Below are 1,122,225 nucleotides of genomic sequence, written 5' to 3' on the forward strand. Positions count from 1 at the left end.
TTTATAAGGACACTAGGCATTAGATTAGGGATCACTCTAATCCTGTGTATATATAAGGAATAACTTGATTATATATGTGAAAATCCTATTTGCTTTTTTTTTTTAATAGAGATGGGGTCTCACTTTGCTGCCCAGGCTGGTGTTGAACTCTTGGCTTCAAGTAATCCTTCTGCTCTGGCCTGTCAAAGTAGTGGGATTACAAGTCTGCCCCCTATTAAAAAAAAAGGTCATATTCAGAGATATTAGAATTTAGAACTTGAATTATATATATTTTTAATTTTGTATGTGTATAAGGAATATAAGTACAGTTGTATTAAATGGATATATTGCATACTGGTGAAGTCTGGGCTTTTAGGATAACCATCACTCAAATAGTGTCCATTATATGCATAAATAGTTTCTCATTCCTTATCGCCTTCTATCCTCCCACCTTTCTGAGTCTCCAATGTTTATTAATTTGCACTCTATGTCTATTTGTACACATTATTTAGCTTCCACTTATAAGTGAGAACATGTGGTGTTTGACTTCCTGTTTCTAAGTTATTCCCTTAAGTTAATGGCCTCTAGTTCCAACCATGTGGCTGCAAAAGACAAGGTGTCATTCTTTTGTTATGGCTATGTAGTATTCCATTGCTACACATTTTCTTTATCCAGTCATCTGTTGATGAACTTTTACAAACATTTTCTGTGTCCAATCATCCATTGATAGACAGAGGTTGATTCTATACTTTTGCTATTGTGAATAGTTCTGCAATAAACATAAAAGTGCAGGTATTTTTTAATATAACGATTTATTTTTTGGAGGGCAGATACGCAGTAGTGAGATTGCTGAATCTATTCTATTTTTAGTTATTTGAGAAATCTTCATACTGTTTTCTATAAAGGATATACCAGTTTACATTCCCATCAAGAGTGTAAAAGCATTCCCTTTTCTCCAAATCCTTGACAACATCTGTTATTTTTTGCCTATTTAATATTAGCCATTCTGACCGGTGTAAGATAATATCTTATGGTATTAATTTGCATTTCTATTTGTTCCTGGTTCAATCTTGGGAGGTTGAATGTTTTCAGGAATTTATCAGTTTTCTTCTAGGTTTTCTAGTTTTTGAGTGTATGGTTGTTGATAGTGGTCTCTGCTGATCTTATATATTTCTGTAGTATCAGTTGTAATGTCTCCTTTTTCATTGCTGATTTTGTTTATGTGGATCTTCACTCTTCTTTTCTTGCTTAGTCTGGCTGGCAGTCTGTCAAATTTGTTTATCTTTTCAAAGAACCATCTTTTATCCTGATCTTTTATACTGTTCTTTTGTTCTCAATTTCATTTCCTTCTGTTCGCATATGTATTATTTATTTTATTCTGCTAGCTTTGGCTTTAGTTTGTTGAATTATCTCTTTGAGGGATTATAATTAACTCAGAACAAGAGGTGAGAAAGAAAAGAAGCATGAGTAAAACAGAGAAAAATAGTAAAAAGTGCATTTTAGGAAGTGCTGAGAGTACACAGAGGAAGAGACTGAAAAAGTAGAAAAGTAATGGATATGCCAGGAAAGTGACTGAATAAAATCATATATGAGGTGAAGCAAATGAGAATCAAAAGATTCACGCATTATACATATATATATATATATACACACACGCGTGCACACACACACACACACATATATATATGAAATATTGGGAGAATTCCAGAAAACATTAAAAACCTAAATTTATTTAAACCCAGCAACCAAAATAGAAAAGTCATTAAGAAGGCAGCTCTGTTCGTGCCTTTGTCCAGGCTTATGTTCCCATTCCTAATGACTACAACCTTTGGAGGCTGACTTTTCTAATCAAAACTATAGTCAAATGGTTCTTGCTTCTTAAAATCTACTTGATTAATGGGAATTACCCCAGAAGACCCAGGGAGTTTTTGTTGAAATTTAGTTGTGCCTCTTGAATTGGAATATGTGTAAGAAACCATATATGATATCATGATTCATATTTTTTCCATCCAGCTTTGTTATTTCAGTCCCGTATAAAGACGGCCAATAACAAGGCAGTGATGTTTGTATATGATAAATCCTTTACTCTTTTGCATCTTTTGTAAAAGCACAAGTGTTAGTCTCAATCAAAGAACTTAGGAAATATTCAGCTACAAATTCAAATTTCTAATATAATAGGTAGTGTATGAGCTTACTGGAACTCAGTGCAAATTTAAAGCAAACTTTATTCAGAAAAAGCCTTTAATTTTACTATCAATGTGACACATAAAATATGTTGTACGTCCTTAATACACTAATTTATGTATACCTATAGACTTACAGAATTCAGTGCTTTAGTCAGTTCAGGCTGCTGGAACAAAATACCATAAAATGAGTAGCTTAAAATCAACAGAAATTTATTTTTCACATTCTGGAGACTGGGAAGTCTAATGTCAAGATGGCAACAGATTTGATGTCTGGTGAGGTCTCACTTTTTGTCTCATAGATGCTGTCTTCTCACCATGTTCTTACATGACAGAAGCACAAGGAAGCTCTCTGTGAGGCCTCTTTTATAAGGGCACTGATCCCACTCATGGGGGCTCCATCCTAATGACCTAACTTCTCAAAAGCCCATCTCCTAAGGGCATCACATTGGAAATCAGTTTTCAACATATATATTTGGGGGGAAACAAACATTCATACCATGACACTCAGTGAAATTCCCCTTTTCAGGTTTTACTAGGGTTAGAAAATAAAATATTATTCAAAATTCCTTTTAAAATTCTGTAGATTCATATATAGTTTACATATTTATATCTGTTAAATTTTAAGTGAGTCATTATAATGAACCTTTCTAATATATCAGAGAACTAATGTCAAATTAATAAAATGACAATTCCTATATCTCTTTGTATTAGTCTGTTCTCACATTGCTATAAAGAAAGACCTGAGACTGGGTAATTTATAAGGAAAAGAGGTTTAATTCGTTCACGATTCTGCAGGCTATATAGGAACCATGATGCTGGCACCTGCTCAGATTCTGGGAAGGCCTCAGGAAACTTACAATCATGGCAGAAAGCAAAGAAAAAGAAGGCAAGTCTTATGTGGCTGGAGAAGGAGGAAGAAGGAAAGAGAAGAGGTACTACAAATTTTTAAACAACCAGATCTGTGAGAATAGCACCAAAGGGATGGTGCTAAGCCATTCATGAAGGAATCATCCCTATAATCCAATTACCTTCTATGAGGTCCCACCCCCAACACTGGGGATTACGATTTGACATGAGATTTGAGTGGAGAAACAGATCCAAACCACATCACCCTTAATGAAAACAAAATCAAATAAAAATGTACATATAGAAACATATGTGTTTATATTTTAGAATATTTTTATCTATAACTATTATATATGAATTTGTGTATATATGTGTATATGTCTCATAAGTATTTGCACATTTTAACAAATATTGAACTTCTTTCTTTCAGAATCTTGCTTGCCCATAGAGAAGGAGTGTTTTGCTCTGCTATTTTGCTATGCAGTAAAGCACTTGCTTGAGAGGAGGCAGAGGAAACTCTTTCTTGCCCAGTGGACCTGTGACAAGATTTCTGGGTGATCAGTTTAAGTCAGGGTGATATTTATCAGCAAACTCATTGGCCCCATATTTAAATTTGAATTTTAAATATAACAGTCCTCCCTTATGTGCAGTTTTGCTTTCCATGGTTTCAGTTACTCATGATCAACCGTAGACCAAAAATACATGAAAACAGTATGAGAAAATATTTTGAGAGAGTGACCACATTCATATAACTTTTATTACAGTATATTGTTATAATTGTTATATTTTAATTATTAGTTATGTTGTTAATCTCTTACAGTGCTTTTTCATAAATTTAATTTTGTTATAGGTAAATATATATAGGAGAAAACAAATCATATAGGATCTGGTACTGTCTGCAATTTCAGGCATCCACTAGTGGTCTTGAAATGTATTCCTACAGATATGGTGGGACTACTTTAGTAATAAAAATGACATTTGATTTCCATCTTTCTGACTCCTCAGTCATTATCACAGTGGATTGTTAGCTTTTAAAATAAAGAAGAGAATGATTTATTATTACAGGATTTCAATAGGAAACACATATTTAATACCAATCCAGATATACTGACTTATCTAAATCAAAAATCTGATAGCTATCTAGAATATTTTCATCTTCAAGTTCATGAAACTCATTATTCATTCACCCATTTGAATAAACCTCCAAATTAGATTTTTTTTCAATTTTGTCACATTTTCTTTATTCTCACTGCCATTCTTTTGTCTTGGTTCTCATCATTCATTAGACTACACTGAATAACACAGGCTTCTGGGAAGACAAAAAAGAGCACAATATTGCCATTTAAGAGTGGTTCTGGTTCAATTCCTTCTGAGAGTTTAATTTCGTCAATGCTTTGATTTTAGTTGGATTATTTCTTTTCTGGCCTCTGAAAAATCAAATTTAGTTGAATTGAAAACTTAGGGAAAACTCTTCTTATTTGTGTACCTTTACAGATGCAGAGGAAAGAATAAAGCACAGATTAAGTAAATATTTTATTTTATTTTAGGTACTCTATTCTAAACTCTAGACTAGTGGCAATTATAGATGGCTAGAGTGAAGGAGACTTGAGCAAACATGTATCTAAAGTGCTTTCATTTTGCAGATGAAGAAAATTAAATCCAGAGAAAGCCCTTAATGTGCCCTCTGTTATTGAGATTTTAGAACACGAAAATCAATATGAATCAGAGGGTCTTAATTCTGAAGATTTCCACTGATCCTTAAAATGGGACATATCTTTTATTATGCTGAACTGGCACCGTGGTGGTATAGTGCAAGAACAAAAGCCAGCAATAGGTGAGGCTCCTCAGTTACATATGGAGCACAATGGTTGCAAACCCTTTGGATAATGCTGCCACACATGCATCTGAAACAACATAATTGCTTGAAGAAGGGTAAGGAGGTTCGCTCTCTCTCTCTCTCTCTCTCTCTCTCTCTCTATATATATATATATATATATAATACATAATATATATGTTACATTATTATATGTTTTGTTTTATTTTATTTTATTTTTTTGAGACACAGTCTTGCTCTGTCACCCAGGCTGGAGTGCAGTGGCACAGTCTCGGCCCACTGCAACCTCCGCCTCCTGGGTTCAAGTGATTCTCCTGCTTCAAGCTCCTGAGTAGCTGGGATTACAGGCATGCGCTACCATGCCCAGCTGATTTTTGCTTTTTTTTTTTTTTTTAGTAGAGATGGGTTTTCACCATGTTGGTCAGGCTGGTCTCGAACTCCTGAGCTTGTCATCCACCCACCTCACCCTTCCAAAGTGCTGGGATTACAGGCGTGAGCCACTGCGCCTGGCCAGTTCACTCTATGTTTTAAATACATACATGTGTGCACGCACACACACACGAAAAATCTAATAGCTCCTAAACAGATTGAATAACTCCCTTTAAATACCTGTTAAGATATTCAGAGATATAATTAAGCCATTTTTACATGAGTGTATCTTCAAGAATTATTCTTACTAAAAATATAAAGTTTGGATCTCTGATATTTATCACCTTACTAATTTCATGACAAGTTTGCAGTAGATGTCAGTTTCCACTGTGACATGCATCACGATAAATCACAAGAGTTCCATTGAACTTCTCTCCAATTCCCATGCACAGATACACAAACACACACACACACACACACACGAAATCCCAATTTTTCCTTCAAATTTCTATTATCTTTTCAAATTGCATGAACCATTTTAATACCTCTCACAGCTCTTTCTTTTCCCCTTCTGGGTCACCAGAACTACTTAGAATCCTTTCAGAGCAAAATATCTGTTTTAAAGAATTCTGTATAGCAAACTGGTTAACCTTTATAATAGCTACAGCGTTGTGTCCCCATCAGAAGACAGTTTCCGTTTTCCCAAGAGCATAGTAATCTCAAGGAGGTCTATCACTTGTCCTCTGGCATGAAAAAAAAATTCTCTTAATGATACCAATTAAGAGGTGTGAATGTCATTTCTACATCTTTGTTCTGTTTCAGGTCAGCAAGTCCAGGGCTCAAAACAAAGTCATAACAACCTTGTTGAAGCTTGTAGACTTTTGTAGAATTAGATTGCAAAGGCAGGTATTTCAAAATAACTGTAAATGTCTTACGATATTCTCAATAAGAGATTACATTATCCTCTTTTTATTTATGTTTGTGTTCTTTCTGTAAAACAAAATAAAAAATGTAGGGAAAGTGTCTGTAATATTGTTTGACATTCCCTTGTCTAGTTAGTACTGTTTGTGAATTTCACAATAAGACATTATTTTTTCTTAAATCCCTTTAAACAAATAGTGCAATATTTATATAACATTCCTTTGATTACTCTTTTAAAGAATGACAAAAACAGCCATTCCTTTGTACTTTTCTGTCGACCTCCCATCCAAAAATGTTGATTTCTTCCTCCTTAATGTTTACATGTGCCCATGCAGCAGTAATTTGTCACCTCTGTCTGGATCAGGTTGTGACCAAGCGCCATTCAAAATCAGTTCTGCTCAATGAGGCAGTAAAGATCTATGGCTTCAGGAGTGCTCTGGATGAAAGTGAAGTGTGGAGGAAAGAAGGAAGGGTCTTTTTGTAGGAGGCATTTTAATCTTGCAGATGTAGTAATAACTGTGTCCTTCTGCAGTAAAAGTCTACGGTTCCCTTGCACATAAAATAAATATTTTCTGTATTTGAACACAAATATTAATAGCGTAATTTTTAAAAACTAGTATGAGTTATTTAATTAGCGTTACATAAGTTAATTTTAAAGCACATTGTTTGGCTTAGTTACAAAAATTAGTACAACTTTGCATAGCATTGAAATTGCTCAAAGTTATTTTCTTCATTGTAAGTACACAATAAACCTACACAAAAATGCATTTGGATTCCTGTATCCTGTAGATAATATTGGTATCAGTAGTATCAATTGTGACAAGTGTGACAACTCAAAAAAATATTATAAAGAGTTCCAGCTATCAACTTTACTTTCTCTACTCAGTTGAACTACGTAGTCAGTTTTGTAAAGCAGTTTTAAAATTCAGTAGTTTATACAATCAACCTTGTATCACTTTAGAGTACTGTGGATTATTGTTTCTATTTTACATACAAGCAATCTGAAAACCATAAAAGTTACATGATTTTCCAAGATCACTAAGCAGTAAGTAAACAATCTTGAGGCCCAGTGAACAGTCAGAGACATGATTATACTCATTTTCTTGTTTGACTCAAATGTTTGACTCAAAATATTATGAAATCTTTTTCTGAATATTAATTCCAGGTAATAGGTGGAATGTAATCAAATTCTTCAATATTCTTCCAAGAAGCCATTCTAATTAGGTCAAATAAAATTTCAGATAGAAAGTCATGATCAATATTTTTAGCAGATCTATAAAAAAGTATACTTGCATTTCCTAATTTCTTCAGCTTCTTTTTCATTGTTAAAATCATTTATCTTACAAAGAGTAAAGCATAAACATAGTGAAAAGGTATATTTTAAAGTCAAAATAAGTTTTCTGTTTACCACAAAGATATCAGATTCATTCCCTGAGAAGTGAACAGTCCTAAAAATTTATTTTGTGTCTTTATATGACTGTATATACACAGAAATATACTCATCAGTGTGTGTGTGTATAACCACACAAACAAAAGCAGATAATATATCTATATTATATATATGATCATATACATATATGATCATATATATATATATGATCATATATATATATATGGTGTTTGTATATTTACACATGTACTTTTTTTCAGGTAATCATGTATCTTCAAAATCTTTTCCCATGGGCATATATAATTTTATCTTATTCTGACGATAATATGATATTCCATTGTCTTTGAAACATTATATATAGTAATTATTTACCTATTTATCTCCTAGTGACTTATATAGATGTGACCCTCACATGCATATAAGTCTATACTACATTTCTATAATATAGAGGATTCAGTAGGATCTGAATTAATGTCTAGGCATATTTTATATTTTCATGGTTATTATTAAATTGTCCAATATAAGGTTTGTACTAATTTACACTATTATCAGTACTGTGAAAAAGTGACTGTTTCATTGTACTCTTGCCAACACTTAGCATTATCAAATATCATGTCTGTATAATTTGAGATTTCATACATTATACATAAAGCTGATCCTTAAACAATGCAGAGGTTAGAAGCACTGAACCCAACTCCCCCACACAGTTGAAAATCCACATGTAACTTTGATTCCCTGAAAACTTAACTGCTAATAGCCTACTGGTGACTGGAAGCCTTACCAATAACATGAAGTATCAATTAACACATCTTGTGTATGTTGTATGTATTATATACTGTGATGTTATAATAAAGTTAGCTAAAAAGAGAAAATTTTTAAAGAAAATCATAAGGAATAGACAACATTTACTATTTATTAAATGGAAGTGATTATCATAAAGGTCTTCACCCTCATCATCTTCACACTGAGTAGGCTGAGGAGGAGGATAGAGAGGAGGTGTTGGTCTTTGCAGTATCACGGGTGGCAGAGGTGGGAAAAAACTACACATAGAAGAGGATCTACGTAGTTCAAACCTGTGTTGTTCAAAGGCCAACTGTATATTCAGATTCTGTATACTACCAGATCAGTAGTTTGCTTTTCATTTCTTCAATAATAAACAGATTTTATAATAATTCATGAATTCCCCGTTCATGTTTGTGGCCCATATTTCTGTAATGTTTCTAATGCTTTGGGGTGATTAGATCATTGGCAATTTTTGCAATTTATTTCTTTGTCCTTGCCCTGTTTGGAAATATCTTGCTGCTCCTTTGTTGTCATAGGTGCTCCATCAATAACTAAGTACTATTCCGTTCTTTGCATTTTTTATTCCTTCTTTTGCTTCAAAGCATTTCCACATGCAGAGAGCAGGAGAATGTCAATGTTTGGAGAAGATTTCTTGCCTGACTTCAGATTTCACCTTTCAGAGCTCTTTCAAAAAGTGATTTTGGGAACTTTCAAACTAGTTTAGATGTCCCTACTCTATCACATCATTTATCACTTGTTATTAATGTTTTCTGTTTTACAAGTTTTAATAAGAAAGGCAGGAAATGCTTTTTTAACCCTAGCACATAGCACAATGCCTGGGCTCAGTATATAGTTATTATCTCTGCAAAATCTTCATTGAGTTAAAAATATTCTAAAGTTATTAAATATATATTGAATAATTTTAAAAGAGTAATTGTGTTGAGATTAAATTATTTGTTCATTTAATTATTTATGCCTGTATTTATTCTATAAATATAACTAATCACCTACTATGAATTTGACATTAAGAATGGAAATAAATAACAACATTAACTATTGAGCAAGTGTTTTTTTCTGTACTAAGAACATTGCATACACTTTGTATCAATTGTTACAAAATCTTTTAATGAGTGAAACACTTGTTATAGAGATTTTACAAATAAAAGTGAAATTAAGAGAGTATGATGTTAATATTACAAATCTCCTAAACAGCATCTAGATAACAGAATTCTAGGTTTCATTAATTCTAATACATAAATATTTAAAGATCTCCATTAAAAAGACAATAATTCTATTTTTGAATAAACAACAGACAACCAGCTGCATGTAAGATAACTGTTAAAATAGTTCCCATTATGTCCCTTTCATCTTCAAAACTGTGTCTTTGTGATGTTTTCCCTTCTCTGCATCCACTGAAACAACACTGCATTTTCTTTTTCAATTCTGCTAATGTATTAAATACAGTGGTTGATGTTAGAATGCTGAAAATTGAATTCCCGAAATAAAACTTTCTTAGTAAGAATTTATTAAATTTTTCATATGTTTTTCAGTTTGGTTTGCTAGTATTTTGTTGAGAATTTCTCCATTTGTGTTTAAAGGACATTTTTAATTTTCTTTTTCTTTAGATTTATTTGTTTTGGTTGTTATTAGAATTATGCTGGCTTTGTAAAAATGAGTAAAGAAGCAGTTCTTCCTCTTCAATTCTTTGAAAGAATTTGTGAAGTTTTGGTATTGTTCCCTTTTTAAATGTTGTAAAAATATAAACATAAAACTATGCTTTAGAAAAGATGGCATAGACTCATTTCTCCCTGCTCATCCCTGCCAAGTACAGCAATACACCCTGGAAATCAAGCAATAGACAACAAATGGAGAACTGTGAACAGAGAAAGGTGAGTGTTAGAGACTGCAGGACTGGAGGAATAGCATAATACTAGGCTGCCATGTGACGCCTCAGCCAACACAAAAATGTGTCTCAGGTCTGATGTTTCCCAGCCTCCAAGTTAGCAAGAAAATATAGTCTGGCTGACTCACCACTCACCTAGATCAAACAGGAGTCCTGTCAGCAACATCAGCTGAATCTAGTAGCACTGGAAAGAGGGACTGATCAAAACCCCACTGACAAAAATCAAATGGAAAAGTGCTACCTTTCCGCACAGGGCCTGCGACTCCTCTCCTCATGACAGACACAGCAGCTATCTAGTGTCATTAGCAAGTGAGATTTCACCAAATCAAGCACCAGGCCAGGGCAGAACTCTCTGGCCCCTGCCGGCAAGGGGTCCCACCACAGGAAATTGAGCACAGAAAGACTATTTTGGTCCCTATGGGCCTAAGTCTTTCCTCCCTCACCTAGAGATACTGAATAGCCAGTAGGCACCCACAAAGGGGATCTGCTCACATGAGTGGTCCTGCTTAGGAAGTGTTTTTCATTCTCCCAGGCCAGATCCTCACTTTCCCACCATGGCCCAGCCTGGTAAACACCTTCTGTCCTCTCAGGCACCTCTGATAATGACCACCGCAATTTAAATGGTCATGGGATGCACAGCTGAACAATGTAGACCAGAACCTGTGTGGTAAACCTGAACAGAGTGAATACCTCATACAATAAAATATTAACTGGGACCCTGACTTTCCTAACATAACCAAAATATTCAAGATTTAAAACAAACAAAAAAATCACCCATCATCCCAAGAGTCATGAAAATAACAACTTGGAGAAAAGGCATTCACATAACATCAGTGTTGAAATTCATCAAGTATTAGAATTATCTGTCTAGTATTTTAAAGCAGCAATAATAAAAAAAGCTTCAACAATTAGACATTCTCTTGAAACAAATTTAAAAATATAGCAAAAAGGTAGACAATATAAAAAAGAGCAAATGGAAGCTACAGAAATAAAATATATATATATAATAACAGTGAAATAAAACTTGATGGAAGGGCTCAAGAGTACAGTGGAGATAATAGTGGTGATAATAATTGAACTAGGGGACAGATCAGTAGAATTTACCCAATCTGAAAAGTAGAGAGATAAAGCATTGGAAGGAAAATGAAGAGCACTTCAAGGACTTAGACTTGTGGGAAAATAATTTAAGATTCAATATTTCTGAATTGACGTCAGTTCAACTAGGAGAGGTTAATATAGTGCTTGGCAACGTAAGTCCCGTGATTAGCCTTTTTAACAAATGGTTGTCCTTGGGTCCTGCCTCTGGAGCGTGCTGTCTGAGTAAGTGGAGAATTTTTCAAATCACCAAATGCTTGCACCTTTTGGCTTGGCTGTTCCTTCTTCAACATATCTGTTTCTTCTCACATTTTACTATAAACAGCAAGGAGAAACCATGTTGTACCTACCACACTTTGCTAGGAAATCTCACCTAAATATCTAAGTTTATCACTTACAAATTCTACTTTCTACTCAACAACAGTACATCATTTAGCCACATTTCCTGCCACTTTTTAGTGTGGATTCCTTCAATGTCCAATAACACAGTCCTCATTGCTTTCTAAGGCATCACCAGAAGCACCTTTAACATTCATATTTTTACCAACAATCTGTTCATGACAATATATGCATTCTCAATGATGTGAGAACATTCTCTGTAGCTGTACCCATTTCTTCTGGAGTCTTCACTAGATCACTTTTAACATCTGTATTTCTGCCAGCAGTTCCTTTATGAGAATCTAGGCTTTTTCTGTCAAGCACCTCAAAACTTTTGCATCCTCTATCCATTTTCCAATTCCAAGCCACTTCCACATTTTTAGATATTTATAACAGCCACATCGTACCTATCTGTGCAAAACTTTGTATTTGTTTTTTAGGGCTGCTGTAATAAAGTACCATGGAATGGGTGGCATAAAACGACAAAAACGTGTTCTCTCACAGAGAGAAGGAGGTTAGAAGCCATAAATTAATATGTCAGCAGTGCTATGTTCTCTGTTATCGTTCCTTGCCTCTTCTGGTGGTTGCTGGCAAACCTTGGGATTCCTTGGCATGTGGGTGTATCACTCCAGACTCCAGCTCCATAGTCACATGGCACTCTCTCTGTGTCTGTGTCTCTGTGTTTCTGTTTTTGATTCTTTTGAAAATTATCAATTATCGCATTAGAGCCCATTCTAACCCAACATGACCTCATTATTACTTAAAATTAATTATATCAGCAAAGACTAAGTTTCCAAATATGATCACACTCTGTGGTTTTTGGTTTCTGAGAGACACTATTGAACTCAGTATAACATTCTCCTCATGAATTTTATAACATTTTATCATTAAAAGAGAAATTATAATACTATCCTATACTCAAGACAATGTTATTTAAAAGTAGTAATAGTACAGGAAACTGAAGGGAAGTAAGTTTTCTACACTGCACTCCAAGTGTTAAATGTTATAAAGAAGTACTTCTTGAAACCCTCTCTGCTTGGAATATATATGTATTTGTCTATATTTGAGATGGTTTTGATCATTAACTCAATATTCTTAACGGATATATGTCATTTTAGATTCTAGATTTTTTTCTTTAATTTTGTAGGGTTGAGTTTTTCAAGAAATATTTCAATTTCATCCAAGTAATCAAAGTTATTATAAAGTTTTCTTTTAACCTTTTAATATCTGAATGATCAATAGTGATATCCTGGTTTTTATTTCTTATTTTGGTAATTTTCTCTTTAAAATATTTCTTTATTAATCTCACTATATGTTTATCATCTTTATTAAACCTTCGACAAAACTACCTTACTTTGCTTTATTTTTGTTTTTGTTTCTCTTGTCTTTTATTTCATTGACTTTTGTTTTTATTTTTATTATTTTCTGCCCATTCTTTTTAATTTAATTTGTTCTTATTGAGCTTATTGGGTAGGAGCTCCTATAATTGTTTTCAAAATTTATTCTTCTTAAATTATAGGTATTTACATCTACAATCTTATTTCTTTTTTTTTTTTTTTTTTTTTGAGACGGAGTCTCGCTCTGTCGCCCAGGCTGGAGTGCAGTGGCGCAATCTCGGCTCACTGCAAGCTCCGCCTGCCGGGTTCACGCCATTCTCCTGCCTCAGCCTCTCCGAGTAGCTGGGACTACAGGCGCCCGCCACCACGCCCAGCTAATTTTTTGTATTTTTAGTAGAGACGGGGTTTCACCGTGGTCTCGATCTCCTGACCTCGTGATCCACCCGCCTCGGCCTCCCAAAGTGCTGGGATTACAAGCGTGAGCCACCGCGCCCGGCCTACAATCTTACTTCTAAGAACTATTTAGGCAGTATCTTATCTATTTAAATATTTTGAGTTTTCCTTATTTTTTATAATATTTTAAAAATAATTTGGGGATGTTTGCTTTGACCTATGGGTTGCTTAGAAATGTGTCATAGAATTCTCAAATATTGGGGAATTTTCTGTTTCTTGTTTTATTGATTTTCAATTTAATACAGTTTGAGTCAGGCTAAACACAGTATATTTTTTTATAATTTGAAATGCATTGAACCTTGTTTTATGGACCAAAATATGTTTTTTTTTCTGTGTGTATTTGTAAAGCCTGTAGAGTTGTAATTGTTGGACATACCTTTCTGTAAATCTTCATTAGGTCAAGTAGGTTGATGGTATTGTTATGATCTCCTATATGCATGCTGTATTTTTTCTACTTATTCTATTAATTACTGACAGAGGAATGTTAAGTTCTCAAATTTAAGAATTTGTCTATTTCTTAAACCTGTTAGTTTTGTTTCATGCATTTTTCAAGTTCTGTTTTTACGTGTATACATATTTAGAAAATTATGTCTTTCTAATGAATTGTTCCTTTATTATTATGATGAAATGTCTTTATTTCTTGACTTATTCTTTTTTATAAAGTCTATTTGTATAATAATAAGATAGTCGGCCGGGCGCGGTGGCTCACGCTTGTAATCCCAGCACTTTGGGAGGCCGAGGCGGGCGGATCACGAGGTCAGGAGATCGAGACCACGGTGAAACCCCGTCTCTACTAAAAATACAAAAATAATAATAATAATAATAATAAGATAGTCACTAGGATTTTTATGCTTACTGTTTTACTTCTAACCTAATGGTGTCTCTCATCTTAATACGTGTTATTTGGGCATTGTTTCTACTCTAAACTCTTAGCATTTCCATGGTCTGGTCTCTGACTTGATGTCCTGAGATTGAGAGATGGTTAACGATCTCTTTCCCTTTTACCTGAGCTAGACCTCTGATGTCCCGCTAGCACTGTTTGACCTCTCTTATTTCTGTTGCTTTGTTCTACATTTGGCTGAAACTGCTCCACTCTAAGCTTCATGCACTCTTGCTCTGCACATTCTTTCAAGCCGTTCATCACAGGAAGCCCTCATGAAGATTTCTGCCTCCTCCTCACCAACCATTTGACACTACCTCCTTTCCAGTGTCCTGCCCTGTAGATCCAAGATTGCTGATCTGAACTCTGAGTTTTGCTCTTGGGTCCAGTAGTACCACTATGCCCTGCTAAGAATGCAGCTTGCTCTGCCACTTTTAAGGATACTTTCACCAGACAAGGAGCCAGGGTGATTTTGAGGTTTGCCTTCCGATTTTCCCTTCCCTCAATGATCAGTCTTTTGTTGCCTCTTTTCTTTTGACTAATAACATTAGTCTCAAATGCCCTGTCTAGCTTTAAAGTTGTTTATTGTGGGATGGCAAATTCAGCACCGGTTATTCTATGTTTTCTTTCCCTTTTTTTTTTTTTTTTTTTTTTTTTTTTTGAGACGGAGTCTGGCTCTGTCGCCCAGGCTGGAGAGCAGTGGCGCGATCTCGGTTCACTGCAAACTCCGCCTCCCGGGTTCACGCCATTCTCCTGCCTCAGCCTCCCGAGTAGGTGGGACTACAGGCGCCCGCCACTATGCCCGGCTAATTTTTGTATTTGTAGTAGAGACGGGGTTTCATCGGGTTAGCCAGGATGGTCTCGACAGTTATTCCATCCTATAATCAGAACCCCCTATTTTTTGTTGTTGTTTCCTTTCACCTTTCATCTTTTCAACTTTATATTGCTTGTGGAAACTAGCTTTGATTCTGTCACTTAGTAAATTCTGTGACGTACTAATATCCTCCAGGGGGAGCCAAAACATTAGTGTGTGGGTATAATGCACCTGGATCTCTGAGTTTCCACTGACCATGAAGGTATTTCAGATGAAACCTTAGTAAGAAATGCCTCGATTTTTTTTTTAAATCGCAGCAGATACCTCTGTTTTAATTAGGACACACACTAGTTAAAGGAAAATTTCCTCACAAAGATGGTCATCAGATCAAAGTCGTATCTGTGAAGATGATCTATAGCTTCAGAGGAGATTCAAGGCCTCAGGGCTTTAGAAGGAATGTTGAGTCTTTGAAGATAAATATTGTCAAATCCATTATTTGATAAGGTCTTGCAATCAAACTGTGGCAGTGATTTTAATGGTTTCATTTGAATGTTTGCTGTAATAAAATGATAAGAATGTTATAAATATGGTGAGTGTGTAGGGCGGGTTCTTCAACCAGAGCGTTTGCTCATAATCCTTTTTGGCTTTAATTTATTTTCATTGACTGAATTTCCCTTTGAATTTTTAAAACTCCAAGCCACTTTGCATATTCTCTTTTTAACTCTGATCTTTCCATTTATTTCTATATTTATATTTTTGTTGCTCTGTTTCAGATTTTTTAATTTCTTAATCTCACTGCCAAACACTGGCTCTTGAGTTCTGTTTATTATAGTTGAATTTAATTGTGACTAGATTTAAAATTACAAATGGGTAACAAATTGTGAATTTGTGATAAAAATGGAAAGCTATTCAAAGGAAGAGTCACCTATTTGGTTTCCTAGAGTCATCTCCTAGTTGGCCTCTCAAATGCTAATTTCACTTTCTTTTAATCTATCCTCCATATTTTGCCCATGTGTTCTTTCTAAATACAATTCTATTTTGGTTTCTCTTTGCATCAAATATACCAGCAACTGACCATGACATAAAATTCAAAGATAAATTTATTAGCGAGGCAGGATGGAGGTCATGCGTATCCATTAAACTCATCACTAACCCTCTCTTCTCTGCATACTCTGTGTTCCAGGCATTCTATGAAGCATGTTAATCTCTCCAATGATACGTTTTCTCTTAATATCAAGTCATTATTAATTCTGTTCCTTAGCCTAAAATTTCACCTCCAAACACATCCATCTGTAAAGTGCCTGCTTCCTTTATTTTTTTTTCAAGTGTCACATTTTATTTTTAATAATTTATTGACACTCTCTCCTCCCTCAGGCAGGTCCTTCCTTCTCTTTCATGGTTTTCAACTTCATTCTCTAGGCATTTCTACTGTAATATAGTGTTGAAATTGTCTAATTTATGTCTATATTTCCCTATATAGTTTGTGGTTCTTACCTCCTTATGGACTGAGTCCCACATTATTCTAAAATTCTCAATGTCTACAACTTTGTTTTATTTATATTTGTCCCCAACACCATTCAAAGTAAATTCACACAGAGCAAAAGACCTTGAACTGATAAATAAATAAGTGTGTAAATAAATAAATAAAAGAAAGATGGAAAGAGCCCTGTTTTTTACATAAACACACCAACTGAGGTCAAGTACAATATGGAACTTCTTTTTAACCTACTAAAAATAAATCAAAACTCAAACAAAATATGTCATTTTTTTAAACCTTGACTTTTTTTCCTGGCTATAGTAAAAATGTGGGAGAAATATAGTTATATGATGAGAAAGCAACTGCAATAGCCCTGGAATATGATTTCCTAGCCAGGTCGGAAGCTGAGCAGAGACATGGCTCCACTAGAGTAAGTGTTCTGCAGAGAGGCAACACCTCTGGCTGATCTGTGTGTTCCTGCCATGCAAAGCTGCTGTCTAGGCCCTCTGTGAATAGACATGATACTCACTATGCATATTTCCTAGATATGTTCCTGAGCCTAGGAATTCCTTGATATATTTTCTGGTTTCTTGGAAAAAAATAGGTGTTACCTAGGACCTCTTGGCTTATGCTATAGATAGCAACATAGGGTGGGAACAGAGCCTGCTCTCTTTGTTGAGGTATTCTCACTCCTACTGGCCCAAACATACTCTTTTCAGCTGGTGAATTAGTACATTTCCACAGTGCTATAAAGACATACCTGAGACTGAATAATTTATGAAGAAAAGAGGTTTAATTGACTCACAGTTCCTCACAGCTGGGGAAGACTCAGGAAACTCATAATCATGGCAGAAGGGGAAGCAGGCACGTCTTACATGGTAGCAGGAAAGAGAGGAGAGTGAAGGAGGAACTTCCACACACTTATAAAACCATCAGATCTCATGAGAACTCACTCACTATCATGAGAACAGCATGAGGAAAACCAGCCCCATGGTTCAACCACCTCCCTTCCTCCACACATGGGGATTACAATTCGAGATGAGATTTGGGTGGGGACACAGAGCCAAACTATATCTGTTGTGATCTCAGTGAAACTGCATAAAGAACAACTATGCCCAGTGTAAGGCTTTAGAATAATAAGGAAAAGCATGCACTGTGCTACATCCCTTCTTAAAGGTTCCCCCAATAAATTTTATCTAGTATCATGAGGCATTAGTAGTGTGTTTCAGTAACTCCCTCAGAAGATACTTAAAACCCAAGATAAGCTGTGTTTTGGTCATCCTGGTGCCCTGTTTCATTTTTAATTTCGCTTTTTGGAGATAATTCTAGTGAGCCATCTCATCACCTAGGGGTAATGATAGGTGACAAGGAGGCAAAGGCCCACAGGAATTAGTCCCTGTCCTCCCACAGAGACTGGGTGAAAGAACAAGTTATCTCCCTGCATGTTTGCATTTCAGAGATAGCGCTCAGGTCCTTGAAGAACAGTTAGCTTCATGTCCATCACAAGAGATAAAAAAAAAGATACATAATTGCAAGCTGCCTATGGAGTGAACATTTGTGTACTTTTAAAATTTATTTGTTGAGACCTCATTCCCACTATGAGGGTGTTAAGAAGTGGGGTCTTTGAAGTTGATGAGGTTATTAGGGTAGAGTCCTCATAAATGGGATTACAACCCTTATAAAGGAAACACCTGAAAACCTCCTTATCCCTTTCACCATGTGAGGATACAGTGAAAAGACAGCAGCCTGCAACCTGGAAGAGGGCTGTCAACAGGCAGGCACTGTGATCACAGACTTCCAGCCTCCAGCATGGTGAGAAATACATTTATGTTTCTTAAAAACCACACAGTCGATGGTATTTGTTATAGCAGCCTGAATGGAGCACAGTCTTTTGAAGTAGCTGCTCCAAGATGGTTTTCCACAGCCTATCTGCTTATCAGCAGGTTTTTGATGGAACAAATAGTAAATTCATTTGGCAACACTGAGCTTTCTCAGGCAGACATTATAAGGGGAAAGGGGAGGATGTAGAGTAGGGAGAGAGCTGGGGTCATCCTAGGAACACAGCCTTATGTTGCTATTATAGAAGCCATTCTAGTTTGGTCATCTCTCAGTGCAGGGATTTGGATGGAATTGCTGAGTCATTATATGTCGAGAGGTCTATACTTCTCACTTGAATTGATATAATTCTCACGCCTGAACTATTCCTCCTGACCTTCTTCTGGTGCCATTCCTAGGGAGAACACAGAACAGAGGAAATGGTGACTTCTCCAGGTTAGCCGCTTGCTTATATTATGGCAATAAGCGATGGGAGGCTTGACTGATTTTTATTTTGGCTTGTTGTCTTTATCGGCTACTCCCACACCTGGCAGTGTGGCTTCCTCCGACTCAGCTGAGCTCCTGCCATACTCCACTCCTTTTCCAAATACAGTCCTTCTCGTCCTTATTTGAGAAGGAATTGTATAGTTCATTTCTCTTCAGAACAATATAGTTCTGTTTTTTTTTTTTTTTCTGTGTGTATATGTCATCTGCAAAGTCTGAAAATAGATAAAAGTTTTATCCAGTGGGTCTTTTGATCTAAGGGGATGGATAGACAGATCATATGCTCCTATCAAGGGTACCTGGAGCAAATGTAAACTTGTGTTTCAGCTGGTTTTCAGACCATCCTCCTCTGCCCCCAGAGGTCACTTAGGATGATGCCGACAACTAAACAAAGAAATTGTCACTTCAGAAAACTGATCAATCAACTGCCTCATTCTCAGGTGGTTATGACAGACTTAAGTTCCCGTGGGCATATACTTGCTCAAACCTGGGAAATGACAGGGGAGTGGGTTGAGAGTAAATAATTATCTCTTTTTCTCCAAATATTTCATAACAAGCAATCTTAGTGATGACTCATATAGCAAATTCCTCAGAAAGTTGGATCAATCCTTTTGCATCTAATCCAGTTTTTTTGTGGTTTCTTTAATATTGTTCAAATGGTGTTCCTGGCTATCAAGCATACCAGACCACACTTAGAAAACTACACTATTCTCAGACAGTACTGTGGAACCCATTAAGATGTAGCATCAATCAGAACTAATTGTGAAGCTTATATTTAATGATATCCCAAGCACCAAAGGGTGGGCTGATGAGGAACCAATTTGGGCGGCCTGGAGGCTCACTTCCTTCCCCTTCCTGTTGTTTTGCTCAAAGCTGGCTCATCATGACTGATTAGTCTGCAGAGGGACAGAAAGTTATTTGATGTCAGCATTCCTGGCTTGCAAGACTGTTCCTTTGATGTATTTCTTGTTGCTTACGGAAACTAAGTGTTCTTTTTCCTTTTAGGCTAACCCGAAGACACGAAAACCTGGTGGAGAGGCAGGGATGACATATGGAGTAGCTTTTTCTTTGCATGTTCAGCTTGTTGGTTGAGGCAAGCATCTCTGTGGTGCACACAGAACATCTATATCCAGCCTAGGCTGTAGAACAATCAGGGTTTGGGAGACAGTGTCCATTCTGCTGCTGCTCTTCTAGTCCATGTCCCCAGTAAACCCTGGGTCATATCTGTATTACTTGGATCTAGTTGTCTTTATACCTGACCTACCTCAAGTCCCCACAACTAATATGCAACCAAATTTGTATAAGGTTTGGAAGACATTACTTTCCATTTAATAGATATGAACATGTGTGGAAAAATTAGTCAGTGTCCTATATTTACACAATGTTTGCAAATCTTTGGGTCAAATGAGAAACTCATACAAATTTAGAATAATATGACATGGCAGATAATTAATTTTAACGTATCACCTATCATCACGTTAACTGGCTAGAAAAGCATATGCATTTCCACATTTTAATTTGACTAATGTGAGAAAATTACACAGCAAATTATTCAGACACATGACCTGACAGTGTGCGATTAGTTAACAAGTGTTATTTATCGATGATGCTATTCAAGCTTTGGAAAATGTCCAAAAATAGAGCCAGTTGTGAGTTCTGAATGATACTGTGCAGTACGGTAATTACAAAGTAAAATATTTAAATAATTTTTGTGGCTATTCAGTGAGAAAAATTAACCCTGACAGCAAATCTCTGTAGTATACCTGCAATTTCCTCTGATAAAACACTTTGTGACCTTGACAACCCTTAGTTATTCCAAGTTTTTCGAAGTCACATATTTCAATTGCTAGAATCCATAAACTTGAACTACCTTTACCAGAAGGGGAAAATTATGTTTTGTTGGAATTGAGATAGAGAGATTTCCTCAGATGTGTCTCAGGATCAAATTGCAGTTAGAACAGTCCTTGACAGAGCATAACCGTGTAATAATATTGTACATATTGGAATGATGTCATTTGATGAGATCCAAGAGGACTTGTGGTAAATAAATTTGGGGCAGTTCCTGGTTATAGGAAATTGCATAATCCAGTACCAAGTCTCATTGCTCTTATTGTATAGTTAGATTACCTTGTAACTGTCCTGACAACCCATATTTATATTTGTAATTAATCATTCTCATCAATCTTTTAACATTAATTCACTATATTTAACATAACTTATTGCTTCAATATAACTCATTATATTAAATACGTGTTTTATGAATTCAAAATTTTGTTTAAGAAACAAACATGATAAACGTATTCAAGAGAGAAGTAGTTATTTTGTTCTTCAGAAATAGCCTCAATCGAACTGTAAATCTAAAACATCTATGACCTCCTTTTGTACATACAGGTTGAAACAAGCAATTACATTTGTCTCTAAGCAATACTTGTCCATCAAGTCCTTGGCAGCCAAAGCCACATCATTATTGTCTCTACTGCTGCTTAAACTCTTCCATTTTCCCTTTTGAAAATAACAGTACACATATAGAGTCTCCATCTAAATCCAGACCAAGAAATTTCAGAATATTTATAAAATACACTATGCAAAATTGTGAAAATATAAAATCATAAGGGTGAGATAGGCATCAAAATAATATAGTTTTGTTAAAAAGAGCTTTTCTTTTTCAATACAGCCAATTTTTTTCTTTTAGTTTCTCTTACAGTTTTTGTTTTTGTTTTTTGAGACGGAGTCTCGCTCTGTCACCCAGGCTGGAGATTTGCTCGGCTCACTGCAAGCTCCGTCTCCCGGGGTTCACGCCATTCTCCTGCCTCAGCCTCCCGAGTAGCTGGGACTACAGGTGCCTGCCACTTCGCCCAGCTAGTTTTTTGTATTTTTAGTAGAGACGGCCTTTCACCGTGTTTGCCAGGATGGTCTCGATCTCCTGACCTCGTGATCCGCCTGTCTTGGCCTCCCAGAGTGCTGGGATTACAGGTGTGAGCCACCGCACCCAGCCTCTCTTACAGTTTTTTAAACTCCCGTTAAGCTCAAATACAACAAGAGCCATTATGCCAGCCGGTATAAGGTGCTCTCACCATGCTTACTAGAAAGAAAGGCGCCCACACTACATGACAGTTACCACTGGATTTACTACCTGTCAGCAGATGCTCACCGAAATGAAAATATTCCCTGAACTCATGTTGTGCCGGTCTTCTCTACTCCCCGCGCCTTTCCTTCTGGGAAAATGACAGGGATAGCAATCTCTCCCTCTTATAACTAACATTTTAAAGCTTACAGAGGAGTGCGTCTTTTGCCCCTCTCTGGGGAGTCATTTACCTCCTCTGAAGCATATTTTTATTATTTTGTTTAAAAGAGTAAGGTTTGGGTGTACGGAATCCATTCAGTTATCAGGGTCAAATGCAATTGTTTCTGGCTTCCAGGGTGTTAGGGTGAAGTGCAATTGTTTCTGATTTCCAGGGTGTATGCTCCCCATATGATGAGTGGTTTATAAATGCTATACTCTGTGATTTCTGGCTTTGCTACCTATCCACTTAAAGAAAACTCTTATGCCTTCCAATGCACACTGCATGCATTATAAAAACCCAGTGAAAAATATTTTTACTAACAATACCTCAATGAGATGAACTGGAAAATAAGTTAGTTGTAGAGGAAATGGAGTAGAACAGGAAAATTTTCTAACAGGCTCCTGATCTGGCATTGGATTCAGAACTTGCCTGTTCAATCTTTGATATCTGTTTGATTTTTCCTTACCCTTCTCTCTCTCTTATCCTTTGGCCCATTCCATCTTCACTGATGTATCTGTGGATTGGAGGCATAGTGGCTCACGCCTGTAATCCCAGCACTTTGGGAGGCTAAGGCGGGTGGGTCAACCTGAAGTCAAGAGTTCCAGACCAGCCTGGTCAACATAGTGAAACCCTATCTCTACTAAAAATACAAAAAATTAGCTGGGCCTGGTGGCAGGCGCCTGTAATCCCAGATACAAGAGAGGCTGAGGCAGGAGACTCACTTCAACCCGGGAGGCAGAGGTTGCAGTGAGCTGAGATCACGCTATTGCACTCCAACCTGGGCAACAAGAGCAAAACTCCGTCTCAAAAAAAAAAAAAAAAAGAGAAGAAGTGGATTAACTTGTTAAAAGGCTTAGTTATTTAAAATAGATCTTGCCCAAAGTTACATTAGTGACACTTCTACTTACTTCTATTACTACTTCTACCACTACTAACAGCAACAACAACAAAAATACTTGCTATTTACAACAATTCTGTGGGGCAGGCAGAAAGTACAGACATTCTTATCTCTGTTTTATTGGGGAGAAAAGCAAAGCTAAAATACTAAGTGAATAGCACAGGGTTGGAAAGAAGCAGAAATCAGATTTGACATATTCCTTTTTCTTCAGAAGATTTTAATAGCTTTCGTGTTTGAAAACACTTATATTGACACACATTCTAGAGCGGCCATAAATGTGTCTTTTGCCTTACACACTGAGTTGTTTATCATGATTTTTTCTTTTGTACTCCCAATTCTACCATTAGATGGAGATTCAAAGGAAAGGATCCTATCCATAAAATTCATTAGGCATAATACTTAGAAGAGTGCCTGATTCATGGTGGGTACCAAATGCACACTTGTTGAGTGAGTACATCAAAGGCAGCCATTGTGCCAAATTTATCTTGAAAAATATTTATAGCTCACATGGTGATGTGGAGACTTTCATACAAAAGATTAGTGATTGAGATCGGTTGGCTAATTAAATATTGACAATCCCCAAAATATATGCAGTGTTGCTGAAAATAAAAAGAAGGAAAAAAAAAAAAACCCTAGGCAGGTAAGTTCCTTTCACATGTGATATTTGTTCCATAAAATGTGTTCTAAATTGCAGTTAATTTATTAGGCTAGAAAAAAATTGACTTTAAACAAAAAATACACTACTCTTCCAACTTCATATATGTCTAGGCTAATATATATTTATTATGAGAGTTGTGTGTGATGAACAAAAAGTTATTCAATGATACTTGTTAAAGCATGGTAAGAAAGACTTTATTCAGGACCACTGTGATAGGTATTGGGGCTGTTGCAACGGGATTTTGCTGTGAGGGGGAGAGATTGGGCTCACCTCCAGGATAAGTGGGGATTTATAGCCAAGGAGTAGTGTGAGAGTGGGTGGATACGGAATTACTAAGAAAACATCAGAGGTAAGGGATATTCTGGCTAAACAGACCTAACTGGATTCTTGCCGAAGGCAGGCATCACCTGGAAGAAGAAGATAAGGAACCAGATCAGATATTGAGGGTGATCAGTTCTCATTATTGTGGGCTTTTGCTAAACCAACTCAGCTAGGTTCTTATTAAAATTGTATTTCTAAGGAACTGCACAGACGGACCTAGAAGAAGGTTCAGAAAACTGTCTAAAGTCAAGCAAAGAAATTTTGTCATGTGGGAGTGTGTGTGTGTGTGTGTGTGATATTTTCCATTTCTTAAGTCTCTATTGTAGGTAAACTGTTAAAACATATTCCAATTGATTGAGACCGATCAAACAATTGATCGGTCTCCAGATCAATTGGACAAAGGGAATGTGAGAGCCGTTGTCAGTGTATTTGGATTTATGGTGATTATATGTTAGGGTTTGGAATGCTCCAACTATAGTTAATGCATAGGTTGAAACAATAACATTGTTTTAGTATGAGCATCACTGGAATGTCCCATTTCCTGGAGAAGGAACACTATAATGTCCTCTTTTGCTTTTCTATTCAAGCATCTGTACTTTTTTTTTCAGGAGAATCTCCATACTTGTATTCAGTAATGCCGATTTGATTGCAACAAACTCTTCAACCAAATATGTAACTAGTATAACAGCATTTGGAGTACCATGGTTAACAGTGTTTTAGCAAAGGCTTCACTTGAATTCCCAATGCAGAAAAAAAGATAAATAGCTATACCCAACACTGAAGATTTATCCAGTCCCTATGTAGGTGTGGACATGTGTAATATAGTTATGATTCTGAGAAAGTTTCTATCGAATGAGGCTGTTCTCAATGACTTGTGTTATTTTGAATGTGAGACCTAACTTTTCAGTACAGCCACCAATTCCTATTGATGTCTCTGTCATATTCACATGACTGTGTCAAATCAGTCTTAGTTTGATTTTATTTTAAATAGTCTTTGTTCTCAAAGCAATTTAGGTTGTCAGAGAAGCTCATAGAGCTCAGGTACAACTTGAAGAGCTGCAAATGAGAATACGAAAGGCTATAAATGATTTGGCTTTCAGTTGACTAAAATATATATGGAAACAATCTGCCTTTTCTTCTTCTGTTCTAGAAATATTTCGTAGAACCAGCTCCCTCCCCAACTTACTAGCCTGAGTGAAAGAATTCTTGCAATGTGATAGATAAGGATTTAAAAATTATAAACAAACTCTTACAAATGTGAAAACAAACACTCCCATAAGGCTATTTCTTAATTCACCAATGAGTTTTTGGTCAAAGGAATAATAGGCACATCAGCTGCATATATTGTCTGAAAATGTTAAAGATCACAAATTTGATCTTTCTGTTCATTTTTGTATTATTGTGTCAGAGATCGTTGCCAAAATAATAGAATTAGTGGAAAATAAAGCATCTCCTAAGATTACATAATTAGTGTATGTATCTGTATGTATATTTAAATCAATAGCAATAAAGTTGTTCTTGGCAAATGTTTGTATTTTCAAACTGTATAGTACTCTATTTGGTATTTATATTCTTAAAAAAGTAAAGTGTATAGAACCATAATCAATCTTATTCTTTTTTTTCTTTTTTTTTTTTTTTGAGACAGGGTCTCACTCTGTCGGAGTGCAGTGGTGCAATTAACATGAACAGCAGACAGGGAAACACTGGGTAAAAGAGGGCAGTTCCCCTGCAGAGGCCCCGCTAACAAGCCTGCAAACCATAGAAACCCGTCGACCTAAATGGGAGCAGCCATTCCTGTTTTCGTGCCCAAAAGTTGCCTTCTGGCCTGCCAAGCCCCCTATCCTGTACCCATATAAACCTGAAACCCCCAGCTCCAGAAGGAGACAAGAGGAGACGAGAGGATACTAGCAGATGAACAGAAGAGCAGAAGAGAGTCAGAGAAGGAGGGAAGAGAAGAAGCGTCAGGAGTTCAGCTGGGGACAGTCGGAGAATTGTCTGCTGACCAAACTCCAGGGGAAGATTATCTTCCCACTCTGTCCCCTTCCCAGCTGTCATCCATCCTGCTGACAGCCACCTTCACCACTCAATAAAACCCTTTCATAGGCCATCCTTCAAGTACATGTGACCCAATTCTTCTGCAATGCTGGACAAGATCTCAGGATACAGAAAGCAATCACACTGGCCCCCTGCCCTTGCAAGAAGGCAGAGGGTCCATTGAACACTTAAGCCATCAGCAACTAAAGGAGTCACTGTAACACACCCCTGTAATGGATTTGAGTAGCAGTGGTGACCTAAAAGAGGAGCCACACTCCTATCACACATCGTGTGTGTGTGTGTGTGTGTTGGCGGGGGGTGGTCAGGGAACTCTCATTATAACCTCAAACTGCTGGGCTCAAAGTGAGAGGTGACACCAGCTGGGCTTCTGGGTAAGGTAGGGACTTGGAGAACTTTTCTGTTTAGCTAAAGGATTGTAAATGTACCAATTAGTGCTCTGTGTCTAGCTAAAGGATTGTAAAGGCACCAATCAGCACTCTGTAAAATGGACCAATCAGCTCTCTGTAAAACGGACCAATCAGCGCTCTGTAAAATGGACCAATCAGCAGAATGTGGGTGGGGCCAAATAAGGGAATAAAAGCAGGCCACCTGAACCAGCAGTGGCAACCTGCTGGAGTCTGCTTCCACGGTGTGGAAGCTTCATTGTTTCGGTCTTTGCAATAAATCTTGCTGCTGCTGACTCTTTAGGCCCAAGCGGCCTTTATGAGCTGTAACACTCACTGTGAATGTCTGCAGCTTCACTCCTGAAGTCAGCGAGACCATGAACCCACCAGAAGGAAGAAACTCTGTACACATCCAAACATCAGAAGGAGCAAACTCCGGACACATGATCTTTAAGAAGTGTAACACTCACCGTGAGAGTCCGTGGCTTCATTCTTGAAGTTAGGGAGACCAAGAACGCACCAATTCCGGACACAAAAGCATCTTCCAACCCCAGCTTCTGAGTAGCTGCGGATACAGGCATATAGCACCATACTCGGCTAATTTGTTAATTGCTTTTTTGTTTTGGTAGAGCTTCACTATGTTTTTAGGGGTGGTCTTGAACTTCTGGCCTCAAGCAATCCTCCTGCCTTGTTCTACCCATGTGCTGGGATTACAGGAGTGAGCCACTGCACCCTCCCCAATCTTACTGTTTATCCTACCTTCATCTTCTGTCACCTGTAGTTTGTCTGAAACATCAATGTATTTTGTCATTGTTAACCTACCCCAAATTTTTCTACCACTTCTTCTCTGATTCTAGTGTAATGTGATCCCTTAAGTGATGGCTCCCAATAGAAACCAAATGTGTGTGTTTTTTTGTTTTTTTTGTTTTTTTTTACTTCATGCCATTTAGATAAGTCTGTGTGTGTGTGTGTGTGTGTGTGTGTGTGTGTGTGTGTGTAGGATAAATAAATTCATGTCAAATTAAACTTTGTTTTGCAGATGCAACCTAAGGTTTTAATTTTCTCACTTAGTCTAAGTAAATTACTAATACACAATGTCAGGGGAAAGCAGAAGGAACCCTTTTGACAAAGAAAGAAAAGGGAGAAGATTAAAAAAAAAAAAGGGTGTTAACTGAATTAGCTGAGACCCCTCAGAAAAACTGTATAACACCTTACTGAATTGATGTAGTTTTAAAATCTTCCTGTGACTTCTTTTGCTTTTTAATGTTAAAGTGGAGGCCAACGTCAAGGAAAAAGAATGAGGCATTGTGTTAACTAAAGACAAGCTTATTTGCCCTGCCACTTTCACAAAATAAGAATTCTTAAAGACTTTTGTAAGTTATTAATACATTATAAAATGTATTTACTTCTGCATTGCATGAATTGATGACAACTCAACTTTGAAATCCAATCTTTTTTTCTGTAAAATCAATACAAAATGTGATTAAAACTTTCTACTCCAATGTTACGATAAAGTTTCATTTTCTTTTGTCTCACTTTGTTTCCTTTAATGACCTCAGTCGATCAAGGTTAGATTATTGCAATATCTTTATAATTGGCTTCAATACCCTTAAAACTTCATCCCCAGATTCTTCAACATTAATTGTCTATTGGTATACAACACTAATAACAGAAGGCTTGTTTACTGACTTGAAATTATTAGACTTTAACTCTTTCTAGTCTTCAAAGTAAGCTTTTTTCTTAAGACTCACTTTTATGTTTTTTATATTCTACCTAGCAGAATGTATGAGAAAATTATAGTAATTTTTTCCATTTTATTTTTTCTTCTCCCTTTTGTTACCAAAACACAAGAGGTTCAATCTAGGTCCTCCTGCTCACACAAAGCCAATCACAGAAAGCCAATCTCTGAGACAATTATGGATTATGGCCAAGAAAGGAGGCTTTAATGGTGTGCAGCCAAGGAAATGGGAGATCAGACTCAAATTCATCTCCCTGACCGACTAAAATTAGGGGTTTGTATATTGGGGAAGAAATGTAACTATGTGTAATAAAACAGGAACTAGGGAGGCCTAAGGAAGCAATCATGATGAATGAGGGGACTGGCATGTCATTGTCTGGATGGGATGATCTGGTGAGTTTCAGTTGTTTGATACTTTTTGAGAGGTCTGGTTTTCTGAGGAAGGAACTCAGATAAAATAACTGTAAGTTTCAAGCTTTAAAACCAGAAGAGTCAATTTCTGTATTTATCCAAAAAACTATCTATGGGAGCATTGGGTTAGTTTCACTTTGGTGATTCCTTCCTTACACTGGCTACTCTAAAAGCATAAAAGTTTACTACATAGTTTTGGATAAAGAATTATGATTTTTTGTGGATTTTCATGCCCTTAAAATTTATAATCTAATAATTAAATTGATTATATTTGAAAACATTTAGGTTAAATTATAGAATGATTGTGTCAATACATATTTTTTTAAATAGCCCACCCTATGGTGGAAGCTGAATAGGGAATTTTTGGACAGGAAATGTAGCCTGGCCAAGGTCACACAGCACGAAGCCATCACAGCATGATACTAGATTCTGGTTTTGAGAAAGCAATGTAGCTTTTTCTGTGTGCCATTCCCAAGTCTTTCCCCACCCACATCCCACAGCTATTAGAGGCAGCTTGTTTCCATGTCTACAAACAATTTGCTTTCTCTTTGGAAAGTTACGTCAAAGACACATTAAAAACATTTTAAAAAGTCATTTATACCTCAAAGTGTAGTCTCAGACCTGCAGCTTCTGTATCACTCAGGAACTATTTAAAGACAAATTCTCAAGCACCACTGATTTATCAAATTAGAAATTCTGGGAAGGGGATCCAGTAATCTGTTTTTAACAAGCTTTCTTAGTAATTCTTATGCACACTAAAATCTGAGAATCACTGCTTTCAATGATGGAATTCTACTCCAGGCCGACTTGCAAGTCTCATCTCTAAATAGTTTGCTCATTTTGCTCTCTATATTCTATCCAGGGCTTTAGCTCTTACACCTTCAGGATAAGAAATATTACTGTTAAGAAAAACTGTATGTAGTCCTACAATTGCACTACATTCACTTGCCAGAAAATGGAGTATTAGCTGGTTGTATCATTTTTCAGCTTCATCTAAATTTCATTGAATCAGGTTGCCATTTCAGAATGTGTGGGATGATGATGGGAACTTGTCTAGTTTTACTGTAGATGAAGTTTTCCTGTCTATTTTATTGTGATTTATGTAACTTTTAATGTCTGTCAAACAATTTGCGAAATGTGTACCAACTCTCTGTCTTTCTAGGAAGTCTCTCAGTGCACTGCATATTTATTAGACACTAACATCTAATGAAATGTAACTTCTTTGCTTTAAAATATAAACTCCCTTGCAATGTCATGGTTTCAGGTACACCCGAGAGCTATTTCAGTGCATTGTTATCTCCGCTGAAATGGAAAAGGTATCTAGAGGTTATTTCTCTCTAACAGCAGAGAGATATACCAATCATGCTGGAAAGTATAGTAGGTTGTCCCCAAGTGTTGACTGAAAAGAAACTGGTATTTTTAAAAAGCATAGTCCCACTGCATATTAGAAAGCTCTGAAGAACTACATTTGTTTAGCTCTCTGGTTAAGAATTCGGATCACATACTGGCTTCTCACTGGTGCTCTTAATAAAAATAGTGTGCCAGAGAGGAACTGGAGGAAGAAACTGACTACTGTGATTAGGGGAAAAGAGTTGTGCATAAACCAATTGTTTATTGGAAAGAAACACCTGCTGTAGCAGGCAGAACCTAGAGCGATAGCTACCCTAAATGCTGCACCTCAAAGGAAAAAAAATAACTCAAGAGGTCTGCAGCCACCCACCCTTGCTTCCTTCCCTTGACTTTGTTGTTCTTTACCAAGAAACTCTCAGGTTTTCTCTTATAGGCGGGGCTGTCAATTCACCTTCACTGCTTCTTATTCATCCCTCTATTAAAACCTTTATAGGCCCCGAGTTCATTAAAAGTAACAGTGCCCCCATAAATCACAGGACTGTTTCTTTAATTGAAAAAAATCCTGCAAAAAAAGTATTGAAAATTTCTCAACCTTTTCCAAAACTTGTACTCAGTAACTAACACCTTTAACTATGGTTAAAATGATATAAATAAAATATAAAAACATAAACTAAAAGGTAAAATAGGTTGTGAAGTTGAACTTATGTGCAAGGAGTGCAAGTAAAAGTCATGTACAGGTACCTGTCGTTTTGGAGTTGTGACTGTATTGATACATGAAAGTGACAGGAAGTACAACTAAATTCCCACATTTCTCATAATGTCACATTGATGTTTACTAGGATATTAAATACAAAATTTTCCAGACAATTATGATCCCTCTGCATATTTACACCACCGATTGTATAATCAAGTAATGGCCATGAGTGATAATTTTGCTCTTCAGTTCCCAATTTGCAAATATACCAGCTAATGGAAAAATTGACCATTCTGTGAAAACAAGAAGTGTCATTCAGGAAACTCTAAGCGCCTTGTACAGAAAATACATGTTGGAGTTAAAATTCACTTTAAATATGGGGAGATGGGGCAGTAGGAGGCAAGGCAAAGCACCAGAATGAGGAACGATAGACCAGAAAACTGGTTTTATTTTAAATGTACTGGAGGAAATGGACTTACGTATTATGAATAACATGAATAAGATTGAACACACTAATCTATTTCACAGATTATTTTACTATATATAAACAATTAATTGATATATTGCATTCTTTCTTGCTTCCTCTCTATATGTTGTAAACATAAACAATATCTCATATTGTTAATAATTTTTTACAAATTTAAAAATAAAATAACCTGACAATTACTACATATAGAACACCACATTCTCTTAATCAGGACGCTATTTTTGAAATATGTAGTATTTTCATATCATTTTATATCTATAGCAAAAAAATTTAAAAAACATTGTTAAGTACAAGACATTTTGGATACAAATAAAAATATCATTTATAAAAATTAACTCCTAATACACAACAATTTGACTTCTTTCTGACAGTGAGCTAGACTGTTAGTCAACATAATGTAAATAAATTACATGTACATTAAGGTTAATTAATTATAAAAGATAAGGTGAAAAATACAAACTTGTAAGCTTTAGTATAGTATTATTTAAATCTTAGAATAATGCCTGAATATTGAAATATGTTATGAAAGTGTCATGATAAAATAATTTTTATACTTCTTCAAGTGTATTTTATTTTGAAAGTCCCATCCTTTGTAATGCCATATGCTATAACCTAATCTAAAATTTCCATTTTAATGATACAACATGGTAAGATAAATGTGTTTTATAATCCAGTGGAAATGCTCTTACATTTCAGCAGTATATTTTTATCATATGGTTTTGTACGATCATCTTTTCTGAGGCTCTGTAGTTTCATACAGATACCAAATTCTGTGTGTGTCTGTGTGTGTGTGTGTGTGTGTGTGTAAAGATTAACTTACATAAATTTCTGAAAGCACATGAAACAAAGTGTCTTCAGCTGGCTTCACATCCCTATTTATAATTTTAAAGATTAAAAAAATAAGTCACATGAGGATAAAATTGTTTTCTTACCTTTTATTTACCCAGGTAAAATAGCACTTTTGGCCTGTACTAGTCTCATGAATCTCTCAGATTTCCAATATGATTTATATACATAGACAAGGCCTATATAGAAATGTACTAGGGTCCTCGTTTGTCATTTTTGTATTGAATACAAGGCAGCAAGTTCATAAAATAATTGGTGCCATACATAATAGATGCACTTGCCAAACTTTTTCATTTGAATAGATCTATTTATTTTTCATCTGTTTTTAGGTAGTGCTCTGCTTACATACCTATGCCCTGGGGAAACGAGAGTTATCTATTTGTACCTAGAGAATAATTAGACTTTGATAGATGAAAAGACACAGAATTCATGTACCATAGACTTCATATATCACTTTTTATAAGAGATCTTTTTTTTGGTATCTGTAATATGTTACATCAGCAAAGTTTTTGGTTTATTTTTATTGCTTACCATATTTAGCATACTGTTTTTTCATGTTTTCTAAGACTTTCACCCTCATTCTCTTCCTTCATTTGCTTCACATTCCTTCTAGTCCTACTTATGAATGCTGCAGATTAACTACTGTTTCCTTCTAGGTTAAAGCTACCACACAGTAGTGGTGACATATATGTGCATTTCAAAGCTGCACAGTCTCAGATAATATCATTGATATGCTGAGGAGTTAAATTTATTTTGGGTGATGGTGGATGTAATATGGTTTTGTTATATGTTTCTCCTAACTCAAGGTCATGGGGCAAGGCAGACATAATATAATGTGAGTATCCAGAAAATTCCATTGCAATATACATGTTAGAGGTTCACAGGAGAACTTCCTAGGGCCTGAACCACTCATTGGCAAGGTATTTAAAATTCCTTTACATACATTCAGTCCTGAAGCTATAACATTAGACCCTATGGGAGTCCAGTGTTAACATATTGTATTTTTAACATATTGTATTAGTCACGGTTCTCCAAACAGACAAAACCAATTAGAGATAGATAGATGATAGATAGATAGATAGATAGATAGATAGATAGATAGATAGATAGATATAGATAGGCAGATAGATAATAGACAGATGATAGCTAGATAGATAGATAGATAGATAGATAGATAGATAGATAGATAGAGGATTTATTAGGGAAATTGGCTCATGTAATTATGGAAACTGATGATTCCCATGATAGGTCCTCTGCAAGCTAGAGACCCCTGAGAATTGGTAATGTGGCTCAGTTCAAGTCCAAACACCTGAGAACCAGGGAAGGTGATCGTGTAGCTTTCAATCCAAGGTCAAAAGCTTATGAAACTAGGGGGCCACTGGTGCAAACCTCAGAGTCCAAAGACCAGATCTGGAGTTCTGATGCCAAAGGACAAGAGAAGAAGTGTGTCACAGCTCCAGAACAGACAGGATATTCAGTTTGCCTGTTTTTTTCTACCTGGGCCCTCACATAATTGAATGGTACCTGCCCACATTGAGTGAAGATCTTCCTTACTCATCCACCAATGCAAATGGCAATCTCTTCAGAAAAACACTTTCACAGACATACTCAGAAATAATGCTTTACCAACTATGGGCATATTCCTTAATCCAGTAAAGTTGACTCCTAAAATTAACCATTTTACCTATCAAACAGGAAATACAAAAAAAGTATTTTGATATTTTACGTATCCTTGAGAATAAAATATAAAATTAAATTGCAAGTAGCAGGCTTCCAATCTCTGTTTTACTCTTCAAGTATTTGCTGTTTTCTTCATCTTACAAGTAGCACAAGTAAGTCAGTATAAACCATAAAACTTTCTATTGATTATGAAAGTCACTCTATTACATTATGTAAAGGAGCCACATAAAATACAGAGATGAAGGAAAGTTAAGTATAAGAGAGTAAAATACTTTTAGCCAGTAAAAACCAATCTAAAAGAAAGGAGAAAAAAGAAAAAATATTACTTGTCTGGAAGCGAGTCGTTTTATAATAAAATACTGTTAACCCCCAAGTATATAATAGAATATGTCTACCTTTAAAAACTTAAAATGCTGTATAATTTCTCGTTGCAAATAAAATCTTTAAATGACAAACAACACACGCATGCCAACACACACACATATAGAGCACACACAATGTCAGGAGTATTAAAAAAACATATTTGCTCATGAGTCTGCAGGTCAACTGTCTAGGCTTGGATTGACAATCTAGTTTTTCTGGCTCACATAGTTTTACTTATATAACTGGTCATTAGCTAGCTGCCAGCTAGTTTGAATCATCTTGGCTGGATATCTGCAAAAGACAAGCCAGGGCATGAACTTGTTGTGATCAGCAGATGGCAAGAAACAAGCACAATTGATCAAGCACTGTTCAAGCTCATGCCATGTTTTTGCTAAAGACAAAGATTAGAGTCAAATGGAAAAGCACTAGAAGGTTAAACAAAGGGTGTGGATTCAGGGAGAGGTGAAGAATCAAGGTTACAAATGCAAGCAGTGTGCCATAATTACATAAAGCCAAATCAAATAACTACAAGGGAAAATCAATAAATTCCACATTGTGTGCAGATATTTTAACTCACCTCTTTCAGTAATTGATAGATCCAGCAAAAAGAAAGAAATGAAATATGTGCATAACAAAATTATTATGTTTGGACATTGTAGAATACAGAAACATAACATAGGCTGGGCACGGTGGCTCATGCTTGTAATCCCAGCACTTTGGGAGGCCAAGGCGGGCAGATCACGAGATCAGGAGATCGAGACCATCCTGGCTAACACAGTGAAACCCCGTCTCTCCTAAAAATACAAAAAAAAATTAGCCGGGTGTGGTGGCAGGTGCCTGTAGTCCCGGCTACTCGGGAGGCTGAGGCAGGAGAATGGTGTGAACCTGGGAGGCAGAGCTTGCAGTGAGCCGAGGTCGCACCACTGCACTCCAGCCTGGGTGACAGGGAGACTCTGTCTCAAAAAAAAAAAAAAAGAAAAAAGAAACATAACATAAATACTCTTCTCCTGTGAACATGGAACATTTACCAACCATACATATGTGCAAAGCGATGAAGCAAACCTAAACAAATTTTGAATAATCACTATAATTAGTTATCTACCGTAAATTTTAATTAAATTAAAATCTAATTAAAATTAAAAATTTACAAAAATATAACCATACCAAAATAAGTTAAAGACTTTTAAAAAACATAATTCAACATATTTATGTTTTGAATAAAAATGTATACTGGAAATTAGACATTATTTAGAATTAACATTAAGCCATTAAAAGAATGAAATAGGAACCTATGAAATGGGAAAAATATTTCCAAATCACTTATCTAAGATGTTAATATTCAAAATACATAAGAAACTCCTACAACTCAATAAAAAAAAAACCTACTTAATAGACATTTCTACAAAGAAGACATACAAATGGCCAACAGGTATGTAAAAGATGCTCAACATCAGTAATCATTAGGGAAATGCAAAGTGAAACCGCAGTTTCACCTCCTGCTGTGAAGCAGGTTCATTACTAGGCACTGGTTACAAACTTGTCTGAGTCTAATGAGACAGAACTTGTTGCACTTACATACAACAAGTTACATGAAGTTGATTTATTATTTAGAGATAGTAAGGGACAACAGAAGCCTAAGATTCATTGGGAACTAGTCCCCCAGGCTCAGGGAAGCTGCCCAGGGCAGATGAAGTTCCAACTGTGTGTGCTCCACTTGCACCACAGCTGAAGGGCTCTCGACAGCAGCCTGGCCTGGATTATATGACCTTGGAGAAACATGACATGCTGTGCTCAATCATTAAAGGACATCCTGAGGCCTGGCATGGTGGCTCACGCCTGTAATCCCAGCACTTTGGGATGCCGAGGCAGGTGGATCACGAGGTCAGGAGATCGAGACCATCCTGACTAACATGGCGAAACCCCGTCTCTACTAAAAATACAAACAATTAGCCAGGCTTGGTGGCGGGCGCCTGTAGTCCCAGCTACTCAGGAGGCTGAGGCAGGAAAATGGCGTGAACCCGGGAGACAGAGTTTTCAGTGAGCCGAGATCACGCCACTGCACTTCAGCCTGGGCAACAGAGCGAGACTCCATCCCAAAAAAAAAAAAAAAAAAAAAAAAAACCGACATCCTGTTCTAGCAAGTCCTTCCCTATCTCAAGGCTGCATTTCTAGCACATTCTACTGTAATTCTTGAGAATTACCAAGAGAAAGCAGCAGAAGAAGATCAGTCCAAGCTCATCAGAGGATGTATGGAAACACCTGGATGCCCAGGCAGAAGTCTGAAGCAGTAAGGGAACCCTCATAGCCAGCCTCTGCTAGGACAGATCAGAAGGGAAATGTGGTGTTGGAGTCCCCACACAGAGTCCGCACTGGGGCATAACATAGTAGAGCTGTGAGAAGAGGGCTACCATCCTCCATATCCACCTACAGCTTCACTATGCATCTGGAAAAGCCACATCACTCAATGCTAGCCCGTGAAAGCAGCCAGAAAGGGGGCTGTAGGTGAAAATCCACCCTGCATACCTGTCCAAGGCTGTGGGAGCCCACTGCTTGCATCAGTTTGACCTGTTTGCGAGACATAGAGTCAAAGGAGATCATTTTTTCGAACTTTAAGGTTTAATGACTGCTCTATTGGATTTTGGACTTGCATGGGGGCTGTAGCCTTTTTGTTTTGGTCAATTTCTCCCATTTGTACAGTGTATTTACCCAATGACTGTGCCCTTATTCTATCTAGGAAGTAACTAACTTGCTTTTTATTTAACAGGCTCATAAGTGGAAGGCTTTTGCATTGTCTCAGATGAAACTGTAGACCTGGACTGCTGGGTTAATGCTGCAACGATTTAAGATTTGCAGGGGGACTATTGTATTTAGAAGTGTCAGGACTTGAGAATTGAGAGGGGGCAGGAGTTGAATGATATGGTTAGGCTGTTTCCCCACCAAAATCTCATCTTGAATTGTACTTTTCATAATCCCCACATGTTCTCATAGGGACCTGGTAGGAAGTGATTAGATCATAGAGGTAGTTTCCCCAATGCTGTACTCATGATAGCAAGTGAGTTCTCATGAGATCAGATGGTTTTATAAGAATCTGGCATTTTCCCTGCTGGCACTCACATTGTCCTGCCCCCCTGTGAAGAAGGTGCCTGCTTCTCCTTTGCCTTCTGCCATGATTGTAAGTTTCCTAAGGTCTCCCCGGCAGTTTGGAACTGTGAGTCAATTAAACCTTTTTCTTGTATAAATTATCCGGTCTTTGTCCTTTCTTTATAGCATCATGAGAATGGACAAACACAGATAGATACCATAAAAAAGAATCAAAGATCTGGAACTGAATAAATTATTGAATAAAATAAAAAATACATTAAAAACTTCAGCAGAAGACTAGATATAGCAGAAGATACATTCTACTGACCTTGAAGAGAGTGTTTTGAAATAACCCAGTCAGAAAATAATAAAGGAAAGAAACAGATAAAAAAGAATAATCAATGCTTATGTGACATGTGAGACAATAAAAAGTTACCAAATATTTGAATTTTCAATGTTCCAGAAGGTGAAGACAAAAGTGAAAGGTATAGAAAACCTATTCAACAAAATAATGTATGACTTCTCAAGTCTAGAAAGGGATTTAGACATACGGATACAGGAAGTTCAGAGATTCTGAAAAAGATACAATTTAAAAGGGTCTTCTTTATGGCACATTATAGTCAACTGTCAAATGTCAAAGACAAAGAGAAAATTCTAAAAACAGCAAGAGAAAAGTATATAGTAACTCATAAGAAACCCCTAGTTGACCAATAGTGGATTTCTCAGAAGAAAACTTACAGGCCAGAAGAGAATAGAATGATATATTCAAACTGCCCAGAACAAACAAACAAAAAGCAGCCAAAAATATTGTACCTAGCAAAGTTGTTCTTCATAAAATAAAAGAAAAACAAAGTCTTTCCCAGAGAAGCAAAAGCTAAGGGACTGGACCTCCAAAAAAAATGCTTAGTAGAGTCATATGCCTGGGAGCAAAAGATGATGTCTTTTATCATGAAGACACATGAAACTGTAAAATTCACCAGTAAAGCAAACACACAAGTAATGAAGAGAAAACATTCAAATGGTACCACAACAGAAAATCACCAATTCACAATGATAAACAAAAAGGGGAAATAAAGCAACAGAGGATATACAAAAAACCCAGAAAGCAATTGATAAAATGACAGGAAAAAGCAAATAATTACCTCAATTGTAAATGAATTAAACTTTCCACTTAAAAGGTATAGACTGGCTTAATGGATTAAAAAAAAGAAATGAATATGACCCTACTAAGCTGACTGCAAGAAATTATTCTCTCATCTCATCATACACATATAGATAAAAGTAAAGAGATGGAAAAAAGACATCAACAGAAATTTAAAAAAAAACAAGTGGGAATAGCTGTATTTATATAACATAAAACAGTAAGTCAAAAAACAGTAAAAAGAGACAAATGCATCATTATAAAAGATATGAAGTCAACATGAAGCTACAAGAATTCTAATCATATACACACCTGATAATGAAGTACCTAGACATATAAAACAGATATTATTAAATTAAAGGGAGAGCTAGACTCTAATATGGTAACAGTCAGAGATTACAAATCTCTACCTTTTAGCATTAAACAGATCATCTAAGCAGCAAATTAATAGACACAGTGCATCTAAACTGCACTTTAAATTAAATGAACCTGATATTTACAAGATATTATATCCAGTAACTAAAGAATACACACTCTTTTCATTAGCACATGGAACGTTCTCCAGATAGACCATATATTTTTATGTTAATCAAGACTTAACAAATTTTAAAATGTCAAAAGTATATTAAGTATCTCATAAGACCAAGATGGAACAAAAGTAGAAATCATTAACAAGAGGAATATTGAAAACTGTACAAATACATGGAAATTAAACAATATGTTTCTGTAAAAGACTGTGTTACTGATGAAATTAAGGATAAGTTCAAACATTTATTGAAATAAATGACAAATGAAACACAATATACCAAAATCTATGAGATACAGCAAAAGTACTGCTAATAGGGAAGTTTATAACAATGAATGCATACATCAAAAAAGTAGAAATATTTCAAATAAACAATCGAACAATATACCTAAAGGAACTACTAAAGCAAGAACAAGCTGAACCCAAAACTAGTAGAAGAAAAGAAATAATAAAAATCAGAGCAGAACTAAACAAAATAGAGACAAAACAATACAAAGCCTTGATGAAATGAAAAGTTGGTTTTTGAAAAGATAAACAAAATTGATAGACTACTAACTAGACTAGCATAAAATGACAGAAGACCTAAATAAACAAAATTAGAAATGAAAAAAGATATTAAAACTGATACAACAGAGACAATAAGAACATCTATGCACTAACAAATAGGAAATTCTAAGAAAGTAGAAACATTTTTTGACAAGTACAACCTATGAAGGTTGAGTCAGGAAAAAAATAGAAATTTGAACAAATCTATAAAGTGTAATGAGATTGAATTAGTAGTAAAAATATCTTCCAACAAATAAGTACTCAGGACTGGATGGCTTCACTGCCAAACTCTGCCGAATTTACAGGGAAAAAACAAAAAACAAAAAACACCAGTGCCCTTCAAATTATTCCCAAAAAATGAAAAGGAGAGAATTCTCACTAATTCATTCTACAAGGTCAGCATTACCATGATATCAAAACCAGACAAGGTCACAACCACCACAACAAGAAAAACTACAGACTCATATCCCTGATGAACATAGATGCAAAAATCTTCAACAAAATACCAACGAACTGAATCCCATAACACATCACAAAGATAATACAAACTGATCAAGTGAGATTTATCCTGGAGTGCAAAAATGGTTCAACATAAATGAATCAATAAATTTGATACATCATATCAGCAGAATGAAGGGCAAAAAACAAATAATCATTTTAATAGATGCAGAAAAAGCATTTGATATATTTCACCAACCCTTCCTGATAAAAACTATCAAAAAACTAGATGTGGAAGGAATATACCTTAACCTAATAAGGCCATACAGAAAAAAAAAAAGCTATAGCTAACATCTTACTGAATCGGGAAAAGCTGAAATCCTTTCTGCTAAGAACTGGAACAAGACGGATGCTCATTTTCACAACTCCTATTTCAAATGGCATTGTAATTGTTATCTAGAGGAATCAGCAAGAGAAAAAATGAAAGCATTCAAACTGGAAAAGAGGAAGTCAAATTGTCCCTGTTTGCAGATGACATGATCTTATATCTAGAAAAACCTAAAGACTCCACAAAAACTCTTAGATCTGATAACTAAATTCAGTAAAGTTTTAGGATAAAAATCAACACACAAAAATCAGTAGTATTTCTGTTCATGAATAATGAACTAGCTAAGAAAAAATGAAGAAGGCAATCACTTTTACAATGGCCACAAAAAATTAAAATACTAAGAAAAATGTAACCATGGAGTTGAAAGACTTCTATGAGGAAAAGTACAAAACATTGATGAGAGAAAGTGAAAAGGGCACAAAAAATGGAAAGAGAGTTCATGCTCATGTATCAAAAGAATTCATACCATTAAGATGATCATACTACCCAAAGCAATCTACAAATTCAATGCTATCTCTATACAATACCAATGTCTTCTTACAAAGAAATAGAAAAAATAATCCTAAATTATTTATTTAACCACAAAAGACTCATAATAGCAGAGCATTCTTGACCAAGAAGAACAAAGCTAGAGTTATCCCATTACCTGACTTCAAAATATAATGCCACAGTAACAAAAACAACATGACTTGGGAGGCTGAGGCAGGAGAATGACGTGAACCCGGGAGGCGGAGCTTGCAGTGAGCCGAGATTGTGCCATTGCAGTCCAGCCTGGGCCACAGAGCAAGACTCCATCTCAAAAAAAAAAAAAAAAAGAAAGAAAGAAAACAACAACAACAACATGATATTGGCATAAAAATATACACATTAACTAAGAGAACATAATAGAAAACCCATACATAAATTTATCTACTGTGTTACAGATTTCTTTTCTTCAAAACAGGAAAAATAATACTATATTTAAATCAATCAATATATTTAGAGTACCTGAAATAGTATCTGTCACAAAGATGGTGTTCATGAAATGCTAATTTTCTCGGTTAGTATTATATTAAAATATTACCTGTATAAAGGCAAAACACAAAGTAACAGAGTGACGAATACAATGGAATTCATGTGTATGTCCTATTGATATGTTCAGATGTAAGTTGAGGTATTTGTCAGTTCAATTTCCTTATTTCCCAAATACCGAAGAAGAGAGACACTTAGTCATCTGTTTAGTTCCTGGTCCCCAATTAACCAAGAACAGACAAGCTGCAAATTTCACCTGCTTTTCTTCAGGTTTTACTAGAAAGTTGACAAATGTGATCTTGAGAAAATACAGATACGTTAAACCAAAAAGGCCCTTGGCTTGCTTTTAATTTCAGAATTTTACATTTAAATTTACCCCTTCATTGTTTATGCATCACTGGGTCAAATCCCTGATGACTCATTTCTACATACTACATCGAATTAGAAACTATGATGTTTTAAGATGCTTACATTCTATTTATAAATATTTTGTCAAAACAAGGAAAGAATGCACCTTCATTTGGTTCATAAGGTTTTGAAAATGAATTTTAAGCCCATGCATTACAATAAAAATTGATAATCACACAATTAAAGAATGTGGTATAAAAGTTGATTTTCATAGAATAACATTCTGAATCATCTGCTCTGACAGTGGTATGAAGATCTCTGATTCTTGAGGGTAGAAAATTCTATTAAAAATGATATATTAAAATCAACTTTGAGTCCTTATATTTCTTTATCTTAAGAACATAAAAAGATCTTTGCATCCTGGTACGAAAAGCAATATATTAGAGCTTATCTGAACAAACCTTACAGCTTAACAAGATATTATATTTTCCTTGAGAGAGAAAGCATGTATGTGTAAAACTGGATCTTCTTGAGTTCATTTTTTTCTATCTTGAAGATGTTATCTTTTTTTGTGGATTCCATTATAATTCATACATAAATTCATGAGGTTTCCTAAATCCTTACTGATGGCTCTCTTCTGTGTGGTATAGGTTCTCACTGCATTACAAACCAGAATCACAAAACCGTTATCTCTTGGTCTACCAAAAACCTTGCCCAAAATAGGCTATTGATGCATTGGCTAAAATTGTCGTCTAAACCCATTACCACCTAACCATAAAAGTAAATGATTTTGTTATTCATTCCCCAAATTGGTAGTCTCTTGTGACCAATGCTGTTACTGAACCATTTCAATTGAATTCATGGACAACTGCTGATATTTCTTTCTATGAACCTTTAGGGATATTTTCTTTAGGTAAAGCACAGGCTTAAAATCAAACATGCATTGATTTAAATACCAGTGTTTCTATTTATTAGCTGTGGTAGTATGACAAGTTGCTTATTTTCTTTATCTGTAAAATGAGGATAATAATATAATATCATTATAATCTATAATTATTGATGACCCATTCCACTGCATAGTCACCTTATTCATGCTATGCCTTTCTTGGTTAATATTCTCTCTGACCCATCTGTAAAACTGTCTCAGTTTTACAAATTTGGATATTCTTCAGGAATAAATATAATCAACTTGACGACAAAAATTGTGACATCCTAATTTTATTCTTTCATTTATAGAAAGGTGTTACACATGGCCCAAGACTTATCAATATAAAAAAAGTGTGTTCACGAAGAACACCTTTAAAAAGTGTTATGTGACGTCGCTGATCTTATATTTTGATATCAGGATATTTCTTAGAAAATTTGGGACATATTATAAACCTTTATGAGTTCCTATATCTTGATCTAAGTACATTTTTATTGTATTTATAAGATTCCAATTCCGCACATCTTTGTTGATTAGGTAGATACATTTATAAACAATAAAAATTAAGCACAATGTTTAACTAGAGAGACTGTCCTCCTACAAAGAAAATCTGATTTTCTGAAACTGTTTTGACATCAGGCAAGTCATTTATTCTCTTTCAGCCTCAGATTCTACCTAAGTAAAATAGAGATAAAAATATTACTGATTGCAATAAGATTTTGTGAGACTTAAAGTACTTAGCTGGTGAATAGCAAAAGTAAGGATTTTAGAAAGGATAGCTGTAATATTATTATTATATGAGCTCTGTTTTTATCATTAAAAAAACATGGAATGGTTTTACAAAACCCCAGTGTTCCTCCCTTGAAAAATTTGTGCATGTCTGTAATAATTTTAAATCACGTACCAGAGCTGAGAAATTAGCTTCTTTTAAAAATACTCTTTGCTAAAGAGGATGTATTGCTTCAACATCTCCTTTGTCTAATTTAGATTTATTCATTCATGTATGGTTTAAACAACATTAATACGAATATCATACAACTTTAATATCTCAAATTTTTTGTTACCTCACGGCCATGCTTTAAACTCCTTGGCAGAAAAACATGAATAAATCTCAAAAAAAAAAAATTTCCCTGTAAACCTAACATGAAGATATACACCCTTTGGCCAAGTTGCTCTTCAGCTGATTGCTTCCAAAGAAATTTGCGTTGCTTTCTCTGTTTGCAGGAGAGACTGGGGATCATCCCTTCCCACCTCTTACTGTAAAGCAGAATAAGCTGGGTTCCCTTTCTGCGGATAATTAGTGTTGGTAGTTTCATGTCATTCTACACATGGTAAAATCAGCACTGTTTTAGAAATTTGGAAAATTAATTCTTCTGAACATTTGTTAACAATATAACTTGGGTACTTTTAATCAGAGAGAAGATATAATTTTACAGTTTGCATGTTGTGTTTAAACTTGTAAACATTCTTTATATGTCATAGTACTGTAAGATAAAATCATAAATGCTGCATATTACATCAATTTTATGAATATTCAATTAATGAAAGCTATTTTTCCCTGAATTTATTTTTGATACTGTAGTAATTGGCATTTTTGTGCATGCAATTTTTACTTTCTTAGAATTTCCTTAGGCTAAAAATCTCTGGAACATACTTACTAGGGTAGTAGAATTTTTACTACTTTTATTAAAAATAATTTTTCAAACGATGAGAATTTAAGTCACATATTTTGTTGTTTACCCCTTTCTTTGAAAATTGCCAAGGCCCAGAGTATATACAATGATATCATTTTATTTCATTTGAACCAAAAAAGAAGTTTATCCTATTTAATAGTATTTTAATTGCATTTAATAGATGGAATATAATTATAAAAAATAGCATTTGGTAAAATCACATGGAAGTCTGAAGGAAATATACAATTTAAAAAAGAAAATGCAGCTGTAATCCCAGCACTTTGGGAGGCCAAGGCAGGTGGATCACGAAATCAGGCGTTCAAGACCAGCCTTGGCAACATAGTAAAACCCCATATCTACTAAAAATACAAAAAATTAGCTGGGCGTGGTGGCAGGCACCTGAAATCCCAGCTGCTCGGGAGGCTGAGGCAGGAGAATCACTTGAACCTGGAAGTTGGAGGTTGCAGTGAGCCGAGATCTCACCACTGCACTCCAGCCCGGGCGACAGTGCAAGACTCCATCTCAAAAAAAAAAAAAAAATGCAAAAACAAATAAACGAAAGATTTAAAAAAAATTAAACGTTTTAAGACAAAACATCAAAAAGAAAGATTTTATATCTAATTTACAGAATAATAACATTAATTTTAATCAAATTAAATGTAATTGAATTCCCACAATATACTACGTACTAGACTAAGACTAAGGTAATATTTTCAACACTTATTTCATTGTGTCTAAAGAAATGTAGCAATTTAGTTTAATTTAAGCATTGTATAAATTAACCAACTTACTTGTTTGATTTATAAAGGCATATCCACAAGGGTGCTGTATGTACATCATTTGCACTCTATAATGCTGATTGATGGTAGAAAACCAGGAAAGGGGAAGTTAGGAGACAATTAATTATAGTATTTAAGAATATATTATAATGGGAGATATGTATGTATCCAAAGTGGGCTTGACTAAAGAAGGAATTTTATCTAAACCTTAAAGGTGTCATTCTATAACATCGAGAGTTTGAAAAAGGGAAACAAAATAGAAGTGACAGCAGGAACAAAGCCTCAGAATTTGGGTAACAAAAGCCCTTGTGTGGGCAATTCAACACTGCTTTAAAAATGAGCATGCTTGGGATTAGTTTAAATTTTCACACATCCAGGGATAGGGAGACATAATCTTATAAGTAACAACAAAAAAAAATGAGTAATAGAGAACATTTATGCTCTAAGTTCATACTCTGTAACATGTACTACCCAAAATAGTTTGCATGAATTATGTCATATAATTCTACAACCTTTTGAGTGTGACATTTTCAAACCAATTTTATGAACGAGCAAACTGAAGCTCAGGTGGATGAACTAATTATGCATGGGATTAAATTATGGGAAAACGGTAGGGCTGTACTTTGAATGTACTTTTCGTAGTACTAGAGTCGGCAGTCTTAGGGCTATGAACTGGAGAGGACCAATCTTCTCAGATGTGCAGATGCTTGAGGGGTTGATTTACCTGTCAATGTTATAAGGAATTCCATTTTGCTCTGGAGAAGGAACACATTGAAAGCTGTGGGAACGGAAACTTCCTTTATACATTGCAGGAAATTCTGTGAAAATATGGACTTAATACAATTGAATGTATCATCTCTTTAAATACATGCTCATCTTTCTAAGTTGCTATATTGCTAAACTCTCCAGAGCAATGCATCATTTTATGTGATGGAATGATTTGGAACTTTGGTTGTGTTCATTTTTTTGCTATAATTTTTGGAAGTTAAAGTTATAATAAAGAAAAAATATAAGCAGGGCATGATAGTCTAGGCATGACCAAATTATAATTAAATACATTTATCCTGCTTTATGTTTTCCCTAAGGAGTTAAATCCTTTAGGAATATTACCTAATTATTTAAGCCATTATTTTCCCTTTACAAGTAAGAAAATTAAACCAATGCCATGTACAGTGGCAGAGCTGTTATGCTCAAAAAGACTGAGCAGTCCCTCCCCCACCCCAAAACCCTAAACAAAAACAAAAAACAGATTTGACCTTCTCTTGTTACACAGATAGAATCACATTTTAACTTTATTCTCCACTGAATTTTGTGTAGCAAAGTCACAGTAATGACTCCACTATGTTCAAGTGAAAAGGTCTTTATGGTTCAAATAAGTCACAGAAATTAATAGGCACACTTGAACTTGGTTAGAAATTGACTTGCACTTTCTGGTTTGGTTTTCAAAATTACTACTTAAAAGCTTCTCTCAGGTTGTAATATATGAGGTATTTATGATGTGGCAAATAGAGCATGAAGGTTGGACCCCATAAACAATTAGAGGCTTGGGAAATACGATTTTTGAATTTCTTGTCTTACAATGTAAAGTTGAAATATAAAATCATAAATTCTCCGAGTAGGAAATTTGTGATGAATACCATCAGACCACAGATAAAAACAAACCTTTTCATGGATCTGACTTCCTTAGTTGCAAGTCTAAGCGATAGCCCTTACCTTAAGTTTTGAGAATTGTGGTTTGAAATTGATGCAATACATTGTATCTATAATAGCCCATTAAAAAGCCTGGTTATTTTATCAAATGTATTTGCTATTGAGACTTAAAATTTTGTATTAAAAAGTCAGTAACTTTGAGAGTGTTTTAGTCAGTGAGGTTATAAAAACCTGAAAGTGTGAAAGATTACATACCAGGGGGAAAACTGGAGTGTTTCATATTATATAATACTGCATAAAAGATTTTAGTAGAGTAATAAAGCTATAGTTTTACAAACCAACACTAATGGTTGTGGTAAAAACGATATCTACATGACTTAGTAATACTGTAACTTTTATATTAAGTTAATGAATATCAATAAGGAAATGCAATCTCTTATCTTTTACTTTACTAGAACATACGATATTTATGATTCTGAATTAAATGATATATTTATATTTTATTTGTATGAAGGAAGATGTTTAGTAAAGCAATGTAAACTTGAAGGAAAAATGTATCTGTTATACCACCAGTACTGTAATTCTGCATCTTATGGTTTTATGAAATGTTAGAAGGGCTACGCAAGTATCTCAATTCTGTACTTTCACAATCTTCTTGATTTTGAACTGTTCCATCTCTGAGTGGAATTCTACAGAACACAGTTTTACTAAAGATGTTTTAAACTACCTTAAAAATGAACAGTTATTTTATAATCTAGTGGTTATGAATTTTTACTTCATTTCTTCCAGCTTTTATTTGCGTTAACTGAAAAACACACTAAATCTAAAATATAGTGAATTCAATTCTTTATTTAAATTTGCAACCAACTTGTTTATTGGAGATTGGTATATGATTAATTCTAGTCATGTCTACATGCATTGGAAACTCTTTTTCGCCTCTGATAAAATTTATTTAGTTATTTTGCAGTTTCTTCTTTTACAAAAATAGATACAACTATACCCATAATTAACAATGAATTATTTTTCTATTTACCTATATACATTTTTTCACCTGATGAGGAGCAGCCCTATATAGGGGGAAGAGCATGGGGCTTGGGCACAGAAAATCTCATTTTATCGCGAAGTAGCTATGTAATTTTATGTAAATCTTTCAACAAAACACATTTGATGTTTCAAATATCAAATGAGAAGACATAGATGAATATAGTTTGTGAAATCCAAAGTCACCAAAAAATTGTTCACTATTACATTGAGAAAGAAATGAAATTATTTTTGTAGAATTGTGAAAAATTAAGCTTATTAAAATGGCTTAACACTGACAATTAATTTGAATTTTCCATAATCTGTTGTATTGGATTTCATAGAATCTGGCTCTGATTAACATTGTCTTTGCTTATATGTATTCAGCAATTAAACTTTCATCTTTCAGTATTACTCAATTGAAAACTCTGCCATATTTATGTAGGGTGATTTTTAGTGTGAATTTTTTACATTTGTGAATTTGTTGCCTTCCAGTATCTGTGTTGAAACCCACAGATTCAATTCTGTATAAAGATTTGTTATCTAGTACAAAGGTTAACATACTTTCTGTCAAGGGCCAAATAGTAAATACCTTAGTAGCATATGGTTTCTGTTGCATATTCTTCTTATTATTTGTTTGCTTATTTATTTTTTTCACAACCTTTTAAAATGTTTTTTTAAAAATTAGCATGAGGGCAGTACAAAAACATACTGTGAACTGGATTTGGCCCATGGGTCATAGCCAGCTGCTGGTCCGATGTCATCTAGAGCTGCATCACCTTAATTTAACAGGTGATAAATTAGATTACACTTGAAGGAAGTTGACCAGCTTATCCAAGAGCAGAATGTCATTTCAAAAACCACATCTAATTTTCTTCTGTGGATGTACAGTTACTTTGAAAATTGATATTTTTACTTTTTAAATTTGAACATTATATTTGATACAAAATATTTCAGGAGCCAGTAAAGAAAATATAAAATTAATGTTAATTGTTGAAAGCATGCTCCTTGATAGATTTCATGGGGCAATGATGTAGAATTTGTATAAGAATCAATTACCACCTTCCGGATGTATACCTAAGTGTTTTCTCATTTCAATTTTAAGTACTTTTAACAATATAAAACTGACAGAAGGCAGGTATTCTATTCCTGCATCTACATGGAAAAGAAGAACTAAGATGATTCCATGTAGTGTCAACAGAGAGAAAAACAGCAAAAGTTGGAATAGTACCCACTGTTATATCCAGGTTATATCTGGATTTAACTGCCCATAGATACTAATTTCAACTCCATCCCATATGGTTGTTAAATTAATAAAATCCTTCATGTGTATTTTAGAACATCAGAAAAGCCATCTGGCTACTGACTATGACCTTAAATTTTAGTGTCTTAGTGTGAATTTTACCGTCCGATGTACCACTTTAATGCCAGGGAATTTTTTATCATCCATATTTGATTATTAAGTACCAAAAAGCACTGGCATTTTGAAACCAGATATGGTAGGGCAGATTAAGACCATGCCCATACATGCCAAATAGAGTATTGGAAAATTATTTGTAATCCAAGGCAAAAGACTATTGACCTGAAATAAGCAGGTATCTTAGGTGGAACTATTATTCAATTTGCGTATGTCTGTGAGAGGAACAATTCTCCAATTCCCTATGTGCATATAGACTGTTATAATATATTATCAAGTTGCTTTCATAAAAATTCATAAGCAAAAATTATTGTGTAGAAAGTATAATAGACTTATTCAGGGCAAAGAACTGAAAAAATATTCCTGACTTGAATACAAATTTGTGACTTGAGTGTAAATTACAGATAATGAAGAATTTAGCTGATGCTATTACTCTGCTCAAAAAATTTAAGGATGGCATTTGTTTCAGAAACAAATTGAAATGTAAAGTCTGTCACTTCTATTTTATGACTTCTGTCTTTATTCTAAAGGTGAGGCAAATATTTAGAATAAACATACACACTGAGAAGTATAATTCTTTAATCAATGTCAATAAAGGAATATAGCAGTTTAAAATTTTATGGAAATATTTTGAATTTCTATACTATTTATATAAAAATACAATTCTCATGTATTTTACAGTTTGATAGGACTCAGATGATTTTATTGATTTATTACATAAAGAAAGCATATAAAGAAGCCACTTGATTAAAGTACTATATGCAAAAAAGTGAAGTCTGCTTTGCCATTTAGAGTTTAATGATTTCTACTTTAGGCATGCTATAAATAATTGTGTAGGATTTATAAGACTGAGAATAAGATGATACACTGATGATCTGTTGGAGAGTTCAGAAGCAAGGCTGTATTTTCACAAGCCTGTTTTAATCAGACACGTAACGTGTCTGTAGTCAAGGCTGTCCACATTGACTCTCTGTAGATTGTGTAACAGTAAAGGTGGGGGCTGGAGCAGGCTAGAGTAGAAGCAATAGCAAAGTCATCAGAACTATTAACTATTATTTACATTGATTTGCAATTTCCTTTCTTCCTCCTAATCAAATTAATAGTTTCTTAAGGGCTGGGATGGTGTCTGATTTGTCCCTATTTCCCCTACACTTAGCACCGTGCCTGGCACTATTATAAATGCTTAATGATATTCGGTGAACTGAACTGACCTAGGAAGCTAAAATTATATTTGGCATAAAACAATCTATCAGAAGTTGTGTACTGTCAACAGAATCAAGGCTGTAACAATATAAAGCAGCTAATGCAGAAAAAATAATCAGAGTAGAGCTCCATCACAATTTGTGTTAGAATCAGGGGACCAAGACTCTTACAGGTAAAGTTGGATTTGGAGACATTACCAGAATGTGGCCATTAGCAGACCCAAAAATGTGGAAAAAGAGAGCATGGAATGAGAGCAAGATGAAGTGCAAATGGTGACATTTGAAGCAGCTGCAGTGAAAAGCAAAAGAAGTTGTTTATGACTACCAGCAATGACCACATAACCGTGGAGAATTCAACTGGAGTAGATTACAAGGTGGTGGACTCTAAGTATACCTTAATCGACATTTGGTTGCTAGCGCCCAGAAATTGTGATTAGGAGAAAGTGAAGGAGGCATGGGACACAACTGCATCAGGACAAAACCTGATTAAAACAGCATAGAAAGACCCGGGATTACCTCAACTTGACCCAAATAGATGAGTATCCAAGGCAAAGGGAGAGTAATACGTAACATTTCTCTCCCAAGAGAAGATTAAACTCTGGGAAGTAACAGAAACCTCAAGGGCAGGAAAAGGAAAATTTTCTGGCTCTAATTCATATTTATTATTTCAAGGCTGAATTCTAAATGTCAAGGGAAGAACTAAAAGTCCTGAAATATGGTTAGCAATTAAGCCAGGAGATACAAAATTATTTTCTAGAAACATATTTGTCTTCAAATGCAGAATTCTTTTTTTTTTTTATTTCTCCCTGCATGTCACAGATATACACCTTCTTCAGCTACATGATGCTAAATAGACTTCCATAAAAAAATAGAAGGTACACCTTCTAAAGTAACATTTGTGAGATAGCTTTGATTGATTTAAAAGTGATGGACAGTAATCCGAGACTATCTATTTTTTTTTTTTTTCTTTTTTTTTGAGATGGAGTTTCGCTCTTTCGCCCACCTCTGCCTTCTGGTTTCAAGTGATTCTCCTGCCTCAGCCTCCTGAGTTTACCTGATGTAGTAGCTGGGATTACAGGTGCCTGCCACAATGCCTGTCTAATTTTTTAATTTTATTAGAGATGAGGTTTCACCATGTTGGCCAGGCTGGTCTTGAACCCCTGACCTCGTGATCCGCCCACCTTGGCCTTCCAAAATGCTGGGATTACATGCAAGAGCCACCGTGCCCGGCCGACTATGGCTTTATAATTATGAGTCTGCCCACACTATTTTTCCCTCCTTAATGTTTTTAACAAGGAAAAGTATGCAACAATAATGTCAAAGCCATTATTAGCTTGGCGTTCTATTTAGTAAGCTGTAATGCTGTGAGTTGTGTATGGGTACATGTGTCTGTACATCATCAAAATATCTAGCTGAAACTGAATCTGGCTGAAATGAGAATAACGCAAAGAATTATGACTGACAAACAGTATCATTGAGGATTCAAGTCAATCAGTTAATAATAGTAACACAGTAGACATAGTTTTTCAAGGCAAGATTAGGAATATACAACCAAGTTTCCTTGTTTTTAAAGATAAAATCTACTGCCTTCATTACTGACAGTCTTGGCCCCTTTTTCCTATATAATTACTGAGAAAACAGCTAATGTCTATTTATTTCTGTTGTACTGGATTCTTCCTATTGATATTACCCTGATCTGTTACTAGATACCAGAGGATCTTTGCTAAAAATAGTTTAAGGATTTCTGACTGAGGCTTCTTTCATAATCACTGGATCTTCTCAATACAGTTATTTTGTTAGAAGAGTGAACTTTTAAAAAAATTATACGAAAGATAAAACTTGCAAATATGATGAAACTTAAAAGTAGCTCCTTCATATTGTGGTGGTGGCTGTAACATCCCCAAATAAAGCACTTAAGAATGTGACAGAGCAGGTAGCTGGAAGACCATTAAATTTTCTTAAGAAGTTAGTTAGTGTTACATGAAGCTTCACAGAGAAAATATAAATATCTATTTATAACGATATATTCACTGTGAATTGACTTCTTTATTGCAGTTGGAACACTAGCATGAGATCTATGGTCTTAACAAAAATTTAAATACACAATGCAGTAATATTAACTATAGGTGCTATGGTGAACAGAGGTCTAGAACTTATTCATCTTGCATAACTGAAGCTTTATACCTGTTGAACAGCAACTCCCCATTTCCCCCATCCCTCAGCACTTGACAAGCACCATTCTCGTTTCTGTTTCTGTGAGTCTATTTCAGATAATTCGTATAAGGGGAACAGTGCAGTTTGTCCTTCTGTGACTGTCTTATTTCACCTAGCATAGTGTACCCCAAATTCATCCATGTTGTCATATATGACAGAATTTTTTTCTTTTTAAGGCCAAGTAATATTTTATTGTATGTATATGCCACGTTTGCTATATTTGCTTATCTACTGATGGACATTAGTTTCCATATCATGTGTATTGTAAATAATGCTGCAATAATCATGAAAATGCAGACATCTCTTGGAGACCTTGATTTCAATTGTTTTGGATAAAAACACAGAAGTGGGATTGTTGGATTATATGACAGACATTTTTCCAAAGAAGACATACACATTGCCAAAAGGTGTATGAGAAGATACTTAACAACACTAACTGTTAGAGAAATGCAAATCAAAACCATAGTGAGATGTCATCTCATCTCATCTATTAGGATGGCTACTATAAAGGGAAACAAAAGGTAAGAGTTGGCAAGTTGGTTGGGAAGTAAAATGGTTCAGCTGCTGTGGAAAATTGTATGAAGCTTACTCAAAAATTTTGAATTTTTTCTCCCAGGATGCTTAGCTGTTTGTGTAACTTTTATTTTAAGTTCAGGGGTACGTGTGCAGGTTTGTTACATAGGTAAATCTAAGCCATGGGGCTTTGTGGTACAGATTATTTGATCACCCAGGTATTAAGCCTAGTACCCATTAGTTATTTTTCCTGATCCTCCCCCTCTCACACTCCACCATCCAGTAATCTCCAGTGTTCATTGTTTCCCTTTTTGTGTCCATGTGTTCTCATCATTTAGCTCCTGCTTATAAGAGAACATGTAGTATTTGCTTTTCTGTTCCTGTGTTAGTTTGCTAAGAATTATGGTCTCCAGCTCCTCCTGCAAAGGACATGATCTCATTCTTTTTTTATGCCTGCATAGTATTTCATGGTGTATATGAATTAACTTTTAAGTGGAGAAAAGAACTGGTAGATTTGTGAGATTAACAAACATTTCCATAGATTCAAGTTCATTTCCCAGGGTTTTCTGAGCTTAATAACCTCCCAAGTATCTGAAATATAGTTTTTCTTCCTTTCACAGAGCTATTTATGTTATATATGAACTACAGCTTAGAGTATTTAAAACTCAATAAATAGTGAAATTACATCCTTTTCACAATAATTTCTCATATGCTACTTCTCTAAAACAGTGTTTTGTGTTAAAGGAGGCAATCTATTTTGGTGGCTATTTTCTTTCTTCTAGCATTAAAATTTTTTGCACAGATATTAGCTGAAAAATTAGGAGGTAAATTATGATTCAAATGCACTCTAATAAATGTAAGCAAAGGAATAAGTCTGTAGAAATGTGATATTAGAGGTTGATTATAAATGTCAGCTTTCATCATGGCAAAGTATTTGCTGAGAAGACTTAATATATTAATGAAACCATTCAGAGTATCCTTCCACATAATTAGAATGTCAATGTAAGCTACAAAAGTATTTTTTGCTAATTCTATTTTATAGATTAAAATTCAGAGGTCATATTGAAGATATTATTTACCAAGTTATCAAATAAATAAACACTTGGAAAAGGAAAGTAACCATCATATATTAGATCAGAAATCAAAAACCCTAAACACAATGCATTAGTTTGTATAACCCATACAAAATTTTACCAGATTAACTTCTGAAATTCTCTCTCTCAGACACACTCACATTTGTTTTGATTTGATATGACACATTTGTTTGATTTTATTAAGCCTTGAACATTTCTGTTTACTCTCAATAGAGAATAAATCTACTAACCAGAGTAGTAGAATAATTACAATGGGAAAAGAATGAGAGAGAAGGATAGAAAAGACACTCTACATTTTCAGTGTAATATCAATCTTAGGGTATGTTAGAAAGTACTTATTCCTTAACAATAACTCACATGTATTATTTGTGACCCCATCCTCCTCACAGTCATCTCATCTTAACCCAAGCCATTCTTTCAGTCTCCAGTTTCAATAACTGTCACACTGGCATAAGTACAGGAGTTTAGTAATACTTTAATTCACCTATCTCTTTCCAGACCATTGTGATTCTCATTGTCCAAATATAAATTGGTAGCTCAAGGTATTTTTCCAACAAAGAAAAAATTTTTAGTGCCAATAGATAAAATAACTACACCTGTACCCAACCATATCAGTAGAAAAATTAACAAACATTTTGACTTCTCTCTGTCAAATAAATGTGTCAAAAGATGCCTTGTAAATCTAATATGATTGTTAGGCTCAATGTGTGCTGGAAGAACTGGCTTTCTGAAAAAGGAAATGGAGAACTCCCGTTGGTGTTTGCTAATCTCCATCCTTTAAATAAGCTCACCATTGCCAATATAAGTTGTGAATGTGACATCAAAGAGCTTACGAAATTATTGAAAATTTAACAATTGCTCTGATAACCTAGTAGAAGCAAGGGGCAGCACAGGTCTGGGTGGGTTAAGTTCTGGAAATTTTGAGTGTCTGTTTATGAGGCAATTAGATGAAGTAGGAAAAACAAAATAGATCCCAGTATCATTTTATCAAAGATTTGTAAATGATCCCAATTTCTCATAAAACAAAAGTGAGGGCATGAACTATTGCTAACTCTTTCGCATCTTTGATGGCAAAATGCTAAGTATCAGTATAATAAATTATGGCAAGTAACTGAAAATCAAGATTATAAACCTGTTTTGCCATGCCATGAAGGAAGCTCGCGAAAGCAGTGATAAGCCAGTAGCTGCTGGTCATTGCATGCCCATCATGAGCCAATGGAAAACAACATTCTTATAATGTCTCTCCTTGTTCAATAATTGTTAGACCCCAGAAACGAGATGGCTATATGAAAAAAATGCACCCAAGAATGTTTCCTTTCATCCTTATTCTCTTGTTTACTAACAAAGAAACCTAGCACTCTATGGAGCTCTGTCTTTAAAAATTTCCTTTACTAGTAATGAGCTTACATCTGGGGAGGAACCTTAAATTTGAATATTGTATCTGCTACACAAGAATGAATGCTTTTTGGTTTTATTTATTTATTTATTTTTATTTTTTATTTTATTTTATTTTTTGAGATGGAGTCTTGCCATGTCGCCCAGGCTGGAGTGCAGTGGCACGATCTCGGCTCACTGCAAGTTTTGCCCCCTGGGTTCATACCATTCTCCTGCCTCAGCCTCCGAAATAGCTGGGACTACAGGCACACACCACCACGCCCGGCTGATTTTTTGTATTTTTAGTAAAGATGGGGTTTCACCGTGTTAACCAGGATGGTCTCGATCTCCTGACCTCATGATCCGCCCGCGTCTGCCTCCCAAAGTGCTGGGATTACAGGCGTGAGCCACCGCGCCAGGCCTACTCTTTGGTTTTAAAAGATAGAGTGAGAGAACAAGATGGCTAAACAGAACACTCCAGTAATTGTCCTCCCAACAGGAACATCGAAGTGAACAACTATCCACACAAGAAAGTGCCTTTATAAGAACAAAAAATCAAGTAACAATCACAGGGCTGAAATTTAACATGATATCAAGGAAAGAGGCACTAAAGAGTGTAGGAGAGACAGTCTTGAACTGCTTACCCCATCCCTCCCTCATCCCCCAGCAGTGGCCACGTAGTGCAGAAAGAGAATCTGTGTGCTTGGGGAAAAGACAGCATAGTGAGTGCGGACCTCTGCATTGGAACTCAGTGCCGTTCTGTCACTGCGGAAAGCAACACAGGCCAAATTCAGTTGACACACAGGGAGTGAGCCTTTAGACCAGCCCTAGCCAGAGGGGAATCATCCATCCTAGCATTTGGAACCTGAGTTACAGCTAGCCCAACCTTCATGAGCTGAAGTACTCTGGGGTCCTAAATAAACTTGAAAGATGATCTAATCCACAAGGACTGCAATTCCTGGGCAAGTCCTGGTGCTGTGCTAGGCTCAGAGCCAGCAGATGTGAGGTGCACATGACCTAGTGAGACTTCAGCCAGAGTCCAAGGGAGTGCTTGAGCCACCCCTCCTCCAACCCCAGGCATTGCAGCTCCTAGCTCCAGGACAGACTCCTTTCATCTATGTGTGGAGAAAACAGGATAGAGTAAGAAGGACTTTGTCTTTCAAGTTATAGACCAGCTCAGACACAGTAGAATAGGGCACCAGGCAAAGTCCTGAGGCCCTCATTCTAGGCCCTAGCTCCCAGATAACATTTGTAGACACACCCTGGCCCAGAAAAGAACCCACACCTTGAAGGGAAGCACCCAGTCTTGACAGGATTCATCACCTACTGCCTAAAGAGCCCTTGGGCCTTGAATACACCTTAGTGGTAATCAGGTAGTATTCACTATGGGCCTTGGGTGACACCCAGTGTAGAACTGGATTTGGGGGTGACCCAGAGCATTTCCAGATGTGGTAGCCATGGGGAGAGACTCTTGCTTGAGGAAAGGAGAAGGGAGAGTAAATGCGACTTTGTCTTACAGCTTGAGTGCAAGCTTGATGATAGAGTGATGGGGCAACAAGTGGGCTCTCCTGGGGACACCAATTTCAGGCTTTGGCCCCTCATCAGCATTTCTGGATCCACCTTGGGCCAGAGCGGAGGCTGCTGCATTAAATGGAAAGATCCAGGCCTGACGTCATTCACCACAAGATCACTCTTGGACCTTGAGTGAATGTCAGTGGTAGCCAGGCAGTACTTGCCACAGGCCTTGGGTGTGATCCAGTGCTATGCTGGATTTGAGTCTGACCTAGCACAGTCTGAGTGGTGGTGGCAACAGGAGTACTTGTGTCACCCCTCCACCAGCTCCAGAGAGCTTAACATAGAAAGAAAGACTCTATTTGTTTGGGGGAAAGAAAGGGAAGAGAACAAGATTCTCTTCCTGGTAATCCAGAGAACTGTTCTGGATTGTACCCAAGACCATTAAGGTGTTGCCTCTATGAGTCTGTAAACATCTGGCAGCCAACTTCTCAATGGAAGCTTACAGGCCAGGAGAGAGTAGCATAATATATTTAAAGTGCTGATTGAAAAAAACAAAAAACAAAAAACTTTTAACCTAGAATAGTATATCTCATGAAAATATCCTTCAAACGTGAAGAAGAAATAAAGACTCCCAGACAAACAAAACCTGAGGAATTTTCGTCAACACCAGTGCTTTTCTACAAGAAATATTAAAAGGAGTTCTTTAATCTGAAAGAAAATAACTTCAAAGAGCAATAAGAAATCATCTTAAGGCCCCAAAGTCACTGATAATAGTAAGTATGCAGACAAACATAGAATATTATAACACTGTAATTGTGGTGGGTAAGGTACTTATATCTTAATTAGAAAGATAAAAGATTAACCTATTAAAAACGACTACAACTTTTCAAGACAGACATTATGATATAACTAATAACAAAAAGTTAAAAATCAGGGGGATAAGGGGAAAGTGAAGAGTTTGTATTAGTTTTCCCTTTGCTTCTTTGTTAGTTTGTTTTTGCAATCAGAGTTAAGATGTCATCAGTTTAAAATAACAGGTCATAAGATGTTATTTGCAAGCCTCATGGTAGCCACAAGTCAGAAAGATACAACAGATATACAAAATATTTTTTAAAGTCTGGGTACAGTGGCTCATGCCTATGATCTCAACACTTTGGGAGGCCAAGGCAGGAGGACTGCTTAGACCCATAAGTTTCAGAATAGCCTGGGAAACATAGGGAGACTCTGTTTCTATGGAACATTTAAAAATTAGTTGGGCATGGTGGTACTTGCCTGTAGTCCTAGCTATTTGGGAGGCTGAGGAGGGAGGATCCCTTGAACCCAGGAGGTCAAGGTTGCAGTGAGCCATGATTGTGCCACTGCACTCCAGCCTGGGCAGCAGAGGAAAACCCTGTCTCAAAATAACTCAAATAATAATAATAATCATCAAAAATTGAAACATACCCCAAAGAAAATCATGTTCACCGATAGGAACACAGGAAGGAAAAAAGGAAGGAACAGACACTACAAAACAACCAGAAAACAAATAACAAAATGGCAGTAGTGAGTTATTAGTTATTAATAATAACATTGAATGTAAATGGACTAAACTCTCCAATCTCAAGATATAGAGTGGCTTAATGGATAAAATAGCAAGATCCAAATCTTGCTATTTTTTGTTGCCTACAAAAAACATATTTTGCCTATACAGACACACATAGACTGAAAATAAAGGCAAGGAAAAGCATATTCCATGCAAATAGAAACCAAAGAAGAGCAGGAGTAGCTGTATTTATGTCAGACAAATACATTTCAAGACAGAGTTAGTAAAAGAAAAGAAATAATGAAGAACAGAACAGTAATAAAGAAATTGAAATAAAATATAAAAAAGATAAATGAAATGAAAATTTGGCTCTTTGAAAAGATAAACTATGTTGACAAACCTTTAGCCAAATTAACTAAAAATCAGAAAGAAGATCCAAATAAATAACATCATACATGAAAAAGGAGACATTACAGTTGATACTACAGAAATTCAAAGAATCATTGGAGTACTAGGAGGCACTATATGCCAATAAATTGGAAAATCTAGAAGAAATGGATAAATTCCTAGACATGGATAAGATTGAATCATGAAGAAATCCAAAACCTGAACAGACCAAAAAAACTAAAGAGATTGAAGCCATAATAAAAAGTTTTTCGATACGAAAAAGCCCAGGACCTGATGGCTTCACTGCTGAATTTTAGCAAACATTTAAATGAAAACTAATACCAACCCTACTGAAACTATTTTGAAAAATAAAGGAGGAGGGAGTACTTCCAAAATCAATCTATAAGGCCAGTATTATTCTGATACTAAAACCAAACAAAGATATATATAAAAAAAAACAAAACAACAAAAAAAAACCTAAAGGGCAATATTCCTGATGAACACTGACGCAAAAATCCTCAACAAAATACTAGCAAACTGAATTCAACAACACAGTAAAAAGACTAGTCATTATGACTAAGTGGAATTTATCCTGGGGATGCAAGGATGATTCCACATCCACAAATAAATCAATGTGATACAGTGTATCAACAGAATGAAGGAAAATAACCTTATGATTATTTCAACTGATGCTAAAAAAGCATTTGATATTATTCAATATCCCTTTATCATAAAAACCTTCAAAAACCTGGGTATAGAAGGAACATATCTCAACAATATAAAGGCCATGTATAACAGTCACAGCTCGTATCATACTGAATGAGGGAAAACAGAAAGCCTTTGCTCTAATATCCGGAATATGACAAGGATACCCACGTTCACCACTATTTTTCAAAATAGCAATGGAAGTTCTAGCTACAGCAATCAGCCAAAAGAAAAAAAATAAAAGGCATCCAAATTGGGAAGGAAGAAGTAAAATTGTCCTTGTTTGAAGATTATATTATTCTATATTAGAAAAACCTAAAGATTCCACAAAAAAATCTATTAGAACTGATAAACATATTCAGTATGGTTTTAGGACGAACAATCAACCTACAAAAATCAGTAGCATTTCTATACGCCAATAGCGAACATTCTGAAAAGTAATCAAGAAAGTAATCTCATTTAGAAACACTGCAAATAAAATAAAATACCTAGGAATTAACCAAAGAAGTACAAGATCTCTTCAATAAGAGCTATAAAACATTGATACAAAAGTTGAAGAGGACACACAAAAAAATAAAAGATATTTCATTTTCATGGATTAGAAGAATCAATTATTGCTAAAATGTCCATACTACCCAAAGCAATCTACAGATTTAATGCAATCTTTATCAAAATACCAGTGACATTCTCACAAAAATAAAAAAAAAATCTTAAAATTTATGTGGAACCAAAAAAGACCTAAAATAACAAAAGCCATTCTCAGCAAAAAGAACAAGACAGGAGGAATCACATTACCTGGTTTCATATTATGCTGTAGAGCTATTGTAAGGAAACAGTGTAGTACTGGCATAAAAACAGACACATAGACCAACAAAACAGAATAGAAAACCTAGAACTAAATCCATACGTCTACAGTGAACTCATTTCTTACGAAGCTGTCAAGAATATAGTTTGTGTAAAGAACAGTCTCTTCAATAAATGGCACTGGAAAAACTGAATATCCATATGCAGAAGAATGAAACTAGACCCTATCTCTCACCATATGCAAAAACTAAATCAAGATCAAAGATTTAAATCTAAGCCCTCACACTATGAAACTATTAAAATAAAACACTAGGTAAACCCTCGAGGACATTGGTCTCCGCAAAGATTTATTGAGTATTACTCCAACAGCACAGGAAAACAAAGTAAAAATGAACAAATGGGATAACATCAAGTTAAAAAACTTCTGCACAGCAAAGGAAACAAACAGCAAAGTGAAGAGACAGCCCACAGAATGGCAGAAGATATTTGCAAACTATCCATTTGACAAAGGATTAATAACCATAATACGTAAGGAGCTCAAAAATTCTATAGGAAAAATAAATCTAATAATCTGATTTAAAATGGGCAAAAGTTCTGAATTGACATTTCTCAAAAGAAGGCGTACTGGCTGGGCGCAGTGGCTCACACCTGTAATCCCAGCATTTTGGGAGGCAGAGGCGTGTGGATTACCTGAGGTCAGGAGTTCGAGAACAGCCTGGCCAACGTGGTGAAATCCCGTCTCTACTAAAAAGTACAAAAAATTAGCTGGATGTGGAGGCATGTGCCTATAATCCCAGCTACTGGGGAGGCTGAGGCAGGAGAATCGCTTGAACCTGGGAGACAGAGGTGGCAGCGAGCCAAGACAGATGATGTTCACTGCATTCCAGCCTAGGTGACAGAGTGAGGCACCGTCTCAAAAAAAAAAAAAAAAACAGAAAAAAGAAAAAGACATACAAATGGCAAACAGGTACATGAGTTGGTGCTCAAAATCATTGATTATCAGAGAAATGCAAATCAAAACTACAATGACACATATCGCACCCCAGTTAAAATGGCTTTTATCCCGAAGACTAGCAATAACAAATGCTGGTGAGAATATGAAGAAATGAGAACTCTCATAAAGTTGGTGGGAATGTAAATTAGTATATCTGCATGGAGAAGAGTATGGAGTTTCCTCAAAAAAATAAAAATAGAACTATTTTGTAACCCAGAAGTCCCACTGCTAGGCATACACCCAAAAGAAAATAAATCAGTGTATTGAAAAGATAACTGCTCTCCCATGTTTATTGCAGCACTATTCACAATAGCCAAGATTTGGAATCAACCCGTGTCCATCAACAGATGAATATACAAAGAAAATGCGGAACATATATACAGTGAAATAGTACTCAGTCATAAAATAGAATGCAATCCTGTCATTTCCAACAACATGGATGGAAATGGAGGACATGATTTAAGTGAAATAAGCCAGGGACAGAAAGACAAACTTCACATGTTCTCACTCATTTGTGGGTGTTAAAATTAAAACAATTGAACTCGTGGAGGTAGAAAGTAGAATGATAGTTATCAGAGGCTGGGAGGGGTAGAGGGGAGTGAGGAATGGGGATGGTTAATGGGTACAAAAGTATAGTTGATAGAATTAATAAGATCCAGTATTTGATAGCACAACAGGATGACTGTAGTCAGAAATAATTTATTGCACATTTAAAAATAACTGAAATAATTAGAACATTTGTAGTACAAAGAAATGATACATTCTGGAGGTAATGGACACCCCACATACACTGATGTGATTATTACACATTGTATGCCTATATCATAATATCTCATATACCCCATAAGCATATACATCTACTATGTACCCATAAATATTAATTTAAAAAAAGGAGTGACAAAATTGCTCTCCTAATCAGGCCTATGTCATGCATATGAGAAGCTAAACATCAGGCTTATGTGGATTGTTATAAGTTTTTATCAGATATAATTCACACCACTTTTATGAATATTGACAAGGTCAATTTTATAAATCACCAAGGGATGTTGAGGCTCTATAATAATAATGTGTAATTTACGACACCATTTTCCAATTTTTTGAAAATAGTACCATGTTATCTGTAAAAGCAACTTGCATTAAAACTATCAGTGTTAAATGTCTTAACAGAGAACTTAATTTGTTATTTATAAAAAGGAAAAGGAATCAACATAATTTTCAAGTGTATAATTGTTTTTGTTATGCATTTGCCAGATTAACTGAATTATAATTGATTTGGCAGATGTCTTATGTAATTTAAGATGACATAATACATGTCATCAGGAAAATATATTGCCTTTATCATACATCAAATTAGACTGTCCCCCATTGTTTTAAATAAAGCATTAACTAGAATGAATTACTGAAAATATATATGAGAAATATGTAACAATGTACACAAGATTAAATCTTTTAGTCAAATCAATATTGTGTGCTATATTATATTTTGCAACTAATTTGTGGTTTTCTTATTGTTGTAGATTTCTGAATTGGAAAATCTTTTACTGTGAAGATTTATAAATATGGGGCAGATTTTCCTTGTTTCACAGTGCAGATATCATTTATCACACTTTTTGGTGGTCTAAAAGGTTTATATATGTTTCCTATGTTTGTGAAATTGACCATATTGATAGTACGTGCCTCACCCGGGTAGAAACTCACCAGAAAATCATCTTCTGAGGCTTGCATCAGGCAATATTCCGACATGTGACATGAGCCTTGTTATAGACTGAATTGTGTCCCTCTAAGATTCACATGCCAAAGCCCTAACTGCCAATGTGACTGTATTTGGATGTATGCCCCTTAAGGAGGTAATTGAGGTTAAATCAGGTCAAAAAGGTTGGGCCTTCACTCCATAGGACTAGTGTCTTTGTAAGAAGAGTTACCAGGCCGGGCGCGGTGGCTCACGCTTGTAATCCCAGCACTTTGGGAGGCCGAGGAGGGCGGATCACGAGGTCAGGAGATCGAGACCATGATGAAACCCTGTCTCTACTAAAAATACAAAAAATTAGCCGGGCGTGGTGGCGGGCGCCTGTAATCCCAGCTACTCGGAGAGGCTGAGGCAAGAGAATGGCGTGAACCCGGGAGGCGGAGCTTGCAGTGAACCGAGATTGCGCCACTGCACTCCAGTCTGGGCGACAGAGCGAGACTCCGTCTCAAAAAAAAAAAAAAAAAAGGAGTTACCAGAGCTCTCTTCCTTACTCAGTATACACGTAGGAGAAAGGCCATGTGAGGACACAGAGAGAAAGCGGCTTCCTGCACGCCTGGAAGAGAGACCTCATCAGACTAGCCTTGCAGGCACCTGAATTTTTTACTTCCACCTCCTAAAACTGTGAATAATTAAATATCTGTTGTATAAGTTGCTCAGTGTGTGGTATGTTGTTTTGGCAGCTGAAGCTAATACAAGCCCCAACAATCAGAAATATTGCTTGAGCCTTTTATTCATAAACTTGAGATATCAAGAAATGGTGCCCTCCTATGCGTCTTCAGTGTCAGCAGAGCCAGATCTTTCAAAGGCAGCTTACAGTGTCCAGTGTCTGTGACACAAACAGCGGTTGTGCCCAGCAACAGTCATGAAGGGTCCTATGAACAGTTTGATCATATGGTTTGAGTGTAAGTTCTGGTTGTGTAAACTCCAAAACTGATTCTCTGGCCTTTCCTGAGATATCAAATATTAATTAATACATTTGTATTCTCTCTAAAGCAGTTTTTGTATATGTCTTTATTTATAACCAAAAGGTGAAACAAACGGTTTAAAACAGTGCTTTGTGAATTGGTGCGTCATAAAATACATTTACTATGTAATTTTAAAAAATTAAACAGAACAGAAATAACAGAGCAAAACATAGTAATTACAGTTTCATGAAATGTTTGTTTCATCCATGTAAGTATATATGACATATATGCATATGTATGTCACATATGTATGTAAGCATCTTTGAATATGCACATACATTAATGTATGCATGTATATGTGTACATACACATACACATATCCAGAATATGTGTCCTGGATCTCAGATAAAATCTACTTTAAAGTGAACTGAGGGTTGGGGAGGCTGGGTAGCCACTGATCAAATGTATTTTGGATGGAGACTTTGATGGTATAACACACTTCTTAAGTAATTTTGAAATGAAGTAATGTATAATTGGATCATATTAATTAATCACCAAATACAATTTTCTTTACTCCCTCGAAAAATATCCCCACCTAATTTTTAAGTAAATCTGGTTATACCTAAATTATAGAGCAAAGCAAAGTAATCTCAGCTTATCTTTCCTGATTTAACTTTGAAACAGAAATAATTCCCTTCCTGCACATCCAAAAAATTAAGTTCTGCTTCTTGTTCCAATGACTTTTTCCCCTCACAGTAGTACCTAAAAAAATGTAATCGTGCTGACTTTAAAACATGTTTTCATTCCCTGGCATGATTTGTTTTTTTTTCTTTATCTCAGAGATGAAAAGTTTTAGAATCTCTCTCAGAAGAGTAAGAAACTATTGTACATATCTATATAAAAATATCAAGAGAGTCCTTCTGTGAGAAGTTCATATCCAGTTTGTTTAACTTACTTTATGTTATAAACTTCAATAGTTTATTTGCTTTTTTGGATTCTGTGGCCCTTTCTGTTTGTGAAAAAACTTCTTGGCAACCATGGATACATGACAGTATTCCTCAGCTGACAATGTGCCAAGGATCATCACATCTAGAAAAAGCACTATCTGGTGGGATGAATACAGGGTCATACCATAAAAATGGCTAAAGCAACTGCTGAAGAATATAGAATGGATGTAAACATCAGCTGACTCATTCAGTATAAATGGAATATGTGTGATTGAAATATAATTGCTTTTTAACTTATTCATTTGCATTTTAGACCAAGAGATAAATATGAATTGGATTTTATTCTCAATTGAATGTAAACAAACACATCATAAACCACATTCAAATTGGAACTTTAAATGCACTGTATAGTTAGGATCTTTTCATCATCTTTCTCCCCTTCTAGCTTCTGCCCTCAACTAGGACAGTACTTTACTCAATATAGCAGTCGCTCCTTCATCCTGGGTCCAGGAAAGAGGGAGACATGAAAACTTTGGTCCAAGCCAGCCCCACAAAGCCCAGCTGCAGAATAAGCATTTCCTTCACTTAACGTCAGGAAGCACATGGTATATATATATATATATATATATATATATATATATATAATCTATTATATTTTGAAGGTTGTTTTTGTGCAATCCAAAGCTTATTAATTATTAATATTATAGAATTTACAGTAGGGAAGATTTAATTGAATATATGTCTTATAGTATTTAAAATAAATTTAGAAATATAACTCTCAAGGAAAAAATAATTAAAAGATCTGTGACATTTGGGAGAAGCTGTTAAATCAGTGTCATGGTGCATATGAAAGTGAAATTTCTTAGCAAAAAGGGCAAATGACTTTTGTTGTTGTTGTTGTTGTTGTTGTCTTTGTTGAGACAGAATCTCGCTCTGTCGCCCAGGCTGGAGTGCAGTGGCGACATCTCAGCTCACTGCAAGCTCCGCCTCCCGGGTTCATGCCATTCTCCTGCCTCAGCCTCCCCAGTAGCCCGGCTACTTTTGTTTCGTATTTTTAGTAGAGACGAGGTTTCACCATGTTAGCCAGGATGGTCTCGATCTCCTTACCTCATGATCCGCCTGCCTTGGCCTCCCAAAGTGCTGGGATTACAGGCGTGAGCCACTGTGCCCGGCCCAAAATGACTTCTTAATATTACCATGGAATAGTCTTGATCTCATGAACCCCCTGAAAGCATCTTAGGCACTCCTGGGGTCCCTGGACCATTTCAAAAACTGCTAGTTTAGCACAAGTCTTATTTCCTGGAAGGCATTCAATAAGTACTTGTTAAATAAATTAAGTCTAAAATGATTGATGGGGCTGGCACATCGCTGTGTTTGTAAATTCTGATGTGCTCATGCTGCTTGTCCTCAGACCTCAAACTTGTGTCCACCTCTCCAGACGGTATGGTGTGTCCTGGCCTCTGTGCTCCTCTGCCCTTCCCATGAAAGTTGTTCCATGAATGAGTGGGTCAGAGTGTCTTCCAAAATCTAGAAGCTCCTAAGGACTCTGGAGAAGCCAAAGCACCCTCCACTGAAGAAGTTCTTTGTAGATGATTTTGAGGAATCAAGATAAGAGTTGTCTGACTTTGAGTTTTTGTATTTGTGTGAACAGGGTGGACATGAAGTCTGGGAAATCTGGAAACAGGCAAACGTATATCATACATCTTAGAAATGTAGAGGCACTTGGGACCCAGACAAAGAAAAGATATATCATTTAAGAGAAAGTCTAGAAAATAAGTTTTGTTCTTTAAAAGACTTTTTGATCTTCAAAATGGCATGAGTTGCTCTAACTAGAACCTTGATTTTTAACCATTAATGTTCTCAGAAACATATAGTAAGTGATTTTATCTATTATCTAAAATGACAAAAAACTATAAAATTTTAGTCTCCTTCTCCTAACTTGTTACAGTGGGGAAATAATACAGGGAATTCTTTTAGTTTTCAATCAAATGAGACAATGTGCATGGTACAATGCATTAGATTAGAATATATACAATAACTGCTCTCTTTTTGTTGTAATCCAGATGTCGGAAATCAAACATTTGGTGTTAAAATGTGATGAATTACCTACTGACTTCCAGATTCATGTATTTAATATCTTACCTGACACCTATAGATACGAGCATAATCCACATCTAAAAATTCATATGATCCCACCCCTCCTACTCTTAAGCCTGCTCCTGCAATCTTAACATCTCAGCCCCTGAGATTTTGCCCCCTTATTCTACTTGCTAAAGCCACAAAGCTTGGTTTCCTTGCCTCTTCTCTTTCTCACCCACATCTAGTTTCCAGTGAATCACATTGACTTTACTTTCTAGATACATACCAAACTTGACTTCTCAACAACTCCATTGCCACCATCCTGGTACAAGTCACATTACCTCTTGCCAGGTAATTGCAAGAATCTATTAACTGATCTCCATATTCCTGCCCTTGCCCTTTTCACAGTAGTTTTCACACAGCAATCATAGTGACCAAAACAAGGCATAACAAACAAGTTTATTCCCATCCCTTGCTCAAAACCCTCCAGTGGCCTCCTATCTCATTAGGGTAAAAATCCAAGAATCCTTAGAACCCACAAGTCCTACGAGTGGCACATGGCACTTCTTGGTCCTCCCCACTTTACCTCTCTTTACCTTCTTAACCCATTTCATTCTACTCTATTGGCTGTGGATTCTGCATGCTTCTTAGACATCCAGGTGTGCTCTTGCTTCATGGCCCTTTGAGCAGGTTGATCACTTTTTCTGGAAATATTATCCCCTAGCTCCTGTTTAGATCTCCGGTCAAATTCACTCTCTCAGGTAGGCTTGCTCTGGAAACGCTGTTTAAAAGTTCAACTCCATCTACCCACACGTACATACTTCATATTGCCTTTTCTACTTATTTTTCTTCCTTAGCAATTATCATCATGTAAATCATTATATATGAGTCTTTTAAAAAAGTTTTTAAGCCCAATGATGGAAGGTTTTTTTCTTTTGTTCATTTTCAGTGATCAGAATACTTCCTGGCAGTGAACAAATGCCCAGTGTTGCCTAAGGAATGAACTGATATAGGACTTGCAAATACATGCTACAAACCAGCACTAGTACCCTTATCCCATCACCTCAGCAAAAGTGAGTAAGAATTAAGAGGTGAGGGGAGGTGGTTTGGGAGTAGGGGAGAGCTCTATGAGTTTGCTGTGCAAGCTGACTGTATTAGAAAGAATATTTATAGAAAGAGATTGTAAACAGTTTACCCCAAAAAAACAAAAACAACTTTCTTACCAATAGGCTATCTGTTGAACGTTCAGGGGATGGGACATCTGAGAAAGCCATAAAAGTGTATGTGAGAGAAAGAAACAGCTTTAATCACCCACCAGGCCAATGACACCTCCCACATATGCCTCCCGTGTGGTCATGAGGAATTTCTCTAATGTTCCTTCCTTGGACCCAACCATGGAGAAATGGAACCAGTTGTAAGTGTGTGTGAGTGTGTGTGTGTTTTGAGGGGTGAGAATATCTAAGATAGAGATTAGAAGCTGATAATATCCACTATTCCATTTTCCCATTCCTAGGCTAAAACAGTACACAGCTAGAGGATGGGAAATGACCTAAAACCTCGGACTCATAGCAGGTTCTCAATTCTATTTCCAGAGTAGTTGGTAATAACAGTGCAAGTGTAAATTCTGTGGCAAAGTGAAAGTACAAACAACTTTACTATAGCTTAGAAAAAAAATAAAACAGGTCAGCACTAGCTACAGTATGAGAGAGGTTAAATAGAGGATAGAGAGAAAATTGTCGCTGATATTCCAAATAGGAAGGAAGGTTTTGATTTCAGGGGAGGGGACTGGGAATTGAGAAGAGTCCACTGGTGACCCTAAAGAGTACATATATAAAAGGAAGAAAAATGTATTTGTGGTAGACAGAGAAGTTTGATGCATTTGCTCTTAATTTCTAGTGACTATGTTCAACTGCCTTGTAAATTAGAAATTTAAGGGGTTTTGACTGTCATACTTGAAATTTCTTATAAAAGTAAATCAGTGATAAATTCACAAGTCCTAAAATGTTAGTGGTTCCGATAAAAGTAGTTTATGTTGATTCATGAGTTGATCTGTGTGCCTGGGCTATGTAATTGTTATTGGCATTTTATGTTAATCAGGCTTTTGATGTGTAAATAGCATGTTTTAATCTCAATTTCATCACCAAGAAGCACTAGCTTTTTTTAATGAACTTGTTTATGTTAAAACTCTTTTCTTATAAACTAGACTTTGAACTGGAACTATAAAAGGAATATCTGAACATCATTAACCTAGTGTTCAGTATCAAAGTTAATGACCATTTATATTATAATCATTAACAAAATAATAAGAGTGATCAAGAATATTTTCTTACACCCCTGTGTGGCAACATACACCAGAGTGGAAATAATCACTGTAAGTTTACTCAGGAAACATGTATCAGGTATATATAAAGAGAAAGATTAATCTACATCATAAGACATGAGAATAATAAGTACACTAATTAAAAATAAATAATCCACTTGTATGTTTCCATTAAAACTCCTACAATATTATCCTTTAAAAATGAGTTTTACACAAGCAGTTTTGCATAACAATAAAAACAAAACTAGTGTCCTAACTTTATGAAGATTGCCTTAAATAAATTATTGATGTACCTTGAAATAAGTTAAGCACCTTTATATGTTCATGGTAAAATGCCCTTTTGTATTGTCACTTATCACTATGGGTTGTTAAGCCCGTATTGTGCATAAATAATCTTGATAAAAATTTTAAGAGAAAATCACATTGTGTGCTAGTGAATCAACAGAAAGGAGATTACTTTAGTCATGCCCTGTATTAACAACTTTATCTTTGTCAAGGAAGAAGCCTTGAAAGTTATTCTTCAGGAAATTGCTCTCATATCTGTATGTTAATAATAAAAAGAAGAAATATAAAAATCGAATGTGGAAATATAACCCCCCAAAATTATAGTAGAATTAAACATGAAGATATTATGCTTCATGCATATTTAAAATTAAGCACTAGGTATGTGCTGTATTCTCAATTCTGCTGGCATATTTGCATATTAAATTCTTTTTAGAACTGGTTCATGAAAACATCACAAGATGTGGTACAGGAATTGCTGTATAACAACACATCATATTACCATGGAACCTCTTGACAGAGTATTACTGTCATTCTAATTTTCTGTTTATTTGCATCTTTGATAATGATTGCGGTGATCTTATTCTTCAGCAGTTAAACTGGTTTGATTACCAGTACGAACAATGGCATGTCATGAATTGTAAATGTTCCAACCCACTCTGCAGGTTCATCTCTGAGGAATACACATAAATTCTTAGGTTTATATCGAGGATGGTGAGTTATTTTCTGTGGGTTCTGATGACCAGCAGGCAGATGATGCAGTTGAGTTGTGGAATCCAATTCCCAGTCAGAAAGCATGTTCCGTAGGTCATAAGTTTTCTTTCTTTTCTTTTCTTTCTCTCCCCTCCTTCCTTTCTCTATTTCTCTCTTCTCTTTTCTTTTTTCTTTCTTCTTTCTTTCTTTCTTTTCTTTCATCCTTTTTTTCTCTTTTTCTCTTTCTTTCTCCTTCCTTCCTTCCTTCTTTTCTTTCTTTCTTTCTTTCTTTCTCTCTCTCTCTTTCTTCCTTTCTCTCTCTTTCTTTCTTCCTCTTTCTTTCTTTCTTTCTTTCTTTCTTTCTTTCTTTCTTTCTTTCTTTCTCTTTCTTCCTTTCTCTACCTTCCTTCTTTTCTTCTCTCACAGTGAAGTTCTTCTGCTATTAGGTCATGCAGACAACAGAGATAACAACACAATTGAAATCATCTGAGGCCTCCACCAACTAACCATCATTAAAATAGATTCATTTGTGCTTATGAGATTCTATATCCTTCGAGAGTTTGCAATATTGCCCTCATTTCTGACAATTTAAATACAATCTTAAAATTTTGAATACCATTTATTAACAAAAAAGTAAAAATCAGTTTGGAATGTTTGAAGAGAATATGCTGAATTGATTCAGACGCTTAAAAGTAAGTTTAACAAATTTTTAGAAATTGCTGATGCTGATAATTATGCTCACGAGTTTTACTATATGAGACTGAAGAGTGCTAATTATTGCAAAATTACTTAGTTTTAAAATAAGATTTTGAAGTATTTGGAAAAGCCTTCATGACAATATTAAACTAATGAATTTTTATGTAATGGTGAAAATGCAAAGGTGCCCAAATTTTGAAATACTAAAATAGTTTATTACATAGCTATTATTGTTTCTAAAAAACCAAGACCAACTAAAAGAATCTTCATTTTGTTTTACTTTAATTTAAAATGTTTAGTTACCACCTCTAAATATGCTGATGCAGTCGGTCTAGTATGGTGTTCAAAAATCTGAACTTTTTTATTTTTGCACATTTTTAAATAAAAGTCAGATGATTTTTTCACCTGGATTGTCTGGAGCATTGATATATCAGCTCCTAGTTATGTTTGACTGGGCTTTTGAATGGATAAGGCAAATGCACTTGCAATATGAGTGGGACTTTTTAAATTCCCTCATACAATTTGAATATTTTTATAATATCATCATTTGCAGAGTATAATTCGGGGACTTTCATATGTTCCTGAACAGTAAAACCTGAATTTTCTCTAATAGTACAAGTCATGTAAGTCAAGCATGTACTTTTTTGGGAGTGAGGGTGGGAGTTGGCATCGCTGGTTACTGTGCAGGGAGAAGGGGAGATAACTGATGAAGGTAAGAATGATGAATTACACAAGATAAGTAATCAGGCTTTTTATTTTTAGTATAACCTTTCTCAATCCAACCAGATCCCCCATTTGTCACTATTCTCTATATGCTGTCAATCTCAAAGGATATAAATCACCAGTTAATCATGTTGCTTTTTATCACCCCCTAATAGATCTGCATGCATTTCACAGCGCAGTAGCCCAGCATGATAGGAATATAAAATCAAGGAACTTTAGGATGTTATGCTTTCTCAGCTGGTAGCTGTATTTGATGCTGTGGTTGCTAAGATGGCATTCATGTTTGCTCCTACCAACATAAGACAATTGGAACAGAAACTGAAGTAATACTACCGTGATAAATACACCTGTCATCTAAAAACCACACCTTTCTTTACAATGTACACCTAGTTTAACACATTGTTAAGCCACATTGATTATGCAGCCCAGTGTGGTAAAGCAACATTCCTTTCCCTTGAAATGTACACATTGCCCATAATGATATGGAGTCTGCACATTCAGATTGACTAAGATAGAGTCAAAAACACATTGAATTAATTTTATCAATTAGGAATTGAACTTGGCTAAGAGAAACAGTTGTTTACATAATTGTTTTAACTTTTATTTTAAGTTCAAGTGTACAAGCACAGATTTGTTACATAGGTAAACATTTGTCATGGGGATTTGTTTTACAGATTATTTCATCACCCAAGTTTAAAGTCAGTACCCATTAGGTATTTTCGTGATCCTCTCCCTCCCCCACCTTCCACCTGCCAATAAGCCCCTGTGTGTGTTTTTTCCCTCTACGTGTCCATGTGTTCTCATCATGTAGCTCCCACTTATAAGTGAGAATATGAGATATTTGGTTTTTTGTTCTTGCATTAGCATTAGTCTGCAATGGATAACGGCCTCCATCTCCATCTATGTTTAAAAATTGTTTTATTTGTAAGAACTTCATTTTTTTTTACTTTTATTTTAGGTTCAAGAATACATATGCAGATTTGTTATGCAGGTAAATGCAGGTCATGGTGGTTTGGTTTACAGATTATTTCATCACTCGAGTATTAAGCCTAGTACCCAATAGTTATTTTTTCTGATTCTCACCTTCCTCCTACTCTCTGTCCTCAAGTTGGCCTCAGTGGCTGTTGTTCCCTCTTTGTATCCATGTTTTCTCATCATTTAGCTCCCACTTACAAGTGAAAACATGCATTATTTGGTTTCCTGTTTCTACATTAGTTTGCTAAGGATAATGACCTCCAGCTCCATCCATGTTCCTGCATAGGACATGATCTCCTTTTTTATGGTTGTGAAGTAGTCCATGGTGCATATGTCCCACGTTTACTTTTTTTTTTTTTTTTTTTAAGACGGAGTCTTTCTCTGTCCCCCAGGCTGGAGTGCAGTGGCGCAATCTCAGCTCACTGCAAGCTCCGCCTCCTGGGTTCACGCCATTCTCCTGCCTCAGCCTCCCGAGTAGCTGGGACTACAGGCGCCCACCAACACGCCCGGTTAATTTTTTGTATTTTTAGTAGAGACGGGGTTTCACCGTGTTAGCCAGGATGGTCTCGATCTCCTGACCTCGTGATCCGCCCGCCTCGGCCTCCCAAAGTGCTGGGATTACAGGCTTGAGTCACTGCGCCCGGCCTCCCATGTTTTACTTTATCCAGTCAGCACTGATGGCATTAGGTTGATTCCACACCTTTGTTATTTTGAATAGTGCTGCAATGAACATATGCGTGTGTGTGTCTTTATGGAAGAATGATTTATATTCCTTTGGGTATATACTCAGTAATGGGATTGCTAGGTCGAATTTTCTGTTTTTAGCCCTTTGATTAATTGCCACACTGCTTTCCACAATGTTTGAACTTATGAAAACTCTCATCAACAGTGTACAAGCGTTGCCTTTTCTCTGTAACCTCGCCAGTATCTGTTCTTTTTAATAATAGCTATTGTGACTGGTATGAGATGGTATCTCACTGTGGTTTTGATTTGCATTTCTCTAATGATCAGTGATAATGAGCTTTTTTTCTGAAACTTAATGTTATCAAACTTCAAATTATACTACAGGGCTACAGTAACAAAAACAGCATTGTACTGGCACATGAACAGACACATAGAACAATGGAACAGAATACAGAGCCCGGAAATAAGGCTGCCCACCTACAACCATCTGCTCTTCAACAAAGCTGACAAAAACAAGCAATGCAGAAAAAAGTTTCTGTTGAAGAAATGGTGCTTGGATGACTGGCTAGCCATATGCAGAAAATTGAAACTGGACCCTTCCTTACACCATATGCAAAAATCAACTCAAGATGGATTAAAAACTTAAATATAACACCCAAAACTATAAAAATGCTGGAAGACAACCTAGGCAGTACAATTCGGGACACAGCAATGTGCAAAAATCTCATGATGAAGATGCCAAAAGCAATTGCAACAAAAGCAAAAATCAACAAATGGGTTCTAATTAAACTTAAGAGCTTCTGCACAGCAAAAGAAACTATCAACAGAGTAAACAGACAACCTACAGCATGGGAGAAAATATTTGCAATCTTTGTATATAACAAAGGTCTAGTATCTAGCATTTATAATGAACTTAAACAAATTTACAATAAAAAAGATCCAAAATGGGCAAAGGACATGAACAGACACTTTTCTAAAGGAAACATACATGTAACCAAAAAGCATATTTATAAAAATTTTAAAAAGGAAATCTAGGATGGATGCTGTGGCATCAACATATTTTCAAAGCAAATCAGTCCCTTTTACCATCATTTGCATCTGTTCATTTGTTATGTCCTCATTTTTATATTTGAAAGGTGGCAGCCAGAAATCCAGCCATAAAGTTGATATTTCATAAGAAAGATGGTAAAACACAAATGAAGCTCATGTCAAATCAATACAGTCCCCTTAAAAGGCTCCCAAGAACACCTTCCTTTATCTTATTGGTAAAAAATTGTGTTACATGACACTCGCTGCAGCAAAGAAAGTTGCAGAAATTTTTGGGGGGTGTAGGGGAAGCTATTAATGCCACAGGGAAAGCAAGTTCTATACTTAGGAGAGAAGAAAGAATGGATGTGGCAGTGGACCTTGCTGTTTTGTTACATTTATTAGAGTGAGGAAAGCCAGCTTTTAACAACTTGTTTAACTGTGAAAAAAAGGATGCCATAATTAGATGTAATAAAGTTCAAAATCAATAAAAGTTTTGACTGGGATGCTGATAGCATCATAGCCAGAAAAGGGTAAAGAAGACGAAAATGTATCCTTACCCTCCTGTCCCTTTGGTTTCACTAGAATGTCATCTACTTCCACAGTTACAGCTAATTTTTTTTTTTTTTTGAGATGGAGTCTTGTGCTGTTGCCCAGGCTAGAGTGCAGTGGTGCGATCTCCTCTCATTATAGCCTCTGCCTCCTGGTTTCAAGCAATTCTCCTGCCTCAGCCTCCTGAGTAGCTGGGACTACAAGCACATGCCGCCATGCCTGGCTAATTTTTGTATTTTTAGTAGAGACGGGGTTTCACCATGTTGGCCAGGCTGGTCTTGATCTCTTGACCTCGTGATCTGCCCACCTTGGCCTCCCAAAGTGCTGGGATTACAGGCGTGAACCACCACGCCTGGCCAACAGCTAAATTTTTTTTTTATTGATAACTCTCAGATACATAAATGGTATGTTTTTCTCTTCTCATTCATTATCATAGAAACATAGACACACTAAATATCCTAAAGCTGACCAATTTATATCAATATGTCCCAAACTGATTTTTTTTCTGATTTGTTAATTTCTGTTCATGGCTTGCCCATTATCTCTCAAGCAAAATTAAAACCCACTTAGTTAACTTTTATTCGGTGTTCTTCTTCATTTATCTTACCCAATTGGCACTCAATATTGTAGTTCTCCATTTCCAACATTTATTTTTAATAATCTTTTCATCTACTCTTACTACCACTATCCCCATTCATATCCTGAATGATTCAAGAGAAAGCTGTTTCCTCAACATTTTCTCTATCCGTTGTAGCATTCTTTTTACAAACAATGCACAGATCTTGTGAAAACCTTGTTACAATCACATCAGTCTCTTAATGAAAATCATTAAAGAATCACGATACCTAACAAAGTGGAAACACCTTAAGGAGATTTCCAGACTCTTAATCAAATATCACCCCATTTACTTTATCAGTTGTATTTCTTTTTCTTTTATTTTATTTTTGAGACAGAGTCTCACTCCGTCTCCCAGGCTAGAGTGCAATGGCACCACCTTGGCTCACTGCAACCTCTGCTTCCTGGGTTCAAGCAATTCTCTGCCTCAGCCTCCCGAGTAGCTCGGATTAGAGATGCCTGCCACAGCGCCTGGCTAATTTTTGTATTTTTAGTAGAGACGGGGTTTCACCATCTTCGCCAGGCTGGTCTTGAACTCCTGACCTCATGATCCACTCACATCAGCCTCCCAAAGTGCTGGGATTACAGACGTGAGCCACAGTGCCTGGCCTACCAGTCGAATTTCTTAACTTTCCATTGTGTAACATAGTTGAGCTAACAGACTACTTATTTACCCAAGGGAAAAAAAGCAAAACAAAAGTACCTTTCCCTTACATCTGGACTTTTGTTTACACCCTAGGAAACATTTCTTAGGTATCTGTTGACATTGTATTTATCTTCAATTTCAAATTCAAATTAAGCTTTCTTAATAATTCTTGTCTAATTCAGCTGATTGTAATTTCTCTTTCTCTCTTTCTCTGTGTGTGTATGTGTTTGTGTGTATGTGTGTGTGTCTTCATGCAGGACAGTTTGCCAGATGGCCATAACCAGCCTAGCTCTTTCCCCTCCTTTCCTGCTTGTACTTCTCAGAATGATGTAGAGTGTTCTAGGAATGCAACATCCTGATATAAGGAGGAACTACTTGCAACAGCCTGGGCTCTGTTCTGTCCTTAGAACGGGATACACCTCAACACTGTAGCCCAATGAATTCAGTGACCCCTGGGCATAAAACCCACAGCTCATTGCTTTTGGGGTCTCTCAGCTGTGGTGCAACATGGAGCACATGCAGACAAGAGTGCATTTACCCTGGGAAGTTCTGCTGAGCCTTGCAGGATCAGCTTGCCATAAATCCTAGGCTTCCATTGTCCCTTGTTACCTATCTGTGAATAATAAAGTTGTTTCGCTTAACCTGGTGTCTGAACGTTCTGTCTTACCAGGCTCATTCAAATAGTAAAAATTGCAAATCAATAACCAATGCATGGTAAGCTGGCTTAGCACGCGGTAGTCCTTAGTTTTTTCTACCACTTTTAAACCACTTAATTTAGTATCCCTGTTTTTTATGTAACTTGATACGGTTTTATATTCTCTTCTGGATTATGTAGTTCAGGGAATACTAATTATTAATGTGTCTCCTGATATGCTAACCACAGTATAGAAATGTGACCCAGTTACATGTCCAGGAAAATATGGGTATTTATATGTTGTGAATGAGGTCTGCTCTGTGCCATCGTGCATAGGATGAAGGTTTAATATTAGAGGCCAATATTTATTTTCAAACCACTAAAAGATTACCTTTATGTAATTTACATCACTGCTATTCAAACGTTAATGTCTATATGAACCACTTAGGGGTCTTATTAAAAATTCAGATTCTAACGCAGTAGTTATTTGATAGAGCCCAATATTCTGCATTTCTTACAAGCTTCCCGGAGATGCAGATGCTATGGACCCTCAAACTAGACTTAGAGAAGAAGGGAAATAAATAAAGGAACAGTTCAGGAAGACATTTAAAATATTTTTTTCTGTGTCTAATCTATAAATAGTATACTAATAACAACAATATTTACTTTATGCTGTTGTAGATATTAAATGAGATTATAGGTAAGAAAGTGTTTTAGAAACATAAATATGTAATTCCTGTAATCAATATATCTATGTAAAAATACGTATATTTTTTTCTTGGGAAGACTGAATTACATATGTTGAAACATAAACATAGAACTTGTTGATAAACAAATCGCAAATACCATTAATGTAACCATCTAATAATAATATTCCTGTGTTATTTTTAAGACTTTCTGAAGGTATTTTCACTTTGAATTTCTGATCCTAATTTTTGCCCTCTGAAGTCCTTACAAAGATATGAACCAATTAGTTTACAGTCCGAACCTTAGCCACTATTGTTCCTAAAACTATTCTAAATTACTCTGCAAATTTCTAATTTGTTTGGGCTTTAAAACAACTTTGAAAACTCACATTTTGTTTCTAAAACTATTCTAAATTACTATAAATTTCTGTTATTTGGGCTTTGGAACAACTCTGAAAACTCACACTCAATACAGAGCAAGATCTACAGAGCTAAAAAGAGAGTTTAAATACATGGATCATTGTCAGTTTGTCAAACCAGCCAAGCCATTTAGCAATTAGCAGCCGTAGTCACAAAATGCCAACTAAATCCAGAAGCATGTTCCTCTCATCAAACAGTCCAATTGTTTGTATTGATGCAATGCTTAGTCATAGACCAGGTGCTCTGTGCTTTAAATATGAATTCATTTTCTGAAATTAAGTCTGAAAACCTAATGAAAAAAGCTGGCTGTAATTGCCAGGATACATTACATCATGACAATAGTTATAAATGATTCAAACAGCAATTAAATATGCCTCTTACTTGTTTGACATGGGTTGTGGGAAGAAATTCCTTTAGTTCAATTTACTTTTAGTATTTTACAGCTGCATTTCTCTGGAATATAGAACCCATTTCCACAACTAAAAGACCAATAGATTTTCTTTATGTAACACTCCAGTGCACTGCCTAATCTCAGCAGGGATAAGCGTTTATCCTATTTAAAAAAAAAGTTATTTCAAAAAACACCTCTGACATTGCAATGAAAATTGTAGTAATTGTTGGTAAAGATGATTTCTGTTTTTTCTTTTTCACTATATTAAATGTTTCTCTGTAGCACAGCATGGTGACTTTTGTAAACTTTACAATGTTAAAACGAGCTATTCACTGTTTACTGGAGCATTTCTTTTGTAAGATAAATGTATTCAATTGATTCAATTCTGGTAAGCAGTGAATTCATCCACAAAAGTAACAAGTTTATTTGTTCAATTTTGCATTTCAAATAAATTTTATGCTTTGAACAAGTATTCCTTTAACATATTTTTATGTTTATTTTAAATGAAGATACATAACAACATTAGGTTCTTTATTTAATGACATATTGGTTAGTCATTGATGAATGAAAAAAATTATAATGTAGCACGAGTTCAAGTTGGTATGTATTATTAAGTGATAAAGATTTTCTCAAACTGTAATATAGTGTTCTGTTCTCATACTTCGGTATTCTTAAGAATAATTGATTTATATTTTTAACATACACACACACACACACACGCACACATAAATGTGCTTATTCAGTCATTCTCTTCTGATTTACTGGACATTTCAAGCAAAATTACAAAGTACTTTGCCATGTAAATTCTGGAATGTTAGAAAAAAAGATTATATTCAATAGGTTATTTTTGTTCCTGCTATTAAAACTAAAGTATACATACACTTTAAAGTGATCATATTCGTTATGATTTAACACCGTATGCATTTGAGCTTGTGATCAGCTGATATGGTCCTAAAATATTTAGTACTACATCTTGAAGTTCTGCATTTAATTCCAAATTGTATTACTATATAGGCTAAAGGACAGTTTGGCAGCTAGGATAAATTAGTTGTATCACCTAATTATTTTTCACTATTTCATAAGTTATTTCTGAAAGAAAAATGCTATGATCTTTTGTGATTATAATATAAGGTACTAAAATAGAGTATTACATATTCTGTATGTATTTTTTTGGTTTTCAAATCACTAAGGGAGGGGGTTTAAACCTTTCATGGATATGCCATTAGTTTCACTGGATCTATAATCTGAGGGCAGTGGTGGCTGCTATTTCAGTGAATCAATAAAGTTAAACCACATGCTTCAAATGTCTTGAGATCTTATTATCGGTTAAACTTTTTATTAGATCAGTGTTTTCGAGTCTCAGTGACAGTTGTGCACATTATGTTATGAGTATGTGTGTGAAAAAATAGAATCACGAGTAATAAAACATTGTTTTCAAAAAGTTGCATCCATGATTCTACTTACTAATATACTGTTTGCTATAAAATCAGCTTAATAAAAAGTATCTACACAGTTTTTACATTTTTGAACTCAGAAAAATAATAGTGAGAATTTGTCCACTTAAGGTCAACTTACCACATGGACATCTGAAATTCTCTTGGGGAGTCTACAGGAAATAGAAAACAATAATAGTGCAACAATGACCTATAAGGATAGTAATTATATCAGCCTACCTTAAGGAGCGCTCTCAGCTTCAACACTATCAGTCTCAAAATTCCCTCCTGTTGGAATTCACAGTAATAAAGGAGTCCATTTGTATCAAACATTTTAATTCCTGACACAATGGAAATAGAGTCAGGAACAGAGACATAAAAATCAATTCAATTATTCACAGGATATTTTGAAAATGAAATAATAAAAATAATTGCAAGCTGCCAGGTGAAGAATCAGATAAGCAAATAACAATATTTACTAAGCACTTCTTATGGGCCAGAAACCTTTATGTGGTCGGAACAAGGCAATATGAGATATTACTTTGTTATCAGGAGACCTAGGGCAAGTAATGCATGGAAAACATCATAACGATGGAGTGTTTTTGAAGAATAGAGAAGATGGAAGCTAATAGATCATAAATCTTAATAGTTTTGATATGAAAAGAATATACGAGGCAGCCGGGACAGTACACATATTCTGAATTATTGAAGTTTGCTGTCTCTGTTAATGTCTATCACTTTTTGGATAGCAAGAACCTCATTTGCAGTTGTGGACTTCAGGGTCTGAATTAGACACCCAGCATTTTCATAAGGAGAGGATTAAAAGGATGTGTTTTCAAGTCAGAAATCCCTTGTTTAGAATTTGTCTTTCCTCCCCATAGTTGATAATACTAGGTAAGTTGTTAACTCCTTTAAGACTTGCTTTACTCTAAAGTAAAATACACATAATAATACTTATGAGTTGTTTTTAGATTAAATGAATTGACTTACAAATCACTTTGATTGGTTAGGGGCTCAAAAAATAGTGGTCAAAAAACAAATTGATAATTCCTTTTCAAACACACAACATTGAGAAGGTTAGACATTCTTGTGGAATGAAACGCTGATCCCATTAGGATCAAACAATATACATACATTTTGAAACAGAAGAAGGTATAACATCACCAAGATGGCAGAGTAGGAGATAACAACCTTCAACCCCCTTAAATACACACACACACACACACACACACACACACACACAGAGAGACACACGTACATACACACACATAAACACAGACAGAGCTACCCTCAAACCAAAATAACCTTGAGAGGGCTCAAAGTCCTATTAAAGAATCTTCTGTAACATACACAGTGCAGCAAATCACCAAAGAATATCTACATAGATATGATTTCTGGTTATATTGGCATACCTGAGATGCTAGAAAATGGATAGGAAGAAAGAAGAAAGTCAGAGGCTATTGGTGTCAGCCACACAGCAGGTACCACCATAGTTCTTGGCAGCCTGCTCTGCAAAAGACACCAGCATCTTCTGCCACTAAGTTAACCAACAGCTATTCCTGCCAAGGAACCCCAGGCATCTTTTCCAAACTCCCTAAGAAGCAGACACTGTTCAGCCACTTTGGGTAAGGAGCTGCCATCTCTCCCAACCCCACTGGGCCCAATCCCAAAGCCGTGGCTACCTCTTGAGTGCTTACACTCCAGACCTAGGCTCTGCAAACACCCACATTTCTGAAACCAGAGCCATCAATATGGTGAGGGAGCTAGTTATCAATCCAGGCCTGAAGCCAAGGTCTCTCTGAGCATGCCTGTGCTCCAGGCACCAGCTCAGCAACTGTGAAGAGCTAAAATCCACCCCAACACCAGAGTCACTATAACTCTGCACATAACTGCACTCCTGCTCTTGGCTCCCTGGCTGCTTCATAAGCATATGCACATCACATATAGTTACCAACATGGCAGTGGGGCTGCATGTACCCTGGACACCAGGGACATTACCACTGCAGATCCGAGAGCCATAGTTTCCTCTACTCATACCATAATTCAGACTGCAGCTGTGTGACCACTCCATAGCTGCTACTCATCACACACTGGTAACACCACTACTGCAAGTGGACTTGCATGCCAGACCTACTGCCAAGAGGGATCCCCTCAGCCACAACTACCTTGGTGGGAGAATAAGAGATCAGGAGGACCACAGCAGTCATCACCACTGAAGACTCTAACAACCTTTGCCACCACTGAGAACATAGGATGAGAATCAATTCAAAATAGATCAAAGACTTAAATGTAAACTGAAACTGTAACATTACTAGAATACTTAGGTGAAAAGCTCCATGACCTTGGGCTGGGCAATGATTTTATGGATAAATCCTCAAAAGCACAGGCAACAGAAGCCAAAAATACACACATGGGATTTTATTAAACTAAAAAACTTCTGCATATTCAAGAAAACAATCAACAGAGTGAAGAGAAAAACCTATGGAATGGTAGGATATATTTTCAAATCATACATCTGAATAGGGGCAACTATCAAGATATATATAAGGAACTCAAACATCTCAAAATTGAGCAAACAAATAGGCTGATTTAAACATGGGCAAAGAGCTGGGCATGGTAGTTTATGCTAATCCCGGAACTTTAGAAGGCTGAGATGGGAAGATTGCTTGAGGGCAGGAGTTTGAGACCAATCTGGGCAAATAGCAAGACTCTGTCTCCACAAAAAATAATTTAAAAAAAGCTAAGTGTGGTGGCATGCTGTAGTCTTAGCTACTGAGGAGGATGAAGCAGGAGGATTGCTTGAGCCCAGGAGTTCAAGGCTAATATTTTAGAGGTTTATTTGGAGTACATCACAAGTTCAGTTAAGATTTACTGATGCAATACATTAAAGTTATCTGACATTTCTGTCATTATATTCATATATGCTATTGAGATTCTTAGAGATGGCTTCTCTGAAGCCATCACAAAGTGGAACATTATTACTTAATTCACAATGTTTGTAAAAATGAAAAAATCAATTTCTGAAGGGAAAAATACTAAGGACTGTGTTAAGTTTTTCAAAGAATATATATTAAGGTTATAAACAATGCTGCTTAATTATTACAATAAAAACCACAAAAGTGAATTTTATGTATTATGTCTTAGTATGGCCCTCAAAATAATGTGTATGTGAGTAAAAATAATTCCAAAAGGACCCTAAGTTGATTGATAAGAGCATGTAGCTGTGTGGCTAAAAATTGAAGACCTACGGGTTATAGTCCTCTTCATTGTTTAGCCTGTTTACAAAGTTTAAAGTTAACTTCCAAAACTTGAATTCATAGGGCTTTTAAATTGATATCTAGGTTTTAATTTTTTTCAAAAACAAAAGATAAGACAATATTTAGCCTTCATTCCCACTTAGCAAGTGGCTATCAATTTTAAACAACTGCTGCCTCTGTAGCTAAGGCGTTAACAGTCCAGTTTCACTGTCTTATATTCCATTGTCTTACATTCTGCCTGCTCCTTGTAATCAAGTTTTCTGTCTGAATCTTATACTGAAATTTCCTCACTTTAAGAAAAAACTTTAGCATTGTAAGAGATAAATTTGACTTTACATTTTTCAAAATTGGTCTTTACACTTTGTTGGACTTTTGTATAACCTGAGGAAATACATATTTGGAGGGTTTATTTCAGTCAAATAACTTACCCATATGATCCAAATAAATTTATGGTCAAATGATCTCTATTCTGGATTGATATCATTTTCTGAATCAAAAGACGTGTGCCTTAACATAAAGCCGATTCCTCATGTAGGCAAGTATGACCCTGTCAGGGAATTAGTATGGATACCAAAGATAGAGTAGTCCATGTCTTCATGTAGTTTAAATTTTCGTGGTGAGACCAAAAATGAGTAAGTTAAAAAAAGATGTTCTTCTAATTTAAAATAACCAATGCAATTTTAAAAAATTCAAGGTAGGAACATGAAATGATGATGCATGGGAGATGTGTATTGTAGAAAAAATGGATGTGGAAAATGCTTTCAGATGACACAACTTGTAAGCAGTGATGTGGAGGGATGCCAGGGGCCAGCCTTGTGGCAGTACTGGAGGAGTAAGAGCATCACAGAAAAAGCTGTCAGGGCAACTTGATATTACCTAGCTAAAGATCTAGTCATGCTATAAACAGTCTTGTTATATTCCGTGCACTCGAAAGTCTTCTCTACAATTTGACAGAACACAAAAAAAATCAATGACAGAAATAGTCTGACTCATTCCTCACTACTCTTCATTACAGAATATGTAAAATTGCTCAAATTATTCATGGAAAAATACTGACATATTATTTTAAATGAACAGGTTGAGTAAAGGAATATAACAGTATATAATTTAGGAGATGATGTCACCATTTAACACTGGTTACATCACATTCTCAAATAATCAATAACTATTATCATCTAAGCATAATGGCAGATGTTAAACAGTAACCATTATGTGTCTGGAATTGGTTCCCTCTGGTGAGTTATTGGTCTCGCTGACTTCAAGAATGAAGCCACAGACCCTCACTGTGAGTGTTACAGTTCAAAGACGGTGTGTCCGGAGTTTGTTCCTTCCAATGTTCAGATGTGCCTGGAGTTTTTTCCTTCCGGTGGGTTCGTGGTCTCACTTGACTTCAGAAGTGAAGCCTCAGACCTTCGTAGTGAGTGTTACAGCTCTTAAAGGTAGCACATCTGGAGTTGTTTCTTCCTTCCGGTGGGGTCGTTGTCTCGCTGACTTCAGGAGTGAAGCCGCAGACCTTTGCAGTGAATGTTACAGCTCTTAAAGGTAGCGCATCTGGAGTTGTCTTTTTCCTTCCAGTGGGGTCGTGGTCTCACTGGCTTCAGGAGTACAGCTGCAGACCTTTGCAGTGAGTGTTACAGCTCATAAAGATAGTGCAGACCCAAATGGTGAGCAGCAACAAGATTTATTGTGAAAAGCAAAAGAGCAAAGTTTCCACAACGTGTAACCCGACGGGGTTACTGCTGCTGGCTCAGGTGGCCAGCGTTTATTCCCTTATTTGGCCCCGCCCATGCCCTGCTCATTGGTCCATTTTACAGAGCACTGATTGGTTCATTTTACAGAGTGCTGATGGGTCCGTTTTTACAGAGTGCTGATTGACGTGTTTACAAACCTTTAGCTAGACACAGAGTGCTGATTGGTGCGTTTTTACAGAGTGGTGATTGGTGCATTAACAAACCTTTAGCTAGACACAGAGTGCTGATTGGTGTGTTTACAATCCTTTAGCTAGACAGAAAAGTTCTCCAAGTCCCCACCCAACCCAGAAGCCCAGCCAGCTTCACCTCTCAGTTATGGATTATAATCTCAAATTATTTCACAGTGTTGTCAAGTGGAAAATCCAGGTACCAAGATTATACTGTATGAAATCAGTGCTGTATTTCTTTATTGTTTTAATAGATGTTAATTGAGTGGCTATTACGTGCAATGTTCCCAAATAATGGCCAGGAAGGGGCAAGAAGTGACAGGAATAATATCCAAGTTTCTGTTTTTGGTTAGCAGTAGAAAGAATAACTTTGAGGGGTGAGTAGTCAAGGGAGAGAGATGTAAACAAGTCTTAACTAGGCTTTTCTGGTTACTTTTTTCTGCCATTGACCTGGTGAAGGACAGAGTGACAGCATTCTCGTAAGGTAAGAGCTTACATAAACTGCAGATATTTTAATTAATGTTTCTTTATTAATGGATTATGGGAGGAGAATGTGAACCTGCAAAATGTTTTGGCTAGCTATTTAACATAATAAATCTATCAGCCAAGTGGGATCAGACATTGGAGAAGGATGCTGGGTGTGAAGAATGCGGGGTACTGCAACATCTTAGCCTGACAACCTCAACAAACTCTGATGTTAAAACACCTTCCAGTATTTTTTTATAATTACACTAAATATTATAGAAATTAAAAGGTTGCACAATCTTTTTCTTATATTATCATTATTTTATTATTCAAGTCCATTTCAAAGCTCGAAGAAAGTAACATATAACATTATGATAAACAGAATAAAGTTACAAACCACTTTAAACCTAAAAATGGAAAATTATGCTAAAGATTTCATAAAATTGATTTTTTAGTTTGTTGAAGTTGTCAGTGATTATGGAATTCACAAATATTAAGAAGTTATGCCCAACTAACACTAAAGCCTCTTCTCTTACCATTAAATCAGGTATTAGACTTTTTTTCATTTTATGTCACTCATAAAATTGCACAGTAGAATTTATGAAGAAAATATACATCTTCAAAAATTATAAAAGGGCACTGTTTACCAAACTTCATGTTTCGGTTTCTGCCCCTCTCTCTCTCACTCCCACTGTACGTTTTTGAGAAACACAAATAAATTTTGACTACTTGGATCAGTAGCATTGTATTTTAATATATTCAATTAATTCTGCAGCTGGGCTCTCCGTTAGGCAGTTTTGGACAAAGATTCTCTAGTTTATCTCATATTTCATTGCTGAAGCTGATATAAATGTGATATTCTACAAATTATTAACAAATTCCTGAAGGCCAGTTTTAAAATAAAGGTGCTAGCCAGGCACAGTGGCTCATGCCTATAATCCTAACACTTTGGGAGTCCAAGGCAGGCAGAGTGCCTGAGGTTTGGAGTTTGAGATCAGCCTGGCTAAGATGATAAAACCACGTCTCTACTAAAAACAACAAAAAAAAGCCAGCGTGGTAGCACACGCCTGTAGTCCCAGCCACTCGGGAGGCTGAGGCAGGAGAATCACTTGAACCCAGGAGGCCAGAGGCTGCAATGAGCCGAGATTGCACCACTGCACTTCAGCCTGGGCGACAGAGCAAGAATCTGTCTCAAAAAATTAAATGAATAAATAAGGTGCTAAGTATATGTTTCAAACTACTGTATTTTCCTGTTATATAACAAACAAATTATCAATAAAATTAAATAATATTTAGTAATATTACATTTGTGTTTCAGGCTATGAATGTTAAATGTATCAAAAATTAAGAAAATGAGATGTGTTTATCTGATTTGCTATCTATCTTATCTTGGAAATGTACCCCAATCTTAGTTGTCACATTTACTTAGATTCTTCTTGTCTATTTCTCAGATTTTCCTTGTTTTCAATGACCTGGCAGTTTTGAGAAGTACATGTCTGGTATTTTGCAGATTGTCAACCAATTAATTTTGTCTGACATTTTTCTCATTAAACTGGGATTATGGGTTTGGGGAGGAAGATCTTAAAGGCAAAGTTCAATTTCTATCACATCATTTCCAGAATACATGCTACCATCATGACTTATCACCGATCATGCTAATCTTGATCACCTAGCTGAGGTAGTTTTTGTCAGGCCTCTATACGGTGAAGTTACTCTATTTAAAAATAATACTCTAAAAAAGTTCTACTTACTGTTTTGGAGAATAAGATAATGAATATTAGCAGTAACATGTACATTAAATTTAATATTTGACCTATACTTCCATATATTCCTCAATAAGTGGAACTTATTTTTATAATAATTGATACTTGCATGACATACAAATTATACAATTTACTAGGGATGAGTATTCAAGTTCTCCTGTGAGTCTCTTGTCACTCTATATAAAGCCTGAATAACCAAACATATAATTTACTAAGTATTACATTCTGTTATTCTATGTTACTATATTCAACCAAGTCAAATTTATTTCATAACACAAACTAAAATTTGAACTACCACATGATCCATTAATTCCACTACTGGGTAGATAGATACAGCACTATTCACAATAACCAATATTTGACATCAACCTAAGTGCTTATCAGTAGAAGAATAGACAAAGTAAATGTTTTATATATTCACAATGGAATATTATTCAGCTATAAAAATTATAATTCTGTCATTTTAAGCAATATGGATGGAACTGGAAGTCATAAGCTCATTAGGTTAAGTGAAATAAGCCAAGCACAGAAAAACAAATATCAAATGTTCTCATTCATATGTGGGAGCTAACAAAGTGGATTTCATGAAAATGTTAGATTGGTGATTACCAGAGGCCAGGAAGGATAGAGGGGAGCAGAGGATCAAGAGAGGTCGATTAATGGGTACAAATATACAGTTAGAAGAAACGAGACCTATGTTCAATGGATCAGTAGGGTAACTATAGTTAACATTAACAATACATTTCAAATAACTGAAAGAGAATATTTTGAATGTTCCCAGAATAAATAAAAGATACATGTGTTGGGAATTATTTCATTTCTTTAAAATGGCTTTGGATTCTTTTTTTTTTTTTTTTGCTTTTTTTTTTTTTTTTTGAGACGGAGTCTCGCTTTGTTGCCCAGGCTGGAATGCAGTGGCACAATCTTGGCTCACTGCAAGCTCCGCCTCCCGGGTTCACGCCATTCTCCTGCCTCAGCCTCTCCGAGTAGCTGGGACTACAGGCGCCCGCCACCACACCCGGCTAATTTTTTTGTATTTTTAGTAGAGACGGGGTTTCACTGTGGTCTCGATCTCCTGACCTCGTGATCCGCCCGCCTCGGCCTCCCAAAGTGCTGGGATTACAAGCATAAGCCACTGCGCCCAGCCATTGGATTCTTTATGTATTGTGTAATCTTATTTGTCTTAATCAAGTATTTTTGGCTTGAGTACTGCCAAATTTTATCTTCCAAAAAATAAAATCTAATGATTATGCCATTTCACTTTTATTCCCTGTGTCAAATGATAAGCAATTTCAAAGCCAACAGATATATTTTAAAAATTACAATTCCAACAAATAAAATATAGAATTATAAACCAAAAATAAAGTCATCGTAACAAAATAATGCATCTTAGATAATTTTATAAGGGAATTAGCTGCTCCCATTATCCTGAGTCTGACTTCTACAACAAAACATCATCCTAAATTTATAATTATTACAAAGTTGTGCCTTTTCTATGTAAAGTAATCAGTTCACAAAAATATATAATTCATCATACACAGAAAAGAATAGTCAGCTTTATAAGGAAAATTAAAACAAAAACAACAACAAAAAAACAGGCCGGGCACCGTGGCTCATGCTTGTAATCCCAGCACTTTGGGAGGATGAGGTGGGCAGATCATGAGGTCAAGAGACCAAGACCATCCTAGCCAACATACTGAAACCCCGTCTCTACTAAAAATACAAAAATTAGAGCTGGGTGTGGTGGAGCGCACCTGTATTCCCAGCTACTTGGGAGGCTGAGGCAGGAGAATGGCTTGAACCCAGGAGGCGTAGGTTGCAGTGAGCCAAGATTGTGCCACTGCACTCTAGCTTGGCGACAGAGCAAGACTCTGTCTCAAAAAACAAACAAAAAAAAACAAAATAAACAAAAAACAGAAAAATGTATGTATATTTATGTGTATTTGCATATAACATATACATATATTTATGTATTTTGTATTAAAAACAGTGAATTTGTTAAAGAGCTCATTAAATGAGGCTGAATTGAAAATTAGTGAACTGCAAGATTAAGCTAAAATTACATAGAATGCCACGTAGATGCCTAAAAACGTGAGAAGACAAATAGAAGCTAAGAAATAGGAAATATTAAACGAGAATAAGATGCATTAGATTTGAATTTCAATTGTAAAATATATCCAAACATTGTGGATACATGGCTGTATCTGCTTCGTTCCACCTCATTAAGCATCAAGTTTATATATGATCCATCATTGCCTTTTTGCAGTCTTTGCTCAGAGCAGGAAAAGTATCTCAGATCTTGATTTCAAGAGGTCAGCAAGATCTCACATCATAGGTCAAATTTTTCATTCCTATTACTCACAGAGTTCTAATTTCTTTCTCTGCTTGTTTTTTGACTTTGAAACTAGCAATCCTGCCTATTGAATTTAAACACACTGCTTTGTGTTTATAGTCTTTCTAGTCTTAGAAGATGTTTTGAGGAAAACTTAGCAAAGGGCTCATGAGGAAATATATATTCACTCTCTGGGAATGCATGAGTGTTTCAAAATAAAATTTTGTTAAAAATGAAAAAGAAATAAATATATTTTTTCATATACAAATGCTGGAATAATTCATTATTAACAAACACACACTACAAGAAATGTTAAAACAAGTGTAAATGTCAAGCAGAAGAAATATGATACCAGATGAAAATATGAGATAACCCTTAAGGAATAAAAAGCACCAGAAATTATAACTACAGGGATAAATAAATGAGTTGCATGCCTTAAATCTCTTTAAAAGGTAATTGACAGCTTAAAATATTGTGGAGTTTATAGCAGATATATGTCAAATACTTATATATATCTCTCTCTCTCATACACACACACACATATAATACACACACATACACATACACATTCACACATCCAGTAGTTGACCCTTCAGCAACACAGGTTTAAACTACGTAGATCTACTTGCACACAGGTTTTCTTCTGACTCTTCCACCCCTGAAACAGTAAGAACAACTCCTCTTTTTCCTCCTCTTTAGCCTGCAAATTGAAGACAAGAAGAATGAAGATCTTTATGATGATGCACTTCCACTTAATGAATAGTAAATGTATTCTCTTTTTCTTCTAATTTTCTTCATAATGCTTTTCTTTCTCTAGTTTACTTTATTGTACGACTACAGTAACATATAACATATAACATACACAATATGTGGTAATTGACTGTTTATGTTATTGGTCAGGCTTCCTGTCAACAGTAGGGTATTAGTAGTTAAGTTTTTAGAAAATCAAAAGTTATAAGGAGATTTTTAACTGCATGGGGATTGACACTCCTTATCTCTGTGTTTTTTGAGGATCAACTGTGTATGTCAAATGTATAACAACATTTTCATAAAGACCTAGAAGGGAGAAAGTACAGTAAATCCTCACCTAATCTCGTTGATATGTTCTTGAAAAGTGAGTGTGACTTTAACATAAACTATATATAAGGAAACCAACTTTTATCCTCATCAATATTGTAATGAAACTATACTGAATTAAATGACATTATTCAAGCATTTTCTGCATGTTGTTTCATATGAAGTCAGTTTTTAAGACTATATTGATGACGTTAGGTGAGGACTCACTGTATATTATTCTATGATCTTATGAACTGTGTAGAGTGGTATAATATCTCTTTCATCTGGACTGTGACAAGTTAAAGTAACCATTAAAATAACAAAATAAAGAGATATAACTAAATAAATTATAGAAGAGAAACAAATTGATTTATAGCAATAGCAATAATTAATCTAAAATATGGCAGAAAGAGGGAAAAATGAGAGAGAAAAGATGAAGCAAATGGAATATAAATAGCATAATGAAAAACGTAAGTCTGACTATACCACTAACATATTACATTTAATGGCCTAAATACTTCAATTAAAAGGCATGAATTTTCAGATTGCATTTAAAAGCAAGCTCTAATCATTTGCTGCTTGCAAGAAAAAAAATTAAAAAACTATTAGTTTAAACCACAAATAGATTAAAAGTAAAAGAAGAAGATAAATCATACAAATGCTTGTCAAAATTAAGATGAAATGACTATACTAATATACAAAATGTGATTCAAAGCAAAGAATATTATTGAGTATAAAGAAGATAAATTTATAATGTTAATAGTGTCAATTTATCAGGAGGACATAGCTTTAAATTACATTAAACTAAAACTAATATACAAGAAAATTCACAATTGTAGTTAGAAATTTTAATTCTCCTGACAATTGAGAGAACAAATAGAGTAAGAATGAATGAGGACATAGAATATTTACACAACACTACCAATCAACTTAACCTAATTAATAATAATAAAACACTCCAATCAAAAACAGCAAAACACATATTCTTCTCATGTGTGCATGACATATTTACCAAGTTGGACCATAAATCAAGTCTCGATTAATTAAAGAGGATCGTAATCCCTGGAAGTAACCTAGGAATTAAGTTAGAAGCAAATTAACAGACAGATCTACAAAAAATCTCTCCATCATATGGAAAGAAAGAACACACTTCTAAATAATACATATGCCAAATAAAAGTGAAATTAGAAAGTATTTTGAACAGAATGGAAACAAAAGAACAACATATCAGAATTCATGTGATGCTGCTAAAGCAATACTAAGGGATAAAGTCATGACATTAAAGAAGAAAAATCTAAAATCAGTGCCCTTGTCATTGACTCCAAAACAATAAAACAAGAACTATAAATAAAACTCAAACTAAAGCAATAAGAAAAAATATTAATGATCAGAATAGATATTAATGAAGTAAAAATCACAACACCAATGTAAAAACATCTACAAAAACAAAACTGGTCCTTTGAGAAAATCAATAAAATTGATAAATCTCTAGCCAGATTTATCAATAAAAAGGAGTCACAAATAATCAATTTAAAAATTCAGAAAGTTAAAAAAAACTCTAGGTGATTATCCAACTAAAGAATATTGTGAAAATTGTCAGAATCAAAATGCAAGGGTGGATAGTGGGTGAGGGATAAAAGACTACAAACTGAGTGCAGTGTATACTGCTCAGGTGATGGGCGCACCAAAATCTCACAAATCACCACTAAAGAACTTATTCATGTAATCAAACACCACTGTTCACCAATAACCTATGAAAATAAAAACATTTAAAAAAGAAAGAAAAAAGAGAGAAAGGAAGGGAAAGAAACCCTGACAAATAGAACCTGGGAAGGGTATTAAAGTTCTCATGCTGTGTGCCTAATAACAAAAAAAAATCAAAAAAGACTGCTAAAACTGCAGCCTTGCACAAAGGCCATCACAAACTTACACAAAAAATACTTCTCCAAAGACATCTGCCCAGCAATTGCCTGTTCATCCTAGAACTGACATCATGCTTGTTATTGATCTTATTGATCTTTGCAGCCAAGGATAATTATGTCCATACAATTATGTAATCTTCATGTTTCCTTTAAAAGCTTTGTCCTTTACCTTTCTAAATCCATACAAAATTTAATACGGCATGTGTATTCATATTGAAATGCCCTGTTTCCCAATAAACATTATTCTCCTTTAGAAAAAATTATTTTAGTTGACTTTAGGAAGAACTTTACTCAAATAAATTTATTAAGTTCAATATTTCAATTTCCTTGAATGACAAGATCAAATTTTATTGAAGTAGAAATAGGTGGCCTAGATATCTCATATGTATTGAAAACAGTAAAATTTTAGCTAAAAACTTTCTCACAAAGAATCCTCTTTATTATTAAATTTTTCACAAAAGAACGATAGCAAATATTTAAAGAAGAAATAATGGCAATTCTACAGAAACTCAGAAAATTGAAGATAACGAAAGTCATTCTATGAGAACCGCATTATTCTAACATATTGTAAGAAATGAAAGTTTTAGTTCAGTATATGAATATAGATGCAAAAAAAGTTTAAAGTTTAGCAAATAGAATCCAAAAATATATAAAAAGAATATTTCACCATAATTACTATCTTGGAAATGCAAAGTTGTTTTACATTCAAAATCATAAAATATATTTAGCCATGTTAACATTAACTGTGATTTTGTGAAATGTATATTTGATCTTAGTCCCTGTTTCTCTTTTTGTATGCTAATGAGTTGATTGGTGGCTGGGGGCCCTTAGACAGATTCAGGATGAGAGGTGGGGTCACCAGAAAGAACTAGGCGTTATTAGAGGGTTAGAATTTTCAGCCCCACACTAAACCTCTGGGGAGAAGATTGGCACTGAAGATCGAGTTGATCACCAATGGTCAATGTTTTAATCAATCATGCTATGTAATGAGACCTCTATAGAAAACAAAAAGGACTGGGTTTGGAGAGTTGCTGGATAGCAGAACACATCCTTCGTTCAGTTCCTGGAGGGTGATGTGCCTCAGGAGGGCATGGGAGCTTTGGGTCCTGATGACTCCTTGTTTTTTAACACAATGAGAGTCATTTAGGACTTTTGATCTTCACAACTATAAGATAATACATTTGTACTGTTTTAAGTGAATAAGTGTGTGGTAGTTTGTTACAAAGCAACAAGCAATTAATACATGAATGTATGCAAAATATACATCCAACATTAGTATTTAATGGCAAAATTGATGCTAAATGCTGTCCAACTAAGATCAGCAACAATAGAGGGATATTCATTTCACCATGTACTGGATATTTTAGCCAATGAACAAAGGCAGGGAAAAGAAATAAATGGCATCTAGATTTATGCAAAAAGGAAAATTGTCTTACTGTCTTATTTGTGGGGAGTATAATTGTCTATAAAGAAAATCTGATGGAACTTGATAAAATCTTTAAGAGGAAACAAAAAGCAATGCTATTAGAACTAACCAGTGATTTTAGAAAGTTTACAGAACACAAAAGCAATATACAACTATCCATTGTATTTCTAAATACTAGCAATGAACAATCAGAATTATTTTATTTAAAATTTATTTATAATAGCTTCAAAATGTTAAATGTTTAGGGATAAATTTGACTGAACATGTGCATTACCTGTCCAGTGAAAACTACAAAACTTCACTGAATGAAATTAAAGGAGGCCCAAAGAAATGGAAAGAGATACCTTGGTCACAGATCAAGAAGTCTCAATATTGTTAACATTCAATCCCCACCCCCACTCCCCAACTAGATTGGTTGATAAATTCAATGCAATCTCTAAATCTGAAAGGCAACAGGCTAGTCAGAGACAACACCGGTGGCAGCCAAGAGATCTTTATTGGAGAGGAAGAGGTCAGGTCGCACGGGGGAGAGAGAGAAGAGAAGAGAGAGAGAGAGCTGCTGGTGTGCTGGGTTTTATATCCCTTGGGCCTACGTAGGGTGGGCCTAAGGGAAGGTGGGAGATGCTTCTTTCTGATTGGCCCTCCTTTGGCGGGTTCAGACAGTGCCCGGTCAAGGAGGGGAGAAGAACCCGGAACCGGCGCCATTAAGGTACCCCTGTTACCTAACATTCCTCCCCTTTTTGTTTCTTAAGAAGTGGGGAAATGGGCTTTGTAGTTCATCTGACTACTTCCTGCTGAGGGCGGGCGTCATGGGGGAGGGGTATGGGAGGACTGTGGGGGTTGTGTACGGGGCACAGCAGGAGTATAAGGCCAAGCAGTAGGGCGCTGTATGTGAACACCCCCTCGGTTGTGAAGTCCATGAATGTTCCCTGTAGCCAGCCAAGGGGCAGGGAGGGGTCTGTGATGAGCCAGCAGTCTTTGCGGAGATCGTCTAGGAACTGGTGGAACCGAGACATGGCGCTCAGAGTCTGTCTCTGGAGTCAGCCACTTCTTTGCTGGTTGCTAGGAGTTGATAATGTGTAAGGAGAAGCTGGTTAAAGGTTTGGTTAGAGATGGATGAGACTTGCTGTCTCATGAATTTGAGAAGGCACGGAAGGAGAGCACAAGAGGACCCATGAGAGGGCCTAGAAATGGGAGGATCCAGGCTAGGAGGGGGTCTTTAGGGTGTCCCACAATGATGGGGACGAGTTGGCCCCTATTAGTTTCTTCCTAATGTTATGTAAGTTTTAATGTTTGTAAGAAGATGCAAGTACCGCCTTTTTCAGCGGTGAGTAAATCTAGAGCTCGGCGGTTTGAAGTGTTACCCCTGCTAGGGATGTGATTTGACGTTGTTGTAAAGCGGAATCTTGAGATCGGAAAACTGAGACACGCTGTAACCTAGGGAGGCAGCCCCTAGTCCTGAGCGTAGTAGGGAGGTGGTGAGGGATAGCCCGAGAATGAATGGTAGGAAAACTGCTCTCTTGTATCGGTGTGCTGATGAGCCTTCAGAGAAGGGTAATAGGGTGATTTGGGGAAAGAGAGTGATGGGAACACAGGGGCCACCAGTGGAAGAGTTGATAGACTTGTGTAGGGAGCCATTGCACCAGCCTTCGGGGGCTGGGAAGTTTGGAGGAGCAGTGGTGTAGGTGCAGTTGGTGGGGGGCGGGCAGGTGCCGCTGGGAGGGGGGTCTGGTTGATCTGTGCCGGCAGCCGGAAGGCAGGGCGGAGGGTGGTGGTATGGGGGAGCTCGTCAGCTGGGTCTAAGTCGGGGGCAGAGGGAGGGTTTGGCAGTTTAAGAGCGGCAAGGAGCTGTTGGGGTTCGCAAGGGAGGTAGAGGTTAGGTGTGTCCCGTAGGAGGAAGAAGCCATGAATATGTGGGATCTCTACCCATTTTCCTGTTCGCACGCAATAGTTGTAGAGATCCCGAAGAAGATCAGGATGGAGAGAGCCATAAGGAGGCCATTTGTTTTGGTTGTCTAGGGGATAGGTGGGCCAGTTTTGAGTGCAAAATTTAATTAGGTGTTTTGGTTTGATGTCCGAGGCGAGGCCAAGGGCCGACAAATTATTTAAAAGACATTGTAGGGGGGAGTCGGCCGGCAGGGATGCAGAGCCTCCCATAAGGAGAGGAAGGAATAGACGGCGACGAGCTAGGCAGGGCGCCCCCTGCTGGCTGCTTACCGCAGAGCGAGTCAGAGCCTCCGGATCGATCGTCACCAAAACGGAAGGACTGAGGAGCCTCTGAGAGGCGGGAGGCCGTGGGTCACCTGGTACCAGGATTTTAACAAGCGAAGGAGAGGGGCCCAGGCCGGAGACGCGAGGAGGAGAAGGAGAAAACTCCATTCCCTGCAGGCGGAGGCGGAAGTGAATGATAGGGGCCTACCACTGCCGTAAGGGCGTGGGGCAAAATGTGTCCGTCACGGGAGCGGCTAGGGTCTGGCGATTTGCCTGAGAGGTAGGCCCGGGAGGGGAAAACTTACCGAGATGAGGCCGGTGGTGGGCGAAGAGCTCGGCGAACAGGAAACTGGGTGAAGGCTGGCCGGAGGTCTAGACTGAGCCTGGGAAGGGGATCGGGGTCCCACCTAAAGGTGGGGAATCCCAATCCGAGTCACGGCACCAAAATGAAGGGCGACAGGCTAGTCAGAGACGGCACCGGTGGCAGCCAAGAGATCTTTATTGGAGAGGTAGAGGTCAGGTCGCGCGGGAGAGAGAAGAGAGAGAGAGCTGCTGGTGTGCTGGGTTTTATATCCCTTGGGCCTACGTGGGGCGGGCCCAAGGGAAGGCGGGAGATGCTTCTTTCTGTTTGGCCCTCCTTTGGCGGGTTCAGACAGTTCCCGGTCAAGGAGGGGAGAAGAACCCGGAACCAGCGCCATTAAGGTACCCCTGTTGCCTAACAAAATCCATCAAGGCTTTGTTGCTATTTAAGTTATCAAGCTAATTCTAAACAAGTATTTGAAAATCTGAAAGATCTAGAATGGCCAAAGCAACTTTGCACAAAAACCTGTGCTAAAAGAAAAATCTTGGAAGTCAAATGATAATTGAATAGACAAAAACCTCCAGAGAAATACAGTTATCCCTGGACAGACATGTTTACATTTCAAAGCGGGAGGAAACCTGGAACCATTTTTTTGTACAGTGTTCCCTATATATCCATGGGGGACTGGTTCCAGGAACCTTTGGGATACCCAAATCTAAAGATGCTCAAGTGCCTGACATAAAATGGCACAGTATTTCCATATAACTATGCACATCCTCCTATATTCTTTAAATCATCTCTAGATTACTTATAATACTTAACACAATGTAAATGTTACGTGAATAGTTGTTGTATGGTATTGCTTTTGTTTTTAATATTTTTAATTATTGTATTATTTTTTATCGAGATTAAAAAATATTTTCCATCTGCCATTGGTTAAATCCGCTGTGCGGAACGTGGCGATACAGAGGGCTGACTGCATGTCTTATCACTAAAGGACTATAAACCAGGAACATCCCACTCCTTTTCCCACAAGATGACTTGCTTGTATTGGAGAAATGAATTATCTCTGTCTCCTATCTCTTTATTATAGCCTCTTTCTCTCCACCACTTTGTTATAAATCTGGATTTTATTAATATAAACAGGGAATTATGATCCAGGTCACCATATGTTATCTAGAGATAACATCTAATTTATCTAATAAATGCATGAAGGATAGTCAACACATATGATAAAATGAAAGTTCCAGAGACAAATCTAATCCTATAGTCACTGCCAAAACATGATGGAAGCATCATCCATTCTCTCAACAAGTTTATACTGAGATTCCACTATATGTTCCTCCAATTTTCTTGGAACCAGGAACACATTGATGAAAAAGAAATAGTGCCTGCCAGTCAACATTTTTAGAGTGAAATCATGGCTATAAGCTACGACAGCCAAAAGAAACAAACAAAAACTTACAAGCTAATTAAAAGTGTGCTATATGCAATACTGGATACTAAACAGATGGTATATGAGCAGCAGAATAAAATAGCCAGAAAGCAGATAACAAAGGTGCTCCTTATTTTGGATGTAGATTTGTCCCCTCCCAAAAACAGAAAGAAGTTTTGTCCCCATGGATATTTATGATTTAGGAGGGAAAAGGAGAGAGATGTTGGTTAACAAAAGAGAGAGAGAGATGGAGGGGGAGACTAGAATTAGGAGCAAGAACATAACATAATGGTCAAACACCCGTAAACAGGTAAAATGAACTGAAATGAGTAATGTGTTTTTAATGAAGCTCACCAAATTAGAACAGGAATAGGAAATAAAAGTGAAAAAAAGACAAACTGCTAGAGTGGTCTGACTAATTAGTACATTTCTGACGCTTTTTGTATTTTATTTTCCATAATATTGAAAAAACAAGGGCTACTATTACACTAGACCATTTTTTAATAACAAAAGTTAATTATCTGGTAGAAATCCAGTGAAAATGAGATCACTATAACCTGAAATTAGTGACTTATGGGGACCAAAATTTTAGAATGAACAAGTATCCTAGATTTAAACTAGAAAAAAATAAAGTTATAAAAACAATGTCTGAATTTTAAGTGTATCATTAAAATATCTTAAAGATCTTTGAAAACTAAACTCTGTAAATATACTTTTGAATGAGTTGGATGAGAGTGAAGATGTGAAATGATTTAATGATATTAATATGTCTAACATAAAGGTCCTTAATTAACACATCTAAAGGTTAAAAAAATAGTTCACAACCAAAAGAAAATAGAAATTTCAAGAATCTATAAAGTTAGTCTTATGGGACTGTAATGTTAATTTTATAAAGCAACTTGACTTGGCCAATATGTGCCCAGGTATTTGGTGATACATATTCTGGGTATTTTTGTGGAGGTGTTTTTGGGTGACATTAACATTTAAGTCAGTAGACTGAGTACAGCAGCTCACTTGCTCTCTCTGATGTGGATGGGCCTCATCCAATCTGCCGAAGGTCTGAATGAAACCAAAAGGATGACCCTCCCTTAAACAAGAAGGAATTTATTCTGCCTGACAGCCTTCAAACTGGAACATCAGACCCCACTGAAACACTGGATCTTAGATTTTGAGGTTGCTGGCCTTCAGGTTGAACGTTAAATCATTGGCTTTCCTGGGACCTCAGTTTACCAACTCACCCTAGAGGTCAGCCTCCAAAATCGTGTGAACCAATTCTTTCTCTCATAAGAAATAAATTCCATGGTAACTCTCTCTCTCTCCATGTGTGTGTGTGTGTGTGTGTAGTCATGTATCACTTAACAATAGGGATATGTTCTGAAAATTGTGTCCTTAGGTGATTTTGTCATTGTTTGAACATCACAGAGTCTACTTATACAAATCTAGTATATGTATAGGTATAGATAGTGTAGTCTACTGCACATCCAGGGTATATGGTGTAGTGTTTGCTTTTAGGCTACAAACCTAGTCAGCTTGTTACTGTACAGAATACTGTAGGCAACTATAACACCATTTTATCTGTGTTTTAAATATAGAAAAAGTACAGTAAAAATATGTTATAAAAGATAAACGTGACAGTATATAGGGCAGTGCCATAACAATATAACTCTCATCGTACATGCAATATGTCATTGACATTGACATGTCAATGACAAAAATGTCATTATGTAGTACATGACTGTGTATGTGTATATATATATGTGTGTATATATATATATATATACACACACACACACACACACATACATATACCTAATATATATAGCCTATGTGATAAAGCATATTATATTTCTCTGACCCCTTCACAGGACTCTCAGTAGGGGTATCTTGTTTACCCAGACTGCAGTTTTCAACTCCTCGTGGAACTGGAGTGCATGAACGCTGGAAGCAGCCAGCTGCTTCAACGCCAGCAGGGCCTAACTCCGCTCACTGGGACCTGCTGCACAGGTGAGCCGGTGCAGGAGTCAGGGCAAGCGCTTTTGGGCGGTAGCAGGAGCAAACTCCGTGCAGGCCCCGCGGCAGTATCTAGGGGTGGTGCCTGCAACCCCGGAAGCCCCAGAGGGAGTGTTACGCTGCTTTTTTTGCTCTGCCATCCGTGGACAGCTTAAATGTTAACAGCCCAGTGGGCCCTCTGCCTTTTGTATCCATACTTGTGTCTCCCGAGCTCTTGTCCAGAGTCCAAGAGAAATTAGGTTGCATGAATTGAAGGATGGTAAATTCAGGTGATTTTATGGCTGATAAAAGTGGCTTTCAATGGGAAGGGGAGCTGAAAAGGGGACAGGGCAGGATGATAATCTTCCCCTGAATTCCGACCATCTCTGACCAGATTTTTCTCCGACGTTATGCCACCAAGCTGTCTTTCTACAGTCAAGCCGCTTCTCTCTGACATCCAACCGTAGGCTTCCATGTCCAGCTGCCTTCCTCTCTGCCAGTTTTTACAGGCATGGGGTGGGAGGAGAGGCCATGGATGGTTTAAGAAAAAGGCAACAGTAGAACAGTAAAGCAGGGATGTAAGTTCTCACTTTGGGTCACGGTTTCAGACTTGAGGGTGGGGTTTTGTCAGGGACCCACCTTTTCTGCAGAGGAGAGGACCAGGTTAACTTGACTATAACTAGAGGAAGAAAATGAACAGAGACACCATACATCTGGTCAAAAAACAAACTGAAACATAAGAAAATAAGATATTTAATTGTTATTTTGCTTCTATTTTCTCTGTAATTTGGAAATGAGATTGAAACCAATTGGTAAGAAGAAACATTGATTAACACAATCAATCAAATATATTGAGAAAAATTGTAAGAGAGCAACTAGCTTACTAAATGAGCTTGACTCATGGCTCAGACAAATTACATCTCAGGGCAATGAACAAACTTCAAAAAGAGTTAATTAAAGTTATGTCAAGTATCTTTGAGAAATGATGGGAAGCCAAATGAAGATGAAAAAATATGGACTGAATATTTAAGAGGAGAAAGTTAAGTCTAGATCCCAGACTAGCTAGAGCTTCATAATGACCATGTCAAAGATTGCAAACTCAGCATCAACTAGTTGAGTCTTGGGTACCTAGAAAAAATAAGTAATGAAAATCCTAAATGTTCCAAATTAGAGAAGGTTTGGAAAGGTCATGGTTGAGTTTAATAAATTACAGTGCATAAGGCAAAGAAGATAATAGGCACACTTTTTTCTGTGCTGATTATTTTCATCTGAAATATTACCTTAAGTTCTTGATGAAATACATTTAAGAAAATGATGATGTACTACATTACGTCTCCTCTAGAAGTACATGCAGAATAATGAAGACAAGTAAAGCTGTAGTATTTAAGAAATTGTTGGGGGGCATGGATGATAGTAAATGCAGAGAAAAGACACTTAACAGCAACAATTTGGGGTACATATTTGAAAACATGGCATTTTGTATAAAGATTTGGATGCTGTCTGGCATAGCCGTGATGAGAAAAATCATGTCACAATTTGGAAAAGCTTTCTAATAATTATCCCCACAACACCCCCATGGATCAGTTTGTCCCCTACTGTGGCATTTGATTTGATTTGAAAATGAGGATGTTCAAATTGAATTACCACATATTGGAGATGTTTTATGAAGGATGTCACATCAAAATGAGTAATTGAGGCTGGTGTCTCAATCAATGGAGGTTTATTGAGCCTGCTTGAGGGTCCCCCCGGGAAAAATGCGAGTCACGGACACATTGGTGGCTGCTTTTTTCCAAAAGGATCCCAGGAGGTTTGGAATTTATACATTTTTGCTTAGAAAGGGATGTGAGGTGTATAATTACGTACTTGTGAGACTTTAGTTAATGCTCCTTACGTCCACATTTTACAAGATAAGTTGAATGTTTGAAGAAAAAGGGAACAGTGAAAGCAGATGTCTCAGAGAGAGGTGAAGGAATGATGAATCTCATCTTGTCTTTGTTCTATACCTGGAAAGATAAGCTAGTAATTAACATTATCAGGGTGGAGTGTTTTGAAAGGACTGATTTTGGTTTATCCCTTAGGGAAGAATGCCTAATGGCAGTTAGTGAGGGAGCGGGTGTAATGAGAAGTGTCTGTAGTCCCATCCTACCACGGCAGGGAACTCAGCTTGCAAAGTTTCTCTGGGGTCCCCTTAGCCAGGAGGGAGTCGTTCAGTCAGTTGAGGGGCTTAGAATTTCATTTTTCTTTTTCAGATGTGAGAAATTGTATTGGGGCTCAAAAAAATGATATTCCAAAGTATAGTGCTTCGGCATGTTGAGTGCTTTAAGCTTAACGATAACCAAGATCTTGCTGAACTTTTCCTGGCCTCCTTTGTTTGTCTCCCAAAGCGTGGAGAGGAACTCTCTCTGAACTTCCTTTACCTATCTAAAGACTGATCGTTCAAAAAGGAACTCAATTTTCATGAGCTTCCTTCTCAAGAATCTCATTAACCAGAGAAGATTAACTCAGAGGAGATACCACACACAGACACACCTTGTCACAGAGTATCACCTGTTCTTCTGATGGGCTCTTATGAGACCATTTATTACCTGAGAGACTTTCTATCTGAATAACAGACAACCTTTGTTTGTCCTGCATGTCACCATCAACACCCACAGAAGCTCCAGGCCCCCATTCCTTTCTGTAGCTAAGGATGCTGTATAAACTTCAATCATCTGACATTTCTTTGAGTCACACATTTTGTGGAGCTCTCATGCATGTTTTTTTCTTCTGTTAATCTGTCTACTGTGTAAACCAAACATAAAATTCTAAGTCCCCCCAACCATCTAAATGGAACCCTCCTCCTGGCCAAAGGCATTCCGAGGTTAACCTGAATCCAGTTCAAGCCATGATGGGAAGGGGGTTTAGACATGCCTTAATATACCCACCTCCTTTTTGGAATTCAGGAGAAGCCAACCAGCATTGACGTCACCACATAAGTTAAACCTGGTAAGAAATATTTACATTCTCTGCTCTCTGAAGACTACTACCTGGAGGCTTCTTCTGCATGATAAAACTTTGGTCTCTACAACCCTTTATCATCATTACCCAGATATACCTTTCTGTTGATTCCAGATCTTTAGAAAATAACTTAACTCAATAAATTGCCTTTCAGAACATTTCTAAATCTATCTGTAACCTAGATGCCCCCGCTTTGAGTTGTCCCACATCTCTGGATCAAACCAATGAGTATCATACAGGTATTGATTGACATATTATGTCTCCCTGAAAAGCATAAAAGTAAGCTGTACCCCAACCACCTTGGGCCATATGTCCTCAGGACCTCGAGGCTTTGTCACCTGTGTGTCCTTAACCTCAGCAAAATAAACTTTCTAAATTGATTGAAACCTGTCTCAGATGCTTTTGAGATCACCAATGTCAGTTTATTTTGTGGAATCAATTATCAAACCTTCAGAGAGTAGACAGCAACCTTTCTCTTCCCTAGATATGGAAGGTGATCTTAAGACTGATCTTATGACATACTTCCAAATCTGATTGTATGCTGATAGCCATAACTATTTAGCTGATCTGTGTAACTTTATTTGTGTGTACTCATCCCTTCTTATAATGAAAGACGAAAATACAGTCTGCATATTTCTATAATATTACTTGACTCACTGTGAGCACTATTAAATAAAAGAAGCTTTACTTTGGCTATGAAGTCATTTATGAAGAACTACAGCTTACATCATTTACAGCTGGAAAATGTTCTAAGAATATACTGTAGAGAACACCCTGCATGTCAAGGTGATGACCCAGGTGACCTAATTGGAGTTACCTACAGATAATTGCTTCAGCACTGTAAAAAAAGTTCTGGCACTATTAAAATACGTAGTGCATTACTTTAAATATTTATTATAGTCATTACATTGCCAAATGCAATACATTCTCTCTAATTTAATCTGTACATCTCTGTAATTAACAACTTATTCATTATAGGAGCTATGTCTCATATATCATCTAATGCACAGGATTAAGTAGCAGAGTTGCCAAGAGTAAATGCTTCACCTATCTATAAAAGAAAACAAAGCAATACACATTTTATTTATTAAATTATTTTCTCTCCATCAGTGAAACAACATATTCATTTCTTCATATCTATATCTATACATACAAATAATTATAAATGGGAACAAAAATATCAGTCATTAAACAATGAATCAAGCGTTGTGATTTGAGATCCACCACCCTCTGCCCCACTCTAAGTGCATAATGATATTAGAAGAATCTAAGCTTACACCACATGTCTTGTAGGACCAAAAAGAATATAAACACACAGCACTAAGCAGGTTTAAATATGTGGGACTGCTAGTATTACACTCAGAAAACAAGCAGAGGAAGAAGAAAATGAGGTATCTCTCGGTATAGTAGGTATTAAAAGGCTTTCCTGAAATGGAGCACATTCCTGATTTTTTGAAATCAAGACATGAGCCTGGTTTCTTACTTTGCAAGGAGACAAAAAAAAAAAAAGTTGTGATGGCTGTTTTGGCTTGAGTTATAAATAAGAGTTCACACCTAATGAAGTGGAATGAAGCAGATATAGCCATGCAGCTAATCACGTTGTTTATATTATGTACCAATGTCACCGTGGAACAGGGATTCTGAACCAACTAAATTAGATCTTTCTGTTTCTGGTTAGAAGAAATTTATAACGCACAAAACCACATTATAGGAAGGGGTGAGTACACAAAAATAAAGAGAGAAAAACATAAAAATATAAACAACCCCCAACTTGGTACTAACTTGCAAACCAAAACCTGGAAACTCAAACTGCTATTAATAAGGATAGCAAACTAAATCAATTGAAAGGTGAATTTAGAGTAGATAAATTGAAAATAATAGAGGATTTTTTAGTCCTTTTAGGCTGCTATAATAAAACATCATAAAACGAGTAGTTTATAAATGACAGAAATGTATTTTCATAATGCTAGAGGCTGGGAAGTCGAAGATCAAGGTGCCAGCAGATTTGGTGTTTGGCAAAGGCCCTTTTCTCGGTTTATGAAAACAATACCTTCTATATGTGTCCTCACTTAGCGGAATGGGTGAAAGAGCTCCCTTGGGCCTATCTTATAAAGGATGTTTCCCAATCATGATAGCTGTGGGTTAGGATTTCAACATCTGAATATGGGTTGGGGGTGTGGGAAGGACAAGCATTCAGATCATAACAAAGAAACTTAAAATGACTTTATTGTAATTTTTTTAGATACCTCATAGGGATAAAAAATAGAATCCCATTAATAAAAAGAATAAAATGATAAAAAGGAATATATTAAATAAATTCATGTGGTTATAAGATTGACTTACCAGAAATATGAGAAAATGTAATCACTGAATTAAAAAAAATTACTGAGTGGAAGGAATTATAGGCCACATATAGTAAAGAAATAATGAGTGCATCTAGAGACAGTTCTGAGGAATTTGCCCAGAAAGCAACACAAGAAAAGTAATTAGCCAAAAAATAAAAATAAGGAAGATTTAGGAACTGCAACACATGTTTAGTAGGGTTTTCACAGGATAATAGAGGAAATCTCAAAGAAACAGTATATGAAGATAAAAATTAATTATGCTCTTCTTAGCATTTTAAAATACTAAGAAGTCTCAGATTGAGAATGCCAAAATATAACTACAAATAAAACCACTCTGAGGCCCTTTGCAGTAAAATGGAAGACCAGTTATAATTAAAAGGAAAATTATAGGAACTCCCAGATAAAAAGAAAAAGAAATTTTAGAGATGTTAATTAGATTGACGTAAGTTTTTAATCATTAATGTATGGCAGGGTCACTGAAAAAAAGTTGGCCCAGCGCGGTGTCTCACGCTTGTAATCCCAGCACTTTGGGAGGCCGAGGTGCGTGGCTCACGAGATGAGGAGTTCAAGATCAGCCTGGCCAACATGGTGAAATGCCGTCTCTACTAAAAATATAAAAATTAGCCAGGCATGGTGGCAGGCACCTGTAGTCCCAGCTACTCAGGAGGCTGAGGAAGGAGAATCGCTTGAACTCGGGCAGCAGAGGTTGCGGTGAGCCAAGATTGCGCCACTACGCTCCAGCCTGGGTAACAGAGTGAGACTCCATCTCAAAAAAAAAAAAAAAGTTTAAGAATGACATCAAAAAAGGTAAATGTCACCAAAAATTATCCATCCAGGTGCACCATCATTCATAATTGATGTGGATAAGTAACTATGAAGAGGACTCACATACCACACACCCCTCACTTTAAATCTGCAAGACATATTTTGGTAAATGGCAACCTATATGAAAGCAGTATGCTGCCAATAAAGATGACTACAATAAAAGACCAAAATATATTAGCAAGTTAACTGTGACATGTGAAAACAATAATAGTGACCAAACCATTAGAATTCAATTTCTAAATAAAATCAATAAGGACAATGTGAAAAAGTGTTTCCTAAGTGGTTAAAATTTGCTAACAGTGTCTTATTTAACAGCCAGAGGCTGGAGGCAGTAATTATAAAAATACTTATTGAGATATATGAGTTAAAGGTAAAAACTAAGAGAGTAGAAGAACTAGGTGTAACTTCTAAACCATCATCGGAAAAAAAAAGATTCTGAGTTTCGCAGGGTATAATGTGTTAGTATAAAGAGATAAAGCACACAACAAGAGTTAAAGAATCAGCAAGATCATTCTAATTAAATTACATTAGTGAAAGAATATGGGCCTGAAGCAAGCCTTGCTATACAATTAATTAATTCATATTTGATACATATAAATCCAAATTCTTAGCAAAGATCTTCCCAATCCTACAAATATAATACTCCCCACACCCCACCCACGCCCCCCTAGTCTAGTGATATATCTCGAATCCTGTGTTCTCTGTCTAAGTTCATTTACTTCTTAGAACCATCAACTCTTACCATTGTTAAAACAAAAATCTAAAGGCAATTTTCTGGCCGGGCACGGTGGCTCACGCTTGTAATCCCAGCACTTTGGGAGGCCGAGGCGGGCGGATCACGAGGTCAGGAGATCGAGACCACGGTGAAACCCCATCTCTACTAAAAATACAAAAAAATTAGCCGGGCATGGTGGCGGGCGCCTGTAGCCCCAGCTACTCGGAGAGGCTGAGGCAGGAGAATGGCGTGAACCCGGGAGGCAGAGCTTGCAGTGAGCCGAGATTGCGCCACTGCACTCCAGCCTGGGCGACAGAGCGAGACTCTGTCTCAAAAAAAAAATAAAAAATAAAAAAATAAAGGCAATTTTCTTAGTGTTTGTATGTTGGCTATCTATGGTGGCTACATCCTGATCAGTGAACTGAAATACCAAGCTTGTGTCAAAACAAGTATTTTTCTCCCTTTGAACTTCTTTCCATGGGGATGTTTTGCTTGTTGTGCAGGCTACCTTTCCTTTGCTCTTTTAGATTCACTCTCCAGACTTTTCAACTCTGTTATCTACTACATGAAGCTGACCTCTAATATATGAATCAATGGGCTCCCTTGTGTCCTGCTGTTCTAGTTTGTCTCAGTCTACTAGATGCTCTTGAGTTAGAGGAAAAAAGGGGGAAGATAGTAGGTCAGGGTATTCATTCCCCTGATTCCTTTTCTGTGAGGTTGATTTGAACAGTACAATTAACTCAATTCCATAATTTTCTTCTATCAGCTTATTATCACTGCTTCCTTTCCTCAAGTGTTGTGGTTCGGTGTCTCTCGACTGCTACTGAGCTCAGGTCACAGAACAGTCATATATGCCTTGTTTACATTCAATAAACTGTGCTCAAAATTCAGATTTGACTATGCCATCTGGTTCTTATAGAAACCCTGTTAGGTACATTGTTTATTAAATATATAATTTTTAATACCTGCCTTAGTATTCATATAGTAAATGCATTATCAGGGATTTCATTGTTGCGCAAACATCACAAAGTGTACCAACACAAACCCATATGATATATCTTACTACACACCTAGGCTACATGGTATGAACTATTACTCCTAGACTACAAACCTGCACATCATGTTACTGTATAGGGAAAGGACTCCCTATTCAATAGATGGTGCTGGAATAACTGGCTAACAACATGCAGAAGATTGAAACTGGAATCCTAACTTTCACCATATACAAAAATTAACTCAAGATGGGTTAAATAATTAAATGTAAGACCTCAAACTACAAAAATTTCTAAAAGAAAATGAAGGAAATGCCCACTTGACATCAGCTTTGATAAATAATTGATGGCCAAGTCCCCAAAAGCAATTGCAACGAAAACAAAATTGACAAAGAGGACCTAATTATACTAAAGAGCTTCTGCACAGCAAAATAAATTACCAACAGAGTAAACAGACAATTTACGGTATGGGATAAAATATTTGCAAACTGTGCATCCAACAAAAGTCTAATATCCAGAATCTGCAAGGAATTTAAAGAAATCAACAAGCAAAAACCAAGTAACCAAATTATAAAATGGGCAAAAGACATTTCTCAAAAGAAGATATATAGGCAGCCAATCAACATATGCAAAAATGCTCAACATTACTAATCATAAAAGAAATGCTATTCAAAACCACACTGAACTACCATCTCACTCAGTTAGAGTGGTGATTATTAAGAAGTCAAAAAATAACATGCTGGCCAGGCTGTGGAGAAAAGGGAACACTTACATACTGTTGATGGGAAAGTAAATTAGTTCAGCCACTGTAAAAGCAGTCTGGAGGCTTCACAAAGAACTTGAAACAGAACCACCATTTGATCTAGTCATCCAATTATTGGGTATAAACCCAAAGAAAAATAGTTCTACCAAAAAGACACATGACCTGTATGTTCATCTCAGCAGTATTCACAATGGCAAAGACGTGGAATCAACCTAGATGCTCATCCATGATGGACTGGATAAAGAAAATATGGCACATATATACTATGGAATACTAAACAGCCATAAAAAATGAAGTCGTGTCCTTTGCAGCAACATGGTTGCAGCTGGAGGCCATTATCCTAAGTGAATTAATGAAGGAATGGAAGACCAAATACCACATATTCTCACTTATAAATGAGAGCTAGACGTTGAATACACATGGACAAAAAGATGGTAGGAATAGACACTGGGATTTACTAGAAGGGAAAAGGAGGGAGGGGGTGTGGGCTGAAAACTTACCTATTAGATACTATGCTCACTTCCTGGGTGATGGAACTATCTGTACACCAAACTTCATCTCTTGAGTATATAGAAAGGGAAGTTTCAGGGAATTTGTAGAAATGAGGAGTCATCATCTTCATTTGACATTTTTCCATGTCTTTGACTATCTGAACTATAAAGGACTTTCTTACAGAAAAGTACACTAAAATATAGGAACAGATACTTGTCTCCCTAGCAGCCATTTGCCTTCTCATTTGTATTTTTCTGTCCAAAATCAACCTTCTCTAACAGAGACTGACAGAGGCTGAAGATTGTTGAAGTGTATCTTCCTCATATTTTGAATAGGAGTGACCAAAACAACTCAGTTCTCTTCCATGAGCTTTCAGGGAAGACTATTTGGAGTAGTGAGGGATTTGGAAAAATATTTCCACTTTAATAAATGAAGGTATTAAAAGAAGAAAACTTTGTTCTTCATTCTTTTCCTTCCTGCTTCAAATGCTGCCATATTTGGATACAATTCTTAGAGACAAGACATTTCAGTTTATACTATGAGGGAAGATAGTGCCACTACAAGGAAGATAGAAGAATGGAGAGCAAGAATCTGGGTCCTCTAGGGCTTACCGGGGCTCCGAACCAACCCAAAACAGCTAATAATTAGACTTCTGGTTATGTGAGATAACTGAATGTGGTTATTTTATGAGTCACAATTAGCTGTGCATTCTGTTATAGCCAAAACATTATTTTATTGATATAGAAAAGAAGCTGCAAGTCACATAAATTCAACTTGAATCATTTAAATGAAAAACGCAGACGTTTTAATTTACATATTCAAAAATGACTCAAAAATACATCTCCATTTCAGATAGAAAGAAAGCAGGGAAGTCAAGGGTAGGAGTTAAATTCTTTTCCTTTATGACCTAACCCTTAAACTGTACATGTTACATTTTTAAAACATTTTATTTATTTATTTAATTGAAAATATTATACGTATTTATCATGTACAACATTATGTTTTGAAAATGTATGCATTGCAGAATGGCTAAATTAATCTAGTTAACACATGCATTATCTTATACACTTATTTTTTGTGGTGAGAACACAAATTCTCCCTTAGTCATTTTCTTTTCTTTTTTTTTTTTTTTTTTGAGACGGAGTCTTGCTCTGTCACCCAGGCTGGAGTGCAGTAGCGCAATCTCGGCTCACTGCAAGCTCCGCCTCCTGGGTTCACGCCATTCTCCTGCCTCAGCGTCTCCGAGTAGCTGGGACTACAGGCGCCCGCCACCACGCCCAGCTAATTTTTTTGTATTTTTAGTAGAGACGGGGTTTCACCATGGTCTCGATCTCCTGATCTCGTGATCCGCCCGCCTCGGCCTCCCAAAGTGCTGGAATTACAAGCGTGAGCCACCGCACCCGGCTTCCCTTAGTCATTTTCAAGATGCAACATATTATTATTAACTAGAGTAACCATGCTGTATAATAGATCTCTTAAACTTATTCTTCATATCCAATGGAAATTCTGTATTATTTATGAACATCTCCCTAACCCACTCCATCCCCATCCTCTCCTAACCACTCTTCTAACTCTGCTTCTATGAGTTCAACTTTTTAATCTTTCAAATGTAAGTGGGACCATGCAAGATTTTTCTTTCTGTGCCTGGCTTATTTCACTCAACGTAGTGTCCTCAGGTTCATCTACATTGTTTCAAATGGCAGGATTTCCTTCTTCTTAAAGGCTGAATACTATTCCATTATGCATATGCACCACGTTTTCTAAATTCGTTCATCCATTGATGAACACTTTGCTTTCATATCTTGGCTATTGCGAACAACGCTGTAATAAACATGAGAATGTAGATATCTCTCCAAAATACTGATGTCATTTCTTTTGTATGTATAATCAGAAGAAGGGTTGTTGGATCACATGATAGTTTTATTTTCTTTTTTTTTGAGAAATTTGTCTACTGTTTTTTGTGTGGCTGTAGCAAGTTACATTCCCACCAGCGTACATTTCTTATCGAAGAGAATTTCATTCCATGAACACACCTAATTCCTTAGAAGTGAAAGGAATGTGATTTTTTTTTTTTTTTTTCTGGGCAATACTGTGTCTAGAATAAAAGTTCTGTTACTATGAAAGAACAGATGGTGACAATGTCTTTTATTTTTGCATTGATTTCTGTGGCCAGATATCCATGCACTCGCTTCTCACAAATGATACAAACTCTTCCCATCTCCAGCAAAAAATAAACAAACAAAAACAAAACAAACAACCCTTCCCTACTGAATTACAATGTCATTAATTGTTAATGAACAATGGATAATATACAGGAAGTTCCAGTATGGACATTTAGTTTAGATAACTAAAAGACAAGTTTACATTCCCCATGTCAAAAACCATTGAATTTGGAATAGAATAACAATAAAAATCTGATCTGAAGAAAGGCGGAAGAGGAAACAATAGGCCTTATTCAAAGTATTTAACAAATGTCACTAAGCAGGACACCACACCTCAGAAGTAATTCCCTTGTTCATGGTCCTCAGTGCATTTTGGCTGTCCCCCTGGGAAATTTTCCTTGTAGAGTAATTTGCCCCAGTCAGAGTAAGAGGATATTGGGGAATATCTTCCTGGGGGGTGAATGTAGGTTTGGTGTCCTGGGGGTTGCTTATTAATTGTACAATCACAGGCTCCGCATATCAAGCTATTGGTGTCCTTGCTAATATAATTAACTTGAACGACTTAAGGTCTCCACCCCTTAAAAGGTTAGGCTGTGCATAGTGACTTACCTCTAAAAGGCATGATATAAAAAAGAGGAAGAGAAAAGTAATTTTACAAGCACTCTCTCAGCCGGGTGATCAAGGATAGCATAAAAAAATGATACCATGTTGGTGATATGATAAACATGGCACTTTACCTTTGTGATTTTTTCGCAAAAATCCTAGTCTAATCATAGGAAAAACACCAGATGAATCTGAATCGATGGAGAGTTTACAAAATAATCTGACCAGTACTCCTCAGAACTGTCAAGATCATCAAAAACAAGGAATGTGTGAGACACACTCATCTTCTAGAGGTGCCTAAGGAGATAAGGGTCATTAAATGAAGTATGGCAACCTGGATGGGATACCAGAACAGAAGAAAGAACAAGAGATTAAAAATGATAAACATGTGAACATAATATTGACTGTAGTTAATGAGAAATTCAATAATATTTGATTAATTGTGACAAATGATCTTACTAATGCACGATGTTAATGACAGTGGAGACTGGGAGCTCTCTCTACTCACCTTGCAGCCTTTCTGTAAATCCAAAATTCTGTTAACATAAAGTTTATTAAAGAAGTCTTAGCAGGCGTCTTGTCTAATTGCTTCAAATCAGTTTAATTGTGAATAAAAGTATCCAAATATTGTTACTAGAAATAATTTTAATTCTGAAGTGTATTGTCTTCAATTAAATGTTCTCTGCTCTATCTCGATCCCTCACCCCTCTTACCTTGTAACAAAATAATGACAGATGTCTTGCTTTCCTACAGGCAGAGCTTGAAAGTGCATCTGCTTAGCATCTATGGGGATTAACCACAGGTGATCACTGTAAATTAAATTCTAGGCTTTGGGTTTTTTGCCATACAAGTGCTGTCCCTTATGGCTCATGAAACCTGTAAGGCAGGCTTGTGTCTAACCTCCCCTCTACCCTGAACAATTTTCCAATTTTAATTGGCAAACATGATTAAGTTACGAATCTTCCCTAATGTGAAGAATACTAAGCAACTCAATATCCTAAGACGTGTATCTACACATTCCTGCAGTATGTAGGACTCTGGTTCTAACAGTGAATATGCTCACTTTGCCAGAGGATGTGTTTCTTGCCAGAATGTACAGCTACATTTTTAATTTAAGAAAATAATTTCTAACAATTCGACTTGAAGAACACCTTCATATTTGAAATTATTAGATACAGCTAGGATTAGTCTCATGGCCACTTATTAGATACTTGTCCATCTAATAATCTTGCTAGTATTGCAGAGGAAAAGTCACCAAGTTCCATAATTCTATACAATAGTTTTTATGCAAGCCAGAAAAAGTATTTTACAACTGTGATTATATTATTAGCTTCTCTGTCTTGGAAACCATTAGTGAGGATTCATTAACAGTGGGTAAGAAACAGTAACAAAGATGAGCTATTACGACATTGTGTACAGGTTTACACAAAGGGTGGGCAGATTTTTGAATAGATCATGAGAAAGGAAGAGTCATCCAGGGTTGGATCTTATGGATGCATTATTCTGGCTACTATACATATTTCATATATACTGTGATTTGTTGAAGCAAAAATCTGCATATCAGGTTACACCATTGTTAAAATTTTTTTCTACTGTTATTTTTTTTTTCACTTTCTGCTAGGATGTATATCCTCCAAGTTGACTGTCCCTAAAGCAACCCAACTTTCCTTTTTCTATGTTCATTGCCTAATTTTTTAGGCTATTTCATAAGTATCCTTGTGAATTCACTATCAACATTCAGTATCAATGTGACCTGCACTCCACTGCACGCCAGCCTGGACAACAAAGTGAGACCCTGTCTCTAAAAGAAAAAGAAAATTGAAGTCCATATGATTACTAGTTCTTTGTGACATTAATATGGTGAGAAAAAATATCTTTCTCCCAAAAGGTAATTTTATACCAAATTATATACAACTGTAGAGTAAAATATTTGTTTTGTTTCAAATTATATTCACAAATTTTTTGATGTATATTTGGTGTTAAAATTGACAATCACTCTTAACTCCATATGAATGAGCTGCATAATTATATGACAATTAAACAGAAAATGACAACAAAGTTTCTAAATAATATTAAGACTAAAGAATTACATTATTTTAATGATATGTAACACAATCATAAATTATCTCACACATATAATGAATATAAAATAATTATATTATTTTCTCTAACATAGAAAAATCACATAATTTCTACCACCAATTATTTTACAAATGTAAGTACATTTTTTTCTTCAATCCATGTAGTGAAAATTGAAAATTGCTCATCACCAAATACAAGGATGACCTTTCCAGTATAACATAAGAGTTTTGTTTTTGCTTCTGTTCATTGTCATCTTTACTTTGATTTTATTAAAAATACATTAAAATATTTTTTGGCCAAGTAATGATAGTAAAGCCCATTGATATTTTTACCAATACAAATTACTTACTTTATATGTTGCTTGCTCTACTTCCATTTCCTTTCAGGTTCTCACTCATTTTGTATTTCAAATTATTTTGTATCTCAGAATCCTTAGGATTTGTGTCTCAAATCCTAATTTATAGATGGTATCTTAATTATTTTGATTGCATGCCCTGATGAAATCCTGTGTGAATTCATTTCATGGATCTATAAGTACTCCTCTCTTAATACTACATTAGTGATCAAATTTAATCTGCTTAGAAACATCTTCTTGTTACCCTAGAATAAAAATATTCTTCAAAAATTACATATATCTTAATAATGACATAGTTCTAGTATCAAAAGTCTTTAGCCTACAACATTGGCAAAATCTGAGACCATCTATTTCTTGAAACACAGTCCAGTGCATTCTATCATTTGGATCCAGACCAGGTTTACATAATCATGCTGATGAAGCCATTCCAGAGAGGCTAATGAATAAAATGAGAGTATGTTTTCCTTTCCAGATCAAGAGACAATTCTGCTGATAAAATTGTGGTAATTGCCAGATTGAATCATATCCATTGTCTTCCAGGCCAATGTCTCATATAATATTTTTGCCTGTAATTTCATTTGACATAAACTGTAACTGTTTGGGATGAGACTCAGATATGATAACCTGGGTTCAAATATCATATGGGTTTTCATTGCTTCAAACGTCTTATCCACTATTAAAAAGTGTATGAAATAGTTTCTGTTAACTCTAATTTTGACAATTTAATGCTGCAAAGACTTGCTCTGTTAAGTTTTATTCTTTGTTGTTTTATATTTTATTTATATAAATTGTCATTTTTTACATTTTCTTCAGAGCTCTTTAGACTCCCCCAAAAATGGCAACATTCTTACCCTTGAATCAATTTTATCTCTTTTTTAAATACAATAATTTAATTGAATGTTTTTTGAGAATGAAAATTTTAACTTGAGACATAGGCAGATAGGCATATATATAAACTTAGTAATGTATAAATATAATATGTATTGGTATCTACATAGTTATAGTGGTTATTTATTAGCTGAATTTTATTTATAGTGTCTTCACTTTTTCTACAGCTTCACTAAATTTGTCTACTTTTTCTGTCAATCACTGTATAAGGTCTGCTAAAACCACCCAATAAGATGGTGAATTAGCCAATAATTCCTTGTATTTTTGTCTTTCTTTACATATTTTGAAACTATAGTGTTAGATACATGAAATTTGGAATGTTTTCAAAATCTGGCATATTTAATTTTCAGTCTGAGATATTTTAATATTCTTTATACTAGTATTTTGTTTGCTTTCTTGCTGTTTAGCTATTATTAACTGCTTGGTAATTTTTTTTCTGTGTATATTCCATCTTTAATTTTTAAATTTTGGTTGTATTATCTTCTGGGTGTGTTGTTTGTCTCTACTGTGAATGACGTATAACTACACCCTTTTAGATACACACACACACACACACACACACGCTATAGCTAATGCAGCCAATTCAGCATCTGAAGACATTGCACTACCACTTAATATATCGATAAAAACTAAAAGTTTCTTTGCTGGATACAGGGAATGAAATACCCCCCTCTCCAAACCCAGCTTCAAAGAAACCCTCAGTGACTGACTTTGCAAAGTGAATGTCTCTGTACTCCAGCCCCCTCAGCCTTTTAGGAGTAAATTCTGATATGTATGTTTTGCATAGTTTCCCAAAGGTTTCCTTTAGAATTAACTTGACATCTATAAGAGCAATTAAATGCATCTTTTTTATTGGCTTCTTTCTCATTTCATACTTTCCTACTTGTATTCATGCAAACACCCAATAAATTACATGTACTCAAATCCTTTTCTCATGGTCTGCTTCTGAGAAAACCCAACAGAAAAATTGAAAGCTCCAATGTTTTTGTTGCCTAGGAAATATATTCATATTTATACGTATTGAGTTTTTGATATGATAGAATTTATTTTCACCATCTCATTTTGCCTTTTTTATGTTCTCTATATTTATAATTTTCTTTATAGCTTGGAGTACATACAGGGATGACATGCATTATTTCACAACTTACTTTTATCTCTATTTCATTCTACCCAAAGGAAAGAAAAGGAAGCCTGAAGTTAATTTTAGAGAGAAAAATGCATGTGCAATACAAAGAGGATAAAAAAAATCTATATATGTTAAATACACTAGAGCAAGCATTTAAAAACAATTCTAGAGTATGATTTCAAATTACCTGTCCAAGAGACAGGAAAATAGTTGTAAATCACAGAGGAATATTTCATACTCAGGCGTGTGCTTTGATCATTAAAAAAAGAGTTACAATATCAGAATATTATTTATTTTGTAACTTTGAAAGGGGAATAAATTATAAAAATCTAGTAAGTATAACAACAGCAACCACCATTGATCAAGTGCTTACAATGGCAAAGGCACAGTGCTCAGAACTTTTCATGCATTCCCTCCTTCACTTTTCATCATAGCCCTAGGGAGTTGCCCTGTTATCTCTGTTTTACAGATGAGGAATCTGAAGTTTCAATAGATTCAGTAAGTTGACCATGTGATGGAAAGTGCCCACGTTACTCTGATGTGAATTAAATAAATCGTAGAAATATTTAAGCATGTTGGAAGAGGATGAACTTGAAAATATTTTTTCTGAGGCAAACAGTTAAAAATGTTTTGAAGTATTTAATAATTCTCTTCTGCAGTATATTGCTCTATGTCATATAATACTGTAATAAAGATCTAGTAATTTTAAAAAATCATCTGCTATCTAAACTTTCTGAATAATATAAAATTTCAAAAAAAAATTTTCTCTTCATAGATATTCCTCTCAATTGAAGGTGCAGATCTATTTTTCATATATATATATATATATATGTATTTTTCACATATGTATATATTTTCCACATATATGTGCCCAAATTTTTTCTACTTCTAATGGAATCTTCATGAAATAAACTGAATCTTATCATTGTTTTGAGTGTGATAGCTATTTCTAATATACTATTTTGGTTTATTCAAACAAAACTCTACTCACCTGTAGTAGACGTGCTATAAAATAGAAATAAATATTAAAAAAAGAAATAGGAATAATGTTTCAGAGCAAAGAGCAACACATTCACTCAGCAAAGCCATATAATATTTTGGGGCTTGCCATCAATTTAGTGGTTTTCAGTCAGGACTGGTTAATATCTCAAGCCCTCATATTTTTCCCCAGAAGCATAGCACTGTCTCCATATTCTTCACACAGATGTTGTCAGGGTCAAATAAAATGCCCTAAAAAGTGTCAACTGCTATATAGAAGAAAAATAATTACGGTATTATTGTTAATAAAGTAACCATTTACAGGAATTTTTCATTTATATTCTCCACTAATATTTCTCTGATGGAATGTTTTGCCTTAGCCACTTAAACTATGTGCCCCATAGATAACCTTTAGCATCTTGAATTTTTCTGATGCCAAATAATAAAATCTCTGCTCATTATCTTGTTGAGTTAGAAGACAATAAGCCAACAGAATGCCTCTGACTTTATTTCCCAGACGTTTGCTGTATAAAGATGTACCACTTGTTAGACTATCTCCCCAATAGCTAAAATTTTGATTATTTACTATTAACATGAAAGGTCCTTTTAGTTCCCTAACCTTAGAGTTCTGAGACTTCTTCACTTCCAGTGATCTGGTCCTTCAGTTATTGACTCTGTGTTCATGCCCTAGTTTTTGTTATTTCCAACAACTACATTTCTTCCTTAATATCAGCTCGAACCTTCACATTCTCCAGCCACCACTTCTTATCTTTCCAAATACTTTATTACTTGAGAATTCCAAGACCATTTTTTTTTTTTTCCTACCTGAACTTCCTTCAATCCTTTGACTTACTGCTGTTTGTCACCTCCATTATGTCTTCATTCTTCTCATTACCTGCTTTGGTGTCTATGAGCTATCATTATAATCATTCTGTTGCATGTATTTGCAATCCCCTTGTCCCTTTTCCTCCTGCATTTTGCCACCTTGAAAAAAACCCAAATTTATTTAAGTCAAGCTCTCTACCTGTTTTATGCCTGCCTCTGAGCAATTCAAAGTAGTTGAAAAAAAACACACACACCCACACTGACTCATCTTGCTTTTAACTCATGACTAGCAGCCTCCATTTACCTTCTGTTCAAAGATCCTACTCAATGTTCCTGGTATATTTACTCTACAGTTCTAATCTCAAGGACTATATCATACTTTAGTCTTTTTTCTAAAACATTATCTTCATAAACTTGAAAAGGACAATGAATCAGAAGTAAAATACAACACATTTTCCGGCGCTATCTACCTATCTCTGCAATTCTACTCGCTGGTTTTCCACGTGGTTTAGTTTGTCTTATGTGTAACTATCTAACGCCAAAGACCAAATCCTAAACTTGTAAAATGAAATTATCCTCTCTCAAATGATTTTGTTGTATACACTTTTGTACTTTCTATTATGAAATAACTCAGTGCAGAATGAATTTTAAAATATTTTTGGCTGCACAGTCTCTCTGCTATCACCAACAACATTGCTCTCCACACTTTGGAGTCAAACTCTCCTGAGTTGTCTGTATTGTTGAATCTAATTTTTCTTCTTCCATTCTCCCTTGAACTCCATCATATCTGCTAATACAACAATTACAGTTAAAGCTTCCAGTGAGATTTGTTTGTTAAATCTACTAGATTTTTTTTTTTTTTTTTTGCTTTCATCTTACTTGAGTTATATGACGCAACTGGCACAGATGGTCACTCATTCCTACAGAAACAGGTTTTACTTTTTGGTAACCAAGACCCATGACTTAATAATTTTTCTCTCATTTCACCTTTCAGGCACTTTTGCTGATTCTTCTTCTAAAGTTTTCATGTCCAGAGCTGAGCATTGAGTTACCTTTGCTGTACTTACAATGACTTTTTTTGTAATCCTATCCATTTTCATAGCCTTAAAAATCATATAAGTGTTGAAAACTTCACTTCTTTGCCTCAGGCTGAATCTCTCACCTGAGATATTCCTATGAAAAGCATTCATTTTTATGTCTCTGAGTCATCACAGAGTTAGCCTGTTTGATTCTTCACTTTGATTTTCAATCACTCCTGAACTTACTTATTTTTCAGTTGTCGCCATTTCAGTAAAAAACAGTCCCACTCTTCCTATATTGGTCACACCAAAACCTTGGGGTCTTCCTGGACTCATCTCTTTTTCTCTCCTCCCATAGTAATTGCAAAAGCTAACAGTGTTTACTATGTGTCAAATAGTGTTCTAGCTAGTACACAGACAGGCACACAGAAAGGAGAAATTTTCACAACTAGATTAAGATAGGTAACACAGTAACCTGTTTTATACAGATAAGATATCATAAAAAGTTTAAGTAGTACTCTGCTGTGTAGCAAGAAACAGGCAATTTTGGGATTTAAGCCAAAGTAGTCTGGTTCCAGAATGCATACTCCTAACAACTACTGTCTACTTTAAAATATAGTCGGAATCTAATCAATTTTCATGGCCTTCAGTTACTGACTTGCTATAAGCCACCATTGTCTCAACTATAGTATTGCAAGTGCCATAATATTTATTTATAGGCCCTACTAGTACACTCTCCTGCTTGTCTTGCTTCCTGTCTTCCTTCTGGTCTCTTCAACTATCATCTTATTCAAGAAGCTATTCCTGGTCACCCTGCAGAAAATAACACGGGTCTTTTCTCTCTGCTACTTGATCTTTTATCCTTTGTAACTGAGTACTGCCTTAGTTCAGGGTGAATTTTCCTTTTTTCCCCACTGTTCTAATATTAGAAGACTGCCAGATATTTATCAAATATTTGTAGAATAAACTAATAGTCCATGCATACACTGAAAGCATTCTGAGTTGTCCAGATACTTAAGCTAAACGAAGCTGAAATAATATTTATCATGTTGTGCATAGTCTTCTTTTCAGAGGAAACTGACAAAATTGGTTGCTTATTTGCATGATATATATCATCAAGTATTGGACAATTTGATGTGCAAAAGTCCGGAACTACTTTGTCATATTCTGTTCATAGGTAGAGGTAGAACCTAACAACTATTCTATGTCCATTGCAAGTCTGGAGTTAGACAACTTCCTAATTACCAAAATCTGATTTACTAGCTGTACTCCTGAGATGGTTTGGAAGACTCCAGACATCATTAGTATACCCCTGGTTTGCAGGGGCACATTTGTCCTGTGTATTCCTCAAATTAGTTGTCTCCAAAGTGAGGTGTATGTATCAAGATGATCCACTGGGGTATAAATAAGAAGAAAACATTACAATGGATAATATTTAAATGTAGAGAAAAATTATTTTCATAATATTTAATATATGGATAAATACTGATGTTCTCACTTCATCTTAAGAGAGATGGACGGTTGTCCCACATTGTGTAAATATCCCCTAAAGAAAGAGCTGTGACAATCTTACTTTCTTTTTCCCCTAACAAGTTATCATGCATGCAACATTCCTATTTCAGGTTTAGTGAATTTCTGGATAGTATTATTTTATTTTAACAAAAGTAAGTTTTATAACATGAACAAGCAGCTGAAAAATATCCCTGCAAAGAGCCATTAGTTGACAATATTGGTCACAGTATAAACACAAGCAAATAAACAATGGAGGAGCATATACATTCTTAGTTAGAGCATATTAACTTTGTCAAGAACTACAGGATAAAGCAAATGCCAATTTAAGAATATTTCAAGGGATGACAACAAAAATGGAAATAAAGTGAAACTAATTGGAAACATGTATTTAATGTCATGAGAGTGTGTGTTATGCCTTGAGATGCTTGTTAATAATACCATTTACCCATCATCATTAGCAAAATTGTTAAGAACTAAGCACTAAGTGTCAGTGATTGTTTCACTGGGAGTAATAAGTATCAAAATTTATTTTATTGTGAATTTTTGTGAAAATAATTGATATAAAATATCAAATCATGTAGCATTGTTCATTATCATTTTATTTTTATTTAGTTAATTTTAATTTCTCTTTTGTAGATTTTTGCAATATACATACATATCAGTATGGCAGTATAAGTATTGTTGTTGGAATATACAATATATATAATTACAATTAAATAATATTGCATATTTTAAAATATTTGCACGTTTATTCATATTTATGGTTTTAAAATATAAATTTTATAAGAAAATTAAATAAGTTTTGTAGTCAACTTAAAATACAGTATTTATAATTGACTGTATTATTTAAAAGTTAGTAATATATTGAGAAAAACCTAAGAAATAGCCACAAGAATAATAAATCATGCTGTCACATTTTATATTATATTCACCAAAGATTAACTCTTTCAACTTTCCACTTAGAATTAATGTATTTGTTGTTATTTTTGAATGAGAAAAGTAAAATTCTTAAATTTTCAATCAAATTTTTAAATTTATTTTTTAAATGAGAGGAATAAAACAAGGCTATTTGTACTTTACAAATATTAAAACTTTTAGAAATGTTAGGAAAATACTGATATCATGCTAACATATATAATATTTAATACAAATTAATACAAATTGACTTTCTGTTAAAATGTTCATACTATCTAATAATAAGGAGCAATTATAATGTAAATGGTTGTAAGAATTTGACCCTTAGACAAAACTTCTTAACAGAAAGACAAGGCCATGATTTAGGTATTAGAACATGGCACCTCCCACGTCTAATGAGTCAACTAAGCCAGTGAGTTTTACCTCCAAAGCAACTGTCTCCATTAACCCATGTTTCTTTGTCATCTGCAACACTGCTGACCCATATAGGTAAGATGATAATATCTCTCAACTTTTCCATTAAAATGTCCCCCTTACTCCTTTTTTTTTTTTTTTTTTTTGTGACAGAGTCTCGCTCTGTCACCCAGGCTGGAGTGCAGTGACGCGATCTCAGCTCACTGCAAGCTCCGCCTCCTGGGTTCATGCCATTCTCCTGCCTCAGCCTCCCAAGTAGCTGGGACTACAGGCTCCCGCCACCATGCCTGGCTAGTTTTTTTGTATTTTTTAGTAGAGACAGGGTTTCACCATGTTAACCAGGATGGTCTCGATCTCTTAACCTTGTGATCCTCCCACCTCGGCCTCCCAGAGTGCTGGGATTACAGGTGTGAGCCACCGCACCTGGCCCCCCTTATTTCTAATGTTGAGCTCACACCAGCTTACCACTGAGACTACCTAACTTACAGTTCTGAAACACATGTCATCGTGTCATCCCTGCTTTTCATAGCAAATAAGAAGCAAACAAGCAAGCCCAAACAAATGTGTTAGTGACCTGTGCCTTCCAAACAAAGTTGTGATTCCACCTTCTGATCTTGCTCTGCTATGCACTATGCAATTTTCTTCCAGACTAACTTTTTACAATACATCACACTCAAAGCTCAACCTTCTCCCACGTTCTTGCTACTATAACCTTTTTGATTGTTGCTCCTGGACACATATGACTTGTTTAATGCACTGGACCTTTATAGATTTAAAGGTTAAAGGAGCATGCAAGAAATAGGTTTTTTAGCACAGTACAAAAATTTTTCATAAATATATGTATGTCTAGTACTGTGGTGGATTTAACTTATGTTCTCAAATGCATTAATATTCCTCTCTTGTAGGTAGAGTTTAAGCTCCTTCCATTGACCCTAGATTACATACACAGTTTGTGGACAGAAAGGGGGTACAGAAAGTTTCGATACACAGGAAGTTTCTATGTATTTGTAAAAAATGATAAAATCAGTCATCTTGAACTTTCTCGAGTCACTTAGAAATATCTATTTTAATTTTTTAGTAACTTCAGGTTTTTCCATATAACTAAAACAGGTAAAAATCATAAAGTGAGTTATAAAATTTCTTAAAAATATGTTAAAAACTCTCTTGATTAATAATATATTTATAAGGAGTTGATTTTCACTTTTTGCAATAAGATAAAAACTAACAAAACAACTTACAGATCTTTTTTCTCTTTTCCTGCAAACTTAAATCACACTTTATCGGGAAGCTATTGACCTACAAGAGCAGAGTTACAGTGTTTTCAATCACTTGTCAGAGCACGTCTATGAAATCAAATTACGAAACTGTTGCAAATGTGTTTAAATCACACACCCATGAGCACATCTAGTCCTAAATCCCTAACCACATGAGTAGAGCAGTCAGCACAGACAGATGCTAATGGAGACTCAAGAGGCAGTCCTGTGGGAACCTACACACACATGGTAAATATAGAGCAGTAGCTGATTAGTAGTAGTGTTTAAACAGTGTTTTTTTTTTAAACAAATCTAGAAATATAATTACTGCTTTATTAAAGTCAATTTCCTTTTGTTTAGTGCTGTGTGGACACAGAAAACTGCATTTCCCTCCTAATTACTCTATGTATGAGTCATTTCTATAATCAGATTACCCTTGTCCTTCCTTTCTCTAAGCTAAACAAATCTAATTCATTTAATATTACTATTTGCCAGAGGGTTAATTATCTTTGTTTCTCTTCTCTGACCATCTCCTTTTTCGCCCTTTCTTAAATAAGGTCAGCATCTAAAACTAGACACAATTATAGAAACCTGATTGATGTAGAACAGCAGAAAGATTTCTTTCCATTTCTGCCATAATTATTTAATACTTCTCAGTATCTTATTGGATTACATTTTATGATGACATTTCCCCATGGCCATAAATGCCAGTTTCAGTAATTATTATTTTTCAACCTTATAGATAGCAGCTCCCCCAAAATGTTCTCTTTGCAATTCATTTCTACATCAACAATTTGGGGGCTCTGACAGTATCATTTATCCTTGTCACACTCTCCTCCAATGCACTTATCTTCTACCATCAGACTAGTTTTGTAATGTGGCATCACATACCTTCATCCAGTATGAAGCCAGTCCCTATTAACTGTCACATGAAGTCAAAGCTCTTCTGGTTAGTTGCCAGGTGTTTCCCCTTTCATCTCTGGCCTGGAGGTGAGCTCTCTCTACTCTGCTGTATGCCGCTGAAGTTTTCTCCTTTTTCAAAATCTTTGTAACACTTTTTTGTAAGTTTCTATTCAATTATTTGTCTTTCCTGCCTTACTGTAATCTCATTAAGAACATTGACTATCTGATTTACTGTTTTACCTTTATAGCCTGGAATTTTGTGCTAGTGCTAAGATACTCAATGTATCTTTTATAACCAAATAAATACAAAAGTCAATTAATATACAAATAATATTGTGAAAATATTAAATTAATATAGTAAATACTTTCATAATTCACGTTATTCTGTAGCTCATTAGTCATGTCTAAATGAGAACTTTTGTCTATCCTATCAAAGTGGGAAGGGTGAATATCTCTTGGAAAGAGGAGAACAAGGCAAAGTGGTAGCCCCTATGAAATTAACTGTTAGTGAGGAGAGAAAGAAGGAGCAAGAGCATGAACAGTCAGACTTGAAGTTTTTTAACCCTCATCTAGGTCATAACTTCATAGAGAAAGAGCCACAACACTATAAGATGTTCCCAGAGTAAGAAGGAGGTTGGATCTAGCAGGACTTTTGCTTATTTGTTCATATAAAAATATTTTTGAAATCCATTTCCTACTTTATCATAAACCAAAATTATTCCAAATAGAAAAAAAGTATATGAAAGTGTATTTAAACCAAGAAGAACTACAAAAAACAAAGTTCTTCTTTGAAAATATCAAATATTGAGTAATTATTGCAGTGCCCACTAATTGACTGTATTAGAGAATTGGGACCACCTTGAAGAAAGTCATATACCTACATAATTTTAGAAGAGAAACAGTATTTGGTTTGTTTAAATTCAGAGAGGGACTGAAGAATTTGGGGATAAATGCCACCTATAAGGTTAAGCATCAAATCTTGAGTGTCGTGTAGACATAGTTTCGAACCAGTAGGTCTGTTTTGTACTGAGGGTAGGTGTTGACTCCATTACCAAGGCAACAGCTTAAAGAGTGTATTAGTCAGGGTTCTCTAGAGGGACAGAACTAATAAGACAGATTTATAAATGAAAGGAGTTTATTAAAGAGAATTGACTCACATTCTCACAAGGTAAAGCCTCATGATAGGCCGTCTGCAAGTTGAGGAGCAAAGAAGTCAGTGGTGGATCAGTCCGAGTCCCAAAACCTCAAAAGTGGGGAAGCCAGCAATGCAGCCTTCAGCCTGTGGTCAAAGGCCTGAGAGCCCCTGGCAAACCACTGGTGTAAGTCCAAGAGTCCAAAAGCTGAAGAACTTGGAGTCTGATGTTCTAGTCCATATTCACAGTGCTGAAAAAGACATATCCTAGACTGGGCAATTTACAAAAGACAGAGGTTTAATGGACTTCACAGTTCCACATTGCTGGGGAGACCTCACAATCATGGTGGAAGGTGAAAAGCACGTCTCAAATTGTGGCAGACAAGAGAAGAGTGGGAGAAAAGCCAAAGGAGTTTCCCCTTATAAAACCATTAGATCTTGTGAGACTTATTCACTACCACGAGAACAGTATAGAGGAAACTGACCGATAATTCAATTATCTCTCACTGGAACCCTCCCACAACATGAGGGAATTATGGGAACTACAATTCAAGATGAGATTTCGGTGGGGACAAAGCCAAACCATATCAGGCAGGAAGCATGCAACACAAGAGAAAGATGCAGGCCGGAAGACTCAGCGAGTCTGCTCTCCATCTTCTCTTGCCTGCTTTATTCTAGCCTCACAGGCAGCTGATTGGATGGCACCCACCCAGATTGACGGTGGGTCTGCCTCTCCCAGTCCACTGACCCAAATGTTAATCTCCTTTGGCAACAATCTCACAGACACACCCAGGAACAAGACTTTGCATCCTTCAATCCAATAAAGTTGACACTGAATATTAACCATCACAAAGAGTGTAGGACAAATACTGAATGAAGGACGTGTTTGAGGACTCAGGATTCAACAGGATCTGCAAGAGTCATGGCGGGGATGGACCCACTAGGAGGGCCCTGAAGTCTCTGACTGTGGCCACTTCTTGCAGCCTAGATGGCAGGAAGACACTTACTGCTAAGGAGTATTAATTCATGAGCCAGAGGACAGCACAAGGATCCAAATCAGAGCATAGTTCCATTGTCCCATTATGATGAGGACATATAAGAATCTTCTACATACCAGCAATAATGAGGAGCAGAAAGCTTATTAGAAGACTGAGCATTTTCCCCAAAGGAGACCATTTTAAAATTAAAACAAACTGAATTTCTTTTAACTTAAATTTTACAAAGTTCCCCTGCCCATAGCAGAAATGGAAATTTGTAAGCCCCATGGGAAAAAAAAAAAAAAAAATATATATATATATATATATATCCAGCAACAGATAAATAAAAGGATCATGTTCCTGACTAGTGCCAAGGTAGATGTATAGGACTTCTTTTTACCTCTTCACAAATTTTCTGTGTCTATTCGAAACCTACATGCAGAATCAGAATGCAAAGCCTTCTCACAAAATCCAGATCTATCATACTTGTCTAGGCCCATCACCAACTTGGCCTTAATAGCTATCTCCTCTCTATGTAAATTTTCTATACTTATATTAATCTCTTCACTGTGTTGCATAGTTGCTCATTTTTGTCTTTCTTTATGAATTACCTCATCATTCTTTTCATTTTTTTTCTAATCCTACTATGACTGATCTTTAAGGTCTAAGTCAGCCTCTAACTTCTAGATACTAGCATACTTTTATCTCTCTCTATGCTACAATTTCCGAGCTTCACAGCTTTCCTCTTTTTTTTTTTTCTTTTTTGAGACAGAGACTCACTCTCTTACCCAGGCTGGAGTGCAGTGTTATAATCAGAGTTCACTTAAGCCTCGACCCCCTGGGCTCAAGCAGTCTTCCCACCTCAGGCTCCTAAATAGCTGGGATGACCAACCTGTGCCACTAAACCTGGCTAATTTTTTTTCTTTTTAAATATTTCTTGTAGAGTCAGAGTCTTGATGTGTTGTCCAGGTTGGTCTGGAACTCCTGGTCTCAAGTGACCCTCCTGCCTCAGCCTCTCAAAGTGCTCAGTGAGCCACCACATGCATCCCAAGATTCAGCTTTTAATTAACTTCTTACTGCTCATTTTAATTTATTAGACTTTGTTCAGCAATTAGACTTCTTAAGGAAAGTACACAATGTTTGCACTTATTAAATAAATCCCTCTATATCCAGCAGAAAGTTAGATTAGTGAGTATTTTACTTAAACTTATGGCCAATGATAACCTTCCTAGATCTACTTCATCTGTAGTTTTGTGACGTCATTTTATCATCATGCATTTTAATCTCATACTAGTGATTAATTTCCTTTACAAATGTACTTTTCTTACTGACTTTATACCTTTTATCGTTGTTTAGACAAATGCATATTTTTAGTTTGTTTTTCAATTTGTTTTACTATGTGGCGACCTATTCAAAATATCCATGTTTCTTATTTCTAAATATCATTGTATTAGTCAGTTATTGTACTGTATAAAGGAATACCTGAGACTGGGTAATTTATAAAGAAAAGAGGCTTAATTTGTTCATGGTTATGCAGGCTCTATAGGAAGCATGTCTGGGGAGACCTCAGGAAACTTACAATCATGGCAGAAGGTGAAGAGGAAGGAGGCATGCCCTACATGGCTGGAGCAGGAGAAAGAGCAAAGCAGGGAGGTACTACACGTTTTTAAACAATTAGATCTCGTGAGAACTCACTCACTATCACGAGAACAGCAAGTAAGAAATCCACCCCCATGATCCAGTCACCTCCCACCAGGCCCCTCCTGTAATATTGGGAATTACAATTCAACATGAAATTTGGTTGGGGGCACAAATCCAAACCATATCAATCATCAGGTTTAAAATGTTACAGAAAAAATAAAAGGCATGGAGTCAGAAGACCATTGAATAAGTCTCTTAATTTCTCTGAGTTTGTTAGCACCCTTTTTCAAATATAAAAAAGTCCATTTCCTACTTTATCCTAAACTATAATTATTGCTTTTTTTCTGTTTGTTTGTTTTGTTTTGTGCAGTGGCATGATCTCAGCTCACTGCAACCTCTACCTCCTGTGTTCAAACAATTCTCTGCCTCAGCTTCCCAAGTAGCTGGGACTACAGGTGCACACCGCCACACCTGGCTAATTTTTGTATTTTCTGTAGAAATAGGGTTTCATTATGTTGGCTAGGCTGGTCTCGAACTCCTGGCCTCGAGTGATCCACCTGCCTCAGCCTCCCAAAGTGCTGAGATTACAGGCATGAACCACCATGCCCAGCCCTAAACTATAATTATTTCAACTGGAAAAACAGATAAAAGTGTTTTTAAACCACAAAGAACTGTGAATATTATAGTCTTCTTTGAAAAATATCAGATATTTAAAAATTATTTTCATGCTAATTGACTATATGATAAAATTTTACTAAATAATTTAAAACAAAATGTTGATTATGTATACTACTTTAGATGTCAATAGTTTTTAAAATTGGTTTATCATTTTGTTATATAATTAAAATATGATTGAAGTTACAATGCCTAATTTAGCAATGGCAACCCTAGTGATATATTTTAAATAATTATTATGAGAAGCAAATTTCCTAGATAGGCTATAACAAAAATGTCATCTACATAGGTCAAAATGCTAATCATACTCACCTCTTTGCTGCCACCAAATCTAAATGTTTGATTTTACTGCTTCTCTATGAACTTCTTTGAAATAAAAGGACTGAGTGAGATAAAGAAGAAGATCTTAAAAGATGCCAGATAATGATAGTGAAAGTGAAGTCCATTTTAAATAACAATGTGGCCTGCATTCCGAGGGAAGGCACTTTTGAGTGGTGCAAAGAAGTAGCAAGGAGCCAGGACAATGACCATTGCTGCCTGTTTGGGAATAAGAGAATGTGTGTACACAGATACAGGTGAATACACACAAACATACACATACACACACAATTTTATAGGTTCTTCTTTTTCCTTGTATCCAATACATACTCTATTGGTTGTGTCATTAAAGTGTGAGGCTTCAGAGATCAGTTACTGTGCAGCATGTTCCTAATTGACAGCCTCCCCGACCTAACCACTGTTACCAGAAAAATCTTACCCTTAAAGTACCTGGCATCTCAAGGGTGATTTACATATTCTCATTTCATAAACATCCTCATAGAGTTAGATCAAGAGTTAAGAAAATTTTATTACATAACATTCATTATGTAATTTTTTTTCTTTTACGTTTTGTCATCTCTAACTTGTGTGCTTTTCATGACATGGCATATTATTTTAATAATCATAAGACATTGTTATGCTGTTCATAGAATACAAAAAGAAAAACTCATTATTATGGGCAATTTCAATGTGTAAGCATCATTTCTATCTGGCTATTAAATCTGAGATCAATATGAAAGCAACCAGGAAGCAGAGGAGGTAATCTACTCACTAATAAACTGTAAATGAAACTCTGTGATTTACTATATTTTTAAAATTTAATATGCACATAAATATTTCAATTGGTTCATTTAAATGTATTCAGAAACATACTAATAGATAGTTGGATAACACCAAAGTCATGAGGTCTGAAGTTGTAAAATTGAATTATTATTCTAATTGGAAATAACCAGTGGTAAAGAATTATTTTACTTATAAAGTTATCATACTTCATATTCTACTCATCTTTTACTCACATAATCTTTCCCCAGGAATGTTCTTTCTTATTCTCTCTACTGGCCCAAATCCTGAAAATCTGGAATAAAGGACACCTTTGTGTCTATAATTTCCCATTGCACTTCATTTGTATCTTTTTTTGTAGCATGCCACTCTCTGAATTATACCACATATCTAGTTTTTCATATTAGATTAAATTAAAGGTATTTGAGGATATAATATGTTTACCTGTTTATGTCCTACAGAACCAGGTACAGTACCTTAAATACTGTAGATATTGAATAAATATTTCTTGAGTCAGTATATTTGTAACAGATTGTTAAAGGGAAGTTTTCTAACTCACTTTTATCTGAGACATAAAAATAATAGGTATTGCATTTCCAAGTAGCTTTGTCTGAGACAAAAAAATAATAAGTGTTGCATTTCCAACTAGATAGGTGGTTAGGAACCAGTTCGAGAACTCACTTATATCTAACTTAAAAGGTATAATTAGAAAGACCTAAATTCGTATCTTCAACAAGGTGAAGAATGTGTGCCATTTGCTTAAAGTCTATGGGTGCAGTGCCACTTGAAAACCTTAAATATTTGTTTCTGGCAGCTAGAGCTTTGGGGAATTGATGTCTGACCCATACCTGAGAAAGATGAAGGAGAGAGCTTGACTAGAGCAGCCTGTGGTGGCTGAGACTTGGAATAAGGCAGTGAAGGAGAGGCATGATCTGCACTGAGAGAGTTGTGGTTCAAGGAGCCCAACATGGGGCACATGACAACAGAGAATGAACACACACTATTTTAAAGGATGCTTTAAAATAACACCTGTTCTGTAAAACCTTTTGCAACTGCGAAGATTTAAAGGATAAAACTGAATAATTTTGACAGTGTGAAATACTCACCACAATCAAAATAGTGAACATGTCATCATCCCCCAAAATTTCCTCATGCTTCTTGGTAATACCTGCCTCTCATCCGTTCTACCTTACCCTTCCATCCGCAAACAATCATTGCCTGCTTTTTATCAATACAAATTAGTTTGCCTTTTGTTGAGTTTTGTATAAATGGAATCATCTAATACATACTCTTTTTTGGGGAGGGAAAGGTCTTGGCTTCGCTTATTCAGAAACATTTTCAGGTTCATCCATGGTGTTGATTTTATCAGCGGTTCCCCGATTTTTGTTGCTAATATTCCATTTGTTGGGTACATTATAATGTGTTATTTATTCACCTACTCATAGGCATTTAGGTTGGTTTTGACTATTACAAGTATCTCTTACAATGATACATGGTATACGGACATATATTTCCTTTTTATTCCTTTGGGTAAATATCTAGGAGTAGACTGGCTATACCATATGGCTGACATATGCTTAGCAAACAAAACAAAACAAGTTGTTGAGCTGTTTTTCTAAAGTGATTGTGTCATTTTACATACACATAGTCAGAGTATCAGAGTTCCAGTTCCACCCTATTCTCTGCAATACTTCAGATAGCCTCTTTTAATATTAGCCATTTAAACAAGCATGTCATAGTATCTCATTGTGGTTTTTAATTTGCATTTTATTAATAATTAATGATGTAAAGCATCTTTTAATGTGTGTATTTTCAATTTACGTAACATTATAAATTACAGAAATTATACAGTTTATATGAGTTTAAGTGACTATAAGTCTGTCTGTTTCTTGCTTTTACAACATACCAGCTATAACTGAATCGACTATACGGTTTGTTATTTCAGTGAAAATCTCCTAACTCAGTAACTCAGCAAATCCATAAGATGTTGTTTAATTATGTGTTAAATGTTATATGAAGTTATTAGTGTAGCAGATTCTTTAAAAAAATACTTTTTAAGGAGACATTAGGGTAATTTTTGGACTATTATAACACAAGGCAAAGCATTTGTGAGAATTTAGCATATCGACAAAAATAAATGGCAAACTGAAGGATGATGTAAGGAAGCTCCACTAGATATTTTTTAAATGTTTCAATACAGATTTCAAAAAACTGCTTCAGACTATAAGTACTACACTGAGTATCACCCAACTAATAAATAAAAATCAAGTGTAAAATTAATAGAATATGACTACCAAGTTAATTTCAAATTATTTAGTTTATATTAAATGCAAATATTATATAAGGCAAATGGTGATAAACAAGTGTCTCCAAATCTACAGTATATGTGTTTTGAATAATATTGTATTCATACAATTTTCAATGTAGCACAGGAAGGAATTTATGTTTATAATCTTGGACTTATTCTGTTTTGTTCTGCTTACCAATTATCCATACATTTCTCCCAGTCTATTTTCTAACTTGGTTCATAAAATATCCTATAGGTATTCATTGGTTGAATAAAAATCCCTCAGTAATGTTTTCTAAAAGTGAGGAAGGCATAACCCTAATGAACAGCCACAAGATATTTCCGGTTTGATGAATGCAAGTCCTTTGACATTACATTAGACCTTTTGCATTATTGATCTAATGAGGAAGAGAAATATAAGAATGGTGATTTAATATTAACCCTCAAAACAAAGACTTTGACAGCATCCTGTGCTGTCAATTAGAATAATTGTAATAAGCTGAAAAGAAAACTCACCTTAATAATTTGCCTCATAGTGAAAGACAAAATGATCACAAAAACTGTTTATTTTGCCAAAGTAGACATAGACTGATAAATCTTAATTTTTGATATAAATTTTAAATACATTTTACTTTGAAAAATGAAAACACTAGAAATTTAAAAAAATTTCTACTAGTTATAGCATATTTTAGGAACTCTGTTTAATACTTGTTTTCAGCACCACTCAAAATGGAGGATAAAATGAATTACTTTTTGGGGGTAGAAATCTAAGAAATATTGTCCTTTAATTAGCTGTAATGTTTTCACGGAATATGATCTGTCAATTTGTATGCTATTACATCAAACTTTTAAATACTTTATAATCATTTATCCTTGCAAATATTCATTTTCATAAGTTTTAAAACATAACGTCAAAAAAAGCTGTTTCAAAGCAGGTAAAAATATGTGTGAATATGCCATGGAAAATTTAATAAACAGCAACTGACAGATCTTGTACTTTGAGACCCAAATGAAACTGACCATATAGTGTATGGAAGAAGTCTTGAATAACTCCAGTTGTCTCTGAGAATTGATACTTGGAGCACTAGAATACATAACATATTAACATATGTCTATAATATACACAGATCCATACATGTATACATACATCTATACATGTATGTATCTATCTATTTAACTATTTCATAAGCTGATATTCCCAATTTAAATTCCACACTAGAAGATCTGTTCTATTCCCCAACTCCTTTTTATACGGTTACTCCCTTTTCCAACAGTGCAACCATTGTCCACAATATATAATCTCATTTGTCAGTCTTAGATTACATTGAAAGCAGTTCTAAAAGTACCAATGCATGCCAATACAAAAATATTGCTAATGAGGTTACAGAACCTTTTAGAAAGTCTTTTTTGTCTTTACACTGAAGGTATTATAGTCAAAATACTGTGCTAATGTGTTTGCAAGTTATTTGGATTCCTTCTTTCTCCACCCTTCAGTTTGGTTGCATTTTTCCAATACGTTGAATGGAAATACTGTTAGGTTCATTTGTTTGTTGGTTTTTCATTTTAAAGATGTTTCCCTCAAATTTCTTAATTTTATTTTATTAATTATGCAAAATATTAACATGGGTCCAAAAGTAAAACCTGTACCAAAAAGGGGAGTCTGAGAAGCTCACTCTTTCTTTAACACCATTTCTCCCCATTTCCATTTCTATGTATGAATAGATATATCAGTTTCCCAAGACTGCCATAAGAAAACAACAGAGGCAGCGTGGCTGGAAACAAAGGAAATTTATTCTTTCATGGTTCTGCAGCCTAGAAGTCTGAAATTAAAGTGACAGCAGGGCCGTGCTCCTTTTGAAAGATCAATCCAGGGAAGAATCCTTGCTTGTTTCTTTTAGCTTCTGGTGGTTTCCGCATTCTTGGGCTTGTGGCAGTACAACTCCAACCTTTGCCATTGTCTTTCCATGGCCTTCTTCCCTCTGTCTGTGTCTCTAAGTCTTCTTCTCCCAAAAAAAAAAAAAAAAAAAAAAAAAACACAAAAATAAAGGAAACTCTACTACTCTGCTACTACTCTATGCTACTACTCTAAAAAGTTATAGCAAAAATAAGGACTTAAGGCCTACTCTAATCCAATATGACTTCATCTTAATGTGACAGTATGTACAAAGACCTTATTTTCAAATACGATGACATTCATAGGTTTACAGTAGACATGAATTTTGGGGGACAGTATTCAACCCACTAATATGGGCAATATCATTAGTTTTAGATTTATCATTCCTGGGTTTTGCTTTGCAAAAATAAGCAAATATATGTATATTTCCTATTACTCCTCTTTCTTTTACACATATGATAGCACACTATATGTACTCTATAAGGTTTTTTTTCACTTAACATTGTATGACTATTTCTCCACTATTGGCAAAACAGATCTCCCTCAGTTTTTGTTTTCTTCTCTCTTTTTTTTTTTTTTGGAGACAGAGTCTCTCTTCGTCGCCCAGGCTGGAGTGCAGTGGCACGATCTCGGCTCACTGCAAGCTCTGCCTCCCAGGTTCACACCATTCTCCTGCCTCTGCCTCCCGAGTAGCTAGGACTATGGGCGCCCGCCACCGTGGATAATTTTTTGTGTTTTTAGTAGAGAGGGGGTTTCACTGTATTAGCCAGGATGATCTCGATCTCCTCACCTCGTGATCCACCCTCTTCGGCCTCCCAAAGTTTTCTTAAGTCAGAAACATAGACTTCAGTGTGTAATTTTAATAGTGTATTCAGTCAATCTCTTATGTTTATGCATGCATCTTCACCAAACATCTTGCTATTAAAAACAATGAACAACCTGTTGCAGGTGCATTTTCATATTGTTGGAAATGTGTCTTTGTCTTAACTCCAAAAAATGAAATTGCTTAATTCAAATGTAAATACACATTTGTTTTAATATATACTAAAACATTTTCTTCCTTAACATTTTAAAAGCTATCCCTATTTACATTTCTATCAGCTATGTTTGAGTGTTCTTATTTCTTCTCTCTGTAGCTCTTTCTTTCTCTGTATATATCTGTTGTATACATACAATATACAGGTTAATAAATTTATAAATTTTATTAAATTATATTTAGGATATATCACCTTTATTATAATGTTTTTATAATACTTTGACACTTCCAAGGATATTTTAATAAATATGCCATTTTACATCTAATAAATCAGAGCCACAGAAAGATATGGACATTTAACTATTTTAGGCAACTAATGATTTTCTCCATTGTACAGGTCCTATATTCCTAAGTATGAATTTTTTTATATATAGAAATGTAAAAATAATTTTTCATTTTCACAATTTTTAATTTTTCTATCTTTTCCCATGTAATTAATTGGTCTCTGGAGCCAAGTCAACTTTATCCCATGTTAAAAACATTAAAACATGCTTTTTTACATGACTTGAGAAACTAAGAAATACTAAAAAGCACTAAATATCATCTAGTAGATTTTCTAGATGTTCCTATTTTCAAACTAATGCAAGGAATGTTCTTACAACAAGAATCACAGGCAAAAACCAATGCTATTTAAATAATTCAAATGTTTTCTATAGAAGCATGCTTCCCATATTGATTATTTGGGAGAATTTGTTTATGTGCAATGAGCTTGAGATAAATACTGAATCTAACAGATTTTTTAAGTTTTCTTGTTTTGCAGGCTCTTGGAAGGAAATAATAATAAGATTAAATTGCCATTGGGGAATAGTAGTAATTTCTTTGTATCTTTGTTGGTTATTTTTTCTGTTGTTGTATTTTGTTTTGTATTTAGTCCAATAGCAAAAAGAGAATAAAAACGCGATAGTTGTTAGGACAGAGTAATGATAATTGTTACTATTGATTGAGTGTTTATAACATGTTTGATCTCTTGCTAAGTGCAGTACATACATTAATTTTCATTTCACACAAAACTACCATTTTGTAGTAAATAAAACAGATTTAATGAAGATAAATCACTTATTACTCCCAAATCACTTAGTTAGTCATTGATGATATCAAGCATATCACTCAGTGTTCAGTCAGAGAACCAGAAATAGGTAAATCAATAGGGATTTGACCTCATGCAGTATTTTCAGAGGCTTGACCATATGCAAACTGGTTAAGTAGTATCTGTAAATCTCTTGTCTTTGTATTTGTTGTTGGACCTTGAAGTACACAGGACACAGGCAGCAGGGGAGGAGGGATAGATGTCAGGTGGGTGAGAACAAGCAGTAAATGGAACCCAAAAGCACAAGCTGTGGCAATTGAGGACAGGCTAAACGCTAGGTCAGCTGTTACTGCCTCTGAACCTCATTGGTATGGGTGTTCTGCATAAGCCAGACCTAACACACACACCTCACATAGGAGTCTATGAAGCCAAAAGAGCCATAAAAGGAAGGTGGAACATTTGCAGGCTTGGATACTGCCTCAAAGTAAGCAAACACTCAAGTGAGTGACACAGCGGAGAGCTACAGAACGGCTGCCCCTTCACTTTCACCCTCTGAATCTCTCCCAACAGTCTTTTCTGTGATCCGATTAGCCAGAAACATACAGAAAAGGAAATAATAAAAAACGTATTTCAGTGTGGCTACACTGACACATTACAAAACTACATGAGGATTCAATCGCAGAGTTTTGTATTTTCAAAATCTGTGTTCTCAAGTCCAGTGCTCTGTGCTTATCTAACATCGCAGGAAGTTTAAAGGCTTTTCTCCATGATTTCTGACTGTAAGAGGAGGAGAAGGTGCCCCTGTCCGGGCAATTGAAGAAAACACGGTCTCAAAGAAATGATGCCTCACAGGAGTTAGCGAGTCCTAACACTGTGCTTAGCACAATTGCCTGGAAAAAGTTAGGCACGCGGTAAGCTCATTTTAAATAGATGACCAGTTTGAGAAAGGTGGAGAGAGGGGGCGAAACACAGTCACAATGGCTACAAAAGCAGGGCCCAGAGTGCCAGAAACTTGGTGGGCCTGAGGAAACGAGAATGCCGGAAACCAAATCACAGCTTAAGTCTGGTAATTTAGCTACTGGGTTTTCACATGATACGTGTGATCTAGTAAATAGATGTTCTTTTTATTTTTTTTGTTTCCAGTTTTTTCCCCTAAATTTTTATATTAACAGGGCTATTTACCAAGTGTTCTGTGGATTTAGTTTTTTCTACATTATTCACTAAAACATTTTATTATTTTTTTCCTGCTATCATCCACATGCACAGATTTAAAAACTACTCAGATTTGTTAAGAAAGTACTTATATTCAGCCGGGTGCAGTGGCTCACGCCTGTAATCCCAGCACTTTGGGAGACCGAGACAGGTGGATCACCTGAGGTCATGAGTTTGAGACCAGCCTGGCCAAATGGTGAAACACCGTCTCTACTAAATATACAAAAAGTAGCCAGGCGTGGTGGCTCACACCTGTGATCCCAGCTACTTGGGAAGCTGAGGCAGGAGAATCGCTCGAACCTGGGAGGCGGAGGTTGCAGTGGGCCAAGACTGAGCCATTGTACTCTAGCCTGGGCGACAAGAGCGAAACTCCATCTCAACAAAAAAAAAAAGAAAAGAAAGAAAGTACTTATATTCAGTAAACAGCCTGAATTCCAGCAAGTGTCCTTTAAATCTATTGTTTTGATAGCAATGAAAGGTATATTCTGAAGAATTTGAATGAACTATTATCTTTGAAGAGTGTGTTTAAATTTTAAGCATGTGTTAGTTTTTGTTTGTTTTATCTTCTTTTATTGGCAAATAATAATTGTACATATTTCTGGGGTATTAGTGATGTTTCAATACGCATAATGTATAGTGAGCAGATAAGGGTAACTCACATATCTATCAGCTTAAACTTTTATCATTTATTTGTGTTAGGGATATTCAATATCCTCCTTCTAGCTATCTTAAAACTATATAATATATTTTTGTTAACTATAGTCCTCTTGCAATGGTATAGAGCAATAGAACTTATTCTTCCTATCTGGTTGTTAGAGATAATTTGTTTAATAAATTATTAAGATCATAATTTTCTGAACTATATTTTTTAGCAAGCACTTTTTAAAAATAGGACAAATATTATAGTTAATCCAAAGGGATTTTTAAGTGTAAATGAAAAATGATAATTCTTACTTTTTTGTTTTTAATGTTAGATTAGTAGTAGATTAGATTAGATGGTAGGAATAAATTAGATTAGGGCAAAGGATATGATCAAAGACAATGAAATGTTCAAACATAAAATCACAAAATACTATTTTATTTAGGATTTCAGTCTTGATGAAGCATAAAAGCAATTTGCATCACATAAAAGTTATTTAAAAAATAAATAGTGATAAGTGCTGGGTGAAAATGGAAATCTATAAATTTGTGAGCAATAGAGTTATTAATGGAACGAGGCTATATGATCAACAGAATATCATACGCCCCAGTTAGAGTTCATGTAGGTGAAATGTGAGAATTAGTTTTGAAAAAAGCCAAAGAAAATAAATGAAAAGCTAGTCATTTTTTTAAAATCTTAAATACTATAGAGCATTCTGTTCATTAGCCTTTGAAGTTTCCTGTTTTTCCATTGGTTTTTCAGTATAATTATAACCATGCATTCTAACAAGGTCACCTAGGACATACAGAGCTTCAGTTCAGTTTTGGAGCCTCACTCCAAAATGGAAATGAGTGCAGTTACTTAGGAAAATAATTCTTGAACCAATTAAAATACTCCTATTCTTTCCTTTATGATGCAAATTGCCATTAAAAAGCAGTGCAAAATTTTACTGCACATCACTTAATGAATTGGGAAAGTTCATACCATCTAACTTTAAGATGTAGAGGGATTGCCATTATAAATACTTCCAGCATTCTGAATTGTACCTTCAACATTTCTCAACAAATGAAACACATAAACCAGTTATAATTGCCAAGGTACCTCATTATATTTAATATGTAAATATTCTGTGATATAGAATAATGGCATGATTACTCATAAACACACATATGTGCACACATTACACAACATCTCTAGTTGCCAACCTTGTGGTCCTACCTCTTCATTCACCAGGAACTTACAGATCTACTTTAAAGACTTTCTCACTTCAACTGTTGTCACTATTCTGGTTAATATCAAACTCATGTGGGCTGCCTGCTTAATACTGGGGCTTTAACTTTATATAAGAAACTGAAACCCTTCCCATCCCTTAAGTTTTATTATTTCGTGGAATATTTTATCCCCTGAAATCTCACTTTACTTTCTCCACAGCCTAAACCATATATTCAAGAATATGTATGACTATCACCACCATCGTTGATTCTCTGCGTTGTTTTTATCTACCATCTACTCCCTAACTCACCCCCATCTTCTTTGAGATCATTTTCCTTTATCCTACATCTCCTCACCAAGTACACAATATTTGCTGGTGGAAAAAAAATAATACCAACACAATAAACTTATTGTTGCCATTTCAAACACAATGTTGCCAAACACAAATCTAATTGTTTCATGTATTTTACCATATTTTGTTTCTCGGCTGCATTCCACATGGTTAATCTTCTTTTTCTGGAAACATTTTCTTTTTCTTCATGGCAGATACTTTTTTGTTTTTTCTTGCTACTATACTGGATTTTACTCCTCAATCATCTTTGCAAACTCCTCCTCCACCACTCTACCTCTAAATACAGAGGAGCTCTTTGGTCTTTTTCTGGATTTTCCTCTTTTTTCTTTCTCCATTCAGCTTGTTTATTTATTTATTCACTTGTTTATATAGCTTCAAATTCAATGATGTTGTGGGTGTTTTTGATACGGAAGAAAATTGTCCCCAGTTATTCACTGACCCTTCCTGTAAGAAGATGATGGCCCTCCCAAAACATCTGGATTATCAGGACTTGGCTTTAACCAATGGAGGGTGATCAGACATGATATATGCCATGTTTAAATCATCTAAGTAGCAGTTTTAAACCATCTTGTGCTTTTGCAATTCTATTTTCTTTTTCTTTTCTCCTTTTCCATGAGAATGTCTTATCTCAGAGGGAAGGATTTCTGCAAACTGCATTCAAAACTAAAGAAGACAGGTGGCATAATTATAGTCGATCTTCAACTGACAAGTAATTGAGCAAGAAATAAAATTTTACATTTGTATGCCACAGAGATCTGGAGTTATAAGCACCCCTACTTATAATTTTCCAAAAGAATTACTCACACTTGGAATAAAATTCAAACTACTTACTTTTTCAAAAAAAAAAAAAAGGTCCTCTATCATCTGACACTTGCCTGATTACCTAACCTCTTCTACTATTTTCCTTTCTTCTCTCAGGATGTTTAGGCATCTTGACTTTTTTTCTCACTTTCTCTATGGGTCATTGTACTATCTATTACCTTTTTACAGCTGTTTGGAATGATCTGTTCTGGTTTTTGTATATCTTGCTCCTCTTTTTTTCCTTTGGGTCTTGGAATAAATGACATTTGAGATAGACTGTTAAGAAAAAAAAATTTTTTTAAACCCACTAGTTTTTCACCTCCTTTTATACACTCTTTTTTTTTTTTTTTTTGAGACAGAGTCTTGCTCTGTTGCCCAGGCTGGAGTGCAGTGGGGCAATCTCGGCTCACTGCAAGCTCAGCCTCCTGGGTTCACACCATTCTCCTGCCTCAGCCTACTGAGTAGCTGGGACTACAGGCGCCCGCCACCACGCCCGGCTAATTTTTTGTATTTTTAGTAGAGACGGGATTTCATTGTGTTAGCCAGGAGGGTCTGGATCTCCTGACCTTGTGATCTACCCATCTCGGCCTCCAAAAGGGCTGGGATTACAGGCGTGAGCCACCAGGCCTGGCCTTTTTTTTTTCTTTTTTAGACAGAGTCTCGTTCTACCACCAGGCTAAAGTGCAGTGGTGTAATCTTGGCTCACTGCAACCTCTGCCTCCCGGGTTCAAATGATTCTCCTGCCTCAGCCTCCCGAGTAGCTGCGACTACAGGTGCATACCACCACACCCAGCTAATTTTTGTATTTTTAGTAGCGATGGGGTTTCACCATGTTGGCCAGGATGGTCTCGATCTCTTGACCTCTTGATCTGCCCACCTCAGCCTCCCAAAGTGCTGGGATTACAGGCGTGATCCACCGTGCCCACGTTTTACTTACTCTTGGGTAGTACCCTTCCTTACTGATTCTGGCCTTGTCCATGTGACTTGCTTTAGCCAGTGAGACTGTAACAAATGTTATCCAAGCAGAGGTTTCCAATTACTCATTGCAACTCTCTTCTTTCTTTGGTGGATGTTAGAACCATCCCACTCTTGTGTAAGCAAGATCAAGCTAGCTTATTGGACGATGAGAGGCATGTGGCCCTGACATCTGTTGGCAAACAACTTGCTGATCTCCAAATATGTGACAGACACTTACCAATGTCACTGGTACCACAGCCAACTTTATTGCTGATTGAAGACACATGGCAAATCTAAGAGCAGAAAAATCAGGCAGACATTCCAAGGAGTTCAGAGATAAAGAGGTGGTTGTTTCAATTCACTAAGCTTTAGGGGTTTATTAGGCAGGAAAAGCTAACAATCTCATCACAGTCATTCCATTACCATCCCGAACACAGGTACCTCTCCACCACTTTTTAACGTATCATCCTATTTTAAATAATTTGCTTAGCATTTGTGACCTTCTGATTTTCTTTCTATGTTCTCACCACTGTATTGTAAGCTCTTAAAGAGCATGATTTTACCTAATTTCTCCACTCTTATCTACCCAGAGCCTAGAGCATTTTTTTGACAAATAGTAGGGATTTAATAAATATTTTTTGAAATAATGAAGAGAATGAAGCATGTATTTGTACTCATAAATATACTGTCAATATCATTATTTAATATATTCGCTTATTCTTTATGAATTCTCTCAGGAATAATTTAGAATCTTTGTCAGATACAATTTCAGTTGTTTGACAAATATTTTCCTTGTTCTTTTACAAAGGAATTTATTGTTTTAATCCAAATACCAGATGTAACCAAGTAGTTAAGAACTGCACTTTTGTCAATTTATGGCATCTCAAGCCTCTGCAGAGTGAATATGACTACATAAATTTAGGCAGTACGAGGTAATATAGTGGTATTTGCTATCAGCTTTATATATATACATATACATATGTATATATATAGTATATATATACGTATATACATAGTATATATACACATATATACATACATATATATGTACACGTATATATATACATATGTATACGTATATATACATATATGTATACGTATATATACATATATATGTATGTGTATATACATACATATATACATAATTTTTAAAAAATTTCCAGTATTTTCTGAGAAATATACATATATATATATACGTAATTTATTTTTTAATTTCCAGTATTTTCTGAGAAGTCACTGTTCTCATCTGATGGTTGGGTATAAGTCAACATCAATCTTGGAAGCATGTTTATACTTCCGCCTCCCACCACTGTAGGGATACAGAAAATTCAGTGAGGTATTATTCAGTTTTCTGCCCACCCTGTCTTACTTTGCTTTACACAAAAATCATTCAACTTTTTATGGAGCCATGCTAGGTTGTGCAGAAGTGCTATGAAATTTTCTAATATCTTCTCACTTTACAGAAATCTAATAGCAGTTTCTAATCTGGTCTTCTAGTGATGTTTGTGCAAGCAGAATCTTTAGAATCATGCCATTATCCTGGGCACAAATCTGCTACAAGCTTCAATTTCCCCTCAGTCTCAGTTTCGGTTATTCCCTTCCAGGCTTAGTCCCACGGGTAAAGCCGTGCTTTAGGACAAAGTTTCCTTGTATAACCCTTTCATTTTTTCTATAACATTTCCGTTCCTTCTCTAGTCCAAGGTCAAGGTACATTCTCTTCTTATCATCTAAATCTTTGCAAATGCACATTAATTGGATTCAAATCACCATTCTTACTCTTAACCTGTATGTACATATCAAAGGCGAAAATGAAGGTCAAGTAAAGGAATTTTCCCTGATAGAATATTGTTAACCAATTCAGCCACTCCAAATATTAGGACAGGCTTATCCTTTAACACATTACCCATTTTAACTAAATGTCTCCCACTACCAAGTCTTGCTGAAAACTTCTAGTTATGTGTATTGGAAAACACAGCTACTCTCAGTATTTCTAAAAGTACAATGTGTGACTCATCTGCAACAGAATCACCTGGATGCTTGCTAAGAATGCAAAGTCCTGATTCACATCTCAGAAGTACTTCATGAGAATCACAAAGATTAGGAAGAAGGAATTTGATTCTTATGTGCTTTAAAAATAAATACATTTAAGGTGTAGTAAGAATAAGTGCTTAAATAGGTTTACATAATGCAACGAACCCACTGAAAATTACACATCTTTTTCTCTTTGTTTTTATGTGGTAGCAATAATCCTCTTCTCTCCTTCAGGATGGACCAATGTCTTGTCCTATCAGAAACGCTATTCACTTGTTAAGAATGCGATGACCAAAGAGTATGGATATGTAGTAAATCTTTCCAGAAGTTAGCCAGACATTAGAGCATAATATCAGATTGATGTTGTTCCAAGAAATTTGGAAATTTTAGACACTACTGGTTACATCTGAATAATTCAGTTTGGCTAATGTAAGAGTTCTTATTATTAGCCTACTTGGTTAGCTTCAAGAACCTGACCTTGGCTTACTTCCTAGGACTTTATGTTTTAGAAAGAGATGTAATTCATAAACTTGTTCTGAACTAGCCTGTGTCTGAAGTAACCTTTAAAGTAGTTAAGCAACTATTCACTTTCTTAAACCATTAGGTTAATTAATCCATGAAGATTACTAAATGGTTAATATTTTAAAATACATTTTTTACAAAATTTCTAGACAATAATGGACTTTTAGGCATTATACACTAAGAAAAATATTTTTTATTTCAATTTATTAAATTCTAAGTATTTTATGTGTCCCTAGTAAAAAAATAGTTAGTCCAAACATAGTTCAACAGTGCCACTAATCACAAGACATTACCAATACAATTATTTTTTAATGTCAGTTAGGAATAAATATATACATTTAAAAACACTCTGAAACAAAACATCATTTTATTTCTGACACTGTCTTAAACGTGTGAAACTCAGATAAAAGACTTTGAGAAAAATAGACAGCAATCTGAAAATGAATATTGAGTTTTGCAACATTAGAGTCAATAAAGCTTCTAGTCGAAAGGCAAGTAACACAAGCAATTAAGCAACGGGTTCTGGATTCAGACTTGCTGGTTACAGACTTTAGCCATGTCATAATATTTTCAAAGAGTTAAAGTCTCAATTTCCTAACATAGATGGTTTGATAAGAAAATGAGTTATTAATATAAGATGTAGTCAGTGCTCACTAGATGTTACCTATTAAAGCATAGAGCTTTTTCTTTATATATTCCAAAGTAGCTATATATATATTTTAAATATGGACTCTTCTAGATCTGACACTGTATGTGTGTCACACACATATCTGAGCTTAAGTTTCATTGACTATGTTCCTTTCTTTGATATAATAAGAAACCAAATTTGACAGAGCTATAAATATTTTTCCAAGGACTGAAGACCATCTCAAATAAACCTGGAACATCTAAGTTTTTAAAAGACATGATGTATTATTGTAATTAACATTTCAATTGCAATTATTTGTGTACTTCAAAACATGTCAACAAAACCCTGCTTCTGTTTGCTTTGGTTTCCATTTTATAAGTGAATGCCTTATGAAATAATCAGCATCTTTTAAAGCAAATTAAGATGAATAATCACAGCTGTGGTCACAGATCCAACAGACACAGTGGGCTGGCCCATTACCATATGATGTACATTCTCAGGTGAAAAAAATCTTAAGGGTGAAGTTCATTTAGTTTCCAATCTCAAGTGATGGGGTATCATGATAAAGAAGAGCATAGGAAGGAACTAGGGAATCTCGACCTTTTTATTAACTACATTAAAGGAGGAGAATTACCATATCAGGTAACAAGGAAGAAAACTATGACATGCTATAGGGCGTAAAATGTAGTAGTGTGTATTATAATCTGAATAAAATAATTTTTTTAAAAAAACCTTAACAATGTAGATATAATTTTGTAATCTGTGACTTAACATAAAAGAAATTCTATTTTTCATTTCCTCAGGCTATTTCAACTAAGTTCTTCTAATTAAGCCTGATTGGTTTCCCAAATTCAAATGTCTGCCTATTCTAATAGACTCTATAGAGTAATGTAATTACATAATCCATCCATTATACATGATAAAGATAGTACAGTTAAAATGTCGAATAGAATCAAGGCTATCTTAATGAGAAATATTTTCTATTGTAATTTTTTCTTTCCCCAAAGAAACATGCAGGTATAATTTCCTGCATGTGTGAAATGTTTATATTAAGCTTCTTAAAAGTCTCAAGAACCATTTCAAAGTAAAAAGTGCTTTATATTTGTGACCTTGTACAAATTTCCTAATTTTGTATGGCCTCAGTTTCCTTATCCATAAAGTAAGAAATAGAAGCAAAATTGTCCCCTCACTATGTGAATAACCAAGGATTTTATGTGTCCCCCAAATCAATTTTTTAAAGTAAGAAAATGATATAGTGGCATTTAGCCACGTGCAGTGGCTCATGCCTCTAATCCTAGCACTTTGGGAGGCTGACTTGGGCAAATCACTTGAGGCCAGGAATTAGAGACCATGCTGGCCAACATAGAGAAACTCAGTTTCTACTAAAAATTCAAAAAAATAGTTTGGCAAGGTGGTGCATGCCTGTTGTCCCAGCTACTGAGGAGGCTGAGGTGTTAGAATCACTTGTACCCAGGAGATGGAGGTTGCAGTGAGCCGAGACCACGCCACTGCACTCCAGCCTGGGTGACAGAGTGAGACTCTGTCTCAAAAGAACAAAAAAGGAAAGAAAAGAAAAGAAAAGAAAAAATATGATATAGTGGCACTTAGAAATGTATTAGGATTGTAGCAATTATAATATCAGATTTATTGACACTGAAAGCTAAGCACTTGAGAAGTGTTTTATAGGAAAAAAGGTAGAAACCGCAATTCAGTAAACTGACATTTCATCTTGACATACCTTGAACAACTCTTCTTTTGTCTGCCTCAGAAAGCATGCATTCCTGGAAAGGGATGTGAAGCAGGGAGAAAGCCAAAAGGAGAGAACCTGTCTGGAACACATTATAATTGCTTTGTTAGAGTCTTCACTAGCTTTATACTCACCTAGAATAGAGAATGGGAATGAGAAAGAAAACTGAATCAACATTTTATCTGTAACACATATAACCCTTTGCACAGGAAAATAAATGTGGTCTTTCCATTGTCAGTGGATGCAAAGTTGAACAGTTTTCTGGAAACTCTAAATCATATAGACAATCTGAAGATAAGGACATAAATATTGAACAACATATATCCAACAAATATATTTGAGTGTTTAATATATCAAGCACTTGAGATGTATTGGTGGAAAAAATATCAAAGATCCTAGCCTTGTAAGGGCGTGTATCCTAGTAAATAGTAGATGCGGTAGGTAAATGGTGTAATACGTTAAAAGCAATAGGTGTTTTGGGAATATTTAAAAAGAGAATAAAAGAAGATTAGAAAAGGAGTATTAGAATTACCTGCTGGCACACTACTATTCAGTCACATTCAGCTACATGCAATACAGGCATGGAATAGTCAGGGGGTGAAATTAATCAAATGTTTCAAAATGAATGTTTGAAACCAAGAAAGGAGATCTGAGAATGTAAGCAAGAGAATGACGGTCGTGACTAACTATACCATTAAATCTAGTAAGCAAGAGAGAAAAACCATCAAAATGTTGAAGAGGAGTTGAAAAAGAAAGTGGTATGTAGAATCGATAAAATGTATGTTTGGTGGGTCATGGAATGGCATAAACAAGGGAATAAGAAGAGATACATTCATTCTAAACCTGAGTCCTTACATTGATCTGGTGGTACAGTGGGTTGGATGAAATGAAAATTATGGGGAGGTTTTAGATATTGCTAATATATAAAGTAATAAAAATTTTTGTCATGAAAGAGTAAAATTGTCATTTCAAAGACATAAAATACAAATTAAGGAATATATTATAATCACTCATAGAGTATTTCATTATGAAAAATAAACAGTTTCAATGATATCAAATTAAATTGAGGAAATGCTGTAAATCTTTGTATTTCATTTGAAAGTTAATACCCATCACTGAGACGGCATTGGAGATTTGCATTTATTTCCCTTACTCATATTGGCTCAGCTCACTTGCTTGTCATGGAAAAACTGTCAAGTAGATAGCCCAGTTCATATTTTGCTGATAAGAAAACAATGGCACAGATAAATGAAATGACTTCCTGGTATAGAGAAGTTCCAGGACTCAAACTAAGCTACTCACTTTTGCTTGCCAGTGTATTCCAGTAAAAACCACACCTCCTCCCTGGTAGGTAGACCTGCTGGGTCACATCTCTGTATCACTCTGTGAGTAGAACAATAGACACAGGAAAAATTAATTTTAATGACAAATAAAAAGAACTTTGGTATTCAAATTGTTTAAATTATTTACAATATTATTTTATATAACAATAATATGCAAAATGTAGCAATATACAAAAATAGTTAAAAAATTGACAACTTGCGGGAGTAAAGTTATGAAAATCCTTTTGTTTGTTATGTTGGAGAAAGGAGGAGAAACTTTCAAATGCCTTGAAATTGAATTTTGATTAATTACTTTTTTATCCATCTCCAAAAAAAAAGTGCATTATTTCTTAGAGTAAAGATGTCAATGACTGTTTTCCTAAAAGATGCAAGGGTGTCCAACTTCGCACAATCCTGATGCTTTCCCTGAATATAATGCAATATATCATTTTGTGATTTTACTATATGAATATCCTTCAACATCACTTTTACCGTTTGTAGTATACTAAATAGAGGTGAAACCACTTTATTTTCCAAGCTACTGTGAGTTTTCATTTAAAATAATAAAAATTAATATGAGACCTTTTGAACAAAATGCAGTTTAACCTTAGTGTAGTATTTTGAAACACACCAAATTCTTCAGCTAGAATTGATATAACTAAATATGTTTATTCAGCCCAATAATTTTAAAAGGAAAAAAAAAAAAGTCTTTTTTAGTATGCATCTCAAGAAAATGCTAAAATCATCAGTGACAAGGTTAACATTCCAGGGCATTCAATCTATCTTTTGAATATGCATTGTCAGACAAGCCCGAGATACCACCAAAATACGTATCCCGAACAGTAAATCATCATCATGATTGCCATTATTGATCTGTAGAGTCAGTAACTGAATCTGTCCATGAGATTCAACATCATCTATCTTGATATTATATAGCCCCATCCTCCTGCCTAAACTCATTAAGCTGTCATCTGTGGGTTTACATCATTTTTATTTGAGGGCCATAGTGAGACTTTGCACTTTACTTGGTTTCTAATACAGTTCTAAGACCAAATTGTCTCATCAGAAAATTCCTTGTTTCCTGTTAACATCTGTTGATTCCTGTTACATCTGTTTCCAAAAATGAACACCGTAATAATTTTAAATGGGAGGATAGGTTGAGAATGAAGCAAGATGGCAGAATAGAAGGCTCCACCTAACATCCCCTGCAAGGACACTAATTTAACAACTATTGACACACGAAAAAGCACCTTCGTAAGAACCAAAAATCAGGTGACCATTCATAATCCTTGGCTTTTACTTTGTATCACTGAAAGAGACACTGAAGAGGTAGAAAAAGCAGTCTTGAATCACGGACACCACCTTTTCCCCACCCACCAGCAGCAGCAGCTTTCTTTAGAGAGAGTTTTTGTGCCCTGAGGAGAGGGAGACCCAGCGATTTTGAGGCATTGAACTCCATGCTGCCCTTCTTTATAGAGGAAAGCAAAACTAGATTAAACTCAGTTGATGCCTGTCCACAGAGGGTGCATTTAAACCAGCCCTAGCCAGAGGAGAATGACTGATCCCAGAGATCAGAATTTGAGTTGTTGTAAGGCTCTCCACCGCAGGCTAAAGCGGTCTGTGGCTCCAAATAAACCTGAAAAGGATTCTAGGCCATAAGAATTGCAACACCCAGGCAAGTCATGTCCTAAGGCTCAGCTGGGTCTACAGATAGTGGATTGGGGTGGCATGTGACCTACTGAGACTCCTCTGCTTGTGGAAAGGAGAGGGAAGAGTGGAGAGGACTATGTCTTGTGGTTTGAGTGCCAACTCAGCCTCAGCACAATAGAACCCAAGGACAACTTTTAAGGTTTTTGACTCTAGGCTCTGGCTCCCTAACTGAACCTCTGGACCTTCCCAGGGGCCAGGGGAAATCGCTGCTCTGAAGGAAAGGACATAGGTCTGGATGGCTACAACGCTTATTCTAGAGACCCAGCACTTTGAGCGAACATAGATGGTACCAGGGAGAGGTTACAGCAGACCTTGGGTAAGATCCAGTGCTGTACAGACTTCAGGTGTGACCCAGTACACACCTAGGGGTGGTGGCCACAGGGTTCTTGGGTCAATTCACCCCCAGCTCCATGTGGCTTAGAGTGGAGAAAGAGGGAAACACACATATACTGAAAATAAAGGGATGGAGAAAAATATTTCATGCCAATGGAAACCAAAAAGAGCAGGAGTAGCTACTCTTATCAGAAAAAGAATAGATTTCAAGACAAAAACTCTAAGAAGGAGCAAAGAAGGACATTATATAATAATAAAGTGCTCAATTTATCAAGAGGATATAACAATTTTAAGTATATATGCACCAAACACTGGAGCACCCGCATATGTAAAAAAATATATTATTAGAGTTAAAGAGAGAGATAGGCGCCAATACAATAATAGCTAGATACTTCAACACCCAACTTTCAGCAATGGACAGATCTTCCAGACAAAACCAACAGAGAAACATTGGACTTAATCTGCATTATAGACCAAATGAATCTAATAAATATTTACATGGATTATTCTCAAGGAGAAATAATAGATTTAAATTTCCTATAACCCTTCCTAAAAATTTTAATTATTTGTTAAATCTTAGTGTATCATTTGAAATATATATTAGCAACCTTACTCAAGATTATTAATTTATGCTAAAAGATAATACAATATTGATTATTAGATTTTATCATTTTATCTTTCAGATATATCCTACATTGTCTTTTTTTCAGTTTTTATGTTAATGTTGAATTCCACAAATAATTTGGATTTTCTCAATTTTATTTTTTTTTATTATACTTTAAGTTTTAGGGTACATGTGCACAACGTGCAGGTCTGTTACATATGTATACATGTGCCATGTTGGTGTGCTGCACCCATTAACTCGTCATTTAACATTAGGTATATCTCCTAATGCTATCCCTCCCCCCACCTCACAACAGGCCCACAACCCCTAGCTCAAAGGGAATTATGGATGAACAAAGTGTGAAACACATAAAAACCAAAACTGGTTTTATTTAATAACGAGTTGAAAGTTCAACAGCTCACCTGCTTATTTGACATTTTTTTCCCAACACTATAACCCTCCTGAACGTTCATATTTAAAGTAGTAATGGGGATGTATTTATGGGAGAATTATGTTTGAACTCTGTATCTTTTCCTAGGCACCAATTTTATTTTGTATACTATTTTAAGATACAAATTGCATGTATGTGTGTGTGTGTGAGTGTGTGAATGCTGCTGATGATTGTATACATCTTCAATCCTAGCATAGATAAATGACAATTTTGACTCCCAAAATACTACTTTTACTTCCCACAGCTTCTTATTGTTCTTTTCTTTGTCCAACAATTTGTCTATAAGAAGTGTTTTCTAAAGTTTGACAAAATATTTAATCTAATTATTTTAAAGCTTAAAAAAATCAAGTCTGAGGAACATAAATAGAAAGGAACTGGAGTAATACTGCACAGGCCGTGCTTTACTGAGATGACATATTCACATGTCCCAGAATCTCAGTAACTTGCAGCTCTTTCTTTATTTTATTTATGTATTCATTATTTTCACAACTTAATTTAAAATATGCTTACTAGTATATTATGAAGAAGCTCAATAAATAATGGATACTACCGTGAAAATAGATATATTTTGTAGTTTGAAATATGCATATTACAATTTTTGGAACAAATGAGAACACTATATTTTCTACATAAAGAGTAGTAGTCACATAAGTTAATGTCTGAATTACAACATGATACAGCACAAGGCAGCAAAATATGTCACAATAACAACACTGGGTACAATGTACCTCAGTGCTATAAACGTGGAATTGTTTTATTGATGGCCTGGCAATGTGAACGTGAGTATCTGGTTATAATTTAATGTGAACAGTGTTTCTGCAGGCATTTTAACAGTGGACATTTTTATTGTTAGTCAAATCCAGCTTTTTGCAAGACAGGCAAACATAAAACAACCATGACATGTTATTTCATTTTTTAGTGACCAATATATCCAAGAAATATTTTTCCAAATGCAAATAATGTTCCTATTTTCAATGCTAAAAAAGATAAATATTTGTCAAAATCGAGTACACTGAATGCTGTGTGTTTTACACTTGACTTTTTCATTGTTCTATAAGTACATGGATTTTTAACAAATATAACTTTTCATGCTTAAAACATAAATATTTTATTTAAATAAGTGAATTTTTTTAAATTCATGGCTCTTGGAGACTTGCATGAGTTTAAATATATTAAGTACCTCACAGAACGCCTAATACTCAATGGATACGTTTCCTTCAATTTCCCTTCTTTATTAAAGATTATTATTTACTTTATGCTATGCTTTAAAAGATAATTTAATTTACTGTAAATCCATAAATTGACGATGGATGTCAAAAATTTCCCCCTCATCAAGTCTAAAGCAATATCTTCATTTTAGAAAATCTCCTTCAATTTTTATCTCCAAGCAAATATCTTCCAAATTTTAAATTATGTTTTATTTTATTTTTATTTGCTAATCTACAAATGTGTTGAATACAAATTTCACTCTAAGTACTATGCCAAACATTAGGAATATGATGTCAATAAGAAAAATATATTTTCTATCCTCAGATGCCTTACATTCTAATGGGAAAAAATGGAATAGAAATAATTAAGTAAATAATTTAACTCCTTAGAGTGCTCGGTGCTTTGAAAATTCAAAGGAAAAATATCTGTCAATGTATGACGAGACAAAAAGGTACTTTTGGAAGGATATGCTGAAAGAAGAACTCTTTGATTTTGATATGTACTACATCTTGGCTAGCCAGTTTTCCCAGCTCCATTTATTAAATAGGGAATCCTTTTCCCATTGCTTGTTTTTGTCAGGTTTGTCAAAGATCAGATAGTTGTAGATATGCGGCATTATTTCTGAGGGCTCTGTTCTGTTCCATTGATCTATGTCTCTGTTGTGGTACCAGTACCATGCTGTTTTGGTTACTGTAGCCTTGTAGTATAGTTTGAAGTCAGGTAGCGTGATGCCTCCAGCTTTGTTCTTTTGGCTTAGGATTGACTTGGCGACGTGGGCTCTTTTTTGGTTCCATATGAACTTTAAAGTAGTTTTTTCCAATTCTATGAAGAAAGTCATTGGTAGCTTGATGGGGATGGCATTAAATCTATAAATACTACATCTTATTGACAAGACGTGAAACTCTGAGGAAAAGACTGTCTAGGTAAATAAACAAGGATAGTGCCTTGATTGGAATGAGTTTGATTTGACAAAGGAAAAAGAATTACCAGCCTCATGTTTACATTACAAAAAGAGTTTTCTAGCTATTTTTATCCTTGCCATCCTACATTCAGTTCTCCAGACAGCAGCGTTTGTTGAAAAAAATCATCAGATGCTTTGCTTGGCTAGTGAAAGGACTTCAGTAACTTCTTCTGAAATGTAAAATAAATTCCAAATGATTTACTATAGCCTGCAAAGCCAACTCATGCTCAATCTTGTCTTTCTGACATCATCTTCCATTAGTACTTTTCTCATTCAACAAGCTCCAACAATACTGATTTCATGGTAAAGGGTAGAACATTAACACACACATGCTTTATCGGTTTGCAGTTGATGACAGTTTGAAGACTAAGATACATTGGTGAAGGCGACAAGATGTATCCTCGACTTGGAATGTAATCATACTTGATATTCTTCAGAGTGTTGTAACTGAGAAAGAAAAAGCAAGGATGTGCCCAAGGTTTTGGTCTGAGAAATTAAGTAAGCAGAAGAATGTGACTGGGTGCAACGTAGGCAAAGCTGAATTTATTATTGCTCAACCCCTCTCAGTCTGGCCCTTTGCTCTATTACCTGGCAAGTCATTCATCTGAAGTTTTTCAGACTCTATTACCTTCACTCTTCACATTTAATTAATAGCCAGATCCAGTTGATTATAAGTTCTTAATATTTTTGGGTCAGATCTCTACCAGGCATCTATTAGCTGGGTTAGGGATAGGGTTAGGGTTCGGGTTAGGGTTTGGTTAGAGTATATATGATATATATACCTGGTGATGATGTTTCATCACTATCTCTTGAAATATTCCTAAAATGCAAATCCAAGTATCTCTTGCTCTGACGAAAGTCCTTTATGATTTTGTATTACCTTCAAAATCAAATCTAACCTTAGTTGAAAGGGAGATAGCTAGATAGATAGATAGATAGATAGACAGATAGATACCTCCATCATAAGATTTCTGCTTCTACCGCCAATGTCATCTTTTACTGTGTCCTATTTAGGACTTCCAGCTTTAGCTATTCTTAAATAATTACGACCTCTAAAAATAAATGTTTCATAATCTGTTCCTTTTTTTCCCCCTTGAATGTCTTCTTCCACCATCAGACAACTGTTCACATTTAAAGACTCATTTCAAGGGTATTATTCTAGTAAATTATAAAAAATGTTTAAAAGATCATGGAAAGCACAATATATTAGTTGCTGATTGTATGATTCATTGCTGTGTGCTAAAAAAAATCAGAAAACTTACTGACCTGAAAGAACAACAATTATTTTGTTTCTGTATCTATTCCTTGGGCAGGGCTTGTGAAGGGTTTAGTAGGGAGCTTGCCTTTGATTCAAGAGGTCTGTTTAAAGCAATTGATCTCAGAACTGGAGAGCATACTACCAAAATGGTTGACTCACATTGGTGGTGATTTGGTACTAGATATCAGTTGGGATCTCAGCTATACTGTCAGTCCAAATTCATGCATACATCCTTTCCATGGAGTCTCGCTGCTTTGCCTGTTTGAACATTCTCACAGCGTGGTGGCTCTTTTTCTACAGCAAGTATCTCAAAAGATCACAGTGGATGATCATGGCATCTTTATGTAATATGTTGAAGCAGTCACAAAAAGCCAGCGAGTTTCAAAGGGAGAGGGCAAAGACCCTATCATAGGTTGCACTGTAGAAAGAACTTATGGAATGGACATACTGTTGTGATCTTCATTGAAAAATGCAATACACCACAAAAATTTTGATTACATACCCCACACTCCAAAGTATATCACCCTACACTTAGAAATTCTGGCTCCCATTCTAAAGCAATCAATCACTTGTTAGACAGAATGGATTTGACTGACTACTTAATCACATGGCAAATAATAACTTTCTCATTTGTTTCCTCATTTATGGCTGATATGAAATGGCATGGTGGGAAGAGGCTCAGCTTATTCCTGGTATAAATCACACACAGTGTAATGATCATCAGGCATGAAATATTTCAGCATTTTACCTTTATGTAAAGGAAATCCATATTCTATGTTATTACAAATTATTCCCATCCCTGTTTACTCAAATAACTATACCTGCTAAGATTCTCTTGCTTAACAGAGTCCCAGTCAACTAACTCCAACTTACCTATAACAGTCCTCAACATATGTAATGCAACTCAGACACTGAAAGGGAGTAATGTGCTCTTCCAACTTCAGGGAAACATGATTGATAGTAGCTTCTCTATTCTAATACAACTAATGACCTTCCAGAAACATCTATACTATAGTTACATAGCCTGAGTTCAAATTTTTATGAAACAAGTGGTGCTTAGGTATTATCATCTTTCTAAGCCCATTCTGTAGACTGTAAGTACCTGTGAATTGAATTGAATTGAATGCTTTGGTGTGATCATGAAGGGGAAGTCTAGTTCATGTAGTATAAAGTTAATCACTAAGGCAGATGGAGCAATGGCAATGGAGTGGTGGGATGAAGCATGAATAGGCAGATTTTGCTACAGATGCATATGGAAGGTAGGAACAAAGGTTAACATACCCAGAATGACAAAACAAAACTTGCATTTTCAATATCTGGTTTCTTATTACATTGTACCTCTTTTCCTTCAAGGTGCACGTGTGATTCATACTCTAAGCACTCTGGGTAATACAAGGTAATCCTCCACTAATGCTATATGCACTAATAAATGACAGCATAAAGAAACCAATTGGTTGTATTATTTATTATGGTCTTTATGGCACTGGGAGATTATTGTAAACAGAGTTCATGTCAGGTCTTATACACAATAACATGAAACCACACTATATATGAGGAAAAGTCAGACAGTTTCCAAACACTGAGCCAGGCACTTTCTACACAATGAATAATAAATGATACGTGCAGCAGTTTGCTTTAGTATTTAGTTTGTCAAGTATTTAAATCTATCATATTCAATATATTGTCAGGAGATATTTGTGCTCTAACCTATTGTAGGATATTTCAAGATTAGTAACTAATCAAGAACCAGACATGATACCTCTTACTTAGTGCATACTTCTGAATGGAGGACATGAATTCTCCCATATCAAGAAAGCACCAAGACACTAAAGTAGAAACTCAAAATATGAGTGACAAGTTTTGCAAACATTCTGTTTGATTCAGGTACATACTCCACTTTAAAAATATTAAGCATATTAGATGATTGTTTGAGTTCATATATGAAGATGGGCACGGAAGAGTAAGAGAAACAGTGAGGGAGAAGCTTACCAAGACAGAGTGATCTGGATAAATTAGGAGCATTAATTTTGTGTAGCCAAGTACTGAGAGAGTACACACATAACAGCAAAAATACAAAGCCATAACAACAAATAACTTCCTGACAAAATCATGCACAAATCAGCACGTATTTTTTTAATTAAATAGGCTTCTCTAAGTGGAACAAAACAGAACCATTGGATAAATATCATAACAACAGAGAAATGATCCACATTTTCATGTTTCATATAAATATTGGAATTCTGTCCCAAATCAGGATTTACACAATTGGGTGATGGATGTGAGATGGAAATCCTGACTCACAGCATAATAATTGTAAATATAGCATAAAAGATGCATTTCTACAGGAGAACATGAACAGCTTTAGCTTGTTGGTTATAGTTTTGCAGATCTAATAGTTAACAAGACAGCATTTCTATTGATGCATAAGTCCACTGATAAGCTCCAGGATCATCTCATTCTAGTCATAATCATTGTCTGTCTTGAAGCCTGGTAGGGCATTGGTCATCTTCTTCTGTGGACATTTTCTCACTATGAAGTGACACATTATGTTTTAGGGAATATAGCACACGTACCTTTGGCTGCCAGGTATGCGTATGAGTGTGGCCATTCTACCAAAATTTTATTTTCTGCGAAGCCTTGCAGAGGTGGAAATACTTGCCCTCCTACAGAGAGCTTGAGATTGAGCGATTAAACTTAATGTAGCAAAAAAGCAATGTTTGGGATCATTATATAGCTTGTTTTGGATTTACATATGCTTAATGCAAATTTGTGATAGTCAAAATTTCAACATAGAAATATCTATTCACCATAACAGTAAAGTTCCCATTTCAGTGCTTTCAGATATTGAAAAATATATATTTAAAGTTATGCGCACATGCACACGTACATGAATACATATATATGTAAAATCAAGCCAAGCAACCAAGCTGTACATATATTAAGGAAAATATCTAGTTTGAAATAAAATAATTTAAATATGACTATGGAAGGAAAAGAGTTATCTGTGTTGATTGCTGTTAGAATTCCCCCTGATTACTAATCCTTGTTAAGTTTCTTTTTAATAAGATGTTGTATAATCATCTTTTTTTTTCTAGCAGTTTGATGAATGTATTGTTTGGGACATTTAAAAAAATATTTCTCAATTAATGCATTCTAGAAAAAATTGTTAGATATTGATCCAGAATACTTCAAGAACGGAGGTTCCAAAATATTTCAACATAACCAACATGACCTGTTTTTATGTTTCACTGTGGCAGACCTCCCCAAGAGGATCCCGAGTAATTCCCACCTCATGGTGTATCACACCTCTTCTGTGCTCTCCCTGCCACCCCTGTCCCTTGGCTGGAGGTGGCAACTGTGACTTGTTTCTAACCATTAGTATATGGCAAACATGGCAACAGTAATGGCGTGTCAGGCCTATGGTTTGGGTACATAATATGGCAAAGTTAATGGAACGCCTATGCCATGGTTCCCATGGTTACATCATGTAAGACTTCATTCTAGCAGACTGAACGTGAAAATTCACCTTTGCTGGATTTGAAAGTACGCTTCCATTTGTGAGAGGACCTATAAAGTGGCTCATGTGGCAAATAAAAAACAAATAAAAACTTCAGGCACTTATAGGAGCCAAGAAAGGCCTGCAAGCTGTGGCCGTCAAGGAAATGGGAATCCCAGTCCTACAAATCTAGGAAGATTGATCCTGCCAACAACCAGAGAGAGCTTGAAGGTGACTCTGATCCCAGCAGAGCCTCTGATGAGACTAAAGCCATGAGCAACTCCTGGACTGCAGCCTGGTGAGGTCCAGTTAAGCTATAGTTGGGTTTCCGACATACAGAAACTGAAATACCAAATGTGTGTTGTTTTAAGGCACTAAGTGTATGATAATTTGTTATGAAGCATAGAAATTAATACACTCATACATTAACGTGCCTGTAGCCAAAGTAGAACATTTCAGTAAAGTTGAACCTTATGAAACCAGCCACGATTAAAAAAAGAAAACTTTCATCTTTAATATGCATTTCACATTTTATGGAGACATATTTAATGAGGAAATTATTTCATTTCTGTATTTTGTGCCCTGGATCCATTAGAATTAGCATGAGACTAGACAAAGAAAAGGAGTTATTCTTCTCTTATGATTTACAGTCCTAAATGTTGTCGTTCTTAGCAGTGCGATAAATCAGAAGTGTCTTTGTAAGTTATTAAAAAGTTACAATAGTAATTAAAAATTAGACTCAACCCTTAATATTTGGAATTGCTGAATGGGAATGTTCGTGTTCACTTTTTCACACGCCGTGTGTGGGGAGTGCTATGGTCTGAATGTGTTCTCCAAAATTTATGTGTTGAATCTTAATTCCCACTGTGATGGTATTAAGAGACGAGGCTTTTGGGACCTGTTTAAGTCAATGAGGGTGAAACTCTCATGAATGAGACTAAGGCCTATATAAAAGAGGCTTCCAACAGCATTTGCCTTTTATTTTGTTCTAGGATTTTTGGGGTTATTTTTGCCCTTCTGCCTTTGCCATGTGAGGACACTGTGTTTGTCCTTTTCAGAGGACACAACAGCAAGGTACTATCCTGGAAAGCTGAGAGCAGCCCTCACCAGACACCAGACCAGCTAGTGACTGGATCTTACACTTTCCAGCCTTCAGAACTACAAGAAATAAATTTATAACATTTCTATATCTACTTATTTACATATTTACATTATCTGTTGCCCAGTCTCAGATATTTTGTTATAGCAGCACAAAGACAGAGAAAGACCAAGAATTGAATCTCTTTCTGCAAAGAAAATGGCCTTTTCAAGAACTGCAAAGGCAAATCTGGGTCTTTCATTGGTTAACAGCTACTACCTTAATGTCCTCTCATTCCTGTGAGAAAAATGTGGTCTGACATCCAAGGCTCTTCACAATACGACTCAACTTATGTTCCTAACATCCTACTCTGCTTTCATGATATGCCAAAATACTCAGTTATATAAACTGGCAATAGAATGTGATGCTATTTGATCTATGATCTGCCTGTGTTGCCACTTCCTATTTTGTTCATTTGCAGTTTCTTCAGTTCCTTCAAATATGACTCCCCAAGGATGTGTTAGTTGCACTCCATTCATGCTGCAGCCCTGCCACGCATTCTCAGTCCTCTTAACACCAGGAATGTTGTACTGTGATTTTTTTATATGCATTTTCCTTTATAATTAACAACAATTGTCTTGAAGTCAGGGACAGTGTGTCATTCATATTTATATAACCAAATGCAGCAACTAGCATGCAGTAAAAACTTTTAAGAAATACATTTAATGCATATACTCACACATACACACACAGTGCAGTAAGCCCTCAATAGATAATTATTGAATCAATAGCTTGTAAGATAGTATTTGATCTTAAAAGGCTTTCACAAAAATAACGAGTTCTTCAGAGGAAGCTTTAATTCCATAATACTTTCTGAAAATGTGATGGTTAATTTTATCTGTCAGCTTCACTAGGCTATGATGCCCAGTTGTTTGGTCCTATATGCGTCTAGATATTGCTGTGAAGATATTTGTGGGTGTTTTTAAAATTTCCAGTCAGAGGAATTAAAAGAAAACCAGATTACCCTCCAAAAGGAGAGTGGGCCTCGTTCAATTTATTGAATGCATGAAAAGACAAGATGGAAGAATCTCAAAGAAGAAGTAATTTCTTCTCCAGACGGCAACATAGAAACCTTGCCCGAGTTTCCAGCCTCTTGACTCATTTGCAGACTATTTCAGATTTAAGATGGCAACACCAACCTTTACCTGAATTTCCAGGTTGCTGGCTACAAATTTCAAATTTACTAGCCCCCATATTGCTAGAGTCAATTCTTAAAGTGTATTTCTAGATAGATTATTATATAGATGATAAATTGATAGAGCTATTAGTTCTCTGGATTACCCTGACTCATACAGTGAGTAAGTTTTAACTGATGATGGCTTAATATTTACTCTGCCCTAAAAATGGTCAATCCAATAGGAGACTTGAAGAATGTCCTAATCCCATTATTTCAAACCTCAAATAAGATAAATCTTCTGGAATTTTAGAAAATTGCTTTTGACAATGAAATATCATATTCATAAAATGTGGGTTAAAGCTGTGTGTGGTGGCTCACGCCTATAATCCCAGCACTTTGGGAGGCCAAGGCAGGCGGATAAAGATGTCAGGAGATGGAGACCATCCTGGGCAACACGATGAAACCCCATCTCTACTAAAAACAAAAAAAATTTAGCCAGGCATGGTGGCACATGCTTGTCATCCCAGCTAGTCGGGAGGCTGAGGCAGAATTGTTTGAACCTAGGAGGTGGAGGTTGCAGTGAACCCAAATCGCACCACTGCATTCCAGCCTGGGCAACAGAAGAGACTCCATCTAAAAAAAAAACAAACAACAACAAAAAAAACAAAACAAACAAAAAACCCACACAATTTTACTTTTAACCAAATTTCCTTATATATCTACGTTAATTATACCAAGCTCAATCTTGGTTTCAATGGATATTTAGATGATTTAAAGGTGCCATTATAAGATAAACGGCTTTTAAATAGGTATTTTATTGTCCTATGGGCTGGGACATTTTTTTGACAGAATATCTATATAAAATGAAAGGAAAAAGGATCACTGCTAGTGAGAGATATAGTTCCTATCAAAATACTCAGAGCAGTAGAGGAGGCTGTAGGCAGTGTAATGCAATCCCCTTTAAAAAGATGTCCCCATTCTAATCACTAGATCTTGTTGATATTAATATATTATCCAATACAGAAAAAAAAGGTTTTGTAAAAATAAGCAAAGGCCCTTGAGATGTGGAAATTATCTTGAGTCTGATCTAATCACACACACACATACAGTCATACACACACACACACACACACACTTTAAAAGTGGGAATCCTTTCCCATCTGTAGTCAGAGGAAGAGTCGACAAATGCAAAGGCACTGGTTTTGAGGATGATGGAAGGTGGCCATGAGCTAAGGAATGCGAATGATTTTTAGAAATCAGAAAAAGCAAGAAAATAGATTGTCCCTCAGAGTCTCCAGAACACAATGCAGTAGGTACTGACACTTTGATTTTAGCCCAGTGAGGCCCATGTCAGACTTCTAACTCATAGAAATGCAAGATAATACATTTGTATGGTTTTCTGCCAATGAGTCGGTGGTAATTTATAACAACAGCATTAGAAAACTGATACAGAGGTTTTCAAAGTAATTATGCTATGGAGACACATCTCTGAGGTTAAAAATGCACTGTTCAAATAAGCTCATCTAGCACATGCAAGTATTGGCTCACACCACTGATAGCTTCCACCAGCAGGCAATTGTGAGCACAGCTCAGTTGGTTCAGTGGTGACCTTAGTACACAGCTAGAGCTTCTAGATTGTTTCATTGGAGAAGACCTCAATTCAGAGCTGTAGCCAAGCTTTTTGAAGATGTGGGGCATTATTTAAGAAAGTTAGAAATTTTTGACTTCATAATACCATCTTTTTCCCCAGCGTACTTTGGGGTGCATTCTTGTCTTCAGTATTTCTAAGGAGGAGCTTTTCAATGGCATTATCTCTTAATAGGCACAGATGTACTATCCAAAGTTCAATGACTGCATTGTCTGGCACAGTGAATTCCTGTAGATGAATAAGTAGCATGTCGGGCTCCAAAAGAACAATATTGAGGACAGTCAATCTTTCAAAATTATATCAATTATGCAAAAATAAGACAGAGATCTCTTGACTGATTATTGAATGAATGTCTACATTATAATGAAGAAATGTTGCTGTAAGATGCTCTGCTCCCTGCATATAGGCAGATTAGTAAAGGAAAGGTAAAGATAAAGTGAAGATAATTTATTTCCTATCACAGAGTTATTCTGAGGATAAAAAGGGATAAACAAAAAGATGTTCGAAATTATATACATACGGGGAGGCAAGACTTTATTAAAAATCACAAAAGCTACTGAAGAAAAATAGAGATGAAAGAAAAATATAAGGTACCTTTTGTATTGGTAATTTATAATTTTTTAAGGATTCTATAGCAGCAATAACTTTAAAACATTTCCTTCTCTAAATAAACTTTTGATTCAATCCTGAAAATATATATATTAAGAGTTTGAAAACAGCTAATTGTGACCATCCTCCATAAGCTAAATTAAGTTCCAACTTAATATTCATTGATGTTCCCTAATGCCCAAATGCTTGGAGATTAGCACTGTCTAATGAAGACAAAATGTGAGATGCATATTTAATTTTAAAATTCTGGCAGCTGCATTTAAAGGGTAGAAAAGACAGAGATGAACTTAGTTTTAACAGTATATTACATTTAATCTAATATATTCAAAATAGTATTATTTCAATATGTAATCCATACAATAAATATTATTAATGCATTTTATCCTTCTGTTTTACTATGTTTATAAAATCAAATGTGCAGACTATCTTTTTAACTATCTATATTGCAAAGGCCTAACAACCACATGTAGTTAGTAGCTACCATATTAAAAACAATAGCTGGCAATTTTATGCTTGTCCCGCATTTTGTTTAAAAAGAGAGGTTTCATTCAATCCCAAGTTTTATTCAATTGATTTCTCAGAAACAAACTTGATATACTCTCAATCACTGACCATCAATCTGTAGTGGCGCTATGCGCAGGCAGGAGCAATGACTTCCTTTCATAGCTTGGGCTAGAGCCATTCTAGTTGATTTTTTATTTGTTTGTTTATATTTCTATGTAATTCTTTTTGGACAAACTTCTCTCGATAAAAACATTGGCTTGAAAACAATGCTTTTGGGTAGTGATTACAAAATACAACTCACAAGCAGAAAGAAATCCATGGATATAGTATACTTTGGGCTTGTATATTTTATTGGAATTTTCTTTTTTACATAAACTGCTATGCTGATAGCTTCTTTCAAAAAATGAAATATTTGTTTAAACATTCCTTGCATGCCCGTTCTTCAGTCATTGAATCTTTGGGATCATTAGTAGTTCCCAAGTGATTCAAATAATAATGGTGCTATTTAATAAATAGAGAACAGATCTGTCATATGGAGCAGACTTGTAAAAAAGAATGCAGAGAGAGAAAGAGTTGGAAGATACAGGAGAAGAAATGAGATAACTGAAAAACAAATGGCCTGGAGACAATGGAAGAACAGAGAATGAAAAACCCAGGTCGAAATATTAAACCTCAAATTTGAGAAGGTATGCTTCAGTTTCTGAGATTAAAGCAAAGTAGGTAATGCTCAAGCACCTAGAAAAAAACTAATAGGAAACTTTATTTTCATATCTTTGGAGTCTAGTCTTGAAAGCCACCTCTGATGCTAGAGCACAACCCACATTTTGTATTTTCCCTTATAAACTTAATAGGTGATACAAATATGTGTTGGAAATCAGTCTAGGATCCTCTGACATATGTCAATGACTGAATCTCTATTCTGAATAGATTGAAAGTGGTGTGGCCTGTATATTAGTATGCTTTAAGTTCCCATATAATTCTAATATGCCGAAGTTTGAGAACCACTGGACTATATAATTTTAAGCTAGAACCTGGTTCATTTTTTATTTAGTACCTATCAACACCAGCGAGAGACACTTTTAAGAATCCTGTCAATCTCACTTCTTAATCAGCTGTCAAATTCAATCCTTGTTATGTATACATTACCACTTCCTTGTGTGGGAACTCATCTTTCCTTAGGACTAATTCATTAGTAAAATTAATCATACTGATCTTGATCTGCCTCTTGGACAGTAAACTCTTCAAACTTGTCAGACCATGCTGTATAAGTTACAAAGTGGATAATAATTTACACTCATTAAAAAACATTTGAAGGTTCACTATTGTGCAGCATGAAGTTCAAATGCTTTAGTTAAATACATGACTATGTTAATCGGGTACCTTCACATTCTTCACTATCTATTACATCATTCTCCCTCCATCCCACACTTTATCCTAAGTCCTTGTTCTATGTGATTAGTGATTAGTGCAAATCCTCTTGGTTTTCAGCATTTAGCTAAGACATCAAATTCTCTATCTAACTTTTCTGTCTTACTCCCCACTGCATACTCCAATTCAAGTAGAATATTTATACTTTGTTTTTATGCCATATATACATTTTTGCCTTTTTGCAAAACATGCATAAGCTTTGGTGCCTTATTTGCTTATAGATTTGCCTTCATTCTCCAGATTTTAAGGTTCTTAAAAACAAGAACTATATATTTCATCTTTATATTATATTTATGTATACAGAAGTGGTCATAACTGTATGAATAGATATGATCAAATTAGATGATCACATGCTCTTATCCAAGTATAAATAGCGCTGAAACTTCCTTCAATAAGACCACTTTACCTTCACGGGTTTCTTTCACATATCTAAACCTATAACAGAGGTTCTCAAAGTGTGAGCCTTGGACCAGATGTAGCAGTGTCACCTGGGAACTTGCTAGAAATGTTCATTTGGGGGTCTTGTTCCAGTCTTAATTAATCAGAAACCTGGGGGAAAAGCCCAGCAATCCACATTTCAAGAAGTTCTTCAGATACTGGTGACCTGTCAAAGTTCAAAAGCCACTGTAACAGTCAGGGAAAGAGCTGACATTTGCTGCCTGCCTAATTTTTCTCCTTCATATCATGCTGTCTAGTAGGGGGGCTGGGAGAGCAAGCTCTCAGTGGGAATTATAGCTCACACTCATCATCTGAATAACGTGAGGAAGTGGCTTAATTTTTTTGAACCTAAGTTTTCTCATTTATATAATAGGGTAAAATCTCACCTACCTCAAGAGTTGCTGAGAATATTAAATGAGCTACTCTATAGAAAATGCTTAGCACAATTGATAGAGAAAGTGCTTCGCCCAATGCCTGTTTAAAATTTGTAGGTGTTTTTCTGCCACCTTTGGCACTATTGCTGCTATTTCTATAATTGCTATTACCACTATTACTACTATTACTACTATTACCATTACCAGATAATACAATTTTTATAGTAAATATTATGATTAACATAATCTACACTGCAAAAGAAGGGAAAATAAGAAATGCTTAGTAAATTAATGAAAAGGAAATTAGGTCATTTGAGTAAAAACCATAGACACTGTAAAGTAATGTCAGGTCTTTTTAAAAAGTGGTAACTCAATATTTCACAGTCAAAGCCCAGTTAAAATATGGCAATAAGGTATACAACCCTTATGAGCCTATTGTTTTCTTTTGAAATTTGATATGCATTTCAACCCGAACTCACTCAAACTGGGGTGCTTACTTAGTACTGAGATGCTGTTGGAAGCACCTAGCCCTGAAGTAATCTGTCCATATGAGTATCTTCTGAGATTTTATTGATCCCATTTGGTCTTCTGTCACTGATTCTTCCAGGTTGTCATTAAAGCATTCTCCTTTCCTGTCTACTGAATTCATTCAGATTCTGCTGCTCTTGCTGCTACTTTCATGCCAATTGAAAGGCCAAGGGCATCATCCCTGGCTTCTTTCTCATCCTGGGACTTGGAAATCACTGTTATCTGTGACTCTTTTCTGCTTAATGCTAAAAATATCCATTCCTACATATGGGGAACGCAAAATAGCCTAAATGCGTTTGTAAGGCAGGAAGTGAACTACGGAGAACATAAAAATGATATTAGTATTTATAATAAAAATAATTCAGTTTTATTTCTAAACATGGCATACTTCCTGTAATATTTCAAGGCTTGAATCATGTGTCCTTAAATTCACCTTTGGTTGGAAGTCACCTGACCCACTTAGCTTTCCTTCCCAAAACAAATTAAGTAACCATTCATCTGATAAGCTAATTCAATTCACCTGATCATGAACTATACACAGTTCTAATATCTATCATATGCTTGGCGACAACATTCAAAGTTTGTATGAACTGACAAAGACGTTCAGATCTTTACCCTGGAGAAAGAGTAGGAGAAACATAACGGTATTCACAATGCTAGTAATTCAATCTTAAGAAGCATAAAAGGAAAAACTTTAAGATCCTGCAAAGCGGAGAGAAGGAACATCAATAGCAGTACACGCATTAGTGGAGAAATAGGGATACAAATTTGGGTTTATCAAGAAGATGTGAGTTGAAATTGATAAATTTATTCCAAATGGGCTGAAATAGGTTCAAAATGTCATCAAGCTTAAATCTCAACTGTCAGGGAAAATTGATTCCAAAGACAATAATTGGTTTTGTGTCCCCACACAGTCACAAGATAAACCCACACACACACGCACCCATGCACACATGCTTTGTTTTTCATATATGATTGTAATACATTTTGGTCTGTAGATTTCTTTAATATGCAGATTTATTTATGGCAACCAATAATTCATACATTCATTTCTAATTTATCTTAATAATGGAGTTGATATTTTCATTATCTATGTAAATGAAGTGGTAGTTTATCAGACCGAACAGGCTGACTTCATGATCCAAAGCTCAAATACCCAGTCCCAGTGCTGAAGTAATTTACAAGGCTTGTTACTGACCCAGAGATAAAATAGAAAAACTACAGTCCCAGAATAAATGCTTAATAAATATTTATTTTAAAAAACACAAATTAAAAATAGTGAGGAAGGGAGAAAGGGAGAGAAGAAGGAAAAGTGGAAATTAAAGAAAGGAAGGAAGGGAAGGAAAGTAGAAGAAAGAGATGAAAGGAGAAGGAGAAAAAAGAAATGAAAAATAAAAATAATTTTCAGAAGCTCTGGTGATAAATATTCAAAGCCACTGGCTGCTGTTCTTACTATGAGCACTAGCTATTTCTTTCTTCAACTGATGCATAATTTCTACTGTAGTCATCAGTCAAATTTTTATAATATATAGAGAGAATCCCATTTCTTTCAGTAGGACGCATATTCTTCCATTCATTTAGGTTAATTCCAGAAGATATTTTTAAAACTTCACTTTACCTTGACACAAATTTCAGTAGCTTCTCATGAACGATGAATACTCTCTTCTAAAGCATCTGTATTGCTTGTAAATGTCTGCTTCCAACACCACATTTAGATTGTTGTAATGACCACTTCAATGATTCCCAAGCATTAGACTCTCCCTGTAGACCTACCCAAAAAGCATAAATAAAACCCATCTCATTAACTTTTCTAAATTCCTGCTTGTTTGCCATCACTCCTTTTAATCGTCTTCAGTTTTCTACAATATAATATTCAAATGTGTACTCTCTCACTTTTCCAAATCTACGTCCAACTACATTTCCAAACTTATTTTCCACTGTTCCTAGGCATAAAAATCATTATCTCCTCCAAGGTTGACCTCTAAATATTCCTTTTATATTCCTGCCTTGTCATCTCTTTTCTGAAGTTCTCAAATGGAATGCCCCCCACCCCGTATCCTTTCCCTCAACCTTACTTTATGACTCTTACTCCTAATCCCAAGCGTTACCAGTTCCCACTCTTTTTGCAAGCTTTCTCTAGCCAGCCCAGTCCACAGTGTCCTGTAGCTCACCTTTATGTGAACTGCATCTATGATCAGCCCATGTATTCAGCATATGCCATGAAGAATTCAGTACTTTTAGTTAACATTTTCTGGAGGACAGCAGTCCCCGTCTTATTATAAGTGAGACAGGCCGACACAGGATTTGGCCAAGAGGAAACACAAATCATGTTTAAGAGCATGGGTAATGGCCGGGCGGGGTGGCTCACTCCTGTAATCCCAGCACTCTGAGAGGCCGAGGCGGGCAGATCACAAGGTAAAGAGATCGAGACCATCCTGGCTAACACGGTGAAACTCCGTCTCTACTAAAAAATACAAAAGAAAATTAGCCGGGGGCAGTGGAGGGCATCTGTAGTCCCAGTTACTTGGGAGGCTGAGGCAGGAGAATGGCAGGAACCCAGGAGGCGGAGTTTGCAGTGAGCAGAGAGTGTGCCATTGCACTCCAGCCTGGGAGACAGAGCGAGACACTGACTAACAAAAAAAAAATAAAGAGTTTGAGAAGTGAATAGATACTGAACCAGTGAAAGCAGCAAAACATGTCTACATTTCAAAATGTTTTCAAAGAAAGGAAAGAAACATAAAGGAAATTTAAGGATCTAAAGAAGAAAACTTTCAGGATAAGACAAACTAGAACATATTTAGAGGCAGGAATACAGGAAGTAATATAGAAATTTAAATTAATGAATTTCTATTAATTTAATAGAAATTTAAGCACAGAAGTAGAGGAGAAGATGCTGAATGGATTGTCTTCCTTGAGACATGTGTGATGAGAGCAGAGATCCCCATCTTGATATGAGAGGTCAGGAGTGAACTAGGATAAGGAAAGGTTTATTAGGAAATACAGGGTAGTGATCTAAAACATTTTAAGCTCAAGGACTTCAGCAAGGTAGGAGATAAATTTATCTCTTTAAAATAAGGAATGGAGGTGTATTAGTCCATTTCACACTGCTGATAAATACATACTTGAGACTGGGAAGTAAAAGGGTTTTTTTGTCTATTTGTTTGTTTGTTTTTGAGACCAGAGTCTCACTCTGTTGCCCAGACTGGAGTGCAGTGGCAAGATCTTGGCTCATTGCAACCTCCGCCTCCAGTGATTCTCCTGCCTCAGGCTCCCAAGTAGCTGGGATTACAGGCACGCACCAACACACTCAGCTAATATTTGTATTTTATATTTATTTATTTATTTACTTATTTATTTATTTATTTTGAGATGGATTCTTACTCTTGTCACCCAGGCTGGAGTGCAATGGCATGATCTCTGCTCACTGCAACCTCTGCCTCCTGGGTTCAAGCATTTCTCCTCCCTCAGCCTCCCGAGTAGCCGGGATTACAGACACACGCCTCCACGCCCAGCTAATTTTTGTGCTTTTAGTAGAGATGGGGTTTCACCATGTTGGCCAGGCTGGTCTCGACTCCTGACCTCATGATCTGCCCATCTCGGCCTCCTAAAGTGCTGGGAATACAGGTGTGAGCCACCGTGCCTGGCCCATATTTGTATTTTAAGTAGAGATGGGTTTTCGTCATGTTGGCCAGGCTTGTCTTGAAACTACTGACCTCAACTCATCCGCGCACCTCGGCCTCCCAAAGGGCTGGGATTACAGACATGAGCCACTGCGCCCGGCCAGAAAAAGAGTTTTAGTTGGACTTACAGTTCCACATGTCTGGGGAGGCCTCAGAATCATGGCAGGATATGAAAGGCACTTCTTACATGGTGGTGGCAAGAGAAAATGAGGAAGAAGCAAAAGTGGAAACCACTGATAAACCCATTAGATCTCGTGAGACTTATTCACTGTCACAAGAATAGCACAGAAAAGACCAGCCGCCATGATTCAATTACTTACCCTGGGTCCCTCCCACAACACATGGTAATTCTGCGAGATACAATTCAATTTGAGATTTCAGTGGGGACTCAGCCAAACCGTATTATTCCACCCTGGCCTCTCCAAATCTCATGTTCTCACATTTTAAAACCAATCATGCCATCCCAACAGTACTGCAAAGTCTTAACTCATTTTAGCATTAACCCAAAAGTCCAAGTCCAGAGTTTCACCTGAGACAAGGCAAGTCCCTTCTGCCTATGAGCCTGTAAAATCAAAAGCAAGTTAGTTACCTCCTAGATACAATGGGGGTACAGGTATTGTGTAAATACAGCCATTCCAAATGGTAGAAATCGGCCAAAACAACGTGTTTACGGGCCCATGGAAGTCCAAAATCCAGCAGGGCAGTCAAATTTTGAAGTTTCAAAATGATCTCCTTTGACTCCACATCTCACATCCAGGTCACGCTGATGCAAGAGGTGGGTTCCCATGGTCTTGGGCAGCTCAGCCTGTGTGGCTTTGAAAGGTACAGACTCCCTTCTGACTGCTTTCATGTGGTGATGTTGAGTGTCTGTGGCTTTCCCAGGCACCCGAAGCAAGCTATAAGTGGATCTACCATTCTGGGCTCTGGAGGACGGTGGCCCCCTTCTCACAGCTCCATTGTGCAGTGCCCTGTAGGGACTCTGTGTGGGAGTTCCAACCCCACGTTTCCTTTCTGCACTGCCCTAGCAGAGGTTCTCCATGACAGCCCTGCCCCTGAACCAAAATTTGCCTGCACATCCAGGTGTTTCCATACATCTTCTGAAATCTAGGGGGAGGTTCCCAAACCTGAATTCTTGACTTCTGTGCACCCACAGGCTCAACACCACGTGGAAGCTGCCAAGGCTTGGGGCTTCCACTGTCTGAAGCCACAGCCTGAGCTCTACATTGGCCCCTTACAGCTATGGCTGGAACAACTGGGACACAGGACACCAAGTTCCTAGGCTGCACATAGCACGAGGACCCTGGGCCCGGCCCACAAAACTAGTTTTTTCTCCTGGGCCTCAGGGCTAGTGATGGGAGGGGCTGCTGCAAAGGTCTCTGACATGGAGAACATTTTCCCTGTGGTTTTGGGTACGTCTTGGAGATTAACATTAAGCTTCTCGCTACTTATGAAAATTTCTGCAGTTGGCTTGAATTTCTCCCCTGAAAATGGGTTTCTTCTTTTCTATCACATAGTCAGGCTGCAAATTTTCCAAACTTTCATGCTCTGCTTTCCTTTTTAAACTGAATGCCTTTAACAGCACTCAAGTCACCTCTTGAATGCTTTGCTACTTAGAAATTTCTTCCACCACATACCCTAAATCATCTCTCTCAAGTTCAAAATTCCACAAATCTCTAGGGAAGGGGCAAAATGCCATCAGTCTCTTTGCTCCAGTTCCCACATTCCTCATCTTCATCTGAGAGCATCTCAGCCTGGATTTTATTGTCCATATCACTTTCAGCATTTTGGGTAAAGCTATTCAACAAGTCTCTAGGAAATTCCAAACTTTCCCACATTTTCCTGTCTTCTTCTGAGCCCTTCAAGCTGTTCCAATTCCTGCCTGTTACCCAGTTCCAAAGTCACTTCCACACTTTTGAGTATCTTTTCAGCAATGCCCCACTCTACTGGTTCCAGTTTATAGAACCAGTAGTCCATCTTCACACTGCTGACAAAGACATATCCAAGACTGGGAAGAAAAAGACTTTTAATTGAACTTACAATTCCACATGGCTGAGGAGGCCTCAGAATCACGGCAGGAGGCAAAAGGCACTTGTTACATGGAGGCAGCAAGAGAAAATGAAGAAACAGCAAAAGGAGAAACCGCTGATAAACTGAGCAGGTCTCATGAGATGTATTCACTATCATGAGAATAGCATAGGAAAGACCAAATCCCCATGATTCAATTACTTCCCTCTGGGTCCCTCCCATAACAAATTGGAATTCTGGGAGTTATATTTCAAGTTGAGATTTGGGTGTGGACACAGCCAAACCATATCAGGAGGAAAATGTTGAAAAAAATGGCATAGCCCATGCAAGGAAGTGTATCAGAGGATCAGCAAGAGAAGCATTTCAATAAAGACTGTAGTATCTGTTGGCCAGCTTGCTATCTAAAGTAAGATTATGGTTTTTAATCATTTCCATCATTAAAAATTTTTAAAATAAGGTTCATGTTTCACTGTCATAATTATTAGATGCACCATTACTTGTGCTAAGTAGGCAGTCAATGGCATAATTTAAGAAAGAGCTCTCAAATGAACCAATAAAGGATTTGTGTCAGCATAAAATGTTAAATAGGAAATGATTTTTAATATTAATTACCATAATCTACATTGGAGCTACAAGAAGGCAATAAAGTCAATCACTGAATCATTTGTCATCAATTAATGTTTCAATGGCTGTAGGGAATCTCACTGTTACTCTATCACACATTGGCAATTCTAGGTGCTGCAAATTAACTTTCAAAAGTTTTATTTAATTTTTCTAATTACACAGTTTTAATTATTTTAATTTTTATCTTATGAAGCTATTTTCCACATGCTGGAGTGTCTGAAACAGGCTACACAACTTTTGTCAGAAAACAAAATAAGAAAATCATTTAAAACTGAGAAAAAGCAACTAAAATTTGCTTCTAGCAGCATCTAATTTATTTAGGCATTGCCAAGTACATAAAAAGTACTAGGAAAATGTAAGTCTATAATTTTTTACATTTCTATACAAACTAAACTTAATGTAGAGCTTTAACAAAACATATGTTTATGGAATCTTCTAAGGAGTTCTAAGAACATTCAGACGCAAATCATGTACAACAATCAGAAGGATGATGTGAGGGAAAATTGTGCCTAAATCATTTGTGCCAGAATCACAGATGCATTGTCCTTCTGCAATAATGATTATTTTAGTTAGTGCTTCAATGTAGAATTATTCCATGTACTATAGAGATGTCTGGAGTATATACTAGAATTTTTTATCAGAGTTTAACTGTGTACTCTCTGAAAAGCTAAGGTAACAACAAGAACTTCTTAAAACCAAAATTATGAAAATTTATTCTCTGAATATTCTGTGACCTGTAAGGATTAAGTTTACAGTGTTCATTTATTATACAGCAAGTATATTAGTTTCTAATAGCTGTTATAACAAATTGCCACAGATTTTATGGCTTCAAACAAGACAAATGTATTTTCTTACATTTCTGGAAGCTGGAAGTGAAAAATCAGTTTCCTTGGGATGAAACCAAGGGCAATGCTACCTCTGGAGGCACTAAGGGAGAATTGTTTCAGCTCATAGGGTTGCATTCCCTGACTCATGAGCCCTTCCTGCATCTTCCCGTCAGCAGCATCGCTTCACTCTCTGATTGTTTCCCTCTGATTCCTTCATATGGTTTTCTTCTTCTGTAGCCTGTGTTAAATCTCTTTCTTATGTGGGTACATGTGATGGCATTTAGGGCCTGCCCATCTGTATAATTCAGAATAATCACCTTATCTGAGGATTGTTAATTTAATCAGATCTCCAAACCCTTTTTATGCCATGTAAGATAACACTCACAGGTTCCATGGTTAGGATGTGGTTATATTTGGAGGGTTCGTTATTCAACCTACTACATTACATAATGCACACAATAATCTAAAACTTACTATCCTATGCAGTTTTTCCTTTATCTAGTGCATAAAAAGGAAACTGCAAGGAAATATCTTAATAGTTGAGAACTTTCAAACTAAAAGGAGCATACTGAAACTTGCAGACTGAAAGGAGCACATTTAGAAAAACATGTTTCTATAAAGATATAAAAAAACAGAGGGCTGGGTTTCCACCCTGAGGGACTGTCACTTCCTTTACTTACAAATCTTTCATAACTGATAACTATGTGAGCATCTCTAGGTTATAGCAGTTTTATGTCAAGGACACTACCTAGCAAATGTGTGCCCATGGGCAAAAGAGTAGAAATATAAAGATGAGAGCAGGTTATCGGGAGGTTAAGTCAACATCAAGAAAACATGTGCATCAAAAATGCAAAGAGAGTAATGTTTGGAAAAAGTAATAGAGGATCCTGGAATATTGGTAAACAAATACCTCTTCCCAGCCGGGCGTGTTGGCTCACGCCTGTAATCCCAGCACTTTGGGAGGCTGAGGTGGGAGGATCACGAGGTCAGGAGATCAAGACCATCCTGGCTAACACAGTGAAACCCCGTCTGTACTAAAAATACAAAAAAAAAAAAAAAAAAAAAAAATAGCCAGGCGTGGTGGCGGGCACCTGTAGTCCCAGCTACTTGGGAGGCTGAGGCAGGAGAATTGCTTGAATCCAGGAAGCGGAGCTTGGGCAGTGAGCTGAGATTAGATGGGCGACATAGCCAGACTCTGTCTCAAAAAAAAAAAAAAAAAAAAAAGAAAAAAAAAAAGAAATACCTTTTCCCAGGATATGCTATTGCTTTAAAATTATTAGATTATCATGTGCCTTACATAATGTGGTAGGCTGAATAATGAACCCTCCAAATATAACCACATCTATCTATCCACACACATACATATAATTGGTGATTGATCTCATTGTGAGTATGTCTGGCATAACAGTCTGGATTAATAAGCTGATCTGCTGGTATCTGTTAGCAGTAGAGGAAAATGAAAAGTATTTTTTGTGTGTGTCTGTCTATATGTGTGTGTGTGTGTATACATATATATAAACATATATACAATCGGTGATTGATCTCATTGCAAGTGTATGTAGCCTAACAGTTTGGATTGATAAGCTGGTCTCCTGGTATCTGTTAGATAGCAGTAGAGGAAAATTAAGTGTTTTGTTAAAAGCACAAATCAGTCTCAGTAGGTGGAATATGTTCAAATGAGTTCAAATGAAAAATACACCCTTTGGCATCAGAGACCTGGGCGTATTTTGATAGGGGCTTATTTTTGTATGAAAAGTATGTAGATTTAGACATTCATAAGTTCCTTATAGAGATACAAACCTCAGTGTAAATGTGTCGCAAATTGGGCTAGTACATGATGACATCTGTTAGTTAACTACTCATATATTTATATGTTATCTCTTCAACTGGCTTTTTTGTCCCTCATAGGATAGAGCATGGCTGAGGCATAAAACATAATCATGCACAGCAATAAATGTTCTGAGAGAAATATCATTTCCCTTTCAACAATGGCAAACCTAAGAGTTCAAAGTGAATCTACGTGTTCTGAAATCACTCAGGCAAAACTTTTGAACCTATTGTAATGCGTAGGATAGCATCTGGTATATAGTGAAGAATGAGTAAAAGTATATTAAATATGTCATTAATGCAATTTGTAAAACCTAATCTGTATACAGCTGAATAACTTGTTTTTAAAATAAACCAAAGATTGGACTCAACATCAGAAATTCTTAGCTGAATGAGAAACTGTCATATTTTTCTTTGGAAAAATAACAGTATTTAGCCACTGATACAAAGGTAGACTCTCCTCATTGTTTTTCCCACCCTTTTGATTCACAGCTTGACTTTACAAACATCACTCAGATGATTGACAAGGGCTTAAGACATTTTCTCATAAGAAAGAAAGGAAAAGAGATATCACAGAGACAATTCCATCTGGGTACACGGTCAATCAAAATTAAAATTACTTTTTTTCAGTCTAGTTTTCAGCTACCTGCAGTCTTGAAACTAAGTTCTGGACACTAGGCTATATGTCTATATAATCTTTGGAATTGCTGAAATGTAGAAAGAAAGAGTTCAGCTATTATCCCTTTTTTATTCCTTCTTACTGATTAGAATTTGGACCTAATTTTAGTAGCTGGAGAAGCCATCTTGGACTTCAGAAATCACAGGTTGAGTTTTCCCTGAGCAGACGCTGAAATGGAGCTTGGCATGCAGGATATTTATTAATAGGGCTTGTTATATCATTCTCACTAGAATGTGGGGAAAGAAACAGGATTGGACAGAGGAAGAAGCTGAATAGAGATGGAGGCCCGTGCTAACCCCTCGCAGGTTCTGGAGATCTGTGGATTTGGAGCTGCCCTTCAAAACAGTTTCATGGTGGTTTGAAGTGGTCACAGCTTTGTACTCTTGTATTGCTTATTCACTCGCTGTGGGTTACCCTGGCAAGGCATGCGACCACAGGAAAGGAAGCTCTTTGCTGCTGAAACAACCCCTTAAGGGGCTGATAGCTCGACAACCAAGAAAACAAAAATCTTTCAGTAGTGGAGGTCTCAACGGTGCATCACAATGTCCAATGCAGTGGCCACATTTAATGGGCAATAAAAACAGAAGTGTAATGAGGCCTGGACCCCTGACAGAACTTTCCAGTCTTGTTCTGCTGACCTCTGGACTTCAATATGACATGAGAAATTCAAGGACATTCATTCACTGTGGCATCTCCTCCACTAGCATGGCTTTTATTAGCAGCTTGATAGTAAGTCCCAAATCTTTATCTGTAATCTAGATCAAATACCAGACCCATGTAGTTCATAAACTACTTGGCATCTCCAGTTGAAACAATGACTTCATCTTCGTTTTCCCTCGACCAGACTAAAGTAAACATCATCCCCATCCAAAGAATATTTTCTTTTTGTGCTAATTATCTCAGTATACGGCACAACCATTTATGTAGATGCTCTTGTTCCACATTCTGAATTCTTAACTGAGCTCATGAAGGATTTCATGAGCTGACCTTTCCTATTCCATCTCATGGCACTCTTCACTAGATACTAAAACTTTATTTCAGTTTTAAAGATGGGGCATTTTCTCTTTTTCCTCCAATCTGTTGTTCATGTCATTCCCTTTTCCTACTCACTCACATACTCTGCCCCTTCCAACTAACTTCTATTCATGCGTAATGCCCTAGGTTAGATATTTCTGGTCACTCTCTCTACAGTGCAAACCAACTGCATTTCCAATTATTTACATCCAAAACACAACTTCATCATGTCATTACATTCTTTTGTCTCTAAGGTCTGCAAAATGTCTAGCATATAGCAGATGATTAATAAATATTGAGTGGATGTGTGAATACATGCATTAATGAAAGAAATCCTTGGTTTTATCTATTCCACTTTATTTTTTTTTCTCCATCAACTTGTCACCATCCAGTCTTCGTAGGCTAGAAAAGTGGTGAGAGGTAAACTTGAAAAAACACATTGGGATCAAATAATAGACAATGGCAAATATCAGAACCAAAGTAAATTGGACTTACTTCATTAGTGTGGAGCCATTGAAAAAATTTAGAAGTCTTTACACAAAAACATGAGTTTAAGTTCTATGCTGTAGTCAATTAAAGTGAGCCAGAATGATTACTGCATCGATTACATTTATTTTTTAGAAATGTGTGGTCAGTGTTAAGCTGTGAAACATTTAACTGAAAAAACTCTGAAATCAAGGTAACAGAATATCAGCTGTGCTTCAGATAACATCAAACAGCAAGAGAGAAAAAGGATGTGGCTTAAAACTAAGAGGATATGGTAACAATTTAAAACGACCTCTAAGAATAGAAAGACACACAGAACAAGATGCATTAAAGATAAGATGAAGGAAATATAACTAGAGAGGAAAATAATTTTAAAATGCAAAAATACAATATGTGCAAGTGTGACAGAAACACAGCTATGTGTCATAGTAAATAACAAGCTAGCCATGATCAGTGATGCAGCTCTGGAGAAAGCAAATACAGTGCTGAATTCTAAGTAGGAACCGTACACTCAGAGACAATATGATTCTCAAATTATATTCTCAGTGCTTCAGCTATTTTTTAAAAGATTTTGTTTTTCGGAGCAGTTTTAGGTTCACATCAAAACTGAGAGGAAAGTACAGAGTTCCTATATTTCCCCTGTCTCAGCACATGCATAACCTCCCTCATGATCAATATCTGCCACTAGAGTGGTATATTTGTTTCAACTGATGAACCTGCATTGACACGCCATTATCACCCAGAATTGACATTGTGTTCATTCTTGGTGTTAGACATTTTATAGGGTTGGGCAAAGATATAATGACATGAACCATTATTATGTATCAGATAGAGGATTTTTAGTGCCCTAAAAATCTTCTGTGCCCTGCCTGGTCATCTCTCTTTCCTCTCTCCCAATCCAAACCCTAGTGACTACTGATCCTTTTAGTGTCTTTATGTTTTTGACTTTTCCAGGATGTCATATGGTTGGAATCATATAGTGTGGAGCCTTTTCAGGTTATCTTCTTTAACTTTGTCATATGCTCTTAAGATTACTCTGTGTCTTTTCATGGCTTTATAGCTCATTGCCTTTTAGTGCTGAAGAATATTCCATTGTTAGGATGCACCACAGTTTGTTTATTCATTTGCCTACTGAAGGACATCTTGGTTGCTTCAACCAAGTAATGGCGATAATGAACAAAGCTATAACTATCAGCATGTAGGCTTTTGTGCAGATATGAGTTTTCAGCTCCTCTAGATAGAGACCAAAGAGCATGATTGCTGGCTTGTATGTTAATAGTATGCTTAGTTTTACAAGAAACTGTCAAATTGTCTCCCGAAGTGACAATCATTTTGCATTCTCACCAGCAATAAATGAGTTCTCTCTCTCTCTCTCTGTCTCTCTTTCCAGGTGCACAGAGAAAAGGCTATGTGGGAACACAGTGAGAAGGTAAATGTCTGAAAGCCAAGAAGGGAGCCCTCATGAGAAATCAACCCTGTTGAAACCTTGATCTTCAACTTCTGGCCTAAAGAAATGTGAGAAAACAATTTCTGTTTTTAAGCTATCCAGTCCATGGTATTTTGTTATGGCAGCCCTATCAGACTAACACAGATGGTTAGATTACTGTTCTTTATACACACATTTTATCAATCACGTCATTAGGTTTTGAGTTCTCTTGGCTGTGTTTTAATAATGCCTGCTATAAATAGATTGTAACATTATTAATATATAAGTATATTAAAAATGGGCAAAAGATTAGTGAAATCAGTGCCCTTAGTAGAGTTATATTAAAATTTCATCACAACAAGGAGAGTGTAGAAATTAGACACAAACTTTAATTTGGGAAATTTAATATAAGGGTAATCTATGTTCCAATTTTCTAAACGATGGCAATATAAACAATAGAGAAAATTAATGGAAACCTAAGAAATAAAAAATACTATTTTGGAAATATATTCTTTAAATTATTATATTGCTTCTGGAATTGATAATTTTTAGGGACTGTGTGTATGTGTCCCTCCTCCATCCCCAAAGTTCATGTGTGAAAGTCCTAAAATGCAGTGTGGCTGCATTTTGAGTAAGAAAGTAATTGATGTTAAATACAGTCAAAATAAGATGTTAAATATGGCTTGGCTCTGTGTCTCCACCCAAATCTCACTTTGAATTGTAATAATCCCCACATGTCTTAGGAGGGACTTGGTGGGAGGTAACCGAATCACGAGCGGGGTTTTTGCCATGCTGTTCCCATGATAGTGAGTAAGTTTCACCAGATCTGATGGTTTTAGAAAGGGGAGTTCCCCTGCAAATGCCCTCTTGCCTGCCACCAAGTAAGATGTCCCTTATTCTTCCTTCGTCTTCTGCCATGATTGTGAGGCCTCCCTAGCCATGTGGAACTGTGAGTCCATTAAACCACTTTACTGTATAAATTACCCAGTCTCAGGTGTGTCTTTATTAGCAGCATGAGAATGGACTAATACAGGTGGGCTTTTGAGACAATGGAATTAGTGTCCTTATAAGATGAAACAGCACAGAGATTGGTGTTTTTTTTGTTTGTTTGTTTTTGTTTTTTGTTCTTGTTTTTCCTTCCATGTAAAGACACAGGGGAATACTACAATTTGCAAGCCAGAAGGAAAGCTCTCATCAAAAATCAAGCTGTTTGACACTTTAATCTTAGACTTTCCATTCTCCAGAACTTTGAGAAAATAATCTGATGTTTAAAGCACACAGTGTGGCAGTCTGTGGTATTTTATTAGGGCATCTGGAGGCAGATTAAGACAACATTTATTATTTCAAATGACTGCACTAAAAACTGTAAAGTTTTAAAATATCTGGGCAATAGGATGAGAGACGACGTGTAGACATCAGAATCATAAAGAATAAAGTCAGAGAATAAGTTTGAGGATATTGTCTGTTTGTAAGGGAGTATGGCTTTCAAACACATTCCCCATTTGTTATTCACCTCTTAGAGGAGTAGAGAGGGAGATTGATTGTCATCATTATTGTTGTTCTTGTTTAGTTGTTGTTGTTTTTTTAAATCTAAGATAGACACAGTTCTTTGTATTTGTGTGTGTGTTTTCATTTTGAGACATCGTCTTTGGCTAGTATTAAACAGATAATAATTTTTTAAAATTCCTGTAATACTATAAGAATTGCATGTTTTCAGAAACAAAATAGCATAAAAGTAGTACCAAAGAATGTCATTTGGGGGGCACATTAAGGAAATCTCATACTAGGCTTCTCAGTGAAATTTTTTTCCATTCTTAATATTACCTCATACTCTGTGGACTTAGTTGAGAGAAACTAGTGTTAGCTTTAGAAGAACTAACAAGATCTCTTACTTTTCTTTAATTACCTGCTAACTTTTGGGTTCAAAGATAAATTTTATTAATGCAGGATTTTATAAATATGCATCAATTTATGTTTACATAAAATTATACAATGAACTGAAAACTTTAGAAAACATAAATTCACCATAATGTCATTTCCTTGATTAATTTCTTTAGTTACTTTCAGTTAAAGAGGTTTAAATGAAAAAACTTAACAAACCACATTAAGTTTCCTTGAAAAAAGGCACTGAAAGGTTGAAATAAATTAGAAATGAAAATGCACTAACTGAATAAATAATAATTTTACTGCCTCCAAAATACAAATTTGTTGATAGCGATTTCTTTTGTATTCCAAGCCATAATTTTATCTTCTGTGTTTACTAAAGAATAATTTATTTTCTGAAGAGTAAGACTTCCTGTCATAAAGTGATATCTGATTCAATATTGCAAAGACATTCTTCATAATTTTCTGCTGAAATGGGAGAGAAATGCTTTTCATTATCAAATTATTATTGGAAACATTGGGTTTACCAGTATTATAACTACAGCCAGAGTGTTTGACTACAACTATTTAAAAATTGTAACCTCCCATACAATACAGCATTCTAGTTTAATTCTTAATTATTTAGCAATATTAGATAATTTTACTGTTTTCTGCTATGAATGTTGGCTTCTCTGGACCTGTTTCCCTTATCTATATATTAAAAAGAAAATTTGCTTCAATATGCAGAAAAAAACTTAGAGAACAAGTTAGTTTTTTGTTCCAAATACATAAAAGTACTTTATAAAAAGAACAAATTTTAATTCATTACAAGATTTTTAATACATAGCAATAAAGTATAATTTTCCCCAGCAGTAATAAAACACATATATATTTGCATGTATTCAGTACATGAGAAGTAGATGTGCAAATATAAAAACATAATTAAAAGTAATTTTCTTAAAAATAGAATGCATAATATGTACTTAAAAAGATATTTCAAAATTTGAAAAAAGCATTTTGGCGGGAAGAATTATATGGAGACTTCACAGTTTATCACAAATTTATTAGAGTTATATAAAGTGTGAAATATTATTTTTGTAGCCCAAGTAAAATATCTTAGTGAAAAATAATTTTAAATAACATGCTAGGTTACACTTATGAACTAAGTAAGACCATCTGAATTTCACATTAGCTTTATAACCTATGCAAATTAAGGATTATTTTGCAAATGTCAATTTTAATGTGAAAACCTTTTATATTTAAAACCACAACAAACTAATTGTTACTCAGAAATGTATCATATTTGTAACAAATTCCATTTTGAAATGTGCATCTGATAGAACCTCTACAGTTGAATTTTACTAAATATTTTGAATTCTTACATTATTTGAGCCTCTGAATCTTAATAAGCTTTTACAGACACATTTTTGCTGTTTGAGTAGTACTCTCCATCAATGTTAATGAATATTTTTACAACATAACTTGTAAAGAACTGTTCCAATCGTTAAATTAGATGGGACTTTCAGCATCATCTTGAAAAAAAGGATGCATCAGCTATTTTCAAGCACTTTTAAATACGTGATACATAACTTCTAGACTACAAAATGAAGTTGGCATATAAAATGCTTTTGGTATTCTTATACAAACTTTTCAAAGACCAATGTCAATAGAGAGGCCAAAAGGTTAGATGAAAAAGGAAGAAACTTGAAAAATCTGAGAATAAATAAGTCATAGTTGGTAAACATGTTTAAAGCCAAGATGTGTTTAAAGGTATTAGACATAACCCTCACATCTGTTTGAGAACCAAAAATATATATTTTTAATTTTTTGAAGTGTCAATGTCTTTAATCAATGAATAATCGTACTTATTTATGATACATTGTGATATTTTACATATATGTATACATTGTATAATGATCAAATCAGGGTAATGAGGATATCTATCACCTCAAACACTTGTTTCTTTGTGGTGAGAACATGCAGAATCCTCTCTTTTAGCTCTTTTGAAATATACAATATATGATTGTTAACTATAGTCACCCTATTGTGCAATAGAACACTAGAACTTATTCCTCCTATCCAACAGTAACTTTGTACTAAGGCACCAATCTCTTACCTTACTCTTTCCAGAATCTGATAACCACTATTCTACTCCTTACTTCCACAAGATCAATTTTTTAAAATTCTACATGAGTGAGATCAGGCAGCATTTGTCCTTTTGTTCCTGGCTTATCCCCTTAATGTTCTTTAAGTTCATTCATGTTTTGCCATTGTGTATATACATCACATTTTTAAATCTAATCATCCATTGATGGACGCTTGGGTTGATTTCACATTTTGGCTATTGTGAGTAGTGCTGCAGTAAATATGACAGTGTCTTTAAAAATGTTATAACATCAATACAATTATCTTGAGACAAATGCAGGCAAAGACAGATTTTTAAATGTATGCTAATATTTACCTTTGATAATGTTTTTCATTGTCTTTTCTTCCCAAGGACTTAAGGAATATTAGGAAGATTTTAAACATTACTTAATTTGAGACTGTTTTCTTGCTGAAAAGAATGGGCTTTGAAAAATACCTTAAATTTATGTAGCAGAAGGAAAAAAAATTTATAATAGTTCCAGTAGTATGTCATATTTTTTTCTGTGTTTCATATAAGAATAGGTAAAGAAAAGGCTGGGCGTGGTGGCTCACGCTTGTAATCCCAGCACTTTGGGAGGCCGAGGCGGGCGGATCATGAGGTCAGGAGATCGAGACCACGGTGAAACCCCGTCTCTACTAAAAATACAAAAAATTAGCCGGGCGTGGTGGCGGGCGCCTGTAGTCCCAGCTACTCGGAGAGGCTGAGGCAGGAGAATGGCGTGAACCCGGGAGGCGGAGCTTGCAGTGAGCCGAGATTGCGCCACTGCACTCCAGCCTGGGCGACAGAGCGAGACTCCGTCTCAAAAAAAAAAAAAAAAAAAAAAAAAAAAAAATAGGTAAAGAAAAAGAAATTCCAGTTGAATGTTTTTACTGCTTACAATGGTAATAAAAATGCTCTATTTGAAAAGTAAAAATAATTGGAGTAACTCAACATTTACCAAAATAAACTGGTAGAAAGCGTGCATAGAATAAATATTTTATCACACCCATATTTTATGAATCTACCTTCCAAATATTTAAATTTAATAGCAATGTAGCCCAGAACATAAAATATTAAACATGTATAATAGCTTCTTTTCCTCAATAAATCTAATATCAAGTGAGTTATACTTTTGTGGAAGCAACTGACGTTTCTCTGTTTCAGAGGCTTTAGAATAATATATTTTAAAAATGATAGAAAGCAAGTATCTCCAGTATTATAAAATTACGGCAACACAAAATACATTGTGAATCATTCTCTGGACATCATTAAAAAAATATACTAACATGTCTGTATGTGTTTTATGTTTCTCATTCTGCCAGAAACCCATTCTTTTACAAACCACATTTTGAACAAGTTTCAATTGAGCATATCCTATGTATTTTATGTATATTTCATTATTCAACTGGTGATCAGATGCAAATTAAGGATAGTCAATATCTTTTTTTCAACTCAGCCAATATTCAAACACAGGTCAGATAAAAATCAAAGAGTTTAAGCTTTTCTATATAGTTAGTCTCATTGTAGACTTGTCAAACTAAATCTCAGTCTTCTCAAAGCATTTCTATTCGAAGAAGTTTTAAATTGCTCTCTAATTCTTTAGGCAGCCTGCATTCACCAGATGTGAAGACCGTGCATAACACTGAGCATGAACTTGAGGCTTAACCCTACAATGTACATTTGTATTCTTTAATTAAGCTAGTGCTAGGTTAAAGTGACTATACATTTGCAGCAACTGAGATAAAATATCTGATAAAATACAAGCACTTAATCACTTATCTGTGATTACAAAATCCAAAACCCTCTAAAAAACTGAATGTTTTTATTCCTCGATGGGCAGTAAAATTTGAACTGTTCTGCATTCGCTTAGTGAATAAACAGATTTGAGATTATTTATAGTTTTTCTTACCCACTTAGTGTGAATATTCATAGGATTTGCTGTGAACATAAAGCTGTGCTTGATTGCAGACTTCACTAGAATTGTTATGTAATACACAGTAGATATGCATATTGCTCCCGAAAGTATTTCCAAATTTCTAAATTCTAAAATACATCTGGGTTCATGGGTTTCAGAAAAAAGAATATATATATATATATATATATATATATATATATATATAAATAATTTAGGGACAATATTCTTAAGTAAATGAAAGGAGTCTGAGGTTTTTCATATAGCTCCCCTTTCTGAGCAATTTGTTGCAAGACCAGAGCTATGAAGAACCATTCTGACCTTAGACCTATATCTAGTACTCTTCCCCTGAAAGTCACATCTACCTGGATGTCATTTTACTCACTACTTCACTTTTTAGTAAGTCTCATTTTTCATATTTGAAACCTGGGATGCCACTAGGGTCTTTGCCTTTGTAGTGACAGAAATGAGATCTTATGCTATAATTTTGCTGAAAGAAACTATTTTCTTGCCTCCATACTCCCCATAAGATGTAGCAACCTAATCTGACTACCTTGACTTGAGCTTGGTTTACTGGACAAACTACCAGATGGGTTGACCTTCTTTCACTGTTGCGCCTTTACGATGTCTTGTCAGTAAATAAGGTGATGTAAGTCATGTCAATCCCTGGCTTAGAACCTTGCGGTAGTTCTCAATTCTATCCAGGTAAAACACAGATCCCTTCCGGTGACCCAAAGGCTTCCGGGTTACCCACTCCTTCTTCAACCTTGTCTTCCATGACTCACTCAGTTCCAGCTACTTAGGCTTCCGTGTGTCTGTTCCTCTGGCACAGTTTGAAGACTTTGCACTGCCTTTTTCCTCTGCTGAGGTGCTGTTCTGCCAAATGTCCACTTACTCAACTTTTTATCTCCTTTAATTCTTCACTGAAATGATACCTCTTAGATGAAGTTCATGGACTACCTTTTTCAAATTTCAGTAGTCCCCAAACTCATTCCCTGCATGCCAAACCCCCTTAATCTGTTCCCTTTCTTTTTCCATGGTACATAAAACCATTTGACACACAGTATAATTCATGTATTTAATAGTTGCAGTGACAATGTTATTTTGTCTGTATGCCATGTTAATAAATCAGTTGTTGTCACACAGTAGGCATTCACTAAATATTTGTTGTATAAATGAATGAATTTTTAAAATAATGGTATTGACATTGACTTAATCCAACTAGGAGTTTAGAAAGTGCTGGATTGTTGGAAAATACACTGGATGAAGAATTAGGAGATGTGGAGTCCCCTTTACTATTTTTCTGGTAAATCCCTTTACTGACTTTGAACAAGTTACTTAACGTGGGCTTTAGTAATACAATGTTACAACAACAACAACAAATATAGAAAGGATTGTACTAATTCATTTCTAATTTTTCTTCCTTCTTATTTTCCATCTTCTTACTCAATTACTATTCTATATTTCCCATAAAAATATAAAAAGGTGCCTAACAACCAATTTACAAATATTTGCAATGCATGGCAATTGGTAGGAGTTGAATAAATATCTGTTGAATAAACAAATGTATGGATGAAAGAAAAATTTAAGTGTATCATTTTAAATATTCAGATGATAAACTTATTAGGGTACTTTGGAAAATAATTCTGGGATGAAAACAAAAAGTAGAGATACTGCCAACTCTTGCATAGTATGCACACAGAAGAGGACAACAACATTATAAAAGTCATCGATGCATCACATTCTACTAAGTGGAATGAGTAATAACTTTTGTGGGAGTGTAGAAAGAACGCTTATGGAAGTGTGCCATGCCTGTGAAATTCTTTCTTAGTCTTGTTAGTCTTAAAAATGCATCCACAGTTGGAAATAATGACCTTTGGGAAATAAAGGATGACCTAAACTTTCTCAGTCTTGCTCTGACGAGAATAAGATATTAGTCCAAGAAGGAATGCTGCCAACAATTAGTCCATGTGCTGTATTTCTAAAAATGCTGCCATCTTTATCTCCAAAAAAGTTGATGACATTGTAGTATATAAATGTGTACTTTCACTACAAAGCTAAAAAATAAATTCTACCTGCCAACGATTATACCCTCGAAAAGTTAGATGAATGTTATTTCAACGATATTGATATATACTTTTCAAAACTAATTGAATGTTTTAAAGTATTATTATCAGTAATAACTTGACTCAGAATTAGTGGTTTATTGCCAAAATTACTGTTTACATTATAGGTAAAAACAATCACTAGAGATAAATACATTTAAATGTATTAAATCCAGACATATAAGAGCAATATGTTACATTGAGAACAATCAGAAATAACATTTCAAGCTTTTTATTTCTCAGATGAGTAAAATATTATATCTGAGTTTTGTCCAAAAGATCAGGGTAAACCAGGAAGGAGGATAATCTATAGTACACAAGAATGAAAAAACCAGATGAAGGGAGTCCTGTGGATTTTTCAAATCAGGAAGAAAGAGGAAAAATATCTAAAGTAGCCTGAGGCTATGGAAACGCAATGGTAATTTGAAGTGAAATTTAAGAAAAGGAAAGTTTGTAACATGATTCGAAGTGCTTACAATTCAATATCAAAGGGACAGAAAGTAGTAGAAGACAGAACAAGTGGGGGCAAAGTGTCTGTGTTTTAGAGATTCGAAAAGGGCAGTAAGGCAAGCTATTCAGAAATAGGCATGAACAACCTAAGGATATAATAAAAGTTAAGCCGGTGGCCCGTAAGTGTGTCTGTCATACGCTGTTGTATGTGGTCATCTAAAGGACCCATGGAGAGCTGTCAGCCGCATGATGTGATAGAAACGAGCCTCAGTAAGACATCTTCCTTAAGATAATAATTATGCTTGAGAGAAAATGTATTTGAAGTGAGAAAACCTGGATCTAGACTGAAGTATGTCTTAAATAAAAATATATCATTAAACAAATAATCTAAGAATTCAACCCTTTTCTAATCAAAAAAATTAACTAGCATCATAAAAATCCACACTGTTGAGGCTACAATAACATTTAATTAAAAATTAAAATTTACATTTTAATTGACATTTACTTAAAATTACATTAAATTAATTAAATGTTATTGTAGCCCTCAATAGCGTGAATAAACAGTATTTACAACTATGAGCATATCATTCCCCTGAACTTCAGCGTCATTCTGCTCTGAAACATATTAGCTGTAAGTAGAAATGTGTTATTTGAATTCTTTCCACCTATGTTAATAATCACTTAAATAATAATTAATTTACAACACGATTTTCTCACACTGCCATGATTCGCAGCATTTCTGCAAAAACATAGTCCATCCTGGCCGGGCGCGGTGGCTCACACCTGTAATCCCAGCACTTTGGGAGGCCGAGGCAGGTGGATCATGAGGTCAAGAGATCGAGACCATCCTGGCTAACACGGTGAAACCTCGCCTCTACTAAAAATACAAAAAAATTAGCTGGGCGTGGTGGCAGGTGCCTGTAGTCCCAGCTACTCAGGAGGCTGAGGCAGGAGAATGGCTGAACCCGGAAGGTCGAGCTTGCAGTGAGCCAAGATCACACTTCAGCCTGGGCGACAGAGCAAGACTCTGTCTCAAAAAATAAATAAATTAATTAATTAATTTAAAAAATAAACAAAAACATATATTATAAATATTCCATCTTCTTTTCCTTCTTAGGCTTTTGAAAAGCAGATTGTCTTTTACCTATGTTCCTTCTACACTTTGAACAGTGTCAGACACCTGATTAAAACTCAGTCAAGTATGTGTTAAACTAAATTTTGACTACCCTTCAGATGTCCCATAATATCAAAATCAAAATAGCTGCTGCTGCAAAATATTGAGGCGCTACCTCTGTATCTTGAAAGTAGTAAAACTTTAACAAGTCTGTATGAATATTTTTACGATATTTCTTAGTCTGTGTTCCTAGGAGCAACGTTTGGAATAATGACTTGAGTGCAAGTATGTGTTAGGAAGGATCCTAACGCATCACTGGAGGGCAGGAAGACAGAGAGGAAAGGAGCAAAATTTATAATAAAGAGAAAAGGAAGAAAAAATACAATGAAGGAGGGATAATTGATACTGTTATTTGTGTGATCATCTGGGATTCAATTCTTCTGGGGACAAGAACTGTGTAGAATTGACCTGAGAATTTTCCTGCGAAGGACTGAGGTTGAAGCATTTATCCATTGACTTCCATTCCTACTGGATAAGGTTATCACCAGTGTCTTTAACATCTTTGAACTCCTACCTGGCATCTTCAGGCAGTATTAATGGTCTTGTTCAGCTTTAGAAAAAGATGTCAGGCAAAAAAAAGCCAAGAAACCTCACACAGCACGTTTTAATTGGGGAAAGAGTTGGCCTACAAGGGAGTTCCACCATAGCTGTGCTGAAATCAGAAGTGTGCTGAGGTTCTGTGACATGAGTCAGAGAAGCATGTGCTAAACAGGGAACCCTCAAAATGTTCTATTTTGTAAATGTTACAGACCATATTAATGAAAATATTATGACAGTAAATTGACTGCAAATCACAATATTGCAAACACAATATTTTATAAAATGCAAATGCACTATTTCTGTAAATAAGAAAACACCACCTATGCTTCTTATGTTCTTTTACAAATAGCATGTGTCATATGATATGAAATATGTATTCATTAATTCATTTGTTCATCTATATATATGTATATCTTTACTCATACATATATGGATTGAAGGACAACTATAGTCAGGTACTGTTCCGGATGAAGAGGAAATATTTATGGACAAGATAGAAAAGAAACTACTCTCTTAGAGCTTTTATTTTATGGGGTTGTTAAAGCAAACTAAATATAGCCTGAGAAGGACTCTGTATTTCTATATTTGAGTCCTTGTGGACAAACTGTAACCTAGCTTAATAGGCAGACAAAACTGAAAACCTAACTTAGTAGTATGGATCTGTAATAAAAGCTGAGTGTTGGCCAATCCCAGAGGCCATACTTCAACCACTCATAGACTGCTGAGTGTTCAAACCGCATTCAAATAAGGCAAACGCCAAGCTGTAACCAAGCTCACTGTTTCTGTACCTCACTTCCAATTCCTGTAAATCACTTGACTTTTTTTGTCTATAAATTTGTTCTGACCACGAGGCACCCCTGGAGTCTCTCTGAATCGGCTGTGATTTTGGAGGCTGCCCAATTGGCGAATCGCTTCTTTTCTTTGATCAATTAAAATCCATCAAATTTAACTTGTCTGGAGTTTTAACAGGGCAAAATAAGAACACAGATCTTATTTTATGCAAAATCTAGAGAACTTTGGGTTCTGTCATTAATTTAACTTAGTGAATATTCGCAAACTGGCAAAGTCATAGGAAATTCTGTTTTCCTAAATAAAACTTAATATATCTCATATATTTTATGTAATAATTCATGAATAAAGCACATTGAGTATCCATGTCATAAAGTATATATTTGATAGGTTGTGACTTTATTTAATTTTTAGCAATAGCATACAGTAAATCAAATGAAATGTTTAACTGCAATACATCTTATGCCTGTAGTATGAACCCAGTTAAATGATGACTGCTTAAGTTTAAATATTCCTTGGACTGGAAACAGCAATAATGGCTTCACCACATTATGACTGAAACTTGTTCAACAGACACATAAGATAAAAAAATTTACATAATGAGAACTTTGGAAGAGGTTAGACGAAGTGAGAGCAAAGAAAAAATTGTTAATATCATCAATAGTGAGGTTTAAAAAAAAAATGAGCTGTAAAGTGTAACTCCCTAGGCTGGCATGTTTCATACTGGACTCCCTACATGGAGTCTGAATATGTTGTTTCCCAGAAAGAATTTCATTTGCAAGGAGTTTATTATGATAATTATACATCGTGAAATCTGGGGCCCAGTGATGTTCTGTCACTCTGAGTGTGGTACCCATGGGTGAGTCATTTCACTCTGCTATGCTTCAGTTGTTTTACCAAGTAAATAAAATTTTTACACCCAATAGTTTCTTAAAAATTTTACACCAAAATGTTCTCCAAAAATTCGCTGATTCCATAAATCATTGTTCTTGAAGCCAAAAAAGTAAACTGATCAAACCATGGTTTTATATGATTGGAAAAATGTTTGCTTGAACATTGACAAAATAAAGATTACCTAAGAGATTATATACTTTTAAAACAAAAAATATCACTGTAACCTTTTTCTTATTATTTATTTACACAATGTTATGAATCAAGATTCAGAGAATTAGTATTAGAAATCCATCCTCAGGATGTGCATACCAGAACTGGTGAATCTGGGCTGTATTAAAACATATTACAGGCCAAGGCGGGTGTATCACGAGGTCAGGAGATCAAGACCATCCTGGCTAACATGGTCTCTACTAAAAATACAAAATATTAGCCAGGTGTGGTGGCAGGCTCCTGTAGTCCCAGCTACTTGGGAGGCTGAGGCAGGAGAATGGCATGAACGCAGGAGGCAGAGCTTGCAGTGAGCGGAGATTGCACCACTGCACTCCAGCCTGAGCAACAGAGAAAGACTCTGTCTCAAAAAACAAATAAACAAACAAACATATTACATTATTCAAGATGAACAGTCATGAATCACATGAATCATAAACTTAAATTTTTTAAAAATTAGAAAAGACAAAAATAATAAAGTCACATTTTACCTATTTCTAATGTCTTTCCTTTATAGTTGTAAAGGGATATAAACTGTATGTTAGTTCATACACAGCCTATATGAAGAAATAAAACACTTCCAAAAATACATTGCATAGCTTAGTGTCTCCTGTGGCTATAATAATTCTTTATTTTGAAAAGAAAAAAAACTTTTAACCTCAATAATGGAGTTTAATGGTTCTATGATTGAACCGCTGAAAGAGGCTGCTGAACTTGAAGCTATTATACTTGGCGTTTCTGTGCTTTGTTTAGTGATGCTGGGGCTGCATCTCAGCAAGACACAACTCTTTTTGTTTTTCTCACTTTCCAATAGATTCTGTTAATAAGAAGACCCACAAGGAGATTGGAAGGCAGGAAGGTAGAGAAAGGACTGAGTCTGTTTCATTTGTAAGCTGTTCCTAACAGCTTCTCCACAGAAATTAACATAAAAACTGGCAGTAGTTTCTTTCAGCTCACCCAAGACTAGTCTCATGCATTCTCCCCTGAGGGATGCCTGCAGGAACCTGGCAACATCCTGTCCTGAAGGTCTTAGCCCCATTTCCTGGGATCCCTTCTCCAATTTGCTAGGTTTCCAGAACCCCCACTTCTTCCTGTTGCTCCTCTAGCCTGACATCTTTGTTACCTGAATGATTCTCTTTTGCTTTGTTAACTTTTCAGAATCCATATAACAAATTACACTAACTTACTTCTGTGGCCTTATCTGGTTTCTGTTTTCTTGACTACATCTTTACTGAACAAACTATTCTCGAGAATGTGTTCTCCTAGAATATTTTTCCTACATCAATGATTTGCAAACCTAAAGAATTTTCAGAAATTATAACTTAAGGGTGACGGGTGGGAGGAGGCTGAGGACCAAACACTACCAGTCAGGTACCATGCTTATTACCTGTACACCAAAACCCTTGCCACAGGTAATTTACCCAAATAGCAAACCTGCATATGTAACCCTGAAACAAAATAAACATTTTTTAAAAAAAAGTTTTCGGCTGGGCGCGGTGGCTCACACTTGTAATCCCAGCACTTTGGGAGGCCGAGGCGGGCGGATCAGGGGGTCAGGAGATCCAGACCACGGTGAAACCCCGTCTCTACTAAAAATACAAAAAATTAGCTGGGCGCGGTGGCGGGCGCCTGTAGTCCCAGCTACTCGGAGAGGCTGAGGCAGGAGAATGGCGTGAACCCGGGAGGCGGAGCTTGCAGTGAGCCGAGATCGCGCCACTGCACTCCAGCCTGGGCGACAGAGCAAGACTCCGTCTCAAAAAAAAAAAAAAAAAGTTTTCATGTAAAAGACATGCTGACTTTTGTGTTGATATGCAGTATTTCTTCAATTTTATATTTCTTAATGTTGAAAAATAACAGACCAAAGTATTATAAAAACAGATAATAAAACTGTTTCCAATATTTGGGCAAGAATTCTATCACTGAACTACCAATGCCTGTGGAAGTATCTAATATTTTGGTTGTTTTGGTGAATAACATTTCTGTGATCATTGATTGACAGATTGCTAGTTAGCTGGGCGTGGTGGTGGGTGCCTGTAGTCCCAGCTACTTGGGAGACTGAGGCAGGAGAATGGCCTGAACCCGGGAGGCGGAGCTTGCAGTGAGCCGAGATCGCGCCACTGCACTCCAGCCTGGGCGACAGAGCAAGACTCTGTCTCAAAAAAAAAAAAAAAAAAAGAAACAATTTATATTTTTATATATATAATCTATTAAGGTAATTTTTCTGTTGATTTGAAAGTTGATTCAGTTTTAACTATCACTAACATCGTAACAATAGTTTGTAAGGCTTTAAAAATAAAACTCACCCAGCTGCAAGCATTTTATCAGTTACTTTTTAGCAATTTAATAAAAGAAAATTATTATTCAATTTTCAGAAAGGTATATTTCCCAAGCTTCAAAAATAACACAGAAAGCATTATTATAACACGGCAGTTATTTTTCTTTAAGCGTACTTAAATATCTTTTAAGTAAGGCCAAATAATTTTGAATCCTTAGGTGAAATTTAGAGTACATGATGTTTTTTCAACAAGTATTATGAAATATTCTATGGAGAAAATGAGGAATGCATGAAACTAGATTGTGCTTTTTCTTTGTAAGATAAAAGAAGCTGTGAATAATTATACCAGATTGGGTGGGAATGTGTGAAGAACTAAAAACAGGGATCATCACATATATTAATGTTCTATTACAATAGAAATATGAGTTACTCAAAATCTGACTGAAAAAAATCTGTGAAATTCAAACAGATTAGATAAAATACTACATTTTAATGCCATTGAAAAAATTTTCAACCTCTGTAAGCAAACACTTGTAAAAAGGATAATACAGATATTACAGTAGTCACCCATTATCCTTGATGGATGCATTCCAAGACCTCCAGAAGATGCCTGATACTTCAGATAGTCCTGAACCCTGTATGTACTGTATTATATTTTTTCTATACAAACATACTTATGATAAAATGTAATTCATAAATTAGGCACAGGAAGAGATTAACTATAAGAACTAATAAAATAGATTACAACAACATTCTGTAATAAAAGTTACGTGAATATGATCTCTTTCTCTCAACATATCTTACTGTACTACACTCACTCTTCTTCTTGTCATGGAGGAGAACCAAATAGATGATGCAAGATTCCATCCCACTACTCAGAACCGCATGAAATTTAAAACTACGAATTGCTTATTTCCAGAATTTTCCACTTAATACTTTTGGACTTGATTGCAGGTAACTAAATCTGCAGAAAATGAAACTGCAGATAAGGAGGGACTACTGTATATAAGAGATCCCTGCAGAAACTTTCTTTATGGGATATTGAAAGCATGTTAGTTAGTGCAATACTAATTTGCAACAAAACAATAGAAATAAATGTGATGGGAATGCATACCAATGATTGAATAATCTTAAAATGCTGTTTTTAAAAAGTAATGATGTAATAAAAGGTACACACTTCAGGGAAGAATCCTCTCTGACATTTCTTAATGCTGTAGATAAGTAGAATGTTAATGCAAAAGTGTATGCCTGGGCGCGGTGGCTCACACCTGTAATCCCAGCACTTTGGGAGGCCAAGGCAGATGGATCACAAGGTCAAGAGATCGGCACCATCCTGGCTAACATGGTGAAACCCCGTCTCTACTAAAAATACAAAAATTAGCTGGGAGTGGTGGCAGGTGCCTGTAATCCTAGCTACTGGGGAAGCTGAGGCAAGAGAATCGCTTGAACCCGGGAGGCGGAGGTTGCAGTGAGCCGAGATTGTACCACTGCACTCCAGCCAGCACAACAGACGGAGACTCTGTCTCAAAAAAAAAAAAAAAAAAATAGAAGTATGTTTGTATGTCCTGTAGGGTGTGAAGTGGACAGAGAACACTGCAGTCTATGAACAGAGAATGGTATGGATGGAATAAAATTGATGATACAAAAGCATACTATGAGAGCACAATGTATTCTATCTAATTCACTCTTAAATTTTCTACTCTCTGGTTTTAAAATACAGTTTCCTCCATAATATTTCCCAATAGATATTCAAATTGTTTTCTGTTTTTGAGAATTAGCTGTACACATTAATGAACTAATTCCAGGAATTACAAATATGTTTTACAAGCAATCAATTCCTAACCACATTAAATCCAGCTCAAAAAAAAAAGTTCTAGGTAGAATGATATACTCGTTGAACACTTTTCTTACATTTCAGTGAGATGTAGTGTACAGGAAGTATATTTCATGAAACAGTGTCATTAAAAACTCACTACATCTTCTTAATAACATTTTGTTTCACTTAATTAGGTACATTCATTGTGTGCCATATTATAGATGCTGAAAAATAAGATATCTAAAATAAAAATCTGCCAGCCAATTTTCTTACAGTGTCAAAAATACATAAGTTAGAGATGTTACTATTATTTATTCATCAAATCTGATAGGATATTTTTCTCTTAACAATAGATAATCAAGAATGCTGGAGGACAGAGGAGGAACAGCATGATAAGCAGGAGAAAAATAAGAGAAAGAGGAGGAGGAGGAGAAGGAGGAAGAAAGAGACAAACTTCCATATTGTTGCACCCGTTTTTTTTGCAAATTTTGAAAATTATTTTTCCTTCCTAAACTCTAAGCTTTAGAGTTAAACTTTAGGGGAACATTGCTTTACTAAACGTTATTAAACTTTATATTTGCATGATTTCCTCTTATCTTATCTGATCGTATAAGAAGTATTTCGATTTTCTCATAACACCCTTAACCAAAAATATCACCTTTAGATTTTTACTCTTTGAGAAAAATCAGTTGAGAGTAGTGAATATTCACAATGTAAGCCAAAGATGGGAGTTGCATGTGCATTAGGAGAAGTAGAAGAATAATAAAGCTCATGATTTCAATATTCATAGCACATTTCCCCAGCAATTTATGAAATGGGCATTGATATTTTTTGTTCTCTTTCAGCCCTCCATTAATGTTCATGGGTAAATAAGAACCCCTTAATATTTTTGTGAAATGTTTTCTACTCAGTCTAACCTATTCCAGCAAAATTTTTCCAAAAGAATTACTTTCATGGGGTTTTGGGGCAACATTTAATTTTGAAATAATGTTATATTATTATATATGACATATGGTTTTTGATTGCTTCATGTATTATTTTAACGGTAGATTTAAGCACTCTTTCCATACATACTGAATACCTATAATATGCAAGGCTCTGTAACAAGTGTAAGGGGTGAAACATTTATAAATGCATACATAGTTCATTATATAAATATTTTACACAAATGAAGCCTTATCCTAGAACCCGTTTTTCTTTTTCATAAAGCTTTATTATTTATTTACTTATTTATTTTGCTTGCCCCTACTTCAGCTACCCGTGTGATCACGCATATCAGCACTTGGAAAATAAATGTTGAAAGCAGCAGCTCAGCCACCTGTCCTCAATAACGGGAGGGCTTTCACCTCTACAGGAAGGAAGACAGACAGGGGACTTGATCTATGCTGCTTGTAAGCATGGTAATGACACACTTCCTGTCAAACACGTTGGTGACATTGGCTAAGCATAGTTTCTGGGAAAATGTCATGGAAGCTTTGTTACCATCCGAGCAAAATGGAGATGTTTCTTGACTGAAATAATGTGTGTGTGTGTGTGTGTGTGTGTGTGTGTGTTTAATTTATGTGGCCACAGTTATTACATGGGAGGAAGACATTTTAATTTTGGCCATAAAATATACTCAACGTCACAAGGAAGACCTGGAGAGCTGTGTCTTTTTCCTGAGGCTTCCCTGTTCCTTGTGATAACTTACATACTTTGTATTATAGAAACTTAATTTCGGTTAAAATCTCTAATTTGTGTGAATTTGATGCTTTGGGTCATTAAATCAACTTTGTATTGGTCAGTGTTCTCCAAAGAAACAGAACCAATAAAATGTACATATACAAAGACAGACAAGTCCCACAAAGCGAAGCTGGCAAACTGGAGACCCAGAAGAGCCCATGACGTAGTTAATGTCCCAGTGCTGGCAGGCTCAAGACCCAGAAAAAGCCAGAATTTCAGTTCAAGTCTAAAGGCAGGAAAGAACAAAAGTCCCAGCTCAAGGCAGCCTGCAGAGTTCCTTTCTGCTCATGGGATGGTCAGCATTTTTGTTCCACTGAGGCCATCAACAGACTAGATGAGGTCCAACCACATTAGGGAGGGCAAGCTGTTTTTCTCAGCCTATCAATTCAAATGGTATTTTTATCCAGAAACGCCCTCACAGACATACTCACAATAAATTTTGGCCAAATATCTGGGAATCCTGTGATTCAGTCAAGCTGACATGCAAAATTATCACACGTAGTAAGCATCCTTCCTTTTAAAAAAATTATTAAATTATTTTAAAAAATTAAAAATTATTAAAATGATACACAACTTTTCATATACCTTACTTTTTTAACTTAAAAATGACTTAGAGGGTCCGGGCGAGGTGGCTCCCAGCACTCTGGGAGGCCAAGGCAGGCGGATCACGAGGTCAGGAGATCAAGACCATCCTGGCTAACAGGTGAAACCCCGTCTCTACTAAAAATACAAAAACAAAATTAGCCGGGTGAGGTGGCGGGCACCTGTAGTCCCAGCTACTCAGAAGGCTGAGTCAGGAGAATGTCGTGAACCCAGGAGGCGGAGCTTGCAGTGAGCCGAGATCTCGCCACTGCAGTCCAGCCTGGGTGACAGAGGGAGATTCCGTCTCAAAAAAAAAAGAAAAAAAAAAAAAGACTTACAGAAATATTCTAGTTAAACTGGAATAATGGAAATTTATATTTTTATTGGATGTGTAATTTTTATGGCATGTATTTTCCTGATGTATATGCCATTTTTTGTCTATTTTTTAATTGATGAACAGATCTGTGTTTCTAATTTTTGCTACTTAAAAATAATGCTGAAATTAACATCCTTGTACATATACCTTTACATGATTTCACTTTTATTTCTTTTGTACAGATTCTTAGCTGTCAATGCTGCATCTAAAAATGAAAATATTTTTTATTTTAATAATTGTCCCCAGAAAAAACATCCAAAAATGTGTGTAGATATTCTCATACTTTACATTACAAAATAATGGACTCTCATACATTAATTATATTATAAGTTCTATGAAGAATGAACACATGTTCTAATAGTTTGTGAAACAGGAAGATTGCCAGTCACTCTTTGTTCCTTTGCTATTGCAGAACCAATGTATTCTGATTTGTGCTTCAGTGTTTTACAGAGTTATCATTAAAACAGATTTCTTTTTTTGTTGTTGTTCTTATATTCTTAAGCCCTAGCTATCTTTTAATTATTTCTATGAAAGCATCACCTAGTATCAAATGATTCATATGGGACATACACTCTCTTACAATTATCATCATTTTGAACTCTGAATCTTCATTCTTTCCTAAACTCTGTGGGCTTCAATTCTCTCTTTCCTTAGCTTACTTATTTCCCAGAAAGTAATTTTTAGAACGTGACTCTCATTAGCATTCTGCAATTTTTTCAATCCTATGTAAGAGACTATAGACCTAGAAAAGTGGAACCTTTTATAAAATGGTACTGAGTAGTTGAGAAGGAAGAGGTTTCTGGAAATGCTATGAAAGTTGTCATTGTGAAGTCATTGTTGTAATGTTGAAAGAGTAATGAGATGAAAGAGTAGCAGAGTTAAAGGAGAGGCAGAGAAATTTGATGTCAATTATAATGAAAGAGAGAAGATATTATATTTGAGTGGTATCAAGAGAAAATGAGTTTGAAGCCTAGAAAATCAAAAGAATTTTTGTAGTTAAAAGGGTTCCATGGAGAAAGTTTTGAGAAGCATGGCAGAATAAGGAAATAATGGAACAAAATCCCTAGAGATGGAATAGATTGAACAGAGGATACAAATGGAGGAATTGGCTCTGGTGAAATGATAGTCAACATCTCACTCAAAGATAGAACAGAATAAAGAGGTGGATGAACAAAAAGGAAAGTTTCATGCATAAAGAAAGTTCTGAAAGTACATACTAAAAATAAGTTTTACATTTTTTCAATTAATTAGGAACCCAGGTCAGCTTTTGAAAGTAACAGGGTGAAATAAGGAAGTCAAGTAACTGATCTCCCCAATAGAAAGAAGACTTAGCCTCTTCCACTGGGCCCAGAGAACCAGATTGTGTTGCTTCAGGTATCAGGCCTGGATACACGAGTGGGGAAGGACATGTTCTTGGCTGTTGTGTGTGGTGTGAAAGGAACAATAAGATAAACAGCTTTATAGAAAAGTTAACATTTAAACCCAGGGATACATTCCAATAGGGCAATCACTCTATAAAGGTGACATAAAGAGAAATTGGGAAGGGTGGAAGGCAATAAAATATAATCTTGAGAAACCAAAATAAATATGGTGGGTGGAATGTAAAGTTTATAGAAATTCTGTAAGCTCTGTGACAAAATTCACAACTGTTATATGTATGTGTGCATGTGTGTACTTACGTAAGTTTAAACAGACAAGCTGTTGTCTCATGCAATGTGTTGAGGAAGCTATTCAGAAGACAAACTTAACCAGGTGCTGTAGTTCACACTTGTAATCCCAGTACTTTGGGAAGCCAAGGCAGGCAGATCACTTGAGCTCAGGAGTTTGAGCCCAGCCTGGGCAACATGGCAAAACCCCATCTCTCCAAAAATGCAAAAATTAGCTGGCTGTGGTGGTGCCTGTGTTCCCAGCTACTCTGGAGGCTAAGGTGGAAGGACCATTTGAGCTCAGCAGGTCGAGGCTGTAGTGAGGTATGATCATGCCACTGCACTCTAGCCTCAGTTACCAAGCAAAACATTGTCGAAAAAAGAGAGGAAGGGAGGAAGGAAGGAAGGAAGGAAGGAAGGAAGGAAGGAAGGAAGGAAGGAAGGAAGGAAGGAAGGGAAAAGACAAACTCAACTCTTATTTGGGAGCTTAAGAAAAGTGGAAAAGGACACATTAGATTATGTATTAAGTAAAATAATTTAAATAAGTAAAAATTAACAATGAGAAATTACCTAATTCTGAGTGACAGGAATTTTAAGTAGACAATCATCTATATTTACAACTTTCCTTTGCAACCGTTAGCAATGATGCAGTGGTAACTGAAGAAAGGCTCATCCAAACATAGCAAGTTTTATGTTTGATCTCATTAAAGGTCAGAGGAAAATCAAGAGTGCTCTGGATAGGACAACTGACATGGTTCAATGTAGACAGGATAAGAAAAAAAAATTAAGACTAAAAGTAGAATGAAAAACTAATACATGGAAAATTTCTGAAGAATACATGATCAGATGAAGGAAAGTATCAGATGCACTAAACATGATCAGATGATAAAGGGGAAGGATGAGATAGAATAAATAGACACAAAAATGTTAAAGTTTTTGGTTTGGAAGTGATGCATTCTGTGTCATTAAGAGTGGAAGTCCAAGATCAAGGTGTCATCAGGGTTATTTTTTCCTGAAGCCTCTCTCTTGCCCTGCCTTCTCACTGTGTTCTCACATGACCTCTCTGTGAGCAAGATCTGTAGTGGTTCTGCCTCTTCTTAAAAAAATCACAGGTCATATTGGATTACGGCTCGCTCAGATTACCTCTTCTAACATTGCATACCTCATTAAGTTCCCATCTCCAATTACAATCACCTTCTGAGGTGGGCTGGGGGTTAGGACTTCAACATCTGAATTTGGGCAGGGGCATAATTTAGTCAATAGTAATCATGTCGCAGCCTTACCTGTGGGTGTAAGAAGACAATAGAGAGAAAAAGCATCAAGAAAATGGAAGAAATAAACATAAAGATAGTAATTAACCAAAGGTGAAGAGAGGCAAGCGAAGTAATTACTCTGTGAAAGTAAATTTGAATCATATAATTTTGGAATACATGAGGTAGCTAATTGATTAAAGCTGTGTTAACAATTTATTTGGGCTCTGTCTTCTGTCATACATTAGAATAACTGCTTTATTTCCATTTACCATGTAATATTCCTAAGAATTTTATGAAGTTGGTGCTATTGCTAAGCCTCTTGTACAGATAAAAAAATCTAAGACTCAGAAAAAAAGGCTCAGCATATTGTCCACCATCACAAAATAATACTTGACAAACTGAGATTTAGACCCAGAATGTTTTAATTGTAGAGCCTTTACTATTAGACTTAACTATCAGACACAAAAACTATATTAACTTACCAAATTTGTCTTTCTTCACTTAAAGACTTAACTTAATATTATGGATTTTATAAGCTATTTGAGTTTGAATAATATGTCTGACTAATGCTCTTTAAAAAATCTTTTGTAACAAACATATTACAGCCTATGCTTTTCTACCTGCTGCATAACTAGCTGAAAAAAAAAAGCTTAAATATGGATTAGGTTGGTTATGTTTTATGTTGCCTATGTCTTTATTCTCTTTCCAAATCAGTTCTTTCCCAGCTGATTTTTATGATCTCTATCTTTTTTGTTCTCTATTATTAGAAAAGTTAACAGAGAGTTCAAACAGTTCACCATAAAACTGATTCTTAAAATCTTTTCTCACAAAAATGTGACATGAGGGCTAGCTGTAGCACAAATTTAGATATAAATAAAAACTAAATAAAATTATGTGTGTACTTATATATGTAAATATGTGCATATATATGTGTGTGTATACATATATGTGTATATTAAAATTTTTTTCTAATATTTTAACTATGTGTGATACATACCATGGTATACTATACTACACTATACACTATAACTATTTATGTATATACAATACTGTACTATATATTATAGCATACTATACTATATACTATAACAATGTGTGTATATACAGTATAGGATATGATACTATATAGTATATAGTATAATTTGTATAGTATGTGTGTATATGTATTATAGTGTAGCATATATATATAGTATAATGTACTATAATATATACTATAGTATATAGTATATAACCCCATTAATGATGGGAGTAAATAGGATATAGTAAACTGTACACTATAGTATACCATAGTAGTGTATACTTCATCACTTCACCTTACTGAAAAGTTGGTGGAAATTAATTACTGATGAAAAATGATTATTCTTTTTAACTTGATAAAAACTCCTTATACTCATTTGGTGAATACTAGGTAACCAATGCCTCTGTAAACTGAGAAACAAAAGGAAGGACCCTAGCATTCATTGTAACATTTTTATATAACTACAACTAAATAATTGATGAATATACACTACTATGATGTATAGTATGTAGTATCTACATAGAGTATAGTATATATTATATACAATATAGTATATAGAATGAATACAGAGTATAGTATATAGTATGAGTATAGAGTATAGTATATAGTATATAATATAATGAATAGTATATAGTCTAGAGTATATACTGTAGAGTATATACCATATATAGACAGTATATACGATACAGAGTATACACTATACAGAGTATGATAAAGGGGAAGGATGAAACAGAATAAATAGACACAAAAATGTTAAAGTTTTCTGTTTGGAAATGGTGTAGTTCTGCATGATTAAGAGTGGAAGTCCAAGATCAAGGTGTCCTCAGGGTATAGTATATACTGTATAGTATATACTATCTATAGGTGGTATATACAGTATAGTATATACTATCTATAGGTAGTATATACTGTACAATATATGCTATCTATAGGTAGTATATACTGTACAATATATGCTATCTATAGGTAGTATATACTGTACAATATATGCTATCTATAGGTAGTATATACTGTACAATATATGCTATCTATAGGTAGAATAATATATACTATGTAGAGTATAATATATACTATGAGTATAGAGTATAGTATATATTCTCATATACTATGAGCATAGATTGTAGTATATATTCTCATCTACTATGAGTATATAGTATATTATATATACTATGTATATACAGTATATAGAATATAGTATATATACTATGTATACAGATTATATAGACTATATTATACACTATGCATAGCATAGAGAGTCTAGTATATACACCATGTATGTAGAGTATATAGAATATAGTATATACCATGAGTATATAGTGTATATACTGTATATACTCATACTATATACAGTATATATACTTTACATATAATATATAAAGCATAGTATATACTATATACTATACGCTATATCATATGTGTGTGAAGTATAGCATAATATACTATATAAGTATACTATACTATATATATACATATAGTTAAAATAATATTAGTAAAAAGTCTTTAATGTCTTCATACTGCTTGAAAACCTTTAGAATTTTCAAAACCATATAGATACTCATAGTATTTGCAGTATAATCTGATATATGCCTTAAATTTTATATACATTTATTATGATTATATTCCCAAAGAAAGTAGCTGTAAGTTATGTAAAACACAAAAACAGGTACATAAAATAGTATTTTACAACATTGTCTGCTTCATTTTCTAAATTTTTGTTTCACAAAACTTCTCAATTTTCTCAGTTTCTCAAAATTCTCAATATTCTAGTTGTTAATGTGATTTTTATCCTAGTTATTGATTTTCTCCAGGTCCTTTGTCTATATTCGCACATAATTACATGAATATACCATAATAGAGAATGAAAAATGTGTGGTTCACGCAACATTGATCTAAATTTACTAATTAATGATAATGCAAATATAGAATTAATGTTATCTTTTTTATTCTTTACATGCTAATGATTTATATGTGCAGTACCTTAGAGATATGGTGTTACAAAAGAAAGCAAATATTTTAGAGTGTTTATATATCACCACTGCTTCTTGAATATAAGTAATAATGAGCCAAATGTTAGCATCTTCTGCCAACTAGGGTCCCATAAACCTTCTTATACTTCTAACATTATTGAACAAAGAGCTTAATTTATTGAGAATTCTGAATCCTCATCAGGATTCTAGATTTTTGCTTTTTCTGATATTTCTGAATAGCTGGCCAATGGAGCTTCTGTTTTTTTCCTTCTTATTTACTAAATTTTATAAAAGAACATATAATTACAGTTTATTTCAGAGCACAAAATGTACCAAATTTTATTTTTGATTTCTACTCCCACCTGCTAGAATTGCAGTGAAGCATTAAATCAAAGAGTTGATTGAGGTCTGAGCAATTCAGCATGCCACAGTTGTTTAATTATACAAGAAAAAGATAATTTAATACACTTTTGAGGATTTTACCCATTATAAACATAATTATAGAATTTTTTAAAGACTCATGAATTTATTTCCATAGCTAAATTTTAAACAATTAGTGAAAAAGTGATCAGGTTATTGATGCATTTTTAATTTTTATTTCCAATTAAAGCCTTAAGACACTTAATTTTATCTTTTATTGTCTTTTATTTGGCCAAATATTTTTGTTAAAAAGTGACCATTTTACATTTTAAGGAAATGAAATTTTATTAGTATTTATTAGCTTGATTATGTTGATTCCACTGTCCAATATGTTTTCATGAATGAAATATATATATTTTTTAATTCACCCAGTACATTGCTGGTACAAGCTTAGCCTAAACTGTGATGCAGAGCTCTCCAATGCGCTAGGTGCAATGAACCACATACTAAGAGACTGAGGAAATTCCTGGGAGAGAAATCATCTTAAAGGATAAGGAAACCAGACACAATGAACCTGACCTAACTGAGCCCTTTACATTGGACGAAAAGGTCATCAGTTCTGCCTGCTGATTCTTCTCTAGGCCTTGGGGCAAATTCAACTAAATTCAGAAAGAGCTATCTTTCTAAAAACCATTGTAAGATATTGAGTCAGAAACAGCAATACTTCAGTGTATTTTAAGCCACAATAAATGGTTTATTCTGTCAAAGGCAGCTTGTGATTTCTAATATGATAAAGACTAAAGAGTAGCCTTTAGCTTTAGAAACCAGATACTTTATTTTTGAACCTGACACAAGCTCCTTTAGAATATACGGAGAAAGTGAATGGTGACAACTCTTTCAAAAATTTCTGTGGTAAAACACAGGAAACAAGTAAGATTATGTCCTCATGGATATTGAATGAGTACATTGAAGACAAAGAAGCTTCTGCTGTATTTTGGTGCATGTCTGCCTGTTTGTTTTAATGATGGGAGAAAATTGAGCCATGTTTTGTGAACACATAATTAAATAGTAGAAATTTGGAAGTCAAGGATCTTGGAGAAAAGCAGTTAAGCAACATGACGAGGTGCAGAAAGGAATATAGGATGACCTTTATAGAAGATATGGAAAAGTGAGTCTTTGCTAGAAGCAGATCTTCCTCTATTAATGATGGGAGAGAAAAAGAAAGAGGTGAGTACAGATGCCGAAAGCCTTACAGAATTGGCAGTGGAAATTTGAGTTGGCATCCACCTGATGACTTCAATGTTCACTGTAAAGTAATAAGTGACAGCATTTATAAGGGTAATGGTGTATAGATGAGGAAGAAAGTAGGGATGACATTGAGAAATTTGAAATAATAGAGAATGGATAGTAGGTGAATTTTTCAAAGAGAGACTAGACAGTATTTCCCATCTCACATGCTCTTCAGCACTGTGGCTTTACCACTTTCCAATTAAGAATTGAAGTCTATTTTTCAGCCTTCCTGAATCTCACTAGTTACAGTGACTGCTTTTGCCAATAAAACACAGGCAAATTGACGCTGCCAATCCCACATATAGCCTGTAATGGGAAATTCAGCTTTGATTCTCCTTCTTGGAATACAGGACCATATTAGAAGTGTGGTTGTCCCGAGTCCGTCATGTTATGAGAAGCCAAAGCCATGACAAGTGATCCCAGAGATCAGATGCCATACATAGAGAGCTAAAGAAAGGAGCAACAAAATACTGAATGTGTGAGTAAGAAAGCCACATTGGAGCCAACTCATGTGGCTGCAATTAAGCAATTCAATTAAAAATTCAGATGACTCTATCCCCAGACACTCTCCATATGCAAGGAAAAGATATAACTACTCAGCTGAACAAAGGCAATCCATAGAACTATGAGACATATATATGATAAATTATTGATTTAAACCACTAAGTTTTGTGAATGGTTTGCTATGCAACTATAAATAATTAGAATAACATTGAATATGTTATTTTGCAGGGTGCTAGAGTAGGTTAACAAGAAGAATACAGTAAGATAAATAAAACACTGTTGAATATCTACAAAGGTGTTTATTTTGGTAAACTCTCCATATATAAAGCCATCCAGCTATAGTCATTAGCTAAGTATGGGCCCTGAGCATGAAGAAAATTAGTTGGGTTTAATCCATCATTAAGGTTTAGCCAAGACAAGTACAATAAAATGAAAATCAGTTGAGAGAGCAGAAGACTATAACAAATAATTATTTCAGTTATTATTTCAACCTAAATTGAGTATCTCATTGGCTTTTATTATTTTATATCATCTTTACTCAAACTGTGTTCTGGAGTGCTCTGAGTCACCATCCTCATCATCCTCATTACCCCCAAACTTGCTCTTGCATTGAATGTAATCACAGTTTCTCTCCATCAAAATAGTGGCTGGAAATCACTACACTTTTCCTTTGGGTTGCTGTATGTCATTTTTAATCTTTCTCAAATGATTGGCATTAATTATAGATCATCATTCTTGACAGGATATGTGTTTTTCAACGGGCTGATTTGGCACTGAAGTTTCTCTCTGTTCCTCTTCAAGTCGATGCTTATAATATAAAATCTAGGAAATTGTATTGGATCTTGAAATAGCAGGCAGGCTGTACTTTACAACAGTTTCGCTCTAAGTAATTTTTGTAATGTTGTTTCTTTTCTCTCTTCTTTTTTTAAATAAGAAACGAGAGCTTTATTTTGTTTTTTAGGATTACACTTGAATGTTTTATCAGAGATTAGAAAAATTATTTAGAACAGGAACTTCCTCCAGATTTATTTTTTTGAAGCCATCTTGAGTTTGTGAAATTGCTGGTCTTAAGCAAGAAACTTTATGATGTTAAATCACACTTACATTTTCACCACTCTCCTGAACTGTGAGTCACAGTTACAATTGCCAAGAAAAAAAAGAGTGCTTTAAATTTTAATAACTGATTTGCTGTGTTTTCTGTTTTGCTGGCTGCCAGAAAAGAACTGCTAGTCCTTTTCTATGCCAATGAAAACTGAAATAGAATGAGATGCGTTTACACTGATTGTGCCAAAGGGGAAGGATGTGAAAAGCTGATATAAATGAACTTGAAATGTTCTTTCTAGTTTGATTTCTTCTTTGAAAAGAGATTTTCCTAAGAAAATGCAAGAATCTTGGAAGAGTAATTTATTTTGAATTCCTTTGTAAATGAATTAAAAATTGAATTGGCTTCAAATATATTCCCTGTGTTCTTCAGTAATGCATAGAAATAATTACTGGATGGAAAATTTTTAACATAGCCATGCAAAGAAGTATGCAGAACAATAGGCTACTCCTTGGACAATGAAAATGCAACCCCACTTTCTCTATTTGGTCATGCAGCCTACACACAATTATCTAGTTCAATCGTTCTGTGTAGTAGGGCAGTCATGTCCAAGAAAGAATGAAATAGAAGGAAAGCAATTTATTTTCTGAGGTAGCTTAGCCGGTAGAATTTGTCCCCCTCTGTTTTATAACACAGTCCCTATAGATATTCAAGTTTACTATTATTTACATGAGAATTAGATAAGTTCACATTTACATTCTTTTTTCTTTTACAAAGCTCTAGCCAGTTTTCTGGAATTGTGTGATTTTTTTTTTAATAAGTCAAGGACCCCTATCCATCATTACTGTGTGATTTTAATATTCCTCTTGATTCTCTAACCTGTGAAGACTTACATCCACAGATGGAAAACAAGAGGTCCATACTATGTTGTGTTAAACCCAGAGACACCTGACATTCGATTCCTTTCTGTGTTAATAAATCAGCTTTGTAAATTTTTAGACAAGTAGATGGGCATATATTCTGATATTGATGATTTTCATTTTCAAAGTGAACACCACGCAGGGCAGTGTTTATCCATTAAGACTTTGGATCGTTGTCTGTTGTGTATACCTGAGCTTTGACATGAATGGTACACTCTTATCTCATAGGTTTGGGAAATTGCTCAAGTAGAAAAATTTCAGGCCCTGGCTGTTGAATACCAGTTTCGACTGACACTTGCAATTATCCTCCATCCCATAATCCAGACACAGAGCAGGGCTGACTGAGGCTGTCACTGTGAATCCCCAAAGAACTTTCCTCTTGCTGCTTAAAATAACTCCACCATCACCTGCGTCAAAACAGCTGCTTGAAGATTCTGCTTGCTCCCTTCCATTCTTCAAACACGATTATCTCCACATTGTTCTGTGGGCGCAGTTCATATACTGGCAGAATTGCTACATGCCAGGACTTTTTATCAGAGACCTTTGCCTCCTGATGAAGTGTCACACTCAGCAGTAAAGCTTCTGACATTTTGGAAAAAGTCAAGGTCTTAAAGTCTAAACGTTGGTTACACAGTAGCATTGTCTTAAAGACCTCAGTTGTGTATGGATTTGGATGTCACATTTGACAAACATTCTGTCTCTTGTAGTCACATGTTTCTAAAAAATCAAAGTAGATAATATTATCCCAATGCTTCGCAGCTAGTCAGAACTTGGGCCCACAGCGTCAGGGAACGTATGTAGAGCAGATAAATAGAGTTCGGATTCAGATTCAGTTAAGAGCACAACCACTGTGACTTTTGTGCACAGGTAAGTAGAGGGAGAGAAAGAGTGACAGAAAGTAGAATGAACTGTATCCTTTTTGAAAGGAGTCAGAATTATTTTTTAAATGTTGGTACATATGTGCAATGATACATGATTAAATATAAGGAGTAAGTTTTGGTCAATTCTGTAAAGTTATTTTAGTAAATTAATTATCAGTAAAGATGGCTTCTAAATGTTCCCTTCTTTGCATAGTAAAATAAATTAATATGAGCAAGGCTTCTTTTCTATCTGAACCTGTAAGTGTTGTTTTATTTATTTTCCAAATTAGCGTTTCAACTTTTATGAGAATAAAATTTACTGATAAACTAACCCTCCAAACTCCATCTTAAATGATGCAGTGCTACAGTCAGATGATATTTATAAAAAATATTAAGCATAAAGTGGCTTATTTTTTGAAATATTGAATACTAAAATTTAAACATCTGAAGCGTTTGGATATTATAATTATCATAGTGATTTGCTAAAACATATAACCTTATTAAAATTGTGAATATGCCCTACTATCAATCATTCCATAAATAATGTATAACAAAATTTTTTTATCATTCTATACTTAATTGACAATATTTAATAAATTAGATTATGATAATTATTCTAGTTTGGATTTTTGAATTTATTCATTTTTATTTCTATATTTTTTATCCTGCTATCTGAAGGATATTATAGTATCTTTTAACCTGCTTTCTTATATTACCTAGAACAGCACTGACCAATAGAAATACCATGCAAATTAATTAAAAATTAATTTTTAATTTTCTAGTAGTCATATTAAGTAAAATGAGTGGGGAATTTACATAGTAAACTATGTTACATAAACTGATATGTTCAAAATGTTATGTCAAGTATAATCAATAGAAAATTATAAATGAGGTATTTTACATTTTTATATTATATATGAAATTCATTGTGTGTATTTCAAAGTAACTAAGAGAGCAAATTTCAAATTTCTCGCCATAAAAAATGATGAGTGAGATGATATATATTAATTAACTTTATTTACTCATTCCATATTGTATTCATATATCAAAATAATAACATTTTATTCCATAAATGATTATAATTATAATTTATCAATTAAAAATAATATTTACAAAATAAATGCATTGTGTGTTTATATCATATTACATTTCAATTTGAATTACACACTTTTCACTTGAAGAGAAATGTGGGTAGTGGATACATGTGGGTAGCGGATACCATTTTAGACGATGTAGTTCTTAGCTGACTTTGTGGCTTTAAATTGCTCTTTCCAAACTAGTGCATTAAATGTTGCTTAAAAATAAAATAAGCACACAATGTTATCACTTTCTCTAAATGTTAACATTGTTTTTAACTTTTTTAATGGAAAATTTCTAAAAAATTCAAAAAGAGACTCAAAGATATAATGGATTCCTTGTGTTCATTACTCAGATTTCACAGTTACCAGCTTATGATGGTACCTATATTTTATGTCAATTCATGTTTAATCTACATCTCCACCCACTTCTACCCTCTATTTTTGTTAGAAAATATATTCCAGACATCACAGCATTTCATTCACAGACAGTTAAGTACGAATCTCTAAAAGGTAAGCTTTTTTGAAAGCATACCCACTGTCATTAGTAGTATACCTAAAATATCTGCAAATATTTAATATTCAGTGTCAATGTTCACATTTCCAATTGTGTCAAAATTGTCACACATTTTTAACCGTACTTTGGAAGATATTTAAACTGATGATTTTTTAAGGTTTTTTTACTCCAAAGATTATTTATCTTTTTGTTTTTTCTCTCTCTCCCTCCTCTCTCTTCCTTCCTGCCTTCTCTCCTTTTCTCTCCTTTCCACTTATTTGTTGAATAAATTGTTTTTGTTTTCTTATTTTATTTTATTTTTCTTTTTTTATTTTATTATTATTATATTTTAAGTTTTAGGGTACATGTGCACAACTTGCAGGTGTGTTACATATGTATACATGTGCCGTGTTGGTGTGCTGCACCCATTAACTCGTCATTTAACATTAGGTATATCTCCTAATGCTATCCCTCCCACCTCCCCCCACCCCACAACAGGCCCCAGTGTGTGATGTTCCCCTTCCTGTGTCCATGTGTTCTCATTGTTCAGTTCCCACCTATGAGTGAGAACATGCGGTGTTTGGTTTTTTGTCCTTGCGATAGTTTGCTGAGAATGATGGTTTCCAGTTTCATCCATGTCCCTACAAAGGACATGAACTCATCATTTTTTATGGCTGCATAGTATTCCATGGTGTATATGTGCCACATTTTCTTAATCCAGTCTATCATTGTTGGACATTTGGGTTGGTTCCAAGTCTTTGCTATTGTGAATAGTGCCGCAATAAACATACGTGTGCGTGTGTCTTTATAGCAGCATGATTTATAATCCTTTGGGTATATACCCAGTAATGGGATGGCTGGGTCAAATAGTATTTCTAGTTCTAGATGCCTGAGGAATCACCACACTGACTTCCAAAATTGACCACATAGTTGGAAGTAAAGCACTCCTCAGCAAATGTAAAAGAACAGAAATTATAACAAACTGTCTCTCAGACCACAGTGCAATCAAATTAGAACTCAGGATTAAGAAACTCACTCAAAACCGCTCAACTACATGGAAACTAAACAACCTTCTCCTGAATGGCTACTGGGCACATAACGAAATGAAGACAGAAATAAAGATGTTCTTTGAAACCAATGATAGCAAAGGCACAAGATACCAGAATCTCTGGGACACATTCAAAGCAGTGTGTAGAGGGAAATTTATAGCTCTAAATGCCCACAAGAGAAAGCAGGAAAGATCTAAAATTGACACCCTAACATCACAATTAAAAGAGCTAGAGAAGCAAGAGCAAACACATTCTAAAGCTAGCAGAAGGCAAGAAATAACTAAGATCAGAGCAGAACTGAAGGAAATAGAGACACAAAAAACCCTTCAAAAAAATCAATGAATCCAGGAGCTGGTTTTTTGAAAAGATCAACAAAATTGATAGACCACTAGCAAGACTAATAAAGAAGAAAAGAGAAGAATCAAATAGACGCAATAAAAAATGACAAAGGGGACATCACCATCGATCCCACAGAAATACAAACTACCATCAGAGAATACTATGAACACTTCTACGCAAATAAACTAGAAAATCTAGAAGAAATGGATAAATTCCTTGACACTTATTTTATTTTATTTTATTATACTTTAAGTTCTAGGGTACATGTGCACAATGTGCAGGTTTGTTGCATATGTATACATGTGCCATGTTGGTGTGCTGCACCCATTAACTCGTCATTTACATTAGGTATATCTCCAAATGCTTTCCCTCCCCCCGTCCCCCCCACCCCTCAACAGGCCCCGGTGTGTGATGTTCCCTTTCCTGTGTCCAAGTGTTCTCATTGTTCAATTCCCACCTATGAGTGAGAACATGTGGTTTTGGTTTTTTGTTCTTGCAATAGTTTGCTGAGAATGATGGTTTCCAGCTTCATCCATGTCCCTACAAAGGACATGAACTCATCATTTTTATGGCTGCATAGTATTCCATGGTGTATATGTGCCACATTTTTTTAATCCAGTCTATCATTGATGGACATTTGGGTTGGTTCCAAGTCTTTTCTATTGTGAATAGTGCCACAGTAAACATACATGTGCATGTGTCTTTATAGCAGCACGATTTATAATCCTTTGGGTATATACCCAGTAATGGGATGGCTGGGTCAAATGGTATTTCTAGTTCTAGATCCGTGAGGAATCGCCACACTGTCTTTAACAATGGTTGAACTAGTTTACAGTCCCACCAACAGTGTAAAAGTGTTCCTATTTCTCCACATCCTCTCCAGCACCTGTTGTTTCCTGACTTTTTAATGATGGCCATTCTAACTGGTGTGAGATGGTATCTCATTGTGGTTTTGATTTGCATTTCTCTGATGGCCAGTGATGATGAGCATTTTTGCATGTGTCTGTTGGCTCCATAACTGTCTTCTTTTAAGAAGTGTCTGTTCATATCCTTCGCTCACTTTTTGATGGGGTTATTTGTATCTTTCTTGTAAATTTGTTTGAGTTCTTTGTAGGTTCTGGATATTAGCCCTTTGTCAGATGAGTAGATTGCAAAAATTTTCTCCCATTCTGTAGGCTGCCTGTTCACTGTGATGGTAGTTTCTTTTGCTGTGCAGAAGCTCTTTAGTTTAATTAGATCCCATTTGTCAATTTTGGCTTTTGTTGCCGTTGCTTTTGGTGTCTTAGACATGAAGTCCTTAGCCCATTCAAGTCCTTAGAGATGAAGTCCTTAGTCCATAGCCCATGCCTATGTCCTGAATGGTATTGACTAGGTTTTCTTCTAGTGTTTTTATGGTTTTAGGTTTAACATTTAAGTCTTTAATCCATCTTGAATTAATTTTTGTGTGAGTTGTAAGGAAGGGATCCAGTTTTAGCTTTCTACAAATGGCTAGCCAGTTTTCCCAGCACCATTTATTAAATAGGGAATCCTTTCCCCATTTCTTGTTTTTGTCAGGTTTGTCAAAGATCAGATGGTTGTAGATGTGTGGTATTATTTCTGAGGGCTCTGTTCTGTTCCATTGGTCTATTTCTCTGTTTTGGTACCAGTACCATTCTGTTTTGGTTACTGTAGCCTTGTAATATAGTTTGAAGTCAGGTAGCGTGATGCCTCCAGCTTTGTTCTTTTGGCTTAGGATTGTCTTGGCAATGCGGGCTCTTTTTTGGTTCCATATGGACTTTAAAGTAGTTTTTTCCAATTATGTGAAGAAAGTCATTGGTAGCTTGATGGGGATGCCATTGAATCTATAAATTACCTGGCACAAGACAGGGATGCCCTCTCTCACCACTCCTATTCAAAATAGCGTTGGAAGTTTTGGCAAGGGCAATCAGTCAGGAGAAAGACAAAAGGGTATTCAATTAGGAAAAGAGGAAGTCAAATTGTTCCTGTTTGCAGATGACATGACTGTATATCTAGAAAACCACATCGTCTCAGCCCAGAATCTCCTTAAACTGATAAGCAATTTCAGCAAAGTCTCAGGATACAAAATCAATGTGCAAAAATCACAAGCATTCTTATACACCAATAACAGACAAACAGAGAGCCAAATCATGAGTGAACTCCCATTCACAATTGCTTCAAAGAGAATAAAATACCTAGGAATCCAACTTACAAGGGATGTGAAGGACCTCTTCAAGGAGAACTACAAACCACTGCTCAACAAAATACAAGAGGATACAAACAAATGGAAGAACATTCCATGCTCATGGATAGGAATAATCAATATCGTGAAAATGGCCATACTGCCCAAGGCAATTTATAGATTCAATATTTTCTTATTTTAAAAAGTTTGTTTCTATAGCATTTCTTACATTATGCATTTTGTTGATGGTATTGATGTAAAATAATGAAACCGTATTCTCTGTTCATTGTATTCCTTATGTATTGAAAGATGAATCTAGATGCAGGTTTTATATACTTTGACACAATTATAGTACATATGTGCACTGTTTTGATTTTTTTAATCAGAAAATACATATTTTGTATTAGGAGAAACATATTAGCTGGTTATCGTCTTTTTATGGTGCTAGCAGCTACTGGTGATTATTGCACAGATTATTTTATTGCAAATTGCAAGAAGTCAATATTCTAATCCAAATGTTTACTCTTCATTTTTTATCTGCAAAATCTTTCAGCCTGGGTGACAGAGTGAGACTCCATCTCAAAAAGAAAAGAAAAAATAGAAATTATCATCAATTTCTGCTTGATTACCAAGTGGTATAATTCCTAAGGAAAAATATAGAATAAATACTTCTTTCTTTGAATTTCTCACGTTTCAAAATAGTTTTTTTCTCAAGCTTCAAAAAATAAAGTATTTTTAAGAAATATAATCAAATTACAGATATAATTATATTTTTTTGTGAAACTAAGCATGTGCCATCTTTTGTCAATGGAAAGTTCTATTAGATTTCTGTGTCTTTGAAAGCATCCTTGTTATAGAATATATCAGCTACGGCAAACTCATCTTGTATATTATCTTGTCCGTGGCTAAGTAAGTAATTTATGCTCTGTACCTTGGCACTCGGTAGAAGTATTATTAATAGGGAATAGGCCATATTTCCTAGGTATTTATAGTAAAAAATTAGGAAAATTTTGTTGTTATTTTTTCTTTGCTGATTTCCAAATAAAGTGCAAAATGAGTTTATGATAATACTTTCCATTTAAAATGCAGTTTATAGGGTTTATACTCAATCCATTTTACCTTATAAATTTGTATCTCCTTTACCTATGCTGAGAAGCTCATTTCTCTAGGACATTGGGAGCAAAAGATTTCAAAGATTACACAGTTATTTATTGCTTAATTTGTACACCTTAGAAAACTACAGGCCAGGCGCGGTGGCTCACGCCTATAATCCTAGCACTTTGGGAGGCCTAGGCGGGCGGATCACGAGGTCAAGAGCTCAAGACCATCCTGGCCAACATGATGAAACCTGTCTCTACTAAAAATACAAAAAATTAGCTGGGCATGGTGGTGGGCACCTTTAGTCCCAGACACTCAGGAGGCCGAGGCAGGACAATCATTTGAACCTTGGAGGTGGAGGTTGCAGTGAGCCGAGTTTGTGCCACTGCACTCCAGCCTGATGACAAAGCGAGACTTCCTCTCAAAAAAAAAAAAAAGAAAAGAAAAAAAAAAGAAAACTACAACCATCTCAAAATAAAAATACCAACACTGCCACAGTAATATGATTATTTAAAAATTTTTACAACTATTTTTGTTCCATTATAAGTTTATAGTCAAATTACTGTGTTTTAAATCCATTTGGCATAATTTTCACATGTGTGGATATGCCCAACTGGGTGCAAATTTATGTTTATTACATTTTATTTTGATTGTGTGATTTGAGATTTTTAATTTTGTGTAATAATTATATGCAATATTAGCATGAATTCAAATAAAACAAATAAAATTTACAAAACAAATACGATTTTAAAAAGCATAGTTTTTTTTTTAATCAAAGTCCTCTCTATCTTATTTCTACCATTATAGATAGGCTTCTCTTTCAATTGTTTATTCCTTCATGTTTTGTTTAAACAAATATTTTTATGTTCTATATCCTTCTTAGATTAACTGCACCATACTATAGAAGGCATTATAATAGTATATAGACATAAGACCTCAACATTTTAAAAAGTAAGTCATTTATTAAAAATATTTAACTTTTTTAATGGAAGGAGTGAAAGACTTATATTTTGCTTTGCTATTATAGACTTTCTGGGATAAGAACTTCACAGTTACTCAAAAAGATAAAAAGAATTTATGGTCTCCATGTGAAAGGAGGTCTTTATAGTCATTTATAAAATTTACGCATTTTATTAGGATATACATTTGAACCCAAAATATTCTTTCAGTTTGCTCCTGCAAGGGAAGAGGGCATAGATCTGTTTGATTCTTTGTCAAGTTCTGTTTGACAGAGTTGGTTGTCACTTAGAGTTGGGAAACAAAGTAGTCATTGAGCCTGCTTCATCTTGGAAATTGGTGTATGCTTCTAGAAATATCTCCTAGAAATATTTCCTCTGGATTTGAGAATATATTCTGCCAAGTAGGCAGTAAAAATTACCCTCAGCTAGAAGCACTTATCTTCTATAACTCTAATTTTCAATTAAGCTTTGTATTTTAAATAGTGTTTATTAGTATCTGTGATTTATTGAACGATAGATTCATATAAGAAGATTTTGCTTTAAGTAATGTAAACCAATTCAGAATTACCATAAAGTGGTGATTTTGAATTGCTCCAGTCATAGCTAATTACCAAAGACCTAGTTTTAAATCCTTTCCATTTGTCTTCTCTCCTAAATTTAGCAAAGAGAAAATATGTTGATGGCTGAGGTTCTGTGTGATTTTCTCCAATCAGAGAATTTTTGTCAGGTGTTTATATTTGCCCTCTCTAGTGAAGGTTTACGTGCCTAAAACGTCTAGAAACAAACTTAGTAGGAATCATAATTGTCGTATTGCCTTAAATACACATCTAGGGATTTTCAATATGTTTGCTTTAACCAAAAAAGACATTTAAAACAATGTATAGAGACAATTTTTTTAACAACTTGTTATGAGAAGGTCAGAAGTAGATTGATCTACATGCAACATATAGAGCTAACAGAAATCAAATATCCTGTCAACTAGACTACATTTCTTTTCTTAATGTAGACACTTAGGAAATCAATTCTCTCTCAACTTTATATTCCTTTATTTCGTATTTTGGTACTCACAGATATGAAAAAGAACTTAGTTAAAAAATGAAAGAAAACTTTCACCAACTACCTGGTGTGGAGCATGCAAGTGTTAGAGCACACACGAGCAAAAGACGCTAAAATATGGGTAACTAAAATGTTCTGAAAGAAAGATAGAAATTGTAAGAAAATGCAACTTTCCTTTAAGTACAGATAATATCAATCTCAAGAGAGTAATAAACCATCCAGTTGCAGAGATACATATTTAATTTAATAAGCCATCTTAACATAGCCTTGGCCTGTTTAGACAGGGGTCAAAGGATAGCAATGATGATGATAATGATGATAAATTATGCTTTGGAAAATGGTCCATCAGCTTACGTTACTTTTGAGGTGTGTCCCTCTGTGGTCAATATAAATTATAAACTGATTTCAGTACTTGATTTTTGGGAATTTAATCAAAAGGATGAGGCTTAAGGCAGTTGGATGAAAGTACAAAAGAACAGCAATGTAGCTGAATATGTGTACATAGGATAGGCAACTGAGTGTTGGATAGAATCTCTGTATCCAGCCTTATGACCGAACGTATTTACCGATTCTGCCATATTATGATATTCAAACTGTATATATAGTTTATATACCAATTTGATATAAATTTGATATTTATATTTTTATATATTTATATATCAAATTTATATCAAATTATATAATTATATATAATTTTTATATATAGATTTGACATAAAATTGATATTTATATATCAAGTTTTTATATCAAACTAATATATCAAGCTTTATATATAATTATATGTAATTTTGTTATATATAATAGTAATTATATAAAATTTTGTTACATATAATAGTTATTATATATAATTTGAATATTATGATATAGCAGAATCAGTAAACAGTTCCTGATCATTACCCTGCATAATTTAAACTTGCATCTAATTCGTTTCATTTTTATAGAACCCAGGAAATGATTAAAGATTTTATAATTGAGAAGAAAAAAACTAACATGCTGATACCTAAAGGTAATCATTACGAAAGAAAGCCATTGAAAGTGGGGAAAAATAAATAAGCCAGGTATCTTATTCCTTCCCATTGGCAAATTCACATTGCCTTTCTGGCAATTAAGCTCCTTTTAATTTGGCTTTTGCAGATACTGAATTCTAAATATTGAAGAAACCACATTTCATTGAAAAATGCCACACTTTCATTTTGGAATAAAAGATTTAGTCCATAAGAGATGAGATTCTAATCTGAATTTTCCTCTTAATAGTATTACATTCCAATATGTGGCAGACCTACATATAAAGGAGAATGATAGATTTTTTTTTTCCAAACTCAGGATATTTAGAGATGCCTTCAAAAAGGTTCATGTACTTTTTAAATATGGAGATTTAGGATCTGAATCAATGGACTGCTATTTTAAGACTGAAAATAGTGTGTTATTCTATCTAAAGTTCCACTCCACATCTTCAAATGGGTCACCCACTATTTTCATAGCCATGGTTTCCAGATGTGAGGTAGGTGGCCAAATTCCTAATCATAAAAACTTTACTAGGCCTCATTTAAGGAAAGAAATGACAATTGTCTTTACTACTTCAGCACCTGGAAATTTTCTACAAAAATAACTTAGAAATGCATGGGGGTCATTAGGATCCAACCCACATCATCTATTCTGTCTTTAAAAGTTGTAAGATCAGAGGAAAAGTGGTTTCAAGGCATTTCGTAAAACCTATATTTGTGAGCTCCTAATTAAGTGCTACATAAAATAAAACCCTAACATTTAAATTACTATTAGTATAGGAAGGGAAGATACTATTTCCACTTTACATAAGGAAACTCCAATCTGAGAAGTGGCTCTGAATCCTGCTCAAGAAGCAGCAGCTGGTAATATAAAAAACAGGATTTTAACCTGTAACTATTTGGCTTCAAATACAGTTTCTCACCACAGGCTCTTTGTAGAACATTTGAGGGCGAGGCTTAAAAAAAACAAAAACCTGAATGCCTTGTAAGATATATGGACATAATTCCACATTCTCTCTTTACCTCCTAGTGTTGCACATCTTGGTATTAATTTTAGGTCATTTTTGTCATGCTTATTTATATTGATTCCCGCAGGCAATTTTCCAGCGATATTGTTAAAGAAAAATACATTCTGACACCTGTTACAGATGGTAATGAAGACTTTATACAAGGGACTACTTCAATAGGGTTTTGCAGTAGAAGAGAAAAATTGAGCTCAACTCCTAATACAGCATGAACAAGTGGGATTTATATCCAAGGAACAGAGAGAGGATCAGTGGATGAAAAATTACTAAAAAGAAACATCGGGGGTAAGGGTACATTCCGGTTAAATAAACAAGATTCTTGCTGAGGACAGGATGGGGTGATCAGACATCCCTGGGGGGTGGTGTAAGATGAGGAATTTGATTAGATATTGAGAGTGAGCAGATATCGAGGGTGAGGCTTCTTGCTAAACTGACTTTACAAGGTTCATGCTACAACTAGGCTCTTGAGATCAAGGCCCAAGGATGAGAATTAGTCAAAGAAAAAGCTATGAGGAACCTGTCTAGAATTTGGTCAAAGAAAGAGTCTTTGTCAATATTAACACTGACCTTTAAGCTAATACTAACAAAATCTGCACCTCAGTCCTATTTTGCATCGGTATTTTTTAATCTCATGTCCAACTCTATTAATCTCATTATAAACGATCCATGAATGTGTTTAAAATAAATCTAATGTTTGCTATTCTTCCCAACGATCCTATAATACCCAGCAGTTCCCGCATTGCAGTTAAACCTCGGTAATTGATTGCTTTTTTCCTGAACACCCCAAGTTTACTAGATTTTGGGTTATAGGCGTGGTTGTTCTCTTTCCACTAGTCCCTCCTTACCAATCCCATTGCAATCCCAATGCTAGCACTGGGGGAAACGTGTTATATATGGAGTAGAGCCATCTACCACAGGGTGATACAAATACACATATTTCAAGTAACTTTACAAATTAGTTTGAATATTTCTATAATACATGTATGCCAAAAAATGTGATTAAAATTGTCTTCTATGGGTTGATAGATGCAGCAAGCCACCATGGCACATGTATTCCTATGTAACAAACCTGCACATGCTGTACAGAACTTAAAGTAAAACTTTTTAAAAAGTCTTGTAATACAATATTATTTTAAAACTCTGTGCAACTGATATGTTGCTGAGATAATTGCACTTCATATAAGATCTTGATCTTGGAGGTATCAGCTCTAGATCTTCCAGATTCCTCAGATGGCTCTATCATATGTGACTCCTTTTCAAATAATAGGTGAACCCCTAAGAACTTTTGCAGAACAGCTACTCTATTCTAACAAAGAACAACGAGGAAAAGAGTTTTCATTGCTGTATAACATTGCATTTCTGATACCTTCACCCTTCCATATCTCATTCTGAGTATTTTACTATTTCAATTAGAATCCTTTTATGTTGCCACCATAATCATCTTCCTGATTTTTAATCAATCTTTCAATATCTATATTTGCCATCAGCCACTGATCTTGCTACCCTGCTCTTCGTTGTATCTCTATGTTATATACAATTTACTGAGTGTTCTTATCTCAGATAAAGAAAATTTCCTTAGGTCATGTTATACATGTCCTTCTATTCGACTTAAGCTAATACTATTTTCTCAATTTGCTTTCAAGTTTTCTTTTCTTCTTCACCAATATTTACTTTCTTAACTATTTCTTTTGACTCCACAATTAATAAATGAATGGCAACTCTAGATATTGCTTAGTCCTTTCAGTAGAGGCTAAAATGATTGTTGCCATGTTTTATATATTATTCTATTTCTATTTGCTATTAAAATGGAAGGTTATTTCCCTCTAGGTGTTACAACCAATAGCCCATTTTGATAAGACACTAATGTTGAACACACTTTCCCTCTTTTTTTGTTGTCTTCTTTTTCCTGTAGCAAATTATCAATCAGTAAACCAAGAACTAGACATGGAGTCATAAAATCTGAGTTTAAATCTCTTGTTCTTCCACTGAAAACATCTGTGTCTTCCTCTAGGCAAGTCATTTAAAATTTCTGGTCTTTAGTTACCTCAATCACAAAATGATAAGGTAGAGTTTGTAATATTTAATTTTTCTTCTAGATCTATAAAATACTGAAATATCCATTAACCATATATCTTATTATCTCTAGCCTGTATCAAATCAGACAAAAGCAGAAACAAATCTTTTTTTACTCTTTGTGAACATGTAGTACATTGGATAAGATAAAACCTCCCATGTTCATTAAATATTTAAGTGATTGAATAATTAAGGAAACGCTTCATGTTATTCATTGAATAAAGTTCATTTAGGTAGCTAATGGTTTCCAAAACTATAAATGTCAAGAAATATATCAATAGATTTAACCTGACCTAAATAGAATAATGGTTTAACTAGTAAAACCACTAGTAAAATTTATCAAAGCAATATCAATTTTTAGAAATTATATAAATGTTTTCGACGATATACTTATTCAATACCTTTAGTACCTAGCGCATAGTCTGTGCTCATTATATAATTTAGTGATTTAATGTCATAGTAAAAAATATTCAGTGAGTCAATAGAAAACAATGTTTAAAACGGTTGCATATTGGATAATGCAGCCCCGTGAGTAGTGGTGTAATGAGTAACTGGCAATGGTGTTAAGGAAATGTACATGGCAAGATCTGTATTGTTATAATATGGATTCTGAAATGCCATGACCTTGTGCTGCCCTTTTTCAATGTGAATAATATGAAATTAGCCAGCAACTGCACATATGACAGTTAATTTTAAAAGAGAGGGTCTGGGGGCAGTGGCTCACGCCTGTAATCCCAGCACTTTAGGAGGCCGAGGCAGGCGGATGCCCTGAGGTTGGGAGTTCAAGACCAGCCTGACCCATATGGAGAAACCCCATCTCTACTAAAAATACAAAATTAGCCGGGTTTGGTGGCTCATGCCTATAATTCCAGCTACTCGGGAGGCTGAGGCAAAAGAATCACTTAAACTCGGGAAGCGGAGGTTGCGGTGAGCTGAAATGGTGCCATTGCACTCCAGCCTGGGCAACAAGAGTGAAACTCTGTCTCAAAAAAAAAAAAAAAAAAAAAAAGACAGGAAAAAGAGAGAGAGAAAGAGGTGGTTCCTTAACCAAAACAGGAAAATATGGACAGTGGAAAAATCTTTACAGGACTTTATTGAATAATAAACAAATATGCCAGTGTCTCTTCTGTATTTATTTTGATAAATCTTTATTGATAAATCACTATGACACATCATTAATAAATAGTGTATATTTATAATTAAATTGTACATACAGGTAGAATCCAGCAAGAAATATTTGTCTGTTCCTGTACATTCTATATGTGACCTTGACTTTGTCACACATCCAGTCTTCTCCTCTTATAGACAGTTAGTTCCATAAAGTTACATATTATGATAGCATGTGCAAACTAAAACCGTTTACAGCTACAAAGCTCAAGGGTTACAATAAGTTAAATTTCTAATTAAAAACCTACATTGGTGGGATTCTGTTATTCCAAGAAATTTCTAATCCAGACAGATAAATTGCAAAAAATATTTGCAAGATGAAATTGCAAATAACATTGTTTAAGAACTGTCTGAATCTCCTTTTATCCAAACACAAGACCCCTTGCATGGTCAGGGCCATCATTCTTTTCTCAGAGAAATAGATGGTTGTATTCTTCAATCTCACATGAAAATGTTCAACTCAACTCACTTTGAGCACTATTTGTAAATCATTCTCTTGCAAATGCTTATTAGGGCACTAATTTTAAAAATCTACCTTATACCAGTCTCAAACTCTTGTAAGTATCCTAACTGTAACCTCTCTTCCCCCTATGCTACCAAGACCCTACAGAGGTAATAATATTTTTCGCTTTAGTAACCAATAAACTCAGGGTAATTTTGATGGTATCTTTGAGACTTGACCTAGACTCACAGTTAACGTTCTTGAGTAAATATATGAGGGAATAAATCAGGAAATATTTATTTTCTTTGAAAATAAGACAATTTTAAAACATAATGATATATGTTAAGCAGTATTTTACAACATTTATTACAGACTGACTACCATAAATGAGCTAAAGAAGAGCCTGCATTTTTTTCTTTTTCTTTTTTTTGAGACGGAGTCTTGCTCCGTCGCCCAGGCTGGAGTGCAGTGGCACGCTCTCGGCTCACTGCAAGCTCCGCCTCCTGGGTTCACGCCATTCTCCTGCCTCAGCCTCCCGAGTAGCTGGGACTACAGGCGCCCACCACCATGCCTGGCTAATTTTTTCTATTTTTAGTAGAGACGGGGTTTCACCATGTTAGCCAGGATGGTCTCGATCTCCTGACCTCATGATCTGCCCGCCTCGGCCTCCCAAAGTGCTGGGATTACAGGCTTGAGCCACCGACCCCGGCTGAGCCTCTACATTTTAAGAAGACATTGATAAGGGAGAGGTAGCCTTATGTGCGTTCTATATCCATATTTCTATCCTTCCCAACTATCCTATAACACAAATACCCAGTAGTTCCACCATTGCAGTTAAACCTCGGTTATTTTTTTTTTTTCCCTGAACACCCCAAGTTTACTAGATTTTTAGTTATAGGCGTGGTTGGCCTCTTTCCACTAGTCCCTCCTTACCACTCCCATTGCAATTCCAATGCTAGCATATAGCCTCTATGTAAAAATAATATTGCAGGCTGGGAGCAGTGGCTCACGCCTGTAATCCCAGCACTTTGGGACTCAGGCCAGCAGATCACGAGGTCAAGAGATGGAGACCATCCTGGCTAATACGGTGAAACCCCATCTCTACAAAAAATACAAAAATTAGCCAGGCGTGGTGATAGGCACCTGTAGTCCCAGCTACTCGGGAGGCTGAGGCAGGAGAATCACTTGAATCCGGGAGGTGGAGGTTGCAGTGAGCTGAGGTTGTGCCACTGCACTCCAGCCTGGCAGCAGAGCCAGAGCAAGACTCCATTTCTAAATAAATAAATAAATAAATAAATAAATAAAATTGCAAGGAACATTCCAAATAAGTTTATCAATAAACAACGGAAAAGTCCGTTTCAGACAACACATGTTCTTAAAATTTTTTAAATCTCTTAATTGTGCAATTAGAAAAAATGTATGCTTTTTTATGTTAAAAAGTTTTTAGCCACTTGAAATTTAACAGAGTTGAATTTCTTGCGAAAAGAATGATTTGTGAATAGGGCAGCCTCCTGGTCCAGAGTAGGCTCAGAGAGACTCCAGCTCAGCCATGTGTTGGAAGAAGATTTATAGACAGAAAAAGGAAAATGAGTATAGACAGAAAACATAAATGAGGTAGAGAAACAGCCGGATTGGTTACAGCTTTTACCTCATTTGGACATGGTTTGAACAATTGGTCCTCCTTAATTAGCCAAAATTCGGTGATTGGCACAAAAGGTTACAGTCTGTTTACACCTCCATTTAGGTTATAGTTCACTATATACAGGAAAATCTTTAGGATGAATTTAAAGTATGTAAGGAGGCAGCTTTAGGCTAAACTTGGTTGAACAATTATGAATACCAAATGATTTCAAAAACTGATCTATTCCTCTGAAGCTATTTTAAGGACTGATTTCCAAAGTTCGTATTTCCATTTTAATCTAATGTTAATTACCATCTTAAAATCTAATGCATTTAATATATCACTTATTAAGTACTATTCTTTTCTTCTGTACATTTTATAATTTTAAAAAGTTCTGGTATTCTTATTTCATAGATTGACATGGTTTAGTTTATCAAATGTATGGAAAATGTCAGGTGAGTCACATTTTTACTTTCCACAGAAATCTATGTAGCACCTGTGAAGTTTTGCTTCAGGTTTTGGTAACAAATATAGGTTATAAGGATAAACGAGAATAAATGAGAACCATTCTGTGTCCTAAAATAATTTATAGTTAAATGGAATTCTAGAGAAGTAAACAGGAAAATATAACACAGTTTTGCTTTAACAATTAAAGTGAATATAAGAGGCAAGAAGGGGAACGCATATTCCAGAGTTGGAGACAGAGAGCAGCACCTTACCTAACATTTTCTAGAAAACTAGATTATGGTATGAATATATTATATCATATGAGAGTCTTTATAGTTGACAAGAGCAATGTTTTCTGCCTGTCCGGTAGTGAGGGAGGACCACCCATCCATAATCGACAGACTGTTATGACACCTGAAGCTAAACTATTAAAATACATCTTTAAGAGGTTTTCGTTCTTTTGTGCTATATTCCTTTTTCTTCTATGTAGTGTGATTCACTTCCTTTTCAAATATGGGTTTGAATTTCAGATACATGCTTTACCTTCCTTACTGAGCTTCTCCTTTTTAAATGAATATTTACATTTTTTAGGTGTAGATTTACATCGTTGACTTCCTTTGCTCCTTCAAAAATGCAAATTTGAATAACTTTCCAAGTGCACATTATTAGGAGTGGGAATTTCCTTCAGTTTGGAATGAGAGGGTTTTTTCTCCTCCTTCCAATCTCAGGTAATAACTGGAAATGTGGAACAATTTGGAAATGTACTTATACAGATTATGTTTATAGTTGGTGAAATAATACCCTGTTTCTAGCTGTTGGTCAACCACCTCATTTCTTCCCTTAGTAGCTACTCATTAAACATCATAATACAGGTTTAGCAACATGCGTTCTCATTTCTTTAACATTTGTGCTTTTTTTTTTTAATTCTGGTTATATTAGGATAATTTTTTATCGTCACAAGTCCCATTATCCCAAGAGATGAAACTCAGAAATACTGAAAATATCAGCTTCTGTAGGACTCAAGATTCAGAGACATAACGTTGACTTTACTAGTCTGATAAATTCACAAGATACTTCAATTTGGAGGGGATGATTTGGTAAAAGAAAGCATATGTCCAGCTTTCGAAGGCTCTAGTTATTTAAAAGTTGAGCCTCTTCTTGTATTAGCGTCTGCACTGGCTATGGGAGTTTCTTCCGGAGCTCAGAGGGGGCAGCAAAGCTGGAGTAGTTTCCTTAGCATCCTCTTCTGTGCTTTAGCAAACTTTCTATCCAGCGTGACTCTCCTGTCCTCAGCACTTCCATGGACTATCAAGAGACAAACAAAAACAAAAACAAAGAATTGCCCTTCTATTTAATCCGTTAGAGTTCTATCTGTTCCAAATAAAAGCCGATTACTATGGCTTCTGAATGATTAAATCATAAAGACTCTCTGACATTAGAAAACCTAATTTTTTAAACTATCATTGCACTCAGAGAAGCAGAAGCTGAGGGGCATCAGAAGAAACCCCAGAAAAGGTTTTAATTCATCTATGAGTGTATTAGTCACTGATGAATGAATGACAAATTACCCCCAAATTTAGCAATTAACACATACTTATAGTTTCTGTGGGTCAACAATCCAGCTATGCTGTAGCAGCTAGGTCCTCTGCTTCACTGTCTCCAATGAAGCTGTAATCAAGATGCTGATTTAGGATCTGTGGTCTCACTTAGGTCTTAACTGGAGAGGAAACCATTTGCAAGCTTGCTCAGTGAATGTTGCAGCACTTAGTTCCTCCACACACTATTGGACAGAGGGCCTCTATTCTCTGCTGGCTGTTAGCCTGAGGCTGTTGGCACTTCTGTGCCATAATGGCCTCTCTCACAGGGCAGTTTGCTTTATCAAAGCATGCAAGTTGAGAAGGTAATTGAGAACGTGTACTAGCAATGCAGAAGTCATGATCTTTTGTAACTTAAACCAAGAAGTGACATCTCCTCAATTTTGCTGTATTCTATTGGCTAGAAGCAACTTACTCCGGCAGAACATATAACACAAGGCTGTGGATGTCTTGACGTGAGAATTATTGGAGGCCCTTTTAGAGTTTGCCTAACTCAGCTAGACATTAATTACCCTACATATAATCTTTCTTATGCTTAGCATTAAAAAAGTCTTAAAAATAAGTCCTCATGTTGAAAGCTGTGGAAGGTGTTCAGGAATAGCTAAAGTAATTGCACTTGTTATTACTAAGTACTTAACATAGAAAAATTTGGTAGGAGATGTGAACTTCAATTATTTGTGTGCCTTGTGCAATTCAGAAATTAACAACCTAGGAGCTATAGCATAAAAGAAAAAATTAAATATCTGGTGTAGTGGAAAAAAGATAGTTTATTTAGTAAGATTTGGAAGCTTTTGTAGACATCTACAGACAACTTCTTTGTAATAACTGTTTTAACAATGATAAAAAGAACTTACTACTTAATTGCGGACTATTGTGAATAACAATTGGTTACAAAATAATTTGCATTGCAGAAATGAGTCCAAATGAAGAAATCTTAGACAATAAAAAGGAAACCATTACAGCCTAATGAAATATTTGATCACAATCAGGAAAATTTTAATTTTACTAATTATTTGGCTTATAAAGGATTATTTTTAATATTATAGTAATAATATGACATAAAAATATAGAATGTGGATCCCCAAAGACCATCAGAATAGCCTGTTCATCATCAAAAGTTGAGTTTATTACCCGCTGTAGTATGGAAGAGCATCGACTTGACGAAGTTGTAACACTGCCTGGGAAAAGGGATGTGGTGGTGCAGGCCTGTAATCCCAGGTACCTGGGAGGCTGAGGGATGAGAGGGTCACTTGAACCCTGGAGGCTGAGTTTGCACTGAGCTGAGATCACGCCACTGCACTCCAGCCTGGGCCACAGAACAAGACTCTGACTCAAAAATAAAAGTATGGAAAATATACTTTATCTCTGAACACTAACATTGGAAAACTAAGAAACATTGCTTACTTCTTTTTTTCTCTTTATTGTGGAATATTTGAAATATTTGTGCTTTTACAACAAGCATGTATTGCTTCATAATTAAAAGTAAAATTAAATTTTATCACTGAACAAAGTTCTAATAGCAAGATCCTAAAAATATCTGGTAAAAATAGCACTAAAATAAGTGCCAGTAAATCTGTCTTTACTAATAGAACTGGTATTATTATATATAACTTTTAGGTAAATGACCTTATAAAAGTCATTACTTTTTAAGTAAAAGTCATATCTTTTCTAGGCTCAAGTTTCTCATATGTAATTGAGGCATTATTGCATCATTATAAATGTCTCTTCCAGTTGTACTATCCTCTGATTCTAAATAATAATAAACCTGAATATCCATGAGAAAAAAATAGAAATAGGGAGGATGGTGACATAAACAGCATAAAAGTTTACATACAAAAACCAGAATCCTCATTTCTAAAAGTATGCCTTAAATTTTCTCCAAGATTGTACGAGGTTTATTGGATATATCTGCTGACTGCAATTTATGAAGGTTAGGGAAAAGAAACAGTCTTGGGTGAGAGACCCAACTTAAACTCTCAAACAGTTTTCTCAAACCAGGATCTTCTGAAAACCAGAGGCAGACTCATTAGGGGACGCACATAAAATATGCATATCCCTGGGCTACATCCAAGATCTATTGGATTAGAAAGTGACATTGGATCTCAATAATCACCATTTATGGTAAATTGGTCAAGCGTTCCTGATAAAATCTGAGAACAACATGTAATTAGAATTAGTAAAAAAGTGGCAGCCAGTAATAACTACAAAAACAGAAATTATAGGTTAATTGCAGATATCATTACACATGCTTTAATTTGTTTTTAAACAAATCTGCCATGAGTCATCTATTCTGTATCTGGCTGACCACTGGTTCCAAGTTATAGGAGTCTGAATTGATAAACTTAGAAAGAATGTTGTGGTTCTATAGCTAAAGCAAGATTTTTCAGGTTAGTATAGAGCTAGACTTTGACCCAGCCATCCCATTACTGCGTATATACCCAAAGGACTATAAATCATGCTGCTATAAAGACACATGCACACGTATGTTTATTGCGACACTATTCACAATAGCAAAGACTTGGAACCAACCCAAATGTCCAACAACGATAGACTGGATTAAGAAAATGTGGCACATATACAGCATGGAATACTATGCAGCCATAAAAAATGATGAGTTCATGTCCTTTGTAGGGACATGGATGAAACTGGAAACCATCATTCTCAGTAAACTATCGCAAGGACAAAAAACCAAACACCGCATGTTCTCACTCATAGGTGGGAATTGAACAATGAGAACACATGGACACAGGAAGGGGAACATCACACTCCGGGGACTGTTGTGGGGTGGGGGTAGCAGGGAGGGACAGCATTAGAAGATATACCTAATGCTAAATGGCGAGTTAATGGGTGCAGCACACCAACATGGCACATGGATACATATGTAACAAACCTGCACATAGTGCACATGTACCCTAAAACTTAAAGTATAATAATAATAATAATAAAAAGATACAGTAACAGAGAGATGGCAAGTAAGCTGGGAGGGAGTCTGTTCAAATAGTTCAGTGAAACCACGGGAAGCTTTACTCCTTATAATCACTCCCATAACCACCTGACTGAAAGCTCTCAAAAACAGTGCAATTCCATTGACTTTCTGAGTATTAGTTCTGAGGGAAAATGTGGCTGCATTACCACAATTCCAGAGAATGTGTTCAAGGACAAAGTCGGTATTCCAAAATTCAGGATAGTAAGCCAATAGACGGCTGATTTGTCATCAGCTCTATAAGAAATGACAAAAATACAAATGTAAAACTAAAACATGATTTTTTTTTAGCAGCCCACTTAAAGCAAACCATTTCAAAGGATTTTATTCAATAAATACATCCATTTTATGTCAATAAATACATCCATACATTGTAACCGATGCAAGTGAGTTAGAGAAAAATATTTGGGAGGAAAAATTAAGAAGAATATTTCTATTTGATTCTTTCAGTGGAGCGATACATTTCTAATATATTTTTGGTAAGGTCACTTGTTATTTGATTAACAAATGTTTAAATGTCATTAAAGCAGTGATTGTAATTTCACCAGGGTCACAACAAAAACTTTAAAAATGATGAAAACTTTGGAATTCTCACAAGCAAAGTGTATATATACAAGACATTTGCATGTTTTCCCAACTCTCTTGAATCTCATTCATGGAGCGTTAATTTTTATTTCGGAGAATGTTTCTGTAAAAATAGTGAAAAAAGTAATAAACGTAAATTGATCTTATTAAAGATTTAGCTTTTCAAATCTGGCAGAGGAAAAGGTGCTTTATGATTTTTAACTGTCAATCACACCAAAGCATTAGGTAGGTTGTTCTACATATTAGTCATTTAATTTTATCTGTCAAAATGGAAAATATGTGGGTAGTCACTTGAAAGTTCAAGCAAATTTAAATGAATTAAAGGTTCAAATAAGTAATTACTGTCATTGAATAAAAGGTTACTTAGAACTAAATTTGACCACTCCATCTATTTTATAGTCTCCAGTCAAAGTTTAGGTGGCTGTATATCATTGCCACTCTTTTTAAAAAGCTGACATAGGCATTAGTATGATGACATTGAAACTAATTTTACAAGATATTTTGAATGTGACTAAGCATGCGACCTGTGGTCTAAAGATATCCTACTGCTCTTTAATTCTAAGGACAAATCTCTGACAGATTAAGTGCTGTAAATCTTTTACAGATGCTGTCATGAATGCCTTCAAAGGCCATTCAATTTCCCCACAATTCTGCCAGGAAAGAAAGATCAACTATGGGTACATATACAAGGAAGGAAGCAAGATAATCATTTTTTTCTAGGAATTGTAATGCTGATTGGAATTCCATAAAATGCTAGTAAAATGCTCAAAAATGTAATTAATGATAGTTGAGAATCTCAGTACTAAGCTCTAAAGCTTTGACAGCAAAATATTAAAAATAAGAATAATAATATAAATATAAAAAACAGAATAAGTAAATTACATGATGTCTAAATAATGACATGTAATTAATAAAAATAATAGTAGTTTGTTGAGCATGTAGTATATGCTGAATATATTTTATTTATAAAGTTTATTTCATCTATAAAAGGTGTACAAGGTTGTGTCCCCATTTTTTCTTAGGGCCCAAATGAAGCGCAGCAAAATTAAGAGATGAGAGTCATGCAACCGCAAAGTATCAAGGTCCAGATTCAAAGTCAGGTCTTACTGGTCTCAAAAAAGTTTCATCTTTTTTCAATGAATTGGAGATTTTGTAATCACCTAGATTATAATATCAATGAAGTTAACTAAATAACTAACCTACTTGGTATTTATATCAGTTAACCCTTGCTGTGTCACAATGTGCCCCGCAATTTCACTCAAAAAATTAGTAGCACGAAATAAAACAACAAGATTTTCTTTGACTGTTACTTGGCTAGGTGGTTTGTTTGTTTGATCGGGGTTGGGTGGTCTTGGATGGTTTCCCTCCAGCGTCCAGCTGGAATTAAGACACTCAGGCACTTTCTCTGAGTGGTCTCTCATCTTTTAAAATATTATCCCCGACCTGTTCATACAATGACAAAAAGTATCCCAGAGAGAATGGGCAAGTCTCACTGGGTGAGTACTTTTCAAGCTGTAGGTTACTTCACCTCTGCTTCCAGTAACCAAAACAAGTCACATGGCAAATTCTTTTCACAATAAAATGTTCTGATGGAAATTGACTCAATTCTATGACTATTAAACCAAATGCTTTAAAAAAAATCAGTTAGCCTTACTAAAACAAACAAAACAGTTTTTGAATGAACAGAAACTTCCACATATGTGGTGAGTTTTCATACTTAATTAAAACAGAAACTTTGCTCCTCCCTACCACTCCCTGCCACACCTGCTCCGCTGCAGTCTTCTATGCATCCAGCTGATGGCGACACGGCCCTTCCAATTAGTTTGGCCCAAACAAGCCTCTTTCTTGACTCTTCTTTTTCCTTTTTCACACATCTCTTTTCTTTTCCAATCCACCAGGAAATTCTGTGGCATTTACCTTGCAAATATGCAGAAAATGGCCACTGCTTACCACCTCCGTTACTAACATGCTGGCCCTCGACGCTGTCATCTCGTTTGTATTTCTGCAATGGCCTCCTGATTAATTTCCCTGACTCCACTCTTACAAACCTACACTTAACCGGTAGTTAGAGTGACTCTGTCAGATCATGTCAAAACCTAATACTGGCTCCATATTTCAGTCAGAGTGTAAGCAGATTCCTCACAGCACAGGTTCCTACATATATCTGCACACTGCACCATCCTCTCTTTCCCTCAGTACCTTTTCCTTGAATATCTCATTTCAGGCTTACCAACATCTCAGAGGTTTCACAAACAGGGAAGGCACACTTCTGCTTTATGAACTTGCAAGTATCCTCACAAATTAGTGTTTTTCCTCCTTTTAGTTGTTGCTCAAATGACATCTTCCCAATGAGGCCTATATTGATTCTGATCAATGTCTTTATAATTATAAACCATGATACACATCCTTGACTCCCCAAACCTCCATTTCATCTAATATTTCTATTTCTCATAAAATTTGTCACTTATAAATACATCATATAATTTACTTATTTTATGTTTGTTGTTCTACAAGAGAAGGAAAGAAACTTTTGTTATGTTTAGTGGTGCTCGAGAAATTTTGAATGAATGAACGATCATAATAATACAGAGGATTAAGACATTTTGATATTTTAGCAGAAAATAACCATATTTGACTATTTAAATTGACCAAAAAAACCCTGAACAGCAACAAAAATTTACATATATATATGATATACATATTCTCAAGTAAAGGTTCAGTATAGGAAACCAAGCTCTCTCATTTATGCTCATAAACTTTAATCCTGCTCTTATAGGAAATAATTAAGCATCATCAATATCTCTGATGAGCAATCCATGACGAATATCATACTTATCTTTTTCTGAAATCCCTGCCATCAGTAATATGGAGTGAGATGAGGTGAAGTTATGACTAAGTGTAATGATAAAGCATTTAATATTCCTAGATAAAAAATGAACTTGAATTAATTTTTATTGTTCATAACTTTCATTTCCTAACCATTTGTAAGTGACACTTACCAGCACATTACTTGGTAATGACCTTTTACAATTAAAAACAAAAGCTTTAATTCACATATTTAAACTTTTTTCCAAAATGTTAATTGCCTAGTAATTATGTGGTAGATTTTGACTCTTTCCAAGGTACAGAAGGGATTACTACATTCATATTAATTCTTTGATTAGTGGTTTGTTGAATATTTTTATAATAATGACCTTGAATTATTTTAAGGGAAATAAGGAATTAAAAATTATCCCTGAACTATTTATAGTAATGTTTTATTGAAAGCATTAAATCATTTATGTTTTAAAAACTCTACATTTATCCATTCATTTATTTTATTTTTTATATGAAATGTGTAGATACTGTACATCCATTTTATGTTCACTTAGCATTTGCCTGGGAAGCTTCAGAATAAAAAGGAGTTATTAAGCAAACTGCTACAATAATGTATGCATTTGGGTTAAAAAATGTGTTACAATGATGCTATCATAAATAGAAAAATGAATAGTTGTAGTTTTTCACCAATACGCTGTGTAGAACCAAATAACACTGAAAATGGAGAATTTATCTGCATCTCCATTATCTTCCTCTTACACATCCCATTTCCTGTATCTCAACCTAGAATATGACTATTTTCTAGTTATACTCTATGTGGATTAAACATGCTAGCTAAGTTACTACTTCAGACTCTTTTCTCTGGTCTGTTTAAGGAGCCATCTCTAGCAGCATTCTTCTATTCTCTCCTACCCCTCACCAGATACAGATGGTAATCTTAAAACATGGCTCCAAATTCATGTGTATATCAAAACATCATTGTGTACACCTTATGGAATAAAAATAAATTTAAAGATCACATTTTTAAAAAGAAATCTGTATATTTTCAAGTTATTCCCAGACACTGGAGTCTCTCCGTAAACAAACCATTCTCTCTTTGCCAAATCCTAATTATTGATGCAGAGAATGGACAATCATAATGTAATGGTGAGTATTTCAAGCCATTAAGTTCCAGGTAGTTTGTTATACTACACTGAATAACTGGAACACCAGGTATGCACCTTAATGACTGATGAGGGTGATTGTGTGACTGAATAATTGATTGTAACATCTGTTCTATAATCATGATGCATTTAACAAGAAATTCAAAATTTTGGACAGAGCTTTGTTAGATACCTCATCATGAAAAGAGAAATAGATACCAGTCGTCTGTCAAGGCACAAACCTACAAAATCTGTAGATTTCCTTAACCATTTCACTGATTATGGTCACCAAAGCTGATCACAAGCAGCACTTTCTAGATCAGCTTATCAGAGAAAATTAATGCTTTGATCGATGATATAGTTCGGTTGTGTCTCCACCCACATTTCATCTTGAATTGCCGTTCCCATAATTCCCTTGTGTGGTGGGAGGGACCCAGTGGGAGATAACTGGATCATGGGACTGTTTCTCACATACTGTTCCTGTGGTAGTGACTAAGTCTCATGAGATCTGATGGTTTTTGTTTTTTTTTTTATTATACTTTAGGTTTTAGGGTACATGTGCACAATGTGCAGGTTTGTTACATATGTATCCATGTGTCATGTTGATTTCCTGCACCCATTAACTCGTCATTTAGCATTAGGTGTATCTCCTAATGCTGTCCCTCCCCCCTCCCCCCACCCCACAACAGTCCCCGGAGTGTGATGTTCCCCTTCCTGTGTCCATGAGTTCTCATTGTTCAATTCCCACCTATGAGTGAGAACATGCGGTGTTTGTTTTTTTGTCCTTGCGATAGTTTACTGAGAATGATGTTTTCCAGTTTCATCCAAGTCCCTACAAAGGACACGAACTCATCATTTTTTATGGCTGCATAGTATTCCATGGTGTATATGTGCCACATTTTCTTTTTTTTTTTTTTTTTTTTTTTTTTTTTTGAGACGGAGTCTCGCTCTGTCACCCAGGCTGGAGTGCAGTGGCGCAATCTCGGCTCACTGCAAGCTCCGCCTCCCGGGTTCACACCATTCTCCTGCCTCAGCCTCTCCGAGTAGCTGGGACTACAGGCGCCCGCCACCACGCCCGGCTAATTTTTTGTATTTTTAGTAGAGACGGGGTTTCACCGTGGTCTCGATCTCCTGACCTCGTGATCCGCCCGCCTCGGCCTCCCAAAGTGCTGGGATTACAAGCGTGAGCCACCGCGCCCGGCCTGTGCCACATTTTCTTAATCCAGTCTATCGTTGTTGGACATTTGGGTTGGTTCCAACTCTTTGCTATTGTGAATAGTGCCGCAATGATCTGATGGTTTTATAAAGGGTTTCTCCTTTCATTTGGCTCTCATTCTCTCTTGCCTGTTGCCATGTAAGATGTGCCTTTTGCCTTCGACCATGATTGTGAGGCTTCCCAAGCCACATGGAACTGTGAGTCCGTTAAACTTCTTTTTCCTTATAAATTACCCAGTCTTATGTACGTCTTTATCTGCAGCATGAAAATGGACTAATACAATAAACTGTACACCATTGCAATCAGGGGTTTCAGGTAAGACCTGAACTGATTTTATGGCTATGATACAAATAATCTCTTGTTAATTAAAGAGGAAAAAGGAGGAAGATAAGAATTGCTGCTCTTCTCAATAGAGGCAGTGAAAGCTAACAAGATTTAGTTGGTAAACTCCAAATCATAATTTTTATTTTAAAAACTATTTCCTGATATTTGTTAAATGTAACTTAAATTCAGTATCACCAATAGTGCTTACAGAAGACACTGTAAGGTGTTGAGAGTAATTAAGTAACATTAATAATTTTTCAAATTACTCAAATTAATCTGAAAATAAAATAAAGAAATGTGATTAACATTTATGCTGTGTCAGATCTTTTACAAAATAAAAATCTTTGATCAAAATGTTTATAGCTGGGTTTTAACCAGCAACGCAAATTATAGGAGTAAGTAGGTTCAGTAAATATTTTGATTTTAATTAGTTTTACCTACAGCATCAGTTTTATTAATGATGCATTTCAATAATGTTCATTTGCTTATAATTTTATTTTTATTTATAGTATATTAAATTTCCATTATATATAATACCTCTACGTGTGTGATTATTAATACATGTATATAATTATGCCTTATCAACACTAAAGCTCGGTTCTAAAATCAAAATGTTAAAAAATAGAGTTACATTAAAATGCATTACCTTCTGAAATTACACAAGAAAGGTTTTTTCATTTACCTATGGGATGGTTAGTGTAAAAGAGCAACCAGAATTATGGCAATATTTCTGTAAAAATGAATAAGCTATGAGAATAAGAGCTATTTGCCAACTAAATTAAGTGGAAACCAGATAACTTTTTTTTTTATTTTTTGCATTACACAGAAATATTGAAATTATTTTACTTCATTCACACCTTCATTTTGTTATATATTTTCTGTCCTGAGGAACTTATGAGTTATCTTGTCAGAATAATTTTTGAGAAATTTAATAATAATGGGAAAGTGTGAAATGACCTAAGAGAGTAGAAAGAGGAATGGAATAAAAATATACAGAATTTCCACATAGCACTGGGGCTTCTAATTACAAATAAATGCATCTTCTTGAGGGAATAGGTTATGTATTAACTCCCTTTGTATATCCACAATATTGGTAGAATATCTACCACATGACTTTTACTAAGTATTTGTTGAATTAAATTGAATGAAAATGAATGCTGCATCATTTTTACTTATCCCTGACCTAATAATATATGACTTCTCATGTTTATCTATAATCATATCATAGGAAGAAAGAAAAAAAATTACATTTGTTGTCTTGATTCCTTTTTACCACTACTGCTGGGATATAGATCGGAAGTCCTGGTGTTTGACAATACTGCTCTGTTTCTATTATATCTCTCCTTCTGGAGGTGGAATTTGTTGGTGTCCATTCTTACGAAGGCATTTGCAAGCTTAGAGGAAGAGAGGACTGTCTTTGCTTGTGTCGTCTCTATGGTGACCAACTTAGGTGATTCTGTAAACAAAAACCAAACAGTTTACAAGGATTTCCTTTCAGAACTTATTCTTGAGGTTGTACTGCTGGACTCAATTTATCTAACCCTTCTATCACTGTACTTTCTCTTCCATATTTAAAATGGGCTTCCTCTCTCAAATATCCTTGAAATTTAATTGCCTCTTGTCAGTAGACTATTCTAGTGAGAGAAAGCAAAAAGATTAAAGAGAAGCCCTTACCTTTCTGTCTTCATTTTTTCTCTTTTCCCTAATATCACCTCCAGGGTTCATTTCATGATACCCAAAACCTAAGAACAGCCTGCCTAGGGGTCAGGGTATAATAATTATTCATTATAAGTACCCCTGTGGTTTTTTGAGAAGCCCTGATGACACTAGCTCATGACCATTGAATCAAATTAAATTGTAATTTTAAATGTCATACCAAACCTAATTTTATGCAGTAATTAAAATGACTTACAGCTCTCTCATTTTTCACTTTTTCTCTCTTTACTGAACACCTCATGCACTGCATTGTGCTTAGCAGAAGAGAAGGACAATACTGAGAAGTATCTTATGAGATCCTTTTCCTCAGGACATTTACAATGTTAATAGGATGACAAGAAATATATGCATAAGATTTTTAAAATGTCTGTCAAATTTTGGTATAATAATGAAGTCGAGAGAATTACATTTTTGGCATAGATGAGTTTAGTTTAAATAGTGTCAGTTAAATGGTGTCAGATGATGGAAACGCAGTCAAGTGGAAAAGTCCTGCAGGCTGTAGAAAATGCAGGACTGGAGTTCAACGAATGGTAAAAACTAGAGATTAAGATGAATTATTCTGTTGCATAGAAGTGGGTTTTTTAAGGAAGCTCATCTCCATAGAGAAAAATATACAGTGGAGATGTATTTTAATAAGATGCATTCAATAAGATGACTGAAGACTGTTGAGATCTTTGAGTCAAAGCATGGATTATAATTTAGTTCTACATCTGCTATAAAGTAAGTTTTGACTGCTGGTATCATCAAAAGATCAACAATAACAAAGAAAACTGTTCACCAAAGAAAGGTAAGTAAATTATTCTTACTGAAAAGAAGAGTCTTGAGTCTGCAGCATTTCAGAACGGAATGGACAGAGGAGGGTATTTACAAGATGCCTACATCTGTGATACTGCAGATTATTTCAGTTCATTCAAAGAAAGAAGCTAATTAGGCTTGTGCAAAGATGGTGACATAATTAAAATTAGTGGACAGAGTTAGATGATGGCCTTAATAAGTAAACTGTTGTAAAATAAGCAAGCTGTTTGGACAGGTTAGCAATCTATTGTCTGAGAGGAGACTTGCTTGCCTAAATTATCTAACTCTTTACTTGAGGAAAAATAAAATGGCTTTGAAAAAATTCCTTAGGAAAATATAAAATTGTTTACTAATTTACAGGCTTATTTTCCTAGGTAAACATTTCTGCACCAAATACATAAGTTATGCCAACACCGGCACCACTAATTGGAGTGTTGGGGCCAGTGGACTAGGAACACCTTGGTCCCTATAGCATAGCAGATTTCTAATCTTGGGGGTCCGGAAAACAAAGCCAGAGCTCAGTACCAGCTCCCCATAGTTGAAACACACAACCAAGGAGTGCTGAGCTGAGCCTTGACCAACTAGAATCTTCCAGAAATGAAGACTGGAACCCACTTTATACCACAATAAAACCCGCAACAGCATCAAATAAGATAAAAGCAAAAAAACTTATCCAAAGTATAGCATCTGCAAAAACTGAAGAAACTTCAGTACACGGATATGAGAAAGAACCAGCACAAGAACTATGACAGCGCAAATAGCCAGAGTGTCTTTTTCTCCTCCAAATACCCACATTATTTCCCCAGCAATGATTCTTAGCCAGGCTAAAAAGGCTGAAATGACAGACAGAGATTTCAGAATCTGGATAGGAATGATGATCATCAAGAGTTAATAAACAGTCAAAATCCAATCCAAGGACTATAAGAATACAGCAGAATAATACAGAAGCTGAAAGAAGAAATGGGCATTTTGAGAAGGAACTAAACTGATCTGATGGAGCTGAAAAACTCATTCAGATTTTATAATACAATTGCAAGAATTAACAGTAGAATTAACCAAGATGATGACAGAATATCAGAGATTAAAGACTGTTCTCCAAAACAACTCAGTCAGAAAAAAGTAGAAAAAAAAGAAAAATGAAGAATACCTCTGAGAAATATGACACTATATAAAGCGATTAAAATCTATGACTCGTTGGCATTCCTGAAGCAGAGGGAGAGAATGCAAGCAACTTGGAAAACATATTTGCAGATAAAGTTTGTAAAAATGTCCCACCCACACTAGAAGACTAACACTCAAATTCAGGATATGCAGAGGACGCCTGTGAGATACTACACAAGATGACTATCCCCAAGACACATAGTCATCAGGTTCTCCAACATTGAAATGTAAGAAAAAAATGTTAAATGCAGCTAGAGAAACAGGCAGGTCACCTACAAAAGGAACTCCATCTGGCTAATAGCAGAATTTTCAGCAGAAACCCTACAAGCCAGAAGAGTTTGTGGGTCTACTTTTAGCATTCTTAAGGAAAAGAAATTCCTACCACGAATTTCATTTCCAGTCAAACTAAGTTTCATAAGTGAAGGAGAAATGAGATTCTTTTCAGACAAGCTAATGCTAAGCGAATTTGTTACTACCAGACCTGTCTTACAGGAGGTCCTTAAGGGTGTACAAAATATAAAAAGGAAAGACCATTCCGGGACAACACAAAAAACAGTTTAAGTACATAGACCATTGGCACTATAAAACAACTATACAATCAAGTCTGCATAATAAATAGCTAACAATATGAAGACATGATCAAATCCACAAATATCAATATTAAACTTGAATGTAAATGGGATAGATGCCTCAATTAAAAGGCACAGAGTGGAAAGTTGGATAAAGAAGCAAGAACCAACTGTATGATGTCTTTAAGAGATCCATCTCACATGCAGTGATACCCATGGGTTCAAAGTAAAGGGATGGAGACAGATCTCATAAGCAAATGGAAAACCATCAAGAGCAAATGTTGCTATTCTTATTTCAGACAAAACAGGCTTTAAACCAATAATTATCAGAAAGAACAAAGGAGAACATTTCATAATGGTAAAGGGTTCCATTCAATAAGACCTAGCTATCCTAAATATATATGCATCCAACACTGTAGAACCTGGATTCATAAAACAAATTCTTAGAGACCTACAAAGAGACTTAGAAGACCACACAATAGTAGTGGGAGATTTCAATAACTTACAAAGAGTAATAGACAGAATAGAGAGGAAGAAAGCTAAAAATAATATTCAGGACCTGAATTTGACACCTGACTAAATGCAGCTAACTGACATCTACAGAACTCTCCACCCAAAACCAACAGAATATAGATTCTTCTCCATCTGTATATGGCACATACTACAAAATTATCCACACAATTGGTCATTAAACAATTATCACCAAACTTTTAAAAACTAAAAACATACCAGCAACACTCTCAGACCACAGTGCAATAATAATGGGAATCAATAATGAAAACGTCACTCAAAATACTACAATTATATGGAAATTAAACAGCCTTCACTTAATTACTTTTGGGTCAACAATGAAATTAAGGCAGCAATCAATAAATTATTTGAAACTAATGAGAAAAAAATACAACATATCACAACCTCTGGGACACAGCTAAAGTAATGTGAAGACAGAAGTTTATAGCACTAAACAGCCACATTGAAAAGTTAGAAAGACAAACTTGCAACATAATATGACACTTGGAGAACTAGAGAAACAAGAGCAAACCAACTTCAAAGCTATCAGAAGGAGAGAAAAAAAATTAGAGCTGAACTAAAATGTGAAAAACTATAGAAAAGATCAATGAACCTATGAATTTATTTTTTGAAAGAATGAATAAGATTGATAGGCTTCTACTTAGACTAAAGAAAAATAGAAAGATCCAAATAAACACAATCAGAAATGACAAAGGGGACATTACCACCAACCCCACAGAACTACAAAAAAAAAAAAAAAAAACAAAAACAAAAACTGAGAGACTACTGATGACTATGAACACCTCTATGCACACAATCTAGAAAACCTTAAAGAAATAGATGATAACTTAATGAAACATACAACTCCCCAAGATAGAAAAGGGAAGAAATTGAATTCCTGAACAAACCAATAATGAGTTCCCAAATGGAATAAGTAATAAAAAAAAAGTTACCAACCAGAAAAAGCACAAGACCAGATAAATTCACAGCCAAATCCTACCACATGTATAAAGAAGAACTGATACCATTAATACTGAAAGTATTCCAAAAACTTGAGTAGGGGGGAATCCTCCTGAAGTCATTTGGTGAGGTCAGCATCATTCTTATATCAAAACCTAGCAGAGACAAACACACAAAAAAAGAAAATTTCAGGCCAATATCCTTGAAGAACATAGATACAAACATACTCCACAGAATACACTAGTAAACTGAATCCAGCAGCAAATGAAAAAGCTAATTCATCACAATCAAGTAGACTTTATTAATAAGATGCAAGGTTGATTCAACACACAACTCAATAAATATTATTCATCACATTAAAAAAAGTGAAAACAAAAACTACATGATCATCTCAATAGACTAAGGAAAGGTTTTCAGTAAAATTTATCCTTTATATTAAAAACATCAACAGACTAAGTATTGAAAGAACACACCTCAAAAAATAAGAGCCATCTGTGACACACTTACAGCCAACATCATACAATATGGGCAAAAGCTGGAATAATTCTCCTTAAGAACTGGAAAAAGAAAAGATACTGACTCTCACTACTTCTATTCATCATAGTACTAGAAGTACTAGCCAGAGAAATCAGGCAAGGGAAAGAAATAAAAGGCATGCAAATAGGAAGATAGAAAGTCACATTATCTCTTTTCACTGATGATTTATTTCTATACTGAGAAAACCCCATAATCTCTGCCCTAAAGATCTTTGATCTCATAAACAACCTCAGTGAAGTTTCAGGATACAAAATTAATGCACAAATATCAGTAGCATTTTCATACAGCAAACAATGTACAAGCTGAAAGCCAAGTCAAGAACACAATTTCATTCACAATAGCCACAAAATAATTAAATACCTAAGAATACAGCTAACAAAGGAGGTGAAAGATCTCTACAATGAGAATTACAAAATACTCTGCAAAGAAATCAGAGATGACTGAAACAAAGGGAAAAATAGTTCATGTATGTTAATAGGAAGATTCAATATTGTTAAAATGGCCATATTGCCAAAAGCAATTTACAGTTTAATGCTATTCGTATCAAACTACCAATGACATTCTTCACATAATTGGAAAGAACTATACTAAATTTCATATAGGCCCACGAAAGAGCCCAAATAGCCAAAGCAATCCTAAGCCAAAAACAAAAACAAAGAACAAAACAAAGCTGGAGGCATCACATCACCCAACTTCAAACTATACTACAAGGTTGTAATAACCAAAACAGCATGGTACTGGTACAAAGACAGGCAGATAGGCCAGTAGAACACAATAGAGAGCTTAGAAATAAGGCCACACACTTACAACCACAAAGTTGACAAAAGTAAGCAATGAGGAAAGGACTTCCTATTTAATAAATGTTGCTGGGATAACTGGCTAGCCATATGCAGAAGTTGGAAGCTGGACCCCTTCCTTCCTTCCTTCCTTCCTTATACAATATACAAATGTAAACTTAAGATGAATTAAAGACTTAACTTTAAAACCTAAAATTATAAAAGCCTTGGAAGATAAACTAGATAAAACCATTCTGGACATAGGCCCTGGCAAAAACTTTATAATGAAAACACCAAAAGTAACTGTAACAAAAAGAAAAAATGACAAATGGGACCTAATTAAGCTAAAGAGCTGCAAAGCAGAAAAAAAATCAATAGAATAAATAGATAACCTACAAAATGGGAGAAAATATTTGCAAACTATGCATGTGACAAAAGTTTAATATCCAGAATCTATAAGGAACTGGAACAAATTTACAAGCAAAAATCAAACCACCACAGCAAAAAGTGGGCAGAGGACATGAACACTTTTCAAAAGAAAATGTGTGTGGCCACAAAACATCTAAAGAAATGTTCAACATCACTAATCATTAGAGAAATACAAATCAAAACCACAATGTGATACCATTCCCACCAATAAGAATGGCTACTATCGAATAAAGTTAAAAAAAGAACAGATGCTGGATAGGTTGCAGAGAAGAGGGAATGTTTATACACGGCTGGTTGGAATGAAAATTAGTTCAGCCATTGTGGAAAGCGGTTTGGCAAATTTATCAGAGAACTTAAAACAGAGTTACCATTTGACTCAGCCATCCCTGTATTGGGTATATACCCAAAGGAATATAAATTGTTCTACCATCAAGATGGTATTCATCTTGATGAAAACGAAAAGGTAGTTTGATATGAATAGCATTGAATTGATGTCTACAATCACCACATATGTTCATTGCAGCACTATTTACAATAGCAAATACATGAAATCAATGTAAATGCTCATCAGCAATAGACTGGATTTAAAAAATTTGGTACATGTATACCATGCAATACCATAGTAATGCAGCCATTAAAAAAAAAAAAAAAAAAGATAATGTCCTTTACAGCGATATGGATGTAGCTGGAGGTCATTATCCTAAGTGAATTAACATAGAAACAGAAAACCAAACACTGCACGTTCTCTCTGGTAAGTGAGAGCTAAACATTGAGTACATATGGACACAAAGAAGAAAACAACAGACACTGGGGTCTACTAGAGGGTGAAGGTTGGGAGGAGGGTGAGCATGCAAAAACTACCTATCGGGTGCTATGCATATTACCTGGGTGACAAAATAATCCATACACCAAGCTCCTGCAACACACAGTTTACCAATATAACAAACCTGCACATGTACCCCCAAATACAAAATAAAAATCAAAAATAAAATTACTTAGGGCAATGCTTGACTTATGAAAATCAATTTGATAAATTTTGTCTATAGTAATATTATTGTTATAAATCAAAAATTTGGTGTTTATATTGCTTGTTATTCTTTCAACTTCCTGGATTTGGTAGGATTTTATCTGTAAATAATTTTGGAAAGTTTTCACACATTACCACTTGGAATATGTCTTCCTGTCTCTTTCTTCTGGTTCTGATATTCCAATTCTGTTTATGAAACACCTTTTCAAATCATCCCATGTTCGTGGATGTTGAGTTCTCTCTTACATTATTATTCTTTTTATCTTTAAATTTTACTTTACAAAATTGTATTGTAATTTCAAGCTCACTGAATCTTTCCTCAATTTTGTCAAATCTATTGTTGGCAATAGAAGGGATTCTTCATTTTTATCGGGATGTTTTTGATTTCTAGCATTTTCTTTTTATTCTTTCTTACAGTTTCTATCTCTCTGTTTTCATTACCCATATGTTCTTGAACTTGTTTCTTTTACTTTTCACTAAAGCCTTCAGCATATTGATTGTTGTCATTTTAAATCCCTCATCTGATCATTATATCTGTATCATATCATAGTCTTGTTCTGTTAATTGTATTGTTTCCTCTAAGGATATTTTTTCTTGCCTTTGGCATTCCATCTAATTTGTGTTAAATGCTTGACATTTTTTACCTGTAATATTAACTGAGGTAAATAGGCTTTTTATGTTAGTATTGATGTAAATCTTGCTACAGATGGGCTAGTTTAAGTTTTGTTGTAGCTATAGGTGCCAGTGGTTAATAGTTTTCTAATGTTTTTGTTTTAGTCTCATTAATTTTTGGCTTCCCTAAGTACTCCTCAGTGACAATACATGTCTTGCAGCTCTTTAAGCTTCAATCCTTAGTTATTACACTGCATTGCTTTGGTGACAAATTGTCGGGGAGGAATGAGGCCATCTTAATTCTAAATCTTCAGTAGTTGAATGGGCATATGTCTTGAGAATATTTTTTTTTTTAATCTCCCTTCTCCCTAGTCCCCTCATTTGTTCAGTATTCCCAATCTATTTCCTTGAAGCTCTGACTCCTTTTGACTATTTTTTTTGACACTGGCCCCATATTCCTACATGCCTGACACTCAAAAAACTGAAGCTTGAGAAACTTACATATGTACAATGAGATGCATCTGGGCCAGGGGCAGTGGCCCATGCCTGTAATCCAAGCACTTTGGGAGGCCAAGGTGGGAGGATCACTTGAGGTCAAGAGCTTGAGGTCAGCCTAGCCAACATGGTCAAAACCCATCTCTACCAAAAATACAAAAATTAGCCGGGCATGGTGGTAGGGGCCTGTAATCCCAGATACTCTGGAAGCTGAGGCAGGAGAATCGCTTGAACTCAGGAGGCAGAGATTGCAGTGAGCCGGGATCATGCCACTGCACTCCAGCCTGGGTGACAGAGTGAGACTCTGTCTTGAAAAAAAAAAAAAAAAAAAGAGATCTGTCTGCTGTCTGCTGACCTCTTCCTTACCCCTCGTTAATTCCTGTTTTTCCATATATGGCTACAGTAAGATGCTAAACCCCTCATTTGACCACCTGCTGTCGTTGACCAACTCTTCCTTGCCTCTCTAGTTTTCCTTCCCCACTCTGTAAATCTCAAACTTTAGTAGGTAAAGAAAAGATAATTTGGGTCTTGTCTCCCATCTCTCAAGCTGATGTTACCCATAATAAAGCCATCTTTCCTGGCAATACTCATAATCTCCGTGGTTGGCTTTCTGTGCAGTCAGCCCTAGCATTTGGTTATATTTTCATCCACAGGTGATGTAGGAAGCCTAGCGGGGACTAGATTGGGAAGAATGCCTTTCCCTCAGCTTGAAAAAGCCACTGGAGAAGTCTTTTTCCATAGAGAATAAACGTTTGTTAGAGAGAAGCCCCTAGGCATGTTTCACAATTAATTTCCCTCACCAGCCGGAGTCACAATGGCATCTTTCTTTGACCTTCTCAGTGATAATTTGTTGATGTTACTAGACACAACGCCCACAAAGGGTTGAAACTGTGGCCTCTGGGAATTTCTCATAGTGGACCACACTCAGTTTCCATCAACTGATAAAAATTAGTGTTGAAATACTTCTATCAGTTTATGGCTCAGTGATTTGCTTCAGTAAGCTGATCTCGACCGTGACTCCATGGATGCACCTGTGTCTCCAGATTTTGGCACAGCATTCTGCTCTACAACCTCATTTATCTAAGGATTTAAAATTTTGTGTCTTAAAATTCGTCTACTTGTTCTTTTTGTAAAGATGACCATGATCATGTTCATCGTAGGCTTAAAAATTACCTCTCAAAGATGTTCATGTCCTAATTCCTGGAAACTCCGAATGTTATATGGCAGAGGCTCTTTTAATATCTGATTAAGTTAAGAATCTTGAGATGCAGAGATTATATTGAGTTATTCATGTGGGTGTGATGTAATCACAAAGGATCTTAGAAGAGGGAGGCAGGAGTTCAGAGTCTGTAGTAGGTGTGATGATGGATGTGATAGGTTAAAGTGATGTGAGGAAGTGTCCACAAGCCAAATAATACAGGCAGCCACTAGGAGGTAAAAGGGCAAGAAAATTGATTCTTCCCTTCAAAGCCTGAAGAAGGAATTTACCCTGTTGACACTTGTTTTTAGCTTTGTGAGACTGATTTTTGAACTTCTGACTCCAGAGATGTAAGACAAATTTGCACTGTTTTAAGGCACTGTGTTTGTTGTAATTTCTTATACCAGCAATAGGAAAGTAATTTAACTTCTAAGTTCTTTATATGTCACAGTAAAATTGAAAGTCCTAGAGGGAATATTTATTTCTTCCCATATTGCGAATATCTGGTGCTTGTAGAGATAGGGAAGTAGGTGTGATCAGGTAGCACAATAGCAAGGATGCATGCCTGAAAAATGCTTTTCTTTTTTTTTTTTTTTTGGAGAACGGAGTCTCGCTCTGTCACCCAGGCTGGAGTGCAGTGGCGCGAACTCGGCTCACTGCAAACTCCGCCTCCCGGGTTCACGCCATTCTCCTGCCTCAGCCTCTCAGAGTAGCTGGGACTACAGGCGCCCACCACCACGCCCGGCTAATTTTTTGTATTTTTAGTAGAGACGGGGTTTCACCATGGTCTCGATCTCCTGACCTCGTGATCTGCCTGCCTTGGCTTCCCAAAGTGCTGGGATTACAAGCGTGAGCCACCGCGCCCGGCCCTGAAAAATGCTTTTCAAATCTGGCTGCCAAGTTAGAATTACTCAGAGAACCCATAGTAGAACAAACTGGAGTAGGCAGAATTCTAAGGATGTTTTCCAAAATTCCCATCTTTTGGTTATTCAAACAAACACTCGTCTAGGTACTGCTGTAAAAAAGACCTTAGGTGAAAATAAGTTACCAATCAGCTCACCTTAAAATAAGCAGGAGAGGATAGAAAAGAATCAGAGTGATGTGGAAGAAAGAACAGGAGAGATGAAGCAGTGGGGTCCAGGGGAGGGCAGACCATGGAGACTGGATGCATGAAAAGAGTTCAACTTGGCATCGTGAGCTTTGAAGAGGGAGTAAGCAGTCACAACCTAGGGAATGTGGGTGGACTGTAGGATTTGGGAACAGTCTGTAGCTTACAGCTAGCCAAGGACACAAGGATCTCACTCCTATTACCCACTTCAAGCAACTGAATTCCACCAGCAACCTGAATGAGTAAGGAAATGGATTTATCCCCAAAGCCTCTAGGATCCTACTTGCTGGCACCTGGCTTTCAGCACTGTGAGACTAACCAGAGAAACCAGCCAAGCCACATTGCACCCAGATTTCTGAACTACAGAACAATGAGATAATACGTTGGTGTTTAAACCACTACTCTCGTGGAAATCTGTTATGGCAGCAATAGAAAACTAATATACAAACAATACAATATCTGACTTGATCTCAGACCAGTTCAAATATAATCTATTTGTAGGAGCTTGGGCGTGTTTTAAATTTATTTTTTTCTTGTAAAGAAAACATCCTCAGATAATTTGGGTAAATGGTAAGAACCACCACTAGGTTGACCATCTTGTCATGTTTTGGCCATGGATTTTTCTTACTTTTACCATTTTTGGGAAAGCCCTTAGTCCTGTGTTAATGGAGACATTTGGTCACCTTATATCCACTGCCTTAAGTGAAACAGAAGCTGTATTGAATGTATAAGAGGCTTTTGACATTTTATCTTGGAAATAACTAAAATCCTTCTAATTCCTCTTCGAATCATTTCTTTCATAACTAATCATGCAATTCTTCCCCTGCTTTCACAATGACTGTCTGTTGAACTTCTGTTTCTTCAAGCATTTTTGTGTAATTATGTAGATGCCTGGAACCTAACTAAAACTTTCGCTGAATACTTTTGTTTCCTTGTAGGAAGTCCAGCCCTGTCATTTCACTTGCACATTTTTTTTATTTTTCTTTTTTTTTGAGATGGAGTTTCCCTCTTGTCGCCCACGCTGGAGCACAATGGCAAGAGCTCAGCTCATTGCAATCTCTGCCTCCTGGGTTCAAGCGATTCTGCGGCCTCAGCCTCCTGAGTAGCTGAGACTACAGGCATTTGTCACCATGCCTGGCTCATTTTTATATTATTAGTAAAGATGTGGTTTCACCATGTTGACCAGGCTAGTCTCGAACTCCTGACCTCAGATGATCCACCCACCTTGGCTTCCCAGAGTGTTGGGATTACAGGCGTGAGCCACCATACCCAGCCTCATTTGCACACTTTTTATCAGCTATTATGAGTTGAGACTTTATTGAAACTTACTATTTATAAGTATATCAAACTTTGTATTTCCACATATAACAGCATTTCAATTAAGCAAAGATGCAATACCTCTTCAATTTACACTGAATAGCCATTCAGACATTTATGAATTGTTTTTACTTTCTCTAAAAGAAAATCAGCATTCAATATTATGAAATATGAAATATTTAAACAGTGTAATGTAAACATATTTGTCTTTTTCATTTGTTGGTGACTAAACACTTGTGGTTTACCTTAAACATCAGTTTTTATTCATTTGTATTTGACTAGTCATCAAAAAATCATCTTTTGTAATGAGAAACATAATATCATAAAAGCAACTATTTCTATTAATAGCTATATATACTATAAGTGCTCCCTTCAATGATCACGTCACTCTTTACATTTTCTATTAAAACCTTTGTGCTAACCTGTATTCAAGGAGCATATGTCAAATTACTTGATATTTCTAAATGCATCTTTAGCACAAAAATGACAAGGATATTCATGTGGGACAGTTTACATGTTTATATACTAGAATAAAATTTAGGAAAAAATTACAAATCAGGACAATTCATACGTCCAACTGATGAATTTGAGCTATATAATCTAAACAAATTAAAACGTAAAAGTAAACTCTGTAAGCAAGTACCAGTTAAGATTTTTCCATTCATTAGTGACAATAGCAATGAGAAGAAAGTCAAGTTGTTTTGTTTTTGCTAAAGCCATCAAATACAACTTTGATTAGAGGAATTACAGGCACTAAAATTAATACAAGAAACCCTCATTTTTATTTGAGGATACCTTAACATATCCTCTGTCATATTCTTCAGGTGGATCTCAATAGTCATTAGGTTTTATTTTATACAAAAAGTCCTTGAGGCAGAATACCTACTTCAAAAATTGTTATACTTCATGTTAAATATTAACTTTTTCAAATGTATGTCCTATTTGTATATTTTATGCTTACTCTTTGAAAAAGTGAAATGAGGTTAGAAATTATATTTGCTTTTATGTCATATCCTTCTTTCTATATAAATAAACATGACGATTTTGGCTCAATTGATTTTTAGCTCAAGGAAATATAAATATAGAATGGATATGAATATCCTGTATTATTTTAACCAAAATCTCCCTCTAGTCCCAATTTAGATTGATTGAATCTTATCTTTTTTTAAACTACTTCCAAAAATACCTTAAAATTTCTTTTTCGAAGGACATTTAGTTATGACATGCTCAGATCAAGTATTTGCTGAATAATTTAATAATTTTTTCACCTTAGGGAGGATTATGTCAATATTACTATATTTGATTAAGATAGTTCGTAAGTTTGACCACTCTCTAAACATAGGACTTTGTATCAAATTGGATTTCCCATGCATGTCTGCACAATGACATGTTCAAGTGACCCAACCATATTTAATTTGCTCATCGTGATAGCCTTGGCCAAATCATAAGACTGAATCTCATGTGAATAAATTAGTCTTTGTTAGTCCCACTCCAATTTGGTTATCTTAAAAGCAAGGCTAATAAGATGTGGAAACAAAGACTTATAAGGTAACCTGTTTTGCTGGGCATATACAAGGTGACCCCTATGTGTCCTGACCCTTGAAAAGTTTTTTTCCCCATAAGTTTGAGTGAAATCTCTGACTCGTTTTTACCAAAAGAATATGGCAAAGGTGATGGGATAGCCACTCCTGTGATTCTTATGTTATGTAAGACCCCGTATTAACAGAGTAGAGCCAGAAAGACTCTTGCTAGTCTTGAAGAAATAATCTGTCATGTTCTCAGAAGTCTGTAAGAGAACCTGAGAAACGGCCACATGGCAAAAAACTATGAGTGGCCTCTGGGAACTAAAAGCATCTCCCAGCTGACAGCCAACAGAAAAGTGAGGCCATACTCCTACAGTAGAAGAAGAGAATTCTACCAATAATCATATGAGCTTGGAAGGGGACCTCAAGCTTCAGACAGAAATGCAACCTTGCTAATACATTAAATGCTGCCTTGTGAGACCCTGAGCAGAAGACTAAGCCATATTATTCCTGGAATTCCGACACACAAACTATGAGATAATTAAGATATTTTGTTCTAAACCTCTAAGTGTGTGGTAATGCGTTGCACAGTAGTAGATACTTACACCCATGCATGCTTTGGTTTATTAAAGTACTTATACATTTTATAGTAATATCTTAGAACACCATGATAATTCGTTTTATGCAGTACACAGTTTGTTTCAAATGGATTTTTAAAATGTTTCCTCAGTTTTGCCATGATATTAAAATGTACTCTTCAACATTTCAATCTTAAGATTAACAATATAGTTATTCTTACTATAAAAATAAATATAGTCCCAATTTATAAGGAAAATAATTCACTGATAATAAACAAAAATTATGGTAATCAAAACATCATATATCTACATTTTATTTGAAAATGATTTGATATGCAATATTTCAATTGCTATGCATGCGGCTTTTAATCAAGCTTTAGCTATATCTAGATCCTCAACAGAAAAATTAAAGAAGAGTGTTACCTTTTGTTAAATCCACACAACTCCTGTTTACACCTAGAGAATGGCACAGAATGAAATAGAGAGAGAAGAGACTCAGCGATGTCAAATGGGGAAATAGTAACAGCTGGGGTTAGTAGTAAAGACAGCACCGCTGGCAGGGTCTGGGGAGCCAACCACAACCTGAGGCCATTTTGGTTGTTCTCGAACATATCTAAGTGAGCCATTCTCTTCAGCTATTATGGAAGGGAGGACACTGGTAATGGGGTACCCTTCCTTTACACGGAGAAGGAAACCTATTTCCATTGAAGAAGCAGACAGCCTGGCTATCCAGATGTTTGGGTGGGCCAAATTAAAATGCCAATTAAAAAAACAGTATGAAAATATATACCTATTACCTAAGTTTCACATTGGTTTCTATTGAAAAAACTTCTTTTCATACAGCACTCATGCCTTCCTACATCTTCTCAAATTATTTGCTTTTCACTATAAAATTACATGCCTTTTGAAAAACAAAAAATATATATTTCATAAACACTTATAATATCAAAATAACCTTTATTTAAGCCAGGTGAAAATAGCCATGTTAACAGTCTTTGTAAATCTGCTTGCTATTTTTCTATTTATAAATGTGTTTTACAAGAATGGGATTTGCAATACCTATTTTATAATCTCAATTTGTTGTTTTTGAAATAACATCAGCTCTTGGAACAAATATGTATAATATTAAAATTGAGTTCGCTTTCCCTCAATCTCAATCCTAGCTGTAAGTATACTCAACAGTTATTTGTTTATCCTTGCAGAAACTTTTTATGTATGTAAAGCATATATATTTATAAAGATATACACATCACTTTTATTTTACATGATAGAAACTCATCATAATCACTCATCCATGCTTTCTGCTCCAAAATCTCAATGCCTCTCTTTTGCTGATCACTGGACGCTGAGATGGAGCTTAGCATTGTAATACACAGGAAGTTTATTAATTGGTGGCCCTATTTAGCAAAACCTATGGAAAAGAGAGGAAGAAAGCAAAAGCATGTAGAGATGTAGGCCCTACAGCCTCTGTTGATGTCATGGCAAACTCTGAGGTAGCATAGCCCTTCAGAATTGTCACAGGTTGGCTCAAGATGTCCAAACCTTTATAAGCTGGCATCAATCAGGCTTTGGATGAGGGCTCCCAGGGAGAAGAGAAGTGACCTTGGGCCAATTGGCTTTCTGCAGCTCTAAGACAATCCTCAAGGGCCTGCCATCTGAAGAATGTCTGTCTGCTAACAGCACTTCCAAAGGCTGAGCTAACCAGCCCTACATAGCAGGGAGGTTTGTTTGGTGCAACACAGACTGAACCACACTCTCTAGCTTCCATTTCTTGTTTGTAATATAAAAGTCAATGATAGTATTCTCAGCAGGCTGTCAAAAGATGTAAATGCAGAAATACATATAAAGGGCTTAGTATCTATCTTGGCACATGGTAAGAAGTATGTAATATACATTACTATTTATATTATTTGTAGCAGAGCTATCACCATTACTATCATTGATTCAACAACTTATCAACCTATCAATATATTATTTAACAAAATAATTGCATACCCAAGTTATTATGAATCTAGCAATAATAATACATATTCAGTATAGCACCTCATCCTAGTCAACAATGCATAATATTCCATTGAAGGAAAATATAATTTTATTTTATTTTATTTTATGAGCTCCTATAAATGAACATGTAGTTGTATTAGTCCTTTTAAATTATAAACAATTTGTCTTCAGACATCCTTGTGCATAAATTTATATGTATACATGTGAATATAAATGATGATGGCAACTTGTCAGATCACCAGTTATTTCCATTTGAAAAATTTCAGTAGCTCCTATGAAATTATCATGTTACGAGTTTTTCCTAACTTGCAAGACCAGCGCTAGTATGACCCTGGATTTTATTAGAACTTCACCAACTTCAGGTTTCAAACTTTATTATTTTATCAATCTATTTTGTGGAATATGATATCTTACTATGTTAATTTGCATTTCTCCATAAATGAAAGTAGGCGTTTTTCATATAAGGCATTTTAATTGAAATTTGCAGAGACAACTGTGTATTCAAATGCAGTCACTGAACAAGATTTTTCCAAGCTAAACATGACAAACACATATTGCTATATTTGTATTTTTTATAAATATTAATAAAAGTTATAATTGTTCATGTTGAAAAGCAAGCCAACACAGTAAAAAGAAAACAAAATTATAATCACCTATTGCCAAATACACCCTTTGTGGCTTTCATTTTATGATCACTGATACAGTTTGGCTGTGTCCCCACCCAAATTTCACCTTGAATTCTAGCTCCCTTAATTCCCAAGTGTTGTGGGAAGGACCCAGTGGGAGGTAATTGAATGATGGGTCTGAGTCTTTCCCCTGCTCTTCTCATGGTAGTGAATAAGTCTCATGAGATCCGATGGTTTCATAAACGGGAGTTCTCTGCACTAGCTCACTTACCTGCCACCATGTAAAAAGTGACTTTGTTCCTCATTTGCCTTCTGTCATGATTGTGAGTCCTCCCCTGCCATGTGAAACTGTGAGTCAATTAAACCTCTGTCTTTTTTACATTACCTAGTGTTAGGCACGCCTTTATTAGCAGCATGAGAACAGATTAATACAGTAAATTGCTACCAGTAGAGTTGTGTAATGCTGTAAAAAGGCCAAAAAATGTGGAAGCAACTTTGGAACTGGGTAACATACAGAGGTTGGAACAGTTTGGAGGACTCAGAAAAAGATAGGAAAATGTGGGAAAGTTTGGAACTTCCTAGAGACTTGGAGTGCTCAGAAGCCAGGAAGATGTAGGAAAGTTTGTAAGTTCCTAGAGACTTGCTGAGTGGCTTTGACCAAATGCTGCTCATCTCAGATAGAGATAAGGAACTTGTTGGGAGCTGGAATAAAGGTGACTCTTACTACGTTTTAGCAAAGAGACTGGTGGAATTTTGCCCCTGCACTAGAGCTCTGTGGAAGTTTAAATTTAAGAGACATGATATAGGGTATCTAGTGGAAGAAATTTCTAAGCAGCAATGTGTTCAAGATGACTTGGGTGCTGTTAAAAATCACTCAGTTTTATGTATCCACAAATCTTTGGTGTGGAATTGGAACTTATGTTTAAAAGGGAAGCAGAGCATAAAAGTCCAGAAAATTTGCAGCCTGAAGATGCAATACAAAAGAAAAACCGTTTTTCTGAGGAGAAATTCAAGGTGGCTGCAGATCTTTGCATAAGTAATGAGGAGCCAAATGTTAATCGCAAAGCAATGGGAAAACTGTTTCCAGGGCAGGTCAGAGACCTTCGTGGCAGACCCTCCCATCACAGGCTCAAAGGCCTAGGAAGAAAAAATAATTTCCTGGGCCTGGCCCAGGGCCCCACTGTTCCGTGCAGCCTAGGTACTTGGTGCCCTGTGTCCCAGCTGCTCCAGCCATGGCTAAAAGGGCCAAGGTAGAGCTCAGGCCATGGCTTCAGAGGATAGAAGCCCCAAGCCTTGGCAGTTTCCACATGGTGTTGAGTCTGTGGGTGCGCAGAAATCAAGAATTGATATTTGGGCACCTCCACCTAGATTTGAGAGGATGTATGGAAATGTCTGGATGTCCAGGCAGAAGTCTGCTGCAGGGGCAGGGCTTTCATGGAGAACCTCTGCTAAGGCAGTGCAAAAGGAAAACGTGGGGTTGGAGCCCTCCCACAGAGTCCCTACTGGGCACTACCTAATGGAGCTGTGAGAAGAGGGCCACCATCCTCCAGACCCCAGAATGATAGCTCTACCAACAGCTTGCACTATGTACCTAGAAAAGCTAGACACTCAATGCCAGCTTGTGAAACTAGCCAGGAGGAGGGTTGTGCACTGAAAAGCCACAGGGGCACAGCTGCCCAAGACCATGGGAACCCACGTCTTGCATCAGTGTGACCTGTATGTGAGACATGGAGTGAAAGGAGATGATTTCATAGCTTTAATATTTGATAGGCCTGTTGGATTTTGGACTTTCATGGAGCCTGAAGCCCCTTCACTTTGGATAATTTCTCCCATTTGGAACAGGTGTATTTACCCAATACTTGTACCCACATTGTATCCAGGAAGTCATTAACTTGCCTTTGATATTACAGGCTCACAGGCAGAAGAACTTGCCTTTTCTCAGATGACACTTTGGACTATGGACTTTTAAGTTAATGCTGAAATGAGTTCAGACTTTTGGGGACTGTTGGGAAGGCATGAGTAGTTTTGAAATTTGAGGACATGAGATTTGGGAGGGGGAGGGTTGGAATGATATGGTTTGGCTGTGTCCTCACCCAAATCTCACCTTGAATTGTAGCTCCCATAATTCCCACATGTTGGGGGAGGGACTCAGTGGAAGTTAATTGTATCATGGGGGTGGGCCTTTCTCCTGCTGTTCACAAAGTCTCATGAGATCTGATGGTTTTATAAATGGGAGTTCCCCTGCACAAGCTGTCTTGCCTGCCACCATTTAAAATATGACTTTGGTACTCATTCACCTTCTGCCATGATTGTGAGGCCTCCCCAGACATGTGGAAGTGTGAGTCAATTAAATATCTGTCCTTTATAAATTACCCAGTCTCAGGTATGTCTTAATACCTGAGAACAGACTAATACAGTCACCAAAATTTGGTGACCATCTTTTTTCAGTAAATACATCTAGATTTTTTTTTTAGCTCTCTGTTTGCAAGCAATAGAAACCAAAGTAGGGTACTTTAAACAAGTATACAATCTTATGTAGATAGACGGGCTGATAGAACTTACAGAGAAGCTAAAAATACTATTTTCATTTTCATATTTAAAATAGAAACTGGGGTAGCTCCAAGAATATAACTAACAGAAACCAAGAAACAGTTGATTCCAGGTTTCTCTGTTGGGATTCATCAGCTCTCACTGTTAAAAGTGATTATGCCGCTCCATTCAAGATCCAAGAGAAGGGTGGGCACCTTGACACTTCCTATCAGGACTCAGGATTCTTCAGGATTCTGTCTAATATGTGTGTTATGTCAGGGGCAGTGATAGTAGATAACAAAGGCTAATTAGTATGAGTAGAGAAATAGTAGAACTGATGGGGTTTCAACAGCCACAACAGATGCTCACTATATCTGTAATGTAATTTTAATGACTTATAAGTATTTCACTTAATAGATTACTTAATCAATCACTTTCTACTAAATGTTAACTGCTTTGCAATTTTTTTCATTTCATACAACATTGTAATTATTCTGGTAGCCAAGGCTTTCTAAGATCTCTCAAACTGGCTGATTCAGTGCAATGTAAGCATTTTTCAGCTAATTTCTCATCATACAGTTTGTACCAATTTAAACTTTAACCACAAGTTGAAGGGACAATCTATTTTAGAAACAAACAGGAGGAATTTGTTTTGTTGTTTTATTTCATCACTATTCTATTTGCCTTCCTTGGATCTCTGATTAGATCAAACATTTGAACATACTATTCCTGATGAGTATTTCTTTGATGTTTTCTGGCATAACAATGGTTCAATTGTTTTTAATTTGAAATTTTATTTTAGATACTTGGGGTGCATGTGCAAGTTTGTTACATAGGTGCATTGCATGATGCTGAGGTTTGGGGACAGATCCCATCACTTAAGTAGCAAGCATAAAACCCAATAGATGGTTTTTCAACCACTGCCCCTTTTCTACCTTACCATTCCCACTGTAGTAGTCCGCAGTGTCTATTGTTCCCATGTCCATATGCGCTCAATGTTAAGCTCCCACTTATATGTGAAGAAATGCAATATTTGATTTTCTCTCCCTGCATTAATTCACTTAGAATAATGGCTTCCAACTGCATTCATGTTGCTGCACGAGACGTAATTTTGGTCTGTTTTATGGCTGCATAGAATTCCATGGCATATATGCACTACATTTTCTTTTTGCAATCCACCATTGATGGGCACATAGGTCGATCTCATGTCTTTGCTAGTGCGAATAGTGTAATAAACATACTAGAAAGTCTGTCTTTTATTATAAGAGATCTTTACATATTTTCTTTTAAAATCTTTATATTTCATATATATTACGAGTATTTAAGAAATATGGTTGTTTATTGTTCACCACTTTTTATAATATATTCCATTACACAGAGGTTTTACATGTATATGTACCCAAAGTATTTAGCTTTGCTTTTATAATATCTGCCTTTTTCTTGTTCTTGTTGCTTTCTAAGTTTCCTGGTGTGAAAGAAGCCATAGAGTTTGTAATTTTTTTTAATGATTAAATCAGTTCTTTCTGCATTATGACATAGTGATTAATTCATCCTTACACTACATAATTGAAATGTTATCTTTATCATTTTTAAAAATGTATATACTTGGTGTTGGTAATGAAAATTAAATGATAAGTGAGCACATGTAGAATCCAAAATTTCATCTTGCCATTCCCTTTTCTGCCTGAATTGTTTGAAAAAAGAGTTTCTTACTGGAAATTATTTCTGTCTTGTATTCCAGCAGAGCCCTGATTAAAATACCTTCCAGTCACAACCTTCCAATGTAGGGGAAAATTAGTTCTTTATAGACTCCCTGACTGGGTGCCTGAAAAACGAAGACATTGTGATGTGGCTATCCAATAGGAAATTCAAATTTAAGTGTCCCAAACAAAATTATTAATTCACCAACAACCCTTTCTCAAGGTTTCTCCATTCCAAAAATATTGATCAGGAAATTATTTCCACAATTCTCTTACCAGTTCTCTGATCAATAAACTAAGCCTGAAATGCTATTTCAAATCTCTTGAGTTGATTTGTTTTCATATCCTAATATTTTTTCTGGCCTTCTTATTCAAATGAGTTTCAAGATTAGATTACATGAAATAATAATAATAGTATCTACTTCGAATTCAGTCTTACTTATGTAACACTATAAATCTTCATGTAACTTTGTTTTAGTAAAAAATCTACTTCTCTTATTTAGAAATATACATAAAATCTTATAGATTAAACATTAGGTGATCACAATTTTTACTCTCTTTCTCCAGATTTTTGTTACTATACATGCAAAAGCAAGGTAGAGCACAAATTTAAAATGACCGTTTTAGATATCATGTTGTAATGTTTTAGTATAATAAAAATGCCTGTATTTTGGTTCTTTATCCCCATAAACCCTTATGTGAATATAGATATGATACAAATAAGTTATGAAAAAATTGTATATCTGCTACTTGCAGGGAAAATTCTGTCAATGTATTATCAGCAAAGCCAATGGTATTCAGGAACTGACGTATAAAGATTTAAAAGTACTTGAAGAAAAACAGCTACACATGTGAACATATGAACTCTTTTGGCTGCTGCTTCCTATAAAAATTCCAATATAATACATTTATTTTGTTAATGAAATAAAATAAAATTTTAACATTTAATTGTTAATCAGTTCTCATATAGAGTTTAGGCCCAACTTATAGAGTACGAAGTATCACAAAATGAACAATCCTATTTTTCATTTTGTTATATTATAATGTGAAAATAATAGACAATATTTGTAAAAATATATCTTTAAAATATATAAATATATATTTAAAAGTAATGAAGCAGAATTATTTATGAAATGTAATAAATTTCCACAAATACATGAGGTTGACTACAGAAGTTAAAACAAAATATGTATTTATTTATACAAGACTTTGTGTGAATCCACATTAACGCCACATATACTTTTAAAAGAAAACGTTGTCTAATTTATTTCCTCTGGATCGATCTAATATCTATATTGTCCTAAAGCTTGGAAATTTCATTATGTGGGTCAAATTTTTAATGAAGTTAATAATGGTCAGCTTTGACTTTTGTGATTTCATATAATTATAACAACAGTGGTATATTTTTTTGTCATGCTACACTCCAGAGTCTTGATACCAAGAATGCACTCTTCAAAAAAAATTAAGCCTGATTGTTCTTTTGTGCTTTTACTGTCACCAACGCAATAGCACTTGATTCAGAATGTGAACTGTAAGGCAGCAAGTGAATCAGTTTGGGAACCAGAAGTTCTTGATTTATGTCCCAGCACTTTCTGCTGAAGATGTGACCCATGGTGAAAGGAGTACAGCACAGTGAATTAAGTGTGGGCGGCTTTGTAAGCAGTGGAAATACATTGAAATGTAAGTCATATCTCTTTTTAGCTGTATCAGCTTGGCAGGTTACTTAATCTTCTTGAAACTTGTTATTTTATAAATAGAGTGACTGTAAAAGAGTGACTGATATTTTATGCCCAACGTTGCTTAATATCTTAACCAGGAAAACGTTCTAAATAATTTGACAAAGAAACCCTCAAAATATGTTAGATATTTCTCACCTTCCTGTCTCTGTGCCTCAGTTGCTCTTCTATATATAATCCTTCCCTCTGATTATATCCATGTACCCAGTTGCCCCACTGATTTTCTCCTGCCTACAGCCCAATATTGTCCACTCTACTGAAAGTAGTACCTCTTGAATTCTCTTTTTCTAAAAAGTAGACATGCATGTTTCCATCCTTTTCCTTTACAATCTTCCCCTAATTATAGCTCTCACACACAGCTGGTTGTGCTCTCATTTTCCCCTATCAAGTTTGGTAAGATTTGTGTTCTGTATTAAAACCACAGTTATGTTTTCTAGAATGCGTCAATGAAATCAGTCTAAAAACATTCATACCAACAGAAAATACTCACATGCCTATGGCTATGAATATTTCTCAAAGTTGAGCAGAGGATGAGCAAGGATTTTACTTGTTACACTTTAAATTCAATGTTATGTCTCTGCTACACATGGGGAGTGTTGCTGTCAACAAGTTTAAGTTGCATCTCTGCTTTTAATACCTCACAAATACCTTCAATCTGTCCTCAAGATTTTCAGGGTGCTTAGCTATATAACATTTCCATCCATGCCTTACTTTTACCAAGACACTCCTATCTTAAGCACTGAGTTCAAATTGACACACCAAGAGACTTCCATCCTCTACTTTCATGTTTTATTTTTTCTGTATTAATTGTTTCATTCTTTTCATAAAATGTTTAATTTTCACCTATGGATTTTTTTTTTCTGTTATTGCACTGGACTGATTCCTTGGAGGAATATGGAAGTTTCGATATATAGTTATTTTTCTAGGAATCTTTAGACAATTTACCCTTTTTTAGGCTCTGGTGTTACTGATGGTATATCTGATACCAATTTGATTATCACCACTATTTACAGGTCTTTGATTTACTTTCTGAATACCATCACCTCTTTTTTCAGTCTTAAGTAGTTGAAAATTTCACAATGTTATCATGACTAGGTCTTTTTGTTGTTGTTCCAGTAATTGTTTTAAATAATTAACAGGCTATCTCAATTCAAGGCATAAGTTCTTATTAAGCAATGGAAAAAAATCTCTATTTATTCTTCCCTCGTCTATTTTTCCCTCCTCTATTTTCTAATTATCTGTTTTAGTAACTCTTTTATGTCTGGCATGGAGTCTCCTTATTTTATCCCTATGTTTTTTTCTCTTTTATGGCCTATTCCCCATCTCTTTGTTGTTCTGTTTTGTTTTTGTTTCTGAAACTAGATTTTCTTGGCTATCTCTGCCAACTTTCTTTTATTGTTGGTTTTAGTGAAGTCAAAGTGGCCTTTATTGCTATGGTTCATTGCTTCATGTTAAACAGTTCCTATTTTGGTTCATGGATGCATTATCTTCAAGCTTTCTCAGGATGTAATTAAGCTTTTTTTGTTTGTTTGTTTTTTTCTCAATTTTTTCTAATAACACTAAGGTAAATTATCCCATCTTTGTTCTTTCTAGGTTTTTTTTAAATCACCTCTTAAAATATGCATATGTTTTGTTGCCAACTTATTTTTAAAAATTAAATTAGAGATGTGTTTGTCAGTGCTGTTTTGGTGGCAGATTTGATGAATGGGTGGACACCTAGCTATTTTACTGATGGAGCTTCTTATCTTCTGGAAGGTTGAGGTGAGAAATAAAGGAGATCAATTCCCCATTTATAATTTTCCCATTGATTCCTATGGTTTGGGACTCACTTCTCACTATTGCCATACCTGGTACCTGCTTTCACTTCAAAAATAATTTCCCTGGGATTTCACCGGTAGAATTATTGCCCTGTCCCAAACAGAATTTCCCATTCACCAAATATTCAGACTATGGCTTCATTTTTTCCGGCAGTCAGTTGACATTCTTCTGCCCTCTCTTAATTCCATTGATTTGTTTAAAAATATCCCACGTGTTTACAATCTGTATTCCATATGGTGATTTTATAGCTATATTTTACTTATTCCTTTGCTATAATATCATTCTCAACTTCAGAAGAAACTATAAATCCATGTTTTCAGTGCAATACCCTGACTTAACCCTTTTAAGATTTAGAAGTAAGTGAAACACTGGACAGTGATTTTATTTGGACCCAAGAATTCCATAATTTGATACTCTGGAGGATTCTCACTGAAAACTGGGAGCTGATCCCAAACACCTGGAAAGGTTCCACAACATGTACAGCTTCTCCCATCCTCCCATGCCACTTGAGAGAAAGCACACCACAGTCTCCAGAGGGAAGACCCTGAGCAAGTATTAAATCAAAGTAAAATAAGACAGGACTTGCCCAGAGCCTCATATGACTTCTCAAACTTGGAAATCACTGATTACATATGCTTCTTTCATCTTGTCTGCACAGACAAATCGTATCTGAATATATTTTGTCATAGCCTCTTCTACAATCTCCATTATTTAGCTTGTTGACCTTTTTAAAGAGTTGTAATGTTCAAGCAAAATGGAAGGAGCTCTGCTGAAAGGTGGGTGGTCAATAGTTCTGCTGCCTCTTTTACAATGTGGCCTAATCAGAGTCCTGTTGAAGAGTAAGCCTACTTGCTCCTTTTAGTTAACAGCCTTCATGATTAATCTGTCTTAAATCATGCTTCCCTTGCTTACATTCTAAAGTTGATAGCTTTTATTACTTGGGATCATCTTACTTTGTGAGGATAAGCTTTTTCCTTATTCCATTTTCAGGATAAGCTTTAATTATTGATATAAGAGAATCATTTAAAATTGATTGTCGTCTTCTATTTCTAGCTGGTTTTACTACTAAGAAAGTGGTATTTGCAAACCACTTTTTAAAAATTCACAAATGATCCATAAATCCCCTGATTTAAGTATCTGTTATCAAAATGTCTGGGAAAGAGCCTGTCTTGTCATGCATGTGGGAATTAACAAAAGGCAGAGCCAACAATAAACTGGCTTCATAACATTCTTGAAACCCTAAAAAGGCCTTGTTGACAAGTTTGGAAATAACAAAACAGTGACTTGGACAATCGGGTCTCATGCTATCCTGAAATGCTAAAATTTGAATGAGAAGCAAAATGAGAGGCCAAAAGCAGAGAAGAGCTCAGATATATAGGAAACGATGGAAAAGTGTGAATGTAGAATTTGGGTTACAGATGCCAAGCTTTTTTCCTCTCTCGGTATTTTATTAGGTATTTGACACTTTGATCAAATCGCAAGCATAGCCTAAACTCGAAAACTTTGATTTTTATATTTTATTTGCTCATCTTGTAAATAAACAATATTCTTTAAGGCCCATTTAATTATCTTTTTTCCATAGAATCTCCCATAATATACTATTCTATACTACTCAGAGTAGTATAAAATGTAAAATAAAATTTAGTATCTCCACACATTAGTTTTTTTTGTTTTATCTTTTTCCTTGCTTATTTGAAACTGAGCCATATTATTACAATTAAAAAAATGAATAAAGTTTTTAGTCTTTATTTGTTCTTCAGAAAACATTCTTCATATAATCTTTTGTAAGTTAGCCTATATTCTGGCACTGTTGAAACATACACAAAAATGGGAAGATTAACATAATTCATAGTAGATAAAATTCCATGTGCTCATGACCCCACTTCAGCAATTAGTTACATTTTGTCAATTTTTAAAAAATTTTTCTCTCCTTTCTCAGTTGATTGACTATATGAGTACAGTTGACCCTAGGACAACATGGAAGTTAAGAGTGCTGATCCCCCCACAGTCAAGTATTTATGTATAACTTTGAATCCCCCAAAACTAAACTACGAATAGCTCGCTATTGTCAAGAAGCTCTACTAATAAGACGTGCAGTTGATTAACCCGTGTTTTGTATGTGAAATATATACCATATTCTTACAATAAAGGAGGCTAGAGGAAAGAAAATATTAAGAAAATAATGAGAAAGGAAAATATATTTCATTAAGTGGAAGTAGGTTTTCATAAAAGTCTTCATCCTCATCATCTTCACATTGAGTAGGCTAAAGAGAAGAAAGAGGAGTATGGGATGATCTTGCTGTATTTGGTTGGCGGAGGTGAAATAAAATTTGCATAAAAGTGGATCTGTGGAGTTCAAACTTGTGTTGTTTAAGGGTTGAGTGTATATAGTTTATAACTCTTAAATCCCAGTTCTGGTTATCATTAATCCCAGGGTGGACACCACATCTATCAACATTCATAAATTGTGCTTCTCTAAATTTCCCGTCAGTAAAAACCTATGTAGGTTATTGGAATAGTACGTACAAGGTGCCTATGTATTATATCCAATACTTACATAGTGTGGTTATGTACAAATTACTTAATCCAGCAAAACAAGGATGTAGACTGACATACCCCCAAATTAATCAATAAGCTAAACTGAGCTTGGCAGTAGGACATTAATTATTTGCCTTTCATAGTCTTCTAATTCCTGACGCTAATATTCCTATCACACTGCTTTCATTATTGATTCTTGTCTACTCTACACATTCACTGTCAAAATACTTCAACCTTGGAGTCGATGGCTATTACTCCAATCTCCACTTTATTAAACTAATATATTTTTTTTGGTTGTCATCCAGTAAGCTATAGTCAGACTAGTACTCCCCCTCTAGAAATACATACACAGGAATGTGACATCAAATTTATCCTAGCTTGTGATGGTTAATATTTGGTGTCAACTTGATTGGATTGAAGGGTGCAAAGTATTGTTTCTGGGTGTGTCTGTGAGGGTGTTGCCAAAGGAGATTAACATTTGAATCAGTGGACTTGGAAAGGCAGACCCACTCTCAATCTGGGTGGGCACCATCTAATCAGTTGCCAGCACAGCCAGAATAAAAGCAGGCAGAAGAAGGTGGCAATAGTAGACTGGTTTAGTCTTCTGGCCTATATCTTTCTTCCATGCTGGATGCTTCCTGCCCTCAAACATCAGACTTCAAGTTCTTCAACTTAGGGACTTGGACTGGCTTCTTTGCTCTGCAGATTGCAGACAGCCTATTGTGGGAGCTCACCTTGTGATTGTGTGAGTAAATACTCCTTAATAAACTCCACTTTATATATACATCTAACCTATTAGTTCTGTCCCTCTAGAGAACCCTGACTAATACATAAATTTCTTAGAAAATTGATGGAATTATTTAAGAATTTATTAAGATTCTTTGTATAAAACATTTTATTATTGTAAAAATTGGTAAGAAAAAGTATTAGTGAGATTTAAATTTCAGCATCATTGGAAACTGAAAGCAAATAGGCAGTGTGGAGGGCAGAAGTTTTGTGCCCATTTTTAACTGTCTAAAAAAATATAATTTCACAAATTACATATAATCTAATTTTATTTTTATTATCATCTTGACCAAAAAAAAAAAAAAAAAAAACTTATCTCAGTGTTCCAGCATCTTTGCTTAATCCCATCACTTTTTTCAATCCAACTGTGCTTACATCAGCTACTTCATCAACTGGACAAAAATAGTAATTGTATAAACATGTAAAAACCAAAGAAAACCCCATACTTAAATGTTATCACCAAAAAGACTCCTAACTTTCTCAGAGAATTAATAAATGCTCAATAATTCATTTGTACTTATATTTTTTCAGTGAAATAATCACATTATTGCTAATCTAATTTATGTAAAGATTTAAGTACTTTGAATTTTAACGTTCTGGAAAAATAAAATTAAATAGGTTTATGCAAGTAAAAACTCACAGAATTTCTTTCTGGCTTGTATGATCTGTAGTTTTGTTGCAACTATGTTCTTCTCTATAACTTTCCTTATTTTTGAAAGACCCATAGAAAAATTGGTGCAACAGAAAGGACAGTTTATCTTTATACCATTGTTTTCTCCTGTTTCAGGTTATGTTTAATTTCTTCACACCACTCAAAACTCAGCTTCTGATTTCAAGAGTTCAACAACAGCCCTGAAGGATTCTGTCTGTTTTACAGCTATGTAAAATACGTTTAATCTTCAGATTCCTATAAGTTCCAGATGACGATAGAATATAAAACACACAGTTTACAGTTCTTTATTTATATATATATTTTATTATACTTTAAGTTCTAGGGTACATGTGCACAACATGCAGGTTTGTTACATATGTATACATGTGCCATGTTGGTGTGTTGCACCCATTAACTCGTCATTTACATTAGGTATATCTCCTACTGCTATTCCTCCCCCCTCCCCCACCCCACAACATGCCCTGATGTGCGATGTTCCCCTTCCTGTGTCCAAGTGTTCTCATTGTTCAATTTGCCACCTATGAGTGAGAACATGAGGTGTTTGTTTTTTTGTCCTTGTGATAGTTTGCTGAGAATGATGTCTTCCAGCTTCATCCATGTCCCTACAAAGGACATGAACTCATCATTTTTTATGGCTGCATAGTATTCTGTGGTGTATATGTGCCACATTTTCTTCATCCAGGTTATCATTGTTGGACATTTGGGTTGGCTCCAAGTCTTTGCTATTGTGAGCACCATCAAAGAGTGGGCGAAGGATATGAACAGACACTTCTCAAAAGAAGACATTTATGCAGCCAACAGACACACGAAAAAATGCTCATCATCACTGGCCATCAGAGAAATGCAAATCAAAACCACAATGAGGTATCATCTCACACCAGTTAGAATGGTGATCACTAAAAAGTCAGGAGACAACAGGTGCTGAAGAGGATGTGGAGAAATAGGAACACTTTTACACCGTTGGTGGAACTGTAAACTAGTTTAACCATTGTGGAAGACAGTGTGGAGATTCTTCAGGGATCTAGAACTAGAAATAGCATTTGACCCAGCCATCCCATTACTGGGTATATACCCAAAGGAATATAAATCATGCTGCTATAAAGACACATGCGCATTTATGTTTATTGCGGCACTACTCACAATAGTTTATAGTTCTTAAGGGTGTTGATATCACAAAAATTATTGTTTTTCTTAATAACACCAAATATTTGTTACTGTGACATTTTATATTTTGAAATGGGCAGTATGGTTCTACAACAGAGAGTTTCCAAAAAAAAAAATTATCTTTTGGTTTATTTTATTCCCAGAGGCAGCTTCTGAAAAGCCACTCTGCCCTAAGAAGGCAGCCTACATAATTGAAGACAAGTGATGTAAATAATTTGCCCTGTATAAGTAAAATGAAAACACAGCATGTTAACTATTTTTAGTTCCAATTACTAGGTAACACTGCTATTAAATTATTGAGTTCAAGGCTGCTGGAATAAGCTTAGAAGTACACTTGGTATGCCATACCATTTTTAAAATGTGGAATCTAAATTATTTTTCTGTCAAGATTTAAGTTTAGTGATTGAATATGTACATGATCAATTTCTTGCTCTGACTGAACTTCCACTTTATGAGAACTATGTTATTGGATCAGATTTCTCCTAGAAATATCATGTAAGAATTTGAGACAAAATTAATAATCACCTCAATTTTTAACTTTTCCACAGAGCCATCCATCTCATCTATCCATGAAACACATTTTAACTTCAAAGGATATTCAAAGTTCAGAAAAGACATATGTATGTACAAAAAAGGCTGATAGGGGACATAATGGCACGCTGCATTAATGTAGCATTCTGAATTAAAGTAACTTCTTTCCTTTTCAATAATATCTTGACATATTCATGGTTCTTTAACAAAAACTTGGAAGGTGAGATGGATGAATTTAGATTTTGTATGATGCCTGCATAGTAAAACCATTGACCACAGGAATCGTTTAGAAGCAAATTTCAGTGGTTATAGGTTTTTTTAATCAGTGTTTAAGGAGAATATTTGTATAATAATATTACTACTCTCATCTATTTCTCTATCAGAGATGCATTAAAAAGACATTAAGACCATGGAGGAGAATAAGTTCTGAAGTTAAACATGAATGTGACTACTGGATGCATCAATACTAGCTTTTTATAAAATTTCTTAAGCATCTTTGAACCCACCTGTTAAAGGTGGAGTTAAAATATAGCTTAAATACATCTTGGACAATGGGGTAACTTTTCAGTATAATTTATGTTTCTCTTCTACCGAATCTTCATTTGATAAATGACAGTTTTCAGTTACCAATAAAACTAATGTGATAATGATTTATTCAAAAATCAATTACAGAGTCCTACTGTGTATGTGGTCTTGAATTACATGTAAATACAATGTTATCCTAGACCTTGGCAGTCTCTACTGTGTTTGTGTCCCTGAAATAAAGTTGCATATAACCTGATCTTTGACATAAGAAACTCACAATGAAGCAGCTGTTAACATTTTATTATCAGATCATCTCTGGAATGAGATAACAAACAGAGCAAGGTGCTTTGGGAAGGAAATACTAGGTATCTTTTACTAGAAATTCTTATCTCATTATTTATATACAATATTATTACACAAAGATCTTCATTTTAATGATTTTGAAGAACAATATAATAGCTGTGTGTAAAAAGATGGTTTTCATAAAGTCTCTTCTTTAATTTATACATTTAAGAGGAGAGAGGCTTTGCTTATATTTTGCCATACATGATACTCATCAAATACTGTTTGTCTGACTGACTGTCCTAATTGAAGAACTAAATGAGGATAGGTGCTTTTGATGAGGAATGGCTTCTGTCATATGCTTTTCTGGTTGTATATTCAGAGTTAATGAATTTCTGCAGTGTCTGTATCTGTTAGTCTTTTCATGACAAACACAGTAACTATATGCTGTGATTTGTGTGTGTCCCCCAGAATTTATGTGTTGGAAATTTGGTTCCTCATGTGGTGATATGGGAGGCAGTATCTTTAAGAGATGATTAGGTCATTAAGAGGGATTAATGCTGCTGTCACAGTACTGGATTAGTTACTGTGAGAGTAGGGTGTTATAAAGCAACGACATTCTTCCTATTTTGCCACTTTCACACTCATGCCTTTGCGCTCTTTTCGTGTGATAACTTGCACCTTTTTCTCACCAGATGCTGGTCCCATGTTCCTGGACTTCTCAGTCTCCCTGACAACTGTAAATAATAAATTTCTTTTCTTTCTAAATTACCCAGTCTGTGGTACTCTGTTATAGTAAAGGAAAACAAGCTAAGGCATTATGTTAAATCTTGTAAAAAGAACCTCTTTCCTGTGATTAGAGTTCCTCTCATATGCATATAGAAATCCAATGTTGAAGCTATCATAATTCTACTGAACCATCAACTTCATCCCACCCAGGTAAGATTATGCCTTCTTGAATATAAGAGAAACTTCCCCAATCCCTTACCCAACCAAAAGGATGAACCTTCAAGAAAAATATCAAAAAGCCCTGCTTCAAATCAATAAATCTTTGGTGGTGGGTGAGTGGTGTTTTCAAATAATAAATACAATCATTCACTCTCTGTTCTTATTTTTTGAAGATGATTCTTTTTTTTTCTTCTCATAAGGGCTGATTTAAACTTTCACAAATGTAACATCATATTGAATCACATCACATTGAATTTGTAATGAAAAAATGTGTTCCCCAGACCTCTTATGACCTCTGAAACTTGGAAACCAAGTTGGCAACTGAGGAAAAAACTATTTTTCCATCAAAAAATACGGCAACAAAAATATGACCATGTCCATTTTAATTACTTCTGCCATTTTACTTGTCCCTCTTTCTAGTTATCTTTCTTTAGAATATTAATCAGCCTAATGAGAATAAACGATTTATTATTTTCAGAGAGGTATGTATTTTGAACACAGATCTTAGAGCCATGAGGGTCAGTGTTGTCAATCCCAGATTTTTCTGTTTAAAATGCATGCCTCATGGACTTACACTTATTAATGTTGTAATGTAGGTAAGAATCTTACCCAGTGCTCAGTACATACGAAATTGTGGGTAAATCCTAATTATTACTACTTATTCAACAATTTACAGAAAAATGGAAAATTCAGTGTTCAAATTATCACCGATATGGGTGTTTTCTTTATAATATGATAAGATTTTTTGAATTTTATGATATGTATATACCATGAATTTAAGGTAAGTATAATATGGTTGCTTTAAGTTTTTCCTTTTCAATTACAATAATAAAAATCCCAACCTCCTGAGATCTATATACTTGAGATATTTAAAACACAATGTATATGCAAAACATCGTAATCTGGTTCCTCAAATCAACAAGGGACTATGAGTTTTATTTGTATGAGAGGTCTTGGACCTGTGGTATTTTATTTACTGCTTATCACTTTTGATGGCCACCCAATTTGAATAGAGATCTAATCTGGCTCTGGGGGCAGGGAAGGTCTTGGGACAGGAAAACTACCTCTTTCTTTAGGAGATGGCCCATGGATCTTTGCTTTTATCAGCTCCTGCAAGTATCACTTGAAGGTAAAGATCAAGTTATTTACAAATTGCTTTAGATTGAAAGGCATTAGACGAGGCAAGGTGAAAATTAAGAGCTTGTGAATACATTGTAAGTGGAAATAATTTTTGGAAACGATTTCTCAGTACATATAATACACAATTTCTAAAATGAACAAAAGTTTGAAATAAGCTTTAAATAAGATGTTGAAAAGATGTAAGTGTAGCTGCTTTAATCTTAATCAATGCAACTTGTGATGAGGTAATGAAGAGCAGGCAATCAGTCAGAACCCAATCTACCCAGATGAAATCTCAAACAACAACAGAGGATATTTTTTACTTTAGTTTGTGTTAAGAGAGATGGGCAATGTAAGTGCTATGCAGATTTAATGTGCTAATGAAATCAATTCATCAAGATGTAAATTATGGAGGAAATTAAAATAAGAAACTGTTCTGTACACAAAAGAGACTATACCCCAGGAGAATATCCAGCCTTGGTAAAGAACAACCCTAACGAATTTTAGATTAGATTTACAAAATATTATATATCACCTGTTTTTAAAGACTTTTTTTTCTTTAGTTTCCTTAGTCAGTGCCTAGAATTTTTATTTAGGAAAGACCCTAGAAATAGAAATCTGGAATGCTCAGCCAACAAAAGCTTTGTGAAGTTATTTGCCCAGCCAATGTATTGTTGATGCTTAGATCATTAGTCTACTACTTTGATTTTGGGTGCTCAGTGAAGTATCTGGAGGCATTCAAGGGTGTGAGCACAGATAATTTAAGGGAATTAATTTCTAATTTAAATAATTTCATCTTTTATGTTAAATATTTCCTAAGGGACTTTGATGGAGCTTCAAGTTCTAATTTTCTTTTTTTTTTTTTTTTTTTGAGATGGAGTCTCGCTCTGTCGCCCAGGCTGGAGTGCAGTGGCACGATCTCGGCTCACTGCAAGCTCCGCCTCCTGGGCTCACGCCATTCTCCGGCCTCAGCCTCCCAAGTAGCTGGGACTACAGGTGCCTGCCACCACACCCGGCTAATTTTTTTTGTATTTTTTAGTAGAGACGGGGTTTCACCATGTTAGCCAGGATGGTCTCGATCTCCTGACCTCGTGATCTGCCCGCCTCAGCCTCCCAAAGTGCTGGGATCACAGGTGTGAGCCACCGTGCCTGGCCCAAATTCTAATTTTCTGCCATGTTATAATAAACCTCTCCCAATTTTTCAAAGTAAAATATCTGTCGCCCAGCACTAAACTAGCAGGGTGATTGCCCAAGAAAATTACAAAGATCCTAGGCATCACTAGTGAGATCAATCAAAATTTTTTTATAATGATTTTGAAAAAATAAAGAATTTTAATGACAGAATAAAAAATAAATACATTTTAAAATCAAATAATTCCAATTATCAGTTTTCAACAAAACTAAAGAAGTTACCTACTTGGACTGTTTGTTGATAGGCCACTTAAAAATAATATTTGCTGAAGAATTAGAATGAGACATTCACAAACACCTGAAAAGAGTTGAAAGAATTCAATGTCATTGCTAGAATAGCACACTTATCCTCATCTATTTGTTTATGTGGACAAGTTATTTCAATACCTACATCTATAAAGACGAGTGTATTAGTCCATTTTCATATTGCTGTTACAGACATGCCCGAGACTGGACAATTTACAAAAGAAAGAAGTTTATCAGACTTACAGTTCTATGTGGCTGAGGAAACCTCACAATCATGGCGGAAGTTGAAAGGCACATCTCACATGGTGGTAGACAAGAGAAGAGAGCTTGTGCAGGGAAACTCCTCCGATTTTTAAAATCATCAGATCTGGTGAGATTCATTCACTATCAAGAGAAGAGTGCAGGAAAGACCTGCCCCCATAATTCAATCACCTCTCACCAGGTTTCTCCCATGACATGTGGGAATTACAATTCAAGATGAGATTTGCTTGGGGGCACAGCCAAACCATATTATTCCACCACTGGCCTCTTCTAAATCTCATGTCCTCATATTTCAAAAACCAATCATGCCTTCCCAATAGTCCTCTATAGTCTTAACTCATTTCAGCATTAACTCAAAAGTCTACAGTCCAAGGTCTCTTCTGAGACAAGTCAAGTCCCTTCTGCCTATAAGCATGTACAATCAAACGCAAGTTAGTTACTTCCTAGATACAATGGAGGTACAGGCACTGGATAAATACAGCCATTCCAAATGGGAGAAATTGGCCAAAACAAAAGGGCTACAGCCCCATGTAAGTCTGAAATCCAGCAGAGCAGTCAAATCTTAAAGCTCCAAAACGATATTTTGACTCAATGTCTTACATCTTGGTCATGTAGATGCAAGAGATTGCTTCCTGTGGTCTTAGGCAGCCTTCGCTCCTGGCTGTTTTCATGGGCTTGTGTTGAGTGTCTGTGGCTTTTCCAGGCTCACAGTGCAAGCTGTCAGTGGATCTACAATTCTGGGGTGTGTAGAATGATGTCCCTCTTCTCACAGCTCCACTAGGTAGTGCCCCAGTAGGGACTCTCTATGGGGACTCCAAACCCATATTTCCCTTCCACGCTGCCCTAGCAGAGGTTCTACATGAGAGCCCTGCCCCTGCAGCAAACTTCTGCCTGGGCATCCAGTCGTTTCCATACATCCTCTGAAATGTAGGCGGAGGTTCCCAAACCCCAATTCTTCACTTCTGTGTACCAGCAGGGCCAACACCACATGGAAACTGCCAAGGCTTGGGGCTTGAATCCTCTGAAACCATAGCTCAAGCTCTATGTGTACCCCTTTCAGCCATGGCTGGAGTAGCTGGGATGTAGGGCACCAAGTCCTGTGCATAGCACTGGGACCCTGGGCCCAACCCACATAACCACTTTTTCCTCCTAGACCTCCAGGCCTGTGATGGGAGGGGCTAGTGAAGAGCTTTGAAATGCTTTGGAGACATTTTCCCTGTTGTCTTTGGGATTAACATTTGGCTCCTAGTTACTTATGCAAATTTCTGCAGCTGGCTGGAATATCTCCTTAGGAAATGGGATTTTCTTTTCTAACGCATTGTCTGGCTGCATATTTTCTAAACTTTTATGCTGTGCTTCCCTTTTAAAACTGAATAGCTTCAACAGCACCCAAGTCACCTCTTGAATGCTTTACTGCTTAGAAATTTATTCCACCAGATACCCTAAATCATCTCTCTCAAGTTCAAAGTTCCACAAATCTCTAGGGCAGAGGCAAAATGCTGCCAGTCTATTTGCTACAACATAACAAGAGTCACCTTTGCTCCAGTTCCTAAAAAGTTCCTCATTTTTATCTGTGACCACCTCAGCCTGGACTTTATTGCCCATATTTCTATTAGCATATTGGTCAAAGGCATTCAACCAGTCTCTAGGAGGTTCCAAACTTTCCCACATTTTCCTATCTTCTTCTGAGCCCTTCAAACTGTTCCAACCTCTGCTTGTTACCAGTTCCAAAGGGGCTTCCACAATTTCAGGTATCTTTTCAGCAGTGCCCCACCCTACTGGTACCAATTTACTGTATTAGTCCATTTTCATGCCACTGATAAAGACATACTTGAGACTGCGCAATTTAAAAATAAAGAGGTTTACTGAACTTACAGTTCCACATGGCTAGGGAGACATCACAATTATGGCAGAAGGTGAAAGGTCCATCTGACACGGTGGCAGACAAGAGAAGACAACTTGTGCAGGGAAATTCCCACTTTCAAAACCATCAGATCTTGTGAGACTCATTCATTATCATGAGAAAAGTGCAGGAAAGACCTGCCCCGTAATTCAACCACCTCCTACTGGGTTCCTCCCATGACACATGGGAATTGTGGGAGTTACAATTCAAGATTAGATTTGAGTGAGCACACAGCCAAACCATGTCAATGACCCAAAAAATAATAAGAATAGAATGTATGGTACACTCTGTCCCATTCTAACAATAAATTAATCATTAATAGAAATTACATTCTCATAAAGAGCTATGTTTTCAAAAATCACTTTAATGTGTTAAAGTTGTTTATGAAAATATATGATAAATTTACATCATTTATAACAGTTAGGGACTAATAATTACTAGAAGAATAACTTACTCTTGATTTTTTTTATTTACAGATGCTTATGATCACAAATAAATTATATCAAGAAAATATTTCTTTTTAAATATATATTACATTATAATGATAATTAAATAGTGATAGTTGAGTGAAATTGGTTTGAGGAGAAAAAGATAAAATTTCTGACTCTTAACCCAAACATTATTAATTTATTTTTAAAAGCAGGTAATTGTTGATATTACATAATTATTGTGTTTTGATCCCATTGGAAATATTTACAGATATGATGTAAGAGCATATGATGATGATAGGCAGTTCCCTAGTAGTTCTCCATGAGCACCCTGCCCTGCAGCAAGTCTTAAAATGTCAATATCCATGTTATGCTAAGTATTAAACTCCATGAAACTATCAAAACTTACAATAAAAATGGTAGATGTCTGCTTAAAAATGTATCTTGTGTCCATAATTTATACACACTTATATAAATTAACAGTCAGATTAAATGCTGCTTTTGGTGGCTTGGATTTGCCTAGGTAAATTTGATGACTAGTAAACCTCCATACCCTACTGTAAATGAAAATTGTAAAACTGAAAGTTTCCACTTCCCTATTGTAAAGTAGAATTCCATTGACTCAATATACTTATTTCCATTATATCATTCAATAAAATGTTTAAAGGGTTAAAATTTTTATTCACACTTATAATAGGCTACCTATTTTTTAAAAATTACATGGATTATATCACTGAAACTCAGTATAGCTCTGTGACAGAGTTATAATAATCTCTTAGAGATAAATATGTTAACATTTTGAATGGATAATGGAATTTTCTGTGATCATTGACCTATTACACAAGTGGAGGAGTTGAGATTCAAATCCAAGTAGTCTGCCACCACGGAGTGTGCTCTTAACCATTATTATTTTATGCCTTGATCTTTGTTAATTTCTGAGACAAGGACTTTTTTTAAAAAGTGTGCCCATAAGTTGCTGGTTACTGTTATGTGTCAGTTTGACTCTGTCACAGGATGAGCATATAACTTATTAACAATTATTTCTGAGTGTTTCTGTGAGGATATTGCCAGCAAAGATGAGCATGTTCATGTATGGACTGATTAAAACCGATGGACCTCCCCAATACAGTTGAATATTATCCAGTCTTTTGAAGGCATGAATAGAATTAAAAGGTAGAATAAGATCATTCTCTCTCTCTGCCTGTCTTTGAGCTTAGACATCAGTCTTTTCTTGCCTTTGGATTCAGACTTACACTGGAACTTACACCATCAGCTCTCCTGATTCTTAGACCTTTGGACTTGGACTGGAATGATATCACTGGCTCTCTTAGGCCTCCAGCTCAACAACTGCAGATCTTGAGAATTCTCAGCCTCCATCATCATGTGAACCAATTTCTTATAATAATGTTCTCTCTCTCTCTCCACACACACATATAAAATATATATATATATATATATATATATTTCTATTGGTTCTCTCTCTTAGAGAATCCAGACTTACTCAATTTTAATTGAACAAATGTCATTCTACTTAACAGTGATACAATAAAATTGGTTATACTGAAAGTCAAATTTGGTTACCCTTCCATTTTGCTACAATAATTTTTTATATGTTTAAGAAAAACTTAAACTGCATAAATATTATGCTCAATACATTTGTACCTTGGTATACTAGAAACTATTTTATTTTCTAAATAATTTTACACTAAATATATACATCCTTATAAATATGAATATTTTCCCAAATGATTACTGTAGATTACATATATCTCTCTTAAATAGGGACAACATAGAAAAAAGTTTTGGAGCAAAAAATCTAGTGGAACTACACAAGTTAAATAAGAAGAAAAATGTATTTATTCTTTTCCTTAAATTTCTCTCAAGGATATTCAAAATAATTATTAAAATGAAGAAATTGTGTTAAATGCCTATGAAATGCTTGTTACATTTCAAAGTAATTTTTTATACAAAATTGTTTTCCAAAGACAAATGCCAGTAAATTAGATATGTAAATTAAATAGCTTACATTTATTACTCATCTTGTTGATGAATAGTACATATTTAGAAAGTATTCATACAGACGTTAACAAGTTTCAAATATTAAAAATGATAACCATATAAAAAGAAAAATAACAGATGATCAAAATGTATGTGATTTTCAGTCTTCTGCTTAACTAAGTTACTAAGTCACAGAACTCTTCTCTTTTCTTTCATTATTGTTAGATATTTGAACACTTCTTTTTAACAGATGGGGCTATTCAGAATGCTAATTTAGGTCATATAACTCATGAAAGGTGACTTACTTGGCAATTTTTAAGCCCAGAAAATATTAAACTCACAAGTTCTGACATATAGTCTATAACTTCAGCTATCATCATAAAGAAATTAATAAACTTTTGTTAGATATAAAAGTTTACAGTCAAAGAAAATGATTTCTAGATAATGATATTTGGTGTGCTCAGAAATTATTGGCTGATTTGTCTCTGAAATACATTTCCAGATGCAATATATTCCTAGAAAGCAGTAGATCACTGAGGAAGACCAATAGAAAGAAGTTGCACTCTTATACTGTCATAACCTGATGTATAGGTTTATACACATATATACCCTCATGTGTGCATCCATATATACCCATGTGCCCACATAAATATATAATGGCTAATAGGTGACAAAGAGAGTGTTATAATTTTCTTAGAGAGCTGTAAAGAAAAATGCATTAAGTCTAATCAGGAATATCATGAATAATTTTTTAGCAAAGGGCAGGTACTGCTTTTTGTACTTGCCCACATGGCCTGGCATCTCACTCTTCACCATATCCTATTAACCACCAAGCACAATGCAGAAGATTAATACTTAGATAACTCTCCTTCTCATTCCTGTTACCATTTACTAAATGAGCCTCTTAAGATCAGCTCAACTCTCCTAAAGTGAGAGTCTTCCTTTCACTCAAATGCTTCACTGCTACCAAATATCTTTCTAGCATAGATCTGATAACAGCATTAAACTTTACACACTTAATTGACTTTTCAATATCTTTGACACCACATTTTGTAATACTAACTACCTATGTAGGTGTGGAAAATTGACTTAAAGGAAGGAAGCAAAAGTAGGTTTAGAGAAACCAGTTAGTAAATCACTGCAGTAGTCTAGGCAGGAAGTGATACTAACATGAACCAGGAGAGACTGAAACATACAGAAAACAATTAACATATTCTAATGATATTTAATGAGTAAAATAAATAGGGTTGGTAATGAATTAAATAGAGCAAGGAAGAGGACACTGGGAGAACTGTAGCTTTTCTGAACTTTATCATTGTAAAGTCATTGGTAACATTGGCTGTGAAAGACTGTTGATAAAGTTTCACGGATTCACTTTTGGATAGGTTTAATTCAAGGTGCCTCTGGAAAAAATGTGGAGATGTGAAATGAACATTGGAACAAATGAGTGTGGATATTCAAAAATAAGTCAGTGCTGGGAGTCATAAGAGTAGAGAAAGAAAGGAAGCAGTTAATACAGAAAAATTACTTTGAAAATATTGCAAATTTAACCAGACTAAAGTTCCAAGCTTCAGGCAACATGAATATTTGATGTCTAGGTAGGTATGGATAAGGCAGGATGAGAGAAGTTCAAGAAACAGGAGGAAAACCAGGAGAATGTGCTATCAGAAAAGCAAAGTGAAAATACTTTTTCAAGAAGGACTTTAATGAGGATCAAATCTGGGACCTGATCTCCAATGTTAGTTAACAATTGTGACAGTACATTCTACAGAGAGATGAGAATGTAATCCAGACTGAAACAGATTGTTAAAAAACAGTAGTAAGTATATATACCTTCTCAGGTGATTGACTCTGAAAAATGATTAGATAAAGAAGTTGAGAAAGAACAAGGCATATATAAGTTCCAATTATATAGAGCTGGTATACTAGTTTTCATGCTGCTGATAAAGACATACCTGAAACTGGGAACAAAAAGAGTTTTAATTGGACTTACAGTTCCACGTGGCTGGGGAGGCCTCAGAATCATGGCGGGAGACAAAAGGCACTTCTTATATGATGGCAGCAAGAGAAAAATAAGGAAGAAGCAAAAGCGGAAACCCCTGATAAACCCATTAGATCTCATAAGACTTATTCACTATCATGAGAATGACACGGGAAAGACTGGTCCCCATGATTCAATTATGTCCCCCTGGGTCCATCCCACAGCATGTGGGAAATATGGGGGATACAATGCAAGTTAAGATTTCAGTGGGAACACAGCCAAAGCATATCATTCCATCCCTGGCCCCTCCAAATCTCATGTCCTCACATTTCACAACCAATCATGCCTTCCCAACATTCCCCCAAAGTCTTAACTCATTTCAGCATTAACCCAAAAGTTCAGAGTCCAAAGTCTCATCTGAGATGAGGCAAGTCTCTTCCGCCTATGAGCCTGTAAAATCAAAAACAAACTAGTTACTTCCTAGAGACAACGGGGATATGGGTATTGAGTAAATACAGCCATTCCAAATGGGAAAAAATGGCCAAAACAAAGGAGTTAGAGGGCCCAAGCAAGTCTGAAATGCAGTGGTGCAGTCAAATTTTAAAGTTCCAAGATGATCTCCTTTGACTCCAGATCTCACATCCAGGTCATGCTGATGCAAGAGGTGGGTTTCCATAGTCTCGGGCAGCTCGACCCCTGTGGCTTTGCAGGGTACAGCTCTCCTCCTGGCTGCTTCACGGGCTGGTGTTGAGTGTCTGCGCCTTTTCCAAGCACACAGTGCAAGCTATTGGTGGATCTACCATTCTGGGGACGGGAGGACAGTGGCCCTCTTCTCACACATCCACTAGGCAGTGCCCTAGTAGGATCTCTGTGTTGGCTCCAACCCCACATTTTCCTTCTGCACTGCCCTAGCAGAGGTTCTCTGTGAGCACCCTGCCCTGCAGCAAACTTGTGCCTGGACATCCAGGTGTTTCCGTACAACTTCTGAAATCTAGGTGGATGTTCCCAAACTTCAGTTCTTGATTTCTGTGCACCCACAGGCTCAACACCATGTGGAAGCTGCCAAGGCTTGGGGCTTCCACCCCCTGAGGCCACAGCATGAGGTCTACTTTGGCCCCTTTCATCCATGGCTGGAGCAACTGGTACAAAGGGCGCCAGGTCCCTAGGCTGTACACAGCACAAGAACTGTGGGCCAGGCCCACAAAACCACTTTTTCCTCCTGGGCCTTCTGGCCTGTGATGGGAGAGGCTGCCATGAATATCTCTGACATGGGTTGGAGACATTTTTCCCATTGTCTTGGAGATTAACATTTGGGTCCTAGTTACTTATGCAAATTTCTGTAACCAGCTTGAATTTCCATTCAAAAAATGAGTTTTTCTTTTCTGCTACATTGTCAGGGGCTGCAAATTTTCTGACCTTTTATACTCTTTTTCCCTTTTGAAACTGAATACCTTCAACAGCATGCAAGTCACCTCTTGAATGCTTTGCTGCTTAGAAATTTCTTCCACCAAATACCCTAAATCATCTCGCTCAAGTTTAAAGTTCCACAAATCTCTGGGGCAGGGGCAAAATCCTGCCAGTCTCTTTGCTAAAACATAACAAGAGTCATCTTTGCTCCAGTTCCTAACAAGTTCCTCATCTCCATATGAGACCACCTTAGCCTGGACCTTATTGTTCATATCACCATCAGTATTTTGGTCAAAGGCATTCAACCAGTCTCTAGGAGGTTCCAAACTTTCCCACATTTTCCTGTCTTCTTCTGAGCCCTCCAAACTGTTAGAACCTCTGCCTGTTACCCAGTTGCAAAGCCTCTTGCACATTTTCAGGTGTCTTTTCAGCATCACACCACTCCTGGTACCAATTAACTGTATTAGTTCATTTTCATGCTCTGATAAAGACATACCTGAAACTGGAATCAAAAAGAGTTTTAATTGTCCTTACAGTTTCACATGCCTGGGGAGGCCTAAGAATCATGGTGGGAGGTGAAAGGCACTTCTTACATGGTGGTGGCAAGAGGAAAATATGAAAGAAGCAAAAGCAGAAACCTCTGTTAAACCCATCAGATCTCTTGAGACTTATTTACTATTATGATAATAGCACAGGAAAGACCAGCCCCCCAGATTCAATTACCACCCCCAGGTCCCTCCCACAACACGTGGGAATTCTGGCAGGTATAATTCCATTTGAGATTTCGGTGAGGGCACAGCCAAACCGTATCAGCTGGTTAGGATGGATAATTTGCTCAGGACCTGAAGATTAAAACTGAAATAAAATAAGCAATTAACAAGCTTTGGGCAGTAGGTCAAATTTCAATTTCTCTACTTTTTCCTTTTTAGTCTCAACCATTTATTAATTGAAGCTCATGGAATACATCTGCATGCCCCTACAATATGTAAGTGAGTTTGTAGCATTGATGAGTAAGTGCAAATATTCCAAGGCAAATAGAACGTAGCAGAAAGCCACAGATTGGAAACATGTTGCCATCATTTAAGTGGAACTGTGGCCAGATGATGTTAAAACAGGTAAATAATTGATGTTATTTATTTGTTAATTACTAGTTGTTATACTTGTCTATTAATTACACACCTACATACACACAATATACACACACACACATATATATACAAATATATGTATACACACACTCGTATATCTGCCTGCTTCTATAGCAATAAAATAGTAAAACAATGAAATTGATGCATAAGCACATTATGAAACAGGTTTCAGTAATGTCTGGCATTTATATTCAAACTTTCATTCTAAATGATTGGTATGTTCTTTACATAATGTATGCATAGCAGGTGCTTCAACCTCCGAAAAAGAAATTTCTCTGAAGTGGAAATAAAGTGATTGTTCTGCTTCAGCAACTGTAAAGATTTTTTTTAATGGGAGAAGAGTCATTTTTGCACCAAAATAGAAATATGAAAGGCAAGAAAATGTCAATCTTATCTTAATTATTGATAATGGACCTACAAGGTTAGTTCTCAAAGGCCTATAGTTGGCAAAAGTCATTTGCATTAACATTAAACAACAACAAAAAAGACACTCTGATTTGAATGTATACAAATACATAGAGTTAAATATTTAAAAAATCCAAGTCATGGACACAGGAAGGGGAACATCACACTCCGGGGACTGTTGTGGGGTGGGGGGAGGGGGGAGGGACAGCATTAGGAGATACACCTAATGCTAAACGACAAGTTAATGGGTGCAGGAAATCAACATGGCACATGGATACATATGTAACAAACCTGCACATTGTGCACATGTACCCTAAAACCCTAAAGTATAATAAAAAATAAAACAAACAAACAAACAAACAAAAAACAAAACAAAACAAACAAACAAAAAAAAATCCAAGTAACTATCTAAATCACTAACTTATTATCCATGTATTAGTCTGTAGTATATTTTGCTGAAGCTGTAATTCTTAGTGAGAAAATAAAATAAAGTCAAAGCTCGGAATAATAATTTGAAATATTCAGTTATAGCTTGTTTTTATTTTAACTTAAATTATCACTTGATTATTGCATATGACATGATAGTGAAACGCACTTAGTTTTGTAAAGGATTATAGTTGGTTGATAATCTTGTATTTTAAAAGCAAAGGTCAATATTTCTTTCTATATCACTTAAAAGAAAGATGATAGAATTTTTCAAGAAAAAGAAATGTTTCAATTGATTTTACCAGTGAAGTAACTCAGAAATCCTCACTGAAGCAGGTAAACAACATATTATTTGGGATTTAGGGGTTCAGATATTGCTATAATTATAATTACCAAAAAAAAAAAAACCCAGGAGAAAGAGTTTTAAAGTAATTTAATGGGATGATTTTAAGAGTATATACACAATTCTGTAAATAAGAACAAAACAGATTCATTTTAACATAAAACTTGGTCTTTTTCTCTTTTTATGGCTTATAAAAGTGAGCAAATATAAATGAAAATAAGACAATCAACTTAGTTAATATTTATCTTAGAATAACAATAAAAATTAGATGAGGGCAACCCATTAATCCAACTTTAATTTGAAATGACAAAAAAAAACACACAAGGTGCAGTGGCTCATGCCTGTAATCTAGCATTTTGGGAGGCTGAGGAGGGCAGATGGCTTGAGGTCAGGAGTTCAAGAACAGCCTGGGCAACATGGTGAGACCCATTCTCTACAAAAACTGCAAAAATTAACCAGGCATGGTGGTGCACACCTGTGGTTCCTGCTACCTGGGGGACTGGGAAGGCAGGAGGAACACTTGAGCCTAGGAGGTGGAGGATACAGTGAACTGAGATTGTGCCACTGCACTCCCAACTGGGTGACAAAGTAAGACCCTGTCTTAAAACAAAACAAAACAGAACAAAAACACAATAGCTTCTTCCACAAGATTTGCAAATTATAATAGAATAGGCATCCATAAAGGTAATATGTAAATAAAATCTATTCTTATTATTTACGGTGGTTATGTTTTATACTGTCAACACCAGTATAGTCAATACAGAAGCATTGCTTCTAAGGAAAATACAGAGTTAGGTTGCTGCAAGCCTCTGCTCACAATATTTTCATCAAACTTTTACATCACCTTGTGTTACGTGTGTTTATATTTAAAAGGGTCTTATTTAATATATCTTGCTAATTCATTAACATTGACTGCAAGACCAGTGGCACTACAACACATGACTGAAGGAAACTTATGTTACACATTATTTTCTCCAGCACATTGTAGTCTTCTTGCACCTACGTATCCTAGACAGCACCTCAGCATTATACTTAGAGAACATTTTCAACAGCAAAATCAAAAACAGAAAGCACAACAAATGAAGAAAACATGCACAAAAAACGTGCACAAATTCAATACAAAAATGTATTCAGTGAGAGAGTGGTATGTTTGACCTTACCTGAAAATGTATAATTTGGACGGCTCAAGTTTTTTGCTGTTCTGGGCATTTCTGTGAATAATCATCAAAGCTCTGGAAGTATCAATTTGGGGGCTGCAAATAATTTTAGCAAATTGACAAATTTACAAATACTGAATCCGCATATAATGAGGATCTACTGCTTCTCTTTTTACACTCCCAGTCCATGATAATAGAGCTCCAATGTACATGGGCAGATAGAATTTATGTTCTTGTCAAAAGCACTTGAAAGACCTCAAAATAGAAAAAAAAACACATAAGATGCATATTTGTTAAGAGTAAATTCATCAGAGCTCTATCATTAAATACAGACATGAAATACCATAGTTAACAACTAAAAATAAATAACACATCTGTAACCATTTTTTAATAGTTAAATTGGTGATGAGGGTTTTTTTGTTCTGATTTTGTTTTCTTATTGTGAGGGACAAATACCATTTAAAAGGAAATTTAGAGAAAAAGTATGGAAGCATTAATCTGAAATTTGCATTCTCAGACCAGGGAAATGGTCTATGGGTAAAATCAGTATATATTTTATGGGATCTGGGCTGCCATCTCTACCTGGTTGACAATGGATCTATTTGGTGAAGTTGGAGCACTGGGGTGAATACAAAATGATTTTAAACCTATTATTCCTAAAGTTTTCCTGTTCCAAATTTCCAACCACCAAAGTTACAATATCCCACAGCCTTCTGGGTGACTGTTTCTCAAGAACAAATGCTGATTAACTTAACAAGACACCTCTGTATATTTGTAGACCACTATTTTAAGAAGCTTCTGAAAGCATAGGCAATATTCTAAAATCAGTTTTAAAGTGATTTATATATTCTTATATGTGACTATAAAGCAAGTCAAGGATATTACTAAAATATCTGAGCAGAAACTTAGGGACCTAAAAATCATTTTTGTAGGTGTTTGTATGCTTTAATAAAACATTTACAAAATACTAAGACTCTTGAGAATGCAAAGGAAGATTTTAAGGGGCAAAAGTGAGTCCATTTGGAAACAACACTCAACACCACTCAACACCAAAAAGTGACTTAAAAAAAAGAATATTTAAAATAAATTCAAAGATTATCACTATTAAAAATTCTCCCAACAAAGAAAAGTTCAGAACCAAATGGCTTCACTGCTGAATTCTACAAAATCTCTAATGATGGATTACTACAAATTCTTCTCAAACTCTTTCAAAAAATTGAACAGGAGGGAATTCTTCCTAACTCTTTCTATAAGGCCAGCTTAACCCTGATACCAAAACCAGATAAAGACACAACAAACAAAACTACAGGCCAAAATCCCTAAAAAACATAGACTCAAAAATCCTTAACAAAACACTAACAAACTGAATCCAGTGTACATTAGAAAAATGGTCACGTGGCATTTATTTCAGGAATAAAATGATGGTTCAGCATACACAAATCAATAAATGTTACACATCACATCAACAGAATGAAAGAAAAAACATGATCATATCAATAAATGGAGAAAATCTTTGATAAAATTCAACATCTCTTCATTTTTTGGAGCAGGGAGACAGTGTCTTTCTCTGTTGCCCAGGCTGAAGTGCGGTGGCATGATCTCGGCTCACTGCAGCCTCCATCTCCCAGGTTCCAGCGATTCTCCTGCCTCAGCCTCCCAGGTGGCTGAGATTACAGGCACAAACCACACTCCCGGATAATTTTTTTTTTTGTATTTTTAGTAGAGACGGGGTTTCACCATGTTGGCCAGGCTAGTCTCGAACTTCTGACCTTAGGTGATCCACTCTCCTCGGCCTCCCAAAGTGCTAGAATTACAGAAGTGAGCCACAGCACCTGGCCTTTTCATTTTAAAATTCTCGATAATTATATGTAAAAGAAAAGCATCTCAACATAATAAAGGCCATATGAGATAAAACCTCAGGTAACATCTTACTGAGTGAGAAAAATCCCAAAGCTCTTTTTTTCTAAGAACCAGAATAAGACAAGGATGCCCACTGTCACCAATCTTATTCAGCATGGTATTAGAAGACCTAGACAGAGCAATTAGGCAAGAAAAAGAAAGAAAGGGCATCCAAATTAAACAAAAGGAATTCAAATTCTCCCTCTTGCAGACAATATAATCTTTGTAGAAAAATCTAAAGATGCAATGAAAAACTCTTCAGATAAATAAAATCAGTAAAGTCGTAGTATACAAAATCAATATACAAATATTGCATATTGATAAAATGTTATATATTGATAAATAGTAGTGTTTCTAAGCATGAAGAGCAAAGTGAATGGAAAAGAAATAAGAAGGCAATGCCATTTATAAGACCTACAAAGAGGTTAAAAGACCTAGGATTAAATTTAACTAAGGAGTCAAAAGACCTCTACAATGAAAGCAAGAAGATACTGATGAAAGAAATTGAAGAGGATGCAAACGGATGGAAAGATATCTCATGCTCATGTTTTGGAAGAATTAGTATTGTTAAAATAATAATAATAATACATAAAGCAACCAACTTGTTCAATGCAAGCCCTATGATAGATATACTCCACAGAAATAGAAAAAAATCTTAACTTCTGTAAAATTAATTTTTTTAATTGTGTGAAATAATCAAATACACTATGTACCCATAAGCAATCCTGAACAAAAAGAACAAAGCTAGAGGCATCACAATACCAGACTTAGAATATACTACAAAGTTGTAGTAACCAAATCAGCATGATACTGGCAAGAAAATAGACATATAGACGAATTAAACAGAGTAGAGAACCTGGAAATTAATCCACGCATCAAATTCCAACTGGTTGTTGACAAAGTTGCCAAGAACACTCATTGGAGAAAGGACAATCTCTTTAATAAATGGTACTGGGTAAACTGGAAATTCAAATGCAAACAAAATAAATCTGTAACTAGACCTTCCACCTCTCCCACTATAAAGAAATCAACCTCAAATAGATCAAAGATCTCAATATAAGACCCAGAACTACAAACCTACTAGAAGAAAACAAAAAGGAAATACTTCAGGATACTGGCCTTGGAAAATATTTTATGAATCAGACCTCAAAGGCACAGGCAACAAAAATATATATATATACAAATGTGATTACATTAAACTAAAAAGCTTCTGTACAGCAAAGGAAACAATCAACACAGTGAGAAGAAAAGCTACAGAATGAAAGAAAATATTGGCAAACTATTCATCCAACAGAAGATTAATATCCAGAATACATACAGAACTCAAACGTCTCAGTAGCAAAAAAAAAAAAGCATTCCAAATAAAAATTGACAAATGATTTGAACAGATTTTTTCAAAAGAAGACACACAAATGTCCATCAAATATATTTTAAAATGCTCAACCTCACTAATCGTCTGGGAAATGCAGATGAGTCCCACAATGAGGTATCATCTCAGTACAGTTAGGATGACTATTATCAGAAAGACAAAAAATAAAAAATGCTGGTGAATATGTGGAGAAAAAGCAACTTTTCTACATGGTTGGTGGGAAGGTACAGTAGTACAGTCACTACGGAGAACAGTATAGAGGTTCTCTACAAAACTACCAATAGGACTACCATATGATCCAGCAATCCCGCTACTTTAGATTTATCCAAATAAAAAAAACCTCAGTACATCAAAGAGACATCTGCACCCATATGTTTATTACAGCACTATTCACATAGCCAAGATATGAAATTAGCCAACATGTCCAATAACAGATAAACGGATAAAGAAGATTTGTTACATATACACAATGGAATACTACTGGGCAGTCATGAGAAAGAATGAAATCTTATAAGTTGTGGCAACATGAATCAAACTGGAGGACACTGTTAAGTTAAATAAGCCAAGAACAGAAAGTTAAACACTGCAATGTTCCCACTCACATGTGGAAGCTGAAAGAAGTTGACCTCACAGAAGTAAAAAGTAGAACAGAAAATACTAGACTGGGGAGGGTAGGAGGAAGGGGGATAGGAAGAGATTTATTAAAGGATTCAAATTACAGCTAGATAGGAGAAATAAATTCTAGTGTTCTATAGTGCTGTAGGATGACAATAGTTAACAATAATGTTCAGTTTCAAAGAGCTAGGAGGAGGATACTGAATGTTCCTAACACAAATAAATGATAAATATTTGAGATTATGAATGTGCTAATTACAGTGATCAGATCGCTATACATTATATGAATGAAACATTACCATGTACTCAATAAATATGTTCAATATTATATGTCAATTAAAAATAAAATTAAAGGCTGGTCACAGTGGCTTATGCCTGTAATCCCAGCACTTTGGGAGGCCGAGGTGGGCGGATCACCTGAGGCCGGGATTCAAGACCAGCCTGACCAACACGGAGAAACCCCACCTCTACTAAAAATACAAAATTAGCCATGTATGGTGGCGCATGCCTGTAATCCCAGCTACTTGGGAAGCTGAGGCAGGAGAATCGCTTGAATCCAGGAGGCAGATGTTGCAGCGAGCCGAGATGGTGCCATTGCAATAAATAAATAAATAAATATTAAATTAAAAAGTTATTTTAACCAAAAATCCAAAGGGAATATGAAATATGAAATTCAAATATACTATGACAGGAACCACAGAAATCAAAATGAATAGCAAAAATTTCCAGAAAATCTAGGTAGGTGGACGACATGCAATTATCTTGTCTCCTATTCAAAATTAAAATAAAGAAAATAAGTTAAACAAAAGTGTAAATTAATAGGTGCAGCTGACCCTTTAACAATGTGAAGGGTAGGGGTGCAGATACTCTGTGTAGTCGAAATTCCCTATAAAACATTTGACTCCCAACAAACTTAACTACTAATAGCCTATGACTCACTGGAAGATTTACCTATAAAATAAATAGTAATTAACACATTTTGAATGTTAAATTTATAATATACTGTATTCTTACAATAAAGTAAGCCAGAGAACATAAAATGTATGAGAAAAATCATAAGAAACAGAAAATACATTGACTATTCATGATGTGGAAGTGATTGTTTTAAAAGTCTTCATCCTCTTTATTGTCCTTACATTGAGTAAGTAGACTGAGGAATAGGAGAAAGAATAGGTTGGGTTTGCCTTCTCAAGGGTGGCAGAGCTGGAAGAGGTGGAGGAGATGGAAGTGGAAGCAGGAGAGGCAGGCACACGCGGTGAAACTTATTTTGTAAAAACTCGTTATATAAGTGAAGCTGCGCAATTCAAGCCATGTTGCTCTGGGTTCAACTGTACAAACCCCAGTGAGATTTCGACATTTTTTTTTAATCCAATAGAGATCCAGTAGCTGTCATAGCAGAGTAAAAGAAGAAATCATCTATGAGCAAACCAGCCCCATCAAACACCAGGAAGGTTCAGCACGTATGGTGCCAGGTAACTTGAACATAAGAATGAAGACTGGCAGCTTGAAGTTGAGAATGCAAACAGAATCAGGGGAGGTGGCGCCAGAAGAGACAAGAAGAAAAATTGAAATTGAGACTATCAGACACTTTTGAGCACTTAGTAAATAGTATTTCCAAAAACAATTTGACAGTTTTGATGCAGAAGATGGGCAAAACCTATTTAACTAAAAAATGAATCATAATTATAGCCTCCCCTCTTTTTAGTTCTATGTGACTCATTGGTGGAAGTATTAACATAGTCTCAATATTTACATAGCTCAAGCAAATACTAACTCATAATTTGACCAAAAATCAAAATTCTATTTGAGGCGAAATGGAAGTAGGAGGTTAATATTGTCAACTAATTTGACAAGAAGCCTATATATATTTGCAAATGAAAACTAAAAAGGAACAGTATAAACATTATTTGAAAACATAGAGCTAATATATGAAAGAAGCGCTGAAAGACTTGAAAATATTTTTCTCTGGTACTGAAAGTGTTGGTGGAGAGAAGCAAAAATAGAACAGGCAGAAGAAAGCTAGTTTCATGTAAGCTTTAGTAACATACTTTTTATGTGCTTAAATGTGTTACTTTCACTAGATAATATGTTTTAAAACACAAGAAATGCTGAAAGGGAAATTTGAGCAATTGCTTATAAGGGTATATGGTTTGGCTGTGTCCTCACCCTAAGTTTCATCTTGAATTTTAATCCCCTTAACTCCCATGTGTCAAGGGAGATACGAGGTGGAGATAATTAAATCATGGAGGCAGTTATCCCCATGCCGTTCTTGTGACAGTGAGTGAGTTCTCACAAAAGCTGATGGTTTTATAACGTTTGGTAGTTCCTCCTGCATTCATTGTCCTTTCTGCCACCTTGTGTCTTCACACAGACTCTCACTTCCATTTCACCTTCTGCCTTGATTGTAAGTTTCCTGAGCCTTCCCAGCCACGCTGAACTGTGAGCCAATTAAAGCTTTTTCCTTTACCACTTACCAAGTCTCGGGTATTTTCTCAAAGCAGTATGAGAATGGACTAACACAGTAAATTGGTACCACAGTACTGGAACACTGCTGTAAGATACCTGAAAATGTGGGCAATGTTGGAACTGGATAACAGGCAGAGTTTAGAACAGTTTGGAGGGCTCAAAGAAAACAGGAAGATCTGGGAAATTCTGGAACTTCCTAGAGACTTGTTCAATGCCTTTGACCAAAATGCCAATAGTGATATGGACAATGAACTCCAGGCTGAAGTGATCTCATATGGAGATGGAGAGCTTGTTGGGAACTGGAGTAAGTTTGACTCTTGTTATGCTTTAGCAAAGAGACTGGCAGCATTTTGGCATTTTGCCCTTGCCCTAGAGATCTGCAGAACTTTGAACTTGAGAGAGATGATATAGACTATTGGGCAGAAGAAATTTCTAAGCAGCACAGCATTCAGGAGATGACCTTGGTGCTCTTAAAAGCATTCAGTTTTATGCATCCAAAAAGAGTTTGGAATTGGAACTTATACTTAAAAGGGAAGCAGAGCATTAAAGTTTGGAATATTTGCAGCTTGTTGATGTGATAGAAAAGAAAAACTCATTTTCTGAGGAAAAATTAAAGCCTGCTCCAGAAATATGCATAAGTAATGAGGAGCCAAATGTTAATCACCAAGAAAATGGGGAAAATGTCTCCAGCACGTCAGACGTCTTCACAGCAGCTTCTCCCATCACAGGCCCAAAGACCTGGAGGAAAAATTGGTTTTGTGGGGTGGGCCTGGGGCCTTGCACTTTATGCAGCCTCAGAACTTTGTGCCCTGCATCCCAGCCATGGCTAAAAGGGGCCAACATACAGCTCAGGCATTGCTTCAGAGGGCACAAGCCCCAAGACTTTGGCAGCTTACACAAGTTGTTGGGCCTGCAGGTGCACATAAGTCAAGAATTGAGTTTTGGGAACCTCCTACTAGATTTCAGAGGATGTACAGAAACGCCTGGATATCCAGGCAGAAGTTTCCTGTAGGGGTGGAGTTCTCATCGAGAACCTCTGCTAGGGCAATGCAGAAGGGAAGTGTGGGGTCAGTACCCCCATGCAGAGTCCCCACTGGGGCACTGTCTAGTGAAACTGTGAGAAGAGGGCCATCATTCTTCAGAACCTAGAATGGTAGATCCACCAACAGCTTACACTCTGTACCTGGAAAAGCCAGAGACACTCAATGCCAGCCCATGAAAGCTGCCAGTAGTAGTTTTTCTTTTAACAGTTTTAAACAGCACTCAGTGCTCTGCTCAAAACATTCTTTGAAGAAGTTTTTGAGAATGGCAGTCCTTAAGTTATCATTGCCCCTGTGTGAATTAGGACCCTTATAGTTACTGGTGCTATAAACCCAACTAAAACAGCTTACAAATAAAAGGGCTGTATCAGCTCACATCCTTGGAAAAGACCAGGAGTGGAAGAGATTCCAAGTATTGCTAGATCCAGGAATCCTTCCTTCTATACCTCTTAATCCTGCTTTTTTCAGTCCTGACTTTGTTTTCAGAAGGTTTTCTAACTGAGAGACAAATATGACCAGGAGAACTTTCATGATTTCCTCCTACCAGCCTATAACCCACATAGAAATAGTTCCTTCCACATTGTTCTGGTAAATCAAAAAGCAGATTTTTCACTGGTCCAACTTGAGGCAGTGTGGCTAGGGGAAGAATATGCTAATTAACCAGACAGGAGTCATGTAAACACCCTACTGGATTTTGAGATTCATTTTACTCTTATTTTATCACAATGGTACGAAGAATGATGAAGTACATTACCAAAGGAAAACTGAGCTGACAAACGACAAACTTCCATCATTAGATCCCTCCTTTACTCTTTTATATATCCGGTTTATATTACCTGACATTTAACATTTAGCTTTACTGTGGATGCATTGTGTTTGCTCACGTATGTTTATGAATGCATATGTGTTTTCTCATCTAGACTTTAAGTCTTTATGGGAGGCTACATTTTATAGTTACTTTTTATATGCAGCTACCAGTTCAGTTATCTATGCCAAAGAAGGGTTCAATAAACATTTGTGGATAATGCAGAATTATAGGGAAGGATGTTTAGTAATCAATCAGCATATCTTATGCCATCTTGTGCATGAAAACCTATGATGAGATGTTTCAATAAACATCATATATTCAGTGTAAGGATCTGTTATGAAGAAACGTTATGTACAACAAACTCTAACCTAGTAACTGTGGTTCCATTCTCCTAAAAACTGAAAATTGATTTAGTCGGTAAAGCTGCATATAAACAGGCAGAAAATAATTCTGACCTTATGCAACAATAGAGCATGGTATTTGTAAAACCAAATGTTTTAAAGAAACACATCATCTAATAAACTGGAAATAGTGGTGACATTTTATAGCTTAAATGTGAAATGAAAGGGCATTTCATCGACATTCATGATGCTCTAAAAACAAAGGAAATTACATTCTATAAACTGCATTAAGTAGCCAACCACTGCTTCTCCACATTGTTGATTATTCATGAGTCATCTGGATCAATCTCATCTGGCTCAGACCCTGCCCTGCCTGGCACAGTTCTCTGTGGCCTTCATTCACTTGGTCATATCCAAAGCAGCCACACCTCATTCTCCTGCTTGTCCGGGGCCATGGCTGTGGCTTCTGAAGCCAGCTCACAGCTCAAGGTTCTCTGGCTTTGCCTCCAGCTGAGAACTGAGCTGCTGCTTCTCATCCCAGGCTCGGCTCCGCATGAACTGAGCTGAGAGTTTGGTATAGGCAGAAATCTCTGACATTCTATGGCCTGTTTTCATCCCATTTAATTCTGAAGGAGAATATGCCTGCAGGAAAAGTATCAATGGACTTGAAGACGACAGGGACTCAGAATCTGCCTAGTGTGAAATTAATGATCAAGCTAAAAAATGACGGGGAGAATGTGGAAAAGTTACTGCAAAAGAGCAGGGAGACTGTTAGGCAGCAGATTAGAAAGATGGGGTGGAGGGCAACCTGTATAAAGGTGGTCTCATGGCATATAATATATTACAGTCATTCTCAAAGTGTTGTCTGGGGACCCCGAGTATTACAAGTCCCTTCCATATCATCCAAGAGATCAAACGTACCATCCTTAATTGGACTATTTTTGGGCATAAATTTATAATATCAAGATGTTATTTGTCTTTTTAAACTCTTATTCTCTCAAAGGAATACAGTGGGTTTTTTCCAGAGAGTCATAGCATGAAGATGTTGTCAGTTTGAGGACTAATGGACTGTGTGCTTATCTGTTTGAGTTTTACATATATTAATATAAATGTGTAATACAGTGAACATCCAAGATATAAACCAGGTACACAGAAGTTTTTTGGGTTCTTCAACATACTTATTCCTTGCCTTGCATGGCTGTAACATTAATGGGTTTCTCCTAACAGGGTATTGTGCAAGGTGAGGGTTGCCTACAATTTTAAGTGTATGAGTGACTTTAGACAAATGTGCATAATGGAAAAACGATTGCTCTAGGAATCATAAGACCTATTTCCAATTCTGACTTATGATCCTACATAATTCATTTGAATGCTGACCCTTTGTTGACCAATATAAAGAGGGCCTACAGATTTCCGTTCAGTCTACCTTACAGGTTAATAATCATGGGCGTTTGGTGGCAATCAAGATCATAGAAATGAAAAAGGCTTTAATAATTGTAAATCTCAATTATAACCTCTTTTTAATAACTGCTAATATGTGAGTAAAGTGATAAGCACTGCTGTATACAAATGATGTCTTCAAACTGATTTGACCTTAAAACTACTTTATGAAATAGATACTATTATTACCTACAATTTAAATTTGATGAAACTGAAGCCTACAGAGGTTAAGTCACTTTGTTTTGAGATTTGTAAACTTTATTTTTAAAGAAGTTTCAGATTCACAGTAAAATTGAGCAGAAAGTACAGAAAGTTCCCATATATCTCCTGTCTCAACACGCCACATCTTCCTCCACTATCAACATTTCCCACCACAGGGGTATATTTGTTGCAACTGATGAACTTAAATTAACATGTTATTATCACCCATTATCCATCATTTACATGAAGGTTCACTCTTGCTTGGTGCTGCACATTGTATGGGTTTGGACAAATGTGTAATGGCGTGTGTCCACCATTGCAGTATCTATCATACAGAATATAGTTTCACTGCCCTAAACATCCTCTGTGCTCTGCATTTTCAATCCTTCCCTCCCCCAAACCCTTGGTAACCATTAATCTTTTTATTGTCTCCACAGTTTGGCCTTTTCCAGAGTGTCATATAGTTGGAATCATACAGTATAGAGCTTTTTCAGATTGGCTTTTTCCACTTAGTAATATGCATTTAAGATTCCTCTGTGTCTTTTCATGGCTTAATAGCTCATTTCTTTTCAGCGTTGAATCATATCCCAATTTCTGAATGTACCACAGTGAATTTATACATTCACCTACTGAAGGACATCTTGGTTGATTCAAATAGTTGGCAATTATGAATGAAACTACTATAAACATCTCTGTGCAGATTTTTTTCTGTGACTATAAGTTTTAAATTGGTTTAGGTAAATATTAAGGAGTGTGATTGCTGGGTTGTGTGGCAAGAGTAAATTTAGTTTTGTAAGAAACTGCTAACATGTCTTCCAAAGTGGCTATACCATTTTGCATTATTGCCTGCAATAAATGAGGGTTCTTACTGTTAAGTAACTTTTTAACTTGTCTAAAGTCATGAAGCTGGTAAGTGTCTGATGCAGAATTTGAACCCAGTTGTAGACTGGCGGGCTTCAGAGTTCAAGACTCCGTAAAGTGTATATATATGTAAAGGCTTCTCCAGTTCCTCCATACACACATAGCCATATAAAACTGACTCTGGCTCAGAACTTTCTGGCTATGTTGGAAACTACTGTTTTGCCTAGTATGAATAGCTCAGCACACCTTATAACTGCACTCCAGGAACAGGATAAAATTGCCTATAAAATGCCACTAAACCAATTCCTGGAGTTTTATATGTAATATATTTGCAAGTACTTAGGAAATAAGACTGCAACTCTCAACTGTTCACCGATTATATGAAACAGATTTTTAAAATGTTAATAATCAAGCAGATATTTGATATAAAGTAGCTTAAAGAAGGAAGAACTTCACATACCTAATAATGATGCATGACATCGATGCAACAACAGATTGAAAGTAATGGGAGAGAGTGGAAGCATTCCATTGCCTTTCTTTGATCCATGAAGTAAGAACTATGCATTTTATAAAGATGTCTTAAACTATTTTTAAACAGATAGATCATACTTAATTACTCTCTAACAAATGTTTTACTCACTGTTATTTTTTCATTTCGTATTTTTATGCTCTTGATTTGCCAGTAAGCTTTCCGATGACAGCTGAGAAAGAACTGTAAAATATGGTAGCTGTCTTCTCTCCTTTTTTCTCTTCTATTCTATTTTCCAACATGGACACAGAGATAGAAACCACCGAAGAGAAAGGAAAACGTGTTTCAGTTATGATGTTCTAGAGAACAACTAATACATATCAAAGGTAGCCCCTTCGACCTTTACGCCTTGTCGTCAATCACCATCCACTCCAACACAAAAAATGCACTAAATTTGTAGAACTAATTGGTACCTGATTTAGGACAGTATGGTTGTTGATTTCTAGTGACCTTTTCTATCACATTTTTTATGATAATTGAGTTTCATGCCAGTGGGCCGCACTACAAGATTTGGGAGGTAACAGACAATTACTCATCCCCAAGATTTCTTTTCTACTCTAGGTAGTTTTCCTGGAGCACTTCTGATTTATTCTTTTCTCCAGCATTGAACCTGGCTTTTATACTTTTTAATAAAGGAATGTTGTTAGTAGTTGCATGAAAATTAATGAGAGATGTTTTGGTAGAAATCCACTTGTATTCTTGTTCCTGCCAGGATCACCATTAGTGATATGTGTGGTGCATGCACAGTGAACAAAGCTAACAAGTGGTTAAATCTCACCACCAGCAGCATTAACCTATCACCCTTTTCCCAGCACCTCCCCAAGGCAGCATACCTAAGGCCTCCTTTTTAACATGCCAAGCAACACTTAGTTATCAATAGTCTGAGAAAAATTGTACTGGACTGATTTAAACAGACAAGGAAGACTCTATTTAAAACTATTGCAATATGAAAGAGAGATTGAAGTCTACTTCACCTAAACAAACATCCGCTCTGATACGAAACGCCGCCTCTGGGTGACCTTCACTCTGGCTTTGAATTTGACTTTGAATATGTCTAGAGATAGCCTTTTTTGCTGTTTAATTTTCTGGTGTTCAAGCTTCTGCTACTGGACTATTTTATCCTTCAGTTGGACACTTATCTTTTTTATTCCAAATATTTATTTATTTAAAATAAGAAAAAATAGGCCGGGGGTGGTGGCTCAATCCTAGCACTTTGGGTGGCTGAGGCGGGGGATCACTTGAGGTCAGGAGTTCGAGACTAGCATGGCCAACATGGTGAAACCCCATCTCTACTAAACATACAGAAATTAGCCGGGCGTTGTGGTTCACTCATGTAATCCCAGCTACTTGGGAGTCTGAGGCAGGAGAATCACTTGAACCCGGGAGGCACAGGTTATAGTAAGCTGAGATCGAGCCACTGCACCCCAGCATGGATAACAGAGTGAAACTCCATCTCAAAAAAAAAAAAGTAAGTAGAATTTAAAAATAAAATAAAATAAGGAAAAATAAATATTGAACAGTAGACTATATTGCTGGACTAACCCTGGGATGAATAGATAGCTTACTGTCAAAAGATAAAATAAGGCCCAATATTTCTCAGAGCAAGATGAGAGCCTTAACTGTCACATTGGTTCAAATAGTATTTTTCTAAATACTTCTACAGGACACAATTTACAATTTTTTTATGGACGGCAGCATTTAGCTGGTCAGTAATTGCTCCCACAGACAAAAATATCAGGGCCATCAAAGTTACTGAAATTGGCATTTAGGGAAACTGGTGTAATTGTTATCATTTCTATCACTCAAGAAACCCAGCCAGTCGTCTCAGGTGTGACTGAGGCATTAAGACACATCACCACTTTAAAAGGGCAATGGGTCTCCGGAGAAGCAGATTTGAGGGACCATCAAAATGTCATATCTTTAGTTGGTAAATTATCAACTGTGAAATATGTCCTTGAATCCACTTTAGATTCATTTCAAGATTTTTTTCCACATAAAAATGCATACTCAAACATTTATATTCAAGTACAAATTCAATGAGAACAGGCAATGTTGAAATATGACTTTGATAACCAAGCTGATGAGTATATTAAAAAAGAATCACTGTTTTGTGTTTTCCTAAAAAACATGTACACTTAGAATATTGATTGTTGAACAGCATTCAAGAATTCCTCCATTTCTCTCTGTTGAAACTACACACCTCTAATCTCCTGACGATACTGAGAGTTTCCAAGAGGTCTGTATTGTTTCTTCTTTATACCCTTGTCAGTTTAATAGTGCTTGACATGGCTTCAGCACATAAAATTCATGCCTTGCACTTACATAATAAGATACTGAGTCTACAGCTTAATTTGGATTCTGAGCAGTGTTTACCGATATTCTAAGTCCGTTCTTGATGGAATAGCCTGTTGATCTCCTGTTAATGGCATTGTGTCTGAGCTATTTCTAATTCCAGTAAAGGGAAACAGACCTGTATTATACACCCAGTTCTAATGAGAAAATTTGAAACAACTGTGCAAAAGGTCAGAGCAACAGTCTGAAAGCTGATATTCAGGTATATGTCATATTTCCTCAAGAAATTCAAAACTACCATAACAATGTTTTAGAGTTTGTATATCATATAATTGTGTCCTTTACAATCCATTCCACTGTATATTCAGATGGAAAGACAAAAGTTACCTGAGATTTACAGTTCTAACGCTCACTATATTGCAAGCCTCTGAAAAGACTTTTCTGTATCTTTTTATATCAGCACCCAAGAATAGTATCATTTTTAAGCCCTGTTCAATTCATGTGTTTCGGTTAGTCCTTTAGATAAAGTGCTTTGATTCTGAATATTAATAAGCCTACACTTCCTTACAATTATTCCAATACCCTTTATTGATCATTATTGCTTTCGCACTGTGTTTTGCCTCGTATTAAGGTTCTTATCTCACTGTCCCCAGTCACCCTCTTCAACTCTATGCCCAGAGAACCTTGGATCTTTCTCTCTTCCCAGCGGCACTTGAACCACGTCAGCTTCACTTTTAATGGCTTCAGAGGTTGGGCTTCTGCATAACATTTCACCGGAAGAAAATAAAAAGGTGGTAGAGCTCTGCTAAAACAAAAGTTTGCAATACAATTTTCTGGGACATAGTCTGTAAATTGCTAATTCAGAAAATTGGAGATTTATTCAGTTTACCTAAGTGGTTTGTACTCGCCACTTTTAGCAGCCAAAACCTCTTGATTAATTCTAAACCAGTAAGCAAAGGCAGCACCAAAAGAAATGTAGGAAACCCTTGTCCAAAAGTTAGCAAGAACTTCAAGACAGTAATAGCATAAGACCATTCACAGGGTTCTTCTAAGCATGAGGCCATTGTGATTGCACGGGTTGCAAGCTAATGAAACCCACCCGCCCTGACCACAGGGAGAAAGTCTATGTTTTGATATTTTAACTTGTAATTATCTGATTATTTAAAACTATTTTTCTACTTGTTAAATTACAAAAGAGATAGTCTTTAGTAAGTAAATAAAATCAGCTATTCAAGCGCAATTCCTTGTTGAGAGCTATAACCCTGAAACCTGTGCTGAAAGACTTGAACCACATTATCCTTCTTGGAATGTCAACACAGCACTGTGTGGACAATAAACTTGAAGGAGAATGAGGTCATTTTTCAGCCAGCTTTGGCAAATTACCTCTTTAAAATTCTTAGTTCCTTAACTGCAATGAATATCCACATTTCCAATCTCCAGATGTATAAAAGAGAGTTGTAGCCCACTGGAGGTGATTTCTTGTTAAAAATAGGGTGAACAGTAGATAACTCTTCCAGGATTAAACCCCCAGCCATTGAAATGGGTAGGATGGCCATTGCTTTTTCCACAAGGATCACCCTGTACTTTGAAGGCAACTGCACCAATAGGGACTTTAATTAAGCTAAAGTCATTTCTGTTTCAGTAGATGTTCAGCTGGAGAAATGATCACAAGAATATTCTGAATGTGGTTAATGTCCACAAATGGTGTAAGGGGTGTAAGAAAGGTTTCCTTTGTTTTGGCATAAGTAGTTTTTATACATTTATTTTATATGTTTTTATAATTTGTGCAGTGATCATAAGGAGAAAGAAATTCTATATGAATATGTAGTTTTATGAAATAAGTAGAAAACATAATATGTTTAGGTTTAATAACCTTAACTTTTTTTAGTTACATAAAATAATACTTGCTTGTGCTAACATCAAAATATGGTTATAACTAAGCTGAGTTGCAATCATGAAAATTTTAGATTCCTAGGCCAGTTGCTTGAGCAGTAAATTAATTTTGTGGAACATGAGATTCAATTAAGCCAACATTTTAATGCAATTGTTATATTCAAGTCATTTTTCTATTTCCAAGGAGACACAGACCTGCTGATATTAAGTTCATATAAAGGTATGTAACCAGTTGTAATGCACATTAATATTACACATGTCATAGTATTCTAGTCAAGGTATTATGGAAGAGCACTTATTGAAGTATTACATTATTAGTTCTAAAAAGGATAAATCAGGTTAGCTTTCACAATGTTGGTGACTGATGAGTAAAGTGTTGAAAGATAAGTAGAATTTAGACATAAAAAAGGAAAGTATCATCTAAACATAGAGAATAACAGAACAAAGGCACAGCCACAAAAAAGTTGTGACATTTAGGAACCATACACACAGCTCAAAAGACCCAGTTGCTTTTACCACAGGCATGTGTGGGTTATTAAAGAATCCTTCTCTATTACTCCTTTCTCAGCTGCGCATCATCATCATATGATCCATTCTGTACGAAAAGACATGAAGAAATCTCAGGGGAGAAAAGTAAAGGTAATCAACTGGGTCATAAAATGGATGGCTTTAGGATAAGCAAGTAAATTTCTAATTCAACTAAGGTTGTTTAAAGCTGAACCTTTCTCTTTATCAGATGCCCAAAGGGTAAAGGTCGTGTAACACGGAGTAGTTCGCTACAATGACTTTTTAAATTATTCATTAATCAGACTCTTTAGGATGCTTTAACATCCATTCTTTGGCAGTTATATGGTTTCATAAATGCTTTCACTCTTGTAAAATCTTATTGTTCCCTTTATTCACTCTCCAATGCCATTTGAAAACAATATAATGGGACTTTAGGAAGAATCACTTAAAGATTGGTTCCAGAAGTTCAAACACATTGCCTTTGGGTAGCTTTTTTGTTTATTGGTTGGTATTTAGTTATCATAACATGTTCTAAATGAACTTCCACATAAAGGCTCTAAGATCTAAGATGTTTGAAATGCCTAATGAAACTTTTAGACAATTTCTAATTATTCAAGTATAAATTTTGAACTCAAATTTTACACATTCTTGGTAACACCTCATGATTCAGCTTGTTTGTGGCTTAGTGATTTAATTAATTTATGGTAAGTAAGTCATTTCTATAGAGCAAATACGTTCTTTCTTTTTCCTTTTCACTAGTGAGGACAATAATGAACGAAATTTCCTGAAATGGAGACTGGATCTATTTACACTGAGCAGAAAAGAGAAAAAGTTACAATTTTAGAATGAGTAACTCATGAAGATGCCAGTAACAGAGATAGGGAAATCTGAAAGACGAGTGGACCAGAAGTACAGAGAATGAGAATTTGGACTTCTTGTGGAAATCAAATTAGAAACACTATAGAGATGCTGTTGAAGAGGATGCTTTGTGAATAATTTTTAAATGAGTATATAATGTGAATGAGTGAATGAACAAATACTGTTTTAAATCTTAGGAAAGACTATAAATTTCAGAATGAAGATCATGTTTGAAACTATGAGATTAGATAGATTGTCGGGCAGGTCATGAAAAGATAGTTGAGAAGACTAACAAAGATAACTGGAAGAATATCAACAAATTCTAGTTTGTGAGAAGAAGAGTCAGCAATAGATTGTGAGAAGGTGTAGGAAGAAAGAAGGCGAATCAAAGTAAAGAGTGCTTCATATGCCAAGGGACATCAATTAAATGAGAATATAACAAAATCAAAGGGTTTGGCCCTTATGAGATAGATGATTTATTTAAGTCTTTAGATACTAAAAGTAAAAATATATTATTGTACGTTAAGGCATATTTATTCATATTTATATTGAGAAGTGAAAAATAAATATGATAAGCCAGTGTTGTTTAATTGAAGTTTTTATTGATTAGGTTTGGTCTAATCATGTCTTGCCTCATCCTGATCTACCTTTTATGCCAAGACCAAAGCTAACCCATTATTTCAGTTTCCTGTGCATCAGATCCTGATATAAACCTGAGAGCTGACTTTTAGCTAAAATTGAACAGAGATTTGGGGAATTTATAGTGCTTAAATTTGAGTAGATGAAAGCAACTACCTACAACCAATATTTCTGCTTCCATAATTTATTATGGGCCTATGAAGACCAAGAAGATTATATCATAAATGATTATTGTCCTTGACCATATCCTTTGTGTGCTTTCATGAGAATTGCCAGAAATGTTTTGACTAAACTTTTGAGTGTGTAAATGAAAGCACACACAGGCGATTGAGAAGGCTGCTATAAAATGTGCTGACAAAGAAAAATCACACAATAAGTCTTCCTAACTCCATCATTTTAGAATTATGCAGATAATGTTTTGTCTCCAAGCCTAAATTAGTTTTTATTTGATACATCAATAATAGTACCTACCACACCTGTCATTACACAGTGCCTGTACAACAAAATGTGTGGCATTATTTGAACATACTGAAAATTTCTCTGGTATATAAACAGTCTGCTAAATTATATGTATGAAATGTGAATATCATTAAGCACTTAACTTATTCATAAAATGCAAGGTACATTATTTTCCATATCACAATATCACAACTTTCCGTTTTTAGGTCAAAAATTGTTTAGACAACACTGCATAAAAGTTCCTCTTGCAGAGCAAAATGGCTGACTAAGCAGCTTCAAGCCTTCATTTCTTTGCAGAAACATTTAAGAAAAAGAAACCAGGAACTAGCTAGACTAACCTTTAAAGAGTTCCAGAAAACAATTACAGCTCTATAGCTACCAAGCAAATGCTTAATCAAGAAAAAGCAACCTTTAAAACGGTAAGAAACATCCTGACATATTTACTCACCTTTGCTTCCACGATATTTGTACACCAATATTCATAGCAGCGTTTTCACAATAGGCATAAAGTGGAAATAAAATGTCAACCAATGGATGAATGGAAAAAAAATGTGGCATATCCGTACAGTGGGATTATTATTTAGCCTTAAAAAGGAATGAAATTCAGGTACATGAAACAGCATGGATCAAACTTGAAAACATTATGCTAAGTGAAATAAGCTAGATATAAAATGATAAATATTGCATGATTTCATTTTTATGAGGTACTAAGAATAGTCAATTTCAAAGAGACAGAAAGTAACAGAGTGGTTACCAGAGGTTGTGGGTAGGAGGGAATGAGAATTTTTGTTTAATGGCTACAGGGCTTAGTTTGGGATAGTAGAAAAGTTCTGGAGATGTTTGGTGGTGATAGTTGCACGATGATGTAAATGCCCTTAATGCAGCTAAATTGTCCACTTCATGGTTAACACAATAAGTTTTATGTTGCATATATTTCATCACAATAAAAAAGTATTCCCAGCACAATTTTTCTCCTGAAGTATCAATGCTCCCTCATAGAATAGCAGGAGTCATTCTTGTAGCTTGATTAATAACCAGAAAAAAGCCATTAATAATTCTGAATTCAGTTTATAGATATCAGTTATATTTACTGAAAGAAATTCAACATTTCCTAGTATATCCTTTTAGGGAAAAACAGGTGTGGGAGAGTATCAATGTGAATTTTATTTTGTTTTTAATGCTCCTGAGTGTAGTTTTCAATGTAGAAAATAATATTCAGACATTACCCTTTAGCCTCATAAATTAATATTCATTAAATTTTCAAACACCAAAATTTAACTTACTACAAGACTTCTTGTAAGTTCAGTGTAGAAATATTATTCCATTTATAAACCTGGAATCTTTTAATCTTTTGCTTATTTCCAAATTTCGAACACATTTTCTTAAAAATAGAAATTACATTATTAATCTAATTGCAAGAATTAATTGTATCAGATAGAAGCAAAGTATGTTAATTGAAGAAATGGGAAAAGCTTTTAATATAAGAGAACAAGCATGGCCAAATGCAAACTATTGGCCCCATATAATTACATGAAATTAAAAAGATAATAATAATTAAGAATTTATTAATATTTTAAAATCTTGTGTTACTCTAGGTGGCTCAAATTTTATTTAAACAAGTTTCAATGGTTAGAGCATTTATTTTAATAAACTTGTTTTGGAAAAGTCACTGAAATGAAAGTAGAATTTATAATGTCATTAAAATATTGTCATATTGGACTAAAATACATTTAAAAATTTTAAACACTACATTTGAATATATTAAAAACGTTTGAAAAGTTTCTGACTCGTTAAAATAAATATCTCTGTTGATTAAAAGGTACTATTACATGAAAGCCCACATGTTGTAAGTACTGTGTTATGATCCACTTGCTGTTTTTATCAATTTGTTTTCAACTAAATTGCTTTCTAGAAATTAAATTTCTGCCATTTCTCCTGGAACTTGTAAGTGCAGAAGAGTTTGGACATTTTAGCAGCTAGTTATGGCAAGGTGGTTGAATTTGAGCTATTTTATAGCTCAGAGTTTTTATTTCCTATCAAATTAGTCCCCAAGTTTATCTGCTGTGGGTGAGCAAGAGTGAAGAAAGTTTGTAGGTACTTTTAAATGATTTGAAATCACCTCACAGAAGTTAGGAAACAATAGAAGAAAAAGATTTAAAAAATAAGATTTATTCAACTGGGGCTTGAAACCATAAACTTGTCAGTAGCACAATTTTGTAATATTGTGAACATGTTTACGATTCTTATGACTTAAACCTATGACCCAAAGGGCTCTAGTTTAGACACTCTTACTCGTTTCCCTCATCAGACTTGCCTGAGGTTATAAGCTTAGGTATGATGTGTATAACTTATCTATGCCACATAGAACTGCTGTGTGTTTCTGTTCTTAAATTCCAGCTTTTGTTTCAACCCCAGATTGCTGACTCTCTCTCCTTTCCCCCTCCTCTCTGGAACTCTCAATATTCCTCTACCTGATGCCCCACCATGTTTCTTATTCAACTAAAGGACCACTGAAAACAAAGATCAAACCTATTCATGTCTATTTTGCTCTAGAAGCAAAGAATTATATTGTGCATTACTACAACTAAATAAACAGACTGTGCACACACATGAACTTGAGAATTTAACAGAATACAGAATTCTCAGACATTATAGAGGTTATGAAAGGTCTCAAACATAGACTGATGTAAACTAGACTTCATTTTGAGATGGTAACTGTTCTATTTGTTCTACTGATCCTTTGTCTTTTCTTTGAAAATGATATTCATTGTATATTTTATTTTTGCCTTCGCCTTCACTTTCTATTTATACAGCTGAACCACTTGGTGCTCCTTACACCATTCTGTTAGCTTCATTTTGCCACTGTTGATGTAATATGCCTATTTTTAATGGTACGTATGTACTTTGTATCTCTAAGAATCATTACGCTTCCAATTCAGGAGACACAGGGCTGAAAATAACTTTCTATCATTTCCATAAAACAACTGTTATTTATGAATGCCATAGGAGTAAAGGATATTCACTTGTACAACTTTTACCCTCTCAGAGCCCTTATGTCTTTATTTGGCCAAATATTTATCAAAGTGCAACTTGTGCCAAGCAAGGTATGCAGTAAAAAATGCTGAGTTAGGCTGGGTACGGTGTCTCACACCCGTTATCTCAGCACTTTAGGCGGCTGAGGTGGGAAGATGGCTTGAGCCCAGGAATTCAAGATCAGCCTGGGCAATGTAAGGAGATCTCATCTCTACAAAAAATTTAAAAACTAGCCAGGTGTGGTGGTGGGCGCCTGTAGTCCCAGCTACTTGAGAAGCTGAGGTAGGAAGATTGCTTAAACCCAGGAAGCGAAGGCCGCATTGAGCTGTGATAGCGCCTGTGCATTCCAGCTTGGGCAACAGAGTGAAACCTTGCCTCAACAACAGGTGTTTGAAGTGTGTGGTTTTTCTTTTATTAATTCTAGCTACTGTTTTGTGTGTATTCTGATGGGCTGCCTGTGTCCTTTTGAGTTATTCAAGCAATTCTGATTCCACTGAAGTGTTGAGAGTGGAGGTTGATAAAATTTGCATTTTCCAAATTCCAGTTCTATATTTGAGAATGTGTAGTATCATGGAAGATTATTACTAAAGCTTTTATAATTTTTTGGAAGTTTATCTTTCTTGAAATTAAATTGTCATTTAAGTTTAAGCCAAAGAATAGGTTTATGTTTTTAATTATTTTGTAATCCTTTGAGATGTAAACTTTTAAACCTATTATTTGGACAACTGATTTCCTGCTTTTGTGCATTGAAATATACTTGGAGGGAAACTCTAGAATAATGTCACAATTTGTTAACAAATGGGTTTGAGGAATTAAAAAAAAAAAAAAACATGAATTAGCCCAACTGGAATTTTCAGATCAAGAAAACTTTAGCTTTAGACACAACCAAAGGCTCTTGGGATAAATTTTCCAAGACACGTAAATGGGCAAACAAGCTTATTGGGTTTTCTTTCACTGAGGCTCAAGACAGTGTCTAGTAGACCTTGAAGGGTTATCAGATTTTATGTGTTTTTCACTTTTGATTTTTTTTATATTCACTAGGATATTTAAAAACCCTCTAGTGGTAGAGGTTGAATTGTAAAATTTGATGAAAATTGAAATTATTCTTATTCACAGCAACAAAATGATTTTTTTCTAGGGAAGGTAAAATGGATTTCTGCTCTGTAGAAAATATGACTCCAACTACTGCATTTCATTTCCCTATAAACTATGAAATATTTTCTATCTATTAGCAAATTCATTTTAGATTTCTTGATTTTGTGTGTGTATACACACACGAACTATACAATGTTCTTCAACTTCTTCTTTGAACTTGTTTTAACATCTTACTAGTTCCTACATTAATTAATGAGTTAAAATGCTTAGCACATGTTAATTCCGTATTCATAGAATCATACTTTTTTCTTTTTAATAATTACAGTTTAGCAGCACAAATAAGTCACAGGTCGGAGCTTTCTTGACCTTTCCTTCACAGGCCCTGATCCACATAAAAGTGGTTCTGAAGGTGAGCATTCTTCAAAGGAAAGAATTTTCGACCTCTTCAAATGAACTGGGGGCTCTCCATGGAGTTGTTAAAATAGGAACAGCATTAGAGCGACTTTTGCCTCAGAAGCAGGAGTCAGAATGAAGTTTAACTCTCTGGTGTTCTCTTTGCTGACTGATCAGGAAGGCGCCTCTGTTTCTGTCTGCTAAGAGGCTGGTGTTCTGGATCACTTATTAAAATTGAATGGTACTTTACAAGTTTCAGTTGATTGGTTATAATCAGATACAATATAATAAAATACAAAATCTTGTTTTTCTGTCTCTTAGATAAGTTCTGCTCTCAAGCAAAAGGTCATTTTACATCTTTAAAGAAAGTATACATCTGAAAACAAAACTCATATTAAAAATCAAATTTTTTTCCTTTTAAGATAAACTTTTCAATTTCTTTTAAAAAGATTATGTTATCTGTAGATGTCAACAATTAATTCTTTTTTCCTAATTCCTGTTTTGTACTTTTGGCAAGCTCCAGAGCTAGATAAGGCTTAAAGAGCTTGTATTTCTTTTGTTTATAATTGCTACCTTTTATTGTATTCTCTCTATTCTGAAGTCTATCTTTGAATTTCAAAACTTGGCATTTTATTCTGTTCTTTATATCTTGAATGATTAATTTTTCATATAACTGATTTCCTACAAACCTCAAATCTGTTCTTATTCTTTACAACATGGTGAAAGTATCTTTTATTATGTTTCATGTTCTTCTAAACTAGATTCATTTTCAACAGACTCCTAGAATATATCCACCTCTCTGAAATAATGACATTCATAATGCAAGATAGCTAAATGATTAAAATCCTTTATATTTTAAAGAAATCTCAATGATATTCTTAAGCTTTTAGAAAAAAAGACACATAGAGAGCCTTTTCATGTATTAATATCATTGGGGAAAATGATAATATGGAAAACTAACCTTACAAGAGATAATATACAATATTAACACTTTAATATAAAATGTATTTTTGAATGCCTTAATATGAGAATTAGACCTTACATCACAATTATTTTTGATTCTAATATAGTCACACATTTGAAGAGACAATTATTTGTAAAACACTATATGCAGAAATGAATTTTTGTAAAACATTACATTTAAGCCAAGCAAGCATCGAAATATAATAGAGTTTTAAGGGTCCATACAACCTTGATAAAAGCAAATTTAACAAACACAAAATACAGACTAAAATTGTTTTATTGGCTTCTATGAAAAATTTCTTAATCCATAAAAATTTGATGATATGACCATTCAGTTCAATTTATATCAACAAGAATATTGAAGAACAATACTACAAATTAAGAACAGAAGCACATTAGCATTCAAATACATACGGCTTGCTTAAATAACAAAGGAAACACTCTTATTTGAGAGCTACGCAATATGAGTACATGGTTAAAAACATATTGTTCCTTCATCTAGTCAACAAATACATATTTATTAAACAAATAAATGAATGACATCAAATGGGGCATAATTTTCCACATGCATTTATTTACTTGAAAAATACTACTTATTTCAGTTTAACGTTTCTAAGATAATATGCTATCCAATTTAATACCATTCCAAAGTAGTTTTACAGAATTTTAATGTTAAGATCCTAATATTAGTGATAATAATACTAATAATGGTAATGTGTTTTATAATATGATTAGAATTAAATGTATAGAATTTTTTAAACGTGATTATAGAGACCATGCAATATGACCCAGTAACTTGTTCTGAACCATTCTTGTCATTGGTGTACAAATAACTGAAGAAGACATGAGTTAAGCCTGTAGCATACTATTCATTTATCAGATATATTTGAATTGGGCTGGAACAAGAATCTTCATTTTGAGCCTGTGGTTTCCACAAAATTTTATATTTTCTGCCAGTGAAAAGGCACTCAGAGACAATAGCCACACAATTGAGTTGGGAGTGGGATTACTCAAACCGGCCCTTCACATCCCCCTGCTACTCCACATTACACTCGGCTCAGGCTCAACAGACCTCTCTTATTATGTACAGATGTAAATTAGTAAATTATTTTTTTCCATCTAATTTTTTAAAAATGATGATGATACCAACAATAGGAACTGAAGGCAAGGGGTAGTTCCTTAGGACAACTGCCAATCGGAGGAGGGTGTTTGTATAATCTTCCTTAACTATTTATTTAAGAGCTTAAAGTATTCACTGAACGTATCTACTTCATAGATTTGTGGATTTTTTTTTTATCTTAACTACTCCAAAAGGAATTTGCTTTAACATCCAAGTCAATGATTCTCCTATTTTTTATACTCCTATTTTTATACTTATAATTTTCTGCATTGTTGACATTACAGGTTCTTCACCTGTAGTTCTGAAATTCAGAAAGCATTAAAATCTAAAATAGTTTTCATAACTCATTTAGAAGCCAAACCTAACTTGAGATGACATGAATTTTATACTCTCTGTTTATTTTGCTTTATGTGAATATTCATTTATTTTTCTCCAGAATGATGTATTGAGGCACTGTCCCAGAACCTGCTGATGACTGTTAAAACATATAGTGTGTATGCATTCTAATAACTTTATAAAGTCTAAAAAGTTCTATAGTTCAAACACATATAGTCCTAAGACTTTTGGATAAATGTTTGGGAACTGGTATTTTTTATTTTCTAACTTTTTATTTCCATAATTGCTTAAGCTAACAGTTACCCCATCTCTTTCTGCTTTTCTGATTACAGTAGTCCTCCCTTATCCACAGGGGATAAATTCTGAGACCCCCACTGGATACCTGAAACCACATCCTGAGAAGGACAAAGTAAAATAGCATGAGGTTTAGTTATCATACTCAGAATGCCACGCATTCTAAAACTTATGAATTGTTTACTTTGGGAATTTTTTATTTAATATTTTCAGATAACCTCCGTTAAATGCAGGTAACTGAAATCCCAGAATGTGAAACTGGAGATATTGGGAGACAACCACACTCTTTCTCTGTTTCTCCCAGTGACCTCCTGCGTATCCGCTGTGTCCGGGGTCTGCACCACTTATTTGTATTAGCTATTCCCGTGTAACTACCACAAAGCGGAGGGGTTTGAAGCAGCAATTCTGTATCATCATTCACACATCTGTGAGCTGACTAGGTGCTCAGACGCCCTTAAGAGGCTGATCTCTACTTCTCATTGAAGCTCTGCAGGAAGTTAAGGTGGCAGATTGCAGCTGCAGTGGATGGGACAATTCAGTTTCCAAGTCCCTCGTCTTTCTCCTGGAACCAGAAGGTTAGTTCGTCCTGTTTTCATGGTGATGCTGAGGTGCAAAAGAGCAAATATTTACTATTAAAGTAGGGAGATGGAGGAAGTGGGAGTAGGGAGGAGAAAATAATAGATATTAGGGGAGCAAATGACTGTATCTGATAGATTTTTAAAATTGACACTTCTGCTGTTTTGTTTCCTCCCTTCTATCATTGTATCTCTTTGAGCATAGAGGAAGGAGATCATACTGGCTAATTGGCCACTTGTGATGGGACTGTGAGCACGGAAAATTAGAACATAAATAAAAACTGAAGAATAAATTGTCCTATTTCATCATAACCAACCCCTACATTTGGAAATAAAGACATAATGAGATTTTACTATCTAAATAAATACTTCACAATATGATTTACTCCCAAGTTTACACACTGAGAATGTATTTTTTTATTAAAATACTTCCAAGTGGAAAACAAGTATTGATCCTCTTCTGAAAGTCAAGTTGTATGTTGTACAAAAATTTGTAGTAAGAACACAGTCATTGAACATATGAAAAAGCCTCTTCTCTTTTAAACGTCTCATTTTTGACATAATATGACTTGGTGGTTTCCAGGAACAGAGGGGGAGGGGAGAATAGGAAGAAACTGCTTAATGAGTATGGGATTTTCCTTTATGGATGGAAGTGTTTTGGAACTAGATAGAGGTGGTTGTTGCACAGCATTGCACAATGTACTAACTGCCATTCAGTTGTTCACTTTAAAATGGTTGATGTTATGTTACATGAGTTTTACTTCAATAAATTATTTTTTAAAATGCTTGGGAAAAAAATCTCATTTTTAAAATGCCTATTTCCAATGTGTTTCAATATTGTACTTACATACATACTACTTAACAATTAGTTTTTGACAAGTCTATGATATTCAATCTTGGCATTTGCAAGTACCAAGTAATATTAAATTTCAACTAAAATTATTCAGAAACTTCCAGTAACAAATTTGTTGGGCATGGAAAATGTTGACATAGCTTTCAAGTGATGAAAGAGTTACTCCTTCAGGTTTTGAAAAATAGATTTCATTTCAGATTTCTGGGTTTCAAAATCTTTTTCTTTAAATGCGATTCCCAAAATGCTTGGGGCATTTGTTCAAAGTGCAGATGCCCATCCCTTCTCCAGCCTACTGTTGACGGAATTCTAATGGTGGGACTTAGGATTTTGCATTTCCATGAACCCTCTGGCAACTTTTAGTCACATTAATGATGGGAGGGCTCTGCAAGCTTTATAAGGCAAAGGGGTTTTATTTAGGTAATGCTACATATTTGCTGGCTTTAGTAAGTGCTGCATTCGTGCTCCAAAATAAAGCAAATTCTGATTAAACCAAGGACAAAATGCCTAATTATATTTATGAAAATTATCTTTCTCCAAATATATTTATAATTATAATGGGAACAAAATATGGGAATTAAGTAATCAATTCTACTATCCTAATACACTACAGCTGTGTCTACAAAAGTTGCCAGTCATTCAGATATAATTTTGCTCTAGTTGATAGCATCTAGTCCAGTTTTGGCCAAAATACAAAAACACTAAGATCTCTGTAAGGACAAAAAAATATTCTTTTTACCTGGGTAGTTTTATAGTTTATAGATAAACCATTCCTATAAAAAAACGAAAACTCATTGATTTCCAGTAATGAAGCTGGCAACTGTGAGGGTTTTTTTTAAAAATGTAAAACTATAATATTAATTCAGGGAAGTACCGGTTGTTCACTTCTCTGATTCATAAAAGCTGTTAAGTTTTAAAATGTAGTCAGGTAATAGTGCTGATAGTTTTTCCACTTAAAACAGAAAAATCAGTCATTTCCACAATTGTGGCAAAATGATTAAGAACAGTTTGTTGGAGAAAATCTTAAAAAAAATGGGTTTAACCTACAGAACAGCCTTGGGGGCAAGTATAAATGATGGTTTCTGCTGTAAAGTTAATTATCGTGAGCCATGACCATTCATTCTTTGTTTTCATCATCTCTTTGGAGGAAAATCAAGGAAGAATCCTTTTCCTCATATTCTCCCTTCTCATTTTCTTTTCCATTGCAAACCATGTAATTTCTCTCAGAAAAATTTTAATAAATGTCAGATGTGATTTTAAAACTTTATTATTAATGCTCTTTTTAGGTTTCCTAATGGTATTGCAAAAGTATTCATTATATGTACATGTTTGAATCACTTTCTGTTATAAATGCCAACTAAATATAAATTTTTTAAAAATCAGAATATCCATCTTAATCACAGTCCAATACTGTATATAATACTAAGGAGCCTACTCTCTGGTATGAACTGTAATTGACTGATGGATCTATGCATCAGCTCTGACTCATCTCTCTTCAGTAACTTCCCTTTCCTTTACTCAAGTTCCTCTCCCAAGCCTGAATCTAGTGAGCTTCTGGAACAGAATGTGATTGCTGGTGAAATGTGGAAACAGAGGCCATGGAACTCAGGGAATGTGTTTAAGCTTACAGCCCACATCCCATGCTTCAGAAAGAGCTCCGTGATCGGGAAATTTGGTTTTACTTATGTTTTGCTTGTTCTACAGAAGCTAAAAGTGAGAAATAGTGATGAAATAGCGTTTAAAAAGAACTGCAGAAATTTATTACTTTTTCAAATATCTTCTCCTTTTTCTGTATTTTAATTTTCGAAAAGACTCATTCATATTCGCTGTAGTACCTTCATGGTTTCTAAAGTGTAAAACACTAAATATTGCACTAGAATGTAGAATTCTAGAAATTTCACTACTGTCTTGTATGACAATGGGTTAGGATGTGACATAGATAATTAATGGGAAATAGATGCTAAAATATATCTTCATAAAGGGACAGTGATCAAGGAAGAGATACCTATTGTCAAGCATGTGTGATTCTTTCCAGTTTTGCTGTAGAAAGTGGGATGTGGTAACAGAAGTTTGTGAATCTCTTCACTGTGAGTAAAAATTTGGGGGTGAAATTTTGAAAAGTTTCCACATTATTTCTTTAGGGTATAGATCAGCAATCAAAGATCACAAAAAATGACTTTGACTTTTTTAAACAACTTTGTAAAATGTCTTATGTTTTAATTTTTATTACGTCAATTTTTTTATTTTCCACTTATCCATAATGTTGAGCAGAAATACTCTAAGTCACTATGGAAATTGTTTCCTTTAATGGCAGCAAGCAGCAGCTGGAAGTCAGGAGCCTAAAAGATACTGAGAATTGGGCAATAGAAGCTATCAAAGGTAGACGGTAAACAACTGAGATTCAGAGACCTGCTGCAGAAACAAAGTGAATGTGTTAGTCCATTCTTGTGTCATAATCAATAAACACTTGAAGCTGGGTAATCCATTTTAAAAATAGGTTTCATTGGCTTATGGTTCTGCTGACTTTACAGGATGCATGGTGCTGGCATATGCTTCTGATGAGGCCTCAGGAAGCTTAGGACCATGGCAGCAGATGACAGGGAGCCAGTACATGACATGGTGAGAACAAGAGCAAGGGGGTGGGAGGTGGGGAGGTCCCAGACTCTTTTAAACAACCAGATCTTGCAGGTGCTAGCTGAGCGAAGATGCACTCATCACTAAGAGGACAGTGCCAAACCATTCATTAAGGATCCACCACCACAATCCAATACCTCCCAATAAGCTCCACCTCTAACATTGCTGATTACATTTCAAGGTGAGATTTGGAGGGGACAAATATCCAAAATGCATCAAGTGAATTCAGAGGCAGCGGGTTGAGCCCAAAACAGGCTGTAGTCCCCAAGAGCAGAAGATGTTCTGTGAACAGTTACTGTCATTCACTACAGAAGCATTTTACAAATGCTTTTTTTTCCTTCAAGCCATAGTCCCCACATAGCTATATCAGAACTCTGTTGGATGGGATGCCTGTTTTAATATTTTTATGATATTCACCTCAGATCTACTCAGTCTTAATCTTCTAAAGTGATACCAAAGGTCTGTTTAATAAGTGCTCCAAGTAATCCCAAAAGGATGTCAGGAATGGAAACCACGGGACAGATATTCTCCTAGTTATAATCATATCAAAAAGTAATTTCCAGAGTACTCAGTGCTTTGATGTTTTTGAGGGGCATTGATGTTTAGAAATAAGGGTGAAGTTCTCGATGGTGAACAAGTATATTCAATGTTCAAAGTGAGATGACACAAGACACTCATAACTTGACCTTTTTCCTTTCTATGCTATTTATTGAAGAGATTTTCAAGGAGGCTATGGAGAAGAAAAGAATGCCTGGAATTATATATGACCAATCAGGTCATCATTATTGCTGTTACAAATATTTCTGGATCTCCTTGTGCAATATGGTGGTATTGCACTTTTGTATCTTGAAATTAGGCAGGATCACATGGCTTACTTTAGACAAAGACATGTAAATAGGAATTAAGAATAAAATAACTGTGCTCCCCTAGAGTAGGGAGCTATTTTATGCAATTTCAGAATCCTTATACCTTAGATCTTTAGTACAGTGCCTAGAAAATTCTCAGTGAATTTGCACTGTTATGCACATATGACTTTGGGCAAATTTAGCTATATGAGTTGTAAATGTACACATATTCACCGAGAGAGAGGGAAAGTATAGTCATGGGCCACATAACAACTTTACCCTCTACCCCAGACCCTATATACTATGGTGGCCCCATGAGATTTTAAGGAAACTGAAAAATTTCTATCACCCAGTGACATTGTTGCTGTCATAACATCACAGTGCAATTACTTTATTCTTTTGAAATTTAGTGTAACCTACGTGTACATTGTTTACAAGTTCTATACTAGTGTACAGTAATGTCCTAGACCTTCACATTCACTCACCACTCACTCAATGACTTACCAGAACCATTTCCAATTCTGAAAGCTCCACTGATGGTAAATGCCCCATGCGAGTATACCACTTTTAAAAAAATTTTTATACTATTTTTTTGCTGTATTTTTGCTATGTTTAGCTGTTTTTCAATTCACAAACACTTATCACTATGTTAAAATTGTCTCCAATATTCAGTATAATAACATGCTGTAATGTAAAGGTTTGTCAACTCAGAGCAATAGGATAAACCATATAGCCTTGATAGGTAGTAGACTATATATGTATTTATATGGTATATACATATATACTATATATATTGTAGACTATAAATACTACTTATATAGTCTACTATATATGTAGTTTATATGGTAGACTATATATAGACTACCTTCTAAGCTTGTGTAAGGACACTCTATGATTTTTACCCAATGATGAAATCATCTAACAATGTGTTTATCAAAGTGTATCCTGTCATTCATTGATACATGACTGTATTTAATGCCACTTACTCTGCCAACTTTTGTGCTCCATGAGGAATTTCCCCAAATAAGTAAGAGGTAAAATATGAAAACTTTCTCTTTTCTCAGTTATGTATTTATGTATTCATTTCACAAATGTTTATTGAGTGCCACATAGTCTAGCTACTTGGGATCGTTGCTGAACCAAATAAAGATTTCTTGCCTTGGGGAGCATATGTTCTAGTGGAGGAGAGGCACAATAACCAGTACACCTAACAAATAATTACATTATGAGGCACATTAACCAGTACACCTAACAAATAATTACATTATGTGGCACGTTTAAATGGACAAGCTGCTGAAAATGGAAAAATTAGAGTGTAATAAGGAAAGATCAGCAGCATGATGGTGTCATTGGAGTACCCGCTATAGCACTAAATTTGGTGGTTTAGGTAGATCCCTGTGAGAAAGTCAGATATGAGAAAAAAACCTGAAGGAGATGAGGAATTAGCTAAGCACATCTCTTTGGAAAAAGTATTCCAAGCAAAATGGATATCTAGAACAAGAGTTCTGAGATATTCTCCTGCATTTGTGATCAGTAGATTAGTAGAAGACAAAGACAGATAATTGACAGGAGGTCTTATGGCCGTTGTGTAGAGTTTATTTGCTGCTCTGATGAAATAGAAATTGATTGTAAGTTTTAGAGCAGAAAAGGGATATGATCTGACTTAAATATCTGAAGAATTGATGGTAATTTTCGAAATAAAATAGGCCATTTAAGGGCAGGATAGAAAGAGGGAGACCATTTCGCATCCAATTGCAGTAATAGTGACAAAGTACTGTGATGGCTTAGACTAAGAATGTAACAGTGAAATGGAGTTAGGCACTGTTCTCACTTCTTTTTTTAAAAAAATTATTGTAAGAAAACAAAGAGAATAAAATAGAATCATCTATATGCAATCCCCTTTTTTTGTTTTTAATCATTAAAGTATTTCTGAGCTAGAAAACTGTTGAGAAAATAAAACACTGTGAACCCATCTGTAATATAAACTATTCCAGGATCAAATAAAGTCTTGTGTATCCCTACACTGTGTCAGTCCCTATCCACTGTTCCCAGAAGTAATCACCTTTGCAATTGTAAAGGTGAAGAGAAACCTTTGAAAGTTTGTTGAAAATTGACTGACAAAAGGCGGATTAATAGGCAAAATGGCATGCAAATTTTTATTCAGGTGCATGGAGGAAAATCACAAGAGTGATTAACCCCAAACCAGCAGGGGACAGGTGCTTATGTGTGCTTCTTAGGGGAAAGGGATTTGGGAAAGTGTGAATAATTTTAAGGGGAGTAGTAAATGATTTTTAGGGGAATTCTGTGGGCTTGGAGAATATACAATGACAAAAGTCTGTCCCGGTGTGTTGACAGACTTTACTCTTTCTTCCTGTGAATAAAGATACAGGAAGGGAGAAGAGGTAACTGTTTTCTTCTTTGGTGGGTCCAGATTTTAGGCAGATAAGGAGATGTCAGAGAATAACTTCATTCTGTGGTTTGGGAGAGACAGAAGATTGAGAGACAAGATGAGGGAAAGGTCAGAGAGACCATGTGGCTTCTTCTTTAGTTCATCATTCAAACTTTCATATTTTGGGATATCAGTTTCTGAGCGCCAGCACTATTTATAAATGCATCTATAAGCCAACATAAGCTTGATTAGTCTATCTTTAAATTTTTATATAGATGGTATCTTACTATATATGTAGTAAGAGATGATAGATAAATATTCCACACGTTTTTAATAACAATTTTATTATTTAAGACTCACTCATGTTGATAACATAGGTGTAGTTTCTTTGTCTTAATTACAGTATTTTATTCTACTGTATGAATACAATTTATCCATTCTTGTGATATTTAGCAAATGTCACAGGTATTCAGGGAAATGCAATTAAACCACAATGAGGTTATGAATGCGTTAGACAGGTTTATGCAGAGAAAAACAGAACTATGTAGAATACATATGAAGATACTTATTGTAAGTTATTGCCTCAAGTGATTAGGAAGACTGGGAAGTCCCTGTCTGGAAGCCTGGCAGCTGGAGTGTTAATAGTGCAGATTCTAGTCCAAGTCTGAAGGACTGAGAACCACGAGCACCAAGAACAGGAGAAGACTCATGCAGCTCAAGGGGTCAAGCAAAGAGCAAATTCAACCTCCCTCCACTATTTTGTTCCACCCAAGCTTTCAAGGACTAGATGATACTCACCTGCATTGTAGAAGGCCATTTTCTTTTGCCCAGTTTACCAACTCAAATACTAATCTCTCCTGAAAACAAACTCACAGACACACCCAGAAATGTTTAATCAGTAATTTGGGCATCCCTTGTAGCAAGCAAATTGTCACATAAAATAAACTCTCATACAGGGTACCACATTTGGTGAAATGTTTTAGAAATTTAGATGTTTAAAAATTCAGCAATAATTACAATCTAGCATTACTAAACATTGAATATTGAGCCATGGGAGCTATCATTGACTGTTGGGTAGAAATACAAATTTGTTCAACTACACAAGACCAAATTCCAGATAATTTGTAAATGTGAGGATTTACATGGTATAATTCCATGTAATATATTTGTGAGTGTATTCCCAATGAAACTGCTCCACATACACGCACGAAGACATAGACAACACTGTCCACTACAACTTCTTTGTTACAGCAAGATAGAACTCTTCTAAATATCCATGGACAGAAGGTACCATTTATGATTGTTTTCAGGTTGAAACTTGTAGAACTATGAGAAAAAAGTGCACGGGGGAAAAGCAGAATAAGCAAAGGCATAAAGATGGAAAAATTACAGGCATCCTTAGAAAGAAGCTACTTCTGATGGAATGAGAGATTTATAAAGGATGTAATACGTGGTATGAGTTGAGCATTTCTAATTCAAAAATTTGAAATCTGAAATACTCCAAAATCTGAAACTTTTTGAGCACCAACATGAAGCCACAAGTGGAAAACTCCATACCTGGCTTCATGTGATGGCTCACAGCCAAAATGCAGTCCAAATTTTGTTTCACGCCAAAAAAGTATTGAAAATATTGTATGAGGCCGGGCACGGCGGCTCACACCTGTAATTCCAGCACTTTGGGAGCCCGAGGTGGGCGGATCACTTGCAGCCAGGAGTTTGAGACCAGCCTGGCAAAGGTGATGAAACCCCATCTCAACTAAAAATACCAAAAATTAGCCAGGCATGGTGGCACGTGCCTCTACTCCCAGCTACTCTGGAGGCTGAGGCAGGAGAATCACTTGAACCTGGGAGGTAGAGGTTGCAGTGAGCTGAGATTGCACCACTGCATTCCAGCCTGGGGAAAAGAGCGAGGCTCTGTCTCTCTCTCTCTCTCTCTCTCTCTCTCTATATATATATATATATATATATATATATAAAGTATGAAATAACTTCTATATATATAGAAGTATGAAATAACCCTTAGGCTATGTTATATAGGGTATATGAAATAAAATGAATTTCCTGTTTAGACTTGGGTCCCATCTCCAAATATCTCATTATATATATGAAAGTATTATGAAATTTAAAAATATCTGAAATCTGAAACATTTCTGGACCTCCAACATTTCTGCAGAAGGGATACTCAGCCTGTAAAAGGGCCGGTTAACATCAAGTTGTAGAAGGCTTTGCACGACATGGTGAGGAATATATAGTCAGAGGACCGCGGATAATAAAAACAGCAATTCCACCCCCGACTAAAAAAAGAAAAAAAAAAGACAATAAGAAGACATATATGTTCATGACGTAAAACAGATAAATGTTAGTGAACAAGTACAGTTGCTATACAGAGCAGTAAATACCATAAAACACTGAAATATATTAGTATTAAGTAACAACTAAATGTTAGAAGAAATGAAAACAATTTTAGGGGAACAGATGGCTAGTTTAGTTACTGAGCAGATGAGGTTTTCGGGAGTAATAGCTAAAAATCTTGGGGTTGCTGACCATGTGATTAGCACATTATTCCTGGTATTGCAGATTTGTGTCTATGGTTTGAGCATCCCCTGCCTAGAAAGGAGTAAAAGATCTCAAATCAGGGACATCTGCTGAAATCATCAATACCTTGTTTACAAAACCCAGAGCAAGAAGAGCTTGCTGTAGCTCAGCTGTTATTGTGCTGCCGTAATTAGAAAATAATATCTGATTTCATGGGAAATCAAGAAAACAAGAGCAGCATGAAACACCGAAAATGGAAAGCCTCAATGAAGAGTGATTTCAAGCATAATTGTTCTAGTCCTCTGTCTTTTACTCAAATCAATAACAAAAGGGTCATAATCAGATGGGAGGGATACTGTTTTTACATTCTTTAAAAAAAAGTAGTTTAGCTGTGAATGAAAATATTATGCCAATATTATTTTCACCAAATACAATATTAAACTAAACTTCACCAAAACAATTTTAAACATTGGGAAACATCTGTTAAGATACTCCCAATACATTTAAAAATATTTTGTTTGACATTTGGCCAAATATATCTATCTTTCATCTGCTATTTTTTTGCAAGCAGAATCAGGGCCAGTTTTCATATAATGAACAAATACGTTCCCATATGTTTTTCAAAGGCCCATGTTTCTTTAGCAGAATGTAATACAAACTCAATTAATATTAAACAGAACTTAAGAAGGTACAAACCACTATCATAACTGTTGTTAAAAAGCCATTTATTAAGTTTCCATCTGCACAGCTGCTCTCTGTACACTGCATAAAGTGAATTACCATAAACACTTCTTTGGCATGATGTTTAACCAAGCTAACAAACAACTCTTTCTGGCAAAAATACATATGAATATGATGAAACTAACCTTTGTTGAGAGTGAGTGTCTTTATACAATTAAGTGAATTTAATTTTCACTATCTTCCTATGAGTTGCTGTCATTCTTCTTTCTGTCAAGATGGAAAAACTATAGCAAGCAAAACTGAAGCACCATGGCCAGTGTACTTAGTGGAAGTACAAATTCCACTTAGTACAAATTCACATCTCTTTGACCACAAACTTTGATAGTTCACATAAATGTCAAAATATACTAAGCCAGACACACTTGAAGTTACTGTATCTGTCCCTCTGGCTCCTTTGTTCTTGGGATACTAAACATTCGACTGTTCTCTCTTACTTTCAGGACTTTGAAAAAGCATCTTCCAGATTCTTTCCCAACTTACTTATATTTCTAGAATCTCTGTTCCATGTATGGATTCCTGGGTAAAAAGTCATATATTTTGATTCAGTAGATATAGATAAAGGTAATCAACTTGGGATGTTTAAGTCCCAGCAGGTGACTCTAATGCGAATGATCTGTAAATCACACTTTGTGAAACACTGTTGTTTCTGAGAAGCCTTCCTTGATCACTCAAGCTCGGCAAGGTTGTCCCTCTTTATTTTCATATATTGCTCTCTGGGCATTTATTTGTAACGCTCACCACACTATTACTGTGATTGTCCACTTACATAGCAGGCCCCTTGAGTAGGTTTAAATATTTTTGAAGCATATATATATATATATATATATATATATATATATATATATATTTCAGCTCTTTTCTTGCTCTTTACCCAAGTCAGACCTTGGGAAAAAGTAGATGCTAAATACATGTTTGTCTAAGTGACTGGATGAATGATAGAGTGATAAATGCCATTTACAATTGATAAACAACTGGAAGAATGAATGAAGTTTTCTATCAATTTTATCAGTCAGGTTATTTGTTCTAAAGAACAGAATCAATTTTTACTTGTTGAAACCGAGACATACTTAATTAAAAGTGTATTAAATAGTGCACAGAATCATTATGAAACCTGGAAACACAGAATTGAGGCTCTGCTTCTAGGAAAAAAAATGTGAAAGAATGCAAAAAAGAAACAAGTATTCTAATAAAAACACTATTAAAGTTGTCGTTGCTACCTCCTAGCACAAAATACAAAGACCTTGACCTTTCTGCAATCACCACTACCCCACAGAGATGCCACTTCTGACTTGGAAACTTGAACTTTACTGCTGTTCGTAACACCAGACACCTCTACTATCCCTGATGGGCAGATGGCACATATCTACCATATCAGTAAATTATTTTCCTGCACCTATTATGTGCGAGATATTGAGCCAGGGTAGGGGGTAGAGAGGGTGGAATCCTCTTTTCATTTAAAAAGACTAAGATCCACTCAGTCCAATAATTAAAATATTACAATGGCGTTAATGTGGTCTTCCGTGGTGCTGAATTTTTAGAATACCTATATGTTATGTGAATTGACACATTTAGACAATCATAGGGGAAAATAAATTTTCCAAAACTTTTTGATTAACTTCAGAGAATAAATTTGAGTGGCACATTGGTATATAAGGGTAAAGCTCTTTCTTGTCTCCTGATAGTATTCATAAAAAGGTGAAAATAAAAACTTGGAAAGAGTGACAATAAAATTTTATTACTAGAATGAACTTATTGGTATGGAAATGAAAGTCAAGTGAAAGTTATTTAAAATGAGGGAAAGTGGAGTACCAGATCTTAACAAGGACAAAAAAATACCTAAAGCCTGACACACAGAGCATGCAAAGCATTCTCAAAGCATTTCCAGATAAAATTCAAAATGCAGCCACAGGAAGAGGGCAAAATTTCTTACATTGTGTCTTAGTTCACACACATTAAATGTATACATTAAATTGATGTAGAATATATTCTTAAATATGCATGGTAGTTTTTATTAATTCATCCAGGCAAATTTCAGTCTATTGCTAAGTTCAACATTTTTTTCTATTTTTTTTTTTGTGGTAAAATGTCTGTAGCACAAAATTTACCATTGAAATGATTTTTAAATGTAAAATTCAGTGGTATAGGTAATTCACATTTTTGTTCAATTATCACAACTATCCATCTCCAGAGCTTTTTTCATGTTCCCCAAATGAAACACTGTATCCGTTAAACACTAACTACTAATTCCCTGCTGCCACAGCCCCTGACTGGCCACCAAATTACTTTCTGACTCTAGACAGCTTATATAAGTGGAATCATCCAACTGTTCTTTTGTGACTGACTTATTTCACTTAGCATGCTGTCTTTAATGCTTATCCGTGTTGTATCATCCATTTTGTAGCATGTGTCCTCACTTGAATTATTGCTACATCCATCCATAATAATTTTCCTAGGAATTCAGAAAGTATTCAAAGTAAATTATATCCCCCCCACTTTTTTTTTTTGAGAAGGAGTCTCACCCTGTCACCCAGGCTGGAGTCTCGGCTCACTGCAACCTCTACCTCCTGGGTTCAAGCGATTCTCCTGCCTCAACCTCCCGAGTAGCTGGGATTACAGGAATGTACCACCATGCCCAGCTAATTTTTTTTTTTTTTTTTTTTTGTATTTTTAGTAGAAACAGGGTTTCACTATGTTGGCCAGGCTGGTCTCTAACGGCTGACCTCAGGTGATCCACCCACCTCAGACTCCCAAAGTGCTAGGATTACAGGCATGACCCACCGTGCCCCGCCAAGATATCCTTTATATACAATGTAGAAAGTTGTAAGTCATGCTTGATATAAATATGTTTTCTCAAGTACCATATGCAACCTCTCACCTTGTGCCATTCTACCCCCAAATAATTTAAAACTGTGTGTAGTTCATCTCACCTTCATGGTTCCACAATAACTTAAGTCAAAAAAAATCTTTCGCCTATAGTGTTACAATAGCTTTACATCCTTGTTTCCTTATTTCCATTCTTCCAATGTCTTTGCATAGCATCCATGGTAACGTTCTTACAACATGTCATTCCTCAGCTTACAATCTGTCTACATGATTTTCAATGATCTTAGAATAAAACTGATCTCTGACTTGGTATTCAGGGTTCTATGTGACCTGGCTTCTCCCACTACTCCCAAATTTACCTCTTGGCAGTCTTGGATACACTAACTACCATCCAGCAGCTCCTCAGGGCTCCACGCTTCCACTCTTCTCAGACTTTTTTTTTAATTGTCTTAGTGTACTTGCCATTCAATTGTTTAAATATCTTTCCCTTCCCTCCTTTGTCTGTCTGTTTCTTACAGGGAATCTAAGTGGTTTTTTTTCCCCCTTCTCAGTAACATTTATTACAATTTCAAAATTTATAATTGTGAGTATATTTGCTAAAAATCTGTATCTCCCACAAAAGTGAGCCAGGCACAATGGTTTTGTTTACCATCATATAGCCAGAACTTAGCATGACACCTGGAAGATAGCAGCCACTTCATCAATGAAAATATTAATGAGTGAATAAACTGATTACTTTAATTGATGAATGAGTGATGTCGTGCTTTGAAGTTGAACAATGATTTTTCTCTAAAATATATATCTAACAATTAACTCCAGGTTCATCTCAGGCTGCAAACCCCATTAGACTTTACTCACTTGAGAAATCATGAGATGTATACTCTTTATGATCCTCACCTTAAAGCTTTTTTTTTTTTAAAGTCATGGGTAATGTCTTCCTTACTTCACACATGGTTATCATTAGAAATTAGGGTTAGAAGTTTCCATGACACTCCTTGATACCCTGAACTAAAACTCTGAGTTAAATAAGTAACCAGATGCTCAATGATAGAAGAAAAAAGAAAGGAGGAGGTAACATAAAGATTTGTTTCTTTAATTAATTAAAATCAAATCTATTTTGCTCACAAAAGGACAATTTTGAAGTAAAAGTTTTTTCCAATTTTGATTCTTTACTACTTTGTAAAATTCAAAACATTAATTATTTGTGATTCTGCTGACTCTAATATTAAATACAATTAGCAATACTTCCTCAAACTGCCTTCTTAGGTGGTTGACATCATTAAAAGAAAAGTGGCATTTTATACTTTTAAAGTGCCTCACAAATATGTTATGATAATATGTCTGTGTGAATGAGCTAAATTTCTATAAGATGGTAGTGAGTTTAATGCGTTATGTTGGTGCAAAAGTAATTGCAGTTTTTGCCATTAAAAGTAGTGACAAAAACAATTACTTTTGCATCAACCTACTTAAATTATTTTTGCCTTATTGCTAACAGGTAGGAAATTTAAAGGAAGAATGCATACATTTTGATTTTTAAAAGAATAACACTGTAAACTAATGGAATCCTTACAGGTTTGTTAAAAAGATAACTAGGTCAATTCATTGATTGTGCTGTTGATTGATTCCAATGATAGTGGCTGAGAGCAATGGTCACGTTCTGTCTGACATGCTCTATTTCACAATATAATTCCCAGTTTCCCACTTCTACTGAGAGTTATGCAGACTGTTTTCATTAAAACTATGGCGTATTTTGATTTTCTTCTTCAGTTATCCCAAAAAGGGAATGTCTCTGAGACCAGTCATTTGTGCTGCATTTCCCCTTGAGAAGCACCACTATTAATTAGAACAAAAACGTTTGAATAGCAAATGTCGTTGAATCTCTCAGGATGTTTCAAGCCTCTGCAGCGATGAGAAAACATAAAGCAAGTCATCACTGCATTGTCTAGATGAGCTAAGGAAACAAGAGGGTCCTTAAATTGTGCCAACCTGTTACAAATACCCTGAGAACCTTGACTGAACTCACCAGTGAATAGCATTTACTACGTATCTATTATGTCTCGGGCATTTAACCTAGTTATAAGCTTATAAAGAAGAGCAAAAAAGGGCCTCTATCCTTGTTGGATATACGATCCACTGAGAAGAAAGACAATATTAAGTCAAAATAATGTGGAAAATGGCAAATGAAGGAGCGCAACGTGCTGTTAATAGAGCAGGGTCGATTAAATCTGCCTTAAGATTTAGCACTTGTGGACTAGTTAGTTATTGCTGGGAAACTAATCACCAGAATTTAGTGGTTTAAAACAACAAGCGTTTAGTTAGCACTCACAATTGCAGAACAACTAGCAACGGCCCTTGCTTATATGTCTGTGGTTAGATATGGTGATTCTGATTGGCTTATCTCATGTCTGGGACTACAGCTGAAAAACTAGGCTAACTCAATTCTGGTCCATGCAATCAACATCCTTCTGCATGTTGGCCCAAACTTGTTTACATGTAGGCACAGGGGACTGAGGGAAATGTGAAAGGACTCAAAATCTAGACATAGGCTGGCATTATGTGTCATGCTCGCAACATTCTATTAGTCAAAGCAAGTTACAGGCCCCGCTCAGAGTCAAGGGTTGGGAAAATGGACTCTGTCTTTTGTTTGAAGAGCTGCAAGGATATGTCGCAAAGGGCCATGGATCCAGAAAAAGGTAAAAGGATGTCTATTTTTTTCAAACTCTTTACTGGAAATAATAAACAAATAGTGACTTTTACCCGTGTCTTGAAGTTCGCCAATAAATCAGAGAAGAGAACGGCATTCTCTTATAATGCTCACTAAGGACAAGTATGATTCTGAGTTTAACGTTATTTTATAAGCCCGTTTATTTCATCTTCATACCTACAATATTTAGAGAAAATTAAGATTTTATGGTGAAGGAAACTAAAATTCAAAGAAAGAATAACCTACTTGATAGAAGCTGTACAGATAGTAAATGGCAAGTAGTAAACTGGCCCAAATTGATTTTATTCCAAAGGTGATACCATTTCAGTTTTATTGCACCATCTGTTTACAAACAATACAGGAAATCTCCCCAAATATAATGTGATCCATATAGTTTGCTCTGAACCTTCTGAGCTTTTTTTTTTTTACTAATTTGCTTCTTATAAATTTTTAAAAATTATTTATTTGTTAGCCATGTATTACTTGTTCATTTCATGCATTTATTATTTATATTGGGTATATATTTGCTTTATTGGAATCATTTTGTTTCCTTGGTAAAGGAAACTGTAATTTTTTAATTTACTGATCCCATATCCTATATGACTCAGGATCTCTATTTTTATCTGCAGAACTGTATTCTATTTGTTCTAAGCCAATTAATGCATGATATTTTAATGGTAACTCTTTATTAATCTAAGACCAGGCACATGATCTAAATTGAACACCTCTAGCTGAAAGGCAATAACATTGGGAACTTGCCTGTTAAGTAGGGACAATGAAACACACAATTGTAGTTGCAACGATCACCTATTTTGTGAACAGAAAGGAAACCACACATAGACAATTGCTCCCTTATAGGATATGTAGATGGATGAAAATGATTTTTTATGACATTAGTAAATAATTGACCTTACTTTTGTTTTACCTCTGGACTTCAAATTATAAAACACAATCCATTTACAAATTGTTTAGGCCAGTTTTTCTTGTTGTTGTTGTAATTGGTGGTGCTGCTGCTGCTGTTTACTTGTAATTACTTATGGCCAAAGTCAAGATCTGATGACCTATATCTTGTAATGTTCCTTGTACCACCCTCACCATCACTGTCCTTTTCTGTTTTGGTTCTTAACTTATTCCTGTGCAAAACATTGGCTCTCCTTGCATATTTCTTTACTGACCCAAATTCATCTAGATTGATTGCTTTTTGTTTATCTTCTTTAAGGTTTTGATAGTCTACCCAAGGTCTTCCTAGAAATTTAACTTCTTACATAGCCTAGAATTCATGATTTTTTGCAAGACACAATACAGAGATTAATATTAGTAACAAAGAAGTGATAGAAAGTTAGGATGGGCATGGAAGTAGTTTATGTTACTAAAGTAAGTATAAGCAAATTATGAAGGGTCTTATGTAACATTCTAAGACATTTTGATTTCTTTCTGAAAGAGAGTTTAAAGTTATCACCATTAATATGAATACAATGGGGGAATGTGATCTGACATCTAAAATTTATGAACCCTGGAAAATCAGGGGGGAAAAAAGGAGATATTATAGCATTTGAGAGCTGTTCATTTGTTAAAAAATATAATAGTAGATGCTGATAGATACTATCTAGAATATAAGTGGTATACAAGTCTGAGATAAGATGATTGAGGACTAATATAACAGTGAAGACGGAAATTAGAGGAGAGATTGGAGAAGTGTTTCTTATTAATTTCCTATAAAATGAAAGATCTAGATGAAAATGGAACAACACATATATATGTATTACATTATTTACATACATCAAAAGCTAATGTATCAAATCAAAACTTTCCAAATTATATTTCATTGAAAATTTCAGATGAAAATGTAAGATGAAAACAAAACTTAGATTTATGGTTCACATCTCTTAAAACAATCATTATACTAATTGCTATTAAAATAAAGTTTTACCTGCTAGTTCAGTATGACCTTATTTACTGCCTATAATTTTTTTGTTTTGTATAATTGTTTTCTACAATTCAGGATAAAACTTGTGTCTAATCATATAATCTTAACAAAGATCAAATCTGAGATTGTAATTTCTAACAAAACAATTAGAATGCTTACCACAGTGTTGGCATGTTGTAATTTAGGAATTTGAATTTTGAGTTTGATGAATGAGTGAAACTGATTCTCACACTGATCTACAGCAGTCAATGTTCTTGTATACAAAACATTAGAGATTGTATCGTATAATTTGTAAACCAAGAAAATAACTTTTAACTAAAGCAAATATGCATAAAATTTATTTTAGTATCACAAAAATGTAAAGTCATACTTTTAGGATTATTTATTCTAAATTATTCTAGTAATAATTTATATTCATCAACTAGATAAGATATTGTTAGAATTAAAATGGAAAATATGATGATTATGGATTTAAAATTTTTTTTTTTTATTTTTTTATTTTTATTATACTTTAGGGTTTTAGGGTACATGTGCACAATGTGCAGGTTTGTTACATATGTATCCATGTGCCATGTTGATTTCCTGCACCCATTAACTCGTCATTTAGCATTAGGTGTATCTCCTAATGCTGTCCCTCCCCCCGCCCCCCCCACCCCACACCAGTCCCCAGAGCGTGATGTTCCCCTTCCTGTGTCCATGAGTTCTCATTGTTCAATTCCCACCTATGAGTGAGAACATGCGGTGTTTGGTTTTTTGTCCTTGCGATAGTTTACTGAGAATGATGTTTTCCAGTTTCATCCATGTCCCTACAAAGGACATGAACTCATCATTTTTTATGGCTGCATAGTATTCCATGGTGTATATGTGCCACATTTTCTTAATCCAGTCTATCATTGTTGGACATTTGGGTTGGTTCCAAGTCTTTGCTATTGTGAATAGTGCCGCAATAAACATATGTGTGCATGTGTCTTTATAGCAGCATGATTTATAGTCCTTTGGGTATATACCCAGTAATGGGATGGCTGGGTCAAATGGTATTTCTAGTTCTAGATCCCTGAGGAATCGCCACACTGACTTCCACAATGGTTGAACTAGTTTACAGTCCCACCAACAGTGTAAAAGTGTTCCTATTTCTCCACATCCTCTCCAGCACCTGTTGTTTCCTGATTTTTTAATGATGGCCATTCTAACTGGTGTGAGATGGTATCTCACTGTGGTTTTGATTTGCATTTCTCTGATGGCCAGTGATGAGGAGCATTTCTTCATGTGTTTTTTGGCTGCATAAATGTCTTCTTTTGAGAAGTGTCTGTTCATGTCCTCTGCCCACTTTTTGATGGGGTTGTTTGTTTTTTTCTTGTAAATTTGTTTGAGTTCATTGTAGATTCTGGATATTAGCCCTTTGTCAGATGAGTAGGTTGCAAAAATTTTCTCCCATTGTGTAGGTTGCCTGTTCACTCTGATGATAGTTTCTTTTGCTGTGCAGAAGCTCTTTAGTTTAACGAGATCCCATTTGTCAATTTTGGCTTTTGTTGCCATTGCTTTTGGTGTTTTAGACATGAAGTCCTTGCCCACGCCTATGTCCTGAATGGTATTGCCTAGGTTTTCTTGTAGGATTTAAAATTTTATAGTTAAAATGTCCTAGAGATGTATGAATATTTTAGTATAACATTACACCAACGTATTACAACAAACTTGGTTTTAAAAATAAGTATACTAATTTTAAAACAAAACAAGAACAATAGAATCCAGGAATCAAGGATTCCAGTGAATAATTCATTTTTAGGTGGATCCAAATGTCAAAGTATTTATAAATTTGTTTTGACAAAAACTTATCTGGAATTCTCTACTTTAATTAAACTTGTGTAAAGTGATAGAACGTATTTCAGTCTAATACATCATTTTCACAAGTAAAACTTTTACTTTGGGGCTAAGAAAGTAATTAAATGCTGAAGAATTGATCACAAATAACTTAAAGTGGAGTATATTTCAGTGAAAAGAAAAAGGTTAAACAAGAAGCATGATTAGCACAAATCACTTGAATGTATGAATATCTGGAAAAAGTTTAGTTAGGGTCAGAAAATAGAAAATAGAATGTGACATGTGTGAAATCATTAAAAAGGTATTTAAATGTTAAAATGTAAATTGAAGCTAAGACAACTGAAACAATTGAAAACAATAAAATAGCTTAATTTTTTCAAAATAAATAATAGAATCAACTTACTAATTAAGAAAGCTAAAAATGATCCTGCATGCTCAATTAATAAGTAAACCAAGAACCTGGTTTTGTATATAAATTAAACATAAACTTTGTACATATTTTTATCTGATAAAAATATGGCATTTATACATGGGCAAAGCCAAATTTTGGATTATATTGAAGAGCAAGTTTTCATAGCTTGGTTAGATCCTGTTTAATGCTAAACCATCTACTTGTTAGAAATGGCTTTATTCTCAATCCTCACTGATGCTTAGCAAAAACAAGCTTAAATGTTGCCCTGTCCATCTCCTGTACTGGGCATTCGCTTCGAAAAGATGGCTCCTTGGCTTTAAGTTGACAGAGTGTTTATTATCCACTAAAAGTCAATGAATGCCTTTGGAAATATGAACAATGAAATAAAGGAATTAATAAATACATGGACGATGAGCATTCTGTCCTATATGATGAGGAAGAGGAAGGCAGCCAACTTCTTGAAACAGGGCAGCATCAATGCAACTGATGGCTCCATTGGAATACCACTTCCCTAACTTAAACAAAAAATACTGTAAAATTCTCCCAAAAAGGCAAATGTTCAGAGAGTATACATATATACGTATTTTATATATATATATATACTCACATTATATATATATATAAAACATATGTATACATATATATATACTTGACCCTTGAACAATGTGGGGGTTAGAGGTGTCAACCTTCATGCAGTTGAAAATCTATTTTTAAATTTTACTCCCTCCAAATTTAAATACTGTTGACCAGAAGCCCCGCCGGTAACACCTGTAGTCAATTAATGCGTATTTTGTTCATTGGATGTATTATATAGTGTATTCTTACATAAAAAACCTAGGAGAAAATAGAATGCTATTAAGGAAATGATAAGGAAGCAAAAATATATTTACAATTCATTAAATGGAAGTGGATAAAGGTCTTCATCCTCGTCTTCATGTTCAGTAGGCTGAGGAGGAGCAAGAAGAGGAGGGGTTGGTTTTGCTGTTTCAAGGGTGGCAGAGGCCAAAGAAACTCCTATCGTAAGTGGATTAGAACAGTTCGAATGCATATTGCTCAGAGATTAACTGTTTATGATTTTGCCAATAACTAAAAAACAAACAAGCCAAAAGGAACAATTGGAAGAAACAACACGAGCATTAAATAGCCAAAGGCAATAGACTACGTCAGACAATTTCTTTCTTCTTTTCTTTTTTTTTTTTTTTTTGACTTTTATTTTAGGATCACAGATACATGTGCAGGTTTGCCACATGAGTAAATTGCATATGACTGAGGTTTGGTATATGAAAGATCCCATCACCCAGGTAGTGAGCATAGTCCCTGACAGGTAGCATTTCAACCTACACTCTTACCCCACCTCTCTCAGCAAGTAGTCTCCATGTGTATTGTTCCTGTCTTGGTGACTATGTGTACTCACTGTTTGGCTCCTGCTTATAAATGAGTACATGTGGTATTTGGTCTGCTGTTCTTGTGCTTGTTTTCATAGGATAATGGTCTCTAGCTGAATCCATGTTCCTGCAAAGAGCATGATTTCATTCTTGTTCATGGTTTTGTAGTGTTCCATGGCGTATAGTTACCACGTTTTCTTTATTCATTCAACCATTGATGGACGTCTAGCTTGATTCCATGTCTTTGCTATTGTGAATAGTACTGTGATGAACATATGCGCGCATGTGTCTTTATGGTAGAATAGTTTATTTTCCTTTGGGTAGTAAACTCAGTGAGGGATCGCTGGGTCAAATGAGTTCTGTTTTAAGTTCTTCGAGATAAGTTCATACCACTTTCCACAGTGCCTGAACTAATTTACACTTCCACCAACAATGTATAAGTGTTCTTTTTGATACTCAACCTCAGAAACATTTGCTATTTTTTGACTTTTTAAAAATAGCTATTCTGACAGGTGTGAGACGGTATCTAATTGTGATTTGGATTTGCATTTCTCTACTGATTAGTAATGTTGAAGAATTTTTCATATATTTGTCGGCCACGTGTATATCTTCTTTTGAGAAGTATCTGTTCATGTCCTCTGCCCACTTTTGAATGTGGTTATTTGTATTTTGCTTGTTGAATTGTTTTAGTTTCTTATAGATTCTGGATATTAAACATTTGTTGGATGCATAGTTTGTGAATATCTTTAATTCTGTGAGTTGTCTGTTTCTTCTATTTTTAGTTTCATATGTAGTTCAGAAGCTCTTTAGTTTAATTAGGTCCCAGTTGTCAATCTTTGTTTTTGTTCCAATTGCTTTTGGGGACTTAGTCATAAATCCTTTGCAAAGGCCAATGTTCATAATGGTATTTCCTAGGATTTATTCCAGGGTTTTTATAGTTTTAGATCTTACACTTAAGTATTTACTACATCTTCCGTCATTTTTTGTACATTTTGAAAGGAAGTCATCCAGTTTCAACTTTATGCATATGGCTAGCCAGTTATCCCAGAACCATTCATTGAATAAGGAATCCTTTTCCCATTGCTTGTTATTGTCAACTTTTTCAAAGATCGAGTGGTTATAGGTGTGTGGGTTGATTTCTGGGTCTTCTATCCCATTTTATTGATCTATGTGTCTGTTTTTGTATCAGTATAATACTGTTTTGGTTACTGTCACCTTTAGTTTGAAGTCAGGTAGTGTGATGCCTTGGGCTTTGTTCTTTTTCTTCAGGATTGCTTTGGCTATTCAAGCACGTTTTGCGTTCCATATGAATTTTAGAATAGTTTTTTTCTAGTTTTAATATATTTTTTAAGTTGAAAATTATGTTGATAGTTTGATAGAAATAACAATCAATACTTGCTTTGGGCAGTATGGCCATTTTAATAATATTGATTTTCTTATTCAAGAGCATAGTATGCTTTTCCATTTGTTTGTATCATCTCTCATTTATTGCCCCAGTGCACTGTAACGCTCATTGTAATGATCTTTCACTGCTGTGGTTAGATGCATTTCTAGGTATTGTATTGTTTTGTGGCTAATGTAAATGGGGTGGCATTCTTGACTTAGCTCTCATCTAAGACATTATTAGTTATGGAAATGGAACTAATTTGTGTGCATTGATCTTGTATCCCAAGCCTTTAATGAAGTCGTTTATCACTTCTAGGAGGCTTTTGGCAGAGTGAGATTTCTAGGTATAGAATCATATCATCAGCAAACTTCCTTTTGTTTATTTGGATGCCATTTGTGTCTTTCTTTCGCCTGATTGCTCTTGCTAGGACTGCCAGCACTATGTTGAATAGTAGTGGTGAGAGTGGGCATCTTTGTCTTGTTCCAGTTGTTAAAGGGAATGTTTCCAGCTTTTGTTCATTCAGTATGATATTAGTGCGTGTTTGTCATAGATGACTCTTACTATTTTGAAGTATGTCTCAGCTTTCAACATGCCCACCTCACTTGGCTTAGTCATTTCTAGCTTTTGATTTAAAGTGAGAGACATGTGATTCCTCCTTTCACTTGAACATTTAGAGGCTATTGTGGAGTTATTAATTGGCCTGATTTAAATATTGTGTCTCAGGGAATAGAGAATATAAATACTTGAGGAGACGGAATAGATGAGGGGGATAACTGGTCAGTGCAGAGGTCAAAAGCATACACATTTACAATTAGGTTTCCCATTTTATATGAGCCCTCTTCAGTTTATGTTTTCTGTTTCTACCTAGTAAACAATTACTCTGTCTTTGGTGTATTGTGCTGGGCTGTTTTGCAGCTTATCAGTTGATCTGGTCCTTGTTAATTTCCATTTTTCTGAAATATTCGAAATACCACTTTCAGCAGCCTGTGAGAGAAATGGAAAATTAACTTAGTGGTCATGTAACCCAATACGCTTTTTCTATGCCTCCCTCCACTGAAGAGGCTGGAAAGTTAAAAGCAAAACAAATTAAAACCTAAATTTCCTAAATTCCCTTGCAAATTGGGTTCCACGAATTATATTCAAAAGTGAGTTGAATGCAGAAAGACAGGCTGGGTAATCATGAAATTCATTTTGCTGGTGAGAACTGTAGCATAGATAATCTTGCTCTAAAGACCCCATTTCTGATGGTGATCTAATCCTTAGATTGTAGGAATTGTGTTCCTGGGGTAAACAGGCAATAGTTATTATGCTGGATTCAATTATAGTCTGGGGACTCATTACTTGAAGCGAACATAAAGCCTGCTATTTTAGACTTTCTAACAATCTTTTTGTTTACCAAATTCTCTGTAGTAAATTATTTTTGCTTAAATTGGTGTGTAGATATGATTTTTTTTACTTGCAAACAAACTTTGCCTGATACATATCTGTTTTATTTTGAGACAAGGCCTCCTTCTTTTGCCCAGGTTGGAGTACAGTGGTATGATCATAGTCTATTGCAGCCACCACCTCCCTGGCTCAAGTGATCCTCCCACGTCAGCTTCCCAAGTAACTGGAACCCCAGGTGTGCACCACCTCTCCCTGCTATTTTTCTTTATTTTTCATAGAGATGATGTGTCCCTATGTTATCCAGTCTGGTCTTGAACGCCTGGGCTCAAGTGATCCTCCTGCTTGGGCCTCCCAAAGTGCTGGGATTACAGGCATGAACCACCAAACCTGGCCTTATTTTTTTAGACTGTCATTGTTAGTATACTTTTTTTTTGTCGTCTTCATTGAACTTCAGAAATCCTGACATTTAATGAGAACTTGAAAAGGAAGGTAAGTGGATAGCTGTACTCAGACTGATATATAATATATAAATCTTGGCCTGGCATGGTGGCTCACACCTGTAATCCCAGCAGTTTGGGAGGCCGAGGCGGGTGGATCACCTGAGTTCAGGAGTTCGAGACCCACCTGGCCAACATGGTGAAACCCTGTCTCTACCAAAAATAACAAAAATTAGCTGAGCATGGTGGCGAGCGCCTGTAATCCCAGTTACTTGGGAGGCTGAAGGAGAAGAATCGCTTGAACCTGGGAGGCAGAGTTTGAAGTGAGCCGAGATCATGCCATTACACTCCAGCCTGGGAGACAGGAGCAAGGCTCTGTCTCAAAAAAAAAAAAATTATATATATATATAGCTCTCTCTCTTCATGTTTTATAAAAAATTATAAAACATGTAGAGCTCAAATATACATATTGTTATGAAAATTATACTTAGATGCATCCTTTGTATTACATGGGTTTAAATATTTTGTATTTCAATTTATGTTTCATATATTTATCACTATGAGATGCTGTTAAAATTGTGCTAAAATTGGACAGGAAAATATTACCCTAATGTTCGCACACTCTAGGAATAATGGTTTATACTCCATTCTAAAATTGACACTTTTGACTTTGAAGAATCCAGGTATCCATTGTCACTTACTTGAATTACAGCACCTTGACAGTTGCTGAAGGAAAATGCACTGCCCAAAACCATCTTGATTGAGTGCTAATGAGTAATTTTGCCTAAAAACTTATGCCAGAACAGACTGATTTGAAAATACGGTTTGCTGAAGTGTCTCCTTGGATAATATTAACACCATAAAAAGCATTGTCCATCTGTTGTATATTTGCTTAGTTTTTTCTGATTTTGTCAACATGAAATTAAGGTATAGAGAACATACATTAATTTGAAAATCCTCCCACCTAGAAAAGAAACAAATTAGAGACTCCTCGGATTGTATATAACTTCACATTTAATTGTAATTTTGAGGTAAACACACAGACATATCTTAATAAGTTTTAGAAGTAGTAACAAGAACATTATGGGGATAATTAATGTTATAAGAACTTGGGAAACAAGCTCATTCTGGTTAATGACTGTCTCTTATGCTCAGTGCTTCAGGTGTAAAGTTTAGAGTAACAAGGTGATTATATAGGGCTGAAAAGTAAACGAAACCCATGTACACACACCCATATGCGTTGTGTGGCAACTGGGAGGCTCAATTTTCTAACTAACCTAAATTAAGTTCTTGGTATTAAATCTGCATTTATGAAGTTGCATGAGATTCTAATTTCCAATTATATGTTGAAAAAATATTGCTTCATAAAAGAATACTTACATTCAAAATGATATAAAAGTTAATGAAGACATTGTGAAACCCACATTAGATAACTAGAGCCACATGTAAAATTACTCAAGTTAATTTTTTTCTTATATTTGGACATGGTAAAAACTATTACATTTAAGGTAGGACAGCTATAGATAAATAGCAGCTTATTGGAAAGGAGATTGCTAAAGAAGGAATACACCAATTGATAGGTGATATTTCTGGATTAGACTTTGCTTATTCTTTATACTTTCTCAGTCTCGAACTATTTATGAATGAAAGAATGGTGGCCAAAATCATATAAAAATAACAGGCACTTTTGGAACATATCCACGCCAAGTCAGGATTGAAACTGGCTCCATACTAATAACTGCATCAGAGAAATGTAAAAACAAAAAAAAATACAGAGAGGAGTATGTACCGGGGTGTGTGTGTGTGTGTGTGTGTAAAATGGGACAGTGGGCATGAGAATAATTGTGCAGGAAGAAAAAGAAAGAATGTCAGGGGAACTCCACAATCTGCTTCTGCTCTCAAATATTGGATTAAAACTCTTCTCAGCTTGCACTGTACCTTAATGAGACGTAACATTGGCCAATCAGTCTTAGAAACAACCTTAGATGACTGTCTCTGCTTTTGTCTTTCCAGCATATTCACATAAAAAATGTAACCAGTTTGGGTTGAACTCTGATTAAAATGAAAGACACTAATCAAGCAGGATATGGATACTAGTTTGAAACTGATTACACACAATTAAATTTTAAAAACACCGGGTATTTTACTATGAAAATCATGAGAAGACATTTCTTAAAAATTGCAAATATGAAGGTCACATATCCCCTGAAGTAAGAATGCATGATTTAGATATGCCTGGGAGCAGCTGGAACTTGCCCTCTAGTTACAGAAACATCTTTTGATTCTAATATTTTCTCAAGTATTCATTTCACATGGTGGATTCTCATTTAATGCCACCCCCCCACATGCAAAATTGTCCACACCATGCATGAAAACACTCTATGGTTTTCTTTTTTAGGGCATTTTAGATTTACAGAATTTTTATTACTGAAATAAAGTAAGGAGAAAAAATTATTTTACTCCTAGATTGAACTTTTTTATTTTATGTTGGCTTTTTTTGCAACAGCATCTTGCTCTGCATGCTGGAGTGCACAGGTGTGATCATGGCTCACTGCAGCTTCAATCTTCTGGGCTCAGGAATCTTCCCATCTCACCCTCCCAAGTAGCTGGGAATATGGGTATGCACCACCATGCCTGGCTATTTTTTTTTTTTAATTTTTATTTTTAGTAGAGACAAGGCCTCACTATGTTGCCTAGGCTGGTCTTGAACTCCTGAGCTCAAGTAATCCTTTCACCTCAGCCTCCCAAAGTGCTGGGATTACAGGTGGGAGCCATTACACCCTGCATATATATATATATATATATATATATATATAGAGAGAGAGAGAGAGAGAGAGAGAGGAGAGAGAGAGAGAGAATAGAGAGAGAGACAGAGAGAGTGAGAAAGGGAGTGAGAGAGAGAGAGAGACAGAGAGAGAGTTTCACTCTTGTTGCCCAGGCTAGTACAATCGTGCAATCTTGGCTCAACACAACCTCCACCTCCCAAGTTCAAGAGATTTTTCTGACTTAGCCTCTCGAGTAGCTGGGACTACAGGCACGTGCCACCACACCTGGCTAATTTTTTTTGGTATTTTTTAGTAGAGACAGGGTTTCACTGTGTTAGCCAGGATGGTCTCAATCTCCTGACCTCGTGGTCCACCTGCCTTGGCCTCCCAAAGTGCTGGGATTACAGGCATGAGCCACTGCGCCTGGCCTCTGCCAATACATTTTTAAATTTTAATATGCATTTCTCCCTTAATTCAGTTACCAAATATGCATACCATGACTAGGTAATAAATGCTTTGTATCTACAGGTATTCTAAGAGTTTTATCATATTTCATATTTTCTTTAATTTTTCCCTTAAATAATCTTCTTTAAGAAAAAAATGCAATGCAAACATAGCACTAAATGAAATTAAAAGTGAATAATATTAGAGTGTATGCATTTAAACTTATGCCAAAGGAGAAAATGGCATTGGAAATAAATGATGATCTAAAAACAATAGAAGTAACATTTATTGAATATTTACTATAAGGAAGATTCTGTGCCATGGAACCTCTGTGAGATTATCCTATGTAATCCTTGAGTATTTTCTGTAATCAGTTGTAATATCCCTGTTTCAAGGAGATAAAGCAACTGAAACTTGGAGAGTCTCACTGATGTGTCCATGATCTCAAAGCTAACACATGGAGGAATAATGATTCCTTGCGCTCACTGCCAAGCTGTCTCTATGCTTCTTAGGCTCTAGGAAGACTGTTCAGCCTTCTTGGAGGTTTCTGGAAGCCTTTTGAATGTCCTGACTAGTGGATAGTAAAGGGAAGTCGCGTGTGTCACTTCTGGTGGGAGTCTTACGAGCCGTGATCATTCTCCACAACTTCTCTTTCACTGATGCTGCAGCTACTGTGGCCATGAGACGACTTAGCAGAGCTGCAAGATAGAAGTGGCCTCTACCTTGTGCTACCAGGTCAATGTTTGTGCTACATGTTGAAATCCTCACCGCCAAGGTGATGGTATTAGGTGGTGGAAATTTTGGAAGTGATGAGTTCATGAGAGTGGAGTCCTCATGAACAGGATTAGTGCCCTTATAAAACAGGCCCCAGAGAGATTCCTCACCCCTTCCACCCTGAGGACACAGCAAGAAGGTGCCATCCATATCGGAACCAAAGAACGGATCCTTGTTAGACACTGAATGTGCTGGCACCTAATCTTGGCCTTAGCCTCCAGAGCTGTGAGAAATGAATCTCTATTGTTTATATTCTACCGAGTTTATGTTATTTTTTATAGTAGCCCAAATGGAGTAAAACACTTTGAATCATAAATGCCTATTGAGCATATCCACCAAATGTCACTGGACTTAGAAGGAGAGAAATCAAAATTTGCTTTCTTAAGCCACTGTAATTTCAAGATATACTGGGTAATTGAACAGCCTATCTTGGCTAAAATATAGAAAGGAAAACAATACCTTTTCCTGGTGTTATTAAAAGCAAGGAGAATAAACATCATACAGAGTCCGTTTAAATGAAACATCACATACTGCATTGGCTAATATGGTAACAACTAGTTTCCTGTGACAATTTAAATTTAAGGTAATTAAAATTAAAATATCATAAGTAGAGTTGCTAATTACATAGCCACATTGTAAGTGCTCATAGCCACCTGTGGCTAGTAGCTACTGTATCAGACAGCACATGGCACATTCTTAACATCACAGATTTCTTTTGGACAGCGATGGTAGAGAATATTATGAGCGACTGATTCCATCTTTACTCTGGGTATTCTTGGTATTGACAGTGACTCCAGTATTAAGTGGATTTTGAAGCAGGTACTTCTGAAATTATTTTGAGTCATGGAATTTTTTAAGAAAAGACTATAATTGCTTATGGAAATAGTAAGAAAGAAAAGTCATGGGTTATCCCTTAAAAATGTATTTGCCTTTTTGAAAAAAAGATATACATAATGATGATCATTTATAGATGTATGTATATGTATAAATTTGACTATCCCTCTATTATATGTAATTGTACTGGGAAATGTCAGAATTTATACAGCCTGTCAAGTAATAAAAAACTACTAAATGAATAATAATATTTATCAATACACACTCAAAAGTGTGCAGATCCCACTTCTTCACCCTTTGCAATCACGATGTATTTCGCTGCATGTGGAAAGGAAAGGTGTCAAGCAAAAATAGCTCTCTTTTATTGTAAAGTAACGTCTCAAAAAATATTTTCTATTCTTGCTCCTAAATTAATGTTTGTGACTTTGTGTCTGTGTGTAAAAGAAAAGGGGAAAAGAAACTGAATACCTGGAAGAGGTTAAAATAAATTGATAATATGAAACTTTCTGAGCCCAAATCAATGCCAACTAAGGCATAAATACATTTGTTACATCACAACACCTTGAGAAGCTACCTCAGCAAAGATTCAAGTTTTTTTTCTCTTTAACCCAATTCTCCATGTCTCTTAGTAACAAATTAAACACTCTTAAAGAAATTAATATCTTAAATGCTCTGAAACAAATTTTTCAGTGTTCCAGTTTTGCTTCAGGCTCTATGCTTACCCATTCTCAGGAAGAAAAACTATGCTATTATGAAATTCATTGTAGTACTGTCTAGGGAAACAGCAGCAGCTCCTTCCACCTCAACTCATAACCATGAGAGTGGAAAGGAGAATCACAGTGGCCACTGGATTCCACCTTGTCCTATGGTCAGATGCACCACTGGTATCACCCAAGACAGGCTTCATTCTTGACACTTGATTAATGGCAAGCCAAGGGAGAGAGAACGTGGGGCAGTCTGCCTTGTCCTAGAGGAACATTTTATCACTGACACTAATAGAATGAAAATAAAAATGCAAAACAAATTTGAGTTGGTTTTTTAAATGTACTTTTAAAATTCTCTGCAGAAAACATATCCCCTAATTTCCAGCTCCATAGGCAGATCAGTCTCACTGACCCACCCACATCTTGGTCACCTCTCTTACTGGTCACATAAACCTGTAGTGACATGTATCCTGGGACCATGTCTGGTCTACAGTGTAGAAGAGGTCAAATAGAGCCAGCTGCAGTGGCTCTGGCCTATAATCCTAGCACTTTGGGAGGCCAAGGCAGGCAGATTGCCTGAGCGCTCAGGATCAAGATCAGCCTGGGCAACACGGTGAAACCACATCTCTACTAAAATAAAATAAAAAAAAAAATAGCTGGGCGTGGTGGTTTGTGCCTGTAATCCCAGTTACTTGGGAGGCTGAGGCAGGAGAATTGCTTGAACCCTGGAGGCGGAGGTTGCAGTAAACCGAGATTATACCATTGCACGCTGCAGCCTGGGTGACAGAACGAGACTCCGTCTCAAAAAAAAAAAAGAAAGAAAGAAAGAAGAGGTCAAATAATTACTTTTTCTCTAGCAAATCTATAATTCCATAAAAATTCAGCAGCTTTCTTCTATTATAAAAGGACTCGTCTTACCTCAATTTACACATTTTGGAATAGCCTTTTTTCATTTTTTAACTGACTCTTCATTTAGTCTCAAATACCCTATAAAATATTTTCATTTATTCTGTCTATTCAATACTTCCTCAGATGTTTGTTTTATAGCTTTGAATTATCCTAATATTCTTTAGGGCATAGTTGGTATAAATCATAACAGCAAAAATAACTATAAATTATATTATGAGTCAGTGCCAATTAACTTTAAAGGAATGGACTTTTTAACTCTAAGAAAAATGGCTTACAGCAGGCTGAGGGTGAAATAAAAACTAAACTGAAGCCTTTGAAATCATAACATTTACCCTGAGGCCATTTAAAAACACTATGTTACATGGGCTTAGGGAAAAAATAGTTAATAAAATCCACATTCTAATAGAATAAATGTTGGAATTCAAAAAAGATGGGATTTTATTGAAGTCTAATTTTTCCTGTGTTAGGAAAAACTAGATTAGAGGAAAAACTAAATGATGGAAATATATAACAGTAACTCACTTTAAGTGAAAAAGTTAGATGTAAGAATGTTCAATTATTTGCCATTAAAATACCAGATATCTAATGACTTGTCATTGAGGGTAAGTAATGTATTATAATGTCCTTCTGCTTTTGCTATGGTCTTCCCAATACACTCACACATTTTCAGATTCACAGTAGTGGTTCCCAATCTGATGGAGCTAAACACAGAGAAAAGTACAGTCAAAATATGGAAACAGGTGGAAGTATGTACTGACTGATTGATAAACTTGCTGAATAAAAGGGAATAACTCAAAGAATCTCATGTTGCATTCTCTGAAAATGGAAGACAGGTGCAATGAGTAGCTACGGGAAAATCAAAATGGTAAGGTGATTAATCAAAACTTTGTAATATGCAGCTGGGTGCGATGTCTCATGCCTGTAATCCCAGGACTTTGGGAGGATGAGGTGGGTGGATCAACTGAGGTCAGGAGTTTGAGACCAGCCTGGCTAACATGGTGAAAGTAAAATTACAAAAATTAGCCGGGCATGGTGGCAGGCACCTGTAATCCCAGCTACTCGGGAGGCTGAGGCCAGAGAATTGCTTGAACCCAAGAGGCGGAAGTTGCAGTGAGCCGAGATTGCGTGCCACTGCAATCCATCCTGGGTGGCAGAGTAAGACCCTGTCTCAAAAGAAAAAATATTAGTTTAAAAAAATAGTTTGTAATATGCAATCATATGCACTGGAGACATTTTCCCCATGGTCTTGGGGATTAACTTTTGGCTCCTGGTTACTTATGCAAATTTCTACAGCCAGTTTGAATTTCTCCACAGAAAATGGGATTTTCTTTTCTATTGCATTGTCCTGCTGCAAATTTTCTGAACTTTTATGTGCTGTTTCCCTTTTAAAACTGAATGTCTTTACCAGTACCCAAGTCACCTCTTGAATGCTTTGCTGCTTTGAAATTTATTCTGCCAGATGCCCTAAATCATTTCTCTCAAGTTCAAAGTTCCACAAATCTCTAGGGCAGGAGCAAAATGCCACTAGTCTCTTTGCTACAACATAATAAGTGTCATGTTTTCTCCAGTTCCCAACAAGTTACTGATCTCCATCTGAGACCACCTCAGCCTGGATTTCATTGTCAATATTATTATAAGCATTTTGGTCAAAGCCTTTCAACAAGTCTCTAGGAAGTTCCAACTTTTCCAGTATTTTTCTGTCTTCTTCTGAGCCCTCCAAATTGTTTCAACCTCTTCCTGTTACCCAGTTCCAAAGTCGCTTCCACGTTTTGGGTATCTTTTCAGCTGCACCCCACTCTACTGGTATCCATTTATTGATTCTGATGATAAAGACATACCCAAGACTGGGCACTTTACAAAAGAAAGAGGTTTAACGGTCTTACACTTCCACATTGCTGGGGAGGCCTCACAATAATGGCAAAAGGCAAGGAGGAGCAAGTCATGTCTTACATGGATGGCAGCAGGCAAAGAGAGAGCTTGTGCAGAGGATCTCCTCTTTATAAAACCATCAGATCTCATGAGACTTATTCACTATCACGAGAACAGCAGGGGAAAGACCTGCCCTCAAGATTCAGTTGCCTCCCATCAGGCTTCTCCCACAACATGTGAGAATTCAAGATGAGATTTGGGTGGGGACACAGCCAAACCATAGCAGGTGTTAAATTTCCAATTAGAATGGTAAATAATGAGCAGTAGGCTCTTCTAAGGGACTTTGTCTTACCCCTAGGGAGACAAGGTGAAAGCTAATGGGAGTTTTTCCTACATGAGTGGGCACACCTGTCATAGATTAAAGAGAAGAAAAAAATGTATCTGCTTATAAAGGGAAAAAATCAATGTCCCAACTCCACTGAAAGCATCTCCTTATTTCAGAAATTTGACATATACAAAATTTTGATATATAAAAATTTTGATGAGCACCACATAGCTTTCATGTCACAGATAGTATAACCTAGAGCTCTCTCCAAGGTCCAACAGCCTCATTATTTCTTGGAATGTAAGTATTGAAGAAGATAACCCCAGTCTTCCTAGCTCCTCAGTGATTTAATCTAGGAATGTACTGGTGCTGGAATCATTTGAACCCTTCAGGCAGATAGAAGAAATTGCACTATCCTTTTGGATCAAAACAATTAGACAAATGGCTGCAGATCTAATTTTCATGGTGTGTAAAGAGTCTCAGGAAACGATGACTTATTGAAATTCTGAGAAATCCAGGGCAGTTTTATTTCTTCACAGTTAGGAAACTCTAGATCTATTTAACTACTTTTATTTTTATTTACTATTTCAGCAGGCAGTCACCTTATTTAGGTTTAGCCCACAGGTCTTGGCCTACTTTTACAGATTGTCAGTGGAATTTTCAGAACCTTTGCAGTTTTGTTTTGGTCTGTGTGTTAGTCTGTTAGGGCTGCTCTAAGAAAAAATACCATAGACTGAATGGCTCATTAAAAAAATATATATCTCTCACAATTCTGAAGACCCCAAGGTCCAAGATCAAGGAGATGACAAGTTCCTTGTCTGGTGAGAGTCCTCTTTCTGGCTCATAGAAAGTCATGGTTCCTGACATGGTGAAAGGGGCACTGGAGCTCTCTGGTACCTATTTCAAACGGGCACTAATTTCTAATGGGAGGTGATACGTATTTAGACCTTACCTCCTAACACCATCACATTGGGGATTAGGTTTCAACATATAAGCTATGTGGAGATGCAGCGTTCATATCATAGCAGTCTACCTGGCTTATTGGTTGCAGTTGGCATTCTACTTTGTCCTGCTGGTGTTGCTTTAGGAGGTAGAAGGGGCTTCCCCAGATTTGGTAGGTAGGGGGCAAGCGGTAACTCCCCTTCCTTCCTACACTAATCGGGCAAGCTTTCTCTGGGAAGTGAAGGGTAGCATTAGTCCTATATAGACAAAGAGGTTTACTGGAAAGTAGTCTTACATTTCACGGGAAAGGACAGTGCTTGCCGTACAGCCTCTTCTTTATTTTGGGAAGGAGGGGCTCCTAATTGATTCCTTATTTCTGATGTTGTCTGAAGGACCTTTTGATTTATTCGGGGAGAAATGAACTTATGTGGGCTGCTCTCTCTTGCTAGGCTTAGGTCAGTAAATGATGCGTCTGTGTGGCCTTGTGTGTGTGCGTGTATGTGTGTGTTCCTTGTGTGTGTGTGCTTATGCACATGCGTGTGCATACACATGTCACTGTGTTGTTTTTCCAATCTTGTCCCTTTAACCCGGTCACCTTTTTATCACATTTCAGTGTACATTTTGGGTTGTCTGCTGGGCTATTTCCAGGGTTCATAGTATAGTGCTTAGTGGGGAAGAGGAGGGAAGAGCAGAGAGGAACAGTTCTAGATCTTTTTCTCTGGACTGGAAGTTTCTCACTGTACTTCAAAGGCAACAACAATAGAAACCCATGAGTTCAAGAGTTTTGATTTTTATGTTCCACAAGTAAGTGAAAATATATGATGTTTGTCTTTCTGTGCCTGGCTTATTTAGTGACTATAATGAATAATAACCTAATTGTACATTTTAAAATAACTAAAAGTATAATTGGGTTGTTTGTAACACAAAGGTTACATGCTTAAAGGCATGGAGACCCCCTTCTCCATAATGTGATTATCATTCATTGCATGCCTGTGTCAACATATCTCATGTACCCATAAATATATGCACCTACTGTGCACCCACAAAATTTAAAAATAAAAATTAAAAAAGGAAATCCAAGAATATATACTTCATGTATGATTTTGGATAAGAGGACAACTGTGACGTCATGCTCTATGAGTATCTAAAAAATCAGTGTTAACACTGTGGAAGACACAACTACAACATTAGAAGGAAAATTGTCAAAAACAACAATTGTGGAATCAGATTATTTTGCAGTATCTTTACATGTTTACCTTAAAGAATAGAAATGGAAATTACAGAATATATACTGTTAGTGTGTTTCAGGAAAGAAAAGCAATCTTATACACCATTCTCTAAGATTCGCTTTGCATGCCATTCCATAATAGTTTTATATCAAAAGATTTGTTTTAAATACATACCTTTATAAGATTTAAATTTAAATATATATGGTTTTATGATTTTCAAAGACATTAGCTTTAACTGACTGATGACCAAACTATCCACTAATGATCACAATCACATCAGGTATTTTTTTCACTGTATTTATTATTGTGGTGATTTGTTGCTTTAGCTACCTAGCATAAGTATGGGTCTCTTCTCCATTTTCTCATGTTTCAGCATATATGTACTGCATTAGCCAGTGATGAAGCGATCAGTTTTCACAACATCTAGAGCACTGCTCTATGTTCAGGGATGGGCCTAATATACAATCTGACTCAAAGAAATCAACTGGCATTTCAACAGAAATTGTCAGGGTAAAACCACTTTCCTACTAAATGTAGATGTAATCTCAGAAATTGGGTATATTGTAACCACATGGAGTTTCATATGTAAAAATGAAATAATCTAGAAACACAGAGCCAGGTAACAGAGAAACCAAATTTAATGACATTATTGAAGTCTTTTTTTTTTTTTTTAGACAGATCCTTGCTGCTTTCCTCACACTGTTATCAACCTCCTTTCCTCAAGCAATCCTCCTGCCTCAGCCCCCGAAAGTTCTGGGATTACAGGCGTGAGTCAACGCACCCAGCCTGAACTCTTAAAACAAGTTGTACCTGAAGAAATCCCTAGCAATCCCTTCCTTTGAAGATAAGGAATCTTCAGTGATAGAGGATAGTAAATTCCCTATCTTAAACCAGTTTGAGTGAGGTGCTTTTTTTTTGTTATTAGTTGCATTACTTAGGAATATTTAGGATACATATATACCTAAGTGATGCAACTATTACAAAATAATTTCATATTTATTTAGCTCATTATCTTTATTCACATCTTCCCTGGTGGATTAAAGTTTGAAGAATCTGGATCCAGTATAACTGCAGGCTTTTTTTTGTGGAGGTGGTCAATTGCTAATGCCTCTTCAAATATAATTTCTCTCTTTCCATAAGCTATTTACTTACAGATACAGTACCCCAGAAGGACCCATGAAAATAATGATTATTCTTCATTACTAGGATCAGAAGAAAAGTGGGCCATCTGTGATGTTCCCAATGGTAAATATTAAGTGGATGTCAAGCAAATAACAATGAGAGGCCCCAGCAGGGTCTTTAATGTTCTGATAATAGCAGAAGCTGTGAGTGACCTATATTATAATGGCCATAAATGATTATGGAAATGAATGAGTCATTAAGTTTTCCCTATTTAAAATTTTACACTAAATAAATAACATCCTAAGATGGGAATGGGGTTAAGGGAGAATATACTTGTATTATAAACCATAAAAAGTTTTGCCTCAATGACACAAGTTATATCAAAATTGAAACATTTAAAATATAATTATGCAGCTTAGCCTTTCCAGATTTGCAATTCTAAAACAACTGAATGACGTTTTATTATTTAGCTACGTTCTGGCTTCAGTTACATATATTCAAATGGATATTGCTTGTAGATTATTAGACAGTTCACCAATAGAATCAAATACCTGATCTATTCTCACACTTTGTGTGTCACCTTGCTGTCACACAGCCATAGTGGTATCAAACCCAGTGATAGGCTTTTATTCCATTGAGGAACTAAATGACCATACTAATAGTTTCCATAATAATTATTCTGCAGGGGTGCTCAATGGCAAACCAAGTATATTATCTCTGTTGCCAGCAGAGCGCTCATTTGGAAATGTTTCAGCTCCGTGCCAAGGACAGCCTTCTTTGTTCAGCCTGTCCATTTCAGTTCTCTTTCAAAGAGGTCTACATGACTGGTTGCACACACCACATCCTGATACATATAAAGCTGTTGATGGATTCATATAAAGTGTTGATGGCAGTAGAATGAAAAAACCTCAGCCCTTTCAGTGGAGTAGGTGTTTAACGTCGAGGGGCCATACAACAAAGCTGTGGGCAAGGTCCAAGCCCTGCAAGGTTAGAGCATGCAGCCCAGGAGTGCTGAGCATCCAAAAATGTAGCTGTATTAGTCCTTCTCATGCTGCTAATAAAGACATACCCAAGATTGGGTAATTTCTAAAGGAAAGGAGGCTTAATGGACTCACAGTTCCACATGGCTGAGGAGGCCTCACAATCATGGAGGAACATGAGGGAGGAAGAAAGGCATGTCTTACATGGTTGCAGGCAAGAGAGCGTGTGCAGGGAAACTGCCCTTTATATAACTATCAGATCTCCTGAGACTCACTCACTATCACGAGAACAGCATTATGGCAGTAACCACTCCATGATTCAATTACTTCCCACCAAGTCCCTCCCACAACATGTGGGAATTATGAGTACTACAAATCAAGATGAGATTTGGGTGGGGACCCAGCCAAACTACGTCAGAAGCCAATCAATTAAACCCAACTTATACTACAGTCAAACCTTCAAGGGCACCAAAGAATATAAAAGCAAAAGCCCCACCCAAATGACAGCAATTTCAAAGATCAAAGGAACATCCAGCCACATAGTCAAGAAAGAATCGGCACAAGAACTCTGGCAACTATAAATGTCAATGTCTTTTTGCCTCCAAATGGCTGCAATAGTTCCCCAGCAATGATTCTCAGCCAGTCTGAAATGGCTGAAATGGCAGACATAGAATTCAGAATGTGGATAGCAAGGATGCACATGGAGATATGGGAGAAGCTTCAAATCCAATCTGAGGAACACTGCAAAAGGATTCAATAATTGAAAGAGAACATGACCATCTTAAGATAAAAATCCAATTGAACTTCTGGAAATGAAAAACTCACTACAGAAATTTCAGAATGCCATTGGAAGAATTAAGAACAGAACAGACAAAGCTGAAGAAAGAATCTCAGATCACAAAGACTGCTCCTTCAGCTCAATGAAAGCAGAAAAACTAAAAAAGAAAGAATTTGAAAATTGAACAAACTTCTAAGAAATATGAGACTGTGTAAAGAGGCCAAACCTATGACTCATTGGCATTCCTGAAAGAGAGAGAGAGGGGAAACAACTTTAAAAAAGTATGTGAGGATATTGTGTATGAAAATTTCCACAATACTGCTATAAAAGTTGACATGCAAAGTCAGGAAATTCAGAGAAACCCTGCAAGATACTATACAAGACAACAATCCACAAGGCACATAATTATTAAATTCTCCAAAGTCAACATAAAAGAAAACGTCTTAAAGGCAGCTAAAGAGAAGGGCAAATCATGTATAAAGGGAATCCCATCAAGCTAACAGCACACCTTTTGGAAGAAGCCTTACAAGCCAGAAGAGATTACGGGCTTGTTTTCAGAATCCTAAAAGAAAATAAACTCCTGCCAAGAATTTCATAACCAGACAAATGAAGCTTCATAAGATAAGGAGAAATGAAATCATTTTCAGAAAAGAAAATACTAAGGAAATCCATTACCACCAGAACTGCCTTACAAGAGATCCTTCAGGTAGCCATAAATATGTAAACAAAAGACCATTAATTGACACCTCAAAAACATACTTAAGTACGTAGCCCACTGACACTATAAAGCTACTATACAACCTAGTGTACATAATAACAAGCTAAGAACACAATGGCAGAGTCAAATCCTCACATATCTGTATTAACCTTGAATGTAAATAAGAAAAATGCCCCACCTAAAAGGCACACAGTGGCAAGTTGAATAAAGAAGCAAGACCTAACTTTCTGCTGTCTTCAAGCAATCCATCTCCCATGAAATGACATGCATAGGCTCAAAGTAAAGGGACAAAGAAAGATCTAACAAGCAAATGGAACACCAAAAAGAGCAAGCAATGCTATTCTATTTAAGACAAGATAGACTTTAAACCAACAATTATCAAATAGGACAAAGAAGGGCATTCCATAATGATAAAAGGTTCAACATAAGAAGATCCAACTATCCTAAATATATATGCACCCACCACTGAGGCACCCAGATTTGGAAAGTAACTTCTTTGAAACCTATGAAGAGACTTAGATAACCACACAATAATAGTGGGAGATTTCAACACACCATTAACAGTGTTAGATCATCAAGACAGAAAACTAACAAAGATATTTGGGATCTAAAATTAACATTTGACCAAACTGACTGGCTTTGACAAAATACTCCATGCACCCTCAACAAAACATACATTCTTCCTATCTGCACACAGCAAACACTCTAAGATCTACCAAACACTGATGATAAAACAATTCTCAACAAATCCAAACAAAATGAAATCATATCAACCACACTCTCAGATCACAGCAATAAAAATAGACACCAAGGCTGGGTGCAGTGGCTCACGCCTGTAATCACAGCACTTTGGGAGGCTGAGGCAGATAGATCATGAGGTCAGGAGTTCAAGACCAGCCTAGCCAAGATGGTGAAACCTCATCTCTATTAATATACAAAAAAATTAGCAGGGTATGGTAGCAGGTGCCTGTAATCCCAGCTACTTGGGAGGCTGAAGCAGAGACTTGCTTGAACCTGGGAGGCAGAGGTTGCAGTGAGCTGAGATTGTGCCACTGCACTCCAACCTCAGCAACAGAGAGAGATTCTGTCTCAACAACAAAAAAAGAAAGAAACCAATACTAAGATCTCTCAAAATCATACAATGACATGGAAATTTAATAACTGTATCCTGAATGATTTTTGGATAAAGAATGACATTAAGGCAAAAAAATTGTAACTAATAAAAATACACAATGTAAGTACATCTCTGGGACACAGCTCAAGTACTGTTAAGAGGAAAGTTTATAGTACTAAATGCCTACATCAAGAAATTAGAAAGACTGCAAATTAACAACCTAACTTCATACTTAGAGGTGCTAGAAAAACAAGACCAAACCAATCCCAAAGCTAGAAGGAGAAGATAACAAAAATTTGGACTAAATTAAAACTGAAAAGCAAAAATCCATTCAAAAGATTAATGAAACCAAAAGTTTGGTTTTTTGCAAGAATGAACAAGATTGACAAACCACCAGCTAGATAAATAAAACAAAAAAGGGGGAAGATCCAAACAAACACAATCAGCAATGACAAAGGGGGCATTACTACTGACCACACAGAAATACAAAAAAAAACAAAACAAAACCCTCAGAGACTATTATAAACAGACACAAGAAAACCTAGAAAAAAATAGATAAATTCCTGGAAATATAGAACCTCCCATGATTGAACCACTAAGAAGTTAAAATCCTGAACACACCAATAATGAATTCCAAAACTGAATCAGTTAAAAAAAACCCTACCAACTAGAATAGCCACGGACTAAAGAGATTCACAGCCAAACTCTACCACATGTATTCAGAAAAGCTGTTTCCAATCCTACTGAAATTATTCCAAGAAATCCGGGAGGAGAGACTCCTTCCTAGCTTATTCTATGTGACCAGCATTATTCTGATACCAGCATCTGGTGGAGACCTAACAAAAAAAGAAAACTGCAGATCAATATTCATGATGAACAAAGGCACAATAATTCTGAACAAAATACCAGGAAATCGAATCCAGCAGCACATCAAAATGCTAATCCACCACTATCAATTAGGCTTTATTCCTGGGATGCAAGGTTGGTTGAATATATGAAATCAATAAATGTCATTCATTACATAAACAGAATTAAAAGCAAAAACTACATAATCATCTCAATAGATGCAGAAAAGACATTCAATAAAATTCAACATCACTTTATGTTGGAAAACTTCAATAAATTAGTCTCTGAAAGAACATACATCAAAATAATAAGACATATCTATGACAAACCCACAGCCAACACCTTACTGAATGGGCAAAAACTAAAAGGATTCTCCTTAACAATTGGAAAAAAAGACGAATGCTCACTGTCAACACTTCTAATCAATAAGTATTAAAGTCCTAGCCAGAGTAATTAGTCAAGGTAAATAAACAAAAGGCATCCAAATAGGAAAAGAGAAAGTTGAACTTCCTGCTTACTAATGATAATTTTATACCTGGAAAACCCCATATTCTGCCCAAAGAATCCTAGAACTAATAAACAACTTCAGTAAATTTCCAGGATATAAAATCAATATGCAAAAATTATTACCATTTCTATACAACAATAATATCCAAGCTGAAAGTCAAATCAAGAATGCAAACCCATTCACTATAGTAACAGAAATGATAAAATACTGAGAAATACATCTAACCAAGTAGGTGCAAGATCTCTACAATGAAAATTATGGTGCACTGCTGCACGAAATCAGATATGACACACAAAAAAGGAAAAACATTTCATGCACATGAATAGGAAGAAATAATATTGTTAATATGACCATTGAGCCCAAAGCAATTTACGCATTCAAAGTTATTCCTATCAAACTCCCAATTACATTATTTACAGTACTGGAAAAAAAACTATTTTCAAATTCATATAAAGCCAAAAAGGAGCCCAAATAGCTAAAGGAATCCTAAGCAAAAAGAACAAAGCCAAAGACATGACACTACCTTACCTCAAACTATATCACAAGGCTACAGAAACCAAAACAGCATGGCACTTGTACAAAAACAGAGACATAGATCAATGGACAAGTCAGAAGACCCAGAAATAAAGCCCCACATCTACAACCATCTGACTTTTGACAAAATAAACAAGTATTGAGAAAAGGACTTCTTAATAAATGTTGCTGGGATGACTGGTTAGCCATATGCAGAAGATTGAAACTGAACCACACAGAAAATACGTACCATACACAAAACGTAAACCATACACAAAATCAACTCTACTCACTGGCTTGAGGTGTCCTAAAAACATAGGGAAAGAAAAAAAATCAATTTGAGATGGAATAAAACTTATATGCAAGACTCAAAACTACAAAAACCCTAAAAGAAAACCTAAGAAATATAATTCTGGATATTGGCCTTGGAAAAGATTAGTGATGAAGTCCCCAAAAGCAATTGCAACAAAAGCAAAAATAGAAAAGTGGGGCTTAATTAAACTAAAGAGCTTCTGCATAGCAAAAGAAACTATCAGCAGAGTTAATCAACAACCTACAGGACAGGAGAAGATATTTGCAAAGTATGCATTTGACAAAGGTCTAATACTGAGACTCAGTTAGGAAAAGAAGCAAATCAATAAGCAAAAAACAAACAACCCCATGTAAGAATGGGCAAAGGACTTGAACAGACACTTCTTAAAAGAAGACATTCATGCATCCAACAGGCATGTGAAAAGATCCTCAACATCACTAATCATTAGACATATGCAAATCAAAACCACAATTAAATATCATCTAACACCAGTCAGAATGCCTATTATTAAAATGTCAGAAAACTACAAATGTTGACTTTGTTGTGGAGAAAAGCAATGCTTATACACTGACAGTGGTAATGTAAATTAGTTCAGTCACTGCGGAAAGCAGTTTGGAGATTTCTCAAATAAGTTAGAACAGAACTACAATTCGATCCAGCAATCCTATTACCAAGTATATACCCAAACGAATATAAATTGTTGTTTTAGGCCATTCTTGTGTTGGTATAAATACCTGAGACTGGGTAATTTATATAGAAAATAGGTTTTATTTTATAAAGAATTTAGAAAGAAATTCTGGGTAATTTATAAAGAAAATAGGCCCATTTGTTCATGCTTTTGCAGGCTGTACAAGCATGGCACCAGCATCTTCTTGGCTTCTAGAGAGACCTCACTGAGATTTTACTCATGGCAGAAGGCAAAGTGAGCGCAGACTCATAACATGACAAAGGTAGGAACAAAAGAGAGAGAATGGGAGGCACCAAACACTGTTAAACAATCTGATCTTGTGTGAACTCACTCATCACTAAGGAGATGCCATTAAGCCATTCATGAGGGATCTACCTCATCAGCGATCCAAACACCTTTCACCACACCCTGCCTCTAACACTGGAGATTACATTTTAACATATTTGGTGGGGATAAAGATACAAACCGTATCAATTGTTCTACCCAAAAAGACATACGCACTCATATTGCAGTAAACTGGGATATACTACAATGAACTCAGTCTCATTGCAGCTCTATTCACAATACTAAAGACGTGAATTCGACCTAGATGTCCATTGACAGTGGACTGTGTAAATAAAATATGATGCATATACATCACGAACTACTACAGAGCCATAATAAGAATGAAATCATGCCCTTTGCAGAAACATGGATGTAGCTGGAGGCTTTATGCTAAATTAAACTAAAGTAGGAACAGAATACCAAATGCTGTATTTTTTTCACTTACATGTGGGAGGTAAAAGTGGAGTACTCATAGACGCCAAAAGAGGAATAGTAGACACGGAGGAGAGTGTAAAAACTATCTAGGCGGTACTGTGTTACTAACTCGGTGATGAAATCACTTATACACCACACCCCAGCAACATGCACTTTACCCATGTAACAAGCCTGTACATGTACCCCCAAATCTAAAATAAAAGTAGAAAAAGAAATACAAAAGAAAAGAAATGATGTCTTATTCCCCATACTCCATTCATAATGAAGACAATATGAATGAATGAGGCGGATGCAGATTCAGCAAAACTGAGTTCTGGTCCTGGGTCATTCACTAGGTGAGTGTATTAGTTCGTTTTCACATTGCTATAAAAAATTACCCAAGAGTGGGTAATTTATAAAGAAGAGAGGTTTAATTGACTCCCAGTTCTGCAGGCTATACAGGAAGCACAACTTGGGAGACCTCAGGAAACTTATAACCATGGCAGAAGGTGAAGGGGAAGCAGGGATGTCTTACTTGGCTGGAGAAGGAGGAACAGAGTGGAGGGGGAGATGCTACATACTTCGTAACAGTTGGATATCCAGAGACCTCACTATCACAATAACAGCAAGGGGGAAATCCACCACCATGTCACTATCACAATAACAGCAAGGGGGAAATCCACCACCATGATCCAATCACCTCCTACCCAGCCCTTCCTCCAATACTGGGGATGAAAATTCCATCTGAGATTTGGATGGGGACACAAACCCAAACCCTATCAGTGAGAAAACCTGAAAAAGCAATGCTAGTAATCTTTCAAAGTAGGCCTTTTACAGAATGCCTCTTAAAAATATATACATAGTGCACACAAGGTCTAGGCTCAGTATCAGTTAGAATGGAATCATTAACAAGACTCAATAAACCTTATCTACTTCATATGTAAAACCAAAGCCCTTTTGAGCTCTAACCTTTCACTACTCTGTGTAATAAAACAGCATCTACATACAGGCATCTACATTTCCCCATGGAAAAATATAAATATATATTTATTTTAGTGTGCCTTTGGGAAAATAAAGATGTCAAAGTGGGATAACTTAAACAACAGATTATGTAAATATTTTGAAGTATATTTCATCCATTACTCTTAGTTGTTTGGATTTTTATATATAAAAATTAAAATGCACTACACGAATAATTTTATGTCTTCAGAGTAAAATGCATATTTTTTCAGAGAAATTACTGTTTTACCTTATCAATTGTTCACAGAACAAATGTTGTTACACCTTACTAATGCAATAAGACTGTGTGTTGCATTTAAGCTGGTTTATTGAGGCATATTTGATAAACAATAAACTGCACAAGTTTATGTACACAATATGATCAGTTTTACCAGATGTACACACCTGTGAAAGTAACAAAACAATCAAGATATGAGCATATCTATTATCCCCAATTTGTTTTGTAGCACTTTCAAATCTGTATTTCCTACCACATCCCATTTTCCCCATGCCCAGAAAAATACTGATCGTCTTTATTTTGTGTTAGTTTGACTTTTCTAGATTGTGTGTGTGTGTGTGTGTGTGTGGTGTGGGTGTGTATGTTTAATAAATTGGATCATAAAACACATGGTCTTTTGTTTCTGGCTTTTTTCATATAGACAAATAATTTTGAGAATCATTTATATTGTTCATAGCAATAGTTCATTTCTATTGTTGGTAGCTGTTATAGTGGCTATTGTAATATCACACAAAAAGTAAATTTTAAAGCAGAGCATTTTACCTAAAATAAATAGGATCTTTTTATAGTAATAAAGGAGCTGATTCATCAAGAGTCCATAACAATCTGAAACATTTCTGTATCTGATAATGAACTTCAAGTAAAATAAGGAAAAAGCGATCGAATTGCAAGAAGAACTAGAAAAGTTCTTTATTATAGTTGCAGATATTAACACCACTCTGAATAGTAGATAGAACTATGAGACAGGAAATTAGTAAGGATATTGAACACATAAATAGCATTATTAACCACAGTGACATAATTAACATTCATAGAACACTCAATTTAACGGCAGCAAAAACCACATTCTTTGCTAGTTTCTATGGAACATTTGGCAAGATAGATTGTATTCTGACTGTTGAAATGTATTCAAGTCCTACAAAGTATGCTCTTTGAACATAATTTGTTTATTCACTCACCTATTAATGTGCAATTGAAAATAATAAATGTTTCTCAATTTATAAGAGAGAATATTTTAGGATCTGAATATTGTTAAATAATTTGAAATCCTCAAGAAACATGGATTATTATAAATGTGTATGTTTCAATCAGTGAAACATGTATATTTCAAACACATTATAAATGCATATATTTCAATCAGTATGTATGCTTCAAACACACATTCAATAATATGTGTATTCCAACACACTTATTATAAATACACGTATTTCAAATACACATTGAAATATCTGTGTTTCAATCAGAAATATATATATATATGCTTATATATATTTCAATTAACAAAAAGTAGCTTTTTGTCAATTGTAGGAGACATAACAGAAACTGTAAACAAGGTAGCCATTTCTCTTAAGCATGATTGTCTTTTATTTAAAATTAACTTATTTTCTACCTTTTTAGCTGAAGAATTAAGTTGTGAAAGTTTCTGATCATTTTGGTGTGAAAACAAGGTAGGTGATTATCTAAATCAATTTTATTTGAGGTTAAGGAATTCTCTCTAAATCGCAATGCCCAAAAATATATTCTATAAAATTTTTCTTATATTTTAGACTATATGTATTTTATTTTTTACACTTAAATATACAGTAATTAAGCATACTCTTACAATGGTATAGCTGATTGTTGTAATGTTTCTTTATTGCAAAGTCTGAAGAGTGTAACTCAAAGTTTAGTTTATCTGGGAACCCAGACTAACACAAATTTTGGTACCAAGAAAGGTTCTAAAGGAAAATAAATTTAGAGAATGAGTTTTAAAATTTATACTGGGGTTGCCAGAATAGGCTTTCTAATCTAATTAGATTTAAAGATACAAATGTCTCTATTTCCAGTAATGTAAAGAGCACTGATAGTCCACGTCGTGAACTCTTTCTAGAGGTATGAAAACTGTCTGTATTATATACTACTAATCAACCAAATACAAAAAGTGAGGAGATGGATGACTGTATATGACATCTTCAAACATTTTTGGAAAACTAACAAATATAATAACATGGGTTAGTTCTTTCTAACGTCACTGGACAAAGTAGGGGAATAAAAGATGAGCTCAGACATTTGAGTTCTCAGCTCAAGCATCAAGTAAACAACTTAAGACATTCAACGTGTACCCAGAAGGAGAATCTTATTTCCTGTAGTCACAGGGCTGAAATTGCTGAATATTAAACTCAAAACCTCATCCTGTGACTGGCTGAAGTACAATGCAAGTCAAAGGCCCAGTCTCGCATTTTGTATCTTCTTAAAGTTATGGCTATTATGGTGGGAAAGACCAAGTGAAAGCCATTATCACTGCCTTTACCTAGGAAAATAGTAAGTCACAAGCAATATCATATTCCTGGAAGAACTGCAGAGTTTTGTGCCACCATCAAGGATTTAAAGGTTGCAGGGGCGGTAATTCCCACATTATTTTTCAACTCACCTATTTGACTTTTGCAGAAGACCCCTGAATCTTGAAGAATGACAGCAGGTTATCATAAGCTTAATCAGGTGGTAACTCAAATTGCAGATGTGATTGGAGTTTTTATTTCATTGCTTGGGCAAATTAACACATCCCTTGATGTGTGATATGCAGTTACTGATACAGCAAATGCCCTTTTCTCCAACACTGTCTATCCACCAGACGTATTTCATTTTCAGCTAGCAAAGCCAGAACTTTACCTTCGCTGTCTTACCTCAGGGTATATAAACTCTCCAGCTCTATATCATAATTTGGCTTGCAGGGATCTTCATCCTCTTTTCCTTCTGCAAGATATCACACAAATCCTTCACATTGATGACATTTTACTAATTGGATCTAGTGAGAAAGAAGTAGCTGCTATTCAGACTTATTGATAAGAATTTTACATGTTAAAAGATGAGAAATAAATGTTACTAAAATCCAGAATTCTGTATCTGACAAATTTGTGGACGTCCACTGGGAGGAGTAATGTTAAGATATATCTTAAAGCGATGAATGAGTTGTTGCACCTGGTCTCTCCCACCACAAATAAAGAGGCACAATGCCTAGTGGGCTTCCTCAGATTGTGAATGCAACACATTCCACAGTTTAGTATGTTACTTCAGTCCATTTAAATAGGGCCCCCAAAAGCTGCTAGTTTTGTGTAGGGCTTAGAACAAAAGAAAGACAGGTCCAGGCTCTGGGCAAGCTATTCGGCCACATGGGCCATATGATCCAGCAGATTCAACAGTACTTGAAATGTCAGTGGCAGACAGGGATATTTTTTGGAGACTTTGGCAGGACTCTATGAGAGACAAAGCATGGGATTTTAGGATTTTAGAGCAAGACCCTGGCATTATCTGAAGATAGATATTCTTCTATCGAGAAACAGCTTTTGGCCCCAAACTGGGTCTTAGTAGAGGCTTAATACCCATGGGCAACCAATGGGTGAGTATCAGTAGGGGTTTCCTCTAGAGAACCCCAACTAATACAGTGACTGACTTCAACACACCAGGAAGGTAGGGAAAAAAAAAAAAAAAAACATAAAATCAACCCAAGTCAATTCAAAGAATTACCAGGTAAAATAAAGTGTGATGGTCTTAGTCATTATATTTTGCAGTGGTTTGTTACATAGACTGTGGAGGGCAAAATAATCGTCCCCCAAAGGATGTCCTATTTACTGAAAGCTGCAAATATATCATCTTACATGGAATGAAATGACTTTTTAGGCCAGGGGTGGTGGCTCACGCCTGTGGTCCCAGCACTTTGGGAGGCTGAGGCGGGTGGGTTACTTGAGGTCAGGAGTTCGAGACCAGCCTGGCCAACATGGTGAAACCCTATCTCTAGTAGAGATACAAAAATTAGCTGGGCATGATGGTGCACACCTGTATTCCCAGCTACTCGGGAGGCTGAGGCAGGAGAATCATTTGAGCCTGGGAGGCAGAGACTGCAGTGGGCCGAGATTGCGTCACTGCAATCCAGTCTGGGCTACGGAACAAGACTCCATCTTAAAAAAACAAACAAACAAACAAACAAACAAACCAAACAAAGAACAACAAAAAAAACACCACCACCACCACCGAAAAAACACTTTGTAGATGTAATTAAGGACAAGACAGGGGGAGATTATGAGATTATGCTGGACTATCAAGGTAGACTCAATGTGATCACAAAGCTCCTGAAAAGAAAATAAGGAATCAGGGAGTCTGAGTCAGAGAAGGAGGTGTGTTGATGAAAGCAAGGCTCACAGTAATGCAATTGCTGGCCTGGAAGATGGAAGAGGATCGTAAGTCAAAGAATGCAGGCGGACTCTAGAAGCCTTCAAAGTAATGCAGTACTGCTGACATTATGATTTTAGCCCAGTGAAGTCCATATCAGAGGGTGACTTCTAGAACTGTAAAATAATACATTCGTGGCCTTTTTAAAGCCACTAACTTCATTGTAATTTCTTACAGTAGCAAGAGGAAACTAACAGACATAGATGAGTGGAACCGAAACTGGTAACTGCAAGTGGGCTCTTATTATAATAAGAGCCCACGATATAACTTTTGTCATCAGCTTTGTGATTGCGTGGGAGATAAAGGCCTAAATGGAGGAAAGAAGACTGTTAGTGAAGTCCCTTAGAGCAGTGAGAAAATTGCTGTTAGGGACTGAAGACAAAGAAAACCATGTTTGCAGATATTTAGGAAAATTGTTGCCTATGATAAATTGGAAAACAGAAAATGTGCCTAATGAGTTTGTGAATGTGACTAAGAAGATTTCAAGGCAGCATATTGAAAGTGCTAATTGTCTTTTTTCTTCTCAAGTATGGATAAGGTGTTGCGGGAGACTTATGTGCTAAAGAGATATATGCTCAATTTTCAAGCAGCATTCAGAGGATTATTTCTTACAAAAGACTTGTTCTCTCCCACACTTTCTAGCTGTCAAAAGTTTCTCAAAAGTAATAAATGTCATAGAGGCAAAGATCAAAGTTTGGGTATTGTCAGTAAAACATAGTTTGGGGATTAAAAAAATAAATCAAGGGTGTCCTTTGTTAGATCACATGGGAATGTAAGGCAGTGACTTATAGGCTTTTATAACTGGATAAATGGGCTTTTAAAAATTTTAAGGGAATCATACAATAAGATCCCCCTTTGCAGCCCCACATAGAGAAGAACTATCTTGAAAACATTCCAAAGAGTGGTTCTTGTCTAATGTAGTAGGCTATAATTTGATACATTTATATATACTTATATATAAATATGAATATATACTTATACATATATATTTATATATGTGTGTCTATCTATCTAGAACTCACACTATTTTTAAAAAGTTGTATCAGCTTGAACTTAATGGGACTTAAGAAGTTTAAATGAAAATAGATTTCTAGGCAGTAAATATATCTGGCCAAGAAACAAGCCAATAAACTTACCCAGCTATAATCACCTACTCTTTCCTACAGAAAAGTAGGAATATCTCAAAGAGTGACCCTAACAATATGAAGAACAATAGATATAGTTATCTTACCCTTGGAATGGAATCAAACCCTAATTAAGGAAAATTCCCTATGCTGATGGTGGGGGGCAGTGGGCGGTGGAATTGGTAATTTTTTTTCTGACTGGATCTCAAAATTTCTACAGACACATAACTGTCAAACGTCTCCAATTCCTTCCCTATTATTTGAACTGTAGTGTCTATTGTATATCCTGCTCCTGCCTTATAATTATCTGTAGAGTTTTCTGGAAGGAGTTACATTATCTTTTTAGTGGACAGAACTCTGCACTGAAGAATTGAACCCAATGCTATGATCACCTGGGATTAATTTAGTTGAATAAATTCTAAAATTCAAATCTTATCATGATAACACAATAATATACATTGAAAGTTTCAGGAAGGGTTTGAGTGAGTTTAGCATGTGGAAAAGATGTGAAACATTAGGAGACACAAGGAATATTGAGCTACATTGTAACATTAATTGTGCTCAGTGCATTATGCCCTTGTTTACACCCTCTATGCAAACACATTGACTATGTGCGTATCCATATGATTTAATGTGACTGACTGAACATCACAAGCATGATGCAAATAGAGGCTTGGGGAGCATTTGCATATTGGGACTTCCATTTGGAAGGTTGCCTTTTAGAAGCTGTTAGCCACATAAGGGAGCCCAGCTACATCATATGTTGCAAAATAATTGCCAAATTCATTCGAACCAATATGTGAAATCATAAAAAATAATATATTGTTAATGTTTTAAGTCACTACTACATTTCAATTTGTTATTCAGTAATAGGTTACTGTCTAACATAACTTACTCTGAGAATCAATGTTGAAATATGGCAGATATAAAGATACTCATGGCTACTATTTATTGGTATTTTCTGTGTGGTAGACATTGTACGAAGAACTTCATAAATACGATCTCAATAAATCTTTAAATCATCTATTGAAGATGAATATTATTTACTTTAGGATGACAATTTTATACATGATGAAATAAAGGTGTAAATTTGTATCTAAATTTATCACATTCAGAGCTAGTAATAGGTGATACAATTGGGATGTGAACCTAAGTTTATTCTAATTCCGATATCTCGGTTCTCATCTGTTTTTCAATATTGCTCCAAGGATCACAGTTTTGCATTCTGGTTGCAAAGACATAGGAAATTCTTTTCTCTTCTTTTTTTCTGGTGAGTAAATGTGTGGATCTCTCGGTTTCTGAATTGGTGAAAATTTTATTTATGTTTTTCAGAGAGTACTTCCCTTATAATTAGTAGGGGACCTTCACATAGTCAAACCTAGTGCTAAAGCTTCCTCAAATAGCATTGAATAAACCCCGGATGTGTGTTGCATCCCCTCTGTGGGTTCAGTCTGTGTCCTTGCTTTCAAACGAGATGCCTATTTCCTTCTCTTCAGCCAATGCTTCCCAATACAAACAAAATTGCAACTTCCTTCAAAAACTCTATTTTCAAAAATGACTCTTCCAAGATAATTAGTAATTGCTTCATCTCCAGATGTGGTGGTATACAAATGTTTTGGACTGATTTTGGTAAATATATCTCAAATTTCTCAGGCCAGTTTCTGACATTGGTCATGATTGAGATAGATGAAAGAAAGATGAGAGAAGTAGGAAGTGTGGAAATTGGAGGTGGAATTGGAAAGGTGGATGTGAACTAATATAATCAAGTTAATATTGTTTTCCAAATATGAAGACATTTAAATAATAGAAATATCTGACTTTACAGCCCATATACTAATAAAAATCTAAATTAAATACTAAAGTGTAATACATTTTATATTATTATTATTATTTTATTTATTTATTTTATTTATTTTTTTTTGAGACAGAGTCTTTCTCTGTCCCCCAGGCTGGAGTGCAGTGGCGCGATCTCGGCTCACCGCAACCTCCACCTCCTGGGTTCACGCCATTCTCCTGCCTCAGCCTCCCGAGTGGCTGGGACTACAGGCGCCCGCCAACACGCCCGGCTAATTTTTTGTATTTTTAGTAGAGTCGGGGTTTCACCGTGTTAGCCAGGATGGTCTCGATCGCCCAACCTCGTGATCCGCCCGCCTCGGCCTCCCAAAGTGCTGGGATTACAGGCGTGAGCCACGGTGCCCGGCCCATTTTATATTATTATAGTGGCCACTCTACCAAAAAATAAAACGCAAAAGGCCATCTATGGAAGATGTTAAGTTATCCAGAAAAGTTAAAATACACAAACGTATGCGCTCTATTAAAGAACAAATTTATGCCAAAGACAAGTACATATATGACACCTCATATAAAATATAAAATAATATTTATATTTTGAGAACATTTTGAGTATTAAAAACTCATGTCAAAGAAATTTAAAATGCTGAGGCCATATATGGCATGAAACAGAAGTATGTTCATTATTTAATGTATATTAAAGAGAATTTGGATTTAGGCAATGCCTTGGGTTAGAAAAAAAGTAGAAGAAATTCTCTAAAATATTATCAGGGTTACCTGCACAATTTCCAAAATACATCAGAGACTTAATTTTGGCTTCTTTCATGAGGCATAGTTTGTATTTTATTTTAATTGTCTTTATAATAAACATAGAATACTGAAATACCAAGCACAATATATATCTTTTCACTTTTCAAAGTGTTTGATGTTATTTTTATTCTATATGTGTATGTATTTTGAGGTATTTGTAAAGCTTACATTGAAAATCGCCCCCTTGTGAAAAGTTGACACTCAGATTTTTAGTTTTTAAGAATAAGTCACATTTATACTAGTTTTAAAAAATGAAAACTACTTGTGAAGTCATGTGTGAAATGATTAGCTTTGAAACAGAAGTTAATACTATAGTGTCATTCAATATGTTTCAATAATGTTTATACTTTCTTTTAAAGAATGGTTGTTTGCTGTTAACTTGTGACAATGCTCTGGTTCCAGTTGCTTACATTTTGACTGGTTTGTTCCAAACTTATTTTTCCTTCAAGTCTTTTTATTATTAAGTGCATTATTTTGCAGAATATGATGCTGTTGGGGAATGCATACATTGCGTTAAAGCGTAAATAGCTATATTTAGTTGGTTGCCTAGCATTTATAAATTGATCAACACAATTTGGTAAATGAAAAAATAAAGTGTCTCCAATCCATTGGACTCAAATTCTAGTGTGCATCAGAATCATCAGAAATTCTTATTGAAACACAAATTACCATGGTTCTCTCCTACAACCTTCTGATTTATCGAGTCTCTGGTGAGGTCTAGAAATTTACAATTCGAACAAGTTCCCAGGTAATGCTGCTCTAGGGGATCACATTTTGAGAACCACTGCTCTAAACCAACTGTTTATTCATTTAATTATCTGAACTCTGCTCAGTGTAGAAGCCAAAAGATTGTAACTCATTGAGAGATAAGACGGCAGAAAGCGTTCTCTTCTTAAGAATATCTAGATATATGTTAGGAAATTTCTTAACACAGAAGTATTTGAAAAGCCATAAGCTTGCTCACTGCAGAAATGTTATTCAAAATAAACATAAAATGCAACACTTTATTAAAGTAAAAGTATCTTTACTATTAATATACAAATGGTGAAGTGTGACAAGTTTGATATACTGTAAGCCATACTTTCAATGTCTTTCATAAATACAAAACTTCAACATTTGCAGTATAATTTTTACAGTTTAGACATATATATACAGCATTTCATTGGGACATACCATATTGAAACAATAAGAAAACGTGGTAGCTAACTTAAGAATATAGAATTTGAATGGAATATATAAATTAAAGAAAATAAAAGATAGTATGTTTCAGTACATACTGAGCACAGCATACAGTTCACATACCAAAAAAGATTTTTTTAAAAAAAACCTTTATTTCTAACTTCACATATTTCTAACAGGGTTTAGAGGCAAATGCTAAACCATGAATATTTCTTTAAGAGTTGGAACAAATAGGTTTGTTCTTAATAGTATCATTTCTTTTATAGTATGCATGTTGTTCTCTAAAAAAACTATTTGCAAAATTAAATCAGAGATTCTATCTCTGTTAACTTTCTCCTCTGTGTTACATTGTTTTCTCCTTTGCATCAGTGTAATCGCCCATAATTTTTATCTAAGCAGTGTTCCTAGTCCCTGGTCTAGCACTTCTCAAAGTCAGGTCCTTCTTAGCTATTCCAAATACAGCAATTTAGTTTGCCTTTCTGGATCCACTCATTTCTTTGTTTCTCTACTCTCCTATGTCGGGTTGTGATTTGAAATTCTCTAACAGTGATGGTTTTGCTTACTGTCTTCCATGGGAGGCTAAAAACAGATGCCAAAAGATACATGTTTTCATTTCAGAAAAGAAAAAAAAATAAGTAGCAATATTTAAATTTACATGAGCAATAATTCTGAATGTTGTGTGGCCAGAATCTCAAAAATTGTATAAAATGAAAATTTAAAGAGGTAATATCAAATAATGTATTTATGTTATAGATAAAATCCTAAAGTAATAAACTATTTTTCTAAGAATATTAAGTATGTTATCAAATAAATATTTAGCATTATATATAATATAAAATTTTTGCCTTTATATGAGAGGAAATAATTCATCTATTATCATTCTTGTATAATTGTAAATAGCTGCATCTGCATGGGTAAATTCAATTTTTCAAAAAGGAATGATGGGAGCTGGAAGAAAATTATGTTTGTTCAGCAACTACTATATGTGGGTCTTTTTATAAATTTCTCATTTGGGCATACAATTGTTTCATCTTAAGACATTATTAAGTCCATGAATAAAATACTTTCTTGAAAATTTTACCTTTTAAGATGAAGTATTTCATTTCTGCGACACCCATAATTTAATTTTAGCCTATGTTGATATAACCATATGCAATTTCAATGTGAGTGACTAAGTATTAATGCTTCAAAGGGTTAATAAACAGATGCAAATATTTTCTCTCTAAAGATAAATAAATAATGCTAACAAACTTATTGTTAAAAATATATCCAGATACAAAGTTTGTTGAATAAGCACATTATGTGATTATGATTATTAGTATGAAAAAACTTCATGTGGGATTTAAGTTGAATGTTTACCTTATTTTCTGTGAAAAGAAACATTGTGAACCTTATAAATAATTATAATATACTGTTCCAATATTTCCTAAATTAACTAATGGAAAATATTATTTCTACTACTTGAGCTGTACATATTTTCATCAGTGATAATCTTATTGCCAAAAATAAAGGATGATTTATTATTCTAAATAAAATATATATAAATGGAATAATGAAGACCCAAGAAACATCATAGTAATTTGCTTGATTTTCAAGTCATCTGTTGTCTTTGTCTTACAAGTGGCAAAATTTAATTTCAACAATATCTAGAATGTATTTATTGTTTAGAAAAACAATACAGAACAAATTAAGAATATTTCGTGCGTGTATAAAAAGAATTGTTTTGACATGAATTAAGGTAAATTATACAGTATAGTTTATTATATTTAGATTTTATATTCAAGGTAAAATAGTTTGAATTGAACTTATTTACTGACTGTAAATGAGACAGCATCATTTGAGTATCTCAAATCTAAGCAAAATATACGAGTAATGATGTTAATTGTAGTTTTTTCTTTTAATAAAGCAGACTGTCATGCTAATTAAAAGGCACAAATACATCTTAATTATTTAAAATAAGAAGCATAAACAAATGTATGATCATAAAGTTACAATTAATTATTGGCACACAAATAAATAATTTGATTAATAAAATCTATTTATATAAATATTTAATACAAAGACTAAGATCCATATGAAGTGTGCTGGATCAAATAGCCTTTGAAAAATGCTTTTATAGTTATTGATATTAAAAATAAAAGAAAACAAGAAACATTACATTAATGTTAGGCATTAGTATCAATAGAATGGCAATGTCTTAGCGCACAAAAATAATAAATAAATCTTTAAAAATACAATTCTTAATTAAATTCCTTTGACAATCATTGTAAAATATGTTGACACATTAATTTGTGCCAGTTTTGAAAACAAAACGTGTCAAAATTCTGATATTACACTTTTATCTTATATATTGTTGAATATAGATTGTCACTGCCTAATTGCACCTAACCTATCAAGAAATACCAAGTTTTAGGTGATATCTTTGCCTCTTGGTTTAAAATATCATAGGGTTCAAATTACTTTAACAGTACTTATGTTCAGTCAATTCTTTTGACACTTTATACTAATATTAAGAGTACTCTCAGACAATAAAAATAACATTTATACGGTTATATGTATATGTTTAATCTAGAATAAGAATGAAACAGGTTATTTCAGTTCTACTCATATTTTACAATTTACTACAAGCCATCTTTTATTTTGAAATTTTTATAAATCATTTGGAGCATTCCATTGAAATATTAAAAAAAATACTTTATCACAGTATTGCCTTGCTTCAGCATGGCATGGATTTCAAGGACAAGAGGTAAGGACCACCCGGGCAACTGAAACAGTGCACTTGAAATAGTCTGAATATAATTAGCTTCAGATTATCTGTTAATTTCAGATCATTACTCCACATGAGTGGCAGGAAATTTAACATCATATATATATATGTGTGTATATATATATATATATATGAAATATATGTCAATTTCTTTACAAGGAAAATCCAAATAAATGAGAGAAACAGAAATGTCAAATTGAGAAAACACAAAAATAGTTTGTTATTTATTATGATTTCTGCACTCTGAAAGCACAAATATAACAATAGTAAACATGCGAAATGACTTTCTCAGTCATCCTAATTCTTTCACCATCATTAGTTTAAAACCATGTGGCCCTATTTAGAAATAATTAGCAATCATGGCCATTGCTTCATGGACACTTTACTAAGCTTGTACACTTTGCACAAACAAACTAATTCAAGTATTTTGACTAGTTTTAGTACATTGGTACAAAACAAAACAAACAACAAAATAAAACACAGCAAAATAAAGCAAACTGGATGATCAGACAAACATAAACCAAATATGAACAGTCAAATCTGTCAAAGACCAGTTGGATAATCAAGTCAGTTAAAATGACCTAACTGGTTTGTTTGTTTAGACACTACTCAAATTCTTAGGTAGGCACAAGAATTCTGTTCTTTTCTTCAGAATATGCCAGACAGGAACGCAAGGAGAGATTCCCGCATTTAACCCTGCAATTTATAGCAAAGACACTGCGACGATTTGGTGCCTTCAAATGAAGATGGTCATATTCTGTCCTGCTGTAGCCAGAAAAGTGATGAATTATATAAAATTACTTAGTTTTCTCTCCTTGGCTGAGTTTCAAGCACTTTGTAAATAAAAATATTCATGAGTTGCCTTAATTTTACATTTAATAATCATCAGGTTCTCTCTACAGAGAGACACGCCCAAAGCAGGTTTCTGCAATGCTAAAAATTGCTCCAATATTCCTTTGGAATGCATTCCCTATCCTGTCACTATTTGAGCTATAATACCACCTGAGACACCAAAGGTTCTGAATGTTACAGGGCCTAAGGAAACCTTTGGCTCTCAAGGCTAATAAACCTGCTCCCAAATGGTAGGTATGTTTACAACCATAAATACTTTTTTAAACCTTACATATAAGTTAAATCATGTGTCACTCTCTTACCTCTGGGAGCTTGCATAGCTTGGAAGTAAAGAAGCATTTTATTCTGGTATAACCCTAACAAAAGATATTAGAAAGTTTGTGTTGAATACTTAAGGAATTTCTTCAACCAAAGTTGTTCATCAAAATCTTAAAATGACGTCTAGCTAGAACATCCAGAATAGAACACATAGTGGCATTTAATTGTTTATCATTTACACTTTTATGGCACATTAAAATGTTAAATAATTTCTTCTTAATTTAGTCAACCTTAAAATTTTAATTTTCATTAGCCAAATACATTTAATGGTGAACCTATAACAGTGGTAAAATTAGTTCTTAAAGATTATATAAAACCACGGGCTAAAAATATATCTGAGGATATGATTTGAAGTATTTAAACACTAAAGACTTGTTTTTTGATAAATTATTTAAAAATAAATGATAATCGCATATTTATAAATTATCAAGACACCATATTGATATTATTCCCATTTCAATTTACTTTATTTGAAGCTGAGGGCAGAAATCAATATTATTTCACTTGCAATACACTTTTTTTTGTATAATCCATTGTGAATGAATAGGACATATATAAAGAGATAGAGATTTAGAAAGTCTTTCTAATCTAATATTATATACAACTAATATTCTTTCAAATGGGTAACAATTTTGATCTGGCACTTCAGTCTATCAAAAATCAATGTTGAAAATGCACTGAATCCTAACTTGAAATGAGTTGTCCAAAGTTTTCAATTTTTAATATCTGCTAAAGATAACTGGCTCTTTGAAGCCTACCTTCCCTGAAATTCCCCTGATAAAATGAGTAACTATTATTAAGTGCCTTCATCTTGAAGTTGAAAGCCACTTTAACAATCTATTTGCCCAGAATAGGACTCATACACATGCAGGGCCTTCTGATACACGTAGCTCACGTTTTTTTCCTTAACCCCTATATTTATTGGTGGTATTAAATATAGTTCTTAACAAATAGAGCACTTTAGCCACATAATAAATTCCAGTACTTCACTCATAGAATCAAACTGAATACCAAAGTGTTGGTGCCAGTCAGTCTTGATATTGAAATTCTTAACAAAATTAACAACAACAGCAACAACGACAACAATAACAAAAGGGAATGGATCATGGGCAGGAGTATTTGATCATATGTATATGTGTACAAGCTATTCCAAGCTAGAAGTTTCCCAAGAAATTAAGGTCAATGGAATAGTTTTGGTCATAGGGTCACTGCAATCCAAATGCTCTTCGTAGTGTTGTTCAAGCCCCTGTAATATTGTTGTTATGCTTTGCTGTCATCTTCTTTTGATTGAATGATGTCGTTAGAAACTTTAATTTCTATAGTTTCTGGATTTAGAGCTTCTTTCCCATTTTCTTCCTTTAAAGGCAATTTTCTGGAAGATAAAAATAATAAGCTTCATTTTCTGAGGTATTTAAGGAGATATACCTTAACATTTAAGTTACTGTTTTGTAAGGAAAATATGCTCCAATAATATGCTAATATTTTATACATGCTAAGTAAGTTATTATTTTGTAGAGAAAACATGCTACAATAATTAGAAAGGAAAAATTAAATTTATTAAAATAATATAAAATAGATTAAAAATGATCTAAAAGAGAGTAAAAACAATTACTTGGTCTTTTAAAAATGTAATGCAGAATGATGAATGAAACAATATATTTGTAGATTTAGATGCACCAAATTGTTCACTTAGGGTGGCTTAGATTTGGTAACTAGTTGTTGATCTCAAAAATAGAATTACATGTTATAGAAGGTAAAATGCCAAAACATTTTTAAATGTCAATGATATGATTTATTAGTACTGCATTTTCTCCAGTGAAAACAATAATTGTTGCCATATTCTGTTACATAAAATTCAGAAACCAGGCTGGGCGTGGTGGCTAATGCTTGTAATCCTAGCACTTTGGGAGGCCGAGGTGGGTGGATCACTTGAGGTCAGGAGTTCCACACCAGCCTGGCCAACACGGTGAAACCAGATATCTACTAAAATTACAAAAATTAGCTGGAAATCACCTGAACCGGGAGGTGGAGATTGCAGTGAGCTGAGATCATGCCACTGCACTTCAGCCTGGGCAACAGTGCGAGACTCCATCTCAAATAATAATAATAATAATAATAATAATAAAATTCAGAAACTGAGTGAATTAACAATATTCCTTGGAACTTAATGCAAATGAACATACTTTAGGACTTGCTCACTTTTTAGTATTTACTGTATATGTTTTCTTTTGTCTCTTTTCACTATTGTTTTTCTTGTCACTTTTATATCACTTTGCAACACAGATTTTGAGTTGTTTGCAATTGTAACTTACGAAGCAATAACAACTTTATTTCTTAATATCAAGACAGCTTCACAAACCTTACTTCGATGCCAATGAATTGTGCTTTCTCGATTTTCCTAAAACTTGCAAATTCAATTGTTTACCATTGTGTACACGACATTTGGAGATGAGTTTTTCTCCCTTAACAACATACTTTTTCCACATCAAGAAAATTCGGTCAGAAATAGTATTCCAGGCCAGGCGCCGTGGCTCATACCTCTAATCCCAGCACTTTGGGAGGCCAAGGTGGGTGGATCACATGAGGTCAGGAGTTCGAGACCAGCCTGACCAACATGGAGAAAGCCCGTCTTTACTAAAAATACAAAATTAGCTTGGTGTGGCAGCGTGCGCCTGTAATCCAAGCTACTTGGGAGGCTGAGACAGAAGAATCACTTGAACCTGGGAGGCGGAGGTTGAGGTGAGCTGAGATTGCGCCATTGCACTCCAGCCTGGGCAACAAGAGTGAAACTAGTCTCAAAAAGAAAAAAAAAAAAAGAAAGAAAGAAATAGTATTCCAATCCATCTCTGTGACTTTGACCTTACCATGTTATAATGGAGTGAAAGTTACAATGCTAATTCCTCTGGGATTTATTTGTAATTTATTTTATATTTTTGAATGAGAAGGGTAAAACATATTCTGCAGATCAAAGCTATCAGAACTAATCAAAGTAATAGGCAAAAACTAGTAATATCCATTGCTGCTAATGAAAAAAACATTAAAAAACATTGTACCAATGAGAGCAGGCTATTTTATATATGTTATAAATAGTGCAGTCTCAGTTATTCCTTTTGAGCATTCACAAGTACTGAAAATATTGACAATACAGGGTCATAAAAGCAATGTGTCACCTCAAGCATCAAACTGTAGAGAAATAGTTCTGATTAGAGTTCTGATAGTAAGTTAGCATAATACTTAATATATCTCTTACTCATTTAATATATATTAAGTTTTTAATGACCCAGTGCTTTCACCAAATTGATAGTTTGTTTCTGGGTATAGAATTTCTCACCACTTACGTATAGGTAAAATATTTTTAAGATTACTGTTAATCATATTATTTTATATTGGTGATTTATTTTCTATAATTGAGACATAGTTATTAAATTACCCTTTTTTCCCAAAATATAGCCCAGTCCAAGAGCATATTCTTAACTAGTTTTCATGTACACTTCTTATTTCTAAAGTGGAGAATGTAGAACCCACATCTAATACAGTTAATTTGAATTTACATTGTAATAATCTCTAAATGCAATCACTAAAATTGGCCCAAGGATTTATATCAAATTTTTTTCTATAGAGTAGTACTTTGTATTTGTGTAAATATTATTTCAGCCCGTTGTGGGCAGATAGAGGGAATTTATGAAAATAAAATCATTTTCTTCATCTGTGACAACATTTTGTCTTTGATTTAGGATGAGAAACCTAAATCAGTTTACTCTGCAAGAAAATATTAGGTGCTACAAAAATAAATATTTGTTCTGAAAAATAATAAAATTAAAAAGTTATTTTGGTGCACAGTAAAGAAGTGTGTGATCACTATGGTTTTGTTAGTATCACATGCATCCAATAGAATACTAGTGTTACTACTTTGTAACAATGTCTTTGCTTTGAATTATTCTAATTGTCCTGTGCATGAATCTAGGCATATATTCATCTTTTCAGGTTTTGTTATCTACTATAGTTTTAACAGAGCTATTAGAGATGCAAAATAAGTAACATCAAGAATGGAAAACAAGCATCATTTACTGCATAGACATTACAATGATAAATCCTTTAATATTATTTTCTCCTCTGCACAAGTATTTCTTTTTAAAATAGCCGTGTGTATATTTCAATGACATTTATATTCAAAGCGATGACAAATTTTCTGACGTGTCTTTATTTCAGTAAATATAATTCTTTTATTTTGAAAGCAAAAACAACACTATCTTAAAAAGACAGACTATTGCTGAAAATCTCAAACTCTGTAAGATACTTATTTTTTTATACTTTTGCATTAAATTACAGATATACGGTTTAACAGACTTTCTCTGACATTCATACAAAGTTTTCAAGGAAAATGTCTCCTTAGAAAATGGATTTTAGATATTCACATGTACTTTCATTGAAAAAGTAAAAGCACAATTCTTTTACAAATAATTAATATTTAAATATGTAATACAACAATAATAATGTGCTATCATTTTGCCAATACCCATTAGAACATAAGTAAGCACTCCAAGCCACATACTCAGGTTCTGTTAGTGGTGTGGTTTCATTTGGCTCATTTACTGGGCTCCCATCTTCGTGATTAGTAATTCTTTCATCCTCTGTTCTCATCTCCACTATTGGTTCTTTTGATCCATCTTTCCTAGAAACATAAAGAGAAACATCTCACCTGTGTAATTTAAAAATGGATGCATTATGGAACAAACAGAGTTTAAAATCACCCAATTCTATCTTCCTCCAAATAAATCCAATTTGCTTAATTTAAGAAAACCACTGAGAAATGCTTTACCATTTAAATTTCTCTCACCATATATTATCACTCAGAAAAAAAGGGAGAAATTCCATTTTTTCTAGATATCTTTTTCTCATCAATTGTTTTGCAAAATTGGTACATATTTTAAATCCTATTGTATATATTCTATTTTGAAAAAAAAGAAAATATTTTGTTAATACAATGTATAGCATCAAGTAGCTTTCTTTCCTCTAGCCACATTTGAAACTATCAAAATATTTTAAAACATTTTTAAAATAATAAAAAACATTTTAAAATTTTAAAATATTTGAAATACTTCAGAAGGGTTGCTTTTATTTCAAAATTTAGAAGACAAAATTTGTATGTGCTGTCTTCTTTTAAATATCTCTACCAATTTGTATGAAAGATCTTAACTGTAAAATGATTATGGACTTCTAACTTATTCACGTTTTTCAAGAAAATAGTTTAAATAAAATAATCTTTGTAACATATATGCATACCTTTTCATTTATAACTTCATACTCCAATGTCGTCTTTATCAAATTTTGAATATATGACAGTGAATGTAATTTTTCACAATTGATGAAAACTAGAAAACTTATTACAATGTTTCATGCCTCACAACTGAACAACAACCAAAAAAAGAGTAACAAGGAAGTTATTTGGTGATGACAAGGAGTAAAGTGAGACAGAAGAATTGGGCATGAAGTACTGCTAATATAGATTTCAAATAGGTACAGAAAAAAAACACTAAAGAAGGGTTGGGGGCTTCAATTTGTATTCATTCAGCAGTCTTCATATGAATGTTTACAGTAACACTATTTATAAATTGCCAAAAATTGTAACCTACTTGCCTTCCAGTAAGTGAATGGATAGTAGGTAATGGATAAATAAGCTGTGGTCCATCAGTAAAATTGAAAATTACTAATAATAAAATAAATGAGCTAACTACCATGAAAATATATAGAAGAACTTTAAATATATTTACTAAGGCAACTGAGGCAGTTTGAAATGACTAAATACTTTATAATTCCAACTATATGACATTCTGGAAATAACAAATCTATAATGGCAATAATAAAGTCCACAGTTGCCAGGGACTAGAGGAAGGGTGGGGCATTTAGAACATTCAGAGCAGGGAAACTGTTATGTTTCTTATCATATGGTGGATATAGGATATTAAAATTTGCTCTTAAGAAGCATATAAACTAGGATTACCAAAAAAAAAAAAAAGCAAGCAAACAACAAATCTACAGTGGTCCAAAGATTGAACAGATTCTACGAACTTTTGATCAGATCACAGTTACATATCATTCCTCTTATCTGAGTATGTAGGTACCTCACATACACATGCATCATAATTTGAAGAATGGGTGTTGATAAGAATAGAAGAAATCTAGAAGTGAATAAACTTTTTTAGCTCTGAAAATCAGATGTCTGTAAGAGACAGTGATTCAGACAGATTTAGCAACATTCTGTGATCAGGGGCCCCAAGTAAGTAAGCTCTATAGAGTCAGTAAAGACGGATGAAGAGCCCTCTACCACTGGATCTTCATGTTGTTTTGTTTGTTTGTCTGTGTGTTAGTTTTCATTATTCTTCAATTGATTCTTTTAAAAAGTTCCGCATGATACCAGTGTTTGTGATGACATACAGGATTATACTATTTGTGGAAATGTGGCTATTGATGATTCTTAGCAAGAAAATGATTCAACCATTTTCTTATATTAACAATTGGTACAAATATATGATGAAGTAAAGCACAATGCAGAGAGAAGACAGAACTAGTGAATTCTGATTTTAATTGTTTTCCTTACTAAAAATGAATATGCAAACAAATATCTTTAAATTAAAAATAATTAAATAAATATTACTGAAAGGACATTCAAGATTAACAAGAGAAAATGGTTAGTTAGTAGCCTTTACAATTCTTATTTTTGTTTTTGGTGATCTTTTTAATTTTAATTTTTGTTACATTAATTTTTTTCCGGAGACGTTCTACACAGATATCAGCACATATGAATCAAATACATATAGTTATTTTTACACAAGTGGTAATATACTAACTGTATTTAATTGAGCCTTTTGAATTAACACTGAGTTTTAGCTATAATTTATAAAAGAATATTTAGAGTTGTCTCTTATTTTTTCACGCTGCATACTATGCTGTTGTATGTATGTACCACCATATATTTAACCAGTCACCAACTGACATTTAGGTTACTTTTAACTTTTTTATTATAATAAATACAATAAGTATTATCAAGTGAATATTTCACTTAACCTTAGTTGGCTATATTTGAAACACACATAATTTACATGTCGAATCTCCTATCCATTGTAAGTTTTTTATATATATATACAGAATATATCTATATATACAGAATATATATATATACAGAATATATTTACAGAATATATATATATATATATAAAATTTTTTTTTTAAGACAGAATTTCGCTCTGTCGTCCAGGCTGGAGTGCCCTGGCGCAATCTCGGCTCACTGCAAGCTCCGCCTCCTGGGTTCATGCCATTCTCCTGCCTCAGCCTCTCAAGTAGCTGGGACTACAGGTGCCCGCCACCACGTCCGGCTAATTTTTTTTTTTTTTTTTTTGTATTTTTTAGTAGAGACGGGGTTTCACCGCGTTAGCCACGATGGTCTCCATCTCCTGACTTCGTGTAAGTTATATTAAGCAATACCAGAATCATTATTGATATTTTCTGTAGAATTAAAAAGAGTAAATGAGGCAATTGTTTGTCAAAATAGTCACAAAATGTAATGTGGATAAGTTTCACAATGTATAGACTGGTTAACATTATATAAATTCCTGCCATATTTTAGAACTTATTATTAAATAGGAAATAATAACAAGCATGCATAATGTTTAAAGGGAGGTGTCCCAGAACTAAATTAGCTGGCTCTCCCACTAACTCATTGCACAAAACTCCCCATCCTTCGTTGCTTAGTTAATAAAACAAAGATGATAATAGTACCAAACTAATTCCTGTAGGTTACTTGTAATAGCTGATGCATGTGCCACACTCAATCAGTGTTACCTGCATCACTATCTCGGCATGCATAGAGAATTTACACTTGGAAATACATTACTGAAACTTTCAATTTTAAGAAATTTAAAAAAAATGAAAATGTCGACACTGAAAAAAATTTATAAAATTCATTAACTTGCAGATAAAAATATAAACTTTCATGTAATAAATAGCATCATATAAATAAATATTTGCAAGGAATACAAAATCTAATGATTATAAGACACATGATGTAAGCAACAAGTAAGAGAAAAGGTTAAATAACTCTATGAAAGTGTGTAAAGACATTAAAAGTCAATTAAAACAAAGTAACCAAAAAAAGAAACAAGCTCAGACTCAACCTAAATAGACAAATGCAAATCTTAAATAACATCAAGTTTTACTTATCAGATTGTCAAAAAATAAATTGGTGATATTTAATATGTCAGAGGTTGTAGAGAAATATGCATTCTTTGCTTTTATTGCAGCCATGAATTGGAATAGACTTCTGTGGGCAATTTGCCAGCATTTTTCAGTTTTGGCCTTCCATTCTACATCTAGTATCTTACTGTATATTTACAAAATTTATATATATGGATGTTCAAAACAGAACAGTCCATTATAAAAATATTGAAAGTTTCTTCTAAAGTGTAACAATAAAGAAGCAGAGAAATACATTATTATATCTAACACTATGAATACTACTCATTTATGAAAAGAATGAGGAAGAGATTTATGTGCTGAAATGGAACATTATTGCAGCTGTATTTCTATGTGACATAAATTTGCTAAAATTTATATACATATATATGTAGTACATAGAAATATCTGTGTGTGTGAATGTGTGTGTACCCTAGGATATTATTTTTTACAAACTATAGACCACCTGGAAAATTATTGGGAAGGAAAGAAGAAAATATTAATGCTTATGTATGAGGCAGCAAACAGGATCAGTATTGATTAAGGTCTTTGATTTCTACTTTTTACATTTCTTTGATTTTTGAGTGTTTAAATAAAATTATATATATTTTATTCAATTAAATTATATATAATTCAATTAAATTATATATAATTTTATTAAATTGAATTATATATAATTTTATTAAATTGAATTATATATAATTTTATTAAATTGAATTATATATAATTTTATTAAATTAAATATAAAATTACGTATAGATACTGCTTTTGAAACTAAAATATTTGGTTACTTACAGAAACACTAATATATGTTATGTTTTATTAACAGAGAGGGAGAGATTTCACATGAAAACTATAAATGTCTAAATGCGTTCTGCCTCTGTCAAATGTCATCCAGTCTATCATAAAAGGTGATATTATTAAATTAAATATAAATTATATATGTTGGTACTGCTTTTGTAACTAAAATATTTAGTTACTTAAAGAAACACTAATACTATATTATGTTTTATTAATATTAACACAGAGAGACAGTTTCCACATTAAAGACAGTAAATGTCCATGCACTCTGCCCCTGTCAGATGTCATCTGGTATATCATGAGAGGTGATATTATTGATTAATTAATAAGCACACCCTGCCAGAATGTGAGGATTTCATGCAATTAATAAATCATGAAAACAGCTTTGAGAATGATTAGTTTAGAAAAGGGAAGAGTAAAAGGGTATACTGTGGTTACCTTAAAATACAAATATGGCTGTAAGGTTTTTAAAGTATTGATGTATTCTATGTTTTATTTCAGAATGCATAATTAATAAAAAGCTTAATTCTACTATGTAGAATAACTTATTTGCAAATAATTTTAACTTAAATGGAATGGAAGGATATGCAAAAATAATACAAATAAAACACATCCCAAAACAAATTTAATATTGAAAATTTTGTGTTCCTTATACCTGCGTTGGACAGGAGGTATCATCATGTGACTTCATATTCTCTTTACTTTCTCAGATTTTCTGATTGCTTGTGATTCAAGTTTGGGCCCATGTATATAGCTAAAATTGAGGAGCAAGTATTCATGTAATATTTCACTCACAATAACCATTGGATCCTACTGTCATGATACTTTTGTAAGGGGGGAATGAATGAAAAGAAGATTAGGACTGAATATCCAATAAGACCTCATTCATCTGTGTTTTTATGAATCTACCATGATATTTTCATTTTACATATTATGGATGGGATGAAAATGATTCAAATATGCCAATTAGACAACAGCAAAATTTCACTCGTGTTTTGTAATCTGTGTGCCATTTGTTTCCCAGAGTTTATAAATAACCTGCTGAAGTATACAACTTCTTTTCTGGAATATTTGAAGTTATGTAATTGTATTTCTTATAGATTTTATTCTGTATATTCACTTTTCTCCAACATCTATGATTCTTCTTGTTTCTTCCTTATTACTTAGATTAGTGTAATTCAGTATAATAGCCAGTCTTTCAGGTGATAAATGTGTGGTTGTCATGGAGCAGTGACAAATATTTCTAGGCACACATGTGAATATGTCTACTAGAAGGTAAACCTTGTTTATTAATGTTTTTCTTTTGCTTTTAGTCTTTCGACTTTCCCACATACATGTATTCACTATTACAAACTATTAACCACATACATTGTAATTTTTTAACATCAGGAAAACATTCTGCTATGATGCCTAGCAATTATAAACTACAAAGAATAATTTTAAAATTCCATTTGTATAGACTTCATTTAGACCAGTTTTAATTTCATAGCAAAATTGAGAGGGAGACAGAGATTTCCTATGTATCCCCTGCTCCCACACATTCACAGCCTCCCCCATTAGCAACATCTCCCACCAGAGGGATGCATTTGTTACAATCAGTGAACCTACCTTGACACATCGTTACCCCAAATTTATACTTTACATTAAGGTTCACTCTTGGGGTTGTACATTCTATGTGTTTGAAAATGTTTATCATGATGTTTTCCCACAATTATTTTATCATACAGAATAGTTTTACTGCCTCACAAATCTTCTGTACTCCACCTACTTATTCCTCCCTTCTTTCCAACATGTGCAACCACTGATCTTTTTAGTGTCTTCTGCTTTTCTCAAAGCAAAACTATATTTGTCATACAGTTGGAATTGTAAAGTAGGTAGTCTTTTAAAATTGGCTTATTTCACTTAGTAATAATCATCTGAGTTTCCTCCATGTCTCTTCATGGCTTGCTATCTCTTTCCTTTTTAGTGCTGAATAATAGCCCATTGTTGGGATCTACCACAGTTTATTCATTCACCTACTGAAGGATGTCTTAATTGCTTCCAAGTTTTGGCAGTTATGAAACAAGCTTCTGAAAACATCAGTGTGCAGGTTTTGGTGTAGACATACACTTTCAACTTCTTTGGGTAAATACTAAGTAGTTCAAATAATAAATTTTAAGGTCAGAGTATGTTTATTTTCTTGAGAAGCTGCTAAATTGTCTTCCAAAGTGATTGTATCACTGCATTTCCATCAGCAATGAATGAGATGTCCTGTTGCTTCACATCTAGCATTTGGTGTTGTCAGTGTCCTAGATGTTGACCATTTCAATAGGCTTGCAGTGGTACAGTAGCTCATTTTAATTTTCATTTCCCTGGTTCATAGGATTTGAAATATCTTTTCATAGGCTTATTTACTATTTGTATATCTTCTTTAATTAGGTATGTATTAAGTATTTTGGCCCACTTTCTAATTGGGCTCTTCTTTTTATTATATAGAGTTTAAGAATTATTTGTATATTTCATATAATAGTCCTTTGTCAGATACGTATTTTGCAAATATTTCCTCCCATTCTGTGATTTGTCTTTTCATTCATTTATCAGTGTCTTTTGCAGAGCATAAATTTTTAATTTTATAGAAGTCCAGCTTATCATGAGGTCAGGAGTTCGAGACTATCCTGGCTAACATGGTGAAACCACATCTCTACTAAAAACACAAAAAATTAGCCAGGCATGGTGGCAGGCACCTGTAACCCCAGCTACTCAGGAGGCTGAGGCAGGAGAATCACTTGAACCCAGGAGGCGGAGGTTGCAGTGAGCTGAGATCAGGCTACTGCACTCCAGCCTGGGCAACAGAGCAAGACTGTCTCAAACAAACAAACGAACAACCCCAAAAGCCACCTTTCTTTCATGGATTGTGCTTCTGGTGTTGAATCCTAAAATTCACTACCAAAACCAAGGTCATCTAGATTACCTGCCATGTTTTCTTCTAGCAGTTTTATAATTTTTTGATTTACATTCATTTTAATATTACATTTTGAGTTAATTTTTATGAAGTGCATAATGTCTGTGGCTAGATATATTTTTTTTCTTATGGATTACAGTTGTTCCAGTACCATTTGTTGAAAATACCATCTTTTCACCATAGTACTGCCTTAACTATGTGTGACATGTCAGTTCACTAGGTCTATTTCTGGGGTTTTTATTTGGTTCCATTAATTTATTTGTTTATTCTTTGGCCAATATCGCATTGTCTTGTTTACTGTAGCTTATAGTAAGTATTGAAGTTAGATAGTGTCAATCCTACAAATTTACACTTTCAATATTACTTTGGTTATTGTGGTTCTTTTTGCCTCTCTATGTAATAAACTTTAGAATCAATTTGTCAATATTCACATAGTGACTTGTGATTTTGTTGGGATTACGTTGACTCTACAGATCAAGTTGGGAAGAGCTGACATCTTGTCCATATTGAGTCTTTCTATCCATGAACATGAAATAACTCTCCATTTATTTCATTCTTCTTTTATTTTCTATCATCAGTTACATAGTTTTCTTCATGTAGATCTTATACATATTTTATTAGATATATGCCTGAGTATTTAATTTTGTGGGGTGCTAGTTAAAAGAATAATTTTGTTTTTAATTTCAAATTTCACTTGTTTATTGGTGGTATATTTTTTATTTTTGCATATTAATTGATTTTTGCATATTAATCTTTTATCCTGCAACCTTGCAATAATCATTGATTATACCCAGGTGTTTTTTCAGGCTTTATTCATAGACTATTATGTCATCTGCAAACAAAGAGAGTTATTTCTTCCTTCCCAATCAATATGCCTTTTATTTCCTTTCTTTGTCTTATGGCTTTCACTAGTTATTCCAGTACAATGTTGAAAAGAATTAGTGAGAGACGATATGGTGGGGACAGCTTCTAGTTACTCACTAAGATGTAAAGAATGATGTAAGTTGTAGTTTTTTAGATATCCTTTATTAAGTTAAGGAAGGTCCACTCCTCATTCTTATTGGAAGCTTTTATTATGAATGGGTATCAATTTTTGTGAAATAATTTATGTATCTATTATTATGATTTTATGATTATTTTTCTTTATTATCTTGAAGTGTTGGATTTGCATTGATTCCTTAACATTGAACCAGACTTGCATACCTGGGATAAATCCCACTTGGGTGTGATATATAGTTTATTTATAAATTGTTGGATTTGACTTGCTAATATTTTGTAAATGGTGTTTGCATCTATGTTTAGAAAGATATTGGCCTGTGGTTTTCTTGTCATATCTTTGTCTCTTTTTGGCATTTCAGTAATGCTGGCTTCATAGAATGAGAAAGTATTCTCTCTATCTCTATCTTTTGAAATAGTATGTAGATAATTGATATAATTTAATGTTTAAACGTTTGGTAGAATTCACCAGTGAACCTGTCTGGGCTTGGTGCTTTCTGTCTGGGGAGACTATTAATTATTAATTCAATTTGTCTGATGGATGTAAAGGTCTGTTCAGATTGCTTCTTCCTTTGTGACATTTAGCTGATTGTGCCTTTTGAGGAATTTCTCTGTTTCACTTTGGTTATCAAATTATTGGCATAAATTGCTCATGGTATTACTTTATTATCCTTTGAATGACAATGCTGTCTATAGTAGTTATTCCTTCTTTATTTCTGATATTCCTGTGTTTTTTTCTCTCTCTATCTCTGTATTTTATTTTTCTGAGTTAGCTTAGGTATAGACTTAGCAATTTTGTTAATCTTTTAAAAGAACCAGTTTTCAGTTTTAATATTCTCTATTGATTTTGTTTTGAAATGTATTTACTTCTTCTGCAATGTTTATTATTTGTTTTCTTCTGCTTACTTTGAACTTCATCTGCTCTTCTTTTCTCAGTTTTCTGAGGTAGAAATCTAGATAATTCACTTTAAATCTTTCTTATATTCTAATATATGCATTCAAGGAAATTTCCCTCTAAACATTTCTTTCACTTCATCCCCCAAATTTTGATTTGTTGTGTTTTCATTTTCATTTAGTTTAAAATATTTAAAAATTTCTTTTGAGATATTTTTCTTGGACCTATGTGTTACTTAAATGTACATTGTTGGCCGGGCGCGGTGGCTCAAGCCTGTAATCCCAGCACTTTGGGAGGCCGAGGCGGGTGGATCACGAGGTCAGGAGATCGAGACCATCCTGGCTAACACGGTGAAACCCCGTCTCTACTAAAAATACAAAAAAAAATTAGCCGGGCGTGTTGGCGGGCGCCTGTAGTCCCAGCTACTCGGGAGGCTGAGGCAGGAGAATGGCGTGAACCCGGGAGCCGGAGCTTGCAGTGAGCCGAGATCGCGCCACTGCACTCCAGCCTGGGCAACAGAGCGAGACTCCGTCTCAAAAAAAAAAAAAAAAAAAAAAAAAAATGTACATTGTTTAATCTTCAAGCATTTGGAGTATTTTCTAGCTTTCTTTTATTGATTTGTAGTATAATTCCATTGTGGTATGAGAGCAGACATAGTATGATTCCTATTTATAAAATGCTTTAAAGTGTGTCATATGACCTAGGGTGTGATCTATCTTGGTGCATATTCTAGGCAAGCTTGAGAAGTGTATGCATTCTGCTGTTACTGGATTAATTAGTCTGTAGATGACATATATAGTTGATTGAAGTTGATTGGTTAAGCAATGTCCTTACAGATTTTATTTTTTTCTCTTTTTTCCAAAATTTTCCCATTTTTTCTTACTTTTTTCTTTTTATCTTTGTATTCTCCCCCCCCCCCCCTTTTTTTTGTTACAGAGTTTCGCTCTTGTTGCATAGGCTGGAGTGCAATGGCGCGATCTCAGCTCACAGCAACCTCCGCCTCCTGGGTCCATGTATTCCATTTTTTTTTCTGCTTGCTGAATTAGTCAGTTCCTTATAGAGCAGCGTTAAAGTCTCCAGCTATAAAAGTGGATACATCTATTTCTCATTAAGTTGCATTAATTTTTGCCTTGCATATTTTTGTACTTTGTTAAACATATACACGTTAAAGATCACTATATTTTCCTTGAGAAATGACCCCATTATGATTAGGTAATAGCCGGTTAGAAACCTGATAACTTTCCTTGCTCTGAAGTCGACTGCATCTGGCATCAATATTTCCACTCCTGCTTTCATTTGATTCGTGTTAGCATAGTATGTCTTTTTCTATCTATTTATCTTTAATTCACATGTGTCATTATTCTTATTGTGGTGTCTGTGTGTGTGTGTGTGTGAACAATATCCGGTTGCGTTTTTTTTTTAATCTACTCTGTCTCTACCTTTCAATTGATCTATTTAGATAATTATAATTTTAAGGTAATTACTGATACAATGGATTAATATCTACTATATTTGTAACTATTTTATTTGTTGCCCTTTTTCTTTATTTCAGTTTTTGTCTTTCACTATTTTTCTTTGGCGATTTCAATTGAGCATTTTATATGATTTAATTTTCTTTCCTTAGCATATCAGTTATCTTTCTTTAACTTGTTTATTTGTTGTTCAAGAATTTTCAATATGCATTTACAATGAACTGAATGAGGTCAATTTTCAAATAACACTGTACTGCTTAATGGGTAGCAGGAGTTCTTTATGTTAAGTTATTTCTAAGTCTTTCCTCTCATCCCTTATATCGTTGTTAGCATTCATTTATCTTATACATAGTATATATACACAATATAATAAAATATATTGTTTCCGTTATTTTCAATAATCTTATGAATAAGAATAAGAAAAGTAAAAGTTTTTAATTTACCTTCACTTAGTCTTTTCTGATGCACTTCCTTTCTTTAAACATATATTAGGGAAAGGACAGCCTCTTCAATAAACCGTGCTGGGCAAACTAGATCCATATGCAGAAGCATAAAACCAGACCCCTATCTCTCACCATACACAAAAATCAAATCAAAATTGATTAAAGATTTAAGTCTAAGATCTGAACCCATGAAACTACTAGAAGAAAAAGTTGGGGAAATTCTTCAGGACATTGGTCTGGGCAAAGATTTCTTGAGCAAGACCTCAAGAGCACAGGCAACCAAAACAAAAAATGGACAGACGGGATCACATCAAGCTTAAAAGGATCTGAACAGCAATGGAAATAATCAGTAAAGTGAAGAGACAACTTATGGAATAGGAAAAAAATATTTGCAAACTATTCAATTAACAAGGAATTAATAACCAGGATATATTAAGGAACTCAATTGAATAGCAAAACAACAACAAGAAATAACAACAACAAAACATAAACAAGTCCAATTTAAAAATGATCAAATGATTTGGAGATCTGAGTTTCCAGTTTAAAGCATTTTTATTCTCTGAAGAACTTGTTCAGGGCCAGGCACAGTGGCTCACGCCTGAAATCCCAGCACTTTGGGAGGCCGAGGTGGGTGGAGGTCAGGAGTTTCAGACCAGCCTGGCCAGCATGGCGAAACCCCTCCTCTACTAAAAATAAAAAATTAGCCAAGCATGGTGACACATGCCTGTAATCCCAGCTACTCAGGAGTCTGAGGCAGGAGAATTGCTTGAATCTCAGAAGGGAAAGGTGAAAGTGGGCCAAGATCACGCCACTGCACCCCAGACCAGGCAACAGAGTAAAACTCTGTCTCAAAAAAAAAAAAAAAAGAACTTGTTCAAACATTTCTTGCAAGTCAGATCCATTGGCAAAAAATGCCCTCTATGTCTGTTTCTCTGAGAAAGGATATTCTTTCTGCTGCACATGTGAAGGATAATTTCACATTTCACAGAGACAGAATTCTACACTAGTGGGGTTTTCTCTCTCAACACCAAAAATACTTCACTCTCTTCTTGTTTTTATGGCTTCTGGCAGAAAAATCAGATGTAAAACTTATTTTTCCTCCATCAGTAAGGGCGTTTTTACCTCTGGCTCTCTTGCTCCTTTCAGTATTCTATATAGATAAGGAATATATATGTATAAATATATTATTCATTCATATATAACCATATTTATATATAAATATAGTATTCATATATATTCATATTCATATAGTAGTCATTCATATATATTCATATTCATATATATAGTATTCATTCATATATATTCATATTCATATATAAATATAGTATTCATATATATTCTTATTCATGTATATGGATATATAAAATATATAAATATACTATTCATTCATATATATGAATATGAATAATATATTTATATCTATACTTATATATGGATATATACACATTAATTTTCTGCAGTTTGAATATGATGTATATATGTGGGTATTTTTTTTTACATGTTTGAATTTACACATTTGAATTTCCTGGATCTATGGTATGGTGCCTGACATTAATATGGGTGAAATTCTGTCTTCAAATATTTCTTCTGTTTATTTCTCCTTGTCTTTGTTTTTTAATATGACCAATATGCATATATTATAATTTTTGTATTTACTCCATGGTTCTTGGATATTATGTTCTGGTTCTTTTGTTAGTTTATTGGTTTGTTTGAGTCTTTTTTTTTTCTTATTTCCTCTTTGCCTTTCCATTTTGGCAGTTTCTGCTGAGATACCTTCAAGCTCAGAGATTCTTTCTTCAGCTGTTTCTATTCTAATAATCCTATCAAAGACATTCCTCTTCTCTAGAATCTTCATCTCTGTGCTTGCATACATTGCACATCTGTTATTGCTTATTGTCTACCTTACCTGTTAGAGTTCTTAGCATGTTAATCATCGATATTTTAAATTCCTAGTCTGATAATTCCAACATCACCATCATATCTAAATCTGGTTCTAATGCTGCCTCTCTCTTCAAACTGTGTTTTTTGCTGTTTAGCACTCCTGGTAATTTTTTTCCTGACAGCTGGACATAACATACTGAGTAGGGGTAAATGTCTTCAACAGGCCTTTAGTAATATGGAGGTAATGTGTGAGGCAGAAGAGACTATCACCTCATGATTCGGTCTCAGTCCTTTAGTGAGTCCGTGATTCTGGCTGTAAACTTCACAAGCATTTCTCAGATCCTCCCACAGCCTTGGTGGGACAGAATGACTAGAGTGGGCTGGAGCTGGGGGTTTCCAGGGGGAAACCTAGAGCCGGGTGGTGTTGGCTATTTCCATTCTCTGGGTCAGTTAAGCTCAGTTAAAAACCCCACGTTAGGCTCTGGTTAAACAGTTTCTCCGGAGAGTAGAGAAACTGTTCTCTACTGTTCTCATTCTGTTTGTTAAGAACAGAATGCTCTGATATATTTTAATGTAGTTACTTCCCCCTTCTATTTCCAGAAACATAAGGAGATGTTTCTCCAATATTCATTGTAACAACTAGGTTAAGCTCCTGAAGGTAAAATTCTCAGAAGTATCGGACCTCCTATGACTAAGTCGTCCTGGAGTTTTCAACTCACAGATTTGTCCACATGGAGCCTCTACCAATTCATCGATAACATTTTACATTTTTTTCCTATTCCTGAACTGGTTCTCACAGACATCACTGCTTAAAGGTTTCTGCTCTGATAAGTTGTGATTTTCTGTATCTGCCTTTCTGCCTCTTCAATTTTCAGGACGGTAGTTTGCAGTAACACCACATTTTTCTTATGAATCTAAGAAGAATTGTTGATTTCAGTTTGTTTAGCTTTTGGTTTGTTAGGAGAGAGTGGCAGCTTTTAACCTCTTTGCATGCTGGGCTGAAAACCGGGAGTATTGTTTTGGTTTGTTTTGTTTGTCAGTGTTATTCAGAAAATACAATTGATATTTCATACATATTTCTTCAGTTCTTGTATCAAATCCTACTTTCTCTTATAACAAAGACTTTTACACAGGCCATTCCCTCTGCCTGAAGAACTATTTTCCACACACCCCACCAGATACACATTTCAGCTAGTTAATTCCTACTCCTCCTTATGCTTTAGTTCTTTCACAACTTGCTTACATAAATATGAGAAGGTAGATTATTTATTTTACATAACATTTATAAAAAATTATTTATTTATCATTTGATTTTTTTAAATTAAAATGTGGTTCCTGCCAGAATAAAAGTTTCCTGACAGAAAGGAATGAGTCTGCTTTTTCACAAGTTGTATTCACAGAAGTTAGAGTTGTCTCTTGTTATATAGATGTTTAATAAATATTTTTAATATTAATGCTTAGTAAATTATGCTTGAGTAAACAACAGTAAAAAGATAATTTGGTAAAAAAGTATTATTAGTCATTTTGATAAGAAAAACTCTGAGAATGCAAGATATATAGTAACTTAAATTGATAAGAACCAAATTAAAATAGAACTTTACACTAATACTATCCTCTATGACACTGATCTTACTTTTTTTCTCTGTCATGAGATGCTCTTAAAACAAAAATGCTCTAGGTGTAATTAATGTGGTTTTAATAAATCATCATAGTCATAAATTTTGAAAACATGAAAGAGCTAGTCTCAGAATGCTTGGGATCGTGTTTAGAAGCTAGTATAAATCCGAACAGTCAAATCAGTTGTACCCTATTCCTCATTAAGATTTTATATCTTTTTCAAACTTGAACACTACATTTTTGAAAAGAGCTGAAAGCTGTTTTCCCAAGGGAGAAGAATCCTTTTATATAAAAATTGCGTGATCAGTAATAAGCGCGGAATTAACCACATATTTTCATTTTCCCAATTCCTTAAGTTTAATTAAGCTCAGCAGGATTTAAAAACAGAGGTGTTAGTGGACAAATGAACAAATAGCAGGGTTATATAAAAATAAACAGCACAACTGCATACACCTGGTTGTTTGCACAACCAAACAAAATCATGGAGGTACATTTTGATTTCTCTCTTTCCCTAACCCAAATATAAAATCAATCAGGTGATTGACACTACCCCAACTATATCTGAAATATACTCACTCTTATATAAGTGTAATACCACTGCCTTGGGCCAAAGAAAACCAACTTTTTTCATCTGGATTACTTCAAGCTCCTCTTACCTGGTCTCCCTGATTTTGAATCATTCCCCTAAACCTATTATGCCCAATAACCCATCCCTCACACAATAGCAAAAGTCATCCTCTTAAAACTCTTCTAGTAGTCTTCTATTTCAAATAAAATGCAGACCCTTTTCTTTGACCCAAGAAGATGGAATAATACTTTGGCCCCTAGATAATTTCCCAGTCTGATATTTATACCAGTTTCTCTTTCTCTGACTTTCACCACTAAGCTTCATTTGTCCTTGAACATAGCAAGCTTATTCCCATGTTAGAATCTTTACATCAATTGTTTTACACCTGCCTAGAATGTTCTGTCCCTTGATTGTTATATTACCAGCTCCTTATTACCCACCCTAAAGCTTAATGTCACCCCTTAAGAGGTATTTATGACACAGTATCAAATAACAACTTAACATCCTGCCTTTAATTTGTTTAATGCTTATCACTACTGGACATTTCATTTTTAGTTAACATTTATTAACTGCCATCTTCCACAATAACTTGAACCCCATGTGAACAAAATTATTGTTTGCTTTGCTTACTAATTTGTTCCCAAGTTCTATAAAAGTGCTTAAAACCTGGCATTTATTCCATAAATATTTGCTCAGCAGATGGGCAAAAGAGAAGACTTATAAAATTTAATATATATCTCTATCTATACCTTTATATATAGTAACATAATATATAGTATATGTAATGTTATTATAAATAATATTTATTCTATGTGTTTTTATCATGTGCCTCTATTTAAATAAAACAACTAAAACTAAGTTTTGTGATCTGTTTGTTTAGTTAGGAAGACAATATAAAAGTACAGAAAATTATTAGGAGGCATAAAAGGTAATGATGAAGAAGCAAAAAATATTGGAAATGAATTGATTCCACTGTATTTACCATGTCTGTTATTTGTATTTCATTTAGTGTGCAGTAGAGGCTAATTTATGTTAGTTCTTTAATTTATTCCATGTCCAATAAATATGCAGTTTGCATTTTGTTTGAGAACAATTGAATCTAATTTTTGAACTGAAATATATTATCTAATTACCATCTCATGAAGTAAAAATATCCCTTACAGAACATACATAACAAATGGTCATAGACAAACAATCTAGTAAAATTGAAATAGGCTTGGTGATGTAAAAAAAATGTAGCTATGAAGAATTGATTCTCCTGTATTTCTAACCCGGATGCATAATTATTATTAAATGCCAGGCATTATAAGGGTAATTTTACATATATTTCATGCATTTCTTTACTCATGTCACACAACATGTGGAGCAGAACTGTAAATTTTCATTTTATGAATAAAGAAACTAATGTTCACAGAAGTCAGAATGACTTGTCCAAGTGTACTGGGATTCAAGCTCATTTAATTTTCCATTGGTTCTTGGAATCTTTTCACAGCTACTTAAAAATAGGCTGAAAATGGTACTCTCTTACAAGGTGATAAAGTTTTATTTTAGTTTATTTTTATTTTTTTTGAGATGGAGTCTTGCTCTGTAGCCCAGGCTGGAGTCCAGTGGTGCCATCTTGATTCCCCAGGTTCAAGTGATTCTCCTGTCTCAGCCTCTCGGTAGCTGGGATTACAGGCACGCACCACCATGCCAAGCTAATTTTTGTATTTTTAGTAAAGATAGGGTTTAGCTACGTTGGCCAGGCTGGTCTTGAACTCCTGACCTCAGGTGATCCACCCACCTCGGCCTCCCAAAGTGCTGGGATTACAAGGGTGAGCCACCGCCCCCGGCCGTGTTAAAGTTTTAAGTCAGTACTTACTGAGGGAAAACTGATGAGACTTTTGAGTTAGGTTTTGAAAACAATATATCACAAGAAGAACACATAGCTTTCTATCCCTCTAGTTCCTTGCATACTATCTACAGAATAGAAGGAAGAAGCTAGTGTCTTCTTGTATGTGACAGAAAAAGACCATTTGGTACAATGTTAATGTTAATATGAACAAATGCCAATAATCAATGAGCTTATAATTTATTCATAATGGTTGATTTAAAACAACACTAAGAAATGAATACAAAAATATGTAATAAACGATATAAGAATATGACAAATGGAATGAAACAGGAGTACACAGATAAAACAGGATTTTAGCCAAGCTGATGAAATAGAAAATCTTTATTGAGCTAGAAGCATTTGAAGTGGAATTGAAGTGGAACTGGAAATATACTTATTCCATTGACAGAGACGAGGACCACAGTAACAGAAAATAATTTGGGAGTAATCATTCTAAGTTAGATTTCAGACATTCTCAATTACTGCCATTTTGTTTAGAAATAGACACACACAGGCATCCTGATGCCCAAGAGAATGATAAGGACCAGACACAGACATTTATTTGGTATTCATATATGTAGAGGTGATATTTGGAGTTACGGGATAAATTATACATAAAGAGAACTGAGGAGGAAACACAGAGAAAAAAGATGAAACAGAGTCTTGGAATAGGATGGTAGAATGTCGGTAAGGGAACATGTAAACAATATCACATTCTCCAAGATGGTTTGAGAATTTGAAAACTAAAGTAAGACATGAGATTTGATCAACATAAAATCTCTCTACTGAAAAGAGCAGCTTTAGTGAAGCATAAGCCAAAAACAGAAGAGATTAAGCAATGAGGGAGGAAGTTGAAAGTGGAAAAAAAATACAGATGGTTGACTTCCAGATTTTCTCAATACAAAGAGCCAGATTTGAAAAAAGAGAAGAGAAAAAACACTGGTATACAAAATAAAATGTGATATTACAGGAACATTTAACAGTTAAGTTTCTTGAATTTTAGGCACATAGAAGTTCAGAAGAATTTTAATATTTAAAAAGTGGATTAAAAGCCTTTGTTTTTTAATTTTGAAAAATAAATCTCATTTGGCATATGGGGTTTCATTTTAAGAAAAGTAATGATTACTTCTGCCTGTCAGGAAACAACAGGTGCTGGAGAGGATGTGGAGAAGTAGGAACACTTTTACACTGTTGGTGGGACTGTAAACTAGTTCAACCATTGTGGAAGTCAGTGTGGCAATTCCTCAGGGATCTAGAACTAGAAATACCATTTGACTCAGCCATCCCATTACTGGGTATATACCCAAAGGATTATAAAACATGCTGCTATAAAGACACATGCACAGGTATGTTTATTAATAGCAAAGACTTGGAACCAACCCAAATGTCCAACAATGATAGACTGGATTAAGAAAATGTGGCACATATACACCATGGAATACTATGCAGCCATAAAAAATGATGAGTTCATGTCCTTCGTAGGGACATGGATGAAGCTGGAAACCATCATTCTCAGCAAACTATCTATCGCAAGGACAAAAAACTAAACACCGCATATTCTCACTCATAGGTGGGAACTGAACAATGAGAACACATGGACATAAGGAGGAGAACATCACACACTGGGGCCTGTTGTGTGGTGAGGGGACGGGGGAGTGATAGCATTAGGAGATATACCTAATGTTAAGTGAAGAGTTAACAGGTGCAGCACACCAACATGGCACTTGTATACATATGTAACAAACCTGCATGTTGTGCACATGTACAAAACTTAAAACTTAAAGTATAATAAAAAATTGAAAAAAACTGTTATAATTAGATTATTAAAATATATTATTTGCCAAACTAATTTTTAGTTTATATTTTAAATAAAATATATTATTTGCCAAACTAATTTTTATCTCAATGGTCTCTCCATTTGTTAGCATTGATGTTATGAAATGCTTGTGCAGGGATTTTTATTCTTATTTCTCAGAGACTGTAAACCTTACTCTCCTTTTCCGAGTAATACAAGCTTTTCTGTAAGAAGCCAGACACGAAAGAGTACACTGTAGATGTGGTTCTTTGGGGAGTAATTGCAAGGGTAGGATGGCTTTTGTTCCTTTTGCTTTCTAAAACTTGTGTTTTGTCATTTCTACTTCCATTCGATACATGGACATACAGTATGCTTCTGGCTCCCTCAAAATCCTGAGATCTTATCAAATGTAGAGTTATTTGCTGAACAATTCATAGTTGGAGTGAAATTATTTTAGATTTGTAAAGAAAGTTTAAAATTACGTGGCCCATGGTCTCATTTTTATAGGCAAGGAATACAAAAACTCTAAAATTGACATCTTCTTCAGTTATAAATGATAAAATTTAATAAGAAGATTTCAAACACCTAAACCCAAAAGTTAATTGTAGCTAAGTGTGGTCATTATGCAGTACTTTACACCAGTTTAAGCGGTCATTGTTTATAGTGTCTTATCAGTATTAGTTCATGGTCATACCCAGGGTGAGTGTCCATAATACCTTGGATTTGAATTACGGTATTACTGGTAGTAAATTAAATTTTCCATTGAATTAATTCTATTGAAATTACTTTATTCAATGAAATGAGAATTGGGAAAAGTCAGCATTTTTTCAAACTTAAAAAGTACATTAGAGAAAATATCTTGTTAGGAAAGCAATTTGCTTTGGTTCTAGCAAAAAATAAAAATAATTCTGTTTAAAATTTAGAGACTATCTTGATGATTTCACTATGTTTCATGAGTATACATATTTTAAGACAAGTGGTTATAGGTAGAAATATTTTTTTAAAAATTTATTGTTTAGTTATAATGCATTCTAATGAATAACTCTTTAGTGAAGTAAGGGAATTGGTCCTAAGGTTACTACACTCATTTTCTCGTAAGTCAAGTGGTGTCATGACCCTCATGAATAGCCCTCTTTGGATTCGTGCAGAACACCATCTGCTTAAACATATGCAGCAACCTAAAAGGACTGCATGTGAAAGAATAAGGTACTTTAAAAATTTCACTTCATAAGTAAATCTAGATTATTTTAAAAGCTCACACAAGTTATTATTGGCTTGTTGCTTAAAATAGTTTATCTTGCAAGGATATTGATTCTCTTTCAATTAATCTGCAAAATTAATGCAATCCCAATACAAACTGTAACATTTTTAAAATTTGGAATTGCAAGTCAGTTTAAATGGATATGTGAGTCAAGACTAGCAAAACAATCTTGAAGGACAACAAACTTGGAGAACTTATTCTATCAGTTAGAAAACAACTATGGCAAAGATTTAGTGGTTAATAAAGCCTGGCATTGGCGAAAGGATAAAGTGAAAACTGGAATAGAATAAGAAGAACAGAAACAGGCCTATTTGAATTCTGTCATCTGAGATGTCACAACCATGGCACTGCTATTAGTGAGAAAGAATGACATTTTCAATTACTACAATTACTAGTGCTATTTTCTAAACATAATTTTAAAAATACTAACTGAAAAGTGTGTGGAGTCCTAACTCAGGTATATTGTATGTCTAAAGGTAAAATGTGAAATGATAAAGATTTAGTGGAAAATATAGAGGGCCTTAGTGACCTCAGGATAGGCAAATATTTTAAAAATAAGCCAAAAATAGACAAATTAAGATATTAAACTACATGAAGATCAGGAACTTCTGTTCACCAGAGAAAACTTTTGTTTTTTGAGACAAAGTTTTGCTCTTGTTGCCCAGCCAGGAGTGCAATGGCTCACTGCAACCTCTGCTTCCGAGGTTCAAGTGATTCTCCTGCCTCAGCCTCCCGAGTAGCTGAGATTACAGGCAACCACCACCATGCCTAGCTAATGGTTGTATTTTTAGTAGAGACAGGGTTTCGCCATGTTGTCCAGGCTGGTCTCGAACTCCTGACCTCAGGTGATCCACCCACCTCAGCCTCCCCAGAGACAACATTTTGCCAGTTAAAAGAGTCCACAAAATAAGAAAAGAGTTTATATGTAAAATTATATTTCGTATGTAAATATTTTATTATATATATAATTTTCATTATACTATATATAGATTTATGTATACTTATAATAAATTGTATATACATAATTTATATATATAGCCCAGGTTATATATGTAGAGCATGTTGTATAAAAGAACACACCTACATAACAATAAGGAAAAGAAAGACAACCTAATAGAAAATGACTAAAATGCTTGAATAAGGACTGTAAAAATAGACGAATAAGGTCATTATAAAATGATAAAGGGGTTGATTAATCAAGGGAATATAACAATTATAAATATGTATGCACCCAACATTGGAAAACCCTAATATACAATGCAAATAGTATTTGACCTAGAGAGAAAGATCCTAATAAAATCATAGCTGGGAACCTCAAAACCCGTCTTTTAGCATTGGACAAGACATCCAGGTGGAAAATCAACAGAGAAACATTAAGTCCTAAAATATACTATAGACCAAATGGACCTAATAAACATTTAAAGAACATTTCATCCACGTTTTTAAGAATACGCTTTCTTCTCCTCAGCACATGAAACATTCTCAAGAATAGATCGTATGTTAGGCCACAAAACAATCCTTGAAAAATTCCAAAAAATTGGAATCATATCAAGCATATTTTCTGACAACAGAAAACAATAAACTAAAAGTCAGTAAATAGAAGAACTTTGGAAACTATAGAAACACCTGGAAATTAAAAAAATATGCTCCTGAATGACCATTAAGTCAATGAAATTAAGAAGGAAAATTAAAAATTTTTTAAAACAAATGATAATGGAAACACAACATACCAAAACCTATGGGATACTGCAAAAGTAGTACTAAGTGGCACATTACAGCAATAAACACCTACACCAAAATTGCAGAAAAACTTTAACTAAACAACCGTACAATGCATCTTAAAGAACTGGAAGGGCCAAAGCTAACCCAACCCAAAATTAGTAGAAGAAAACAAATAATAAAGCTAGTATCATACTGAACCAGGAAAAATGGAAAGCCTTTCCTCTAAGATCTGGGACAAGGATGTCTACTTTCACCACTGATATTAACATAGTACTGGACGTCTTAGCCAGGGCAATTAAGAAAGATAAATAAAACGCATCCAAAGTGGAAAGGAAGGAGTCAAATAATCCTTCTTATGATGATAGATCTTATATTTAGAAAATGCTAAAAACTCCACCAAAAAAACGATTAGAACTAAAAAATACATTCAGTAATGTTTCAGGATACAAAATCAACATACAATAACCAGTAACATTTCCACATGTCAACAGGAAACAATTTGAAAAAGAAACCAGTAAAGTAATTCCATTTATAAAAGCTCAAATAAATTGAAATACCTAGGAATGAACTTAAGCAAATAAGTAAAACATCTCTACAATGAAAATGATAAAACATTGATGAAAACTTGATGACACAAAAGTTAAAAGGCATTTTATGTTGGTGGATTAAAAGAATAAATATTGTTAAAATGTCCATACTACTCAAAGAAATCTACAGATTCAATGCAATCTTATCAAAATACCAATGACATTCTTCACAGAAATAGAAAAAAAAATCATAAAATGTATATGGAAACACAAAAGACCCAGAAAAGCCAAAACCATCCTGACTCAAAAGAACAAAAGTGAAGGAATGACATTACCTAACTTCAAATTATACTACAAAGGTATAATAAACAAAAAAGCATGTTGCTGGCATAAAAACAGACACAAAGACCAAGTGAAATGGAATAGAGAACCCAGACATAAACCCATGCATTTACAGTAGTTATTTTTAACACAGCTGCCAAGAACATACATTGGAGATAGGGAAGTCTCATCAATAAATGGTACTGGGAAATCTGGACATCCATACATAGAAGAAGGAATGTAGACCCCTATCTCTTGCCATATACAAAGAACAAATCAAAACAGAATAATGACTTAAACCGAAGACCAAATCTATGAAAGTACTAGAGTAAACATGGGGGAAACACCTCAGTTCATTGATCTGGGCATAAATTTCTTGAGTAATAACCCTCAAGCATAAACAAAGCAAACATGGACAAATGGGATCACACCAAGCTGAAAAACTTCTGAACACTAAAGGAAACAATTAACAAAGTGAAACGACAACCCACAGAATAGGAGGACATGTTTATAAAGTACCCATCTGACAAGGAATTAATAAGCAGTATATACAAGCAACTCAACTCAACGGGAAAGAAAACAAAACAAATAATCCAATTAAAAATGAGCAAGTGATCTGAATAGACATTTCTGTCAAAAGACAACATACAAGTAGACAGCAAGTATACAAAAAATGCTCAGCATCATCAGAGAAATGCAAATCAAAACTATAATAAGATATCATCTCATCCCAATTAAAATGGCTTGTATCCAAAAGACAGGCAATGATGAATCCAGATGAAGATGTGAAGAAATGAAAACCATTATACACTCGTGGATTAGTAGGAATGTAAATTAATACAGTCACTATGGAGGACAGCATGAAGGTTCCTCAAAAAACTAAAAATAGTAACTAACATATGATCCATGATTCCTCTGCTTGGTATATATCAAAAATAAAAAAAAAATCAAGAGATATTTGCACTCCCATGTTTATTGCAACAATATTCAGAACAGCTAAGATATGGAATTGACCTAAGTGTCCATCAATGGATGAATGGATGAAAATTTGGTACATACACAATGGAAAATCATTTGTGTAAATATTGATGGAACTGGAGAAAATTACATTAAGTGAAATAAGTCAGTTGAAGAAAGAAAAATATTGTGTGTTTTCATTCATATGTGGGAGCTACAACAACAACAACTTAAACTCATGGAGAAAGAGAAAAGAATAATTGTTACCAGAGGCTAGGAAAGGTAACAAGGAAGGGGGGATGGGGAATTAAGTAGGAACAGTAAATGGGTATAAAAATACAGTTAGACAGAATGAATAGGATTCAGTATTCAGTGTCACAATAGATTGACAATAGCCAAAAATAATGTATCAGATATTTACAGATAACTAAAGGAGTGGAATTGGAGTGTGTTCCTAGCATAAAGAATTGATACAGGTTTGAAGTGATAGATACACAATTATTCTGATTTGATCATTACATACTGTATGCCTGTATCAAAATATCCCATATGCAACAAGTATAAACTCATTTATGTAAAGTACAAAACAGGAAAAACTAATCTATGGTGCTAAGAAGTCAGGATATTGCTTAGCACGAGATTGAATAGGGACAGGAAAGGAGATGTAAATAATAAAGTTCTTTTTCTTGATTTGAGCATTAAAAATGGGCATGCTCAGCTTGTCAATATTTATTAAACTGTACACTGATAATAGCTAAGCCTTTTAGAATATTCTACTTCCATGAGAGTAAAAATGTTAAAACAATTAGCAAAAATATTGAAATATGTAAAACAATGATATATATTTTGGCATATATTTTAAAAGCAAAAACTTTAAAGTAAAAACTTTTCAAGTAAAAGAATTATCCTTAAAATTTAAGGTGTAAATGATACAATTTAATAAAATTATATGATAAAGCCAAGAGAAATGAGTCTATAAAACAGTGTGAGACCTTCCATGCTTCAATATATGCATAGAAAAAGAACATAAATTATTCAACAATTAAAAAGAATCAGTCCTTGAAATACAAAACATGAATGGTCCTAACACAATATTTTTGAAGATGTCAGATACAGAAGGGTAGACACTGCAGGAATCCATTTATATGAAGTTCCAAAATAAGCAAAAACTATCTGTGGTGAAAAATCAGGAATAGCAATGGCCTGGGTGAGGGAGGTTAGTGTGGGTGGACTGGATAAGGAAATGAGAGAACTTCCAGAATGTGGTGGTAAGGTTCCGAATTGTGATAAGGCTTTGCGTTACACATATAAAAACATTTGTCAAAACTCTTCAACTGAAACATTTGGTGCATTTTATTCTGTGGCTTTACTTACATAAATGTAAACATATTTTAGACTGTATGTAATGATATGCAAGTTGAATTATGTGGGGGTTGTGTGATGATTTTTTGAAATTCAAGAAAATATAAGGGATTAAAGTATGAATAAATATATGACAAAATAGCACAAAACGTTAATTGTGGAACCCAACTGGTTGTTTGCTTTAAAGTCTTTCAACGCTTTTGTATGTGTCAGAAAAAGTATGCAGTAGAAAGGACTTCAGGTTAAAAATAATAATAAAGGGAATGTCCTGAACTCTTAAGACTGTTTACTTTTTGATTGCTGCGCTTAATGCACACATGTATATGTATATAAACCCACACATAACACACAAACGTGTGTTCATATGTTTGTATATGATTTCCTGTGCTTGCTGAATTTTTTGCATTGATCATATTCTACTTTTGAAATTAGATCTATATCTATGTAAACATAAACACAATAAAACGAAATGGAAATATTAAAACATCGTAATTTCCCTTTTACAGGACAAAATAATTTTCTAAAAAGTCGATCTACATATTTTCTTGAAAATTATATTCTGCTTAACTAAATAGAACTACACAGAGAGCTCCAAATTCTAACAAGTAATCAACTTTTGATCAAATTTTAGAATAGTATATTCAGAATCTGTAATATTATATTTTATAGCACATATAATATTTTCTATACAAAAAATCATGAAGCCTGTTGTAGTCACGCCTTACGTTTGTAGAAGTTGCCACAATTTTGTTGTTTTTAACTCAATTCAACTGAGTTTTTAGCTCAGATTATTGTTGAAGCCTTTCATTTATTTAATATAAACAAAACCGGTTGAATAAATCAAAATGGAATACACTTGCACAACTATCCACCCATCTATGTTTATCATCTATAAATCATGGTAGTGATTCTTTTCAGTGAAGATCCCATTCTGAGGTTTAATTCTGAATAAACCGTTGTCAAAGTCACTTTGTTCTAGGTTATATTTAAGGATACATAGTTTTAAGGTCAGAGAGCAGGCAGTGCAGTGTCCAGTGTTGCATAATCAAACTCCTTACCCTATTTTGAAAAAACAAAGCCCTCAAGTAAAGCACTCGAGCTTGACTGTGGCACTTGTTTAATATGACATGATGTAGATGCCTGATACTCACAGGTATGCAGCTTTTCCTTCTTCGAGTTCTTTACTTTTGCCACTGGAGCCACTTTTCTTTCCACACATTCTCCTAGTGATGCACATCAGCAACCCACATTGCCGAATAAAGAAGCAGCTGACGTCTGTTACCACAAGAATTAGCAGCAGTGCAGCAACTCCCAGGCCAATGACTGCTCCAAGCCCGAGACCATTAAACAGCGTGTCTTAAAAAGTAAAAAAAAAAAAAAAAAGGAAAAAATGTATTAAACTTCTAAATTAGAAAGTATTAGATGATTATTTTAAAAATAAATTTTATCCAATAATTCATATTAAGAGACAGAATAAAGTCATAGTAACTGGCAGAATTCAATTTCATGATTGTTGACACCTATTCCCTGGTTTCGAACAATATTTTAAGCAATTGTTATGTTAACTATATGACTATCTTTTTCAAACTTTTTTTTTTTTATTAACCAAGAAAAAGTGTCTAAGTACCTCTTCCTTTAAATATACCTCTTGAATCCCTGTGGGGAAGATAATGAATATTATCATATCCCTAAATGTACTTTAACAGAAAATGACACCCGTTAATAGATTATCAGAATGTTAAAAGAAAATTATAGTCAAAACTTCTGTGAAAAGTGTTAAATAGATCTTCTATATGAGATTGTTAGTTTTAAAACTTAAACTTGCAAATGGATGGTTCTGAGCGCTTTGCTTTAACAGAGAATGTATTTAAATATACCTTTTTTATGAATATTTTAGGAATCATCATTTTGCAAGCAATGGATCACCTGTATTTCTCCAGTTAATATTTTAACAAATATATTAGATTAAAGGCAACATTTTATAGCTATGGTATTTGTGACCTTTTGTTAGTTTCTATCATGACAAGGTAGGAGAAGATGGAAACCACTTTTCTTTGGAATATGGTTGCAGGAAATCCCAAAAGACATGAAGAAAGTAACCACGAAAGAGGTGAATGGGAAGAAGATGAAGTATTCTGATAGATAAAATTGAAATGGCAAGTGGAGCAAGTAGTAATGAAGATGAATCACGTGTTGTGTGTTTGTAGTAGAATCTGAGGGTAGACTCCACAGCTATAACAATATGGATTAGAAAATAACGACAATGAAAAGAAATAAACAGGTGATAATGTATTAGCTAGAAGAATAAGGAAGAAATATAATTTGATAGGCATTCAAAATGTTTCTTAACACGTATGTTAAGAATTAGCTTCCATAACAGTTTAGTCTTTTTTTTTTTTTTTTTTTTTTTTTGAGATGGAGTCTTGCTCTGTCGCCAGGCTGGAGTGCAGTGGTGCGATCTCGGCTCACTGCAAGCTCCACCTCCGGAGTTCAAGCAATTCTCATGCCTCAGCCTCCTGAGTAGCTGGGACTACAGGCGCCACTGCATCTGGGTAATTTCTTTGTATTTTTAGTAGAAACGGGGCTTCACTGTGTTAGCAAGGATGGTCTCGATCTCCTGACCTCGTGATCTGTCTGCCTTGGCCTCCCAAAGTGCTGGGATTACAGGCGTGAGTCACCGTGCCTGGCCCGGTTTAGTCTTTTTAATGACAAAATGCATTTGTTACTCAGCATAATAACTGCATGTTCAAATATGTAACTGATGTGAAACACAAGTGGCAGATACAGGTATAGATGTAAATTTGAATTGTGAGAAAACCACTCCTGAAAAAATATGTATATAAAACCTGTATATGTTTTATATATGTATAAAAAGTTTTCCTATGTGATATTTTTAAACTTAGGTTTAATATTGTAATAATGACTTGAAGAAATAGTGATCCAAAGGAATCAGAACAACTGCTAACATACAAAAGCAAGCGCTAGCAGGTAGACTTTGAGTATGTCAGACTTGTCTGAATACTAGTTCTGTAGGATGACTGAGTGTCATGTCTACATTATTTTTTTTTTTTCAAAAAATAGGTTTAAGTTATTTTTATTTCTTATAATTCTAAAAGCAAACAGCCTAGTTTTGAAAAAAAAAATCATTCAATTTGTGATTTTGCCTGGCACTTCATCCCAGCAACTTTGTGGTTCACATTTGCCAATATACTTCTACAATGTCATCATGATATGGCAAATGAGAATTACTTAGTCACTGAATTAACAAATTTAGAATGCTCATGTCCAAGCAAGTATAATTTTTATTGAAATTATTTTGTTTTTCATGAAGAAAAACTAGTAATAAACACAAGGTAGTGTGAAAAATATAATGTATTCATGTCAATTTCAATACCTTCCTATACCAAATTTTAACATGCTACTTAGATGGTAATAATTTAGTAAAATTGCTTAGCTAGTATCCGGGAAATTTTCTGGATTCGACAGAACTATTATCTTTGCACATGAAACCACTTGAGAAATAACTAGAGAAGAATCGTATTTTTTCAGCCATGGGGATTTAATATTTTTTTAATTTGCAAAATCTCAATAAACAAGTGTAGAATGAGATTCCAAAGATTAGTTATCAGTTTTTCAAAGGTATATCTCTATGCATGATTTAAAAAAGAACTATTGCCCTATGCTACAAAAATAATATATCAAGCAAGCTAGGATTTCCGTTCGCAGTTAAAAAAAATCATGGTATATATTTTCTTCCATTATCCATTTCCAAATATAAATGACTCACTTCTGAATCTATCATTACAATACAGTGAAGTCAACTTACCTATGAAACATATTTGATTATATGAAAATACAATATTTTCTTCAATTTCAAATGTATTCATTTTAGATACGTTGCATATTACTCAACAACTAAAGCTCAGGAAAAAAATAGGAAAAAAATATATAATTGTGGTTCAGCCCTGATGTACACATTCACATGATGATCCTATTGGTTTGAACGGATCACTCTTCTGCTACTTCGTTTAGGTTCTCACATGCAGACAGTTCTAGGCAATAAATCCTATAGATCAATGACGATATACCTGATTTATTATACACATTCCCATTTACCTTTCCTAAGTATGAAGATTCTTGCTTTGTTCTTAAAAACACTGCATCAGGAGTAACAAACGCCTGGTTTCATCACTTACCATCATTAGCTTTTGGGGTAAGCCATCTAATATCTCTCAGACTGAAGTGCCTCTTTATTAAAATGGAGACAGTTATAATAAAAATAACAACCAAAAACAGGTCACAAGTTTGTTGAGAAGATTGTGTGAATGTCGTAATGTACTTAACCTCCAGCACTTATTGCCCAGTACAATGTAAAAATTTAACAAGTACTGCTTATTATTATTTTAATATTATAAAATTGATATTTAATATTATAAAAATGATATTTCAATTAAAAATTATCTAATGTTAAACATTAAACTATTCTGTAAGCACATCTTTTCAGCAGTAATCTAAAGTGGAAGACTATCTCTTATTAAGTGATGATTATTGTCTTGAGGCTAAAGTAATTTTTTTAAAAAAATAATTCAGGTTTGGCTAGTTAGCTTTCAAATGACAAGTATTTCATTCTGTGACCTTTTTAGCATTAAACTAGTAAGATGATGTGCTTCATTTTTATCTTTAGAAAAGCTTTCAGAAAAATTATATATGTAAAACATGTTCATTTTTTGGCTTAAACAAAAGAAATTTATTTCCTAACAGTTATGGTGGTTTAGAGTTTGAGGTCAAGGTACCAGTATGATTGGATTCTGGTGAGGGCTTTTTTCTTGGCTTTGCAGACAGCTTCCTTCTCACTGTGTGATCACTTGTGGGATAGAGACTCAGAGAGAGCTCTCTTTTCCTTTTCTTATAAAGCCATTGATCCCATCAGATTAAGATCCTACTCTTCTTTAACCATAACTACCTCCTAGGAGCCCTATTTTATTATGGTGAAGAATTGCTAAAATATTAATAGCTAGTGCTTTTTTCTATATATAGAAAGTTAACTTTATAAACTTATTACAATTGTAGGTTACTTGAAGTTATTTTTATGAAAAATTAAGTATCTTTTTGTCATTGCAGAGGATAGAAGTGAACTTCAAATAGGTTTATGTTAAAAATAGAATAAGATCAAGAATTTAATAACACAAGAGGTGACTATAGTCAATATTAATTATACATTTAAAAATAACTAAAAGTATAATTGGATTATTTGTAACACAAAAGATAAATGCTTGAGGTGATGGATACACCATTTACCTTGACATGATTATTACATATTGTATGCCTGTATCAAAATTTGTCATGTACCCCACAAATACACAAATGTACTATTCTCTGAAAAAAATTAAAATTAAAAAATAGGTTTATAAGTTTTGTCTTTTGAAAGTTATGTTATATATATGTATATACATATTATATATATATATTAAATTTCACCTTGAGGATGTATTTAAATGCTTATACTTCCTCATATCTCATGAGGTTAGGCTGTTACAACTGTAAAAGTTAAGTATTTAAATTATTTTCTGTCACCAGTTTACTCTGGCATAAAAAGTCTACTATTTGTACTCTGGATGTTTCACAAATAAAACCATAAGCACATATGAAATGACATCATTAAGATCCGGGAACTACTAATGATGTATTTTCACAATAACATCCAGAACATTCTTTTTTATTAGTTAATCATGGTTTTATTATTTAGGAAATCAAACCTGAGCATAAGTAATAATTTAAATACTTGTAAATCCATTTTTTATTTTTTAAGATCATCAGAATACTTACACTTATGACTTATGGTGTAATTTTTGTGGTAACTTTATAAGGTAGGAAAACAATATTATCAGTTCTAATTTACATAAAAGAAAACTGAGATCCAGAGAGGTCATTGGCCTAAGTCACATATTAACCCCTAAAATTAGAACTGTACACGTGAATCACTAATTAACTCCAGGTTGTATACTTTTTATACTTGTGTTAGAGTCAACATTTTATCTTGGATATTCACCAACAAGTAATGAAAAGACATGGATAAAATACAGTACAGCAATACAGCAATACATTAAAATATGTATTATTCTTATAGAAAAATGTCAATATCCATATACCTTTAATATTAGCGGAGGTACAACTATTTAACAACTATTTAAATGAAATACATCAGTGTAAATTATTTATCTAACTTATATTCCTGCTTTAAGCTTCCTCTTTAATGATCATTTTGTATTGCTGTTATGAAAAATGGGCTTCATGTCATAATTGAATAAGAATAACTAATTTAGAATACAAAAAGTTAAAAATATATTTGGTTTATATTTTACTATTAAAAGCAACTGTGAGAATCAGTTTCCCTCTGAGCTGCTTTTTCTCTAACCCCATGAAATTTGGAAATTGACTTACTAAATCTGAAAACTTGCAGTCAAGTTTTCAGCCAAACATAAAATCAAAGTATTAAAATATGAGAATCCAAGCTTCATTCAAATGTCTTATATACAGTAGTCCCTCCTTGTCCAGTTTTGCATTCTGCAGTTTTGGTTATCTATAGTCAACTGTGGTCCAAAAATATCAAATGGAAAATTTAAGTATACAATTCATAAATTTTGAATTTGAGGCCATTCTGAGTAGTGCAATGAAATATCTTGCTATTCCTCTCTTATGACAGGGACACAAATCATCCCTTTATCCACTGTGTCTATGTTGTCTACACTACCCACCTCTTAGTTACTTAGGAGCTGTTTCAGCCCTCTATTGTCACAGTCTCAAAGCGTTCATGTACAATAACCCTTATTTTACTTAATAATGGCCCTTATACACAAGATTAGCGATGCTGGCAAATTGTTGTAATTGTTCCATTTTGATAACAGATATTGTTGTTAACTTACTGAGCCTAACTTATAAATTAAAGTTTATCATAGGTATGTATGTAGAGGAAAATCTGTATATGTAGGGTTAAGAACGATCAAAGGTTTCAGGCATCCACTGAGAGTTTTGGAATGTATCTCTGGCTAAAGCAGGGACTATTGTATGTGTCTTTTCATGTTTCTGTTGTATAAATTAAATCCCAACTGAAATATTAAAATATTTGTCCATGAAATGTATTATATTTGATAATACTAGCTTTTCAAAAACCACTGCACCATTAGATTCATAAAACTAGCCATGTTTTCTGGCTCCTTATATAGTTCAGTGTTTTATTTAACTTTTTTCTATGTTTTTTCATGTATCATCTTCTCCAGGTAGATTGAAAATTAATTTCAGGACATGGAAAGCTGCAATAAAGACATGGAGAAAAAATTCAGAGTCCTAAGATGGTGATTGGTTGCTGTTTCCAGAATACTGGTAGCTATTTTCGTAAGAGATATTGTTGCATGCAGTAGGCAAGTAGGTTAAGCATATGAAAAGAAAAGAGAAGACATTAAATAACTCTGATTGCTGTTGATGATATTACTACGTATGATATCTTTCCACATTGGTGATGTCTACATGACTCTGAATTATATGTTCTTACTTCGTCCTTCCTAGTATAATATACTCACTAACAACAAATGATATATGGAAAATTTTGGCATAAGTCTATAGCAAATACATACATGTATATGAGGAAAAACTAAAGAAGATTAAAAAATCTCCTGCAACTTGAAATTCTATCTGGTGATATCTAATCATGGGGGATGTTTTAGTTTGCTTTGTAGATTAAGGTCAATAGACATGAATTCAACAATACTTTTGTGGAATCTTATGAAGTTAAATTAAGTTCAGAATATTTTAAAACATACTCTTCAAAACTACCTCAAATTTGAATCATTTAAATAGTGCAGAGTTAATCCTACAATTAAATAAATTTGATACATGGATAGAAAATTAAGAGAATTAATAACTGTTCTTTAGAGTTTCAAAAAATATTTTTAGAAATTATCCACTGTAAAACATACCCCAAAAGTATCTTCTTTGAGAGGCATGAGTATAGTCCAAAGTTTCACTAACTTCTATTCAAAATGGTTTGAGAAATAACTTAATATAAAGTGTCAAAATGTTGAAAACATTAAATTTACTTAATATAGTCAAGCAAAATAACTAGGCAAGATTTTTCTCACAAAATACTTTAGGCAGTAGAAATGTTTCCTCCAGGGAATATAGTCTTTTTAAAAATTTGGAAGGTGTCTAATTACTCTCATTTACCAATTTCTAGGAAATGTATTATCAGTGTTGGACTTCATAGGGATACTTCTTAAAATATTGCTGATTTGGATTTGAATGGCTTTGTAAATTACTGAAGTAAAGCTACCACGATTGTAATTTTTAATATTTGAATTTGGTATACTGAAACTTAAAGGGCAATTTCTCAAAAATTACAAGAACACAGTCAATTAGTCTTGTTTTGATTGAATTTCTGGTGTGGAGGAAGGTGGAGCAGGCATCTTTCTGCAGCAGGGATCCATCTAGGTCAGAATTGACAGCTACTTAAGAAGTCAAACATCTGGATAATCTAAAGACTTCTGCAGCTACATAGCAAAAAAAAGGAGGAACAATAATCCATGTATGCTTCACAAACATTGATTGACTGCCTAATAAAATAGTGCAGAACCAGAAGCGTTGCCTAAAATGTACTAAAATAGAATTAATAAAATTAACATAACTCTTTACAAATATTATACTTCAAGTCCATATTTACTTAGGAAGCATTATAAATTCCCTTATATAATTTCACCCATTGGATTACAAAAGACATGACAAAGGAGCTAACGGATAAGATATTTATATTAACAAGGGCATACTGGTAATAGTAAGAAATGTTGTTAACATTATGGCAAAAATTTTGCGTTATGGAAGACATTCTGAGATAATACATAGTTTTAAAGAAAAATGCATTGCACTAATTTAAAAACCAATTAACACTTCTGAGGTTTATACAACGCTTCTTATTGTGTTATGTTAGGCAAGCAGTCTACCAAGATTACCTATTCCTTATAGACCTGGATATTATATTAAATTGATGAATTAAATGTTTGTTTTGTGGCATTTTCCATAGAATTCTCTTGAATATACAAAAAGTAAAATGTAGTTCAAAGAGTCAATGTGTAGTAGAATGTAGAAAGAACCAATCAAAGCAGATACTAGACCAGGTGAGCAAAATAGTGTTCAAAAATAATTTTTTAAAATTAAATGCTCACGGCTTTAAAAATGGCGGGGATATTGAGAATAAACTGTATTCATAATATTCCTCCAGTATAAAACCAAACAGCATCCTTTACATTTCTTAACAGAAGCCACTTGTCAAGAAATAAAATAGTACTCTTCAACATTATGGAGGTGTGTAGAGAGATGTCTTATATTAACGAAACTTCCTATTTTCTACAGGGAAGACCACACATGTTAATCACAAACTTACTTACCAAATAGTTTAAATGAGTTAAGATTCATGTTTGGACTTTGATAGACTTCTCTCAGTTAAACTACATAGATAATTAGAAATATATGTATAAATGTTATCTTTATATATTTGTGGGTGTCCAGAACAAAAATTCCAAAATATGTATCTTTATATATTTGAAAGAACATGACTTTCAGATCACATTTGCATGTGTTGTAATTACAGGTAGAAAAAAAGGAAAATGAAAATTTTGATTTATGCAAATTATAAAATTCACTGAATTTTATATGGAACCACTGATATTAGCAATCTGAGCACAATGTAACACTATTTCTATTTCTCTGAACAGGTTTCTCTTCTGCATCACTCCAGGGGGGGCCTCTTGCATTTTTGCTACCTAGAATGCATCCTTAAATGGATAGATTTATTCAATTTTAATTCACATTAAAACTCCCTCTTTGAAAGAAGTGTTTGAACTTTTGAGGTTTCCAATGTCTAGTCAATACTCTTTTAATCTTTTAACTGTATCAGTTAGAGAAAAAAGAGAAAAATCATGACAAATTTCACCAGCAAGGATGATTAAAAATATCATTTGACATTCATTCAAAATTGAAAAAAATAAACAGCACACTCAACAGCAACCATGATTGAATTTTATATTCTTCCTTCCTTATAGAAAACTTTTAAAATTGTTTCCTGTATATATCTAGAGAACAGTTGAGTATATGCTTCCAGGATGGGTGTTTTTATTTTAAATTATAAACAGGTAGTGTTTTATAATATATATTGAAATATGTAATGCACATTATAAAACAGAAATATAAAAAGATGAGTTAATATAAATGCACTTGGAAATTCTAACATTTTAAATCTTCAGTGTGAATTATATTTTTTCACCCACTTTGTGGCCCATATAATACAATTGGAAATATCTAAATAATATTGTTGTTTCATTCTCAGTTTCATTATTGGTAAAATGCTGTTACACATACCTAGTTATCTTAATGAAAATGCTATTTTAGGCTCAAGCAAGAAAGTACTTTGGGAATTCCAAGTCATTATACACATATGTTATTATTTCATTTGTTAAACCTATTATTTTAAAAACATTCAGTTTAGAGTAGCTTTTTGTTACTTGTTATTTGCTTATAGTATTTATTTTTTAAACTAGAACTTCTCCACTTTTATCCAAAGCCTTCCTAGATTTTAGCAACTACAAACATTTTGTTTTAAAATCTTTGTTATTGGCCAGGCACGGTAGCTGACACCTGTAATCCCAGCACTTTGGGAGGCTGAGGAGGGCGAATCATGAGGTCAGGAGGTCGAGACCATCCTGGCTAACACGGTGAAACCCTGTCTCTACTATGTTACAAAAAATTAACTGGGCGTGGTGGCACGTGCCTGTAGTCCCAGCTACTTGGGAGGCTGAGGCAGGAGAATCGCTTGAACCTGGGAGGTGGAGGTTGCAGTGAGCCGAGATCATGCCACTGCACTCCAGCCTGGAGCGAGACTCTTTCTCAAACAAACAAACAAACAAGACATTATTGTTATTTGTTTAATATGTTAGCTTCACTAAGGCTTAAGGCTTCAGATCATTTCCATTCTTCTACTTTTAGCTACGCATTTTACTGTGGCCAGAATCAACAAGTTTTTTAAAATTTTAATATTATTCCTTTTTTATTTGTTCACTTCTTATCTAGTAAATTTTGGTTTTGGTCATTGCTGTATTCCTAACTGCCACTTTAAAATTTTTCTTCATCTTTTTAAAACTGATGTGAAGATGGAGGAAGTCCATATAACTTACTAACGCTCTTACTGTCACTCATATATAGCTTTGGCTTTTGCTCAGTTTTGAGATAAGGAGATATTGGGTTTTGGGGAGGCATTCTCTTCTTCTGTAATTCACTTTGCCTCCTAGTACATTATTAAGATTTTGTGATCATTAACATATTTATTGTATTATTATTTTGTCCAATATTTTAGATCAATTCATATTCATTGTGATAAAACATAAAATTATAACTTTTTAAAAGATTGTTACAAAGTGAATCAAAATCACCTCCCTAAAATAAAAACTGTACTTCTTTTGTGTTCTAATCTTTTACTCTGGTATGTCTCGGCTCCCTCTGGACAGGTCAGAGTATTTATGAGATTATAAAAAGGCATTACATCTTTCAGCTCCCTGACAAAATGCACTTATTAGCAACTTTTTTAAGTTCACTCAGGTTCACAGTCATCAGATATAAAGCTGCTTAGAGAAATAATTGAATGAGAGCTGTATGGGTACAATATGTAATCTCCTGTAATTTTCAGTGAATGATTTGAAAAGAAAAAGTATGTAATGCTAGTAATGTCTGTGATGGCTGTGAAAAGAGCATTGTTATCCATGAAGAGAAAACTGCAGAGTGTCTTTTTAAGAGACAAATTCTATGAAATGAGTCTTGGAATATTAAAAATAATAATGCTTAAAAACATTAAAAATAAAAATGGAATTATAATCAGGAATACAGCACTTAATTTTATGAAATTACACCAGCTTATGGATTTTGTGTGGCCAGTTGGAGGGATTTTTAGTTTTTAGAATCACACACAAGTTATTAGCTCTATTTTCACATAGGTATATAATGAGTTCATTGGTACTCTTTATATATCTATAAATAAATTATAAAAGTTTATGTTGGAGATTAATACACTGATGTAGATTGTGTAAAATCATTTTACATAATTTCCAGCCCTTTTGGTCCCTTACAATACTATTTACAGCATCCACATATTGTTTGGGGAATTTGAAAACTTTAGATTTTAAAAATTCTGAGTAAAATACATCAACAATTTTCAACATTACTTAAATAAATAAAAAACGCTAATGTTTACTTATATATGTTTTACATCCTCAGGCTATTTTTGGTAACTTTGAATAAGGTCGTTTTAATGTACCATTTTATGTGCACTTTACTGAACAGTCTTGATGTAGACAGTTTATTACTTACTACCAACATTTCTTTTCACAGAATGCTTATTCTTTAGTGGGTAGATGTATGTATTTTCCAACACTTATTCTTCAGTACTGAGTCTCCATTATCTAATGATTTTAAATGTTTTGTCAAAATGTTCTGTTACACGTATAAATAATTGTTTTGTAAATAAACTCAATGGCAATCCAAAATTTTCCTTCAAATCACTTCAAAATCGTAGGAAGTTTATCAGGGATTCGGAACAGTAGAAAGGTAGCACCGATAACCATATCCTTTTATTTGTTTTTTCTTAATATCTGATTCAGGGCAAGAAAAAGTAGCTAATTGAGAATATTTGGTTAAAAATGAGGGAACTGTAAACAAGTACATTATAGGAATGGCATTTATAATTGTAAAACTGTATACCTTTTAGAATTTCAACTTTTATTTTTGATGCAGGGGGCATATGTGCAGATTTCTTACATGCGAAAATGCATGATGCTGAGGTTTGGAAGTCATATCACCCTGATAGTGAGCATACAGCCTGATTGATTGGTAGTTGTTTAACCCACATCCCATCCTCTAGTAGTCCACAGTGTCTGTTGTCCCCATATTTATATCCATGTGTGCTCAATGCTTAGTTCCCAGTTATAAGCGAGAACATGTGATATATTGTTTTCCGTTGCTGAGTTAATTGGCTTAGGATTATGGCCTCCTGCTCTATCTATGTTGCTGCAAAGGACATGATTTCATTATTTTTATGGCTGTGTAGAATTAGATGGTGCAGATGTGCCACATTTTCTTTATACAATCTACCACTCATAGGCACCTGGCTTGACTGCTCTTAGACAGAATAGAAAACTCAAAGTAATGCCACACACCTAAAACCACCTCACCTACAACAAGGTGAGGGGCAAATAACTCTCTATTTAATTTATGATGCTGGGATAACTGACTAGCCCAATGCAGAAGATTTTATCTGGATCCCTACCTTTCACCACATACAAAACTTAACTCAGAATGGATTAAAAACTTAAATATAAGGCCTCAGACTATAAAAATCCTGGAGGACAACCTAAGAAATATTCTTCTTGACATTGGCCTTGGCAAGGGATTTTTGGCTAAATCTCCAAATGAAATTGCAACAAAACCAAAAATAGACAAGTGGGACCTAATTAAACTAAAGAGCTTCTGTGTAGCAAAATAAATGATCAACAGGGCAAATAGAAAACCTACAAACGGGAGAAGATATTCACGAACAATGCATCCTACAAAGGTCTATTATCCAGAATCTATGAGGAACTTAAATCAACCAGCAATAAATGAATAATCTCATTAAAGAATACGCAAAGGACATGGACAGACTCTTCTCAAAAAGAAGATATACAAGTGGCTACTAAACATATGAAAAAACGCTCAGCATCATTAATCATCAAAAATGTAAATCAAAACCACAATGAGATAGTATCTCGCACCAATGAGAATAATCACTTTAAAAAGCCAAAAAACAACAGATGCTGGTGAGGCGGTAGAGAAAAGAAAATGCTTATACATTGTTGATGGGAATGCAACTTAGTCCAGCCACTGAGGAAAGCAGTCTGGAGATTTCTCAAATAACTTAAAACAGAACTACCATTTGACTCAGTAATCCAATTAACAGTTATCTATCTGAAAGACATAAATCAGTCCCCCAAAAAGACACTTGCACTCATATGTTCATCGTTGTGCTGTACTTTGTTAAAGGGCATGTTTTCATATATATATATTTTATATATTATATATATATATTTCATATATATACACACATATATACTGGGTAATGTATTGGGAAGAGTAAGATATATAATTTAGAAATTAATATGCAATGTAATTTACTGTTTACCTCTTGGCAAAAAAAATAATGTGAGGTTAGCAAATAGGAGGGAGAAGCATATAAATTAGTGTCCAATGGTCAAGGAAACATAATAAAGAAAATAATGTTTGAGATGGTTTTCGAGAATAAGAATCAGCTTCCCATTTGATGTAAGGAGTCCATTTTAATCTGAACATGGCTTGAATAAAAAAAGATGTATGAAACTGTGTGTGATTCTGACACTAGAAAGCATACATGGATATTAGAGGTTATTGGTGGGCATTGGGATTTTAGTGGTGAAGGATGCTGTTAAAGAGGATGGAGCTTGCAAGTGAATTCAGTAACAAATAAATAGATCAACCAAATCAAAATTGACAAACAGCACCAAAAACAAACTAGAAATTGTGATCATTTTCCAAAAGATGGTAAAGAGTCATTGGAGGGAAGCAGAATCTGTCACAATGGTTTGCAAAGAGCTAGAGGAGGCCTGGGCTATAGTAATGGCTATTACATGTCCAGTCTTCCTTCTCTCCTTCTCTCCTATTCCACGCCCATTTCCACACACCATATAAGAATGAGAACTCCTTGGATAATGTTTGGATTGAAGAAGTGAGGAATTAAATAGACTCAGCCCCTTATGTGTGATTAGTTATTGAATTAACATTACATAATTAAGGTCTATTGGTATATTTTAAAAATAGAAGCTAAATAAGATAAAAATACTATGAAATTATGTAATATATACGTTTATAGTTATGTATGACTATTCTATATATATTTATTTTGAATGGAATTTTAAGTAGCCCACCATGGCCACCCTGCTTTTTAAAATATCTACACAATCCCTCTTATAGTTTTAGCTATCTTTTAGAACAATCTTGTGTAAAAAGTGAACCACTAAAATATAAGTTTATTATGCTTGTATAGAAATGTTGATGAGAACTTTTCAAATTCTTGTTATCCTTTAAAGTAACTGATTTTAACATAAGAAAAGGAAACTGAGCTGTGCTTGTTTTGAAAAAATATTGGCTAAAAACAAATTCATACATAACAGCTCTTTTGTGATAAATATCACAAAGTACTAAAAATTTTAGAAATATTTTAAAATATCCTTTTAATAAATCTGGTACAACTGTAAACCATGACAAATCATAAAATATCTAAAGTCTTTGCACAACAAAATATCTATTATCTTATCTACACTGACATTTCAAATTATTATATATGTTGGAACTGAGATCATTTTGGCACAAAGCTCACCAAACATGGCATAAAAGAACATATAAAATATCTTTTGTGTTCTTTATCCAGTTGAACAGCTTCTTTTGATGTTTGCTATTATCTCACTAACTCTAAACTTTTCCATATACTGTTTAAATTTGGTTATACGTCTGGTTGACTTCGATGGATACAGTTTGTTTGCTATAAAACAACGAGTATTTCTATTGATTAGTAGAAAAGGCAGCTTCAAAGATTTGCATGAATATGACCCAAACATGTATTAGCCAGTGTAAAAGAACTGAATAACTTTATTTTTAGTTATTTGTTTAATCCTTTACCTGACAAATTTTATTTTTCTGTCAACATTGAAAGGCTGCTCCATATATAGAAAATGAAAAATATATTTTCATTGTACAAACAGAAAATTATTTTCCTAGACTATATTACAAAATTGAAACATATCTCTATATTATACTTCAGTTCATATTTTATAATTTGCTTTTGAAAGTCCAAACTGTTTAATTTTCTCCAATATAAAATTCCTAACTATTTATAAAACTTCTACTTTTTCTAAACATGTAACAGAATAAATGAAAAATGTGAGCAAATACATAGAAGATACGTATTATTATTTTTCTTGGAATCTATGGTAATTTATTAGGATGTTTAAAGTTTTAAGTTTTAGATACTCACTGCATTCTATCTTAGATATTTCAATTTCTGCTTAGAGTTATACAAAAACATCAATTCTACATTATTAAAACTACATATTTTAAATATGTGGGGTTTATAAATGTCTATTATTATATAATGCATCTGACAAGATATTTTATGCTATCAGCTATCAAATTATGAAAAGAAATGTAGAATCCTTGAATGCATGTTGCTAATTGAAAGAAGTCAATTTGCAAAGTCTACATAATGTAAAATTGTGACCAAGTGACATTCTAGAAGCGGCAAACCTAGGAAATAGTAAAGAGGTCAGTGATTGCCAGGAACTAGTAGAGAAAGGAGGGAGGAATAGGCAGAACACAGAGGATTTTTAGGACAGTGAATTTATTATGTATGGTACCAAAATGGTGGATACAGGTCATTATTCATTTATCCAAATCCATAAAATGTACAACACCAAGTATGCACCCTAATGTAAACTGTAAACTTTGGGTGATTACAATGTGCCACTGTGGGCTCATCAAGTAAGTGTAACAAAGGTACCACTTGGGTGTTAGATATTCATAATCAGGAAGGTTGTGCCTGACTGGGGTAGATGGTATATGGGAGCCCTCCTTAGTTTCCATTCAATCTTGGTGTACATCTAAAAGTATTCGAAAAACTAAAGTCTATTTAAAAGGGAAAACATGCAATGGTGATATCTCTATTACCTGCATGTAAAGGGCTACTATGCCTAGATTGATTGAGGATCTCCTATAAAAACAACTTTTATTTTTCTGTCCTTTAACAACTAAAAAGACCCCACATATTAAGTGAGGAGTAACACATATAGATGCATTAAATGTTTTTAGCTTCCTGTTTTTATGTAATAGATCTCAGCAGTGAACCATACCACGTCCTATTTTAGATAAATATTTTTCCATGTTCACTTAAACTTTCTTTCACGACTGAGCCATTTGACAGAACTGTGAGTCACAGGCTACTATATAAAAATTCCATACAAATTTTAATGTTTTCTGCCAACATGCACTAAAAAATAGGATGTTTTTCAAGAGCCACGGGTAGTTTGCAGTTCACATTACATGTAAGAAGTATATCCCATTTAGCCATTGTGAAATTATATTCTAGAAAAAATAGCAAAATTTAGGTGTGCTGTTCATGGATTCTTTAAAACAGAAATGCCAATTTGAAGATAATTTATTTTCTATTTAACCACATTTAAACAGAAAAAATAAAGTCCTCTATCTTGAATACTTGTTTTTAACATTTTATCTTTGTAATATTAAATAAGAAATCAGTAGAGAAGCAAACACATAGCTGCTAATGCAAATTGTAAATGTTGAAACTATTTATTTTGAATTCTTAAAATAAAAAGGATGCATACTGAGATGAAAATATCTTTTAGTGGACAGTAAATAAAAGTATCATATTAATTAAAAATTACGTATCTCTACCAACAATGCAAATAAGTAATTTAGTAAGGTGTTATCAAAATATGTGTAAAAAACAAGAAAGTGATGAAAATTTAATTTCATATTCATTTAAAACCATAAACTTAATGTGTGCTTATTTACCTTGGTCATAGGGAAGCAGCTATATGTAAAAGTTTGAGTGAGAAAGATAAAAGCTGACTAATAGAAATACTGTGATTAATGGACAAAACTGTGGTTGTTGTACACATAGCCTTTCCTCTGACACATAGGGATTTTTTGTTGTTGTTCTCCACAGGCCAATCAAAAAAATAGCAAAGGAACTAGACCTAAGACATATGACCATATAACTTATAGCATGGAAATTTACTTGTACCAACTTTGATTTAGTGTAATACCACAAAGATAGGAGGAAAACTGAGAATCGAAGTTGCTTGACTATATCAATGACTATTTGGTTTTTCTGATCCTCTGTTGATATAATAAAATAATAGAGTTTGGTTACAAGAGCTTCAGATTTTCTCAAATCTCTTTAGTTTCTTCACAATGGCCCAGAATAGTAGGACAATAAAAAATTAATAAAAATATATATTTACTATAACAGTAATCATAAAAATTCCTAAGAATTCCCAGATACCCTCCATTTGAGATCATCCTATTGTCAAGGGGCTTCAGGAAAAATCAAAATGAGAATAATAAAAAGAAACAACTCTTCTGGTGTATGTTTCAAACTACTATAACTATTGTATCATTTAAAAGAAGTATAAATATTACAATATATAAAACTTATAAATGTTGTATTAAAATTTTCATTTTGAAATATACACAAGCAAGTTTCAAAAGGTGTATAATAATGTATATATTCAAATATACATTTTGGACTGGACTGTCATGGAATAAGAGAAATTAAATATGCTCCAAAACAATCCAAATCCTGAAAATGAACATTTTCTCTTTTGAATTTTGGCATCATTTCATATTTATCAGGCAATGTAACATTTTGATCTAAGAGAAAAATATGACTTTTCTGTTTATATCTACGTCAAAAATTATTTTTACACTATAAAAGCTAATTAAATAATTTTCATATTACTTATAGTATTATTCCAAAATTTCAACTCTTACTATTTTTGTTTCATACCTTTGCAGTGGATAAGCACAGAATGTTAATCAATTTCTGCAACTTTATTCATTTGGTGCCCAAAACAAAAGAAATGACCAAAGGAATTGGAGAAAAATCACTTTACGTGTTTATATTTCCTCTATGGACTTTTGCTAGCAATGGAGAGTAGTTAACAATCTTTATATTACTGAAATTATTAACTACGTTCATGGGTTTTATTGAAATATATGATTATTTTGGCCTCCCACTAGAGATCGATGTTTCTATGAAGACACTAGAACAAGTTTACAATGGAACTAACAATATTTGATATTGTCACAAAATTATTTTTACAATATACAATTGTTATGAATCTGCTGATGATGTATGGGTTATCCAAAAATTGAGTAACTTAATGAGTATAAGTTTATTACCTGTTCCTAAGTAAATAAATGTTTGTATTAAATTTGATCAAGTTAGACATGACAACACTCGACAAGGACAAAAAAGTTGTACCAGTAATAAAGAAAACACGTATAACAAAGCTTTTCCTCAGTTTTCTTTATTACAACAATGGAGACACAGAGGTACAGAAAATAAAATGACATTTAATATACTATGAAACACACGCATAGGATTACACATAGTGCTGGATATTATGTTGAGGGTTTTAAATAAGATGATACTGAGGACAATACACTTATAACATACTTTTTTTCAAGAAAATAAGCTATGATGAAAACGAATGCAATTAAAATGATCAGAAATACTTTAAAACAGAAGCGTTATACATAACATCAATGAAAATGTAAGAGAAAAATATTCTTGAAAGGGGTACATGAATTGTGTAAACTATTTAAAACAGTAGTTGTAATTCCTTACTTTTTAGGAAAAAAATAAGATTAGCTAGATTTATGTCATAGCCCCTATTCAGTACATACGTAGAATAAAAATAAAAATATATTTTCTAAAATGAAGTTGTGTCTCATTATTATGCATTCTTTACAGTGTGTAACGTATTTCTACTAACTAAAATAAAATGATAAAGAATAATTGAATTTAACTTAAGCATACATAGTTTTAGAACTGTCAATATATCTAAATTTAATACAACCAATATTAGATTAGTTCACAATTAAAATTAAGTTTAATTCTACTTGGATGAAAGTATCCTTAAAAAGTAGATGAAATAATAGTCTACCAACAAAGGAGATGAAATGCAGTTAAGACCATCTCAGATACACTAATAGAATTCTTAAACACAATTATTTATTACATTTCTTGGATTTTTTTTTTTTTTATTTTTACAGAGTATTAGCTAATACAGATGTTATGGACTATTCTAGGCTATGTGCAACATTTACTGACAGTTTAGGCTTGGAAATTAGTTAATAGCCAGGGAATATGTTGAATTATTACAAGAGATCTTTGTTGAGTCCTTAATTTTAGATAACAAAACTAAAGGTTTTTGGAAAACAAAGCATGGATATTAAACTCTCATCTTTGTCTAATTTTGAAAAAAATAAAATTAGATCTAAACTGAGGGAATGTTTTCCTTAGATAAAAATTGGGATTATGTAAGTATAACACGTAGAAGGAATACTACAACTTTTTATTTAAACAAACCATATTAACTTTAGAATAATACTCCAATTTATATGGTAATTGGTAAGAGAACGAGTTAATAAGTGTTAATTTTTTTCTTTAGTTAAGTCCCAAAATTTACTGTGGAAATATATTCTGAATATTATGTTTAACTATCAAATATTAATGATTAAACAATACTATTTATGAGATTAATTTGGAAATGCCTCGTCACCAATTTCAACATAAATTGTAATCATTTTAAAGACAATTTGTAGAATATCTGTATATTCAGTCATTTGAAATATGCAGATTTCAGCTATCCAATTTATTAGATTTGCTGAAGCTTTTATGACATATTTCTATACCACAAAGGTTAGGATTTTAAAATTTACAAACAATGAACAGAAACATAATAGAAGAAATATATTCCATTCATTCATGGCCAAAAATTTAGAAAGGAAGCATAAGAGAGATAGAGAAGGAGGGAGAGAGAGAGAACAAAAGAGAGAAATGGAGAGAAAGAGAAAGGAGGAAGAGACAGAAATAAAGAAAGAGGGAGAAAGTTAAAAATAAATCATTAGAAGAAAGAAAGAAAGGACAAAAGAAAATTTTTAAAAAAGTGAAAACATGAGGCCGGGCACAGTGGCTCACACCTGTAATCCCAGGATGTTGGGAGGCTGAAGTGGGAGGATCAATTGGGTTCAGGAGTCTGAGACCAGCCTGGCCAATATGGTGAAACCCTGTCTCTACTACAAATACAAAAGCCAGATGTGGTAGCTGCACGCCTGTAAAGCCTGTAATCCCAGCTACTAGGCAGGCCAAGGCATGAGGGTTGCTTGTACACAGGAGGCGGAGGTGCCAGTGAGCTGAGATCAGGCCACTGCACTCCAGCTTGGGCGACAGAGCAAGAGTCTGTCTCAAGAAAATAAATAAATAAATAAAAATTAAAATAGAAAAAGAAAACGTAATTAAATTGGACTTATTAAAAGATCATTTAAAGGATATTACATTATCTCTTACATAGATTAATCATAATAAAACACATAAAGTTACATATTTAGGTATGATCAATATTATAGTTTATCTTTATTCAGTGAGTGAAATCATAATACAAAAGGGCCAGACAAAAATATATGTGATAATATTTAGTTTAATACCAGAATTGATCATTTCAAGCTCTTAATGTTGCTTATATCATATTAATATCAAATTTAAACCTTTAAAGAAAACTTTACATGACTAGGGATATTTCTTAATTACTACAAACTTAAATGTTATCATGCATAATACTGGCTATTATTCTTGAAAGCTAGACCCAAATATATTGTATTATTGTATTGATATCAGTATCTGTCTTGAATTATTAAAATAATTTGTAATTTAAAGGTTTTATTTCTGCAATATCAGTGTAAATATACCATATTAATATTTAAAATTATTTTTATGTATCTAAGAATACCTCCAGATCCAAAAGTTCATAGTTTAATTCTTTCTTGTATAATATATTTCATTTAATGCAAATAACTAATCATAAATTTAATTGTACATGGTTGAAACTACTTTGGAATTTTTCTTGTTTTAGCTTTAATTTAAATCAAACATAATGAATGAGTATTCTTACACAGAAAATATTAGAATTAAATTATAATGGTTTCCCAGTTGACACAAATTGCATATTATTGTGTGTAACATGTGCACTATGATGCATACTTGTAACTTTATTAATTTAAAAAGAACCTGAATATTTAAAAAGTCAAATTTATTTGCAATAAAATTATTTGTCTTTATATGTATTTGCCATATATAAGTGAAGATTGCATATATATTAAACATCAGTCTAACCCCTTCTATATAGAGTCATATTTAAAATGTTTGCATATTTTAATTTCAATCTTCTTCATGTATACCAGGAATGAAGGCATATATGTGCATTTGCAAAATGCTTCTGGAAATAATATGAGTATAGAGTTTATAAAATTAAACTTAGTCCGTCCTAATGACCTATATTATCAGGAAAGAAATGAACAAAAATAGCAACTTACCTAAGGTTTTTCCATGTAAGAATACATTTTATAAGAAATAATTTACTGCTACCTCCTAGGCCTACTCTGTTAGCATATCTGAAACATGGTACTTGTGGGTCTTATTATGAACTGATGAGTAATTATAGTTTTGACTGGGGTAGAGAGGCCAGTAACATTGATTGTAAAATGGTGGAAAGAAGATAGACTAGAAGAGATTGGGAGGAGAAAGACGGAGACATCCAGATCTATATTTTAAAAATCCTGATATTCCACATGCAGATAATGGCAATCATGCATAACTAAGTCAATCTAGCTTCATAACTGGTAATATGGTCAAAACAATCTTTGGAAATATTTTTACAGTGAATGATACAATACACACACCATTAGACACAGACATACATTTCTGATTATATATAATGACTAATCTTACACTCACCTTAACACACAAGTTCAAATTTATATATCTTCAGAGACAGAATTTTATGTAAAACTCCATTGTATGAAACAAAATCATTGGATGATGCTAGGAAGATACTTAAAATAAGTTTAAATTTTTATGTCTTGCTTACCAATAATCACATTTACTTAGATGTGTAGACAGATGAAATACTAGTAAGGCCAAAAAAGTAACAAACTCATTTTTAAAATAAAAAAGTAAACTGTCTGATTTTTATGGTTGCATATAACAACAGTAATGTTCAGATAATAAAAAAGATTAACTCAGCAACACATGTTATTAAGACTTTTAAAAAATCCTAGGATGTAAAATGTCTAAGGTTTTATTTATTGGAATGCAATGGCTTTATTGTTTAGTTTTGTATTTTTCTAATTTCTTACAGAAATAAGGCAAAGCACAAAGCCCATTATTTTACCATGTCTGAGAATATTTTTAAAAGAATTTATGCGTATCTTAGAGTTGTGAAATAGGTGTTCATCTAAGAATAAATATTTGGCCAAATGATAGATTGCTTATAAAGTTAAGGACTAAAACTGGATCCACACTTAGATGTTTAAAATCTAACGAACAACTCTTTAAATGTATATAACTCTGCTAACATAATTTTAATATTAGGTTCTTTTTGAAATGCCAAATTGATATATCTTATTTCTGTGTATACCTCACTTTGAATGTTCTTTATATCACTTAGTGACCTTGAGTTATGTAAAACTTCAAGATAAATAAACCTTGCACTAACTTACCAAATAAGTATTCCACGATCTCCAAAAAAATATTTTGTCATTCCTAAGTCAAGATAATTTCTACATGAAATTCTCACAGAAATGTCTCTAATTTATTGGAAAGATCAAGTAAGGTTATAATGAATACGAAAAACAGTTTCTGGAGGTGTTACTAGAAATCTTTTTCACAACGCTTTCTACAAATTATTAATCAATATAAACTCTTCGGTCTCAAATATCAAGAAATTTAATATGCAATGATAGTTATTTAATAAACAGGAATATTGGTTATGGTGATTTAAAAACAAAACTTTCCCTATAAATGGATTATATTTCCATAATGTGTGAATTGATATATCGTTTTATCTCAGCAGGGAAGAAAGGAGGGAAGCAGAAGTATTTTTTTTTTTTTTTTTTTTTTTTTTGAGATGGAGTCTTGCTCTGTCCCCTAGGCTGGGGTGCAGTGGCGCGATCTCGGCTCACTGCAAGCTCCGCCTCCCGGGTTCATGCCATTCTCCTGCCTCAGCCTCCGGACTAGCTGGGACTACAGGAGCCCGCCACCACGCCCGGCTAATTTTTTGTATTTTTATTAGAGACGGGGTTTCACCGTGTTAGCCAGGATGGTCTCGATCTCCTGACCTCGTGATCCACCCGCCTTGGCCTCCCAAAGTGCTAGGATTACAGGCGTGAGCCACCGCGCCCGGCCAGCCAGAAGTGTGTTTTATTGGTTGATGGGTTGCTTCTGCAGTCTACAGGTCTATTACTAGATTACAAGAAAGGATAGCAGTTGACAGCTAAGAGTTTGGAAAAGATAAGTTAAAAGAAAATCTACTACGAAAGAGAGGCCTAGCCCTCATATAAAAAGATTCTGTAGCTATCTCTTTAAAAAGAGACAGGAAAAATATTTCTGTTCAACAAAATAATGGCTTTTAATGAATGAATCACAAAGTCCAGAATCCAATCATTTGATTTACCAAGTATGTTATGGTCACTTTTATGCATATATGTAAATCTGGTTGTCTCCTATCGTCCTAAATAAATAAGTAGTAAAAGTCACTTGTTAAGATGTGGTTGCAAGTGAAAAACACAAACACTCTTTACTTGTTTTGAAATTACTTAAGTAAAGATTACTTCAGTGAAAACTGCATATTCACGTAATGAAAATTTGCAAAAACCAAAAATCATTCTTGATGCTACTCCCTCAAATCGAAATTCCTTTGAAATCTGGAATCTAGTTCCAATCTCAATTTCTTCCCATCTCGATTTCAACTTCTTTAAAGGAGTGTCTATAATATTTTCTTCTCTCTCTCTAATGCTTGCAAAGATTCTGACTACCAGATGTCCAGAAAAATGTAATAAATAACTACTTATGTTAGAACAATAGGACTTGAGGTCAGCTCAAAACGTAATCTAAATCCAGTGAATTGGGTGTAACTTTTTAGACATATACAAATTTAATTTAATATTCATTCTGGGAAAATTGCAGAGATATTTTCACTTAATGAAAAAAATTAATCAGTGTTCAAATTTAAAATAGGAAACTGTTTCACATTTATTCCTTAAGATATTTTAGTTCAACAAAGGGAAAATAAGCAGCACAATTGGGATACACATCTAATAAAGTATAATGCTTATGTTTTATACAAATGGTAAACACACTGAAATATTAGAAATGTTCATAAACTTGGAAACTTACACTTAAAAGTAACAGTAAAAAAAAGCAATAGTAGTGATCCACAATTCTACATAACAAAATTATGATTTTTACAAAGTATGGCCATGGATATTTAATTATTTGCAAAATAATAATGAAAGATTAGATGTAGCAAAGGCTTAAGTTTCAAGTACAAGTTACATGCTATTTAACAAGGTCAACTTTAGGAATTAATGGAAACTTTAGAATAAAGTATGTTATGCAGTGAACTGGTAGCTGAAAGTAACAATCCCGATTGAATTTCCTTCATTGATTTTCTGACAAATTATCCACTTAAAAGGTTGACAGTTGGGGGGAGGAGAAAAAGCTTAATCGTTCATGGGTGAAGATACATGCATAATTAATTGGACCTTAGAAAATATTTTATTATACTTTTAGATAAGCCTTGCTATTACTATTTTTTTTTAATTTTCAGGGCATAAGAGGATATACCATATGATATAACAATGACATTAAAACATGCAAGACAAACTTATGGCTATAATGAAAGAAAACCCAGCAGCATTCAGCTGCCATGACTGGCTTCCATTTTCGCCTTTATTCGCTTCACAGCATTTATCTGCATGATGAAAATTGTTTTTGAAAATAGAATAAGAATGAAATAAGAAAATAAAGAGTAGAGTTACAAACGAGAAAATCAAAAGAGAAAAAACGTGACAGTAGGAAAGAAAAAAAGAGAAAATAATTAATGCAAAATTTACACAAAGTCATTAACAATTAATGCAAACCTACAAAAAATACTTTCATACAAAACAAGAATGGCTAAAATCTTGTATAAAACATTTCTATATATTGTTACATATTAAAAACAAAGGTCAATATTGATGTTTATTCTGCATTACTCAGAAATTAATTCTGTCACTGATCCCTTACATGTGAATGTCTTTCATTTATAAGCTGAAAATGTAAATTACAAGGGAAAAGTCACCAGTCATTTCGCTGTACTACTGGTGAATTCACACTGCTACTTTTAATATGAACTCAATATATCCTACAATGTTTGATGGTAATTTTTTCTACCATAATTTCTTAGGATATATTTAATAAAAGCCATTCTATTTTAATAATAAACAAGCTACCAACAAATATAAGTGAAAATTGCATATTCACATAATTAAAATTTGCAATAAGCATAGAAGCTAGAAGCATTAACCTATTGACCATAAGCAAACTCCAGACATATGTCACTGCATTTCTTTTAAAACAATTTTCAGAACCAACGATTATGAAAATAATTTTTAGACTTACTTTTTCATTACATGCTAAACTAAATGCTGTTGCAGGTGTAGTATCAACATTTAGGTTAGACTGAACATTCCAGAGGGTTAAGATGAAGTTTCCCCAGGTAATTGGACTTCTATTTCACCACTGTTTTAGAAGTTTTAAACTTATGTTCTAAAACAACCATAAATGTAATCCTAAAATAATATTTTCATATTCGCCATGTGCTTGAATGTTGTTTTCTGTTCATGTTGAATTATCTAGTGATGAAGGATTTATTAGTGTTGCTTGAAACTAGAGTAGGGGTCATCAAAATAATTTTATTGTATAGTTCATTGGAAGTACAAATTAAAAGCCCATGAAAGTACAAAGTAACTGAAATATTTTAGCGATATTTTTTGTGGTGATTTATATTATTTATTTTTTTAGCTTGTTAAATCTAAACAACTATTTTGTATGTATTATGTATGCATTACATTCTCCCAGAGGGTAGAATTATTTTATCATTGAATATAAAAAATGTTGAACAGAATTATTGTCATCAAATTATATTGATAGTCAATATTAAAATTAGACATGTCTTCAGGAAAAGAAGAAGCAGTTACAGAAAGATACTAAAGTCTTTTTTGGTTAAACATAAATGTTATCAAACATGTGGCAGGCCAAAAGAAATGGTGAAAATGTTTTTCAAAGTAAGTTTATTTATTTCCAAGGATTTTTTTTAAACATTAGATTATATCCAGTCCAGCAATTTAGTAGTATTTTTAGTCATTAAAATTACAGAACAAATCAATGACATGCTATCAGCCTTGAAATCCATAGTTTGGTAGTCATTTTATAACAATTAATCTGCTATAGTTTCCCGATATTCTTGTTTCTTATAAAATAAGATGGAGTTATGCTGCATGAATATTCCAAAAAGGAACATGACTGATTATGGAAACTCTGTGTTATGTAAATCAAAATATATATCTTTCAAAATAAGCACATCTTTAATAAGAATTAAAAAATGAAAAATATTAGTATTTACAAAATTATTTTTTAATAATTATAAACTAAGAAGAAATGTAGTATCCACTAGCATACTTACAAGAAAAAATGTAATATTTTATATGAATGTAAAGGGAGTAGGTTGATAAAAAACAAAAAACTAGTGCTTTAGTCCAACAAATAAATGTTCTCTAGACTTACCCTATTGTTTACAAAAAGTTAAACATATCTAATGTACATAAGTAATGGGTTTTTAAATTCAAAAGTCCAGAAAACTTATTTTGACAGTCTACAATGCATGAAATACAAAAATTAAAACCACTTTAACCTTTAAACTCTATATCTTCTCTAACTTAAATGAAAAGACTTAAGATGTGCTAGTTTATTACAGATAACTTATTTCTAATATGTTTGAATTTATATCTCATTTTAAAATGAAAAATAAAATGTTATAAAATTATATGATCTTTTTTTCATATTTTGCAAATATATAATGTTAACTCTATAAGATCTGAAAGGTTCCCAAATTCCCCATTATCACAGCCTTTAAAGTTGCCTCACAAAGCCTAGATCTAAATCAAACAATTCTTTATTTATGGTTTGTTTCTGATATGACTTTCTATGAGTCCTTAGCAATCTGGATTCAGTAACAGTAAATTAGACATGATTTTATAACTTTTTTTTTTTTTTTTTTGAGATGGAGTCTTGCTCTGTCACCCAGGCTGGAGTGCAATGGCGCGATATTGGCTCATTGCAACCTCCACCTCCCGGATTCAAGCAATTCTCCTGTCTCAGCCTCCTGAGTAGCTGGGATTACAGGCGTGTGTCACCATGCCCAGTTAAATTTTGTATTTTTAGCAGAGACAGGGTCTCACTATGTTGTCCAGGCTGGTCTCAAACTCCCGACCTTGTCACGGGCCTGGGCTTCCCAAAGTGCTGGGATTATAGGCGTGAGCCACTGCGCCTGGCCGAATTTGTGACTTTATTTTTTTTTTTTTTGAGATGGAGTCTCGCTCTGTCGCCCAGGCTGGAGTTCAGTGGCGCGATCTCAGCTCACTGCAGGCTCCACCCCCCGAGGTTCGCGCCATTCTCCTGCCTCAGCCTCCCATGTAGCTGGGACTACAGGCGCCCGCCACCTCGCCCGGCTAATTTTTTGTATTTTTAGTAGAGACGGGGTTTCACCGTGTTAGCCAGGATGGTCTCGATCTCCTGACCTCGTGATCCGCCCGCCTCGGCCTCCCAAAGTGCTGGGATTATAGGCGTGAGCCACCGCGCTTGGCCAATTTGTGACATTTTTACAAATAAAATAAATATTTCATCTTCCCCCTTTTTTGATAAGTTGTGTTGGCTTTGTATCAGCTACATGGTTTAGAGGGGTGAATCCCGTCTCCTACCTTCTCAGATGGCTTTGTCTGTGTGCCTGTATGTGTGACTTCTCCATGACTCCTTGATTTGTTTCATCTAGCATTTTTCATCATAAAAGACCTTCTAATGCTGGCTTTTTCCCTCCTCTGCTCACCTTCATAGAAAAACTTCCTGAAAGCATTAAATAAACATGGAGTCTAAACTCCCTAACCTCACATACAATTCTCTGCCCACTTGTACCTAATTTATCTCCCAATGATGTCAGCAAAGCTGCACGTGATAGGGATACTTCACGTCTGTTCTGGTTCAGTTCCATTGACCTTTCAGCAGCATTTGACACTTTCCATCTATTCTTCTTGAAATATGACCGTTTGTTAACTTCCAAGATACTACGCTCGTGTTTTTCCAGTAAGTCTGCAAAGTGTTAGTCTTATCATGAGGGGTGGAGTGGTCTGGTTTCTTCTTCTAGTATAATATTATGGTTCCTTGGAACTCAGTTCTTAACTTCTTTCTACTCTTTAGTAATTCAAGAAATATTCTCTGGAAATCACTGCTGTGCCAGTCACCCTTCTAGTTACTAGCAAACATAAATGAATACTACAGACATCAACCCCTCTTCAGATATTTCATGCATTGCCTAGATGGGTTTACCCTCACTCAAATACCATTCACCTGTTAACACTGACAGCATCATGGTGTATGTTTCCAAGCCATGGTTATCTTCTCATTTCCATACCCCCACATATCTAACCAACAATTTGATATTTCAAATTTAACAAACACCAAATGGCTCTGATGCTTGATCCTCATTCTCCAAGTCTTGCTTCTCCTACAAAATTCTTCACCTTGAGAAATGACATCAGCAATGTTCTAGTTGCCCAAGCAAGAAACCTAAAAGTCGTTACTCACTGAATCCAATCTATTGCAAAGGCTGGGTTAGTCTACACTTATAACCGCAACTAAGAGAGATTGCAGTGTCAGGAAATTTTTCATCTTTTATTTTTTCTACCGCTGTTCATCCATCTGTTGCTCTTACCCACAGGAGAAAGAATAATCTGTTTATAATACCTATCTCTTCATACAACTTTTCTGCTTACAATTATTTATTTCTTTTGGAAGACGTTTTACAATTATGTTTTTAGAAGCCCCTGAATTATCTGGTTTGCATTCCCTCTCTGACCTTATCTTCAGTCACACACTTCCGGGTTCTCTTCCACACATGCCTTTTCCAGCTCCTGGAACAGATCATGCTCTTTCTTTTCCCAGAGATACCTTCCATGTCACATATTTTCCCTGGAAAGTTCATTCCTGCATGTTTCCTTTGGAAACTCACCTTCTAAGAAAAATCTCTCTTAGTTGCAGTTATTCTTTTTTTTTTTTTTTTTTTTTTTTTTTGAGACGGAGTCTCGCTCTGTCGCCCAGGCTGGAGTGCAGTGGCGTGATCTCAGCTCACTGCAAGCTCCGCCTTCTGGGTTCACGCCATTCTTCTGCCTCAGCCTCCTGAGTAGCTGGGACTATAGGCGCCCGCCACCATGCCCGGCTAATTTTTTTTGTATTTTTAGTAGAGATGGGGTTTCACTGTGTTAGTCAGGATGGTCTCGATCTCCTGACCTCGTGATCCGCCCGCCTCGGCCTCCTAAAGTGCTGGGATTACAGGCGTGAGCCACCGCGCCCGGCCAGTTGCAGTTATTCTAACTTATGTTGAATATCTGTCTTCCCTACTAGATTGTGGAGATTTTGGGGGACAGGGGTCAGTTCTGTATTTTTCACAGATAAATCCTTTGTACTCATTCAAGGGTTTGTCACAAATAAGTACTCCAATAAATAATTCTTAAATTAATAAGTGATAGATCTTAACATTGCAGAACCAGAAGGAACACTCACTTTACAGATGAGGAAACAGTTATTCTGACAAGTTATGTGACAGGAACAAATCTGGGAATATAAACCAGAATTCTGTTCACTTTCTTTACAGGTCTTCCCTACAAGCTCTCAGGACACGAGTTTCTCAAATTGAAAAAAATATATATATAGAGAGAGAGGAAATGAATTACAGCATGTCTTGGTTATTTTGGTGCCTTCATATCTGCTTTTATTACCTTTTAATTTTTTCAACCTTTTGTCTATATGTATTGTTGGTTTTTATCATCAAAGAAAAATTTTTTTTTTTTTGAGACGCAGTCTCGCTCTGTCGCCCAGGCTGGAGTGCAGTGGCGCGGTCTGGGCTCCCTGCAAGCTCCGCCTCCTGGGTTCACGCCATTCTCCTGCCTCAACCTCTAGAGTAGCTGGGACTACAGGCGCCCGCCAACACGCCCGGCTAATTTTCTTCTGTTTTTAGTAGAGACGGGGTTTCACCGTGTCAGCCAGGATGGTCTCCATCTCCTGACCTCGTGATCCGCCCACCTCGGCCTCTCAAAGTGCTGGGATTACAGGCGTGAGCCACCGCGCCCAGCCAACAATTTCTTACAAAGATAGCAGAGTCATTGGGGGTATAACACTGAGTAATCTGTGTAAAATCTATTTTTTTGATTTTATGTTTTATCTATGTTATTAAAATTTTGCCTTCTACTTCATATATTAAATTTAATACATTATTAAATTAAATGGATTAAGTTAATTCATTATGTTTCAAAATAGATACACTAAATTAAAAATTTGGGAGATTGTAGTATACTGTTGCAATTTTCCTTTGGAGGAGGCTCTGGCTCAGTATGGGAATATGTATAGCATGTTCCTGATATTTGCATGAAATATAATTACTACATACATATTCATTACAATTGTAGAAGTGGTTTCTGATGTTTCAAACATAGAGAGGTAATGAATTTGATAGTACATTCAGTCATTCTTATTTAGATGTGTTATCTTGTAAGGGCATCAGATTTGTCATATAACTAGAAATATTTCTGACCTCAAACATGTCATTAAACCTCTTAAAATCATATTTGTAAAATGAGAATAATGCTTCCTTATCCAGCTCAGATTTAAGAATAAAATGAGATAATCAATGCAGAAGTGCTTTGAAAATAGTAAAAAAAAGTCATTAAAATATAAGATACCCGCGTTATTTCCAGAGACTTTTTACTTCCTAAATTATAATTTGGTAGAATTTATTAATTAATATTAGCAATATAAAGCTCTAATATCAATTACTTTTTAAACCTTATAACAATAGTAATTACTTTTTAATTGAAAGATTAATCATATAAAACTGCTTTCAATTACTAAACAACTGATGTATGATATAACAAAGTCATAATATATGAAATTAACATCAATTTGAAATTACAAGAGAGTTTAATGACATGATTGAACTAGCTAGTTTTATTTCTTTTCCAGTTTCAAAAATATTATATATCTATACTTACACTCTAATATAATAAGACAAATAAATCTTGGTTTCATGGATTGATATGCTGTTCTTTTCTGTATATATGTACATATAAAGAATATACTATATATACATAAATATCTGTACATGTCTGCATAAAATTAAAATATTAAAAGTAATAACTGAGGGAAAATAAATGTAGAAATATGACCAATTTAGCAACTCATTAACAGAGTTAAATGTTATTTTGAGTCAGAATATATTTTTGCATCTTTACTTCAAGAGCATTTATCTGAATAAAAGTTTTAACATCCCTGTTGTGAACTTTCATAATATTACTAACATACTAAGATGTAACAATGTAAGCACTGTTACCTATCAATGGTAGAATCTAACCAGTGTGTTGCAAAAGCTGATTTACAGTGTTCTTCCATTGTATGAGCTTTCTTAAAACTCTAGGTGTAGGTCTTTATGGAATTATATTTGTGGCTGTTCCTGCCTTTCTTTGTGACTAATTTTATGTTTCCAAAATCAACTTGCTTGGTCAGGCATAGGTTGGCTCATCATTACCTTTGGTCAAATCTAAGAAGAATTGGAGCATCAGTCTCCACACGATTGGCAGAGAAATTGTCTTCTTACCAAAGCTTTCGTATGGTCTCAATAGACACTTTTCACATTGATTATCATCAGTCACTCTCACTCTCTATGTTCTCCTACTCATTCTTTCTCCACCACTCCAACTATTAATGGGGTCAAAATATATTTACAAATTAAGCAATACCCTGTGGCAAGAGTGATGAGAAACTTTGTGTATGATATGTCACAATAATAATTAGAACCTGGAATTTACATTTCAGTTTGTTTTAATTATTAATAAGAAAAGTCAGTAAGGGTTATAAAAAGGTGGTATCATATTTATTGTTCAGTCTAAAAAAAGAACATAGTTTTGCTTACCTTTAATAATGTTGGGCTTTGGCGGCATGCTGAATTCATAAACTGTCGGTTCAGAATATCCTAATCTATTGGCAGCTGTAATCTGAACTTCATACCCCATGGTCCACTGGAGATGCTCCAAAATGATGTGGTCTTTATTTCCTTGCACTTTTTTCTCTAGCCATTGGTCTTCCTTATCTTTCTGTGAAAGCAATAAAAATGCATTTTGTAACTATCCATACACTAAAGTGACACCTTTTTAAAAAAACTTTATATTGGAATTGGAACAATATACTTATATTGGATATTGGAACGATTTTCATAGGCACAGGAATACATGAAGCTGCTGTGCCAATGAAACCAGTATTATTCCCAACATTTTTCTATATAAAATATAATGTTTATGTTAGCCAAAAAGTGGTTTTGTAATTAATCCTTTATTCAGTGGTTGACAATTTACCTCCATTAAGATTTTTTTTTTTTATTTCACATATATCAGTTTGTTTTTTGGCCATTTTGTTGATTATTAATCATTATGTGAAAGGGAAAATGAAACATGATACACAGAAAAAACTTAGTATGTCCATTAAAAGAATTGCCAGGGACTATTGTTAAAGTTTTTTGGGGGGAAGAAAGATAAAGTATCTTGAAATAGAGTCGATATGATTGATAGATTTATATTATCACTGGTATTTTTTACTAGTATGATGTTTTATGACATAAGAAAATAATATACAAACAAAATTACTAAGTTTTAAATATATCATTAGCATAAGAAAATAAAACAATGCCATCCTATTCTCAAACATTCTACACTTAAATACTATCTCATTCTTTTTCTAAAATATAAATTTGACCATATGACATCTGAATTTCCCTTTATTTGAAAAAATTACCATTAGAACTACAACTACTAATGAAATATAAATTGATACAATTTTATAAATTAAATTATCTAAAGCAGTGTGATTATTGGGTTGTGCCATACATTAAAAATTTAAACACAGAAAGCTTCCTTAACCTTTCTGGCTTGTCTTCCTTCTCTTTTTAACAAAAGTGATGGTAGCAGCTGCTTCTGTCAGCTTTTTGGAAAAGCAATGAGGAAAATTGAGTAAGTTGTGTATTTCAGGGCCTTAGAGATCATAACCACTTAAAAAAATAACATGTTTCCATAAAAACTGTATGGAAATGAAACATTTTCTCTGGAATCATGTATCTAATAATCTATCATTGCAACTGCAAATCTCACTTTCCCAGGGTATAAATATAAATAAATTACAGTCTGTCTATAACAATAGATGCAGACATGTCTTTTAACCTCGTAGCTCAGCCCTATATTACTCTATGTTGAGCCAAAATTTAACACTGCTTCTTTGAGTATAAAAAATAACGATGTATTCTCCATTTTTGGTGACAATTAAGTATTTGTTCTCTAAAATATAATTGTGAAAGTTAAATTCATGATTGCATTAAATTGACAGTACTCAAACATGGAGTGTCCTTCAGAAGGAGGCAAGAAGGTATTGTAATTTGGTAACATACTAGTATTCTCTTTTTCTAATTAATTTTTTTTTTTTGGTGACATAGAACTTTTATTACAAAGGAAATAAACTTTTTGGTGACGTAGAACTTCCATTACAAAGGAACAGAAAAGTTTGGCCTGTTTTGCTATTTTGTGTAAAACTGAAGATATTAGAACCCCTAACGAAGCCCTGGTTTTAAATGAACAAGCACTACAAGTTATCAATATACACAAGAGGCACTTGCCTTGATTTTTGAAACTCATGAATATATGTTTTTATAAAAATGGGCTGTAGCCAGTACTACTTAAGGTATTATGAGGTGTATGAATGATGGAATAACTGAGAAGAGAGGTTATAACTTTTCTAAGTTAATCAATGGACAGTAAGCTTAAGAAAGAAACCTAGTGGCTATTTTGAAATGCTTAGGGCAGCTATGCTAAAAAGCCACAGCTATCACAACACCCTCTGTCTTCACCCACTCATTCATCAATTATTTATTCAGTTAATTGATTAGTGAGGACTTTCTAGAAGGCATCAACACAATAGTGACCAAGACATGTGCAATATCCTCATGTTGGAGTTTACAAACCAGCCCAGAAGAAAGACATGAGGCCTTTGAAAAATGAGAAGGTGCAATGGAGGCACGTAATACCTAATAAAGTCAAAGGCTAGGCAGGTCACCGGTGGGGAGGTGATATCACCCTTACTGGAAGTAATACACTCTAGCGCCATTTTTTCTTCATTTGTCCTAATTGAGTTAATGACAAGAAGGTATCAGTTTTTTACACAGCTTTAAATCCAAAAAGAAACACAGTGATTTTAAGCCTTAGATGCATAATCACTGGGAGATGTATAAGCAAACACTGTAGCTGTTTCATATAAATTTTTAAAAATTGTGTGTGTATATATATATGTGCATTATATATGTGTATTATATGTATGTATGATAATGTATTATATGTGTTATATAGACCTATATATAACAAAAAAGCTTAAAAAGTCAACCCAAAAGTACTTTGAGACAATACATTAAATGTATGTGTATATATATACACACACACATACAACATATAATTGTGTATGCTGTGTCGCATATTCAGTATGAATATGCACATATATACATATAGCATGTATTTTTATAAGTTATAAATTGTGTATACACACACATATATGGGAAGGAAGGGGTGTACGGCAAGGACACTGAAGGGTGGTATGAAGACAAGGGATCCATGAGGCAGCAGGCAGCTGCACGTCCCTGTGGCCCTGGCATTACCTCAGCTATTCAGTACTTTCTATGTAACGATGAAGTGGTTGATGTCAGTAAATATTTTTGTGGAAATACTTGGAATTCAGTTTTGCTTTGTATCTGAGTGAAGATGTGGGTGAAAGAGCCAGAAAATCAGCCAAAAACTGAGATCTGAATTACCCCAGGCAAAAACAAAAAACAAAAAAAAGTATTCCTTAGAGGGATAGATAGATGTCATGTCCTTCAGGTAATCCTTCAAAAATATCATTTTTGGAAATTAGGCATTTAAGGTGAAACTTCTGTACAAACACAAGGCAGTATCTTGTAAATTAACAATCACTTAGCTTTTAATTGTTGAAGCCCTTAATATGATAAATTAAAGGGCCCTCCATCACTTTAAGTCTTTGGGCTGATAGTATTAGAAACCAAAGGGAGCTCTAACATGTTCCCAATATAAATCAATTTCATTTTCCTTTCAACATTAGGCGAGAAGGCATTTTAATCCCCTAATTGCTATTCCTAGGGAATAGGAAAAAAATTAAAGTGGGTGTTACCAAATACTCCCCTGACATCAAAATCTCAAGTATGCATATCTGTGGAGTGTCTAATTTACAAAGTTTAAATGCCTAGGGAACAATTTAAAATAATCTAGTTGCAAAACGTTCCCCTAGGTAACTTAATGAGATGATTTGCTGAATACGGCTATTATTAATAAGCCAATTAAATGTTGAAGGGCAGCTACTGAAAAAAATGGTCATTTGCCTTTGTTATAGCTTCTCTTAAGCAATTCCTTTTTTTTTTGGTCAGAAAATAGCAGGGCCATATGGCAATTCAGGGCACTTCTTAATAGTGATTCTGAAGTCATACTATCAGCATTCAGGAAAATGTTGGCTATCATCTCTATAGGGAGGAGATTAGAGGCAAGGTGTAAGGGTCACTGTTTTCTTATTTTCAGGGGCTGATTGATGCTTTTACTCATAACAAGAAACAGTTTACTGACTCCTTTTGAAGTCTCATGAAATTTATCACCAGCATCATTTTAAATATAAACTGAATAATTATAAAATGAGAGGACAATAGAGAAGGTGAGCTCATACAAGCAAGATGAAGTTTTGATTCTTCTGACTCTCATGTGGTATGATTTCAGATTTTGTATGTCTGTAAAGCAGTTCCCGGTTCCTGGATTCCCTAGTAGCAGGGTTCAGGTATTCATACTTACATGACCTCACAGAAGTCCCAGAAATTATTTAAAACTCCATTTGCTACTCCGAATGTCAGAGAGGTGATTGATCAATCTGGATTTTATATTTATAAAATACATGTATTTATTTATTTATTTATTTTTTTGAGACGGAGTCTTGCTCTGTCGCCCAGGCTGGAGTGCAGTGGCGCAATCTCGGCTCACTGCAAGCTCCGCCTCCCGGGTTCACGCCATTCTCCTGCCTCAGCCTCTCCAAGTAGCTGGGACTACAGGCGCCTGCCACCACGCCCGGCTAATTTTTTTTTTTTTTTTGTATTTTTAGTAGAGACGGGGTTTCACCGTGGTCTCGATCTCCTGACCTCGTGATCCGCCCGCCTCGGCCTCCCAAAGTGCTGGGATTACAAGCGTGAGCCCCCGTCCCCGGCCGTATATATTTATTTATATATATTATATATAATTGCATATATATACACACAAGCATATATTTTTATATATATACACATAGACCGTATACAGAATTCAATTAGAGTTTACAAATGGGCAAATGAGAATGGTCAAAGGACCTGGCTTGAATAGCATGGCAGTATCAGATTCATCGAGAAACCACTGAGTCCTTCAGAGCTGTTCTGGGTAGAGGCACAAAAGTCTCCATATCAGAATATCCAAAAGAAACAAACAGGTACTCATCACTGTTATCATTAAACCTGGGACAAAAAGTTGTCTTCTGAGAAGGATATTAATCTTAAATTTAAAACATCAAATTGTATATAAAATTATATATACACATACGTATGTGTGTTTTTGGAAGATTTAAAGGTTTGAAGATTTTAGCAGAGTTCTAAATTTAAATCTCTTTTTTTCATGATCGTAACAGATTCTACTTGCCTTTGTTCCACGTGCTGATGCTTGGTAAACTTTTTTAAAAATTAGGCCCTTCATAATCTGTTGCTAGTCTCCACCACCCACATAGTACTTAAGGCAAAATAAATCTAATTTTTCCTATTCATTACCTTCTGTGTTCTCATATCTATAAACATTGGCAGTGCATTTTTTCTTGTGTTTCTTATTTCTCATATTAATTATTCTATTTATAATACTATTTATAATTGCATAACGAGCTAATTTCTTTATTGATTTCTTGCTGTATTTGTTCATTCAGACAAAATATAGTCTATCTATACAAAGAAGAATAAAACTCATCCTCTTAACTCACGGCAAAGAAAAATTACTAAAAAGCTTGCTACTCTTTAATGTCCATAAGTATTCATTGTTTAAAAATACTTAAAAACTTAAACTATAATGGCTTTAAATAAATTTCCACGTACATAAACATTATTAACTGGAAAATATGTTTTCTTAAGGACCAAAGCTTGATTTTACTTATTTATTATTTTAATGCCCTTTTCAAAATTATCTTTCTTCTCCTATGGCCACTGATATAGTGTACAACCTTGTGGACACCAAATTACTTAGGAAGTTCAATTAAGACTTACAAATGCTAGTCCCTATAGTACTTCCTCACAATTGATTTTAAGCTACCAATTATTTTAGCGAAGGAAACATATTTAATGTGCCAACACTAAGTGATAGTTATGATCCCATAGCTACCATCAAATTAGAAATAAAATGGTGAGAAACTCATGGAAGCATGTAAAAATCTATTTACTAAATTATATGAAGTTAGATTGACACTATAAGTACAAAGTAGATGTAAAAATAACTTCATGATTTTTTCCAAACATTTCATGAGATTAATGTTTGTCTTTATTTTCCAAACACACGGTTTAAACTTACTGATTTATTGTTAGAGACATTAATTTTCATGAAGAGTCCACAGAGATATCTAATTCTGCTTTTACTACTCTAGTTCTGTTCTAATAAATTCTGTCTTCATAATGGGTGAGTGAACAAAGCCATGTGCTGTATTACAGGTTGACAGAATAATGGTGTTTCCTGGTTCATAATCTACAGGAAGTTTTACACTTTCTATAATAGGATATAGCTATTCTTGTCCCTTCCTAATGAAACCCAAATTAAAGGCTTAGATTCAGTGTCTGCTAGAAATCAAGTCATATGAGGAATATATTGTCTAAATTACGTTGTTCTCAGAATATAGCCCTGTGCACAGCGGAGTTGAAAGATGTGGCCAAAGAAGAAATCAAGAAGTGAAAATCTTAGAGATGTTCCTTATTTTCCAGATTTCTCTATGTACTTTTTTCTTCATTTTGTATTAAAAATATATTGAATATGTCTAAACCATTTTTCAAGTTATTCAGTTGCACTTTACTCCACTGTGGAGTTCATGTAGTTTGAGAAACTAATAGATGAAGTAGTTTGGAATCATATAAAGAGAACAGATGATCGAGAACTTTTTGAAGTAGTTATTTCACTTTTTATTCAATCATGGTATCTCCAATTGGATCCTCAGAGCATGATGTTGACAGGATGGAGGAGGTGGAGAAGAGAAGAGACAACAACAAAATAGGGATATATACAGTATTTTAATGTATGAAAATAGAAGGCATACTATCAAGTGATATGGTCAAGAGAAACTGTGCCAGGATGGCTGTATATGAAGGCACAGGAGCTGGGCAGTTGAGCTGAGATGAGATAGTGATTGAGGGGTTGCCTCTTGTCCAGTACTGCTGCCATCCATATTTAGACTGTTATGAATTACATTCTGATGTCTGTTCCCTCTCCCCACCAAGTCACTCAGATTCTCTAACTTTCCATTTGCCCTTGAAAAAAATGTGAAAAAGTATCACTTTATATTTGATTAATTACAGAATACAAAATATCCAAGAGTGAGCAATGCCTATCTTGTAATACAAAGGATATGGAACCACTCCCTTTACAACATTTGCCATAGGTGCCTAAATTTCTACTATTAAAACAATGTCCCCTGTTAAAATGATAGTAGCTCTAAGACGGATAACTTAGTAATTGATTGATTATCAGACAATTATAGTTATGTATGAATTAATACAATCAATCGTTTCCAATGTGTTATGAAAAACAGATCCTCTAGCACTTCTGGAGTTAGAAAGGGTTGGAAATTAGAAACAAGAGGAGGGAAAAGGACATACTTTTACTGGAGTGGTGAGCACAGACACTGGGTAAATGGGAAGAAACCAGTCACTTTTACCATTAGGTTGGGAGGAGAAAGAGAAAGGCGAGAAGGGAGGGCAAAATGTATACTTGTTTAAACTTTATCACTAAGCCGTATCAACTATACCTTACCAACTATGTGCAAAGGTAAAATTTATTGAGTACCATTATATGAACTTGAGTCTCTTCAATCTTACTAATCTCATTATGTTTAAAATCTTACTTATTTCTACCCATCTGTGTTTCACACATAACTTCTCAAAAAGATTAATTCTAATCCACATTTAAAGAAATCAATATGAATTTGAAGTCAGATTTTTAAAATAGTAATTTATGTTTTAAACTATGTATATGTATACATAAATATATGGCTGTCTAAAATGTCGTTATTTCCATTTGGTGACTCTGCTTTGCTCTAAATAGATGCAGTGCTACTCAAGAAATATTTTTGATTACATCAATGACTGGGGCCACTACTGACAATACAGTACAAATAAAAATATACAACACATTGTCTCACAACTAGTCATTGCATTTTAGAGTCCACTGTGGGATTTTATTAGAATTCCTTACAAACTGTTACTATCCCCCAGTATTTTGTACAAAAAATTTTTTCATTCTAGAACTGTGAGCAACAATGTGCATGGAAAGCCTGTTCTAACAGTCCAATTCATGAATTCTGGCCAAGCCTACCTCCCTAGAAAAGATTATCTCCCTTCTACCGTGTTTACAAATGTGCAAATAAGAATGGCCAAGAGAGCTCACTTGAGTATGAAAGCTGGGACAAAAACTTGTCCTCTGAAAGGAGTATTAATCTTAAATTTTAAAAATTGATTTGATATCTAAAATTAATTATTAAAATATGCCATTCAAAATCAAATTTTTCTTTTTTATTACCCCTCAGAGTGTAGATGTTTGAATTTAGAAGCAGTAATATTATAATTTAGAAAATTGGGGATATGTGAGAAAATATTGAAAATTAACCCACACACTACTATGGAGTAATTATTTTAAACATGATCTGCTAAAATATAATTAACTTGGATAGCACTAATATGGATTCAGTCAACATAAGCATAAAATGCACGTTGTATGAATCTTAGAAAATTTAACTTAAAATTGTGTTTCATTTTTCACTGATTTTACAGTAGACGCCAGTACTCCAAGGTATTTATGGAAAAAAATGTTGAAGAAATTATTTTCAGTGGTTTTTGAAATCATCTTTACTGAAGGAAAAAGGCAGTTGTCCATAGTGCCACTCTATGAATCAGCAACTAGTGAACATTGTTTACCTCCAACCGCTATCAAAAATCTGTGTGCAGCTTTTAGCTCTCCAAACTTCCTTACTAGATAGTGCTAATTAAACTTGAAGAAAAGGATTCCCTCTTCCTCAAGTTCACCGTGGCCATTCTTTGTTAAACATTATGGATAAATATGTCAAATTATTTGATTAATTTGTTTTGAGGTGTGATTTTTCTAATAATATTACCTAACATATGATTGCCAGGGGACTTAGCTTGAAGTTACTAATAATATCAAATAAAATGAGAAGCTTGTCAGCAAAACAGGGGAAATAATATCTCATTTCTGAAATGTTTACTAGTCCCATTTCACACCTAAAAATCATAAGATGAAAACCATGAGAATATTTTGATGATCCATGCTTAGATTTTACAAAAAAATTTTAAAAAATCACAATGATGACTGTCAGGAATGGAAGGAAAATTAGCATTTATTATCACAATTACTAAATACACATTCTCTCCTGATATGTTTATAAATTCGGTGCAACTCAATTAAATTTGAAAAAACCTAGTATGATATGATAATAAACAAGGTACTTACACTTCTGTATTTCACAATGTATTCCAAAATAGGGGCCCCTCCATCGTCCTGTTTGGTGATGCTGAGTTTAAAGCTCTTTCCACTGCTTGGCTGTCCATGTATGGATGGAGGACTTGGTTCACCTAGATATGCAATACAACATTTCTTCATTTGCACACATTTCAGATACCTAGAGAAACTATATTTTAATAAAAAGAACAGTCATGTAATAAAAATATATGGTGTTATCCTGGATTTACCATTTGACATTGCCCTTTTGTGATATAATTTCTCATCATTTTCCCCATCCAAGAAGCAGCAACATTATAAATCTAGAAGTGTCATGCCAAAACTGTAGCCTGAGGACCAAATATATTGTTTTCACTGATATGCAAATGCTCTGAGAAAAGTATAGCATTGCACAAATGTAAAACTTTATTTCTCTCATTTTTAATAGTATTAAATCATTTTTATTTTCTTAATGTAAATTTAGTTTGTAAATGTTTTGTAAGCATTTATTAATAAGAATACATTAACACATCAATCTGTATGGAATATATACCTACCAGTAAAGATAATGACTTGCAATTAGTAAATCTGCTTTAATAAGCATTTTCTTTCCTGGGTGCAAATTTGAATAAAGTTTGCAGTATCCAGTTTTATAGACCTGTGTTTCAATATTTCATTTTCTTCTAGGTTCATTCATATACTTGCCTTTGACATTATTCTTCAACATAGAGATAGCCATATAACAATGATGCTTATATTGTTTTGAATAGAACAGGGATCTACCAAAGTGTAAGAATTTTCTATGTGAGGGGCCAAGAAAAACAGACCATGGACTGAAAAGGATTTCATATCTCTAAACCGGAATGACCTGTTATTTCTTCTCAGCACGTTACTGTCATTTCTTTTTTCTTTCCTTCTTTTCTTCATTCTTTTTTTGAGGCAGGGTCTCACTCTGTCACCCAGGATGGAGTTCCATAGTGTGATCATGGCACATTGCGGCCTTGACCTCCCCAGACTCAGGTGATCTTCTCACCTCTCACCTCAGCCTCCCAAGTAGCTGGGACTGCAAGTGCATACCACCACACCCAGCTGATTTTTTAAAATTATTTTTTTGTAGAGACAAGGTTTTATTATATTGCCCAGGCTGGTCTTGAGCTTCTTGGTTCAAGTGATCTGCCTGCCTCAGCCTTCCAAAATGCTGGGATTACAGGTGTAAGCCACCATATCTGGCTGGTTATCTTAACCACTAGCATTGGGAATGGAGAAAAGAAACTTACCTGACAGATTTTATGATTACCAACAGAGAGATACTCTGTAAGATAATGTATTGCAGCCATTTTGACTGTCCTAATATATATGCATAAAGATATATATACACACACACACATATATAATGATATATATATAAAGATATATATATCAGGCAGTGTTATGCATAGATTTTTATAACAGTGGTTCAGTCATATTTATTAGGTTTTCTCACATTTAAAGTAATTTATTTAACATAAAGGAAATGTTAAGTCTTTTAAAATTTAATCTTCACTTTATGTAAACTCAATTAACTTACAATTCCCCAAAATTTGATAGTTACCAGAACAAGGCTTCTCCTGCAGTCACTGTTGTAATGAATTAACATCATGATTCCTTTTTTGACACTTAGAGCCCATATAATTTGTGGAACAAGGTCAATAGTCAGGCCTCCACAAAAGAACAAAATATTGAACATGTTACATAGACATTTTTCTTCTCTCTCCCAGAATATAGTCTGAAGACTACAATCCAATTAATCAGACCATAAATAAGAAGGACACTTTTGCAATGAGGACAATTTCCCGGGAACAATTTTTACTGTGTGTATTCTAGTGCAATCTTTTTTTTGCCTTGCTCTAAAGCAAAGTTATTTTTATGTTAATAAATCTGAGATGTCACTGTCTTCAGAAACCACTTCACCAAAGACATAATTCATGTCCCAAAAGTGTTGAAACATCTCCCTACATTTTAAAATCTATTAAATTTGCAAGTGAAGAAAATGACAAAAGAGAATAAAAAATAGAGATGATTACTTACGAACTGGTAATGTTTGGAAGATTTCTATCTTACTGTAGTCTCCTTGTCCCTTTCCATTTACAGCTGCAACCCTGATTTCATAAGTTGTATTTGGTTCCAAGTTGCTCAAAACAACCATTGCTAGAAGAAAAACAAAACAAAACAAATATATATATATATACATATATATCTAATTGGACACATTTTAATAAGAAAAACAAATCAAACTATTACAATTCTGAGTGAATAATTTCACTGAAATCTTTCCATGAAATACCTAAAAAATAGATGTCATATAAGAAGGAAATGATTTGTGAATAGTTCTCTTCTTCACCTCTATTTTAGCTTTCCTACCCATGCACTTTCAAAGAAAATTACCCGTTTCATTTGTTACACATTCACAAAGTAGAAAGTTAAATCTTTTTAATATCCAAAAACCAAGAATGATGCTAATGATGCTAAAATACATATATTCTGTATGTGTCTCCAGCAGAGGTACTCTACATAGAGTATTTCTATAGTATTTAATAGAATCATGGAATTTAATATGCAGATTGGCTTCCAATGTGAGGTGATTTAGTCATGTCAAACAAGTGTGACATAAGTGGAAACTACAGCAAAAATAGTTTATTCTACAATTTCAAATCAAATCAAGTTTTAATTCTAGCTTGAAGCATACTCATAACTTGTATTTTCATTCTGAGTTTCTTCTCATTTAAATACTCTACCAGACCTGGATTCAATAAGACACTAAGGAAGAATATGAAAAGACATAGGGAAATAAAGGTTACTAGAAATATCTGGGTCATGTCAATCCTTGTTATTTGACCCTTGATAATTTTGGATGCAATTACAGATTTCAAAATATTACATCTTCACAAATTCATCTGATGGAGCTACCAGAATTTTATAGCTGCCACTTTCTTTAACTGCTGTTGCTAAAGAAAGCAGAAACTGAGCTAGGGGATATAACAATGTCCTGATGAAAATCAAAAGGAAGTTATGTCTGGTTTACACAGTAACTCCAAGTCACATAATCAATTAATATTAGGAGATATAAAAGATTAAATCATAGGTAATTAGGATTATCTTTGCAGAACTATAGTTTTACATAAACCATGACCAGAAATGATACACATGCAATAACATTGTAATATAATTTATTAATGTTATTTCTAATAATTATAATTTACTAGATAACATCTTCTCTGTTACTAGATAACATCTTCTCTGTATTATATGAGGATACTTAATGAATTTGTTGTGATACTTCCTTGTGTTCCATTCTTTTCCTCAATATTTATAATCATGGTATTTATTTAGCATTTTGTTTGTTTTCTATAGAGATGGGGTCTCACTATGTTGCTCAGGCTGGTGTTGAACTCTTGGGCTCAAGCACACTGCCCACTTCAGCCTCCCAAAGTCTGGGATTTCAGGAGTGGGCCACTACATCTGGCCTAGCATTTTGTATTGTCATCATTTAATCTATATTGAATTACTTATCACATTCTAGAAAAGAAAAAAAATACATTGTTGAATGTACCATGTCCAAAATTAAAAGTAAAAAAAATATAAAAATTACTTAATACCAGATAAATATTAATGGCCACAACATGCATATCAACCAGACATTACTTAATCCTGTACAGATGTTCTAAGATCAACCAAAAAATTAAATTTCCAAATGGCAAAATTTAATTTTGTATTTCTCAATTTCTCAACCTTATAAGAAAACTGAACTTGCTTTTTAGAGTGTACTGCCTTACTGAAGCCTCAGATTATAATACATTATTTCAGATTTAAGGGAGGCCAATTGGGAATAGATTGATTGGCATAGAAATCCTACCGATTAGAAGCTGCAAGGATAAATGGCAAAGCCAAGGCTTGAATTCAATGATTTCTGACAGGGTAATGACCTGCAAACTTTTCAGGAAACTCAAACCCACCTGATAATTGGTAGTTAATGAGTATATAATTTAAGCCCCAGAAAAGTATATAGTTACGCTGAAGAGAAAATGAGTGCATAGATAAAGAGTTGTTTATATAGATTATGGAATGAGAAGAGGAAATTTAACCAAGGTTGCTAAAATGCTAGTAAATTGGAATTTTGCTGTCTTTAAGATGAAAAGCCTCTGCTGAAAGTCAGCATAACATGAATTTGTTTTGATACTTCCTTTTGTTCCATTCTTTTCGTCAATGTTTACAATCAAGGTATTTATGTAGCATTTCATTTGTTTTTAATAGAGATGGGGTCTCACTATGTTGCTCAGGCTGGTGTGGAACTCCTTTAACAAGAGTTCAAAAATCACAATATTTTATTAATTTAATCAGATAATAAATATTTTTAAAAGCAAAAGCAAAGGTGAACTAGGCTCATATGCCCCCGTGCTATATCTCGTTATGCTTCATTAAGGTAAACATTGCAACAGAACACAGACTGTGCCATAACATCATATTGACCGTCCAAAGGCCTAACACGCTTTGGAATAAGCCTTGAAGAATAAATGCCCTTTTATAAAACAGCCAACTTTGATATATGGTATGCCTTTCCATATTTCTGTGATATCCTGGTGCAGCTGCAACATCATTTTAAGAGCATTCAGTAGTCTGTGACTTGGCTGCGTTGGTGATGGCATCTGGCAATGCTTATATTCAATTGTATTTCTTAATACAAGACAAAAAGAGAAGCAAAAGAATTTAAACATACACTTTCAATTGCAAATAAAATTCTACATAAATCAGAAGTGTAGAGATCATTATTCTAGATATGATTTCTTCATCTTTGTAGGTTAAAAATTGGTAACAGCAGAGCAACCAAAGTACCAGGGCAAATCTACTGTGAGAAAAGTTGAGGTTATTACTTAGGTTAAACAATAAAGACGATACTCACCCCACATACCCCGACAAAAAAAAATCAAGTGCAGATCATACTTGAATTATCTGAGTATTTCAGGCAAAAGCTGCTTCTGGCTTGCATTGTCAGCAATCCCCTTCCTTTAACATTTCACAGGCACTATGAGGAGCTTTGCGTGCCCAACTACCTCTGCCAAGGGTAAGTATTTCCTTAGTTACGCTGTATCAACTCAGAATGGAATTTCCCTGTTTCCTCACATGTTTCTGTTCTCAGAGTCAAGGCTTACCCACGTACTGACTGAGTTTCACATCAGTTGGCAGAGGAAAGGAGCAAAGAGGGCACACTGATGGCTAAACTGCTATTACAGTCCTGGGCTAAAACATGCAAACTGAAACTGGCCAAAGAGAGGTTTTATAGATAACCTTTAAAATTATAGGGAAGAGGCATAAAATAAACCTATTGATGTAAGTTTTGCAAAGTTTATATACAAGAAGTCAGTTTGTTTTTGAATTCTGAATGCAGGTTTCGATACAATAACCCTTATTATGAGGCTTATTAACACTGTGTGAACATGAAGATTATTGTGTGAAATGGAACGCCACACATTGAGACTACATTAAAGTGAGAGAGGGAAAAGATGTGGAGGAGGCAAAGCCTGGATCTGTAATTTGACTTGCCTTTCTTAAATGAGAGGATATATACATTAAATCATCTGTAATTTACTGGGATTTTACCAAACATAAGAGTTTCTGAACACCCAAGGTAGGGACTGAAAGAAAACTACCACTTGGAAAATGAAAGGCTGTGTACTCAATAATAGAGTTGTACCTCAAATTATGAAGTTAGTTAATGTGAGATTTTCTTTCCCTAAAACTGCATATACAAATAGAACAACAGAACCTTAAACTGAAGTGTGGGATGGGTTCTTGCCTTGTAATTTATTAGAAATTCAAACTCCAGAATTAGGAGAAAGCAGATCTAGATTACAAACTAGTAAAAGCTTTTAAGGACACATGTATAAATTAAGGTATTTTAAAGCTATATTTAGTCAGCATGATTTACAAATCTTAACACAGTTCTTCCAAAAATTATAAACAATCATGAATTTTTCTTTGACATGGCAATAGAAATGAGTTCTCTATAGAATCTAGTTTCCCGCACTAATATTTCTACATGATTTATATATAATTGAGTTTTAGAAATAACACTTTATCACCTGTCTATAAAGGCAAAAAAGACAAAAAAGTCAAGATACATTAAAAAATTTAACTTAAAAATGACAGAAAAATATAAATCTTTTTACAATTTTTACAAGTTTGGAAATGATCATAGTAGAGAGAAAAATTTGAATTTGAAAGTTTATTCTCTTTCTATTAGAGAACCAGACTTTATTAAAGGGAACTATACAAAATAGTTTTTTGTTCCTATAATGTATTATAAATTACTTCCCGTTGGCTGTCAAGAGAAGTAGAGGCTATAGAATATTTACAACAATTGCAACAACGACATCAACTAAATACATATTTGGTAACTAATTAAGCTCAGCAAAATTCTAAAGTAAGATTAATTTTATTCATGTTCTCTTTCCTTTCTCAAACCCTGGCTCTCTTCATGGGGTTTTTGTCCTATTCAATGTAAGCAATTACAGTCTCCCCAGATATAGAACTGCTTTCTCTCCTAACCCCAATGGAACTGCTCATATTGTCAAGTACTGTGCAACAATTCAGAGAGGTATGAGAAATTACAAAGCTTAGCAAGGGTAAAACTGATCATTCCAAATAACATTTGGTGTTAATCTCCTCAGATAGATCTGAAAACACAGTGAAGTCCCTCAAGTATCTCACTTAAAAAAGCTTTTGATCTGTAAACAATTAAAAGAAGCAAAAGCAAGTCTATTTTTGAGAGAATTATCTGACTGACTTCTGCAGGAGTTAGCAACAGGCAAAATAAAAATAAATTTTTACTGTTTCTATACACACGCAGAACATTTTAATACTTTGACGCCAGCTACACACATAAGAATGACTTCAGAGATAATTCCATTATTAATGACATTGCCTTTAAGTTTCCTTAAGAAGCTTAGGTATGTAATCATCTCAGTTCAATTATATTTTCACTTACTTCTGAAATTTACATTTGCATTTTTGCACAAATTATATTGTGTTTGATGTTCTCATTACTTGCATAATATTAATAATATAATCTTAGTTTTTTTAACAGTACTTAAAATATTTTATGAATCATACTATAAACTGTATGCATACATATTTTGGTGTAAATAACTTTTATGGATATATTCTTGGTTAAAAAAAATTTATATGGATATATATTTTGATGAACAGTGGAAAGAAAATTAATCTAATAATGATGTGTCATTTGTCTAGGACTTTCATCAGAACAATACGTTGATGGCATTATTTTAAGATCACAGTTTAGCACATCCAAATTTTTATAATATATTTATTGTACTGCTTATGTAATTTTCCATCATGAGTATAAGTATACTCAAAATAATTTAACAATTGGAGTTTAATTGTTGTGAGATTTTATACAGGAAGTACCTATTACCCTTAAAATCAGATGGCTTCCTATTTAAATAGAAAAACTTTCCCTTATATAAAAACATTAAAAACATAACAGTTTCATTGAACAAAATATATGTTTCATAAGCAATTTATACTATTTTTCATTTCAAATATAATACTTCTTAGGATATGTAAAATTATTTATTCAAGAAAAATTCAATTGATGTTTTTTCAAGGTCCACTGAGTATGTAAAATATCATAAATGTGTAATTACTAAACATTTCCTTCTATAGTCTAAATCCACAGGTTTTTATAAAATATTCATAAAATATCTTGATGATGTCAGATAACCAGAAAATTGCTAAATTTTTTCACTCACAAAATTGCTAACTTCCCAACATGTCCATACTGCCAAATTCTTTTTCTGCCACAAACTTTTTAATTTTTTTTTAACAGGTGAACTGGGATGAGTTAAGGTTTTGTAATTAAATGCTCCTCTCTCTTCTGTGCTGACAGAAACTCTAACCTCCATTTTAGCTATTTAACCTCCTAATAACATCTGTATATGATTTTTCTCAGTTATTGATCATGCCCTCATTATTGTATTTGGCTACTATACTGTGAGAATCTTTTTATTATAAGGATCTTGTGAGGACATATATCACATACCATAAATACTGTCCTCAGCCCTCATCTAGCCTACACATTTTAAATGTAAAATAATAATTCAGTAGTTAGTTCTTTAATTAACATTTTTAAAAATTATACCAAATGAAACACCACTTTTAAAGAAAACTGACCTGATCAGGGCACTTGTTAAATCTATAGTAGTTATCCTTTATTACAAATGCACTCTACTCTTGTTGCTGAACATTGAAAACAAATTTTACTTTTCCAAATTAAAGTTTGTTTTAGGGAAAAATCTACTATTCAAGTCCTATCTGATCCTATTTCATTTAATACCGGAACTAACGGAGTTTGGTTACATTCTCCATTTCCTACACCAGTAAAGGGAGGCTCAGAAAGATGAACCAGCCACTAAGCATCAGAGTTTGGATTTGAACATGATTCTATTGTAAGTTAAAGCTTTGTATAACCCATAGCTTTATATTGACCTATTAATATAAAACTAGAGTACACGGCCGGGCGCGGTGGCTCACGCTTGTAATCCCAGCACTTTGGGAGGCCGAGGCGGGTGGATCACGAGGTCAGGAGATCGAGACCACGGTGAAACACCGTCTCTACTAAAAATACAAAAAAATTAGCCGGGCGTGGTGGCGGGCGCCTGTAGTCCCAGCTACTCCGAGAGGCTGAGGCAGGAGAATGGCGTGAACCCAGGAGGCGGAGCTTGCACTCCAGCCTGGGTGACAGAGCAAGACTCCGTCTCAAATCAAACAAACAAACAAACAAACAAAAAAACTAGAGTACAGAGAGCACTTTTTAGTAAACGAAAATCCTCATAAACACGAGTTATAAGGAAAATGTATTATCCCCAATAAAACATTAAATACAAACAAAAATAAAAACGATAAATAAGAAAAATGATACTACTGTATATGCTTTTCTCCCAGCTTTATTAAGAGATAATTTACCAATAAAAATTATATATATTTAAGGGGTTTAACTTGATGTTTTGATATATGCATACATTCCAAAATAATCACCACAAATTCAAGCTAATTAAACATATCTACCAATTCTCATATTTACCAGTTTTTTAATATGTTTGTATGTGTACACTTAATATGTAGCCTCTTAGTACATTTTAATATGTATTGTTAACTATAGTTACATTTCTTGTTAACTTAGCACATATCCACATGTATCATTAATATGGTATTATTAATTATAGTCACAATGTGGTACATTGTATCTCTAGAATGCATTCATCTTGCATAACTGAAATTTTGTATCCATTGACCAATATTTCTTCATTTCCCTTATCTCTCACTCTTGGCAACCACTGTTTTACTCACTGCTTCTATGAGTATGATTCTTTTAAATTCCACATATAAGTGAGATCATGCAGCAATTCTTTTTTAAAGGCTGAATAATATGTCTATATACATATGTGTGTACATATAAATAATGTATATAAATGTATACATATGTATAAGTAATATATAACAATATTCTATATTCTAACATATAAACAATATTATATATAATATATAAACATTCTATACACATATGTCTGCATGCAGGAATATTATATGTGTGCATATATTATATATTATAAATATGGCATATGTGTGTGTGTGTGTGTGTATTTTCTTTAACAATTCATTCACAGATAGACATTAAGGTTGTTTCCATATCTTGGCTCTTGTGAATAATGCTACAACGAACATAGATGTACACGTTTCGCTTGAGAATATATACCCAGAAATGGGATTGCTGAATTAAGAAATATCATACTATTTTCCATAACAATGTACAAGTGTACACTGTTCCCTTTTCTCTACATGCTTGCCAACACTCAACTTTTCTCTCTTTGAAAAAAAAAAGCCATCCCAACAGGTGTGAGTTGATATCTCAATGTGGTTTGATTTCATTTCTCTGATGATTAGTGATATTGGGCACCGTTTCATATACCTATTGGCCATGTGTATGTCTCCTTTTGGGAAATAGCTATTCTAATCCTTTGCTTATCTTTTAATTGGGTTATTTGGTTTTTTGCTATTGAGTTGTATGAATTTTTCATATATTTGTGGAGACTCACCCCTTATTAGGTATATGGCTGACAAATATGATCTCCTGTTTGATAGGTTCCCTTTCACTCTGTTGGTTGTTTCCTTTTATGTGCAGAAACTTTTCATCTTGATGCAATCCCACTTGTTTATTTTTGCTTTTGTTGCCTGTGCTTTGGGTGTCATATGCAAAATAATCATTGTGCAGACCAACGCCAAGAAGCCTTTTCCCTATATTTCTGTCTTAGTCCATTCTGACTGCTAAAAGAGAATACCATAAACTAGGAGGCTTATAAACAACATAATTTTATTTGTCGCAGTTCTGGAGGCTGGGAAGTCCAAGATCAAGGAGCTGGCAGGTTCAATGTCTGGTGAGGGCCTGCCTCCCGGTTTATACATATGTCACTTTGTCCTCACATTGCAGAAGGGGCAAAGCAGCTCTCTGGGGCCTATCTAATAAAGGCACCAATTTCAAGGCTAAGAAGGCTCCACTCCCATTGCTTTGAGCAGTCCTGCCCCTAAGTGTGCTCAGTGCCTGAGCCCCACTCCTACACCAGTTCTCTGCCAGGGCCCAGCGGCTCTCCAGAGCTAGGGACCTGAGCCTGCAGCTCTGCTAAGAGGCCCTTCCTCTGAAATCCACGTGGAGGCAGCCACGCTCCCAGGGCCTGGGCACATTGTGCCCTGGTGGAGATGGTTCCACAGGAACATGACCAAAGTTTGCTGCCCATGTTCTCTGAAGGGGCACCCACCATGTCCTACCCCAGACCAGGCCCCAATGGGGCCACACCTAGGACTGAGAGGCATAGTGCTGGCGTAACAGGAGCAGAGCCCACAATGTGAGATGGCACTAGGAGATCCTGTAGGCACCTTCAAACCTTCCTTTGAAACTTCCTGTCCCCTAGGCACTTGAACCCTGATCCTGTGATGGGAGTGGCAGCTCTAATTATCTTTGTATCTGCTTCATGGACATTCCTCCATTGTCTGGAAAAATAACTCCTAGCTTCGACTGAGATGGCTGATCCATGCTAATCAAACTCTATATCAAATGTCCTCCTGGCCAAACCCTTAATGTTCTTTCCCAGTTTTTCTCGTTTGTTACAAAATACGGTAAAAATTTTCCAAATCTTTAAGTTCTGCATCCCTTTTGATTAATAACTCTATCTTTAAATCATGTATTTCTCTAGCCCTTTAATATAAGCAGTTAGGAAATTCAGACTGCTTCTTCAACACTTTGTTTAGAAATTTCCAGGCGAATATCTGATTCCATCACACACAAGTCGTAACTTACAAAAAACACTAGGATACTAACATAGTGCACCTGAGTTCTTCACCAGTTTTTTTTTTTTTCTTGAGAAGGAGTCTTGCTCTGTTGCCCAGGCTGGTGTGCAGTGGCATGATCTTGGTTCACTGCAACCTCTGCCTCCTGAGTTCAAGCAATTATCCTGCCTCAGCCTCCTGAGTAGCTGGGATTACTTTTTAAAATTTAATTTAAGATCTTTTTAAAATTTTAAAATTAATTTAAAATTTAAGATCTTTTTAAAATTTAATTTAAACTATTAGAGGACACAGTGTCTTTCTCAGAATATTTTACTTAATTATGTGTTTCTGAGTTCTCATTAGACTAAAAAATGTAAATCCATGCTGATTATCCTCATGAATTGCTAGCACTATAAAATGAATACAATTCAGCATTTTCCTTATAGTAGTTCACAGGAGCACATTATAATCACACTAAAAATACAGAGAAGAGAGATTCAGAATAAAGTCAATCAGATTCTCTGGTTAATTAGAGATTTGATTCTTAGGCCTTTTGTGGGAAAGATGCATGTATCAGCCACTTGTTACTATTATACACTCTGGCCAGCATATTCTGGCATTTCTTAAACTATGAAATCAACCTATTTATTTCATATATCCCATTCAAGATTCCCAGTCAAATTTGCTAATAATGATGAATGAACTGTTCTTGCTATATCATTTGTATTCTCTACTATGGAACACACCAAATCACACAGAAAGCCCAGAGGCCTTGTTAGAATGTGAACAAGATTTGAGATCAACGCACCAACTGCAACATTAGGCAGGTTTTTGTTTCTTTTTTTTTAAAGTTTTCTCTCTTATTTTCAAAGGATTTTTAATATTATATTGGGAAGAAATTCATAATAATATTTAAAATTTGTCTTTGCTAAGCCATTCTTCTCTATAGTTAACCCAGATATCTCCATTAATTCTAATAAATTGCTTGTTATTTTTCAATGAAATTCAAGTCATAAAAACCTACTAATCTCTGAAGATATTTGGAAACATTTATGTTTCTTTCTGTCCTTTGTTGTTGCTTAATACAAATTTTTCATTTTCAAGTTATTTATTTAAATATTTTAAATGAATTAATATGAATGGTTTGCTGAGATTTTCACATCACTAAATATTTGTGACAAGAATTGTATTCCTAAATAATAGTTCGAATATTTCAGGAAAATATTGCGTTATATTTTTCTAATGCTATTTTGAAAGATTACACGTTATTTTGATATATAGCATTTTAAAACATGTTTTCTGGAGAAGTTAAATTATGAGGACGGTAATTCTATGAATAAACATTTCTATGAATAATTTATTTTCTTATGAGCATGTCATAGAAGCTGAAGATGCTTATTTGAATTATTCTATTGGATCTTCTCCTAAATTAAAAAGAAAAAAATCACTTGAACCTTGAATTTTAGAGCTCAAAAAAATGAATATTTCTAAATTAAAGTTGCAGTGAATACAAATAATTGTAGTCATTTCTTAAACTATGAAATCAACCTATTTATTTCATATATCCCATTCAAGATTCCCAGTCAAATTTGCTAATAATGATGAATGAACTGTTCTTGCTATATCATTTGTATTCTCTACTGTGGAACATACCAAATCACACAGAAAGCCCAGAGGCCTTGTTAGAATGTGAACAAGATTTGAGATCAACACACCAACCGCAACATTATTATAATTGTATATAATATAATATATATAATAGTATAAATGAAAAAATGATGAAATCATATTATTCCAATAACTTTTGATTTGGGATATCCTGGCTGTATTCAGTCATCAAACAGGACAAATTAAACATTTTTTTTTTTTTTTGCCAATAGGTTTCCTTTTAAAATAACTCTGAGTGGAAGATTACGTTAGAATTTGGGAAATAAACCATGTGATCTTATTTGGCATACAAATTTATAATGGTATAGAAGAATAAATTAGTAATCCTAATTGCTATCCTTAGGCAAATTTGTGATAATTTCCCCTTGTATCTAGAGAAGGAAAATGTATATTAAGGCTATGAAAATGCAAATAATGGTACTAACCACCTGCTTAATGAGAAAGACAAGTGCAACCTGTTTCTGTTATATATTTCTTTTTCTATTTATTAAGAAATTTGAATACTTCATATCTGCTACAAAACCACAGAGCAGGTGTTTTCTCCTTAAAGCTCTGGTTTTTTAAAAGCCTGCCAGGATTTAGATGCTTGAGAAAGCTAACACTTATATTTAGCCAGAACTATTTGTATACCAAACATTCTGAAGCTATCTTGAATATGTTTTTTAACCTAGGATCACAAAGTTTGGAATTAATGAGATTAATTAATACTGAAACCAACAAATACAGGAAAGTTGAAACCGACAAATGCAGGAAAGTTATTTAAAATATTAAGTTATTTAAAATATAATAAATATATTAAAAATATAATAAAATAAAATATAATAAAATATAAGTTATTTAAAATATTAAAATCATTTTACAGTCTAATACACATTATTTTGAACACAGTCATATATGAGTTGCATGACACAGGTTCATATTTATGAGCTGTACCCATACATAAGTTAGGGATGTTAACACCTTAAAATTATATATCAAACTCACCACAAACAGTAAAAGGCAAATGGAGAAAATAGCTGCTGGAATGTGGGATTCAAATATATTGACTGAGTTTATCTAATTAGATCAGTTGGCAAAATAAAACAAAATTCCAGTGGGTATACACAAACATACAAACTCCATATATACAATTTAATATGAATTAGGGAAGAATTTTTTGTTATTATATTCTCACTTCCTTGAACAGTGCCTTGGTACACCGTAGGCTTTAGTTGTTTAATGCATGAAAAATTTAACATCACCCTATATTTTTGTAATTAGCACAGGAAAAGTATGATTTCTCTGTGTGTGTCTATATATATATATTTAGAAAAGGGTAGGTGGTCAAATTTCTACAAAGTTAGATCAATTAATTCCACAATATATAACTAGAAATCCTAGGCATGGTAAATCATAACTTACCTTCATCATACTGTTTAAAAATTAAAAAAGAACATTCATAGGACACTGAAGTATTGTCATTGTAGACCTCTGTATTTCAAGAATAAAAATACCATACCAAAGAAAGAAACAAACAAAAACAAACCTTAACTATAAACATCACCTTATATTCTAAGGACTAATTCAAGAATAATACAGGGGGAAATTAAATTTCAATATTTTGTGAACTAGTAAAGATGAGAATTTCAAAAATGGCACAGAATCATTTGTTTAATCCAGAAAAAGAAGGAAAATGTATATCAAGTGATACAATGCAGTAAGGATTCTTCATCTTTACTAAACACATGGCAGAAGGTAACTTTTACTTTTATAACCCCAGAATTTTGCTTCATGTGGTAAAGGAGATTTTGAGATAGGTTGTTCCCTACTCAAAATGATCCCTTTTAATAATGTCAGTACTTAAAAATGACCTCTCCTATACTCCTTTCTAGAATTACTTACGAGACTTTCAATAACGTTCCATGACATTAAGGATAAAATGCAAAGTCTTCTCCATAGCCTGTAAGGCCCTATGGGACATTGGCTTGGCTATTTGTCTATTCTTACTTCATTTAATTCCTCTCTCTAATCATGCCATTCCAGGCAGGACACCCTCCATACTGACCTCTGCCAAGGCTAGGTTTCCCTAAGTACTTATGTGATCACACACTCACTTCATTCGGGGCTCTGCTTAAACACCACCTCCTCACAGACCCTGCTGACTCCTCTTTATAAAATTAGTCCCCACTCCCACCCCCATTTACACAGCATCTTGCTCTGCTTCATTTTTCTTCATACTTTATATCATCAACTGTTTTAAAATTATAAATTTTGATATATTAAATATTATATATAAACTATATATATTTTATTATATACAATATATTTAATATAATATATAATATATAAAAATATAAATATATTTATATTTTTATATATTATATATTATTTTTATATATATTATATATTTATATATTATATATTTATAGATTTTATATTTTGTATATTTATAATATATTATATATTATATTATATATAATTATATATTATACATAAATTGATATTTTATCTATTGATGCATCTATAAATACATCTTCCCCCCCACAATGTAAATTCCATGAAGACAAACATTGTATTACTTTCTTCACTATGGAATCTCTAGCAATTCAAAATTCTAAAATCTCCCTAAACATAGTAGGTGCTTTTCAGTTTTTGTTAAATTAAATGAATGAGCATATATCATTTCAATTAAGATGACCAAGTAGGAAGTCATTTGTGTTAGAATATGTATATATACATACACACATATGTATATGTGTGTTATATTATATATGTGTGTGTACATATATCTATATGTGTGTGTGCTCAGTTCACATCTATAAATCAGAGGAGATAAATAACCTCTTGAAAATTACATAAGAGATAAAGTCACTAATAAACTATATCCTAAAATGAAAGAAAAGGAGCGTTCTTTAAAGCTATTCAGAATCTGAGCATCAAGAAATAGAGTAGGCAGGACAAATATTTGTAGAATTAAGTGAGAATCATTTGTCAAGAAAGAGAGTTGAAGATAAAGAGTGTAGTATGAGTGGCCCAACCAACAGATGGGGAAAAAAGACAACACTACCATGGACAGAAAATCATGGGCCTTGAAACTTAAACCTCCATTTTTTGCTATGTGTTTCTGTGTCACAACGAACTGTGGAGATGAAGATGTCTGGTGAGGTTTCCAAGTTGAAGCAGCTTCATGAAGCACATTATTTTCTCTGTGATGTGAAACCTATCTTATTTTTCATTCATATTACCAGAACGGCACAGGCTTGCCCTGTCACCAAGGGCGATTCCCTTTTGTCTTTAATGTTAGATAACCCAGTAGAAGTAGCACATATTACACAGTTGTTAAATGCTGCTTTTAATTTAAAGGGTGGGAGAAAGAAGTAGTAACAATTAAGATTGTGCTTTAGAGGAAGAGAAACTACTACTTCAATTTTACTAAAAATGTCTACTTATGTCTGCACTTAGAATAAAATAAAATGTTGCAATGGAACTTTTTAAAAATCTTGGTAAGTAGAATGAAGGTTTACTCATGTTCATTAAGAATTAATATTGAAGAACAGCTAACTACATAACATTACTTCCCAGAAAAGCTTGTGGATTCTCTTTCTACAAATTCCAAAGAAAGAATAAAACAATCAGTGTGCTTAGACGGTTTAATTTGATTTGACCTGGACATGGTGATAATTTATAGATGTTTGAAAACAGTAACTATTTAATTTTATTTGAGTGTAAACAAACTTAGTAATTATATAGTCCATTCATTCATCTCAAATGATATGGAAGACTCAAAAAGCAACATGAACGGTAAACAGGCCCTCCAATGTGCAGTCAAGACAGAGAGGCGTGACTGGTGTCATATTGCTTAACAAGTGAGCAGCTGGCAAAATACCTGTATGAGCAATAGTTACTATAGGGTACCACAGGAAGAGAAAACTATTTCCACTAAAAATGAAACTCATGAATTCTCATATAAATGCTTGGAATATATTGGACCTTGCAGGATATATATATATATATATATATATATATATATCTATATATATTCCTACTTCTTTCTCCCACCTTTTAAATTAAAAGCAGCATTTAACCACTGTGTAACATGTGCTACTTCTACTGTGTATTCTAACATTAAAGACGAAAGGGAATCCCCTTTGGTGACAGGCTATATATATATATATATACATATGATGGGGAGGAGGAATAACACAAATTCAGGCATGACTGTAAGAAAGTAAAATGCATATTGGACATAATAAGTGGACAGACATGAAAGTGCCAAGTATTTATACAGAGAAAAGATATGAGGTAAGGCAGAAAAGAAAGGCTAAGGCAGGGCACAGTGGCTCATGCCTGCAATTCCGGTGATTTGGGAGGCTGAGGCAAGAGGACCACTTGGGGCCAGGAATTTGAGACCAGCCTGAGCAACACAGCAAGACCTCTTCTCTAAGAAAAAAATTTTAAATTAGCTGTGTGTAGTCCCAGCTACTCAGGAGGCTGAGGTGGAAAGATCGCTTGAGCCCAGGTTTTGGAGGCTTCAGTGAGCTATGACTATGCCACTGTACCCCAGCCTGGGTGATTGAGTGGAAACCCTGTCTCCTAATTTATAAAAAGAGGCTAAGATATTAAGACACATGAGACACACACACACACACGCATATATTAAAATAGTATATATATACACACATACATACATATACATATATAATGTGTGTATATACACAGTATTGTCATTTATTCAATGTGATTATTTAAATTGTAATTTATATTATTTGATTAGATAAATTGAAAATATTTTCTGATTTATCTTTGTGTACCCTAATGATTGATCTTTCAAATACCCTGGAATAGGTGCATCTTTAAATAATACTGTTACATGCAATGGAGGTTTTGTAAAAAGGCAAATCAGGCAGTGCATTAGTTTAAAAAATCAAAACAGTACATTAGTTTAAAAGATTAAAAGAAAGATGAACAGACACTGATACACAGAAAAAGAACGAATACAAGATGCTAAAATAAGAAAAATTAATAATATCTCCATAATCTACACATAAAGTAAAAACAATGAGAACCAAGACAGTACCAGCCTCTGAAATCATATCTGTACATGTCAGTCTGCGGCATTCATCACTCCCTATAGGATGGTACTATTGAAATAGAAGATTAGAATCTTCCTGATATAAGCATCTTAAGCCATTGAGTGAATAATGGAATGGCTCTGTACCCCTCTTTAACCTTTGAGGACATTTATATACTATAATAGATAAAATATTTAATGTTTATAGTAAGTAATTTTAATAATCAAAAAGTCAAATAATGTTTAATACAATAGTGTATGTTGGCATAATTTCAAAAATTTTATAGTTATTATATTTAAATGTCTTCTAAAATGCGCTATCAATAAAATTCACTATCAAAATGTGCATGATAGCCCACAAGAATTCTTCACTGGGATTAGGGACTTAAAAGTTACATTCTAGCAAACATCATATTTACATTGAATTTTAAATTTGCCATAAGAGTGTATGTTTGAGCAGTCAGATGAGCTCTAATTTTTTTTTTAAGCTTCTGGGAACTATGAATACTTTCATTCTCTTCCTGTGGATTAAACTCCTATAAAACACTCATGAAATATTCATATTTGTTTTCTCACTACTCACAAACATTTTTCTTACATAAATTAATATCATTTATTTGTACTATTTGTTTGATTCATAAAATTATGCATGCACAGAAAAGCTCATTAATATTATTGAAAAATTTAAAAAGTATTTGCACAGAAGTTCTCCTTAACATATAGCAGAGACCAGGCTAGTACAGAATTATATATGAATTTGTGTCTTCTTCTTAAGTGAGGAGGTTTCTAGCAGACAAGTAATTTTACATAAAATTGTTATTTTGCTTAATTTTTCTCTTAGCTTAGTGCCTGTATACTTTGATCTACATGGTTTAAATTCATTAAGAATGTAATTACATACAACATCCTAATTTAGCTATGGTTCTCTTTATGGGTGCAATGAACACAGTCCAAGATATTCTTATTTGAATTTTAACATACAGAAACCTTTCCACAACATGCAAATCAGAACAAATTTTCTTTCACTGAAAATATGGAATTAGTGTGGATTACTTTTCTTCTTTTTTGCAATTCATAAGTTTATTGCAATTTCATTTAACACAGTCAGATGAATTTTATAGTCAATTTCTCCTTTACTATATGAAATATAGTCATTTAGAAATGATAGTCTTTTTTCTTTGGGCATTTATGTTGGAAATAGTGTAATCATAGAAAATATTCTAGTAGAAAAATTTTAAAAGCACTGTAACTCATTAAGATTTGAAAATCTGTAGTAGTTTAAAGCTAAGACTAAATACTGATTTTTTATTTATTTATTTATTTATTTATTTATTTATTTATTTCAATTTCCAGGATAAAGGTGCAGGTTTATTACATAGGTATATATGTGGCATGGTGGTTTGCTACACCTATAGACTCGTCCTCTAAGTTCCCTCCTTTTGCCCCCACACTCTCAACAGGCCCTGGTGTGCGTTGTTCCCCTCCCTGTGTCCATGTGTTCTCATTGTTCAACTCCCACTCACGAGTAAGAAATGTGATGTTTGGTTTTCTGTTCCTGTGTTAGTTGCTGAGGATGACGGATTCCAACTTCATTCATGTCCCTGCAAAGGACATGTTCTCATTCCTTTTTATGGCTGCATAGTATTCCATGGTGGTTATGTACCACATTTTCTTTATCCAGTCTATCACTGATGGGCATTTGGGTTGGTTCCATGACTTTGTTATTGTAAATAGTGCTGCAATAAACATACGTGTGCATGTGTCTTTAGGGTAGAATAATTTTTATTCCTTTGGGTATATGTGCAGTAATGGGATTGCTGGGTCCAATTATATTTCTAGTTCTAGATCTTTCAGGAATCTCCATACTGTCTTCCATGATGGTTGAACTAATTTACATTCCCATCAACAGTGTAAAAGCATTCCTATTACTCCACAGCCTCTCTAGCATCTATTGTTTCTTGACTTTTTAATAATCAACATTCTGGTGAGTGTGAGATGGTATCTCATTATGGTTTTGATTTGCATTTCTCTAATGATCAGTGATGTTAAGCTTTTATTCCTTAAGTTTGTTGTCCACGTAAATGTCTTCTTTGGGAAGTGTCTGTTCATATTCTTTGCCCACTTTTTGATGGGGTTGTTTTTTTTCTTGTAAATTTGTTTAAGTTCCTTGTACATTATGGATATCAGACTTTTGTCAGATGGGTAAATTCCAAACATTTTCTCCCACTCTGTAGGTTGCCTGTTCACTCTGATGATAGTTTATTTTGCTGTGCAGAAACTCTTTAGTTTACTTAAATCCCATTTGTCAAATTTGGCTTTTGTTGCAATTGCTTTTGGCTTTTCATCATGAAGTTTTTGCCCATGCCTACGTCTTGAATTGCATTGCCTAGGTTTTTTTCTAGGGTTTTCATGGTTTTGGGTTTTACATTTAAGTCTTTAATCCATCTTGAGGTAATTTTTGTATAAGGTGTAAGGAAGGGGTCCAATTTCAGTTTTCTGCCTATTGCTAGCCAGTTTTCCCAGCAGCATTTATTAATAAGGATATCCTTTCGCCATTGCTTGTTTTGTCAGGTTTGTAGAAGATCAAATGGTTGTAGATGTGTGGTGTTATTTCTGAGGTCTCTGTTCTGTTCATTGGTCCATATGTCTGTATTGATACCAGTAACATGCTGTTTTTGTTACTGTGGCCCGGTAGTATATTTTGAAGTCAGGTAGCTTGATGCCTCTAGCTTTGTTCTTTCTGCTTAGGATTGTCTTGGCTATACAGGGTATTCTTTGATTCCCTATGAAATTTAAAGTAGTTTTTTCTAATCTGTGAAGAATGTCTATGGTAGTTTGATGGGAATAGCATTGAAAGTATAAATTACTTTGGGCAGTATGGATATTTTCATAGTATTGATTCTTCCTATCCATGGGAATGGAATGTTTTTCCATTTGTTTGTGTCCTCTCTTATTTCCTTGAGAATGGTTTGTAGTTCCCCTTGAAGAGGTCCTTCACATTCCCTTGTTAGCTATATTCCTAGGCATTTTATTCTCTTTGTAACAATTGTGAATGGGAATTCATTTGTGATTTGGCTCTCTGCTTGTCTATTGTTGGTGTAAAGGAATATTTGTGATTTTTCCACATTAATTTTTTTATCCTCAGAGTTTGCTGGAGTTTCTTATCAGATTAAGGGCATTTTGGGCTGAGATGATAGGGTTTTCCGAATATAGAATCATAGCATCTGCAAACAGAGACAATTTGACTTCCTTTCTTCCTATTTGAATACTCTTTATTTCTTTCTCTTGCCTGACTGCACAGGCCAGAACTTCCAATACTACGTGGAATAGGAGTAATGAGAGAATATGGGACTACGTAAAAAGACTGGGCTTACGATTGACTGGAGTACTTGAAGGAGACGGGGAGAATGGAAACAAGCTGGAAAACATACTTCAGGATATTATCCAGGAGAACTTTCTAACCCAGCAAGACAGGCCAACATGCAAATTTAGGAAAATACAGAGAATACTACTAAGATACTCCACAAGAAGGTCAACCCCAAAACACATAATCATCAGATACTCCAAGATTGAAATAAAATAAAAAAAAATATGTTAAGGCCAGGAAAAGGTCAGGTCACCTACAAAGGGAAGCCCATCAGACTAACAGCAGACCTCTCAGCAGAAACCCTACAAGCCAGAAGAGATTGGGGACCAATATTCATCATTCTTACAGAAAAGCATTTTCATTGCAGAATTTCATACCTGGCCAAACTAAGCATCATAACTGAAGGAGAAAAAAAAATCATTTTCAGATAAGCAAATGTTGAGGGATTTTGTCACCACCAGACCTGCCCTGCAAAAGCTCCTGAAAGAAGCACTAAATATGGAAGGGAAAAACTGGTACCAGCCACTGCAAACACCACCAAAATACAAAGACCAATGACACTATGAAGAAACTGCATCAACTAGTTTGCAAAATAACAAGATGGCATCATGATGACAGGATCAAACTCATACATAACAATACTAACCTTAAATGTAAATGGACTAAATGCCCCAATTGAAAGACAGACTGGCAAAGTGGATAAAGAGCCAAGACCCATCAATGTGTTGTATTCTGGAGACCCATCTCACGTGCAAAGACACACATAGGCTCAAAATAAAGGGATGGAGGAAAATTTACCAAGAAAAAAAAAAAGCAGGGGTTGTAATCCTAGTCTCTGATGAAACACACTTTAAACCAACAAAGATCAAAAAAGACAAAGAAGGGCATTACATAATGGTAAAGGGATCAATTCAACAAGAAGAGCTAACTATGCTAAATATATATGCATCCAATACAGGAGCACCCACATTCATAAAACAAGTTCTTACAGACCTACAAAGAGAGTTAGACTCCCACACAATAATAGTGGGAGACTTTAACACCCCAATGACAATATTAGACAAATCAACGAGACAGAAAATCAACAAGGATATTCAGGACTTTAACTCAGCTCTGGATGAAGTGAAACTAATAGATATCTACAGAACTCTTTACCCTAAATCATCATAATATACATTCTTTTCAGTGCCACATGGCATTTATTCTAAAATCGACCATGTAGTTGGAAGTAAAACAATCTTCAGCAAATGCAAAAGAACTGAAATCATAGCAAACAGCCTCTCAGACCACAGTGCAATCAAATTAGAACTCAGGATTAAGAAACTCACTCAAAACCACACAATTACATGGACATTGAACAATCTGCTCCTGAATGACTCCTGAGTAAATAATGAAATTAAGGCAGAAATTAAAAAGTTATTTGAAACCAATGAGAATAAAGAGATAAAGTACCAGAATCTCTGGGACACAGCTAAAGCAGTGTTAAGAGGGAAATTTACAGCACCAAATGTCTACATCAGAAAGCTAGAAAGATCTCAAATCGACACCCTAACATCACACTTCAAAGAGCTAGAGAAGCAGGAGCAAACTAGCCACAAAGCTAGCAGAAGACAGGAAATAACTAAGATCAGAGAAGAATTGAAGGAGATAGCGCACCAAAAATACTCCAAAAAATCAGTGAATCCAGGAGCTAGTTTTTTGAAAAATTAACAAAATAGACCACTAACTAGTCTAATAAAGAAGAAAAGAGAGAAGAATCAAGTAGACATAATAAAAAACATAAATGGAAATTCAAACTGCCATCAGAGAATACTATAAACACCTCTATGCAAAGGAACTAGAAAATCTAGAAGAAATGGATAAATTCCTGGACACGTACACCCTCTGTACCAAACCAGGAAGAAGCCAAATCTCTGAATAGAACAATAACAAGTTCTGAAATTGAGGTGATAATTAATAGCCTACCAACCAAAAAAAGCCCAAGACCAGACAGATTCACAGCCAAATTCTACCAGAGTTACAAAGAGGAGCTGGTACCATTTTTTCTGAAACGATTCCAAACAATTGAAACGGAGGGACTCCCCTTAACTCACTTTATTAAGCCAGCATCATCCTGATACCAAAACATGGCAGAGACACAACAGAAAAAGAAAGCTTCACGCCAATATCCCTGATGAACATCGATACGAAAATCCTCAATAAAATACTGGCAAATCGAATCCAGCAACCCATCAAGAAACTTACCCACCATGATCAAGTCAGCTTCATCTCTGGGATGCAAGTCTGGTTCAACATACACAAATTAATAAACGTAATCCATCACATGAGCAGAACCATTGACAAAAACCACGATAATCTCAATAGATGCAGGCCTTTGAAAAAATTCAACATCCCTTCATGTTAAAAACTCTAAATATACTAGGTATTGATGGAACACGTCTCAAAAAAAGAAGAGCTATTTATGACAAACGCACATCCAATATCACATTGAATGGGCAAAAACTGGAATTATTCCCTTTGATAACCAGTATAAATACTGATTATCTTAAAAGTTTTCTATAACAGTGAAGTTGAGTAGCATGATAGAGGGAAATCCAGTTACTCCCAGGGAATTGTTTCAAAGAAACGCTGCAGGATAAACACCTTGAAGCATAACTGGAAATTATTTTACAATGACCTTGAACCTCTGAGAAATCTATAGGTCCTCCTACAGAACAACTGCCTCTACTATAATGGAAAAGGGCTATCTCTCATTGAGTACTTAAAAAGAGAAATTTAGACCCATCCCATCAGAACTGTTATCCAAAGAAGCTTTAGATCTGGTATGCTACAGCATTTGAAAAATGCAATAACTGTCATTGATTCATGTCATTGGACCAAATGAATCCTTTACTCATTGCTTATAAAAGATGTCTGCTAATATACATAAAAATACACAGTAATATATTTTTCCACAACAAAGAAAGCAAGCACAATAGGGAAGAGAAGAAGAAAAAAGAAAATAAAATATTATACTTTAAGTTCTGGGGTACACGTCCACAATGTGCAGGTTTGTTACATAGGTATACATGTGCCATGTTGGTTTGCTGCACCCATCAACTCGTCATTCACATTAGGTATTTCTCCTAATGATATCCCGCCCCCAGGCTCCCACCCCTCGACAGTCCCCAGTGTGTGATGTTCCCCTCCCTGTGTCCATGTGTTCTCATTGTTCAACTCCCACTTATGAGTGAGAACATGCAATGTTTGGTTTTCTGTCCTTGTGATAGTTTACTGAGAATGATGGTTTCCAGCTTCATCCATGTCCCTGCAAAGGACACGAACTCATCCTTTTTTATGGCTGCATATTGAGAACAAAGACACAACATACCAAAATCTCTGGGACACATTTAAAGCTATGCGTAGAGGAAAATTTATAGCAATAAATGTCCACAAGAGAAAGCAGGAAAATTCTTGTATAGTTAAAGTAATCCAGTGTTTGTGGGAGGGGCGAGGGTGGGATAAAGAGAAAGGATCATGTCTTGTGGAATATCTTTTGAGGTACATCTCCCCTTAAAAAATATTTCAAGTAACATAGACTCATATCAATAATTTCTTTTATTATTTTTAGTAGCACCATAACACAAAGTAGAAAATTCCCCACAAATTTAGAAAAGTCACACTTTAGATAACTCATTATTATACAGCAAACATCTTTAAGAAAATATTTACTAATATATAAGTAAACCAGACAATGGCTTAGTCTATGGGCCTTTTCTTTCCCCTCTCTGCATTTATTCCTCTGATGATTTCACAATATCCTGACTTTAAACATCCAAATGCAAGTGACTTTTAAATTTGTGCCTACAGTCTAGACCTCTCTTTAGCCATCTTCTACTGCCTTCATGGTATTTCTACTGGATTAAAGACATCAATTTAAAGTCTTAATTCACAAGGCTGATTTCCACTCACCAAACAAGATGCACCTAGTTTTTCCTATCTTGGCAACTTTTAGTTGAGATTTTAGGTCTAAAATGTCAGAATCAGCTTCAGTTTCTTTATTTCGTTTATTTCCACCCTATGTCCTATCCTCCATGTTTCTACCCATCTAAGGAAATTCTCTGGACACTACCTTTAAAATACATCTAGAATTTGACAACTTCTTCCCATCCCTCCTCAACTGCCTGGTTTGAGTGCTGTGCATCTTTCATTTAGAAGACCACCATTGCTTCTGAACTGTTCCGCCTTATTGCACTCTTCTCTCAAGCTAGAGTGATCCTAGATATTTCAGGTCATTATACTCTGCACAAAACACCCCAAAGGACCCCCTCTAAAAACCAGAAAAAGAACTGAAGTCCTGTGTGATCTTACAATGTGTTATATCAGTGCTTTTGGAACTTTAACATGTATGTAAATATCTGGTCATCTTGTTAAAATGAAGTCTAGATTTCATAGATTTGAGAAAAGATACAAGAGTCTGCACTTCTAACAATCCCTCAGGAGATGTCAGTACTGCCAGGTCATATTCATTACATAAAGTACTCCTTTGCCTAACCTTGTATCTTTCTGATTGCATCTCCTTAAACGCCATCTGATTTTTTCTCTCTAGTGCAACCATGCTGACCTCTTTGTTCCTTAATCAAACAAGCCCACTCCAGCCTAAGGGCACTTTTGTTAGCAGCTAACTCTGCCGGGGAGGCTTTCCTCCAGGATACCATGTTCATCTTTCCCAGTCTCTGCTGAAAAATCACTTTGCCAATAAAACCTACCCTCACTACCTTACTTAAAATTGCTAAGTCTCCCAACCTTCTCAATATTTTCAATCCCTCTCTTCTTCCCTTTTCCCCATTGTTCTTTTAAACCTATGAAATAAGGCATAAAAATTATCTGAATCCGTCTGTTAGAATCTAAGCTCCTTAAGGGCAAATAATTTTTTGTTCCATTCATTGATATAGTCCAAATATTTGAAAGCATGCACACTAATAGTATATACTAAGTATATATTTGTTGGAGAATATTTAGTAATTAGATTTTTTAATGTATATTTTGTTCAATATAACTAAAATAAATGAAGATAATCATCATTTTGAAGTGACGGCATGAGTAATCACTTTGTGCCAGAACTGGAATGCTGGAGATCTCATGACAAATGGAGATTCACTAGGATGTCACTTAAATAAGGTATTGTTTTTGTTTTTGGCATTCCATGCTTCGTAAAATAATAACTGTCTTTTAGTTATGTAGACATGAAACATGTATGGGTTTCTCATGAAAACTGCATTAAAATTTACCTGAAGGTGATGTAAATATTAACTACTGCTGAAGCAGAAACACTTTCAGAATTTAAAAATCTACAAATTGGGAGTGAAGTGTGATGAGCGAGAGAGAAAAGTTATGTTTGAAAATTTTGATTTGGAAGACTACAGGGTTATGAAGAATTTCACTAATTTTTATTTGAAACCCTGCTAATTCCAGTCATTTAAATGAGTCAATCAAATGAGTTTGATTGTTAACTTGACTTATATTTCTACCTAAAAATTGTCTTTAACAAAGAGAAAAGTAAAATTCATCTAAAATGTTTACTAAGCTTGGTAAGTACATGTAGGTTTTACTTGTTGAATAGAATTTCTGAAATCTTTAACAGGTAAAAATGATATGAACTTTTCCATGTTTGCATTCTTATTAATCCATTTTTTCTCTTTTCTTTTTCTTTTTCTCTCTTTCTCCTTTTTTTTTTTTTTTTTTTTTGGTTGTTATTGTTGTAGGGTTTCCCTCTGTTTCCCAGGCTGGAGTGCCGTGCTGCAATGTCAGCTCATTGCAACCTCTGCCTCCTGGGTTCAAGTGATCCTCCCGTCTCAGCCTCCAGAGTAGCTGGGACCACAGGCACATGTCACCACACCCAGCTAATTTTTGTATTTTTGTCAATATGAGGTTTCACCATGTTGCCCAGGTTGGTCCTGAACTCCTGAGCTCAAGCAGTCTGCCCACTTTAGCCTCCCTAAGAACTGGGTTTACAGGCATGAGCCACTGTGCCAGGCCTATTTATTTTCAATACGAGATAACTACAATAGAGGAAGGCTGTTAAAAACGACATTTCATAATAAACTCTGTACTTTATTTACTACTAATGTACCCGTGATAATTCATTAATTTTGATACATGTACTGTATAGTATGTTATTATAAGGGAGGTTGGGTGAAGGGTGTCTGAGTACTTTTGGTACCATCTTTGAACTCATCTATAAAAATCAAATTATTTTTAAGTAAAAGGTTATTTTAATGACACATTTTTTAAAATGTCAAGCTGTTAGAAATATGTAAGCATGAAATCTCTACATCAGCAGCGAACTAAAGTTTGTTGAGACAAATATACTAAGAGAAATTCTACCATAACTTTAGCCCTAACGCAGAACTTTATGACTGCACAACTAGGCTAGTAGGAGTTACACATATTCCATGAGTCAGTTCCTCTGTTTTAAGAGATTTGGGAAGTTTCATTAGCCTCTTATTTTTCACTAATGAAACCAATGACTCAGTGTATGAATGAACATACACGTGTTCTATGCTTGAATAAATGAATATGTTTTATACATTCCCAGCTGTGTATCAGGATGCAAGAGTAGTTTTCTTTGACAATGCGTACCATAGGTATTTTCAAAACATTTCAACACATGTCATTTAAAGAAATAGGAATAATTTGTTTTTTGAATGCTGGCTATATTTATTGCTGGTACTTTGCATATTTGCACCTAAGATTTCAGTATCTGATCTACTAAACTTTACTGTATTTTAATTCAAGCCTTTATTCAAAATTAGTTTTCTGACCTATCAAGAACAGGCATATTGATTATAAATCAAAATCTATATTTCAAAACCCTGTCAGAAAAAAAAGGTATATGGAAAACAATAAAGCACTACTTTTCTACCAAACTGAAATAACTTTCTCTACCATAAATATTTTTTCCTTCAGATTCCTATTAAAATAAAAACTTTTGCTAAAATTAAAACCTGAAGGCTGGGCGCAGTGGCTCATGCATGCAATCCCAGCACTCTGGGAGGCTGAGGCGATTGGATCACCTGAGGTCAGGAGTTCGAGACCAGCCTGGCTAACATGGTGAAACCCCATCTGTACTAAAAATACAAAAATTAGCCAGGTGTGGTGGTGCACACCTGTAATCTCAGCTACTAGGGAGGCTGAGGCACGAGAATCGCTTGAACCCGGCAGGCGGAGGTTGCAGTGAGGTGAGATCATGCCACTGTCCTCTAGCCTGGACAAGAGCAAGATTCTGTCTCAAAAAAAAAAAAGAAAAAAAAAGTTGCTTCTGTAGACACATATGGAAGGGGATGTATAATGGATTCACTTAAGACCCAGTCAGAGATGCTATAAAATAATCCTTTCCAGTCTCCTACCTCCACCAAATTTCAGTATTCCGTCTACCCTAATATGCTTTTGGTATTTGAAATAATGACATAAACAAGGCATACGAGGTTCACTCATGGAGTTTATAAACTAGGAGAAAAAATCCTTCAGAGTTATAATGTAAGAGGAGTACTATAAAATATAATATGTTATATATTAAAATATGTACAATATGATATAACATCTGAAATACAGTGCCACTTGGCAGTCGCTCATTCTGGAGGAAGAAGGAATTTTACTATGAGAGCACTTTCAAGGATTGACTGTGAAAGCATATTATAAGTGGTTCAAGGTAAAACAATAATTCTGGGAAGTGTTAAAAGGACCTAAGTTAGTCAGATGGGAAAATGTGAGTAAGGTGGAAATGTTACTTTAAAGGACATAGTGACTCACTGAAATCACAGATACAAAATGAAAATATGTTTGATTAAAGTAGAACGTTTAAGTCAAAACTATGTTATATGTTTCAATAATCAAGTCATTGCTGTCAATTTACAGTAAACATAATTATGCTTATTAACATCACATTTCATATTTCTATCAGCAAAAATCATGTTATTCTGATGAATATCTTTACTATATCTTTACAAAATAATACATCTCTCTGCTAAAGAAAGAACAAGTGCCAGACACACATACCTTACAATGTTAGGAGTGGCCCCGATGGAATCACTCAGCTTCTTTCCCTGGGTAGTCATTGTATTTATGTTGTTCTTATAGTTACATATTTGCATTCATGCCTGCTACACAAATATGGAGTCTACACTAAGAAATCCTTAAAAACTTGGTTTTCCCCAAAACATGATTTTATATATAAAATGAGATCACATCATTTGAGATATAAAGTGTAAATGCAGCAATAAATAAATCCCATTACATAGGTACTCTTAATCTCAGGTAGAAACAATAGCACCCACACAGCCATAAGAAACTGTACGGAAATTGAGCGAGCATGTTTCTGTAGCACTGGAATTTTCAACTGAGACAATTCATAGAGAGAAGAAAAAAAACATCAAATGCATAACATTTGAGAAGAGGTCAGGCACCTCCTGCAGAGTTAAAGAAGAAGATGCTAAACTGGGTTTGCAACCCCAGCCTTGAGAGTCAACTCCCATGCCCCCTGTCCTTCCCACTCCCCGCAATGTAAGCAGAAAACTAGGGGGAGGAAAAAATCCACTGATGAAACTAGTAAGTCTTCCACCCAGAAGAAAGTGCAGTGATGCCTCCCTCCCAGTAAGTGAAGGTAAGTCCAAGAGGTGAACAGAACCCACTGAACTTTTTGGCACAAGTGATGACAGAGATTTGATATTTGCATCTCAATTTGGACTTCTGCTTTTACAGAGGATTCATCTACTATGTCTTTTTAAAATGAGGAAAAAGAAAACTGGAGAAAGAGATCAGCTGCAAAGAAATGCAGTTTCTTACATCTTAGCCAAGTGAGAATGTGGAACATTTCTCTTGGTCAAGTGGATATTGCATAACGTTCGTGGGTGACATTCACACTTAAAAGAAATACTGCTGAAGTAAAGGGTGAGGAAGTGTATAAAGAGCTCAAGCTAAGTAGCACCCCATGAGGAATATTCTATCTCCAAAAAGCCTTCTAGTGTGCTTGCACTCCAGTCACACATCCCCAGGCGGCAGGTACTTAGATGCCTGTCCCACAGAGGGCAGGTGACAGCGACAGCCCAATGAGGTCAACAGCACCAGAAACATAAGAGGTATATGATCTCTTTCACCTTTCCAAGACAAGATGTAGTTCATGTCACCATTAAGCTCCCCACGTTGAGGTTTACTTTCCTGGAGGTCAGAGACAATGTGAACGCAAAATTAAACATTATTATAAGTTTTAAACTGTGCATGGCTGAACTGTTTATTCTGGAAGGCAGCTATGCTCACCACTATACCACCAATACTGAAATGTTTTTTTTTTCTAATGCTGGAAGATGATAATATATCTACAGTGTCTGCCAAATATATTATTAAATAACTGAAAGGGAGCATCAAAAAGAAGAGCTTAATGTAGTAGTCAAATTTAAAATTCATGTTTATACTACACTGAGTTGAGATCATACAATGGTTTGATTACATAACTATAACTTGATTTTAAGGTACTCATTCACATACCTATGGAAGATGAATCAACAATGGAAACAGAAAAAAAGTACTAATGCAGTCATTTTCCTCAAATCAAAGTGAGAAATCCCAGCCACAAGACTTTTGAGTATTTTATTCTCATTCGCAAGCTTTAAACTGTCCCAGTCTGAGGCCATTAAACATTCTATGCATGCAACTTCCCTAGTTGATATTCTAGACTCACGAAACAAGTTTCTGGCTCTCATTTTGTATCTTCACAATATACCAACAGGTAAAGTATGTACTTATACAGACTCAGAATGTTCTAATTTCTGTGACAGTTATTTCTCATTTTAAAGTAACGAATGTGCTTTGTTATTATATTTCAGTTTTATAAACATAATGATCTGCCTCTGACAGATGGATACGTGAGATACAATGTCAGGATTTTCACCTTGATCAATTTGGCCAGATCAAGGGCACTATAAATTCTCCATGGTGCTGCACCTTTGCAAGAAGTCTGGAGGGAGCCTGTTAACTTTTTCCTGGGTTTGGCAGCGCTAGGGTGCGGCAGCACTTTTGTACCGTGTTCAATTTCTATAATATTCAGACTTAATATTAATTTCTGCATGCTTGTGCTTGAACACAAACACTGAGTTTTATGCAGTCTAGGAAATAATGCATTTTTTCTTTCTGTTTTTCACCTACCACCCTCCTTTTTCTCTCTTTTATTTATTTTTATTTTATTTTATTTTTTTGAGACGGAGTCTGGCTCTGTCGCCCAAGCTGGAGTGCAGTGGCGTGATCTCGGCTCACTGCAAGCTCCACCTCCCAGGTTCACGCCATTCTCCTGCCTCAGCCTCCCGAGTAGCTGGGTCTACAGGTGCCCGCCACCACGTAGACCCAGCTATGTGGGTCTCTCTTTTTTTTTTGTACTTTTAGTAGAGACGGGGTTTCACCGTGTTAGCCAGGATGGTCTCGGTCTCCTGACCTCGTGATCCACCTGCCTCGGCCTCCCAAAGTGCTGGGATTACAGGCGTGAGCCACCGTGCCCGGCCCTTTCTCTCTTTTAATAAAATAAAACAAAACAAAATTCAAAGCAGCACAATATTCCTGCATCCAGGTTAATAAATTTTTTTAAAAAAACTATAGTCCTTCGTCTCACTCATTGTTTTGGGGGCACTGTCTTTATAAATCTCTCCTAAACCACACAATGTGCACAGATAATATAATCCAAGTATTCCATAATTAAAATAAATAATATGAGCTTATCAGTTTGAGGCCATTATTTGAAGTATATGGTACATGATAGATGACTGATTAATGTTTCTGATACTTCTATCAAAAACCCATAGTTACTCTCAGTGCAAAATGATAAAGTAGGGTCAACACAGATGACACCAGGATGATTTCATTTGCTTTCTTTCTATGTTCAGTAGAATTGGTTCCCTCTTTCCTTTTCCAGAAGGCTCTTGCTTTTTACTGAACCCTTACACCATATGTGTTAGGGTCAAGGTAGGATTCTCATAGAACAGACATATGGAGCATTAATTACCTCACTATTTTATGCTTCGCTTTTGGAACACTCAATATGGTTCTGTGTCTTAAACAACAGAGGCCAAAACTGGTAATTTCTTATTATTTCCTGCTTTAGTTTTGTCTCCTCCTAATGAGAAAACAAACTACATTTTCATAAGATGATGAAATTTTACGTAAGTGAAAAGAAGCTCTGAAATTATTTTGATTTTTAATAGAAATATAAAAGTAAAAAAATATAAAAATACAAAAAGTAAACAAATATATAAAATTCTACAGATTTTTATAGATGGCTTCATAAGTATAGAAGGTAACTACATTTTGCAGTATCATTTTCACACCTATCTTGAGAGAAATATTAATAAATGAAACATGAACATATATTTCATAAAATCCAGCCATCATATGTAGTATTTGAGCAACTGCCTTTCCACCAACGAATTTTTTTGAAGTGACTTCTTCCTCCAGAATTGAACTCTGCTGATTCTACTAAGCTCTTTCATTTTTACTGAAGACGGAAACTATTCACTCTGTATTCGAGTTATTATCAAGAAGAATGGGGCACAGGAAATATCTTCCCAACACCACTTTATTAAAAGAAAAGAAAATGTTGGAGGAAACTGAAAAAGCTAATCATACAGGTATACTGAAGATCAGCTTGAATTAATCAACCCATTTTGAAATTGTTGACTCACTTTGAACTCCATGGGAGCGTACAATTTTCCAGATTTCTGACGCTACTTCTTTGACATCCACTTGATAGTGATGAATAGGCACACCTCCATGGGAGTCCGGTTTGTTGAAGGAAACCTTGGCTGTGGTCTGTGACAGCTCTATGATCTTCACTCCATAGGGACTGGATGGCACATCTATGGATACAGAAATATAAAGAAAACATAACCAACGGAATGGGAATGGCCATTATTAAGGCAATGCTGTTAAGAGAAATAGGAGTGAAGGAAAATTGCTACCTGTATCGCTTAATATGTCTGAGTTACAGAACTTCCTTAAACACCTGAATGTTCTTTTGAAATTTCAAGAAAGTATACACGAGTCAACTTTTATTACCACAGAAAATAGACAGCAAAATTAAAATCACACTTCAATTATTGAGGGAATATGTTACTTCTGCATTTTCTATACAATATAAATATTTTATTGAGGTCCAGGAAAACAATCTTGTGTGTGTTTAAGAGAAAAAAATAAAAGAGAGATAAAGAGGGTAGTTAAAATGTTAGAATACATAAATCAATTATTCAACCGTCACCATAAATAATGGTGCCTTGTGAAAATACAAAATGTATTTTCTTTGCATTCACCACAGTTATTGTAGGTAAGTGCTAAGTTTTGAGAAAAATGTCAGTATTATGAACTAAATAAGACTGTAAACTATTGGGTCTAATTTCATTTATATATTATCCAACTAAATTCAACCTTTAGTTGAGATATTAAAATCCTATTCCCATATTTTCAAAATAGCTATAAAATTCTTCCTGTGTGTTTTATTTTAATCCATCCACTACTTAAATTATTTCAAGTTCAATAAGGTATCTTAGGTGGACATTTAATTTAGTGTCTAATATAAAAAATTATTTCAGAAGAACTATCTCAAAGGCAGAGCAGGCAGAATTAGAAGAAAAAAATCCCAGTGAGGGATTTTTGAAAACTCTACTCCAGAAACATCAAGATTTAGAGATACATTCACATTAATTTCTCTATTAATCTCTTCCTCTTTTGTTCCTATCACATCTGAAGTAACCTTAAACTTTGGAAAAAAAAAATATTTTTTTCAGAGAGGGAATATATATATTTACATACACACACACACACACACACACACACATATATATATAGAGAGAGAGGGAATATATATATATGATATGGTTTGGCTCTGTGTCCCCACACAAATCTCACCTTGAATTTTTTTTTTTTTTTTTTTTTTTGAGACGGAGTCTCGCTTTGTGGCCAGGCTGGAGTGCAGTGGCACGATCTCAGCTCACTGCAACCTCAGCCTCCCCTGGGTTCACGCCATTCTTCTGCCTCAGTCTCCCGAGTACTGCCTCACATGCAGTACATGTGAATTTCAATTCTTATATCAATCATTTACATAAAAATCTCAAATTGGGGCTGGGCATGATGGCTTCCACCTGTAATCTCAGCACTTTGGAAGCCGAGGTGGGTGGACTACTTGAGGTCAGGAGTTTGAGACCAGCCTGGTCAACATGGTGAAACCCTGTTTCCACAAAAATAAAAAAAATTAGCCAGGCGTGGTGGAGTGTGCCTGTGATCCCAGCTGCTTGGGAGGCTGAGGCAGGAGAATTGCTTGAACCCAGGAGGTGGAAGTTGCAGTGAGCTGAGATCACGCCCCTGCAAATCCAGCCTGGGCAACAGAGAGAGACTCTATCTCAAAAATAAATAAATACGAATAAAAATAAAAACAAAAATCTCATATGGCAGTCAAAAGTTAAATGTACTTTATTTGCTGGAGTTAAAAAAGGTCACTGTAGGTCACATAAAATATGCCTTATAAATAGCACTGAGCAAGAGCCAGGAGGACAGCTTTATGGCCTTTCATATGTGAATACTGAAAAGAAATGCCACAGTGTATATGTCAACTCTAATTAGAAACTGTAAATTATTTAGGGAGCCTATGAAGTACATTATGTTACAACTCTAAAGCACATGTGTAGAATTCTGATGCATCCAAAAGTCTTAGAACTATTAAAATCATATCTGGAAATACAAATTTTAAGATATCTAAATAATGTTTTTAGGCCTTCAAATATTCTAATAATTTTCATGTTTCCTTAATCTCCAGGTAAATCTGCATGTCTTTACAGCTGTAGGTTTGATCCAAAATTTACTTATAAGTTTGATCCAAAGTATAGAAGAAAGGCAAACAAATGCGCACGGATCCCCTTAAAAAATGCCAATTCTTCAGTCTGTGCTGAATGGCTGACTCCCTAACGTACATTAGATCTAAGTTGGATGTCATAGGCATTACACTCCAGTTTGGGGACATATGTCAAAAGTGAAGGTAGTACATTCTGGGGGATGAGAGGGAGATATTATCCTCTTGGGCTTTCATCTTTGAATATATGGTATAAACATGATTGTTTGTTTTTACTCTGACTGCAGAGGCTGCACCATTCACCAACTGTGCACCCTGTCATGGTGCACCTGCAGAGAAAGAAGAGCCTTTTTTTCCTTTTAGCACAAAGCCACCATCATCAAAACATGGGCCAGTGCCTAGTCTCTTCTAGCTATATAGTCCATTTTCAGATCTGCTGACACTTACTGTAGCCTTTTACTCATATTATTTTCCACTAGCCTCTTATTTCTATTATTGCTTTTAAAGCAAAAGCATGCTTATGACTTTCATTCTCTTTCTAAATATTTTTTACATTTTGGTTCTATAAGTCCAACTGTCAACTGACTACTAAATTGTAAGTTTCTTAGGAAAGAGATAAAACATTTTACAAACACATATTCACACACACCTATTTATACATGCATACAGATAGATACATGTAACATAGAACAAAGTGACTGGAATATACTAAGTTCTCAGGAAATGCTTGATTAATTAAATATTTCAGTAATGAAAAATAATATACAAAGATAGAGAACATATCTAAGTGAATAGTGTCAGATGTGCCCAGAATCAACATCTCTAATTCTGCTCTTCAGTTTCTGGAGTTTTCTGTAATTGCTTTCACCCTTGATTCCTATGTATCATATACATCACAATCAGTCAAAACACTATTTTAATAATTCTTGCATTATAATTCTTGTATCTATTTCTTCCTTCCCATTTCCTCTGTTACCTCCCAAGCCCAGGCCCTATCTGACTTTTCCTGTGATGCCATTAGCGGCTGTTGGCTTCCTTTTCTATTGGATGTCCAACAAAAACATCAGTGCACGAGCCATGCAAATGCAAAATCAATCTTTGTAAAGAACGACTCTAATCACATCACTTCCCTGGGATGGTATTCAGGAGCTTCATTTTCATTACAACATTAGTCTCGATCTTTTCAGCCTCGTGTTCAGGATCCTGGATTATCTAATGCACTGGGTGTATGCAAAGATACGGGTCTACTCTAAAAGACTTTCAGACACAGCCCAATATTTCAACTGAGGCTCATAGCGAATGCTCAGTTTCACACACTATTATTCCTTCATTGTTAACATAGTTTTCTGAACTATTTCCTAGCATCTTATATCCCAAAAATTGATGAATACCATCCACCATTCAATGAATGAATAAATGAATAGAAAAGCAATTGTGCAAATATTTATTTGTTTACTCTTTCTCTTCATCTGTAATAGTGCTGGTAAACTGTTGGATTAAGAGACTGGATATGTCATGAGAATCCATGGATTCAAGGCCTGGCCTTGCCACTTTTGTCAACTACAGCACTTAATCCTTTCACATCGCAGTAGTTTTCTCTCCCAAATGGAGATTAGAATAGTACCACTGCGAGTGTTGTTGGAAATGTCAAGTAATGTTGAGCACTTTGACCCTAGAATACATTAAAACTCTCAGCAAATGTCAGTCATTGTAATTTTTCTATCCCTCCCTGATCATCAGCCTCCTTCTATTACATACTTTTGTATCCACTGACATGTATCAATGTTTTAGTCAAATGGCAGGTAATGGATACAATACCGATGTTCAGCTCAGAATTTTTTGAGGTGTGTAATGGCAAGGAGTTGGTGCCATGACCTAGGAGTCAGATGGATACAATCTCTGGAGTCACTGAATTAACCTGTGTTCATTAAACTCCCAGAAGTTATTCATCTTGCATAACTGAAACTTTTTAATCTTTGTCCAACGTCTTCCCATTTCTCCCACTCCCCAGCCCCTGGCAACTACCATTTTTCTCTGCTGCTATGAGTTTCACTGTTTTAGAATTCCACATATAAGTAAGATCATGCTGTACATCTTTATATCTTGGCTATTGTGAGTAATGCTTCAATGTAACCAATGTCTTGGAGAGCTATCACCTCTTGATTAACTGATAATGGAATTCTATCTTCTCATTTTCCAAGACTAAACACTCCATCTCTGAATGACAATGTCTTTTCCTTTTGTCTTCTCCAAAATTTTTCTTTATCAGATAGCTCTTCTCTTCCTGTTTCTTCTTCTTTGGAATTTTATTCTTTCTTCTCAGTCTTATTACTGTGAATTATAAAGATCTCTTTTTTTTTCAATCTCACTCTCTTCTCAGGAAACATACTCTTATTTTGTTCCTTGTTACTCTGTTTCAATAGATTTTTTCTAATTTCTGCCCCAACATCTTTATTTCTGAGAATTTGGTTTCCTAGCATGCAGAGTTCATAGACAGTAACTGTGCTCTTTTTACACATATGAGGCTGTGGTGTTGCTAAACTTAGATCCAGGAATCTGAAGAGTTTGATTTTTGTAAACTCTCCTTTAAAAGGAAGTGCTAGCCTGCATATTATTTCAGAATGGTGTTTTAAACCCTAGATATTTTAAACCCTAGATATTTTTGTATTAACACTCAGAGTCAAATTCTATGATTTAAGATACTCCTGTTTATCATAAGAAATTGCAGGCTAAAATCTTCATTTCCTAGACTCACTTGCTGCTATGGTTCTAAGTTTCATGGAGTGAACCTAGAATGAAAGTAACGTGTATATAGTTTAGAATGCTGGAGGGCTGTGAATGTCAGTCCCACTTTTCTCAGGAGGTGCACATGGACAAGGGGCTCTGCAGATATGAATGAGGGTAGCATCCGAACTCCCCACTCCACAGCCTATTCATCCAGTTTCTGGAGTGGTGTGGCTGTGATTACGAGCTGAGGGGTAACTTGGCAGCAGGGCTTCCTGACCTCTAGTTAGTCATTGCAGACTTCACATGTGGACCACGCTTACGCTATTTTGTGACCTTCAAGGTAGAATATTGGTGGCTGTCTTTGGTCTTTTCTCTGCCTTTCCAGTGATTTTATAACCAGCTTGTTCTTTATAATAAATCAGTTTCTGCTTGATTTCCTCATCAATTTCTATCTGGTAAAAGTCTCAAATACTACAAGAATCGGAACATAAGTAACTGAATTTCCTAGATCCAGTAACACTGTTACATGCAGTGTCACCATAATTGCTTGCAACTCAGGGACTTCTATGTTGAGATAGGTTCTATCTACTTCTGTTTTGAGTGGCTACCTTACTTCTGTAAGGTTTTATACACATTTTTCTTGTTTCGATCATGCTGTGGTTTGAATGCTGGTTTCCCTCCAAATTTTATATGTTGAATATATTATTAAGAGGTGGGGTCTTTTGGGATGTGATAAAGTCATGAGACATCCACCCTCGAGAATAAAATTAGTGCCCCCATAAAAGAGGCTTAATGAAGTATGTTTGCCCCTTTCACCATATAAGGACACACAGAAGGCACCATCTATAAAAACAATTTGGTTATTGGCCCTACACCAAAAACTTGATCTTGAATTTCCCAGCCCCTAGAACTGTGGGCAATATATTTTTGTTGCTAATACATTACAGAGTCTAATATATTTTGCTACAGCATCCACAACAGAGCAAGAAATATTGTGAGCTTAATCTAATATTATATAGCCAACCTGCAATACATCTGAAATGCTGTAAGTTCCTTCTCATTTCACTACTCACCTAGTTTTTACCAATTGCCAAATCCAAATTATTATTTAGATTTTTTCACAGTATTTGACCAATTATATTTACATTTATCCTTCAAAATAGATACACTATCTCCCTGAAAATTTTCTTTCATTTTTTTTTTGTTCTTATAAGTCCATGAATTAAACTGAAGTAGTCCAGAGATCTGACCTTGGTTTTCCCATTTTTACCTCTAATATTCTCCATAGAAGTATTCATTCACTACCAAGATACCAATGGAAATTATTTCCTCCAAATATGAGTATGTCTTGACCCTTCTCACAACTCACAGACACCCAGATTCACTTATCTTTAGTACTGGGCATTTCAACAATGGCTCATAAGCAAATCAAATATAACACAATGAACCCTTCAAACATTCAATTTAGAACTATCATGAGCCAGAAAAAAATTTTGAAGAGCGAACATTAGAGTGTTTGAGTTTCAATTTATATATTTTAGATATTTGGAGAATTTGGAAATTGGCAGTTGTGTCACTTTTTTTATTATACTTTAAGTTTTAGGGTACATGTGCACAACATGAAGGTTAGTTACATATGTATATTTTATGCTATGTTGAAATCTGTCTCTAGAACACCACCAAGATAATTTTCTAAGATACATGAATTATGTTGCTTTATGACTAAAAATCTCCAAATTTCCCTCGTTGTATACCAGACAGAATGTAAACATGATGAATTTTTTTTTTTTTTTTTGGAGGAGGAAGAGTCTTGCTTTTGTCGCCCAGGCTAGAGTGTAATGGTGTGATCTCGGCTCACTGCAACCTCCGCCTCCTGGCTTCAAGCAATTCTCCTGCCTCAGCCTCCCGAGTAGCTGGGATTACAGGCACCCATCACCACACCTGGCTAATTTTTTTTTTTTGTATTTTTAGTAGAGATGGGGTTTCACCATGTTGGCCAGGCTGGTCTCAAACTCCTGACCTTACATGATCCACCCACCTCGGCTTCCCAAAGTGCTGGTATTACAGGCGTAAACCACCTTGCCCTGCAAACATGATGAATGTTTTTAAGATCTGTGACTTAACTTCTCTCTACCTCTCTATGCCATTACCAACACTGGTCTTCTCACACAATATACCCTTCCAGTCTTCCATTAAATGCCTTACTCATTAACAGTCCCATCCTTTCAGAGCATAGTGCCTATGTACAAGTGTAACCTTGATGTTTCTTTGAGTCTTTCCCTTTCTTCTTCCCTGAACCTGTTTCTACTTCCTCTTTCAGACTCAATTCAAAAGTTGACACCTTTTGAAAGCCTTTTCCAAGAACTCCAATCAGAATTCATTTTTGTTCTCCCAAACCTTTGATTCACACTTCTACAGCAACCTTATATCTTTTGAACCCTAACTTATGTGTAAAGACCAGATGCTATATATTATTTATCTTCAGATTCCCAAGATCTAGAACAATGTCTGGTACCTACTAGAAATTCACTATATTTTTTGAGTGAAAGAATTAAAAAGTGATTAGGAATTGATGCAAACATAGATTCTCTGAAAATAATGTCAAATTATCCTGATTTCCTTTCCTTCACAGCAATATGAGAATAAGAAAATCAAGAATCTGTTACGAATAGTTTCTGAATATCACTGTTTGCTTAATGAGTTCTTTAAAAAATCAAGATGTAGACTTGTCCAGGCTAGATCATAAAACTGATTATGTTAAAGAATCCTGGCGCTATATTTAAGTGAAGAAAATGTGATACTAAATGAACTAATTTTAACATGCTTTCAAGCGTTATGGAGCAAAGGTCTGGCTAAGATAAAATCTAGGTACACAGACCAGTAGATAGGCCATAATTCCGTATCTTAGAATTCTATTCAATTGATCCCGTTTAACCTGTAAGCCGATCTCTGTTCTCAAGGATGACTTATACAGGCTTATCCTGACTCTGGTGAAAATACAGATGAGTGCTTCATGATATTGTACTTGTGACTTAAATCAATCCTGAAAAAAAACAGCTAAAATATTGAATTTGACAGGGTTTCAGTAGGTTAAAAAATGAGTCAAAACTGACAAGATGAGATTTAATAGGGGTAAGTATAGAGTCCTGAACTGAGGTTAAAAAAAATCAATTGTGAAACACAGTATCAGAGACCTGCCTTAGTAGCAGTTTGTGTAAAAAATTGGTAGGACAACCTCCTAAATGGAAAAAAATAACAAAAGTCAAATGAATTTAACATTATTTAATAGAAGTATAATGTTCAGAATAAGTAAGGTCATTATCTCATTTTACTAAGCCTTGGTCCTTGAAGTCTAGATTTATGTATAACAACTAAAGAGGTATCAAGGTACTGACTTCTATCCAAAAGAAAAGTGACCAATATGAACTATAATTAGGCCATAATAATACCTACCTAATATTTGTTGAGTACTTGTCATGTGCTGGGTGCTTGAATGCAATAACTCACTTACTTGCCACAATACTCTTACCAGGTAAATCTTGGAATGACTGCACAGAAACTCTTAGAGAGCTGAGGCTCTCATTCCCCAGGGGCTGGACATATTACCTGATGACAGCTAACAGCCAAGTCCCTCCCATAAAATTGCCCAACAGAAGGTGACTTTATCAGAAACCTGCATCAATTAATGAAACAAAGGTGGGATTATTTTATTTAGGATTAAGGTTTAATATAAAAAAGTTCAACAGTTAAAAAATATAAAAATGATGAAACAAATTATGAAATTTAAAAATATATAAATGAAATTACTTGATAACAATATTTACAATGTAGGGTAATGATTTTTCAAGAAAGGAAATAATAAATACGCATATAAATATACAGAATGCCTTGTCAGATAATCATCTTTTGGAAGTAGAAAATTGTAAGGAAGAAATAACACTATATAGTAAAACTTTTATTTAGCCTTACATGCTGTACAACTTTAATTTGATTCAAGATATGTACTTTGATCCAAATAGAGAATGCTTCCTACTGGAAGGCAGGATCAACACCTAGGAGGTACATTTTAAAAATCAACTTTATGGTGAAGTCTTAAAATATATATATATTTGTCTCTGTTACATTTCTAGTTAATATTTTGATTAAAAGTTAAGAAAACAAAATTATCAAGCACATATGTGAAATATTTCATATTTCTATAACAACATAAAAAGATTACTTTTCCCCCCCAATGTTCTAAAGACAGAGGAGATAGGTAAAAGAAGACTACGTCAACTCTTGCTTATTAATAGGAAGTCAGGATTTAATGGAAAGTCCTTGCTTAGGGTTAACTGACTTAAACCAAACACATATACACTTTATTTCCATTTCAAAAATAATTCATTGTTATATTATTTTTATAGGTTTAGGGGGTTTTGTTACAATCACATATTATGTACTAGTGAAGTTTGGGCTTTTAGTGTATCCATCACTAGAATACTGAACATTGCATCCAACAAGTAATGTTTCAATCTTCCTCTCTCTCCCAGCCTCCCACCTTTGGTAGTCTCCAGTGTCTATTTTTCCATGTGTGTACACACTGTTAAGCTCCCACTTACAAGTGAGAACATGCAGTATTTGAATTTCTGTTTTTGATTTATTTCACTTAGGTGAATGGCCTGCAACAAGCCTTTTTGGGTTGCTGTTTCTGTCTTGGCAAGTGGGCACTCTTTTTACCCTGCCTGGATCCCAACACTCCACACTGGACCCCAACACTCAACACTGGACCCCTACAACACTCATTCCACTCCATTCACTCTGCTCAGGCTTTCACATCCCATGCCAGGCTTCTGTGCTTCACCCTACTCCCACACAGATGCCTACCTCGTTCCAATGTAGCGCTGAATTATTAAAAAGGGAAAATGTAAGCAAAGAAGAAGGAAAGGAGGACAAATGGGAGGAAACAAGGAAAAAATGATTTCTGAATGCTGAAAAAGTAATTGTTTCCTATATTACCACTGAATGTGTACAAAAATTTCATACTACATTTTGGCTCTTAATTAATTCCCTTTGGAAGTAAGGTATTCTCTTACACTGTAAAATACCATATGCCAAATGATCTTGACCTTTTACAAGGCAAATAGGCCAATGAAATCTTGAACTGTGGTATCTTCATATATTAGGAAATATTTAATTTTTTATATAATAAATGTCTTACATCTTATTTAAAATCACAGTACAGTTTGTGTTAGGATTCTCCAGGACAGATTAAGTTTTCTACCAAATATTAGTATTAAAGAACAGTCCCATAAAATAAATCATATTTATAAATGTTGATGTTTAAACTATGTTTTCCATCTAAGGCTGAGTGTCTGAATCATTTTGATATCTTCATTACAATTTCAATTGAACCCACCCTTTTCTAAAACAAATTCTTAGACTGGAATTGTATAAAATTTGGAATATTACGAGAATTGCAGAAAAATATTCAAAAAAGTTTTCCAATATTTTCTAACTCGGCTTTAATGAAAAACTTTAATTTTTATTATGGTTACACAGAAGAAAACTCACTAATTTAATATAGTCACTAGAAGGATAGGAATTGCAGTAAGTATTGTGAGATATGAAGGTGCGTGCACATTAAATACTACCTGTGAATTTCATGGAATTTTTTTTTTTCTTTTTTTTGAGACGGAGTCTCTCTCTGTCGCCCAGGCTGCAGTGCAGTGGCACGATCTTGGCTCACTGCAAGCTCCGCCTCCTGGGTTCACGCCATTCTCTTGCCTTAGCCTCCCCAGCAGCTGGGACTACAGGCACCCGCCACCACGCCCGGCTAATTCTTTCGTATTTTTAGTAGAGAGGGGTTTTCACCTTGTTAGCCAGGATGGTCTGGATCTCCTGACCTCGTGATCCACCCGCCTCGGCCTCCCAAAGTGCTGGGATTACAGGCGTGAGCCACCATGCCTGGCCTCATGGAATTATTTAAACCTAATCAACATAATGTTTTAAATACCAAATATTAATACACCCTCCTAAAAATTCTGGTCATTTATTAAGTTGTACCTAATTGAGAAACACATCATTTATAAAATGGCAATATACAATACTGGATCAATATTAATAACATTATATATACATATATTGATCCTATATCTAATTATTTATAAAATTATATACTAATTTAAAGAAAAGTTGCATAATTTCCAAAGGCTTGGAATTAATTTGAGTAGTGAATGCTTGTTATTAGTACAGTTGATTCTTCAATTTATTATCAGTGCATTTTGGTGAGAATTAGCACACTTCATTTTCTTATAATTTAATTTGCTTGTATAACAGTCTCTTCACATTTCTAAACTCACTTATCTTGATTTTCTTCTCCCTGCCTTCTTCCATCAATTCCTTCCATGTAATCTCTTTTCTCCCTTCTCTATCAATTCAGTAAAACTTGAATTGGAGAATAGCAGGTTCTCTAAGTTACATAATAATTTGACATCATTAGCTGAAAAATTTCCCTTCTTGTCCTTTACGATCAATGACATTAATATTTAGAATATATCTATGTAGCAGTAAAAATGAACATTTTTCTGAACTTAATATAAAATTAAAGTTATAGATAAAATCTCTAACTGAAAAGGTCATAAAATTTCTTTACAGATGCTTTTAAGTCTGTTAAAATATAATATTACAATAATTTTCTGATACTATTTTACCTAGTCTTAGAAGACTGTTTTTTTCCATTTGAGCTATATAAACTATTTTTTAAAATGTATTTTAGAATTCCTCATCAGTCTTGTAAAACATAATGGCAAATTTTATAAATAAGTAAGCAATATCTGGCTTTCTGGTTTGTATGAATTTTTTATTTTATATGTTGTTATTTCTGTATCTTTAAGCTTTAGAGGTAAAACTAGAATATTAACATATATATACAAAATAAAATATTTTCAACAAATTTATGTAACCTTCAATTTTCTATTTTCCTTCAGAAGTAAGCCAGCTCTTTGTATTTTCAAGTCTAAAGTTTAAAATATATTAATTATAGTTCATTTTTTCTCAGAGTGTTTTGATTTTTAATTTTTTCATCGGGATTCTGTCTTTACTTGAAATATAATTTAATTTTTTTAAAACATATGTTCCCTATTTCTTTCACAAACATCTCACTTTTAAAGTTGGAAGGATTAGAATCAGGTTTTAAAATCAATCCTATGAGTAAATACATTCTACGTGTTCACTGTACAGCAGATACAATGGTTTCAAGTTTTTAAAAGTGATTCATTCTTTATAAAAAGCAATCTGTATTGCTACTTATAAAAATGTAAAAGATATTCTTTGCTAACATTTAAAATTACATGACACCCACTTTTTGGAAGTTCATATTTTTGTTATAGACATGCTAAAGTCTAAGGTTTTGGAAAATTTTTATGCATGCAAAATTGTTGTACACATTTACAGGGAACATGTGACAATTTAATATAAGCAGACAATATATCATGAGCAAATCTGAGTAACTGGCATGTCTGTTCTTTCATACAATTGTCATTTCTTTGTGTTTGGAGCATTCCAAATATATTCTTCTATTTTGAAATATACAATAACTTATTGTTAACTATTATAGCCCTATCGTACTACTGAACAGCATATCTTATTCCTTGTAATCAACTGTAGTTTTGTGCTCCCTGAGTAACCCCTCTCTATTCCCTCCTTCCCAATATATTACCAAGCCTCTGGTAACCACAGTCTACCCGATACCTCCAAGAGATCCATTGTTTTAAATCCCACATGTAAATGAGACTACTTTATCAACTTAAATTTTCATTTGCTTTCAGAAATATTGTGTGAGATCTCAAAAATTATTCTGCTATACTTACCAGCCAAAGCAAGAATATATTCTTGAAATCTTGTTCCTATACGATTAGTGGCTGTGCAATTATAGCGTCCAAAGTCATTGTCAGATGTAGGTGCAATCTGAAAGAATTATAATAACAAATGTTACAACTCTAAAACATCATAGAAGTTTTATAATAAACCCCAGTATGACTACCACTTTCACACATTTCATTTTTTTACCCAACAACTCCTTACCATATATTTTAAATTTTCTTTATTAAGCATTACTAAATAATATAAATCCTTTTATGATGTATCCATGAGCCTATAATATCCATAGGACTAGGCAAATCAGAATTTATCTATTAATTCATTAAGTAAACAAATGGCACCACTTTGATATATCTATTAAATAGCAAAACCATTATATCTAGATATATGTAAAGCTCAGAAAGTAGTATACAGTTTGAAATATATATGTGTATATATCTCTGTATACATGTATATATATATTTATAGTCTGCAATAAATGTAGGTGTAAACTTGAAAACAGGAAGCTTGTAATAAAAGCATTGTTAACTGTTTTCTATGTTTTGGCCTTAGATCAGTTTGCTTTAATGTTCAAGAAAGTCTCCAAATATGTGATATTTCTCTCCCTGTTTTGAGTTTATTGAACATATAATACTAACGAAGGAGGAAGGATCATTCTTAATGAAATCTTTCCAGGAACATATTGTGCAATAAAATGTTGCTCTTTGCAACAATACTCATAGAGAGGCACTTTTTCTCGCTATCTAATAACAGTATCTTGCCTCCATTTCTGTTCAATTCCTACCATTCTTTTTCACTCTAGGTAGAAAATAGCTGACCTCTATCCTTATACATTTGAAATCCATAATTAAGTTAACCTTCGGGGATTCTATTGGTGAACACTGAGACAAACCCTGTAATTCTAAGGTACAGAAATTCTGAAGTATCAATTTAGATAAGAGATTTGATGATAGTAATAGACATAATTTTCAATCTCTGTAACTATTATTAAGAGAGAATATGCTTACAAGAGTTGCTGTTAATTTCAACTCTATCCCAAAAGAGGGAAAAATGATTTTGTGGTAATGGGAGGCTATTAACTAAGAGTGCAATTTTGAGGTCCATTGAAGATGATAATTCTGAAACAGTACAGAAAAGCTGTGTCATTCATTTTCTAGTCAGCTGTCCATCTAGAAACAGATCATAGGAATAAGCTTAGAATTTGTAACAGCTCTTACATAATTACTGCTAAGTGATTAAAATATTCATTTTTCTTATGTGTAGCTTTTAATAAGGCTGATTTAACTCTAAACTAATTGTTCTAATGAGAAAGATTCAACAAAAAATTCTTCTGCTATATGCACATGAGAAGGTTATTTGCAAATTCAACAGAGAAGAATGTGTTTATTGAATCAATACAATGCCAAGACAGGATAGCCACAACAAAGAAATGTGACTATTACACAGCTCCTTAAGATTAATAATTTAAATACAGCCATTTTCATTGGAACAATTTCTTAAAAGCTCAATTCATTTTTTTGTTGTTGTTCCTGGGAGTTCAGCTATCAACAGATAAAAGTTCATCTTAAATAAGCAAACTTTTATCATGTTGTATGCTTAATAAATAAAGAAAACAGCCATCGTGGCATAGATTAAAACACACAGAAACACACACATCCACACACATGCTCTAGATATAATCTGGCCAAATCATGTACCCTGAAGCTTATTTGATGTATTCTAGGAAAGCAACATAAAACTAAAGTCCAATAGTGGTTTTACACTTAAACCCAGCACAATGAAATGTTATATAATTTTATGAAAATATAAGATAATATAACAAGGGTATATTATAGACCATTAAGTAAAAATATTTAGATGTTTAAAATGTGCAAAGCATTGAAAATATTAATCAAGAAACATCTACTGATAAACATCCACTGATAAACATCTACTAGAAACATCTACTGATAAAACTATTTCTTCATATTTAAATACAGGCATACCTGTTTTGTTGTGTCTTACTTTGTCGTGCTTGAAAGATAGTGGTTTTCTTTTCTTTTCTTTTTTTTTTTTTTTTTTTTTTTTACAAATTGAAGGTTTGTAGCAATCCTGCATTAAGCAATCTATCAGCACCATTTTTTTTCAACAACAGTTGCCCATGTCCTGTCTCTCTGACTTTTTGGTAATTCTCTCAATATTTTAAGCTTTGCATTATTATTAAATTTGCTATGGTGATCTGTGATCAGTAATCTTTGATGGTACTATTGTAACTGTTCTGGGGAACCACAAACTGTGCCCCTAAGACAGTGAACTTAATTGATAAATGTGTGTCCTGATTGCTCTACTGACTGGCCATACCCCCATCTCTCTCCCTCCTCTTTGGCTTCCTTATTCTGTGAGACATAATAATATTAAAATTAGGCCAAATCATAATCCTACAATGGCCTCTAGGAGTTTGTGTTAAAAGAAGAGTCACACATCTCCCACATTAAATCAAAAGCTAAACATGATGAAGCTTAGTGAGGAAGGCATGGCAAAACCAAGATATGCTAAAACAGAAGCCTATTGCAACAAACAGCCAAGTGGCAAATGTGAAGAGAGAGTTCCTGAAAAAAATCTAAAGTACTACGCTAGTGGACTCACAAATGATAAGAAAGCTAAACAGCCTTACTCATGTTATGGAGAAATAATTGTGTTGTCTGGATAGAAGACAAAGCCAACCACAATACTCAAGCCAAAGCCCAAGCCAGAGCAAAGACCTCACATGCCTCAATTCAACGAAGGCTGACAGAGGTGAGGAAGGTGCAGAAGAAGAGTTTGAAGCTGGCAGGGGTTAGTTCATGAGGCTTAAGGGAGGAAGCCATCTTTATAACATAAAAATACAAGGTAGAGCAGCAAGTGCTGATGTAGAAGCTGCAGCATGTTATCCAGAAGATCAAGCTAAGGGCCGGGCGTGGTGGCTCACGCCTGTAATCCCAGCACTTTGGGAGGCCGAGGCGGGCAGATCACGAGGTCAGGAGATCGAGACCATCCTGGTTAACACCGTGAAACCCCGTCTCTACTAAAAATGCAAAAAATTAGCCAGGCGTGGTGGTGGGCGCCTGTAGTCCCAGCTACTCGGGAGGCTGAGGCAGGAGAATGGCGTGAACCCAGGAGGCGGAGCTTGCAGTGAGCCGAGATCGCGCCACTGCACTCCAGCCTGGGCGACAGAGCGAGACTCCCTCTCAAAAACAACAACAACAACAACAACAACAACAACAACAACAACAACAGAAAACAATATTTAAGGCTACAGCTCCCATAAAACAGTGATTCCTCTGACGGATCTGGGAAAAGTGAGCTGAAAATCTTCTGAAAATGATTCACCATGCTGACGTCACTAAGAATATTTGTGACTCATGGGAGAAAGTGAAAATATCAACATTAATAAGAGTTTGGAAGAAGTTGATTCCAGCCCTCATGGATGACTTTGAGGGGTTCAAGACTTCAGTGAAGGAAGTAACTGCAGATGCGGTGGAAATAGAGAGCTAGAATTAGAAATGGAGCCTGAAGAAGTGAATGAATTGCTGCAATCTGATGATAAAACTCTAACAGATGGGAAAATTGCTCTTTGTGGAAGAGCAAATAAAGTGGTTTCTGGTGGTAGAATTTACTCCTGCTGAAGATGCTTGAAAAATGTTGAAATGACAACCAAAGATTTATCTTTGGTTACATAAACTTAGTTGATAAAGCAGTGGCAGGGTTTGAGAGGATTTACTTCATTTTTGAAAGATGTTCTGCCATAGGTAAATCCTAAAAAACAGTATTATATGCTGTTAGCCTTATAGCATCACCTGCTGCACAGAGATCTTTCATGAAAGGAAGTGTTAATTAACAAAGTGCTTCACTGTTGCCTTATTTTAATAAACTGCCACAGCAAATCCAACCTTCGGCAATCAACATTCTGATCAGTAAGCAGCCATCAACCTCGTGACAAAACCCTTCATCAATGAAAAAAGTTACAACTTGCTCAAATCTCAAATTATTCCCAGAAATTTTTAGTAATTATTTTTCAGTTATGTTACGTAGACCTTTTTATACATCATGCTTTTGCACACTTAATAGACTACAGTGCCAACACAACTTTTATATGCACTGAAAAAAGCAAAAATTTGTGTGACTGGCTTTATAATGATATTTACTTTATTGAGGTGCTCTTGGAACTAAACCTGCAATATCTCCAAAGTATATCTGTATCCAGCTAAAAATGTTGGTATTAATTCATGATATTAGGTTTGGACAGAGTATAGTGAAGTAACAAACATGTTTTGAATATCTAAATATAAGCTAAGTGTATAATATTAATAAAGAAGCTTGCTAGTCTTTTTCTTAAACCTAAAAATATTTATTTCTTCTATGTATTCCATGATAAGAAAGTCATGGACATAACAGTCAGCATCCCTATTTAGGATATGAAACAAAGATACAGACAATGCAGATCACAATATTATTCTAACAAACCTATTAAAAACCTATTCCTTCTTTCAGTGTTTGCCCACATATTGAAAAGTTGTGTGATTTCCTCAGGCTGTGGTCAGTTATAAAAAAGAAAGTTTTGATGACCTTGACCTTTACAGATGCATTTATTGGCAGTAACTTAAATAATTTATTGAATATTTGGTTATATTTTAAAACCACATAATTTTAAAAGTTTGAATATATATACTTAAAGAAAAAATCTTTAAAACAATTCAATAAATTTATTACTGACAATTTGTTGTGTAAACTTTTTCTATATTTCATTTTATATTCTAAAGAATTAGCACATATGTGACTTTTACAATAATTACTAAACAAAAATGTCTCAAGCAATTGTATATACTAATAATTAAATATTAGTAATGCTCATTGTTGCTTTCTCTTTATGTTATTGTTATTTTGTTATGCTATGTTTTCAAGTTGTGTTAATCACACATGTATATTTTTCATTCAGAATTTAAATTTAATTTGTGAGAGTATACAGATAAACATGTCTGTTTAAAGTCAGTGATTTAGCCAACAGATCACCTGGCTGTGTGTCAAGTAAGCAAAAATTGTGGGGTTTTTAAAATTTTATTTTGGAGTACAGAGGGATGTCTTTAGGCAGAAGTTTAAATAGCATACACTATATACTATGTTTTAAGTATAAAATGTCCCTTCACATTAAATATGGAGAATTATGAGTTGGCTGAGGAACTAAAAAATGTCAAGATGAAGTAAAGCAGAAATTACACATTAGTCTGTCATTTACTCATGAACTTCAATCTACTTGCTATGGACTGAACTGCCCACCTCCTCACTCTGCCCATTGACATACCAAAACCCTAACTTCCAGTGTGAATGAATTTGGAGATAGGATCTTTAAGAAGGTAATTAAGGTTAAACGAGGTAATAAGAGTGGGACCTAATCCGACAGGACTGGTATCCTTATAAGAAAAGGAAGACATCAGAACTCTGTGTGTGCACAGAGGAAAGGGCATGTGAGGACACAGCAAGAAGGCGGCCAAGTACAAGTTCAGGAAAGGGTCCTCTATAGAAAGCAACCTGGCAGACACCATGATATTGAACCTCTATCCTCCACAACTCAGAACAAATTTCTGTGATTTCAACCATCCTGTCTATGGTATTTCATTAAAGTATTCAAGGAGACTACACACTACACAAAACAAGTTAAATCTAACCTGAGCTTTTCACTAAAGTAAAACACATAAAATTTAGATTAAAACTGTCCAGATGTTTTTATGAAATTGACATCCCTGTCAAGTCACAAATAGCTAATTCTTCTAAAATATTTTCAAAGAAACTTATTTACATTGAAATTGATTTAGACAAAGTGGTTTAATTACAAACCAGTCAGCTATGCAAATATTTGCAGACGTGATGGCTAAATCCTCCTATCAAACAATTTTTTTTTTAAGTCTAAATGGCATCAATGAGGATATTTTAAGTTAAGGCAGTATGGATATTAGATGGTATTCTAAAACGTGCATTTCATTTTAGCTTATGCAAACTGAATTAGTGAATAAAATGTAGCAACCTTTCAGCAAATAAGGCTGTGTGAAAAAGATTCCCGATTTTCCTAACTGTATCATAATTTGGAAAGGGTGATGATGATTTTCAAAGTTTTTTATGTTTGGGAAATTGATACACACACTGCAATTAATAAATAAGAAACACTTTATTCAAACAGTATTTAAAGGCCAATTACTTGGCAATATAAAAATAATTATACAAAATCTTATTTTCAGTAATAAAACAAAAGATACTGAACAAGTAAATTTCATTTATTTTGGAATTTACACTAGAATTGTAAAAATCTAGCCAACAGATAGCATTTATACCTGCCAAACTGAAAAGAAAAAAAGCAATACCACATACAATCAATGAAAGAATCAACGTTGAAGACAAATTTTTAGCCCGCAATAACTATTAAATTACCAAATTTTTCATTCTAGATTTTTCCATAGATATAGATATAGATATAGATATATATATATATATATATATATTTTTTTGAGACAGAGTCTCTCTCTCTCGCCAGGCTGGAGTGCAATGGCGCAATCTTGGCTCACTGCAACCTCCATCTCCCAGGTTCAAGTGATTCTCCTGCCTCAACCTCCTGAGTAGCTGGGACTACAGGCACACACCACCACATCCAGCTAAGTTTTGTATTTTTAGTAGAGACAGGGTTTCACCATGTTGGCCAGGATGGCCTCGATCTCCTGACCTTGTGATCCGCCCTCCTCGGCTTCCCAAAGTGCTGGGATTACAGGAGTGGGCCACCGCGCACGGTCATATAATTGTTTTTATTCCTAAAAGTGCATTCATAAAAATAATGGTCTTTGCTATATAGCCACATTTCTATATAAGTGAATAGACATTCATACACTCATCATTAATGAGCCAGGGACCTTTAATAACTGTAAAATATATACACTATGATTTCTCTCTCTCTTATTATATACATATATGTATATGAAGATATTTAAATATATTCTGAAATAGTAGATAGTTGCTAAAATAATACAATTTATTGATGTATACATGTGGACTTACCTCTAATATCATCTTTCTTCCCGTACTATATGTCTTTAAATTGGTCGTGTTTTTAGCAGGTAGGACTAATTTATCTCTTCTCCAGTGAATTGATGCTGGTGGATTCGATTTCACGTCACAACTTATATTGATAGGATTTCCTTCCCAAGAGTAATAAATTGTTTGGTTTGATATAAACTTGGGGGCATCTGTAATACAATATAATAAAATAATTATAGGCATTTTCTTTAAGTTAAATAATCACTTGAGTAGTATAAGCATTAGTAATTTTTACTTTATAAAAAAAGCCACATAATTCTAATTTAGTGTTTTTTTTTTTCTTTCTGAGACGGAGTCTCACCCTGTGGCCCAGGCTGGAGTGCAGTGGTGTGATCTCAGCTCACTGCAAGCTCCGCCTCCTGGGTTCATGCCATTCTCCTGCCTCAGCCTCCTGAGTAGCTGGGACTACAGGTGCCTGCAACCATGCCTGGCTAATCTTTCATATTTTTAGTAGAGATGGGGTTTCACCGTGTTAGCCAGGATGGTCTCGATCTCCTGACCTCGTGATCCACCCGCCTTGGACTCCCAAAGTGCTGTAATTACAGGTGTGAGCCACAGTGCCCAGCCTAATTTTGTATATTTAACATAGTGCATCAGAACTCACGAAAATATATGTCATTTGAATACTTTTATCACATAATTTAATAGGATTAACATACAAACACTCATAAATTACCAATTATTAAAATATAAGGCAACCAGAGTTAAATTTGCTCTTACTAATCTGACAAAACTATATATTGACTATGTTAACGACTATCTACTTGTGTAGAAACTATTTCTGGAAGAAACTATAAAGTGAGAGTTTAGGATAAAACCTAATAAAATAAATGGTTCTTTCCTCACTTTTTATTTTGTTTAAGCCATAGTCACTTTTTCTATAAATTATTTTGAAGACTCAGGTATGAAATCTAAGTTGGAATGGCAACAACATAACTAAACATTTTTTCCTAAAGTATCCATATTTCCCATTTTTACTAAACCACAGATGTCATAAATTAATCAACAATAAATTTGAAAAGTAACCAGTTCCTATTTTTATGACTCCCTATCAATTTTTTCAGGTCTCTATTCTAGATCTCTATCACAAAACTTAAGAGAAAACAGACAATGTATAATTTTATTTAAAAATCTAAATGTGAAAACATACAAACATTGTTTTCACTCTTCCTCCACCCCAGGACTATGATCTAAATCAAATGCCAAATCTTGTAACCTCTTTGAGTCTCAGTTTCCTCACTGTATAATTATTTGAGGAGATTTTATAATTATTTTTACATGAAAGCATAATTCTCAAGTAAGCTGTAGCTAAAATTTTGCTTGTATTTATGCTGATTGTTGTTACTAATATTAACTACTTAGAACTTAATATCACATCAAAAATATCAATTTAAGTCATTTAACTTTTAAATATTTTATTACTGCAAATTACTTTTAAAAAGCAATACCCAGTTTTGTTATATCTACTAATTATATAAATATCAGATATGTAACTTAAGAATTATCTGTAGTACAAATGCAGAAGTAATCATTTAAAAGTCCTCGTCCTATTTTACTTTAATGCATGTTTTTAATGACAATCTCACATACGAGTCTCAAATTATTCCTGAATCATTTCTATTGGAAGGTATATACATTATTATATTTAATATTTTAATAACCTTGTAAGGAAGGAATAATCTCTGTTCTATGGAAAAGGGATCTAGGTTAAGAGATGCCAAGCTCATTCCCACAATAAGTTTTAGGGCTCGGATATGAATATAGGGCTATTTTAACCAACGTCCATTATATGCCCAATCAAATACGGAAATAAAATTATAATTTTCAGGGTTTGAAATATTTTGGTACTGTGAATCCTATCATCTATTATTAAAGGGAATATAATTGAAACAATTCTCAGGAAGATAAAGAGTCTTAAAACAGCTTTATAATCTTGATTTTGCAATCCAGTATGTATCCAGAGAAAATAGTTATAAATATTATAAAAGTTTATTTAAAGGACTTTTAATGAATTATTATTTTAATAACAAAAACTGAAAACAACTTAACATCCCATAAATGGTGGTACATCTTTGTACTTAGGTGTGCTAAATATTACACAGATACATTTGCCTATGGCTTTCCATCAGCTTGGCATATACCTGCCCTTCCCTTCAACTGGCTGAGTTCAAAACTAAGCTCCTCACTTTCTAAACACAGCCTTACCACACTCTTCAGTTCTAGATGAGGTGCCCTAAATTGTGCACCCACAGCATTCTGTGCTCTCCCTCATCATGGTCATTAGGCAATGGAAGCATGTATTTGATCGTTTCTCCACCAAATGATGTCCGTTTGGGGGTCAGAATGTATCTCAGTCACAATTATTTACCTAATGGCTTATACGGTGTTTTTTAAACTGTACATTGAATTGACTGGAAATTAAATAGTCAAATACATTTTAATTCAACAGTTCGACTAAATTGAAAAAGCCAGTGACATGAAGAATCTAAGAACACACAACTGATTAAAGGAACAACTATAAGAGAAGCCAAATTTCTTGATATTCAAAGTCAAAAACTAAGTTTACATCTATATCTTTAAATTTATTTACAACTCTTAAGGTATGTAAAATATAATTTATTTAGCATTATACTATTCATTGAGAGGTTTAAGGAAAATGTGGTTACAAATAAACTCAATCCAATAGGAAATTCATACATCCTAATGGAAATATTAATAGCTGACTCTCAGTCACACTCTGTCCACAATGTGGCATCTGCATGTAGTGTATTTTAATAGTGTAATTTAACTATAAACTGAGGGTAAGATTTGTTGTTTTCCATAACAGAAAGCAATTGCCACTAATTGCTTGCCTGATGATCTCAGTGTGAATTTTACTCAGAATTACCAGTGTTGAATGCAATACTTGCTACAGGCAATACATGCTATACTGAAAGCCACATTAAAAAATGTAATTGTGGTATCAAGCAAGAAAATATTGATAACGCCTGTCTATAATAAAACAGAAACTAAATGTCTATACAGGATATGCTTTGTAAATATCAATACAGTGGCAAGGCAGCAATATTCACTGGCACAAGATTAGCATGTTAATGAAATTAACAACTTGGTACTGGGCCAATGTGGTATGAGGGATGTGACTCTTGCATAGCACCATCTGAAGTGGCTGAAGAATGTAGCCACATGTCATGCTGGTGTATCAAAAATAGTCATTTTCAAAATCAAGAAGGCCCTTTACATCATGAAAGGCTTCAAATGTACACAGGAAATAAACACTGGTGGTTAGAAAAACACACACAGGGGAAAAAGGAGAAAAGAATATAGCATAAGCAGAAGTGGAAAGATACTTTTGCCTATGCTATTTTCTTTCACATATATATGGAAGAAAAAAGGCAGTAGGCATGGAAATATTTTTATCTTGAACTTGTATTTTTTTGGCTTAGGATTTGTGTCCAATATACTATGCATGGGGAAAGTTAATTCCTGACTACATGAAATATGAAGTTATGGAAGCATCTCTTAAGGAGTTATGTATCCATCAATTTATCAAAGTCCAAACTAAAATATGATTCTACAAATTATAATGAAAAGAATGACTTTATTGGAAGAATTAATTTTTATCTGAGCAGAGTAGAAAAAAGTAAGATAAATCTGAATAGTGAAAAGATGGAAGTATGTCATTCACTGGAGGTGGAGAAAGAGATCTCCTTTTTGAAAGCCTCCAGTGCCAGTGACAATCAAGAAAGTGACACAGACCCTCTTTGATCAAACTTTAGTCAGGTTCCTCTTAGCCCACTTTTCAACTAGGCCTTGACCTTGGCACTGTCCCTGGCTTGCCGTTAACAAAGAATCCTGCTAAATCCATTTATGAGAGTTCCCCCACCCTTGATTTCTGATCACTCTTGCTATCTGACCAAGTTCTTCATTCAACACAATTGTGGTCTAAGTCTTTGGCCTGCCTTTAGCAAGGATCCTGTTAGGCCAGGTTACCAAGAAAGTCATTACCGCTGAAGTTTACCGGGTCCCTCTTAATAACTTTTCATCCACTGCCCTCTCTCACCCTACTCATTGGCTGTACATCCCAACTTGTCCTTGTATTTGGCTTTGAGTTCAATCTCTCTCTTCTATTGCAATAGTCTTGAGCACTATTGTGTTAGTAATCATGACTAGTCTTCCTTACAATTTTTAACAGGTCTTGGAATAATTTCTGTTTGACGAATGAGGGTAATCCCAAGAAGGTGTTTAGAAAGAAAGCTTGATTCCCTTTCTTAAAGAGAGAATGAGAAAGACAGATGTGAAGCAGATGCATCAGTAATAAGAGATAGTGGGTTATTTTTGGTAAAATTTGTATATTTGAAATATGAGAGTTAAAATAATAAGCTAAAGTTAATTTAAAATTGTGAATGGACAGGAAGTTAACCACTTGCTTCATTATCAGAAAGTCAAAGAAGATTCCCTAGATTGTAGTTTGGAAAGGTTAAAATGCCTTCCTTTTTGAATTAGTAAGAAATATTGTTAAACTAGTGTAGAAAATTTGTTGCAATATTGTTTATAGACAAGATTTGGATTTCAAAGGTGAATTTCAAAATTGTACTCTCTAGCAGAGTTGTGATTAAGAAATCACAAATAAATTGATTCACAGAAATCTTGCTCTTGATCATAACAAGTAAATTTCTGCATTAAAACATATTTGCCTAAAATAATGGAAAATGTCATTTGACATCTCAGGAAAGAATATCCAAATAAGTATATTTACCAACGTCTTCAAATACGATAACTGATTTTAAAGACATTTTTAAATTATACATTTTATTTTAAAATACTTTTACTGTATAATATTACATCAGGAATATGCATATGGACTTTGCCAAAGTTGGGTTCAATAATCAACTTTCAATTAGGACATTCATGAGGAAATTAGGTTGTTACCTCTTTCCAAGTCTCTGCTGAAGCATTAAGAGGTTAAAATACATTACAATGCTTCCATCATTGTTAATCCTAAGGTGTTTGGCAATAGGCATATTGTGTATGCTTTTCTCATAATTTTTTCATTGAGAATATTCATCCTCTATTAAATCAATATTCTGAAACATAACAAAAACTAAAAGTTTTGTTAGTAATTATACCATAAATAAATAACAAAAATACTAAACGTGACTGCAAAAATATCTTGATATGCTAAAAATAGTAAGTATAATAATAATATATTTGTTATACTGTACTTTCCTCAGTAATGTATTCTAATTTTGATGTTTTTCAGTTCTGATAAAGTTGCAAACTTTTGGAAAGCCATATGTATGGCTTTAAAAATGTAAAATGCATTACTACATGTGGAGTCTCTTTAAATTTTTAAAAATGAAAATAAAAACCCTTACGGCTTTAATTTCAAATAATTATGTAGACTTTACTATTGTAAAGTGTGTGCACATATGTATATATGTATATATGAGTGAATATATACATATATGTATATATGAGTGGATATGTGTATACACGTATATGAATATATACATATTCACTCTCACATATACAAATATACATTTAATGGCATATGTTGTGTATATATAGATATATTGACATACATTGATATATGGTATATAAACATACATACTATATATACATATATACACACATATACACAAATATAAACTGTATTAGTTCATTTTCATGTTGCTGATAAAGACATTCAAAACTGGGTAATTTATAAAGAAAAAGAAGTTTAATACACTCGCAGTTTCACGTGGCTGTGGAGGCCTCACGATCATGGTGGAAGGTGAAGTGAAAGGCACATCTTCCCTGGCTGCAGACAAGAGAGAATGAGAGCCAAGCAAAAGGGGAAACCCCTGGTAAAACCATCAGATCTCGTGAGACTTATTCACTACCCTATGATTCAGTTATGTGCCACTGGGTCCCTCCTACAACACGTGGGAATTACGGGAGCTACAATTCAAGATGAGATTTGGGTGGGGACACAGCCAAACCATATCATACACATATACATACAATATATTGACATATATTGATATATTGTATACACACATATATTCACTCTAGAGTAAACATGTATGCCTCACATCAGGGGAAATACTGAGTTATCTATTTTATTTGTTGAGAGGCATAATTATTGGAAATTAAAATTGAAAGGGGCTTTATTTCCGTTTTTTAAAATGTTAAGAGACTCCATATGTAGTAAGACAATTGAAAGCACAAAACAATATTATTTTTATTATAAAGAAGGCAAAATTCATATTAAATTTTAACAGTATTATGATACCATATATTAAGCCTTATCCCTTAAATAGTGACCCTATTTTTATTTAAATTACTAAATTGAACTCATATTTTAATGACAGGGCTCATACGTTCTATACATTCTATATTCACACATTTCAATGCTACAATAACTTGTTTAGAATTAATCATACTCATTATGTATAGTGAATAATTAACATTTTATTTATGTTTTGGTTTTATTTGTTTTGATTTCAAACTAATATTTACCTATTTGTACATTTATTCCACCTTCACTTTCAAAAAGATGTCGAAAGAATTTAACTTCTTCATGATATACTGCCATCATGGGTTGCCTCGCCAAATAAAATGTTAAAATCCTCCAAATCAGAATGATATATTTGATTGTACACTAATAATTCAAAATAATATCAAAATTTATGTCTATGAATATTAAGCCATTTAGCAGATGCTGGACACAACTGTTTGGGTATAAAAGTTTTTCTTCCCTGAGTATTAACTGGCACATTGAGAGATTGTGGAGGAAAAAACTGAATGTCTCAACCTTAAAGATTTTCCATCTGCAGCTCTGGGAGGGCAACCACTATCCCAAATTATCACTGGTAGTTTATTTCATGCTAATTACTGTTTGAATGCAAGGGATTCATCTCAACAGGAAACATCCTAGTGGATGAGGCAGATGCAAAAGTAAATAAATATATTGTTATATAACTGCAACTCAGAGAAAGATTCCCAGAAGAATATTAATTTAAATCTCTGCTATTTTGTGGGCAGTTAAAATGTCCCAGGCATAGTGCTTCTCACAACTTGTCACAAGTCTTACAACAAGAATCTGGAGAAAATTCAATAGCAAAAAAAACACATAATCTGATTTGAAAATGGGCAAAGGAACTGAATTAGCCCAAAAGAAGATAAATAAGTGGCCAACAGGTATTTGAAAAAATGTTCGACATCACTAATCATTGGCAAGATGCAAATTAAAGCCATAAGAAGATATAAACTCACATCAGTTACAATGGCTATTATAAAAAAACGCAGAAGGTAATTATTGTCAAAGACGCAGAGAAAAGATAACCCTTATACGCTTTTGGTAGGAATGTCAATTAGTACATATATTATGAAAAACTGTATGGAAGTTTCTCAAAAAATTAAAAACAGAACTACCTATCAGGGGAACCCACCCCCAATATTTCAATGTAGGTTCTTTATATTTTCCCTAAGTGTCAGCCACTCTGAGAAATAAAGAGAAAGAGTACAAAGAGAGGAATTTTATAGCTGGGCCACTGGGGGTGACATCTCATATCAGTAGGTCTGTGATGCCCACCTGAGCCACAAAACCAGCAAGTTTTTATTAGGGAGTTTAAAAGGGGAGGGGGTGTACAAACAGGGAGTAGCTCACATGCTTCAAGGGGCAAAAAGCAGAGCAAAGATCCCATGCTTTTGATGAAACAGGACCAGGGCAAAATCAGAAACTCCTGATAAGGGTCTATGTTCAGCAGTGCACGTATTGTCTTGATAAACATCTTAACAGAAAACAGGGTTCGAGAGCAGAGAACCAGTCTGACCTCAAATTTACCAGGGCTGGGGTTTCCCAATCCTAGTAAGCCTGAGGGTACTGCAGGAGTCCAGGGCCTATCTCAGTCCTTATCTCAACCACATAGGACAGACACTCCCAGAGCAGCCATTTATAGACCTCCCCCCAGGAATGCAATTCTTTTCCTAGGGTCTTAATATTATATTCCTCGCTAGGAAAAGAATTTAGTGATATCTCTCCTGCTTGCACATCTATTTATAGGATTTCTGCAAGAAGAAAAATATGGCTCTTTTTGCCCAGCCCCACAGGCAGTCAAACCTTATGGTTGTCTTCCCTTGTTCCCTAAAATTGCTGTTATTCTGCTAATTTTCAAGGTGCACTGATTTCATATTGTTCAAACACACGTTTTACAATCAATTTGTACAGTTAACGCAATGATCACAGGGTCCTGAGGTGAGGTATATCCTCAGCTTATGAAGATAATGGGATTAAGAGATTAAAGTAAGACAGGCATAAGAAATTATAAGAGTATTATTAGGGAAGTGATAAATGTCCATGAAATCTTCACAATTTATGTTTCCTCTGCGGTGGCTCCAGCCGGTCCCTCTGTTCGGGGTCCCTGACTTCCTGCAACAATTACTGTATTATCCAGTTACCCTACTTGTGAGTGTATGTCCAAAGGAACTTCAATTAGTATGTAGAAAAGATATCCGTACTCCTATATTCATTGCAGCATTATTCACTATAGTCAAGACATGAAGTCAGACTAAAATGTGCATCCGTAGATGAATGGATACAAAACACATAGTATATATACAAAATGAAAATAGAAGGAAATTCTGACATTTTCAATGACATGAATGAATCTGGAGGATGTTATCTTAAGTGAAATAAACCAGGCACAGAAACACAAATACTGCATAATCTAATTTATACATGTGGAATAAAAAACAGTCAAATTCATAGAAAAAGACAGTAGATTGGTGGTTACCAGAGGTTGTGGTGGTAAGAGGGATAGAAAGATGTTGGCCAAGGGATTCAAAGATTCAGTTAGACAACAGAAGTAAGTTTTTGAGATGTATTACCCAATAAGATGACAACAGTTAGTGTATCATGTGTTTAAAAATTGCTAAGACAGTACATTTCAAATGTTCCCATTACAAAAAATGCTGAGTATGTGAGGTGAAGAATTTAATCATTCCACACCGTTAGACATATATGATAATATCACATCGTGACCCATAAATATATACAACTAAATTAAAAAGGTCTGGAGATGTGCACACACATACACACACAGAATAGTGGATGAAAACAAAATAAAATTTGTGGTTGGTGCTTCTAAGCAAAATTTTGTATTGGAAATAGCATTGAGCTTGCCATCAAAATTGAGTGCCAACTCTGTGAAGTAGAAAAGATGTGACCCTGAGTTTCTGCTTTTCAGTTTGGCCTTTTTTTCTTTTCTTTAAAGAATTTAGGAGTTGAACTAGATAAATTCTTCCCAAATTTCTTAACCTGTAAGAGTTCTTTAAAATTACTCCAGGACAGATTTTAAAAATAAACATGCATATTACTTTTAGGATACATAAAGTAGCACTAGACCATATAAAAGGTGGCATTTGCCTTTCTAAAGAATTATGTAAGCTACTTGGGATAATAATTATTTCCTGTTATAAAAGCCTCTGGTATAGTTCACTACACACAAATGCAGGCATTGATATGCATATGTTTGTACAATAAGGTGCCTTTGATCCTGAGGCATAAGAATCACTTGAACCTAGGAGACAGAGGTTGCAGTGAGCCAAGATTTCATCAGTGCACTCCAGCCTGGGCGACAAAGTTAGACTCCATCTCAAAAAAAAAAAAAAAAGTTTTTGGTAAATATTTTAATAAGTGAGTATCTTTCAAACAGACAAACAGAGACTACATGAGGGTAAATAATGCAGTGGTCCTTGGTGGTAAATGTATTATCTTAAGACTCCAAAATCTTCTTAATAAGAATATAATTAATAAAAATTGTGCAATACTATAAAGACTGTAAGAAAAAGAATACTGCACACAAGATATAATGTGTCTATAGACATTAAAAACAAGGAACTATGCTCTTTTAGCTGTTATCACAATGAAATGATCCCTAATGATAAATTATTTAGATTTAATTAAATGGCAGCTGCACAGGCAGAAGTCTGACCTAGAACATTTATTCTTAAATCCTTGCCCTTGACTGAATCTCTGATATTACATTGCCAGCATCACATGAAACAGTGATATATGCCAGGATCTGAATCTGTCACCTTCCTCAATGTTTCATTCAGGACAAGCTTATTTTCAGCCCAATCCTTTCCATACTAGGAGACACCAAAGAAACTTTTAAGCATGTCTTTAGACTTGGTACCAAGTTATACTTGTTTTGATAAATGCCTCCTCCCTGCCTCTTTTTTTTTTCTTATTCTGAGTTTTAGAGGTGAACTTGGAGTCAGTACTGATCACTGCATTCTCTTGCAGTATGAGATTTCTTGACTTGATTACTTGCTTAATGCAAGCTTTCTACTTTCTTTTGTAATTCCTCCTTTGGCTCTGAAATATTTTCTCTGAGCCTAGTTTATTTGTGGTTGGTACCTGTGACCTAAGAGAAGTCTTATTTCTTGCTCAGTGCTGGCCTGCATTACTGAATTCTGCCTGTGTCTGAGCAGGGTGAAGCTGATAATAAAGCATAACACAGGCTCTGGGAACTGAAATATTCAAGTCTTTGACCTGAATTTCCACTAGGTCATGAATATTAGAACCAGGCAACTCACTACAAAACTCATGATATACAATCCATTTTCTAAATCAAATTGAAAAGGCATTACTAGGGAAATAATTTATAATAAAAATAAGTTTTTAAAAATCATATTGATAATAAGAATAGGCATTGTCCTTGTAAAACTGTATTATGATTGTATTGTAGATTATGTCCTACATACTCTTCAAAGCATTCACATATTAGAGTGAAATATCTTCCTCTTTTCCAGTCATAATACTCTGTGGCAAATAATTTTCAAATGTCCTTTATAATATTACATTTTAAGAACTACAAATAATAGAAAGTTATTTTCAGATGTAATAGTGTAACAGTGAAACAGCAAAAGAACTGTCATAACTAACTCCATTTTTATTTAAGGAGCCTTTATCCATTCTTACATGTAGGCTAGAATAATTTTATAACATTCATAATATGCACAGACAGCAATCATATAATTTTCAAAACGAATTCTGGGATTAAAGGAAAAGTATGTACAAATTAACCATATTTCTCATTAAATATTTATAGGAGCATTGTGACTTGACCAAAGACAAAAAAGTTTCCAACCCCATTGGATCCTCACTGACACTCAGATGTCTGCAACCCTTGGTCACCTCTTGATCCTAATCCCCTCCTCTTCTCCCTCCCTGCCCTTAACCAAAAAGAGGCTGAAATTTGTACTGACTTAATATGGTACTTTAGGATGGTAGTCCACCATTTTCTTGGTTTGCTGGCTCTCGGAATAAACCTGCTTTTCCTCCCGCCAACTCTCGTCTCTCATGTTTGGCTTTCAAGTGGTGAGCAGCTGAACTTAGATTTGGTTATAATAGGGTGTCAATTTTAAAAGCTTTGTCACTGATTTCTCACCACTAAAGCACAATATATAGAAATACCATTCACATCTCTCAATATTTAGTATGAGCTCTCTTGTCCAGTTCATAGTCACTACCTGGTCAGTTTTAGAAGCCCCTTGCTGACTTATTCACCTACCAGTTTCTACTTTAAGCAAATGTAACTATCCTGCTTAAAACCTTTTAAAGATCCTATTCACACTCCTTAAATCCAAACTTTTATGACTCTTTACAAAGCTTCACATAAACTAACCTAGGCCTATTTGTGACCTTGCACACATTTAAATTAACTCTTCTTCTTAAACCTTAATCATCCTGAACTCTTTTGTGCTTTCAGTGCTTTGTACAAGCTGTGTCAATCTGCCTAATCACCTTTTTTCTTCTTTTTAATTTTAATTTTTTATTTCAATAGGTTTTTGGGGAACAGGTGGTGTTTGGTTCTAAGGATAAGTTATTTAGTGCTGATTTGTGGGATTTTGGTGTACCCATCACCCGAACAGTATACACTGTACTCAGTGTCTAGTATTTTATCCCTCACCCTACTCTCACCCTTTCCCTTCAGTCCCCAAAGTCCATTGTATCATTCTTATGCCTTTGCATCCTCATAGCTTAGTTCCCACTTATTAGTATGAACATTCGATGTTTGGCATTCCATTCCTGAGTTACGTCACTTAGAATAATGGTCTCCAAATCCAACCAGGTTGCTACAAATGCCATTATTTTGTTCCTTCATATGGCTGAATAGTATTCACACACACACTACATTTTCTTTACCACTCATTGATTAATGGACATTTGGGCTGGTTCCATATTTTTGCATTTGCTAATTGTGCTGCTATAAACATGTATGTGCAAGTGTTTATTTCATATAATGACCCAGTAGTGGTATTGTTGGAAAAATAGTAGATCTACTTTTAGTTCTTTAAGGAATCTCCACACAGTTTTCCATAGTGGTTGTGATGGCAGTGGTAGCCCATCTGGAGCAGCCACTGTGAAGATGCCAGCTGCAGTTGGGGAGGTCTGGCCGGGGTTGTGCACTCCACAGAGACAGCAGGGGCCAGGAACAGGAAGAAGCCCTGCCTCCTACCGAGTAGGTGAGGTGGGAGCCCTGCACTCCCTGGTGCAGGTGCAGCCACACAGTCACACTCTGCTCTCAGGAGGTGAGGAACTCCCCCTTCCCCCAAAGGCTGGGAAGTGCCTGCTCCCATACCTGACCTCTCTCCACTCCTGGTGCCTGCTCCGATTTTGGAGCAAAGTTGTGGCCCAGCCCAGGTGCTGTCCCATCCCACCTAGGTGTGTGCACACTCAAGGAGGTGCTGACACACCAGCCCCCTGCTACCTCAACCCCCTCTGGACATTGGGCACCCAGGAGCACAGGAGGGAGGCTGAGGGAAGACTAAGCATGGCTCAGCAGGGGCCTATAGGCACCCCTTGGCATGAACAACCTGGGGGCCATAGACAGCATGTTGATGGCAGCAGGAGGCAGACAGGCTTCTGGGCAGAAAGCTGAGGGTCCCCTGTGAAACACCACCTTCAAGCCAAGGAAAGCCTGAAGCCGGGAGTCAGGGCGGTAAGTTCTGGGTGGAATCGTGGCCCAGAGTGATAACTTATGGTGCTTTCTCCAGGCCTACGCATGGCCAACCATGGACCAATCAGCACTTTCTCACTCTGTGCCCATAAAACCGTGACTCAGCCAGAGTCGGACAGATGTCAGGATGACCTGCCGGTGGATAGAGCTACCCACTTAGGGTCTCCTGAGGCTTTTCTGTAGCTCAATGAAACTCCTTTCCTCCTTGCTAACCCACCACTTGTCTGCATACCTCATTCTTCCTGGACATGAGACAAGAACTCAGGACCTGCAGAATGGCAGGACTGAAAGAGCTGTAACACAAACAGGACTGAAACATGCCCCCTACTTGCCACATTGCAGGGAATGAGAAGGAGAGAAGAGCTGTGGTCCTTCTGGGAGCCTAGACCTTGGGGCTCCCCATGCCAGGTCTGTGGCGTGATGTAACACCATCTTTGGGGCTGTTCACTCCCTGAAGTCTCTGAGCTTTCGGGCACCACTGCATTCCCCTGGTTCAGATGCTGGTGCCCGCAGTGGAAGCCCTTTGAGATACACCTGGTTCAGCTTTACATGGAGTGGCCCCTGGAGCTGCCTGTCCCACCACAGCAGCTGGAGTGCCTGGCTGGGCCCAGTGGCTGGACCCTGCACTCACCCACCGATACACCCCTCATCCCTCCCCACCTGGTTCACCCTTGGCGGGTATGGGATCTAGGCCAATAGCATGAGCCGAGTGGGCAGAATGAGCCCAGTGGAAGCAAGCAAAACCCAAGCAGAGGTACTATCAGCCACAGAAGTTTCTGGCTGGTGAAGTGACACCCTAAAGATCCCATGACAGTTTTTACTAATTTACATCCCCACCAGCAGTCTAAAAGTGTTCCGCTTTCACCATATATGTGCCAGCACTGTTGTATTTTTATTTTTTTGATTATGGCCATTCTTTCAGGAGGGTGGTTGTATCACATTGTGGTTTTGATTTGCATTTCCTTGATCATTAGTAATGTTGAGAATTTTACATACATTTGTTGCTCATTTGTGTATCTTCTTTGAGAATTGCCTATTCATGTCCTTAGCCCACTTAGTGATGGTATTGCTATTTTTTTTTTTTTCTTGATGATGTGGGTTCCTTGTAGATTCTTGATATTAGTCCTTTGTCGGATGCACAGTTTGTGAAGATTCTCTTCCTCTCTGTGGGTTGTCTGTTTACTGGCAGATTATTTCTTTTTCTGTAGAGAAGTTTTTTTTTTTTTTTTTTTTTTTTTGAGATGGGGTCTCGCTCTGTCGCCCAGGCTGGAGTGCAGTGGCGCGATCTCGGCTCACTGCAAGCTCCACCTCCCGGGTTCACACCATTCTCCTGCCTCAGCCTCTCCGAGTAGCTGGGACTACAGGCGCCCGCCACCACGCCCGGCTAATTTTTTGTATTTTTAGTAGAGACGGGGTTTCACCGTGGTCTCGATCTCCTGACCTCGTGATCCGCCCGCCTCGGCCTCCCAAAGTGCCGGGATTACAAGCGTGCGCCACCATGCCCGGCCTGTAGAGAAGTTTTTTAACTTAATTAAGTCCCATCTATTTATCTTTGTTTTTGTTGCATTTGCTTTTAGGTTCTTGGTCATGAAGTTTTTGCCTAAGCCAATGTCTAGAGGATTTTTCCCATGTTATCTTCTAGGATTTTTATGGTTTCAGGACTTAGATTTAAGTCTTTGATCTATCTTGAGTTGATTTTTGTTTAAAGTGACAGATGAGGATCCAGTCTCATTCTTCTACTTGTGGCTTGCCAATTATCACAATACCGTTTGTTGAATTGGGTGTCCTTTCCCTACTTTATGTTTTTGTTTGTTTTGTCAAAGATCAGTTGACTGTAAGTATTTGGCTTTGTTTCTGAGTTCTCTATTTTGTTCCATTGGACTGTGTGCCTATTTAATCCATGCTGTTTTGTTGACTATAGCCTTATAGTATAGTTTGAAGTTGGGTAATGTGTTGCCTCCAGATGTGTTCTTTCTGCTTAGTATTGCTTTGGCTATGAGGGCTCTTTTATGGGTCCATATGAATTTTAGAATTATTTTTTCTAATTCTGTGAAGAATTATGGTGTTATTTTGATGAGAATTGCACTGAATTTGTAGACTGCTTTTGGCAGTATGGTCAAAACCTAACCACCTTTGATATATTTCATTCTAATGTGCCCATGTATGTTCTATCTCCCTAATTTAAAAATTATTTTCCCTTTTTTTTTTCTTGGAGATAAAGTCTTGCTCTGCTGTCCCGGCTGTGGGCCAGGAGTTCAGTGGCCTGATCTCATCTCACTGTCACCTCTGCGTCCCAGGTTCACGTGATTCTCCTACCTCAGCCTCCCAAGAGCTGGGATTATAGGTATGCGCCACCAGGCCCAGCTAATTTTTTTTGTATTCTTAATAGAGATGGGGTTTCACCATGTTGCCCAGGCTGGTCTCGAACTCCTGACTTCAGGTGATCCACCTACCTCGGCCTCCCAAAGTGTTGGGATTACAGGTGTGAGCCACCACACCCAGCCAGCCTAATTTATACATTCAATGAGGGAAAGAACAATGTTACTTGCCTCACAGTTCTTCTACAGCACCTAAATATAAGTAGCTATTCAGTCAATAACAGTAAAATGGATGAATGAAAACCAGGATAAGTATGTATTCCAGATGTCATCACTCCATTTAAAAGAAGATGAGAAATACACCCACATTTGTTTGATATTTCTAAAGACACAGAAATTTGGACTTCAATCCAGTGTTATATCTATTGTAATAGATTGTCTTTCTTAGACCTTTATTATTATTTTGTAAAGAAGCTGGCCCCCAGGCGCGGTGCCTCACGCCTGTAATCCCAGCACTTTGGGACACCGAAGCAGGAGGATCATGAGGTCAGGAGATCGAGACCATCCCGGCTAACACAGTGAAACCCCGTCTCTATTAAAAATACAAAAAATTAGCTGGGTATGGTGGTGGGCACCTGTAGTCCCAGCTACTCTGCAGCTGAAGCAGGAGAATGGCGTGAACCCGGGAGGCGGAGCTTGCAGTGAGCCGAGATTGCGCCACTGCAGTCCAGCCTGGGCAACAGAGCGAAACTCCGTCTCAAAAAAAAAGAAGCTGGCCCCTTAAATTAACTACGGTCTAACTGCACATTTAAAATAACCTGTAACACTCACTGTTTTTTTTTTCAGTCATTTAAATTTTCTCATTTGATTTATGCTGAGGGAAACTACCAAGGGAGTAAAAACTAATATATCCTTTGGCACATTTAAAGGGTAATTCAATTAATGATTTCATAGATCCAGTTCTCTGTGTTCTGTCATATGTAGAAAAAGCTATGGCAATTAACTGGATTCAGTCCATGTACTATGGGAATTCTAACGACTATGTGGAATACTAAATTAGATGTGTGCTTACTGCCAGTTAACCATAACACTGGATATGCAGTTTTTGTTCTAATTTTAAACAGCCAAGTTATGCATACATCTCAGCATATTTTATGATCCTTGAGTCACAAGAGGAATTTTTATTAAGGAATACCTATATGTGACTTCTTAGCACACACTGGCTTTCTCTCTAATTTGACTTTCCTTCATGATAAAATCTTTATTGGCTGTAAGAAAAATTTGATAAGTATGGTGAATTATTCATATTTCTAATATTATTCTCCTTTTTCTTATCAGAATATCTTTCCTTCATCAAATCATACATAAAACACGAATAAAAATATTGTAGCTGTACTTCCAATGGCTAATTTGTCTTCTATTGGTTATGTTATATATTTGAATTTTTCATGAATAGCTATATCATTTTTAAGTATAATTTCACCTATGTATTTAGAAAACAAAGGTTAAATGAACCTCTTTCATAAAAATTTCTGAGTTATCAAAGGAAGAATTATTGGTGATATAGATATATCAGTATTCAAGTTGTTTCATAAATAATAATAATGCCTGTTTTTTCAGAATTTGCCTTTCAAAACAAACCTGCATATATCCAAATAAAATTAAAATCTTGGTTTATTAAGATATGATCTTTAAATTTTACATATCCAATACTTACTAGGTTAATAAAGATCTCTTAAAATAATTAAAATAAACAGTCATAAGAAAAAATTTTGGTATGGTAAGAAAAAATTGTACAGGACAACTGTTTTAGTATGGATGACGCCCTAATATTTGCATCATAGAAATTAATCATTTTATACTATCTGAAAAAAATCACAGAAAAGCTACAGGGCTACAATAACCAAAACAGCATGGTACTGATACAAGAGCAGACATATAGACCAATGGAGCAGAATTGAGAACTCAGCAATAAGAATGCACATTTATAACTACCTGATCTTCAACAAACTTGACAAAAACAAGCAATGGGAAAAGGATTCCCTATTCAATATATGGTGCTGGGATAACTGGCTAGCTAGCCATATGTAGAAGACTGAAAGTGGACCCCTTCCTTATACTGTATACAAAAATTAACTCAAGATGGATGAAAGACTTATATGTAAATCCCAAAAGTATAAAAACCCTGGAAGGCAACCTAGGTAATATCATTCAGGACATAGACAGGGGCAAAGATTTCATGATGAAGATGCCAAAAGCAATTGCAACAAAAGCAAAAATTGACAAATGGGGTATAATCAAACTAAAGAGCTTCTGCACAGCAAAATAAACTATCAACAGAGTAATAAAACAACCTACATAATGGAGGAAAATGTTTGCAATCTGACAAAGGTCTAATATCTAGCATCTCTAAGAAACTTAAATTTACAAGAAAAAAACCAACCTTATTAAAAAGTGGGCAAAGAACATGAACAGACACTTCTCAAAAGAGGACATACATGTGGCCAACAATCATTTGATAAAAAGCTCAATATCACTGATCATTAGGGAAATGCAAATCGAAACCACAATGAGATACCCATCTCACATCAGTGAGAATGACTATTATTAAAAAGTCAAAAACAACAGACCCTGGCTAGGTTGTGGAGAAAAAGAACACTGTTACACTGTTGGTGGTAGTGTATATTAGTTCAGCCATTGTGGAAGACTGTGTGGGGATTCTTCAAAACCTAAAGACAGAAATACCATTTGACCCAGCAATACCATTACTGGGTATATACCCAAAGGAATGTAAATCATTCTAGTATAAAGACACGTTCATTTGTATGTTCACTGCAGCACTGTTCACAGTAGCAAAGACATGGACTCAACCTAAATGTCCATCAATGATAGACTGGATAAAGAAAATGTGGTACATGTTCACCATGGAATACTATGTAGCCATTAAAAAGAATGATGTCATGTCCTCTGCAGGGACATAGATGGAGCTGGAGGCCATTATCCTTAGCAAACTAACTTAGGAACAGACAACCAATTATTGCATGTTCTCACTTATAAGTTGGAGTTAAATGATGAGAATACATGGACACATACAGGTGAACAACACACACTAGGAACTATCAAAGGGTGGAGGGTGGGAGAGGGAGAGGATCAGGAAAAATAACTAATATGTACTAGGCTTAATACCTGGGTGATGAAATAATCTGTACACACACACACACACACACACACACACAAACCCTCTGACTCAGGTTTACCTATGTAACAAACCTGTACTTGTACCCCTGAATTTAAAAGTTTTTTAAAAATTAGAATTTTTTTTGGCATTAGACTGAACTCATTGATAATTGCTCTTATAATCTTAGCAAAATTATTAGCAGCCCAAGAAACATCAAAGATCATTTAAACAAAGGGGATTATCATAAAATAACTTGTACCTAACCAGTAATGTTTCAAATTCTGTTGCATGTGAAGAATTTTGAGATACCAAGAGTACTAACAATAATCATTTAAAGAGGAGATTTGCTCTGATCAGGCCTTCATCTTAATTGCAAGGGCAGGAAATTTTTCATGTCCACAATACTAAAGCAGAGAGAAGACACGTTAGTGTTGGTGAGCTGTAAATTTGCAATGAAGGGATCTATGTGAATACACTAATTTGAATTAGTCATATATGTTTTAATATCACATTTGATTCAGATTAATTATCTGATTATTATTGTTTTAATGTAGTATTAGACTCAGATTCAATATTATCTCCTCCTTAGGTTCTACTTCAAAATACTGTGATGATGTTACCTTTCAAAGAGTTTTTTCTCTTATTGCTCATTTGTATACTATCTATGACACATATTTTCTTATAAGCACATTAAGTTATATGTTAATTTATGATGCTTTCTAAGCTATTCTACATAAGTAGATTCTGGTTCCCTAGACTTATTGAAATATTTGTAAGTATGTTCAATTATTTGCATGTTTGAAAAATACTAACAGTCTATTTCTAGTGTTGTACAAGAAATATTATTTATTATTATTTCTATTATTACTATTATTACTTGAGATGGGGTCTTGCTGTATAGCTCAGGCTGGTCTTGAACGTCTCTGTTCAAATGATCCTCCTGCCTCAGCCTCCTGAGGAGGTGTGATTACATGCATGCACTACCAGACTCGACTAAATATTATTAAATTGAATAACTAAATTCAAAGGTTTTTAAACAAACATACAGAAATATCATTTTCTTCTTGAATAACTTTAAAACAACGTACAGAAATATTGTTTGTTTTTCTTATCAATATGTGATGATTATCCAAGCAAGTTGGAAACCATTTAGAGAAAAATATAGGTGTGCATATTTTCACAAAGGTGAATACTATTTTAAAACTAAGCACATTACTCTTTTGACCATACATTTAGTGTAAAAAAGCACAATTTTACATTATACCTAGAATGTAATATTTCCCTGTGATTAATGTTTTTCTCTTGCTTTCTAGAATTGCATGCATTTCTTAAAAATACAGTCAACGAGTTGTTTTTATAAATTCTTGAAATGATTTGAATAAAGAAAAAAATATAATACACTAAATTCTTGTCTTTAATGTAATCCATTCTAATTAATATATGCTGAATACGTTATTTGTTCTTTTTAAAGGGATGTTCACTAATAGTTATGTAAATTTATATTAAAGTGATGTAAATTACAATAATACTATGAAATTCACTTGATGTATTGAAATAGTCTCCCTACTGGTGTTTCTCCCTCGCTTCTGCCTTTGTACCCCTTTCAGTCTATTCTCAGCTCTGTAGCAAAGGTCATTCTCTTAAAATATGATCTGAGAAGATTGCTTGTACCTCTGATCAAAACTCTCTAGTGGCCTCTCATCCTTTTAAAAGTCCTCCTTAATATTATAAAGCTCTATATTAGTGCTGTCTAATGTAGACAATGGCAATGGGAGCCACCTATGCAATGTTAAATTTTCTAAGAGCCATACCGAAAAAGAAACAGAATAAGGGTCAAATTAACTGTAATAACATAATGTAAGCCAATATATTTAGAGTGGTATAATTTCAACATGTAGTCAGTATAAAAAAAGTAGTAGCCTGGTGGCGCGGTGGCTCACACCTGTAACCCCAGCCCTTTGGGAGGCCAAGGCGGGTGGATCATGAGGTCAAGAGATAGAGACCATCCTGGCCAACATGGTCAAAGCCTGTCTCTACTAAAAATACAAAAATTAGCTGGGCATGGTGGCATGTGACTGTAGTCCCAGCTACTCGGGAGGCTGAGGCAGGAGAATAGCTTGAACTGGAGAGGTGGAGGTTGCAGTGAGCCAAGATCGTGCCACTGCACTATAGCCTGGCAACAGAGTGAGACTCAGCCTCATAACAATAATAATAGCCAAAATATGGAATCAACCTAATTGTTCACCAATGCATGAATGGAAAAAGAAAATGTGAGACATGTACACAATGGAATGTTATTCAGCCATAAAAGAGAATGAAATCTTATCATTTGCAGCAATATAGACGAAACCGGAGGACACTGAGTGAAATAAGTCAGGCGCTAAAAGACAATGTTCTTACTTATATGTGGGAGCTGAAAAAATTGATCTCATGGAAGAAGAATAGAATGGTGGTTACCAGAGGCTTGAAAGGATATTGGGCAGGGAAGAATGAAGACAGATTGGTTAATGGGTACAAAACTAGTTAGATAGGAGGAATAAGACGGAGTGTTTGGTAGCACAAGAGGGCAACTATAGTTAACAATTACTTGTTGTATATATCAAAATAGCTATAAGACTTACAATGTTCCCAATATGGTTTGGCTGTGTCCCTACCCAAATCTCATCTTGAATTGTAGCTACCATAATTCCCACGTGTCATGGAAGGGGACTGGTGGGAGGTAACTGAATCATGGGAGTGGGTCTTTCCAGTGCTGTTATTGTGATATTGAGTAAGTCTCATAACATCTGATGCTTTTTTAAAGGGAAGTTCTCGTGCACACACTCTCTTGCCTGCCACCATGTAAGACATGACTTTGTTCCTCATTTGCCTTCAGCAATGATTGTGAGGCTTCCCCCCACCCATATGGAACTGTGAGTTGATTACATCTTTTTCTTTTATAAATGACCAGTCTAGGGTATGCCTTTATTAGCAGCATGAGAACAGACTCATATAGTTCTCAACACAAAGAAATCATAACTGTTTGAAGTGATGGATATCCCAGTTACCCAGATTTGAGGATTACACACTTTTGCTTGCATTAGAATGTAACATGGACTCCTTAAATACATACAACTAATACATATCCATATAAATTAAAAATAAGTAACAAAATTAGTGAGATATAGTTAGTGAGATATTTTATATCCTTTATTTTTTGTTCTAAGAGTTCAAAACCTGTTGTGTACTTTACACTTACAGCATATCTCAAATAAGCCACTAGATTTGTATTGGGAAAGCCTCTTCTACATTTAGATTTTATATAATGTACAACTGAATACATAGATTCACATATCCAATTTGTTCCAAAATTACTTAAAAGTTTTCCAATAACTAAATCGAGCATGACATTTTAAATTTAAGTTAATTAAAGTAAAACAAAATCAAAATTTCAGTTGCTCAGTTGTACTGGCAGCGTTTCCAGCGCTCCTTAGTCACATGTAACAAGTGGCTGCCGGACTGGACAGCACATCTCTATAACATCTGGCAACCTGTTAACTTCACGGCCTCATCTTCCCCTCCTCTCTGACCCTTGCTCATTCAGCTTCAGCAACATTAGCCTCTGCGCTGCCTCTTGAATTTCCTAGAACTGCTCTTGCTTGAATAATCTGGCCTTGTTCCCTCTGCCTGGAATGTACTTTTCCTACATCTGCAGCAGGTCCCTCTCTTACCATATTTTCTTTATCTATCTAAAATTTCACCCACAAGCATAGACGTCTAATATGGATTAAACTGTTCAGCAAAATTTCACTCCAAAAGACCTCCAAATAGAAGGCTAGTGTATTACCCTGACGAACTGATGTTTGGCTTAGCCACATGACATTTTTGGATGTGATGTGAACAAACACTTTAAATACGTCTTTGTTGTTGGGCTTGTTTTCCTGTGCTTCTGCCATCACCATAAGATGATATCCTCTCTGTACTTACCGCCTCTTCCGCCTGGTTACTGTTACTGGATACATATCAATGAGTCAAGCACTGCTGTTTGAAGCCAAGCTCCTTATTCTAACCTAGCTTTGATCAGCAGTTTCCAACGTGATAATTAACATATGACACTGTGTCTTGGGGTGTTTATTATGGCAAGCTGACGGATGTGTCTCACTGCATTGTTTTACTTTTTTCTTCCTTAGACTTTCTCACTGTTTCCCACATTATGTATCTTTCTACTTTATTTTTTAAAATCATTGGTTTCTCTTGCCAATGTCCATGAAAGCAGGGGTGTTTGTTTGCTTTATTCAATTCTATATACTAAAATCCTAGAAAAGGGCTTGGTGTGTACTATATGGCTGATTCATATTGTTGAAAAAACTTAATTACAACCCTAACCTCAGTATGCCTTAATTCAGATATGTCTCTTTCACTTTACCAAATAGGAAATTGAAACTTGGTAATTCAAATGAATTAACCAATATTTTAGGATTAGATTCATATGAACAGTGTGAGGCTGAAATCACATCATACTGAGCCTTTACAGACTTCACTGATTTTTTTTTTGTCTTGAATATCCTGAAAGATACACTAAGACCTTGTGGCAGGTGACTTGCTGTCCCCTCACGCTGTGGAAATTCTGTACTTGTCCTATCCGTGAGGTGTCTTCTCTGTTAAACCCAGAAAGTTCACTGAATGCTTGTGTCCTCCCTAAATTCCTATGTTAAATTCCTAACCCTCAAAGTAATGGTATTTGGAAGTAGGGCCTTTGGAAAGCAATTAGGTTAAAGTGATGTTATGCGGGTGAAACACCTGTGATGGGATTACTGCCCTTATAAAAAGAGAAAGGGACACCAGATTTGTGTGTGTGTGTGTGCGCGTGCGCACCAAGTAAAAGCCATGCCAGCACATAACCAAAAAGAGGCCCCTTACCAGTCACCCAACCATGCTAGCATCCTAATCTCCAACTTCCAGCCCCTAGATTTAGAGAAATAAATGTTTGTTTTTTAACCCACCCTATCTATGCTATTTTATTATAGCAACTTGAACTAAGATATTCATTGTCCCAGTGAGAACTGGGATTCCCAGGGCAAGGTCTTCATTCCAGATAAAGGACAGAAAGCAAGGGTAAGGTTCAAGTAGACTTCAGTATTTCTGGCTGTTAAACAGACGCCAACAGGCAGTGATAAATTCAGTTACAAAATATGTTTTTATTTATTTGTTTGCTGTTTGTTCACTTCTAAGGCTTATCATCTCAAGGACTGAATGTTTCCTAAAGTTCCTTAAAAATTTTCTTACCATTATCTCTGAAATACATTTTAACAAGATCTGATCTGAATCAAATAACACCTGTCAGAGAGACAATAATGTTATAAAACGAGGACAATGACAGTATCTATACACATGAAGAATGTGGTATTTCACATTTTCCCAGGGGGTTCACATAAAGTTTGGGTTAAAAATTTACAGCTTAACAATAAAAGACTTTTCACCTTTCTTTTTTAACGGTCTGTTCTTTTTATCTTCTGGATGAAGAGATATGCTTTCCATTTTTCTCAGTTGCTGTCCTTGAAATTACCATACTGGACATAAAACCTAAATAGTTGCAGGCAGTAGAACCAATTTATGTCTGCAAATGAACCATCTTCTTTAAAGTTTCATTGGCTTAAATGTACTACGGTGAGTGTAAAAGTCAGGGTCGTAAGACAAGATTTTAATCACAGACATAAAATGTATGTCTGCTACGACCAAGGAATTTTTCTAATTTCTAAGTGTTTACTGAAATAAGTTACTTTAAATGTTTAAATCATGTTCACATCTTATTTACCTCATCCTATACATCTAACCAATCATGCTAGTAAAATCACTTTATATAGAGAGAATGTATATTCACTGTTATATTGAGAGAATTCGAGATAAGAATTACTCAATAAAGCAAACATCTATTAATTATATGGACAGCATGTAAATAAGTAACATGATTCTGTGTTATGGGATTACTTAATGTAACCATAACCTTAGAATGTATCTGATACTGCTAACTCTCTCTTTTATGCTACAGGATAAAATGCATTTACAAATCACCATTATGTCTAAGGAGAATTAAAGGCAGGTGCAGCAAGCTCAAATAGAAAAAAAATGTAAATGAAAACTTCTAATATTTCTTAGTATGCATTGTTAGTATGTAACTGTTAAATTTATACATAAAATAATTAAGTCTAATTAATAGTTACTATGTAATGATTACCTAGTCACAAAACTTAATAATATTCTAATTGTAATCAAACATACTATGTAACTGGTGCTTACTGTATTAAACTGTATATCACATGCCTGTTATCTCCTTTGTTTTAGAAATTGGAAGTTTAGTTTAATTCCTGCTTCTTAGTAAAGTAACGCCTCTGAAATGTTGAAAATGTACTGGCAGAATGCCAAGAAATCTACTTAAGCTGAAACACAAAAGAGGTTTTCAGCAAAAAGAAGCTTAATCTTCTAACACCTTAAGTTTAGTGCTATTACACTAAATGCGGCTTCTATCAAATTATAAATGGTTTGACTCTTTTCTACTCACTCTTAGCAATATTACCCTGTAGGTGCTTGGTTCAGGTGGTATAAGACTGTTCTGGGCCGGGTGCGGTGGCTCACGCCTGTAATCCCAGCACTTTGGGAGGCTGAGGCGGACGGATCATGAGGTCAGGAGATCGAGACCATCCTGGCGAACACGGTGAAACCCCGTCTCTACTAAAAATACAAAAATTAGCCGGGTGTGGTGGTGGGTGCCTGTAGTCCCAGCTACTCAGGAGGCTGAAGCAGGAGAATGGCGTGAACCCGGGAGGCGGAGCTTGCAGTGAGCCAAGATCGCGCCACTGCTCCAGCCTGGGCGACAGAGCGAGACTCCGTCTCAAAAAAAAAAAAAGACTGTTCTGGTAATTGTGTGTGTGTATGTGTATGTGCGTGTATGTGTGTATGTGTGTGTGTGTGTTTAACATTGTGTAATGTCTTTGTAATTTTTTGTCTCCATAAAACTTTGATGGCAATGATGCATAACAAAAGTATTCTGAGCTTTATTAATAGGTAAATATTTATTTATAACAATAGCTTTTTGTGGCCTTTCACATAAGGTACTAAGAGTTTTATCACTATTATGAATTTGTTGCTAAATAAAATATCTAATAACAAGCCAGGCTTCAACTGCCAAAAAATATACTTATTAGACAACTTCCGCATATATCATAGGCATTTGATTGCAATATACAACTAAAAATGTGTCATAATCTTCACATAAAGAGAATTAAGATTTTATTATTATTATTATTATTATTATTATACTTTAAGTTTTAGGGTACATGTGCACAACGTGCAGGTTTGTTACATATGTATCCATGTGCCATGTTGGTGTGCTGCACCCATTAACTCGTCATTTAGCATTAGGTGTATCTCCTAATGCTGTCCCTCCCCCCTCCCCCCACCCCACAACAGTCCCCGGAGTGTGATGTTCCCCTTCCTGTGTCCATGTGTTCTCACTGAATACAGTTTAAACAATTCAAGGGGTTAAAGTTAGACAGAAGATGTACATCATGGGGTTCTTGTTAAGGAAAATCCCTTCACAGTAAAGTGGGGAGTAGATTCAGAAGGTACAAAAGCTGTGAAGGGGGAGAGCAGCTATGTTCTAAGAACCAAAGCCACTGTAGTGGAGATGGAAAGGGATGAGAGGGTTGATGATTAAATGATTGTGAGATTTAATAAATAGTGGTGGCATAAATGTAAAAAAAAAAACGAGTTTCTACTTTCATAATACAATCATACAGGCTTACAAGGAGTGTAACTAAAAGAGAGGACAGGCTAAATTTTAAATTACAATCATGGTTACATATTCCAAATGGTTATTTAACCCAATACCCCACTAAATGTAGACATATATCTCGTGATATTTTCTATATTTCTATTACAAAAAATAAAACCTGAACTGTAGCAACTAATGAAATTAATATTAAGAATTATATTACTTTCTACTTAAGTATTTATCAATCTTTCACTAGCATATTTATATAATTTACCATAAGTGAATTTTCTATCATCATATTCATCTACTTTAAACATTACTTATGTGATTTGGTCTTCAATTATAAGTCACTTAGAAGGTAATAATCTTGTATCTACAATAGTGAAGAGGTTAGGCAAATATATGAGCATATCAGTATCATGCTAAAGTTAAAAATTTATTCTTAATCTAGCAAAAGTTGGGAAAGTGAGGTAGATTTCCAATATATTTGGTATTTTCCTGGAATTCATGAGTAACTTTAATTGTGACAAATAATAAATTTTCATGAATGTAAGTAAAGAAATACTATAAGAATCTAGATTAATCAAAAAGGAAACTAGACTGCTAGAGACGCACAAGTAATTTATAACAAACATGTAAGACGTTAATCACCAGACAGTCTAAATATGGTATTCATCAAGCATAGGTTAGATCCATAAGAAAAAAAAACTTTCAATAGAAATAAAAAATAAAATAAAATATGTAAATAGAATCCATGATAAAATTTGAGAATTTGTTTAGTGATCTTAAAGATTTTCTTTTGCTTTATGTGAAATTCATTCTATATGAGTAGAAATAAGATTTTATAGTTAAAGGATACTATTTAAGACTTTAAACATATAACTCTAAATTCAGCTAAAGTTATAATATCTTTCAAATTAAAATTTAAAATACTTATATATCTACCAGTAAACTTATTACAGTTTTCATGAAGATAGTTTTTGTCTATATGTAAACATGTCAACAAAAAGCAGGCTAATAAAGAAAATATTAAACAAAATTGACTGTCCGAAGGACTGATACACTGACAGAAAGAAAAGATACTTAAACACTTTTTTAAATTTTGTAGTTTAAACAATTTTACATTACAAAAATTATGTTTTTGAGAATATATGATGTAAAATACTCAAACTAATTTGAACAATAAATTTTAAAAAAGAAAAATAATAAAAATACTGCTGAAAAGTGAAACTAAAACACATAGGTTATTGGTTCCAGACACTAGACATACCAAATATATTCATGCTTTAAAGTTGTATTAGAAGTAGAATATATAAAGATTTTTCATTATATAATGGCAGTTGAAACCCAAGATAGTACATCTTCACTACTAATAAGAATTTAGAACTCTGAAAATAATATGAAATAAATTTAAAACACAACTATCCAAGGGTTCTTAAGAGGAAAGAAAAAATCAGGAAGATTGTGATGGGAAATGAAAACTAGTTTCCATTTTGTTTTCTTTGTTTTTCTCTCAAGGCCTTTCCCAGCGGACAGGCCCTAGTTGAGGAGGTTCAAAGTGATTGTGGTAATTAAAACTTGTCCAGAAGGACAGAGGTATCTTGGAAAAAAGCATACATAATGTTGGAGAGTGTGAGGGTAATCTCAGATAGGAGTCAGAGAAGGGTATGTCAAAATTCTGTGTATAAACCCACAGAAATTTCAGCCTATGCCCTAGCTCTGCATGCACAAACCAGCATAGCAAAAGCTTTGAGAAATCACTTGAGGTTTGAGTCACTGCTGACAGGATGGAACACAGAACTTAGAGGTGATTAACTCCTTGAAAAATAAAATCCCCAAATATTTATCTAAAGATATAGAGAATGCGCAACATAATATTTACAATATCCAGGACACAATTCAGTATTTTTTGACAACCAGGACAGTGAGGTCAATTGTAAAGGAACAATACAACGAACATATGCAAATGCTAAAATGACCTATCAGATAGTAGATTTTAGAGCAACTATTTTAGAGCAGCTTTGCTTATCATTTATGAGATGAAGAAAATTTATATATTCTAAAATAGATAAAATGAAATGGATAAAACTATAGGACTTCTCAGTAAAAAGACAGAAAGAATAAAATAGAGCAAATTGAAATCTTAGAACTTAAAAAAAAAATCATATCTGGGCCAGTCGCAGTGGCTTCCGCCTGTAATCCTAGCTCTTTGGGAGGCTGAGACAGACAGATCATGAGGTCAGAAGTTTGAGACCAGCCTGGCCAACATGGTGAAACCCCATCGCTACTAAAAATACAAAAAACAAAACAAAACAAAATTAGCTGGGCATGGTGGCACGCACCTGTAATCCCAGCTACTTGGAAGGTTGGGGCAGGAGAATTGCTTGAACCTAGGAGGTGAAGGTTGCGGTGAGCGGAGATCACACCATTGCACTCCAGCCTGGGCGACAGAGCAAGACTCCATCTCAAAAATAAATAAATAAATAAATAAATAAATAAATAAATAAATAAAATACCTGAAATAAAACAAAAAACTTCACTATTGGCTCAACAGCAGAAATGAGATGATGGGGTAAAGAGTCAGTTAATTTGAAGAGGAAACAAGAGAACATTACCTAACTGGAAGGGCAGTGAGAAATGAGATAGATAAAACTGAAAAGTATATCATGAGCCTGTGAAACAATTTCAAAGGGTATAACATATGTGTAAGTAAAGTTCCAGAGATGAGTAAGAGATTACACACCAAATAAAAGTTGCAGAAATAGTGGCCAGAAAGAAACAGTGGCTCAAGCATATTGACAAATATAAATCCCCACATTCCAGAAGCTCAGTACACTCCAAATAAGAAAACTCAAAGAAAACAACACTTAGAGTTATCCTAATCAAATTGATAAATAACAAAGGTAAAGAAAATAGCTTTAAAGCAGTTAGATAAAATGATATATGGCATATGAGGGAACAATGGGTCAATTTATATGGCTTTCTCTTTGAAAACAGAGGAGACTAGAAGATAGTGAAACCCCATGCTTAAAGAAATGTCAACGTAGAATTCTCAAGAGCAAAGAAAAACAATCCTTCAGATATAGAAGGAAGAGGTGTAGTGGACATCTGATGAAAGATAAATTAATGGAATTTATCTCCGGAAAATCTGCTCTACAAGAAATGGAGAAGAAACTTCTTCAGATGAAAAAAAATTGGGATCTTCAAAAATGAAGGAAGAATAAAGAAACCACATATAGATGAATACATATAAAATATTTTTTCTTTTTAGTTCTTTAAAATATTTGTAACTACTTAAAAGAAAAATTATCATAATTCCTGATGGGATTTTTAATGATTTTAGATGTAATGCATCATGACAAAAAGATAATTAGATAAGGTGTGTGTAAAGAATCTAAATGGTTGCAATGTTTCACATTTTATGTAAAGTGTCAAAATATGAACTCAAGTCTATTTCAAGGAGACTCTGAAAATGTAGGTTTGTATTTTAAAATTCCTATAGAATCGCTTAAAACAAAACAGAATGAAACAAACAAAAACCAAAAACATTGCCAATATATAAATTAAAATAAAATACTAAAACTTCGAATAACTCAATAGAAGGCAGAAAAATGGGCATAGAATGTGAAAAAACAAGGGAAGAAAAAACAGAAGATAGCTAAAAATTGTAGGCCTAAATGAAATAGTATCAACAATGGCATTAAACGTAATAGCCTAAACCAGTGGATGGCAAATTATAGCCCATGGCAAAGTCTTGCCCAAGGGCTTCTTTTATATGTGGCTTAGAGATGAAGATGGTCTTTACATTTTTCATGGTTTACAAGAGAGAAAAAAAAATATGGCAGAGACTGCATTTAGCCCAGAAAAAGTAAAATATTTATTCCCTGACCCTGTTAACTACTGACTGCTTGTTAAACACTCCAATTACAAGGTAGATTTACAGTCAATGAGAAAGCAATATTCTATCATATGCTGCCTAAAAAGACACTTTTTAATTTCACATAAAAATGCAGATAGGTTAAAAGTAAATGGATGGAAAATGTTATAAAAACAAAAAGCATAAGAGGGCTAGTGTAGATATTTGATTATTAGTTAAGATATGTCAAGTGAGTGATCAGCAGAGAAAAAGAGAGGTATTTTATTATGATGAAAGGGGAAATTCATAAAGACAAACAGGAGGGAGAATAATAACCTCCCAAAGATACTGACGCCTTTACCTTCAGAAACTGCAAACACGTTACCAGATGTGACTAAGGTAAAGATGTTGATATGAGAAGGTTATCTTGAATTATCCAAATGGATGCAATTAATTGCAAGGGAAGTTTGAGTCAGAAATGGACTTGTGAAGAAGAAAACAGAGTCAGAGTGATATGATGTGAGAAAGACTAGATCTGCCACTGCAGGCTCTGAGAATGGAAGGAATCCATGAGCCCAGGAATGTGGGCAGCCTCGGAGAAGCTGAAAAAAAACAAGATAACAGAATCCTTCTGGAGCTTCCACAAGGGAACACAGCCCGACCCACACTTGATTTTAGCCCAGTGAGAATCATTTCAGATCTCTGACTTCCAAAACGGTTAAGACAATAAATTTGTTTTATTACACAACTAAGTCTTTTGTAATTGATTACAGCAGCAACAGGAAAGTAACACAACACACAAAGTACAAATGTGTATGTGTCTCATTGTAAGCCTCAAAATACATAATGCAAAGAAAAGAGAGAAAAAATAGTTCACAGTCATTATAGAAGATTTTAATACCTCTTAATGTGATCAAACAGCTATAATAAAAATTCAGTAAGGACAGAAGTTTTAAACAATACTGTGATGGTTAATACTGAGTGTCCACTTGATTGGACTGAAGGATGCAAAGTATTGCTCTTGGATGTGTCTGCCAGGGTGTTGCCAAAGGAGATGAACATTTGAGTCAGTGGACTGGAAAAGGCAGACCCACCCTTAATCTGGGTGGGCACCATCTAATCAGCTGCCAACATGGTCAGAATATAAAGCAGGCAGAAAAATGTGAAAAGACTATACTGGCCTAGCCGCCCAGCCTACATCTTTCTTCCATGCTGGATGCCTCCTGTCCTCAAACATCGGACAAGTTCTTCAGCTATGGGACTCGGACTGGCTTTCTTGGTCCTCAGCCTGCAGATGGCTTATTGTGGCACCTTGTGACGGAGTGAGTTAATACTCTTTAATAAACTCATATATATATATATATATATATATACCCTATTCTGTCCCTCTAAGCAATCCTGACTAGTACAAATATCATAATTTACCTTGATCTAACTGACATTAAAACACAACAACTACAGAATATATGTGCTTTTCAAGTACAATCGTCTATTCACGAAAATAGTTAATATGGTTGGATATAAGTAAGATCTTTATACATATAAAAATAAAAAATACAGGGTTTTCTGAGCATGACTGAACTAAATTAGAAATCAATAACGCAAAATATCAAGGAAAAATCCAAATATCTGAAAGTTAAACAGATTCTTATACATAACTATGAGCCAAAGGTGAAATCAAATGGAAAATTATATTTTAGCTGAATCACAACAAAAATGCAACATACTACAATATTGGGGGGTTCAGTTAAAGCACTGCTTAGTGAAAATCTGGAGTTATGTGATTCTATTAGAAAATAAGAATTATCTAAAATACATATACTAAGATTCCACCTAAAAAATCTATAACAAAGTGCATGGTGAATTCAAAATACATAGAAGAAAGGAAATAATGAAGATAAAGCCAGAATCATCAAACTGGAAAACAGACAGATTACAGAAAATATGAACTAACAAAATGGAAAGCTAATACTCTGAAAAGATCAACAATTTTGTCAAACTCTTAGCTAGAAAAAGAAAAGTCCTTTCTATTAACTAGTGCTCGATCAACTAGAAATAAACATGGAAAAATAATGAACACCTACTCCACAAAAATGAACTCAAAATTAATAACAGCCCTAAGGTAAAACCAAAATCTACAAAACTTTAAAAAGAAAGCTTAGACATAAATTGTGATGGCCTTAAATTAGGTAATAATTTTTTAGAAAAAACGCTAACAGTATAACATGTAAAAGTCCAGTTTGATAAATTTAATAAACTAGACTACAGCAAAATTATAATTGCTTGCTTTTGAAAAATCGACCTTAAGAAATCAAACAAAAATGTTTATTCCAGAGAATAGTACTTATATATCCACACAATCTTCAAAAATCTTCGCAGAAGTTTTTTGTCATAGCAATCAATAACTAAAAACACACAAAATGTCCATCAATAGGTACTAGATAAACAAACTCTGTTATATCTGTAGGATGTAATAACAGGAACAAGTAGTAGAAATTATTGATGCACACATATACATGTGAATGTATGCCAGCTGTGAAAGCTCAGCAGAGACAATTCAGATAATGTGAGAAAATATTTGCAAACCACACATCTGATAGAGGGTTAATATCCGAAATACACAAATAACTCAAACAAATCAATATCAAGAAAACAACTTGATTTTAAAATGGGCAAATTATCTTTAATTGATATTTCTCAAAAGAAGACATACAAATGGCCAACAAGTACATAAAAAAGTGCTCAGCATCACTAATCATTAGGGGAATGCAAATTAAAACCACAGTGAGAAATCACTTCATTAGAATGGCTTTATTCAAAGAGATGAACAATAACAAGTATTGAAGAGGAAGCAGATACAAAGGAACACTGTTGTTGGGAATGTAAATTAGCATGGCCATCATAGAAAATGGTATAAAAGTTCCTCCCCCCAAAAAAATGAGAGCCACCTTATAATTTAGGAATCCTTTGTCTGGGTTTATACCCAAAGGAAAAAAAATCTGTACCTGGTAGAGGTATCCGCAGTCCCATGGTCATGACAGTATTATTCACAACAGCCTAGATATGGAATCAACCTAAACGTCCATCAATGAATGAAAGGATAAAGGAAATGTGGTATAGATACACAGTGGAATACCATTGAGCATTTAAAAAATGATAAATCTTGTCATTTGCACAACATGGATGAATCTAGAGGACATTCGTGTTCAGTTAAATAAGCCAAACACAGAAAGACAACTACCTCATAATCTTCCTTAACTGTGGAAGCTTATAAAGTTTAACTCACAGAAACAGAGTAAAATGATGTCAGCAGAGGCTGGGGTGGGTGCATGGGGAGGAAGGAAATGGGGAGTTATTGATCAAAGGGTAGACAGGCAGATAGACAGGAGAAATAGGTTTTGAGAGTTATTGCACAGCTGGATCACTACAGTCAATAATGTGCTTTTCAAAGTAACTAAGAGTACATTTTAAATGTCTCACCATAAAAATGACAGGTAGGTGAGGTAATGGATACGTTAATGAGCTTAACTGAATCATTTAACACTACATACATATAACAAAAATCACATTGTACCCCATAAATGTATACAATTATTGTTTGCCAATCAAAAATAATACTAATGATATATTTTTAAAAGCATCACATTTGTACACCTTAAATATATACAATTTTTATTTGTCAACTATACCCAAATAAAGGAAAATAAGTATATTTCAAAGATAATAGAGTAAATTCAAAATAATACTGCAAGATTCCATGTATATACATTCTTACATGTAAATGTAAACTAAATTGTAGTGATCAAAAGTAGATAAATGGATGCCTAGGGATAGTTGTAAAAAGGAGGGATAGATTTTAAAGTGACTTGAGAAAATTCTTGAAGGTGATGTAAATGTTTATCTTGATGATTATTACAGATTTAGTGGTGTATACATAGGTCAAAACTCATATTTTACCTTATATATGGGCTTTTATTGTACTTAAATATATTTGAATAATGTCTTAACAAGAGATGATATTTATTTTTCTAATTATCCCCACTAAAGTAGAATAAATTTGAGTGTTTCATTTTGGAAAAAAGGAAAAATGATCATGTGTTATAACAGCCATTCAACTCATATTCAACAATATTTGCAGAAAAACAATCAATGCTTATGGAAAACAAAAAGTAGTTATATTTACATGATAGTTTAATAGTAAGAAAATTTTTTTCAAAGTATATTAATCTAGCTACCCTCTAATCAAGACGGTGGCGATAATAATCCCGGGGGATACTCAAAGAATTCTCAAAACATCCTTTTAGAAAACAAGACCTTTCATCCCTGTTTAAATAAGATAAACTAAACTACATAATTTTCTGGTGAGCTTAAGTCTACACATTTACCTCAGAATAATTAAGCAGAAACATAAACCAATATTTAAACCTATAAAGAAGGAATGCAATGTGATCAAAAGCAACTTGTACTTTGTTAGAAATCAGTCCTTGAAAAATAAAGTATCCAATGTACTTTTTTTGTATTGAAGTTATTAATTCATGGTATTAATAGATTACAAGAGCAAATAATTCAAATTGCAAAATACAGTTGTTTGTTTATCCCATTATTTTCTACCTAGCTAAAACTAATAGCTAAAAATCTCATGTAATTATGTATCAGCATTTTACATTATCTTGATATTTTCCTCATTCTCACTTTGAAATCTGAATACATGCTGTGGTTTAATTTAAACTCTGGTTGATGGTAGACTTCTAATAAAGGAGGAGCTGTGTTTTATTCATCTTTGTGTCCATTATTACTCAGCACAAAACCTGAAACTTAAGGTGGACCTAGTATGGTTTTTAAGACTATTTTCAATGAGGTTTTACAACACAAACATATATGAATTCTAATCTTAGTTTAGGTTTTCATTTGTTTCACATAAATACCTATGCTGTCATGCATGGACAATAATTCAGAAATCCCAGGGCGTCTTTGGAGAATGTGGACATGCTTGAATAAAAGTATCTTTAAATGCTTGAGTACAAATAGGTCCCAAGAGTCTCTTCTTTAAACCCTCTTATTTTACAACTAAGGAAATTGAGGACCTAGGGACACATAACACACTATGAATTAGCATATTAGCTAGTCCTATTATTCTAATACTAGCGTATCTTGTATGAGCCACTCTGCCTTACTGTGCTTTGGAAATATCAACAGTGCTCATTTCTCATAAACTCCACTTTTCTGAGGACCTGCAACGGAGATTTGGTACCAATCCTATATCAAATGTTTTAAAATATTAACAAAATTCAAAGAATAAAAGTCCTAAATATAGTTTCATTAAGATAATATGTTGCCTAGCAGCCTAGCACTTTTGTAGGACAGTGGAAGGGGCCAGGAGGTCTCATATAAATCATATCTTGGCATGCTTAAGTTTTATTTTCTTCATTTAGATTCACATTTAGAAAAATAAAAAAATCATAAAGTAAATTTTGGTTTAAATATACAAATTTTAATTAAAAATATGACAAATGTACTGTAAAAGTGTAAAGTATTTATAATTTGCTAATGATGTTGTTGGTCTGAAAAAGAAACATACCATAACAATGGAAAAAAGTAGAAAAAACTATTAGGGGAAAAAGGTTAAATAAGTTATTGGCATCACTTCCTCCTTTGTGTGTTCTCAATATTATCAATGCTTTTCGTTTTTATGTTTTTTAGAAAGTGTGATGGAGATAAAGTGGCTTTCTTAGAAGCTGCCTAATATCAGCAAATGAAGTTAGTAATTTGTGTCAGAATCAAGTTGCCTTTTATTGTTGACTGCCTTTCATAATCCCTTTTCCTTTTAGAAGTTTCTGATTGGTCTTTCCATGAATTTCTTGACAAGCACAGTCTATAAAAATGTAAAATAATATGGATAACTTATGTCTATTCTTGAGAAAATATTCTTTCTGAAGACATTCTCGATAAGAGAATGCATCTTGTTTCACAGTTACCATTGCATTCTATCAATATTAATGTACTAGACATGCTCCAATAGAAATATTTTGTCAATAAGAATATCTCATACATTCCACTAAGAACAGCTATGTCCTTTCAAGCATCAGAGACTCTCCAATATTGATGCTTCATAAATATTTATGGAGAACGATGTTAAGTTTCTTCCTTTTTAAATAGCATGTATACCAAATTATTTTTAAATTCCGTGCAGTGACCAGAGGGGTTTTGTGAAAGCTTGACTTACATTAGCCCTCCCATTTCCCAAATCTCATATGGTTATGTACATTTTTAAATTTATTTTTAAAACTATCCTTGTCATGGTCCTTTCTTCCAGACAGAAAATAAACACTATTTTGATAAGATATCATATTAGTACATTTCACTGCATTTAAAATACCATTTATCGTTTATGAAAATGTAAAATAGCCTAACAAAACAATTTGAATAAGAAATATAAACACTACATATCTGAGACATAACCATAAATATTATAAAGAAATAAAAAATCTAAAGTGATATTGACCAATTACTGATAATTAATATTTTTCAATTGATACTGTGTTTTGAGTTCAATGTTGCAAAAAAAGAAAGTCACCATTTTCAGGCAAAGAAATATCAAAATGATGAAATACGCAGCACTGTGAAATATCCCGTAATTTCCACTAGATGTCTCCAATAACTGACTGAATGATTCCTATATTTCCTTTAAAGCTATGCATTAAGTACTGAAACGTGGACTACATATATATTTTGGTTTTTGTCTAAAAATCATATGTTTCAAAGCACACAAAGTTATTTTAATGAAAATACAAAAGGAAAGTAACTTACATTCAATATCAAGGTACATGCTCTTTTGGTGCCCTCCAATTCTACTTGCAGCTTCACAGTCATATCTCCCTGAATCTGACAACTTCACATCTTTAATATGCAGTGATGAGCTTCCATGCTGCCCTTTGACTTCGATACGGCCGTCCGGGCTCTGTTTACATCGATTCAGGAAAAAGAAAGATTTTATGCTTGTGTGTGCAAAATGGTGACCAAACATATAACATTATGTTACTTCCTATGTTTCTCTGGCAAAAAGAAAAAAGAAACCGTTCCTGATGTAGAAAGTATTTTTCATATAGCTAAGAATAAGATTTTTTTAAAAAAGCACACTTTTTACATCCTCATAGCTTCATGAAGGTTTCCTGTACCTTGGCTGTATAATGATAAAAAGCATTTCAATGACTCCAAATAAAACCCAATCACCCAGCCTGATGTTTAAAGATCTCTCATGTGGTATCACCTTTCTGTCCAAGCACACTTTACAATTTGGATACCATCAATTCCAATTATTTTGAATTACTTGTACCCTCCACAATATCCTGTGCTTTGAATAAACACTCTTCACAGACCTGTTTTACACTTTTCCCCTTTTTTTCTCTCTATATTTACTTTCTATCCTTTGAGTTACTGGCAAAATTTCATGTTATATTAAAAATAGTTCCCGATTGCCTAAATAAATAATTACGACTTATTTGAACTACATAATTTTCTTAGAATAAGTTGCTTTTACTAAAGTCTTGCTGGAACTTCAGATTTCATCCCATAGTGTGATAGTATAGTTGAACAAATGTGAGAAAATATTTATGGTACTTCATGTAAAAGTCACTTAAATTTCTAGGACAGAAACAGTATATTCTAATATTTTTAGAAAGCAAATTATGTTATAGCAAAATTTACATGCAGTTGAGTAAAGAAAATGTACTCCTTCAGCTATTATTTACTATGGGTTAAACACTTGTACTTAATTAACTTTATTGGGATATAACAAAATACATTATTAATAATGCAAAGCAAATTATTCATTTTTATAAAGAAAGTGTAATTATTTCACAGTATTGAAAAGTAAATTTTAAAGTTACATGATCTTCGCTTGAAAATAAACATGTTATCATGATTTGGTTTTGACTTGTGAAAAACTATTGGCGTAGATAGATGTTATTAGTAAAAATGTTTGCATTTAAAAGTTATTATCAATATACCTGAAATTATTAACATAAATTCTGGAAAAACAGACACTTTGCCCAAGTGTGTGATTCCTAGGAAAGTTAGAAGCCATTCTCAGATTCATCACTGGCTCTGTAATGATGCACAATGTGCATTTGAGTCAAATACTTGCACTAAAAGTCCAAGGTCATTTTTTATTTTCGTTTCTGACATTCTAAAGGACATGTCTCTTTGTGCTACAGAAACGCATTACAAATATCTGAAAGAAAATTCATTTATATCTTGGCTCTGATTCAACACCTACTGAAGATTCATTTAAGACATCTGATATTTGATTGAGACAGGTTAATGAGCATTTTTGCTGTCTATCTAGTATTTCCAGGTGATTAGAAAGCAAGGTGTCTGACTGTACATTATTATTCCATCCTTTACAAAAACGCACTCTCTGAAATTTGATTTGATGTTACGTTCTTTGCCTTTCTAGAAGGTCAGTTTAAGAATTGCTTATTTAAATGGTATTTCAATATTTTTAGAATATGGTTATTTTTAGAGTTTATTGTCCTTTCAAAAATCCCTTAATCAAATATCCATGTGATAACCACTTCTGGAGTTTATTTCCAACTAAAAGTTTTTGTTGACAATTTTAATTGTCAAACAATTGAAATTATATAATGTGTCATTGTTTATAGGTTATTTTTTGTGGCCTCACCTGACTAGACATTTATTGCCAAATTTAGAATCCAACTACAGTTCACAGCACATTTGAGGTGGCCAGTATTCCAAAACTTTCTATTCTTTCTACTGTGTCATGGAACATTTTTAGAGTCATTAAATCCTTTGGCCTTTTGGGAGATTGATGGATCATGTCACTTAACCATTCAACAATTATTTTGTGTCAGTGTGTGTGTGTGTGTGTGTGTGGCACTCATTTTACAATAAGCAGCCAGGTACTGGGATGCAGTGCTGAGCAAACTGTAATAGTTTCTACCCTTGGTGGCATTAAAGTTAAACAAATAAGATAGATACTAATTTTACAGTACAATTCAAATAAATGTGAAAAGCACCAGGTAGGCAAACTATATCTTTCTAGGAGTAAGTGGAGGAATGGGGTATGTATGTTTCCTGACAAACCAGTGTGGATTGTGATCTGTAAATAGTAAAAGAAGCATGCTGTTGAGGAAAGAATTCCAGGCAGATGCCCTAAGAGGAAACAAGAAAGATGTGAGAGAAGCAAGAATATGCACAGAAGACAGTGGGGTCATGTGGTTCTCCTGATGATGGACAGGTAAATAAGGACCATAGGCATAACCCAAGATCAATACAGATACACAAAAGAATATGCACCCCATTGTGGATGCCTTCTTGAGGTATTCTGTTTGCCTCATTCCTAATGGCATTATTTCTTTATTGAGTAAGTAAACTCAACTTCAAATACTTTGAGGTAAAGACAATGCATAACTGCTAAATATGTAGACAGAAAAACCAACACTCTCCAAAGGTTATTAGAATTAATTTATCCAAACTACCTTCTCAAAATTGTTTTAATATATCAAATCCACCAGTTTCTACAGTCATACTAAGAATTTTAAACAGAAATACTGTTTTCCCTCCCTGTAAGTTTCTTCTATTTACTATTAGCAATAATGTTCTTTCCTCTGGATTTGCTCCTAGCTTTCTAATCTTCTTCTGATTTCAATTTCATGAGCTGACCTCTTGTATGATTACCATTTCACCTAGCAGTGTAAATGATGTCAGAAAGATAAATACATGCAATCAAAGTTCTTCACTTAGGTAGTTTCCTTATTAGGTCCTCCTGTCTTTCTCTTTTCTTTGATAATAAAATCAAAAATTTATTCAACAAATAGGAATTGAATGTACTAATTATAAAAGGCAATATATACGATAAATTATACTTGTTAGACAACATCCAAAAAGCTTTACATTTACTAGTCTGTTTAATCTCCATGATATCACCATGAGGTTGAGGCTAGCATCTCCATTTTAAGATGAGGAAATTGAGACACAGAAATATTCAATAACTAGCCCACGTCCCACAGCTTATAAGCTTTAGCAGCTGAATGCCCAGGTTGTCTAGCCCTGGAGTTCATGTTTGATTATTTTTGATATATGATTTACCACCTGAGTAACAACTGTGAGTTTGAACTATGTATGTACCGCAGCTATGTAATAGACACTTTGCTGGGTTCTGGGGCTAGAAAAATGCATTCACTCAAACTGAAAAGTGGGCATTTTTACCTACTAAATGTGTTTATTTCATTAGTGGTTTTTGTAATTTTTGTTTTTAAAATGGTATTCAATTTTAAATGAGGATTTCAAACACCAAAACATGCCAATAAGATGTTTTAAACATTTGACGGCATATACAATATTTGGTTTCAAAAATTAGACACAAAACATTTATTTTTGATGCTTTAATGGGAATAAATTAGCTCGTTTACTTTTACATATAAAAAAAGAAAAATGGATAAGAAAGCAAAGCCCTTGGTCTCTCAGGTCATAAGGATCAGAGGAAAAAATGACAAATTATAATGCATGCTGATATAGATGACATTCAGAAAGGAAACCTAATTTGGTAGACAAAGGTGAGGAAGAGTTTCTCGCAGGTATTTATGCCAAAATGGAAGGACAAGTCATAATGATAAGTCAGGAACTGTACTGGCTATGTAATTTTAAGGGCCAACTGCAAAATTTAATGTGGGGGTTTCTATTTAAAAACTATTAAAATGTCAAGATGATGATGACCGCAGCATGTTAGCCCAAACTTGGGGTCGTTAAAGAGTGCAGAATCTGTGCAGTTGCATGAGTTGTACCCCTACAAAGTCAGCCCTCACCAAGAAAAAAGTAAGAAAAGTAGGAAAAAAACGGGAACTACGTGGGCTTGAACTAGAGGGAAAAAAAATGCTGTGGTGAATGAGTTTAAAGGGGCTCATTGGAACTATCAAATTAAATATGAGGTTGAAGGAGTAAGATATGAAAGAGTTAGAGAAATAAACAAGAGTACCAAAGCAACAGAAAGACCAATAAGATCATGAGAAGATGCTGAAACTCATTAGCCATCAAGGACATTTAAATCAAAACCATGATACCGCTTAGCATTCACTGGAGTGGCTATGATGAAAAAGTCAGATAGTAACACATGTTGGCCAGGATGTGAAGAAATTGGCACCCTCATGCCCTGTGAGTGGGAATGTAAAATGGTGCAGATGTTTTGGATAAAATGTTTGACAGTTCCTCCAAATGTTAAACAGAGAGTTGCAATTACATTCCAATGAGAAATGAAGATATATGTCCACACAACAACTTGTTCATAAATGCTAATAACAGCATTATTAATAATGCAAAATAGTGAAAACAACTGAAATGCCTATTTACTGGTGCATGGATTGAAAAAAACAAGTGGTATATATGTACAAAGGAATATTATTTGGCAAAAAAAAATGAAACGAAGTACTCACACATGCTTCAACATGGATGAACCATGAAAATGTTACAGTAAGAGGAAAAAGCTGATAACAAAGGACAAATATTGAATAATTCAATTTATTGACATTTCCAGAATAGGCCAATCTGTAGATACAAAAAGTAGAATAATATTTGCTTAGGGCAGGCAAGGGAATGGGAGGTGGTGGTGAGGAGATTGGGGGGTGATGACCAAAAGAAGTGATTAAATGATCCAAAATTGATTGTGTTTATGGTTGCACAACTCTAGGAATAAAGGCTTTTAATTGTACCGTTTAATGGGTGAATTGTTTGCTATGTGACTTATATGTAAATAACACTGTGAAAAGGTAAATATCAGTTGAAGGTTATTGGGTGTTTTATGAACAATTGGAAAAGGACAGGATAGGTTTTAGGCAGAGGAATAAGGTAGATGCACTTGTGATTTAAAAAGATTACTCACACTGCATGAAAAAAAGTAAATTAGAGAGGGTGCTATGGTCTGAATGTTTGGGGCCCCTCAAAGTTCATATGTTGAAATCCTAAGCCCCACTGTGATGGTATTTTTGGAGGTTGGGCCTTTGGGAGTTGATTAGATCATGAGGGTAAAGCCCTTTTTATTAGAATTAGTGCCCAATAAAAGAGCCCACAGAAAGCTGGCTAGCCCCTTCCACCATATAAGAACACAAGAAGAAAACAGCATCTTTGACAAAGTGAGCCCTCAGCACATCCCAAATCCATCCTGCTAGCATCTTGATTTTGGACTTCCCAGTCTCTAGAACTGTGAGAAATAAATTTCTGTTGTTTATAAGCCACTTTGTGGTATTTTGTTACAGCAGTGTGAACAGACTAAGATGGTGGGGGAGGGAGAAAAACTGGAAATACATTATTACACTGATGACATGCTGGGAAAGGTGATGGTAGTGAAAATGGAAAAGAGTGAATGGATTACAGAAATATATTAAGGTTGAAGTGAAAGTGTTTTAGTAAATGACCAAATGAGAAAGTGTTGATGAAAGAAAGGAGAAAAGAAATATTTCTAGCATTCTGTCACAGACCCCTTAGGTATAAAATGTTATCTACATTAGTAGATTGTTACCTCTATATAAAATTATACTATGGCTGTATACATTTATATTTTAAAATAAGTACTCATATTTTAAGACATGTATACAGTCTATTCCATATTTCATATTCAGTACTTTAAAATTATTAAAATTAAAATATGGTAATAAACCTTTAAGTAGAATAAACCTTTTAGAGATTTTTATTTTTAAATTTAAAACATGAGACTAGAGACTAGGTGGGTTCCAAAAGACAGTTGTCAAAATGCTGGTTTTCAAAACATGACCTGAGTATTTACATTATTGCACAGGCATCCTATCTACTTTAATGTAATATAATAGTTAGGACCATAAATTGCAGAACCAGAATGGATAGGCTTATATCCTGGCTGTGGCACCTATAATCTCTAAGGCCTGAGATTAACTACTTTACTTAGTGGTACCTGAGTTTGCTTTTCTGTATAATGGGTATGATAAGAATACAGATTTCAAAGGATACCTATGCAGATTAAATGAGTGAATATTTGGAGTTTAGCATCTGTGAAGTACATAATAAATTGGCTAAAGCTACTGATATGCAGATCTAAGCAATAATTATGAGTTTCATACACCCATCTATTTCATTGTGATTTCCAAAAGCATTCTACATATGTTCCATCTCAAAGTAAAATAATAACTTTCCCATACTCTATTTAATTGACAGTGTATTTTGCTGCTAGACTTTTCTCTTGATCCCATGAACCACACGCAAATAATTTATAGTATTTTTCCATGGCCAATACATAATATATTTACTAAAAGACAAAATACAATTAGGACAAATAACTACTATAGGAGGAGACAACTGCTATAATAAATAATAAAATATTTCACATAACTCCCTGTCAAGGTACATTATCAGGATGATGCATAATATAAAAGCCCAGATTTCACCACCGTGTAATACATCGATGTAACAAAACTTTAGTTGTACCCCCTAAATCTATAAAAAAAATCACCAAGAGATAAGCCAAGAAGATAGTCAGATCTAAAATGTACATCTTGAGGTAAAATTTACTTTCATGTCACAAAACTATGAAAACTGCAAACAGAGATCTGAAAGAATGAGCCAAATTATATTATGAAGCTCTTCCTTTTAAAAACGTATTATAACATGGTCAGAGATATGGTGATAATGTATGCCACATAATTGAATTCACCCTGTGAACACCGATACCATGTTATTAAACCACACTGCTCTCAAGTCATGCAACTAGTTACTAGTAAGTATTGACTGCATTGTTTCAAGGTTTTGAGGGAGTCATACATCATATGGATCAACTATTTTAAAATCTAAAATTTAAAATGTTTTGGTATCTAATACAAAGTCAAAATTCCCTACTGGAAAACAGATAAAGTGTGATACTTAAAATGTGTGAATTGGAAGGGCAAAGTATTGATAACTATTGAAGCTGGGTGACATATACATGGGATTTTATGACACTATTCTCTAGTATTTGTCTTCTTTTAAAATTACATTTTGTATTTTATCATGGAAATTTTCAAACATCACACCCCAGATGGGATCTTTTCCTGCAGGCTGTTTCCTGAATTAAAAGAATATGTGGAGCAGATCAGAAACCAGACTCAGGTCTAGAGCATGCTGCTATAGCATACTTAAAAGAGACCTACAGACTTTTGTATTGAAAGCTACTGAGATTTTGATGACATTTTATTGAAGAATTATGACAGCACAAGTGGACTAATACACACATTTAGTATTGGTTGCTTTAATCCACATCTGGTGAAAATTAAATAAGATTAGGCAGGCTCCGTGTTAGGTATATGATAAATATTGTTAAAATAAGTGATATAATTAGTACCCAGTGCCTAAGCAGTATAGTTAATCTAGTTGAAATTACAGACAAATGAGAGTTTTTTTGTTGTTGTTGTTAAGCAAGAAGCACAAGATCCTACAGGAGATGCTACAATATCATATGATATGCTTGTAACAATATGTGACGTATAGTAACTATTAAACAAATGTTAACTATAGTCATTGCGCTTGTCCTTTAGTATGTTTTTACGTAAATCTCCCAAAGTGGAAAAATACACTAAATACACTGTGAAGAAACTCAGAATATTTGGGGAACATTCTTCTCTATGCTTCTTGCTCTATCTACCAGGACAAATAAAAGTCCCATTCTGAGCCTTTGTCCACCCCATACTCACAGCATGGAAAAGATACAGTTTAGGTCAAAAGATATATTCACCTTCTTCCTGCCTAAAACGGGAAACAGTACAAAGCTTTTTCAAAGAACTAAACATACCAATAGAGACAGCAATCCCACTACTGGGTACCTACTCCCCCAAAAGGAAGTCACAGCACCTAACCTTTGGATAGATTACGGTGCTATGTCTTGATTTTGTTATTCTTTTTCTACAGTATCCACTATGCTACTAATCCCATCCAAGGTCATTTTCAATATTGAAAATTTTTTTTCAATACATACAATTTTTATTTGAGCTGTTTTATATCATCGGCATCTCTCCTTGTTGTGCTTTTCTGTATCTTCTAAATACGTATGCAGGGCACATTAAAAAAATGGATCGGGAAGTGTTCTCCCCTGCTACCATCATCTATGTCATCGATGGTATGTTTCTATTGATACTGTTTCTGTTTTTCCTTATTATGGGCTATTTTTTTCACCTTGCATACGCCATGATTTTTTTATTTTATGCCAGACATTGTAACTGATATATTTTGAGTGCTATATGTTTTGTATTCGTTTATGTATGTCCAGTCTCTCTTCTGAGACACTAAGTTACTTGAAAACAATTTTATTCCTTTGAGATTTGCTTTGAAGCTTTGTTAGGTGAGTTGGGAAAAACCTTTAGTTTAGGGCTATTTTGGCCACACAACCAAAGCAACACTTCTAGCATTCCAATGGTTCTTTCTAAGGCCTTGCATTGTTTACACACACACACACACACACACACACACACCCACACACACACACACACACGTGCACTAAGTAATAATTAGCTCAAATCTCCAACGGAAAGCACTGAAGATCTCCGGAGCTATTTCTCTGTGTGTGTGAAATTCTGTCGTCTCCACAGGACTCTGCCCTTTCGGCTACCCCACTGTGTGAATTCCAGCACACGTTGTCACCCAAACTCAGAACACTGTCTCCTAACAGGGAAAACAACTGAAGCATTCATCCCTGTGCTCCCGCCTGAAATCTCTCTCCAGACAGTAGGCTTGAGCAATAATGGAGCTTTCATCACGTTTCTCTTCTCTTGGGGATCAATGTGCTGCCCATCATATTGCACATTTTGTTTTGTTGTTGCTGAGGATTTTTAAGTTCATCGTGCAAATCAGGCCCCACTTCATCCATTATGGAAGTTCTAAAAAGTATTTTAAATTGTCACTAGTTCCATAGTTAATGTCAGTGCCATCTAGTGACCACATTTTGTCACCAATATGAGATTTCTTATGTTATAGAACACATCATTATTCAAAGCATTAATTTTATTGGACTGATACCACAAAATTAAAAGTATCTGGCAATATATACATACATAGATGTATGTGTATATATGTATGTACGTATTTATGTATATGTATACATATACATATGTGTATATATGTTTATATACAGGCCACACACACATATTTTCTTTTTAAACAATCACATTATGCTAAATATATGTTAACATATCTATGTCACTAGATGTATAAGAAATCTTATATGATCTATATGTATAATTATTATTGTATGTGCTGATATTATTATAGCAAATATATGTTTTATTTTGAATACGGAGACATGATGAATGGTTCATATGCTTTATTTGCCATGATGCCTTATAACTACACATTGGGTGAGAAGTTCGAGAAGGGTAAAATATATCTGATTGTGAGCTTTGAATGATCCTCAGACTGTCTTGCTAACTCATATATAATTGATAACAGATTTATCTTTAAATAAATATGCCTATATTTATTGGAAATATTTCATATAGAACATGAAAGAAACATCAAAATACTAAAAAAAAAAATCTGAAAACCGCAATTTCGTCAAATTATTTTTGTTATAGAGACATAGAAACAACCTATCTCTAAGAGATGAGTGGCTAAAAACTAAAGGAGTAGATAACAAATAGATGAACTCCATTGAGTTGCTTTTTGGTTTTGTTTTTGCTTTTTGTTGTCTTAATGTAAAGCTACCCTCCTTGTATAAAGTAATTTACACAAACACTCTATATACAGATAAAGCTTTTTGTGATTGTTAGAAGCCTTCAATTAAAAGATAAGAAACTCTTCAGAGAGGATCTAACAGAAGTTATTATGATAAAATAATGTACAGGAGAAACAGAGTTGGAAATGTTGATAAAATGTTATGCTTTTTAAGCAAAATCAGGAGTCTTATTAAAACACCTTCCCAGTGTGGGATAAAATATACAATGCTGCAACAACCATAAACCATTGATACAGTATGGATTTTGTAAAAAAAAGAATTAAAACAGTACAAGGAATAGTATATTTTCTCTATGATACCTTTTCTATAAAAAATCAAAGAAAATTGTGTGTCAGACTGTGATGAATCTTTAATGTATATCAATCACCAGATGATTAATAAAACACTATGGATAGTTTCATTCATTAAAGGTAAGTCTGGTGACAGGGGCGCTAAAGACCCACGAAGCAGAAATGGTCTAGAAAATTATATGTATCTTTGCTAAGATATAAAAATGATGAGAAACAGCCTTTATCCAGCTTCTAATACTGTGTTGGGATATGCAGGTATAAAAAGTGTTCGAGTATTTATAGTACAGGGAAAATTGCGGCAAATTGTATGAGTGGGTATTTAAAAAGTATTCTACCTAGTGGTAGTATCTGCAATATGACAATTTATAATGCTGATCTAAACAAAGCTAGCCATGTTTCCAGTAACATGGAAAGAGGTAGTTATGTCACAATAAATTTCCAACATGTTCTCTACAATACACACAACAAAAGCATGCAGTTTCATTGCTCTTTAATCTCTTGCTTCTACAAACTTGTGTATATGTTAATTATCACTTTCTCTATCATTTGGCCCCAAAAGAGATTCTAGTTTATAAACAAATTATTCACTAATCAATCAAAAAATTACATCTATTTATTCAGATGTTTATCAATGAATATGCTACTAGAAATTTAATATAAATTTGTGTTTTGTTTTCAATTTCGGTTCCAGTATTATCAAAGCTCTTGTCACTCTACTGGGTAGAGTGAACTTTGGAATTAAATGCAAATATCCATATAGAAAATCAACTATAGTGTGTCATATGCATACTTAAGCTCTGAATTGACTTTTCATTTTGTAAGTTGAATGACAGTGGACTGAACTTTATCCTTAGTTTTCATCTAAAGAATCCAACAATTAACCTAAACATATTCATAGTTATTACCTGTTAAAAATAAATAGTCTATCATATAGATTTCAGTTTGACAGTTCAAGCACTCTCTCAGAAAATACAAAAAATAATTTGAAACTACAGTAAGCATATTAAAGTTTTGAAATAGTTTTCACTGAATTTAAGACTTGCAATTTGCAGTCTTCTAAATGGATAAATTACCATTGAAGAGTTTGCAATGCCCTAGGATTGATGGAGGAAACATGAAATTTCATTGATTCATTAATTGATCTTAAGAGTAGGATAAGCTTGGCATGGTGGCATGTGTCTGTAGTCCCAGCTACCCAGAAGGCTGAGGTGGGAGGACTGGTTGACCGAGGAGTTCGAGGCTTCAGTGAGCCTTGATTGCAGCACTGTACTCAGCCTGGGTGAAAGAGCAACACCCTGTCTCAGGTTTAAAAAAAAAAAAGTAGAATATGAGGAAAAGCAGGTTGTAACAGCAATTGGAAAAGTGGTCTATCATGTAAAGCCATTAAATGAGAGCAGAGAATTCCAAATTATATGAGACTATTAAAGGCTTTTGAACAGAACAATTATATGGCTTGTTTCTGGTGAATCAATCTAACCATTTTAATGAAAATAACAGGCACAAGGGTGGATGCATTAAGATCTCACTGTTGTGTTCAAACTGTGTTCAAATAAAGCCAACGCTGGGCTGTAACCCATTCAAAAAAAAAAAACGTTATTGAAATAATGCAGGCAACGATGGTTTGGGCCAAGGCAGTAACAGCCGGTTGTTGAAAAGTAATTGAATTATGGATATATCTAAAGTAGGGCTAATAAAATTTGCTAAAAATATGAATTTCTATAATCTGTACAATCCCCCACAATGTACAATTTACCTATATAACAAACCTGTACATGTACCTCTGAACCAAAAGTAACAGTTAAAAAATGTATTTCTAGCCAGAATAAAAATAAATAAAAGCCAAAGATGTTTTCAAGCATTTTCCTAAACAGAAAAAGACACCACTTAATGAGAAATGGGATGATTGAGGGAGAAGCAAATCAAGGGGAAAAAGAACTATTGAACTGAATATTTTAACTTTGAAAGATTTATTTAATATCCAAGTGAAGCTGTCTGGTAAGTCATTGGACATAGAAGGCTGGAGTTCAGTAGAGAGGTCCACAGTTGAAATTTAGAGATTACAGAATCCAGTTGACATTAAAGCCGTAAGACTAGATGAAATCACCAAGGACTCAGCATCATTAGAGAAATCCAAGAATAAATGCCAGACTAGGGTGCCCAATTATTTAGATGTCAATTAGAAGACAAAGAATGATCCAAAGAGATTGAGGAAGTGAACAGCATAGTAAGAAAAAAAACCAAGAGAGTTCACTAGAAGCCAAAAAAGACATGGTACAAACAGAAGAGGTTGTTTAACTAGGTCAATCATTAGGTTTCATAAAGTGAAGGTTATTGGTAAGCTTGCCAGAGAGTTTCAGTGGAGTGGTAAGATCTAACTGGAGTATGTTCAAGAGACAATTAGAGGAATAGGCACACACATAAATATACACATAGGTATGAAGGATGTGTGTGTGTTTGTGTGTGTGTATCAAAAGAAACAAGAATAGCTTTAAATGTTATAGTAATGATCAATGAGGTATGATTATAAGACTTGCTGGGTATAGACAGATGAATTACTGGACTGATGTCCATAATATGTTAGAGAGGATGAAATCTAGACTCCATATGAAAACTCAGATATTTCATTCATGGTAACATACAGGTTTCACTGGGTATGTGTGCAGGTGCAGTAGTCAGGATTTATTAAGATTTTCTTCTGTTTCCAAATAATCAGTAAAAGAGGAAGTGAATCATCAGCTGAGCTTTTTGATGATAGAGGAGTTTTGTAAATTTGAGAATAGATAAAAATTTATGAAGTAGTTATCTAAAACAGTGGTCAAGAAAATGATTCAAGAAAAGGTAGGATGAGTTCTAGGCAGCAGAAAGAATTCACGTTATGTTCTGGATCATAATTTTAAATACAGACCATTTAAAATGACTGTGGGATTTTCTTCAGCTATGTTCAGCTGTGCTACTGCATGTGGAGAAAGAGGATAAAAGCAAATTAAACCATGACTTGTGTTTTGCTAGAAATGTTTCTTTAAGTGAAAAAAAAAAGACTGGCATATACATAATGCACTGATTATTGTAATAGACAGTAAAATATAAGTTGGTGATTGATAGAAGTGAACAAGGTAAGCGCTATGAACCAGGGGTAAAATGGTAGGATTTATGCATACTAGGATTTTACTATTCCTACTTATTTGATAGAGTATGAAATACATTATCTTATAAGTAGAAATATTATTGTCAATCTAAAAATAATCTAACTTCTGAGAAAGAAAGACTTAGACAAAAACTTTGTAGATTACAAAACAGAACCATTGATGCTATCATAAGAGATAGATCATGAGAATATAATATCATAGTGAAGAAAGATTCTTACCTAAGAGTTTTTCACCCTCAATAAACACAGCTACTAAACATATGGTTGATCTTATAAATGAATATGTTCACTGAATATATCTTTTTAAAATTTATTACGTTAATCCCTGAGTCAAGAGCAATGAATCCATTGCAACTTCTGTGTTAAGGCAATTTTTGTTGTAATGGATTCAATGTTATTCATTAATTATTGTGAAAGCAGTATTATCTTACGCACTGGTTTTTGTTGCATGCTTAAGCTCAACAATGAAATTCATTAAATGTATTATTTTGCAGCAATTTTTATTAGAATGTTTGCTCAAATATTTTCAGATACTATACTTACTTGTATATAATTTATTCAAATTATTTTTCTATATATTTTTTAAAAATTGAACCAAAACGCATTGCTGTACATACATTCATTCAAATTTATTTCATCTTGTTGTTTAAACATATCTAACATTATTCACTGGAATACCACATACCTAACTCAAATTACATTACCAGAAATTTGTTGTTTTTAAGTCTATTAATATTCACTGATATATTTAGATCTCTTTATAGTGATACGATTTTATATTTTCTTCACGTGTACTATTCGACTACTTCATAAGCAGATGTAAATGCTAAATGAATTCTGTATGTAGAATATGGTATTTATAAGAAAATAATATATGTTTTGCTGCAAAGCCTTATTAAAATCACTTTTAGTATATAAATAACATTTTCCCCCGAACAACAGCATAAAATTGTAAACTACTATCACATTATCTTATAAAGCTGACGTGATAGACTTCAAAATAATAGTTCATTAGTAAATGATGCTTTTAAAAAGAAATTCAACTTAAAAATATTATCTAGAATTATTTCAAAAATAATTTTTTAAATGATATTTTCAACATATAACTAGACTTAGACTTTTCTGAAAATCTTTATTCAAGCTGTGTGCAGAAAAAGATTTCAGAAAATTGTAAATGATTGAAAATCCACCTCTCAGCAAGCTCAGAAGCATCAAGGAAGATTTCTAACAGGCCTAATTATATTCTACCACCTACATCAGATGGGGAATAGAAGTATCCATTTTGCCTACTGCCCAGCAGGGACCTTTATTATTGCTCTCAGAGCACTAGTATGAAAAAATGCATTAGGTAGATCTTTAAAATGTCATTCAAATAAAAAATTCTTCAGAAAAGTCCATTATCTCTGTTGAAAAAAAAAAAAAAAGAAAAAAGAAAAACACACACATAGCATTAAAATCTACAGGTGCCAGGAACTGGTGGTATGCTGTTTGGCATTCTTCTCTACAATCAGAAATTGACTTTTGTTTTCAATTTAAAGACGTTATCCAAATAAGCTTGGCTTTCCTTACTAATTGATTTATATGAAAAGCTAAACGGAAGAAAATTGAAGAAACACTCCCTCACTATACAATGTTATTAGAAAATCATCAACTAAAAAGTTAGTAAATATCTAATTTATATGAATAAAAACTATCTAAAAATTTATAATATTTACTGAGCCAACTGGAAGACTTACAGAATAAGGGAATGTTGCAGATTGAAGGAAACTTATTTATAAATGGTGGACTTGTACCAGAAAAAGGTATAACAATTTACCTGCTATCACAGAGCAGATAAATCAGTGTTAAAACTGCCACGTAATACTATTTCATTAAGCTCTATTTTATATAAACTTGGAATGCCAAAACTATCATGATTAGGAAGACATGAGTCATATGAACTAATTTGTTTTATGTAATTTATTCTATATGTAGTTGTATTAATATAAAAATCATAATAATTTTTATAAGTAACAAATATTTCATGAAAGTGGATGTGTGTATATTTTTGTATGTTGCGTGCATGTGTGTGTGTCTGTGATAGAATAAATAAAGTAATTTCAAAGACAGGATCTCTATAGGGCATATACACAAGAACCATTTCTGGACATTTTCAAAATGAAACTCTTTAATCCCCACTGAAAGTTTAGTGTATCAAAAGATCTGAAAGGTAGGTGCAGTTATATCTTAGAGAGTGAGGCTCAGTCAGGTTTACTTGTATACAGCTCCTTATGTGATTCTTATGTACAAAAGTGAGTTAGTCCCACTACACTGAATACTAACTCACAGATCTAAATCCTAAACAAGACAGAATATCAGGGAAATATAGATTATTTGAGATTCTCTACTCCAACATCACATCGAATGAAAATATTTTCTTTTAGACATTGATGATCTTGCAGATCATGCTAGAGAAATTCAAGGGAATAGACATTCTCTTGTTTGGAATGTAATGCATTCCATTATCTATAATCTCTGTTGGAAATTCTATGCGCTTTCGTAATTACAACCCTGTTGATGTACTACCATGCACAGTAAGTAGGCAATGTGTCTAGTTCGACTGTATGTATGACTAAAATATCTGAACAAACATATTATTGTTCCTTCAATTATTTGCTAAAGTATTTTATTAAGTTTATTTATTTGATTTTTATATTAAGCTTCTCTCTTTGACATTTGTTCTTCGCTTTTTGTTCTGTATTATTTGGTTTTTTATTTGTCTTAGAATCAAACACTAAGAATTGTCTGTAATTGCATCCCAGAATGCACCTTCAGGGTTTGGTAAAAAGGTACAAATAAAATTCCTCATAAAAGTAATAAAAATAAAGTTGTAAAAAAATTTGCCCAGAAGTATAACTACTCACAAGGATATATAAAAAAAGCCTTATATACTGTCCTTCAATCTTAAAGACAATGCTATAAATATGCCATTTTTTTATATTTTAGTTTTTCATTTCACCAGAGCTTTTTTTAAGAGTGCAGATATTTGAAATGCTACAAGGCTCCATATTTTAAATCACCAATTATGGATTTGTTGGTCTCCTTTTGGTGATTTCTATTTGAGGCAGAAAAAAGGAAGTTCAAAATCTTAAAATGCCCCCTATAATATAAAGATGCTTCCAATTAAGTATACCGTTACACATTTTTTAAGTTTTGTATTTTTTATAATCAAAGTCTAAATAATTTTTGTCAGGCCTGAAACAAATTATGAGGAGATATTTTCGTGATATAGTTTGCAAAACACACTGAAAAAGAGGACTGTGAGGCAAACACATTGAACGGGGCCTGTGTAAGTGTAAAGAAATATGCCAAAGCTATATTTGTGACCTTGTGAAAGCTCACTTGTATACTCAAAACTGGTATTTTTGTATATGAAAACTGCATATTTCAAAAGTGTATATTCATAAAAAATGACTACTAATTTTAAATGTAGTTTAATTTCATCTCCCCTCCTAAATTGTATGCACCATGAAGCAAGAAACATTTATTTATTTGTTTGTTTATTTATTTATTTATTTAGAGATGGAGTTTCGCTCTTGTTTCCCAGGCTGGAGTGCAGTGGAGCGATCTTGGCTCACGGCAACCTCCGCCTCCGGGGTTCAAGCGATTCTCCTGCCTCAGCCTTCGGAGTAGCTGGGATTACAGGCGTGTGCCACCACGCCTTGCTAATTTGTATTTTTAGTAGAGATGGGGTTTCTCCATGTTGGTCACTTTTGTCTCCAACTCCCGACCTCAGATGATCCAGCCTCCTTGGCCTCCCAAAGTGCTGGGATTACAGGCGTGAGCCACTGCGCCTGGTGAAACTTATATTTTTTAGTACTACTCTCCTTGTGTCTACATTAGCACATGCTAATATAAAAGTCTTCAATATTTGTTGATAGTTGTTAAGTGAATTGGGTTAGTAATAAAGGAAATGTTAGTTACATAAATTACTATGACTGATTAAGTCACTGCTTATATTTTATAAAATTTATTTTCCAGAAGTTACATTTTCTTAAGAATAAAAAAAGAAACAAAAAATGTAATGTACTCTTCACATTTTATAAATAAAAATAATCTAAGAATTTTGTGAGGGGAAAAGTTCACTCCATTGTTTTCTGTCTTACAATAAACCTGGCTTAAGAAAATAATTTTTAAAATATAAAGTTTGCTTAAATCCACAGCAGGAACCCTGAACCATAAATGACAATATTAAATTGCAATAAAATATTTGTATGTATATAATAAAGAATAATATAATTGAGAATAAAACAGTAATATAATAATGAATGCAGCAGTGTTATAAGAAATATTTACATGGTGAGATATTTAAATTGTTATAAATTTTAAAGCATCATATTTTATTCATGTAGTTGTATTTAAGGAACTGCCTATCTTTATTACTGAGAGAATTCCTTTTGAACTGGTATTTTAGTCTGCAAAATATTTTAAGTATATATTCTTCAGATCATTGTGTCTAAATTCGTGGAGGAAATACTTACTAGTTCTACACTACGGAAACAGCAAGGACCACTTTGGTAAAACTACAATTTATGTGTATTTGTGTGTGTTGATGCAAAATTAATTGTTAAAGCTGACTACCCCTACTTTGAATTCAAATTAAGGCCAGGAGCAATGCCTCATGCCTGTAATCCCAGCACTTTGGGAAGCCGAGGTGGGTGGATCACCTGAGGTCAAGAGTTCAAGACCAGCCTGGCCAACATGCTGGTCTCTACTAAACATACAAAAATTAACCAGGCGTGGTGGCACGCGCCTGTAGTCCCAGCTACTCCGGAGGCTATGTCAGGAGAATCATTTGAACTCGGGAGGCAGAGGCTGCAGTGAGCCGAGGTCGTGCCACTGCACTCCAGCCTGGGTGACAGAGTGAGACTCTGCCTTAAATAATAATAATAATAATAATAATAGTAATAAACTTCAAATAAATAATCTTTTTCCTTCCTTCCTTCCTTCCTCCCTCCATCCCTCCCTCTCTCCCTCCCCTCTTATTTCTTTTCTTTTTTTTTTTTTGAGACATAGTCTCAGTCCGTCACTTTCACTCAGGCTGGAGTGCAGTGGCAGGATCTCGGCTCCCTGCAACCCTGCTTCCTGGGTTCAAGCGATTCTCCTGCCTCAGCCCCCCGCAACCCCCTTTTCCTGGCCCCGTCCTGAGTAGCTGGAACTACAGGCGCACACCACCAGGCTCGGCTAATTTTTTGTATTTTTGGGAGAGATGTGTTTTTGCCATGTTGGCCACGCTGGGCTTGAACTCCTGGCCTCAAGCGATCCAAGCCTAAGCCTCCCAAAGTGCTGGAATTACAGGCTTGAGCCACCATGCTCGGTCATGAAATAATCTTAAATTTCAGTTTTAATACATCTATTTATTGGAAGGAAGAGAAGGTAAAACTGGACTCAGTACAAAAATTAATCTTGAATCAGTTTATTTTATTTAACACAGAAAGACACATTTTCTCAATAAATGCAAAATAACAGAAAATACTACTATTTTGATTACAAATTATGCAGGTGATCTAGGCTAAGACCAAGGCCAGCATTTTATTATTTCACTTTAGCAGAAAAAAGGGAAGAAATTGCTTTTAAAGCTAATCCCGCTGCCTTATTTATTCAGTTTATTGGTCTCATCCTAAAAGAATCATTTAGTGCTAAGGATTGGAATTAAATGAGTTTCTTTCACAATGATTTGTGAATAAACTAAGTGCCCATTAGTGAAGTGAAGCATATTATTTACTGGAGAAAAGTGCATGGATCCATAAATAGAAGGATGGAAAACGGGTTCTATCCTAATTACAATATCTGTAAACATGTCCCACTCAGTATTTCATAGCTCAATTTTGTATCACATTAATTCAACATATGTTTGGACACGAAAGCAGAAGTTTTAAAAATGTGATCTGTGAACCACTGGGGGAGGGTGGATACGCTGAGGTTAGGTAATATTTTGAAAAACAATTTTATTGTATATTTTGTATTAATTTTAATGTGCATTTAAAAATATAACTGGCATATGTATCATACTTTTAATTTCACTGATCACTTGGGTAAAGATAAGAATAAATAAAAACAATTCAATTTAAAGAAGAAAGGGGACATGTAACAGTTCAGGCAGCACATGAATACAGAAAAGAGATGAAGCTGGTTATCAAATGACTGAAGTTGAGAAATGTTGCCTTAAGATAGTTATAATTTATTGCTGTACATTTCAGATACTCAATGTAGAGTGGGATTAATTTCTAGTGGATGTAGGTCTATAATTTACTAGGTAGGACAAGTATAACAGGAATAAAATAATTATAGATTCTGTATCTTAAGAGATGATAAATGACACAAGGGAGATGTCATCTGCTAGATGATATAATAAGCACTTTATATTTATGATATAAAACATTCTATTCATATACATAATATTACTTACTGTTCTGTTTATCATTTTGTAAGAATTCTAGAGGAAAAATCACTCCCTCAGTAGAACTTTTTACTTCAATTTAATACTAAAATTGACAAGTAACATAGTATTTTTAGACAAATGTTCTAAAAAACCCAGTTTTATCATATGATATAAAAACATATTTTGAAAAACAGATGAAGAACAAAGCATTCTTCAATAACTTGTTTTGTGGAGCACAGCATGGTCTTTTTTTCCTACCTTAATGCCCTATTTAGGTACTTCTTGGAATGTTGAAGAATCTATTCCAAATCAGTATATACTGCTATAAAATGTGAAAGGTGTATAATGGCCCAAAGAAGGAAAAAACTGACTCACTTCCCACAGAGGAAAAATTTGAAGGAGTTAGGCAAGATAGATGTGAGAGAAAGGGAAGAAAAAGATGATGATATAAGAAATCTATATTTCTATTCTGACTGTGTCTCATAGGTAGAGACTAGCCTTCATCACTTAACAGCGGCCTGAGAATCTATCCTCATCTAGCATAGGATGCTAGAGACCTCATGTGCACTCGCCTGTATGGGTGGAGATTGAAGGCAAATATAAGGTGGTTATGACAAGAGCCAAATGCAGACTTCCAACATTGTCAACTTCCAAGAGGAGTGAGATATACAGTCACAAGGTCTGGAATTTAGTGTGGTAAAACCTGATATATGAATCATTGAATTAATATTGCTAGATTTTATTTTAGAGTAAACTTTGTAGCTATGATAAGGAAGCACAATCTCTGACAACTAAGGGTAGAAGACTCAGTCATTTTTCAGATGGTATTCCATCATAAAGTACATATGACTATGCTTAAAAATTTGTTATCTAGTGTCTTGTGTGACAGCAGTCATTGAAACGGAGTTAACATATTCATTTTCCTTTATGAAAAATTTAATTGCAACATAACAGTATGTATAATATGGAATGAAGATACGATAACTCCAAGAATAATAGAAAATAACACTTTCCAGCCTGGCCAACCTGGTAACATCGTGAAACCCCATTTCTGCTAAAAATACAAAAATTAGCTGGCCGTGGTGGTGGACACCTGTAATCCCAGCTACTCGGGAGGCTGAGGCAGGAAAATTGCATGAACCCGGGAGGCGGAGGTTGTGGTGGGCCGGGATCGTGCCACTGCACTCCAGCCTGCTCAACAGAATGAGACTGTCTCAAAACAAACAACAACAAAAAAACAAAAAACGAAACAAAAAAAACACTTTCAAGTTGTTTGGCTTGTGTCAGAGATACTGTTATGTGTAATCTCATTTCATCTTCAGAACCCTTTTTCAGGTAGGTCTTATATCCTGATTTGTACATGCAGAAACTGAAATCAGAGATGAGAACATGGTCAATGACACACCAAAAGGAAGAAAGTCAGAATTAAGCTTTAATTGTGTGACACTTTCCATGACTCCCCATTATAATTCATCAATATCTGTGATTTCTATGTATACTAACATTTATTGATCAAGAATAATGATAATAAGAGATGATCTAAATAAATTTGGGGCCAGGCAAGGTGGCTCATGTCTGTAACCGCAGCCCTCTGGGAGGCTGAGGCAGATGGATTGCTTGAGTCCAGGAGTTCATGATCATCATGGGCAACATGACAAAACCCTGTCTCTACAAACCAACAACAACAACACCAACAACAACAGCCAAATAAAATAAAATGAAATAAAATAAAATAAAATAAAATCCTACAAAAATTTGGCTAGTCATGGTGGCATGTGCCTGTAGTTCCACTACTCAGGAGGCTGAGGTGGGAGGATGCTTGAGACTGGGAGGTTGAAGCTTCAGTGAGCTGTGATTGCACCTCTGCACTCCAGCCTGTGTGACAGAGCAAGACTCTGTCTCAAAAAACAAGCAAACAACAACAACCAAACAACTTTGGTGCAAAAACAGATGACAGCCTGTAATCCCAGCATTTGAGGCTGAGGTGGGAGGATCACCTGAAGTCAGGTATTTCAAAACCAGCCTGGCCTATATGGTGAAACCCTGTCTCTGGTAATAATAATAAAAAAATTAGCTGGGTGTGTGCCTGTAATCCCAGCGACTCGAGAGGCTGGGGCAGGAGAATCACTGGAAGGAGAATCACCTGGTAGGTTCCAGTGAGCCGAGATTGTGCCACTGCACTCCAGCTTGGCCAACAGAGCTAGACTCTGTCTCAAAAAACAAAACAAAACGAAACAGAAACAAATAAACGAACAAATAGATGAGAGATGTTTATATAAAGTGGCAATATTTAGTGGGTGTTTGTTATGAGACAAAATTATGTTAAAACACTTTGAACATACAATCTCACATATATCTCAGATCAAGGCTTTGAAAAAAAGCATGGTTTAATTTAATAAAGAAAGGTTTTTAATAAAAACAATAGATTGCTCAGTATGTACAAGACAATTCAACATTTTCATTTATGGCTATTTCATATTCTGTGGAAAGAGCTTTGGTTTGTCTTAAGCTTTATTACATACATTTAAATATTACAATTAAGTACACAACATTAAATAAAGAGGTCAGGGCTTCCAATTTGTATACACAAGTCCATCTTAAGAAAATGCCAAATTTCTATGAAAAGATTAAGCTGTTGATTTAATATATTTTTGGATAGCCCTACTACTGTATATCAATTATATGTTAATGGAAATATCGCCAATAATATTTGAGTTATCACTAAAATAAATTGCCTAGAAATTTAAAATAAACTAATAATTAAAAGTTAGTGACAATAAGCTCAATAAAATAGAGAAAAATTATCTTGAAATAATATTGGATATTAGAATATATATGCATATATATATATATATATATATTTTGTTTTGTTTTGTTTTGTTTTGTTTTGAGACAGAGTCTCGCTCCATTGCCCAGGCTGGAGTGCAGTGGCGCAGTCTCGGCTCACTGCAAGCTCCACCTCCCAGGTTCATGCCATTCTCCTGCCTCAGCCTCCTGAACAGCTGGGACTACAGGCGCCTGCCACCACTCCTGGCTGATTTTTTTTTTTTTTTTTTGGATTTTTAGTAGAGACGGGGTTTCACCGTGTTAGCCAGGATGGTCTCCACCTCCTGACCTCATGATCCACCCGCCTCGGCCTCCCAAAGTGCTAGGATTACAGGCATGAGCCACCACACCCAGTCTGGATATTAGAAAATATTTCTAAGGAAAACAGATATGCTTATATATCTGAAATTATCTGAACAGTTTTAAAAATTACATATATTATTTTACATGTACATAAAATGCTTTGGATTACAGATAACAATAGTCATTAGTTTAAAATAGCTCTGTTTTTAACCAGTGTGAATTCTGTTGTTGTTTTTGAAGGATATCACATTATGCAAGGCTATTTTATGCCGTATTCATATGCACAATTCAACAGTTCAATATCTTCCTCAAAGCAACGAAGGGTTATTAGCATCAGAAACCAGCAGAATATGAGAAATTTCGTACAAAAGGCATAATTTTTTTCCCAGTAGCATTTATGTGAAATAATATAATTCTATCACTATTTGAAGCTGTCCTGGATTGTAGTATAAAATTGTGCCCAATAATAAAAAACAATTAGGAACACACAGTAGTTAGTGAGTTACAGTTATTAGAACTTTAACCCATGATCGTTGAAGATGAACTCTGAAAATATATATTTACTATCTTAATCATTTATTTTACAGTGGGAATAGTGTTAAGATTCTAGATTTTTTTAATTTTTAAGTTTTTAATTTTTAAGTTTTGGGGTACAAAGTAGGTGTATGTATTTGTGAGGTACATGAGATGTTTTGATACAGGCGTGCAATGTGAAAAAAGCACATCAAGAAAATGGGGTATTAATCCCCTCAAGCATTTATCCTTTGAGTCACAATCCAAATACAATTTTTAAGTTATTTTAAAATGTACAGTTAAGTTAGTATTAACTATACTCACCCTATTGGACTATCAAACAGTAGGTCTTATTCCTTCTTTCTATTTCTTTTACTAATTAACCATCCTTACCACCCCCCACCCCACTACACTTCCCATCATCTGGTTGCCACTCTTCTATTATCTATGTCCTTGAGTTCAATTGTTTTGATTTTTAGATCCCACAAATAAGTGAGAACATGTGATGTTTGTCTTTCTATGCCTGGCTTATTTCACTTAACACAATGATCTCCAGTTCCATCCATGCTGTTGCAAATGACTGGATCTCCTTCTTTTTAGGGCTGAATAGTACCCAACTGTGTATATTTTCTTTATCCATTTCATCTGTCGATGGACACTTAGGTTGCTTCCAAATCTTAGTTATTGTAACAGTGCTGCAACAAACATAGGAGTGCAGAGATCTCTTTGTTGTACTGATTTCCTTTCTTTTGGGTATATGCCCAGGAGTGAGATTGTTGGATCATAGAGTAGCTAGACTTTTAGCTTTTTAGATGAACCTCCAAACTGTTCTCCATTGCTATTTTACTATTTTATCTCCCCACTCAGAGTGTACAAAGGTTCCCTTTTCTATACGTCCTTGTCAGCATTTCTTATTGCATAGTTTCTGGATATAAGCCATTTTAATCAGAGTGAGAAGATATCTCATTGTAGTTTTCATTTGCATTTATCTGATGATCCATGATGTTGAGCACCTCTTCATATATGTGTTTGCCATTTGTATATCTTCTTTTGAGAAATGTGTATTCAAATCTTTTGCCCATTTTTTGATTAGATAATTATATTTTTTCCTATAGAATTATTTGAGCTCCATATATATTCTGGTTAATCCCTTGTCAGATAGGTAGTTTACAAATATTTTCTCCCATTCTGTTGGTTGTCTCATCACTTTGTTGATTGTAACCTTTGATGTGCAGAAGGCTTTTAATTTGATGTGATCTCACTTGTCTACATTTGCTTTAGTTGCCTGTGCTTGTGGGGTATTGCTCAAAAAATTATGCCCAGGCCAATGTCCTGGAGATTTCCTCCAATGATTTCTTGTAGTAGATTCATAATTTGAGGTCTTAGATTTAAGTCTTCAATCCATTTTGATTGGATTTTTGTGTTGGGTGAGAGACGGGTCAAGTTTTGTTCTTCTGCATATGGATATCCAGTTTCCCCAGCGCCATTTATTGAACAGACTGTCTTTTCCCCATTGTATATTCTTGGCACTTTTGTTGAAAATGAGTTCACTGTAGTTGTGTGGATTTGTTTCTGGGTTCTCTATTCTGTTCCATGGGTCTATGTATCTGTGTGTACACCAGTATCATGATGTTTTGATTACTATAGCTCTATAGTATCATTTGAGGTCAGGTAATGTGATTTGTCCAGTTTTATTCTTTTTGCTTTGGCTATTATGAGTCTTTTGTGGTTCCATATAAATTTTAGAAAGTTTTTTCTATTTCTGTGAAAAATGCCACTAAATTTTGACAGGGATTGCACTGAATCTGTAGATTTCTTTGGGTAATATGGACATTTTAAAAATATTGATTCTTCCAATCCATGAACATGCAATATTTTTCCATTTCTTGATGTCCTCTGAAATTTCTTTTATCAGTGTTTATACAGTTTTCATTATAGATACATTTCACTTCTTTGGTTAATTCCTAGGTATTTAATTTTATGTGCAGCTATTGCAAATGGGATAGTTTTTATTTTTCACATTCTTCACCGTTGACATATAAAAATGCTACTGATTTTTGTATGTTGATTTTGTATCTTGCAACTTTACTGAATTTATCAGTTCTAACAGTTTTCTTGTGAAGTCTCTAGGTTTTTCCAAATATATGACCATATCATCTAAAAACAAGGATAATTTGACTTCTTCCTTTCCAATTTGGATGTCATTTAGATCTTTCTCTTGTCTAATTGTTCTAGTTTGTACTGCCATTGTTAAGTTGAATAACAGTGGTGACAGTGGGCATCCTTATAGTGTTCCAGATCTTAGAGGAAACACTTTCAATTTTTCTACATTCAGTATGACACTAGCTGTAGGTCTGTCATATATGGCTTCTATTATTTTGACATATATTCCTTCTATTCTCAGTTTTTTTGAGTGTTTTTATCATCAATGGATGTTAAATTTTATCAAATGCTCTTTCAGCATCAATTGAAATGATCATATGGTTTTTATGCTTCATTTTGTTGATATGATGTATCACATTGATTTTGTACGTTGACCCAGGGCAAAATCCCACTTTGTCATGATGAATAATCTGTCGAATGTATTGTTGAATTTGGTTGTTAGTATTTTGCTGATGATTTCTGCATCAATATTCATCAGATACTTTTTTTTTTTGATGTGTCTTTGTTTTAGGTATCAAAGTAACACTGGCCTCATAGAATGAGCTTGGAAGTATTCTTTCCTTCTCTATTTTTTGAATTAGTTTGAGTAGGACTGGGATTAGCTCTTCTTTAAATGTTTGGTAAAATACAGCAGTGAAGCCATCAGGTTCCAAGCTTTTCTTTATGGAGGATTTTTATTATGGCTTTCACCTCATTACTTGCTATTGGTCTGTTCTATTTCTGTGAAAAATGTCATTACATTTTGTTTATGTTAGGTTGTTTGTGTATAGGAATTTGTCCATTTCTTCTAGATTTTCCAATTTATTGGCATATAGTTGCTCATCAGTATCAGTTGTAATGTCTCTTTCTTCATTTATAACTATTTACTTGTATCTTCTTTGTTTCTTAGTCTGTCTAAAGCTTTGTAAATTTTGTTTAACTTTTTAATAAAGCAACTTGTTTCATTGACCTTTTGTATTTTTTATTAAATTTCATTTATTTCTGCTCTGTTCTCCATTATTTATTTTCTTCTACTAATTTTGTGTTTGGTTTGCTCTTGCTTTTCCATTCTTTATGATTTATCATTAGATTGCACATTTGAAGTTTTTCCTGTTTTTTTGATGTAGGCTCCTATAGCTATAAACTTCCCTCTTAGTACTGCTTTTGCTGTATCCCATAGGTTTTTGTATTTCGTGCTTCCATTATCATTTGTTTCAAGAAGTTTTTAAATTTCCTTCTGAATTTCTTCATTGACACACTGGTCATTCAGGAGCATATTGTTTAATTTCCATGTATTTTTATACTTTCAAAAATTCCTCATTATTAATTTCTAGTTTTGTTGCATTGCGGTCAGAGAGGATGCTTGATATTAATTTTTTAAATATTTTAACACTTGTTTTGTAACATAGTATATAATACATCCTTGAAAATGATCCCTGTGCTGAGGAAAAGAATGTGTATTCTGCAGCCATTGGATGAAATGTTCTATAAATATCTACCAGATCCATTAGATCTATAGTGCAGATTATGTCTGAAGTTTCTTTGTTGATTTTCTGTCTGAAACATTTGTCCAATGCTGAAAGTTGGGTGTTGAAGTCTCCAGCTATTACTGTAATGGGACCTCTCTCTTCAGCTCTAATAATATTTCCATTATGTATCTGGGTGCTCCCATGTTGGGTGCATATATATTTAAATTATTATATCCTCCTGCAGAATTGACACATTTGTCATTATATATTAACCTTCTTTGTCTTTTCTTATAGTTTTTGTTTTGAAATCTATTTTGTTTGACATAAGTATAGTGACTCCTGCTTTTTTTTTTTTTTTTGGTTTCAGCTGGCATGGAATATCGTTTTCAGTCTATGTGAGTCTTTACAGATGAAGCTTGTTTCTTGTAGGCAACAGATCAATGGGTCTTGTTTTTTTCATCCATTCAGCCAGTCTATGTCTTTTGATTGGAGAGTTTAGTCCATTTATATTCAATGTTGTTATTCATAAGTTAGGACTTACTATTACCATTTTGTTGTTTTCTGGTTGTTTTGTGGTCTTCTCTTCTTTCTATCCTTCCTGTCTTCCTTTAGTGAGGGTGATTTTCTCTGGTGATATGATTTAGTTTCTTGCTTTGTATTTTTTTATCTCCACTGTATTTTTTTTTTGTTTTAGTCTTGCAGATAACATCACATAACCCATTATTTTAAACTGATAATAATTTAACACTATTTGCATAGACAAACTAACAAACAAGCAAAAAGAAAACTAATAAAAACTCTATGCCTTAACTTTGTCTCCCCACTTCGTAACATTTTGTTGTTTCAATTTATATCTTCTTGTATTGACTCCGTTGAAAAGTTGTTGTAGTTATATTTTTTGATTACTTCATTGTTTAATCTTTCTACTTAGGATAAGAGTAAGTGGTACACACCACCATTACAGTGTTATAATATTCTGTGTTCTCCTGTGTACTTCCTATTACCAGTGAGTTTTGTACATTCAGGTAATTACTAATTGCTCATCAATGTCATTTTCTTTCTGATTTAAGTACTTCCTTTAGCATTCCTTATAGGACAGATCTGGTGTTGATGAAATCCCTCAGCTTTTGTTTATATGGGAAAGTTTTTATTTCTCCTTCATGCTTGAAGGATATTTTCTCCAAATATACAATTCTAGGGTAAAATATTTTTTTAATATCAGCACTTTAAATATGCCATGCCATTCTCTGCTGGCCTGTAATGCTTCCACTTAAAAGTCTTCTGCCAGACGTATTGGAGTCCCATTATATGTTACTTGTTTATTTTCTCTTAATGGTTTTTAGGATCCTTTCTTTCATCCATGCCCCTCTCTCCTGACCTGTAAGGTTTCCACTTAAAAGTCTTCTGCCAGATGTATTGGAGCTCCATTGTACGTTATTCATTTTCTCTTACTGCTTTGTAGGATCCCTTCTTTTATCCTTGACCATTGGGAGTTTCAGTATTAAATGCCTTGAGGTATTAAATGCCTGTGCTATTATTTGGACCCAACAAGTCTCAGAGGCTTACCAAAGCCCTTGATGTAGTACCTTCTTTGGAGAAATCTTTTGTGTTCTATAACCTTCCTGTGGTTAGATATTGATATTTTTCTCTAGGTTTAGGAAGTTTCTATTTCCCCTTTGCATAAACTTTCTATCCCTATCTCTTTCTCTACCTCCTTTTTAAGGACAATAACTCTTGATTCTCATTTTGAGGCTATTTTCTAGATCATGTAGGCATGTTTCATTTTTTTTTATTCTTTTTTTCTCCTCTGTGTATTTTCAAGTAGCTTGTCTTCAAGCTGACTATTTCTTCTGCTTCATCAATTCTGCTATTAAAGGACTCTAATGCATTCTTCAATATGCCTGCTGCATTTTTCAGCTCCAGAATTTGATTCTTTGTAATTATTTCAATCTCTGTTAGATTTATCTGATAGAATTATGAATTCCAACTCTGTGTTATCTTGTTTTTTTGTTTCCTCAACACAACTATTTTGAATTCTCTGTCTGAAAGTTCACATATTTCTATTTCTCCAGGATTGGTCTCTGGTGTCTTATTTAGTTCATTCAGTGAGGTCATGCTTTCCCGGATGGTGTTAATGCGAGTAGATGTTCTTCAGTGTCTGGGTATTAAAGAGTTAGGTATTTATTGCAGTCTTCACTGTTTGGGCTTATTTGTATCCATCCTACTTTGGAAGGCTTTCCGGATATTTGAAAAACCTTGGGTGTTGTGATCTAAGTTGTATTTGCTTTAGAGGGACCCAAAGCCCAGTAATGTTGAGGTTCTTGCAGACTCATAGAGGTACTGCGTTGATAGTCTTGGACAGGATCTGGGAAAATTATCTGTATTACCAGGCAGAGTCTTGTTCTCTTCCCTTACTTTCTCCCAAACACAGTCTCACTCTATTTTCTGACCCACATAAAGCTGGGAGAAGAGTGACACAAGCACTCCTGTGGCCATCAGCAGTATGGCTGTGCTGTATTAGACCTCAAGCCACCACAGCACAGAGTCTCACCTAAGGCCTGTTGTAACCTCTCCCTGGCTACTGCCTATGCTCGCTCAAGGTTTTAGGGCTCTACAATCAGCAGGAGGCAAAGCCAGTCAGGCCTGCATCCTTCCCTTCAGGGAAGTGAGGTCCCCCTTGCCCCAGGTGGGTCCAGAGGTGCTGTCTAGGAGTCAGAGACTAGAGGTCTAAAACCTTAGAAGTCTACCTGGTGTTCTATGGTACTGTGGCTGATCTGGCACTCAGACCACAAGATGCAGTTCTTCCCCCTCTTCCCTCCCATTTCCAAAGGCAGAGGAGCCTCGCCCTGTAGCCACCACCACCCCAGACCACAGGGAGTACTGCTAGACTACAACAATGTTTCCCTGAGGCTGAGGTGCTCTTAAGTCAGCTTGTGGTGAATGCTGCCTGGCCTGCACTCACATTTCAGGACAGTGACCCACAGCAGGTCCAGAAATGGCATGCAAGAGTCAGGTCCTGGATTGGGAGACCCTAAGAGCCCAAATCATGCTTTAACCCCGTGCCTGTGCTATTATTTGGACCCAGCAAAGTATCAAAGGCTTATCAAAGCTCTTGATGTAGTACCTGGGTATCACTCTGGATTATTCAGGGCCCAAGGGCTCTTTAGTTAGCCAGTGATGAATGCTGCCAGGACTGGGTCCTTTCATGAAAGCCAGTGTGTTCTCATCTGGCCCTGAGTTTGTCTCTTATAGAAACACTATTTGGGAGATAGGACATGGAAGAAGATCCTCACAACTCTAACAGTTGCCCTACCTTGCTGTGGCTGAGCTAGTATCCAAGTCCTCCCTACTCTTTCCTTTCCCCTCATCAATCAGAAGAAAGAAGTCTCTTTTGGAGCCACAAGCTGTGCAGGCTGGGGTTAGGGGAGGGCTGATGACAGCACTCCTTTGGCCACCCCAGCTGGTGTATCCTTATGTTACATTCCTCCCCACCCCACACCAGTCCACTGTCTCTTGGCCCAGTTCAGCACTAGGACTCTCCTAAGAGTTGCAGTCCCTATGGCCTAAACTTCCTTTCAAGTTTCCTGTGAGACACAGAGCACTTTGGTCCTCACTGGTGAGGTTTGCAGGCACTCAAGTTTGTACCGCTGGGATCAGTGATTTCTTTCTGGCTAGGGCTGGTTTAAGTGGTGCCTCTGTGGGTGGGTGTCAGCTAAATTAGGTCTTGTTTTCCTTTCTGCTCTAACAGGTCAGCACTGAGTTCACTGGCTCAAAATTGCTATTATCTCTCTCCCCCAGCTGCCAGAGAAGCTCTCTACACCATGTCATGGCTGCTGAGGTTGGCGGAGGTTTGGTGTTTTTCAGGAGTGTTTTTTTCTATCTCTTCAGTGACTCTTTCAGCAATACGAAGTTAAAACCACGTACTATGACTGTTTACCTGATTTTTGGTTCTCATGAAGATTGTGTGTGGGTGTGGGTGTGTGTATATATACATAGTTGTTAACTTGGTGTCCTTGCAGAGTTGGAGAGACAATTGGTGGAGCCTTCTATTCCACCATTTTGCTCCCCTCCCACACCTCTAGATTGTTTTATATAGCGTGGGCTTTCAAACATTTTGGTAGCACACATTATATGAAGTAATTTTTTACATATACGTATTTTAACAAAAACCAGTAAATAGTTTTGGTGTTTACTGAACATTATATTTTAATTAGCTTAAAATAAGTAATATCAGATTATAAACAAGTTTTAGAAACAAAGTTTCTTCTGACTTTTCAATTATATTTGATTAAACAGAAATATAATTTAAATTCCTATGAGAGTGCCAGCCATACACTTTAACAGAATCCTGAAGCCCTTGCATGGGCATGCACTATGCAGAGTGAGAGACCACAGTTCAAATCCTGCCACTGCCACTTACTCCCTGTGTGACCTTGTGCAAACCCCCGAATTTTCCTGAGCCTCAGTTTCCTGATCTACAAGCTTGTGAAAAGGATTGGACTTAAATCATGGGAATATTTTTTTTTGGTAAAATAAAATTCTTTATTATTATTATTATACTTTAAGTTTTAGGGTACATGTGCACAATGTGCAAGTTTGTTACATATGTATCCATGTGCCATGTTGGTGTGCTGCACCCATTAACTCGTCATTTAGCATTAGGTATATTTTGAGATAAATTGTAGATGCATTTTCATAGAGTGCCTTAACAATATCTCCCACCCCACAGATTCATCTATAATATGATTGTGAATCCTTCTCCATCAAGAGAGAGTGACTAATTCCTCTCATGTTGGATTTGGGTGACCTTATAGTTTGTTTGTAACCAATATACTGTGGCAGAAGTGAGAAATGTGTGACTTCCAAGACTATGTCAGAGTAGACCAGGTAGTGTCTGTCTGGCCTGATTCTTTCGAAATGTTCTCTGTGGAGAAAGCCTGCTGCCACAAGAGAGTGCAGACTGCTCTGAGATAGCCATACTGGAGAGGCTTCATATAGGGGTTCCAAAAACAGCTCCACCTGAGCTTACAGCCCACAGCCAAGACTGAATGCCAGCCACTTAAGTGAGCCATGTTGGCTTCTCAGCAAAGTTGAACCTCCTCATAACTACAACTACTAGCAACATTAGTAGCAACGTCTGATACAAGCACATTAGAGATTCCAAGTGATATCCATTTGGCCAAGCCTTACTCAAACTTCTGATCCACAAAATCAGAAGTGAGAGAAAATTATTGGTTTGTGCCATTATATTATGGGGTCATTTATTATGCAGTAATAATACCAAAAGATAAATTGAGATAGTTATGCATATGGTGATTTAAATGTTATTAGCATATTGCTGGTTGGGCAGTGAATGCTACTGATGAACTCTTAATCATTTATTCCATGGGGAGGAAGGTCTTCTAACATACCACAGTTGGACTTTTCAAGTCCTTTACTTTTTCTCCCATGGGAAGTGAAGAGGTATCTGACTGGTAACTATGAGGACACAAAAAATTAAATACACTTCCTAACCACTCCTTTTTTTCTTTTCAGAAAGGACCGCCCCAAAGGACCATGGGTTCACCATTGTCCCCTCAGTCAAGGTTATCTTAGCATGTCTTCTCACACGGGGGGGGCGGGTGGAGCTGTAAGTCTCATGCTACTTGGGACTGCGTTGAGTATGTTTACCTAATTATTGAGCTCAGTATAAGAGCATTCACTTGTCTATACATTTAAGTCACATGGTATTTTATCCCCATTTTTTTTTGTCTTATCTAGTGATTGAGAACTTAGACAAAAAAAAAAAGAATGTTGTTAATTGAGATCCTCCTCTTTGAAAAATCTAAAAGGATGAACATATTTGCTAAATACATTGCCATGTTGTTGGATGAAATTATTAGTTTTTACTACACAATATCTATGACATTTCACTATTTTTGACCTATATATTTTAGTTTCATCAAAACTTGACTGATATATGCATAATGGAAATTTAGTTTAGTTTAGTTTTGTTTTATACTTCCCAAGACTCCATCAGGTGTCAACTAATTGGTTAAGATCATTTTTCTGTTGAAAATATTAGCTGTTAAATTTCATCCTTACTTGAAGTTGTTTCCCAAAATATGGCTTGAAGACTAACAATATGACACCAACTGATGAGTTTATTTAATATGCATTCCTATGCCCTGGGCTACACATACTAAATCAACTTCAAGAAGTGGGAATCTAGAATCTGCACTTTGATAGTCTTCCCAAGTGATTCTTATGGAAAGTACAATCCCAAGCTACTTTCCATGATAGGAATAATACGATCTCATTAAAGTTCAATCAAACCTTAGGTGTTATACTTTACGGAGGCAACAAGATAAACTATGCTTCAAGTGTGACTTGACCATTCTCATATGTAGTTTCATTTTTAAGCTGTATTATGTGAGGCCATACTGTAAATTTGTAATATGACAAAGTAAAATTTGTAAATTTGTACCGTAAATTTGTAATATGGCAAGGTAAAAAGTAAAGTTTATTGGATATTTATAATATGATAAACATTGATATGCATTTGTAATGTTCTCATCTTCCTTATAACAAGAGGGTAAATATCAACATTTTAAAGATGAAAAAATTCATATTAAAAATTCATGTTAAAAAGAGTTCAAATAACACTGGTAATGTTATCTGGACTCTTTGAGCTCAATTTTGTCATGCTGAGGCATCATAAATGGCAGAGCTGAGATTCAAAACTAGATTTACTTTACTTCAAAGTTCAGCTCAACCATTTGATTTGTGAATTATGCTATTCAAGAAACTCGAAATATTAGGGGAAAAGAAGCGTACTGCAGTATAGAAAAATAAGTCGAGGATGTTAAAATATATTTGGAGAAATATAATAGAAATACAATGGACTTAATTTCTTTATTGACTGGATTAAACTTGTGCAGAAAAGCATATTTGAGTTTCTATAATTGTTTCTTGCAAAGAAACCAAGTGAGATTTTCTTAAAACAAGATGTGTTTTTTAATATACTCCATAGGAAACAAAAGCTTGAAGATTATTTTTCACAGTTACTACAGAAAAAATATCTGTGTGTAGTTTGGGGTGGCCTGGGGCATAGATCCAAGAATAAAATATAACAGCTTTCTTGTTACTTGATGACATTTTATTAATAAAATAACTGAGTATAATTTATCTTTCATTCTCTGCATAATATATAAGGTAACATTAATTAAATGCAGAGTAAAAACTATCTTTGAGATGATAACTTTTAAGAATTTTACAGTAAGCTGAAAAATAATTAGAAAACAGCATTAGAAATATGAAGGTATGATAAAGTCTAAGGGCATGAAAGGAAATACTTTTGAGTGATCTAATCTAAATAAATGTGCAAAATTGAAACAAAACAATCCTCTATAGTTTCAGATATCTGATTGTATTTTTTTAATTTCACATAAATTGAATTCTTTTCAGATTTGGCAACTGTGTCATAGTAACATACGTTATTTTCTGTTAAAAATATATTAAAGCAAACTATAACTTTTATCTGGGTTGCAGAAGATTATGACTGCCATTTACATTTTATAAATTTGATTTTCAACTTGAATATATAAAATAAGTATATCAAAATTGTACAACAATTATCAAATAATCTCTTAAAATGCCATTACGAGGAGAAAATGAGATAAAAAAGGGTAACATACATGATAACACAGTCTTTCAAAAGGAAAGTAATGAATTGACTAGGGAAATTACTTTTTTGGTGAATTTGTGGGTTTAGCATGTTGTTAAATATAACATGATGGGATGGACTGATGTGAAGTGTACTATGGACAAACATTTCTTTTTCTCTTTTTTTTAACTATCAAATCAAAGTTATATTGAGGTGTATGAATACTTTAGAAATTGGACTCTTTACTTAAATAAAGTTAATAATGAAAAAAGTTTAAAGGAGGTTTCTCTTTAACATTGAGTAGAGAAAAGCAATGTAATAGCCTAATTTTATAATCTTCACTTATGTGAAACTGCCAGTTCTATCATTTCAATATTTCACCATCTTTTCCTTTCTCTTTTGTTTGTATTTGAAGTTCATATGAATAGTTGTGAAATATAATAGTAATTAAAATCCATGAAGTATAGTGAAACATATAGCAATGTTTCATTAATTTCTAAGTAAGTTGAATGCATTCTGGTTAAAGGTCATCTCAATGCAGTAATTTGTTTGTACTTATTTCTCTACATTAGATTCTAAATTATATGAAAGCAGAACCCACACTTCTACTGCAGAAAGACAATTTCTAAAGGGTAAAGCATTGAATGACAGACAGACTTTTTTGAATTTAAATTCCTTTTTTGCTTTAGTTTCAATAAAACTTTATTTACCAAAACAGGCTGGAGGCCAAATTTGCCCTATGGACTGTAGTTTGTTGACACCTGTCTAAGTAGAAAACACATTAAATAAATTTGAAGTAAATCTTCTTTGCAAATCCCAACGCTCATCACTCACCTCAGTGTTTTCTAAATATACAATCATTTCTTTAATAAACTGAAATTGCTGAGGTTTAAATCAAATGTACTGGTTTGTAAATCTTTATTCCTGTTTTTAAAATGGCAATATTGTTTGTCCTAGCACTTTTCTCATGGTCAGTGAATTTGCAAAGGCCAGATACTCACACGGCAGGGGTTAAAATTGCAATAACATACTTTATAGATTCAACGTATAACAAAAGTCTAGTTAAGCAACGCTAGTAATACCAATAGCCTAAACGTTTGTGACTTAATAAAGAACATCTTTAAATATTTCACATTGATATTCCCCCTCCCGCCAAAGTTGTAAAGCTGACATTGTGTTAGTTACCTTTTTAAAAATCAAACCATTTATTTGATCCTACAAGTTACTAGGTAAATTGGAGACTAATTTGAGATTTAATGATATTGAAAATACTGACATTGCATGGTAATGGAAACCATTACATATTGAGATGCGGTTACCTTATCGCCTTCAGTGAACGTGAAGCCATCCACAGCTCTTTTCCAAGTGATTTCTGGAATAGGCTCCCCTTCCGCATCACATACGAGTGTGACTTGACCATTCTCATGTGTAGTTTCATTTTTAAGCTGTATTATGTGAGGCTGTACTGTAAAGAATATATATATTACTCAATCGGTATTGGAGGAAAATATTACTTCTCAGACAAAAGTCATGATGGGTATTTAAGTCTATTATAGTATAGTATGATATTATTAGCTTTGTAGAATTACAGTGGCCTGCTTTGCTTTACAGATGTGCCAGGACAGTTGAATAGTACAGGAAAAAAAATTTAGGAAGTAAAACTCATCTGTTATCATTATATAAAATAACGTGAGGTGGCTTAGAAACCAACATCCAAATTATAATTTGTTTCAAAATTTTGCCAATTTAAAAGCCATCTCATTATATTTATTTTCCTATCTTAAAGCCACAAAATCAAAATTTCTTCCTTTAAAGGCACATGTATATGGGTGCATATGTGTGCACATATATGTATATACACACACACATACACATGAATATATTTATACAGACACATGCACACACAATTGGTTTAATTGTCTCTTAAGCTTTAACAATTTCCCCAAAGAAGTAAATGATGATATATCCTGAAAATGTAGTAAGTAGAATCGTATAAAATTTTGAAACATTTATTAAGTAAATATATTTACATGTTACTTATATATATTATTCCACTTGATTTATTTTGACTTCAGTTTACTTAACAATATACTAGACAATATAACTAATTTTTAATCATAAATTGTATAAAAAGAAAAGCATTATGTCTAATTTTAATTATCTTAATATTAAAATATGTCCCCCCATAAACTTACATAGTTCCAGAGAGCTTTATTTTTTGAAATCTGTGTTATCTGTATTTCCTAAATTTTTGCTTGTTTAGATATAAAATGGATACAATCAAGTACTCATTATTTCAGTGAGTTACTTTTTATGTATTTTATACATTTAACCAAGAAACACAAATAAGTTGTTCTTAAGCTCAGAAAATAACATTCTTGGTATCAGAAAAACAGCATACAGAATTTTTAACAATTCACTCTTTATTTCATTAACTTTAATAGATTTAGTTATATTCCCACAATATGCATACAATTTTGTGTTAGGAGCAACAAAAGTTTGTTGAATGTTACTACACAAAAGGGATTATAACAATAATATAACGTAAAATTTTCATGTATTATTTTCTACTTGAAAGGATGAAAATATCAGAAGTCTAAAAAATCTCTTTTTTCTTTTTCACTGCAATCCTGATAAAAAGGATGTAACTACTATTTCAGATGAGTACATTGAGGCAGATTAAGACTATCTATCCTTTGGAATAATCTCACACAATACTACTTCTAATATGATTATTTTTATACTGAGTCATACTTATTTAATTTTGTAGGTTTTATAGAAAAAACATTTTCAAGTGGGGAACACTGCTAGAACAAGTTAGGGACTTTCTATAATTTCTAAAAATGTTAAGTATATTTACTCTTCCCTCACGTGAACAATCTTCTCCAGGCTCTTAGCTTGGCCTACTTCTGATCCTTAGATTTTTGTGTAAACCTCACCTAAACACATCATCCTTCTAAGTAACTTTCCAATACTATGCTATCCAAAACAATACTTCTCTTTATTCAATGCTACCTGATTTATCCAGTTTCACTCTAAAAACATCTCTACTTTTAAAATTGTATTTTTTTATTTTAATAAATTTTGGTATAGCTGTTTATTCTCCTTGTCACTCCACTCGAATATAAGCTTTATAAACATCTCTCTAGCTCAGAAAATGTTTCCAGCAGTGACTACAGGGCCAGTCCACAGAGGGCGTGTCCACGCAGGGATTATCATTCATCTCATGGTCAGTGTAAGGGGCACTCTGCACCTGTCAACTGCAAACACTGGTCCTTCTTATTTTAACAGATTTTTCCTTCCTTCCTTTTCCCTCTTTTTGTTGTGAAAGCATTTCAATAACAGTGGTTTTAAAGTTGGAGAAAACATATTAAATGTTAATAGGGCATATATTTTTTAGTGTTACACTATTTAAAGGGAAAACTTCTATTAGAAGCACCCACTGCCATCACTGTCTTTCTTCTTGTAAACACAATTGAAGCTACATCATTATGTTTTTGTAAAGTACTGGTTTTCTATGCTCTATGAGTTACCCAAATAAGATAATATGGCTCTTGGTAAATATGGAAGATATTTATCTTATATTTTCATTTAGTTAAATGAAAGCGAATATTTAAGTATAGTTATATGTCAATGTTTTTATACTGTAGCCTTAAAAATGTGCCCTTTTGAAATATATCGTAAGTAAAACTGATCCTAACGTGTCATTTAGAGACTTACAGAGATCCACCCTTACAGATACAGATGACAAACCCCACTAGATGCAATTTAAATTAATTTTTTCCAGCTTCTGTAAGCATATCAATGACTTACAAAAATTTGCATGTGTAATTTTATGTTATTCTTCAAATAATTCTATCTGGTAGTTGAAATTTAAAAACATATTACAGAGAAGAGGAAACGGATTTAATATGGAAAGTTTAAATAGTTCAAATGATTAGAGTAGAATTTGACTCTGATCTTCCAATAGACACAACAGTTTTAACCACTGTGCTATAATACTTACCAAAGACTTGGAGGAAAGCTTGCTTTTCATCTTCTCCTGCCTTATTTGTGGCCCTGCAGACATAAGGACCACCATCACTATTGATTATGTTCCTGACAGTGAGTTCTGTATTGCTCCCTTTCAATATGTACTTTTCATTTTCTTCAATGAGCTTGCCATTCCTAAAGAAGAAAAGAGAGGTTCATCCTCACAAATCTGACTTCATAATTTAGGAGATTATAATCAACTTTTTCATCTACAGGCACTGATGACTATATGGCTATCATCATTGAAAGACAAGGTTATACTCCAATCAAAAGTATATTTTTAGTAGCCTCAGAACTTAATTAATAAACAATAAAATTATACTTGAAATTTTTTTTGAATGTAGACACAAGAATAACATTTGAGCTATGTCAAAATCTTGACAGTTACCAGGCGAAAAGCATATCAGTTCAATTTGTACTTTGATTATTGGCAAAAAAAAAAACATCTTGTTTGCTGTTTTAAATACCATACACAGTTAAATGTTGGTGAGACAATACATATTTACTATATATATTTATTTACTCCATTCCTGGGACACATTTAAAATAATTTATGTAGAAAATTTCTTCAAAGAAGCTTCAAAGTAAATACAATGTAAACACATCATAAATGTATATTACATGTAAGTACTGCCAATAAAATAGTAAGATGAGAGAATTACATGAAAACACAATTAATTTAGAAACTATTTTGAATATGATAATTTTATTCTTTAATGAGGAAAATAAATTGTTTTCCTGTTTCCTCTTAGTCCCAAATAATTATCAATATTTTTAAGGTTTTTTTTCTCTACCGAAATACATCTCATTCTGCTCCATTCTCGTCTATGTTGTCCTTTAAAACCATGGCTTTCAAACATTTTTACTATAATCTACAGTAAGAAATATTTTCAATATATTAAATCTGAAATATTTCTATGATTTCCCTCAGTATTTGTGAAATCGTTTTATATTGTGTATTCTCCTCAGTTTCATTTTATTCATCTTTTTTCCTCTTTTCTCTTCTTTGCATCCCCTCCTGTATTTTTCTTATAATAGTATTTTGGATGACTGAATAGATTTTAAAACCATTAATGGAAAGTTCTGGAATTTGTCCATTGGGGTGGAGAGATTTGCCTGTCCATACAAGTTTAAATTAAAAAAAAACTCTATAAATATTATTAAAACTATTTTCTAAAATAAAATCAAACATTTCTCTGATACACTAAACAGTTCCTTCCAGTGAATTCTGGTTCTACTTTCCAGAAACCACTAACACATATATGAACATAATCTTTATATGTCTATGCTCAATAGAATTTATTGTTCCAGTTTCTTATGACATCTCTAAATGTACCATGAAGTACACAACATTTCTTAAGAGGAGTGGAAGATTGCAAACTTAGGATTCATAAAATAATAACAAATGGGTCAGGTGTGGTGGCTCACGCCTGTAATCCCAGCACCTTGGGAGGCAGAGGCGTGTGGATCACTTGAGGTTAGGAGTTCGAGACCAGCCTGGCCAACATAGTGAAACTCCATCTCTACTAAAAATACAAAGATTAGCCAGGCGTGGTAGCAGGCACCTGTAATCCCAGCTACTCTGGAGGGATGCTGAGGCAGGTTGCAGTGAGCTGAGATCACACCACTACACTCCATCCTGGGCCACAGAGTGAGACTGAGTCCGGAAAAGAAAAATAATAATAATAATAAATGCATATATGGTATCGTTTATATATATTTTTGATATTATTACTAATGCAATCTTTACAACAGGTATAAAAATGACATTTCAGAGTTTTTGTCTAGAATTTAATATGTAGATAGGGCTTTCATCATAATTAGTGATACAATATATTTCTCAATATCTTCAATGAAAATTATTCATTTGTTTCCTAATAATAATAATAATAATAATAATAGCACAGTAGAGGTTTCAGCACTCACAATTAGCCCATAAATGTGCATTTTCCCTCTGCTTACTCATTCAAAATCAGAGAGCTACAGTATATGTATATCTCTACTCCTCAATTCACAAATAAAAAGACAGGCTCACCCATTAATAAAAGCAGCGGGTTAATTAAGTTCCAATGTTCTTTCTAACAAAGAGGGATATCTCCTTACTTCATATAAAACATTGTGCTAAATGTTTTTGATGTATAGCAAATTAGTTGCCACACATCATGAGGAATCTATAATCTGGTTGGCATTAATAGAGGTTAATGCAGATTCCATTAGTGGACTTACAACTTTTTTGAGCGGGAGGTGATCTGTTATAACGGGAGATATGACAAGGAAGATGGTTGTACTACTCTGGGAATTTTCATGAGAAAATAAAAATCCTTGATTTGGCCTTTGAAGTAGAGGGGCAAAACTTGAACATATTTAGAGAATATAAATGTGTACAGATTACATTCACTTTAAATGCTCAATAGGAAATATAATTAAGCCATTATAAACAAGGGAATATTACTAATACCTTATTAGTCCCTCCCAATAAATACCTTATTACTCCCTCCCAATAAAGTCAGATAGAAATGCTCCTATTGCTATTCACAATCCATGTCTGTGAAATGTCAATGTCTAAAAATCACTCCAAGTGATTCTGACACATGCATTAAGCCCATTCTTTGAAACTCAAACCACTTCTCTAAGCGCCCCCTTTTTCAGGTACAAAAATACATGGGTCGGGATTACAGAATTAATGTAAACACTAAAGAATTGAATGATAATTTCATTTTGAACAATACTGTAGTACCATAAACTATATGCTCCCAGTTTAAACAACAAAAACACTGGCTATACATATAAAACAATAGTTTTCAAACATTAGCCAACTGGTTGCATATGACAGTGTCATATGAGTACCTCCATCGCTGACTGCCTGAAGAGAGTTTTCAGGCTGCAGCTGAGGGAGGGAGAGAACACGAACAGAGTCAGGCAATGTATCTGGGTTGGAAGACAGTGTGCAGTTGCGGGAGGTCAAAGCGACTAGAAGGTGCAGGTTAGATAACGTGAGAGAACAGAGCTCCACAAGCAACAGAGCTATAGATATCTGCAGAGGGTTCCCAACAAATCTTTAACTGACTATTGATCAATGAGTGTATAGCAGTAAGGCCTTCTGAGATGAGGAAAAGAACCATTAGAAAATATAAAGTACAATAATTCCAGAAGCTCACATAGCACCAGGAATAATCTGCAACTCAACCATCCAGAGTAAAAAGATATCCTAAAACACAGGACTTAAGTCACGTCCTTAGAATAACATTGCATCAGTAATGGAACCAGATTAACCCTAGACTGAAGGTGGTTTGGATCCACCTAAAAGAGTCTAAATGGAAGCTCTCTCTCAAATAAAACTTTTTCCAAGTCACTTAACTGCATCTATAAAACAAAGTAAAATAATACAAAAATATTCAGCACCCCAAAACACAAAATTCTGAATGTCTGGAACCCAATTAAAAATTCTTGGCTGGGTGTGGTGGCTCACACCTGTAATCCTATCACTTTGGGAGGCCGAGGCGGGCAGGGCAGATCACAAGGTCAGGAGTTACAGACCAGCCTGGCCAATATGGTGAATCCAGTTTCTACAAAAAGTACAAAATAATTAGCTGGGTGTGGTGGTGGGCGCCTGTAGTCGCAGCAACTTGGGAGATTGAAGCAAGAGAATCACTTGAATCTGGGAGATGGAGGTTGCAGTGAGCCAAGATCACACCACTGCACTCCAGCCTGGACGACAGGGCTAGACTTTGTCTCAAAAATAAATAAATAAATAAAAATTCCCAGGATACGGCCAGGTGCGGCGACTCACACCTGTAATCCCAGCACTCTGGGATGCCAAGGCAGGTGGATCATCTGAGGTCAGGAGTTCAAGACCAGCCTGGCTAACATAGCAAAACCCCATCTCTACTAAAAATCCAAAAATTAGCCATGTGGTGGCAGGTGCCTGTGTTCCCAGCTACTCGAAGGCTGAGGCAGGAGAATTGCCTGAACCAGAGAGGTAGAGGTTGCAGTGGGTCAAGATCGCACCACTGCACTCTCCAGCCTGGGCGACGGAGCGAGATTATGTCTCAAAATATATATATATATATATATATCTCCAGGATAGTAAATAAACATGAAAATATGACCCAGAGGAAGGAGAAAAATCGCCAGGCACAGTGGCTCATGCCTGTATCCCCAGCACTTTGGGAGGCCAAGGCAGGAGGATTTCTTGAAGCCAGGATTTGAAGATCAACCCTGGCAACACACTGAAACCACTTCTCTAAATAGTAATAAAAAGTTAATTGGGCATTGTGGCACATGTCTATAGTCCCAGCTACTGGGGATGCTGAAACAGGAAGATCACTTGAGCCCGAGAGTTGGAGGTTGCGGTGAGTGCCACTGCACTCCTGCCCAGGTGGCAGAGCCAGAATCTGTCTCCAAAAAATAAATAAAACAAGAGGGAGAAAAATCAATCAGTTACAAAATATAGGTATGATACAGAGGGTAGGTGAGTAGACGCCTATTAAAACAACTATTAGAAATATATTCCAATATTTTCAAGGAAGTAAAACATAAGAATGGTAAGAGAGGCATGGAGGACATACAAAACATCTCCTTGAAACTCTCAGAGAATAAAAATAAAATGATGAAAAATACTCTGATGGGATTAAAAACATTAGATATTACAGTAGAAAAGATTAGTAAACTTGACATAGTTACCTAACTTAGTTCACTTGAAGACATAACAAAATGAAAAACAGAAAAAGACTGAAACAAAGTTCTATATGGTATCATTTTTTCCATCCTTAAACAAAACTCTTAAATAATAATTTTCATAGTATTGATCTATGTGAATAAATGTTTAAACACATAATACTAGAGCTTCAAAAAATATGAAGCAAAACAGAGAGAACTGAATATAAAAATAGACACATTTAAAAATAAAGTTGGAGAAGAATTGTTACAAAAAAATATAGAAGACTTCACCAATACTATCAAGGGAGTTGATCTATTTAATATTAGGGATTTCTCCATACAATAATAGTGGAATATACATACTATAATTTAAGACTCAATAAAGTTAAATAAATTGAAACCATTAAAAAGTCTATTTCCTGATAAGTATAGAATTTAGTTAAAAATCAACAGCAGTAATATTTATGAAATATACCCAAATACCTAGACACAAATCAGCATACTTCTAAATGAATAGTATTAAAAATGACATGAGAATTAAAAAAAAATTTAACCCCCCCCAAAGTGGAAATATGACATATCAAAATTAGCAGGGTGCAATTATACCCATATTTAGAGAGGAAAAACAGATGCTTATATCAGAAAGAATAAATGATTAGAATCAACGACATGAGTCCACCTTAAGCAATGAAAAATGGAAGAGAAAATTAAAGACAAAGTAAACAGTAGGAAAATAATAATAAAAATAAAACCAGAAATTAATGAAATAGAGAATAGGAAACAAAGAAGAAATAATTGACGCCAAAAGCAGATTCACTGAAATTAGTATGTGCATAAACCTAAATCTAGAATAATCAGAATAAAAAAGACAGTAGAACAAACAACCAGTTATGAGGTTATCAAGATGAGAGAGGGAAGAATACTACAGAAAACATGCAAATTGAAGTATAACAAAGGAATACTATGAATGACTTAATGCCAGTAAATGTCATTTAAAATAAATGGACAAATTCCTGGAATTGCATAAATCATCTAAGCTCACTAAAGAAAATTACCTGAATAGCCCTATTTCTATGAAAAATATTATTGAATTTGTACTTAAATGTGAACTTAAGAAAAATTATGAGACAGATGGTTTCGCTGGGAATTTTTCCAGAGATTTAAGTAAGAAATAATAAACATTATATAAAAGTTATATTGGAAAACAGAAGAGGAAGGCCGGGCGCGGTGGCTCACTCCTGTAATCCCAGCACTTTGGGAGGCCAAGGCGGGCGGATCACGAGGTCAGGAGATCGAGACCATCCTGGCTAACACGGTGAAACCCCGTCTCTACTAAAAAATACAAAAAATTAGCCGGGAGAGGTGGCGGGCGCCTGTAGTCCCAGCTACGCGGGAGGCTGAGGCAGGAGAATGGCGTGAACCCCGTGGGGCGGAGCCTGCAGTGAGCCGAGATCGAGCCACTACACTCCAGCCTGGGTGAAAGAGCGAGACTCCTTCTCAAAAAAAAAAGAAAGAAAAGAAAAAGAAAAGAAAACAGAAGAAGAAGAAATACTTCACTACTCATTCTATGAGACTAGTAATGCCCTGACCCCTAACAAGTCAAGAACAAGAAAATGATGGAACAATATAACGATGAATATAAAAAATTCTTAACAAATTATTGACACATTGATTCCAGCAATGCATAAAAAGGATAATGCAGTCATGCACTGCCTAACCACAGAGGTATGTTCTAAGAAATATGTCCTTAGTCAATTTTCTAGCTCTGTTTACATCATAGAGTATACTTACACAAACCAAGGTGGTATATAGCCTATTACACACCGAAACTATATGGTATGGCCTATTTCTCCTAGGCTGCAAGCTTGTATGGCATGTTACTATACTGAATACTGGAAGCGATTGTAACATAATAGTAAATATCTGTGTATCTAAACATATCAAAACATAGAAAAGGTACAGTAAAAAATACGGTATAAAAGTTTTTTTGCTAGGCGCGGTGGCTCACACCTGTAATCCCAGCACTTTGGGAGGCCGAGGCGGGCTAATCACAAGGAGTGTGAGACCAGCCTCACCAACATGGTGAAACTCGTCTTTACTAAAAATGCAAAAATTAGCCGGGCATGGTGGCACGCACCTGTAGTCCCAGCTACTCAGGAGGCTGAGGCAGGAGAATCACTTGAATCCAGGAGGCAGAAGTTGCAGTGAGCCAAGATTGCACCACTGCACTCCAGCCTGGGTGACAGAGTGAGACTCTGTCTCCAAAAAAAAAATTAATGCTATACATATGTAGGACATTTGCTGTTGTAAATGGAGCTTCCAGGACTAGAAGTTCTGGGTGACTCAGTGAGTAAGTGGTGAGTGACTGTGAAGGCCTGGGACATTACTGTATAGTACTCTAGACTTTATAAACACTGTATACTTAAGCGACACTAAACATTTTCTTTCTTCAATAATAAATTCACCTTAGCTTTTTTTACTTTACATACTCTTAAAAATTTTAAACTTTTGACTCTTTTTAAATAACAGCTTAAAGTACAAACACATTGTATAGCTGTACAAAATATTTTCTTTATTGTTTATTTTATAAGGATATATATTTTTTCTTGTTTAAGTTTTTATCACTAATTTTTTTTTTAAAAAGGAAGACACCCACATTAGCCTCGGCCCATTCAGGGTCAGGATCATCAATATCAATGTCTTCCACCTCCACATCTCATCCCACTACAAGGTCTTCTGGGGCAATAACAGGCATGGAGCTGTCATCTCCTAGGATAACAATCCTTTCTTCTGGAATATTACCTAAAGAAACTGCCTGAGGCTGTTTTACAGTTAACTTCTCTCTTTTATAAGTAGAAGGAGTACACTCTAAAATAATGATTAAAAGTACACTATAGTAAATATATAAACCAGTAACACATTTATCAAGTATTATGTAGTGTACAAAATATGTGTATGCTTTCATATATAGGTTCGTTTACACCAGCGTAACCACCAACTCATGAGTAATATGTTGAGCTATGATTTTATGATGGCTGTGATGTCAATAGACAATAGGACATTTTCAGCTCCATTATAATCTTATGGAACCACCATCACATATGAGGTGTGTCATTGATAGGTCATTATGCTGGGCATGCCTGTATATCATGATTAAGTGGGGTTTAAATGGAACATTTTAAAATAAATTAAATTTATGAAATTAACGGGCTAACAATAAAAATCCATATTGTATTCTCAATATAGAAGCACTGTTTGAATGAAAATGAAGGGAGGAACGTTTAGAGTCATTGCTTTTATTCCCTCTTTGATTTACATGTCACTAAGTGTTTTTGATTCTCTTTGTGAACATGTTTTATAATTCCCCTACTATGGTCTTTAATTATCTTCCTTATTGATATTATGAACTAAATTGTGTTTCCCTAACCCTCAAATTCATATGTTGGTGTCCTCACCCCCAGAATGACTGTATTTGAAAATAAGGCCTCCATGGAGGACATTAAGTTTAAATGAGGGTATAAGAGTGAGGCCTTAATCCCATAAAACTGGTGGTTTTTGCTTGGTTGGCTGAAGTTTTAGTAACTGTATTGAGTGGTGAAACCATCACCACAAGAGATCTCTTATACCCATTCACAGTTAATCTCTATTCTCATATCCAGTCCCAGGCAACCACTTATCTACTTTCGGTTTCTATAAATTATACTCATGTAACAAACCTGCTAATCTAAGATAAAAGTTGAAATTATTAAAAACAAACAAAGAAGGATTGGTGTTTCTGAAAGAGGAGGAAGATAACCAGAACTCTCTCTCTCCATGAGTTTGTACACAGAGGGAAGGCCACCCTGCTGGTACCTTGATCTTAAACATCTAGCGTCCAGAAATATGGGAAAAGAAATTCTTTTTTTTTTTTTTTTTGAGACAGAGCTGGAGTGCAGTGGCGCGAACTTGGCTCACTGCAACCTCCACCTCCCGGGTTCAAGCTATTCTCCTGCTTCAGCCTCCAGAGTAGCTGGGACTATAGGTGCGCACCACCACACATGGGGTTTCACCATGTTGGCGGTGGCTCATGCCTGTAATCCCAGCACTTTGGGAGGCAAAGGCAGGCGGTTCACGAGGTCAAGAGATCAAGGAATTCCTATTGTGTGAACTACCCAGTGGGTGGTATTTGGTTTTGGCAGCCCAAGCTGACTAGTACAACTGACTTCACTTATCTTGCTTGGAAATATTAGGAAATATTATCTCTATGAAACAGTCTGGACATTTCTCTCAGGGCTGCTACCCTACATTTTCTGATACTTTCAGGAATTTTTTCTTTTCCTTAAACATGACATGTCTATATCTACAGATAAAAGGTCAGAATTTCCCTCTAACACAAATTTTACCTTCGTTGATGTTACAACCACACATTCTCATCCTCCCAGTATATATTTTATATCCAGAGACTAGAACAATTATTTAGGTTTTCAATAAATTATTATTATTTCATTCTAGCCAAAGGATGAAACTAATACCATATGAAGATATGGAGAAGAAAAAATATAGATTTAAATTACTCATTATGTTATTCTTTGAATCTGATTTATACTAGTCTATAAAATAATATTTCTAATTAAATATAAGAAAACAATTTTGAAGGAATGTAAAAGTTTAAGAAAAAAAAATCTCCGCAGAAAAGAAGTCTCTCTGAAAAACCAAGCCAGCTAACACTTCCCATCTGCTGGAGGATCTTGGTATTCTGGTGAGAAGTAATTGGTAAGCTGTTATTTGAAAGGGTTGTGCTGTAGACAACTAAACTGACCAAACTAAAAGCATCTAGTCTCACAATTACTATTCTGACTTGATGGTAAGTGTTCTAATATTATCCTAAAGATGGGACTAATGAGGAATCTGCATAACTTAACATCAACGTAAATAGGTGGGGAATCTGAAATTACTGTCAAACTTGGAATCGTTGTGATCAAGTAATCTCAGAAGTAAAGGAAATTTTCTTCTTAAATCTGGTGTCATATTTTTCAAGGGCATATGTTCTAACACTGTAACAATCACACACCCAGTTTCCATGTATTTCTGCCTCAGAAATGATGAAGTGCATGTCAGTATGAAATCACAGGATAAAGATACATGTTCCTTTCTTGCTCTTGAATGCAGGAAGACTTCTAGCCCCTTTACACAGAACAGTTTACATTTATAGCATTCCTTAATAAATGACTGGAAAATTATTTCAAAACAAGGCTTATTCACCTGTACTTTCCTACCAGCTACTATTCCCACTATTGGTTTGTGGAATCCTCAATTACATTAGCTAAGATCAGCATAAGCTTGAAGTTTAGGATGTTTTTCCCACTACATACCAAAGTGGAACATGAGTATCTCAAGCTCATGTTTGCTGTTCAATTTCCTACTCATACTATTTTTGTGCTTTACTTTCTTTATCTGTTAAATAAATGCTGTTCAAATAAGAAAAAAGAAATCTCTTTGGAAATACAAAATCATAGGAAAAAAGATTGTAGAACAGTATTTTTTCATTGGAATGAATGATTCAGTAGCTTTTCTGTGATACAACTAGGTCTGATATAGACTTTTAAGGATCCACACTAGTAAATCAGCAGGGACTGAGACAGGTGATGATTATCTGGGGTGAATATATTAATATTCGAGGTGTAATCCTACTAAAAAATACCAACAGTTTGTCCCAAGAAAATTAGTGTCTGAAAAGAATATCTAAACACATAATATTTGAAGAAACATCTCATTTATTGTTACATCCTATATTAAAATGATAAGCAGTATAAACAAAGGGTTGAAAGTTGAAGGTAATATCAGTACATGCTCAAGCAAAAAAGAATAAAAGTTAGTTTGGGATTTCAATTATTGTCCTTCAAAGAACTTTTAAAACAATAACCTAATCCTTAGTAGGGACACTTTTGCACTTCTGATGTATATTTTACTAATCTTTTAAAATTATTTTTCACTATATGTTTTATGAAGTGATTCTGTAAATACTTGTACCTAATGCTTTTGTAGTAACCTGCATTACTAATGCATATTTACAAGATGGTCCAGTTTTAAAGTTCATTGTCTCCAATTTAGTAGTTTGAGACACAATCTAAAAGAATGGAATATTTTAAAAATATTCTTGATCTTAATAAAAATCAAATAGTATTTTAAAATTCTAAAAAAAGTAAACTCTCAAATTATAGATTTAGAATACAGAGTTTATTCATTTGATGAGGTAATTTTTAAAAATTACACATTAAATTCATGGAATTTTAATGCTATAAATCAGTTTTTTATAATACAATATTTTGTGTATAATACAAATATACACAATTATATTCTAATAAAATATGATATTGTATACATATGACAGTGGTGTCAATAACACTAGAATATCTATTTCAAGATACATTGTAGTGATAATAAAATGTTTGAATAAGTCACAGGTGCTCCTGGTCCCATTTTTCCAAAAGTCTGCTTTTACAGACAGAATAAGTATAATGGGTACAGCTTTTGACTCAGAATATTAGAGCGGGATCACACTGTTGATCTCTTTAGCAGTTTAATCTAACCACCTTAAGCTCCAAAGATAGCACTAGGATTTTTTCTGAATGAAACTAAAATGCAATGGTTTGCTTTTTACCAAAATGATTAAGATCCCAATACTGTTCCATAAGCCTGATAATGGACACAAGCTAGAAGGAGGGGGGTGCATAACCTACCTGAACCAGGAGATGGCAGGTTCTGGAGAGCCTGAGGCCCTGCAGGAAAACGTCATTTCTTCTCCTCTCTCTGCTGTGGCATTAAAAGATTTCTGAGGCATTGAGATTGCTGGCGGCACTGAAGGAGAGATGAATATAGAATAAATAGAGATGAAAACACCTTCACTAACATCATTTAGAGGATTTTTGCCACATTTTAAGCTTTCAAATATCATCCTTCACATCTCCATTTATATTAATGAAACTGATTTGGTTTCGTAGTAAAATAAGTTTACCACTGATCTGGGTTCTTTTTTAATTTTATTTTATTTTTATTATACTTTAAGTTCTAGGGTACATGTGCACAACGTGCAGGTTTGTTACATATGTCCAAATGTCCATCAATGATCTGCGTTCTAATGTGCAATAATTATATCAATTCATTGTAAAGCTATTTCACTACTAAATTTATTAAACAATAAAGTATATATTTTAGCAAACATATATACTTTTAGGAATTATGTCTCAGAAAAAGACAATACCACCCTAACTTATATCAATATGGAGATCTACTTTGAGCATAAGTGGATTTCCTATTTGGGTTCTCATTGGTCTGTGTAATGCCATAAGCAGTAAATCGCTGCTTCAAAACAGGGCTTTCAAATTAGGTGTCAAACCATAATGTTCTTTCTGATTAACTACACTTAATTTCTTCAAGCAGCTATAGAACATTTTATGAAGAGAAACTGCATAAGCCATACAGAGAATGGAAATAGATTTTCATGAACTGTTCAATTTTAAAATTAAGCATCTCCAATTTCTAACTAATTACATTGCAAAAACTGTATATGCTGCACATTTGGAACATGTTGAAACTGTTACTGAAATGCACTGTTTGCAATAAACAAATCACTAGCATCCACAATAGAAGCTAAATTTCAAAGTAGAGGATAAATTGTGACTCAATGCATACTTTCATAATTTTAAGCTGAATATCATAAAGTAATATTCATAAAATTAAGTATATTAATTTTTTTACATACACTAAACAATACCAGACATGCATTTACAAGTGTGATTATACTCAAATATCTCTACAATAGCATTCAGGTCAGCATTGATGCCACATTCCCTCCATTGATGGTAGAGATAAAAACTGTTATGTAACTTAGTAATTAAACACAATAAATCAAGTTTCTGCCTTTATGAATTTAGATAACAAGAAACATAATCTGACATGTTGTCTCTAAAGTGACATAATAATTACCAGTATTAGAAAAGATAGAACTTTTTCAGACATTAACTCTGAATTTTAAGTACATTGTCATTTGACTATCTGTACCCTGTTTTTCTTCCTTTGTAATTATGGAAAATAACATTTTAAACAAAATGCATATTTTACCTATCATTATTTATACATTTAGTTGCAAGAGCAGTATTACTCTTTTTATTACAGTGAAGGTTTTTAATTCCTTAGAGAATTACAATGAAATGAATTCTTTCATGGATTTGTATTCTGTATGTGTTGAGTAGTCAACACTTCCTGGAAAGTTTCTATTTTATTCTTTACCTGGAAGGAACATGGGGATGTATAGTGAAGTAATTCTATTAACTCCCACTAACATGGACGTCGTGGTCTACCTTCAAGTTATAATTCTCCTGACTGGCTGCTTAGGCAACAGAGATACCACTAATTTGACAGACTGATTTACCTTTTATGAATAATGGCATTCAGCAATTTCATATGTTTTCTGAGTCTTCCAAGTCTTTGCTCAACCCTCAAATATTTCTCAGAAGATAAAGATGATACTAACCATGAAATGCCTATTCATGTCACAGCTTGTTTGGTTCAGATTAACCGGCACCCACTAATTCCTTCAAATTTATTTGGGCCAAGGAAAACTAACTCCACTCAAGCACAGCCAGGAAGTATACTCATTTGTAATTCAATTCCAATTCTGTTTTAAATATAAAGCAACAAATAAAGGCACACATAGATTTTTCACCTAGCAGAGGACTGCTAACCTTAAGACTCACAACCCTTTTTTTCTCTTTATTTGTTTTTACGTTTTCTTTTTTTGGATTCAGGGGACATATGGGCAGGTTTGTTAACTGGGTATATTGCATGATTCTGAGGTTTGGGGTAAAGGTGGTCCTGTCATCCAGATAGTTAGCATGATACCCAATAGGTAGTTTTTCAGACCATCCCACCTGCCTCTTTCCCCTCTCTAGTAGTCCTCAGTGTCTACTGCTTCCATCTTTATGTGCATGGGTATTCAATGTGAGAATATGCAGTATTTGGTTTTCTGTTCCTGTTCCTGTGTGAATTTGCTTAGGATTATGGCCTACAGTTGCATCCATGTTGCAGCAAAGGACATGATTTCATGGTTTTTTGTTTTTTTTTTTTTGCAGTGTAGTATTCCATGGTGTATATGTACTGCATTTTATTTATCCGGTCCACCGTTGATGGGTACCTAGGTTGCCTCCACAATGGTTGAACTATTTACATTCCCACCAACAGTGTATAAACATTCCCTTTTCTCTGAAGTCTTGATGGCACCTGTTATTTTTTGACTTTTTAAACAATAGTCATTCTGACTGGTGTGAGATGGTATCTCACTGTGGTTTTGATTTACATTTCTCTGAGGATGAAAGCTGCACACCTATATCCATCTGAACTTTGACAAAGTTAACAAAATGTTGACTCCTTATTCAGTAAGTGGTGCTGGGATAACCGGCGAGCCATATGCAAAAGAATTCAACTGGACCACTACTTTTCATCATATACAAAGATTAACTTAAGATGGATTAAAGGGTTAAATGTAAGGCCTCAAACTATAAAAAAGTATATATAAAAAAAACTTAGGACACACACTTCTCGACACTGGCTTTGGCAAAGAATTTATAGCTAAGTCCCCAAAAGCAGTTGCAACGAATACAAAAATTGACGAGTGGGACCCAATTAAACTAAACAGCTTTTGCACAGCAAAACAAATTATCAACAGAATGAACAGACAGCCTACAGAATGGGAGAAAATGTTTGCAATATATGCCTCTGATAAAGGTTGAATATCCAGAATCTATAAGGAACTTAAACAAGTCAACCAGAAAAAAATAATAATCCAATTAAAAATGGGAAAATGACATGAACAGACATTTCTCAAAAGAAAACATAAAAGCGACCAACAAACATATGAAAAAATGCTCGTTACCACTAATCATCAGAAAAATGATTTTACATTTAGGGCTGTGTGTCCATTAGAAAGTCACAGAAGTGATCTTGGTTCCTGGCCAACGGAATAGATAGAGCAGATTAACACCAAAGTATTTAATAGTTCTAACATTCTCTATTTATATTCTCAGTCTGTATGAAAAGCAAATTAGTTCGTTTATTTCTTTGGGTCTTCCCATAATTTCATTAACACATTTCTTTCCATTGCATTTTATTATATGAAGTTAGAAAAGTGAAACACCTGGGAAACCACATTTGCAAAGCTATTTTTATTACTCATGGATAGTAAGAAATGACATGTTTTCAGTTAATTTTAAGAACCTTCCTTTGATAACAAATGAAGTACCCTCATTTTACAATTTACATCTTTGACAATTTTTCAAATACTTAATTGCTTATATGAGGTAAAGAATGACTAGTATTTTAATATTATATAGCCTCTCAATATACAATAAGACATCTCAATTATGGAGAATGCATTCATCATTATTTTGATCATGAAATTGTTACTTTCATATAGTCATATCAGGCATCAATGAAATCCATCTGTTTTCTTTTTTAAAAAATTTGTATGTTTTGCTCTTCCCTACTGCTGCAAATGCTGTAATATGATCTAACAGCTCTCAATTTTCATTAATATTGCTTCTGGTTAATGGTCATAGTCCTCCATTCTGAATTTATGAGGGTGATCAATTTAAAGTGCTATTTAATGAGAATACTTTTCTGGAACTCAAAATGCATATAAAATTTAAAAATGCAAAGTATAAAATGATAGGCATAAAGAACAATAATTTTATAATTTCGTTTAAAAAAAAAGTCTATCTTCCTGATTACTATAAACTAAATACGTACATACAATTCTTTTTAAATAAATGTAGCTGAATGGTCTTCAATCTTCAGTTGGCATATCGCTCTTGTTACAAAATCTAATCAATAGAACATTTATATGCATATTTGATGAATAGCAAATTTGGGGCATTTTCTACATGGTTGTTCCTAATTTGTGAATACAGTAAAGCCGTGACCTAACTGCCATAAGGTATTGAGTACTGACTTCCAAAATCAAACCTATCTGAACAACACAGTAAGGGCTTTACACAGTACCATCAGACTGTAGAAGAGTGAGGATCAAATTTGGTTCATTAAGTTGGTTTAAGAAAAATCAAAAAAAGGTTCCATTGACATTTACAATTACATTCTTAGTGAAAGTTAATATAAGAGGAATCAGCAGTTTAATCAAATAAGTATTTCCTTCCTTAGACAGCAAGTACAAAAACAATGACAAATTGTTAACTGATGCTTTGTTGCATTTTCATAATTATGCTTTTCTGCGTTTTCTAATTATTTGCCAAAGGAACCTGATTATTACGTTTCTTTTAAATTCACGTTTTGCATAGATCATATGTACAAGATCAAAAATAAAATAAAATAAAATAAAATAAGAGGCAACTAAAATTATTGACCTCATTTTCCTGGTTAGTTATTATTATTATTATTATTTTTTTTTTCTTATGGAGTCTCACTCTGTCGGACAGGCTGGAGTGCAGTGGTGTGATCTCAGCTCACTGCAACCTCTGCCTCCTGGGTTCAAGTGATTCTCCTGCCTCAGCCTCCTGAGCAGCTGGGACTACAGGCACGCGCCATCATGCCCAGCTAATTTTTGTATTTTTAGTAGAGATGGGGTTTCACCATATTGGCCTGGCTGGTCTCAAACTCTTGACTTCGTGATCCACCCGCGTCGGCCTCCCAAAGTGCTGGGATTACAGGTGTGGGCCATTGCGCCCAGCCTTGGTTAGTTATTTTTATTAATTACAGTTGTTAACAGGTATTCACAGAGGATTGATTCTAGGAACTCCCTCAGATAGTTGTTATACTGTATTGTTCTTTATTTGTATGTTTTCATTTTTGTATTGTTAATTTTACTGCTATTTTTAAAAATATTTTTCATCCAAATTGGTTGAAAACATCAGTGTAAGACCACGGATATGAAGAGCTGACTGTGCTTGCATTTTTTTGTTTTTTTTTTTGATACAGGGTCTCCCTCTATCACCCAAGGTGACACGCAGTGGTGTGATCATAGCCTCTCACTGTAGTCTCCAACTCATGGGCCCAAGCAGTACTCCTGCCTCAGGAGTGTCTCACAAAGCCTGGCCAGCCCTTGCATTTATTTATGCAAATATTGATTAATATTTCAATATTTTTTTCTTTCTTTTAAAAATATGCCTGTTTCTGTATTCTGTTTCTTTTATCAAGCTGACATTACATGTAAGAGACATATTTATGTCAATATATAAATAAGTCCTCACTCTTACTCAAACTGATCAGTATTCCAAACCCTGTGGATACACTCACTATTGGGCAAGTATAAGTCACCTGGCCAAATATGACCAGATATATAGCTATTACAGCATTTGTTTACACAATAAATTCTACATTTAATTAGCCATAATTGAAATTCATAGGTAAAATGGTAAATGAATATTTAATATGTTGATTTAAGAATATTAATCAGCTCTTTTGAATTGTCCTCAGTAGACATTATACAATTTTCTATACTAACATTGGATTATTTTTATAATCAGAGAAGTATAAATGAACAAATTAAAAAACATAAAAATAAAAATTTTAATAAATTTTAATACAATTTACTAAAGCTAATCCATCACTAGATGTCTACGACATTTTACCACCAAACTAAAGGGCTTATTAAATAAAATCTAAGTGAAAAGTTACAGTTGAAAGTAGGGAAAACATTACTGTGACTTTATTTTTGTCAAAAGAAGTCTTTCCACAGTATGAGATAATAATTAAATAAAAAGCCATAGTTAATATGGAAGATCTCTCAAGTCAATAAATACATAAACAAATAAATGCAAGCTTGAATGTTCCTTTAATTCTTGAAAGCTAATTTCACCACTAAACACGGAAATTTTTATATTCTTTCAGCATACATTCTACAGTTAACAATATTCTACATGAAAGGCCCTCAGAGTGTTTCAAGACACCCTGAGGTCCCAAAACACCTTTCAGAAGTTCTCTTGGGTCACCCCTTTTCCAACCAAGTATCTGTATGCAGGTAGATTTTCTTTTGAGAAAGTCAGCTATTGGATTGTGCTAATGGAGAAAAAGTTCAATTATCTCCTTATCCGAAAGTCTTTCTCAGGTTCTAAAATATGTCAGGAAAGATTGAATGCAGAAACAGATCTGAGAATTCACCTGTTTTATGTCAACTTATACATTAAAGAAAAGTTTTGGGACCACCTGGGGTACAAAATGGACTAGAATACAAGTTGGTAATTCAAATTTAAAAAGAAGTCAAGGCCTATGATGGTGGCTCACACCTGTAATCCCAGCAATCTGGGAGGCTGAGGCAGGAGAATCACCCGAGCCCAGGAGATTGAGATGAGCCTGAGAAACATAATGAGACCTGTCGCTACAAAAAAAAATAGAAAAAATTAGCAGAATAGGATGGTGTGTGCCTGTACTCCCAGCTATTTAAGAGGCTGAGATGGCAGGATAGCTTGAGCCTGGGAAGTCAAGGGTGTAGTGACCTGTGATTATGTCACTGCCTGGGCAACAGAGCAAGACTCTTGTCTCAAAAAAAAAAATTAATTTTAAGAATCATATAAAACTTATAAGAAAAATTATGTATAATAAAAGTCATGGTGTATATTTAAAAGTAATATAAACGTGTAAGATTTCAGAACGTATTTTTAGAGTTGGTAGTACTCACTTTTGCAAAATTCTGCAGAAAATAATCTGTTGGAAAGTATAAGTGTGAAGATTTCAGGACTCATCAAGGAACAAGTTATGATGATAGGAGGCATTAACACACAATGAGTGACTTAGGTGCTACTCATACAGGTTGCTTGACATGGGAAGTTCCTGATAGCAGGAGGCTATTTAAAGACACCATGTCCCGTCACCACTCAGAGAGTGGGAGAAGGGGAAGGGAACTTCTGGAAGAGTGAAGAATCTGAGAGGGGACTAATGTGTCCAGGTGATGTCACTCAGCAGTACAGCAGAGTCTCTCAGACTCTCTCAGAAGGTAGAAGGGGAGCTGTGGGCTTGGTGTCTTGTATTGCCCTTGGAGTTTGTGTATGGCTAGCAGAAGTTGGGTGCAGTTTTGCAGTTTCCAAAGCAGGCTGATTGTAAATATTTAAAATAGGCTTATGCAGGGTAATTTAAAACAGTCAGATGTGTAAATTTTTGAATTTGCCACTGGCAGGTTTATGTGCTAATGGTCCAAGGACCAATATACAGGGGCTATATTTGTTTCATTTATATATCAAGAATAAATATGGCTGGGCACAGCGGCTAACGCCTGTAATCCCAGCACATTGGGAGGCTGAGGCGGGCAGATTGCCTGAGGTCAGGAGTTTGAGACCAGCCTGGCCAACAAGGTGAAACCCCGTGTCTACTAAAAATACAAAAATTAGCCGAGCATGGTGGTGGGCACCTGTAATCCCAGCAACTTGGGAGGCTGAGGCAGGAGAATCACTTGAACCTGGGAGGCGGAGGTTGTAGGGTTGTAGTGAGCTGAGATCATGCCATTGCACTCCAACCTGGGCAACAGAGCGAGACTCTGTCTCAAAAAATAAATAAATAAATAAATAAATAAATAAATAAAGATAAAATTGGAAGATGATGGAGATGTTGGAGAAAGAGTTACCTTGATTATTAAAACTGGTCATTTTACTGTAATATCTTAATAATACAAAAAATAAATATATGATCTGGTGTTTCAATTTTGGCAAGTTATTATTGCATGTTTTTAAAATAAGTTAATGGGTGCAGCACACCAACATGGCACATGTAAACATATGTAACAAACCTGCACATTGTGCACACGTACCCTAGAACTTAAAGTATAATAACAAAAAAAGTAAATAAAATAACAAATTTTGTAAGAACAGCATTATTTCCACCTTTGATAAACTGCCAGAAAGAAATAATTGTAACTACTTTCATTTTCTCCCCTATAAATCTTTTAATTTTTATCCCATTAACTAAGAAAGTATGGCTTTAAATACACAGCTTTCAAAAGGCAGTAAGAATCCTAAAGTGTGGGCTAAATGTTCAAAGTCACACTGAAGTGATCAATTAAGTATCAATAAAAAAGTAAGCATCTGAAAATCACTTTGTTTATATATATATATTAATTCCTTATTGTTTAAATAAGGCTCTGATTGTATATATGTCAACAAGTTTAAAAGTAATTGCAGAATTCCAGTTCTGGATTAATTCGAGACATCTTGCAGTGTCCTATCTCCCCACTTAATATGACCATTATATTTGGATATAATATGTATGTCAGCTATTTGAAGACTCTTAAAAGTAAATTGCAGCAGACATATAGCTATTAAGAAATATAACAGAATTTAAGATATCACCAGACAAACTGTGAGATAACAATTTTCTTTTCAGAATTCCATGGCCTGGATTGAAGGCGTCACAAAACCCAGAAGTTGTCATCAACACTGCTGAAGAAATGTCCAAGAAAGAGAAAACTTCCAGTTCAGACTCAGGAAGCAGGAATGAAATCTGGCAGTGACAATGTCAACAGAGGAAAGCTGCAAACACCCAATTCTCTGAGAGATGACATTCTTCTTCAATCAGATAAACTGTAGTCCTAAGAGCAAAATCTCCCATTGCTTTTATCCTCCTCATTCATCTCATCAGTTGAACCAGAATAAGGCCATAGTTGGGGCAGAGAGTGATAAATAAGATCGCAGCTTTCTGGCCAGGGGACTAGAAAGTGGTGACCTAAGGAATCGGAAAGTACGTCAGAGATCACAGAGCAGGAAGGCCTTAGGAAGGCATCCACAGCAAGTTCTTTAGGAAATCTCGAGCTCTGTCCTGACCTGTGCTTATTGAATCGGATTCTAAACATTGCCAAGATTTTGTGAATTTAACTAAAAGGTAAACCTCCACACAGGTCCTGGAATGGCCATTGGTACACATGCAGGACAGATCTGACAAACACTGAAAGGTAATGAAAATGGCGTCTGAATATAAAACCAAGAAGGATGGTCAGAATTTGTTATCTGATCTAAACAAACTGATTGCCTACAAAAACAACAGAAAAAGTGAACATTTTCCATAATACTGAAATAAGATCCAGAGTCTGATTATGTAATATTCGAAGTCCTAAATATAATCTATTGTTGTACCTGTTAAGAACTAGGAAAATCATGTCATTGGAAATGCCAATGGCATGCTGACACATGTTGGATTATCTAAAAGCTGTTTCAAAGCAACCGTTTAAAACATGTTCTAAATAATTAGGTGACATAAATGGAAATATAGAAAGTCTCTCCAAAGACATACAATATATTTTTTAAAACCCCAAATAAACATTAGCATTCTACTTATGTTAACGACAAAAACAACAACAACAAAATTCATGGATGTGCTGAATGGATTGACAGAGAAAGAGTTATCAAACATAAAGAATTACAAATGGAAGTTATCCAATTTTGAAAACAAAAGGAAAAAATGAATAGACTTCAGGAACTTCTTAGACACTACCAAAATGTCATGAAATCCAAGAAGGAAAAGAGAAAGAGGACCAGGACAAAATAATGTAGGTATATATGTGTACATATGTATATGTATCAATGCATCTGACATCTGAAAACTTCTCAAATAGGCCAACAGCATCAAACCCAAGATAAACCCAAAACAGTTCATGTCGAGGCACATCATAATCAAACTTCTAAAAACCAAAAATATACAAACACCAAAATATGCAATAGTTATAGGAGAACAATGATTCACATGACTGTGAATTTTTTTTTTACCAGAAATCATTAAGGCCAAAAGGAAATGAAACAAAACTTGTAAAGTTCTGAAAGAACAGAACCATCAAAGCAAGGTCTATGTTCAGCAAAATACCCTTCAGACATTAAGGTAAAGGAAAACTATTACAATTTCTACCAGCAGACCTGATACAAAAGAATTGCTCAAGGCACCTTTTAAAAGAGAAAAGAAATTAAACCAAAGGAAACATCAAACTCTAGAAATAAAACATGAGTTACAAGCGGTAAATGTCTGAGAAATATATCACACTATTCACTTTTTAAGATATTTAAAATAATTTAATTGTTGAAAGAAAAAAATTCTCTGATAGAATTTTCAATGAATGGAGGTATAATACATAGGAAAAGTATGATATAAAGAGGAGTAGATGTAGGGACCTATATAATGCTATACTTTCTACATTCAAATTTGAAATGGTAAACATTGATTCTAAGTTAATAGGGACATTGAATTACAAGGGCAACACCCCCTCCCTACAAATTGTGAAAACAGATATAGCCAGAAACATTATAGATACAGTAAAATACAATTCTAAATAATGTTCAATAATCAAGAATTTAGAGCAGGGAAAATAGAAGAATGAAAGACAAAAAGAACAGACTAAAATAACATTTTTAAAATGGCACATGTGAATGAAGTGTAAATGGCTTAATTTCATGAATAAAAACACAGAAACTGGCATAATGAATAAAATATAACCTAACTATATGCTGTCTATAAGAAATCACTTGAAATTTAATGATAAAACTAGAATAAAATAAAAACAATAGAAAAAATATGTCATTCAAATGCTAATCAAAAGAAAGCTGCAGTGGCTATGTTAATATCAGAAAATGTAGGTTTCAGAACAAATGAAATTAAAAGATGTAAAAGAGAATATTACATAATGATAAAAGGGCCAATTAAGCAGAAAAATAAGACAATCCTACATGTGCATTCAACTTGAAAAAGTGCTTCAAAACATATGAAGCAAAATCTGAGGGACAAAAAAAAATTGGAACAAATTCACAATTACTGTTTGGGATAGCCTAATAAACTAGATAAACAAGAGCAAAATAAGGAAAAATTAAGCAGAAGGAAGAAAACAGTATAAATGAAAAGGACAATAATGAAATTGAAAACAGAACAAAATAGAGAAAATTTTTTTAAATGAAGTTTATTTGGAATAATACAATGATTAAACCTCCAGCGAGACTCAGGACGAAAAAAGGAGAGATGACACATATTGCCAATATCAGGATTGAAAGAAGAGATATCAGCACAGATTCTACAGATAATAAAAATATTTTTAAAAATCCAGATAACATTATGCACACAATCTTATCAATGTTGAAAATATGAACCACTTCCTTGAAAACCAGAAACCACAAAGTTACTAAAAATAAAATACATAACAAAAGCAATCCTATAATTATTAAAGATATATAAAAAATACATTTATTTAAAGATAAATCAAAAGTCCCTTGAAAGGAAATGTTCAGACCCAGATAGTTTATCTGTTGAATTTAAAAAAAATTGAAAGAAGAAATAATAGCATTTCTATACAATCTCTTTCAGAAAATATAAGAGGGAATGTTTTTAACCCATTTTATGAACACAGCATTATGGTGATAATTCAACAAGTTATATATGGTACAAGAAAATAAAAGTACATACCAATATTTCATGAAAATAGATGCTTTTATAAAAAATTAGAAAAAAAAATCTAGCTGTAAATAGAAATATATCAACATTAAGTTTTTTTTTTCTTTTTCCTGTGAATGTAAGGCTGACACAATACTGTTATCAGCAAACAGTTTCTTTAAAGTGTAGGTTGGATAGTAATTGAGTATTAACATAATTTAATTATACATTAATGAATAAAGCTTCAGAAACCTCTGAATCTAATATTAAATAATTGTTCTTTAAACTGTTAGGTGGATAAATTAATTGAATATAATCAAATTATATAAAGTATATTGAGTATAATTAAATTATATTAAGTATATTAAGCATACTAATCAATACTCAATTGATTTATCCAACTTAACAGTTTAAAGAAAAAATCATTTAATAACGAGTTGATGCTAAAACAAAAAAACAACAAAATTCCACATCCACTCATGATAAAATCTCTGAGCAAACTATGAATAAAGCAAGACCTCCTTATCATGACGAAAAACATCTGCCAAAAAATTTAGACCTAACATTGATATATAGGTAAAGAAGTGAATACTTTATCTGTAAGACCGGGAGCAAGTAAGGAAATTCGCTGTCAGCACTCCTATTAAACCTCACACTGAAAGAACAACACAGTACTAGGCAAGTAAAAATAGATTTAAGACATACAGTCAGAAAAGAAAGAAATCTTTTCCAATTTGCAGAAATTAGAAATAGATTGTTATATACAATATAAGCTCAAGGAATCTTCAAAAATATTGCTAGAACTAATTGTTGAATGTAACACAGTCAAAGGATTAAAGAAAAACACCCCAAATCAAATCTTATAAGCATATTAGCAATAAACATTTGGAAACCAAAATTTTTTTTAAAATGTACAACAGCTCCAAAACTATCATACTTAGGTGCCAATCAAGCAAAATTTATGTATGATATCTGAATGTTGAAAACTACAAGGATCTGATAACAAAAACAAAAGAAGACTTTAGTAAATAAGAAGTCATACCATGGGCCAGGCGTGGTGGTTCATGCCTATAATCCCAGCACTTTGGGAGGCCGAAGTGGGTGGATCACGAGGTCAGGAGATCCAGACCATCCTGGCTAACATGGTGAAACCCCCGTCTCCACTAAAAATACAAAAAAATTAGCCGGGCATGGTGGTGGGCACCTGTAGTCCCAGCGACTCGGGAGGCTGAGGAAGGACAATGGCGTGAACCCGGGAGGCAGAGCTTGTAGTGAGCTGAGATCGCATCACTGCACTCCAGCATGGGCCACAGAGCGAGACTCCGTCTCAAAAACAAAACAAAACAAAACAAACCCATATTTGTAACCATCTTTTGCATAAAGTCATTCTTGTTATTCATTCATTCATTTAACAAAAGCATATTGATGTCCCAAACACTAGGCCAACAACAACAACAACAAAAACAAGAAGTCATACCATGTTAATATATTTGCAGACTCAAGATAGGAAGAAAGTAAAATTCTTTCAAAACTAATATAAAGCTCATTCACAATTGTGATTAAAATCCCAGCTTGATATGTTTGTGTAGACAAATTGTTGTGAAACTTTAAATGGAAGGCAAATAAATTATAATTTCTAGAACCCTTTTGTAAAAGAACAGGTGGATAAATGATACTAACTGATTTTAAGTGCATTGTCAATGCACTGTGATATTTTGAAAGAAATGTTTCCTGAGCAGTAGGTCTCAGCTGTGGGACTTACTATAAAGTTGTTCTAAAGCTGTGCTAATATGGCACCCTGGAAAAGATAAAATTATAATGGCAGGGAAAGAAGTGGTGGTTGTCAGTGTTTAGAGGTTGAAAGAGGAAGTGACTACAAAGGGATTAGAGAGTGATTTGGGGTGAAAGAACAATTCTGTATACCGACTGTAGTAGTGCCAAGATGAATCTATGTATACGTTAAAATTCACAGAACTCTACAATTAAAAAAGTTAATTTTACTGTATGTTAACTTGAAAACAAACATGCAAATATTAAAAATCATATTGATAGTTAAAAAAATTGTCATTGTGTTTTGTAACAATGACAATCAGATTCAATAAGCTGATGCTCTGAAACAGCCCATCCTCCTGGAGAAGTCAGTTCCTGATTGTTCTAAAGCAGAAAAACATTTTTAATTCTGCCTATTTGAAGGAATCATGACTCTTCTTCAAGGAATGCCTGTTTCTACTTCAGTTCATCAGACTCTTCTCTTTCTTTAAATCATTGCTCTGATCTACCCAAAGTATTCTGAAGATTCCTTCACTTCCTACTGTTTGTTACGAACTTCAGATTGCACTTCATGTTCCTGAGACACCTAAAATGAGGGCCATGTTTCAGCTCATAGTGCTACATATTTTGAAAAAAGCATTGTGATATCCTGCTGTTAAAAATTCACTGGCAAACCTGAGGGAGAATTAATTAATTAATAAAAATAATTTATTATAGAACAAGATGTATGGATAAAGTAGGCAGAAAGTGAAATTCAGACATAGCTATCTGAAACTGCTTTGAGTTTAGTACAGAATGAGAGACTAAAATATTTGGAAGTCAGGTCTTCCTATTACTAGGATACCTTTTTCAAAACCTTAGAACACTGAAATTTTGTTTGCTGTACTGAAACATGTATCTAAAAATATCTGTTTCCAACCAAGATGCAGAAACATGTACCCAATTTATCTTAGCACCTGAAACAGCTAAAAATATCAGAAACATTGTATAAAACAACTGTTTTTCAAGACTTTGTGCATCAGTCAATGAAATCATTCAATAGAAATTCCTAAAATATGGGGGGAAATGAGGTGAGTCCTGCTGTCTCAGCTTACTGTCTAGAGAGAGTTTCTAGATTGCAGCACAGGAATGAGGATCCCAGTTGGAGTTTAGAGGCCTCCTGAGTGAGGAGGTAGTGCTAGTAGTACAGAGAAGTGGATATTGGCTAAAGTTCACAGGGCACAGTGCCAGACAGGACTGAGTGGCAAAGTGAGGATTCCCTGAGATTTGCAGTGATTAACCCTGTAGTCTCCAGATGAGTACTGATGAGTGCACCCATGAGAGGAAACTAATTGAGGCCAGGGAAAGAACTATGCAAAAGAATCGGAAGGAACAACTTTCAAGCTCAAACAGGGCAAACAAAAGTTTCTATTCTCATGAGCCAGAATAAAACCAACTCCTAATGCATGACAGATAAGGAATTCAGAAACATTCTTATCTCATGGGTGAGGCAAAGAAAGTCCAGAACTATTCTGATCAAACTTAACAAAGCTTAAAGGCACAGACGGAAGTATTAAACTGTTTCCAAGTAGTTTATCTGTATTTCCAGAAAAAAAAAAGTTCTAAAATATTGAAAAGAACAACAAAAAAGCAGATAAAGAGGTAACATTTATAACATCTAGTATCCAAGCTAAAATTATTGTGAAAAGAAGCAGGAAATATAAGCTATAATGAGGATAAAATATAATTGGCCAAAAATTAACCCAGGAACAACACAGATGATAGTACACAATAACATTAAATCAGTTATTATGATGGCATTCCATGCAACCAAAAATCTAGATGAAAGACTGATCATGTTGAAGACTTCATAGAAATTTAACTTATTTTTATTTTTATTTTCAGTTCTGGGGTAGGTATTTTAAAAATCATGTGTCTACGTAATCCTAAAACCATAAAAACCCTAGAAGAAAACCTAGGCAATACCATTCAGGACATAGGCATGGGCAAGGACTTCATGTCTAAAACACCAAAAGCAATGGCAACAAAAGCCAAAATTGACAAATGGGATCTAAGTAAACTAAAGAGCTTCTGCACAGCAAAAGAAATTACCATCAGAGTGAACAGGCAACCTACAGAATGGCAGAAAATTTTCGCAATCTACTCATCTGACAAAAGGCTAATATCCAGAATCTACAATGAACTCAAACAAATTTACAAGAAAAAGACAAACAACCCCATCAAAAAGTGGGCAAAGGATATGAACAGACACTTCTCAAAAGAAGACATTTATGCAGCCAAAAGACACATGAAAAAATGCTCATCATCACTGGCCATCAGAGAAATGCAAATCAAAACCACAATGAGATACCATCTCACACCAGTTAGAATGGCAATCATTAAAAAGTCAGGAAACAACAGGTGCTGGAGAGGATGTGGAGAAATAGGAACACTTTTACACTGTTGGTGGGACTGCAAACCAGTTCAACCATTGTGGAAGTCAGTGTGGCGATTCCTCAGGGATTTAGAATTAGAAATACCATTTGACCCAGCCATCCCATTACTGGGCATATACCCAAAGGATAATAAATCATGCTGCTCTAAAGACACATGCACACGTATGCTTATTGCAGCACTATTCACAATAGCAAAGACTTGGAACCAACCCAAATGTCCAACAGCGATAGACTGAATTAGGAATATGTGGCACATATACACCATGGAATACTATGCAGCCATAAAAAATGATGAGTTCATGTCCTTTGTAGGGACATGGATGAAACTGGAAACCATCATTCTCAGCAAACTATCGCAAGGACAGAAAACCAAACACCGCATGTTCTCACTCATAGGTGGGAATTGAACAATGAGAACACATGGACACAGGAAGGGGAACATCACACTCCGGGGACTGTTGTGGGGTGGGGGGAGGGGGGAAGGATAGCATTAGGAGATATACCTAATGCTAAATGATGAGTTAATGGGTGCAGCACACCAACATGGCACACGTATACATATGTAACAAATCTACACATTGTGCACATGTACCCTAAAACTTAAAGTATAATAATAAAATTTAAAAAAAATCATGTGTCTACATATTAAAAGCTAAAGTGCCTGAAATGAAGACTTCAGCAGAATGAACAGTGGGTTAAACATTGCCAAAGAAAAGATTAGTAAACTAGAACGTGTAATAAGACAGAATATCCAAAAATTAATACAAAAAGGAAAAAAAGGAAAGAAAATGATCAAAAATGAAAGATAAGATTATTTTTTGAAAACTATCCAGAAAGTGAAAGATCAAGATCAGTTGGGAACATTCAAGTAGCCTATATGTGTGAAATTGGAGTCCCAAAGGGATGTGGGATGGAGAACAATATGTGAACATCTAATGACTAAAACTTCTAAATTTGTTAAAAATGATCAACCAAGGTCATCAGCAAAACCTGGGTACAAGTATGATGAAGAAAGCTTCACCAAGGTATAATGTATCCATATTGTGTAAGAAAAGTGATAAAGCAAAAATCTCTAAGAATCCGGGGGTGACTGGTCGGATGGGATACTTTATGTACAGAGGAACAAAATGTCAGAGGAGTTTCTATCTAAAAAACTCAGGCAAATATAATGATTCATAATTTTTATAGTATTGAAAGAACAAAGTCTGTTAATTTAGAATTCTATATCCAGCAAAAATGTATTTTATATATAAAAGTAAAATAAAGGTTTTCTCAGACATACAGTAGGTGAACTGAATCCTTAACAATGGAAGTGCACTACAAGTAATGCTAAAGGATCTGGGAACTTATACCAGATAGAAATCTGGATTTACATGAAGTATTGAAAAGCCTTGTGAATAGTAACTATGTAGATAAATATAAAATACTTTTTTCTAATAACTTTAACATTAATTTTAATGTAATAATTTATGTGAGCTAATTGGAAGTTTGAATCTATACATAGTGTGTGTACGTGTGTGTGTGTGTGTGCGCGCGTGTGTGTGTATGCATAGCTCAGTTGTTGGGGGAAGAATAATGTCTCTTCCCAAATATGTCAATGCCCTAACACCTGGCCATCTATGAACGCACTAAACATCATGATCTAAAAAGTCTTTGCAGGTGTTTTTTAAGGTTACAGAAATTAAGTGAGGAAATTATCATGAATTATCTAGGCAAGACCAATCACATGATCCCCTTTTCATCTGATATTAAAAGCAGAGATTTCTCTTCAGCTGTAAGAAAAAGAGGAAGGCAGAAGAGATGCAGCAGAAGAGAGATGTGTCAGAAATATTCCAAGTATGGGTTGGATTTTACATACTGCTGCTGGCACAGAGGTTTAGAGATTCCCATTCAAGGATCAGAAAGGAGTTGCTCAACGGTAAAGGCAGCCTCCTGCAGGTGATTTCAAGCAAGCAAACAGGACCTCAGTCCAACAGAAGAGAGAGGCTGAATTCTGCCAAAAACCTGAATGACATTAGGAAGGATTCTGCCCCAGAGCCTCCCGAAAAGATCATAGTCCTGCTGACCCCTGGATTGTGATCTTATAATATACTGAGCAGATCCCAGCAGAGCCTATGTGGACTTCTGACCTAATAATTAAATTCTGTTGTTTTGAGCCACAAAATTTGCTGTAATTTGTTGGAGCAGAAATAGAAAACTATTATGAGTTTTATGATTAATGTAAAAATATCTGATAAACTTAGCACAAAGGCTGGAGGGGGTACTTTTTACATTATATGTGAAGTAGTGCAACATCATTTAAAAAAAGACTGAAAACCACGTACTAAAATAAGAATGAGTTATAGTTAATGAGACAAAATAGGAAATTAATTGATTCATTAAAATATTCAAAAATAAGAAACAGAAGAAAAATAAAACTATGAGCAGATATCAGACAATACATAGCAAGATGGTAGGCTTAAACCCAATTACGTCAATAACATATTCAATGTGCAGCACTCTAATTCAAAGGTAGAGACTGTCAGAATGGATTAAAAAAAACAACTGTATACATCCTACAAAAACCCACTTTAAATATAGATAAATGCTTATTTGCAATGACATGGATAGAACTGGAGATCATTACGTTAAGTGAAATAAGCCAGGCACAGAAAAGCAAACATTGCATGTTCTCACTTATTTGTAGGATCTAAACATCATAGCAATCGAATTCAGGGAACAGAGAGTACAAAGATGATTAACAGGGGCTGGGAATTGTAGTGGGGGCTTGGAGGAGGAGGTAGGGATGGTAAATGGGTACAAAAATAGAAAGAATCAATAAGACTTACTGTTTGATACCATAACGGGGTGACTATAGTCAATAACAATGCAATTGTACATTTTAAAATTTCTTAGAGTGTAACTGGATTGTTTTTAACTCAAAGGAAAAATGCTTGAGGGGATAGATACCCCATTCTCATGTGAATGTGCTTCTTTCACATTGCATCCTTGTATCAGAAAATCTTACGTACCCCATAAATATATATGCCTACTATGTACCCTCAAAATTAAAATATGTTAAAATTAAAAGAAAGGAAAAAAGATACTCCATGTAAACCTTAATGCAAAAAATGCTGGAGTAGATTGCTAATACTCAGGTATTGGAGCAAATATTATCTGGGATAAACAACCAATTCCTAATGAGAAAGACGTCAATTCATCGGAGGACATCATGATCTTAAACTTTTATCTATATAATAAGAGAGCTTAAAAATACATGAAGAATAAACTGATACAACTGTGAAAAGAAATAGACAAATTCTTAATTTTATTAGAGTTTAAACAGCTATTTCTCAATAACTAATAGAGCAAGTAGGTAAAAAAGATACAGAAGACTTAACATTACCAATTGACTGTAACCTAACTGATAATTACCAAAACATTAACCAACATCAACAAAATACACATTCTTTTTAAGTGCATCAGGAATATACTTGAAATGATCTAAATCACAGTATGTTCTCTGACCTCATTAGAATCAAATTAGAAATTCATGACAGAACTATATCTGGAAAATCCACATATAATTGGAAGCTAAGTGACATACTTCCAAATGTTTCATGAGATAAATAATAAATCAAAAGGGAAATTACAAAACATTTTAAAATAAATGGCAATGTATATGCAATATATCAAAATTTGTGAAATAAAGTTGAAGTAGACATACAGGGAATTATTCAGCACTAAATGCATGCATTAGAAGAAAAGAAAGATTTCAAATCAGTATTATCAGGTTTAACCTTAAGAAAACAGAAAAAAGATCAATATACCCCCAAATAAGCCAGAAAGATAAAATAATAAAGATCAGATGGCAGGCTGATAAAATAGGAAAAGGAAAAACAAATATAAAATCAAGAAAAACCAAAAGCTGTTTCTTTGAGAGATCAATATAACTAATAAAACTCTATCCAGTCTGATCAGAAAGGGGACAGACAGAGAAAAATTCATTATTAATAAAAAATCTTAGTAATCTAGGAAAAGGTCACTTTCTCAACTTGATTTAAAAAATCCCTGAAAAGCCTATATCTAAAAACATTTGATATTAAAAGAATGAATGCCCTGTCTCCCAAAGTTTATGGACAAGGCCAAGTGTGTTCAATTGTATCACTTCTATTCACCAGGAGAGTCTGTCTACCCAGTATAATAAACGAAAGTGGAAAAACATACAGATTGGAAAGGAATAAGTAAAAGTGTCTTTATTCATAGTGATATTATTATTTTTATTGTTATTATTATTATTCTTATTTGAGACAAAGTCTTGCTCTGTCGCCCAGGATGGAGTGCATTGGTATAATCTTGGCTCGCTGCAACCTCCGCCTCGCGTGTTCAAGCATGCCTCAGCCTCCCGAGTATCTGGGATTACAGCTGCCCACCACCAAGCTCTGCTAATTTTTGTATTTTTAATAGAAACAGGAGTACACCATGTTGACCAGGCTGGTTTTGAACTCCTGACCTCAGGTGATCCACCTGCCTTGGCCTCCCAAAGTGCTGGGATTACAGGCGTGAGCCACTGCGCCTGACCCACAGTGATATTATTATTTATGTAGAGAATTCTATGGAACTATAAGCTAATTATGAACTACTATAATAAATGAATTTAGTAAATTTCAGAATATATTATCTATCTTTATGATGTTACAGTTAACCATTAAAACAAAATGCGGTTTACAATAGCATCAAAATATATGGAATAATTAGAGATAAATCTGACAAAAGATGAGTTAGGACTGTATAAAAAACACTTAAGAACACTGCTGCACACACGGGGCGGGCGGTGGCGGGATTCAGCCGCGTGCGCTTTCCCGCCCCACCTCGCCTAGCCTAGTCCTGCGCTCGCCACGCCTCGGGCTGTCCATTGGGCCACGCTCGCCACGCCTCGGGCTGTCCGTTGGGCCACGCAGACCGCGCTGCGCTCGCTCCGTCGAGATTCCGCGTGCCCCACCTCCTCGTTAGTTTTTTCTAGAGCCCAGACTCCGCCCGTTTCCCGCTTCCAGGGCCCGGTTCGTTCCCGCCCCCACCCGTCCCTCTCCTCTGCACCCCTACTGCTTCTGCTTTGAAGGCGGAGGCTCCATGTTGTCCCCTCAGCGAGTGGCAGCAGCTGCCTCAAGAGGAGCAGGTAATGCCATGGAGAGCAGCAAGCCTGGTCCAGTGCAGGTTGTTTTGGTTCAGAAAGATCAACATTCCTTTGAGTTAGATGAGAAAGCCTTGGCCAGCATCCTCTTGCAGGACCACATCCGAGATCTTGATGTGGTGGTGGTTTCAGTGGCTGGTGCCTTCCGAAAGGGCAAGTCCTTCATTCTGGATTTTATGCTACGATACTTATATTCTCAGAAGGAAAGTGGCCATTCAAATTGGTTGGGTGACCCAGAAGAACCGTTAACAGGATTTTCATGGAGAGGGGGATCTGATCCAGAAACCACTGGGATTCAGATCTGGAGTGAAGTTTTCACTGTGGAGAAGCCAAGTGGGAAGAAGTTTGCAGTTGTTTTGATGGATACCCAGGGGGCATTTGATAGCCAGTCAACTGTGAAAGACTGTGCTACCATCTTTGTTCTAAGCACTATGACTAGTTCTGTTCAGATTTATAATTTATCCCAGAACATTCAAGAAGATGATCTTCAACAGCTGCAGCTCTTCACAGAATATGGTCGTCTGGTAATGGATGAAATTTTCCAAAAGCCTTTCCAGACACTGATGTTTTTGGTTAGAGATTGGAGTTTCCCTTATGAATATAGCTATGGACTCCAAGGAGGAATAGCATTTTTTGGATAAGCGTTTACAGGTGAAGGAACATCAACATGAAGAAATTCAGAATGTTCGAAATCACATTCACTCATGTTTCTCCGTTGTCACCTGCTTTCTCTTACCACATCCAGGACTCCAGGTGGCCACAAGCCCTGACTTTGATGGGAAATTAAAAGATATTGCTGGTGAATTCAAAGAGCAGTTACAGGCACTGATACTGTATGTATTAAACCCATCTAAGTTAATGGAAAAGGAGATCAATGGCTCAAAGGTCGCCTGTCGGGGACTACTGGAGTATTTTAAGGCATATATTAAAATTTATCAAGGAGAAGATCTGCCTCACCCCAAGTCCATGCTTCAGGCCACTGCTGAATCCAACAATTTAGCAGGTGTAGCCTCTGCCAAGGACATTTATTATAACAACATGAAGGAAGTTTGTGGGGGAGAGAAACCTTATTTCTCTCCAGACATTCTAGAGGAGAAGCACTGTGAATTCAAACGACTTGCTCTGGACCATTTTAAGAAGACCAACAAGATGGGTGGGAAGGATTTCAGCTTTCATTACCAGCCAGGAGCTGGAAGAGGAAATCAAGGAATTAAATTATATGAGAACTTCTGCAAGCACAATGGTAGCAAGAACGTCTTCAGCACCTTCCGAACTCCTGCAGTGCTGTTCACGGGCATTGTACCTTTGTACATGGCCTCAGGCCTCACTGGCTTCATAAGTCTTGAGGTTGTAGCCCAGTTGTTCAACTGTATGTTTGGACTACTGTTAATAGCGCTCCTCACCTGGGGCTACATCAGGTATTCTGGTCAATATCGTGAGCTGGGTGGAGCTATTGATTTTGGTGTTGCATATGTGTTGGAGCAGGCTTCTTCTTATATCGGTAATTCCACTCAGGCCACTGTGAGGGATGCAGTTGTTGGAAGACCACCCATAGATAAAAAAGCTCAATAGCATCTTAATATGAAGATCAAACAAGAACACAAGGAGCCCCTACTGATTTCTGGGTTTCTGCCAAGGCCACAGGTTCATATCCAGAGGAATGGCAGATCTGAGATGATCCAGGAAGAGCTAAAACATGGCCCTGTAATAAATGAGCAGACCTCTCCTGTGGTTTCAAATTATTAAACACACTTCCATTTCTCTTGAAAGCATTTCTTTTCCTTGCTGTTATAGATGCAAGCCTGTGTCTATTTTCATATTACTCTGCTTTGTGCACTTTATGGAGGAGGAAGCTAGAGGAAAAATGGAAATGCAGGTTTTAAGTTCTTTATGTGCCACTTAGTGCCTTTTAAGATTGATTTCATGGTTTTGCAGACACGATGTGGGGGGTGGATGGAGGATAACCTCATGAAAGTTGCCATTTTGGGGTGAAACTTGTCATTTCTTCTATACTTTACTCTTTTGAGAAGGATTCCTTTTTTTTTTGAGTTGGAGTCTCACTTTGTCGCCAGGCTTGAGTGCAGTGGTGCGATCTTGGCTCACTGCAACCTCTGCCTGCTGGGTTCAAGCAATTCTCCTGCCTCAGCCTCCCGAGTAGCTGGGACTACCGGTGTATGCCACCATGCCCAGCTATTGTTTTTGTATTTTTAATAGAGATGGAGTTTCACCATGTTGGCCAGGATGGTCTCAGTCTCTTGACCTTGTTATCCGCCCGCCTTGACCTCCCAAAATGCTGAGATTACAGGCGTGAGCCACCGTGCCCAGCCAAGGACTCCTTTTTTAAAATTTACAAAACTTGGAGAAACTTCAGAACTAAAGACTGACTGAAAATGATGTCATTACACTTGAAAAAAAATTTAAAATAGGGAATCCTGTTGCCATACAGTGTGGAAAAATCATGTCATATTTAAATATACCATACTCTGAAATGTGAGGTTTTTACCCAGTAGGCTGACAGTTTTTTTGCAACTTGCTCTATTTTTTTTTTTTTTTTTTTTTTTTTTTTGGTCCCTATAGCTTCTTTCTAGAAAAAGAGGCAAACGTGCCTTGAAAAGCCAGAGTGGCTAATAATAAAAGGAATGAGCTAGATACTTTAAGAAAAAAGCTAAGTTTAAATGAACCATGTGACCTCTGATAAGTCACTTGAACTTGTGCCTTGGTCAGGTTCACTGTAGGTTTACTTATGTATGTGTGTTTTACACAACTCTTGTAATTGTCATTTGAGGGGTTTTGTTTTTGAGAGTTCTGCATAAGAACAGAACTTTATTAAGGATTAGAGGGACGATACTACCAAATATTACTGCGTTTAATTGATGTCTAATTTCATGTGGCTTAGCAGCAATTAATAACCTGATTTAAGGTCTTTATTCAGAATGTTAATTTGCATTCTCTGCCTTGTCTAATGTTCTTAATAATGAAGCTAAAATTAACCCATTTTACTTAGTGAATTATCTATTTAATTTTACTTTGGCTAGTCTGCTAGCTTTAAGATAGCTTTGGCTTAGCAAGGAGCAAAGCCCTACCCAAATATAAACAATATCTAGAAGTATCTAAGAGTTCTTTTATTCTATTTACCTTGATTAGGAGATAAAAAAGTTTTATCTGTTAGTTGCTTTTCCTTTTGGAATTATTGTGGATTTTAAAACTTAAAACTTGCCTGCAAGTATTTATATAAACATTCAGGTATATAAGCCTTAATTTCTGAGATAATTTAACTTTTGTTATGGGAGGGAGGTAAGAGTGTAAATTTTATATACGTGAAGGTAAGATCTGAGTGTAAACTTTATATACATGAAGTATGAATGGAAGGTAGAAAAAAAGAAAGTCCCTTTTCGCATGTAATCTCTATCAAAGAATTTTCTTTTGACACTTTACTGCTTAAGTATTTTTATAAGTCCTAAATTCCCAGCATATTATGTTTCATATTTATATGCCATCTTGCAAATAGTTCTTGCTATTTTATTGACTTGCTGTTACACTTTAGAAAAATTCCAGCTTGTTTACTTGCATTCATCAGTGATGCCAAGCTTTGACTGTTAACTTGAAAGCTTGCTTCTGAAATGTTGGTGCATTTTCAGGTGACCTCTTATCTCTCTGAAAGTTCATACCTATTAGCAGGCTCTATAAATATTGACATACTTAGCTTTTAATACATTCTATAAGTAAATTTATAGATTTCAGAATAACTGTCAAAAAATGGTAAGAAGGGGTGATGTGTCGAAAATTCATACTAAAGTATTAGGTCACTTTAAAAAAAGTGATAATGTATGATTTAATGAACTCTTAAGATTCAGTTACTATTTAAATTCACCATTTCTGTTTTGGTCTTATAAAGAGACCTTGGTTTAATTATCCAGAGGAAGTCCCCCTCACCTTTTTTTTTTTTTTTTTTTTTCCTTAGTTCTGCTTCTGGAAAGTGTTTTATAAAGTTTTCTCAGTGAGGGTTCTTAAGAGTTTTCTTTGGCCTCTTTTCTCTCAACAGTAAATTGATGATTTTATATCAACTTTTTCAATAAAAGATACATTATCATTACTGGCTATAAATCATCCTGGGGAGATTTATAACCAGGTTGAAAATAATGTCTTTTACTTCTCTCACCTTTTACTTGTGGTTCAGACACTCAGACTGCGCGTGTTTGTGTCGTGTCTGTTGCTCTGCCGCTTTCCATGCAGGCATTTTTAATTTTGCACAATCCTAACAATATATGGAACTCATTCCTATGAATATATAAAAGGAGGCTTCCAAAATTTTCTATTAAAATATTTCAGGATAAATTAAGTGTTGATAATTTGAAAAAATAATTTCAATGAGCTGCTTATAGTAAAAATGGTAGAATCAGAGTTTTCATTCGTTCACTGAGAAATCTTTCTGTAAGATTGGCTCATAGATAAAGTGAGACAAACTATTATGTATGATAAAACACCTTCAGAGTCATACCTTGTTTATTTATTTTATTTTATTTTATTTTATTTTATTTTATTTTATTTTATTTTTTGAGACAGAGGTCTCGCTCTGTCGCCCAGGTTTGAGTGCAGTGGTGCAATCTCGCTCACTGCACCCTCCACCTCCCAGGTTCAAGCGATTCTCCCGTCTCAGCTTCCTGAGTAGCTGGGACTACAGGTGTACACCACCATGCCTGGCTAATTTTTGTTTTTTTACTAGAGGTGGGGTTTTGCCATGTTGGCCAGGCTGGTCTCAAACTCCTGACCTCAGGTGATCTACTCCTCCCAGCCTCCCAAAGTGCTGGGATTTCAGGCCTGAGCCACCCCGCCCAGCTGAGTCATGCCTTATTTTCGTAGTATACCAAGAAATGTTCTATGGAAGTTTACGTTTTAACACCTCTTTTATACTTGGTAAAATTGCCTGTGTTTCGCTTTAATCTTTTTTTTTTTTTTTTCGAGACGGACTCTTGTACTGTTGCCCAGGATCAAGTGCAGTGGCGCAATCTTGGCTCACAACAACCTCCACCTCCTGGGTTCAAGTGATTCTTCTGCCTCAGCCTCCCAAATAGCAGGGATTACATGCATGTGCCACCACACTTGGCTTATTTTTGTATTTTTAGTAGAGACAGGGCTTCGCCATATTGACCAGGCTGGTCTCAACTCCTCGGGGAATCCGCCTGCCTTGGCCTTTCAGAGTGCTGGGATTACAGGCGTGAGCCACTGGAACCTGGCCTTGTTTTCTTTATTTTTTCTCTTACATGAAGTAAAGCACTTTGGTCAAACAGACACAAAAATACTGCCTTGTACTGGTGGTTGGTTTCATTAGTGGATCACACACAGTGTTCTACTTGGCGTGTAAAATGGTGCCTTGGATAGGGTGAGTTTGGATAAGTATGTATGTGTGAGTTATAGCAAAATTAAGTAGGTTGAATCAAGTCCATGCAAAAGCAACAAAACAGGTAGTTTTAATTTTCTGCTAGGTTCTTTTAAAAAATGATGTAATATATGGAAGTCTTCATAGAACTTTTTTCTTTCCTGGAACTATTGAAATGTAATTTAGGATGATTTGATGTTCCATCTCAAGTTGTCAGCATGGCTGTGTCATTATGGCTTACACATGTTTTATCTAACAAAATTCTAGTCAAAGGATACGGGCATAATGAAGACAAGCTTCAGTTATGAAAGTACAAACTATTTGTGTGATTAATTTTTAAAAATGACATTAAGAAGCCCATTGTAAAAGAATATTTGCAGTCAAATGATTTTTCTTGTTTTAAGTCCTGTTGTAGCTATGTTTTGGGTAGTGGTTCTCATCTACCTTGGAGTGCATAAGACTTACCTAGCAGGCTTGTTTAAAAAGTTCAGATTCCCAGCTTTGTACCCAGGGATTGCCTCAGGTAATATCGGCTGTGGTCCTGGAGTCATCACTTTTATAAATAGTGGTTCAGAGACCACAGAGAGAGACTGCTTCATCGAATGGGAAGTACCAAGGAGAAAGTACAATTCTGTATTGTCTGGAGGCAAGTGGACACTTTGTACCTGAGGTTTAGAATAGGTGGTCTCTTGCCAGTACAATCCCCAGGCGTTTTCTGTGTTCAGAAGTAGTAAGAATGCCTTTAATTCAGAGGATTATCTAAGCTCCTTAAAGCTGTTTTTCTCCATCGTCATAGTGCCTTCTCTGAAAAATGAATGTACAAGTATCCTATTTTCTAACATGTAATTAGGATTTTTTAAAAGCAATTTTTGATAGTTTTTCTTTTAAAAAGTAAAATTCAGCACTGTGACTTGAACCCCCAAATCTTTCACATACAGGTGAAACATTAAGCCACAAATAAAAATAATGAACAAGATGGAAGACAAGATCCTAATTTCTGTCATTAGTGACCTAAGTACCCCATATCAGAAACTTCGCAAAACAGATCTAGGGACAGAAGGGTTTTGAAAGACATTTTTCTTTGGGGAGGAATTTCGTGTGCCAGAACTACAGTTTAAATGTAGTGTTTTTACGAGCAAGGGAAGGTAGCATTGATTCCCAAAGCTTTCTAATTAGATACATGCTGTCACGGATGTAAGCCTTAAAGGAGTTAATGCTAATCTTGTACATACACAAATTTTCCTCAGGTTTCTTTTTTACTTTAAAAAATGGTTTGTTAAAAGTACTTTCTGATAGACCCTTGCCTTCGAGTGGCTTTGAAATTTAATATAGTTTTTAAAAAGTGCAATGGGATGAGATTATGCTGTTAGTATATTAAAAGCATGTTTCTGTTTTACTCCAATTTGTAAGATCATTTAATGGAATAAAGATCACAACACCAAAAAAAAAAAAAAAAAGAACACTGCTGAGAGAAATTAAAGAGACCTGAATATACAGAGATTTTCTGTGTTTCTGGAACAGAATGATCAATAATGTCAAGAAGACAATTCTTCTCAAATGGTATTTCATGTTCTCACTCATCGGCGGGAATTGAACAATGAGAACACATGGACACAGAGATAGGGGAACATCACACTCCAGGGACTGTTGTGGGGTGGGGGGAGGGGGGAGGGACAGCATTAGGAGATATACCTAATGCTAAATGACGAGTTAATGGGTGCAGCACACCAACATGGCACATGGATACATATGTAACAAACCTACACATTGTGCACATGTACCCTAAAACTTAAAGTATAGTAATAATAATAAAAAAAAGAAGACAATTCTTCTCAAAGTGATCTATAGCTTCAACACAATTCTAATCAAAGTTATGGTAGTGGGTGTGTATGTGTGTGTTAGTGCATATGTGTGTGTAAAAACTGAGAGTTTGATTCTAAAATTAATATGGAAATGAACAGAACCCAGAGTATTTTATTCTATATTAAAACTACATTGAAAAGATGAATAAAGTTGGAGGACTTATAATACATTATTCCAACTTATCATAACGGCTTTTGTTGGTGTAAAGGGACAAATAAATAGATCAATGGAACAGAATAGATTCCCTAAAACACATATATTAAAATATATTTTAAATAATGAAAAGGCAATTCTGTTGCTAAAGTATGGTCTTTTTAGCCAATGATGAAAAATTGGACATTCACATGCCAAAAAAATACAACAAACCAAACAAAACGTTTCGCCAATTTGTCACAATATCGTAAGAAATTAATAAAAAATTCTCATAAACCTAAACTTAAAAACTACAAAACTTCTAGAAAGAAGAATTGGGGAAAATCTTAGTATTCACATATTTGTTTTACACAATACATTCGTAGATTTGAAACAATAAGCACGATTCATATGAAAAAAGAAAAATTAAACCTCATCAACATCTTTCACCCACTGAAAGGCAGTGGTTAAAAAATAGACAAGCCACAGATTGGATAAAAATATTTCTAAATCACATATTTGATAAGTGGATTACATTCAAAATACATAAAGAATTCAGTAAACTCAATAATAAGAAAACAGCCCAGTTAAAACTAGGTTAAATATTTGAAAAGACATTTTACCAAAAATGATCAATGCTGAGTTGTATATGAGAAGATGTTTAACATCCTGAGGCATTAGGGAAATGCAAATTAAGTCCACAACATGAAACCACTAAACATGTATTAGGATGTCTAAACATAAAATCCTGAGTATGTGAAGTTTGGTGAGGATGTGGAGCAAGTGAAATAGCTGTACACTGCTTTGGGGAAGGTAAAATAGTACAATCACTTTGGAAAACTTTTAGGAAGTGTTTTTTAAAAGTGATAAACACACACTTGGCATGTGATCCAGCCATTACCTCTCATAGGTATTTAACCAAGAGATATAAAAACATGCCCATACCAAGATTAATATATAAATGTGTATATATTTTTAAGCCAAAAATCTGAAACTTCCCAAAAGCCATTTTGGTGAATGGGTAAGAAAATTGTGAAATATTCTTAAAATTGAATATTAACAGCAATAAAAAGGGAAGACATATTATGGCATGGGATAACATAAATGAATCTCAAAATAATTTTTGAGTGAAAAAAGGGTAAGACTCCACTTAAAAGAGAATATATATTACATGGTTATATAACATTTTTAGAAAGTATTATGGATAATAGATATATTCACTACAGTCACTATCTTTTTTAGCATTTCATAAAGTTGACTATGTTTTCATTTCCATTTCTGACTTCCTTTGAAAGCTTTATATTCTTTTTTTTTTTTTTTCAACTTTAGAGACAGGGGTATGTGTGCAGGTTTGTTACATGGGCATATTACACCCGAGCAGTTTGCATAGTACCCAAAAGGTGGTTCTTCAGCCCAGGCCTCCCCTTCTCCCTCCCTGCTCTAGTATTCTGCAGTGTCTGTGTTTCCCATGTGGAGGTTCATGTGTGTTCAAGGATTAGCCCTTACTTGTAAGTGAAAATATGTGGTATTGGTTTTCAGTTCTTGCACTAGATCACTTATGATTATGGTCTCCAGCTTCATCCATGTTGCTGTAAAGGACATGACTTCATTCTTTTTATGGCTGCATAGTATTCCATGGTGCATATGTAACACATTTTATTTATCCAATCCAATATTGATGGGAATCTACGTTGATTCCATGTGTGTACTATTGTGAATAGCGCAGTGATGAACACACACGTCTCTATGCCTTTTTGGTATAATGATCTATATTCCTTTGGGGATATACCCAGTAAAGAGATTGCTGGGTTGAATAGTATATCTGTTTTAAGTTTCTTAAGAAGTCTCCAAACTGCTTTCCACAGTGGCTGAACTGACTTAGATTTCCAACAATAGTTATATACATTCCCTTTTTTCTGCAGCCTTCAACATCTGTTGCTTTTATGACTTTTTAATAATAGCCTTCTGAGTGGTGTGAGACGGTATCTCATTGTGGTTTTGATTTGCATTTATCTGATGATTAGTGGTGATAAGCATAACCAAAACAACGTGGTACTGGTACAGAAAAAAACAGACACATAGTTCAATGGAACAGAATAGAAAAATCACACACTTAGAATCATTTCAGCTTCAACAAGGCCCCAAAAAACAAGCACTGGGGAAAGAACTCCCTATTCAATAAATAGTGCTGGGATAACTGGCTGGTCATACACAGAAGATTGAAACTGGACCCCTACCCTTCATCACATACAAAAATAAACTCAAGATGGTTTAAAGATTTAAATAAAAGACCCCGAACTATAAAAATCCTAAAAGAAAACCTAAGAAATACCCTTCTAGACATCCAATTTCGCAAAAATTTTTGGCTGAGTCCCCAGAAACAACTGCAACAAAATGAAAATTGACAAGTTGGACCCAAATAAACTAAAAAGCTCTTGCACAGCAAAAGAAGCAATCAATAGAATAAACAGACAACTTACAGAATGGGAGGAAATATTCACAAAGTATGCCTCCAACAAATATCTAATATCTAGAGTCTCTAAGGAACTTAAACAGATCATCAAGCAAAAAACAATCTCATTTAAAAAAATGGGCAGAGGACATGAACAAATGCTTTTCAAAAGAAGATATATTCACTATCCGTGGTGATTATTTTTCAGACACACAAACACATGTCTGTATACACATACATTAATAAATATATGTTGAAACTTTAAATCTATGCAGTTTACTGTACATGACAAACTGTTAAAATACATGCAAGATATCTGGAAATGCATTACTAGATTGGTAGTTTAAGGAGGAAATGTCCTAAGATAATAGTAAAACAACTTGGATTATATAATCTAAAGGGATAGAGAAAAAAACTAAGTAGTAATAATCATGAAATAAAATATCTTTGTGATTGAGATAATCACACATTTGCACAAAATAATTAAAAATTGAAGAAATCTTTCCAGAAGTTATAGACTACCTCCTATATGCAAATCTCCAAGGTATACCTTAAGGTTATAAAATATCACCTTTTTCCTTGAAGGATTAATGGTGTTATCTGTGAGATAATGCCACACATAAATGGATAATTTCAAGTCAGTGTGAAAGGTACATTGTTAAAGAGGCTGTTGGAATGGGGTTGGTTTCTGGATCAGCTGGAAAAGTTCTATCAATATCTTCAAAGATATGTGGATGACTTTTGGCCAAGGTAAGGACATTGGAATTTATGATGGACCAGAAAGTTTCCTGGCAACCTCCAAAGTCATTTTCTGCACTGATAGTTTGGACTTATCCTAAATAATTTGTGAAGCTTGGCTAAATGACTTAAACACCTCTAACTGAGAGTCTCTTTGAGTTGCTCATTCAGATCTTCGTGGTTCAAGGTGAACATACACATCATCTTGTTTGCAAATAGGGCCCTTGGAAATCTTGTGCAGGGGACTGTCTCTCAAAGGCCTGATACTTTGCATTCTTTTTCTCTGGCTGCACCATATCCTTTTTTTAAGAATAGGGCATTTACATGACTGTACAGTCAGCCCTCTGTATCCCTAGGTTCTGCATATGAGGATTCAATGAAGCAGGGATTAAAAATATTTTAAAAAATCATTTAAAATACCAATACAGCAATAAAAATAATACATTTTTTTAAAAATACAATGTAACACTATTTGCACAGCATTCACATTGTATTAAGTATTATAACTAACCTAGAGCTGATGTAAATAAAGCATATGGGAAGAATGTGTGTAGGCTATATGCAAATACTATGCCTTTTTACATAAAGGGATTTGAGCATTCATGGATTTGGTATCCCATGGATGTTGGTCCTAGAACCAACTTCCCATAGATACCAAGGAACAACTGTACTTTGTGAAGTCTGCTGAGTCCTTTCAAATACTTAAGCTTTCAAAAAGTTTACACAGTGGACCTAGTACTATGAGATCTCATGGGGAGAAATCTTGCAATAAGGCAAATCATATTTAGAATTGCTTTCCAGTTCTAGAAATGATGCTTGGACTAAGTTTTATAAGACAAATAGCAATCCGTCTGGCTAAAAAGGGAGGGAGGGAAGGAGGGAGGGGGAGAGAGAGAGGGAGAGAGAGAGAATCATATTTTAGACGGAGATTGTGCAATCTCATCCTAGAGAAATTAAGCATATCTGCATAAAAAGAAAAACAAACTATGCTTAAGAAGATGATGTAGTACATGGAACTAGTTTTACTTATAAATGAGTGTTTATTTCATTTTTATGTAATGTGAGTTTAATTCTCTCTGCTTAATTACTTTCACCATTAGAAACAGACATTCTCTGAATACCTATGCTTAATTATTAAAAGCCACAGGATATGACACAAGCAAAAAAAAAAAAGGCAAGAAGAGATAGTGGTGATACTGGTCATTTGTGAATTTCAATGTGAATAAAATACTGATATGGTTTCATAGGTTATCCTTTAGTGCAGCACATTTTGAGGAACAGGACCCATGAATGTCTCTCCAAAGTTATTTAGATATTAATTTTCCTGAATGCCATTCATCTCCACAATGTCAGATGGTATCTTGATGGTGACTTTTATTTTACTGATTGATTCTATGAAATGATAAAAATTGCATTATTGCAGTATCTTGTGATCCCTATAGATTTCTATAAGTTGTGGTTTCACAAATAATAGGATTCACTTCTGTACTCATCAAATAAATTTTAGAGAACAGCATACAAAGGTCAATCCCTAATGAACAAGCAGAAGACTGTCAACAGTTGAAACAGCTAAATTCAGAATGGGAATCCAATTCAAACAATGGGAAAATTCTGCCATATCTTTAATCAGGGATTAAAAGTACAATGTTGAAAAATGAATACATGCTTTTCTACAGCTTTTCACATATGATATTATGACACTAAGTGTACTTAGAAAATCTGAGTAAAAGAGAAATAGAGACTTAAGGAAAATAAATGAACTGTATTAAATACTCAAATCAAGTACTTATATGGAAGAGAAAAGCAAAGAAAGATGTGCCTAGATCTGTGCAGGTTATCTATCTCTATCTATCTATCTATCTATCTATCTATCTATCTATCTATCATCATCTATCATTTCTCTAGTTTCTATAAACTAAAAATTTCTGAAATAATAGTTATATAAGAGATAAGGAGAAAAAGATATATCTTTCTTTTCTTGTGTTCGCAGATTGCCTATTCTTGAAATTTAATAAAATCATTAAGGATACACAATTAATAAAATTATAAAATACTCTGGTTTGGGTAAATATTTATTGATTTGGATAAATTATGTATTGTATATTATATAAAATTGTTACAAATTACAAATTCCCTCATAATTTGCACTCGTTAAACTGACTTAAAATAGCTGTCCGCATGCAATTATGTGATTCATCTACAAGAGACAAATTCACTCTTTCATACTTGTACGTGCTTTACATTCTAAAACACTGCATACAACTTAAAGAGAAAATTTTGACTTTTCATTTATTATAAAGAGAAAAGTATTTTTCCTCATTTTCATGAATTTAAGAAATTGCAAGAAATAGGTAGGAATACAAAAATTACTACCTGGGGGTTACTGAGATAACAAACTGCACTATACATTCAGACACTCATTTGTACAGACATCTCTGGCCATTATCACCCACTGTTGATTTTACTGTTCAAAGACCGAGTAAAGAAACGATTGCTTTACAGTTGCATTACTAGGTGTTTTTTATCCAATCTCAATTGTTCCTGCCTCCATTACCCCAATTTGAACCTGCAGTTAGTGAATCACTCTTCACAAATTTGCAAAATATTCATAAAATAATAAATCACTATACATTAGAAGAACATTTTAGAAAATGAACACTCTACTGACTTTTAAATTTAAAAGTTATTTCCAGGTCTTTCATCTATATGAGCCTTTTTTTTTTTTGAGTAATACAGTGCGTATTATTTAACTAAAGCCTAGGAATCAGATGGTGGGAGAATATATGTGGGTTAAAGTAAGAGAGATGATATTAATCCTCTTTTAGAAGAGTGTATCCATGATGTGTAAATGGGCATGTTTGTGTATATGTATAGCACAATTATCTAGTTAAAAGAATATGAATTTATGGAAAAGGTAGCCAGCCAATTCAATGTCTCTGTTAATCTGTTTTTAAAAGATTTCACATAGTATGTCAGAGTGAAACAAGGTACGATACGAGGAAAGCATTTACTCGGAGGTTCATGAACAGAAAGGTTTTAGGCAGGTTGGAGAGCTTACCTGAAGATCCAATAAAAAGTTAACATAAGCACGTAAAATTTTTTTATGACTATCAAGATTATATCAATGTTTGTTTGGTGAGGGAAACCAGCTAACTGAAAATAGAATTTTGAAGTCATGTAGCAGGATTTCTCTCAAATTATTGACCAAATCTACCTATGAATTTATGCACGTCCTCACTCATTTTTTAACTCATTTTCTCCAGGCTCAATATAAAATATATTCTTCTTATGTTCAAGGTAATATTCCTTAGTATTGTCCTAAAGCCTCAACAACATCCTATAGTCATTAACTCAACTTTGTGATATTCCCCATTTAATAGCTAAGTCCAAAAACCTTAGGTAGTAGGTCTTTAACTTTTTTTAGCTTTCATCCTTTAAAAAATATAGTGTACCTTTATGCTTCGAGTCCTTGTAATCTGAATTTAACACAGACAGCTTAAGTAATATCATCTACCATAATGTCTCTTGCAACCTCATAATCTGTAAATTCAGCACACTTATTTTAGTGCGCACTGTATTGGTCATTTTTGCTTGCATTCATAACTGGAAGCCCTAAAACCTACACTAGAAGTCTTAAAATTACTCTTGATTCCTCTTGCCTCTGTGACACAGGTATAACATGATGATTTTGCTTTGAAATCTAGTTTTATTGTACGCCTTCCTCTTCATTTCCTCATCCTTTAGTAAAGGCTCCAATTATCTCTCACATGAACTCACTTTTTCTCCCTGCCAATATCCTTGTGTCAACTCCCTTGCTCTCTGGATTACTTGCTTCTCAATGGCAGCTCCTCCTTGTCCTATAAATCAGGTTTTTAATAAAGCATCGATGGTCCTCCATGATTGACTGCTACCTGCTTTTCAGCTGCACCTCCACCTAATCTCCAAACCAACCAACACACCACTACTCTTATTCCTGTTAAAAACAGTATATTTCAATCACAGTTAGGTGCTTGGATTTTTTCACACCTTATGCTCTTGTTTGTTTTACAAGTGTTGGTCTTTCTGTCTGCAACATATTATTGCCCTATTCTCCTAAATAACAGTTTACCTTCATTATATTTATCTTTAATACCAAGGAACTCTCCTGTCTTCAGCTGCATTGGGTGTCCATTCTCATAAAATAGTCTGTGAATATGTAGGAAAACTGCATTTGTTAAATGCTTTTGAATCCAGTTACCCCATAAACAATAATGGACTTTAGTAAAGTTGATTCTTATAAGTTGTTGAGATACAACTCTAAGTGTCTTAAGGGAAATGATGCTGTGTTAGGCCTTTTAGTTGTCCAAGCACAATATAGTGTAAAACATGTAGCCAGTAATTTGTACATACCTGTTGAATAAATACATGAAATCAATATAAAATAATTTTGAAATGACAGTAAAAACTCTTCAGCTAAATTTCCAATACCTCAATAAGGTGATAAAAATTTGTCATAAATGATCACCATCAGGGAAAGTGAAAAGGGACACCAAGGTAAGTAATTTCAAAAGTACACCTAGGTCAGATGGTGCTTAAACTGATTGTTTAAAGACAGAGAGACAGAGAGAGAGAGAGAAACAGACAAAAGCACTGGTTTTGCATTTGTCTGTTTTTTTTTGCATGTGTATGATAAAAAATAACTTTAAAATCTCAGTGCTTAAAAATATGCTTTATTTTGTACTCATGTTATGTTGTCTGCACCTGCAGATCAACTGTGACTCTGCTCCTCCTGTCTTCATCAAGGTGCCCAGGATGAAGGGTAAGTCCCTATTTGGGTCATGCTCTTTTCATGGCAGAAGGAAAAAAATAAGAGAATAAGAGAAAATATGTGATGTTTGATTTCAGTCATGAAATTTGATTTCAGTCATGGTGTGTATTTTGTTTGCTTCTAAGCCACTGGCTAGAGCAAGTCACGTGATCAAGGGGTGAAGATGCATAATCCTTCCTTTGGAGGCGCCATACTTCACATATCAAAGGCACTGATGTATAATCTTCTTCAAGGGAGGGGAAGAATATTTGTGAAAAACAATACCCAGGCATTGAAAAATACATTAAGAAAGTCATAGACGGAGGTAAGAAAAAATAAGTAATAAGATCCTAAACATTGATTATTGCTGGTACTACAGAGGAAGCCAGCAAGGATATCTTTCAACTAATTGTTGAAACAAGAGTATTAATTGGTAGGACAGAAATGTGATGGAAAAGTTTGCAAAGAACAAAACATAGAATAAAGGACAGGTCCTCCTACAAGGCCAAGATTTGACAAGGAAGTGCTGCGTGTGAAAAAACATTTGACTGGGGCATTGGGTGGGACTTCAGTATACTTGAGGTGGAAGAAGATGAATGAAAGAGGACCAGAATAAATGTCAAATTGGTAAAGATAAAAATCAGTAGCAATTAAGTGAGAGGACTGGGAATGTAAATTGAGAGGAAGAGAATAGGGCAGTAGTCAAAGTCTGTAATTAAAGATCAAATAATATGAATAAAAGTAGCGCTTTTATTTTATTGGTATTATTTTTTGCAGCCTCAAAATTTTCACTGAAACATCTTTAAGGAGTTTTATAAAAGAGGCATAATAAGGGAAAACTTAGAAAAAAAAAAAACTCAAGATTTAAAAGGAGCCAGTAAGCAGGGTGAAAGTCAATCAGACTGGAGTAAAATGATTTTTCTGTCTTAAGTTAAGGCAAAATGTGAGAGAAAAGCACAGGCGTCTGATGGCATTAGTCAATGCATTCTCTTGGCAGTGTCCAACTGCATTCTCCAGACAGAAATCAATTGATGCCTGATTTTATGAACACTGTTATTTAAAATAAAAGAGATTCCAGGAATTTTAAGCTATGAGAGTTTGTGATCCTAAAGGGAAAAATGAGACTAATTACCAATGTCCAAGCAAAGAAGTTCATATTAGAATCTATGGTTGATTCTGTTAGAGGAAAGTGGGAGACAGGGGAGAAGAATTTGCTTTTGGGAGGGTCAAACTGATACAGACAAAACAGGAATTTTTTGCATGATTGATCAGAAATGGCACATAAAAACATATTCCTAAATTTGTCTCCTTATAAATCCTGAAATAAATAAGTATAGAAATATAAAACTAAATATTCCAGTTTAAATGCAGACCATGATGGACATAAAGATTCACACTTTATTAAAAGAATATTCATACCTGAATAATAATTCCTTTAAAATGAATGTAATCATAATAATCACAGATAATCTAGTAGGGAAATAGAATACAACATGCTATAAATATATTAAGGAAAATATTAGGTTGGTGCAAAAATAATTGCGGTTTCTGCCATTAAAAGTAATGATAAACACTGCAATTACTTTTGCACCAACCACATATTAAAGTAGAAACTACAATAGCAGAATGAATAACAAAGGGTTACTATGCCTGCTGGATAAATTTCATTTTAATATCAAGCTTGAATTCATATTTTAGTGTAATTATATGTATATATAATAATAATAGGAAATATATACTGTTTCCTATAAACTTACCAATTTTAAAGAATTTTACATATATTAATTTTTATTATAATTCTCTTTTTCACAAGTACATACTTAACACAAAGACTTCTCATGATGAAATACACTTACATATTTCACCATAAATCTTTTTGGATACCAAGTGCAGTAGACAATTAGATAATTAACAAACTAAACAGCCACTATATATTACCCTTGTTTATTGTATATAATAAAGAGAAAGAGTTATATATTGATATAGATAAAGGTATAGATACAGACACCTCCCTATTTAAACCTATCCTTTATACACTGAAATCTTCCTCCTGCACTGAAGGTTAACTACTCCACTGATTATGGCATCCTTAATAAATATCAGACTCTGCACTTCTAAAAAGTCCATTGAAAAATGCTAGATCTCCTCTAAGGACCCAGTTTCCCCATGACTGACATCTAATGGCAGAATGCTTAGGGAAAGGGTAGATCATAATGGGTTTTCTATGCCATGAAAAGCCGTTTTGATTTTGTCTTGACAGTAGTGAGAAGCACTGAAGAATTATTACAGTTGAAAGTCTCGGTGGAAAGAAAGGTAGAATTGTGAGATTAAGTGTAGAGAAACCAAGTTGTATGAATTCAAGAAAAAAAAATTAGATCAGCACTCTCATGGAAAACAAGATGATGGAGAAAATAGAGCATGCTTGAGAGATGTTAAAATATACAATGGATATGTCTTGATAACAGATTAGACTGCCAAAATTGAGATGATATGGTTCAACAAAATCTGTGTCTTCAACAAAATCTCATCCCATGTTGTATTAATAATTCCCAGGTATCCCAGGGAAGGAACTGGTGGGAGGTGACTGGATCGTGGAGGCGGTTTTGCCCATGCTGTTCTTGTGACAGTGAGGGAGTGCTCATGAGAGCTGACGGTTTTAAGTGTGGCATTTCTTCACTCTTTCTCACACACTCTTGCCTGCTGTCATGTAAGACGTGCCTTTGCTTCTCCTCTGCCTTCTGCCATGATTGTGTCTTGAGGCCTCCCCAGTCATTTGGAACTGTGAGTCAATTAAATCTCCTTTCTCTGTAAATTACTCAGTCTCGAGTATTCTTTATAGCAGTGTGAAAATGGGCTAGTACAGGAGACAGCCAAGATAACTGTAATGTATTTTCCAGCTCCACAGAATATCATGTTAACACAGGCAGGAACTATATAAGAGAAGCAACTTTGGAGGAAGAGACTTCATAAAACCAGTCACTAATGTCCATTAATACTTGTAAATATAACCTTAAAAATTTAATTATTAAATTTGAGAAACATGTAAATAGTGTAAAATATGTAAATTTAAGCAAAAATAATTCATGTAATTTAAAAGTAACATTTAGTATGATACTGTACTGTTTATTTGATATTCTTTCAACAACTACAATTCCAGCAAAAGGCAACTACTCACATAAAGCCTACTTGAAAAGGGTTATGAGAATGACAATGTAAAATAAGTCATGGATCCTGCCTTGAGGCTGTAATACAATGTTACAGATGCCATAATAAAGATGGAAAGATTTCTTCCTGGTATAGAAGAGGTTAATTAGATAAGACTTGTATTTTGAGTTCACATGGTTGCCATTTAATAAAAAACATTGCTAAAAATGAATCCATAAAATATGTACAAATTATTTACTGCTTACCATTAACAATAACAATGATATCACGGAAGTCAATTTCTCCCCTGGCCTCCACTCTTCCCTCACATCTGTATATACCTTCATCACTTTTATTGATGTTGAGAATCTGCAGGTTATTGTTTGCTAACATAGCAAACCGATCTGGAAAGAAAGCAAAGGGGAAAAAATGATATCAGTAATTGAAGGCTAAGTCCAGAGTGCTCTAAATTGTTAAGAGTTAAAATATGTCACTGTCTGACACTACCAAGCTTTTCATCAGCAAACAAATTTAAATTTGAAAGTAAAATGTAATTTCATTACTTCAATTTTTCCACTCTACACTGCTTTGTTACACCTTTTTTTTCCTAAAAAAAAAATACATTCAAGACTTTATATCCACATAAAATGGTTAGGCTATTATTTCCGCTTGGTACTTTGGATGCAGAACTGATACACAAAAGAACAATGCAGAGAGATTAGGTATCACAGATGTGCAAACTTTTGACTGCAAATATGTGGCAACATGGGTTGAAAAGGGCTAGAAAATTTATTGAATATCCTTCTTCATACAATAATTAAACTAAAAACTAGTTGTCTCTGTGGAGGCAACTAAATGATGTAATAATATTCAAGTCATACAAAGGACATAAAAATGATTATATCTCAAATTTATTTAAGGGATTTTTTTGGCTAACAAGATAATCTGTATTAAGAATAAACAGATTAGATTTTGTTATTTTATTTCAAGATTCCATTTGTGTGGGGGTGTGTGTGCACATGCATATATATAAAAATAAGCTGGTATACAGCCTGCATTCACTGATTGTGTAAAGTAATCTGCTAAAGTAATCTGTGACACCTAAGCAGCATCTCAGCCTGGCATTATTTTTTGTGTCTGCCCTGATTTTATAAGCATCTCAATCTCGCTGCCATGCTAAAACCTTTTCTCTCCTTATCATTCAAAGAATGCTTTTACATATAGTCCAATTTTGAAACTCTTTGTACGGGCAATATCTTAAATTTCCTTAATTAACACATCCATAGATCTCATTGACTATTATCTGTTTGCTGGATACTGTATATAAGACACTTTGATGAATAAGAGACACACCGCCTCCATCTCTTTGGGCTTTTTGATCAGGTAGAAAGGTGATTATTTTAAGGTACCCAGCCTCTAACATGTCTACAGTCTATTGTTTACTCTTTGGGCCTGTTCCAATATGTACTGCTTTTTTCCCTATCTGTTGGCTTGACAATGAGGTTAGGAAAACCACTGAAGCCACATGTGAAAAAGGCAGAGTCTCCATCAGCCTGATCGTGGAAGGGATACGGTAGGATCCTGCCTCTACCTCTGCCGCCAACTGGACTTTGCATGAGTGAGCCATAAACTGCTAGGGTAGTAGGCCACTCCAATTTGGGGGCTAATTTGTCATAGCAGTTCCTTAATGAGAGGGGAGAAGTCTGGGCTAGAAATAACAAATAGAAGAGTCATCAGGGCATAGGTACTCATTAAACCGGCAAGGCTGTGGTTGCTTTTTGTTTAAGAGGTGGGTGGAAATGGTGGGTGGGAAGAGGTGGGTGGAAATCAGGGGTGGAAATGCACAGATTCAGAGGCTCCCTCAAAGTGAAAATAGTGATTCTAATGCTACAGCCACATGATTTGCAGCCCATGAGGTGTAAACTTTTCCATAATGCTCACTTTTTCCTTAGGTTGAACTTAAGAATAGAGACAAAGATGTTTATTCAGATTCTTTCCCCTGGTAAATTAAAGCACAAACATGAAATGCCCTCATCAAAAGAAAGACTGGGGAAAAAGAAAACCAATCCACAAGAAACGTTAGAGGATAACTCATAAGTGGTCCTGAAATAACCAAAAACTCCTGAAACTTCATAAAGTTTCAAAGTCAATTAAAAATCCTCTCTTCAAGTGTGTGGTCAGAAATTTAGATGAGAGGCAATTATAAATAAATAAAATGTAAAATGAAGAGGAACACTATCACACTTAGATCATTGTATTACTGCATTTTCCAGCTTGCTAAAATACCTATCATCCTTCACCTACAACGATTTTTACTGATTATATTTAATGTGAATTAGGAAAAATATATTTAAAATTTAGCTCAATATCTCCACCTGAAATTTATCACCTGGCATTCTCCAGTTCTGTCTTCACATGCCTTTACATGGAACTAGTTGCCAAGGGAATATTCCATAAGTGATGGAACTCCATGGAAGGCAAATTCCACGAGTCATTCTTGACATCTTCATCTCTCTGAGTCTGCAGACCCAATCAGACTCCATGTCTCATCACTTCTCTGTTTATCATTATTTAATTTAAGTCTTCTTCTCCCTCAGCAATATTTCATTAGGACCTGAACTATTCTCAGTCTCAGGAGTTTTGCCTTGACTCCCATCTAATTTGTTGTTTTCACTGACATACAAATATTCTTCTCAACTGTATATTAGGTTATGTCACTGCATTGATTAAATCCCTTTAATGATGCCCCCTTTGAATAAATTACAAACTCCGTAGCAGATATCAAGGCTGTGCTGACTTGGTTTGACCTCTCTCTTCAGCTTCCTTTCTTGTTAGTCCTTTATTTAAAAATCCTAGTTAGATTTACTCATTTGTAAAGGTACCTAAGTTGCACTTATTAATATGTTCTAGTAATAATAAACTGAGGGGCTTTCATGCTGCTTTTCACCTCTGGGCCATTGCCCATGGTCTTCTCTCTTCCTGAAAATTCCGCACCAACGTTTGCCTGGCTAATATGTGTGTATATTTAAAGGTAACTTTTTCCTCCTGGCAGGCATCTTTGACACTCTCTCTTATCCTACGTAGTTTACATTTATTTTATCATCCTTTACTACCACAATTTTGTTATCATAGACTCAATGTATCTTGTTCTCACACTGATTTACCTATTTATCTTTCCCTCTAGATTGTTAGTATTTTGAAGGCAGTGAACTTATCTTGCTTACCATGAATTATAAACATCTGGTACACTACAGCATAGATCCTATGTATTCAATAATTGTTGAATTAATCTTTTATTCTAGAAGTAGGTTATATAAAAATTGTATTGAACAAGGTAATTTTAATAGGTTTTTTAATACAGAAGGAGTATACCAATTAGGTGTTGGCCAAAGCATTTACAAAGTTTAAGAGATAATTTCCAAACTGGCCAAGATTGAATGGATATCAGCAAATAGCATATGCCTCCATCACGATGACACTAAAAGTCAGGATATTCAACTTGTATAATAAATGTCACCTTTACTCCCACAGTGCTTAGATCCTTTAGCATACGGATCTCCTTTCTATGAGCAACATGGAAAATCTCCACTGCTATTTTGCAGGAAATTTAATTCTGAACATCTGCCATGCAGCTACAATCAAAAGCATAGCTAATAAGATGATCATTTCCAAGCTTTCATTATTTCCTCTGGAATATTTATATTTTACTTTTGAATCAGATTATGGCAAAAGAAAGATATCTGGGTCCATGCCATTATTCTAAATCCTCATACATAATTGTAATCTTGATCTTATTTCATCAGCTTTAATAAAGGGACTATATGAGGTATAAGCAGTGAATAATATTATTTCATATAAGTCTATTGTAAATGTACAAATTGTTCAATAATGATTTATGTGATAAGTTTCTACACTATTACAAGGTTAGAAAAGTGTGTCCTTCCTGATAATTTACTTGAATACTTTAAATTCTATAGTTAAAAATATGATTTTATTTATTTTATTTTTATTTTTCACCTGCCATACAACTTAGTGTTATGTTTCATGTTAAACTATACCCATTTCTTCTACATTTGATTTTCTGGTTCTAGATATAACCTAAATGCCTGTAATTTTAGCAAAACTGACTCCAAGATTTAAAAACTCATAGAAAAGGAAAGAGAGCGATACATGTCATTTATTAAGAATCTAACATATAGCCAAATATTTTATTCATTCACTTAACAAATGAAGTATAGCTGACCCCCTGTATCCATGGATTCCACCTTCGTGGATTCAAACAACTGCTGATGAAAAATATATTTTTTAAAAACTGCATCTTTATTGAACATGTACAGGCTATTCCTTATTCCCCAAATAATACTGTATAGCAACCATGTACATAGCCTTTATGTTGTATTTGATATGATGAATAATCCAGATGTAATTTAGAATATATGGGAGGATGTACATAGGTTATATCAAATACTATGCTTTTTTATATAAGAGACTTTGGCATCGGCTTATTTTGGTATCTGTGGGAGGTCCTGGAACAAATCACCCATAGATGTCAAGACACGACTTTATGTCTAATGTCTCATTTATGACACAAAGCCATTATTTTAAATGAAGACAATCATCTATGTTTTACAGATAAAGAGTCTGATTTAGGCACAGAACATTTAGAAAAGATGTTCAAAGCTTCAGGGCCAAGGAAAGGAGAAAAGCCAAAATGGAAATTTGGCTGTACGTCATTTAGTCCTGGGATGCTGGGGAAATATGTATGAGTTATAGCATGGAAATATCACTTCTCCATCACCACTACCCATTGTCATCAGTCTTTGCTTTGAGGCTTTGCTCTACTTGACTTTTAAAAATAAAATTTACTTCAAAATATTCTATTAATAAAGGTTTACAATAAACCTACACTTGAGGTGTAAGATTAGACAATCTGAAAATATTTAGACATTGTCATTCCACAGTTACAAAACAACTGCTTTTTCTTTATTATTGAGGGGAAAAGAGCTAAAAATACATCAAACCATTTACTCATGTGACTTGTTAATACATTCTATAGAGTTATGCTGAAACAAAACAAGAGGAAATAAAGTGTTATTTCTCATTAATGTATTATAATGGAAACTGACAAGCATTGAATATGCTAACCTCAGAAAAATTCTTTCAAAATTAAAAAATGACTATTGAACATGGTTATCATACATTCTCCCCACATATTCAAAAACAGATATTATTTTCTGTCTCTCCTTTATGCTGTAGAAACTTCATCCCTTGGACACAAATCAGAATCATCAAAGATGGAAACTACTTTAAAAGGTTCAATTATTTTGTACCTCTCTGCAATGCAGGTGCATTGAAAAAATTCTAAATTGAAAGTGCTCCCTACGCACATGGTAAAGGAACATAATGTAAGCAAATTATACATTCGATTTCAGATGTCGTATTATTCTGAAATTTTAGCTCAGTCTACATCAAAATCATGAAGACAATTTGAATGAATGTACTTTTCTATTATCTATACAGATCTTCCCATAATATTTAGAACATGTAGATAACCCTGAAAGTATTGCCCCAGAATAATAAATATAGTTCACATCAGTAATAAGTTTACATATAGTGATCCCATAGAATCATGTATAAATTATATAGAATTTGAATACAGCAGGATGTACTCCTTCATTTACTTAGTACTGCTTATAATGTATTAATCTTTTCTTGACACTAAAGCAAAGGTCTGCAAACCTTTTCTGTAAATCTCCAGATACCAATGATTGTATTTTTTTTAGGCTAATGATTGTATATTTTTTTAGCCACAGCGTCTCAACTATGCCTCCAAAGCTGCCACAGACAGTATGTGGCGAATGGGCATAACTGTGTTTTGATTACAACATAGGGGTAAAGGGCAGTGAATTTGCCCTGAGATCCCTAGATTGCAAAATCCTAATGTAAAGCTTACATGTTCTCAAAATAGTTGTTGAATATTTGGGGTCAAAAATTCAAATTTCCACAACTAGACACATAGATTCAGATTTTTAAAAACTGCAATAGTATTAGAACATATAACTTAGGGAGTTACCAAAATACTAACTGTCGGAAATAGTGGTGACTTCCTCATTATGATACAACCAGCTGACAGCAGGCGCAGGTGAACTGCTAACTCGGCAAACCACTTCTGCATCTTCTCCTTGTTTGAATTCTTGTGGAGACACCACTTCTCTGAAAGTGAGTTTTTCTGTATCAACAAAGTAAAACAAATCACAACTCACAAAAGTATCATTGCTTATTTCTCCCAATAACATAATCCAGACTCTATTGATACTATAATAAAATAATTAGGAAAACCTAGATACTTTAAAATCTTAAACTAGATAATCTACTTCTCCCTAATACCTTCCTATCTCACTGAGAATAAAATCCAAAGATCTTTCAATGCCATATGAGGTTCTATATAAACTGGAGTCTATCTCCTCAACTCCAATCCCAATTTCTCCTCTCTCTTCCTTTTCACTCAGGAAAACTGTCTTCTTGGAGGTTCCCTGAACATTCCAAGTTTGTTTGGAATGCCCTCACCACAGGGCATTTGCACCCCCTTCAATTCATTCAGATTCTTATCCAACCTGCCTGTATAAAATAGCAATATTCCTTTCCATTTCAAGGTTCCCTATCTCTCTACCCCAGGTAATTTATTTTCCATAGAATTCCATAGCATGTTTAGCTAGCATCTGTGTATTTGTTTCAGTTTATTTATTGTCTGTCTGTCTCTGGCTGGGACTCAGAATTATAGTAGATACACACCTAATAAGTGTCTTTAATGAATGAATGAATGAGTGAACATGGATATTTATGCTTGATGAGAAATTCTCACAGAAGTAATGAATTGTTCTTGCAAAAAATTTTTCTACCTTCGCAAATGAAATGTCATGATTCTTCTTTTGCATCATTTAAAATAAAAAAAGTATTTCCAAACACTATATCTATAAAATGACCATTTCAATTTAATTATTTGCTATTGTGAAATAGATACTGTAGGGGGTTACATAAATTAGGAAAATATCATTTCTTCAGACGCTTAGAATCAAATGGGAGGGAAAAATTCCAAATCAGGAAACACAAGAGCAACAATGTGCCCATAAATTGCGTTGGTCATCAAACAGGATGTCCTACTGTAGGAATGTTCTGACTTTGTTTTTCATATCCTATTTCTAGAATAATAAACAAAACACAAAGTTACAGATATGAGATGATTTAAGGGCTTGCATTCCAAATATATATATATAATTTATCATTGGTAGAAATGCTAACTACCTATTAATTGTAAGGCATTGTTGTAAGTACTTTATGAAATATAATTTAAGGTAGTACTCAAACTCCATATATCACATAGGTACCATTATTATCCTCAGTTTATATATGAGGAAACTAAAGACAGAGAGGTTACATAATTTGTTCAAGGTCACAAAAGTAATTGGGATAGCTTGCTTTAAAATGCAGGAGTCAACAGATTTCAATGCTCCTAAACAGGTTAATGATTCCTAAATATGAGGAGGCGAAAGGAACACATAGAAAGAAATCCATCCCAGGACATAAAATCCAGTGCAAATGTGGAAAACTTTGCTAATAAAAACACTTAGTGGTAAAGAATCCTGGCTCAATATTATTGGCTACTAGATTAGTTTCAACTTTCTGACTACTCCTATCACTGACCCTTCCCCAGATTCTCATTCTACAATGTTCAGTGCTGTCACACATTTTCGTTTATTCTAATCATGGCCTTCTATTTTACAGTGAAAAAAAAACACTGAATAAATATCATACCACTAAATAAACCACTATTCTCTATATGCCCAGTGAATTCTTAATGGCTTGAGGAAATGAAAACATTTTTATTAATATGATTTAATATAATTGATGCCCTATATGTGCTTATAACCACTTATTATCTGTTATCTATTCTATTCGAAGATACACTCTGGTAAAGCATAAATAAACTGATATTTATTTTCAAAGCACATAGTTCTTAATAAGTGTTAAGTTTTATTATCAAACAATTTATTTTGTTTCAATTATTTATAAGCAACTGAAATTGAATAAACTAAAACATATAAATACATGACTTACGGTAAATTTCCAAAACTACTGTAGCTTCTTGTGTTTGTCCTTTGGCATCTGTTGCTTGACAACGATATATCCCTGCATCTTCTATATTTGCATTGTAGATGGTTAACCGTGACCTAACACCTTCCTTTTGCACTACTACCCTCTGTGTTGAAATTATCTTCTCTCCTTGAGGATTATACCAATCTATACTTTCAGGTTCACCAATTGCTGCAAAGAGCCATGGAAAATAAAGGTTTGAAAATACGTTAAAAATATTTGTTTGAACATTGGCATTTACTATTATGTAATAATACTAACCATTTAGAAAAAAATTATGTCACAGACTGGAAATCTGAGAATCTTACAAAACTGAAAGTAAACACAAATGTTAGTGCAAATGTTCACCTTTGTTTATCCAACATGGAGGATTCACGCTTGAGTAAGCAATACCTAAAAATTTCACAGCAAACTTCTTGTACAGTATTTAAGCTATGATTGTTGAAATTTTCCCTTGGTAATCAATGGATTATTACATTTAAGTTCTGAAACTTCCTTGACCATTGAGCCAGACATAAAACCCACTTATAGATAATATCTGAACAGAACCACAATTACTAATACGATTTCATCTGCTCAGTTGTCTTTGCTAGGGTCAGGAGATAGCACTTAAATCTCTGATAATGCCGAGCTTACAAAAATGTAAATCTTTCACAAAACAAACTTTGGCCTTTGATAATACTAAATTTGAAATTAATTTCCCTAGTTGCTAAATTTGAATAGATAAGGCCAATGACCGTTTTTATAATGATGTCCTAATCTCTTTTCCCAAGAGAAATAAGTAGTTTCATTATTTTAATCTAAAACTGTTAACTATTTAATCATATGATAATTACAATGCATTGAAATGATACTTACACTTCTAGGTAATTACAACCAAATCATTACAGGGTAAACATTTATTTAAGTTTTCCAATTCGGAATCTAGGTTATTATCCTTTCGTAAAAGCTGAAGATTTCTGTGTTTGCTTTTAGTCACCAAAAGGATGTATTTCACCTAATTACTTCAGATATCATTTATGGAAGCAGCAGACACTATTAATTCAAAAGTATTGGTGGGGAAATGCATGAAGTCAACTAACATCTGCAGGACCTCTTTGAAGAAAATTATTCCTTCTCATTTTTCCTAAGAAATGGTTTTAGACACAAATTATCCTCCTTTCTATAAGAAATTAGACATGCTTGAGTAAAAGTATGAAAGAAAGTTTAGTGAATCTTAAATAGATCTCAGTTACGTTATCTTCAGCTTTTTCTAAACAAATCATAAAACCATAGTTGTTACAGAGCAATGCATTTGAAGGGGAGGGATGTGTTTTATTTAATTCCTCCATCTATGGAGAAGTTACAAAAAATAATTTAAATATTCATCTCTTTACATTTGAATAATACAAAATAATATTTTACATAGTAAGTTAAATAGGATATTCTGATAAATATTTTGGACCTTTTCATTCTTAATAAAATAGAACTTTTCATTTTCATTAACAGTTTATTGTGGATTTTCATAAAGCTGTTATAATTGTTTTCTTTCAGGCATCTCTAACAAATAATAATTTCTATGAAAATTTTCCATTTTGATAAGGCTGGACTATTGTACAGATTATTTATAAATAGCATTAAACTTTATTTTTTTAAAATGTAGTTATAACAATTTTCTGTATGACACTTCTTTAGCTCTTTGAGGGTGTAACATCCTTCTAGTTTAAATTTAAGATATTTATTTTGTTGAGTTTTAGATTTTTTATTTTTAGGGCATCTGGAAATGTTGGAGGCGTATCTAGGTTGTCAGCATTGTAGTAGAAGAATACATACAAGCAGACTGGCTTGCATGGTTTTCCAATATCTTTATTTTTAGAATCTTGTTTTACTACCATATTTAATATAAATAAGACTACTTCCAGTACTGTAGAAAAGCTCTAGGTGATACATCTTTATATAAAAGAAAATAAATTCTTACTCAGTTTACATTCTTATTAAGAGCAAAACACATCACCAATGAATGGCCTTAATTTACTTTAAAGTATGTCTTAATTTGAGCTATGCAATACATACAGGCAATTAGTCTGTGCAATATATTTCATAGTAATATACAAATACATAAAAGTACAACAATTTCATTGTATTTTCAAAATTGATTTTTAAACTATTTTGTTATTCTACCTTTATGTGGTACAATTCAGTGTGTTCTAATTTATGAGGATATTAATAAAATATGGATGGGATTTAGAAACAGTGACCTATATGCTTGTGTCAAATTTCTGCTGACATAATGTATGATGCTGAATCAATCTCTTCCATACTCTCTGATTTTTTCATTTCAATATACAAATACTTGTATTAACATAACTATCAATTGACACCTTTAAGAAGGAAAATGTATAAAGAATCATGGGCTTTATTAATATTCCTATAAAATGTGACATTTTATACATATATGCTCTGAATATGATTTATAAAATGTTATAACTGTATCTATATTTATAAATTTGAATCTTGGTTTCAATAAATCATGTCATTCTCCAGACAATTTTTATAATGCATTTTATGTTTCCAGTGTCTATTTTAATCCAGTTTTAAGTTGATTTAGTGTAATCAAAATTAGAAACAATTCTAAAATAGTCTCATAACTAATTTTAGCACTAAAGTTTAAAAAATTAGGTATATCATTGTTTGGATATGAAGACTTACATTTGTAAAAATGAATATATTGAACCTAAATAATGTATTCGATTTTGTCAGTTCTATAATATGTTTAATTAAACTTTGATGCTGAAATATTTAAATTTCTTTTGAAAGAACACCATATGTTTATTATTTAGGCATGATGACATATGATTCTTTCTATTGTGTCATAAAAATCTAGCCAAAGCTTTCCTGACTAAATAACTATCTATTTCTTCAATGAATATTAGAATAAACTTTTGGCCTAATATTTTCATTCAAGTATAACTATAGTGCAGTGTGCCATACCAAATTTATTCATTGCATATTTACAAAAATGGTTCAGTTATAATCTTTATATTCATTCTAATATTACTGTTTAGACAGAAATATTTAAATTGATTTAAGTTATTATCAGATATAATGCAAGCATGTTATTTTCAAAATAAATGATCTAGATTAGCAGTCTAAATTAACAAATTAACAAAAACAAAATTAATATCATTTAATATGCAAGTTATGATTATTAACACTTTTGCAATCATTATAAACCCAACGATGGCCAGGTACGATGGCTCACACCTGTAATCCCAGCACTTAGGGAGGCCAAGGCGGGCAGATCACTTGAGGTCAGGAGTTTGAGACCAGCCTGGCCAACGTGGTGAAACCCCGTCTCTACTAAAAAAATACAAAAAGACAAAAATTAGCCAGGTGTGGTGGTACGCACCTATAGTCCCAGCTATTGAAGAGGCTGAGGCAGGAGAACGGCTTGAACCCAGGAGAGGGAGATTACAGTGAGCCGAGATCACACTACTGCCCTCCAGTCTGGGAGACAGAGCAAGACTCCGTCTCAAAAACAACAAAAACAAAAACAAAAACAAAAAACCAACCATAAGATGTTATTGTTAGAGAACTGAGTTTTTAACTAGTTAAATTTAGCCAATATATTTTATTAATATTTTAACAGAAACCACATTATCTGAAGGTATTTACAGAAATACATACCTGTACATGTGAAGAATTTAGATTCTCCCACACTAAGCTCTACTTTGCTAAGTGAAATCGTCACTTGAAGAAGAGCTGAAAAAAAATTGAGAAACAATTAATGGTGATTTTTAAGCATGATTTCTAAGATTTTAATGCATGATGTCTAAACCACATGGTCCAAACGCTGATTATTTCCCCCCAATTTTTTATTACCTATAAAGAAAAATGAAAGTTTTGCAAAACATGATCTACTATTATACATATTACTTTATTATGCATTTAACAATCAGACTAAATACAGCACTTCTTCAAGCTGATAGTCTGAAATTCTGTTAGTCAAGTAAATGAACAAATTTACACTCAGAAAATCTGTTCCTTATTCAGAGATTAGGTCTTATATGTGCGACCACATTGGGCAATAGCTAAAAAAAAAAGATGTTTGCCCAACAGTTGTATAAATCCTATATTATCATTACAACAACTACACACACATACACACACACGTAAATTAACTACATGTAGACACCTACTAAAAAATGTCTGTGAAGGCAGGCATAGAAAGGAAAGAAAGCACTGCACAGAGTAAGATGAAGCAGCACTGATTTTCACAAGATCAAAGAGTTAAGTGAAGGACCCAGGACAATAAAATAAAAGAGAGGAGATGACTGATATTTTAAATAATTTTTTTGTGAAATTTGAAATAAAATACTTGAATATCTAGAAGTTTAGAAGATAAGCTAAGTGTTATTTTAATATGAATTGACATATTTCTAACAATATGGTAGAAAGAGAGCATGACCACTTTCCAAACTCCTTCCATGTGCTCAAATGCATGTACTTGAGCTTTTGGTAAAGTGACAAAGCTGCAAGAGGTCAATCAAGGAAGATCTGAAACTAGAGTACAAACCTGCACTGGGAATTTACTGATCATAGTAACCAAAATGCTTATTTCAGTAAACACAGACTACACACAGATATGATCCAAGTTTTCCCAGAACAACAGGCTGCTATAGCACGCCAGGTAACGACCACGCCTGTAATCCCAGCACTTTGGGAGGCTGAGGTGGGCAGATCACAAGGTCAGGAGTTTGAGACCAGCCTGGCAAACATGGTGAAAATCCGTCTCTACTAAAAATACAAAAATTAGCTGCGTGTGGTGGCAGAAGCCTGTAATCCCAGCTACTCAGGAACCTGAGGCAGGAGAATTGCTTGAAACCAGAAGGCAGAGGTTGCAGTGAGCCGAGATCACACCACTGCAATCCAGCCTGGCAATAAGAGTGAAACTCTGTCTCTGAAAACAAAAACAAAAAAGAACACCAGATAACACTGGACTGGAATAAGAGTTACCATCAAAGGAGGGTATAAAATCAGTCAACCCAATGGCGAAGGGAGATTACAAGGAAACCTGCCTCCCCTAAGCTGGGGAGGGGGAAAATGTTTCTCATTAGATAAACCAGAAGTTTTGCCATATCCCATGTTTAGGACTTTAATTATAAACGTGTTCTTTGGAAAACTTCAACCTGGAAAAACTAAAAAGCAGTCTCACGTGTAGGGCTCACAGATACGTGGCAAAAGCAATCACAAAAACCATTCAGAAGAACCATATCATAGGCCTATATTGGCCAATAATTGTATAAATTAGGCTGTCTTCAATCTGGGGGTATATTCTGACATTATACAACACATGGTGAAATAAGGCCTATAAGCAAGGAGTCAGTTGAAACAGCAAATAGGAGAAATAAACCCATGAGATTTCCACTAACATAATTTTTAGACTAAGAATATAACACAACTACGTTGAAAGTATTTAAGGAAATAAAATGTGTAATCAAGAACAGGAGGAAGGAACAAAATATTTACCGGAAAAAAAAAATAAAACCCTGGTAATTATGCTGTTTAAGCTCTTTAAAATATGTTTCCTCACACTCTCCATCTTAAATTGTTAAATTCCTTCCTCCTTTCCAGACACCTCTCTGGAAAACTTGGGCAGGGTCTCCATGACTTTCCTGGGTCCTATTTTTATTCATAATTTACCAATACTCAGAGAATGGTTGTGATATTATAGAGGCTCAATAAATGTTCAAATATATCTAATGTTTCAGAAAGAAAAATAAAAGTGCAAGTCAGAAAGAATAAGAAAAGTAGCCAAGGGAAAAATAGATTTTAGGTACTCTCTTTTTCTCCCTTGCCTACTTTTCTTATAGATAAACCATTAATGCCAATTCCAGTGAAAATTCAGATTTCTTTTCCCTTTAAATAAGTAACTAACTTTCTTTCTGAAGTCAGCTTAAGTGGAATGAGGTCAAGAGAGGCAAAATGCAGAACTCAAGAAATTTGAGATTGCCCTTATAAGAAGCTTGAATCTGAAGAGATGTATGGGGTTACTGGAATCCACAATTCTGGGCAGTAGGGCATGGATTTTATAAATTGAGAAGACTTGAAAATGTTTATGGATAGAAGGGAAGGAAGCAGAAAATCTATTACAAGTTTGAAAAAAAAGGGTGGGGAAATTATAATTATGTGTCTTCTCTTTTCTTTCTTCCCTTTACTTTCTTCTTTAAGATATAATCTTATTTCCCCTAAAACAGTACTTTCTCAAAATCTAATCTTGCAATCTTCAACCTGCAGTTAACACTAGCATACTTTTATTTCAAATTTTCTATATGCAAACCAAACACATTCCTCTAACATCAAAATTTGCTCACTATTCACTATCCCATTTTTAGTCACCATCAATCAATTTCCAAGCATTGCCAATATAAACTATTTGTATGCATTTTTTATTTTTAAATACATGCACTCATTAATTTTAATCCAATATATTTCATCTGCCATATTTTTTCTCACTTTTGCTTCTTTAATCTCTTTTCCCTCTAATGTATTTCTCAGACTACTGCATGCATATATTTCTAAAACTATGTTTAATTTCACTCTTCTGCTCAAAAATCTCCAAAATGGATTTAATTTGTCCCTTACCATACAAATTATAATTGGAAGGAAACTTGCCTTTCCAAGTTTATTTGCTATTACTCATTTCCAATGCTTCTGCAGCTATGATCACCTAGGATTCATTCTCTCTCCTCTCCCCAACTGACTCACACTTGCCCACCATTGTGCATTTGCCCAAACTGTTTTGTCTGTTCTAATCTCCTTTTTCTATACAACCCCTCATGGCTTCCTACTTTCTGTCTTCAAAGAGAACATAAAATATCATGAACTTTACAAAACAGTGTGTGATAGACCCATCTATGGTATCAATAAATACATCAATATCTTTGATCAGTAGGAATTTCCGTTAAGCAAATAAAACTTACTTTGTTGATCATTCTATTTGGTTCTCTAACTTATTTAAATATAAATTTCTGGAAGTGAGGGTTCATTCATCAAACTTTATTTCTCCCAAACTAATAATATATGAATGAATGGCAGAATAATTGACACTTCCCAAGAGCTTATCGTGTGCTAGTTATAGAACACTGACTGTATTAACAACATATAATTTTGGAATGACTTCATTTAAGGATATCAGAGAATCTAAGAAATGTGTGTGAATTATTACTTAATGCCTACCACTGACCTTAGGAGTAAATTTGCTTTTCTAAGGAAGGGTTTATAAAAAAGAACTTGAAAGATATAGAAACTTTAAAAGTCAAATACAGTTCTGAAAACTGTTTATACTGATTTGTTGATGTATGTGGAAAATAACATTAATTCATTTTAATAAAACAAAATTGAATATGAAATTAGTTAATTTATATTAAACATCTGGTTAATTTTTCATTCAGTACAAATTACCAATGCACATATTAATTAAGCCACATTATTCACGGACATTTTGGTGAATGGGCACAATGATATATTTCATTGCTATATATGTTTAATATATATAAAGAAAATATAATTCTCTACTTCACTATATTTCCCAAAGACCAGATTTGCTCTAATTGACGTATACATATATATTAAAACATTGGCATATTAGTAAATCCTACATAACTAAAATTTGAGGTTGTGCCTTAATCATTGCCCTAGTGGCTGATTTTTGACCCAAATCAATATAATGTAGGTGATGAGTTTATCACCTACGGCAGTCAGAAGAAAACCAAATTGTTTCCTAATGTCAAAAAGTTATGTTTGGAGAAAATTGGACAAGAATGAAACATTTGATATCGATCCATAAATATCATCATAAATTTCTTACTTAAGGTAAGGAAAAGTTTTAAACCCAAGGACTCAAAAGTAAATGCATGATGAATATATGTTCTCCGTGAATAATTCCCAAAGAAGTGCATGAAATAACAATCTTAAAAGTAGAGTTAGATAAATTAAAAATTATGTACTATACTCATAAATATTTATTAACTATATGTATTTTGCAAATCCCTCTTCTAAATACGATCATACTCAAAAACAGCAAGAAATACTTTCTAATATCAAAAGGTTTAAGATGTATTTGGGAGGGCTATGGGGTATATAAAATTATGAAAAATAAACTAAGATGGGGTGTATCAAGTTTGCCCATTATAAAATTTATGATCAAGAAGACTTTATAGAGGACAATAAAACATAAAAAGACAAAAAATGCGATAGATATTGTTATAAAAGGATAGAAGAGAATAAGGAGGACTTTCCACACTGGGTAAGGCTGAAGTGTTCAAGGAACATTTAGGAAATTAGTAGGTCAGTATATACAAGGTTCATCCCATCTAGAATATTGTTGAAGTATTAGAAAATTAGTTTGGAAAAGTCTCAGGAGAATATCAGAAACAACTGACTTGAATTTTTGTCCAAAATTACTTACAAATAAAAACATATGTGATAAAATTGGCATTTAGTAAAGACTGGTTGTGAGGTAAAATTACTGACAAATTGAATGAAGGAAGATAAAAACAAGAGGGTATGTTGTGGTAAATATACGAGTTGACCTGTGGCAAAGAATATGAAAAGGTAGAGAATAGATGTAACAAAAGATTCAAGGTACGTTACATCTGTGATCAGTTAAAGCATTAGTGATAAAGGAGAAAAGTCAAAGATGTTAAGATTTTCTACCTCTGTTGACACAGGGTTATTCATATGACAAAGAATTTCACTATGAGTGTTTAACTATGAGAAAGGTAGGGAGACAGAATTTTGGATATTTCTCATAATCAGTTAATGGAGGGGAATAAATTTATTTATTTATTTTTATTTTTCTTTTTAAATTTATTTTTATTTTTATTTTTTTTATGACAGAGTCTCGTTCTGTCGCCCAGGCTGGAGTGCAGTGGCGCGATCTCGGCTCACTGCAAGCTCTGCCTCCCAGGTTCACGCCATTCTCCTGCCTCAGCCTCTGGAGTAGCTGGGACTACAGGCGCCCGCCACCATGCCCGGCTAATTTTTTGTATTTTTAGTAGAGATGGGGTTTCACCGTGTTAGCCTGGATGATCTCAATCTCCTGACCTCGTGATCCGCCCGCCTCAGACTCCCAAAGTGCTGGGATTACAGGTGTAAGCCACCGCGCCCTGTCCAAATTTATCTTTTTAAATAAAGATTATTTCTCAAAATAAAACATAGGTAACATTATATCAAAGATAATCATTATCATAACAGAGATTAAATTAATATTTATAAGTAAGCATCCAGAGCAAACAGATATTCAAAAGAGATTTTTAAAATTTATAGTAATATAAATATAATGAATATATTAGCATTTCTAAGTTCCATCAGGGTACCAAGAGCCCTTTGCTATTTGATACAACATTTAGCAGTGGCATTTAAAATGAGTTTATCACCTACAGAGATTTAAAAACTGACAACTGAACCAGCCTTCTAACCATCTGACACAAAGCCTACTTTGGTTCACTTAGAATTTCATGAGACATGAGGAGATAACTTAAGACACTGATTATTTGGGACAATGAGCTGCAACATTTTTCAACAAGTACTTTTTTATTTTTCTAGGCTTCCACATTAACAGAGTTAAAAGACTAAGATATTTATTTAGTAATTATAGAAAATCTCAGAGTATTACTCCTTAAAATGTTCTTATAAATTATTGATTATAGCAAACGAATACAATTTTCTCATTGAAACATTTTAAAATGTTATCTACTGTAAAATAATTATTTACATTATTTAGTTATTCTCTCCTTGTTACTGGATTTTTATAACATTGCATTACAACAGCCTATGTGGGTTATTTGATTCCGAAAAATGCTACAATATTCAAACAATTTCAGAAATTTTGGATCACTTAGGAGAGAATTTCTCTAACGTCAAACATTTTAGGAACTCATGGATTTTTTTTTAAATTATTTTTATTGTTTCTTCTAATTGTAACAAGAAAATAAAGTTGAAGATTTTAGTGTAGTTCCTCTTTACCTGCATACCTCTTTATATCTGTACTCAAACCTCTTTGATCTTCTCATCCTAAATTAGGAAAATAGATGTCCCCTGCTACTAGGTCATCTGAATCCTTCTAGGGCTAACTGATTAAACTTTTTTTTTTTTTTTTTTTGAGACGGAGTTTTGCTCTTGTTGCCCAGGCTGGAGTGCAATGGTGCGATCTCAGCTCACCGCAACCTCAGCTTCCTTGGTTCAAGCAATTCTCCTGCCTCAGCCTCCCAAGTAGCTGGGATTACAGTCATGCGCCACCACGCCCAGCTAATTTTGTATTTTTAGTAGAGACAGGGTTTCTCCATGTTGGTCATGCTGGTCTCAAACTCCCGACCTCAGGTGATCTGCCTGCCTCAGCCTCCCAAAGTGCTGGGATTACAGGCATGAGCCAATGCACCCGGCCTAAACTTCTTAGTGATTCTTTCTCTATAGCACTTTTCCTGTCAAGCTATGCACACTCTTTAATAAGTTTCATCCTAAACAAGAAATAATAATAAATTTAAAACCAAAAGAGAAAATAAAACAAAATACCCAAATAATATTAAAAAAATATCTCCCTAACCCTCTCTCAAATTAATACGGTATATTCTACTTGTCATTACATTGTTTTAAAAAATGAACTTTCTAGTACCCATTCTTTATTTTTTATTCTGTCCTTTCCATTCTACTAATAAGTTTAGTGTTCTTAAAATAAACCATAATCTTCTCATTTTCAAACCCAATAATAGTTTTCAGTTTTCATTTTTATTTGACTTAAGAATGAGATACTGCCAACTACTTTGTTCTTTAACCGTCCTGTTTCCTGACACCTCCATATTTATAGTTTGCTCACTTTCCTCACTATTCTTATATTAGTAAGTATAGTATATAGTATAGTATATAGTAGTATATAGTATCTCTTCTACCATGTATTCCTTAAGTATTTGTTTCTTAGCAATAAATTCTTTATTTTCTTCTCTTGGTGTTCTATCTATCTTCCTGTACTACAAACATATATGATATCTACTATGCATACCCACAATAACTAATTTATTCCTCAAACATTTCCATAAAGTAGATACTACTATAAAGTAGATATTTCATTCCTATTTTAGAGATGAGAAGGCTGAGGCAAAGGATTGTGTCATTGCTACTGGCCACTCAGCAAATATATGGTGAAACCAGATTTGAATTCAGCCATTTGTTTGGTCCTTCTCAAGCACTTGAGACTCAGCTTCTATATGAGCACCATCTCCTTATCCCTTTATTCCCTTTTCTATATTTTAATTACAGATTGTGTGTGTGTGTGTATGTGTGTGAATGCATGTCCCTAGTGTGTGTGTGTGTGTGTGTGTGTGTGTGTGTGTGTGTGTGAATGCATATCCCTATTATCATTTTGGAGTCTGGAAACATATTTGCTAATACATTAAATACCGTATTACTTTGAAAAATTTACATGTCTCAAATTTGGCATATCAAAACTCAAGAGCATTCTCTTTCTGTCTTACCTTACTCCTTAATCCTCATCTGCAGTGATGTAATTGTTATCCACTGAGCCTATTTGCCAGGTAACTGAGAAATGTATAAGATTATATCTCCTTTTCTCAAATATAAATACTCAAAATATCCAAATCATTTTTTTAAATGTCCCTTAAATATGTCTCTCTTCATTCTTGCTTAGTTTTAGTCTCCCCATTGCTAGGCTGGTCTAGTGAATATTCTGCAAAATTGAGTCAGGTCAGGCATTGAATTTATCAGAAACATCTGAGGAAGTGTGTGTGTGTGTGTGTGTGTGTGTGTGTGTGTGTGTGTGCATGTTTTTTTCTGGTATATGTGTGTAGTTTTTAAATTTAGTTTTGGTCTCATCCCTGGAAATTCTGATTCAGTATATTTGGTGTAGGGCCAAGGAGTCTCATATTTAAGTAATTAACTTCCAGATGCTAACCATTGCTACTCAGAAAGTGGTTACCAGTCCAATACTAGTGACCTCAATTAGGAGCTTCTTTATAGTACAGATCTCAGGTGCCATTTCAGAGTAATCACAATGTATGATTTAAGTTGATTTCAGCACACATTAAAATGTGATCAGCATTGATTTGGACTATGGCAGTCTAATATGTCTACAATCTCTAGAACAAATATACTTCCCACTGTATATAAATAAAATCCAAACTCCTTCACACTTTACCATTTAAGCTTTTTAACAATCTGGACATCACCTGATCTTACTAGAACTTATTTCTTTTTTTTTTAATTATACTTTAAGTTCTAGGGTACATGTGCAAAACATGCAGGTTTGTTACATATGTATACATGCACCATGTTGGTGTGCTGCACCTATTAACTCATCATTTACATTAGGTATATCTCCTAATGCTGTCCCTCCCCACTCCCCCCACCCCATGACAGGTCCCGGTGTGTGATGTTCCCCTTCCTGTGTCCAAGTGTTCTCAATGACTAGAACTTATTTCTAACCAAATCAAAATAACACAAACAAAAAATAGTAAACTATCAGGAAATTTTGCTAAAGGCCCTACTTTTTTATTACTCTATTTCTTTTCACATTTTGTTCCTTATTTATTAGAAATCTTTCCTTTTTCTCAACTATGAATATTCCTATCAGTTATACATGAGTACTCCAAATAGCCACATTGTCTTCTAAATAGTACTCCAAATAGCCTTTCATTGTCTTCTAAAATTCTGTAATACTTTTTCTTAGAGCATATAACACACTGCACAGAAACAGCTTGATAAGCATTACATAATTTTAATATGCAGAAAAAAAGAAAATTTAAAGGCATGATATTATCCTATACAAAATAATTTAGTGCTATTTAAGTTAAAATTAATCTAAAACTGAAAAAGTCTGTTTGTTTTTAGTTTCTGTACTATTCTCTAGGAGCACTTAACACATATGAAATTTTATTGACACATTTGTCTCTCCACTGGATGATACGCTCTTGGAAAATGGTGACAATGTCTTGCCTTATTAATCTTAGTCTATAAACCCAGCACAGGTCTGGAAGAAAATACATGCTAAAATATTTGTGCATAAATGAATATGTACTTTAGCAAAAATAAAACAAAAATTAAATACATTCTTTTTAGATTTTTGTTGAGTTTAAAAGTTGAATCCAATAAAAAGCAATTTTAGATCTATTTCATTCTCAGTAGACTTGTTTTATTCAGTAGCATGTGTGTGTTTTTCATTTCAAACATACACATGTCACATGTGAACACAAAATGTACAAAAATGTCATCTAAATAATCAGTACTGAAAAATTAATTGATGTCCAAAAGAGGTCAATTGAATAAAAAGGAAAAATAAGGTTCAAATAAAAAAAAAAGGAACTAAAAGAGAAGATGAGAATATCTGTTTTAAAAAGTACAGAGATGATGAACTAGGGAAGGCCATGATGGTCAGGCAATGTATTATATAATCATTACAAGCCCATCAGACATCAAGCCACAGAACTGAAAAAAAAAATCAAATATGTTTTGAAAATCTCCCAAATGTCAAGCATGTAGAAACCTGGGCTCACCAAAAAATTAAAGTGAAATACATCATACTAAAAAGCAAATATTTATGAAATGAGGCTTATGCTACTTTGAATATGCTTTTGTTTTGAAAATGGAGAGAAATGATTATTTTCCTAAAATGCATTGTATGAATTAAATAGCATGCAATACATTTAAGAAGTAAATATAGAAGTCACAACTCCAAACATAATTAAAGAAACATTATTGCATAGAAATACCTAGCAATTAGTTTATTAGTAAAAGTAAAATCGTTACGTTAATATTCAAAAACCATTAAGCAATATGACCACCTGTCTCATATTTTTGTTTTAAAGTAAATCCTTTTTTGTCTTATATCATTTAATATAAATAAAAGTAGGAAATATATCTTAGTGCCAATTAGGCTAGGGAATGTTGTCCGAGCCACAAGTCAACCAACCTGTGCTTATGTGGTAATTAGGCCCTGAGTACATTATGAGACCAGGAACAGGTCACTCATCACTTACTTTGAGAGTGACATTTAATTAAAACTAAAATATCTTGAAGAGGCAGCTAATCGCAAATTCTACATCCAATCCAAGTTTATTTCAACAGGCAACACTTAGACATGTAAGTTATTAGCTGCCTTGATGAAGCCAACATAGAACATAGTGTAAGACTTTTTTATCACCACTAATATTATGCAGTACTAAATTAAATTATAGGAGTGTTTGCACTGTGCCTAATACCTAGGTCTCCAGATGCTTATGTAAGTGCTTTGTCTTCCCCAATGTGGGTAGTCTCTCTCCAGATTAAGGTTGGCATAAACCTTGTGTATAAGCCTGACAAATCAGAAATCAAACATATCTGTCACATAAAGGTTCAGTCAGAAGGTTTTGCCTTCCTTTCTTTCATGAATTATATGATACTACTAGACAATCAACACTTACATTGCCTAATAGTAAACTTTGATGTACACTGTCAGAAAATGTGAAACTTATCAGAGTACTGCAAATGCTACTACAAAATACTGTAGAAAAAAAAGGAAAACACCCTCTTCCACATTAGAAAAATAATGGTTTAATTAGAAGCACTAAAATGAGAGAGACTTATGAAAGATGTTATCATTAATGTGAAAACATACTAATTTCTTTTATTCAGTGTCAATCATAAAATTACTGTAACATGAACTTTATATTACAGATTCCAAAATATTTCTAAAGGCATACCCTTCTTTAAAATAAACAATTTAGAAAGAATATTACAAGGTATGTGTAGGTTTTCAGTAGCACATGGTAACAATGATTACCCAAATAAAATCGACATCTATAATCAAAGAAATATCTAACAATTTACTCATTACTTAATTGGTTCATTCAAAAGCCACGCATGGACTCACTGAGGAGATGTGTTTGAACTGCTGATGAAGTTTGCTGTGATGTAGCCATAGGAAAAATATTTCACCAGGCTGAAAAACTCCCACTTTCCATAAAATCAACCGTTTAAATGTTTTAAGTAGTAAACAGCAATTCTGTTTCTCAGGCCTCCAATCAGTTGTAGGAGCTCTTTATATTATACCCAGGGACATTTATGTTTAGTACCAAGATTAAGTATTATACAAAGAAAACACAGTTTACAAAGAATGTACTTCAAAGTACTCATAAAGATAGGGAAAGGACGACAGATAAATTTTAAAATGGCAAATAAATTGGAGTGGCTAAATACTGAAACAATCTTTTGTTTACGTTTTTTCAGTGAAAGTATTTCAGGCATCGCAGAATCTTGGATGATTCTAGCCTGAAGATGTCTCCAGGATCTCTCGTCTAATAATCTCAGGTTACATGTGGGGACAGGGTTCAGGTTTATCTGTTTCTGAAGGATCCATAGTTAGATTAGTCAGATTTAAGTGCACCTGTGCTTGGACTGTAACTCCTAGCCTGAATCAACTTTCGATTTCCAAAATACTTGGTGCTATTTTGTTGATGCTGCTAAAGAATTTAAGTGAAGGGGCAAATTCGGTACCTTCTCAGAATGAAGAAAAAGCTAAGCTTGGGGGATTCTTTCCAGGTTGGAGGAGGCCACAAACAGTCCATCCCTTCTCCTGTGAAGCAAAGTGAATCAGAAGAGAGATAAGAATTATGGGGATATCAGATATATTCTTGTGTACAATGGCTTCCCAACTTGAGATAAAATAACAGTGAGAGGTTTTCCACATATTGAGAGAAAGGCTGATATAATGAAATTGGAGCTCACAATTTTGTGGGGCTATGTGTGTGTGTGTGTGTGTATGTGTGTGTGTGTGAATGTGAATGCATGTGTTTGAAAGAGAAAAAACAGCGTGAGGCGATTCCCAAGACGGTGATCCTGCATCAATCTTAAACACTGCGAGGAAACAAAGAAAACAATTCACTGTGGCACAGTGAGTCCAAAAGAGAAGCAGTGTCATGTTGTTGGGTAATTCTTGGCTCCTGTGTGGTGTGGGAAGGTGCAATGTCCCGAAACCCAAACATACTCCATGCAGCACAATGTAGCTTCAGTCATTAGACTTGCTGTGAGAAATTCCTCGGTGAGAGATAATTGACTGACCTTGGGGTGCACAGCAGCCACGAGGGGGATGGAACATGGAGTTGAACTCCGAAAAATCCTCAGCACCAGAAAAACTGAGATGGTGCTGTGGCAGTATGAGGAAGCCCCTTGACTCAGACCAAGTCATGCGTGCAAACCACATATTCATCAGGAATTTCTCTAAATAAGCAGTTCAAAGAGTCAGAAATTCACAAAAGCCAAAAATACTGCAGCTGAACCAATGAGCGGAATATGAGCATGTATGTAAGGGTCCCACCAGTAGCCACAGCCGTATATAAGCACATTTTCCCTCCTCATGAGATACACAGATGATATCTCAGGAAGGTATATTAAACCAAGAGTCTATCTATGAGATATCCAATTAACTGTATAAACTGCAAGAAACAAACTTTCTGTCTTTAGGACTTTCTTACATAAAACTGTGAATATATTACTAGCTCCATTATATTTCTAAGAATTAGTATAAAGGATTTAAATCAGTGTTTGACACATAGTAAATAATCAATAAATGGTAAATGCTGTAATAATAACTCTTCCTCTTAACTCTAGAAGAGCTCACAAAGACAAATGTATGTAATTTTTGTTTGTCTCACACAAGAAAATTGCTCCACATTTGTATACCACCGAGTGGAAATTGCCAATCAAAATTGTATCTACAATTTTTTTCTTCCAAATGAACTGTGAAAATCTTTACACAATCCAAATTTAAATGGAAATTACTTAAACAAAATTAGTTTTCCTACATTTGATGATGTTGACTAACATGCTTAAGATTTCCAGCCCAGGTAAGGTTGTACAACAAGCTGTAGAAGTTATATGCAAATAATACTCCAATGTTCAAATACTCTATTACCCTGGTGAGGAATAGGAAACGCAGTGCAAAATTTAAAGTTTTATTCTTATAAAGCAAAATGAAAACAGTCTATTTCCCTAGTAAATATTTCAAGAACATTGTGTACTAAACAACGCTTATTATAATGTAATAAGTATGCTTGGAGTCACCAAGTTTCTCAATCAATGCTAAGAAAAATTATAATAGTATTAAGAGTGCTTTATTTATGTCTAACTAGTATGATAATAAACATAATTAAATATTAAAGTGTGCAGTATGCTTCAAATTCGGTCACATGGAAGTATGACTCTTTTCCCAACTGCTTCCCCTGGTGAGTTGCTATTTACACATCAGATATCTCCTTGGTGGCAGAAGGGAGAGGATTAGGAAAAATAACTAATGGGTACCTAGGCTTAATACCCGGGTGATGAAATGATCTGTACAACGAACTCCTACGACACAAGTTTACCTATGCAACAAACCTGCATATATCTCTCTCTGTGTGTGCTTCCACAGCTCATTTGTAGCATAATTATTATTACTTTTTATTATACTTTAAGTTCTAGGGTACATGTGCACAATGTGCAGGTTTGTTGCATATGTATACGTGTGCCATGTTGGTGTGCTGCACCCATTAACTTGTCATTTACATTAGGTATATCTCCTAATGCTATCCCTCCCCCCTGCCCCCTCCCCATGACAGGCCCTGGTGTGTGACGTTCCCCTTCCTGTGTCCAAGTGTTCTCATTGTTCAATTTCCACCTATGAGTCAGAACATGCGGTGTTTGGTTATTTGTCCCTGCGATAGTTTGCTGAGAATGACGGTTTCCAGCTTCATCCATGTCCCTACAAAGGACATGAACTCATCATTTTTTATGGCTAAATAGTATTCTATGGTGTATATGTGCCACATTTTCTTAATCCAGTCTGTCATTGATGGACATTTGGGTTGGTTCCAAGTCTTTGCTATTGTGAATAGTGCCTCATAATTATTTGTTTATATGGCCATATCTCTAATTAGAATGCAATTTTTGCTGAGAAAAGACAATGTCTTACTGAATTTATTAAACCTCATGGTCATTCTGAGAGGCTGGAACATTGCAGACATCTATAATGTTACTTAAATAATTTAGGAATACAGTAGTTGAATTAGTTGAATGAGTAAAAAAATAGTATGTTTAAGTCTAAATTTCCCAAATAAAAAGATGCAACTCTACTCCCCACTGTCATCCCCAGAAAAGGAAAGGTAATTATTTTACTCATATTTTTGGAAGGGTTTTAAAAATCAAACCATTTTATTTAAATATCAGATAGAAGGAAGCAAAAACATTTGAATATATTCTAATCGATTGATTCTAAAGAAAGGTGACTATTACTGTATCAGTGAGTTCTATGATAAGTTTCAAAATCAAAATAACACCCTCACTTATTCATTAATATTTTTCATTCAATCACTACATCTGATAACAGAGCTGGTTGTATGAATAATAAAACAATCTTTTATACTTTAATTTTTTATTATACATTCAGGGGTACATGTGCAGGTATGTTACCTGAGTAATTGAGTAATGCTGAGGTTTGGGCTTCTACTGAGCCCATCACCCAAATGGTGAACACAGTCAGTAGTACTCAATAGGCCATTATTCAACACATTCCCCCGCTCCTTTTTCCCCATTTTGAAATCCCCAATGTCCACCTATATATCCATCTGTATCCATTGCTTAGCTCCCACTTATAAGTGAGAATATGTGGCATTTGATTTTCTGTTTCTGAGTTATTTCACATAGGATAATGGCCTCTAGCTCCATGTTACTGTGAAGGACATGACTGCATTCTTTTTAATGTCTGTGTAGTATTCCACTATATATGTATATATATATATGTGTTTATATATGTATGTATATATATATACACACACACGTGTGTGTATGTGTATATATACACATAAATAATATATATGTGTATATATACACACACATACATATATTCCACTATGCACACACACACACGCACACACACATACGTGTGTATGTGTGTGTGCGTGTGTGTGTGTATAAAGTGGAATATATATATGCGTGTGTGTGTATATATAGTGGAATATATATATGTATATACATACTTATGCCAAAGATCATAATAAAATGACATATATATATACACACACACACATACATACACATCACATTTCATTTATATAATCCATCATTGATTGACACTTAGGTTGATTCAATAACTTTTCTATTGTGAATAGTGCTATTATAAACGTACAAGTTCAGGTGTCATTTTGAAAAAGTGATTTATTTTCCTTTGCGTAGGTACTGAGTAATGGAACTGCTAGGTCAAATGGTAGTTCTATTTTTAGCTCTTTGTGAAATCTCCAGACTGTTTTCCACTGGGGTTGAACTAATTTACATTCCCATTGATGATGTATAAGCGTTTCCTTTTCATCTCAGCCTCACCAACATCTGTTACTTTTTGACTTTTTAATAATAGCCATTCTGGCTGGTGTCAAATGTTATTGCATTGTGGTTTTAATTTGCATTTCTCTGATGATTACTGATGTTTAGCATTTATTCATATCTTTGTTGGCCACTTGTATGTTTTCTTTTAAGAGGTATTTGTTCATTTCCTTTGCCCAGTTTTTAACAGGGTTATTTGTTCATTTCTTGTTGATTTGTTTAAGTTCCCTATAGATTCCGGATATCAAACCTTTGTCAGAGGCATAGTTTGCAAATATTTTCTCCCAATTTTGTAAATTGTCTCTGGGTTTTGTTGATGGTTTCTTTCGCTGTGCAGATCTTTAGCTTACTTAAATCCCATTTGTCTATTTTTGGTTTTGTTGCATTTGCTTTATGATCTTCATCATAAATTCTTTGCCTAGGCTAATGTCCCAAAGGACATTTCTTCTGGGATTTTTATGTTTTTGGATTTTATATTTAAGTCCTTAATCCATCTTGAGCTACTTTTTGTACATGGTTCGAATTAGGGGTCCAGTTTAATTCTTCTGCATACATTTAGCCTGTTTAGTCAGCATCATTTATTGAATAGGTGTCCTTTCCCCATTGTTTATTTTTGTCAACTTTGTCAAAGATCAGTTGATTGTAGGTGTGTGGCTATATTTCTGCATTGTCTATTCTGTTCCATTGATCTATGTATCTATTTTTGAACCAGTACTATGCTGTTTTGGTTATATATTCTTGTGGTATAGTTTGAAATGAGGCAATGTGATGCCTTTGGCTTTGTTGTTTTTGCTTAGGGTTGCTTTGGGTATTTGGCTCTTTTGTGGTCCATTATGAATTTTAGAATTTTTTTTTAAATTTTTGAACAATGTAGGTGGTAATTTTATAAGAATTTCACTGAATTTGTAGATTACTTTGGAAAGTATAGTTATTTTAACAATATTGATTTTTCCTATCCATGAGCATGGGATGTTTTTCTATTTCTTTGTATTATCTACAATTTCTTTGATCAGTGTTTTCTAGTTCACCTTGTAGAGATCTTTCATCTCCTTAGCTAAATGTATTCCTAGGTATTTTATTTTTTCTGTGGCAGTTGTAAATAAAATTGAGCTCTTGATTTGATTCTCTGCTTGAGCATTGTTGGCATATACAAATCCAACTGTTTTTTGCACATTGATTTTGTACCATGAAACTTTACTGAAGTCATTGATCAGGTCTGGAAATCCACTGGAGGAATCATTACTGTTTTCTAGGTATAGGATCATGTTGTCAGAGAAGAGGGATAATTTAATAATATGGTTTGGCCCTGTCCCCACCCAGATCTCATCTTGAATTCCCACATGTTGTTGTGGGAGGAACCTGGTGGGAGGTAATTGAATCATGGGGACAGGTCTTTCCCATGCTGTTCTCATGATAGTGAATAGGTTTCGTGACGGCAGATGATTTTAAAAAGGGGAGTTTCTCTGCACAAGCTCTCTTCTCTCTCTGCCTCCATGTGAGACTTGCCCTTCACCTTCTGCCATGATTGTGAGGCCTCCCCAGCCACATGGAACTGTGCATCCATTAAATCTCTTTACTTTGTTAATTGCCCAGTTTCAGGTATGTCTTTACTAGCAGTGTGAAAATGGACTAATACATTTGACTTCCTCTCTTCCTATTTGCAAGACATCTTTTTTTTTTTTTTTGACTGATTGTTCTGGCTAGGTCTTCCACTGCTTTATTGAATAGGAGTGGTGAGAGAGGATATTCTGTTCCTGAACCAGTTCTTAAGGGAAATACTTTCAACTTTTGCTCATTCAGTATGATGTTGGCCATTGGTTAGTCAAATATAGCTCTTATTATTTTGAGATGTACTCTTTTGATTTTTTTTGCAAGTATTTTGTTGAATATTTTTGCATCTATGTTCATCAAGGATATTAGCCTGTAGTTTTCTCTTTGGTATGTGTGTGTATTCTTGTCAGATTTTGGTATCAGGGTAATACTGGTTTAATAGAATGAGTTAGGAAGAAACACCTTCTCCTTGATTTTTAGAAACATATTCAATAAGACTAGTACTATCTCTGCTTTGTACATCTGGTAGAATGTGGCTGTGAATCTGTCTGGTCCTGGGCTTCTTGTGGTTGGTGGATTATTTATTACTGATTCAAGTTTGTAACTTGTTATTGTTCTGTTCAGAGTTTCTATTTCTTCCTGGTTCATTCTTGGAAAGTTGTGTGTTTCCAGATTGGCAGCCAGCAGGTTGTTGCAGGGGTGAAGGAAGCAGAGAAGCTCTCCCACTTACCCTTTCTGTGGGGCTGTGATTACCTCAGGAGTCAATCTCTACCAGACTCTCTCTGCTTTTGTTTTTTTCACCCCAGCTAGTTCCCATGGGCGCTCTTTTCCTGGCTCTTTTCCCTTAGTTTTCCATTAGGAAAATGTCCATTCATCACTTTGATCTCTGTTCTGAGCAGAACTGGCATCTGATGTTCCTAGTCAGCCATCTTGAAAATCCCCTCAATATTTTATTACTTAACCTAGAACTTTAGCAGATGTGAAGACAGTATTACTAGTGCATATTAAATACCTATACTTTAAAGTAGAAAATTCACAGCAAAAAAAATACACACTCTGTGACTCACAGGTAATGTTCTACTTTTTCTACCCAAGTTGTTGTTCGAGATAATGAAATGTGTGTCAATCTGTCCTGAACTTGTGCTTTTAAACTTCATCAATCAGTCCCTTTACTCACAAGTTCAAGGCATTAGAAAACTAAATAGAAATAAAAACCAAGAACAAGAATATGATGCATTTATCTAAGATTCCCCCAATAACTGCAAGCCTACATATGTGGATCTCACTTCTTCACCATACGTGTGTGAGTGGACCAATCACATGACAATCAACATTGTTGGCCGGGTGCGGTGGCTTATGCCTGTAATCCCAGCACTTTGGGAGCCCGACGCGGGCGGATCATGAGGTCAGGAATTTGAGACCAGCCTGGTCAACATGGTGAAACCCTGCCTCTACTAAAAATACAAAAAGTAGCCAGGCATAGTGGCAGGCGCCTGGAACCCCAGCTACTCAGGAGGTTTAGGCAGGAGAATTGCTTGAACCTGGGAGACGGAGGTTGCAGTGAGCAGAGACTGCGCCATTGGACTCAGAGCAAGACTCTGTCTCAAAAGAGAGAGAGGAAAAAATAAAAAAAAAGAATCAACATTGCATGATCTTTCTTGTACATCATAGTTTCCACATTCTTGATTTTTATTTTTTGTACTGTCTAATCTAGCAAAACCTTTGAAGACATTGTTAAATTGTTTGGGTTCTTACTGTCTCAGATGGTAAAACAACATGCTCTAATTATTACCAAGAAGACTCCACAGGACATTTTATCTGCCGTCAAGGGTTCCTGAAACTTTTGTCTTCCATTCAGAATGGGGGATAAAATCATGTAAACAGTTTATTTCATTCTTTGCTTAACTGATGGAAAAGAGTGCTTGGCTGTCAATTCTATGATTACTTCAGTGACCAGCCTTTGTTCAGAACCTCCAGATAAATTTGGTTGTATTCCAATTCAATCCATCTCTTTATGTTACTGTCAAAGAGTTTACAGTTTATAGCAATCTCAGACAACTGGTTTCTTCTTTATGACTTGTTTATCAAAAAGACTGAAATAGTACAAAGATCTCCTCCTACATTCTGAAAGCCCATAACAATGCTTCCTAGAACTGGACATCCTACATCACTGCAGAGATCCATTGTACTTTAGCAGCTTGATTAAAAAGATGAATTGCTGCAGGTTCAATTCAGAAAATCAAAGGGAGGAACTCAATTATCTCATCAGAGACGCCTCTGCAATCTTTGCAAAGATCAGAAGACCCTTCCTATTCTAGAGTTACTGAGTACACTCCATTTGAGGTCATTACATTTTAGGTAACGTTTTATGAAACTGGACTTCCAGCATATGTGAAACTTCCTCTGGATGATGATCACAGGAGGTTCCAACACACAGAAATGACTCGCCTTCTCTTAGAAGTCCATTAACAGAATAGTAGTCGAATGTTTATACTTACAAACTATAATATATGTAAAATACATTGTAAAGGGTTCTTTTAATTGGCCTTATGTGAGTCTCTGATCTCAGTTTTTGGATTCATGACACTCCTTAAAAAAGGCATATGATTGTAGAGGTGGAGCTTTACGTCATCAACAAATAAGAGGGACTTTCACAGAATCTGAGTGTGGAAGACTTATAATCAATGGTGTGTAATACTGTTCACTGCATTTGCAAGAAGATATGAACAGTCCATCATCAAACCTTATACCATCCAGCTAAAATAATAAATGTCTACAGGCAATGAACAGGAGTAGCCTGGTCCCCAGTAGTATCTATACTAGGCTAATAATTAGAAATATTCCTATTATCATCATTATTATTATTTGAGACATAGTTTTTTGCTCTTGTTGCCCAGGCTGGAGTGCAATGGTGTGATCTTGGCTCACTGCAACCTCCGCCTCCCAGGTTCAAGTGATTCTCCTGCCTCAGCCTCCCTAGTTGCTGGGATTATAGGCGCCCACCACCACGCCCAGCTAATTTTTGTTATTTTTAGTAGAGATGGGGTTTTGCCATGTTGGCCAAGCTGGTCTCGAACTCCTGACCTCAGGTGATCCACCCACCTCGGCCTCCCAAAGTGCTGGGATTACAAGCGTGAGCCACTGCGCCCGGCCAGAAATATTATTTTTTATGTCTCCATTCTAATCTACCTAACCCAGTATATAATACATTATTGAAATTTAGCTCTAAACATGGGCCCAGGCAGGGCCATGGACTTACACTAAGGAGGAAGTTACTACCATAATTCTCTATGTTGTTGGTCATAATCAGAGATTATGTTGAGGTCACAGTCAAGCTTCACCAAGGACAGAATGAAGCTGTATTCTGAGGAAAGAGCCAATTTCCAAGGGACTCTGGTGCCCTGAGACTCTTAGACCTACTCATCACAGCCTGGAGTAGATAAGGCACATCTCAGCCTATGCCAACTGAGTTGGGCCATGTTTATGTAACAAATATTTAGAGGAACTTAGGCAGTTAGGTCACCTTTGTCAAGACAAAAGATGGAAAACTCTGCCACTGTGAAATTTACATCCTAGTAGCTGGGAGACAAACAAAGATGAGAAGTAGATTATATATTAGGAATTGGTTAGTGTTATGAAATTAAGAAAACATACAGCATTCTTCAGAATAGTTTGAAAGATTTTTACAATCAAACACTTCCAAAAGGCTCCCATCACAGAAGCAGAAACACTATCAGCTGAAGGATACAGTATAATGACAGCAATGGATTACTTCCTCCTGGCAATGGTGCCAGAGAGACAGAAGTGAGCAGAGACAGCTTAGAGATTTCACAGAAAGTGAAGCCCCGCTTTATTAAACGAGCAGCCTTAGATCCTGGGAGGCAAAGTCTTTAACAAAGTGCAACATGAGAAGCACATTTCAGTCTCTTCAATAAATGGAGCACAGCTCACAGAGATGTCTGTAAGCTACTCATACACTAAGGCCTCTTCCAGTGTACTCCAACATTCTCGGGGATAACTCTGATCCAGTGCTAAGACCACAGACAGTCCTAAAAGACATAAAGGGCTACTATGATCCCAACCTTCAAAAAACCATGAGATCTCAACATTTAACCTGTGTCCTTCCCAAATTGTTAATATTATTCTGACAGCTTGCTATGTATTCTATCCAAGATATCATTTGGCACCCAAATCTGTTTTGATGCAAAAAATTATTGATAACTTTCAGTATTATATAAACATTATACACACATACACACACACAGATATATATATATATATGTTATGTTATGTGGGTACACACACACACACACACAAACCATCACCCAGTGGGTATATATTGCTAGAAATAGCACATGTAACATCTGCCTGTCTTCACAACTGTTGTGTCATAAACAACCTTGCCACAAATGGAGGGACTATAACCCTATCACTGAGGTGATCTTCTTATTCTAACACCCCTACACATACTTCATGCATATTTTTTCCTGCTTTAGAAGTATCCTGTTCCATTACAGCTCTTTACAACTAGAATGCACAAAGGAAAAGGTGAAATGAGCTGTACAATATCATAGGGCCAACTTCAGCCATTAGCATGGTAAGAAGATTATGGTCCAGATGACGTGTTATGGTCTAGACATTAAAGTTCACCTTGTTTTCAAAATAATGCTCCAGAAGAAGGAAGAAAAGGAAACTTGAGGAGAACAGTGTATCAATTGATCAACATGCCATTTTCTGATCATCCACAAACACGACTTAACTAGCAGATTAAAATTCAAGGTATAAAGAACATCTTCTATTACAGGCAATTGACCTAGATTTCTGAGCCAGGGTTATGAGTGATTAAAAGCTCAAGTTTCAACATCAAACCTGAGTAGATAGGGTGGCATTGCAACTTAATAGCTGTGGTACTTCAGTCAAATTTCATGATTTTTCACAGTTTCAGATTCTTCACTTCCCAAGTGGCAGATGAGTAGCATTTATGTTATAAATTATGTCTAAGAAATAAAAGGAATAATACTCTAAATGTGCTAAGTGCGGCTTTTGATACTAAGCTGAGACAAAAATATAAATAAGACAAATGAAACTAAATAACATGAATATTTACTGCCTTGATTTTCAGTCTCCTGAGATCGAACCCTTGTTTTGGTACTTTATTTTCTGGTGTAAGTCTTTGGTTTGACAAATTGTTATATTCTCCTTTTTGATTCTTAAAATTGGGCATCCTCTACAGGTCTTAAATTTTATAATCCCTCTGCATTTTGAAAATTCCTGTATACTTGGATAAAATCAAGGATATTTCACTGATGTCTGATGCCAAAAGCCTGAGCATATAAATCACTAGTAATTCTGTGTCTGAAATCTAGGCTCGTTACCTACTGGGCCTTAGAACTCAAGTGTTTAAGCGATTTCCCTGATATCTACAAGTTCATAGTGTAAGCATTTTAAGTTTGAATAATTTTCTAGTATAAAAACAAACCATTTCTAAATTTTGGTTAATTTTAGGCTAGTTCATCCAAATAATGTCTTAGTATGTTTGGGCTGCTATAACAAATTACCAAAAATTGTGTTGCTTATAAACAACAAACATTTATTTCTTACTGTTTTGAAGGCTGGCAAGTCAAAGATTCAGGTATTCCAGATTCTCACAGATTCTGGTGAGGTTTGTCTTCTGGTTCATTGATGGAGCCTTCTAGCTGTGTCCTCGCATTGTGGAAGGGGCAAGGCAGTTCTCTGAGGTCTCTTTAAAAGGGCACCAATTCTATTTATAAGGGCTCCAATGACCTAATCACCTCCGAAAGGCCCCACCACCTAATACTATACTACTGGTAATAAAGTTTCAGCACATGAATTTGGAAAAGACAAACATTCAGACCATAATAAGTAGTGCTTACTGAGGAGCAGTAAAGGAGGAATTGTTCTAAATACTATTGAGAATTACCAAAATGAACCCACTTCCATTCAAATTGCTTAATGAATTTCGTAGGAAACCTGAGACATAACCATCCACGCTGATATTCAGGAAAGAATGTGAGAGAAGTGCATAAGCAAAGTGTGGTAGTTATAAAAAGAAGGGTAATAGTAATACTGGCAGAGAGTTGTAAAAGGACTTTAGAAGAAGCAGTTCAATGATGTCGGTTTCTAATTATTGAGAAATCAAGATCAGAGAAAAGGGAAGATAGAAAAGTAAAATAAAAAACACATGGAATGAGAAAAATGGACAGTTTTCCATTAGCTTTTAGTGCTGGGAGATTTGACAATCTGGAGTAAGATTATGATAATGCTTCGGATGTTCATTAAAAGAGACGATCATCAATATATATGTGAGACATAAAATGTAAGGCTTGACTTGTCTGAGTGGTAAGATAGCAATGTCCCTGCAAGAACAGGAAGGAAGGAAATGAGGGGAGGGAGAGTAGACAGGAGAAAATAAAGAAAAATAACAGTTTTGGAGGTTGGACACGAGATGAATTCATTTTCGCTTTATTTTGGCTACTGGTTTATCCGGCATAATTTCTCAAGTGTTTAAAAATGTAGTAGGAGTGTATGGGTGTGGAAATAGCTACATTTGTTTAGCTGCTTGATATAAAATTGCATTACTGTTTATAGCATCAAGCAACTCTACATATGTCACTCTTGTTTCATTTTGATTTCAGTTTTGAAAATTTTCTTGCGTAGCTCTCAGGTGCTTTGGCATATTCTATAATCGATTGACTAGATTGTGTCTTATATAATGAAGGTGATTAGATTATATTGTATACATTATATGGGATATAATAATCAATTGATTATATTGTATATATAAAGGAGAGTATATATCTTATATATTGTATCATATAATTTTATATAATAAAGATTATATTTTAAGGGCATATTTGGATAGCTTATAAGGCAAATAAAGTTTGATTCAGGGATACAGAAAGTTATCTTGTTAAGAATAATTCTAATTTACACTCCCATCAAGAGTGTAAAAGCGTTCCTATTTCCCCACAGACTCGCCAGCATCTATCGTTTCCTTATATTTTAATGATCACCATTCTGACTGGCATGAGATGGTATCTCATTGTGGTTTTGATTTGCATTTCTCTAATAACCAGTAATGTTAAGCTTTCTTTCATGTTTGTTGGCCACATAATGTCTTCTTTTGAAAAGTGTCTGTTCATATCCTTTGAACCCCAAACCATAAAAACCTTAGAAGAAAACTTAGGTGATACCATTCAGGACATAGGCACAGGCAATGACTTCATGATTAAAACACCAAAAGCAATTGCAGCAAAAGCCAAAATTGACAAACAGGATCTAATTTAACTAAAGAGCTTCTGCACAGCATAAGAAACTAGCATCAGAGTAAACAGGCAACCTACAGAATGGGAGAACATTTTTGCAATCTACCCATCTGACAAAGGTCTAAAATCCAGAATCTAAAAGAAACTTAAATAAATTTACAAGAAAAAAAAAAACATCAAAAAGTGGGCAAAGGATATTCAACGATTGTAGAAGAGAGCATGGTGATTCCTCAAGGATCTAGAACAAGTAATACCACTTGACCCTGCAATCCCATTACTGGGTATATTCCCAAAGGCACACATATGTTTATTGCAGCACTATTCACAATAACAAAGTCTTGGAACCCACTCAAATGTCCATCAATGATAGACTGGATACATAAAATGTGGCACATATACACCATGGAATACTATGCAGCCATAAAAAACAATGAGACCATGTCCTTTGCAGGGACATGGATGAAGCTGGAAGCCATGATTCTCCGCAAGCTAACACAGGAACAGAAAACCAACACCACTTGTTCTCACTCATAAGTGGGAGTTGAACGATGAGAACATATGGACACAGGGAGGGGAACAACACAGGGGGTAGGGGGCAAGGAGAGGGAGAGCATTAAGACAAAAATCTAATGCATGTGGGGCTTAAAACCTAGATGATGAGTTTGATGGGTGCAGCAAACCACCATAGCACATGTATACCTATGTAACAAACCTGCATATTCTGCACATGTATCCTGGAACTTAAAGTAAAATAAATAAAATAAAATAAAATAAAATAAAATAAAATAAAATAAAATAAAATGATATTTCTGGCTTACGTTAGATAAAGAGCACTTAGCTTTCTCTAATGACATATAATCAATAAGAAAAAAAATCACAACACATTTAATCCTTTCCCCAGGAAAGAGAATAGATAAGCCAGGTGTTAAAAAGAATCATGCCAGATTAAACTTCAGTTTCATCTGGTTCTGCACTAGTGGAGGACATATAATCTCGTAAACAAAAAGCAATTATGATCATGTAATATTAGCATAGCTACAGAGGAAAATCTCTGATCAAAACTGTTTTCCATGAATAAAATACAAGTGGACCAGAAAGAAATTCATTAAATACTTATTCTACATATTCTAGGGTCATCCTTTACCACTGGATGAAATTAAATATACTTTATAATATAATCAAGTGAAAGTCTGCAGTTGAAATTTTCTGTCATAGGTTACAAAATGGAAATCTGAGGTATAGTGTGGCTGGTAGAAATGTTTTGTTTGTCCCACAACATTGTTTTTTAAAAACATGAATTTTAAGTTGAAAAAAACACATGACTTCTGAGAAATCATTCACACTTAGATTTGCAGGAGTCTCCACCCAGTCTCTTCACTAATGATTGTTACCTTCCACAGTCTGTGTAAGCCTTAGACTTACTGACCCATGTATTGCATATATTTATAATTTCTTTGCTTATTGTTAGAAACAAAAGCCTAATCATAATTTTATGCATTCTTCAAAATGCTCTGTCCATCAAATGCAAACTTTGTAAATACACAGCACCTATGGTTGCATTATGTGACATGTCAACAGCAACTTTTCTCTAATTTGCTAACGAGTAATGAGATTAAACTCATAGGTAAAGTACGCACCTCCCTAGAGAGCATGAGTTGAGAAGGACCATAGTGCTTGTAACAAATTTAATGTAAATACAATTTTTTCTAGCATCCAGTCAGAATTTTGGTAACTCCAAGTGCACTTTCTTCTTTATAAGCTTTGTCTTGCTCAATTAACTTTCAGTGGTGCTTGAAATTCCCACTAGAAATGCCTTATGTTGACCTGTCCATTTTAATCAAGCTAAATACTACCTGGGAGGAAGATATATTAGCTATCACTTAGGCACAAATTAGTCTATCTGAACCTATTACTGCACATTTTCAAACAGCACAAAAGAGGACCTCAGGGCAGTGGTTCTTGAAATCATTCAAATGCCAGACCAGAGAGAGGCATGATACACTTGGTGGTATGCTTCATTCATTACTCTTAAAACAATTAAATATATGTGGATGTGCTAAATCAGACGTCATATTTTACTGCAGTCTAATACCATAGAAAAATTCACAGATTCAAATAATTTAATAGAAGAAAACTTGACTATGAACAGTTTATTCATATTAAATTTTAACAACTGTTATTTCAACTGTGGAAAATCTATTGTTCCTTGTAGGGACACTCTATTATTGACCTAAAGAACGGACAAAAATAAATAAATAAATAAATAATTGTGGGGGTGCTGATTGTCTGCTAAAGAAAGTACTAGATTCTAAGAAGCCATTTACTGTAAGGCAGGTCATTATCTTAGCACAAATTTGTCAGGAAACAAAGAAAATGGGACTTGACTGAAGTACACGGTGGCTGTAAGACACATCCAAATTTCAAAAATGTGAAAAGATGTTTACAATAAACCTGAAGATGGAGTTCCTAATGATGAGCTCGAATTAACTTCCCTGGTTGGGTAAGGAGCAAGGTGGGGCAGGTGGGTATTGTTTCAGTATCTTGGGGTTCTAGCAGTTATGAACCACAGTTCTACGTAAAAATCAAGCTTCAGGGCTGAATTGTATGCAGTGTAGTAACTTTTCTCACGTGCATCAAAAATTGTATTAGCTAAAGATCATGCTAGAGAGAAACGTGAAAATAATCACTCTAATCGTTTTCCATAAATTTAATTCTCTTGTGGAATCCCAGTTCAAAAGACTGGAATATGTAACTGAGGAAAGGATCATGGCTATTGGGAAAATCATCTTTCTGATTTAGATTCTAGGTAACATTAATTAACAGTGTAATTATTTATCATTGATATTATTTTATTACTATTTTTACCTCATAATTGGTAAGGAAAGCTAGATCAGGGATAAAAAATGTATTTCTCAAACATTAGCATTATCTGACCTTCAAGATATTTTTATAACCCAGGCAGTCAAACAATTCAGCAGACACCTGGACATTTATTTGGGTAAATGTTAACCCAATAGGTTAAATGCTATTATTCAAGATAAAGTACAAGTTCAGTCTATGCCCTTAATGTGAGAGCAAAGCATTTTGCCAAATAAAGAAATTCATACATCTTTTTTTCTGAGATGGAGTCTCACTCTGTTGCCCAGGCTGGAGTGCAGTGGCACGATCTCTGTTCACTGCAAGCTCCGCCTCCCGGGTTCACGCCATTCTCCTGCCTCAGCCTCTCGAGTAGCTGGGACTACAGGCACCCGCCACCACGCCCAGCTAATTTTTTGTATTTTTAGTAGAGACGGGGTTTCACCGTGTTAGCCAAGATGGTCTCAATCTCCTGACCTCGTGACCCGCTTGCCTCAGCCTCCCAAAGTGCTGGGATTACAGGCAGAAATTCATAAATCCTAATGGACTTTTTTCATAAGAGAGAAAGGACTAAGATGTGACAATTTTTTTCCTGTGATTCAAGGAATTTTTTTTAAAAGAACATTGGAAGATTATAAAGAGGAAGAAAAGTAAGGTTACTCAATTGTTTAATGATAATCAAAATGAAATTATTTAAATGATGAGGGAATATTAACTTCACATTCATCAAAACAATAGAAAAGTAGATTGGAAATCATAATTCAGGTTACTTTTATATAACTGTATGGTTTTTTTTTTAATAAAAAGAAGCTCTGAGAAGAATTAAGCATACAAACAGAAAAGTCAATTGGACTTTTTGTTCCTGAAGATTTATATCTATAAAATGGAAATAATAATTTTTGTCAATTCAGGGAAGAATTCCATATACATGTAGAGTTTACTTATTTATACATATACTTATATAATATTGTCTATTTAATTGAATTGAAAAACTCAAAGATATCACACACACATGCACAAGTGCCTCTTCCCTCACATTCTGTCCTCTTTATATGCCTTATTCCCAACTACAGGAATTTAAAGTCAGTTTAAACTCATAAATTAAAAGAATTGAAGAAAGAAGGAAGAAGGGAAAGGAGAAAAGGATGAGGAATAGAAGGAGGAAAGAAGCAGGAAAAAAAATCCTACTGGCAGTGATGAGCATTAGTAGAAAAATATTTTAATTCAGACAAATTGATTTCTACTATGATAACTGATTCCTATTATGATAAAATCATAAAAAGTATGTACTGGACAATCAAAATAAAGCAGAGGTGAGTAGAAATAAATGTGCATTCTTCATACCTTTAAACATGTAATACTGTAATTACATAGAAATATGACTAAAGCAAACACTGGTTAAGATAAACAATGTGATTACAGGGTGACTCATTTCATTCAACACAAAATTCCTGATGAGATAAAAATAATTCACCATAAATTATAGGGTAGCTATATTTCACTTTCACAGTAATAATTTTAGGAATACCTAGATAGATTTTCATTCACCCAATGCATAATTAGTGAAATGCAGATATTCTAAGATAAAATAGATCTTAAACTTGTAATTTCAGAAATTAATTTTGTATTTTGTTTCTCTTTAATAGATTTCCTTGAAACAGCCCTAGAAGCAAGCAAAATCCCTCTGTTTAATTAAAGTTTGTTGTTGTTGTTGTTGTTGTTTGAGATGGAGTCTTGCTCTGTCGCCCAGGCTGGAGTGCAGTGGCGTGATCTCGACTCACTGCAAGCTCAGCCTCCCGGGTTCACACCATTCTCCTGCCTCAGCCTCCCGAGTAGCTGGGACTACAGGTGACCGCCACCACGCCCAGCTAATTTTTTTGTATTTTTAGTAGAGACAGGGTTTCACTGTGTTAGCCAGGATGGTCTCGATCTCCTGACCTCATGATCCGCCCACCTCAGCCTCCCAAAGTGCTAGGATTACAGGTGTAAGCCAATGTGCCCAGACTAAAGTTTTTTTTTTTTTTAAACCTATTAAACTCTACGAGACAGACTACAGAGACAGTGCAATGGGAAGCTGTTTACCCAGTAGGTTAAATGCTATTATTCAAGATAAAGTGCAAGTTCAATAATTCACATGCTAGCCCATAATTTACATACTAGCCACTCACTAGCTATGTTGCCTTAGTCTTCCCATCCATACGGTACTTCAGAAGATAGAAAAAGATAATAATTTACAGTTTTCTCAAAAGTTTAAAAAATGCGTGTTTAAATTTAAAATTTGAACCAAATATTGAGAGTGAGAAAATTACATTGAACAGATAACTTTTCATGGATTGATTTTGCTTATTTTCAATGTGATTATTAAGAATATCTAGAAAGTACAATAAAGATGAAATAGAGAATAAATGCTCACAGATTTATATGAAATTTGTTATTACCAAAACCTCAAATTTGTGGCAAAATTAATTTACATAAAATAACAACTATCACTTTACTATTACAAGTTTTTGAATTTTCAAACATATTTCTGTAATAACATATCTCTTTGTATGCAAATCTATTAGTATATTTTAATTTTTCTACTTCTGTGATTTATCATCTATCAATTTGTCTCTCATCTACTATATTATCTATTGCTGCATATCAAATTACCCCAAAAATAATCACCTACAACAACAAATATTTACCTCATAGTTTATTGAGATTGAGAACTCAAGAGTGGCTTAGCTGAGTGGTTTTGGCTAGGGTCTTACATGAGCTTGTAGTCAGGATATCATTTGGACAGTTCACTTCCAAGATCACTGATTTACATGACTGGCGGTAAGAAACCTCAATTCCCATGAGACTCTTCATGGGCTGGTTGAGTGGCATGGCAGACAACTTCCACAAAGTTGAGGGATCCAAGAGACAGCAAGGGAGGACAAAGGCTCAGTACCTTTTATCACTAGTCTTCAAAGTAGTACACTGTCATTTTAGCTATAATTTATTTGTCAGAAGTAAGTCATTAAGTACAATCCACACCAAAGTGGAGGAAATTAGACTTTATAACTTGAAAAGACAGGTATCCAAAATGTAGGGACATATTTAAAACCACATCTATCATCTACCAACACATATCTAACCTATCTACCTACTTATCTTCCTTCCTTCTCTTCCTTATCCTCCTTATCTTTCTTCCTTCTCTTCCTTATCCTCCTTATCTTCCTTATGTCTCTCACTAACCATCTGCCATTTATCTCTCTACCATCTCACTATCTCTCATCTACCATCCACCTAACTTCCTCTCCCTCAAGGAAGAAAGAAAGAAAGAATGTAACTGAAGGTTTTAGGAAAAAGTATCTGAGAAATAAAATTACGAAACAAACAGTTTATGAACTTTGGTATTTACAACATGATTTTGGGGAACCAGTGCAGTGAAATATTTAGGCATGTGTTTAAAGAGGCAATCTCGGGCAATTTTGGTCCAAAGAAGGAGATACCTTGACCCACATTATCTTCATGGGTCTTCCTGACAATCTTCCTGAGTAGACATGTCTGGCCACTGCAGCTGGTTGCCATTACTTTTCTGTCTGTGTGAGAAAACAACTTCCCATGTACATCCAACAACAGTGAAAACTGATGCTTATGTCAAAAGGAAAAGTGATGCCCATGTTATCAAATAACTTACAAACAAAACAAAAGAAGGGTGGAACATATATGCAATCACTCACATATAACATAGAATGTGGTAAGACAGAAAAGTTTGTGGAATTACAAGGTAGTTAGCCATTAATTATCTGACGCATGGAAATGGCGAGTGTAGCATACAGAGAAGTTGATAATAGTTGACCTCTGAATGAAGAATGAGTGATACAGAGAAAAAAAAGGTACCTATGCAAACAGAATTGCAAAAGCTCGGAGGAATGCATGTGCATAAAATGTAGTGGTGATGAATGGTACGGCCGGCACACAGAAAAATGAAGAAACGTATAAGGAGTGATCCCAGATGTCTCTCAACACTCGCAGTCCTCACATCAGTCCTTGGAGGGTGTATACCCCCTTGAATACTGGTTATTTTATGTCTATCTCATATGGTGATTTGAAGAATTTGGACTTTTTCTGGTTCTGTGTGTTACAGTTTCAATTCAAGGAAGCAGTTGGGAAAACAGATATTCAATGAAGTTAATGGATATCACATTGAAGTGCTATATAATACAGCATGTCCTTGTTTTTTTTGTTTTTTTTTTTTTAGACAGAAAGTGATAATTATTAGTAGTAAGGCTAGGAGGGTGTTGATTATTAGGACTAATGCTAGGTTTATTACTCTTTTTCGAGCGTTATCGAAACTAGTTAATTGGAAGTTAACAGTACTGTTTATACTAAAAGAGTAAGACCCTCATCAGTAGATGGAGACACATAGGAATAGTCAAACTACATCTACAAAGTGCCAGTATCAAGCGGCAGCCTCGAAGCCAAAATGGTGTTTGGATGTAAAGTGGAATAGTAGTTGGCGGACAAGACAGACCATGAGGAATGTTGATCCGATGATGACATGGAGTCCGTGGAAGCCTGTGGCTACAAAAAACGTTGAACCGTAGATGCCATCGGAGATAGTAAAAGGGGCTTCAAAGTATTCTGAAGCTTGTAAGAGGGTGAAGTAGAGTCTCGCTCTGTCCCCAGGTTGGAGTGCAGTGGTGTGATCTTGGCTCACTCCAACCTCCACCTCCCAGGTTCAAGTGAGTCTCCTGCCTCAGACTCCTGAGTAGCTGGTATTACAGGCACCTGCCACCACTCCCGGCTAATTTCTGTATTTTTAGTAGAGACCAGGTTTCACCAAGTTGGCCAGGATGGTCTTGATCTCTTGACCTCGTGATCCAACTGCCTCGGCCTCCCAAAGTGCTGGGATTACAGGCATGAGCCACCATACTGGGCCTGTTTTTTAACTGTGGTTTATATATAATTTGGGCATTTAATATAGAGCATACATGATAAATTCAACTAAAAACAAGATTATTAAAGGAAATTTTTGCGTGAAAACTTCATATTATCTATAACAAAATTTCATCTTTTTTTATATATATATTTTTTATTATACTTTAAGTTCTAGGGTACATGTAGGCACCAAGGTGCCTGAGAGTTTACGATGGGTTTATTAGAATATGCATAAATTGTGTATTGTATTTGACTACAATTCATCAAATTTATACTAAATAAAAATTTCCAGTCACTATGGGTTTTGACATTTCTGTTACTTAGATTTTTTTATTTTCTTCTTGATAGCAATAAAAGGTTTCCTTTTATAGTAAGGGGGTTTTATTCTTTTGACTAGCTAGTCAAAACTTTTAGGAGATGGATAAAAGAGGATAGCCTATGTTCCTTGTTCAAGGACTTGCCACCAGCCTAAATCAGCCTCACATTATTACAGTTACTTAGATAAACAAACATGCTTCCTAATCTAGATCAATGGATATCACCTCTGGTTATACATTAGATTACACTGGAAGCTCTTAAAATTTACCAATGCTTAGGTCCTATTCCCTGATCTACTGACTCATAATTAAAGGGAACAAATATAATCATTAAAAAGCATTCTCCAGGTGATCCTTATGTGCATACTAGAATCATTGCTGTTTATTTTCCTCATATTTTTATTATGTTAAAGATCAACTCTATCTTACTTTCCTTGAATAGGATCTTCCTTGAATAGGACCCATACCATCCTTTATCTATTCTTTCCATCATAAGGCTCCCAGATGTGTGTGAGCTTTAGGACCTGTTCTAGTGGATGCAATATGGATTTGTAAGCCATGGAACATGTCCATCTTCTAGGCAGCATTTGAGTGGCCTAGACTTCTTTTTAGAGGAATGGTCTCAGGTTTCTTAAGCTAGATAGTCATGTGATGGTGGGCATGCCACCATAGGCACAACTATCAGAACCAGGTGTCATAACCAAAGCTAAAGTCAGCCAACTGCAATATGAGAAACAGCTTTGAAGGCTTCCTTCTCGACATCTCTTAACTGTAAAATAATTTTTCATCAACTGGTTAGCCCAAGCATGTCTGTACTTGTTAAAACCCAAAACCCGAAAAAGGGTAATATAGCACCAAACACATTTCAATCAGTAATAATTGAACCTCTGCTAAACTTTATGAGCTATAATATTTCCCCTACAAAAAAATGTAATAGTATTTTATGACTTTTTTCAAGGTGTAACTCTCATTCTCAGATGGCCTGGAACATATCTATGCATTCTAAATTATTTCTTCCCATAGTTCTAAGACTTTTGCTCTTTATTAATCAAAATATTGAACCTCTGGGACACTGAGTTTCAGGCAACTGCTGCCTGCACTGACATTATATTATTTCTTTGGTTCTTAAAATGTTGGAAGTATTTTGTCCTATGGGTTTTCTGTGTCTCTTTTAAGATTCCCTGCTTCATCTCTACATTCTATGTATGAAGTATTAATTTAATTATTTATGAAACCTTAACTGAAAGTTCATCTGGTTTTATTTTTTGAAATAAAAGAGTCCAAAATACACAGAGAATAATTATGTTTCCCTATATGTTTTCTTCAATAATTTCTCCTGCTATTGTCATTTCTACTTTGATGCATTCCGTATACCTCTTTCCCTTCACAGCAATTCCAAAAGCCTTTCCTCCTAATTAAATGTTAAGAACAAATAACAAAGAAATGGGTATCATGATGCCAAAAAGATATTCATTCATTGCAGTATGATTCACATTACTTAAGATATGGAAACAAACTAAGTGTCCGTCATCAGATAGATGGATAAAGACAATGTGGTCTTATATACACAATGGAATACTATTCAGCTGAAAAGGAAGGAAATTCTGTCATTTCCAACAACAGGGATAAAGCTAGAGGCCATTATGCTAATAAGCCAGGCACAGAAAGACTACTACGGCAGGATCTCACTGACGCTTAGAATCTTAGAATGTGAACCCACAGAAGTAGAGAACAGAATGGAGATGACCAGAGTTATAGAAATGCAGGTGGTTGGGAAACGAGGAGATGTTGCTAAAAGGATAAAAAGGTTTCAGTTAGATATGAGGAATAAGTTTTATTGATCTATTGTACAGAATGACTACGATAAATAATAATGCATTGCATATTTCAAAATTGTTTTAAAAAGTAGATTTTAAATGTTTTCACTACAAAAAATGATAAGCATGTTAAGTGATGGACTTGCTAATTAGCTTCATTTAGTAATTCCACTATGTACACATGTATCAAAGCATCACGTTGTATCACATAAATATATACAATTATTTGTCAATTAAAATATTTTTGAAGATAAAAAGTTAAATTAAAAATAAAGACAATAGGGAGGTTTTCTTTTTTAATAACAAAGAACTGGTAAACATTTGTCGATGTACTTTGTATATATCAAATTTGTATTTCATCACTTAATATAATTCCAGAAATTTAATAGGTATTCAGCAATTTTAGTGTAATGGCTGACTGAATGATTTACTTTCCACATTCTTATTCTGAGATCCATTATTTTAATATTTTCTGAATTTTTACTTGATTATTAGTCTTCAAGCTTTCAAAATAGATTTCTAGCTAGAGCCAATTTTTACAATGAGCAACACTTTTTCTTCCTACTTGTACTATCAATTAGTGTAGAAGCTAACCAAATAATGACAGTTTTTGAACACTCACCATCAAATTTTATCGATCAAAAACAAAATGTTCTCTAAGTAGACACTGGTCAACATGGAGCTCAGAAGTATGTAGCCTTTTGTACCAAACTACAGATTATGTTATTTAAAAAAAATCAGAGCCTTGGTTTCTGTTATTTAAATTACCTGGAATAAGCCCTTTACAACCTGGCGGTTCCGTCACATGAATGGAGTTGGCAAGGTTTCCTAGACTGCTTGCCATTAGACCTCTTTTCACCATCTGCCCTACTGCAGTGGGGTAAAGCACATGTGATTTGCACTGAATAAATCTGGGCTACAGCCTGAACTCCATCACATATTTTCAATGAGTTTGTCCAAGTTAATTAGCTTATATGCATTTAATTCCATAATTTATAAAATACAGAAGGTAACAATTTATATGCTATATAAATCAAAGGAGAACTTAGAATTTAATGTAAAAAGACCCAGCCTATATAAACTGTGAAAATACTGTATGTTTTTCTCATTTAGAATAATTTAGACAAAGATTTTTTTCGTCGATAAATCATCAGGAACTTACCTTTTTTTAAGGTCAATGAGTAGAAATAATTTCCAAAAGCACAATATATTTTTAAAAAGCCATTTTTTTGTTGTCATTATTCTTTTCTTGACATTCTAAATGTCCAAAAACTTGTTTTTAATTGAAAGTGTTTGCATCATATACTATTGTATCCTGAATTTATAAATCACACTTTACAAATGGAGAATATTATAGTCTTCAAGATACATTCAGATGCCATATATAGTTTGCTTCCATCAAATCACTATAATATTGTCATATAAGGTCCAAGCAATTTTAACTGTAACATGATACTGCTAACGATAATGATGTTCTTAAAACACCATCAACAATATTAATTGAAATATTTATTTGTCCCAAAGACCCTTCTAAACATTTTATAAATATTAATTAATCCTCAAAATCCTGTGAGATATATATAATTATCCCCATTGTTTTCAGATAAGAATTGAAACACAGAAGGTAAGTAACTTGCCTAAATTCACTATAAATCCTAAAGAAATTATTTTTACTTAACCAGGTCATGGTGTCATTTTAAGTGACAAGGAGATTCACCAAATACCTCACTGGGGTTGATGTGGGAAAAATATGACATGGTAGATATAAAAATAAAATTAATAAACTATTATAGAATTCAAAATTTCACAGAAGAATAAGTTGTCATTCAAAGAAGTTAAGGGATTTCTCCAGAGACAACGTGGGTAATTAATGACGGAGTCAGAACCAGAGTCTGGGTTAAGTGTATTTTCCACCACACCGTGAGGCTCTCTGGTAAAGAGACAGAAAACTGAAGTAGCCTTCCCTTTGGCTGGATATCCAATAATCTTATGTAAGAATCCATTTTTTTTCTCAGAAAGAATTTGTACAAAATTGTAGCTTTTTTGCTTTTTTTTTTTTAGCATTTTAGCAAAATTATATAATATATTTTTGCATGCAAATGTTTCAGTAGTTAAAACTCCATAAAATTTTGAGAAAATATGGTATGCTTTGGCACATTACTTTTTAAGAATGTATGCCACCACCAATGGGAATACATGACAATCCATAAATGGCTGAAAGAAATCTGTTGGGCATTTGACATAGTCCCTTTTAAAACAGTTTTAGTTTAAATCTTGCTTTTAACATTTCTTCAGTAGAGACATTTTACAACACTAAAAATATATGTTTAGTTCAAACACAACTTCTTCTAGAAGAAACAGAAGATAGGTGATAATACTATTTTGTAGATGATGATGTCATATTGTGTATATGTGTATAAGCTTAAGAGAGACAGAAACATAAAGGGAGACAAAGAAAGGGGGAGAGAGACAGAGAGAGAAAGAGAAAGAGATTGATTTTCCTGAGCCAAGTAGCCTTTGGAAGGAAAAAAAATACTTGAGGTTACCTAACACAATTAGCATTTTTATAAATATGGACACAAGATTTAAAAGAATCCCAACCTTAATTTTTAAAATGCTATTCCATCTGTATTTAAGGTGTATATATTTTCTATATTAGGGAATTTTCCTTTTAAGTCTACCTGTCCTCCAGGTATAGTCTTCGTAATTAGTTTTTGAAAAGACTGACTAATGACAAAATGTGCTTTAAGAGCAGAGAAAAAAAAAATTCCACCTTTTAGGAATCAGTGTCTAAATTTATTACTGAATGGCCACTAACTGCATGACCATGAACACATCACCTAAAAGTTTTAAAGGAGGGTTTAATAATTAGGTGATCTATATAATACTTTCAAATTCAATGTTTAACAATAGAAGGGCTTACTTTTACTAATATCACCCTAACACTGAACCATTATCCAGAATATCTGGTAATATCTTTAAAGGGAGATAATTTTTATGAACATTGCTGGTTACAAAGAGCCATACCCTATATATAGATGACGGGCATCAGACTGCTTGCATCCTGTCTCCTGCATCCACCACATATTTTCCCTTTTAAAATGTTCTGCTCTAGATGTCTACTTGGATGAGCATTGCCTGAAGATGACTGTGGTGGGAGGCACTCTCTGCCTTTCCACATGGAAACATTTTATATATATTTTTAATATAGGTTGCCAATCCCTCAGGGAAAAATTTCTGGCCAACCCTTTTAGCACTGGGCTTGCCCAACATCTGAATTTGCTGTTTGCATAAATGTTTAATTTAAAGAATAAACATTCTAGAGGCAAAGATAAAGGAGATGAGGGAGCTCTGTGCATCTTTGTACAATGTCAACCCCACCCCCCGTTTATTGCTCAATAAATGCTGACAACATTTTGAAATATTCTTATATGAAGGAAATTGGGAATCTAATTTCATTTAGTCCAAATGTATCTAGAGGTTACAAATGCTTCCATTATCTGCTGTAATGACCCACTGAGGGGAATTGTTCTGAGAAGATTATGCCATGTGATTGAAGCCTTTATCAGTATTTTAATACATATTTGAGGACCTGCCATTTTGCAACCCCAGGAAATTGACATAAACAACTCTTTGAACTTCTAGTTGATTATGTCGGTAGAAAATGGCCAATTTATTACTTACAAGAAAGAAAATCATCCTAATATTTGTTACTGAAATGACCAGTGATTCTATTTTTACATGCTTTAACTCTTTTGAAAAGTGCTCTGATGTAGGACTGAGTTAACAAATACTAATATTAAGAAGAAAAAGAGTATTGGCACACCATATTCTATTTAATTAAAAATAAAAATATATTTTTAAATTTAATTTCCCCCCAAAACTAAAATGTTCACTGTTATGAACATGTTTATGATTTCATGTTATCTGTTTTCTGAGTTTTATATGTAATAATATATTTGGGCTTCTGTAATTTCCATGTTCAGGATATACATTTTCATTCACCAGATCAAGTAATACAATCTGTCAAACTTCCAATGAATAATGTTAGATAAATACTGTTTGGCTAAGCAAATAAATGTATGTATTATTTTAAACGAAAACAATGAAATAAATCAAATAAGCTTTTCATTTTTGTTCTAATAATCAGTTCTTATGGCAAAATAAAATAAATAATATTGTTTTGGGTGGGCGCAGTGGCTCATCCCTGTAATCCCAGCACTTTGGGAGGCTGAGACGGGCAGATCACCTGAGGTCAGGAGTTTAAGACCAGCCTGGCCAAGATGACAAAACCCCACCTCTACTAAAAATACAAAAAATTGGCTGGATGTGGTGGCACGTTCCTATAGTCCCAGCTACTTGGGAGGCTGAGGCAGGAGAATCGCTTGAACCCGGGAGGCAGGGGTTGCAGTGAACCGAGATGGCGCCACTGCACTCCAGCCTGGGCAACAGAGTGAGATTCTGTCTCAAAAAAAAAAAAAAAAAAAGAATTACAATGCCCTGGATAAAATTTAACAAAGAAATGAAAGATCCTACAAAGGAAGTATCATTTTTTTTTAGTATATGTAATTCAGCATTTTACAAGTATAAAACTATCGAGTAATGCTAAATATGAGTACTGGCTAAGAAATTCCACTGAAACCATAACTATACTGTATAATTTGTGAAATTAGCTTTCATTTTTTTTGGATTAATGCCCTTTATTAGGAAATATAGCTATGGGAAAATGAATTTATCTTTACTTAAAATTTCTAAAAAGACAAGTCTCAAATTAATTTGAAAAACAGTAAACCTTCAACTGTCCAATAGAACATGTGCTTTCATAACAGGGAAAAATAAAATGAAATAGAAATTCTTAATCTGGGATATAAATCCTTTACTTAAACATCATCTTGAGGCTGAAAGGTAAGCTAAAAGATCATTTAAAGAAACATTTTTTCCTAATTCATAGAAAAATAAAAATTTTATCTCTGAGTTCAAATGCCAGAAAGAGAAAATAGTACTCAGAATGTTCATAATTATACTATAATTTGCTATAAAATATTTAAATATGCCCAGAGTTTTACGTTTCATCTTACCTACTGACATAGCTAATTATAGAAAGTAGCTAGGTAGCATTTTCCTTAGAAGATGTAATGATATGGAACCTTAAAAAAATTGAAACCACAGTGACAATATGAGCTGATTTCTCAGGGCTCTCTGCAGGATTAAATACTCTACTAAATGGGATGCCTGACTAATGAAAGGATTATGGAATTAGGTAGTCATGCCGATTATAGTTGTATTCTTTCTGTTCATTCTCGTGAAAATGCCAACCATGTGCCTCCAGAAATAGGATTAAATATCAATCAGTAATTAATGATCTGAAAAGCAGAGAAAGCAGGGATAAAAACATAAATAAGGAGCAGAAGTCTAACGTTAACAGGTTTGGCCTTAAGGAAAATAAAAAGACAGAAAAATGTTGAAAATAGACAAATGTGACAGAGGAATTGTAATGGAACACTATTGTCTACATAACTCTAGTTTTCTATCGTAAACGTCCAATTCTGCCAAAGTGCTTAAAGATTATTTTGTTCCTAGTGATATTGTGGATATTAGGGAAAGCATGAAGACTCCAAATTTTATTTGTAAAATGCACACGTGTGCATGCATACACACACACACACACACACACACATATCTGCCAATTTCTCTGAGAATCTATCTCATGGGAAAGAGGACCTATGAAGTTACCTAATGAGTATCTAAAAGTTTATTAAATACTGGGCATCATAAAAAGACCCGAGTTTATCTCACTTTATTTACGAATGGATATTTGGAGACTATTATGTAATGAAAATGTATTTATTATTTATCATAGGATAATTATTTTAAAAGAAGCTAGTCTTTTAATTTGCACAAATTTGATTAAATACACTTTTGCAGACCACTAACTGCACAAATCACCATAAAATTACTTTCACATTTGCAAAAAAAAGAAAAAAAACAAAGAAACTGATAGTTGTAAAACAGTTAAAACAACCAACATCAAATAAAAGATATAACTTTCATTTATTTATTGACTTAAAGATATTTATTGATGATTGTGATATCAATGAATTCTCCACCATGGAGAATAGAGGGAAAAATGACACAATTTTTGCTCTTCAAACTATAATGTAGCAGAAATTATTTATGATTATGATCAATATCAAAAGAGAGAGATAACATCTTCTTGGGATTTATTAGATAAGAAGTGCTGTATTTATTTATTTGCTTGGATAATCAGAGAAGTTTCATAGAGGGTAAAATTTCATCAGAGATGCAATGACAAGCACTAAACAAGGCCAAGAGAGAGGAACATTATTCAGGGTATTTATGTCCCTGGTCATTCCATGGGTTAAGAATGGTAATGGATGCTTAACTTCATTCAAGCATTCATTAACTCAGTAAGTACACATTACATGCCTTTGATATGCCAACCAAGGAAATAATTAGTTATGAAATGTAATGACTATATTACTACTAATAATACTAATAATAAGTAATAGTGACAATAGATGGTTCTATGAGGACATATAACAAGGGGCCTTAATTGATTTCAGTAAAGACAGGGGTTGAGGATGGGTCTTTAGTGGCATCGACCCATAAGCTGAGATCTGAATTCAGGGTATTGGTCAAGAATAGTGCACAGAAGGAGGAGTGAATTTTCTGCTGAGTTCGAAGTGTTAGATAAAGTTTCATCTACAGCTTCTAGGCACTTCAGTTAGATGAGTCAAGTAATTCTGTTCACTATATACATCAAATTGAAATTTTTATTTCAATTTTCTGTTATATTCAATACAAAGGGTCCTAACCGATTTGAGGATAGATTGACTACTTGAACTATAGCATTTTCAGTTTATAATTTTAGATATTTCTGGAGAATTTTGTAATTAATCAATTAAATATAATGAATTGAGAAAATGAAGTGGATTAGGTTTACCTACTTCCATATTTTTTCAAATGCTACTCACGTTAATTTACATATATTACATAACAAATAAATTTGATATTATTTAATCAGAGAAGAAATGAATAAAACTATTTATTAAATTTCCCTGCAAATTTCCTGTAACATTTCAATCTCAAGTACTTCTTCCTTGCCAAAAGCTGTAATATAAAACGTAACACATTTCATTAAGTTCTTATAAAAAATTGAATTGATTTTAAAAAGCAAAGATATGCAGCTTTTAAAAAAATATCTTTCTTACGAAGATGGCCGAATAGGAACAGCTCCGGTCTACAGCTCCCAGCATGAGGGACGCAGAAGACGGGTGATTTCTGCATTGCCATCTGAGGTACCGGGTTCATCTCACTAGGGAGTGCCAAACAGTGGGTGCAGGACAGTCGGTGCCGTGCACTGTGCGCGAGCCGAATCAGGGTGAGGCATTGCCTCACTCCGGAAGCGCAAGGGGTCAGGGAGTTCCCTTTCCTAGTCAAAGAAAGGGGTGACAGACGGCACCTGGAAAATCGGGTCACTCCCACCCTAATACTGCGCTTTTCCAATGGCCTTGGAAAACGGCACACCAGGAGATTGTGTCCTGCACCTGGCTCGGAGGGTCGTACGTCCATGGAGTCTCGCTGATTGCTAGCACAGGAGTCTGAGATCAAACTGCAAGGCGGCAGCGAGGCTGGGGGAGGGGCACCCGCCATTGCCCAGGCTTGCTTAGGTAAACAAAGCAGCCAGGAAGCTCGAACTGGGTGGAGCCCACCACAGCTCAAAGAGGCATGCCTGCCTCTGTAGGCTCCACCTCTGGGGGCAGGGCACAGACAAACAAAAAGTCAGCAGTAACCTCTGGAGACTTAACCTGTCTGACAGCTTTGAAGAGAGTAGTGGTTCTCCCAGCACGCAGCTGGAGATCTGAGAATGGGCAGACTGCCTCCTAAAGTGGGACCCTGACCCCCGAGCAGCCTAACTGGGAGGCACCCCCCTGTAGGGACAGACTGACACCTCACTCGGCCAGGTACTCCTCTGAGACAAAACTTCCAGAGGAATGATGAGACAGCTGAATTTGTGGTTCATGAAAATCCACTGTTCTGCAGCCACCACTGCTGACACCCAGCCAAACAGGGTCTGGAGTGGACCTCTAGCAAACTACAACAGACCTGCAGCTGAGGGTCCTGTCTTTTAGAAGAAAAACTAACAAACAGAAAGGACACCCACACCAAAAACCCATCTGTAAATCACCATCATCAAAGACCAAAAGTAGAAAAAACTACAAAGATGGGGAGAAAACAGAGCAGAAAAACTGGAAACTCTAAAAAGCAGAGTGCCTCTCCTCCTCCAAAGGAATGCAATTCCTCACCAGCAACAGAACAAAGCTGGATGGAGAATGACTTTGACGAGCTGAGAGAAGAAGGCTTCAGACGATCAAACTACTCCGAGCTACAGGAGTAAATTCAAACCAATGGCAAAGAAGTTAAAAACTTTGAAAAAAAATTAGACGAATGTTTAACTAAAATAACCAATGCAGAGAAGTGCTTAAAGGAGCTGATGGAGATGAAAGCCAAGTTTCGAGAACTACGTGAAGACTGCAGAAGCCTCAGTAGCCAATGCGATCAACTGGAAGAAAGGGTATCAGTGATGGAAGATGAAATGAATGAAATGAAGCGAGAAGGGAAGTTTAGAGAAAAAAGAATAAAAAGAAATGAACAAAGCCTCCAAGAAATATGGGACTATGTGAAAAGACCAAACCTACGTCTGATTGGTGTACCTGAAAGTGACGAGGAGAATGGAACCAAGTTGGAAAACACTCTACAAGATATTACCCAGGAGAACTTCCCCAATCTAGCAAGGCAGGCCAACATTCAGATTCGGGAAATACAAAGAACACCACAAAGATACTCCTCGAGAAGAGCAACTCCAAGACACATAATTGTCAGATACACCTCAGTTGAAATGAAGGAAAAAATGTTAAGGGCAGCCAGAGGGAAAGGACGAGTTACCCACAAAGGGAAGCCCATCAGACTAACAGCGGATCTCTCGGCAGAAACTCTACAAGCCAGAAGAGAGTGGGGGCCGATATTCAACATTCTTAAAGAAAAGAATTTTCAACCCAGAATTTCATATCCAGCCAAACTAAGCTTCATAAGTGAAGGAGAAATAAAATAGTTTACAGACAAGCAAATGCTGAGTGATTTTGTCACCACCAGGCCCGCTCTAAAAGAGCTCCTGAAGGAAGCACTAAACATGGAAAGGAACAACCAGTACCAGCCACTGCAAAAACACGCCAAATTGTAAAGACCATCAAGGCTAGGAAGAAACTGCATCAACTAAAGAGGAAAATAACCAGCTAACATCATAATGACAGGATCAGATTCACACATAACAATATTAACTTTAAATGTAAATGGGCTAAATGCTCCAATTAAAAGACACAGACTGACAAATTGGATAAGGTATCAAGACCCATCAGTGTGCTGTATTCAGGAAACCCATCTCACATGCAGAGACACACATAGACTCAAAATAAAGGGATGGAGGAAGATCTACCAAGCAAATGGAAAACAAAAAAAGGCAGGGGTTGCAGTCCTAGTCTCTGATAAAATAGACTTTAAACCAACAAAGATCAAAAGAGACAAAGAAGGCCATTACATAATGGTAAAGGGATCAATTCAACAAGAAGAGCTAACTATCCTAAATATATAGGCACCCAATACAGGAGCACCCAGATTCATATAGCAAGTCCTGAGTGACCTACAAAGAGACTTAGACTCCCACACAATAATACTGGGAGATTTTAACACCCCACTGTCAACATTAGACAGATCAACAAGACAGAAAGTTAACAAGGATACCCAGGAATTGAACTCAGCACTGCACCAAGCGGACCTAACAGACATCTACAGAACTCTCCACCCCAAATCAACAGAATATACATTTTTTTTGGCACCACACCACACCCATTCCAAAATTGACCACATAGTTGGAAGTAAAGCTCTCCTCAGCAAATGTAAAAGGACAGAAATTATAACAAACTGTCTCTCAGACCACAGTGCAATCAAACTAGAACTCAGGATTAAGAAACTCACTCAAAACCGCTCAACTACATGGAAACTGAACAACCTGCTCCTGAATGACTACTGGGTACATAACGAAATGAAGGCAGAAATGAAGATGTTCTTTGAAACCAATAAGAACAAAGACACAACATACCAGAATCTCTGGGACACATTCAAAGCAGTGTGTAGACGGAAATTTTTGGGACTAAATGCCCACAAGAGAAAGCAGGAAAGATCCAAAATTGACACCCTAACATCACAATTAAAAGAACTAGAGAAGCAAGAGCAAACACATTCAAAAGCTAGCAGAAGGCAAGAAATAACTAAAATCAGAGCAGAACTGAAGGAAATAGAGATACAAAAAACCCTTCAAAAAACTAATGCATCCAGGAGCTGGTTTTTTGAAAAGATCAACAAAATTGATAGACCGCTAGCAAGACTAATAAAGAAGAAAAGAGAGAACAATCAAATAGACGCAATAAAAAATGATAAAGGGGATATCACCACCGATCCCACAGAAATACAATCTACCATCAGGGAATACTACAAACACCTCTATGCAAATAAACTAGAAAATCTAGAAGAAATGGATACACTCCTCGACACACACACCCTCCCAAGACTAAACCAGGAAGAAATTGAATCTCTGAATAGACCAATAACAGGCTCTGAAATTATGGCAGTAATCAATAGCTTACCAACCAAAAAGAATCCAGGACCAGATGGATTCACAGCCGAATTCTACCAGAGATACAAGGAGGAACTGGTACCATTCCTTCTGAAACTATTCCAATCAAGAGAAAAAGAAGGAATCCTCCCTAACACATTTTATGAGGCCAGCATCATCCTGATACCAAAGCCTGGCAGAGACACAACCAAAAGAGAATTTCGGACCGATATCCTTGATGAACATTGATGCAAAAATCCTCAATAAAATACTGGCAAACCGAATCCAGCAGCACATCAAAAAGCTTATCCACCATCATCAAGTGGGCGTCATCCCTGGGATGCAAGGCTGGTTCAACATACGCAAATCAATAAATGTAATCCAGCATATAAACAGAACCAAAGACAAAAACCACATGATTATCTCAATAGATGCAGAAAAGGCCTTTGACAAAATTCAACAACCCTTCATGCTAAAAACTCTCAATAAATTAGGTATTGATGGGACATGTTTCAAAATAATAAGAGCTATTATGACAAACCCACAGCCAATATCATACTGAATGGGCAAAAACTGGTAGCATTCCCTTTGAAAACTGGCACAAGACAGGGATGCCCTCTCTCACCACTCCTATTCGACATAGTGTTGGAAGTTCTGACCAGGGCAATCAGGCAGGAGAAGGAAATAAAGGGTATTCAATTAGGAAAAGAGGAAGTCAAACTGTCCCTGTTTGCAGATGACATGATTGTATATCTAGAAAACCCCACTGTCTCAGCCCAAAATCTCCTCAAGCTGATAAGCAACTTCAGCAAAGTCTCGGGATACAAAATCAATGTACAAAAATCACAAGCATTCTTGTACACCAATCACAGAAAAACAGAGAGCCAAATCATGAGTGAACTCCCAATCACAATTGCTTCAAAGAGAATAAAATACCTAGGAATCCAACTTACAAGGGATGTGAAGGACCTCTTCAAGGAGAACTACAAACCACTGCTCAATGAAATCAAAGAGGATACAAACAAATGGAAGAACATTCCATGCTCATGGGTAGGAAGAATCAATATCGTGAAAACGGCCATACTGCCCAAGGTAATTTACAGATTCAATGCCATCCCCATCAAGCTACCAATGACTTTCTTCACAGAATTGGAAAAAAACTACTTTAAAGTTCATATGGAACCAAAAAAGAGCCCGCATCACCAAGTCAATCCTAAGCCAAAAGAACAAAGCCGGAGGCATCACGCTACCTGACTTCAAACTATACTACAAGGCTACAGTAACCAAAACAGCATGGTACTGGTACCACAACAGAGACATAGATCAATGGAACAGAACAGAGCCCTCAGAAATAATGCCACATAGCTACAACTATCTGATCTTTGATAAACCTGACAAAAACAAGAAATGGGGAAAGGATTCCCTATTTAATAAATGGTGCTGGGAAAACTGGCTAGCCATATGGAGAAAGCTGAAACTGGATCCCTTCCTTACACCTTATACAAAAATTAATTCAAGATGGATTAAAGACTTACATGTTAGACCTAAAACCATAAAAACCCTAGAAGAAAACCTAGGCAATACCATTCAGGACATATGCATGGGCAAGGACTTCATGTCTAAAACATCAAAAGCAATGGCAACAAAAGCCAAAATTGACAAATGGGATCTAATTAAACTAAAGAGCTTCTACACAGCAAAAGAAACTACCATCAGAGTGAACAGGCAACCTACAGAATGGGAGAAAATTTTTGCAACCTACACATCTGACAAAGGGCTAATATCCAGAATCTACAATGTACTCAAACAAATTTACAAGAAAAAAACAAACAACCCCATCAAAAAGTGGGCGAAGGACATGAACAGACACTTCTCAAAAGAAGACATTTATGCAGCCAAAAAACACATGAAAAAATGCTCATCATCACTGGCCATCAGAGAAATGCAAATCAAAACCACAATGAGATACCATCTCACACCAGTTAGAATGGTGATCATTAAAAAGTCAGGAAACAATAGGTGCTGGAGAGGATGTGGAGAAATAGGAACACTTTTACACTGTTGGTGGGACTGTAAACTAGTTTAACCATTGTGGAAGTCAGTGTGGCGATTCCTCAGGGATCTAGAACTAGAAATACCATTTGACCCAGCCATCCCATTACTGGGTATATACCCAAAGGACTATAAATCATGCTGCTATAAAGACACATGCACACGTATGTTTATTGCAGTACTATTCACAATAGCAAAGACTTGGAACCAACCCAAATGTCCAACAACGATAGACTGGATTAAGAAAATGTGACACATACACACCATGGAATACTATGAAGCCATAAAAAATGATGAGTTCATGTCCTTTGTAGGGACATGGATGAAACTGGAAACCATCATTCTCAGTAAATTATCACAAGGACTAAAAACCAAACACCATATGTTCTCACTCATAGGTCGGAATTCAACAATGAGAACACATGGACACAGGAAGGGGAACATCACACTCCGGGGACTGTTGTGGGGTAGGGGTAAGGGGGGAGGGACAGCATTAGGAGATATACCTAATGCAAATGACGAGTTCACGGGTGCAGCACACCAACATGGCACATGTATACATATGTAACAAACCTGCACATTGCGCACATGTACCCTAAAACTTAGAGTATAATAATAACAATGAATAAAAAGAAAAAAATAAAAATAAAAATAAAGAACAATGAGGAAAAAAAATCTTACTAAAGCATGTTAAAATTCATGTTAAATCTCTCCCCACTTTTTTTTTTAATGTTTTAACTGTGTACCTGCCATAAGATTACCTAAGACAAAAGGTGCTTAAATAATTGAATTCCATGCCCTATTCTGACTTGCCTGATGGACATATGGAAATAACTTCAAAACTATTTTGCTATAATGTTTCACTTTTAAAACTGGAAAATATTATAGCAGATATTATGCCATTATAAAAGTAGGCACTATAAATGTGGAAGATGGAATTAAAATACCCTTAGCTGCAATTTGCTTATTACTAAATATCTACTTGAAAAAGAATCTACTGAACAATTTATTCATCATTCATTTAAATTCTCAGCACAGTAACAGCAATAATGACCTGTTGGTCAGGCGTTTCTCGTAAGGTAATGATCATATGGATCAAGGGTCCTCTACTCTGCTTAAAAGCTCCCTCTACTCCAGACACTCATTAACTCAGAGGAAAAGCCTGGGTTAAGAGGTCATTAATGCCGGGAAAACAATCACATGTATGATTCACACCACGGATAATGTGCAAATGAGAAATGTCCTCACTAAATAAAGTTATTATAAAACTGAAAATCAGCATATTTTTTTTTCTCTGAGCACTTTAACACAGAAAATGTTTCTTTGGAAATAAATCAATACTTCAACACTCTCTTAAGAAAAGAGTTCATACACATTCTAAGTTAATTCAAATTCTTTCCTATGCATATTTCCATTTAAATAAAATGTAAGTGTATATTTAATATATATTCTTACAAGGAGTCTTACTGATCCTGTCTTTAAGCAAGATGCATCTATTATGTGCTCACATAGTGTCTTGTATATTTCCTAGCATTGCACATATTTATCCATTTATTTACTACTTTTTTTTTTTATAGACTTAAAGTTCACGAGTCAAGGGTTCCTATTTTACTCCTGCATTAACTAGAGTACTTCCAGGGCAAGGTGCTGCTCTAGTGCAGTGTAGATTGTTCATGAATGGACAGATAAAATAGTGCAGAAATATCCCCCACACATTTCACTTAAGTGGCAATCCAGTATTAATAAATTTTCCTTACACTAATACTAGTAAAATCTCTATGAGTATTTTAAATACACTCTTTGTCACTGGAGTATATGACAATTGAGCACTTGTAAATGTAAAAATTATGAACTTTTATATGCTCTTAGAGTACTGTATATACCTACTGATAACTGACTCTCCATTACACATGACATAAAAATTATAACTTCTTTCAAAAGTTAGGTATTTCTATTGATAATGGTATATAATATTATCACCAGATTTCACTCTATTACTTCTATTTTAATACCAAACAAAAATGGTAATTTTTATTGATATTCTTAGATAGCAAAGAGAAACTATATTATGACCCAAATTACTACTTTCATGGGGAAACATGTTATTGAATTTCAGCATTTTTAGAAGTTGCTGACATACAACTTATTGTGTTTTACATGTTATTTGTATCCATAGTGGGTGACGCCAAAACATCATTTGTACTCACAATATACCTTAAAACAAGTTTTGAAATTTAAGTGCATTCAATACCACTGTCCGGACAGCAATAAATATTTAATATTATCATTTTATCGAAACAATATAAATTTTGTAGTATCCTATGAGCTGATCATTTCAATAATTAATTTGATTAAAATGTGTATATGAAGAGAAAATGGCATGTCAAATTAAAAATACTCTATTGCTTCTACGGAGTTAAGAAACATATTTTTAACTATTAAAATACAAAAATTAAATCATATTCTATGAGAGGTCATCAGTAAGGGAGCTCCAGTTGAAATGACATAAACTGAGAAAAATGTAAAAGTTGGAGCTTTATGGGAAACAGAATAATGGTTGAACATCTTTTTAATACAGCTAGCAGTAGGATGTTTCCAAGGTAAAAAAAGTCAACTTTCATTCTGATTGTGAAGAATGTGTCTTGGAAGGCTGGGCGCGGTGGCTCACGTTTGTAATCCCAGCACTTTGGGAGGCCGAGGAGGGCGGATCACGAGGTCAGGAGATCGAGACCACGGTGAAACCCCGTCTCTACTAAAAATACAAAAAATTAGCCGGGCGTAGTGGCGGGCGCCTGTAGTCCCAGCTACTCGGAGAGGCTGAGGCAGGAGAATGGCGTGAACCCGGGAGGCGGAGCTTGCAGTGAACCGAGATTGCGCCACTGCACTCCAGCCTGGGCGACAGAGCAAGACTCCGTCTCAAAAAAAAAAAAAAAAAAGAATGTGTCTTGTGTGTCTTGGAGGGAGAGGCAGAACTAAAAGCAAAACAAAAGAAAGAAAGAAGAACTTGCCAATTTTGTATCAATCTTCTTTCTTCTGTCAAGTAGAAAATAAAAACTTAATACAGAAGGAAGTCACAGAAAAAAATCCCAACAACTACCTCTCAAAACATAACAGAATTTTTTTAAAAAATAGAAAGTGCAAAATAAGAAAATTAGTTAACATTTCAGGAAAAGCAACTAAGTCCTTCTATCTTAAAGGAAAAGTAGAAATATAGCAATTTTCTGCAAAATTCCCAGAATTTTAAGACTATGGAAGTTTTCGGGTCTTCAAGAACCAACATTTGGAAACCATTTTGTAATTAAATGTCAAAAGACTTTGGAATTTTTTTAAGTCTGGGTCAAATACAGCACAAGGGCAAGTTGCTCCTACAGTTTATGACACTGATAGAAAGGATGGCATATAAAACTAAAGCAATGTTGGGATTCCACCAGAAAATAATTTTAAAAGCTAAAATATTTTGAAAACTTTTTCTTAATGTCTACACATAATTAAAAATCATTCATGAAATATATGTTTACATATCTAGCAAAAATTAGTCCTATTAATGGATGTTATTTTTCCCATAACAAGTTAAATTTTCCTAAGATCATTGACTATATTTTTAAATACTCTAAATCTCATTTACCAGAAGAGAAGCAAACTGCCCTTCTGATGCCAAAGACATGACTGCCATCAAGTGGCAACTCAAGCAATATTCAAACACAGCTGTACAACTGAAACTCAACAATGATTATTAACTGATTCCTCTAAAACTTAAAAAATATTTAATTCAATGTTTTTATAAATAGGATTGTTAATATTAATGTAACAAGTTAATATATTTGCTTTTCACAAGTCAGTAATCTGTTTTTTATTGGTAATTTATATATGTGTATATCCATTTATTTGTTGTTCAAAAATCATGTACATTTTCTCATATAATTTTAGTATAACAAAAATGCAAACATGAATAACTGGTAAAAATTTAAGTAACTCCAGCATTACTTGGGTGACAGGAATCTAGAGCCCTCAACCATCCGAAACCTCCTTCTGATCCTCTCTATGAGTCAAGTATAATCAGAGTTCACCCTGCCTGCAAGGTAACTGGGGAGAAAGGATTTAAAATTATCTTTAAGAGTGAGGTGAATATGTGAAGGGGTGGTTCTGAGTTAGGAGCTAAAAAACTGACACGACTGAGGAAAATATATTACAATTAAGAATGCTGGTTTTCATGATGGTAAAACATCAAGAAAAGCCATTGTGTTGAGCATATGCTGTTTATGTAGGCAGAAAACATACAAAATGAATGTAAAATAATTATGTAAAGTGGTAATTATATACACAAATAAGGTTTTACATTTAAAGAGATATTCATCAGTTGTTTGGAAACCTTAGACCTCAATAGATGAGAAAATGACACATTAAGGTAACATGTGTTTGGTTGGAAACAGTATGACCTACATAATATCCATAAATAATATCTCATTGTAAGTTCCCCTCAAATGAAACAAAATTATTCTGTATAATATTTACTCCGATGGAAATTCTTACAAGGTTTTAGAACCAAGATATATTAAATAAACTCTCCTATATTTTGCCCCTTAAAAATTTCTAACAATGATTAAACTATTAAAACTGTCCTTGAAACAGTTTAATAACATAGTCATTAGCAATTGTCCATAATATGCATTAATTCTATAGTATAAAATTGTACTTATAATAAGCCAAGTCTTTTGGCAGTTATATTTAATTTTATATTCTGTTTCTTTTTCCAAAAGTGAAAATCTTATACTGTTTTCCCAGGAAGTACATAATGATGATACATATTTTCCTGTAAGTTTTTTGTCAGAACTTTGCCCATTAAATTATAAAAGGGATAACTGCCATATAAATCCCAGAGAAGTTCAATTTATTAGGTAATATTTTGGATGTTCCATGCACATCTCTGTTTTATGAAAAGTTCTGCTAAATTTACTGCTCCCTCATCTGCTAAATCAGCTCTATAGCTTCAAGAATTAGGCAACTAGGTACTTTGGGCATTGTACTTTCAAATTTTCTTAGTGAAAATCAATATATCACTTCTAGGGTTTTAGCAATAATTAATTCTCAATCACTCGTCTTGCCAGAAGTTGCTTGTTAATTTTGCAAATTTTTAAATTTTCAAAATTTCACATCCAGCACACACTGGAGTAACGTCCTCGGAAATATGTTATAATTTCCAAAATTGTATCTACGTATCTCTCATATCTCTTTCTATAATAAAATATTCCAGTCACCTACAACTACAGGCAGAAGGTAGGAAGGCATACTCTGTCCGTGGTTCTGAACTCCATAGGTATTACCAGAAGTGCTGTTAATGAACCAAGACCTAAGTATATTTTATGCAATATTTTTGTGATTAAATTATAAGCCCTTAAACAGAACGCTCATGAAAGTGTGATTTTCCCATTTTCTGGTCCTAACATCACCTGAGAACATTTTGGAGGGCAACATGATTCAATTTTGACACAATTCTTAAAAACAGATTATGGCTAAGCCCCCTACTGACAGCAAAACAATTTACAAAGATGAATGAGACAGACTTGATATTTTTCATCGTGGTGAGATGAAAGTGGGAAAGAGAGAGGATAGGGAGGAAAGAAGAAACATTACAGAATAATATTTCTACTTACAGGATGGAAAGCATATGGTGATCGAAAAAGAGTGCTTTAGTATCTTTGGGTCTCAGGCTTGGAATACATGGCCCAGTAAAATCATATAATGGAAACAAAATAAATATTTTGGGAATAGACAGTGTGGCCAATTTTTATGTTTTTATACAGGACATTAAAATCAAACAAATCTGAGATCACCTTTTATCATCACGATCTCAAAAAAAAGTGAGCCAATGATTTTTAAAAAACTTAAAAGAATATGGATTAGATAAATATAGAATGGTTGCTTCCTTCAATTTTTAATACATTATAGAGTAATTAAAAATAAATAAAAATAAAATATTTCTAAATTTTTTTTCTTTTTGCAAACAAATGGCATTTCAGGACTACTGACAGAGAGTAATCATCCAAATCAGGCACATCATGAATATGAGAATTTAGACAAGTCCATAAAATTTATATGCCTAAGATTACTCATTGTTAAAATGAGAATAATAATAACTACCTCTTACTTATGTGTGTTTCTCTCAAATAAATATAAATCTTTTAGAACAGTTCTTGTGCATATATTTTAATAATGTTATATGATATTTTTATTGATTTTATACAAGGCTTAATGTAATCTCCAAAACACTGACCAATTTATAGTTCAGAGAAGCTTAAAAACCTTGGCTTGTAAATACATCTGAGATGGCTAATATATTTTTGGTTCAAGAAAAATCCTTATCGCTCCCATACTACCAGTCCAAGAACAGTAACTGATACAAGAATGGATTCACTAAGTACTTACTGAACGAGTTAGGGACTAGATTCACATACAATATGGTATGAACAAAAGGGATTCATAGGCAGAATGAGATAATGCGATAATGAAATAAGCACTTAATCTGGAAGATAACTATTAGAATGCAATTGCCAGATGTACCACTTCCCGGCTATGCAACCTTGGGCAACTTACTTGACATTCTTGACTCTATGTGTCTCATCTATAAGAGCTAAGCCATCAGGTGTATGAAGATTAAATAAATGTATGTATGCAAAGTATCTGCAAATGTCCACAACACAAAGAAAACAATAGAAAGTATTTATTAATATTATAACGCCTAAGATATGTTGTTCAAGTGACATCTTATTAAAGACACTATCATATTTTGTTGTTTTCCGTGTATTTCGAATATAATTTTGACATGAACAAAGTCAACAGCATGTAAATGAGAAATGTGTCTATAACTTTGTATTTACTAGGCTCTATTGCAAGCAATACAGCAAATATAGGTTATTAAGATATTAAAGTGACAGGCATTTGATAATGCATTTAGGTATATTTTATTACTTTTAAATTATTTTGATAAATTAAAATCCCCTCAAATATCACATTAACATCTCCAAGCAAGTTCAATGTGTTTTGTGGGCAGCAAAGGGTAGAGAAAATAATTGAAGAAGAAAATGTCCACCATTATTATTAATCTACAGCCATTTCACAAGAACATACACACATACATTTTGAAATACACAAAAGAGTAACTTAAATCATATGTTTATACAAAATAACGTTAGATATAATTTAGAAATTACTTTTTTATGTTTAAAACCAATAATTAAATGCAAACATAAAGAAAAATACCAAATAAAAATGTAACAAAAATTATGACCCAGTATTAAGATACAATGTTTTGCCATAGTTTGTCTGGATTTTTATTTAATAAACAAAGTGTTAAAAGTTGCAGCAGATATGACTAATATTCAACTGCCATCCCTTCTCCTTTCTTGCCTCCCAGGTGTAAATACTATCTCCAAAGTAATATTGATGGTTCCTATGAAGAGTTTTATCTTTAGTCTACACATATGCAATCTAAACACACAAAACATATCATTTCTGTGTTTTAAAGTTTTACATGAACTGTATCCTTTTTAACGTGTAATTTTGAAATATTTAATATTTGAATACTTCTCTCAGTGTTTTCAAATTTTTTTCATCATGATTCATGAAGAGGTACTTCATTCCTCTTCACCACTATATACTATTTCATTGTGGGAATAAATTGTAGTTTATTTATCTATTCTCTAACAGAAACATACTTATGTTGGTTTTACTTTTCTGTTATTACAGTCACTGCAATAACAAACAATACAAACTATATATTCAAGAGTTTCTGCAGACTAGGTATCAGCCAGAAAATTGCTGATGTATCATGATTGTAAAACTTTAATTTCCTAAATTTAATAAATTGTATGACTTTATATTTCCATTAATCATGTATTAATCTGACAGCCCCTCTAGCATTTGATGCTGTTAGACTTACATGTTTTTACCAATGTCTTTGTTAAAATAAGCATTTGTCTGATTACTAGTGAGACCATAATTGGCCATTTAGTTTTCATTTTCTATAAATTCTCTGTTGACTTTCTTTAGCAATTCTCCATTAGGTTCCTGTTCTTTTGTTACTGATGCATGTCTTTCTCACCCTTTCTCAGTGGCATGGGTTGTATGTTCCGCTTCCTGTTCTTTTGTTACTGATGCATGTCTTTCTAACCCTTTCTCAGTGGCATGGGTTGTATGTTCCGCTTCCTGTTCTTTTGTTACTGATGCATGTCTTTCTCACCCTTTCTCAGTGGCATGGGTTATATGTTCCGCTTCCTGTTCTTTTGTTACTGATGCATGTCTTTCTAACCCTTTCTCAGTGGCATGGGTTATATGTTCTGCTTCCTGTTCTTTTGTTATTGATGCATATCTTGCTAACCCTTTCTCAGTGGCATGGGTTGTATGTTCAGCTCCCTATCTGTGATTCACCTTCACTCTGAGCTTTTATCATTTTTCTCATCTCACAGGAATTTTTTAATTTTATGAAATCAAATCCATTAAAAGTCATTAGTTGTATTATTTATCTTGTTTCCCTTACCTAAAAATCATAAAAGACCACTTATATTTCTCTAAGTTTTAAATTGTGCTACTCACAAAAGCTCTTTAACTAATTTGGAAAGACTTCTTTTCTAACTTTCAGGCTGAGACAGGGATATAACTCAATTTTTTTTTCCATTCAGATAGCCAATTTTCTATCAATTATTAATTGAATGATTTCTCCACAATTTAAAATGCCAACAAGAAATTAATACAGCTTTTATTTAGACATATCTGCTAGAGAAATAAACCACCTCATTTTATTCTCCAAAATAATCTTTGCTATTCATCATTTACATTTCCAATTTCATTTTCTATTCAGAAGCTCATGTTCTATGAAAAACTATGAAATGCTGTTTGGAACTGCCTTGGATTTGCATATTATTTTATTAAATTATTCATCATTGTTTCATCTTTCTAACAATAAACATATCTTGTTATTATTTAGATCCTTGGGGTTTTGACTGAGTTTTCTGTATTTTTAACCTTACTTTTACATGACTTATATTTATAACTCTAAAAAGTATATTTTTATTTGAACTTAAATAGTCTTCTTTTATGTTTTTATAGTAACTACCTTTTCTTTGTATGAAATGTAGATTCAGTGATGTAGGTGAACATTTTAATGGACCTTAATAGTTTGCTGTAGATTCTCTTGATTTACCGTCATCAATTATATAATCTGCAATAATAGTATTATTTTTCTTTTCCAGTTCCTTTTAAATTCTTTACTTATTATTTTTTCACTATGGCACTTACTAATATCTTTAATTCTATGTTCAATATAATACTTGTTTGCAGTAACATTGTCTTATGCCTTACTTTAAAGATAATGTAAACTAACTTTCTCCATTAATTATATTTGCCATAGGCTGTTCATAGACTTTATCAGAGTAAGATTATATATTATTACCAACTTGCTAATAGTTCGTATTATGAGTTTTAATTTCTCTTTTTCCATCAACTTCCATAATCATATGTATATTTTTCCTCCTTTGATCTATGAAGGTGGTCAAATGTATTAATATGCTTTCTAATGTTAAAGTACCCTTGTGCTGTTCCTAGGTGAAGACGGACAGTGTGTGAATTATAAGAGCTCTGTTTCTGAAGTGATTCAACTATACTTGCACAGAATTCCAAAAGCTCTATTGTTCATTACTCTTCATTACTAATATGGCCTTTGATTGTAAGCAGGCTGTCCTTTGTGAATAACAATCACAGATACAGACATCTTCAGATGGTTCAAGGCAAATCGACTATGATCTCATCAGGGCATTTGGCTTTCCTGCTACTTTTAAGGTTTGGTAGTACTTTATATATTTTTAGTTCTGAAATAAACATAATAGGCATTGTGGCATTTAGTCCAACAAAACTGCCTGTGCTAAAATTCAAATACTATCTTCTTCTTTAGTCTTTGCAGTGAAAATTGTATCAGGGATTTCTAAGTGTTATTCTTAGTTGTGTTTACTCAAAATTAAATCTGAGGTAACGAATATTAACCTAGCTCACATACATTTGTTTCTGTTTCACTTTATGTTGCCTATTCTGAAATCCAAAACTAAAGTATTTTATTTTTATTTATTTTAATTTTAAATTTGGGGGTATATGTGCAGGTTTGTTATATGGGTATTTTGTAGGATGCCGAGGTTTGTGCTTCTAATAATCCTGTCGTCCCAGTAGTGCACATAGCACCCGATAGGTAGTTTTCCATCCTTTGCCTCCCTTATTTCTCCCCGCTTTTGAAATCCCGTGTCTATTGTTCCCATCTTTGTGTCTGTGTGTGCTCATTGTTTATATCTTACTTATAAGTGAGAACATGCAGCATTTGGTTTTCTGTTTCTGCGTTAATTTGCTTACGAAAATGGCCTCCAGCTGCATCCATATTGCCACAAAGGACATGATTTCATTCTTTTTATGGCGGCCTAGTATTCCATGGTGTGTATGTACCACCACGATCGATAGCCACCTAGGCTGATCCCATGTCTTTGCTATTGTGAGTAGCGCTGTGATAAACATAAAAATGCAGGTTTCTTTTTGGTAGAACAATTTAGATATTACTATGTATAATAATAGATAAGTATGTTCATTAATTCTTTGGTGTGTTGGCCTCATTCCAAATCAATTTTGGAATATTATTACATGCTGTGATTTCCTGGAAATTCAATTTAATTTTAATTTGCTGCATAATTTACAACTTTAATTTTAGGTGAAATTTATGAGTAAACATAAAGATATTAAATAGAATATAAAACTGAAATTTAAGTAAAATAAACAGGTTTATATCTAGTACTAGTGATAAAATATGGACACATATTCTAACCCTGTAATAAGTTATTTAGCATCATTTAATTAACACACCGAGATATAACTATGACATTAATTCATGATGTGAGTTTTGAAAAATTCTATAAACTGCCCTATATGTAAATTTCATCACCTTCAAAATAAACAATATATGTTGGGTACTTGGTTTTTTTTTTTGTATTTTTTTTAGATCGGGGTACATGTGCAGGATGTGCAGGTTTGTTACATGGATAAGCATGTGCCATCGTGGTTTGCTGCATCTATCAACCCATTACCTAGGTATTAAGCCCAGCGTGTATTAGCTATCTTTCCTAATGCTCTCCCTCCCCGAACCCCTGACAAGCCCCAGTGTGTGTTGTTCCCCGCCCTGTGTCAATGTGTTCTCATTGTTCAGCTCCCACTTTTAAGTGAGAACATGTGGTCTTTGGTTTTCAGTTCCTGTGTTAGTTTGCTGAGGATAATGGTTTCCAGCTTCATCCATGTCCCTGCAAAGTATATGATCTCATTCCTTTCCATGGCTGCATAGTATTCCATGGTGTATATGCACCACATTTTCTTCAGTCTATTGTTGATGGGCATTTGGGTTGATTCCATGTTTTTTATGCTAGGTACTTCTAAGTCCTCTCCAAAAACTGTAAATTGTTTTGTATGATTTGGAAAGGAGCCCACATTTTATACAGGCCATTCTAACATATAATGAAGCAGAGTTCTTATTTTTCTTTTATAGTTGATAATTTTTCAGGTAATATGCAACTAAGTTTTCTATTTCATCATTGGTTTTAATGGTTTTACAATTGCTAAGAGGAATGCTATGGACAATGGTTCTACATACAACATTAAAATCTATTGATTTTACAGTAGCCTTCCCAATATAAGGGCATGTGCTCAGGTTCAGTCTTTGTCTGCTAATCATATATTACAAATGAAACTTTACCAAATATTGCCACTGTATAGATAATATTCTCTTTATATTAATTTTATTTGGGATTTAATGAATGTACATAATATAAAATGAGGACTGTTGTGTGAAATTGAGGTAAAGTTTTATATTACCTCTAAAAACATATTTAACATATATTTATATGTGTTTTTGCAATGATTACAAGTATTTTGTACAAAAAAATTATTTAAAACAATTCATTGGTGATGGACAGCTATTTGAAAGTACAAGATATAGATAAAAGAATAGTATCTACATATTTGTTTATATTCTACCTGGATTATCTTTAAATATTTTGTATATTTAGGATAAAACAAAGACATCTTAAGCACAGTGGAAATACAGTAACATCTGAAGCAGAATGGAGGGCCACTCGCTAACTCTCACAGCAAACAAAATTGCTTTTCTTTTTCGGAGAAATTTCTTTCTTATTCACAGGAGCATGGAAATGTGAAAAACCTTCAAGTCTTAAAGACTTTGCAGTATTTGATAACACTCATGGGGGAAAATTTTGTCTTTAACATTCTGTGCTGACTCTCAAATTGCTGCACATTTATATGGCTGGATTGAAAACCGAGTGTCAGTGGCTTCATAAGAAAAATACTTTCTGAGCTCTACAATGATAATAAATGTTCTAGAGAGCTCTGGGCCTCCCACTCCCCACCTTGCCATGCACTGTGTTCTGTGATTGCTTTCTCTTTCATATGGACTATCTTTCAGGCCTCTCCAATTGTGTTTGAAATGTGATGATTGCAAATGCTTTTTCTGCTTTATTTTCTGTTTTTAGATGATGTTTTATTCATCTTAGGCATGTCACTTTATCTCTGTTTATATTGTATGCAGTTTGGCAGTGTTTTGAGATAAAGCATTGACTTCTGAATTTTACTAATATAACTGTTTTCTCTTTCAGTCATGTGCTTCAATCAAACTCTAGTCGGAAAAGAACTTTCAGAGCAAGGCTACTTCCACAGTACTGACAAAATCTGCTATATATCACATAACATTGCATGGTGCACTCACTCAAACTTTATGTTTCCCTGTTTTATAAATTCTTAAGGGCACTGCATGGCTCACAAAAATCTAATTCTGGCACTCTCTATGTTGGCGATTACTGAATGGAAATATGCATATTTAGCTTGAAAGAAAGAAGAGTAATATTTTCCTTGCAATTTATTCACCATTTCCTTTATATAACCTGAAATCATAAGCTTTGTGACACATTGGAAAAGAAATACTTTATTATAGAAAATACAACTAGATAGTAATGAGTTTTAAAGCATAGTATTGACCATGTATAATGGTTCTCACAGATATGAAATGAAAAAATCCGAAAAATAAGAGTAAATCTCTTAAAAATACTAAATGTTATTGAATCTGTTTTTACTGCATGGATATTTTTGTGATTCTAGAAATTTCCTAATTAAATTTTATATTTATAGAATGAAAAATCATGTAACAAATTATGTAAAGGTGATTCAACACAATATGACATTTGATCAAGGCAGTTTAGTAAATAGTAAGAGGACTAAGAGTGCTAAATGACTATGCATATATGTGTGTTGCATAAAATAAAAGGAAAATGAGAATAATAATCCACACAAATTATCAACGGAGTATGTAAGAAGGAAACATGTATAAGGAAGACACCATTCTCTTTAGAAGGAGCTTTAATAACTTTAGTTATAGGGTAAAATCAGAATTAGTCTTTGAATAATGGGTTTAATTTCAGAAACAGTAGACTATTTTTTTAAAGTCTACTGTTTAAAATGTAGCCAGCAAATCAGGATTTGGGCAAAATATTTTGGATAAATAACAAACAGTTCTGCTCCTCTGCAGGAGAGGTACATGTTATGATAAATTAGGAAGATAGGTTGCACAGGTATTCTCAAATAAATTGAATATATATATATATATATATATATTCATATATAAAGGTCATATATATCATATATTCATATATAAAAGTCATATATCTGACTTTCAGTCTTTTGGGTAGCAATGAATATTCACTGATAATTTTGAACTGTATTTGTTAAGATAAAATATATACATTAAGAGGATATTTTGAGAAAAAGGTAGAGAATAGACATAAAATAGAGGAAACAGAACAGAGACTAATGTAACAGTCAAGTAGGCAGTGAGGAAGAGAAAGATGTATCTGGATCAAAAAAGTAGAATGATTATGGGTAGCCTAATAACAAAATAATATTTATAAACACGAGTGTGGATGAAATTTACCTCAGAAATAAAATATACAGGGTGAAAAAGTTCCATGGCAGAACTTCAGAAAACCCATATACCTTGTGGCCACAATCTCAAAAATAAGTATGTAATGTGATGTAACCAAATTTTGAAGTGATATGTCGTGATGTGAATGATGTCAGATGCTTGACAAATGTTATCCATTTAAGCTTTATACTATCCCTGCAAGATAGGTGTCATTATTATCCACTGATGACAAAACAAGTTTCAGAAGCATGTGTCTTGCTCAGGATCATAGGATTCTAATGCAGGTCTGTTTCTATAATTCATTATCTTTTTACCACAGCATGCATTATCACAACAAACTGATCTAACTTCCAGGGAAAGAGGAGGAAATCCAAGGGCATGTCAAATACCATAATGTTAAAAAAAAAAAAAAAAAAAAAAAAGAAAGAGAAAAAAAGTGCTTTCAGAGTGCTCAGTGCCTCCCTGAGATAAAATACAATTTCTTACTTAGTTTATTTTTTAATTTTTAATTTAATTTACTTTCTTGAGGCAGGGTCTCACTCTATCACTGAAGCTGGAGTGCAGTGGCACCATTATAGCTCACTGTAGCCTCCAACTAACTCCTAGGCACAAGTGATCCTCCCACCTCAGCCTTCCAAGTAGCTGGAACTATACGCAAGCACCACAATGCCTGGATAATTTTTAAGATATTTTTTTTTTAAGAGACTGGATGTCACTATGTTTCCTAGGCTGGTCTTAAATTCCTGGCTTCGAATGATCCTCCCCCCACAGCATCCCAAATATCTGGGATTACAGGTGTGGGCCACCCCACCCAGACAATTTAAAACAAAACAGAACAAAACCAAAACCAGAAACAAAAGCATTAGATTTGGTGATCTTTCAGACGCTGATAAAATTTAAATGAATAATTTCAGTAGTTTGGAAGAAGCAGATGTCACACTGCAGAGGAACAGATATAGACCTTCTCACATGCGAATCTTGACTTCCGTTTGAAGGGATTCGAGTTGCTTGGCATTTTTGAACACCAGTTACTTTATCATTATTGAGGATAATCATCCTACCTCATCAAAGTTTTTATGGGCATTAATATTACATGTAAAGCACTAAGCAGAGGGGATTATACGATAGATAATTTGGTATGCCAGGACATGAACTATATTCTATGCATTTATGTATTCAGGCAACATCAACAATATAAGTGTGTCATTTATATATCTAATAGTATAGCTTCCACTTATTGAATATTTATTGTATGCAAAGAATTATACATTGTTTTAAATCACAGCTCGATGGAAAATGTTATTTTCCTCATTTTTATAAAATTACCTTTTTTAGAGTCTGACAAAGAGTAAGTGAGCTGCCTGTGACCTCACAGTCGGTCTCTACCAGAAGAGGGACTCAAATCCACGTTTACCAGGGGATTTTGTTTTTTCCCTGCTTCACAGCATCACACCTTAATTAATGGTAAAAAAACCTGATTGCTAAATGTCAATAAATTTCAGTAAAAAGGGACAGGGAAGGGATATTTAGAGTGTTCATAATTTTTTTAATTGTTACTTTTTATTATGCTTTAAGTTCTAGGGTATATGTGCTTTAAGTTCTAGGGTACATGTGCAGAATGTGCAATTTTGTTACATAGATATACACGTGCCATGGTGTTCAACCTGTCACCTACATTAGGTATTTCTCCTAATGTTATCCCTCACCTAGCCCCCCAACTCCGCGACAGGCTCCAGTGTGTGATGTTCTCCTCCCTACAGTTTTTCTCATTTTTCATGAGGATATAGAAAATACATAGGATTCTGCCTAAATGTGTATAATATAAAGTTTTCCTTTAATAGAAATTTGAACCTATTCCATTTTTAAATCTTTCAGGTTCATCTTCCTAACGATTTGCATGCCAATTAGTTCATTATATTTTCATTCCACTGTATTCACTCAATTAGTTTTTGTGCAATTGGCATTAATGAAAAAGATTTTATGATGTGTTTTTACAGGCATTACCAAGATATAACGAAATTTAATGTTTTAGTGAATACAATTACATGTGTTCAGATCTATTTATTAACTTGCTCACTGCTACAAAATCTAACTTCAGTAAAGGCAATGGGTTAAAAAGTGAGTGACACTGAAGAAACATGTCAAAATGAATAGAAATAGCCAAGCATAGAGGGGATCAATATAAAGCTGGAAACCAAATATAGTAAATATATCGACAGGAGATCAAATACATAAAAGTTAATTGACATTTCATTATAGTAAGACTGTATCAAGAATACATAACTATTCTATAGTCCAATGTATACTACATAATGTAATCATGATATTTCTATGGAGAGGTAAGTCATGAAAATTTAGAGCTTTTAAACTAAATGAACTCAATTCATACTATGTACTTTCCCCCAAGGTAGTAGGGTAGCTCCATCTGTACCTATAGAGTGTTTCAAAATAACATCTCCTTTAGTACTTGTGTGTATTCTATGCATCTTAACTGATATATTCCAAAAACGTGATTTTACCAACAATTATACAGGTATATTAAATTTTCACTTTCAAGTTGGACATATTTTGGCCGGGCGCGGTGGCTCACACCTGTAATCCCAGCACTTTGGGAGGCCGAGGCGGGCGGATCACGAGGTCAGGAGATCAAGACCATCCTGGCTAACAGGTGAAACCCCGTCTCTACTAAAAATACAGAAAAATTAGATGGGCGTAGTGGCGGGCGCCTGTAGTCCCAGCTACTTGGAGGCTGAGGCAGGAGAATGGCGTGAACCTGGGAGGCGGAGCTTGCAGTGAGCCGAGATGGCGCCACTGCACTCCAGCCTGGGCGACAGAGCGAGACTCCGTCTCAAAAAAAAAAAAAAAAAAAAAAAAATAAGTTGGACATATTTTAAAAAAATTGTAAATGACACAAAATTTTGCATTCTAGTTAATGAGTCTACTTCCAACAGTATTATACTATTACAAAGTTTACTAAAATATATAAAAATTAGAATTCATTTTAATTGTATTACCATAGAGGTTCCATAACTTACAGAATGAGGGCGTTGAATTATGTATGCATGCCTTGGAGGGATGGATTCAGTACTCCACTGGCTTCTTAAAGACTTCATCACTCTCTCTCCAAACATATGTGTGTGTGTGTGTGTGTGTGTGTGTGTATACACACATATATATGAGATTTTCATGAAAAATTAAGATAACTACTCACTTTATCTTGTGAGGCTCTTAATCACTTCAGAATATAGTCATTGTATTATAAATTGTTCACACTGAATAAAGTCATTCATATATATGAATATAATTACATGCTTAATTTTATGTATCCATTTGGCTAGGCTATGGTATCAATTTTTTAATCAAAAGCAAGTCTAAATGTTGTTGTGAAGATATGTCATTTGAATATGTTATTAACATTTACATTCAACTTTAAGTAAAGGAAATTACTCTCAATAATGTGAGTGGGACCTATCTAATCAATTGAAGGTGTTAAGAGCAAAACTGAAGTTTCTCACTAAAGAAATATTTCTGCCTCAAGACTGTACCATAAAAATCTTGTCTGAGTTTCCAACATGACAGACAACCCTACAGATTTCACAACTGCCAGCTCTCACAGCCACCTGAGTTAATTCCTTCACATATATTAATATATAGAAGTATATCTAATATATAAATATATATTATATAATTTTATATATATATTATTTTCTTTATATATTATTTTATACATTATATATTATATATACAAAGGAATTAACTCATGTGGCTGTGAGACCTGGTACATATATTCATATTTATATATACATATTTATATATGTATATTTCTCTATATATATGTACACACACGTGTGTATATATATATGTGTGTGTGTGTATATATATATATATATATATACACAGATATAGATCCTTAATATAAATTCCTCAAAATCTCTCTATGTGTGTGTGTGCTATGTGTGTTTGTTTGTATGTATGGGTGTATACATGTATATGTAAGTGTCTATGTAGGTAAGTGTGTATACACATACACATGCTATTGGTTCTGTTTCTCTGGAGAACCATGATAAATTTGTGTGTGTGTGCACGTGTGTGTATGTGTGTGTGTGCTGTGTGTACTAGTCACATATTAGTCATATACCTATTAGCTATATATGTCATATATAGTATATAGGTATGCGTAGTATGTTTATATATGTGTATGTTTATGTATATATACGTGTGTATGTGTGTATATATATATACACACATACATACATTCCCAGAATGTACATAATTTTGGTTTTTAATAAAAATATGAAAAATAAAATCTTCAAGATTTTATGGATTCATTATAAAAATTATCGTTTTTTTAAAAGGAATATTAAAAGTAATGACACATATAGATACTACTAATAAAAGCCAGGGTTCATGTGGATCAATAAAACAGCATGTTCCAGAAAATGAATGAAAAATAGAATTAAAGAGTTTATAATTTTTTTTTTAGATTTTCTCATACAGTGAAAGTGAACTGGCTCAGGGGGAAATCCCTTCCTATGTACCCTAAAAAGGGTAAAATAATCTGTCCAGCTCACTAGATAAAATACAGTTTTGAAGGCTTTATATTCCCCCATCCTCTATAATATGAATAAAATGAAATATGTAGAAGAAATCAAAAGGCAGATGAAGAAGAGAATGGAAAAACAAATATAGTTACTGTATAAATAATCACAGATTGTCATATTCCTCTCAGGCACAGGAAGCTACGAACATTTTCCAAAATAAAGGAGGTTATACATTTCTACTTTTCCTTCACCAGTACTTACAAATCTATTTCTTGAATTATTATTTTTGGAAGGAGGATTTCTCCTGCAACACTTTCTTTTAGAGTATTGGTGTGTATCATGCTCACTTATGTAGTGAAACTCTAATGACCATCAACAATGAAATACATAATGACATTATCATTTTCAGAGCTCACATATTACTTCAGAAATAAGAAGAATATAATTTCTGTAGAGAATGGTCTGGAGACGTCTTTGTTAGCTGATTTGGTTTACCTGATGTAAAACTATTCACTAAAGTAGCAGGAGGATGACTTGAGCATCCAGCACATTGAAGTGTGTTAAAAGGAAAAGTGAAATAACAGCAGAGGAAAGAGGTGCTCTGTGAGTTAACGAATTAGACAAGTATATGCCTTTCTAGACCAGTCCTGGATAGAAATCTCAGACAGGCTGTGTGAGCCACATATATAATTTTAAAATTTCTAGTAGCTACATGAATAAAATAAAAATAAATAAGAGAAATTAAACAAAATATTTTATTTAACCAAGTATATAAAACTTATGTATGTCAATCGATGATCAAAATTAAAATGAGATATTTCACATTCATTTTTTTAACATTAATCTTCAAAATTTGGTACACTTTTGCATTTATAGAACATCTCAATTCAAGCTCTGAAACATCAAGTGTTCCATGTGAACGTTTGGCTAGTGGTTACTGTGTTAGGCAGTGATGTTACAGACCTAGGAACCTCAACCCTGAGCTGACAGACTAACATAATCATCTGGAGAGCTTTCAAAAACAAACAAAAATAATGCTTTAGGTCTACCACCAGGGATTCTGTTTTAGGGTCTGGAATGAGACTTAAATCCCGCTTCTTATGTATTTATTTTCTTCCAACTTTTATTGTAGGTTCAGGGGGTGTATGTGTATGTTTGTTACATGATTAAATTGCGTGTCACCAGGATTTGGTGTACAGATTCTGGCAAGGTTTCAGAGAAAAGGGAACACTTACATACTGCTGGTGGGAATGTAAATTAGTTCAACCACTGTGGAGAACAGTTTGGAGAATTCTCGAAGAACTCAGAACTACCACTTGACTCAGCAATCCCATTAATGGGTACAGAACCAAAGAAATATAAATCGTTCTACCATAAATACTGCTTTTTAAAAGCCCCTTTATGATTGAAAATAATGAAAATCTTGGGTTGAGACTCAAGCAAAATCATGTGAATTACCTGGAAGAAGGATGAGTGACAGAGAGAATAAACTGAGTGGTGTGCATGGCGTTATTTAAATAATCTCTAGGAATTACCAGAAAGTTATTCCTTAAACCACCATCTAACTGTACCTCTCCTTGGGGATGATGACTGTGTAAATACTGAATTCTGAATTTCAAAAGGAAGTGATGATCTTTGCACTAAGTCAGACTATCAGACAGATTCATTTGGTCTTGTAATTGGTATTGAATACTGGAGAACTCATAAATTAAAAAGGTACAACACAGAAGAAATTTTCATGTCTCAGTACATTTTCCTAGAGACTAACCACTAATTATCAAGAAGTTTGTTTTGTAAACAAGACAGGAAAGTACCCAAGCATTTTTTCTTAGTACTGTGGGTACTTTGAGGAGCAATGTTTTGGAGATTATCATAAGCAAATCTAATCCTGATAATGTTACTTAAGTTCTCAATTATTGTTTCCTCAATATGGAAGTTAGAAATTTAGAGTCTCTAGTTTACATAATAATTTTCCAAGAGTGAGTCTTTGTTAATATATATAACACATATATTTGATATAGTTATATATTATATATATAACTTAGTTTTAAGAAGTGGTTAACAAAATTATATATACACATATTATTAGCCACTTCTTAACATATATAGAGATGCCTCAGTAGGAATCATTTGGCAGGTTGGAGGTACAGGCATATGTCAGAGACGTTGCAAGTTAGGTTCCAGACCTTGGCATTAAAGTATGTATCACAAAACTGTGAGTCACACAAATTTTTGGTTTCCCTGTGCAAATAAAAGTTATGCTGATACTTTACATTAATCTATTAGGTGGACAATAGCATTTTGTCTAAAATGAAAATGTACATACTTTAATTAAAATATGCTTTGTTGCTATAAAATACTAACAATCATTAAACCTCAACAAGTCATATTTTTTTTTTACTGGTGGAGGGTTTTGCTTCAACGTTCATGGCTACAGATTGATCAGACAGTGGTTACTGAAGATTGAGGGGGTTGTGCCAATTTCTTAAAATAAGACAACAATAAAGTTTGGTGCATCCATTGACTCTTTGTTTCACAAAATAATTCTCTATAGGATTCAATGTTTTTGATAGCATTTTATCCACAGTAGAACTTCTTTGAAAGAGGTACAAGGAGGAACTGGTACCATTCCTTCTGAAACTATTCGAATCAATAGAAACAGAGGGAATCCTCCCTAACACATTTTATGAGGCCAGCATCATCCTGATACCAAAGCCTGGCAGAGACACAACCAAAAAAGAGAATTTCAGACCAATATCCTTGATGAACATTGATGCAAAAATCCTCAATAAAATACCGGCAAACCGAATCCAGCAGCACATCAAAAAGCTTATCCACCATGATCAAGTGGGCTTCATCCCTGGGATGCAAGGCTGTTTCAACACACGTAAATCAATAAATGCAATCCAGCATATAAACAGAACCAAAGACAAAAACCACATGATTATCTCAATAGATGCAGAAAAGGCCTTTGACAAAATTCAACAATCCTTCATGCTAACAACTCTCAATAAATTAGGTATTGATGGGACGTATCTCAAAATAATAAGAGCTGTCTATGACAAACCCACAGCCAATATCATACTGAATGGGCAAAAACTGGAAGCATTCCCTTTGACAACTGGCACAAGACAGGGATGCCCTCTCTCACCACTCCTATTCGACATAGTGTTGGGAGTTCTGACCAGGGCAATCAGGCAGGAGAAGAAAATAAAGGGTATTCAATTAGGAAAAGAGGAAGTCAAACTGTCCCTGTTTGCAGATAACATGATTGTATATCTAGAAAACCCCATTGTCTCAGCCCTAAATCTCCTCAAGCTGATAAGCACCTTCAGCAAAGTCTCAGGATACAAAATCAATGTGCAAAAATCACAAGCATTCTTGCACACCAATCACAGACAGAGAGCCAAATCACGAGTGAACTCCCATTCACAATTGCTTCAAAGAGAATAAAATACCTAGGAATCCAACTTGCCAGGGACGTGAAGGACGTTTTCAAGGAGAACTACAAACAACTGCTAAACGAAATAAAAGAGGATACAAACAAATGGAAGAACATTCCATGCTCATGGGTAGGAAGAATCAATATCATGAAAATGGCCATACTGCCCAAGGTAATTTATAGATTCAATGCCATCTCCATCAAGCTACCAATGACTTTCTTCACAGAGTTGGAAAAAACTACTTTAAAGTTCATATGGAACCAAAAAGAGGCCCGCATCACCAAGTCAATCCTAAGCCAAAAGAACAAAGCTGGAGGCATCACACTACCTAACTTCAAACTATACTACAAGGCTACAGTAACCAAAACAGCATGGTACTGGTACCACAACAGAGACATACATCAATGGAACAGAACAGAGCCCTCAGAAATAATGCCGCATATCTACAACTATCTGATCTTTGATAAACCTGACAAAAACAAGCAATGGGGAAAGGATTCCCTATTTAATAAATGGTGCTGGGAAAACTGGCTAGCCATATGGAGAAAGCTGAAACTGGATCCCTTCCTTACACCTTATACAAAAATTAATTCAAGATGGATTAAAGACTTACATGTTAGACCTAAAACCATAAAAACCCTAGAAGAAAACCTAGGCAATACCATTCAGGACATATGCATGGGCAAGGATTTCATGTCTAAAACATCAAAAGCAATGGCAACAAAAGCCAAAATTGACAAATGGGATCTAAGTAAACTAAAGAGCTTTTGCACAGCAAAAGAAACTACCATCAGAGTGAACAGGCAACCTACAGAATGGGAGAAAATTTTTGCAACCTACTCATCTGACAAAGGGCTAATATCCAGAATCTACAATGTAGTCAAACAAATTTACAAGAAAAAAACAAACAACCCCATCAAAAAGTGGGCAAAGGACATGAACAGACACTTCTCAAAAGAAGACATTTATGCAGCCAAAAAACACATGAAAAAATGCTCATCATCACTGGCCATCAGAGAAATGCAAATCAAAACCACAATGAGATACCATCTCACACCAGTTACAATGGCCATCATTAAAAAGTCAGGAAACAACAGGTGCTGGAGGGGATGTGGAGAAATAGGAACACTTTTACACAGTTGGTGGGACTGTAAACTAGTTCAACCATTGTGGAAGTCAGTGTGGCGATTCCTCAGGGATCTAGAACTAGAAATACCATTTGACCCAGCCATCCCATTACTGGGTATATACCCAAAGGACTATAAATCATGCTGCTATAAAGTCACATGCACACGTATGTTTATAGCGACACTATTCACAATAGCAAAGACTTGGAAGCAACCCAAATGTCCAACAACGATAGACTGGATTAAGAAAATGTGGCACATATACACCATGGAATACTATGCAGCCATAAAAAATGATGAGTTCATGTCCTTTGTAGGGACATGGATGAAACTGGAAACCATCATTCTCAGTAAACTATCGCAAGGACAAAAAACCAAACACTGCATGTTCTCACTGATAGGTGGGAATCAGACAATGAGAACACATGGACACAGTAAGGGGAACATCACACTCTGGTGACTGTTGTGGGGTGGGGGGTGGGGGTTGGGGGGAGGGGGGAGGGACAGCATTAGGAGATATACCTAATGCTAAATGACGAGTTAATGGGTGCAGCATACCAACATGGCACATGGATACATATGTAACAAACCTGCACATTATGCACATGTACTCTAAAACTTAATGTACAATAAAAAAAAAATTTTACAAAAGAAAAAAAAAAGAACTTCTTTGAAAATGAGAGTCATTCCTCTCAAAACTTGCTGCTGCTTTATCAACTAAGTTTTAGTAATACTCTGAATCCTTTGCCACATTTCAACAATGTTCATAGCATCTTCATCAGGTGTAGATTCCATCTGAAGAAACCACTTTCTTTGCTCATCCATAGGAAGAAAATCCTTGTTTGTTAAAGTTTTGTCATAAGATTGCAGCAAGTCTTATGTCACATCATCATGCTCCACTTTTACTCTAGTTCTCTTTTTATTTCCACCACATCTGAAGTTACCTTCTGACTGATATTTGGAACCTCTCAAGTCATCCATGAAGGGTGGAATCAACTTATTCCTAACTCCTGTTACTAATGACATTTTGACTTCTTCCCATGCATTACAAACATTCTTAATGGCACGTAGAGTGGTGAATCCTTTCCAGAAAGTTTTCAATTTACTTTGCCCAGATCCATCAGAGGAATCACTATCTATAAAAGCTATAGCCTTATGAAATGTATTGCTTTAATAATAAGACTTGAAAGTTGAGATTACTGCTTGATCCATGAACTGTAGAATGGATGTTGTTTTAGCAGACATGAAAACAACATTCTCGTACATCTGCATCAGAGCTCTTGGGTGACAAGATTCACTGTCAATTAATAATCAGTAATATTTGAAAGGAATCTTTTTTCTTGTGTAGTAGGTCTCAACTGTAGGCTCAAAATATTCAGTACATCATGTTATAAAGCTATGTGCTGTCATCCAGGCTTTGCTGGTCCACTTATATGCACAGGCAGAGGAGATTTAGCATAATTCTTAAGGGCATTAGACTTTCAAAATGGTAAATAAGCATTGGCTTCAAATTAGTCATCAGCTGCATTAGCCACCCCCTGCCCCACACCAAGAGAGACATCTGTCCTTTGAAGCTTTGAAGCCAGGCATTTAATTCTCTGTAGCTATGAAAGTCACATAGATGGTATCTCCTTCCAATAGAATGTTATTTCACCTACATTGAGAATGTGTTGTTTACTGTAGCCATCTTCATCAATGATCCTATCTGGATCTTCTGGATAACTTGCTGCAGCTTCTCCATCACTATTTCCAAATTCACCTAATACTTTTATGAAGATGGCTTCTTTTTAAAAATTCCATGTGCCAGCCTCTGCTAGTTTCGAACTTTTTCTTCTCTAGCTCCCACAGCCTTTGCAAAATTGAATAATACTAGGGTATTGCTCCGGATTAGGCAATGGCTTAAGGGAATATTACCAGTGGTTTGGTCTTCTAGCTAGACTAATAAAGCTTTCTCTGTATTAGCAATAAAGCTGTTTTTCCTTCTTTTCACCCAACTGTTAAATGGAGTAACATTTTCAATTTCCTCCAATAACTCTCCTTTTCATTAACAACTTGGCTGTTTGAAATGAGAGGATAGCTTTCAGCCTATCTTGTCTTTTCACATGACTTCCTGGGAAATTTGGTGAATCACTTCTATATTTTGTTTTAAATTGAGAGAACTGTTTGACTCCTTCCTTCACTTGAACACTTGGAGCCCATTGTAGGAGTGGTAATTGACCAAATTTCAATATTATTATGTGTTGGAGAATAGGGAGACGAGAAAAATAAGGGAATGGCCAATGAATGAAGCAGTAGGAACACACAACATTTACTGAAGGATTCATTGTCTTATATGAGTGCAGTTCGTGGTGCCCCAAAACAACTACAATTTTATCTTCAAAGATCACTGATCACAGATCACCATAACAGATACATTAGTGAGAAAGTTTGCAATATTGTAAGAATTACTGAAACATGACACAGAGACATGAGGTGAGTACATGCTCCTGGAAAAATAGCACTGACAGACTTACTCAAGGCAGGGTTGCCACAAAAATTCAATTTTTAAAATATGAAATATTAGCAAGGTGTAATAAAACAAGTTATGCCTTTAGTGCCACCTGTGGCAATCTTATCAGCTCAGGATAGCAAAGTATGCTTTGTGTACCAGCAGCTTATAAAAAATGCAGAATCTAAGGCCCCACCCCAGTTTGAATCAGAATTTACATTCTACCGTAATAAGAAAGTGATTCATGGGCACATTAAATTATGAAATACATAGGAGTATGATTTTGAAGAATTATTGGAATTGAAATAGATTTAGGAGGTAGAGTAGAATACATGAAAGGGATGAAATAAGAGGAATAGTTCATTGAAGGAACTGAACTAAATACAGTCATGAATTGCTTAATGATGGAGATACCTTCTGGAAAATGTGTCCTTAGGTAATTTTATCATTATGTGACATCATAGAATTTGCTTACACAGACCTAGATGCTATAGCGTACTACAAACCTAGGCTATATGGTACAGTCTATTTCCCCTAGACTACAAACTTTTATAGCATATTATTGTATGGAATACTACAGCCAATCATAACACAATGGTAAGTATTTGAATATCTAAGCATGGAACAGGTACAGTAAAACATAGTACAAAAATTAAGAAAAAATGATACACCTGAATATATGACATTTACCATGAATAGAACTTGCAGGACTAGAAGTTGCTGAGGGTGACTGGATGAATGAGTGGTGAGTGCACGTGAAGGCCTAGAACATTACTATACACTACTGTAGACTTTATATACACTGTATACTTAGGCTACAATTTATAAAAAATATTTTTATTTTTAATTATAATTTAGTTTTAGCTTACCGTAACTTTTTTTACTTTATAAAGGTGTTTTTATTTAACTTTTTGACTTTCGTAATAGCTTGAAACCCAAACATATTGTACAGCTGTACTTAAATGTTTTCTTTCTTCATAACCTTATTCTGTAAGATTTTTTTCTACTTTTAAAGTTCTTTAGGTTTAACTGTTTAATCTTTTTTGTTAAAAACTGTGATGCAAACACTCACATTAGCCTAGGATCAGAATCAGAATTATCAATATCACTGTCTTTTACCTCCACACCGTGTCCCACTGGAAGGTCTTCAGGGGCAATAACAAGCATAGAGCTTTCATCTCCTATAGTAACTGCCATCTGAAATACCTCCTGAAAGACCAGCATGAGGCTGTTTTACAGTTAACTTTTTTTTTTTAACAAGTAGAAAAGGTACACTCTAAAATAATGATAAAATTATAGTGCAGTAAATATCTAAACCTATAACAAAGACATTGATCATCATTATCAAGTACTATGCAGTATTCATAAAGGTATGTGCTATGCTTCTATTGACTGGCAACACAGTAGCTTTGTTTACATCAGCATCATCACAAACACATGAATAATGTGTTTTCATTATGATGTAATAAAGTCTACAATGTCACTAGGTGATTGGAAATTTTCATTCCATTATAGTCTTCTGAGATTACCATCATATACGCAGTCTATGGTTGACTAAAACACTGTCATGTGACTGTAAATGTTTTAAATTGAGTGGAAACAATTTAAGTTGTACTTAAGCCAACTTGCTTTTGTATTAGTTTTCTATTTGCTGCTGAAGCAAATTATCACAATCTTGGTGGCTTTCAAGTCCAGGGGTGTCTAATCTTTTGGCTTCCCTGGGCCATATCAGAATTGTCTTGGGCCACACATAAAATACACTAACACTAATAATAGCTGATGAGCTAAAAATAATTGCAAAGAAACAATCTCATAACATTTTAAGAAGGTTTATGAATTTGTGTTGGGCTGCATTCAAAGCCATCCTGGGCTGCATGTGGCCTGTGGGCCACGGGTTGGGCAAGCTTGGTAAACACAAATTTGTAATTTGTATTTGAAATATGTCAGAAGTCTGACACAAGTCTCACTGGGGTAAAATTTTCATTTACTTATTTATTTTATTTTTTATTTTGTTTACTTATTTGTTTGAGACAGAGTTTCACTCTCATCGCCCAGGCTGGAGTGCAATGGCACGATTTCAGCTCACTGCAACCTCCGCCTCCCGAGTTGAAGTGATTCTCCTTCCTCAGCCTCCCAAGTAACTGGGATTACAAGCATGTGCCACCACGCCCAGCTAATTTTGTATTTTTAGTAGAAACAGGGTTTCACCATGTTGGTCAGGCTGGACTTGAACACCTGACCTCAGGTGATCTGCCCACCTCGGTCTCCCAAAGTGCTGGGATTACAGGCATGAGCCACTGCGCCCAGCTTAAAGGGTTAAAAGTAAAGTGCCAGCAGGGCTGTGTTCCTTTCTGAAGGTTCTAGGAGAGATTTCACTTCCTTGCCTTCTCCAGGTTATAGAGGCCTCTTTCCGGTCTTCAAAGTCAGTAAAGTTGCACATCTCTGCCTTTCTTCCATAGTTATATCTCACTCAAACTATTTTAAGGACTCCTGGGGTTACCTTGGACCCACCTAATTTTTATTATATAATAATCTTTCTATTTTAAGACCAGAGGATTAACAATTATAATTCCATTGGCAATCTTAATTATTTTTTGACATATAACATAATCACCAGTTCCAGACACATGGACATCTTTGGGGCCATTATTCTGCCTACCACAACCTTTAACTTAAACATTCACTATCTAGTTTGTGGCCCTCCTTAGTGAACACCAACAGAGCTTTCTGAGAGTATACTTGGTCGCAAACCTCTAAAGTGGGGGCTAATTCTCTTATTTCTATTTAAATATATGCTAGATGGAATCTGGTAACTTAACTTTACTATGCACTGGACTGTCTGAACAACTCTTGGATCAGCTCATAGGCCATGCTCACAAGTCCAAGTAAGCCCTACCTAATAGAATATCCTAAACACATTTGTGCAAAGTGTTCTCTATTTTTGCCGTAATAAATGACCACACACTTAATAGCTTAAACAACACCCATTTATTATTTCACAGTTTCTGTGAGTCACAAGTATGGGCACAATATAGAACAGCTAGCCCTCTGCACAGGGCCAAAATCAAGGTGCTGGTAGGAATGCATTCCATTCTGGAGATTCTATGGCTGTTTACAGAATTTGGTTCTATGTGGTTGTGGGGCTGAGGTTCCCATTTTCCTCCCAGCATTCAGCCTGTGATTCTTGTCATCTTCCCAAAGTCACCTCCATCCCGTTTTCGGTCCCATCTTCAATGCTAGCAGATGTGGTGGTGTCTTTCTCTTACTTTTGACTCCCTCCGCCCTCCTCTTCTGCATCAACTCCCCTCTGCCATTATTTTTTGAGGCATTTATCTGACTGACCCATTAGCTTCCTCTGCTGCTTGTAAACACTGATGTGACTACACTGGACCCACCTGGATAATCCAGGATAATCTCCCTAGTTTAAAATCAATTATTGAGTTAATTAATTCTACCTTCAAAGTCCCTTCCTAGCAGTACCTAGATTCGTGTCTGATTGAATAACCAAAGTGTGGGAATCTTGAGAAACCACTTTCAGAATTCTCCCTACTACATGTAGAAACTAGTTTTTAGGATTTTTTTCATTTCTATAGCATCTTTCAAACTTTCACTTCTGCAACAGAGACATAATTAAGTAAATCTGAGAAATAAAAATGTATACCCAAGTATTAATTAGGTACCAGTAACATATACTCACTAGGAATCTTTATTCTATGTTTCTAGGCCAGATGAGCTGTCTTGCACGCTCTTGTTTTTGGACTTTGTGCTCTAGGATTTGTGCACAGACTTAGACCACTATAAGTAATTTACCTAAGCATTGATTTTCCATAAGTGTCGCTTGTACTGAGCAATAGCAAAGACCTGGTGGTATGGTGTGTTATGATTGTGATGAAATATCAGATATACTGTTTACTTCTTTACTTCTTGTCTGACTGTCTCACATACCATTACAGCAAAAACTGGATTTTTGGCCGGGCGCGGTGGCTCACGCCTGTAATCCCAGCACTTTGGGAGGCCGAGGCGGGTGGATCACGAGGTCAGGAGATTGAGACCATCCTGGCTAACATGGTGAAACCTCGTCTCTACTGAAAATACAAAAAAATTAGCTGGGCGCAATGGCGGGCGCCTGTAGTCCCAGCTACTCGGGAGGCTGAGGCAGGAGAATGGCCTGAACCCAGGAGGCGGAGCTTGCAGTGAGCCGAGATCACATCACTGCACTCCAGCCTGCGCGACAGAGCGAGACTCCGTCTCAAAAAAAAAAAAAAAGGCCGGGCGCGGTGGCTCACGCTTGTAATCCCAGCACTTTGGGAGGCCGAGGCGGGCGGATCATGAGGTCAGGAGATCGAGACCACAGTGAAACCCCGTCTCTACTAAAAATACAAAAAATTAGCCGGGCGTGGTGGCGGGCGCCGGTAGTCCCAGCTACTCGGAGAGGCTGAGGCAGGAGAATGGCGTGAACCCGGGAGGCGGAGCTTGCAGTGAGCCGAGATTGCGCCACTGCACTCCAGCCTGGGCGACAGAGCGAGACTCCGTCTCAAAAAAAAAAAAAAAAAAACAAAAAAAAACCCTGGATTTTCTACCCAGAGAAAAACTCCCTGGCACCCTCAGCATTTCTCCTGTGCTATGTACACCCCTTATACCTTCAATCATTACACTGCTAGTCCTTCTAAGTTTACAAAACAGCTTTGTTTCTTTGGGGAGTTTATGATTGCCAAAGATAATCACTTGCCCTGAGTTAATAGACAAAACTTCAACCAAGGTTTCCAAGTTACCTGCTTCAACAAGGAGACACTTGCTAAAGACCTTATGTTTTTTTTTCTTTTAATTTGTGTCATGTAGCTCTGGCCTATTACCCAGGGTTTTCCTACCTGTACCTAAGGGACCCTGAAGCAAACTATCTTCATATTTCCAGAGGAAAGAAATCCTCATTCAAATCCTCACCAAGGCCATGTATTGAAAGAACATGTCTACCTATCCTTAAAGCCCCCTTATTCACCATAACCAGGACGGATGAGATATAATTGATAAGCTAGAGAGAAGGAACTGGGCATGTGTGGTTCAGCCCCTGGCTAAGGACAGTACAATGCATTTGGCTATGTTCCCTAATCTCACAGTAATGCTACTGGGGCAAGCTGTAGTTTTGTATGGAGAAGTTCAACTCAGAGAGCAAGTATTAGAACACCAGATTGTGGCCATGTATCTAGGTCATGTCCTTCCAACCAGTTTTAGCAGTAATAAAGCTGAAGTTTTGTTCTCCATCTGTCCAACTCCATGTCTATTTCTCAGTTGGTTTGTAACTCACAGGGGAAGAAAAAATGTGATTAATTATGATCCCTCAAAAAACAGCAGTACCCTACATCTGCTCTAGTTTTTAATCCACCCTTCCCCCCACATATTCCATTTATTCACTGTGATTTTTCTACTTCTTCTGTTTTTTGTTGTATTTTCTTTCCCAGATGTTAGAGACTCCCCCCAGATAATTAAGGGTCTGGGATTTTGACTATCTGATATTTTCCTGTTGCCCAGAATAGTGCCTGGCACATAGTCAAAAGCCACTAGTTATTTATTGACTATCTCTGCCCAAATTACATGTCAAAAATTGCCTTGGGTACAGTAAAACTGAGACCCAAAGTCCTAATAAATATATTGTCTCAGGTCTTTGAAAGAACAGGTCTAGCTTTCCTTGAAGCTCCTAAACAGTGCCTATTTTAGTTATAAAAGAATATTTTATCAGCACTCGAATTCAGCTCATATTAAATTTTAGCTCTCTTGTTACTGTACTATTTATAAATTTTCCCATCCAAGTGGAAAGAGGCAGGAAAAGGAGTTAAACAATATTGTTTCCTTTCTGTTCATGAAAAGAATCTTCATCAAACATCTTACAAAATACACACATACACGCAGGCATGCATGCATGTACACACACACACACACAAACACACACACACGTTTACTCTATTTTTTTGAAACGGAATCTTTGCTCTGTCGCCTAGGCTGCAGTGCAGTGGCATGATCTCGGCTCACTGCAATCTTTGCCTCCTGGGATCAAGCGATTCTCCTACCTCAACCTACCAAGTAGCTGGGATGACAGGCCTGCACCACCACACCTGGCTAATTTTGTTTTTGTTTTTAGTAGAGGTGAGGTTTCACCATGTTGGCCAGGCTGGTCTTGAACACCTGACCTCAAGAGATTTGCCCACCTTGGCCTCCAAAGTGCTGAGATTACAGGCACACATATACTCTTGAAGAGAGTGAAAACATGTATGAACTCTATTTATTAGAGCAACATTTAAGAATTATTATTTAGTAAACTTTCTGTGTTAAAAATGATCTTTATATGTATTCTTCAAATACCTCAAAAATGTTGCTGCTCTAACATGAGTACATCTCTATGACTGTGTTCCATACAGCATTGCCAAAATCATTGTATTCTGAAAGGTTCTGATGCAGTATGCTTTACTCTTTGCATAATGATGAGCACATGCAAATACAGATAATTTTATGCATATAACTTCACTAGTCATGGAGCATCTGGGTTGGCTCCCAATACAGCACCATATTTCCATTATCGCAAATTTTTTAAGGCTTTGATCATCACAAATAAAATGATCAGTAAAACTTCAGTCCCTAAATGTATTCAAAAGACTTCTAAAATCAGCATATTTCCAGGATTACATCACTCCACTTGCCAAGAGTTTCTTTTAGTACTACTTTAAGCTAAAATTAATTATATCGGAGTTTAAGTCCTTCTAATAAGACAATCCTAATTTCCTTTTCATTTTTGTTGCTGTATTTGAGGCAGTAATAACTCTGTTCAACCATATATACACGGATATATACATATAAGTATATTAGATACATATATATACCTATATGTATATATGTATATATATTACATATGTGTGTATATATAGTGTGTGTATATATATATATGGAATATATATATATCTATTTCCCCTGATACCAGAGAAATGTCTAGCACATAGTCAAAACACACTAGTTATTTATTGACTATCTCTGCCCAAATTACATGTCAAATATATTTGAGGGTCTAAAACTTGATTGTAAGTAGTTCTTCCTTATAAAGCCTTGTGCTGATAGCACATCCTGTATTTTCTCAGGAAACACCACTTAGGAGTCCCTAAGAAGCTAAAGACAATTACTTGGATTGGTAAGAAGAAATCAAATCTTAAGGCATTGCAGTTAATTGGCCAATTATCCTGGCACCCATATTACATATGTGACCCTACTCAAATTAAGTTTCCACTAAGCTTTGCAAAATTTAGTAAGTGCTTCTCCAAAATGAGATATCATGGAAAGAATAATGGAGCTAGCTATTTAGAAATACTGACATTACTAAAGAATGCAGAAAATGGGTAATTACCATGCTTATTTCAACAATCTCAATCTATAAACATTTTTCATAAAATTCTTTACTTGGAAAGACTGTAATTCTCAAAAATTGGAAAGCTACACAAAAATAAGTGGAAAGCACAAAATACACCCACACAACACCATGAGCTCAACTTCCTACACATCTTTAGTATGAGTGAAATTCATTCAGAGAAGCAAGGAAAATAAACATTTAGAATTTAGTTTTGTTATGTCTTACCAGGTTGAGCTTAAAGTAGAAGTTGGTGTTCAGGTACTGTCCTCCAAAATGAATCACAAAGGTTTCAAGGAAAAAATGTGTACTTAGTGTCAACCGTCAAAATGTGGTTGTTAAATATTCAGTTATGTTGATCGGAGTTGATCAAAAGGTCTATGATTGGAAGGCCTGGAACATCCTCCTATCACTCCTAAATACTATGTGTATGTTTATATTAGGCAGGTTTTATTTTATAAGAGATATCAAAGAGCAGATTATGTACTTCTTTATAAGTACTTGGAGTATAACTTGTTATTTTATGTTTTCAGTTGATGTTATATCCATATGTTAATATAACATTATAACACAATGGGCAGCCATGTTCGTATAAAACCTGAATACTGACAGAATGTTTTTCAAATGGGCCTGAGTCTTTGGAGAACTGTAGACAGAAGAACAGGATTCCTTTTAGGTGTAAAAGGCATAAAAACGCTGTAATGTGACATATCTCTAAAGCATTATTCCTAATAGCATCTACCCAGTGCTTTTATCTTGAAAATTCTTGATAGAGTATGCATTACTCAGAATTTGGGCAATGTAGTTTCCTAGTACATTGGTAAGAGATCATGAACTATATATCGTATATTAAATAACTTAACAATATTATAATGCAATTCATAAATCTGTTTAATATTGGGAATCATCGATCAAAAACTGTGACTTTAGCTCTAAAATAATTTAAACTCTAGCTTAACCTTTAGTCAATAGTCGCCCCCTTAAAACTTAGTATTAACGTTAGAAGTTAAATACACTATCCATGTCATTACCATTAGAAAAATGCTCACCATTCTATTTGCTATAACTGGTATGAATGAATCTAGCAAATCTAAATGTAATTTTAGGTCATCAATTAAAAAGTAAAAAAGAAGATGAGTCATAATTCCTTACAGATTAACAGGCAACTAAATATTCATTCATTCATTCATTCATTCACTAATTTAGGAGACAACTAGTTAGTGATCTACGTTTTAGAAGCACTGATAGGTCAGGTGCAGTGGCTCATGCCTATAATCCCAGCACTCTGGGAGGCCTAGGCGGGCGGATCATGAGGTCAGGAGATCAAGACCATCCTGGCTAACACAGAAACCCCATCTTTACTAAAAATACAAAAAATTAGCCCCACGTAGTGGTGGGTGCCTGTAGTCCCAGCTACTTGGGAGGCTGAGGCAGGAGAATGGTGTGAACCCAGGAGGCGGTGCTCGCAGTGAGCCAAGATCGCGCCACTGTGCTCCAGCCTGGGCAACAGAGCAAGACTCCATCTCAAAAAAAAAAAAAAAAAAAAAAAAGGCACAGATAATTGCAGATTTACATACCAATATAAGAAGCAATATAGAAATACCTCACGTACATTTTGTGCAATTCCTCCAGTGATAACATTTTGCAAAACTATAGTATCACAACCATGATATTGTCACTGATATACTGATACGACCCACCTATCTTAGTCAACTTTCCCCAGGTTTACCTGTATTCATTTGTACGTGTGTATGGACGTGTGTATTAATCTCTCTACAATTTTATCATCTGTACATCTTTCCATGTCTACCACCATAGTCACAGGCATGACACCAAACATTGCCAACATCACAAAGATCTCTCTTCTTGCCATTTTGTACTCACACTCATTTCCTTCTCACTTGCCCCTCTGATGTCGCTAACAATTGACAACCAATAATCTGTTCTTCATCTCATAAATGTTACCATTTGAAACATTTTAGACAAGTAGAATTATACAATATACAACTTTTTTGAATTGGCTTTTTTCATTCTGCATAATTTGCAAAAAATTCATCCAAATTGTTGCAAGTTTAGTTTATTACTTTTTATTACTAATATTCGGTGATATGTATTTTCTACAATTTATTTAACCATTCACCTCTTGAAGGATATATGGGTGGATTCCAGTTTTTGGCTATTACAAATAAACCTGCTATGGACATTTATGTAGAGGTTTTGTGTGAATGTATGCTATCATTTCTCTAGAATACATGCCCAAGCATGAAATCATTGGGTTATATGGATATTTGTATATTTAGTTTTGTAAGAAACTTTCAAACAGATTTCACAAGTGAGTGTACTATTTTACATTCCCATCACCAATGTACAATAGATCCAGATTTTCCAAACCTTTGCCAGTAGTTGAGGTAAAGAATTGGGAATCAGGGTTAACAGGACTTGACAAGTTCCTATCCTCAGGGGCATATAGTAAAGCCAGGCCAGAAACTCTCAGGCTGCAGTGGACAGTATATTTCTACTATAGGAGATAAGGAACAAAGGAAGTCAATATTCCATGAGAGAAATAAATGAAAGGGACATGTGGAAAGAAGCAGTGACCACAGCATAGAGCAAACTAACAGCACTTCAATGTTGGACCAAGCTGTTCTTCTGGAAAGCGTGTGCCGTTTTCCTGTTTTGTTTTGTTGTTGTTGTGTTGTTTGTTTTGTTTTTCCTGCAGCATGTATTCCATATTTCAGTATACTTAGCCTAGTTATTTTCTGTAACTAAAACTAATAATAAAATAATTCCCACGAACACATTAGGTGGTAAAAAGTGCAACTGCGGTTTATGGTAAGGCTATTTCCAGAAACACAATCGAAAATGCTAAGGATTCTGGGGTCAGACAGATTTGAATTGGACTAGAGTCCTGGCTCTTAGCATATGTAAGTAATCTATGGTCACGGTAAGGATTAAATAAAGTGTGTGTATAAATGAAGTGTCACAATTCCTGGTAAATACCACAGTATTTTGTTTCTCCTAATAAAAATAATTTGCTGGACGTCAGACATGCTTTTGTTAAGCAAGAAGTTTCTGTGCTTTTTAGATGAAATGGCTCAAGAACTGTCAAGTTTGTATTCGGGGAGGAGATGGTGTTGACCTTGGAACTGAATCCAAATAAAGGTATAATTTTAAAAATAGTATTTAATCTGTAGGTTTATTTAGTACAGAATTTAAGATTCTTAAAATGTATTTAGCAATTTATGAAATAAATTGCTGGTGGAAACACTTGATAATACTAGTGTGTGTGTGTGTGTATGTGTGGAGAGTATTAGTAAACTCCTGTACTTCTCCTATATGGAAGCTACCTTGGCATCCAGTCTAGTGGCTTCTCCCATTTCCCATCCTCCCAACTCTCCCCCTCCTCTGCCCTACCCCACACCACTGGTAATTTATCAAAGTATCCCTTTGAACTACAAGGCACATTCTCCCTCTAGGGGAGTTCTGGTAAATAAGATGTTCTCCACCTCATTGCCTTTTAATGACATTTTGACATTCCTTATAGATTACAGCCCTGGGCAATGGTCCAGCTGACCTGTCCTATAATAAGTCTCTGGTTGCCCTTCTTCAAGATAAAGTGCTTTGTTGTATTTCCGGTCAACAAAGAGACCTTGCCTGTTGTGATAATCACAGTAAACTTGTCCTCCTGAATCAGATCTCACTATCGTGGTACTCTTTAATAACTCTGAAAGAAGAAATTGTTCTTTAAGTCTCTTACACTCCTTGAGTTTTTAATTACTAGTACTTCATGAAGAATTCTTACAGTAAATATGTCATGGAGTGTCCTGGTGCTCTTAAATATCTCAGTATTTTGAAAATTGTTAAATAAATTAATTCCTCAGCTTATAGAATCTAGGTGATTAAAGTGTTTTCAGGTTATGGACCTCAAATGATCAGGTAGTTTAGAATTATTTCCGTTTGTAAATAAACACTGCATTTTAGCCTTTTATGTTTTCAATCTATTGCCTAAGTTCAGTAAGTACAAAAGAGGCAATATTTCGCAATGGATACAGTCTTGCCAAATTAACCAATTTTTCTAATAAAATGTCTCAGTGTTAACACGTATTTGATTAGCGATAACAGAAAACAATGTATTGCACGTTCAAGTTTGATCTATCAATGCATTTCCATTATTTCATGGCATGAAAAGCCACTGTTTATTTTCTCTGTCCTCCTCTAAGACACATTATGGAGTATGAGCTCTTGACTTCCACCATGGAAAGTTGGCCAGCCCTTCCAATCCCATACTCATCCTGAGATATTGCTAAGAAATTCTAAGTATGTGCTTGGACAGGTTTTCCAGGATGTTTTAGTTGCAATATCTTGCCATAATGCTATGTTACTGTCTTTGGGGATTGAGGGGAAAGCAATAATGTGGCAAGTACCATTTTTGGGGAACATAGCAAGACTCAGCTAGTGTCTGCCACTGTTTCTTCTTCTCAGTTTTCTGAGGGACACTACTCAGTCCTTGTATATTCTCTCTTATGTGTAGAACACACGTATCTTTTAATTTTTTAACACAGAGCAGACAATCAGAGCTTTCATGATAGCAGACTATAAAAGAATAGCATTTTATAACAGACAACCTCTGCAATAACCTATACCTTTGTTGATGGACCCACTTCCATGACTAGCTGCAAGTCTCCCTGCCCTTTTCCCATCCTGCCTCATGTGACCAGGACAAGCTCCCACCCATACCAGATGCCTCACTATACATTAAAACCCAAGCTAGGCCGGGCATGGTGGCTTACACCTGTAACCCCACTTTGGGAGGTCAAGGGATTTGAGACTGGAAAACATAGCAAGACCCAGTCTTCATGAAAAAAAATAAAAATAAATAAATTAACTGGGCATTGTGTTGTACATCTATAGTCGGGGCTATCTGGGAAGCTGAGACAGGAGGATTACTTGAGTCTAGAAGTTCGAGGCTGTGGTGAGCTGTGATCGTGCCACTGCACTCCAGCCTGGGTGACAGAGCAAGACCCATCTCATAAGTAAATAAATAAAACCCAAGCTAAACCCATTATCAACCCTAGAAATGGCAATAAATTCCTGACCCTAGCCTAGGGACCATTACCATTTGATGTTCTCAAAGTTATCTCTTAATAGGATGCTGAGAGTGGGGAACATCAAGGTGTCGATAAAGCAATCACATTAAAGTAAAAAATCAATATATTTCACAGATTCAGAATTATTTTTACATTAAATCATAACACAGATGAGGCATCAATGTGCCAGTCCAGGTTAAAAAAAAATGACCCTGTTCTACCCCTGCCTGTTAAGGATACAAATCTTATAGCCCAATCTCAACCAGGTTTATGTTATTGAACATAGAACAAAGAAAAAGAAGAGAATATTTATAAATATAAGATAATTTTAGGTTGAATCTAAAAACTTACTGAGCATGATATAAAATGATGCAATGGGAAAATTATATTGGGAGTTTTAAGAATTAAATTGTCACTTATTTTTCTATGGTGATTTTTGCCTGTAGGCTAAGCAGGTACAGGAAGAAAATGTCAAAGATTTTTTTTTTTTTTCTTAAGGTCTCCTCTACAATAATTTCCATATAGGTAGTTCCACCTTTCAAGTTTTCACGGTTTTAGAGTCAGAATCTGGTATCATCAAGTAAACCCACGAATAAAAGCTGAAACTTACAACCATGTATATTTTACCATAAAGAAGCTAAAATAAAAAGATGCTGTCTTTTACCCAAGGTCATCCTAACATTGAAAACAAGAAACAAAATTATGACATTTTGTAGATGTCAGTCTACTTGGGCTCTAAATACTACAAAGTCTTCTAACTGGTATTAACATTACAACAGAGACATCAATTCCACCCTCCCCTGCTGCCTAGTACAGATTGGATTTTATTAGTCTGAAGACATTTAAGTGGTTTGAAGTGATAATTAAAACATACTTTTAATATGTTCTATTTTATTCATTGTCAGTTGACTCAAGGTCATACACCATTGTCCACTGTTACATTCCACACTTTAAACATTTTTTATTGTAATTTATACCTTGGAAATATTTATAGCTTGGTATATTTTCAATATATCTTGGAAAATTCTTTCTAGCAACTGATTGTAATTAACTTCAAAGGGGCTTATGATCTAACACAGCATTTCAATTAATTTGATTACTCAAGTTCACAGACACAAAAATTTAATAATGTATTAAACAGTTATTTAATAAGTCATAGGCATAGTTTTGCTTAAGTTGGAAGAATGACAGTCATACCTGCTTAACAGAAGCCATTAAAAAGCACAATTAACTCAATGTTTCAGAGCTTCTGTTTAATTCTTTTTGACAAGGCATACGACCAGGAAGAGACTAAAGCATCTGTATTGCCCTGATCATATGCAGTTTACATTCAACTATAATATTTAGTGGTCAGCCAATTTTTATGCATATGAGTTATATGATATTTTACTATTTGGGGAGAGGAGGGTTTTCCTATATTTAAAGTTTTACTTTTCTGTCCTCACATACTCTCAGTCTCCTATTGATTGGCCAGTCCTCATGCCATCCTGGAATAGGTATTTGGAATGGGTACCTGAATCAGTCTACATAACCCTTAGCTCAAGTTTGCCCTTGCAGGTCAGAGATTTTTATAAGCCATCAATAACTTTGTGTCCTGTTCCCAATAGTCGGGATCTTATTAAATTCTCTGTGGGAAAGCCCCACCTTACACTTTAGTTCAAATAGTTTACACTCCTGTTTCGTTCTCTTGTTATTATAGTCACAATCTTGAATCCTTGCTTGGCATGACAGATTCAAACACAGTATCTTTAATTTCCATTGACTATTCAAGTTCCATCTCTCAACACCTGCCCTAGTGGTAGATCACAGGAAAATTATGCAGCTATACAGACCAAGAATAACATCCAAGATAGATAACATTCTGCTTCTTCCTGAGTGCCAAAAATTACCATTGTACACATTCTTTCCCACTCTTTAAATTAAAGCTCAAGAATGCTAAAGCTTTTCCCAATGAATAAGACAAATTTTATTTTAACATAACAATATTCTGATTAATTTGTGTTAAATGCTGTATGCATGCAAACAATTACGACTACATAATTGATAAGGTGTTTTGTACTACACCTCCATTTTATTTTAACATTCAATAATAATCACAATATCTATAGTTTAATTTTTGATTTTCTAAAGTAAATGTGAAAATTCTTAAAAATGTGAACGGATGTGGTTTTGGCTTGTTGAGATACTGATAAATACCTTGTATAGTCTAAAGAAAAGGATATTGGCCATCTCTCCATCCATGTGCAAATTATTTGCTTATAGTTTTAATAATACATAATTTAATATCTATAATAATCTGATTTAACTGTAAATGTTCTAGATACCAGACCAAGAAGCACTTTATATTATTCCATTGGGTTCCTGTTGAATACATGTGTGCATTCATCCTTTAATTAATAAGGCTTACAAAAATAGTTACATTTTCTCCAATTTCCATACCAAAGAACTAAGGTACAAATTTAAGATATTCTACATTCCTAATTGTGACAAAATTGAAAAAGTTATAAAACATGTAATTTTATGTCCCAGAAGCATATAACAACACCTGTAAACTAAAGCCATAAAAACAAAATCAGTTCCCTAGACGTAGGTTCTTAAAGCTTGTTTGGCCCCATGAATTTACTGCGGGTGGTGTTCGTGATGCCATTAAATGTTCAAACCTAGTAAGACTGTGATATTTCAACATGCTAAGGAGTCTTTCTGCAAGGTCATAGCAGCATCATGGATTATAATTAGTTTAGAATAATTAGGTATATCAATTAGGTGGATCTACTTTTATATTCTTCCATATATAATTAATTTAAATAAGTTTTTGAATGCTGTTTGAACAGTTAAGTGGCAACAGAAGTTTTCAAGAGGTTTCACAACTTTATGCTGTAAAAATTCTGTCCTACCCAAGGTGTAATGGTGAATTTATTATTACAAAATAAGAATTTATAACTGTGATATGAAACTTAGTGTATTACAAATGGAAACAACAAAATCCAAGTTAACCATCATTCTATCTCCCACACGCTACTCTTAATATTCTTCATTCACTTAATTAACATTTGCTAATCACCTATGATGTCCTAAAAAGCATAGTACATATTTTAGAAGACATGAAATTGAATAAGTTGCTAAGAGTACTGCTATAATCTGAATGCTTGGGTACCCTTAAATGTCATATATTGACACCTAATCACCAATGTAATAGTTTCAGGAGTTGGGCTTTTGGGAACTAATTAAGTTATGAGGGCAAAGCTTTCATGAATGGGATTAGAACCCTTACATAATAAGCCACAGAGAGCTACCTAGTCCATTCTACCATGTGAGTGCACCGCTAAAAGGTGCCATTTGTGAAACAGGAGACTGATCCTCACCAGATACCAAATCTGCTGACACCTAATCTTGGACTTTTCAGCTTCCACAACTGTGTGAAATACATCTCTGCTGTTTATAGGCTACCTCAGTCTATGGTATTTTGTTACAGCTGCTGAATAGAGTAAGAAAATCACTCCTAACATTTCTTAAAAGTTTAAAGATTTTCTTTAAAAAAATTAAAGATCCTGGATATTTCTTCTAAGTAGTCAGATATATAAATACAAGTAATTTATAGTGTTAATTGCATTTCCTTGTTTTCCATTTTAAATGAAAAAAAGTGTAGACTTTATAATGTATCACTAGTTATTAAAAATTATCTAAACTTAAAACAAGATATAAGCCACATAATGTACACAACAAAACAGGTCTTAAACAAAGATAACGTACATCAGAATGCCCAAAAATTCTTAACGGCTACATTCCATCAGATTCTGATTCAACTGGTATGCAGTAGTGTCCACAGACTAATATAAATTAAAATATAATTTTAAAGTGTCACAGTTAATTCTGACATGTTGACAAACAATGTAAAAACTAAATACAATTTTATGAGAAAATTGTGATGAAAAGCCTGCAGGTGCATGTAGAAAATAAACAAATGTTCAGTTTCTGTATTAAAATATATTTAACTTTTGTCGGCAGGTGAAATATAATATCCACACCATTAATGGTAGATTAGGAGAACAAGAAATGAATAAGGTTTACCGTTAGACTTTCTTGTGTGCACATGTCACACATATACATATACACGTGAATGTTCACTTGCATATATATATATATATATATATATATATATATATATGTTATTTTGCAGAAACTTCCATCAAATCTCTCAGAAGTCCATTATTAAAGTGAATGATATACCTGCACATTGTGCACATGTACCCCAAAACTTAAAGTATAATAATAATAAAATTTAAAAAAAAAGAAAAAAAGAAAAAGGAGAGTTCAAACTTACACAAAGGAGGCAAAGAGTGAACGGAAAGTGGAAATATCTACTTAAAGGATACGTTCTATATTATATGAAAATTGTAGTCAGGAGAGTTACAGCAGCTCCCTGCTGTGCATAACACACCAAAAAGCAATTAAGAAAAATATTTGCCAGATGGCTGTATGCAATGATATGAATAAATTGGCAATAGCCCAATTTTTCTAAAATATTTTTCTATATAATAGAGAGTAGATGTATCAGCAGTCTGAAAAAGGTTCTTTCAAATAAAGTGGACAGTTGAACTTTGGTATATGTAAATATTCATGGTAGAAACTAAGGGATTCGTGTTAATCTGAATGTCAAGGTTAGATGACACCTTGTCAGAATATTGGCTAGAATCCAACTCTAATTTCCAATATGGCTTTCTTTCCAGCCTTAAAAAGCATAACAAGTTTGAAAATGTTATTTACAAAACAGCAAACAAAACAAATATCTTTCTTCCAAAGAAATCCCTTTGTCAAATTGATTTAAAAAGATTATGCAACACAAGGTTAAATAGTGTGTTCTGTATCAAGTACCCTGTATAAGAAAGCTACTGAAAATCTCAAAAATAAAATATGACCATATAAATAAATTCAGCAATAACTAGGGCATCATAAATAATAATATTTATATTTTTATTACATGGCATGGCTCTCTATAAATAATTGCTATGCCAAGATGGCAGCAGCAGTAGACGTCAAAGAACGAGATGCTAAAATTGTAAGAACCAAAGGAAAAAAAGGTAGAATCACTTATATGCGAGCTCTGACTCAGCAAATACACCTATGTCAAAATTGAAGATGGAGCATGTGCAGTAACCGGAGGTAAAAGTAAACAGGTATGTTAGAAGACACTTGTTGATACTCAATAGACACTTGTTGAATGAGTGAGTAACTTTCAGTGTTAACTATGGTAAGTATTCTGCCACAATATCAAAGTGATTTGTTCATTAATAAGAGGAAACAAACAAACAAGAAAAAATCTTATGGTTTTAAGTAAACTGATTACACATTGGCATAGCTCAAAGGAAGAACTCATATAAAATAAATACTTAATAAACTTAAGTTATAAATAAGCCTCTACAGTCATAAACTAACCAATCTGGCCCACAATGATAAAACATAAAAAGATCTCAATAGCTACACCCTTTAAAAAGTAATCAGGAAAAAATCTTCAGTCTTATCTGTTTCAAATACTGATATTTTAATTATTTACACTGTTGCCTATTACAGAAATTCTACAGAAAAGCAGCATTTCCTAGAGTTTTTTTTTTTTTTTTTTTTTTTTTGAGACAGAGTCTGGCTCTGTCGCCCAGGCTGGAGTGCAGTGGCGCGATCTTGGCTCACTGCAAGCTCCGCCTCCCGGGGTTCAGGCCATTCTCCTGCCTCAGCCTCTCCGAGTAGCTGAGACTACAGGCGCCCGCCACCACGCCCGGCTAATTTTTTGTATTTTTAGTAGAGACGGGGTTTCACCGTGGTCTCAATCTCCTGACCTCGTGATCCGCCCGCCTTGGCCTCCCAAAGTGCTGGGATTACACGCGTGAGCCACGGCGCCCGGCCCCTAGAGTTGTTATAATTTATTCACTCGTAAACTAATGATTGAGCATGTAGCATGTATTAGGAAATGCAACAGATTCTGTGATCCAGGAATGAATGATACAAAATTTGTAACCTGTAGGAAATCAGACTACTGGGCAATTGTATAAGCAGTTCTAAATTCACTCACCCTGACATCATTACTGTACATATGAAATGATACTCCAAAGGACCTTTGTACAGGCAAAAACAAATGCCATTAAATCCAGGTGTGGAAAGTCTGTGTGGTTTACACTTACAGACTTTCAAAAACTGTATATTCTTATCTTAAACAGATCTGTTTTTCAGATTTTCTAGGTGAAATATGTGAGCACAAATGAATAATAAGCAGATCTAGAGGTAGTAATTAACAAGAGAGGCAAGAAAACAAGACAAAGCAAAGGCCATAGGTAAAAGGAGCCAATTAATTTAAAAGTCTGATTCCTCTTACACGGGAGTCCTTCATATTTTAATTTTCAAAATATTTGTGCCAAGAATTCATTCGAGAGTCTAGTGACTCTAACTCAGAATTATAATTTAAATCTATAAAATCAAAGACAGTTCCAAAAACACCAACTATATTCATATAGAGTTCAATCCATTAAAGTTGGTGCTCTTGGACTCCAGGTTAAAAACTGAAGATTGGAGTAGCCTGTGAAATTGGAGACAAACACCTGTTATTGATAGTGATGGTCACAGTGGCAAATAACCATATCTGATATAACCTGATAAAAATATGATGAAATATATATCCTAGAAATTCATCCATCCTACATTAAGATAATATTTTTAATAGATATTGGTGAAAACGGAAAATATCCACTTACAAATATTTAAGAGTTTTCATTACTGCAAGTTAAAAGTTTGAGAACTTAATTTATTTTAAGTTCAACCTATTCAAAATTAATTACTTTTTATAGCATAAAAACAAAGCACGGTCCCGGCACAGTGGCTCACGCCTGTAATCCCAACACCTTGGGAGGCTGAGGTGGGCAGATGACCTGAGGTCAGGAGTTTGAGACCAGCCTGACCAACATGGTGAAACTCAGTCTCTACTAAAAATGCAAAATTAGCCAGGCATGGTGGCACATGCTTGTACTCCCAGCTACTCGGGAGGCTGAGGCAGGAGAACCGCTTGAACCTGGGAGACGGAGGTTGTGGTGAGCCGAGATCGTACCATTGCACTCCAGCCGGGGCAACAAAAGCAAAACTCTGCCTCAAAAAAAAAAAAAAAAAAAAAAAATTCGCTTTATACTCAAGGCATGTAAATTATAATACTTCAATGATAAGTATTGTAGCTCACATTTATTGAGCATTTATTTGGTGCCATGCACTGTTTTAGGTGCTTTACATTTCTTGGCCTATTTAATCATCACAACTACACTAAGAAGTGTGTACAATTATTATCACCAGATTTATATGGTGGTAAACTGAGGCACAGATTAATTTATACAAAGTCACAAAACTGGGAAGTGAAGGAGCATGAATTTTAACCCTCATATTCCAGCTCCAAAGCCAGCCTTGGCTCCTCACGACTCTCTAAAACCACTATGCTATGCTCCTTCCCCTTTTAAAGAAGGTCCTGTAAGGCTTGTGCTTCTCAACTCCAGATTCCATGAGACTTGCAAGAAACATTTAAGCGACACTGATGCATAGACCTCATCCTAGATACTGATTCTCAAGTTTGGGATACAGGAAGACCACCTGGAAGTCTTTTTTTAACACGATTTTGAGACCCGCCCATATTTTCTGATTTAGAAGGTCTAGAGAAGTATCTGAGAATTTGGATTTCTAAAAAGTCCCCAGATGATGCTGAAGCTGTAAGTCCAGAGACCATTATTTGAGACCTGCTGCCCTAGAATACTGGAAACAGAAAATCTGGAGTGAGAGCATCTCCTTAAAGGATTCAATCGTGCAGCTAGGAATGAACCACTGCTTTACATTATCTACTTTGTTAAACATGCTGTGGAAGATTACAACAATGTATATTAACAAAAACTGGGGTTGAACTACATTGTGTACCCAAGTTTAAGCATCAGAGATATCCATCTAGTGAATATTTAATCAGCCTGAGTCTTCCAGCTTCTCTCCTTCTGGATAATACATTTCTTTCCATTAATTCACTACACAAACATATCACTATTGTCCTTTAGTTTGTCAGAATTTCATAGTCATTTGTTGTTATGAAGTCATATTCAGATTGCCTAAGCTGGGATTCTCAGGATGTAAACTTGCTGTTTTGTGATTCTGGCATTCACCTACTACTGGTCACAGGCCATGGCACCTGTGTCATTAGGAGTATTCCTTACAAAAATGCAGTGGGAGCAGCATAATTGAAAATCATGATCTTGGGGAATTGCGTTGTTTTAGGTATAATCTATTTCATATCAGCTCAAATATAAACTTCTCTAAATTGGATAATAAACTCATATTCATAGTCTTCTCGTATTTCCTAATAATCAATAAAATAAATTATACACAAGAATGGCAAAGAAATGGGATGAAAATGGGAAAGTTGTTTCACTTTGGAGATGTGCTTAGTTATCCACGCACACGGTATTAGGAAATATCAGTAGTCTCTTATTAAGTTTCACTTTCATTACAGTATTCTGTTGTCAAACTGCTTTGAAAGTGAAAATATATATTACAAACATAAAAAAGTATTCTCCAATTATCCACTCATTAATACGCACTCTGATAGATAATGTTGGAGAAGGAAGATCTATACACATATTATCACTACACCCGAGAATCTGTGGTCTAGGGTTAGAAAACTATCAGACAAGAAAACTCACACACACACAAACATACACACAATTTATAAGACTAATTTTATTTCTCAAAGATGGAACCAAAATGCTGTTGGGAGGGTTGACACTTCAAAAAAAAAATGAAGGATCATATTAATTAGAACTATTTTTTAAGACAATCATGTTTTTATTTTTGTCACTAATTGAGTCAAATGATTTCCTGTAAAATACAAGATAGCATTGTGGTAAGTTAAACAGCAAAAAAAAAAAATGTTTATAATCTGCATTTTCTATGCATCTGATTTTATGTTTTTATGTTTCACAGTGACCAGAAAGTTCTAAGGCTTTATAAATTGCATTTGACAGTTTTATCTGGCCACCTATTGGTTTCTGTCTTCTTTATTTCTTAAACCTTGAAAAGTAACAGCTAGAAAAACTGTTAATGAAATACAATAAAGATTTCAAGGCTTTCTTTTTTTTTTTTTTCTGGCATGGGGTTGTCTTATTTGAAATTCTCAGAACCCATTCCTGAGAGTTGATGGCCTATATGAGTCATGCGACTTCTGAGAACCCTCACGCAGCGTTTCCTGGTATGAAGTAAGTGTTGTGGCCCATGCAAGTCCATTTGATTATTTCCTAAAGTAAGTGTCATTTTTTTCAAAGTGCATTTCTATTTATTCTTCCATGGCATTGTTACTAGGGGCCAAGCCTGGGTTTCACGGGGATAGTTATCTGTCAGCCGAGTTAGTCCAATCTTAACTTTACCTTGGTTTATTACTCTCTTCTCTTTCTCTTTTGGGCTGCCTCCTTGAGAATTAAAGAGAGAGAGAGAGAGAGAGAGAGAGACATTTTCTTTCTTGGAAGCCCTGACAATTTGGGGGCAGTCTTGATGGAGTGGCAAAAATTATCTTGCGTTAATATGCACAGCAATATAATTAAAAGCATGTGAACTCTCTCTTTAGCAGCCACTTATGAGAGTGTGTAAGCCATTGTATAAATAATTAGGAGTAGTTAAAGGGCCAGCCTCTAATGGTGAACCATTTTGTCAAACAGAAGACACAAGATGTGACATAAATAGCTCACATTCGTAAGTATAAGAATGCCATACAATTATAGAACAGGACAACAAAACTTCTATTAATAAAGTTTTTACAAACTGACATAGGCCTATCCTATTATACTGGAAATAATCTATGCAGTGGTAATGTGTATTTCTTATGTAGATATTAATCTTACTTTATTATTTTTGTGTTCTTTACTGAGGTCATGAAGTAAAACCATTCAAAGTTGATTGGGACTACAGTCTGAATGAGGTCACTACTCTCAAGGTTAATCATTTTCACAGGAAGATGCTCTTCAGACAGGTCATCAGAATTGGAGGAAGACCCTAGACAGGAAGGGGTAAGAATCCAGTGTGCCTCCATGTCTTGCTCCCTTGGGCCTGGCCTGGATGCTAAGCTTCAGCTGCTTTTTCTCCAAGCTCAGTCGTGAGGTTTTTCATCTCCACCCAAGTATGAGCCACACAAGTCCAAATTTGGAATATTTTAGATATGGTTGTAACAACCTGCTAGTAGCACTGGGTATGTGTGTTTGCATATGTATGTTTGTCCACCAAGCATTTCAAAATCTCTGGCCCTTATGAAAGACAGGCAAGTTTATTAATGCAGAGCTCTCTGATTGTTTTATAATTGGAAACATTTTGCAATGATAGACATTAATAAAACCTGAATCCAAAAAAATATCCTGGAGATATCAGATGTTCCTTAGAAGTGGAGGAGGACTGACTCTTTCCGCAAACTATAAATGAAGATAGGGATATAGAAATGTAGAGTGGTCATATATTGCATACAAACTGGGTTACATTTAAGACTTTAAAGAGGAATGACTTTTTTATCCTAGGACAAAAATCATAAATGGGACTGTTACAGCAAACCAGAATAGAAGGTACCCCTATATACAGGAGGTCTTAACTGAGCCTGAATTTGCCACCCAGATACATAATGGAAAGTTAATTTTCCATGTTTGCATCATTTTATTTGATCTCTGAGACAGTGGTAAAAACTCTCTTGAATGCTTCGTTCTGGTCTCTGACATTTATATTCATTCAGAAATCTCACAGCAAGTACTTTTTTATGTGCTAAGTTCCATGCTGTTGATTTGAAGGGTGTACTGTAGACAATATAGAGAGAAACAGGGAAGTTTATAGCCATATTAGGCAGGGGTCTTAAAGAACACACAATGTCTGTTTTTTCTGTTCCCACAGCCTTACTCCAGTAGTTATTATCAACAGACCTTGAGAAGAAAGTGAATCTTGAGGACAAGAGTCAGAATGATAAGAATTATTTTTTCTCCATGGCTAGCCTTGGATAGTCAACGCTTCATTTTATTAAGTGAACTAGCAGGTTTCCATTCAATTTCTAAAGCATTTTAATTCATCTTTCTATAAGGTCATTCTCTATTCAAGGTAAGAAAGTGATAATTCAGTGCATTTTTTATATCATTTTCTTTCCAGTAAAATACATTCCGGCCAACTTGAAAGAACATTTTCATCCACTGTATTCTATGTGATTATTCTTACTCAAAGTAAATGGAAAAAAGAAACTTTTACTTACCTTAATTGCATTAAAATGCAAATCAACAGAATCCAGTTAACTACATTAAAAATTTAGAAAGGACAGATCACCAAATGAATACACACACACACACCACACACACACATATATACATATTTTAAAAATAACTAGATTCTGCTTAGGTAGATGAGTAGCAGCTGAAAAATTTCTGAAGAATAAATACATATAAAAATACATAAAAATGGTTTTCATATACGTTAACTCACATGATTACCCATAAGAATGATATGAACCGGATATAGTAGGAAGTTTTAATATTAACATAATTTGGCAGCGGAGGAGACAGGCATGGAGGTCACTGGTTATATCTCCAGTGATAATAACAGTAAAGGCAACATTCAAACTCAGTATTTTGTCACCAAAGGTGCAATGCTGTCCATTTCACAATGGCTAAATGATATTTTGGCTCCATGTTAGCCATGCTCAAGAACTTCCCTCCCAACCCCCTCAGTAGATGTCTAGAAAATCCCTCAGCTCAGTCTACTGTTTCTTATGATCCCAGTCATCTCTATATTCTCAACTCGTTAGCCACAGAGTTGGAAGGGAATTGGTAAGGCTTATCCCTCATATGAGAAAACACAGAAACGATACGTGTTAGATCTTGCACAGTCCTATTTTAGACAGAAAATGCAACATGTTCATCAGGATTTTAGATTTGAAATCCCTGAGCATTGCTTTATTTCTATGTCTCTTAACATATGGCTTGATGCTTGGAAGATTTAACAGAGAGGCTTCTCTTTGGTTATAAAATATATTTTGTTTGCCTCATGTATTTGTCTGTTTCTGCACTGCTATAAAGAAACACCTGAGACTGGGTATTTTACAAAGAAAAGAGGGGCTGGGCACGGTGGCTCACACCTGTAATCCCAGCACTTTGGGAGGACAAGGTGGGCAGATCACTTGAGGTCAGGAGTTCAAGAACAGCCTGGCCAACATGGTGAAACCTCATCTCTACTAAAAACACCAAAGTTAACCAGGCATGTTGCTGGGCACCTGCAATCCCAGCCACTCAGGAGGCTGAAGCAGGAAAATCGCTTGAATCTGGGAGGCAGAAGTTGCAGTGAGCTGAGATCGTGCCACTGCACTCCAGCCTAGGTGACAGAGTGAGACTCTGTCTCAAAAAACAAAAACAAAACAAACGAAACAAACAAAAAAAGAGGCTTAGCTGGCTCACAGTTCCACTGATTCTATGGGAAGCATAGTGGTTTCTGCTTCTGGGGAGGTCTCAGCGAGCTTTTACTCATAGAAGAAGGCAACACAGGAGCAGGCATATCTCACATGGTTAGAGCAGGAGGAGTGAGGGGAAGGTGCTACGTGCTACACGCTTTTAAACAACAAGATCTCACAAGAACTCACTCAGTACCAAAGGAACAGCACTGAAGAGGATGATGTTAAACTATTCATGAGAAACTGCCCCCTGATCCAATCACCTGCCACCAGGCCACACCTCCAACACTGGGGATAGCAAGTGGGCATGAGATTTGAGTGGAGACACAGATCCAAACCAATTCACCTCAAAATAAAATCACAACATTTTATTTTGATTAAATTTGATTTTTCAGAGGTCTGTGCTCTCCAGTCTCTGGCCCCTGCCATATCACCACCACACACTACTTGATACTTGAACTCACTCACTCCACAAGTTACTCACTTGGTTCCTCTAGAATTTGACCTTGTGACACTAGGGCCTAGACTATACATTTGTGGATGAGATCCATACATCTTACATCACAATTTGGATTCTTTGTGAAGTGGATTCCAGGAAACATCTAGTGCTCAAGAATCAACCCCCGTGGAAAGGAGGGCAGGAAGCAAGGATTGAGAAGAAAGAAAAATTCAACTGTGATGTAAAATGAGGGCCCAACAGGTTCAGCAATCCTCATAGGAAGCTGTGGAACTGAAATGGCTCACCAGAGTTATCTTGTCTTGGGAAGAAACGGTCAGTCCTTTCTGCCCAGCCTCAATCAGTCATTGGATGTGGGTTGACCCAGGAAGGGCATGATTCCTGGTGAGGTAGCTCTCTGCGGTTGAGGCAGTCCTTATGGGGGCTGACAGCTAAGTCTGACAAAACTCCCGGAAGGAGGAGCAGCAAATTCTTTCTTAAAGAAAGAAAGAGTGGGGTTTCTTCTTTCTTTAAAGAAAGAAACCTGAGTGGGGTTTCTCAGTGTCCACCATGCCATAGGACCTTAATCACACCAAAGGGTTTTTGATTAGGATTTAAATCATGTAGGATTACAAAAACTTCATACACTGATCCAGCTTAAGTTGACTGAGAATGTAAAATACATTTTGAGAAGTCAGATTATTTTAATTATTTAAACTCAGATATTAATCACCTCTGTCACAATTTTAAACTACCTCTCCATCCTCATTATAAGTACATATGATCAATGTAAATCACACAGTTTTATTTCTTCATTCAGTGACTTAATTCCTAGGTTTGGCACTTTTGAATGTATATAACTGAGAAACTATTACCAGAGTCTGACTAACATTTCATACACTTTGGGGAGTGCATTACAGCTACAGTAATCATGTCTGGAGTATTGCACATGCTGTCAAAATACATGTTCAAGAGTCAGTTGATCAAACACACATCAGAATAATTTTTAGTCATATCATTTTCTTATCATTTTCTACAAAATAGAAAATGTCTTTCAGATTCTAGATTTTGCTTTTTATTTATCATATAAAAACCTAGTTCTTGCTAATGCTGTTATATTAATGTCAATTTTTAGAGTTTTATGCCCTTGGGATGATTTGCTACAGACAGAATCTCATGTCATAATAGAAGCAAAAACATAGTGATATTGAAAAGAAGAATGCACATTCATTAATTATTCTGCTCTTCCTTTGAACTCTGTTTTTAACTGAATATTTCATTTTCTTATGCATGTACTTCTGTTTAGGTCTTTATGGATGAGATGCATACTCAAAGATTTATCTGTAGAATAATTTTGCTGAAAGTTGTAAACATGGCATACTTTTAAAATTTAGATTTTTCCCCTTAATTCCATAGTTTAGGACACTAAGTTGAAGGTTATATTTCCTACATCTTAGCAATTTTACAAACTTATGCATGTTTATTTCTTTGAGGTTCTATTTGTTTCCTACCAAAATATAGCAATACGAACAAATGAATGATGTTTTTCCTGTTCTCCATTTCTATATTTCCTCAGTGGTTGCTGTAACACTCATTCCCTAATCTTAAACTCATAACATCCTCTCTACTCCTTTCATTAACATTCATTTCACAGATAAAACTGGACACACAGAAATATAAGCACTGCATAATCTAATTTATATACAGATCTAAAAAATTTGAATTCTTAGAAGCAGAGACTGAAATGATGGTTGCCAGAAGCTCAGGGTGATGGAAATGGGGAAATGTTGGTCAAAGCGTACGAACTTTTAGGCAAAAGATGAAGTTCAGGAAATCTTATGTACAACATGAGTGGTGATGGATGTTAGCTAATTTGATTGCAGTAATTATTAGATAATACATACATATATCAAATCACCCCCATTGTATACCTTGAAAAAATAGACATTTTTCAGCCTATATTTGTCAATTAGTTATTTAAAATTTAAAAATAAAAAATAAAATATTGAAATCTGTCAAGTTTGTGTCTGTCAATTTAATTTTGTACATATTTAATACCATAGCTACCGATTTTGTACACACTGAATACCATAGCTACCAGTAAGATTTATTAGTGCTACTGGACTCTATGGAAACACTGAGTGTACAACAGAGTAATAAGGATAATAATGGGTTTGCCCCTTACTAGTCAAACTACCTTGAACTAGTTAAATTTTGTGTCCATTTATCTCAGTTTTCACATCTTTATAAAATAAAAGTATATGAGTTAATAGATGTAAAAAGTTTAGGTCAAGTCCTAAGATATAATAATAACTCAGCAACTCTCTTTATAAATGTGGTTTCATTCGTATCCTTTTGTTTCCAAGTCCCTTTAGCCTGAAATGATTTTCTGATAAAGAATCAGAGAAATGAATAACCACATGGCAAATTAAAATATACTTAAATGAAAAAAACATATACTATTGCAATTACAGTTTTAATAATAGAGAAATTAGAGCTGTTGCTGAAGCTTAGAATTTGTCCTATTATGGAACTATACATTGTATTCCATGTATATGGAACTATATATTAGGAACGTATTTCTAACGATAAGATTAAATGTAGGTTGTATGTGTCATCATATTTTCATTCTTTCTCGTTGCTTTGTTTTTGGAAAATTGTGTAATATTTTTGGTATTTTCATATGAAATTAAAACAATTTAATACAAGGCACATAAAATTCAGTAAAAAAGTATCATCAAGATTAATAAAACATTTTAAATTCAATACCCATATTTAATTGTAACAGTTATATTCTCCTCAAAATTTGAAATAATGCAAGAATAACAATATGTTGGGAATTTCTCAATAGAACTGTAACTGTCATAAAAATGAAAAGAACTGAGGCTGGGCGCAGTGGCTTACGCCTGCAATCCCAGCACTTTGGGAGGCCGAGGTGGGCGGATCATGAGGTCAACAGATCAAGAACATCCTGGCCAACATAGTGAAACCCCGTCTCTACTAAAAATACAAAAATTAGCCGAGCATGGTGTCACGCACTTGTAGTCCCAGCTACTCGGGAGGCTGAGGCAGGAGAATTGCTTGAACCCGGGAGGCAGAGGTTGCAGAGATCGTGACACAGCACTCCAGCCTGGCGACAGAGCGAGACTCCATCTCAAAAAAACAAAAATAAAAAAGGAAAGAAAAAGAAAAGAACTACCCCTATATTCTCACATTATTTTCAATTGTTTTATGAGGTTTTTCACTTTTGTTTTCCTTGTTATGACAATTATTCCCAGGACAGGCTGTACTTAACTTCTCATTTCTGCCAATCATGACCAAGCAGCTTTGTCTTTTCTTCCTCTCAGCATGGCTATAACAGGAAGAATTTACAGGAAATTTCATTTATTATATATTAAAAAAGATAATAATCTAATAAAATACCAGTATTGCATATCTATAATACTTTCATTCATTCAACTGTAATCTGAGTGCTTATTATGGATGCAGACTGGCTAGACATGATAGACACAGAGAGCTTTACTGTTACAATGGACTGGGATAAACAGAGAGGTGGGGATAGTTACCTTGAATAATCCATAAAAGGAGATTTTGTTTACAGCCAATATCTATTTAATTCAAAACTAAGTATTTTAAATAGAAAAGTTAATCTGAAGAAGAAAAGGATATAGCCCATGATTGGTAAGTGTGTAAAGTATTATTGTATCTTTCGTAAAGTTGTGTGTCTGTGTCTAGTCTATCACTCTACTCCTCTTGCCTCACAACACTAGGATGTACAGATAATATCTTGAACCTGGTGTTCTGGTCCAGGAAACCTCTTTCATTCAAGACTCTTCTTGTGTGTAATAATTATTAGGTCTGTATGGCTGACCTCAACTTGGAGGTGCATCGTGACCTCTTCCCACGCTAGAACCATGTCTTATTCCCTCTATTCACTCACGGCTGTTTTGTTTGTTTGTTTGTTTTTTACCTTCACCATCGACCTCAGCCCTTTGTGGATTTTTTGTTTGTTTGTTATGCTGTCCTTTCCAAAATTCTCCCTTTATTCCTCATTTCTCTACAACAAACATTCCAATTCTCTGCATCCTGCTCAGCTAAACTTTTTGTAAGTAATGCTTATTTGTATTGCCTCTAATTCTCCGATTCACTTCTAAATCCTCTTCAGTTTGGTTTCAGCACCCACCATTGCAACCAACAGGCTTGTTGGTCAGTACTGGTAAATATTTCAATTACTTCCATATTTTAATGTGATATGTGGATTTTATTCTATTTATCTACTCTATTTACTCTACTCTAAATGCTCTATTTACCACCTTCTTTTGAGACAGTCTCCTCTACACTTTGCTTTAGAGCTCGGTCATGATTCTCATCCCATCTAATTTGCTTTTCTTTCTCACTCTCATTTGCTGCTTCTCCTCACATCAGGTTTTTTTTTTTTTTAGTTTTTTTGTTTTTGTTTTTGTTTTTTGGCGGAGTTTCCCTCTTGCTGCCCAAGCTGGAGTGCAATGGTGCAATCTCGGCTCACCGCAACCTCCACCTCCCGGATTCAAGTGATTCTCCTGCTTCAGCCTACCGGGTAGCTGGGATTAGAGGTGCATGCCACCATGCCAGGCCAATTTTTTTTTTGTATTTTTAGTAGAAACGGGGTTTCACCATGTTAGCCAGGATGGTCTCAAACTCCTGACCTCAGGTGATCCACCTGCCTCAGCCTCCCAAAGTGCTGGGATTACATGGATGAGCCACCGCACCCAGCCTCTCTTTAGGTTTTAAATACCAGTCTTCTTCTCTATTTTGCTTAGGTGATCTAACTCTTCTTCTCTATGTCAACAAGTCAAAATGTAATATTGTTCATCCCCCACTAGGTTGCAATCATCATAAGGACAGTGACCTCATCTCTCTTGTTCTCATTTGTATTTTCAGTGCCTGGCTTTATTTCCTGCTGCACAGAAGAAACTCAATAAATACTGAGGATGAATTAATGATGAGAATTAAAATTAACGAAAACAAGCCAAAACAAATAGTGCCAATATCTTTCATAGAGCTCTATCTAAAATATCTCTGATTTGCAGAGCTTCACAAATCCTACCAAAGACAAGAGAAATCAGATAACTCTTACAACTGCTTTAAATACCACACAGTTTTGTATGTATGTAAATTAAAGGCATAACATTAAAATTAAGTTGCATATAGAATAACTGATTTAAAGTAAAGCATATAAGTTTGTACTAAGAAAAGAAATACATATTTAACTATATAATTATAAAAATTTTAATTGTTTCTGAAATCATTGTTACATGCTTGAATATGGAAAGGTCACAACAGGATTTGAGAACATTAAGAAAAGAAGTCAGGGAAATCCATCATTGGTCTTATAGCCTATAATCAGAACATCATTACAAGCCAAATGAGTGTAATTTGTCACTTTGAAAATTCTCAGGTTGAGAATCAGGTCATTTCAAATACCAATTTTCACAGGGCAAACAGGTCATGCAGTCCACCTGTTCTGTATATTTCTCCCAAATAACTTTCAAAGTGGTTGACTCTCTATAAACTATCATTCATTGCTAAAGGGACCTCCTGACAGTTTCCTTCACATGGCCTCCATTTATAATTAGCTTTTTATACTATATCTAGAGAGAGAATTATTTGTAAAAAGCTTTTAGATGGTAGTTTGACAGTATCTAATAAATACTGTACGTAAATATACACGGCCTTTGATCTAACATTGTCAGTAACAAGATATCCAACTAACTGTAATTTATAACAATATTAGCAACAATAGTTTTGTGGAACTTTACATATGCTTTACATATGCTACTTTACATATGCTAGGAATTCTGCGACTCATTTATTCCTCAAAAGAGCATATAAGGTACATGCTATTCTTAGACTCATTTTACAGGTAAGAAAATTAAGGCACCAAGAAGATAAGTAAAAGTTGCCTAAGGTCATCCTGTGAGTAAACAGTAGAGCTAAAACTTGATCCCAGGCAGGCTTGTTCTAGAGTCTCTTCTCACTTCCTGCACTAGGCTGTCTCAAATATACACATGAACTGAATTATGTCAGTGGAAGAGAACTGGGGAGATTCCTAATCCAAACTAATAGTGCATACTTAATCTCCTTCCAAGTGTATTGTTAGCACCAGTGGTAATAAATAACCAGAACACTGAAGAAGAGGACTCAGAGTCGAACCAGAAGAGCAAATTTATTTTTATCCTATTGCCTCACTGAACTTACTTACTTAGGAAATTTCTTCTCTTGCCCCTGGATAAAAAGTTGGGCATTGAAGATGGGTGGGTAGATAAGAGAGGTAAAGCAACTAAGATCTTATTTATTGGTAATGCCCAAACATAACTCTCGATTCTTGGAACTGGGAGATGCTTAAAACTAACTCATTTGTTCAGAGCACACATTCTGCAGGTTTTTGGAAATGTTTCCTTACTTGCACTAACACTTACAGATATTGCTTATTCACTTTTTAACAGCCAGGGGTCCAGTGGTTTCTCCCCCACTTCTACCTGGTCAGTTTTCATTGCCCAATTGCATAGAGTCTAAATCAAGTCCCTTCTTCCCCAGTGAATGCATCTCTTCTGCATAGTCCAAATTTGGTCAATGTAAACACATATGCATTCTTCTCTTGGATATAATGCAGAAATTAAGAATGATCGCAACTTAGCAGCTACTCTCCTTTGTTCCATTACAAATACAAATACAACCACCTTACCCATCTATCATCCTATAGACCACTCAGAAACTAGGCAGACACCAGTTTACGGCATTGCTCTGACATTAAGAGACACATACTGAGATTTCTATGTAGACTAGTTAAAGAAAAGACTAGAAAAGACTAGAGCATGACCAGAAAAGACTAGAGCATGAACTCACATCCTTGCCTTTGCATCAGAATAGAGCAAATTACCGGCAATTTTCTCCAAAGAAATTAATTTCAGAAAGACCCTTCTATAAACATATCCAACAAATTCATCACTTTATGATTTCTAGTGGGTGAGGATTTAAGAGCAATATAAAAATAATCAGGTTTAGGATCACTTTTGCAAATGTGAATCTTGCTTAACTTTCAATTATGATACTTTCTAAAACTGGTTAAAATCAAGTCTGGAATTTATTTTATTTTTTTTTTAAATAGAGACGAGGTCTTGCTATGTTGCCCTGGCTCATCTCAGACTCCTGAGTTCAAGGGATCCTCCTGCCTTGGCCTCCCAAAGTGCTAGGATTACAGGCAGGAGCCAACACATCTGGCCAAGTTTGGAAATTTTAACATTCACTTATTAATCCTTGACATCCTCATTTGCACAATTTTTAAATCTTATCTAGAAGCAAAGGAGTTTTATATTTTCAGCCATTATTAACTTCAAAGGCACCCTTTAAGAAATGACTCAGTTTTATTTTTATTTTATTATATATTAAAAACTTCACTTTCAACATATTTGCTATTAAAATAGAGACCAACTGAACAAAACATTAAAAATAGAATGGTTTAATACCATTGATTTGGCTTCAAAAGACATAGTTTCTTATTATTTTCTGTGGGATTAAAGGCAAACCCCCAAACCTGATGAACTTTAATACTCATCTGTACAATAAAGAAGTGAGACCAGATAAATGCTAAAGCTTTATTGGTTCTAACACTGTATAATTTAAAATGCACATGTGTTCTGTTGAATGCTTGGAATCCCTGGAGGGTTCTCATAAGTTTCTGGGCTGGTTTCCAAGACACCTGCCCCATTTAATCTGCCTTACTTTAATACTTTGTATATAATGGGGCCTTACATTAAATTGAACTTGAAGAAAAGGTTCTGTGCTCTGAAGGTTTTTAAAATTTATTTTTTAATTACCACTCAAGGCACATTAAATATATCTAGCTCTTTATATGCCTGTGTTTCTTAAATGGACGGAACCAGTCACATATCTTGTCTTGCGTATCCTGTGATCCACAAGATGCATATGATATAATTAGCTCTGTCCTTCCCTGAAATTCACTGGCATTATGTAATTTTGTCATCTATAATTTACATAAATTTGAGTATCTGCTTCATGATTTAAAAACCCAAGGGCCCCTATGAAATTATTCATCAACTACTTCTTTTAGTCCAGAGTCTTGCTTACTATTAAGGGGACATCAGTAGAATTATATCCTGCATTATGTTTAATAAGAGCTTCCTTTAGAGAATAACACAATGATAAGAGAATATTGGTACTATTTTAACCCATAGCTAGTTATAGAAAAATTTTAGTCTTTTATAATAAATATTCCTTTTTGTTTCAAAGTATACTTATTAACTTTTATGGATATGTAATTATACCATAACACCATTATCAAACATAAAAAACAATTACCTCCAAATTTGTTCTCACTTCCATATACTACTGAAAATTGGCAAAAATTCATAAGTATTTATTATCTATTGCAGCTGTTAGCGGATCTTAACCTATATCTAAATAGTTATTTGCTTTAAATATTGCTATTGTTTGCATTATCTGTTTCGTGCTCACTTTCCCAGTCCCTTACTTGTACTTCCTTATGGGAAATCTGCTTGTCCTACTTCAAATATATAATATGAATATTATAGAACAATAAAAGGGCAAGGCTACTTAAATCACACGTAACCAGGCTGGGTAAAGTTATAAACACTTCATTTTGACTCTGTAAAACACTCAGACATAGTCAAATAAATGAATATCCTCCATTCTTGCAGAAGTACTTATTTGCATTAACACAGTGAGAATCACATGGATCATACTCATTTAGCCTATGAAGAAATTGTCTAGAAGTACATTTTTATAATAAAGTTCGCAGTCTAGAAGTACAGGCACACTATCTAGCTGACCCTGCCGACATAATTTCCCCTATAGATTTCTAGTCTCAAGACAGTTCGATGTGTTATCTCACTAATGTGCTCACTCAGTAGTGAGTCAGGTTTAATGAATACTCAAGGCATAACAATTATACAAACTGGGATGGTGTAATCCTCAGGAAGAAATAAAGTTTTAATAACTAGCACCATTTTCGTCATGATCTTCTATTTGTGTGGTTTATGTCATGTAGTAGTTCTATTTAATTCCAAATCATTTATTTAACTCTTCGTTTAAAATGACTTCACTGAAAAACAGAAAGTAAAAGATGCTTTCTCCTTTGAAAGCCCTCCATGACCTAGAGCCTACATATTATCGGGAATAGGATGAAGTTTGATAAATGTAACTGAATGACATAGAATTTCCTTTTTTTTTTTTTTTTTTTTTTTTTTTGTTGGAGAAGTACAATATGGAGGTTGGAGGCTAAAACTCACCAGGGAAATAAATGTTAAAAAGTATGTGGTGCAGCATGACTATGTGAACTAATAAGTATAATTTTAAAATGATGTTGTCTGGTAAAATTAAATAGTGCTATCTTTAGTTGTGGCTACTCAAATTAGTAAGTATAATACATTCAGGTTTTTTTGTTTGTTTGTTTGTTTTTAGACGGATTTTCGCTCTGTCGCCCAGCCTGGAGTGCAGTGACGCTATCTCGGCTCACTGCAACCTCCACCTCCCAGGTTCAAGGGATTCTCCTGCCTCCCGAGTAGCTGGGACTAAGGGCACAAACCACCATACCTGGCTAATTACTGTATTTTTAATAGAGACGGGGTTTCACCACGTTGGCCAGGCTGCTCTCGAACTGCTAACCTCAGGTGATCCACCCGCCTTGGCCTCCCAAAGTGCTGGGATTACAGGCGTAAGCCACTGCACTCAGCCTCAGATTTTTTTAAAAAAGGATACCTACCCACTTTGTTTCCCTTTCCAAATTTTATTATCTTTTTTTAAAATCAAAAAGAAACTAATTTGTATATTTACAGTTGTATTTTTGTTTTTAGGCAGAAGCTTCACAGAAAATTATTTTTCTGTTCTTTTTTCAATGTATTTTCAAAGATATATAAATAAAGCTATTCTTAATCATTATGTAGGTCATCTTTTATGTATGAAGGAATAAAAATTGTAGAAAATTACAAAAATAGGATCTACTCAGATAAATCATGTTTATGTCCAAATAATTCTTTTCATATTTTAAACTTTTACTAAATATAAATTATTTTAAACACTTACATGATATAATTTCTTGAGGTTCACATGTATTACTGTTTTGTATAGATAGAAAACAGGATTAAATTAATTATTGCCAATAATTAAACTGTTTCTTATCCATTAGCAGTATTAGCTAGCATGGTCTTCTCCATTTTTCAAAATTTTATAAAAATAAAATTATTCCCAAAATTATGAATTTAATTAGATCCCATAGAATCCATAAAATCTTAGATTTTCTTTTATTTTGTTGACTTGAACTAATTTCAAATGTAAACTTGAAACATTTATTTAATAGCCATCACATTTTATAATTTTCTGGCCAAATCAGAGCACAAATTTTAAGTTCTTTAGAAAAGAGATGAAAAAGGAAGACACAAATTTGAGCTATTACACAAACAACTATTACCCTTGTGACCTTTGAAAACTAATTTTTGATAGCTTTAACATAATTCACTTCTCTTTATAATGGGACTAGCGATAATGTGTTTTGTCTATGCCATAATGCTCCTCTAAAAACAAAAAAAAATGCATGCATTATAAAGTTACCTCTCTATGAACTGTCACAGACTGAAAGTAATTAGAATCTATGTCAAGAAAGAGAACCATATCAGTGCTCCAGAAGCTTCTCTTATGTTATTACCACTGCAACCTGCTTCCTCACTTTGACCTGGCTATCACAATCCTGTCTTCTAAAATGTTAGTTTGGGCTGCATTTTTATTGTATATTAATGGAACTGTATATTACACTTTCTTCTTATTCCTTTTCTTCAATATGATATATTGAAAATTGCCCACTTTTATGCATATTCCTTTAAACGTTAATTCTCATTACTGCACAGTAAATTTATGTGTGAACATAATACAATATACTTACCACTTTAATACTGATTGGCAGTCACACAGTTTCCAATTTGGGGCTATTTTTAATAGTGCTGCTATTAATATAGTTTATTTCTATTGCAAGTATATGGAAGAGTAGAACAGCTGGGTGATATTACAACACAAGCTTTGGGAGATGTGACTAAACCATTTCCCAAAGTGATCGTATGGCTGACTTTGGAAGTGAAAAGCAAATAATAAATGTTGATAATTATTTTTCCATAAAAGCTAGAAAATAAAAAGGAAAAGGTAATTTTTTACAAGTAAAGTAGAAATAATTCTAGAAGGAAGATTGCAATTTCAAAAGTCATGCTAGACACGAGTCATTACAAGAAAGTTAACTAAAGATGAAATTGAGTACCTGGAGAAATGGCTCATAACCACATGCCTTAAGTTTGAAGACCTTTCAACATGAGTCTTTGCTAATCTCCAACTATTCTCAAAAGTAACAAAGTATAGAACAAAAATGACATCTACAACATACGGATGACATGATTTTTAGACAGGCATTCTTATTAATTTCAACCATAAATCTAAAAAATAAAAATAAAACCTACCTATAGTGAATATCGGTTTTTGTAAGAGTGTGTTAAATGTTAGATTTTATTTCATAACTGCAGAAGATTAAATTGTCATTTTAACTTGCTTTGAGGTACTATCGAATGTCTGGGAAATGTATCATTATTTTGTATATGCACATTACTCTCATCCTACTGAAAATATGGTGTCATTTGTCCACACCGACTAAATTAGTGCTGACTCCCCTATCACCTCAGACAAATGCATCTGTAAGTGTGGTGTACAGCCATCCCTCCCACTCCAAGTCATAAACTTATTTTTAAAAATAGGCTGCAGAAGTGCTAAAATGACAGTATTTGGTGAACAATTTTCAAAATAATACAATTCATTTTCTCTTCCTAGAAATAGCCTAGGGTTTTCAATGCTGATTCACTTCATTAGAGGTTCACTGAGAACAAGGAACAATTTCTTTCAATATTAATACTCTAGATATTTACCAGAATGGAAAATTGGCAAGAAACTGGGATGTGACATAGAGACACTGCTATTTGAATATTAACTCTTTCCAAAAAATAACCATCCTGATTTTAATTTGCTATAGAGGTCTGGATTAGTTATTATTAACAATGGTTGTGCATTGTAATCACTTGGAGAGCTTAACAATATGTATTTATGCCCAGGTCTGCATCCTGTACCAATTAAATCCTAATCTATAAGGGGAGCCCAGGCATCAGATTTTAAAGGATCCCCAAGGTGAGTCTAAGAAGCAGCCCATTCTGAGAACCATTGTATGATGCTACCAGCCTTTAAAGTGCCAAAATGTACTCCACAGTTAAAACAGAGAATGTTCAACACTCTTTGAAGATACCATAAAAAGATTGCTTTTTCCTTTTCTTTTTTTTTTCTTTTATAAATCCCAACTTTAAAGCACTCCCTTGGCAGGTGAAGTCATTAGCATTTCCCGTGCCCTTATAGAAACTAATTCCCTGGTTGTATTCCTTCCTCCACAAATTCCCCAACCTAAATTTTGTCAGAATAAGCTAAATTACCTGTCTTCAAAGCACTGCATATAATTCAAACAAAAATTGTACAATAATAGTAAAATTCCTCCAAAGCCCAAACACATTCCCCAAGTAATATTTTTATTACTATATAAGTATTAGAAAACAAATGTTTTTCTCCTTTACCATTTTAACACCTAAGATAATAAACATTCTGGTAAATTCTTATTAGGATCATAAACTGATTAAAATGTAGTGGTCAGCATTCAATCCCATCGCTTTACATGTATCAACTGCAAGATCTTTAAAATGAAAATGTGGGAATCATGAAGTTGGTCGGTTTTTCTTTTAATTTTACTTTTTTGTTATTTTTCCAATGTAGCCTTACTATAGTAAATTGGAGTGACAGTCTTCTTGGTCAGTAATACTGAGGTGGTGTTTTAGATACAATACAGTAAGAATATAACAATGCGTAGAATAAGTAGTCTCAGACTCATCTACATTATAATCATATGAATTTCTCAAAGAGATCCCGTGGGATTTCATACATTGGAATTTTAAGATTTTGCTTAGATGTCACACCTGATTAATTTACCAGTTTAACAGTACCTGTTTAGCACATTCTCTTGCCAAGTACTGCATGGCCAGGTGGGGGAATATGACAGTGAAAAGATTAACAAGGTCTCTCCCCTTACCATTTCCTCATGTCCTTACCTCTCAAAGCTGATTTAGCTGCCCCCACTAAATGTCCCCATGGCATCTCTTACTACTGCCACAAAATTCACTTCACAGTAAAGACAGATCTGCTTGTTTCTCTCTCTCATAGACACTATCCGCTGTGGCTCTGTTATTCACAGTTATGTGGGAGCCATCACAGCACTGAGATTAAGAGAGTCGCTTCTGAAGTCAAACCACAAGCATTTTAATTCTGGCTTCATAATATATCAGCTATGTGACTCAGGCAAATTTTTTAACCTTGTTGTCCCTGAATTTCCTCTTCTGTAAAATGGAAATAATAAATGAACGCCTGTCTCATATGGTTGTAGTACAGACTGCATAAAGTAATTTATATAACATCCTTAGCACCATGCCTAAGATTTAGTAACTTCTCAAAAACTGCTACTTATTCCCATACCATATTTTAGCAACAAGTGTATCACAGAATGTATGCACAGTCACTGCTGGTGGAATGATTTACCATCTGTATTGCATTACTTAATACAAACATTATAAAAGTACACGTTCAAATTTTGGTTTTAAAAATTATTAAATTATCTTACTTTTCCTGGACTATTTATTTTATCTCACAGAAGAGCAAATGTTCCATAGAACACTTTGAGTAAGTGACTAAAACGATTTGGATGAGGTCTACATATATCTTAGTAGGAACAATGCTGCCCAACATGTCAAGTTGCCAAGTGCTGATCTCTGTTAAAATCATAACCAAAGTATATTTTAGAAAGATATTGCCTTTCCAGTGCACTGGGGTATGACAGCAATTGCATGTGAAGTAACATTCTAAATTGAAGAGCTAAAATACAATTGGGTTGGTGAAGATAGCTAATATAAATTTCATCAAAGCCAATTCAACTAGAGCAAAACACTGATGAAAATGATAAAACAGACACATGACAAAATTTATAGATGTTATTCAGTACCATGAATCACATTAATAGCTGGGATAATAGAGATGAATATCAAAGTTGAAGCTACTGTCTCTGCAACTTAAGACCAGAGTAAAACTGGAGGAATTCATTTCATCTGAAAATACGTATTCTGGATTTAATGTGAAAATAGTAACCACACTCAACCTTAATCATTTATTAAAACATTTTTCTACTGTGTAGAGAATTCATGGTAGAAATGTTTGCCTCTTACAATGTGTGAGATATGTCAATATGGAAACTAATATATATTTCCAACTGCTCTTGTGGAATTTAACACTATTATAAAGTTACTAAATAATACTCTACATGAATCAACATGGGAAGGTTTATATCAATACCAGTTAAAATATATTTCTTAAATATTTCATTAGTTTTAATGCTGAATTATCATTTCCTAAATAATGATCAATTCATTTGTTCAAAAGTATTACTAAGTGACTACTATGTGTTGGTAGCTATTCCAGGTGCTGGGGATACAGTAATGAGCAATATTTTTATTTGTATTTTTTTTAGAGATGGTGGTCTCACCATGTCGCCCAGGCTGGTCTCAAACTCCTGGGATCAAGCAATCCTCCCACCTCAGCTTCCCAAATTGGTGGGATTATAGGCATAAGCCACCAAGGCTGGCTGTGAACAATATTAAACTAAAAACTATTTCCTGTGGTAACAGAGATTACATACAATGGGACAGGGAGACAGGCAGCAGACTGATAAATTAATACAAGATCTGTCTGATGGTGATAAATATTGTGCAGGAAAAAAAAAAAAAAAACATAAGAAGAGGATAAGAAACATTGAAGGACTAAAGGAATGGTCACGAAGAAGAAAACATTTCAGGAAAGAACTGAGCAAGGAATGAAGAAGCCGAGTTCTGAAAGTGTCTGCAGAAAGGCTTTTCAGTGGAAGTTTCAGAAAGTGTAAAGGCCCTAAGATAGGAAAGGCCTAACTGATGAGCAGCTGTCCTACGAAGGATGTGTGGCCACCAGTCATTGGCACATTCACCAAATTCATATTTTAAGAGAAATAAGACTTTATTTTAATTTTTGACAATGCACACAACAAGCATGCAACAAGGTTTTGGTAATTGGGTAAGCATGAGAACAAATGAGTTATTGTAAACTATGTAACTCTGCCTTAACATTACTTATTCCATTCTCATACCAAATAGCTTTTCAGTTGTATAAAATGCTGAGATTATTTATGGACTATGAAATGGTAAGTCTGTAAAGAGACACATTTAACTACTACCTATTTACAGAGGAAACTATTAAATATATACACAGTAGCTGGGTCCCATTAAAGATGATAAAAAATGAGAACTCAGATCAAAAGTCCTTTTCTTTCTACTGGCATATTCCCTAATTTCAGTGCAACTCAAGACAATGGAGAAATATCTAGGCAAAGGCATACAAAACTGTGCTTACACTTTTAAAAATGTAATCGAAGCAAGCCCTTTTCTAATGTGCAAATGTATCGTTTGATCAGTAGGTTAGGTTTCAGAATATAGCTTGTTTTCAACAACATTGAAGGTGAAGTACTCATGAGAAAAGAAAATGACCCACTCATGTACTTGGCATGATCACAGAATATCATAACATTCTTTAAAACACATGTGCATACATACCACACACTTCTGGGAAACATCATGTTGATAACTTCATACTAAATTACTTTTTGTTCCTGAATTTCTCACAGCATTGGTACAGTTTGAGGCTTCAGACACTAATACAGTGTTTTCATTTCTCTATATAACTCTTCCTTCTTTCCAGAATGATGGCTTGCTTCATTGTATGGTATTGTTTTAGAATGCTTTATCATAAACCACAATAAATACATTAACCTCTTGTGAAACAAGGCAAAAACTAATTAGTGAATGTTTGAATAGATAAAAAAACTAATATTTAATGTATAGTATTTTCTTGTATTAAATCCCTTTCATAGAAAATGTCTGCTTCTTTGGAAACATCCATATCTTCAACATAGCAATTAACATTTTTTGAACACATAAATTATATTATTGAGTAGTTAAAAGGAGGTAAAGTAGATTTACCTATTTGACTGTAATCTCATCTCACAAACTCAACAAATTGAATCTTGTAAGAGTGACAATTAACAAAGTGAGGAAACAATCTATAAAATGGGAGAAAACATTTGCAAACTCTTCACCTGACAAAGGATTCATAATCAAAATACATAAGGAACTCAAACAACTCAATAGCAAATAGATCTGATTAAAAATGGGTAAAATATCTAAACAGAATTGATCACATGTATCTCATAAAATGTACAACTATCATGTATCCATAAAATTAAATTTTTATTTAATTGTTTTATTGGAAAAATGTAACACTATGTAACTCTGAGGTCTAGGTCTTAAGAGTTACACAGCTTTTCATCACCCATTGGAACGTCCTTTGTTGGATGGTAGCCATCAGTCTGTGAGGAAGGCCAAGTAGTGGTGAAGAGAAGCCAAGAGGAAGGACAAATGAAGTCCTGCTCAAAAGCTCCAGCTGATCTCCCAGATGGCAGTGGCACCAACAGTCAGGCATTTCAGGGAGGCCATTTGGGACTGTCTGGCAGTCCAGTGTTCAGTTGACAATGAAAGGGAATTTTCAATCAACCAACAGAATTATGAGAAATAATGAATTGTTTTTTTGTTAAGCTATGAAGTTTAGTTCTGTTTTGTTACACATCAATAGAAAACTGAAACAACAGATGAGTACTCCCTCTGTGGATACACTGTGCTACATCCTGGGGATATGTCTGACACTGCAGTTTACACCAGAGTCAATCCATGATGTCCCACATCTGCACTTGCAAAAACTGACCTGAAGACAACTATTACCTTGAAAATGACACATATATTAACCAGAGATGTTTACTTCTATAAGGAAGTAAATATATTTTCTAGTTTGAATAAAACAGTCCAGATACAAAATAATTAGCTGACACTATGAGGATGGCTTCTTGACAAATGTCACACATAAAAGAAGACAACAGCTGTTGGGATTAATTATAGTTAACACCAATAGCATGTGGGGAGAATGTCACTTAAGAACTGATCGGAATTTCTGATTAGTGATTTCATGCCAAGAAAACAATTTCTTAAGGCAAAGCAGTATGCGAGAGGAGGAAAAAAAGAAATCTAAGCAAAACATTCAATTTGTTTCATCTATACTCGACTTTGTACTGCTTTCAAATATACAGCATAAGAAATATATCAAGTAGACTATCAGAAAATATTAATTTAATAATATAATAATCAGCAAATGTAGTTAGTAGACATTTCCAAGTAGCTGTTGAAAAAAAAATCAGGATAAAGCTGGTAATTATTACTTTGTTTAAGATATAAAGATTCATAATCTTAAATTCATTCATTCATTAGAATGAACCTTAAATCTTAAATTCATTAAGATATAAAGTCTTCTAATCTTAAATTCATCAGAATTCATGTCAAACCTTAATTTCGTGAAACTCTTGCATAAAAGTTCAGGGGCAGCTCTGAAAGCTCTGATAATTATTAGAATTTATGTATTAGCCCCTCTGGCCTGAACAACATTTGAATATTATGAGCTTTCATCTCTGAATCTACCCTCAGTAATTCAAGGACTTGTAAGGTAGACACCACCTTTGTGAGAAAATTTCACCCTGTACTATGCAAATATCTGATACTGATGAACTGCCAAAGTGTATAGTCTCTTCAAGCCTGAAGCTCAAGCATAAGAGAACCATTTCATAGGTAGTGATAGTAGTTAATCACTTTTTAGAAAATATATAAATATTAAAAATATATTATTTTTAAAATGTGATTATGATACTTTTAAGTGATTTCTACTTCTGTAAAATAATATAGACTAGAATAAAAGCTTATATAATTTAATATAGGTAAAGGTATATTATTAATTCTAACATACATTAAAAATACAGATATGGGGATCTTGGACTATGAAGTTAGTAAGTATGTCTAATTCATCTCTTTCCACCTCAGTGTCTGGCTCATAGCATAAACATAATGTATAGTATATTCTTGTATTAAATTCCTTTCATAGAAGATGTCTGCTTCTCTGGAAAAAAATCAGAAAATTAAGGTTTTGCTTTGCTGAGTGAACCGTTTATATAAAAATTAAAAATTGTAGAGGAAAATATGAAGCAATCAGAAATTAACTTAAAAATCTGAATGTTTGGATTAAAATTAAAAGAAGGCAGTATTGACTATATTTACCACAAGCTGAACTAGACGTTGCTCTGTCTCAAATTCTATCTCTTTCTTACTTTAGCAAAAGAAAAATCAAGAGTACTAACGAAATTCAGCCTTATCATTGTTCTATAAGAAATAAAAATATAGATAAATTAATTCATCCAGATTAGTTGCTTTGATTTAAAAAATGTGAATTGTTTTTCATTGTAAGAACAGCAATAAATTGTTTTTATTATGTAACTAAATTAATACCTTTGTGTTTAAGTTAATCAGATAAAATGATTTTCAACTTAAATTATTAATTTCAATGCAATGACATTAAAACAGACCTTAATTCCTATTCCATCTAAAATCAAATATAAAAATACATAAACTGTTTTTATAAAATATGTGACAGACATTATCAAGCAAAATATTCTATTTTTACTTTATAAACTTACGTATCATTAACATTGTCCCATGGCAAAAGCAGTTATGGTCAATATGACAAGGAAGATAAAGTACAATTCATTTCATTGAGAGGAAAGTGTCCATTGTTGGAAGGAAGAAAGGAAGAGAGTAAAGTGGGGAGGGCAGGGAATGAGAAGAGAGGGGAAGGGAAAGGAGGGAGAGAGGGAGGGAAAAAAGAGAAGGAGAGAGGGGAGAGAAAGACAGTAGGTGAGAAACCGAAAGGGAAAGGAATACATGTTAACATGGCATTAGATTTTATAAAATAAGAATTTCATTAAAAATTAATGTCATACATGGCTTCCTTTCACTTTACTGACTTTAAATATATATGTAACATGTGCTATTCATAGATGACTATGAAATAAAAACACTATAATTAACTTATAATTGGTTGTTGTTCATGTGAAACGGTGAGCATTTCAGGTGCATTTGGTAATGCTAATTAATAAATATTTCTAAAACTGTTTATAAAAACCCAATGAAGCATGTAACAGTTCGTTTCCAGACAGTCTGCAAATGCACTTTTAAAGATAATGAATAAATATGGATTTCGAGTCAGAGATATATGATGGGTGAAATCTTTAAGCAAATACATAACATATTTAGAAAGTAGTTATAGTAAATATAAAAGAAAATAACAAACAGGGTTTAACACTGATTTATTTGTAGGATATAATTTGCTAGCACTGAATTAGTAAACATAGGATCTACACATGATTTTCATTTAAGTTTCTGCTGTATCTAAAGATTTCTTGAATAAAAAAAGTTCACTGGGAGATAACTTTCACAATTGCTCCTACAATATATTCTCTTTGTTTCTTACTTTTTAAAATGTGTCTGAAATTGCCTTTACAGAATAAATTAAGTATAATTGATCCAATAAAGTAACTATAAATGTTCTAAGTAAATAGGCACTGATATTGAATACAGGGTAGACATGTATATTTAGGTGTAATTTTTGGTTATAATAGATACGTCTGTTAGGAGATTTCAACTTCCAGCCTTTGTTGTTTTCTTTTTGCTTTTTTTTTTTTAACTATTCCATCAACAAACAGTTCTATAATCCTGAGCCATAAGTAACTAGTACAGCAATTCTCTAGTACAGATAAATGCTGATTTAAACAAAACTTTGCTTTAGTTTAATTTCCTGATTGTATTCAACATGGAAAATGAAATATATAATATTTTTATTTAGGAAATAACTTCAAACATTCCTGATGGAAAACAAAATTTTAAAAAAACGCATTTAAAATATTCTGACTTAAAAAACTGTCTTAAAATGTTATTAAGTTCTCCCTCAAAATATTTTGACTCTTATTTTGTTCATGTTTCAATAATCTGTTACATTGTAATAAATGTGTCAAGCATCAATTTACATTTCATAGAAAAACTCTAGAGTTAATATTTTGTAAAAACTAGATTGATAATAGGCAAGAATTTGTTAGAACACCAAATTAGCAATATATATGAAAGATAGATGGTTAATAATGAAATGCAGTTATGATTATCCATCACCATTAGGAGGATATTTCAACTATATATAGATGGTTGCAATGACACTCTCATTTCTCAGTATTTATGTTTTTTTCTGAATTATTCTGATGATACTTTTGGTGCAATACATTGGAAATGGCATTGTGTTATCAATACAGGCTTATAACGTATGATTGATTTGATCTAAGAGTTCCAGTCAAGTGATTCAGAGACGGTAACACAGTAATACAAATAGCCTAGTGCTGCCAATGATTCACAGGTGTTATCTCTTAACTGAAAGAGCCCAGTTTGTCACAGTGGTATCTCAGCTACCCTAATGCTTTTCTTTCTTTTTCCTTTCTTTCTCTTTTTAGTTTTTTGTATTCTTGGTAACTCACTGAACATCTAATGCACTTTTTTAGAATAAATACTGGACATCTCTGAAAGCGAAAGTTCACGCAGGCATTTCTGTTTTAAACCAAATTTTCTGCAGAGAATTAGTCTTCTGGGGACAAGGAAGGAAACAAAAGGTTAAACACATAAAATTGGTTGTTTTGGGGATCAGATGGAAATGTTGGGCTATTCATTTTAGGAATCAATCCAGAAGTAATGTGGATACCTACCACAGTACAAATCGGTTTGTCACTACCGATCACTAACACTGAATTTTACTTCACAAATCTCTTCTCTCCACGGCTTCCTTCTCTGAATAAATACACTAGGATACTCTCAGCTAAAATACAGAATCAGCCTGACTCATTCTCATTTTCTATCAGACCTAACAACTAAACCCTTAACAGTTTCTACATGCCCTCCTCACTAATTCCAAAGCAAACCTTAAATTAATCCACTTCTTGCTATCTTTAATGTTACCACCCTGTTTTTTTTCTTTGTTTTTTTTTTTTTTTTTTTTTTTGAGACAGAGTCTGGCTCTGTAGCCCAGGCTGGAGTGCAGTCGCGCAATCTTGGCTCGCTGCAACCTCCACCTCCCAGGTTCAAGTGATTCTCCTGCCTCAGCCTCCCAAGTAGCTGGGACTACAGGTGCGCACCACCACGCCCAGCTAATTTTTGTATTTTTAGTAGAGACGGGGTTTCACCATGTTGGCCAGGATGGTTTCGATCTCTCATCCTCATGATCTGCCTGCCTCAGCCTCCCAAACTGCTGGGATTACAGGCATGAGCCACGGTGCCCGGCCACCACCCTAGTTTTTCAAGTCTACCATCACCAGTCTTCCCCACCCCCTGACCCCAGATTACTGAATTTATATCTTGACTTGTTTCCCAGTTTGTGTTCTTGCTCTTCTACCATCTATTCTGTTAACCAGGCTCATCTAAAAAGACTTATCAAATTATGTTATTTTTCTGTTTTAAGCCATCCTTTTTCTTTTTAAAGAAAACAAACAAACAAACAAAAACTTTATTATTATGACTTGCAAGGATCTATATAATTTGACTTTTCACTATGTTCTAGAAATAATTTTCCATTATGCTCCATGTCAAGTCCTTTCTTGATTTAGGGTATTATTAATGTATAGATTCCCACTCCTTAGAAAGCTCTTTTCTTAGCTTTGGACATGACTATCTCAGATCATTCTTTATCTTCACTCCTCAGCTCAAAACATACCCTCTCAGTTAACCCTTCCCTGGCCGTTCTGTTTAAAGATAGCTCTCTTTGCTCATAACAATTTTCTTTATTTGTAATTGTATTGTTGGTGTTTATTTATTTATTTTTTTTAATTTCCTGTCTCCTAGCTAAACTTGTTTTCTCCCTAAAGACAGTAATTTTATTAGTTCCCTGACAAGCACTTAACAGGATTTCTTATATCAAATAGGCACTCAGCAAATATTTCCTGATATAATTCAATTTAAAAAATAAAATTTATACTTATTGCCTTCCAGAAACATAGTCTGTGGGAAATTCATTATCCCTTAGACAGCACTAGTCATGCGGCAAAAATGATGCTGATCCTTGTTTGTCCCAAGCTGTCTCACTATAGGCTTGCTGAGAAAATACAGGATATCCAGTTCAATTTGTTTTTCAGATAAAAACTAATATTTTTTCTAGAAATATGTTCCAAATATTGCGCAAAAGACACTTATACTATTAAAAAGAAAGCATTCATCACATATCGGAAATTTAAATTTAACTAGGCATCTTGTGTTTTATTTGCTAAATCTAGTACTCCTACCACATAATATGCTCCATGCAAAGGAATGGATGGCTGACTCTTTAAAGAAAGGTTTTGTTGGCCAGGCGCAGTGGCTCACACCTGTAATCCCAGCACTTTGGGAGGCCGAGGCAGGCAGATCACGATCTGAGGTCAGTAGTTTGAGACCAGCTTGGCCAACATGGCGAAACCTCATCTCTACTAAAATACAAAAATTAGGGCGTGGTGGCACAGGCTCGTAATCCCAGCTACTCGGGAGGCTGAGGCAGGAGAATCGCTTGAACCCGGGAGGCAGAGGTTGCAGTGAGCTGAGATTGCACCACTGCACTCCAGCCTGGGTGACAAGAGCGAAACTCCGTCTCAAAAAAAAAAAAAAAAAAAAAAATAAGGTTTTATTTAAGCCTCTAATTTTCACACCTGTATACCAATCCTAGGTCTTGCAACCCTTCAAGCCTCTGGGTATGCTAATTATGCCACACAGAATCTTTATGCTGTAGCCTCAATTTTCATCAGAAGTCTCATTGATAAAAAAATGACATATATGGCAGATAGTTTGAAGCATATCTGGGATGTTTATTTATCTAAGCAAGCTGATCGTTATTCCAAAGATGTAGGATTCAGGATTTAATATACCAGGATATGAGTGTATTTACATCCAACTGTCTATGCCTCTCTCAAAAGAGGTTTTATGGCATTTCTTTTAGAGATAAGTTCTTGCCTTACCCTAAGGAAATCTACAGAAACAACTAAATAAACTCAATTTAGCACGTTTCGTAAGAATACTCTCATGGTCATTCACTACTCTGTCTTTCAATGTTCACTAAATGAAGGTGCAGAAAATACATTATTTCAGACTTCACTGCTGTAGTACACTTCTAACTAAATACAAGGTTCATTGCTATTGACAACCTTATAAATGAAATGTAAAAAAAGTCTATTAATGTGCCTCTAAGCAAGTCTGCATTACTCTGAAATGCAAATACTCTGAAGTATAATACTGTATATATAACTCTTCATAACATTACTTGTCACATTTAATTCCATTGAACATTGTCCACTTTCTTTCCAATGAATACCAAGGAATTAGCGACTAACTACGAATAATTCCCTGGGATATCTTTCTACCATCAGTAGTTAAATTTTCTTGTGTGTTACTAAATATACGAAAAAAGAATAATTTTTCTTAATTCATTTCTACAACATTTGAATACCCTCTATGCTTCAGGCATAATGTTACATTAATTATTTATAGTACTCTGCACTCTCAGAGTCCCTTGCAAGAAGTGAAGATACATTTCACACTATAACCATTAGTCAAGTCTACCCTTATTGAGTCTCATAAATAATATTACAGGGTAAATTTTTAAAGCAGTAAAGGATCAAACAGGAAAAGTGAAATAAAAATATTTTATTTTTTAATTTATTTCTTTAGTAGTTCTTCTTTATAAAATATACATTTGGAAAATAAGTTGAGAAGAGTATGTGAAGATACTTTAAATGTCCGTAAATTTTAAGAAAAATCTCAGCCAATAGCATGCTTGATGCAGTGTATAAGTGTCCAATTTTCAGTTAGATAAATATTTTAAATGTCATATATTCAACTACTAAAGTATTAATGAATCGCCTGCAGCTCTAGATAAAATTGATAGTGTCATTTAGTAAGTGAGAGAAAACACTTTATCCAGTTAAATGCTGAAATACTTTTAAACCAATGCACTTGCTTCTCACATATAATTATGCCAAACTTTAAAAATGGCAATCAAGTGATTATATAGTTATATATGACTAAAACTGTGCAATATGTAATGTACATGTAAAGTATATGCTAAGAAAGAGTTATTTTAAAGTGTCATTTTACAGAACTTTTCAGACTTACAGATGGCACATGACTAGAATAAAAAGTTTAGAAAAAAAGACATTTAAAAAAATCTCATGATTCAAACATGTTAGGTCAAAATGAAACACATGTCTAAGGAAGTTCATTTTATGGTTTAAAGGTTTGTAAAAATGTTACAAATATTATAATATTCTTAAATAAGGATGGTACTAGTGCATCTAAAAACTTTTTAAAAATTTTTGGCCTGAGGTTCCAGTATGTGAAAATCTGTTATTTTTTCCTCTTAATTTACCAAACTGATGATATTGTCATTCTTCTGTCAGAAAACAATTGGAAACAAATGCCCATTAAACAGGGCACTACACAGAAAAAAAGGAAAAAAATACGATCTATATTTGATGAGGAAAAAAGTCAAAATGTGGAAAAGCCACAGCCCATGTGTGTTATGCTGATTTATTAAGGTTATTTGAGAATAAAAGACATAACATTTATTTATTTTTGCTTACAGTGATTAGGCTTTTTATAACATAAGAGACTGAAGTTCTTGCAATTTGGAAATATAAATAATGTACAAGCTATAGCTCTATACTAATTAGCATAATTCCTTCCATTTAACCTACCAAGGGAAAAAAAAGATTCTGTTGATTGAATATTGACCTTTGATTCTAGCATTAGCATTCTCAAGTACAATAATTTATCCTGTGTTTTAATTCAATCAACTGTACTCTACTACCTTTTAGCTACAGAAAAGATTTTCAAAATATTCCTTATTGTTTTGTTTCTCTTTACCCATCAATCTTGTCAGATGCCTACTGACCTCGAAAAATGGTAGCATCAAATATTTTCTTCAAAACTCAGTGCCCTTGCTATTCCAGTCTGTGGCAGTCAAGGGTGGTTAAGAAAAACAACACAGCAAAGTGGGAACCAGTATGAGAAAATTGCTACAAGGTACATTCCAGAGGCGAGACCATTTGACACCTGACTTCAACATTTTCTGTGTGACTTAGAGCAATTTATTTACCTCTGAGTACCTCACAGTTTTCTCAATACCAGAACAAGATAAAATATACCCTACCAAATAGAGATAAAGGAAGAATTAAATAACATCATTCATGCAAATTCTCTTACTACCAATGCCTAGCAAACATGAGTGTTCATTACAGTTTAGTTCTAACTACTTTTTTTTTTCTAAATTGTATATGCTTCATCTTTTACTGAACATTGCTGTATAAGCATTTGTAATTTGGAATAGTTCCTTAAGAAAACATGCTACAAGTCCTTGTCATCCCCCAGCTTAGAAACTGCTTAAACAGTAATAATCCTATCATCATTTTCAAGTGTCATTTCTCAGCCAACGTTTAATGCATGGCAATTAATCACAACAGTGGCTCAAAGTATCACATTATAAATGTATTACCACACCCTTGTCTGTCTGTGTAATCTATTACAATATCAAAATTTAAAGCTGAAAAGTGTTTCCAAAACCCTTTAAATGAAAGGCAGAAGTTCACAACTCATAAGATTTTTTTAAGCAATCAATAAATGTTATTTTTCAGAGCTGTTTTAAGTTCACAGCAAAATTGACGAGAAAGTGCAGAGAGTTCCCATATAGCCCTGTCCGAACACAAGCATAGCCTTCCCCCTCTAGGAACACCCTGTGCCACAGCGGTGCATTTGTTTACAATTGATGAACCTACACTGATACATCAACATCATGCAAAGTCTATGGCTCACGTTAAGGTTCACTCAGAATATACATTCCATGGATTTTGGTAAACATGTAATGACATGTGTACCCACCATTTAAGTATCAAACAGAGTAATTCCACTGCCCTAAATAGCCTCTGTGTTCCCCTTATTCATCCTTTCCCTTGCAAACCCTGGAAACCACTGATCAATTTGCTGTCTCCAGAATTTCACCTTTTCCAGAGTCTCATATACTTGGAATCATACAGTAGGTAGTCTTTTCAGATTGGCTTCTTTACTTGGTAATGTGCACTGAAGTTTCCTCCATGACTTTTCATTATTTGACTGCTCATTTCTTTTTGTGCTGAATAATATTCCATTATCTGGATGTATTACAATTTACTCATTAATCTACAGAGCATCCTAAATAAAGTCACTATAAATGTTCACGTGTAGGTTTTTGTGCAGCCACAAGTTTTTAATTAATATGGGTAATACCAAGGAGTAAAACTGCTGGATCATATATTAAGAATATGCTTAGTTTTGTGAGAAAGTGCCAAGCAGTTTTCCAAAGTGGCTGTGCTATTTTCCATTCACGCCACCAATGTATGAATGTTCATCTTGTTCCACATCCTCACTAGCATTTTTTGTTGTTGAGTGTTTTGGATTTTGGCCATTATAATAAGGGTGCTGGGGTATCTCATTGTTTTAATTTATAATTTCCTAATGACATATAATGTTGAATATCTTTTCATATGCTTATTTGCTGTCTGTATATTTTATTTTTTTTTTGAGACAGGGTCTCACTCTCACTCAGCCTTCAGTGCAGTGGCACGATCTTGGCTCACTGCAGCCTCGACTTCCCCGGGGATGAGTGATCCTCCCACCTCAGACTCCTGAGTAGCTGGGACTAAAGGTGTGCACAACCACATCAGGCTACTTTTTGTATTTTATTTTTTATTTGCAGAGAATGAGTGTCACCATGTTGCCCAGGCTGGTTTCAAACTTTTGGGCTCAAGTCATCCACTGGTCTCAGCCTCCCAAAGTGCTGGGATTACTGGCATGAGCCACCATGCCTGGCTGTCTGTATATTTTCTTTGGTGAGTTGTCTGCTCAGGGTTTTGACCAGTTATAATCAAGTTGTTCATATTCTTACTGTTGAATTTTAAGAGTTATTTGTATATTTTGGATAACAGTTCTTTATCAGATGTATCTTGTGCAAATATCTTTCTCAGTCTGTGGCTTCACTTCTCATTCTCCTGACAGGGTCTTTCAAGAGCAATAGTTTTCAATTGTAATGAAGTCCAGATTATCAAATATTTCTTTCACAGACTGTGCCTTTGGTGTACCTAAAATGTCATTATGATGCACAAAGTTCATGTAGATCTTTTCCTGTTATCTTCTATGAGTTTTATAGATTTACATTTTACATATAGGGCTATGATCAATCCATTTTGAATAATTTTTGTGAAGGATTTATGATTGTTGTCTAGATTCAGTTTTTGCAAATGGATATCTAGTTGCCCCAATATCATTTGTTGTAAAAACTATATTTGTCTCAGTATATTACTTTTGCTCCTTTATCAAAGATCAGCTGACTATAATGATGTGGGTCTACTCTTGGAACCAACCCAAATGTCCAACAATGATAGACTGGATTAAGAAATGTGGCACATATACACCATGGAATACTATGCAGCCATAAAAAATGATGAGTTCATGTCCTTTGTAGGGACATGGATAAAGCTGGAAACCATCATTCTCAGCAAACTATCGCAAGGACAAAAAACCAAACACCGCATGTTCTCACTCATAGGTGGGAATTGAACAATGAGAATACATGGACATGGGAAGGGCAACATCACACACTGGGGCCTGTCGTGGGGTGCGGGGAGAGGGGAGGGGTAGCATGAAGAGATATACCTAATGTTAAATGACCAGTTAATGGGTGCAGCACACCAACATGGCACATGTATACATATGTAACTAACCTGCACGTTGTGCACATGTACCCTAAAACTTAAAGTATATTTTTAAAAAAAAGAGAAAAAAAAAGAAAAAAAATGGGTCTACTTCTGGGATCTCTATTCGGTTTCATTGATCTATTTGTGTATCCTTTTCTCAAAACAACACTGTCTGTACTGTAGATAGATAGTAAATCTTAAAGTCTAATAATAGAGTCTTCCAACTTTGTTCTTCTGCTTCAATATTCAGTTGGTCATTCTGGGTCTTTTGCCTCTCCACATGAACTTTAGACATCCATTTCTTGATATCTACAGAATAACTCGCTGAGATTTTATCGAGATTATGTTGAATCTATAGATCAAGCTGGAAAAAACTGGCATCCTGACAATATTCAGATTTCCTACGCATACGCTATGAATGTATCTGAATTTATTTAGTTCTTCTCTGATATCATTCATCATAGTTTTGTAGTTGTCTTCATATAGCTCTTAGACTTTTTTAGATTTATACTCTAATATTTCATTTTGGAAAGTATTAATATAGTAATGTGTTTTAGTTTCAAATTTTATTTGATTATTGCTAATATGTAAGAAAGTAATTGACACACATTAACCTTATACTCTTCAACTTTGCTATAATTGCTTATTAATTCTAGAAAGCTTTTATTGTTTCTGTTGCTGATTCTTCGGATTTTTTTACATAAACACCCCTGTCATCTGTGAAGAAAGACAGTTTTATTTATTCCTTCCCAGTCTGTACGTCTTTTCCTTTCTTCTATTTTTTTTTATTGCATAGTAAGGACTTCCAATACAATGATGAAAAGCACTAATGAGAAGAGATATCCTCAGCTTACTCCTGAATCTCAATGGGGAAGCCTCTAATTTAACACCAAGTATGGTGGTAGCTGTAGGTTTTGGTAGATGTTTTTTATCAAGTTGACAAAGTTACCATCTATTGTTTGTTTGCTGAGAATTACTATCATGAATGGATGTTGGATTTTATTAGATTTTTTTTCTGTATCTAGGATCCTGTGTTTTTCCTTCTTTAGCCTGTTGATATGAGGAAATATATTCACTGATTTTCAAATGTTGAACCAGCCTTACACATCTGGAGTAAGTCCCACTTGGTTGTGAGGTAAAGTTATTTTTTATATATTGTTGGATTCTAGTTGCTAATATTTTGTTGAGGATGTTTGCATCTATGTTTATGAGCTATATTGGACTGTAGTGTTTTTTTCTTATAATATCTTCATGTAGTTTAGTATTAGGGTAATGCTGACCATATATAATTAGTTAGCATGTATTCCCTCTGCTTCTATCATTTGAAAGAGATTATGGAGAATTAGTGTAATTACTTCCTTCAGTGTTTGGTATAATTCACCCATGAACTTATATGGGATTGGCACTCTCTATTTTGTATTATTTACGGATTCAATTTATTTAATAAGGGCCTATTCAGATAATCTATTTCTTCTTTTGTGAGTTCTGAATGATTGTGTCATTCAAGGAATTGGTGTATTTTGCGTAGGTTATAAAATTCGTAAGCAGATAATTTTTACAATATTCCTTTATGATTTTAATGTCCATAAGATCTGTAGTGATGCCCCCACTTTCATTCCTGATATCAATCATCTGTTTCTTTTTTCTATTTTCTGAGGAACCCTGAATGGAATGAAGTTTGTCAATCTTACTACTCTTATCTAATCTCATTAAACATTGATTTTTCTCTCTTGATTTCCTGTTTTCAATTTCATTGATGTATTTGTTTTATTATGCTTAGGTTAATGTGCTCTTCTTTTTCTGTTTCCTGAAGTTCAAGCTTACAAAATTTTAAGAAAAATACATTATAAATATCTCTTTTATGCTATTCAAACTAAAACCAAAGATTAAATAATTACATAGAAGTAAACAGATATATTGGATTATCCTTTTTTCATCAAAATCTACATCTAATCATGGCTAAAATTTTTAACGATCTGATAATAAAGCACAATAGATATTTCAAGGGGATGGTAAGAGAGACAGAAAACTGGCAGTCCTCACTGCAAACTACACAAGAACGTTCACTTTAATTCCCACCCACTCATTCAGTAGTAATTCCCAGCTTACCCCCAAAACACAATTAAAAAAATCTAGAAAGCCATTTATATAAAGGTTAATCACATAAAAGAAAGAGAAAGGACATAAAATAACAAAACTAATAGCATCATTTGGAGATAAAGCAATACTTAGAGAAGGGTAGTTAGCAGGTTATGGTAAAAGATTTAAATATTTGTATACAGGTTATCAATATAAGTTGATGAAATGGCGTTTAAGACTGAATTTTGTGACTGACCAGAAAGATTCTATTCCACCAAACCAACTTTTTAAGAGAGATGCAATATGTTGAAGGATAAATTACTGCTTGGGAATCCATGTAACAGGAAGAGAGTGGTTTTATTTGAACCTAGCAAATTCAAATAAAAATCTGGTAAACTTAGAGGCATCATTCTGGGTAACAATGTGGTCATACAATGTGATGATGATCTGCAATAACTTTGAATCACTGAGTGGAATTCTAGCAATGTGCAATATTAAAGTAGTAAGTTTTAATGACTGAGTGGAATTGTAGCAATTCTAGCAGGAGTCTCCTGACTCTTATTCTTCTGGTTACATCTATTGCAAATGATATCATTTGAAAAGATATTTCAAGAAACTACTCCCCACTGGCCCATCAGAGAATATGATGGTATACAACCTCTGGGAAACTTATCACGACCAAATGATTAAAGGAGCCCCAGGTTATAATGTGCTAAACAGGAAGCTGTATGCCCTAAATGTCAATGTGTTTTTTTTTATAAATATATTTTGCCTTATTTGGCTACCTGGAAAGCTATTAAGCAGACCTGAAAAATACAATGGGTTTCTCAGGGAATAAAGCAATAGGCATTACAGGGTGGGTCCAAATTGCCTTAGAGAATGGCCCCAACATTAAACAGGAAAGGTTATGGGGAGGTCTCATAGCATAGTCAAACCAAATTATATCAATCTTAGCACAAGCCTGTGACCAAGGCAGAAAGATTGCTTTGACCCCAAATGACTTATAACCCAGAAATAATGAATTGTAATGACTTATGTCTATAATAATATCCTGAATATGTACAAGGGCCAATTCATTTGGGAAGGCAGGGAAAATACACCTGTAATCTTTACTGATTTGTTCTGTGATGAAATATAAATGTGATTAAAATAAAAATATTACAATAAATATAAATGCTCAGGAAAATATGATAGTTTTACTGTAAGACAGTGTATGCCAAGGGCCAGATGAGTGGAATAAGTAAAAAGTGAGCAGGCCCCGGTTACTCCAACTCTGCACATTCCAAAGAAGAATTGGCTGGCTTTTCAGAGACAACCTACTCCTTAGAATATTCTCCCTGGTAAGAGTACGAGTGGTTATGTATGCTTGAGGTCCTGGGACACACTGTATTTATGTTGGCCACCAGTACTTGCATGCCTGAGGCCTTTGGTCAGAGTACCAGTTGGATAAACCATGTGATTTAATGTGAACATCTGTTTTTGCTCTGGAAGGAGGCTGGAGTGAGTAGCCAAATCAGTCTAGAGGGTGCTGAATGCTTATGTCAGGGACTCCGATTAAACTTCTGGACACCAAAGCTCAGAGGAACTACTCTAGTGGACAGCACTTTGCATGTGCTGTCACTCATCATTTAGGGGAAAATTAAGTGTGTCCCAGTGTCATTACACTGGAAAGAGACACTGAGAAATATATGTCTGGCTTCTATTTGCCCCGACTGCCATTTCCCTTTGCCCTTTTGATCTGTATCTTTTCCCTGAATGAACAGTATCCATAAATACCACAGCCTTTCTGAGTCCTTTGAGTTTTTCTAATGAATTACCAAAACCAAGGATTGTTTTGGAGTAAAACAAATCTCTAACAAGTCTGTTATGAGAATTAAATACAACAGTGCATTTAAGATAGTGCCTAGTATATGATAAAAATTCAATCAATTTTTGTAGTTATAGTTACCTTAAGCCCTTACATGTTGCATGTATAAAACTAACACAATTGATAGTCACTCTATTTATTTATCTGTGAACTATCTTTTCTTCACATGAGAGTAAACCCTACATTGGTAAAGTTTTTATCTGTTTGATTCACTATTTGACCCCTAACACCAGGCATAGAGTAATCACTCAATTAATATTTCTTCAATAAGTAAATCAATTAAAACATAAATAACAAGCAAGGAAGTTGCAATAAATTAACTTAAACATAACTAAAAATCATAATAGTTTTAAAAAAATCTGAAAAGTTAATTTGTAATTGCCTCATTTGGTTTTATGATGTTTCTAAAATTCGAACTTTGTGGAGAAACGAAATAGTTGTGAAAACACAGATTTTGACTCAATTTGATAACTGCTAACTTCTGTCATCTTACCAAAGGTAGTCCACTTAGTCTCTCGAGGTTATATTACTCACTAGAAAGGTCAGGCAATATCAATTCTTCTTTGCAAATATCTTGCAAAGGTAATTCAGTCATTCCTTCTGTTTAAAATTGATGGCTTTTCAACTTCTTTGCAAATCTAATATTCTGTTTCAAAAGGTCAAACTTCTACAGTTTTTCCAAAAAAAGTATTTGTAATCATCCATGAAATTGTAATATTCTATTTTCAAGATTTTTTTGATGTCAAATAAAAATACAGAAAATTCCATCATAGCAAGACAACTGGAGTGCAAATATTTCAATTCTTAAGTTACAGTACCGCAAAAATACGGCTGAGTTTGCCCAGCCAAGGATGATCAGGGATGCTACTGCAGCCATCTAGTTTTAATTGAATTTAGTGCCACCTGGTGGCAGCTGTCCAGTCTTGCTAAATATAAATAGTTTTTTTTCTGGGTCCTGGGGTGTTGGCTGAGACTTCCAAGCACACTTGCAGTGATTCCAGGAATCGTTATTAATTCTCATCCATTGCATTGGTCTAATCCAGACACACTGGGCCAGGAGAAAACTGGGGCCATCAGAACCCAAACTGGTCCCACTGTACTAATTATTAGCTAGAACACAAGACTCTGGGAGTAGAAAAATAGGATTGTATTTCAGTCCCACCTTACTAAATGTGAAATTTTTTTATTTACTTAAATTTTTCTCACTTCAATTTGTTTATCTGAAAAATAGCAGTGATGATAGTGATTTCTCCTTAAGGTTTTAGTAATGATTACATAGATAACACATGTAAATTCTGAGAACGGTTCCTGACACTCAGCAAACAAATAGAAACAAAAGTACAAACAAATAAGAAACTATTATTATCATGTCATGTTGGTAACTGTACAGAAAACTACCCTTAAAAGACCTAAATTCATTAGTGCTTAATTCATGTATGTTATATCAAGCAACGCAGGCATAGCAAAGAAAAACAGTGTGGTAATTCAATGTTTTGACTCTAACAATAAATAATAACCTCAGCAAAAAGTAAATAAATAAAGCAAATGAAAACGTCTTCAAGAGGGAAGAGTGCTGATTAATTAAAACATATTTAGCATAGCAGAGAAGAAGGCCAGACAAACTAGCTGTACTCCGGATAACACCGGAGCTTTTCATCTCTCTTCTACCTTCCTACATCCCTCTAGAGCCTCCCTTCTTTCAGTAAACTGCCTTCGAAGTACTTCAACCTGCTCTCTCCTACAGGTAATCACTGACCTCTATTTTGGCTGTCAACACTGAATGCAATGCATTTATCTCTATTTTTACTGCACTGTAAGCTTCTTCAGTGGAACTGCTGAATGTATATCCTTAATCTGTATTCCTGACATCATTCATTCAATGCTGTACACCAAGGACAGAAATACATGATTATATGAATATCTCTTTTTCCTTCAACATTACTATTTAGAAAAGGGGATGAAAGAATATGCTAATTGGACTTTTCATTATTTTAAGCACAAGGACTGAGTACGCAGTTGGGACTTCCCTTTTTTTTATCTATTCATAAAAGCAGTTTAATCTCCTCACAGGAACTGCCAAATTTCTACTAAGTGGCAAACTTAAACTACTGTTCATGATATTTTTTAACAGATAAAACATCAATCCGGTTTCTTCACCAATAACAGATATATTTCGGATCAGTGCTGATGTTGGCAACTTTTAGAAATAACGATGACTTGCTTCCTAAGGTTCTGGGTAATCTGACAGGTTTTTTTTACAGGTCTTTGTCTGAACCATGATACATGCCAATCATTACCAAGAACAACTTTTTCTTTTCCATGGCTGCAATCATTTAAGTACATATGTCAAATATAAGACTGGAATATAGTAATGCACACTTTGAACGTTTTCACTAAATGTGTGGAGACAAATTGTACGAACTTGAGAGGACTTTTCTTTTTCATACAAAATTTCTGCTGATCCAAATATACTCCATTCTCTTAACAGCCCACAGTCATATGTAAATTGTGATATTTTATGCTAGTAATTTGCTAAACTGGTATTTAAACAAAGTTTTAAGCACAACTGCTCATGAAAATTTACAACCTGGTGAATCAGCAAACATTCATCTTTATGTTTTATGTATATTTTTCAAACTTATGACCCATTTTATTTTTGTATTTAATAGGAAAAATATTTTTCTTAACTTGCCGGTAGAGTTGTCATTCATTCTATAAAGTGGTTTTGAAATCATATCCTAGAATTTATTTTGTGAAAATATAATTACACTTCAAGTGTGTTACAGATAAATATCTGTGTGAAGTAAATCCTTCCCTGAATTTGTTTCTGTAAGTGGATGTGGCAAAATAAAGTTTTCTTTAAGTACTATGAGGTGAATTAAATATGGGAATATCAACAAATAAGTGTCTCTAAATATATTATCAAATGGTTCAGTGACACACACAATAAGATCCTAGTATAGAATCCCTTCTGCCAAAAGTCCTCATCATTTCTGAAAGCTATAATGCAGAGTGAATAAGAAACAATGAATATTTTTAACTATTTTACATTCCATTATATTTTGTGAAATAAATTATTCCAAAATTATCTAAACTGTACCCAACAACCTACTTCTTGTCCTCATAGACATGACTACTGCAACATCTCTGCTCATTTAGCCTTCCCCTGGCCTGACTGACTGAATTATCAATTATGTACTAAGTGCATCTTCAGCTCCCTAGCTCTTCTAATTACTCTATGGACTTTGCATATACATTGGTCCTTCCAGTAACACTAATAGATATAGATATATATGGATATATCGCATGTATATGACACTAATAGTACAGATACAGAATATTGCATGTATATTTTTAAACACACATATATATAACCTATACAGGTTATCACACACACACACACACACACAAATGAGAGTACTGCAATCCCATACATTTCTCAACAATTCTCAATTATGAGATTGTTGTTAAGTCCAGCTTCAGTGAGTTATCAGAAATAATCATTTTGGAATCTAGTTGTGAATATATTAAAAACAACCCTACCACACAATTGTTTAATCTTAAATCTGGCATATAGTAAACAGTTCATATTTATTGAACACATAAATGAAAAATAAATAAATAAAATGCACCAAATGCCTTACAGACATTGTATTTCTAACTTAGTCCTTTTTCCATCTTAAAATTTTTTATCTTTCTCTATAATCATTGTTTTCCCTAATCTTCATTCTGTCTTAAGACTATTGATCTTTTTCCTATCTATTTGCAAATAATATTCATGCGTTATAAATTTTTTCAAGGATCTAACTTTTTTGTTTAAATTAATTCACAGGACAATTTCTTCCTTCATTTTGTAGCAGAGGTGTGCTAGATAGTAACAGAAAACCTAAACATACATTAATAGTCCAGAGATCTCAATCAGTATTTCAGGGACTTTGTTACAGTATGGAGTGATCTTATGTATACTGAAATATTTGAACTCAATAATTTAGACTGAATCAAAAATCTCTCCAAGATTATTCAGTGCTATAGGGCTCATTCAAATATAAGATAGTCAAGAAAAATTAAATGGAATAATTGAAGCAGAATGTCATTGCATATCAAAATTATGATATTGGGTCCTTGTTTTCACATTTCATGGTGTATGTGAAATGCAGATACTCCATTTAATAAAGTCATATTGTTATTGTATCTTCACATTTTATACAATGTCCTAGAAATTTTACCATACTCAGTATTGTCTTGCATACAAAACACCATAGCATAGAATTTAAGTTTCCAAATGTAAATAGTAAGAAATAAAGAAATGATTTCACAGATGAGATTCATCCAATTTTACTGACATGAGGTTGCAGTATACTCCCGAAGTTGTTTCATTTTTAAATTTTGTGAAATTAATTTTAACCTTTTTCAAATTAAAGATTTTAGAAAATATTGTAAGACTTTAGGATATTTTATAATAAATAAATATTACTCTTTAATAAAATAGCCATTCTCATATTTTGTTGTAATACAACACAAATACTCACTAGAAATCTAATTCGTAGAATTCTTGCCTGCAATGGCAATGTATTGAAAACAAATATTTTATGCTACAATAATATATTTATATTAAAGAAGTATACAGATCATTATATATTATAGAAGTATACAGATCAGTGACATTACTAAGTAAGCTACTGTTTATGCCTATTTCAAACATTCATTCATTATCTTTTGGTCTTTTTGTTCACATGATGTCCACATCATGAAAATATTTATACTGCAAAAATTAAATAAAATATAATAACAATTGAGTCTGCCAGAAAATTTACATGGTACATACATTTAAAAGACTTGTTAATGAGAAATGCTAAATCAAAACTTCAGGAGTCTAACTGAGATCTACCAAGGCACAAAATATTTGAATACATGATGAACATAAACTAACTTTTCTCAGGTCTTCCATATCTCAGGCAATAACAAATTTCTATACTTTAGGGGCTCTTTCTTTCCCAGTACATATCTCTCACCCAGACCAATGTTGGAGTTGAATATAATTTACATATACATGTATATGTATACTCATTTTTTTACATTATAAATGTTTAAACCACAAAAATCAAATAGAATACCACACACATACACAATATATGTACACAGTATACATACATAAATACATCATATATATACAGAGAGAGAGAGGGAGAGAGAGAGTATCCTGTATTGCTTAATGACAGAGAAACTTGCTGAAAAACTCACAGGCAATTTCGTCACTGTGTGAACGTCACAGAGTGGACTTACACAAACCTAGATGGCATAGCCTACTACACACCTAGCCTATATGGTATAACTTATTGCTCCTAGGCTACAAACACGTATAGCATGTTAGTATACTAAATACTGGAGGCAATTGTAATACAATGGTTAATTATTTGTGTATCTAAACAAAAGGTCCAACAAAAATAGAACATAAAAGATAAACAATTGAACACCTGACGAGACCAATTACCATAAATGGAGCTTACAGGACATGGCCTCATTCAGAGTGAGTGCGTGAGTGAGTTTTGAGTGAATGAGATTGTCTGGGACATGACTGTATATTACGGCAGACTTTATAAACATGGTAAACTTAGACTACACTAAATTTATGAAAATATTTTTCTTTCTTAAATAATAACAGCATACTGTAATTTATTACTATATAACCTTTTTATTTTTTAAATTTGACTCTTTTTGTAATAATAGCTTAAAACACAAATACATTGTACAACTATATGAAGATATTTTTTCTTTATATCCTTATACATTTTTCTACTTTCAATTTTTTATTTTACCTTTTATACTTTTTAAGATTTTTTCTTAAAAACTAAGACACAAACACACATTAGCCATTAGCATAGGCCTACTGAGAGTCAGGACCATCAATATCACTGTCTTCCAGCCGGGCGCGGTGGCTCACGCTTGTAATCCCAGCACTTTGGGAGGCCGAGGTGGGCGGATCACGAGGTCAGGAGATCGAGACCACAGTGAAACCCCGTCTCTACTAAAAATATAAAAAATTAGCCGGGCGTGGTGGCGGGCGCCTGTAGTCCCAGCTACTCGGAGAGGCTGAGGCAGGAGAATGGCGTGAACCCGGGAGGCGGAGCTTGCAGTAAGCCGAGATTGTGCCACTGCACTCCAGCCTGGGCGACAGAGCGAGACTCCGTCTCAAAAAAAAAAAAAAAAAAAAATCACTGTCTTCCACCTCCATATCTTATCCCACTGAAGGATCTTCAGGGGCAGCAACATCATGGAGCTATCCTCTCCTATGGTAACAAGGTCTGCTTTTGGAATACCTCCTGATGAACTTGTCTGAGGCTCTTCAACAGTTAAGTTTTCTCTTTTATAAATAGAAGGAATACACTCTAAAATAACTGTAAAAAGTATAGAGTAATAACTATATAAGCCAGAAATAGTCATTATCATCATCAAAGACTATGTACTATATATAAACATATGTGCTATATTTTTATATGACTGGCAACCCAGTAGGTTTGTTTATATCAGCACCATCATAAACAGGTAAGTAATGTGATGTGCTAAGGTGTTACAACGACTACTTTGTCACTAAGTGATATAAATATTTCAGAATCATGATAATCTTTTTGGGAGGAGCTGGGGCGGGGATGGTGCCTCGCTCTGTCACCAGGCTGGAATGCAGTGGCGCAATCTCGGGCTACTGCAACCTCCACCTCCTGGGTTCAAGCGATTCTCCTGCCTCCCAAGTAGCTGGGACTACTGGCACGCACCAAAATGCTCAGCTAATTCTTGTATTTTCAGTAGAGACGGGATTTCACCACGCTGGCCAGGATGGTCTCGATCTCTTGACCTCTTGACCTTGATCTGCCCACCTTGGTCTCCCAAAGTGTTGGAATTACAGGCGTGAGCCACCGCGCCCGGTCCCATTATAATCTTAAGGGACCATATTTGTATATGTGGTCCATATATACACATATTTAGCTGTATTCAAGTAAAACAGTGTGAATGTGCTATTATAAAATATAATTAATCAGATTAACATAGAAGAGAAGAAAATCTAAATTACATTCAGTACACACTATATTCCATACTGTCTTTTTTAACTAATTATTTTATTTAATTCTTAAGAGGGTAGTTTTGCCAGTATTTTATACATATGCCTTCTACAGTTCCATAACTATTTCAGAATAAGCAAACATAGAGAGAAACATTTAAACTTCCAAAGATTACGTGGCTGCTAAGTTTCAGAAGTGAGGTTCAGACCCAGGCTGACTTCAGTGTCCAGAACCTTTCACCTAAATGATTCCCTGATATTAAATACAAGCATCTTTTATATTAGGAGGAATGAGAAGCATATCTAGGTTCTACATTTCTGAAACTGGAGAAAGAACTTTCCAAAAACGATGCATGATTGGGCTAGAAATAAAACAAGAACAACAACAACAACAAAACTTTTTAAAGACTTAACCATTTTGCCTAGAATGAGTCCTTTTAAACTTCACCTGTCCTGGTACAAGTAGAAACTGTGTAGTAAAAATTTCTGTCTTGCAGCTGCAAATATAGGCAGCTGCTCTTTGCATGTTTTATAAAGTTTTTTTTAAAATGCAGATGATTCCATATAAAGGAAGATCTCACTCTGGAGATTTTGTAAGAGGGAACACATTACAAAGTGTAATTAAATTAATTCCTCCCCTTCATTTATTTGACAATGTACAAAGATGATGAAATATGATTACTTTCTAAAATTTTATATATGTAATTGCTTTCTTATCATAACCCTACATGGTATCTTCAAAACTACCAACTAATCTGCTTCCAAAATCATCTGTGCAAGTATGAAAGCAGAATTTTCATTAACGCATAGAGCGACTGTAATCTATAATATTGTGTGCCAAATATAATTAAGACTATAGCCCCATGTGCGGCAGCCAAGGAAGATTGTTCAAAGGTATTGCCTAGAACACAGCAAAGTATTCATTTTTATACCAAATGTAGAAGTTTATTTTAGCTCGGGTTCAAGTAGTGAATTGCTCTTCCTGCCAAAATTTAGGGAAATATGTAATTCCTTTTTATTAACCCAACAATGAGTAACATATCAGTTGAGTGAAAGATACAGCCATGAGTCCACAGACAAATAGTGAAGTCACCCTTGGGGATACGGAACACGTCAGGAATCTTACAGAGTCTATTAGAAAAAAGTGAAAAAAAAAAAAATCTGTAGGAATACAGCTGCTGCTCTGCAATGAATTGAAAACCTGTGGATGCAGAAACATGAAATTTTTACCAATAATAATTTGGATTTTGTACAAAGAAGAGCTATTAGTTCAGTGCAGGAGAAAAGAGTGGTCAAAGTTAATGAATAAGAAGATATTAAGCCTTTATTAGAATACATGTCATCTTTTTAGTCAAGCCTGGATCATATTTTCCACATTGTCTTTGTTAAGAGATACATTACATGTGTAATTGTAACTTTATGTTTAGGTTTATATTCATAGCTCTGTATATAAGTATGATTCTGGTTTCTGGAAGAAATTACCTTATGAAGTTCAGTTACTCTCAACTCATTTTCTCTGTTGTTTCTAAACAATATCATTAAAGAATACCATACTGGGAATATGATACATATAACTAAAGCTTTATCTACCACTATCTATCTATCTATCATCTATCTATTTACACTTGACTTACATAGTAAAAATTTTGGTGTTTACTACTATATCCATGCAAACAAAATACTAACATAACTTTCATAGGATTATCAAGCAATTATTTTTTTCTGACTAGGTATACTGTATTTGTATTGTCCTCTATACTCTGCATATCTAGACTAAATATGTAGGGCAAACATTTATTATGAATGATTTGATGGCAAAATATTGTTGTTCTTCTTGAATATATTACTGTCTAATCAACGGTGTCTGAATGTGTCCAAAATAAATTTACTCCTTTGGAGTTCAAAGATGAATAATGCGGAATTTACTTTATTTTTGTTTGTTTCTGTTGCTAAACAGAAAAAAAAAATGCTTCAGTCTTTATAATGAGACAGAAATACTACAGAACAAGCATGCTACAGTAGCACATCTTCTTTTATTTTGACATTCTTGTATATGACTGCCTTAGAGAACTGGTGGAGATTGAATATGGATTGGAATTATCTCTGAATCTTTTCCAGATACTGAGTCAAGAGCAGGGAGCAGAGAGTATGACTACTACAAACTAACCAGTTAAGACTTAACTAAAGTAAGAAGAACCTTCCATATAGATGAAAATGAAGGGGTATGATAGTGGATCCACATGCCAAATTAAATTAATTACAGATTAACTGGTTTTAGAATATTTTAAGGGGTTTTTCCCAAAGTATTTGCTAGTATTTTCTGCATCTTCACAGGCAATGAAAATATTTTTTAAAAACTTATTTTGGAAAACTTGCTCCCATGGTTGTACAGAGCAGAATCAGAATCTCATTTAATTTGTAAAAATATAATCAAACTAAATTGTGCTGCAATTACACAAATTATGTTTAAATTATCTGGAACTGTTGTGTATATGCTGTATATAACCATAGTTTCTATTAAATTATCAATTTAAAGATACTATTTTGAAAAGGGAGCTCATACCATATACTAAAGCCAATGTTAACTCCAAGATTACATTATAACATTAATAAGCCATTTATTTAACCAAGAATTGAACATTTTATATAAAAAGAGTAACAAGCACTATGCTAGTCATGGTGATGTGATGAATAATCATGAGTAACTAACACAAAACCAGAGTGGCAAGTATTAAGTTTAAATAAAAGGAAAAAGAAAGAATGGAATACCCACAAGACTTTGACACATATATAAATAATTTTAACATTGTAATGAGCTGCTATTAAAATGAGAAAATTTACATGAATACAATTTTTAAACATATTTAAACCAAAACATTTCAATAGTGGAATTAAGCAGACTCAAAATTTGAGAGTGCATGAAAAGATAATGGGTTGCCACTCAACTTTGTGAGGGCTCACATGGCAAACATTTTCTGAAGTGCCTTTTCTTTAGTGTAGTATCTTACAGTAAGACCAATATCCATCATAGCTCCTCCCAAGGCTACACTTCTTTCTCTGTCTGTTATTTTGGTAGATGGCATTACCATTTATCCTTCCTGTTCAGCCAAGTACAAAATCTTGGTTGCAATATTGCATTTATCCCCGTTTTTTGCTCTCAATATGAAACAGTTGCCACTTTTTGGATTTTACCAAGACAATGCTGCATCTTGCATCTTGCCTTTCTTCATAATTTTAATTTTCACTACCATAGTAAAAGCCCACTCCCTGCCACTACTACTTTTCCAGATGTTGGTACGGCTTCTTCTACATCTAATATTTTTCCAACAACCTCAATTATTGCTGGCTCCAAGATGTCTAGTTTTGACCTTCTAATTCTATACCCTATTCTAATGGTATTTAACCCAATTTGTAACTCAAAGTATCCTATACATGCACATAAACATACACACAAATATTTAGCTTAAAAAAAAATATATATATATATACATGAGGTTTCTGGGCAGACTCTATTTTTAATATCATAGAAATGTCAAACATACACAGATGAAGAACAGTGTAGCACAAAGCATTTCCATGTACCTATCACACTCATGTTTCAAGAATAATCAAAATGTGGTCATTTTTGTTTTGTGTCTTTCCTTTATTGTTCTTTGCTACAGTATTTTAAAGAAAATATGAGATACCATACCATTTTATTTATAAGTTCATTATGCATCTTTAACTAAAACTCTTTTCTAATGGAACCACTATGAAATCCTCACAACTAATTAAGTTAAAATCCTTCTTTAATAGCATATACTATGCTATCCATATTCTATTTCCCTAAATGCCTCCAAAATATATTTATAGTTGGTTTATGCAGATCACGATTAAAGAAATTTCACATACTGCATTCTTTACCAAAGCTCATAAAACTTTTTATTCAATAACAATGTTTCTTTCCTCATATGATTGATATGCTAGATAAAATAAGTCATTTTATCTATGTAATCCCCCATATGGATTTGGCTGACTGTTTCTTTATGATGTTATCTAACTTGTTATTCTATCCCCTATACATTGTGGAAACCCATAATTTAAGTGCCAAACAGACAATATACATGAACATGCAGCAGGCATCTCCAAATTTGCATGCTAAAAATAATATGACCTCTTCCCTAAAACTTTTTTTCACTTATCACACATTCTCTATCTCATTTATAAACTTAACCATATATTTAACCAAGAAAAATAAAAATTAAGAATACACTTTGAACATGCCCCTTCTCTCTCTCCCACACTCTATTTGGTCTCATACTTTGACCTAGCTACTTTAAAAGCTGCCCAATTAAGTCTGCTTCCTCTACCTTTAAAATGCTTTCAGAATGATCTAAACTCATCAGTCTCTTACTGCAAAACTCCTTAATAGACTGAATGTAATTTTCCATCATCGCTCCTTCATTCAATATTCTTCGCATTTTGACCCAAGTTATATTCAAACATTCCCTTATATGTTTTCAAAATTGCAAATTTTGGTTCCATTGTTTGCATGGTGCCCCCCACTGTGACTAAAATGTGGCTCCCTCCCATTCCAAAGTGCTCACATTCAACCATGTCTTATAGAAGTCATGATGTTTGCTTTCCCACTACTTAAAATGGATTTCTTTCTCTTCCAAACTTTAATTTAAATATGCACATTTACGGTGCTCAATATTTCATACTTTTCTATTATACATTTCTATATATTTATGTTGTGTGTAATTCAGTTATGCATATATACAAGGCAAGGGGCAAATAAACGGCATAGTACTGTAAGTTCACTTATGGAAAAAGCACAGAATACTGACAGCATATAAAGAAGACATCTGGACATGCAGATTCCAGGAAGCTTCATGACATAAATGACATTTAAACTAAGATCTGAAAGAGTCAAACAAAATGATAATGGAATTGTCTTCCAGATGGAAAGGAAAGAGCTTTGTAAAGGTGCCCAATTACTAATACATTATTACAAAAAAAAATAGTGAATTTTCCATTGCTGGCCGTGATGGTATAGTTGACTCCAGACAATCCCTCTCATCTAAACAACTAAAAATCAGAATTAAAAAATAAATACTGTCACATCTGGTAAACAGGCAGTAGAAAATATTAATCCCTGAGAGAAGGGGGAAAAAACTAGATCACCCTGACTTTCTTCCTGGAGACATTTACTAGACACAACACTAAGGGGGAACAGGGCACAGTGGTTTCTATGTGCTGTGAAGACACATAGGCAACTTTACAGGAGTTAAGATAGCTAAAGTTTATGTCAGATTATTATAGAACAAGAGGCTACATAAAAGGAGCTCCAGAAATCAGCCTAAGTGTCCCATTGAGTCTGTAGTTGAATACTAAGCTAATCTTAGAGAGGGAAAGAACAACTACTGGAGAGTGGTAAACTCGAACACTACCAGAACTCAGGTTGCTGAGGGATTTCAAAGTTCCATTAAGGCAGAGTACAGTGATTTGTTGAGTAACTGGAATATTCAATACAGATCCCAAAAAGCCCAAAACAGTGAAGTAGAACTAAGTTACTTCTAGAGTACTGGCTCCACAAAGTCTAGCCTAAAATACTTTAAAACAGGGCTTAAGCAGATCATCTTAACCCTGAAATGTTTCAATTGTTGCCACAAAGTAATACAACCTGCTTTAAAGGAAAATACCAACATCTAGAAACTCATCAATATGATAATCACGATGACCAACATATAACAAAAAACAGTAGACTACTGAAAATTCATGGAAATGTGACCCACAAGCAGGAGAAAACATATCCACAGAAATATATATAAATGAAAAATAAAATGGAATTAGCATATATATTCGAGGATTTGAAGGAAAATATAAATCAGGATAAAGGGAAATGGAAACCATTTGGAAAAAAATAAAATGGAACTTTAAAGCTATAAGTACAAAATCTAAATTAAATGCTCACTGGCTGTGCCTGACAGAAGAAAAATAGTGAACTTTAGGACATCATAATTAAAATTATCCAAACTGAAACATGGAGAGAAAAAAATAAATGAGCAAAGCATCAGTCATTAACTGTGATAAAACATCAGCCAGTCCAACATACATGGAGTTAGAGTTCCAGAAAAGAGAGCACAAAATGACTGAAGAAATATATAGTGGAAAATTTCCACATTTTATTAAGCAATACAAACCCACAAATGCAAAAAAAACTTAATAATCTCTAATTAGGATACACATAAAGAAATTATAATGACGTATATCATACCAATATTTCTAAAAATCAATAATTAAAATCTTGAGAGCAGCTAGAGAAAAAAGTCAATGCACAAAAGAACAAATAAGAACAATGGCGACAGTGCATCAGAAATAATGCAAACAAGAAAAGAATGGAACAGATTTAAAAACATAAGCATGGAAAAACACATCATGCAAACACTAATCATATGACGGCTGGGAAGTCTCTATTAGTATCAGGACCCAAGTTTATTACAACATGATTAGATATAACGGAGGTCATTTCAAAATAATACGAATCATTTCACAAGAAAGACATAAAAATCCTGTATGTGTATGCCACTACCAGCGCTTCCAAATACCTGAAGAACTGAAAGGAAATACTGACAGAATGAAAAGGAATCAATCAACAATTATAGGTAGAGGCCATACCATTCCACTCTGAGGAAGTAAAATAGGTAGACTAAACTAGGTCAGAATTTAGAAGATGTGAATTAGCCTATTAGCAAACTTTACCTAATAAACATTAATAATACACTACAACCAACAAGTACTGAATAGTCTTTTCAAACACACATTAAATGTGGTGCAGCACACCAACATGGCACATGTATACATATGTAACAAACCTGCACGTTGTGCACATGTACCCTAGAATTTGAAGTATTATAATAATAAAAAAATACACATTAAATATTATCTAAGATACTTAATATTCTGGAACATAAATAAGTCTAAATAAGTGTAATAAGACTAAATCCTCCAGATTATATTATCTAAACATAAGGAATCACATTCAAAATAGATAATAAAAATATATCTAAATTGCAAGATGCAGAAGTGTTTCTTTGATTTAAATAACACCGGAAAACAAAAATATAAATTTAATCATCCTAATTTCCTTGAAAGACAAAACCTCCACCAAAACTGACGCAAGAATGGTATCAATCAAACATATCAAGATTAAATATATATATATATTTTAAAAATCTTCCCACAAAAAAAATGTTGAACAAAATGACATAGCCCATAAATTTTGTCAACCATTTAAGAAAAAATAACATCCAGCTTCTATAAACTTTTTCATAAAATCAAGAGAGCACTTCCCAATTAAAATCAACAGAGAACACGCCCCAATTAATTTTATAAAAATACCACTATCTTTATACCAAATACAGAAAAATATATTACCAGAAAACAATAATACCATCACTAATATAGACACAGAAATCCAAAAGAAAATATAAGAAAAATGAATTTAACAATATGTAACACAGACAATATCGTGATGAAGCTAGATTTATTCCAAGAATAGAAATCAAACAATGGAAGTTATCACATATATAAAATAAAAGATAAAAACCATATGATCATAAAGATAGATGCCTCCAAAATCTGACAAAATTCAACATCAATTAATAATAAAATATCTCAGCAAACTAGTAATATAAAAACATTTCCACAATCTGATCAGGAATCTCTTTAAAAAGTCTACATTTAACCTCATATTTGATAGTGAAAATTTGCATATTTTCTCCCTGAAATCAGGAACAAAATAAGGATATCTGTTCTCACCACCTCTATTCACAATTTTTCTGGAATCCCTAGGCAGTAGACTAGGCAAGAAAAAGAAAAAGGTAGAAATCTCGGCAGGAAGTGAAACTAATTCACAGATAATTTGTAAGCAACTCACAGAAATTACATTTTAAAAGACTATAAGTAAATATATCTGCAAGGTACTGCTCAATATGCAATAATTAATTGTATTTCTATATCCACAAAGAAAAATACCTTTGCTATAAAAATAATGCCATTTACAGTAATAAAAACACAAAATATTTAGAAAGAAATTTCACCTAATATATAAGGAACCTGAACACTTAAAAGTAGAAGGCTGTGGAGAAATAGGAATGCTTTTACACTGTTGGTGGGACTGTAAATTAGTTCAACCATTGTGGAAGATAGTGTGGCAATTCCTAAAGGATCTAGAACTAGAAACATCATTTGATCCAGCAATCCCATTACTGGGTATATACCCAAAGGATTATAAATCATTCTACTATAAAGAAACATGCACATGTATGTTTACTGAAGCATTATTTACAATAGCAAAGACTTGGAACCAACCCAAATGCCCATCAATGATAGACTGGATAAAGAAAATATGGCACATATATACCATGTAATACTATGCAACCATAAAAAAATAATGAGATCGTGTCCTTTGTAGGGACATGGATGAAGCTGGAAGCCATCATTTTCAGCAAACTAACACAGGAACAAAACCAAACACCACAGGTGCTCACTCATAAGTGGGAGTTGAACAATGAGAACACATGGACACAGGGAGGGAAACAACACACACCTGGGGCCTGTCAGGGGGTGGGGGGCAAGGGGAGGGAGAGCATTAGGATAAATGCCTAATGCATGCAGGGCTTAAAACCTAGATGATGGGTTGATAATGTGCAGCAAACCACCATGGCAAATGTATACCTATGTAACAAACCTGCACAGTCTGCACATGTATCCCAGAACTTAAAGTAAAATAAAAAATCAAAAAGTAGACAAAGTTCCTGAAGTCAAAAGAGATCTAAATAAATTGAGAAATATTCCATGACCTTGGATTGGAAAAATCTATGTTACTAATATATCAATTATCTCCAAATTGACCTATAGATTGAGTGTAATTCTCCAAAAATTAACTGCAGACGTTTTTCGAGAAAATTGCCAAGGTTTTAAATTTATACGGAAAAGGAAGACCTCAAATAGCCAAAATATTTTTTAAATAAAGAACAAAGTGTGCATTACCTTATTTCAAGATTTTATACAAACTTACAGATATCAAGACAATTTAGTGCTGGAATAATGACAGAAATACAGATTCATGAAACATAATAGAGTCCAGAAATAGAATCACATATATACGGTATTTTTATTTGAACTAAGGTCCTATAATCATTAAATTTGAAAAGAGACATTAGTAATCGTCATTGAAAGAGCTGGATATCCTTTTGGAAATACAAATGTGGCTTATGCATGCCTTACCAGCAAAATAAATAATTTTAGTAAATATGGTATGAGATACACAACTTTAGACTGACACTATTTCTACTGTAAGACTAATTCCCAGATTATAATTATTTTCTAATTCTGTTAATTTCCTAATTTTTCAGGTCAACTTTTCTGCAAAGATTTGAACATCAACTGAATATACTGGGAAATCTAAGGGAAATTCTCAGAACTATTAATAACTATGACAACTTAAGTACTTATGAATACTTCTTACTGCAGTTCCTAAAAAAGCGTCTCTCAAAAAAAGCTTCAGGCCCAGGATTCTTATCTACTTTTAAAGATTCTAAAGGAAAATTTAAAATGAAGATGTCTGTTCTTAAGGTTTTTGGTGTTGACTGTATATTTGCACAGTTTAGGTTTATTTTAAAATCTCCACTTTAACAGTATCTTCTTCCTACAAGGAGAAATAAATTTTTCCAGAGAGGCTGTTTGATGACAAAGCAGTCAAAGAGATATGCCCCTACCTGTGAAGTATCTTCCAGTAGAAACTATCAGTTATTTGCATTTTTGCTTAGGCATGCTGTATATCCCTGCTTGTTCCACAATATTAAAGTTAGAGAAAGCCTTCATTTATGAGGTCAAAATAATTAAGTACACACCGCCTGTGATGATTAATTTTATGTGTTAACTTGACTGAACACAGGCTGCCCAGATATCTATCAAACATAATTTCTGAGTATGTTTATACAGTTGTTTCTAAAAAAGATTAGCATTTGAATTGGTGTGCTGAGTAAATAAAGCACATGGCCCTTCCCAATGTGGCTGAACAGCATAGGATACATTGAGAGCCTGAATAGGAGAAAATGGGAGGAAGGTAGGATTGGCACTCTCTCTGCCTCAATGCCTGAGCTGGAACATCCATCTTATCCTGCCCTCAGTGCCCCCGGTTCTCAGGTCTTCAGATTCAGACTAGAATCACAGCACTGGCTTTTCACCTTATATATATCCTATATGTTATTCATTCTATTATTAACCTGTATATTATATAGAGAATGAAAAAATCCTAATTTAAATATCCTATATAAATAGGGTATTTTATAAACGTATCAACAGATGTATACATATTTAATAAATTTATATACACACACCAGTGCACATGCACACACACATCAAAAAATGTATGTTTTTATATTACTATATATAATATGTATGTTTTTGAAGTGTGTGCATATGCGCTGTGTATACATATAAATTTATTAAATATGTATATATCTGTTGATATATATTTATGTTATATATAAATATATTTATATATTTTATATTGTATATATATAAATTATATATATATTAGTGTATATATATCGAGGCTGCAGTGAGTCGTGAGTATACCATGGCACTCCAGCCTGGGGGACAGAGCAAGACCCTGTCTCAAAAAATAAAAAATAAGTAGGGACATGGATGAAACTGGAAACCATCATTCTCAGTAAACTATTGCAAGGACAAAAAACCAAACACCGCATGTTCTCACTCATAGGTGGGAATTCAACAATGAGGACACATGGACACAGGAAGGGGAACATCACACTCCCGGGACTGTTGTGGGGTGGGGGGAGCGGGGAGGGACAGCATTAGGCGATATACCTAATGCTAAATGACGAGTTATGGGTGCAGCACACCAACATGGCACATGGATACATATGTAACAAACCTGCACATTGTGCACATGTACCCTAAAACTTAAAGTATAACAATAATAATAATAATAATAATAATAATAAAAAGAAAAAAGAAAAAGAATTTTAAAAAGATACAAAAAATTAAAAAATAAAAATAAAAAATGAAATCAGAGTGAAGTGACTGAGTCACTCCACAATTTTCCTTCTACTCTAAATTTCAACTGGTTCTAGCCCCTTCTTTCAACATTCAACAAATAAATTGTCTTTTTTTTTTTTAGCATGTAGTAGTAATTCTCATTCAGTGACACATCTCTAAATATTTACATTTTTGTTGAAATGCCGCGTATGGACTAAGAACTGCGGAGGCTGAGAGTTCCATGTACTGGAGTAGAAGGCAGCGGTACTGGAGTAGAAGGCAGCGGTACGAGCTCTGGTGTGGGACAGGGCGGGAGATTTCAGGAAGTCCACTGGTGCTGAAGTAGAAGGCAGCGGTATGAGTTCCGGGGTAGAGGGCAGCCGTATGAGTTCCGGCGTGGGACAGGGCGCGAGATTTCAGGAAGTCCACTGGTGCTGGAGTGGAAGGCAGCGGTATGAGTTCCGGAGTAGAAGGCAGCGGTGTGAGTTCCGGAGTGGGACAGGGCGCGAGATTTCAGGAAGTCCACTGGTGCTGGAATAGAAAGCAGCGGTATGAGTTCCGGAGTAGAAGGCAGCGGTATGAGTTCCGGAGTAGAAGGCAGCGGTATGAGTTCCGGAGTAGAAGGCAGCGGTATGAGTTCCGGGGTAGAAGGCAGCGGTATGAGTTCCGGAGTGGGACAGGGCGCGAGATTTCAGGAAGTCCACTGGTGCTGGAGTAGAAGGCAGCGGTATGAGTTCCGGAGTAGAAGGCAGCGGTAAGAGTTCAGGAGTGGGACAGGGCGCGAGATTTCAGGAAGTCCACTGGTGCTGGAGTAGTTTCACATTGCCTTTATTTTTTTTAACCTCTCTTTGTGTCAAAATGATACTTCATGTTCCTCATGTTAAAACATGCAGTTTGAGTACCACGTTTTTGGTGTTGTCCAAGGAAAATTTAAAACCCGTAGCATGAATAATGTATGTTTTTCACTTGAAATCTTGCGAAGGTATTAAATGTATTGCTGTTCAGGAAACTGTGAATTTAAGTTTTTTTTAAAGCTGTTCTTTAATACGTTAAATGGTGCTGAGTAAAGGAAAAACACACACATACACATAAGTATTTTATATAATCCATATATATATATAAGTATTTTATATAATCACATATACACACACACATACACATATATATTCTATTGAGTATATATTGGTTCTGTTTCTCTGGAAAATGCTGCCTAATGCACCCAAGTAATTTCAGTCCCTATAGATTATTTAAGTATCACTGCAGAAGACCTAAACATATGATCAGAAGAATCAGATCAAAATTCATGTCAGAAAGACAGTTTTCCCTCTATAACATTTTATAATCCATGAAAAAACAAAACAAAACAAAAAACCCTGGATATAAACTAAAGACAAAGTAATGCTGTGATAATACCAATGGAAATAGTGTATTTTCTTAAAGTGTATTTGTATGAACTTAATATTTTAAAATATTTTACTCAGTAACCAATATTATAAGTAATTTATATAATCACATATTCTAAAATCTTACCTTTTAAAATTTTTACAACGGCATATTGTGATAGAAATTATTAAATTCATATTCTCACTATAGCCATTGTTACTTGTAAAAACTGTCAAAAAAAACGTGCTTCTCTATTGCAAAAGTTTCCAGGCAGAACTGCTAAAGTCATTGCCATTTTTGCTGTCTACATGCCAGCCCTTCTGTGAAGGCTTACTGGCCTTTCTTCTTCCCTCGGGCAAAGTTAATCACAGTCGTCAATATTTTACCAAACTCCTTAAGTACAGTAGTATTGTTAAATCTATCACACTCTACCTGAGTTACTATCTTCCCTATAAGACTATTAAATCCATGGATTATAAATAATCATCTTATTTATTTATCTTTTTGTACTAAGTGTCCTGAATTGTACCATGCATACTGGGTATTCTAAATCTCTTCTGAATACATCTTTAATTTATACATTCTCTTGTGTTGGTTATACTATACTATCCGTATCTTCCTTTTGCAATAATCCTCTTACCCACTTCTTTTTGGCTTCATTTTATTGTTTGTAACATACAGATTTACAGACTACTTTGAAATTTTGCAGAATAACAAGAAACTAAAGGTTTTATTATATAAAGTATGCATATGTATCTGTAATGTTTTGATCAACATTTGTTATAAGACATATTGCATACTTTGATGGACAACAGAATTGTTATGAAGATTGTTATCATTGTGGTTACACATAAATTTCAGTAAGTTGTTCTTGGTTTATACTCAATTTCAAATTAACTATTCAATTTTAAAACATCTAAGTAATGCTCAAGACGGTGAAAGACGTTATGCAAAATCAAAAGCAAGTAAGCACAATTTAAAATATTTTTGTTTTTGTTGTTTTTCTTGTTATAGTGAATGAATCCATTATAAAAATAATTTGTAATTCATATTAGCATGGGCTTCAAAGCCCTTCATTCTATTGTTGTTTCATTATTGTCACAGGTTTTCTGGTTTTTAAATGGTAAGAAACCATGAAAAATTTGGTGGACTAATCAAAAAAATAAAATGGCTTTGATGTAGCAACCTGAAGTGGAGATCAGCTTGAATCTCTATTAGTGATTCATTTTAGTATAAAGTAATATTGCTTGAAGAATACTCATATCAGTGCCAGTAATATTTTAAAATTCTTCATGATCATTATTTCTTTCAGCGTCATATATTAATTTGCTTTTCACAACACGGCGACCCCTGACATTTCAAAGATCAGTTGTACTAGTGTTGACATGCTTTTATGCCTATGTTTCTCTACATTTTCCTAAATTCCATTTCTTAAACATTTCATTAAACAAGATGCATCTAGCAAGACTAGATTTCCTAGTCTTGCTTTGTCTGTAGTTAAATCTATGAATGTAAGTAGAAGAAGAAATAAATGAAGGAAGATGTGTCAGACATTTGGCAACAGAGGTGTTTGACTTAAAGCAGTGAGGATTTCTCTTGTATTTCAAGGGGAATTCAAAGATGTCAAAAGAATGGAAATACTAACTTTAAGAAAAAAGAGAGACATTTTGATTGAATGAAATGTGTAGATCAATTTTAGGAAACTGAGACCTTGACATTGTTGATTCTTCTGATCTATGATCACCATGTGTCTCTCATGTGTGTGAATTTCATTGGCTTTCTCTCAGCAATGATTTTGGTTTGGAGTGTATAGTCTTGAACTAATTTGGCAAGGATATTATCTTTTAAGTTATTTTGAATGCCTTTTTATCATTTTTGATTTCTTTTGTAATTTAAAATGTTGTTTTTTTTTTTTTTTCTTTTTGAGATGGAGTCTTGCCCTGTCTCCCTGGAGTGCAGTGGCACAATCTTGGCTCACTGCAATGTCCGCCTCCTGGGTTCAACCAATTCTCTGGTCTCAGCCTCCCGAGTAGCAGGGATTACGGGCATGCACCACCACACCCAGCTAACTTTTTATATTTTTAGTGGAGACAGGGTTTCACCATGTTAGCCAGGATGGTCTCAATTTCCTGACCTCATGATCCACCCACCTCGGCCTCCCAAAGTGCTGGGATTACAGGTGTGAGTGACTGTGCCTAGCCAAAATGTTGATTTTTAATTGTATGATGTTGATGCATAATACACAATTTAACTTGGGAGTTTTTAAAAGATAAAAGAAAGGTATGAAAATAGATAAAAATAAAGTTGAGAAACAAATAACATATCGAGTTTTCTACTAACTAATTTAAGCATTGACAGCAATGCCAATACAATCACAATTCTTATTTCCCCTGAATTGCAAGAATATGAGTAGAAAGTTATCTTAAAGAACAAATAAATACAAATAACTGCTAGAAAAAAAAAACAACTTCCTGAAAAAAAAAATGAGCAAAAAGGAGAAAAGGCCTACAAGACACCAAACATATTTTAAATAATGTGTTTTTGGTGCATGAATAGATGAAAAACCAAGGCCCCAAAATAGAAAAACAGCATAGTAGAATAGTGAGGGAAAAAAATACTTAAATAAAAAGATACAATATTAAAAAGATAAAATTGGGTGAATTCATCACAATGAGCATCAGGGTAAATTCCAAAAGGACCAGATTGAAATGTGAAAGTATAAAACTATACACGGAGGAAAATTTGGTCAACTTTTCTACAAGTGGGAGATTAAAACTGTAACTCAAAATCCAGACGCAATGAGAAATTAGGTACATTTGATTACATTAAAAATTCACAGGGCAAAGGACACCACAAGTAAACAGTCAAGCTAAAACAAAGCAAAACTGAAGAATCAGAGTTAATATGTTTAATAAAGAACACCTAAAATAGATAAAATTTTCAGTAACCCTATAAAAATAGATAAATTGGCACACACTTCATATAAAATGAAATGAAAATAATAAAGAAACAAAAATACCATTTTCTCACCTCTTCCAATGGAAAAAAACCCAAAAGCCTAACCATATAGTCTGCTAAGCAGGGGCTGGCTAAATATGAACATTCACACATTTGCAGTGAGACAAAAAATTTTAAAATCACGATGAATAGTAACTTGGTATGTGTGACCAAATAACTTAATCATTACGCTTTGACCAAGCAGTATAACTTCTTTGAATTTAACAAAAATGGACAACGGCAAAAATATTTTTATAAAGATGTATGACCAGGGCTGCTAATTGCAACATTCTATGAGATAGAGGGAGATCCAACAAAATCTAATAACAACCAAAATTGCTGTCTACAAAAGTACAGTTTAATAAAGTACGCTACACCAACAAAATCATAGCTCTGAAAATGAATTCATGAGGAATACTTTACATTTAATTATGGTTTTCATATCCATGTACTATAAGGGAAAAAATAAAAGTGCATATAATACAGATGTGTGTGAATATACAACTTTATCATATGCACCTTACTTTGCTTTTTGATCCAGAAACCACAAAAAACATTTAACATAATTACAATAAAAATAACGGTCAAGGTGGGGCGCGGTGGCTCACACCTGTAATCCCAGCACTTTGGGAGGCCGAGGCGGGCAGATCACGAGGTCAGGAGATTGAGAGCATCCTGGCTAATACGGTGAAACCCCTTCTCTACTAAAAATACAAAAAAATTAGCCGGACGTGGTGGCGGGCGCCTGTAGTCCCAGCTACTTGGGAGGCTGAGGCAGGAGAATGGCGTTAACCTGGGAGGCGGAGCTTGCAGTGAGCCAAGATCACGCTACTGCACTCCAGCCTGGGTGACAGAGTGAGACTCTGTCTCAAAAAAAAAAAAAAAAAAAAAATGGTTAAATAATTTAAAAAGTGAAGTTAAACATATATTTGTAGTTATTAAATATGCACATGTGCACAAACATAAACTATCCAAGTGCCTTTCAGTCACAGTAATTTGACTATATTTTTACAGCAAGATATACTCTATGGACAGGAAAAACTACCAAAAAAAGTCACAAAGTTATAGTATTCATATTAGTTGTTTTTGCTATTGCGAACTGAGAATGCTTCATGTGCATCATGGAATAAAGCAAATGTTACTTTAATTATTCCCAGTGTTATGAACCAGAAGAAAGTAGATCAAGATGTAACATGATCGATTATGCAAAATCCCTTAAAGGCTAAATTTGAATTAAAGCACTCAGATGAACTTTCAATTTATTTCATCTATTTATTATCTCTATCTATCATCTTTCATCTTTCATGTATCTTATTTTTCTGGCTCTGCTTTCTAAAATGTCTGGAAACAAAGATCAATACAGTACTAATGAGCATATCTCAAACCCAATTTATGGTGTTCAGATACAATTTCCCACTAAAAGTAATCAGTTAATCAGTTCACTTCGGAGAAATGCCTGATTCCTGGTCCAGGGCAGTAAATATACAACCTAGGCCTGGGACACGTTGTAATGCCACATAGTGTGGAGGCTCTCCACAAGACTCCCAGAGCAGTGTCAAAAGAACTTTGCTAAATTTAAGAGCCTTCCACGAGTAAAGGAGGAGAAAATTTTAGCAAGAATGAGACCATCTTGAGTGGAATGAAATCCATCAAATATGCTCTCATATCTAACTGTTAATAATTATGTTTATTAAAACTACTAATTACTAATAAAGGTATGAGGAATGCAAAACTTTATTTTAGAATATATTAATTGATAGGAAAAATCCAACATTTATTCTGCCTTTCTGATATCACTGGTAACCATATCATTGATAAGAGGATTTTTTATAAAAATATCTGCTAATAAATGAGAAAAGAATTGTGGCATTAAAACAGAACCATTTCCAACTGCCGGTGAATTAATGGATCTAGCAAAGATCATCAATAGCTGCTAACATCATTAAAGGAGACACCAGACAACAAATATGTTCCTCCTGATAGAAGAACAATCTACAGGAAATAAAGAGAAGTGTGTTGTTTCATCATATCAAGTTTGTTTACACGTACCTGTAGCAACTTTACAAAATTTCTAGCAAAAAAACTTGAAAACCATTTTTACAAAAGTGTTATACGTTTTGAAATTATGAAGTGTTATGTCTTCTAATTGTATCATGATAGAAAAATCAAGGTTAGAAAAATGTACAATGCTGGGAAGGTATGTATTGTTTAGGATACTACTGCTTCCTGAATGGAGAGTCTTTGCCTCCTGGACCATAGATAAATAGCCCATTTTTAAAATATAGAGCCCTTCACAGCAGGGTGCATGTTAAATCAGGGTTAATTTAAGAAATTACATTTTCTCTGTTGTTTCTGCACACTGTAAGCCTTCTCAGAGTAACTGCTACACTCTGGCCTCATAGCAATGTTCAGAGATTTTTATCAATGAATTAATTTGACTCCTCAAATTTCACTAGTGTTCATTTTTGAAAACTAGCCTGCAGATTCAGGAATTGTAACATATTAAAATTGTTGAAAAATAAAGTGATTTTCCAGGACTTTCTTCATGGTGGTCTGAACAAAAGTGACGGAACAGAAAACCAAAGAATAAGCTCTTCATGAGCACTTCTGAATAAAATAACAGCTGTAAATCAGGGTATGAGATTCTGGACCCTGGTGTTCCTACTAAGAGCAAGAGCTGATGAGGCTTAGACTAGAGAAATGGCAATCTCAGATGATTTTTAAGATTTATATTTCATATTTTATAATATACTTCATTTGTTAGCATCAGTAGGATGATTTATTAAAGCCCAAAAGGAAAAGATTATCATTATTTCTGCTAATGGTTTTATTTTCACCAAGAATCATTTATTAAAGGTATGGCTTACAGGAAGTGTTTGCTCTGCCCAGAGGCCCTGATGTGCATTTTCAGATGCTCTAGCCAACATTACCAAAATAGAAATGTTTAGCTTCAGTGCCTAGAAGGATGCAATTATTTGTCTTTATATCCCACAAAACTGTGTTTAAATTTCCAGTGTCATTTATTTTTCAAGCTGTCTTGTTCCTTATACTTACTACTCTATGGTGTGTACAATTAATACAAAGCAATAATATTATGCCAATTGTAATGACTTGAAAATGGATGTTAATATTATTTTAATCACTTTCTAAAGAGTAACCTGAAAACTTATTCTAGCCATAAAAAATACTCTTGAAACAGAAACTCTGGATAAATCTTGGAACCCATGACAATTTGATGTCCTAAATTCTTGGAGACACCATCATCATTAGTGAGCAAATTATACAATTGTTAATGATGAATGTTTTCTTATCATAGAAATTACCAGAATATTTCCAACAAGGGAAATATTTATAAGACATGAACTTGTGAATATTTTAGATTTCTTTTTATTAAAGGAGTAAATTTTAATAATTAAGGAATTGAGTTTAATAAAGTATTAAGTATTTTTCACACACTGAACTAAATATTCATACATTGATGTTTAAAATATTTTCACATAAGTATGTGTATGTACATATGCATAGCCATTTTTATGTATTTATTTTATATACTTCTGCACACATATTTTCAAACAACTTAATCTTCCCCTTAGAATGTAAAAATTCCAAAAATGTGAATTAAAAAACTACCTGAATATTTATCCTATATCACATGTGAACAGACAGAAAGCGAGATAAAATATCTATAGACTGTTACAATTAGATGTTTTTCCTGGTTAGTTTGTATATTAATTTCCTTCTTGTATTCTATAAAGAAAACAAAATGCATCAAGGTTGTTCGTGAAAAGTCGTGCTTAATCTTCAGAAACAGATGCCAAGAACTAGAGACATTAACACATCTGTATTCATTTTCTGAAGATTTCAAACTAAATTACCACAAACCTGATGGCTTAAAACAACAAAAATGTATTTTCTCACTGCTCTTCAGGCTGCAAGTCCAAATTTTGGCAGGGCCACATTCCCTCTGAAGCTTTAGGGGTGAATCTGTTCTTTGCCTCTTACAGCTTCTGGTGGCCTTCGCCAAGCCTTGATTTGTGGCTGCCTCACTCCAGCTCTGTTTCTGTAGTTCCACTGCCTCCTTCACTTCTGTCTGTCTCAAATCCCCCTCTGCCTTTTTCTTATAAAGACACTTGTCTGAATTTAGAGCCCACCCAGAGAATCCGGGATTCTCTCTACATATCAAGATCTTAAATTACGTAAGCAAAGATCCTTTTTCAAAGTAAGAAAGCTTTCATTCACAGGTTCAGGGAATCCAGATGTGGCCATCTCTTCTGCGGTGACCATCATTCACCTGACTGCATTATCTAACTATTATTTATCATTAAAATACCGTAACCTGAACAAAATGATGAATATGTATGACAAAAAATTACTTCAATGACTACATTAAAGGGTTATTTTACCTTACCTTACCTTACCTAAGCTGGCTTCCATAGTGTCAAAGAAAGTGTCAGTCATATATTGAGGCAAAAAAATATATATCTATTTTGGTATCAGAATGTTTAGTTATAAAATTCAGTTTTAATTATTAAGTCTATTTTTCAAATCAACATACACTAATTATTTATTATAAATATGTCACTGCTAAAATCAGTTACCTGTTAGAGCATAATGGAGGTATATATGGGTCGCTCTATGTTCACAATATTGCTGGAGATTTGAAAGGATGGCAATAATGTTAAAAAAAGATTCATCCCTTATATTCATGTAGTTCACAACATGGAAAGGGAAATACCAGTCAACTCTTACAGTTATCATTGATTCCTACTGTGTAGTAGGCAAATAAATACACTAAATAGAGATGTAGCTTAAGATTGGGGAACTATGACTACTGTAATCATCTTCAATTTACAGATAATGAAAATGATGTGGAGAAAAGACAGGTCAAACACATCTGTCTGTCTCTGAAACCCCTGACTTTGTCTTGTTTTTACTATCACACCAAAGTTTAAAAAGTACTGCAATGCTGGTTTGCAGAATGAACTGCAGAGATTGGAACGTCTGGGGCAGCTCAAGGCATACTAGTAAGGGACATTGTTCTTCCACCTTCAGCCTTAGAATCAGTGAAGACATCTGTGCTTGCTTACACTGAGGGAATGTGAACTGCAGCTGTTCTCCCCAAGGTTCTCCCCAAGTCCGCGAACACAAATCCGCAGTGTCACCTTCCTGCTAATATCCTACACTCATTATGGAAAGGGCAGAAATCATACAAGCAACACAAACAAGAATCACAACACAGAAAAAAAATGAAGTGACGACTGCTTTCAAAGGACATCCTCTGGATTTGGAAGCAACTAAAAAAAACTCACTCTTACACTTCCAACATTTTTTTTTAATGGAGTTTCGCTCTTGTTGCCCAGGCTTGAGTGCAATGGCGCGATCTCGGCTCACTGCAACCTCTGCCTCCTGGGTTCAAGCGATTCTCCTGTCTTAGCCTCCCAAGTAACTGGGATTATAGGCATGCACCACCACGCCCGGCTAGTTTTGTATTTTTAGTAGAGACAGGGTTTCTCCATGTTGGTCACCTCAGGTGATCCGCCTGCCTCAGCCTCCCAAAGTGCTGGGATTATAGGCGTGAGCCACAGCACCTGGCCATTTTTTATAAATCATATTGAATGCTACACCCGGCCAACATTTTTTATAAATCATATTGAAGTCTCTCACCTGACTTAGAATACTTTATAGGAACATGTTTAAGTACCAACTTTTTTTTAAGTGTGCTGTATTGTGAAATGCCACAATGTGTAAATACATACTTCTTGGAAAAGTACTAATTTGTAAATAATTTCTTTTAAGTAACAGAACTTTGTATGATATTCTGACATAAGCAGTCATATTTTAGTATAATAATGGTAGTGTATTTTTCTAATTTTTAAGTTTGACAATATCAGCAACATGTGTTAAACACATTTTATAATATGTTCAAACAAACTTTATTAATTGTGGCTGGGCGCAGTGGCTCACACCTGTAATCCCAGCACTTTGGGAGTCTGAGGTGGGTGGATCACTTGAGGCCAGGAGTCCCTGAACAGCCTGGCCAACATGGTGAAACCTGCCTCTACTAAAAAATGTAACCAGAAACCAAGCAACTCTAAGTCATAAAGTGGCACTCGCCACTATTAACTCTTGGCAGTAATAACAATTCTTAAAAATTAGAGCTTTTTTGTCCTTAAACCAAAAAAAAAAAAAATCTATTTACTATTAACATTCAAAGTTTATTTTGAGGAACAGTTGTTTAACTTTTCCTTTGCATGGTGTCTGCAACAGGAAGGATTTCACTGCATGTCGTCTTTTGTAGAAAGAGAATTAGAAAGAGATAAAATGGGCCGGGCTCACGCTTGTAATCCTAGCACTTTGAGAGGCTGAGGCGGGCAGACTGTCTGAGCTCAGGAGTTCGAGACAAGCCTAGGCAGAACGGTGAAACCCCATCTCTACTAAAAATACACACACACACACACACACACACACACAGCCAGGCGTGGTGGCCTGCGCCTGTAATCCCAGCTACTCCGGAGGCTAAGGCAGGAGAATTGCTTGAACCCAGGGGGCGGAGGTTGCAGTGAGTGGAGATCACACCACTGCACTCCAGCTTGAGTGACAGAGCAAGACTCCGTCTCCAAAAAAAAAAAAAGAGACAAAATGAGTAGAGTACAATTTAGCATGTGTGTATCCCATATTTAGATAAATGCATCAGAAAGATTTGTCAATGCTGTTATCATTCGTGGTGTTCTATAGTGTTGCTCACCAGTGTTTCCGGTTGTTTTCCCTTCTGGATACATGGCTGAATCGTATTCCCCTTCACCCTTAAAGTTAGTCATGGCTATATGACTTCCTCTAGCTATTTACATGCAAATGGTAGCGAACTGTATCAGAAGAAAATGTTAAAGAATAGTGAGGAGTCTCCATTTCCTTTATTTTCCTTCACCAGAGTGACCCCTAATGTTGCAGATAAGTGTCTGTTCAAATAGTCTGGGTCCAGATTTAAAGAAAGAGAAAGGCCCCAGATAACCCATGATGGATATATAAACAGAGCAATAAATACACAATTCTTGGTAAGTCACTAAGCCTTCAAAATTGTTTGTAACTGCAGGATAACATGGTCCATCACACCAGAAATTGGTAACTAGAAGTCAAATGCTGTCATAACAATTTTTTTTAAATGCATGGGACACTGACTTAGGATCTGTGGATTGTACGGCAAGGAAACTCCTAGGAAGGGCTGGGAACATGGAATCCATGATACATGTTCTGAACTATTAGGTACAATTGCCACCTGTAATAACTTGGAAGAAAAATGTATATGCTTAATGAAATTGGAGTCCCAGTGGAAAAGGTTGAAAAAAGCACAGGTTGGTTCCCATGAGTTGAATTTGGCGAACTGTCACAAGAAACAGATCCGATCAGAAAATAGTGAGTTAGGACACGGAAATAGTAGAGATAGTGAGAGTACAAGCATTGCAAGGACTGTCACGGTAAGAAGATGCAACCACTAATCAAGGCCAACGGCATATAAAACTGAGAAGAGCTTCGAATGACAAGAACAATTGAACTCAGACTTGCAGCAGGGATAAAATAAATGCTAAGACTCACATTCACTGTTAAGTAACTGCAACTCTATAGAGGTGTTTCAGAGCAAAAACGCAGATAATATATTTGGCACCTACCAAATCCTTTCTACTGAGCAATATGCCACAAGATAAAAGGGACTTAACTTATGGCTCTCTCACTAAAGGCACAAAAATGAAATACAACTGGCAAGGTATGGTGGCTCATGCTTGTAGTCCCAGCATTTTGGGAGGCCAAAGTGGGAGGATTGCTTGAGTTCAGAAGTTTTTTTTTTTTTTTTTTTGAGATGGAGTCTCACTCTGTAGCCCAGGCTGGAGTGCAGTGGCCCCGTCTCGGCTCACTGCAAACTCCGCCTCCCGGGTTCGCCATTCTCCTGCCTCAGCCTCCAGAGTAGCTGGGACTACAGGCGCCCGCCACCATGGCCGGCTAATTTTTCTTGTATTTTTAGTAGAGACGGGGTTTCACCGTGTTAGCCAGGATGGTCTTGATCTCCTGACCTCGTGATCAGCCCGCCTCGGCCTCCCAAAGTGCTGGGATTACAGGTGTGAGCCACCGCGCCCAGCGAGTTCAGAAGTTTTAAACCAGTCTGGATAACATAGTGAGACCATGTCTATACAAAAAATAAAAAATAAAAAAATAGCCAGGTGTGGTGACACGTGGCTGTAGCTCCAGCTACTGAGGAGGCTGAGGTGGGAGGATCCCTTGAGCCCCGGAGTGAGTTGTGATCACTGCACCACTGCATTCCAGTCTGGGAAACAGAGTGAGACCATAACTCAGAAAAAAAAAAAAAGGTCGCAATATAACCATAATTCAACTGGAATTAAGTGAAATGAAAAATTAAAAAAACAAAAAATATGGTAAATCTAAAGAACATATCTCATTTTCTATTAGCATATTAAAAAGTTTTAATGAAAATGATAGACAGTTTTAGGACACTTTATTTTACAAAAGAAAGCATTATCCCGGACTAAAGAGTCTGTAGATATTCAGAGTTTAATGGACCATTAGGCTCTTTAACCCCTATAGACAAAAACCATCCTACAAAGCCACCCAGAACCCATGAAGGCCTACACTCCTGGTCTCCACTGTCTTCTTCAGAGGTAGTTAAGAAGCAAATAGAAGAGCAGTGCTGGCTGGGCACGGTGGCTCATGCCGGTAGACCCAGCATTTTGGGAGGCCGAGGTGCGCAGATCATAAGGTCAGGAGTTCAAGACCAGCCTAACCAACATGGTGAAACCCCGTCTTTACTAAAGATACAAAAAAATTAGCCAGGCATGGTGGCGTGCGCTTGTAATCCCAGCTACTCAGGAGGCTGACACAGGAGAATCTCTTGGACCTGGGAGGCAGAGGTTGCAGTGAGCGGAGATTGCACCATTGCACTCCAGCCTGGGTGACAGAGCAAGCAAGACATCATCTCAGGGGAAAAAAAATTAAAAGACAGAGGAAGTGCCACCCAAAGTGTGAAGACAAGGGCCATGGATACCAGGGCCAGGGAGAAATTCAAAGGAACCAGAAATGAGATCTAATCAAGGAATATACTGCACCATTAAGATTTGGAATATCCACAACATCTACCCAGTGTTACTTCAGCATCAATATGTATCAGTGAGATCTCAACTTTCTCCCCTTTCTGATGGAGTGTTTTCTCTATGGGTATCCTGTCCTGTTCCTCCAGTGAAAGTTGGTTGGGTAAGGGACGTGGATGTGGGTAAGTTAATATCTTTTTAATTTCATGAGTTTCCAGATCAGGGTCGAGGCAGCAACAACTGTGCATTATGCACTGGTGATGAAAATACTGCACATCATTCTGGTATCCTGCACTTTGAGTATAATTCTATGAGATCTTTTTTGGATTGACTCCATCATGGAGGGTGAGTGCCTTTTGTGGGCAAAAAGGACAGTGGATTGAATATGTGATGACTAATTAATACCACAGTTGTTGAACGGGTCAGTGCAATTTGCCATATATTTACAGGTCTTTTCCCATTTGGTACTCCTCTGCCTCCTTGAAATCAGATATGGGCATGTGACTTACAGTGGCTAATGAATTAGGAGTGGACGTGAACTGTGTCAGTTCGTGGGAGAAGCTTTAAAAGAGCACGATCAGCCCATTTGCTCATTCCCTTTGCCACAGAACATGTCAATATCCCAGATATGGCTGCTACTTCCGAGTGTTAGTGCAAACTCCATGTTGAGTAGACTAGTGAGGTGTGTGTAGAGAGACCATCAAGGAGTTTGGAGATTGTTGCCACAGCATATTCTAATCAATTCTGAATGTTTTCTTCACTGTTAGTATTATCATTGTATCTTACTATTTGTTTGTACTGTAGCTTATTGTTACTAAAATGATTGCATAATAAATTAAAGCAATGGAATGTTGTAGAAAAATTAACATAATCCAAAGTCACATACAAAAAGATAGATGGATCTTAAAATATAATTTAAGCAAAGAAAATAACTGTCATAATATAGGTAAAATGAATTGATTTATATTGTAAAAACACATATGATTATATTGTTTAAGGATCTATGTATAAGTGATAAATGTTATCAAGAAAATGATTCTCAGAAGATAGAAAAGTGGTTATGTCTAACAGTTTTACCCTGGAAGCGGCACACAAAGGATTCTAGAGCGCTGGGTTTTATTCTTGTCTTGTGCAGTGGTTATGTGGTTAAAAAAAATTCATTATGTTGCAAGTTTAAGCTTATGTTCTTGTCTCTCTTCGTTTTATATTCCATAATAAAAATGTGTTCATAAAAATAAAGTGAGATTTATCTACGCTGATAATACAAAACCAGGATCTATGTTTATTTTGGAGCATAAGGAACTTTACTTTAAAGTCTTTAGTAAGGCTTATGGAATTTAGTAGTAAGTTATTTTAATGTGTGTAGGGACTGTGCTACAATCTGAAATTAGAATACTGAGGTGCTTTTTCTCCCATTCAGTAGGTACACATACATAATTAAATACAAGCTGTAATAAAAATGCAGATATACTGACAATGGTAGACAGAGCAATCCTTCTTCCCTCAAAGTATTCCCTTTATAATCCCTGGAACCTGTGAATATGTTGAATTACATGAAAAAAGAAAAGACTTTGCAGATGTGATTAAGTAAAGGATCTTAAGATGAAATGGGAAAATTATCCTGAATTATCCTAGTGGCACTGATGTAATCACAAGGGTTCTTATAAGGAAAAGAGGGTGAGAGTCAGGGAAGGCTATGTAACCACAGAAGCAGAAGTCAGAGAGAGAGAGAAAGAGAAAGCAAGAGCAAGAGTGAGAGTAAAAGAGAGTGAGAGCAAGAAAGAGGGAGAGATAGGGAGATGAATTTGAAGATGCTCAGCAGGTGCCTTCGAAGATGGAAGGAGGGGTCATGAGCAAAATGCATGCGGGAAACTCCTGGAACCTGGAAAAGATTAGGAAAAGGATTCTTCACCTCAACTTTGAAAAGTAAAGCTAAAGATGGCTAAAGAAGGCTAAAATCTGCTAACATCCAGATTTTAGCCCTGTATGATTCATTTCAAATTTCTGATCCAGAGAACTGTAAAATAATACATTTGTGTGGTTTTAAGCTTTGTGATAATTTGTTACAATATCAATAGGAAATTAAGCCACTTAGCTATTTATATAAATACACGCTTTCTATTATTCATTTTTCTGTATACAGAATCTTGCCTAGTATCTTGGCCATAACAGAAGTTCAATACATACTGGGAAACAATTTTAGTTAAAACCTTTTGAATAAAATACACACATAAAATTGAGAAGCATACAATTTTCATACAGCACTATTATATAGGTAGTGTCAAATATATAGCTATATATAGAATTGTAATTGACGTATATTTTTAAAAATACAGTATTATTCTACACACATATAAGTCAATACATAATTTTAAGACTAAAGTATGAAGGCTAATTTGTATATGTAAATTATACCCCAGCTGGGAGTGGTGGCTCATGCCTGTAATCCCAACACTTTGGGAGGCCAAGGCGGGCAGATCACCTGAGGTTGGGAGTTTGAGACCAGCCTGACCAACATGGAAAAACCCCATCTCTACTAAAAGTACAAAATTAGCCCGGTGTGGTGGCGCATGCCTGTAATCCCAGCTACTCGGGAGGCTGAGACAGGAGAATCCCTTGAACCCAGGAGGTGGAGGTTGCAGTGAGCTGAGATCATGCCAGTGGACTTCAGCCTGAGCAACAAGAGCTGAAAAAAATTAACCCCCCCCCCCAAAAAATTAAACCCTAGAAATAAAGTTACTTATCTAATATTGGTTGTAGATATGGTTATTGAATGGTGATAACTTCACCTCTATCAGAAACCCCACCATTTATCAAATGATCAATTAGAAATATGTATATTACCTATGACTTTCATAAGTGTTAACACAACTTGACATATTTAGATGAGGATTTCAAACTTATTTAAATGAATTGTCTATTCCTTTTCATTCTCACATAATTATGTTTTTGCACATATGGATCAGAGGAAACCAAAAAAAAATCTAATGAATTTCACAAAAGAATTTAAAACATATCACTCTGTGTTTTAGTTTAGTATCAATAGCGTTGATCACGTTATACTTGAAACATTCAGTTAAACTAAATATTGTTTTTGCTTGGCCAATTTAGATAAATATGAACTAAAATGGTAATAAATTACCAGCTTATATTTTTGGACATATGTTTTACCATTTTAAATATTCACCCAGAAACATATTTTCAACTGGTTTTTATTTAATAAGTTAATACCTCTGTTAAAAATACCAAAAAAAATTGGTAATTTACATAGAGGCAAAAGTTATGGCACAGAGTAAGCAAAAATTAAAGCATTTCCTCAGATATGAATGGTGACATTTGGCAATGATGTTTTAAAATGTCAAATTAAGTTAATATAAAGATAGTAATTCATCCCTACTGACTATCCCCAACAGATTATCAATAATCTATCGGAATTAGTTGTAATTATATATACTTCTTTGTCATACAATATATTTAGGCTTTTACATTCGTGAAAATGTTATTGGAAGCACAGTTACACAGTCAAATAAAAGTTTGGGAGATTGATGCATGTACCGTTATATATTATTCAACATCTTTGAGGACTGCCAGTATTGACTAAAAATCCCTTAAAAAAGAAATGTTCCACTAAATATTTTATTAAGTACATTTAATAAAATCCTATTGACAATATTAATTTCCCCAGATGAACAAGATGACCTTTGCATGATTTCCAGTTGTACAAAGCCTTGTATTAACAACTGCTAGATGATGTCAAATTATAATGTTAACACTATTCCACAGTGCATAAAATTGTAACAAACTATTCAAAAGACATTTCACACAAAATTTTATTTAAAATATATTTAGACAATATTCCTAGTTAGCCTTTATTTTATACATTTTTTTTCTCATTCTTCCTTATTTAAAATTTAACTGACAACACGATTTAGAGTAAGGAGAGAGGTCCATATCTAGCACAATAGATTATTTCTTCCCAGAACATGAGTTCTGTATTCTTTTTTAAATAAAATGATGCTATTTTAAGTAATATCCCAGGCAAAAAAAAATAATGTATTCTTACTCAATAGGTGCATTTTCTAAGTCCAAAATTCACCTTGCATTTTCTAACATTACATATCATCAGAAGCTGTATAAGCAGAACCTCATGAAAATATATAGATTCATCATACGATGAATTTACCATACTTAAGATCATTACTTACACTGAACTATTGCTATGGACTGAATGCTTGTGCTCCTCTAAAATTCATATATTGAAACCTAATCCCCCACATGATAGTATTAAAAGGTGGGACTGTGGGCTGTGATTCTGTGCATGAGGCAGAGCCTTCATGGATGGCATAGTGCTTCTACAAAAGAGGCAACAGTGAGCTAGCTAGCACCAACTACGTGAAGAAAAAGCGAGAATGCCACCTAAAAACCAAATCGCTAGCCCTCACCAGACACTGAATCTACTGGTGCCTTGATGATGAATTTTCCAGTCTCCAGGAGAGTGGTGATAAATTTCTGTTGTATATAACCCATCCAGTTTGCAGCATTTTTGATATAGCAGCCCACGTGATATAGCAGCTGGCAGTAGAAAATAGACAATATTCTACAGCAGAATTTGCAAGCAACTTAAAAATCTAGTAAGACTAGTTGAATCATTACTTTAACCTTCTTTTATTTGCTATAATGAAATTAATAAGACGTTTGGATGTGTTGACTGTGGTAATCATTATACAATGATTAAATCATTAAGTTCTAACACTTCAAATATATTCAGTCTTTATTTGTGAATTAAATACATTTTTAAAAGCAAAAGAAGTGTTTGATAAAGGTAAGTCTGTACAGTATCTGATATAAATTTTCAGTCTTTTTAAAGACTTAAAATTTTTCACATTATAAAGACTAATATGATCAATAAACTTGCCACAGTATCTACATGTAAATTTATACGTTTTAAAATTTGTTTACCTGAAAAATTAATGATAGCTATTAATAAGCAGTTCATAAAACCATTTAAAATTTGATAATATTTGTTGTACTTGGCTGTCAAATTTGTTTGCTGTCGTTTTAACTCATTTCTGCTCATTCATTCTTTGGATATTTTTACATTGGTCTCCCACAATATCTTCTAATAAATTGGCTTTAATCCCTTTAAGATTATTTTCTGATGTCTTCTAATGTTTCTGCTACAATTCTGATTTGATTTTGTATAGTAATAATTATATTTTTGCCATTTCCAAGTTAGATTTAATTTAAGCATTGATCTTTTGTTTTATTGTCTTATGTCAAATCATTTCTTATCTCTTCACATATGCTTTTCAACTCATTTTTCTTTTCTTGCCTTACAAAGCCCAATTATTTTATATTTTATTTGCAGATTTTACTTTATATTTCACTCAGAATCAAATTAAATGACTTACACAGAAGATCAATAAATGATTATTTGACACTACCGTTACTCCGTTTCTACAGGGTCTATAAATTCCATCTTTTGGGCATAGTAGTATAAAATGCTCAATTATGATTTTTGCTCTTTTTCGTTAGTTGTCTTAATTTTCAACTAAGGAAAGATCTTAATCTTTTCAGTACAAGCAAAATGCAGAGTTCACTACATCAGTCACCCTGTCTGCTCATCTGTATGCCGATAAAGTTCTCCTATCAGATGCTAAGTTGGAAGTCAAGGTGACATGTACAACCCTTAGACAAATTTCCTGTGAATACCAGGCTTGCATCCATTTTAATACCAAAGTAAAGACAGATTTTATCTTATTCCGGTGGTGCTGTTATAAAGATAAGTTTAGGTTATTAATATAAACACCTAATTTATATTACCTCCTCTAATTTACTTAGCTCATCAGATTCCCACAGCAAAATATATTAATTGCAATGCGCATCATAGATATTTGTTAAAAGAAATAAGGCAGAAGAGGAACGTATTTCAAGATATTTATAGCATCTCACAACATTGCAGGTTGATCTCGGGAACCAGTGTATTACAATTCGTCACCACGGGGGTGGGATTTAGACTGAGGAAAGGTAGATAATACTAAATGGGTATTAAGAGACAACAATTGCAGACATAATTTACTATGTTTTTAAAAATTTGCATTTCACATAGCAAAACTTTCTTTCTTTTGAGACGGAGTCTCTCGCTCTGTCTCCCAGGCTAGAGTGCAGTGGCACGATCTCTGCTCACTGCAACCTCCGCCTCCCGGGTTCAAGCAATTCTCCTGCCTCAGCCTCCCGAGTAGCTGGGACTCACGTGCGTGCCACCACGCTTGGCTAATTTTTTGTATTTTTAGTAGACACGGGGTTTCACCTTGTCAGCCAGGATGGTCTCGACCTCCTGACCTCGTAATCCACCTGCCTCAGCCTTCCAAAGTGCTGGGATTACAGGCGTGAGCCACCCCGCCCAGCCACAAAATGCTGAAATCATTATGTGCTCACTAAATATTTTTAAATTTAATTATATTTGTTTAATTATATTACCAAGGAAAATACACAGACTGCAATGAGATGTGTTTACTTGAAATTGAGTTGTTGTTTCAATAAGGAAGAAGTCAGTTGAGGAATGTTCATTCGGGACAATCACCTTGCTGGATTTTTCTCACAAGTGTACAGGAGACTGCAGTAGTTTGCACCAAAGCTCTGCCAGCCTCCTGTCAAGAGTTGTAGCTTATTTCTCTCTTAACTCTGGATGGCCGTTAACTTGCTAGTAGAATGCAGCCAAAGTCACAATGTCTCAGTTCTGATCTTAGGACACAACAGGTTTTGCATGCTTCCAAAAACTCTTTGATCCCTGCCTTGGATATAAGAACACAGGGCTACCTTGGTGAAAGATGTAAGCCATAGGAAACAGAACTGAATAGGTCCATCCATGGCCCAGCCAGCTTCCAGTAAACCCACCAACTAACTGGAGATGGCTGAGCAAACCCAGCCCACATTAGACAATACAGGCTCAGATGAAAAGAAATCACCCCGCCAGCCCAAAGAATTGTGATAAATAATAAATAGTTGTTGTTTTATGGCAGTAATTATTAAGATAGCTTTTGTACAGCATTACTGTAGAAATTCACAATGAATATAAGGAAACAATGCATCATGGGAAAAAGTATTCAAAACTATCTTCTTCCTGTTACTAAATTAGGGCTCTAGATTGAGGAGTGTTTCATAAAACTCAGGCTTTATACAGTATATGGAGTGTCTGGAACATTTTTTCCATATTTAACCATGTGCCATTCTAAGTAATCACCTTACCAGATTATATTAAGAGGTTAAATTAATAAATAATGAAATATGGCATCATATATTAAAATATTTAAGTTATCAAATTATGCATGGACAATCAAGAACAAAATTCCTCTGGTTAAAAGGTTGACTTAAGTTTCTTTTCCTAATCTAACAGTATTTGCTGCCTTTGATATCTAACTTCATAATTTTTAGGCATTTCCAAACCTCCAGTAATAACATTAATTGATTTTTGTTCTCTCTAAAACCAGCAGTCCAAATCCTCATGAGAATGCACTGCTCGTTCGAAAGCTCATACTGTCACATTTAAGAGTTGTTCTTGGAAACAGGTGGAATAACTCTTTTGGATTCAGCTCAATGAATTGTCCTTTTCATTTTACCCTGTCTCATCACTTCTGAAGAAATGTAGATCTAGAGCCTTCAGCTGTGGTATCAGCTTCCTGATTTATCATATACGCAATCGTAACACAGGCAGCAGATCCATCCATGGGCCACTTGAACGGCATGATTCTGGCAAGAATTCCTGAAGGCTCAGCCTATATATAGCCTTTTCCATCAGACTTCCGAACGTTTTAGTGAGCAAGCTATAATTCATGATATATCCTTTTTTGCTTCAACTGGCTAGAGTGAATCCTTCTATCTTTAAATAAGGATTCTAAACCTCAAAGAAGGATCATGAATATTTTGTATCCTTGATCATGCCTAGCCACATATTAGTTGATTAATAGACATAGAAGGAAGAATAAACCCCTATAGCTTTACCTTCATGATTAGAGCCCAATTCAAAGTCATTCATATATTCAGCTATGATAGGCATCTGAATCTAAAATTGCGGTGCAAAATTTCTTCAATTATGTGGAGTTTATATCAAATAGTAAATATCAAGTAAGACTACTGATTTCATCCTGTCCCTCCTTGACATCAGTTAATGTACTCAGAGATTATGGTACTGTCTTAAATACATTTTGAAGAACAATTCTTAAGGAACAGTTTAAAGACAAAAATAAGTGAAGGACAAAGAAAAGAAGAAATGATCTGTGTTATTCACCGTACTAATAAGAAGCTATTGAAATTAACATGTCAGAATGCAATCACTCATACTTTCATAAAGATAATCTTCTGAGATATTTTATACAAAAATCTGCAACATTAAAAATATACTATAAATAATGATCACGTGAAGTAGTACACTACTGAGAAATCCAACAGGGATATAAAGAACAATATAAACTCAGTAAAGACATTTGCAGTGTACAAATAAACATCCATGGCGAGGCACGGTGGCTCACACCTGTAATCCCAGCACTTTGGGAGGCTGAGGTGGGTGGATCATGAGGTCAGGAGTTCAAGACCAGCCTGGCCAAGATGCTCAAACCCCGTCTCTAATAAAAATACAAAAATTAGCCAGGCATGGTGGCATGTGCCTGTAATCCCAGCTACTCGGGAGGCTGAGGCAGGAGAATAGACTGAACCCAAGAGGCAGAGGTTGCAGTGAGCCGAGATTGCACCACTGCACTCCAGCCTGGTGACAGAGCACGACTCCATCTCAAAGAAAAAAAAAAAAAAACCCACAAAAAAAAAACGAATAGACATCAATTTTTTGAAATTTTTAATTGCTTTTAAAAATACCACAGTAATTTTCCTCTCCGTGTTGAACCAAGCTGGACTTATGCTCATTCTTGAAAACAAACAGGCTCCTTTTTTCCTGCAGGGGCTCTGCTGAAGCAGCGACCCCCGCCTGTGAACACGCAGGCTTAATCAGTCACCTATTCGAATCTACCCCATGCTTCCAGTATCAGTTTAAAATCGTCCTCAGGAAGAAACACAAAGATAGACACATACATACACTAACTCACCTACAGTGCCACTAAAGGAATCAGTTTCCTATCCCAAAATTAATGTTATTTCCTTCTTCATTGAAAATCACTTGTTTTTTTTAAGTCACGATATAACAACTGCCAACAGTTAAGTGGAATCATCTTGTTTTTCAACTTCTTATTTTAAATAAACTGTTGGGACTCCGAATTTATCTGTGTCATTATCCTTGCAAATCATTAATAAAGCTGTAAATTCCAACAAATACCCATATACTTAGAAAATGCATTATCCTTCTACCTAACTAATAAAACTTGCAAAGTCTTTCATTCTCTACAGCACACAAGGAACAAACGTAACTGGGAAACCTTTCCAACCAAATAAGCAGCAGATTAAAGCAATTATCAAACAATGGTGGAGCTTTACTATAAACATCACTAACTGCACAAGAAGTCAAGCACTGAGGTAATGGAGAAGTATCAGTGCTTAGGGACCAATGCGGGTTCAGGTCACAATGGGATTTTACAAACACTGAAAACAAAGTAGAAAGGTTATGCTTGAACACAAACAATAGAGTTTATTTAAACATTCACACTTATCTATTAATGTTTCAAGATTCAAAATTTTCAGTGCAGTAAACATAAAACTACTAATTTCTGTTTTCATAAGCTTCATTTAGAATTACTTATTTTTCCTAAAAGTTTAGAAGTACTATTAATAAGATATCTCCAGATAATTTGTTTTTCTTTTGTTCCTAGATAATATCATCAAAGAAAAAAAGACTTCATAAACAAATCTTCTTAAAGCTCCTTAAGAAATCTGCATTATTGGGAGGCCGAGGCGGGTGGATCACGAGGTCAGGAGATCGAGACCATGGTGAAACCCCGTCTCTACTGAAAATACAAAAAAAAAATTAGCTGGGCGCAGTGGCGGGCGCCTGTAGTCCCAGCTACTCGGGAGGCTGAGGCAGGAGAATGGCGTGAACCCGGGAGGCGGAGCTTGTAGTGAGCCGAGATTGCGCCACTGCACTCCAGCCTGGGCGACAGAGCGAGACTCCGTCTCAAAAAAAAAAAAAAAAAAAAAAAAAAAAAAAGAAATCTGCATGATTTCCTAAATTGGCTTATTAAACAAGATAATAATCAAATAAAAGTTATTTTAAGACACATATAATTAGTTTGTATACATTTTCTGCGATTTTATAAACTATGAATGATTCTAGCAATAACAAAAATATATTAGCTGCAGAGCAATTATTGCTTCCCATAAACTTATGGCCACGAAACAATACTACAATTCTTTTAAAATCTAATACCTTAGAGAATAGCAAAAAATCCTTCATTAAAACGCTAATTTATTCTTATTGATGGGGAAATGGAATAGCTGTATGACTACCATAACCACCAGAAATCTGAGCTCATAGTCAGCTAATTTAAGAAACAAGATATGAAATTAGTACCCTTGGGCTGAAAACAAGCACTTAGAATTGAGATGTGACATTAATTAAAGTAAGGAAAGGACTATAATATTACTGTGAAGTAATCATTATGCTAAGGAAAACACGTAAAAGAGAATTAGAACTAAAAGAAAATGCCCAATTATCTAGACTCTGAATGAATTTCAAATGCATTATCATGGTCTCCCAAATGAAAAATGACAGTTGAACTTCTGAAAAATAATGCACAGTATGATCAAAACAAAATAAAATGTAAAACAGACAAACAACAAAAGAAACCATAAAACAGAAAGAGGAGGTGATGAGAATAACTATAGATATATTTACATTCGTACTCACTAGTCCAAAAAGCTAGAAATGGACATAAAATTAAGCACCTTAACATTAAACATAATTTTGTACTTTTGTTCTTGCCAACACAGTCACCTGAAAACATTGGGGAGAGGGAGGTTTATCTTCTTATATTAGAAACTAAGAAGTGTGTGTTGGGGCCAAGTAAAGGAGCTGTCAAACATCCTAAGTCCGATAATGCAAAATAATATGTGTGTTGAGGATGGATGTGGGTGAGAAATATTGGGAAGGAAAGGATAGGAATAGGACAGAAACAGAAAAAGAGTAGAAGAAAAGTGAAATTAGAAGGAAGTAAGGGAAAGTAGAAGAAAGAAATGAAAGAGAAAGAAAAACAAAGCAATACCCTTTAAGAGTTACGGTAATTAACATGGCTGCTGATCAGTTCCAATACCATAAAGCAGATGAACTTAGAGCATTCTTCCTTACCGCTTTCTCTCCACCTACAATGTCCCTCACCCCTTCCTTTTAGCTTGTCTGAACTGGCTAAGCCTTCAGAGTGCAGTTCAGATCATCTTGCAGAAAGACAGAATGATCTCCTCTCTCCTTCCTGAACTACTAAGGCACTTGTTCTTAAGCTTATTTTGAGATTTAATCATAGCCTGCCCCCCACTGCATCTTTAGGTTGTTTGTAATAAATAATTTGTTAGAACAGACAGGCATGTATTATAGTGACTTGTACACCTATCCCTAGTTTCTTGCTGATGGTCTATATAATTAATCACGGCTATTGAACAAGAAAAAGGTGATGTATTTTTATTTTGAAGAGCATCAAGGCTACCAAATAACTTCATTAGAAGAACATATTCTGTATTTGTTGCTGAGAGTCTAGGTAGGCACTTGAACAAGTGAACATTTAACAGGGAAATATTGGAAAAATTTCTTCAACTTAGCATTCACCAAGAGATTTGCCATTAGGATTTGAAAAGTTATCCCTAACTAAGTGGAAAGTTATTTCTAGCACTATTAATATATTTTAAAGTCATAAATATCAGCCAACTTAGTTTAATAAATCCATTTATTAGTTCAATCGTTACATAGAATTAGATAAACTTTTTAATATAGCCTAATACTAAGCCATATCCTTGTTTAAATTGGTTATCAAATGAGAGAAGGCTCTGTCTTCACAGAACTTGAAATCAAGTAAAGGAGACCACCATTAATCAAGGAAAGATACATGTAAGTGTAGAATCACGAACAAAGATATATGCTTTGAAGAAAAAAAGACCAGGTCCAATAATCCTCAATAAGACTTCACAGGCTGAGTGAAATAATGAAAGAGTAGAATCTGTAATGTCAAAGAATAATATTGGCTTATTTTACTTAGCATGATTTTCTCCAGGTTCACTAATGTTATTGCAAATTGTAAGATTTCCTACTTTTTTATTGCTGTTACACTTCACTGCATTATCATATATATGAAACATATATATATCACAATTTATTTATTCATCTGTTGATCAATACAAGTTGTTTTCATATTTTAGCTATTGTGCATAATGCTGCAATAAACAAGGAGGTGCAGAAATCTCTACAAGATATTTATTTAATTTTATTTGGATATATACCAAGAGATGGAAATGATGGATTGTATGATAGTTTTATTTTCATTTCTTTAGGAAACTGTAAAGTTTTCCACAATGAATATAGCAGATAGTGTATGATCTCACTTATATATAGAATCTTACAAAGTCAAACTCAGGCCGGGCGCGGTGGCTCACGCTTGTAATCCCAGCACTTTGGGAAGCCGAGGCGGGTGGATCACGAGGTCAGGAGATCGAGACCACAGTGAAACCCCGTCTCTACTAAAAAAAATACAAAAAATTAGCCCGGCGTGGTGGCGGGCGCCTGTAGTCCCAGCTACTCGGAGAGGCTGAGCCAGGAGAATGGCGTGAATCTGGGAGGCGGAGCTTGCAGTGAGCCGAGACTGCGCCACTGCACTCCAGCCTTGGCGACAGAGAAAGACTCCGTCTCAAAAAAAAAAAAAAAAAAAAAGTCTAACTCATAGAAACAGAGAGTAGAAGAGTGATTGCCAAGCTGTGTGCATGAGAGAGGTAGGGAAATGTTGATCAAAAGGTATAAACTTTCAGATATAAGATTAATAAGTTCTGGGGATCCAATATACAGCATGGGTGATTTGATTGTGTTGCTCATTATATGTAGATGTATATATCACAATGTAGATATATATCAAATAATATTGTACACTTTGAATATACATAATCTTTTTTTCATCAAATAAATATTTTAAAATTTAAAAACACAAGAATTTTGGTGACATTGTTTTTTTCTTCCCAAAACTACTGCCTTAAAATTTTAATTCTTTTTGAGTTTCTTTGTTTATTCAAGTATTTGTAAAGTCCATTGGTGAGTATTTCTTTTCTTTTTTTTTTTCTTTTGAGACGGAGTTTTGCTCTGTCGCCCAGGCTGGAGTGCAGTGGCATGATCTCGGCTCACTGCAAGCTCCGCCTCCCGGGTTCATGCCATTCTCCTGCCTCAGCCTCCTGAGTAGCTGGGACTACAGGCGCCCACCACCACGCCCGGCTAATTTTTTTTTTTTTTTGTATTTTTAGTAGAGACAGGGTTTCACGTGTTAGCCAGGATGGTCTCAATCTCCCTACCTCGTGATCCACCTGAGTTGGCCTCCCAAAGTGCTGGGATTACAGGCGTGAGCCACCACGCCCGGACCCATTGGTGAGTATTTCTTGAGTACCTACTATGCTAAATGGACCAAACAGGTGCTAAGATAGTGCGCCTAACTGGTAAGGCCTTAAACTAAACAGGCTGTCCTATCAAGGTGAAAGACACTTCATCAGCCACATCTAGTTGTGGTATATCAGAGTTATTCATTAGCTACATATGTATTTAACGCTCTATAAACTATAAAGCACTTAAGAGCAGGTTTTCTACATTATATTTAATTTATATCATCTCTCATGGGGTCTAGCAATGTGTAGTAGTCAAGTATTTTTCCCTTCAACACTCCACTGGTCAGAGAGGTGTTTTCATGGAAACGATTATGCTAATCCCTTCACACATGGCATGTGGTTCACTTCTCACCAAGTACATGTCTTCTGGGAGCATCTGAAAAATAATAAATTGATCCTAAACTAATAAATGCAAGAAAATATATTTTCTTTTCCTGAATATGATGTCTGGAGCTGCACATCTATGTGCAAACACGATGACTTAGAAAAAACCCTGCTCATGAAAGACACACACACACACACACACAATCGTCTCATGAAAGACACACACACACAATCTCACATAAGCGGACCTGAAGCCCTGAACTCTAGTTCTACCCATGAACTTCTTGTTATTTCTAAAAATTTATTTCAGTATTTGGGATCCAATTTCAATTGATTTTATTTCTTTAAATACAAGACATTGCAAATTCTACACACACACACACGCACAATATCTCCACTGTTTTGAACTTATAATTAAACTTTCCCAGGAAAATAATGTAGAATTGTTCTGAAGGAGGTTTGTGTAATTATGATTACTTGAAAGAAGAAGACAATTAAGTCAGAGTATAGAAGTATATAAAATAGCTATCAGGAAGTTATTTTAGAGAAATATTTCTTAAAAGACTGTAATCAGAAACAAAGACAATTAATGCAGGGACATTCCATGAACTTATTCACAAAAGCTGGTAACAGGACTTAGTAATCTTTGAAAGCTGCATTTCCAAACATTGACCTAGCCATTAGGACCAAGATGGACCTAATATTCTAATTACCAAGAAGAGAGTGGTGAAGAATTAAGTAGGGAGAGAAACTGAGGTAAATTGGAAGATTTTAATGTTTTATTTAACTTAACTAATTCTGGTAGAATTTTTTACTTTGAAACTGTATTTTATGGTAATTTAACAATAAGGATTCTAAATGGTGGCTTAGCATTCAGGGCTGAGACAGACACTGAAGGGTAATGCCACAAGGAGAGGCTGGATAAAGCTCTAATAAAATTCTTTCTTTCGTGCTACTTACTAGCAGTAAACATATCCCCAAGCAAATATAACATTGACCTGAAGGACGCATTAACCAGGACTTCATTTTTTTCACTCAGGAAAATTGCATCTTCAAATGAAATTAATATGGCCGGGTGCGGTGGCTCATGCCTATAATTCCAGTACTTTGGGAGGCTGAGACAGGCGGATTACCTAAGGTCAGGAGTTCGAGACCAGCCTGGCCAACATGGTGAAACGCCGTCTCTACTAAAAATACAAAACTTAGCTGGGCGTGGTGGCGGATGCCTGTAATCCCAGCTACTATGGAGACTGAGGCAGGAGAATCACTTGAACCCAGGAGGCAGAGCTTACAGTGAGTCAAGATCATGCCACTGCACTCCAGCCTAGGCAACAAGAGCGAAACTTCGTCTAAAACAAACAAACAAACAAAAAAAGACAGAATTTAATAGACATAATGAGCGAATCAGGTTTGTTTTGTTTTGTTTAAAAAAAGCAGAATTACTCATGTTAAAGGGGAAGAAGCTCTGGGAAGCCCTGAGGTGTGTTTGGTCTGTCATTCTCTTCCCCACAGGGCCCCAGAAAGATACTGATCAGTGGTTCATTGCAACAGCTGTTGGGAACCACTTTTGCAGTACTGTTGGCATCATTAAAGTAGCTCAAGCTCTTGGTTCTGCCATGCTCTTTAGACTTAAGAAAGAGCTTTTGGCAAAGATGACATCTCCACTGTTGTTACTAAGCTTTTCCTATGGCAGAACATTAACACCGTCCCTTGTAAACTAAGGAGTATATCCCAGGAGGTCTATTAGTACATAATTACATTTGCATTCCCAAACAATTTTAGAAACATATTCATGCAAGACCAACTGCAATTTACAAATGATATTTTTAAACAGACAATAGGAAAATGAAACATTGCTTATAATAGCCCACATTTCTGTTTAAAGAATACAAGTTTAGTAGAGAGCAAGGGGCTTTAAAAAATAAAATACCAGATATTTTATCTTTCTTTTAGATTTGCATATGCCTGGAAAGTCTCATGAGAAGCCTGCCACATCTCTCTGCTAAAACTTGTGTGATATATCAGGATATTTGAGAGTTAGGTTAAAAAGCATACTCAAAATGTTCATAACTTTTCTAATAAATACTATAGAAAATAATATTTTTCTTTGTTCACAAGTATTCACAGACTATAGAGAACATATTATACATTCACACACTAAAAGGGAGAGAGAAATGATGGCTACACAAGCTACAGCAAAATTGATTATAACTCATGATTGATTATAACTCAATGGTAGTTAGAGAATTATATGGAACTTTTGGACCTTCTTAACTCCCGAATAAAGCAATTAGTATAAAGTTGAGGTCATACAAATAGAAATAAAGACTATCTAACAATATAAATATCCATAGTAAAAACCCAGAATTGGTATTAAATTATCATGAGGCCAATAAAAAAAAAGGCATTGATTTAAGCCTTATAATCTTAAATAACTTGAGAAAATACACATTAAACATTTATAATACAAAATAGTTCTATTTAGAATAAACTGATTAAAATACAAATTTTGTCAACGTTAACAATTGATGACAATTCCTAGTACTTCCTTGAATTGACAAACACACTTTGTGCGTTTTTGGAAAACAAAATCTGCTAAATACCTCAATCTTAATAATCATAGTTTCCCAGTCATCTTTTTTTTAATAATAAGCCATGTGTGTAAAAGAAACAAAAAGCAACTAGTTTATCTCACAACTCAAATAATCCGCACTTGCTTCTTCCTCCAGATAATTATTGTACCTTTGTTTGCCACAGAATATGTCTAATATGTAGTTACAATTTTGTCCAATAGTGCACCATTAAGTGTTTAGATATAAAACACTAGTATATTTTACTGTCTCTTGATGGACATTCTTAAATGAAATTGGCTTTTCCCCTCCTGTGATTGTGTGATAGTGAAGAATAAAATGATTACTAAAACAATTTTGTGCCACCATGATTCTTGCTAAGGAGCAGCAGTTTTGTCCACCATTGCTTGTGCAGTACTAGTGCAAAGGTCAACAAATTGAAAAATCACACTTACTGTGTATTATTATGAAAACAGTTTTGTTTGGTTTGGTTTTTAACCTCACAGAACCCCTGAAAGCTATATTCCATGAATCCAGTGGATATCGTCACTTTGAGAACCACTGGTATATGTCTTAAATTCTAAAAACCACAATACCCCGAATATAAAGAGAACTTAATGCTAACACCTGGAAAAGGCAAAGTTTTATGAAAAAAGAATGCTGTTCAGAAAAGCAACACATGCACCCTGCGTTCAGCATCAAGTGCAGGAGAGCAAAAGAACACATCCCATTCTTACCAATCCTACGAAGCCAACGCTGCATGGAAGTAGTTTAAGGAAGCCTCAAAGTAGTTGAAGGAAGCCTCAAAGATATGCTTTTACTATAATACTTGTTATTGATTTGAGAGTGCAAAGATGAATCCTGTGCAACTTGCTTCATCTTGCTGACCAATCTCCTATAATAATCTGCTATGGGGCATTCTTTATGATCTGCACTGTTCTTTTAGCTTGACCACTTGCTTGTGGGTGATAAGGCCTGATGGTGACAGACTGATAAAAGTTTTCTCTTCATAGGTTTCTTAAATGGAGTTATCAGGACTGATACCATCCAGCAATCAGTGTGTCAAAAAATAACTTCCAGAGTAGTGGCTGCAGCCTTTGAAGTATGAGAAGGACCTGAAACATTTCAGTTTATTTTGAGGTGTATTTAAAGTATGTCCAGGCACCAGGTATGGTTCAACTTTATTTCAAATAGAAAACCAACACTGTTGATAGAAGTTGTAATAGAAACAGGTAAGCATGGGGAAAAAAATGAGAAGGATAGGCCAGGTCTTTAGAAAAACAGCTACTTTTTTCACACTGCTTCTCTGTTATCCAGAGATGAAAAATATTTCTCTATGCAGAACTCAGAATTCAGAGCAGAATGCAAACTAAAAAAGAAGCAAAATGTGTTTCAGAGAAAAAGAAAAATAGGAGAGAAAGTGTGAGGGAGGATAGGGGCTGGGTAAAAACAAAACACAATGAATCACTATAGAATATTATGCCTTTTTAAAAAGGAAAAGAAAGCAAAAGCTATTTTAAATGTTAAAAATACAGTATTTTTAACAGAAGAGGAAAACTAAAATGTTGTATGAAAGAATTATCATAATTAAAATAAGAGAATGTCTACAGTCATTTAAAGTTGGGCAATATTCAACATGTTAACAACACCGGCTTTAATGCAATAATTATATGATTCTTTAAGTGAATGTCTCAGTAATCTACACAATAAACATTAATCTACTATGCCAGAAACCATCTATGACACTTTATATCTAATGAACATAATACTGAAAAATTCACAGACCAACGAGAGGATAGAAATTCTCCCTCGTCCATTTGAGCTCCTAGTCTTTTAGTGGAGTGGAATGTTCCATGTCTTCTCCCGCTTTCCTCAAACCTAAAACAACCCCTGCTACCTCCTCCCATTCAAAAAATAAATGTGCCTCTAATTTTGTTGGGAAGAAAAAAGAAGTAAAAGAGAACTTTAACCTTTCCCCTTCCACCAAATCTACCAAGCATCTTGCTTCTGTAACCATCTACTGTGCTTTCTTCTTGTTCCTGTGAATGAATTATCCCTGCTCTGTATCAGATCTTCCTTAATCCGTAGCATGTGTCACAGTGGGCTTCTCCCTCCTTGCACTGCCTGCACTTGGCTTCTGGAGCTCTTCCCTCTTGGTTCTCCTCCATCTCAGTCTTCATTCTTCCTGTGGGATTAACCTCATCTTCCAGACCTCCGCATTGTGGGTGTCCCAGAGCTTAGCCTGATATCACTTCTGCCAACCCATTTCCATGCCTCTGGGCTCAAAACCAATCCCATAGCATTAAATAACATCTCTGTGCTTTCAATCTTCAATGCACAACTCTAGTACTGATCCCTTTACTGAATACAGACTTACATTTTAAAAGAGAAGTAACGTATGAATAGCAAAATAAAATAGAATAATCAAAACTTGTTACAATATGGCTACTGTGATTTATTACTGAATTTGAGTTTCTTAGAAATATAGATTATAAAATAAAATACAATAGATTTTTTTATTTCCTTCTTATAGGTAAACATACTGTTTGGTTTGGAGAATAATCTTTTTGCCTGAAACTGTACTCTATGAAGAATTAATTTTATTGCCTGTTTAACAAAAATAGTACAAAACAAATACACTTTTCCTGAAACATATGCATGATGATTTCTTTTTGTGTAAGCAGAACTTTAATGTATCCCTTTATTCAATTATTGTTATTAAAAACCACACCATGTCCAGGACGCTTTTTTCCTCTTACATTACCATTTTGATATTCTCACTGACTCTGTGTTATAATCGGTATTTAACTGAATTAAGAGCCAAAGCTACTAGTTTAAGGAACTAAGTTCAGTTCATCAATAAGTGGTAGAACCAATTCAGTCACATATCCTTTGCCTTTTCATAAAGGACAATGTCTACTGGTAGTTTTGTGGTAAAGAAAGATGCAATCTCCAAATAATTGTTTTAATAAAATCAACAGGTTTTTCCAAAAAAATAACTCATACAAGGCATTCCCTGGTAGTCTCATGAAAAGATCCATGAAACTACCAGGGAATGCCTTACATGAGTTATTTTTTGTTCATAATATTTTGTTGCGTTAATCTGGTATACCCTAGAGTTTATTAAACACAGAGGAAATTGTATCTTTATATGTAGAGTCCCCAGTGTCCCCTATTTTCTTTCTTTGTCCTTACCTAGAAAGTCAGAGTGCCTTTAGTGCTCAGTGACTCAGCCAGCTTCATGTTTTCCTCTGCAGGCTTAAACCCAAACTAGGGAAACTGGGGCCTGGACGGGATCAAGGAGTACTCCAAGGCCCACAGGACGTTGTTTATGTTGTTTTCCCAAGCCCCGAAGTATCAAGCATGCTGCTAAACACATAGAATCTAGCAATGGCCTGGGCCAAATTCCTGACGCTCTTATATAAACTACATAGGGTGACACTCTGGTTAAGGGCATACTTGGGTAGAACGTATTTTTTTCTGTCATGAGGATGCTAAAGCCCTCTGTATGTAAGTTCCCCTAACGCTGCAAATGCTTTGGATTCATCACCCTGGCTTTTAGTGTTTCCTTCTTTGTAATCCCAACTGGCCCCTTCATGGAATGGTTTGAAGCAGTCACTTGAAGGAACTCCCCCCACAACGGCTTTGGAGGCAATTCCAGCCACTGGTTTTGAGGCAACTCCAGCAAGACAAAACACATTACATACTTGAATTAAGAAAATAATTATGAGTCTGTGATACTTAACACTTAGCTTGAATTATAGACAGAAATACATATCCTGTGTCTCCTTTACATTATATGACTGGCATTTTCTATTAAAGGTTCTTATTTTTAAATATTAAATGAGTTGCTACCCCGTGCCAAATATTATGTTAACAGCTAGAGGAAAGAGGGATGAATTAGACACTGTTACTATCCTGAAACAGTTAAGAGTTAAGAAACAGAAAATAATATTCTAATTGAATTACAGTTTGACTATATATTTACAAGAAAGCATGATTAACAAATATTTTAGAAGTTCAACACCTTGTCAAAGTCTTATAGCAATGTAAAAAATGAAAGAAAAAACTAGTGGAAATGGCATTTCCACTGAACTTTAATGAACATTTAAAATATTTAATTAATAATTGAATGAAATGAAGAAAAGCACAATAAATAAAATGTTAGAAATACTTCTAGAAAAAAAGAGCTATTGTAATTTGCCACATGAAGCAAAAAAGTTTATTTTTTAATTTTTAATTTTGGTGGGTACATAGTATGAGTATATATTTATGGGGTACATGAGATGTTGATAATCATATCCTGTGAAAGCTAATTCATGCATTTAGCTAACTTTTATATTTAAAATATATAAGATGTGCATATAAAACAATGCAATTCAAATATTTGAACTTCATTTTTCAAGAGTTTCCAGTCAGTGCAGACCCATATTTAACTGGTCATTCATATTATTAATCTTAACAATGGCATCACACCTTACAACTGGCTTATCTTTATGAAGGCATTTTAAAGCCAAGATTTTTTTCCCCAGTGACATCTACAAGTATATTCCAACCACTGCACAAATTATGACTGATCTTTTCATAGCAACAGTGACCCCAGCAACTAAATAACTTTCATATATGCGATATGTTATGCTATTTTCACAATTATTTAGACATCAGAAGGAAAAATATTTGTGTAAAACTAGAAACCATTATCATAACTGTAGTCAATGAAAATACGGACTCTTGCCCACAGAACAGCCTATGGTGATACCTGAGAGTTAGCAAATAGTGGGGTCGATTTATCCTATAAGTTTTTAGATGTACGATCTGATTTATAAACAAATACTTACGATTTATAAGTTTGATTATAAATTCCTGAAATGCTAACATTTTGTGTGCTGGATAGTTTTTCCAATACAATAAGTAGGGAGGAGATTCATGAGCTATGCCAGTAAGGAATTTTGAATCCTGGTAGAAATGTCCGTATTCTAAAAATCCTAAACCAAGGAATGCAAGAAAATACAGCTCTTCTCTTCTGCAGAACATTATTATTCACAACAAATTAGAATTTGAAAAATCCATCTAATATAGGATTTTCAAATTATAGCCTGCCCTTACAATTTGATAAATTCAATTCACCTTAAAATCCATGTTTTATAAAGTGTTCTTATCTATGCTTGACAAAATTGCAACACTTAATTTCATAGCCAGAGCTTTTCAACTAGCATACTCATTTTTGACAGCAATTTGGATGGTAGTGTGACAGCTTCAGTATAGCTTCAAAATTGAAAGCGCCGTCAATGGCCAAATGTATTCTAGATTGCTATTTTTCAACTTTTACAAGAGAAATTAAACCGTGAATGAAATCCAGTTGTATGAAAATCTGGCTTCACTCTGTAGAATTCTTGGGTGAGACTTAAAGCCTGGCACACAGTACATTTTAATAAGTGTTTATTCAAAAAAAAAAGTCTTTATGAGTCAAATTACATTTTTCAAATATTTGGTTATGGTTGGGTTGAACAATTTGGTTTTTCAGATGTAAAGACTTTTGTGACATAATACACACAAAAACTATAAACAAAATTAAGAGTGCAGGATTTAAAGAATTAAATTACATGTTTAGTTATATATTGCAGCTGCTTTTACTTTAGAGGAAATATATATATGCTTATCGTGTGAAATGTTGGTACTCTAATCCCTACAATGTACACCAAGAATATTCAAATATATATTAATAAACTATAGAACAAAACTAGATAATATCCAACTGGTACTTTATAAATAAGCTTCTGAAGGACCCAGGATTAAACAAGAAAAATAAATAATTCTTCTCCCACTAGATATAAATTAAATATTGGCAATGACACAGTGCTTGAAGCAAAGTCAGCTCATATCCACTGGGTAGTGTCAAACAGATAAGAATCAAGTCAATAACAAATGCATTTGATTACCAGTTGCTCTTTCTTACTGTCCAACATTTTCTATAAACTACTTTGTGTCCTGAGTTACCACAGTAAGCCACTTTAGGATTAGAGTCTTCCCTTAATGCTAACATGCAGTAAATAAAATATGTTGAAAGTTTTTAGAAGTTATTTTTAATATAATTAAGACCACAATTATATTTAAATCAAAAATTAAATAGGAAATTTGGCAACGAAGATAGTTAATATGTAGAGGGAAAAATGTTGGCTGGGAAACGGGGGTGGAATGACACTTTTCAGAAAAAACTGACCTGTCCCTATTCAATAGTGAAACCAAATGAAACATTTTGGAAGCTGTGTGACTACGCCTATTAACCTTGCATGGAAAAAAAATCAGATATAGTTTCTGAAGACATGATTTCATTGTGGGCTCTGGTAGTATTATTTTGCGCTACCATTTACTAGATTTACAGTGCTGGACAGGTCACGTAATCCTTCTGAGCTTCAGTTGTCTAATCTTGCAAGGGAAAACCATTAATCAAAGCTACTCCATGTTGTGATAATGATAAAATAAAATAAAACATGTGAAATGTAAACAGGATTAATAATTACATAAGTAACACACTATTATTATGGCTGTTATTACCGGATGTTTTAAGATGTCCAATAAACCCTAAACAAGATGGATTGGTATCAAATAAATATGTAAAGCAGAAATTTCTTACTGATTTTAGATTTGATCTTTGGTCTCTCTCTCTAAAAAGGCAAATATAAAGCAGTATTTTAATGGATAAGATATTTCTTATCACAACTACCTCATACTTTGAATAAACTAAAATTCAATGGGAGAATAATTTTTGAGAAATAGTTTTTATACAACTAAACTGTTTTTCAAAGATTGACTCAGAACAAAAGTATCATGTTAACAATTTTTAAAACATTTGTGACTAACCTATGGTTTATTTGAAAACCAGAGAAATTGATAACTACTAAATCTGTAGTGGTTATCTTTATTCTTTTTTCTTTCCTACATGTCCTGATGTTTTTTTCTTATTAATGATCAGTGTAGTTCTACTTTTTCTCATCATTCTCATGATTTTTTCTTCTGTTCTAATTAATACCAATAGATAAAAATACTGTTTTTTAAAGACCTAAAGATATAGGCATAAAGACTACAAAGGATCTAAAATTATTACTAGAAAGAAAATATTTGGAGAAAATGACAAATGCAATGAAATTAACTTTGTAATATTTCTTATAATAGAAAGTCATAATATAGGTAATGTTTTAGCTTTTTTATGTTTTACATTGTTGTCAACAGTTTTGGATTATTTTTATGTTTAAAAATAATGTTGGCACAAAGAATCTCTAAATAAAGAAAAATCTAAAGAAAGAAACATCATATTTAAATATATTGCCCAGAAATAATCATATTTGGCTGTTCCTTTTTTTTTTTTTTTTGCTTTTGATACATGTCTCTCATTCTGTTGCACAGGCTGGGGTGCAGAGGTGCAAACACAGCTCGCTGTAGCCTGGAACACCTGGGCTCAGGTGATCTTCCCAGTTAAGCCTCCTGAGTAGCTGGGACTACAGAAGCATGCCACCACACCCAACTAAGTTTTTAAAGTTTTTGTAAAGACTGTGTCTTGCTTTGTTGCTCAGGCTGGTCTCAAATTCCTGGCTTCAAGCTACTGTCCTTTTTTTGGTAAATACTGCCTTTTTACATACACACATACACATACACACCATGAAATATAACGTGGACATATACAGTTTTACACATACATACACAGATTAATGATAAACATACCATCTTGGAACATGTATTTTAAGTATTATGCCATAAGCAAGATTAATTATATATAACACGATGAGCCTATGAGGTGCTTCCAAGTATCCGCTATTATAAATGGTCTTACAATGAACAATGAGTGTTCATTAATATTGCAAACATTTCCTTGGGAAAAATTCTGCGAAATTCACTCCCTAGATGAAAGCGTATGGACTTTGCAGATTGGCTTTAGAGACTCTATATCAATTTAGTGTCTTATCTACAATAAATGAAAGTGAATAATTTTCCAGTCTTGCCAATGAAGAGTTTTATTAGTCTTTTTAAATTTCTCAGGATGAAAACTATGCCATTATTATTAATGTTTTTGCCAATACTAATGAAATTGAGCATCTTTAAAACATTTTTCATTAGTAAATTCATTATTTACTTGCCTTGTATTTTTCTCGTTGATTGTAAGCAATTGCGTATATGAAGAATACCCGTATTTATGGCCAGTTCTGTCTTCCATTGCATAGCAGAACTCTCGACTTGCTTCCATTTTGGCTGTTCTACTTTAATCAATGTCTCATATATACCTGGACAACTCCTTTTAGCTTGACATCCTGATTCATTCTATGCCCCTTCAAACACTATGTACTCCATAATCGATTCATTTTTATTTAAAACAAAGTCAAATAATGTTACATGGACACTTCATAATTTCAGATTACTACCCATTAATTTAAACAGCATTCAAATCCTACTACTGTCTATGAAGTCCTACATCATGTCATTTCATTTCTAACCTCTCTGTTTAGTGTTCATTATCTATTTCTGTAAACATGCTACCTCAAAAATTTGTGTTTACAACAATAAACATTTACTGCTCCATTTTTTTTGAGGGTCGGAAATCTGGAAGAAATTTAGCTAAGCATTTCTGTCTCAGGATGGTTAATGAACTTGCAGTTGGCTAGAGTAGCAACCTCTGAAGACTTGTTTGGGGCTGGGGGATTTGTTCAACCTCTGAAGACTTGTTTGGAGCTGGGAGATTTGTTCTAAGCTCACACACAGAGTTGTTGGCAGAGACTTCAGTTTTTCTCCTTGTAAACCTCCCCACTGGGCTGCTCCCAACATGATTTCCCCCAGAGGAGTGATCAAAGAGAAAACAGCAACAATGAGAGAAGCTACCATTTCTTTTATAGCCTCCAACTCAGAAGTAACAGACCATCAATTCTGCCATATTGTACTGATCACGCAAATCAATCCTGGTACAATGAAAGAACAGACTACCCAAGGCAGAGATCACTAAAGACTCTTAGTAGCTTGTTACCACACCTTGCTAACTGCACCCCACCCACAGGCCCTTCTTTCTATTTCTTGCATATTCCAAGCTCATTCTTGCCTTAGGAACTTTGCATTAGCTTAAATGCACCCTCTTCGAAAAAAATTAACCCCTCTAATTCTGTTTACTGACTAGCTGTCTCATTCTCTCTTCTTTACTAAAATATATGCTTCACAAGAGCAAAGAATGTCTACATTGTTCACTGTCGTGCATGAAATAAATGCTTGGCAGATAACAAGTATGAAGTAGAAGTTATTGATATGTTAGGATCTCTATCCATGAGAAAAAAAATAGGTACTAGAAAACCTTCTTTAACGTGTATGGCAAATATTTCTTTGTTCTTATTTTTCTATCGTATGTATTTTGCATTCGACATGGAGATATATACAATACATTAATGTATTAATATATACATGTAAATATCTGATTATAACTTGAAAACAACTTACATGTTACGGTGAGGAGGAGGAGAACGGACGACAACATTTACTGAAAAGATAACGTGTCATAAATTTGGAAACTTTATAAAACTATTTTGAGATCATCATAACATACGTATTTTTCACTTGTGGAAATTGAGTTTCAAAAAAGTTAACTTCTCCAAAGGCAAAGAAATAATACTGAAAAAGAATCAACTTTTGACCTACAGCCACTGGATATCAAAGACACTCTTCTTTGTTCTTCTACTCTGTAGTGGTAAGCCTGAGTCAATACACTGAAAATTCCACAACCATGATTATTTTCTCATTTGGCATTTTGTTGTCAGATAAATGGTACTAACATGTTTCATTTTCCATCTTTAAACTCTGCATGTTTCTCATCAAGATGTATTGATAATAAATAAGCCATTAACACACAAAAATAAAATGACTAACTTTAGGCAAGGTTCACCTAATTATAAAAACTCTATTTGTTTCATGACAGCAAGTGCATGCCTACCTTTCATAGTAGCATGACAGTGTAAAACACACAGACATATTTCTAAAAGCAATATTCCATTGTACTGCTCTTAGCATCCAAAAGACAACATAACCAACAAACTGAGCATGCAACACACATATAAAAGTACAAAAGCACTAGGGATTCTTTTTCTCTTGATAGCAATTTTGAAGCTCATTTAGTGCAAACTCTTAATTTCATGGAGATAATGTGGCTATTTCATGTATTCTTAATGTTTACATTTTATATTTTAGAATACATATTTCTCCAGTACATATATACATTCCTCTTAATTAATTGCTCTTATACTGCCTAATAAATTATTCTGTGTGTGCTTTCTGGATTTGTATTTCTCCAGTGTTTGTTTGATGACCATTCCCTTCAAATAATCAGCCTTTTGTTAAGTTCCCTGAGTTTAATTGCAGTTTCACTCAGATCAAGAAATGAAAAGTGTCCAGATCTGGGTTTTGCTCATTTTTTTCTGCTCACTAACAAATGACTAACCATAAATACTATTAAAGTATTTCTTATTCCATGTTTAAAAATAAGGTGAGATTGCAGGGAATCCATCCTTGGGAGATTTCACCCCCAATAATAGCTGTTTTGTAAAACTTGGACTTTCTACAGCTGCTGAATTTTTGAGTTTCCTAGGAGACTGTAAGCTAGCGTCACTTTCTTAAAAACGATGAAAGCTCTCTTAGTCTGGGTCTATGCCTTGTTGATTCACAAGAATGAATCCTTTCATAAAAAGACTAGACAAGAATGCATGCATTAGGTGATGGGACTTAAAACTATGACAGATTTTACACAGAATTATAAAATCATAAAGCATAATAAGAGATTAGGATATATTACATAATTATAGAAGAGAGTTTTTTTTTTCATTTGCCTTAATCAACACCTTTCAGGAAAATAACATACAGAGAATGGTGCCCGTCTTTCTGTTTTCTTTCTTTCTAAATAAGTAAATAAATTCTAAAACGAAAAGTAGGTTGATTCACAGAGAGCCTTTTTCAAAGTGTTTAAGAATACATTAATGATATTTTCCACTGGATTTTTTTATAACTGAGCATCATTAATTTTTTAAAAAATCATATGGTAACTCATTTCAAGTATTTTCCTTTCTTTTCTCCCCCCCAAAACTTATCACAGAGCTTTATGCATAGTTAACTAATGAAGAGTGTTCCTGAACTTCATTGATTTTTGACTGCAATTGTTTTGGTTTATAACCATGAGTTATTAGTTAGTTAAATGCCAAAAAATTTTATGAATGATCAATTCACCTTCCCCAAAGATACGTGTATGCTTAAAGGATTCTGTATGCACCCAAAACCTTAATAAAATCTATACCATATATTAAATATAACCTGAGAAATCCTGTATTGTGAGGAGTTAAAAAAATTGAACTACATAAAATTGTCAAGTTGTCACAACCCTTTAAATTAAAAAATATAGGTAAAAATAGTGTTTCTAGTAAAAACTGTAATTTTTTTACAATTTTAAAAGTAAGGTATAATACAAATACATGCAATGATTCACAACCTAAATAAGCATTCCAACAGTCAGGTTTGTTGAGGCCATGATGCAGTAACCTCCAATCCTGAAGTGTCCTGTTTTAACACAAGTGTGGATGTTTTACTCTTGCTTCATCTCTGGTTAAGGTCAGCAGGGGGCTCTCTCATCATGGCACTCAGACACTAAGGAAGACAGACCTTCACCTTAACTAGTGCTTCCACAACACCAATGTTGCACAAAGGGCTTCAGACAAGAGGTGACACAAGCTACTCCTACATTTCATTGGCCAAAGCTTGCCACATGCTAGACCCAACAGAAACAGGTTAGCACATATCCAAAAACAGTGAAAGCTGGAAATGCTTGTTAAACACTATTTATAATTGTCAAAGCTATGATTTTCAAGTAGTAGTCTTTTATAAAATCAACAGATGAAAGCATGATTGAGAGACAAAATGATTTTAAGTTAATTTTACTTATTTTGTTCATTTTTTTGTGTATGTATAGGTCTAAAGGAATTGTTTCCCTCCACTTTTATTCTTCTGGTTACCTCAAATATCAGCAAAGAACACATGACGGTGACCTTTTTGAAAAATCGTTACATTTAAATCCATTATTTATCAATATTAGCTAGTGAATCACAGAAAACTTGCTGTTTTTATCTGTACGACCACTGTGCCATGTTTACTAAACCAGAATGACAGATTTGAAATAAAAGAAAGCTTTAAAGTTACAGCTAGTATGTAGTGAAGATGGAATTTATACATGGGCAGAAAACCAGTTACTTATGTTGACTCTACCTTGATTCTTATGAAAGTATGCTTGAGTCCATGTCAAGGTGGTAGCGTGCACTGTTATGCTTCCAAAAGTAAAAAGTAGTATCTTAAGTTATCAAAATCACAGAATAAAAAACATAAAGGAAATGTAATATAGTTTCTATTTTACATTTAGCTATGATTATGTGTTTGCTATATTTTTACATTTTTCCATGTTCTATCAACATATATTTATTTTCTATTATGTTTACAGCTTATGGATATGTTATTTCTGCATATTAATATCCTAACGAAAACAGATACCATTTACTATTTATTTGCATAAATCTAAGGTGAAAATTAGGTAATGTATGTGAAAACACTGCATAAGTAGTAAATATAATAGTAGTAAATATAATAGCCTCCCATGAATTAAATATTATTCTCTTCTTTGTAATACCTCACAAAATAGAAAATATGATACTTTACATACACAGTGTGTCCTCAAATACCGTATTATTTAGATTTCATTTGGGGAATGCAATTGGGAACATTTAGGCAGAGTCAATAAGTCAATGTAACAGATCAAATTCATTAGAATCTAAGCCTCTAGAAACTGGATCCTAGGAAAGTGCATCTATTTGTAACATTAAGACAGATGAAATGGCACAGAGCTTCCTGAAAGAAGTGTGCCCCCAAGAGAACAGCTATGTCTCTATGCGTACAGGTCTTGCATGGGCAAGGAAGAGGACGAGCAAAATTACTGGGCGAAGTCATAGGCCAGACATCTAAACAGAAAGGGGGTTAAAGGGCAGTGTAAGCACAATGAAAGGCCAAGTACACCCAAAGGCCATATTCACTGGAAGTAGACTCAAGTGTTAGAAATTTAAAACTGCTTTCTACTACTGAAGTAATTGTCTCTTATAAGATTTCCTTCTGCATTATAATAGGAAATGTAACATAGGGAAATATAGGTAAACTCAGTCACTTTTAGCTATTCTATTCTATTTACAATGTCATGCTCCTTTCTCCCCGTTTCTACGTGGCATCATGTTTCCTGGGCAACCACCTTGTACTTCTTGCTTTGTCTTTCAATACCGGCATCCACAAAGATATGCCTTATCTTGGCCTTGGCTTTTGGGGGGTCACTGACATCTACTCTTGTTGGCCTCCACTGACATGCATATAGCTCCTTTACAGGCTCTTGTCTTCAGTAAATGCAATTTGTAAATCCTTGGTCCCTCTTGATATAATGTCTTTAACCTCATGCATAGATTTCTTTGGGGCTTCTCTTTTTTTGGTCAAATAATAAATGCATGAACTTTACCTTCCTAAAAAGAATGGTCTTCATAAATCAAACATTTTTTAACTGTGGTTTCTGCCACGAATTTTGAAAAATCAATTTTAGACTTGAAAACTAACAATTTGACATTTTCTTTGCTGTATTTGGCTATGTAGGCCTTTTCCTGAAGCAAAACCATGGTCAGTTGGAAAGGCAGAAAGGTTAGAAAGGAAGGAAAAAGACACACTAGAAATAAACACCACAATAATAAACAAACACATGATTTAATTCCTTAATCTGTGCTGATCAACAGAAAGCAAAAGTTAAAAAAGTAAAAAATGGCAATAAACCCAAGTGTCATGAGTAAGGTACGGTCAGTAGTATAGAAGTAAAGATGACATAACAGGCAGGGTGGGTTAGGTGAATTGGGATAGCTAATATAAATTTTAGGTTAATGAGAAAAAGGGAAAAGCAGGAATACTGACAATACTGCTGTTGACACTTGAAAACCAGCTAAAGCTAACCACCTTCACCATTTTCTTAAAGCCTGATATAAGGTTTGGCTGCGTCCCCACCCAAATCTCATCTTGAAATGTAGCTCCCACAATCCCCACATGTCATGGAAGGGAGCCTGTGAGAGGTTAACTGAATTATGGGGTCTGTTACCCTCATGCTGTTCTCATGATAGTGAGTGAGTTTTCACCAGACCTGATGGTTTTAGAAGGAGCTTCCCTCCACCCTTTGTTTAGCACTTCTCTCTCTCGCCACCCTGTGAAGAGGGGCCTTCCACCATGATTGTATTTTTCCTCAGGTCTCCCCAGTCATGCAGAACTGTGAGCCAATTAAACCTCTCTTCCTTATAAATTACCTAGTCTCAGGCAGTTCTTTATAGCAGCGTGAGAATGAACTAATACAAAGCCCATCTCATTTATTTGTAACTTTAGCGTAGCTTGCCTGAGCCAGGTGACACCAAAACGAATGATCAGTAAAGGCAAAATGTATAAACTTCAGTACCATTTAAGGCATGATCCAGCATCTACTTTGCTATGCTCTAAAACTGATTATTGATCCTTTGTTTTGCCTTTTTAACTTACTGACTCATTCATTTTGTTTCATTTTATTTTTTCACCCACTTTGAACCTGTGGATAACATCTAACACTTTGAAGGACAGTAGCTCATTAACAGAGGTCCAATGACACACAAGTGAATAAATGAATCCATTGATGGTCATATACCTGGACTTGGTTTCCTCATTTGATTCTTAGCTTTTTATAATTGCTTTCACCAAAACTCATCCCAATCTCATCGCATGTCTGGCCATTTCAGGCAGGAAATTTTCCCTTTATCAGGCTTTGGCAATTGCTTGCTGAATATTGTGGCCTGCATGACACCTTGACTCTGAACAAAATGAAATTTTTAAAAAAAATTGCTTCCATAAGGATATGTACTTAAAAAATGCATCATTTTTTGCCCATCTTCACATATCATACTAGTATAGTTAATAAACATTCAAAGAAAGTTATGAAGAACAGGCCTTCACATTTCCATGCACATCTTAGAAAATACTTCAGCTTTAGAATTAAGTCAAACTAATTTCACTGCTTAATATATTGAGCCTCAGTTTACTTGTCTATAAAATGGGGATAATACCTCCCTAATAGAGAGGATGTGAACACTAAATATGATATGCATGAAATGTTTAGTCCACTACCTGACATACCATAAAAAATTCAAGAATTAATTGTGTTCCTTCTGGAATGTATTTGGATATGTTTAATGTAATATCAGGTTTCAGTAAGAATAATAAAAGTGATTCTCTAAATATTCACACAAAAAATACATCACGTGACAAAACTACTCTATTATGAAGATAGATACAGAAAAAAGATCTAATAGGCTTTTACAGTTGAGAGATACAGTGATATTAAAATTTTGACATTATATATCTTTAAATTTGGATTTACATAGTAATACCAAGGCACATTTTTATAAATATTAGGTTTCCAAAGGTTAACTTCTGAAACATCAAAGCACCAAAATATCAAAATGAAATAAATGTACTCATCCAATAATAATTAACTAACAATAGTTTAAAACTATATGTGTACCTTCAATTTTGTAAAATTAAATTCTATATATATGTGTACATTCAACTTCATAAAATTAAATTCTAAGATGTGCCTATCTGAAAGAGATATTCGACTAGCTAAATTCTTTTCATTGTATTTTGCCATAATAATAAGAAAAACCTACAGTGATTTAACACTGCCTTGTCATTTTAACAAATTTAGATTTAAAAGTGTCACAATTCTGATAAATGTAAAAACATGAGTATATATTAGTATAAATTACAACATAACTATTACTATCTGAATGTCTGTGTAATGCATGTTTGTGTGAGGCAAATAGACAAAATATTTTATCTATTAAAATATCTACTACGTAATGCCTAATTGTGCATCCAATTAATAAAATACTCATTCCCTCCTGAAAATAGCTAAGAAATCAAAGAACACTGAAGATTTCAGTATTGTCATAGGGAAAAAAATTCATGTTGTAAATATCATTATTCATTAATTATACAAAACTGAATTAAATATTTATGAAAATGAAATAAATTACTAGTAAGAATTCCAATTTGAATAAACTTAGCCTCAGAAATATACTTGTACTTTTTTTTATTTCTAAGGCTACACATTTTTTATTCCATCATTTGCACCTGGAAAATAATACAGTTTTCAACAGAAAAAATATTTTGAATGTGATTTAAATTTCACAAGAAAATGGGATATTATTTTCTGTGCTCTTAGTAGTTTCTGTTGCAAAGCTAAATAATAATCATATATAACAATACAAAATATTAATTTCATATGTCACAGTGCCTTTTTTCTAATAGATTATAAATAACTTAAATTTTATTTTCTTAACTTGTAAAATTAAGTACATCTTAAGATTCGCTACAATTGTAATAATTCTCCATTATCTGTAGACTCCAACGCAGAATCTAAGCACAAAGTATGATCTTTCTGTGATTGATTATGATACCTCATCATTTAGATAAATGTTACTACAGAAGCTGCCATTTCCTTTGTCTTTTAATGTCCTTTAAATGTCCTTCATTTCCGTTAAATGATGAAAAATGAAAAGAAATTTGAAAAAAATGAAATGGGCTTTTGAATGCTTGAAAAACACCATATTTTGCAATAATTACTGTCCTATTTTTTCATTATAATAATTTAGAGTTTAAAGATATAGTTAAGATCAAATCTTTTGGGGAATTTCAGTTATAGTAAGTAGTAACTTCAACTGAAATAAATAATATATTCTCCTATTACTAAATGAAATATTATTAGCTCATTAAATGAATACTTAAACCACAGAATGGGTTATAAAATGAACAGCAGAAGATGAATCAGGAGTGACAAAGGTTAACATCCACTGTAGAATTTCACTCATGGAAACATATTTAGGAGCATGGCAAATGCGCACCTGGTAAAGCATAACTTGATTAATTATAGCCAGCATGAATTCAGGCAGGGGAGGTCATGCTTAACAAACCTATTACAATGCTTTGAAGTTATTACTGCCAAAATAATTCAAATTCAATTCATAAAGTCTAGTTAGACTTTAAAAAAGCTTTGGATGAGGATCTATCACACAGTATTAATAGGTAAATTAAATACCATGTAGTGGGAACTAAAATGAATTAGGATAGCAGAGTATTTTTAGAAGAGACAGTAATAACATCAGGATGAAAATATTTCAAACAAAAAAATATATAATGAGATAAAAGCTGTGAAAATCTGTGTTCTCAACGACAATAGAGAAAAATTAGTATGGCTACATATGAAACAATGTATAGTTCTGACTATATTATAAACCCTGACTTGGAGAATAATAACTATATAGAAACATTATAGTCTACAGAGAAACTGGTATTTTGAATGATAATTATTTTCTAGTTGTAGGATGATGAATGCACATTAAATAAAGCCCCAAAAAGAAATATTGATACACAGCTCATCACTTATGCCAAAGAAATGCAAAATAATATTACAAATGTCTAAAAGAATGGATTTCTCAAGATATTTAACAGAGAGGTCCTAACATAAAGCATAAATGAATGTAATCTATTAACAGAAGTCTAGTTAATACAACCATATTTAGAAACTATTTCCTATACTAAAATTTATTTTTAAAATAGATCTAAAATTTACAACTTTCAGTTGATAAACCTGTAATGATTTATAGAACACCTGTGATTGGCAATGCAATAGAAAGTTTAGAATCACACACTTGTATTAAACCTAAATTCTTATATATACAATTACATTTAATATCTACATATTGCAATTTAATATTATATTTAACGTAAGTTCTACATGATTTTTGAAACTACATAATAAGATAGTTTAATCATTTCTTAGTTGGCAAAGAAAAAGTTTCCTTTCTTTAGTCACCAAAAGCACACCCTCTAATAATGAAACAATTAAAACATATGCTTGTATGCACTTACACACATATATACATACACAATGGATAAGATCAGTCATGTATAGAAGTAAACAAAAAATATTGCGCATAAACTTGTTCTTGTTGAAGTCTAGACATGTTGGTGATGAAAGTGGGCTGTGTTTCAACCTTTCAAACAGTCCTGTGTGTATTCTTATGAAAACAAGCTTTGATTTGGCTGATGCAAAGAAGGTGTAATCTGACCCAATCATATAGCAATATGTCTAGAAAGAGCAAATGAAGCTAGTTATTAGAGAACAAAATATGCAAAAAAAGTTTAATAGAAAGAATATGTTTAGCGCATTTCCTGTACTAATCAATACTGAGTAATAACTGACAGTGCTCAACTAAACGTCAGTGTATGTAAGTGCTTAAGTTATTAGCTGATTTAAATTAATTTCTATATTATTGATAATACATTATTATTATTATAAATTATTGCTTTATAGAAACAGAGAGGTTAAGTACCAGGTACATTGTACAGTAAATAAATTGTGAGGTTAGGATTTGAACAAAGGCATTATGGCTCTAAAGCAATGCTGCCTGATAACACAATGTGAGCCACATATGCAATTTTAAGTTTTCTGTAGCCATATTTTTAAAAGTAAAAAATACAAATATGAAATTAATTTTAATAATATATGTGTTTAGACCAATATATCTGAGTAATATAATTCCAGCAGATGCTCAAGAAAAAATTATTGAAGCTTTTACATTAGTTTTTTGTTTTTTCATAGTAGTCTTCGAAATCCAGCAGTTACATCTCAATTGCAACTAGCCAAATTTCAAGTGCTTGATAGTTCATATATGGCTAATGGCTATCACTGGGATGTATTACCTTAGAATATGGGCTTTAAGGTATTAATCACAGTTCCTCTCAAGAGAGCTATTAAATAGGAACATTTACTCACATTTTTACTCTTGATTCAAGCCCTTCAAATGATCAACTGAAGACAGAACTGGGGTTCCTATCTGGGAAAGCACGTCCTATAAACCAAACATGGAACTTTTGTTCAATTCTGGGTTATATTTGTGATTGTCAATTCAAAATTTTTATTTGGCTTATCAATTGCTTTCTTGGTCTTTTGATTAGAATAAAGCAGTCTCAGAAGGTCTGGTAAACAATGACTGTCCTGATGTAACAGTGTTTTTGGACCTACAAAGCTGCAGACACTTTCTTGCACAAACAGCCTTGGTGGATCTGAAACAGCCAGCTTATTTTTTCTGCTCACTCAGGAGATAGCTATTACGTATCCAAGTTTGTGCAGTGTAAATAGGACCATTTATTGAAATTTTTACGCAGTTATAAAATATAGAAAGCCTATATTTAAAATAGTAAGCATATAAAAAATGTATCTCTGTTAAAAAAATATGTAGTTTTACATTTGTCCACATATAATAAAATGACCAATATCCATAACCAATAATAAAAACAGTCCTCAATTTTGCAGTTCTAAAATGCATGAAACTCATTTCTACTGTTTAGTGAAATAATAACTGCTTCCCATAACACATTTCAAATTTCAGTTACTACGGTATATTGACTATACTGGCATAAAGTACAAATTTCACTGCCAACTCTTCAGCACATGGATTATTATGTAAATAACAGATGCTTATCATGACCAATAACCAATCACCTCACTTCTTCATAGTCTGTTTTTGATTGGCTGCTGAGCATGCATTCAATTCACCGGCAGAAGGGAAAGCCTGTGGTTGCCTTACCTCTTTGTTTCCCAGTGAAAAACCCACGTGATGTTTATCAAAAATGTATAATGAAAGAAGGAATTGGCTGACAAAAATAAAAGTTCAAGGGAGAAACTAAAAGTGATAATGCTGTAAGTGAAACTGAAATCAAAGGTAAATGGAGTTATGGAAGAAATAACTGGCTTAGGGATGTTGACACTGTCTCCATTACAGAGGCTTTAAGATAGAAAGCCAGAGAAAATTGGTTAAGGCTGACATTGGCATAAATGAGAAATCTGGTTGTAACAAATAAAGATATAGACATTCCAGATGAAGTAATGCCAACAAAAAAACTGAACATTAAATAAACATTTGCAAATAAAGATGTAGACATTCCAGATGAAGTAACACCAACACACAAAAAAACATTAAATAAACACTTGCAGATATTCCATGACATTAAAAGAGTAAAGAATAAAGGCTGGGCGCGGTGGCTCAAGCCTGTAATCCTAGCACTTTGGGAGGCCGAGGTAGGCGGATCACGAGGTCAGGAGTTCGAGACCATCCTGGCCAACATAGTGAAACCCTGTCTCTACTAAAAATACAAAAGAATTAGCAGGGCGTGGTGGCGGGCGCCTGTACTCCCAGCTACTCGGGAGGCTGAGGCAGGAGAATGGCGTGAACCCGGAAGGCAGAGCTTGCAGTGAGCCGCGATGGTGCCACTGCACTCCAGCCTGAGGGACAAAGCCAGACTCTGTCTCAAAAAAAAAAAAAAAAAAAAAAAAAAGAATAAAATGTTGGAACCTGACCCAAACTTAGAAAGATACATAACGATCGAACAAGGCACAGAAAAGACTCTTGCTTGTGGTATCAATAATAAATGATACCAGGAGAAGGGAAACACTACTTCAACTATTATTGATAAGAATTTTACAAAGAAAAAAACATTTTAATTCTCAATATTTCTGATGTTTTATAGTATTAAATACATATTAGTTTTTTATCTTTCTACACATTTCTAAGAGGAACAAATGTTTTAATGCTTTGATACGAATTTTAAATGTCATAGAACAATTGTAAGTTTTCAAATGATTTGCTTACACAGTTTTAATTTGCACTGCCACTTTAACAATCCACTACTGTGCAAAGTGAGGGCTGTCGGTATGCACTTTCAGAGATCGTTAATATCTAGTGAAAATATAATAAATTTACATATGCAAATAAAGCACTTTGGAAATTAAAAATATATATATATAACATTTAAAGTCAAAAACTTATCTTTTCCAAAATAAAGAAAACTGCAACAACCTAGCAAGGTTACCCTTGCTCACAAGAATGTGTGGCATTATCCAAGGTATTAATTGAAATTAACAATAATAGTTAAGAGGTTTTCTGGAAGACAAAAACAAAATAAATGAAGGCTCTCCATGGATAGTCCCATTGGGTAACTGAGGTCTTTCCTGTTTCTCATAAACAGATGTTCTGTTATTACTTTTGATACATATCTGACTCAATAGTTTCTTCTTTCTTATCTCTCATTCTCAATTCACTTAAAATTATACATATAGTAATATTCAATAGCCAACCCTTAATGGTTCCTCTGCATGAGGTACTGGGCTAGATTCGTAATATAAAGGGAGATGAATAAAACACAGCTCACGGAAAGATACTTCAGGAAAGCTAATAGTTGTGAGAAATATGAAAGTAAAAGTTGATATGCAATTTTTCCAAAATAGGTGATAATCAAATACTTAGTATTTTCCGATTTACTGTTTTTATTATATTCACATGCCCTTGCTTCTAGTTATTTTTTCTGAGGTATTCAATATATTCATTCCTTATAAAAATAAGCATATATTTAAAGTATATTATCATTTTTTCTTCCTTAAAGAACTTATTTAGCCTCACTTACTTACTTTCCCTCCATACTTACTTTTTGGACATGCACTTCATCTGTATCCTTCAAGATTTTTTTTCCTGCTTTTTTTTTTAAAGGTAAAATTATCTGTGTCTTTAGATAGAAAGATAGGTAGCTAGCTAGCTAGATAGAAAGATGACAGATCAAGATGTAACTTTAAATCACTTTTACAATATTACATACATTTACCATAATCAATAATCAATTACACTAGCACTTTGGTTTGATTATCAACAGTCTCTGGTATGTATGTGTTTAAATTTTTTCCTTGGATCTTTTCCTTGGATTAAGGTCACCTGTGATTTGCGTTGAAAATGTGTCCACAAATGAAGATTAAACTGGAGCACGTATGCATTGAAGGAATCAATTTGTTGATTTATATTATTTAACAATTAAGCTGAACTCTATTTTAGAACTGATACATAACTTACTATTTAAAAACATAAGCCATAACCTGACTTGACTTTACATTTCTTGAAGACACTGTAAGACAGCAGCACCACTTGTGGGAATATTTATAATATTTGACTAATCAACTATTAACTAATCTATATATAGAGAAAGCTAATTAATTAACTCCAGTTTAGTGAATATCAATGTTCAGAGGAACTTAAAACTCTTTTAAAAGTCAACAATTATGCTTTTAATATATACCAATATTCTTCATTATGCACTGATTGTGGTTAATGTCCCTATGGAATTTTTTCAATTAGAAATGTTTAATTCAAATTTTCTTAAATCTTCATAGGTAATCTACCTTTTGAGAATTAAGTCTTTAAACATGACCCACTTACATCGTTATGTAAGCCTTCCTATAATGTCATATCTAAAATCCTTGCAGAAAGTTATCCCTGTAAATATACATGATTTTTACAGTTCAAAACAAAACACTACATACATTTATTCTGGGAACGTATTTAGGAATGTTGACATAACTGAAATTCATAAAATCACATTAAATGCTGTACTCCAGTAAAATTTCAATTTATTGAATTACACATGCAAATCTATATAACAGTTTATCTAGAAGATAAATCATAGTTTAAACTAGATAAATAGTTCATCTTCTAGATAAACTATTATTATACTCAATGTCTGAGTATATTGTTTAGCTTTTAGGTAACCAAAAATGCTCAAAGATTAACTGTCCTTATATCACCTTTTCTGAAGGATGTTTTAGGGCATACTATTTCCATCTTTTTCCTGGTACATTTTCTTCTTGAACGATCCAGTTGAGGATGTATTTTCTATGTTGTTTGCGTGTCTTTCAAACAATTTGATTTCTCTTTCATTTCAAATGGATATTTGTGTATACAGGCTGACAATAAACATTTGAATTTTGTTTTCATTCATCAACAAATTTTAATTTTCAAGTTCTGATTTTTTTCAATATTCAGCATGTACAGCCTGGTATTCAACTGCAATTCCCTAGCATCGAGTGTGTCAAATATATAATCAAGATCAAGTACACAATTTGTGTCAAAATGAGACACTGGATCTCCTCTCATGGACATGAACATACCCCTGGAAACAAAATAAATATAAATTTGCAATTATCAATTTGATGAGAGATAAAAAATAATTCTTAGAAAAGAGGCATTTGACCCACTCAGAGAAATTTACTTGAGGAAAATGTTTCCTTGAGAAAATTACACTTTAGATAAAATGTAAACAAACGAAGGAAAGTGTGAGTATTCTAGGCCAAGAAGCACAAATGAAAAAAGGGACTGGAAAAAAGGGCAGTAATTTAGAGCCTAGACTCCAGGGTCAGTAACAAAGAGAAAGATGCTGCTGGGTTTGGAGGCAGAAATGAGGCACTGCAGACAAAGAACATCAAGGGAATTATTGTTACATTAAGATGCTTATGACTTCACCCCAAGACTAATGAGAAGTCACTATTTTTTTAAGCAGAAAAAATCTGGTATAATCACACCTGCAATTCTAGAATGGATGTGGACAGTTACAAGGTTACTACAGCATGGTGGCTTACACTGTGATGCAAGTTTTAAAGATGGAAAAAAAGTGAATGGTAACCAAAGACAATTTTCTTTAACAGGCCAAATCTGCCTGATTTGTTAATAAATTTTTTGAGTAGGTGATGTCAAGGATAATGCCAAGATGTCAATTTGGACAATGGATGAATGGACTCGCTATTCACAGACGTAAATGTTAGAAGACGAGAGGTTTGAGGATGGCAGTGAATTGCACATGCTCACTCTTGGATTAATGACAATGTCCAATAGCATCTGTAACTGGGATCCCTAATAAGACAAGATAAAGGGACAGTTCCCTAAAGAAGAGGTATTCTATTTCCAGGAGGCAGAAGAGGGTGAAGAGACAAACGAAGTCTCCACACAGGAGACAGTTAGCAGACTCTCTGTCTGCCTTCCTGTCATTCACATCCTTTGCCTGTTCTTAAGCATCACCTTATTCAAACCTTGACCCAATTTATTATTCTTATTAAATAATTTACCGGGACATAACAAATTGTCTTCCTGATCTTCCTCTGATCCCTATATTTACTGATCTCTTTGGGTTTGACAAAGTTATGAAGGTCATGAAAAACTTCAAAAAGACTCAGGCAATGTCAGGTTACTGATATTCTACTCATGGTTGCAAAAATTCTATAGAACATCTGAAAACTTACATTGTTAGCTTTGTTCTAGTATTTTGTATAATTACTAATAAAATTTTGCTTAACAAATGACATTCACAGAAAAGTATTTATAAAAGAGATATAAGTACATTATTTTATATTATATACTAATTGAGCTATGTAGCATTTCAGCATCTTTGAAACACGTCTACAGTATGTAATTATGTATCACATTTATATACATGTCTGAGCTAGGAATCAAGACACTCAAGTTCTTGTCCTAGATTTTGCAGCATATTTCACTCCTTTGTTGTCGTATTTTGTTTTCCACTTAGAAATATTTTGTCAACAATTTGATATTCAGTTGACATAATATTAGTATTCAGAAAAATGTAACTCACTTGTGTGGCTTCTACTAGTATCAAATCAGGTAGTTTCTATGAGTCACCATTGTTTAAAATAAAAATAATTACTCATGCTAATAAATATTCATATGTATAACTGACAGATAAAATTAATAATATTATTCATTCAGTAAATTCTTCTAAACTAGCCATAGAATTTTTTTTTTTTTTTTTTTTTTTTTTTTTTTTTGAGACGGAGTCTTGCTCTGTCTCCCAGGCGGGAGTGCAATGGCGCAATCTCGGCTCACTGCAAGCTCCGCCTCCCGGGTTCATGCCATTCTCCTGCCTCAGCCTCCCGAGTAGCTGGGACTACAGGCGCCTGCCAACACGTCCGGCTAATTTTTTGTATTTTTTTTAGTAGAGATGGGGTTTCACTGTGTTAGCCAGGATGGTCTCGATCTCCTGACCTCGTGATCCGCCCGCCTCGGCCTCCCAAAGTGCTGGGATTACAGGCTTGAGCCACCGCGCCCGGCCATAGCCATAGAATTTGTATTATATAAAGATAAAATAAATATATATAATTATTTTTAATATTTAAATTTATATTCCACCCAAATGAAATTATTATAAGAAATCTACTTAAATTCATAAATCATTAGATTAATGATATTTCAGAGTTTTCCTCCCTTTAAAGTTTTGTGTCTACCACATAAAACTGTTTAACAAAGCTGAGAGAGTATATTTTAAGTAACTCTTAGTCAAGAGTTCTAACCATTCACTTATTTCATTTCAATAAAGAGACCCTTGTGATCACAGGCAATTTCTTCATGTATCACAGAGAACTTAGTACAAGGTCTACCCATTCCATACACAAATAAATATTTCTAACAGAAATTCATTCATTGATTCATTCATTTGTTTCTTTTCAAATACTTATGGAGCACCAACTTTGTCAGGCCCTCTTTTAAGTACTAAAAACAGAGGTATCTAAAACGGAGCCCCTACTTAATGTAGAGTACAAAAATGAATATTGGCTCTTAAGATGTCACTGTGAACATTATCACAGCATTTTATTTAAAAAAAGTAAAAGGAAGTGTATTTTTAAAAAAAAAACTATTTTCTAATATTGAAACTTAATTACAGGAATAAATTACATTCTATATTTTAAGATATATGAGTGCTCTATTTTGGTTTCAGGTAATTATGAGGCTAATTAGTATACTTGAAAGTAATGTACAGTTTCAAATCTCTTTCTTAGATTAATAACTGAGTAGAACCTGGAATCATATTTGTTATCCTCAGTAAAGGATCCATGTAATCCTTATCCATGCAAGACAGGCCTTGCTCCTCCTTGCCTTCTGCCATGATTCTGAGGCCTTCCCAGCCATGTGGAACTGTAAGTCCAATTAAACCTTTTTTGTGAATTGCCCAGTCTTGGGTTTATCTTATCAGCATCGTGAAAACAGACTAACACATACGTATTAAAAAATCACTATGTACTTTAATGAACATCGACAATTTTTGTGTTTCAATTTAAAAAAATTGAAAAAAAGATAGGTTACAGGCACATTTGGAAGTGAGCAATAGGGATGAAAAATTTCCAAGATGGCAGAAAAATAACCCAGAAGTAGGTTGTGTATCTAATGCATAGAATAAAAAAAAGACTGTAATAATAAGTTACAGCAGAACTATATAATTACATAATAAAATCACCTTCAACTATGTACTACTAACAAAAACAAACAAATTAAAAACCTCAGTGAGCAGTGTCATGTAATTTTTAAGCTTGGATATCATTCATTCATGCAACACACAGTATTGAGAACCAATTATGTATGTGCCAAGCATCGAACTCAGATTGGGGAAACAACATGAACAAGAGACCAAAGGTCTCTTCTTTCAAATAACTAACATCCTGGTGGCAAAAGACATCGAGTAAACAAATAAATCAGTGAAGTAACTTACAGACATCCAATGCTAGTGAATGCTCTGGAGAAAAGCACTAATGAGGAGAATTTGGGGGTGGGGTTGTGGTCTATTGATTTATGGTTTTCACCAGGGAAGCCCAGATTCTTAAAATGACATTTGAGAAATAGATTGGGACAGGTAAGACAGCAAGCCTGGCACATATCTGAGGCAAGAATACTGAGGCAGAGTTTTTCTAGAGGGTTGAAGAAATTGCAAGCTTGCAGGGGTGGCTAGACAACATTTCCAAAAGAACAACTAAGTGAGGTGCTCTCAAAAAGCTTGTAAGGTACTGGCTTTTATTCCTGAGTAGGAAAGACAGAAGCCACTGGAGAAACAAATAGTTTCAACTTAATTTTTAAATGAGACATTCCAGCTGCTGTACAGATATACACACTGGGGGCAGAGTGGTGAAGGCAGGAAGCATTATAGCTAAAATAGGCAAGGGATATTTCTTGAAAAGGAAGTAAGATATATCTACTGATGGCAATGCTTGGTTTTTTACCATCAAGAGTTTTGTTTAGATGTCACTATTCCTAGAAAATAACAAGAATAAAACTGACCATATTCATATTCACTCTTTGACATGCAGATTTTTAAAACTAATGGGCCCCTAGGCCTATTGACATTTTCAGTATGTTTTAGTGTTCCCAGAAAGTATAAAAAAAAGCTGAATGACTGGCTAGCCATATGTAGAAAGCTGCAACTGGATCCCTTCCTTACACCTTATACAAAAATTAATTCAAGATGGATTAAAGACTTATATGTTAGACCTAAAACCATTAAAATCCTACAAGAAAACCTAGGCAATACCATTCAGGACATAGGCGTGGGCAAGGACTTCATGTCTAAAACACCAAAAGCAATGGCAACAAAAGCCAAAATCGACAAATGGGATCTCATTAAACTAAAGAGCTTCTGCACAGCAAAAGAAACTATCATCAGAGTGAGCAGGCAACCTACACAATGGGAGAAAATTTTTGCAACCTACTCATCTGACAAAGGGCTAATATCCAGAATCTACAATGAACTCAAACAAATTTACAAGAAAAAAACAAACAACCCCATCAAAAAGTGGGCAGAGGACATGGGCAGACACTTCTCAAAAGAAGACATTTATGCAGCCAAAAAACACATGAAGAAATGCTCCTCATCACTGGCCATCAGAGAAATGCAAATCAAGACCACAGTGAGATGCCATCTCACACCAGTTAGAATGGCCATCATTAAAAAATCAGGAAACAACAGGTGCTGGAGAGGATGTGGAGAAATAGGAACACTTTTACACTGTTGGTGGGACTGTAAACTAGTTCAACCATTGTGGAAGTCAGTGTGGCGATTCCTCAGGGATCTCGAACTAGAAATACCATTTGACCCAGCCATCCCATTACTAGGTATATACCCAAAGGACTATAAATCATGCTGCTATAAAGACACATGCACACGTATGTTTATTGCGGCACTATTCACAATAGCAAAGAGTTGGAACCAACCCAAATGTCCAACAACGATAGACTGGATTAAGAAAATGTGGCACATATACACCATGGAATACTATGCAGCCATAAAAAATGATGAGTTCGTGTCCTTTGTAGGGACATGGATGAAACTGGAAAACATCATTCTCAGTAAACTATCGCAAGGACAAAAAACCAAACACCGCATGTTCTCACTCATAGGTGGGAATTGAACAATGAGAACTCATGGACACAGGAAGGGGAACATCACGCTCCGGGGACTGTTGTGGGGTGGGGGGAGGGGGGAGGGACAGCATTAGGAGATACACCTAATGCTAAATGACGAATTAATGGGTGCAGGAAATCAACATGGCACATGGATACATATGTAACAAACCTGCACATTGTGCACATGTACCCTAAAACCCTAAAGTATAATAAAAAAAAAAAAAAAAAAAAAAAAAAAAATCAAACTGAAAAAAAAAAAAAAAAAAAAAAAAAAAAAAGCTGAATGAGACAATAAGTTTTTAAAATTAAGAACTTCTCCATTAAAAATCTGCATATTTTTAATATTTTAAAAAGTCAGCATAACTGACAAGAATAGATAAGAGAAAAGCAGTGCTTCTTAACCTTGAATGTGCACACACATCACTGGGAAGATTGTGAAAGGCAGATTCTGATTCAGTGATTCTGGGGTGGGGCCTGAGATTCTGCATTTCCATCAATGTCCAGTTGCTGCCAATGCCGCAGGTCCTAGGTCCATGCTTTGAGTAGAAAGTCGTTGCAGGGTAGTTGTGGTTTCCATTCCCCACCCCTAGTCCTTGCATCCCTATCTATTTGTTGTTGGTGTGGCTGGGTGACTGTGTTGGTGTTCGTTGACTTTTGAGTTTGTATTCCCTGCTTTTACGATATGGTCTCTTGGATAAAATAAGTAAATAGAGTGGCCATTTTTAAATCAGGAATTTCTGTTCCATGCACACAAGCCATATACGTATAAACTCACAAGAAATAATACTATTATGTTTTTTACCATTCATACATCGGTAGCTGATTTTCAGAAACACATGGCCAAACAGCTTAAATGCACTTGGTAAAGAGTCATGGTAGATCTCAGCGCAGGATGCAATGAAGGAGGGGCAGGTGGCACAATCACTGAACCATATAAACATAGAGAAAACAGAAGAGAAAGCAGAGAGCAGTTGCTTTAGATGTCAGGCACACACAGGCTCAAATCCCAGATAAAGTCGTTCTGGCACAGGCATTTAGTTTCAGTTTGAAATAGATGTTCAGAGAAATATTCAGCCTTGCCGCGTCAATATTTGTAGTGACAGAGCTCAGGGAACTAACAGGAAAAAAGTGTGGTTTTTAAAAATTTGATTTTTTTTATTGTGGGTTTGATTGCCACTAATAGCCAGCAGATGGTATAGACATATTAGGAAGAGAAAATTCTCATAGGTTTCGGCCCAAAATAATCACTTATATATACTTTAAATTGCATCATAACTTTGAGAACAGCAAAATTCTTTTCGATGAAACTTTTCAGTAATAAAAATAATTTTAAAGGCAGTTTTATTTGCTAGCAATAATTGTTCCCAAATATTTCTATCGGGGTAATTTTTTAATCATATTTTCAAATAAAGAATCTATTTTCTTACAAAGTATAAGTTCTCCAAAGTAATCCTTGTATTCAGTGGAAGTATGGCCAGATTTGCTAAAAACGAAAACAGAACAAACAAAAAACAACTAAAAATAATGATTGACATAATGTAGCTAAATACCAAAATTGTAAACTTATGATCCCTGAAGCCTGAAAAACAGTACCTAAGAATGTGAATGTCTCTTTTTTTTTTTTTTTTTTTTTTTTTGAGACAGAGTTTCACTCTGTCACCCAGGCTGGAGTGCAGTGGCCCAATCTGGCTCACTGCAAGCTCCGCCTCCCGAGTTCAAGACATTCTCCTGCCTCAGCCTCCCGAGTAGCTGGAACTACAGGCGCCTGCCACCACGCCCAGCTAATTTTTTTTTGTATTTTTAGTAGAGACTCGGTCTCGATCTCCTGACCTCATGATCTGCCTGCCTTGGCCTCCCAAATTGCTGGGATTACAGGCGTGAGCCACCGCGCCTGGCCCCAAGAATGTCTCTTCTTAAAACTGGAAAGGCTCAATTAAGTTTGCCAAGCCCTGAATGTCAAAGTCAACAACCCCCCATATTTGATCCTGAAGAAAGAAATCATAAACACAAAATCTGGAATGAACGTCTATATGAAATTTGTCTGCATGCAACATTATAGATCATGGAGGTTGTTATATGTGGTTTGAACTTTTCCTTAATGTGAAAATTTGAGGAAACAAAATTGGCATCATGTTTTTAATTCATTCTCACTAGATGCAATGAATCCCAACCCCGCACATTTTCTTAAAAACCTACAGCCATATATACAATTACATATAATTTAAATACAGTTATTGAAGATGCTTAATTTGATGTTAAGAATAGTAGTATATTAAACAATTCTATTAATATATGAATTACAATTATGGCATAACCTAATATCTGGCTTTGCATTATTTCAATTTTTATTAACAAATGCTTGGCTTAAAAAGGATACGATGCTCGCCCTAAAGTGATCTAGATTTAGCATATTTTCTTTACATTTGGATTGATTATTAATGCAGTTTATATTTAACTGTTTGAAAGCTATTAATTGTATACACAAATTTAAAGCATTTTATCATTATTTAATATAGCATCATATACTAGCCATATGCAATAACAGTTCCACATCATTCTATAAGATTCCAATATATAAAACACACGAGAAAATATTTATTTCAAGGTGATTTACAGAGCTTATGTGTATTTGAATGGTGATATTCAGATAGTATGGATAAAGTCAATTCCCTATGTGATCACACAACAATCGATCATACCCAGTACCAGATTTGCCAGAGATTATGTTAAGCAGACCTTCATTATTTCAGCCCTCCAGGGGCCAAAGCCAGAGCCAAACAGAAGACTGGTCTGAATTGCAAGGCCAGGATCTAAATGAGATGCATCCTTAGTACCTTATGCAATAAACTCACCATTTCCTCTCTCTTTGAATGCCCATTCCTGTCTGTGACCCAGAGTGCTATATCTCCCAGTGGTCCCAACAAGAAACAGATGGCACACTCAAATTAAGATAACACCTTATTTACAAAGGGACTAATTACAAAGTTTTGGGCAAGCTACAGAAGAACCACAAGGGAGAGGTCAGGGACCAGAGATAGCACCAGAAAAGCTGTTGCAACTCCTTAGTCCAAAGGACCAATAGGAGAACAGGTTATCAGAACCCAGGAGGAGAAAGAGTTGTGTAGACTGTGCTCTGATCAGAGGAGCAGTGACAGTAGATGAGGACACAACCTCCAACAGGGAGCTAGGAGAAAAATACTCAGACCTTTTTCTTCTCCTTGGTCTCACGACTTGGCTCACCATTGGCCAATCTCAACTGGCAAAAATACAAGTCAGTTTCGTGAAGCAAGTGCACAGTACGGGAGACAGTAGATGAAATCCAAAGGGGCAAACAGAAAACAGACAACATAAATCCTAGGCAGAATGTGGAGATTACCTTTGACTGTTTTTACAAACTGACATTTCTTTTCTAATGCTAGTGATTACCATGAAAGGACTTAAGGGAAAATATATAACACACAACACACACACACACACACACACACACATAATCTTAAATATAATATAAACTTTCATGTCATTCTTGTCACCTTTCTGGGAAGACAGGTTACAATGTTAGATATGTCTACAAAACGATCAATATCACTATCAAAAGGATAGCGTTATTTCTGTATTTGTAAAAAAAAGATAAAATTCAATTTGAAAAAATCCTAGCAAGACATAATAAGTACACTGAATAAAATTGTGAAGATTAAGAATAGGAAGAAAATCACACACACAAACCCTTGCATTCAAACTGAAATCTCTTAAACCATAATCTTTGCAGTTTTCACACAAATACAAGTTTGGCCTGCCACACACGTTCTGGTTAAATTAACTGTCCATTTCACTTAGGACTCACATTTCAGTACCCCAAAACCATTCTTTTTTAAAAATACTTCAAAAAGTCTAATTACCATTTATGATGTTGTTACATTTTGCTACACTGAAAAATATTTCATTTCTCTTGATGGTTCTAATCTCTGAAGTACCCTAAAGTCAACTCTCTATGTATGTCAGTCCTTACTTTACACAAATAAAATGGTGTCAGGGATAAACTTTCTCTAACCGTGTATGCTATAGCATATATTTTGAACAGATGTCTTCTGTATGCATGTGATTCTGCCAATTATATATTCCCTTTCATGTAAATACAAATGTAAATGTAAAATGTGTAAATGGTTATGAATAGACTCTCATGTCTGCAAAACAAGCTGTTGAATCAAAGGATAAAATGCCCTTCAGTTAAATTGTCCTTCTTTTGTTTTTCCTCTGTGTCACCAAAGTCGTCTTCTGTTTCAAGATTTTCTTTTATATTTCATGGTCATGCAAAGCATCCATTGCTATCTCAGCATCAGTGATATTAGGTGACACATCATCTTCCTGATTTCCCTCACTTTTTATCTCTTTTACAGGAAATGTGTGGACTGATTACAAAGAACATTCTATCTCATGTAAAGAATGTGTCCCATTTTACACTTGAGTCACATGGGAAAGCCTTCAATGTATTCCTGTAACAAGGTTATGCTGCAAATGAAATATTAGAATCCCTTAATACTTTCCTTTAAATAAATCTAAGCACATTAAGTTAAATCTGAAAGTCTTACATAGTTTCTGCAGTGCTTAATAAATTTATTTCCTCCTATGATTTTCTCTAATATACAATATATGCTGAATAGTATTTGCTCCCAGATTGAAAGCAGTGAGGTGATATTAACTTCCAAGAAAATAGCAATAAACAACTGGAAACTAATCTTTATTCATTGTTGGAAGAGTCTTTAAAGACATCTTCACATGCCTTTAGAAAGCTGTAATCACTTACACCCTAGCAGAAAGGGCACACTAGTGTTCCACATCCTAGGGCCCCATGTCTCCAACCACGACGGTTAGAATGGTGATGAAAATTTGATGAGAAAGAAGCCCATCCAGAGATTGAACAGCAGCTTTTGGCTCATGAGCCCAGCTGGACAAGTGAGAAGTCAGGCAAAACGAGGATGAGATAGCAACATGGCTGGAACTGAAATATAAGAGGCCAGTGTAAGCTGAGGAACCCAGCCAGTGGAGAGAGAACCGGAGCAGATGTGCAGAGGTCAAAGTTCCATGACAGAAAGAGCAGGGAGGGTAGCGGGAAGAGAGTGCCCAATCTGGCAGGTTGCCATGCACTAAGCTCTTTACCCAGGTTCCTGAGTGCATGCATCCTTTCAAGAAACTCCCTTTTTGAAAGAAGTTAAATTAAGAAACTCTCCATTCTTTATAATTAAAAAAAAAAACCTAACTAGATACACATAATGGTTAATTACAATTAACAACATTAACAACAATAACTTTGCAAGATTTTTATACAGGCTTTAACTTAATCAAGTATATTTTGAGTAAAGAGATTCAATTTCAGGTTTTCACCATCCTGTGTTAATGGAAGAATTTGTCCCATTGACTGAAGATGGTAACTGTGGAGAAGAAGTGACGATAGAAGGAAGGGTGCATAGGTTTCTCTAGTTCCTGTAAAATCACACCAGCACAGTGACTATTGAAGCCCAATATTCAAGCATTGTATTTATATTTTATTTAACATGAGCAAGACTTTCAAGTACAAAAAGGTACTATTTTTACTATGAGCCCTAAGTATAAAGCTCTATAATTTTAACTCCGAGAAATTATTCATTCATATAAACAAATATTTATTGAATGCTAATTACATTATCAGTGCCTTACAAGACAATTGGGAAACAAAAGATTTGAGGGGAAAAAATAACATTCCCTACCTCCATGGCATGAAGAGGAAGTGTCCAAAGAGGACACTTTCTTAATCCATATGTATGACATGCAAAAATGAAAGTAAATTTCTAATGTTTTATTACATTATTATTTACAATAATCTCAAATTGGAAGAAACTTAAAAATCTTACATACTTAAAAATCATACTTGCTGTCTGACTCTACTTATATAACATTTTTGAAAAGACAAAATTTTTTAAATAGTAGGCAGATAAGTAATTGTCAGGAGTTAGAAACTGAAGCAAGGTTTAGGAAGAAAAGAAATGAGTGTGGTTATAAAAGAACAACATGAAAAATACTTGTGACATTGTAACTATTCAGTATCTTGACAATGGTGGTTAATAGGAATCTAAACAGATGATAAAACTGTTTAGAACTTATCACCAGTTATGGTATGAATGTTTGTGTCCCCTCAAAATCCACATGTTGAAATCCTAAACCCCAAGGTAAGGGTGTTAGGAGGAGGGGCCTTTGGAGGTTATTAGGTCATGAAGGCAGAACCCTCATGAATGAGATTGGCACTCTTTTTTAAAAAGAGAGCCCAGAGAGCCTCCTGGCCCCTTCTGCCATGTAAGCACACAGCAAAACAATGGCCTTCTACAAACCAGGAAGTGAGCCCTCAACAGAAATCAAATTGGCTGCTGTTTGATCTAGGTCTTCCCAGCCTCCAGAACTGTAAGAAATAAATTTCTGTTGTTTAAGCCACCCAATTTATGGTGTTTTTGTTATAGCAGGCCTAATAGACTAAGACACCATCCACCCTCCCCAACACATACACAAGTAAATACAAGTAAAGCTGGAGTAAATTTAAATAAGATAGGTATAATTTATCAATGTCAATATCCTAGTTATGATATTACATTACCGTTTTCCAAAATGCTATCATTCGGAGAAAATGGGCAAAGTATATAAAAACATCTTGGCATAATTTCTCACAGCTATCTGTGAATCCATAATTATCTCAAAAAATAGAATTTTAAAAAAGATGAGGCTGGGGGTGGTGGCTCGCATCTGTAATCCCAGCAATTTGGGATGCTGGGGTGGGCAAATTGCTTGAGGCCAGAAGTTCAAGACCAGCCTGGGCAACATAGTGAAATCTCATCTCTACTAAAAAACATGAAAGATTAGTTGGGTTTGGTGATGTGCACCTGCAGTCCCAGCTACTTGGGAGGCTGAGAAGGGAGGATCACGGGGAGGCAGAGGTTGCAGTGAGCTGAGATCACGCCACTGCACTCCAGCCTAGGCAACCAGAGTGAGACCCTGTCTCAAAAAAAAAAGTGACGATTTATAGCATTCAGCTTGAGTCTAGATTCCAAGTTCAGCTTGGATATCTATAAAAAACTAGTTTCAACAATTTGAACTTCAGTTTTCTCCCCTCTTAAATGGAAATAACAATTACCAGCAAAGTAATAATAAAATGGAGTAATAAATACCACCAAATACCAAAGATACAACTTTATTCATTCATTCACTCATCTATCCAAATATCAGAAATAGACCAGGTTCCATGTACCACGTTAAGAAGCTGGGAATATAAATGTTACTACTACTGTACTGCCATTATTACTATTCTTGCTGTTGTTACTACTACTATTACTGATTATAATAGAGCTTCCTGACCTCAAAAATGCATAAGCCAGCAAGAGAGACAAATTTACGGAGATACTCTGTTCTGACAAATGTTTTAATAGAAGTAAAGGCTGCTCAAGGAGCAAACAGTAGACCTCTAACTCAGATTTCTAAAAAGAGAAACTAAGAAGCTTTTCAGAGTACAGGATGTTTGGATATTTGACCTCAATTCTGAAAGTTACATAGGTGTCCAGCAGAGTGGAAGAGCTTCTCAGGGAGAGGAAACAGAAGTACAAAGGTTCAAATACCTAAGAGAGATGGTGAATTTGTGAAAATCTAAGGCAGGCACTATAGCTAGAACAAAAAGATGGAGAGGAGAAAACTGCAGTTCTAATACATAAAAACACATGACATAAAGATGAACATAATAAATCAGACCAGTAAAACCTTCAGTTGGCATCAAAGACTCAGGTTACCTCCAAAGTACCCTCTACATGCATAGCAAATATAAAACATTTTAAGTATTGGAAGCAATGATATAACGATGTAATAGTAGTGGTAAAAATAGCATAGGTAGCAGTAATAATCAGTGTAACTTTTACAGAAGACTTTATTTAAATGAAACCTAATTTTTATTGAGCTAGCTACTTTTAAAACTAAATTTAATTATCGTGGTAGAGAATTTAGTCTGTGAAACAGGACACTTAAGGCAAATGCCACCTATGGCAATGGTCATAAGATGACCAAAACTTTTTTTTAAATTAGAAATTACTGAAAAACTATTCAATGCATACAGCACTTCTATACTTATTGCAATCAATAAGGTGTTTTTTTTTGTCTTGTTTTATTTTGTTTTGAGCTCTGATAGGTATAAAGCATGAGATAATTCTTTTTTTTTTTTTTTTTTTTTTTTTTTTCAGGTGGAGTCTCATTCTGTCGCCCAGGCTGGAGTGCAGTGGCGCGATCTCAGCTCACTGCAACCTCTGCCTCCCGGGTTCAACCGATTCTCCTGTCTCAGCCTCCCGAGTAGCTAGGATTACATGCGCCTGCCAGCACGCCGGGCTAATTTTTGTATTTTTAGTAGAGACGGGGTTTCACCTTGTTGGTCAGGCTGGTCTCGAACTCCTGATCCATCCGCCTCTGCCTCCCAAAGTGCTGGGATTACAGCCGTGAGCCACTGCACCCGGCCCAAAACTTTTTTTTAAATTAGAAATTACTGAGCAATTATTGAATGCATACAGCACTTCTATACTTATTGCAATCAATAAGGTGTTTTGTTTGGATTTTAGCTCTGATAGGTATAAAGCATGAGAGAATTTTTTTTTCTTTTTTCTTTTTTTTTTGTTTTTTTTGTTTGTTTGTTTTTTTCTGAGAGGGAGACTCATTCTGTCACCCTGGCTGGAGTGCAGTGGCAAGATCTCGGCTCACTGCAACCTCCGCCTCCTGGATTCAAGCAATTCTCCTGCCTCAGCCTCCCTAGTAACTGAGATTACAGGCACACATCACCATGCCTGGCTAAGTTTTGTATTTTTAGTAGAGATGGGGTTTCACCATGTTGGCCAGGCTGGTCTTGAATTCCGGACCTAATGTGATCCGCCCGCCTGAGCCTCCCAAAGTTCTGGGATTATAGGTGTGAGCCACCATGCCCAGTTGAGAATTTTTAATAAGTAACACACTGTCCTTTTTATTACAGTAGATAGCTAGTCAGGAATAGGCAGGGCAGATGGTTCCACCTCAACACACACCAGGAATGTCAGGCAACCATCAGGTGATGGTCAGGTGGTTGTTAACTGTCTCTCTAAAATAATAATTGGTGACAGCCGGCGTCAGGGAAAGGCACGCTCCCAATAGATAGAAAACACCTGAAACTCAGTAGCTTCCCGACAAGATCTCAGGAGTTGGGTGAGTGGGCTCAAGCATGTGCATTAAGAAGCAAAATGGCAGAATTTAACTGGTAAATGACCTCCTAGGAGCATTCAGCCGGTAAGGGAAAAACGCCTAAGTGAGCACGCGTACAACTCCAGTAAACACACTGCACATGCTCCCCTCCCAAGCGCAAACAGGCCACTGTGCACGTGGACAGCCCACCCCAAGGGAAGAACCAGGGATGAAGTAATGCAAGACCCTGGAAGTATGCCATCATATAAAACTCCAAGTCAAAAGGTCAAACCGTGCACTCGATCTCTCAAGTCACCTGGTTGGCCCTCTTCTAAGTGTAGTTTACTTCATTTCATTCCTGTTCTAAAGCGTTTTAATAAACTTTCATTCCTGCTCTAAAACTTGCCTCAATCTCCCCTTCTGCCTTATACCCATTGGTCGAACATTTTCTTCTGAGGAGGCAAGAACTGAGGTTTGCTGCAGACGGTATGAATCTGCCTCCAGTAACACTTTGAGCTCCAGGAGCTCACAGATAGTCACAACAGAAATATACCTGAGTAATTCTATAATAATTTAGAGAGTAATAAATGTTAGGGGTATGAATCAAATTTTTTTTAATGATCTTATCAATTCCAACTTAGGAAGTCTTTTTTTTTTTTTTTTTTTTTTTTTTGACAGAGTTTTGCTCTTGTTGCCCAGGCTGGAGTGCAATGGCACAATCTCAGCTCACTACAACTTCCACATCCCAAGTTCAAGCGATTCTCTTGCCTCAGCCTCCCAAGTAGCTGGGATTACAGACATGTGCCATCACACCTGGCTAATTTTGTATTTTTAGTGGAGATGGGGTTTCTCCATGTTGGTCAGGCTGGTCTTGAACTCCCGAGCTCAGGTGATCTGCCCACCTCGACCTCCCAAAATGCTGAGATGGCTTGAGCCACCGTGCCCCGCCAGGAAGTCTTTAATTGGGGTAAAGGTGAAATGTTAATGTCTTTAGGGGTTTTTTGGACATTTTATCTGTTTATAATAGCTTTATTGTGATGTAATCATTACACAAAAATACTGCACATGTTTAAAGTATACAATTTGATGGGACTGAGCAAATATATACACCCATGAAACCATCATTACTATTAAGGCAATAAACATATCCATCACCTCCAAAAGTTTCCTTTGCCCTTTTGTTTTTGTTTTGTTTTGGGAAGCTCATTTGCATGTATAAGAACACTTGAGATCTACCCTCTTAACAAAATTTTAAGTTCATAATACACTATTGTTAACTATAGGCATTATTTTGTTCATTAGTAGCATCTTTAAATAAAAGCATGATTGTTCCAGGCAGGAGCAGCAAGCAAAGGATGTTTTAAACACAAAGAAAATAGATGTTTCATGTAGGTAACAGTTATAGCACTGAATATTTGAAAAATGTGACTGGCACAGTGTTACCCAGATGGTGAACAGACTCTTAGAGTAAGCTGGCTAGATAGTCTTAATGTCATAGGGATGGGAAGTTATCAATATTTTTAAGGAGATAAGTCTTTTAGAAGACAATCCAGTGATAATGTGAAGGAGAGAGTAGCTGGGTAGGGGGCAGAAACAAGGGGGAGGTGGAAGAAGTTATAGCAATAACACAAGAGTGTCATGGTGATGGCCTGAATAAGAAAAGAATGCAGTGACTAAAAAAAAGGGCAAGAGAATTTTCACTAGAGCAGAATTTAGAAAACATGATATTCATTTCCTTACCAATTACTGTAATACATTGTTTGCCCCTTTAAAATATTTTATTATAAGAAATCCTTTTAGCACAATTTTCATGCAGTCTTATTTTCTCCCTAAATATAAATTCCTGAGGTCACAAATGTGTTTTCATCTTTGACATTTCTACAAATTCTGTCATAGCTTCTCACTCATAGAGGTGTCTCACTAAAAGTTTATTGAATGAATGAAATTATCTCTTAAGAAAGATAAAAGCAAAAATCATCTCTAAGATGAAATAGGAATTCAGAGTAAGAAGTTCATATGCAACTGAATTCAAAAGAAATGGTTTTTTTTGTTTGTTTTTTATTTTACTTTAAGTTCCGGGATACATGTCCAGAACATGCAGGTTTGTTACATAGATATACGTGTGCCATGGTGTTTTGCTGCACCTATCAACCTTTCAGCAAGGTTTTAAGCCTTGTATGTATTAGCTATTTGTCCTGATGCTCTCCCTTCCCTTACTCCCATCACCAATAGGCCCCGGTGTGTGTTCTTCCCCTCTCTGTTTCCATGTGGTCTCACTGTTCAACTCCCACTTATGAGTGAGAATATGCAGTGTTTGGTTGTCTGTTCCTGTGTTAGTTTGCTAAGGATGATAGCTTCCAGCTTCATCCATGTCCCTGCAGAAGACATGATCTCAGTCTGTTTTATGGCTGCATAGTATTCCATGGTGTATATGTACCATATTTTCTTTAATCTATCATTGATGGGTATTTGGGTTCGTTCTATGTGTACGTTATTGTCAACAGTGCTGCAATAAACATACATGTGCATATATCTTTATAATATAATGATTTATATTCGTTTGGGTATATACCCAGTAATGGGATTGCTGGGTCAAATGGTATTGCTGGTTCTAGATCCCTGGGGAATCACCACACTGTCTTCCACAATCGTTAAACTAATTTATATGCCCACCAACAGTGTAAAAGCGTTCCCATTTCTTCACAGTCTCGCTAGCATCTGTTGTTTCTTGGCTTTTTAACAATTGCCATTTTGAGCGGCGTGCAACGGTATTGCATTGTGGTTTTGATTTGCAAGACATGACATTTTTTACACATCTGAATTATACAAAGCTTTGTTTCATTCTACAGCCAAAGGAACATCACCAGTAAATAAAGAGTTGTTTGTGAATATTACAATCTTCTTCACCTTTGGCTACATCTGCACAAAGCAGGATGGCAAGATAATTAATAAAATGAACTAATTTATCTTTTTAACAATTATAATTTTTACATGACTAAAGCACATATATACCTGAGCACTCTAATACATGAATGCACTATATTTTTCCCTAATAAAAATGGCTGAGAATAAACTAGAGGTAATAATATTAATGCTTCTATTTTGTTAAAGGTTAGCATAAAACAAAATCAAATAAACTCCCCTTATAAGTGAGACAGTATCTTTTACTTATAAGTAAGCTATACCCACAGTATAACATACATTAGAATTTTACTGATTTTAATTTTACTATCACTAAGATTATTTTGGTACTATTTCTATTACTTAAAAAACAAAATTTGCTTGTAAGATTCTATAAATAAAGTAACCTTCAAAATTTACTGGTACACCTCACCAATACTTTATTTTAAATAGGTTAGATGAGACTTGGCCAGTAAAAGTTACATATCAATTTTTTCCCTAAGAGAGAGTATTGAGTAAATGTGTAAAATAATGTGCCAATAAATGAATATACTTATGTGATATAAAATGTTTACCTATAAATAATCTATTTTTAAAAATAGTTAAAATACATCTGAAACTGTTTCTAGTGGAGCCAATGAAAGTTCCTGTCAAATTCATCTTAAAATTTTGAGTTACTGCCTCTATTTGTTTAGACTATTTTATTTACTCTTCCAGGAGAAACATAATATTTATTTTGTACTTCTCTTTAGTTTTTACTTATAAAATTTGCATTGCTAACATGAAAGCAAAGGTCCTGGTTTTTTAGAGCATATAAAATTTGTTACATATGGGCATTCTCATTTACAAAATGTTACACCGTGGGCCTCATTAATCTGAAATCAAGAAACAGATGGAGTAACAGAGGTCTATTGTTTTCATTTCTGTACAATGACCAGTAGATGCTTCTTTCTCAATAATCCTTCATTTATCCTTCAAAGTTTATCAAGGATCTATCCTACCAATAATCATTAAAATGAAGTTATAATAGAAGGCAGAATGTTTTCTCTTTTAGGCTTAAATCATTTAATGTGAAGATACTGGGATGAAGTAAAATGTTAATTCCAAAGCCACACGTAATTCACATTAAATAATCACCATATCAGTTGCAAATTATAGAATAACCTATGACAGGCACCTCATCTAAAATATGTTGCCATAAAGTTTTCTTGAAAAATAGGAAAAGTTTCTTTAATAAAAATCTAAGAACAAGAGAAGTTGAGTAACTTGCTCAAGATCACAGATGATATATGTGGTAGAATATGGTTTAAAACCTCACTTTTCTGACCTCTCCACTCCACACACTGCCTCTTTTTCTCTTATGACCAAACTCTGATAATGGAAAGAAATCAGCCTCAACAATTGGGCCAAGGTTGCAGTCACCTCAGACTCTATGTCAATGTACTCATTCTGCAAAGGACAGTCCTTCAATTCTACTATCCCTCCTGGCTCAATGAAAGAATAAAACTCAGAAAGAAGCTATGTACATAAATGGCTTATTGGATTCTTCCCATTTTGCTCCAAGACAAAAGACCAGCTGAAGCCAAAAATGTTATTTTCACTGAGCATTTTTTTAAAAAAGCTGATTACAAAACTGTACAGTTTTATATCTTCATACACTTAGTTGTGAGTATGCTAAATACTAAACTTCGTGAATTATATGTACTACTGAATATCAGGAGGATTCTTTATTCTGAAATCTGTAACTGTTAGAAAATAAGAAAAATGAGATCAAAGTAGACTGACCCAGTTTTAAAACAAATGATGATTAGAGAAAAAACAAAGGACGGAAGAGGGAATGGCATGTTTCAAACTTAACTGACAGAACTATAAAGATCTTTAAAAGGGAAAACTAGACAAAGCAAAATGTGCACAAAAGAACATAGTTAAAAAAATTAAATGGCTCTAATTTTCTAACAAATTTTTGCAAGTATAAGCCCAAAATAATTACTTAGCAAAGCATTCAAAGAGATCACAACAGAAACTGAAGAACATGCTTTTTGTTTAAGTTTGTTTTTTAGTAAATTATAAGGGACCAAGTTTCATTATGTGCTGCATTAAATGCAGAGTCAGCTTAAACAAATCCCATAAAAGTACTAGAGAAGAAGTTTTCAGTTCATTTCCCTTGTAATATAAAGTATACTTTTACTGAACTTCTTTTGAAAACGCTGATTTTTATGATCATATTCTTTTTTTTTTTTTTTTTTGAGATGGAGTCTCACTCCGTCGCTCAGGCTGGAGTGCAGTGGCATGATCTTGCCTCACTTCAACCTCCGCCTCTTTGGTGCAAGCGATTCTCCTACCTCAGCCTCCTGAGTGGCTGGGATTACAAGCAAATGCCACCATGCCTGGCTAATTTTTGTATTTTTAGTCGAGACGGGGTTTCACTATGTTGGCCAAACTGTTCTTGAACTCCTGACCTCAGGTGATCCACCCGTCTCAGCCTCCCAAAGTGCTGGGATTACAGGCGTGAGCCACTGCACCCGGCCAATCATATTCTTAAGCTACATCATTTTAAACATGAAGATTTTTATTCATTTTTCTTAAAGGAGAAAAACTGTATGTTTATTTCAACATACCCAGGAAATAAATGTACTTGATAAAATTCAATACCCATTTATGATAAAATAAAACAAAACATGATAAAACAACAACAAAACCCACAAATTCTTTGCAAACCAGGAATAAAAGAAATTTCCTCATTTTAATAAAAGGTATCTGTGAAAACTCTACAGCTAACAACATAATTAATGGTGAAGTACTGAACACTTTCCTCCTAGGACAAAGAACAAGGCAAATACATCTGTCCTCACCATTCCTATTCAATGTTGCACTAAAGCCAAGAAAAATTTAAAAACATACATATTAAAAAAAGAAGAGTATCTTTATCACACACAGCATTAATAAATCAAATCAACTTTGTTGCAAGACAATATCAATATAAGAAAATGAACTGTATTTCTTTGTTTTTCCTTTTTTAAAAAATTAAAAAATTATACTTTAAGTTCTGGGATACATGTTCAGAATGTGCAGGCTTTTTACAGAGATATACACATGCCATGGTGGTTTGCTGCATCCATCAGCCCGTCATCTACATTAGGTATTTCTCCTAATGTTATCCCTCACATAGCTCCACACCCACCAGCAGACCCCAGTGTGTGACGTTCCCCTCCCTGTGTCCATATGTTCTCATTGTTCAACTCCCACTTATGAGTGAGAACATGCAGTGTTTGGTTTTCTGTGCCTGTGTTAGTTTGCTGAGAATGATGGTTTCCAGCTTCATCTATGTCCCTGCAAAGGACATGAACTCATCCTTTTTTATGGCTGCATAGTATTCCATGGTATACATGTGCCACATTTTCTTTATCCTGTCTATCACTGATGGGCATTTGGGTTGGTTCCAAGTCTTTGCTATTGTGAATAGTGCCACAATAAACATACATGTGCATGTGTCTTTATAGAATGATGAAGAGTTTCACACACATAAAACCATCACCACCATCATCAACAGAGACATGACCTTCATAGTTTCCCTGCATCGATTCTGTCACAAAAATCTAATTTGATTTTACTAAAATCAGACTGAACAAGAAGAAAAGATAGAGGAAGCAAGAAAGAATGAGTGTTAGCTTGACACATCTAATTATAGAGATGGCTCTAGATTCTGCAGAAGTGAAACAGTGCTTCTCACCTTCTCCACCTGCCAAATCCAACTCTCATAATGAAATCCAGTTCCTGGTCCATCTAGAAGAGTCCAGCACATCGACCTGGGGTCTAAGATTAGGTTAGAGGAGATCTCTTTCCACCTGATCCTGAATGTGAAAGTAAACCTTCATGGTGTCTTCACACTTAACATGTGTCATACACATTCATTTTACCAAATCAAATTTATGTAAAATAAATGTAATTAATGTAAAATAAATGTGAATTAATAAATAAATGTAAAATAAATTAAATGTTAATAAATGTAATAATAAATGTAATAAATGTTAATAAATAAATGTTAATTAACATAAAATAAATGAAATTAATGTAAAATAAATGTAAAATTTACATAAAATAAATGTAAAATTTATTTTACATTCATCAAAATAGTTTAAATTATATTATACATCATAATTTTCGAAGACTAAATCGATATTCAATTACATTTCTTTATGTTACTATATGATGGACAGAAATACAGCATACTTGGAAATTTTTCTAAAGGGATAAGATATTAAATGTGATTTTCATAGTGACAATTTTATTACACAATTATGGATGGGTAATTATATCAAATGAATGTTAAGCAAACAAACTTGTAATAAAAACAATATAATATTAGGAACTACCAAGAGCACTGTGTTGTAGAAAGAGCTAAGGGAGGGAATCAGAAGGTCCCAATTTATTTCCTCGCTCTGAACAAAAGTTTTCGACCCTCTGCTAGTCACTTTAAATCCTCAATCAGAGTCTTAGGTTCATCTTCTGTAAAATATGGAAGATAAACCTGTCTAACATATATTCTGGTTGTTAGGACTGGAAACGAGCATATATTAGAATTTCTTGCCATGTTATGTGACCTAAAATGTCTGCACTTGATAGGCTAGGGGAATTGTTGATTGACTGTTTCTAAAACTGGATTGGACAATGTGGTTGTATGGAGTGGGCTTCATACCTCCAGATATTAATTACTTAATTACTCAGTCTGAGGTATGTTAAAGGTACAGTGAAAATCAGAGACACAGCTCCTCTGTTATACATGTCATAACATGTGCAGAGTCTTAGAGAAATGCTACGTTAACTGCTCACTGAAATTTTGCAGGATGCACTGAATGTGTTATGAGTGAGGCATAATACATTAGATATAACACAGGATGCAATGTATTGTCAGTGAAGTTTAAACTTTAGAGTCATATATGGCTTTATAAATGGCCATTTCCAAGTAACATGCTGAAAAAAATACTTGATTAAATACTGTGATATTTATCTTACATTTGCAACTCTTTTTTAGACACAGATTAATAATAGTATACTATAAACTATAAAACTTAATTACCAGAAAATCTCAACAATTACAGTGTTTTCAGTGGTAGAACTAAAAATTTTATGGAATTTTAAAAGGAAGTCTTGGTGAATAGCATTGATAAATGTGTCCATCAATAGATGAATGGACAAACAAAATGTGATATATGCATACAATGGAATATACTTCAGCCTTAAAAAGAAAATAAATTTTGACACATGCTGCATATAAATGAACCTTCAAGTCATTAGGCTAAGTGAAATAATCCAACCACAAAAAACAAATACTGCATTATTCCACTTATATGAAATTCACAGAGTAGCCAAATTCAGAGAGACATAAAGTACACTGGAGATAGTCAGGGACTGGAGGTAGGAGGGAATTGAAAGTTACTGCTTAATGGGTATGAAGTTTCAGTTTGAGAAGCTGAAACAGTTCTGGAGATGGATGGTGGGATGGTCACACAACATTGTGAATATACTCACTGCCACTGAACTACACACTTCAAAATGCCTAAATGATAAATTGTATAGTATGTATATTTTACCACAGGAAAAAGTTATAAATAAATCTTTAAAAAATTGTAAATATATATTTATTAAAATTAAATAGAAGTCAGAATACTAAACTAAACAGGGCAGCAGTAAATTTTAGGCAACTTACACTAATAATGGGCACTCAACAATTTGTATTCTTTTAGTAATACACGCAGAATTTCCATGTTTGAAAGTTTCAATGAACATTTTCAGATCCATTTCCCTTTGTAGATGGTAATATCCCTACCAGCAAAAAGTCTAATTTATTTATCTGGTCCTCTATAAAACTTTTTAATGATATTTTACATTGTCATACAATGCCACTGAACATTTTTCCTTCCATTCCTCTATGTTATAATAGTTTGATTTTAACTTTTGAAATTTTGTAAGTTTTCTATAAGTATTTCTTAAATGAAGATCTTACATTTGTCCGTGAGATCTTAGCTAATTTTTGATGTAAGAGAAACATTTTACAGGCAGCCAGTATGTACATGGTCACTCTTTCCTTACAATATACTACTGAGAAAGAAGCCAACACGGGTTATGTGGTTTCTGATAATTCCATTTCCATTTAAACATGTCATATTCGCTACCCTCAAAAATACTACAAATAGGCCAGGTGCTGTGGCTCATGCCTGTAATCCCAGCACTCTGGGAGGCCGAAACGGGAGGATCACAAGATCAGGAGATCGAGACCCTCCTGGCTAACACGGTGAAACCCCATCTCTACTAAAAATACAAAAAATTAGCCAGGCGTGGTGGCGGGCAACTGTAGTCTCAGCTACTCCGGAGGCTGAGGCAGGAGAATGGTGTGAACCCGGGAGGCGGAGCTTGCAGTGAGCCGAGATCGTGCCACTGCACTCCAGCCAGGGTGACAGAGCAAGACTCCGTCTCAAAAAAATATAGATAGATAGATGATAGATGATAGATGATAGATTAGATAGATAGATAGATAGATAGATAGATAGATAGATATGACAAATTGGGCAGTATGCACTTTATTATGTAGCTAACATTTACTGAATCTTTTTCCCATTTCCCTTTTTTCCACAGGTATTTAAACATTTGCTTATTAAAATGTCATTTTAATTATTCCATCTTAGAATAATTATACTTTGTCAATTTCCACAACTTTTTGAAAAACCAGAGGAAAAAAATATTAAAAGCAAGTTAATATTATGACAGATGGCTATAAATTATTTTCACTTCTAACTCTATTTTTGAGTTTAACTTCTAACTGTATTTCAGTGCTATAGCTGCATAAACCTTTTTCAATGCAATGCCCGCAACTTCACTTTAAAGGCATGAAAAGCTTAAATATCAAGTGTTATCTTCTCAAACACAAAATCAAATGTTTTTTTTTTAGCTTGGGCTCTGCACTCTGGACTTGCTTTCTCCACATTTGTTTTACCATCTCCCAGAACATTTTATTTTGAAAAATTCCCAATTTATAAAGAAGCTGAGAGTTTGGGTCATCAATAACCCCATAAAATTCGCCAATTTTTACCAATTTGCTTAACTGACTCTAAATTGATAGCAGGCACATCTTTCTCATTTGTTCCCTTCATTCCTCATGTTCCTTCCTTTTCTTTCCGATGTCTATTCCCTAAGATTGAACAACATGCCTTAAGTTCTTCAATTTTTACATTCTCTTTCTTGAAGATCTCATTTACTCACAGGAATTCGCGTATCAGTTTTTCATGAAAACACTGAAACCTTTATCTCATTTTGTGACTGCTCAGAAGCTTTGCGTATGTGTTTGTAATCAGCTGGCTCAAATTTCCTCTTTAATAACCCTCAATTCAATTCACTAAGTTTAGAAATGTACTCTCAAAACTTGATTTCCCATTTGCCTTCTTTTTCCTTCTGTTTAATGATACTGTCATCCTACCAATTTTCCAAGCTCACTAGAGGCATTTCAAATTATTAAGTGTTCTTCAAATGTAATATCTAACTACTTTCCATTGTCCTCTCACAATATTTATTGGATAGCCCATTCCTAGCTAGACTGACTACTTACCAACAGGATGTAGGTTACTACCAATTCATCAACAGAGGTGGGAAAGGCTATTGGAATATCTATAATTCTTGCCATCTTTAGTTAATCAGGCACATTTATGCATTCTGCTCACCCAGCAACTCTACACTGACCACCCAATCTCCCTATTTAAAAGTAGTCAATGACTTCTTTACCTATAACATGAAGAACACAGTTATTACCACAACATGTTAGACCCAAACTTGGTGCAACTTCCCTTTTCAGCCTCCAACTACTCACTGTAAATAAATACTCATGTTTTCCTCACTTTCTTGCCTTCATTTCACCCGCCTCTTCCTCTGTTCAATTCCACTGTCCTCTGTCTACCCTTTTATCACTGCTGATTACTCCTCCTTCATTAGTTTCTGTTTGTTACATTAGTGCATCCATCTAATTATATGGCATTTTGACAGTTAGAGAAAGACTTTTTGTATTGTCATTTAACAATTTATTTTTTCTATCTTCTATTTGTGCCATGATTTTCCATAAACTGATAACATATTTACATATTAGATTTTATATATATACATACTATGTACATATATCAGGTTATATAGATGTGTGTACTTTTATAAATGGTTTGTTCATTTTTTGTTTTATTGTTTGATATTTTGGCATCCATAGTAATATGTCTGGAGCTTGATCTTTACAAGTTTCTCCAGGTTCTGTGAAATCTATTATCACCAAATTTTCATGAACCAGGCAATGACATTACTATTTATTTTGTAGGTTGAAACACTTTTTAGCATGCAAGGAACTTATTTAGCATGCATGTATACACATGCACAAAAACACATTAAATTGCCGGTGTTCACAGTGCATGTGAAGGTAATTGCAAGAAAATATGTTTTAAAAGCAACAATAGAAAGATAAGAAAAGTACAGGACGCTATTAAAAAAGGGTGATGAACTCTGTCTTGGGATGTCACAGAAGGTCCCCAGAGGATATTTCACTGCAGTTGAATGCTTAAAGATTGGAAAATTTTCCAGGTAGACATCGAAAGGGGCTGGAAATAAGAAACGTAAAATTCAGTCTGGGTTTCCTTCCTTTTTAGCTTTGTACCTCTACCCCTAGGAAATGTCTCATTTTACTACTTATCACTTCCCTGCCTTCGAAAGTACAGGCATCATGGTAGTAACCTAGTCCCATAATTTGTGTCATACATTTTATTTCTGGAATTCCTCAAAACATCTTTTAAAGGAAGGGTAGGTCAAAGTGTTTGAGTGGGTACACAGTTGGGGAATCATCACCCGGTATTAGAACTTACCTGTGGCAAAGAGGTATTACTATACTATGGCTAGTCTATGACAGAAAACATTTTCTGTGCTATCGGAAAGAGAATTAAACCTTTCTGGTTTGCAATTACTACTCTGGGAAAATAGTCAAGTTAAGGAAGGAGATGATGTTGATAGCTAACGCATTTTTAACCTAAAGGGTCTCTTCTGCAATTTTAAAGGTTAAATAAAAATATTATTCATATGTAATTTACATTCTCTCTGCTCCTAGAAAATGAGCTGATATACACAATGAAAGACACTTCAGTATTAAGTACATATTAATAAATCACCTATATTTCTTCTTAGATAAGAATTAGTGAATTCAACTAGCTTCAGTCAAATTTTTACATGGGGACATAACACACAATGTATGAAAAACTCTCCAGAGTTTCCATGAGTTTCTGAATATTCTCCATAGTGAATATAATTACAATTGGATTTTAATCATATGCAATTCAGCTACAGCACATTATCTGATAAAGTCAGTTTTTAAAGTCACGTGAAATTGCATCCCTTTGGAAACTAGAAAGCATCAACTTAGCAGAGTGATTCCAGGAAAGCATTTGGCCATGGAAATATGACAGTACTTTTATATTTTAGTATGAGCTACAAGGTTGAACTAGTAGTGAAAAAAGCAATGATGGGTGGTATGAAAATTTTAGATACATATAAAGTGACTTCACCAACTGGAATATTAACAACTTGGAAAAAGTGTGTAGCACCCGTTACGCAGATAATAATACAAAAGAGGAGCATAATAACAATAAGTCATTGGTCATTGCATACAAATGCAATACCTTGGGAGGCCGAGGCGGGCGGATCACAAGGTCAAGAGTTCAAGACCAGCCTGACCAACATGGTGAAACCCCGTCTCTATTAAAAATACAAAAATTAGCCGGGCATGGTGGCGCCTGCCAGTAATCCCAGCTACTCAGGAGGCTAAGGCAGAAGAATCGCGTGAACCTGGGAGGCGGAGGTTGCAGTGAGCCAAGATTGAGCCACTGCACTCCAGCCTGGGCTACAGAGCTAGATTCCATCTCGAAAAAAAAAAAAAAATGCAATACCATGACTACCACAGGACACTGTTGCATGGTGGCTCAGGCCTGTAATCCCAGCACTTAGGGGGGCCAAGGCGGGAGGATCACCTGAGGTCAGGAGTTGGAGACCAGCCTGGCCAACATGGTGAAGCCCCGTCTGTACTTAAATACAAAAAATTAGCCGGGCATGGTGGTGGGTGCCTGTAATCCCAGCAACTCTAGAGGCTGATCAGGAGAATCTCTTGAGTCCGGGAGGCAGAGGTTACAGTGAGCCAAGCGCCACTGTACTCCAGCCTAGGTGACAGAGCAAGACTCCGTCTCAAAAAAAAAAAAAGAAAAAAAAAGTTATTATTTTAGTGGTACATAATTAATTAGTCTTTATTTGGTTATGTATGTCTTTCACAAAAAGTTAAATGAACACCTTACATACATGAAAACCAAGTTCCTCAATCAGAAAGTTATTTATTTCATCAAGAAACTGAGCTTTAAAGATGTAACACTTTTTGGAAGACAAGAAGACAAGAAATTCATTTTTCTTTTATGTATCCTGACCCAGTTCCTCTGCTCCAATATACATCATCCATCTCTATTATAACCCACAAAAAAGGGTCAATGTGCTATATTCTGTAATTCCCTTGATTATACAACTATATGCAAACAAAACATATAGTGATTCTAATTTATCAACAGAGAAATACATCTGGCCCTGCCAGTTTAGTTTTTCTCTCATGTTCTTAAAATAATTTACGCAAATCTACTTTTTTCTTTCTTCATAGGAATTTTAAATAATTGTATATAATTAATATAAGTAGAACAATTATGTTAGATTTATACAAAGGTCTTACCAGTGTTTAAAGAGGGGTATGTGAAAAGTAGGATGATGCAAGAAAGACTATAGAATGTATTGCATAATATCAGAGTGTGAATTCTCCCAAAGTTTTCAATACATATTGAGAAGAACTGAGTAAAATGTTGGAAAATGCACATTCATATGGTAATTCATATTATTCCTATATAAAAGAGGTAGCCCATATTTTAAGATCAATATTCCTTTATTTGTCTATATATGTCAGTAGCGTATTGTAAAATTTATACTTGTAATATTCATTAACATAGTTCTCATGTTTTATTACAAACATGGTACACAATTCCCCTCTTCATACTTGTTTATGAAGTTTATTTTTTCTAGAAAAGAGCACTTTTTAGTAACGTATTTTTAATTGATTTAATTAATTTAATATCCTTTATCTCATGCCAGCTTTAAAGATAGATCGTTACATCAAACAATTAGGTTTTGCCTTTAAATTTACTGAGTAATACATTTTGTCATTTTTAAATATAATTTTATAATAAATACATGTACTTTTAAACATTAAGTATATTAGCAATAATTTTAAAAAGTGTTGTTTATGCATACAGCTCCTTTCCTAATATTTATACTCCGTATCTGCATAAACCTACTTAAACAGATGCATATATTTTTAATGATTTCCAGTAGCAATATAATATTTAGTTAACATTAAGGTAACATCCCCAATGGAATGAGTATCTCTAACACATGCTACAGTTATGCTGTAGTTCTCTCCATTGCTAAGTTCAAATGATCACTTCCTATCAATAACACAGGAATTCAGTTATTTCCATAGAAACATTAAGAAAAGTGACTTCATCTAATAATGCTTTGGGTATATTAAACACTTGTAAACAAATTTTAGCTTGCTATAGGCTTAAAAGTGAATATATTTATAATATTTCAAATGTAAATCTGGTTCCAAAATCATTCTAAATTTCCTTTGGATTTTAAAGTAAAAGATGAAACAACATAGAAGCCAACAACCTAAAATACATCATTAGAAAATTAATTTTACAATTTTACTTTATACTTATATTGAACTTTCTTGCGCATAGAGGCATCAATAGTAGCATGTCAAAAGATCAAGCAGTGTTTCCACAGCTACATCATTTTTTAGCTGTGTCCCATAATGCCAATAACAATAGCAGAAGCAACAGTAAAACAATTATGGTTTGAATTAAACGTCTTAAAGGTGTATATATCTGTGTGTGTGTGTGTTATAAAAAACTGCATTTAGAGTTTTTTATATATGGAATTCTATATATCGAATAATATATGGAATAATAATTCTATATATGGAATAATTCAAATCAAATCAGGTGTCATTTTTAAATGTGCTAATATACAAAATTAACTTAAAACACCAATCTCCATTGTCTGGCAAAGCAAGGGTATGCTAACAAAAAACTGTATTTAAAGACGAAACTCTGACCATAAAATCAAGCATGTATTGATTTGTAAGAAAGTGATAAATTCATCAGCAAAAGATGAATCTCTTTTACATTTCAAATTCTACCAAACTGCAGAGAGAACTGAACAGAGAAATATCCAAATTACATAGAATATCCCATGAGGAGGTATCGTCCTTGTGTCTCCAATTTGAAATTCATTCACTGATCATAGGGGCACTTAACAAGGACACTCCCTGCTCAGTAAATCTGGAGACAGGTCATAGAGGCATCTGTTCTCCACATACCTATTTAATGAGGTCATTTGGTACACATACTGTGCATTGGAGAGTGTTTAATTTTTAGTAGGACCATTAATCTAGCTAAGAGTTAGTGAATTAAAATTATCTTTGAATTGAAATAGAACACTCCTTTGTCTAATTTGCTCAAATTTATTGACATAAAACTCTTACATATAAACCGTTTTGTAAATGGCTAAGAATGAATATATTAGTCATAGTACACACTCCCATCAAAATAACGAAGCACTTCTATGACCTTGAAAATAATTAGAACTCAACGAATTTTAAACAACGAATATTGAATTTGTCTTGAAATAGCCATCCTCAATGAATTGGGACTCTAGAAACCCTGTGGTATATTGATTATAGAATAATTTTTCGAAGCATCATTTTTAATAACGAGATACTTACACGATTAGAAAGACAATGTAAAGAAGATCCACCTATTCAAAAATGAGGAGAATAAAAAGTATTCATTCAGTGCCACATCACTTACAGTTTATGATGCTTAGACTGTGGGTTGTGTAAAGTATTTGTTGTTTTTGTTTTTCTCTTTTAGGTAGTTTTTGTTATCCACAGATCAAATATAAGTAAAAGCAATAAAGCTTAAGACTCATGTAATCAAGTGGGAAAAAAAAGACCCATATGACTTGGGGTTTTAATATAATTTTTTGTTAAATGGAATTAACGGAAAGGAAATACTTTTGGCTTATGACTTCTATAATTTTCTCTTATTTGGAAGTAAGTTTTTCTTTTTCTTTCTTTTTTGAGACAGAATCTCACTCTGCCACACAGGCTGGTGTGCAGTGGTGCGATCTCGGCTCACTGCAAGCTCCGCCTTCCCGGTTCAAGCAATTCTCCTGCCTCAGGCTCCTGAATAGCTGGGATTACAGGCATGCACTACCAGGCCTGGCTAATTTTTGTATTTTTAGTAGAGATGGAGTTTCACCATGTTGGTCAGGCTGCTCTCGAACTCCTGACCTCAGGTGATCCACCTGCCTCAGGCTCCCAAAGTGCTGGGATTACAGGTGTGAGCCACTGCGCCCACCCTTGGAAGTGAGACTCTTAACCCTAGAAAAGAAATGAGCACAGAGTAATCATGTTGCCCGTTGATCAAGTTCTTATCTCATTTGACATGTAGATTTACATACTGAAAAATATAGTAGCAGTCCCACATGTAAACAGTTATAATAAGCTAAAACCCATTTCCTGAGGCCTTGAGATTAATGTTTCTCAGTTTTCTGTAGCATGATTCAGGATTTTATTACCAGAAACTGTCCATATGAATTTCTACTGAAAAAGCCAGAGTGACTTTAAAAAACGACACATCTCAGAGTGATGAACCCTGAGGTGCAAGAGAACACTTGTTCCCGCAGCAATTCCTAGAATGACTAACCTAGCTGGTGACCACCTGCAGGTGGAAGACAATGCTTTCAGTGGAGAAAAGACAATAAATGACAGAAGCCATAATAGGGGGACCTCAGCAAGACATCAATAATACGATAGAGTACAATTCTTAATGAGTTCTGTGATTGAGAAACTTTGGAGCCAAGATATTTAAAGAAGCTTTCTGCCCAGCACATTCCATAGAAATTCTAGGCCAGCCCTTTTTATGAATGCCAGAATAAAGATTAACATTGTTCTTTAAGATGGCTAGACTGAGTCTCCTTTTATTATACTCTAAAGTTAGAGGGTTTTGTACTTGGGTTGAAGTCACAATTCTTAGCATGCCCTCAGTGGCTGGTGGAACCTTGCCCCCATCGATATCTCGAGCCTCAAAGCCTCCACATTCAATGCTGTACTCATATTGACCTGATTTTGTTTCCAATATGCACTAAAATCTCACAACTCAGGGCCTTCTCACACCCTGCTCCTTCTACTTAATTGCCTAATTCTTTGGCAAGAATCTCCTAGTATGCCTCAGGTCTGAGACAACAAGCCACTTCCTGGATGTCCAAATCCAAACAATTTAACTTTGCTTTCTCCTTGGCTGTTATCAAGAAATCATTATGTTTGCAAATACCACAAGCCCATGGCCAGAACAGAAATATAATTGATGTAAGAAACTTTATACAAATTTTTTAACATTTTATCCCAGAGCTTAGTAATATGACTAATAAACAATAAGCTCTTAATACACATACAGAAAAAAAGTCAAGTATATAATTGTAATGTATACCAGTAATAAATACCAAAAAAACCACTGACATTAGTGTATTAAATATTCAAGTTTTTGAATGATTTTGATTTTTGTTTTATTTTGCTTTATTTTTGCTTCTTTTCTTTCGAAAGTACTACACACATACTAAGGTAAGGATTTTTATAACTAGAAAATTTATTTTTTTCTTTTGACACTTTCTATATTCATTTTTAATCTTCCCAATTATACATTTCATTTGGCATTAAGAATGTAATGTGTCCAGGCACGGTGGCTCATGTCTGTAATCCCAGCACTTTGGGAGGCTGAGGCAGGTGGATCACTTGAGGCCAGGAGCTCAAGACCAGTCTAGCCAACATGGTGAAACTCCATTTCTACTAAAAATACAAAAATTAGCCAGGCGTGTTGGCGCATGCCTGTAGTCCCAGCTACTCAGGAGGCTGAGAGGCAAGAGAATCACTTGAACCCAGGAGGTGGAGGTTGCGGTGAGCCCAGGTCGCCGCTGCACTCCAGCCTGGGTGACAGAGTAAGACTCAGGCTCAAAAAAAAAAAAAAAAAAAAAAAAAGATAAATAGTGCTATGACTTGAGGGACCAGTGTAAAATTCAGGAGTGATTCAAAGATATTTTAAGGCTACTTACCTATGCTACAGAACTGGTTTTGCCAGCAGTAGGTGAAAATAAAAAAAGTAAGGTAAGATGGACTTTGTACTAGCAGAAAACTACTCAGATCTTTTGTTTTGAGTTAATGTTCATTTTCTCTTTTACAAGAAGTTTTATCCAGGATGAATTGCATTATGATACAACATAACACTAACACTGCAAAGATACTTGGAATGTAAATGTTTTATATTATGAGAACCAAAATCAAGTATTTCAATTAATCTATGTATGAGTTATGAACACCTTTCTCTGTATATGACACAATGTTTTTAAATGCTGAAAAACTTATTAATTTTTTTCTGAAAATGATTACATCGTATGATTATTTTCAATCACAGATATGAGGTGTAAATGACCTCTTTATCAGTATAAAATTAACAACAAACAATACATTTTGTCTTTCAAAAAAACTCACCTAGTAGTTGGTGCACTCGTTGGGCTGCCATTACAAAGTACCACAAACTAGGTGGCTTAAACAACAAAAATTTATCTCAAAGTTCTTGAGACTATAAGTCTGAGATCAAGATATCAGCAGGGTTAGTTCCTTATGAGGGGAAGTCCTAAAGGGCAAGCTTGCTGTTCCCTGAGTGCCTAACACGTGGCTCTGAATAGATGCCCAGTATTTGCTGAATGCATAACTCACTGGGATTTGTGAAAGTTATGTATAAGTTATGATTTACCAGTCAAATATCATTTTCATGATTGTATTACTCTGATTAAAATTTAAATACTATGTTTCCAACTTTATGGATGGGGATGATGATTTCTGTATACTTAGGCGAAAAAAAAGCAAAATAAACACGACTACAAAATACTTTGAGATATTTCTGTAAATCAGCATTTTGCAGATGGAAGTAATTTTAAATATATTCCACTATCCTTCAACTTTGTTTATACTTATGTATATGCCAGTATTTAAAAACAGAAACAAACCCTCTCTTTTTCAAGGTATTTTCCTCACTTAAAGCAAAGCCCCTCTCCTTCCAAATTAATATTGAAACTTTACATTATACCACTTCTAAATATTAAGGAAATATATGAGTGATATCTCCCTTTATCATTTAGGTGAGGAGAGATGGTGTATTCATCTAGACAATCTATACATTTTAAAGTCAGTTCTATGCTACCCTCTCCATTATGCCTGCTTTCCAACATAAAAACACAAAGTGATGACGACCATTATTACATTGAAATACTAGTAATATTCCTGTGATGTTATGGTGATTGAAAATCACAACAGTGTAAGTAAATACATAATTTTTAAAACCTATGATGAATATTTAATAGATTAATATAACTAAGTAAAATAACAGTACAAGCCCATATAAAGGATGGTAAGTAGGCATTCTGTTAAGACATATCTATGTGTTAAAATAAGTTTATATTTTAAAATAGTCAATTTCAAAACATTCAAACGACTTGATTTCTATTATTTTGTCACAGTACTTATTTCATAAGAAAAGATTCAAAAAGAATAGGCTGTATGATTCCAACATAAGTAGTATCTTCTGTTTAACTCATCTCTGAACTGATTAATTAAATATTTCCAATCAGGTTATCAATCGAAGGGGCTTCATACTTTTTATGTGGTAAGTTCTATCATCTTAAACCTAGATAAGAAAGGTATGAATGTTTATCAAGACTGATAGTATAAAATGCATCTAAATCTAAATTATGTGATTATCATTAAAACAGGAACAAACTAAAGCATACCACCTGACGACAGAAAATATGTGTTCAGCATCTGTACCTTGTAATTAAGACAAGCCCCAGCAATAACTTTAAATGACACTTAGACTATGTTCAAGAACACTTTGAAAGAAAATATTGAAAATAGGTCTTTAACTCTTTTAGAATAGAAATATCAAATTATCTGCAGATGATGTAGATTGGTTCTATTCAGCTGAACTCTTTAGACTATCACTTAATGCCTACAGCTGTTTTCACTGCTATAAATTGCTACTCTGAAACGTCACATATTTCCACACCTTATACAATCCTTACTCCTTTTCCTCTCAGCAAACTCTTAAAGAGAGAGGAAAAAAAGATCGCATCTGAAAATCTTCCTTACATACAATCTTCATTTTAGGCACACCTTTCCTTGGCTTCTTCCTTTCTTCTTAGCATTTTTAGTTGCATGCCTATTGTCCTAGAATAAGAATCTCTTTACCTGGGCCCTGGGTGACTTGCCCTGCATTCAAGGACATTCACCATCAACCAAGACTTTTCTCTTTTAAATCTTCCACTTCTTCCACCGTACCTGCTCTAAGCTCACATTAAAATAAGCCAACAAATAGGTTAAAAATGGGCTCTTCAAATAAAACTATATGTGTGGGTAAATGTCTGTGTGTGTCTATGCTACTCACATCCCCACGACACCATATTAAAAGGAAACATTGCAGTATTCCAATTTTGTCATTTGTTACTCCTGCTTAATAGGGTGTGATAGATTTATATTCCATCATAATAGACAATTTTAATTAGCATTAAGTATTATTAATGTTCCCATATGTCTTGAAAACTTGTTTCTGATAATGTTTTGATTTCTAAAATTGTCTGCTTAAGACAACATTTTAAATATCTGGAAAGAAAATTAAACATATATCTACAGACTTTTTTTCCTTCAGATAAAATAGTTTTCCTAAAAAAAATCTACCAGAATCTAGAAGATTTAGACTAAAAAATACACAGAACCCATATACAGATATGCTTGTGCATTTAAAACATAATGTTTGTTTACATAATATTGAATGCTAAAATCAAAATTAATATAATTTGATTATTGTGACTATTTTCACATATGGCATAATCATTTTACTGTTTTTCAGTGATCCGGTAAGCTGAAATATATCAAAATACTACTTTTTTCAATTGGTATTATGCATAAGAAATCCAATTAAATTTAACAGCAGTGGAGTAAATACACTGTGATAAGTATAGCTATAATGTCCACTCACAAATACATGCCAAGCATGTACAAACACAATCCTCACCTTATTATCAGATTAATTCAGACGTGTGAATGGCTGACATGTGAAATTATATTTCACATGATTAATTATAATGATACTAAATCCACAGGGTTAGACATTTCCATATCTGAGCTAACATATTATCAAATAATTGCTCCAACATTACAGCCCTTTAACTTCTAGACCAGAATTTCTCTGTCTGGACACTATTAATACTTTGCACTTCGTTGAGGGTGGAGGTGCTTTGCATGTAGCATATTTAGCAGCTTCCTTGGTCTCTATCTGCTACATACTATTAGCACCCCAACACCCATGTGCAGTATGGCAACCAAAAATGTCTCTAGACATTAGCTAATGTGTTCTGCAGGACAAAACATTCTCATTGAGAACCACTATTTTAGAGAATGAGAATGTCTGTTCATCTAAAATCAAAGAGGATACTGTGCAAAACCATTTTTAACTTGTCAATAAAATGTGGCTTGTATGAGAAATGCTATGTAAAAGATGAAGTCTAGATTAATATGTACAAGAAGCTATTATATTCCAAATATAAAAAGGTTCTTACGTTAGGTTCCCTAAATAGTATGGCCATTTAGTCCATTGTTGCTATTTATAAAACAGTCTTGGCATATACAACTCAGCAGCCACAATGTCTAGAGTTAAATATTAATTTTATTTAAATTAAGCTAACCAAAGTTGCATTATCTGAAGTTCTGAAATGCTCTATCTCTGCTGCACTATTTTCTTCCAATACCCTCTCTCAATGTCCCCAAGTCTCTGACTTATTTAGCTTAAAAATGTGGTTTTAAAATTCTCTTCTGGATCAAATAACATTGTAGAAAGTTTGTTTCCTGGCTTCGATCTAGTCCTCTCCCTGCCTTTATAATACTTCTCTTATATGTCAAATACTGTACACTGAATCAAAAAATAAAGAAATGCAAAGAAGATGGCATATATAAATTATATAAGACAGAGGGATTCACAAAATGAGTCAAACGTGACATGACAGATTAATAAAGAGTTAATATAAACAAGTTGCTTTAAAAGAAAAATGTCTATTTCATATTAAACAAGACAGAGATACGAATTGTCAAGGAAATATCTCGGATATTAAATTCAGCTATAAATGCCATATTTTAAGTAGGTATTGGAAACTGATCATCATGGATAGTCCTTCAAAAAAAGCACTAGAACGTCCAAAAACGGTCTAATAGAAATTCACATGGAGTTATTTGTATTAGTAAGCCATAGTAAGAAATACAATGAAGAATGGAAAAGCAAAAATGCAGTGAATAATAAAATGTTCTGAAAGACAAAACTCTACTTTTTCTTCATTTTTCCATATGGAAATGTATGCAAAACAACATGTATTTCTACATGACTCAATGGATCAATGTAGAAGTACAATGAACAAAAGAAAAAAAATCCTGTGTGAATTTTAATGCAAGTCTGCTTCCACAAATACCTGAATCCATGGCTGACAAAACAAAAGAGTTCAAAACACTTTACATAGGTTTACACAGGTAAATAAAATACTTGAGGCAACGTATTTCTGCCTCTGTAGCCAATAGCTACATGTTTCTTTTTATTTTTCCTTGAGAGTATAGACATATTTGGTAATAATCTTTAACACAAATTAACACATATTTAATACATATTCACAAAATAAAATATCATTTGCTTTATTACAAAGTAGATAAGTATTCAAAGTGATCCCAACATATAAATGTGAAACTAGGTTTAGGAATTCATATGTGCAATGAAATAATGTCATACAACAAGCACACATACATATGCACACACACATAGCAAGTGGGTCCCAGTATTTCGAACTTTAATCAAGTGAAAGTGGGAGCAAACTGCTGTTTTATATCTTGTTTTTTCTTTGCCCTTTGGTCTTAAGTGTGGAAGCTAGTTTGTTTTTTGGGCTTTTTTTTTTTGAAGAGACTTGGGGCCCACTTTGGCACATTCTTTTTGTTCATTATATATAATCAATTCACCCAGAGTTACTGGGCATTAGTGATCTCTGGAGCAGATGGCTCTTGATTAAGGACAAGGCATTATGTTCAATCATGTAGAAGTCACTTTGATTGGGAGCAGGAAATTCTTCGGAGACATCATCATATCATGCTCCTCTCTTGCCACTGGCTAGACTTAAAGGAGACAAGCATTGGAGTCTCCATATGGGGTAGGGAAAGTTAACATGAGGGATATCCTATAGAGAAGGTCAGAATTTGAAGAAATAGCTGTTAAGGGACTTACAGGGAAAGAGAGGCCTGAAGCTTTTAGGAGCACAGGTAGATGATATCCCGTTTTAGCTAGTCAATATCGTAATTTCATTATATTATCCTCAGCCCTTAGGAAAGTCTTTCCTAAATGACAACTTTAAAAATGCTTTTGTTAAATATTTAAGAATGGCAATTGCATGGAGAAGGGCCCAAAAGCAGTCGTGATGGGGAAAAGTTATGAGCACAGATTAGATGAAGGATGACAAGTAACGATCAGGAAGGATTTGTCGGGTGCATAAGGACTTTGTCCCAGCAGGAAGCACTTATCCTTGTGGAATATAAGTGCTCCAACACCGTACAATGAAAGTATGAGTTACCTCTCTGAAGTATGGAAACCTTGAGAGTATTAAGGTTACATGCATAAAATCTTTAAAATGGAAGTGTCATTACATGGTTAACCAATTCAAATTAAAAATAATCTCATGCTGTGAAAGCGAAATATATAACTGGTTTACCCATTCATAGATAATTGCACTTCTTTCTTACATCTCAATAGTTTCTTTGCATTTGTTGCCATCACCCTCCTTCTTCTCAATACTCTTTTCTACCTCCATGTAACTGCTGTTGTGAATTCTTTATAATATTGTCATCAATGTTTAAAGGTGAAGTTTGAAGTGCTTACAAAGGAAGCATTTTAACTCCTCTTAGAACTGAGCCTTTAAATTTGGTTTTAGACACCCTGGGTCTTTCTTTCGATCTTTCAATACTATAGTGGTTAGCCTCTTTATATTTTGGGGGGAAAATATATACATATATATATATATATGAAACACTCTTTTAGAGAACATTTTAAAGACAAGTAGGATTTTTTATAATAAAACAAAAATAAAACATTTCAGTCCAGTCTATAGTTAAAGAGGCTATATAATGTTAGACAAATCAGTGGGGAGAAAGCAAAGACTATGAAGACTCAAGAGTTTAGTTTCTTAACTGTTACATGATTCTCGCCCCAATTATGAAAGAGCACCCTGAAATCTCCAGGCTTCCCCGACCTTCTCATCATGATATTTATCTATCTATATTTATTTGCAATTTTAAAATGTTTAAACCAAACTATACCAAGACTTTCTACGAGTAGCAACAATTTCATGGTTGTACTCCATGATGGAAGAATTTCGACTCTTCCTGCCTTTCAGATCAGCTTGACTTCTGGACAGCCATGCCACACCTCTGTTTTTTCTTTATGAGAAGTAATCGTCTTTGTGATTAAAAAGATTCTCTCTCTCTCTCTCTTTCTCTCTCTCTCCTCTCTCTCCCCCTCTCTCATGCACACACACACACACACACACACACAGACATATCTCTGTCACTTGCTCTAAACTGTCAATTACCCATTTATTTAAGTGTTATCTGGAAGAATTTTTGCAACTTGATAACTGAGTCAGATGAATGGGCAATATTACCAATGTAAATTAAAATTACGCTATTGGGGGAAAAAAAGAAAGTCAAATATAATCTATTTGCTCATTTATTCCAATAGGAATCCCACAGTTTTTCTGTCATTTTTCCTCAAGATTATATTCAATACACACTGTTAATCAAAGGGAAAGCTACTGGAAAGTTTAATGAATAAATATGACTCCCTGATTCCATGTTTAGATCTTAAAATGCATCATTTCAGTACTATGTAGCATTTCTAATATATAGAGATACAGGCTTTTTTTCCTCCAATTATTTTATTGCTATGTGTAAAGATAGTAGTTAATACAGTACAAATAAAAAATGCTTAAGCCAGAATTTCTTTACCTAGAGAGAAAACAGCTTACTGACTATAAAAATATTGCTAGCACAATGAGATATCTTAAGAAGAGGTGTACTGTTTTTATCTTTTATTCATCCTGATGGATTTTTAGTCCCATAATATTTAGGGATGTGTAAGTGTCATAATAATGGTGACAAGAGCTACTAATTACCGAACATGGATTATGCCAGCATTGTATTTATGTGTTTCCTCTTTCACTTCACACATGAAGTCTATGAGTTAGGCTCAATTATTACTATGATTTTACAAATGGGGAAAGTAAGGTTTAGGAAGTGTAAATAACAGCTACTAAGTGATGAGACACTTAGTCTAATCCCAAATCTCAAGTGGGGTGTCCCTGAGCCTTCTCCTAACTGCTAACCTCAAACACCAGTTCCCCAGTGATCTCCATTTTGTGTCAAGATGAGCTTCAGTTTTTACATATTACTAAGAAGCTGTTTTTCCTCCTTAGAGTTCATTATAATTCAAACAAATTAAGAAGTTAGACTGAGAAGAAAATAGGTAAGCAGGTCTGCTCTCAAAGCTGTTCAGGTTCCCTATCATTACCCTGTACCTAAAAAGTCTCCTATTAATAAATTAAAACTGTCACTATTTTAGTAAAGGAATGGTCAATGTAGTTTACTGTTTGTTATTTACTGGATAATAAGTTGTTGGATCAAGAGAGATAATAAGGTTATTTTTAAAGCATCTTTAAAGGTGCCCAGTGGGCATAATCACACAGACACATACAAATTATCTGAATGAGTTCACAGAATAATCACTTAGTCATTCTTTAAGTGTTTTGGAGACAATTTAGATGACTTTATGCAGCTTCTTGGTTTTAATCACCTTTCTCAATTTACATTGCACTATCAAAAATATACCAATATTTAACAGATAACAAAGTTTGCCTGAAAATTAAGAGATGTTACAAAAATAAACATCATGTTTATATTTCTCTCTTGTAGCTAATATTTTTAAGTTTCATTTTCCTTAAGGGTGTTTGTGAGATACATTTTTTCCTATGGATCTCAAAGCTAAAGAAAATATTCCCAACTTAGGGTCTTAAGCCACCTTCATTTCTATGTATACGAAAACTTCATTCTAAGAGAGTATTTAAAAATTTATGAGGCAGAAACAGTATCCTGGACTACTTCTGCAGGACTGAGAGAAAAGAATCTAAAAACGTTAAAGGCTAGTTTTAAGTAGTACACTGTTCAGATTTTGTCAGTTTTCCTATACTCATAGTTCTCTTTGAGACAAATATTCGAAATCTAAATTTAACAGAGAGACTTGAATTAATTTTGGCAAAAAGTATGTTATGTCAAACTTTTAATTCATTTCTCTTCAAACAATTTAAAATAGACATTGGTATCACATCTTTTGGAATCAATTTACATGTGTTTTAAATCACCGTATATATTGATTTCATATGCCTATCTGTTAATACTTAGGTAATTACTCTGACAATACATCTTGATAGATATTATCGAGTCTATGATTATAAACCATGCCTTTTAATTTTGTTCTAATCATCACGAGCTAGTTAGTATTTGAGTATGTGAGGAGTGTATCTTCATGTACTAAATCATAGCTACAACCTTAACATTTTACGTTAATCTGTTAGACCACAGGAGTGCATTAGCAGTAAGATTTACAAACTGAAGTAAGTGAGTTCAAACACATTTTTAAAAATAACCCATCTGTTTGAATATCGGAAATATTGTACTGTATGGTGACAATCAATATTCACCAATAAATTTGTACTTATGCCTAGGTTCCTAATATGTAACATTATTGAAAAAAATTTCTAATTCAGATTATTCAATCACAAAGTCATGAAAAGCTTCGGCAATGACTGTTGACTGGGTAGGCACGATTTATAGTTTATAATATTTATTTTATGAAAAGTAGAGTTTCTAATTCTGAAGTCAAACCAATGAAAATGTCAAGTGATCTTTTGGATGTTGGTATGGAGTAAATAATTGGTGTTTCTAAGGATCACCTTCCAAACTTACATGGAAATCATAACACATAAATTATATAAAGATGCAGAGCTGAAAAAAAAAAAAGAATAGCTTAATCCTAAACCTATAGGAACAAGTATGTACTCATAGTAATGTTCAAAATAGTATAAGTTTTATTATTAAAAATACCACATATGAATGTATATATGTATGTATATACATATAAGTAAGTAGAGAAAGAACAACAATATAAACCAAGAAAAATTTAGGAGGGGAATTAAGATGGATAAAAGATGAATTTACCACAACAAAACACAAAATGACAGAAAAGGAGTAAATAAAAACAAAACTGGTTTCTTAAATATACTCATAACAAAAAAAATGAAAAAATGAGAGGGAAAAAATGACAGTGCATTAGAAATGATATAAAGGGGCATATGCACATATGTAGAAAATAATATTATAATATATATGTAAATAAATGGCAAAAATTAAAACAATTAATTTTTAAAAATAACACATAGTCTACAAAGTTGACCTTCAGAGTTCCAAAAAACAAAAACAAAGAAAACACACAAAAAAGAACTGAAAATTTTAAACTATTTAAAATGGTAATTTGTCTACATGCTTGACAGGTTAGTTTCATTAGCATTGGTAATAAAAAATTTTGTAATGTATACAAGTAAGGAATAATATGTCATATTCACTTGAGAAGATGGATGAAATGAAAATATTGGAATTAGAGAAAACCTAAGAGTGAGAAAAAGCTATTAACCATATTCTGATATCCCCACAAATTTTTATAATGCAAACCATTTGTCCTTTTCACATTTAAATGCACAATCATTATATAAATATTTACTCAGAAGCAAATTTTAAATGCTACTTTGAGCCTATTACCATAATATTTAATTCCATAGAATTATAGTAACTATTTAATATCTTCACAATGAAATACCAGCAATTAATTTTTTTTGCTTTTTTTTCAACTATACAATAAAGTTTGTCTGCTCTAAGTAAAATAAATTTATACATGCCCTTAAAGCATAAGCAAGTGGTAAGAAATGGTAAGGAGAATAAGCAAGCAAAGCAAAATACAAAAACAAACAAACCCTTAGAAATGAGTATATGAGGCTTATGAATACTTTATTTACTCTAAATTTTTTAAGAGGACATAAATTTTGTGCTGACTGGTTGAATATTATTTACTTCCATTTTCACTTTTGAAAAAAGAGAGTAAATAGAGTAATTGATTTTCTAACTATAGTAGAAACCCCAGATAGAGCCTAAATTTACTCCATTATAGTGTTTCTAATCTGTCTGAACTTTGTTTACTTGGTAGGATTACAGGCCACCAGAGGCCTATTTGCCCAGAGGATGAGCTACTTCTGGGGAAAGAATTCATTCCAAGAAATCAAGTATTTGGGTCTAAAGAAAGGGATGGTTTTGAATGTTCAGTATTGTGGACAATTCCTCAGATTTTTTTTTCTGTCCAGCCTAGGCTTTGTGGAATCTTTACTACATTCTAGAGAGACATACAGAAGTCATACCTGAAATAGAATATGGACAAAAATACCTGGAAGACATTTAAGAAATGGACATCTAGTTTGAGAGGCTGAGGTGGGTGGATCACCTGAGGTCAGGAGTTCTATACCAGCCTGTTCAATATGGTGAAACCCCGTCTCTACTAAAAATACAAAAAATTAGCCGGGCGTGGTGGCGGGTGCCTGTAGTCCCAGCTACTGGGGAGGCTGAGGCAGGAGAATGGCGTGAACCCGGGAGGCAGGCCTTGCAGTGAGCCAAGATGGCGCCACTGTACTCCAGCCTGGGCGACAGAGCGAGACTCCGTCTCAAAAAAAAAAAAAAAAAAAAAAAAAAGGCCATCATGAGTTTGAGTTCTCATGATAGAGCTTACTAAAATCCTGGTTAAAAAATTCTGTACTATGCGCACTGCCTGGGTGATGAATTCATTCATACTCCAAACCTCAGCATCATGCAATTTACCTTTGTTTAAAAAAACCTGCATATATGCTCTCTGATTTTAAAATAAAAGCTGAATAAAAAAAGGAATTCTGTTCTTCCCTGGAGAACTTAGCATGACAGCAACAGTAATAACTGTGGAGAAAGGTTTTTGAAGTCGCTTTGCTGCGCCACTGTTATTACTACATCAGAAGTATCAGTTATAGAGAGCCACAGAAAAGGAAGTTATTAATTGTCTTGAAGTAATAGAGAAGAAGTTCCTACAATTGTATGAGACTACAGAAAGTAAATTTGGAAAAGAAATGGGCAACAGAAGTTGTAAACCAGCAAATGTGGCCAAATTTACAGAAGTGTCTGCTTGCTCTTCCAAGCAACACTATTTGCCATGAGCCTATTATGGCACAAGACACTGTGCTGGGTTCAGAAGCTATAATGCTAAGTCAAAACACTTATTATTACTAATTTTATCCCCAGCCTAACACAACCTAAGAAACCTGAGTTGCAAACAATTTGCATTCTGAAAATGAAGTTTGTTTTATATTTTGTTCTTCAGCTCAATTTGGTTTCCATTTAATTAAGCATCCACTACATGAAAAGTTCTAACTCTATGTGACTATCCCAGACTGGGTTTCCTGGGTACAAACTCTGAGCTGGTTTAGCTTGAAGGATGTTTATAAGAAGTGTCCTTGGGATCAACACATGTGAAAGGGGAAGTGAAGATGCAGAATTGGGAAGGAGAAGTCAAACTGCAACAGAAACCCAATGACAGTCTTGGCTAACTTCATGGGGAGTTCCGGAACTTGAAGTATGCTTTAGAATTTTTTCTGAGATGGTCAGGTTTTTATATTCTGCCTTGCTGGCTGTGAAAAAACCATAAAAAGGATATTACCTTGGACATGGGACCATCTAGAGCTGAAGCAATTCTTGAAGAGATTAAAATCTGCTGTTGACATCCCTCCCTTCAACTGGGACAAACACTTCTTTTATTGAAGGGGCATTTGCACCACATATCACAGTGGACACCAAGTGGCATTGGGTCCAGATATTTTGGTCTGAAAAATAACAACTTTAAAGTATCTTGATAAGAGGAAATCAAATATACCATGCTGTTCCCAAAGAAATATTTAACTATTTCCATAGCCAAATTCATTTTGATATTATGATCATATTTCCTACAACCTCAAGAAAGAATACTAATGATAACTAAAATAGCTAACACGTTTAGTGCCTATGTATGGCAAGTACTGACTCATTTAAATCTTATAATCACACAGGCGTATAGGCATGGTGCTCATTTCCATTTCCCAGATCGGGAGATTACGGCACTGAGAAGGCAACACTTCTAATACTAAAACATCCTTCAGGTTCCTTGTTAGATCTCCAGTATCAGACCCCCAATGACAGGTGTTGTTGGGAATCCAAAGATGAATAAAGAACAGTGGTTGATGCTAACATCTTCCATTTTGGCAGGACAAACAAAAATGTTACACATCTAAAACTGAAGTGCTAGGCTAAGTGGGGTTGGCAACACTGAGTTGGAACATGAAAGAAGGAACCAAAATGGGTGAACAAGGAACACAGAAAGCAATATCAATCAATGTGCCTTCTTTACTTTGACCAAAATGGTGGCACCTGACTTACCAGAGTTCTGTTAACACTCATAAACCATCCCCAAAAATAATCATATGAATGGTACACAATCCCTGACTTAACTCCTACTAAAATCAGGTTTTGGCATACTTGAACTACATGGGTTCTAAAATGATAGTTTCTCCAGTGCATCCTTAAGAAAGTTAATCCTTTCACTTTTTTAGGTCTGGCACAAATTAAGAGAGTGTGTGAAATGCAAATCGAGGAGTACATCAGATTAAAACAGAGTCTAAAAAGAAAAAACTTTTTTTTTTTTGCACTTTACAACAGTGCTTAATGTGAAATGAAAAAAAAACATTCAAATTTTGCAAAGTCTAGTTAGTCAACTTGAGAAAGCATTTGATCAGTCACTTGATCTGATGCATACTGTAGAATAATAACTGTGTGTCTATCAACCTAAGGAAATGAATCAAGAGATCTTCAAATGCTCTTAGCCCAATGATAACATTTCCACCTTATACTATTTACATCTTCAAAAATCCATTTATATGCACAATGATGTAATATTAACAACAATTTTTTTTTTTTTTTGAGACGGAGTTTCACTCTTTTTGCCCAGGCTGGAGTGCAATGGCGCAATCTCGGCTCACTGCAACCTCTGCCTCCCGGTTCAAGCAATTCTCCTGCCTCAGCCTCCTGAGTAGCTGGGATTACAGGCATGTGTCAACACGCCTGGCTAATTTTGTATTTTTTGTAGAGACAGGGTTTCTCTATGTTGGTCAGGCTGGTCTGGAACTCCCGACCTCAGGTTATCCTCCCACCTTGGCCTCCCAAAGTGCTGGGATAATAGGTGTGAGCCCCTGCACCCGGCTAACAACAATATTAAAAGGAAATGGAAGACTTCTAAATTCCTTATAGTAACATTAAAAAAAAAAAAAAAAAGTAGTGTGATAGTCAGTGGCTGACTCTAATTTTCATGCTCTTTTTATTAGGCAATTCAGAAGGGTCTGTGCCATCAATTATGAATCCATTAAAAAGAATCAAACATGCAATTAGAAGCCTAATGTAGTGGTGTTTTATGGGCATGAAAAATTATGTTAGAATTTGATCATTATAGGGTATTTAATCACTATAGTTTAATTGTATCAGCATATAAATTATATACAAAAATAAAGGAAATAAAATATAAACAATACTATAACAATACTATACTATTTCCTCCAAAGTATAGGGATAAATTATTGAATAAATGATGATTGATTCAACTCCAGTAATCCCAAAATGTGTTCCATATCTGAATGAGGGAGTGTGGTTAAAACTGAAGCAATCTGATTTCATCATCAGGCATGAGGGAAAATTTGGAGAAAAGTTTGATTTTTGCTTTGAAAACTGTAGCAAGGCAGAGTAAAATTAAAACTGATTGTTTAAATTATGTAGTGCTTACGGGCCCATAAAAGGAAGATATTTGCAGCACAGATGGACCAGTAAAGATCTTATTAAGGCAAATGTGTAATGACTTGCTTCTTTGAAAATTATAATACAGGACACCAAAATTTAGAGTTCTGTACCTGACAGTTAGTTTTAATTGATGAATCAGGAAAAAAAAAAGTGAAGAAATAGTAGTTTTCAAATGGAAAAGACATCTGAATATTGAGATTTTCTCTCTTCCTATAATGCAAACCCAATTCAAATATTTTTCCAAATTTTACAACTAAAATATTTAATAGGGCCAGGCCAGGCGCAGTGGCTCACGCCTATAATCCCAGCACTTTGGGAGGCTGAAGCAGGTGGATCGCCTGAGGTCAGGAGTTTGAGAGCAGCCTGGCCAACATGGCGAAAACCCCTCTCTACTGAAAGTACAAAAATTAGCTGGGCATGGTGGTGGGCACCTGTAATCCCAGCTACTTGGGAGGCTGAGGTGGGAGAATCACTTGAACCCTGGGATGCGGAGGTTACAGTGACCCAAGATCATGCCACTGCACTCCAGCCTGGGCAAAAAGAGAGAAACTCCATCTAAAAAAAAAATTTAATAGTAAATATAAATAGTAAATAGAAAGTATATAAAATTTCCTAATACTTTTTGTTTTTTGGTTCTTTGGGATTATCTTATGAGAGCTACAAAGTGCATGAGAAATCTAAGGTCAGGAGAATTAAACCCAACAAAGAAGAATGCATGATACACAGAACTAAAACATGTTGACGAAAAGAGTCAAACTCTGTAAAATATTTTTAGAGATTTATTCTGAGCCAAATATGAGAGACCATGGCCTGTGACACAGCCCTCAGGAGGTCCTGAGAACATGTGCCCCAGGTGGTTGGAGTACAGCTTGGTTGTATATATTTTAGGGAGGCATGAGACATTAATCAAATACATTTAAGAAATACATCGGGCCAGGCGCAGTAGCTCATGCCTGTAATCCCAGCACTTTGGGAGGCCGAGGCGGGCGGATCACGAGGTCAGGAGATCGAGACCATCCTGGCTAACACAGTGAAACCCCGTCTCTACTAAAAATACAAAAAATTAGCCAGGCGTGGTGGTGGGCACCTGTAGTCCCAGCTACTTGGGAGGCTGAGGCAGGAGAATGGCGTGAACCCGGGAGGAAGAGCTTGCAGTGAGCTGAGATTGCACCACTGCACTCCAGCCTGGGCGACAGAGCCAGACTCCATCTCAAAAAAAAAAAAAAAAAAAATAGAAATACATCAGGTTGGTTCAGAAAGGTGGGACAACTTAAAGGGGTCTTCCAGGCTATGGGTAAATTTGAACACTTTCTGGATGACAACTGGTTGAGTTTATCTGAAGACTTGGGATTAATAGAAATGAAATGTTTAGGTTAAGATAAAGGATTGTGGAGACCAAGTTTTATTGTACAGAGGAAGCTCTCAGATAGCAGACTTCAGAGAGAGCAGGTGGTAAAATGTTTCTCATTGGACTTAAAAGGGTGCCTGGCTCTTAGTTGATTATCTCCTGGATTTGGAAAGGAAGGAAGGAAAGCAAAGGCAAAAGGGGATTCTTTATAGAATGTGGATTTTTCCCACAAGACACATTGCAGGACAATTTCAAAGTATGGCAAGGAAAGATATTTAGGGGCAAAACATTTTGATTTTCTTCCTTGTTATACCAGAGTCAGATTGGAAATTAAGTTACAACATACAGTGTTAAATAAAATCTATGTGATGAGAATTTATGATTTGTAGGGCATGACTTCCCAGACCTCTTAAGTAGGAATTTGGACAAGATAAAAAAAAATCAGAGCTAAGTTCTCAAAAGCAAACAGAACAAAAATCCACACAGCTTCTTACCCCTGAAAATAAGCAGTAACATGGCCATTAGCAAGTTAATGAGTTATAAAAGAAAAAAAAATGCATAATGTATTGAATATGAATCAGCTGATTACATTTCTTTCAGTAAGTTTAACTATTAGTGCTCTTTGTGTATTAGTTTTATTTATCCCTACAGTTGTAGAAATATTTTTCTGAAATTTTAATGCAAGCTTCCACACCATATTCAATTCTATTACTAGAACATCTTTCCTTAAGTCTCATCAAGTTGAATACTTTCTTGTTTTTTTGTTTGTTTCATCAACATATCTGTACCTTCAGTCTGTCTGAAATAAACAAGCAAAAAAACCTGTCGATTCATTTCTGTTGCTCATTAAACATCTGCTCATTAGCCACCTCCTGGTTAATGAATACTTAGAATCTAAATAGCAACCCATTAGCAAAACCAGTTTTGTTTTCCGGCATATTTTTCTATTTTCAAATAATTGTTGTTTTTAAAAACATGTGTTCAGCCAAAATTCACTAAATCATATCAAAGAAATCACCGAACACTTACAAGCATTGTCTTAAATACCCCAGTAAAAACAGAAACATCCTTAGAGTGTTTTCAAGTAAAATCTTTACCATTTAAAGCAAACTTAATAAAACTATTTCACTATTAATTGCATAGCTTCTCTAACTTGTACACACCAAGTGATGTCACAAACCCCTTTCAAAAAAAGGATATAAGCTGTTTCACAAAGCAGCTGTAAACACTTAGGCAGATTCTCTTTTTTAACACAATAAAGGAGATGTACAAATTAGGGAGAATAAAATCACTGAAAAATATCACTTAGAGAAAAAGTTTTCATTCCGACAAAACACTTATCAAATTTTCTTAGACATTTTGCTATTATTGTTTGGTGTGGTGCTTGTCTGCTTTTTTCTCATGCTATTTTGTCAAAGCAGCAGGACTAGATTTTTGTTTCTTTACTTTTGCTCATGTCCTTTCAGATATTATCTCTTATTAAACTAAAAAAAAAAAAAAAAAAAAAAGTAAGAATTAAGTTTCCCTGAACTGCAGTATCAATGCAGTCACATAACTGAGAAATAAGCTACAGGAGTTTTTGGTGCTGGCAAGAAAACCTGAACCAAGAGGTGATGCCAAAATGGTGAAGCAAAAATAGAAAGAAAAAAATGTAAAATAACAGTTTGGAGTATGACAGTAAGTGTTGGTTGAAAAGGGCATATTTGAAAAGCTGTTTTGAAAGAAAAACAAATGTTATATGGGGGAAATTTGAGATATAAATGTTCAAATGCTTGTATTTGTGAACAGATAATAGAATCTTGAACAAAATTTAGTACTGGTCATTGAGGTCACATATTTGACCTCAATGTGACATTATGAATACCTATGAAATTGCAGGAACCGCTTTTAAAATTAAGTCTACCAACAACTCAAATGCCAATCCCTTTCCATTTGCATGACACTGAGATAAACTTTCAACACAAAAAGATAAGTAACAACAGTTTCCTTGCTGCCAAGAAGTTCACAATGTCCTGCTGAATACACATGAATAAACTTGTATCATGAGACACTGCTATATAAAAAACATGGGTAACAGCTATGGAGATCAGAGTTTTTCGGAGTGCTTTACATATATCACTTCACTCGGCCTGCATGCCCATACTTGGATTTAAGTGTCATGATCATAAGCCTTTTACTAGGCAAGAAAACTGGGCCACAGAGGAGGTAAGTAACTTGCTCAAAGTCATAAACTTGGCAAGAGGTGCTACCAAAACTTGAATCCAGGCAGTGTGGCTCCAGCAGTTGTAAAGATACGTATCTGATACAAATTTGCTATACAGCTGGTTTATCAGATATGTCAGAGAGAATAGTCTTGATTAAAGACAGCAACACTTCCCAAGATATCTAAGATAGAAGGGAATGTGGCTGACATCATGTGACATATTTTATGATGTTAAATTTAAGGAAGCTGAAGGTTCACATAATTATTTCCCATTTAAATAGACCTACTTTAATATTCAATGCCAGTGTATCAGATGACAGAACATTGACTCATGCATTCCACTAACATCTGGTTGCTTTTTTATCTTTTCTGAGACAGGGTCTCGCTTTGTCACCCAGGCTGGAGTGCAGTTGGTGTGACCACAGCTCACTGCATTCTTGGGCTCCTGGCCTCAAGTGACCCTCCTGCCTCAGTTTTTCGAGTAGGTGAGATCACAGGTGTGGGCCATCATCCCCATATATTGTTTTATAAATTTTGTTGTAGAGATGGGGGTCTCACTATGTTACCCAGGTTGGTCTCAAACTCCTGGGCTCAAGCAATCCTCCCACCTTGGCCTCCAAAAGTGCTGGAATTACAGGCATAAGCTTCCATAACCCCGGCCTAGTTTCTATCTATTCTGAGGCAGGAATTGCATATCAACTTTCTTGGGGAAAAAATCCTGATATTTGTATTTTATTTATTTATTTATTTATTTGCCTTGTCTGTGTTTCACTTTTAACAGCAGACTGAAGTGACATCAGGAGTGGACTGGAGTGGGCTTGAATTTCTCCACTATGATAATCTTTTAAAGTTTCTGTATGTTTTTTGTTAATGTCTGTTAACATTTTTAAGTATCAAAATATGTACATTCTAGAAATGTACTACAAAATATATCAAACTGGATGATTTTTATTCTTGACATTTACAACACCCTTTCAGGATGCACACACACACACATTTTTATATATCTGTGTTTTTATATATAGATATATATGTATTTTCATTCACACACATATATATTTGTATGTGTATATATACACACACATACATACAAACACGCATATTTTAAAACAGGGTCTCTCTCTGGGCTCAAGGGATCCTCCTACCTCAGCCTCCTAAGTAGCCAGGACCACACGTGCATGCCACCATGCCCAACCAATTTTTTTTATTTTTTGTAGAGACAGCATCTCCCTGTGTTGCCCAAGCTGGTCTCAAGCTCCTGGGCTCAAGCAATCTTCCCACCTGGGCCTCCCAAAATGTTAGGATTACACGCATGAGCTGCCATATCTGGCCATATCCTTTCAGGATTTTTAAAAAACAATAGTATGGTTGCACACTTACAGAACATAATTCTTTTATTTTTATTCTTTAAAAATGAATCATTTTTATTTGGTTTTAATATATCTAAAAATCTTAATTGTTCGGGCAGAAAGTCTTTAAATATGAAGCCAGACTAGTTATTTACACAATATAAAGATTTAATTAGCATTCTGAATTATAATAATGAACAATAGTTACCATTCTTAAATGCAATACTGAAATATTAGATATTGCGGCAAAGAGGAACCATTTATTAAAAACCCTACTCTTCTGCTGCTCTTCAGTACTCTTCTCCACAGCCTTGAAAAGGAAGATCAACTCTTGGGCACAAATCTGCTATAGGACCATACTTTCACGCCTGTAATCCCAGCACTTTGGGAGGCCGAGGTGGGCAGATCACGAGGTCAGGAGATTGAGACCATCCTGGCTACCACAGTGAAACCCCGTCTCTACTAAAAATACAAAAAATTAGCCGGGCGTGGTGGCGGGCGCCTGTAGTCCCAGCTACTCGTGAGGCTGAGGCAGGAGAATGGTGTGAACCCGGGAGGCGGAGCTTGCAGTGAGCCGAGATCGCGCCACTGCACTCCAGCCTGGGCCAAAGTGAGACTCCGTCTCAAAAAAAAAAAGATCACTGAAGGTATGAAACACACCCTTACACACCCTGCTCTTCTGTTGCTCTCCAAGATCTTCCATAGACTTGAAAAGATCAACTCATTTGAACACAAACCTGCAATAAGATGATACTTCCAAAGATCTTCGAAGCTACGAAATACATACCCTTAGGATATATTGACTGAAATTCATATTTGGTAGGTAAAATGTATTAGTATGTTTTGCAGTAACTGCTCTCATTAATAATCTCTTTCTTTCTCTCTCTACCACACACACACACAAAGTCTTCAAATAAAACATGATTTCTATAGCTAAAATGATTAAAAAACCAATTTTCAAATATCCTTGATTTGGAGTATTCCAGTAAAGTCTGTTGAAAATTTCATAATCTACATTTTTAAATTATTTTAATATTTGCAAAAAAAGATTCACATATTTACTTACTTTTTTTTTTTTTTTTGACAGAGTCTCGCTCTGTCACCCAGGCTGGAGTGCAGTGGTGCAAACTCGGCTCACTGTAAGCTCCGCCTCCTGGGTTCACGTAATTCTCCTGTCACGCCTACCTAGTAGCTGGGACTACAGGCGCCCGCCACCACGCCCAGTTAATTTTTTTTGTATTTTTAGTAGATTCAGGGTTTCACTGTGTTAGCCAGGATGGTCTTGATCTCCTGACCTTGTGACCCGCCCCTGCCTATACTTTCCTTTTTAAAAGAAAACATAATTTGATAAAATCGTCTAACAAAACTAAAAATTACTAACATTGTATACAATATTATTTCTTCAAAAATAATTTTTGTCTTTAAAACAAAAGCTACCTTCTGAATTCCATGCCAGTTGAAAAAAGAATAAAAGAGTAATATAAAAGCAACAGCTACTTATTAGGTGCCATATGTGCTGCTATCCAATTTATATACATTATCTCATCTAATTCTCAAAATAACCCCATGAGATATTATTATAATAATTCTTATTTTACATATGATTAAATTACTCATCCTAGATTCTAACCTGTGTTACTATAATTCCATATTAGTTATACCGAGTCCAGAGCCCTGGTTCTTAGCCACTGAGTTAAATTTCCTATATAAACTCAATTACTATGTTTTTGATAATGGCATGAACTTTAACAGACAGACCTTTATAGAGGGTATGGGGCAGGACTAAAGGAATAAGCAGTTCCCCTAAATCTTATAGTGGCTTTATATGTAAATGTTTAACCAGATAAAATTTGCACTTGTAAATTAGCTGAAATTTGACATTTTGAAAAGAATGCCTTCCATTTCATTAGTCCAAAAATTTAGAAAACATAAATGTTTGAGTAAGTTATATTGACAGTACGTTACAATAAAATTGAATGATGATATTGATATTTGGATTTCACAGATTTTCTTTTCTTTTCCTTGCCTTTTATAAAGCTTTCAAACAGATAAGGTACAGTAATGTGTTCTCTGAGATAAATTATGTTGTTATTTCAGCCTATTAATCAAGGACAGTTCTTGCAGAAAATAAGATTTACACAACCCTTGCATTCTGTTTACTTAGCCACACCATTTCTTCCTTATTTTAGAACCTCTAGCCCATTTCAGGTGCTTAACATAAACACTGTATAACAGATGCTCTGGGAAATGAAGGGCCTGAGGGGAGCAGTTCAGACCTCATTTTTTAGTTGGCAACATTCCTCATTTAGAGATGGCAAGATTAAAGCTCAAAGAATTTAAGATATCTGAAAAGAAAAATCCCTGAGATTTTTGTATATTAATGTTTACCTCCAAATTCAGAAAAATGAGCCTTATTTCTGCTAAATTAATTTCTCAAAATATGAAGGTCAGGCGCAGTGGTTCACGCCTGTAATCCCAGCACTTTGGGAGGCCGAGGCGGGCGGATCACCTGAGGTCAGGAGTTTGAGACCAGCCTGACCAACATGGAGAAAACCCATCTCTACTAAAACCACAAAATTAGCTGGGTGTGGTGGTGCATGCCTGTAATCCCAGCTACTCAGGAGGCTGACGCAGGAGAATCCCATGAACCTGGGAGGCGGAGGTTGTGGTGGGCGGAGACTGTGCCATTGCACTCCAGCTTGGGCAACAAGAGCGAAACTGCCTAAAAAAAAAAAAAAAAAAAGAAAAGAGAAAGAAAGAAAGAGAGAAAGAAAGAAAGAAAGAAAGAAAGAAAGAAAGAAAGAAAGAAAGAAAGAAATCCTCACCCCAGAAAGCAAGTAGAGATATTTCTATTTATTCCACAGAGCAGTCTATTGATGTAGAGTCAGATTGACCCATCTTCCAAACTTCATATTATTTTTAGATAGTATAATCCCTGCCTTTGTGTATGTGTTATAGTTTGAGAAGAAACATGAAAATATGTTAGGAAGGGTTCTTTTTTTTTTTTATTTTACTATTTTTTTTTTTGAGATGGCGTCTTGCTCTGTCGCCCAGGCTGGAATGCAGTGGCGCAATCTCGGCTCACTGCAAGCTCCGCCTCCCAGGTTCACGCCATTCTCCTGCCTCAGCCTCTCTAAGTAGCTGGGACTACAGGCGCCCGCCACCACGCCCAGCTAATTTTTTGTATTTTTAGTAGAGACGGGGTTTCACCGTGGTCTCGATCTCCTGACCTCGTGATCCACCCACCTCGGCCTCCCAAAGTGCTGGGATTACAAGCGTGAGCCACCGCGCCCGGCCAGGAAGGGTTCTACTGCACTTAAAATTAATGAAAGTTGGCATCATCATTCAACCTGTTACAAATTGATTATTTTGTCCATATTTCTCCATCTTAGCCACAAGGTAAGCTGATTCAATGCTGGTCTCATATTCTTGATATACCAGGTATATGGAATTTCCCTAATTATTTGTCTGACGACTAACAATGAAGTCAACCAAGATCAGAATAATCATCTCTCCCCTGTCTTCCAGGACAAGTGTTTGTGAATAGACACACACATACACTTTTCTCTTCCTTTCTCTCTTACAATATAATATATTCTTAAGTCTTTCCCTGAAGCAAAGCCAAATTCACAAATTACAATTTGCTGCATCTACTTTGTGAAAAACTCAAAATATTCATATCCTTACACCACCACCACTATGTTTTAGCTACTTCAAAGACTGCATAATAAAATGTTCCCACCAGGTTCAGGCACTACTCTTTAATGTAACCTGTTGAGATAAGGAAGCTGAGAAGCACTTATACGAGGTAATTGTTTAAAGACTCCTCACCAAATTCCACTTCTAATGCTCTTGTACCATCTCTTCTTAAAATCACTCTCAAAGAAGTTAAAGAAGGCCGGGCGCGGTGGCTCACGCTTGTAATCCCAGCACTTTGGGAGGCCGAGGCGGGCGGATCACGAGGTCAGGAGATCGAGACCATGGTGAAACCCCGTCTCTACTAAAAATACAAAAAAAAATTAGCCGGGCGTGGTGGCGGGCGCCTGTAGTCCCAGCTACTCGGAGAGGCTGAGGCAGGAGAATGGCGTGAACCCGGGAGGCGGAGCTTGCAGTGAGCCGAGATTGCGCCACTGCACTCCAACCTGGGCGACAGAGCGAGACTCTGTCTCAAAAAAAAAAAAAAAAAAAAAAAAAGAAGTTAAAGAGAATTGTCTGCCCACCTTCTGTCACCAGCACCCTATATAGTTGCTTTATTTAAAATCAGCTACTTATACAATTAATGAGTGAAAAAATTCTGTTGAGAGCACAACACGGCTTCCCCAAGTGGCTTCTTATTGTTGTCAACACCGTCCAAAAGACTTACCTTACACTAGACTGTATTAATTCTGTAATATTCTTATAGAGAAATGATCTTATTTTGTATTCATCATAGGTTCTATGTTTCTTATATGACCCTTTGTAAATGTGAATATACCAGAAAAACACTTTTCAATTGATAGCTCTTTCTTTTCTTTGTGTTTCTGTTTTGTTGTTGTTTTTCAGTCTTTTCTTTCTCATAATTATTTTTAAATGACACATAATAATTGTCCATATTTATGGGCAATGGAGTGATATTTTGATACATGTATACAACACGTAATGATGAAATAAGGGTTATTTGCATATCCATCACCTCAAACATTTGGCACTGATTTTTATTTGGAATATTCAAAATCCTCTCTTCTTGCTATTTGAAGATACACAATAAATTCTTGTTAACTAGAGTCACCGACAGTGCCATAGAACACTAGAACTTATTCTTCCTAACTAGCTGTAATTTTGTAGCCATTAGCCAACTTTTCCCTATCACCCCATCTACCTACATTTCCCAGCCTCTAGTAACCACAGTTCTACTCTCTACTTCTAAGATAAACTTTTTAGCTTCCATATATGAATGAGAACATGCAATATTTGTCTTTCTGTGCCTGGCTTATTTTACTTAACATAATATCCTCCAGGCTCATTCATGTTGCTGTGAATGACAAGATTTCTTTTTTTAAGACTGAATAGTATTCCATTGTGTATATATACACCATATTTTCTGTTCATCTACTGATGGACATGTAGGTTTGTCCTATATCCTTGTGAGCACTTACTATAGAATATTGCACCATTTCTATAGTGGACGTTTCCATTGGTTTAATACTGTAATGCAAACCAGTACAGTAAGACTGGAAAAGATATATATATTCATATATCTAAATAATTACACACACACACACATAAAGTCATGGTTCATTCAGAGAGAATGAGTAGGACACTGGAACTCAAACTGGCAGTGAGAAGTCAGTTGCGTAATGGTAAGAAAGTGAGTTAAACATCTTCTCTCTGCCAAAGCTTCATGAGTCTTTAATAATAAAAAGACATCAGTATCTTCAAAAGGAAACTAAAGATTCAGTAAGATATCCTCTATAGTTTTTTCCCTCTTTCTAAAATTCTATAACTCTATAAAAATCTTGATGGCTAGCAGCTGTTAGCCTAGTAAGAGGAGTAAATAACGTTGTGGTATGACAGAAATTAAAATAGAGGACTGTAGAGAGAATTACGATGTGCTAGAAAGGTTGCCCTTAACAGTAATAACTGGCAATGTGTATCCTCCTCACTGGTATGAAATATCCGCAGCTACTCATCACAGAGTCCCCTCTCTGGGAAGCTGTCAGAATAAAAAACACTCCTAACTGTTTTGAAATATAATAACTCCAGTTAATATGCTTCCCTGATCTGACAAGTGCTGATTTATGATGTTGACTGAGGATTAGGTATCAACAAGCAATCCTAACACTTAGTGCTGTACTTGAGAGAGAATCACATAAGTGACCCTCCGGCAACTTCAGTGATTTGCATGTGTCTACGGCAAAAAAGTGATGAGTTTCCTGGAAAAATGTCCTCATTTCCATTTGTAATGTTTTCACACACAAAAAATCCAAATGATTATTTAAATATTAATTCAAAATATGCACACATTTGAATGTAGTCCTTTCGCCCTGAAGTTATGTTTTTTATTGATACAAATATTTATTTGCATATATTTATGGGGTACATGTGATATTGTATTACATGTATAGACTGTGTAATAATCAATTCAGGGCATTCGTGGTGTTCATCACCTGGAGCATTTATCATTTTTATGTGTTGGGAACATTTTATGTTCTTTCTTCTAGCTATTTTGAAATATACAATGCGTTGATGTTAATATTAGTCACCCAACTCTGCTATTGAACATTAGAACTTATTCTTTCACAATGGTGGATTAATAAGGGATGTCTTTTTCGAGGGAACTGCAAATCTTGTAAAAATAATAACACATGCTTTCACTCATACGTGAAAGATTAAAAACTTGATCTGATGAAGGTAGACCATAGAATGATAGGTACTAGAGGCTGGGAGGGTGTATGGGTAGTGGAAGCATAAAGAGAGGTTGGTTAATGGGTGCAAACATATAGTTAGAAGAAATAAATTTATAAAAATGGGCCTGTTACATGTACTTTCTTAATTAACTACATGTCATATAGTCTACATAACAAGTGAGAGAAATGTATTTCTTTATGGAGATTATTAATAGAATAAATCTTGCAGTTTTAAGTCTTAGTTCCTCTGATCAAGAAATATATCCTTTAGTGATATTGTTTGAAAGGTGATTCAAATGGTTACAATTCTAAGATTATACATATCAAAAGAAGGTCTTCCTGTAGAAGAAAGAGGTTCTGCCCTGTTTTAGCAGCCTTCGTATTCCTCACGCAGAGCCATGCTAATTGAAACCTGGGGATCACAAACACTGATTTTGCATTTGCTCTACAGTCAAATGGGATTTGATCAATCAGTATATTTCAGAAGTGTATTGGTCTGTTCTCACACTGCTATGAAGAAATACCTGAGACTGGTAATTTATAAAGGAAAGTGGTTTAATTGACTCACAGTTCCACAGGGCCAGGGAGGCCTTAGGAAGCTTATAACCTTGGTGGAAGGAGAAGCAAACACATACTTCTTCACATGGCAGCAGCACGGAAAAGTACTGAGCAAAAGGGGGTTAAGGCCCCTTATGAAACCATCAGATCTAGTAAGAACTCACTATCACAAGAACAGCACGAGGGTAACCACCCCCATGATTCAACTACCTCACACCTGGTCCCTTCCACAACACATGGGGGTTATGGGAATTACAGTTCAAGAAGAGATTTAGGTGGGGACACAGCCAAACCATATCAAGGAGTGACAGTAGAAAGTCAGGATTTGCATTTTCTGAACAACAAATATGTTTTTTTCTTTCATAGAATAAAACATTTTAAAGTATCTAGTAAGCATACATTTTCTTTTATATACAAAATTTCAGCTGAAATAATATTTCTATATATCTGTATCATTCTTATGTGGAAATAAATGTCAATCTTGTCAGTTATTTAAATGAATTTAGATTTAGATCATGGTAATTGGTAAGTTAACAGTAGCAGCAGAAAAATTCCCAAGAGATTTGTGAACAGAAGCAATTCAAGGTAAACTATGGATTATGGCTAGAAAAGAGGAGGGATCATATCCAATATATTTTCTTCCCGTTTTTTATAATGTCATGTGCAAAGCAGAATAATTAATCAGCTATCACAAGACAAAATATTGAGATTATCTGCATTAATATATCTTTAAAATGGGAATTCTGTTTGTGAGGTAGAGAACATTCTGCTTCAACACTATCAAAAAATTAAACCATTCTTCTATGTACACTCCAATTTTACTCAAGTAAATCTAAAATTCCAACTTCAAGTATGTAGTATATAAAGGATCTGTCAAAATGAATCAGTCCACTCAAACTAACATTATACACCCATTCTACTCTTAAACTTGAATTTTTAACTGACAAAATCCAAATTCCAGTAATATGTCTACAGTGTACATTTATGCCTTGGTTTATGGTAATCCTGATGCCTTAACAATTAGGCTGAAAATTAGAAAATTAGTGTTTATCTGTAGTCTCTTATTGAACACATACCCTAACATAGAGCCTACAAATAAATGCCTGGCATTTCTTATTATTGAGAATTATATCAAACTGAAACAACTTTTAAGTGAATAATCAATTAAAAATCATTTAATCTCTCTCATTTGAAGAGTTTGAATAGCACCCATAAATTCATTTGTGTTCTTAAAACAGTTAACTGGCTTAGTAGTTTTTAAGTAGAATAACAACATACAACATAACAGGAAAACATGGAAAACTATGGGTATAAAATTATATTTTATATCCAATATCATTCCATATGTAAGAAAGATATGAATATTTTTTGATATCATGACCTTAGCTATAGTCACTTGCTATTAATAACAAAAGAAAACCAGCCTCAGCAACATGGGGAAAATCAGTCTACAAAAAATAGCCAGGCGTGGTGGCGCATGCCTGTAGTCCCAGCTACTAGGGAGACTGGTGGAAAGATCCCTTGAACCTGGGACGTCCAGGCTGGAGTGAGCTGTGGGTGTGCCACTGCACTCCAACCTGGGTGACAGAGTGAGACCATCTCAAAAAAAAGTATTTCACCCCAAAATACAGGAACCTGACATTGATTGCTATTTAGTGGGCCCAAAGAGAGGAATAACCCTGAAAAGCTTCCGTTTGTGCAGGAGATTTGCTTCTGTAGAGAAAAACCTATATTAGTGAAATAAACAGCCAGGATTTATCTCTTGGCCCCTTCTCTTGGCCCTTCTCTTCTCTGGAACTAGGAAAGATTAGCTCAACCTCGGGCTCCCATCTATTCTTTCTGAGGGCAGCTTTGAAATTATCTGAAATACTACCATCTGCATAACAAGTCTTTGCTTCACACGATTTGCTTCCTTCTCTGTCCTATAACCTATGATGCCACCCACCTCCAGGGAAACTTGGTCCCAAGGCCATTGTTCTTTGGCTTCATTCATTTCCCCTGAAAATCACTGACTCCTACACGTCCTAATCTGCACTTTCCCCAATGAACAGAGTATTTTAGTGTCAACCATCTGGTCCTTCTTTGAGTTTTCATATTTCGTATGACTTCTGTGCCCACAAGTATATTAATAAATATGTATGGTTTTTTCTTGTTAATCTATTAAGAATTTGTTTTATAGACAGAAATTATCAAAGTTTCATGGAAAACCTTTAACTTTCCTCCGTTTTGGTGTCATAAGAGATAAGAAAATATTTTTGCTCATTTTTGGGCAAACTGCAGGAAAGGTAAATGAAGGGAGAAAGAGAATCAGATTTTGTGTGCCTCCTGCTGTCTTTATTAAGCCCTTGAGTTATTCAGAAACTGAGACTTTTGTCTGTCAAAGAGCAAAGGACTTTACTTTTTGAAATCTTTTAGTTATCAATTTGGCTAAGTCAATGACTATTATTTCACAGTGAGTGGGGATCATACTTTGATCAAGTGCTTTAAATCCATGACATATTTGACAAGCTTCCCAAAATCAAGTTTCAAATTCTAAATTCAATCTTTTTACTACAAACTAACTTTGGAGTGCTATCGAGGGCCCTTAATGCTCCAAAAAGAAAGAGAATAAACAAGCTTATTTCATATGTTAAATTATGTGGGTAGCACTCACTGTCAAATAAAAATGTTTAACTTTCTTTGAGTTATATTTGTATGGATACATTATTAGTATGTGCTCCAAATCTGATACGTTAAACTATAGGCCACAGAAAATAAATAAGTTGATTTGTCAATTGTGTCTTTAACCATGGTTATTTTAAGTCTTGTCCAAAGTAAACTGCTTTATACTGATGCTTTCTTTTTTCTTCCAAAAGCTCTTTGCAAATCCTAAAGTGTGTGTTCAAGCAGGTTTATGGAAAACACTCTTATCAAATACTCTTATCAAACTCTCCAATGAATACTCTTAAATATAGTTTCTGACAAGTTTGAGATCATATAACTGAACCAGGTAAGAATTTCAAGAAATCCAATGGAAAAAAAACTGGAGACATAAAATTGCTAATCTAACATCATGAGACTTAACACCAAGTTGAACAAGAATTAATTACACAGCACTAAACTAATGAAGGACTGAAATCATTTTTATGACTGTTTTGTTTAAAACATTGATTATTTTTACGTTTTGTTTTCTAGAGTTAGGCTTTTTTTCTTTTAAGCTATTTATAGTTTATAGCAATTGGGTAAAGTATGTTTTTGAGAGCAAAATTGAAACATTTACCTTTCTCTCTACCTGATTTATCTAGAATTCAATAACTATCCATGAGTATTCTTATTTTATGGCAGTATAGTTATTTGCATAAGTTCAATAGAATCGGTTTTCTTCTGTAACAAACACAATTGGAACTACTAATTATTTTATTAAGGCTTTGACTGGGATGTCCTATTTTCAGATATATCCAGATTGTTTTGAGTGACTGAGGTTGATTTATGGAGCCAATAAATAGTCCTTTGGAAAGATTAACCTGGTCCCTTGTTTATACAATTCCTTATAAAGTCCCTGACTTTGTGTTAAATAAAAAAGTGCTACTTTTTGACAGGTCTAAGAACCTCAAGATATTTTGGAGACCTTGAGAAGAGAGGAATTTACCCAATTCATACAGTTGTTACAGACAAGTTTGAGGGTGTGGCAAATCCTCTTCCTGGTTTCCTAACCTAGAGACTCTTTTAGAAGTCCAGTCTGAGATTTCTTATGAAAAGTTCCAGCAAGGTAACTTTTAAAAAGCCTACATGGTAAATCACTGTTTCTACTATACTTTCTGCAAATAATTAGGCCAACTTAATGAAACTAAACTTGTTTCACAAATAAGTTAAACTTGCCATAAATATGTTTTGTAGATGAGGGACTGGAGAGAAAAAAAATACGTTTCAGAAGAAATCTAAGGTGTACCAGTTAATAGATTCTAGCCCTATCCATTGTTTTTGAGTTTTTTATTAACTCAACTAAATTCTAAAACTTAAGTTTCTTTCAGTACCTGACTGTAACTTTCCAAATGAGTAGTTGAAATTTTTTCTCCGTTTTTCTGATTTAAAATCGTTAGAAATTAAAACTGTCCTCTTTTTGAAGGCCTACAAACTGAAGGCAGACAGCTTGATGTAAACCTCTGTGGAAATCACTACAGAAACTGAGTATCAGCCTTTGTGCCTGCTGATGTATGGACTACTGAGAAAGTTCACTGGAATACCTGATACAAAGTGCAACCCAGGAAAATCTGTCAGATTGCCACTGCTTGCCAACTCCAACTGAAGATGCTTCAGAGTCTCTAGAAAAACTAGCTTAAAATACTCCAAACATCAACCTTTTCTTTGTATGCTCCTACAGAAAAATGTCTTATGAAATACCTGTATGCTTACACCATATAGAGGCGATTACGCCATACAGAGACTTAACCTTGATGGGGGCCAATCTGCAATGCCAACTCCAAGAATGAGACATAGCTGTTTAACAAACTGACCTATTCTCGGCGGGGCGCGGTGGCTCACGCTTGTAATCCCAGCACTTTGGGAGGCCGAGGCGGGCGGATCACGAGGTCAGGAGATCGAGACCACGGTGAAACCCCGTCTCTACTAAAAACACAAAAAAATTAGCCGGGCGTGGTGGCGGGCGCCTGTAGTCCCGGCTACTCGGAGAGGCTGAGGCAGGAGAATGGCGTGAACCTGGGAGACGGAGCTTGCAGTGAGCCGAGATTGCGCCACTGCACTCCAGCCTGGGCGACAGAGCGAGACTCCGTCTCAAAAAAAAAAAAAAAAAAAAAAAAAACTGACCTATTCTTAGGACTAGGAGATTCAAGAATGTATAAACTAGGGTACTCAAACTTGTTTTTATCTGCTTATTTCAATCTTTGTTTTCTCCCTCCTTTGCCTATCTCTTATCTCACAACCCCTAGCCTAAATCTCTCCAAAGGTACCAATCCTACTTTAATATGTAAAACTTTCTGAAAATAAAGTTTCGAATGGGGGACTAAAGAAAACAAACAAACAAAAAAAAAATATATTACTTTGACATACTTTCGGATGACTATTAACAGGGCCTGCAGATGGGGATAGTTCTGAAAAACTGCCTTCTGTGAAAGAGATTTGCATCTACAGAGAAAAATCTATATTTGTGAAGTAAACAGCCAGGCTTTCTCTGTGGCTCCTCTCTTGTCCAGATCCAGGAAAGATTAACTCTATGTCAGTCTACCATCTATTTTTTTCTGAGGGCAGCTCTGAGATAACCCGAGACATTTTAATCCACTTAATAAGCCACCCTTTGCTTCACATACTTAACTCCCCTTACTGTCCCAGACCCTGTGATGCCATCCCCAAGCCCAGAGAAACTTGGTCTTAAGCCATTGTTTTGGGGGGGGTCATTTATTTCACCTGAAAAAAAAATTTACTCCCACTCTTTGTCATCTCCACTCTCCTCAGTGAAGAGGATATTTAAGCATCCACCATCCGGACCTTCTTTGAGCTTATATATATTGTATGACTCCTGTGACTATATATGCAAGCTAATAAATTTGTATGCTTTTTTCCTGTTAATCTTTTATTAGTTTGTTTTATAGACTTAAATTATCAAAGTTTCAGGGGACAAATTTAAACTTTCCCACGCCAACTTATCCCATGTTCCTGAAAACAGTATGGCACACATATTAATCTTGTATAAAACCAAGAAACTGGCCAGGGGCAGTGGCTCATGCCTGTAATCCCAGCACTTTGGGAGGCCAAGGTGGGTGGATCACTTGAGCTCAGGAGTTCGAAACCAGCCTGGCACCTGGTGAAACCCCGTCTCTACTAAAAACACAAAAATTATCTGAGTGTGATGGTGGGTGCCTGTAATCCCAGCTACTTGGGAGGCAGAGGCAGGAGAATCCTTTGAACCCAGGAGGCGGAGGTTGCAGTGAGCTGAGATCATACCATTGCGCTCCAGCCTGGGCAACAAGAGTGAAACTCTGTCTCAAAAAAAAAAAAAGAAAGAAAGAAAGAAACCATGTGCTGTTAGCAGTTAAATTTGCTACCAGAAACAAAATAGTAGAGTATTTTGCTAAAGTATGTAGACAAAGTTTTAAATACACTTTATGAAAATGAGGGATTCAGATCACACAAAAATACTGATGAGCTTGTTCCTCGGTACCAATAACCATTAATGTACCTTAACAAATAAGATAATTATTATGTTTCTGACTATTCTATTGTTTGAGTAAATTGGTATTTGAAATAACAATTCCTTATAGTTTCATAATGCACTGTAATTATACTCTTTAAAAAAACTAAGAACTAATCCATATTTTATAACTAAGGCAAATGAAGAATTTAGATGTGAAATATGGAAAGGTTTATTTTGATTTGCTGTAGTCAACACATATTTTTCTTTTCAAACTGATGTAATGTTGACATTAGTATTACTTTGCTGACAATGCTTCTGGCAATTACAATAACATTTGCTGGTGCTAATGCATAGGTACCTGTAATTTACAGACTAATGCCATTGGTTTCTAGAAGAAAGAATCATAGAGACTTATTAGCCTACATTATAAGGGAAATCTCATGATGAAGTTTAAATTTTTAAAATAGCCATTTTATATATTAGGCTAAAGAAAACATAACTTACAATTTAATTTACTTACTAAATAATAAATAAAAAACATATTTGCATTAGATTTATTTCCATTTTCATAATCACTGGTTATTGCATGCCACCACCAGGTAAAGATCATTTTCTAAGAAAATATTATTTATAGAGTTATTCAGAGTGTAACAAATGCTTTTCTAAATAACCAATTAAAAAGGCTGAAGAACAGCTAGATTTTTTCCTAAATTTGTATGCTCACCATTACATTGAGGTGGCATAATAATGGTGCCTGATAATTTTTGATTAGATTAAAATATATCTAATCAATGATAAAATCTATCAAGCCACATATGCCTTAATGTTCCTCTATGTAGCATGCTCCCTGTTAAGATCTCTGCAAGAGATTTACAAAAACACAAACAAAAACCAAAAATCTGCCTAAGTCACAGAAATAATATAAAACATTTAACTTTTACTTTTACAAATAAAGACATTGCACAAGTACACATGTGCATAAGAGTGTGTGTGTGTGTGTGTGCGTATAAGAGTGTGTGTGAGATTGAGAGAGAGAGATATATCGAGAGAGACAAAATTTATTTAGTAAATGTTAAGGTAAAAAATGTTCAGTTCATTTGGAAAAGGCTTACAGCAGAATATTAAATATGGCTTTAATTTGCTTGTCAAACCAATGCCTATCACTGCCTACTTGCATATTGGAGACATACTTTACAGCTTTACAAGATATAAATTTCCTCTTCCAAAACCAAACCACACCAACAAACACCTATTTATTGTCAATTAGTATATTACACACATGAACCTGCACGGGCAATAAAATCAGAAGGCCAATAGCTCACTAATCTCTGTCTTAGATTTGGGAGGTGGTTGGGCCCAACAGCAACCACTTTAGACTGATGTCCAGTGAACCAAGTAGCAGGTGAAGCTCTATTACTAATCAGTTGTGTGACTCTGAGGAATTTACTAAGGTTGTTCATGTCTCAATTTATGGTATTTTTTTTTTTTTTTTTTTTGAGACGGAGTCTCGCTCTGTCGCCCAGGCTGGAGTGCAGTGGCGCAATCTCGGCTCACTGCAAGCTCCGCCTCCCGGGTTCACGCCATTCTCCTGCCTCAGCCTCTCTGAGTAGCTGGGACTACAGGCGCCCGCCACCACGCCCGGCTAATTTTTTTGTATTTTTTAGTAGAGACGGGGTTTCACCGTGGTCTCGATCTCCTGACCTCGTGATCCGCCCGCCTCGGCCTCCCAAAGTGCTGGGATTACAAGCGTGAGCCACCGCGCCCGGCTATGGTATTTTATTTATTGGGATTAATACCTCATCTAGTCTCTACAAATATTAGAGCAGGTTATAAAACAACTCAATATAAAATGGCAAACTTGAAATTTAAAATGGCCAAAACATAAATAGTAAAACAATACATGTTAGCTTCCAGACCTCAACAGAGATAATTATTTATAAAGTGGTTTTAAGAGCCTCCAGTTCTATTAACTCCAAGATTATTTAAAAATCAAAAGGAATCATAGATTAGAAAGTTTTTCAAAAAGAATAAAGCACTATGCAGTTAAAATATTTCTTAATATAAGGACTTTCTCATTCTGCAGAAAATAAAACATTTAACATGAAAAATTTTATCTATTCACCTGAGTCCTTGTCATTATCTTTTATTTTAAATTCATAACTATATTTATCAGTTAAAATTACGGTGATGAATTCCTTGCCATACAATGTATGCAGCTTTTTAAAGTCCTTTATATTTTTTATTCCTGTATAATCTAACTTTTAAACAAAGTCAGTTGCTGTGTTTAAATGGTATTACTATTTATCTGACTAATCAATTAATACTGAATCATCGCTTTGGAGCTCTTCACAGATGAGAGCAGTAATATATTCTCCAACTTATCTCCCTTAATACCACTCATTTTAAAAGGAAAGGCACTGTCAAAAGTCAGTATAATAATCGTGACAGGCAGAATGACTCCCCTGAAGATGCCCACTTCCAAATCCCTGGAGCATGTGAATGTTGCCTAACTCAACATGGCAAAAAGACTTTGCAGGAGTGATTAAGATATGAATCGTGAGATGGGGAGATTATCTTGAATGATCTGGGTGAGTTTAAAACAATCCCAAGAGCCCTTATTTAAAAAAAAAAAAAGGCAGGTCATTCAGATGAAGATGTGATGACAGAAGGGGAGGGAAACTTCTGACCTACAGAACAGTAAGATAAAGTTTGTATCGTTTATGCCTCTAAGTTCATGGTAATTTTTGACAACAGCAATAGAAAATCAATATCGTGGTAGTCAAGGACCTGCCCTTTGAAATCAGGCTATCTTGTCTTCAAACTAAGTCACAAAATTTCTGAGAATTGCTTTCATCATCTGTTAAATGTGTTAGTAAAAGTATTTACCTTAAAAGATTATGTTTAGGCTCAAGTGAAATAATACATGGCTAATGCTTAGGACAGTATTCTGGCATAGTAAATGTTCAAGAAATAGGAAAGAAAACCAGATAACAAGTGCTTTTCAATGTTGCTGTCTTTCACCCCCAACTACAGAGCAGAAATTTTTAGACACTCGAATACCATGAATAATTATGAATAAGTATGTAATATGATTTCAACATATTTAATTAAATCAAGTTTACACGAACTTTATTGCAGATTTACATGAACAGCATAGAGCAGTTTCAAACAATAAACATGGCTGGCTGTGGTGGCTCACACCACAATCCCAGCACTTTGGGAGGCAGAGGTGGGCAAATCACGAGGTCAAGAGATTGAGGCCATCCTGGCCAACATGGTGAAACCCCGTCTCTACTAAAAATACAAAAAATTAGCTGGGCATCGTGGTGCGCACTTGTAGTCCCAGCTACTCGGGAGGCTGAGGCAGGGGGATCACCTGAACCCAGGAGGCAGAGGCTGCAGTGAGCCAAGATTGCGCCACTGCACTCCAGCCTGGCGACACAGCAAGACTCCGTCTCAAAAAAATAAAAAATAAATAAACAATAATAAAAAAACAATAAATATAATGCTCAGCAAAGGCTAAGTTTATGAAGATAACTATTTGTTTTCTAATTCTGAAAGGCAATGCTATTGTGAAATATGCATTAACTACAAATTCACTGTCCTAAGTTCTCCTGCTCCTAAATTTGTCTCCAACTGACAACCTCAAAAGTTAATCGCAGACATAGGTTTGGCAGGCATCCCAGCACAGAAAAAAGGACGTATGGATTAAAACTACTTGCCATTCTGGTCACAAACAGCACACTAGCAACATGACAACCAAGAATTTTACATCAGAAAGAATCTATTGTTCTCTGAATTGCACTAAATGCTTGTGATTAAGTCAGAGTACACCTTGACCACTGTCACAGATTTCATCTGAAAAATAAGACAATTAAAATTTGGGACAATGTAGGAAGCCAAATAGAAGATGAAAGAAGATCATTGTAAATATTTGTGTAAAAGCATATCTTTGTTAATCAACAGTTTATATATTTTTTAAAACAAAGATTGTGGGTTTCTGTTTATGAATTACCACATAACCTTGTTACCTACACTAAAACATATTACTCATTTCATTGTTGTTCTAAGTTCACATTTCAAGATAGTTTAAAAACGGCTCTGTTTACATTCAAATACTGTCAAAAATTATAATAGTTTTCCATGCTGAATTTTAACACTAAATGTAAATTTATATACTCAGACTTATGAAAAAAGGATTACATACCTATGATGGTAGCTTACCTAATTTTTAAATTTTTATTATATATTAAACACACACCCCAAATACACTTCTTTTGTTTCCCTCTACCCCAACAGAATGTTAAATACAACCAGGTGTCTTTGCTTCTTCATATGAAAACACTGATTTTCACATAAGAGTATTAGAATATAATAGACAAATCATATCTATGTTATTTATTGCACAAATAAAAGACTATTAGGGCATTTTGTGTGCCAGTTTAATATTTTTGTCTTGCACAATTATGCATATTGCATTGCACTGTCTCATTTTAATTCAGTTAAGGTGGCCTATGCTGCAGTTGTCTGTCCCTGATTATATGCAGGCTGCACACCAAAGTTTTCTGGCAATAACGAAGAGATGCTGAGAAGATGAAGTACAGCGACAACAACAAAGTGACCTCAAATATGATCCAAATTCATTTAGACTGAAGGTCTGTTTATGAAGTGTCAATCCCTGTTTGGTTTTCTCTCGAAAGAGCTGGTCAGGCCTCATTAAAGAATCTTATAAGTAAATATGCTTCACATAACATAAATTTTTGAATCGGATTATGATTTTAACATTATTTGTTCAATAACAAGATGACTGGAATTGGGAGTCTTGCATCATTGCTAATGAGAATCAAAATAACAAATTTGGCACGAGTGAAAATGTCAAAATTGTAAAAACAACAATCCAATGAGCATAAGAGATCTTTTAGCAAAGACTTTGTCCACTCTTAAAACTTAAGAAACAAGGCTGGGCACGGTAGCTCACGCCTGTATTCCCAGCAGTTTGCGAGGCCGAGGTGGGTAGATCACCTGAGGTCGGGAGTTCCGAGACCAGCCTGACCAACATGGATAAACCCCATCTCTACTAAAAATACAAAGTTAGCTGGGTGTGGTGGTGCATGCTTGTAATCTCAGCTGCTCGGGACTTGGGAGGCTGAGGCAGGAGAATTGCTTGAACCCGGAAGGTGGAGGTTGCGGTGAGCCAAGATCATGCCACTGCACTCCAGCCTGGGCAACAAAAGAGAAACTCCGTCTCAAAAAAAAAAAAAGAAAAGAAAAAGAAAAACTTAAGAAACAAGCATAATTCAGAAGAAAGGGCAATTACATATTCAGGACTCAATTTTGACATATTATATATTAGTGAAGTAACTACAAAATAATGTATATTAATGTGTAATGGGCTCTGTAATTAAAAGGAAGTGTAGAAGGCTCAAATGATGTATCCAGGCTAAACACCTATAATGTGAATTCCCTGTAGGTGTTAAGCCGATAGAAGTATTTTTATTCATAGTTCTTCCTTTGAGATAAAACATGCTTGAAATTAAGCTATAGTCTAATATTTTACAATTGAAGAAATCATTATAAATTGAAAGCAGACTAGTCAAATAATATAATGAAGTGCTGTATTAGTATTACTTCATGTTTACAAATTATTTCCAAATATGAGAGTATGGTTATAATTAGAAATTGTATTGGAACAATCTGCATAAGTAAATTCTCTGAATGAAACTTATAGTTCCTGGCAGGAAAAGACAGTGTTTTATTCATCTCTGTGAATCAAATTTCTATCATAATGCTACCATAATGACTGGTAAACAGTTGATTCTCCAAAGATGTTTTAAAATAAATAAATACATGAATGAGCTCACCTTACCTAGCAATGGAAAATATAAATAAATAAATATCCCAGATAGCCTGGGTCAAATAAATAAATTAATACTGCATGTAGTCAATTAAAAAATTATAACTCAGAAAATAAAAATTTTGGGCCAGGCGCAGCGGCTCATGCCTATAATCCCAGCACTTTGGGAGGCCAAGGCAGGTGAATCATTTGAAGTCCGGAGTTCAAGACCAGCCTGGCCAACATGGTAAAACCACGTCTCTACTAAAAATACAAAAATTAGTCGGGTGGCAACGGAGCATGCCTGCAATCCCAGCTACTCAGGAGGCTGAGGCAGAAGAATCACTTGAGCTTGGGAGGTGGAGGTTGTGGTGAGCCAAGACTGCACCACTGCACTCCAATCTGGGCAACAGAATGAGATGCTGTCTCAAAACAAAAAAAAACAAAAAAGCAAAAAAAAAAAAAGAAGAAGAAAAGAAAAAATTTGCCATGGTTAAAAATCTCATATAGGTTTAAGAAAATGGTGAAAATAAAAATATAGATATTTTCTCCTCAAAATGTATTAAAACAAACATCACAGACGTGCACAAAAACATCACTACAGGTTATGTTATCAAACAGCATTTCTTAGGAATAGAGAAACTACCTGATAACCAGGAAAGATACTAAATTTGAATTTTTTTTTTTTTTTTTTTTTTGAAGACGGAGTTTCACTCTCATTGCCCAGGCTGGAGTGCAATGGTGCCATCTCAGCTCACTGCAACCTCCGCCTCATAGGTTCAAGCGATTCTCCTGCCTCAACTTCCCGAGTAGCTGGGATTACAGGCGCCTGCCACCACGCCCAGCTAATTTTTATATTTTTAGTAGAGACGGAGTTTCATTATGTTGGCCAGGCTGGTCTCGAACTCCCGACCTCAGGTGATCCACCCGCCTCGGCCTCCCAAAGTGCTGGGATTACAGGCGCGAGCCACGGCGCCTGGCCTAACTTTGAAATTTTTAAGTAAGTTTTCATGGAGATAATCTCAAGTATTTTTGACTTGGAAGATTTTCCATTGTAGGCATTTAAATTCAAACTTTAAAACACTTAGACCTTCTTTTCTAACCTCTTCCTTTTCTCAAACCCTAGTTATTGCCTTCTTTTATTTACCTTTAACACAATACTAGAAGATGCTGAGCCTGGCTCTTGCTTCCTTCCAAGGCTCATGTCAGTTTCTCTCTTCACCACCATCATCACACCTCTAGAATAAATCCATGTCACACTGATACTTCCCAAGTGCTCAGCACTCATCAGATTTATTTCTTGCCCTGAGTCTTTTAAATGACTTTAGATAAAACAAGGTTTAGGTTATTCTCCACCTGACTCCTGTTGTCATTCACAATTCAATTAAAAATATTGACCCTGCCTGAACTCACTAAACTCTATCTTCACATCAATTGCCCAAAGGCATTATCAATTTGCTAACCAATTTTCAGCCAAGAATACTTGTGGGTATACTTGACAATCAAGTTAATCTGAGTCCAGTCTCTCATTCGAAGACACAACAGCTCATAGCTCCAGTATGTATAGCCAGTTTACCAATTATTAGCTCCATCTCACAATACTATATCCTTTGCCCAGGAAGTAGTACTAGTTATTTCCATTATTTTTCTTATAAAATGCCTCCTCTTTGTGAAAAAATGAATATTGATATAAGAGAACAAATTCCTGGGACATAGGAGAATAAATTCCTGGGACCCAAAAAAATATACTGGTTTGACTCCAAGTAAAATTAATACATTTTGTTCATATTCAGTAAAGACTCTTACCATTAATAACAGTAATTTCTACATTTAAAATGACAGACATTGAATTCCTCTAATCATAAAATATTAAAGAAACAGTGGGACACGCACTATCTTAGAAATGACATCTCTCATACACAGAAATCACCACTTCTGGGGAGATAGAACATCATTTAAAAATGGCCAGGCGCGGTGGCTCACGCATGTAATCCCAGCACTTTGGGAGGCCTAGGTGGGCAGGTCACGAGGTCAGGAGATCGAGACCATCCTGGCTAACACGGTGAAACCCTGTCTCTACTAAAAATACAAAAAATTAGCCCGGCATGGTGGCAGGCACCTGTAATCCCAGCTATCCAAGAGGCTGACGCAGGAGAATGGCATGAACCCGGGAGGCAGAGCTTGCAGTGAGCCAAGACTGCACCACTGCACTCCAGACTGGGTGACAGTGCGAGACTCCATCTCAAAAAAAAAAAAAAGTTATAGTCCTTAATTTTTAAATCCTTTTCCTTTGTAATAAAAGACTATAGTGTGTATTTAGAGGAAAGAATGCAAACAATAATCTAGCACACTCAAAATAACTTTTAAAGTACATACAATTCTGACCTAAAAGTAGTTTTTAATGAAAACAAAACAAAATCTTTTTTTCCTAATGTACGCTTTTTTTTTTTTTTTTTTTTTTTTTTTTTTGAGACAGTCACCCTCTCTGGCCCAGGCTGGAGTGAAGTGGCATGATCTCAGCTCACTGCAGCCTCCGCCTCCCGGGTTCCAGCAACTCTCCTGCCTCAGCTTCCCAGGTAGCTGGGATTACAGGCATGCGCCACCGTGCCTGGCTAATTTTTTTTCTTTTTTTGTATTTTTAGTAGAGACGGGGTTTCGCCATGTTAGCCAGGCTGGTCTCGAACTGCTGACCTGAGGTTATCATCTGCCTCCGCCTCCCAAAGTGCTAGGATTACGGGCATAAGCCACCGCGCCCAGCCCCTAATGTACACTTTTTAAAGTTTTTTTCTACTTAAGTTGGAAAATTGATTGAGGATCAAGCCATTCTCTGTGCTGGCTGTGGATAATTGAAATCATTTATACCTTTAAGGGATTTCTTTTCTCTTTATTTGTAAAATCAGGATATTGTATTAAAATAGTTTGCATGTTTTGTAAATAAATACTCAATTTTCTCTGTTTTTTTCCCCCCCCAAGATTTCTTGGAGAACACAAAACCTAACCATCTCCTTTGTTTAGGGGAAAACTGCATGTGCAAAAGCAAGGTGTGTGTCTGTTCCCAGAAACAGTGGAATCATAAAGGAACTGATATCCTGTAGGTGTCAGAACAAAACTGGTTGATTTTATAGTTCTTCCTAAGCAAGAGACTCATTTTGACTGCATTGTTTCAATCAGATTGTCAGCACTTCATGCACATATATACAATCAAATAGCATTCACAGGCTGATATCACATTTCGTCACTTATATGGAAATATCACATATTCTTTGTATTATTGCTTTGGGAACAAGTGTATTATTACTGATGCTTGGATGGTAAATCCCTTGAGAAAATGATCCAGGGTTTATACAGCTTTTTATTACCCACAGGGCTCAGTGGTTGCACAAAGCTAGGATTTGACAAATAGAAATGAGTATATGACATTAAAGCCAAAATCCTCAGAAACATATTTGTGAAAATTGTTTTGTTATTCATCACTTTAAATTACATTTTAACTCATTGCTTTAATGTAAAAAATTAGATATAAATGACATATCTAAAATATATAAACAATAAATGCTAAACAATAATGCTCATTTCTTTGTGACAAATATATCCATATTTATAATATGCATACATGTATGCATATATGAGTAAATTAGATTATAGACAAATACAATCTACTAAGCTCCAGGCTGTTTCCAAAGCTAATTTAAAATACTATTAAAAAGGTTTTGGATCGTTTCTAAAACCAGTTTGGGAGACATCATATATTAGGCTGTTTAAAGTTATCTAACTTGAAGAACCACACAATAAATTAATTTTAATATTCCTTCTTTTTTTTTTTTTTAAATGGAGTCTCGCTCTGTCGCCCAGGCTGGAGTGCAGTGGCACAATGTCAGCTCACTGCAACCTCCGCCTCCCAGATTCAAGCGATTCTCCTGCCTCAGCCTATGGAGTAGCTGGGATTACAAGTGCCCACCACCATGCCTGGCTAATTTTTGCACTTTTAGTAGAGACGGGGTTCCACACCATGTTAGTCAGGCTGGTTTCAAACTCCTGACCTCAAGTGATCTGCCCACCTCGGCCTCCCAAAGTGTTGAGATTACAGGCATGAGCCACCACACCCAGCCTTAATATTCCTTCTTAAAAACTAGTACAGTTACCTCATTTCATAATAAGAATTATAGTATATCCCACCTTATTCCTTTCTCAGTGAACTCAAAATTAAATGCAACTTTCAATGGAGTAAAACAGCCAGTTTGGATTTTTGTGCCAGTTATCTTTCTTACTTCCCATGTTCTTATTTAGGTATAAAGCTTACTGTTGTATATATGTCTTTCAGACTATGACCATATATATATTATCACATTTTTAGACTATAAATATTAACTCATTTTAAAGTAAATATTTTACGTAAAATCAAATACATGTTTACAATGGTTGACTTCTTCTACTCTAACTTTTATTATGCTATGCCTCTGTTATTGCTGCTTTTGTTATTTAATTATTGTAAGATCTACATGCCTATGACAATCACTTCTTGACATTCTCAACTTTTCCCGGTTAAAACTAAATTTCCCACAACTGAAAAGAGATTATAAAGTTTTAACATTCATTTCATCAAAGTGAAACATTAAAAAAACTCAATTATTATTACTGTATATTACAGGAACACAAATGGACTATTTAAATGAAATTATGCTAAAATAATTTGCAATTGTATTAATAAATAGTTACATATGTTTTAATCTATTCTTTAGATACAGTGGGTGGTCACAAAGAATTAGCCTGTGTGTAAGTATAACTAGTATAACAGTTTTAGCAGTAAAATAATTCAAATATTGTTTATATGAATAGTAACACTTGAAAATCCATTTCCTATTTTTATAACTGAAATCAATTCTACTGTAGTGCATTTAAAGCCATGCAAAAATTAAAATAATTTAGTTAGGCAGGACATGAACATAACTAAATTATATACACAAAGTCTTCTAGGATTTTGACTATTACGTTTACTTGCTGTCTTCTCTAACAATCAGGAAGTAAAGTATTGAGAAGGAGAGTATTGTATATATTCTTCATTAAGTTTCCAATAAACTACTAAGTTAATCTAAATAAAGAAGGAAAAACACGAGTTTAATTTTTTAAGTATGTATGTTTTTAAAACACTTGGATACAACTTATTTTACTTTTATTTTCAACTAAACTATTCCAATTAGATAAAAGGGCATGCTTATTTTTAGTCTTTACAAGACTACATTCTATGACATTTATCAGTATAATACGTTCATTTATAAAAGCCATCACAGCCAGATATTTAACTTTATATAAACCAAATTTCTTATGTTACAGTTTTCAATCTCTTCTTTTATTCTAAGTATAAATAACAATATCAGAGCATCATCCATTTATTTTTTCAACAACTATTTACTGAGCATCTACTATGTACATGACATAAAACTTCTGTGTATAAAAAGCTTAGAATGTAAGAAGCTTAGAGTAAAATTTAGAGGACAAGATTAATAAAATTAAAAAACTCTAACACTGGATTGTATGAGATTACATGTTCAAATGAGTGGTACTAATCTTTGTACTAGTAGTTCATAAGAGATGGAGAAATATGGTTTAAAATGACTAAGAAGTGTTTTTAAAAATTAAGTATGGCTTGAGCTTGGGTTTATAAGATAAACTGGGGTAAATGAATAGATTAAAAAATATCAGCTTGTGAAAGATTAAAAAAGCTACCCCTGGAAAATTGTTCTAGAATTGCAAGTTGGGAATCAAATCAATCCTTCTAGTTTTTATAAACTTAACAATCACCATTGACTCAATTTTCTCTCCTACTGCTTGTTTCTATTTCGTTCTTACATGTCTATGTATTGAGTTTTTCTCACTCTCTAAACAAGCTCTCTAAGGCTTGTTTCTCCAGGCTTTCCATGGAAGTGAACTAAGCCACCCATTGCTTGATGGGGTCTGCAAAAGCTGAGAACCAAAAAAAGTCATCATCAACTTTGCTTTTCACAGCACACTTTAAAATAGAGCATGGCAGAATGGATGGCCTTGAATGCTGGGGTTTTAAAGTCTAAATCCATGTGCTTCAAAGAGATGAATGTTTTCTTAACAAGGACCCCTTTAAATATCAATAACTAAATAGCCCATAACAAAGAGTTTACCAAAAAAAATGATCCATAGAAAAAGAATGCATCTGCTTAAGAGTAGTTTCCCATTTCCTTAAAGAGAAGAATGCAATAAATTGCTGGGAAGGATGAAAGCAGAAGATCATCAAATGTCTCTTGGCATACTATGTTTTCCTTTCCTGTGTTGTAATTCTCTGTGGGACCCGGGAGACACCTGGCCAACCTACCTTACCAACCCTACTGCCACAATCTTTACTATCACCACCACAGAAATATTTGAGAGATAAACGCCTTTGTCTTTGCAAGCATGGATGGTACTCTAGAATGACTGCCTTCCAGAGGGTATAAAGATAGGGAAGTCTACTTGGCCACAGTGATCCCAAGTTTTCTCTCTCCCCTATGTCTTTACTGCTCTACTATAATGAGGAAGATATTTAAAAAGTGTTCCTATAATACCTTTAATAGGATGAATATATTAGAAGAGAATATGTTGTTACGGAACTAGCTGGGACATCACTAGAGCTCGAATCAGGAAACCTGGTAACACAGGTTACAGGAGGAACTCCACCAGCCACCTCCCAAGGGAGAGCGTGCTGAGCCTCTGGGCGTGACTGGAGCAGTGGGAGCTGAGGTGGAGCCTTACTTAGAATTGTGGAAACATCTGTGCTTGTGCTGTGTTCATGCTGTGAAATGCTGATAGTACAGACACTGCCCAAAGTGGAGGCACCACCAAGGTCTACAGGTGAGTTACAGATGAAGAGAAGTGGAGAAAAATAACAACAAGAAGCTTCCACCAGAGCCCAGACAACAGTTTGAGTAACGTCAGGGAAGAAAGGGAAAGTCCTTGAGGGTGGAGGACAGCCCTGAGAGGGAAACTGAATGTTGGTCACCGGGCTGCAGTGGCTCACGCCTGTAATCCCAGCTCTTTGGGAGGCCGAGGTGGGCGGATTACCTGAGGTCAGGAGTTTGAGACCAGCCTGGCCAACATGGTGAAACCTCATCTCTTCTAAAAATACAAAAATTAGCCAGGCTTGGTGGTGGGCACCTGTAATCCAGGCAACTCGGGAGGCTGAGGCAGGAGAATTACTTGAACCTGGAGGCAGAGGTAGCAGTGAACTTAGATCACGCCACTGCACTCCAGCCCAGGCAACAGTGCGAGACTGCATCTCAAAAATAAATAAATAAATAAATAAATAAATAAGAAGAAAAGAAAAAAGAAAAGAAACTGAACTTTGTACTGGATTCAGGATTTATGCAGTTGGTCAGTTAATAAACTGAGTAATTACCCTCAATTCCACATTCTGACTATGAAGCCCTGCACCACGATGGCATCCAGCTAAGGCAGAGAAGCAGAAAGGATCTAGACACCATAAAGCCCGCAAAGGCTAAACTTATCAGCTGCCCTAGGCACTTAGCGAAGTATGCGAAAACTGAATACAATGTATTCAGTGGCAGAGTGGTAACGTAACTTTGCAAAGCTAATAACTACCTCAAGATAAACATTCTGACATTTTACTGGAACATCATTTTTCATATATCCAAATTTTCTTTGAATATTTTTAAAGGAGGCTTGGAAAATAATAAAAAAATTAATTATAAATTGGCTCTATTGTAATATTAAGGAAAAGAGCTAATATTAATTGGATACTTTGTGAATAGTACTAATATTATTATCCTCATTCTATGGATGAAAATATTAAGGAACACTCTTAATATTCTTAAGAAAAACATTGAATGACTTGCAGAAGACCTCACATCCAGCAAGTGGATGAGCAAGATTTATATGCAAATCTGCCAGATCTCAAACTCCGTGCTGTTTAATCATTATAAAACCTATGGCATGGAAGAATATTTTGAAGTTTGCATGTCTACAAATAAAAATAAATTTTGAAGTGTGCATGTCTACAAATAAAAATAAATTTTTGGCGGGTTTAATTATCGAAAAGTTTGCTTTGAAGCTAAAGGGAAAAATATTTAGATATTTAAGTATACAGAGTGAGACTTCACTGAGCATGGAACCGAACTGGGAACAAAACACAGACACTGAATTATTTGCCGAAGAAATTATTTGGGCCACAGGATCCAAATTTATTCACAGGAAACCACCAGCAACTCGCGCATGGGAAAGTGTTTCACCCCAGCACTAAGCAGTCATTGGCCTCAATGCCTGGAACTGCCATATGCTGGCACGAATCCATTTAGCATCCAACCATTCAGCCAGAATGCTTCAATGACCAGCCACGTGATGTGAATTCTGAAAACCTCAGAAACAATTTTGACTGGTGTCACCAATCTGTAAGAAGTAAAAGTAAATCAAAGAATTGTTTTAAAATAGAACCATTCAATGCTAGTTACAGAGAAAGGAAAGCTCCTCTTAAATATTTTTATTTCCATAAAACCATAAACCTGCTAGCAATAAAGTTACTAGAAACTCTCTAATTTGAACATTTTTATTTTGCTGCAAATAAGTGCACTTAGTTGACCTGAGTACCTGAAAATATGAAAATGCTTTATATGAAAAACAGAACCAACATACCTCACAAAAGCTCTTTACACAAATGAAATCTGTTCTCTGTCAACAGAAATAGAAGCAGATTATCTATTTAGTAATTCTCAAAAGGGACACGACAACAGACCACTGAAATACAAGAGAATATGCATCTATAATTTTATGATCCAATACTTATTGTGATATTACAAATATGTTAAATTTGTTCAGCAGCACTGTAACAAGAAGTGTTATAATTCAGTTGTGCAGTCCAATGTAAAAGAGGGTATAACACCATCAGAAACTTAACAGCCTTCATCTCTTTAATTACAAACTAGAGAAACTGAAATGAAGAATTCAAGTCTGCGCATGCAGTTCAATTACAGTCCCTGAGCTGGAACCAAAACATTCATACTCCAAATGCCGATTTTATCTATATTCACTGACTATGTTTTGATGGAAAACATCATCAATTATGGATACTTGTGTGTTGGGAGTTTCTTTGAAAAAATAGTGGGGAGAGGTGTTTAGCTCTTCGTTCTGTGTAACAAGGAGACAGCAGATATTGTTTTGTAGTCTTGAGAAATTAAACACTGGCTAAATAGTCTTCAGTTATACAAAGTGTAAATAATGAGTCCAATGTTTTAGAATGAAGTACATTTTCTTCTTAGGAGCAAAAATCAGCAAAGAACTAATAACGTAAAATATTCATGAATTTCAGTACTAATGAAACTAATGAAACAAATACAGCAAACATTTTGATACAGCATTGAAAGATTTTGATACAGCATAGAATGGTTTCCCCAACCTCCTGTATGCATATATATTTAATATATGTATGTGTATAAGTATATACACACACAAATATATATACACACACATATACACAGACCTATACAAACAAATATACATTTTACATAAATTTTAAAAATATATTTTACATAAAATTTTATAGATTTGGCTATTTCAAGAAAACAGTGTTAGTGCAAGTGCCTGGCAAAGAAAAAGCATAGCTATTCTAAAAAGAAGAAATTACGGAGCACGTGCATAGTTTCATACACCAAGTGCTTCAAACCATGATTTTGTATTACCCTAACCTTTGATTCACTGTGCAGCTTTTGGAAGAAATCAAAAGTGAGGAATAGTATATAGCTCACCGCTTGGTCGAGGCATGCACCCGGATTAGTAAGTCTGCATAATCGCCCATGCTTTGATATTTAACTTGCCTCATTGGTCCATTTCAAATCAACACTCTTAGTTACAACTTCTCCCTCTACAGAGGACTCAGGTTCCCATTTCTATTTCTTTTTTTTTTTTTTTTTTTTTGAGACGGAGTCTTACTCTGTTGCCAGGCTGGAGTGCAGTGGCGTGATATCTGCTCACTACAACCTCCACCTCCTGGGTTCAAGCGATTCTCCTGCCTCAGCCTCCCAAGTAGCTGGGACAACAGGCACGTGCCACCATGCCTAGCTAATTTTTTGTATTTTTAGTAGAGATGGGTTTTCACCATTTTGGCCAGGATGGTCTTGATCTCTTAACCTCGTGATATGCCCGCCTCGGCCTCCCAAAGTGCTGGGATTATAGGCGTGAGCCACCGCGCCCGGCCCCATTTCTATTTTTTAACCAACTCTTCCTCTTCCAGAAACAAAATGAATATTTTCCTTAGCCTCCTTACACTTGAAAATGTTATTTTCCTACCTACTCTGGAAAAGAATATAAAAACAATAAAAATATTTACCTTGAAAAATGTTAGCTTCTTTTATATCATAAGCTTTTGGAGGACTAGACAAGGGTATGGATTTTGGTTTATTCCAAATCTATTACCCTTCTCCTGCCATACATTGACTATAGTCCCCAAGCACTGTGTAGTGGGAGGCACCCAGGTCTTCAAAGCCAAAGAAAGCCTGAGTTCAAACCACACCTTGGCCACTTCATAGCTATGTGACCTGCGGCAAATTACTTATCACTCTGTCCCATAATTTCCTTATTTGTAAAACTTTTTAAAATAATAATAATGTATAAGCAGATATAAGTATTAAATAAGCTCAAGCATAACAGCTTTTTTTTTTTTTTTTTTTTGGAAAGTGCCCAGAACATAGCCTGTTCACAAAGCAAGTTAATACCCTTATCTTATCATTCTTAAACTTAACAACAGTAACACTATGCACAATGCTAATGGTTTTCTTTTAGGCAACTTGGCTGGTAGAAGACAACTCTTTTTGCCAATCAGACTGACTTCAAATCCCAGCTTTGCCACTGAACAGTGTTGTCAGTTAGGCAAGTCATCTAACTCTTTAAAATCTCTTCATTACCTCATCTATAAAAGAGAATTAATCTCAAAAGTTTGGAGAATCATATGAGATCACACATACGAAGCACATAAATATGGTACACTGTAAGAACTTTATAAACGTTGGCTTTGATATTGTTTGCATTTTTGTCAAAAATGGTCTTTTCAACATTCCTGCAGCAGACACATTTGACTACAATATTCTCGCTGCTTCATTCTTCCTTGCAAGATGGACACCTAATTTGATTGGCCAGTCATGTACTTCCAGGGAGGCAGATCTCCCTATCAGCAAAAGGGAGTTGATTCGGGAAGGGAAATCATGTTAATGTCATTCTCCTCACCACCAATTTAGGAGTGATCATATGAAACGATTACAGCCCATGAGTATTGAGGGAAGTTGGCTAGATAACACAGGTTAAGGCGATTTTTCCTCCAAAGAAAATCAACCAAAGAAATACAGGCGGCTGGGCACGGTGGCTCACGTCTATAATCCCAGCATTTTGGGAGGCCGAGGTGGGCGGATCACCTGAAGTCAGGAGTTTGAGACCAGTCTGGCCAACATGTTGAAACCCCATCTCTACCAAAAATCCAAAAAAAAAAAAAATTAGCCAGGCATGGTGGCAGGTGCCTGTAATCCTAGCTACTCAGGAGGCTATGGCAGGAGAATTGCTTGAACCCAAGAGGCGGGGGCTGCAGTGAGCCGAGATCCCGCCATTGCACTCCAGCCTGGGGGACAAGAGCGAGACTTCATCTCAAAAAAAAACAAAAACAAAAACAAAAAAAGACAAAAACAAAACAAACAAACAAAAAAAACAGAAATACAAGCATACCTTGGAAATATTGCCAGTTTGGTTCCAGAACACCACAATAAAGCAAATATCACAATAAATTAAATAACACAATTTTTTCGGTTTTCCAGGGCATGTAAAAGTTATGTTTATACTATCTATAGTCTATTAAGTGCGCAGCAGAATGATGTCTAAAAATGTCCATACATTAATTTAAAAATGTTTTATTGCTAAAAAAGAGTTAAGGATCATCTAAGCCTTCAGTGAGTCCTAATCCTTTAGCTGGTAGAGGGTCTTGCCTCCATGTAAATGGCTGCTTCCTGATCAGGGTAGGGGTTTGCTCAAGGTTGAAGCGGCTGTGGCAATTTCCCAAAATAACATGACAATGATGTCTGGTGCTTTCAATCGGCTCTTCCTTTCCTAACATATTTCTCTATAGCATGCAACATAGTTTGATCGTATTTGACCTACAGTAGAATGCTTTTCAAAATTTAAGTCAATCTTCTCAAAACCTCCAACTGTTTTATTAACTAAGTGTATGTAATATTCTAAATAATTTGTTTACATTTCAATAAGGTTCACAACATCTTCACCAGAATTAGATTCCATCTCAAGAAATCACTTTCCTTGCTTACCCATAAGAAGCTAATAACTTCTCATCCATTCAAGTTTTGTCATGAGATGGCAGAATTTCAGTCCCATCTTCAAGCTCCACTTCTAATCTATTTCTCTTCCTCTTTCTATCAGATCTGCAGTTACTACTTCTGCTGAAGTCTTGAAACCCTCAGCCATCCATGAGGATGGAGAAAAATATGAGGAATAACTTCCAAACTCCTATTAATGTTGACATATGACATATGAACCACAAATATTCTTAATGGCATCTAGAATGGTGAATCCTTTCCAGAAGATTTTCAATTGACTTTGCCCAGATCCATTAGAGGAATCATTACCGATGGCAGCTATAGCCTTATGAAATGTATTTCTTAAAGAATAAGAGCAAAAGTCAAAATTACTCCTTGATCCCTGAGCTACAGAATGAATGTTGTGTTAGCAGGCATAAAAACAATGTTAATCTTTTTGTACATCTCCATGAGAGCTCTTGATTGAGCAGAGGCATTGTCAATGAGTAGTGATATTTTGAAGGGAACTTTTTTCTTTTCTGAGAAGTAGGTCCCTACAGTGAGCTTACAATATTCAGTAAATCATGTTGTAAACAGATGTGCTGTCATCCCAGCTTTTTGTTTCATTTGTAGAACACAGTCAGAGTAGATTTAGCATAATTTTTTTTTTTGAGATGGAGTCTCACTCCGTTGCCCAGGCTGGAGTGCAGTGGTGTGATCTCGGCTCACTGCAACCTCTGCCTCCTGGATTCAAGCTATTCTTCTGCCTCAGCCTCCAGAGTAGCTGGAACTACAGGTGTGCACCACCACACCCAGCGAATTTTTGTATTTTTAGTAGAAATGGGGTTTCACCATGTTGACCAGGACGGTCTCAATCTCTTGACCTCATGATCCGCCTTCCTCGGCCTCCCGAAGTGCTGGGATTACGATTTAGTATAATTCTTAAGGACCCTAAGACTATAAGAATAGCAAATGGGCATTGGCTTCAGCTTAGTCACCAGCTACGTTATTCCCTAAGAAGAAAGTCAGCTTGTCCTTTGAAACTTTGAAGCCGAGCATTGACTTCTCTTCTCTTGCTATGAAACTTCTAGATAGTATCATCTGACAATAGAAGGCTGTTTCTTCTATATTAAAATTCTGTTGTTTAGTGTAGTCCTGCCTTCATCAACTATGTTAACTAGAATTTCTGAATAACTTGCTGTAGCTTCTCTATCAGCATCTGCTGCTTCACCTTGACTTTTATGTTATGGAGATGGCTTCTTTCCTTAAACCTCATGAACCAGTTTCTTTTTTCTTTTTCTTTCTTTTGAGATGCAGTTTCACTCTTGTTGCCCAGGCTGGAGTGCAATGGCGCAATCTCAGCTCACTGCAATCTCCGCCTCCAAGTTTCAAGCAATTCTCCTGGCTCAGCCTCCCAAGTAGCTGGGATTACAGGCATGCGCCACCATGCCCCCACTAATTTTGTATTTTTAGTAATGGTGGGGTTTCACCATGTTGGTCAGGCTGGTCTCGAACTCCTGACCTCAAATGATCTGCCCACTTCAACCTCCAAAAGTGCTGAGATTACAGGCGTGAGCCACCACACCTGGCCCTCATGAACTAATTTATGCTTGCTTCCAACTTTTCTTCTGTAGCTTCCTCACCTGTCTCACCCCACCTCTCCAATTCAGCCTCCACAGAATTAGAGTATTAGGACCTTTCTCTGGATTAGGCTTTGGTTTAAGAGAATATTGTGGCTAGTTTGCTCTTCTATCCAAACCAGTAAAACTTTCTCCTTATCAGCAATAAGGTTGCTTTGCTTTCTTATTTGTGTATTCACTGGAGTGGCATTTTTAATTTCCTTCAATAATTGTGTTTTTTGCATTCATAATTTGGTTAACTGGCACAGGAGGCTTAGCTTTTGGCCTATTTTGGCTTTCAACATGCCTTCCTCACTAAACTTAATTATTTTTAACTTTTGATTTTAAGGGAGAGACCTGTGACCCGTCTTTTGACTTGAATATTTAGGGGCCATTGTAGGGTTAATTAATTGGCCTAATTTCAATATTGTTGTGTCTCAAGGAATGGAAGGTCTGAAGAGAGGGACAAATACCAGGAAACAGCCAGTCAGTGGAGCAGAGGATACACGACACTTATAAATTGATTAAGTTTGTGATTATGTGGGTATGCTTTGTGGTACCCTAAGATAATTACAATTGTAACATCAACGATCAATGATAACAGATCACCATAAAGACATAATAATAATAAAATCTGTGAAATATTGCCAGTTACCTAAATGTGACACAGAGACCCAAGGAGAGCACATGCTATCAGAAAAAGGAGGCCGATAGATTTGCGTGACACAGGGTGGCCACAGACATTCAATTTGTAAAAAAAATGCAGTATCTGTGAAATGCAATAAAAGGAAACAATAAAATAAACTGCACCTATATTTCTTTCTTTCCCAACTTCAGGTAAGTACATAAGTATGTGACGTTTTGAGTTGCTGAAGACAAGCTTCTTCCACAAAGCCAAGTAAAAACAGCCAAAACCAGGAGTAGAAACATGAAATTAAAATCTACCTCTATAAGGCCTCTCCTGTGCTATAATAGATTATTTTTAAGCCATTTTGAATTTGTCCTTCTCTTCTTTGCCCCTAAAAGCACCCTAAACTGATGTAATTTCACTATGATAATATTCAGTAAGTCATCCACAGACTGATGGCTTACTAAATTATTAATCATTATAGTGATTCACAATAAGAAAGGCCATTTAAAGATACAGCTCATATTTAAATATTAATGTTATGTAGTTCTTAATGAATTACACTAATCTAAACAATCAAGTTTCCCCACCTTACAACCACTCTAAACCCCACCCTATTATCTCTAAATCCTGCTAGTTCTCCATGTTTATTAATCTTTTAAGTCTCTAAAAGAGTTACTCCTTTACCAATTGGCAGTCACTAACCTGGATTTGGCCATTCAAAAGTAATGAACTGATGATATGGCATTTCCATTTTTTCATTTTTGAGGAACCTCCATACTATTTGCCATAATGTCTGTACTAATTTCTATTCCCCAAAACAATGCACGAGGCTTCTCTGTTCTCCTCACCAACATTAGATTTTGTCTTTTTTATAACAGACAATCTACCAGGTGTAAGGTGAGATCTCATTGTGGTTTTTAATTTGCATTTCCTTGAAGACTAATGTTGAGCATTTTTTCGTACACCTGTTGACCATATATATGTCAGCTTTTAGAAGATACCTACTCAGGTGTTTGGCCCACTTTTCTTTAAATTGGGTTATTTGTTTTCTTGATATTGAGTTATTTGAACTACTTATATATTTTGGATATTAACCCCTTATCAGAGGTATAGTTTACAAATATATTCTCCCATTCCATAGGTAGTCTTTTCATTCTGTTGAATAAGTTCTGAAGATGTACTGCATGGCACGGCGACTATAGTTAAAAATGTATTGTATACCTGGAAATTGCTAAGAGACTAGATGTTAGATGTTCTAACAACAACAAAAATAACTATGTAAGGTGATAGATACTTAGCTTAATAATTTCACAATACATACGTATGTCAAAAAATCATGCCGTATACTGTAAATATATGTATTATAGAGCTGGGTGGGAGGCGGGGGGAGAATTGGCCAGAAAAAATGATAAAAACCTGAAGCTAGAGCTACTCCTGGCGCTTGTCTTTTTCCTTCTGCAATTCCTCATTTCTTCAAGGGACTATGTTTCCGTCAGTGAAATGAGCATCGTTTTAGAATCAGATATTCCTGAATTTGAATTCCAGATCCTTCCCTTATTAGATGCTACATATCTTTTATGAAAACCAGTTCCCTCATCTTTAAAATAATAGTTCAGATTTCCTATATGTTTTGAATTTAAAAATGATGTAATCCCTATGGAAAAAAAAACTCCTGCAGAATAAATGGCAGGTTTCCTTCTTTCATTCAATTAATTCACCAAATACTTAAAACTACACACTGATCATTAAGGAAACAAGGTTGACTATAATCATTCTATACATTCTGGGTATCTTTTTCTCCCCTGTATGCATGAAACTATATTAGATTTTATCCAAGCTCTTCACCCTTCTAACACAACCACCCACATTCCATTCCCCTTTAGCTGATGAATTATCCTCCTTGAAACAAAACAGTGATTAGTTTTTGAGTATTCACTTCCCTTTATCATTCAACCTCAGCTCCCTGCATGCGTTTCTACTGGGAGGTTAGAATGTGTTTCGGAGTTCTAATTAGTAATGACACTTTACACTTATAAAGATTTATCTTCTTCTATCACACATCCACATCCATGTCCATCACCTGAGACTTAGAGACTTTAAAATGAGGTAAAAGGCATGGGAGTGAGAGGCAGCTGAGCAGGAAAGCTCATGTGACACTTGACTAATAACAAAGTCCTCTTTCCTCCCATAGTCAATAGTTTAATCCTTTGATTTTCCTAGTAAGAAAGCGGTATTTCCTGATTAAAGAAGTCACTGTTCATCAAACAATCGCTGTATTAATGCACAGTGTAGGAAGGAGGCTATTTTTCATAAAATGTTTCATTAAAATAAAAATGATACAGGGACTTGAAAACAAAAATACATTAACAACTTAGAGTATTGCATAATAGCTCTTAATTGTGTACTAAGAAGTGTTAGTTTAATAACACGAGCACAGTAAAGTTGAACATTTCATATCCATTTTGGATGTGGTGATGAAGGTTTTTGAAAAGCACAGAGGACCTCATAAAGCCATTGAACAACCTAGGTTAAGTTTTGTTCTTCAATTGCAGACCACCTGCAACCCACACAGAGGTAAAATTCATTAGCATAGCGCGTATGAGGGGGCTTTGAAATAAAATAACTCATCTAGATTACCAATTAAAGTGATTATATGTAAAATTTGAGGAGGGAGATAAAAGTAAAAATAGATAAATCAGAAGCACTAGTAATTTCTTTAATTGCAAACTGTGTTTCAAGTTAAAAGCAGCATATATAATAATGGTAACATTAATAGATAAATGGCAGGAACACAGATAAATAGGTGATAAAGATTTTCTGGGGTATCCGAAAATGTACAATGTACTCCATCCAATAAACTTAAATGCTTTTAACACTGAAGTTGGACCTCGAGAACACCATTAAAATCATTAAAACACACACACACACACACACACACACACAGCTATCAGAGGGCAAAGGAGGATTTTTGAGGTTAAATGAAATTTCATTTTTTTAAAACAGAGAAAACACTCAAGTATCTCTTAAAAATTAAGATAAAACAAGTATTTTCTTACTTCTCTTACTATACATACAGTTCAGAATTGGTTTCCAATAAGAATAGAATGAATAATCAACTTTTAATTAACCATGGGGGATTATCTTGATTTTGAGGACTTTAAATACTTGCTTTATCGACACAGCAGACATTTACTATTGACCATATCTAATCTAGTTAATTATACCTTTATCAAGATATTATATCCCCCTCATTTATTTATCTATTTCAATATATATATTGAACAGTCTTGAGACTCCAACTATATAACCATCTCCTATGCCTCAGATAAGGCTTCAAAAGAACAAATCTCACAGAACGATTTCAGTTTTCTCTATTCCAAGCCTAATTAATTTTCAACGAGGACATAAGACCAGGGATAAGGTGATTCATCCTTGTTATTCCTCCTGAATTAGATAATAACTGTGACTTTATTATTTTATAGATGTTCATATATTTATGGAAGATCTGCTATATGCATGTCAGTGATATAAACAAAATGTGTGAAATAAACACATAGGCCAACATATCATATATTTTCAACAAAACAAATCATTATACAAAGGCAGAAGTAAATATGCTTTTTAAAATCAGTCAATTTGGCTCCTGCCGGGTAATATTTAAATATGCATTCAGCATATATTTGCTGGGCTTCTACCATGTTCTAGGAATACACATATGAATTTACAGCAAACTCTCTATTCTCTCTATTCAAGTACATTGCATTTAATGGGACGCTAGCAGGGAAAGGCATTTTTGCTCCCATGGAGTTCACATGGAAGGTCACAGTAAAGCACTGTAAGTTTGAAGTGCAGAATTCAGGTATATTATCTCATCTTTGATTGGCCCCTCAAAGCCTTTAACAATGACTGGTACAAATTAATGAACATTTGTTGAATGAACTGGTGTGCACAGTAATGAGCAACGAGGCTGAGAGAATAGGATTGTTCAATGAATACAAGGCAAAAGTATTAACAGTTCTAAGTCAAACACTTCCAAACATTTCGAACAAAAGGTAGATCTCCAATTAAAATTAATGGCATCTTATAAACTCAGTCCAAAAGTAAACTCTGAAGAACATAATGATATTAAATACGTTTCATACCAAGAAGTAATTTTTGGTAACTGCTTCATGGATGTGAGTGAAACAAACCTTTAAGTAAAACCAGAAATATAACAGGAAAATATGATGTATCTGGAGTAAAATATTTATATCAAGTCTGGCCCTAATGTTTTTTTAAGCATTCTGTTTGGGCAAGTAATTTCGCCTTTTTGAAGTTTATTATCCTATTCTAAATCAGAAATACTATCTACCTTTCAGGATAACTGTGGGGCTTCATTAGGTAAATTAAAATTGACTATAAGTGTTTTGTCAATTAATATGTCCCACAACGTATAGTATATACATTCAAAAATATTACCATAGTATAATTCTTACCCTTTGATGATTCAGAAGTTTTACCTGGTGTAAAGATTAGTGTGTAATCTATAGAATAAGTAGCAAGAAGCCAGTTTTTCTACGCTAAATAGTATGATAAAGAGTGAACAAGATTAAAAATGTGCTTAATTTCAGCTGGTATCAGAAAGTTGTGATTTATCTAAGTAAATAATTTTTTTTAATCAAAAGCACGTAAATGTCACAAATCAAAGTATATGGGACATAGCTCACTGTATATATTAATCTTCACATAATCTGTTCTTAGCATTTCTCTCATGCATGATACTTACAAAGTTAAAGCTAGAACACAGAAACTGCTCTCTTCAGGCAGTGATTAGTAGAGAATAATAATCAGAGAAAAATTAAGTGAGACAATGGATATAAAAATAATCAGAAAGCCTAGTATTAGAAACATCAGAGGCGTTTGAATCACAGCAACTCCATCTTGAATACTGGCTGGGTAAAATAAAGCCGAGACCTACCGGACTGCATTCCCAGATGGTTAGGCATTCTAAGTCACAGGATGAGATAGGAGGTTGGCACAAGATACAGGTCATAAAGACCTTGCTGATAAAACAGCCTACAGTAGAGAACCCGGCCAAAACCTACCAAAACCAAGACGGCCACAAGAGTGACCTCTGGTCATCCTCACAGCTCATAGTATGTTAGTTATAATGCATTAGCATGCTAAAAGGCACTCCCACCAGCACCATAATAGTTTACAGACGTCATGGAAACTTGCGGAAGTTACCTCGTAGCATCTAAAAAGGAGAGGAACCTCCAGTTTCAGGAATTGCCCACCCCTTTCCCAGAAAATTCATGAATGATCCACCACTCGTTTAGCATATAATGAAGAACAATAAATGGGCAACCAGCAGACCTCAGGGTTGCTCTGCCTATGAAGTAGCCATTCTTTTATTCCTTTACTTTCATAATAAACTTGCTTTCACTTTACTCTATGGACTTGCCCTGAATCCTTTCTTGCGCAAGATCCAAGAATCCTCTCTCGGGTTCTGGATTGGGACCCCTTTCTGGTAACAGAGGTACCAAAAAACCTTGTTGGGAATGAACAATTTACAATAATAGAAAAAATGTCCCCAAGTCCTCTCATTAAAATTGAGAACAAACTACAAGTGTGCTTATTTTCTTACATTGGGACCTATTCATATTATAATAGAGGTTTTAGTTATAGTACATTGGCTGATTTTACAAGTAGAGACATGCAATTCTGATATCACACCATATTTACATCCCTGAAAATCTCTGGGGTCTGAAAACTTGTGCAGTAAAAAACATCATACTTTATGGGAAAAGACAGGATTAGGAGGCAGAACATTCAAAACCTGCAGAAATCTGTAAACAAGCACCAGCAAAAACCATAAAAGTCTTAACTACAACACTAGCATAGTTAAATCTCTGCTGGTATTTGCACCTAGCTTTTGCACCCTCTATAAGGATGCAAGATCTGAAGGGCATTCACTTTAAAATGCAAACTATGATCCACGGTGTAGCCTTTAAAAAATAAAAACAACAAAGTAAACAAAAAACAAACATCATTTTTCACCAGGCAAAATGACTTCCCAGCTTCTTCAGCTGCACTTTCAACTTCACGAGATGCCTATTACAGCAGAAATCAAGACGTTCTTAAAGCTACTAAGTAAATGAATACTTGTACCAAAGGAAGGGCCTTAAGTTGATTTTTTCATATTTTTCTTAAAGTCTTCATAGCTTGCTAAGGCTTTCTCCATAATTGTGAGGAAGCCTGGCTCTTACTTAAGAAACTAATGAGTGGAGAAAATCATTATGGATCAACACAATGTTTTTTATTTTCTTTTTTGAGATGGGGTCTCACTCTGTCACCCAGGCTGGAGTGCAGTGATGCAATCTCTGCTTGCTGCAGCCTCTGCCTCCCAGACTCAAGTGATTTTCTAACCTCAGCCTTCCAAGTAGCTGGGACTAGTGAGGCATGCACCACCACGCCCAGCTGATTTTTGTATTTTTGGTAAAAACGGGGATTTGCCATGCTGCCCAGGCTGGTTTCAAACTTCTGATCTCAAGCGACCTGCCGGCCTTGGCCTCCCAAAGTCCTGGGATTACAGATGTGAGCCACCACTCCCAACCCATGGATCAACGCAATTGCTGCATTATAACACATCATCCCCTGGTTTATCAATGGTGTAAAAAGATAAGATGCATCCAAGAAACAAACACTGTAGCAAAAAAGACCGAATCATATCTTCAATGTATTTAATGCTCTTTGGTATAAATGTGGGTGTCAGCCTAAAGAAGGAACTTAAAATCTCTGGGCAAATCCGTCACTCTTAATCTCAGGAAGGTCATCTATCAAATGTGATTTAATCAGGATTCAATGAGACAATGAGTAAAAATGCTCAACACAGCTCTCTGGCATAGAGGAGGTGCTCAAAAATATTAGTTCTTTTTTTCCTCCCTTGGACACTAACAGAAAAATGTTAAAATTTTATATATTCAATACAAAAATCTTCTTTCATGTAAGTTTTTAGGGTTTTTTTTGGGGGGGGTTCTCCTGGATTTTATTTTGTTTTGGTGTGCCAGTGTTAAAAAGAAAAAGAAACTATAAATAAAGCAGAGAAGATGACTTAAATGAAGAATATATAATGAAAACAAATTTTACCTACATACTTCTGAGATTTTACCCAAAATTCCGGAAGTATACTACACAACATTTAAAGTATAAATGGGGATGGAAGAACAAGATAAAGACGGATGACAAATAAAAGTGAAGAAATTATTCTGAAGAATTGGCCAATAAAAAGATCAACAGTTTCCATTTTCAAATTTATTGACATTTTCATCTAGATGTGCCATGAATACAGCAATTTGACATATAATTTTAAAAATAGCAAGTTAAAAATTACTTAAAACGGGTGTACATTTTCATTTATTTTTCCTATTTCTATTAAGATGTAAACTTTTTTTTCCTGTTAAATAAACTTAAAACTTATGCGGCACCTTCCTACCAATTTCTCAATTTGTATTTGTTACTAAGATCCTATGAAGTCTTCCATAGACACATGTGCCATGTCCACTTACTCCTTTTTCTTTTCTTCTGGTCCATCCTACACACGGCCATGGTCAGTAGACTTAAAAGCAAACCAAAATTTAACCATGTTACTCTCCTGCCCAAATAATGGCTCCCAAAGATCTACACTAGAGTCAAACCAGCTTGGCCTCCAGGTCACTCCATCTTCCATTTCCACCACTACTTCCAGAAGTGAGTGCAGAGGCTCACCTTTCCAAACTGCTTAATGAATCCTTGGATTCATTAAACTGGATTATTTCTATTCTCTCAACACGCCCCTCCCTTCTTACAATTTGTTCACTCATTTTTCTTCTCCTTGTATTAATAATTTTCTCCATTTACTCTCACTATATTGAAGCCCTTTCTGTTTCACTGAGTGGCAAGGTGATGTACTGGTAAGATGCTAGGCTTTGGACATGTCCCAAATGCAAACCCTCATTTCCAAGCAGTACAATCTTAGACAGTTATTTAAACTCCCTATGTCTCATGGCCCTCATGGTTAAAGGAACGATAATGATAATAATAACAAGCTAACAGAGGATTATGACAAGAGAGCCTGTCAGTTAGTAAACACCATCAATTTTAGCTCACTCTAGGCACTAAACTGCCAAGGACTCAGACTACTTAGTGTTTAATTAATTATATGATATATTTTGTCATTTTATAATATTTTGTTGAACAAATTATGTATCTCTGTCATGCTTATTTGGCTTTTTAAATGTATATTATTTGTTTTTGTAATTATCAACATTGAATTTTCCACAGACATGCACATTTTTAAACAGATGAATCAACAATACATCAAAAATAGGTATGCAACTAGAAGTTGGAAAATCTACTCCTAGTTCCAGATAACTACAAAAATAAGTGATATAGGCAAATCAGATAATTCTTCTGTACCTCAATTTCTTCATCCATAAAACAAAGCTAATAGTCTCTTGACTCATTGATAATCATAAGTTATAAGGTGACTGAAAGCACTTTGTACAAGTGGTCGGTACTGTTAGAAGGTGCTGATAATATTCTCATTTTAAGGCCTCAAAAAGTGCTTGTTATTTGATTATCTGACAAAATGGCACAGAATTTAAATATATTTTTTATTTTTTTAGCTGAAGATATATTATTATTTTTGAGCTGAAGATATATTATTCTTTGAGCTGAAGATATATTAGATTCATTTAAATAAAATCTATGAACAAGTTTGGTGTTAGGAGAACTGAAGAGTTTGGAGACTGGAGCTCTAGTAACTAACCTTTTTACTTTTCTGTTTGATCTTTAGTAAGTCATTTATCTTCATTATGTGCCCATCCTAAGCCTCTCGGTGTTTAACACCAGCCTGATGTTGGTCCATAGAAAGGATTCATGATACAAAAAAAAGCGCATCATTCCTCAAAACCTTTTACTGCCATCTGCTGGCAAACTGTAAAAATCAATGTGTTGCATCACTAGGACAATAAGTGACGCCCCCTGGAGTTGTTCTTCACACAGTCTATGCAACCATTCCTAGTAATGCTGTCTCATGAGGTGTCTGGGACAGAGCAGGTGTTCTGTAAATGTTAGATAAATGAATAAATGATGAATGAGTCACCCTTATCAATAACAAGTAATCTCTGTCCCCTTGATATTTTTTTCTAATCACAGAGCAGCTTATGATGATTTTTTAAAACTAAATAAATGTTGATAAACCACAAATTTATCTGTATACACATTATTTAAAAATATAAACAAAGCCTAGCACAGTAGGGTTGACATTTGGTAAGGTGCCTGCCTATACATATTTACTGTTACAATTGCTCCTCATGGCCGAGCATCAAGGTCAACTGGCCAGATTTTATAATATCAGATTTTCAAATAAGCAAATAGTGGTTCTAAGAGCATAAGTTGCTTCTTCAAGGTTAAGAGACTCTTAGTAGCCTAGGTCTTCTGATTCCAAATCCAATGAATTTTCTTCATCCCTGTGAGTTTTCATAAATCAAATGGAGCCAAGAAAGATTTGATCAATGGACCTGAAATTCTTCCAACTATAATATTTTGATTGTCATGCTTATAAATATTCTCAAAATTCCCCATTATCTTTCTTAATGATTTAAATTCAAGCATCTTGATTTAAATTTAAGATGTTTCATTACTTTCATAGCTTTCTAAAATGTCTTGTAATGTTTGATGGATTGTTAGTAGCACAAGTGAACATAGAAAACTAGGAAAGATGTTAATATCTATTTGGGATTAGTACTCTTATTATAACTGTAAATTGTTAAAAGTTATTAAAATATTTAAAAGAGCACCAGAGAGAAGCACTTTTATTTGTTGAACAATTAGAGATAGCTTGGCTCTATAAAGTGCAGGAATATTACATTTAATAAAAGCATAAAAGCACTGGTTGCATCTTAAAGTGTTCTCATATCATGTAATTTGGAAAATTAAAACAAATTTATAATCTTTTAAATAGGCCTATCCTCAGTTTAATTGGGATTGTATAAAGGGAACAATAAATTTAAAATTTAGGACAATAAAATTTGAAAAACAATGATAGTCCCTTGAGAAATATATTCGAATTATTAAATTAATTTTGCACACATCAACACTCAGGGGATTAATTTCATTTTGGGGGGAAATAAGGCAATTTAGAATCACTCTATCAGTTATTGAGCACTTTTCTTCATGCTCTCAAAAATTCATTGCTGTGAGAGATGGCCCTGAAAAGAGGTAAGTTACAATGATTTCCCAAATGTTAAAAGACAGAATGCAGGAGAACCAGTTCCAGAGTCCTCAGATTGTCGATCCTGTTACTATTTGCACTGCTTCCACACAAGGACAGGCAAAAACAAATTACACTGTTCAGCTTGGTTACTAGCCTCAATCTCTGTAGCTCATTTCTCAGTTTCATTACAAACTAGCCCTATTTTTGAAAGAAGGCCATTTTATTTACAAAATCATATGAAGTCTAACTTTTGGTACTGAATGAGGTTCTTTTGTTCCATTAATTGCTTCTCTAGTAGGACAGTACCTCGGGGAGAAAATTAGCTCCCTGTGTCATTGGAAAGACTCATCTGACACTCTCGGGACCCACCAACTTCCCTTCTTGCTCTACGGGCTCCGATTCTGCATTGAAAGTGAGAAAATGCTCTGCCTAACTCCTTTGATATGAAGCAGGGAGGGAAATCCTCTGGGTTACTCTTTGACAATAAAGACATTAATTTACATTAGCCTATCTTCCCCACGTGCAAAAGAAGACCCAGTCGATTTAATAGAAACTTTGCACAAAGAGGCTGATATCAAAGAATTAGAGCAGAGCAGATAGAAAAAAAGCATACGAGAGAGGCTGGAGCCATCTAACAGCCTAGACAGAAGATGAGTTTGTGATCTCTCCTGTAATCTTCAAACTAGTAGACACTCACACACCTGTGCTCTATTTTTAGAAGGTACATTGCTCTAATGTACAATGACTTACTAGCACTTCACCAAAGAGAATAACTGTAAGCAGATGTCTGCTTTAACTGATCAACTGGGCAATTCACCCCTCCTTTCCTCACGATTTTGGCTTAGGTAAGTGTTCTAAGTGGTATGTTTGAACTGGATTGCAAGAGAGATGAACAGCATTATTCTTACCTTAGGTTTTAGTATAACAGTGCTTCTATTTTATATATGTGAACATCCAGGAAAAATGCTTATTAATCATACTTGTTTAATTTTTAAAGGAAGAAGGAAGTGATTTTAAAAATGTAAAAACTCTCACGAAAGCAATCCATACATACAACAGTTTGGGAATTTGAATATACAAACATCCAAACAGCAAATGCAGTTAATCAGAAACTGAAGTTATCACTTGAGAGTTATGATTACAAAGCCTGTGACCAAGTTTTGAACACAAAGGAAAAATAATTGCAAAAGTTAGAGAACTACAGAATTTTCTTTCATTGACAATTAAATTCAGACTTCACAATAACATTCTAACCTTACTTCATTATACATTAATCTTGCAGTGGAAATTAGAGGCTTTTAAAGGAGTATTTCTGCTACAATAAAAAAAAAGCGTCTTACTACTGTACAACAATAAGGTTGTATTGAGAGTTACAAGAAAACTATTAGGCCTCGTTAGCTAATTATAGTATTGGCATTCACTTAAGTTAGTCGGGTTCTCACTTAATGTCATTTTCTCCTATTCAACTGCTTCAGTTCAAAACGTTTTGACTCCTAGAAAGGGAATACATCATTGTTGCCTTTCCCCAGTCTAACTGCACACCACTTTCCAAAGCAATACCTTCAATCATGCTTCATAAAATCCCCTGCAAGTATATTGTTGGACACATAAATCAGCAAGCTGGGATTTTAGTATTTCTAAGACAAGACCAGAGATCACTGACTGGTGGCTTTTCCACGGCCCTCTTTACAAGAGAATAAACAAAATTATGAGTTACACTAGGTCTATTTTTTTAAACAGCTCCCAGTGGTGTGTCTGATACTTGCTGCTGCATCCTTAATTAGAGAACAAAACACTAGCATAGAGGAATTGGACCCCAGGATGAGAATATCTATACCCAAGCCTCTCTGACTTAATCAGGACACATGGCATAGAAGTACTATATGTTCCTTTTCACAAAAGCTAGGTCTCTCTGATATATATCCGTGCCTCTATGAGTGCCACACATTGTGAAATTGTACTAGATAGAGAGATCTTTACAATGATGGTCTCCTTCTACCCTGTTTCATTACAGTGAATATGGGCTCCCCTTCAGAGATGCTTGTCTCAGAGTACCTCTTCATAACCACCTTGTATCCTGACTTATAAATTAGCTGAATCACAATTTCACGTCTATGTTACATGTACACATCCAAATTTTATGTCTCTGTGTACTATTTAAACCTACATATCTAAACATTTCTAATTTCCTACGTCTCCAAATTCCAACACACTTAGCCTCTGCAATGATAAATTCAGATTCCACAACTGAGACATTTTTCTTCTCCAAACCACTCACAATGCAATCCTAAGTCTGCATAAGCTTGCTTCCTATTATGCGCCACACCATCTACACTTATTTAATTGCAGTTGTATTTTAACTGCAATTTTCAGGGATTGTTTCCTAGTGATCAAAAATACCTGTCTATGCTACAAATGAACAGTTAAACACAATCAGCAGCTATCTGAAAATTAAAGCAGCATATCTGTAGGACATATGTGTATGTTGATCTTTGGTTAAGAACCACTGAATTAACGAACTGGGCTAGTATTAGCTTCAGATGGACATATCTGCAATTTTGCTAAGAATGAAATATTTCATACTCTATGTTAGGAAGGGAAAATGAGCAGAATCTTATCAAGACACTTTACAAACTATAGGAATATCCAACATTTGCATACTAATTTCTGAACATTAAATCTGCATCCAGTCGTGTTTCATCCGCCACTAACACTATAGCTGTGGGGAGGAGAAGGGCAGAAAAAGGAAGGCTTCACATCCAAAATGTCAAGCCCTGCTGAAGAATGATAGAAGGACTCTGTGAAGAGCAGAAACAACCATCTTCTGGGCTTAAAATGGAGTTCTACCACCCCCTGCTGGAGCAAACGAGCAATACCGAAGAGGCTAAAAATGCTTAGAACTGAATATCGTGGGGATATCTTAACTTGTCTTGTAATTTATTATATTCTTTTAAAAAACCAATTTCACGCTACACTAACAACATAACATTCTTTGCAATCATTACTTATCTCAAAATTAGTGCTATTTTATTTTTCCTTTAAAGACTTTCACCAATGCATGTTTTAGCATTTTGTGTCCCTAATTAAACGTCCAAACTTGTCTGGACAGTTGAAAATGCTTCCATTTATTGTAAGTATATTCCATGTGAACGTTTACTATCTAAACAGCCAGATAAATTCATATCTATCTATCTAGAGACCAACAGTGATAGCTTCCACAAATTCCCTCTCAGGTTATTCTACCAGGCTATTCATTTTTTTTTTAAGAGAGAAAAGCTCCCACCAGTTCTCCCACAACCCCAAAAATCCCCTACAGGTGTAATTACAATGTAATGTTATAAAATGATTCCACCTTTCTGTATTAATAAGGGGTTGGGGTCAAAATGAATGACTGCAACACATCCCTAGTTTTATCCATTTGCTTTCTCACACACAATATCCATGGCCCCTCTCTTAGTTTCCAACAGAAATAAGCCATCATCATTCACTTCACAGTCAGGAATTAGGGTTTTGGGAAAGGGGTGAAAAAAAAGAGTCTCCAAGAATCGAACGTCTTGCACACAACAGATATTTTGCAAATGAGTTCAACACTGATAGTTTTTGCTGCTTCTGTAAAACACCACCGTGCCCTTTCCTTCCGCAACCTCAGATATTTCACTGTTAACGCACACCAACACACTCATCCAATTTCTGATAATAAAAATAAAAGAAAGCCATAATCCCAGAGGAGAAAAAAAAGAAGCAGCAGCGGTTTCCCTGGATATCCTGCTCACTGATTTCCCCTCTCCAATTCTGTATTCTTCCTTCTCTTATTTAAGGGTCTCCACACAACAGATACAATTTTAGGGACAGCTAGGAGAAAGAACGAAAATAATAACAACAACAACAACAATAACTGTAACTTTAGTTCTTTCATTTAATTCTTCCTGCGCCTCCCTCTTTGCCTCTCTTGGCCGGGTGGAAGGGGGAGGGAAAGTAAATGCAATAAAGCACCACACTCCTACCTTGCCCGCTACTGACAAGCAACCCGAGCAGGTAGAAGGAGAGGAGGAGGCTCATGTTCAGGACGTGACACCGGTGGACAGTTTCAAAGTTATTAAGTCCAGCCCTGGAGAGAGAACCTTTCGCTGTCCCGGCCGCCTCTGCTAGAGCCGCCGCCGCCGCCGCTCCCGCGGTGCCCCAGCCGCCCGCAGCCCGCGCGCTCCTCCTCGCAAAGTGACTGCAAGCTCCGCTCTTGCCGCACTATATCCAGGCAGCAGCGGCGGCAGCAGCGGCAGAAGCAGCAGCAGCGGCCGCCGCGGCGGCAGCAGAGCCGGGCGGGGAGGGCGGCGGAGGCGGGGGCGCGGCGAGGGGAGGTGCGGGCGAGGCGTATCCCTCCGCGCCGCACGGCGGCCGCTCTCCCGCGAGGCGCGCGGCCCCGGGATTCGTCCGCGGTCGAGCTCTAAGACACGGGTTCGGTCCCCGGTGCCTCCACCTAGAGGGGCAGCCGCGATTGCGAAGGCGCCACTCGCCCGCCGGCCATCCGCACGTTCATGGACGCCCTGAGCCGAGAAGGGCGTGGGGATGGGGGCAGCCTGGAGCTCCTTCACAGCCGCCGGCCGCCTCAGGGCAGCTGAGCTAATGCTGAGCTGAACTGATGCTGATGCAGATGCTCATGCTGATGCTGATGCTGATACTGATACTGATACTGCAGGCGGCCGCCCCGAGCGCGCCCCGGCTCAACGTGAATGGGTATCTGGAGGCGGGCGGTGTGCCCCGCAGCTCTTATTCCTTTTGGGCATGGGAGGAGGGAGATTCTTGTCTCTCCGTGGACCTCCCTCTCCCTCTCTCGCTCAAACCTGGAGCAGGCTGGCCCCTTGCGCGGCTGTCCCCTTCCCACACTCCCCACCCCGCCGCGACAGAGGGGAAGCAATTGTACCTTAAAGTCTACACTGTCTGTCTCCTCGGGGGCTAAAGGGTGGGCGGAAAAATAATGTACAGAGTCTTTCCTTTACATCTCGACCCATTGCTGTTGGGAGAAGCACCTTAAGGGAGAGACACTGGAGAGGGGTCGAGCCGCGGGAGGGGCTACATTCAACTCAGCCTTAGCCTCATCTGTGTCCTTAGAGGCTTGAAGTCTCTCCTGGCCTCACTCCGCGGGCTCTGCCCTCAGTCCCAGTGCGCTGCACTGGCCAGATCCCCGCCAGGAGTGCACCGAGGGAGGACTGCAAATGTGCAAAGATGAGTTGGGGCGGGGGGGGGGGTAACCTTCCCCAGATCAGTGCCCTACCCCCAACACCCACGTATCCGCGTGTGCGTGCGAGTGTAAATTGAAGTGAGGGAGCCGTGGCAAACGCCCGGAACTAACTCTCTACTCCTTAAGATTGGGGCTTATCGTTATTTCTCCTAGAAGGGTAGGAAAACGTTTGTGAGATTAATGTCACCTTTCCTGCAAGAGCGGTAAGAGGCAGAATCACCGGCTCGGGTGCGGAGCCCATGTCAATCTGGCCTGGGGTTACCGCGACCTGCAAAAGCTGACAATGGGTCCTTTCATCTGCACTTTCCCTCTGGCTCCTTAGAAAACTCAACTGCCTCGCCCCGGACTCCACAATGACCCTAGCTCCTTCCTTATCAGTGAGGACATAGAAATAGCGGGGGTTGGGGGCGGGGGGAGATAGAAATGTGGTAGAGCTCAGAATCCAGCCCCAGCCTGGAGATTTCATGCTGAAAAGGACGTTGCATTGCCTTCAGGGAGGGCAGGGGGCAAGAGTAGACACAGGCTAACATGCATAGGGGAGATACCGTCTGCGATTTGTCCTCCCCAGGCAGAGCGCTTTATACAGATGATTCGCCCACTTGGCATCCTGGGCTGGGGTTATCAGGAAGAGAGGAGGGGAAAGGCGGCCCTCAACTCACACACCATCGCTGAACTCCCTTAAGCAATGGCCCTCTCAGCACCTCACAGCTAGAGAAACTCTTCTTTCCTCTTGATCTTATAGCAGACAATATATTTAGAAAGTTATTTTGCCAAGGTACCCTTCTCACACCCTTTACTGGTTCTGGAATGTACTAACCACACTTAAGTAAGCTCATGGTCAGCTCTTTGAAGGAAAGGGTGGAAGTAGCACATTTATAGATGTGAAAGACCAGTGACTCATTTATTTACTCCAATTCTTCATTTCTCTTGGGCATTGATAAATGCTACGCAGCAGGCCTTCTGCGTCCACAGTTCTACATCCTCAGATTCTACCAACTATGGATGAAAAATAACTTTAAAAAAAAGGAAACAATGATACAATCAAAATAACATAAATTAAAAAATACGGCCAAGTGACTATTTACAAAGCATTTACATTATATAATGTATTACACCTAATCCAGAGAGATGTAATACGCAGGAGAAGGTTATATGCAAATTTATGCTATTTTATATAAGGGACTTGAGCACCCAAGGATCTGTGAGAGTATTGAAACTAGTCCCCCTGTGGATACCAAAGAATGACTTCAACACACACACACACAATCACAGAAGACAGTTAAAAGGATACTCTCTGTGTCAAATAGCATCTTCACACAACCTGCAATTTTTCAACCTGACACTGGGAGTGAGTGGCTAAGTGCCTATCAGGCACACATACTCGCACACCTGTTAATCAGGTGGAAATATTGACAACTGAATTCTCCTCTGTGTTATTAGAAGTCAAATTACTTTCAGGCTGGGCATGGCTCATGCCTGTAATCCCAGCACTTTGGGAGGCTGAGGAGGGTGGATTACAAGGTCAGGAGTTCAAGACCAGCCTGGCCAATATGGTGAACCCCGTCTCTACTAATAATACAAAAATTAGCCGGGGGTGGTGGCACACACCTGTAGTCCCAGCTGCTCAGGAGACTGAGGCAGAAGAATCTCTTGAACCCAGGAGGTGGAGGTTGCAGTGAGCTGAAATTGTGCCACTGCACTTCAGCTTGAGTGACAGAGCAAGACTGTGTCTCAAAAAAAAAAAAAAAAAAAAGTCAAATTACTTTTTTCTTAGGCAATGGGTTAAACCATGCCAGAGGAAAATTTGACTGGTATCCTGTAAGGTAATTTAGACATTAAATCTTCTTAGAGTGAGGTTAGGGAGATGGTAGCAATACTCTATCAGACATAAGCAAAATTTCTGATTAGAAGTTTGTATCATAAGACTGTACTGTGTCCAAACGTCTGTGTGTGTGTGTGTGTGTGTGAGAGAGAGAGAGAGAGAGAGAGACAGAGGGAGGAAAAGAGAGAGAGAGAGCATCTCTGTGTATGGAAAAGAGAAATGAACAAACCCTTAGTACTCAGGAATATACAAAGAAAGGTGATACAGCTATGGATCCTGCCCCTCAATTCGTTAATAGCCACTTGTTGAAGATATCAGGCATAAGCACACAATTCAATCATATACATTAGGTTTTAAAAAAATGCCATAAGAAGAGTGAAAATGTCCTGCTATTGTGACATAAGAGGAGGGGATCATTTCTCAATAGAGGATTAAGAAAGGATTCATGAAGCTTTGAAGAAAGCGGAGAAATTAGATAGGTAGGGACGTGGGCAGGGCAGAGAAAAACTTAAGCAAAGCCTGGGGGCGTGAAACCACACAGCATGTGTGGAAAGCAGAGAGAAGTCTAATTTGAAAAAAGTACAGAGTGAAAAATACAAGGTGGGAGAAAGTTATGCTAATAAACCTGATATTCACAGCCTCTCACAATGTAAGTTTTGGCATGCATAGTCAGAAAAAGTTAGGATGACTCTCTCCATCCCGGGGGCTACAGGTCTGATGGTGAATCATAGGCCCACATGAGGATTACAGCTTGAATGCGTCTATCAAAAAGCATGTGTTGGAAACTGAAATCCCAGTTCAACAACGTTGGGAGTGTGGCCTCATGGGAGATATTTAGGTCTAGAGGGCTACATCCTCATGAATGGATTCATGCCGATTATAAAAGGGCCTATGGTTGTGGGTTCCAGCTCTCACTCTCTTGAACATACTCTGTCATTTAGGTGATTCATTCCACTATGTAATAATGCAGCTAAGAAGGCCATCACCAGATGTAATCCCTCGACCCTGGGCTTTCCAGGCTCCAGAGCTGTGAGCCGAATACACTTCTATTATTTAAAATTACCCAGTCTGTAGTGTTCTGTTACAACAGCACAAAATGAACTAAGACAATTCTGAGGCTTTCAAGGGTTTTCTCCATCTTTAGCCCAAATTTATGTTGCCATAAGGACTCAATAGCAGAATGTCATATACTCAAAATAACTTGCCTCAACTGCTTCTTAGCCAAAAGTAGAAGTGCCTCTCCAGGGCTCTATCAGACTCACATTTATTTCTCATTGCAGTGACAAAGTAATATGCAGCCTGACATTTGCCTTAGTCAGTTCTTCTTCTTAATAGATTGACCATGTGAGGACACCACATAGAAAAATTGCCTCTTCTCACTATGCCCCTCCACTGTTTGAAAGGAGTGCTTTCTATTATGTAGACATTGAATACTTTCATTGAATGTACCAAATCTATGAACATGAGTAAGCCATGTGCAGTGTAGGATATAAAAGGTACAGAAACGCATCCTCCCTCCTCTGTGTAGCTCATAATTTACATGTAAGACAATTTATCCACTTCTTCATCTATCCGAGGAAATGTGTCAGAGGCATAGTTGGGATGATAGTTATTTCATTTATAAAAATAAGAGCCAGTTGAACAAAACTCAGGAATCTATGAAAAGCTGAGTAGTAGGAAATACCAACAGGACTGGATGCATGGTTAACTGAAAGCAGATAAATTTGATTTGAAAGAATCAATAAAATGAACATAAAGGAGTAGCAGAGAGACAGAAAACAGTAAGGTGCATTGTATGTGGAAATTATCTTCTCAGAGAGATTCTATTTCTTACTTTTGCAATCTGCTCCTGCAAAAAGCATGCAGGTATATCATGTACACATAGATCCTAGGCATGAATGATGTGCTGTGGATATTAAACATTATTTTTATTTGTGTACTTCTGATGTTATGTTTGTTTAATCTCTCCGCTGACAGAATTCATGTGTGTTAAGATCATACTATTAAGAAATGGGACATTTCGTGTGATCATTTATATTTTTAAGATGTCACAAGCCATTATAACTATTCATTTACTTGTCTGGAAAATTGCCTGTTTTGACTTTTCTTATTGCCCCAAAGAAGAAAAATATCCAGTGTATATATAGACAGATAGCCTAAAACCTCTATAAATAGATGATCCTGCTACTGCCTTCCCCTCTCCATTAATGCCACTTTTTTCTAACGATCGTGTCTTTAAAAATAATTTTAAACTTCTTGATACAACATTTTAGACCCTTTACCAGGCATGTAACAGCAGCTACTTTAACAATAGGTTTTAGATTTTAACACCTTTCTTTTAAAATGTTTTACTTTCTTAGCTGTTCTATTTGAAATTAAGAAATGGAGGAGACAGATTTATGGTACTGAGGCACCCTCATTGTCACAGATTCTTACTTTTTAATTTCTTCCAAGATACATGGGGTCATTTTCTTTCATGGCTACTTCATGCTCCCTCTGGGCAAATAACTGCTCACTTCGCTCAGAAATTATGCAATAACTGCCTATAATTTGCCACTTCCCAGAATAATATTTTCTTAACTCTAAGGGGATATTATATTTTTCTTCACCAAGACATCCCTGGGAAATACAATGATGGACAGAGCAGAAAACTTAACAAGCCTAGAACATGTTGACAAAACAAGGATTGATACAATTTCAAGAATATATTCAGGACAAAGTAAGATAGGAAAAAGGAATCAAGCAACGGATAGCAATGAACCTATCTGATATAGCAAGGATCATGATGCGATATTTAGGTTGCCCAATTATTGATTACAGCACTCAGGAATCATATTTTTGTCCACAGGTAACATTGACCAAGGTGACGTCTGCACAAATCCTTCCATGTGGAGGGGAGTTATCACATACCAGGTAACAATAAATCCTTCATCCCTGGCAACTGATCCAATACAAGTATAGATTTGATAGGACACAATATTAATCAATTGCATTTTAGCAGGGCAATAAAATTAGGCATTTCATTCAAAAATCTCTTAGTGCACAGATCATTTCATTCTTTACTTAATGGAGATGTGCTTGCATTAATTTTCAACTTAGGTAAGAAGTTGTATTAGTAATAGGCAAGCTAGTGGTAGCAATAGGATTCTTTCCTATGTAACCACAAACCATTAGTATTCTACCTAATGATCCACCAAGGCACATTATTTGGATACACTTTTTTAATTTTAATGTTATGGGAAAAACTCTTATACTTTACATCTACATGAAATAATCTTAACTCATTTTTAAGAAAACAACACATTTCCCCACCAACATTCTTTATGATTGGTCCTTATATTTAAATAATTATGTACCCAACACCTGTTACTGGATTTCACAACCTTTCTAAAATTAAGAAACTCAACACCTATGAAAGAAGTTGACTTTAAAAGAAATAGCTGAGTTATGTAAAAAAAAAAAATAGAAAAATAAAACTAAATAGCTGTGTTTGTTTATTTATAAATTAATGTTTACTCTTCTCAAATTCTGGCATGCTAGTTATAAAAAAAAATTAGGAATGCCCACGCCTTATCAACCAGACAGAGGCTATCTCTTGAACATTTTGGCATATTTTCTTCTAGTCTTTCATATAAACATATATTTTCTTAACATAATGAGAAAATATTATTTGGCATCTTTAAATTTTGTTTTGTAAAGGGAATCAATTTTACATTTTTATTAATTTTTTTTTTGAGGCGGAGTTTTGCTCGTGTTGTCCAGGCTGGAGTGCAATGGTGCACGATCTCAGCTCATTGCAACTTCCGCCTCCTGAGTTCAAGCGACTCTCCTGCCTTAGCTTCCTGAGTAACTAGGATTACAGGCATGAGCCACCATGCCCAACTAATTTTGTATTTTTTAGTAAAGATGGGGTTTCTCCATGTTAGTCAGGCTGGTCTCAAACTCCTGACCTCAGGTGATCTGCCCGCCTCGGCCTCCCAAAGTGCTAGGATTACAGGCGTGAACCACCGCTCCTTGCCTATTAATTTTCACAAACAAATTTAATGAATTAATTTGTTGACATGGACTGAACCTAATACTCTTAACAATTTTCTTAGACTAAGACATTAAGAGTTTATCTGTAATTTTAATTATTATGATGAATAACACCACAGTGTGAATATCTTTATCCATAGAGCTTTGAGGTTATTCTAGATTACATTCTTAGACTACTAGAAAATAAATAGTTTTGCAAAAACATATGACCATATGTAGCTACTGAACTCATATCGCCTAAATTGTTTTCCAAACTACATAATTTACCCTGTCATCTGGAAGATGTGAAAGCACTTCATTTCTATCAGCATTGACAGTTTACTATATTTTATTTTATATTTTGTTGGTTAATCTAGAGTTTCCATTCTGTAATATCTACCTTTAATCATCTTCAATTGCCAGGCTGTAGATAAATTTTCATATTCATATTTATCAAATTTAAGGTCCACTGAAAGACATCTCCATCTTAATATGTTATATTTTAAGAATCTTATTCTTCTGCTGTAGGATCCAGGAATTCCCACTGTACTTTTTAGGAGAAAATGCTGCACAACTCGATAGTTTGGGGTAACCAAAAGTTCTCAATTATTCTAGCTCACCAGCATCAACTTTCTGTACCACATCAACACAGATAAAGTCTAAGTATCCCCATCCATTTGCTAGTAGGGATCTCTGAGGATGCCTGAAGAATGTTGGCATGTTTCACACACAAGATCAGGAAGGTGTTTCTCATTCCGGCCCCATCTTTGCTCTAATCTCCGGCAGTTATTTTTGGCCATCTTATAATAGGCTTCCCCAGGCTGTACCTTCCATCTGTATCACCTCACTTGAAGCCTGAGCATATCTGCCTGCCTTAACTCCTCAGGGCTCAAGCAAAGACATATTTATTTTTATTATTATTATTATTATTTGAGACAGAGTTTCACTCTGTTGCCCAGGCTGGAGTGCAGTGGCATGATCTTGGCTCACTGCAGCCTGCGCCTCCCTGGTTCAAGCAATTCTCCCGCCTCAGCCTTCCGAGTAGCTGGGACTGCAGGCGCCCGCCACCACACCTGGCTAATTTTTTTGTATTTTTAGTAGAGACAGGGTTTCACCGTGTTAGCCAGGATGGTCTCGATCTCCTGACCTCGTGATCCGCGCACCTTGGCCTCCCAAGGTGCTAGGATTAGAGGCCGCAAAGACATTTATTACAGCTTATGTAACGATTGAGAATAATAGAGACACAATAACTTATTAGAGGGAAACCCAGTATTGAGTAATAAATACCTACCCACCAGTTGTCTTGGAGACTATTGGCTACTTCTTTGATTCCCTATACAGAGTCCCTTCATGGATTCCTTTCTTGGTCCCATGAACGTTTTAGGCAATTACCTCCAAAGAAGAGTTTCTCTAACCCAGAGCTTCAAGATTGGGTTTCACGCCCCTTGAAACATATAAAATATATGTACATATATTATGAATATATATTTTTATGTAAGAAATATCTTATATAAGAATATATATTCTTATGTAAGAAATATCTTATATAAGAATATATATTCTTATATAAGAAATATCTTATTTTATATGTACATATATTTTATATATAAGAAATATATATATAAGAAATATATATTCATAATATATGTACATATATTTTAAATATATGTATATATTTCTGATGGATTCTTGCTGTGTCATCCAGTCTGGAGTGCAGTGGCACAATCTTGGCTCACTGCAACCTCCGCCTCCTGGGTTCAAGCAATTCTCCTCCTCAGCCTTCCAAGTATTTGGGACTACAGGTGCATGCCAGCACACCCAGCTAATTTTTGAATTTTTAGTAGGGACAGGTTTCACCATATTGGCCAGGCTGGAGTCTCAAACTCTGGACCTCAAGTGATCCACCTCCCTCGGCTTCCCAAAGTGCTAGGACTACAGGCATAAGACACTGTGCCCAGCCTTCTCAGAAACATTTTGAATAATATAATCTCTTTTAAGAGCAAAAGTTGATCCTATACAGGTTATGATGTGACCTCTCATGACCTAAATAAAGACAATAATAATGTGGAAATTTAATTTTTGATAGTTTGTTTTCTCAAATTATATCATCTGGGGGCACCCAAAGGGAAAAATGCCTGGGTTAGAATACCTCTATTTGTGGGCCTATACCTATATTATTTATATAAAATGTCTTAGGTATAAATCTAAACAATTTATAAGAAGACTAGTCTGCTCAGTTCTGCTTACTTAATAGTGCCTCTCAATCTTATAAACAAATACTTGTCAATAGCATGGTTTTGAAACAGTGATAGGAAAGGAAAGTCCTGAGAATGAACTATAGTTTTAAACTACTAAAGTCTTACCTTATTTCTAAAAGTAAAGACAAACGTATTTTCCAGAAAGGCTCATCTTGCTAATCGTATGCTCACTCGGTGTGTCTTCACTCGGTGGAAGGGACAGGACTACTGTCTGGGGCCTCTTTATAAAAGCAATAATGCCATTCGTTAGGGATCCGCCCTCATGACATCATCATGTCCTAAAGGCCCCACCTCCGAATATTATCACTTTGGTCATACAGTTTTAACATACAACTTTTGGTGAGACACAAATATTCAAATCATAGCACTGGGTAAACCAGAAAGAAAGCATCCATGGGAACCTACAATCTCTCTATGGAATTTCTCCAGACTCACTTAAAACCTCATTTCTTTCTTTCGTTAGTTTGTTCCTTCCTTCCTCCCTCCTTCCCTCCCTCCCTCTCTTTCTTTTTTTTTTCTTTTGAGATGAAGTTTCACTCTTGTGGCCCAGACTAGAGTGTAGTGGCATGATCTCAGCTCACTGCAACCTCCACCTCCCAGGTTCAAGCAATTCTCCTGTCTCAGCCTCCCGAGTAGCCGGGGATTACAGGCACCCACCACCACACCTGGCTAATTTTTGTATTTTTTAGTAGAAATGGGGTTTCACCATGTTGGCCAGGTTGGTCCTGAACTCCTGACCTCAGGTGACAGTCCTGACTCAGCATCCCAAAGTGCTGGGATTACAGGCATGAGCCAAACCTCATTGTCTTTCTTGGTTTCTCTACTCAATTAATGGCTTTGTATCTTGGTTACTCACCTCCTTGAAGGATGTCATATTTACAGGTCAGTTTTATACTCTCTCTCCCATCTTTGCTTTTGGCCTTATCCCTTTCTTATCACTTCAAGTCATGTATTCTGGTATTTGACAAGGACTCATACCTGCCACCATGCTAACGACCCCCTCTCTGGACCTCATGCTAGTTTAGGGCTGATTCCCTTCATTGTTCTCATAGCTATTTCTATTGTACCACTAATGAATTGCCTTCAACCAGCACCCTAGAAGTGTGAACATAGTAATGCTCCTAACTTATGTTACAGAACTTGTAATGAAGGGCTAGGGACAGTCTGAAATTAATCATAGAGTTATATGATTTATCACACAGTTATTTGTGTTATTTGATTTATCATATAGTTATTTGATTTATCAGAGCTAAAGCAACATTGTTTTAAAACACTTGAGGGTCTGTTTTTTAACTTACCTTGAAATAGAGCAGTTGTATTTGAAAATCTTATGGTACTGAGAAAATGGTGTTAATACTGGTTGCAGAGCAGAGATGGAAAATATTGTAGGGAGAAACTAGGAATATGGCAACTTCAGTGAAGCCTGCTACTCAAATACACTTTTTACTGCTGCCTTTATTAAAAGAATAATTATACCTAATGCACCTTGAAATTAGCAAATGGCAATATTAAAGAGTGGTCATAAAATGTAACTTCAAAATTCATTGTTCATACAAGAAAGAAAAATCAATGCTCAGAAAATTTGACCTTTAAGTACATCTTCTTCAAATTATAGGTGATGTCTTTAACAAAAAGTACCACAGTAACTCCTAAATATGGTAAAATCAGGTTTATTCAGTATTACAAAGGCCAAAATATTGTCCAATCCAATGTTTCCATCTTTACTCCATTTACTTGAATACATTATTTAGATTTGTAAGAAGACTTTTTATACTTTAAAATTAAAAGTCATAATATTTTTATAATTACCTTATGCACAAGTTTTCTTTCACTAAGAATCAAATAAAAGTAGCAAACTCAAAATTTTGTTCTCTGTACCATCATCATTGGTACCCTATTGTCAATTAGTCATAGGTACAGTATGAGAGATTTTAGATATGACATATAAGTTTGACTCTAAATTTACAAAGGAAAAAAATTAACACAGAGAAAGATTAAATGACCTGCTCAATTTCATAGAGCTTCAATAGAAAAACTATAACTTGTATTCACGGTAATGATTTTTCTGCTACAGAATGCTTAAAAATGAAAAAATGTTAGATTAATTTCCCAATCACTGCATAACATAATTCTATAATTTATGTCCTAAATGAAGTGTGAGAATATTGCCTGTTAAGACATTTTTTAGAAGTTAAATTCTATGCTAATAATTTAAAAGAACAGTTTTATTTATTGGTAACCCTGATGCCATTATTATATATTAATAGATTCTTATCTTCTTAATTCAGCTTTCATCTCTAATTACTAGAGTGACTATAGCTACAAATGCCAAAATCTTATTTAAAAGTGTAAAACTGAGCCAAATCATCACAGGCTTTGACAATTTATTGGCTAAAAATCCCTAAGAACTAGTTTAATTTTTTCTAAAGGCCCCTGGTCAACAAATAGATGCTCAATAAATAATAGATAATTGGGTGTAACCAACTTTTTTTTTTTTTTTTTTTTGAGACGGAGTCTTGCTCTGTCGCCCAGGCTGGAGTGCAGTGGCACCATCTTGGCTCACTGCAAGCTTTGCCTCCCGGGTTCACGCCATTCTCCTGCCTCAGCCTCCTGAGCAGCTGGGACTACAGGCGCCCACCACCACGCCCGGCTAATTTTTTGTATTTTTAGTAGAGACGGGGTTTCACCGTGTTAGCCAGGATGGTCTCTATCTCCTGACCTCGTGATCCGCCCGCCTCGGCCTCCCAAAGTGCTGGGATTACAGGCATGAGCCACCGCGCCTGGCCTGCAACCAACTCTAAGAATAATGCAAAAAGGGAAAAGAGAAGAGATATGTTTTCTGCTATTAGGTAATTCAGAAAGCAATGTACTATCAGTTCTATTAAATAGACCCTAGTTTTGGTTTTGTTTGTAACATACAAAATCACTTTATTCATTGTGGGTGCTTAATAGATACCTACTGAAAGTAAAATTTAAATTTGAATTGCCTGTAATTAAAGTGACTAAACTCTTATTATGATGGCTATAATACAAAGGAGAAAAAAGGACATAGGTAAAAGATAATTACAGAAGGAATGCCTCTATTAAATATATTAATGTTTTATAGTATAACATAGTCTATTTGCCATATCTAAATCGAAAGAACTTACTGACATCCACATTCGGTAAATTTTGTAAATTTGAATAGGTTACATGTGTTGGGTACTAATTTAAGCCTTTTAAACACATCATCCAATGTATTTTTCCCAACATTATGAGTAACATTGTTACTCCCATTTAGTAGAGGAGATTTGATAAGATCCCAGACCCACTGTGTGTCAGAGATGTAAGTTGGACCCAGACATCCCTGAGTGCAAAGGCCTTTTTGTCAATCAGTTTAAAACATCTCTTTTAACTATAATGCAATCATAAGCTACTTCCTAAATGTTCTTAGGAAAACAAAGATGTTTTTAAAAAGGAAAATGTAGAAAAAACTTAAAATTTTTCCCACAGATTACAATTTTGATGTATGATATGGTTTGGCTGTGCCTCTACCAAAAATCTCATCTTGAATTGCAATAATCCATATATGTCAGGGGTGGGACCAGGTGGACATACTTGAATCACGGGGGCAGTTTCCCATATTCCCATATACTGTTCTAGAGATAGTGAGTGAGTTCTCACGAGATCTGATGGTTTTATAAGGGGCTTCCTCCCTCGCACTGCTCTCATTCTCTCTCCTGTCACCACGTGAGGAAAGACATGTTTGCTTCCCTTTCCACCATAATTGTAACTTTCCTGAGACCTCGCCAGCCATGCAAAACTGTGAGTCAATTAATCCTCTTTTCCTTACAAATTTCCCAGTCTCGGGTATGTCTTTGTTAGCAGAGTGAGAACAGATTAATACAATGTACTTAGAGGCCAAAATGAGAAAAACCATCAACAAAAATTCTAGGATGATAGCCTAAAATTTTAAAAGTTCACAATATTAGTTTGCTTATCTCTGACAGTCATAAAGTTTAGAGACATAGATTATGATTTACACACACACACACACACACACACACACAAAGGGAGAGCATGCTTGTAAGTTCCCTGAGCAAAGGTAAATACCCCCCTTACATATTTTGTTATATTTTCCTTGCAACATTTATAGCTTTGTGCGCAAAATGGAATATGTGTACATATTATGTTATGTTTACTGGCATAAGTAATAATTTTAGAAAAAAATTATTTTTGGATGTAAACAATTAAGAAGAATGTCAGCAACTTACAAATAAATAATAATAACCAGTATACTGTTAAATAAGTATTAATGATAGTGTATCTTTATTATGCATTGTGGATATATTTAGCATATGTTTAATTTCTCCTGTCATGACATTCATAATTTCTAAAAGTGTACGGCATAATACATTGAACACATTAAAAAAATTGGCTCTCTCTTTACTAAAAATGGTACTCTTATGAATAACCTAAAGGAGAATAAATCATTGGAGGAAATCTTTAACATATTCTGGTGGAAACAGTATGAAAGAAGCACTTAACTGAATTTTTTGTTTTTGATCGGGGTATTTGTAGGAAATTCTCTTCTTGCTACATTTTGAGTCATTTTCTGAAATGCTCATGAGCCAAATTGCTGATCTTCACCCAATGAGTAATTACCCAAACAGAACCCTTCCCTGTGAATACTGCAAACACAATTAAAGAGATACTAACATAAATTATGTTACAGTGTCCAACTATATTATTTATTGTATTCAAATTCTAAAAAAAATTTGAAAATATCCCCCAAATATATTATTGGTACTTTGTTATAATATTATTTAAAAGCAGTTCTAAATAAATTTGGTGTGATAATAAACTGAGAGAATAAACTGATAATAAGCTATGTTGCTACATACCATCACCTTACAAGCTTCATTTGTGATGAGAAATGATCACTGTGTTTGTGCAGACTGTCAGTGTTGTGTTGGTTGAATGTACCTGTGTAATTTGGATGAATATTATGCTCACTGTGTAGGATATGTGACTAACTTTGTGTTCTGACAGCACCTAGTACACAGGTGGAATTTCACTAAGGGTTGAATAATAATCTGCAGAAATCAGTTTAGTAATAGTAAAATATGCAGTTCTGCAGTGAAATCATTTATTATTTCTAGGAATTATTGAAAATATACTAGCTTAACAAAAAAAGTGCTGTACTTGAGTCATGCTGTCCTGCAGGAAAATTCCATATATCTCCTGAGTGCATTTTCTATTTCTAACATGTAAGAATAAAGTGGTGAATTCTGAAATGAATGAAGTGCAGATCAAAGAGCAAAGAACATGGACCACATGCCATACTGTTTTGGAATGTTCTCTGAAAAAGTTGGCATGGATGTTCACAAAGCAGATGCAGCCCTCTAGGCAATCCATGTGTTATATACTGGCCTTTTAAACTATGTAACCAATTAAAGTACCTAAAGAGCATGCCCTAGGATCATAGAATTCCACAGATGCAAGAATTTTCAGCAGAACACATCCAAGCACAGAGGCTTCAAACTGAAGCGCAGAGATACTAAGTGACATGCCTAAAGTCATGCATAGATTGAGAGGTGACCTTTTTCACTATGCTACCTTGTCCCAAATCAAAAATAATAAAACATTTTTCTGCCACAGGTATAAACAGAAAGCTCTGTGCCATCAAGATGGGTGACTAGAAGCACCCAGCTCTTGCCTCCTTCACAGAGAAGTACCCAAATAACCACAGGTAAAATAGAGAATGTAAAGGAGAACAACAAAACTCAGCAAAGAAGTGGCACAGACCCTGTGAGGTACAGAAACTCACAATGGCAGCAAGAAGAGGAAAGTGAAGCAGCCAGCTAAGAAAGGCTCGGAGCCAAGAGCAACATCTCACTGAGAGGAAAAGGTGAGTTGGAGATCCCCAGCATCTACATTTCTACCACAAATGCCTGCAATCCTGGCTACAGGTAATCCCCTCAGCCCTCACAGACCGTGAGTCTAGCATACAGAGCTGACTGGAGTCCACATAACTACATTGTCTTATAATGGAAAGTCAATATAGGTCTTCCCCACCCCCAATACCCAGGCTGCTGCAGCATAGCACCATTTTGAGAGTAGAGCCATCAGAGATCACACTCTGCCTTGGCCCAGTAGCCCCTGCATCTCCATATTCTTGAGGTCCTCTGCTGCACTGCTATACCAGCTAGACCTATTGATACAGCTGAGTCCCTGGCATTTGAGTTAATGCATGGCCCTACACACCAGGGAACAGGTGGTCCAGTGCATTAGGGAGGCTGCCCCCAGGACAAAGCACATGTTCCCAAGAATCAGAGCCACCTGATTGAAGCCACTGCCACTGACATTGGCCCCACCCTCTCAAGCAACAGAAATGTCACATGCCTCCCAGGGGCTCAAGGATCCACCCACCCAGCATCTCCATCACCAACAAAACTGCCCCGCAGCTCCATAAACAACTACAACCTAAGCTACTGAAAAACTTGAAGACACTGCGGAAGTTGATTACAACTGAACAAATAATATAGATACTACAGTACTGTGCCCACCCAAAACAAAGTTAGGCGTCTTAACAAGCTAATGTTATAGATATATCTACAGAAAACGTCTTTTCCTATGAAGGTGACTCCATAACATTAAAGTAAGCAGCAATTACACCAGATGCACATATATCAATGCAGACACACAATAAACATGAAAAATCAAAGAAACATGACTTCTCCAATGGAACACAGTAACTCTCCTTTAAGAGACTCCAAAGAAGGGAACAGCTATAAAATACCTGAAAAGGAATTCAGAATGATGATCTTAAGAATATGCAGTGCAATACAAGAAAACACACATAGACAATACAAAGAAATTAGGAAAATGATCATGACATGAGTTAGAACTTCTATATATATAATATCATATAAAAGTACCAACTGCAATATTGGAACTAAATAACTTCATGAATAAAATTAAAAAATACAACTGAGGCTTCAACAATAGAGTAGAACAAGCAGAAAAGAAAGATTTGAGGAACTTGAAGAAACATCTTTTGAAATAATCCAGTCAGGCAAAATAAAATAAAATAAAATAAAATAAAAAGAGAGAGAAAAAGAATGCAGAAACCTTACATGACATGTGAGACACCATTAACTGCGCATTTTGGGAGTCTCAGAAAGTGAAGAGATCAGACTGAAAAAGTCATAGCAAACTTATTTAATGAAATAATAGCTAAAAATCTTCCCAAGTATTGGGGGGAAAAGCAGACTTTCAGATACAGAAAGCTTAAAAATTCATCAAATATTTTCCACCCAAAAAGATCCTTTTAAAGGCACATCAGGATGGGCGTGGTGGCTCACACCTGTAATATTAGCAATTTGGGAGGCCAAGGCAGGATCACCTGAACTCAGGAGTTCGAGACCAGCCTTGGGCAACATGGACAAACCCTGTCTCTACTAAAAATACACACACACACACACACACACACACAAATTAGCTAGGCATTGGTGGCACATGCCTGTAATCCCAATTACTTGGGAGGCTGAGGCATGAGAATAGCATGAACCCAGAAGGCAGAGGTTGCAGTGAGCTGAGAGTGTGCCAGTACTCCAGCCTGGGTGACAGCGCAAGACTCTGTCTAAAAAAAAAAAAAGAGGGGACACATCATACTTAAGCTTTGAAAAGTAAAAATGAAAGGGAGAATTCTAAAAACAGCAAGAGAATAACATCAAGTCAAACATAAGGGAATCCCTATCAGACTAATAGCATACTTCTCAGCAGAAACCTCATCATCCAGGAGAGAATAGGATGATATATTCAAAGTTCAAAAAAAATTGCCAGTCAAGAATTTTATATCTCACAAAACTATCCTTCAGAAATGAAAGAGGAAAAACTCTTTCCCAGATAAGCAAAAACTAGGGAAATTTATCACCACTAGAACAGCTCTATAAGAAATTCTTAAGAGAATCTTACATATGGAAGTGAAAGAACAATGTCTGCCATGATGAAAACACACAAATTATAAAATACATTTGCAGAGCATATGCACAAATGAGAGAGAAAGGAATCAAATGTTATCACTAAAGAAAACCACCAAATGACAAAAGTAAACAATAAGAGAAGAATAAAAGAACAAAAGATATATAAAACAATTAACAAAATGACAGGAATAAGTTCTTGTCTATCAATAACAATCTTGAATGTAAATAGTATCAATTCTCCAATAAAAACACATGGATTTGCTGGATAAATTAAAAAAGACCCAACTATATGCTGCCTACAAGAAAAATCTGTAAAGACACACATAGACTAAAAGTAAGGGATGGAAAAAGATAATCCATGCAAACATAAACCAAAAATATGTAGAAGTCAGAAAACAAAAATAGACACAATAAAGTTTATTATGTAATAATAAGGAAATCCATCCAACTAGAGGATATAACAATGGTAAATATGTATGCATCCAATACTGGAGCACCCAGATTATATAAAGCAATTATTATTAGAGCTACAGAGAAAGATAGAAAACCATATAATAACAGTTGGGAAAGTCACTGCTCCACTTTCAGCATTGGACAGATCACTTAGATAGAAAATCAACAAAGAAACATCAGTTAAACTATACTCTAGACCAAATGGACCTAACAGACATTCACAGAACACCTCATCGAACAGTTACAGAATACATTTATTTCTCATCACATGGAATATTCTCTAGGATGGACCATATGTTAGGCTACAAAACAAGTCTCAAAAAAATTTAAATCATGGAAATCATATAAGTATATTCTCTGACCACAATGAAATAAAACTAGAAATCAATAACCAGAAGAACTTTGTGAACGGTACAAACACATGGCAATTAAACAACATGCTCTGAACAACCAATGAGTCTATATGGAATTTAGGAATAACATTTTAAAATGTCTTAAAAACAAATGCAAATAGAAAGGTGACATACAAAAACCTATGGGATTCAGAAGAAGCAATTAATAATTATAAATATATCAAAAAAGTAGAAAGATTTCAAATAAACAACCTAATGATGCACCAAAATGAACTAGAAAAGCAAGAACAAACCAAACTCAAAGTTAGTAGAAGGAAAGAAAGAATAAAGCTAAGGGTGAATTAAAGGAAATAGATATAAAAATCCTAAAAAGATTAATAACATAACAAGTTTTTTGGAAAGATAAACAAAATTGGCAAACAATTATATAGACTAAGGATAAAAGAAAGAAGACCCAAGTAAATAAAATCAAAAATGAAAAAGAAGACATTACAACTGATACCACTGGAATACAAAGAATTATTAGAGATTATTATGAACAACTATACACTAACAATTGGAAAACCTAGAGGAAATGGAAAACTTCCTGGACACATATAACTTATAAAGATTGAGCCAAAAAGGAATAGAAAACTTGAACAGATTATTACGTGAGTGCTGAGACTGACTCAGTGATAAAAATTCTTTCAACAAAGAAAACCCTGGACAGCATGGCATGGCTTTCCTGCTGAATTCTATCAACATTTACAGAACTAACTTGATTTCTTCTAAAACTACCCCCAAAAAATTAAAGAAGAGGGAATTTTTATTTCTAATTTCTTCTGCAAATCCAGCATTACCTTGATACCAAAACCAGATAAGGATACATATAGAAGAGAAAATTATAGGCTAACATCCAGGATGAGCCAGATGCACAAATCTTAAAAAAAAAAAAAAAAAAAAAAAAAAGAATTACTGGCACATAGAATCCAATAAAACATCAAAAAGATAACACGCCATGACTAATGGGGTTTGTAACACGCATGTATGTATGGTTTAACATATGCAAATCAATAAATGTATACAACACATCAATAGAATGGAGAGCAAAAACTGTATGATCATCTCCATAGTTGTGGAAGAAAAGCATTTGATAAAATTTAACATACTTTTCTGTAAACTAATAACAAGCTAGCCAGGAAAGAAATCAAGGCCTGGCATGGTGGCTCATGTCTGTTATCTCAGCACTTTGGGAGGCCAAGGCGGACAGATCACCTGAAGTCATGAGTTCAAGGCCAGCCTGGCCAATATGGTGAAACCTCATCTCTACTAAAAATACAAAAATTAGCTGAATGTTGTGGCACAGGCCTGTAAACCCAGCTACTCGGGAGGCCGAGGCAAGAGGATCGCTTGAACCCCAGAGGCAGAGGTTGCAATGAGCCAAGATCATGCCACTGCAGCACTCCAGCCTCAGTGACAGAGCAAGACTCCATTTCAAAAAAAAAAAAAAGCAAACCCATTTGTAATAGCTACCAAAATACTTACGAATAAATTTAATTAAGAATGTGAAAGGCGTCTACCATGAAAACTTAAAAAAAACTGATAAAAGAAATTGAAGAAGGTACAAACAAATTAAAAGACATCTGATGCTCATGGATTGAAATAATTAATATTGTTAAAATGACCACAGTACTCAAAGTAAGGAAAATACCAGTGACAATCTTTAGAGAAATAGGAAAACTCCTAAAATTTGTACAGAACTGCAAAAGACCCTGAATAACCACGGCAGTACTTAACAAAAGAACAAAGCTGGAAGGATCATAGTAGCTAAGTTCAAAATATGCTACAAAGCTATAGTAACAAGAACATGGCATTGATGAAAACATCAACATCATGAAAAGACATTCTGTAGAATGGGAGAAATATTTGTAATATGTATGTTTGACAAGAGACTAATATCCACAATATGCAAAGAACTCAACTCAACAACATAAAAAAACTAATAATTTGACTCTAAAAATGGGCAAAGTATCTGAATAGATACTTCTCAAAAAAGGCATAGAAATGGCAAACAAGTATATGAAAAAAATTCTCAACAGCACTAATCATCAGGGAGATGTAATTGAAAACCACAATGCAATATCATCATCCTTCAGTTAAAATGGCTATTAACAAAAAGCAAAAAAGCAATAAGTGCTGGCAAGGATGAAGAGAAAAGGGAACTCTTATACACCATTGACAGGAATGTCAATTAGTTAAGTTATTATGAAAAACAGTATGGAGTTTTATCAAATAAACTACAACTGTATTACCATATAATCTAGCCATCCCACTACTGGATGTTTATCCAAAGGAAAGAAAATCACTATACTGAATAGATACCTGCAACCCCATACTTATGGCAGCATTATCCACAATAGCAAAGATACGGAAGCAACATTAATGTTCATTAACAGATAAATGGATAAAGTGCTATATACAATAGAATACATTCAGCCATAACAAAGAATAAAATCCTGTCATTTATGGCAATATGGACAACACTGGAGGATATTATGTTAAACAAAATAAGTCAGGTCAGAAAAAGAAATACTGCATCTTCTCACTCATAAATAGGAGCTTAAAAAGTTGAGCTTATAGAAGGAGAGAATAAAATTATGGTTATTAGAGGCTGGGAATGGTGGGTGAGAGAGACAATAGGGAGAATACAAAATTATAGCTAGATAAAAGAAATAAGTTCTAGTGTCCATAGCACTGTAGGGTAAATACAGTTAAAAATAATCTATTGTGTATTGTGGATTCTCCTAAAGCTAGAAGAGAATTTTTGATTATTCCCAACACAAAGAAATGATAAACATTTGAGGTGATGGATATGCTAATTATCCTCATTTGATCATTACACATTGAATACATGTATTGAAATATCACTCTGTATCCCATAAATTATTATGGGATTAAATTATAAATTATTATGTGTCAACTAAAAATGAAAGGAAAAAAATTGAACATATCTGTCCATATTTATTCAGATAGGTGATAGGCCAAACAAATACTTCTCTCAAAGACAGAAATTAATTTAATGATATTATTAGTCAATGAATACCATTCAGTTATTTGTTAGAAAATGGGGTATTTTGTTATGACGTTCCTACACTTGTATTTTCCCTTTTCTTATTTTGAACACTTTTTTGAAACAATTTCTATCCTGTATTTTTCCCCAGTGGGGATTTTGTTGCTCAGCCAAGGCTCAAATATATTTGACCCTCCACACCATTCACTCATAGGTGAAATATGAGAATGACAGTAGCATTAGATTCATTAACAAGCATTTCAATATTTCTTTCTTTAGATGGTGGATTCAGAGCATAGTACTTGGATCTACAAAGTAATATTATTGTGTCCAGTGGATCTTATTTTCAATAAAAACATAATGCAAATGAAATGTTATAATTTTAAAATCCTGGTGATGATACACACACAAAGCTATTCTTTATGTTTTTTTCTTTTTCTTTTTGCTGTGAATGACAAAGCTTCTCTATAATTTGTGCTGAGTCCTAGATTATAGGTAACTCTTTAAAACAAACAATTGTACATGATTTTATGGTTTGGGGTGGTATATAAATGTGCCTTTTTAGGATTGCATAGAGAAGAGAGCTTATCCACTTCGAAATAAAAAATGCCTCATGGCTTATCATTCGTTTGCTACAACTTGTTGGACATTTTCTCATGACCCTGGCAATAGGAAATAATTATAATAATAATGATATAATGATGCTCACATTTGCCTCCATACTCTATCCATATGGTGGAGTTATGCTTGTCCTCTTCTTCTTTTTTCTTTTTTTGGCAGAATTTTGCTCTTGTTGCTCAGGCTGGAGTGCAATGATGCGATCTCGGCTCACCGAAACCTCCACCTCCCAGGTTCAAGTGATTCTACTGCTTCAGTCTCCTGAATAGCTGGGATTACAGGCATGCACCCCCACACCCGGCTAATTTTGTATTTTTAGTAGAGACGGGGTTCTCCATGTTGGTCAGGCTGGTCTCGAACTCCTGACCTCAGGTGATCCACCCACCTCGGCCTCCCAAAGTGCTGGGATTCCAGGTGTGAGCCACCGCACCTGGCTGCTTGTCCTCTTCTAAATGGACATGCCGTCACCTGAATAATATCTTAAGATGTGTTGAATTTTAACACATATTATCTTACTCTTTTTTAGTGGTTTTTAACTTAGAGAAAATGTCGTGTTAGTGTTTATATTGAAATCTTCCACCTTGAAGTGTGTTTGTCTCTCATAAAAACAAGTCAGTTTTTGACTAGATAAAAAATAAACTGTAAGCTATGTTGGATAAATCAAAGACGCCATCTTAGGCATCGGTTCCCGGTTCTTCCCCCTCCACTTGGCACCCCCTAAACCCGCCAAGCACAGCCCGCCAAATAAGCACCCAATCAAAAGGAAACACCTCCTGCTAGCCCCGAGGTCCCGCCCTCCGACCAATCACCAATCACCACATCACCCTAAAGGACATAAATACTCAGCCCCAGCAGCTCTCTCTCTCTCTCTCTCTCTCTCTCTCTCTCTCTCTCTCTCTCTCTCTCTCTCTCTCTCCTCTCTCTCTCTCCCTCTCTCCCTCCTCTCTCCTCTCTCCTCTCTCCTCTCTCCTCTCTCCTCTCTCCTCTCTCTCTCCCTCTCCCCTTCTCTTCGTCTTCTGGCAAGCTGAGCCTCCAACAAAGATCTCTTGGCTGCCACCGGTGTCGTCTCTGACTAGCCTGTCGCCCTTCAAGCTACAAATACACGACATTACTATCATGACAGACAGAGAAACCCCGTCTCTACTAAAAATACAACAAATTAGCCGGGCGTGGTGGCGGGCGCCTGTAGTCCCAGCTACTCGGAGAGCCTGAGGCAGGAGAATGGCGTGAACCCGGGAGGCGGAGCTTGCAGTGAGCCGAGATCGCGCCACTGCACTCCAGCCTGGGAGACAGAGCGAGACTCCATCTCAAAAACAAAACAAAACAAAACAAAAAAATTTATAATATATGCTCTTTCAGGGAAACAGAGAATGAGTTCCCTATTTATGTCAACATCTAAAAGGACTGAAGAGTGATACGGACCTTTTCTTTCTGTCCAAATACTGGTTTGCTAACAGTCAGAGAAAACTATTTCTGTACACCTGTCTCTTACATCTGGAGATGGGAATAATATTATTAAGTTGATCTCTTTCCTTGTCTTTGCGGAAATAACCTTTGGTGATTCAGCATGGTAACCCAGAGTGAAGGCAAAAAGATCTTATCTGTAATCCCTGAAAGATGACTTTCTTTTCCTTACCTGAGAACCTAATGCTCTGTGTAACCTAGTCTAAAAACACAAAACTTGAGTCCAGGTACCTTAAATCCGTCTGCAGTGTCAGATGGATTTCAAGTGAGCAGGACAATGTATAGAAATTGGCCTTTGCAGCTCTATCTAACAGAATGGCTTTTTGTATCATAAAAGGGTCCAAGTTTTAGAACTAGGCTTTTTCTTTTCTTTTCTTTTTTTTTAAGTGGCATTGCTAATTGGGCTCAACTTCATTCCAAAGCACTCTCTTTTTTCCCCAACTCTCTCAGTATAATTTCCCTGTCATGTGGAGCACTTCAGAATTCCTCCTGATGCTAAAAGTCACGCCTGTAATCCCAGAGCTTTGGGAGGCCGAGGCGGGCAGATCACGAGGTCAGGAGATCGAGACCATCCTGGCTAACACGGTGAAACCCCGTCTCTACTAAAAATACAAAAAAAGTTACCCTGGTGTGGTGGCGGGCGCCCGTAGTCCCAGCTCCTCCGGAGGCTGAGGAAGGAGAATGGCGGGAAGCCGGGAGGCGGAGCTTGCAGTGAGCCGAGATCGCGCCACTGCACTCCAGCCTGGGTGACAGAGAGAGACTCTGCCTCAAAAAAAAAAAAAAAAAAAGAGTTTCTCTTTGCCAGATATGTGCTGCTATCCCTATAGAAAGTTGGTGGCTGGAGTCATTGGAAGAGGGAATAAACTCTAGTTTATTCTTCTCAAAAGACAAATCTGGAGATGAATTTCTCAATAGTTAACCTAGGAAGAAAACACTTCTTACTGAGAAAAACTTGTTTTTTTTCCAGAGATAATACACCGTATTCTCAAGTGAAGAAAAGACATCCCTTTCGTTTTTGTCAACCGAGTTTCTTAAAACAACAATAAATTATAATAATACTAATTAACTATAAATCTTTAGATTCCTGTCTTGGCCAGGCATACTTTGTAAGAATTCGCACAAGTTCAGATTTTGTTTTTTTCGTGTGCTGTTGTTACTTTTTTTTTAATTTTAAATTTTTCCAAACCTTGGTTAGAGGATTGTGGGTTATTTCTATTGGATCAAACTTTTGGGTATGTTTGACCCTTTTTGTGAAAAAAGTTTTCTGCATTTTTAATATGATAATGAAGTAAGTTCTCCATTATTATGTAATTACGAAATATTAATAGAATGTATTCACTTATAAGTATACATGGACACACACATATGAATACATTGCATGTCTCCTCTGATTAATCAAGTGTGTATGTGTATCTATTTATCAATCTAGTTAGGTAGTTTGCTATAGTTTTGTAGAAAGACATTCAGATTACATCTACCACCATGACTGAGAAAAGGGGGAAGTTGCAAATTAAAAGTTCAGTGGGGACAAAATATTTGAATACTTGTAAAGGGCAAGTCAGATAGCAATAGGTGAGAATAATTTATGATCTACTAATATATTGAGATACTCTGCCCATTGTATGTTAATAAAAACCTGAAATTTGCAATGTATGTCTAATACTCCACATCTGTCAACATCCTCCCCGCTTCCCTTCCCTTCTGCTTTTGGATCTATACCTTTCTGATCAGTCTCCATTCCTAAATACAGAGGAAGATAATGAGCTGCTGTAGCTAATAGTAAGACAGGGGGCATTGTCAAGTTCCAAGTTAACTTACTGCTTTCTCTGCATTGATCTGTGCTCCAATATCAGTAACTGAATACCATTTTTTTTTTCACTCAAAAGGCTTTGCACTATTCCACTCTGTCCTTGAGGCTGATTTCTTGCCCCTAAACTCTAACTCCATGTCTAGGAAATTAGTATCTGTGAAACAAAGAAAAAATAATAATTCTTCCTTATTACTAAAATCTCCACAAGTAGCCTACAGCTGTATTTTAGCTCAAGGCTATTATGAAGCCTGCAGTTCTAAATGATCTAACATGACCCTTTCTTACCTTTCGGTACAATGCACACTTGGTACCCAACTCCCCGATGCTGGTTGTGTGTCACAGTTGCCAACCGTGACCTTCTCATTCTTGCCAAATCCTGAACTTGTTCCCATGTCTGTACTGATCCTGAATTTGTTTTCATATCTGTTTTAACCCAGCAACAGTTCCTGCCTGATTAAGCTTTCCAGATTTAACAACACCAGGCAGAACTAAAGCAGTGCTTACATACCTATACTAACAAATATATTTTAGTTTTTAAAATATATTTCTGCTTTTTGTTTGTTTTCTTTCTTGAGAAATAAAATGAATGTTTCATACTTCCTTTCTATCAGCATGTAATGATTAGATAACATTATAAAATCATGTAGCAACAGAAAATATGTGTATTGCATAATAGGTGCTCAATACATATTTTAAAACTGATGAATCAATGAATGAATAAATAAATAAATGAACCATTATGAACCACCCCTATGCTAGCATGTCTTGTCTCTCGGTAAAATATTCCAAAATTATTTACTTATTTCTTCATCATGTACTTTGTCATGTTCTAATCATTATCTTTTCTGTGTTTTCTTTTTTGTATTCTATAAATTTACTTTCTACTTTCAAGTTGGAGTATATGTGTGCTAATGATGGCCTGATTCTCAAAAGATAATTATATTAGTTCTAGACAAGTATACTTTGTATTTAAATAATTAAATTTTGTTCTGTAAAATATTTTATCTAATTTTATAAACTTTAAAAATAACACTACATGGATGATAATCACATATAGTTAAATTTCTGTGGCCAGTATTATTTTATTTATCTCATATATAATTTATACAAATATTTAAAATATATATATCTATATAAGTATACATAATTTGTATAAATATAACTAATTTATATAAACATGTCATTTAAATAAGCATATAGCTATATGTAATTTATATTTATATGTGTGTGTATATTTATATATAAGTAATTATATAAGTATACACAAAGCAGAAACTTCTAATAATGTGTACCTTTTAAATATAAATAATAAATATTTATTGAATATTACATGCATAGTAATATGGCTTATAGAAACAATGAAAGTAATGAAACTTTATATCCTACAACGTGGCACTATGAAAAATAATAAAAATAAATATTGAGTAAAATGTATTTCCATGCCTAAGTCTTAGAATACAAATTGTTGTTGAAATGTTCAGAACTAATTCCATAGCATAAATATAACGAAGTCATGTAAATTTAAATTTAAACACATTTCTGCATTGTAAATTCCGTTTTTTTTTTTTTGAGACGGAGTCCCACTCTGTCTCCCAGGCTAGAGTGCAGTGGCGCGATCTTGGCTCACTGCAACCTCCGCCTCCCAGTAGCTGGGACTACAGGCGCATGCCACTACGCCTGGCTAATTTTTGTATTTTTAGTAGAGACTGGGTTTCACCATATTAATCAGGCTGGTCTTGAACTCCTGACCTCGTGATCCACCTGCCTCAGCCTGCCAAAGTGCTGGGATTACAGGCGTGAACCACTGCGCCCGGCCTCTTTGTTTGTAAATTCCAACACACATTCAGACCATAGAGTTTAATGAAATAAACAAGGTAAAGTATCCAAAAATAGAGTGTTTTCCTTGTAGTTTTAAACTGTTACCTCTTTTTTTTTTGCTTTTCTAAATCACATAACAGCCTTTAATAAGGTTTATAAACCTTGTAAAACTAGTGATTTTATCTAGCATTTATTAAAATTATCTCTATACTTAAATGAAAGTTTTGTTTATTTGTAAGGTACAAGTATTCGTGGTTAAATATGGTGTGGTTTTTGTACTAATATTTTGATTAAATATAGTTAATAGTGATGCCAATTAGTTCATCTTAATATTAAATATCAGTATAAGCAGTTAAGTTTTTGTTTTGTATTTTATTTTATTTTTTTAGCAATAAACAACATGTTTCTGTGGAGTTTACATACCTTTATGGCAAAATTACTAAAGGACATTTCTACATTACTTTTATCTCATGTTCTTATTTCCAAGAAAAAACAGTCTCTGGATATTAAACATTCATCATAAGAATACACATTTCCTTGTTTCAAATTATCTTAAAGTCATGCTCACTTATTATGAGAGGTAGTATAAAAATGTAAGTTATTCTTACTATTTTATCATAGTTTATATTACAGAAGTTGGCTTTTTAAAATGATGATCATTTTTTTCTATTTCTATTAGCTACTGAAAAAGGGACGAGGCCGACACCAGAGGGAGCCCAAGTTACCTAACCCTGTTCTCAGGAGCTAAAGTGACATCACCAGTCATCCTATTCATAAGTAGATTTAATATTCAGAGTCAGCCCAACACAGCTAAGAATGGAAGAAAGAAACGATTTACTGAAGTTTATAAAAAATATGCTGCAACATATATTTTTCACTATTTAATACTGCAGTTTCTTAAATTACTTCGAATGTTTTTATGCAAAGGCATGAGCAATTTCTAAAACTACTTGGAATCTTGAGTGAGAAAATGAATATGAGGTATACTGTGAATCCTTTAAGATCTGAACCTCAGTGTACTTGGAGCACATGGTCTATTTCCCTCCCCCATTTTAAAAAACATATTAGTTTACAGTATTCACAGTTTATCATTTTACTTTATTATTTTATAAATGACAAAGCCCTTCTGTAAGCCCCTTTTCCATTTCTTCCTCTTTACCAGCCAGACTTTTTTTTCCCTAAAATTAATGCATGTAAAAAATATCTACAGCTAAGACAATTCGCTTTTTCACTTGGACTTCAGCAATAACAAAATAGAGATGCCAACATTTCACCATACTCATGATTTAGTGATACAAGTTGTCTCTTTGAAACCAGCACATCAGGCAAAAGAAAGGGAGAGCTTGTGTTTGGTGGGGCTTACTGGCTACAGTTCAAACATCTGGAGCTTCAGCCTTTGAACAACAAAAGGAATTTCTAAATTCCCTTTTTCAGCTTCTTAAAAGTGCTATTGATTGCATGTTTTTCAAATAATTCTAAAGCCAATTCATATAATCATATGAAAATTATGTTCTATTTGCCATAGATATTTAATGCCCTTCCTTTTTTCATATTTTGTCTTTGAATTTTTTTTTTTTTTAGTATATTCTGTCAAGGCAAATGGATACTGTGTTTCATAGTGGTGGAAGAAAAATAACTGTGGTTTACTTACAACCAGTCCAGATATGAGACCCTCACAATTCCTTTTGAAAATCATTCTTTCAAATTCCTGAATACGTTTTAATTACTGTTGCTAAATCCTAATTTAAAAAAATTTTGCAAGTGATTTTTAAACTTAATATTATTGGAATACACCTTTCAAGAATGAATTTTGTCCTTTTTCCTCCTAATTATAATACATATTTCTGACCCTTTTCATTAATTTATTTTTCCTTCTATGCATTCTGTCCATTGATAAAGTTCATCTGAATTACTTAGAGCCTCCTTTTACTGACACCACTTTTCCTGCATAATGTGATGAGGTTCCACTAACACCTTTCTCCCAGTCACTAGTTCTTTCCTTTGTCTCCTAAAACAAACTTCTGTAAGAAAAGAAATAGATATTAGCAATTGTGTTAAGTAGCAAATTAAATCTGTATGTTTACAATTCAAAGAATCTTTAATTTCTCTAATGGCTACATTTTAAAACTGGAAGGGGCATTATCAAGTAGAAAAAGGATGGGTGAAGGGCCGGGCACGGTGGCTCACGCCTATAATCCCAGCACTTTGGGAGGCCGAGGCGGGCGGATCACCTCAGGTCGGGAGTTCAAGACCAGCCTGACAAATAGGGTGAAACCCCGTCTCTACTAAAAACACAAAATTAGCTGGGCGTGATGGCACATCCCTGTTATCTCAGCTAATCAGGAGGCTGAGGCAGGAGAATCACTTGAACCTGGGAGGCAGAGGTTGCTGCAGTGAGCTGAGATCACACCATTGCACTCCAGCCTGGGCAATAAGAGTGAAACTCCATCTCAAAAAAACAACAAACAACAACAATGACAAAGAGTAAGAAATCATCATATATACTGGCAATACCTATTAATCATGTGATTTTGATGACATTTCCCAGACCGTTTTTATTCTCAATTTCCTTGTTTATAAATTCTAAAAATGTTATCTATCTCATGACACTGTTGTCTCAATGTAATGGATGGTTTATATGAAACATTTGGCATACTATATTTTATAATAGCCACTGAATAAATATAAGATATATTTAAAAATTTTCTACACATGAATACTCTAGTTGTACTGGAAATAACGTTCATCTTTATAAGTTTTACCTCCAACATAGTGTATCGAACTTTCATCGAAAGTTAGATACATAGATGACAGATTAGGTGATGGACAGATGGATAGATACATAGATGGGGCTATTTTATTGAGCTCATTGATATACCAAAGAAGATACTACAGATCAGTAAGAAATGTGTTTTACATGACCATTTCGTTGGTAGTAAGGGAATAAGAAGTATGTTTTTGTCAATTATTGAGATATTAAATCCATTTATACTCTGCTGCACACATCTGTGTTACCTTAAACCCTAACGAGTTGCTATTTAGATGTGTAGCTACAGTCCACTTGCCATCTTCTACTCTTGCCTCGGCCCCCCATGGCCCTTCCCATGAAACAGTGCTGCCTGGATTCTGGGCCTTCTCTTTTCATTATACTGAATTTTTCGTTGTAAACAACAAAGACCAAAACCAAAACTAAAAGCATATAAATGATGTTTCCCTTTCTATTCTACTGACTTGAAGAAGGATAGAAAAGTCCAAACCTGGGATTTGAGATTTAGCAAACCACAGTGACATATATGGTTCTAGCACTGCTTTCCACTTTTAGCTCAGCAGCCAGTTTGGCATCTGAGCATTCCTTTCTCAGCTCAAAGTACATTTCCCAGTATATCCAGTCTAAATTCACAAGTATTTTATGATGACTTGTTTAGGGTTTAACACTGTATCCATAAAAATATTAACTAAATGCTCAAAAACATGTCACAGACTTGACAAAAAGAATTACTAGTTTCTGTTGGCAGCATATGTCTTAGTTTAATTTAAATACTTGATGAATAAATATGTATCATGAGTGTTGGAAATATAGCCAAAATGAAATACTGTCATCCTCTTAAATATTAGCTGGAAAAAGTCTGAAGCACAGAGTGACTATGCAATACATACAGAAAATTACTGATAATAGTTGCAGTGTACTGAAGAATATCATATTTATTTACCATAATTTGGATGCAAGAAAGCAGCAATAAAAAGTATGCCTTTTATTTTTGAAATGAATTATTTTCTTATATTAACCAGAGTGCATACTTAAAGAAACAGAAAAAAGTTTCAAAAGCCTGTGAGCTGCCTGTATCAAGCAGTCACTGTCACCATAATTTGAACATTATTTTGATAATAACCTACTTTAAAAATCTCGTTGCAAATGGTATTTGCACATTGTAACCACTTGTCAAAATATGTGACAAACTCGTAGTGAAGAGAAGTTTCTGTGTCTTCATGGTATTCATATGGTACATTTATTATATACTGATTTAGAGATGTGGCATTCAATTATAGCAAAGGGACGGGTCTATCCAATTCCCCATATCGAGGACGTGCTAGGACATGGCCCCTTCAGGCTTCTGTACTCTCTGTCATCCAGACAGAACAGGTGGTTGCCATGGGCAGAAAAACATTAGGGGAAGCATGGTCGGCTAGTGACTGCTGATTGCATAAGCCACTGCAGTCTGTAAACTTGAGTTTCTGTGTTTTCTTTCGTAATGAAGATCCCAGAACTATTTACACCTGGATAACTGGAAAAGGCCTGATTTTGAAACAGATCCCCTTCACTCCCAATCTTGCAAGAGTTTAGCCAGCTTCTCACATGTGGGGGGAAGAACACACCAGAAAAACTCTCATTGTCATTAACACTGAATTAATTGCAGCATTAACACTGTGAAGTCATGATATAGAAACTAAATGTAGCTTTTTGTTCTCTCTTCTATTTTTCTGTGGCATTTATTATGCATTCTAAAATGCCTACACGAAATGATGTGTCAGGAAATAGCTAATTAATCTCTCCATGTAATAGATTATATTCCTTCTCAATTGTTTTGATTGATAAGCAATTAATCCAAAATTCAGTATTCAGTAAAAGTGTGTTTAGCAAAAGGGATAGAATGTAGCCACAAGATAGGTAATCCAAAGTGATTAATAATATAAAAATCTTTATTGCTAAAATAAATTTAGCTTCACATTTGCAATTTGAAAAAATTAATCTAGCGTAGTTTCTTTTCTTTATTTGTACTTTTCAAGTGGAGCTATTTTCAATAACTATTGTATGCTTCCTACATATTATGAAATTACCACATTTTATGCTTTAGACACATAAATACACGTTTATCTTTCTGAAATAGTTTCCAATATCAGAACCTTCTTCAATCATTTTCTGTCCCTCCTATCCCAACAACAAAGCCACAGCTAATATTTCTTAAGTATTTTCTATATCTCAGTATGTAACAATTCTAATTCAGAAGAAAATATACATATACATATAAAACTAAACTTAAAAAAAGATAGTGAAGGTATACCAAATACAATCTAGACCAATTGTTAGAAAATGTCAGTATTTTGGTTAGTTTAGTTAGGTTAGTTGTTTAGTGGCCTTGACGGGAATTCGAAACCATATTAAATATTCATCTCCAGGTGCTTTATGTCATAGACATATTTGGAATTGGTAAATAATAGTAAAGGTAAGTCTAAAATCTTCCAATACTAGTTACTGAATATTATCTGCTTTCCATTGAAGTATTTTTTCTACCCTAAAATGATGGGCACAGATGTAGACATTTAACGGAGCATCTAATATAACTGGTGTTTTCTTGAGGTGTTTTATCCTACAACCCAGTGATTGAAGCTGGTTGTGAATGGGCATTTTACATGTCTGAAAAATACAGAGTTATAGAAACAAGATCTGCATTTATATGAGAATGTAGTGGAAGCAGAATAACTGATGAGTTAACTTAAGGGTAAATATTTATAGTTAAATATATATATGTGTGTGTGTATATGTGTCAATAGCTTAGAAAACATCAAAAAGAGTGATATAAACATAAAAAACTGAAGAGTTTAAACAATAAAATTGAGTTTGACAGAGCAATCTTTATATACAAAACTCTATACAAATGAAGCATGCTAATCTCAAAGTCTGAAAAATGGAGTTTATATTTTTTAATATTATTTCTTTATCTTTTTATGATTATAGTTTTCATACCCAAAGCTCTCACTTCTTTGGCATGCAAACTAATATGGTGATAATTATACACATTTCCTAAATGTTTATTTCACATGGAAATAAGAGAATCTTAGTTGTTTTTAACTTGCTCAGATACCAGAAGAAAAAATACAAAGCAAATTTAGGTATATGAGACCATAACTGCTCAAGATATGTTTGAATTAAGTGGTAAATTACCAGCAAAATTAAGAAAGTAAAGAAATTGAAATTTATCACAACCACATGGCAAATCATAGAAAAATAATAAGGTGAATAAACTAAAAGGAGAAAAGAGCATGTGGGTTCCAAGAAATAAAGTATAAATGAAAATATTTCATTTTGGAATAAAGTAAAAATGAAAACATTTCATTAAGAAGCAAGTATGTGGCCATGAATTATGAATGCCACCTAGGAAATAGACTAAATTCAAAAGAGCAGCAGGATATAAGTAAATAGAAAAGCAAAAAAAGTTAAGTAATGAAACTATTTTAAGAACAGTTGAGATTCATTAAAATATCAAATTTGAAAGCTCAAAAAAAGTGCATAGAACAATGAAAATTGTTAAGGGCAGACATGAAGACATTTTTAATAAAAATCAACCAAGATTAAAGGAAATACAAAAGTATACTTCTCCCCTGTGTGAGAAAGTTTCCGTGTGAGTTTCAAATGGATAACAGGATTGCAAATCAAGACTGTTAGTTTAATTCATAGTATTAAAGTCTACTTCCTAAAAGTGCGGACATAGATCTCATGGGAAACACAAAATACACTGGACATTATTTGTTAAAAATGCAGTATTACATTGGGTACCAAATAATTGCTGTAATGGATATTTTGATAGACCCCTTGGGACCATCCTCTGGTTATTAATCTTGCGTAGATCTCAAAGGTCCCATGCCTATGGGATCCCCACGTCATGTTATTACAGATTCATTCCAGGTCATCACAGTGCTCAGAAAAATGTCATTAAAGATTAATCCATAATGACACTCAAGTGCTTAATATTTTATTTGGGAAATGTTTTCACAGTGGGAAACACAGTATAACCTCCCTCTCTGGGTTTTTTTTTCTTTGACAATTAGTTTGGGGATCCTTCAGTGTTTCAAAGGCAGATGCTAAAGCAAATGTCTTTCTGAGCAATGTTCTATGTCTGACAGTTAAGCAGGTCCCTTTTCACCATCTTGTAAAAAGAATGGAGGATGAGGGTGGACTGAACTCCCTTAGATTATTTAGAGGTTTCACTGTTCCATTGTTATTTAGGCAGAAGAAATGTATGTTTCCAAGCTCAGTTTATTTAGCAAATGTCCTTCAGGTTCATCCATGTTGGGGCAAATGGCTGGATTTCCTTCTTTTTAAAAACTGAATAATATTCCATTTTATATATATACCACATTTTTTTAAAATCCATTTATCTGCCAATGGACAGTTGGTTTGTTTCTAAATCTTGGCTATTGTGAATAGTTCTGGAATGAATATGGAAGTGCAGATTATCTCTTTCAGTCCAAATCTTAATTCTTTCAGATAGATACCTAGAAGTGGGATTGCTGGAATACATAGTCATTTTATTTTAAATTTTTTGAGGAATTTTCATACTATTTTCATAGCAACTGCACCATTTTACATTCCCATCACCAACATTCTACAAGAGTTCCAATTTCTCTGTTACCTCACCTTGCCCACACTTAATATTGCTTCATTCTACTTTTATGTGGTATTTAAAATAGTCAAACTCATTGAAGCAAAGAATACAATAGCAGTTGCAGGGGCTGGCAAGTGGGAAAAATGAGGGGTTATTATTCAAAGGGTATAAAGTCTTAGTTATGCTGGACAAATGAGTTTTAGAGATCTGCTGTATAAACAGCACTCACAGTTAACAGTTTGGTACTGTGCACGTCGTAATTTGTTAAGAAATTAGATCTCATATTAGGTGTTCTTAACACACACACACCCAAGCAAAGAGATAAAAGGAAACATTGGGAGGTTTGTATATGTCTGTTACCTTGACTGTGGTAATGATATCATAGGTGTTTACATATGTTCAAACTCATCAAATTGTACACATTGATAGGTTTGGTTCCTTGTGTACCAATTATACCTCCAAGCCGGAGTGCGGTAGCATGATCACAGCTCACTGTAAACTTGAACTCCTGAGGTCAAGAGATTCTCCTGCCTCATCTTCCCAAAATGCTGGGATTACAGGTGTGAGCCACATCACCCAGCCAAAACTTTTTTTTGAAGCTCAATTTTAAAGTATTAGAAGTGAAGGGATTTCAGAAATTTGTCATTTCCCTCTTCATAAAGATTTGGTAGCAATGAGAATTGATCAGTGCCTCTGTTACTTTTTATTATTCATAATAAACATTTTGGCAGTTTATTACAGAATGTGTTTTCTAATTATAGTGAGTGTATTACATATCATGATTGTCAAATAGCTATTCAAACATTTTTTAATTTTAATTTTGTCCATCTTCATATCAACTACTCACCTAAGTGTAATGGGGTGCCCATTAGGAGAGAGATTAAAAGGTGTCCTTTCATAGGAGTCCTTAAAATGCTATCTTCTCCTTCAAGTCCCTGAAGCAGATGAGATTTACAAAATAAGTAAGCAAATGAAATACTTAATTCATAGAGCAAAGAGTTTTTCAAGCTTTACCTTGTGCTTTACATGGATTACTTATTCAATTGTCATAACAAATTTATAAAGCAGGTATTATTTTAATTCTCATTTTACATATGAGAAATCTGTCTTATAAATATTAAATGTTTTGCCAAGGGTCACAGAGATATAAATTATAGAAGAAAGATTCTGTCTACACTCTTCACTATAATTCCATTGTGTATACTAATAAAAGTAATAGGTTTTCATAACAGATGAATGTATGTATCAGACCCTCATTGATCCAAGAATCAGATCTAATAATGTCACATGAAGTGGACATATATCAGTGAAGTGATTTAACAATTCCTATTGACAAGAAATATTTTTGAACCATGTAAAATATTTGTAATTATATTCACACAATTCACAGCTTTTCCCTTTTTCTTCTACACTAAAGACATATTTGAATGTTTTATGTAACTTGAAGTATTTTCAAATCAAATCAAAGTTTTACAAATCAAAACTTTACAATTAACAAGGAACAACGAGTATGTTGTAATAAGGAAATCATCATGATGCTAAACTGTGTACCACTTAAAAACATAATAACTGCAAATGAAGAGAAGTCTTACATATATGAAGACACAGACTTCAGGTCACCATTTGTTTTAGCCCTTCTATCTTCCCATCTCTATCCCCAACTCCTACCCTCTGTACCTTTTGTTCTGTACTGTACTGCCTAGGCACCTGGGCCCCAGCATCTCCTCCACAGCTCCATAGGCCTCTTATTTATAAAGGGTAGAGTCAAGTGTTGCAACTAGCTGCTGAAAAAGATGCAAGGATTGTGCAAGTTCTTAGCCACAGGCACACACTATCATATGCATCACCTGCAAGGTCCATGGGATGCAATCTCAGATTTTGCTTCTTTTGAGTCACTCTGATACCGAAAGTAGATTGCTTGTTATTAGTGGTGACCAGCCTATCATCTTTGCCTGCCCCCAGCCTCTACCAGGGTGTTCTATAAACTCTGGGGACCAATTTCTCATAGCCCTCCTGTTTGCCCATTTGGAACACATCAGGATGCCATAGTATATGATTTATAAAACTCTTACCTTGAGCATTTTCTAGACTCACATTGTTGACATGAATTCTGTTAATGAAAAAACAAAATAAAATAAAACTTATAGGCTGCTTTATACCTTATTTGGACCTAAAAACTTACAATAAATTTAGTTCACTCTATATTAGTAGTTGTTTTGATTAATACCTACATGCCTGTAATTGAAAGTTACTATTATTATCAAATATTGCTATTTAATTTATAAAGGCTGTAGAACAACTTTTTAATTTATAAAAACTGTAGAAGAAACATTTTTTGAATAACTTACAGCTCACCCTTCTGAGTTATCTGATTCTAGTCTTTTGTGTCTTTGAGCTCTTTTATAACTAATTTGTACATAGCCAGTTAACATGCAAATTCTGCTGATTCCAGTTGAGGTTCGAATTTTCCCTTCCACTTTGTGGAAAACTCAACTTTGCCTTTATGTACATATTCATTTCAATATTCCCAATCAAATGTTTCTACCTTTTGTTTACTCTTTTGAACCAAATATAAGTGTTTAAGTTAACCAAAATATGAGTGATGTCTTCATTAAATTAAATAACATTTTTAACGTGGGTTCATTTTACATATTTTTTCCTGAGAATTATTTTTTAACAAAACTGAAGACCTCCTTTACTACTGTCTTGTAACCCATATAAAAAGTGTAAATCTCAATGAGATAATGCACGCGAAACTGTATTATCCACTTTTGAAGCCCTTTGCCAACAAAACATAGAGTTATTCCAATAACAAATTCAAAAGATATGAGAAACACTTTATTTGAGAAAAATCTAGTATTTTCATTCAAAAAGAAATTGAAAGCTTTATTTTCTATCAGAATTTAGGTACACTGAAAATAACAGGAAATGCTGATCAGAGTTGAGAAAACAGATCATTCAGAGAGTGATAAATTGTTTAAAGAAAATCAGCCTGAATCACAGGAAGACGGGCACATCTGACAAACCTGATAGTGCTTTGCTTGATAAAATAATATAGTTGTCAGAGAAAATTGGGGACATAATTTTCCTACAGTACAAATCGTTTCCTAAACGACCAGATTGAAAACTAAATCTACAAGGTCAACTGTTATGGAGAGAAGTGAAAGACAGCTACTTGGATAAAGAACTGTCTTGAAGAATGAAGACAAATGATAACAAGAGAAGAAAAACCTCAGTGTGGATAGAGGTGACAAGGGCGATGCATCACCTACCTACATTATTTCCAATTGTAGAAAGTTAGGATGCCAGTGATGTGAAAGGCAGATCACTCAACAAACCCAGCAAGTGTTCTTATGAAAACACTTTGAGTTTAAAGTTAGTAATTCATCCAACGATTAAGGTCACTATTTTTCAAGGACTTGTTAAAACTATGTTAAACGATGATTTCAATAGGCTAGTGACTTAAGTGTCATTCATTATAATAACACTAGGATAACTAGACACTGACAAGATGCGAGAAAAATACGTTCAATCCTCCAAGGTTGTAACATATTAAACATAAAAAAGAAAAAAAATATTTTACTTATGTAATGTGTGTGTGTGTGCACATACGGACAACAGGACAATCGCCATGCCTTTTCTATTGTCTTTTACTTTTTCACCTAAACCAGAAAAACTGAAAGCATGTCATCATCTCAAATATCAAGAAAAATTTGCCTACCTATTTTAGCAGGCCAGGACATACTAATAAAAATAGTGCTGAAATCTTCATAAATGTGGCAATGAGCAGCCAGGTTGAAATTACTGTACAACCTCAGTGTCTTGCATTTTGAAAAGAGAATTTCTAAGTATGAAAGTGTCTTTAGGTAGCTAAATATAATGCTACATCAAGCAGTTTAATAATGGAGCAGATACTAGGTTTAGTAAAATGCTAAAACTAATAAAGAAAAATCTCTAATAACTAGGTCATTAAATCAATTTTAGTAAGAATAATACATAATCCTTTTACATTAAATTATTTTGTTTTTCTAACCATAAGCTTAATGCACAAACAGTATGAAAATGTAGCAAATCACATAGAAGAAAAGCACTTTTATAGAATGAATATTTGATCCTTATACTGTCATGTATGTAATATTAGTTTCATTGTTTTTATTTTTTTCATGCCATCTTAAGGGCATTTCGTTTTCATTTTTTCTTTTTCACTTTAAGTTCTGGGATACATGTGCAGAACGTGCAGGTTTGTTGCATAGGTATACATGTGCCATGGTGGTTTGCTGCACCTCTGAACCCGTCGTCTAGGTTTTAAACCCCGCATGCATTAGGTGTTTGTCCTAATGCTCTCCTTCCCCTAACCCCATCCACTGACAGGCCCCGGTGTGTGATGTTCCCCTCCCTGTGTCCATGTGCTCTCATTGTTCAACTCTCACTTATGAGTGAGAACATTTGTAAACTTACAGGATAACAAACTACCTCTTCATCTGTTATAAAGCACAGTTTCCTTGTAATACATTCAGATGTCTCTAAAAGCTTAAGTACAGGGAGACCTCTTGTGCCAAAAGATGCAAACTTTCATTTTTTATTGTTTGTAAAAGTTAGGTAATCATATATATGTGTGTGTATATATATATGTGTGTGTGTATATATATGTGTGTGTGTATATATATGTGTATATGTATATGTGTATACATATATATGTGTATATGTATATGTGTATACATATACATATATATGTGTGTATATATATTTGTATATGCATATGTATGTGTGTGTGTGTATATATATATATATATATATATATATATATATATATATATATGTATTTTGAGATGGAGTTTTGCTCTTGTCACCCAGGCTGGAGTGCAATGGCACGATCTTGGCTCACTGCACCCTCTGCCTCCCAGGTTCAAGGGATTTTCCTGCCTCAGCCTCCCTGGTAGCTGCGATTACAGGCGCCCACCACCATGCCCGGCTAAGTTTTGTATTTTTGGTAGAGATGGGGTTTCACCATGTTGGCCAGGCTGGTCTCAAACTCCTGACCTCAGGTGATCCACCCACCTTGGCCTCCCAAAGTGCTGAGATTACAGGTGTGAGCCACCGCACCCAGCCCAGATTTTTTTTTTCTTCAAAACTATAAAAAAATCCCATATTATGAGAAAGACATCCAGAATCAGATGCAAATTCCACCCTGAGGTTCCAGTCAGAGATTCATTGAAATGGGAGGAATTGGAATTGTACTGTTAAGGAAAGACAAGTGTTATTTTTCAATTTTTAATTTTTCTGGGGAGGATCAAAATATCCTGCCCAAAACTGAATGAAATTTAGAACAAACAAGCATAATTTGTCTAGGCTGAAAATTAAGACAATTGGTGAATTGAGGCCTCGGGATAAAAGTAATTAAACATATGCAGAATTTCCTAAACCTTATAAATAGTGTTTATGTCACAGATTTATGTGATGGAAATAATTTCTCTTGCTAATATGTAGCCTGTCCTAATGTCTTCATCATGAGAATAACAATCAAATGCTACTTTTATAGTTTTACCTAAAGCAATAGGGCCGAAATTTTTCTTTTTCTTGTTTTTTGATGACATCTGTTAACATTTACCTGCTATTCTTTATATTGTGCACATGGGGAAGAACATTGTAGTAGGAAATAATGAAAAAAGTTGGGGAGATCTTTACCAGGATATGTAATAATATTCCAGTAAAAATACCCCCTTTAAAATAGTAGTTACTTTTATAGTTATTTTAAAAAACAATGTAAATTATAGTCTCATAAAATGTAATATTTGGCCATTTCAGTGGTACGTTATGGATTCAAATATAGTATTTGGTCATGTCAGTGGAATGCTATGAATTTTAATTCTCATTTTGACTAACAATTCATATTTATATCTTAGATAACTTATGAAAAACTTGTGCCAATACTTGCAGAGCAAAACTAAATAAATTTTTTGAAACATGATAATTTATTAATGTTGAAAGAAACAGGCTTTACATCTAAATATTTTGCTAAAATTTGCATCCTCTTTAAAGTCCTGTGGTCTTTTCTAATTTAATGTGTTTGGTTTAATATCTTCAGTTAAATATATAATAAATGTCCTGTAAAAGCAAATTTAATTCTTTCACAGTCAATACAGCTTTCAAATTTTTTGCTATATCACATTGTTTATTTTTTTTCCATGGGAAGCCATTTTTAATTTGTAATTGGAAAGAAATAAATGCTTTAATTCACTTGCTTTCATATGTCAATTACAGATATTATCATACTTTAACCTCAACTTAGAAAAGATGCAAAGTACACACAATTTTATTTTAAAAAATTACAGGAATTTTGTATTATCTGAATGTATTAGGCAATTTTTCTATAGATCTATAGTAAGTACAAAAGAGATGATTGGCACAGTCAGGGACAGGAGTTCAGAGATAAAATTAGTACCTGACACAGAAATTCAGTTGTATTCAAGTTTTAATCTAAGAGAGCATTTAGAATTTTGAATCATTTTTACTTAATTTGCTGAAAACTCAGCTTGAAATCTTAGCATGGTTGATATTGTGAGATCCTAAAATTATTAGTAAGTAGTTCTTGTTTTGCAACCACACTTTCATTTTAAAGGAAACCTTTTAAATTTTATTAAATGCAAAAATGTAAAACTAAAACGATAAGGGGCCAGATATTCAATATTAAATTTTAGAAAACAAGCATCTACCACCACGACCACCACCACAGATATTAGAGGGAATGTCCCCTTTGCCACTGTTCTGGGTTGGAAAATTTTGGAACTCCCATTCTAGATAAATTCAGGATGATTAGTAATTTCGACACAGTACATTATATTGTTGATTGATAAGATATATGCAATTAGACATTTACAAAATTAAAGTAGATACTGCACATGAATTACTTTTAGGAAAATAGAAAAATGATTATTTTGAAAATATCACTGGTGTAGTAAGTAGAAATGGCAAAGACATTATTGAAGAAGCAGTATTTAGTGCATGCAGGGTGTTGAAAATGATGACCTATAAATAAGGAAAAGTAAGAAACTGTTGTGGTAAGCTCAGAATGTATCAAGAATAGGATCAATTAAGCTAAACATTTTAAAATATTTCTGATTCCCTTCTCTGGGTTTTCTTTGCTTAGATGATTTTTTTTAAACTTCTAGAAGCTAGTTGGAATTAGCTATGTCTGAATTTCAAAACAAATACCTTTTTATGGACTTGGTCTTTGTCACTCCGAGCCCTTCTTTCCCTGCTTTTAGTCTGAAGATCATTTTCTAGTAAAACAATTATTTTTCTTCCAAACTTCTGAAGGAAGGCTCAGAGGGAAGTTTGATTTCTGGTCTCTGGTGATTACTAATTTTGAATATTGATAATTAAATCTTAAAGCAATTGTTAAGTGGAAAATATTCTGGAAACAAAACTGTATTAAAAGCAAACAGCTAAGAATTAACAAGTGATTGGTTAAATTTCAGAATAAAATTATTTTGAAAAAGTAATAATAAATCAAAGATGCAGGATATAATCTCCAGTTTAACCCTTAACATTTTAAATACTTCTATAACTAGCTTGTAAAGATAAAAAAATAGATTTTTTATTAGTGCAAAATAAAAAATGGGGAGAGAAATAAAAAGGGATAAGTAAAATAAAAAATTAGAAAGGAAGACATGAATGCAAAATATATCATTAATTAATCAACTAAATATGAACTAAATACTAAGAATAAAGATCAAAGATGGTCAGCCTTGATTAAAAATAAACACAACCATATACTGTTTACAAGAGCTGCAAATCAAAGTGAAGGACACAGAGAGATTTAAGTTACAAAGCAGAAAAAGATATGCCATTGTTAAGGTTTATCAGAGGCCACCTTTTGGACTAGCCGCCTGCACTATGCCCAGCTGACCACACCAAACCGGAATGAAGTCAGTTGTGCTAAGTGCCATGTAATTAAATCGAACTTTGAAAGGATCCAATTTTCACAAAAAATAGGAGATTCTAGTCAATCTGAGTCAGCATAATAAGGAAGTCTCTCCTGTTTTAACACTATAAGGAAAATAACTTTGAAAGGACCAGTCTAATTAATTGTTTCCTGTTTCTGCTTTCTGTAGTGCTCTTCTATGTATAAATCCAATCTCCTCTGCCCAGCCCATTAGAATATTTTTTCTATTTTATAGATTGAGGTATTACTCCATTCCAGAATCAGAAATAAAAGCCAATCACAGCTTAAAATTAAATTTGTTGTAATTTTGTGGTTTGATACTATTAAACTGTAATAAAAAATTCCCTGCATCTATACTCAAACAGGATAATATAAAGATCAACTGGGGCTTATTTCAGCTATAAAAATGTCTTAATATTTGAAAAATCAACCCCCTTCCTTAACAAAATAGTGAAAAATGTATAATTTTATATGAATAGATACAGAAATATTAAAGATGAAATTCAACATGTATTTATGACATAAACTCTTAGCAAACTTTGATAGAAGGAAACTCTTAAGTTGTGAAAAAACACACATGCACATATGCACACACATAGAATTAAAGAAAAACAACACGTAATTCATTTTTTTAAATTGCATGCATTCTTTGGAAATTAGAAATGAGGAAAAAAACATATCTGCCACCACCACTTCTGTTCAAGTTTTTACTGGAATTCATACTATAAAATATGAAGGAAATAAAGGCAAATAATTAGAAAGAAAAAATTAATACAGCAATTGTGGATGACACCAATTTATTATAGAAAATCTAGAATTTTAATGACAAACACTTATAATTAAGAAGAGTTTAATAAGGTCACCAGAAACCTGGAAAAACTACATAAGTAAACCAATTATTTGTATTTCCGTCTTCTAGCAACAAACGTGCTATATATTTAAAAATATTATTTCCCCTTACTCTGTCATCAAAAACTGTCAAATTTCCAGGAATAACAAAATAATAGGTGGGCAGCCCTGCTGGTGGGTGGTTTGGAGTCAGGGTGAATTTCTTATGAAATTTTACAGGCATACTATGTACTAAAAGGCTTTTTGATGGTTGGTGGGGTGGAATTTGGTAGAAAGGACCAAATTTTTAGTAGATCTCAGGGGAAATTTTGGTTAGCTTACTTTAAAAGTGAAAGATAAAGAAAGAAAAAAGCAAAGGAAACTAAGCAAGCTGACTAAGAAATTAGAAAGGAAGGGAACTAGTCCTTGCATGCAAACAGAAAATAACCCTTAGAAGGTCATGGCAACCCCCGAAGTCATTGTATCAGACAGTGTCTTCTTCTTTAACATACAAATAGGAGAAACTTCTCTAATTATTGAAGTTTCTAAAGGGAATTTGTTCTGTAGAAGCTGAAGATCAGATCTTCAATTGAGGTTTTTTTTTCTCTTATGCCCAAGTCTTACTTTCTGACCAAGCACCTGTTTTTGACTTCTGCTTAGTCCCTCCCTAACATTAAAAAAAGAAAAAAATAAAAATTTAAAAATATCTGGGTAAAATTAGACTACAAAAAAATGGAGGGATGGGAAAACTCAATGATATAAACATGTCACTTTTGCATGCATTGATAAGCAGTTTCAGTGATAGCCCAATTAACATTCCAGCAAGTTTTGTACTGTGTGTGTGTATAAACAAGTTCCCATCTAAATTTATATAGACCTGCAAAGGCCAAGGATAATCAAGGCCATCTTGAAGAAGAAATAAACAGAAAATTATTTATTAGAAAAATATAGTAATTGAGATAGCATAGTACATACATAGGTAGAAAAGTGGACCAGAATATACTGCAGAACATACCCCTACATAAACAGCTCCCTAACAATGAGAGTGTTGACACTGTGGCATAATGGGGAGGTATACTGTCAATAACTGGGGCTAGATGAATTGGGTATTCACACAGAAAATAAAACATTTCCTGAGCTTTACTTCCCACCATACTACTCCTCTCAAAGTATTTGGTGGGTTTTTGATCTAAATATAAACCACAAAAAATGAGAATTTAGAGAAAAATTATATAATAATATCTTTGAGACACTGAGTGGGCAAATGATATTTGAGTTTGGCACAAAGAGAGCTAAATTTGAAAGAAAGAGGTAAAGCAGACTGCACTAAAACTCAATACTTCTACTAACTAAAATTCAACTTTGAATGAATGAAAAGGAAAGCCATTGAGAGAAAGTATTTGCAGATACAATAAAATAAAAATATCTAACACGTGTAAAGAATTCCTACAGTTCAGTAAGACATTTTATTTATTTTTTTATTTTTAATAAAAATAAAAATAAAAAAATAAATAAGAATAAAATAAATAAGACAAAAGGATTTAAGGATATACATTGTTCTGACTTTTTGGAAAATTGTTGTGCATTGCTTAGTAAAGCTGAAACTGTGCAAACCCTATGATCCAGGCATTTTAATCCTAGATATACAACAGAAACACACAATATGTTCACAAACAAGACATGTAAAAGAATAATATGTTCAACAACCCCCAATTAGAAACATCCAAAATTCCTCTCAATTGTCAAATGAATAAATTGTTCTGTATTCATAAAATTAAATACCATATAGCAGTGAGGATTAATGAACTGTTGCTACACAGAAAATGAAGAAATATCTCAAATACTGAGTGAACGAAGCTTAACATAAAAAGTGTGTAGCATATGATTGCAATCACATAAAGTTCAAAAATAGGCAAAATTCCTTTGTGATATTAAGCAGGATCATTATTAATATGTCTAGGGGTGTAGCAACTAAAGGGCAAGAGAAGGGCTCCTGTAGTGCTGAAACTCTCAGGTGGTCTGATCTGAGTGTTTGTTACCTGTGTGTTATATTAATCTTTTATTGCTGTGTAACAATATCCCACTAACTAAGTGGTGCGATACAACATAGATTTCTTATCATCCAGTTTCTGGATGAGCTCCTTTCTGGAGCTCGAGGTTCCTTTTCCCAGGTCACATGGATGTTGGCAGCATTCAGTTCCTTGCAGATGTAGCATTCGTGTCTCCGCTTTGTTGTTAAGGGTAAGCTGGAGGTTGCTGTTCAAAAAGCCTCTCACAATTCCCAAAGGCCCTTTGAAGATTGTCCCTTTGAATCTTTTGGGCAGTAGGAAAATCTCACTGACCTCAAAGCTCTCCCTTCAGGGAAGGTCTGGACTCTTTTTAGAGGCTAATTTGATTAGGTTATCTCACCTGAAATAATCTCCTTTGGACTCAAAGTCAACTGATTTTGGACCTTAATATCAGCTTTGTTATTTAAAATAATGTAATCACAGGAGCACATCTCTTCAAGTTGACAAGTCCTGCTTACACTCAAGAGAAGGCACATAGTCTTGGGGACCATCTTTTATTCTGCCTGCCACATTCCTCAAGCTGTATGTTTATGACTTATACACATTTCTGTCTATAAGATTCACCTAAAAAATAACCCCCAAAAAGTGGAAAATAAACTAATCAGGAAAGACAAAGAAGATAAAAAAAAAAGTGTCAGGATAATCATGAATGTATATTCGTAAGGCTAAACAAAATATACTAGATGCTAGTATTTAGAGACCAGGAGGTAAATTATTAGGAAAGACGAAGTTCCACAATGACAAAAATTTGAGGCAATATTTTATTACACTAAGAATCATAGTGTTTGCTCTCATTTAACATAGAGAGCAACCCTAGAGTTTGAGTTGAAAGGAAGTTGTTGCCTCTGCATCTGCTTAAATGAAGTATGCAAGCCTAGATCAAGTATTAACCACTGAAAGTGAAAGAGTTGAGAGACTCAAGAAGGCCAATTCACTGACTGGAATCAATTCTTCAGAGACGTCAGTGAAGATGGGATTTCAAAAATGACATTGAATTAGTCTAAATTAAATTGATAAGCCTTGAAATGACAGATTCAATGAAGTGGAAAAATAATACACTAATTTAAAAGAAATCCTGTAGGTAAAGGCAGATGAAGATTTAGTCTCTTAGATGTTCATTCCTAATTCTCCTATTTTAAAAATGCAAACATAAAAAAGTAAAAGAAAAAACCCTCTAACAACAGAGAAGTGATACCTGAACCTATCATGTATCTGTAAAACAGAATATTATATAGTAAATTTTAGAAACATTATTTTTGCAATCATGTAATAATTGTCATGGAAACATAGTGTATATAGTTCATACATTTAATATTTTTCATTATAAAAAATGATGTAATGTGGAAAATATAAGAAAAAATAATTTTGTATTTGTATTCTTTTAAAAATATCATAAAATAATAGGTAAGTGTAATTTAAAGGAAAAATAAATAAATATATAAACCACAAAATTTCAGTCATCAGAAGACAGATTGTAGACAGCCTTCAGGAATTAAGAGAAGAGTTAGAACAAAAGTGATTCCCAGAGCAGGCTAAACAAACATTGCCAATAGCCAATGAGGTTACTTTTCTAGTCTAGAAAAAAACAGTAGAAGAAATGAGTAGCCAACTCCATCATTTAATCATTGAGAATGTGTCCATATAACACTTAGAATGAAGGTAGATGTAGGATAGGTAAAATTCTTCCCATTTGTACATATTTTTTAAATCAAAAGTGCTTTCTTTGCAAATACCTGGAATTCTCTCAACAGCTCTAAAAAATAAGAAAAGTAAGAATCTTTTCTGCACCTCATGTTTTTAAGTGACATTTTCCAAATTACACAGATTATTATTTTTAAAAAATTCTATAAAACTTTATGCCTCTTCACATCTTATGCCTGCTTTGTGACAATTTGTTTCATATTTCAATTTCTTGAAAGTGATCCAGTTTTCAATATTTTAACAGAAGAATGGACCTTTGTCACTCGAATTTTCTACGTTGATCTTTCTTGCTAGTATTAGGTCACATTCCCACATATTCTGTAATATCAGTAACTTGCACATATGATAAATTCAGTCTTCACAAAAGAATTTCTCAGAATATTTGGAAGAATGGCTTAAGAATTCCTTTGAAGAATAATGCAGTCTTTGATTATTTTTAACTTTCCCTGAGCTTTACTTTATTCCCCTTTCTCTTAATACTAAGAATTGAGAATGAACGGAATCTGACTGTGTAAAAGAAATCAGATGCAGAATTTTGTTTAGATTAGCAGTGATATTGTGGATTGAGCAGTAAATATGGATAAGAATGATTAAGTATCTAGCTAATCAAAGAATATATTAAATACTGCATGGGCTGCTATATGCCCTAGGGATTGCTGTAGATTTGAATACTATGCAACCATACGTATTAAAAATAAGGAAATTCCATCAAATGCATTTAAGAAAGACCTATCAGGAAAAAGAATTTTAACTCAAACAGCCCATGCCAGCATAATTTTCAATGTTTTCTTAATTTGCTAAGAATAATGATAATTTTTAACTGAGTCAATTCTTTATGTAGGAAAAAAACAGTTCAAAGTGAAAACTAGCTTTTCTTTATCCTTCATTTTGGGGCTAAAATCAACTCAGGAATTAATTTAGGAATTGACTGAAAATACAAAAAAAAAATGAAGCTTCTTTCCTTAAATCAGAATCACTTGATTGATTGGGGATTTGTAATGAGTTATAAAACCTTTCATCTCTAGGTCACTGATACAAACACTGTCGAGATAAAGCATGACTAAAAGTTGCTGTAATTTGATGGATATTCAGTGACCCATGAGAATTTGCTAGTGGTCTGATTTCAAGTTCTAGAAGGCAAATTGCCGTATCTTGTGACAGTTATATAATTTAATGCATTAGCCTTTAATAAGTAGTCCTTTGTACTGAACTGTCTGCCTCCAACATGGTAAGCCCCACAAGAAATTATATTACGGATTTATGTGCTTGCACATCTTATTGCATGAATAAATATATCACTCTATGATTTGTCCTGATTTGAATAGTATTTAAAGGTGGTTTTGTCATTTAAAAAACTAATACAATAAAATGGGGCCAATGACATTATTAAAAGCAATAGATGAATACTTTCGCTGTGTTTTTCACATGCTAGGATTAGATGGTAGCCTAGTCAGAAGTTTGCCACCATTTATTCTTCAGCTAAAAGTAAAGCAGGGCAAGCTAAGCCTCTTAACATATCCGTTTAACCTTTGCTTCGTATCTAAAAGCTGAACATTTATCAACCTCCACAGCCTCGGCTCTTCGAATTGCTAAGAGTGAGCATCTGTATTCAAACATATGCTGTGGATAACGAAGATATTTTAGCCAGTTTGCTTTAGCAGCTGTTCTATAAAAGTGAGATGAGTAATTTAATAAGCAACTCTCCTTGACTCTGATACTCTTCCCCTAGTGTATGCCAACCTCAGCCAGAAATGCAGCCTAAAAAGGGTTCACTGCTTGTGAGACATAAAGACAGGATAATGATTTATGCAGAGGACCATCTTCCAGGCGCTGACAAGTGCTTACTGTCCTACACAAGCCATCACTGCTGCTCTACAGCGAACAGATGGCTTTGCACACACCACTAACAAAGAAGGAACTCTGCACAAATAGCATGAAACTTCACCACTTTTCTGAACACATCTTGTCATAACCAAGCAATAAAATGAACTTGCCAAATGCACATTGCCAAAATGCAAGAAATGAGAACTTTGGCCTTGCTCCTAGCAAAACATAATATAGGGTAAAAAATATTTTAAGAAATGAATGAGAGCAAACTACCACATTTGTTATTTCCTGTATTGTACCAAATAGATGTTCCCACAACATGAAACCAAAGCAAACCCTTGGTGGATTTGGAAGATTGTGACTGTAAAGCTATCAATGCGAGGAAAAATTCTAGATTCGATGTGATGCCTAATGGTTTCTACATTCACAAAATGATTAAGATGCTTCAGAATTCACTTAGAAATATATAGCAGTTGTATATTTTGGAAAATGCAAAGAGAAATAATAGACAACATCTTGATTAGCAATAATTTTTTAAATGTTTCATGTAATAATTTTATGTAATAAATATTCAGGGAGTATACTCCCAAGCAACTACCCAAAAGTTTGCTCTTATTATAACACACCAGTTAATTGTTGTTATATTTTTACCTTATAGCGTATTTAGTGTAATGGGCTTTATATTTAAACATTTATAGATTTTCATGTAACTGCTATTAATACATATTTATTAATAATTGGATCTTGGAAAAATGAATGTAGGTAGCATAGCCAATTAAAGGCCAATTTGGCTATGCATTATAAATCTCCATTGGAAAAAACAAACAACTATAATATACATCTATTTGTAATTGGAAATGTTGAGGTTTCTGTATTGCATTGTTCAAAAGAATATTGGACAATATAGCTATGGTTTAAAGTGTGGCATTTTGCTGAGCTTTCAATTACTGCTGCCATGTTTTTTGATCCCCACTATACAACATGCAGTATATGGAACAGTGATTTTGGCATCACCAAGGAACTTTGTAGAAATTCCTACTTTCATGAACCAACCGATACTACTAAATCAGGATCTGCATTTTATCAAGATACTCAGCTGGTTTGCATGCATATTAAAAATTTGGAAGCACTGCTCTAGCCCATTGGTTTCAACCTTGACTCAGAAGAATCTGAGGAACATTGAGAAAGTAACTGTGCCTGAGAGTCATTCCCTGGTTGATACATCAGTCTGTAAAATAAGTGTGAACAATACAGTTGAGGCCTCTGCTCCTTTCAAAAATACAGTCTAGTATTTTGACCCTCAGCTACATGTGAGTTCATATGTGTGTCATGACCAAAAAATGATCACCAAAATACCTTACGAATTAATGTATTTAATGCTTACATTGTAAAAGCCAAGAAGCTTTGTTGAAAATATGAGACAGTGTTTGATTTGGATCACGATCCCTTTTATTGAACAAAGATTCTGAAACAGCTCTCCTATTCTGGGCCTGCTTAACAGTAAAAAGAAACATTTCAGATATCTAAGCCACAAACTGATCTGTATGCCATTATTTCTCCAGTCCCTATTTTTGTCAATATGTAAAAACATGCTTTGGTGGATATTTAAAATGTTTTTACCTCTTTTTGTCATTGCTCAGCTGTATGTCAATACAAAGTAAATATACAGAAGTCTTCATGAAATTGGATAAGTAAGCTGGCCAGAAAAACAATACAGAACAGAACAAAACAAAACAAAACCCCATAAACATCAAGAAACCAGAGAGGAGTCCTGAAATACATTTGAAAAAATAATCTGAAATAATTGTTGATTTGTAACTGCAGATACATTGTTCAGATTCATAGCAGTCTGAACCGTGGTGCTTAATAAAACAAAAATGCCATCTGCTACGAAAACAATGCCATCATCTTTGAAATTCAACTACTATTGTTCATGTAGAATTAACTAGATTATAAATCAATCAAGTGGTTGACATTCTGGGATACTGGTGCAAGTCACATTATATTTTAAATATTTGAATTGACACATATGAATTTAAATGTATGCATGTACCTGTATGTGTATGTGTGAACCTTAAAGCAAAAACCAGGAGCAACATTTTCTCTGTAACTGGGAATATAAATTATATAATCTAAGCAATTGTCTGTGCATTACCCCTTAATGTTTGTAGACAGAGTTACAGTCAATTCTTTTTTCATTTCAATCACTGGCAAAAATAACCTAAAAATCACTTTAGGCAGATGTTTATGCTAGTTGGAACTCTTCCTATGAAATGAAGGAGCTGGTTTTGAAGCTTCTCTGTGCTGCTTAAATATTCTGGAGTGGGGGTTATTTTTAGTCCTGACAACTGCAAGAGTCCTGCTGTCACTTCTTCAATGTAACCATAGAGTGCCTCATCACCTGTAGTCTTCACTGTCCCATCTGCATTTCATACTAACACCACTATTCCACAGATGCTATTTCTCCTTTTCTAGATTCTATGCAATAGTTAGTGATTTAATTTCTGGTTGTAAATATAATCTTACCTGGTATGATTTTTCCCACCTCACAGATAAGCTGAGGAAGTATAGTCACATCTGAGTGGGCCAGGTCAGACAAATTGCTGACAAGGCTCTCCTAGTCCCCACTGCAACACAAGTCATGTAGAAGCTGATAAAGCTTCCCAATCCCAGAATTTATTTATTCCCCCGTCAGGAAGTGTTGATTTAGCACAGGGCCAAACTTTCTCATGTATTGTTAAATAGGTTTGAGTCACAAGGTGGAGAGATCATGGATACTGAACTCCCAACACCAGGTTTGTGTGATGTATTGGTGACAGAAAAGGCCCTTGGTCTTTAGAATCAAGTAACCTGTAAGTGGTAGACAAAAGTATAGTGATCCAGTTCAAAGGACTTAAGAGGACATGTGATTTACTGCATTACCCCGATATAGAAGTGAAGACTGTTGGAATTAGGATTATTTTAAAACCTGTCATTGTAAAAAGTAGTACTGGTCAAATATTATTTGACCTTAGTGCCTTATGTACAACTGTCAATTCATCAGAATATGATGATAGTTGTGGTATTTTTCACTTTAATTAAACTTATTTCATTACAGAAAATGTGTGGCAAAACTCCAATCTCCTCAAAGCCATTTTCTACTCTGGGCTACCCTATGTCTAGATCCTAGAATTGTGGTTGGAACATAATAGGCACTCACTAAATATTTACTGAACAATGTGTCTGTAAGTGGTAATAATTATTATGGATTCTATGTATGTTTCAGACAGTTCCTTCAAATAAAAGCCTTACACTTAAGGCTTCTATTATACTTAAAGTATAAGTAGAAGCCTTATACTTATATTTAATGCTTTTATTCCTTCCTCTCCCAGATGTGAGGTGAACACAGGGAACGTAACTTTTGGAATTCTATTACAACTGCTGAGTTAAACTGTACAAAAGGTGGCAACATCATGCTACATCTCGTGATAAATGATGCTGGTTCTCAATTTATCCACTACAGGGACAACAAGGTGCTTAACTTCACAAACACCACTTAGTCAACTGTCAGGCTGACAGGCTCCCCCTGACAACTTTAATTTTAATATTCAATGTTCTTTCAGACAAATGCAAGTCTTTTTATACGGGTAACTGTGATACTTAATTTTGTGTGTCGACTTGATCGGGTTGTAGGCTGCCGAGATATTTGGTTAAACATCTGGATGTTTCTGTGAGGCTGTTTCTGGATGAGATTAACATTTGAATCAGCAGACACAGTTAGGCACATTCCCTTCCCCAGTGCAGATGGGCCTCTTACAATCCATTGAAGGCCTGAATACAATAAAAGACTGAATAATAAAAAATTATTTTGTCCATCTGGCTGTCTTTGATCTGGGATATTAGTCTTCTTCTGCTTTCACACTCAGACTCAGATTGGAACTAGATCATTGGCTCTGCTGGTTCTCAGACCTTCAGACGAAGGACAGCTATATCCTCAGTTCTTTTGAGTCTGAACTTCTCAGCCTCCATAACCAGATGGGCCAATTCCTTATAATAAACAAATACGTACATACATACATACAAAAAACATGGAGTTATGGACAATTTGATTTAATGATTTTTCAACTCTCTAATGATGCAAAAGCAATATACTTTCAGTAGAAATCATGCTAGGAGTACCCATATGATACATTTTGGCTCTATGTCCCCACTCAAATCTCATGTTGAATTATGATCTTCAGTGTTGGAGGAGGTGCCCGGCGGGAGGGGACTGGATCATGGGGGCAGATTTCTCCCTTGCTGTTTTCAGGATAGTGAGTGAGTTCTCATGAGATCTGGTTTTTTAAAGTGTGTGTAACACCTCCCTCTTCACTCTCTCTCTCTCCTGCTCTGCCAAGGTAGGACCTGCTTTCTTCCCCTCCACATTCCACCATGATCATAAGTTTCCTGAGGCCTCCCAGCTATGCCTCCTGTACAGCCTGAGAACTGTGAATCAATTAAACCTCTTTCCTTCATAAATTACCCAGTCTCAGGTAGCTCTTTATAGCAGTGTGAGAATGGACTAAAATACCATACAATCATCTTGTTTTTCACTTTTAGTACAGTTTTCAATAAATTACATGAGGTATTCAGCACTTTTTTGCAAAGTATGCTTTGTGTTACATGATTTTGCCTAACTGTATGCTAAGTGTTCTGAACACGTTTAGATAGGCTAGGCTAAGCTATGATGTCCCACAGGTTAGGTGTATTAAATGTATTTTTGACATGATATTATCAATTCATGATGAATTTGTCAGGACATAACTTCATAGTAAGTTGAGTAGTGCATACATACATCCAAATGTTTCTTTCTATTCCTCTGGAGAAACCTGACTAACACAATAACCAGAGATAAATCCCACCACTTTTGTAAAGGATTAGAGGAATGAGGACCTGCTAGAAGTGAATTATGGAAACTAATAACAAACAGAAGAAACCCGCAAAATGAGAGAATAAAACAAAAGGACATACAGTACTTAGAAAGTTTTTTTCTTATTTACTGTACTTTGAAATTGCCATCAGTTAAAAAGCATAACTTCAAACAATAGTTTTTTTAACTCTTATATTTGTTATTCTACATACACATTGATACAAAATATAGCTCTTGGCAAAAAATGCTTAAAATCTGTCAGAATCAATGTTTTTTTTTTCAATTGCAGATATATTTCCCTGTTTATTTTTTTTTAAAGGATAGCAGTCGCCCAACAAAAACACATTTTTTTTACTCGAAAGCTCATTTTACATTGTTTGAAGAAATGGTACTATTAGCATTTTAGGTGAAAGCTAAGTCCCTACACCAGTCTGAAGAGAGCAACAGATAATACGTTACACTTGGCTTTACATTTGCCAAATACAAGTTTCTGGGTTTAATATTGTGAACAATAGAGTACAAAATGTTCTGCTTTCAGGGCAATTGCTTTTATTTATTATCATTATTATTATTGATATGGAGTTTCCACTGTTGTCACCCAGGCTGGAGTGCAATGGTGCAATCTCGGCTCACTGCAACCTCCACCTCCTGGGTTCAAGCGATTCTCTCTCAGGGCAACAGCTTTTAAAAATTAGAATGTCTCATTTCTTAAATGCCATTTGTCATGGTGTGTGTGTGTGTGTGTGTGTGTAAAATAAATACTCCAGAATGTAGTGTATGTCAGTGGCTCCTTGATAAAGTTAATGAAGTGTGCACTATGTTAAATTGTTAGATGTCTCTGCTATTCTATTACTTTGGTATGCTTTAAAGAATATCTGCTATGTGTTGCCAGTTAATAGAGAGGCAACTAACACACAAGCACTGCTATCAGGAGCAAGTTTTTATGTCATTTTCTGTTAAAATATTTTTTGATTTACTTGAGATATTTGCTGAAGTGTTTGGTGAGTATAAAAAATTAAATGAATGATTTATAATCCGTTGGGTATACACCCAGTAATGGGATTGCTGGGTCGGTAATTCTAGTTCTAGATCCTTGAGGAATAGCCATACTATCTTCCACAATGGTTGAAGTAATTTACACTCCCACTAACAGTATAAAAGCATTCCTATTTCTCCACATCCTCTCCAGCATCTGTTGTTTCCTGACTTTTTAATGATCACCATTCTAACAGATGTGAGATGTTATCTCATTGTGGTTTTGATTTGCATTTCTCTAATGACCAGTGATGATGAACTTTTTTCATTTGTTTGTTTGCCCCATTAATTTCTTCTTTTGAAAAGTGTCTGTTCATATCCTTCACCCACTTTTTGATGTGGTTGTTTTTTTTTTCATGTAAATTTAAGTTCCTTGTAGATTCTGGATATTAGCCCTTTGTCAGATGGATAGATTGCATAAATTTTCTCCCTCTGTAGGTGCTCTGTTCACTCTGATGATAGTTTATTTTGCTGTGCAGAAGCTCTTTAGTTTGATTAGGTCGCATTTGTCAATTTTGGCTTTTGTTGCCATTGCTTTCAATGTTTTAGTCATGAAGTCTTTGCTCATACCTATGTCCTAAATGGTATTGCCTAGGTTTTCTTCTAGGGTTGTTATGGTTTTAGGTCTTACGTTTAAATCTTTAATCTATCTTGAGTTAATTTTTGTATAAGGTGTAAGGAAGGGGTCCAGTTTCAGTTTTTTGCATATGGCTAGCTAGTTTTCCCAACATCACTTATTAAATAGGGAGTCCTTTCCCCATTGCTTGTTTTTGTCAGGTTTGTCAAAGATCAGATGGTTGTAGATGTGTGGCGTTATTTCTGAGGCCTCTGTTCTGTTCCATTGGTCTATATATCTGTTTTGGTACCTGTACTCTGCTGTTTTGCTTACTGTAGCCTTTTAGTATAGTTTGAAGTCAGGTAGTGTGATGCCTCCAGCTTCGTTCTTTTTGCTTAGGATTGTCTTGACTATACGAGCTCTTTTTTGCTTCCATATGAAAGTTAAAGTAGTTTTTTTCTAACTCTGTGAAGAAACTCAGCAGTAGCTTGATGGGAATCGCATTGAATCTGTAAATTCAACTCTGGGGAGTATGGCCATTTTCACGATATTGATTCTTCCTATCCATTAGCATGGAATGTTTCTCCATTTGTTTGTGTCCTCTCTTATTTCTTTGAGCAGTGGTTTATAGTTTTCCTTGAAGAGGTCCTTCACATCCCTTGTAAGTTGTATTCCTAGGTATTTTATTCTCTTTGTAGCAATTGTGAATGGGAGTTTGTTTATGATTTTGCTTTCTGTTTGTCTATTATTGGTATATAGGAATGTTTGTGATTTTTGACCATTGATTTTGTATCCTGAGACTTCGCTGAAGTGGCTCATCAGCTTAAGGAGATTTTGGGCTGAGACAATGTATCCCAGAACTTAAAGGATAAAAAAAAAGAAAAAGATTTAAGTCAACATATTGAGCAGGATACGTAATGACACATTAAATATTTTCATAAAAAAATTAAAAGAAGATGAGTTTAAGCCTGTTACAATGCACTCTCCTTCATCATATCTCAGATTCATAAAAGATAAATCTGATAATGTGCTGTCTCTAAAGGAAGATCACTTTTACTGGAAAATTGAAAAGTACTATGATAATTGGTTAATTCAGTTCACATGTTTTTGAAGATGATAGATTGACATCCACAGCAATTATCCTTCAGATAATTTTGTCTATGTATCCACATGTACATAGACTTTCTTAGAACTAACTCAATTCTATGTTCTTTCATATCAAAGTATGGCATTATTTTTACAGAGTTTTTGTTAATTCATGTGTTTATTTGAGGTCACATGTTGCTGTGATGATTCATAATTTTTCACTCCTACTGCCAAACTCGGTTTTAAGAATTTTTTCCACTTTATCTTTGCTAGGTTTTAGCAACTGAAATTATGTTCATCTCTGTGTGGGAATGTCTGTTGTTCACTCAGCACTATTTTCTCCCCCTCCTACACTCTTCCCTGGGGAACACAGGGTAATCCCTTTTAGTTGTGCTGTAAATTATGCTTTGCTGATGAGAGGCATTGAAAGCCATCATTCCTGCTGGTGCAATGGCTCACACCTGTAATCCCAGCACTTTGGGAGGCCGAGGCGGATGGATCACCTGAGCTCAGGAGTTCGAAACCAGCCTGGTACCTGGTGAAACCCCGTCTCTACTAAAAACAAAAAAATTAGCTGGGTGTGGTGGTGGGCGCCTGTAATCCCAGCTACCTGGGAGGCTGAGGCAGGCAAATCTCTTGAACCCAGGAGGCGGAGTTTGCAGTGAGCTGAGATTGCATCATCGCACTCCAGCCGGGGAGACAGAGCTAGACTCCATCTCAAAAATTGAAAAAGAAAGAAAGAAAGAAAAAGAAAAAGAAAGAAAGAAAGAAAGAAAGAAAGAAAGAAAGAAAGAAAGAAAGAAAGAAAGAAAGAAAAAGAAAGCAAGCTATTATTCTTTAGTGCATTCTCCAGGTAGGTAAGTACTAGGAGATCTATAGATATTAGATGAAAGATGTTGCTCTCTGTTTCCAGATGAACAAATTATTCATTTTGGCTCTACCAGCAGTTGAGATAATATGTGAGGTGTTTCTCAGGACGTGGATTCCCCAGCTCTTCCAAAATATCATGTAAGCTTCTAATTCTCTGCATTATATTTCTTCCTATTAAATACACCCAGAGTGTTATTTGTTTGCCTGGCCTATATAGTGCCTGTTTTGATATTTACATGTAGGTTTGAGATCTAATACCTTCTTATCCTTCACATTAGCATAAAACAGGCTTCAGATATGTTCACTCCCTGCTTTTTCTACTTATGACCCATATTTTTTATGGCTAGCCATGATATCTTGACAAATGGTAAAATTATCAAATACCTGTAATAGAATGCTTAAATTTAACTCTTATGGTCTGAGTTTCAATTGAGGTGCCAGTATCCTTTATGAGAGTCCAAAACAGACAAATCAACATGCATAGTTAACAACAACAACAACAACAACAACAACAGAAACACATCCAAACTTATTTCATGACTCTTAAGCATTTCTTTCTCTTTCAACTAACATTTAAAAAATCAGAAAAGCTGAATGATTGTGGGAGGCTATTTTGCAGAAAGGAATACTGTTATTTCCATCCCATCTCCCAGGAAGGAGAAGGGAGTGATACTCCCCCTTTTAGTTAAAGGGCAGCGGGATTCTCTAGAGCTTCAGTGGCTCCATCTGCATTTGGGATCATTCTGGTCTGTGGACTTCTAGTAGGGCAGGGCCAAGAGAGTCTTAGTACCCTGGAGTACCCTGGACTGCCCTGATACTCCAGAGTGGTGAGACAAAAGGTATGTTTTTCTCATGATTCACACACATACCATGTAGGGGGAGTAATCGGGGGAGCAGTTACCGCCTGTCCTGTCCAATAAGGCTGCGTAGATAGGTGGGAAATCTCAACAAAAAGAAGCTGCAGGGGGCTACCAGGTGCCCAGGGCTAAGGAGTGTTGTACGTAACTACTTTTATTAAAGATGCAGAGATGTTTCCATTCAAAGTGAGATAACTGCAGGAGAGAGGAGCCTAAGAAGGAGATTTCTAAAAAAACATTTGCCAGATTCTGTGAGAGTGCAGCCAAGTCATAGTGGGACCCAATCAGATAAAAGGTTGCCTGTCCCCTTACCTGTAGCTGGTCCCACTCAACCAACACTGGTACACAGATATACTAGCTACTTAATTTGGGGGAGGGAGTGGACAAAAAGGAAAATAAATGCAAGTCACTGAACCCAACAGTCTGACCCTTAAATCTTCTTGCCTTATGCAACAGTCTTTCAAATTCAAGCAAATTCTTATCTTAAAAGGGAGGAAGATTTTATATTAAATAAGATTCATAGTATTGATTCACATCTTGGCCTGAACATTTAATGTCCTGAAATCAGACTTCTTGAGACAATGAGAATCATACATTTGTTTATTTCCTGTAAGAGAGCAGAAAGGCCAATCAATCTATAGGAGTTTCCATGAAGGAGCAAGTCAGATTATATTCACCAAATACTGTTTAAAGAGATGATGGGAGACAAAGTTTAGTTGAAGTTTAGGTCACAATTAGTGTTTTATGTAAGTACAATTTAATGGTATATTTTACATCCATAATAACAGATACAAGCACACTATCAAAGATTGGACAAGTAAAAGATGCAAATAGTTATTAGAATTCTCTATTGAATCTTGATTTAATCCTTTTTTTGGTCTTCAAAAGAGAAGAATTAATCAGTTATATTTAAGAGGAGTTATTCTCTCAAAGCAGGTTGTGCCATTTTCCTCAATGTCATCCTACAAGAAGGAGCCCCCAGTGCAGGGATCTAATTGATGAAACTCCTTATTTTCTTACATAAAGAAAAATAAACTAGTGACTTTGGAATCAGGCAGACAAAGCTCTGAGTAATTATTGACATAATTAAAGTTTTAAAGTTTCACTTTCCTAAATTTAAACTAAAATGGGGCAAGGGAGATGGCGAGAAAGAGAGAGAGAACCAGTATGTATTTCATATGATGTTATCTTGAGAGTTAAATTAGCCACTCTTGTAAAATTCTCAAAATACAAATGAATTTTAAGTTCTTTCTATTTTATCTTCCAGTCACATAGAAACAAACTGACAATAGAGTTTCTTTTAATTTGAATTGTACACATCACCTTCTGGTGCAGTTTAACATTTAGATAGGGAGTAGATCCCCATCCATCTTTAATGCACGGAAAATAAGACACCATAAGTAGCTCCTGTTGAATTAACTGGATGAGAATAGGGTTACAGACATTTCATAAATTGTAAATTTTAAAAAGACTCCAATACAAAACGAAAGCTAGACTTCAAACTAAATTGAACATAAATTAATAACTTTGATGTGTCAAAAGAAATTGAATTTTTGATCTGAAGGAAACAATTCCCTATATGTCAGTCTACCATTACAGCTACTAGATTTATTATCAATGCCAATGATTTTCATGTCTTCCAATTCCTGAAGATGCATCCCTTCTCATCTTTTTCTCTAAATAAGTAAAGCTAGAAAAGTAATGCATTCTACTGTTTTTTCCCCTATATCTTAGCATAGGAGGCCACTAAATGTTAAATGTATTAAAAAGCTGCATTTAAATTATAACCTTTACTTATAAACCTCAAATCCCATTCTTAAAACATTAATGGGATGAGGAAATCTGCTTAGATAACAGTTGAATAACTGAGAAAATTTCTCCTTAGAACGTTATTGATTAACTCAGATGATAACTGTTCTTTTAATCTTGAAGGTTCTACTGAGATCACCATTTTTCCTAGCCAGGCTGAGGCAACATTTTGAGATTGGATAGGAATAAGCATTAATTTTTGGAGTTGGAAATTGAGATATGTTTTTAATTGTTACTACTTTCATCTCTTACAATTAGAAAATATTCGTAAGTTTGAAATTGAGTGGTGGGGTTTGCTAAGCACTGGGGTACTTTATCAGTCAGTTTGCTGTTGCTCCAGTACAAAATTAAAACAAGTTCCAGGAGTGTATTTAGTTCCAGTTTCCTCAATTTAGGAAGGGAGGTAAGTTATTCATTGAGTCATTATAGGGCATATAGTCTACATTTATTGGAGATGCAAGAAAAAACTACAGTAAGAGCCCCAGGAAAGATACACAACCAAAATACCAGGAGAGTTATGGGCACACAGAATGGGTGTAGGATCAGAGGACATGAAAGATATCCTTATTTAGCTCTTTGCTTATTTAGCTCTTTCGATAATTTCTTTCTGATGTTTACTGTTTAATAAACACTGGAACAAGTATTGAAGCCACTTTGATGAATAAAGTAAAGCTATTCCTTACAAGGCTGTCTCAGAATAACTATCACTTGGCTGTGTTTCTTAGCCCATAAAATAGAACTGATCGGAATTCTCAGTTTCTAGGCTGGCTGTGAGGAGTAAACTGGATAATCTATGGGAAGTGTTCTCTGTACTGCCCAGCACTGTGTAAATATTAGTTGTGTATTCTGTTAGGGTGGTAAGAGACCTTAAATAGCTCTCCGAAGGATCAATGTGTGAGGAACTTGCCAAGTGTCAACCTCTGTAGATTGAACTTTATATAATTTATGTGGGTATTAATATCTAAAGATAATATTTGGCACATTAGACCTAATATTTTCATAATTTGGATCTCAGATAATGTATTGTCCCTAGGGTTAAACGTCTTATATGCATTGGTGGCATGCTACTGTAGATATAGATGGTTAGAAACCTTGGCCAAATCTGTGTTGATTCAAGTTCCTTTTAGAAATAAATCAATATCAGAATACTTTGCTTTTAATGCATATCATCCTTACAAAATAACCTGCAAAAATGGGAAGGAAAATGCAGTTACTCTATGCTTGACAATTAATGAGAAATTTATACACTATGATGTACTTTTGTACAAACATACCCCATTTGTTTCCAGGTAACCTCATGATTAAAGTAGAAAGCTGCTTTAGACAGACATGAGCTGCTATAACAATCCCAAATGGCAATGGATTGATATCATTAAAGTTTATTTCTTACTCACACAAAGTTCAATGTGGATGTTCTTGGTCAGACATTCTACAGGACATTTCCGTCCATCCAGGACATCCAGGACTTTCTCATTCATCCTTCAAGGGGTGAACTAGGGAAGGAGATATTTTCCATGTATTGGTTCTGGGACCACTTTGGCTCTTGCCGTCCTCCACTGAGTCTTTTGCCCCCTGCTACTAATAAATAAGTGTAAGAAGAATGTGTATGATATCATAGTGCCAGAACTGGAAGTGCACTATATAACTTCTGCCCGTATTCTACTTGCCACGTGGCCCCAGCCAGCTGATAGGGGACTAATGAAATGGAGTCTTTTTTGTGCCAGGGGAAAAATGAAACAGTCTAATCAAATTATAGCATTGTGTCTATCATAAAAGTCCATTATTACAACTATATTTGAAATTTTAGAAAAGTACACTGAATTTGTCATTATCAATACCTGAAACATTCTCTAAATAAATACCTCACATCAGTTTACTACAATTTATAAAAAGTAATATAAGGGATGGATAGAATTTGTGATTATGAGATTTCTTTCTCCAAATGTAAATCTTAGGCTTTAACAAGAATTGGGCAGAACAGATTCTAAAAATAAATTTCTACATATCCCTTTCTTCACCATTCCTGGTAGAGTGCACAAGATAATAATATTCTTTAAATAACTTTTCACTTATACTTAATCTTGAAAACAAGATTTGTATACCTGAACTCAGGTGTTTTCATACAACTAATATAATCTCATTTTGTTTTACTGAAATTGAAAAAATATAACTACAAAGGAACCTCTTTTCTTTTCAACCATAATGAACTTGAATAAACATAACATTCAGAAGGTTTACTGGTGATTTCTTTTCCTGAAATGGTGAATAAAATACATTTCATTGTGATCTGAGTAAAATTTCATGGGGTGAAGTTTATTGGACAATAAACACACTTGAATTCCATTTGGTCTTTTCAAATTGTTATATATCTCTCTATACCCAAGACAGTCTATAAAAAAAGCAATATGGCAATCATTTATAATTTCACAATTATTTTAAAGTTGATAAGTAATAAACTGCTGGACATGTGATGTAAGGTCATTTATATTAGGTTAGTGCAAAGGTAATTGCAGTTTTTCCCATTTAAAGTAATATTTGTGACAGGTGATTTTAAGTTTGTGTTAGAAAACCTCTCATCTCAATATCATAATCAGAGCAATGATATTATGAATCATATTATCTTACTCAGACTGCTTCAAATGTGACACAGTAAAATGCTAGAAAATGTCATCATAGTTATATGGATAAATATGGTGGAATCTAATAGTTTTAAATAAAAGATAATCAAATATATTTAATGTGCAATAGACATACAATGGGATAGCATTGTGATGCAGATGAGTAATTCGTTAAAAAATCTGGCAGAAATGAATTTAATACATTTTCCTTTGGATTGTCAGCATTGTGGTTAATCACGGAACAATTCTAACTCTCCCGAATTAGTGTATCTGTGTTTCAGTCAAGAAATTGGAACACTTACTTTATGTAAGAAAAGAAATATGCCTAACAAAGGACTGAACAATAAATAACCCTCAGTCTCAAATTTTTATCACAATTTTATTTTATTAGTATATCCTCCAATAGGCTAGGAGTCGCTTGACATACTAGTAGTAGTATCAGTTCAATTTTTTTTGTGTTGATATAGTTTCAAACTTTATGAGAAATTACAAGCACAGTACAAAGTAGTCCCACAAAACTCCTTGCCAAGACATCCCATTCAAATTTGCCAAATGTCCCAATAATATCCTAAAATAAATCTAATCCTGGATCATTCCTTGCATTGATCATCATGTCTCTTTAGCTTTCCTTATTCTGCAATAATTCCTCAATGCTTCTTTGATTCTTATGACCTTATATTGTTGAAGACTATAGGTCAGTTATTTTGTAAAATATTCCTCAATTTGGGTTTATCTGATGTTTTTTCATGATGAGATTCATGTTATGCATTTTTGGCAGGAATATCACAGAAGTAATTCTGTGTTTTTATCATTGCCTGTCAATCTATCACATCCTGGGAATATTGACTTTGATCACTCAGTTATACTAGTGTGCTAGCTATCTCTGCTGTGATGTTACTCTTTCCCTCTTTATAATTGATAAGAATTCTGGAGGGAAGTACTTTAAAACTACGCAAGTATTTCAACGTTCATCCAACTTTTGTATACTAGTGATAACATCCATAGACGATTGAGTTAATTATTACTAACATGACTGCCAAATGGAGATTTCTGATTTCACTGATTTTTTTCTACATCTACTTTTCATTCTATTTTGAGTACATTCCCTCTCTCTCTCTCTATTTATAATTACTTTGCTTTATTCGGTTAGGTGTATAACATCATATATACCATTATATATTACATATAATATTATATATAATACTAATGTCAGTACAACTTGTTAAAATACATCTGTTGAATCTGTGGAGGCTCACTAAAATAGCTAATATTTATATGTTGGTCACCATGATCCAGATAAGTCTCCCTGTATTCCCCACACATACCACTGTATATTTCATATAATTTCACATGGGTATAATAATTTGCAAAAATTTTAGCCATGAAACAGTTAATTTTCCTAAACATATAAGGCTAATAAGATTGATGGTAACCACGCTGCAAGAATGGTCCTTTTTGACTTAACCAAATTTTGCGTAAATGAAGCACTCCAGAACCAACCAAGATTTCTACTTTGATGAATCAAGAGGTAATCACCAATAAATGACTAAATCAAAACGGATTGCTGAGTATCCACAAAATGATGTTTAAAACATAACCCTTGAAGACAAAGCTAAAATTACTCATAGAATAAGCATCTAAGCTGTTTATTTTGCAACCTTCTTCATTTTGGCAATTGAACTTACTAAATTTATTTAAAGAGATTTTCATAAATAGTTTTACATTCTTTCCAGCTGAAATATAATACTCAGCATCTCTGAATCATAGAGATTTGAGGGTATTTTAAGTAAAAAAAAAAGTGAACTGTTAAGTAAACCGAGAAACTAAAGTTTATTTCTAAATTGTATAGCACTGCACTTTTTAAGTTGATACAAAGTTATTATGTTATTATTTTATAATAAAAGCTATGGGTGAATTAGAAGTGCTTATGTTACTAGACGATCTTTGTTCTTACGGCTCCTAAGATGGGGCAGGCTGCTCCCAAGATGGCGGCAAGCCTTTTGTTCTCTGACCTGGGGTTCTTGGCCTCACAGGTTCCAAGGAATGGAACCTTGGGCCATGTGGTGAGTGTTATACCTCTGTTAGAAGCCGTGGGTAACAGAAGAGAACCGTGGAACCCAGCAACCAGTGTTCAGCTCGATCAGGACGAGCCTGGGCATTTAGCTGTGCAGCAACAATGGCGAGCGTGTAGCCTAGTTGGGACCAGCAATGGGAGCCTAGCTGGATCAGGAGCACAGAGGACACCCTGCCGGATCCAGAGGGGTGGACATCAGCCGCGGGTCTGTGATGACAACCATCAGTAGTGGTGGACTGCGAGCAAAAGCTCAGCTGGAGCTGGAACAAACACTGTCCAGAAGACTGTGCAGCTGCAAGATTTAATAAAGTGAAAACAGAGCTCCCATACGATGGGAGAGAACCCAAAGCGGGTTGCCGCTCCCTGCTGGAATGTCTGGGTTTATATCCCCATCATTGTTGCTCCCCCTGTGCTCTCAGCTGACAGATGATTTGACTATTTCTTTACCTCCTGCTTTTAGCCTAATTTGTATTTTAGTGAGTGCTCTTTAATACCTGATTGGGCAGGTGTGAGCTGAGTTAACAAGCCTCGTGTTTAAAGGTAGGTGTGGTCACCTTCCCCAGCTAGGCTTAGGAATTCTTAGTCAGCCTAGGAAATCCAACTAGTCCTGTCTCTCACTTATTCCACTATGATTCACTTTATTATTATAATTAAATAGATTAGAAATGTTTGTACTAAAGAACGACTTCCCCTTTCATTAGATTCTTCAGAGGAGAAAGGAAACCTGTGACACTGCAAATGCCATGCTAGACATTCGCCTAGCCTTCTATGGCTAGACTACTTGCCATAAAGAGGACCTCACAGAAAAACAAGAGGCTTGGGAAAAGTAGAGGTGACTTGGCAAAGGCTGCAGAATATGAATGTAAAAGAAACAAAACACCGATAACCCTTACTTTGTTCCAGAATAAATGTTCTATTAGAGCAATTTCATGGGCTGCACCCACTGTCTAACCAGTCCCAAAGAGATGAGCCAGGAACCACAGTTGGAAATGCAGAAATCACCCATCTTCTGTGTTGATCTCACTGAGAGCTGCAGACCAGAGCTATTCCTATTTGGCCACCTTGCCAGCAACTCTAAATTAAAGATCTTCTGCACAGCAAAATAAACTATCATCAGAGTGAACAGGCAACCTACAGAATGGGAGGAAGTTTTTGCAATCTATCCATCTGGCAAAGGGCTATTATCCAGAATCTACAAGGAACTTAAACAAATTTACAAGAAAAAAACAACTCCATCAAAAACTGGGAGAAGGATATGAACAGACACTTCTCAAAAGAAGACATTTGTGCAGCCAGCAAACATATGAAAAAAATCTCATAGTCACTGGTCATTAGAGAAATACAAATCAAAACCACAATGAGATACCATCTCACGCCAGTTATAATGGTGATTATTAAAAATGTCAGGAAACAACAGATGCTGGAGAGGATGGGGAGAAATAGGAATGGTTTTACACAGTGTGTGGGAGTGTAAATTAGTTCAACCATCATGGAAGACAGTGTAGTGATTCCTCAAGGATCTAGAACAAGAAATACCATTTGACTTAGCAATCCCATTACTGAGTATATACCCAAAGGATTATAAATCATTCTACTATAAAGATTTATGCACACATATGTTTATTGTAGCACTATTCACAATAGCAAAGACTTGGAACCAACCCAAATGCCCATTAATGATATGGGCACATATACATGATGGAATACTATGCAGCCACAGAAAAGGATGAGTTCATGTCCTTTGTAGGGACATGGATGAAGCTGTAAATCATCATTCTCAGCAAATTAACACAGAAAACCAAACACCACTTGTTCTCACTCATAAGTGGGAGTTGAACAATGAGAACACATGGACACAGGGAGGGGAACATCACACACTGGGGCCCGTCGGGTGTCGGGGGCTAGGGGAGGGAAAGCATTAGGAGAATACCTAATGTAGATGACAGGTTGCTGGGTGAAGCAAACCACCATGGCAAGTGTATACCTATGTAACAAACATGCATGTTCTGCACATGTTTCCCAGAACTTAAAATATAACAAAAAAAAAACTAAAATTTACCCACTGTTCCTCTGTAATCTGAATCATTTTAACAATATTCTATGGCTGCATAGTATTCCATGGTGTATATGTGCCACATTTTCTTAATCCAGTCTATCGTTGTTGGACATTTGGGTTGGTTCCAACTCTTTGCTATTGTGAATAGTGCCGCAATAAACATACGTGTGCATGTGTCTTTATAGCAGCATGATTTATAGTCCTTTGGGTATATACCCAGTAATGGGATGGCTGGGTCAAATGGTATTTCTAGTTCTAGATCCCTGAGGAATCGCCACACTGACTTCCACAATGGTTGAACTAGTTTACAGTCCCACCAACAGTGTAAAAGTGTTCCTATTTCTCCACATCCTCTCCAGCACCTGTTGTTTCCTGATTTTTTAATGATGGCCATTCTAACTGGTGTGAGATGGTATCTCGCAGGAAATCAACATGGCACATGGATACATATGTAACAAACCTACACATTATGCACATGTACCCTAAAACCCTAAAGTATAATAAAAAAAAAAAAAGTTTAACTCAAAAAAAAAAAAAAACAATATTCTAAATAAATTAATTAATTTCCATATCGTTTCCAGTAATCAGTGCTTAACATTTCAGTCCAACATGCATTTGCTTATTTCTTCAACAACTACCATACTTACTGCTTCCAATTTGCTCTTCCCTTCCTTTATGTCTTCTGGACATAATTTGTTGATTATAACTCAATGAATTATCAAATCTTTCACATTTTACTTTGAATTTGGATGCCTAGAACAATTTATTTGCTAAAACATAATTGATATTCTTAAGAGTTCTCATAAAAATAAATTCCCTAGCTTTTCCAAAAGGAAATTCTCACTGATAATACCTTTAAAAAGTGACATCTATTTTGTGTAAAATGCTAATTTATGCCAAAATAATAATGACTCATAATAATATGCCTGACACATAACCAGCATTTAATAAATATTTGTCCATTTTTTTATTGTTATTGTTACAGCCTCTCTTTATAGTTGCTTATGTACTTGACATTGATTTGAATGTGTGTGTGTATATCTCATCTATCTATCATCTATCTATCTATCTATCTATCTATCTATCTATCTATCTATCATCGATCTACCTACGATATTCTCATCTCCACTCTTAAATAGAGAAATTGAAGTTGTTGGGGAGTTCGACTCAAAATTGTTGATCACCAATCATATCACAATTCTTCTCATAATATTGACATATTGACTTCCTCATGTAGAAGTTACACATTTCAAAAAATCTGAGTAAAATAGGAATTTGTTGGATATTTATCATATATTTAACTCTGCTGAAATATCTTTGTGAAAATAAGGCCCTAAAAGATTTTATACATTCAAGTTTAAACGAAAAAAAGCCCACACTTTGAAATGAAACCATTATTTTCTAAGAACGTGGTATATATACAAAGAAGGTTAGTACTCAATTTACAAAATGAATAAAAGAAGTAAACCTCATAAGAATTTTCTCCTGTTTTTTTGTGTGCCCTTGAAACAATTTGTTTATTAAATACTTTTTGTTTTTCACCTTAACTAGATCCAGTTGATTCTCATTTGATATGGATTTTGAATTCTTCTTTATCTTTATGCTACAAATAAATCAGTGGTGTGAACAGAACTCAATCATAAGAGAAAAATATTTTCACAGTTGTCTGCCTTTCAGTAATTCACATTTGCTTCTTAGTATACAAAATACTGGGCTCCTGCATGCACATGTTTGTAAAATATTTCTTAGGTGAATAATAGATATAATTTTTTTATGGCTTCATGTGATAAACATAATTTTTGTAATATGTTACATTTTAGATTGGTGTATTTTACATTAATTCATGTAGTATAGAAAGCAGAAAACACAGCTTTCAAACACATTCCCTGTGACTAATTTGCTTAATGTAGAACAATATATTATATCAAAAATTTAAAAAGGTGAGACAAAATACATGCATTGAAGGAAAAGTCATGTGATGTAATAAATACATAGTGATTTTCTTTAAAGTACTAAAGAATAATATCAATTTAGAGAATTTGTAGTTAAAATGGGGAATCTATTTTGAGGATCAACTGTGAAAAGCCATGGAATGCTAAGCTATTAAAGAGGCTTTAAAAAGATAATACATGCATATATATATAAGTATATATAATTTTATAATATATAATATATAAATTATATAATATATATAAAGTATATATATAATTATATATAATTATAATGAAATGTTAATTATAATTGTACATATAATTATATTTTATCAGCTACTTGATAGAAAAATAATGTATATATATAATTTTTTAACTTTGAAATTGCCAAGACAAAGATTCTTTGGCACCCAAGTGTTTGCTCAAAAGATGGGTAAATGAATTGTTGGTCATTAAAAAACCATTCCTTAGGAATTTGACTTTTATACCTGATTATCTTATCTGTCAGTTAATCACCAATTTCAGATTGTTTCTCCAACTCTCTAATTTCTTTTCTTTTTTTTTTTCTTTTTTTTCAGACGGCATCTTGCTTTGTCGCCCAGGCTGGAGTGCAGTGGCACGATCTCAGGTAGCTGTAACCTCCGCCTCCCAGGTTCAAGCAATTCCCCTGCCTCAGCCTCCTGAGTAGCTGGGACTACAGTTGCATGCCACCACGCCCGGCTAATTTTTTGTATTTCAGCAGAGACGGGGTTTCACCATGTTGGCCAGTATGGTCTGGATCTCCTGACCTAGTGAGCCGCCTGCCTGGGCCTCCCGAAGTGCTGGGATTACAGGCGTGAGCCACCACACCCAGCCCAAATCTCCAATTTCTTATACTTAAATTTGCACTGCCTAATGGATTCCTGAGCTTTCACGTTTAGCCCTTTCCTGATCTTCTCTGCCTCCTCAGGGCCTCTGACTGCTATAACTCATTGGGATACTGCTCAGCCTCCCTACAAGCTGGACATTGATTTGACTATGTGTGTGGGTTGGGGGCAGGGTATAATCTTCATTTTCGGATGGAGAAACTGAAGTTGTTGGAGAGGACATATGACTAGGACTAAGTCACACAGTCACACTTCTTCTGCTTGATAAGTCAACCCTAAGATCTAGAGGCCTGTAGGCTCACCCTCGGCTTCACATGTCTCAAGGTGACTCTGTGTCTCCCTATATCTGATTCAACATCTGCACTTGCTGTTTTCCTATTCCCATATGAAATTCTAGGAATAAAGCATGTGAAATATGAGGAATATATTCTTGGCAGAATTGGATGCACAACTATCATCAAGGAATAATCTTTAATGTCATTGAAAGAGAAATCATTTGCATTGCATTTCATTTGCTCAATCTAGAAAAAAATTATAGAAAAAGTTTTGACTAAATTTTATTGACTTTCCTAATTTTAATGAGGTGACATATTAAAATTCAGAAGGTAAATAAAGATCTATTATTTTATGGTTTGTGTCAGAGATATTTTATTGACATTCATGGATAGATAGATAATAGATGGATGGATGATGGGTACATAGATACATATATTTGTATTTGTATATAAAAAAGCATACTGTATACAATAGTCATTATCCTTCCATTTTCCTTTAGCAATATTTTGGAGCTTATTTTTTCTGATTTCCTCATGATTTCCCTGTCTTTTCTATAGTTATATGCAGCTTATTCCTAAATACCTTCTACTCTGTCTTTTCTTCTGTTGATATGCTCATGTATCATTTCAAAATTGTAAATATAATTTAACTATACACTCCCCAGTGGGTTTTGCCTGAGTCAAAGGGTGTGTATGTTGTTTTGAAAGTTTTTTGTGTGTGAAGATCAAGTAATTGTAGGTGTGTGACTTTTTTCTGGGTTCTCTATCTTCTTCCATTGGTCTGTGTGTCTTTTCCATCGGTTTGGTGATGTAGGCTCTGTTATGGTTTCATACGAATTTGAGAATAGTTTTTTCTAGTTCTCTCAAAAATGACATTGGTAGTTTGGTAGGAATAACATTCAGTGTGTAAATTGCTTTGGGCAGTTTACAGCATTAAATGGCCATTTTAATGATTTTGATTCTTCCTATTCATGAGCATGGAATGTTTCTCCATTTGTCTGTGTTCTCTCTGATTTTTTTTGTCTTTTGTAGCTCCCCTTGTAGAGATCTTTTACCTCTTTGGGTAGCTGTATTCCTAGGTATTTCATTTTCTTTATGGCTATTATAAATGATATTGCATTCCTGATTTGGCTCTAAGCTTGGATGTTATTGGTGTATAGACAAGCTACTAATTTGTGTACATTGATTGTGTATCTTGAAGATTCAAACAATGAGGTTTTCAGAATACCAAACACAAAATCAGACACCAGATGAGTTCAATAACTTATAGGTAACTGTCATTCTCCAATTTTTCTGTTTGCAACTTTATACATTTAAAAAATGCATTCTAACAAGTACATCTCTACTATGGACCTTATTATTATTTTACCTTAGTGAAATGAATGAATGCTTTCCTTGTTTTCCTTTTTTTTTTTTTGGGACAGAGTCTTGCTCTGTCACCCAGGCTGGAGTGCAGGGGCGTGATATCGGTCACTGCAACCTCCGCCTTCCAGGTTCAAGCGATTCTCCTGTCTCAGCCTCCTGAGTAGCTGGGACTACAGGTGCCCGCCACCACGCCCGGCTAATTTTTTGTATTTTTAGTAGAGACGGGGTTTCACCGTGTTAGTCAGGATGGTCTCGATCTCCTGACCTCGTGATCCGCCCGCCTCGGCCTCCCAACGTGCTGGGATTACAGGTGTGACCCACCGCGCCAGGCCTCTTATTTTTCCTTTTTTAAACTTTCGAAATAAAAGACGTCAAGGGTAAGTCTTTTCTTTCTGACACGATTTTGGTTATGACACTAATTTTTGATTGGTAATTTTTTCACTTTTGCTACTTAAAAAAATTACTCATGATTGTTATTTTTGCACTCTTGGACGCACTTGCACACACACATAACTGCTTAGTGTTTACCAAATGCACTCAAAGTTATAATCCTAAATATAGGGAAGAACTGAGCTTTCAGATTCCCAGCAGCTTTATCATAACATAAGCTAGAACGTCAACTACATCTCCAATGATTCCGATTAATTTTAAGTCATTAAAATATTCATAAAATGTCATATTTCCAAATTAATTTGAAATTATATTGTAATATTTAGTCAAACCTTTATGATCATTGTACTATTTTTCATATTAATTTTTACTTAAAACACTAGATATTTGTGTGTGCATGTATGTGTATGTGTGTGCTTGTAATATTCAGATTAAACCAATTAAAAGCTGGAGATGTAGCGTGCAGAACTATCTATTGCATTTTCCACAGGAATTCTAGCATTGCCTCTATGCTACCTCTAAAGTATTATTGGACCATATGGAATCACTATTGTACCAACTATTTGCAGAAATATAATAAATATTCTTGATGCATTGTCTAGATTAAAAAATTAAGCAGAAATATTTTTAAATTATATTTAAAAGATGCAGATTTATTTGTTTTTAGATGATTTTACATTGTTATTTCAACAATGTTCAGAAACTTTTGTAAGTAAGCTAATAGTACTCCCTCTTCAATCCAGGCCCAGGATAAACTGAGGTGTGATTTCTGGGTTCTGGATATCATTAGCTGAAAACCAGTTTTGTGTGTAAAATAGCCCCAACATTGCCCCTCCGTATAGATTCTTCCATATGTTGTTAATTTATGGTTCAAGGTATAAGAAATCCTAGAATGTGATATATAGACCTCTATGAAACAAAAAATTGTACGGACAGTATTTGTATATTCAGAAGAGCTTTTTCAGCGAACTTTATTTACTGAATCATAATGTGTATAATACACAGCAGGGATAGAATGTATGCACAATGTATACAAAATAACAATCAAAATATTGCTCAAGAGAAATGTACATGGATGTCTGAAACTAGGGAAAATTTATCTGTAATTTTCTTTCAGAAAAATGAACAGATGCTGCATTTCATTGTAAACACCTAACTTGCTGTGAAGTAGATTCCATTAGAAAAAATTTTTTTTTTCTTTTTCTGGGAATGAGAGTGGATAATTAGGAATTGCAGTATTAATGAATATAGAATGCATTAACTTATGTCTTATGACACAATTATAAAGCATAAAAATGACAAAATAAATGGCATGTATTAAATATTTCTTCTGCCATCAATTGAACTGAATTTGACTCTTTCTGGGTATGCTAATCAAATGTTACTTCTGCTACACACCAGTTTAATCTAAAAGGCATATGGAACATTCCAAAAGTGTCAGTACATTTTTTGCCATTATTATTGTAAGCCTAGAACCATATCTGACACACAACAGACAATTAAATTATAAATGAAAGAATTCATTAGTGAATAAATGAATGGGCAAAAGAAAAATATTCAATATATCCACAATGTATATCAAAATCATGAAACATAGCATTGTTTCTTAGATTCTGTTGGACATGTGTGAAAGACATTAATCTACTTCCTCCCTTTCTTTCACATACAAATATATGCAAACCCACATGGCCCCCAACACTTGCTTATATAACCCTCAATAAAAACAAATTTTGCTTTGACTGCAGAACTTCAAGAGCTATTACCATACTCAAATGCCTTTTTTTCTGCTTTTTTTTTTTTCTGCTTTTTTTTTTTTAGACGGAGTCTTACTCTGTTGCCAGGCTGGAGCTCACTGCAACCTCTGCCTCCAGGGCTTAAGGGATTCTCCTGCCTCAGCCTCCAAGTAACTGGAATTATAGTCACTTGCCGCAATGCCTAGCGGCTATTTTTTGTATTTTTATTAAAGACGGGGTTGCATTATGTTGACCAGGCTGGTCTCAAACTCCTGACCTCAGGTGATCCGTGCACTTTGGCCTCCTAAAGTGCTAGGATTACAGGAGTGAGCCACCATGGCCGGCCACAAATGCCTTTTTTTCGAAACATAAGACTCAAACATTTCTTGGAAGTTTGGGGGTGAGGGTGCAGGTAGACTGGAAGAACTGACGACACTCTAGTTTCTAAATCTCTAAACTTTTCTAGAATTCACTCTTACCGCTCATTTGATACCTCAAATATATATCTCTTTATGCTGATATAAATTGTTTTATTTCTATAGCCATATTTACCTTTCTAACAAAACCCAATTGCAAGGGTTGAAATATCATCTTTTACTTAGTAGATGCACATTTTGATTGCTTAGAAGACTTGCGGATGCAACAAAAGCAAATTTCCGTTAAATTAAAAGCAAGAAATAGCTGGCTCAAATCTTATTTCTAGAATTATAACATTCTCATCACATCTCCTATAGCTATGTATGTATCTTCTGGCGACAGATAGGTGCTACTTAAAATTCAACTACTCTCTAGTCTTGCTTGGAACTATTTAGTACACTGTAACGATGTTTCCCACTTCAGGTCCATCCAGTATGTATGACCATACATCCGGTGAGTGGGTCTGGTTCCAAACCTGACCCACAAATTCACTGGGGATAGAGGAGGAGAGGAGGCTGTCGTTACTTGTATGAGGTGGAATGTTTCTGGATGTTCTGCAATGTTCAGGAAAGCCCCCGCAACAAGGCAACTAAATTATCAGTAGTGCCCAGATTAAGCACCCCGTGTTTTGTTATTGTTATCGTTGTTTGTAGATTCAGGGGATATAAGGGCATGTTTGTTCCATGGGTATTATATTAGTCAGGGTTCTCTAGAGGGACAGAAATAATTTTATATATATATAAATAATTGTATGTTTAATTATATATAAGTAATAATAATTATATAAAATAATTATATATATATAATTATACATAATAAATATAAATGATTATGTAGATAATATATATAAGTAGGTAGTGTATATATCTATACATATACACACTCACAGAGAGAGTAGGTAATGTGTATGTGCGTGCGTCTGTGTGCGTGTGTGTATATATTATATATTTATATATGGGAGTTTATTAAGTATTAACTCACGTGATCACAAGGTCGCAGTATGCCGTCTGCAAGCTGAGGAGCAAGGAGAGCCAGTCCCAGCCCCAAAACTAAAGAACTTGGAGTCTGATGTTCGAGGGCCAGAAGCATCCAGCATGGGAGAAAGATGTAGGCTGGGCGGCTAGGCCAGCCTTGTCTTTTCACATTTTTCTTCCTGCTTTATATTCTAGCCTCACTGGCGGCTGCTTAGATGGTGTCCATCCAGATTGAAGGTGGGTCTGCCTCTTCCAGTCCACTGACTTAGATGTTAATCTCCTTTGGCAACACCCTCACAGACACACCCAGGATCAATACTTTTCATCCTTCAAAGCAATCAAGTTGACACTCAGTATTAACCATCACAGGTATGTAGTGTAATGGTGGGGATTGGGCATTTAGTGTATTCATCACCCCAATATTGAAAACAGTATCCAATGGGAAATTTTTTAGCCCTCACCTCCCTCCCACTCTCCTGCCTTGTGAAGCCCTGAGTGTTTATTATTTCCATCTTTAAGTTCATGTGTGCCGTTGTTTAGCTCCCACTTATAAGTGAGAATATGTGATATTTGATTTTCTGTTTCTGAGTTATTTCACTTAGAATAACAGCCTCCAGCTCCAACCATGTTGCTGCAAAGGACATGGTTTCATTTTTTTAATGGCTTCATGTAAAGAATCTTGTTTAATGGGATGGACGTAACGTTGACTACAGTGGCCCCCATCTGCCAGGACCAGGACTCAGACCCTTCCTTATGGTTACTTCTCTACCAGTGTCTGTTCATGAGAGCAATGACAGCTCTTCACTGTCCTTTCTCCCAAATAGTTCCCGTAGGACTGGCTATGTAAATGTATAGGGCCTAGTGGAAAATAAAAATGCAGGGCTCTTTCTTCAAATATCATTAATAATTTCAAGACAACGTCAGCATAATATTAAACTGAGTACAGAGTCCCACGGGACTGCACAGGTCATACACGAGTTGGGCATGAATTGCTCCTTGATGCCCTATCAGTAGTAGGAGGCTAACTTACAAGGAGTTAATTTTATAAAGACCCACTCAGAAGGTTGAATGATAGATTATTTTTGATTCCACAGTAAATAGTATTATTTAGAAAGACAACTTTAATTTAAAACATTCTGCTAATTGGGTCAACATTACCATTTATATTATTTTTTGATTTTTTAAAAAAGATCTAAAACATGTTGAAAACTAAAAGCACTAATGTGAGATTTCTCTTTATTTTAAAAAGAAGAAAACCCAGAAGAATAATGTAAAAAATACCTGACATACACATGGACACTTGTTTCATTATCTCCTCTTATCCATCAAGGTGAAAACAGGACCTTGGAGCATGTCCTTTGGCATCATTTGCACAAGTGCTCCATTGACAGTGGTTAGAATACTGATAGTGAGAAATAATGATCTATTTCTTCCCTCTGCATTGCCCAGCCTATCTATATTAGCCAGTGGATTTTAATCTTTTCATTTCTTAGAACGTGAAAGCTTATGATGTTAGATTCTGGCTCTATGCACTTATTTTAGCTTTACACTGTTTCCTAACAGGGTACTGTTGCTGGGCATGCTTGCTATCACTGTCATTCATTTCAAAATATTAGGTTGTACCTCTCAAATTTACTGTTTTGATTACTTTTTTTTCTTCTCCCTCTTACATTATACCCATCCTACCCATGTAATCATAAACAGTGGACTCTTTACAAATAAACTTTTTTTTTTACATCTGGCTGGCAGCAGTAGTTCAGAATTTTTAAATCTTACCAATAAATCGTAATTTGGTCACAGAGCAAAGAGACATATAATTATTTTCTCAACACAGATCCATAGAGATTTGATAGAGGTACAATTTTGACTTCGAGATTATAGAGACATCTGAGCACAATGACAACAGAGTTTTCAAGGAGAGACACATCTTCACATTCCCCAAAACAACATTTATTTCTGAAAGGGCTTCTCAGTCTCAGCATGATTGACATCTTGGGCTGAAAAATTATGAGAGGGCTTTGTACATTTTAGGATGTTGACCAGCATCCTAGGCTGCTACCCACTAGATGACAGTCACACCTTCCCAGTTGCGAAAAACAAAAATATTTCCAGGCATTGCAAAATGTCCCCTGGAGGGAAAAAAAATCACCTTTAGTTGAAAACCACTGCTTTGCAACAACTCTAAAACAAATATATCAGATTCTCAGGTGGAGTTTTCATTTGTATTTCCCGAAGGAGCTTGGTGAATTTTAATGCAATGATCTATAAATCTATCTAGACAAAGCACATTAGACAAATAAAGTAGAGATTTTATTTTTTGATATAATAACAAGTTTTCCCAGTACTATGGATGTGTTTATTCTTTATATTAAATTTAAAAAGAGTGACTTTGAAAATGATGTGGCCTGGAGTTGTGCCTTAGCATGTTAACTCAAATATTACTTGAACTGTCATTGTCATATCGCAGACTGTACTAGGTCAAAATGTTCTCTTTTACATGCCAAAATGGGGTAAGAAAGGCAGCATTGTCTTCAGAGCTGAATATCTGTTTACTTCTCACATGTATTCGTACAATCATGTCATCTCAGGCTCTATCTACTTAACAATACCATCATTTGAACAAAAGAAAAAATCAAACAGCTGCATGAAAATGAAGAATAACCGTTTTTACTGATTTTTTTATACTGCCTACTTGCTCAGATTCCTGAATCTTTTATGTTTATCATCGACTTCACCTTCAAAGGGTGAAGCAATCACAGTATTATTCTTGAAGAGTGAGGGATAAATTAAGTGGTCATTTGGAAGGATTCAATCCTATTGTGTGACCTAGAAATGTACTTAGATATATTTTCAGTAAAGGTTGAATTACATACATCTTTTATAAATATATTTTCTATTTTTGAGTCTCCTTGTGATTAGCCTTTATTTAACATATCCCTATTTTCTGTCATTCAAGATAAATTCATTGTGAATCAGATTTCAGAAAACTCCAAAGCAAACATATTTGCACTGGGAAATGCAGGTTAGAGTAGGAAAGACGTCTATGAATTTCACACTATTTCTACACATTGGTTATTAGTGGAAACAAAGAAAATGAGTAATAGGAAATGGCTGTTTCAACCACATACAAGTGGGCTTAGATTATTCAACTAGTAAAAGTAGATTATAACAAAACTTAAAGTTCATTTTTTTTTTTTTTTAAATTTGAGAAGGAGTCTCACTCTGTCGCCCAGGCTGGAGTGCAGTGGCGTGATCTTGGCTCACTGCAAGCTCCACCTCCTGGGTTCACGCCATTCTCCTGCCTCAGCCTCCCGAGTAGCTGGGACTACAGGCGCCCGCCACCACGCCCTGCTAATTTTTTGTATTTTTAATAGAGAGGAGGTTTCACTGTGTTAGTCAGGATGGTCTCGATCTCCTGACATCATGATCTGCTTGCCTCGGCCTACCGAAGTGCTGGGATTACAGGTGTAAGCCACTGCACCCGGTCTAAAGTTCATTTTTAAAGAATCAAGTACTTTGAAAATCATTCTACTTATGTTTTTAGGTTGATTGCTTTGTTTTTTTCCCCTGTAAAGTGAAAATGAAGAGTGAGGTGTGCTTAAAATATCAATGAAAATATTATTTCTTTATCTTGAAACTTATTGCATGAATATTTATTTGCATTGTACTGTAATTGCAATTTTGGGGGAAATAACAATAGTTTATAATAAACATTGTTAAGGCTTTGTTCTTAAATGATTTTTTTCCTTCAACATTTATTTTAAGTTCCAGGAACATGTGCCAGATATGCAGGTTTATTGCATAGGTAAACGTGTACCATAGGAGTTTGCTGCACAGATCAACCCATCACCTAGGTATTAAGCCCAGCATCCATTAGCTCTTCTTCCTGATGCCCTCCCTCCCACTGATATCCCCAAGACCCCCTGACAGGCCCCAGTGCTTTTCTGGGGAGGGTCTGATGTAAGATTTGGTTAAAGCATTGGTGTTCTAGTATCACTGACAGATGATCATGAAGCTCTATCCAAAAGGGGTCTTTCTTAATGTCTCATAAATCATATAGCATCTAGAATTGCCTCAGCTTTGAAATCGGAAATGACAAAGGATTAGAGTATACAAATATCAAAAACTACTAGTATATATATATTTCTGAGTCACTCTTAGTATTATAGTCTTACCACTTAAAGTGAATTATTTCAGAAAAATATTGTAATCAAGACATAAAATATAATAGACAATCAATATGCAGAATGCCAGCAAAACATCATATAAACTATGCATTTCTCCTTGTTAAAGTCTTATGTGGGCCATGAATTATGCAAAACAACCAAGAGATTCTATTAAAAAGGTGATACATCTTCAGGATCCTAAGACATGAAAGACCATTTGAGCTTTCCTCTCAAGGTTATTATGGAGTTATCAGAATTCCTCAGAGGCTGGAAGTTTTAAATAGAAGTAAGATAGTGAGGATATATTGCAAATTATATGCTGGTAGAAGAGAAATGCTCCAGAAAAAAACATGTTTGATGAAGTAATCAAATTATTTATTCAGTAGGCCACTCATTTGTTCAAAAACTCTATTTATAAGTACTTTTGAACAATTTATGAAGTGCCCAACTGCATCAATGATATCATTGGATAGAGCATGTACTTTGAAAACATTTTCGTTAATATGCACAACATATTACCCAATAACAATTTGTATTTACTTATCTGGCAGAAATCAGTGCATTTATTAGATGTCTCATTAATGCTTTTAAAGCATGAATTCCAAATTATTGGAATTAATAGCAATAAAACTGCCACTCAAGCATGAGTTAGGAGACCCTGATGAATTATGATAAATCATGGAAGAGTAGGTTCAGATGGTCTGTTATGGACAAAACACTTAACACTTAAGAGAGATCCCCTGTCTATAAGCCACTCATAATCTTGGATCAGATAAAAAAAAGTTAGATAATCATCCAGTTTCTTTCTTTTTATAACCATCAGCAATTTATGTGTTTCCTTCCTAATTAACCAATTATTTTGGCAAAACTAAGACTGACTAACTTCAGTCAGATGCCTGTACAGAAGTGAAAGCATCAATAATCTGATAATCTGGTTAGCCAATGAAAGGAATAGTAAAATACCCTTGGGCAAATTTAAACAATATAATTTTTTATCCCACAGAACATCTAATTTTAATAGTCTTATTTTAAGCTGCTGTTAAATTCTCCCAAACATACACGTGCATGCACACGCGCGCGCGCACACACACACACACTCCCAATTTAAATAAATGCATACTACATAGCACTTAACAAAGAAAAAGATTAGAAACAAGGACTTTAGGAGGTCAAGGTGAGTGGATCACTTGAGCCCAGGAGTTACAGATCAGCCTGGGTAACAAAGTCAGACCCTATCTCTACAAAAAAATTAGCTGAGTGTGGTTGTGTGCATCTGTAGTCCCAGCTACTTGGGAGGCTGGGGTGGGAGGATTGCTTGACTCCGTTAGGTCAAGGGTGCAGTGAGCCATGATGGCACCTCTGCACTCCAGCCTGGGCAACAGAATGATACCCTATCTTTTTTTTTTTTTTTTCATTTTTTTTTTTTTATTATACTTTAGGGTTTTAGGGTACATGTGCACAATGTGCAGGTTTGTTACATATGTATCCATGTGCCATGTTGATTTCCTGCACCCGTTAACTCGTCATTTAGCATTAGGTGTATCTCCTAATGCTGTCCCTCCCCCCTCCCCCCACCCCACAACAGTCCCCGGAGCGTGATGTTCCCCTTCCTGTGTCCATGAGTTCTCATTGTTCAATTCCCACCTATGAGTGAGAACATGCGGTGTTTGGTTTTTTGTCCTTGCGATAGTTTACTGAGAATGATGTTTTCCAGTTTCATCCATGTCCCTACAAAGGACACGAACTCATCATTTTTTATGGCTGCATAGTATTCCATGGTGTATATGTGCCACATTTTCTTAATCCAGTCTATCGTTGTTGGACATTTGGGTTGGTTCCAACTCTTTGCTATTGTGAATAGTGCCGCAATAAACATACGTGTGCATGTGTCTTTATAGCAGCATGATTTATAGTCCTTTGGGTATATACCCAGTAATGGGATGGCTGGGTCAAATGGTATTTCTAGTTCGAGATCCCTGAGGAATCGCCACACTGACTTCCACAATGGTTGAACTAGTTTACAGTCCCACCAACAGTGTAAAAGTGTTCCCATTTCTCCACATCCTCTCCAGCACCTGTTGTTTCCTGATTTTTTAATGATGGCCATTCTAACTGGTGTGAGATGGTATCTCACTGTGGTTTTGATTTGCATTTCTCTGATGGCCAGTGATGAGGAGCATTTCTTCATGTGTTTTTTGGCTGCATAAATGTCTTCTTTTGAGAAGTGTCTGTTCATGTCCTTTGCCCACTTTTTGATGGGGTTGTTTGTTTTTTTCTTGTAAATTTGTTTGAGTTCATTGTAGATTCTGGATATTAGCCCTTTGTCAGATGAGTAGGTTGCAAAAATTTTCTCCCATTGTGTAGGTTGCCTGTTCACTCTGATGATAGTTTCTTTTGCTGTGCAGAAGCTCTTTAGTTTAATGAGATCCCATTTGTCGATTTTGGCTTTTGTTGCCATTGCTTTTGGTGTTTTAGACATGAAGTCCTTGCCCACGCCTACGTCCTGAATGGTATTGCCTAGGTTTTCTTGTAGGATTTTAATGGTTTCAGGTCTAACATATAAGTCTTTAATCCATCTTGAATTAATTTTTGTATAAGGTGTAAGGAAGGGATCCAGTTGCAGCTAGCTAGAGAATTTCAGACCAATATCCTTGATGAACATTGATGCAAAAATCCTCAATAAAATACTGGCAAACCGAATCCAGCAGCACATCAAAAAGCTTATCCACCATGATCAAGTGGGCTTCATCCCTGGGATGCAAGGCTGGTTCAACATACGCAAATCAATAAATGTAATCCAGCATATAAACAGAATCAAAGACAAAAACCACATGATTATCTCAATAGATGCAGAAAAGGCCTTTGACAAAATTCAACAACCCTTCATGCTAAAAACTCTCAATAAATTAGGTATTGATGGGACGTATCTCAAAATAATAAGAGCTATCTACAACAAACCCACAGCCAATATCATACTGAATGGGCAAAAACTGGAAGCATTCCCTCTGAAAACTGGCACAAGACAGGGATGCCCTCTCTCACCGCTCCTATTCAACATAGTGCTGGAAGTTCTGGCCAGAGCAATCAGGCAGGAGAAGGAAATAAAGGGTATTCAATTAGGAAAAGAGGAAGTCAAATTGTCCCTGTTTGCAGATGACATGATTGTATATCTAGAAAACCCCATTGTCTCAGCCCAAAATCTCCTTAAGCTGATTAGCAACTTCAGCAAAGTCTCAGGATACAAAATTAATGTACAAAAATCACAAGCACTCTTGTACACCAATAACAGACAAACAGAGAGCCAAATCATGAGTGAACTCCCATTCACAATTGCTTCAAAGAGAATAAAATACCTAGGAATCCAACTTACAAGGGATGTGAAGGACCTCTTCAAGGAGAACTACAAACCACTGCTCAATGAAATAAAAGAGGATACAAACAAATGGAAGAACATTCCATGCTCATGGGTTGGAAGAATCAATATCGTGAAAATGGCCATACTCCCCAAGGTAATTTATAGATTCAATGCCATCCCCATCAAGCTACCAATGACTTTCTTCACAGAATTGGAAAAAACTACTTTAAAGTTCATATGGAACCAAAAAAGAGCCCGCATCGCCAAGTCAATCCTAAGCCAAAAGAACAAAGCTGGAGGCATCACGCTACCTGACTTTAAACTATACTACAAGGCTACAGTAACCAAAACAGCATGGTACTGGTACCACAACAGAGACATAGATCAATGGAACAGAACAGAGCCCTCAGAAATGATGCCGCATAGCTACAACTATCTGATCTTTGACAAACCTGACAAAAACAAGAAATGGGGAAAGGATTCCCTATTTAATAAATGGTGCTGGGAAAACTGGCTAGCCATATGTAGAAAGATACCCTATCTTAATAAAAAAGAATCAACTCATGATAATCAACTCATTGATTTAAAAAAAGAAAAAAAAAGAAACAAGATATAACATTTAAAATGTTAGCCATTTTAAACATTTGGTAATATTCGATTTAGTGGAATCAGTTTGGCAAAACATTCTACAGAGTTTATTATACACCACAAACACACACACACACACACACACATTTTGATGCTGTACGTTACATTAGTATTCTGAGATTATCCTAATTAAATATTTTTACTGAAAATGGTAAAAGGGGTAGCAAAGGAAAGGTGTAACCCCATCAACTTGTAGCAATCCTGGAGCTTATTAGCCCTGAGAGTCAGCATAGATATTGATTAAGGCATGGACTTGGAGCCATAACTAGCTGTGATTTCAGGTGTGTAGCTTGACCTATCTGAGCCTCACAGTTGCTTTTCTTTAAAACAGGAGTAATACGGTAGCACAGTATGTAAGGTTGTTATGATGTATGCTTTCCCTGTGCTTTTAGCTGTTCTGCTTCATCTCACACAGGGGATCTACTCCTATAGGCTACACTTTCCAGGATCCAGGTCAACTGTTGTGTTTGCAAAGATTGGGGGCTGTGTGGGCTAGAGGAAAGCAGAAGCCAGGGTATAGCTCTAGCTTCTCTCTGTTATATTCCTAGGGCTGCTATAACAAAATACTTATTAATAACAGATCAATTTTCTCACAAATCTGGAAGCTGAAAGTCCAAGATCAAAGTGTCAGCAAGGTGGTTTTTCTTTTTCTTTTTATTATGTTTTTTCCTCGAAGGCCTCTGTTCCCATCTTGCAGATGGTGGCCTCTCAGCCTATGTGTTGTCTGTGTCCTGACATCTCCTTCGTATAAAGACACCAGGCCTACTGGATTAGGGCCTGTCCATATAACCTCATTTTATCATATTTACCTCCTTAAAGACCCTATCTCCAAATACAGCTACACTCTGAAGTACTGAGTGTTAGGACTTCAACGTATGAATTTCGAGGGACCATGATTCAGCCCTTAACACTCTCTCTTTGTTGGCTTCTCTAACAACTGTGCATCATTCATGGCTGCATCTACACCTGGTCAATGGCTGCATCTCCCAGGGCCATGGCTCTAGCTACAGCTGGATAGTGCCTCTGTTGTCCCAGCTTCTGTTGGGTGACTTGGACCCTAGGCTCTGGCAATCTCTGCTCCTCTTGTTTTTGTCTCCACTCAAAAACTAGTGAAGGTTTCTGCTGTTGCTTACTGGGATGCCTCATCTTCCCTCGTTGAGGTTCTTAGCTCTTCCATTTGTAATCAATTCCCTGAATTAAATTATCTTCATTTGCGATACTGAATTGAGTCTCTTTTCCCATAAGAGAAAGAGTCAATAGACACAGATTCTTGAAAGAATGAATGAATTAATGCTTGCAATTTCAGGAGAACATAGTGTAGTAAGATTCATGCGTGTGTTTAAATAAGCAAAGATTTCTTTATTCTGTGAATGTTTTCTGAACAACGTCTTTGCCTCAGAGGAAATTACAAACAGCTTCAAAGTTGTTCTATTCAATCCACTATTACTCCTCTCTTTCAATAAATCATTGTTCCTGAAAAATAATGTTTTGGAGTAAAACTTGGGGATTTTGATAGATATGTAAAGATTCATTTTATCTTTTTTAAGAACATAAAAAAGAACAAGAAGTTTTCTGTACTAGTTACAGCCTCCATTACGCCGTTTCTAAATGTATTTTTTCTCTGTCTTACATTGATGAATGGGTTAAAATGAGAAAGTTTTAATTTTATTTTTTAAACATCGTTTTCTAATCCTGTCTATGCCCTTTAATAATTATGCTAGTCACTATTTTCTCATTTATAGTTTACAGAGGTCCATATCGACCTGAAATTCGGTGCAAGGATTCAATTAGAGAGTGATTTCTTCAATATCACCCTTTTCCTATCTTTTTACCATTATCATGTTGCTAAAACTTGAAAAAGCTTGCTCATCCCTTGAGTAATGAGTAACGTCATTATGATATGCCTCTGAAATATGAATAAAATCTTACCCCAAAACACTTAAAAATTTGGCAAAAGGGAGTTTACACTGCAATTTTATTACTTTCTGATGTATTAATACTCCCTTTCAATACTTCACAATTTCTACTGTATTAGCTGGGTGCTGCCCCCGGTCCCTAAGATGCTAAAAACAGAGGGACCTTCTCATTCTCTCTTACTTATTCCTTAATCCATCTAACAGTTTGTCTTTCTCAATATATTCCCTAATAACAATCAACTGTTCCGGCCTGGCGTGGTGGCTCAAGCCTGTAATCCCAGCACTTCGGGAGGCCGAGGTGGGTGGATCACCTGAGGTTGGGAGTTCAAGACCAGCATGACCGACATGAAGAAACCCTGTCTCTACTAAAAACACAAAGTTAGCCAAGCTTGGTGGCGCATGCCTGTAATCCCAGGTATTCAGGATGCTGAGGCAGAAGAATCGCTTGGACCTGGGAGGCAGAGGTTGTGGTGAGCTGAGATTGTGCTATTGCACTCCAGCCTGGGCAACAAGAGTGAAACTCTGTCTCAAAAAAATAAAAAGAAAATCAACTGTTCTGATTTTCCTCCTCCTGATTATTTTTCTCTCAACCTATGATTATCCTAAACACAAACCCAGAAAAAGCAACACCAACCCAACAAGACAAACCATGAGTTTATAGACTTGAATACTTATGTTTCTATTGTGTAAATATATGAATTCTCTCTGATCATAACAAACAAATCAACACAGCAAATAAAACACATACACACATGCACACACACATGCATATACATGCATACACACACACACTCATACACATACACACACAGCCCTTTTACTTTTGCGTGGACCTTTGACTTGCCGTTACCAAATATTTATTTTGCTTTAGAACCAAACATTTTGGGAAAATCTTTTATTTTTTAGTGTTCGTTTTCCCTTATTAATCATTCCATCCTCAATTCCAACCATAAATTCAGGTTCTTCATTTGTCATTTTATACTAACTACTCTTGCCAGTGTTTTCAATAGCAAGTGTTTACCCCTATAAATATTTTCCAATATTGTCTTCTTTGACTTCTCTGTAAACTTTAGTGTTCTCTGCTCCTGCAGCGGTGCTTGCCTTTTATTTCCTCCCACATCTTTTCAGTTTTTTTGGAGGCTCCTTTTTTTTCTGTACTGAAAAGCTGGCTTTCTGGAGGGTTTCATCCCGATTTGCTCCCTCTGTACAGCTTCATATGTAAAACCTTACATACGCTCATGGCATTATTTTCTGCTTATGTTTAAGATTCACAAATACTTACGTCACATCAGTTATTCCCCTTGTCCACTGGTTGTTGCCTATATAATTAACTGTATGTAAAGTATCTTCTTATGAAAGACCTTTGGGGAGGTATATATATTAAGTACAGGGAAATTAAATCATCTTGTTTTCCCCAAACCCATCCCACTAGATATGAATGTTTCTAATGTTGAGAAATTATTCTAACCTTCAAATTATCAACTTATAATACCTTACCCACCCAAATATTTACTGTTATAAAATTATAGCTCCCTAAATGTACAAAATCTCCTATCCCCATTACCACTTGTATACCCTTCACTGATATTCTCATCATTCTTTTTCTTTCTTTTTTCTTTGGATTCAGTGATTGGTAAATACTCACCTAATCTTCTTGGCCTTTGTCTTGCCTACCTTGTGCGTGGGATACTCTCCTCTGCCCCTAAATCATGCTTCCTACCGCTGTGGAGTGTTATTTCACGAATGCAAATACAATTAGTTATTCTCTACTTAAAATAATTCTAGTAGCTCCCTAATGACTACAGGATGAAATTTATATTCTTACTCTGACTACAAGGTTTACTTTGCCTTGGCTTATTTGCACAGTTCCAACCTTAATTCACCACCTCATTTTCAAATTCTGCTCTCTAGCCATACGAATACAACTAGCTTGGAAATAAACAAATATACCACAAGATGTTGGTTCGGCAATTTTATTCCTGCTTTTCTCTTTGTCTGGGGCTCCCCAAGAGTTTTTGGCTACCCTAGTAACTTGAGATGGAGTTTTTGGTTATTCGCGTGTTTTAAAAAATTCATTTTATATGTATCCACTGATAGCAGACCTCTTTGACTACCCAATCTATATAAATTTTAAAGACTAAAAGAAGACAGAAGGGTACCATCTGCTATAGTAGATTGGGGTACCAAACCCCTGTAGTAAACTTTTCTCTCTTCCTCTGTTACAAAGTCTGGGAAGCTAAATTTCATTCCGTAGATGCCCCGTGACTGGGGTTATGGGTGTTATTGAGGATCTGCTAATCAGATGCAATTTCACAGTATCTGAATTTGGAGCCTATTTAAGAAAACAGAGAATGCCAATACTTTGTAGTATATGACCCATTCATTTGTGTATTAGTCTGTTCTTGCATTGCTATAAAGTAATATCTGAAACTAGGTAATTCATAAAGAAAAGAGGTTTAATTGACTCATGGCTCAGCAGACTGTACAGGAAGCATGCCAGCATCTCTTTTAAGGAGGTCTTAGGGAGCTTTTACTCATTGCAGATGGCCACATGGTAGCAGGTGTCTTATATGGCAGGAGCAGGACAAAGAGAGAGAGAAAGGCGGTTCCACACATTTTTAAACAACCAGATCTCGCTAGAACTCACTATCACCACACCACCACCAAGGGGGATGGTGTTAAAACTTGAAAAACCGCCCCCATGATCGGATCACCTCCCACCATGCCCCACCTCCAACACTGGGGATTACAGCTGGATATGAGATTTGAGCATGAACACAGATCCAAACCATAACAATTTGTAATTAATGATCTAAAAGAGAGGGTGTGGCTCTAGAACCAAATACTGAAGCAGTTGCTCTCTGATCCATACGCAGAAGTGACAATGGTGTATTTCTGGAGACGACAGCTGCATCAATGGCCTATTGATTCCCTAGCTTTCTGATTGAGGCACAGGGAGGCTCAGCCTTCCAAGTTTTTAAAAGTCGTAAGTAGACTTTAGAATATATTGCTGTTTGTAATTCTGTAAACACAGTTTTCTGTTTTAAAATAGATTAATAACTTGACAGGAATGATAGAAGGTAAACAACATACTCCCCCACTTTACATGGATAAAGAAACGGATGAACAGAAAGCAAATCTTTCAAGATGACAAGTAGTTAACCCAGGAAATGAACTTAAGAAGCATTCTCCCTCAAATTCTACCTAATCTCTCTCTAATTCTACCTAAATCTCTGCCATTTAGAATCTCTTCTATGTTGTCAAATTTGCCATAGTCTCTACTTCTGCAGGTACTGCAACTTGATTCCTTTAGAACATTTTGGACCTATCTATTTCTAATGGTAGCTTTATATTAAACTAGCTCACATCAGCTCACATCAGAACATCATCTGTCAACATAAAGAGGTGTGTAATTTTAATTGAGATAGGAATATTTATCTTGGTCTAACCAGCACTACTTTTTGCCCTGTAGGAGACCTAGAAGCCACATAACAATGAAAGTTTGCTTGGTTAGGCCAGGCACAGTGGCTCATACCTGTAACCCCATTGCTTTGGGAGGCTGAGGTGGGAGGATCACTTATGCCCAGCCTGGGCAACACAGTGAGACCCTGTCTCTACAAACAAAAAAAAATACAAATATTAGCTGATCCTGGTGGTACATGGATGTAGTCTTAGCTACTTGGGAAGCTGAGGTGGGAGGATCGCTGGAGCCCAGGAGTTAAAGTTTACAGTGAACTATGATTGCCTCATTGCACTCTAGTATGGGCAACAGAGAGAGATCCTGTCTCGAATATCTCAAAAAAGAAAAAAAAGTTTGATTGGTTAGCATGAAACAATAATGAAAAGAATTGAAAAAATAACATATATCATGGTTTTCATCTTTACAAAGTGTGTGGTCTTCTTAAAATTTTTTTTGCATGAACTTCTTGCATAACTTTTAATGATAAAATTAAACAGCCATTGAGCTACAATATTTAAAACAATTTTACTAAAATCCTCATTCCCCTAAATAGCCCTTTGATTAAAACTACGCATACTTCTATGATCCTCTTTTTCTACTGACCAACCTCTGTTCTGAGTAGCCACTTCTTTAAATATGTTCTCTACATTCAGTAACTTGTTCCTTATATCTTCAGGTTTTTTACCATTATTTCTTTGTGAATTCGTTTGTCAACCAAAAGACAATGTTATTTGTCTTACCTCAAAAATTTTAGGAAAACCCTCAGTGTCACTACCCTTAACCCTAATAAGCACTTTGTGCTGTTAATTCTCATCATCCTAATTGTTATATGTCTCCCTAATTAGAATGAAACATCCAGGAGAATAGAAATTATGTCACATTTTTATTTGTAGCCTCAGTTCCTAGCACAACACAAAGATCCACAAATACAAAAAATATTATTCTGAATGAAATAATATTATATTTGAAGAGACTTTATCAGTTGCAAATGCATACTGACATAAAATATTAATAGTATAAAGCTTGTTGTTACAAATATACTTTTAGAATTTAAAGATAATTTAAACTTTGTTTGCCAAAAAGCAAATTATTACAAAAAGTTTTATGTTCTTTATTTTTATGCATTTCCATAGTGCTAGCTCCTACAAACTCAATATAATAAATTATCATTTTGAGCTCTGAGATAAGAGGAAAAAGATAAATGCATATTATTTCACCTCTTCACACTTCAAAATTACTCCTTAAATGCGTTCTGAAAAAAAGTGAATGCTCAATTGCCTTATTTGGCATATCTAAAGACGAAGAAACTGGAGAAAATATAAGATTAATTTGAAATATCTCTACAGTGGTAATAACTTATTTCCACAACTATTGTCATAAATATTCCATGGCAATCTTATTAACTGATTCAATCTAATTAGTGTCAAAGTCGAGGTGCATGTCCTGAATGAAAGATTGCACTCAACAATAACCATTAGAGCTGATATACACATGACGAGGCACATTTTTCAAAGAAGTGTTTTCATAGTGAACACTGAAAAGATTTTATGGGACACCAGCTTAGTTTACTCCAACAAATATTTTCCGAGTATCTATCATTTACACAGTGTACTAAGTTCTAAGCAGGCACAAGGGAATTAAAAGCAAACCTATCAAAGAGTTTGTAGTAGGAAAATTAGATATTCAAAGAGAAAATTCTAATTACACGTGACAAGTGAAATGAATAAAACTTTAATGGGCTTTAGAGAAGACAAGAGGAGGATATTTAAACCTGCTTTGAGGTTGGAATTGGAGTAGTGACAAGAGATATTGGGGCTTCCTGATTGTGAAGACATCTGAGCTAAATGCTAAAGAACAAGAAATCTAAATCCAAGAGAATGGGAGAGACACAACCTGTTTTTAGGCCAAGAGACTTGGAAAACTCTACCAACATGAAACTACACGGTGGGCCATGGGAACAAAAATAGTTTACCAAAGTTGGAGTATAAACTGTGAGGTGGGGACTAGTGGAAGATTACAGAATGTTTTAGTAATAGAAGGCATCCATGTCATGAAAGCCCTTTTCTGCAAGGATTAAGAGTGGGTAGTGGAAACTGCCCAAAATATCACTGCAGATACACTCTTTTGCACTAAGGAGTTGTTCTATGCATGCTATTGCCTTATTAGTCATGCAAGCATTTTGTAAGAAAGACATGAAGATAAAGGTAGCACCCATTTAGTTTGTTTTTAAGTAGTTATCTAATGTAAATCTCCTTTAATATTTAAACAATATCAAATTTAGTAAAGTACCATAGATGATACTTGAACCTGAAGTGTACAGAGTCAGTGGAACTATCTGCATCAGCCATTAGGTAGACTTTCACTGGTGGGCTACATTTGCCTCCTATCATTTTATAAAATGTGCCCCTCTAAACCTCGTCAAAAATGTGTCTGTTCTAGCAACCAGGCAACCAGACAGTCTAAAAAGTAAAGCTGGGAAAGTGAGGTTATACGCTGTATGGTAAAGTTGCAAGATCTTGCTATCTCACTCTAGTTGAAACAAATCTCACACAGAGTGTTGCAGTTGCCTCTTTGTCTTCCTCATCCACGACTGCATGCTTCTGTACAAAAAAATCTATTTTTTTCCAATTACAACCAATGGCTCTTTTCAAAATATTAATTTCATCCTCAACTTCTACCCTCAGCTCAGAACCCTTTGCTGGATTTGCACTGCATTTAAGACAAAAAAATAAACCCTTAACATGGCCCCTTGTGCCCTGCATAATTTTCTGCTCTCTGTGGAAATCTCAGTCCTCATATGGTTCCCGCAAGAACTCCTTGCTCTCTCAAACAAGCCCCACAGACCATTTTTGTTCTGTCTGTCACAACTTAAAACATCACAGAGAAGTTTCCTCTGCCTCAGATGTTATTCATAACTCTCCCTAAACCCCACTTTTCCTGCTATGGAATTAATTTGTTCTCAACATTCAAATCTCAAAGAAATGTTTCCTTACCTAGAAAAGGCTCCACTTATCCTTCTACTCGTCCAAACATCTTTAGAATATGTCTCACAACAACATTCACTTCCCTTTCCAAGCACCTCCCATACTTATACACTTTATTATTATTTAAATAATGTCTAATTTCCCTTCAATTAATAGATACTAAGCTCCATGAGCGCAGATACCATAATTATCTGTGTTTAGAAGTGCATCTCCATGATAATGTCTAATATGTAGCCCCTATAACGAAAAGCTAAACTCAAAACTCTTAGCTAAACTATCAAAGTACAAAAAGATTTGCTGGTCCATATGGAGATTTAAAGCTGTTGACTGATAAACGGTTCCCTTGTTCATATCTATGATGTGAAGTGTTTGAGAGTATGGATAGAAAGGGATGAGTTTCGAGCCACATTTTCAGGAAGTGCCGTGAGCTTAACCTATTCCCCACTGAAAAAAAAGTATAGAGGAGGTGATAAGGTTCTTTATCTAACCTTAAGCCTAGTCAGAGGGCTGTTATCTTGGCTGGTTCAGGCTGCTATAACAAAATGCGATAAACTTGGTAGCTTATAAACAACAGAATATTATTTTTCATAGTTCTAGAAGCTAGGAAACCCAAGAACAAAGTGCCAATAAATTTGGTGTCTGGCGAGGGCCTGCTTTCAGATTTATAGATGGTGCCTTCCAGCTGTGTCCTCCATAGCTAAAAAGACTAAGGAGCTCTCGTGGCCTAGTTTTATAAGGATACTAATCCCATTAATGAGGGCTCTACTGCCATCACCTAATCACCTCTTAACATCATCACATTGGTGATTAGGTTTCAGCATACAACTTTTGCGGGACACAAATATTCAGACCATATAAGGTTTTAACTAGGTCGTTCCTAGAGCTTACATTGTACTTTATGTAGTTAGAAGGGCACAGACAATGAAATTCTAATTCACACTTGTGGAAAGTAGTGATCAATGTCATCAGAAAGGGGGCCTAAAAACTTGAAAGCAGCTACACTACTCTCAAACAGTGGACCAAAGATGTGTGGTTCCTGAAATCAATAGCAACCACCATAGGAAAGTCAGCCCAAGAGACAGTCTGCTATGGTTGTAGGACCCCAGCAATAGTAGGACCCCTGTGGAGCAGACACTGAAGAATAAAAATCTGAAGTGGTTGCTGACTTTTCCTGTTTGTTGTTGCTGTAACAATATACCTGCAATCAGTTATTTATAAAAAAGAGGCTTGTTTTCACTCATGGTTCTGGAGGCTGGAAAGTCCAAAAGCATGGCAGGAGCTTTTGGCCAGGGCTTTCATGATTCACTGTAATATGGCAGAGAAGAGGAAGAAGGAAGTGGGTGTGTTTGACAGGGACAAAACGCAAAGGGTGGCCTTAGTTTATAACAACCCTCTCTCAAGGTAGCTAATCTGGTCTCTGGAGAAGGTAACTTATCTGCTCTCATTTACTCCTGTGAGAAATTACTTAGTTCCAAGAGAGTGGCATTATTCCTCTTAATGACCTAATCACTTCTTAAAGACCCAACCTCCCAAAATGACCACACCAGGGACCAAATTTTCCACATGTGAAACCTGGGGGACACACTCAAACCATAGCAGCTGGCTAAGGGAAAAGTGGAGGCCATGTCTTAACAATTGAAGAATTCAGCAAGGGACTCAGGAAAGTACCTGTGAAAGAATAAGCTTTAAATATTTAATAATGAGAAGAATGCAAAGCCATCTTACAAAGCACCAGTGAATTAAACTCTGTGATTTCCTCACTTCTCTTCTCTCCAATCTCTTTGTTCCCTTGGGGTTCAATAGTAGAAAAAGAAAAGTTAACGAGTAATGAATGAGGGCCAAAACATGATGCCTCCTCTACCTTAAAGCTGCTGACAACCATTACAGCTGGATTTAGCTGAGAAAAAAGAAGTCTTATCATTGCATGATCATTGTAGTGTCGATTAATATACTGGATGTTTTTAATTACTGAATTGAAACTGTGTTTCTATTATTAAATGGCTGTTGGACTTTTTGTTATTTAATTGTGATCAGAAATGGCATGGAGTCATTCTACTTTTTCAAGTTTGTTTAAGGGGAAGAAAATCCAGACTGAGAGATTTAAGATGGAAGACAGAAATAAAGTTAATTTTATTATTACACCCCATGAGTACCACCAATTAAATATTGTGTGGTACTTAATTTGTTGTGTGACTGAGATATACTTAAGGTTGCCTTCTATTAATAAGCCATATGACCATGAAAAATGCCTAATAAAATTGGCCTCATATATAAGTAAGAAATTCACTTAAATTTCACAATCCGTTTCTAACCTTGAATGACTACTATTCTTTAGTAATCTTATTTGCTTAGAAATCAGCCTCTAGAAAGTGTAGAACAGTTTAATTGAATGATAATAACTGTTTTGCATTTTTAACATAGGCGATACTAAATGAATAGACATTGAGAGCTGAACATTTAGCTGAGTAGACAGAAATAGATAATTGCAATATACTTCATAAATGTAATAATAGAGCCTGAAATCTGAAGATATCATATGAGACATATTTAACCCCTTTAAAAAAATAGGTCTTGGCTCTTTCTATGAATAACCAACATTAAAATTAGGATAATGCCAGTATATCTAAAACTTTGAAGTCAACCTAATTTTGAAAACAAACCTATTATTCCTATTATTTAAAACTGATAAGGTCATTTTTAACCTGAAATTTCTAGATAATCGATGTCTTTGTTTGTTTGGTTTCATGAATTTCTTTGTGTGGGCAATAGTAGCTTAATAACATGTTTTTCTATACATCATCCAGTGCTTGACCCAGTATCCAATTAAATCTCCTAGTACATAGATTAATACCACAAAGAAAGGTCATGGTGTGAAATGTTTAATTAGTTGTATAGAGCAGTGTTTTATTGAATACATAGAAAATCATACAAAGTGCATACCTTGAATTTGCTTTGAAGAAAATTTAAATGTTTGTCCTCTTTCTTGTTACTTCAAGTCACGTATTTGAATAGTTTTATTTTGGGGGCATTTTTATCACATTTTAATTAATTAGTTATGAGACAGACAACATAAAATGTTAACTATGAAGATAGAGGTAAACTGTTAAGTAGTTTTATAAGAAGAATAACTTTTATTTTAAAAAACTGTGAGAAAAAGACAAGATTGAACTTTGAAAAATGAAATATCATTGCTATCTGGGAAAAATAATATGAGAACAGATTTTCAGTGGGAGGGAACAACCTGGAATATTATAGTGCCAGAAGATACCTAATAGTCACAGGCAGTGAATTAGACATTAGACATAATGTGATTTTTTTAAAAAAGGATTAAACACTTCAGTTTTGAATTTTCCTTTCAAATGTATTTGGAATCATGTAAAAATTTTAAATTCAGCTATATGAATTTATAAAAGGATAAAAGGTTTAAGCCCCAAATATCTTCAATATAAAATTGGAAATTTACATAGACCATTGGTCTGCATGAGGGTATCCATTCAAATTGAGAAAAAAAATTCAGATAATCTGCTATATTTTAATACAGCTAATGTTTTAAATATTAGAAACACAATCACTGTACTTTTAACAGTAGCAATTAAAGACCTTCAAATATCTTTAAAATATATGTGATATTTTAGAACATCTACTCTTAGGTACCTTAAGACATGAGTGAGAATACCTTTGTAAATAAAGCTGGAGGCCTCACACTACCCACTTCCAACTATACTATAAAGCCACAGTAACCAAAACAACCTGGAACTGGTACAAAAACAGACACATAGACAAATGGAACAGAGTAGAAAACTCAGAAATAAAGCCACACACTTACAGCTATCTGATCTTTGACAAGGCTGACAAAAACAGGCAATAGGAAAAGGACTCTCTATTCAATAAATGATGCTGTGATAACTGGCTGGCCACATGCAGAAGATTGAAGATGGACCCCTACTTTTTACTATATACAACAGTTAACTCAGAATAGAGCAAAGATTTATATATTAAAACCTCAAACTATAAAAATCCCGGACCTCAGCCTAGGACATATTCTTTTTGACATCAGCCTTGGCAAAGAATTTTTGGCTAAGTCACCAAAAGCAATTGCAACAAAAGCAAAAATACACAAGTGGGACCTAATTAAATGAAGAGCTTCTGCACAGCACAAGAGACTATCAACAGAACAAACAGGCAACCTACAGAATAGGAGAAGATATTTGCAAATTATGCCTTCAACAAAGGCCTAATATCCAAAATCTATAGGGAACTCAAATCAACAAACAAAAGACAAATAACCCCATTAAAAAATAGGCAAAGGACATGAACAGATGCTTCTCAAAGGAAGACATACCAGTGGCCAACAAACATGAAAAAATACTCAGCATCACTAATCATTAGAGAAATGCAAATCAAAACAACAATGGCATGTCATCTCGCATCAGTCAGAATGGTTATTATTAAAAAGTCAAAAAACAACAGATGCTGGAGAGGCTGCAGAGAAAAGGGAACACTTATACACTGTAGGTGTGAATGTAAATTAGTCTAGCCACTGTGGATACCAGTTTGGAGGTTTCTCAAAGAACTTAAAACAGGGCTACCATTTGACCCAGCAATCCCATTACTTGGATTTTATATATCTATGTGTATCTATGTCTGTATCTACATCTACCTATCTAATAAAAAATACCAAAAAAAAATCATTCTACCAAAAAGACACATGCACTTATGTGTTCATTGCTGCATTATTCACAATAGCAAAGACATGGAATGAACCCAGGTGCCCATCAATGGTAAACTGAATAAAGAAAATGTAGTACATATACACCATGAAATGCTATGCAACAATAAAAAAGAATGCAATCATGTCCTTTGAAGCAACAATGGATTGAACTGGAGGCTGTAACTGTAAACAAATTAAGGCAGAAACAGAAAACAAAATGCCACCTTTTTCAGTTATAAATAGGAGCTAAACTTTCAGCACACATACACATAAACATGGGAACAACAGATGCTGCGGACTACTAGAGGTGGGATGGGTTAGAAACAAAATATCAGATGCTTATGCTTGCTGTCTGGGTGATGGGATCCATACTCCAAACCTCAGCATCATGCAATATTCCCACATGACAAATCTGCACATGTACCCACTGTATCTAAAGTAAAAGTTGAAATTTAAAATATATATATATATATATATATCATATTAGGCATAAGTTTAGGTGTACTTTTAAATTTTAATTAACTATGTAGAGCAATATTCTCACTAAAAATTCAGCAACGTATTAATGATTTGAGGTTACAAGAAGTTTGACAACAGAATCAGAAGAAAATGCTAAGGGGCTTTTGTAATAGATTCAGTTGGCCCTGGTACAGTAGGGAAAATAGAACCTAAGTAACCAAGTGGGAAAAATGGAGCTCAAGTAACAGTTTCTAAAAGAGATCAAATTGGAAGATAAATATTGTGAGATAGAAGTTTATCCAAAACAAATGATTTTCTACCCAGATACTCTTTCTTCAGACACTTTCTAGAAATTGAGAAAACAAATTCTTTGTAGCATACCATAAATTATACAATGCACCTTAAGGTCTCTTTTCAACATGCTTTATGACAGTCTATGCAATTCTTCTGATATTGATCAAAATGTAAATACATGATGGCTGCTCCTAATCAATGGTCATATATTAGTTTTCACTATGATTATTTTAATGAAAACATCTGCTAGGGATTAGAATTAGTAAATAAGTACCATGAACACTTACTGTATGTGAGGAAGGAAGTTTATCATACATATAACCTGCCAACATCCAAAAAATGATGTGGCAAGAATATAGTACTAATTCAATGTCCATGTCAATTAAATTATCTCTGCTGGAAATTGTGTGGATAAGAGGTGTTCTTGATGATGAAAATAATTAATACTATGTACATACTACTACTATGTTAGAGTTGTCAAGTCTCTCAAAACATGTTCAATTTGATTATCATAACAGCTCTTTTAAGTAGGAATGAAAGAAAAATAATGCCTAGAGAAATTAAAAATCTCACATAATATCACAAAACTAAATCCACTAGTCTCATTATTTGGCCTGTCCTTGTCATTCCCTTTGTCAATTAATATAAACATGCTTAACAGAGCCTGTAAGATCTACGCTTTCCTTGGTAGGAGGTGGAACTTCCAAGACTGGCAATATTGCAGTGGTAAGCAGCCTCCATTGTTGCCCCCCTCCATTCTCACTTTGTGGTGGTCAGGCCCTGGCTAGGTCCCTTCCATTGTGGAATCAAGCTAAATGGTGTAACCAATACGATACCATGGAAATTACAGAATATGACTCCAAGGCTAGGTCATAGAAGATATTTTTGTATTGTATTGTTCTGTCAGATCACCCTTTGGGGGAACGCAGCTACTATGATTAAGTCCACTCCAACACTGCAATGGATAGGTCCACATGATGAGAAACTGAGTACTCCTGCCAACAGGCAGATTAATTTGTTAGTTCTGGGAGTGAGCCTATCATGAAAACGATCCTCCAGCCCCAGCCAAGCCTTCAAATGACAGCAGCCACAACCAAATCATGACAACTGCATGAGAGATTTGGAGCCAGAACTCCTCTGCTAAGACATTCAGGATTCCTCAGCCACAAAATCTGTGTGAGATAATGAAATGTTTACTGTTTTAAGATGCTAAGTTTTTGAATAATCTATGTGCAGCTAGGTAACTAATGCAACTGCTAATCATACTGGCACTTTAGTACTAACATTTTTATATACTCTCTATATTGTTATATTTTATTCTTTATAATCATTTCTACTTATTCTTCAGATATTTGAGCGAAAATTTTAATTTATAGATGCTAAAGTATCTATACACTCCTCACAATAGATAATTTCCTCAAAAAATGTTAAAGATCAATAACGTTTTTCTTCAAATTCCTGATATTTATTTCCTCAGAAATAGTTTTGAGAGTCTATCATGTGTTGACAGAGGGATATACGATCCCTTCCTTTTTGTAGACTGCATTCCAGTGTGGAACATAGAAACTATACGATGAAGTAAACAAAACTGCAGTAGGTGTTATTGAGAATAACAAATTCGTCTCATGGTAGGGAAGAGCTTAGGAGTGACATGAGCTGACTTACGTTTACTAGAATCCCCAGGGCTGACAAAGCCCATAGGCACAGTGTGGGCAGACTGCACTGCAGACATAACCTCCGATGGATGCTGGAGAATTCAACCAATGTGTTTATAATTTCAGCATGGTACCTGATTTTTCATATCAATATTTCCAGTTGAAAATATAGGGCAAGAGCTGCCAATTGTTGAATTCAAAGTCATGTGACAGTACACTGATTCTAAGTATGAAGTCTAAGACTGTGAAAGATCTGTGATGTTACTCTACTGTAAACTACCAAGTCAGTCTGCCACAGAAAACACAGACCATGCTGCCATGCTGAATCCATTCTGCTAAGTGTTATGACAGTAGCTGCTTTGTTGAATATATAACCTTAGCAGGCTAATATAATACAGATGACTCCTTAGTCAGAAACAAAGACCATTTATCTCTCTTATGTTGGTTCTCTGTATATCAGTTCACACAGGGCAACACAATGAGAGCCAGATGTTATGTGTACATTCAGTGGAATACATCACAGAAAAAAAAAAATCCTCAAAATTAGGAAACTCTGATTTTAGGTAGGGCCGCTGATGTCTTGCCAATCCTCCCCTCCAAAGAGAAAAAGAGAGACTGGAATATTCGGTTTAATCTGGAATATAAGCAAATATCTTTGCGGGAGAAGGGAAAGGATTTTCTATGTTTGTTACCCTGAGATGTAAAAAAAAAATCCTCCAAAAAAAATCTACTTTACTGTCTTGGAATGTTTCCATATACAAAGATTGGCTGTAAATGCTTTTACTCAGAGTACTCACACTATGTAGGAATGCAAGAAATCCATGGAGAAATGTCTTCCAACACAAGGAGGGGTAGGAAAGTGAATATAAGGTGTTTCAGATTTCATAACGAGTTTCAGGCTGTTTTTTAAGAAGCAGAAGATTCTGCAAACATAGAAGGCAATTCACATTCTGGATGGACAAAATAAATGTAAAATGACTGCTGAAGTTGATCTCTAACACCAGCTGATTCATTGATGTCACAAAGTGAACAGAAACAGACTTTCTTCTCATGTCTCTGTTTTCCATTTAAAAAAATTTTAACCTTAAGCTGTTATAACTATGGTAATAGCAGATGCAGAACTATGTCAAACAAAACAAAATTAACATCAACAGCAGCAGCAACAGTGATAATAATAATGCATTTTGGAAAATAGAGGAGATACTATAGTTTCCTGTGACTCTATTTTGTGAATAAGAAAACTTTTCTTAGGCGGCTTCCTGTAGAATTTACTTCTGGTTCTATTGGTTAGAATCGCATCAGTTGCCTTTTTCTGAACCAACCTGCCACCAGTGTGAGAATATGGAATTAATCAAAATTGGCTTAATTAACTAAGATGGATATGGAGATGGCCACCAGAGGGTGCAATGGGAATGGGAACCGACCCAGATTTGAAGGCTCAAGATCCTGAAATACCAAACTAATAGGTTAAGCAAGAACTAAATAATTGAAGAGAAACAAAAAAGTGTGCTAGGTAGAACGTAGTGTAGGGGGGCAGGTGTAGGGTTTTTCAGAAACAGAAAAGAGTTAAAATTAAATGGACCATTGATTTCAAGAGTTTAGTTACCAGAAATAAGACCAAAATGGCAAATAGTGTTTAGTCAGCAGGAGCCAAGAGCAGGAATATTTTATCTTTTTCCTAAGGGCTATATATTTGTATATTACCCTATATAACAATTCCAGTGTTGTTTATTCTATAACTTCATACACAGATCCTACACTAACATTACTTTCAAAAATTAGAACGTTTTTCTTAAAATTTATTTATATTCATTTCTTGGAACGTTAGTCTTCTATTTCCTTAACTGAGAATTGTTTTACTCTTGCATACTATCTTATAAAAAACTAAAATTCAACATGGAACCAATGTTTATTGGTAATGATGGAATTGCATACATTAGTCATCACAAAAGAGACATGCTGAAATGAATAATGACTTGGTTCTTCAGTGAATTTGCAACCTCATAGTTACAAAAGTCTTTTTTCACTTTTTCATTGTGTGTTTGGGGAAGAGGAGAAAAAACTGTAGACCATGAACTTTGAGAAAGAAGAAAGGATATAAATATAAAAAAGTAGTTTTATGGGTTCTGGATAAATTTTTATCTTGAAAAGTTCTGCTTTGCAAGTACCTTAGTATGGAGTAATTAGATTCACTCCCAAGGAAGGAAAACATGATTTGAATTTTGTTGGTTTAAGAAAGGAACATGAATGCACTTGAGGGTTTTCCCTAGTGTGGCCTGTCTTGCTCACCAGAGTAATATGGAAGTTAAGTACTCAAGAGAAATATTTCAAGTAGGAGTGAAAAATTATGCTTAGAACTGGATCATTCAAAATTCCACTCTAGGAAAATTAGAAGGTAAAATGCACTGCAGACACAGGAACTATAAAGAAAACCAGGGTTATAAGGTCATCACTTCTTCCTTTTTTCATTTTACATCAGTGATGAGTGTTGAGGACAAATGCAGAAAGAGAGAGACAGAGAGAGCAGAAACAGCTCCCAGGAAGTCATTTTAAGGCATTAGAACAAAACCAAGTTTTAACTACAAAGTATTGAGAACATTTCACTAACATATTTCTCCAAAATTGAGGTTTTTAAATTCCTACTCAAAATGAGCATCAAACTTCCAATAATAACTAGATTATTATGTATGTATTTGAAAGTGAAAATAAGCAGTTCTATTTCCTTATTTTGTGGTTGTTATTCCTTTGATAACCTCACAATACTATCACCACTTCCATAATTTTCTCTCTTATTATACCTTTACTTCTGAAATGAAACTTCAAAAGTACTAGGTGGCAACAGGGTGGGAAGGCATAGCTAGATTTGAAGGTGTAGAGTGCATTCATGGCTAGTAAAGAAAATAATTAATTTTTATTTCCTAACCATTCCTGTCTCATTTTCAATTTCCCAGAAATATAATGCTGAAAATTGCATTTAAGCTTAAGCATTTATAACATATCAACTTCAACTCCTCTTGTCCTAGAAGAAATATACAAAATGTATATAGCAAGTTCCAGCTTCTTCAAATATATGCAAAGTAGAATAATTCATAGATGCATAGAAGAATCACTGAAAAAAAGATGTCATAAAAATTCTGAAGGCCTTGGATTTTTATTATCTCTAATTTCCCTCCCTTGAGAAGTTCCATTCAATTACACATTCCTTTATTCTCAGCACATATGTTCTCAATTTGCACCATATCCATTTGCATTTATTGGTAGATTGCTGTTGATAAAATATTTCTTAATGTTGTGTGGATGTACATTTGCATTTCTATCTCTACAACTGGGTTGAAATTGCATGCTGGACAAGCACTTAATTGACTCCCTGTGTTCCTAAGCTAAGGTAAGTGCTCAATAAAAGTTTATCGAAAAGAAAAACTCTTGCTTTAAAATTCATGTTTACCACCAAACACAAAAACTATAAAAGAAAAGGTTGACTGATTTAGCCAAACAAATATTTTAACACTGAGCATTAAATAATAATAAATAAGCAAAATTAAAAGATAAATAAAAATTGAGAAGAAAAGAGACACATTTATGACATACAAAGCTTTAATCACTAATGCAGGAGTTAATTTAAATCAACAGTAAAAAAAGCATTGGAAGATACAAGTGGGTGGGAAGTATTATCATGCATTTTGCAATGAAGACTAGAGAGATGATAGATGATAGATTAATAGATGCATAAATACATAGATAGACAAGTATAATCATATACAGAATATATAGATGCAAATTCTAATCAAAGAAAATACGATTGAACTAAACGTAAAATATGTGTTTATCTCTTAAGTTGGAATCTAATTGAAGAACAATAATGCTAAATATCGGTATATTTGTGGAGGAATCAGGAGTCTTTAGATCTCTGGAAAGCGTCTCAATTGCTGAAGATTTTATGGAAAGATTCTTCGCCATGTGAACCAAATATTTAAATATTCAATCAAATTTTGGATGATAGTTGTATTTCTAAGAATTTTCCTAAGAAAATATTAAGTGTACTTAACACTATAAATTTGTAGACTATTAAATTTATAATCTGAAAGGGGCTTAGTTTTCAGGAAAATTAGTAATAAATATAAAGAGATGGCATATTTCTTCACTGATTGCTGGTTGGTACATTGTGTGTAAAAGTATTGCATATGATGGATGTGGATTTTATTCACAAAGTGAAGTATAGATTGTATCAAAAATGGCTAATTTTCATACTTTACATTTTTTTTCAAATTATTACATCACAATTTTTTATTAGTAACTTATACCTTGCTAACCTTAGACCTTGCCTTCTAACATGTAATTGTTATCCAAAGGCAATCAAAATGATATAGACAAAACTTTTTCCCCTGATAAGATTATAGTGTATAAAATTGTTCATATAGCTTGTGGCTAATTTTACATGTTTGTTAGAAAATCATATTTGAGATTATTATTTTAGACTCAACCAATTTCAGAAATTAGGCAATATCAAATGCAATGTACATATTTTTCTTAGAAAATAACTGATAATAATGTTTGGAGTAACTGAATTCAAATTACATATTACATGTTATTCCAAATATATGACTTCAGAAATTCAGGCATTGATACAAAACTCATGCTTTTGGGGATTTCAGTATTACAAGAGAAAATTAATTTTTCTTGATCATAAGTCATCAGTCAGCAACTGCCCTAGCAATATAGGAGTAGCATAAACAGGTCTTTTCTTGGATAACTGACTTTAGTGGATTAGAGAAATTGGTGCTAACTGCACAGCATGTTTATTGTTGCTTTCTTGGTCTTGCATATTTACAAAATGTTTTTGTGATAAAAACATCTGTTTTCTTTGCTTGTGGTTATAATACTAATGAAAAGAAACTAGACAGAGGTACAGGATTTGTTGGTTATATTTTTCCAAATGTGAAGATAAAGTAACAATAAAAATAATAATTATGTTTTAAAGTAGCACAACATAAGACCACTTAAAAAATTAAAGTACTTTAAATGTAGCAGGATGACCATAGCCATTTCAGCTGGGTAGCTACAGGGTATATTGGAGAAAACCCTCAGGAAATATTGATGAAACATATATTTTAGGAAAAATATTATAATCATAATATTTAACTTACATATTTATGAAAAGAATAAATTTAGCTTACATATTTATGAAAAGAATAAATTTAACTTACATATTTATGAAAAGAATAAATTTCAAAGCAGTATTTGCAGCAAATCTAAAGGCCTGATTTATGTGTCGTGGATCCTATTCCTATTCCCATTCCCTATGTCTCTTAATTGTAATTTTTTTCTACTTATAATTTTGAGTGGATTTATAGATACACACACACATATATTTTATATATATTCAATATTTGTTTTTATGGAGGCAAGCTGCTCAGGTTGTCAACTGCTGTTGAAATATTAAAGATTTATAAAACCAGTTAATAAGTTAAAAATAACTTACTTGCTAGAGATAGAAGAAAGATTCTCCCAGTTTTCTACAACGGCTCATACCAAGCCTCCAAAGACCAAAGACGCACCATGAGGAGCCAACTCTACAACTCAGGATAAATGGTGTCAACACTCGAGTCCCTGAACTCATTGTGATAGCAACCTTAGCAGCTAAAAATAAGGAAATGGTGGGCCCAACAATATGGCATTCTGGAAAAAGCACAAGTAAAGAGATAGTAAAATGATCAGTAGTTGCCAAGGGTTCAGTGGACAGAATTGAACAATCAGAGCAAGGGACATTTTTAGGGCAGTGAAACTATTCTCTATAATACTGTAATGGTGGATATATGTCAGGATACATTTGTCAAGATCCATAGACTATACAACACAAAGATTGGACCTGAATGTAAACTATAAACTTTATTTATTACAATTGATAAACCAATATTGATACATTATTATTAACTAATCATTAGTAACTAATAATTATAACAAATAATAATTCTTTATTATTAACTAATAATATATGAATATTGGTTCATCAATTGTAATGAATATCCCACACTAATGCTAGGGTGCTGACAAGTTCATCCCTTATACCCCACTTATATCCACTTGTCTCACAATATATTCTCTCTGTGCTGACAATGCTTCTTTGTGAGAGTGGTGAGGCATAATTTCTAAGGGGGAAAAAAGTGAAAGGAGAAGTAGCAGGCCAATCTGTAGTAACCACTGCTGAAATTGGTACTAAGGCTATCAGTAATACTCAATGTATTCTTCCTCTATATTTGATCAGCTCTGGGCTGCCCATCTCATAAGACAACCCAGACTTTCATTCTCAAGGAATTGAGAACTTGATTACCATGCCCTTGTCAGACTATGATTTCTTATGATTTTTACCAGACATAGACATGCCAAGGTTACCAGAGAATCACCTCCGTTCCAACAATCCTCTCTCCTGCACCTATTGTGTCACAATGAGTCACTGTTCTCTTGATAACCAGAGTCAATTATAACTGTAAGAATGATAACTTTTTTTGTGCTTGCTGTTTCACGGTAATATTGAGGCCAAATGACCAGGAAGCACCATTAACGTTATATTTAGTGAAATTCTACACAAGGTTTAGTTGACCTAGGATGGGTTTGGCTGGAAGGCTCTGCGTGGCTAGGCTCTGAACTTAGAGGTTGGGACCAGGTCTTTATTTGTTTATTCTGGAGCCCAAACAGGGACAGTGACTGATATATCATAAAAGCCTAAGAAGTAAGCCAAAACATGCAAGCACATTGAAGATCTATTCTCTGGTCAATGTGTTGTACTCGCCAAAGAAAGTCTTAAAGCCAAGCCCAGTTTCAGTTGGGAGGGATCATATACTGGATTATATACTCATTCACAATGGGTGGAGGAGGGAGGGAATATTTGCTGAGCAAAATTAATCTGAATTATTCCAGAGATTCTAGGGTTTTTAGATAATTAAATGAATTAATATTTTAGCCTCGTAGGGCAGCACCTGACCCAAAACATGGTATGTAAGAATTTTCTTGGCCAGGCCCAGTGGCTCATGCCTGTAATCCCAGCACTTTGGGAGGCCAAGAGAGGAGGATTGCTGGAGCCCAGGAGGTTGAGACCAGCCTGGGCAACAAAGTGAGACCTATGTCTCTATTTTTGAAAAAAGAATATTTTTCAAATTTCGATTTTTAAATTTCAAAGTTTTATACATTAAAATGTATAAATGAGTAAACCAGTGATCACTTGTGAATTAAATAACTTTTCCAGTAATTTACATTCATAATATTAAAATAAACAATGAATCTATTGCTGTAACTTTTTATTAAAACCATCAGAAGTAACTAACTATATGATAACTTGGTAGAAGTAGAAAAGGAAAACCTTATATATGTGTGGTATGAAAATTACACTATGGCAGTAAGAAACTCCAGAATATTAAATGTTTATGTTTATTCTCCTTAAATACAATTTTTTAAAGCTAAAGTCATATGCCAAATTCATTTCATCCTGCCTAAAACAGATGAAAGTTCACTATTAAAGAATGTCAATGAAGCAAAACGTTGGAATCTAACAAGCTGAATATCCAAATTAAAAATTTTTAAAGCTATTGATTATATCAGAGTGTTGGCAGGGAATACAAATCAGAGGGCAGTGCAGTCATTCTGTACATTGACAGGTACCATATCAAAAGGTACCAATTATGTTTTTAGATAATTTGTATAGTTTATGTTTGGAACTCAAAGTTAATATTCTGAAAAAATGAAAAAGAATAAAGTTATGAGTAATTCTCCCAAATTTTGTGCTCATTGTGATAACCACTATTAAATAGTAAAGTATATCCTTTAAATGCAAATTTATATGACAGAATGTATTTTTATTTCAATCATTTCTATAAAGTCTGTTGTTCCTTCCATGTATAGCTATATTTCATATCTCTCAATAAGGTAGCTACTCTGAGACAGTAATCATGAATGGTTTCCTGATGGACAACTATCCACAAGCTGGTTTCCATGTATGGCTCAAGCAATGAAACTCTGGAAACCCTGAATGGATAGATTTTGTTTTCTCTAAGTACCTAATAAAAATTAAATTATTAAAGAAATCTGCTTTCAAGACCTTTTGATGGTCTCTTCTTTCTCCCAATGTAATCCAGCCTTCCTATTCAAACCACTCCCTGGAATAACATTTGAAACACACCAAACAGTAGAATTCCAAGCAACAGAAGAAGTTAGATGTGGACGTTGCAGCCAGTAGATGCTGCTGTTGAACAATGTGACAGAGAACCACCTGCCAGGAGTGGGAATCACAGATTGGCACTTTGATTTTAATAGATATGAGGTAAGTAAATATGTTTGGAATTTAAACTAAGTTTCTAGCAAGTAGGACTTCCACTATATATTATTATATTCTATCCTATCACAGTAAATCCCATGGTAACCCATATGTTATTTAAAATACTTTTCACAGATTTATTAGACAAATAAATTATTCTGCTTAAAAGATTTAGGACTTGATGCTCCATTTTCCATTGTTTTCCCATGTGTACCATTGGTAAGAAGAATAGAAAGGTCTTAATCAAATGTGCTGTTTTCTACTATATATTTAACTGAGACATATATGCAAGTTAATGCTCTCTGCTTTTTCCAGTATTAAGCTATAAATAAGTAAAATGAGCAATGACTTATTTTAACTGGAAAATATCTGGATTCAGTCACACTAAGGTATGAATTATTTTCTCTCAAGTCGAGTCATGCAAACAAAATTGTGTTTTCTGTTGGATGTTATTGGATCTATAAAAACATTACTAGACATTATGTCACATCAGTACTCCAGCACTGTGATGATAATGGATTCCTCTTTTTGCCCCCTTCAAAATCTGCTACAAGACTGAAAAGAAGCATTAGGATTTGTGATATTATTATATATAAAGTGAAGTCATATAGACTGAGTTCAAAAATAAGGTGATCAAGGCCAGGTGTGATGGCTCACCCCTGTAATCCCAGCACTTTGGGAGGCCAAGGTGGGTGGATCACAAGGTCAAGAGATTGAGAGCATCCTGGCCAACATGGTGAAACCCCGTCTCTACTAAAAATACAAAGATTAGCTTGGCATGGTGGCACACACCTGTAGTCCCAGCTACTCGGGAGGCTGAGGCAGGAGAATCGCTTGAACCCAGGAGGCGGAGGTTGCAGTGAGCCAAAATTGCACCACTGCACTCCAGCCTGGGCAACAGAGCGAGACTTCATCTCAAAAAAAAAAAAAAAAAATTGATCAGATAAGATACTATGTCCTGCGTAACTACCTTAAATTACCAACCGATGGCTTTTGCCAAAGCAAGAAGAATTTTATGGAGACTAGAAAGTTTAAAACTTTGCACTAACAGACACACACACACGCACACACAAATCTTGTCATATATGTGTGCATATATATGGACATCATGCATTTAGAACAGGTATGTATGTATGACATATATGATATATATGACATATTACATATAATATTATGAGTATTATATCTACCACTTTGTGTAGAAATCACTAATCCAAATGCTTTTGGTTTGGGGTTGAATAGTGTCTTTGCTAACTATAATATCCTAATGCTGAATATCTCAGAATGTGATCTTATTTGGAAATAAGGTCTTTACAGAGATAATCATGTTAAGATGAGATCATTAAAGTTAGCCCCAATCCAATACAACTAGTATCCTTATAAAAAGGGAAAACTGGGACACGAGATGACACACACAGAGGGAAAACGACTTGAAGCCACACAGGAAGAAGATGATGGCCATGTAAGTGGACTAACGTGTCTACAAGCTAAGAGAAGGCAAGGATTGCAGATAAACAGCAGAAGCTAGGAATGGCAAGTAAGAATTTCCCCCAAGAGCAGTCAGATTGATCATGGCCCTGCTGGGACCTTGATTTCAGACTTCTAGCCTGCACACTGTGAGCAAATAAATTTCTGTTATTTTAAGCCACCTGGCTTTTGGTACTTTGTTATGACAACCCCAGGAAATCAATACACCTTCATATATATTTTTTAAAAAGCCTATACTGGCTAATGAAAATGCTTATGTGGATCTGATTTAGCCCTCAAGATTTCCTTTTGCATCCTTAAGCAAAGATGCATTTTAGTCAAGTTTGTGGTTAACACAAATCTGAAATTGCTGCTTAATATCATAGATGTCAGAATCAAGATTTAGAATTATCTCAAGAACCTGGAAACATGGGTTGAAACTAACAACTATCATCTTAATGGGGATAAATGAAGTGTGAAAATGCACAAACTCTAAATGATGTTAAAAATCGTGGCGTGTTTGCTAGTCACAAGTATGTGGCAACAAGAACATAAATTGCTAAAAGAAAACTGACAAAATTTTAGAAGACTATATACAAAATATTGCAATCATAGCAGTGATTATTATTTCAGGCTGCATGAAATGATATATGGAATCTTATCTAATTACACATGTCACATTTTAACTGAGATTATGCAGGTTCTGGTTATCAGGGGAGAGGCTGAGTAGGAAAAAGGCAGGAAGCACTGGAATTAGTTAACTGGCTTGCATTTTAGTACAAACCTGGCTGCAAACTATCTAAGTGGTTTAAAATAATTCCCTATCCTCTTATGGCTCAGTATCACATATCAAATAAGAGCTTTATATTAAGTGTACAGTGACCTGAGATCATTTGGAGCTACACGATACATCTGTTTATTCATTAATTTCATTGCTATTTCTTGAATATCTACTATGCGCCAAGAATTGTTGTATATACTAGGGAGTCAATCATGAAGACAGTGGATGATTTTCATTTTGCAGGGAACTTACTTCAATGTATGAAATGAGACAATAAATAAGTAATAAAAATAATTCACATAGTTCTAGATACTGTACAGAGAGGAAAAAATATTTGGCAATAAAGATTAAACATGGCATCAGGGTTCACTCATTTGCTGAACTCAGAGGGAAATATTTCATGAAAATAGTTCACTGAATTGTGAATATCAGCTTAAAAGAAAATGTTAATATAAGAAATAATAGTACATTTCAAATATTTGAACAGATATTTTTCAGACTAAATCTTGCCTTGTATGTTTCATTAGGGCACAAATATTACTGTATGAGTAGGTGGAAGATAATAGTCATCATTTTTGATTTGGAAGAAAAATATTCTGCAAATGGAAAATTAACATGGACTGAGTGCAGTGGCTCATGCCTGTCAACCCAGCACTTTGGGAGGCTGAGATGGGAGGATTGCTTGAGCTCAGGAGTTCCAGATCAGCCTGGGCAACATAGCGAGACCTCCTCTCTACTAAAAATTAAAAATTAGCTAGGCATGGATTTGTGCCTGTAGTCCCAGCTACTCAGGAGGCTGAGGAGGGAGGATGACTTGAGCCAAGGAGGTCAAGGCTGCAGTGAGCCGTAATTGCACCTCTGCACTCCAATCTCGACAACTGAGTGAGACCTGGTCTGTTAAAAATAATAATAATAATAAAGAAATAAAAATTGAATAGACTATCTTGCGACCATCAGTTCCCTGAGGACCATTTGATAGGATATTATATTTGGTATTCCATTACTGACTATGGCATCTTCAATGTCTAACATTTAGTATGATTCCAATAACATAAATAATATTGATTCCTAAATGTGAACGATGTGCTAACCACTCTGGAAAACTCTCAGGAGAACAAAATCAAACCAACAGAGATTTTCATTTTACTTTTAAAACCTAAGAGAATAACATAGTTTCTCTAAATGTTTGTTTTACCTAAGGGTGTTGGAGTGTGTGTGTGTGTGTGTGTCTGTATATGTGTATGTGCTTCCCTTGTAGCTATATTTTGTTGTTCCAACATATTTTTGTAGGTAGATAATTAGGTAAAAAGTAGAAAGGGAATTGGGGCAGTATCAACTTAATTTTGGAATGAAGACATTATGAGCAGAGAAATTGGGAATGGAGGGTGCCTGGAGGATTGGAAACAGAATGTCAAGAGTCTATTAGTGTTGTCTTGAAGGCAGGTAATCTTTCTTCTGTATTCTTGCTTCTGCAGGATATTCATAAATCCTCCCTCCAGAAATGTCAGCCTCAGAGATTTAAGGGTGTGACAGTAAGATTGTGGAGAAAAAGTCCAGGTAATAGTATATCTGCTATATACTATTATATTCATATATACTACCTATACTCATAATATAGGTTCATAACAATTCCAAAGACCAATTTTGCATGTTTCATTCAAAATCTTCTAAACAATTTTTTTCTCTTACTAAATTTTGAAATTATTTTGAGGTACTACATCTTATTTTTCAAACAAAGCTGCTGAGTTTTATTCTTGGTTTTGTTTTTGAATGTCTGCGAGGCCATTTCTTATTTTCCCATCAGCTCAGCAGCCCATTTATAAATGGATATAATATTTAAAATAGACTCAAAGGACCATGCTAAAATTAATTCATTTTACATGGTACACTGAGATTTTTGCTTACTGCTTCATTTAAGAAAAAGAAAATCTCAGCTTAAGAATATCTTTATGGTATTATGGTATTGTTCAAAAACATTTAAGTGCCAGCTCTGTCCTAGTAATTTTTCAAAACTAAGTAGATATCTGAATTTGGGCCAGGCGTTTAAAACTCAGTGTATCCAATATTGTTTTATAGTTATAATTAGGAGACAAGCAATTGCTTACAGTGTGGTTTAGCTGGTGTGAGCAGTGGGATGTTCTTTCTTGGTTTCTAGAGAAAACCCCAGTTCATGTATACCTTTACACTGGCAGAGTGTGCAGCACATTAACAAAAAGGAGTGAGAGCAAGAGATTACTTAGTTACTGTACTTTACAGTCTGATGGGAACTCAATGAGGTGTGAAAGATGGTGGCTAGCCCACAGCCATGGAATATTAGGTGGTATAAATTGACATGAGCCTATCTCAGTGACGCAGTGGAAAGTTATGAACAATTATCCCACAAGACTGTGATGACAGAGATTGATATTAGCATTGGGCATCCAAGTAGGGTTAGGATATTTTCCTACTTTCTTGTATATTGCTCTCGAAGATACACTTACGTAAAGGAGTTGTATTCCACATTTCTCCAATTTCATTTAAAGAAAGGGGAAAGGGTTTACAGAAATTACCAAACAGTTACTACATTGAAAAAATACATGAATTTATAAAGGTAATATGCCCGTACATTGCCATTGATCCACATTAGTGAGAGGACACTGAGTTAACAAGGTAAAAAATGGTTATAAATGAAATCACACAGGCCAAGTTTATGGTTATTGGAATTAAGTTAATTCAAGTGCAGTGTTAGGTTATATCAATTTAATCTATTAATAAACCAAATTCAGGTCTTGATATATGTTAAATGTTTTATGACTTAATCATAAATAAAATGATAAAAAACTATGACTAGTTGGACAGACAGTGAGTTTTTAGTTTGCTTGTTGAATTAAAAATAATGAGTAGAGTTTAATGGTAGTCTTACATGGCTATATCTAATCATATATCTTGTTAAGCCTCCAGATTCTAAACTTGTTTGTACATTCCTAGAGGTCCCTCCATAAAAAGGTATTAAAATACATTCATTTTAACCCAAAAATATCATGTGTGGTTTTTAAAGGAAAAAGATATGCTGGTATGTTTAAAATTGGGGGTCGGTGTTCTTTTAATCCTTCCCTAGTCATTTTACATCCCAGATCTATACTCATTTCTAATAATGGTAATGATTAGTTAAAGATCTATCAAAGATTGACTGAAAAATATGGCAGGCTTCTGAAGGAAAGGATAAAGTTCTCCACAGGTATCTTTAATAAAAGAGCATGAAAGCATAATTACAACACAATGATCCCCCAAGGAGAATAATATTGAGAGTTATTTAAGAAAATTAATGTGTTGACTTTTTGTCATTTAAGTCTTACTCCAAAATACTTATACAAAAAATGATATTTAAACATAAACGTGAAGAACAGTCAGGTCTTAGCCAAGAGAACATCATCAGAGCTTAGCCAAGAGAACGTCATGGACACCATGACGGGGATCATCTCGGAAGACCTTAACATTGGGAGATGTCTGTTCAAACAGAAGCAAGAAGGCCTATGTGGCTGGGATGGAGTGAGAATAGCAGGAATGAAGATAAAAAGAAACAGAGGGCATTGTAGGTAATTGTAATGATTTTGGCTTTTACTGAGTAAAGTGAGGAATGACTCATGGGTTTTGAGAAGAGGAGCATATAACATTAACTTTTAAGCAATATCTAATATGCTAGGTGTTTAAAAGAAATTGAACAGCTTAAGAAAACTTAAGTTGGGTGTAAAGAAAAGTAAAATTGGAGAAAGTGCTCTGCTCCAACAAAAACTAAGTCAACTATGATGTTATCGTGACTTCAGGTTTCATTTCAGTGTGTTGACAAGTGACTGAAAGGCATGGATCGCAGCTGGGGAACTTGTTAAAAAGAATTTATTTTTAATTTTAGTTTTTTAGAGATGAAGTCTGGGTCTTGCTGTGTTACCCAGGCTGGTCTTGAACTCCTGGCCTCAAGCGATTGTCCTTGGCCTCCAAAGTTACTGGTCCAAGCCACCATTCCCTTGTACACAGACAGAGGAATACTGGAGATTGAAACAGGCTGAGTCAGTGCAAGTGGCAAGAAACCATTAAATTCTGCTACATTTTGAAGGTAGAAAGAATAAAATTTTATTTTACACTCCATTATAGATGGAGTGTAAAAGAGAGACATAAATGATAACTTCAAGTTTCTTATCCCCAGCAGCTGGATGCATGGAGCTGCTATTGACTTACACGGGGATTCCATGGCAGTGGTGTAGCAGGATTTGAAGAAGAGAAGAAAGAGCAAAAGTTTAGGTTTTTTCCCCCACTGGTAACGGATATGTGTTAACAAACCTAAAAAATGAATATTAAACAATTATAATAACTGTGGTATCCGTACATTGCTCATCTAACATCTTCCCATTAGCCTATTTAGATCTCTGTGATTTTTAAATAATATACAAAACTTCTTTAAGCAATAGGATTTGTACCTAAGCTAGTACCTTTGATTGGAAAACCCTTTCTCAATGTGTTTCCAATGCCCTTCATGAGAAATTATAAAATACTTTTAATGAGCTATACAAGTCTATTTAAGTTCTTGCTCATATCATCCAACACAGAATGTTCTCTTAGCATTCCCTGTATATGTTGTGTTCTCTAGTTTTTCTGTAAAACACTACATCTTCCAATAACTAATCTCTCTATTTGTCACTTACATGCTTTTGTACATGGTGTTCCAGCTGCCCGTAATGTCCTACTGTTGTACACTGTCCCTCAACATATTAGCATGTACACGTGTGTGTGTGTGTGTGTGCACGTGCATGCATGCACACGTATTAATTTATGCTGGGATTTCCTAGAAGCAGCTTCTGAGAAAAAGATATGAGTGCAAGTAGTTTATTTGTGTTCTCAAGAAGTAACTCAATGCCTGTAATATAGTAGATGTGATACACCATGTATTTATGAACCAAGAATGATAGGATACTATGGCAGCTAACAATACCTTACTAACCTTTGCTTAGTGTACCTATATTATTACTAAAGTGTTTTTACATGTACCATGTCAATTAAACCAGTTGAAGTCAATTTCCACCCTGTTATTTAAGGAAAACTAATAAATTAAAAATGAAAATGTAGACATTATTTTGGAAATTTCCAGCTCTGCAGATCTGTTTCAAGAAAGCAGAATTTGCTTGGCAAGTTTGTAGAATAAGAGCATATTTAACATCAGTTTTTATATTCTTTAGGCTTGGTTTTACAAAACCAGGGAAATCCCAGCTCCATGTGCCAAGTCAACTAATTGAGAAGATAGTCTCCAGAAGACCCTGCAACATCTCCTCTCAATTGCTAGTTTAAGTGTTGATGTTGTATGAGGAAAAATAGCTAATGGGTGCTGGGCTTAATACCTAGATGATGGGACAATCTGTGGAACTGATCACCATGGCACACGTTTATGTAACAAACCTGCACATCCTGCACATGTACCCCTGAACTTGAAATAAAAGTTGTAAATAAAAAACAATAAAAACACTCCCATATAAAAAGAGTTGATATTGTACCTTCCTAAACCACTAGTTTTGTTAGAATATTCTGAAAACTTTACTCTCTGACATCCTCATTCTGATCATTACTCCTATTTGCTGTGTGTACTTAAGCCCTAAATGATAGATTGTAATGACTGAAAGAGACTTTGGAGACTCTACAGTTCAAATGTCATTTCACAGTTGAAAACCTGAGGTTGAGAGGTAATTGGTTTGCCCAATATCACCTAGCAGAGGAGGGGGTGATATTTCAAAATATTTAACAACTTGTAAAGCAAGGTATCATCCAATCAAAGTGAACATTACTCATTCAGAATGGGCATGGGTCATTCAGAACACAGTCATGCCAGTACATGGAGGCTAAATACGGACCCTTGAACAGAGGTGGAACCATAACTATGCAGCTCATGATGCTGCTGATTATTAGGCTCCACCTCAACATGTTCTCCACCTACCCCACTTGTACATACTTGTAAAATAAACACAACTGATACACTTAACACAAGTTGTTCACTAATTTATATTCATTTTCTTTTTATTCAAATATGATCCTAAAGCAGGATCAACCTGGACAGAAGTATGCGCATACATGTTGGTAGTGGTATAGTAAGGGTAGTGGCAAGATATGTGTTTTTCACAGTTGGCTCATTTCCAAACTGCACAGAATGTTCTTTACAACACCTAACAGGGCCTCAAAGTTTAAATAAAAGCAGAAAGAATGAAAACAAGGAAGGGGGACAGAGAGGGAGAAAGGAAGGAAGGAAAGAAAGAAAGAAGGAAGGAGGGAAGAAGGGAGGTCGGTTTCTGAGACACAAAAGTAATTGACACATGATGGCTCAGGTATAATCAAACTGAGTACCATAATGGCATGAAACTCTCATCAAGAAACTGACTATAGAATGAATGACAGTGAAAAGGGTTGTCTTGTATCAATAATAGTAATTTAATACTATTTCTGCTCTGAAAGTTTCTAATAAATGAGCCTCACTACGTTCTTAATCTTTGTATAGATTAATTTCTATAAACATCTCTTAACACTTTAAAAAGTGTTTAAAAGGAAAAAATTAAGTAAATACGTCCTAGCCTATTTTTGCACTAATGCTATGAGAGTTTTAACTTTGAACTTAATGTGTAATTCTTTATTTTAATGCACCAATATTATTTTTTGAGGACATCATTTTAGGAGCTCTCATTGGAACATTAATTTTCATAGAGTTCTATATTATCACATTTGTTAGCAGGAAATTCAGCCCAATGTAGCTTGGAAATAGTCATTGCTTTCTGACTGGAAATAAAGATGGTTGTATTTAGAAATTATTCCTTCCCTATAGTAAATCTTTAGCCTAGCAACTCCAATTATAAACTCTGAATGCTTATTCCTTGTTTTATCTAAGAAAGATTAATTTAACTTTGATATTGAATCTGATGAAATTCTCATTTTTCTTTTAGATTAATATAGTTCCATCTATTGATTCTAATAAGATAATAAATGTAATTGTTTTTTAAGTTTGTGTATGAATTCACACACACCCATAGAGATCACGTAATTTTTTTTTTGTCAATTAAGAGTGAAACTATTAGGTAGCAGACTATGAAAATATTTCACTCATGATAGAGAAGGCTTGAATTAGTTGACATCTTGTTTGTTTGTAATCTATCTCCTTAGTTGAATGATTGTCTTTTTGAGGTCAGAAGGCTCTGAAATTGCTTTATTACTCTTTGGTTTCTCTTGCACCTGGCAGAATGGATTAGCATATTGATGGGTTTAAAACAATAGTGTCATAATTGACATTACAGAGTCTGTGTAGCCAACAGTATTTCTCTATGAGAATTTGAGATTACATGTGCAAAATGCTCACACAGTGATTGATGTGATTTATAGTAGAGACTATTATTAATAATAACAATGGTATGCATTCTGTATTATAGAAATTTCACAATTATTCCAACATCTGTAAAATATTGAAAATACCCCACAGAGAAAACACCTAATAATTTGAAATATGTTGTGATAGAGAACTATATTTGAAATAGTAGATCATTTTATGAACTCTTTCATTTAAGAATTTACATAGTGTATGAATTTTATACTGCATATATCCTAGCATTTTCAGAGGAATGGCATGTTTATTATTGAAGAATTCTTAGCATATTTATTTTGCATTACTATGCATATTAAAGTGTAACCATGTAGAACAATAATCAATAGTATGGTGGCATTCATATTTTTAATTCACGCCAGGCTGCCTGGAAGTAGTTTATATTTAATATTGTACAGAAGTTAATAATGGATGATATGCATAAATATGCTCATCTGGGAATTATATTTAGCTAGGACTTGAATTTCAACATAATCAAGTAGCTTAACTTTGCAAAACATGATTGCTGTAAGAATGTTGCATAGAAAAGTCTCTTGCTTCTTCCAACATCCCTGTTGTAGAGGCTGGGACATACAATAAACGTAAAATTGTCCAGGAAAACCTGGTCAGCATGTTCTTCCTTTTTCTTGTTTTACCTGTATCAATTTTACCACTAAAGTTTATATTTTTAATTTTCTACGCATTTATTGTTTTACTTTTTTAAAAAAATCAGTAAAACAAAGGACAATAATGAAAAGTACACAAATGAAGATAAAATTTGGACTAAGAATTTTTTTTTAATGAATTACACATAAGCATGACTGATGGTGGATTAGTCCAAGGTCTGTTGTAGTCAGCCTTTGTGGATGATCTTTACTTTAAAATATGAAAAAATACTCACAATTAAATATTTAAACTGAAAAACGCCCTTTAGAATTGATGGGAAAAGTGAAACAAGTAATAAGTAAATAGAAAACTTGGTAAAAGCATGACTATAAACCATGTACGATAAATTTCTGTAAATTTAATGTTTAAGGAAAGTGATACCACTGAAAAGAGAGTGTTCTGGCGAAAAACAAAAAAAGAACAAAAGCAAAAATTGACAGATGGGATCTAATTAAACTCAAGAGCTTCTGCACAGCAAAAGAAACTGTCAACAGAGTAAACAGACAACCTAAAAGATGGGAGAAAATATATTGGCAAACTATGCATCTGACAAAGGTCTAATATCTAGCATCTATAAGAAACTTAAACAAATTTACAAGAAAAAAACAACCCCATTAAAAAGTGCACAAAGAAAATGAACAGACACTTTTCTAAAGAAGACATTCATGCAGCCGACAAGAATATGAAAAAAAACCTCGACATCACTTATTATTAGAGAAATGCAAATCAAAGCCACATAAAGATACCATCTTGCACCAGTTAGAACAGCTACTATTAAAAAGTCAAAAATAACAGATGCTGGCAAGGTTGCAGAGAAAAGGGAAGACTTAAACATTGTTGGTGAGAAGATAAATTAGTTCAACCATTGTGGAAAACAGTATGGTGATTCCTCAAATCACTAAAAACAAAACTACCATTCAATCCAGCAATCCCATTACTGAGTATACGCCCAGAGGAATATAAATTATTCTACCATAAAGACACATGTGCATGAATGTTCACTGCAACACTATTCACAATAGCAAAGACATGGAATCAACCTAGATGCCAATCAATGACAGATTGGTTAAAGAAAACAGATTGGATAAAGAAAAAATATATATACACCATGGAATACTATGCAGCCATAAAAAAGAATGAGATCATGTCCTTTGAAGGAACATGGATGGAGCTAGAGGTTATTATTCTTAGCAAACTAATGCAGGAATGGAAAAGCAAACACCACATGTTCTCACTTATAAGTGGGAGCTAAATGATGAGAACTCATGGACACTACAGACAATAGGGACTACTTGAGGGTGCAGGATGGGAGGAGGGCAAGAAGCAGAAAAAATAAATATTGGGCACTAGGCTTAGTACTTGGGTGATGAAATAATCTCTACAACTAACCTCTGTGATACGAGTTTACCTATATAACAAACCTACATATGTACCCCCGAATTTACATTAAAAGTTAAAAAAAAACACAAAAAATGAGAATCAGTAGCTCATAAAGTGTTGACTACTGAATAACAGACTAAACTTTCTAAAGTGTTGACATCAAATTAACTTTTGAAAACTTTATATTAAAATAATTATTTTTATTTCAAATTTATATGTATATGTGTGTATAGAAATACACATACATATACATAGATACACACACTTACATACATAGAGCGTGTACATTTTTATCCAAGGTATCCATTTAGAAAGTGAAATTTCTTATTCTTCGGCTGTGCCCTAAATTTCAACTGTGAGGCAAGTTATATGGCTGAGTATGAAACTACGAGCTTCGTAATAAGGAATTTGACAGAATTTTAATTATCCTTGTGTCATTTGAGTGCTATTGTAGTTAATTCTCTTATATACTGATAACAGAAGCAACAGTAACTTTTAACCTACAGCTAACGTGTTTTTATTTACTTCTATATTTTTGATATTTTATTATAGATTTTGACGTCTTATTTTGTTGATTCCCTTTCTGTAGTCAATGCTGATTTATTTCAACACATTGAGAAAGGATATTTTCTATTTAATTATATTACTTTCTCCTCCCTTCCTCTCTTATAGGAACATTCCATTTTCAGTTACCTCAATGCATTATACTCACTCAATAAGTGATATCTTTAGATAGGACCCTCAGCTCAATGTAGTAGGTTGTGTTTATATTATTGAATTACAACTTGGAACAGTGTGAGATAACCATGTATCTCAAAACATTTCTTCTTAATATTGCCATTTCTAAAGTCTTTTATAGTGAATCTTTAAACTCATCAAAGTATTAACTAAATACCAAATGTTGACTAGTATTCTATTAAAAATGTCTCTCAAATTAGTTTTGAACTTACAAATTTCCAGAAGTACATGTTGCGTCTCTAACACAACCTGAGCCACACGTTGGACTCAACTGTGGTGAGAACAGGATCATGTCATATGTTAATACTCATGGACCTAGTTCAAATTTGTTTTGTTAAAAGAAACATAGGAACAAAAGTTCACGTGAATTTTGCAATGACCTACAGAGCAAGGTGAAGGGCAGTAATTATTTTGCTTTGTTATGGAAGTTACATATCGTGAGGGCATTTCAATTAATCACTACCATTCTCTCTCCTCACGTATTGTTATCTCGTTAACCTCCTGCAACTCTGACTATACCGTTTCATCATTCAATGTTTTTCCTGTTACTTCAGAATAGTATTTGAATTTCCAAGCACTAATCCAAGATTTAGCTCCTTTTTCTTTTTAGGTCCTATTTCCAACTATCCCAGTTAAACTCATTCATAGGTCACCTTTGAATTTCTTTCCTTCGTGCCTTTACTAAACCTGTTAAATTTACTTGGTGAGAAAAAGCATAGAGTAACTAAAACACTTGTAAAAATCGAACAGAGTAAAGCTCAAATGCCACCTCCTCCAAGACATATTCCTCACCCCATCAAAGAGAGACTTTCTCTTGCTTCATTATTCAATTCACCGAGATGACATAATGAATCTGCACTGCAGGGATTTGAATCATGCCTTCCTCGGGTACCAGCTGTAAGCATGTTACTTTACTCTCTGTCTCAGTTTCTTCCTCATAAATATGGGTGGTGAAGATATTGCAGATCTATAACCCCTTATCCAATTCTGAAATCCAAAACTCTCAGAAAAACGAAAGCTTCTTTTGTAACTCAAACAGCTGCAAATTCTGCCCGACCTTAGCTCTTTCGGAAGAAAAAGCTGACTTGAACTGTGCATACTTAGTGTTAATATTCATGTTTTAATGCATAAATACTCGTTTACTTATGTGTTGCTCTCCCAGATTCTCCTGAACATGTTTAAAAAATGCAGTTTTGCATCCTCTATAGTGATATGTAAACAAATGTTTCTGCAGCCCGAACAATTCGATGGTGAGAGTATCAACCCAGCTGAAATATGTACACTCAAGATACCTTCCACCCGTTCTGGCCCTGCATTTTCCATAACTTGTACATTAAATTTAAAATGAGTGCCTAGATTAGGTATTCACTATCTTGGTAAATATGCCTTAATCATAAACTTGATGGAAAGCAAATCTAACATAGCTCTAAGGGAATTTAACCTGAGGTTCTCTGTTTATTTAAGGACAAAGACAGCATATGAAAAATGATGTTTTCCATCAAAAAGCCTTTTCAATTAGGAGAGAAAAAAGTGAGTAGAAGTAGTTACATTAGAACAAACATGAGGAAAATCCAAGCTGGGGTTAGGTTTAAAAATCATCTCTCTCTCAAATTTGGACCATGAAGTTTACTATAATTCTGATTGAATCTTTCCCTTTTAAGCCCTCTTCAATATTCTTTCATCTTTTATTAAAAGCTTCTGTTTTCTCTGTTTTTTCCTTGTACAAGCCAGAGAGATTTTATACTGAGCCCATCCAAGTTACCACACATCAGTCAGCCCATAAGTGGGGCATAGGGGAAGTCTAAAGTGGTTCACAATTATCCAAGAATATACACATAGCATATGGCATTTTAAAAGCCCGGGGACTGTGTGGCATTCAGCCTCTTCATTCAAGGAGTTGAGAGGTTAGCTCCATAATTAGAAAAACAGAGAATTCTAAACACAGAGGCAGATGGAGTGGAAAAAAAAAAAAAGATAAGTAAAGCTCATGTTTCTCCCAAGCACTGGCAGTTGAAACTAGCCGGCATGGCAGGTAAGTGCCTATAAATGCCCGAATACTCTATGTAGTAGTCTGATAAGGGCTGTCATAATAAAGTACTACAGACTGGATGGCTTACCCAACAGAAATGTATTTTCTCACAGTCTGCAAGCTGGAAGTCCAAGATCAAGGTGCCTGCAGGGTTGGTTTCTGGTGAGGCCTCTGTTTGTGGCTTGCAGATGGCTGCCCTCTCACTATGTCCTTACGTAGTCTCTTCTCTGCAAACATGGAGAGAGAAAAACACTTAGACCCTCTTTCTTTGCTTATAAAGACACCACTCCTATGGGATTAAGATCTTACCTTCATAACCTCACTTAACCCTTATTACATCATTATAGGCCCTATTTCAAAATACAGTCACATTGGAGGTCAGGCTTCAACATTTGAATTTGGGAGGAAATTCAGGAAAAGATTCCATGTATGACATTTCTGATTTGTTAGAGACATCATTTTCTTTTTCTTCATAAAGAAACTTGATTTCATTCAGCTCTATCCCTTCTTCATCTTGCACACGTGCCCCCAAAATGGCTGATCACATCTCATATTTCAGGGTTTGACCAGATTGATGTTAGGTGGAATAGTGACATAATTTATTATTTAAACTGGGTCAGTTTTGAAAGCAAAAGAAGGTACTATTTAATTACAACAGAATAATAGGTAACAACACTTTTGGGCAAACTGGGATGTAAGGTCACTATTTGTCACGTTTGGGTAAAAAATGAGCCTGTGGTCCAATTCGTGACAGTGGATTGTAAAGGTATTTGCTAGAGACTTTAAGAAAGTTTTTTTCTTATTATTCTTCTCTGGACATTTCCTCCCTCTAGCCCTCTGTGAAAATGTTAACAGGTGTTATCGTTTTGTTACCACCTGACGATGAAGTGAGCACTTGGGGAGAATCAGGGAAAAAGAGCTAGAGGTGTGAAAATAAATCAGTTTTCAATCTCAAAAATATTCCAGCACACACATCTGCATTCAAAAGTTCCTTATGATTTAAGTTAGTTTGAGAAGGGTTTTCTGTCATAGCAAAAAGCGTCGTAAATAGTTTGGATTTGCTTTGGATGATTATGAAAAAATTTCTGTTACTTTTCATTGTCAATTGCAGACTCTTACTTATTCTGAAACCCACTGTCTATATTTTTCTTCTTTCTTTCTTTTTTTCCTTTTTGTTTTTTCTTCTTACCACTTCCATCATTTCTCATGGGTTTGGCTCAGGTGGTTTCATTATGGTCCTGAGTCCCTTCCACCTGTCTTAAGTCTTAGAGCTTGTTCTTCAGATCACAATCATAAGCCCTTCTTCAAGCTCCAGCATCTTCATACTCTCTCTCTCCTCCCTCCCCAACATTCTGATAGTGTTTATTCTTACTGTGACAGTGGCTGCTTTTAATTAAGAATACTCAAAATTGTCTCTTACAGAGAAAAAATACATAGACACACACATATCTTGAGGAGTTTGGAACTTAGAAGAATGAATCACCGCAAGGATAACACAGAGTAACCCTAATTAGTGGTTGTATTTCATTAAACTAGTGGTTTAAATCAGAATACCTACAAAGAAATATTTTTAGGGAATTTAGGGTCAGTTGAAATATGTTTAACCTGATTCCAATTTCATAGTTATCTCTATTACTGTCTCTCTCTCTCTCTCTCTCCTTTTCATATATATGTGTGTATGTATGATGTAAGATAATATATACTGTATCTTACATCAGTTTGTTTTTGCAAAACCTCAATATATTATAAACTATCCAAGCATAATAAGAAGACAAGAACATCGTTTTGAAAAATGTGCCTAATATTGTAATTTGGTAATTTTACCAAAAATAACTAAATATGGCTGGCCTCCAAGATTTAAGTCACAAAAGAAATAGGCATAGGTATAAACATAGCTTTTTAGACAACTGATTGTCACACAAATTATAACATTCTGAATTCAACTCATTCTGTTATTCTTTAGCCTCTTCCACGAGCTTAAAATAACAAAACCTTTGCCAGACATCTGGGTGACAGATACATCTTCCTGTCTCCCACCATGTATTCTCTTTTCTTCCTTTTAATCAATGAACCTCCCACCAGAGTTTGAACTGACATCGCTGGAGACTGTGCTTCACAACTTTCCTTGCAGTCATGAATAGTCACGTAAATTAGTTCAGGCCAGTTGGGGGTGGGCAGAAATAATGTGTAACACCTTCAGGCTTTAACTTTAAAGCATTATGTGTGAGGTCTTCCATTCTCTCTTTGTCTTGTTGTGGCCTGGAATTAAAATATGGCTATACTGATACTCAAAGATGAAGAATAGGACCATGCTCTATATGATGGTGAAGCAACAAGTTGAACCTTGATTAGCTTTTTGGAATAGCGCTGAAATACCAAACATTTCTTACGAGCCACTAGAACCTGTTATTTTTCTTTTGCATGAACTTAGCTTTCATGCTACCTTAAGAATTCTGTAAAATGTATTTCCATTTTAGAACAAATATCCAAATGCTTGCATATGGTAAACAAATCCTGCCTCTATTCTTCAGCTTTAATTTTGTGATAAGTCCCACATAAGAAAAAAATGTAATCTTTTGTAAAAATATTAATCTTAAAAATTAAGCCCAAGGGAACACATACATACTCCCATGCAAACTAAAAACATAACAAATCTTAATTATTTTTATTCATGTAAAAAATTCTACTTTTTTGACTACATCTAATAATAGTTTTCTCTTCATAGCCCACCTATAAGATGATTTTAATTTCTACAATCATAAGGTAGGGGACCTTAAACTCTTTTACCATAGGGTTTAAGAAGATTTAATTGAAACATTTATTTCTAGGATAGGCTTTCTGAAATCCAAATTATAATGAAGCTTTGAAAATCGTTTAACCTTCTCAAAGCATCTGAAAATAAATGCTTATGAGAACGAAAAGCCTAGCACCCTCCCGAGGCATTAGATCAACCCACACTCATTCTCTCTGTTTTCATGTTCACATGAAATATCTGATAATAGTGTGGTTAACAAAATCTTCTTCAGTTATTGATGAACAACAGTGATGTATGCATGCTGGAACTTGATCAAGCTGCACTTAATAAAAACTTGAATCTCAATGTTAAGTTAAAAAAGCATTAGATTGTAAAAGGAAATTTTTTCTGTTTCATTAATTTTATAGTGAATGGCAATTTCCCACACATCTCATCCTGCTGAATAAATTTGTTCACCAGCAGAAAAATAATAATTCATATGCTCATCTAGGTGAATACTCATTTTTTATGTGCAGTATGGTACATTTCTAAAATTTATTTAATATTTAAAAAATAAATTCCAACCATACTTTCAATTTCTTTTGTGAAGTCCATTCAAAGATCAAGCAGAAGATAGATATTCTGAATTTCTTCAAGATCTTCCATTGCTATGTCATAGTTGTACAGATTGTGAGGGAATATGCGATATTTCGACGCATGTATACAATGTGTAATGATCAAATCAGGGTAATTGAGGTGTCAATCACCTCAAACATTTATTTTTTCTTTGTGTTGGCAACATTACAATTCTTCTCTTCTAGCTATAGGTGTCCTGATTTAACAAGAACAAAAAGAAGTATCGAGCACGGAAGAAAGCCTACTTAATACATAATTTTACATAAACACAAATAGACATATATTTGCATTTATTCATTATGTGTGTACCTGTACATGTATATGCATATATACGTGTATATGCAAATAGTTGTCTATGTAGACAGATATACATGTGTGCGTCTATCTACATAGACACCTATTTGCATATTAGTTAAATGCCTGGGCAATGCAACAACATCGAAGGCAAAAAATAAAAATGTCATCATTAATCCTAAATTTCCAAGCATCAACTAGTGTGATAGGCTGCTAATGATTCTAATAAACATAAACGATCTTCATCTTCAAGATTTTTTCAATTTTAGGAGGTTTTTTATTTTAATTCATATACCTTTAACAATTATTTATAATAATTTATAAATAAATGTTTATTTATAACACAGTGTAATTACCATTATCATACAGGTAAAAACTGAGTGTTTTAAAATTTCCTGTCACAGTTGCTTAACAGGTTTAATATGGGAGAAAGCGGAAGAGGTAATACTTCTAAAGTGGACACTGTTGGATTGCCTTAATCGCAAACAGGAGACAGAGAAACACACACAACAGATATTTCAACATGTAAAACAAACGTCTCTGCAAAGACAGAGCAATCAGGGACCGCAGGGGGATCGTGATGTTTGGAGAGTGCCGTGCAAATAAGATGAGGGTGATTCTTGGAAGCAGACGCTTTACTCCACCCCCTGCATCTCTCAGTTTTCATCTTACCAACAATAGTTTTGGTAATACACGCAACCATCTTAACGAGGCGGCTAATTTCGTATTAAAATAAAAGCGTGAACAAAAAGACTTGGAACTGACAACCAATATGATTGGGGATGAGGTGCGAATAATGGGATAAAGTTTTTCAGTAAGAATTATTTTTCCTTGTCAGTTATCAAGATACTTTACTTGTTGAATTTATCAAAATTATTAAATAACAGTAACCAGTAGACAGAGAGAAATGTGCCTTTTACTTTGAAGGGACTGTCCCATACCAAGAAAGTTGCATTGAAGAATTTCCTGTGATTTTTTTGAATTGAGTTGCTTCTCCACACTCTGGTGTTTAAAACATAAGGATATGACTTCTGTTTTTGTTTATACTGAGAGCATTTGAAATCCACTGAAGTCCACACCACAAACTGTAAATACATTTTCTACTTTAAACTGCAGAGTATTGTGCTTAATAAATAGTTTTTTCTCAAGTCTGTTTTCTTATTTACTTTTCTAAATTTTGCTTTCAAATTGCATTCTGGGTAATTGCCCCTTCATCCTAAACTTTGGTTGTACCTTAAATACAATTTAAGTTTAGTATTTACAGATTGAATGGCATATGGTTGAGTATTACAACAGAAATGAGTGGTTTTCAATTTAATTGCTCATATTTGTAAGTATTATGTGCCTTGCAATTCACCCCACATGTAGCAAATTGCCTTATAATGTTCTACCTTTATAAACAAGAGTAGGGTATGCAGAGTCACAGAGATTTTTGAATAGCTTTTGCCTGTGGCATAATTTTGCAAGGGATGAATTGCAGCTTCTGCCTGATTAAAATAAATAAAATGTTAGGTATTTCAGGTACCCAGGTTTTCTGTGAGCCTAAAAGAATTAAAAATGAGAATCACTTATTATTGCTTCTATTAAAGACACAGCAGGCAATGCTATGACTTAAAAAATGATTTAGAGTCAAGTGCCAAAATAAAGTCACAGGTAGGAAGAAATCCTTAGGGAGGTTAAGTAACCAGGTTGTTTGGATACACTTCAGTGCATTCTAGTACATTTCTTTTTCTCTACTTCTGTCAAGAGCAATACTTGATTATCAGTTGATTACTCTGGCCAGTAGGGTGAAACAGTAATATCCATGTTCCAAAAGTCTTAGTGCAGATTTAAGTTTGAATAACTTCAGAAGTATAAATACTATAACCTTAAAAATTTAAAAGTTGTGATTTTACTTTCATCTAGTATTATAAATTTTGAATAACAAAAGTTTGTTATTTTGTTTCCTAAGTATTATTTTGTTTCCTAAGGTTGAAAATGGCAACATTGACTAAAATACACAGATTTTAAACATATATATTTCAAAATCCAAAACTATCTTTTCTTATCTTTCACAACCTATAGACCTGGGTTACTAATCTTACTTCTGGTACTTTTGTGGGTATTCAGAGAAAAGATTAGTTACCTCAGATGAGAAACTGAACCAATCATGGGCTTTTTCTTCTCTGTTTTTGTATTTCCAATAGTCTAGAATAATGTAAATCAATAATAGAAATTTTGTTGGATAATTTAATTAATGAACTTTATATGTCTAGATTCTTCAGTCTCTTAGCTGTTCAAAATACAAATGTTCATTACTGAAGATCTCACTTTTTAACAGTGTAAGATAATGGCAATGTATATAAAATCCTAACGTCTTCTCTTGTCCTGACACCAGAAAGTCAGCAGCACAGAGATTTTTTTTTTTTCCCACTGTTTCGGTTTAAATCTCCTTACGTCTTGGAAGCAAGCACATGTGTAGAGCTTCTCAGAATTAATTTAAAAAATACTGTCTTCTCTTAGGTTTGCTATTTTAAAAAATGAGGCTGAGGGAAAAATGGAGGAGGAATGTTTATACATTCTTAAACACAGTGCTAGATGCATAATAAGTTCTCAATAAAAAGACTTCTCCATAAAACAGATAGGGTTCCATATATATATTCGTCTCCTTTGTCATTTACAGATGCAAGAATCTGTGTGCTATTTGAGTTCTTGAATTGGCATTCATTTTATAGATAAGGGAACTGATATTGGAGAGGTTAATTAACCTGTCCATGGACACACAGCTTGTAGGGATCAAGCTGAGGTATTCTGGCAATGACTAATGGTACAAATTTGTAAATGACCACTCTCAATCTGTTGCTTTTTTTTTCTTTCCTGAGACAGAGTCTCACTCTGTCACCAGGCTGGAGTGCAATGGTGTGATCTCAACTCACTGCAACCTCCACCTCCTGGCATCAAGTGATTCTCCTGCCTCAGCCTCCCTAGTAGCTGGGAGTGCAAGTGCACGCCAACACGCCCAGCTAGTTTTTGTATTTTTAGTAGAGACGGGGTTTCACGGTGTTAGCCACGATAGTCTCGATCTCTTGACCACATGATCCACCTGCCTTGGCCTCGCAAAGTGCTGGGATTACAGATGTGAGCCACCGTGCCCAGCCTCGATCTCTTGCTTATTATATCAGAGACCTGAAACCATTCATACAATGACAGTGAACCACAATTAGAGGAGTAAAGATTGCTCAGCTATTTCCTAGAGTCCATTCTGGGGCACAGTAGACTACAGGATTAGTTTTAATAAAACATTTTTAAAAATATTAGCATGGAAAGCTTAATATCTCCTAGTCCTATACATGTAGAAAGTTTCTTAATTTTTATCGTGTTTTTTGTTTCCTTTTTTTCACTTCAGACTCAAAACTAAATGGTTATTGATGTGAAGAAACACATTTACACAGAGAATACTGGATTTAGTTTAAAGAATAAGCTATCTCCTCATCTCTTCACATGCTTTAAGAAGGTTCCCCTTGGCCAGGATAACTACTTGTTATCAGGGGCTGTTCAGTGGATTGTAGAATGTTTGGAAAGATTCCTGGCCTCTACTCACTAGGTGCCAATAGCATGTTCCCATTTGAGAGGGCAAAAATTATCTCCAAAAAATGTTGGCAAATGTTCCCTGGGGAAAATATTGTGAACAACTGCTTTAGATTACGAATCAGGACATAATCCGAGAGTGAGAATCAAAATTTGGCATGCATCAGAATAAACATGAAAACCTTGCTGTAACACCCCTATCTGGGTCCCATATTGGGAGATTCTGAGTGTTCTGAATGAGTAGGTCTGCTATGGGTCCAGAGAGTCACTTTCCCCCTGAGTTCCTCAGGTGATTTGGAAACACACAGGAGTCTGAAAAGGCTGCCACAGAGAAGAGGGAACACACAGCTCTGCTGTTAGAGGAACACAAGGTAGACTCTCAGCAATAAAGGCATCATAGGAAGTTTGCCTTGGTGGCTGCACATTATCGAGGACACCTGAGCCAGAAAGATATTTCTGTCACCAAAGGAGCCTGGGGACAACTGACATAGACATTGTTAACATTACTATTGATGTATACACTAATGAGGGCCGCAGGTCATCCCCACCTAGGGAGCCCATTTCAGGCTGGACTCAGTGTTAGGCTATAGATCCTTTTTTCCAGAAATAAGAGCTACACTGGATAATCCAAGATTTTACATTTGGTGCTTTTATTCCCCTTCAACTAACATAAAGGCAGAATGATACAGTGGCCAAGAGTGGGAGACTCACTGTATTTGATTTCAGGCTCCACTGTTCACTAGTTGTATAATCTTAAACAAGTTATTTGATCTCTTTCTGAACCTCAGTTTTCTCATTTATAAAATGAGAATAATAATTATCTGTGATAGACAGAATAATAGTGCCCCAAAGATGCCCACATCAGAATCCCTAGGATCTGTAAATATGTTACCTTCCATGGTAAAAGGGACTTTGCAGATGTCATTAAGTTAAGGTTCTTGAGATAGGGAAGTTATACTGGATTATCTGGGTAGGCCTATTGGATCAACAGTGTCCTTATAAGAGGGAGACAGAGGGAGACTGTACTACAAAAGAGGAGAATGTGATGTGACAGTAGAAGGGGATTTGGGGTATGTGGCCAGAAGCCAAGAAATGTTGGCAGCATCTGGAAACTGGAAGAGACCTGAGGCAGATTCTATCGGGAAGCCTCCAGAAAGAAACCATCCTTATCAACACCCTGACTTTAGCCCCATAAGAATCACTTTAGACTTCTGACCTCCCAAACTATAAGAAAATCAGTTTGTGTTATTTTAGGCCATTAAGATTATAGTAATCTGTTACAGCAGCAACAGGAACTAGCACTTTATCTCATAGGGTTGCTGTGGGCATTACATGAGTTATACATGTAAAGCATTTAGAAGAATGACTGTCACACAGGAATAATCAATATATGTTAGCTCTTATTATCCATAATATGTTGTATGCCTTTAAATCACAATTTTAAGTAATTTATCATTATTAACACATTCCGTAATGGTTTCTCAAAAAAAAAATTCATAATTTGCTTGCAGGAACAGATAAAGTGTACACGATTCTATCACGCATGATACAATAGCCTCAGAGCTTCCAAGAATAGGGAAAAACTTGATCCAAACTATATCAAGCCCGCTTTTCATTTGAATGAAAATAAAATTTTCATGTGAAGAATTGGGAAGTTATTGTATAAGTTAGAGATGTAGGGCCCAACCTAATCAAGAGCTTACATTTATTAATAAATCATGCTATTTATAATATTGGGTTCCTAATTTCAAACAAGATTGAGCTCTATATGTAGATTCTTATCATCTTTGCTTAAAAAAAATCCTGACTAGAAGTTATTTTTGAAAATGTTCTCTTTTTAAAATTGCATGTTTTGTCTTTCAAAAATAGAGGTGGTCATGAAACCGCCTTTGCAAAAATTATAACAGTGAGAAAATTATGACAGTGAAAAAGATCTGACCTAACCAACTCCATCTTGCTTGTAACCTCCAAGCTGTCCTTGTTCATTCCTGGGGGTATGCCAAACTAACTTTGGAGGAATTTGGTTTATAATTTAACTTTGAAACAAAGATGGTTACAGCCCTTTCCTGAAACAACCCCCATTCTTGCTTGGGGACCAGACTGCCTTTGTAGGACTAACAAATTAGCTACAAGAATAGAAATTATGGTTTCGGAGTCATGCAGCTAGAGGCCACAAGATTCAAAACCTCCCCAATTGCTCCTAGGGAAAACATCACTATTGCAAAACCTAGGATTGTTGCTTGAGATATTTTTCAGATGCTACACTCCATGGATCAGCTGGCACCACCCAGATCAATAAACTGGCTCATGTGGCCTTGGGTCCCTACCCAGGAACTGATTCAGTGCAAGAGGACAGCTTTGACTTCCTATGATTTCATTTCCAGCCCGATCAGTTAGCACTCCCCATTCCCTGGCCCCATACCCACCAAATTATCCTTAAAAAACCCCACTCTCTAAATTTTAAGGGAGACTTATTTGAGTAATAGTAAAACTCTGGTCTTCTGTTCAGCTGGCTCTACGTGAATTAAACTCTTTCTTTCTCTATTGCAATTCCTCTGTCTTGATAAATCAGCTCTATCTGGGCAGCGGCAAATGAACCTATTGGGAGGGTCCAGTCATATAAACAAATCACACATATTATAAATATTATAGTTGCACATATTATAAATTATGGTGGCCACTAATGAGGGCCACCACACAGGAGTGAAAACCATACAAGTCCACTTTGCCTAGACAGAGCAAACTCTAAGGATGAAAACATATGTACTTCACTCTGATCAGATCGTTACTACATTACAGCATGCTGCTGACTCATGCTGAATAAATACTTTTATTCTTAAATAAAGGAGAAACGAGAAATATATACATGTTAATCTGTCATATAACATGTATCATTTGTCATTTTTAAAAATGGATTAAGCAGTTTTTTTTAAGATTTTATGTAATAGAAGCTAAACAAACTTTAAAAATGGGGTAGAAATACTCTTGGGATTCCACAAAGATGTCAGATTTCATACATAACCTTGCTGGCTTTTTAATAACTATGTCATGTCTACTGCTGGTAATTATCAAGTAAAGAGAAGACCTTATTTAACCTGCTTAAAATAATCATACAAACAAAATTATGCCTATGCCAGCAGATCTATTATATGATAGTTCACACACATTTTTAAAAGCAATCATCAAATGGAAATTTGATGTTCCTTTCTCTGTTGCTGTTGTTCTTACTTATTGGTTTAACCATAACAGTGTACATCAGAAGGATTTTGCATTTTTCAAGAGAAAAATTAAATATTCATTGAGAAGCTTTTTTTCCTTTGTGAAGGATTACTCAATTCGCTGTCATGACAGTTTCACAGGATGAAAGATATTGCTTTAACTAATTCAACATATCCACATCGAGCATGAGCAATTCACAATTTGCTCCCCTTTAGCTCCTCAATTCTTATTCATTCTTCTCTTCTTCCATATTACTCTTTGAAAATATAATCCCGAATCCTAGGTTATTGATGCTAATGCCTGCGCTGGGAAATTCTGCCATCAATTACTTTTTTTATATTTTTAATTCCTCATCCATTGCCTTCTTATCCTAAATTGAAGGAAAAAAAATCACCACTTGGCTTTACCTCTTACTCAAGAGACACACTTCCAACACTATTTGTAGAATTATGACTAAAGTCTTCAGCTATGGTGACAACCACTGACTAAACCTTATGAATATCACTAATCATTGCTTCATTCTTACATTTTATTTGACAGCTGGTTCACTTTTAATTTTACTTTAAAGATGAAATTTGCTTGATCTGTTTAATTTTGTTTTAGATTGTCCTTGGAATGCCTCCCACATTCTCTGAGCATTTGAGTTTTCTACTCTAAAGTGAGGTATCTTTCACCCGATATATATTACATTTATAAAATCATGCATTATCAAACTATACTTTGACACTGAGTTATGCTTATGTAGGCTGAAAACTCTGAGCTTCCTTTTCTTAAATCCGTGGATTAGAGACAATACAGCCAAGTGATTATGAGCATAGACATCAGGTAGATGCCTGGACTTATATCCTTATTTTGATGATGTGCTAGTTGCATGATCTTGAACAAGTTACTTAAGACCTCAGAGGGAGCAATTGCATCTCGGGGTAAGGTCTGCAGTTTAACTGAGCAACTATTACATTTTAAAACAGAAGCACACATATAACTCTAATTAAACAAATATCAGCATAAGTAAGGTTGGTGATATAATTTGGATACTTGTCACCTCCAATCTCATATTGAAATCTGATTTCAATGTTAAAAGTGGGGCCTGAGGGAAGGTATTTAGGTCATGGGGGTGAATCTCTAGTGAATGGCTTGGTGCTGTACTTGAGGTAATGAGTGACTTACTGCTCTATTAGTTCCCACGAGAACTGATTGTTAAAAAGATCCTGACTCCATCATTCTCAGCAAACAATCGAAAGGACAAAAAACCAAACACCGCATGTTCTCACTCATAGGTGGGAATTGAACAAGGAGAACACATGGACACAGGAAGGGGAACATCACACACCGGGGACTGTTGTGGGGTAGGGGGAGGGGGAGGGACAGCATTAGGAGATATACGTAATGCTAAATGACGAGTTAATGGGTGCAGCACAGCAACATGGCACACGTATACATATGTAACAAACCTGCAAATTGTGCACATGTACCCTAAAACTTAAAGTATAATAATAATAAATAATAATAATAAAAAGATCCTGACTCCTCCCTCCCCTCTCTTGCTTCTGCCCTTGCCAAATAATCTCTGCATATCAGTTCCCCTTTCCCTTCACCATGAGTGGAAGAAGTCTGAGTCCCTCACCAGATGCAGATACCACTGCAATGCTTTTTGCACAGCCTGCAGAAGAACCACGAGTCAAATAAACCTTTCTTCCTTAGAAATTATCCAGTCTCAGGTATTCCTTTATGGCAACACAAATGAACTCAGCGGCTTTTGTGGAAACCGTAGATTTATGGAGTTTGGGTGCAAATTATTAAGTGTGAATTTCCAGTGGGACTCCTCAATGTTTTAAAGCCCAAATTCACAGAAAATATTTTGGACTATAAATGTCATAAATAATGAAACAACATTAGCAGTTATTCTCCGTTTCAAGAAAATTAACATTTTGCACCCCTTTTATTTGAGACATATGTTTGCCATCAGGTATTTTTATGAATAAAACTATTTATATGAATAGTTACCTGCTTAAATATTCAACTATCATTTTGTTTTCAACTAAAAGAGGTTTCAAAAATAATGTATTTTTTGTCAATAAAGACCTAAAACATAAATCTAGCAAACATTCTTTGAACTCCAAAAAAAGTAGTTCCTTTTCTTTGAGAATAATAGTTTCTGTTGTGTATGCTGCAATTATCCATTTTGAAAATGCATTAAGAGAACTCTGTTCTCATCAAAACTACTTAATGAATGCAGTCTTCCAAGTGACTTCAACACTAGCAGTCCAAGATTGACATCAACCAGATTTACCGTTACTCAGAAAGAAGGGAAACATCCTTTAAAATTTAAAGTGCCATTCTTATAGATTTTAGAAATGCTCTCGATGTTGTCAAGCAGTTTTAGATGTCAGGTGATTTACCTTTGAGAATGGTCAGCATCAGTACGAAGGTTGAAGGAGTAAGAAATGAATGAAATGTGGGGAAAAAATCCCTGAAGGAAACATTACAGAAAAACAAAAACATCTGTACTATTAAAAAAGAAATCGTGAACTAATAAAAAAGAGAGGGTTTAAATACCAAATGATAGAGACCTATTGTTTAGGTTTAAAAAAAAGGCAAAGACAAAGGGAACAACTCACATATTTTCTTCACCATAAACAAGCAAACAAACAACAAGCCATGACATATTCAGTCAGGTTAACAGGTGAACACAGGTTTTGTATAATATCAGAATATTACTAGTCCTGCTGAAACCCTTCCAGGCCCATGATGCTCATGTCTCAATACAAACATGAGATTTCATCTCACCTGTTACGTGTATTTATTTTGCCCAGTCTCTAGTTAGTGGCAAGACCTTGTTATATTTAGATGTACACAACTTGGATCAAGATCATTTTTCATTCTCTATTCAGATGAACCTCTGAGATGTTGCTGCTCTTTCAATGGAATTCTCTACTTCTAACTTTTGCTTGTAGCAAGATTAATTATCGACTTTTCCACAGTGATTTTTGTCCAACAGCTCCTAAGATCTTAGGATCCATTATTTCTTTATAAAATGCTTAACATGGACAATGATGTCCAAAATTCAATTACCGCAGTTGTAATTAGCTAAAAAGGGTAATTATCTAATATTCATGTAGAATGAACCTTAAGTATAATGGCTGATAATTTCAAATTATTCTATATCTTGCACAGTACTAATTGACCAAAATTAAAAGTTTATTATTATTGAAATTATGTAGCATGAACTTAAAGTCTGAGAACATAAAGCATATAATATTACCTTGTATTGTAGCTATGTTGTAGTGTACATTTTGTAATATAACCACTTATGTATATTCCTCTATTCTAGATTTTATTGACATCCTAAACTCATCATGTTAGGTTCATCTGATATACGGAAATATTTGTAAGAATGTTGATGACTTCAAAATCATAATAATGTGGAATTGGAAGGAATTTTGGAGTTACTGTGATTTGGTTTCCTTCCAAATATGGGAACTCTTCCTTAAAGATTTCTGACAAAAAAAATTTATCCAATCTTTATTGAATAAGTCCAATGAAAAGAAGATAAAGAATATTTAAGGCAACTTATTAAATTGTTTGAAAACCCAAGTTGCTAGAATCATTTTTTGCTTTACTAATTTAAAATCTGGAAGCCAGAAATGGGACAGAGTAGAAATAGCTGTGGAGAAGACAAAAAAACTTTGGATTCAGGAGAAGTTATAAAGGGGACAACCGGCAACAAGCCCCCTCTTATTTTCCTAGAAGTATTTTTAATGAAATCCATTTCCCAGATAAAGTGTGACTGGATAAAGCAAAAGCAGTAAAACTGTCCCTTCTTTTCTCATAAACAGGAAAAAATCCTATTTACATTACCTAACTGGTAAACTTTTTTTTTTGTCTGCAACCAAATTTAATTAGAAGCAACACATTGATAGAGGTTTTGTCGTTTTTAAATGAAAAGTGAAACAGAAGAACTACAATAATAGATAGTATCCTAGCAAATTTAGCATTTACATCTGTAATCTTAAAGGTAACTTATTACCTGCAGTCTTTGTCTCCACATATGCACAAATTAAAAGTATGTATTTTTAACTTGAGAATACTAATTCCTAGGACAAATAAAAGTTTAAAACATAAACAGCCATAGATAAAGAGGCAATTTATAAGTGAATTCCAGATCAGTAGTTTGAGGAGATTCACAAATTGTGTGCTGATATAGCTACTATGCTTACTATGCTGGTATACCCACTATACCCACTAATCTCTCACAGAATTATTATTAATTGACCTTTGTAATGGGAAACACACTAAGTTCAGCTCTTAAAAAAAATGTGTCTCCAATTTATGTAATACCATCAACATTTGACTGAAACAAGGGTATTCAAAAGTATACCGTGGCCATGCATGGTGGCTCACGCCTGTAGTCCCAGCAGTTTGGGAGGCTGGGGTGGGCGGATCACCGGAGGTCAGGAGTTCTAGACCAGCCTGGTTAACATGGCGAAACTCGTCTCTCTTAAAAATAGAGAAATTAGCTGGGCGTGGTGGCAGGCACCTGTAATCCCAGCTACTGAGGTGGGAGAAACGTTTGAACCTGGGAGGCTGAGGTTGCAGTGAGCTGAGATCATGCCACTGCACTCCAGCCTGGGCAACAGAGAGAGACTCCATCTCCAGAAAAAAATAAAAAATAAAAATAGAAAGTATACCCCTTGAAGACATTACCTATTTTATCATGAAATTAGATTATGCTAATAATAAAATTAGCCTGGCTAATTTTTGTATTTTTTAGTAAAGACGGGGTTTCACCATGTTGGTCAGGCTGGTCTCGAACTCCTGACCTCAGGTGATCCACCCGCCTCGGCCTCCCAAAGTGCTGGGATTACAGGTGTGAGCCACCATGACGGTCCCGATTTAGTTCCACTTCAAAACATTATGCAGGACTTGTCAAATTATGTTCTCATATTATGGAGACATTCTGTTTTATTTTATGCATATTATTCTCACCCTCTCTATTCTCTTTCTGAAATGGCACATGCTTAAATACTGGGTTGCCTGGAGCAGTCTTCTGATATCAAATCTTCTCTCTATTTTTCTTATTTTAAAAAGTGTTCTCTTTCAGGGAGATTTTGTCTACTTTATATTCCAATTTGTCTACTTAATTTATTAATTATTTTACCTTTGCTTTATGTTTTTATGCTTCAATTACCAAAATGTTCTTTGATCTTTTATATAGTATCATTTTTTTCATTGTTGCCATGTGTTATGTTTTCTTAACTCTCATAGTATTAATGCTAGTTTATTTTTAACTTTTCTCCTTTTTACATAATTTTCATTTCTCAAATTGTTTTCTCTTTGTTTTGTTCGCCTTTTCTTAAAGAAGCTTTCCTCGGATGTTTGGTAATCCTTTGTTTTCTGTATATATTTAAAGTGAAGAATGAAAACCTGAGTTTAAATCCTAGGCTTGTGGATGTCACTTGCCTCCTGTGTGTCTCATTGTAGCATAATGTGGTTCAACTATTTAGTTGGAGAAACTTAGCTATCAGTGTCATTGGGGCTGATTAGATATCCCAGCAGTGCATTCAGATATTTCCTATCTGTAGAGAATAGTTATGGCTCCTGACAATTAAGGTATCCTGTAGAATTATGTCTGGGTATCTCAGAGAATATCCACTTAATCTTATTGTTTCAATAAGGGTCTAATTAGGAGACAGAAACCACATGGTAATTTGAACAGGGAATGTATACTTTCAATTTGTGCATATGTGGAGACAAAGACTGTAGGTAGTAAGTTACCTTTAAGATTACAGATGTAAATGCTAAATTTGTTAAAAATACATAAATTGTGAAGCTCTCATGAATGGGATTAACAACTTTATAAAAGAGGAACTAAGGAGCTGTTCATCACTTCTGTCACGTGTGGATGCAGCAAGAGGCATCTTCTATGAAGCAGGGATCAAGCCCTCACCAGACACCAAATCTACTAGAGCCTTGTTCTTGGACGTCCCAGCCTTCAGAACTGAAGAAATACATTTCTATTATTGAAAAATTACCCCATCTAAGGTATTTTGTTAAAGCAGCCTAAATATATTAAGACAGCTTTTCTAACAACTCTAAGTATTTTAAGTAAGATTAAACTAGTTGTTTAATACGTAAATTGCAAAATCCCAATGGTTTAAAATAATGTAAACTCTCACTCATGGAAAACTCAAAATTAATATGCAACCTTGACAGGCAGATTGACTTCAAGTGGCAAGTTAAGGCTTGTGTTCACCCTCTGTATGTTTGGCCCCCTCATCTTTAAAGCCTCGCTTCCAGGGTCATAAAGTGGGGATGCAGGTGAATAACAGTTTGTGGGAAGTTTTTTGGTGTGTGTCATGTTACGTTTTATTTCAGGTGCAGGGTGCAAGCTGCTGGTGGATCTATCATTCTCGAGTCTGGAGGACAGTGTCCCTCTTCTTATAGCTCCACTAGGCAGTGCCTCAGTGGGGACTTTGTGTGGGGACGCCAACCACACATTTCCCCTCTGCACTGCCCTAATAGATGTTCTCCAGGATTCTGCCTGGACATTCAGGCTTTTCCATACATCTTCTGAAATCTATGTGGAGGCTCACAAGCCTCAATTCTTGCAGTCTGCATTGAAAGGTTTAACACCATATAGAAGCTGCTAACGCTAGAACTAATTGGGTAGAACTTAACCATATTGCTCCTCTTAACTGTAAGAGAGGATGTAAAATATAGCTTGTGTGCCCAAAATGAAGAAAAATAGGATTGATGGTTAGCCACACCAAAAATAATTGTGTCAAAGTTCTTGGTTCTTATTTGATATTAAACTAATCCCCTACAGCTGTTCAATTTTCTATGATTTCTGGTGGCTTTGTAATATTTATTGATTCCAGTTGATAATGTGTAATTACCGTAAAATAACTAAATATTCTTACTATTTTTCTCAAACATAAAGTTAACATTAAAACAAATTATTACATCATCAATAGAACTTTGAGTATACATATTCAATGTTATGATAAACACAGTTTTATATTGAACACTGTCTTTCAATAATGACACATACTTTAAAGAAAAGCATTGGGCTAAATGAGAAATATAAACTGTAAATCTCATTCCATTGCCTTTCATAGCCACTTTGTTACCAAACCCATTAGTTTTTCACAAAGAGAAAGTTGATGCTGAATATCTGATTACAACAGTTCTGATGAGTTGATTTATTTCCATGAGCTTTCATCAACACTCATGTGGTACGAAACTTCAAGTGGCCAACACCAAGATCAAGTTAAAGAGAGAGTAGTATTGATGAAAGAAGCAGAGGCACTAGTGCCTAGGAACCCATCAAATAAAAATGAGAATTAATGAGACAGCAAATTGGGATGCCCCGAAAATCACATCTCCATGACTTTGTATTAGGGCAAGAAAAGTTAGGGTCAATCACAACTACTTCAGTAAGAAAAAGGGGATCTGTTCATTAATCCAGCTCAAACCAGAGTGGTCGAAGTTCCTCTCATTAGAGGAAGAGCGCAATAGTTTCTTTTAATGTTCTAGTTGACTGAATATTTCATTCTCTAATGAGAAAGAGGTTACTGAAATCATCCCAAAATTCTATTGCAGATTGAATGTTGTAGAGGCAAAATTAGGTTAGAAAACTATACTTCTCAAAATCCCCATTATAAAGTTTTACAGAATACATTTTTTTATCTGCATAATCAAACTAGCATACAGGTACTAAATCTCAGTTTGAGTATTAAATCTTGACAGTGTTTTACACTTACAGTGAGATATTGGAATATTAAGGGGCTGGTAAATATATATTTAATGCTTTTCTATAATTATACTCTTAGAATAATCCTTGAGTTTTTGACTGAAAGTTTAAATATAATAATTTGCAGTGATAATTTCAAGATGTGATCTTTCCTGATCATTCTGAAATGTGTATTTTAAAAGACATTCAGTTTATTGTTTTATACACATATCACGGAGCCATTCGAATTTTACCAAGTCTTTTTTCTTTTCACTATCTTGAGGTATTTTTATTTATTCACTTATTTTTAATTTTTGTAGATTTTTTTTTTGAGACAGAGTCTCATTTTGTCACCCAGGCTGGAGTACAGTAGTGCAATCTCAGCTCACTGCAACCTCTGCCTCCCGGGTTCAAGCGATTCTTCTAACTCAGCCTCCCAAGTAGCTGGGATTACAGGTGCCTGCCACCACACCAGCTAATTTTTGTATTTTCGGTAGAGACAGGGTTTTGCCATATTGGCCAGGCTGGTCTCAAACTCCTGAGCTCAGGTGATCCGCCCACCTTGGCCTCCCAAAGTGTTGGGATTACAGGCGTGAGCCACCATGCCTGGTCAATTTTTTAATTAAGGTAAAATACACATATAACATTTATGATCTTTACAATTTTTAAGTGTATAATTAAGTGATATAGGACTTTATTTATTTAAAAAAAAAAAGTTTTTAAGAGATGAAGTCTCACTATGTTGCCCAGGCTGGACTTGAACTTCTGAGTTAAAACAGTTCTCCTGCCTCAGCCTCCCAAGTAGCTGGGACTACAGGCATGCACCACCACACCTGGTTCTTTAGCAATTCTTTTAAGTAGATATTTTATGATACATTATTTTATCTGTTGTCTCTATTTCCTTTTTCACCTTCTTTCAATACAAATCACATTGATATCCCTGCTTAGTTTTGGAGAATATCCTTTAAAACACCTTTCTCCTGCATAATTCAAGAATCTCCAGTGACCTTCTATTGCCCAAAGCATTAATATATTCAAGGCCTTCAGAATTCATTATCATTCATCAATATTTTTAATAGATGCCCAACTGGTCTTCTCACTAGTACAATATACTAATCCATCTATAGTCGTGATTTCTCTTATGCCATTCTTAAAACAGTCATGCTCTAAATACTTTTCTTTTCCCATTTAAATTTTATTCCTTTCAAGTTTTGGTTGAATTCTTACTGTTTCCACAGAGTCTTCTAAGATTTTTGCAGGCCACACACCTCTATTTATTCTCCCTGCTTCTTTTGTATTGCATTGTTCTGCAATTATATTTATTCTTTAGTACCACTTTATCATAATAGTAAGCACTCTATTAAATTGTCAAATATTTCTGATATTAAAAATTACGGCTTCAAGACATCAGTCTGGGGAAATAGTTTATGAATAAGACCTCAAAAGCACAGGCAACAAAAGAAAAATTAAACAAATGGGATTTTATCAAACTAATAAGCTACTGTAAAGCACAGAAAACAATCAATGGAGTAAAATGACAACACACAGAAAGGGATAAAATATTTTCAGACTATTTATCTGATAGAATTTAATATCCTGAACATACAAGGAACTTAATCATCTCAAAAAAAGAAAATACAAACAAACCAGACATCCAATTAAAAAATAGGCAAATGATCTGAACAGACATTTCTCAAAAGAAGACATACCAATGACCAACAAATATATTAAAAAATGCTCAACTTCACTAATCTTCAGAGACATGGAGATCAAAACTGCAATGAGCTATCATCCCACCCCAATTAAGACTGATACTATCAAGAAGAAAAAAATATCAAATACTAGTGAGGATGTGGAGAATAGGGAACTCTTACACACTATGGGTGGAAATGTAAATAGTAAGTGTCTGTAATACAGACACTATGGTGAAAAGTATGGAGCTTCCTCCACCAGCTACAAATAGAACTACCATATCATCCATTACCGAAGTACTGAACATTGGTTTAAAGAAAAGGAAGTCAGTACATCAAAGAGACTCCTGTGTCTCAGTGTTTACTGCAGCACTAGTCACAATAGCTGAGATATGGAATCAACCTAGAGATCCAACACCAAATGAAATTTATGTGGCATACACACCACATCTGAATACTATGTAGCCATAAAAACAAAATTCGATCACTTGAGATAACAGAAATGGAGCTGGAGGTCATTGTGTTAAATACAAAAGCCAAGAGCACAATGAACACTGGACTGCGTGTTGTCACTCATGAGGAAGCTAAACAAAGTTGATTTTGTAGAAGCAAAAAGAAAAACACAGTATGCTAGAGTCTGGAAAGATAGGGGAAAAGGGGGATAGTGCTGAGACCACCTCGGTTGGGGAGACCCTAACCCAGCAGCGCTAGAGGAATTAAAGACACACACACAGAAATATAGAGGTGTGAAATGGGAAATCAGGGGTCTCACAGCCTTCATAGCTGAGAGCTCCAAATAGAGATTAACCCACATATTTATTAAAAGCAAGCCAGTCATTACCATTGTTTTTATAGATATTAAATTAACTAAAAGTATCCCTTATGGGAAACAAAGGGATGGGCCGAATTAAAGGCATAGGTTGGGCTAGTTAACTGCAGCAGGAGCATGTCCTTAAGGCACAGATCGCTCATGCTATTGTTTGTGGCTTAAAAATGCCTATAAGCGGTTTTCCGCCCTGGGCAGGCCAGGTGTTCCTTGCCCTCATTCCGGTAAACCCACAACCTTCCAGCGTGGGCTTTATGACCATCAAGAACATATCAAAGTGCTGCAGAGATTTTGTTTATGGCCAGTTTTGGGGCCAGTTTATGGCCAGATTTTGGGGGGCTTGTTCCCAACAGAATAAAGATCTGTTATAACTAGATAGGGGAAATAAGTTCTAATTTTCATAGCACTGTTATATGACTATAGTTACCAATGATATATAGTTTCAGATAGCTAGCAGGAAGATATTAAACGTTCCCAACACAAATAAATGATAAATGTTTGAGATGATTAAGTGTACAATTGGATGATGGGTATGGTAATTAATTACTCTGATCTAATCACTATGCATATATACATAGTATGAAGATATCACTATGTATCCCATAAATATGGACAATTATTACATGTCAATTAAAAATAAAATTTAAAAAATTAGAGCATGGAAAATACTATGAGATAATTTTTTAAATCATGCAAGTTGCTGTAGATAATGTAAACTGATAGGACTTTCTATATTATAAATTTGAAAATTTATCCCCCAAGCTGAATAATATCCATGTACCAATCAGTTTGTGAAAGTCCATGCTCTTTTTCTGCAGTCTTAAACACCTGAAACACTTGAACGATGCTAGTTAACTATAATTCCTCTTATATCATCAATATTTTATTTCTTCAATATGTGAGGAGCTTGTACAAATTGTAAGGAACAGACCAACCATCTGACTTTTAAAATTGTCACATATGTGAACAGACAATTCATGGAAAAACAAAGTGATTCAGACTTCCGGCCGAGTGCAGTGGCTCATACCTGTAATCCCAGCACTTTGGGAGGCTGAGGCAGGCAGATCACCTGAGGTCAGGAGTTCGAGACCAGCCTGACCAACATGGAGAAACTCCACCTCTACTAAAAATGCAAAAATTAGCTGGATGTGGTGGTGCATGCCTGTAATCTCAGCTTCTTGGGAGGCTGAGGCAGGAGAATCCCTTGAACCTGGGAGGCGGAGGTTGCAGTGAGCAGAGATTGCACCATTGCACTCCAGCCTGGGCAACAAGAGCGAAACTCCATCTCAAAAAAAAAAAAAAAGAGAGAAAGAAAAGTGACCCAGACTATTAAAAAAACTAGCTTGATGTCAACCTTAACGAAATTAGTGAAAATTGAAACTAAAGTGAAAGAACATTTGTTTCAGTTATTAGATTAACAAATATCAAGAAATCGATTAACTTTCTGTGATTGGAAAAATGAATGGAAAGAATCATACATTGCTGGTGGGAGTACAGAGGGTCATTTGCAAAACCAAAAATGGACATGGCCTACCCCTGTACAAAAATACGTATCAATAAGGATAATGTAAACGACAGTTTCAATTACCCTATTTATATTTTCTCTACATCTTTACAAGAAGAAGGCTACTTCATGTGAAAGTCTGCATTTTATGTCTGAGGATTTTTTTCTGGCTCTGAGAGCATGGTCAGACCATACACAAAGAAATCCGAAACTACTAGAGAGCAAACCCCCTGTAGTCCTCCTTTAATTAATGACGGACTGGATGGGGAATTATTGGATGCATGTTTAGCTTCCTGGCCATTGAGTTGGAATAATTCTAAGGCATGTTCTACCCTGTCTGTCACAGTTCCCCAGCAACACTGAGCTTCAGTTTCCCACAGTGGTGTCTTGAAACTACACTCTTTATTACATTCTCTCTTTTCCCCATGTGTCTTCCTCAATCCCTTTCTGTGATTCTGAGATGATGACTACCAAATCAATTATTTGTACCCTAGTCCTTTTATCAGGTTCTGGTAGAATCCAAACTAATGTAGATATCCATTGCAATTTTGTCTGCAAAAGGAAAACTTTGGGAAAAATATTTCATATTATTTTATTTATAAGGGGTCTTTCTATGTTGCCCAGGCTACTCTCAAACTCCTGGGTTCAAGTAATTCTCCTGCCTTAGCCTCCTGAGGCAAAAATATTTAAATGCTTATTTATAAAGACTGATCGAACACATTGTTCATTCTTTCAATGAAATACTAAGCTTCCTTTAAAATAAATGAGAGGTTTCTACATACTGATAATATATTATCTCTAAGCTATGATACTTAAAAATCATTAAATATTATAGTACTTAGGCATGTGGTTATAAAAGCATATTATATCTCAGGAAAAATAGAGAGGAATTGATAATAAAATTTATCTATGATATTAGAATCTAGAAGCTGTGGGATACCGATGAAGAGACTCCAGCACGCTGATATAGCCCTGTTGGTGCCTTTTGATATTTATTCCATGTGCAGTTCTATCTGTTCAAATATTGAATAATGAAATTTCATAAAAAAGGACAGATCACTTTCTGTGTATGCAATTGTAGGTTGAATCTCACTTGTTAGTAAGGCCTTGAGAAAACTGACCTTGATGGAAAAGTAAATATGTATTCCAAGCCTATTGTGCTAAGATTCTATTATTTCTTAGTAAGCCTCAATTTGTAAAACGTATTTCATACACAGAATACTCTGCATGACTGGCAATCAAACCAAAACAAAACAAATCAACAAAATAATCACTTTCTAACACGTGTAATCTCATATTGTAAATCTATATGGCAACCTCGAAGGATTTTAAGACTTTTTTTTTAATGGGACATAAATTGGGCGAGAATATGAAGATATTCAATGAGAAGCTATAAAGGTATTAGCTTGTATGCAACACAATCTCAGCTCACTGCACCCTCCACCCCTGGGTTCAAGCAATTCTCCTGCCTCAGCCTCCTGAGTAGCTGGGAGTACAGGCGCCCATCACCACGCCCAGCTAATCTTTGTATTTTTAATAGAGACGAGGTTTCACCATGTTGGTTAGGCTGGTCTCGAACTCCTGACCTCAGGTGATCACCCACCTCAGCCACCCAAAGTGCTGGGATTACAGGAGTGAGTCATAGCACCCGACTATGCAATATATTTTTAAAATCCTGTATGTACAGCAATTCTAAAATCTGCCTGTGAAATAGAAGTGTATATTTTCAGGTGTTCTTAATTTTTATATAATTATTAGGTTCATGTTTCCAGTCAAGTAAGAACAACCAAAACAAATACTATAAGAAAAGAATTATTGTAACAAAATTATTTGTTAGTTGAAAACGCTGGCCTGTCATTTGTTGCTTTCAAATCAAAACCCCACATTAGATTCTTCTATTTAGAGTTCTTAATTTGTTCATTTCCTCTCCCTTCTTGCCATACATTTCTAGGTATTGTTCACTTTGTTTAATAATTAAGGAAGTTTTATCCAAATGATAATGAACTTTTACCATTTTGGCCTGTCTGGCAGTCTCTGAGCACATCAAATAAGAAAGGACTTGTCACGACAAAGTGCTGTGAAATGTACTTGAAAATGAAGTTTAATTTCAGTCAGCATTTCTTAGACCACTGCTGTTAACAGCTCTCTCACTTTACAAAGGTGACAAGAGTGTACGGGGTTGAGAACCTAAGATGAAGTAACACATTTTGTAATGCAGGATATTCTCTATATGCTGATCTTTAGTATAGAAGAAAAAGTTTTGCTATCAAACCAGAGGATATGGAGAACAACCATTATTTTGAAAGTGGCAATGCAAATTAAAACAGACACAAAATTATAAAAAGATTCCATTTAGGTCTAATCATAATTAATGCCAGTAACTATTTGCATATATTTTAAAACAAGATGTTTTGGTCTTAATTTTGATAAAATACACTTGCTCATTGTTCTCACTTAAAAGTGGGAGATAAATGATGAGAACGTATGAACATAAAGCCACAGGCACTGGGGTCTCCTTGAGTACTTGAGGGTGGAGAGTGAGAGGAGGGAGATGAGCAGAAAATATAACTATTGGGTACTGGACTTAATTCCTGAGTGATGAAATAACAAATCCCTATGACATGAGTTCACCTATGTAACAAACTTTCACATGTACACCTGAACCTGAAATAAAAGTTAAATAGGTGTGTGTGTGTGTGTGTGTGTGTATACATATACTTGCTTGATATTTCTCTAGATATATGGAACTAATGAGGTCTGCTTGGTTTAAGCTGGTAGAGAGAGTAGTAAATATTCTTATAAGTCTGTTTAATTAGAGTGAGATAAATAGCAACATAACTAGTCAGACATTCAGAATGTGATTTTCTACGATTTTCAGATTGTTTCACTAAAAGGTTGAAAGGAAATTTTCAGATTGTTTCACTAAAAGGAAAATCATTGGCTCTTTATCAAACCATTTTGACTGAAGCTATATTTCTTTGCCTTTTCAAACTGTGCTTTCTTGAAAAAAAACTCCACTTCTGAGAGGTTAGCCCTAATATGGTGCATCAAAGTCTGTGCTTTTAGAATACTTGTAACAGCCACAAAAGAGACTTAATAGATAAGTGAAAGGGGGAGCTATTACTCCCCTTTAAGATACAAAAGCATTTCTAGGTAGTAGGGAAGATACAATTCAAAACACATGTGTTATGCATCTCTTCTAATGTGAGAAAACTAACATGAATCAGCATGAGAGAACCTAGCCTGCGTCAATTTTGACAAGAAAAAAAAATCTCTAATTAATTCTCATGGTAACTCCTTTACCAAAATTATACAAGACAGCAACAACTAAAACTAAAACAAAACCAAAAATGTGTTGGATCAAGTAAAAACTTATCTGTTGCAGAAATTACTGTAGCATACAACATCTGTATATTTTCAGAATGAATTCCAAAACATTTAAAGGAAAATGGTAAGTGATGAGTGGCACAAACACAAAATTCACTGGGTCATTGATGATATTCCAGTCTGAGTGAAATACGCCTAGGCTTTAGTTCAATTTTTCAATCCAGAAAATGTATTTAGTGACACTGTTTGGTGCTACATATTAAAAATGCTTTTAAAAATAAAAATAATAGCTTAATCTGTAAGTGCAGAGATGTAAGAATCCCCCAAATCTGTATGTTTGTGCTGTTGTGGTGTGTGTTCTGTGTGTCTATGTGTGTGTGTGTCTTTGTGTGAGAAGATCGTTAGGAAGAATCTCCTTAAAGTTTTGACAATAGCATTTTTCTCAGAATTCAGTAAGTTAATTCTTGTTTTACTTTACTAGAGATAATTCTTGAAGACTATTTCAGACACACACATAAGGGTGGCTGTACACCAAATTATGAACGCTTGGAAAAGAAACAAAAGTGTGGTATAAATTTTCCCCAAGCTGAGATCAATATTCTGTAAAAAAGTAATAATAACGAATGGAAAATATAGGAGGTGTCTTCTCACTTACTACAAATGTGACCTTGGACAAACTACATATCTTTTTTTCCATTTTTTTATCTGTAAATCTCAAGTAGCCTTTAAAAAGGATTAAATAAAAAAACTTTACGGAAGGTGTTTAGAAAAAGGCCCAGCACATGATTAGTGATAATCACATGTTAGCTTTTACTATTTCCAGAACTACTATTTATTTTGATATTACTTTTGTTGCTAGTTAACTCATATTAGGCTTACCAAATGTAAATGTCCCATAATCACTTACCACCATTCATTGTTACCAAGTATTATCTTTATTATCTACCTATCTGTGAGTTGTTGCTGTTGTTGTTGTTTTTTGAGACGGAGTCTCACTCTGTCACCCAGGCTAGAGGGCAGTGGCGCGATCTCGGCTCACTGCAAGCTCCGCCTCCCAGGTTCACGCCATTCTCCTGCCTCAGCCTCCGGAGTAGCTGGGACTATAGGCATCCACCACCGCACCTGGCTAATTTTTTGTATTTTTAGTAGAGACAGGGTTTCACCATGTTAGCCAGGATGGTCTCGATCTCCTGACCTCGTGATCTGCCTGCCTCGGCCTCCCAAAGTGCTGGGATTACAGGCATCAACCACCACGCCCTGCCCATCTGTGAGTTTTTTGAAGGAAAGCCCATTTTCTTAACGTATCTTCTGAACAAAATAATTAAGAGCAAGGACTGTGGAGTCAGACTGTCCAGCTTGATAATTTGATTATATTTTATTTATTAGATATTTTAGTGTGTACTTTCGTTGAGGTTTTCTCATTAATATTTTATTCCTGTTCTTTCCTGGGTTTCTGTGGAAGATATTATACTTACTTTTGAAATAATAATTACATTAAGGTTTCTTTAGAAAATATGCATTGACTTGCCAAAGACTCAAAAAGTCATATTGTTGTTCAGTATAACCATAAGTGGAATACACTGAGTTATTTTTTAAAAATAATGTGCAGATAAAAGGACATAGTGTAATTAAGAGAAAATTATTTTTATAGCACTTTGGACTAAATTATAATTGAATATTCTAGTAGTGCCAGGAGTTATGGACACTGAAAGTAAAATAAATAAGCCAATACAAAACTATGCACACATTGATTGAAGATTCTTCCTCATCTACCCTGGGGGCATCATTTGCAGAGTGAATAGAGCCAAAGTCTTCATTAGTATTAATATCAGAATACAACATGTCTTTCATTTGAACAGAGGAAAATAAATCTCAGTTGTAAGCCTGTTTTATGAACCCTGTTGAGAGTAGGCCAGGGGGAGCATATCTACCCAGAGTATACTGGTTTGTTGAAAGGAAACATTGGACATGTCTCTAACTTCAAAAATAATTTGAATGCGGGTGTCCTATTGTCAACAATATAGTGCAGAGAAGGGTTGATGCCATGTAGTAATTGATATTAACTGCAGAGATTAGTAAGTAAGAGTTAACAGCAGGACATTCTATTTGATGTGCATGTCCATTGTTGCAGCTCCCATTTCAACACTTTTGAAGAGTCCTGTAAGAGCTTAATACAGATAATTTCTATTAATTGGCAAATTTATTACTTTCTGGCTCTTTTCCATTATCCTTTATTGTATTTCTCAGTCTCTATCTTTTAATACCAACAATTAATACAACTTCCAATTATCTGTTAAAGTGAATTAAAATTATTCCAAAGAAGCCACCACTGTTCATATTTATTGAAGTGATCACTGGCAAGGTGTGACTCAAATTCTCCTATTGTATATCATTGTTCAAGCATTGCATGCAACAGGTATGGAACATCACTGCTTTTATTCATGGTTGTCAAGAAAAATTTCATCAGACAATGTTAAACAGGCAATTATTATTTTATTCAAGACTATTGCAATGGGGAGAGAGGCAATAATTAAGTCTGAACTTACCTCTTCTGTAACAAAGAATGGTAGGGTTTTTAAGAGCTGTGGTGAGTTAGTGGAAAAGTAACAAATGATGTTGCAGGGAGGTTGATCAATGGGGTGTGTCAAGTACATTAAATTATATATTAAGTTTGTGATTAGGGCCTCTTGCTTGGAATGTTTTGCTCTGTGATTGGGTAACCTGGGTTCTGTAAGCGACAGGGGGAAGGAAGGTCAGGATCCTCTGTGGTTAGCCCACCTGGTCCAGAGTGAGAGGGAGGTCAGTTACCTAGAGACAAAAAGAAGCCTGTATAAAGTTCAGTCAAGCTAAGGGGAATTTTAAGGCCATCTTGGTCAATGCCATTCACCCTAAGCCACCCTCAGAGAAAGCACCAAAGCTATCCTAAAATAAAATAAAGGAATATCTCAGACTCCTTGGAAAGTACTATTCCAAAAGCTCTCCAGGTTCAAGAAAACTCCAAGAAAATCCTATCTCTCCAAATGGGCTAAGATATGCTGAAAACTCATAGCAACTACAACTCTTAGAAATAAGTGTTAATTTTGTGTTTCCATGTCTTTCTTGGATTACTATTGGGTTTTCTAAGGCAGAATGGAATATCTGGCCAAAAGATGGATTTAATAGCTCATATCACTTGCACCAAGGTAAATTTTCATCAAATAGCCTTCGTATAAATGCCATTATATCCTCTTTTGTAAGAAAAAAAATTAGGAGAAATAATAGCTAGAAGCTTAGCAACACAAGGACTGGTAAGGAATGATAGTTTTTGAGAGAACCACGAGAGTCAACGATCAGTTGGCTACTTTGGAATTGTGATATAGACATGGGTTTATCCATTGCCTTCTGTGAACAAAGGAGAAAAGAAAAAGCACGGCCAGATGATGATGATATCAATTGTGTTTGGGATATTTGAGCTCCCTTCCTCTCTCAAGATGACGCAACAAAAGAGAGAAGTAACAAATTAGCAAATAGGGTAATGTAGATTTTAAAAGATGTATGCTATTTGAGAAGTTGAAGCATTTTATGCTTTTAAAGATGATAGCAGCTGGCATTTATTATAGTCAAAATTGCTGCCTTGGAAAATTTGCAATGAAGCTTTAAGAAATCACCAAGATTATGATCCAGAATTCTAATGGGTTCAGCTTTAGGAGTAGATTACTTCAATCTGAAAGATAAAACATTGTTATTTTTAGACTGATTTTACCACTAAGAACACATACAGGTGGTAAATACGGGAGCTTTGTTGCAAAGTGAAAACTATTTAGATGAGGAAGGAGGGCGTCTTTCATATAAACTAGGAGGCCTTTTTCAACTTTACAAGGTCTAGAAAATATTTACTTAAATTTCATAGTGGTAAAACTGCCAAGAATAAAACCATGAAGGCTGATCAGTACGGAAGTTATTTCTTGTTTGTTTGTTTTGTTCTTATTTTTACCCAAAGCTTCATAGCTGGAGATCACATGAATAAATCACCTCTGAAGAGAGTTGAGTATGTGAATATCAGAAAGAAGGTATTTGCTAATACAGGCAATATCTTCTATGGCACATGTACTCTACTTGTCAGAAAGAATGTGAAAAATATAATTAAGATGTTAATTTTGGTATACCTAAACAATTAACACGTGTTTCCAACTAAAAGTAATAGTTTGAAGTTGGAAACAATTTGGGTTTGCCTGTGTTTCTGAGGAAAGTTTCAATATGATGAGGTCTGGAATTAATTAATTTTGAGTTGTTCTTTAAATTCATAATTTAATTAATTAAAAGATTACTCTTCTAGAGTTTATAATATGAAAAGACTTACTAGAGAATGATCGCTTCGCTGATGGAGAGCAGAGGAATTCAAACTTGGAGAGATGCAGATTCAGCATAACAGTGCTGTACGTGAAAACAATAGAGAATGGGTGGTAGTCTTTGTTGCTGTTTTAATAAATGTTATGTATATTTACATTCATGGAATGTAAAGAAGGTTTGTCTAGAAATTCATGGTAGGTCATTGCTTCCATATTTTTATGTTTCTTCTTTTTAAAATGAACAGCTGAAATAAAAATGGATGAATATATTTTAACACTCCTTTCACTTCCTGGCATCTGATAAGCAAGCATGTGTTAATTCGTATGACCTATTACCCTCGGCATCCTTCTGTTTGTTGTACCCTCTTTGAGAAGAATTGACATTCATTATAACAGTAGAAATCATTTAAAATGTCAGTTCAAAATTTTACTGCTTGAAACAGCTCATCCTTCAATAATTAAGTCAATAAAACTAACTTAATTTAATTTAAACAGTGATGCTGTATTTTAGGCCTGGTGGAGTCATTACAATTAGTAATTCATAATTAGAATTTTATTGATGTCCATGCACCGTGTTGCCGAGCATCATCAAGAAACCGTGATGATTGGTGGTAATTTGATAAACATTCAGAACCATTGCATTAATTATGTGCCTTCCAATTACATCTGAAGTTAATGAATGTATGCAGATATGGTGGAGATGAATTCAAAGGACAGCTCAACCTGAATTTTAAGGTCGTATTTTGTAATGTTCTAATTATAACTTTCCTGCTTATCAGCTTTTAGATGAAATGAGGCTTATCTAAAATATTAAATGTGAATATTGTTCATACAATAATCTGTTTTCTAAAATCTTAGTGATTAATTTGAAACAGCAGTCAATGTAATTTCTGTATAATATGGTGAATAAAAAAGCTACAAAGCATATTTTAGACTGAATTAACAGCAAAACAATGTATAAATATGGTGGCTAGAAAATCTCAAAAAAATAATGTAAATGACCTTGCTAACTTTGTTTCTGTTTTCTCATATAAAACATAAATAATACCAAATTTAAGTTTACTTAATACTTGCCAACAAATTAAAAGAATTACTATGGCTTTGCAGATGCCACCGCTGCCAGGAACCCCGTACTATCAGCCATGGTCAACCCCACCAGGTTCTTAGACATCACCGTGGATGGTTAGCTCCTGGGACGTGTCTCCTTTGAGCTGTTTGCAGACAAGATTCCAAAGACAGCAGAAAATTTTTATGCTCTGAGCATTGGAGAGAAAGGATTTGGTTATAAGGGGTCCTACTTTCACAGAATTATTCCTGGGTTTATGTGTCAGGGTGGTGACTTCACACAGCATAATGGCACTGGTGGCAAGTCCATCTACAGGGAGAAATTTGATGATGAGAAATTCGTCCTAAATTATACAGGTCCTGGCATCTTGTCCATGGAGAATGTGCTGGACCCAACACAAATGGTTCCCAGTTTTTCATCTGCATTGCCATGACTGAGTGGTTGGATGGCATGCATGTGGTCTTTGGCAAGGTGGCATGAGTATTGTGGAAGCCATGGAGTGCTTTGGGTCCACAAATGGCAAGACCAGCAAGAAGATCACCATTGCTGACTGTGGACAACTCTAATAGGTTTGACTTGTGTCTTATCTTCACCACTAGACCATTCCTTCTGTTGCTCAGGAAAGCCCACCTCTACCCCACTTGCTCTCAGTATGCTATCATCTTTGTGCTCTTGACGCAGTTCCCTTTGGGTTCCATGTTTTCCTTGTTCCCTTCCATGCTTAGCTGGATTGTAGAGTCAAGTTTATGATTATAAAATAAAAACTAACAACAAAAAAGAATTACTACAAAAAGAATGCATATTCTCGTAGATAAAAATACATAAAAATTACATACCAGTGAAGACCATCAATATCTTTCCTTTTCTTTACTGATGGGGTTGAGGAAGGAGGGCAGAATCACATTTGGTTGGGCCTATTTAAACTTAATTAGCAAAGTGTATTTTGCATAGCCATTACAAAAAATAATTCTCTAGAAACTTGATACATACATGTTTTCAATTTGAGTGTGATATGGTTTGGCTGTGTTCCCACCCAAATCTCATCTTGAATTGTAGCTCCCAGAATTCCCATGTGTCGTTGGTGGGACCCAGTGAGATACAATTGAACCATGGGGGCGGTTACCTTCATCATTTTCTTGTGATAGTGAGTGAGTTCTCACAAGATCTGATGGTTTTATAAGGGGCTTCCCCCAACCCTGCTTCACCTTTTCTTTGCTGCTACTATGTGAAGAAGAACATGTTTGCTTCCCCTTCCACCATGATTATAAGTTTCCTGAGGCTTCCCCAGCCATGCTGAACTGTGAGTCAATTAAACCTCTTTCCTATATAAATTACCCAGTCTCAGTTATGTCTTTATTAGCAGCATGAGACTGGACTAATATACACTGAAATTTAAAAATATCCAATGAACCTTATTTTTCCCAAAGTAAAAAATTAAATGCTGTTTCCTAGTATATAAATACAACCAGAACCAGAGTTATTACCTACTAACTAGACTTTAATAATTGTTCAGGCTTATTTTAATTGATGATGTGGTTATGGGGCTGGAAATTGAGGTTAAGGATTCATAACCAGGTACTCTGTCTAGACGTGTAATTTTGAAATAAGTCACAGAACTTTCTCCAAAATTAAGAGTTCAGAAGAGATAACTACCAAGTGCCTTACTGCTCAAAAATTCTTTGAACCTATGAAAATATATCAACAAACATCATAGTTTATGCTTGGAATAACATATACTTCTTGCACTTAAAAACCGTAATTAAGAAATATACTCCTAGTGTTGAATATTTAAAAATATAAAATAAACACAAATAAAACATTACTGCCTTATTAAATCACAGATTTTGATGTTCATTATAGAGAGCTCAATTTTTGTAATATTTAACTTTATTTCTTTATAATTACCTAGGTTCTTTAATTTGTTCTTGATATGGTTAGGCTGTGTCCCCACCCAAATCTCACCTTGAATTGTAGTTCCAATAATCCCTGAGTGTCAAGGGCAGGACCAGGTGGAGATAACTGTATCAGAATTATCAGAATCCCCCATGCTGTTCTTGTGACAGTGAGTGAGTTGTCAAGAGATCTGATGGTTTTATAATGGGCTTTCCCCTTCCCTTGACACCCACTCCATTCTGCTACCCTGTGAAGAAGGTGCCTGCTTCTCCTATGCCTTCGTCCATGACTGTAAGTTTCCTGAGGCCTCCCTAGCAACGTGGAACTGTGAACCAATTAAACATCTTTCCTTTATAAATTACCCAGCCTTGGGCAGTTCTTTATAGCAGCATGAGAACGGACTAATATAGTTCTTACTAGCTTTCACCTTACTTACATGCTGTATTAGTTTCCTAGGGCTTCCATCAAAACATTACCAGAAACTAGATGGCTTAAGAAAAAGGAAATGCATTTTCTCACAGTTCGGAAGGCTGGAATTCTGAAAGTAAATTGTTGGCAAGGTTGGTTCCTTCTGGAGGCTCTGAGGGAGAAACCATTCCAAGCCACTCTCTCTCCTGGCATCTGGTGGTTGACAGCAACTTTGACTTCAGGGATAACCCTAAATCCAGTATGATATCATCTTGAGATCCTTAACTAATTATATCTGAACAGGAAAGCAAAGACCCTATTTTCAAATAAGTTTCCATTTTTAGTGTTGGGGTTCAAAAACCATTACCCCAAAATAGGGTTATTTGACATGCTGAACAGAAAAAGATTCCATATCTCTCTGCCCACACCACGCTTCCTGGCTCTCAATCTTCTGTGTCTCCCAAATCACAGGATCAAATTGTTCTCTGAAGTTCCCTTATCTGCCTAAAGTTTGGACTTACTAAATAAGAAAACAATTACCTCTGGTCTCTTCCCTGAATTTTCATTAACTGAAATCATACGGTGGGAAGAAAGACTGAAGTCTGTCAACACACCCGGACAGAATTTTGTTACAAACTGTTGTCTGCTCAAGGGTTCAACAGACTTTATCCCACATCACTGTATGTTGTTTAAGCCCATTGAATTCCCCTGAAAATTATTTACTATCCCCTAAAATCATCCATACTTCCCCATCTCTTATTCTCTAAGAAGGAGGTTATATAACCGTTGGTTCCCTATTGCATGGTGGGAAAATCACTCTGTAATTCCCTTCCACACCCACCCCCAGGCACGCTAATACATTTGAATGCCTTTTCTTCTATTAATCTGCCTTTGTGAATTGATTTTTCGCAAAAATTCAGGAGGTAAAAGGGAAGTTTAACCTTGGCGGCTACCAGGCAGGGTTGAGGCTGCAGTGAGCTGTGATTGTGCCACTGTACTCCAGCCTGGGAGACAGAGAAAGACCTTTCTCAAAAAAACAAAAATTACTGTTACTACTGCTTATGGCAACCACAAACTCATTCTCTACATCAATTCAATCCCAATTATGTCACATTTAAGTCAGGTCCAACAGCCAAAATACGTGAATTATTATTTTTTAACTTTGTATTTTGCATCACATCTTTATGTAAATACTAATTTATTCATTCTAGATGGTGAGTGACTTCACTTCCATGCATCATTTTTCTGTAGTAACTGTTTTCATAAGGTTTTCCAATTTGATAGGGTGTGGAAATGGTTCCATGGTTTTTTAAATGGAAATTCCTTAGTATATCAAATATTTATATAATATTAGAATTATAGGCACTCTTCTCATCTCTTGGTAGTCTTAGAAAAGCTTTGTATTTGCTGCAGAAAACAAGCCGCAGAACTTCCAGAATGATTTGTGATTTTCTTTCATATTAAAAAAAAGAATTCAAGTAATGAATCTGTAAAGGAGCCTTTTAGGTAGACTTGTGTCACAAGGGCTAAGCCGCTACCTGCCACAGGGAGATTGACTGTGTCTTGTAATTCAAGGTTATATTTCAATCCTGAATCAAAGATACAATGAGTTTTCAGGCAATTCACTTATGTGGCAAGAAGGTAGCAGAAACTATTGCCTTGGAGACTTAGGTTTATGTAAAAGACTGTAATGTTACAGATAGACTGCAAAATGTTTAAATGAAAGCATTTACCATGTCCATAGAAAGCTACATTATTGAGAAAGTTTGTGAATAACATATTTTAATGTAGTTCTTTAAAAGCAGTACCTATATTTGTATAATCCAAAAATGTGAACACAATGCAACTCGGAAATTCCTATTACCTTAATTGCCATTTGTGATGTAAACATAACTGTTTATGAGCAGTGGTGCATGCTTTTTGTTGTTGTATTTGGATTCAAAAAATCAGTTTTTCACCAAACTGATGCTTTTGAAAGAAAAAAACTGAATATTTTGGCTTCAAATGCTTGAGAAATAGTTTTGATTTTTCTATGGTTGTAATAGTCTCTGTAGGAAAATCTAAATTAAGAGTCGTATTTTAGCACAAAACAATAATTTCATTTTGTAGGACTCAAAGTATTTTTTAAAATTCCCAGAACAGAAATTTCAATGACTATTTTTTTAACCTCAAAATATAGCCTTACGATAATCACTGGGACAAAAGCCTGCAAAATATACAAATATCGTACGTGCAAGTGGGCCAGCATTCCTCAAGTTGCTCAATTGTAGTCTGACATAATGGGTGCAGGGAGCTTTCTGCATAGAGTTACCCCCGGGAGGAAGGCTTATTATTCAGCCCAATGATGAAAGCGTTTGTGTCATCCCTGCTGCCAGTGAAAGATGTTGCCCACACAGAGTGGGAGCTTTGAAGTCTTAGTATTTCAGTCCTCAAGTTTCCATGTGTCAGTTCCGAAAACAAAATGTAGAAAAAAGACAGCTGCAGAAGAATCTCCAGGAATAGCCTGAGTCAGTGGCAAATGAGCAGGCATTCTGTTGGACATATTGATTTAGTTTGTAATTTTCCCACTGCTTGTTAAAAACCAGAATGTGCTTAGATACTTCTTCTCTGTAGAGCATAATAGGACATTGATCTTTTCATAAAAAGTATTTGTTGGGGGAATGTCTGTCCACTTGAGCTTTTACAGGGGACAATTGGTTTCAAATGCAAAGCTTAATAGAGATGCATGCATAACCGTATTGAGTGAACATACGAATGAAGGGAAAGAAACGAATAGTAACTTATTATTACCAAATTTCCAGAGTCATGTAATGAAAATGCAAATCTGAACAGGATGAGCTGGAAACTGCTGGTTGTAATCCCAGCCCTGTTTGATAAGGGGAATGTACTGCTGTCACTTTACTGCTTCTGAAACTTTCACATTAATAATTAGGACTCTCGCTTCTTAGAGCGCCAAGTTATTTGCATTGCTTCAATATGGCATTTATATTAAAAATATTAGTTACTGTGATGGAACAAGAGAAAGGTAAAGAAAACAGCACAGGAAAAAAGACAATAAAAAGGAACTGTCATTTAGTCTATAAATGGAAAGAAACATTTACTAAATGTTGAATATGTGCACTGTATGTTTGGGGTTACAGTGGGAACGGGGATTGGGTGGGAGTATAAAGATAAGCAGAATATTCCCAGTCCTAGAATAACATAAAAACGTGTTTAAATAAATACGCTTAAATTGGAAATTCAGAATGTAAAGAGTATAGAAAATGCAACATGGAGATTTACGGTTTACAAGTGTAATCATAATTAAGGGAGTCATTAGGACATGTAAGCATAAGCTTTCCAAGAGGCCAGGTATGGGCACAAATGCTCAATATCACTAACAATCTGAGAAATGCAAATAAAAACTGCAATGAGTTATCAACTTATCCCTTTTAAAATGGCATTTATCCAAAAGATATGCAATAACGGATGCTGGTGAGGATGTGGGAAAGGGAAGCCCTCATAGACTCTTGGTGGGAATGTAAATTATTACAGTCACTATGGTGAACAGTATGGCGGTCCCTCAAAATCTAAAAGCAGAACTACCATATGATCCAGCAATTTCACCACTGGGTGTATATCAAGAAAAAAGGAAACCAGTGTATCAAAGAGATATCTGCACTTCCATGTTTACTGCAGCACTATTCAAATAACCAAGATTTGGAATCAACCTAAGTGTCCATCAACAGACAAAAGGATAAAGAAAATGTAGTACACATCTACAGTGACATGTTTTTTAGCCGTTGAAAAGAAAATCCTGGGAGCTAAAAACTAAATAAACTCATGGAGACAGAGAATAAAATGATGGCTACCAGAGGCTGGGAAGGTATTGGAAAAGGGAAGACAAAGAGCAGTTGGTCAATGGGTACAAAAATACTGTTAGAAGAAATAAGATCTAGTGCTCAGTAGCACAATAGAATGACTGTAGCTAACAATAATTTATTATATATTTCAAAATGGTAAAAATAATAGAATCGCAATATTCCAAACACAAAGAAATGATAAGTTCTTGAGATTATGGACATCCCAATTACCCTGGTTTTATCATTACACATTGCGTGCTTGTATCAATATATCACATGTACTCCCTAAATATGTACAACTATTTTGTATTCATAAGATGTAAAAAGTTCCTAAAAAGGCTAGGGTAGGAGGACAAGACACTAAATAAAAAATGACAGAGATAAAAGGAAGGAGAGGTTTTTAAGAGATTAGTGTTTCAGGCAGAAGGAACATTGTGAACGAGAACATGGAAGAATAAAATAAGTACAAATATTTGAGAAATATTTGGCTGGAAAGAAAAATTGGGGAAAGTCAGAGGTTGGGTGGTAATATTACTGTAATATATAAACTGTCTTTGTAATCAAGAGAAAATAGAGTTTCAAAGGAATACTTTTTCACAGACTTGTTGATCTTTTGCACAGCAACCCTAAGTAATGTCTTATGATTACTTAGACTATCTTTTTTCTTCTAAACTTTTTAAGATAAAACTTTCCTTGACTCATTTTTGTTTGGCAAAAACCCCATTGCGAAGTTCAGAGAAAATCATTACTCTGATGAACTGAAAGCTATACCTGTATTTGTGCAGCTTCGGTTCTTGATTTTGAATACCAGGAAAAAAAAAGTAGAGTTTCTTCAGGGGCAATGACACTCCCTGTTTTTCCATTTTTCACAAGCACTGAACATCATCCAGTCAAAGCCTCTGAGATTTCTTTCACCTTCTGAGAGACATTACGAGAGAGGACATGGTTTTGAACTTTTACTGTAAACTTTTCAAATTTGTTCTCAAATGAGGCTTAATTTTTGCACAATTAATATTTTAACCTGAAAGAACTACTATGTTATTTTAGATAAATGTGTCCTCAATAAATGTGTATATTTAAGAGGGTAGGTTTAAGAATCCTATTAAAGATTTAGAGCTTGTAAAAGTTTGAGCTGAGATATTATACATATCTCAAAGCAACCCAGTGAGTATTTTTAAGATTAGGCAAATCCGTACAATTTCAGTTCTTTCTAAGATCCATGTGAGAGAGCTATATTAACTGTACATCCGATGACTAAGTGTTCTAGATATATATTTAGAAATGACATTATTGTAAAATTATATGTGTTTTAAAAACTCTATATAAAGAAAATCTTTTTTTAGGTCAAATGTGTCATTTAAAAATCTAAAAAAATAAGGGGGACCCTGTGAGTTTTCACTGAACTAATATCCTTGAAGAATTATGTTAAAATATCTTTTCTGATGGGACACATTGACTATATATATCTGTCAGTAGCCAAAATTTGTATCTGTATTAAAAAGAAAAGACAAAAAATTAATATCCATATAAAAGAATGAGCTAAATATTAAGAGGTATTGAACAAAAAAATCAAGTAAAAATCTAAAGTAGAGATGTTAATTGTTTTATTTTTAGGGTGTAAGCTGAATCCACATAAAATGTGGAAATATGTGCAAGAGATTCAATGTGCACATATCTGTATGATTTGGTCAGTCTAGTTTCTCATAGCCAGTTTCTATGCTTTTTTGGACAGCAAAACATGTAAATAACCCAAAACTGCAGCTGATGAAGTAGTATGAGACTTTGTAAACGGACCAAACTTTGTAATCCTATGCTATTCTTCTCCTAAGTAGGGGTGCTAACTTTTTTCAACATTCATAAGCTACCCATGAGGGTTAGGTAAGGGTTTCCTCCATTCACACCGTCACGGAGATGGCTGGGATTGAGGAAGAAGTCCATGTACCAGAGATGTTCATGATCCAAGATGGCTATACTGGAGTGTATGAAGTTTTCAATGTGTATGCATTAGAATCTGGACATTCAGAATATCTGGAGAGAACCATCCTTCAGGAAAGGTTACTCTTCCTGAGACAAGTCTGACTGTCAGTTTATGTTCTAAGCATGTCTGTGTGGCCAGTACATTCAGAGTGGACAGTCTCTGAGCTGTTAGTCTTTCCAGAGAGGGCTCTCTATTCAGATGGTAGTGGAATAGAGTATTCAAAACATACATGTTATTCAGAGGGTGAGAAATATCTTTATGCTTTTCCTGTGCTTTCTTCTTGGCCTGGAAACAAATAGGTTTACGCTTCGATTTGATCAGACTTTGAATGTGTGTGAACATGATTGATGAGAGGCTTAAAAAAGCCGCCCAAAACTCAGGAGAGGGGGTATCTGTTCTTAGCCCACTTCTGACAAATATCAATATCTGCTTCCTCCCCAGTTGGGATGCTCCTTAGACAGGGGTTAAGCGTAGCAGTAAGAAACAGGGTGTGATTGGGTGAGGGGGAAATTGTGCTTAGGTTATGGATGACGTGGATTCTATTTCCCTCAAGTGCTTCACTCACAAATCTTTGTCTGTATCTGAAAGGTGCCCAGAGCCCCAGTCTTCTCTCCCAGATCGTTGCACATAAAGGCTGATAGGTGGCAAAAAGCCCATTGATTTTGGCTATACTGGTTGTGTTCCCTGACTTACCTTAGTGTCTATGTGAACTTAAACAATTTAATTACCCAAACTAACCATATTTCCTAATCAGGAGAAAGGGGTTAATAAGAGAATGTATCTGTATCATAATTTCCTATGAAAATTAAATAAGAAAAATCTATTTAACTAAAGTGTCTGTTACACAAATCTTTGCAAGCTATGCCTCCAACAAAATACTAATATCAAGAATCCACAAGGAACTGAAACAACTCTACAAATAAAATACAACCTCCATTAGAAAGAGGGTAAAAGACATGAACAGACATTTCTCAAAAAAAAAAAAACATAAAAATGTTTAACAAACATATGAAAAAACAATCAACATCACTAATCATCACAAAATGCAAATAAAACCACAGTGAGATGCCACCTCACACCAGTCAGAATGGCTATCATTAAAAAGTCAGAAAACAACAGGTGTTGGAGAAGATGTAGAGAAAAGAGAAAACATACACACCCTTAGTGGGAATGCAAATTAGTATAAACTCTATGAAAAACAATATGGAAATTTCCCCAAGAACTAAAAATAGAATTACTATTCAATCCAGTAATTCTATTACTAGGCATCTAACCCCATGCACCACCAAAAAGGAAACCATTATACCAAAAAGACACCTGCACTCATATGTTTATTGCCGCACAATTCATGATAGCAAAGTCATGGAATCAACCTAAGTGTCTATCAACAGATGGCTGGATAAAGAAAATGTGGTATACATACATCACGGAATACTATACAGTAAAAAAAAAGACTGAAATTATGTCTTGTGCAGCCACATAGTTGGATGGGAAGTCATTATTCTAAGTGAAATGACTCAGAACAGAAAATCAAATAGTGCATGTTCTCACTTGTAAGTGGGTGCTAAATAATGGGTACACATGTACATACAGAGGGGAATAATAGACACTGGGGACTCTTAAAAAGGGAGGATGAAAGGGAAATGAGGGTTGAAAAACTACCTATTGGGTATAATGTCCTTTATTAGGACCAGAGGTACACTAGAAGTCCTAACCTCACCATTATACAATATGTCCACGTAACAAACCTGCACAGGCACCCTCTAAATCAATAAAAGTAAAAAAGCATAAATTACGACAATCCATAATATAAAAAATAAATAAAATAATAAAATATTAGTTATGTACTTAATAACAACATATTCTTATACATATTTTTAAAAAGTTAACCAGGTATGACTTCCAAGTGATTCTTAGATATTTACCTATTTATTGGCAGACATGTTATTTTAATTTTAAAAATTCTAAATCAGTGAAATGATATCCACCTAGAACTTAGGAAAATGGAGCTACTGTTAGCTATAGATAAATTTATTGTGCATATACTATGTGTCAGCCACTGTGCTAATGTGTCAGGAAAATACAAGTTAGCCAAAGTGTTTAATGGTTTTAGATGCCATAAAAAATACTGTTTAAGGCAGGGCGCAGTGGCTCACGCCTGTAATCCCAGCACTTTGGGAGGCCGAGGCGGGCGGATCACGAGGTCAGGAGATCGAGACCATCCTGGCTAACACGGTGAAACCCCATCTCTACTAAAAAAATTAGCCGGGCGTGGTGGCGGGCGCCTATAGTTCCAGCTACTCGGGAGGCTGAGGCAGGAGAATGGCGTGAACCCGGGAGGCAGAGCTTGCAGTGAGCCGAGATCACGCCACTGCACTCCAGCCTGGGCGACAGAGGGTGACTCCGTCTCAAAAAAAAAAAAAAAAACTGTTTAAAAGGTCAGATTGACAATAATCAAATAATCGATTAAGTAAAAACTTTACTTGCTTTAGTGCTACGAAGCAAAAGTGTATAGCATCATAAGGATATATACCATGGAAATCCGTCCTGAACTAGAATACTAAGAAGACTACCCCAAGAAAGCATCCTTTGGGCAATATAGCACAACTACTGCAAGTTTGGAATCAGAGACCAGAATGCCTGTGTTCAAGAATCATAGATCTGCTACATATGAGCTTAGTGACCTTGGTAGTTTTTTCATTTTATTAATACTCAGGTACCTCATTCAACAGATGGGGAGAAAAACAGTACCTACCTGCCCACAGAGTTATTGGGAAGATCGAATGAGTTAATATTTGTAATTTAGCATTGGCATGTATTATAATAGTATATACTCTATAAATGTATTATTACTATTAATAACCTCATTTTGCTAATTATTACTTTATGTGATTTGAATGTTAGTAGAATTTTAACCAATGGAATGGAGGACTTGTGGTGGGAGAAGAGCATGTGCAGGAAAGGCTCAGGGTCGTAAGTTCTGGAAAGCAAGGGCAGTGTAGTAAGAAATTAGATTAAAAGAGAGAGAGAATAGAGGGAATCACAGGCCAATATTAAGGATTCCAAACCTAAATACTCTTTGGAGAAGATATTGGAGAGAGGAGAGATTTGAGGAGGGGAGTATGGTGAGCAAGCTGTTGAAGTGGCCTAGATGGGAAATGATATTTTACAGCATAAATCTAGTGGTAGAAACAGACACACAACTAATCTACTTGCTTTAGCCTCACCCAAAATTAGGTGTGGGGAATGGACTATGCATTGAAGTGTGACATTTGCAGGCCTAGATCACAAAAACTTCCCTCATCCAATCCTTATTTTCATGTCTAATTATCTGATTAGATGAAAAGTAATTAAAGGCGCCCAAGGAGAAAAAACAAAACAGCAAGAAAAACAACAACAACAACAACAAAAAAACACAAGATGGAAGAATCCTGGATTCCTGAATGACCATTTGGAACAAACTCTGATTACATCTCCCTTTTGATGCTTAGGAGTACATGAGGAAGAAAAAATAAAAGTGAAAAAGAAGTAAGAAAGCATGTCATCCTCACATACTCTGAGTCTCAAAGTAGGAAGATCCCACTCTGAGACTGTCCCATTCCCATAGCACCTGTCAACCTCTTACGGTGTTTTAACCTTTGAAACAATTAGCGTACTTGTTCCTTTACATTTGTCTGTTGTGTTTTTAAAATTTCCTCTTCTTCAAAGCAGTTTTCCCACCATTTTCTATTCTGTGTAACATGTTATTTGTAAATAAATCTTAACTGCTTCCCTAGCTAGAGTTGGATTATAAGACATGTTAACCAAAGCTTTGAAGTAATAGAGACACGGATTCCATACTAAACTGTGTCTTACCTGTGTAAAAATTGTCAAGTTACTTATCTCCTTAAAGCCATTACTTTCTTCCTTATAAAATGGCTCCTTCCATCATGTGAGGACACAGAGAGAGGATGTCATCTATGACCACGAACAGGCTGTCATCAGACACTGAATCTACTGGACCCCTGATTGTGGACTTCTCAGCCTTACGAACTGTGAGAAATAAATTTTTGCTGTTTATAAGCCACTGAGTTTGTGGCATTTTGTTATAGCAGCCCAGATGGACTAAGACACAGTTTTCATCATACCCTCTGCTTCTGTTTATGTTCTTTCTACCTTCTTTTAACTTTTGTAGGAAAGTGAGAAGAAAGGAAAATTGTATAGACCGAAAAACCGCAAGAGCAATAACAATAAAATGCAGGCTTGTCCAATGCTATAATGACAGGGGAAGCACATTGAGTCTGGTTCAACATAGTCTTAACGAAGTACCCACTCCATGTGAGCAGGAATACACAGCTCCGGGAAACTCAACTCACAGCTCTCCAGTTAAGTATTATTTTAGGCTATTTATTGTTCGTTTCTCATAGCTAACTGTAAAATTCTTCTATGGCAAAAATAGCAAATCCTGTTTGTGTAATTATCTTGTTCCAAGAAATTGAAAGTATCTTTATGATATTCTAGCCTCTCATAAGCTTAAAATTTCTGTTGTTTGAATTTTTATTTATTTTCCATATGTGCACATGTGGTGATGGCAGAGTTTGGAGTAGGGACCCAGTAGACTGAAAAGTTGGAACAGTAACAAAATGCTTACTCTTAGCACTTAGTTATTATAACAAAAACACTCTTTTTTCATATCATGAACAATTATAATCAGTATGTCACATTCCTGATCAATATTCTTAATGATTTGGCAACTGACAAGTCCAAGTTTGCGGAAGTTGTGTTTATTTCCCGTCTTCCTCAGCGTATACATGATGCCGGCAGCTGGGTAACACTGTGAGAAGTAGACCAGGCCAAGCTTAGACATATCTACCATTTTCCGGATCACTGTCCCTCTCTGGTTGTCCTTCTCACACAGCCCATCGCTGTTTTCTAGCTCTGCCTTTTCACCCTAGAGACTTTAAATTTCCTACCACTTACCCAAATACTCCAATCTAGTACTGGCTCTTCTAGGAATGAAACAAGAATTACATGGTTGTAAAATACTTATACAAGCAAATGATGTTGTGAAACAAAAAGGGCTGAGAATTTCATGTTTTTTCCATGAAATCCAGGGATTTTTTTTTTTGACAACATATCAGAAAATGACAAATGTGTATTTATGTCAATATATTTACAAATAATTGGATTTGCTGTGTCAGCACAGAAGTATGAGACATGTTTTTGCCTGACTTAAATTGCAAGTACATTTCAGTATACAAATCACATAACCCCTCGTTATTAATTTTTTTTTCATAAAATGAGATCATTGGACCTGAAAACTTCCTACTCATTTACCTTTAGTATGAGGTAAATCTAAACAGCTAACACATATTTACTTAATCTTATTTATTTGCAATAGATTGTGTCCATTTTAATCAACAGAAAATTGGAAAATATTATTTTAGAACTCAGACATGTAAGGTGAAGATATAACATTTTTGCCTGCATAGTAAGTAAAATAATTATATATTTTAGCTTACCTTAAATATATGTCTTACAATTTTTCATAGTTTAATAATTATATGGTCTGAAATTGCAATGCAACCTTAATGTTACATTATTGCAGCAATTTAATATGACTTTTGTATTCAAAAAGAAGGATAATTAAAGGAGAGAAGAAACTTTCTAAATATTTTATCACATATGCTGGATTTATCTTTTTGTTTTTATTCAGGTTAGTACTATCAAATCAAATCTCGAGGAATTTAAAATTGACACTGTAGTTTCCTCCTCCATTTAACTATGTTCAATATATGTGTAGTTAAACTAAAAGGGTAAAAAAAAATGGCTAAGCTAAAGTTTTACAGAGATTTTCAAAGGGCAAATAACCAAGGTTAAAAAAGAGAGAAATAGGAAAGTGAATTTCTTGACTGGAGAGCTTGTTAAATATGTAAGTTCCTAAAGGAGTTTGTAGAACTAGAGGATTTTAGAAAAATAAGATATTCTCCTAGCTACACTACAGGTGATGGTTTGGGTGAGATTATGACTAAAGGCAAAATAATAGATCTGATGAATATAAATGACATTTTCTAGCTCTGTGGGTTTAAGATTTATTTTGTAGGCTATGATAAAATCAGATTTAAAAGTCATACCTCATTATAAAATCCAGCTAGAGGAGGAATTTGATTTTGAGATATTTCTGAGCAAGAAAAATGAGAGGAAATTATTGTCTACTTCACGTTAATACAGTCAGTCTCTATCATATACAAAACAAGACTTTTAAATTCCAATAACACTTGTGAAATATTGTGAGGAAAAAATATCATGGCTACATGCAAGTGTATGCAGTCGAGAATGGGGGAAAAAAAAGAAAGTGGTAACAGAATTTCTCTTATGCAGAAAGACTGCCTGCGTTTAGCAAAATATTTTCGTGGTCCACTTTGGTTTTAGAAAGTTAACAGACAGAATAATCCCTGTGGTCCAAGAATGAGGCAAATACACAGATCACCAGGAAGAAATTTGGATGAACTGCAAATCAGTCAGGGAATGGGTGGGAGAGTCTAAGTGGAAGAAAGGGGACCTAGAACCTAAACAGACCCAGGATCAGGGTATGTGTCCTGCTCTAGCCTTGTCCTCAGCATTCCCCTGCCCTTCCTTGAAATGTTCCAAGGCCTCCTCCAATGTCTGGGTCCTGCCATTAACTGCAGCTGTTTCGTGCAGCCCTGTGACGACTGAGAAGGATCTGCATGGGTCCAAGATCCCTTTCTCCCCTTTACAGCCTCTCTGGCGTGCTCATAACCCCCTCAGTAGAGTCAACCGGATGCCCAGAAGAGCTCCAGGCTCATCCCTATGGGGAGACATGAAGTCCTTTGGACAGCTGGGTTCCAGGGGGTGGCACAGGGAACCAATCAGTCCAATATAGTCAAGACTATATTATTCCACAGGATCGCAAGTGATGGGGATACTCCAAAATGGTGCTGACTGCTCATTTAGGTGACTCTTACAGTGCAGGGCTCTGGATTATTGACATTTCATCTCTTGATCTATGGGTTGAGTGATGAGTTAGGGGGTGAAGCTGTGTATTCACCATGATTGTATCTCTGGTCTCTGACACTGGAGGGCACAGGAATAGCAGTAAGCATCCCTTACCCTGTGGGCCACCAATGCTGGCACCTGGGCAGTGACCTCACTACTGCTTCAGGCTCCTGATGACATATCTACCAGTTCTCCAAGGGTGGCTGCACCTATGTCCTCTGAGTTTTTGCGATCATTGCTGTAACACAAAAAAGCACCAACATGTGACAGATATAGATAAGCGTCATACATTCTTTCTTTAGCCTCTCCACTGGTAGTAGTATGTGGATGACAGATAAGTGGCCAACATTGGGAAAGACCAAATTCTAGAAATAGAATGATTGTCATCTAAAGAGTTCCAGAGATAATGCAGATGACAAATGTGTCATTGAGATTTACTGCTATAAAATACAGAACATTATATTTAACATGATCTAAAACTGTACTATCATTCACATTTTTCTGCATAATCTTGGTGAGACTTTTATTTGTGGCCATCACCAACAAAGCACAATAGCAACCTCTGAAGGAGGCACTAGAGGCCAGTGTTCGTGGGTGGCACAATGCTTGATGCAGCGCCGTGCAAAATGATGAAGTCAAACATTTAAAAATAAGCTTTTGGGGAACTGTAGAGGCAATAAGATCGCTACTGGTTTAATACAAATCACTTCTACAGAGTGGTCACAGATTATGACTACCTTTTTTTCTCATTGTGGTGGATATAAAGTCAGGCAGTGTGGTGAGCAGAATTCTAAAATGAACCCCAGTGACTCTTGCCCCTAAAATATTCCCTCCTCTTTGAGTGTGAGTGGAGCCTATGAACACAGGAGATATTATAATTCCTACAATTATGTTACATTACATAGCAAAAAGGAGATTATTATTGGTGGGCCTGAGCCCTTTATGTTGCATGTTTTCTCTGGCTGGGTGCAGAAGAGGAAGTAAGGGAGATGTACCTGGTTGCCTTGGAAAAAAGCAGATATCCACGCTGTGACCTGTCTATGGAAGTCACATGGTACTGAACTCCAAGTGACTTCTAGTGGCATAGGGCCATCTATAACTAACATTTGTCAGTGAAACAGGGAGCTCAGTCCTATAACTGCAAGAACATAAATTCTGTGATTATCCTGTGAGCTGGAAGAGGACCCTTAGCCCCAGATGAGAGCCATAATCTCAGCCAACACCTTCCTTTCAGCCCAGCAACAGCTTCAGCAGAGAACGAAGTCATGATGTGTCTGGAATTCTGACCTTTGGAAACAGAGATATAAACTTATGTTGTTTTAAGCTGATAAGTTCGCAACAGTTTGTTATACGGCAATAGAAAATAATATAGCCAGGAGCAGCATAATTGATGAACTATGTGATGAAATGATTTATGGACTTGCATAAGAAAAGATAGTGCCTGGACGTTATGACAAATCTTCAAGTGCATTGGTACAATAAACAAATACCTATGGACCTCTTCTCTAGCAAGATACACAGTCATCCGTAAATCACCACACCTCATATGGACCATGATATTTTAGGACTTATTTTTTTAAAATCAGATTGTTCATATGTACAAGGTCTCTGCCAAAAATATTTGCTCAGAACTATGTACACCACAGAGGCAAACTATACCCTGTCCTTGTATTAATATTTCTTGTTCTGAGAATAAACCTTATCATTAAGACATGATTTGAGTTTTCTGTTATTTGTAGCCCAAAGCATACTAAATAAGATACTTTTTATTGAAATATATTTAAAAGTTTTCATTTAGTAATTAAATAACAAATTGATATTATTTAAGTTACAGCATCCTGTATTGTTCAACTCTCAATTTTGCCAATATGAATATTCAATCTGTGATCAGCTGTACATTTTTCTGATTTTTCTTTTCATCAAGATTTTGTGATTTTACTATTTATGGTTTCATGGTATTAACATGGCCCCAAACATATACAGTCATGAACAAATGTCATGACTGAATTGTTTGTGATGTCAAGTAGGCATTTGCAGGGGTTGATGATACGTTTATGTATCATTTGAGATAGTTTTAAAGAATTCCTCTTATATGGCCAAGGTATTGCATCTTTATTTCTTAAATTTACCAAATAGTATCTTTGAATCAAGACCATGTAATTCAGACAATCTATTTCTGTCATTTTCTAAGGACAGTGGGGCCTGGTTAAGTTAGGCCATCTTTATCAAAGATGGATACATGCAAGAAAATGTCAAATTCTTGAAAACCAATTTTGATTCAGTTAGATTTCTAAAATACTAAAAATTTAACAAAGCCTTTAGTTGTAATTTAACTATGAAATTTCTGTCTTTTTAAATATTCACAAGTTATTCTTAATCGCTTATTGTATCGGCTATTTTAACATTTCATATCTATCATTCTTTGTTTCATGAATAAATGAAAAACACACTGAAACCCTCCAAATATTAAAATTTTCAACAGTCTGTAAAATATGATTTTTAAGTACTTACTCTTCACAAATGAGAATTTTAATGTGATACCCTTATACACATAAAATTTTAAACAATAAAATTCATATAGTAAAGAAATTCCAAATTCTGGTTTCAAAATATTCTCACCACAGCATGTCTCTTTCAGAGATATTTCTTGTTCACATATCATTATAGTATTACTTATATACTGAATAAGACATGCTTAAATAAATTTGCTGCTTGCTGTACTTCTGACATCCTTTTGCCATCATAGGAAAAGTCTGCAAATATAGGAAACATTTTCTTTTTTTCAAAACAAAACATGTTACTTATATTCACATTTGGCATATCTTGTAGATGCTCCATTGCAAACAGTCTCAGATTCCAGACTCAAAACTGTGCATTTTTTCCCAGTTAAGTAACCATCAGTATTTTTACCAATCTCTATTCCATTTGATGAATATTTGTTCATCAGCATCTTATTAGCTTGTTTGTTAATTAACATGACAAGACATTTATCATCTCATCTATGAAATGCCTGGAGAATGTTTATGTATCTTTTATTATTAAAGAACTTATAGTTAATTCTAAAAATAACTGTGCTGTATCATAAATTCCAATCTATATATTTTTTAATTTCTAAAAATTTTATTTAAACTCCATATTATTGAACTATCACCAGTGACCCTGCTAGAGCTTTTCCCCAGTCTTATTATAAACAATATAATTTACTGGAAGATATGAAATCAGGCTTCCATCATTACTGTTATATGTTAAATAATGTGCTAAGCAAAGGAATCTAATAAAAGGATCTTAACCCTTCTGAAGTCATAATCTGCTAAGGAACACAATACTGTTAAGTCCATAGAAAAATAACAATGACACAAATCAGCACTATTAAAATATTAGAAAATATTTGTTTGATGAGCGCTATTAGTGAAGTAGTTCCCAATCCTTTTAGCACCATTGACTGGTTTCATGGAAGACAATTTTTCCATGGATGGTGTGTGTGGCAGGAGGAATGGGTGAGGATGGTTTCAGGTTGAAACTGTTCCACCCCAGATCATCAGGCATTAGATTCTCATAAGGAGTGTGCAACCTAGATCCCTCACATGTGCAATTCACAATAGGGTTCATGCTCCTACGAGAATCTAATGTCGCTGCTGATCTGACAGGAGGCAGAGGTCAGGTGGTTATGCTCACTTGTCAGCCCAGTTCCTAAGAGGCCACGGACCGCTACCAGCTGGCAGCCCAAGGGTTGGCCACCCCTGTATTAGCATATTAGAAAATAAGTGGTATGTGTTGCTAAGTGAATGAGTGCACAGATATAATCAGAAATAACTATCTGAAAAAGAGGGTTTGGAAGTAGCCTTTAAATATGAAGGATGGAGAAATGCAGAGGAATAGAAGGGCCATTTCACCAGGTCAGGGTGGCATTTTGAGGAACTAGAACTGTAAATGCAGATAGCAGACTGTGGACAGTGAGCGGGCCACTGAAAGTGTATATCTGTTGCTAGTAATAAGACAAATTCAAGCTGGATCAAAAGTTGTAACTTGTAGGTTCTCTAATGATATTCCGGTTTAGAGATTAGCTGTTCCAAAACCTTGAAATGCTCACACTTTCCAGCCACAGAGGTGCCTCATGATATATAGTAGCAACAAAATAATGTTCAGGGAGGTTTTATTGCAGAAGCAAATTAATGTTAATGAAACAAACATGTCATAAGTATCAGACTGAACTATTTAAGAAGCTTAACTGAGCTCATGACTCAACTCATGTTTTATCACAGAGTAGCAAATATGTGTTTCATTTGTTTTACAAGCGGAGAGTTGCTTTAAGCTGGCTTGTTTGCTCTGACAATACAGAAGATAATTCAATATGTAACCAATACACCAACTTGCTGTATGTTCCCAAGTTCTCCAGGTTGCTTGCTTGTGTCACCTTTTCCTTTACTATTTAGGTAAAATTTGCTTAAATCAACTCTCCATAAATGGCAGGGGTGGAGGGAATACTTTGTTTCCCATTCCCCTAGAGGTCCCTGGTTATATGGATGAAGGATCATCTACATATGTTTCTCTTGACCTCACCCTCTAAATTCATACTTGTGCTTCTTTATCTGTCTTCTGGATTTTTTTTTCCTCTGCACCTACAGTCCACTTTCTAAATAATATCATTCCCCAGAAGTCAACTTCTCCATAGTGTCACTTCCCACAAGCCATCTCAGCTCAGGGATCTGGACCCAAGGCTGTGTGTATACCAGACTTTACTCAACTTTTAGGCAACAGAGGAATTTTACAAAAGAGTCTGGCAAAGTGGCAGTCTCATATTAAACTGTAAAGAATGTGTTCTTAAAATTTCCTCAAACTTTTCTGCCTCTAGGAAATTTTCCCTGATCAACTCTTCAAGTTCCAACCTCCCATCCACATCACTACTGCTATTAATCATGCTAATCAGTGCACTAGGCTAGTAAGAAGAGTAATAATAGCCAATAATTACTAAGCACTCTATGCAAATTATTAGTTTTTGCACTATTCCAATGATGTAATTACTATTATATCTCCATTTTGAAGACAGGAAAAATGAAATACAAAGCGGTTAATTTGTCTGGAATCTCACAGCAGTGGAGTATGAAGTAGAAATTCGAAAGCAGATTCCAGATCATATGATTCTATTGATCATGCAGTACCATTTTCATATTTCTGGGCAGGACTGACCCAAATGTATGTGGACTATAAGCAAATTTTATATATATATACATAATTTGATTTTTTAAAGATGTATTAAAATTTGCATGAACCCATGTGAAATAAAGTGATTTAAATTACATTAAACATTATTTATTTATTTATTTATTTATTTATTTATTTATTTATTTATCTATCTATTTATTTTGAGATAGGATCTCACTCTGTTGCTCAGTCTAGAGTGTGGTGGCATGATCTCGGCTCAGCCTCTGCCTCCCAGGTGCAATCGATTCTCCCACCTCAGCATCCTGAGTAGCTGGGAATATAGGCATGCGCCACCATGCCCAGGTAAGTTTTTGTATTTTTTGGTAGAGATGGGGTTTCACCACGTTGGCCAGGTTGGTCTCGAACTCCTGACCTCAAATGATCTGCTGGCCTCAGCCTCCCAAATTGCTGAGATTACAGTCATGAGCCACCGCGCCTGGCCTTAAAGAGGATTTAAATTAATGGGTAGGAAAGGGGTATTTATGCATTTGATAATTGTCCCATCAATGAACAGAAAGATTCTTTGTAGCATTCTAACTCATCTTTTCTTATTCAGGCAAATGGATCATCATTTCATATTATATATTGTCAAATGTCCCATTTCTTGCTAATTTCATAAGTCTCACCTTGAAAAATTAGTATTAATACTGTGACTGCACATAATAACATGGCTTTTCTCAGCCTGTGTGAGTGAAAACAATACAGAACTTTTGGTCTCTGCATCTTCCTCAAATCATTTATTGAATGCCACCTACATGATTCCTCATCAAGCAGTGATCATTCATTGTGCCGCAATCTATGAAAATTAAAATAACTTTCTAACTCAGTACAATGCAGATATGCAGCAGACTCTTAGTTATGCTCCCAGCTAACAGTATTTAACCCTACAATCCTTCACTACAGCCAATAACTAGCCCCAGGTCCAGAGGAGAATCATGATTGGTGGTTCCATTCCAGTTATTAGGGATTAGACAGTTCATGCCATTCTACATATTAGAACGTGAGTATGTGTTGTGTGGAGCCACTGCAGCCCTCTTACATCCATGAGGCACACTGGAAAAACACTAGGAATGACAGAGCAGAAAGGTGAAATGGAGTCAGGTAATTAGCGATATCACCGGACCCATGAATTAACCAATAGAAAAGTCATCCTTCCCTGGATCATTCTTGTTTACTTTCTTTTTTTTTTTTTTTCTTTTTGTAGAGGTGGGGATCTCACTTTCTTGCCTGGGCTGGTATCCATTTCCTGGTTTCAAGCCATCCTCCCACCTCAGCCTCCAAAAATATATTCTTGTTACTTGAATAAATACATCTCCTTACCGTTTTTTTTTTTTTTTTTTGGGACGGAGTCTTGCTCTGTCGCCCAGGCTGGAGTGCAGTGGCGCAATCTTGGCTCACTGCAAGCTCCGCCTCCTGGGTTCACGCCATTCTCCTGCGTCAGCCTCCCGAGTAGCTGGGACTACAGGCGTCCCCTACCACGCCCCGCTGATTTTTTGCATTTTTAGTAGAGACGGGGTTTCACCATGTTAGCCAGGATGGTCTTGATCTCCTGACCTTGTGATCCACCAGCCTCTGCCTTCCAAAGTGCTCGGATTACAGGTGTGAGCCACCACACCCGGCCATCTCCTTACTGTTTTATACAACTGTTACTTTTCCCATAACTTCATACCCAAAATCATCTTCATTGTTAAAAGACACCAATAAGAAGACTTACTCCCATTACTGAAATTTTATATGAATGTCATCTTAATAATTAATTAATTAATGGATCAAATTATAGACAGAGTAAAACACGGTGATTGATTTAAGACTTTTATAATTTTTGTAATCATATAAACTTATTTATGAAATTATATGTATCATTTATTCACACAAAATCCATTAAACATAGCACATGTACTATGTTATACATTATTTGTAAGTACCATAAATAATTAAGGGTTAAAAAAGAAATTGTCTCTACTCAAAACCATGATAAAGTGAGGTTGTAAAATTATAGCAAAGAAGTACTTGAGCTGTGGGTAACCTTGGTCTCAAGACTGGCAATGCAAGAAACTTGTACATTTATTCTTAGCAAATGTATTCCTTTCAATCTGTCTACATGCAGTTGTTTGATTGAATTGAATATTCAGTCAATTTATTTTTTAGATAGCATATATTTACTCACTTGTAACTTGGGAAATCTATATTCTTTGAAGAATAACAAAAGAATAAACCTTCTAAAGTAAAAAATTAAAACTACCAGAGACTATCCTGATAAATATAGGAATAAAGGAAAATGAAAGCAAAATAAGATTGAACCTACACAGTTCAGGAAATTCTCAATTACACCTAAAATTCAGTGCTGGTGATATTATTACCTATGATTCCAGAGATCTGAGTTAGAGTCTTGTAAAGATTGTGTGACTGGCCTTGATCAAATGATCACTTCTCAAGCTAGTCTCAATTTTATTCTTCAATCAGATTAAACAATTAGAATGCTGAGAAGTGATTGGCCATTTGGAAAATTGTCTTTCACTGAGGAAGAGTTATATAAAACAGTAATGAGCACTCACTTGAGTGTTTTGAAGGGACACCCTTGGGGACAAATATCTCTACATCATTAGGTGCTCCCTGGAGATGTTTCTCCCAGGTATTAGGAAAACGAACAAGCAAGCACACACACAATCAAATAACAAACTTGGTCTCCCCTGAGCCCGTGGTTTCTCTTCAGTTTAGATAAATTAAAATCTCAAAATCAAGCATGCCAAGAAAATAAAGGGCTACATTGCAGCCCCCACCTCTTTATCTTTGAACAATGACAATAAGATGCTACTGGCTATAATTTTACCTCTTCTTTCATATGCCTTTTTTTTTCTATACCCCAATACCCTCATGTAAACAATCTAAACTCATGTGCTGTATCTATTTTTGCTAGTATTTGTGAGTTCAGGGAACATAGGTGCTTGAGTTTCCTCAATTATAAATTGAGAAAATGTGCATAGATGAGTTGGGTGACATCTTTGAATTTTTAAATTTCTATTTTTCTATGTTTTTTCTTTCAGTTAATTTGATGATAGCAAGTTGTGACATATACTCATTGATACTGATATTTTGAAAAAATGCCACAGTATCTCTAGACTTAAAAATATCATCAGTTGAAGAATACTCTTTGAAATAAAAAGACTAGTAGTACTTACCCAAACTTGCCTTTAATAAAAGTGATTTAAAAATATTCAGTTAGAAATATCGTCTGTGTGCATATATTTTATTAGTGTAGGTTTTTCCTTGCTATTTCACCATAATGTACTTAGTTTTCTAAATATAGTGATGTTTTATAAAAGATAATAATTACAATGTGACATGTTCTGATTTTTCTAATGGGACACTTTTAAAGAATTATTTAGGCCCAGGCAATTTAATTTTCTTAATCATGTTCAGATATCAATGATGCATATAATACTTATCTGTCTCTTATAAAGTTAAAGGAAAATGTGTTCTAGAATATGTTCCGTGTGGATAAAATATAATGACCCTTAAATAAAACACAGACAAACAAAGCCAAATGCAAGAGATTTTTTCATAAAAAATATACTTCAAAAGTGTATTTAACAGATTATCTTCTACATCTTTATTCTTTGATATCTCATGAAACTCAATTCACATGTAAATATCAAGCTTCATACAACAGTGAAATACATTTGACTACTGTTTAAATGTAAAAATTCAAATAGAGTATTTCTAATCTCTTCAGGCTTTAAATGACTGAGCAAAAGAATTAGAAAGAACTAGTGGTTTGTGTAACACACATTCTAATGCTTTTGAAGGGATGCTTTTTTTCTCTTAGACCAAAGCAGGAGCAGTGATTAGTTTAGGTTCAGGGAAATCCGACCATCTGCAACATCCCTATTACACAGCTATTCCCCCTTGTCTGCGGCTAAAACTCTCAGGCAAGCTTTGGCATGAGAATCTATTTCATTTTGCTATAACCATATTTTCCTTTTTTAATTTGCTAATTAGTCTACTACCTAAATTTCCACTTAATTACCATGAAAATAATGTGGAATAACTTGTAGAATATTTTGTATAGGCTTCTCATGGTCTTCTCAATTTCAACTATTTTAAGATTTTAATTATTCTGATTTTAAAATAATTTGCAGTTATTTGTGTGATTACTTGTGTAATTTTTAAAAGTTACTTACACCAGAAAAATATAAGTACTGTTGTTATTTTGATGTTTTTCTAATATTAATATGCATATATCATAGGAATTATTTAAATGAATTTTAATTTCCCTTTTTAATCATCTCCCATTGAAAGCTGAATCACGAGGATACCATCTCCAAGCAGGTGGAGTACTTGATCCCTTTAGCAAGGCAGTGATTCTGAAATTTGGGTTTAGACAAAAAGATATTTCAAGCTCCTGAAGAACAAGTTTGAAGGATTCAGAGCAGAGAATTGCACCCTGGCATGATGCCTATGCCAGCTGGACTGTGTGATTTTTGTTCTTTAGTAGAAGGATAACATGACATAGCAGGAATAATACTGCCTTTTCTTTCTGGCATGGATCAAGAGAAAAGAAAATACAAGAAAACAGACAGAAGGTAAGTGGCCAAATTTTTATTTCTGCTCTCCCATCTCTTGGTTTGGTGTTTGATAATTTGAGCTGAGGAAGAAAGCAGAGTAGTTTTGACTATACAGTGCAGTCGAATACAGGGATGGGATAACTTTTCATGGCAGTCCTGCACAGAAGCCATGGTGTCACAGCTTGCGGTTCAGAGCTGGTCGAAGGCTGTAGCAGAAATTCAGGAGTTTGTGAACAAGGGACAGTTAAGAGCTGCAGGGCCTGTTTTTATAAATAAAAATTTACCGGAATGCAGCCACATCCATCATTTTATGTAGCTGCCTTTGAGCTTCAAGGGCAGAGTTAATTTTTTTTGTAACAGAAGCCATTTGCCTGCAAGTCTAAAATTAATTACTCTCTAGACCTTTAAGAAAAAGTTTCTAACCTCTTATTCTAGAGCTTTGACAGGGCACAAGGTAAGGTCCAGTATAGCAGTCCTGAGCAAGCCTAGAAAGAACAGGTCACACATTAAACCACCCCCAAAAACTGCCAGAAATGGGAAAGGTATTCTTGGAGCAGACTGTGCCTGAGAAGCAGTGAAGTATGACAGAGGTTCCCGCTGGCTTCCTGGGGCCAACTGTGCACATCTCTTATCAACAATTGCATACTGGAAGTTTTAGAAGTGATCATAAGAGTATTTACACCATGGAAACTGGCAAATGCGACAAGTCAGATTTTTATTTGTTTGTCTATTTTTCAGACAGACAATTTTGAATCATTTAGTAGCACACCACTGCTCAGAAAATCAAAGAGGAGGTAGGGCTCACAGTGTCTACGGTTGGTTGTACGAGGCTCTCAATGATATCCCAAAACCCATCTTAGAGAAGTGCTAGAGGAAGGGCAGAAATTCAACTGAGTAAGCATTTTTATTTAAAAATAATAAGAATTACTTATGGTTTTATTACCCAAGCCTGGTTTTTAAAACAGATGTTTAAAAGTCATTGATTTAGCTAATTGTTCATTTACGTGTTTCTGTTACCCTGCAGCTGGGCTCCTGAGCCAAACCAAATCAGTTAATGAACTTGTTTCTACACACAGGATTTTAGTAACAGAACATTACCAAATGTATAATGTTTATATGTGAATATACATTAAATTTTATTAAATGAGAAATAAACACAGATTTTATGCTCTTTTTAAAGCTTAAATACAACTAATGTCTTCTATAATATTAAATACTCTTGAAAGACCATTAATTTAACAATAAATCCATAAATTTTCTCTTTTTTCTTTTTATAGTTTTAGCAAGATTCTCCCTCCTACCTCCCTGTTCCCAACATTTAAGATATGTATACAAGAAGAAATTAGGGGAATTTACTACCATCCGTAAACTGGGGGGTTTCCAACTTTAATCCTTTTTTTTTTTTTTTTTTTTTTGAGACGGAGGCTAGCTCTGTCGTCCAGGCTGGAGTGGCGCGATCTCGGCTCACTGCAAGCTCCGCCTCCCGGGTTCACACCATTCTCCTGCCTCAGCCTCTCGAGTAGCTGGGACTACAGGCGCCTGCAACCACGCCCGGCTCCAACTTTAATTCTTAATGCATCAATTTTATAGTTTCTCTTTAATACATTGATGTAAATTAGCCTTTGCGGCACACAATACACACACTTCCAGGACTTTAAGGATCCCTTTGGGGAAAAAGTTCTGTATTCGCAAGTTGACAAACTTAAAATAGATAATAATACAGATTTGAAAAGCAAAAATTTAGATTTTGAAAATATGGTGATTGAGTTTGTAGCGTAAAACACATATTCGTAAAGTGTTTAAATATAAGGGAAATTACAGACAACATGGCAATCATCTAAAGGTAATTCAGATACACAGTTGGAAAAAAAAGAAAAAAGAAGTTCTTCAGAAGAACAAAGGGTAATATCGCAATCAAAAAGTAATATATTGAGGAATTTCTCTGCTAGCTGAATGTTATATTTTTAAACCTATGTTTAAAGTTCTGTTGATGAAGTGGCATATGAACTTCTCATCATATTTTCACACTGGGGATGGATAGCATTAATTCAATTATTTTTAATTGAAGGGCATTGGAATTCATTAAAATATTTAAAAATGAATGTTTCCAAAGTATTACAAAAAGTGAATATTCTATTACTAGGCTTGTCTTGGTGGAGATTATCAGCCACCTGGAGCTAAGGCTCTTTCTCACCTAGGGATGATGAGAGAAGCTCTAATAACACATTCTCCAAAATGCTGCACACTTATTAGTCTATAATTCCGTAATTCATTTTTTCAAATACAAGTTGTATATATATGATATCTGGCTCCGTAAACAAATTTACCTCCCAATTATTTAATTGTAAAACCAAAATTTTTGCATTTTTTAAAAAAACTTCTAAATCCCCTTCTTATAATTTTGACTTAAATTTCCATAGTTCCACAGTTCCACATGGCTGCAGAGACCTCATAATCACGACGGAAGATGAAAGGCACATCTCACATGGCAGCAGACAAGATGAGAGAGCTTGTGAGGGAATCTCCCCTTTTTAAAACCGTCAAATCTTATGAGACATATTCACTATCACCAGAATAGCATGGGAAAGACCCGCCCCCATGATTCAATGACCTCCCGCCAGATTCTTCCCACAGCACGTGGGAATTGTGGGAATGACAATTTATGATGAGATTTGGGTGAGGGCACAGCCAAACCATATCAGATAGATTATATATGGCTTATGTATTTTATACCGCTTTCCCCTACAAACCTAATACATCATGCTACATATTTTTAAAATAAGACATGCAATACAAACATTAAGTATCATCTTGAAAAATACCAATCAAAATCTTGCATTTTCCTACTGGGATCAAGGAGATAATCTTAATGTAATTTAGAATCCCACATAGTTAAGAAAAACAAATGCATGCAAAGTTAGGCTTTGAGGTTTTGCTTATAATCTTCTTACTCATGTTTCAAAAACTTAGAATTTTCTTCATATGGCTCTGTAATTTAACCCTCCACATAGTAAATGTTTTCATGGAAGTCTCCCAAACAGAAGGCTCTTAAACCTTGATATCAATGATCATCATTCTAATCTAACAAGCTTACAACTTTAAATTCTGTGACATTCTAAATTCTTCAAAGATAATACAAATCCTTTCTTTGTAAATGAGATCACCCAACAAGTTAATAGAGAATCAAACATTTTAAAATTCCCTGCATCCATCAAATTCCCCTTTGTTAAACTTCATCTGCATTTCAAACATAATATTTATTTTACTCCTTTGGAGTTGTTATACTCTAGGCATAAGATGGAGAGTGGTCCAGGAAAGGGGCAACGTCTATATTTTTGCCAAGATATTTTGATCATTACAGAGGAGTTTTTGTTTTTGTTTTGGTATCTATGGTTACTTCTCTGAGTTTTTTTTCTCTCTCTTTCATGTTTTCTCCTACAGTTTCTTATTAATATTTTCAGACTCTCCACATGTGAGGGGATCAATTCATGATGATGTGTCTTTCATAATCCCCATCTGCTGCGAAAGACAGTGTTCCCATCTGTTCATAAAATTTGTTCAGGTTTTCGCTGAGATAGGGAGGGTGGGCGTGGTTTCAGGATGAAACTCTTCCACCTCAGATCATCAGACATTATTAAAAGATTAGTATAAAGAGCACATAATCCAGATTCCTCGCATGTACAGTTCACAACAGGGTTCGCACTCCTGTGAGAATCTAATGCTGCCACTGATCTGACAGAAGGCAGAGTTCAGGCAGTAATACTCGCAGCTCACCTCCTGCTGTGTGGCCCATGGCCTGGGGGTTTGGGACCCCTGTTTTAGGTGATTCAGGATATACAGTATTCCAGGAGCTGGAAAAGTGGAGATGATGGTTAATCTCTTGGGGTTATCAGTTCTACCACTTGACATAGATTAAGAATTAAACATGTTTAACTTAAGCTGAGCATGGTAAAGTTTTTTTCCTAAACTTTAGACAGCAGAGCATACACAGAAAGTCCATAAAACAGAGGGATCAATTTAGAGCACACAGGAAAAAATTGCCTCTCTCTCTCCCATGTTCTCCTGCTCCCCTTCTCTATTCTGGACTATCCCTCATTCTCTCTCATTGTCAGTCTATCTGTCTTTTGGTCTATCTCCTAAAGAGAGGTTAGGGTAAAAGAGAGACTAGGCAGAGAAACAGACTGAATCTATGATCCCTACTTGAAAAGGACAAAATCTTTTCTGAATAGAAGACAATGCAGAAATAGAAATTTGTGGCCAGGTGAGGTGGCTCACAGCTGTAATCCCAGCACTTTGGGAGGCCGAGGCTGGTGAATCAGGAGGTCAGGAGATAGAGACAATTCTGGCCAACATGGTGAAATCCCATCTGTACTAAAAATACAAAAATTAGCCGGGCATGGTGGCACGCACCCGTAGTCCTAGCTACTTAGGAAGCTGAGGCAGGAGAATCTCGTGAACCTGGGAGGTGGGGTTGCAGTGAACAGAGATCGCACCACTGCACTCCAACCTGGGTGACAGAGTGAGACTCCATCTAAAAAATGAAAGAACGAACGAAAGAAAGAAAGAGAGAGAGAGAGAGAAAGAGAATTTTGCAATGAAATCTTTCGGCTGGTAAGAAGAGATAAGGATGAAGACTGAAAGGGACATGTCTACCAAGCAATCACACAATTTGAACACTTCCTTCTTCCTGTAGCCTACCTCCTCTGTCCAGAGATTCACACTTTTGCTGATACTGCCAAGAACTTGCCAAACTCTTGCTAAAAAAAAGACTACAGATCAGATGTTTTTGGAACATGGATTTTGTCATTTACTTAAGATATAGAAAGTGCTGATGGGATTAATCACCAGCTGGAAGCATAAGATTACCACTGGCAATTATGATGAGTGTAAACATTTTAAACAAAATTCTCCTGTGTTTGGAATTTACTTCATATCAAAGTTTTAGCTGCATTAAAAATTCCTTATGCAAATACCTTCTACATACATCTTCATAACGCCTCTGATTATTTCTGTAAGTGAGATTATTAAAGGTAGAGAGGCAAACTGCATGTGAGCTCTTGAGATAGACACCATAGTGTTGACATCTGGCTCTAAAATATATCAACTGTGAGCCCAGAGATCATTTACTTAACCCCTCGGTACCCCAGTTTACTCATCTGTAGAAAAGAAATAAAAATAACTAGCTCATAGACTTGTAAGATTATACAGGTTAATATTTACAAAGCATGTAGAGTAGTATTTTGACCACAGTATTAATAAATCAAAAGCATATTTTAATATTTTAATATGTGTTACAGAAACATGTTCCAGAAACTAGTTGAGGTAGTGTTACCTTTTTAACAAATTAAAAAAATTTTTTCTTAGATTTTTGAGACAGCCTGTGTCACTCAGGCTGGAGTGCAGTGGGATGATCATAGCACACTACAGCTTCAGACTCCTGGGCTCAAGTGATCCTCCTACCTCAGCCTCCTGAGTAGCCGGGACTATAGGTGTGTGCCACCACACTAGGGTAATTTTTAAATTTTTTGTAAAGACAGGGTCTCACTATGTTGCCCAGGTTGGTCCCAGACTCCTGGCCTCAAGCTATTTTCCTGCCTTGGCCTCCCAAGTGCTGAGATTACAGTTGTAGTTGTAATTGGTTTCAACATGCTAAATATGAAGGACCAATTTTTCATATCCTTAACACCCCTTATATATTCATTTTTATTCTCCTTTTTCGATAGGATAGAAAATATAATCATGTTCAAATTTGTAATTTTTGGTTTTAATAGTTTTTCATAATTTATTCTTTACACATATTTTTTCATTTGCAGTACTATGTATTGTAAAAGTTGTCAAAATAAAAATAGAGGTACAAATATTTTTTATTCTTTTAATTTATTTTCTTTTTAAATTTCCAACTTTTAAGTTCAGGGGTACGTGCGCAGAACGTGCAGGTTTGTTACATGGGTAAACATGTGCCATGGGGGTTTGCTGCACAGGTCATCCCATCACCTAGGTATTAAGCCCAGCATCCATTAGCTATTCTTCCTGATGCTCTCCCTCCTCCCACTCCCTGACCTCTGACAGGCTCTGGAGTGTGTTGCTCTCCCCATGTGTCCATGTGTTCTCATCATTCAGGGCCCACTTATAAGTGAGAACACGTGGTATTTGGTTTTCTGTTCCTGCATTAGTGTGCTAAGAATAATGGCCCCCAACTCCATCTGTGTCCCTGCAAAGGACATGATCTTATTCCCTTTTATGGCTGCATAGTATTCCATGGTGTATATGTTCCACATTTTCTTTATCCATTCTATCATTGATAGGCTTTTAGGTTGATTCCATGCCTTTGCTATTGTGAATAGTTCTGCAATGAACATACAGGTGCAGGTGTCTTTATAATAGAATGATTTATATTCCTTTAGGTATATACCCCCTAATGGGATTGCTGGATCGAATGGTATTTCTGCCTCTAGGTATTTGTGGAATTGCCACACTGTCTTCCACAATGATTGAGCTAATTTACACTCCTATAAACAGTGTAAAATCATTCATTTTTCTCCACAACCTCACCAGCATCTGTTATTTTTTGACTAATAATGGCCATTCTGACTGGTGTGTTGTGGTTTTGGTTTGCATTTCTCTGCTCTTTGCCCCTTTATGGGAAAATTATGTGGGTTTTTAAAAACAAATTATTCTATAAAGCTCTTTGACTTTAGCAATAATATACAATCACTCATCAAATAAATGGCAAATATTTTTGGAGCATTTTTCTTTTAAATCTTTTTATCATGTCATTAAACCATATATATATACACATATATATATTTTCATTTGTGATTTCTCTTTTCATTTGTGATTTCACTTTTATCATTAGACATATTCTGATCTCAATATTAAAAATATATTCATTTGAATCTGTTTTATGGCTTCAGGTTATTCAATTAATTATGCTAATCTCTCTGGAATTTGTGCAATTATAAGATATGAGATTAGAGCATACCTTAATTGTTTCCTAATTAAACTATTATCACAACCTCTCTGATATTTTATTTAATCATTATCATTTATTTCTATCTTATCGTGACTGTATCATTGTCTATCAATTCAATAACATTTCTGAAGGTAAAATAAAACTTTTTAACATTATTCTATCTTTGTAGAATATAATTTGATTTCTGAATAGGATAATATTTTTTTCTCATTCCTTTTCCTTTCCTTTTACTTTCGTACTCCTTTCCTTACGAGGATATAGGCATGTGTCCTAATCCTGTCCATCTTACGACCTAAAGTTCAGTGTTGTGGAAGATTTCTGAAAGGATTTACCTTCCTGATTAACAACAACAACAACAAAGGCAGAGAGAGAGAAGCAGACAGAGATCCACATTTTTAATCTTGGATTCGACTTAATTTTATGAGTATAGTATGCCAGGTCTACAGGATAGCTATCCTGTGAACAGGAGAATAGTATGAAGCTGCCCCAGAATCCTGGAATTGTTGAGAAGCTGAATTATCTAACCCTTGAACCCCCTACTATAGATATCTTTTAATATTGGATAATTAAAACCAATAATAATACATCCAGCTTTTAAGAACATCCTAGCTGGTTTATTTGTTGATTTTATTAAACTGATATGTCTTTATTGAGCCAACATTTGATTTAAATTTTCCCCTGCTTTCTACCAAGTAAAGGCCAACATTCTTAGGTCAACATCAGGTTCTCTCCCTTATCTTATTTCCAGCCTAATTTCTGGCTATTTTTTTTTTTTTTTTTGTGGAGTTGCATATTCAGATTTAACTCCTTTTCATTCCATATAGTTTTATTTGTCATCCAAATAGCCATTTCTAGCTGGGACATCCTTCCTACTCATTCCTTCCTATTGAAATTCTCTCTGGTCTTCAAGAACAGTCATGCATTCCAATAATTTGTGAACATACTTATCACAGCATAACTGAAATACAGTTGTTATATTATAGAACATAATGGGGGTCCACTTGCTCAGCACAGTAAAACCAAGTATCTACATGGAGTTTTGCAGCAAAAGAAGGAAAGGCATTTATTGCAAGGAACCCAGCAAGGAGGACCAGGCAGCTAAGTGCTCAAATCCTAACCTTCCCAATGGCTTGCAAGCAAGTGTTTTCAAAGGCAGGTATAAATTTTAGGAAAGCAGAAGCTACAAGCAAAATCGTAAATCAGTACATGGAGATTACACACTGGTTTAGGCCTAAAAGGGCGGGATATCTTGAAGCAGGGATGGCGGTGCTTACAGGTGGTAGATAGATTCTAAGATTTTCTGATTTGCAATTAGTTAAGGAAGAGAAGTTTTGTTTACAAATTTGGGGTCAGTAGAAAAACATTAACTACCTGGGGGTGAGGAGTGATTTCTCCAATTCCCTCAGGAAGAAATTTGGAGAAAAAGACAATGATTAAAGTTCATCTTCACTTTGCCCTTATCTGTGCGCATGAATCCCTTTGGTGAAGGTCCTCAGTGGGGGTCCAAGTTTCTGAAAGACAAGTCAGGGACATATGTTAAGATGCTATCCTTCGTTTCTAAGAGGAAAGCAAGTATCTCCAGAACTCTAACTTCCTTGGCTATTGTTTTAAGCTACTATTACCTTCTTGTTTAACAAGTTGCTTATTTAGTTCTGGGACTAGCTTAGTACCTGAAGTTATCCTTAAGGAACTCAGGATTTTCTTTTATTTCCATGCTTTGGGGGCTTCAGGTTCCTAAAAAGGGGGTCCTTGCTCTATCTCACAATGTCTTTTTACCCTGGACACCAACAACATCTGGCTTCCATCATTGAAATGACAATTTCACACAAGAGGACTAAAACCATTACACACAGACACTGTTTGCTGTCTAAACTAACATGAATTTACTACTCTACTGCCTGCAGTTGACAAGAATTTAGTTGTCCAAAAGTTTTTAAGCCAGGAAGATGAAGATGTTGCAGGGGCCAAGGGAAAGCTTCCCCTTTGCCCTCTGAAGGTTCACTGAAAATGAACTGACGACAGACAGAGATTTATAAGAGAAAGGGAATACAGATTTATTTAACATGCAGAGCATGAGAAAATCACAGAAGAATGGTTATTCAATAACCCAGTGAGCTCCAGATGCTGTTATACTCTCCGTCATAGGGCAAGAGGAGATAGATGAGGCATGTAGGCATCAATGATTTTCAGGGGAAATGAATGAGCCCAAAGAACAATGACATGAGACAAAATATTTCTCAGCACTGAAGGAGGTGGCAGGTAGGTGAGGGGCTAAACTTCACTGGGAACAAAGGTTTTCTTATTATGCAGATAAAGCCTCCCAGGTAATCTCTCAATGAGATACTCCAAGAAGAATACATACAAATATGTCTGGGTATGGTGAAAACTCCTAGTCTTCTCTTCTCCCATGGGTAATCTTTCCCAGTTATTTGATGAGATCCCTAGGGAGGTGATGTTAAGGCAATAGCATTTCTTTTGGAAAGAAGTTTTCTTAAAGAAATTCCAAGAAGGGTTTATCTTGCTGCTTCCATAAAGAAGATCAGAGAGACAGCGAGGTGGGGGAAGGTCAGAGAGAGACCTCGGAACTGCTTGTTTAGCTCAACATGTCAAAGTGTCACACTTGTGAGTATTGTTTTCTGAGCCAGCACTGTAATAACTTTATGGTTTGCTTTATGGCTTGCTTAAAAACTTCCTGACTGTCCATTTATCTGAACAATAGACAAGTCTACTTTACCTCCTCTCTCAGAACAATATATGCTCAAATCAGCTGAATAAACAAATCTTTACAGTTCCAAACTTACTTAGAGCTGTTCTTTCATTGTGCCCATGAATTCTAAACTGTCCTATAACAAACTCTGCCCAGTTCCAAACAGGTCCTGTGCATTGGAAGCACTGGGGAAATAGAATTAAAAACAAAATCATCTCTCAACTTAAAATTCCTTTCTTCTTTTTTTTTGACAGAGTCTCGCTCTGTCACCCAGGCTGGAGTGCAGTGGCACAATCTCGGCTCACTCCAAGCTCCACCTCCCGGGTTAAAGCCATTCTCCTGCCTCAGCCTCCCGAATAGCTGGGACTACAGGCACCCACCACCACACTCAGCTAATTTTTTGTATTATTAGTAGAGACAGCGTTTCACCGTGTTAGCCAGGATGGTCTCGATCTCCTGACCTTATGGTCCACCCGCCTCGGCCTCCCAAAGTGCTGGGATTACAGGCATGAGCCACTGCGCCCAGCCAGAATTCCTTTCTTCAAAGGTAGTAGGGAAAGACACAACTTTTATTATTGAATAAGCATTAAACAAGAATGTGATGTGCATTACAGACAATCCATTAAAAGATTTCAAGGACAAAAAGAAATCTCACCCTTTTATATAGTCAAGATATCATTTTATATAGTCAAGATATCAAGATATCACATATCATTATATACCCATACTCCTTGACTTCTAATGGGGTTACGTTCCAATAATTCATCATACGTTGGAAACATTATAAGTCGAAAATGCACTTAATACAGCTAACATGTTAGCAGTGGTGACTCCGTATGGGTCTGCAGCAACCTCAATTCTTGTACCCTCAGAAGAAAGAATCCCACTGAGGGGCACAGGGCAGAGTGAAAGATGTAGGCAAGTTTTAGAGCAGGAGTGAAAGTTTATTAAAAAGCTTTAGAGCAGGAATGAAAGGAAGTAAAGTACACTTGGAAGAGGGCCAAGTGGACAACTTTAGAGATCAAGTGCAGTTTGACCTTTGACTTGGGGTCTTACACATTGGTAATCTGTATATGTAGTGGCCTTCCAGCACTTGGGAGGAGCCGCACGTGCAGTATATTTACTGGAGTTGGACGCATACTCACTTGAGGCATTCTTCCCTTACTAGTCAGGTAGAGGAAGGCCATATACCAGTTAAATGCCGCCATGTTGCCTCTTAGTGCACATGTTTGAGCCCACTCACCCAACTCCTGAGATCTCATCAGGAAGCTGCTGATTACTAGTTGTAGGTGTTTCTATCTTTTGGGAGACTGCCTTTCCCTGGTTCCAGCTGTGACCAATTATTATGTTAGCGAGATCATGTAACAACCACCTGACCATCACCCGATAGTCATTTGACATTCCTGTTTGGTGTTTGGGGGTCCCTCTCCTGCCACGCTCATGTCTGACTAGCTACCTACTGAATCATAGCCTAGCCTAACCCACCTTAAACATGCTCATCAAACTTACATTAGGCTACATTTAGACAAAACATTTTATGACAAAGCCAACTTTATAATAAAGTGTTGCATATCTCATGCAATTTATTAAATACTGCAGTGAAAGTGAAAAACAGAATGTTTGTATGAGTATTCACCATTAATGTACACATAGTAAAGTCAAAAAATTGTCAGTTGAACTGTTGTAAGTCAGAGAATGTTTCTACATGTTTCAAGGTAAACAATAACTAGTTCTGAAATCAGAGAACTTGACAGCATCATTTGTCACACATAGTTCTTCTTGACTTTACTTGATAATTGGGGTGACCTTTAGATAAAGAAGAAACAAACTTTTCATATCTTCATGACAAGAGGTAGTTTTGCAACTTGGAACAAGGTGTCCACTAAAGATATTCTCCTAACTTTCCACAGAAGCTGGGAGAAGGTGGTGCTACATCCCTTGATGCCTACCTTTCAAAGAGATGGTTCTTGGTCCTTTAGAAATACAAACCTAGATCACAAAGCTGACAAAATGCCAATATGGTCTTCAAAATGATATATATATACATTTCAAAGAGAGAAGTAATTACTTACAATTACATGTTTTATAAACAAAATGCTCAAAGTAAAAGGAGGGGAGGGAAATCTCTTTCCTTATTTTCAACACGGAAGATTATGCCTCTTACTTTTAAATTGTGTTTGTCCTTAGAAAAGACCCATCTTAAATGAGATCTTCCATACCTTTTGAATATACTACCATTGATGTGTCCCATCTGCAACTCTACTAAGATGGTCAAGGTAGTGGTTACCCCTATTGCAGAAGGAGTAAATTTGAATTTGATTTATACGTTGGTTATTTTGATTGTATTTTTAGCATCAACTGCCGGAAATAAACAACTACTATCTTATATTAATTTTTGAAACAGTCATATACCCTCTAGTGGACTATAAGATCCTATAAGGTAGAAAGTATTTTTTGTAAATTTATATTTTATTTTAATTTTCTCTGTGGTTAACATACCCTATACTCACTTGACAATCAGTGAATAAACAAACTTTCTTTAGTAGTCACAACAATGCCTTGTCTATATTTTGTGATATGAATAGGATAAAATTAACTGACTCTGTGGTAGACAATTTATAATTATCTTTCATTACTCTGAACACAATTTAATCATAAATACAAACAAAATAGTATCTCTCATTTAGTGCAAACTGAAAAAAATGACTGAAACAATCAATTACAACATGTCTTCCATAAATTAGTATTATTTTTTCATATCTGCAGTAAAATACATGCAAATTGCATGATTTAACAGACAGGAATTACTAGATTTCTTAATGTACTTTTGAAATTACTTTTCACTCATTATGAATCCTTTCTAGTTCTTGACTGGTTCTTCATTTTCTAAAAGAATATGCTTTTTATAAAGCACCTCAGAGATGCATAAGTCTGCATTCCTCTGAAAATGACCTCCCAGAAGAGATGTTTTGGAGAGATGTTAAGCCATTTTCATTCCTAATTAACCCCCTACCCAGGCATTGTCACAGTTTCTCAATCATCATAAATACCACAGATCTCTTCTTTTCTTTAAACATGCCAGAGAGCAAGGGGTCCTGCTGTTACTAGACAAAAGCAAGATGCTAATACAAATTTAGCCATGACCTTTATCCTTTATCAGAGTCATCAAGCAGTAGTTACTTCAAGATCACAGATGAAATAGCAATGCTCAAAGTGGTAATAAAAACTATGTTCTAATTAGAAAAAAAAGGATATTACAATTCTTTATTTGATACTTTCACTTAACTTGCAGGAAGCCTACTGAAATTGCTCAAGAACAGGTTAGGAAGTTTATTTGACCCATGCATTGCAATTATCAAATATACTCCAAGATAGGCAATTAGAGTGGGCTAGTAAAGAGTTTGCATTCAATGAAAATACCACTCTTCAATGAAATAAGGCATTTGCTTAATTCCAAAAATACTTGGCAGAGTTAGTCACATGTTTTTTGCCTAAGTGCTAGACATTCTCCTGAGTCATGTTTGCTTTTGTAATTCTAAAATTTAGCAACCTTTCCATTTCAGCCAGAAACCTTTTCTTCAACTTAGGTAACTACTTCCAGACGAATTAATGATGCCTGCAATTCTGCCCAGATATAAAGAAATAGGAAGAAATCGACAAGCATACTATGCTTTATTATATTGTTAAACATAAACAAATTAAGATTAAAATACAAACATTAGGAAGATGTACTGTCTATGCTCAGAGAATGATCCCTTTTCTCTTCATTATAAGGGTCACAGCCAACGCTTCTCTAACAAAAGTCAGGTAAACAACAGAAAAGCATAACAAATTTATTAACATGTATAAGCATGATGGTCATATAAAAAAGTTGCAAACTCAGGAAAGGACCAGATAATTGACACTTAAATACCCTTTTCATTGGGGTGAGGAAAGTGGGGAGATTGTAAGTGAATGAGCCAAAAGACCAGACAATGGTTTGTAAATGATTTCTCTTTGGATGCTGAATGGGGCCAAAGGACAAATAGCAGCTTTAGACAAGTTACAGGAATGTGAAGGGCAGAACTGCACTGTGAACCAAGATTATCTTATTATGCAGATACATTCTTCCAGGTAATCTGTAGGAATTACCCTCAGAAAAATAGAGGAAAAGCTTATCTGGTCATGGTGATAATTTCCAGTTTCTTCTCTTCACCATTGGTTAACCTTTTCTGGTTATTTGATGAGATACATAGGAAGAGGTCTTAAGAAAATTGCATTTGTTTTGGAAAGAAGTTTCCTCAGTCAGATAAGGTAATGTTCAGAGAGAACCCCTCCTACTTCTTTGGAAAAAAAAAAATCAGAGAGATGGGGAGACAGAAGAAGCTTAGAGAGAGCTGTTGATTCTGAGGCTTATTTCTGAGGCCTTTCAATTTTCTTCATCCCAAAGTACTTAGCATGTCAAAGCATCATATTTAGGGTTTTCATTTTCTGATCCAAGAATTTTTTTGTCTGAGAGTGTATGTAATGAGATTACCTAAATTAGTCTGAAACTTGAGCAAAAGTTTCATAGAAAAAGTGACATGGGTTTTGAGAAATAAAGATTGAGGCAATATTAGTGAGAAAAAGTGTGGTGGACCTGTAGTGTTCCAGCAGTTGGAGGCTCTGTGATGTGTGAAAATTTCCAGGAAAGAAAAGAAGACCCAAAAGACCACCCGATGTGTGGCATGGAATACATCTAGAGAAAGATACAAAGACAAGGCTGCACAGGACATTTGAGGTTGATAGAAATTCTTTGCTTGGCCAAACTTCAGCAAGGCTTCTCACTCGTATGTTAGGCCCATCTGTAAAATCCAGTTTTAGCAAAGAACCCTGCTAAGTCAGTTTAGCAAGAGCACTAATCCTTGATATCTGATCAAGTTTCTTATCTTCCACTGTCCCCTAAGTAATGTCTAATCACCCCAGCCTGTCTTCAGTAAAAATTCTCTTAAGTTTCTCAGTAATTTTTTATCCACTGACCCCTACCCTGCTTCTTGCTATAAATTCCCACTTGCCCATACTGCATTCTAAGTTGAACCCAGTCTTTTTCCTCCACTGCAAGATTCTGTTGCAGTGGTCCCTATACTTATCATGACGGTCCTGAATAAACTCATCCTTACTTTGCTCTAACAAATATCATTAAATAATTTATTTTAGTAAGATTATATGGAGGATAGCATATATCTTACAAGCAAGGAAAATGTCTGAAAGTTCTAAATAGCACTTGATAAGTCATGTTAAAGAAAATCAGAGCTGGACAGTAGTCAAAGTGGTGAAGTCAGATTTATTCAGAGCTATTGCGATAGGGAAAAGAGACCTCAGTTTAGAACTGGGCCCAAATCTGAATATAATAGGAAGAGTGGGGATTCATAGCCAAGTGGGTCAAGGTTGGTGGATCAAATATTTATAAGCAGAAACATTATGCCTAAGGGGAGACTGGCTCTACCAATTAGGTTGGATTCTTTGCTGAAGGCAGGGCAGGATGATCAGAAAACACTCAGGAAGTAGTGGGGGATGAGAACTTTGATCATATATTGAAAGTGATCAGGTATCAAGGGTGGTGAAGTTTCCTAAGCTTTTTTTTTTTTTTTTTTTTTGAGATAGGGTGTCGCTCTGTCACCCAGACTGGAATGCAGTGGCACAATCATAGCTCACTGCAGCCTTGAAATCTTGGGCTCAAGGGATTCTCCCACCTCAGCCTCGCAAGTAACTGAGACTATAGGTTGTGTGTCACCACGCCCTGCTAATTTTTTATATTGTGTTTAAGACAGGGTCTCATTTTGTTGCCTAGGTTCTTATTTCACTCCTGGGCTTAAGCAATCTTCCTGCCTTGGCCTCCTAAAGTGTTGGGATTACAGGAGGGAGCCACCACACCCAGCCAAGATTCTTGCTGCAGTTGAGCAATGCAGGCTGAATAATCATCGATCCTAAGGTTAAAGCCTAGAGGGCTTACAGGAGCCTGGCAGAGTTTGGTCAAGGGTAGTCTTTGTTGGTTCTAAAATATGTGATAAGTGTTTTAATAAGGTTTTAATTTAAAGATATATAAGCATCCAAACACTAAATAGAAATTATAATACTGGAATTTCACGTACTTCCTCCAGGGAACAGGAACAGGATAAATGGTAAGAGGAGTAGGCAGGTATCAGGGGGATGTAGGAAGGAATTTTCTGAGTTGCATGGCCAGCTCTCTGGAAATATCTCTTTTTGAGTCAGGAACAAGCATTTGGAGGGGGCTCCTGAAAATCTAAATGCATTTTGTCTATTGTAGTATTACACAATGAAAATCCTAAATTATATTACTAAGTAAATTAAAGCAATGTAGTATATTTTTAACACTCACTGCCTAGATAAGTACTCTAAAAATTACTTTTTAGTTCATATATATGTAAATATCTATATGAGGCTTAAAGTAGCATTGTTAGTTTTCAAATGTAGTTTGCTAAGCCAATCTCAGATTTACAGTTGGACAGAAAAGGAAGACAAACAGCTCATTTTTCTGTAAAGTAACATCTTAATCTAGAGAACTGATGCCACTCAGTTGGAGATAAAAAATAAAATAAGTAAATTGAATCAATGAATCACTGAATTATTGAAATGAGCCACGTTGTCAAACACTTTAATGTCTGTCCATATTAAAACTCCTCTTTGTAGTAATAGATAAATTTGCATGTTTTAGAAGATGAGTTCAACAGTCAAAGGCATAGAGAATTTACAGGTTAAATAAAAACCAACATACAATTCTCTATTGTAGTCTACTTACTAATTATAAGTATTATTACCTTATTATTAAATAGTGTCACTGTACTGAAAGTTATTTCTCAGGAAAGGAGAAGGAAAAATTGCTACAATGTTCACCTGTCATTTTGAAATAAACTCTTGTTCCCCAAACTTTGGCTCTGGTGACATTAAGATGGAAAGAAATGTCACTGATGTCTCTCCCCTCTGGACTTAGGTCACATAGTTCAAATATAGCCTTTCTCAGTAGCTGACAGTGCTATTCTCTTACTGAATAAGACACTACTACTATAGTTACACAAACTAATATATACTTAAATTGAGGTGTAAAATCTAGTTAAACGCTGGAGATAACTAATATTGCTTTCTGCCACTTCATTACTGTTTTTTCTATGTTCAGATCAATATTGACACCAATTTCTAAGCACATGAACTCAGAGTCAATGAGAGCTTAATAGATTTCACATTAACAAATTCAGATTTAAACAGGTACTAACAAATTGCAATATGAACGTGAAAACAGTGGAGATATGCTTCCTTTTCTAGATCCTATCTGTGACAATTAAGAGCACTCTACGAGGAAAACACATCCCACCACAATAAGTCTAAGACTACAGAAGCTAGAGACATATGAATATAACATAGGCTGGCTATGCTATATTACTGTGCGTTTCATAAAGCCCCAAGATGGTGAATCTCACCAACTTACTTAGAGTTTTAATCTATTTCTTTTTGTTCTCCCTCATGCGGTTGGCTCTCTAATCAGAATTATTTCTGTATTTTGTCTCTAACAAGCCAACTTTGTACTTAGTCCCTTGCCTTCGCAATTGCTCTTATTTTTGCTTCAAATATATTTTGCTTCATTTCCTTCTTATTTAGATGACGATTCTTCACAATATGGCTTAGGTTTCACCTGTTCTACCAAATTTTTCCTGATTATTTTTTTCTTTGCTGTAAAAGGAAGCATTCATTTTTGTTATAGTAAAAAAACTCTATGTGTTTATGTATGTATTGACTGAAGGTGAGTTAGAGGTTAGCTCTGGGTTAACTGCGATCTACTGGATTAGGCTGGATT

General features: G+C 35.0%; 2 protein-coding genes and 1 pseudogene across 9 annotated transcripts; 2 read left to right on the forward strand and 1 right to left on the reverse strand.

Moving 5' to 3' along the window:
• Nucleotides 1-360,827: 360,827 nt before the first annotated feature.
• Nucleotides 360,828-928,339, reverse strand: NCAM2 (neural cell adhesion molecule 2). Of its 8 annotated transcripts, none has more exons than XM_055279341.2 (18): nt 928,126-928,339; nt 627,852-627,926; nt 624,150-624,356; nt 622,120-622,263; nt 616,301-616,438; nt 576,512-576,629; nt 565,108-565,268; nt 562,421-562,566; nt 526,417-526,567; nt 489,459-489,646; nt 482,393-482,489; nt 469,663-469,836; nt 438,570-438,689; nt 436,515-436,636; nt 427,613-427,793; nt 395,753-395,957; nt 369,493-369,612; nt 360,828-366,312 (listed from the first exon to the last, which is right to left on the reverse strand). In XM_055279341.2, the coding sequence occupies exons 1-18, from the start codon at nt 928,178-928,180 to the stop codon at nt 366,201-366,203; spliced, it is 2,514 nt and encodes an 837-aa protein (XP_055135316.2). In that variant the 5' UTR covers nt 928,181-928,339; the 3' UTR covers nt 360,828-366,200. The 8 variants fall into 8 exon arrangements, with proteins under 8 accessions (XP_055135316.2, XP_055135315.2, XP_063496723.1 ...); XM_055279340.2 differs by having other exon boundaries at nt 369,457-369,612; XM_063640653.1 differs by lacking the exon at nt 928,126-928,339 and adding an exon at nt 711,605-712,150.
• Nucleotides 597,377-599,335, forward strand: LOC129482859 (atlastin-3-like). Its single transcript, XM_055279345.2, is given in 2 exon segments — nt 597,377-598,171; nt 598,173-599,335. Coding segments are annotated over 2 exon segments (1,632 nt in total). The 5' UTR covers nt 597,377-597,481; the 3' UTR covers nt 599,115-599,335.
• A 151,558-nt stretch (nt 928,340-1,079,897) lies between the features above and the next one.
• On the forward strand, nt 1,079,898-1,080,399 carry LOC129481815 (peptidyl-prolyl cis-trans isomerase A-like; annotated as a pseudogene).
• Nucleotides 1,080,400-1,122,225: the final 41,826 nt, after the last annotated feature.

Source organism: Symphalangus syndactylus, chromosome 5, assembly GCF_028878055.3.
Source record: "Symphalangus syndactylus isolate Jambi chromosome 5, NHGRI_mSymSyn1-v2.1_pri, whole genome shotgun sequence".
NCBI lineage: Eukaryota > Metazoa > Chordata > Mammalia > Primates > Hylobatidae > Symphalangus > Symphalangus syndactylus.

Coding starts and splice junctions, on each gene's coding strand:
- NCAM2 (XM_055279340.2), bottom strand. CDS start 928,180: ATGAGCCTCCTCCTCTCCTTCTACCTGCTCGGGTTGCTTGTCAGTAGC. Junction 489,647..526,416: donor CATGTACCTTGATATTGAAT/GTAAGTTACTTT, acceptor ATTGTATTACAG/ATGCCCCCAAGTTTATATCA. Junction 369,613..395,752: donor GAAGGAAAAGCTGCATACCT/GTGAGTATCAGG, acceptor TTATGTTTCTAG/GAAAGATGGATCAAAAGAAC.